This window comes from Anabrus simplex, chromosome 1 (assembly GCF_040414725.1).
Source record: "Anabrus simplex isolate iqAnaSimp1 chromosome 1, ASM4041472v1, whole genome shotgun sequence".
NCBI classification, from domain to species: domain Eukaryota; kingdom Metazoa; phylum Arthropoda; class Insecta; order Orthoptera; family Tettigoniidae; genus Anabrus; species Anabrus simplex.
The window spans coordinates 952460771-953563299 of NC_090265.1; the positions used below are offsets into that span (position 1 = coordinate 952460771).

The window sequence follows — 1102529 nt, forward strand, 5'->3', positions numbered from 1 at the left end:
CAATTTCCTTGTTCGCGGCTAGACTACTTTTCATATCCCTGCTGATGAAGTCCTGGAATCTTCACGGTGCGTCCAGAGAAGGAATATTCTCGTTTTGCCTTTCAGAAGGTCTGAGCAGACACCAGACAAAAGCACAATACCGCGAGAGGCTGGAACATGTCCTCGGGCCGGCTGAGAGGTCCCCGTGCTGACTCACTGATCCCTTTCAGGAAATGCCGAAGGGGCTACTACTGGGCTGATGGTCGTATGAGCACGTAACTGTATTGTACTAGCTGTAAGCCCGTCCACGACAGGAAAGAAGTTCTTCAAGTGTAAATGCCTCCATACTTCATCTTCATTTTACATACTGGTTATGCGATAACATGCCATGGATAGGGACGGTATTAACATCTTAGTTAAATAGCGTCTATAATACGGTAGTTTGAAATAGACCTTATTACTTAGGTTATGAAAGCAGTTTGAAGCATATTTTGATCATAGTGGATTTTTCAGCTCACCACTCTATAAATTTAGACGTGCCCTAACGACCTCGAGAACGTAAGGTCCTCTCTCTATAAATGTTATTATACATATCTCTACATTTAGTTAAATCACAGTAATTATTTTAGGAAATTCATTTTTAGTTATCTAATGTGTATTTGTTGTATGTAATGTTTTATTGAATAAAATTGGGTAAATAACCAGTTGATGATAAATAAATATATATATATATATTTATTATTTCGAAACGGTTTAATAATAATAATAATAATAATAATAATAATAATAAGCGCGGATAAAGGAGGAGAGTTGGCTTAAAGCCGTAAAATAAGAGCCAGGAAACATCTTGAGGCAACCTCTAAGGCTCAATATCTTAGTTGTATCCCTGAGACCGACTTCGATCTCCCCACTATCTTCAACTTGTTAGCATTGTAACGGTTCAAATCCCGTTACAAGATGATATCTGTATTTTTATTATTGTATGATTTTATCTGTATTTTATTATTATTATTATTATTATTATTATTATTATTATGTCAGTATTATTATTATTTTATCTGTGATATTGTTACTATTATTGTAATTATCCGTTTTATTCAATTCGATTTTGCAATTGCCTGTTGCTTGCAAGATTGTACTTAGATGTATACATATATACGTATGTGTAGAATAACACTCAATACCTGTACAGTGAGAATTGTTGTATATATCAGAGATTGGAAGTGACGTTGTTATATTGCTATACCACTGGCGATTCTGCCAAGTCATCGCCAAGCCATGGCTACGTCATCGTATTTAGTTAGGACTGAGCTCACTGTCTTTGAGAAACCCAACGCCCCAGGGCTATTTCACCACTGTATGTAATATTTGCCGCGTTGTGGGAGTATGTCATTGTTATTTCTGGAGATTACGTAGCTGTGTCAACCAACGTCTATATAAGGTGGATGCACATTGTAGCGTCAGTCATTAGTTATACGGATGCAGTACAGTGAAGAAGTCTACTAGATCAAGAGGCCTTAGTTGGTCAGTGAACGAGTGTGAACGAGAGATGGAGCAGACTCAGTGAGCCATTAATTATTGGTCATTGAGAGAGTGAGACCAAATGGTTGGTCCGTCACTTAGTGGAAGACACGGACGCAAGGGCTTACCATGAAGTCAGAGAGGGCAACCCAGGACCTACCAAGAGGTAATACCATATTGACTTACAAAGAAGTCAGATGAGATGGAGAAGAAGCAGTCACAAGGATGTATCACCAAGTTAGGCGTGACACATCTACAGTAAACACCAGATCAAAGGAATACGTCGTAATTACACTGAAAGGGTTGAAGGTACAGTCAAGTGAATCAGTGAGGGAAATATTTCGTATAAATTGTTAAATGTCCGGTCAAGAAGAATTCAAATTCATGCCTAGTTTCTTTCAGTTGCAATGTCATAATTTCATATTCTCATCTGTTTTATTGCTACAAGACTCACTATTTTTTGATATATTATTTAAAGAATATATATTGTTCTATCAAACGAATTCATAGTTTCATTTCATTGACAGTAAAATATCTTAACCTCAAAATTAATGGGGAAACCGAACGCCAATCTCCTTTTCCCAGAACTTATATGGTATGTTGTCAAAAGTAAGCTTATTACCCCACACCCTAGAGATAGTCAAGAGTCTCATTCTATTATTGCTGCACTGAGTGGCAGCTGGCGCCCTTCAAATAACGTATGTGCAAGTAAGCAGGTAACAAGTAAGTGTGAGTACAAGGTCCGACGAGTGTGTATTTTATTTAATGAATATTAATTTTCATAATTTCCATTTTAAATGCAGATATTCAGATTTTTCAAGCTAAATGCAGATTTATATAATATATTTGTAAAATTAGTAAGAGAGTCTGGAACATCTTACAAAGTGTCGACGCAACGTGGGACACGAAGAAATTCAGAATAGAAAAGTCTCAATGTGTCGACGCAACGTGGTGCTCGAATAAATTCAGAATTTGTTCTGAATGACAGCATATCATAGGTTCATTTTGGGAGGAGTATGCACAATTAAAGCCAACGGAAGTATTACCGGTAAATGTTAGGAGTGTAATTTTGTGATATATATTTGTATTTTGGGGATATGTCAAGGGATTTGAAGAGGGAAATTAATTTGAGATCGCGTATTATTACTAGTGAACCAAAGATGGACAAGGAAGACAATAACAAGTCATGTGACGACGAGGTCATTGCTTCTGCGGACATCCAAGGTGAGATTGAAAACAGGGAGCAGGTGAGCACGATGGAAGGTTCTGAGAGAATTCAGGAAAGTACAGAAATTGAGAAGCACGTTGAAACTCAAAACGAAGTCCCAGGGGTAGGGAACGACAATTTCTTATTTTGATGGCCAAAATAAACGAGCTGTGTGAAAAGCTGGATATTAGGAACGAAAATAGTAAGAAAGAGATAAGTGATAAAACTGAACGAATTATTGGTAGTAGTAGTGAAAATAATAAGAAAGAGATGAAAGAATTAATTGGTAGTAATGAAAATAATAATAATAAAAAAAAGATGGAAGAAATGACTGGTAGATGTAACGAAAATTTTAATATGATCAATGATCAAATATCTAAGTTAGAAAATAAGTTAAATAAAGAGTGTATTGACCTTAGAGGAGAAATGGAGTTGGATCAGAGCAATCTTCATATTCAGACCGAGAAAGTCAAGGGAATATGTACAGAGGACAGTAGCAATATCGTACTGTTAAGTGATAAAACTTCTAGTAATCGGGAAGAAATTCATGAGGTAGTCGAGGAAGGATTGGACAGGATTTGCAATGCAGTTGGGGAAGATACGAGGGAACAGATTAGTAGAATTGAACAAATTGAAAGCAAACTTGTGGAAGTCAGTGAACTACGGAACGAACAGGAAACGCTATTACAGCAGGTGAGAGAGAGAGAGAGGAAGAATTGCAGGAAGACGTGAGAATAGAGGAAGAGAAGGCTGAGAGAGGAGCGGAAGCAGAAGAAGAAGAAGAAGAAGAAGAAGAAGAAGAAGTTGTAGTTGTGAACTGCCAGGGTGTGATACGGCAGAAAGGTACAGGTGAGTCGGCGTGTGAGGTGATAATAGCGAGTGGTTTGTTCAGTAGGGATCGTGATTTAACCAAGTTTTCTGGAAAACAGTTTAATCCTATAGAGTTTGCGAAAATAGTTGAGAAAAGATTTGCAAGTAAGTTGAGGAATAATAATACTGAATGGGAATACGTACTGGAAATCTTGTCGAATGTTTTTATCGGTGAAAGTAGAATATGGTTTCGAGTATACTGGAATAATATGTCTAATTTGGGAGAATTTAGAGAAAATTTCATTGACAGGCTTCGGAAGGAATGTGTGGAAGGGCGCGCGCGTGAGAGAGAACGCATGATGTCTGCGGAAAGTAGTATAGTAGAGAGAGGGGGGAAAATGTTAGCCGTGTATCAGAGGAGAGGGGGTGATCATGATCCGCAGAGGATTAATAGTTGTGTTGATCGTGATAGTGGTCAGAAGAGTAACGAGAGAGAATCGGGAGATGGGAGGCGTACGGATTTGAGTTATCAGAGAGACTATGATAGTCTCAATATGAATGTTATCAAGGTGTCGTTATCGAGCCATAGTACTTCAGATTCACAGGGAATCGGGTAAATAAAGTGAACAGTCCGAAGGTAGAAGATGAACTGGTATTTAGTATTTATTTAGTATAAGTAGTTATGTAATGAAAGTAGATTTAAGAGTATAGTGTGATTGTGACCTAAGTAATGTTAAGTGAGATATTTAAGTAATGACGTAGTCGTAGATAATGAAGTAATTAATGGTAGTAGTAAGGTAGACGTAAGAAGTGCTTTGTTAAGTGATGTAAGTACTTATAATACTGAGAATATGATGCAAGTAGTGAGATGGTAACTCCAATGATGGAAATTGTGATGTGAAGAAGGTACTATTTTATAACAGCCGTTGGGTAAGTCACAGTGAGTAAATAAGATGATAGCGGTAGTAATCACGAAAGAAGATGATTGTAAGTTTCATTTATGCGTTGTACCAGAACTTGTGTATTCAGTTGTTTTAGGAGCTGACTTGGTTGCAAATCATGGAAGTAGAGTAGACTTTAATTTAGGTAGTGTGTGTTTGTTCTGGGAGTAATCTAGCAAAGAAGTACGTATTAATTATGATGGTCTGAGGTAAGTGTGTTGGTGACGTGTGTTCTTTGAAATATATGAGAGGTAAGTGAAGTTGTTCCTAGTGAGAGGAAATGTTTTGTTGGGTGTGTTACGTGCCTGTACGACCAGTATCCGAGGGATAGTCGGTATGAGGCAGTGACGTGAGGTAATTTGAGTGAATTACAGGAGGAGTAATTGTGTTCGATGTTAGGTAAGCATCGAGATGTATTTAGTGGTAAGTGAGGAAGAACACGTATATGAACATAAATTTGTAGGACATGACCATTTATCATTGTGGGAGGTAAGTACCCCAGTCGACTTAAATATGCTAGTGACGTCGAAGAACAGATAAACATTATGCTGGATTACGGTGCAATTGAACCATCTTGTAGCCATAGTATTGATTCTTTAATTATTGTTGCCAAGGAGGATGTGATTTCTTGAGATATGTAAGTTAATAAGGGCAAAATTGATTCAGTTTGAGTGACAGAGTGCTACTCAGAGTTCCATTTTCATCATATGCAGAGGCGGGAAATATGTTGAAGTTATATTTTTTTATCAGGGGTATTTCACTATTGTGAACCGTATCGGGGAGTGTGCATATTCTTATAAAGATCAGGAAGGGGATATTGCCGGTATTTATAGTATAATCAATTTAAAGAAGTACTTCACATGAGATTTGTTGAGATAAGAATAAGATGATTAATTTTTGTAAGAAACTGGCAAAATAAAACTAACATATGTGAATTTGCGTGTGAACCAAGTGTCGTATTGGTGCATTGGAAGAATAAGTGCTACATTGTCATGTTCTGTGTGACAAAACTGAGAACAGGACATTGGACAGTTATCTGCGATAACAATATGCGAGAAAAGTTCTCATATAAGTGAATTTTCACAAAATGTTTTGATATGTTAAAAAAGAAGAAGAATGTAGTGCAATCATTTAAAATTATTTGTATGTGTTAAATTGAGTGCTGTACTCTTGTGATTTGTATGAGAGAAAAAGAGAATGGGACACTGAACAGTTATCTACGATGACAATGTGCGAGAAAAATTCTCATATATGTGATGTATTATAAAATGTATGGATGCTGAAAAAGAAAATTATTGTTGTATACTCATTTAAAGTGTTTATCTGTGTCAGTGTTATATATATAATTGTGTTCATAAATCAATCGATTCTTTGTTCTTCGATTTATTTATGAGGGAGGCGAATTGTAACGGTTCAAATCCCGTTACAAGATGATATCTGTATTTTTATTATTGTATGATTTTATCTGTATTTTATTATTATTATTATTATTATTATTATTATTATTATTATTATTATTATTATTATTATTATTATGTCAGTATTATTATTATTTTATCTGTGATATTGTTACTATTATTGTAATTATCCGTTTTATTCAATTCGATTTTGCAATTGCCTGTTGCTTGCAAGATTGTACTTAGATGTATACATATATACGTATGTGTAGAATAACACTCAATACCTGTACAGTGAGAATTGTTGTATATATCAGAGATTGGAAGTGACGTTGTTATATTGCTATACCACTGGCGATTCTGCCAAGTCATCGCCAAGCCATGGCTACGTCATCGTATTTAGTTAGGACTGAGCTCACTGTCTTTGAGAAACCCAACGCCCCAGGGCTATTTCACCACTGTATGTAATATTTGCCGCGTTGTGGGAGTATGTCATTGTTATTTCTGGAGATTACGTAGCTGTGTCAACCAACGTCTATATAAGGTGGATGCACATTGTAGCGTCAGTCATTAGTTATACGGATGCAGTACAGTGAAGAAGTCTACTAGATCAAGAGGCCTTAGTTGGTCAGTGAACGAGTGTGAACGAGAGATGGAGCAGACTCAGTGAGCCATTAATTATTGGTCATTGAGAGAGTGAGACCAAATGGTTGGCCCGTCACTTAGTGGAAGACACGGACGCAAGGGCTTACCATGAAGTCAGAGAGGGCAACCCAGGACCTACCAAGAGGTAATACCATATTGACTTACAAAGAAGTCAGATGAGATGGAGAAGAAGCAGTCACAAGGATGTATCACCAAGTTAGGCGTGACACATCTACAGTAAACACCAGATCAAAGGAATACGTCGTAATTACACTGAAAGTGTTGAAGGTACAGTCAAGTGAATCAGTGAGGGAAATATTTCGTATAAATTGTTAAATGTCCGGTCAAGAAGAATTCAAATTCATGCCTAGTTTCTTTCAGTTGCAATGTCATAATTTCATATTCTCATCTGTTTTATTGCTACAAGACTCACTATTTTTTGATATATTATTTAAAGAATATATATTGTTCTATCAAACGAATTCATAGTTTCATTTCATTGACAGTAAAATATCTTAACCTCAAAATTAATGGGGAAACCGAACGCCAATCTCCTTTTCCCAGAACTTATATGGTATGTTGTCAAAAGTAAGCTTATTACCCCACACCCTAGAGATAGTCAAGAGTCTCATTCTATTATTGCTGCACTGAGTGGCAGCTGGCGCCCTTCAAATAACGTATGTGTAAGTAAGCAGGTAACAAGTAAGTGTGAGTACAAGGTCCGACGAGAGTGTATTTTATTTAATGAATATTAATTTTCATAATTTCCATTTTAAATGCAGATATTCAGATTTTCAAGCTAAATGCAGATTTATATAATATATTTATAAAATTAGTAAGAGAGTCTGGAACATCTTACAGCATGATAGAAATGTCAGCTGACAAAACAATTACCCCAGGTCATCGGATTCTGGGAGACCGAGAACATCATGCGGGAATGAATCGGAGCTTCCTAAATCTCTTCCACCGAAGCTACTTTAAACATCAACACATTACTTAAAACTGGCAAATTAAACCAACTAACAGACATATTGGACAAATTTGACATTCAAATTATTGTCATACAAGAAACTCGATATGTAGACGAAAATCACATGGAATCGGGAAACTACAGAATTTATAAAGGGAAGCCAGCAATTTCCTTCCCCAAAACTCCACTGCAGTTAGGCACAGCCTTTGCAGTCAAGAAAAACCTCACCAATTGCGTATTTACTTTCACGTCTCCTTCGGAAAAAAATCTCACTCCTTTCGATCAAATCGAGAAACAAAGCGTACACATTAATTAATACCCAAGCTCCCACAAATAATCACAGTTGGAAAGATCCATGTAAAGTAGATGAATTCCGTGAACTGCTGGAGTAAGTTTCAAATAAGATACCAAAACACCATGTCAAAATACTGTTAGGAGACTTCAACGCACAAATTGGTAAAGAAAAGAAATTTAGGAGCATAGTAGGATTATATCCAGCACATAACAGAACAAACAGAAATGGAGAAAGATCAATAGACTTCTACACAATATTCAATTTAAAACATATGTCAACGCACTTCTTGGCCCTAATCAGAAATAAAATGACCTGGAGATCCCCCAATCAATATCTAGGTGAATTTCAAATTGATCATGTAGCCATCCCCAGGCAAAACCAAAAAGAAAGTCATGAATGTTAAGGTCAAAAAAGGAATTATAGATTCAGATCATTACTTGTCCTTAGTAAAATTTAAGTTTCAACCTAACAGGTCCAAAATGAGAACATTGAAAACGCCAAAAATTGGCCCAGATTTTTTCAAATTAAATTCCGATATTTTCCTTGCAAAATTTATCATCAAACGTCCCCTTAGACTGGAATAATCTAAAAAATATAGTATGCAAGGCATCCCAGAAAATTGGCACACCGCCTAGGAAACGGATACACAGATGGTGGAATGACACACGTGACAAAGCAATAGAACTAAGAATTAGAACATGGCAAATATGGAACTCCCATAATCTGAACTCAAATGACAATAATTCCTTAAAGTACAGAAGGAAACATTCAAAATTATTAGAGAAGAAAAACGAAAACAAGACCAAACCCGTCTGAAGGAAATAGACCAAGACTTCCAGAAAAATATACAGCAGAAAACTTACAAGAATTGGGGATGTTGAAAAATTAGAAAAAGTTAAAAGAAGAATTTTGAGAAAAATACCGGGACATATAAGAAACAACAATGCTGAATTTAGACTACGATAAAACAGACAGCTAAATTTTAAAGTTGAAAAACTGACAAATGTAATGAGGAAAAGAAGAATCCAATTTTTTGGACATTTATAGAATGAATAACAATAGACTAACTAAACAAATCTTTTTGAACAGTTACAAATCCAAGCTAACATGGTTGATTGAAACTGAAAAGGATTCGAAGAACGCTGGAATTAAAATAGATGCAATAGAAAATAGAACAAGTTTCAGAGAAATAACACGAAAGGCAGGCTTTTAGGAGAGAAAGAAATTAACAACTGGAATAAAATGGACTCAAGAGGAAAAGGAACCACATTCTCAGAAAGAAAGTTTGGAAACGAAGAAAGTTAAATGCAAAGAAAAGTAACCAAAATTGATTTATCGTACACTAAAAGGGTTATTCGAACAATAATAATAATAATAATAATAATAATAATAATAATAATAATAATAATAATAATAATACTTGCTAAGCATTTGGTAAAATAGGGCAATGGCCCGTTGTCGATCAGAATTTGCCACAATTAGGAACAAAAACGACATGATGGATACACATACATTGCAAAAGGAAACAGAGTAATTATGAAAAGTCATGAACTACAGATAGTTTAAATGTCCCATTTGAATGATGTGGAATAAAAGAAGTATACATTCCCACGCCAATTTATTATGCTCATTTGATGCAGGGGTGAGTTCGTTCGGTCAGTTCCCACCAGCCTATATAATTTCCTTACGTCAGTGTGAAGGATTGAAGATTTGCACAGCCATTATCGTGTGCTGATGATAACAAATGAGACGGTGCGAATACCGCAGAGAGTAACTAGGAAAAAATTGACAGGAAAAGAAAAAACTAGGAGCCAATTTTACTTCCACTATATCCAGGACAATTTTCACACGGAGTCACTGGAATACAGGAGTGAAATGGAAACTTACATCCATCTGACTGTCTTCCTTTCAGTAACCCCTGATTCTCGTTCTTCTTCTTTTTTGTTTTGCCTTTTCCCTTTTTTTGGTGGGGGGAGAGGGTTGTCAGCACTTCGTGTAGATTTGGGTCAGTTTTACAAACGGATGTCCTTCCTGGCGCCAAACCCCTTGTGGAGGGAAGAATTCACTAGGCCTTACTGCGTGGTTGTGTGGTTGGTACTGTGGTGTTTTGTGTTTAGATTAAGAGCTATGTATTAAAGAGCCCGAATTATAGTAATCCTGATTATTTTCTGATAAGAGAGAAGTATTGCTCTCAGATTCCACTCATATTATGTTGTATAGAAAATTATACCTCGATAAAAGAATTCTGTTGCTTGGTTCTTAAAGGGCCAATGTCAAAAAAACCTGTTTTTGAGCTATGAGCATTTGAAGTTTTGCTTATAGTTTTTCAATTATTTTTTTCAACAACTAACTTATACTTTCTTTGTGGAAGTCACCTTATTAAACGCTAATTTTTTTCTATCGTATTCTTTAAAAATTGCCAGGTCTCTAATCTTTATTGGTAATCTAACATTATTGGCAAGGGCTTATTTAATTAAACGTTAACTGTTCGTTTAGTACTTAACAGACATTGGTCCTTTTAACATGTTGCCTGCCAGGATAAAACGCGTTTGTATCAGTTAATATCTCAATTTCGATAAAAAATGACACTGGCCCTTTTTGAACCAAGCCACAGAATTGTCTTCTGACATGTTGTAGGGGTTAACGCGTCTGGTCTGAGTTCGATTCTTGGTTCTGCCAGGAATTTCAGACCAGTTTGAGGAAGTGAACGGATTTTATGTCTGAAATGACATACTGTACTTTAAAAAAATATGTTAAAAATCCCACTCTCGGCCATTCGTGGTGGCCCCAGAAATATAGATGTACAGATCAGAACGATCCTACTACAAGGAGCTGATGATCGGGTTGTCCCAAGCCCATTCGATGACGCAGCAACGACCATTTTCGATACTCGAGTAAGAAAGTGTTGTTTAATGTGTTATCTCTCCCTGCATAAAATGAAAGCAAAAGAGCAATACAAGCCGACACGTCAATAACTAGGAGCAATATAGCCATCGCGCAATTACAGACGACAGCTTTGAGGAAGTACACTTGTCATTAGGTGTGAGTTTTTTGTAACCATAATATCGTGGAATATTCCTCCCCCCAAATCAGGCTGATTGATGAGCCTGTGATGTGGGAGAACTTAATGACCAAACTGCACACCGAAGAACAGGGATTAATCTAGGGATCTTCAAGCCATATTTGTACGAGGTCGATGACCTCGATGTTTTGCATTTCAAAACAACGACCATCATCGTCATCATAATCATAAGGTTACAAATATAAAATCTTCTCACCATACAAACAAATGTCGAAACAAGGTGTACCTTGTCAATATATTAACTTAAGAAAATAGCCTTCTGGAGCCAGATTCAAATACAGGAAACCACACATTTACTAATCGCCATATGCAGATATTTAATACGAGGGCTGATCAACAAAGACTGAGACTGATTTTTCCTTTAGCTTCCGTGATAGTTTCCTATCTGTAATATAAATATTTGAAAAGAGCAGGTTTTTATGTATAATGTCCGTAGGCGGCAGCACTCTCGTATCGGTAGGTTGGTAGTAATGCTCTATTGAGTAGACGCTACGTGCATTTCGCGAACCAGACAATGGAGGTGATGCGAGAGGAGCAGTACAGCGCAATCAAATTCTCTTTTCGTTTAAACCATACAGCCACTGAAACTTACGAAAAGCTGAAGCAAGCGTACGGTGAAGATGCACTACCTCGTGCAACAGTGCTTAGATAGCTCAAGGACTTCAAAGAAGGCCGACTTGTCTGTGTTAAGCAAGGTGGGCCTGCTGTTTCGGCTTCTGCTGTGACTGAAGTAAACATCAACACAGCTGCTGTGATTGTCCGTGAGGATCGGCGGGTAACATTACGTAACCTCAGTGAAGTGTTGAGAATTTAATATGGCAGTGTCTTTACGATTATTCACGATCATCTCTATATGACCCGAGTTTGTGCCCGTTGGGTGCCACGTCTGTTGACTCCCGAAAAAAAGTCTGTGCGAATGGAGACAAGCCGTGAGGTGCTGTGTCTCCTTGCTGATGGAGAGGATGCGTTTTATGAAATCGATTATCACCGGTGATGAGTCATGGCTGCATCATTATGATCACGAAGGAAAACAAACCAGCACACTGTGGAAACTGCTAGCTTCTCCAACACCAAAAAAGGCAAAAGTTGTTCCATCTGCAAGGAAAGCGATGGTGATCACATTGGGGACAAAACATGACACCGAGCTCGATAGCTGCAGTCGCTTAAGTGCGGCCAGTATCTAGTATTCGGGAGATAGTAGGTTCGAACCCCACTGTCGGCAGCCCTGAAAATGGTTTTCCGCGGTTTCCCATTTTCACACCAGGCAAATGCTGGGGCTGTACCTTAATTAAGGCCACGGCCGCTTCCTTCCCACTCCTAGCCCTTCCCTGTCCCATCGTCGCCACAAGATCTATCTGTGTCGGTGCGACGTAAAGCAACTAGAAAAAAAACCATGACGACCTCGTCTCACACCACTACTCTCCAGCGGCAGCCCGGTGTCTATTAGAGGCTTATAGAATTGACTACGACTACTGTAGCCGGAGTTGCCAAATCGTCTACTGCACTCGACACGAAGAAAGGGTAAAGACTGAAGAGAGTGTGGAAGAAATTGGCTCGGCAACCTCTCCACACCAAGCAAGGATCATTTAGAACTCGCTAACTCAGCAGGGTGCAGAGTGTGATTGACTGCTGGCTTCCAGCTCGCTTCCAGGAAATAAAAAACGTCATGTTTTGTCTTCAAGTATACTGTACATACCGTACCTTTCTTGTTTGCTTTTCTTTCTTTACAAGTTGCTTTACTTCGCACCGACACAGATAGGTCTTATGGCGACGAAGGGAGGGGAAAGAGCTAGGAGTGAGAAGGAAGCGGCCGTAACCTTAATTAAGGTACAGCCCCAGCATTTGCCTGGTATATGAAAATGGGAAACCACGGAAAACCATCTTCAGGGCTGCCGACAGTGGGGTTCGAACCCATTATCTCCCGAATACTGGATATCGACCGCACTTAAGCGACTGCAGCTACCGAGCTCGGTAGTGGGCGATGTCTTGGGTTCTTGATCCCGCCTCGCTTCTGTTCGAATACTTTCTGTTTTTTTCTTTTACCTCAGGGTGTGGACCATTCGTTGATTCGTCTTATTAGGGCACATAAGGGACCCTATTCTGAAGGCTAAGCTACTTGAAGAGAGGAAGTCCAGACTGATTTAAATCATTAATTTATTGAAACAAGCACGAAGTGATTTTTATGTAATAAAATTGAATAGCAAACTGAATAACTGAAATATAATAAAGGATGGAAGAAATGAAAATACAGTGAATCGAAGAATAAAGTGTTAAGATATTGAGAATCTGTTACGAAATTAAATAAACTGTTACAAAAATAAATGAAAATTAAAGAAAAATGTAAAATAAATTATTGGGGTGCGTCTCTACTTGTTAACATTCACCATGATTGTCTATCATAACATCACTTGATTTTTATCCATAATTAATGGTGGTGATGGTGGTGGTGGTGATTATTGCTTTAAGATTAAGTACAACTAGGCAGCCATCATCTATTAACACTAATCAGAGAGGAACAACTTGAAGAGATCCGACACTTCGAAAAATTATGGTACCTGCCAAAGGAAGACAAGGGCCACGAAGGGCGTGAAAATGAAAGACTTCCTAGGTCTCGACACTATCCATAACTGAACATAAACAAACCATTGGATAACTTTTGAAAAGAACAACGTGCCATTAATTCTAATTTGGATTGTAGCGACAACGCTGATTACAGTCGAATAAACTCCTTGTAAGGAAAAGTGGTAATATTTTTATTTTCGGTGATGTACTGTACCTAAATGAAGACCACGTCCATTACCTTTCCAGTCCTAATCGAGCGTCACCGAAACCTATCAGTATTAGTACGACGTCAAACAATTGGTAAGCAAAATCTACTATGACTACTGTATTTTCACGCATTACTAAGTGTGAACACACCACACCTTGTACGTGCTACAGTGCTTCAGTAATCCCCTTCGCTGTGGGTGGCGACGGTAGGATACATCCTCAGAACCCCTGCCTGTCGTAGAAGGCGACTGTAAGAGGAACACAGAAGCTCTCAACTTACGATTTTGGGACGACGACCATGGGCTCCCAGCTGAGCTTGGCATTGTTTCCACTACTTGTGCCAGCTTCCTCATTTTCAACTTTCCTATCTGACCTCCCTTGGACAAATCCTGTTCTCTTCCGAATCAACGGTATTGGGATTTCGAGGGCTAGGGTATATTTAATTTTTATTCCCTCGTGGTCCTTCCCTTTGTTTTACGGATACCTTCATTCTTCCAAGGGTCGAATTTCCATTTTCTACTCTCTGATTAGTGTTAAGAGAGGAAGGTTACCTGGTTGCACTTCCTCTGGAAACAGTAATTACCATCACCACCACCGCCACCACAACCACCCTAGTTAGCCGACTGCTAATAATAATAATAATAATAATAAGAAGAAGAAGAAGAAGAAGAAGAAGAAGAAAGACTTCCAGGTCTCGACACTATCCATAATTGAACATAAACAAACCACTGGATAATTTTTGAAAAGAACAACGTGACATTAATTCTAATTTGGATTGTAGCGACAACGCTGATTACACCAGGCAAATGCTGGGGCTGTACCTTAATTAAGGTTACGGCCGCTTCCTTCTCACTCCTAGCTCTTTCCTCTCCAATCGTCGCCATAAGATTTATCTGTGTCGGTGCGACGTAAAGCAACTTGTAAAAAAAAAAAAAAAAAACAGACAAGACACGTACGTGTATACTGCACTTAAGCGATTATTATAATACATTTGAAATAATAAATAATAATAATTATTATTATTTCACATCGTTATGCGCAACTGAGGAGCACACTTGAACTTACTTAGCTGATGATTTTGTTTTGTTCTCTTCCCAAAATCTCTTCATCCTCTCACTGAAATTCTTCTTACGTTCTTCTGTCCAGGTTTTATTAGTTCTAAATTTTGGCTCCTTAAAACGATGATTATGATTATTAATCAGTGTTCTGAAAGCAGATCGGTTCTGTACAGTTTCTTGGTTGATGTTGATTTTCTGAAGATCTGATTCTATTTCATTTAGCCAGTTGCTTTTGAATTTCAGTGTGAGGGCAAGATTTAGAATTATTTTGGTCAGTCTATCATAGCTCATTCTGAGAATGTGACCATAGAATTTAAACCTCCATTTCCTGATAGTGTCTGAGAATTTTTTCAGTATGGCAATACATTTCATAAGTCTGTGCAGAATTTTCCGTAAAATATTTCTTTCTTGCTTTTCCAAACCTTTGATTAACCAATGATTAAGGTTTACGATGCGTATAATGCTTCAGGTTTTATTACTGTATTATGTCTTACTTTTGTTTTCCGAGATAATGATTTTTGCTATATGTGTTCTAAGTGATTCGATATGCTTTCTGTAATTTAGTAATTCTCTCCTTATTTGCTTCACTATTTAATCCAGAAGGTTGAATGATTTCTCCAAGGTATTTGAATTTATTTACTTGGGAAATTTGTCCAAATTTAGTCATCATAGCTTTCCCATCTAGAAACCGAGAGACTCCTTCCATGTACTGGATTTTTTCATATGAAATTTGAAGTCCTGTTTTGGCTGCAATTTCATGTAGGTTTTCGAGGGAGTGGATTGTTTCTTGCCTATTATTAGAAAGAATTGCCAGGTCGTCTGCAAAAGCTAGACACCGCAGGTGAATTCTGTTTTCCAGTTGTCTACCAAGAATTATTCCTTTAACTTCTTTTTCCCAGGTTCTGATTCGTTTTCCTAGAACAAGATTCAACAAGAGAGCTGACAGTCCATCTCCTTGTCGAACCCCCGTGTTGACATCAAAGGGCTCAGATATTTCTCCTAAGAATTTAACTTTGGAAGTAATGTCAGTTAATGTTTGTCTGATAAATTCTCTTGTATTTCTATCTACCTTAAATCCTCCGAGTACTTTGAAAAGCATCTGTCGGTCTATGGAGTCATATGCTTTTCTTAAGTCTACGAAGGTGATCACTGTTTGTCTACCTTTGCGCTTTTGTATGGTAGTTTTGAGATTGAGTATTCGTTATGTGCATGATCTGCCCTTTCTGAAACCTGTCTGGTATTCTCCCATGAGGTGATCTGTTTGTCTTTCAAGTCTTCTCAGTAGAACTTAGGAGAAACTTTTATAGGTAACTGATACCAAGGAGATAACTCTGTAGTTGTTGATGTCAGTTTTATCACCTTTTTGTGCAGTGGGTGAATTAGTGCACATTTCCAGTCTCAGGAATCTTTTTCGTGATCCAGATATCGCGGAGAATAACATGAAGTTTCGAGGCAAGACTTTCGCCACCAATTTTCCACATTTCGGCAATTATACCGTCCTCACCTGGAGCTTTGTTATTTTTCAGTTCACTGATAATGTGTTTGATTTCTTCTAATGTAGGTGATTCTGTATCTGGATTTGGTGTGGGTTTTTCAAAGGTGAGTTGTTCTCCAACAGATTCACAGTTTAAAATTGTCTGAAAATGGTTTGCCAACAGTTTGCAATTTTCCTGGTTATTTGTTTCTAGAGTTCCATCCGGACGTTTGAAATAAAGGCTAGGTGCCTGATAATTTGATATTTCTTCTCTGAAAGTTCTGTAAAAGCTTCGTGTGTTATTTTTTTGTGAATTCCAGTTCAATTTCTGCCAGTCTTCTGTGATTATATTTGCGTTTCTCACATCTGATGATTGTTTAGGTTTGTTTCTGGATCTTAATGAATTCCTGCCAAGTTTTTCCAGTTTTATGGGAATTCCAATCTCTCCAGGCTCTCGTTCTAAGTTCTGTAGCCTAGTCGCAGGTTCACCATCTGTGTTTGGGTTTCCTAGGAGGGATGCCTATACTTTTGGAAGGTTCTAAAAATGCTTCTTTGAGTTCTAACCAGTTGGATGGATTCTGGTTGGAGTTATTTGCAACAAAGGAGCCCGAGTTTCCTTTAAGATGTTCCAGGTCGATCCGCAGTTTCCTGTTTGTTCTGATTTTTGGTCTGTTAGGTTGAAATTCGACTTTAACTAGAGAAAAGTGGTGATCAGAGTCAATCACTCCTTTCTTGACTTTAACATTCATAATTTCCCTTCGATTTTTCTTAGAAATCGCTACATGATCTAACTGGAATTCCCCTAAATGAAAGTTAGGGGATCTCCGAGTCGTTTTCTATCGTGGTAGTGCCAGGAAATGAGTTGACATTAATTTTAAATAAAAACTCTCGCAGAAGCCAATTAATCTTTCTCCATTTCTATTGGTTCTCTGGTGAGCTGGATAGAGTCCAACGATGGTTCTGAAATTATTTTCCTTGCCAATTAGGGCATTGAAATCTCCCAAAATGATTTTGACATTATGCTTCGGAATTTTGGCTGTAGCTTCCTCTAGTTGTTTCCAGAAGTCGTCTACTTTCTGTGGATCTTTTTGATTGTAGTTGTTTGTATGTGCATATGCACTGATAGGCTTTGTTCCCTGACTTAATTGAGAGTAATGAAATGTCGTATGGCTTTTAGTGCCGGAATATCCCAGGACGGGTTCGGCTCGCCAGGTGCAGGTCTTTCTATTTGACTCCCGTAGGCGACCTGCGCGTCGTGATGAGGATGAAATGATGATGAAGACAACACATACACCCAGCCCCCGTGCCATTGAAATTAACCAATTAAAGTTAAAATCCCCGACCCGGCATGGAATCGAAGCCGGGACCCTCTGAACCGAAGGCCAGTACGCTGACCGTTCAGCCAACGAGTCGGACATTGAGAGTAATGAAATTCTTTCAGAAGGAGACGTGAAGTTCAGTACTGAGTTTGTAAGATTCCTCCTCACTGCAAACGCAGTACCAAACTGATCTGGTTTGTGTTAGGAAGGGTGATTGCTGGTTTACCTTTGTAAATTCTGTAACTGTCTGAATCGAAATGATTTTCATCAGCATACATGGTTTCTTGGAGTGCTAAAATTTGGACGTTGCACTTATCTAGTATGCGTGTTAGTTGTTTTAGCTTTCCAGTCCTAAGAAGAGAATTGATGTTTAAGATGCCAATGAAATGTTTACGCTTTGGGCGAAGAGATTTGGGAGTCTCCGATCCATACCCACATGATATTCTCGGTCCCTCAGAATCCGATGACCGAGAGAGATTAGTGTGAATACTAGGGCCTGGGGTAGTAGTGTCCTGAACTGACGTTTCTATCATGCTAGTAAGTTGAAGAAAATGGCGAGACTGACCTTCGTCAACCACATTGGTACAACTAAGGTGCTGAGCCGTAGAGGTTGCCTCATGGTGTTTTCTGGCTGTACCTGTTTTTGGACACGCCCGATAGAGGAACAGGAAAACCCCCACGGACTTATTATTATTATTATTATTATTATTATTATTATTATTATTATTATTATTATTCCGGGGTATCTGTAGAACGCAGAGGTGAAAGAAGGTGCCGGGGTGGATGGGTCTAACTACAATGTCAAGAATTGAATTAAAACTTTAACAAAGGTTATATTTTTCATTATAAAAAAAAAAAACTTAACAAATTTCCACAATGGAAAAATAACAATCAGGTAAAATGCCAACCATAAAACAAGGCAAGGAGAAATACAAGATTAGTGAACGTGACAGATTTTGGGCTTCAAGCCCATCGTTTTACAATTCTTTAGCTCCCGGCTCAAATTTACAATTCAAAAAAGAACAACGATAGTAAAGGGCAGATATCCCCTAATTCACAAAGCACTTGCTCCCTAAATACAGTATCTGGCCTCCCACTCTTTACTATTACAATGCTTGAAAAAGAATTAATAGGCTCTCCGTTTCCTTTCAGCCTCCTCGAGGCAACATCAAAAATCTTACACTCCCTGGCCTTCCATGGCCCAACTTACAATTTGAAACACAGGTATCTTGTACCCAACCTATAGGGCCTTTGCGGAAAAGAACAGGTTAAGTAAATGGCCCGAAACACAAACTGAATGGAGGCGTACTGCTCTCCAAGATAAGGACATTAAAATAATCTAAGGGGCTCTAGGCCGATGAAACAGGAGCTATTCCCAAACTACTGAGGTGGCTCATATAGAAATTACTTTACCACATTAGAATGAAAAACAGTTATAAAACGTAGTCACCTCAAACCAAGATGAAGGGGAGCTCGAGAGGGTAATTCATTCTCTATCCCCGATTTAAAGTCAAAGCTTTATGAAATGTTTACATTAACCGAAGAAGATTTACATTTTAGGAAAGTTTGTTACATAACAAAAGAGTCGGACTTTTCCCTGGGGTTAAACTGCGGAGGTAGCAAGAAAGAAAGAAATTAGTGACTAACAATAAAGAAGTATTAAAATTTACCTATGACAGCAATGACATTTACAGTAAGATACAAAAGTTGAAAACTAGAAAAGCAGCTGGAATTGATAAGGTTTCGGGGGATATACTAAAGACAATGGGTTGGGATATAGTACCATATCTGAAGTACTTATTTGATTATTGTTTGCATGAAGGAACTTTACCAAATGAATGGAGAGTTGCTATAGTAGCCCCTGTATATAAAAGAAAGGGTGATAGACATAAAGCTGAAAATTACAGGCCAGTCAGTTTGACATGCGGTGTATGTAAGCTTTGGGAAAGCATTCTGATTATATTAGACATGTTTGCAAAATTAATAACTGGTTTGATAGAAGGCAGTTTGGGTTTAGGAAAGGTTATTCCACTGAAGCCCAACTTGTAGGATTCCAGCAAGATATAGCAGATATCCTGGATTCAGGAGGTCAATTGGACTGTATCGCGATTGACCTGTCTAAGGCATTTGATAGGGCAGATCATGGGAGACTACTGGCAAAAATGAGTGCAATTGGACTTGACAAAAGAGTGACTGAATGGGTGGCTCTGTTTCTAGAAAATAGAGAATTAGAGTAGGTGAAGCTTTATCTGTCCCTGTAAAAATTAAGAGGGGAATTCCTCAAGGCAGTATTTTTGGACCTTTATGTCTTCTTATAAATATCAATGATATGTGTAAAGAAGTTGAATCAGAGATAAGGCTTTTCGCAGATGATGTTATTCTGTACAGAGTAATAAATAAGTTACAAGATTGTGAGCAACTGCAAAATGACCTCGATAATGTTGTGAGATGGACAGTAGGCAATGGTATGATGATAAACGGGGATAAAAGTCACGTTGTGAGTTTCACAAATAGGAAAAGTCCCCTCAGTTTTAATTTGTGCGTTGATGGGGTGAAAGTTCCCTTTGGGGATAACTGTAAATACCTAGGTATTAATATAAGGAAAGATCTTCATTAAGGTAATCACATAAATGGAATTATAAATAAAGGGTACAGACCTCTGCACATGCATATGAGAGTATTTAGGGGTTGTAGTAAGGATGTAAAGGAGAGAGCATATTTGTCTCTGGTGAGGCCCCATCTAGAGAATGGTTCCAGTGTATGGGACCCTCACCAGGATTACTTGATTCAGGAACTGGAAAAAATCTAAAGAAAAGCAGCTCGATTTGTTCTGGGCAATTTCCGACAAAAGAGTAGCGTTACAAAAATGTTGCAAAGTTTGGGCTGGGAAGACTTGGGAGAAAGGAGACGAGCTGCTCGACTAAGTGGTATGTTCCGAGCTGTCAGTGGAGAGATGGCGTGGGAGGACATCAGTAGACGAATAAGTTTGGATGGTGTCTTTAAAAGTAGGAAAGATCACAATATGAAGATGAAGTTGGAATTCAAGAGGACAAATTGGGGCAAATATTCGTTTATAGGAAGGGGAGTTAGGGATTGGAATAACTTACCAAGGGAGATGTTCAATAAATTTCCAATTTCTTTGCAATCATTTAAGAAAAGGCTAGGAAAACAACAGATAGGGAATCTGCCACCTGGGCGACTGCCCTAAATGCAGATCAGTAGTGATTGATTGAAAAAACCTAGAAATACAAAACTTCTTTAAATTATAACTTCTTGCACTTTGCACCAGGGTGCATGATCATAGTTTCTTGGTAGTGTCATCTGTGGAAAAGTGTCCAAACTTCTTGATGAATGGCAAACAAAACAAGGAGAAGTTCAGTCAGTTTAGGAAACCTTACAATAACAAAATTACTCAATATTTTTTTTTTTTTGCTAGGGGCTTTACGTCGCACCGACACAGATAGGTCTTATGGCGACGATGGGATAGGAAAGGCCTAGGAGTTGGAAGGAAGCGGCCGTGGCCTTAATTAAGGTACAGCCCCAGCATTTGCCTGGTGTGAAAATGGGAAACCACGGAAAACCATTTTCAGGGCTGCCGATAGTGGGATTCGAACCTACTATCTCCCGGATGCAAGCTCACAGCCGCGCGCCTCTACGCGCACGGCCAACTCGCCCGGTACTCAATATTTTAGTGGTGACATCTTCTGATTAAAGTTCCAAGTTGGTGTAGTTTCAGTTTCACTGTTTTACCAATAGAGTAGTTCATTTAGACGCTAGTTTTGAATGCGCGGCGTTGAGGCGTACCTCCCGGTACAATTATTATTATTATCATTATTATTATTATTATTCTTATTATTATTATTATTATTATTATTATTATTCTTTCGAATGGGCCACCAGAGGACCACGTGCCAATTTAAATTCCTTCTTCTTTGTTCTTTCCTTTTCTTCCAGTACGCTTTCATCTGTTCACGATGTTTCTTCTTTCTGTCTTCAGACCACTTTGAACCAGTCTTTTTTTACTTTCCTACCTTTGAATCCTTCTATTTTCAATACTTTTTCCTGAAAGCCTTCTCTATTATTTATTTCTTCTGTTGTTATATTGTTTTTTTCTAAATCCTTTCTTACTTCATTGACCCAGCTTGTCGTTGATTTCTTACTCCACAAATATCTGAAAATCTTACTGGTTAATCTACTATCTTGCATTCGATATAAATGTCCAAAAAACATAAGTCTCCTTTTCCTCATTACATCTGATATATTTTCTATTTTTTGATATATTTCAGCATTACTTCGTAATTTCCAACCTTCTGCTGTGTTTTGTGGGCCTAATATTTTCCTCATGATTCGCCTTTCTAGTATTTCTAGCTTATCTAAATTATAGTTTAATGCCAGACACTCGCTTGCATATAGGCATTCTGGCTTCACTACTGTGTTGTAATGCCTTATTTTTGCATTTTTGGATAGGCATATTTTATTGTAGATATCTTTGGTGACACCATAAGCTCTCTCCATTTTATGTACTCTCTCCTCTACTGCAGATTTTTCTAAACCATTTTCTTGGATTATTTCCCCTAGATATTTGAATTTTTTTACCCTCTCTATTTGGCCAATATCTGTTTTCAGAAATTTTGGTGCATCCCAAATATTTGTTAAAAATTTTGTTTTTTCTGCAGAAATTCTTAAGCCAGTTCTGCTAGCGATTCTTTCCAAGACATTTACTTGGGTTACAGCAGATGTCACATTTTCAGAAAGTATTGCAAAGTCATCTGCAAATGCAAGACAATTTATTTCAATCCTTTTGTTTCCTCTTCCTAACCGTATCGGTGAAATGTTGAGTTCAATAAGTTTTTCGTTCCAAATTCTCACTATTTTCTCTAGGATACAATTAAAAAGAATTGGGGATAGTCCGTCGCCTTGTCGTACACCAGTTTTTATTTTGAAAGGCTGTGATATCTCTCCCAGAAATTTCACTTTAGAGACTGTGTCTGTAAGTGTTTCACGGATTAGATTTGCCAGTTTAGACTTTATGCCAAATTCTCGAATTATTTTATATATATATATTATTATTATTATTATTATTATTATTATTATTATTATTATTATTTTGTATTAAGGTCTACTAAATACTTTTTGATTTTTGGAAACGCCGATGTGCCTGAACTTTGACCTACACGAGTTCTGTCACCTGCCAATAAATTTATCGACACGAGATTGGCGTATTTGAACAAGTTGAAATACCATCAGACAGAAAAACTAAAAAGAAAACTTGGCGCTATGGCTCTGGTGGGCCTATACCTACCAAGCGATCACTGCAAAGCCCAAAGGTCTGCAGATTATGACGTTACCTGTGGTCAGCGCGATGAATCCTCTCGGCCGTTACTCTTGGCGTTCTACACTGGGGACTCTTATCTTAACGTCAGATAACTCTGCATTTTTCTCACGAAGGCTAAGAGGACCACGAACCAATCCTGAAATCTAGGTAAAACTCCTTGACCTGGCTGGGAATCCATCCCGGGGCCTTCGGGTAAGACTCAGGCTCGCTACCCCTAGATCGCGGGACCGGCTTACCACCAGACTGAGCCGGGATTGAACCCACGAACGTCAACTAAGAAAGCCAATACTCTACTGTCCGAGTTACTCAGGCCAGCGCCGAGCGAGTTGGCCGTGAGGTTGGGGGCGCGCGGCTGTGAGGTTGCATCCGGGAGATAGTGGGTGCGAATCCACTGTCGGCAGTCCTGAAGATGGTTTTCCGTGGGTTCCCATTTTCACACCAGGTAAATGCTGGGGCTGTACCTTAATTAAGGCCACGGCTGCTTCATTCCCACTCCTAATCCTTTCCTATCCCATCGTCACCATAAGACCTGTCTGTGTCGGTGCGACGTAAAGCTACTAGCAAAAAGAGCTCAGGCCAGCATCAGTATTTGTGTTCAGATGTATACTTTAATTTATGTGGCAAGTATTTATTCTAGAAAATGACTTCCTGCTCCACTGAGAGTAAATACAAAACAATCCACGTATGAGAAGCAGAAAGGAAGTCTCGCATGCGGAATGTGGTCAAGTTAATGTTCTGCACAGTGATCTGCAGTCCCTTCAGTTTAGTTAGAGGAGGACATTACAATGTGCCTGCCAGCTAGCTTCCAGGCTTATTCGTGTTCACTGTCTCGGAAACTAAGCGTATTATCTGCCAGCTCCCATCCCATTCTACTGTTTCTATCTGTTTTCCAACCAGCAGCACCAAATAAAGCCAGATCGAGTTTATAATTGAAAAACACATCGGTAAACCTGTCTCCCTCTCTCTTTATACATGGTGCTACGTCACTTGTGCGCGCACATTACTCTGAAATGTCATTAAAATGAACAAATTTCAAGCTAAACATGGTCTAATTGATTCGAGGATTTTAATTACGGTTTTGCTAAATAACGTTGGGAATTAGGGGGTCCCATTGGAGCCGAGCGTTCACTAACCGGAAAATAGGGTAAAGGAGAAATAGTATGAGTAGGGGTGCTGTAGGGGGGGGGGGGGGAGTAATCACGTGGCAAGAGCAAGCGAGAGAGTTTCATGAAGTTACATAGCCACAGCTGATTTCGATCGTGGAGAGGGGGCATTGTCTCGGCTGGCCACCAAATAAAAGGAGGCTAGCCCATATTAACCCAGGCAGCGAATTTATTTGATGAGACTGCTACCGTTTCATAAACTGTATTGGACTGGGCTGAATATCTGTAAGTTAGCAGTACAGGGCGAGTCTCTCTTCTCTGGCAAAAAAAAAAACAAGGATGTGAATCGGGAGGTGATGAGGAAGATAACAAAACCAAGATGTATGGTCCATTTCACTATTGCGCTTGAACTACAATTGTATTTCGCTAAGACAGAGACTCCTTATTTAGGCCTGCATGTGAAGAAAGTATAGCAACTGACCGTCCTTAGAAACACTCACACCGGGCGAGTTGGCCGTGCGGTTAGTGTCGCGCGGCTGTGGACTTGCATCCGGCAGATAGTGAGTTCGAATCCCACTGTCGGCAGCCCTGAAGATGGTTTTCCGTGGTTTCCCATTTTCGCACCAGGCAAATGTTGGAGATGTACCTTAATTAAGGCCACGGTCGCTTCTTTCAAACTCCTAGGCCTTTCCTATCCGATCATCGCCATAAGACCTATCTGTGTCGGTACGACGTAAAGCCACTAGCAAAGAAAAAAAAAAGAAACACTCACTGAATACGCAATTTAAGATTACTATAAGTTAAGTGTGAACAGAGGGTGTGTACGAGACCTTTACGTATTGTAATCTGCGGGTACACGGTTTAAATTATATACATATCTAAACCTGCTGCTGGATGAAAATACTCTAAATATGAAGTTTGGTTGAGATCTAACCAGCCGTCTCGCCATGATGGTGGAACAGACGGACAAACAGACATTAAAGCTAAATACTACTGATACGGTCTTGAGTTGACCGAAAACGAATACATATCTGAAAAATTTGCTAAATAAACGAAATTACAGACAGTGGACCTACTCCCGTTTATAAGTGCGGACCTTCATTTCCATATTTACTGCTTTTAAATGGTCGTCATGAAGCCTCCGTGGCTCAGGCGGCAGCGGGGCGGCCTCTCACCGCTGGGTTCCGTGGTTCAAATCCCGGGCACTCCATGCGAGATTTGTGCTGGACAAAGCGGAGGCAGTAAAGGTTTTTCCCCGGGTACTCCGGTTTTCCCTGTCATCTTTCATTCCAGCAACACTCTCGAATATCATTTCATTTCATCTGACAGTCATTAATCTCTGCCCTAGAAGAGTGCGACAGGCTTCGGCAGCCGGCACAATTCCTATCCTCGCTGCAAGATGGGGGCTTCATTCATTCTATCCCTAACCCAGTCAATGACTTGAAAACAGGTTGTAGGTTTTCATTTTCAAACGGATCGACACACGGATTGTGCCAAAGACGTTGAAGAATTTCAAGCCGCGAATGCAAACCCATTTGGGAAGGTTTTCTCTTGCACGAGTTCAAGATATGGGTTTGATAGCCTACCTATTGTTTGCTCAAAAGTACATGAAGTAACAATACTTTCATTAAACCTTGAAGGTTGAAAGGACCTTTTATAGCGATTGCACTGCAATCGTTTGTTATGCCACTTTGCCGATTTTTGCTCTACCTACACAAATGTTAATAGAGGCTGTGCCTATTAATTTTGAGTTACTCACTACCTTTAGTATTTTACAACCATTGTTGCTTTTTGTACTCTACTTACATCTTTGCCAACATATGGCTTAAATTTAATGTTCAGTTTTGCAACCAATATTGCCCTTTTGAATTCTACTCACATCTTTGCCAACGTATGGCTTAAATGTAATGTTAACTTTACAACTAATGTTGTTTTTGAGTCAAGCTTCTCTTTCTTCCTTTCTTTCTTTCTTTCTTTCTTTCTTTCTTTCTTTCTTTCTTTCTTTCTTTCTTTCTTCTTTTTCACATTTTCATGAGCCAACTTTCTCTGTAGGAATAACCTTACAACAGTGTTGCATTTCAAATTGAGGGTTCGGCCTTATTATTCAATGATTCACTAATCCATGACCTTCTGTTCAAGATCAAGCGAATCTACCAGGTGTGTTATTCTAGTAAATTTATTTTGGAATTTGTTTAATAAATTGTAAGCACTTGTTAAATCTGTGGTTCCAGCATTCTGCTAAGCTTTTTCATCCTGTAATCCTTCATTTATTTATTTCCGGTGGATCGTCCATTCTTTACCCTAGGGCTTTTGGTCCAAACCTAACCCAAAACCCCTCCACAAGTGATTGCAACCTTACACGAAAAACATTCTTGTGCCAAGGGTAATAATTAGCCTATTATTGCTTAAGACTTCATCCAAACCTTGCAGCTCTTTTTCTCAAAAGTATATTTTTGGCACTTATACACCTTTGATTCCAACCCCCTCATATCTTTCCTTCTCATATACTTTACGTGATGAAGACGGTAATTCAACTTCGTGTATACACCTTTCTTGCGTCAATTTGCATCGAGCAAGATACAAACATAAATGCACAATCTGAAGAATTAGTACATTAGTGCATGTCTTCAGACGGAATAGCATTCTAATTCACTGTCACAACAGTACGCTGCAGCACGCACGGATTACTTCCAGCTGCGAACGAGTTGGTATGAGCAGCTTAAACTTGCATAATTGCCATCTAGTAGATCATTTATGCCTATTTAAAAAAATATTAGATAAATACTAGCCAGGCAATTCGCGAATGTTCCTTTTAAGTGGGGTAAAGTAATTAGCTGAGTGAACTTTAGGATCGCGTGTGTCTCCGGAAAAGAAAATCTCGTTTCTAAGGGTTTGAACCAGCGTCCTTCCGGGATGAATCGAGCACGCCTTTACCGCCTCGTCTAGGTAGCCTCTAGATATTTACAGAAACGTATACTATGTTATATTGAACTATTCTGAAGCAGAATACTCACATCCCTCAACTAGCGCCATATGGCATGAGCATGACAAGTTCGTTTATTGAAATATGGAGTCTTCGTCTTCAAAATGTTAAAACAATACTACATTAAACATGTCTTCTTAATTTTTAACACTAGAACATTATTTCCGAAGCCCTTCAAGTGTACGCCAGTGGCCAGTGGACAAATTAGCTGGGGTTCACACCAGATGAAAACAGACAGAAGAGTAAAAAATACACCAACTTACGTCCATTCTCATTTGCAAAGGAAATGAATCCTCCTTTCTTTCTGGGCAGCAAACTTCTCGATCACTCTGAAGTTGAAATTATTTATCTCCCGAATGGGATGCTTATCTATTGCCAGCATAGCTAGTGCTTTGAGACCTTGATCCATCAAATTTCGGGAAATGTCTTGATGCGCTTTAAGGTTGAGAAATATCTCTCAGCCTATGCATTCGTCATCGGTGTGGTTAGGCTATTATACTTTTTAATATTTTCATTGTCACGGGAAAGATATCTTAAGTTGTTTTCAGAAAACAATTCTAATACAGCTACAGCTCCTTCTGCTTCGCGAAACTCGTTTATCATGCACAAATCTCCGTTCAATGCGAAGATAATTTCCGTTCGGCTGTGGATATGGAAACTGTCTATCAAAGGAAAAAACTGCTTACTCAACAGCTTGGCTGTGCTCAAATGATCAGAGAAAGAAAAACGATCTTGTACAGAAATAACCATAGGCCTATGTCACACACTTCTTTGGCAGCGAAATATTCATTTTCCTTCCTTCTTCTCCTGATGGAGTCAAGTTTTGCATCTGGGAATTCAACAATGTTTTCCCGAATTTTCTGGATTAGTTGAAAGTCGGAGACAGCTTTCTGCACGACAATAGCATCAGTGTTTCTTTTCTGCAGTTGTTTATACAAAATGTCAATGTGAGACATTATTGTACTAAACAGTGAAAGCCAATAAACAAATTAAGGATCTTCCAAAGTATATCTGTAGCCATCACATTCCCGTGAAGTGATAGCATCTAGTGGCCTTATCCGCTGTAGCTCTTCAAATCACTGGGTTAGATGCATTTGGTTTTCATCCAAGATGTTCACAGTCCTGATACTGTAATTCCATCGAGTTGGAACACCTCGTGGTAGTCGTTTCTAAACTTCTTGTTCAAGAACCTGAGGGCATTCTCATGATCGCGGGAAGCATGTTGCTATGCCAGAGAAATATTAGTAACAAAACGTCTGGCACCATCGCTGATTGGCACGGTTCGTTCTATAACTAAATTGAGTTTAGGCACGCAGCAGTGAACGTAATAGACTTTCGAGAAATGATCCCTTATTGTTGCTTGCACTGCACTGATACGCTCATTCATAACAGTGGCACCGTCGTAGCTCTATGCTATTAATCTATCACCCTTCCCTTCTAGGACGATATTGAGTGCTTTTAATAACGCACCTGTAATATATTCAGCATGATGATCTGTAGCATTCAAGAACTCCCAAAACTTTTCAATGGGTTTTCCATTTAAAACATACCAATAGGTGGTAGAAATATCGATAGTTTCATCTGCTTGTACTGCTATGAACTCGGTCTTCTTAATCTCTTCTTTAATAATTTCGTCCTTACAATCATCCAGCATGCATTGCAACAACTCATTCTGCATAGTTGCATAGGTTCCTTTGAAAACGTTGGCGTTCTCTAAGTGTTTCTTCATGCTACTGTCAAGAGATTGAACAAAACCTACCAGTCCACAGAACACTTCTAGATTATTTGAATCCTGCATTTCATCATTTCCTCTCAATACCAGTTCAAAAGACCCGCAACATTTTGTACACTCTATCAGTCTTGAAAACATGTACGAGGGCGAATCACAAAGTAAGTTACATTAGCTCACCGCGAGAGCACGCTGTGTGTCGTGTGTGCAGAGCAGGCTAGGCTCAATGGCGTGTCAACTGGATGTTCACTCCAAATTGGAGGTGCGTGCAACGATCAGATTTCTGTGGACTAAACGGCTCAATTGCACGGAAATTCATCGCGAAATCACTGCAATTTCTCCCCCAGGCACTGTAAAGTGGTGTAAGCAATTTGACGCCGGACGCACGGATCTCACGAACAAATATCGCGAAGGCAGGCCCGCAACGTCAAGTACCGCTGCAAATGTTGCCCGTGTGGACGGGATCATTAGAGAGTATCGGCGCATAACACTGCAGGAAATTGCCAACATGCTGAACATTTCGTATGGCAGTGTGTTCTCCACTGTTCACTAGCACCTTGGATTTTGTAAACTGCGTCAAAGATGGGTCCCACGTCTGCTCATCGATGTTCACAAGGCAGAACGTTTCCAATCGTCACTGGCATTTTTGCACAGTATTGTGTGGAGGGCAACGAGTTTCTGTGGCGAATCATCACAGAGGATGATACGTGGGTTCACCACTCCCCCCCCCCCCCCAACAAAGAGAACATCGATGGAATGGGTGCATACCACATTACCAAAACGAAAGAAGGCTAGGGTCCAACCTTCAGTAGGAAAGGTAATGGCGAGCGTTCATTGACATGGAGGGTGTGTTGAACGTGGAATTTATGCCGAAAGGCACGACAATCAACTCGGCTTCTTATTGTCTATCGTTGAACCGGTTGCGTAAGGCAATTAAAGAAAAGCGGCGGGGAAAATTGAGCACGGTGTGATTTTGTTGTACGATAACGCAACACCTCACACGGCCCGCCAAACGTCCGAACTGCTGCAGCGATTCAAGTGGAAAGTATGGCAACATCCTCTACACAGTCCAGACTTAACGCCATGCGATTATCATGTTTTCGATAAGCTGAAAAAGGATCTCGGTGGACGACGATTCCGAAACGATGAGGAGGTGAAATCAGCTGTCTTCAGGCGGTCACATGGCGCTGGAGGTGATTTCTACGCAACCAGAATTGAAGTTGGTTGACCGTTCCGAGAAATGTTTATAGTCTCTTGGGGGCAATGCGGAAAAGTGAACTTACATTGTATGTTGTCACAGACGTGTTGCCTATGTGTAGGTGGTTTCATAAATGGTCATAACTTGGAAGTGTAACTTACTATTTGAGTCGCCCTCGTACCTGTTCTTCTCAATCATTTTATTTCGGTGTTTAATTTCTAATACATTCCCTTCATTAAGTTGAATTATTAGATTATTTTTTCCCCATAGCCAGATTCATATTAGTATTAATGTGTCTCGGTAAACATTCACATCCAACATTTTTTTACTTCATCACTCACATTCCACAAATCTGCAACATCCACGCAATATCTTTACCAAATAAGAGACACGAGGAAAATAATAACGCGTTAAGAGTGTCACACTCACAGAGGCATTTATGTTTTGTGTATCAATCCCTGTTCTTTTATACACACGCTTTGATCCCACAACTTCAGTTTTAATCAACAGGTTGGTTTGATGAGGTCCAGCTGTCTTTATTTGCAACCTCTGCTCTTCACCCATTATAGTGAAAGAGGTTTGAAGCAAATAAGTTAATGTACATTATTCATTGTTGATATGAATGCAGTTAGACCTCATACTAATGCTCCTCTGAGTAAGTAGTAATAATAATAATAATAATAATAATAATAATAATAATAATAATAATAATAATAAGCGTTAATGGAAGCTAACAGAGTTCTTCATCCAATATGTCACTTGTATGAATGAAAGAATAACTAATTTATATCCGTGATAACTAAAGGCTACATGCTGCGCAAATACATATAAAGGCAAAGAAGAAGCAAAGCCTCGTATGTCATGAAGCTCCTCCTATCCATTATTTTCCTTAAGACTGATCATGCCTCCCAGCCACATATGGATATGCCAGTTGCAATTCAGTCATCAAGGTGAAAGACGCAGAGCCCTGAGTGAGTGATAACTGATAAGAGTTCGAAGTACGAAGACGACTTGCGTTAACCGAATTTGGAGTATCAATTGAACAATACCGGTGCGTTATAAGCAGAAGACAATGCAGGTTAAGAGTGAATATTACAAACGGTCAACAGTAACTATAATATTATTCAAATGGTGTTAACATCCATGGTTGGTGATGGTGCTATTGGCGATCGGTGGTATTGGGTTGAACCCGGGCCCTGAATTATCTCGGGAAGATATGGAGAAGCTTAAGAAGGTTAAGAAAGAAGTACGGTACGCCAAGTGGATAAGACATGCGAAATGTTAATGGATCAAAATAAGGTATTCAAGGATGAGGACCTTCTTAAAAACAGGACATCAAGGAGAGTCTGCTGCATGATAAGTTGGAGTTGAATGAAATTAAGAATAAAGTCCTGGATTTATAAGAACGAATTGAAGACTGAGCGAAAGGAACGGGTGCGAGAGAAGGCGCATAGCAGGAGAAAGATAATCTATGGGCTGGTAGATTCAGATGAAAAATGTTGGACAAAGTCACTTCCTTAATCAGGGAGAAACTGAAAGTTGCATGTAATGACAGTGACACTGATAGTGCATTTAGAATAGGGAAAAATATGGGAAGAAGACCGATTAAAGTATGTTTGAAGTTTGAAGGTCCGAACAATTTTGAATTGTGTGAAAAACTTGAAAGGATCAAAAATATAGATTAAGAAAGAACTCGATCAAGAAGAAATTCAAAATATGAACACGTTTAGTTTTCATTTAGGGAAAGCTCGCCATTTAGGATTAAAAGCATATATCCGCGGAAACAAACTCGTGGTTGCAAGTGATTTGTGGACTGTTAATCAGCTACGCGAGATGTGTCAACGTCCTGATGTATTAGCTATGCGGAAGGTAAGCCGTGAAAATAGCCAAAAGAAGTCAGGAAGAGAGGGCTTTTTTCGTAGGTTTCTGTCACAAACATCCATCGGAGCCCCCTTTAGATAAAAAGTCTTATTTGAGTAGAAGCGAGAATAATTATAATGGGAAGTGATTACGGCAGAGGTGAGGCAGTGTGTTAGCTGAATAAGCCGGAAGTAGAGGCCGCGATGACTTGGCGATGAATTCGAGACATCTTCACTCCAGACAAGCAGTGCAGGGTGAAGAGGTGGTTTCCAGGAGGGAAGTCAGCTCAGGAAAAAGAAAACAAACAAACGTAAGCCAGCATTAAATCTGAAGGGCATTTGAGCTAAAAAAAATTTAAAAAAAGAGTTAACGAGTACTGATGAAGCCAGGGGTTTGGAAGAAATAATCAGTTCCCCAAGTTGATCTAAATTATACAATTAGAAAAATCACGAATTATGCGGAGTAGAGCTGCGAGTTCAGAAGATATACTGTACCCTGATGAGATAGGCCCTAGTTTCATGATTTGGTTTTTTAGAAGATAAATACAGATATATAGGAATATTAAATGGAATACAGTGTCAGTTTTGTGTGGACTGTCCGTCGCCACAGTTAAGCTTGTCATTATGGAGAGAATGTTTCTCGGCCAGAAGCTAAGAGGATTAAATCTAGAGCTCACAACAACAGAATAATGACTACGAGGAAGTGAAAGAGTATATATTTCGGACCAAGGGCGAGCAGACGAGAATATGACGTACCAGTTTTTCCACGCCCCGAGGCATTTGGTGTTGTCATGTTACAAGGAAGAGATTTCAAACTAACCGATGTGGTGTTGACCAATGGGAAAATTTATCATAGGCCCGCAGATAAACCAACATAAGAAAAACTCAGAGTGAACTCCAGTTAGCTTCTCCGATAACAATAATTAAATTATTCCAACCACATAATTGGATAGAGGGGATTTTTGTGATATCGTTCCCATGTTGATTAATTGTAATCGTAATAAATTAAAGTAATGAATTCGTGGAAATGACCCACGCTATCTCGCCATTGGTCGAGATGAGCACGCCATCAGGGACGCCGAGTTAGCGCGCGAAAGGTGGAGGACAGGAATTAAGTGATATTTCCATGATCACCGAACGATATGAGTTCAGAATACGACACATGAATGTGTATCGCCAGTGTATTAAGTAGGATAAAGCAAGAGATCCAAATCCACATGCATATGCCGATTTAGGATAACCAACCCCCCTCCCCAGGAGATGACCGCGGATGACCCCGGCGGGAAACCATATCGTCCATAAAAGTCCAGTAGTGGGACCTCGCATCACCCAGTCGTTTGAAGTCACCAGTTGTGACCGGTCGAACCTCACATCATCCAGTTCTTACCAGTCACCAGTCGTTATCGGTCACCAGTCGTGTCAGTCGTATGAAGTAGTTGAGACTCTGACACGTTGACTCTGTAAGTCAGTACCTCGGGACGTATTTGGAGTCAGTTAGAGCTGAAAGTGAGTGAGTTGTTAGGAGAATGAAGACGAACAGTGAGATTATCCATAGTACCGAGTGTAAATAATCAGTACAACTGTATGTTGAATTTAATAAATGTCATGTGATTAAATAATAAATAACTAACGGAACGCCGATAGTACCTTTGGAAGGCAGTGTGCGGAGCCTGAAGTAAATAGCTCAAGATAGACGGTGAATAACCATCCGAGCAGGGAACTATAGGAGCTAGGCGATTATCAAGACGGCTTAGAAATAAACCAGGAAGTGCCGGTTGAAGACGCGATACGCGCCGGTTCAAATGAACGACACTTCGTCGTAATGTGTCACGACGTGTGTTTCGGGCTTATATGAAGAATATATTGTGCGAGTGCCAGGGGTCTAGGAGCACCTATAAGTGTTTATTTTTTTGTTATTAGTATTCTTGTATAAAATAGTGTAGTAAGGTTTTAATCATGGGTAGTCACCCAGAAGTGTTTTATTGTGTTAAATTTATATTGTGCGACATGATGGACGAGTAAATCACCATGGGGCCGTAAGGCCTATATCTCATCCGCTGCGAGACAATGGAATTCTACATAGGAATGAGTACACAAATTTGATACTTGGGGATGTTATCGCGACTAAACGGGGTTCAGTGTAAATTAATTATGGTTACTTAACATGGTCCGCCTCCCGAGTCCATGATTTTATTTTTTTGTTAGACGGACGAACTAATTTATATTAACGTAATAATGGGTTAGATTAATTAATTTGAGTATTTGTTTGTTGTATATAATGTAAATATGGGATATATTTCTTTCAATTAATGCGTGCTGTTTGTAATACTTTGACTTAAGTTCATTTCAAGTGTTAAATTCCTTTTTTGTGCTAACCCATTTCTTTGATTTTCAATCACTGCGGTGATCATTTGTATTTTAATTAGGCATATTTTCTACCTGACAGCCAGATTATGAAAGTGCCGGAGTATGTAAAATTTGTGTTGCGTACGGAAGGTCATAATAATAATAATGGTCTATCTGCTGTGGGCGTTCGTAAGTTCTATATAATAATAATAATGCTCGGTGTGTTTGCGAGAAAGAAATAATAATCATGTTTGTGAGTTGGCAAAGGAAAGTAAATTAATAATAATAATAATAATATTTTGTGCGTTTGCAAGTTAAAGTATAATAATAATAATGACAGTGCTTCGTGAGTTAGCTAGTGCAAATAATAATCAATGTGGAGATGACATGTAGCGTTAAAGACTTTCATTCGCGTAATCAGTTTGATTTTACGTAAATTTTTGATTTCACGTTTTTGAACTTTATTTTAACCATTAAAATTTGTTTAAAAGCGATAGAGGCACGTGAATTAGAATGGTCACGATATGTTAAAAGCCCAGAGTGGTTTGAGCCCATATTTAGAGTTGGAAGTCATGAGGGACGAATATCCGGCGTGAAATAAATTGAGCCGTATTGTTTGTAATGATGAAATAGGTGAATCTCAAGGCCTAAGATGATATAAAATGCATATGCCGGTGTTATTAGTGGTAGAATCCACGCACCGAGGATTAATTTATGAATTAAATGTTTGAAGAGTTCCGAAAAAAGGAAATGGACTTCAAATTGGAAGGAATAGTTTAGCAATCGCCGGCATTGGAGGTATTTGCCCAGCCGCGATGTGCCATAGGTTGTGAGATGTGTCTTGGGAGGACGTGTGTCCCCATATAAAATTAACGGCAGTACGAAATTGAAGGTACGGTCCCGAATACCGTGTTGTCCCGACCAATATAAAGCAGATCTTAGTGGTTCATAACGGGTTTAACATATGTGACTAAATTCTAAAGAGTGGAAATTAAAATATCATCTTTCCATTTTTAATAATAATAATAATAATAATAATAATAATAATAATAATAATCATACTCCAAGTGAATCTTGTCGTAAATCAATTGCTTAGTGCCAAAGTAGACTGAAATTGTGAAGGTTTATGCATTTAACCATAAATATCGCTAACGGTAGTGTAAACGTGAAATAATAATAATAAAAAAAATAAATATTTGAAGAAGAAGAAGAAGAATTTACTTTTTATATTTTGGACATAATAATGATGTTGGGAGTAGAAATGAAAAATTTAAGATTTTTAACTAATAATAATAATAAATAAAATATTTGAAGAAGGAGAAGAAGAATAACCAATGAAGCTACCTTTTTTTTTTCTTTTTTGATGAGAATAATAAGAGCGAGAAGTTGAAGTATTACAGCGAGGATGATTACGGGTTACGATAATAACGATTTCCACTATTAACAATAATGTTAATAATAATAATAATAATAATAATAATAATAAAATTTTATTTGGAAGCTGATCATTATATTGTGCGGATAAATTACGAGGAAGAACGACCCTTCGTTTGAAACGTCGGCAAGGGTTGGCATATAATCATCCCGGATGACAAATGATAATAATCAAAAGTAGGATTATAATTGAAATTAATAATAATAATAAATTAATTGATGGTAGTCACAGAATATGATAATGATCAGATAAAGAATGGTAATGATATTATTTAATAATCGTAGGAGGATATGATAGGGACAGTCGTCCTGTGTCGAACTGCTCAGAACCAGATGGTGGGTTTTCACGGGGAGATTGTTAGCGGTAGATACGTAAATAACCCACGGACGGCACATGTCTTCATTGTCAGAGCATAGTAATGAACCTTTCCGTACGTCTTGTCGTATTGACAAGTGTAAATATTGAAATGGGCTTTGAGTTAATGAGCTCTACCTGGCGTGTTTGTGAATCTGGAAATAATAAGCTAGAGTTTGTCCGTACTATAAATTCCCGTTTTTTCGAGGCGATAACATTTCCACGGTGAGTGTCCGGCTCATCAGAATGTATATACCGGAAGTGTCTCATGTCCAACGGAACGAGGAGGTGACAGTAAAAAGTTACTGTCATGCCTTCGTCTCCGAAAGAAGATCTCCAGCGGTGAAACGTCCACTCATACGGATGTGAATTCGATCCCCAGTAACCAATTGGGGCGAATTCGCCAGATGTTTACACTACCAGAGTAGTGAGGTAAAATCCAAGTAGTATGTCATTTATTTTTCAGGATGAAAGTGTCCCAATGTAAAATTGTCATAATGTGTAGTATGCAAAATAAGTGAATAAATTGCTCCTCATTGCAATTTCAATAGGAAACAGTTTCCATATCTTTTTATTGTAGTGAGTCCAGTATGCCCATGGAATTTAAGTTGTCACTTCCCAGTCCTATTGTGGAGTCAAAAATTTGTATCCATGAATGAGTCGTCCCCCGTAACCTTAATTTGCATGCCCCGTTCATCCCTGTGTTCATTTGATGCGCCGATATATAATTTGATTTCTTTATATAATTTTTTTTATCGTTTTCGAACTGATCACCCCTGAGATAAATGCTAGCCTGGGACTCAGGAAGTGAGCGGGTGCAATACCCACGAACAACTAATTAGACTGGTCGTGGGAATTTTTTTTTTTTTTTGCTAGGGGCTTTACTTCGCACCGACACAGATAAGTCTTATGGCGACGATGGGATAGGAAAGGCCTAGGAGTTGGAAGGAAGCGGCCGTGGCCTTAATTAAGGTACAGCCCCAGCATTTGCCTGGTGTGAAAATGGGAAACCACGGAAAACCATCTTCAGGGTCGTGGGATTAATAAATATCGAGGATAGATTGAGTAAACTTTGAAGGCCCGGGGTTTAATGGGGAGTAATGAGAATACGGGGATGATTGAAACATGACTTCCAGTAGGATGTAAATTACAAATACCGAGCAGTAATATTTGAGTAAAACGAAACAAAGAACAAGCCTGAAGACACTATCCGGGAGGAATCAGTGTTTATAAAAGATGTAATCACGTAGAGCTAAGGGAAGCAGGAATTGATGAAATGATTTAGGTAAACATAGCTAAAAGGAATCAGGAAGAGAGAGAGAATTTTTTGTAGGTTTCTGCCATAACAATCCATCGGAGTGTCCTTTTTAGAAAAATTCTCATTTGATGATTTTATTTGAGTAGTAAATTAAATCAAATAATGAAGAAGCAGGAATATAATGGGAGATTTCAATGGAAAGGTGGGTGAAAAAATCCAATGTATGATAGAGAAATATATGAAATTTTAATAGAAGGAAGGAGAAGTAAAGATAAGGAATGTAAAAAGAATGGAAAGAAATGATTAGAAATGCATGTAATAAACAAATTATAAATTGTTATGAATAAAACACCATCTGTTTGTTTCAGGATGACCCAATAAATGAAAAAACACAATTCTATTCAGCCATGAATGATCACACTAATTGCTGGCCATTTACAAGTCTCTCTTCTTGACACACAGCAGGGAGTCACAGCTTGTAGGGATTACCTGAGAGGGCTCTAATCCCCTTTCACAAGCTCCCCTTACTTTCACTTCTCCAAGTCCAGTCGCCTTCAACAGCAGCTCATGCAGGCCGCTAGGTTCGAACACAGTGCTACTGGCTATATAACATGCTATGACTGTTCTTTGATTTGACTTCAGAGATTTACACAGTCAAAAGCAGTGAACAATTAAATAGCAACAACACAACAGTGCTAAACAGCAGGACAGTACTCACAAAATACCATTAGCACTGTTCCAATTAAACTCATGGCAGCTGCTTCCCTCGCTGACTCACAGCGATCCCCAGTCCTCAGGAATACACAAACCCAAAGTACTCTCAGGTACACAGTCTTCCATTCTATACACCATCTCCAGTCCAGCTACTTACTGGACACTCCAATAACCTTGCTCGCAGTGGCCTTGTATTTATATTTCTATGATGGACTACAACAATATTCGGTTGGAGATGCAAAATTCCCATTGTAATGGCTGCAGCATGTCCTTAGGTGGGCTGGGGCATTCAGTGGGATAAGAAGGAAATCTGAGAAATCAAGTAAGCACAAGAAGTCTGCATCAGAACGTGCCAGAGAGTACCGATAGCACAAGAAAGTGAAGGAGTTCACGCAGAGGATATACAGCCCAGCACATCCACCGTGCCTGTAGAACCTGTGGACTGAGAACCGGCTGTAGATGTCGTAGCAGTCGCTGGAGACCACCAGCAGTTCATGAATGATGATGCTTGTAGTTTAAAGGGGTCTAACATCTAGGTCATCGGCCCTATGAAGGGTAACCGGGACCAAGTGGAAAAGGCGGTTTGACAGGATTTGGGAAGATGCGACTAACACTTTGGTGCTGTGTTGTGGACAAATATTGTTGTTACCGTACATCTAATTTGATCTACTTAATTTCTGTCAAAAGAGTATTGTACATCACAAACCTTGTGACTATACCTGTAACACAAACTGTCCATCGTTTTAAAAATCTTTTTGGCTTCTATATCAAGCCCAGAGGATGCAGGCAAGTGTATGTTGATTATTTCCTTGCTCTTACAGGACAGAAGAGCATCGTTCAGTGGAATTGAATTTTGTGATATAGACTGATCTTGTAATTTCTGGTATAATTTTGGTGCTTTGGCTAATTTGTCTGCTTTCTCATTTACTAGATGTAATGTAATCCACTTTGTTTTTGGAAATGATAATATAGCTTTTGAGCTTTTACCATGTAAAAAAAACAAGGTGAAACTCTCTATATTTCGTAGAGAACTTTGCTCTGCGTCTTCAGAAGAAAATCTCGTCTGTTCATAAGGAAGACATTCTTTTTGTTTTTAATAGCTCAATTAGGTGAAATTAAAAAAAAAATGTTATTATTATTGGTTGCGTCAGATATTCTCAACTTCTTCCATGACATTAGTGCAAACATGACTTCTCAAAATCCATTAATTTTTATTCTTTTCTCTCAAATCCATCCCTAATTGTGTCAAGAGCTGGAGGAATGTAAATATACAATCTTAAGCAATGAAAACAGGTTCTCTGTGAAAAAAAGTTTCAGGTAGACAGCCGAAAAACTATTATCTGTAGGCCTAGTCTTGTCACTCACTAGACTTACTACTGTCATAATGGAATGGGAATAACAATCCCACAGCACTGAACTTACTCTGAACATTTTAACATTTGCTGTTCTAGTAGATCAAGGTGTTTCAAAGAACACAGTTTCCACTCGTTACTTACTTGCCACCACTGACAGAAGCATCTTTTTGAGATTGTAACGAGCCTTTTTCAAAACTTGTTACATTAATTTTAATTTTTTTCTTTCAGGAATCTATATGGAACTACTAGTTATTTTAAATTTTACACAGTCTGCATGTTACAGGAAAGTAGTAAGCTTGAAGGCTACTAACATGGTAATACAAAGGAATGCAATGCAATATTCTCTGAAATGAGAAAAGGGTACAAGAAACTGAAAAGCAAATGTCACTTTTGGAGGTTCGTTAGCATTTTACTTCTACTCACCTTTCTGTTGCTAGCGAGGGTACACCAAAGTTGCTTTCTGAAGTTGTGTGCCTTATTCGGTTCAGCTAGTTTGTATGGAGGCTATAGTAACATATTGATGATGATGATGATGATGATGATTGTTGTTTAAAGGGGCCAAACACCTAGGTCATTGGCCCCTAATGGTACAAGGTATTACAGTTTGTTTCACGTTGTACCGACACACATAGGTCTTATGGCGACAATGGGACAGGAAAGGGCTAGGAGTGGGAAGGAAGTGGCCGTGGCCTTAATTAAGGTACAGCCCCAGCACTTGCCTGGTGTGAAAACGGGAAACCATGGAAAACCATCTTCAGGGCTGCCGACAGTGGGGTTCGAACCCACTATCTCCCGGAACTCGCCCAGTGGTACAAGGTGTAACGAAATGCAAATTAAAACTTCAAAATTTATCCACTGACTAGAATCTAAAACCAATGGTGATGAGAAAATGATCATGAAACAAAAACAATCAGTGGATCCAATTCACAATATCTTAATAATTGGGATGATGCTTATAATCTAAAGGGGTCCAAAATCCAGGTCACCGGCCCTTCACAATGGTACTACTACTAATAATAATAATAATAATAATAATAATAATAATAATAATAATCGTATGGCCTCAGCTACTGTGTGCAGACATTTCAATTTGACGCCATCTGGCTGTCTGCTCATCAATTTCGACGTTCCGTTTTACTCTAGGCCCACTAGATGGCAGACCGAGTAAACTGGAACTCTCTTGGGCGTCTATGGCTGAGATTTAATGAATTTTGTCGGGTAAACACCAAATGCGTCACCAGAGATCTTTTACATGCCGACATCGTACGACATGGAGTGTCGAATGAACTTTTTTCCGCCCTTCAAAAATCCGACTACCTCTGCCGGGTTTGAACCTGTTATCTTGGGTTCCGGAGGCCGACACTCTACCACTGATCCACAGAGGCAGCTTTCACAATGGTACTAATCACTAGTAAAGCAGAACCATGGTGTTCCTCCTACAGTGGTATACTAATCACAGGTAATGGGACTCATGGTGTTTCTCACATGATGGTACTAATCACAGGTAATATAGACCCATGCTATGTCACACACAATGGCACCACTTGCAGTTAACACAAACCCATGGTGTTTCACACATAGGGGCACAACTCACAAGCAACGCAGACCCATGGTACTCTTCACATAGTGGGACTAATCACGGGCATTGGTATTCCTCACTTGGTGGAACTAATCACAGGCCATGTATACTCATGGCATCGCTCATATAGTGGTACTAATCATAGGCAATGTAGATGCACGGTGTATCGCACATTATGGTAATGCCCACAGGCAACACAGGCCCATGGTATTCCTAACATAATGGTACTACTCTCAGGCAACGCAAACCAATGGTTTTCCTCAAATAGTGCTACTACTCACAGCAGTCAGCCAAACCTGTGGTGTTTCTCACATAGGAGTACTAACCACAGCAATGTAAACCCATGGTGTTTCTCATAAAGTGGTACTACTCACAGGAAACGCAGACCCAGTGGAATAAACATGATAACCTCTATCATAAGCAACACTCAGACCCATAGGTTCCTCACATAATGATACTGCTCCTATATAACGTAGAACAATGGTTTTCTTTGCCTGGTGGTACTAGTCGCAAGTAATGTCGACCTATGGTGTTCCACACATAATGGTACTAATCAGCTAATCACAATTATTTGCATGGTTCTAATTTCATTATCCCTTGGTCGCCCTTTTTAGTCACCTCTTACGACAGGCAGGAGATACCATGGGTGTAGTCTTCATCTGTGTCCCCCACCCACAGGGGGTAGTAACATATTCAACATGCCAAAATATATCTTCAAAATAGAGTCTGAGTTGGCAGTGGATTGGGAAGCATGCTAATTTCACAACTGATGAAAAAACAATTTCTTATCTAGCCTGTCACAAATAAGAATTATATCTAATTATGTTGGATATTTGCCTTTAGGACTTTATTTGCTAATGAACAACAGCACCATTGCATATCTGTCTCTCTACATACAGTTTATAAAATGCTATAAAAGATTTGTATAATTATGTCTTGATGAAAATCATCTTAATTTTTTGTCTACTTACATCTGAATTGTAAATTTGGCATAAACTTCCCATAAAGACTAAAATAATTTTTAAAAACCTAACAATCCAGGCTCTAGACATGAAATACGTTAGTCTAAAGAGAATTACTTGCAAGAGGTACAGAAGATATCCTTCAAAATAACTCTCTCCGTCATTTCTATTTTTGGTTGATGTGCCTCCTTTGAAAGCATAACTAATGTATCTAATGTCAAGTTCACAGACAAAAAATACCCTTAATAAAGAAATGTAAAAAACCATTCAAATGCTTATCATTTCATAGTCAAAACATGGCCCTGTTTAACACAAGTTTCTGAAGTTGGAAAGTTTGTTTGAATGTTTCTGCAAATTACTGTAATATCTACACATACAAAATAAAGCCCCTAGTAGGTGTTGGTCTATGTTTCTGTGAGCTAATCTTGAGATCCACCCAGTAGATTTTCATATGGTTTTCACTGTTGTATACAACAACTATCAAGGAAGGTTTAAGTGTGTGAAACAATAATCTACAACGAAACAGAGGCAAACAGTAGAATTTTAGTGAAAGAAGTCGTAGGAAAAAAATACCATCCAAGCACTTTCTTGGCTTACAATTCCCCACGTATGTGTGGAAGAACTGACAAGCATAAAAAGATCTACAAAAGCATCCAGAATGGTATACAAGGTGAACCCAGACTCCACTGACAAACTTTCGGAGGTTGCTCTGGGGTACTCCGAGTATATTGGTATAAGGGACCCGTGGCCTCCGGTGGCACATTACAGAGTAATTATTTAATTATGATTTATTTGGTTTGTTACACCAATCATCCTTGTTTCTGTAAAAATACCTTCACAACAGTGTAAAAAGCCTGTAATATGCAATAACCGAAACACATAACACAAAACAAAGAGTAAAGGAACAACCCTCAGATGAAACGTAGTTTTATCACAGTGCGTTCAATCTGTTCTGTCAGTGTCCCGTATGTTAAAGAACCCCTGCGGGACAAAATTCTGACCCGCCAGCATCTATCAAGAACTAGCATTTGGGATGGACGTAAAAGAAATAACTCATTATTAATTATTATTATTTTTAGTTTGTTTGGGCCGCCTGAGAACCATGGGGCTTGTGCTTAACCAATGTTGTTGCCCATGTATGCCGCTTCTAGTGTTCTTAATGGTAGGTTTGGCTGCTGCTTTCTTCTTGGTACCTTGAGCTTTTCTGTTGGCCCAGTAATCCTTCAATTTCTTGCTGAACTCTATCTTGCGTCCCTTGGTCCATTTCCTGTCTCATGGTTTTTTCTGTAAGGGATGTTAGGAAGGGTCTGGTTTCGATAGTTGAATGGTACTTACTTCTGTTAATTATTATGGCATGATTAATATTAAGTTCTCCGAGATCCATCTCTACCCGCTGGATCCCTAGAGATCCAGTGGCTTTACCCTTGCTGGCTACTTTGAAGATCTTATAGAACAGCCTGTGGGAGACCATTCTATGCAGGTGTCCACAGAAAGCCAGCCATCTTCTTCTGATGGCATCAGCGAGGGTTTCTCGTGTTGGTATTGTTCACGGTTTGGTTTGTACCATTGCCTTCCAAGTGAGAGGATCCCTGGTGCTACTATTTTTCTCAGGAACTTGTATTTCAAGGGACCTTAGCAGAGTCTTCTTAGTAAGAGATAGGCACTCTGGTGCATACAGTTTTGACAGTCTGACTATTGCATTGCAGAGTCTGAGTTTGATATTTATTGATATATGTTTTGAGGCATACAGTTTTTTGTAGGCATGGTATGCCTCGTCTAGTTTGATTCTTCTCTGTTCAAGAGCAACTATTTCACTAAGGTCTTCTGAAATCTGCTCTCTAAGATATTTTACAGTTTTAGCTCTCTTGAAATGCTTGGTATCATTAACTCTCATCGTTCTAGGGGTGTCTTTGATATTGGTAATGAATTTGGTCTTTCTGATATTGATCAGGAGACCTGTTTTTCGAGTGAAGTGTTTAGAGTTGTGTAGTAGCCTCTTGCATGTCATTCGCTAGCAAGGTAAGGTCTTCAGCAAAGGCCAGGCATGGGATTCTTAGGTTATCTGCTTTGATCCCCATTATTAATCCAGTGTTCACAGGTAGGGATCTGGTCCATTCCCTGATGATATCTTCCAGGACACAGTTAAATAATATGCATGAGATTCCACCTCCTTGCCTCACCGCTGTTTTGATTGGGAAGCTCTCCAAGAGCTGTCCTCTAAACTTTACTTTGGAAGTGGTGTTTTGCAGGGTGATTATTATTATTATTTTTCAGTGCAATACAGATACAAGGCTAATTGGGACAAACAACCCAAATGAAATGCAATTACTCTGTAACAAGCCATTCAGTCAGAAGATATACCTGAACAACCTCCGAAAGTTTGTTGGTGGAATTCGGGTTTGCCCTGTATACCTACCTGTAAAAAAGCAGCCCTCAAATCATAGTTTGAAATTAATCACGTAACCCTTATCAAAATGAATTGTTTATTCACTTCAATAACCTTAGCAAGATAACATTCACTTCAGTAACCTTAATAAGATAAAAATACTCTTTAGTATATAATTTGTATGAATGATTTATAAGTTATAAACATTTTAGAGAAAGAACTGCAATTGTTTAAATACCGTATAGGGAGAATAGGAGTGAGCTAACAGGCAGATGGATGGAAGGACCTTGGAAAAACACTGCACGTACATCAGTAGGAATGCAACTAATGTTGTCAACAAGTAAATACAAGGTGTATCTAAAAATTTTGGTCAGTGATACCAAAAAAAAAAAAAAAAAAAACCCACACACACAAAGAACAGAAGTTACAAACAAAATACCTTCCATTGCCTTCAAAGTACTCTCCATTGGCTACAATACACTTTTGGCAAGGTGTATAAAGCTGCTGGAAACTGGCAGTGAAGGCCTTTTATTGGAATCAATTGAAGCACTAAAGTTTTTTTTTTTCTTGCTAGTGGCTTAACGTCGTACCGACACAGATAGGTCTTAGGCGACGATGGGACAGGGAAGGCCTAGGAGTTGGAAGGAAGCGGCCGTGGCCTTAATTAAGGTACAGCCAGCATTTGCCTGGTATGAAAATGGGAAACCACGGAAAACCATTTTCAGGGCTGCCAACAGTGGGATTCGAACAAACTATCTCCCGGATGCAAGCTCACAGTCGCGCACCTCTAACCGCTCGGCCAACTCATCCGGTTAAAGCACTAATGTCACACATCTTTGGATGTCTGCAATATCAGAACAATATGTGCCTTTCAGGATTTCCTTGAGGCAGGGAAACAAAAAGAAGTCTGCAGGTAGATCTGGAAGATACAGTGGATGTTCAAAAATGTGGCACAACGTCAAGAGTTTCCTGTCCATCCAAAAAGCATCTGAAACAGTCGTAAACATATTTTCTGCTTATGGTTTCTGTTCCATAAACTTGCGCCAAATTTGCATGGGTCTCCGTAGCTGCTTTTTCCAATTTATAATAAAATTTTATGTTTATGCGTTGCTCTGTTGCACTATGACATGAGCCTTCACACACACTACATTTGACTGGCCACAGAAGATTAACCTGTTTCAGCGCCATGTGTTCAAAACTACCTAACATTTCTCGAGATGTCCCTCTATTCACATGCACATGCAAGCAGTGTTGCCACATTGCCATTGCAATATCGGTCCATTCACAGAACTTTTATTATAATAATTATAATAATAATAATGTAATTTAATTTACATTCCACTAACTACTTCTATGGTTTTCGGAGATGTTTAGGTGCTGCAATTTTGTCCCATAGGAGTTCTTTCATGTGCCAGTAAATGTACCAATACGAGGCTGTCGTATTTGAGCACCTTTGAATACCGCCGGACTGAGCCAGGATCGAACCTGCCAAGTTGGGATCAGAAGGCCAGCACCTCAACCATCTGGGCCACTCAGCCCGGCCTCACAGAACTTTTTAAGCACATCTTGTATTATAAGATTTAGCACCATAAATAAAAAATTGTTACTACACAATGCCAGGATGAATCACTAGTTATTATGGGTAGGAGGATAAACTTCAATGAATATAGCCAGTTTTACTTTCTCACTTGTTGTAATTCAGCCACATTGTGCCACAACATATCAATAGTTTTATAATTACAACAGGGACAGACACAGCAGGGAGGCAAAGAAATAAAACAATGAAATATATGCCCGCCCCAACAGCTAGCACAGTATACATACACACATACACACTTTATGGAATGGCACTGGGAAATAGTTTCAACAAAAAAGCCATTTACATAATAATATATTAAGATTTACAACTATAAGCATTAAAAAATAGTTCACTTCATTTTTCCACAATACGTTAACATAAGGACAAAACATCAAATAAAACAGACGAGGTTTATGAATTCAAGTACACAATTCATCTTATTATAAATTAACAAAAAATATTACTGTATATTCAATCTTCAAGTTCCATGACTAAAATATCATGTATATGAAACATATTTGTTCATTAAGGCATAAGTCATACATTTTCACCTCTATCCATCTTCACACAGAAACAAAACATAGGAAAGGATATTGGATAACACACAGACTATCACCATGAAACATCTACGATTTACAGGTTGTGAACAACACATAAGTCAGGTATTTTATGACAAAGGTAGTTGTTAGTATTCAATGTATCACATCAAGTTGTGCTAAAAATTAAAACATCTGTCATTTTTAAGAAACGATTTGTGATGTTATTTACGCCAGTTTATTTAAAGTTTTCCCCTTCATTCCAAACAGAATGGTACATTATGACAAACTTTACTAAGTATATGGATAAAGAAAATGAAATAAATTAATGTACAAATATACATTACAGATCCTAAGTGTTAATCTTCTCATAATACACTGGATGCAGTAAACCATACTGCTTATTTTCCCAAAGATGATGACAGCTTCCCATTTCAGCTATATTATTTTGGCTTAAACAATTCAGAAAGCAAGATTCAAAAGATAAGTTAAAACAAGGGACATAAAGATTTTTAATAATAATTTATAATAATAATAATAATAATAATAATAATAATAATAATATGAACATGGTATCAGCTACCTTGGTGCAGGCATTCTAAAGTGGTAGCATCTATGTAGTCTGCCTACCAATTTTGACATCCTGATTGTACTGCAATCTAGCAACAGAAACAGGATTCTATTTGAACGGATACTAGGGCTGAGTCAATTTAATTTTATCAGGTGACACTGATTGCACCACTGGAGATCTTTAATATGCCAACAACGATATGGAGTACCAAGATTTTTGACTGACCTTCAAAAATTGTCCACCTCAGCGAAGATCAAACCCGCAAACTTGGGATCACGAGTCAGATCCAGTGAGGCAAAGCAACAGAACTAGTACACGTTAGACCCACTGATGACTGCCGATGAACATATGAAACAATTTAAAGCTTACTGTGGAAGGTAAGATTAAATAAAGCTAATGATATTATGGTATGAAGTTCACAAGACTTTAAAAATGCACGATTCTCTCTCATGAATAATGCACTTTAAACATGTAGGATTGTTAAAAAAATTCAAATCTCTAAGAGTAACACCATCAGACACAAATGATGATCGAGTATGTCATAGCTGAAAATGGAACTATAATATGTGACGAGAGATTAGTGGGTATTTTACTAGTGGTAAGTACAGTGAAATATAAACAGAAATCATATAAATATATAAATAATTCTTCATTCCAGAAAATGACCCTCAACATGCTTGTCATAAGTAGAAGGTGGATTTTGGTATATTCGCATATTTTTTGTTTTGATTTATGATATAATGCCCATAAGAAATAAAGGGGATTCATGCCTTTTGAAATCAAATGGCTAAGTTTTATAGTGCATATAAATGCATATATACAAAATATGGACATATCCTTGATGTACATGCATATAAATCCATAATTGCAGTTTTATTATTATTTTGTACAAAACAACATATAATATTGTGTACCGATACTCAAATTGGTACAACAATGCAAAGAAATGAATATGTAAAAATTCCTCTCACCGCCAGAAGCCTTTACAATGCATTGTTGTTCACAGTATTAAGAAGAGATTGAGCATGTGCAGGGGTTTTTTCGGTGGTATTTTGGTATTTGGTTCGGATGTTGGAATCATAGAAAATGTTATACAAGGCCTGAAGTAGCAACGAGGAAAGATCCTTCCTTGATATTTGTCAGAGACCAACCTACCTGCCCCAAAAAGTATTCTTAGTTACATACAAGAATTAAAACAGAAACAGCCTGAAACTAAATAATGTCAACCATTTTGTTTGTTGCTATGGTTTTGTCACTAATAGAACTTAACCAGTCCAGACCAACTGTCTTTCCACACCAATATTTTGTAGCTCTAAAATATATTTACCATTCATCTTTCGTGTTATACAGTACCTGTGGATAATGAGCAGATGGCAAACCTGTTTAGTGCATTACGAGCTGGCCAGAGCTGCCGCTATGTTGGATCTATAAAATATACTTTCATTTCTTCGTTTTATGAAGACCAGTAACTGCTAGAAATCACGCCAAAAGAAAAAGCAGCTAAAAGTATTCTGCTTCATCAGCTGATATTTGGGGAACCAAATACAGCATATACATACAGGAAAAACAAGTATTTAGCAGAGTATGCAATAGTGCATTTATTGCTGTTTTTAAGTGCATAGATGCATGCATATTGTGCAGTTTTTAGTGCATATGAATCCACCTTCTAGTCATCAGGCACAGTATAGTTAAACGTAGAGACTGTTTTTCAGAAGGAGCACTGACTTTCTAATTGCCACTATGGCAATCACTGATAGGAAGCTCTCTTCTAATTGAACAACAATGGTGGAGTTCCTCATGCATCCACTAAAAAACGAATGGTAACTGACTACACGTGATACTTTTTCTTGATAGATAAGGACAGTGGTCTGTTAAAAAAGTAATATGCCTGCTTTCTCATTCATTTGACGTCCCTATCATTTAGGAAGTCTAATTTATACAATATATTTGTAGTATAACATTAGATGATACTTGTTTAAAGCGGCCTAACATCTATAACATTAGAACCAAGCACTCTAATCATGAGTATCATGATTATCTTTAGCTCTGAGACCTCTGGCCTTAAAGAACCCCTTAAATTTGTACACAATTACTAGGTTTAACACGTAACACCAATCTGAGAGAGAGTTGATTGTGGTTCTACTATCTAGTTTTCAGATGCTATAAAAGTAAGGGTATTCACCAGCCTGAGTCATTTCATTTTAACAAGGACTACCATCAAATACTGTACTGTTACATAAAATATTGGTAAAATACCAATATGATTTCGTTATTTGCCAGTACTGCTACACAGAACTATACGTTGTTAATATTGGTATTATGTCGTAATAGGACGAGCATACCGGTACAGATGTACATCAATGATATACCGGTACAATACCGGTAAAAACGTCAAAGATTAAGTGAGTAAAACCTGAATACTTAAGAAGGGATTTAAGTAGTTCCGGTAAGCCTAGTCATTATGTTTACACGGTAAAAAAGTGGCACTTCTGATCGACTGCTAATTGCTTCATTGAGGTAAACATTGATCTGTGTAGTCTGTGGTTTCGTTACTTTGTGGTGTCATACAGCAACCTTTAGTCAGGCTGCAGTAGTAACACCTGTTGTGTGGCGAGCAAGTTAAAATGGATAGGAAACAAATTCCATATACCGGTACACTGAATATAAGTGAATATAAAACACATCCAGATTAATAATAATGATAACACTATGCTTTGGGAGAATCTATGCTCTGTTGCATTTAAAATTAATAATTGCTGAGAATATAATAATATTAATGTGAGCCTTATATGGATTAATTTATTTTTAGGGCAATCATAGGAAGAATTTGGAGGTACAATTGAGCAACACGTATACAGACGAGATCACAACAATTCAATCCACACAAGCAAGTGTGCAAAGACATTTTGTAACTTAAGTACATACTTCCTCCTCATTGTTGCAACTTACGCAGTGATACAAAAGAAGATATCTTGTTAATCCGGATTTTTTTTTTTTTACAATTTATTTTACGTTGCACAGACACAGATGGATCTTATGTTGATGATGGAATAGGAAAGGGCTAGGAGTGCGAAGGAACCAGCCGTGGTCTTAATTAAAGTACAGCCCCAGCATTTGCCTGGTATGAAAATGGGAAACCATAGAAAACCATCATCAGGGCTGCCAACAATGGAGTTCAAACCCACTATCTCCCAAACGCAAGCTCACAGCTGTGCGGCCCTAATCACATGGCGAACTTGCTCGGTATTAATCAGGACGTATTCACAGTAAGCGTTGTTGTCTTCAGAATATATGCACACGACATTCAACCAAGCTATCCCGATGCGGTTGTGAAGCTATACGAAAACAAATTTCCTTATTTAATGTTCAGGATCTTTTTTTTTAATTAGTGTGTTGTTTTTGACTCGGTTCAGTACGACTAGGCTCACTAGTGTAACCCATGCTTGCGAAAGTTTACTCTAGAATCTCTCTCTTTGTAATTTATATTCTAATGTATGAATTCAATCACCGATAATGTATTTCTTTACCATTATACTTGCCCGCAGTCTTTACGGGTAATGTAACCTTTATACAGCAGTATGACAACACTCGGTATTGGACGTATTTTATTGGTAATAATAACGGTTTCCACAATTCCGGTTATATATGGGTACAAGAAGGTATTCTGTAATACTGGTATTCTATCCAAATGTAAATTATTCCAGTATTCGGTCTCTAGCAACCACAGTATACGTGAAATGTTTACTCTTAAAATGTCAACATCGCCCAATATCCCAGAGAACCATCAAAGCTTGTCAATTACCAGGACTGTTTAAGGATATAAACAATTAAGGAAAAGAGTTTTACTTTATCTTGCATAGACTTTGCTAAAAGAACAAAAGATCTCAACATTTTAAAGATTCTGATATGTGCTATTCACAATAATGTGGGTCATTTTACTCTATACTTATACTATGTACCTTTCTAATAATTTAGCTTTCATTTAGAATTCAGGATCCTCATGGTCACTCACAGTTTGTGAACTAATGTCATGTTGGAAGAAAAGAAAACACACACAATGGCATCGTGTAAGATTATCCGTAGAGAGAGCTAAATTCAGTAATAATAAAAATAAAAATAAAGCCTCTTAAGGGATACAACTAAATTTGGCATCACTAGTATCATAAGGTTTAATCACATTCAGTTTGATTTCATTGCCATTATGACTGATGTATAGCATTCTGCGAAATAACTCCAAAGGAAAATTTGTGGAACAATAGAATATTCAAAATAGTGCTATTCTATGCCTTCGTTGGTGAGGATGTAGTGTTTACAGTGCACTATGTCTTCTGGTATGGGCTATATCAAATTTGTTACTTTCATTGACCTGTCTCAGTCTCATCCTTGGCTTTGACAATATGAAAGCGACTGAAGTATGAGTGATGTTATGTAGCCAGTCCCTGTTATGAATGATGTGAAAATATCGCTCATAGGGTCGGTTGGTGCATGCATTTCAGTGGGCTTGACAGACATATGTAATAGCAACTTCAGGCTCGGTGAGGAAAGCAACGGGAAACTACCTCACGCCTCATTTCCCTAGTACGCCTCTTCAGTGACGCCTAGGCTATTTATGACAGCTGTTGGTGGAGCTGTGGAGGATCAAACCAGCCTTTGGGCTGAATACCCAACATACATACAGTGCTATTCTATATAGAGCTCACTTCTCACATTGGTGTCCCTTTAACATCATATATGATGTTCATCCAATGAATATTTGAGAGAGTTACCTGCCTGTAACTATAGTACTTCAAATTTAGTTCACTGACCCAATAAGCAACAAGAATCCAATGTGCTCTCCCATAATTCAAGCCCTATTTTATTCCAATCTACAGTATTTGAGTTACAAAATCAATGACAAAACTGTGCTTTATTTGTGGTTGGCAGTACTTTAAGGAATTGAAGAGTAAAATAAGGCAGGAGCATATGAATCAGATCTCCATCAATTTTGATGTAATTTAACTTTTTTTAAAAATAAATTTTGTGTGGTAGTTGTAGCCCAAAGCAGCTCTTGTACGGCAGACTCTCTGATGAAGGTGGGCAGTGTATGGGAAGCTGTGTATTATTGTGTTGTATGTGTGAGCACCACAAACACCCAGTTCCCGTGCAAAAGGAATTAACAGTTCACGATTAAAATCCCATGATCAAGCCAGAAACAAAATTGAGGATAGAAATAAGTAACTTTGATAAAAGTAGGCTAAAAAGATGGAAAACACGGCAGAAAAATGCTGAAGTGTAATGTTAATAGGTATGTCAAGTAGATATACAAGAATTTTCCAACTCAGTTTTTATAAAACTGGCAAAGGTGAATAGTTGATTAGGTATTTGGAGAATCAGGAAGGGTACAGAAAATAACTAGATCCAAAAGATAGAAAAATCATAGATGGTATGAGAAGTGGAGGGAAGCTAAATGTTGATGTCATATTAGGTAAGATACGAAAGAGGGATTCTTGTTACCAAACACATTACAAATTAAATGTATTTTGCAAAGTCATTCTAAAGACCACACAAGAATGTTATATAAACTTCAAATTTGAAATTAGTGAAGGTCATTTCATGTCATTTTCAGAACCAGTACCATGTGTTGTTCACAGTTCAGAATATTCTTAAAATGTATTGTACTAAAAAATAAGGTTGCATGTTTCATAATATAGGCTTGAAAATATTTTTATTAAAAGTCTGTTTAAAATGTTTAAAATTGCAACTTAATAAACGTTTCACCCCATGCCTTCCATGTTTAGAAGAAGCACCAAATTATTCCATTTCCTTCCACCCCAGATAGCTTAAGGCAATGATAATCAAAAAGCTTCATAGAACATAGATAATACCACAACGGGGATGTCATTTACAAAATAACTGAATTATAAAAATTGTAATTGTAACTGTAATTTGGATCTCCAACTTCTGGCTCAACTTTTAAAATACAGATAGATGAAGACAGGAAAAGAGAAGATCACATGATAAGTGTATAATTCGTAACTCCTTCGTTTATAAAGAAGGAAAAAGAAATAGCATGTTGTTATTTAAATATTTATTCTTCAATTTGGAGTAGCAGAGTCCAGGAGGGCAAATATAAAATTCAAGAGGAATAATTGCAAAAATAAAAGAGGGGCAGAAACTATAAAAAAGAACAATTTTTACATACAGTAATATTTTAGTAACATTGATGAGCTTTCTTTACCATTGAAATTTCCAATAACAGATCCACATTGCTCTGTATTTGTTAAAAAATAAAAAGAATTGGGTCATTTATTCATGTTCTTTAAATTTAAAAATCCTCATTTCAGTGAATATAACAGTATTTAAAATGAAGCAAGATTAATTTGTTACACTTATCCACAGTACTATTTATGAACAAGAAGTGGTATTATGTTCAAAATGATGACATGATTTTCTCATCAGACACAACAAACAAGTGACCCAATTATTTTACATCAACATCTAGATTCATTGACAGTGATATAGAGATCTCAAAAGAGAAAAATATTTTGAGTTTTCAAACACTTATTGCTTAGTAATTTTTTAACTTCCTTTCTGCACCAAAATGACTAATGTTCGGGATCACTCATGCAAGAAGGATGGTACAGTTATCATTCATTAGTTTCAATGTCCAATTTGAGACAATCAACAACAACAGTTTACATCTGAGTCTACAAGCTAAGGATACAGTGTCTTAAGAAAGACGTCAACAATATAAACATCACAAGTATGAGACTTAAACTTAACCCTCAGGTTAAGCCACAATCTAATTCCCCAAAACACAAAGTATTTTAGTTATCTAACTGTCCAAATTAACTAAACTACAATCTCCAATGAAAAATGATGAGCTTTTGTACGTTTTGTTTAAATTATGGCCAAAAGAAATACAATGTATTTTTATAATTGGAATTCTATGCTGGTAATATAGTACAAAAATTTAACAAATATCACATAGGACCTTGACTTCAATCCAGTAAAATATGCTGAAAGAGAATATCAGAATAAAATATCATGTGCATACATAAGACTCTTCAATTCATTGGTTCACTGAATGGATATGCATCTTTATGAAAAATTAAAAATATTATTGATGCTGGAAGGGAAAAAATTAACATGGACACTTCATGATGTGATAGTACAGAAATATCATAAGGCAGTATTATTCCCTATACAGAATTTTTGTTGTGCATACGCTAGTCGCATTAGCAAAGTATCTCGATGTAGACAATTCTGTAGACTATAACTCCGTAGGACATAGAATTGCACTAGTTTTTTTCAGCAAAAGGCAGAGCATTTAAGCCTTGCAGCCTTTTAAAATTTGATGTTCAACTGGACAGTTTCATTCAACAAAAATAATTTAATCTCTTATCCTCATCACAAAGTGTCTATACTTTTAATTTACATCTAAACAGCTAATATCTTTTTATTTAAGGTATCGTATTAATTAGACTATATGTGAAGCATTAAGTGGAACAAACAACATTGATAAAAAATATTATACCTTATTTTCATCTGAAAAATAATGGCCACTCACAATATCAAGAGTTTTAAAATATATTGTCTGATCTCCCCGATATTGTCAAAACACATGTAGAGCTAGAACACAAATATGATCCACTTAAGTTCACTGAAAGTGTAACAGCAGATCACATAGCTGGGTCTATTCGGCACATAATGCAAGTGATTTCATGGAAAGGGAGAATATTTATTTATTGAAATATCAGTGCAGTAGAAATGGCAAGGCATACAAGGCAAGGGAGGAATGTGGAGAGTACACAACTCAGAGACTGAAGCACAACATTCATAATATATATTTTATAGAATGAAGAAACAAATACTCTCCATAATTTTATGTAAACTTAAATTACAATAGCAATAAAGCTTTTCACAAAGAAAGACTTTTTCAGATGCTAAGATGGACATCTGATTTTGTAAAGCAAAAGTTTATCTCTTATAATCGAAGTTTAACTTTCCATACAATATTTAAGTCATTTGTCCATGCAAGAGATCCATGGCAAAATACCAGATCATTCAATAAGAATATGTATGCAGACAGAGACAAGCACACACTTTTAAGATCAGAATTAAAAGAAATGAAAGAAAACCTAAATGACAAAGTAATCCTTTCATTTCCATGTACTTAGACTTGTAATTCCTTTGTACATATTGTATCACCATAGATGTAAATGTTTCAGAGCAGTAAATTCCTTTAATTCTCCTCCTTATGGTTCTGAAATCTATTTTATATCATCAGTTCAATTTCTGAATCTAGTCTTACATTCCGGTACTAACACAGCTTAATGATCTTCTCTTTTACTAATTTCTGAAGATAATATCATATTGCACATATCCACATACCTCCAACTCAACTGAATTACAATTTTCACACTGTTTAATATTTTAAATAAACTAGCCTACATTAACAGATTTATGAACTATCAAAATAAATAAAAAATGTCCAGGCTCATAATAAACCCTGTCATTAGGATAATGATTTCTTTCTTTCTTTACCCTTCTGAATTGACAACATTACAATTACTATAACATGACAAACTAAGTGTTTGTAAATTTGAAGGTCACTTGAACTAATATGTCTAACATTTGGCTGTATTGGTTATTTCATAATTTCTTTGGTTATTTTGATAGGTTTCTGGTTTTTGAAGAAGACTAAATGTATGGCTGAAAGTTGTTCTGCAGGAGTCAATTCACTTGTTATTACTGCATCTGTAATTATTAACAATAAATTATATCTACCTACAATAAATTATCTACCTACCTACATGAGATCCAAAATTATGATAAAATAAAAATATGATTGTTTAAGGATAATTTCAATAAAATATGAAATATATTAATACAATATTTCTAGACAAGCATATTCAACCTCACTGTTTTTTATTATCTTTATGCTGAGCACTACCTACACTAATAATATATCATTAGTTTGTATTACAGGCTTTTACAGACTTATTTCATAAGAAAAGATCCCCCTTTAGATATCTCCTTCAGTATTTCATCACTAAATTTAATGAGTGTAAGCCTATCCCAACTGATATATTAGCCAATATAGCCAATAATAAAAAGAATGTTATATTCCTGCCCCTCACAGTAATGCTCGTACATGAAGATATCAGTCTGACTAGTGATAATTATTTTTAATTTGGCACATTTTTAGCAAACAACTTGTGGAACTAGAAGAGAAGATAGTGATAAATTTACAGGAAGAGACAAATAGAGACAATTAAGTTTAAATAACTAAAAATGTAGTTTTCATGGGAAGCTAAGAAAAAGAAAAAAGAGAAGGTTACTACATCTTTTGCATTTTCCTCCATTAGTTTAAAATAAGTATTTTTCTGACCAAATCCTCAATGAGATTCAGTTTTCTCCTAAAACATTCAGGAATTATCTACAAGAGAAGTTTTATTACACAAATCTGCAGGAGACAGATATGAGTAGCACAAATACTTCACATAATATGGTATTTAATTAATAATCAACTCAACTGAATGACAATTTTCACATTGTTCAATATTTTAAATAAACTAACCTACATTAACAGATTTACGAACTGTCAAAATTTTTTAAAAAATCCTAGGATCATAATAAACCCAGTAACCTGAATTCTTCAAAAGACCAACTTCATTTTGGTAAATTATAAAAGGGAGATTGTATTCCCTTTGCCCCGAGAAGACACATCTTCGCAGATGGACATCATTCTTTCTTTCTTCCTTCCTTCTGTGCAATGATTTAGGTTTTCATTCAAGTAATCCAAGAACAAAATCACTACCGGCATTTCTCAAGAATTAGATCTGTACCTTCCTATGTACTCTGAATTTAAGAAAAACACTATTTTAAATAACTTTGACTATGTTAATCCTCTGACCTTCAAATGAACATCAAAACTAAAAGATCTTTAATAACCATTTCTGACATGTAATGGCTGCAAAATTTTAACACTCAAATATCTTTAAATGATTAGGTCATTCTATTTAAAAAAAAATAATTTTGAAGTGAAGAAAAAGTATATAACATGATACTCACTTATAAAAAACAGGGGATTTAAATTTTTTATTGTTTGGTTTTAAACAGTAGCAAATTCAGAAGAATATATTTAGAAATATCACTTCAAACTAGTTTGGCATATTTTATCGTCATCTGGCTTATCTCCACCAAAAATATTTTCTGCATTTGATGATAAATTTGACAATAAGCTAAATTCAGAATAGCAAAAGAAGATTAAAATGGACACTATTCACTCATAAGTAGAGCCCAGATTATATGTAATTCCATATTCTGTTCCCATATATGTAGCTACAAGAAAAACTAAAATGTCAGCGAATCACACTAAAAGGACCATTATTCCAAGAGCTTACATATTTTCACATATTTCAATATATAATAAATATTTTGATAAACACAACATATTTTAAATATTTTGAGGGATATAGTGCATTTGAAAGAAAACAATTAATTTCTTCACTAATTTTACATTGATTCAAGTTTTTAATTAAACACTTGTAAATAGTTTAAAAAGCATGTATGTCTCTAACATATAAAAATAATTTAATAATTTAAAGTGAAGTATTCTGTCAAAGAATCGCATCCCTTAGCTTTGTTGACGGTGCAAGTCTTGGGTGTCTCGAGCTGTGCCTATCAATCTTCCCTTGCACAAACTTTGTCACATTGTTCTGCTCTCAGATTTAGTGACTCTTCTTTTGTGATCCCTTTGCCAGTCCTCGGTTTAATGCCATATGTCTAAAGCGCCTTTTCTCTTTCTTTCTTTCTTTCTTTCGTTCTTTCTTTCTTCTTTGCTTATTTAATTCACTTCCATAAAGGGCTACAGTCCACACAAAAGTCTTCAGGAACATTTTTCTAATGAGCGTATTTGTGTTTGATGAGATCAAATTTCTTCTCTCTTAATAAGGACCTTCCTTGCTTGAGCAAGCCTACAATTAAATATTTCTTTGCCAGGCAATTTGAAATATGCGCCAGTTACTTCAAAGAACATCCTAACAGACAGAAGGCATTTGATGACCGCAGAAAATGTGGAAAACTATTTAGTTATTATTTGTGCCTCCAAATGAAATTTAGAGTTTAATAACAACTACATTTTAACTTTTTTTGGTTTTGTTTCCCTTTCTGTGTACAATGATACATCAAATAAAGCTTAGATGTTAAGTTACATATTTTTTATTTATTACATATTTAACTACATATTTTGTCAATTTTAGCTACATATTTATGTACATATTTACATATAATCCGGGCTCTACTCGTAAGGAATCAATAGCTTCTTTTATGTCTTTCAACACTGAACTCTCTAGCACAATATTTTGTATGAGTAATAAATGTGTATAACAACACATATTTTAACAATACCTAATATTTTCATGACTTTTATGTGAATATTTCAAAATAAAATTATTTTAAGATGCCCATATAGAAAAATGCAATTTATTTAAATAAAAAGAACATGGTAAAATTACTGTGGCCATAAATGTAGCAAGAGAGCATAGAATTGTTCTCCTGTATGTTGGTCTATGGGTGCCCATACCCGGGGGCAAGGTGGGGACGCGGCTCCCCACTAGCTCTCAGGGAAAGGAAAAAATCTAATATAGTCAGCTGTTTTACTTTCAAGAAAATGGTTTAAAAATCGGTATTACGTAAAGTGGTAGGGGATAACGTGTGTGGTATTCTACTGTGGAATACAAGTCGACATTCATCTTCCAAAATATTAAAAATACTACATACCCCCAGGTCTAGCCCCCCTCCACAAACTATCCTATGGGCGCCCATGAATATATCAAACCATTTCCATACCTTTCTTTGAATACAAACTGAGAACAAAGAAATTTTTTAAGTGTTTCAAGTTTCTGAACGTAACAAAGACGTGTTCTAGAAGTATTATCAAGTATATTGCAATGTATCTTCCCCAGAATTGAATAAGATGACACTTATAACTGAAAGGTTTTTATGATAAAACAGAATAAAAGATAAAATAATATATTCTATTTTATGTTTTGAATACATCTCTCAGAGAGTATATTCAATCTATAACAGAAACTAGGGAGGAACCAAATGTACAGACCATTAATTTTACGATTTACATAATTTTTAAGCCTCTGTGGCTCAGACGGCAGCGCGTCGGCCTCTCACCGCTGGATACCGTGGTTCAAATCCCGGTCACTCCATGTGAGATTTGTGCTGGACAAAGCGGAGGCAGGACAGGTTTTTCTCTGGGTACTCTGGTATTCCCTATCATCTTTCATTCCAGTAACACTCTCCATTATCATTTCATTGCATCTATCAGTCATTAATAATCACCTTGGGAGTGGTGACCTCATTGTAATACTAGCCTATATATATGTTTCATTCATTATATTCCACCCAGTCTAAGACTGGAAAACAGGTTGTAGGTTTTCATTTTCACATAATTTTTACTCAAGAATCATTCTCCACTTATACAGGTCACAGTAGATTTTCCAATGTAATTATCCACAATATCAGTTACCAAAGAATACAAAAATATGATGATGATGATGATGATGATGATGATGTTAATGGTTTCACATCCCACTAACTACTTTTACTATTCTAGAGATGCTGAGGTGCAAGAATTTTGTCCTTCAGGAGTTCTTTTACATGTCAGTAAATTTACTGACATAAAGCTGACATATTTAAGCACTTTCAAATACCACTACAGTAAGCTAGAATCGAATCTGCCAACTTGACCTCTGAAGGCTGGCGCTCTACCATGTGAGCTACTCGCAGTAATAAAAGAAAAAATGGCGGAGTTTTAGACATGTTTCACAGTACCATAATTTCAGGTTATTCAATAAATGTACAAAAGAAAATGAAGATCAGATGTATATTTTGGTGCAAGACGTATGCAGAAATTTTGCAAAGAGGTTTCTAATGAATCCTGTTAAGAGCTGCCCATGTAAGACAACACAAATTTTTAAAAAAAGTAAAAGAAATATATATAGATACCACTAGAAATATTCCAGTCTCCTTAAAGAAGCTTTTGAGGTTCTTTCTCTTGTGCAGCACTTCCGTAGGAATATTTTAAAGAACTAAAGTGCAAGATAGAGAGCTCCATGAGCTCATATCAGAAGATTAGAATTACCCTTTACGGTGTCTAAAATCTTCTATTTATGACTATGCAAAAGGCTGTATCTATTCATGAAGTTAAAAGTGTAGTGAAGAAACTTAAGCTTCACACAGCCAAGACATCTATGGCATACCAAATATTTTTTTTGAAATCAATAATAGATCATGTTCTTAAATTTTCAGTATTTGGAAAATTTCTAGAATGTATTAGTATGGTAGAGAAATTAGTAAACCTTTTTGAAACTAATAATCTTCTATGTAATGAATGGATTTTGATTGGGTAAATCAACTGCTGGAGCAACTGACTCCCTGTATGAACACATTTGCTTTGCTGTGTATCTCCTAATAATTACATTATTATGGAGTTAAAAATAAGCAGCTTGATGTCCTGAGGTCATACATAGGTTGTCATAAACAAGCAGAAGTGGAAGGCATGGAGTCATCTGATCTTTACATTAAACATGGTTTCCCCATAGGGTTCAGTGTCAGGACCATTTTTGTTTTTGGTACTAATAAATGATCTACTTTACAATGTGGACTCTTCAGCCAGTTCAGTCTTATATGCAGACAATACAACTTTCATAACAAACACTAGTACTGTACATGAAGTTAGACAGCTATCAAAGGATACCCTATATTCAGCAACTGAATGGTTTACAACAAACAAGCTCTTACTAAATGTAAACAAAACTCAAACATTGATATTTAGCTGAAGTAATCAAATGATTGAAGGGAATGACCCTGGCAAGCTGCTAGGATGTTATCTGGATGCTAAGCTGACTTGCGATGTACATATTGATTTTTCAAAATCGAAATGTGTCAAAGGTACTTGGGGCCCTTACATATAAAGCCTAAAAAAATGTTCCTGTTAAATATATACATTTCATTTTTGAATAGCATTGTTCAATATGTAACTTTAATGTGAGGAAATTGCAGTAGAATCTCAGAGGTTCTTGTAATCCAAAAGCTCTATGTCTCATATCCAAGTCTCGACCAGGTACGCACTGTAAACCCTTGTTTATTGATATGACCATAGTTAATCTGTACATTTTTAATGCAACCAAACATATCACAGATATTAAATACCGAAATTTCACAGTCACAACACGAGTAGTAGAAACTAGGTGAATATACCCTATTGCAGATTACAGAAAACAAAGGCAAGGTAATCTAATTTATCCATTGAAGCTCTTCAACAAATTATCTACTAGGGTACAGGTTCTTTCCTATAATATATTTAAAACTAAAATGTAGCATTGGCTGCTCAAACATCCTTTTATATCAACAAACGAGTTCTCTGAAATGGATGTAATGAGTATTTAATTGCAGAACACTGAAAATATTATGTACCAATATTGTAATAAATGAATGTATAGGCCTACAACGTGTATGTGACTGTCTATTTCATATACTATGCTTGATGACAGAAAGATTGACTGATTGATTGATTAATTGATTGATTGATTGAAAGAAGCTAATTCACAACAAGACCATGATTTGAGCAAATGGCTCGTATGATGACAATACTGCTGACAAATGAAGTACTGAACTGACTAAAGGCATCTCCAAAACACTATCCCAATGAGAAGGCCTTCCACAAGAATGTCCAAATATGTACAGTATCTTATCTGAAGGACATTAAAAGTGGCAGTAAGTCATGATTATAACAATGTTGTAGGAGCCAAAGTGTGATTTGTCCTAGACTGAATGAAACAAATATTAAAATATAGTAATGACAGGTATCAAGAAGTTTCAATAACTTGAAAGTTCCTTTATATGAGAGATGATATTAATTATTTTCCACCACACACCTTGACAATGGTTACAGTTTAACAAAAAAATAAAAGAAAACAAAGATAAGAAATAAAAACTAGAAATAATGACTTTTTTCTTAGTTACCTACTTCGATTCAGTACCTTCAGAATGAAACTAGCATTTGGAGGTCAATGTGTGATCATTTTAATAATAAAATTTTGAAATACTAAGGATAATTTTAAATGAGAGATGTAAGGTGGTTATTAAAGTAATGATATACAATAATATTATTTGAAACAATTTATTACTCGTATGGCATGATCAAATACCTCTATATAATATTTTAACATCACAGGTGTTATGAACATTTATGGCTAAACTTCACACAAATGCATGGAAATCAATGGTATGAACGTAATAAAAGAAAGAACATTTTGTTCAATTAAAATTCATTCCTATATATATTTCCCATTTCTACGGTAAACAATATCACTTTAATGTACTAATATATCAATTTAAAAAACAACTGCTGATGCAAAAGAAGTTTTAAAATGATCAAGGAATTAAATTTTATGCTTGCCATTCCTTTACTGCTATATTCCTTGACATGCACATTAAACAATATGTTCAAATGATTTAGAAATCATTCAAAATGTGCTTCTATTGAGACTTGAACTCTCCACAGTCTGATATATGTCTTCTGACAGACTTAATGAGTATTGAAAATATCACCAAATGATGACTGTTATGTGTTCTTCAATCAAATATTTTAAGTACTACACATACATATAGAGATAACCTGCTATATATAAGAGGAACAGTTCAATCTTAGTAATTTGTATTATATATGACCTATGTATATACATTACATTATTACTTTTATAATCTGTATTTAATATATGATTGATTTCACTAATTGATTTTTATAGAACCAATAATTCAAAAGAAAAGGAAAACTATTATTTTAATTTTTTTGTTAATTGCATTCTTTAGCAATGATGAGGCTGGATCGACATCTTGAAAACAACAAATGCTAGAAATAAATAAGTCATAAAATTAGGTATTATGTTTACTATTTAGAGTAATTTGAGCTAAATGACTGACACTTTTCTGCTTTCAAATCAATAAATGAAATCATGCATGTTTTTTCTAGGCTTGTTCCATCTTATAATCTCATAATTCATATACAAACTCCACAACAATGTACAACTGGTTCAACTCATTCAAAGGATACAGTATTTACAAAAAAATTGGGGAAGATGATAATCACTCTCTAGAAAAATTGTCTTAATACTGAAAAACATTTCATCAATGCAAATAATATGATAGTAAAGGACACATCAACAACTCAATATACTTCAACAGCCATCTGAATCAACATGTATGAAACCAGATTTCTCTCATGTACTGTACAGTACATGTAAAATAATAAGGATAGTCATCACCAATTTCAACCCATATAATACTTAGTTCCAAAATCAAACCAATAAAAAATATTAAAAAGTAAAAACAGATGATATTTGATCTATTTCATTCATATAAATATTCCCAAAATAAAAATGCTAATTATTTGGTGAAAGGTACCAAACATATTTTGCAAGAATTAAATGTAGACCATATGAAAAGAAGACATTCACAAATGGCATAAAACATATTAGCAAATTATCACGGTATTTATGTACAGATATTACTGATTCCATGGTACTTTTCCTCAGAAATTAAAAATTAGGATTTGAGTAAATATAGCTTGACATTAACACTGAACACATCAAATCATAAGTGTCTCTGTAGACTATTTTCTTTTAAACATAAGATCAACCAGCAAAACAGGAATCATCAAATGAGAAAGACAGCTAGATTCTCTTTAGGGGAATTAATGAAAATAGAAATGATCAACTTTCCGTCTGGTAGTTCCTTAAATGATGTCAAAAGGGGCAACTCTGCATAAAAACCACCTCTTTATATTAAGGGAAGAATCATAAGTATTGTCAACCAAATAAATTCATAAAATCTTCCACCAAACAATCTTCTATTCTTATATGGCACATCAAACTCAGAAAAAGATCGTGGGATTGCCATGAACCTTCTTCCATTTTGTACAGACACTTGTGCTATTATAGAGCAGCATAACAACATAACAGAGATAAATCCATTCTCTTTCTGCTTTATTGTAAGGCAAATTTCACGTAAGTTAATAATATATATATATACTGTTCTAAAAAATTCTACTTTGGAATGTCTTTTAATTTCATACAGTATTTCTACATTTTTTTAAATACAATGAACATCCAAATTAAGAAATGAAGTACAATACTAAATGCATACCCAACAAAATGTTTCCATGTTGGCTGTTAAAGTATAGATCTGTTCTACCTGCCTAGCTGAGAACCAGAAAACGCGAGAACAAAGATACGTAGTTACCATTGCACTGTAAGTAGGGGAAGGCAGATCAAGGCAGGGGTACAACCACCTGCACGTATGTTACAGGAAAGTATCCTGTGCGACCATTCACACTTCCTTCATACCAATTTTCATCTATTTTGCTGATTAGGGTTATAGTTTCACCTTCCTGTAAAATAAGATTTAAAAGAGATATTATAGCACAGCAAAATTGTTAGCAATCAGGGTACAAGTAACATCAAACCATCAATACTACTAATTTTAATAACTTATTGTATTTTAATATCAAATACCAATTTGATGATGATGATGCTTGTTGTTTATAGGGGCCTAACATCTAGGTCATTGGCCTCTAATGGTACAAAATGAGATGAAATGTAAGGACAATTTAAAACTCCAAAATCCACTGACCAGAATTCAAAATGTGATGAAGAATAAATCGATGAATATGAATTTAAAATAATCAGCTGATCCACCTCACAATATTGAAAGTAAAAAAAATAATTCAACAATGAACAATGATGGTTGTTGTTGTTGTTGTTGTTGTTGTGTGAGTCATCAGTCAATAGATTGGTCTGATGCAGCTCTCCGTGCCACCCTATCCAGTGCTAACCTTTTCATTTCTACGTAACTATTGCATCCTACATCTGCTCTAATCTGCTTATCATATTCATACCTTGGCCTACCCCTACCATTCTTACTGTCCACACTTCCTTCAAAAACCAATTGAACAAGTCCTGGGTGTCTTAAAATGTGTCCTATCATTCTATCTCTTCTTCTTGTCAAATTTAGTCAAATCGATCTATCCATCTCACCTTCAGCATTCTTCTGTAACACCACATTTCAAAAACTTCTATTCTCTTTCTTTCTGAGCTAGTTATCGTCCATGTTTCACTTCCATACAATGCCACGCTCCAGATGAAAGTCTTCAGAAACATCTTTCTAATTCCAATATCAATGTTTGAAGTGAGCAAATTTCTTTTCTTAAGAAAGCTCTTCCTTGCTCGTGCTAGTCTGCATTTTATATCCTCCTTACTTCTGCCATCATTAGTTATCTTACTACCCAAGTAACAATATTCATCTACTTCTTTTAAGACTTCATTTCCTAATCTAATAATTCCTGCATCCCTGCCTTTGTTCGACTGCACTCCATTACTTTTGTTTAGGACTTATTTATTTTCATCTTGTACTCCTTACCAAAGACTTCGTCCATACCATTCAGCAACTTCTCAAAATCTTCTGCAGTCTTAGATAAAATAACAACCCAATCGGCTAATCTCAAGGTTTTGATTTATTCTCCTTGGATTGTGATTCCCTTTCCAAATTCCTCTTTGATTTCCTTTACTGCCTGTTCTATGTAAACATTGAAAAGGAGGGGGACAAATTACAGCCTTACCTCATTCCTTTCTGAATTGCTGCTTTTTTTTTCCAAAGTCCTCGATTCTTATCATTGCAGACTGATTTTTATACAGATTGTAGATAATTCTTCGTTCTCGGTATCTGATCCTAATCACCTTCAGAATCTTAAATAGCTTGCTCCAATCAACATTATCGAATGGCTTTTCTAGATCCACGAATGCCATGTATGTGTGTTTGTCCTTCTTAAATCAATCTTCTAAGATCAGATGTAAAGTCAGAATTGCTTCACATGTTCAATACATTTCTTCTGAAGCCAAATTGATCTTCTCCCAACTCAGCTTCAACTTGTCTTTCCATTCTTCTGTAAATAATACGTGTTAAAATTTTACAGGCATGAGATACTAAACTAATGGTGCGGTAGTTTTCACACTTGTCAGCACCGGCTTTCTTGGGAATAGGTATAACAACATTCTGTTGAAAATCAGATGGCACTTCTCCTGTCCCATAGATTTTACACACTAAATGGAATAACCTTGCTGTGCTGGTTTCTCCTAAGGCAGTTAGTAATTCAGAGGGAATGTCATCAATTCCAGGTGCCTTGTTCCTATTTAGGTCTCTCACAGCTCTGTCAAACTCTGACTTCAAAATTGGGTCCCCAGCATCAACAGCCTCTTCTTGTACCAGAACCAATCATCTACACTTTTACCTTGATACAACTGCTGGATATGTTCCTGCCATCTTTCTGCTTTGTCTTCTTTCCCTAGAAGTGGCTTTCCATCTGAGCTCTTAATATTCATACACCTAGATTTCCTTTCTCCACAGGCTTCCTTGATTTTTCTGTATGCAGCATCTACCTTTCCTAGACCAGACAACCTTCGACATCCTTGCACTTCTCCTTCAGTCATTCTTCCTTAGCTAACTTGCACTTTATATCCACTTCATTCTTTAATCGCCTGTATTCTTCCCTGCCCTCTTCATTTCTAGCATTCTTCTATTTTCGTTGTTCATCAATCAGGTCTAGTACCTGCTGAGTTATCCACTGATTCTTAGTTGATCTTTTCTTCCTTCCTAACATTTCTTCAGCAGCCCTACTGACTTCATTTTTCGTGACTATTCACTCTTCCTCTATTGTGTTTCCTTCAGCCTTTTCATTTAGTCCTTGTGCAACATGTTGCTTGAAACAATCCCTCACACTCTTTTCTTTCAACTTGTCTAGATCCCATCTCCTTGCATTCCTTCCTTTCTTCAATTTCTTCAACTTCAGATGGCATTTCATGACCAACAAGTTGTGGCCAGAGTCCACGTCAGCTCCTGGGAAAGTTTTGCAATCCATCACCTGGTTTCTGAATCTCTGCCTAATCATAATGAAGTCTATTTGATACCTTCCAGTGTCTCCAGGTCTCGTCCACGTATACAACCATCGTTTGTGGTGTTTGAATCAGAATTCTCCTACTGTATTACCTTCTCTTCCTTGGCCTAACACTGCATTCTAGTCTCCCATTACAATTAGATTCTCATCACCTTTTACATGTTGTATTAAATCTTCTCTCTCTTCATATGTTCTTTCAATTTCCTTATCATCTGCTGAACTAGTAGACATATAGACCTGCACTATTGTGGTGGGCACTGGTTTGCTGTCTATCTTGACAACAATAATTATTTCGCTTTGCTGGTTGTAGTAGCTTACCCACTGCCCTATTTTCTTATTCATTATTAAACCAACTCCTGCATTTCCCCTGTCTGATTTTGTTCTTCCTTCTTCTTCCTGTTCTTCCTGCCAACGTAATTTACTTATACCAAATACATATTAGTCTATCCATCTCCCTTTTCAGACACTCTAACCTACCACGATGATTCAAACTTCTAACGTTCCACGCTCTGACTCGCAGAATGTCAGTATCCATCTTCCTGATGATCGCCCCCTCTCGTATAGTCCCCACCCGGAGATCTGAATGGGGTACTAATTTACCTCCAGAATATTTTACCCGGGAGGAAGCCATCATCAGTACATCATTCATACAGAGAGGGCTGCATGTCCTCGGGAATTAGTTACGGCTGTAGTTTCCCACTGCTTTCAGCCGTGTAGCAGTATCAACCCAGCTAAGCCATGCTGAGTATTATTACAAGGCCATATCAGTCAATCATCTAGACTGCCGCCCTTGCAACTTCCGAAAGGCTGCTACCCCCCTTACGATGAACCATTCGTTAGTCTGGTCTCTCAACAGATACCCATCCGATATGGTTGGACCTGCGTCTTGGCTATCTGCTTCACTGGGACACGCAAGTCTCCCCAGCGCAGCAAGGTCACATGGTTCGCAGGGGAGGGAACAATGATTGTGAACTTAAAACAATCAGTGGATCCGACTCGCAGTGCCTCACCTTCCCAGAAACTATCTTATCCAATAGTATATACTAACCAAGGGGCTGCTTCCAAAGCACAATCCTGAATCAATGACGCTTGTTGTCTAAAGGGGGCCAAAATCCAGGTCAACAGCCCCTCATAATGGTACTTTTTGCTAGTAAAGTAGAACCATGGTGTTCTTCACGTAGTGGTACTGATCACAGGCAACGCCCAGACCTGTGGTGTTTCTTACATAATGGTACTAATAACAGGCAACGTAAGCCCATGGTGCTCCGCATATAGTGGTACTAATCATGGATACTGTAAACCATTAGTGATGCACCCACTGTTGCTATTAATCACAAATCTATTGTGTACCGAACATAGTGATACTACTTACAAGTAAAGGCGACCCACTAATCACAAGTAGTCTCATGGTTCTAATTCAATCATTCCTTGGTCGCCCCTTACAACAGGCAGGGATACCGTGGGTGTATTATTCGTCTGTGTACCCCATCCATAGTGGGGTAATATCAATTTAAATGAGCTTTACTGCATCCAAATTGCCACACCCACGAAAATGTGATAACCAACACAAAAATAATGGTCATGATATTCACAAGTTGCAAAACTGTCACTTGTTCTATTTTTGTTTGAAATTTTCATTACACTGAGCAGAACTTAATGATACTGATCTCCTTTTACATGTTCTGGCATGATAGCAGTAACAGAAATTACTGCACCGCTCACATTTGCAATCTTCATTTGCATCATGGAAGTGTTTGTTGACACATAGCATGGTGAAAACCACATACTGCAAAACGTGTAACTATATGCCTCAGTTTGTAACATGACTCTGTCAACTCATTTGCTCCCATAGCATCCATTGAAAAAAAACTCACCGCAGATGGCATTATTCTTCTCACACAGAATTTGGAGAATATACCGAGAGGCATCTGTGTTTGGTTGATATAGAAGTGTTCTAATGTCTCGAATGAAGAAACACTCTTTAAGCAGTTTGTAGGAGTTTCCCCAGAGCTAATGCTCATTTGATGAAGATCTTGTTTAGATCCCTTACAGTCGGTTTACCCCAGATTAAATTCATTCCTTATGTTGCTATTGGTGATATAGCCAATCTAAAAAGGGTCACAGTAGTGTTTGTTGCTTATAATAAATCCATTAATTTCATACAATATTTCTATATTTTTTTAATGAACTGAAATTAAGAATTGAAGTACGATACTCAATGCATAGATACCCGACAAAATGTTGCTATTATGTTGGACGCTTTTAATGCTATAGATTGGTTTTTTTTTTCCGTGGCTGCTCTTTCTTACATGTGTATCCAGAAGGACTTAACCTTCATCGGCTAACGTATGCAGCTGTTGGCCGCAAAATTTGAAACCGACTCACCGTTCCGTCTCGGCGTATCACAGTGTAATGGGAGGAGCCAGTATTCCTAAGTTACACCCTTCCCCGTTAGGCAGCACGGTTTCCAGAAGTCTCCGCTACAAGGAGGTACCCAGTGTGACTTCTAAGTTCATAGGTGTCAGATCGGCGGCTGTCTGCCGCACGTTAGCCAGTGTGTCTCAGCTTTGTGACTTCGTAATTTGTGTTACGCGGTGGTTAATGTTTTAAAAATCTGATCCTGTAATGGTATTCCCTTTTTGGGGTGATTCTTCGTGTATATTTATCACGTAAAAGTTTATTTTTAATTTGGTGTTCCTGATGTTTGTTCCTGGTGGAACTTGTGATCGGTGACTTAGCTTATCTGGATTACATTTAGTTTAATCTTGAAGTAGTCAGAAGAAGCACTTTTCTACTCCATTATCATTTTGTAACTAACCTAAGATCTCGGAGTTGGGATTCTCATAAGTACTCCGTTTCTTCACTTATGTTTAAACATTGATAATTTGCTCAAGGAACTGAATTGCGAAAACAGACTTATTTAATTTTAACCCTGGTCAAAGTTTAATGACTTATATTTCTTGGCTTAAATTAATTTTTTGTTTCTTAACTTCTTCTTACGGACTTGTAATTTTGTCATTTCATTTCCTATCTTTACATTAAAAGGTCTCTGTTTAACGTGAAACTGGTTTTTATTTTAGTCAGTAACATTCATTTATCACTTAACCCCTCAGCGCCGACCTCTATACGTGGTATAGACCCTCTTTTCTTCCGTAGCCACCGACCTCTATACGTGGTATAGACCCATACATGGTTTCACATTTACGGCTATAGCGCGAAGAGTTTTGGAGTTACTGATATGCAAATTGTTTTGTTTCCAAGAAGACATTTTCGGGTTTATCAGTGTTGTAAATAATTGAAAAATCGTTATAATGTAGTTGTTTTTGCAAGGATAATTATTTGTCAAATAAGCCTGAGTACTAATCTCTTGCTTTTTTTAAAGTCTGTTTGCTTCACTCTTTCCCACAGAATAAAATAAGGAAATGATGATCTGAGAAGTTTGTCTTTTCGTGTGATGTTCTTTGCTCTATTTGTACAATGAGAGTGCGGTTTATTTATTATATTGTCTTTATTTCTCAGCTTGTAATATTTTCGTAACTCTCCACGAGCGCTCTGTGTAGGCATCAGTTAGTGCTGCTTTCTGTCATACGATACGAGAACCAGTTGTTCATGGTATATATCTCGTTTAAAAGACGATGTCTCGACCTTTCATCTGAAATATGTATCGAGTTGGTTTGTTTCGTCATAAATGTTATTCCCCTCATTCAGTTTCGTCCTGCTGCTTTCGGTCTCACTGCAGCTTCATCAGTCCGTGTGACGCGCCGCGCTCAGCCGTGGTATGACTGACAGTAACGTGCTTGAAATATTGTATAATTCAGATGAAAGTTTAGTCGGAAGTAGTAGTGACAGTATAAGCAGCAGTGATAATGAAATAGATGATGTAGCAGTGGTAAATGATGAGAGTGACGACGAGGAGGAAACTACTTGGAAATTTCGTGTAAGAGACTATAGATAATTATACAGGTCAAAGAGAAGTTTTCAACGGTGAATTCTGATTGCTAAATTCTCTAATAATACTCACACAGGTCACAGAGACAAATATTGAGCAATTACCTTATCGGGTTCAGTTGGTGAAAGATTTGTTTACAAAATGCGCTCGGGAGGGAGGGGAACGAAATATTCAAGGCCGGCGCGCATCAGATAATACAGATCCAAGGTTGCAGTAAAGACATTTTATCAGGAAATTAGCACCCAAGAGTTGGAAATCCAAACCTCAGAGACATTGTATCCTGTGTTCAAAACACGGCGAAAAGAAGACGTCAGTGTACTGCTGCCAGGAGTGTGACTTGAGTCCCTGTCTCAAAGAGTGCTTCGAACTCTATCACACGGAACTAAATTACTAAGGAAATGTGAAACTATTATGTAATTATCTGCATGTACATAGTTCTGTCATAAGGATTTCCAAATTTCGTGAAAATCGGGCTACTCTTATACTTGTAGTAACACTTTAAGTGAATCGATGTATTTCAGTCGCTCGTAGTTGAAATCTCATCCAGCCGCGGGGTAGGAAGCTCTTTAAATGGCTGTGACGCTGAGGGGTTAATCCACCTAACCTCAGTGGGCTCGGGTTGTTTCCACGCCTTGCTACGACCTTCGGTTGGGATCATTTCGGTAACTGCTTGTCTAATTTAATTTTCCCTGGTCGTGCAACTACTGTGGTGTAATACCTCTCTGGTAAGTACGCGACAGTGTTTTGGTAGCAGAGCGTGGTTATTTTGTTTGTTTGCATTTTAATTTTCCCTGTGATTCTGTTTCCCTTTTAGTAAACTGTTAGTGGTCATTTTTACCTATCTTGATAATTATTGAATACTGACTAAACTGTAAAGGGGAAGGCAAGATTCGACTTAAAACTATATTATTGCATGTTTCTGTTCCATGTTCATTTAATCATAGAGGGAGCCCGTTGCTGCTTGGTGAGGTATCTGAGCATTAAGTATTCCTAATTCTGTGGCTTGGGAGCTTGGGTGTGCTATCCTACTGCTTGCTGTATTAAATATGCTTGGACATGGTAGTGGCAGTGAACTGGTGAGTTATTTGATTTGATTTGATTTTTCAATTTTTAGTACCTTATTAATTTAAGGTGTGAATTTGGTTATCAAGGAAAAAGATCTGTGTACATCTCATTTTCTTTCTGCCTTGGTGTGAATCTGCATCTCGGTGTCTTGTTATTTACCTTCGGGCATTATAATTTATGAATTTCGGGTGCTCAATTTGCTTGCGAAGGAAGTGTTACCTGATCTTAGTTGTTTCTTTTATCCCTGGAGCTTCTCGTAAGTTGCTCTACTCTTCTGATTTGCTGTCGCGCAGTTATTAATCACCGTGGTGTGATATTTGGAATTTGAAAAGTAGATAAAATTTCTCCTTGGAAATAATTTGCTAAAAGGAAGTTCTGCACCCTGTGTAATCTGTTGATTGGTTCGTTTCTTGCCCACTACTATGTCTCGCTCTGTGTTATTTCCCTACCAGCTTAGAAAGGCGGAATTAGTTTATGAGCTATCCATCCGCAATCTAGAACCACCAAGTACTGTCGGAGAGTGTGCTGCTTTGCTGAATGCAAATGCACATCTTTCAGTTAATCTTTCCCTCATCGATCGAAGCAAATGCTGCGAAATCTTGAACCAAATATGTGAAGCACTGCACGAAATTAATGTCATTAGGGAGGAATTCTCTGAGGTGCCTCCATCAAGAACTCAAATAAATAGATTGAAAGCTAGAGCTCATCATTATCTTGGTCGCATTCAGGATCTGCTTTCTATTAAACCTGAGGCTGAGCTTGTTTCAGAATGCATTAGGTTGTTAACCGTTGTTTCTAGCATTTCCGCCGAACTTGACTTGTTATTAGTCAATAGGGATGTTGAAAATTTAACCATTTCTGTGAAAATCAATCCTTCTGTACCTACTTCTTATCCTTCTCAAACCACTACTGCATCTTTTACCAGCAACCAAAGTACATGCTGTATGACTGCTCCCATCTTGGAAAATTTATTAACCCGTCTTAACTCTGCTTCCTCTCCTAATTGTTTAAAGGAAATATTCAGGGGAGTAAATAATTTTTCGGTCAACTCCATTGAAGAAACTATCAGGTTTTTGCGATTCCTTGTCGAACTGACTGATTCCGGAAGTGTCTAGTCAGTTGATGACCTAGGTAGTTTTCGTGCCCTCTTCCCTCATTGTGAAGGGATTTTGAAGAGAGAGATTTCTGAGGCTATATCTAGAAAATTGTCGATCAATGCATTTCATGAACTAGTGTTGGGGAAATTCATCCTTTCTCTTGCTCTCCAGAGCTTAATTCCACAATACTGTTTCCGAACACAGTTTTTACATGAGAACCTACTGACTTATGTTCTAGATTTACGTTTCTATTGTAAGATATTTAAAATTTCGGTTCCAGAAGGAGAGATGGTGGCCAGAATTTTAAAAGAAATATCTCCTGCATATCGTTCCTACCTTTCGTTAACTCGATGCCCAACTAATTTTCATGAATTAGAAGAGGCCTGTTCTTTTGCCGAGGAAGTCAAACATGGGGACGCCTCTAGGCCTGTGAATTTTCCCCCTCCTGCTACTCCAAATCATCCTGTCGTTTCACCAACACCAAAAGAGGTGAAAGGTCGCAAATGTTATAACTGTGGGTCTCGATATCATTTACGGAATTCTTGTCCGGATGTCAGACGAGATTCTAGCGGATGTTATTGCTGTGGCTCCAGACAGCATGTTAAAAAAAAATTGTCCCTTAGTAGGTCGAAAGGGTAGTCAATGACTACAGACCAAGGAAGTGGAGTGTAGGAATCCTACTCTTGAGAAATCTATAACTTGTGAAGAAACCATCTGCCCGCACCAATGTAATAAGATTTCAGCTCATGTCCCCTTTCAAGGTACTTATGCTCCTGTTGAAATCAATAACGAGCCTGTAACCGCCCTGCTTGATACTGGAAGTGTGGTGTGCCTGATTAATTCTGTATGGTACTATCAGATGAAATCTTTGTGTAAATTGCCTGAACTGGGACTTCCTAATGTTAAGTGTGTCACTGCTAATTCTCAATTTCTGGAGGTCCTGGGTTGCGTGATGGTCAAGTTAAGAATAGGTAATTTTACTAGGAAGCTTAAGTGCTTAGTGACATCTAACCTTTCTTGTAATTTGATTTTAGGTGGCAATTTTTTGTCTAAGGCTGGACTCGTTTTAAATTTACAAAGTCGAAATTTCTTTTTCAAATTTTCTCCTGCTCTAAAATTCAACTTAATTAACGTTCCATTGAAGGTCCCTACTACTTCTTGTGCGCGTTACTCTCAGTCTGATGATTCTAGTGAAATTGAGAGCCTTGACCTAAACCATTTAGGGGATGCTGAAGCTAATCAGGTCCGGGCCTTGTGTAAGGACTTCCCGGAAGTCTTCACTAACAAATTAGGCTTGAGCGATGTTCTTGAGTACGATATTGAGTTGTCAGACCACCAACCTGTTCGATCTCCTCCTTACCGTCTTTCTCCACCTCGTATGATGGAACTAAAAAAGATTATTGAGCAAATGGAGAAAGATGGGGTAATTAGACCTTCAACTTCACCTTATGCGTCCCCAGTTTTCTTGGTGCCTAAGTCCTCTGGCGGCTTTCGAGCTGTTATCGATTATAGGGCTCTGAACAGCAAGATTGTGCTTCAGTCTATTCCACTGCCCGACCTTCATACTTGTTTTGGTTGGTTTTCAGGAGCTAAATTTTTCACTGTCCTGGACTTGAACCAAGCGTACTACCAGGTACCCTTATCGAAGAAATCAATTCCCCTTACTGCGTTCATTATGGATTGGAACTTGTATGAGTTTTTGAGGCTGCCGTTTGGGATCTCGTGTGGAGCCGCAGTGTTGAGTAGACTGCTGAACTCCATCCTCTCGGACATCAAATTCAAATACGTTTTTAATTATTTGGACGATTTGTTGATCTACTCTAATACTTTTGAGAAACATATGGAGCATGTTAGGGAAGTCTTGCAACGTCTAAAGAAGGCCGGACTTACGGTGAAGTTATCCAAGGTTGCATTCGCCAAACCTAGTATGTCGTTTCTAGGGCATGTAGTTTCCTCTGAAGGTGTCTCAGTCGATCATTCCAGAACTCAAGGTATCAGGGATTTTCCACCTCCTAAGGATGTTAAGGGTGTCGCCCGCTTCATCGGTATGGTGAATTTTTTTAGAAAATTTATCCCTAACTTTGCAGAAATCGCAGCCCCGTTGAATTATCTTAGGCGGAAAGATGTTAAGTTCACTTGGGGTAGTGCCCAACAGGAAGCATTCTCTTCGTTGAAAGTTGCCCTGACAAATGCCCCAGTGTTGGCGATTCCAGATTTTGAGAAGCGTTTCATTGTTCAAACTGATGCCTCTGGGCGAGCTATTGCTGGTGTTCTCCTACAGGAACATGAAAATGGGCGAAGGCCTGTAGCGTATGTATCTAGGCTTCTCAGCAATTTGGAGAGTAAATACTCCATTTACGAACTGGAATCTCTAGCTGTATTATTTGCCCTGGAGAAGTTTAGGCCCTTCATTGAACATGTAAACTTCGACCTAGAGACCAACAATCAGGCTCTGTCATGGATATTAAATAGGCCCAAGAGAACCGGAAGAATAACCAGATGGGCACTTCGTATCTCATCCTTCAATTTCAATGTTCGGCACATCCGAGGTTCTGAGAATGTCATTGCTGACAGCTTAAGTAGAATGTTTGATGGGAATTGTGAGGCTGACGTGAAGCCTGTCGAGGATGAACTTCTAGTTAACACCGTTGGTGTTAGTGCCATACTTACTGACCTTCCTCTGTTGAACCACGAATTTGGTGATCATCAAAGGTCTGATCCAGAGTTGAAAAGCATCATTGACTCAATTAATAGTGGTACCGAAGTTAAACCTTACTCCTTATCTAAGGGTGTTCTCTGTTGCAAGGGTCGGAAGGACGGTAACTTCAAAATCGTTGTCCCAAAGGTTCTAGTACCAGTCATCTTTAGATATTATCATTGCTCTCCCATTGGTGGTCATCTAGGAACCTATAAAACACGCCAGAAAATCAGGCAGTTCTTCATTTGGAAGAAGATGGACCATGACATTAGAACCATGATTAAATCCTGCAAATCCTGTGGCATTAGTAAACCTAACTTAAATAACAAGGTTGGATTGTTGTCATCGTCACAAGCCTCACGCCCAATGGAAAGGGTATTCATCGACCACGTAGGACCATTTCCCCGTTCCCCTCTGGGAAACACGCATATCTTTGTATGTATCGATGCTTTTTCTAGGTTTTGTTGGATTTTTCCCACAAGATCCACTAATTCCCGTACTTCTATTAGCTGCTTAAATTCGATCTTTGCATCCTTTGGTCCTCCCAAGTTTCTGGTTTCCGACAATGCCAGTTCTTTCACCAGTAATTTATTCAAGAAGTACCTGTTTGACTTGTGTATTTCCCACGTAACTACCACTCCATATTACCCGAACCCTTCCTATGCCGAAAGGTTGAACAAAAATCTACGGTCTGCATTGATCGCTTACCATCATGACAACCAATCCAAGTGGGCTGGGTGTGTCTTCAACATTAGATATCATCAGACATGCAAGTCGCCTATAGGCCGTCTACTACGGAAAGACTTGTACCAGGTTTGCCCGGAGGCCATACACCATCATTATTATTATTATTATTATTATTATTATTATTATTATTATTACCATCATCATCTGAAAAACTATCAGATGGGAAAACAGTGACAATAGTGAGCAACAGCTGATCAAAGTTTGCAATGAAAAGCACACAATTTATTTATTTTAATTTTTTTTTACAAGTTATTTTACATTGCACTGACACAGATAGGTCTTACAGCGACGATGGGATAGGAAAGTGGTAGGAATGGGAAAGAAGTGGCCGTGATCCTAATTAACGTACAGCCCCAACTAGCATTTGCCTGGTTTGAAAATGGGAAACCACGGAAATCCATTTTCAGGGCTGCCGACAGTGGGGTATGAACCCACTATCTCCTGAATACTGGATACTGGCCACACTTAACTGACTGCAGCTATCGAGCTTGGTCACAGAATTTATAAACCAGCTGTTTCCTGTCACCAAACGAAATATTGTTTAACAAACGTCAAGGTAATTGGTCAGAGCAATTCCTAGTTTGTTTGTAAAATCTATAGGGAGTTGTTGGTTTTTTTCCCCCAAGATGCTTTATGTTGCACTGACACAGATGGGTCTTATGGTGACGCTGGAACAGAAAAAGGCTAGGAGTGGTAAGGAAGCATCTGGAGCCTTAATTAAGGTACAGCTCCAGAATTTGCCTGGTGTGAAAATGGGAAACCACAGAAAACCATCTTCAGGGCTCGCGAATACTGCATACTGGCCGAACTTAAGCGACTGCAGTTATCAAGCTCGGTACTCTCCATAGGGAGTACAAAATTAAACAATTCATTCATCAAGCATGCAATCTTATGAACTCTCAAAGGATCACTTTGAATTCTGAAAAATTAATTGTAAGTCACTCTATAAGAAATGGATAATTTTATATTTAGAAAAATATTTCTTATGTTAATTTTTAAATTTAAATATCTTTAATTTCTGTATCCCAATTTTTAATTTTTTTTTAGTACTGGTATGCTTAGGACATTGCAGCCTGACCTAGAGGAAGTAGAATTTAGAGGAAAATAATAATAAAATTTGTGGACAGTTGATCTAGCAAGCACTTCAAAAATTCAAGAATCTCAGTAAGTGGGTCTTCAATGCACTTGTTGAAACAGACATGACGCATGTCTGGGTGTTCCCTCTTCTCAGCTATCCTGGATCAGAAAAGTTTTACTTTTGAACAGAATATTGACACGAGACAAAAATTGATATTATTCAATAACCATTGCCAATCTACATAGTGGCTAAATGCCAACAGGGTCCCAAAATGTGTCTAAACTTGGATCTTCATTTGAGGAAAATAATAGCGACTATTTGGTATTGTACAGTAGGTGTTATTTACGACTAGCTGTAATACCTGCTGTTGACGGGACAATCATATAGAATGTGCAAAGTCATCAACTCCCCAGTTAATTTTACGCCAATATTCAGGCATGCTGTTTTACTCGGAATGCAGCAGTAATGATATAGATGTTGATTCCCATAGGGAATCTGAAATATTTGTTCCGAATGAGTAAATTTATAATACCAATATAAATGGTCCGCTATTGGACATTATAAATTATCCAGCCTAGCACACGGGGGGCGAAATGCTGACAACCAGGAATGAGTTAGCTGGAAAATTTATTATGTCCAATAGCGGACCATTTATATTGGTATTATGCAGCAGTAATCCCATCTGTTGGAAATGAGTGACAGCAGAAGAGACAAAGCACATCACAACAAATAATGGTCAATGTAATGTTATTGTAGATCAGTTTTGTGAGCTTTCGATATTGTAGGCTTTCCGACTCTGTAATATTAGGGCACCTGATGTAAAATGAGTCCTTCCTTCTTTCAAGACTCCCTCTTGTCTTATTTTTCAAGCAATCATTCCTTTACAATTTTTCTCATTTTATGTCCATCTTCACAGCATGGAAAACCACGCAGGTTTACACTTTCAGACAATCATGACAAAAACTATCACCAGTTAACAGGATTAAACAGTATTTCCATGTTAGCAATGCTTGCCATTGATATGGACTAAGCAAAATAACTTTATGTAATACTTCTGATGGGACCAATGACATAGGTATTTAAAAATTAATTTTAGGCACCTTACCCTAAACTACCATTTCGACCAGCGTGAATAAAAATTATTTACAGCCTAGATTGTAGTGCCTCATTCCCCGGCTTTACATACCAATTTTCATTAAATTCTCTTCAGCCATTTTCTCATGAAAACACACACACACACACACACACACACACGCAGAGAGAGAGAGAGAGAGATAATGGAAAATTAAAAAGTGGATTTCTTTGTTACTATGGATATGACCAATGCAGAAATACCATTACGGTATTTTTAAACTCTGAGAAATGTACAGAATGCTTATTTTTTATTTATACACTTAGGGTAGATTCTTTCTTAAAACGTAAGCAACCTTGACTGGTCAGAAGAGAATTAGTTATACTGCTTCATGCCAAAGCGGGACCGTATGTGTCAAGAACAACTGTCCAAAACTGCACAACTTACACTATATCCATCAGTCATCAAACCTCTTCCCATTCGATTACCATATTAAAATCAATTTTTAATGGGGAATCAGTTCAATAATGAAGCAGCCATGAAAAATGCTAAAGAGGGACTTTTTTATGTCCAGACAGTCAGATGTCTATGCTATGGGGCATTAATGCACTTAAAGACAAAGCAGGAAAACCGCTTTATGTCCATTTTTGGTGAAAATGAGCGGTGATGTCATCTGATAGCTTAGAACAAACATTATCATATGCCTAAAGCACGGAATGGAAAGATCCTAGGCATACAAAAACTACCTTACAAGTTAGCTACCACAGGGAAGAATTATTCATGTCCACCTAAAATTGTAGACAAATGATTAATATAACTGGCAAAAATGCATGCAGACCAGTTCAGTACAGTAGCCCCCAAGTGTATTATACATACAGTATAATGTCTGTGTACAGCAACTGATAACACCATAAGATGTGGAGGGCCCTCAAACCCCTGCCCCTGAAATTGCTCCCTTAAGGGAAAAAATTACACCACTTGGGGCACAGACCTCGCAGAAAATGAGAGGCAGTGACACCATCCCTGTTCAATGCGCGGGCTATCTATGCCCAATTAGAGGCAATTCACATGATTTCTACAGTAAACCATTGCCTATTTCCAATGCTATGTACAATGATCAACAGCATCTGAAGAAATATCTCCTACACTCCCAAACACAGGCCTCTTACAGTAACCTCACAGCTGCTGAAAGCATTCGGGAGTTGTATGAAGACAAATTTTTGGATTATGTTTCAGATTAAGTGGATGGAAATGGTGAAGCTCAGTGCAGGTGACATCATTTTTTGGACAGTTTTGTATTCAAGTAGCATAAATATGCTTATTTTCTAGTCATTACTAAACAGATACATTTTGTACATCAAATTATGTTATATGAGTCTTTGATGAACACTAAAAGCTGTGTACAGTTGAACGAATCTTAATTATTTGATGTTTACTTAAGTTTTCTCAGTTTTTAATATCAATTCAGTTTGTTATTCATTTCAATTCATTTTTAATTCTATTAATTTGTTTTATTTAATTATTAATTAATTAATTAATTAATTCTAAAAGGACACTGTCCAGCTTTATCCTTTATACTTCTTAAACCCAGGATTCCAAGTCAGAATATATTCACGAATAAATTACATGAAAACTATGTAGAAAACAGATTAAATACCCCATCGCCATAGACCTATCTGTGTCGGTATAACAAAAGCAATTGTAAAAATATAAATTAAATACCTTGAATCCCAATTCTCCAGGATTCTCAGGCTCGAAGTCATAAAGAGCTGTGCAGCATGGATTCTTGTTTGGAGGAGGTCCCCGAGCTGGAGATCTCATGGGAGATGGCAGAGGTGATGCTGGAAACACAATAGAAGCACTTTGTCAACACCCACATACAAAAAAAAAAAAAATTAATGTAACATCAGTATAAACGTTTTAGTAATGTATCATAACATGCATGTTAATAGAAGCTGCTTCCGTCATATCACTATCAACATATCACCTCTCCACGTAAAAGAAGGAATTACAAAAAAATTAGCACCAAGTTACATAATATTATATACATACTATGATGTATAATATAAGACATCATTTCTAACTTAGCAGTTTGGCACTGTTTAGTCATCGGGAGCACTGTTGCTTTTAACCAGTCAGTTGCAGCTTGAGAGATTAATAACAGCAGGTTAATTACCAGACACATTGGATTCTAGTTTTTAGCTAGTACACTAATGTGCACAACATTTTTAAAAATTTCTGTAATGACACTTTCATAACCAGACCTAAAATGGTGTAGAAGTTAAGGGAAGGCGACGACGACGACACTATGTTTAACGTCTTTTCTGTTGCAATAGATTTTAAGGGAGTGTCTGAATTTTGTTTTTCACTAAACTTAGTACTTTTCTTCTCTCTGATTATGTTAAATGTTAAATGCCACTTAAATTGATTCAATTACACTGTTACTCCTGTTTACATTAAACTACAAAACACAAAAAATAGTTAATTTTTTGACAAAGTCTTAATTTTGGTACCTCATCCAATGTTGTCCAAGGCAAATGGACACATTACTGGGTCTCAAATATGGTCAATACCATTAATGAAAACTTCAGGTACAGATTGGTATGGGGTTGTTTCAAAGCCTATGAAGTTCTGAAGAATATTTCAAGATCCTTAATATGGACATACTCGTATTTTGAAATACACTCAAGAAACATCATCATCTGTTCTTGAATGTAACACAAGCTTAACGTTACAGTACTGTATACTATCTATCTTCACAGTGTATCTTAAGACGACAGCTATGATCACATCAACATGGGAAGGAGTTAGAAGTCAATTACATGACTCTGTTGTTCGAATTAAACCCTAATCAAAGTTGTAAATAAAACTCAGTATCCACTTATAATGAAAGGTAGACTCTGAATTGAAGTTCTTCTAATTATTGATTTACGTAAGTAACAAACGTAATTCATTTTTACTACTGTTATATCAGGTAAAATAGGAACTGCAGTATATTAAGAAAAATAGGTTAATTGAAATACAAATTTTACATAGTAAAAATATGTTAATAGAGTAGAAGACTATTCCTTTTCTACAGTTTTAAAATTAAGATATTATTCCAGTAAGAATTATTAAAATTTAAAGCCTGGTTTCAGAGCATGATCTATATACATAAAAATATCTACTGACTGACTGACTGGTTCATCATCTGATCATCGCCAAGCCAAAACTACTGAACATAAAGAAATGCAATTTTGGGGATACATTTATATTACAGTGTAGGTGCTTACTAAGGGAGAATTTTTGGATACTCTGTCCGGAGGTGCCAACCTTTGAAGTGGGTTTTCAGTAATAACCCCTCGCCGCCCCTCAGAACATTTTCGGGTCAAATCCAAAGTATCCTCCTACCTTCTCGATAATGACACTACCTTTGCCCTTTCTGACAGCAATCCATTCTAGAGTATTTCATATTACACCTTAAAATTTGCACATTACCGGTTAGTTCTGTCATAAAATATTCTTTGTAACTTGTTTCACACCCAACAGCTGCTTTTCAGAGTGGATTTTCTTGAATCATCCATCCCCCTCTGATGGCATTTTCGCCTTCAGAACCATAAGCGATTCCAGTGCAATGTGCTTAATGTAGGCTTGAATTCCCTCTGATTTTTCCTAGCAACAGTGAAAACCCTTTCTGTGTTACTGTAAAGTACACTTAATACTGCAAATACAACATTACTTAAGGTTTTATAAGTACAGAAAAGCAGAGTGAAGCTCTTTCAATGACAATGAATTTCACTATGCTCATGGGTAGCAAAGGGCAGTAATGTCGATCGAAGTATCATTGCCAACTCACAAGCGTAGAAACGAGGAGGGTTGAGCAGTAATGCTCAAAAAAATTAATGTTTCTTCCTTTCCTTTTCTTTCCCCGTAGAAAACTATTTGTTCGTGGACCGGGCGAGTTGGCCGTGCGCGTAGAGGCGCGCGGCTGTGAGCTTGCATCCGGGAGATAGTAGGTTCGAATCCCACTATCGGCAGCCCTGAAAATGGTTTTCCGTGGTTTCCCATTTTCACACCAGGCAAATGCTGGGGCTGTACCTTAATTAAGGCCACGGCCGCTTCCTTCCAACTCCTAGGCCTTTCCCATCCCATCGTCGCCATAAGACCTATCTGTGTCGGTGCGACGTAAAGCCCCTAGCAAAAAAAAAAAAAAAAAAAAAAATTTGTTCGTGATATTGTCGTTTTCGTAATATTTTCCCCTTTGACCGTAATGCCGTAATCGTGAAGTGAAATCCATAATAATTACGGATAATCTGTAACAGTTGGCACCTCTGCTCTGTCGCTAAGGGGGTGAAAAGGGGATGAATTACTTAAATGAGTATATCTGTATCTCAAAAACTAACAGTTTACATTGGTATTTTTAATCTCCTTTAAAAAGAAACAAGTGTTTTTGTTCTGGAAAAGGACTGGAAAAGGGGTTGAGTTCTTTTTATGGGCATATATTAATCTCAAAACTGAAGATCTTACACACATGAAAGCTGGTATTTGGAATCTCCTTTAGAAATGAAGGAACTGTACTTATTTTTGTTTGTTTGAAACTCCACTTTGAGGGAGGGAGGGGGGTAAAATCCCAAAGACTGAAGATGTTACAGACATGAAAATTTGCATTTGGGATCTCCTTTAAAAATAAATAAGCACTTTTTTTTTTTTTTTTAGAAAATCCATTTAGGGGTTGGAAAGGACTGAAAAAGAAAAAGATGTTCAATTCTTTTAATGAAGATGTTACAGATGATAAAACTGATATTTGGAATCTCCTTTAAAAATTAAAACCAGGTTTTTTTGTTTTTGGAAAATCCACTTGGCAGCAGGGTGCAGAAGTGGGGGGGATGAAAAGAAGTGAAGAAGGAGTTGAATTCTTTCTATGAGGATACTTATATCTAAAAAGTTGAAGATGTTACAGACGTGAAAATTGGTATTTGGAATCTCCTTCAAAAATAAAGAAACACACATTTTTTTGTTTTCAGAAAATCTGCTTGATGGGGGGTGAAAAAAAGGGATGAAATTTTAAAAAGAATATATCTACAATATATCTCAAAAACTGAACATGTTACAGACATGAAAACTAGTTTTTGGAATCTCCTTTAAAAATAATTAATAATGTTATTTGCTTTACGTCCCACTAACTACTTTTTAAGGTCTTCGGAGACGCCGAGGTGCCGGAATTTAGTCCCGCAGGAGTTCTTTTATGTGCCAGTAAATCTACCGACACGGGGCTGTCGTATTTGAGCACCTTCAAATACCACCGGACTGAGCCAGGATCGAACCTGCCAAGTTGGGGTTAAAAGGCCAGCGCCTTAACCGTCTGAGCCACTCAGCCCGGCTCCTTTAAAAATAAAGAAACTACTTTTTGTTTTTGAAAAAAAAAACCACTTGGGGGAGGGGGAAGTGAAAAAGGAGTTGAATTCTTTTTATGAGAATACTTATCCAATTCCATTCAATTAATGGAAGTTCTGTCAGAGAAAAGGCTCATTACAAGTTCCATTTTGCACCCAGAAAAGAAAAGTATCACATTACCATAGTGATTCACAAGAAAACAACACAATTACACAATAAACATGCTTCATACAGAATGTAAGAGATGATTATATAAATCTGGAACTTCCTCCATTTCACCATTTCTAAAGAATCTGTGACACAAAATACACAAAGCATAAATACATTGATACAGAATTTAATACCACTGCACGAGAGGAAAATGTGTCAATTCAAGGATCCCCACTCCTGATTATTCACACACTTTATGGGATACAACAATAAAAACGATTTAAAAAATGAAAATAAGCATGGTTTAAATGTTTCACACAAGTAACCTTTTTCCAAACAAGAATAGAAAAGAAAACCAGCGTGCACACATCCAAACATAAGGAACAGCATCACAAAAAGGACACATCAAAGAAATATCAGTATGGAAAATTCCCTATCACTAAACCTGGGACACCTCAACATATCACAGCAGTATTAAAGCTTAAGTGGAACAAGGATAGAAAATATACTCCAAGGAAACAGTTAGGATTTATTGAGTCAATGCAAGGGTAAATAATTGATCATTGCAAAGCAATCATTCATTCTAAAACACAGTCATACAAAATGTAAAGAACTACAGAACCAATTAATCATTAGAGAACTCAGTCTTGTCCTTGAGTGTCAAAATGAATATCCCAAAGCAATAGAAACCAGTTGATAAGGATTCTGAGCCACAATTATTTTCAGTTTACTGTTAATGTCTTGTCATTTTTGGTCACAGCCAACTACCTTTGACAGAACTCACAAAAATCTAAAATATGCAGCTGCAGGAAGTTAATGTACCAAAATAAGAATCAAATAGTACATCACTGGAAATTCTAACAGCATATTATTTGTGTTCCTAATCACACTAATGAGAAAAAAAAACAAAACTTGAGGCACTTTTGTGTGAGAACCAACATGTCCTCAAATGACTTAATGGATACTACCAGTGAATAATCCAGCTCTGCAGCTAACTGGTTTTCATGCTGGCCTTTGGTCCAAGAGGTTTTGACTCCCAGGCAGGTAGGAGATTTTAACATTCATTGGTTATTTCCTCTGGATAGGGCCCAATCTTTATAGATGTGCAGATAACCAATGGGCATCAACTTTGAAGACCAGCAACAGTCCTCTCCGAGGCCACACACCATTATCATTTACCAATAAATAGAGAAGAAAAGATGGCATACGGCAGTGTGAAAATGTGAAACAACTTGGGTATGATACTGATTTAATGTATTTTTGCTTGTAAACCCATAATATATTGAGGAAGAGATCAGATAACTGTAAAGGAAAAGTGTTAAGTACTAGCTATCATGTCCCACATGACAGTCTATAGTGTGTCCTTGATCTCTGATGGAGGGTTGGATTAGTTCCCAAAAAGTAGCCAACTAAGAAGTTCAACTCGGTCCTGCCTTGCAAACCATTCTAGAACTAATTATGACTTGTAGACTGGAGACTGGTCCTGCTGGAAATAAAATATATTTGGAATAAAGCACCAGTAGAAGGTATGATAATGGTTTCTTGTTCACTAGAATGTGTTTGCTGTATATTGCCCACTAATGAGCGTGCGGTCCATCTGGTCTTTTTTTATATTATGGGCAACATTCTTAGCACATTTGTACTCATTTATCACCAGTGTACAACAGATACATGATAGGACACTAACTCTCAACTCTGAAAAATCACAAAGTACACACACACCCTCATTTACTGAAAAAAAAAAAAACAACAACTTTTTGGGAAGGTTACAAAACATGAATCACAGTGCATGTTCTACCTGGCAAACTCAAGTTAATAATCCCTATCCTCATCAATGAGCCTTTCATTATAATCAGCCTCATTTAAACATCTAAGGACAGTTCGAGGGCTGTCGGGTAATTATGTAGTCTATTTTACCTCCATGATGGCCAAAGTTCATCTTTGGTTTTTTATTTTTGCTATTGGCTTTACGTCACACCGACATTGATATGTCTTATGGCGACGATGGAAGAGGAAAGGGCTAGGACTGGGAAGGAAGTGGCCGTGGGCTTAATTAAGGTACAGCCCCAGCATTTGCCTGGTGTGAAAATGGGAAACCATGGAAAACCATCTTCAGGGCTGCCGACAGTGGGGTTCGAACCCACTATCTCCCGAATACTGGATACTGGCCGCACTAGCGACTGCAGCTATCGAGCTCGGTCATCTTTGTTTAAGAAAACACCTTCTACACATATGAGACACCATGATGAGTCTAGTTTTCTTAGAATACCTGATATATCATGTGGCTGTATTCTGAGGCATACTGTATCATCAGCCTGCTTCTTAAGACAGATAAACCTGGTGCATCAACAACGGTAACAACTCTCTCCCAAATCACCTGCTCAAAGTAGACCATTATGCCATCTCTATAGAATGAACAGTTGTTCACATTGCCAGTCAACTTATGTTATGTAGATTCAGAGGGGGGGAAATATAAATGAATATAACATCATTGTTTTCTCCTCATACTCCTGTCAAGAGTAAGGAAAAGAAAAAGAGCATATTCAAACTCATGACACATCAACTGTACACCCACCACCATAGCAATTATGATGCTGTGATACTTCTCAAGACATCCTTTAAGTTTCACATTATTCTCAACTGCAGCTCCTCATTTTGCTCATAATTAAGGAAATCAACAGCCTACCTCACATTTTAAATTCTTCATAAACTGTAGTTTTCTTGGGAATGCAGATTTGGTGACTGAGGGAAATAGGAAATACAAGTGAGATCATATAGGCGAGTGTAACAGTTGTCTTCAATGGGTTCTTAGAGAGCTGACAAGATCAATTCTAAAATCACAAACTCTGTCATAATGCTGGCACATGAGATCTACCAAAGCTCTTTGTTACTGAAGAATCTGGTGGCCATTTCTTCTCTGGTTTTCTCGTTCTTTTCTACGATCTCTTTTACCAGAGTCATGCCTTTATTGCTGTTGTTCAAAATGTTGTGGGCCCTGGTGGATAATATGTTGCCACATCACCTGATCAGATGCTACATCCTCCTAGTTGCTGATGTCAGTCTGGCATTTCCTTTTATCAGATTTTAGAATGTCCTTGCATCACCTCTATTGTCCTCCTTGATTGTGTTTCCATCCCTCAATTTAAAATAATTATTTGCTTTGGAAGGACCGAGTGGAGTGGCACGCTATGGCTATTGAGCCAACCGCTGCACTCGGAATGCGAGTGGGTTCGAACCCTAGCGATGACTGTCTTGAGAATGATTTTCTGTGATTTCCTATTTTCATTTCCAGGCAAATGCCAGGAGAGTTCCTATTTATAAATCACAGCTGATTCCTTCCACCTCCTTACTGAATTTCGTTCACCATCAATCATTTCAGCTGAAGTTGGCATCAGGAAGGGCATCTGGCTGTAAAAACATGCCATATAATTTTATCTCACCTGATTCCCAACCCTGTATCAAGAAATGGGACTTATGGGTAGACACAGACTTGCTTTGGAAGTCAAGTGTTTGTTCGATGGCAAAGCTATTTTACTCTAAGAATTCCTCTAAGACAGAAGGGTATTTTCCCAACATTTTAAGTGTCTTAAGAAAGTAGTCCGAGTCTTGCATTCATAATAGCAACTGTGCAGACTGTACCGGCATTCCTGATGTCTTCCCCCACTCAACTCACAAGGTCAGTGCACGTGCAACCGTCGTGCTGGCAGCCCTTGTTTTTGAGCTCTTGATGTCAGTTCATGAATGTTACGATATCATACCGATGGTGTAACTATTTTATGTAGTGTTGTGTTTCAGTTTTAGTTTTACTCTTATATCAAATGTTTGTTGTTGTTGACACAGTGGGTTGAAAATTAGTGCCATATATTAAGTGCAACTTTTACTTGGTTTTGTCAAGTTTTATGCAGTTTTTGCTATACTGTTTGATTTTTAAAAAAATAGCTTTGTCACCATCGGAGATTAACAAACTTTTAAATGATGAGAGTTTTAATACAGACGAAGATGAAGGAGATAGTGGAAGTGAGTCAGAAAATAACATTTTAGCATACTTCATCCTCAGATGATGAATTTTGTGAACAATTGAAGAGAAAACATTGTGGTCATTCAACAAATGAAAAGTATTCAATGTATGCATCAGGAGTGGTTGGCCCACACAATGGTATTACACAAGTTCTTCACACCCCTGGTAGTTGTGGGACAAAATCTGTTACAACTGATCTGCTGAATCAAGTACTACTACTACTACTACTACTACTACTACTACTACTACTACTACTACTACTACTACTGATTCTTCAAGATCTGTAAGCTTGATTCTACAATGAACAACAAAAATAATCAAAGGAAAAAATAGTTATTCCTGGACTAAAAGTCCTCCAACCATAAGTACAAGAAATGCCCCTAGAAATATTGTAAAATATCTGACAACAACCTAAAGGTAGAGGTAAAGATATTCTAACCCCTTTGGATGCGTTTCAGTTGTTCTTTACTGACACTATGGTAAACTTAATCGTTACTCATACAAATGAAGAAATAGTGAGAAAACAAGCCAACTACAAAACAATTCAGTTTTCAAACAATCAAACCTCTCCCACAGAGATAAAGGAACTCTTGGGCATTCTTATATTCTCTGCTCTCCACAAGGACAATAGCATAAATGCAGTAATAATGTTTGATGCTTCTGTAGGTGATAATGTTTATAGAGTGAAAAGTGATTCCAATTTTGATTAGATTGTCTCAAATTCGATGACAAAAGTACCCGAGCTGAGAGAGTAGCGATGGATCACTTCGCACCTATAAGGGACCTTTGGGAAGCTTTCATGAAATCATACATAGACAACTATGAGGCTGACCCATATCTCACCAATGATGAGCAGCTGCTTGAATTTAGAGGCAGATCTGCATTCAAAATGCATATGCCTAAAAAGCTAGTGAAGTATGGTTTAACAATTGTTATGACTTGTGATGCTGGTTCTAAGTACATGTTGGTTGCTGAGCCATACTTAGGGAAAGGAAACACAACTGTCAAAGGTTCTATTTTCTACTACTATGTGAAAAAGTCAATGGCTCCATTTCATGGATCGAACCACAACCTTAAAATGGATAACTGGTTGACATCTGTTCCGTTGGCTGATGAATTGCTTAGGGATCTTTACAAGCTGACACTTTTAGGAATGATCCGCTTAAACAAACCAGAGATACCTTTGAGTATGAGATCGACAAAGAATAGGGACATTGATGGTTCAAAATACCTTTTCAGCAACACAACACCACTTCTATCGCATGAGGCTAAGAAAAACAAGGTAGTATGGCTTATTTCCACAATGCACCAAGAAAAGGGAGTGAATCAAGATGGCAAACTAGTTATGATTGACCACTACAAAGGAGGAGTAGATACTCTTGATCAAATGGTTTCAGTCAGATCGTGCACAAATAAAACAAAAAGATGGCTACTCTGTATTTTTTATGACTTGTGACATTGGAGGAGTTAACTCACTTATAATTTTGAACAGGGTCTTGAGTTCTAGAAAAGAACAAACCATAACAAGAACATCTTTTTTTTAATTAGTTGTAACAGCAGTTGGTTTTTTCATGGCTAGAACAGCGCTTGGCGATCAGAAATCTTCCAGGGAGCTAAAAAGTATGGTCCTCAGTGTTCTTGGCTGAAAAGAAGCAGCAGATCCAGTTCTTCCTAGGGTGGATATAAAAAGAACAACTTGTAAGATACACCCCGCTGAAAAGCGAAGAATGAGAGCCAACTACTGCAGCAAGTGCAATACTGCGTTCTACGCAGAGCACCGCGGGGAAGTCTGCGAAAACTGTAGTGCCTGAATCAACTGCAGCATCATCAAAACATCACATCACTGCAAGTAAGTATTTTTTTGAGCTAATATAAAAACATTTTGATCATTAGCACTCTGTATTAACATACAATTAATTTTTTAAATAGGTATAGTATTTTCAATTTTTTTTTAAATTTTCAGGCGGACCTAATTGCTAGGTGATGACTACTAAACAATGTTTGACATTGTACCTCAGTAAACGTTTCTTTTATATTAAATGAAATTTCAGCTCCTAAAAGTATGTAAAATAAAAATATGTTCTACAAGTTTTGATTTTATATTTCCGTTTCACCAAAAGAGATAAATTCTCAAGATCGTAAAAAAATACATCATACCAATTACGTAAGTATCATACCATTCCAGGTATAAGCAGATGACCAAATCTTGCATGAGCACATTTGAGGCAATACCATATTTCAGTATCTATGTTAGCATCTGTCAAGAGATTGGTACCAAAGCAAGTAGCATCTGGGTCTCACTCTCCGTGAGGACAAACTTTTCTCAGCCACTCAAATTTTCAGTCGAGAAATCTACATTTTCTATAGGAGAGTGAATACTGAATAACATGGCTTGCCATACTATGATTCCAGGCATTTGTCTTGTGTTGCAATACAAGAATCTCATATTTCGTTTGCTCTGTATTGACTGTATAGCAAAAGATATATATATATAACCTGCTTTATACGTAACTCTGTTCTACGTAATTCGTATTTGTACGTCATTTCCTTTAGGTTCTGGCAAAAAATAATTTAAAAGCGTGTTAATTAAACCTTATTTATACGTAATCCGTTTATACGTAATTTGCTGTTATACGTATTAAGTGCCACTAAAATATAACTGAGTTTTACGTAATTGTAATGAGAATGTGCTTTTTAAAAAGAAACTACTGTGTTTACGAAGTTCCCTCTTTGTCGGCGTAGGCAGAAATAGAGCGATTGGGTTTCGGTGCTGAAACAGAACAGAGAGTTTCGCCGAGTGACATTGTTGACCCTTACTTACTGGCGGCTTAACAAAGACGAGCCCCCTTCGCTCCTTCTCTACCTTCGTCGTTTTTAACACGCCGCCAAAGATTAAGGTACATTGTAAGCAGAATGGGCGGTTTCGGTGCGTAAACAAAAGAAAATACAGTAAATTTGTTTGAATATGAGAATTTCTTTCGTGGGAACAACGGAGAATAAAATTTCCACGATGCCGGTATCTGATGTTTACTGTTGAACAGTAGTTGCTTTTGATTAGTCATGGGGAACAGAAAAGGGAAAAGTTATACGAGAAGTGGATGCTAATCCACACAAAACGAAAACTGAAATCGCTTCAGACTTAGGCATTGCTTATACCACGCTATGTACAGTCATCAGTAAAAGAAACGCTATTTTGGATGAGTTCTTAAAACTGGGTTCAAAATCAGCAAAGCGCAGCTGTCAGCAAGAAGGATGGTACGTAGATTTGGAGAAAGCACTTTTCACATGGTTCCAGCAAAAACGGGCTGCAGCTCTACCAATTAGTGCAGACATGCTGAAGGCAAAGGCGATAGAGTTAGCCAAAATGATGATTATCACTGCTGCTTTCAAGGCTTCATTGGGATGGTTGCAAGGATTTAAATATCGTCATGGAATTACAGGGAGAACAATTTGCGGTGACTCAAAATCTGCAGACGACGTCACGGTGCAACACTGGAAAGAGGAGGTTCTGCCGGGTATCGTAAGCGATTATCAGCCTCCAAACATCTACAACTGTGATGAGACCGGCCTATTCTACAATCTCCTTCCTAATAAGACATTAGCTGAAAAAGGTGACTCATGCCACGGAGAGAAGAAAAATAAAATTCATGTAACAGTACTTCTCGCCACCAATGCAGGTGGATCTGACAAACCTCCTCCACTTGTGATAAGAAAATCGAAGAATCCGAGGTGTCTTAAGGTTGCGAAAACAAAACCTAAGGAAGTTGAATCCAATGGAATAGTGGTTGAAAAAACTGGACATTAAAATGAAAAAGAAACAGAAGAAGATCCTTCATTTTATGGATCGATGTGCAGTACATCCACCTCAAATCGTTCTGGAGAATATCCGAATGGAATTTTTCCCTCCTAACTGTACCAGCGTTCCACAACCGCCTGATTTGGGCATCATTGCAAATTTCAAAGTGCATTATAGAAAAATGCTGGTTCAACATTTAATAACACTGAGTGATGCAGGAAATGAACCTCTCTCCATTAATTTGCTCCAAGCCATGAACTTTATTTCGGCTGCCTGGAAGCAGGCGTCATCCTCCACAATCAGCAACCATTCCTGCAAAATTGGTATCTACCAATAGGTAGGTGTGCTACGTACAAACTGATGAGCCCAGCCTAGCACACGAGGGCAAAACGCTGGCAACCAGGAATGAGTTAGCTGGAAAATTTATAATGTCCAATAACGGACCATTTATATTGGTATTATAAATTTACTCATTCGGAACAAATATTTCCGATTCCCTATGGGAATCAACATCTATATCATCTGATGGCCAGGCAGGCATCAAGTTTTGATAATGGGACAAAGTGTCTCATAGTGCATTGGCACTGCCGGTGGCTACAATTAGCCTACGCAGTGGCCTCCACGGTATGCACTAGCCAGCGTCTTGGTAGGTGTGCTAGGTACCAACTGATGAGCCCAGCCTAGCACACGAGGGCGAAATGCTGGCAACCAGGAATGAGTTAGCTGGAAAATTTATAATGTCCAATAACGGACCATTTATATTGGTATTATAAATTTACTCATTCGGAACAAATATTTCCGATTCCCTATGGGAATCAACATCTATATCAAACTGGTATCTTACGAGAAGAGGCTGCCTCTAAATATGATGTGATTATGGGGACGAAGTTTTGTCTGGTAATGAGCTAACGGTGGGTGTATAAAAAATAGAATTCGATACTTTTGTGCATTTCGATGACAATCTGGCTGTATGTGGAGAACTACCGGATGAAGAAATTATTGCTGATGTATGCCAACAACGCGGCGGTGATGGACCAGCTACAAGCGATAGTGACATTGGAGATGGAGATAACGACTTGAATCTTGACACCTGAACTGAGTGAAGTATTAAAGTGCAATTGAAGTGTGTAGGCGTTCCATCAGTGCGAAAAGTTGAAGTGAAAATGCTTTGAATGCATTACCAAGTTTGCTAAAGGAGGTTTATATTCTTAATGCAAGAAAAGTAAAACAAGCCAAACTATCTAATTTCTTTAAGGCCGGGCCAAGTTCAAAATAATATTTTCTGTCTTAATGTATTTATTATTTGCAAGGATTTACACATGTAGGTTTATTCCATTGGTTTTTCAGTAAATATGCAATGTATTGCGTAAGTCTGATTTCTAAGTAATTCTGAGTTACAAGTAGTTGTTTCTCTTCCCCTTGATATACGTATAAGTCAGGTTCAACTGTATATATATATGTGAATAAACCCATTAAGACAATGCAAAGTACTTAGAGGCATGCATTTGCTTTCCTCTGTGCCCATATTTCTTTCATTCTTTTACTGTGGGCTTCCTGCATGTTCTAATATCACTGTGAATATTTATGTATTGTTTGATTTCCTGTCTGCCTTTATGTTGGTATTGTCCATTGGTGAGTTTCATGCCTAGAATTTTTCTTATGATTTTGCATTCCTTTTTCTCAGTGTTTTCAATGTCTGCTTTCCTGTTCAAAATTAGTGTTTCTGATCCATAAAGGCATTCTGGTTTACTGTATTGTCTCAGTTTTGTATGCTTGAAGATACATTTTCGTTATAGATTTTTTGGATTAGTCGATGTGTGGTTTCCATCTTTTGGCATCTAATTTCATTGGCTTTTGTTTCGAGTCCATTTTACTGAACTGTCTTACCAAGCACTTATTGTGAAACTCATTTAATTTTGCCATATTTTGTTTCAATGAATTTTGGTGCATGTTTGTAGCAGGTCATGAATTCTGTCTTTTCAAAAGATATCTGAAGGCTGACTCTTTTTCCGCAATTTCTTTCAGGAGTTCAATCTGATTTTGGGCTGTTGAAATGTCTCGGGTTAGTATTGCTAGGTCATCCACAAATGCTATGCCATCTATTGCTAGTTTTCCTCTGCTTAAAGTGATTTGGTTGGTGAATTTTGAGGACCAATTTCCGTTTACACCATTCCTGTATTGCTTCTTCCAGGACGCAGTTGAAGAGTAAGGCCAAGAGTCCATCTTCTTGTCTTACTCCAGTTTTGATTTCAAAAGGATCTGAGGATTCCCCCATTAATTTAACCATGGACTTCGTGTCTTTCAGTGTCTGTTTTATGACTGAAAGTGTTTTCATATCCAAAGCTTGTTCTTTCAATATTTGAAAGAGTGAATTGCAATCCACTGAATCATAGCCTTTTTTGAAATCAACAAATGTGCAGACTAAATTTTTGCTACAAATTCTCTGATGTCTTAGGATTAGCTTTAGGTTCAAGATTTGCTCTGGACATGATTGGCCTGGTCTGAATCCTGTCTGATATTATTTAATTGGTCCATCTTAGTCAATAAAAGTACGTCTTAAAAGAAAAATTAAGACAAGTTCACATTTTTCTTTTAAGACACACTTGTATTCTTTTATTTGTCTTGTGTATCATTATGCTGAAGGTGTCACAAAACTAATTGATGCTGTAAACACAAATGACTAACATTAGCTCTAAAACCAAATTTGCACTCATCATCACTACGGCAGGGTGAAAAAATTACAAGAAGTGGGCTACATGATGAAGTGGCAGAAAAAATTTGTCTAACAGCCCCTAATATTGTAGCCCAGCTTCAAGCATGTGATTGCAGGTGGTTAGACGGTCCCTGGTTCGACGTCACTACTAGTCTCTTCTGTGGTCACTGTAGGTTTGCAATGTTTACTAGTAAGATGTGGCAGTAGTACCAGCTGTATATAACTAAACATGTATATGCATTTTCCTCCCTCCTAAGGGACCAACATCGATGCCCTACTGACACTTCTTATCCAAGGTATTGAGCAGTTTTCCAGTATGATCATCTAGCCTCATAAAAATCCACTATACAGCCTCATTCAAATTCCATTAAAACTGCACAATGTGTTACTATACTATGCCAACACTATTTGACATAACCAGCAGTGTAACGAATGTGATATGGGGTCCACCTGCCAAAGTAAAATTTCGGGCCCCCTCAAATACAATGTAAAACCTATGAATAATTTAAAATAAATTTGAATACAGAAAGCAGATATAATGCAATATACTTTAAAGTTATATAAACAAAGGGATTATTTATTATTGTAATATTATTAAAAATAATGCTTAAATAAGATTTTATTTGACTGCCTCCGTGGTTTAACAACTAAGATGCTGAACTGACAGCCATGAACCACTTAGATGTTTGTATGTAACTTAATTGGTTTCATTTTTTAGCAACTACAGAACTATATTCTGTAACTGATACCAAAGTCTCGGTTACAATAACTTATTCAATTAAAATGCAGAAAAATACACAAACAAAATTAAATAAAAAAATTGTTCAAATAAAGTTTGAAAAATATCAAACCACACAACCGATAAGCTTATTATTAACTTCACGCAGAGCGAGCTCATTCAAAACTGGATTAACTCATTGCTACTACACAAACTTCTTACTGGCATTATACACTGTTGTTAAATAAATGTGTAACAAAAGTTAAATACAGTAAAACCTTGTTAATTCGAAGTTGTTGGGACTAAAAAATTGGACTTCGAATTACGTGATTTCGAATTAACCACCATTTGCAATTCAGAAGTACCAACCCTTGCCGCGTTACAAAATATTCTAAGGCCCGTTACTGCATGCAGTTAACCTTGATTCACAGTTTATACCTTTCCAATGCCATGAAAAAAAGAACTATTTCCAAAATGTATCCAAGAAGGTGCATTTGCAGTATTCAAATAATGCACTTGGATATCTCACTGGCAAACATAACCTCACGCAACGAAAGAAAGAAAAAAGCACGATTCAAAGATGAGGAGAAATCTATGCTGGCTCCCATGTGCAAGTGCTTTATTCATTGGATTACTATACTGTATGCATTTTAGATGCCTTGTATTTACACCGAAAGTACCCGATGCCCTTAAAATCGAACTTTCCTATGACTCTATCCCTGTACGATTTCCCGCCATGGCACTTCTCTCGTACTTCAGAAATGTAAACACTTGCCGCATCACAAAGTATTCTAAGACCCATTAATACATGCAATCACCTCGATTCACAGTTTAAACCTTTCATATGCCATGGAAAAAACTATTTCAGAAATGTATTCAACAAGGTGCATTTACAATATTCAAATAATGCACTTGGATAAATCACCGACAAACATAACCTCATGCAATGAAAGGAAAAAAAAAATTCAAAGACGAGGATAAATTATGCTGGTTCCCCTGTGCAAATGCATTATTTTTCGGATTTCTGTACTGTATGCATTTTTAGATGCTTTGTACTGGCATGGAAAGTGCCCAACGCCCTTAAAACATTGTGGCTTATGGAATTTTCCTTTGACGAGGGGATAAAGTTTCTCGCTTCCATGTGCATTGCAACGCACTACTAATACAACGACCCCTCTCCCCCACCCTTGTATGATTCTCCGGCTGGCACTTTCTCCTTTAAAACCATAAGACCGTTTGGGGTCGCATTAAAATAAAGAATTGCAGTTTCATCTACAAATTAATGTACAGAAGACACAAGACTTGAAAATTTGCCTATGCAGGGTGGAAATGCAACAAAAGGCGCCTTTCATGTACGAGAAGTGTTCAAGGATTACTTCACTTCAGAGGCTGGATCTGTTCCATGGCAAGAAGAGAGAATCAATAGGCTACATGATGGAATGTTACCTAAGATGGTGATATAGGCCTACTGGGAGCGATACGTGTAAAAATATTGTGTGTGCGCTATTTGTAAGATTTGGTGTTCGGTGCCTACGAATTTTATTATATGAGTCACGTTTTTTCGTCAACTGTCGGCATCGCCAGAGTTCGCGGATTCTGTTTTTCCGTACACTGCCTGTTGCGTGATATTACGACGTTCCTTAAAAGGTTGAATACAAAAGAATTCCGATTTCATTCAACTTAGCAATCATGAAGCGCGCTGTAGACCCACCGAAGTGAGTGTAAGTGCGGAAAGCTCCACGTTCCGGAACACGCATTCTATTATGACGCGGATAAATTTCGAGTTGAAATTACTCTGTAACATCCTATTGTTTTAAAATGTAAAGGCAGTTTCGAATTAAAAGTCTGAATTTCAGTAATGGGGCCGACATTGCACTTCGAATTACGAATTATCCGTATTTCGAATTAAACAATTTAAATAACATGCAAAACTGTATCTCATGTTTCCGGGAACGAGAGGTTCTTCGAATTAGGCAGGATTTTGAATTAACCGATTTCGAATTATCGAGGTTCTACTGTATAGCAATTGAGGCTTTCACGGCCAGCGCTACAAATCGTGTCATCGTTTTTCAGGCTTGCAGGCCGGGGTCCAGGAGCAAGTGATTGTCCCGTCGTTTCACTGAAGACAGCGTTTGGCATTGTAAAGAGTTCTGACCGACTTCGATAGCAGTGAAGCTCTCAGTGGAATGAAGTGGTGTTGTGATTCCACCTCATTATATAGTGCAGGCTACAGTACGCTGCTCGCCTATTGGTCTGTCATACTTGGGGGGCAGTCGCTGATTGGGTGTTCTTCAGCCAATGATTGAATCATTAAGGAGCCCGATGAACATCGATCTGGCTTGGCAGAGACAGGCAACTAATCATCTATTGCTTTTTCTCTTCTGCCTTGGCCATCGTATCTTTCCGAATTTAATATTTTCAGCACTGGAACCAGGCTTTGTTTACCCATTCAGATTCCTCCTTACGGTTGAAGCTGTTGGTGTGCTTCATAATTTCAATGGCTTCCCTCCGTAGCCGGGCATGATAAGACATAGAGTTGACAGTACTTTGGTGTCACTGTACTGTACGTCACGGCCTGCTAGCAGCGAGTGTTCAACGACTGATGATCTATCTGCTTGTCCCAGCTGGCTATGTCTGTTGTGCTCCTTTAATCGTGTGGCGATGCTGTGTTTTGTAGTGCCTATGTACATCTGGCGGCAGCTGCACGGGATCTTGTAGACACCTGCTGTGGAGAGAGGATGGTGCTTATCTTTGGCAGACCTCAGTAGTTCCTGAATTTTCTTCGTTGGCCTATAAATGGTTTGTACTCCATGGGAGTTAAATGTTCTGCAAAATTTGTGTATAATACTATCACAGGTGCACTACACATCTAGACATTATCGTTTCCTAACTAAAATGTGATATTTTGGTATCAAATTTCATTGCTGGAATTATTTTTAAATTATTTGGTGCAGATATTTTCTCAAGGACGTGTCACAGTGTTGTGAGAAATAGCAAAGGCAAGTAATTTTTTACGGCTGTACTGTGTTACACTCAGCACAGTAAACTGCTGCTGGATGCAACCAAGTCGTAATTCCTCAACGTAAAAAACATAAAAATAAAAAAAATAAGAAACCTATTTCGACTGATACTACAAAACCGTCCAGACCATTTCCGTGCAGAGTGACATTAGGGTAGCATACATTATCTTTATTATTTTGCGAGGACCCTGCGAGGCCCCTTAAAGAACCGGACCTGCCTGCAATGCAGGCCCTGCAGGCCTTAACGTTATACCCTTGGACATAACATCAAAGCACAGTACTTACAGTGCAGGAAATCACAATCTACTTCCTCTGCAGCTGCTGATCCTAAATAGACAATATTTGATTTCTGATTCTTATAAAGTCCTGTGATATTCATTAACTCATACACTCTAGAGTTGGCACATACCAGTTCCTTAAAGGCACTTTAATTTTTATTTTCTGTTAACATATTTCAACTGATACTTCATTCAGTAACAACTATTTTTAAAATATGACCACACTGATTAAAATCAATTTATCAATTAAATATAAAATGATGAAACAACTACCTTCAGTTCTGCCAAGAAAATCAAGGTAACATCAATTTTTTAAAAATCCAGAAAAGACAAGAGAGTCTGATGCGCTACTAGCAAAATTGCAAAAATTACTGTAATACACTGCTACAATCAAGGTACCTGTGTTGTCTTCTCCACACCGTCTAACATGATATGATCTATATATTAAATGTTTTCTCATGGTGCAAAAATTTAGTACTCAGCAAATCATATTCAAACGTTCTCAGTAACTCTGGTGCTGTTACACAGTTGACAAATTCTTTTCAAATAAGCATTAATAAGCAAGGCAGTTATCAAAGGAACTTGCTCACCATGACAGTAAATATCTTTCACTCATAATTCCAAAATTTCAAACTCAACCAATTTAGTTTAAATATAGATATGACCCAAGATTTAACATCTTAAATAAAGTTATGTTTCATCTACAGAATTCTGCTGAGATTCTAAGAACATGATTTGCTAGTTTGAAAAGCTCTGCACTAACAGAAGGCACAAAAACAGATTGAAAGAATAATGAAGGAAGAAATAGTGTGTATACTGTAAAAAATCTGAATGAGTTAGAAAAGGGAAAAAGGCAATAACAAGAAAGAATAACTAATGAAAGGAAGGATAGAATAAAACACATGCCTTAGAGGAGGATAAAACACACACACACAAACAATAAAACGGAAAAACAAGAAAATGCAAAAGGGCGAGTATGTACTCCACTTCTCCACGACCTGCTGTCTTCAAGCATGGGTTCTTCTAGAATATTACTTTTCTGAGGCCCCAATGAACTTGTTTCTTCTTCACAGCTTCATTAGTTCTTCTACAACCTTATCCACAGTCTTATCTCACATACAGTACATCAAGACTACCCAAACTAACTTGTCATTGTGTTCATACTTCCTCTCCATCTATTTTCTTTCTTTCTTTCTTTCTCTCTTTGATGAAAAGCAAAGCCATCTCTGTTACAGGCCCTACAGGGCCTTGGAGGAGTTAAAAGTAAAGGCTTCCATTATCTGAAACTTTGGCTCTAAATGAGATAGAATGCTTAACTGTATACCTAACCACCTTTGCTCCCACAATTCACCTGGTATCGTGCTTATTTCTATTATTAGACCATATGAACCCCCCAGGATTTGTAAATTGCTGGACTTCCAGATGTTTTATTTCTCCAGTTTGGTATTTCTTAAACAGATCAGTTTTACTAGGCTCTGAAGAAAAATCTAAAGGCTGCTTTCAATTTGGAGGGAAGAGTGAAATATGGGGAGTGTAAGGTTTTATATAGGTATTAGCAATAAAAGCTGTGATTATATCAAGGAGTCCCAGGCAGGAAGATTAGGTCAAGTTACCATTAGTAGAGCGCGGCGGGTTACCGGAGGGAAACAGCTCCAGCTGGTTCGGTTTGGGGTGCACAGGAGAAGAGGCTTGAGAAGTGCCTACACCAGAGAACCAACAAGTAACACAAGGGACCAAGTTAGTAGAGAAACATAGTACAAATTCACAAATGCTTACATTCATTTTGATTCACAGAACATTATTAAATAACATAATTATCTGGGATTTCAAGTCCTTTGCTGAAATAGTCCTTAAAAAGTTCTGAATTAATGAATCATTATGTCTTGAAAATAGAGAAAAACTGTTTTGATGATACAATGATGTTTCACTATTGTCTGTGAATACAAAATGAATAAGCCCTTCATGCCTGCCATGGTGTTTGGATGTCCAGAATGGTCTATTAATGAAAATCTATCTTTTATTTGTAACTAACATGTATTCTATAATAATAAAAAATATAATCATTCAACTTTTAATACATTTCAGAGAGTGTATTGTAAAGATTTCTTTTGACATCATCATGCTTCCAGTTGAGTTAGAAATGCTAACCGAGTGAAAGGACAAGGTAGTGACTTCTCATAGCATTGTTTAAGTAGTGTTGTTTTGCTACTTACATTTTCTGACAGATGGTGAAGTAAACTCTGATGCTTTTGGCTAAAAGGAGACAACTTTATACATGCACCTAATCCTGCCATAAATACAGTTATCAAGTTTCAACATATCTTCCACACCCAGCGTTGATAACAGAAGGCAAATAACCACTAAATGGAGAGTATGTTAAGGGAGACAGTTTGAAAGTTTCAGTAATAAGTCCAAGGAATTTTATAAGTAAAAAGTAAATACCCACAGAAGGCCAATCCCTCAAATGTAGAAACAATACTGAACGACATGAAATTATGTTCTAAGGAAAAGACACCAGTTTCACCTCTGGTCATTCCTGGGTTCAAAGAGATGAATTACTTGTCAGTACATAGATCTATTACACTTGTCAGATATACATATAATTTGTTTTCTCATACCACTGATGGTGATAGTGATTATTTTAATCATCCCCTCTCAAATCACTGCTTTCAGGTATTTTGTGTACAGATCTTGATTCATCAAACATAATATTTAAATGAATTATCAACTCAGAGGGTCAGCAAAGCCCCAAATATTTTGCATATCTGATGATCTATGTAGTTATTTCCCTTAATTATGAAGTAATAAGTCACTAAGAACAACATAACAACCACTGATGGTCATTTTGAGAAATTACCAGTGTGATCAAAACAGATCCTAAAAGTAATGGTACTAAAAATACTGAGGCATGCTTTGATTGAAGATTACATTAAAAACTTGGTAACAGTATTTACAGCATGACTTATTACAGTAACAAGGGAAGTATCAAAAATGTTCATACCAAGGCATACCTCTAATTTTGACAGTTCATTCAATTTGTTGTGAGGGGCTCCCATGTAAAAAATGAGCAGCTGCTTTGAACTGGAAGACTGACAAACCTAGAACCACACTACACAAAATAATTACATGTGACCAACTGGCTGTATCACGAGCCTAGCTGCTGGCCAGCTGCCACTCAATTTGCATGGAGAAGCAGGGACAGATAAGCCAGAGAGTTTGTCATATTATGTCAGTTTAACAGGAAGTATTACAACCATTTTGAGATTATTAAGATAAAACAAAATAGTCACAATGTGTTCCTCACTGAGAGAGACCTTAAGTCCTATTTACGTGGTATAGTTCACATCGAGCACCACAAGCGAAGATGATGGACAGAGTTCACAACTGCGACATGAGTCCCTGGGATCTAGTGATGCAACAAGTCTGTCGCCATCTAAGTCATCGAGTTGCAGTTATATTCCTAGTCCAGAAAGGAAACCTAAAGGGCCATCTATCAGCAGTGCTTGTAAGGAAACAGCTGTGACGTTCTGGATTAATGAAGGTGGCAAGAAGCTCACTTGAAGGCACTTTTGCTTCATTATATCAGAATATCTACTTTACATGTGGAAGAAGCAGGAGAAAAATCTACTAGGAAATGAAATTGGAAAAAAAAAAAAAAATGTGAGAAGCTCTATTCTTGCTTTCAAGAAGAGTCTTCTTCTAATTCTTCTTCTTCTTCTTCTTCTTCTTCTTCTTCTTCTTCTTCTTCTTCTTCTTCTTCTTCTTCTTCTTCTTATTCTTCTTCTAATTCTTCTTCTTCTTCTTATTCTTCTTGTGCCAATCCATTACCTGATTTTGACAATCCATAACACAATTTTGATTTTGTTGACTACAGTTTTAAGTAGTTCTGTTGAAGTATTGAACCAAATATATAAAAAAAATTTGCTAGGTCATCCGAGGGTCTTCCAAGTCTACAAATGCCAGCTACTTTCACTTTAAGTATTAACTGAAGGAGTCTAAACCTCTCAGGATGTCTCTTTATGTGTACCAGATATTCAATTTTTCTTTCCTTAACAGTTTCAGAAGGCTGGAAAAGCAAGAAATGTCTGTGATGAAGACTTGCAACTGTGGGCTCTGCAAATTTTGCAAGGACTTCTGCCTATGAAGGGTGATTTCTACACATGTCATGCATGGATTGTGTGCCATATCCTGGCCATCTCTATCTTTATCTGGTTCGCTTTTTGGACGAACTGCTTATCCTTTGTTATTTATGTGTACTGATTGACTTCGGTATCATTGCCGAGATTGACTTTTATTGTACATGCAAACTTAGCCCAAGGAGATCACAGACGTCGCCTTTGTTGTCCTGTGATTTTACTACGTTTGTTCCCAATTTTGTCTATCTAGTTTCTCCATTGTTCTTCTTCTAAGCTTTTTATGTTGGTGAAGGGTTATGGCGAGCGACCCAATGTTTCTTCATGCTTGTTTTTACAAGCATTATTTTAAACATTTTAAGACAAAAATGCATTTGTCTCGGAGGTTTCCAACGTGTTTTACTGCGCGCGCGCACGCGCACACACGCACGCACACACACGCACACACACACACACACCCCTTGAATAAAGTAACGTAACTACTATTTTTTTTATTTTCTGTTTCTTTCTTTTATTTGAGGTTGGCCTCGCGGATCATGTTAGTTATATCGCCACGTGGCATTGTGGTTGGCCACTATTTCTTGCTCTCCATGGGTATTTATTTATTCATTCATTTATTTATTTATTTATTTATTTATTTGGTGGCCCATCTTGCTCTTTCTGTTGTTGCTCATGTAACGTTATTTATACCAGCTATGCTTTTCTTTGTGTAACAACTCGGTACATTGATTTGTGTCTTACTGTAATTGAGTGTCTGTATTGCGTGAATGAGCTCTGTTGCACCTTGGATGTGTGTTTTGTTGATTTTATTCTATGGTTCATGTTGTGGAAGTCTCTTTGTTATTATTCATGTACCAAATTGCTCTCTGATGTCCTCGCTATATCATTATGTATCGGTAGGGCCTGTACATGGATGGTTTGTGCTGTTTTGGCATTTGAATTGTATATAAGAGACATATTGATGATGTGATTTGGGCTTCCGAACTTGTGTGGGTTTGGCTTTGAATGTATGCACGAGATGTTATTTATGAACCGTGCTTCTAAATTTCTGGGGTCCTTTTGACCATTGTTAACTTTTATGCGTTCCCTGTTTCTTGGACCCCTTTTTAACCTATTGCATGTGTTCAAATGTGAGATATGTAGGGTGCATATCATATTACCTTGTTGTGTTGTTTGTTCTTATCTTTGCATTCTTTTGGGCACTTACATTATGTTCTGGTGTGTGTAAGTTCCCTTAGCAATGCCTTGTTTATCCCTGGTCCCAGGCACTATGCTTGCACGTACCTCCCTTTCCTTGATTTTTGGTTCGGCCATATTTTATCTTTTATCTTTTTTTTCCGTTGGAAACCATTGCTGTGTGTGGCATCTCACTGTATGGTGGTGTGTCGTCATCTAAAAAGACTCGTACTGTTGATATGGATAACAAATAATTTATTACTTTGGGCTGAGCTTTGCATCACAGATTTATTCTATTTTGTTCCTAAGGTAACAATTTCTCTTGTTATTTTCTGATTAATATTTTATATATGGTTGAACCCGTTGGCTGGATCACATAATGGGTAGGCACAATGCTATGACGATAGTGAATAGGTTATTAAGCTTATGTATTGTTTCCATCTGGGCCTGTTTTCTTTTTCTTATTTTATCTCTTCCTGATTTTTGTGTGGCCATTTACTATCTTTATTAAATAATGATTTAATAAACTCTTTTGTTTTCTACTCGGCGCTATTATTGTAGGAGTAGGAGGGGTAGCCTTTTAAATGTTATCCTTTTGATTTAATAGGCTCGAGTTCAGTTCATGACTTTGTCACTGGTCATTTTTGACCTGGTCCACGTGAACATGATAGGTAAGTATTTATTTATCGCCCCGTTACCTCTGCTTGATTTGAGCTTCCACTGATTTTCATTTTTGTTTTGATTTTTTGTTATCTTTCTGCCTGTGTACGTGTTGTGTTTTTCTGGCTATTTATTCCTCGGTGCTCATTGTGCCCAGACCTGCAGTGGGCATGCGAGATGAATAACATGGGGCTAGTCTAACACAACAACATATCAAATTCATCGTAGGAAACTACAGGATTGCAAGGGGGTGCAATTGATCGATTCAAGAAAAAACTTAGAATTAAAAGCAAGAAGATTAATAAAATTGGATCTCATGTATATGATGATGAAGAAATTGACACAGCAGCAGAGAAATTTGTGAAGACAGCTAAGGATGATTTGTTATACCTCCTCCTCAATTTACAACACAGACCAGAGTGGATTTAAGCGAGAAATGTGGTCTAAACTGAACCTATCTTTTGCTGTAGTCCAAATATTTTATTGTGTTATATTAACCTGCAGAAAGCTTTAGCCCAATAAAGCTGATAATGTTAATATTGTTATAGCTATAAAATCAGGAAAAATGGGAAAGGGAGAGTTAGTTAAGATGGTGTTTTAGAAAAGCCTTCTCCCCATATTCTGTGACAGTTGTTCTCTGATTCTTGACTCATAGACCACATACTGTATACTGTTACAACTTGTCTTGCAGGACATTCCACTAGGAGAAAACCATTAAGTTACTTCAAATTTCTCCCCGTACTACTCGAAAAATCCAACTCCTGGACAAGTTGTTCTTCCGACAGTAGAAATCTTTATACTACAGATTGTCAAGAGGTTATGATCTATTGTCAAGATATTAATGTTGAACTATACCATAGACACACTATTTTCAAATTACAACTTTTCACTCATTTTCATTTCTCATCTCCAAGATTCTGGGACATTAGAAAATATCCCTGGTTTGCTGAGAAATATGTAACAGAGCGACGCGGCAAAATTGTATGCCCATTAAATAATGCCTGGAAATGAAAAAAGAAAATATATGAGGAATAGTGTGGCAATGAAGTGCTTATTCATGGTGTATGGTGTCAAAAAGACTTGTGTTTCGAACATTCCATCATTACCGGTCATTTTTGCTTTACTTAACACACTGGCTCAGCTGATCGCATTGTACCCCCTCACCGTGCAGCTCTCCCACAGGGATATTCAGGCATGCTACATATTGATTGTGTGACATCAAGGATTTCAACTTTCATTTTGGGATGTAGCATGTGGTCCTCACGGAATCAACCATCAACCATCGAAATGAGAGGGGAGTTTCGACACAAAAATTTTGATACTTCCCTCGTAAGCTGGAATCTATCCAATACAGCTCTTTTTGTATAGGTTTATGAATTCCATATTCCAAATTTTCAAATGTAAGAATACTTTATTTCACACATCCAAACCACCAGGATGAAATTGCAAGAAGACAGTACAGGCATTTTACAGATTTTTATGTCAAGCAGGCAAGAAAGCTGACCAACAGTGACTCAATCACACTGAGATAGAAAGAAAAATAGACAGAGTAAGTCAACTCATTAACATATAAATAAAATGTAACACTCTGCTTCTTGTATGCTTATTGCAGAAATAGCTTTCAAAAATCAATTTGATCAATATGTCATTGAGCAAATCTGAAATAGTATATTTAAAATCTGAATATTTCTAATATCTATTCCCTACAATCACCATTCATCATGAAGCTAAATATATTAATCATAGAGCAGAAATGCAGCAAATATTTTTATTTTTATTAATATCACTATCCATAAACTTTGTGCCTTAAGAAGTGGGTGCATTTAATAAGGGAGTTTATCATGCACTTTATAGCAATACCTAATCTTAATTCTATTTTCACTATTTTCAGAATTTATATTTCTTTACTGAATTATTGAAAACTAAATCTGATATATCCACATTAAAGTTGCGTTTATTAAGTACAAAATTAGAACATATATATACATATTCTACAATACTGATATCTACCACACAGTGATTACAACTGTAATTTATTATTCGACTTCATTAATGCTTTTGATAGTACATTAACTTGTTCAAATGCCTACAACACTTTTTGAGTGATCGTCCTTGAAAACTAACTCCTAGAAAGAACACAAGATTTTTTGCACCCATTTCCCTCCAAACAAAAAAAGCTTTTCCTTATTTTAACATTCAAACAATCAAGATGAAATTAGAAGAAGACAGTAGAGGCATTTTAAAATGTTATGTCAATGCAGGCAAGATAAGAAAATGGACACAAAATATCTGGTGTTCCTGTCCCGGGACTTAGTGCTAAGTACAGCAGCTATGAAAGCCAGCTAAAGAGCTGCAATAAGGTCATTCATTTACCTTCAAAAACAGTAGTGAAGTTGGATATTCATTATAACAGAAAACTATATTTTTAAGACATGCAATGCATTGAGAACCGACTATAAATAATTTGTAACATAAAGTAACTATGTTCAACTATAATTTTCTACTGACAGCACTTGCTTCTTTAGTTCCATATTCAATAACGCCTAATGATATCTATCCCCATGCTACATTTGTAATAATATCTTCTTTATCACAACACCAATATCTTCCTAACTTAAATGCAAGCAGGAAATCTCTATTAGGTTTCTAAAATCCAACTATATAAAGTAGTATACTGTGCAAAAAGGCAAATCCTTTCCAATTAACATTAATTTTTTCTTACCATAATACCTTGTAAACATAAGATTTCTGAATAAGAAAGCTGAATGACTATTTCTAGCAAACTTAAGATAAGCTCAATATTGCAATCTGGATCCTTCAAGAGCCATAGATTCATCCTCTGTACATTCAAGGAGTGATGAAATTCAAAATATTAAGAGTTTAAAAAGGGTGCATCTTAAAATACTATATTTGTAGGAGAATGATTAGATCATTATGGTTGGCTGCTTTTAATTAGGGTTGGGCAGACTGGAACATTAAGTTGTTCCACAACATTAGGAGCTTGAGGCGGAGTGTTTCCATACAGTGTGCCTGTACCGAACATGCTGTGTGTAGTGGGCACACGGGACAGTAACTGCGCAGTAGAGAGAACTTCGAGAGGCAACATTACACGCTCCACGCCAGCGGGAATGTGCCTGTACCGAACGTGCTATGTGTAGTAACGGCCAGCATAAAGCTGCACGGAACGGGAATGAACAGTCGGAACACTGAAATTCGCGCCCAATAATCACGTTTAAAGGCTGCGTTTAAGTAAATAGTTTTTCAGTCAATATGAAATATAGATAACACAGTTACAATGTCAGTACAGGTGTTTAAAAGTAACTAATCGAAGATATTTCCACCAGTTGAATGTATCGGCCAGTATTGTCAGTAATTAGGGTTAGGATAAAACTTCGTGGCACGTGAAAAACCAGTTAGAAATCTGAAATATGCACCCAGAAATATCATGTCTAAAATGTTGTTTCTGGGATAAGAATATTTTCATTCATTCTGAAAAACACTTGTCATAATTGCACTGGCAGTAGATGTGTTTACAAATATCAAAATGTTATTTTTACCAATTAAACATATACTCGCACAATTGAAGAAACATTCGTCAGTACCGGTAATCTATTTACGTACACAATATACAAGCAGAATACGCATGTACCGAAGGCCAGTGGCCGGTGCAACAGAACTCACAGAACAAAGAATGGTATAGACTCTAATTATATAACATCTAAACATGCAATATGTTGTCAGGTAAGGATCCTTTGAAATATAATCTCGGTCTAGCTTGGGAATGTTTTGGAACAATTGACACTTGGTGTTCCGGAACAGTGGAACATAAATGTGCACTGGCACAGTGTGCCGAAACAGAGACATAGTGCCTAACCCTACTTTTTATTTGATGTTGTACAGATAGTCAATTCAACTTTTCTACTATCTGCAACCGCTGCATAATGAACTGAACACGATAAGGGAATAGGAATAGCACTTAGTAAGCACTATAAACTGTTATTAAATTCCCCCTGCATCATAAAGGTTAGAAATATTCTTTATTGTATAAGAACATTTTAAAATAAAATCTACGAATACAGGAAAGAATGGTATACACTCTACTTATATAACATCTAAACATGCAATACGGTATGTTGTCAGGTAAGGATCCTTTGAAATATAATCTACTTCATTGTTTAGGTAGATACAGGGTACTAGCAAAGTTTAAAACCACAGAGTACATTTCTTAACTATGGAATGGAAATAAATTAAAGTGGTCCACAAAAATAATATTGTGCATGCCACAGTCATTTCTTTCTTCTAAATACAAGCCTAGATGAATACTAAACAGGGAAGAAGAATTATTTTGTTTAAGCTCCTTCTCACTGTTAAGTTACCGATCTGATAATGAATATTAATTTTTTTCAATTACTTTCCCCTTCACCCGTTAGTACCTGATAATCCCCAATTTGTAGTTCCTCAACTCCAACTTGTCTCCTTATCTTTTCATTGGTATTTTATCTCTTATAGTTTTCCCACGACAACTTCAAGTTGATAACCTGTATTCTATTCCTTTCCTTTCCAGTCAGTGTCCACAAGCATACTGCATAAGTAAGTACTTCTTTCTCCCATAATTGGCCTCTATCACTTTGGTGGAATTTAGTTCCTACATTGGTGTCTTATTCTATTTTCCCATTTTGAGACAGAACTCTTCCCAGATATATGAAGCTCTCTACCTCCTCTGTTATGCATCAATCTCTCGCCTTCCCTGTCTGTTTTTCCTAGTCATTACTATTTTCTAGCTCGTATCATCATTCATTTTTATACCAAATTTTGAAATTTCTTGATTTCACACACATTTAACTGGTCCTGAGTTTCTTCCTCTTTCTTCTCCCAATGGGATCTACATAGTAGACAAGTAAGATGTTAGCAGGCATAGCCCAATCTGTGGTTACATTCACTGACTGGCAAGTTTCAAACACAATTCAGGTTGCCAACCCCGTAATTAGCTACACCATTTTTGAAACTATAGCCGATGATGATGATGATGATGATCGTTGTTGCTTAAAGGGGTCTAATATCAAGCTCATAAGCCCCATAGCCCTCTATTTCAGCTGTATAATTCTACAGAGTTGTCTCTGGGCCCACATAGCTATCTACATTTTACTACGAGAGAAACTTTCAGCTGGATATTCCGTAGTGAATGATTCATTAATAACCTCATTCATGGGAGTGTTGCCCCAAAAAACAGTCAACATGAGGAAAGTTTACACCTGCCGTTTGGGTACTAAAAAAAACTCTGTTACATCCCTTTACCTACTCATAGCACTCACACCACACGTGGTACACATGGGACACAGGTCTGGGGAAATGTGCTCACCTCTGTGACATAGTGCATGTGTCATTTCGTACGGGTCTATAATGCTGAATGAATATTGCATTTTCACAATCACACCATACTCAAAATAAACTTTCAATGTATTAGGTAGTGTTCAGTACATACTGTATAGTACGTACCAAATAGATGTTAAATACAGGACAAAAATGGCCACCTGGACACCAGTGGGATCAGAACCTAAGTAATATTTGTTCTGTTGGAAAGGATACAACCCAGCCCCGCAGTGTAAGGATAGCATGCTTGCCTCTTACTCAGACGCCCCGGGTTTGATTCCCGGCCAGGTCAGGGATTTTCACCTGGATCTGCGAGGTCCACTCAGCCTACGTGATTAAAATTGAGGAGCTATCTGATGGTGAGATAGTGGCCCCAGTCTAGAAAGCCAAAATAACGGCCGAGAGAATTTGTCTTGCTGACCACATGACACCTGCTGAACAGAGGTCGCTTGGCAGGCCATGGTTGTTTGGGGCTGTTGCGCCATGGAGTTTGGAAAGGATTAAAGCTGCAGGTCCGGCACTACTGCCATCACAACTATACAGTGCGTGCATCTGATGCAAAATCGGAAGGTTGTGGGTTCAGATTCCACTAGTGTCTGGTTGGTCATTTTTGTTCTGTACTCAACATCTCTTTGGTATGTACTGAACATGGCCTAATACAGTGCAAGTTTATTTTGAGTGTCTCTAATATCGTTTGGACATTCATTGTGTGTACGAATGTTTGATGATGATTTTTGTCGTCGTAAGAGGCCTTCATCTGCATCCAGTCATAAAAAACCTGCCACAACAGATTCATCTCACCTCATACCCAACCCCGTAGGGAAACGGGACAAGGGTTGGACAAACAAGAGGCCTTCATCATTCCCCTGTATGAATGTATATTAGAGAATGAACACATGCCAATGACTGCATATGTAAGTGGTTATCTCAACAATACAGGAAAGAGAAAAGTTACTTATAGTTCTACTCAAATTTCTGACTCGTGTTTGATCATTTTAAATGTGAAAATCATATTTCTACTTTTACTAAAAACACAGACTAGAAAATAACTCATTAATGCAAATTACATTCAGCTCATGTTTTCTTTTGGTTAGGAATTAACAAATAATTTCAACAATTAAGTATACAATCAGCAGAGTAGTGCAGATTTCATTACTGAATTTCATTACTGAAAGTTATGAGAACATGGATGCATAAGAAGAGTTTAGTACAGTCGTATGGCAGAGCTCAGTATGTTAGAAGTTCATATTTAAAGGAGGAGGTTATATAATTTAATTTATGTGATTTTGACAGAATGATCAAGAGTGGTTATTGTTTAAGGTTGGGAACAAAAGATACTAAACACAGACAAACATATTAATGTTACTATTAAATGTTAAAATGAATACCTTCATTACAGTCCTCTAAACACATACTATAAATAAAGAAAACAGCTGTGAGAAACACAAGAAGACAAACAAGCAAACAAACAAATCAATCTGTCATTCTATCACAACAACTCATGGGAAACATCTAAAGACTTGTTCATAAAATTATCTCATTAAATGAAGTACAGAAAATAAAATCATACACCCAATTCCTACAGCACTAGTAAACTGAAGAAACTACAAGGTACTTCTTTGCATAACAACCAATCACTAGTTCAATGTTCTCATCCATTGGCGTTGTGTCCAGCAAAAGCTGCAGCACCTCAAGAAATATGAGACTCAAGATCACATTTTACTGGTTCGATCACCTATCCTGAGGCACACGTTCTCCTCATTACAAGTGGGAATGTCATCGAATAATTCAATTCACTATCTCTATTCCAAATTCTAATACAAGCAAATTTTTCATAAGAAGATTTAACTCTGCCAAAAATCACAAAAATAAACAAGAGAAAATTTAAAAAATATGGTTATAATAATCTGAGCATCCAAATTCTATTGCTTCCTTTCTGCAAGGGGTAATCAAATGAAAACTGGTCAGATGCCAAAAGTATATATGGTCATGTAGTAACTCTACATACAAAATTAGTTATCTAGTTTACAACCTGCCAAAAAAATAGATACTAATTGCCCTGTCCAACTGTCTAACAATTTTTTGTATATAATGAGGACAAACAAAAATTATACTTAGCCTATATGTAGGAATAGCAGCATATAAAGTACTTTGTGTTATGACAAATTTCTCATGTCATATGTTGTATGAAAACCCTTGCTGCCTAACAAATGATACATGCAAATATCAGACCTTGCCCCTGAACTGCTAATTAAGAACCACAATACAGGATTTCAGTACAAGCATTATATTCCCAATGTGCTATAAGAGATTACTTGCACAAAGTCTACAGTCAGTCTCTATACGTATAACACTTCTTGTACACAGGAACATTGGAACTAACACTTAACCTGAATTTTGATAGTAATAATAATAAAATACAGTATAACAAAAATCCAGTTCTTAACTGTCGGCTACAACCAACTTGGTGCCTGTACACATACCGATTCCACCATTCTTTGAATACTTTTGGCATCTCCTAAAAAATACCCCATGGTAGCCCAAACCCCTTCATGATGTAAATAACTTTTGGCATTTTTTAATATCGAATAGTCTGGTTCATCCGTTCCACTGTCATGCTTCAATCTATCAGAAGAAAATAATTATAATGGGAAAAATCCTTCCAAATGAACAAGGAATCAAGTCAGACATCATCCTTTAAGAATATTAAGTTTTGAAAACAGAAATACACTTCAATATTATGACTTTAATGAGGATATTTTATGAACAGTCCCATCACCAGTGACTTACAATGTGGGAATGCACAACCAAGATAATTCCCACATCTGTATAGTGAAAACAGGTTTTGTTTCACCTTTGACTGGAGGGGCATGCCAAGGATCGAAGGGGTCATCATGCCGCGCTCTGCCGTACTGACCCGTACTGGAGGGCGGGTGGGGGGGCGCACCATTCATACCATCCGTCAGACCCTCTACATGTAGATCAGCCAAAGTCTTGGGCACAAACTCCGATTTGGGTCTATTCGCAGCCTCATCTTTCCTATGGACAAATACAGAAATACCAAAATGTGTAAGACGAGGTGAACAACTTGAGTAAAACAACCAACCAGCCAACCACACAAATAAATGTGAAAAAATTTGATTAATGCAAGAATAAAATGGTCCAAAACCCAACATTTGGTTTTATCATATTGAATTCCATGCTACAGAATACACAGGAATAAGACTTATTTTATAGATACAGTTACCATATTATTTTGGGCGTAAACCAGGACACTTTCAATTATCAAATGTAAGGGCAAATTTTATGACTTATCACCTCAACCATCACCAATAATTTTCACGTTTTCACTGGCTACACTTTTCTTACAGAGCCCCATATATTTCTCACTATAACGAACCTGCCTAAGTATATTTATGTTGGTTTGAATTTTTTTGTGTGCAATCCCTTACATATAAAATTGAAGTTTACAGTAGAGCAAGGCTCAAACTGTGTTTTCATCCATTTTATTTCTATGAGACATCCACGTGTTGCTCATAATAGATAACATATATTCCACAGGAGCGAATGTTCTAAGCAAAGAAAAAAACTAACTAATCTACTTTGAGAAAATTATGAACTGAAGTTATGACCCTGGTTTCAAGTTGAAAGCTTGCTGGTTAATAAACTATCTAACTCAAGATACCTCATCAATGTTTATTTTACATTGTAAATATCCTAGTTTAGTAATCACTAGTTACACAGTTTTCTTAACTTTAGGCCATTTAATTTGGTTTTGATTTACCCATCTGAAGTATTCTACTTCTTGAAAGTTACCTTCCCACAATAGAGTACATTGTAACTCTACGCATCTCAAATGCAACCATTTCTCTTTCTTAAGATGGTAACATGGATACTTCCCTTTCCTTGAAGTATTCTGGTAAGAATTTCAGCTCATTTGGGTATGAAGCAATTCTCTTTTCTGTCTGTTAGATTCTACTTCAGGTTTTAAGTTTGCAGCATCTTCTGTTGCAATGGTGTTAGTTTTCTCCAAGGGCATGGCTACTGTATTTCTCTATTAACCTTGGGTGGCTTCTAATGTTGCTATTTCTGATTTATGCCACGTGTTGCCTGCAGCGCTTCGATGGCAAACTCACTGAGGCTGGGTATCACTGACCCGTAGTGCCATCGTGAGTGTATATCACGCTTGGTGTCGTGCATTATTTGCCAGCGTGATATAAAGGCAAACTGTGCTTTTCTATCTTCTCTACACTCCCCAAGCATGGCTTCTAAACTGACTCATGAGGTATTTTCCTATGATTGTGGCTGATTGATTGATGTTTGTTGTTTAAAGGGGCCTAACATCGAGGTCATCGGCCCCTAATGGTATGAAATGAGACGAAATGAAATGACAACTTAAAAGTCCAAAATCCTCCACTGATCAGAATTCAAAGCACGAGGACGAAGAATGAATGGATGGACAGATATGAATTTAAAACGATCAGTGGATCCAACCCACAGTGCATCACATGCACAGAAGCTGGCACAAAACAATAGTATTACTGAACAAGGGACTGCTTCTATAGCACGATGCTGAATCGATTATGCTTATAGTCGAAACGGGTTCAAAATCCAGGTCATCAGCCCCTCATAATGGTATTTATCGCTAGGAAAGTAGAACCATGCTATGTGTAATGTTGCGGTACTAATCAAAAGTAGCAGAGACTCGTGGTATTCCACATATTATGGTACTATTCACAGGTAGTGTAATGCACACATGTAACACAGACCTATGGTGTTTCGTACATTGCGGTGCTATTTGCAGGCAACGCAAACCTATAAAGGCAACGCAAACCTATGGCGTTCCTCACATAAGTGGACTAACCACAGGGACTCGTACTATCCCGTGGAATTCCTCACATAGTAGGAACTGAGCACAGGTAAGGCAGAACCATGGTGTCGCTAATCCCATGGTGTTGCTCATATAGGGGTACGAATCACAGGTACTGTAGGACCCACCTCCTGATTCACACACTGTCGCTACTAATCACAAACGTACTGCATATCTAACATAGTGGTACTACGCACAAGTAAATGCAACCCATGGTGTTCCCTGTGTGATTGTACTAATTACAAGTAGTTTCATGGTTCTAATTGGATCACCCCTTGGTTGCCCCTTTTAGTTGCCTCTTATGACAGGCAGGGGATACCGTGGGTGAATTCTTCGGCTGCCTCCCCCACCCACAGGGGGGTGTGTGTGTGGTCCGCGAGAGGTATTTTATTTCCCTCAATTCCGCCGGCAAGCCAGTTAGGACCCCACTATCCGCCACCTGGGACGCACCACGTGGGAGTATCACCTCTCCCCCTGCTACGCCAGCGTAGCAGGTTCGTGGGATTGTGGCTGTGTTATAGAAAGTCTTTTAAACCATTTCTTAGGATTGCAAATATTTAGTGAAAAAAGTAATATTTCAAATGGTAGACCAACTCCTGCATTAAAAGACTTGGAGACTAAATAACATGGAGGTTTTGAAAGACATTTTAATGTATCATGGTATACAGAATTATCATGGCTGTGTGGTTGTGAAAAACTATGACTACACAACAAAATCCTAAGACTCATTCCACAAACCCTAACTGATACACTCCAAGGTTGAATTCAGAGGTTGAGATCTCAGAAACCTTCAAGATCAAAACAGGGGTCAGAAAAGGTGATGGATTTTCTCTACCTTTCTTCAACTACATCCTTGAAAAAACTGAGAGAGAATGTCACAAATTCACAAAGAACTGACCAATTTGGGTGTAGAGAATGGAGTCTACCTGGGTCACAAGAGGGAAGGACTGACAGAAGATTGTCTGGCCTTTGCAGATGACATGGCACTGATCACCAAATCTCCGGAAACAGCATCAGTTCAGGTCAACTGTCTCTGAAGACAAGTTGTCAAAGTGGGACTTCAAGCATCACTGGAGAAAACCAAGTACTTTACCAGCATCAAAGCTGGAACTGGTCTATTGACTGACTAGAACAACTACTACAAGCCATGCTTGTCACGAAATCTGAAGCTGGAACACTACACAACAGTAATCCATCCAGAAGTCCTGTATGCCACGGAGTATAACTAATAGAAAAGGCTTGATTTGCAAAAACTAGAAATCAGAGAGAGAGGAATTCTCATAAAGATCCTAGACCTTACACTGGAAGATAAGGAGTACTGGAAACATTACAAGTCAGAGCTCTACTCCCAGAGAGAGAGGCTCTCCAACTGTGCCAGGAAACGAAGGGTACCTTTCTATGGACAAGTGGCAAGATTGCCTCCCAACAGACTGACTAACTACCTTTTCACCTTCTGGCAAAACAAGAAAGTCAGTACCACCCAGCTGATGAGACTGAGGGGGACACAAAAAGAACTGCTGCTTACAGATAATAAAACAGACCTGCTGTGAAACAGAACCTGAAGAAAGTCTGTGGTATTCAGGGAAAACCTCCAAACATTTCTTTTTCAATTTTGCTTAACGTCGCACCGAAAGATAGGTCTTATGGTGACGATAGGATAGGAAAGGCCTAGGAATGGGAAGGAAGCGGCCGTGGCCTTAATTAAGGTACAGCCCCAGCATTTGCCTAAACCTCCAGGGTGCCCATAGGATGGTTTGTAGGGGGACTAGACCTGGGGGTATGTAGTATTTTTTAATATTTTGGAAGATGAATGGGGACTTGTATTTCATGGTAGAATACCACACATGGTATTACCTACCACTTCTACATAATACCGATTTTAAAATCATTTTCTTGAAAGAAAAACACCTGACTATATTAGATTTTTTCTTTCCCTGAGAGCAGGGGGAGGGGGGGGGGGGCAGCGTGCCCATCCTGTGGTCAGAAGAAAGAAAAGAAGCTACACCAGAAGAATATGCAGTAATACTGGGCAAGGATCAAAGGCGAACAGTTGAACAAGCATGGTCCCAAGTAGGCCTATTCACCTCAGCTGGCAAAATACAATTCTTCTGAGCTGACACCACCTGGGCGACACGCGTGTAAGTTTCTACGTACTGTTCTCACTAATAGATTGTGCTTCAGCAGTCCTATCAGTAAATCCAGAGTGAGATGCAGAGATAATTTAGCAAATAAACACCTAATGTGTTTATCAGGGTTCCTTTATATGCTGACATGAACAACATGGATTTGCCTGTCTTCAAAATTCCCAGTAAAATTCAGTCAGGAGCAAGCACAAGATCTTGGATACAAATAACTATTTGAACATCCCTGGTGACATTTTTAGTAAGAAGATCTAATCAAGAACATAACAAATGTTCTTAAAAGTAACAGAAAGGATTTTATTCATCGAATGCTTTTCAAATCGACTGATGACATGACCGACTCTATGCCATCAAATCAAGATTGAAGAATTCTGACCTAAAAAGTAAGGATAAGATAGGCTCATAAAATGCAGAAATGTACTTTCTTATGCTATACGTATCTTAATACTCTCTGAGTTAGAAGATGCACTTGGTTAAGTATGGAGAGGCAATCCTACACTCAGGTTTGGGTTTCATTGTCACCAAAAAATCATGCAAGTTGTAAGCTGAAAGAGTTACAATACCAGAGATCTACAGCATCAGCTCATTCTCTTCTTCCTCTATGACCAATGATAGGTAATGTTTCAATGTTTCTTTCTTGGTGCCACCATTATTGTGGAAGCACTCCCACAAGACTACTAATGGTAGTGAACAATAGGTAAAACATTTCTAGTATGGCAACGATAACAAAACTCTTACAGTTCCTCCTTTTATGACTTATGTGTTTGCCTTTTACTACTGTAGTACGGATTCAAAAGCTGGTTGATTGTAACAAATTTTTAAAAAAATGCAGAACAACAAGTTTTTTCCAGGATCTTTAGTTTCTTCAGTCATTTACATTCTAGCACAGCTGTACAATCAATATCAATGACCCTGAAATTTAGTTAGAGGCTGTAATAAATAAGATTAATAAGCAGTCTTTGCATTTTATACTTACTTTTCTAAAAGGGTTTCAGTCAATATCTTCAAGACTTCAACACATTGTTGATGATACTCTAGCAGAGCTTCAGAAAATGTAGCAAGTTGAGATATTTGTTCAACCTAAAATGTAAATAAAAATAAAAGAACTGTTAACAGATACAAGATCAGTACTGGAGATGCTTCTTGATATAACTGCAAGAATGTAAGATAAATTAAGATAACCAAACAATTTATTCCAAGACTTTACTTTAATGAAATATTGTACATTGATAAGCATACCAACCAGAGAGAAAAGATTAGTTACTTCTCCAGAATGGATTTATTTTCAGTAACTTTGAGCAGAAATGCCTCTCTCTAAGAGGTGATTAGAGGAAATTACATTAAAACTCATCATGTATCTGTTCTCCAGGTTAGTAGCTGTTATAAAGGGTGTCTGTCTCTATTTTTGGAGCAGTGTTTTTAGAAGTTTGGTAATTAGGTATAACATAACATTTGAGAGTGGCAACTTCTTCATAATAACAGCCTATAATAAAAATGACTGCAAATATGATGTGTCAGGAAATACTCGGATGTACTGTCATGCGATGCACAATTCTTTGGGTAAGTGGATCACCAATATCCAACTTCATCAAAATGGAAAGAATCATATCTTGACATTTAAAAACATGAACAATGAACTGGACGGACTCACAAAACAAGAAAACATAGCAACACTTGAACTAAGTGAAACTAAGTGGAATGAAAGGGACAAAAGAACACTGAAGGACTGATACAAGCTGTTTTACAGTTGAAGAAAGGTACAAGGTATGTTCCCACAGAAGGATGTACAGAAATATGTGAAATGAATAAAGTACATAAATGGCAGAAACATTGTACAGACAGAAAAATTAATGGTGGACACCAAAATAACTTGAAATGCAGAACCTAGCCAAAAAAACTATTCTTTAACTCAAGGCCTGAACCCCCTTACAATCTTAAGATAGCACCAAATTCCTTATTAAAGATAACTCTGTAAGTAACACTCACTGGAGAGAACATTTTCATAAGGATTGAAGAGAACACTGAAGAGAACATATCTGCTACAATTCCTCAAAAGCCTATACATGGTATACAAAGAAAACATTTAAATGAACCTGCCATGTGACAGCACAACAACAACAAAGCAGCAGGCTCAGATGAAATTCCTGCCAAACTTTAAAAGGAAGGAAGCTGCATAGTATCTGAACAAACATACATTGTCAACATTTCATACAGCAAAACCATTCATGTTGATCTACAATAAGCTTTACTCCATCGCTATCTTCAAAAAAGGAGGCAAGGCTCATTGAGGCAGCTTTCAAGGGGTAACATAATGTTGCAGGATATTTTTAACAAGAATACTAACTAACCATCCACTACCACTCCTAGAGGAGTCCCTACTTCATAGAAAACTAGAGTGGTTTAAGACCCAAATGAGCACAATCAATAAGGTCTTCAATGACAGAAATTGTAAGAAAAATTCAAAGAATTAAAACAGACTCTTCACAATATGTTTATAGATCTTGAGAAAGTCTCCAACTCTAAACCAAGAAGATCTTAGGAGCAACCTACCTTTCATTGGGTCTTTCAACGTAAGTCCACGTTTCTTCAAATCATCACAAGAAGCTAATTTAACGAGGCATTAATCTTGCATTGTTTATGTACACATGTCAAAAACATGTACAATATGTTCACAATGTTGGGATAACAACATGATTAATTTATTTCGCATAGCTACTCATGTTGTATTACATTTGTGCAATTCCACGCATGTAACAATATTTTAACCTGTGCAATAGCTGGACTTTATGATTCACATCGTATTCATGTTTATGTTATTTTATGATACAAGATTGACAAGATGCCAATACGCCACATCACAAGATCCATATACCTTCTATCCATAGATTTCATTGTGTCCTTACCATATTCTCAATAACTGAGGGATGAAACATGTATCAGCAGTATAGTTTAATGTAGTCTTATTAATAAAAATACCGGGCGAGTTGGCCGTGCGCGTAGAGGCACGCGGCTGTGAGCTTGCATCCGGCAGCCCTGAAAATGGTTTTCCGTGGTTTCCCATTTTCACACCAGGCAAATGCTGGGGGCTGTACCTTAATTAAGGCCACGGCCGCTTCCTTCCAACTCCTAGGCCTTTCCTGTCCCATCGTCGCCATAAGACCTATCTGTGTCGGTGCGACGTAAAGCCCCTAGCAAAAAAAAAAAAATTAATAAAAATTATTATGGTATTGTAAAGGTGGAACATTTGTTGTTAAGATTTTCACAAGTTAATTTGATTGGGTGTCCACTGAAATGCATCAAAATACTTTGATTGCTACACAACAAAATGAGTGCTGTTATTCTCAGTAACAAAATACCTGGAGAGCCCTTTCAGATCATAATAGTTCTCAAGCAAGATGTGTAATCGCTCTGACACTGCTCTCTATATTTGTTTCTTTTTTTTTTTTTGCTAGGGGCTTTATGTCGCACCGACACAGATAGGTCTTATGGCGACGATGGGATAGGAAAGGCCTAGGAGTTGGAAGGAAGCGGCCGTGGCCTTAATTAAGGTACAGCCCCAGCATTTGCCTGGTGTGAAAATGGGAAACCACGGTCTATATTTGTTAAAGACTATACTGCATCTTGTTGCTGGCCCTGTGGTGTAGGGATAGTGTGCCTGCCTCTTACTCAAGAGGCCCTGGGTTTGATTCCCAGCCAGGTCAGGGATTTTTACCTGAATCTGAGTGCAGGTTCAAGGTCCACTTAGCCTACACAATTACAATTGAGGAGCTGTCTGACGATGAGGTATTGGCCCCGGTCTAAAAAGCCAAAAATTATGGCCGAGAGGATTCACCATGCCAACCACACGACACCTTGTAATCTGCAGGCCTCTCGGCTGAACAGCGACTGCTTGTTTAGGGAAAACTTCCTTTGGATTAGGGAATACTGTCTACATTTGATGGCAGCTGATTTAATCTTAGCAGACTACAAGCGAAGACTGACATCAGTTATCAAACTCAAATACATAGACAACAAAGTTGTTTTAGCCAGTACAGAGGATAATAACTTATTTTAAACGCATTTGATTAAGCATATGCTAGTAGTGAATTGCAACCAAAGGTGTACCAAATGTATTTCAGTCTTGCCTGCCCCAAGCTGCTCTGCAATAAGCAAAGCAGCTTAGCTTGACCATCAGTGAAGCAAGAGTGCATACGTACTGAGCGCGTTAGTCATAGCAAAACAAAACCTGCGTTTCCCTAAGCATGGCAGGTTGCCTGGGACCCGTTCGGACTGCCAGACTTGACAAGAGTGAACGTGAAGTTTGCGATGTGAATGTGCCGTTATATGTTAGTGTAGCTACATATTGCGTCGAGTGCAGGTCCATTGTAGTTAGAGGTGCAACCAGCAGTAAAATGAACAAATCAACTGTAAAGGAAGTCAAAGAAAAATTAAAAAATGGTGAATTTATTCTAGCAATAAAACAGGGCTCAAGTCTAGCATGGGAAAAATGTTCATGTGTTTATGAACAGGTTTCAAATAAGCCAGTAGGTTACTTACAATGCAATTTTTGTAAAAAGCTACTCAGCACCTATTTAGGAACATCGAGTATGTTGCAACATGTCTGCAAATTTGACCCAAATTTACCACAATCTAAAAATATTTTGAAAGAGGACAAGGACTTGATGACTGACAAGCATGTGGAAATGTGCACCCAGGACTTGAGACCATTTACAACTATTGAGGGTGAAGGATTTTTTAAATTTAGGGCAAATGCTGATAGAAATGGGGAAAAAAGTATGGCTTAGTGGATATTAAAAATGTTATACCCTCTCGAGTCACAGTTGCTAGGAAGGTACAAACCTACGCAGACAAAGTGCTCAGTAAAATGCTTCTCAATATAGTGCATGCTATTCAATATGGTATCTGTGTAAGTACCACTGACCTGTGGACAGATAATTACAAGGGTGTGCACTATATGTCTGTTACAATGCACTATATAAATGCAGACTGGTCTCTCAATATGTATGTATTAATGTGTTCAGCCTTCCCTGACTGTCCAAAAACTGGTGAAAATATTTGCAGTGAATTGGAAGGTCGTTTGGAAGGACTTAGCATTACTCAAAATTACATTTGCAACAGACCAGGGAAGCAATATTATTAAGGCCCTCAGCATACAGAAGCGTCTTTCATGCATGGCTCATATTAATAATACAGTCTTGAACCATGTTCTGAGCGAACCCTTTTTGAAAGAAAGTGTTCCTAATGTGTTAGCTGTTAAACATTCAGTGAAATCACTGGTTTCGTACTTTAAGAGAAGAGGCCTATGTGTGAGGTTACAATCATCTTTGAAACCATGTTTCCACTCAGTGGAACAGTTATTTTGACATGCTGCAATCAGTTCACCCCCAGGTTGATGCTGTGAGAACTATTTTAGAGAAGAAGGGTGCCTCTGATAAAATGCTCAGTTATGATCAGGACATTACTGGCCTGCTTACAACATTTCTTAAGCCATTTAAGGAAGCCACAATGGATCTTGAGGGTGATGAGGAGCCGGCTTTACATCTGGTCCTTCCGTGGTTTTATGCCTTAAAAGCCCATTGTACTCTTACAGGATGACAAACAGCTAATATTTAATTTCTTTTTAATGCAAGTCTCCTGATATTTAAATGTAAAAATGATTTCATACTAAATGAATTTTCAGTACCTGAAGCTTTTGAAACAAACCAGTCACGTCTTCCTGGAGCAGAAAATGGAAGTCACTATGTTACGAAAAATTGCAACATTTTTGGTGAGAATATCACACATTAAAAAACCTAAATGCAAGAGAACAAATTTTTGTTTTCGAGGCAGCTCAACAAATGTGTGCTGAAGGTTTCTGTGGTTATTTCATCATCATCATCATTATCATTATTATTATTATTATTATTATTATTATTATTATTATTATTATTATTTACGTATTATACCTATGCAAATGAGATATTTTTAATATCGTAACATTAGCATAAAATATCAATAATTTGGCCATATATATTTTCAGAGCAGCTACCCAATCAAAATACACAAGAAGTCCCATCTTCTTCAAATGAAGAAAATTCTGTGCAATGTAAGAAAGCGAAATTTGACAATCGATCAGAAAATTTGCCAATGACACATGATGGGGTCAGTAGGTACTTGCAAGAAGGGTTTATTAGTAACGAAAATATACTGCGGTGGTGGAAAAATAATTCGCACAGGCTGCCCCGACTTGCCTGTGCAGCGAAAAAAGTGCTTAACATACCAGCTGCGAGTGCATTCAGCTGCTCGGGAAATTTAATCAGTGTAAAAAGTTCCCGCCTTGATACACAGAGACTTAATGACCTCATAGCGATACACACAAACGATGTGTCCTTGCATTAAATATTTGTATGCTGTATGTACAGTATGAGGTGACCACAAACTAAGAGAGCAAGTAGCGAAATTACACTTCTAAACTGATTAGGTTTATAATTACTTCTTTTGGTTTTGTGGGGAAGGGGTTCCCAAATTATTAAATGTATTTCAAAAAGTTATCTATAAAATTAATCTTTTTTAAAGATAATTATGACCTGCAACTACATTATGTACTATTTGCTTCAAATTTTCTTAAATAATCCATAATACATTATATTTATGGTCATATTTACATCAACTGTCATTATGTTTATTTAAATATTCAAATATTTTGTTCAAAGAACCTACTTTTTTATTAAGTAACTATTTTTGACAGAAAGAAATATTATTTGTTAATTAGTTATATAAGACATCTGAATTATGAAATAATTTTAAACATAATGTTGTAATGACTAACATAATACTAAATCTATATATATAAAATACGAGTTTTGTCTGTACATTGCTCCAAATTTGAAAAGAATGGTATTTCTCTATCAGTCATGTCCATAGTACAGTAACAAGAAGAAGCTTATTTCATCTGAAGTTCTTTGTGTATCATGAATGATCAAATTCTTGTTTTATATAATTATGAAAATGATTTTAAGAACAGATTGTATTATGACTTCTTCATACAATGTCACTACAATAATAAAAATATAGAAGATAAACCAAGATGTTAGTCCAAGAATAACACTACATACTTGAACAGACATGACATCACAACACCTTCTATAAAATAATAAGGCGTAAAGGTTTTTTGACGACTCGCGTACTTCTGTGGGTCCCTCATCAACAGACAGTTCTCCTTATGGTAGTCCTACATCTTCTTTTAGTTTTCTGTTGTCCATCTTAGGTGAAAAAAATGAAATGAAATGGCGTATGGCTTTTAGTGCCGGGAGTGTCCGAGGACATGTTCGGCTCGCCAGGTGCAGGTCTTTTGATTTGACACCCATAGGTGACCTGTGCATCGTGATGAGGATGAATTGATGATGAAGACGACACATACACCCAGCCCCCATGCCAGCGAAATTAACCAATGATGGTTAAAGTTCCCAACCCTGCCGGGAATTGAACCCGGGACTCCTGTGGCCAAAGACCAGCACGCTAACCATTTAGCCATGGAGCCGGACTCCATCTTAGGTAATACGAGCAACTCCAGAATAGTGTCAAAATCAGAGTACCTGGCTGGCACTGATTGACCTCTTAATCTGACTCGTATTTCTCCTAAGAGAGATTTTCTTTGCACCATTTCTCACTAACCAGTACGATCGTGGTTCTCGACCTTTCAGAACAACTGTAGCTTTTTGCCAGAATTTAACACCTACTAAGGGTAAGTCATGGAAGAAACTTCAAGACTTGTACATTGAATCAAGAATGCTTTTTAATGGAGAAAAAATTATAGTGCCAGTAGCACTGAGGTCACCAATCATGGATGGATTACACAAGGTTCACCTTGGTAGCAAAATGATTTTAAGAAGCCAGAGAGCTCTCTATTAGTGACCAAATTTGCACGAGGATATTTTAAGATGATGCAAGAAATGCAAATTATGACTGTAAAGATGTGTTTTCTCATGCCATATCCAAATAAAGTGAGCAGCTTTATCAGTTTGCAACAGAACTTCTTGAATATTTTTATCACAAATCCCTTGTACCGTCTCTCAATATTTGATTTTCTAGAGACTCTTTACCGGAAGCGGGGAAAGACATTATGGATTTTCAGCATAAAAGCTACTCGATTTTAATCGACTACCTTTTGCACTAGTTAGGGGTGAGACCATTGTGCAACAAATCTTCTTCTGTTTAAAGCTGTATTTACAAAACAAAGTGACATCCCCAACAGGCTTCACTGTAGTTTTATGAAACCTTTCTAACAATATATTGGCTGGTATTTGAACTAGTGAGGTTTTGTCATTAATCCTCTTGAATATGTTCTGGGCCATAATGCTAACATCTGTTCCCAAATCAAGTTTGCAACTGATAAAACATTTTTCTATTTTAATTTTTTCATACCAACCTGACTTTCTGGTACACTAGTTTGCAAATCAGAAAATGTTTTTGCTCTCAAGTGTACTTAGAAGTTTTAAATTTACAGTCACATGACTATTGTTCGAGCCATCACAACAATTGCTGTCATCTTTGGGCTGGCACTTGACACATTTAATTGGCTTCCATCAGAAGTACCCAACTGCAAAAGATTAAAAAGATTGCATTTATTGCACCATTTGTCAAATGTGGAGCACTGCCTAGGGCATTGTTTTCTCTGACACCTATACATTTACTGTAAAGTGTGACAACTGGTCACTATCTAGTATTAGTTTCTGATTTCACAGGACACTTGGCATGTTTGGAAATAAAAGATATTTCCATATTCTGATTGAGTTGTTCTACTTGTTTCCTACTCAGTTCACTTGTTCAACAGATACAATAGCTTTATCTATTCACAAGAGTGTTTCTTGAAGATTTTCATGTATTATTTTCTCTCTGAATCTTTGATTTTCAAGAGGCTTTGCAGGAAACGTTTGAATGATTCGCCATCAGTTTGTATTCATGCTAGCCAGGCTGAGTGGCTCAGACTGTTGCGGTGCTGGCCTTCTGACCCCAACTTGGCAGGCTCAATCCTGGCTCAGTCCAGAGGTATTTGAAGGTGCTCGAATACACCAGCCTCACGTTAGTAGATTTACTAGCAAAAACCAGAACTCCTGCGGAACAAAATTCCAGCATCTTGGAGTCTTTGAAAACCGTCAAAAAAGTAGTTAGTGGGAGGTAAAAACAATAACATTATTATAGAACTCCTCTGTTACTTTTGTATAACATTTACTATCTGTTTCTCAAAGGAGAACCATCGACACTACTCTGGCTGCTTCAGAGCCCGTCATATTTCTTAATAAAGACAATTTTACCATGTCTGAAGTTTCATCATTCCCTGCAGCTACCAAATAAACCTGAAAGCTTGTCTTCCAAACCTTCCCTTCAGAGCTAGCACTGAAGTTTGGAGGCAATTTAACGAGTCTGATCTCCATGTCCAGTATTCTTTATTTATAATTCACTATTAATTGTTTAATACTTGACTGCACCATGTTTTATGCAATTACGAACGATTTTGAGAGCAGATTGTATCATGACTACTCCATAATACCCTTATAATAATAAAAACATGGAAGATAAACCAATATGTTAGTCTAAGAGTAACACTATATGTGATGTCACAACAATTCTGACAGAATTTTCACTTCAAATCCAGTAACCATCTCTTGTTGTGACATGATTTTGTTGCCAAATGATTTCAACCTTTATGATTTATCCTGAATTATTCTGAAATTCAAAATTTCCTATCAGAGTTTTTGAAGTATAGTCGAACCTTGATATCTCAAACTTCTATTAATAGAATTTTCAGTATCTCAAAGTAACTTCCATTTTCCGGCTGTTTGTCCTATTCTTCACGTGTATTTATTTCTCTATTACTTGAAATTCGGTTACATGAATTTCTCTCCAAGCAAACGTACTCTGTAACTCGAATTTTGTACAACATTGACTGTGCAATACAGCATTTGTAGTTTGTGAGCAACAGTTAACAAGTAAAGAAAGAATTGCAGTGATGCTGGGAACTAATATGACGGGAATCGAAAAACAAACTTCTAGTGATCGGAAAATCGGCAAAGCTTCTTTTTTTTGGGATGTGAATTCATTACCGGTCACGTACGAAAGCAACCCCTGAAATCATGGATGACAAGCTCCGTTTACGAATCTTGGCTGCGTGGTTTCGAACCTACATACAGAGTCAGTCGAATACAAATGACAGTGTTTCTCACAGCAGTAAATGTTGTTGAAAAGTGTGTGGAAGAAAGGAAGGTTAACAGTAAAAAACAGAAGAGACTAACTAATTTTTTCCAAAAGTGCTAACGGAGGTACGTTTCTTGTTTCACTACTATATGTACCGTATTCCATCTTCTAAAAATTTAGTTTAATACGGGTCAAAATTAAAGCAATGCCGCAAAATACGAGTTTGTTAGTATATTTTTACGTACTGTAAAAAATACTGTATTTACTATAAGCCCGTACATACATATAATTCAATTATGCGCTATATATGCTCAAAAACGGTATTCTCTATTTGATAACTCGAAATAAAATTTAGCTCCCAAGGTGATTCGAGATATCGAGGTTCCACTGTATTTGAAGAGATAGGCATGACAGAATTATGACACTAACCCCAACATTTTTGTTCCTCCCATAGGTTCTCTGGTTTGTGATCATAATATATAAGAAAGTGATAAAACTTGAATGTATAGAAGAACAAACACAGTGATCTAAGGTAAAAAGTACTAATTTTCTTTTCCTCAAATTATTTCTGATGCAATGTATCGTATTTCATATTGATCACAATAGACTGAGTGATCTATTAACATTTAGCAAGCAAATTCTTCATAAATAGGAAATACCAAATTACACAATGGCATACTGTACACAAGCACACACTCACATCATTCTCCAACAAGTTGAACATTCCCATCTGCGCTAGATGCAGTGACTCTGCAAATTTATCTTCTGAGAGCCTGATTTCTTCATCTGAAATGTGAGAACCTGTAAGCATCAGGAAATACACCAAGAACCAAATAAAATGGGGTCTAAATCAAGCAAAACATAAAATAACTTCTATGTTGGTGTAAGTACAGGATATGTAAAGTATTACAGAAAGAAGAGTGCAGCCAAAATTCATGCACAAAAACAATGAGAATATTTTTGTAGGTATTCTACTCTATATGCTAAAAAATGTCTACTTGTGTCAGGAATGACAACTAAAAACAAATAATGGAAAATACAAATACAAGGATAATTTAGGGATAAATAATACAGTGCAAGAAAGGATGAGAGTATTTGAAACAATACATTGTTATTGCAATGAATCAGATCACTTCATTCGAATTTTAAAATACAATGGTAATTTGTCCTGGACCTGCAGTCAAGAGGTGACAAACCTGCCTCTTACCAGGAGGCCCTGGGTGGCCAGATTGAGGATTTTTACATTGATCTCAAGGCTTGTTTGAGGTCGACTAAGCCTAAGTAATTGAGGTGCTATCTGATGATGATATTGTGGCCCATGTCTAGAAAGCTTATAACATCTGAGGATTCATCACAGTGACCACATGTCCTCTAATAATCAGCAGGCCTCCAGGCTGAGCATAATTTGCTAGGTAGGCCAAGGTCTATCAGAGCTGTACTGGCATGGAGTTTAGGTTTTAATGGTATTCTGTCAGGAAAAAGGCCTTAATATGTCAGTAAATCTAGTGAGAGCAGTCACTCCTGTTTTAAGTACTCATAAATGTCGACTTACTATGCTAGTAGTCCACACAGTAACTTTCAGCACAGGAGACGAGTGCAAACTTTTGCAACCATCATCACAATCTGAATGAGATATAAATATCTGGTACCTTTAAGGTAGGTCACTCTCTTGCCATATGCTGTTTTTTTTTTTTTTTTTTTACTTACACTTTTTTGAAAGTGCAAGTAAGTAGTCTCTAAATAATGCAAAAAAGGTTGTTGCTGAGAATGAATTTATCAGTGGAGGGGACACTTTCCTGTTACTTGGATAACGGAAAGATTTGGAACATTAATGTTACTCTTTTCATAAATTCTGAATACAAGTAATATTATAAATGGCTATTCCTATATATAAAAACGACACATGGACTTGGTTTTTTAATTACTTGGCTACAAAAATAATCAATACTGAATAAAGTTACAAAAATACTGAAAGCAGACTAGCTTAGGCATAGCTGGGATATTTAAATAACAGAATATGACAACCTTCAAACACAAGTGTTATTATTAGGAAATGTCATTGGCTGCAACTTGTATCCGAGTAAACATATTCTTCAGTAGTTTATGTTGTGAATATGTTTCATATGACTTAGTAGCCCAATACCCATGACCCCACAGGTGTGGGAAAAGCAGCAGAAGAAAAAGAAAAAGAAAAAGAGTAGCTCAATCTTGGCGTGAAACATACGTCCAAACGAATCACGTGGAATGGCTGGGGGAGGGTGGGGCTGAGATTAATGGAGCTTCTGTGCTTGTCGTTTAGCCTCTTCATGTCTACATCATTCCTCTTCAATAATAATAATAATAATAATAATAATAATAATAATAATAATAATAATAATAATAATAATAATAATAATAATAATAATAACTGCTTATGGTAGAAAAACACGATTTCTACTGGATGATCTACTGCCGAGTCTTAAATAATTTTGTTGGGTAAAACCTGGTCACCCTTATCAGCAAGAAGCTTCAGGAGAAGTAATTTTGCCAGTTCGGTCTTGCAATGAGAGGAAATAAATCCCACTTTGTATAATATTCCTTGCACATTGAGGAACTGAGCAGACAAAGAGGAAGGGCAAAGGTGACTTGGAGAAGATATTCTGACTGGATCTTACAGAAAGAAGGGGTACCACAAAATCCAGTTATAGAAAAAAAAAAAAAAAAAAAAATGTAGTCTCAGTACTCAGTGCTCTGTGCAGACCTCAACTAAATTGAGGGCTTATGGAAGAAAGAAAGTAGAACTGGATGAGTCAGCAAAGAGGATGCATCTGGATGTGCTAGGAGTAAGTGATATTCGGATAAGGGGAGATAATGAGGAAGAGATAGCAGATTATAAAGTGTATTTGATGGATGTTAAAAAAAGGAAGGGCAGAGTCTGGGGTACGGCTGTTCATCAGGAATACTATTGCACACAACATAGTTTCTGTTAGGCACGTAAACAAACAAATAATGTGGGTAGATTTGTAGTTGGAGGAATTAGGATGAGAACTGTATCAGTGTATTCACCATGTGCAGATGAGGATGAAAATGTGAAGTTTTATGAAGCAATGAGTGTTACATCATAGTCAGAGTCAACAGCAACGATAGGATAGTGCTAATGGGTGATTTCAATGCAAAGGTTGGAAATAGAACTCAAGGATATGAAAGGGTGATTGGAAGCTAATAGAAATGGGAAGCGTCTCCTGGACTTCTGTGCTAGTGTGAGTTTAGCAGTTACGAATATATTATTTAAGCTTGAGGCTATTCACCACTACACATGGGAGGCTAGGGGTACCAGATCCATAATAGACTATATCTTAACCGACTTAAATTCAGGAAATCTGTTAGGAATGTACAGATTTTTCGGGAACTTTTCGATGAAACAGACTACTATCTGATCCTTAGTGAACTAAGTATCTCTAAGCCTAGGATAGAGAAAGTGAAATCTGTCTGCAAATGAATAAGGGTAGAAAATCTCCAGGATGAGGAAATTAGACAGAAGTGCATGTATATAATTAGTGAGAAGTTCCAAACAGAGCAGGTTTAGGATATGGAAAGAGAATGGGTGGCATACAGGAATGCTGTAGTAGTAACAGCAAGGGAATGCCTAGGAACACCTGTGTATAAAGATGGAAAAAAGCGAACATCTTGGTGGAATGATGAAGTGAGAGCAGCTTGTAAACGTAAAAAGAAGGCTTATCAGAAATGGCTCCAAACAAGGGCTGATGCAGACAGGGAATTGTACATAGATGAAAGAAATAGAACAAAACTAATAGTTGTTGATATTATCATTTAGACTTTCACAGCCCATGTAACTATTCACGAGGTATATTTTGGGCTTATGCTGTGTAATTATTTGTAAACACATTCTATGCGTTTCGAAAGGAACCTTGCATTTCTTCATCAGGAGACAACAGAGAAATGAAATGACGTATTAAATGTTGCTACGAGAAAGCAACAAGGAACTTGAAATGGTGCCCTAAGATGTAAAAGGGATGCCATTTTAGCTCCATATTAGAGACAACGAATGGCAACAGTGAAGTATTACTCTCTAATTGTTCTGATAATAGGTAGCCATGATTCACTGAGGTTGTAACCTGTATCGCGGTTGAAATTATCTGGGTGTTTATGTATTTCAACCGCCTCCCTTTTAATTCTTGGGCGATATTGCTTTATAGGGGCAAGAACATCCACTTCTTGGAACAAGACATCATGACCAGGTGTTAAGGCATAATCAGAAACAGCTGATTTATCAGGTTGGTTGAGTCTGATACATCTGGTTTGTTCTTTGATGCGAGTACACACCATTCTCGAAGTCTGCCCAATATAAACCTTGCCACAAGTACAGGGAACTCTGTAGATACCAGGTTGTTGCAATTTACGCAAACTATCCTTAGTTGGTCGCAGGAGTTGCCTAATCTTAATTCATGTTCCAAAAACAGTTCATACATGGTACCTACGTAAGATTTTAGCAATACGATCTGTTGTGTTATGTATGTAAGGTAGGTAAGCAGTTCCTTTTACATCTTTTCCCTTAACAGACATCTAATTATGTGTTGATTTCAGAACCCTTGAGATCAAAGCTCTGCTGTAACCGTTGCTCTCAAAGGTGGTTCTCAAGGTGTTAATTTCCTCTTGTAGAGCTGACACTTCACAAATCCTCCTGGCCCTGGTAGTCAGAGTTGTAAGGATACCATGTTTCTGGGCAGGGTGATGGTGAGAATCTGTGTGGAGATATCTATTGGTGTGTGTAGGCTTATGATGCATGCTGTGTCCTAAAGATCCATCCTCTTTCTTGGTGACGAGAACATCTAAAAATGGTATTTTGCTGTCAGATTCCATTTCCCTGGTGAAACAAATGGAAGGGTGTTGGAGATTAAGGTCATCCAGAAAGTGACCAAGATGTCTTCACCTTCTGTCCATATGATGAATGAATCATCCACATATCACCATTAGATCTTCGGTTTGCAAGGTGCTGGCGACACTTTCTCTTCGAAGTTTTCCATGAAAAAATTAGCCACAACAAGAGAGAGAGAGAGAGAGGACTTCCCATGGCCACACCATCTGTCTGCTCATAATATTTCCCATTCCATAGAAAGTAGGAGGAGGTCATGCAGTGATAGAAAAGCCTTGTGATCTCTTCAGTAAAAAATATCATTAATGAGAGACATCAACAGGTACTCTCGTAAACAGAGACACCGCATCGAGACTCACCAAGATATCGCCTGGCTGAAGTGATATAGTTTTTAACTTCTCAATGAAGTGTGTGGAATCCTTAATATAGGAAGGGGTGTTACCCACGTGTGGTTGAAGTAGACTACCTAAATATTTAGAAAGGGCATATGATGGGGAACCAATCGTACTAGCAATAGGCCTAAAAGGAACACCTTCCTCATGTATTTTGGGAAACCCATACAGTCTCGGAGGAACAGCATCCCCTGGAAGGAGACTTTTTGCCCAAGAATTATCAGGGAGGCGGTTGAAATACATAAACACCCAGATAATTTCAACCGCGATACAGGTTACAACCTCAGTGAATCATGGCTACCTATTATCAGAACCATTAGAGAGTAATGCTTTGCTGTTGCCATTCGTTGCCTCTAGCATGGGGCTAAAATGGCATCCCTTTTATAACTTAGGGCACCATTTCAAGTTCCTTGTTGCTTTCTCCTACCAACCTTTAATACGTCATTTCATTTCTCTGTTGTCTCCTGATGAAGAAAGGCAAGGTTCCTTTCGAAACGCGTAGAATGTGTTTACAATTAATTACACGGCATAAGCCCAAAATATACCTCATGAATAAATAGTTGTTGAATCCAAAACGAAGTCATGGGAAGTTTTGGTAAGAACCTGGAAAGGCTAGGTCAAGCAGCAGGGAAACCTTTCTGGACAGTAAAAAAGAATCTTAGGAAGGGAGGGGAAAAAGGAAATAAACAGTGTTTTGGGTCATTCAGGTGAACTCGTAATAGATCCCAGGGAATCACTGGACAGGTGGAGAGAATATTTTGAAAATCTTCTCAATGTAAAAGGAAATCTTCATGGTGGTATCGGGAACAACGGAGCTCATGGGGAGGAGGAAAATTATGCTAGTGAAATTACGCTTGAGGCAGTGAAAAAGGTGGTAAATAAACTCCATTGTCATAAAGCAGCAGGAATAGATTAAATTAGACCTGAAATGGTGAAGTATATTGGGAAGGCAGGGATGAAATGGCTTCATAGAATAATAAGAATAGCAAGGAGTGCTGATGACTTGGTCTTAATGGCAGATTGTACTGAAAGCCTGCAGTCTAATATCTTGGAACTTTAAAATAGGAGCAATTATGTATCATCAGATTGGACAATAGCAGTAATTGCACCTATCTATAAGCAAGGGAACAGGAAGGATGGCAACAAATATCAAGGTATCTCACTTATTAGTGTACCAGGCAAAGTATTCTCTGGCATCTTGGAAGGGAGGGTGTAATCAGTGGTTGAGAGGAAGTTGGATGAAAACCAGTGTGGTTTCAGACCACAGAGGGGCTGTCCAGATCAAATTTTCAGTATGCGCCAGGTAATTAAAAAATGCTATGAGAGGAATAGACAGTTGTGTTTATGTTTCGTAGATCTAGAGAAAGCATATGACAGGGTGCCAAGGGAAAAGTTGTTCACCATAATGGGGAACCATGGGATCAAGGGTAGATTGTTAAAATCAATCAAAGACATTTATGCTAACAACTGGGCTGCAGTGAGAATTAATGGTAGAATAAGTTCGTGGTTCAATGTACTTACAGGGGTTAGACAAGGCTGTAATCTTTCACCTTTGTTGTTTGTAGTTTACATGGATCATCTGCTGAAAGGTATAAATTGGCAGAGAGGGATTCAGTTAGGTGGAAATGTAGTAAGCAGTCTGGCCTATGCTGACGACTTGGTCTTAATGGCAGATTGTGCCGAAAGCCTGCAGTCTAATATATCGGAGCTTGAAAATAGGAGCAATTATTATGGTATGAAAATGAGCCTTTCGGAGACTAAATTGATGATAGTAGGTAAGAAATTCAACAGAAATGAATGACAGATTGGTGATACAAAGCTAGAACAGGTAGATAATTTCAAGTATTTAGGATATGTGATCTCCCAGGATGGTAACGTAGTAAGTGAGATTGAATCATGGTGCAGTAAAGCTAATGCAGAGAGCTCGCAGTTGCGATCAACAGTATTCTGTAAGAAGGAAGTCAGCTCCCAGACGAAACTATTTTTACATCAGTCTGTTTACAGACCAACCTTGCTTTACGGGAGCGAAAGCTGGGTGGACTCAGGATATCTTATGCATAATTTAGAAGTAACAGACATGAAGGTAGCGAGAATGATTGATGGTACAAACAGATGGGAACAGTGGTAGGAGGGTACTCGGAATGAGGAGATAAAGGCTAAGTTAGGAATCAACTCGAATGAAGCTGTATGCATAAACTGGCTTCAGTGGTGGGGTCATGTGAGGCGAATGGAGGAGGTTAGGTTACCTAGGAGAATAATGGACTCTTTTATACAGAGTAAGGGAAGTAGAGGAAGACACAGATGACGATGGTTATACTCGGTTTCTAACGATTTAAAGATATGAGGTATGGAACTAAATGAGGCCACAGCACTAGTTGAAAACAGAGGATCGTGGCGACATTTCGTAAATTTACACAGGCTTGCAGACTGAACGCTGAATGGTATAATGGTCTATAATGATGGTGTATGTACTTATGTATAGATCTTCCCCATGTTGACATCATATGATAAAGTGCTGAATGGACTATCTTCCACCTTTCAAAAATCTGACTGCCTCTGTGGGCTTGAACTTGTGATCTTGGGATCTGGAGGCCGACATTCTATCACCGATCTACAGAGGGATATAGTTAGGGTAGAGATTTTCATAATATTGGTATTATGCAAAATGCTTTTAAAGGCTTGTACTTTTGCACTTTATTTTCATGTCCTTTAAACCACTTTTCTGTCCGTTTTGAAAACGTGGTAAAATGCTACATTTCCTCAAAATGTGACATTTACAGTAAAATGCAATATAAATATGAACCAATGATTTTTTTTTCCAAATAAAATTGTATCATACTTTCCTGAAAACTTAAACCAAAGTGTTTGTACAACCTTGTTGGCTGTTAAGTTCAGATAGCCAGAGTTTGCCCAAGAAGCTCTGTAATGAATTTGGTGTACTGCCAAGATTATAAATGTTAAAAGATATTTCAGTAAATGCAATTTCATTGTACGTGATATGACAACACGAATGGCTGAACAAAATATTCGCGTAGTTGTTGTGTTGTTCTCTGAATCGTCAGTCCACAGACTGGTTTGATGCAGCAGTCCATGCTACCCTACCTGTGCTAACCTTTTAGTTTCTATATAATTACTATATCCTACATCTATTCTAATCTGTTTGTGATATTCATACCTTGGTCTACACATACCATTCTATTGCTTCCATCAAAGCTAACTAAACAAAGTCCTGGGTGTCCTAAGGTGTGCCTCATCTAGTCAAATTTGCCAAATCGTTCCCCTCTCATCAATTCAATTCAGTATATCTTCATTCGTGATTCAATCTACCCATCTCACCTTCAGCATTCATCTGAAACACCACATTTCAAAAGCTTCTATTCACTTTCTCAGCTACTTATTGTCCATATTTCACTTCCATACAATACCATACTCCAGATGAAAGTTTTTTCAAAAACATCTCTGAAGTGAGCAAATTTATTTTCTTACAAAAGCCCTTCCTTGCTTGCAGTAGTCTGCATTTTTAAGTGCTCCTTACTTTTGCTGTCATTAGTTATTCAAGTATCCAAGTAAGTATACCCTTCTACTTCCTTTAAGACTTAATTTCCTAATCTAATATTTCCTGCATCACCTGATTTTGTTTGACTGCAATCCATTATATTTATTTTGGATTTATTTTCATCTCATACTCCTTCTCCAAGACTATGGCCATTCCATTCAGCAATTTCTCTAGATCTTCAGCAGACTCATATAAAATAATTGGCAAATATCAGAGTTTTAATTTTCTCTCCATGAATTGAGATTCCTTTTCCAAGTTTCTCTTTGATTTTCCGTTACTGCCTGTTCTATATTAACACTGAAAAGGATACGAGAAAAATGCAGCCTTACCTCACTCTTTTCTGGATGGCTGCTGATCTTCCCTCAATTCTTATCACTGTAACTGAGTTTACACAGATTGTAGGTTACACAATCCCTCTTTCTCAGTATCTGATCCCGAGCACCTTTAGGATCTCCAATCAATGTTATTAAATTACTTTTCTAAATCTACGAATGCCATGTAGGCTACATTGGCTTGTTCTTAATTCAATCCTCTAAGATCAAACAGAAAGTCAAGATTGCTCTGCGTGTTCCTACTTTTCTTCTGAAGCCAAATTTATCTTCTCCCAACTCGGCTTCAACTTAACTCTCCATTCTTCTGTGAATAATGTGTGTTAAAATGTTGCAAGCATGAGATACTATACTAATGGTGCAGTAGTTTTCATACTTGTTAGTGCCTGCTTTCTTGGCAATAGGTATAACAATATTCTTTCTAAAATCAGATGACACTTCTCCTGTACCATCCATCTTGCACACAAAATGAAATAACACACCATGCTGGTTTCTCCTATGTCTATCAGTAATTATGAGGGTATATCATCAATTCCAGGTGCCTTGTTCCTATGTACAGTATGTCTCAATACTCTATCGAATTCTGACCCCAAAATTGGTTCTCCCATTTCATCAGCATCAGCAGCTTCTTCTTGTTCCAGAACCTTATCACCTACTTCTTTCCCATGATACAAATTGTTCAATATGTCCTTGCCATCTTTCCGCCTAGCCTTCTTTCCCTAGAAGTGGTTTTCCATCTGAGCTCCTAATATTCATACTTCTAGTTTTCCTTTCCCCAAAAGTTTCCTTGATTTTCCTATATACAGCATCTACCTTTCCTACAACCATACAACCTTCAACATCCACGCACTTCTCTTTCAGCCATTCTTCCTTAGTTATCCTGCACTTTCTATCTACAGTACTTCATTCTTTCGTTACCTGTACCATTTCGCCCTCCTCGTTTCTTGTATTCTTGCACTTTTGTCGATCATCAGTTAGGTGCAGTATCTCACGAGTTATCCACTGATTCCTACTTGTTCAAGTATGTACTATGATTTTCTTCAGTAGCATCACTGATTCATGAACATGGCTTACGTTAATTTCAAAATATTTTCTTTCCATTACTTTGATTTTGCACCAGTACAGTATTACTGTAATTTGATTTTTCTGTTATGCTTTAGCCTAGGCCCTATATCAATTTAAAATAAATGTAAAATTATTTTAAATTTATTTTAATTTTACTATTAGATCTGTGAAAATGTGATCATCCCTGACCCTGTATCAAGAAACGGGACTAAGGGGCAGACTTGCATTAATATTATTAAATTCATTACCTATATATCAAAATTAACTCAAATTTGATGTATTTCTTCAAAACCGTATAAATGCTATACACAAATGTATCAAAGCTAAAATATGCTAAATATACAAATCAAAGTGTTAAAAATTACCATATATAAAAATCCCTTGTTCATGAAACTGACCCTCAACAGGTTTGCCGTAAGACACAGTATTGTAATGTCATCTACTGTACTTAAAAAGTATAATCGGTTCCTTAAAAGCAGTACGGACCCATGAACAGCTGCTAGGAAGCTTTCCTTGAGGGCTAATGTCTTCCACAACTCAGCTTTTTTTTTTTACAACTAATTTTTAAGCGACACCTATACAGATAGGTCTAATGGTGACGATGGGATAAGAAAGGTGTAGGAGTGAGAAGGAATTGGCCGTGGCCTTAATAATTATGGTGCCTGGTGTGAAAAAGGGAAACCACAGAAAACCATCTTCAAGGCTGCCAATGATGGGGTTCGAACTCACTATCACCCGAATGCAAGCTCAGCTGCGTGATCCCACAGGTCAGCCATAATCCCCGGTATGGCACCTCTTCTGCCTGCTTCTCGAAGTATACATCGTGCGGCTGTTGTTCGCTTAATCCTAGCCATACCATTGAGTCCATATTACAGAACTAATTCTCTGTTAATCAGTGGCTGGAATATCTACTCGTCTCATGCTACCATTTTCAGCTTAACAGTTCACTTGTTCATATACCTCCCACCTGTTATTGCGAAGGCGTTTGCAATAAAGCCACGAATTGTGTGATGGCGAGTATTTCTAAGCAATGAGCTAAATGGACAGTAGTCGAGAACATGTCCCAAAGTTTCAATCTCCTGGCTTCTACATTACAAGCTTCTTACTGGAGCCACGTCTGCCATCATTTTGATACTTTCAGTCCACTCTGACGTTGCAAGACCTATCTTTTCTGCAAACCATTTATTTTCTTGAGGGTGCTGTGTGAAGAGGGCAATTCCTTTACCTTTTTTTTAAAACTTTTTTTTAGGAAGGGAGCACCAATTCTTAAGCTCCTTGTTCCTGAGCCTTTCTCTGATAGCCTTGCTATTTCTTGTTGCTTTTCCTGAAGTAGTGATCAAAACACGGAAGCAGTCGGCCTTTTCTTTCTCAGTATTTCTCCCACAGAGTGTAAATATATATAAAACATATAAAACATATAAAATAAAAATTAAAACATGGACTGAAGGTATAACAATAAAGATAGAAACTAAAAAATCTAAACTGAGATTATATTAATGTTTATGACCAAAATGCGAATTTTTAATAGGTATGAGCAAACTTGACATATGTAGAGCACATTTTGTATTCCAACAGTGTAAAAATTACCTTTAAAATTTACAAATATAATTATAAGGAAAATATATCTCTTTTCCTTCATTTTAGTGTAAGGTTTGTAATACAAGACAGGGTCATTACTCAATGAAAGGTGATTCAGACTTTATGAAAGATAATCAACTACATTTACATGCATAGGAGATAATACAAAACAGAGACTAGGAGATCTTCAATTAGGTTTAAAAAGAGAAATGAAGACATGTATTGCAATGTTCCAAACTTCTTTCCATTTGCCATCTAACAAGGAAAAACTCTAACCTAAATGCTCCACCATGTATAACTTCAATAACATCCTTTATCATTCTCATTACAAGGATGTCTGTATAAGACGTGCTTCACTCGTAAATAATCACGAACCAATGGACAACTAATAATGCCATTTCTTTGCTTGTGTATATGGAATACTTCTGGTACAAGACCTTTAGATTATCAGCATCAGAGAAACTACCAAACAGATAAGAAATGCAAACAAAACAGAACAGGGGAATGAAGCCACATAAAAATCCCATAAGACAAACATGGAAATAACATTCTGGATAAATTGTTCACATACAACAGAACCAAGATCAAAGCATGATACTTAAGTACTGGTACTACCCTTTTTTCATAAAATGAACTAATACAAATTAGCAGTACTACAAATTGTAACACAGGTTAAAGTGAAAAAAAGTCTAACTGAGCAGCTGTTTCCTTTCTTCTCACATTTTTCAATGAGGAATGAAAACTTCTGCTTTAATTTGTGTATTATCCATAAACAAGATTCATGCAACAGATTCCTACTCCCCAAGAAATAAAGTGAACTGGTAAGATAAAAAGGTACTAGAAAATTTTCAATGACCATGGCAAACAGCATTTAATTAAATATGACATCAATTATCTTCCCCATTTTATAACAAAAATCAAATTAATTACAGTTAATTATGTTATTAATTAATTACAATTAATTTACAAAAGCAACAAGGATTGTGGTGAGTTCAAAAATATAATGGCGATAAAATGAGAATAAGGAATAAGATTAACAGAATATAAAATCTTCTCCTTTAGGCAGTTAAATTATTGCTCTAATAAACTATGTTGTTCTACCAGACTACACAGTGATTACAAATCAATTTCATGATTTATCTAAGACAAAAAATGAGAGTCACAGGAAAAAAATGAGACCATAAGATTGACATGCAACAGAATATGGTGTTGCATATAGTTATATAAAACTACTAAAATATTCTTCATGAAACATTTAAAATGCTTATTGTACAGAAGTGCATTTATACCTAACAATACACTGAACAAAATAACGTTCTTCGAAAGAAGGTACTAATGGGTATGTGGAGAGACCAAATGATATTTTTCATAGGAGTAACACTTCCACCTCAACTTTCAGTAATATAATGTAATATAATCTACATAGAAACAATTCCACTTGCAATGCTCGATTTGACTTTTGGACCAAGAACTGCCAAATCTGTATATAGGATGAGGCAAACCTAATGCACAGGGGAATTTTCAGGCTGTAGGAATATGCGAATATTACCTCCAGGGACAGGAGATCTTGACGGTATGGAGCTTGCACAAGTGATAACGAGAGAAATTTCCACTCATTGCCAGCCAGTTGAGGGACTGTCTCCGAACACATCAGGCAAGTTACAGTGAAAATGTGATACACAGGAGAAGAATGAATATTTGCTGTTGAGACACAATGTGCCGTTTCCATATAACATTGAAGAAAAGAACACGAGTACCTATGCAGGAAACGAAGATCGGTAGGACTCACGAACATGGCGCTGGAGTGGTCTTGACATGTATCTATATATGTCGCGATTGAAAAATGTCAATTGTGAAGAAATGGAATCTGTCAATATTTTAAACTCAATGTTGCACAATTTTAGTTATGTAGTAATTTTAAGTAATATATGTTTTGTAATTTATTATTTTACAAGATGAAACCAACGAAAATGCAGATAAATAGATGTTAGACTATACTTGGTAAGATATTGATATTATATAATTACAGTGGTGGCGACATCTAGGTAGTAATTAATATAAGTGAAATCCTTGAAATGGTAATTGATGTTGTAAGTTAGAATGTTCCGTTGCATGTCTCTGTTGTAATGAAAAAACTATCAAGTAGATTATTATTGAGAAGTATTGAGAGATATAAAAGAAGTTCCCGAGTTGATATCACAAAAGACTTATGAAAAGCAGAAGTATTGGAATTGTACATTAGACTATACTGTTATATGAGCTTGTTAATCTTATTCAAGACTGTTACAGGCATATTCTGCTCGAGTAGAACATATATTTATTTGGAAAACACAAAGGAATAACGAGATGGAGGGCTAATATGTAATAAGTGAGCCCTAACCGCAGTAATATTGTGGATACGATGAGGAACACTGGACCATGCGCAACCTTAACCCTGGTCAACAAGTCAGTTAATCTTCATATGTTAAACTTAAATAATGTTCTTTCATGTAGTTTTTCTTTCCTTCTATAGTAGTAGTATGTAATTTCTCGTAGTGTTAGATGTCCTGAAGTAGTTCAATTTGATATGGAGCATACACATAATAGGTAATGGTGTATATTATAGTAATTCAACATTTTGCGATCCGAGTATGGAATGTCGAAATTTATATGTTAATGGGTGTGTGCGGGATCATTTGTTGAAATGTACCAACCTCGATGGTCTCAATATCGAGTAATATTATTATTATTATTATTCCTCAATGAACAGTGCAACGTAACTATGTGTGATGCGTAATGATTTGTATTTATGTCAAAGTTATTTAAGGAGTGCTAGCAATGTAGGGGAAATGATGATGTGTGTTGTCATATGTGAACGTTATGAAGTGGGTTACTGAATTAATGGTTAAGTATTGTTCACGGCATGGCTTATAACAGAATATTTACATTAAATATTGCATATTATGATGTCAAATATTGATATTACGCACGAAAGTCATGTATTTGGTGTTGATTTATGGATGATAATGGATATGTCAATTTATATTAATGGGTTTAAGGCGAAGTGATATGTGAGTATAAGTGAATTTTAACCGACTGTGATGTTAGTACAAGTGATGGTAAATGGTAGGCTGGTACTGAATTATATTATGATATGCATTGAAGGCGTGTGATGTGTTCGTATCTGATTCATATTAATTATTGTGAGCTAATGGAGCCTGCGTGGCTCAGGTGGCAGCGCACCAGCCTCTCACCGCTGGGTTCCGTGGTTCAAATCCCGGTCACTCCATGTGAGATTTGTGCTGGACAAAGTGGGGGCAGGACAGGTTTTTTCCGGGTACTCCGGTTTTCCCTGTCATCTTTCATTCCAGCAACACTCTCCACTATCATTTCATTACATCTGTCATTCATTAATCATTGCCCCAGAGGAGTGCAACATGCTTCGGCAGCCAGCACAATTCCCATCCTCGCCACTAGATGGGGGCTTCATTCATTCCATTCCTGACCCGGTCGCATGACTGGAAACAGGCTGTGAATTTTCATTTTTACTGTGAGCTAGCGTTCATATAAATAACTTGAATAATTAGAATTTGATTAATGATGTAACGTTATCACTGCATTACATTGTGTTAGGTTCAAATTGATGACTGATTGCAATTTCAACATTTTAATTATCATATTTGGAGTTCACATCGAACCTTGGTTTCATCTTGACTTATTTAGGGATTTTTCTTTCAATAAACTGATTCCTATCCAGAATATCTCAGTCATTATTAAAGTAACACAGATATCATCAACCATCTCTGATAATCCATTTTAACATTGCGTTCATTCTGATTTATAAGACAATGTCAACATCATTAATATAAACAACCTTAAATCAAATATCAGATTGTCTGCGATTGTGTGGGATATTAATGATACATTGATGAACTTGAAATCGGATAATGCACACAGTTGATTTAACTGGTTTGATACACACCATATTTTCAATTTGACATTTTGATCACCCAATAGAATTCCCAACGCAGCCTGTTATTATCGTCACATTTCATCGTCAATCAATTTGGGGAATGTAAATTGATATATCTAACCATAATTCAGGCACCATAGCTAGCTGAGGCGTTCAATTTACCGGAAGCCATCTCTTAGTAAGAACCTGTCCACGACCCTGAGTGTAGAGTGCTCGTGCCACTGACAGAAGGATGCAATAAGGATGAAGTTGTATGAAAAATGCTTATGAATTTTCACAGACAGTGAAGAGTACCATGGTATGGTTGTTTAAGGAGCAGTCAGAAACATGATCTGTTTCATTTCAGACAGGAAAGAGCAATGTTCGAAACATGCTCTCGCCAACTGCTCGTGATTATTAACTTTAGGGCACCCTCAAACAGAAAGTGTACAGGAACAACAATCACATTCTTCAGGTTCTCAAATAAGATATCAAAAGGTTAATATGTAATATAAGCTAAGATGAACTGCAGCCAGTTTTCCAGAACTATCTGCACCACAGCAACTTTTGCTTGGAAAAATATTGAACATTTTCAACGGTTGCTATGATGTACAGTATACTTTACAAAGGAAAGGATTTATTACATTCTCCTATACAGTGCATATATCCATCTTTAGATGGAGTAATTCTAACCAAACATGTTTCAGTCAAAGTGTTAAAAAACTACATGATTAATGTTAAAAGAATGTTATATTATAACACAATGAGAAAGAATATATAAAAAACAAGTGAAACATGATGAAGTTAAAACAATAAGAGGTTGTAGCAAGGTTGAGAACCTCTTAGTCTGAAAGTGCAATATATCGCACTAAAACGAGGACAAAATCACAAAACTAAAACTTGAGAAAATCAGTCTATCTTCATTGAGTCACATGTTCAAATGGTCTAGAGGGCAACAGAAATTAAGAACATAGTTTGAGAGGAAGCAAATGCCATGTATAGCGTGTGTAACTCGGTAGTGGAGACAGTCAATAAAATCCAAATTTATTAAATAATTCTTTTAACATTAATCATATAGTTTTTTTAAAAACACATTTCAATGAAAATGGCTCAAAATGAGCTGAAACATGTTTGATTAGAATTACTGAATAGGAGAATGCAATAAATCCTTTCCTTTGTAAAGTGAAAACCAATACGGAATGATTTTAATATCTTATAACGTACAGTATAGGCAAGATAAAATTTTCAATAGCATAAACTGTCAAACTGTAACACAAACTCTAGAGTATCATATCATGGCTCTGCTCAGCAAGGCTGTGTGAGCTGTCAGTCACATGGAACCTGCCACAGCCAGTGAATGTCCCGGCATGTTAAGTTTGCCTCTCCCATCCGTATCCTTGCACGTAAACAACCACAGAAGCACATTCATATTTAATTACCCCCTTCGTTCTGAAGCTCATTCCTACAGTGCTGTTTATAAATATTTCACTCCAAAACCCATGAACAGACTGTCTGCTTCTAACTCTTTTCCTGTAATGAAACTGAGCCACAGCAATTAATTAATTAATTAATCTATCTATCTACATAGCCTATTTATTTATTTATTTATTTATTTATTTATTTATTTATTTATTTATTTAGGCCTGTTCTAATGAACATTGAAATTCGTGTCATTTTAAATCCAATATAAAATCTCTTAAGTGTTATAAATAGACTCCTAGTAACTGAACCAGTATTCATCTTATTACGATGTTACGAGACAGCTTATTATTTAATTGCTACTTAGGCAGACCATTATACTTTCAATCTAAGTGCGCACATGTGCTGTGGACCTTCCCTTTTCCCGGTCGTCTCATTTACTGTACGCCGCGAGAAGCTGGTTACTTCAGATTTGGATATTGATGGCCAAGGACGTGAACTTGTGTATATGCTAGAGCAAAAAGCCACAATGCACATACATTTGGTGTACTGGATCACACATCCAAGATGAAGAAGAAGTGGTCATGTAACTACTCCTCATAAGGAGGAACTTTGTTTTATCTCAAGCTATGGAGAACCTTTTAATCTACCTTTATTTTCAAGGCGGTGACACTTACCGTTATGTGCTAAGGTGAGTCTTTCTATTCAGCACAATTGTATTTTTGGTGTGATACAAACTGTTCTTATGAAGAGATATTTTCTACATGTCTGGTAGAACATGCTATCAATAACTTTCAACAAAAAATTTGTTACTATAATATGATATTGGGAATTTGACTGAGTGGAGTGTAGTGCATGTTAACATGCTATGGCTATGGAACCAAGCTATCTATTTGGGAGACGAATGGGTTCGAGCCCCACCGTCGGCTGTCCTGAGGATGATTTTCTGTGGTTTCCCATTTTTACTTCCAGACAAATGCCGGAACAGTTCCTATTCATAGGCCACAGCTGATTCCTTCCATCTCCTTACCCAACTTCATTCCCAAATAATTTCATTTCACTTCATCTCCCTCCCTGTATCAGGAAACAGGACTAACAAAATGTGATATTTAGGATTTTAATTTTCTTAGCATCATGGCAGAATAAAATGGCACACTTTCTGTGTAGGGGCAGACACATTTGTGTCTTAAAGTATCATTTAAATTACTTGCCCTCCATATTTATCATTTTATTTTCAACCTAACTTCCTTTGTCTCAAAAAATTTTTCAGCTAAAATGTAGTTTTAAATTATTTAAACAATGTTTCCCTAGTAGAGTTTATAATTATTATTATTATTATTACTACTACTACTACTTAGGAATACCAGCCATCGCACAATTCATGGCCTTATTGCAAAAGCCTTTTGCAATAACGAGTGGGAAGTTAATGAAGAAGTGAACTGCTTAGCTGAAAATAGAAGCACAAGAAGAGTAGATATTCCAGCCATTGAAAAACAAAGAGATCGTTCTGTAATACTGGATCCAACAGTACGTATAGAATCAGGCGAACAATACGATATGCACTCTGACAAGCAGGCAATCTATATTCCACTACCCAATTACATCATGGAGAAATATGATGTTAACTCCATCACCGTTTACGGATTGTTAGTAGGTGCAAGAGGCTATCATACCGGGGATGATGGCCAAGTTATGGAAGAGGTTTTCCCTCAAGGAAAGCTACCTTGCCATGATTGCAGAGGCAGCTGTGTGTGGGTCTGTGCTTCTTTTAAGGAACCATTTATATTCCAAGACATAAATTTTTTATAAATGCCTTTTGCAAAACCCATTGAGGGTCAGTTTCCTAAATAAAGCATTATATATATATATATACATAAATCACCATTTTGATCTTGATTTACGCAACTAGCTCTCAGGTGTGATTTCTTTTATTTCAAGTTACAGATTATTTTCCTCCTCAGTAATTATATTTTTACTTCCCTTATGTGATGCAACCTATTTTTTTAAAATTTATTCTAATTTCTAAATTCTAATTTAACTCACATATGGAAACCATTTATGACTGTGCTGCTGTAAAATACATATTCCTTTTTTTGTTAGTGTTTCAATGCTGCATTTGCCTGGTGTGAAAATGGGAAACCACGGAAAACCATCTTCAGGGCTGCCGGCGGTGGGATTCAAACCCGCCATCTCCCAAATGCAAGCTCTCAGCTACGCAATCTTAACCGCACAGCCAGCTCACATGACTGTAATATGTTACTAATCCAGATGGGCTATTCTCTTAATAATTATAATATTAAGTAAGTTTGCTTTAAACTACTAATTCTGCAATTGAATGTAAGTTAACTTATAAGATTTTGGTGGGTGGTTAATCTTTCTCTTACCAGGTGCATCTTCTGAGCATTGAGTCACATATTGTTGTCCATCCTTCTTTCGTTTTATTGTTGTGTCACTTCACTCCATGATGTCGCACCCTACTGTTTAGTCAGATCCATTGTGTGAACAGGTGACTTATCTTGTCTTGCATGATCGGAAGATAATTCCTGTAAGTTTGGGATATATTTACTGCAGTATTGTGTCTAGTGATTCAGTCTTTTTGTTTTTTAATTGTGATTTTCCTTCAACTTTGAGTTTATGACACCTGAATTGAAGAATGATGATTCATAGTCTCCCATCTATGTTATCTTCCCATGAGAATGGATTTTAAAGTAATATTTTCATTTTCCTATTTTTATTAAATTGGGTTGACCTTATTTAATTCCATGCTTATTTCAATTTTAAATTTTTATTTGAGTGACATCCTTGTAAGTTACTTGTAATTTATCTTTTCTTTTCTCATTAGGACTACCTTAAATTGTTATAATTATTTTCTTCATTTTAATTTATTATTCAATTTTACTGAAATATGTTGATTGTGGTTGACTTGATTAGCATTATCTTCCAATTTTTTGAGCATCCTATATCTACCTCCTCCTCTATTTTCATCCTTTGGGGTTTTTAATGGTTTTTTTCTCTTCATTTTCTCCATGTTTTCTACATAATGGTTCCTGATGTGTTGCTGTTTGCAGTGATTAGGTAAGTATTTTCTCCGTGACTACTTCGCATGTATCATGTTCTTGTACCAAATATAACTGTGTTACAGAAACATTGCAGTTGTATGCAATTTCATTTTTTTAGTCCATAGTAGAACCAAATTTGAAGATTGGACAGCCTCACCTTGGCCATTCTATTCCACTATAGTAAATAATTTGGAGTACAGATTTCACCCCAATCACATCACCTTTCCTCCGATATTGAATAGTGAGAACAAGATCATATCACTGAAAGTGAAAAAGAATTCAGTAATCAAAACTGGTGGACGTGCTTCAATCACCAATCCACAGAGTAGATGAAATGCTGTGTGGTGCATATGTATAAACTGATTTCTATAAAAAAATCTTGTAGAACTATTTCACAGTACAGATTATGTAGACATAATTACATTTTTTGAGAGAAGTGTGATTAATTATACTGACCTAAATAGAAATATCTGATTTAATTTTGTTAAATTTTATATTTTACTTACTCTATGCATTTTCTTAAGCTGGATTATCCTACAGTTCTAATGCTCAACTAAACAATACAAAAATAAACCAGTAAATCATCACTGCAGGAGCAGTACCATGTATCTGACAATGCACTTCCTATCCATTATTTTCCTGAAGTCTGGTCACTCCTCCCAGTCACGTATAGATATGCAATCCATCAGAGCAATTTCATTGTGTTAATTTTCCTATGCTAATGCTTAAAGGACAATGAACCTTAAATACATTAGGAGTGCGTAAATATGACATGCAAACATACTACACTACAGTACGGCAAGGTTCATTTTCCTTTAAACATCAGCATAGGAAATGAACACAACAAAAATTATTGTAATGGACTGCATAGCCATACATGGCTGGGAGGAGTGCCCAATCTTAAGGGAAATAATAGATAGGAAGTGCATTGTCAGATATGCAGTATTGCTTCTGCAAAAATACTAAGGATTTGGAAAGAATAAACTTGTTTAGGCTATCACAGAAATGACCGTCTGAACTTTTATGAAGTTTAAATATCACATACAGCAATAAAATTAGAAAGTACCAAAGCAATGAATATGTCCCAAGTTATTCATGTGACTCTCAAGATTTGTCAATAAAGGATAAGGGTGCAACAAATGCAACATACAACTCAAACTACAACATACCAGCCATGCCCATGGGGCTCTTTGCGGGGCTCCCATAAGGGCTAGTGCTCAGGCCGCCCTTCTTACCATGAACTGCTTCATAGTTTGAACAAAGATACATACAGTCAAACACAAAATAAGATATAACACCCTTCGTGCCACATATATTTATATATGAGACAACCATGAAATCAATGGGACCTACTCTAATATAACATCTCTAATGTACAGAGTAAATTGATGATTTATATGACATAAATGTAGCCAGCAATATTTCTCAAAATTTCAAAACACTTGGAATTTCATCTTACCCTCAGAGGACACTACAAGACACACTTATCAGGAAGTAATTGTACCTGAGTTTCAGAAGTAGAAGTCTTCAGATTAGACAGGAAGTAGATAATAAATTTTCCAACTACTACATACATAGAATATGCAAGAAGCTGTTTACTGTTATCTATTTAAATAATAAGAATTTTGTCGGTACTTTGGACATTTTTTTTTTTTTTAATTGGTATCCATGTGCTGGCCATATCCAGAATTAAAAAGAAGATGCAATTTTTAAATTTCCATCATGCTTGTATATGTATAGAGCTGGTATTATTATGTAGTATCAAGTGGAAAAATATGTACATAAATATGTAACAAAACGACCCAAAATATGAAAATATGTAGAATAGGTAAAATATGTAATATCACATATTTAATATAAACTTGCCATTCTGTCAGTTACAACACACAAAATATGCTTTATATTAAATTTTGTAGCACAGTGAACAATTATGTATTTTTAAATATTCTCTGGGGTCATTAAAAGACGATTGTCACTCAGGATGTTCTTATATGCAGAGAAAGAACTTTTAACATCACATAATGTAATTGGGGCAAATTTTAGGAGAGGAATTTTTACTGAAGAAATGCCTTTGGGTGGATCAACATCATCTCCATTTGGAATTCGGTACACGTGAAGTATTGAATAACCAGGATCTTTCTTCAATACTTTTTGCAATTTACTCAATACACTTGCACCAGTTTTCCCATGCACAGCACTTAGTTTTTCAAAAGCATCTTCTATGACAGCAATAGAATCTTTCGGTGCAGTCCTGATGTTTGCAGGCAATTAATGTTTTCTAGAAACCAGCTGAAGTTGCTGCTGATGTAGGCAATTGATGAGATCACTTTGAAGTTACTAAAGGTACTTTGTGATTTCAGGAGCAAAAGTATCTACAACCGTCTTTATAGCATCTAGATGCTCACTATAGTAGTTAACTGTTTCTATCCATGTTCCTCTATTACCCTCAGAGGACACTACAAGACACACTTATCAGGAAGTAATTGTACCTATGTTTATAGCTGCAGCTGTTCAGAATACATCACTAATGCCTTTGCCTCTTGCATCTCGACCACAGAGCTTTTAATCCATCATTCACAAATCTCACAATAGTTGAGTGATTTGTACAGTCCAGCTCTTTACAGTAGATCAAACATGGTTCTGAGGTGCTGTCAGGTTCTTGTTTCACCACCTCAAGATTTGCAATAAATCTGCCCGTAGCACCTGTTGTTTCAGCAACAGAAACCCTTTTGAAAGAATTTCCAATATACAGTCTTATGTTGTACATTGCTTCACCATGGCTGACTTGAAGATACTTCTTGTGCAGTGTTGATTGGTGAGAAACATGTTTCTTGCAGTATTTTTCCATAAAAGATGTGAATTCAGGCCCTTCCAAGTTTATACCATGGAATATTGGCTGCAATCATTGCACTGCATTAGTCTTTATAAAAAGGGTTACTTGAAGGTAAAGGCTGCATCTGTGTTAAAAGTATTTGTTTCATCTGTTCTTTGGTTTTTTTCCTATGCAGACCACTTTGTGGATGTTGTTCAAGCTGGGATTTCATGGAACATGCAAAATGTTTGCTGCATGCTTAACAGATCACTACTTTGCCATCAGCTGTAAAGGACTCGTCAATTGTAATAAATTATTTTAACCTATAAGCCATCGAGGATGAAACTGGTACCATACTGACTCTAGAAAAAACTGTTGTTTATGAACTATGTTCTTCAACTGTTTAAAAGAAACTAAAACCTAGTTGAGACATTTCAAAAGAAGAAAGAATCTAGAAATTCCCAAGTAAGAAAGAGGTCACAGAAATGTGCTTAGAAACATATTTCTGGAAACTTCAGTATGTAAGAGGCTAGTTTAAAAGCAATTAACCTTAAAAGAGACGAAAGATGTAAAGACTAATACATAGTGCATAATATTAAAGCAATAGCGTTTCCTGCAGCTTACTGGAACTTTTGGACAAATCGATTTTACAGATGTCTTGACTTTACCTGCACTTATTACCTGTCACTCATAGTTATCTCAATACCCTCTCCACCGCTGAGGCAAATGACAATAGCCCCACATTAAGTGTGAACTTCAACACAGAAATTTATATAATATGAGAAAACAAAAATGCCAAAATATGTAATTTTATGTAATATCACTAAGGGCCAGTATTATAATAGAGGTTTAATCTGTTGATTCAGTTTAAACTTCGGTTTATCTGTTAGTCGTGTATTATAAAACTTAATCTTAAGTTTAACTACAGGTTAATTTTACTGCCACTCATCTACCGTTTAAACTGAAGTTTAAGAATACATAACCTTAGAACATGGCAGAACGAATGGATCTCGAAGATATTTTTGAGGTGTTTGAAGAAATACTAAGCGATGACAAAGAAGTGGTTCAAATTATTGAATGACCATGGGCACTACGAGTTTTCCGAGCAAGGGGACGTCACTTTCATATATGGAATTAAAAATAGTTTTGAAGTAGGTTTAGGCTTACAAAACAGACTTTCATAACCCTATTTCAGCAAATTGGTGCCAGAATAAAACATGCAATGAAAAGGCAAGAATGTAAAAATGACTTTTTGAACTATTTGAATGTCAAAAGTGTAAATGTTAGAAAATAAAGTAACTTCCTTCTATTTCAGAAATCATGCTGTAGAACACCCCAGTCAGCTACTAATAGCATTGTGGTTTTATACCTCCCATAATATGTTTATTAAAATGGGAGATTTCGGAGGAATTCATAAGGCCACTCTTCCACGGATTATATAAATATTTCTGTACTAATTGCACAAGCAATTCTATTTCCTTACAAGTAAAATTGCGACAACGCTTATTGCTTTTATCCGTCATTTTATCTACAAGAAGTAAACAAAACATTATCGATAGTCATCTTTTCTTGCAAGTCACTGCTACCAAGATCGTATATTTCCTTCTTCACCTCCGTTTAACTTAGGCCGGCCATTATAAGACTCGTCATCAGTTTAAACTCAAGTTACAGTTTAACTCAATCTTCAGATTAAACCCTCATTATAATACCAGCCCTAAGGATATATAGAATACCTAAAAATATTTTTTTAAAATGTAAAATGGAATTCAGTTATAATACCCGTAACATAGTGGTTTATGAATGTATAACTTTTCCTAGCATCTAAATAGCAAGAGAAAAAATGTTGCATAGAAATCCCAGCTCTAGTAATGTATGTATGTACGTACGTATGTGCATCACGAGAAAATTGATGAACAGAATTAAATAAAAATTGGTATTCAAGGTCATAAAATTAGGTACTACAATCTAGGCTATAAATAATTGTATTCACACGTCTCCTATCGAGAAAGGTCACATAACAAGAAATGTAGAAAATAAAATTTCCACCTTATGTATAGAACAAATTGATTTTACGACAAGTAATAGCAGAAATATTTACAACATTATATTTATTTATTTCCAGAATCCTAACATTGTTAACCTTGTCAAAGGATCCTTTGTAAAAAAAAAGACAAGGAATAGTAAATTCTGATCTCTATGCCCCAAATATTTTTACCATAGTAAAAAGGGCTACTGGTCCTGGTACTTAAAGGTGTTGTCTATCCCAAGCAGGCCATGAGCAGATCTAGGAGTTACACAGCTAACTCCTAGTACTGACTCATTGGTCTGTCATACAATGCCTGACAAAAAAAATTGAAGCTCCTAGAAGAAATGGTCTGACGTCAATGTAACTTCGTACACGTACATAACATCAGTAGGTACGTAAATGATTAAGGGTTGTAATTCTCTGTGACAGGTAGAACGGCCACCAGAGTGCATTAGTGTTGTTCGTGTTTAGTGGGTTTTTTTCTACAAGTTGCTTTACATCGCAGATAGGTCTTATGGTGATGATGGGACAGGTAAAGGCTGGGAGTGAGAAGGAAGTGGCCATAGCTTTAATTAAAGTACAGCCCCAGTATTTGCCTGGTGTGAAAATTGGAAACCACGGAAAACTATCCTCAGGGCTGCCGACAGTGAGTTTGAACCCATTATCTCCCGAATGCTGCATACTGGCCGCATTTAAGTGATTGGAGCTATAAAGCTCAGTTTTAGTGTTGTTACCAGGTCTGGTAGGGTATATAACATCAAATGTTGAGTGTGAAGACACGGAGATGCTGCGTACTCACATGAGACAGCGTTATCAGCACCTGACAGAGTTTGAAAGGGGCCTCATTGTGGATCTCCATTTGGCCAGCTGGTTGAATCGTGTAATATCCAGATTTGTGGGGCAATTAGATGTGATAGTGGCCCTATGTTGGACTGCATGGGAACGTGAAGGCAGGCATATTTGTCGTCAAGGTTCCAGTCAAACACATCTGACCACCACAAGGGAGGATTGTCGTATTGTGCACCAAGCACATTGTAACACCTTCACATCTGTGCCTCCCATCCATGAATGAGTAATGGACTCCCTGCAACATTCTGTGTCAGTCCGCACCACTGGTTGGAGACTAGCAACAGCTGGACTAGAGAATTACTGTCCCATGTGTAGGCTGCCATTAACATCACAACACAAACGGGTGCATTTGGAGAAGTGTGCCATGACTGGGAAGCATGGACTGCTGATGAATGGTGTTGCACTGTGTTCAGCGATGAATCATGGTTCTGCAGTACCCCAGATAATCACCGTCTGCGAGTATAGCAGCGACCTGGGGAGAGGTCCCAGTCTTTCAATGGTTTGGAGAGGCACAGCAATGTTATTCCTAGTGTCATGGTGTGGGGAGCCAACGTGTATGACTTCAGGTCATGACTGGTAGTGATTGAGGGAACTCTGACAGGACAACGGTACGTCACGGACATCTTGCGTCCTCATGTGTTACCTCTCATGCGACAGTATTGTGGTGCCATTTTTCAACAAGACAATGATCACCACACACGGCACATGTCTCTACGAACTGTCTGCATGATGTTGAAGTACTCCCGTGGCCAGCAAGATCCCCAGATCTGTCCCTGATAGAACACGTGTGGGGCCAGCTCGGATGCCAACTCAATTCCAGTGCCAGTATCCAGGATATCAAGGACCAGTTACAACAGCTGTGGGCCAGCTTGCCTAGGGGGAGGATACAACGGCTTTATGACACCCTTCCCAAACGAATCATGCATCTTTGTAAATTTGACTTGATTTTGTAACCACTGAAATAATATCACATACCCTCTCAAGACATGAAGTTTCATTTCATTTCCTCCTCCTTTTCTGGGTGCTTCAATTTTGTCAAGCAGAGTAGTACTTCAGCTATTTGGTCTGTGCTATGGAGACACTGATAGGAATAGAGCAATTATGCACTAACAGAACATAGCACAGAAGTCTTCACTGCTGTCTGTGGTCAGATCATTCCAGCAATGGGTATTGGCATGGGAAGATCGTAAGTGCAAAAAGCGAGAATCTGTGCTGCCTTTCATTTGATTGAACATTTCATGTGATAGCATTGCTTTTAACTGCAACATTTGACTTGGTTAATGACTACTTTTTTCCATTTACCAGAATCACCAGCAAGGCCAACCTGTCAAAGACAAGTATAGCAAGTAGTACCACATGAGAAGTTTGTACACAGTTGGCTTCGTGTTTGAATGTACACTTAAAAACTGCCAAATACATAACGGTATTTATTGTGGTGTCATTAGCATGTGCAATTGTTATTTACATCTAAGATGAGAAAATTGAACCACGGTGACTCAATTAGTAACATTCTGGTTCCCCCCCCCCAAAAAAAAAGAAGCTTGCAAGGTGCAATTTTTACCATACTGCCATTATCTCCTGGTCTGGAGGTCTATCCCCTACAACCTCTACTGGATACTAGGTTTAAGGGTATTTTACCTTACTTAAGGGGATATGGTTCTTGTACTTGAAATAATGTCTGTGGAAAAATCTATGAAATATCGCACCTGTGACAATTGCAGAACATCCAAATAGAGCAGCATTCCAGAGCTACTGTTGAATGCCACTTGGCCAAAAATGTAGATGTTCAGTAAGAAAATTTAACTGTGTAAGAACAGTTTTTCATACAGTAAATTAAAGATGTATCAGGTGGACTTCTTGACAGGTTGCAGTCAAAGTTTAACAGATATTTATCATTGCAAAACTGATATAAAAATTATAGTGGGCTAATAGAACTACAAGCTGAAGTGTTCATACTGTCGTCATTGTGATACTGGAGATCTGCAACTGCATGAACATTATTGCAGAACAAAAAATCTCTCTCACACAAAGAACCTACTTGAGTGGGAGGCCGCAAGTGCAATGTCTATTTAGGATGATACAAATTGTTGTCTGGCCAGGTTTATCCTGCTACAGTAACAGAGTGGACTGTACAGCCAGCCAAGTGTTGGGTGGCGGGAAATAACCTGACACCATATGGAAGCAAACGCCTTCTGGTAGACGAGCTCCTTCAGGAGGGCAATGGACCCCTCAGTGGAGGAAATGCAACTGGAATCTATCAGGTGGCATATGTACGCCAGGTCAGGGGCAGTAATATTTTGGAATTTAGCATTATTAAGTTGGTAGTCAGTCTTTGTTTTGGTGTTCAGGATATAGTAAACTGTTCTAAGTGAAACATTTCATATGCTTTTACATTGAATTTCAAGTTTATGTCTCGCAGTCAACCAGTCTAGAACTGATATTAACTACACTTGCCACTTGGGGGTGGTTAACTGCACAATCTCAACTTTGATTCACAGTTTGTTCAATCTTATTATCATAACAATAACATGTAAATAATTTTGCCTACAACTATTGTCATTGCTTTATATCCTGAGCTGTGATTACTGCTTATACTGTACTGCATAACCACAATTTTTATTCACTATTCGTCCTATCTTATTACCGTGCATAATATTCTTACCAGAGTTGGAAAGACATGCTATAATTAGGCCTTTTAAACTAGTGTCGTTGCCTCCGACTTAACCACTGCTTGCACTCAACCGCAATTTATATCCAAACTAGTTCAATCTTATTATCACAAAGAATATTTAAGAATATGAAAGAGTCCTTCGGAGAAGAGGAAACATTTGATAATTACCCATATGAGCAATCCTGTATGCTGTCTGACGCTATGTAAGCAAGAAAATTTCTTGGGATGGGCTGCCGAATCCCTGGCAAGCATAAAGTTCTCTGCTCCTTCAGGTATTATAAAACATAATTTTTCTATGATTCCAAACATGTGGGATGGGTACCAAAGTGCCATCCAAATAGACCACATGCAATAAGACAATGATAGAAAAGCAAAATGATTTTTAAGTAGTTGATTTTTATATATTAATACAATGGACAGCAGGTAATTAGATGAGAATAAGTAAGCCAACTGTTTTTAACAATAGATATTCATTATAAAAATTTTCACTTTCTCTGTCCTAGGCCTAGAGATGTTCACTGCAGATCAAATAGAGGTCTGCATCATAATAAAAAATATTGTTGGAATACCCACACATTCCTAACACATTTCCTGAATTCAAAGCCTGTTATAATATATTCTCCATGCCCCTACTCTCCAATGTGTAGTCGTGAATAGCCTTATGCTTGAAGAATGTTTTCATAACTACTAATCCCATACCATCCCAGAAGTCCAGTAAACGCTTCCCATTCCTATTAGCTTCCATATGTTTTCCACCTTTATCCATTACCTTTTCGTATCCTTCAGTTCTATTTCCAGCTCTCACATTGAAATTGCCCATTAGCATTATCCTGTCCTTGCTGTTGACTTTCACTACAATGTCATTAAGTGCTTCATAAAACTTGTCAATTTCATCCTCATCTGCACCCTCGCATGGTGAATAAACAGATACACTTTTCATTGTGAATTTCTCCAACAGAAAATTCAATCCACATCATTCACTCATTTATGTGCCTAACAGAAACTATGCTATGTGCAAAGGTAATCCTGATGAACAGTCCTACCTCAGACTCCTGTATTTTTTCTTTTTAAACACCTGTTAAGAATACTTTATAGGTTAATCCCCTTACCCAAATAACATTAACATTCAGACACATCCTCTTTGCTGACTCAGTCAATTCTATTTTCTTTCATAAATAAGCTTCACTGATATTAATTCTATTTTGTTCGCCACGTTGTTTCCAAGGAGTCCCTCGTCTGTCAAATGGAAGTGAGCATCCGTTACTCCCAAAAGTCCGAGTCTTGCTTAAAACGCCCTAAGTGCGCACGGTGAAAATTCTGTGAAGCAGGATGGAATCTATCCTCTAACAAGTTAGGGACCACCAGTTGACAGTATAGTCCCAGCTGCCTGAGCACTAGGGGGGCCACAACTCAGAATATGTCTGAGATGCCCACTCCCATTTCATAGCAACTCGTATCCCGACTCTCGGACCACTTATTAGGCCACTCAGCCATTGCTCATCGTTCGCGAACTAGAACATGACTACAGTAACCCACACCACGAACCATTCTAAAATATGTTTGAACTTAAAAATTGTAAATTAAATTGGTCATTATTTTTAATGCTTGTCAATGTAGATAAGCTCTCTTCTCATCAATCTTCTACATCCATCTCAGCCCCTACCAATTCCATTCTATTACACTATTATCCTATTACGTGTTCCTATTCATGTTCCTATCTTTCTATATACAATTTGATTTATCACTTGTTTGTTCCTTTCCATCACTTTTATTGATCGGTTAGGTTACTTTTCTCCTTTTGTATCAGTCCTGTGTTCCTGGTCTTTTATAAACTATAAACTATAAACTTTTATAAACTAAAGTTCTGTCAAGATGGCCTTGCAATGAGTATTGAAGCCCACACTCCTGGTGAAGTCAGGAAGCAGAAACAAGCTCACCAGGAAATGAGAAGAAATGGATGTCGAAGCTTTTAAAAATTTTATTACAATCTGCTTTACGTCACACCAACACAGATAAGTTTTATTGGTGATGATGGGGTAGGAAAGGCTAGGAGTAGGAGGGAAGAGACCCATCGCCTTAATTAAAGTACAGCCCCAGAATTTACCTGATGTGAAAATGGGAAACCACGGAAAACCATCTTCAGAGCTGCCGACAGTGGGGTTCGAACCCACTCTCCTGAATATATGCTCACAGCTGTGCGCCTTTAACCGCATGGCCAACTCGCTCGGTGGATGTAGAAGCACTGCGATAGATAAGAAGAGAGCCCTTCTATCTGAAGACGGCAATGTATGTAGTCAAATTTCAATGACTACTGATCTGCATTTAGGCCAGTTGCCCAGGTGGCAGATTCCCTATCTATTGTTTTACTAGCCTTTTCTTAAATGATTTCAAAGAAATTGGAAATTTATTGAACATCTCCCTTGGTAAGTTATTCCAATCCCTAACTCCCCTTCCTATAAACTAATATTTTCCCCAATTTGTGCTCTTGAATTCCTACTTTATCTTCATATTGTGGTCTCTCCTACCTTTAAAGGCACAATTCAAACACTCGTCTACTAATGTCATTCCATGCCATCTCCCTACTGACAGCTCGGAACATACCACTTAGTAAAGCAGCTCATCTCCTTTCCCCCAAGTCTTCTCAGCCCAAACTTTGCAACATTTTTGTAACGCTACTCTTTTGTCGGAAATCACCCAGAACAAATCGAGCTGCTTTTCTTTGGATTTTTTCCAGTTCTTGAATCAAATAATCCTGGTGAGGGTCTCATACACTGGAACCATACTCTAGTTGGGGTCTTGCCAGAGATTTGTATGGCCTCTCCTTTACATCTTTACTACAAACCCTAAATGGCCTCATAAACATGTACAGAGATCTCTACCCTTTATTTATAATCCCATTTATGTGATTACCCCAATGAAGAGATTGTCCTTGTCCTTTTGTGTTTTCATGTTTGTCCTCGTCTCCTCTTTCCATTACTCCCTCTTCCCACACTGACCATTACTGTGTTTATCCTTTCTATATATTATGATAGTGAACAATGCTCAAGAGCTTACCAAAATAACTGAAGGTGTTCAATATAGAAGTCACTATCTCGATATGACAGTTAACTGGAATACTACTAAACTGTCAGTCTTTGACAGAGGTGAAGACGTTCAGCTAACAAATCTATTAAACAGTGGCTAGAGAAGTTGCCAGTTCATCCACGTGAAAACAAGTGGTGGGAAAAAAAAAAAAAAAAAAAACAGTAATTTGGCTAAATTACATTTACCTGAAAAATATTTAATCAGTTACAATTACAAAATTACTTTTATCAATAATTAACTGGTAAAATTTGTTTACAATTACTTCACAGAACGCCGGTATTAAACGAAATCACCAACTATTTTTTAAACGTGGGTCTGGAATGATATCAATGTTTGCAAGGAGAAAGATAGTACTTCATTTAGTGTTTCTTAGCATAAAGATATTAATCTGGTATCATCATCAATAAGGACTAAACATGACAACTTGCAACTTTCAAATAGGTTTCATTGATCATTACTTCATTACTGCTCTCTTGTTATCTTCAGATTTGAAACTGACTGCAATGAACAATATTAGCAATATCAAATGCTACTATTGGTATCAATATCAAAACACCATACTGAATGTGATATCGCAGTGGCCCTACGTCTCCTTGACTTTGATTTACAGCCTTGGTGTGATGCCTAACAAGTACGGGGGCTCCAACGTTGCCAAACTAGAATTACTAGAATGTAACAACTACAGTTTATTTTCAAAAAGTACATTATGAGTAAAAAATTACACTTAGTAAAAGGTAACAATGACTGGATATGTAAAAATTACTAAAAATGTATCTGTTACAACTAATTTTATTACTTTTACTCAATTACTTCCCAAATCTGATGAAAAATAAATATAATGAAAAGTTATTACACTCAGAAGTACTGGAGGGTTTAATATCTAAGCCAAAAACAAGTAATCTCTGAGTATGTCTCGTTTCTCATGGTTGCCAACAAACACGTGTTTCACAGACATATTGAATCATGCAGTGACATCCATATGATTGATGGATGGAAAGATAACAAAAAAAGTCTACCAACTGAGGCAAGCAGCTTCAAAAACAACTAAAATTGGAGCATAATCATGAAATTTATAAATTTCACACAAATATTTTTCACTAAAACAAATTTTAAAATGTAATTCAGGAATTAGCTCAGGTACAGACTTCATTAAAATATAACAATTTATAACATTCAAATAAAATTTGGACAATTTGCCTTCATAATATGAATTATCTTTAGTTTTAAAATTACCATAGAGTATTAATTCATTATACATTATAATTTATCATGAATACAACAACATTATTAACTTGCATTACATATTATCAAAAATCCCTTCACCACTGAATGTCTCAAAAGATGAATATGATAAAATACTCTGAACAGTCCATCATAAAATATTTCTTGGGTAATATTAATAATAATAACTTGAAAATAAAATGAAAGCTTCACTTTCAAATTCTTACATCATATTTGGGGGGCAGTATTAAAAGTTTGTAACACTAAAGGACACCGACCTCCTACCATTTAGTACAATAACAGCAAATCTACTTGTACTACTACATACTATGTCAACAATTCTAATGTCTGCCACTAATGTGCAAGATCGTATCAAAATAACCATAGAAATGCATGCTACAAGGGTGTCAAACCAGCGGAATATGATTATCTGGAAAAGTAAACCTAATACCGTAATGAAATCTTTCAACCTGAAGGACCCAAATAAACTTATGGATGAAGTGGATGGAGGAAGGTTGAATACAAATTTATGTAGCTGGTTCAAGAAAGTGATAACATATATTTATTAAGTTACATATTTCTGGAACACACAATTGAACCTACATACTTGCTGAAAATTCTTTGGAATTTTTGACTAATTGTATCCATCTACTTCTGTCTAATTGCTTTATCCTGAATATCTTCATCCCTTATCTATCTGTAGAGACTTCACTTTCACTATTCTTGGCATACGAGTAATTAACTGATTACAGATCAATGAAAAATCCCCAGAATAAATTTAATAAATAATAATACTGTTGGCTTTATGTCCCATTAACTAATTTATGGTTTTTTGGAGACGCTGAGGTGCCAAAATTTAGTCCTGCAGGAGTTCTTTAACGTGCCAGTAAATCTACCGACATGAGGCTGACGTATATGAGCACCTTCAAATACCACCGGACTGAGTCAGGATCGAACCTGCCAAGTTGTGGTCAGAAAGCCAGCGCCTCAACCATCTGAACCACTCAGTCCAGCACTCATGAATTCCCAAAAGATCTCCTGAAATCAAAATTAATTATGATATTATGGATCTTTACACCCTACCCTCTGCTGTGCTTAAAAAATGAATTAGCCACTACTAATATCTAACTAGCACAGATGTTCAGTGAATGCTTCTCATTCCTATTAGTCTCCATATCTCCCCCACACTTACCTATTATCTTTCCATACCCTTCAGTTCTATTTCCAATCTTCACACTGAAATTACCCCTTAACACTACACTTTCCTTACTACTACATCACTGCTTCATAAAACATATCTACTTATTTCTCATCTGCTCCTTCAGATAGTGAATACACTGAAATAATGTTGGTTCTAATTCCTATAACCACCTAATCTAGCCAAACATTCATGTAAGTGATATTCTGTGCAATGGATTCCCAACGAACAGTCCTACTCTACACTCTGCCCTTCTCCTTTCAATACATGTAAAAGACTCCTCATAAACCTCCTATGCTACTTTCTTTCTTATAGATGTCCCACTGATAATGATAGCACTCCATCAAGTTCCATTTCATTTGCCATGCTGTTTCCAAACAGAGACTGTCATTTCTACTGGTCCAAGGCTTGCTAAGAACGTTCTGAACTTGAATGTTAAACTTCTGTGAAGCAGTGTGCTGGTCTTATTCACACATAGCCCCAATGAGAATTTTTTACTGTAACAGTTTACAGACCACTAATGGATTGAGTAGTCCTAGATACCACACCACAAGCGAGGGCAACAAATGAGGGTCCACTTCTATTCCATAACAACTGGTGTCTTCATTTTTCGGACCACTTACTAGGCCACTCAGCCATTGCCTATGGATCACGAACTAAGGCACGACTATAGGAACCCACACCATATATCACTAGAACTTACTCGATTATCAAAATGTTCAGTCTACTCTGAATAAGCTTGTCTCTTAGCCCATCTAAGTGGATTCAGTTTTTCTTTACTTTTAAATTTCTGTACTTATTCAGCTGCAGAAGTACTTTGATTAAAATGAACAATCAATTAAACAATGACTGAGCCAAAGAGCAATAAAATTACAGCCTTGAACATAATTTCTCAGTTCATTTTTTGCCCATGCATGTCACGTTCCTATATACGAAACACAACAAGTTCACAGATACTTCTTGCATTTCCTATCTGACACCCTTGTTGAGCTAACAAGAGCACAATGCATGCTAGAATATCATGCTGTTCAGAGAATAAATTCATCTTCATACCTTTTGAAAGCAGAATTCAGATTTTCCCTTATGCTAGACTTGTTTCAAACTCAAAAAGTCATGATTACTACACTTGAAATAATGTACAACAAACCAAGAGAAAACACTTTACTGGACCATACCTTTAGCTTGCCTCCTCCGTTTACAATCAAAGTCAAGTCTACGGCCTTGCAATTTCTTTCGATGGTGCTGGAAGAAACAAATGGCAAAACTTCAGTTTCAAATAGATAATTACATGCTTGTATAATATCACTGATATTCTACAGAAAATTTTACTACATGGGTTACTTCAATTGTACTTGAGAATAAAAGTTAGCACACTAAACTACAGAAATGTATCAATGAAGATATACACCATAACATACAGTACAATTCATAAACCATACTTGAACTGAGTGATGCTTGGCTATAGCATGAAAGCATAAAGAAAAGCTCTTATACTGATAGTTGCTGAAAGGAAAAGTGTACCAGACTGAATAAATGAGAATTTTATCCTCCATTGCTTCATGGTAGTTCAGAATAAAGGAAAGCTCAATGAGGAAGAACAGCAACGAATAGTCAACGAATGGGTGTACTGCTCATTTTATATACCATATTAGTTTTAAGATTGAGGAAAACAAATCCACTATCATTTCTGAATGTTTTCAATTTTGTTAAAATTTATTTTGAAGATTCTGGCTGTATATCAATCTGAAAGTCCATTACTCTCTTTTATGACCAGCAAGGATCATTGATGACTGGGTTTCCATGATCCCTTGAAACATTCTGTTTATTCAACAACATTGATTTTCAAACTATTATTAGCTGCAAGAGTATTAGAAGGTATGACTGAATGAACTGTTATTTTCTTGGCGTTTACCCTTCATCCCCAGAACCATAAATGTCGACAATATATATAAAATCTTTCATCACCACTGTGGTTATCCAGTTTCCTAATTCGCAGGTACAGTGACCCAAGGGCAACCGTCCAGCCTTCCAATGTTAACACAATTGATGAGGTGAGATAAAAGTACAATTTTAAAGAAAGAGATTAAATAACATTTCCAAGAAGACACCAATCTGAGCCCAATTTAACTGACATACTGGAAGCATTAAAAGGAAAAGGTGATGTGTTTCAAGAAATTGTTGACAAATGTAGGCAGTTTTTGTGGTTACCTCTTTCAAACCTTCAGGTAGGCATACATGATTGTCGAAATATCACTAACAGTTTGTTCCCATCTTTCTGACCAAGATGGGGAGAAATCATGAAGTGAGTGTCACGTCTTGGGCTAATGAATTCAAGAAACACGATTCCATGGCATGTGGTACTAATATATTACTGTGTAAACAATGGAATGCAAGAGTTGAGTGGAAAGGTGTGATTCATGTGAAAAACACACTCAAAGTAAAGGGCATTTAAATAGCATTCAACTAATGAGTGCACAGGATTCTGCTCCAAAGCAACAGTGAATACTGAAGAAAGTCTTCAAACATAGAAAAAAAAAAATGAAGGAAGGAAGGAAGGAAGGAAGGAAGGAAGGAAGGAAGGAAGGAAGGAAGGAAGGAAGAAAAATACAAGTTTGTAACAGACACAACAAAAATGTTTCTAAAAGTGAGCTTCATTTTGTAATTTGTATACTCTGCTGTGTAATAAAGGCAAGATTAAATTTAATTCAAAGGAAATGCAGGATGGAAATAATAAAACAATTATTAAGTAAATATTCCCCTAGGACTGCCTGCTGTCATTTCTTGATGGATACAGTACTTCTGCATCCATCTCTTGGCACAGACCAGAGTAAAGTGTAGCTTCCACCGAAGTCCCAGTCAACATCCATGGCTGTGACAGTATGGAAGTTGCTGGGGTATGGATAGTGCTGAGTAATGACATTCAGAGCATGACTAGTGCATCTGAGTGTTATGAAAGGTGCTGCTCATAGGGTCAGTCGTGCTGCAATAGTACTTTCTGACCCAGTGAGGAAAGCAATGGCAAACTACCTCACTCCTCATCTCCCCTAGTATGCCTCATTTTGGTGCTGCCGTTGGTTTTTGGGGTTTCCTTATAACCGCATAACCTTTGGTGGTGCTATTTGAGGATCCAACCAGCCTCTGGGCTGATGACCTAACAGACAGACATTCCCCTAGGAAAAGTGCACCCTCCTGCAGTGAGGGCATGGATGAGAAAGTATGTACAAAGGTCTGGATACCTTTTCACTGTAAGCTGGATGAGGCAAGAATGGGTACCAAATGCACTGCAGAAATTAGGGCCAATATTACTGAAGATCTTGCAGACAAACCGGTCATAATATTTTGTGATGAAATTATCAGTGCTAATGGCAACTGTGTACTTGTAGTCCTTATTGGAACTATAGAAGGGAAATCAGTTCAGAAACTTTTATCTCTGTTCATGTTCATTTCAAGAAGCACCAAATGCGATCGCGATCACAACAAGCCAAGCAGTGGGAAAAAAAGTTTTTAATATTAATTATTCAAATGTAAAAGCAATTTGTACAGAAAGTGCTGCATAGATGTTAGAAAAGTGTTAACACTCTAAAAGTACTAATAGGAGATCATTTGATTGGTTTCACATGCTGGTGTCATAAATTTAATCTCTGAGGAGGAAATGGCAGAAAAATCTGGAAGATCTTAATGATGTTGTTAAAGGTCTCAAATGTGATTCTAGAAATACTAGGAAATTCAAATCATTAGAAAAGATTTGTTGCAGATCTCACACCAAAATTGTTTCCTATTCCTATTATAACTAGATGGTCAAGTTGATTTAATCCCATGGAATATCCTTTTGAATACTTTGTAGCAGTTGTAGAATTGTTCATTCAGTACATTTCACTATTACTTCAGGAATATTTTTGTAATTTCTAAAACCAAACCCCATGGTGCAACAGCCCTGAAGGAACATGGCCTACCAAGTGACCACTGCTCAGCCCGAAGGCCTGCAGATTACGAGGTGTCGTGTAGTCAGCATGACGGATACTTTCGGCCGTTATTCTTCGTTTTCTAGACCGGGACTGCCACCTCACCATCAGATAGCTCCTCAATTGTAATCACATAGGCTGAGTGGACCTCGAACCAGCCCACAGATGCAGGTAAAAATCCCTGACCTGGCCGGGAATCGACCTGGGGCCTCCAGGTAAGAGGCAGGCACGCTACCCCTACACCGCGTGGCCGGTGTTTGTAATCTATACAAATGCAAAATTCTGAAAATCTAGGCTTCCTTCACTGCTTTCAATTGCAACTTGATTACAAAACTTATATTATAATTTCAGACATGTAAAAAATTGCAGCACACTTATTAATAAAAACGGAATCTCTAAAAAGTAAATGTGAACGAACATAGTGTGGCCAACTTGATGATAAAATTAATACGTTAATTGAAGATGTTGATTCCAAGAATCGAGCTCCAGTCTAGAATTCACTATAAATATGTGCTGAATTAACACCAAAACAAATCTAGAATCTATGCTGTTAACTGATGAACATAATACTGAAATATTTCAAGCATTAGATTATATCTTTGAAGCAACAAAATTGCTTTCCAAGGTGGGGGGAAATAATTTCGATAGACTTAAAGCAACGTTCAGTAAATTACCAGTTTCTAAATGTTGGTAAACAATGTGATTTTCTTTTAGGTTAGGTAGAATTATGCAAATTATCCAAGTGTCCAGTGGCGGCTCGTGAAAAAATCGTCCTACGTGCTACAAAAAACAAGCTAAATACGCTGTTTTAAATCTGCATATTGCCATGATGAACAACGCATACTTCAAACTTGGTAATCATACTACTACTACTACTACTACTACTACTACTACTACTACTACTACTACTACTACTACTACCACCACTACTACTAATACAACTTTTCTCACAATTTATAACTCAGAAAAAACAAAAACAACATTAATTTGGAAGCAGATGAATTCTTCGACAACTGTCTACGAGATAAATAATTCATTGGAGAAATATTATTTTTACTAACCTAATGGCGCAACTTACATCAGTGCAAATAGAATCGTGGGAATATAGATCCCCACTAAGAACACTAATTTAATTTCACTTTATATACACTGCAGTGGATAAATAATTTGATAAATCTTCGTATAAACTTTAGCACTAACACAATGACAGAAAAAACACGCACCAGTAATATAACCGCGAGATTAAAAACCGCACAAAGCAACTGAAAGAGCTGCCAACTGATTCATTGAGACCTCCCCTATTACCAGAGTAAATGTTCGGCTCCATGGCTAAATGGTTAGCGCGCTGGTCTTTGGTCACAGGGATCCCGGGTTCGATTCCCGCCAGGGTCTGGAATTTTAACCATCATTGGGTGTACGTGTTGTCGTCATCATCATTTCATCCTCATCACGACTCGCAGGTGGCCTACGGGAGTCAAATCAAAAGATCTGCATCTGGCGAGTCGAACATGTCCTCGGATACTTCCGGCACTAAAAGCCATACGCTATTTCATTTCACCAGAGTAAATTACATTGTAATGCGGATAACATTTAGGGTCAGTCAAAAATTCTTTGACTCCTTATTTTTGACACAAAAGGAAGATGGATATTTTAATAAGCATGTGTGAGATAGATTGCCTCCACTTACGCTTTACTTTCGAACCCAGACGATGCTACTCTCTAGTGGCAGATTCGCTTACCACGTTCAACATAAGCACGGCCGACTGGATCCCTCGCTGCGCTCCGGGTAGCGGGAGACATCGAGTAATTCTACCCCCTTGCGGGAGAGGAAGTAACTATAAACGGGATCAGTGAAAGTTGATCCCGGTTTACGGTATACTCCGCCGGCTAGGGGGAGTGTTACAAGCTTGGCTGCGCCTGTGTATTGCTTCCTTCAGGCTACAGGCAAGGGCTCACTTCACATGAGCACGAGCCTTCTTCCCCGGGAGAACGGCGCTAGGTGTTCGACAGATCTCGTCCTGATTTTCACAAAACACAAATTCATATCGTACTCAAAACAACGAAAAGGCACCAGGATAATTGTACTGTACATAAATAATATTCCTTACAGTTCCAAGCTACGTGCTAGAGCCCGGTAGCACGTACTGACCGGCCGCCACTGCAAGTGTCTATTCAATGATAAATCTTTCAATGAATTAATATACTGGAAGCATTAAAAGCAAGAGGTGATGCATTTCAAGAATTTATTGATAAATATAAGAAGTCATTGTGGTCACCTCTTTCAAACTCAGCTAGTGTATGGAGTTTTTTTCCCAGTAAAATGTAGTGTCAGATGTGAGAAGAAGTCTGAAAGAGCAAAATCCTGTCACTTGTTGTATGTTGATTTTTGATAAATGAAAACTGAGAGACTGATTGTTTTGTACACAACTTTGTTTTACACTCCACTTGTTCTAACATATAAATATAACTGAGTAAGGCTGATTTTCAGAATGTACAATTTATCTCCTATTTTTAAGCTTTATTTTCAAATAAATGTTGCAAATAACGTATTATGCCTTGTATAAAATCACTCATTGATTTAGTAACACTATGTAGCCTATTAGTGTATGGCATTAAAAATAATAATGAAATCTTCATGAAATTACTGCCATATTTTTAAGCATAAACACACATATATACATATTTTTTTAAATGAAAGTTTTGAAAAATTAACACAAAAATTTCTGGCCCTGGATATCACCAAAGAACACTGTGTTTGTTGACCCTCTCAATACACACAATAGTAAACTATCTCTACAAATGAGAAATTGTAAATAGCAAAATAAACAGCTAAACAAATTCTACATTCATACTGTTTTAACTTTAATTGTTTTCTGATCATACTCCAGGCTTCATCGAGTTAAAATCATATTGAAATATAAATTTACTATCTGAAATAAAGCTTGTCTTAAACAGTAATACAGTATACCTTTATTTCTTCTATAGCTCTCCAGATTTCTCCTAGATTGTAACACAAGAAATATATAACAAAACAAAGAAATATAAAAAGGTATATAAATGTCAAGCCTGTCTGGCCCCGCGATGTAGGGGGCAACTCGTCTGCTTATCACCCGGCGGCCCCGGGTTCGATTCACGGATGGGTCGGGGTTTTTAATTGTAAATGATTAATATTCCTGGCCTGGGTGTTTGTGTCGTCCTTAGCATTCCTTTCCTCACATTCAACACGCTACACTTCCGCAATTCCAATTACACGCAGGCTCATATCATATGGTGCAAGTGACAAAAGATATCTAGAGGTTGACGCCACGAACAAATATAATATGTCAAGCCTGAGTTAAATCAGCGTGCCTGGTCATCCAACTCTAGTCTCGGAAGCCAAGACCTAGAACAATGCTCGTATCACCCCGGCCTTGAATCATATTTCTTTTGCAGGAAAGGCTCAGCCACCCACCTCCCAACGGATCCCCTGTTGTTAGGTGAAGAGACGCTCGCAGCCCCCTTACTCTTCCCTCACAGCAACCAATGGTGAACAAGGGGAACTATCGTATGCTTCCCACACGGATCTCCAGTAGTGGGGAGCCCCGCTTCTTATTGATTCTCGACAAGGCTGAATGTTTCTTACCCTGACCTGCCTCACTAACATGCGCAGATCACTGTAGTTATCTAAGACCCTCTGTTGATTCAACCCACCTTCCTGCCGTATGCTTGCGGAGCATCAGTGGCCTATTTATCTAACTTAATATTACCTTATTTACCCCGAACCCAAAATACACTGACTGACAGAGCAAATGCAACACCAAGAAGGAGTGGTCAGAACTTTATGCCAATTGCAGGGTAGACTGACGTCACTGAGGTATGCTCATGATGTGAAATGCACCGCTGTGCTGCGCACGTAGCGAACGATAAATGGGACATGGCGTTGGCGAATGGCCCACTTCGTACCGTGATTTCTCAGCCGACAGTCATTGTAGAACGTGTTGTCGTGTGCCACAGGACACGTGTATAGCTAAGAATGCCAGGCCGCCGTCAACGGAGGCATTTCCAGCAGACAGACGACTTTACGAGGGGTATGGTGATCGGGCTGAGAAGGGCAGGTTGTTCGCTTCGTCAAATCGCAGCCGATACCCATAGGGATGTGTCCACGGTGCAGCGCCTGTGGCGAAGATGGTTGGCGCAGGGACATGTGGCACGTGCGAGGGGTCCAGGCGCAGCCCGAGTGACGTCAGCACGCGAGGATCGGCGCATCCGCCGCCAAGCGGTGGCAGCCCCGCACGCCACGTCAACCGCCATTCTTCAGCATGTGCAAGACACCCTGGCTGTTCCAATATCGACCAGAACAATTTCCCGTCGATTGGTTGAAGGAGGCCTGCACTCCCGGCTTCCGCTCAGAAGACTACCATTGACTCCACGGCATAGACGTGCACGCCTGGCATGGTGCCGGGCTAGAGCGACTTGGATGAGGGAATGGCGGAACGTCGTGTTCTCCGATGAGTCACGCTTCTGTTCTGTCAGTGATAGTCACCGCAGACGAGTGTGGCGTCGGCGTGGAGAAAGGTCAAATCCGGCAGTAACTGTGGAGCGCCCTACCGCTAGACAACGCGGCATCATGGTTTGGGGCGCTATTGCGTATGATTCCACGTCACCTCTAGTGCGTATTCAAGGCACGTTAAATGCCCACCGCTACGTGCAGCATGTGCTGCGGCCGGTGGCACTCCCGTACCTTCAGGGGCTGCCCAATGCTCTGTTTCAGCAGGATAATGCCCGCCCACACACTGCTCGCATCTCCCAACAGGCTCTACGAGGTGTACAGATGCTTCCGTGGCCAGCGTACTCTCCGGATCTCTCACCAATCGAACACGTGTGGGATCTCATTGGACGCCGTTTGCAAATTCTGCCCCAGCCTCGTACGGACGACCAACTGTGGCAAATGGTTGACAGAGAATGGAGAACCATCCCTCAGGACACCATCCGCACTCTTATTGACTCTGTACCTCGACGTGTTTCTGTGTGCATCGCCGCTCGCGGTGGTCCTACATCCTACTGAGTCGATGCCGTGCGCATTGTGTAACCTGCATATCGGTTTGAAATAAATATCAATTATTCTTCCGTGCCGACTCTGTTTTTTCCCCAACTTTCATCCCTTTCGAACCACTCCTCCTTGGTGGTGCATTTGCTCTGTCAGTCAGTGTATCTAACAACAATACAGAACAAAACATGACAAACACCCTACATACACTACCGTTATATATAATTTCATTGCTGCTCTAATACAAATTATCTTAAATAGAAGGATTTATTGATTTGGGTAACATAAGGAGGATCAACATTACAAAAGAAAACCTCTAAGGTAATTATAAGAGTCAAATGGAAAATATAAAAATGGTGTCAAATTTCCCTTCGGGAAGACCTCCCAAAGTCTGTAACAAAAGAGTCCCAAAAATAAAAACTTGGCGACTAAACGAGCCAAGTGTAAAGGAAGAATTCAGGGAAGGTATCCGCAGGTTGTTGCCAAGAGAAGAACTGAAATTGGTAGAAGAAGAATGGGATACTGTAAAAAAGGTTGTGGTTGGTACAGCAGAAAAAGTATGCGGACGACAGAGTCAAATAAGAAAACCTTAAGAAACTGCCTGGTGGAATGATGATATTAAAAAGGCTATCAACGACAGAAACTGTGCAAGAAGATCCTTATATCAAGCAAGAACGCGGGAAGATCAACATGAAATAGAGGAGAAGCTGTCACTTTACAGAAAGAAAAAATTACACGTCAAACAGTTGGTTGTAGCTGAAAAGCAAAAATGCAAGGAAGATCTGGCTATCAAAATAATGCAGGATGGAAATAAAAAACTGTTATACAGTATTGTTAAGAATAGAACTCAAAATGAATCTATCTAATCTGTAGAACTTCCTAATGGTGAGGTGACTATGGATAAGACCAAAATATTACAGGAGTTCCAAAGGCATTTTGAAACTTTGCTGAACTGTTATGAAAATGTCACCCCATTAGACGACGAACCTTATGATTTTGGCAGCACAAATACCACTAATCTGACATGGTTGGAAGTAGAGACAGCAGTATCTAAGCTGAAAAACAACACAACAAATGGATCAGATGAATTAAGTTTTGAGAGATGATCAAAGCACTAGGAGAGGTAGGACAACAGTGGATGTACAGGGTACTAAATAGAATCTGGAAAGAGAATGTAATACCCAATGACTGGAAGCAAGGAGTCACCATCCCATTGTTGAAGAAAAGGTGATAGAAAGAAATGTATCAACTACAGAGGTATAACTCTGCTGTCACATGGCCTCAAAATCTATGAATCCATCCTTGAGAGCAGGATTAGAAAATATGTTGAACCTACACTTGAGGAGGAATAATATGGATTTAGATCTCATAGATCAACTAAAGACCTCATTTTTGCCACCAGAATGCTCTATGAGAAGTACTGGGAGAAAGGTAAAACACTTATAACTGTTTTTCTGGACATCGAGAAAGCATATGACCATGTACCACGCAGGCATATATGGGAATGTTTGACACATAAGAAAGTGCCCGATGACATCAGAGCACGAGTACAACGATTATATGATGAAACCAAGTGTTGTGTCCAGGTCCAGGATGGAAGGTCAGGTTGGTTTGAAACGAAGAGTGGAGTCCAGTAAAGAAGTTGTCTTTCAGCAGTTCTCTTCATAATCATAATGGATGAAGTTTTAAAAGCGGTTAAGAGAAAGGATCCAACAACTAATGCTCTGGTTTTTGCTGATGATGTAATGGTATGGGGTGAGACAAAAGCGGAAGTACAAACTTGACTAGATCTCTGGCATGAAGCTTTTACAACCTTTGGTCTCAAAATCAGCAAAATGAAGACAGTTGGCTTGGTGATAAGTAGAAACTCTTCAACTGTTCATCTAAGAATTGGAGATGAGGAGATGGATATTGTAGACAACTTCCAGTATTTAGGTAGTGTTCTGTCATCAGACAATACCATACATCAAGAGATTAGTAACAGAATACAGAAAGCTTCCAAATTCTGTCACGCTGTACGTCAAATACAGTGGAACCTTGGACTGCGAGCATAATTCGTTCCGGCAACATGCTTGTAATCCAAAGCGCTCGTATATCAAAGCAAATTTTCCCATAAGAAACAGTTAAAACGCGGATGATTCGTCCACAACAAAAATATTTATTCGCATACCATTTCTAAAACAAAATATATGACGTAAAACAAATTAAAGTGAACTTTACCTTACAATAGAATCATTGTTGGTGTGAGGGAGACGAGAAATTACATGAGAAGTGTTACGGTGAAGCACGAATTTCACGAACGGAATCACTGCTATCCGTTGGCTCACTGGGATTGTTTCCTTTTCGTGCAACTTTAACGAGGAACCTGTCCAATGACTGTTGCTTATTTCTCTTTTTGATGATTTCATGAAAATGTGACATTGCATTGTCATTGAACTGATTCATCACTCGTACTGCTACTGCCTTACTCGGGTGGTGCTTTTCTACAAAATTTTGCACCCTTTCCCACATTTTGCACTTCTCCCGAATCTCAGTTGAAGTGAGAGATTCCACTGACTTTTCCTCCTCCTCTTCCCCGTGCGAGATCTCCTCCATAACCTCCTCCTGTTATTCGTGATGCACATCCATCAGTTCGTTGGTGGACAGTTCCTGGCTATGTTCTTCCACCAGCTCTCGAATGTCCATGTCATTCACCTCCAACCCCATAGTCTTCCCTAAGGACACAATTACATCGACAATCGGCGACTCATTTTCACCAACAATCCCCTCAAAGTCACGTCCAAGAACACAGTCAGGCCACAGCTTTTCACAAGGGGAAGTGAGAGTTCTCTTGGTGACTCCATCCCAGGCTTTATTGATGATCTTCAGGCAGTTCACGGTGAGGAAATGATTTCTCCCAAACTCTCGGAGGGTAAGGTTTGTTCCTTCAGTCACTTTGAAGCATCGCTGAAATAGTGCTTTCGTGTATAGCTTTTTGAAGTTCGAAATGACTTGCTGATTCATAGGCTGGAGCAGTGGAGTAGTGTTGGGAGGAAGGAACTTAACCTTAACGAACTTGAATTCCAGTTAAGGCCTGTAGGATGAGCAGGAGCATTGTCCATAATCAGCAAGACTTTGAGCAGCAGATTATTTTCTGAAATTTATTTCTTCACCACAGGACCAAAGACCTCGTTCATCCATTCAACAAAGGCACAGGGGAGGGGAAAACCTAGGCACACATGATGCTCGTATTGCAGAACCTCGCTCGCTTATCAAGTTATAATTTATTTGAAATGTTTGCTTGTCTTGCAAAACACTCGTAGACCAAGTTACTCGCATTCCGAGTTTCACTGTACTTTGGGATGAAACATTTCCGTTAGTTTCCAAGATCAGCTTGTACAAAAGATATCTAGTACCTATACTGACGTATGGCCTGGAAGCAGCAACACTTACTGGACCAACAAAGAGTCGTCTTCAGGCAACAGAAATGAAGTTTCTCCGTTCTTGTCTACAAAAAACAAAAATGGATAAAATAAGGAATGTGGATAACCAACAACAGCTTGGATTGGAAAGAAGCTTGCTGGAGACTCTAGAAGTGAAGAGATTGCACTGGTATGGTAACATGAAAAGAATGAACCCTCACAGGACTCCTCGAACATACTTTGACCACAATGTTCCTGGGAAGAGACCAAGAGGAAGACCTCGTGATGTTTGGGAAACAGATAATGAAGGACCTTCAAATTAGAGATGCGAACTGGTGTCGCATATATGAGCAGCATCTGTGGATGGATAGAACAAACTGGAGGAGGCTCGTACATAACCGCACCTGGCTTGCTGGAGCGAAGAAATGATGATGATGATGATGATTCCTTTGTGGTCGTCCATCAACGGCTGTCAAGTAACATTGTGTCACACATTTTGTATTGCTAATTTCAGATGATCCTCAGCCACATGTCACAAGGAAGACAAAAATTACAGAATTAGGATAGATGATAGGGGATTAAAATAAGTTCACTTCAACTATACAAAGCTCCTAAAGTGTGAGGTATTATATTTCATATTTTAAGGGATTAGCAATTTTCAGATTCCCAGGGAGATTCAATCACCATCTGATCATAGCAAATGAGATCATGTGTATGTAAGAATGCCTGCTTTAAACTGAAGGTAAATGATCTATATCAAGAGATTAGATGGTCCTTACTGTACGCTGACGACATCCTACCTACAGGCACTACCAAAGAACTGCAGGGCTGCGTTCAAATACAGAGCAACTGCTTAAGTTAACTGACCTATGTCTAATTATCACAGATTGAATTTTTTTTTCTTTTTTTTTTTTTTTTTTTTTGCTATTTGCTTTACTTCGCACCGACACAGATAGGTCTTATGGGATGGGAAATGCCTAGGAAGTGGAAGGATGCGGCCATGGCCTTAATTAAGGTACAGCCCTGGCATTTGCCTGGTGTGAAAATGGGAAACCACAGAAAACCATCTTCAGGGCTGCCAACAGTGGGGCTCGAACCCACGATCTCCTGATTACTGGATACTGGCCGCACTTAAGCGACTGCAGCTATTGAGCTCGGTGATCGAATATCTGGGAACTAACCTGAGCACATTCACCATCAAAGTCAATGGTTAAGACCTCGTGAAAACTACCTGATTACAGTACTGTATTTAGGATCCTGCATGCTGAGTGACTCTCGTATTCGTCAGGAAGTGCATGCAAGAGTGAGTGCAACATGGCTTAGATGGAACGGAGCTGCAGGACTACCATATAATATCTGTATGCCAATCCACCTCAAATCAGAGCTGTGTTACACTGTGGTCCAACCAGTAGAGCTGAACAGGGATGAGAGCTGGTCAGTCAACAAAAGTCTCAAGCACCTTCTACACATCATTGAGATTTGCATGTTACAGTGACCTACAACATGAATCAGCAGCAGGATGGAAGTTGTTCCTATTTAGAAGAAAATACAGGAGTGACTGTTACCACAGTCGCTTATAATGCCTACAACTTCACTGTGAAGGGCAAGTCCTCTCATGAAAGAAATAGCAAGACACACTAGGCACCAACATGAAGATCGCTCAGCTTGAACCAAACATTGCGTATGACTGCGTAAAATGGTGCTCATTGATTCGAAGAGTGGATTCCACATATGTAAGAAGAAGAAAAAGAACAAGTAGAAGGAGAAGACAAAGAGTCCATCACTGAAATTTTTGCAAGTGCATACCATGCACTAAGAAGTGTAATTAATATTGTGGACACTTCTTTTGTAAAGAATTCAAAACCAGAACAGTTTGCATAGTAGTCGAGAGCAATGATACAGGCCTAGGACACTGTAGAACACTTTCAGCAATGACAGCTTGAAAAATCTAGAATGAGAAACTACAAAATGTTTATAAATGAAGTATTTCTGCTTAGGACCTGAACATCATTGCAGGAACCAAAGTATTCATAGGATAGGAAATATTATCTATAAGCAACATTTCAAATTTTCAGGGATCTGGCAGCCTCAATTAAAATGAATATTTTTGGTATGTGGACATCTCATTAAGTATACATATCAGTGGTAACTACAGTATTTCCATTATTATCAGAAACAAAGAAGAAGGCTTTCTGAATTACACTGTAATTTTTAAAGAAATCTATGTCCTGAGTAACATTCACAAATGAACAAACTCTAATAATACCAAGATATTTTTTATAACTTATCCAAGAGGGGTCCAAACTTCATCACAGAAGGACATGAACTGAGAACAGAGAATAAAAACAAAGCTATGTTGTTCTAACCTATGTCACCAGCCACAATCCTGAGTGGTTATTACCGGTACCCTATGTTTTGCCACATTTTTCAAGCCTCAGTAACTACAATTATCATATACATAATACCACAAGTTATCAGAATATCACATGATCTGAATATCCTATGATCCAAACATTGTATAACCCTATCTTAAGCTGCCTTTTTGCATCTTTAGACCCATATTTTAGCATTGTAAGTCCTTTTTGAGGTAAAGAAAATTTCAACAAAGGCATAAACTAAGTCAGCATTAGACTGTAACATAGAATGGGCAAAAGGTCAGGATTAACTATAACCAACAACCCAGGGAAAGTAGATCTCAGTACCATTGTTTAATTTATAGTGAAAAATCCTATAAAGAATACCACAAATGAATGTGTCACCAAAAATGAACATGTAACATGACAACAATTCAGTTCTTAAACCTCTTATATTATGCATTGTAACACACATGGAAAAGGAGACAGGCCCCAGGCAAAGGAGCATAGAAGGAATCAGTTTCTAACCAAACCTTCAAAAACGGACTTCAAGCTATGAAAAATTGCTTTTTCTTTTTAAAATCTATGTAAGTGTTGAATTAGTATTTTATTTTCTTCTTAACAGTTTTAAACAGGCATCTTACCATCACTTCTTTTAGATCCTTTGTTTGTAAATGATGTAAAGGTTCCAAGAAGTTCTGTTTAATATTATCATCCAGTGAATACTTGACATCTGCCATCTGTTTCATTGCTTCGCCCATTTCAATCAGGGCCAGACCTGAAATTAAAAGTTAGCTGAATTAATTATTAATTTTCACAATTAAAGTCTCAAAACATAATGAAATGCTAAATTTCAATTATGCACTATGTAACTTAATATAGAACACACAAACTATAAAAATGCGACTATAATTTATCTTTTAAATTTAGTCTTACAGGAGGGGGAGGGTGGGGGGAAATCCTTGAAAAATAAAATTTTCAAATTCACAATTCAGGTGGATTTGAAAAGTAAGTGATCAAACAACTTTTCTGCCTAGTTCAGGTGAGTTGAGACAGAAGATGAAAAGCAAACAAATTTTCTGTTCATGAGTAGAAACAATACAGGAGTAACAGAATAATGTTGTTTGTTCTTACGTCCCATTAACTACTTTTACAGTTTTCGGAGATACCGAGGTGCTGGGATTTTTTCCTGCAGGTGTTCTTTTATGTAACACAAGGCTGATGCACGGTATATGAGCACCTTCAAATACCACCAGACTGAGATGGGATCGAACCCGCCATCTTGAGCTCAGATGGCCAGCACTCTGCTCGCTGAGTACAAAGATCTTGAGACATAAACTGCATTATACGTACTGTACACAAATAACAAATCAAAACTGGAACAAAACTCGTTACCTATGCAGCCCACTGAAGGTCTTGGTCTGCCACAATGAATCCTGCCCACCAGAAGGCAAGTAGATATTGAAGTGTGGTATGTTTTTCCTCACCTATACACAATGTTGTTCCAAGGGATTCCCTTGTTTTTTATTACAGCATTCTTATACGCTAAAATTCTCTTTCTAAATACTGAACGTTCTTACTGTCCATTGTAGGTATGGAACTTTTCACCAATGATATCCTGTACTCTTACTTATTTCTTTGTTAAACGAGATTTTATTTTATCCATCTGCAGATTGCTTGTCGGGATTTTCCTGCTATGGAATGGAGTAGACCATATTGCCAGTGACACGAAGTCGCACACCTGTTTCAATTGATAGTAATGGCCTATCAATCTCAACCGAGCGTATCACCTGGTATCCTTTTTTGCGATTTTTGACTAGCCACCGCTGACTCAATCGACGCTGAGACAGAGTACGTGGAACGTTGCATATCGAATCGGCCATGAACTAGCATAACGTGAATTCGTAACCGTTCGTCGCTGTTTGGAATTATTGTGAACTACGGATTGAATCCTGCAGTGTTGTTACATTTTCATAGCTCGTCCTGAAGTGTATTTGTTAACATGCCTAAACGTAAATGCAGATTTACAGACAAAATGAAGAAAAAGTTTGGATATTTTGGAAATGGATGGAATGGATATGACGCCGAGTGCACTGTTTGTAATTCAGGTATGTTTCAGTCGCAAACAAAGGATTGCAGGATTTGGAAACTCATGTTCAAACTACGAAACACAAATACTGTTAGAAGTTAAAAACTGTCTTAAAAATGAGTTTCTTCGTACAACCAGAAGCCAGCGATGATGTTCGTGCAGCAGAAGGAACACTGGCTTTCTACTGTATGAAGCATCATAATAGCTATAAGGCCATAGACTGTACTACAGCTCTTATGAAGTAAGTATTCCCAGATTCTATAATTGCGAAGAAAATCTCAAGTGCCCGCACAAAATCAGAAACTATTGTGAATTCGGCCTTGTCTCCTTATGCAGTGCAAACAGTCTCGGACACAATAAAATGCATATTGTTTTGTAGTGTGGCTACTGACACTAGCAATCACCTAGCAGTGAAGTTATTTCCCATCCCGATTCAGTAGCCTACTTTGATTTTTAAAATGGGGCTATACAGTATAAGCTCTTAGACTTTCAAAGCAAGCCAAATGAGACTAAACAAACTACAGGTATGTGAAAACATCACTCGAAAAGTTCGATTTTACAGAAAACAGATATTCCCTTTTCCAGTAATAACTTTTAATACGATATTTGAAGGATTATCTTCTTATCTTATATCTTATCACAATAATGTATACCGTACTCAAAGCTGAAATCCTTAACTGAGGGATAAATTAAGAGGTATTGGATACCCTGCTTGTGCTAAATAACTGTCTTCAACATGGTATGGATGCCCTTGAATTTGATATACAATCAATTGTGCTGAAAATTTACAATTATTTCGGTACATACGCTGCAAGAACTGAGTCGCTTAAAGACTTCTGTCATTTTGTAAACATTGAATTCTATTACTGTGAGATGGCATGGTTGTCTATTTCTCCTGCAATGAACAGGTACTTGAAATGTACCGGTACCCAGCTCTTAAGATTTTTCTTTTTATCTCAGTCACAGCAACCTAAAGCGATTGCAAATGTTTCGCAAATAACTTTAGTGAGATGTACTTGTTACTTATTCAGTCTTTAATGGGAATGTTTCAAGTTAATGTTGATGCATTGCAGAGAGAGAGAGAGAAAATATCTGTGATAGAGATGCAGTCAATACTTGGAGATGTAAAAAAACTTCTGGTCAAAACTTGTTCCATTGAGTCAAGATGATGATGATGTCTCAGATGGAGGAAGAAGGTTATAAAGATGGGTGCAAGAAGTTCAGTAAGCAAGTTGAGGAACTTTATACTACACCCGTAATCCTAGGCTCCGATGCAAATTCATATTGAAATAACTTTTATATTCATGCATTTGAACAAAAACTCAGTAGTTCACACAGAATAATTTGTCTTATCAATAGGAAGCAAAAGACCACCGAGTGGGAGATAGTGAAGGAGTACAGTACATGACTAGCACATCTGCGCTAGATAAGGTGAACGAAGCCGTATGGTCTCTGGCAAAATTTTAACGCGCAGTAGGCCTACGCAAAACAAGACAATAATGTGCAAGAGAGAAAAACATACGACCTGCCCTTGCAGAAAAAATGAACTATCCCAAAATTTGAAATTTCAGCCAATGGGGAGATATCGCTGTTCAGCTGTCTGATTTTACTAAGAGGCGCCTATTTATTTCTGACAACTGGTTTATATAGTAGCGATGAAAATTTTGTACGGAGTGTCTCTAATTTAGAAAATGTTCAGGCTTCTAAAGATTGCTACTTGTAATTCAGATTAATTAATATCTACTAATACGCAATACCGGCTCTGAGAGACAATGACGATCACATGGTATGGTTCTTCGATCGGCTTGGTGTTACTACGCCGAGAGGTATAATTTAATGACGCTTGGCATCTATTTGACAGTCACTGAGTGTTTTCATATAGTATTAATTATCTAAGTGACTGTTCAGACATTCATGAAGTATAAAACGTGTAAAGAAAAACTGTGAACTCAGGATACTTTAATATTAACCTTGTGGAGTGGCACAATCTGAGTAGCGTAGTGACAATCATCAAAGTTAAACGTGTGCCTTCTGTTTTTGACAAAACTGACGAGAGAGTCGTTTCCATATGCACTTTTCATCAGACTTTCAACCGGTCGGGTCATGATTCGGTTTGAATCAGTTTGTGCCGTTGTAACAAAAATACAATTTCCTTGCTTTTTTTTTGTTTTGTTTTTTTGCTAGTGGCTTTACGTCGCACCGACACAGATAGGTCTTATGGCGACGATGGGATAGGAAAGGCCTACGAGTTGGAAGGAAGCGGCCGTGGCCTTAATTAAGGTACAGCCCCAGCATTTGCCTGGTATGAAAATGGGAAACCACGGAAAACCATCTCCAGGGCTACCGACAGTGGGATTCGAACCCACTATCTCCCGGATGCAAGCTCACAGCCGCGCGCCCCTAACCGCATGGCCAACTCGCCCGGTCCCCTTAATTTTGATAGTTGAGAACGTGCGAAATATTATTCCTATTACCTACATATTTAGAACTTAGCAGATCGCGAAAAGAAAAGTTTGTAAGAAGAATCTTTGTAACCAGAAAGTAGAGAGAGGTGAATACTTTCGTAAATATTGAAATGGACTGCGTACAATTGTCAACAGTACAAAAAGTAACCCACTGACCGAGTGAAAGGTTTACGACAGGGAGCAGGGAGAAGAAAATACACTATAGACAATACTGGACACTTCCGTATTCGCCGGTACTAAATTGAGAGACATTTTGACAGTGGCGCACCTAGCGATCCGACCTTAAACATCAGGCGGCAAGATTTAAACTACAAACGTTGCATGTTAAAATTGATAGAAGTAATGAAGTAATGAAACTAAATAATGATTTTTCGTTTTACTACGAATGTTGAGTGTTAATACTGATAGAAATAATGAAGCTCAATGATTTCGTTTTGTCCGAATCCTTAGCTGAATGGTCAGCGCTGGGCCCTTTTGTTCAGAGATTATGGAATCGACACCCGGTGGAATTGGGAATTTTAATCGCGTCTAAATCATTCTTCTGGCTCGGATAATGGGTGTTAGTGATTGTTTCAACACTTTTCTCTTCATATGCAAACAACACACTACACTTCCAATCACCATAGAAACATGCAATAGTGATTACTAGACCTCGGATTTTTAGGTTATAAAATGTTATCTGCCTAAAATAGACTCCCAAATAGGTTATAGAATATTTTTAGGCAGCTTCAATTTTACGTATTTTAAAAGGCATAAATTAAAATACCATGTTTATTTTGCTAAAGTGATTATAACTCGTTAGTGGGAAATATAAAACAGTTTCACTCACCTCTTTGCTGCAAACGTCACAGAATATGTTACCATCTGATGTGAAATGGAGAAACTAATGTAATCACTTTTCAATTAAAGACAAATTGGAACCTGACACTTTCGGCATAATTCACACACTGAACAAACGGGAATACCGCAATGCTGTCACAGAATGAAATGGAGTTTGTTTCTTTTTTTTTTTTTTCCCCGACTGGAGGACAACGGATACTGTCTCCTGCCTTGTGACGTACTACGGGAGTGTTCGCTGCAATACGTTCTCAAGGCATTCCGGGGAGTGTGGTTTCTAAGTTTCCAATTTTAAGATGTTGTTTAAGATACTGAAAACGAGTCAGCAAATAGTTTATTTTCTCGGTGTATATATTAAAAGTATTTTATGCGATTTAAGGATAAAAATAGGATTTATAGAAATACAGGCAAATATGTGCTCTAACGTCAATTCAGGCATTTTAGGCCCTACAGGACCACCGTTTCCAACATTATAAATACCACTTCATTGTAAGTTCTCTCTTCAAGAACAAAATAGGACTTTCTCTAAAATCCGAGGCCTGGTGAGTATATCGTTCCATATACGGTTGGCATCAGGAAGGCCAACCGGCCATAAAATAGGGATAAATCCACATGTGCGACACAGCTCGCACTCACGAGTCCACAGATCTGGGAAAAGCGGTAGTAGAAGAAGAATAATAATTTTTGTTTTATGTATTTCGTTTTAATTTTCTTCATGTTGACAAGTCGATGTTAAACCTTATGTGATATGTACACTAATACTTTACAACATTGGAATTCACTTACAGTGTTTCGTTTTGAGGAAAGCGGAAGAAATATTTCGATACCTGAACAAGTTCAAAGTTACTGCAGCCCAAACCAGTACAAACCTTATGAAACATGGTTCAATGCTTGTATGATAGTAATTCCAAACACTTTTGTCACTGGAAAAATTAAATTTTCACGAAAATGAGGTTAGCATTGCCCTCGTACGTATAGGTGTGACGTCATAACCGCACATAGGGGTCAAAAGCACCCCAGATAATTCCCTGACCAATTAGGCCATTCCAATGGAGTATGTGAGGTTAGGCTTGTTCTCGTACGCAAGGTTATAACGTTATTCTCCGTCTTAACCTCATCGAGAGGTTATTGAAACCGGGCAAGAAACTACACAGGTACACTACTAGGGGTCAAGAACCACATATGTACACTACTAGGGGTCAATGACTTCGAGGGAAAATGCTGACACAGCATCCATTGTTTTAGGACATACTTTGCCCTTCTGCTGTCAAGTAAAGTTTAACGTCATTTTTTGTGTTATAATGTGCCCATAATTAGAGAGAGCATGAAGGATAATATCAAGATTATCAGATAACTTTGTGACGTGGGCCAGAAATAACACATCGCTAAGTCTTTGGTCCATGGCCACCTTCGGTGAAACAATTTAGTCCGCAGGGTGCACTTTAAAATTATCAAAAGATAAAATGTTTAATGGATATAAACTTGCATGTCACCCGTTAGACCGTAAAATCCCACGCAGTAATAATCAATAGAATTTCTTAATTGGGGCTAAAATGAGAATAAATGATAACGTGGAACCTGATGATTTTATAATTAGTATAAGAGTATGATTTCACATATTTTCTTTCTAGGTCATCGAGGGTGAAGCAGTCTTACCTTAAGATTCTAGTTTTTTAATGGTTTTGTGCAGTGTGACTGTTTTATTTTATTGTCTTGCCAAGTTGTGTCGCTGAATCAACGTTGTATCATATTTATATAGTTCATCCACGAAGACCACATTTTATTTATGTTTTGTTAGAATTAGGGCTAGGATAGACAGCTGATTATGAGATTATTTTCAACAGGCATATTCAAACATAAATATTACTACGACACAATAGCCCTGGACAAATAGTGCGCCCACTGTATAATGTATTTCATACGTCTGAAATTTCCATTATATTTTAATTATAAATCTATATGGAATTAACAAGGACAATCAATTAATTTGTGATAATAGTAATACTTGATGAGGTTAATTAATTAATGGTAATAGTGAGGTATCAGTCCAGTTGGCCGAAAATACACTTATGTTCAGAAAAAACAGAACACCTTGAAAGACTAGAGATAGGAAGTTCATATTCACAGGATATGTTCATTAGTAGGTTCTGCAGAAACGATTAGCATTTCAGTCACCTCAGTTCAGCATGTGTCCTGTTGCTTCGTAGGCACTGGGTCCTCCATGGATACTGATAACTTGTTCCATCCGTGATGGCATCGACGCCTACAAGGTGCGAATAGCGTCCTGGGGTATTACTATCCATGCTGCATTCATCTGGTTCCACAGTTCATCTTTGGTGGTTAGCACTGGGTCACAGCGCCGCACCCGTCGTTTCACCATATCCCAGACATTTTCAACTCGCGATAATACCGGTGATCGGGCGGGCTAGGGCAACAGTCTGATATCCTGTGACAAGAAAAAGGCACGTGTTCGTGCAGAAAAATGTGGTCGCGCATTGTCCTGCTGAAATATGGCGTCTGGGGTGTCGTGCAGAAAGGGTATGGCTACGGGTCGCAGGATGTCATTCACGTAGGTCAAACCGGTCATAGAGCCCTGGACACGCACCAACTGTGATTTGTGATTGTACCCAATAGCACCCCACGCATTAAGGCCTTGAGTTGGCGCTGTATGTCCTGTGCGAATGCAGTCAATGTGATGGCTCTCCCCTTGTCTAGGCGAACCAAAATGCGGCCATCATTTTCAAACAAACGGAACTTGGATTCGTCCGAAAACATTATCCGCTGCCATTCCTTTCCCCACAATTCAATTAAAATAGCGATGACTTATAAATTAGATGGAGAAATTTAACAAACACTTTATAACAACATCTTCTCTGAAATACCATAGTGAGAGGTGCTTGGTATTCTATATTACACACGTTTAAATGCATTAATAATTCATATCTACTCCTGTTAAAAATCGGACACTCAAATAAGAGATGAGGAACAGTTTGTTGCATTTCACAGGTACAAGTGTAGGGCTTCTGAACACTGATTGCAAACCTCTTGAGGTATGATCCAAACTTTCCATGTCCTATCAAAAACTGAGTTGTAATATGTTCATGTTGCAAAAACCTACTTTGTAATCTATCTTGGATATTTGGAAAGAACAACTCTCTTGTTAGCCGGCCATTATTTCTGGTGATCCATTGGTTGTTCCACATATCTTGTGTATACTCCCTCCTAACAGCACGGCCAACTCGCCCGGTCCATTGCAGTCTACCATGCTTATGCACATTAGTCAAAGGTAGGCGGAGAAGTCACTCCTGATAGTGTACGACGTGTTACACTGTTGCACCAGAGCCGAGGACGACGCAGATCTGGCCTGCAATGCCATTCGGATGAGGTGTCGATCTTCTCGGGGGATGGTCTAGATGGTGCGACCAGACCCATCTCGTCATGTTCTACGGCCTTCTGTGAACCATTCTGTACACATCCATTGCACTGCCGACACACTTCGTCCTACACGAGCAGCAATTTCCCGGATGGATGGATCACGTTCTCTCATGCCAATAATGCGCCCTCTTTCAAACTCACTCATTTGACGGTACGGTTCTCGCATACGATTAGCATACATCTGCGAGGCAGCCTGCACGTCTGCTCAAGTCACACTGATCCATTACCTTCGGTTTATAGCGACAACGAGAGCCGCAGTCACATTTTACCAGTCGGTGATTATGCGCCGAAATATCGATGTGGACCTTGAACCTGAGGACCGACATGGTTCAAGTGCTAATCATTTATTCAGAACATATTAATGCACATGTCCTGTGAATATGAACTTCCTATCTCTAGTCTTTCAAAGTGTTCTGGTTTTTATGATGAGGGTAGTTAAGTAATGTTTTGATGCAAGGCAAATGGCCTCATAAACGTTTCAATGTCACGAGCAATTGTTAAAATTGAGGACTGAACCTACTTTTAGGCTGTAATAATTGCCGACCGATGTTTGTTAACACATGGCCATTTAAGTAATTACGGATGGAATGAGAGATATTTTTGTCATGATTTTAATAGATTTAGAGCTATGAGAGCACGTAATCATTTAAGTAGTCGAGGATCTTAAGTTCAAGTCACAGTAATGTGTCAATTCTAATGCACAGTTTAAAGAATAATGCCTATGTTCATACAGATATGACCATTTATAATGAATTCAATATGCACCTCACTGTTACTGGTTGTTATTCGCACACAATTATCTTTTAATTATTAATTAATCAATAAATAAATTAATTTTGTCATTCATCATAACATCAATTTCCTATCAATATTATATGTAATACAGTAATCAATTAGTGAAGTTTTGATAAGAGTTTATTGCAGTTTCAATTTAGTGTACTGTTAATTAATATATTAAATTAATTTCATTCACTATAAACAATTTTACCATCAATTATGAATGTTTTATAATTAATTAATAATGTATTTCAAAAACGTTTACACAATTTCAATTTAGTTTCATGTAGAGGGTCAATTTAGGATCACTATCATTTGTAACCATTTCCAATTAGTTCCAATCAATGTTTTCAATTAATCCAAATTAGTATAATTTAAATTCAACCTAATTTTACTTTCGTGTTAGTTTCCAACTGCCATAATTATTGTAAACTCATCTAAATAATATTTCGGTCTTGTCATTTTGTGAATTCTTTAGAATGTATTACCCCAGCTTTCCTTTTATTTTCAATACTTTAATCTATTTTCTTTGTTAAAATAACCATTTAAATAAGAGCAGCCTGTTTTATTCTGCAGCTTGGAAGTAGTTAGAGACTTCATGTACCTATGACGATGTGCGGACGGTCTTCACCCTGATAGAAGAGGACCTTTGTAAGTATTTGATCCAGCGCCGAGACAAGATCCATGAACCCATATTTCTCATGCAAGGGCCTTGAAATACGTATTAAAGGATATACTACTAAATGTCTTAGTTATTTAAACATGTAGGTTGAGCAATACAGTGAATTCACTGTATTCGGTGCTATGAATTTAAATGGCCCAACAACACGGGACAAATTAGGACTTGATGTGCAGTATGTTATGTCAAAGGGGGTAAATATTGATGAAAATAAGTGATTTGATGATTTCTGCCATCTTCAGCAATATACTGTTAAAACGAAAAGGAATCAAATTCTGAATTTTGTTCATTGCTATCACATGAAAAATGGGCCTGGTATTTTAGTTTCGAAGAAATTATGCTGCAATTCATCCTGAGCTGTTAAAGCTAGTGCAGTTTTGCTATTCAGTTCCTGTGCATAATGCCAATATCGAGAGAATATTTTTATCTTATGCAAAGTCAGTGGTCAAAAGAAAGGAACAGAATGGTGTCTGATTCTGTAAAGGGCAAATTAACTGTGCAGTATAACTTCAGAAACATGACATGCGAACAGTTTCATTCACGTCCGGCTCCATGGCTAAATGGTTAGCGTGCTGGCCTTTGGTCACAGGGGTCCCGGGTTTGATTCCCGGCAGGGTCGGGAATTTTAACCGTGGCACGGGAACTGGGTGTATGTGCCGTCTTCATAATCATTTCATCCTCATCACGACGCGCAGGTCGCCCAAGGGAGTCAAATCAAAAGACCTGCACCAGGCCTCTCCGGAGGCTACACGCCATTATTAGTTTCATTAAAGAGCTGTCCAAAACTGTTAAAACAAATTGGTTCATCTGAGAAGTATGTTTGGGCACAGAGAGAGATGACATGCTAAGTATGTAGTGTAATGGCTCTTTTCGAAAATTATAGAATTTTTTTGTAAGGTGTCCTCTCTCTTTCTTCACAGAATATGGTATTCCTGGATGCAGGCAAAATTGGAAGAAGAATTGTCATGTATTAACTTAGTCTCACTACCTATAACCCTAATATACTACTTGTAAAATAGGGTTTGTAATGGGAAATTCAATAATAATAATATCACAGTAAAATAGATTTTCATCAGTGCTGGGAGAGGAAAATACCAAGACCAAGAAAGTAGCAGCCATGTTACCATTCTGGAATTTGCTTGGGAAACCACTGTAAATCACATTTAGGACTGCCAATGGTGGGGTTCAATACAAGTTTACAGCTACACAAACCTTAATATGTATCCATTTCACTTGGTAGCTAATCTATTTCACTTTAGCCAGCAATGCCTTATTCATACAATTACATTCCTTAGACCAACTTTTAGAATATCCTATTATCACAGAGCTTCAATATACTTTCTTGTTGGTATCTGATTAGTCAGAGGAATAAAGACATTTTGTAACTATATCAACTGCACAGAGGATAACTCTTGAGTGAAAGTCCATTGATGAGACACATCCCAATCTTGCATTATATTTCTCACCATTCATGCACTGGTAAGAAATACTTCCAAGATCAAGTTATTAAAACTTCCTAGTCAATTTTTTTTTCATTTTAGTTCATATCTAAACGCAGGAGTAAATACACACATCAACAGAAGTTTCGCATCACCTGCGTATTATGTATGGCATGGAAAACAAAAAACCTTGGGCCCTGATTCATTAGAGTACATACATTTCCATCATTTCAGCTCACCGAGGCATAAATTTAAAAAATATGTACAAGAAAACATAATCTGCTTCACATGGGGAATTTACACATCAATAAAGATAAATATCTCCTTGCTTGGATACAAGCTACAATCCATCATGGCATCCCATCCATCAGATCATCAAGCCAGCCTTGATCCAGGTTGTCCCATTTTTGATAAGCGATTCGACGTAAAGTTATACAGAGTACGTGATTGGTCTCGACGTCCAGAAAAATCAAGTTTCAGGCGAACGCAGACATGTTCGATGGGGGTTCATGTCTGGGGAATAGGCAGGTCACTCAAGTTTGGCGATTCCATCATGATGAAGGAAGGTGTTCACGACAACTGCATGATAGGTACGTGCGTTATCGTACATTAAGATGAAATCCCCTCCAAAGTACTGGCGATAAGGTTCCACTGTTGATTGCAGAGTGTTATTCCTGTACTGTAGAGCATTGCGGGTGCCCAGAGTGACAACAAGAAGTGCATAGTGACCCCACGTAAAGCCACCACAGAACATCACTGTGTCACCACTTCATTGGCATATGTGTGACACTGTGTTGGTAGCATGCAATATTACCGGGTTCCCTCCACCGTCTGCCATTGTCTGAGGTCAAACAGATCCAATATTCATCAGTAAACAGCACCCCACACCAATCTTGAGGCATCCATGCAGCAAGATGTCATGCCCATGCCCATCTGTAGCCTAATGGTCTGTGCACTGTCATGCTGTCTGAGGTGGAACTTGCCATGGTTACCGGGAATGCAGATTCTCTTCATACGGGTTAAATGGACATATGACATCCTGTAGACCCCCCAAACTCTGAATTCGGTTACATAGCACTCAGCTCTTGGTTCCTCCAAGGTAACAGTCAAAGACAGCGATCATCACTGGCAATACACGCATGTGGACAGCCTGTGTGGGCTAAGTTCTCAACACTTCTTGTCATTCTGAACTGATTCCATATTTGGACATCAATTGGCTCCAGCGCACAAGTCAAGAAGCTTCCCTGGTTTACAAGCCTTCTTGCCGTAACATAATAATGCAGACCTGATCAACGATCGACAGTGTCCTTTGTTATTATTATTAGCATATGATGTGTACACGACAATCAAAATATACAAACATAATACAAAATATACAAATATACAAGTTGGTGACAGCATCAGGACTTCACTTTTATATTTTAATGTCCAAATTTTTTATCCATGTAATCACTTCCAGTGTTACTTCAAAGAATTCCTCCAGAGAACCACGAAATGCACGTAGAGAGCACTCTAGAACTATGTGCTTGATAGACGGCACTTGAGCACCACAGTCACAGCAGGGAGAATCTACCCATCCCCATAGATGTAAGGCTGCGCCAGTCGTACAAACACAACATCGGATCCTGTTCAGGATTGACCAAACAGCACGGGGCAAACTGAAGCCAGCCAGTTTCATGCTGGGGTCGGAGATATTACATAAGCCAATGGGAGACGACATCCTCCACTCTTCTTTCCAGGCATTCCTGGGATTGAACCGAGGACATGTCAGGTCCAAAACTGCTTTCCACGCTGGTTTTCTTGATTTCAGCCTAGTTGTAGTGTGCTGCTTCATATCTTGATGTATAGGAAGGGCCTCATTCTTCACTATTCTGCACCATAAGCTACTAAGTGCTTGTTGTCTCCTTATATGAGGGGGGAGAGATATTGCAAAGGACAGGTAGCCATTCTACTGGAGTTGAGTACGGCGTGCCGGATACAATACGCATAGCCAGGCGAAGTTGGATATCAATTAGATTGCAGAGAGAGCTATTTAACCATATTCCGGCACTGTACTCAGCTGTAGAATATACCATGGCCAAGGCGGAAGTTCGCAAAGTATTGGCGTCAGCTCCCCATGAAGTTCCAGCTAACTTGCTCAGCAGGTTATTCCGGGTCATAACCCTCTACTGCGTGAATTATTTTTCGTTTTCGTTTGGAGAAGAAAATTTCAAGCTTTAATGTTCAACATACGTCCAGTGTTTTAAATGTACCAGCAATTCTTAACTGGGGCTAATAGCTTAACACTCGATTGTGATGTGGATTGTCATAGTGGAATATATATATACGATTTTTCACAATTTTTCACGATTTTACGCTAAGCTTTTAACATTCAAAGACCGAACATTACTACCTAATAGCCATGGGTACGTACTGCGGTACAACTTGCACGACCGTAGGTCGGTAAGTCTGAGGTTCAGCCAGAGGTACTCCTGAAGCCTGTGGCAATATGATGGGGAGGTCCCACGTAAAATAAACGGTGGTTGGTACGCGTGGATGTTGACGGGGTGGAAGGAGTACCTTTGGTTGTAGGGCTGTTTTGTGTTATGTAAAAAAACAAGGCATCACTGGGATATATGTTTAATTGATTGTACAGTTGATGGTGTACCGTAAAACTACCCCTGTCTACAATATTTATCCATGTATACAGGTGAAAAGTTATTTGTTGCTCAATGGCAACAGTATGCAGTAGAGGGTTGTTTGGCGGCTGTTTTTTCTATGTGACTTCGATATGGCAGTGATGTGTCTAACGCTACACCTAGGTATTTTGGTGTACTATTGTATTTTAAAAGTTGATTCCTAGGTTGATAAGTAGCCCCTCAGTTGTTGAGATGGAATGCGGCTACTTCCGTCTTCGAAGGACTTGGTTGAAGTCTCCACTTCTTAAAGTATTCACCCATCACCCGTAGATCTTCAGACAGTAAATTCTCAGCCTCCTTGAAAGTAGATCTCTGTACTGTTAGGTTTATATCATCGGCATAAATGAATTTCCGAGCTGTAATTTCTGTAATTTCATGGAAGTACAAATTGAACAGTATAGGGGCTAAGACTGAACCCTGCGGTAAGCCGTTATTCAATTTGTGAAATCTACTCCTGGAATTTTCAGAGAATACCTGGAATAATCGATTACTTCATACATTATAAATGAGAGTAATCATCTTAAGACAAGGAACAATCTTGATGAGCTTCAGGTGGAGACCCTCTCTCCAGACAGCTTCATAGGCTGCTGACAGATCAAGGAAGACAGAAACATTTTTAAATTTCCTCTCAAAACCAATTTCCACATATGATGTTAAGGCAAGGACTTGGTCACTACAGTCTCGCTTGGGGCGGAACCCAGCTTGCTCTATTGGGATTATATGTTCAATTGCAGGAGCTATCCTGTTCAGAATTAGCCTTTCCGTTAGTTTATATGTAACACACAGTAGCGAAACTGGCCTGTAGCTCTGGGGTATAGAAGGGTCCTTTCCAGGTTTCAGTATCGAGATGATTTTGGTTCTCTTGAATACTGGGGGGTACACGTCCAGAGTGCAGTATACTGCTAAAGAAGGACGCCAGCTAGCGTACAGCTGCGGGACCCCAGTTCTTCAGTAGCTCTGGATATACACCGTCAAATCCAGCTGCTTCACCATTCTGGAGGGATTTCAGGCCATGCTGTACTTCCTCTGGAGAAAATGGTCGGGAGTAGATGGTATGAGGTTCAGCTTCTTGTCTTAACCGCTTGAGCTCAGATCGAATTTTTCTGCTGTATTTCTTATCTTTCATGGGCCTGGATGAGGAGACAACGTAGTTGGCAATTTTCTCTAAATTTATAGTTGATCGTTTTCTTGCTGGCTTGTTTGATGAGTCCAATTTTCGGATAAGTTACCAAGCTTTCCGGCTTGAGTGGGTAAAGCTAAACCTTTCAACAGTTTTGTTCCACTTTTCTTTCCTGCACTGTCCAAGGATGCCAGCAGTTCAGTAGCTTTTTCATGACTGTTGTCTTGTTCGTACTCTTTGTATATACGGCTAATTTCCTCACTCCACCCAGGTATGTAATCTTTACGGAATCCTCTCGGAATACTTCGCTTAGCAGCAGCTTTGATTAGTCCCACGAAACTAACGTAGTTCTCAGGAGATGGTTTTACCCATCTTATGTTAGCATCAGTGTACGAGGAGTACAGTTTCCAGTCAGCTTTCTGAAAATTCCCCCAAGATTTAGGTGTTGATCTAACTATTGGGATTTGCAGACCGATTTTGTAGATTATGGGCCTGCGTTGGCTTCGTGGGAAATCGTTCAATACTTGCCTTCGGGTTTGTGAAGATTAGGTCATTAGTCCATGTGACATAAAACACAAGTCTGGAGAATGGAATGTATATTTGTCCTTGGCGTCATATACCAGTGTCAGCTTATTAATGTCTATCCATTGGAATAGTCTATCGCCATTCTCATCGCTAACCTTATAACCCCATAATGTATGATGGCTGTTAAAGTCACCTAGGGTAACGCTATTTTCGGTGGGTTTTAGTGTGATAGGGTCTGGCCAGTTAACCATGGGTGGTTTGCAAACGTACGTGATAGTAATATTTTGAACCTTGACAGATGTGGTGAAGATGATATGCATGGAGTCTGGTGGCAGAACTTCATAGTTGTCAATATTGTTCTTCATATAGATGGTGATGCCATATTTAGGGCGGTGAAGTCCGGTAGTTAGTTTGTACCCAGGTATTTTCTGTTGATGTTCATCTTCACAATGAGTTTCTTGTAGCACCAGAATATTAACAGAATGATCCAGAAGTGTCTTGGATAAGGATTCACTTTTGGTTCTACTTCAATGTTTAGTTGACAGATGGTTAATTGAGGGCCTAATGTCGATGTGTAGGATGCTGCGCCCTGAAAAGGACTAACTCTTTGATTGTCATTACCGTGAGGTCGATGAGGACAGTACGGCGCCACCTAGTTTCTGTTGCTCGCTTAGCACCGCCCGGGGGTCACGTGTAGGGCAATGTGAGATTAAGCCTATGGACGTGAGCAACTTCAACCCCTATTGTCCTTTGTGACATGATGGAAGTTCACTACATTGGTCTAAACACGCCTCTAATGCTTCCTTACCAGTCTTTCAACTTCAACTGAAATGCTCCTTTCCATTCGATTGTGGCGCTCTACTCATACTAGGTGCCGCAAGCAGCTCTGGGTATGTTTACAAGCAACCTATGAAGGTGAGCGTCCGATATGCACAGGAATGGTCACAAAAGTAACACATAAATATCGCATATAAGGGTGATGCAACACTTTTGATGTTGTGTGTATACAGATCTATTAAAATTCACTAATTGACAATACTGATGATACTGATGAAGATATTACATCAGATAAATATTGAAAGTGCTTATAATCTAAAATTCCAAATGGGCAGCATGTTTGAGAGAAATGGCCTCCATGATTTTTAGCATGTGGCGTGTGTTACCAATCATTAATAAGTACAGTACAAGAATATGTATCACAGCAAATTCTTACAACGGACCCGTTCCCTGAATCTGATCTAATCCTGGGCAATTTGTCACATCTGTTCACAACAAGTTCACAGTATGTTCAGACTCATCATTCCTAACAGAACTACCCCCAATGCCCCCACCATATCAATAATGTCATATTTAACATTTTTTAAAAATAAATGGATCTACAAGTACAGTTTCATTTTCTGTCACTATATCCTTGTACCTAGTAGACTGTACGTAATTCTATGCAAGATTAAAGAATCAGACTGATCCTTCCTTGACATGCTTCCACATGAGAAAACAGGGGAAGGCTCAAATACTGCTAGTCCAGTGAAAAATGGATAGCAAATAAATTTCTGGAATACATACAGTAATTAAGCATTTTAAATTTTCAATCCACGTACAAATTTTTGGTCTCACAAACTCAACAGTTCTCTCTAAAAGAATTTGCATGTCTGTTTTACAAATGTCACTCACTCCTTTCCCATTTTCTATGAACAAACACATTAACTTACCAAACAGACTGTCATCACCTAACTTGCGGCCATAGGTCACCATGCAGTCTCCCAACACTCCTTCTGGTTGAGGATAAGTAGATGCTTTCGCCTGACCACTCAATTTTGAGATGCCTTTTACTGCAGCCATTTTTGCTCTTGCTGTTGGATTTGGTTGCAGAAATTCTTTGGTTTTTATTTGTAACTCTTCTACAAGTTCGTATGTTACGTCCGTTTTCTGTAAACAGAGAATCATAATCATTGGAATAACGACATAAAATTGAAAATGGCAAATTCAAAGAAATTAATGACAAACTGCACATGTCTCCTCATTGATTTACTCTCTATTAATCAATTTGGAAATAATATGCAGAATTATTGAATGAGTTTAGACAGATAAATTAGGCCTAATTAGTTAATATTAATATACTAATGTTTACCCTGTCAGAGGTTGATACCAATGGCACAATAATTATTTTGTCACATTACTTCTGTCAATAATCATTACATGATCTCAGATTTGGTGTTGGATTTACTGAACTGTTCAATATTACACATTTAACCTGAAATATTACAACAAAAAGAAAGCCTCCGTGGCTCAGGCGGCAGCGCGTCGGCCTCCCACCGCTGGGTTCCGTGGTTCAAATCCCGGTCATTTCATGTGAGATTTGTGCTGGACAAAGCGGAGGTGGGACAGGTTTTTCTCCGGGTAATCCGGTTTTCCCAGTCATCTTTCATTCCAGCAACACTCTCCATTCTCATCTCATTTCATCTGTCAGTCATTAATCATTGCCCCAGGGGAGTGCGACAGGCCTCGGCAGCCGGCACAATTCCAATCTCGCCGCAAGATAGGGGCTTCTTTCATTCCAGCCCTGACCCGGTCAATGACTGGATAACAGGTTGTAGATTTTCATTACAACAAATAGTTCTCAAAACTTATGTTTCTTTGATTTTTTTCACATAACCTTCATTAACTAATAATTATTTATATATTTCTGTAGTGTACTAAAAAGCTTCTTAGAAAATATACAGGTTCTAAATTGCTTTTACTTTGTACGAGGGTTGGGGCAAAATACATGCAACATTTTTTCTTGTAGATATGAAAGAAGATCACAAACCGCTTTTCGTCGAATGGAAGCTATGCAGGCATAGTGCGTATTCACAACAACCGATGGCTTGATTGCAGGTATAGCTCATTCCACGTTTAAGAAAACAGTATTGCGCTTACGGGCCTACAAGGAATGAACACACCCCTTCTGAGACACCGATAATTCCTCGTGCTTAAGAGATATTATACTATACTTTGTAATGTATTATGAAAAATAAAAATGAGGCATTTTTGCCCGCGAGTTGTTAAAATAACTACGTAACATTTTCTTTTTCATGAACACATTTGTAGGGAGGAAGCACAATGGCAGGAACAGCCATCGCTTCGATGCTTTATATCATTTTCTTTTTTTCTGTGTTGCTCTGGTACAAGCCTTGTGTAGTTCCTCATTCTGTGAACCGCAGGCAGCTCACTTCTGTAGTCAAGTCACCTACAGTGTTTATTTGTTGCGTGTGTATTTTTTGACTTTAAATCGGTGCGTAATTGTCTTGTGTTGCGTGAGAGTTATACGATAAGCCTACGTGGGCGATTTATTTCTTTAACATTAATACTGTGATCTTTTGTAGAGGCATCTAGAGTATTTACTTGTTGAGTCTGTTTTTCTAGCTTTTATTGCCTGGATACATTTATTAAATGTAATTAAATGCATCCCTCACGCCTCAAGCCCATCTCTTTTCTCCACCAATTTACCTTACATTTCAATGCCGAGGTTTTTTTATGTGCCGTAGTATACCTCTGATTCTGTACACAGGGCGAGCTGGCAGTGCGCTTAGAGACGCGAAGCTGTGAGCTTGCATCCGTGAGATAGTGGGTTCGAATTCCACTGACGGCAGCCGTGAAGATGGTTTTCCGTGGTTCCTCATTTTCACACCAGGCAAATGCTGGGGCTGTACCTTAAATAAGGCCACCGCCAATTCCTTCCGACTCGTAGGCCTTTCCTATCCCACCGTCGCCATAAAACCTCCCTGCGTCGGCGCGACGTAAAGCAAATAATAATAAATAAAAATAAGTTTCTGTACAAACCAAAAATAGCCCCTGCAAACCCTCCGTCTCCTTTACTTTATAAAATTAATTTGTAGCTTAGTTTCTTCCGCTTTTTTATCTTGAACTTAAATAATGAAATTCACAAATGTAAGTGCCACCGTTTTCCAGTGATGGTGTTGAGCAGAGCTGTTCGATATGGCAACCCTGTTGTCATAAGAGCAATACTGTTTTATTAACATAGAATGAACTATAGTAGCACAGAGACTGGGCGAGTTGGCCGTGCGGTTAGAGGCGCGCGGCTGTGAGCTTGCATCCGGGAGATAGTGGGTTCGAATCCCACTGTCGGCAGCTCTGAAGATGGTTTTCCGTGGTTTCCCATTTTCACACCAGGCAAATGCTGGGGCTGTACCTTAATTAAGGCCACGGCCGTTTCCTTCCAACTCCTAGGCATTTCCTATCCCATCGTCGCCATAAGACCTGTCTGTGTCAGTGCGACGTAAAGCCACCAGTAAAAAGAAATAGCACAGACAGCGCTGTGAAATCAGTTGTGTGGCAAGCATAGTGAGAGATGGAAGTAGCACGCATACATCAAAATACCCGTTCTCCGGGAGAGAAATGCGAGAGAATGCTCAACACGGGTTACTTCCATTTCGCACGACCCTCGCCACACAACTAATTCACAGCGCTCTCTGTGCTACTACCAGCAATCACAGCGACATCCGTTGTTATGAGTATACACTTTGCCTGCATAGCTTCCACGCGACAAATAGCAGTTTGTGATCCGCTTATTTATCTACAAGAAAAGAAAATGCAATGACTTTTGCCCCAACCCTCGTAATTTATATACAAGAAAATTCAGGGCTATGATTACCAAGTGGCATCATCACTAACTTCTTGCCAAGGTGGCAAGAGTCTGAAACCTAGCCAATGCATATGCAGCGAATTTTATGTGACGGGACTATAGCCACGTGTTCTGCGCCGAGTCTCGGCCGGCGAAGTCAAAGGGTAACTTTTATTTCTCTTTTTATATAACCTGTTGGAGGCTGAAGACCAGCATTGTCGCCACGAGAAGAGACAGATACATTTACTAATACTGCTGGAATCAGGAAACATTACATTTACAACTTCCCGTAATATCAAATCTTCAAATTCAACGCCACAACAGACATTCTTCGACGTGTGTGTGACACTTAAGAACACATTTAGGAAAATATAAAAAAGTGATATTACGAAATAAAAATTAACTGTGGATTTAATTAATAAGAAACAGATACAGTCTATTATGGATATGGAGACCCTACTCTACCCTACTTCCACATGGTTCCAGTGAGGATCTCTGATCTAGCAGGTTAGGACCACCGGTGGATGGTACAGTCCTAGCCGCCTGAGCATAAGGAGGGCCATGACTCAGAATATGTCTGTGATGCCCACTCCTACTCCCTAGTAACTGGTACCCCAACTCTCAGGACCACTGACTAGGCCACTCGGCCGTTACCCATGAACTATGACGTGACTTCAGTAACCCACACCACGAACCATGGTCTTGATTTTTCTTCTTAATTTTGAGAGAGAATTTATTATGTAGTACAATGATGTTGAGATATACTACAAGGTTTACATTACACAGTGTCGGCCCATGTGCAGTATCCAGGCCAGCAGGAGGGCCACAGCCAGGACGAGGCTTCCTCTCCAGCCAAGAAGACAGTCGTTGCAAGGACGACGACGCCGGCCAAGTATCAAGAAGAAGACGATGCCAACTCGACAAAAGAGGGCCACCCAAGTCGCAACCCACGGTTGCATCCAGGGAGGCAGTCGAAGGAAGAGCCGGCCACGAGAGGATCTCAACAAAAAGATGCAGCCGTCAGGTGAGATCAGAACGTTCCATTTACACCTCATGCATGTTTCCGCTGTACGAGGTTGGGCCATTGAAAGGGTAGCTGTGGGATCCAGGTACGATGCAATCGCTGTTCCGGTGATCACCACCACACAGCCTACACCGCACCTTGGAAGGGGCTGATGTGCGCCAAATGCGCAGGGAGCCATGAGGCCTCCCATCAAAGTTGTCCAGTTTACAGAGCCATTGTTCGGGCAGAGAGGAAGGAGGCTCTTTCACGATGTGCCATCCCCCTCCAGTAGGCCACCGCCTCGGCGAAAGTGGCCACATTCTCCGGGATCGGAGACCAGGTAAAGGGACCTCAAGGAGATCAAGCTGCGCAGCTGGCTTGGTAACCGGAAAGGCCCAAGCTAGTCAAAGGAGTAACCAGAAGGACTAATCTCCCAAATAACTGTACGGGTTTGAAATGGAATATTGACTTGTGCATGATATCTATTCCTAACAGTATTACCTGGACTTCCCCACCCATATACTTGCATGTGCTATCTGCAATTTGTCAGGCATTTTCCTACAACCTGTGACAAAGTTCGGTGAATGAAGTCAGAACGGTCGATCCGGCAACACTGGCGATACACAACGCTGCACCTGCGTAGCAGCAGGTATTGACCACCTGCTCCCAACGTTGTTCAGTTGAGCAACGTGTGTGTGCCGTGTAAGACCTGTTTGACACAATGCGTGTTTAGTACGTTGGTTCTGAACTGCGAACAGGAATATGAACGACCAAGAGATGAATGTACAGTTTTGTTTTAAGCTTGGAAACGCATGCGATGATGGCACGTGTTTATGAAAATCAATCACTGTCCTTGAAGTGTGTGTACGAGTGGTTCACCCGTTTTCGAGGAGGCAGTGGAAAGTGTTTCTGATAACCCCCGTAGCGGAAGACCGGCGACCGCCGTGAGAGACGAAAACACTGAGGTGAGGACATTAATCAGGAACGATCGGCGATTAACTGTGCGCATGATAGCAGATGAACTGCAGATTAAGCGTGAATCCGAGCGACAAATCGTTACACAGAAGTTAGCGAAGAGGAAAACGTGTTCTCGTCTCGTGCCACATCACTTGACGGACGATCAGAAAAGGCACGTTTAGAGGCTTCACAGAATTTTGTCGAAACGGCGGATGCGACACCAAATTTCTTGAACTCTATTGTCACTGAGGATGAAACCTGGTGTCTGAAACGAAAGGGCAAAGCATGGAATGGCGTTCTCCGGGATCCCCTCGTCGGAAAAAGGTCACAGCCGAAAAGTCACGCATCAAAACGATGCTCATCACCTTTTTCGATTTCTACCTGAGGGAACGACGTTGAATGATGCACGAAACATTGAAATTTTGACCCGTTTCTTGAATTGTCTACGCAGGGTACGACCCCAGTACGCACAAGAAGGTTCATGGTTTTTCTGTCCATCACAACGCTCGCGCGCACACAGCCAAAATAGTCAAACAGTTCATGGCAAAAAAGGGGGTGGTGCAACTTAAACATCCCTCATACTCGCCAGACCTCAATCCTCCAGACTTCTTCCTATTCCCACGACTCAAACTCGCTTTGAAAGGAAAGAGATCTGACGATATCCCGGACATCCAACGAAAAGTGACGAGGTTTTTGAACACCATCCCAAAGGAAACCTTCTTGCAAAGTTTCCAGGATATGTATCGCCGATCTCAGCAGTGCATACTTATGGGAGGGGACTATTTTCAAGGACAGTAAGGTCACTATCGTGCATTGTTCATCTATGTTGATAGTACAGGACTATTAACCGAACTTTATTGTTACTGGTTGTATTTCTGCGTATGTGGTTTTCCTGACCGTTATCAGCCGATTACACTGCAATAATACCTTATCACCACATCTGGCCTAGCAACATGTAGAGCATGGGGACATGCAGATACTACGTTTAGTATCGCTTGGGGGCAGTGGGCTACACACACACACAAAATCTAATACTGCCTGATCACTGTGAAGGACATGGAGATGCCGCGTACTTACGCGAGACAGTATTACCAGCACCTGACAGGGTGAGTCTCCATTTGGCTGGCTGGTCGAATCGTGCAATATACATATTTGTGGTGTATATGGATATGGCAGTGGCCCGATGTTGGACTGCATGGAAACGTGAGGGCAGGCATATTCGTCGTCAAGGTTCTGATCACTGGGCGAGTTGGCCGTGCGGTTAGAGGCGCGCGACTGTGAACTTGCAACCGGGAGATAGTGGGTTCGAATCTCACTGTCGGCATCCCTAAGATGGTTTTCCGTGGTTTCCCATTTTCACACCAGGCAAATGCTGGGGCTGTACCTTAATTAAGGCCACGTTCGCTTCCTTCCAATTCCTAGGCCTATCCCATCGTCTCCATAAGACCTATCTGTCAGTGCGACGTAAAGACACCAGCAAAAAAAGAAGCTCTGGTCGACCACATCTGACTAACATCAGGGAGGATCGCCATAGTGTGCACTAAGCACATCGTAACCCCTTCACATCTGCGCTTGTCATCCAAGAAGTAATAATGGATTTCCTGCAACATTCTGTGTCATCCCGCGCCACTGGTCGGAGACTAGCAGCAGCAGGACTAGGGAATTACTGCCCCATGCGTAGGCTACCGTTAACACTACAACACAAACGGCTGTGTTTGCAGTGGTACTGTGAATGGAATGTATTGCCTGCTGGCGAATAGCATCGCATTATATTCAGCGATGAATCGCGGTTTTGCACCACCCCAGATGACCATCGTTTGCAAGTATGGCAGCGACCTGGGGAGAGGTCCCGTTCTTCCAATGTTTTGGAGAGGCACAGCTGTATTACTCCTGGCGTCGTGGTGTGGTGAGTCATCGGGTACTATTTCAGGTCACGGCTGTTAGTGATTGAGGGAATTCGGACAGCACAACGGTACATCACTGTCATCGTGAGTCCTCATGTATTACCTCTCATGCGTCAGCATCGTAGTGCCATTTTTGAACAGGACAATGCTCGTCCACATACGGCAAGTGTCTCACGTCGAAGTACTCCCGTGGCCAGCAAGATCCCCAGAAAATTCCCTGATAGAACATGGGTGGGACCAGGTCAGACGTCAACTCCTCCCCGGTGTATGTACAAAGGATATCGAGGATCAGTTACAACAGTTGTGGGCCAGCTTGCTTTAGGATAAGATACAACGGCTTTATGACTCCCTTCCCAACTGAATCAGTGCATTCATCCTGGCCGGAGGGGATGCAATGTCATACATATGTGGGTTCGTACTGCCAAGATCTCTGTAAATTTGACTGTATTCTTGTAATCACTGAAATAATATCACATATCCGTCTCAACACGTGAAGTTTAATTTTGTTCCCTCCTTCTCTACTGGGTGCTTCAAATTTTTGTCAGACAGTGTAGGTCAAGACTGATAGCAAAACATTTATCCTCCATCCTGAAAGTGGTATCATCACAAAATCAAGTGGCTGAGATTGAAACTCCAGTTTCTAAAATAAAGTGTCAACAGTATCTGAAGTAACATTAAGTTATCTGTCATCTAGACAGTTCCTATTTATACAAAATGTGCAGTTTGTTGTAAATGTATAACGAAATTGTAATAATGAGAATTATTTAACTGTAATGTTATTTTATTTTGAGAGGTTTTTCCCAGATAATACATTCAACATCCTCAAGGACATGGTAATTTTATTCACAAGCGATGTAACAGGTAGTCCACGATTGCAGGACTATACGATAATAAATTCAGACCAAATCATACATGTCATAGTAAAGGGTGCCCGAACAGTCGCATCAATACACAGTGTACCCCCTCGGGCGAGAATGCAGCCGTGTATTCAAGCATATAAATTATAAACGATCATAAAGGCGCCGAATGGCATCCTGCGATAGATTGTGCCAAGCATCTTGCACCTTTTGATGAAATTCGGTAAAGGTTCTTACAGGATCTGGAGAACGCGTTCGTTCCCGCATCATCATGTTCCATACGTGTTCAATCGGCGAGAGATCCGGTGATGTTGCTGGCTAGAACAGTTTTTGTACACCACGTAGAAAATGATGCGTCGCAGCAGCTGCATGTGGACGTGCATTTTCCTGCTGAAAACGCACACCACCTTCCTGTCGAATAAATGGCAGTAGCACGGGGACAACAACCTGTACAGTGGATTGGGCACTGGTTACGTTACCCTGCAGAAAACCAACTGCGACCGCGAGTTGTAACTGATGGCACCCCACACCGTGGAGCCTGGGCTGGGACGTGGATGTCGTGGGCGAATACACACTGGTATAGGCCGCTCACGAGGTCTACGCCGTACACGCCACGACCAACTCTTGCCTACAGACAGAACCTTCTCTCGTCACTTAAGACAACAGTATTCTACGACGCCAGGGTAGACGTGTTTGGCGGTGTCGTAGTGTCAGTGGTAACCTGGCCAGAGGCACTCGTGATCGTAATCCTGCTGCAAGCAGACGATTCCAAATGGTCTCTGGTGACACAGAAGCTGCACTAGGTGACCGGATTTCGTTCCTGGATGATGTTCGCTCGGCCATCACTGCCTGCACAATGCGTCGATACTGATCTGCGTCTGTACTGCACGGAAGTCCGGAGCCTGGTCTACGGGTGTGGGAATGTTCCACAGATCACTGATGAAAACAGTGGTTCCACCGATATATTGTGTCGAATATGTGCAGCAATCCGTCGATACGCCCATCTAGCTTCCCGCAGGCCCACAATGCGAACCCGTTCAAATGGCTTCAGTTGTTCGACAGGGGCACGTACTCGTCGGCGGGGCATGGTTGTACACTAGAATGAACGTTGAAACACTGTTCATCACTAACCTCAGTACAGTTGCTGCCTGCCGTGTGAAAACAAGAGTGCGCACGGACAGGCCTCCTGAACGTCATCTGATCGCTGATGTCTGTGACAAAAGAATCACTAACACAGCAACCCCTTTATGCACATTTTATACCCTTATTTATTTATTTATTTATTTGGCGTATGATGAATAATGACAACCTATAAACTATTTACACAACCAGTGAAAGATGAGCACAAAGTAATTACAAATTATATCTATACAGTCAAAGAAAGCAATTTACAAAGTTTGAAAGAACAAGAAAAAACACAATATATTTACATCACTATCCACCTATCAAGTCTGACAGTTCGTATATATACAGCGAGTGCGAGTGACGTATATCTCACTAAATGTGAATGTCCAAACCCGCCACCCACTTCACTGCTTCGGGTGTTGCTAAATTGAGGTCGTCCATGGTGCCAGTGAAAGCACGGAGTGGACATTCCAGCACGATATGTTTCATTGTTTGTCGAACCTCCCCACAATCACAGTATGGAGAAACTGCCAGCCCCAGGTGTGTAAAGTAGATGCTGTTCGACCTACTCCACATCTCATGCGATTTAGTTTACACCAGGTGCAGCGTGGAGATCGAAACCTGCCAGTTTTGTGGATGGGTTATTAATATCCAATATTGCCCGAGGTGGGGATAAAGACCACTCTGTTAACCATTTAGAGGTGGGGTTGAAGTCGCTGGATGTTACCTTCACAGCAGTCTTCCAAGCAGGCTGGCGAGATTTAAGGCGTGTACATTTCTGTCTGATATCCTCATGAACAGGTAGATGTTCATTCTTCAGCATTCTGGTCCATAGCTGAAAAAGGGCCTTCTGTCTCCTGATATGTGGAGGTAGTATATTGCTGAGAACCGGTGACCATTGGGTCAGTGTTGCACCAAGTGTACAAGTGATGATCCGCATGGTTTGACGAAGTTGTGAATCTACCAGCTGTGTGTGAGCACTGTTAAGCCTGACACCAGAGCAGTATTCTGCTGCAGAATAGAACAAGGCCAGAGATGTTGTCCTTAATGTGTTTCCATCCACTCCCCAAGAAGTTCCAGCCAGTCGTTGGAGAATGTTATTACGGCTTTTTAGTTTGTTGGCGGTTTTCTGCAGGTGATTTTTGTACGTGAGAGACCTGTCCAATGTTACTCCTAAGTAACTGGAATTGGCACAATATTGTAGTTCATGACCCTTGAAGAATACCCTTGGATGGTAGTTTGCTTCTGCGTTTTTCAGATGGAATGTAGATGACACTGTTTTCTGTGGATTGGGATGAAGATACCATCTTTGAAAGTCGTCATCCAACAGTCCAAGGTCTCAGTTAAGAACTGTTTCATCTTCTCCGAAGTTGGGTCGTTCAATTGTAAGACAAATATAATCCGCATATATGAACTTTCGGGACACTGTTTCAGGCAGGTCGTGGATGTATAAGTTGAAGAGAGTAGGAGATAGAACCGACCCTTGAGGCAGACCATTGTTGACTTTGTGGAATTTGCTTCTGTTGTGTTCAGAGTGAACTTGAAATAGTCGGTTGCTTAACATTCTATCAATTTGTAGAGTGATTTTTAAGCAAGGAACAGCTTTAATCAGTTTAAGCGTAAGACCTTCCCTCCAGACTGTGTCATATGCAGCTTTAAGATCGAAGAAGACAGAAACGCTTTACAATTTCTTCTCAAAACCAACCTCCAGATATGTGGTCAAGGACAGTACTTGGTCGCTGCAGTCACAGCCGGGTCGAAATCCTGCTTGCTCAACTGGAAGGAATGCTTCGATGGCTGGTGCTATTCGGTTTAGTATCAATCTTTCTAATAACTTGTAGGTGACGCAGAGTAGAGCTATAAGTCGATAGCTTTGTGGGAGAGTTGGATCCTTTCCTAATTTCAGAAGGGCAATAATTTTTGACTTCTTGAAGATTGGGAGAAGTCTTCCTGACTGAAGTATGGAGCTGAAGAACGCAGCGAGCCATCTTCTTGTAGCTAGACCACAGCTTCTTAGTAGTTCTGGGTAGATTCCATCTAGTCCTGCAGCTTTGCCATTTCGGAGTGATTTTAATCTTTCGTCAACCTCTTGTGATGTGAAAGGTTGTAAATAGGTCGCGTTCGGCTGTGTTTCTCGTTTTGACTGTTTAAGCTCAGTTTTAATCCATTTCGTGGTCAGTTTATTCCTTGTTGTTTTAGAGGTGCAAACGAGGTGATTTGCTATTGCTTCTACCTTGATTGAGGAATGTTGCTTTGGTGATATGGATGTGGAATCTAATTTCCGAATAAGTGACCATGCTTTTCTGCTAGAATGGGTGAAATTCATGTCTTTTACAGTCCTTACCCACTTCTCTTTTCTAGCAAGAACAAGTGATATTTTATACCTTTGTACCACTCAACACAGTCCTTGAGGATGCTGCATGTTGTTTTTTCCGGCAGTGTACATCCAATATTCAGTCTTCTCATTTTGCTGCGCGGCCCTAGAAGCTAAATATATCAGTCGAATTGGTCCGGTACATGTTGAGTTCTACATACGTGGTTTACATGGATCATCTACAGAAAGGTATAAAGTTGCAGGCAGGAATTCAGTTACGTAGAAATGTCGTAAGCAGTTTGGCCTCTGCCAACGACTTGGTCTCAATGGCAGACTGTGTTTAAAGCCTAAAATTTGAAAATAGGTGCAGCGAGTATGAGTTAAAATTAGCTTTCCCGAGACTAAAGTGACGTCAGTAAGGAAGATACCCAAGAGAACTGAATGTCAGATTGAGAATATAAAACAGGAACAGGTAGATCATTTCAAGCAGAATTCTGTATGAAATAAATCAGCTTCCGGATGACATTATTTTTACACACAGGTCTGTTTTCAGAAACCTTGCTGTACGGGAGTGACAGCTGGGTGGACTCAGGATATCGTATTCATAAGTTAGAAGTTCATGGTTCGGGTTATTCCAGTCACCTTCTAGTTCGTAAATCATGGGCAACGGCTGAGTGGCCTAGTAAGTAGTCCTGAGAGTCGGGATGCTAGCTGCTGCGGAATGGGAGCGGGCATCTCCGACATATTCTGATTCATGGCCCTCCTTGTGCTCAGGCGGCTGGGACTATATAGTCCACCAGTGGTTCCTAACCCGTGAGAGGAGAGATCCTCACTTGGACTACGTGCAAGCAGGCTAGCATTCTGCTTCACGAACTTACCGAGCTCAGAACATTTTAAGCAAGCCTCGGACCTATGGGAGTAACGGAGTACCGCTCCCACCTGACAGGCGAGGGACTCCTTGCAAACAACTTGGCGAACGAAATTGAATTCGATGGGGATATATCCATATTAATGGGGCTTATGGGAGAAAAAAGTAGAACTGGCTGAGTCAGCAAAGAGGATGCATCTGGATGTGCTAACAGTAAGTGATATTCTGGTAAAGGGAGATAACGAGGAAGAGATAGGAGATTATAAAGTGTACTTGACGGGTGTTGTAAAGGGAAGGGCAGAGTCTGGGGTAGGACTCTTTATCAGAAATACTACTGCACACAAAATACTTTCTGTTAGGCATATAAATGAGCGAAAGATGTGGGTAGATTTGGCAGTTGGAGGAATTAGGACGAGAATTGTCTGAGTGCATTCACCATGTGAGGGTGCAGATGAGAATGAAGTTGACAAGTTTTATGAAGCAGTGAGTGATATCGTACTCAGGGCCAACGGCAAGGATAGGATAGTGCTAATGGGCGATTTCAATGCGAGAGTTGGAAATACGAGGGCTGATCAACATAGACTGAGACTGATGTTTTCCTGTAGCTTCCGTGATAGTTTCCTATCTATAACATAAATATTTCAAAAGAGCGGGTTGTTATGTGTAATATCCGTAGGCGGCAGCACTCTCGTATCGGTACGTTGATAGCAATGCTCTATTTTGTAGACGCTACGTGCATTTCGCATACCAGACAATGGAGTGATGGGAGCGGAGAAGTACAGCGCAATCAAATTCTGTTTTTGTTTAAAGCATACAGCCACTGAAACTTACGAAAAGCTGAAACATCATTATGATCCTGAAGTAAAGCAAGCCAGCACAGTATGGAAATCACCAAAAAAGGCAAAAGTTTTTCCATCTGCAGGGAAAGTGTTGGTGATCACATGTTTTGAGTGAAATGGAATGATTTACCAGCATGCAGTTCCCCCTCACACAACTGTTACTACACGTCAGTATTGGCTACACTGAGGAAGCATATTGCAAAGAAACGACCAGAGCTTTTTCGGACTGGGTGACGATTTCATCATGACAATGCACGGCTTCACGTCGCAAATCAAGTCATGCAGTTTCTGGCTCGATTCAACATTACCTGTGTACCGCATCCACCTTATACCCCTGATCTTGCACCTTGTGATTGATTTTATTCCTATCACTACAAGCAAAGCTTAGGCGCATTCGATTTGAGAACTCTGAAGCAGTGCTCAATAGAAGTAAGGCGAGTCACAAGGACCTGACAAGGAATGTTCTACAGCATGTGTTCAAGGCTGGAAGAGACACTATAAAACAAGCATTGAAGTAGGAGGGGACTACTTTGAAAAATATCGTGTAAACATTGAAATAGAGTAATAAACATCTGTGAAAAAAAATCAATCTCAGTCTTTGTCGGTCAGCTTTCGTAGAACCGAAGGATACGAAAGGGGAATTGGTAAATCTGGGGAAGATACGGGAGCTAATAAGAATGGGAAGCGTTTCGTAGACATCTGTGCTAGTATGGGTTTAGCAGTCACGATAAGGCTATTCACCGCTACACATGGGAGGGTAGGGGTACCAGATCCATGATAGACTGTATCTTAACCGACTTCGAATTCAGGAAATCTGTTAGGAATGTACGGTTTTTTCCGGGGATTTTTCGATGATACAGACCACTATCTGATCTGTAGTGAACTAGGTATCTCTAGGCCTACGACAGAGAAAATGAAAACTGTCTGCAAACGAATAAGGGTAGAAAATCTCCAGGACGAGGAAATTGGAAGTACATGGATCTGATTAATGAGAAGTTCCATACAGCGGACAGTAAGCAGGTTCAGGATAAAGAAAGAGAATGTATGGCATGCAGGGATGCTGTAGTGGAAACAGCAAGGGAATGCCTAGGAACAGCTGCGTGTAAAGATAGGAAAAAGCGAACATCCTGGTGGAACGATGAAGTGAGAGCAGCTTGTAAACGTAAAAAAGAAGGCTTATCAGAAATGGCTCCAAACAAGGGCTAATGCAGACAGGGAATTCTACGTAGATGAAAGAAACACAGCGAAACAAATAATTGTTCAATCTAAAACGAAGTCGTGGGAAGCTTTTGGTAATAACCTGGAAAGGTTGGGTCAGGCAGCAGGGAAACCTTTCTGGACAGTAATAATCTTAGGAAGGGAGGGAAAAAGGACATAAACAGTGTTTTGGGTAATTCAGGTGAACTCATAACAGATCCCAGGGAATCACTGGACAGGTGGAGGGAATATTTCGAAAATCTTCTCAACGTAAAAGAAAATCTTCATGGTGGTGTCGCGAATAACCGAGCTCATGGAGAGGAGGAAAATGATGGTGGTGAAATTACGCTTGAGGAAGTGGAAAGGATGGTAAAAAAAAAAATACTTCATTGTCATAAAGCAGGATAATAGATGAAATTAGACCTCAAACTGTGAAGTATAGGGGGAAGGCACGGATGAAATGGCTTATAGAGTAGTAAGATTAGCATGGAGTGTTAGTAAGATACCTTCAGATTGGACAAAAGCAGTAATTGCACCTATCTATTAGCAAGGGAACAGAAAGGATTGCAACAACTATCGAGGTATCTCATTGATTAGTACACCAGGCAAAAGTATTCACTGGCATCTTGGAAGGGAGGGTGCGATCAGTGGTTGAGAGTAAGTTGGATGAAAGCCAGTGTGGTTTCAAACCCCAGAGGGCTGTCGGAATCTGATTTTCAATATGCGCTAGGTAACTGAAAAATGGTACAAGAGGAATAGACAGTTGTCTTTATGTTTAGTAAACCTAGAGAAAGCATTAGACAGGGTACCGAGGGACAGGATGTTCACCACACTGGGGGAGTAGGGGATTAAGGATATATTATTAAAATCAATTACAGGCATTTATGTTGACAACTGGGCTGCAGTGAGATTTGATGGTAGAATGAGTTCTTGGTTCAGGGTACTTACAGGGGTTAGACCTTTGTTGTTTGTAGTATACATGGATCATCTGTTGAATGGTATAAAGTGGCAGGGAGGGATTCAGTTAGGTGGAAGTGTAGTAAGCAGTTTGGTCTATGCTGACGACTTAGTCTTAATGGCAGATAGTGCCGAATGTCTGCAGTCTAATATCTTGGAACTTGAAAATAGTGAAAATTAGCCTTTCGAAGACTAAATTGATGTCAGTAGAGAAGAAATTCAACAGAACTGGATGTCAGATTGGTGATACAAAACTGTAACAGGTATATAATTTCAATTATTTGGGAGGTTTTTCCGTGGATGGTAAGTGAGATTGTATCAAGGTGCAGTAAAGCTAATGCAGTGAGCTCGCAGTTGCGATCAACAGTATTTTGTGAGAAGGAAGTCAGCACCCGGACGAAACTATCCTTACACCGGTCTGTTTTCAGACCAACTTTGTTTTACGGGAGCGAAAGCTGGGTAGAAGTTAGAAGTAACAGACATGAAAGTAGCGAGAATGATTGCTGGTACAAACAGACGGGAACAATGGCAGGACAGTACTCGGAATGAGGAGATAAAGGCTAAGTTTGGAATGAACTCGATGGATGAAGCTGTACGCATAAACCGGCTTCGGTGTGAGGTCATGTGAGGCGAATGGAGGGGGAAGTTTACCCAGGAGAATAATGGACTCTGTTATGGAGGGTAAGAGAAGTAGAGGGAGACCAAGATGACGGTGGTTAGATTCAGTTTCTAACGATTTTAAGATAAGAGGTATAGAACCACACTACTTAAGGTTACAGACGACGTTCGCAATGCAATGGACACAAGAAAAGTAACCATCCTAGCTCTTCTTGACTTGTCTAAAGCTTTTGACTCAGTTGACAAAGGCATACTACTTTCCAAATTATTCAAACTCCAGTTCTCGAGAAACAGTCTTCAGTGGATGAATTCATACCTCCGCGGTCGTCTGCAGTGTGTAAGAAATAACAATAATGAATATTTATCCTGACGATCCGTAGAGGTTCGTGTTCCACAGGGGTCTGTGCTAGGACCGCTTCTATTTTCTGTCTCTATCAATGATATTACGTTGTCGGTAAACAGCTGCAGACACCATATGCAGGCTGACGTTATACAATTATACTTGCACTGTGAACCGGAAAGACTAACCGATGAAATTAAAAATTTCAATAGAGACAAGAAATCTGTAACTGGGCTGACATGCATGGACTTAGGTTAAATAACGTAAAATCTAAAGCTATAATAATTTCACATCCTCGGCTTTGTTCAAAAACCATAAGCAACTTCACTTTACCAAACCTCTACCTACAAAATTCATCCACTGATTTCAGTGAATCTGTCAAAGATCTCGGCGTTATGATAGATTAATATCTTTCTTGGAAGCAGCAGGTTACCAGCATCTCTAGGAAAGTATCTGCGACACTTAACTCACTTAGAAGTTTCCGCAACATATTTTCTCGAGTATTAAAAGAACGCCTCATTTGCGCTCTCGTATTACCTCATTTCGACTACTGTGACGCTGTGTACAACGATCTGACTGCTACTCTAAACGACAAACTACAACGCGCGCAAACGCCTGTGTTCGCTATGTATGTGACCTACGTTATTTTGACCATGTTACACCTGCCTACGATGAACTCGGTTGGCTAAAACTCAAACAGCGCCGTAATCTTCATGCTTTATGCCTTCTTCGTCGAATACTCTCATCATGCTCACCTCACACTTGTACAGTCAATTTCATCACCTCTCATCCAATCACAGTTTTGGAACACGGTCAAAATCTGATGCACTCTTATCTATTCCACCTCACCGCACCACACGATACACAAACTCATTTGTTATTTCCAGTGGCGGCTCGTGAAAAAATCGTCCTACGTGCTACAAAAAACAAGCTAAATACGCTGTTTTAAATGTGCATATTGCCATGATGAACAACGCATACTTCAAACTTGGTAATAATAATAATAATAATAATAATAACAATAATAATAATAATAATAATAATAATAATAATAATAATAATAATAATAATAATAATAATAATACAACTTTTCTCACAATTTATAACTCAGAACAAACAAAAACAACATTAATTTGGAAGCAGATGAATTCTTCGACAACTGTCTACGAGATAAATAATTCATTGGAGAAATATTGTTTTTACTAACCTAATGGCGCAACTTACATCAGTGCAAATAGAATCGTGGGAATATAGATCCCCACTAAGAACACTAATTTAATTTCACTTTATATACACTGCAGTGGATAAATAATTTGATAAATCTTCGTATAAACTTTAGCACTAACACAATGACAGAAAAAACACGCACCAGTAATATAACCGCGAGAAAACAGCTAATGATGGAACTGAATAAAGTGAAAAAGGAAGCAAAAGAGAATTATATGAATGGCATACTTCAAGAGGGTAATGACCACAAAGGGAAATGGGAAAAGCTGTATTCATATATCAGGAACCAAAACCGCACAAAGCAACTGAAAGAGCTGCCAACTGATTCATTGAGACCTCCCCTATTACCAGAGTAAATGTCCGGCTCCATGGCTAAATGGTTAGCACGCTGGCCTTTGGTCACAGGGATCCCGGGTTCGATTCCCGGCAGGGTCTGGAATTTTAACCATCATTGGGTGTACGTATTGTTTTCATCATCATTTCATCCTCATCACTACTCGCAGGTCGCCTACGGGAGTCAAATCAAAAGATCTGCATCTGGCGAGTCGAACATGTCCTCGGATACTTCTGGCACTAAAAGCCATATGCTATTTCATTTCACCCGAGTAAATTATTTTGTAATGCGGGATAACATTTAGGGTCAGTCAAAGATTCTTTGACTCACCTACGAATTTCTTATTTTTGACACAAAAGGAAGATGGATATTTTAATAAGCATGTGTGAGATAGATTGCCTCCACTTACGCTTTACTTTCGAGCTCAGACGATGCTACTCTCTAGTGGCAGATTCGCTTACCACGTTCAACATAAGCACGGCCGACTGGATCCCTCGCTGCGCTCCAAGGAGCTATTTAGAGCGACGCATCAAGTCGGCCGTGAACATAAGGGTAGCAGGAGACATCGAGTACTTCTACCCCCTTGCGGGAGAGGAAGTAACTATAAACGGGATCAGTGAAAGTTGATCCCGGTTTACGGTATACTCCGCCGGCTAGGGGGAGTGTTGCAAGCTTGGCTGCGCCTGCGTATTGCTTCCTTCAGGCCACAGGCAAGGGCTCACTTCACATGAGCACGAGCCTTGTTCCCCCGAAGAACGGCGCTAGGTGTTCGACAGATCTCGTCCTGATTTTCACAAAACACAAATTCATATCGTACTCAAAACAACGAAAAGGCACCAGGATAATTGTACTGTACATAAATAATATTGCTTACAGTTCCAAGCTACGTGCTGGAGCCCGGTAGCACGTACTGACCGGCCGCCACTGGTTATTTCTTCGGCACGACAATGGGATGCACTACCCATCCCTGTCAGAGGAGCCTCACCTGCTAGTTTTAGGCAACTTTGTCACCGCTACCTACTAAGTAATGCTATGGAAATATTGTAGATTTAGCCTTCCTCAAACTATAGACTTTATATAATCCCACTGTTATTACCAAGGATAATAGAAATTACCCAATCATGACATAATTGTGTAAATAATATTAATAATAATAATAATAATAATAATAATAATAATAATAATAATAATAATAATAATAATAATAATAATAATTCTCCTATTTTTTCCTATTTTTATTTTTATCATAATATTGTATTGTTTAGTAGTTGCAAGATGTTTCAATTGTAAGTGTATTTATTTCAATTCACATGCAGAAACTGTATTTTCTGATTAGATGGAAGAGAGGGCCTAATGGCCTTAATCTTGCCAGACAAAATAAATCCATTGTATTGTATTGTATTGTATTGTATTGTATTGTAACTAAATGAGGCCACAGCACTAGTTACAAATAGAGGACTGTGGCGACGTTTGGTAACTTCACAGAGGCTTGCAGACTGAACGCTGAAAGGCATAACGGTGTATGGTGATGTATGTAAGTTAGAAGTAACGGGCATAAAAGTAGCGATAATGATTGCTAGTACAAACAGGTGGGAACAATCACAGTATGTACTCGGAATGAAGAGATAGAGGTTAAGATAGGAATGAATTAGATTGATGAAGTTGGTATGGTCATGTGAGGCGAAAAGAGGAGGATGGGATACCTAGGAGAATAATGGACACTGTCATGGAGGGTTAAGAGAAGAAGAGAGAGGTCAAGATGACGATGATTAAACTCAGTTTCTAATAATTTAAAGATATGACGTTAATAAGGCCACAGAGCAAGTTAAAAATAAAGGATTGTGAAGGCGTTTAGTAAATTGACAGGGGCTTGCAGACTGAAAGCTGAAAGACATAACAGGCTATAACGATGTTGCCGGTATATACCAAATAAACACTAGCAAAACCGCGATTTGAATCGAGGATTTCCAAAGCTTCCCAAACTGCCGCGGGACTTACCACGCTCGGCAACGTAGGAGTAGCGACTGAAATGTAAGGATCGATTTCTAAAAGGAATAAACACTACTAACTGCATATAGTACTCAGAATTAACACGGTAATGTGCGCACTGTTACTCCAAAACACATTCCATAAGTACTGGTATTGCATATTTTATTTATAAGAGAATAAAGCCTGGAATATGAAATGTACACTCATTTTCATAAAAAAAAGAACACCTTGAAAGACTACAGATAGTAGAAATTTCATATTCACAGGACATGTTCATTAGTATGTTCTGCAGAAACTATTAGCATTTAAGTCACGTAGGTTCAGCACGTGTCCTGTTGCCCAGTAGCCACTGGATCCTCCATGGGCACTGATTTGTTACATACGTGATGGCATCGACGCGTGTAAGGCGCGAATGGCATCCTGCGGTATAGCCATCCATACTGCATTCACCTGGTTCCTGGTTCCACAGTTTACCTTTGGTGGTTGGCATTGGGTCACAGTGTCTCACCCGTCGTTTCACCACATCCCACACATTTTCGATTGGCGACAATGTCAGTGATCGGGCGGGCCAGGACAACAGTCTGACAACCTGTGACAACAAGAAGGCACGTATTCGTGCAGCAACATGTGGTCGCACATTGTCCTGCTGAGAAATGGTGTCTGGGGTGTCGCGCAGAAAGGGCATGGCTATGGGTCGCAGGATGACATTCACGTAGGTCAAACTGGTCATAGTGCCCTGGACACGCACCAACTGTGATTTGTGGTTGTATCCAACAGCACCCCACACCATAAGGCCTTGAGATGGCACTGTACTGTATGTCTTGTGCGAATGCAGTCAATGTGTTGCCCCTCACCCTGTCTGCGGCGAACCAAAATGCGGCCATCATTTTCAAACAAACAGAATCTGGATTCGCCCGAAAACACTATCTGCTGCTATTCCTGTCCCCCTGGTACACACCCGTTGCACTGCCGAGACACTTCGTCTTACACGAGCAGCAATTTCCCTGATGGATGCATTACGTTCTCTCATTCCGATAATGCGCTCTCTTTCAAATTCACGCATTTGACGGTACGGCTCTCGCATACGTCAGCGAAGCATCTTGCATGTCTGCTTAAGTCACACTGATCCATTACCTTCGATTTATAGCAACAACGAGAGCCGCCGGCACATTTTACCAGTCGGTGGTGATGCGCGGAAATATCGATGTGGACCTTGAACCTGAGGGCCGACATGGTTCAAATGCTAATCATTTCTTCAGAACATACTAATGCACATGTCCTGTGAATATGAACTTCTTATCTCTAGTCTTTCAAGGTGTTCTGGTTTTTATGAACATAAGTGTATTTGAGATCGGTTAATTCAAAAAAGAAAGGGAAATGAAATTGAGGTAACTTTATCCAAACAAAATATTTCTACGGTTATTTAACATTATGCATCTGCTACAATTTGTGTTTTCACAACCTACTTCACCTAGTGTTAGTGTTGTAACGCAACATTCAGAAAAATTAATTTAAACAGAAATTAAGCTAACTTACCCTCTCCATATCCATGAATTCCATGTCCATCTGGGTGCCTTCCGCACCACCCATCTTCTCCGTGACATACTGCAAAGAAAAAAAAGGTAGTTTTACTATCGCTACGAAGAAATAAGAATGATTAATTCATTTTTCAACACTTTCATAGTGAAGGCTGGAGAATATAAGTATATCTGGATACACTCAATCAAACTAGATGGAATATATCCACTTTATATCCACAGGTTTAGATCCCACCAAGCAAACGAGATGGGCTTCATAAATGGGGAGTGCGGATAATTCTTAGGCCTACATCATGGAAGAATGCAGTTGTTATTCTTGTTGCTGCTGCTTCTGATGTTTTATTCAATGGAATTTGGGGGATCGTGACGTGATGGAATGTCTGTTGGATGGCATTTTTATGTGGATATGATGATTTATGCTGGTGTTAGATACATTATTATCTGGAGCTAAACATGGCCGTGCCTCTGTGTTCCGCCCCTTCGCGACATTCGTCAGGTGTTAATGTGAGGAACATCTTCCACTTCACCTTTCATCTGTGTTTTCATGAGCAAGAAGTGATATTAACCCTTACGTGGCCCATACAAGATCAAACAATTTGCGTAACAGAGGCCGTTTTGAAAATTGAGCATGTTTGATGGAGTTTGAAGTGCTGCGCAACAGTTTAAAAGCTGTGGTGTAAATTTAGACGCACTTGAAATTACTTATGCAACAAGTGGCATCGTATTACAACAAATGGCAGCGTGTATGGACGTGATATGATAGGGTAGATTATGGAAGACTACTGGCAAAAATGATTGCTATTGGACTGAATGGGTGGCTATATTTCTAGAAAATAGAACTCAGAGAATTAGAGTAGGCGAAGCTTTATCTGACCCTGTAATAATTAAGAGGGGAATTCCTCAAGGCAGTATTATCGGACCTTTATGTTTTCTTATATATACACTGACTGGCACAGTAAATGCAACACCAAGAATGAGTGGTCAGAACTTTATGCCAATTGCAGGGTAGACTGACGTCACTGAGGTATGCTCATGATGTGAAATGCGTCGCTGTGCTGCGCACGTAGCGAACGATAAATGGGACACGGCGTTGGCGAATGGCCCACTTCGTACCGTGATTTCTCAGCCGACAGTCATTGTAGAACGTGTTGTCGTGTGCCACAGGACACGTGTATAGCTAAGAATGCCAGGCCGCCGTCAACGGAGGCATTTCCAGTAGACAGACGACTTTACGAGGGGTATGGTGATCGGGCTGAGAAGGGCAGGTTGGTCGCTTCGTCAAATCGCAGCCGATACCCATAGGAATGTGTCCACGGTGCAGCGCCTGTGGCGAAGATGGTTGGCGCAGGGACATGTGGCACGTGCGAGGGGTCCAGGCGCAGCCCGAGTGACGTCAGCACGCGAGGATCGGCGCATTCGCCGCCAAGCGGTGGCAGCCCCGCACGCCACGTCAACCGCCATTCTTCAGCATGTGCAAGACACCCTGGCTGTTCCAATATCGACCAGAACAATTTCCCGTCGATTGGTTGAAGGAGGCCTGCACTCCCGGCGTCCGCTCAGAAGACTACCATTGACTCCACAGCATAGATGTGCACGCCTGGCATGGTGCCGGGCTAGAGCGACTTGGATGAGGGAATGGCGGAACGTCGTGTTCTCCGATGAGTCACGCTTCTGTTCTGTCAGTGATAGTCACCGCAGACGAGTGTGGCGTCGGCGTGGAGAAAGGTCAAATCCGGCAGTAACTGTGGAGCGCCCTACCGCTAGACAACGCGGCATCATGGTTTGGGGCGCTATTGCGTATGATTCCACGTCACCTCTAGTGCGTATTCAAGGCACGTTAAATGCCCACCGCTACGTGCAGCATGTGCTGCAGCCGGTGGCACTCACGTACCTTCAGGGGCTGCCCAATGCTCTGTTTCAGCAGGATAATGCCCGCCCACACACACTGCTCGCATCTCCCAACAGGCTCTATGAGGTGTACAGATGCTTCCGTGGCCAGCGTACTCTCCGGATCTCTCACCAATCGAACACGTGTGGGATCTCATTGGACGCCGTTTGCAAACTCTGCCCCAGCCTCGTACGGACGACCAACTGTGGCAAATGGTTGACAGAGAATGGAGAACCATCCCTCAGGACACCATCCGCACTCTTATTGACTCTGTACCTCGACGTGTTTCTGCGTGCATCGCCGCTCGCGGTGGTCCTACATCCTACTGAGTCGATGCCGTGCGCATTGTGTAACCTGCATATCGGTTTGAAATAAACGTCCATTATTCGTCCGTGCCGTCTCTGTTTTTTCCCCAACTTTCATCCCTTTCGAACCACTCCTTCTTGATGTTGCATTTGCTCTGTCAGTCAGTGTATAAATGATATGAGTAAAGGAGTGGAATCGGAGGTAAGGCTTTTTGCGAATGATGTTATTCTCTATAGAGTGATAAATAAGTTACAAGATTGTGAGCAACTGCAACGTGACCTCGAAAATGTTGTGAGATGGACAGCAGGCAATGGTATGTTGATAAACGGGGTTAAAAGTCAGGTTGTGAGTTTCACAAATAGGAAAAGTCCTCTCAGTTTTAATTACTGCGTTGATGGGGTGATCATTGTAAGTACCTAGGTGTTAATAAAATAAAAGACCTTCATTGGGGTAATCATATAAATATGATTGTTAATAAAGGGTGCAGATCTCTGCACATAGTTATGAGGGTATTTAGGGGTTGTAGTAAGGATGTAAAGGAGAGGGCATATAAGTCTCTGGTAAGACCCCAACTAGAGTATGCTTCCAGGGTATGGGACCCTCACCAGGATTACTTGATTCAAGAACTGGAAAAAATCCAAAGAAAAACAGCTCGATTTGTTCTGGGCGATTTCCGACAAAATAGTAGCGTTACAAAAATGTTGCAAAGTTTGGGCTGGGAAGACTTGGGAGAAAGGAGACGAGCTGCTCGATTAAGTGGTATGTTCCGAGCTGTCAGTGGAGAAATGGCGTGGGAGGACACCAGTAGACGAATAAGTTTGAGTGGTGTCTTTAAAAGTAGGAAAGATCACAATATGAAGATAAAGTTGGAATTCAAGAGGACAAATTGGGGCAAATATTCGTTTATAGGAAGGGGAGTTAGGGATTGGAATAACTTGCCAAGGGAGATGTTCAATAAACTTCCAATTTCTTTGCGATCATGTAAGAAAAGGCTAGGAAAACAACAGATAGGGAATCTGCCACCTGGGCGACTGCCCTAAATGCAGGTCAGTAGTGATTGATTGATTGTTTGCGAGGATTTCTTGGTTTTCTTTCACACTGATGCAGATAGGTTTATGGCAATGATGTGATAGGAAAGGTCTAGGAGTAAGAAGGAAGCGACCGAAGGCTTAATTAAGGTACAGCGCCTAGTATTTACCTAGTGTGAAAATAGGAAACCACGGCTCTCTCCCGAATGCAACCTGATAGCTTCATGACCCAAACTGCACAACTACTTTCTCGGTATGTTAGTGAAGTGTTATGCAAGTAATCCCCAGTCGAAGTGGAGCTTTCATACAGGTAACATCATGGCATCAACAAGTTCCAACAGAGAATTCTGGAAATATTTCCTTCAAGCTTATCAGTCTCTTCCAGATTCGAGGCAAGTGAATAGTGGTGCCTATAAGAATCGTGCCTTAACCTATGGTGGTTACGGTGCCCCTGTGAAGAAATTAAAAGAAATAGCGAACGGTTTCAAACGGTCTTTGTTTAGATGACATGCCCTGATCAGGATTCGATCCGCGGCACACTTGGTGAGAGGCTAAGGACCAAGCCACTCGGCTTTCACACCCTGTACATGCTGAAGTCTGATATGACCGTTAGGAGTTAAATGTACCCTTTATGTTTTACACCCTGGTAGGGTCTTGGGTACGAGCTGTGTTGCACACGAAGATTTGTCCTGTTTTACGGTCAGATGCCCTTCCTTATGGGGAGGAATATATTCACTCTTGCGCGTTTCTGGGGTGGTTTGTAGTGTGGTGTGTTGTTTTGAGTCGCGAGTGTATGAAGAAGGTGTGTATTGAGGCAAACATTCGAATTCGAACACAGGGCTGATCATTTAGCCAAGGAGCCGGGCTATAATAATAATAATAATAATAATAATAATAATAATAATAATAATAATAATAATAATAATAATAATAATAATAATAATCATCATCATCTCGCGATCCTCACAACAAACGAACAACAGGCAATCAGCCAAATCGAAGCCCTCAAGAAATGCTCAGAAAAATTCGGCCTATAAATCTCCTTCTCAAAAACCAAGGTCATGTGCAACCACTGCAGCCTCCAGAATTTGAACACGAAATTTGGCACAATCGAAAAAGTAACTGAGTTCCGATATCTTGGAGAAATTATAGTACCAACAGGAAAAGAACAGAAGGCCCTCGAGGTCCACATCCAGAAAATGAAGAGAGCCCTCGGCCGAACGCAAAATATTTACAACAAGATATGCCTTTCAATCTTCACCAAAATTCGACATTACAATACTGCGATCAAACCAGAAATACTATACGCGAGTGAAACACTGGATCTCCACAGGAAAACAGTACTCGAAGACATCCTGAAAGAGGAACGTAAAATCATCAGAAAAATTCTCGGCCCAAAACTGACTGACGAAGGATATAGACTGCAATCTCGTACAAAAACCGAGGAACTCTCAAACCTTGCGGCCGACATCAGAAAAAGACGCCTGAAATTTTACGGACACATCAAACGCCTTCCAGAAAACAGACTGACAAGAATCTTACTTGAGGCAACAGAAAACATCAAAACAAATAGGTGGACAACGGAAATCCGCCAAGATCTGGAAAAATCAGGAATCAAAGTGGCCGACATTGCTGACCGAACCTGCTACAGAACGAAAATCAACAAGTGGGAAGTAGAGTCAGAGAGAAACCACAAGAAGAAGACAGGAGCTAAGTGGACAGAAGAACGAAGAACCACGATGAGAGAAAAATTGAAGGCTGCCTGGCAAAGAAGGAAATGCACAACTTCCAAGTGAGCTTTGCGTGATCAGTTTTCTGGTCTTTTTCGTGTATTATTATTATTATTATTATTATTATTATTATTATTATTATTATTATTATTATTATTATTATATTACTGCCGAGTCTGCTATTTATATTTATGCATTCTTCATTAGTCTATAATTACGGATCCGTTTTTTCTTTCTTTTTATTCTTTTCGTAACAGGTGCTATTCAATTCTGTCTCTTCTTACAAGTCATCCTCATGAAGAGCATAGCGAGATTAGGGCCAGTATTACCTTCATCTTGAGGCGTTTCGAACTCAGATAATACCAGCCTAAACCATGTATCTTTATGCATTAATATTCACATTGTTCAATAAGCAGATTTACAGACCACCCTGTACAAATTAATACCATTTCCTCACTTACAGGACGCAACTATAGCTCAATACAGAGAGTTCCTATTCAAAAATTAGTTTCAATCGTGTGAAAACATGACAAGCGATCGGTTAACGCAAATGTTTAAGTGTTACCCATTCTCAACAGAATAGTACAGTGCAGTGGCGGCGATAAGGACCCCGCAGACCTCGCGAAGGGGGGGATGGCATGGCTTGTGACGGGCCCATGTTCTTAATTCAGAAGCTGAAGAGTGATTTTACATATTGATACAGGTACAGCACACAACACAATATCATTTGTATTACAGAGGGTTATTCCATACTTAGGCCGTCGTAGTGCAGAACTTCTTTCGTCAATAGGAGTACGGCAGTTATTTCTGAAAGAATGTGGGTTGTTCTAATAATAACCATCCCTTGCTGCCACTCACAACAATAACAAGGCTTTTGAAGTAATTAGTCAGTTCTGAGAATACAGTGGTCAGCGAAGATGCGATAACAAAGACATACTCTTTATCTAAACTCTAAATACAGAAGTTTCGAGCCTGTTTATGACTCTCGGCAGTCAGTGTAGCTAAGTAGGCCTATGCTGGACTGCTGAGTTGTAAATAGTAGTAAATTATTTGGTCTTCAGAACGAGATTATTCCTTAATATTGTGTTAGTCAGCGTGTTTTGGTTACTATAATTGGAATATGCATTTTGTGTGTGTGTGTGTTCGTACCACATTAGTGTATTACTTTAATTCCTTCGAATTTGAAACCTAAATTGTGTAATTATTATTATTATTATTATTATTATTATTATTATTATTATTATTATTATTATTATTATTATCGTTGTCGTTGCTGTTCATTGTTATTACAACCTTGTACTACGAAATAAACTTGTTCCTTATCAGGAAACGAGGGGCCCATTTTTAATTATTGCGGGGGGGGGGCTTCTTAGGGCCGCTACTGGTACAGTGTAAACTTTTCTATTCGCCACCGACAAATCGAGAAATAGCAATGCAACTAGAAAGTACTGCCATTTGTATTGACAAAGGGCGTGCAAAATACATTTAAAACTGAATAAATTGCGGGAATTAAAACAAAGAACGAAGGATTTCACACCAACAGTAAGAGGATACTAAACTGTCAGGAAAAGAAATAATTTGGTAGGCCAATGAACGATGGAACACAAACTGGTCGCTGTTGGTAAAATGGTGGCACAATAAAATTCAAATTACAAATCAGGCAACCGAGCGAGTTGGCCGCGCAGTACGAGGCGCGCAGCTGTGAGTCTGCATTCGGAAGATAGTGGGTTCGAGCCCCACTGTCGGCAGCCCAGAAGAAGGTTTACCATGGTTTCCCATTTTCGCATCAGGAAAATGCTGGAGCTGTACATTAATTAAGATCAGGACCGCTTCCTTCCCACTCCTAGTCCTTTCCTATCCCATCGTCGCCATAAGACCTATCTATGTCGGTGCGACGTAAAGCCAGGCGTAAAAAAAATCATGCAGGAAGTTGGGCCTTACTTAATTTAGCTATCAGAAGTCGCCACTTTAACATACTGTCGAAAATTCCTGCATGTATGCATGGTTATGTCTTGTGAATATGGGGATGTGTTTGTTGTTGTTGTTGTTGTTGTTGTTGTTGTTAGCCCCACGGCGAAAACTATACCCTTTTACTGAGTTAAAAAAATTCTGGTGTACTCGCACCGGTGAAAAAAAAATCGGTATTAGAATATACATTTCTCCGAAGTCAGAGAAGAAACTTTCCCATCGCAAATTTAATTCACATTTTGAGAGAAATGCTACTCTTCTCAATGAACAATTTTAATAGTGAATTTGATGTTTCGATTTGGAAAAGGTCGCCGTTGGATTATTTAAGTCAAGCAAGTGCTTGGATGTTTAAATGTGGTTTAGGCTTCTTGGTCTTTATAACTTGTTTTAAAATAGAGATGTCTGGATTGTTAGATGGATTATTTGATATAGTGGAGGTGGTGGTTTTTGTTTCAATAGGAAGTACAGCAGGGAAACCCGAAAATCGGCAAAAGAAAGGGAAAGGCCACGAAGGCCGTGAAAATGAACGGCTTCTTAAGCTATGCAAATATAATCTCTCGTAGTACGGACATACTGCCTACATATTAATAAGCTGAGGAGGAGGAAAAAAAGATGAAAAAGGTAGAGGATAATGAATGGTCAACAACAAAGGAGGAAGGATCAGACGCTCCTGTTAGATGTCAAAATCGACCGTCTGATCAAGATCAAAGAGTCGGAGCTGTAGTAGGCCTAGTTGTTGACTCAGGACAACGAACTACGTTTGGCACCTAAATATTCTCAAATTACAATTCAAAAAATGTGGTTGTTGTTTAAAACGTAAGACATCTATGATGATGATGATGATGATGATGACATTTGTTGTCAAAAGGTGCCTAACAGCTAGGCCATCGGCCCCTAAAGGTACGAGGTGCAACGAAACGAAAATTAAAACTTCAAAATGTATCCACTGACGAGATTCTAAAACGAACGATGGCAAAATTATCGTGAAACCAAAACAATCAGTGGATCCAATTCACAATGCCTTAATTATTGGATTGATGCTTATTATCTAAAGGGATACAAAAACCAGGTCACCGTCCCCTCATAATGGTACTAATCACTGGTACAGAAGTTCCTCCTATAGTGGTACAAATCACAGATAACGCAGACCAGCATGGTGGTACTAAACATATGTAATGAAACATCTATGATAAAGGTAGAATGTTACTATCTAAGAGAACTGAGGATAGAAACGCGATTCTATCAGCCTACAATTTCAATTGCAAGTCATATTATCAATAATTTATTAGTTACATCAACACTTCTATATGCGCTGTTTCTATACACATCTCTGAATATTCAGAAGTGAAAACTTCGCATTACCTTCCAAGTTAACATTTGGTAAGTTGTGATCACCCACTACAATAATGCTCCTTTCTCTGTCGTTCCCTACATAGTTGATTAACGTATCAAATAATTCCGTATCAGCGTCAGCACCATCCTTGCCAGGTCTGTGCATCCCAAAAACATCAGGTTGCCTATTATCTTTAGAGATGACACACCTAGAATCTCATATTTCTCATCTTTGATTTTTTTGTAGCTCACGAAATCATCTTTCATCAGTATCTACCCGCATCCCCCATTTTTCTAACCTATCCTGACGATAAACTCTACTCTTCCGTGGAAAATTTCTGCACCCATATCATCATCTCTCAGCCATGATTCAATTATTATTACAATATCGGGTGTGTGTATAAATTATATTTCTTTCTTCACAGTACTCCTACAGTATAACGCTAACAATTTTATGTCATCCTAACTTGACTTCCTGCTTTCTATACTGTCATTAACGCTCCCTAGTCCACCCCATTTCCCTGAAAGTTTTCTAGGCAATGCAGAAATAACGCTGAAGCCAATGCACATCCGATTATATTCTATTTATTTTTAAGGTGCAAGATTCTGCCGAAATAATTTCTCCATTTTCTGATAATGGTCGTAGAAATATAGTAATTCTAGCTTGTGTGTTTTCCGTTTTCCTTATTTCGGTGTGTTATTTTCTTTGATGGTCGTACATGGTGAAACAATGTTGTACATATTATTTGTTTACCCGTATATTTTATCGTTTATCGTCGTACGAAACACCTGGTGTTGCCTTATTTATATTTCATAATATTTCTCCATTCAAATTAAAGGAGTCCATTACGAATTATTTATGGACTAAATACTTGCGTTTCGAAAGGAAAGGAAACGACAACCTAACTTGCGGAAATAATATGAATCATATGCAAGTAAAAATATGGACTGATAGAATTCCACGATAATGTTAAATGTTATAGGATTTAAATATTCTGAAATTATTTTCTCACACATTGGATTGAATGTGATGTATTCTTTTCTAAATGTACGGTTGCTCGGTTGAGAAACGAAAGGTATAACTACAGAATGGAGAACACTGATAAAATCGAAACCACATGGTAAAATATGACGGAAGACTATGAATGTCTTAGCGTAACAGCACTTTGCGTATAGCAGAGCTAAGATACGAAACAACCCGTTTTTGCCTCGATGGGAACTGTTATCAGAATTTAGGAAAAGCATAGACAACGTACGACAGACGTTAACCACACCCAAGGAAGCAGCCAACCGCAAGGCGACCATGATTTCCATTTTAATGAGTCCATAGCATTTTCCTTTACTCGCCTATAAAAGTAATTTTTCTTTAATTCAAATCCGATGTCAATTTTCAAGGGAAAATAATCATCATGGAAGTATATCGGAGAACGAAGTAATACGCAATCTTGTTCGATGTCAACTTTAATAAAGATAAATGTAACATTAATTTTGCCGGTCCCTTGGTCTAAGGGTATCGAGCCTGCCACTTACCTGCAGACCCCGTGTTCGATTTCCTGCAACGTCAATGATTTTTACCTGGTTCGAGGTCTACTCATCCCACGTGAGAACAATTGAGGAGCTATCAAGAATAACGGCCGAGAGGATTCGTAACGCTGAACGCAGGTCACCTCATAATCTGCAGCTTTTCGGGTTGAGCAACGGTTGCTTGGTAGACCAAGGCCCATCAGAGCTGTAGCACTTACGGGTGACTACTCTCCAACGAAGTCGTCCCGTGAAAACACATCTTTAAATTGTAATTTGGATCCGTAGCTATCATACTGATGCAATCATCCTGAATGAGTCCTAGACGCAGAAGTTAGTCACTACTCTGCATTTAGGGCTGTCACCCAGGTGGCAGATTCCCTATCAACTGCTCACCTAGTCTCTTCTTAAATGATTTCAAAAAATTTGCAAATTTATCCGACATCTCCCTCATGTAATTTGTCTTCCATAAACAGCTATGTTTATCTCAAATACTAAACAAATGTACCGGGTGGTCCACCAGTCCCTTGCAGTCTAGTTTTATGCAACCCGCCACGTTTACTACAATTCTGAAATGCATCGGTCCCTCTCCTAAACCGGGGTAACATAACGGGATGTTTGGTTACGGACTAGACACCAGGAATCGTGAGCGCCACAATTAATTCATACTGGGTACCCCGAATGAACCCATAAAACGAGCACAGATACGATGAATACGTATCTTACAACAGGCGATGAACACAGATTAGGAACAGGTATTGTATAGGCTGGAAACTGTTCGCTGCATGTCAAGCCTCGCTATAGCTCTCATGGCAGGAAAGCGGTCGGAGATGTAACAGTGGAGAGTGCTTGAGGGTACGGAAGTTAGAAACCCACGTAAGTATTGTTTTTTAACTCCAATTGTCTGCGATGTGGCAAGGTTGCATACTTAATAGTTTCCAACGACTGATTGGTTTATTTGGCTTTCTAAAGGGTCGTTGGTGTCGTGGCATAGGGTATGAAGCTGTGTTAGACGAGGATGAGGAAGTGAATGTCCGTGGCTAGGACACAGGCAAACAGTTAGCTACGTCGTACATGTTCAAAGCTTCGTATGTCACAGGTAGGGCAAAATGGGCCGCATTGGAACGATAACAACATGCGATGGCCGGTAGATATGTAGCTCTGCGAATTCCCCTCCTTCGAGGCAAGTCCAACACAAAGCTTATTCGCTGCCTGGTGATGTATTTCAACGACGAGTATATTTATACACTGACTGACAGAGCAAATGCAACACCAAGAAGGAGTGGTTCGAAAGGGATGAAAGTTGGGGAAAAAACAGAGACGGCACGGACGAATAATTGATGTTTATTTCAAACCGATATGCAGGTTACACAATGCGCACGGCATCGACTCAGTAGGATGTAGGACCACCGCGAGCGGCGATGCACGCAGAAACACGTCGAGGTACAGAGTCAATAAGAGTGCGGATGGTGTCCTGAGGGATGGTTCTCCATTCTCTGTCAACCATTTGCCACAGTTGGTCGTCCATACGAGGCTGGGGCAGAGTTTACAAACGGCGGCCAATGAGATCCCACACGTGTTCGATTGGTGAGAGATCCGGAGAGTACGCTGGCCACGGAAGCATCTGTACACCTCGTAGAGCCTGTTGGGAGATGCCAGCAGTGTGTGGGCGGGCATTATCCTGCTGAAACAGAGCACTGGGCAGCCCCTGAAGGTACGGGAGTGCCACAGGCCGCAGCACATGCTGCACGTAGCGGTGGGCATTTAACGTGCCTTGAATACGCACTAGAGGTGACGTGGAATCATACGCAATAGCGCCCCAAACCATGATGCCGCGTTGTCTAGCGGTAGGGCGCTCCACAGTTACTGCCGGATTTGACCTTTCTCCACGCCGACGCCACACTCGTCTGCGGTGACTATCACTGACAGAACAGAAGCGTGACTCATCGGAGAACACGACGTTCCGCCATTCCCTCATCCAAGTCGCTCTAGCCCGGCACCATGCCAGGCGTGCACGTCTATACTGTGGAGTCAATGGTAGTCTTCTGAGCGGACGCCGGGAGTGCAGGCCTCCTTCAACCAATCGACGGGAAATTGTTCTGGTCGATATTGGAACAGCCAGGGTGTCTTGCACATGCTGAAGAATGGCGGTTGACGTGGCGTGCGGGGCTGCCACCGCTTGGCGGCGGATGCGCCGATCCTAGCGTGCTGACGTCACTCGGGCTGCGCCTGGACCCCTCGCACGTGCCACATGTCCCTGCGCCAACCATCTTCGCCACAGGCGCTGCACCGTGGACACATCCCTATGGGTATCGGCTGCGATTTGACGAAGCGACCAACCTGCCCTTCTCAGCCCGATCACCATACCCCTCGTAAAGTCGTCTGTCTGCTGGAAATGCCTCCGTTGACGGCGGCCTGGCATTCTTAGCTATACACGTGTCCTGTGGCACACGACAACACGTTCTACAATGACTGTCGGCTGAGAAATCACGGTACGAAGTGGGCCATTCGCCATCGCCGTGTCCCATTTATCGTTCGCTACGTGCGCAGCACAGCGGCGCATTTCACATCATGAGCATACCTCAGTGACGTCAGTCTACCCTGCAATTGGCATAAAGTTCTGACCACTCCTTCTTGGTGTTGCATTTGCTCTGTCAGTCAGTGTATGTTACTTACTCTCTATAGAGAAGCTAGACAAAATGGATACCAGGCACAACGCCTGTATAAAAAACGCTATCTGGATAAACGACAACCGACAGGCCTGACATTTCGGAGAGTGGAAAGACCTCTGCGGGCTACTAAGTCTCTGGAAAGGACACGGCCTGTTCGAGATTATACCCTGACGTCTGCTCACAAAGAGGTTGTGTTATACGCTATCCGGCATAGCTCTTACACTAGCACACGTGTCAATGCAAAGGAAAGGGACATCAGCCGGGTTCCTGTTATGCGGATATTGCATACCCAGCGGTTTCATCTGTACCTTCTGCAGTTACTCCAGGATTTCCATGGTCATAACTTCGAAGCCCGGGTGGTATCCTGCCAATGGAACTTACAGCATGTGGATATTGATCCTACTTTTTAGCGACCATCTTATTTACGGACGAGGTGCGGTTCCTCAACAATGAAACCATTAATCGCCATAATATACACTACTGGAGTGTGGATAATCCACACAGGGTACGATGGGCAGCTTTCCAGGTACAGTGGAGCGCGAATGTATGGTGTGGCATCGTGGGTGATCAACTCATTGGTCAATTCTCTGAGGGCCATATGGCGGGAGAATGCTATCTGCGGTTTCTCCAAGTTGAACTACAACCGTTATTGGAAAGTGTGCTATTCCTTGGTTGCTGCAGGATGTGCTTCCAACATGATGGAGCTCCAACGCACGCGGCGGTGGTCGTTTGCTACCATCTCCATGCGGTGTATCCTGATAAACTGATAGGAAGGGGAGGTCTGTTCCCTGGCCCGCCAGATCGCCCGATCTTACGTCCCTGGATTTTTTTCCGATGGGGCCATATAAAACAACTGGTGTATGCACAGGAGCCCGCCAATTCTGCTCACCTGAGAGCTCATTCCGAGGCATTCCGATCCGTTACACCGGAGATGTTGCAACGTGCCGCACGGTTCCAACAACAATGCGCGCGGCTCTGTATCGACCACGGAGCTCGTCAGTTTGAGCAGGTGATGCGTTCAACCATGTAGGTAACTGAAACCCAGTCACATGTTTCCTAGCCTCTTCTAACTCAGCTCTATATCATATGCCACGACAACCAACGACCTTTTTCAAGGTAAAAAAAATCACCCTGTGAAAACTATTAAGTGTGCAATCTTGCCACATCCTACATAATTGCCGACAAAAGGAATATTTGCGTGCGATTCGAACCTCCATACCCTCGAACCCTGTCCACTATCATATCTCCGACCACGCCCCTGCCAAGTGAGCTATTGTGAGGCTTGACATGCAGCGAGCAGTTTCCAGCCTATACAATACCTATTCCTGGTCTGTACCGGTATATGCACCTCCTGTTGTAAGATACGCGTTCTTCGTATCTGTGCTCGTTTTATAGGGTCATTCGGGATATACCCATAGTGAATGGATAGTGGCACCCACGATTCCTGCGGTCTTCTAGCCCAAACCACACATCTCGTTATATTTACCCAGATTCAGAGGGAGGGACCGATGTATTTAAGAACTATAGTGAAAGTGGCGGACTAGAAAACTAGAACGCAAGGGGTGGGTGGGCCACCCGGTATAATTTACTATGGGCAACTTCCCAGATTCTACATTTAATATATTAAATTAATAATTTACTACAGAACAGACATAGTAAAATAATAATTATAATGCGGGGCTGTGATATATTTACTACTGTATAACAATATATCTGGAGCAGTCTGGACGTTAAAAGTCGTAGAAAGTTATTGGGATAATGAGATCGGGGCAAACCGGAGGTCCTCAAGATAGAACTCGGGATACAACAGCAAACAACTTACGTTTCAACGATGGAGCCAGAGAGGATCTGGTTCTAGTCAAATACCAAAGAAATAATTAACTGTTGGTTTCCAGTATTTTTACCGCACGTCCTCGATTTCTTTCATGCTCAGTAGCTCGACAGAGCAAAGACTTAGGTCACTCCAAGTGCTACCGGCTCTAATGGCTAATTGGGCGAGCTCTAGGGGTAAGAGTAAGCCCTCATTATTACAAGAGCTGTTTTCTTGCTTTACAAAGGAAAGATTCAGAAACATATGTCCCACGTGAACCATCACTGTTTGCGTACAAGATGCTTGTAATTAAAGGACAGATGTAAACATTTTAAGTATTCGTTTTAAGTTGCTGAACTTACTATATAAATTTCACATCAATACATTCGATAATATGTGTATGTATATAATCGGTCCTCTGCCCTATGGCTGGTTGGATCCTCAACGGTTCCACCATCAGCTGTCATAGATGGCCTAGGCATCACTGAAGAGGCGTACTAGGGAAATGACGAGTGAGGCAGTTTCCCGTTGTTTTCCTCACCGACCCGGAAGTTGCTATTACAATATCAGTCTCCCAAGCCCACTGAAACGCATGCATCATCCGACCCTATGAGCAACACTTTCACACCATTCATAGCAGGGACTGGCTGCATAAGGAATGGCATTACTAGTATCGTTCATATCTCAGTCACTTTCACATTGTCAAAGCCAAGGGCAATAAATGAAAAATAAATGCAATTTTAAAATCCTGTAAATGATAGATACACCAAAGAACATACCGGGCAGAACATCCCCTATCTCCAAGATAATAATAATAATAATAATAATAATAATAATAATAATAATAATAATAATAATAATAATAATGTTATTGGCTTTGCGTCCCACTAACTACTTTTACGGTTTCTGGAGACGCCGAACTGCCGGAACTTAGTACCGCAGTTCTTCTTTTACGTGCCAGTAAATCTACCGACCCGAGGCTGACGTATCTGAGCACCTTCAAATACCACCGGACTAAGCCAGGATCCAACCTGCCAAGTTGAGATCAGCCAACTCAGCCGGGCTCTAAGATATTATCTTTCTAGGAATGATGACCTAGAACTCGAGATGTTAATTAACTTGAATAATACCATTGTAATCATTATCCAGTCAATTTTTCCTTCTATAATTAAAAAATAGCCATTTGCACTACCGGTAACTTTCTGGGACCCGGCGCATTGGCCGTGGGGTTAGGACCGCGCAACTGCGAGCTTGCATCCTGGAGATAGTGGGCTTGAATTCCACTGTCGGCAGCCCTGAAGATGGTTTGCCGTGGTTTCCCATTTTCATACCAGGCAAATGATAGGGCTGTACCTTAATTAAGGCCATGGCCGCTTCCTTCCCACTCCTAGGCCGTTCCTATCCAATCGTCGCTATTAGATCTATCTGTGTCGGTGCGACGTAAAACAAATAATAATAATAATAATAATAATAATAATAATAATAATAATAATAATAATAATAATAATAATAATAGTTGTTTTCCGGTTTCATAAACCTAAGTTTCTTAACTTCTATGGGCCAGGAAGTATTGATTAAAATTGGTCAAAAACGAGGAACAAAAACGGAAAGGGTTCAGAAGGGAAAATAATTATATCCTGCACCACCCCCTCCCCTCCTTTAAAACAACAATTTCTTGACCTATTCATATTCTCTTTCATACTGGCTAACAGTAGGTCTTCAGGTCTTCCTTAAATGTGACCTTGCCATGCTCAGTTATACCGTTGCCAGAGGGCTGTCACGCTCATCTCTACTGCAGAACGTAGTTGTTGATTCATATTAGAACTCGCCAGGCTATGGTTATGGAGCAGAGTCCCAGACCGCTTTGCACATCGCGAATGAATGTCCTATCGCACCTACCGTGGTAGCCGGGAGGATATTGCCTAAACGTTGTCACTTTTGGTAGAGTGGCTAGAGGACTTGAACGTACAACTCCAGATCAGTGTTCTCCCACAGCAAAGGCCTACTAGGTTTTGGCATTTTTTCAAACTGTATACTTACGATGTATTTGTATCCATTTCTCTTTGATCCATGTTATATTTGCTGTGTGCTTAATAATAATAATAATAATAATAATAATAATAATAATAATAATAATAATAATAATAATAATAATAATAATAATAATTCGTATTAGGTGCATCAGTCACCTTTTGGTTGCGAAACTCGTACACATAAGCGCGTTAAATGATTACTTGTGTTACTGTGAGATTCGTGACAGATGATTTCTTTTTTTTACAAGAGGTTTAACGTCGCAATAACTCTGACAGGTTTTCAGAGACAATGACGCAGTACAGGATTACGACTTAAAAGGAACCAGCCATGGTCCCACCGAAGGTACAGCCGTAGTGTTCACCTAGAGTGAAAATTGGAAACCACTGAAAACCATCTTCAGTGCTGCTGACCGTAGAGTTCGAACCTTCAATCTACCGATAGCAAATTCAAAAGCTACGCGTGGTTTGTGGCAATTTGTGTGAGATTGTAATCCTATAGGTCATTGAGAAAGTGCCCCAAGAATTTAATACAGTAATTAGTAATATTTGCCCTCGCACATTAAGAACATAGGAAAAATTAAAACTGCCATGGATTAACCGTTCAGTCATATTTCGACCATGAAAGTGACTGAAAGAAACATTATCGCCTATAATTGTGTACATGTGGGAACTGTTGTTCGCGTCCAGATATTTTACAGAGCATATCGCGCCTGGTATTCTGCTGTTATCGCAGAACAGCACTTACCGTCATGTCAGAACCCTGTGTTGATGAACAGGAACATTCAATGTGTTCTCAGGGCTTGATTCTTGTGGCTACAAAAATGATTTACTCCGCAAGTACGTGAGACTGTAGATAGTGAAAAATAAATGAGTTATGAGAGGCTTCGTTTTACTAAGAAGCTTTCCTCCTGGTGATAAAATATTTGCGGTTGAGTGATACACTTCTTTCCTAGCACTTGTCCCATTATACGAGGTCTGCTTAATACTTACTTCAGGTTATCCCAGTTATTTTTGGGGCCGCTGCAACCTACCAGGCTCATTATGGTTGTCTGAAATTTTAAGACCCGATGACCTTGATGACGCCACGTGATTCTTGAGATGAAAATCTTGACCCAAAATCGACCGACATTCGAACCTCACGCCACCTGTTGATTGATACACTAAGATCACTAATAACACTAGTTGTTTGTGCAGTAAATGTTGAAAAAAAATCGTTCCAAGCTACTGAGTGAAACTGTAGCCAGTTTTCGTGATCTAGTAGACAGAACAAGTTAGCCACACGGTTTGAGTCATGCACCTGTGAGCCTGCATTCGGGAGATGGTGAGTTCGAATATAACTGTCGGCAGCCTCGAAGATGGTTTTCCGTAGTTTCCCATTTTCACAGCAGGCAAATGCTGGGGCTGTACCTAAGTACGACCGTGGCCACTCCTAACACTAGCCCTTCCCTATCCCAACGTCGCTGTAAGACTTGATTGCGTCGGACCGATGTACAACCAACGGCAAAAAAGTTCCAGTAGTTGCTGCTGAAACTCTCTGGGCTCAATTTCTCTCCGATGACCCTCTGTACGATCGGTCACATCTATAGGGGCGTTCTCTAGTAGACATTGCAGTATATTGATTTGAACAGGCCTATTCATGTCCATAGAGAGAATGTAACTCGCATGGTAATAACAAAGCTTCAAGCTGTATCACGCATTAACTTCACACCATCTTCTTAACAGTACGCTAACACGCTAATATATTATCTCGCTGTTGCGCTAGTAGGGATGATACCAGTTGCGATACGGTACATCGCGGAGGGTCTTGAAACTACGCCAGCTGCCAAGACTGCCACACAGTACCTAGCCACGCATCACGTTACCTAGCGGAAGATCTTCCAACTACTTGAGGAAAGTAAGAAAATATGTAGAACATTCAAGAACGTCATAAGATCAACTATTTTTCTAAGGACCTTCAGATTGTACGCTTTAAAATGAGGGCGCGCTCATCGAAATCTGTTCGGTCGGTTTTTCAAAATTTCTATTCCCGAAAACGGCTTATCAAAAGAGGTCGTTAATTCCGTGGTTTCCCTTTTTCACACCAGGCCACGGCCACTTCCTTCCAACTCCTAGGCCTTTCTTATCCAATCGTCGCCATAAGACCTATCTGTGTCGGTGCGACGTAAATCCAATAGAAAAAAAAACACACACAGATCGAGGAGATGGAGGGATATATGCTGAACTAACGTTGTCATGTTAAATGAAATGAGTTGAAGCTTGGACATTTCAAAGGGGAGGTCATGACTTTCGGTGTTTTACATTTTAAAGTACAAAAGTAGATCGATTCGGGTTCACGACTAAGAACCAAGAACCATTCATCCAGAGCGAATGCTCGTGATCGATTGGTTTTTGTTTCCTTCTGCCGGAGGACCAAGATTTTACAGAAATTTCTAAAACCCAATATAATAATAATAATAATAATAATAATAATAATAATAATAATAATAATAATAATAATAATAATAATAATAATAATAATAATAATAATAATTTCTCAGCTACCGTCTAGCATACTGACTAGACGCGTCATGTTGGCAGCCTGCGTGTCAATTTCTACGCCCCGTTTTAGCCTACTACATGGCTGAGAAACCGAAAGTCTCTTGGGTGACCTAAGACTGAGTTCTAATTAACATGTCGGATAAAAAACAAATGTGTAATCTCAGATCTTTTACATGCCGACACCGTGCGGCATGAAGTGACGAAAGGACATTTTTTGCCCTTAGAAATCCGACCACATCTGCCCGGTGGTGGGTTTGAACCTGCGAACTTGGAATCCGAAGGCCGACACACCCCCAATTATCCATACAGGGAGCCAATAGATTGTATGATCCCTATCTGCATAGTGCAGTGTTTGTAACACTTTCAAGTATTTCCTTCTTCTTTATCCTATTTCTCTCAGGATCTAATTTTAAAGCCTGAAACATCGTCTACCTCACTGCTCATGTTGTTGCTGTTGTCTGGGTTATCAGTCCATAGACTGGTTTGATGCAGCTTCTCCATGCCACCCTATCCTGTGCTGTGTTAACTTTTCATCTCTACGTAAACAATACATCTACTCTAATCTGTTTGTAATATTTATACCTTGGTCTACCCCTGCCGTCCTTGCCGCCTACAATTCCCTGGGTGTCTTAAGATATATCCTGTCACTCGCTCTCTTCGGCTCACCAAATCGGTCTGATTTCACCAATTCGATTCAGTAACTCTTCATTTCTGATTCGATCTAGCCATCTCATCTTTCGTATTCTTCTGTAACACCACATTTCAAAAGCTTTAATTCTCCTTTTTTTCTGAGCTAGTTATCGTCCATGTTTCACTTCCATGCAATGCCACGTCCAGATGAAAGTCTTCAAAACATCTTTCTAATTCCAATGTTCGAAGTGAGCAAATTTCTTTTCTTACGAAAGGCCTTTCTTGCTTGTGCTAGTCTGTAATTTATTGCCACCTCTAATTTATTTATTTATCTATTTATTAATTTACTTCTGTCATCATTAGTTATTCTACCACCCAAGTAACAATATTAATCTACTTTCTTTAAGGCGTAAATTCATAATCTAATAATATTGTGAATTAAACAGAATCAAAGTTTATTCGCTACTATCTACCTATACCGGCTTCTTTCTCGGTCTTCTTCATCACATGACTTATTATACGATGGTCTTCGCGTTTAATAGCTGCCTGCTAAGTACATTTGACAGAACAGATCATACAAGGTCATAGATCTGTGTCACATTTTAAAGTTGATGTGGTTCTGTGAGCAATGTAAGTACAGTTCATAATAATAAATATCATTTGTTTAACAACACTTAAATTACTACAGATTTTAGGAGACGTTGAGATGTCGGAATTATATCCCGCAGGAATTTGTTACCTCAGTTATGATCAAACCGTCCATCACGGGAACAGAAGGATAACGACTAACCGATTTCACCACGGTATAAATAAATAAATAAATAAATAAATAAATAAATAAATAAATAAATAAATAAATAAATAAATAAATAAATAAATAAATAAATAAATAAAATAAACATTAAAAGCATCCATCCTGATTACGCTTACAGAACGTCTCCACGCGCGGGATTGTCTGGCTTAAGAGAGTTGGAGGGGAGCAAACAGAACCAAGAACACGCAATCCCTTCCTCTCCACTTGGCGTTGTCAGATCACACGAGCCCTCAGCTGTCGGGGGCTCCATCTACGGTGAAAGTGTACTTAACTTGCAGCTCCAGCACACAATCTTAATACAAATGAGAACTACCGATCAGAGTACGAGCAACCTAGCACATATGTACGCACCAACTAAGTGCAACATTTAGCGTACACCGACTTCTGCTTGGTTATACATAATGAAGGCAAGAAGGAGGCATGCGATCAGCTCCGTTTCGGAAGGGTTTTTTGTTTCCCACGCAAGGAGGAGAGATAATGCTTCAAAATATAAGAGAGGGACACTAAACTACATAAGCTCGAAGAAATATCATAACACGAGATTCGGTCGGAATAGTTTGCAATATTAAATCCGATTTCTTTACTACAGAGTTCTCCCGGGACCTTACAGCATGAGTTACGTAAGGAGTCCTACCAGGTTGCAGCCAAATTTCCACTTAACTAGCCTAATAATAATGTTATTGGTTTGTACATACCTCTAACTACTTTTAAGGTTTCGGGAAACGCCGAGGTGCCGGAATTTAGTTCCGCAGGAGTTACCTTATGTGCCAGTAAATATACCGAGACGAGGCTGACGTATTTGAGCACCTTCAAACACCACCGGACTGAGCCAGGATAGAACCTGCCAAGTCGGAGTCAGAAGGCCAACGCCTCAAACGCCTGAACCACTCATACTTTGTGTGTCGCTCTGCTATACCACCATTCTTGTCCGATCATCCTTAGTCAACTCTAAATCTTCTCTAACTGCAAAATGTAATAGGTTTGTGAATCTAAGAGCCCTTCATTCCTTTGCTTTTCGTTGTGTTTATACGATACCCGCTGGCTTTGTAAAGTTGGAAGTCTTCCTTCTTCAGATTGTTCCATTATAATTAACAAGAGGTGAACATCTAGTCGGGTCTGACTCGTTGGCTGAATGGTCAGCGTAGAATATGAAAACCAATTGTATTCAAAATATTGTTAAGGTGTTGATAGTAAAAGCCGAGGATACCGGATGTTTCTTAGCAGATAGGGGGTGCAAGTTCATAAGGAAGTTAGAGCGAAATAACGTGCAGCCTTGCCATTATCTTTATTTATGAGAGAAGAATGTTAGCCACTCCTTGGTGAGAGACACATCTTATTTTATCTTCGTAAGCACTTAACTCTTCCCGTCGAGTTCCTCTCACATTTCATTACAGTGGTCACAAATAGCTTCCTTCTCTGAGACCATTGTAGTGTGTGTTTCATCCAGAAACGAAACAAAATCAGTCTGAAATTTTGAAATTTTATTGTGGAGTATAATGTTGAGAGTTCTTAGTTCAGTAAAAAAGTAATTACCTTGTCGCATCGAGGATGTATAAATAACCCAGATCACTTTTGTTATGTACGTGGCAAATACACATTGCCTATACAGAGGCGTAATATTACAGATGTTGTGAAAAAGTAATATCATGCCTATTTCGGAATCAAACTAGGAGACCAAATTAAAGCTTGCGCACCACACAAAATATGTAGAGTATGCACTGAAGAACGCCCTCACTGGATCAACGGCAGAAGACCGTCGCTTTCTTTTGGAGTATCTATGATTTGGAGTGAGCAGTTTAACCATAGTAACGACTCTTACTTCTGTTCTTGTGATGTGAAGGTATACAATTCTAAAAATAAATTACAATCGTGTATCCAATTGTTCGGTTAGCCATTTTACTTGTGACCAGTGGGCCCGGTGTACCAATCGCTGTGCCACTAGAAAATCTTAAACAGTTTTCATCCGATCTTAAGTAAAAGCGAGGGAAATAGAGACGAATGACAGTGCTATCTACCAAAATTGGGTGTTGCAGATCGTGGGTATTTCAACCAGAGTGAATTAAATTACTTACTGAAGGATCTTGCGCTCTGAGCTGTTCAGTCCTATACTTCAATAAAAAACCTGCTGTGCCCAGGAACACCATTCTATTGGTACCGGCAAGGCAGGACACGAGTTGATCACTGGACTATGAAAGACTGACCACCCCGAGAAAATCTGGAAGTCGGTTCTAAGAATGTAGTGCGCCAAAGCCTTCTTCTAAAGACGTGCTGCCATCTCTGCAAATTAAGCTTGGCTTAACGAAAGCACGACTTAATGAAACAGTTTTTTAAGTCTTTAAATAAGGAAAGAGACTTTCAAGTAGCCTACATATACGAGAAATGTTCACCACTATCTGAAGCAAAATTAAAAGAAGGTATGATATATTCAAAGGTCCTGATATACTGTAAGGATGCAGCATTTAAAAATATTACAGATGGAAAGGAGAAAGGAGCACGGATATCTTTGTTAAGTCATTTCAAGATTTCTAGGTAACAGTAAGGATCCTAATTACCGAAACATTGTGGCTACCATGCTTCATGCTTGAAGCATATAAGGAACTTGGTAGTAACATATAAAAATTTATTTTCTGTTTTCTCACCTAGATTATTTCCCCAAAAATCTAGAATTTTGGGCGAAGAGCAAGGAGAACGATTTCACAAAGATCTGCAGGAGTTCGAAAGGAGGTATCAAGGACGTTGGAGCATCAGTATGCTCGCTGATTACTGTTGGATATTAAAGCGTGAAATACCTGAAAACGAACGTAAATGAAAGAGGAATAGGAGGACTTTCTCAAGTAAGAAGTAAGTGGTGTAATTTTTAGTACGATACATTGTACTAATTTATACTCCAATAGTGAAGTAAACAAGACAAAACAAAAAACAGTGGGATTCGAACCCATTATCTCCCGAGTGCAAGTTCACAGCTTCGCGGTCCTTAGCGCACAGCCAAACTCCCTCGGTTCTTTGTAGTTCATAATATACATGAATCACCTACTGAAAGGTGTAAAACGGCAGGTAGAGATTCAATTAGGTGGAAATGTAGTGCACGATGAAGTGACAGGGAGTGATAATAATATTGATAGAGGTGATGATTTGCTGCCAGAGAGAGTAAGAAATCGCTCTGACCTAAGCCTGCCCGCTAGGATTGGTTGTTCCGAAACATTAGGAGCTTCAGGTAGAGTGTTAAAATTAGCTAAAGATTAGTTAAAAATTAGTTTAACGGTTTATGTAATTAACTACCGTCCTCGGGGTCCGGATTCGATTCCCGGTACTGCGGGAAATTTAAGAATGGTATGTGGTCGAAATGGTACATGCAGCTCACATCTATTGCGGGTGTGTCTGAAAAAAAAAAAAAAGAAAAAAAAGAAAGAGCCACGCCGCCACGGGATGACTCATTGTTTAAGAAGCCTTTCTCGTGGACAGTCGAGACATTCTTCTGATGACGCAGAGCACAGTTCTCTGCGAAACGTAAAGAATTTCACCTTATTTTCTTGACAAGGCGTAAGCCCAAAAGCCTATACAGTATCATGTCTATAAGAACGGGCCGTGAAAGCATCAATGGCAACAGAACACATTAATTTATTCGCATGTACCGAAGGCCAGTTGCCGGTGCAACGGAACTCACAGAACAAAGAGGATATTACAGAAAACGAAACACGGAACATTCCAGCACGTGGCGGCACACTGCCGGTACCGACATTCAGGTATTTCCGTGCTGGATACAGGCGAGTTTCGGATTTAAAAATGGATTTAAGACCAAAAAAAAGCTGTTAAAATTAGTTTTTTTTTGCCTTTGATTACAATAATTAATAGTTTTACCATAACCTGCGAATTGAGAAATACTGCTAATTTATATATTTTGTCATCTATAAGCACGCACTTGTCAGTTTTCATATATTGTGAGCAGTTGCAATGGCATTAAGAACAGACTATATGACGAAATTGTCATCAATTTTTCAGCCAGTAGGTCTAATTTAGGGTACCTAAGCATAAACAAAGTAATATAATGATCAAAGAAGTGTGAATGTTTGAAGTTAAATAATTACCTATAGGCTAAGGCCTAACACAACACTGGGCCTATTATAATAAATATTAAAGCCAGCAATTTAGGCTACATTTCTAGTAACAGGAATAAACGCGTATATAAGAGAACTGCCTTCGTAGTTTAACGGTTTATGTAATGAATTGCCGTCCTCGGGGTCCTGGTTCGATTCCCGGTACTGCGAGAAATTTAAGAATGGTATGTGGTCGAAATGGTACGTGCAGCTCACATCTATTGCGGGTGTGCGTGAGAAAAGAAAGAGCCGCACCGCCACGGGATGACGCAAGTTTACTGTTATAATGTAATACATTTTATTACAATTCGCTTTACGTCGCACCGACACAGATAGGTTTTATGGCGACGATGGGAGAGGGAAGAGCTAGGAGAAGGAAGGAAACGACCGTGGCCTTAATTAAGGTACATCCCCAGCTTTTGCCTGGTGTAAAAAAGAGAATCCACGGAAAACCATCCTCAGGGCTGCCGACAGAGTGGTTCGAACCCACTATCTCGCGAATGCAAACTGATAATTACGTGACCCAAGACCCGCAGCCGCTTGCTCGGTGATATACATTTTATATAATAATAATAATAATAATAATAATAATAATAATAATAATAATAATAATAATAATTGGAATAAATTATGCAAATTTTACCTTCTTTCTTTCTTTCTTTCTTTCTTTCTTTCTTTCTTTCTTTCTTTCTGTGACAATTCTTGGTGGAGCTGTAGAGGATCAAACCAGCCTTTGGGCTGAATACCCAACATACATACATTTCTTTCTTAATTCATTTGCTGCCCGGGCTTGGTTTTCCCCTCGGACTCAGCGAGGGATCCCACCTCTACCGCCTCAAAGTTAGTATCCTCGAGCGTAAGACTTTGGGTCAGAGGATAAAAATGGCGAGGAGGACCAGTACCTCGCCCAGGCGACCTCACCTGCTATGCTGAACAGGGGCCTTGTCGGGGGATGGGAAGATTGGAAGGGGGAAAAAGCGGTCGTGGTGTTAAAATGGGGAGGAGGACCAGTACCTCTCCCAGGCGGTCTCACCTGCTATGCTGAACAAGGGCCTTGTCGGGGGATGGGAAGATTGGAAGGGGTAGACAAGGAAGGGGAAAGAAGCAGCCGAGGTGTTACGTAAGGTAAGGTACCAACCCGGCATTTGCCTGGAGGAGAAGTGGAAAACCACGAAAAACCACTTCGAGGATGGCTGACCTCCCGAAGCTGAATAGACTGCGTTCCAGTCCTCATACCACTTTTCAAATTTCATGGCAGAGCCGGGAATCGATTCCGGCCCTCCAGGGGTGGCAGCTAATCATACTAACCCCTACAACACAAAAGTAAATATAATTAAACTTGGTGATTATTTATTTTTATTTAGCAAAGGTTATACTAACCTCGCACAGCTGCGAATGTTTTGTGGGCTGTCACTTATGACGTCGGCAATTTTGAACCCATTTTGCCCTCCTGTTCTTATCTTTCGGGAATCTAAATAACCTAGTCCCTTTACATGAATGACTTCTACAATTTGCAGCGACACAATAACCCACGACAACTTAATCTCACCGCACTGTATAACACACAGTGGAGACCTTTGGTCCCAATATGGCCGCTGCCGCAAGGAATTCTGGGAGCGTGACCAGACCTGTGTATATAGACCTTGGTGAAGGGCAGTGCATAGTGGCGCTTCTGACGGAACAGCGGAACATAACTGTGCACCGGCACAGTGTGCCGAAACAGGGACATAGTGCCCAACCCTACTGCCCACGTGGTCAGACGACGAGTTTACGCCGAAGGCGCATGCATTTCAAGCGCCAAACCTAGCTATGTCAGTAATTAGAACCCTGATGCCCTGAAATTGACTGTTTCAGGGTATTTCTGAATGTGAAGAGACGTCGGCGAGGGTAGCGGACGAAGCAAACAGATTTTATAAACAGACAGTTGATGTTAAGTTTATGACAAGTTCCTCCCTACATTTATCAATACTGTGTGTTTAATTTAATCTTTCTGCTGTTAATCGTATGTATGGTTTGACACTGTGCGTAAATATAGTAGGTATAGACCGTAATGCGAATGGATATTTCTAAGCATCTTCTTAATGGACGAAATACTCGCCACCTCGAGTGGAATCGAACCCTGGATCCCAAACACGAACTGTCTTCAACACTGTACGAACAAACTGGTGAATTAAATATCGTCTCAAAATACTATTCTGTAATTAATGTTTGTATTTTGTGTTTAAATTGACGATAATATTTGATGTGATTGTTGGCTGAAGAAATCTAGCACTAGGGTCACACCAGCCTGTCCGAGACTTCAGCAGCGACAAGGTTAATTGAGATGAGTTCTGTCTCTTCTGCTGCCACTCAACACCACTCGATGACAATATCGCTACCGCTACAATTACATAAAATGTAAACCGCCAAGGATGGGCCCGACAGCTAGTCTAAAATAAACTTACGACAATAGTAGCTAAAAGTAAGTTCATGTCCTCGTCTCGAGGTGGTGCAGATCTTTCTAGGCACACCCTCAACGGAAGAGAGTTGCATGTACCTATTTAATCACGTACTAGCTTCCCTGCCAACCTTAACATTTTCTGGCAGTGCTGGGAATGGAATAGCGCAAACCGTTACAATGATAGCTATAAACAGGAGATGAGTTAACTGAAGAACGAGATGTACAAAGAGGAAACGTGAAATACCGTACGTTTATCGTGCATGATCCTGAAAGTTCTGGAACACACCAGACCTGTTAAAATAGAAGCTATCAAATGTCACAAACTTCACGACGGTGACAGTGCCACAAAAACTGGACCTAGTCTTTACACACTCTTACATAAATTAGAAATAGATCCTTAAATCATCGTACCGAAAATGAATAATGAAATTCACTTTGTTAAGTGAGTTTCCCCATCCTGTATCCAACATTTGAAACCATTTGACCTACCGGAATAGCTATGGCTTCCTACGTCTGCCTGCCTTCTGACTTACAGCAGGCCAGTGCAAATAACTTATAAGCGAATTCGTAGTTTTACGTAACTGTTGATATTATAGCCACGGGGGTAAAACATCCACGGTGTGAATAATAATAATAATAATAATAATAATAATAATAATAATAATGAAGAAACAACAAAGCATCAGGGGAGCTAAACGTTTGATTGCTTTTTACAATCTGTTTTACGTCGCATCCACTCAGATACGTCTTATGGCGACGATGGGATAGGGAAGGCCTATGAGTGGGGAGGAAGCGGCCGTGGCTTTAATTAAAGTACAGCACCAGCATTTGCCTGGTGTGAAAATGGGAAACCACGGAAAGCCATCTTCAGGGCTGCCGACAGTACGGTTCGAACTCACTATCTCCCGGATACAAGCTCACAGCTGCGCGCCCGTAACCGCACGGCCAGCTCACCCGGTACGTCTGAAAAATTCACTCAAGGAAATTACACAAATAATTCAAAACATATGGTAAAATGAAAAGCTCCCGGATGACTGGAAGACTGCTCTAATACATCCAATACATAGAAAAGGTGACAAATTAGATGTAACTAATTATAGGGGAATCTATCTTATATCTGACACCTACACATTTTTATCAGCATTTCTCTTGCATTGAACATAAAAAGCAATTAGAACCAAAATTAGCTGAATATCAAGCAGGATTCAGACCAAATAGGCCATGCACCAAACACATTTCAAACCTCAAAACCATACTCAAAATGCGAGCTCTGAGGAAAAAACCCTAGTATGCACATTTGTCGATTTCAAAAATACTTACAATTCGATCGACAGGCCCTCACTGTTCCAAATTCTAGACGAGAGAGAGCTATATCCCAAAACTCGAGAACTCATAAAACAAACACTGACTGGCACGAAATCTAAATTGAAATTTATGGGGGCAATCTCCGAACTCTTCAACATTCAAACAGGCGTGAGTCAAGGTGATGGGTTCTCTCCTATTCTGTTCAACGTCGTCCTAGACAATGTTATGGAAGAATGGGAGAAAGAACTCAAGAAATGTGACTTTTGGAAGCCAATCCGACTGGGCTTTCGCAAAGATAGCCTCTATCTGCCATACCTCGCTATTGTAGATGACCTGGGGATACTAACAGAGGATGGGGAGACTGCAGTTAAACAGACCGAGATAAAGAAAGTGCAGAAAAAGTGGGACTACACATATCGTTCGAGAAAACTAAATTCCTACGTTCAAAAACAGATATCAAGAGCATGAGAACAAAATATAGTACAGTTGGCAGGGTCCTTTGCTTCAAATACCTCGGGAGAATTTATCGAACCAATAGGCCTTGAAATGATCTCACAACAAACTCGTCTCCAAACATCGCTTTAGGGTTAGTCCAAAACATCTACAACAACAAAAAAATCTATGTCAAGACATATACAAATTCGGCATTACAACAGAGTCACAAAACCATCATTCCTTTACGCAAAAGAAACATTGGCACTCAACAGAAAACAAGAACTCGAAGAAATCAAAAAAGAAGAGAGGAAGATCATTAGGAAAATCTTAGGAGCAAGATACACCAAAGACGTTTACAGGTTACAATCAATCAAAACAACAGAAAAGTTCTCTAACATCGAAATTGACACTGGGAAAAGACGAATGAAATTCTTCGGTCATCTCACTAAATTACCAGAAAGTCGACTGACAAGAAAGGATAATGCTCATAGATTATGTAATCTCACTTAAGAACTCAACACCCTGGCTTAAAGAACTTCAAAAGGAGCTCAAAAACGCAAACATAAGTTCAATAGACATTCTAGAAAGACACATTTTTAGACACAAAGTAAACAATTCGGAAGCTACATCAGAGCAACCATAACAAAACCAGTACAGACCAAAGTGGTTGGAAGACCGTAAACAAGCCTTCTCGGAAAGAATGAAAGCCTACTGGAATGACAGGAAGAACTCCGAGAAGAACTGATTGAGTTATTTGCTTAACGTCTTCCAATATTGGGAGAATTCGCTGCTGCTGCTACTACTACTACTACTACTACTAATTATAATAATAATATTTTAAATTTCACTAACTACTTTTACGGTGCTGAAAGGCCTGAATATTGTCCCACAAGAGTTCTTTTACGTGGCGGTAAAACTGCCATTCTCCATTTTACGACCGGGATAGCTCCCGCCAAATTGAGCTTCGAAGGCCAGCGCTCTACCGTCTGAACTACTTAATCCAGCCGTTGCCTACGGTCCAGCCTGTCATTTACAATAAATGAGTGCAATTCAATTCTTTCTTTCCTACGAGGAACAAGCAAGTACTATGCACCTATCAATTCCGCAAGAAGGCAGGGTTCTTCGTCGAACTTGTACAAAGGAACTCGGGATGGTCTTCAATTTAGACAGACAGACAGACAGACAGACAGACAGACAGACAGACAGACAGACAGACAGACAGACAGACAGACAGACAGACAGACAGACAGACAGACAGACAGACAGACAGACAGACAGACAGACAGACAGACAGACAGACAGAACTTTCTAAAATGGTGGATATCATCTCCGTATCGTGCATACCCTCTCAAAATCACAAGAACAAAAGAGAAACGAATGCATATATTGAACCCATGACCTTTCTGTCATAAAGAACCTGAGTCCCAAAGTCAATATATGAGGTCCCATATAAATTATAAGTCAGGAGCTCTACCTACATTTTTTATCTCTGACCAGAGACGGCACGTGGAGGAACAGGTGGTGGTTCTCATTCTCACGCTAAAGAAATTACGTCACCCGCAAGTGTAAAAGGGGCTGGGATATTTCCGACATACTTTTTTATAATCAAAAGTGCATTTTAAGAAGAGTTGGCGACGAAACTGCCGTAGTAAACGTTAGGAAATTGTAAGTGAAACAATTTGGTCGTTAATGGTAAGGATTTTAGACCACTAAATAGCTCCAGAAGGAAATTTGCCGAAAGACGCACCTGTTCGTTCGAACTCTGTTACATCGACCAAATATAGTGCCTATCTTATGAGATACCGTAATTTAACAACTCAGTTGGTTAAGAGAAATCCTTAAATGCCTATCATCAACACCACTACTAAACTAAACAACTATATGTTACGTCGTGATCTTCCATCAGTACATTGGTATGGGGTAGAAAAAAGTGTCTGTAAAATGTTTGGCGGTAAATACAGACGGCATGAGAGTGGGAGTAAATGTTATAAAAGAACGATGCGCCATTTTGCAATCCCGCATTGTGTTCAAAGAATTTGAAGCGACCGCACGCTACTCAGAAGAACAGTAAAAATCAGTTGTGTAGACTAAGTCCATACACGAGGGTAGTTTGGCCAAAGGTGGCTATATAATGTCATCTCCAAGTGGAGAAAGATTGTTAGTCAAGTTAACGGTATTCCCATCTGGAACCGTCGTATAAATTCATATCAAGGCAACAGACGGTCATTGTAATGCCGAAGTCCTGCAATTGAATTAACACATATATTTATTTAACTTCGTTTGCGTCTGCGAAACGGTGTCTTGATGATCGTGTTCGGTTTGCGAAGAAGAGAAAGTGTGAACGGCATTTTTATGTTTTATGTCATTATTTTCAGGTGAATGGTAAAAAGACAGAGAAATGAAAATAAGTTTTGTAAAACCACTATCTGTCGAGATGGCTAAATAAAGAGTGAGAGAGGCTGGTGAGCCTATAATGATGGGAGACGACTACAGGTATGTGAATTACCAGATTTATACAGTGCTTTTATTTATTTCATGATGTCACAATTTTTTGCGTATATTTGTGACCCATTTTCGTCACCCTTTTATTTCGTGAAAATGTCAGAGGTATTCTACAAAAGGGCCATTTGTTTTGTTTCATGTTTCTTGGATAATCGGGGAAGTCGCGAAACTAGTGTGTGAAGTGTTGTAGAGTAGTATATTTGATGGTTGAGAAACGAATATTATGTCTAAAGCAAAGTGACATTTCCGTACGTTTATTTTCTATATTTCTGGTTTGCCAAAGTAATGCCGTTAATTTATCATAAAATTCTGTTCGGTGTAAAGATGAATTCATGTAAGCGTAACCCGTAGTTATTCATTTAGAGCTGGCATGAAAGCACACCTTTGTGTTCGGCAACGTATATTTTTATCAAGGGAAGTTACGAGACGAGACGAGACGAGACCGATAAAGTTTGTACAGGAGACTGCCATTCCAAATTCTGTTGAAATCTGTGTAGAGCTGATGACAGGAAAATAACGGTAATATTTTTTGGAAGTCAAGTTGTGAGTTTCGGTTTGGAAATATATTATGTAACAGCATTGTGGGTCACCCAAGAGAGATATTCCATATTATTGCTGTGTAGAGAATTTGTGATAGCGAGTGTTGAACGTCTTGCGAAATGGGAAAGAATGAAGGATTGTGGATCAGGTTGTTGAAATCATGTAGTGTTGATGCCGGAATTTTCAGTGTAAAAACCCCGATGAGTTATTTTGTGTAATTTATTGAGATGGGAATAGGGTCAGTACATAGTTAGGATTCCACGTGAAACCGTAGGACAGTGATGGATAAGAATATTTGAATGACGTCTTTTTGCTAGGGCTTGAAGTCGTACCGATACAGAAAGGCCTCAGTCTAGTTCAGCGGTACTTCGTTGCCGATTTATATTAATGCAGTATATCTGTAGTAGACACACATTCAAATGTTGGACTAAAGCAGGGAATGGAATAATAACAATAAGTTAATTTATTGATTTCACCACCTACTCAATACAATAAGTCTTGTCTTAGTTGAATTTACTTTGGCATGTTAACTAAAATGGTACATGTTTTCTTTTACAGATTCAACTGTCACACTTCCGTTTCGACTGGAATGTCTATCAACTCACATTCTTAACAACATTGTAGCATTGCATCAAATTGAGATGGTCCAAAAAGATTCTATTTAAACATCGTTTTTCAACCGTCATCTTCAACTTCGTATTTTTTGATCAAACTGAACCACATCACCATATGCCATTGGTTTTCGACTCCTTCTCTTGTAAACAAATAATTGCTCGTCACATGACCATTTTTCATTATTATTTTATTCTACATTATTTATTAAACACGATTTTTATCATTTTCGTTGTAACCGCTGGTCGGCCAACATAATTTTTCAGCAATCCTATCACTTGTTCATAACAGACTGTTGCTTTGTTCATTTTAATTTTAATAGAAGCCTTCTAATGTCAATATTACTACTACTACTTTCACCAATTGTATATTTCCTCACTCACTGTAATATCTTTAAAACCAACTTCATTACAAGTCTTTTACCATATCTTAATTTTAGTTCAAGTCTCTCCAAGGATTTTAAAAAAATCTGTTTTATTTCATGTATATGTAAATCAGGTGCCTGATTCTATTTTAAGGTTAAGATAATGGCTGATGATGCCTAAATTCAAGGCGAAACATGTACAATTTTAGTTAACATACCAAAGTAAATTCAACTAAGACAAGACTTATTGTATTGATTAGGTGGTGAAATCAATAAATTAACTTATTATTATTATTCCAATCAAATACCATCAATACGGATCATGAATGATATTTATCACATGTAATAAAGCAGGGATGCAAATTATCACCTATGTTGTTCATTCTTATTATTAACAATTATACGTATTGGAAAATAAAGGGAAGGAAAATATGACAAGTCCATGTCGTAACAATAAAGATATGAGAATATTTCTGGTCTGGTTTTCGCAGACATCATTTTGCTCTCTCTAACATCAGTTGGTGTGCACAGCAACATAAGAAAAACCGCTCAATATTGTAGGAAATGGAATTTTAAAATCAGCATTATGAAAACAAATGCAATGCCGTGTGTTAAAAAAGGAAAATAGAAACATACAACGGTGTTATTAAAAAAAAACAGAACACCTTGAAAGACTAGATATAGGAAGTTCACATTCACAGGACATGTTCATTAGTACGTTCTGCAGAAACGATTGGCATTTCAGTCACCTAGGCTCAGCATGTGTCCTCTTGCTTAGTAAGCACCGGGTCCTCCATGGGCACTGGTAACTTGTTCCATGCGTAATGGCATGGACGCGTATAAGGCGCGAATTGCGTCCTGGGGGTATAGCCATCCATGCTGCATTCACCAGATTCCACAGTTCATCTCTGGTGGCTGGCATTGGATCACAGCACAGCGCCCGTCGTTTCACCATATCCCACACATGTTCGATTGGTGACAAGTCCGGCGATCGGGCGGGCCGGGACAACAGTCTGACATCCTGTGACAACAAGAAGACACGTGTTCGTGCAGCAACATGTGGTCGCGCATTGTCCTGCTGAAATATGGCGTCTGGGGTGTCGTGCAGAAAGGGTATGGCTACGGGTCGCAGGATGTTATTCACGTAGATCAAACTGGCCACAGTGCCCTGGACACTCATCAACTGTGATTCTGTGAATTGTGGTTGTACCCAATAGCACCCCACACCATAAGGTCTTGAGTAGGCGATGTGTCATGTACGAATGCAGTCAATGTGATGCCTCTCCCCCTGTCTGAGGTGAACCAAAATGCGGCCATCATTTTCAAACAAACAGAACCTGGATTCGTCCTGCTGCCATGCCTGACCCCAGTGACGTCGTTCCATACACCATTGCAGTCTAGCACGTTTATGCACATTACTCAAAGGTAGGCGGAGAAGTGGACGGCGCGCCGGTAATACAGACCGTGATAAACGGCGACGGACGGTCACTCCTGATAGTGTACGATGTGTTACACTGTTCCACTGTTGCGCCAAAGCCGAGGAAAACGCAGATCTGCCCTGCAATGTCATTCGGATGAGGTGTCGATCTTCTCGGGGGATGGTCTGGGTAGTGCGACCAGACCCATCTTGTCGTGTTGTACGGCCTTCTGTGAACCATAATGTAAACACCCGTTGCACTGCCGACACACTTCGTCCCACACGAGCAGAAATTTTCCAGATGGTTGCATCATGTTCTCTCATGCCAATAATGTACGGCTCCATGGCTAAATGGTTAGCGTGCTGGCTTTTGGTCACAGGGGTCCTGGGTTCGATTCCCGGTGGAGTCGGGAATTTTAACCATCATTGCTAAATTTCGCTGGTTTGAGGGTCAGATGTATGTGTCGCCTTCATAATCATTTCATCCTCATCACGACGCGCAGGTCTACGGGCGTTAAATCGAAAGACTGCAACTGCCGAGCCGAACATATTCTCGTACACCCCCGGCACTAAAAGCCTTACGCCATTTCATTTTTATATGCCAATAATACGCCCTCTTTCAAACTCACTCATTTGACGACACGGTTCTCGCATAAGGTAACTTAGGGAGATACCGACATGAGGGAGAACTCGACACATTTAAGCTTAGCGCCTCTGGTAACCACAGTACTGCACAGGTCAAACTTGCAACTACTTTTACTGGAGCCGTATGGTTTTGTGCTCATGGTCATCCTGTTAGCTGAAGATTGCTATAAATACAAGGCATATGAATAACTGAAGTTGAGTAAGTAAGTGATATATGATTAAAAAGTAATTTGCTATAATATGATGAGTAGATTGTGTAACGAAATACGTAGATATGCGATACTTTTAAGATAATGTTTTAGGTTAGGGGCACAAAGCAAGTTTCGGAGAAGCGGTCATGTCATTTCCAAATCGTCAAACCTTCAGCTTGGTAAATGTTGCGGCCTCTTGCCTGCCAATGAAACTTGGGGAGATCTAGACACGACAAGGTGGGAGATCTCGACACTGTCGAGATCTCCCTGAATCTCTAAACCGGGATACATTTTTGGGGACAGGGATTAATGGTGCGTTAATACTACAGTTCAGTAGGAGTAATAAATGATGACAATGTCGTGTATTAGGATATTTATAATATCTTTCCAATGCGATATTTTTATAATAATGTTTGTAGAGTTAAGTTAAACTCAAATTACGAAGGTTGGAGACTGATGATAAAGTAAGAGTTTCGCATTAATAGTTTTGCATCCAAATGGTTATAGGTCGAGGATGTCACGGAAATATGTGTACAAAGGTCTGCTTGGACGATGGAATGCAGAAGATATGGCTGCTGCTATAAAGGACGTGAAAGAAAATGGAACTATTTTAGCAACAGCTGCGAAGTATTTCAGTATTCCAAGGAATACACTCAGATCCAGAATACTATCTGGTATATCTATCAATAGAAAACTGGAAAAAGGAGCAACAATTGACAAAGCTATGTAGGACCATTTAGTCAACCATATTTTTCATCTCGATTCTATGGGGTTTGGGCGAACAGTGACCGACTTACGAGAACTGGCTTTTAGGTTCACTCAGAGGAATGGTGATAAGAAGCATATTTAAAAAACAAAAGGCAGTGGTTGGATATGACTGGGTTTTCCAAGAACCTGGTAATATTTTCAATGCCAATGAAACTGGTGTTCAGCTCTCATTTAAAGCAGGGAAGATTATCAGTGAAAAAGGAAAGAAAAACGTGTTTCACAGCACCACGGCAGAAAAGGGATCTACGGTAACAGTAATGGTGTGTGGTAGTGCTATTGGATACGCTATCCCACTCTTTGTTATAATGAAAGGCGTAAGCAGTGGCGGCCGGTCAATACGGGCTCCCGGGCTCCAGCACGTAGCTTGGAACTGTAAGGAATTAATTATTATCAGTACAATTATCCTGGTGCCTTTTCTTTGTTTTGAGTACGGTATGACTGTGTTTGGTGAAAATCAGGACGAGATCTGACGAACACCTAGCTCTGTTCTCCCGAGGAACTCCTCTCGTGCTCATGTGAAATGAGCTCTGGCCTGTAGCCTGGAGAAAGCAATACGCAGGCGCAGCCAAGCTTGCAACACTCCCCGTAGCCGGTAGAGTATACCATCAACCGGGATCAACTTTCACTGATCCCGTCTATAGTTACTTGTCCTTCCGCAAGGAGGTAGAAGTGCTCGATGCTTCCTGCTACCCTGATGTTGAACTTGATAAGCGATCCTGCCACTAGAGAGCAACATCGTCTAGGCTCAAATGTACAGCGGAACTGGGAGCAATCTATCGCAAACATAACGTTGTTACTACGGTAAGCAACCAATATCCATCTTCCTTTTGTGTCAAAAATAAGGAATTCGTACGTGAGTCAAAGAATCCAGCATTAGTATGTAAATTGTAATAGAGGAGGCCTCAATGATTCAGTTGGCAGCACTTTCAGTTGCTTTGTGCGGTGTTTGATCTCGCGGTTATATTGTTGGTGCGTGTTTTTCTATCACTGTGTTAGTGTTAGAGCTCATATGGAGATTTATCCACTGCAGTGTATATCAAGTGAAATTAAACTAGTGTTATTAGTGAGGATCTATATTTCCAATATCCTATTTGCACTGCAGATTGAAAAGAGCGTATTTAGCGTTTTTTGTAGCACGTAGGACGATTTTTTCACGAGCCGCCGCTGGGCGTAAGGCAAAGATACACTCTAAAGGACTGCCCAGTGGATCAGTTGTTAAAATGTCCGAATCAGTGTATACGACCACTGAAGTATTTTCATTATTCCTTGATCACCTAAACCGTTACAAACCTCGGGGCAGGATTCGGTTGATAATCGACGGACACTCAAGGCACTGCAAAGATCCGGATGTGCTTGATAAGGCATCAGCTTTATGAATAGAGATGTGTTGCTTCCCCCCATCCGCCACGGTGACTTCACAGGATTATCGGGAAAATTTAAAGAATAGGAAACGCGAAAATGAAAAGAATCCTTCAAATCGGACAACAACGAGAACTCGGCGTGCGCAACGGGGAAGCTAGTTTCTCAAGCAGTCCTCTTTGCTCTGAGAATTACTGCGCAGTATGTGACAACCGTAATGAGGCATGGGTCCAATGTAGTGGGGAATGCAGGAAATGGTTGCACGAGATGTGTGTGGAAAACGGAAACGATGAACAGTTTATATGTACCCACTGTGTACAATAGTTGCATAACTATTCGGAGGTCTTACGTAGTGTTAGGTTCTCCCTAAGTGCGGGAGAAGTGGACATTATTGCATCCTGTATTTATTTGATAATTTAACATGTCATGAAATGTTATTTTCTGCCATAAATAAAAGGAAACTTAAACTGTGTACAAAATCACCAGGGAAAAAATTGAAATATTTTACAAATAAAGCACGATCAAAATTACAGGTTTTTGCTTAGCGTATCAAGATATCCCTAAATTACTATACGTCTGCGAGGCATCTTGCACGTCTGCTCAAGTCACACTGATCCATTACCTTCGGTTTTATAGCGACGAGAGCAGCAGGCATATTTTACCAGTCGGTGGTGGTGTGCCGAGATATCGATGTGGACCTTGGGCCTGAGGGCCGACATGATTCAAATGCAAATCATTTCTTCAGTACATGCTAAAGCACATGACCTGTGAACATGAACTACCTACCTCTAGTCTTTCAAGGTGTTAGGGTTTGTATGAACATGACTGTATAATAATTATTTGTTTTACGTCCCACTAACTACTTTTACGGTTTTTGGAGACGCCAAGGTACCCGTATTTTGTCCCGCGCGAGTTGTTTTACGATCAATCTACCGACACCGGTCTGCCATATTTGTGCACCCTGAAATACCACTGGACTGAGTCAGGATCGAGCCTGGCTCAGAAAGCCAGCTCCTTAAAGGTCTGAGCCACTCAGCCTGGCTAAATAAAAAATAAAAATGGTAGATAGAAGGTACATAATTAGAAGAGCTCGAAGTCAAATCAAATATTGACGAACTGTATTAGAATTTAACAGTAAGTCGGGCGATCAAATAAACAGAGCGAAAATGAAAGGGTTGGCCGCTCTATCGAGTATAAGAAGTGTGGAGAGGAATATGTCCAATATTGACCATAAGCTGCAGAAAAACTTAAATGTTCTAGCAAAATCCGGAGCAGTGTATGGGGCACAGAAAAAAAAGGCAGTGAAGAACTAGATGCAACAACTATCAGCAAAATAATAACGTGACTACCATAATGCACAACTAATAGTGGAGATGGAATTCTACGTGAAGATATAAGCAAACCGAGAGACATGGCTAAAAAGGTAATATAATACTAGCTAAGATTATGAGGGGAACGGGAAGGAAATACTGACTTTAGATTACTTACATCAAAAGAAACTTTTACACGAAGATGATTGGATAAACAAGGTGAAAATAATGCTAGAGAGTATAGGCGTGGGAGAGTGCTGGGATAAAGAAACACACACTAAAGATCTTGCAAAGATTTTATTTACTACTACTAATTCTTGGTTCAATTATTGCCGTAAGATGCTATACAAGAAAGTAATTACCAGAGTGAAGGATATTAAGGAATAAATAATCATACCAGAATGTAAGGCCAAAAGAACATAATTAGAACTCTATGGAAAAAGATGACAAAGAAAGGCAGACTTGCAAACAGCGAAGTACAAGGTACGGCGTGGTGGTTAATGAGTATATACTAGAATACAGGTCAAAGAGAGAAAGATTACGATAATCGATGTTTGTTGTGTGCAGAAACAATGGAAGAGGCACATCTATTGAGAGTCAGTACAGAGACAGATTCATTTAAGTGTCAAATATCTATATAAATGAATCTAAAGCTAACACAGAAAGAGGAAAATAATGGCATACAATTATCAAATTATTAAACAAAGGGAGGATCGCACCGGGAAAGACAGCAAAATTATTTTGTATTATAAAAGATAAGCGGCAAAGGAAAATAAATGCCATTTGTTTTACGTCGCACCGACACAGATAGGTCTTATGGCGACGATGGGATAGGAAAGGGCTAGGAGTGGGTAGGAAGCGGCCGTGGCCTTAATAAAGGTACAGCCCCAGCATTTACCTGGTGTGAAAATGGGAAACCACGGAAAACCATCTTCAGGGCTGCCGACAGTGGGGTTCGAACCCACTATCTCCCGGATGCAAGCTCACAGCCGCGCGCCCCGGAAAATAAATGAGCATTTTGCCTGATGTGAAAGTGGGGAAACACAGAAACCCATCCTGAATGCTGCCGACGGTGGGATTCGAACCCACCATCTCCCAAATGCAATCTTAAAGCTATGCGACCCTAACCGCACGCTAACTCGTTCAGAACTAAATACTACTAAAGTATTACACAGTGAAAACTTCCTCTTTCCTCAGTTTCTGGTGATTCGAAACTAGGATATGAGAGTTGTGTTGTATTCAATAAATGACATTAAACAGAAACAGGAGAATAGGAATACAAAAACAATTTATGGGAATTTCTCTTCAAATTCAATAATAATTTTTAAAAAAATCTGAAGAGGACTAAGATTCCCATTACAATTAAAATCCTTCTCCGTTTTCCTCTATTTCTTTGTCACTTTTTTCCACTCCCTTGTGGGGTTGCTGTGGGTGCGAACTGCGTTGCACATGTGGACTTCGATCTGTTTCACGGTTGACAAGTGCCAAGCCGTGCTGTTCACTAGGAAGAACAGATGCACACTCAGACCAGTCAACATAACACCGCTAAAGCTTTTCAATCAAGATATAGCATGGCATGACAAAGCCTAATACCTAGGAGTAGTCCTAGACCGAAAGCTCACCATGCTACACCACATCAAAGATATCCAAAGGAAAGCTCACATTAGACTCAGCCAGCTATACCCTATACTGAACCAAAAGTCCAGTATAAACACAAACGTAGCCATAAACATGTATAAGGCCTTAATTAGGCCAATAATCATGTACGCAGCCCCAGCGTGGGGGTTCACTGCAAAGACGAACCTGGATAAGCTAGAACGAATATAAAATAAATGCATTCGAGCAGCGGCCAGACTCCTTTTCGACACACCAATACGCCAACTACGCGATATTGCGAAAGTCAGCTCGATAAGGCGCCACATACGTAAACAAACACTAAGAATGTACACTAAGTCATGGGATAATACGATCAACCCGCTAGTAAGCGGGATCGGACGCTACGATGTCGATCTTTACACCAAGCACCCCACACCGAAACACATTCTGTTCAGCCTCAGGGTTGGGGGGGGGGGGGACGGGGGGCTGATAGACGGGCCCCTCCTCAAACTGACACTTAGACAACACAAACCCACACTCTGCAGACAACATGTACCTATGCAAATATGTAAATATGCTCCTTTGATTACAGCTGTCTTTATCCCAGGGACCAGACAAGGAAAGATTGATAAGAAACACTACACGAGAAGACGACGGCAACGCAGCCAGACGGCCAAGAACGAATCAGTCCACCTCCGCCCCCCGAAAGAAACACGGGAGCGGAATACCAGCCCGCGCCCTATAACGGAGACAGCAGTACTAATATATAGTAGTTACTTATATGTTTGTGTTATTTCGCTATTATTTAGGTAGAACACTGGACATGAGAGCAGGCAAACAAGCCGGCACTCCAACGAGCACCTGTATATATATTTACTGTTACTAATAACCCTAGCATTCTGGCAGATCTGCAGTGACAAGTGTGTTCCAACAACACCGCACAGAGGGACATCGCCAGGCGGAAGAAGACAGCCCCTTGCACCAAGTAAGGCTTGGCTCTTAATCCCCCTCTCCAAACGGACATCTCTCATATGGGAGGTTTTGAAATGGCAAAAGAAAGCAGTTAGGTGGAATTCCCGTAGACCTGTCTTTCAAAGAAGTAGGAACAGTGACACTTCCTGCAATTTACCTTTATCACTATTCAGTAAAAAGGTAAGTACATTCATACAACACAAGGAAAAGGCATCGCATAGACAATCCTCATGTTACATTAGAGTAAACACACAACTACCAACAACACCGACGAATCAGGTTATTTAACAAACTTCTCCTAGAAAACCGAAATAAACCAAAGCTACTTAAGAAAAATCTAAATGACTGTCCGAGAGCGAATAGTAGGCCTCTTTACAGTATATACAGTTCATGAAAAATTGGTGCACAACCAGAAGAAAATATTAATATGTAACCTTATATGCTCGTCACATCACCACCAAACCACATCTACTTATCAACATACAGCCAGCTTAGGGCAATTCTTGTTCCACCTCATTTTACTTTCGCCTTTCCTACACTCCTCCTCTTGCACAACATCCACGTCACACTGTCTTCGTTCCTCTCAACCAGGTACATCCATCGTAACTGCGAGCTACTTCAATCTCTTCATTTTTTCGTCCGTTCTTCCACCTCTCTTCGTCTTTTCAAGAGGTTCAAAGTAACTCGCCGTACTCAAATCTATTTTATTAACTAATTTCTTTAACACACGTCTTCATTTTCTCCTATGTCTATTGAATCATACTTCTCAAAAATTTCACCAACAATGCTTGTAGGCCTACAAAATATTCACTCGTTCTCGTCATGGGAGATGTTACAGCTCCATTGTAAGTAATGTACCTCCTCCTTTTGGTACAGTTATCCTTGTTCTATAGGAGTAACAAACTCTGTGATAGTAGACGTCCATTATATTCCCCTATTTATTCCCATATTGAATCTTGAATTCTCCTTTACTTTTTCATTACTTAAACCTCTCCATATTTTAAATATATTTGATTTATCTTGCTCTCCTCTTTTTATTACACTTGCCCACATTGTTTCTAATTCTCCAGTCCTACAATCTCCCATTTACTGCATCAGACCGTTCTTGGATTCCTCCCACATTCTTTCCTCAAACCACAATTTCATCAACAAAGCGTATTGTGCTTATTCTCGTACCTTTGCTATTTCCGTGTGCTATCCCACACGATGGGTATTCACCAGAGTCATAAAAAGTTAAGGTAATCACACATTTAATAGCCTCTAAACAATTCAATAACTGGTAGACCATAGCTTTCAGTACGATATTACAGAATACCTGTCCATTACAACTATTATGATGTTTAAACAATACAATTATTCTATTATTTTTACTCATACTTCTACACGCAGTTCTATATTTTATCCGTTAGAGTCTTAACTTCTAACACTTACGTGTACAAAAAATATTACATTTACGATTGTACAGCTCATAGTGGGGTCTGTGATGATGGTGGTGGTAATTACTGTTTTCGGACGAAGTACAACTAATAGTGTCTGTGAAGCGGTTTGTGATGTACAATGAGTCTTCAGCCTGAAGGCTGATTAGATCCTCAACAGCTTCACCATCAGCTGTCACAAACAGCCTTGATGACACTGACGAGGCGTACTTAGGAAATGAGGAATGCGGTGGTTTCCCGCTGCGTTCCTCATTAGCTTGTAACAGGCGTGGGTGAGATGCCCCGGGACTTGGAAATTGTACTAATCGCAGGTAAACAGGGAAAACACTCTCTGAATAACCGAAGAAGGTTGCCATGATTTGGAAGCGAGCCATTCATTTGTTTCTGCCATGATAGTTTCAACGATGCGAGGCAAGATGCTGACACGCCAACGTGCGTCCTAGGGCGTACATCTCATCATTCAACAGAGAGGATGAACAGAGAGTAATTTTGCTATATAATGCTTGAAAAAACGAAGCTGTCTCTTCATGAACTAAACTTTCATAAAGAGTCTACAACATTTACATTCATAGCACTTCTTTGTGAAAACAATTGACAAAACTAACAAGCTACAATTAAACTGTCCAAATTCCTTATAAAGTGAAATAGATGTTTTCTTCAGCTGATGAACTGGTTAGTGGGTTGGTAAACAAATAAAAGAGCTGTTATTACAAACTGGCCTGTCCCAGAACACAGTGGCCGTTCCATTCGCCTGTGTTTGCTGTATTGATCAGTAGGATTTGTACAGAAATAGGTCATGAAGGGAGCGAGGAGCTCGCTACAGCTGCAGCAGCCGCATCACCCGGCTCGCTTTACTTCCCAACATCTTCAAATTAACCCTCTAGGGTGGAAACAGTTTCATTCCTCTCAGTACGCAGACACGTGCTTGCCACAAGACCAACAGTCCGTCGTATATCGGTCGAAATAAAAATGTTCAGACGTAAATATTCTAGTCATTCCCAGTCTTGCGTTATATTCTTCTTCTTCTTCTTCTTATTCGATGAATATAATATGTTGTTGTGTTAGACCAGCCCCATGTTATTCTTTTCGCATGCCCACGGCAGGTCTGGGCACGATGAGCACCGAGAAATAAATAGACGGAATACATAACACATACACAGGCAGAAAGATAACGAAAAATGAAAACAAAAAATAAAATAAAAATCAGTGGAAGCTCAAATCAACCAAAGGTAACGGGACGATAAACCTATCATGTTCGCGCAGACCAGGCCAATGACCAGAGACGAAGTCATGAATTGAACTCGAGCCTACTAAATCAACAGGATAAAATTTAAAAAACTACCCCTCCTACTTCTACAATAATAACGCCGAGCAGAAAACAAGAGAGTTCAATAAATAATTACAAAATCAAAATAGTAAATGGCTACACGAAAATCAGCAAGGGACAAAAGAAGAAAAAGAAAACAGACCTTGATGGAAACAGTATATAAGAATAACCTATTCACTATCGTCATAGTATCGTGCCTACCCATAATGTGATCCAGCCAACAGGTTCAACCAAATATAAAATATAATTAATCAGAAAATTAAAAAAGAAATTGTTACCTTAGGAACAAAATAGAACAAATCGGTGAGGCAGAGCTCAGCCCAAAGTAATACATTATTTGATATCCATATCAACATGAGGAGTTTTCACATATCGCGATTCACGGCCATTAAATGAAATACCACACAACAATGGTTTTCAATGAACTTAAAAAAGACGAAAGATAAAATATGACCGAACCAAAGATCAAAGAAAGAGGGGCACGCGCAAGCATGGCGCCCGGCATGAGGGATAAACAAGGCGTTGCTAAGGGAACATAAACACATCAAAAGAGATGCCAGTGCCTAAGAAAAAGCAAAATAAGAACAAACGACACATTTAGGCAATATGACGTGCGTCCTACATCTCTCACATTCGAACACTCACACCATAGGTTAAAAAGGGGTCCAAGAAACAGGGAACGCATAAAAGATAACAATGGTTAAAAGGACCCAAAAATGTAGAAGCACGGTTCATAAATAACGTCTCACGCGGGTATTCGAAGCCAAAGCCACACGAGATCGGTCGCCCAAATCACATCATCAATACGTCTCTCATATACAATTCAAATGCCAAAAAAAAAAAAACAGCCCAAACCATCCAAGTACAGGCCCTTCCGATACACAACGACGTAGTGGGGACATCCGAGAGCAATTTGGTACATGAATAATAACAAAGAGACTTCCACAGCATGAACCGTAGAATAAAATCAACGTAACACCCATCCAAGGTGCAAAAGAACTCATTCAAGCAATACAGACACTCAATTACAGTAAGACATAAATCAGTGTACCGAGTTGTGACACAAAGAAAAACATAGCTGATATAAACAACGTTACATGGGCAACAATAGAAAGAACAAGACGGGCCAGTAAATAAATAAATAAATAAATAAATAAATAAATAAATAAATAAATAAATAAATAAATACCCACGGAGAGCAAGATATAGTGGCCAACCACAATGCAATGTAGCGATACAAAACAAACATGATCCACGAGGCTAACCTCAAATAATAGAAAGAAACCGAAAAATAAAAAAGTAGTTGCATTACCTTAATCAAGCTATACATATATGTGCAATAAAGCACGTTGGAAATCTCTGAGACCAAACGCATTCACGTCTTAAAAGGTTTAAAATAACGCTTGTAAAAATAAGCGTGTGGAAACATTGTGTCGAACGCAATAGCCCTTCACAAAGATAAAAAAAACCTTGGAAGAAGAGCCATGGAGAAAATAGATAGACAAGATCGGCAACAAACGCTGTAAAATCACAGGACGACAGAGGCGACAACTGTGATCTACTTGGGCTGAGTTTGCGTGTACAATAAAAGTCAAAATCGGCTATGACACCGAAGTCAATGAGTACACATAAGTAACAGAGGGCAAGCGGTTTGTCCGAAAAGCGAACCAGATAGGGAGAGAGATGGCCAGGATATGGCACAGTTTGTCGATTTCTTGGTAGGGACTGTCCGAGCCTTACGGTCCTCCCAGTACTTCTCCATACGTGTTTATATTCTTGCCCTTTCTTGTGTAAAGAATATTCTAGTTGGTATTTTCTTCTTTGTGTGTTTAAAGTGGAAAGATATATCTGTAAGTGTTTATTTTTTCTTATCTATAGTGTCATCCGGTGTAAGGCCATTTTCTTTCAAATCCTCCCTAATTTCTTTTATCCATCTGCATCCAGTTGTAGTATTTTTTGAAGCAAGATTGTACTGCACTAGCAGTTCGTGTAGTGCGAAGTGTGCCAGGTGGGCGGAGTGGGAGTGAGGTGCGGACAGGACGAGTTGAGTGACACAAGAAAGATGATTAGCGTCGAACAATATAGGGCCATCATTGGAGGATGGTTGCCCAGTTGTACTTCCTCTTAAAACAATAATTACCACCACCACCATTGGAGGATGGCAGGGAAGTATGAAGAATGCTACAGCCAAAAACAGTGAAGTTAGCTTAGGGAGGAGACTGAAAGGAGAGATGCTGTTGGTGGCAGCTGTGGTCACTGTTCTACTGATCACTGGCGGTGTGGAAATAAACCCAGGCCCACAGGGCACTGGCAACATGAATAGGGAGGACGTGGAAGTAATAAGGAAAGTGGTTAAGGATGTTATAGAAGAACTTTGTCTGTCTGAGCAGTTAAAACGGATGCTACAAGACCAAGGCAAGGAGCATGAAAAGACGAGACGGTGGATTCAGGAAAGTACTAATGAAGTCAAAGGCAAAATGGAGAGCAGTGAGAGAGAGGTAGTCCTTCCTAAGGAGAAAATAAAAAAACATAGAAGAGGAGATGGTGACCTTGAAGAATGAAGTTGAAGCCCACAGACAGGAAAGCATGAAGAAAGCCATCTTCATTTATAGAGTACAATAAGTGAAGAATGAGTCGAAAGTGAACATAATACATAAGGTGGTAGATGTAATAACAAAAAATGAAGATCAATTTCAGTGAGGTAGATATAGATGACGTGAAGCGGATAGGAAGGCTGAGGGGGTGCAGACCTATAAAGGTCACGTTGATATCCTCACTGATGGCAGACATCGTAATTAGAAATGCTGGAAACATACGGGAGGAAAAAACTTGGATTAAGAGAGACTGGGATAGAGATGGGAATAGAAATTTTAAAGGCCTGAGAAAACATGCGATTAGGGCAAGGCTGCAAGATGCATGAATTTAGAACTTGATTAAACGTAACAAAGGTTTTTTAGTCTGTCAAACACACAGCAAATATAATGTAAATTAAAACACTATAAACATACCTGTAAAAACACACACTAACATACAACATACTGAAAAACCTTTGTTACATTTAACTACTGTAAGTCAACACTGAAAAACATGGCTTCATTCTTAACAAATGAATTTAGAACCTAGTTATTTTCAAATGTACTCATAATTTCAACCCAGTTAGTACATATTTGTTTCATTTGTTTTATGTCAATTGTGTGCATGTACACTTGTTTGGTTATTAGATGTTTTACATTAAGGCTGACGATGGCCAGCCCCGGCCGAAACTGGTCCCTAGTTAATGTAATTTACCGGGCGAGTTGGCCGTGCGGTTAGGAGCGCGCAGCTGTGAGCTAGCATCCGGGAGATAGTGGGCTCGAACCCCACTGTCGGCAGCCCTGAAGACGGTTTTCCGTGGTTTCCCATTTTCACACCAGGCAAATGCTGGGGGCTGTACCTTAATTAAGGCCACGGTCGCTTCCTTCCCATTCCTAGGCCTTTCCTATCCCATCGTCGCCATAAGACCTATCTGTGTCGGTGCGACGTAAAACAAATAGCCAAAAAAATTAATGTAATTTAGAATATTGCATATTATAATATTGAAAGATGGACCATTACATTAATTTAATAATTATATTCTGATTACAATTCAATACGGATCAGAACAATTAAGTTCATATCCTATGAATGCCAATCCTTGAATTTAAAGGCGAAAACAACTGCACTGAGGTGTCTAACGTCTCCAAGATTATCAAAGCGTCTTGCTCGAACAAACACAAACCCTTGAGACACGACATAATTGGACTGTATGCTGGTTGAGACAGCTCCATTCGAACGAATTGCTGAAATTTCTGTTACGTTAAACTTGTTCGATGTCACGCATCATTGCTGTCATTTAACAATTTGAGAACCACATTCACTTCATGACAACAGACAGCAGTGGCAGTGAACAACACATTCAAAATTCCATATACCTTCTGCTCAAAACTAACTTGACGAACTACTGATTGATGTCTTTTCCACGAAGTTCCTATTGCTTTTCCCTTTCAGGATTGCGAAAGAAGGATCATTTATCCCCAGTGTCAAAACTATTCGATTTAACCGAAAACTTAAAAGGGGTGTAAAAGGGGTATGGAAACATGTCCGATCTATGAATATTCCTAACTTCTTATTGTGTGCGCTATGATCTCACTATAAGAGGCCATCATCCCAGGGCACTTATAGTAGATACAAACAGTGATATTTTAAAATTTGTCCTAGGACAATGATTAAGGTGGTAGATGTCCGTTGAAATGAAGTCACAATCGAGAAATCAATAGAAGTGAATGGGTAACATCTGGAAAACCACCGATCACCATTATTTAAAATATTACACCATCTACTGAGCCCATAATTCTATCTAGCTGAAATTTCAACTGCAAGATGGAGTGAGTCCATACATTTATTGCAAACTCATCTCGCGCTCCGTGGCATGCCAGCTCACAGCGGGAGGCGAGCCATCAAACATCGAACGAGGTCGGAACATTTCGGAAGACTTCGGGTAATTAATAATGAAATTCGGGATAATAACCTTCACTGCGAGAGATTTCGGGTCTGCCATTAACAAAGAAATAATTAAGAATTTTGAGGAATATTTGATGAAGCTGAAGTCCACAGAGTGAAAATGTAATTCATTAGGCTCGGAGAAAAGTTGGCATCCATACTGGAAAAATAGTGCCCACATGTCAAGGATATGTATTCAAAATGCGCGGAACCCTAATGCACGAAATTAATTAATTACGCCCGTTAAAGAAACAGGAAAAATCAGCAAACACTACCATCATGACTGGAAAAAATAGGTGGAATCTCTGGAGTGAGTCTCGAAGAAATCGGTCCAGTAGTCAACAAATGGAATGATTGCACAACAGTATATAACGCCAAGCAGAGCGTCCCCAGAAAAGGCTTAAATACCCTCTTCTCAACCAAGAGCGTCAGTCGTCATTCTATGTTCCGAGAATGTGAACCTACGTCAGGCAACATTAAGAAGAAGACTTAAAGTGGGCGAAATAGACTTGAAGAACCTCTAAAGCCAGTTGTATTGAGGGATGAATAATTTACAAGTATAAAATGGTGAACAAAGACAAAATTAGCTATTGAAACATTGTAGTTATGACATCGATCACGGTCGAGGAAGAAAATCATAACTGAATAATTGTAGGATTCCTGAAATTCTGCATAGGGAGACAGCAGATTCATAGATAGCTCCTGTGAATTATTGTGGACAAGGTTATTTTGGTAATCGGTAAGGGAGAACCGTTGTGGGCTGGCAGAGATAAGCTTGTGTCTCGAGGTCAGTTACACCTGTGGAACATCTGGAGAGGAAGGAGTTGGAGATTTCCACAAACTGCGTCAGTTGAATTCTCGATACGACGCGGGGCGGTTTAACTGTTATATGTAGATAGGAAAAATCTATTAAGTTTCATAAAATCAATGTGTATTGCTTCAAGACGAATGCAGAATCTGTGTTTTTATAAGATAAGCAAAGAATGTGTCCTGCAATTATGAGGGGCTAAGTTGGAGGTGGCTGGCACAAGATGAAGCCGAGATAATGCCACGCCAAACGACTGCAATTACAAGTCTGTCTAATTTCAATATTACGTTTTGTAGTTAGAGATGTAAATGCTTGTCACTTTAAATTGATGGTGATGTTTGTTGTTTAAAGTGGCCTAAAATCTAGGTCATCGGCCCCTAATAGCACGAAATGAGACTAATTGTAAGGCCAATTAAAAATCCATTAACCTCCACTGACCAGAATTCAAAACGTGAGGACGAAGAATGAACAATCAGTGGAACGGACCCGCAATGTCCCACATTCCCATAAACTAGGGTTAAACAATAACATTACTGACCAAGGGACTGCTTCTAAAGCACAATACTGAATCGATTATGCTTGTAGTCTAAACGGGTCCAAAATTCAGATCATCAGCCCCTCATAATGGTACTTATCGCTAGGAAATAGAACCATGGTACTTGTCATGTTGCGGTACTAATCAAACGTAGCGAAAAAACGCGGTATTCCACACAGTATGGTACTACTCACAGTTATCGTAATGCGCACATGTAAAACAGACCTATGGTGTTTCGCACATTGTGTCGCTATTTAAAGGCAACGCAAACGTATATAGGCAACGCAAATCTATGGTGTTCTTCACATAAGTGGACTAACCACAGGGACTCGCACTTTCCCGTGGTGTTCCTCACATAGTGAGTACTAATCATAGGCAAGGTAGAACCATGGTGTCACTCATATAGTGGTACGAATCACAGGTACTGTAAAATGCATCGTGAGCACACACGGTCGTTACTAATCACAAACCTATTGGTTACCCAACATAGTGGTACTAAGCGCAAGTAAAAGCGACCCATGCTGTTTCCTGCGTGATGGTAATAATTACAAGTAGTATCATGGTTCTAATTTGATCATACCTTGGTCGCCCCTTTTAGTCGCCTCGTACGACAGGCAGGGGATACCGTGGGTGCATTCTTCGTCTGCGTCCCCCACCCACAGGGGGTTGTGTGTTTGGTCCGCGAGAGGTATTTTATTTCCCTCAAATCCGCCGGCGAGCTGGTTAGGAACCACCTATCCGCCACCTGAGACGCGCCACGTGGGAGTATCACCTCTCCCCCTGCTACGCCACCGTAGTAGGTTCGTGGCCCTTTAAATTAATTAATCAATCAATCATAACATCGCGTTGTATATGTGAAGTGTATAATCAAGTATACTGCGATGATGAGGAAGTATCTTGTCGTTATACCATTGTAGATGCGAACTGTCTGGTATTTATGTCAGCCGTGAGACTTTAAACCATGCTTAAATTTATTTACAAAATAAAAGTGAAGTTAAATATTGCAATGAAAATCAATGAAATAATGTTCGGGCCGGTAAAATTTACCACAATGATAAGGATAAAATATCCGTTATCAGTGTGATAAAGTCAAATATCAAATTATCCAATACGACTATTACTATTAATAATAATCACGTCAGGATTATGTGTTCAGCAGTAATGTCAAGCGAGTTTTGCGGTTTATGTCGAAATCCAGTGAAGAAAATCATAAGTCGGCATTTTTGGAAAACTTACATTTTGGGACACCGTGTATTTGTGATACAGAAAATCACGGTATGCTATCTTGCTCCTGAGGTAAGGAAAAAATAGGGAAAATAATTGTAAGATCATTATAAAGTTGTTTGGTCATGGGATTGCTTGTATTTAAAAAAGTTTCAAACAAGAATAAATGGATTGTAATGGAAATGAAATTGCGTAGGTCGAGTCATAAGTAATGGCAACTTTTTTTTTATCGCGAACAGGAGACAAGAGGGAAAATCTAAGATACGCATTTGGAAACGTACGGTATGTATTTGCGTATGATGCCACTAGATGGTGTATGTAAACAACAGTGTGGGTCTAAGCATGCCCCCAAGTTCAGTGTGTGAGTGAGAGCGTCACAAAATGGAAGTCAACAAGCAGGAGCAACGATCGTATATCAAAATAACACACCTGCCTTATTCGCCTGAACTGAGGCCATGTGACTATGATCTAATCCTCAAAGTCAAGAAGCCATTACGTTGACAACGTTTTGCTATCAAAGAGGACATCGTAACAGCATTTCGGAGAGAGGTGTCACACGTTAGCGATACACATGCAGCGAATGGTATTCAGCGCCTGCCCACCGCTGGCAACGCACAGTGGAAAACTTGGGTGATTATTTCGAAGGTCTGTAACCAGTGGGGACCTGGGGACGTAGTCTTGTGTATTTGCTCTCTATACCATAATAAAACAATGTTTACCAATGGCCTGTGTTCTGTCACTTTCCTACGAGAATCTCTTGAAGTCAGAATTCGTCTTCAGGCACTATGCATAAGTACATGCCCTATATTTCCAAATGCATATCTTAGATTTTCCGTGTTGACTCCTGTTTGCGAGAAAAAATAGTTGCCATGACTTATGACTCGACCTTCGTATTATGAGAATAGTTAGGAAAATGTTAAAGACAGAGTAAGCCTTTATTTTATGAATGATGTAGAATAAGCAGGATGCTGAGGATAAGAGGCCCTGTATTTCGACGGAGATGAATTTTTGTAACATGGTGTATAGGTTGAGATGTATTATTTCTGAGACAGGCTGTATAAGCGGAACGATGATCTGTCAAATCCAAGAGAGCGCGTTGTAACGCCTATTTTAAGTACAAGTTGATGTGCTCCCATGATTACTATCTTATGTAAGACCGTAGACAACGGCAATTAAGTGTAAGTGACGGTTCTATTTGATACCAGCGAAGTGCATTTTGTGATCGCCGACCTTACGAACAAAATACATTCTGACACACGGTCAAGATAATACTTAATTATCGTAAATTAAATTCTATTATGTATCTTTACGAGACGAAAATATCGCTGACTAGAAACACTGCGGGTGTGAAGAATGAATTTTATTACAATGATAGTTCAGCTTGAGTAGATTGATGAAAAGGTACTTCACTGGACAGTTCACGATGATACACGACTGGAGTGGCGACATGGTAGGTAAGTTGGAGCCACACACTCGAGTTATGCCGTGAATATCGTGATGCTAATGATTATTGTTTTCAGTGATACTACGTAATGTCAAACGAGAGTTGAGTTTATTTTTATTTAGCGAACTTAACTGCATGTGTTGAGATTGTATTGAGGAATAGGTTAAACTATTCGGACGTGTTGTTTAATTTCTATTTCACGCTCCATTGTAGGAAATATACAGTAATATTTCCAGGTTCGAGTTCATTTTTATGGCGAATTTCACTTTATGCGTTAGAGGTTCAACGAGGATCGGATTTAAATATCCGGACATTGTGTCGAAAGTTTCGATTTCGCCCGGCAGTATGAATGATGCCTAGATACCATACCGTTGACTCAATGATAGATTTAGGATGCCGCGTGTATTATATAACTTAAGGATGAGCGGACACAGTAACGTTGACTCGACAGGATTAGGACGTCGTCTGTACATAGTCAAGTCATAGGTTAGTTATTTTTTGCGAATAGACTTGAACAATGTTAGTGTTTGCATTAGTGGATACGAATGTGAAAGATATTAGCAGGTCTATTCAGGCCATGTTTCGGCATAATTCTTACTAGCCAGAAGGTGCTCCCAAAATAACGTTGCATCAGTAGTGGCATGAATACAAGGGTTGTCCTATGTGGAAACCTGGCTAATGGAGACTGATCATTATTGCTTAGCCGCGCGTGTTCAAGTTCGATGAACTTTCGTTTTTTATTTATTTATTTATTTATTTATTTATTTATTTATTTATTTATTTATTTATTTATTTATTTATTGTTCGAGTGTCCAGTATATTATGATTATGCCATGTGTTGACACTTAGTTGATTTTTGTAGGATTTTCACTACGAATACGGTTTCGATTCGTCAGCTGTAATTATATTTTGTTATCATTTTTCGTTATTCACATTATTAATGTGAGACGCTGATCTACCGATCACTTATAATTCGATTTAATGGGACAAGTGTAGGTAGACAGATTTGTAATTATAGTCGTAGTTACAGAAAATTGGAAAGATTTCCTTTTATTTGTATTATACTGTGGACTTATATTTTAACAAATTTAACAACGTAACTGTTTCCTAACCTAAAGGTAGGTTTAGTAAGAACATTTTCAGGTGACATCTTCTAAATGCATAATGAATTAATGTCTTCCTGCATTTCGCAATTTTGTTCCTTCAGAACGATGTAACGTGAGATCCCGTTGGATCAAGTGTTGTTGGTTCCTTCTGAAGATCTGTTTGGGGTGATGCATGTTTCAGCATCGGGATTCCTCTGTAACTTCAGGGTGTCACGAGATGACAATACATGATGGAATTTTGTATTTGATTGTGACAATTGCTGTTAACTTGTAATGAACACCATGTTTCCAAGTAATATTTAGCAACCTATCCAAAGCAACTGATAGTCGATTTGGTTCGATTAAGGATCCATTCGGGGGGGGGGGGGTGTTCCAATATCCGATAGGATAGTCGTGATACTCTTAGTTATCGTTTGGATCAATGGTGCCCGATTTTCAGGTTTTATTCTCCTTTTCAGGCTTTTGCTGTCCACGAATTTTATACTACGTTTTCAATGTTTGAAAGACAATAATAAATATTTCAATGAATCTTTACCACTCAAGTTATGCATTGTGACTGCGTTAAAACTCGTTGTGAGAACTTTTAAATTATCGTGATTTACATTGAATAAATATTTTAGTAAGCACATTTTTGCTCCTCAAATAAAGTAGTTATGCTCTCCTCTGAATCCTATCGTTTGGTCGATGAAGTGACAGATAAAAACTCGCAACGATCCCAAGATCCAAGAGTCCGATATTGCTCTACTGAAGCAGCCGAGGCAGACGACCAACGATGGAACAGTAAGTTCAAGGGTTCACTACTTATGGTATGCCCTCAGTATGTATGACTGAGATGACAAATGCCATAGACATAATCGCAATGTTACAAACATAAGAAGTCATGCTCAGAATGCGCATCTATCTATCTTTTTCAAGTCATCCAAACGTTTACAACAGGAGAGCGAACGATGACAACAGAGCATTAATCTTATTCTGGTATGGCTTTGATTAATTCGCATGACTTCCTTTTCCAATTATCTTCATGCTCGGTATCTCTAGAGGATCATCTGTTCTTTTTGTATACGAATATGATATTTATGAACACTACGCTACCTTCCATGCTCGCGAATCCGTGGCAGCATGACATAAAATGTTTACAGTAGTAGTTCATTGGTGAAGTACGGTCCACTGTTATCATCATAATATGCTAAGAAATATAAATTCATTAATTTCGAAAATATTTGTTGTAAAAGAAAATGGACAATTTCTCGGTTAATTAGTGTTAGTAATAATTCATCCTCTTCTCTAATAGGGGAAATAAGCGAATGAATGAATGAAGAAAGAGAGAAAGAAAGAAAGAAAGAAAGAAAGAAATATAGTATAGAAAGTAGGTTTATTCGTTCAAGATGAAATATATTACATCTGTTTCTAAACAGCGTTACATCAATTCCTCAAGCGTAATTTTGAGTGAAGTGTTCTCCAACAACAAAGAAATACGAGCGTATCTGCCTTCCTAGTTTCCACACACAATAAATAAGGTCACATATTCCTAAGAAGGCGGGCACACATCCCATCAGAAAGCAGCAGCGCTGAGCAGTAAAGACACATCCCTAGAGCCGACACAAAGCCGCAGAATGGAAAGAGGTGCGAGAAAACTAGCAGTTGTTATTCCACCTTTACACGGGCATTATTTCACAGAAGTTTAAATATTGCCAATAAGTATAACACCAAAGAGAATAGCAGAAAATTATTCACTAGGAACATCCATTACTCTGCCATAATACAGAGTTTTAAAACGTTTCGGATATTCTAATTTAGGGTACTTTTTACTTTGCTATTTGTATGTACGTACATTATACATTACGAAGGGCACGTACAAAGAAACAACGACATGGCGTCAGCTCTGCAAAGGCAACAGAAACGCAACAGAAGCACGACATTGGTAATGGGGGATTTTGAACATAAAATGATTGTTCAGTGTGTGGCAGATTAATATCGTGTATAGCCACCTCGGGCCCTACTTGAACATGACGACGCATACTGAGCACCAAAGAATCCAACTAGTTTTGGGGCAAATTATCCTACTTAGCAGCTTCAGTCAGTTGCTGATTGTTAGCAGTGTAACCTGACAAACCCCGGTCAGATATTATTATTATTATTGTCATTATTATTATTATTATTATTATTATTATTTATTCATGTGTATATTTCATTTATGTGTGTATTTAGCCGTCGCGGCTTAGTAACTCTTTTTGGAACTCTCGTTATTATGGATACTCTCTATATTTTATTTGGGACTAGTGTGTTTCGATCACTCAGTTTATCTCCCGGTTGTGTACGTGACGAGTCTCCGAGCGGGGGTTTACGTGTTGACGGAGCTGAGGTGGAAAATTCCAGGAACTGGGCTATTTTAAGATGCTGTTGTGTTGGCTTGGGCTAGTGTGGTGCAAGCACGCGTCGAGAGTTGGAAGTTGCAGCTTGCAGTGTGCAGATGTGATACTGGTGGTAATCGGAGAGGTGTTTTGTACGAGTTGTGGGAAGATGTCCCATGCCATGTTGGGAGTTCGAGATCTGCTGTTGAAGGAACCAGGGAGAAAGATGCTGGAGTGTAACAACATTCTATGGTTATGAATGTTAGCTATATATAATTCTACGGAGAGTCTACGTAAGGTAACGTGTTGGGCCTTTTCAAACTATACCAACGCCATCAGCAAAGTGGAGTCCATTCTTGAAAAATGAGTCATGACTGCGTGTGAATATTTTGCGTTGCGGAATAAACTGAGTACCAGTTATTGAGAGAGAGTTATTTCATAAATTAAGACATTTATTATTTATATCAATATTCTCTTTATTTTGTTATATATGTTCAAGGGTGTATCACGACGAGCTCTGCTCGGATTTCTAGGTAAATACAGGTTTAATTGACTAAGTATATTGTATGAGATTAATATATATTCTGTTTAATTTCTATGGGTGGGGGAAATTACCAGATGGACTCCTTTTCCAATATTAATTTTTAGGTATCAAGTGATTCAGATCTCCTTGTCACAAGGCAACGACCCTGAAGATGAGTTTCAACAGCCGGCAAAGTTTAAGAATTATTTATTTGTATATTTATGGCTCCCAAATTCCATTAGTCATTATTATTTATATTTATATTTAATAGAGAGATTTCAGCAGGAGGATTAGGATGGTGGACAGTTGCTCTCTTCAGTTCACGTTACGCATGTTGAACACAACTCATGTACCGACAATAAGCCGGCCACACCATTCGCTGTATGTTAAGCATCTCAAGCACCTCATCAACCATTCTGACTTGAGGGGCACGCATATTATCACCCACTAGTGTACAGTCCTCGCTCACAGTAGCAACGAATCCTGTTACTACAGGTTGGAGGATGTTCTATGTTTATCAAACCAGTCATGTCACCCTGGATAGGAATCAGAGGTGCACATCGACTAAACATGAATCCACCAAGAACATGACCGAAATCCCTTGCTGTTGCTGACGCTCCAGGATGAAGCTTTCGTTCTCTCTCACCGGATCGTCTCCATACAATACAACATAATTGTTGTATGGGTGCAAATTTATGGTGACCTCGTCAGAATAGGCCGTACGCTTCCACTGTTATGTTTTTCATGCTATGGGTTATGAGTTGTTGCCTATCGCATACGAGCTGCCTTTAAGGTGTGGTATAAGAGGAGCTTTTGGCACAGGTTTCTCTGATATCAGTCCTCTGTCGCACTATCTGATCTGACACATTCGGTCCAGTGGTCCTCCGAAGATCCTATCGGAGCGATGTGCCAGTAGCAGTAGGCCTACGACGTGCTGAAAGCAACACGTAGTGATTCTCCCTGAGAGTTGGTTTGCGTGGGCGTCCCGTCCGTTGCCAATCAGCAACCGTTTATGTCCCCCTCAATTTTTTTCCAAAATTTGGAAATATAACTCTCCCTGAACATTTTCCAAACTTTGGAGATGGGGCCGATGACCTTCGACGTTACGCCCCTTAAAACAACAAACAACAAGCATCATCATCATCATCATCATCAACTCTGGAGGTATCACTCTGATTCACTCCAAAATAAGCGGCGACATCTCACCATCCTTCTCGCAGCAATGTCACAATTTGAAAGCGGTCAGTAGCAGAAATGGGTACTCTTGCATAGTTTACCTCAGTCCTGTACGTGTGTGTTGATGTTAAACTGACCGACACGAAAAATGCTTCCTATCGGACAAATATCGAAACTGATTTGGGTTTAGCGTCACTATGCTTGTCTGACACTGGCCTTCAGTACATACCGTGATATTTACCGTGTGATATCGTAATATGAAGAACTGTTTTTGAGCACAGAAAAATTTTAAACAATGTACTGTAAATGGCTGAATTGGATAGATATGCAGTACTCAATACCTGAAATATCATGTAATATTATTAAAAAATCAACGGTCCTATCATTAGCACATCATAATTTTGGTGTCATATGTAACGAAATAGTAAAATTCCCGAAATGTTGATAATGATAGGCTATCACTCGCTGACGAGTATGGTTGTCTTCCTCAGATGTTACTGGTGAGTCTGTGAGTTCTTAGGTGACTGTGGAGGCCAATCCTCGAGCCACAAGTTCTTTCACAGTGCTGGCAAACATTGTCAGCGTTGAGATCCAGTTGTTGAGGGTTATTCATCCTGAGGAACGCCCCCTCTTTACGAGCAATTCTCTTCTCAGTTTCAAATCTCCAGCGTTGTTGTTCCAAGTTCTTAGAACCTTCGTGCATAAGACGACACCATACCAGGCGGTTGGTTGCTTTTGTCTCCCATTTAGTGGTGTTGAAGTGGCATTTCTTCACGTGTGACTTTAGTACACCCTTGAAGCATTTTTTGTTGTCTACCGTAGTGTCGACGGCCTTCCTTCAGTTGAGCATAAATAATTTGCTTTGGGAGGCCAAAATCAGGCATAAGAACGACATGACCTATCCAACGAAGTCGATGTTTTACGATCATATCCTCAATGCCAATGGTACAGGCTTCTTCCAAGATATGTCAGTTTGGTGATCTTGCCATTTAACCCAAAGGATCCTCCTCAGGCAGCGCTGATTATATTTCTTCAGGCACTTTATGTGCCTCCTGTAAGTAAGTGGTCCAAGTTTCACACCCATAAAAGAGCTTTGGTATTACAATACCCTGGTACACATGAAGTTTTGTCAGTACTGATGTTACGGTTATCAAAGATCCTTTGTCGTAGACGACCGAATGCTGTACTAGCACAATTCCATGATACTGAATTTCAGCATCTATATTAGCATTTGCTGAGAGGTAACTACCAATACAAGCAAAGTTTTGGATGTTCTGCAAGATCTCGTCGTGGACTGTGATGGTAGGAGCAGTAACATTGGCGATCCCTTACGGGGTTACCAGCTCCAAGTGATAGCGAATGAGTGCAGTGTAATCCCACAGGGCCTGGACTCTTTTTAGAGGACGAAGGCCTTGACCTACCTGTACGGAGATGTCCCAGCCCTGAGACATCGCCAGATAGAGCAAGTTGGCCCTGTTGAAGAAATATTTTCTTTGGGCTGTGTCGAGGTGGGGCCAGCGCTTAGTCCCCAAAGGGTCGTTGCGGCGTCGTCGTGGTTCCTGCCGGCTGGTGTGACGGCAATATCTGTCTTTTGGATGTTGAGACTTGGACCGATGTTCTTGTACGCTTTTGTGAAAGCATTTAGGATGGTCTGTAGATCTTCTTCTGAGCTGGTCAGAACAACACTCTCATCTGCATAGGGGAGTTCCATAACCCAGGCAGTAGAAACCTTAGTCTTAGCATGCAGTCTGCTAAGGTCGAATAAACTCCTTCAAACCTGTGCTCTATTTCTATGCCCTATGGTAGTTCGCCTTTAATAAGGTGAAGTACAGTTGCAACAAAAATTGGGAATAGTATATGAGCAATTACACAGTCTTGCTTTACACCAGTAATGATCTCAAATCGTTATCCATGTCCATTATTCGTAAGGATTGTACCATACGTGTCGTCACGGAGTAGTCGAAGAATCTTAATGAATCTTGGAGGACAACCAATTAGTGCTAAGATTTTCCCGAAAGCATCCCTATAAACCAAGTCAAAGGCCTTGATATGATCTATGAATGCCATATGTAGTTGGCAATTTTGTTCCCTGGACTTCTCCTGTATGTGTCTAACACAGAAGATCATGTCAACAGTACCATGATTGGGTCTAAAGCCACATCGTGTCTCTGCTAAAACCTTCTACAAGTGGCACTAGATGATTGAATAGAATTCTGGCAAGAATTTTGCCAGCAACAAAGAGCAAGGATATTCCACGATAATTATCACATCGGGTTCTATACCTTTTTTAAATATGGTCACTATTAGTGTATGTCGGAGGTAGGCAGGCATGGTTTCTGAGTTCCAGATTATATGGTCCAGCAGCGTTATTGTTCTTTAACAGTTTGGCGGAATCTTCAGCTTCTTGAAGAGAAGGAGTGTCGCCAATATGCTGCTGCATGGGTCGTTGAGGGATTTTAGTAAATATTTCCTCACGGACATATGTTTGTCTGTTCAGAAGTTCATAGAATTGCTCATTCCAACGGGCATTTATGGAGCAGCTTTCTTTAAGTAGTTCAGAACCATATTTTGTTGTTAATGGATTTATACCCTGAGTAGACGGACCGTATGTAACTTCTGTGGCACTGAAAAAGGACCGGGTGTTGTTGGTGTCATCTAGATGTTGGATCTCTTTGGACTATAGAACTCACCATTAATTTCTAAGGACACAAGTGGCTCTTTGCACAGCTGCTTTGGCTTCTTGGTACTATTGCTTTTTGGGAGCTGAGTTAGGGTCGTTCTGCCATTCTGCCATGCTATGCGTGCTTTCCTCTTGTTATCTATGTGGCTCCTAATTTCTTGATAATTGTCATCAACCAATCTTGATGCTTTTTATTGATGTAACTGACCGATTCTTCGCAGGATGATAGCACCACATACTTGAATGTCGACCAATGTTCTTCGACGCTGTCAGGATACGTAATGAGAAGATTTTCTCTTAGGAGTTCGTGGAATTTGATTTTATTGTCGTAGTCGTTCAGACGATTAGCGTTTAGCTTGCGCCTAGTGAACTTTCATCTGTTTCCTTCGCTGTTCATGAACATGAAGAGCCATCGCAGATCGTATCATTCGGTGGTCGGTCCAACAGTCATCAGCACTAGTCAGGGCTCTTATGATTAAGACATCGCGTTAGTCTCGGGCACGCACAATGACAATCTATTAGATGCCAGTGTCTTGACCTTGGGTGCTGCCAAGATGTCTTAAACGTATCTTTCTGTCGGAATAGGGTGTTGGTGATAACCAGATCGTGTTCCGAGCACTTGGTGAGTACGAGAGTTCCATTACAGTTGCATTTTCCTATACCATCCTTGCCAATTACACCACGCCATAAATGCTGATTCCTTATCAACTCTGGCATTGAAGTCTCTCAAGAAAATGATTTTATCAGCCTTGGGTATTTTGCTTAGAAGCATGTCAAGCTGGGGAAAAAATGCTTCGTTCTGGTCTTCATCAGAGGTCAGAGTTGGAGCAAACACTAATTACAGTGACTCGCTGACTATTTGTGAGCTTTAGGCGCAAGGTCATTAGTCTTTCATTTATGACCGAAGGTAATTCATCAAGTGTAGGAACAAGTTCATTCCTGATGGCGAAACCGACTCCGTGAAGGCGGGGATCATTAACATATTTCCCTATCCAAAAGATAATATAAACACCGCCATGCTCTCTGATCTGTCCTTCACCTGCTCGCCTAGTTTCACTTAGCGCTGCAATGTCTGTATTAAATCTTCCGGTCGATTATCTGTGTCACTGTCCATTAGAGTGCGGACATTCCAAGTTCCAAAATTTATATATAACTTCTTTCGATCGCATATGGTGTTCCCTCTGGACGCGGCTTCCCAGTCGGGTTGTGTTTAGGCTATGTTTAGGGCACCTTTCCTAGCCTCCTCCTCATTTGGGGTGAGCAGAGTGGATCCTGAATAGGCCTGCTCAGTTACGACTGCAGCACACGAATTGCTTTACATCCTTTCCTCAAACAAGACGGCGATCGCGTATCGTCGCCTACGTGCCGGTTTTGGCACTAAAAGCTTCCAGACTACACAATCCTTCCCCTGTCACAACTCCCCGATCACACCACGACTTGTTACGCTGGTACCGATCTTCGGAAGACGCCTGTGCGTGATATCTTTTAACGTATGAATCACACGATCCTTGACAGACTCAAATCCTTTACCCAGTGGCATAGATACTACGATGACTAGAGGATTCAAGTCTGCTGGAGCCTTCACCCACCTTCCCAGCCACTAGATTTATTACCGAGTGCTCATATGCCCGGTCCGCCGTTGAGGAATTTCTACGCTGTAGACCACAAGTGGTTCATCCGCCTTTAGGGGTAGTTTCCCACTCCAAGGGCAAGAAAGTGCCCCAACCTTTACCAGCTCCTCCGCCTCTCTACAGAGCCGTTGGCATGGTAGACGGGGACTTCTTAACCCGGGAGTCACTCGGTTGCCAGAGCCTCATCAATCTAAAGCAGAGTGCACCACGTGCAGGTGAACTTAACATTTGAACAGGACCCCGAAATGTTAGTAACAAGGAAGAACACTGAAGTTATAAGATTTCAAATCTAATTAAATTATTTATGTGTAGTTACGCCTACTAATTAGATATCTACGACCACCACACTAATCTAGTAGTTTTCGAGTTAGGGGTACTAATTGTTTGGGAGTAGATACTAAAAATATCTTTGTCAATGTGTAGTCTTACACCGGTTTGACTTCATGTTGATATGTTCATCTCGCCTGGTGCAGATCTTTCTATTTGACGCCCATGGGAGACTTGCTTGTCTGGATGCGGGATGATGAGATAGGAAGAGGGAGGAATCCCGTGTCGCCACATCGCCTACCCCTGTCAAATAATAATAACAACAACAATAATAATAATAATAATAATAATAATAATAATAATAATAATAATAATAATAATAGTAAGAATAAAAACAGGCGACCTGCGCCCTACTTAAGATAAATTCTAATACCGAAGACGGTACAACACCTAGTCCCGGGGCCAGAGGAATTAAGCATGAAAATTAAAATCTCCGACTTGACCAGGAATCGAACCCGGGACCCCTTGGACCAAAGATCAGTACGCTAACCATTTAGCCATGTCAAATGAAACCAAGGGGTTGTGGCCAGCGCGACGAATTCTCTCGGCCATTATTCTAGACTAAGATCAGATATCTCCCCAATTGCTTTCATGTCCCCAACCGAGGAACGAATCACTATCAACAGCGGCCTGTGTCCTCCCTCCACATGAACACTGCGGAGAGGTTTGGCATTGAATCCAGGCTTTTGGCGTGCAATCTACTGATTATAAATTGTATACCACCACCTCTCCTAACTTGCCGGCCAACATTCTGTTGATTTATTTTTTACTTTTTTTCGCCACGGGAACTCGCACCGATTAACCACGGCATCGGACCATACACACTTCAACATGCTTCAACGATCATGGCCACCAGGCTATATAGTTTATTTTATACTTCTGTGTTGAAGTTTCATTTAGTCGTAGGGACACAGTAGTCATATATCATATTCACATATTTCATGTCTATGAAATCTCTCTTATAGTCTATGCTGTAGGGTCTTTATCGGTGTGCATAATTATACATGGAATAACTTTGACAAAATTATAAAATAACTGGCTTATTTCCCTATTCTTCGTACAAATGTTGCAAAGTTTGGGCGGGGAAGACTTGGGAGAAAGGAGGCGAGCTGCTCGACTAAGTGGTATGTTCCGAACTCTCAATGGAGAGACGGCGTGGAATGACATCAGTAGACGAATAAGTTTGAGTGGTGTCTTTAAAAGTAGGAAAGATCACATACGAAGATAAGGTTGGAATTCAAGAGGACAAATTGGGGCAAATATTCGTTTATAGGAAGGGGAGTTAGGGATTGGAATAACTTACAAAGGGAGATATTCAATAAATTTCCAATTTCTTTGCAATCATTTAAGAAAAGGCTAGGAAAACAACAGATAGGGAATCTACCACCTGGGTGACTGAATATTGTAGGATAAGTTTGATGTCTTTGGAGGTACCGGAGAGGTAAGAAAGTACCTCATCCAGCACCGGTGAAGCTACTGAAAACCTCTACAGGGACACTTGAATGAAAACCTGCGTTTAGTTTTAAGAACATTCCTGCAGAAGTTAATATCAATGTTTTATTTTTAGCTGACTCAGAATAACCATATATAATCTTTCCCTCAATCAATCAATCAATCAATCAATCAATCAATCAATCAATCAATCAATCAATCAATCAATCAATCAATCAATCAATCAATCAATCACTACTGATCTTCTTTGGTAGTGGAACATAAACAGACACGTTCAGTTAATCAGTTCGTGGAGTTAATGAACAGATATACTAACCCCGTATAAGGAATCGTCATTTACAATTAACTTCTTGTTCTTTATTTTGTATAATTAGAAGACTTCACTCATTCCAGAATGTTTCAATGGTTCATTGTACATTATTCACTGCATGTACAGTAATTTACACTGAAGAAAATGGAAATTGCAACACCCAGAAGGAGTGGTGCTACATTGTTGCAATTGAACAGGCAGGACGAGTGTTCGGTTGTGATTCGATGATTACAATTTCAGGACCCTCTGACCGCAGGTTTGAACAACAATCAATACAGGATGTGCCCACCACGAGCTGCAATGCATTTATGAATTCGTCGAGGCATGAAGTCAACAAGGGCCTCGATCGCTTCCTGAGGAATTGTGGCACATGCTTGCTGCACTGCACGGGTCAGTTCCAGAGTTGTGGGTGGCTGAGGACGGTTGGCCAGTTGTCGACCCATCATGCCCCACACATGCTCAATAGGATTGAGGTCCGGGGATCTGCCGGGCCATTCTAAGGTTGTGATGTCGTGGAGAGCTTCTCTGGAGATGCGTGCAGTGTGAACCCGGGCATTGTCCTAATGAAACATCCCATTAGCAATGTTCGCCATCATAGGGACAACCACTGGATTGAGTGCCCTATCAACGTACTGTCGAGCAGTCATAGTGCCCTCAACAAGCACTAATTATGATATCACATTAAAGCCAATAGCTCCCCAGACCATAATGCTTGGTGTTTGCCCTGTGTGCCTCTCGACAATAAGATCTGGGCGGCCCCTCTCCCCGGTACGTCGGCGCACACGATTCCGGCGATCACTGCGGGCAAGACGGAAGAGCGATTCATCACTAAAGACGACCCTATGCCATTCGTCGACCCACGTCGATCTTTCTCGACACCAAGCCAGCCTTACACGTCGCTGTTGTGGGGCCAATGGAACACCTTTTGCAGGGACACGGACTCGTAAGCCAGCTGCACGCAGGCGATTACCAACGGTTTGTTGTGTAACGTGGGGTGCCACAGCTGCTCGAATTTGCGCTGCTGTTGCATGGGGTTCCATCCGGGCCATCCGAATGATGCGGCGATCCTCTCTCATAGTTTTCTGTCGCGCTGGGCCTGTGCCAGGTCTACGAGTGTGGGTACCTTCATTTGACCACTGCTGCCTCACACGTTGTACCGTAGATGCCTGTCGGCCAACACGTGTAGCGGCTGTCCTTAGCGATAATCCAGCCTCACACAGCCCAATTATCCGAGCCCTCTAAAACGGCGACAGTTGTTGATAGCGTGCTCTTCTCTGTCGTCGAGACATGTTTGACGGGGAACACTTCACTGCAGAGACTGCAAGTCAACTACGCTATCCAGAGTCCGTATACTGGAGTTGATTCCACCGCGACCAATCACATGGGGAGACCTGTAGCAACAATCCAATGGGTCTGAAACATTGATCGTTTACATACCTACATGGCATCGTTCCATATCTTGAAAATCAACACAAACGACCAATGCCTTCATGGTGTTGCAATTTCCATTTTCTTGAGTGTATATCGATATACGTATACAATGTAGAAATAGTAGCGAAGCATGGGTACATTTGATAGTTATTAATAAAATGTTAATCTTTTCCACCCAATTCAGGTTAGCAAGGAAAAAATAGTGAAACTAGCATGGTCACGGTCGGATCTATCACGCCTGCCGTGCACGATGATTTTCAGCATTAACACTTAATCACTATAATGTCATTCAGAAATGAACGCATTTTATTTTCGGTCTGTACGGTGCTATTAAGCAAAACATTCTCTCTTCATTGTGCATTTGAAGTCGTCTTAACCCTTTCACTTCGGTGGACTGCTGTAGCATTCGTGCTGGAGCCGTGCCTCATAGCCGGTCGACTGCTAGAGAAGTTCGGCCTTGGAAGTCTCTCGTGACTGTCTTTGGAGTCTATAGTTAAGACTATGATCACCAGATGACATGAGTAACTAGTTCGAAGTACAGTGACTCTATATGTACAGTGTGGCCAAGTCCAGTCCAGCCGCCATGTTTTAGCCAAGTTCTCAAGGACCAAGGGGGATGTTTTCATTCCCCTTCCCGAAGTTCTCAATCAGCTGATAGATGAAGGGGAGAGATATTATTATCGTTTCTATAAAGAATGAACTAGGTCAACGTTTTAAGATGTTATTTATTTTGCTTTACTCTATGTATATAGGCCTATCAGTATTTGTTATATTCAGAGTCTGACTACCTGACGTAAGACTTCAAAATTTAGATTTTTACGTGGTACAGGCCTACAAATCACAATTATTGAAGAGGTTAGACATTCTGTGTTGGTAGATAGGCCTATAATAATATTTATATTATAATACACGTGGCATAAAATAGTAGCATATAGTCAATGTCTTGAATAATATATGTGATGACTGTAAAGTTAACCTGCATTTCATTTTTTAATTAACATTACCATATTCCAGATTACATGGTTTTACATATCAGAATATAAAACGCAGTATCATCGAACTAAACATAGGAGTGTACTTTTTATGTATGATTTATCGGTATGTATATAAACTTAACACACGCAAAAGAAAGAAAATAATATGATTAGTTAACTGATGGGTAGACAAAATTGTATTACCTAGCTCCATATTTATGTTAACGTAACATAAGTTAGCATAATATACTGTACCATTTTACCCGTGGTACTAATAAAAAATACTAACGAAAACCTGCTACACTTTAGTGGTGAAAACAAGAAACTGCTCTTTTAATGATGGCTACGGTTTGATCCCCGCAATGAGGAATGAAATATTAGTATCACTAAACAGCAGAGCTATAGTTTGAAAAAAATTGTTGCTCGATGAAAACAAGCAGTTATCCTGGTCCCGGAGTACTTGTATTCAGGACTCACTTATCAACTACCCGCGGTTCTATCCCCGTTGTGTGACTAATTCTGTGCTCCCGTTCGGTTAGCACTGGTAGATATCCGCTGTATTTTAAACATTCTATTTGCTACTATCAGTTTTGCTAATACATTGTTATCACTGTTATGATTACCTTCTTCGTTTTCTACCGCTCTTTCCACAACTGTGGGGTTGTGGGTGGGAACTGCGTCAAACATGTTGATTTGGTCCTGTTTAACAGCAGGATGCCCTTCCTGACGCAAATCCTATATGGAGGAATGTAATCACTATTGCGCGTTTCTGTGATGATTTGTAGTGTGGTATGTTGTCTTAATATGAACAGGAGACTGTTGGGAAAAAGACAAGCACCCAGTCCCCAAGCGCGAGCTATTAAAATATCCCACCCGGCTGGGAATCGAACCCGGGACACTCTGAATCGAAGGACAGTACGGAGTCGGACTATTATTGCGATCATTATAATGTATGGGAAAGCTCAACTTGATAGCTAGAATATATCGATCATAATATCTCATACGGTGAAAATGAATGAGACTTACAGGAACTGATCGGGAGTGACCTTGTCTGTAACCTTTATTATGTACAGGTTTTAGATTAAACAGATATTTTCGGGGATATTTGCAAATTGTGGAAAATTATATCATCGTGAAACGTTATTTTTCCTTACACGGTAAAATCGCACAAAACATAAAAGATCGAAAATATATTCTAAACAACTTTAGTCATATACAGGTTTTCGATACGGCGAATATTAACGGAGAAAACTGACATTTACTGTCTTGGCCTCTGGTTCATGCGCCCATGAACGTATGATTTATTGGCAATTCTCACTATTTTCGGTACTATTCTACTTGTTTGAATTTAAGCATGATGTTGCGCTTACCTTTAATTATGTTACGTTTAGTTATTTCAGTTGGTTCATGTTTGTGGGTTACTGTAGTCACGTCCTAGTTCGTGAACCATGGGCAACGGCTGAGTGGCCTAGTAAGTTGTCCTGAGAGTCGGGATACCAGTTGCTATGGAATGGGAGTGGGCATCTCGGACATATTCTGAGTCGTGGCCCCCCTTGTGCTCAGGCGGCTAGGACTACACAATTCACCGGTGGTCCATAACCCGTTAGAGGAGAGATCCTCACTTGGACTATGTGCAAGTAGGGCAGCATCCTGCTTCATGAATTTACCGAGCTCAGAACACTTTAAGCAAGCCTCGGACCTATGGGAGTAATGGAGTCCCACTCCCATTTGACAGGCGAGGGACTCCTTGGAAACAACTTGGCGAACGAAATGGAATTCGATGGGGCGCTATCAATATTAATGGGGCTTATGGAAGAAAGAAGGTAGAACTTGCTGAGTCAGCAAAGAGGATGCATCTGGATGTGCTAGGAGTAAGTGATATTCGGGTAAGGGGAGATAAGGAGGAAGAGATAGGAGATTATAAAGTGTACTTGACGGGTGTTAGAAAGGGAAGGGCAGAGTCTGGGGTAGGGCTCTTTATCAGGAATACCATTGCACGCAACATAGTTTCTGTTAGGCACGTAAGTGAGCGAATGATGTGGGTAGATTTGTCAGTGGGAGGAATTAGGACAAGAATTGTATCCGTGTATTCACCATGTGAGGGTGCAGATGAGGATGAAGTTGACAAGTTTTATGAAGCATTGAGTGACATCGTGGTCAGGGTCAACAGCAAGGATAGAATAGTGCTAATGGCCGATTTCAATGCGAGAGTTGGGAATAGAACTAAAGGATACGAAAGGGTGATTGGTAAATGTGGGGAAGATATGGAAGCTAATGGGAATGGGAAGCGTTTGCTGGCCTTCTGTGCTAGTATGGGTTTAGCTGTTACGAATACATTCTTCAAGCATAAGGCTATTCACCGCTACACATGGGAGGCTAGGGGTACCAGATCCATAATAGACTATATCTTAACAGACTTTGAATTCAGGAAATCATTTAGGAATGTACGAGTTTTTCGGGGATTTTTCGATGATACAGACCATTATCTGATCTGTAGTGAACTAAGTATCTCTAGGCCTAGGGTAGAGAAAATGAAATCTGTCTGCAAACGAATAAGGGTAGGAAATCTCCAGGACGAGGAAATTAGAAGTACATGGATATGATTAGTGAGAAGTTTCGAACAGTAGACAGTAAGCAGGTTCAGAATATAGAAAGTGAATGGGTGGCATACAGGGATGCTGTAGTAGAAACAGCAAGGAAATGCCTAGGAACAACTGTGTGTAAAGATGGGAAAAGGAATGATGAAGTGAGAGCAGCCTGTAAACGTAAAAAGAAGGCTTATCAGAAATGGCTCCAAACAAGGGCCGAGGCAGACAGGGATTTGTACGTAGATGAAAGAAACAGAGCGAAACAAATAGTTGTTGAATCCAAAAAGAAGTCATGGGAAGATTTTGGTAATAACCTGGAAAGGCTAGGTCAAGCAGCAGGGAAACCTTTCTGGACAGTAATAAAGAATCTTAGGAAGGGAGGGAAAAAGGAAATGAACAGTGTTTTGAGTAATTCAGGTGAACTCATAACAGATCCCAGGGAATCACTGGAGAGGTGGAGGGAATATTTTGAACATCTTCTCAGTGTAAAAGGAAATCATCATGGTGGTGTTGCAAACAGTCAAGCTCATGGGGAGGAGGAAAATGATGTTGGTGAAATTATGCTTGAGGAAGTGGAAAGGATAGTAAATAAACTCCATTGTCATAAGACAGCAGGAATAGATGAAATTAGACCTGAAATGGTGAAGTATAGTGGGAAGGCAGGGATGAAATGGCTTCATAGAGTAGTCAAATTAGCGTGGAGTGTTGGTAAGGTACCTTCAGATTGGACAAAAGCAGTAATTGCACCTATCTATAAGCAAGGGAACAGGAAGGATTCCAACAACTATCGAGGTATCTCATTGATTAGTACACCAGGCAAAGTATTCACAGGCATCTTGGAAGGGAGGGTGCGATCACTCGTTGAGAGGAAGGTGGATGAAAACCAGTGTGGTTTCAGACCACAGAGAGGCTGTCAGGATCAGATTTTCAGTATGCGCCAGGTAATTGAAAAATGCTACGAGAGGAATAGGCAGTTGTGTTTATGTTTCGTAGATCTAGAGAAGGCATATGACAGGGTACCGAGGGAAAAGATGTTCGCTATACTGGGGGACTATGGAATTAAAGGTAGATTATTAAAATCAATCAAAGGCATTTATGTTGACAATTGGGCTTCAGTGAGAATTGATGGTAGAATGAGTTCTTGGTTCAGGGTACTTACAGGAGTTAGACAAGGCTGTAATCTTTCACCTTTGCTGTTTGTAGTTTACATGGATCATATGCTGAAAGGTATAAAATGGCAGGGAGGGATTCAGTTAGGCGGAAATGTAGTAAGCAGCCTGGCCTATGCTGACGACTTGGTCTTAATGGCAGACTGTGCCGAAAGCCTGCAGTCTAATATCTTGGAACTTGAAAATAGGTGCAATGAGTATGGTATGAAAATTAGCCTCTCGAAGACTAAATTGATGTCAGTAGGTAAGAAATCCAACAGAATTGAATGTCAGATTGGTGATACAAAGCTAGAACAGGTCGATAATTTCAAGTATTTAGGTTGTGTGTTTTCCCAGGATGGTAATATAGTAAGTGAGATTGAATCAAGGTGTAGTAAAGCTAATGCAGTGAGCTCGCAGTTGCGATCAGCAGTATTCTGTAAGAAGGAAGTCAGCTCCCAGACGAAACTATCTTTACATCGGTCTGTTTTCAGACCAACTTTGCTTTATGGGAGCGAAAGCTGGGTGGACTCAGGATATCTTATTCATAAGTTAGAAGTAACAGACATGAAAGTAGCAAGAATGATTGCTGGTACAAACAGGTGGGAACAATGGCAGCATGGTACTCGGAATGAGGAGATAAAGGCTAATTTAGGAATGAACTCGATGGATGAAGCTGTACGCATAAACCGGCTTCGGTGGTGGGGTCATGTGAGGCGAATGGAGGAGGATAGGTTACCTAGGAGAATAATGGACTCTGTTATGGAGGGTAAGAGAAGTAGAGGGAGACCAAGACGTCGATGGTTAGACTCTGTTTCTAACGATTTAAAGATAAGAGGTATAGAACTAAATGAAGCCACAACACTAGTTGCAAATCGAGGATTGTGGCGACGTTTAGTAAATTCTCAGAGGCTTGCAGACTGAACGCTGAAAGGCATAACAGTCTATAATGATAATGTATATGTAGTTATTTTTCGTTGATTTATAACAAGTTTCCCTTGGCGTGCACTCATGTTACAGGTCATACGAACACTGTTTGCTTATTTCTTCCTTTCGCTTCGCTAACCTACGTCATTTTTACGTCGCCTCTTGATTGGTCACATTACCTTCACATGACTGCTTGCGTCACCGGTAACTTGTCTCCTTCTGGTACCGAGAATGTGTTCTTCCGCGTCTTTCTATTTTTTCATTGGTTATTTCTGTTTTTTCCCTTGCCTTTATTATATTATTGATTGTATGGAAATTATGAATATTCTTTCTGGACTTCTCTTTTTTTATTATTTTGTAGTTTTTGGTAAGGTTTCTCATGTACTTTTTAGTAATTAGTGTCTTGCAGGCACTACTTTTTGTTGAATCTGGAATATTCTGCAGTGCTTCTTAAGGACTGCTACTCAACATGCTCCACTCCACTCTGCTCTGCTCTGCACTCTGCACTAGATTCCGAACCTGGACTCCGTTCCAAGGCTCGACTTGAGGACTCGCCGTGAGGACTTGGCTCCTCACTTTGCTTCGGGCAGCCCGCTAGAACTGTCAATTCGCAGCAACGTCCATGGGGACTACACACCCAGCCTGCAAGCCTCGCCGCGTGTTTGGAAGCGGCATTTCTCATGACATGTAATCACTTCGCCCTGATTGGGGCCGTTGACACGGGCTTGCCCTCCTGTATAAACAAAACTATGTCCAGCCGAGTACCTTCTACTTCGCACCAGCTGGCCTGTTCAGCAATTCAACTCTATTAAATTTCATTAATGCCAGCTTGGAGTTAGCATTCTGCTTTACTTTTATGGACACTTTTAATATACGTTTGTCGGCATGTCTGATCTAGAAGATGACATTTCCTAGTGAGCTGGTTTGCCTAAAAGGATTTGAATTTTACACTGCAGTGTTGGACTATTAATCTGACAGCTCAATGTTTTCATTATTATTAATGTGATCTCCCCGGTGGAGAATTTAATGTTGCAAGTCTGCCTCAAGTTTGTTATTAACTTTCGTGTCTTTTTCAATCTATTGTTAAAGCAACCCATGTTTTTTTCTATTTAGCCTTGTCATTTGATGGTTTTGAATATTCATTTACTACTATGTAAAGTTTCAGTACTGGTTTGGCTTGCACCAGCCTTTCACATTTAAAGCAATATTCAGATAATTCTGAATTTTCTCAGTTTCAATTTATAATCACTATCATGTGCACGGCCGGTGGTCAGTTCGGCTCAAGGCTAGGTGTACGTCACTTGAATTTCGTATTTAATCATGGATCAAATTATTCAAACAATTTATTGTTGTTTTTTCTGAAAGATTATAATAAATGTTGTTGTTGACTGCTGATCCTTTATCTTTCATTCCCGTAAAACTGGGAATTACTCCTTGTTCTTTCCTGGTTTTACCAGCCTCCATAAAATTACTAACTCATTTTGTTATTACTGTTACCATTTCAATGCATGCGACAACTCTACTCGTTGCTGGGAGCGTCTTATAACGTGCTACTTTCAGAGCTGAAAACAAGCAATTGCCCAATTTCATTTTAAAACCCTTTCCGGATCTGTTTCCGCATCCATAAGCATAGCAGCCTGGCGTAATTGTCTCAGAAATACGTAAATTAACACACATTTCGAAACTAATAATACTAAATAATCTTCAGTGTTTAATAAAAATAGATTTTCGGTTGAATTAAGGTTGAAACAGGTAGCCTGTACTTCGCTGAAATTGTATAAAGAGGGATTTTACCCCGTGCGGAATACATACGTTTAAATCAGCTGACAGGACACTTGGCTAAAACATGGCGGAGCCAATCAGAATGAAGCACTCGTTGGCCACACTGTACATACAGTCACTGTAGTTTAAAGACGAAAGGAATATGTCTGGTATGCTACTCACTTCGCGCCCAGTTGCTCCCTTGTGCTGACGTGCTTGTTGTTCTTGACTCAGCTTTCAATCACTTTGAAATTGTGAAAGTCCTGATGACGGAGGATAGATATACTGCGGAAGAAGCTCTTGCCCTCATATTGGGTAGTGACTTTGAAGAAGATGACGATGAGTTATTAATTTGTCATCTGATTCTGCTGATGGAACGACTTCAATCACACCTTATATTTCAGGCACGTTTTCTACTCAAGTAACATTTTCGTCATCTAAAAGGTCGGCCTACTTTGACGATTCGACTGAAGATGATAGTGAGGATGAAGATCAGGTGCCTGAACAATCGAGCAGAAAACTAAATTGGAAACAGGAGAACTTGAATCCGAAGAAACTTCAGTTCGACGCAGCTGAAAAGTTCAGCAGACAATGCTAGCAGAGTGAAAAGTTCTAAGAATATGACCATAAGAATTTCACCGAATGTGCATTTCAAATAAAATAAAATTAAAACTCTGCCTATCCTCTCCTTACGTCACGGGACGACTGCGGAAGGGAGAGTGGAGCGAGAAGAGTATTCCGTACAACGGGCTGGTGAGCCACTCGCTGCTCGCGTCCAGAGGGCTATGCCGGAGTGAAAGGGTTAATTTTAATTGTTCCAGCGAAACCGGTTTCTGTAGCTCGCTGATAGAAGTAGCTTGGTATTTTCTGTTTCTGGTAGACTAGTAGTACTTGCCTAGACTTCTTTGGAGGTGGCGGCCTGGAACTGTTAGATTCTGAAGGTACTAATGAAGAAACACTATCAATGGAGAGAGAGTGTGAGTCACCTGTAACAGCACTTAACCGGGCGAGTTGGCCGTGGGGTTAGGGGCGCGCGGCTGTCAGCTTGCATCCGGGAGATAGTAAATTCGAATCCCACTGTCGGCAGCCCTGAAGTTGGTTTTCCGTGATTTCCCATTTCCACACCAGGCAAATGCTGGGGCTGTACCTTAATTAAGGCCACGGCCGCTTCCTTCCAAATCCTAGGCCTTTCCTATCCCATCGTCGCCATAAGACCTATCTGTGTCGGTGCGACGTAAAGCCACTTACAAAAAAATTCTAAAAATAAATAAACAGTAAATTACTTCGTTATATACAGTAATATTATTTAACATAATAATACCTATACATTACAGTCAACATGAATAGTTTGAACAATCAATTATTTCGAATGTGTGAATACGAGTTAAGAACTACTTCGAAAAATAATATCAGGGTTTTTTTTTTTTTTTTGCTAGATGCTTTACGTCGCACCGACACAGATAGGTCTTATGGCGACGATAATATCAGTTTAGAGGATTGGTAGAATTGTTAACAATTTCGCCAGAATGGTATACTTGACCCAACAACACTACTATGATGCTTTCTACTAATATTCTGATCAGGTTGCATTTTGGACGACGATAATACAGAGTGTACTACCACTTCTTCCATCGCTTTTCCCCACATTTGGATTGGTCGCAGGCTCGAAATTTGTCGTACATGTAGACTTCTCCCCAGTTGACGGCCGGATGCCCTTCCTGATGCCATTCCTAAATTAGATATATATATTTACTATTGCGTGCTTCTGTGGTGAGCCCAGGACCCTCTGAACCGAAGGTCTCAATGCTGGTCATTCAGCCAAGGACCCAGACAATTCGTATACACTCTACAGGTTAAAAATGAAAATAGGCTGAGCGACTGGAATTATTTAACTCTCGCCAGTGCAATTCTTCTTCTTCTTCTCCTTCTTGTTTCGTTTCGGCCAACTAAGGACCACGCCATTTCAACTGTTTCCCTTGAGCTTTAATGTTGGTCCAGTTTTCCTTCATTCGTATACGGTGTTGCTCCTTTCGCTCTTTCGTCCATGCCTTTCCAGTTTTCATCTTCGGCTTTGGTTGGAAACTCTGATGTTCTTAGAGTTTTTTCTTAAGTGGGTCACGCTCCTGGATATCTTCAAATGAGATCCCAATCTCCTGCAGATCTTTCTGTGCCTCACTGAACCATGCCCCCTTTGCCTTTTTCCCTTGGAGGAAAGTGAAATTGCGGTCGGTTAACCGTGTTGATTTCATTCGGGCCATGTGCCCATAAAATGTAATTCTCCTTTTTCGTATCACGTCGGTTATTTTCTCCACATGTGAGTACAACTCCTGGTTATGCCGTCTCCTAAACTCGCCGTTGTCTTTGACTGAACCTAAGATTTTCCTCAAAACCTTTCTTTCCTTGGCCTCCAATTTCTCCATCATGCCTTTTTTGTTCATGGCGAGACATTCCGCTGCATATAAGAGCCTCTGGCCGGATGACAGTGCAATAGTGTTTGATTTTTGCATTCAGAGATATAGATCCTTTGTTACAGACATTTTTAGTCAGATGGTAAGCCATCTTCTTCTTCTTCTTCTTCTTCTTATCTGTTGCTCTAAAGGGTCTAACATCTTGGTTATCGGTCTCCACAGATGCGAGACGAACGTAAAGAATACCTACCCATCACAAGAACCAGTAGGCTCTATCGTCAATATTATTAAGTCCAGGTCCGTGACTAACTAGTCAGCGTCCTGGTCTTCGAGCCTCCAGGTCTCGGGTTAGACTCCAGGCCAGGTCATCGGATTTTAATCATGAACGGTTAATTTCCTTGATTCGAGGACTGGGTGTTCGTGCTCACCTTTACATTCCTGCAACTAACAAATCACACACAACACTACCATCCACCACAGTAACTGAACATTTCTAATACACAGTAGACGTGGTCCACCTTCAATGGAGGGTCTGCTTTACGACAGCTGCACCAAGCTAATATTGCCACAAGAAATGAATCAGCATTATGAACATATTTGCTGATATATACAATTCAACTTATGGAATAGAATCCATCTTCCTGTGATCCGTCTTAAATTAACAGCGCTTCACCTACTTCCTAGCGCATCGTGCAGAATCTATCACACTCATCCGTGTCTACACCTGTCTGGAAAAGAGACGTTAATACTCTTGATTCGACCAGTGAATAAAAGCAAAGCATCTAAAACCAAAGTGGTGACAATGATAAAAGGGGCTAAAGGTAGGCCTAAACAATAATGAGGCACTCAAGTTAATGGAGCGAAAAGATCGCAAGGAAGTGATGTACTTTTCATACAAGAAAACTACCCTACAGAGAGAAGGATCTCGTATATGTGTGTGAACCATACATGTAGGTAGCAGCTGCGGTGGCTAACAGCAATATTACATCGCCATTAACTCGGCAAACACCACTCCCGCTGATTACAACAAGGTGGTTCGCAAACTTCAGGCGGATATGAAAGGATTCTCTCACAAAACACACGCCTTGCACACACGATTAATCTTCTGAATGTGTACAGTACTTTGCAAAATTCATTCACTTGTACAAACTACCTTATGAGTGTTCGTTTCCTTTACAAGTGATCAATCTCACGACAATATCTAAAATCTATTTCTGAGTGGTCCTTCTGATGCAGGATGCACACTAATTATAATAGTCAATCTAGTCAAAACATGTGCTCATGTTAACACTAAACAGAACAATGCAGGCAAAAAGCAAAAATTGCTGCGAAGGAGCTCACTGTGAAATAAATTATGCCGTACCGAATTACTCCAGGACTGACGTATTAAATGAAACGTTTCGATGATATTATTCTTGACCATGGTTACGGTCATAGATAACACGTAAAGAGAATTTGTCCGACGTCACTGCCTCTTATGTACCCTCAATGCCGGTAGAGTGGATGTAATAAACTTTAATCATGAAGTATTTTCATTAACTTAAGAGTGAAAAGCTGAGCGAGCAACATTCGTGACAGACCTGACACTCACTCCCGGCTGACGTCAGGTAACATGTCAACCAGTACCAAGTTATTAATCAATTTATACGATTAAAATGCCGTTATACAAGATTTGCTTTAACTCAAGGTATATAAATGCAATAGACCAACAATCAATTGCACTGCAAGTCATTTGTAAGCTTCAGATAGTTTACAATAGGCTAAAACAGCGGTTGATTCAATTCAGAACTACGTGGACTCGTATGTCACGCCCAGCTCAGGGTATAAAAGAGAGGGCCAGAAGCTGACTACACTGTCTAATAGCACTTCTCAGTGCTAACTCTCTTTCACGGTATTTATTTCAGGTATCAGCAGGAATAGCGACGATATGCTCGGACCTCCCAGAGGACTTCGACTACACGGGCACAGTACAGGCCTTCGTACGGAAAGTTCACACCAAGACCGAGCCCCTGAACCCGGCCCTCCCGGCGCTGATAGTGCATTTCAGGTGGGGCCGCTATTCAGACAAGGAGGCTGTCAACGTCATGGAATGCCTCGGTCAGCTGCTGGAAGAATGGGAAGGAAAAGGCATGGAGAAAGAAGAGGAGCAGGTTGGCAGTCACAGCGAGCGGACGTACGTGCTTCCCGCTGAGTCACTCTCCTCGCCAGGCAACTTGTACTGTTTAGTACATTCTCAAGAGAGCACCGTCTATAGCTGTGTACTATTAAGTACACACAAAAGAGCCTTGTCAGGCAGCACTTCTCAGTGCTAACTCTCTTTTCAAGCGTTTATTTTAGGTAGAAGCAGGAAAGGCGGAGCTACGCTTAGTCCTCCCAGAGGACTTTGACTACGAGGCCATAGCAGAGAGGTTCATTCGGAGGTTTCACGCCAGAACCGATATCTTGAAGCACTCCTTCTCGGCTCTATTGGTGTACCACCGACGGGGCAACGGGAGACACTACGAGCTTCTCGCCATCACGATACTCCTTCTATAAACTTCAGGGGGAAGACGGAGGAACTGACCCGTACACCACATACGTACCTATTTACTCTGGGTCGATCGAAACTGGCTAGAAACTGCCAGGAGCTAAATCCGGGCCTCAGACTAAAGGAACAAAGTGTAAAAGGCATGTCCCCAAAGCAGAGAGACAATAACGTAGAGCAGAGGTCAATTAAAACGAATAAGGTTTATTAACATCAGCTTAGCAAGAAACGATTAAGATATGACTCGCATACATAGTTTGTGAAGATATATCAATCGCATTCGAGTCGTTTGACTCATCAAACAGGATATCATGAAATTTTACACTGTCGCAACAGAGGTATCATGAAAAGTAATATATATATATATTCAATCATTACCAGACACTGGTAATTGAAACGTGATCCAAAGTATTTCTTTCTTAGAACCAGATGTCATAAAGAGGGTGAAAGTAGCAGCTTTCACAAAAGAATTTTTTTTATCACGGCTTGCAAGATAAAGTCAAGGCTTTTATAAAAAGAAACATGGCTCCCAACAATCTCCATAGAGACTGTATTCCCAGAAATCCAAAACTCCAGTGAAGCAATGCTCGCAGAAAAGGAAACAAACATTAGTCAAATGCAACAAGTAAAATGAGAGTAAAATTTCGAAATAAGCATGCAAATCGGCTGAGCAAGCCGGAAACAATAGCGAGATAAAATAAGAATAATGATAAAAGCAAATATCCATAAGATACTGAAAAAACACTGGTCCGATAACCCCCCCCACACACACACACACAGACCAAATATGCGAAGCAGAATGAATAAACAATATAATATCAAGACACGTTACGATAAGAATCTTAACAGCATGACAAGATTCAGCCAATGGCTCATGAGCTTGATCTGAGAGCACAGATCAGATATCTAGTTCGCCGCAAATAGGCCTGGCTCACCCAGTTGACACCATAACCAAAATAACTTACACGGCGCATGACACGCATTCATGTCGCATATCAAGGCGAACATGAATTGTACAGCATAAGCGTTAAACCATATTACAGAACATAAGCTCAAGCCAGCGCCGGAGCCGAAGAGAAATAAAAGGTCTCCAATCAAAAACCACAAACAAACTCATCACACACACGAAACCATCGGATCAGTGCTACCTTTCGCTCAACGTAGGAACGATAACATAATAAGCAGACATGAAGGAAAGGAAGGACACTGAAATAAGTCTGCAGCAAATAAATAAAATAATAATACACAGAACAGGGATCTTTCAGTAAACAAACCCAGCAAAACTATGGCAAGCCAAAGAAGGATAAATAGGATAAATACCTGGAGATTGAAGAAATCAATTACACTGTTTCTAAGTAATCATATTCATTGACTCTGAACTGAGAGAGCCATACAAGGTAAAGTATGAATCTTTCTGAAATACCATTTATATGAGATGAAAATAATCTCGTAGACTTTTTCTTGCAAGTTGCTTCACGTCGCACCGATACAGATAGGTCTTATGGCGACGATGGGTCAGGAAAGGGCTAGGAGTGGGAAGAAAGCGTCCGTGGCCTTAATTAAGGCACAGCCCCAGCATTTGCTTGGAGTGAAAATGGGAAACCACAGAAAACCATCTTCAGGGCTGCCGACAGTGGGGTTTATCACCCGAATACTGGATACTGGCCGCACTTAAAGCCACTGCAGCTATCGAGCTCGGTATATCTCGTAGACTAACGTATCCATCCTTTTTATCCATGCCATTATTGTCCCCACATCAGAGATCACACGAATCGAAGATAAGCTAGAAAGAAATGCTTTGGCAATCCTCCGTTACATGAGGTGGCATCTGTCTAATCGAGATGAACTACACACCAAGTTAGGTATAGAGAATACTAACCAGTCACAACTGACTGATCTACGACATCGTAAGGAATGCGATATCAGTAAAGTAATGAGGTGCGGTACACCCGGTAAATCTTGTCGAGGATGCCCTGCCCTGGGCGCTAATCATAAGCCATAAGGACCCGGACAGCTTCGGCTTGAACGAGAGGTGGCTTACTAAATACTTCCAGGTTACCCGGATACCAGGAATGAAAGAAACCCCAGCCGACATCGGCAGCCATGAGGCGGCCACCCAGACGTCACAGGAGACGACTACCGCCAAAACGCAGACAGCCAGGATGCTGGAGCATAAGCAGGTGGGCACGGATCCACGCTTCTTGGCTCCACCAAACCCGAGGACCGACGAGGACGGCGACGCTCCTGAGCGTCGTGACGGCGCGTCACAGGTCGAACTGCGCCACTTTTCGAAATGGACGCAGACTCCTAAGGCTGTCAACCAGGAACATCCACCACCTGCGCGGGCCAACCAGAATGGGCCCACCACGCGGTCGCAGACCAGGAAGGCGCCCCGGACGAAGGAAGGCAGCGCAGAGACGGACGCCCCCGGGTGTACAGAGGCTGCTACCCAGACCTTACGACCTGATTCCGCCTCCTTCACGATACAGACATCGGTGTGCGCCCCACAGGACAGGGACGACCGACGCCGCCGCCATCCAGGAGGAAGGAGAAGCCGGCGCTGCAGCGGGGCCACCCCGACACCATGGTCCCCAGGCCGGGAGGAGGGCCACCACCAGGATGAAGCCTCTTCCCCCGCCGAGAAGAGACCGCCATCGACAGGAAACAGACAACGCCACCGCACCAGGAAGACGACGACGATGACCCACCAGGAGAGGGCTACGCAGCCACAACCCAGGGTTCTAACCCCACTACCCCCCACCCCGCCCCAGCAACGCCCTTGAGTAGGCCTATGTAAATATCCCCTTACCAACCTATACTATATTTACTTTCTTCCCATTTTCACATACATGGTAAGTTATGAAGTATAGTATACATAGTAATAAGTGGAACTTGTGACTGGAACATCAATTGTTGGTTTTCGACTTTCATATTTCCTCTTAGCCGGTAAGAAATGAAAGAAGACAGTGCGAAATGGCCGTGCGGTTAGGGTCGTGCAGCTGTGAGCTTGCATTCGGGAGATAGTAGGTTCAAGTCTCACCGTCGTCAGCCCTGAAGATGATTTTCCGTGGCTTCCCATTTTCACACCAGGTCAATGCTGGAGCTGCACCTACGGCCACGGCCGTTACCTTCCCAATCCTAGCCCTTTTCTATCCCTCCGTTGCCGAAAACCTTCGATGTGTTAGTGCGACGTTAAGCAAAAGAAAAAACGCTGAAGTATCACAATTTTGATCCATGCACACTTTCTTGCGACGAACTCGTTTTATTTCCCAACTTATTGACCTTCCTCGCTTCCCTACGGAAACTCTCGCTGTTAAAAACGCTAAATCTGCCTGGGGCAACTTCTCTTGCGTCGTTCTTAGTAGTACCAGCAATACATATTTCCGTTTATAGCCTATCTGTGCCTGTATTGACTGTACTTTACTATGCTAGTTGTTTTACGTCGCACCGACACAGATAGGTCTTACGGCGACGATGGGACAGGAAAGGGCTAGGAGTGGGAAGGAAGCGTCCGTGGCCTTAATTAAGGTACAGCCCCAGCATTTGCCTGGTGTGAAAATGGGAAACCACGGAAAACCATTTTCAGGGCTGCCGACAGTGGGGTTCGAACCTACTATCTCCCGAATACTGGATACTGGCCGCACTTAAGCGACTGCAGCTATCGAGCTCGGTGTACTTTACTATGTAAAGACAAGGAAAGCCCCTGGAAGGCCCTATAAAATTCGTAAAGTAGCTACGATGCATGAATGTCGCAGTGCCTGCTATCCAGTCCAATGTACTTATCAACAGCTTGTTGCCAATACTTGGTCGCATATCAACTCAGCCGATCAGAACGGTTTGTACGGTGAACAAGAAGACAACGTTCAGACCACCCACTACGCACACGCGAACAGGGTTCATTGCTGGCCACTCCACGAACCAAGTTTTTCCAACTCGACAGGAATCCATGCTCGCGAACAGATATAAGCGGGAATAGGCATTACTGGTGCTGCTAAGAATGACTCAAGAGAAGATGCCTCAATTTTTACTGCGAAAGTTAATTCGCTGAAATAAAGTTTCCGGAGGTAAGCGAGGAACGTCAATAAGTCGTCCCAAGAAAGTGTTTATGTACCAAAATTGTGTTACTTCATGCTTTTTTCTTTTTGCTACTTGGTTCAACGTCGCATTAACATATCGAAAGTTTTCGGCGACGGAAGGATGGTAAAGAACTAGAATTACAAAGGTAGCGACCCTAACAGCACGGCCAACTCGCTCGTTCTTTCATTTCTCACCGACCAAGAGGAAATACGAAAGTCGAAATACAACACTGATGTTCAAGTCACAAGTTACACATAATATTATGCACGTGAAAATAAGAAAAATAAATATAATATAGGTTGGTAAACGGATATTGTGTTTATTTTATTTACTCTGGCAAAGTTGGGGACATACTCCGTTCGTTGAACTTAACCAGGTTAATCTAACACGTTATCAGAAATAATAATAATAATAATAATAATAATAATAATAATAATAATAATAATAATAATAATAATCTTACAGTACTTCAACTAGAGAATACAATACTCCGGATACTCACTTTTCGATATTCGTTCTTGAGAACCTCGCAGATAGCTTTTCAAGTTTCTGGAATTTTCTTTCCCAGAGTTTGGGGAGAAACTGCCGCTGAAGCTTTAAATCTTCTCGTAGCCAAGTACCAATGTGTAGCTACGAGCCGTGCTTCTGCAGTGATTGCTTTGCTATCAATGGCACAATCATTTTTAACAAATTTATATAATCCATATCTGGCATTCACAGAAAAGTTTGAAAGTCTTCTTCACTTGTGTCTTTGAGCATAATAAAAAGATTTATATGCGACTACTTGTCTCTTTCCCGTAACCAATTCTTACACCACATACTCCTTTTCTTCCTAAAACAACCCAATTCCTCAAGCATAATAACAGCAGCCGCAACTTTCAAAACGCCCATTTTCATAAGTGTGAGACCGAGTTCGTCGTGCTGGATGAACGTGTGTGAGGCGAAACAGAAGCGAACTTGGTTCGCGAACCAACTTCAGGAACCAAGTTCGCCGAACCATGTTCCTATGTATATAGGGCGCTTGAGCAAAGGACGACAAGGACGACACTACGTCGCTCTGGAACCTACGGTACAATACCTAAGACCCCTAGTTCAGCCGACGACATCTGACACTATCATCCGTATGGGATGTCCGGCTCCATGGCTAAAACACGCAGTTACCTACACATGGCAGATGCCACCCACCCTCATTGGAGGGTCTGTCTTAAAACGACTGCACCCGGCTAGAAATAGCCGCACGAAATTAAATTAAATCCGCATGGGATTAGGACACGGGTACTACCCTAGTCATCTTTACAGAATAAGTGTGTTCGACTCATCCCTCTGGTATATGACCCTTCAACACTACCATAAGCAGCATGCGTCGCAGGTTTAAAGTACATCATTTTAGTATGTAGAGATCACTTTACAGCACAGAACAGATTATATGCACAACTCACTCAGTTAGGAACTCCACTGCCATCACGTTTGTTGGCGCTACTAACAATAATAATAATGGCGTATGGCCTCCGGAGAGGCCTGGTGCAGGTCTTTTTCTAGTAGACGGCCTATTATTTATTTATTTTTATTTATTTATTAATGCCTTTTTTTCAGTGGCGAAGTTAGGGCTCGAGGCCCTCTCTTCTACTTAACCACATACTAATCAAAATCATCAATAAAATACTGAGACATTTAAAATAGTTAAAACCAAACAAAAATTAATAGAACTGAGAATAAATTTAAATACATTACTAAGATTATAATAAAACTAATTAATAGTAAAAACACTTAATAATGACTAATCCCCAGGCGCGCACACATTCATACTTCAGCCATTCAGTTAGCTGTCCTCAGCAGGTAGTCTCGCCAGGTGACCTTAAATCTTTGTAAAGAGCTAGTTTCTCTGACCTGAGCTGGCAGAGAATTCCATATTCTGGCGCCGGTCACTAGGCGACCTGCATGTCTGTGAAGATGAGGGCCCTACCTAGGATGATTTCTAATGTTGAATACGCCACTCACACCCAGCCCCCGAGCCATTGGAATTAACCAATTAAGGTTAAAATCCCAGACCCAGACGGAAATCAAACCCGGGACCCTCTGAACCGAAGGCCAGTACGCTGACCATTCAGCCAACGAGTCGGACTTGGCACTACTAACGCCGTTCAACAACACAATTTACTCAATCACCGCCCGGCTTCTACAAGATTTAGAGTTATCAGCGATCAGATCCAATACATTACGAAGTGATATAGACATACTGTGTGACAGAGCTTCCTTACCACACCTTGATTATTCATTTCATCTACTGGTGTCTTCACAGTGTGTATCTAATTAGTAATTACATTTCCGTGCACAAACATTGATCAGTGTCATACATGTTGATGTTGTACAATATATTATAAGCTGGCTGTATGGCCAAAAGCCAAAATAAAATATATATATATATATATATATATTTTTTTTAAACAAATTTTGCTAAAACTTGGGTGAATGAATACAGCATATCACATGACCCATTCGTACTCTACGTACTTTAATGAAAGATGACATAGTCATATAATTAATATTGTGCAAGATATGCACACTGTGAAAATAAACATCATAGCACGACTTCGTATAGGTGTTTTGATTTTAGTGCACAGTATTCCGTCACGTATTAGAGCTTAATTCTACTTCTAATATTAATGCAAATATTGTAAACAGTGACTAGAAGATTAAAAACTGTACACTATAAAAGTATAGCAAATCTGTCATTGATCGTCCTTGTCCAATTGGTTTTCTATGGTCGAGAATATTTTTCATCTCCAAATTTCATTTTATAAAAACATTAGTAGAAGAGATCTCAGTAATTAAAGAAAACATTTTAATGCCGATTTAATTGCGGATTATCTAAAGAAATATAGAAGCGCCGGAATTTACCGTGAAAGAGGTAGATTCTCTCTCGTATTTAAGCATTCATAATGGCGACTGACGAGTATCTAAGAATCGACACCGAAAAATTGAGACCATCGGGCGAGCACCTAATAAACTTCAAAACTCAACCGGCTTCTTTTACTTTTTTTCTTCGTCAGTCTATTAAAAATTACGTAGCTCTGTAATATAGAGTTCTATTTCAATACAATATACGGACATGGTAGCTTTCACATCCTGTTGATAGAGGATGTAAACTTTAATGACATAGTATCTGAAGAATAGCGGTTTTATTTTAGTTGAGGAACTTGGCAACCTTATTGATCCCAAGCTACTCTACGAGAGCGCAGGCTTGATTTGTTGAGACGACGTCGCTGAGCGATGTTATCTTGTACTGTAATCTCGTTCCCGTTTCCTGCTCCGTCTCTGGTGGTGTCCGGACATTTCGTACCACGGACATTCCGTACCACTTGATGTTTGAGGACTTTTCGTACCACTAGGCCATTATCTACCTGCGAACGGTTTTCCCGTAATCCCCAAATATTTACTCCAGGACAATCCGTACCACCTGGTGTCAAATTGGAATTCCATTTCCACGCCAGCGGGCGTAATGAGCATGACACACACACTTTAGAAATCAGAAACAAAAATAATTTACAACATTTGCTGAAGAAAACTTCTGTATTATTTTGATAACTGCCCTTCACACTATACTTATCACTTATGTTTACGTAAATAAAAAGCTGTAAGATGCTAGCCCACAAATGTACAACCCAATAAACTCAGGTTCTTGTAGTATTTCCTTACAACGTGAATAAATCCTGAAACAAAACAATACAATATAAATATACGTCGCGTTCGGGCGCAATGTGCCTGACGAGCACAAGGATGGATAATATTACTGTTATTGTGAATATGTATAAACCACTGCATTATTTGATGATGATGATGATGATGCTAGTTGTTTAAAGGGGCCTAACATCTAAGGTCATCGGCTCCTAATGGAACGAGATGGACGGCATGATATGATATGATATGATATATGATACGATAATTAAAATTTTAAAATGTATCCACTGACTGGAGTTTAAAATAAATGGTGATGAAAAATTATTATGAGATTAAAACAATCAGTGGATATAATTCGCAATGTCTTATTTTCTAATAAAGTAAGGGGAAATACAGGAAACAAAGCAATAAGGCAATGTGTGGAAGTGCAGATATATATAATCTACGTTAGACGTTAAAATAACACATTAAAATACGCAACACAAACTAAAATGAGGTCAATGGGATAAAAGCGCAGTTAACACAAATATACTAGGACAAAGGACATCATTACACACGATAAAAAAAAAAAGACCACTATCCCTCTTAAAATGGAGGACGAGGTCTGCTGACTGTTCGTCATCTCGCAGGATGAGGAAGATTGTACTCGGGAGATTAAGCCTACGGCGCATATCTACCAGGTCCACACACTCCGTAAGGATGTGTGCCACGGTAAGATGATCGCCGCAAGTACACACCGGAGGAGGTTCTCCTTTCAATAAATAGGAGTGTGTTAGTATACCGTGGCCGATTCGAAGACGACATAATACCACTGCTTCCCTCCGAGAAGCCCGAAGGGAAGTCCTCCATATCTTCGTTGTTCCTTTTATCGCTCTCAGCTTATTTGGAAGTAAAATGGCCTGCCACTCCATCCCCCAATGGGACACAACCAGATGTCTCAGCTGAGTGCGAATATCACTTGCTGGAACCTTGTAAGGCAACGGGGGCAGTGTAACTGCCTCCTTGGTAGCCTTATCTGCTAACTCGTTTCCCTCTACACCCATGTGGCTTGGAAGCCACATGAACGTAATTCCGGTGCCGGCATCCGAACGCCCGGCCAGTAGGTCCTGGATCCGCTGCACCAGAGGGTGCCGAAGGAAACAGGTATCAATAGACTGTAGCGAGCTCAAGGAGTCAGCACGCAGAAGAAAGTGTACTCAGAGCTTTACAGATAGCAAAGAGCTCTGCTGTGTACACACGACAGGTTTCCGGGAGAGCAAAAAGAAACCTATCATTGTCGACAACGAACGCACAGCCCACCTTCGTTTCTGTCCTTGAACCATCCGTGTAAACAACGACTGAACCTGGATACCGGCCAACAACGGACAGAAAGAGCCTCCGATATATCGAAGGGTCCGTGTCTTCCTTCGGGCCAGCGCGCAGATCCAGGATTAGAGTATTATTTCATTATTAAATAAGTAAAATAAAATATTCTGATGAAATGGCCGATATGAGCCGACATGTCCGTCAAGGACACGTGGAAACAGAAACTACTGAAAGCTGGAAGTAGCTAGGTCCCCGCGAATGACGGATACGAGATAAGAATTAACACGTGTGCCAATGAGATTACTTGCGCCAGACGGAAGGTTAACATCAGTAGTGGTCACACTGTGGGGAAGCTTCTGCTCCAGTAGTGGACACTCTTTCAAGTGGTAAGGAATGTTTTCTCCTAAATATTTTATTAAAGTCCTTAGCAGACACTTCTCAGGTAATCAGCCGGTAAAGTGGTACGAAATGTCCAAGAACCACTCTCTCCAGGACTCAATAGAACAAAGTGTTTACCAAATAATATTGACCACAATGTATTATGCATTACACCTTAGAGATCTCGCTGTCAAAACTAGAAACACTGACTTCTTCACATCGTTTTCTTGTAATCCGATTCACTGGTGTAATATAATATAATAAATAATAATAATAATAATAATAATAAAATGAAGCAGTAGTATTTTAAATTCAAGATATAAAATTGAAATCGAAATGTCATCATTGAGAAATGTTGAACTGTTATTCTCCAGACACGAATACGGCCGTCGTCAGCGCACAAAGAGAACCTGAATTAATCGCTAAAGAAAACCCAATTCCAGAACGTAACAGTTCTGGTGTATCATTCTGGACACTACTGTAAACAGAAAGCGCGGTCTAATTTTGGAGAAATCACTTAATTGTGTTACCAGTTTTTTTAACGATGGTGGTAGACTCTCTTCTCTTATGTATATACCAACAAATAGTGTTCCCACATCGTGAAGCTTATTTTCGCGTTTCTCTTTTGAGCAAAAATAGCTTAATATGACTTTATTGGGTGAATCACGGGCTTCAATAACTGAAGTAACAGCAGGCCCCAGCTTATTCACTTTACTCATTATATTGGGATTGTTTCTAAAGCACACCTGCCTTAAAATACAATGCGAAAATTATAATAAATTGCTTACAATACAAAAATATTTTGAGGTACCGGTAAACTGTTTATCGTTCCGGTCAATATAGAACAGAAATAACCAAGTTTTTACAACTTAAGTTGCACAGAAATTTACCTGGATTTCTGTCCATGAAGAAAAAAAACAGCAATATTCCCTTAATACGCAAATGAACGTTCACTGCTAATCGACCTTTACGGCCTGTGACGTAACCACAACGCCGGTGAGGTTGAAGTGCATACCCTCATCGCTTGCCAGCTCACATATGCTGTGTGGTCGCGGGACGCGAATCCCAGGTTGAGCACCTCTGGGCTGGGTTCACAAAATACGACTCCGAGTAGAGTTGGGGTAGAGTAGAGTATCGGGGAGTAACTAGTAAGGTTAACTCTGAGTAACGCTATTTCGTGAACGCTTGGAGTGAATACAGAGTAACAGAATATGGCTAATCAATTAAGGAAGGTTATTTGTTTTACCGTAACCTCATTATTAGCGAGAAGTGTTTTTTATGGTGGTTGTTGGGTTTGATTAAGAATAAAGGCAGGATAAGAAATTACGATACAATGGTATGTATTTTATGTGGTGAAGTGAGGGCGGATTACCATCTGATATTTGAGTGTAAAGAAACAAAACGACCGAGAGAAAACTTATTGAGTGAGAATCAGATAAAAAAGCCAGACTGGTAATGAACAAAAAATTATTTTGTAGCTTATGGAAGAATGGAAATGTGCGGGTAGTGTATGTAAATATTTAAACGCAGTGAGGTAATTGTGTATTAAGAAATTAAGAGTAGGGAATATTTATAGGAGTGAAGGGTTTAACAGGGGTTACGAATGATGGGGTCTTTTTATGTCTGCTTCTTATTGCGACGTTAGGTAATGGTAAACATTCGGTGGCTTGTTATGATATCTGAATATATAAAATGAACAGAGTAAAGACATAATGACGTGTTGTGACGGTGTTTCGCAAGATAATTCTTCTAGCTGTGTCAACGAAATGACAGGAGAGCCAGTGATCTAACTCAAGTAAGGTAGGTCTGGTCTGAATTTAGGGAAGGAGGAGATGGGAGGCTCATACGTTTGGCGTTTCGACGGGGAAGCCTGGGAGTTGTTCCCCTCTCTCAGTACAGGATTCCGCGAGGGGAGAAGGAAAAGATAGGAAAGGAAGGGAATATGTGGAGTCCCCCTGCCCCGCCTAACAACAGGATAGCCGTTGGATGGTTGGGGGAGGGGGGGGGGGTGTCGATCCAAGAGAGAGAACACCGCGCTGACGTAGCTAAAGTTCATTGTCATAGACTCGACAAGTGTAACCTTTTTAATGTTTTTTTTTGTTTATATTTCTTCTACGTAGCTGATAGAGAAATCTGTAGCGTTGTAGAAGGAAGTAAAGGTACGATAAATACAGGGTCTTTTTTTATCTCTTTCCGCAGCACCACTCAGAGCACGGCACGGCTGGCGCAATGACACTCCGTCGCTAGCCGGTATAATGCGCGTTTTACCTCCCCACTACTCATGGCAATTCACACTTATAGAAATCCATTGCTAGTGAAACTATTCGTCTAAAACCTACCTGGCATTACATTTGATGTTCAAAATGTTGTCTCTCAGCTGACAAACACACCTGACACCTCGTAAATAAGTTTGCAGACACTCCCCGAATCTCAGCCCGTGTGATGCTCGAAATAACTTGTGTAATGTTCTTTTGTAGTTCACTTGTGTGAGGGTTGTTCACATACACTTTTCCCTTCAGCATCCCCCACAGGGATTTAAATCAGGAGATCTAGGGGGATAATTAACCACACGTTCTTCGAAAACTTCCCGTATTACCTCCATAGATCGATTAGCAGTGTGTGCCGTCGCTTTATCTTGCATGAAGTAACCATTACTCCTTTCTTCTTCCCTCAGCTCTTGAAATAATAATCTGAGAACGAGATCTATATATGTTAGCGGTATGAAAACTACACAGAGCTCTGATTTTATTTCTCAAGCAGACAACTCAAATTTTTACATGATAATGAAGGCTTTCATTTCTAAACATTTCACTATTATTCTTGCACGAATACAAAATAAATTTGATAAAATTGTGCCAAAAGTCAACAGGCAATATTTCAGGTCCTTCCTCATTTTTTTTAGATGAATTTCATGTCAACTGAGATGCCTCTCGGGTGGTTGAAACCTGCCACTTGGCCAGTGTGGTATACGTATGCTAGAGGGTCCAGTCTAAAATCAACATCAAGTTAGTTATCAACTGCTTATCATACAGTAATATCCTTTTCTACGAACAATCTTCAACGCTAAAATAATTCAAGGATGTCCTCTTACAAGAGTAGATAAAATGTCTCATCGCCCAGTAATTTAATGTGGCTCTTTCAAATACAACAGGAAAAATTTCTTGAATATATTCTCACAGGTTCATCTTTTTTTTAAAAATATCAATTTCTGTCACTTGTTCTTTAAAACCGTTACTTTAGTGTGTTCCGGCTAGACAATTTGTTGAGCGACAAGAAATATTTCAAAGATATTTACTTGTCTTTTGGCATCCAGGGGAAACGCTGGGGAGATTCCCGTGCTTTGCTACTGTTTTACAATGGAAGTTATGTTTCAAATATTCAAATCTGGAGAGTCCACAGTCTGTTAAATCTATAAAATATACCCTCAGTTCATACGTCAAACGGTTTTGGATGAATGATATTTATTTTCGGATACAACACTCAGTTGAACCCCATGCAATAAATTGGATTGTTTCAAAACCCTTATTTAACACCTAGGACGTAGAAGCAATCAACCTGTGAAATTTTGACTTCGTACGTAAAACAATTAATGGAGAAATGGATATTTTGTTTTATTTTTTATTTAACTTCTACGGCATAGATGACCAACCTTCGTGTCAAATTTTAAGTTCGTACATGAAACGGTTTCGTAAGAATGAATATTGTGATTTTCAGAGTCAACCCCCACCTGAACCCCTTAGAAGAGAAATACTTTTGAGTATATGATATGGCACCAATGACATAAAAAGAAAAATTTAATGTAAAATTACAACTTCGTGCGTCAAACGGTTTTGGAGGGATGAACAATTTCGTTTCCGGAGCTAACCACGTTTAACCCCTTAGAGGTAGGATGTTTTAATATATTTCCTATTTTACACCTAGGATTTAAAATATAAGTACAGGGTCTACCGCCATTGGGAATATTTCTTCGTATGTTAAACAGTTTCAGAGAAATGCATATTTTTATCTTCAGGTCGTACCCACCGGTCAAAACCTGTAAGGGTGTTTATTTTTAATCTAAGACATACACGAGCAACCATCATGTGAAATTTGAACCTCAAATGTCAAACGGTTTGAGAGAAATGAACATCTCTATCATCAGCCCCCCCGTCAAACCCCGTTAGGGGTGAATTGTTTTCTTTAAAACCTAAGACATATAGTAGCAACAATCATGTGAAATTCCAATCTCATACGTCAAATTGTTTCAGAGAAATGAACACATTTATTTTAGGGTGTTAACCCTCATTTAACCTCTTAAGAGCTGATTTTTCTTATTTAACGTCTACTACATAAAGGAACAACCAGAGTGAAATTTCAACTTTATCCGGCGAACTATTTCGGAGGAATGAATATTTTGTTTTTCAGGGTTTTATCCCCGTTTTATTCCCTTAGGGGTGGAATTTTCTGAAATCTTCCTTAGTGAACACCTACAATGTACGAATATAAATGTATCCTCGAAAATTTATTTTTTTAATGCCCAATAGATTTGCCTAGGCGTTGACTGACCATAGAAGATACATAATACTGTTTACAAATTGTCCGAAAGTTTGATTCACGTTGCTTGGATTAAGTGAGAGTATTTTGTTGCTCTATCCGACCAGAATAAAACATGTGGGATGGCCTGATGACATCTCATTTTGCCTACACTGTGTTTGGCTTCCTCCGTAGTAAACATAATTCCTAGTTGAGAAGGCAACGTACTGGAAAGGATCAGTAGTAGAGTGTCTACTTCTCGACCACCAGCTCGCGAGCTCAATACCGGTAGAGCTAGTCGTAATTTTGAAGGGCGAAAAAAATCCATACGGCACTCCATGTAGTACGATGTCGACATGTAAAAGATGTCTGGTGGCACGGTTGGTGTTTACCTGACAAAATTAATTAAAACCCAGCCTCACATCGACCAACAAAGATCCAGTTTAGTCTGACATCTGGTACAATAAAACGGAACATCGAAACTGACGCGCAAACAGCCTACATGGCGTCAAATTAAAAATTAAAGTGCCTACACTCAGTAGTAACGGTAGTATTAGCAGCGTACTCGAAGCAAAAGAGTTGAAAAGTTTTCGATAGCTTCCAAATATTATTTAGACTAAACAAAACAATATGGCCAAAACTGTTCGTAGATTGAGACGTACATGGTCTAACATAAGGGAAGTTTGAAACGTGTAAAGAAAAGCCTAGCGGAACATACATGGGAAGTTTCGAATACTTTGGACAAGAGTGACAAGAAACATTAGCAGGTAAAGGTTTCTTCTTTGATGTACCAATTCGCAGCATCTATGTACAGCCTATTTAGGTTAGACATTACGCTGGCCGAAAAAAATATAGATAACGCGAATATTTCCTAAACTGCACCGAACTTCTTGATTTCGCTTTAACTTGGGTTGCGAAATTCCTAGCTTTGAACAAAGTAGTTCAGTATCTCCAATTATTACTTTAGGAGCTCGTATTTCACATATTTTAATGTGGAATCCGATCACAGTTACATCACTTTTCTTTATAAGGATATCATAACACTGACCGGGATTTGAATCGTGGCCGTCTAGGTGAGAAGCCGGTGGCGATGTCACTCGGCATCACGCCCGTACGTACGATTAGTACAGGTGGTCTGGAGTTAATGAGGTACTATCCAAACAAGTTGTTTTCGATGCGTAATTATGCAGCGCTATGTTATACTTTGCTACGTGATTATGATCCCTTCAACGACAATACGTCTTCAGGGCAAAGATAGGAACTACTTTCGGAAAACAAGTTCCTTAACGTACGAAGAAATATAACGAGGTTCTCTGGCATTTGTGCACGGATAATTGGCAACTAGAATGCTATCCGGCAAATGTGTCACATGCGACAAATATCTAACCAACTGAACTACCCAACCGGTCTTGGATCACTAAGTGCGATGTTGAATTGCAGATGGTACAGTGACTGTTTCAGATTATATAAAAACATAACTGATTGTCTTTCACGAACGCTAATTTCGCATTACGTGACTTGTTTGTACCATACAACTAATCAAGCAATTTGACATGTTTGCAAATATAAGATAACAATTCCAAGTGAAATGATAAATATTTGGAAGTGAATTAGATGCACACCTCTATGTAAACTAGCCCCTGTCCTTGATTCAGTAACTTCGGGGTTTCAAGGCGGGATCGGATGGAAATCCGATCAATGAAGCCGATCAAAATGTTCAATTTAAAAAGTAATTCTGTCGTTCAAATTCCACGAAAAATAGCAGGTTTCGCAGCTTATGATCACAATACCAAAAGTCATGTAAACATCCAAGCTCTCGTGCTTTTGCGAGAGCAGACGTAGAGTTCGAAAACAAATAGAATGGTGTAACCACTTACAATGCGACATTTGGCTGTCTCTCAGTAAGTTTAAACATCTGTCAACGGAAGTTAGCTTTCCTTGTCCAGATTCAAACATGGACGAGTAAAAGTCAAAATTTCAGAATGTGGTGTTATTGCTCTTTCACAGAGCAGATACTGCGGCACCGGCATATAAAAGTATTAGTGAACTGTAAGGAAAGATGATGTTACTACATCAACGGTTTGAGGGTGGCTTTCGAAATATTCATCGGTATATATTCACTTATGTTCTCAGCCAGGCGAAATTTGAATCGGCTTCATTGATCGGATTTCCATCCGATCCCGCCTTGAAACCCCGAAGTTACTATACCATCAAGTATGATGCATATTTTAGTTAGATGAAATACTCCCAAAACATGCATCAAAGGAGACTAGAACTAGCAAAAGGTATAGTATTTTCCGCCAAGATAACGCATGGCCTCACGCGCGTCTCTGATTCCTCGTAGAAGCTTGCATGATACTAAGTTGGATATTGTACCGGTTACGACCTGTACATAAGTATTTTTTTGAGCATAAGTTAAGTTTATTTACCACGCATAATGTTCCGAGCACGCCTGGTTTGTTTACCAGCAGCGAGGACCAGCTAGCGAGTGTGTGACGACTGTGAGCTGTGACGTAGCCACAGGGGCTAGCTAGACCGCCCGCTCGTCTCAACACGTGTTACCAGCCTTGACTGGTATTTTCTGGATTCCACGTTACTTGTTCTAGTGAGTTCGATGGAGAAAATTTTGAAATTTCTATAATAATTGTGCTAGCGAGTCGAGCGATATGTCATCTTGTTTGGGATCACCTAAACGTCCCAATGCTCGAGTTTCAAGCAAATCCATCGAGGGATTCGGGAGATATTCAATCAAACCGTATTATGACGTAGACGTCCCGAATCGAATAAAAGGAGGACCTACTATAGCCTATTCACACAGTCTCAGCTGAGTAGTCAGCGGGGACACTCTTGCTGCTACTATCATCGTGGAACTCTGTCATTATACAAGTGTGGGAAGACGATTCTTCCAAGTACTATAAAGTGAACTCATAAGACTTCGAGTGGTGTAGAAATTTTTCTAAGTCTTCGTAATTGAACTTAGAATATTTACAAGTGTTCATTGAATGGACTTGTATTATTTACGTGTCATCGAAGTTGGAATTTTTCTAAGTGTTAATTGAATGGACTTGTATTATTTACGTGCCATCGAGACTGAAACTTTTCTAAGTGTTCACTAAATGGACTTGTATTATTTACGAGTATTCGAGATTTTCTAAATGTTCGTAAAATGGACTTGTGTTATTTACGTGGAATATTTGCAACTGTTGAGGAACTCATTCTTCTAATAGACAGTGATTGATTAACATTGCTAGTGATGAACTTTAACTTTCCAACGGCTTTGAACAAAGTTAGGATTTCATTTGCATTTACTCAAAGACTTGTACATTTGCCAGTGTTGGTTTAAAAGACTTATAAATTTCGTCAACGAATTTATTTATGTGAATGGACTTGTGTTTTCGTCAGTGGTCACTCAGACTTTATGAATTTCACCAGTGATTAACTTTAAATATATTCAGACTTCCAAGTGAATGGACTTGTGTCTTTTTTCGTTCGAGTTTAGGCAAAGATTTGCACCTTCGCCAGTAATGAACTTTGAGTTTAACTATAATTTCACAAGAAGGGACTTGTATTTTTCGTTGCCAAACGTTATTCAGAGACGAAGATTTTCCTAGTGATGAACTCTAAAATTATTAATACCACTCATATCATTTTAGGAGTGTTGGAAGTCTTGATGTACAATTATCAAGATCTCTGCTTGTAAGTTGATCATCCAAGGTTTTCGTGGACTCAGTGCTACTAGTGACCTTGGGAACATCAATCCTATCAGTCTCATTGGGCTGAGGCAGTACATGACTATCTACAACATCGCCTGGATCATCGGGGTTCAACCCGGGCCTCAGAGTTCGAGACATCTCTACTTGCCGTCAATCCAGACAGTCCAGCTGCCTCTGTCTGGAGTATCTGGAGTCCCTGGAATTCCTGGAGTCTTCTGGAACGTGCTTCAACCAGCTTGGTTTGGTGAGCTGGAGAACCCGAGCCATACTATTGGAATACGAGGAAGACAGTCCATTTCTACTTAGAGGTGATGTGCAAATTCATGACTTATTTGAATAAACTCTTATACAATCAGAGTCAAAGTTTTTCTGTAGATAGGACCCTACCTCCTGTACCGAGCCCTAGCTACAATTAATCCAGTTTTTCGCCTTGATAACTCTATTTCATGCTACTTTAAAATTTAATCTGAGAGTCGGGCTCTTTTACTAGTACAATATATCAAGAGCTCATCATGCTAAGTTTAGACTATCAATCAGCATCATCATCATCTTAGGTTGTTCTGCCTTTCGGTAGGCACAATCACGGCTGTGAACCAATCACGATATCTATGCCCACATACCATCAATAACGGAATGACTGTCTCCAAGCTAGTTCAGTTCTACATGGACGGTTTTTAAAAACAGAAGTGCAGATAGACTTGCCATACAACAAAAAGAAACATCCACTGATTACCTCTTTTCTCAAAAGCATGTAATTTGTTTAAAATTTTTAAAAATCACTCATAACTCAAAAAAAGACAATTCGTGATTAATCCAGATCCAAAATCGCTCTGTAGTAACCAATTCTCGATACCAACGTTAAGAAATTGTATGTTACAGTAAACTAGTAACAGCACAGTTAACCAGGAGCTTAAACCTTGTTCTGCAAGCGAACATGGGTAATGTGTTGGTGTATTTTAACTGGTGGACGTTCCCCGGTAAAACAACATGACATGTGTTGGTGTATTTTAATTGGTGGACATTCCCCGGTAAAACAACATAACAAATTTTGTCTGACATTCAAGCGACACTATTATGAGATGTTGCCAGTTATGTCGTATTTATAGACAACTAGCCAGTATATGATACTACAGAAGTTTTAATCTCCCTGTTGAAAAAAAATGCACAAGATCAACATTTGAAATTTACACAAAAACAGAAGAATTTTTAAAACTTACATATTCGGGGCGCTTCTTTGAAACAGGAAGGAATACAGCACATTAATCACCAGGTAACAGCACGATACATACCTGAAAAGAAGGAAATATTAAGAAAATACAGTCTCAAGTAGAAATAGGGTCTTAGGCATACAGAATGTATCATTTTGCCAAGCACAGCCATTAGTCATAAATATAAAATGTTTTCTCCCTTTCTAAAATAACGCACTTCTTTTATTCTTTCACATTTCCTATACGATTTAGTCAATAATAAAGCGTCCGGAATGCCTCGTGAAGTATACATGGTCATAGTTGCAATAAGAAAATATTACAAGTTGGAGTCTGTAATTTAAAGGAGTAGAACATTTGCGATACATGGAAACACCGGAAACTATTTATTGTACAGAAAAACATTCGTCCTCTAGACATGTTTATTGCGATGCTCAACATCTAAGGTTAAAGTCTGTAATACTTCTAAACAATCTGATATAGAAACAATCCCATTAGCTTTTTAGTTCCTTAAGACTTAATTTCTTAATATACATTTTCGTATCGTTTCAGGAACCAGACGCAATTCGGCCATCAGCCTCGTTTGCTAAATACGTGTACTATATAACGTCACGAGTCCTTGCCACTACACTTGAATCAGAATGTTATTAGGACAATCAGAGGATCAGGTAGTCAAATCTGAAAAGTCTGGAAACCGTGGAGTGTATTCTCTTTCTTCTCCTACTAGATTTTCCTTTACACTCATTCTAGGTAAATGCTAAGCGAGAAATGTACTTTATTTCATCTTTTAGGGCATATAACCTAATTCTAGACCCAAATTCAGTAGCTTCCCACTAACACGTGTTTCATATAGCGAAGTACATAGGGCCTGTGATTAGATAAGATTACATTTAAGTTCCGGTTCTACACTGACTTAGGAAATGTCATGGGATAGTCACCTAATAGCGTGTGGGGACTCCTCTGGCCCTGCGAACTGCAGTGAGACGCCGTGGAAGTGAGTCGACAAGTCCCTGGTAGTCCTCTGGACGCAGCTGACAACAAATCGTTTGCAGAGCGGCCGCCAATGCTGGCCTGTTCGTGGGTACAGGATCCATGGCACGGAGCCTGCGTTCCAGAACATCCCAGATATGCTCCATAGGGTTCATATCGCGGCTCCTGGGTGGCCATGGCAGTCGTTGGACCTCCGCTGCATGTTCCAGGAACAATTCCCGGGCGACGTGGGAGTGATGTGGCGGCGCGTTATCATCTTGAAACACCACAGAACCGCCTGGCCGCTGAAAGGCCAAAAATGGGTGGAGATGGTCTCCGAGCAGCTCAGCATACCGCGTACCATTCAAAGTCTCTTCCAGAACAAATAGGGGGCCCATTCAATAACAGAAAAATGCACCCCAGGCCATAACAGAGACACCAGCGCCCTGGACCACACCTTCGAGGCAGGCGGAATCCATCGCTTCATATGGTCTGCGGCCTTACACGGTGCCTCCCATCGGCATGGTGCAGTTGAAATCGTGATTCGTCCGACCATATCACGTTACGCCATTGTTCCAGTGTCCATCCCTGGTGACTGGCGACAAATGCGCATCGTTGTGCCCGATGACGTTGGGTTAACAGTAGCACCCGTGTGCGGCGCCAGCTCTCATACCCCATAGAACCCATGTTCCCTTCTATTCCGTGGCACATCTATAAGGTCACTGATTTCATTCAAACTTCGGAATGTTGATCAATGTCAACAGACCTGTGTCGGAGGGTTTGTGCAACTGGCACTTGCATAACGAGAGAATGGCAATTTGCATGCGAGTACCTGTAACACCTCTGGTCTAGTGGTCAACGCCCGTGACTTCTACGCAGGTGTCTCGGGTTCAGAGCATGCTAGCACCCCATTTTTATTTTTATTGTCCTCTTCTTTTTTCTTCTGTGTTTCTCTTCGTGTATGTGGAGTAAGAAGTGTGCGGATTGATAATAAACTGTAACAAACTCGTTTACTATCGTCCCGTCTTGCCGCTCACAGCTTGACAAATCTTCGCCTTTTCTTTATAAGCACTGCTGCAAATATGGTAAGGAACAGTGACAGTGTGAAACATTTCACACCAGAAATCAGAAAAAGGTTTTTCTTACACCCATTGCTATGAACTGCCTTGGGAAAGCTTGATTTACAACGTTAATTGCACCAGTTTGCAGTCTTTTCGTGACAATTTCATAAGTCATTTTCATTCGTCGTAGAATGAATCAGAGCGGGTTTATCTTCAAACAAACTATGATTTAGATATTCATAGAGGACACATTTCTGTGTTTTGTAATTAGTGGAATATTATACAACATATTTTGTAACAAAAATTAGTACTCGTCATTGAATATCAGTGGTTTTTCAAGTTAATTAAAAAGAAAAGGGACACGGAAAAGAAAAGGTAAAAGTGAGCCACTGGAATTTCTAGAACCCGTGATGATCACATGGAAGTCAAAGACGCTGACCAGTAGACCTGCAGTGCTACAGATACTCACAAATTACCAACATGTCAGCAAGCCGTTGCATTTAAAGGGCCATTTTCTTGTTAAATAAAGACAAATTGCACAAAACCCTCGGGCGCGTATCTCTTTCTTTTTGACGTATATCAACCTCTCAATGTTTGGTGGAAATCGGTGACCCCCTAGCTGTGAACTTTACTTCTGAATGTAACCTCACAAGGACCATGCACAAAAGTGTTTATGATTACAATGTACTAACGCTCTGTACACTGACTTTGCCGCACATATTAACGATGCGCCGTAAACATGTGAATATCATAGTATAAGCATTTAATACTCCAATTCAAAGCAGTGTGGGGAAGAAATTACCAGCAATTTCTCGTAAAAGGCGTGCACTGCAATAACAAGTGTACTGTTACACGACGTGCGACCGACGCGACGTAGAGTCAGCGCCCACACTGTAAACGAATTTACTTGAATGTGAGACCAAGCAAACCCAATTCACATCCCGTCCACGTAGTCACTGATTCCCTTAGAGGAGAGAGACGGTTTACAGCTCCCAAGAACTGTTCAACAGAATAAGAGCTGTTGAAATTGCTTTCCGAGTACTAACCTATGGCTGTCTGCGACAGAACCTGCCACTTTCAGCATACAGCTGCATGTTCAAACAAAGAATAATCCACGTAGTTCTACCATACTCAGATATTCATAGTCTTCTTTGAAGCGCAATGCTCTTGGACAGAAAGAGAAATCGAAGTATGCATTATTACCCTCTGGATATATGAACAGTTACGAAATACACAAAATATCACCGTACATAGGAATTTCATATATATATACACAGAATGTTCCAAAAAGGATTTCAAAATTTAAAATCCCATAGGAATTTATTCACAGACCCCACGGAGATAATTAAGGTGCCATTTTAAAGCAAAACATGTCACGTATCTACCGAGCAGTTGCTTTGGGTTGATTTGACTTTCATTTGTAATTTGGAAGACAACGAACCGAAAGGTAATCTCTTCTCACACACAAGTCATTACATCAGGAGTCATTGCTGCAACTGCGTCAGTAATTTGAGTTCCCAGCACGACGAGATTGGCAGGAAGAGGAGACACTCGACGAATCCACACAGGAAAAGAATCAACGGGGTTAGAGGTGGTGAGCGAGGTGGCCATACAATTGGCCTGCACGACCATTCCAACGATCGGGGAATCGCTGACCAAGTAAGACTCGAATTGCGTTGTGGTACTGTGGTAGTGGTCCATCTTCCCGGAAGTGAATGAGTCCATCTTCGTCACCGTCAATTTTCGGAATTAGGAACTGTTCGTGCATATCTTGATACACCATGCCATTTATGGTTTTCAAAATAAAACGAGCCACACACATTAAATTTGCTGTATCAAAACTGATGTGATTCATCTTTTACACGAGACCATAACCATCTAAGATATGGGAGTTCGTGTCTATGGGCTTGTACAGTAGCAACATCCTTTTACAAAAATGTTGCAAAGTTTGGGCTGGGAAGACTTGGGAAAAAGAAGACGAGATGCTCGACTAAGTGGTAAGTTCCGAGCTGTCAGTGGAGAGACAGTGTGGAGTGACATTAATAGACGAATAAGTCTGAGTGGTGTTTTTACAAGTAATATGAAGATAACGTTGGAATTCAAGAGGACAAGTTGGGGCTAGGAAAACCACAGATAGTGAATCTGCCACCTGGGCGACTTCTCTAAATGCAGATCAGTAGTGATTGATTGAAAGGGGGTTAGCAGCCTTTAGGAAGTTGCAAGTGCGTCAGTCTGGGTGGTTGACTGATATGGCCTTGTAATAATACTCAACATGGCTTAGCTGTGTTGATACTGCCATACGGCTGAAAACAACGGGAAACTACAGCCGTAAGTAACTCCTGAGGACATGCAGCTCTCTCTATATGAATGATGTACTGAAGACGGCTTCCTCCCGGGTAAACTATTCCGGAGATGAAAGGTAAAATAGTCCCCCGTTCGGAACTCCAGGTGGGTACTAAACAAGAGGGGGCAATCATCAGGAAGATGGATACTGACGTTCTGCGAGTCGGAGCGTGGAATGTCAGAAGTTTGAATCGTTGTGGGATGTTAGAGAATCTGAAAAGGGAGACGGATAGACTTGAAGTTAGATGTAGTTCGTATAAGTGAAGTACGTTGGCAGGAAGAGCAGAATTTTTGGTCAGGCGACTACAAAATTATCAACACAAAATCAAACAGGGGGAATGAAGAAGCTTGTTTAATAAATAATAAAATAGGGCAGCGGGTAAGGTAATACGACCAGGATAGTGAACGAATTATTGTTGTCAAGAAAGATACCAAACCAACGGCTACCACAATATTGCAGCTCTATATGCCTACTAGTACAGCAGATGATGAAATCGAAAGAATATATGAAGAGATAAAAGGTTTAATACAATATGTAAAAGGTGATGAGAATCTAATTGTGATGGGGGACTGGAATGTAGCGGTAGGCCAAGGACGAGAAAGTAATGCAGTAGGAGAATTCGGATAGGGACAAAGGAATGAAAGAGGAGGTCCGCTGGTTGAAGTCTGTACCGAGCATAACTTAGTCCTTGCTAACACTTGGTTCAAACACCACAAACGACGGCTGCATACGTGGACGAGACTTGGAGACAATGGAAGGTATCAAATAGACTTCATTATGATTACGCAAAGATTTAACAACCAGGTGTTGGATTGCAAAACTTTCCCAGGAGCACACGTGGACTCTGACCACAACTTGTTGGTCATGAAATCCCATCTTAAGTTGAAGAAATTTTAGAAAGGAATGCAAAGAGATGCGATCTAGACAACCTGAACGAAAAGAGTGTACAGGACTGTTTCAAGGAACATGCTGCACAAGGACTAAATAAAAAGGCTGGAGGGAACAATAGAGGAAGAATGGACAGTCATGAAGAACGAGGTCTCTAGGGATGCTGAATCAATGTTAGGAAGAAAGGAAAGAACAGTTAAGATTCAATGGATAAATCAGGAGATACTAGACCTGACTGATGAACGACGGAAGTACAAGACTGAAAAAAAAAAAAATAAGAAGGAAGAAAGGAATACAGGCGATTAAAGAATGAAGCGGATAGAAAGTGCAGGACAGCTAAGGAAGAATGGATGAAGGTGAAGTGCAAGGATGTTGAAGGTTGTATGGACCTAGGAAATGCAGATACTGCATACAGGAAAATCAAGGAAACTTTGGGAGAAAGGAAAGCTAGGTGTATAAATATTAAAAGCTCAGATGGAAAACCACTTTTAGGGAAAGAAGACAAGGCAGAAACATATCCAACAGTTGTATCAAGGTAAAGACGTTGGTAATATGGTTTTGGAACAAAAATAAGCTGTTGATACTGATGAAACGGGAGATCCAATTCTGAGGTCAGAATTTGACAGAGCTTTGAGCGGCCTAAATAGGAACAAGTCACCTAGAATTGATGACATTCCCACTGAATTACCAACTGCCTTAGGAGAAACCAGCGCCGCGAGGTTATTCCATTTAATGTGCAAGATATATGAGGCAGGAGAAGTGCCTCCGACTTTCGACAGAATGTTGTTATACCTACAGTACACCACAGAAAGCCGGTGCTGACAACTGTGAAAACGACCACACCATTAGTTTAGCATAGGGCCTCTGAACGCCCAAAGTCTCACGCGTGCAAACCGAGGCGCAGAGGCTCCGTGCACTGTGCATCGGTCTGACTCGGCTCAACTCGGCTTGACTCGCATGGTGTAGTATGCTGAGAGCGACAAAGAGTGCGGTGATAGACGGCTTGTTTATCAGTGAAATAGATAAGGGCAAGACAACAATATATTAATAGAGTAACCTGTTTCGAAGAAAGCAAAGACTTCAGAAAATCCATTTCAATCGAACTGGGAACTTTCCCATTTTTTCTCAGTCGTGACGATAAAGGCAAATGCTTAATCTGTAGGATAATAAATACGTAATCATCAAAAAAATCTATTTTTCAATACAAAGGTTTTGCTCGAATTCTACCAGAATTTGTTGAAGGAAGATTTTCCTAAGCAAAAGCTGCATCGAGAACCAGCTAAGTTTATTTCCATGTCTGGTTCCAGATGCATATGTGAAAGCTTTTTTCCTGTTTTGAAACGTACGAAAACTAAATTGCGTGCGAGTATTTCTGATTGTAATTTAAAGAACGCTCTCAGAATTTTTATCATCCGATCCCGTGTTCCAGACATTACTGGTATAATTGCAAAGAAAACGGAAAAGAAGAGCTAGAGAAGATTAATTGTCGGCTCAAACCAAACTGAAAGAAGATATTTTTTACACCTGTAACATTGTCCCATACAACAGTGTGTCTCCACTCACCGCACGTAAACATTTCGCAGTGAAGGAAGGATCAGCGGGGAAGGTGAAGAAGGCGAAGACAGGCCGAACGGGTGACACAGATGTAGGGAAAGAACAGTGCGGTTGTGCACTCTGGTCAACCTAGTGAAGTCGTCTCCTGACCTTCCGCCGTGCAATGCACTGGCGCATACACCCTGATAGGCCCTGATTTAGTATCTCACGCTTGCAAAACTTTAACGCGTATTATTTACAGAAGAATGGAAAAAGAAGTTGAAACTGAATTTGAAGATCAATTTGGCTTTAGAAAATGTAGGAACATGTGGAGCAATCCTGTCTTTATGTCTGATCTTAGAGGATCCAATTAAGAAGGACAAGCCCACACACACGGCGTTCGAAGATCTTGAAAAGGCATTTGATAATGTTGATTGGACCAAGCTATTTTGAGAATTTGAAGGTGATCGGGATCAGATACCGAGAACGAAAAATTATCTACAATCTGTACAAAAATCAGTCTGCAGTGATAAGAATCGAGAGCTTTGGAAAAAGAAACAGAAATCCAGAAAGGAGTGAGGCAATGTTGCACTTTGTCACCCCTCCTTTTCAATGTTTACATAGAACAGGCAGTACAGGAAATCAAAGAGGAATTTGGGAAGGGAATCACAATCCAAAGAGAAGAAATCAAAACCCTGAGATTTGCTGACAACATTGTTATTTTATCTGAGACTGCAGAAGATCTGGAGAAAATGCTGAATGGTATACACAGAACTTCGATAAAGAGTACAAGAAGAAAATAAATAGTCCAACGCAAAAGTAATGGAGTACAGTCGAACGAAGTCAGGTGATGCAGGAAATATTAGATTAGGAAATGAAGTCTTAAAGGAAATCGATTAATGCTGTTAGTTTGGCAGTAAAATAACTAACGAAGTCAAAGGCAAGTAGGATATCAAATGCAGACTAGCACAAGCAAAGAGGGTCTTTCATAAGAAAATAAATTTGTTCACTTCGAGCATTGATATAGGCATTAGAAAGATGTTTTTGAAGACTTTCTTCTGGAGCGTGTATGGAAGTGATACATGGACAATAACGAGCTCAGAAAGAAAAACTAGAAGCCTTTGAAATGCGGTGTAAAAGAATGCTGAAGGTGAGATGGACAGATCGAATCACGAACGAAGAGATACTGAATCGAATTGGTGAAAGGAGATCGATTTGGCTAAATTTGACCGGAAGACGAGACAGAATGATACGGCACATCTTAAGATACCCAGGGCATGTGCAGTTGATTTTTGCGGGAAGTGTAGGCGTTAAGAACGGTAGGTGTAGATGAATGTATGAATATGACAAACAGATTAGAGCAGATGTAGGATACAGCCGTTACGTAGAAATGAAAAGGTCAGCGCAGGATAGGGTGGCATGAAGAGCTGCATCAAACCACTCTATGGAGTGATCACTCAACGTCATCATCCTACCTTCTGAAACAGGAATGCGAGGGTTGGGGAATAAGTCAGGACAGCTATTTCTTTCCTCATATTTGCATGGTGCTACCCTACAATGGTAGCATGTCCTGGAAAGCATGCCACTCATAATACATGTACACAGCCCGAGATGGCGGTGCGTTGGACAGGCACCATACACAGGGCGATGGGACTGCAGTAGTGAGACAGGCTCGGTGCACAATGGATGTGAGGAGGCAAGACCAGCCTGAGCACATCAAACTAGCAGTTCTCCGAGGTCGTAATGTCAAAGAATGTAACAGGGAATTTGTGGACGTAAGCAGCAGCATTTCAGCACGGGCATGAAACAAACTGCGATGTCCAACGATCCGGAAGACGTGTTAGTGTTCGGACTGCTATGGCACGTGCAGTAATTACTCGGTGCATGGACGTGGGTAAAGGATGGACACCAGTACTGAAACCCCTGTCACATCTGTCTACGTGCGATTTGACCTCATCCAGAAAGTGAAAGAACCATTCGTGGAAAACGGTTTCAAACATGAGAGGACATTGCTAACTCTGTGAAATTTGAGACTGCAAAATTCACACATGGTGAGGCGACTGGTATCCGACATCCCACGCCGTTGGCAACGTGCTGTGGTCAATCTAGGGGACTTATCTGAGAGTTTACCGTAAAGGTTACTTTACTCCCTACCGGGCGAGTTGGCCGTGCGGTTAGGGGCGCGCAGCTGTGAGCTTGCATCCGGGAGATAGTGGGTTCGAACCCCACTGTCGGCAGCCCTGAAGATGGTTTTCCGTGGTTTCTAATTTTCATACCACTGGGGCTGTACCTTAATTAAGGCCACGGCCGCTTCCTTCCCATTCCTAGGCCTTTCCTTACCCATCGTCGCCATAAGACCTATCTATGTCGGTGCGACGTAAAACAAATAGAAAAAACTTTTACTCCCTGAGAATGAACATTATGTAGAATAAGGATTTCATGGCTGACAGATTCCTCGCTTTATATCCTACACCTGGTAAACTTAATCGGCATTATTCATACATTCTACAGCACCTTACGCTCCCATTTGTCTGGTAGACCCCGCATTCGCGAGAAAACAAGTAGTTGCCGTGACTTATGCCCCAAAAGTCTTATTATCTGAAAGATGTACTCACTAGGTGTAACTGCCTATTACCTATTACACCTTCTGCTGATAGTAACGCCTCCCTGTGGCTAAATGTGTTCGTCTACCACTCACTACAGTATGTAGGCCTATGTCCTACTCTTGTCCCGTTTCTCTACGGGGTCGGGTATGAAGTGAGATGAACCTTCGAAGCGAGTTTTTACGAGCGGATGCCCTTCCTAACGTCAAACCATCAGAGGTGTTAATGAGATGAAATGAATGACGTGACATATGATAGTAGGAAGGGAGAGGGTGAAACCCGGTGCCGGCACATAACCTCCTTGTGTTGAATAGCACCAAGGGGTTTGCTCAATGCTTTACGTCCCCATCCGACAAACCAATCAACAGCAGCAGCGTTATATTCCCTCACACCATATGGGCACTGCGGAGAGGTTTGGAATTTAATCCAAGGTTCAGACACGAAATCTAGTGATTAGAAATTGCGTTCTACCATCTCCCCTTCCCTGCCTACCAACATTCTGATGGTGAAACGAGACTCCAGCCGGCTAACCTCGGTGTCAGACCATTTATAGACTTCACGCCTTAACAATCATGGCCATCTGGCGGGCTCTACCATTTACTACACTATCTGGAGTTTAAAAGATTTTCAGTACTGAACGAGAAATATGGAATGAAAAAGCGTGTAAGTGATATCACTTTCCTCACTAATATTCCGTTTTCCATTACACTTTTTATATAAATGCTACCTAATTCTTCAATACACTTGAACTGAGGGATATGCCAGGCCAAACCGGCATGTTCCAATTCTTTCTCTGATCTCGTACCATACTTGACAGGAATGAAAGTGGTAGTATTCATTTCTCAAGGGAAAATATTAGTCATTCCTTCTTAACCCTAATTAGAAGAGGAAAATTAATGGTTCCGAACCCCCACCCCACCACATACATAAACTAGTTCGCCAAGGGATATCAGCTAGGTAAGATGAAAGTGGGCAGCCTGGCACTAGTAGAAGCCATGCCTGACTTAGCTACGGGTCCCATGGTTATCAATATATGTTCCCAAAATAGACCTCAACCGACTTATATTTATCACAGCAGCGAATTTACAGAAATTCACTAAATGACTGGATAATATTACAGTATTAAGAGTGTTACAGTTTAAAAGTTTTCCAATCTGTTCACACAACTACTATGATTCCTATTGCTACTAATAAGTATACGTTAATACATTACGAAACTATTATAATTCAATTCAGTAATGTTGATTATATATTGTGTATAAGCTAACTATTCATAATTTCGTACAACAAAGCGGTGTAGAGGAGAGTATACTTAAAAATAAACTTAAGCCCCATAATACTAGCTCCGACTGTTTAATTACACAGTGTTCAAAAAGTCGTGAATATTATGTTTTTGCACGGTATACGTAATGGTATGCCACCCATTTTATAATATGCACAGCAGGCCAACGTCTCAGACCCACAGCAACGAACTCAAATCAGGTTCCATACTTCTCCGATAGGAAACTTTTATCATGTTCAAACTATCGGTAACTGTTGATCTGTTCGTTAAATAACATTCATTACTTCCTTTTTCCACACATGATAAAACTCCGCATATTTAAAGAGAAACACAGTTTTCGTCTAGTACACTGTGGCATCAAATATGCGGGTCTATTAAGGAGACATAGCCCAGCAATAGCTCAACTTAGGCACCTTAGCCGAGTCCAAAAGGAAGACTACTTTTAAACACGTGAAGAGTTATTAGTGTTTGACCGAACGTCCAAAGCAGTTTGATAGCAGTATTATTCAACGTGTCAGGTAGAATTTTGAACAAATAAGTTCCCAATGAGCTTAGTGAGCGGAAATGAATACAGCAGTTCTATATTTATTTTACAATTAGCTTTACGTCGCACGACACAGATGTGCCTTATGGCGACGATGGGATAGGAGTGCGAAGGAGGCGGCCGTGCCCTTAATTAAGGTACATCCCCAGCATTTGCCAGGTGTGAAAATGGGTAACCACGGAAAACCATCTTCAGGACTGCCAGCAGTGGGGGTTCGAACCAACTATCTCCCGAATGCAAGCTTATAGCTACGCGACCCTAACCGCACGACCAACTCGCTCAGTACAAGAGTTATAAAATGCGTATCTGACACACATGTTACGTTTAAGACTATCATTAAACTGAAAGTGATGACAGTCAACGAGTTCCCCCGCATTCTTCTGTATTACTTCTGCTTCTTTTCAAATGTCAAAAGAAAATCAGAGAGAGGATAGGGGGTGACTTACTGAGTGTGAAAGAGAAAGCAGCGAGGCGGTAAGAGATAACCACGGTTTCTTTGAAAGCGGCCTCTGGTGCGGATTTAAGGATTAAATTAAAAAGGAAGGTGCTGGGGTATTAAAAGGAAGAAAATGAGGTCGCGCGACGGAGGTATTGATCTGCGCTGCGTCACTGACCAATAACGTCTTCTACTAAACCCCCTTGTAAAAGGATATGAACATCTGCTCTAACTGTCCATACAATTATACATTATTTTCATTAATCACAGTTCCACCAAGTCTCCCTGTGGCGTTTCAAAATAATCTTGGATTAGTAAAAGCTGTGTGAAAGATATCAATACCGAGGGCGGTATATCTCGTTGTAGAAATATAACATTTATTTGATTTAAATCCGTTAGAAATTTCGAGTTTAGGTTAGGTATGGCCGGAAATAACTTCGAACATACAAATAGACGCTGACCCTGAACAGCTGAAGATCGCATCACATTTCTTCTGTTTTTCTTATAGTCCTTGCACAGAAAGTTTGCGAAAAACTAAAAGAAACAATGGATTTCAACTCTAAAGTTATCAGTGACTTATAAAATGAGTTAAAAACTCGTTAAAATGAAATTCTGAAGCTAAAGTCTATATTAAATTATAAAACAGACGCAATTCCAAAGGCGAAACAGGAATCAAAATTTTGGGTTGCCCGAAGAGTCTGGTGAGGAACGAATCTCTTAGTGCTCATCGTGACCCAAAAATTGAACGTCCTGTTAAACGCACAGGGTTTGAGCCGCTGGGTTTGGGAAGTCAAGGGCTATTATATGTAAGTTAGTCTCGTACACCAAGAGATCAGCAGTTTTCAGTGCGAAGAGGTTGTTGCTTGAGGATCTTACCTCCACCAGACACCATCTATGGAAACAGGCAATTTCCATTTCGGCAAAAAGCCAGCGGTGACTTGGGTATGCCTGGAGACACACTTGATCCTGTTATTTTGATCATTTATATTTCGTTATTATTCCTGGATTATTTACATGATTTCTATTGGGTATTTTAATAGTGTTTGTTAATAATACCCGTTGCAGAGGACTGTACAGCGATAATTTAAGTGTTATTTACGTTTTTTGTATTTTGTTTACAAGCATGGCAACCACATGTTGCGTTACTACGTGTGACCATGTGCTAAAAGGTTATGTTATTGATATATAGTCAACGCTATTCTGTGTTATGGATTCATTTGCACGGTTGGTCTGTAGTTTATATTTTTTAAGATTCTTCCTGCTGCTTTACGATGTCTATGGTAATTTATTTATGGTACTATCGTTCACTTAGTGCTTATGATATTTGTTTATATGGTTGCTACGGAGTGAGTAACGAGATATTATTTCACGTCTTTTTATGTGGAGTTTTCTGTAACAGTATTTTTAATCAGTTTTTGGCGTTCATTCGTTGTTATTAAGCTAAATGTCGAAGCGTTTTGCATCTGCTTTTCCAATCTTTAACTTTGCAGAGAAGTGTTGATAGCATTTTATAGTAAGAAATCTTAAGGTTAGGGAACGCGTATTGACTGTACGCCAGGTGGTTGTGTTACACAGTCTACATATAGTATTATTAATCCATTTAATCGTACATACTTGGCAGTTAATAATTTATAAGAGTATAATCTGATAAGGAAAATCAAACTAACAAATCGCAAAGCTTGTTAGCAACATCGTATTACATTTTATGATATGGAGACGGAATTCGTGAAAGTCAGTAATGAAGCAGCAGATTCTTCGAGTAGATCATATTGCAAGCTCCTAAAACAATGGAAAACAACGATTACACTATCCCCACTGCGGCAAGCACTACATAAAGCACATAAATCGATCTCATCCTGATATCTATCGCAAAATGATAATACAGATAATTATAATGATGTATGGCCTCCGGAGAGGCCTGGTGCAGATCTTTTTTCTAGTAGACGGCCTATTAGGCGACCTGCATGTCTGTGAAGATGAGGGCCCTACCTAGGATGATTGAATACGCCACACACACCCATCCCCCGAGCCATTGGAATTAACCACTTAAGGTTAAAGTCCCCGGCCCGACCGGGAATCGAACCCACGACACTCTGAACCGAAGGCCAGTACGCTGACCATTCAGCCAACGAGTCGGACGATAGTACAGAGACAGCGTACCATAAAGCACTCTGCCACTTCAAATGCTTTTTTTCTTATAACATCGATAAAGAACTGACCAGTGAAATGTGTAGAAAGTCAGATAGCCACGTACTGGACGCAGAGAGGACTCAGGATGGCTTGCAATTACCTTGGCACAGCGAATGTGAATAATAGAATGGCAGGTTAGGAGTTTGGTAGTAGCCCTGCCAATTGACTTCCTGACGGAGTAGACTGAGTCGGGAGACGTGAGCGGCGAGAAGCACGTAACCATTACAACTTGTCGAACAATCGCACTGCTGTCCTAAGGTCTCAGCCGTTCTTAAATGCATGAACTGTTCGCACGTATAAGAAACAATACTTGCATACAAAAGCCCGCAATTTACCGACAGCAATTTCCAGAGCGCCAGACGCGCGTGCGGAATAACTAATACCACTTAATGACCCGCAAACATTCTCGCGAGGTGATGAATCTCCCCTGTCCTAATCAAGTGTTCTACTTGCATCTTCCAGCAAAGCACACATTATTAGTAATTTGGTGCGTATCGATTTCATAAAATTAGATCAATGCTCATGTATACCGTTAATAATACCAAGGTCAACTGTTCACTAGTACCAATATAATCACTAGATATGTCAACTGGATTGGAAACATGATGAAATACAATCGACGTAAATTGAGTAAGGATAAACTATATGATCCTCATCATGAACAACAATACTGAATCAAGAATCCTTTTCTTCTTCTTTTGCCGGGCTGAGTGGCTCAGACGGTTAAGGCGCTGGCCTTCTAACCCCAACTTGGCAGGTTCGATCCTGGCTCAGTCCGGTGGTATTTGAAGGTGCTCAAATACGACAGCCCCGTGTCGGTAGATTTACTGGCACGTAAAAGAACTCCTGCGGGACTAAATTCCGGCACCTCGGCGTCTCCGAAGACCTTAAAAAGTAGTTAGTGGGACGTAAAACAAATAACATTATTATTATTATTATTATTATTCTTTTCCTACACAATGGTGAGGTCGGTGACACGATCTCAGTCACATGTGTACTTGGCCCATTTTTCACTAGCGAATGTCCTTCCTGATGCCGAACCTATGTAGAGGGATGCACTCTAGGATACCACAACGTATCTGCGGTAGTTAACAGTGCAGTGCAGTGCAGGGCCTCTCAGGGTGCATGTGCCAGTGCACTGCACGGTGCAAGGTGCAGGAGACGACTTCACTAGGTTGACCAGAGTGCAAACCCCCACACTCCTCTTTCCCTACATCTGTCTCACCCATTCGGCCTATCTCCGCCTTCTTCATGTTCCCCGCTGATTCTATCCTCACTGCGAAATGTTTATGTGCGGTGAGTGAAGACACACTGTTGTATGGGACAATGTTACCGGTGTTAACAAACTCTTCTTTCAGTTTGATTTGAGCATACAATTTATCTTCTCTAGCTCTTCCTTTCCTATTTCTTTGCAATTACACTGGTAATGTCTGGAACAAGGGATTGGCTGACAGCAATTCTGAGAGCGCTCTTTAAATTACAGTCAGAAATACTCGCACACTATCTAGTTTTCGTAAAAGTCAAAAAACAAAAAAAAACCGTTAACGTAGCCTATGCATGTGGAACGAAACACAGAAATAATCTTAGCTGCTTCTCGATGCAGTTTAGGAAAATCCTCCTTCGAGAAATTCTTGTAGAATTCGAACAAAGCCTTTGTATTGAAAAACATATATTTTCGATGATAACGTAATTATTGTCCCACCGATTAAGCCTTTGGCTTTATCGTCACGACTGAGAAAAAATACGAAAGTTCCCAGTTCGATTGAAATGGACTTTCGGAAGTCTTTGTTTTCTTCAAAACAGGTTGTTCCATTATTACGTTGTTGTCTTGCACTTATCTATTTCACTGATAAACACGCCGTCTATCACCGAACGCTTCGTCGCCTTCAACAAACTACACCAACCGAGTCAAGCCGAGTTGAGCCGAGTCGGACCGATGCGCAGTGCACGGAGCCTCTGCGCCTCGATTTGCACGCGTGAGATTTTGGGCGTTGAGAGGCCCTGGTGTAGTGTGTTGTGAGAAAATGAAGAGGTATATATTAAGACAAACTCAGCATCTGCAGTTCCCAAAGCCACTATGCTGATCATCAAGATACAGACATACTGTACATCATTATACACTGCTAAAAAAAAAAGATATTTGGTCAATCCTTTCGATTTTGTTAACTATAGTGTGTAGTGGGACAGGAACTGGACTATTTGGTAATAACATCTCCAGTTTAAGGAACAGTCGGCAGCCCTGAAGATGATTTTCCGTGGTTTCCCATTTTCACACCAGGCACATGCTGGGACCGTACCTTAATTAAGGCAACGGCCGCTTCCTTCCCATTCCTAGCCCTTTCCTATCCCATCGTCGCTATAAGACCTATCTGTGTCGGTACGACGTAAAGCCAATTGTAAAAAAGTTTACATAATAGAGGGTCCCACTGTCATCGGGATGTTTGGGAGGCGTGGGTGTCACTTGAAAGGCATGAGTGCCTCGTTAAGTGTGTATGAAGGTTAGTCTGTATAGAATGGGGTGTTTACAAATCATGGCTGATCGTGCTGACCAAGGTAGGCAACGGGGGGAAGCAGCTGTCGTTGACTGAAGTCACTCGTGCATTTACACTGTTTCAAGAAGGCTACTCACAGAGAGGCGTTGCCAGAATGCTAGGGGTTGCTCAGAATACGGTTTGGTACCTGTGGACAGGTTTCCAGGGGATTGGAAGTGTTGCCAGGCATCCTGGCACGGGTCCCCAAAGGGAGAATCGTTTTGTGCGACCACAAGACCTTCGAAACTGCCATGTTACAGCATGAGCACTATAGGTGGATCTAGTGCAGATTTCTGAAGTACGAGTTAGTGATCAAACAGTCAGAAACAGGTTTCGAAAGGCAAATTTAAAATCCTGAAGATCAGCTTAAGTGCCTGCACTGGACAGACGATATCGTGGCAGACACCGTAGTTTACGAGATATTATTTCCACAAGCAGCTAAGGTACTGACGTCCTATGCTGTTCTCGTATGAATTCCGTTCCGCGTTATATCGTTTAGATCGTCGTCAGCGAATCTGTAGAAGACGCGGGAAGAGATTTTATCCGACAGTTGTACAACCTACCAGTGTTTAACGAGGTGGATCTGGTATAGTATGGGCAGGCATGTCTTCACACGAAAACCTATCACTTGATCATACGCAATGGATCCTCAACTGCTCGACGGTACATGATGGAGAAAACGCAGTAATTATACATGATAATGCAAGAGCAGACGATGCCAAAATCACTCGGAGATTCCTGAAAGAGACCACGTGCAACGAATTGAGTGGCCATTCAACAGTCCCGACATGAATCTGATCGAACGAGTCTGGAACGAACTGGAGCAACGTATCCACCACCCGGAACACTACTAGCCCTTGAAGACGCCCTTTTGTACGAATGGGGACGTTTTTCTCAACCGAAAGTGCGGCGCCTAGTCAGTAGTATGACGAGGCATTGTGAAGCTGTTATCCATGCGAGGAGTGGCAATGCTCCTTATTAACGAACTTAAATACCACTTAGCCACTTTGGTGTACGACCAAATGCCACTTAGTTTACAACATGTTGTACAATGACGTCGTGTATTGAGTGTCCACAGAACGTTTTTCATTTCAGCTCTTAATTGTTGCAAAGAAGAGGTTTGTTTTCACTGCATGTCTGTTTTCATTTCAATATGTATGCATATCATGGAGGTATGAACATAAAAGAAAGTGACCAAATTTATTTTAGCTTTGTAGTTCAGGATTGAGCACATGCGCCAAGGCAACTGTGTGCATGCAGGTTGAATGAAAGTATGCAAGCATGCCGAACATAAGTGTCATGACGTTTGGTCAGTGCAGTTCCTGTGATAGATTTTTCCTGAAAAAAAAAAAAAAAGGCCTATAAATCTGTCGTTCGGTTAATGCATAGAAAACATGAACTTTGGAGGAATCCGTTTCGTATTCCACTGTTGCGCGTGAATTCTCCAGCGCCCAGACACGGGCATTGTAGCGTTCATTTTACCACTGAGGTGAAATGTTGATTCATGACTAAAGATTACACAGTTAAGGAAACCTACATCACCTTCCATCCATTTCTGTATTTCTGTGCAGAAGTTAGCACATACCTCACGGTCTGCAGGCTCTAGGGCCTGTACCAGCTGAAGACGTACGGTCGCACTTTTTTTTTTTTTTTTTGCTAGGGGCTTTACGTCGCACCGACACAGATAGGTTTTATGGCGACGATGGGATAGGAAAGGCCTAGGAGTTGGAAGGAAGCGGCCGTGGCCTTAATTAAGGTACAGCCCCAGCATTTGCCTGGTGTGAAAATGGGAAACCACGGAAAACCATTTTCAGGGCTGCCGATAGTGGGATTCGAACCTACTATCTCCCGGATGCAAGCTCACAGCCGCGCGCCTCTACGCGCACGGCCAACTCGCACGGTAGGTCGCACTTTTATTCTCTTTCGTAACACTTTTCACATTGTCATGTTCGGCCGTGCAAGTTCACGACTAGTCCGTCGCATAAATTTCCTAGGACTGCACACGAAGGTTGCCATGACACGTTCGACTGTCTCTCCTGACGTTCGAAATCGTCCCTACAATCGAGAGCAATCGAGGTCCCGTCTCTTTTAAACTTTTCAAAATAGTTTCGTTCCCGACTACAGAGTCCAAACAGTGTGAATATATTCCCAAATTGTTTCTGGAAATGGTCTCCCACCATCTGGAACTGTATATACCACCGCCGAATGATGTCGTCAGATGGACAACATCCATACTGTCGCCGAAACCGACGCTGAACTGAAACTGCTGAATTACACTTAGCAAACTGCAGTACACATAAAGCTTTACGCTTGGGATCCGCCATCTGTAACCGGAACTCTACATACATGGCGCTGTCAAGCGACAGGGTGAAGAAACCACAATTTTGCCACGTGCAATACAAACTTTCACAGTTACTCTCTCATCCGATCTAGGAAACAGACGGCTAAAGTCGGTTACATAGACACACTATTACTTAAAGTTCCCATATTATTTTATGTACACCGTGTGTTTATACCGCATTCGGTTACAACTATGATATTTGAATCTTACTGCTATTATGGATATTTAAATTAGCTCCAACTAACATAATACCTGTCCTTAATATACAGTACTGATACTTCGCCTGATGCAGTTATTCGCGTAAGGTATAAAGTTGCTGTAATCATTGCTCGTTCTGTACGTCTTTCTAGTGGTGGTGAACTTTGTGAAACTGTGTTTGTCAGCAGTGATGGATGATTTCTGCCCAGCATGACAAACAGTTGAATCCCTGAATCTTTCTCGACGTTCTATTTTTATGTTTATTAATGCCTTTCTGTACATGACAGGGCTCAGCTATAAAGCCTGCTGTTATACCAAATCATATAATTATACATCTACATAAACTGAATATACTGATCACTATAACTATTTAAATTTAAAAGTAAATTTAATTTAAAATGAACACAACATGTCATTTAAATGAAATTTGAATTAACGTTGAAACTGCTGAAGTGGATATACAGTAGTTAGATTACTATGATTAAAAATTGTCTTGATGAATTTGAACTGTAAATACATTTATAAAATAACTGTGGCGCTGGTGGTATCTGAAGCTGGGTGTTGCACCAAAATTTTCAGTGTCACATTTTTATATAGTAAGCGTACAGAAATAACAAGAAACTCTATTACATTCCTACTAAAACAGAAATATAGCTGGCAATTACAGGACAGAAAATAAGAGGCTAATTATACACTATAACTAGAGTGGCTTTACGTCCCACTAATTACTTTTTTACGATTTTCAGAGACGCCGAGGTGCCAAAATTTAGTTTCGCAGGAGTTCTTTTACACGCCAGTAAATGCACTGACACGAGACTGACGTATTTGAACACCTTCAAATACTACCGGACTGAGCCAGGATCGAACCTGCCTCGTCGGGGTCAGAAGGCTGGCGCCTCAACCCTCTGAGCCATTCAGCCTGGTACAGTTACTCTTGCCTCAGTTGAATTAAAAATTTGTCCTCTTACTTTAAACTGAAGCAAGATGTTGGTACTATTGTGGGTGGTCTGGTATGGCGTGGAAAAGAAATTACCCAGCAAGTTGGTCTCACGCGGTTAGGGTCTCATAGTTGCGAGCTTGCATTCGGGAGATAGTGGCTTCCACTGTGCGAAGCCCTGAAAACGGTTTTCCGCGGCACACCAGGCATATGCTGTGGCTGTACCTTGATTAATGCCAAGGTCGTTTCCTTCCAACTCCTAGCCCTTTCCTATCCCATCGTCGCCGTAAGAATCTGCGCCGGTGCAACGGAAAGCTAAAACTGTAAATTTAAAAAATGGAAATGAAATTATCTATGCGAGAGTAAAGTAGGAATGAAGTAACTTCCGCAGAGTAGAGCAATCTAACGGGAACATTAGGAACTGTTTCTCGATAGGGGACTTGTTAGTCTCGTGCAACTTCCGATACTGGTGAGCATACTACCTGGTGCTATACAGGCTTAGGCTCGTCCCTACTGAAGTGCATTGCGCCGTGCCGTCCTATTGGGAGTTGCCGTGGGAAAGCAAGCCCCCTTGAGTTTGATTCGAAGCCGGCAGCGTTTATTGGTCCGTTATGAAACATTAGTACAGTTAATGACCAAAGATGGTTGATTTTAATATGTTTTAGAATATATGTTAGGATTATTAAACTAAAACATTAGACGAAAAGACGACAAATGAAGTGTAAAATTATTGGGAGTTGAGCAACACTGCAACAACACCACGCACCACCCCTGTATAATAATCTAACTTTTGAGGATGTATCGCAGCTTCTTTAGGCTCAATGTAGGTTTAATTTTAAGCACTTTCGATTGAAGAGGTTCATGTTACCTATTTCAGCCGGGATAGAATTCCAGGAACGTATCCCCGGTACAAATGCGCTGTTGTACAAACTACTGTAATGAGTGGGAATGGGCAGTAAGGATCGTGTTGATGACCTTGAAGGTGCTCGATCTAAGGAGGAGAGGTAGTTGAAATATGTTCTAAGATAATGTGTGCTGCCTGTTAGCAGTATTTTATGAAGGAGCGAAACAGCATTGTACTTACGTCTATCAACCAATTTTAACTAGGATAGCTGATTAAAGAATACGCTATTGTGGGAATGGAGTGGAATAGTGCACGAAGAAGCAGTAGCGTGCCAGCATCGACCGATAGGGGGTTATGGTTACAAAGTGATGATAGAACCTAATGAAGGTGCTTGTGCGTGTGTGGTGCGTACATGCAAGAATGTATTTTTAAGGACATTGATACAAGTGAATTATGTTGGTAATCAGATTACATTAAAATACAGAACAGGAACAATATGATAAAGGTCAACAGTTTTCAGCGAATAGTATGTTCATTTCACAATTAAAAATCCAGCTTTTGAGGCTTCTTGGAAAATAGATTCAAGAGATTGTTGGTTTCACAATTATGTTTCTGTGAATGTACTGTTTCTATTTATTTTCTTTTGTAATAATTGCATTGTCGGGTGGGGGTGGGGGGGGTCAAACTTTCAGTAACCCCGCCTTGACTACGCCCCCGCGAAGGAGTAAACGACCACAGAATACGAGATAAGGAGGACAGCCTAACTTATTAGCCTGCCCGCACCAATGATAGTGGCCGAAAATATATATATATATAATAAGAGTTTTGTCTGTACATTGCTCAGAATTTGAAAAGAATGGTATTTCTGTATCGAACATTTCCACAGTAATAAGAAAATGCAGTTTTTACTTTTCCGTAATTTCTGTCTGTCTGTCTGTCTGTCTGTATGTATGTATGTACACGCATCACGAGAAAACGGCTGAAGAGAATTTAATAAAAATCGGTATGTAGAGTCGGGGGGTGAACCGCTACAATCTAGGGTATAAATTATTTCATTCACGCTGAGTGAAATGGTAGTTTAGGGGAAGGTCTAAAATTCAATTCTCAAATATTTATATTATTAGTGGTCATATCGATAAATACTACATAACTAAAGTTATATAGAATTAAATTTCTGATCATTTACGTCTTATGCATTGTTACCGTACCGGCTATGATAATACAGATATTCATGAATTTGGATTTTTGTTGCTAAGTTCATATCAACGCCGAGCCCCGACAAAATGGGTAAACAGAATTTAATGAAAATCGGTATATAGAGTCGGGGAATAAGAAACTACAGTTTAAGCTATAAACAATGTTATTCACCCTGGGTGAAATGGTAGTTTAGGGGAAGGCACCTACAATTTAATTTTTAAATACCTATGTTCTTGGTCCTATGGAAAAGTACTACATAACAAAAGTTATAGAGAATATAATTTCCGATCATTTATGTTTTATTCAGTTTTACCGTACCGACTATGATAAGAGTGGTATTTCAGAACCGGAAGACAATTAATAATGTGAAGGCCTACAATATCGAAAGCGCGTAACATAGATCAACAATAACATTACACTCACTGTTGTTTGTTGTAATGTTCTTTGTCTCTTATGCTGACATTCAACTCCGATAGATGGGATTACTGATGCGTACCGAGTATAACAGCGTAACTGAATATTGGCGGGAAATAGCTGAGGAGTTAGATAACTTTCTTCTTTAGCACGCCAATCCTCTGGTTCATACATTTTCTGATACTGCTGGTACATAACACACTGGTTCATCATAGTATGCCAGCTATTCGATACCTACTCTGACGCACTGTTTTGAAAGAGCAGTGTGCGCACTTAAGTCAGAGGCTGAGTTAGTAGTAGTAGTAGTAGTATGAACTGGTCTGGAATTACAATTTAGCCCTATTCCAAATTATAGTACCACAATTCACTAAATAACTCAAAATTCAACCCTGAAAAGAGCCGTTTCTTAAGAAAAGTTTCTTCCTCTTCACTTTCATTAAATCTGCATGAATTTTATTCCAAATTAGCAGCGAAGATGTGGTTTCTTCTCTGGCTTGGAGGAAAAATTGCCTCCACGTCAGACAGTTCTTTTCCCCGCCAGTGTAGTGAATTGAGATTTTCCGACTCATCGGGTACTCCCAGGAAACAGATAAGTAAACGGGCATAGTTTTTGCCCTGGGACTATCCACTATTTGAAACCCCCTCCCCCCCCTCCCGCCGAAAAAAGGACGAAGATTGTTTACGGATCACGGATGTCTGCGTCTTGGTCATTTCAGCACTGTAGCTTTGGACTGTTAGATCAGCAGTGTAGTCCTGTTCGTTAAAAGTGAGAAAATATGTGGTTTTTCATTTGATCAAGTATTTCATATGAAGGCATTGTTTTTAATCGCGCCATTCCTACTGACGTCATTGTAATGACCCATGTTAATTTCAGTTGGGAAAACCACTAAGAGAGTCTTTCTGAGAATCTATAAAGGCATGCGGAGGGTGAGTGTCTGCCATTATAATGAAAACTCCCCAACCTGATTGTGACTGACGGTAGGCAAGCTGGCCTACCATTACAATGAAAATTCCCTAACCCAGTCTTCATATGAGAAAAGAAGTTGGTGACTTGCCCATCGTGCTTCTAGGGCAACTTTAAGAGCTATGCAACTTAATACAATCTTGCTCACAACGTTTATACTACCTAACCTAGAATTCTGTATAAAATTTAGCATTCCGTAGAGAAGCACGGGTACATCAGCTAGTACAAAATATGACAGACACCGGTGAAGTTAAACTTGTCTTTCTCCGTGCGTGACTACAGCCAGCACAGCGCTGTCTGTAAGGAATCATGCAGCACGAGACAGCAAGTGTAGTAACAATGTGCAACGTCTCGATTGGCGAAGACACTGCGTATACAGTAAGCACATCCTAACTAACATTCCAGACATTTAAGTCAGACTAGCCTCCTGTGGGATTAATAAAGCGCTAATGCAAAAAAAAAAAAAAAAAAAAAAAAAAACAAGAAAAAACAAAAACACAGTGTGAAATAATTTTCTGTAGGTAATTACTTTGTTCCGCGCATAGGTGAGGAGGTGAGCGCTGTGGGCATTCATTCTCTTCATTGGAGAGATAATGATCATGATGATGTTTGTAGTTTAAAGGTGCCTAACAGCTAGGTCATCGGTCCCTAATGGTACGAGGTGCAACGAAATAAAACTATAATTAAAACTTCAAAATGTATCCACCGACTAAAATATAAAACAAATGATGATGAAAAAATGACCATAAATCCAAAACAATCTATGGATCCAATTCGCAATGGCTTCTTTTCTGAGATGATGCTTATTATAGAAATGGGTCCAAAATCCAGGTCACCGGCCCCTCATAATAGTACTACTCACTGGTAAAGCAGAACAATGGTGTTCCTCCTATAGTGGTACTTTTTTTTTTGCTAGGAGCTTTACGTCGCACCGACACAGATAGGTCTTATGGCGACGATGGGATAGGAAAGGCCTAGGAGTTGGAAGGAAGCGGCCGTGGCCTTAATTAAGGTACAGCCCCAGCATTTGCCTGGTGTGAAAATGGGAAACCACGGAAAACCATCTTCAGGGCTGCCGATAGTGGGATTCGAACCTACTATCTCCCGGATGCAAGCTCACAGCCGCGCGCCTCTACGCGCACGGCCAACTCGCCCGGTATAGTGGTACTAATCACAGGTAACGTCCACTCAATGTGTTCCTCGCATGGTGGTACTAATCACAGATAATGCAGACCCACGATATGTCACATATAATGGCACCACTGGCAGGCAACACAGACCCATGGTGTTCCTCACATAATGGTACTACTCTCAACTAACGCAGACCCATGTTGATCCTCACATAGCGGTATTAATGATGGGCAACAGCCAAACTCATGGTATTCCTCATATAGTGGTACTAATCAGAGGCAACGTAAACCCGTGGCGTTTTTCATTTACTGGTACTACTCATAGGTAACGCAGACCCATTCTGAACAAAGGGGAACCGACACATTCTGCACAATCTTCCAGACCAGCTAGAAAATTGAACTTTGGCAAAATTATATATCTTAGCCTGTAATCGACGGAAAGCTTCCAAGATCACTTTTACCCCCGAAAAATATCGGAATATTGAGGCAGACCTCCGTTTCGACGTCGCGGCTAAACGGTGAGTCGTATCACAAAACGGATGGCACAATCTCAGTTCAATCTGGAGTGATCTACCTACAACTTTGGTCCTATGACTTTTGTTGTCTCTCTCTCCCTTATACGTTAGATTTGGCTGTATTTCTCGATTATACCTACATTTTGCCCTATGTACACGTATATTTCGTATTTCGAATCAATTAAACGAAAGGTAGAATCATCTAATTCTACACCCAGTACTCATACGTGAGCCAAATTCTATGTTTGTAGCTGTCATATTAGTACCCAAAAGTAATGCACTGTGAGAAAACCTTACCCAAATTTCAAGCTATTCAACGTTTCTGACTCAATTTTACCCATAAATAGATTATACAGGAGAAAATATCGTAAGACCAGCTATTTAGACAGCTGAATGTGGCGTCTTATGGTACAATCCGTTTGTCGATATGATGTGTCGTTTAGCAGCAGTTAATCTGTAAATGAAAGTTTGCAATATTGTAACATGCGTATACTTCGTATGTCGATCTATATACATTCATTGAAGTCGATTTGAAGCGATGTAGAAAGGGTGTCTTTGCCATCATAATCAATATTTTACATCGATAGTGACTCTCAGTAGGAGGGCGACTGGTATTGTAATCATTACTCACCTCATCGACTTTGACTGGCAGTAGGAATGGGATCCTTCTCCAACTCCTTTGTAACCAGCATTAGTAGGGAGGGACTACCACTGTAATTTATAATTCCCTTCTCGATTTCACTGGCAGAAGTCAAGGGAGCATGCAATTTTGTCCAAAACTCCCCTAACCGATTTTGTTTGGGAGTAGACAAGTGTGCCCGACATTATAAACAAATTTACCCATCTAAAATGTGACTGGCATTAGGCACTTTTTTTTACGTCGCAACGATACAGATAGGTATTATGGTGACGATAGGATAGGAAAGGCCCAGGAATGGGAAGGAAGCGGCCGTAGCTTTAATTAAGGAACAGCCCCAGCATTTGCCTGGTGTGAAAATGGGAAACCACGGAAAACCATTTTCAGGGCTGCCGACAGTGGGCTTCGAGCCCACTATCTCCCGAATGCAAGCTCTAAGCTGCGCGCTCCTAACCACACGGCCAACTCGCCCGATGGCATTAAGCATAGTGGCCTTGCTATTATAATGGAAACTGACCAACTTGGTGTGAATATCATTAAGAAAAGGGACCTGTCGTCATAATGATAACAGCACAACTCAATTTTGACTGGCAGTAGGGAAGGTGCCTGCTATTATAATAAAACTCCTCAGCTGTAATCTGTCTGGAAGTAGGAAAGGGCGCCTGCCATTGTAACGAAAACTCCCCGAATCGATTGTGACCACGCAGTAGTAAATGGGGCCTTTCATTATAATGAAAACTTACGTACTCGATTGTGAATGGCAAAAGGCAAGTGAGCCTGCCATTATCACCACAACTCCGCAACTCATACTTTACATTGGAAACAACGTATGGGAACCTCCCCTTGCTGTTTCTGGATAACGCTAAGAGAGATGCAATTTTTTAAAAAATATTCACTGCATGTACAGTAATTTACATCGATATCCGTATACAATGTAGAATACCGTAGCGAAGCACGGGTACATTTGCTACTTATTAATAAAATGTTAATCTGTTCCACCCAATTTAGGTTAGCAAGGAAAAATCGCGAAACTGGCAACAAAAAACTTCAGCAGATAATTAACTATATTAAATGACTCTCGTCTGCAAGAACCCGTACAGTTAGTGACCATAGATGTAAAATCTAAAAAGCACACGGAGTAATCAAGAGCAGACACAGAGGTCATATAAATAACGCTGAACAGCAGAAAATGCACAATGAACCATTCAAACATTCTGGAATGAGTGAAGTCTTCTAATTATATAAGATAAAGAACAAGAAGTTAATTGTAAATGACGATTCCCTATAAGGGGTTAGTATTCTCTCTGTTCATTAACTCCATGAACTCATTAACTGAGCGTGTCTATTAATGTTATTAACAGCGAGTTGACTGCGCGGTTCGGGCAGAATGAATGGAGCAAAAAACAAAGCATTCCCAAAAAAATCACGCATTACCTAATTGGGCATAAGGCCCGACGAAGCAGATGCTAACCCTTACTACTCAGTGACTAAGTTATGGAAAAATATTAAAAGCCGAAATGAAAGAATTAAATTTAACGGTTGGAAAAAACTTAGTCTCAGCAAATTTAAGTTGAGGGGAAGTGTTTCCTTATATTTTACAAAATCCCATCAGGACAAAATTCAAAGTCCGATGACGGAGAACGGAGGCCTACATAAATTTGAAGTTCGCCATTAAAAACCCTACCTTTAAAATTATAAGTGAACTGAAACTGAAAATTACATTTTAAAAGGGGTCGTAAAAATCTTCCCCAAGTACAAATACAGATCAATCACACGCCAGCCGGACTCCCACCTCTATAATTCCCTTTCAGAGGGATTCTCCTCTTAGTCGCACAATACAAGTTTCACTGCCGCCAAACAAGACAAAGAATACAGCAAAACCCGCCCTTTGAATAGCTACCGAGCCGAACATACCAGAAGGAAAAAGAATAAAGACGAGATTGGATGATAGGATTCAGGAGAGAAGCAATATGATTCGAGGACCACTTTACTAGCAAGGGTGGCAACACACACAAAAGAAAAGAGATTACATGATCAAACACAGAAACAAAAGTGTTCTTCATATTATTTGAAAGTCCTTGTTTACTAGACTGCGCTACTGAATAACCAGTACTGACATATGTTCCTTAGAGTTGGAACTTCTTCCATCAGAAAGTTCATGCGTTTTGAAGTATTATGCTACACTACAGTAGAGCTGGCGGCCGATTTAAATACAAGGTTCAATAATAATAATAATAATAATAATAATAATAATAATAATAATAATAATAATAATAATAATGGGTGTGGCCTCCGGAAAGGCCTGATTATTCGAATTAACGCCACATAGGCGACCTGCGCGCCTGTGAGGATGGGACCCTACCTAAGATGAATGCTGCCGCCAAACAAGACAAAGAATACAGCAAAGAAGACAGCACTAACATCCAGCTCCCCCACCTCCGGAGCCACAGTAATTAACCAATGTTAGTTAAAATCCCTGACCCGGCTGACAATCGAACCCGGGGCCCCTTGGACCAAAGCCCAGCACGCTACCATTAACCACGGAGCCAGGCATTTGTCCAGTGATTCTCTAGTATCTGCAATATCACCTGATTCATCCAATACAGTATTCACTTCTCTTTTCTCCTAATTTTCTAAGATCCTTTACTATAGTCCAGAAAGGTTTCCCTACCGCTTCACGTAGTCTTTCCAGGTTATTCCAAAATTTTCTCATGTTCTTCTCGGACTTTACAATGATTTATTTCGCCCTGTTTCTTTCCACTACGTACAATCCCCTGTCTTCAACATCAGTCCTTGCTTGGAGATATAATATATATGCCTTGTTATTTTTACAAGCTGCCCTCATTTCATCATTCTACTAAGGTGTTCGCTTTTATTCTCATCTTTATAAGCAGATGTCCCTAGGCATTCTCTTCCCGTTTCTACTACGGCATCTCTATATGCCAACAATTCCCTTTCTACATCCTCAATCTGCTTACTGTCTATTCTTTGGAACTTTTCGCAAATAATATCCATTTACTTCTGTATGATTTCCTGGGGACTTTCACCCATTATCCGTCTGCAGACTGATTTCATTTTCTCTATCTTAAGCCTAGTGATACTTTGTTCACTGAAGACGTGTTGCCTGATGCTTGTTGTTTAAAGGGGTCTAACATCGAAGGTCATCGGCCCGACTGAAGACTAGATAGTGGTCTTTCATCGAAAAAATCTTCGGAACACTCATATATTTCTGATGGATTTTCTTAACTCATTGTCAGTTATGATATACAGTACATAGTCTATTATGTATCTGGTGCCCCTAACTCCCACGTGTAACGGTGAATAGACTTATGCCTGAAGAATGAAATCGCAACTACAAATCCCATACTAGCACAGGAGTCCAGTAAACGCTTCCCATTCCTGTTTGCTTCCATTTCTCCCCTCATTGAAATCACCCCATGTAACTACCCAATTCTTGCTGTTGATCCTGACAACGATGTCACTTAGTGCTTCGGAAAATTTGTCTACTTCACCCTTAGCTGCTCCCTCACAATTCTTGACCTGCAACCACTAAATCTATCCACGTCATTCGCTCACTTGCGTGCCTAACAGAAAACTCTGTTGTGCGCTATGGACTATGGTCACTCGCAAGGGTCTGAGGCTTGCTTAAAATATTCTGAGCTTGGTTATTTCTGTGAAGTAGGATGTTACCCTACTTACACGCAGTCCCAGTGAAAATCTCTGTTTTGATTCTGTTTTTTTTCCTTCTTGCAACTTGTTTAACGTCGGTCTGACACATCGAAGGTTTTCTGCGACGGAAGGATGGGAAAAGGTTAGGATTGGGAAGGTAGTGGCCGTAGCCTTAATTAAGGTACAGCCGCAGCATTTGCCTGATGTGAAAAAAGGGAAACCACAGAAAACCATCTTCAGGGCTGACGACGGTGGGATTCAAAACCACTATCTTCCGAATGCAAGCTCACAACTGCGCGATCCTAACCGCACGGCCATCTCGCTCCGTGAGAGAATCTTTCCTCTAATGCAGGGCCTCTCATGGTGCATGCGCCTGGTGCATGCACTGTGCACGGTGCAAAAGACGACTTCGCTTGATTGACCAGAGTGCAGACCCACCGTCGTCGATTCGGAGCAATAGCGCTGTCTCTCTCTTTCCCCACGCTTGTCTCGCTCGCTCCCCCTGTCTCCCTCTTCCTCACTTGCTCCGTAGCGCTCCAAATCCGAGCTGAGTTGAGCCGAGTTGAGCCGAGCTTAGCCGAGTAGCCCAGAGACGAAGCGTTGGTCCGAGCCGAGTTGAGCCGAGCCGGACCGATGCACTGTGCACAGGAACTCTGCGCCGCTCTTTGCACGCGTGAGATTTTCGGCGTTTGAGAGGCCCTGCTCTAATGGTTTGTATGGTCCTAGCCGCCTGAGCTTGAGCACTAGGAAGGAGCACTTAGAATATGTCCGAGCTGCTCACTCGTATTCCATAACGAATGGTATCCCAACTCTCAGGATCACTTACTAGGCTACTCGGCTGTTGCCCATGGTTCACGAACTAGGACGTGCAGAGCACTTTCATGATTACACAATCATGAGACGACACAACATTTTCAAATAAAAGGAAACAGTATATGTGACGCCAATCGGTGTCATATACATACAGGTAAAGCAGCCAATAAAGTATAAAACAATATATCGTATGGCTTTACAAGTACACAAAATATCAAATGGAAATATCCAAATTTGACAACCAATCCAGAGCACTCGGAGTCACCTGGTGTAGAGGCCTCACATCACCGTTAAATGCTCGAAGTGGGCACTCCTTAACAATAAATATACACCACCCCCCTCCACCCTATAAACCCACAGGTTGATATAATCAGTCCAAAATTTAAAAGAAATGTAGGGATCAAACACGTTTTTACACTCTGGTTCTTCTTAAATTAATTACAATATATTAACAACAACAATACATTACACTTGAAACAATTGGGTATAAATTCTGCCGCTTACAGTAAAAGCATCACTCTTCTACGAAGATAATCGACTATAGAATAAAGCCTTCAAGTTTGAATGAAATAAATTCCGAAATAACGCAGCTATTTTATTCGAAAACCATAGTACGCTCCTCGAGAAACACGAAACTCCTTCAACACACCTGTCAGTATGAATAAGACAGTAGTGGAAGCCAGGCAGTCACGGAGACAAGTTGATTTGTTTCCTTACGTAACTCCGTCTAAACAAAGAGAAGAGATGAAACTAGAAGGGAAAAATCAATATACCATAAACTAAAGAGGAAGAGAAAGAACTACTAGCTCAGCAAATTGAATTCCCTCCCACAAGTTGACTTCCACTGTGCTTGCCGGCTTTTCCAACGATTAGTCTCACCACATACTCCGTAATAATTTCGCTGGTACGATTATACCGCAACAAGAAATATCGGGACATGGGTGGACAAAGTGGGAGGGCAAAAAAGTACTTCAACCCGAAATCAAAGAGCGAGAAACGTGGGGAGAGAACTTGGCTCGAAGATTTAACCTGTCGGCAGCCCTGAAAATGGTTTTCCGTGGTTTCCCATTTTCACACCAGGCAAATGCTGGGGCTGTACCTTAATTAAGGCCACGGCCGCTTCTTTCCAACTCCTAGGCCTTTCCTATCCCATCGTCGCCATAAGACCTATCTGTGTCGGTGCGACGTAAAGCCTCTAGCAAAAGATTTAACCTGTAAAGAGGGATTGCAGAAATTAACGTTCCTCTCGTTACAGACAAGGCTGTTAGAGAGTACGTAATTCCTCGTGTGAAAGCAAATAAAAATGACAAATGTTATTAAATTACATTTGAAAAAACTTCTGGCTTATATTTGATGGCTATTCACTTCCAACTGTTCATTTGAACTTATCGATATAAATTAGATTATAGATTGATCTATGGCGTTTAAACAAATTAAAACTAGTAACAAAAGCCAGTCTTGAGACATTTCACTTATGGGAACGAGAGGAGCGCGATGCAGCATCTATCACTGAACAACCACAGCTGACTACTGTGACGCCAACTTGGCACGTTCGATCCTGGCTCCGTCTGGTGGAATTTGAAGGTGCTCAAATACGTCAGTCTCGTGTCGGTAGATTTATTGACACGTTAAAGAACTCCTGCGGGACTAAATTCCGGTACATCGGAGTCTCCAAAAACCGTAAAGGTAGTTATTGAGACATAAAATATATACCATTATTATGTTAAATACAATTTTCATAAATTGTTTTAATATAGTATGCGTCTAATTTGAACTGCCATCATGTAACTTGAATCAGGAAGTCGCGTATTTTGGAATCTTACATTAAAACACTTTTAATGCACCATAAAATATTTCTTCACAGAGGCTTGCAGACTGAACGCTGAAATACATTAAGTCTATAACGATAATGTATGTATGTAAAATATTCCTTTTTACAATAATTAATACACAATAAGTGTACACTACACAATATATATAGGCCTGCACGTCACTTCTCACATGATGCACAATGACAGATATATTTATGACCGATTTCTAGGAAAATATAAAAACTATAAATAATTATTTCGCAACTGATCTTCGAGTACACACAGCACATATGCATAAATTTCTGCCTTAATCCACCATAAACCAAATCCCTTGGCACTACATCTCTGATGGGCGTGCCTACAAAGCAACCGCTGCTCAACCAGTAGGCCAGAAGATTACGAGATGAAGCGTAGTCAGCGCGACGAACCGTCTTAGCCGCTATTCTTGGCCTTAGACTGCCTTTATCTACCACAACCACCAAAAATCTAACAGTACAGCTGCAAATTCGAAATAAATTGTCTTCATACTTCAAACTACATCATCCGTACCAAACGTACAGAAAAATGACGTTATACACAATATTTTTGTTTTGAAAACACACATCCTAAGCTACGGACTTAGATACCAATATAAATGGTCCGTTATTGGACATTATAAATTTTCCAGATCATTCCTGGTTGCCAGCGTTTCGCCCTCATGTGCTGGAAAATTTATGATGTCCAAAAAACGGACCATTTATATTGGTATTATAAATTTACTCATTCGTGACAAATATTTCAGATTCCCTTTGGGAATCAACATCTATATCATCTGATGGCCAAGCAGGCATCAATTTTTGGTAGTGAGACAAGGTCTCTCATAGTGCATTGGCACTGCCGGTGGCTTCAAGTGGCCTACGCAGTGGCCTCCACGGTATGCACTAGCCATGCGTCTTGGTAGGTGTGCTAGGTACCAACTGACGAGCCCAACCTAGCACACGAGGGCGAAACGCTGGCAACCAGGAATGAGTTAGTTGGAAATTTATAATGTTCAATAACGGACCATTTATATTGGTATTATAAATTTAGTCATTCGGGACAAATATTTCAGATTCCCTATGGGAATCAACATCTATATCATACGGACTTAGATAAAAAAAAAGTGAATTGTAAACTATTCAGAAAATAAACTAAAATGGAATAAAACCTGAAAAAGAACATATTCTTAACAGTACAAAATACACGCTATCGAGCTGCATCGAAAAACTAAATAATAATATAAGCTGAGCAAAATATAATTTTCGACCTGTTAGGCTTCATGAGTTGTTATCGCGCGAGGAATAAATCATGGCGATATTAGCGATTATTACGTTTTTCGCACACTTCAGATATCTAATTAATTCCATCTAAAAAGTGCATTTAACAAAACTTATTTATACCTGATACCTTTACCTTAGGAGTAGGAGATATTAATGAATATAGATTTTATTGTCAATTTCATCAACGACGAGCGTCGCTGACGTGGAAATGTTGTTCAGCTGTCGTGATAACGAACTAACTACAGACAGTGGCGATTGGTGTAATGATTGTTTTTATAAGTTGCAAAACCATGTGGTTACTATTCCCTACTGATAGGGAAGACAATAGAATTGACTATCGAAATTAGATGAAAAACGTGAAAAACTCGGAAAATGAGGCAAAACTGAATCATAAAAGTGGGGGTTGAAAGCCTACACATCGAATACCCTAACATCACGTAGCCGGAAGAAAACTAAATGTAATGCCCTACAATGGAAGGATATGTACAGGTACTTTAAGGCAGACACAAGTTCCAGGCAAGATATTCCACGGATAATTAATTAACAAGGGCAGCGTACATTCGAGGATGTAAAGAATGCAGAGGAAGTAAATAAAACTAGCGAAGTGCTGAAATTAACCTATTATAATAAAGACATTATTTACAAAAAGATACAAAAATCGAACCCCCCCCCCCCAAAAAAAAATTAGCTGGAAGTGATAAGATTTCTGGGGATAATGGGTTATGATATAGTACAATTCCGAAGTACTTATTGCTTGTTGTTTAAAGGGGCCTAACATCTAAGGTAATCGGCCCGACGTACTTATTTGATTATCGTTTGCATGAAGGAGCTATATCACATGAAGTTACTTTAGTAGCCCCAGTGTACAAAGGAAAGTGTGATATACATAAAGCAGATAATCACAGGCCAGTTAGCTTGATATGTGTTGCACGGAAGTTCTGGGAAAGTAATCGTTTGATTAGGCACGTTTGCGAAATTACTTACTGGTTTGAAAGAAGACAGTTCGAGTTTACGAAAGGTTAATCAAGCGGTGCTCAAGTTGCAGGATTCCGGCAAGATATACCAGATATTTTAGATTCAGGAGGGCAAGTGGACTGTATCGTTATTGACCTTCATTAGGCTTTTGATAAGGTAGGCCATGGGAGACTACTGACGAAAATGAGGGCTATTGGACTAGACAACAGAATGACTGCAAGGGTGGCTAAGTGTCTAGAAAACAGAACTCATAGAATTAAAGGAGGCGAAGCATTATCTGATCCTGCGATGATAAAGAGTTCCGAAAGGCATTATTATTGGATCTACAGTATATTATGCTTTCTTATTGATATGAGTAAGTAAAGAACTGGAATCACAGATACGGCTTTTGTCAGAGTAATAAAGAAGATACAGGATTGTTAGCGACAGCAAAAAGATCTTCATAAAGTTGTGACATGGACACCAGACAATGGTATGATGGTAAAGGAGGTGAAAAGTCAGGTTGTAAGTTTCACAAAGAGAACGAATCCTCTCCGTTTTAATTACTGTGTTGATGGGGTGAAAGAACCACACAGGGATCACTGGGGGTACCCAGGTGATAATAAGAGGAACAGATCATTCGGGTAATCACAACAACGAGATTGTAAATAAAGGATACATATTTCTTCATATTGATTCGAGAATTGGAAAATAACCTGGGAAAATAGCGATTTAAATGAGTAGTGTTATGAAAATAATGCAAGCTTTGGGCTGGGACTACATGGGAATTAGAAAACAAGCTGCTCGACGACGCGGAATATTCCCAGCTTTCACTAGAGGGATCATTCGGATGGGGACGTTAAACCATGAACAAACCCTTTGGTGTTATTCGATAGGAAAAGGCTATGTGCGGACGCCGCGTTTCATCATCTCCCTACGTCATTGTCATAATCATCCCACATCCAGACGCACAGATTGCCCATGGGTGCCAAACATGAAGACTTGCTCCAGGCGAGCCGAACATATCCCCAAACACCCCCAGCACTAAAAGCCATACGAAGAATAAAAAATCATAATAAAGAGATAATATAAAGCTGGAATTTAAGAGGACAAATATTCGTTTATAAGAAGAGGAATCATGGATTAGAATGAATTATTAAAGGCAATAACTTTCCAACTAAATCATTTAAGAAAATACTACAGTAGGTAAACAACTGATAGGGGGTCTGCCACGTGGGCCTAAATACCCTAAATACCGATCAATGGTAACTGGTGATGATGAGCCCCTAAAACGTAACAGCTAGCTGTTGAAGCCGTCGCTATCGGGTGCAACAAGGTATGTGGCAGCATATAAAAAATAAAAAACTAAGAGAATAAATCAGTGTCAAAGTCAAAGTCTTCACAGAAAGTAACCTAAAATGTTAAATGTGCGGAAGTCACCACGTAGAAGAAACTGTATATGTAATTGTAACAAATATGTCGAGCAATTCACGAGGACTAACCTCGGATTAGCACACTCGTAAGTTAACATATAGTACCAAATGCACTGCAATGAATACAAAATGTTATTTAATTTACGTACCTACTTAATGTTAACGTCGCCTCTGTTTTGTTACTTCCTTTATCTGACAATCCTACAAAACACAATAATGCGTATGAAACACCATAATATTATTCACGGAATATTGGCTACTACTTTGCAAGAGTTTATGATGTCTGCTTAACACCGACCGACCGACCGACCGAACGACCGACCGACCGACCGACCAACGAACGAATTTCAGGCCAATTTCCCTCCCGAGTCACCTTTTTTTTGAAGTTGTTCAAACGCCTTATTTGTAACATAATGATCACATCTATAGAGAGTAAATTCATTTACGCAGCAGGCGTGTTTCAGATCTTAATGATCATGTACTAACCTCATACTAAATTACTCAATATACTGACGATGAATTTCAAACAAATCTTGCAACTGGAGGTGCTTTTATGGACTTGACTGCCACTTATGACGTTGTCAACCATCGACTCCCTGTATACAAGATTACATTGACAACAGATTTCAAACACACAGGAAACATTCAACGCCTGCTGCAGAATAGAACATTCCAGGTGACACCTCAATGTTAAGAGGGTCGTAGGACGGACCTAAAAACTGGCCTTCCTCACGGTAGTATCCTTGCACCAATCCTTTTCAATGTATAAATAAACGATCAACCTTTCAGTCAGGTCACAAAGCCCTTTTTATGTGCCTATTATCTTGGTGTTGGAGCACAGTCTAAGTCATTTGAGAACATGGAATCATGGCTGGAGACCTGCCTCAGCGATCCGTCCAAGTACTACAAGGACAACTTCCTAAAACCAAATCCCACCAAAATACACGTCAGACGGTTCCATTTTTACAACTGCCCGCAAACTATAAATTGTATATCTGATGGGAAGGAAGACAACTTGAGTTCTCCCCAGCCGTAAAGTACCTTGAGAGTTCAGCTTCATTGTTTGCTCACATTTAAAGGACACTGCCGTTTCGTCAGCATGAAAGTTAACGCAAGGGGCAGAATGAACAACTTAATTAGGAAGTTAACGGGGCTCACTTAGGGAGCACATCCAGCAACTGAGCGAATTACAGCCCTGGCACATATTTTCTCAGGAGGTAAGTATGCTTGCCAGGTATGAAGAACTGTGCGTATTTTGGGCGTACTCCATGAAAGTGAACACTGCCTTGAATGACATGTAGCGTGTTATCTCTGGATGCCTTAAACGAATTAAGGATCAAAAGGTATATCATATTTGTAGTACAGCATCACCCTGGTTCGACGGCAAGTGGGGCTGAAACAAACAAGTGACGGGCTATCTTCATTCTCTCCACAACCATCTAGTAGTCTCAGAAAACGAAGAGCTTCAGGAACAGAGTCAAGCCTGCAACAGCTATATCAAGCGCTCTCAGGAACCAGTACCGGCAGCAACAGTCGACAATACCGGACTGGAATAAGCTGACAGAGGGGACTCCAACCCACGCCTCAAAACTACGGACAGTATGGAGAACACTTAACAGGATAGGAAATCGTACGGCAAGAACTAGGGCCACCAAAAAACTAAATAAAGGGGTATACACAAAACGGCACCTTTGACTATGGTGCTTTTCAAGATCCCGAACATCTATAGCAATTCTGTCTGTCCTATAGAAACTCAGCGTGAAGATTTTGACGCACTCGGTGACAAGTGACAAGGACATAGTAGCTGCTTCATACGGGAGCATTTTCAACATTTGAGGACAATCGGATATGATCATCGCCACTTAAACAACTGCTATCAGTTGAATCTTTGAGGGATGTCCGGCTTCTTGGTTAACTTAAGTGTAACAGTCTTCGATTCAGAGGGCTCCTGATTCGATTTGCAACTAAAGCGGAAGTTTTAGTCCTCCCTGGTTAATTCCTCTTCATTTGCACAAAACACATCACAATACCAAGTACAATAGAATGCATTTCTCGATATAAGGTTGGCGTCAGGAAGAGTATTCGGCTGTAAAACGTGGCCAAGTTCATGTGTAGTGCCGACCTGAAAAATTTGGGGAAAGACAAGGAAGTTCGTAGAGTGACTGACAAACTAGCTATTTATGTACAACGAACAAAGTACGCTGCAAAGCTCGAAATGCAATATGAAATTTTAAAAGAATCTAACTTGTTATGTTCCAATCTATTTAAAATAATCAAAGCTTTTGCTATTTGTTTTACGTCGCACCGACACAGATAGGTCTTATGGCGATGATGGGACAGGAAAGGCCTAGGAATGGGAAGGAAGCGGCCGTGGCCTTAAGGTGTGAAAATGGGAAACCACGGATAACCATCTTCAGGGCTGCCGACAGTGGGGTTCGAAACCACCATCTCCCGAATACTGGATACTGGCCGCACTTAAGTGACTGCAGCTATCGAGCTCGGTTAATCAAAACTTATGAAGAGTTATTCTCAAAACTCAATTTTCTGAATTATTCATTATGTAACTTACTGTTGGTCAATTACTCGTCAAAAATTCTAGAAGAAATGTTTGATTTACTCCAACTAATACTTCATCACGAAACACACCGATTAATATTTAATTCTTGTGTGCATTTTGTTCTCTTTCACCAGCCACTAGAAAGGTAGTAGTCAAGCCATTCGCATTCATAATTCAGAGTTAATTCAGCGATATAGCACTTTACGCCCGTAAATTGACACAAACGCATGTTGGGCACAAAGCTGCTTAATTCAAAGCCTCAGAGCATACATGTGCATAGTAAGTAGAACATTATACCCCGCCACGAGTGCTGCTGATGTTGGGAAACCTCAAGCACACACAATAATTCACGGAAACAAAGCTTATCAACAAACATTATGAACCTTCGTACAAGTAACATCGTAGTCTGAATTCAACTGGTGAAGACTCTTTTCCAATCGAGAGACTTGTTGAGAGGTAAATATCAAATTAGAAGAATTAAAAACAAAATAGTGCCTGGCTACAGTAAATTTGTGAACATGTTTCTCATGATACTTTGTTATTTACTATCTTATGAATGTTGAATCTCATACAGATTATATCTGTGCCAGGCTGAGTAACTCAGACGGTAGAACGCTGGGCCTTCTGAGGCCTATTTGGCAGCTTCGATCCTGATTCAGTCCCGTGGTCTTTAAAAGTGCTCAAATATGTCGGCCTAGTAATGGTAGATTTTCTGGCACGTGAAAGAACTTCCGTGGGACAAAATTCCAGCACTTTGGCGTCCCAGAAGACGGTAGTAGTAGTAGTAGTAGTACATGGAACGTAAATCCGATAACGCCGTACAAGCCACACAGAATTTTCCAAAACCGACTAGAGTCAAGCATATTCAGCAATTTCTTGGCATTTGCAATTTCTCGCTGACCACTGTGCAGGGTATACTGATGTCACTGCTCCTCCTCAAGATTTGCTGAAAAATAATAACCGTTGGAAGTGGGATGCAAAATGTGAACAGGCATTTGCCAATACCAAAACCCTTTTGGCAAACAGTGTAAAGCGAGGGAATCCTTAGTTCTCGAAGAGATTCGTTGTGCAAACGGACGCGTCAATTGTCGGAATGGGTCAACGTCAACATACACTAAAGCCTTGTCGCTACAACCATTCTCATCTTAATCCCGCTGTTATCTTCACTTCCTTGTAGTCTTTACATCCCATCAAGTTCTTCACATCAAAGTATGTCTTCCTTAGTCTTCCTCTTTCTTTATTTCTTTCTTACTTTCTTTCCGGTATTTTTCCTTCAAAGACGTTTACTAGAAAGTCATTATGTCCCAGGTATGACCTACAAGTTTTAACTTCCCTCTCTGCATATCCTTTATCAGTCTCCGTTGCTCACTGACTTCCTTTAGAACATCTCGATTCGTTTTTTCTTTGTCCAGCATATTCTTGTCATTTTTTGGAGTAAGTGCCGTACTGTATTAGGAGAATCCCGAAGCCACACAGACAGCGACATACTTAGCATTCATAAGCCGTAATCTTCGTATACACCAGCTAAAGTTGCTTGCTTGCTTGTTTTAAGGGGCCTACCATCGAAGGTCATCGGCCCACCAGCTAAAGCACACAGTAACCGAGCATTAAATGCTCGCTACAGTAACAGGCTTAGGCCATTAGCGAAAATATATCTATGGTTTCCCCATTGTCTTTGGGACTGATAATAAAGCCTTGACGTTTATTCTGAAGACCACCTTGACAAGTAACAGAGTCAACCGTTGGTGTTTTATTACCCAACAGCTTGATCTCACAATGTAACTCTGTGCGGGCAAGGTAATGCTATCACTGAAGTCCTTAGCAGAAACCCAAATACAGATACTACAGTCAACCACCAGATTCACTTAGTAGATGAAGATCGTGAGATCGTGGAGAAACGCAAGAACATCGGAGAAGAACACCAGACGCCTACACAGATGAGAAAGCTGATTTACTTTTTCAAACGTAAGGTTCAACTTGGTACTCTCTAGTACACTGAAATTGAGAAACAATTGGAGACTTATAATTTCTTCAACGATGTTCTCCACGAATTTGTCGTACTCGCAATAGAATCGTTGTCCCGTCAACATTGCAGGTAGACTTGGTGTGGTTGTTAGCTCACCGCGCCATAGGACCTATGGGCATAGACAAAGTATCAGCCACTTTCAAGGAAACATTCACTTGGATAAACTTGAGAAAAGCAGTCCGTCGCGTTGTGATTACATGCGACATATTACAGTGGGTTAAACCCAATACTTATTTGTTAAAATAGTTGCCAAAGCAATTCATTGCTTCCAACCAAACCCAGAGATCTTTTTGCCTTAGATTTTTATGATCAATTGCCACGAGCCAGACGAGGCATACAGCATATCCTCGTGTGCGTGAACGTATTTTCCGAATTCGGCACATTGTGCCCAATACAATAGAAAATTAAAATAATACGCAAGATGGATAAGCCTGAATACATACTGACGAACCGATGTTCTCAATTTACTTTAGATCAAGACATTTCAAGCTAGACATCATCAGCTACAAATCAAACACCACCTATGCTCTATTCGCCATCCAGCATCCAATGCTACTGAACGGATCATGCAAGAGATCGCCAAGATCTGTCACGTATACTCCGAGCGAGAACATTGGCTCTGGGTAGATGTACTTTCGATTATCACGCAATGCATCATTGGAACCATTCGTGAATCTACTGGACATTTCAACAAAGTTTCCAAGAGGAAGCTCTCAAATCCACACAACTTTGGGCAGGAGATTCATCTCCGACCTATGACCTAATCTCTAATAGATCCACGTACAGTTTATCTCAAGGTATTACATTTTCATTCTCACCAAGGCCATTAACTCTTGTCTTAGCAGTTTATGAAGGTTTTCATTTGTAGTGAAGTAGAGTATCCCTATTTTCCTCCTGCACTTTATTTCAATATCGAACTGAGCGCAATTCTGATGATGTCGGATAACTACAACAGGGCACGGGGAGGAGAGCGATCGAACATTGCTCATTAACAGGGGTATTTTCGACCCCCTCCCCCCAAAAAAGGTTCATTATGTATGTATGCGCATCACGAGAAATTTACTGAAATTTTAAAAATGAAAATCGGTATGTGAAGTCAGGGAATAGGGCACTAAATTGTAGTATATAAATAACTTTATACCGCGCGAATAGCTGCGTGATTTGTGTCACGTAGCTGTCAGCTTGCATTCGGGGGATAGTGGGTTCGAACCCCGCTGTCAGCAACACTAAAGATAGTTTTTCGTGGTTTCCTATTTTCACACCAGGCAAACGGTAGGACTACCTTATTCCAGGCCACGACTGCTTCCTTCTCTCTCCTAGCCCTTTCCTATCCCATCGTCGCCGTAAGACATGTGTGTGTCGGTGCGACGTAAAGCAAATTGTGAAGAAAAGAATATGCTGAATGAAATGGAAGTTTAGGGGAAGGTCTAAAATCCAATTTTCTAATATTTATGTTATTAGTGGTCCTATCGATAAATACTACATAACAGAAGTTATATCCGGGAGATAATGGGTTCGAACCCCTGAAGATGGTTTCCGTGTATCGTCATGAAGGCCACGGCAGCTTCCTTTCCACTCCTAAGCCTTTCCTATCCCATCGTCACCATAAGACATATCTGTGCCGGTGCGATGTACAGAAAATAGCAAAAAAGTTGTATAGATTATAATTTCCGATTATTTATGTCTTATACAGTTTTACCGTGTCGACTACGATAAGAGAATTTAATTTAGCCTTTTGTAGGTTAGTCCATAAAACACCGAGTATCGCTAACGTAGAAACATAGTTGAATATTGTTAATTGGCGATGGCGGTGGTTTTTGACGTGATTGTCTTCAGGTGGAAAAGCGCGTGATCATCAGCCCGTATCAACAAGAAAAACTGTGAAGATGATTATCAAAATGTGGAAAAATCGTGAAGGAATGACTGCTTGAAAAGTAAGACAAGGAAGAGTCATGAAAGGAGATTGGATGCTCTAATATCACAGAGACGGAAGAAAATTAAATGTGAAGACCTACAATACCGAAAGCCCATAAAACTTATCAACAACAACATCACCTTGACTACAGTTTGTTGTGATGTGCTTTGTCTCTTCTGCTGATACTCATCTCCAATTGATCGGATTACACTGCTGCGTGCCTAGAACAGCCTGTCTGAATATTGGCGGGAAGTACCTGGAGAGTTAGATAACTTTTTTAGCATACCATTCCTCTGGTTAATACATGTTCGATAATTACTCGTACATGACACACTGGTTCTTCATAGTATTCCAGCTATTCGATCCCTGCTCTGAGGCGCTAACAGTAATGAGGGGTGTGCACACTTAATGGAAAACGGATGATCAGTGTTAACCACTGTCTGTGGCGGGGTCATTCCAGCTCTGGAACATGGCAATGTTAGAAACTTGCTTTATTTTAGAAGACAATTCTTTTAAGTATAATGAATTTTACTCTAACCTAATACCTCCTACTTCTCAAGATATAGGCCTATGTCGAAATGTAATTCCTAAGACAAGACAAAAAGGTTTCCTAGATGTTGTCACAAGAGAATATCACGATTTCTGTTAATTAAACCTCCACTGTTAATAAGTCATTTATTATACAACCTATAGAAAAAATCAAAAATTTAGCTTCGAATTATTTATCCAAATCAGTTAATTATGGGGTGTATATTTTAGTATCGTATGCGATCAAGTCCCTGTCATCTAAAGTCAAAAATAAACTGAATGCATTTCCCATAAATCCCTTGTCTTCATGTTTTCTAGACACTACTAGGCAACAATTGTAACTTATTTAATCAGCCAACACATTATGTTCTAAATATTTTCTCCAATGCTCGTCTGTCTACGCAATTATTATTATTATTATTATTATTATTATTATTATTATTATTATTATTATTATTATTATTATTGTTGTTATTATTATTATTCCCAAGGAAGTCTTCAATGAATTTCGAGTACTTCAAAATATAGCTTGTCTCTAAAAGTATTCATCCACCTACCATTGGCAATGTAAAGCTCTACAAGGAAGTGTATTTTCTCATTGTAGAAAATACAGTATTTACAAAAGCTCTGAGCAGAACATGAAATGTAAAACAAGAATTTGTAGCAGAAAAGTAACATTGCGAAAGTAGCCATCTATTCTATCTCTGACAAGTTCTCAATCCGGAAACAGGTTAGTTCCTCAAACAGATGTATGAAAGTTATGTTGTTATACGGAAACCACAAAAGGCAATTATGGTACTATAATAAGGCATACTAAGTACGATGAAGAGTGAGGTAGCAAATCTTATGCTCAATGAACCAGAAAGTTCAACTAGACGACGACGACGACGACGAGACAGGATTACGGAAGTGCTTGAGCGTTCCACTTCAGTACTGACCCATTAATATCTACTAACGCTAGTGTTACCTATCAAAACGCCTTAATTCAAAAGTAATGACAGTAATATTCTTCACTATATCTTCATCAAACAAAACAATACAACATTACTACTGCTCGGATTTGGTAACTCACAATTCGCGTGTTGAGGAAATATCAAAGTCGAAACACAGTGTATATAAGTCAGGGATGACAGTAGTAAGAACTTTCAATGAACATCTTCGATATGTTAAAGGGTAACTTCAAAACTCTCCATTATTCCAATGTAAACACAAAATCGTATACTAGTTGTAGAGATTTCTTCCACACTCTTAATTGAAAATTCGTAGAATGGCCTGTGAGTTGACACTTCGCAGTCAAAAGAATGTATGTTCATGGTTAAAATTACAGCCATTTTGCAATTATGTCATTGTGTTCGTACAGTTGTAGACTACTTTAATTCTGTGTAAGCCTTACTAAAGTCAAGAAAATGAGACACTGGAAATACAAGGAGCGGACTCAACAAATGCAAGTTTTAGGAAGAAGATCTGAAATTATTTCATTTGGGCGAACTCAACAAAAAATAATTACAGATGTTATGTGCTTTTTTCAAAAATATTTATTCAGAAAATGCACAACTGAATCATTTTCTATTTCTAGCATTCAACGCTATTAAGAATTCCAAGGACTGAATATCTCTAATGACGAAATTGAAAAGCTACAACACAGGTTTTCTCCAATCAAATCATCCTTTTTTGTGGTTTAACATCACACTAACACATTGAAGATTTTCGGCGACGCAAGGAAGGGAAAGGGCTAGGTTTGTGAAGGTAGCGGCCGTGGCCTTAATTAAGGTATAGCCCCAGTATTTGCCTGGTGTGGAAATGGGAAACCATGGAGAACCATATTCAGGGCTACCGACGGTGGGATTCGAACCCACCATCTCCCAAATGCAAGCTCACAGCTACGCGACCCTAAACGCAGGGCCAACTCGCTCGGTTAAATCATCATCTATTAAAAATATATGTCTCTTATTTTAGTCAATTATGTCGTTGTCAGTGTCGTCATTATCGTGTTCTTGTTCCTGAGTTACCCGAGTTCGGGGTCGAAAATGCCCACAAAAGAATAAATAATAATAATAATAATAATAATAATAATAATAATAATAATAATAATGTTATTGGCTTTACGTCCCACTAACTACTTTTACGGTTTTGGAAGACGCCGAGGTCCCGGAATTTAGTCCCAGGGAAATAACTCCCATGACTGACATATTCTGTCCTTTAGTGTTGCAGCGGTATGGCGATTGAACGGTCATACAATTCTTGCAGATTATTTTCATTTGCAAGACACGACTTTACAGGGTCGTACTTTCTGGCCTTTCTTTTTCGAAATTTAATTGGTGTTTCTTATTCCAAATTATACTCATTGGCACAAGTTCGCTTGAAAGGATGGGTGTGTTGTACTCGATAAAGCACAAACGCTTACAAAGCAAGAAAGGGAACTGTTGAGTTCGTCCTTCGTATTCAGCAGCCACATCGTTCAAAATCTTTGCTTAGTTTTCTTCAAAGAAAATACAATTTCTTATTAGCTACTTGATTTCAAAAATGTTCATGCGACACCTGCTTTTTTAAAACGAGAATTTTGTTTGTGTCAGTCAGCTCATAACGAACCGAATTGTAGCAAAAATGTAAGAGAACGAATTACGAGGGATACGGTAGCAACACTCACAGCGTTAAACCTAGTATACGTGCTGGAAGGTAGACCTATGTAACACACTCTCCGGTTATCGATTTCGTAACAAAGGGCAAGCGGAGACTCCTACACACGCAATACAAAGCGCCCACGCATGTAGCAATGGTTCATTCAAGACAAAGAACAGCTCGCCGCATTCTGATGCCTGACAGTAGAGCTACAAAATAGTTGAGAATAATTTCATGCTATCATGGACAGTCAACATTTTATCATTCTCCAATACGATGTGGGATTAACAGCTGTCTGCAATTCACGGAATATAGACACGCAAGCCATATTTCCTTTAAGGGAGAGCTGTACAAATCTATCCTGTTTAGTTGGTAGACCCCACTGTCGAGTATAGTACGCAAACCTTTTCTTGAGTCCTGAACTCCATAGTTCTGAATGGGAACTAGAGCTCAAGAAAAGGTTCGCGTACTATACATAAAAGCTCTCTTCCCAGTCGGCTTCAATTGGTAACGTTCACCGTTCATTCCGCTCGCTATTAATGGAGATGTAATCCACTGCCATCCAACTATACCAATCTCAGCTTCTAGCCACAGCCAGCCAGCACTGTGTGCGTCGACTTTATTCCCGTTCGAGGTTGAAACATCCTTAGTCGTCAACCTCAACTACTCGTAAGATATAATGTGACAGGCGTAGTTACTGTAAATTTGTACAAGGATGCATCCTTGATCTTAGGACTGAAACAGGTACCTTAGCCTTGTAATGAACTAATATACAAACATTTGCTCCGAGCGCGTGAAGCACGGAGATGGGGTGTAACGCACTTACAGCTGCGACGTTCTTATTTTTGGCGTGGCCACGTCTGCTGCACTCCTATGCGCATTTCTCTGGGCTTCAATGCATGTGGTTTCAAGAACAGCTGATCGGTGATTAATAGCTGTTGTGGTTACGCATTACAATAAGGGAACCAATGCTCGCTTCTTACATCATCAATAGCCAATGTCTGTGAAGGAATGGGTTAGCTGACCGAAGCTTTTCTGTTATTCCTGCCGAAATAAGAGCGCTCCCATTATTATTATTATTATTATTATTATTATTATTATTATTATTATTATTCCTTCGTTATGCCCATTCATAGAGCGCGTTTGAACTTGATAGTTGGTTTGATGGTTTGTGCCTTCTTATCCTCCCAAAATCTCTTCATGAATGCACTGTGTTGCATCTTGCGTTCTGTCGACCACTTCGTACCAGTTGTCTTTTTTGGTTTCTCCCTAAATTTATGATTAGCTACTTTGGTTCTAAAAGCTCCACGATTTTCCATGATGTCGTCTGTAATATTTATTTCTTGGAGGTCCGCCTTAGTTTCTTCTAGCCATTTTATTTTGACCTTCTTTGAGTTGATTACTTTGAATAATCTTTTAGTTAGTCTGTCGCTGTTCATTCTGTAGATATGGCCATAGAAATTAAGGCGCCTTTTCCGTACGGCATCAGTAAACCTGTCGGTGAAGGAGTAGAGGTCCGCTGTTTTCCTCTTAATCCACATTCCATTTTCTTTCGTAGGACCATAAATTTTCCTGAGAATTTTCCGCTCCTGCTTTTCAATTTCTGTAATTTTAGAGTGACCACCTAAGCATATGGTTTCTGAGGCATATAAAGCTTCGGGCAATACAACTGTCTTGTAGTGTCGTAATTTTGCATTACGCGATATGACTCTTTTGTTGTAGTAATTCCACGTCAGTCTGTATGCCTTATGTAGTTTGGTGTTTCTTTCTACATTGGCACTACTGTCTAATCCTGATGGTAGTATAATTTCTCCAAGGTATTTGAAGGAGGGCACCTGTGAAATTGTGCCGTTTTCCATCTCTAGCGGAGTTATTATTATTATTATTATTATTATTATTATTATTATTATTATTATTATTATTATTATGAATTTCACCTTTTCTTATTTATGAAATTAGTTTTATAATACAATTCTGTACTCATGTCTTTACACCTACAATACATTTCTTCATAACAATCAGTGCAAGCTGGTAGTGATGATTAATCCAACGGTTGAGAACCACTGGTCAATATCGATAACTGGAGACAAAAATCAGCGAACCATGTTAATGCAAGGCACGTTCTAACTGATGATTACAGAAACTGTATAATATCAGCAAAATATATTATATATATATAATATTAGGAGTCCGACTCGTTGGCTGAATGGTCAGCGTACTGGCCTTCGGTTCAGAGGGTCCCGGGTTCGATTCCCGGCCGGGTCGGGGATTTTAATCGCTTCTGATTAATTCTTCTGGCTCGGGGACTGGGTGTATATGTCCGTCCCAGCACTCTCCTCATCATATTCAGACAACACACTACACTACCAACCACCACAGAAACACGCAATAGTGCTTACATCCCTCCATAGAGGGTTGGCGTCAGGAAGGGCATCCGGCCGTAAAAACAGGGCCAAATCCACATGTGCGACGCAGTTCGCACCCGCGACCCCACAGGTGTGGGAAAAGCGGCAGGAAAAGATATATATATAATATTAGGAGTCGAAAAAATTAAATATTTACGGGAATACATACAAATAGGAGGATCAAACAAGGAGTCTAACATACAACGAACGGAAAAACTCCAGAAAGCATACACATTTACATGGTCGCATTATAATAACAAGAGCATATCAAGACAGGCCAAACATAGACACTACAAAACAGTCGTATTACCAGAAGCATTGGTATGCGTCAGAAACGACCACAATTGGAGCATCAGGTATCATAGAGACAGAAAAAATAGAACGTAAAATTCTCAGAAAAAATATTTGGACCAATACAAAGAGATGGCATATGGATGATACGACCTACCGAAGCACTCTGACAGACTCAAAGGCAAGATCGGGAAATGCAGACTAACTTTCTATGGGCACATACAGAGAATGGACAACAACAGACTTACAAGGAAAATCTTTCATGTAGCAAACAGTTCAAGGAAGAAAACAAATTGGTATCATGAAATAGAGGAAGACTTAAGGCAGGTGGGGATCAACAGGCAAATGATAGGAAACAGAAAATAATTCAGAAACAAAAGTAGGAATACAAAATTTACAGTAAATGAGAAGAAGAAGGCAGGAACATTGTGGACAGAACAAAGGAAACAGGAGCACAGCCAAAGGATGAAGAGATTTTGGGAAGAGAAAAGGAAGAAGGGAAAAAAGTGAAAATTGTGTCATCGTGAGCTATTCGAGTTCAAACACTGTCCATAAGGGCAAAAATGATATGAATAAATGAATGAATTATATTAATAGAATCTACGTCTTAAAATTGTCTCTCTACATAAATTATTTCTTCATCCTAATCAAGTTAGTGGCACATTTCCATAACCATGAAGTTTGTAATGATTAAAACATCAGTTGTAACGAAGCACGAGTTACTGCACCTCAATCGCGAAACGTGATACTGTCGGAGCTGAACAAAAAGGTTTGTGTGAAACCTGCGGAAAACGATAAAATTGTGAATTGTAAACTTCTCCCGTGTTTTCTCTTATACTGCACGAAATAAATCGTAGTTGATCACAGGTTATCCGTAGCTGTCCTGTATGTCCTTAATTTGTATTTCTAGTCCATATTCTGACAACACAGTTACTCACAGAATTTTGACAAGGATATATTTTTGGGCTGGGCGTCTATATGAAAACTGTATCATCAATTTCCCGATACCACTGCAACCACGGCAAGTGTTCGTCTCTGTATACTAGGTCAGCAGCGTCATCTTCTTACGGTGCACTTTCTTCTTGTAACTGAGTGCTTGAGAAAATCTTGCATCAAATGAACCTCATTCTACTCCTCAGCCCAGAAATGGCCGGAAAACGAACCCATGGCCTTGGAATAAGAGGCAGACACGTTAACTCTACACCACAGGGCTGGTGGTTAATAATAATAATAATAATAATAATAATAATAATAATAATAATAATAATAATAAAATCACTTATAAAAATAATATCAATGAGAAATCAGAAGAGGACAATCATAACCTTCGTTGATTTCAAAAAGGCATATGATTCCATAGATCGTGGAGTGCTCATGAACGTTCTGCAGGAGTTTGGAGTGGATGAGAAATCTCTGGCCATAATTCGACAATCTCTTACAAACACCTTTTCTCAAGTCAAATTTATGGGCGAACTCTCAAATCCATTTGAGATAAAAACGAGTTTGAGGCAAGGAGACAGCCTCTCTCCACTACTCTTTAATTGCATTTTAGAAAAAGTTATTAGGGAATGGAGGTTGAGAATGACTGAAAATGGAATGAAGAATGGGGTAAAGATAGGTTGTGGAAAAAATGCGATGATGTTGGACTGCCTTGCCTTCGCACACGACATCGTTCTTATTACAGACAACCGTCAAACAGCCAAGAAACAAGTAGAAGAACGACAAAATGTTGCAGTCAAAACAGGGTTAAGAATCTCTTTCGAAAAAACAGCATTCATGGATTCTATTTTAAAAAAAAAGGCAACACGGAGAGACTTGTTACACTGTATGGGGATATCCAGCGTGTGCAAAAATTTAAATACCTGAGAGAAATACTCACCCCCGATGGAGATGAAAAGGAGGGATTAAAGGAGAAGGTGAGGAGGATGGAGTTGGCATTCAGACTATGTCATGACACCTATAAGTCCAAGGCCCTCTCAATTCAGGCCAAGTTAAAACATTACTGCACGATGGTTAGAACAGAGTGCCTTTATGGAGCAGAAACTTTAACGAGGATGGTTGACCCAGTCCTTGAAAAAAGAGAAAGAAGATTCTTACGAAAAATCTTAGGCCCAAGAAAGTCGACGAGTGACCCAAACACATTTCGGTTAAGATCAAATTTCGAGCTCTACAAGACAGTAGAAAAAATCACGACTGTGATGAGGAAAAGGAAACTGACGTTTTATGGGCATATCAAAAGAAGGAACTCTGAGAGATTGGCCAACAGAATACTTCTTCTGCAAAAAAAAAAAAAAAAAAAAAAAAAAAAAAAAAAAAAAAAAAAAAAAAAAAAAAAAAACACCACCAACCGGGATGGCTTACACAGGTGCACAATGACTTGGCAGAAATAGGTATCAAGGAGGAGGATATAAAAGAAAGGGCATCTTTTAGGAAGAAGTTTGCGGGAATGAGGGATGCGCCTGAAGAGCAACACGCGAAGCCACGGAACATCTCGGTGGAAGAACGAGCAAGAAGAAGAGAAGGGTATCAGTCTGCGTGATAGAAGGAAGATTGTGTAAATGTGGAACACAGGTGGCCGTATCGATAAATAAATAAAAAAATAATAATCAGTGTCTAAAGCAATGCCTTTTAGATACAACCATTCTTTTCTGTCCTCAGCTCCTAGTTTCATTTCATAATAAAAACCACAATGGAGACACTGTGCCAATTCTTGATGAAATTTTTTCTTCGGTCGTCGTCGGCCTTTCTTCCCCGTAATTTTTCCTTCCAGCAAATTGGTATGAAAGGTATTTTGTCGCAAGATGTGGCCAGTGAATTTAGCTCTTCTTCTTTGTATCGTTAATATCAGTTCTCTCTTCCCGTGAATTTCTTCTAGAACGCTTTTGTTTGTTCTCTTTTCAATCCATTTAATCCTTAGCATTCGTCTCCAGACCCACATCTCAAAGCTTCCAGTTGTTTCCAATCCTGATCTCAGATTGTCCAAGATTCACAACTATACAATAGCACACTCTATACAAAAAGAAAACAAAAATTTCTTCCTAATTCCAAAATCTAAATTTGCACTGATTAAAAGATTTCTCTTATTACCAAACACCTGTTTTGCAAGTGGTATTCGCCTTCTGATCTCTTTTCTGTACCTGTTTATCATTGGTGATACGGGTTCCTAGGTAAGGTAAACTGGTGACTTGTTCCATTATCTTGTTAGTAAGCTTGATATAGGTGTGAATTCGTTCGGGATGTTTAATCACAACTAATATCTTGGTCTTCTTGACATTAATGTTTAAGCGTGAATCTGACAATGCTGATGACAACACATTCAGCATCTTGAGATAATAGTATTATATTATCGAAACCGAGTTTCAACCTATTAGGTCGTGTTACGTACATTTAGTACGTGTTGAAGACATGTTAAGTACAGAACAAAAATGGCCAACCAGACACCAGTGGGATCCGAACCCACAACCTCCCGATTTCGCGTCGGTTGCTCTACCAATTGAGCTATGGTGGCCTAGGCCATCTTTGTTCTGTCGGAAAGGATCTAAGCTAAAGGTCTGGTACTACTACCGTCACACTGTAGAGTGCATTTAAGTTGCCCGTTGAGGGCCAAGTCAATGAATATTGAATTTTCACGACCGCATTGTAATCGAAACCGACTTTCAACCTATTAGGTCGTGTTACGTACATTTAGTACGTGTTGAAGACATGTTAAGTACAGAACAAAAACGGCCAACCAGACACCAGTGGGATCCGAACCCACAACCTCCCGATTTCGCGTCGGTTGTTCTTTCCACTTCGGTATTCATCCCCTAAATTTATACTTAGTATCGCCGTATACAATCTCTAATTTTCTCCTATGCCGACCTTATAAGCGAGCATGACCATGCTGAATAAGGAGTACAAACTTCGAAAACAAAGGCGCCCAAAGTTCCTGAATGTTTATGTCCAACCCTTATCTGGTTTATCTACGGGGTCGGGTATGTGTGGTCGTGGTGGTTAAGAGGAAGTACAATTTGGCAACCATCCCCTATTGACACTAATAAGAGGGAAGAAATGGAAGGGGTACGACACTTCGAAAAAATGAAGGTATCGGCCAAAGAGAGACGAGGCCCACGAAGGGCGTGAAAATGAAAGACTCCCTAGGCCTCATGACCTAACACCGTCTGGGTCTGAAATGAACACGAGTTGACCAAGGGAGGTCGTACAGGATAGGTGAAAGAAAGCAGCCTGGCACAAGTAAGTGGAAGCAATGCCAGGATTCAGCTAAGGGCCCCTTGGTCACCAACCCACGCTCCCAAGTTAAGAGCCGCCGCGGCCCCCTTTCAGTCGGCTCTTACGATAAGCAGGGGATACCGCGGGTGTTATTCTAACGCCTCCACCTACAGGCGGAGATCGGGAGTGAAGTGAGATTAATCTTCTCAGCGAGTTTTTACGACCGGACGCTCTTCCTGACGCCAACCTCATCAGAGGAGTTAATGAGATATGAATGACGTGACGAGGGTGAAACCCGGTGCCGGCACATAGCCTACTCCTGTCGAATAGCACCAAGGGGTCTGGTCAAAGATTAACGTCACCATCCGACGGACGAATTACCATCAAGAGCGTCATATCCCTTACACCATATAAATACTGCGGAGAAGTTTAGAATTAAACCCGGGCTTCTGGTACGCAATCCAGTGATTAGAAACTGTATACCACAACCTCCCCTACACTGCCGGCCGACACTCTGATGGTGAAAAGTTTTTCGACCAACGGGACTCGAGCCGGCTAACCAAGGTGTCATATCAAACAGACTTGACGCTTTAACGATCATGGCCACCAGGCGGCCATCAAAGTCCTTGAATATATATTACATACATTTTACAGCATTCATTTAACAATTTAAGTGAACAAGAATTGCAAGGGAACGCTTAAAATTACGCACATTTCTAAAAATGGATATCAGCACAATTTGCAATGAAAATTAAGGAAATTGTACTCGTAATTTAAGAAGAAAAATATCTCCTAATGGCAGAACTTATTTGCTAACATCGAATACATTTCTCAAAATTTCAGTACGGAAGGTTTTATAGCGAATTTCAAAAACGCATCTTATTTCGGAATGATTAACACTATACTTACTAGAGATGTTCGAAAACGGGCTTCCTTTCCTGTAAAAGATATAATATGATGGTCTCATGGAAACCACTGATATTTCCACAGTTTATAAATAGATTACTTTCATAATTTATTATTAATTTTGGGTTACCGGTACATTCCGTATTAATAATAAAAATAATCGTATGGTCACAACTACCGTCTGCAGGCAATTTAATTTGACGCCAAATAGGCTGCCTGCTCGTTAATTTCGACGTTTCGTTTCACTCTACCAGGTGACAGAGTAATACGGATGTTTCCTGGATGATCTATGTCTGAATTTTAATTAATTTTGTCGGCTGAACACTAAATATGTTACCAGAGATATGTTACCTCTTACGACATGGAGTGTCGAATGAACTTTTTTTCCCCTCCATCCTTCAAGAATCCGACTACCTCTGCCGGCTTTGAACTTGCGATATTAGGATTGGGACGCTGACACTTCCCGACTGATCCACAGAGGGAGCTATTCCATGTTTTTTCGAGATATTTATAGTGAATGGTTCTCAGACAAGGGTTGAAAACTGAATAAATGATCAAAGATTTAATCGCTGAGTGTCGTTGTCGGATGGACATCAAGATGTAAATGTTCAATAATATAGGAATTCTAAAATAAGCAATGATAGAAAAACTGTTTCTATTAATATTTTCATGGCACTAATTTATTATTATGCTTTCACAATTCAACTGGTTTAAGAATGATTTGCTTCGCATATATTACAAACACGGAGTAATGCACGATCTAAGACATGCTCGGCGATGAAACTAACAAGCCAGCCTGAGCAGTTCGATCCTTAGTTATTATCTGCGACAACTCTTATCAGAACCTGTGTTCTGAGTACTGCGGTGTACTGCCGTGTATGTATAAGGCCATATTGCTTCTTGCCACATCTATAGTCCCGGGCGTGTAAGGACGTACACTAAGGGTGCAACCTTACCCTTTCTCCCCTGTAATATTAAGGTATTGATTTATAGTGACTTTTCTTGCTGTTGGGTCTTTTTCAGTGTCGGTAACCATACAGTTTAGGGACCCTACTTGCCGATACGACGTCTTACTGTTACCGTTAATCTGGCACGTTGGCAACGTTCAGTCACTGTTCTAGCGTGAATTGCGTGTTGCCACCGCATTGCCTCTAAAGTCACTAGCGATACATTTGCGAGAATATTTAAAGCATATTTTCTTTTTCTGTGGGATTGTAAATCTATTTGGCTAATACCAGGTAAGTAGAATTGTGGCATGTTCGGATAATGCATTTAATAACATAGTTTGTGTGAAATGATGAGCACATCATTTTATTAATTACGTTCCTATTTCGTCCCATACTTATACGAACAGAATTCGATTGGGATGTCTAAGAAGGAAGAAAAATCTGCAAAAACTCCTCCGAAAAGGAAACCAAGGTTACGTCCTTTACAAGCTTCAGGTCAAGAAATGCTTGTACATTGCTACGAGCAATTGAAACAGGAAGACGACGAAGAAGGTATCAGTCGTAGTGATACGAAGCTAATGGCAAGAGCTGCATTATTAAATGGGGTAAGTGTTCGTTTTTATCTTGTTTCTATGATAAGTTTCTGGCATAATGACAATCAGTTGAAAAGGAGCAGTATTTCATTCTGAACCTAACCTAACCTAACCTGATCATGTAGGCCTAGGCCTATACCATGTCTTGTGTCGACTTCGATACGGTTCGTAGACTTAACATTTGTGTATTCATGTTGACTTACGGTATATGTGTATGTAATATATTTCTGTGTGTGTATTCTTACAGTGTAGTTTCGGTTTAGTCCGAAAAGTAATAGGAAATTTCAAGAAGGGAGTTGAATTTTCTACACCAGGTAAACGCCGAAAGCGTGAACATCCAGTGACCGGCATAGACAGTTTTTCTAAGGAAGCGATAGCAAGGTTTATTTATGATAAATTACATAAAGGTAAGGTGACTTCATAAGGAATCTATTGCAACATTATTTATAGAAATTGGCACGCAGGTGAGATAAGCTCCCAGAAATGTTTTGTGCATGTATTGTCATACAGCTCTTTTGAGTCCCTTGTAACTCTCTTTTTTCTTCCCACAGGAGAAGTCGTAACTGTAAGAAAGGTTTTCGACCACATGAAAGCAAATTATGACACTTATTTGTACAAGGGCTCCGAAACATCATTAAGAAGAATTTTGAAGGCCATGGGGTTTGTGTGGAGTAAAGGTGATCCCTATGCGTATGTTAGAGAAAATGAAGACATTCGTTTTAAGAGATCCTGTTTTCTGAGGGAATACATGCGTAATAAGGACAGTGAGAAACCAAAACCTGTTGTTTTCTTGGATGAGACTTGGATTTTTATGAATGGTGAATATATATGTTATATATTACATTTTATATTAAAAAAATCTTGGAATAATTTATCTTCATCAGGTGTCTTTGGTTTCAATTGTGCATTTGTCTTTCAGGGTCACCCACATACTCCTGGAATAAACCACACAAATCTGGACATGATGTTCAAGGGGTAATTCGTCGACCTGTGTCTGAGGGAGGAAGACTGGTTATTGTTCATGCTGGAACAAAGGATGGCTTTGTACCTGGTATGTTCTTACTTTATTTTACTTCATTTTATTGTAGTGAGGTGATCTCTCTTTACATAGTTATGAGGGTATTTAGGGTTTGTAGTACGGATGCAGGGGGGGGGGCACATAAGTCTCTGATAAGACCCCAACTTAAGTACAGTTCCTGTGTATGAGACCCTCACTGGGATTACTTGGTTTGAGAACTGGAAAAGTTCAAAAGACAGAAGCACGATTTGTTGTGGGTGATTTCTGACAAAAGAGTAGCGTTACAAAAATTTTGTCGGGTTTGGGCTGGGAAGACTTGGGTGAAAGGAGACAAGTTGCTGGACTAAGTGGTATATTCCGAGCTGTCGGTGGATAGGTGGTGTGGAATGACATTGGTAGACGAATACGTTTCAGTGGTATTTTAAAAGTAGGTAAGATCACAGTACAGTGATAAAGTTGATGAAAAGTGGGGCAAATATTTGTTTTTTTTTTTTTAAGAAGGGAGTTAGGGATTGGAATAATTTACCAAGGGAGATGTTCAATAAATTTCCAAATTCTTTGCAATTATTGAAGAAAATACTAGGCCTATCCCTGAAACTACATCTTCCACCTGGGCGACTGTCCTAAGTGCAGATCAGTGGTGACTGATTGATTGAAATTGACTGGCACTAGGTCGGAAGTGGCATTATAACTTACCGCTCATTGAGCTCTGTACGTGGTTTTTGATTTTGACTTCTCCACTGTTATTAAAAAGACTTGCAGGTATTCACTTTAGGCCAATGATTAACCTTAGAGAGGTATTTCAATCAAAACTTACTCAGTGTATTTTCATATAATATTACTGGATATTTGTATCAGTAAATTACTTGTATTGTAGGCCTATTTATTATGTTTATTCTGCATTCGACAATCTCCACCTGAATCAGTGCTTGATACCTGACAGTTAAACACCTTCCAAGCTTCTTATTTCTTACTGCCTGATATAGGTTCAGTGTTCGCAGCAATTACATTTGTTCTAAGGTATTGAAATGGGTGTTTATACTTATATCTTTTATGCAAGTGATCGTGGACTTCTAATCCAGATATAGGCCTACTAATGGAGATACATTCATGAGAGATGTTACGATAAAGTAGTGTAAGTAGTAATTAATTGACTTCATCATCAGGTGACTTTGCTACACAGTAGTTGGTTTCACTTAAAATCAGACAGCTTTTTGTATCATTCAACAGAAATCACATTTTTTTATTAATAGGCCTATCTTTGAAGAGGGGTGATCTCATTTTTAGGGAATACTTTTTTTAGAAGAAATAACTTCATACTAAAACTTAAAATTCTTACAGGTGCTGATTTTATATTTGCTACAAACTTGAAGAGAAATCAGGATTACCATGGTGCTATGAACAGCGAGAAATTTCAGATGTGGGTGAAGACGCAATTAATCGTAGGATTAAGAAATATAGGACCCTGTGTTATTGTAATGGATAATGCACCATATCACTGTAAGCTTGTTGAGCATCAACCAACAACGAAATGGAGGAAGGATCAATTAGTGGTAATTATACTTAATTGAATATTTCCTTCTACTGAATGATGTTTAATGATGTTACAGAAATTAATTTTTATTTTTCCTTTAATTTACAGTCATGGTTAAGGCAGAATGGAGTTTCTCCACCAGAAAATGCTACAAAAGATGAGCTGCAAAGGTTGTGTAATATGAATCGAAGTCACTTAAAGAGGTACAGAAGCACGTAAACATAAGTTTAGATAATGTTGTTTACACTCGTGTATTTGACTTTCATGTATGCATAACAATATTTCTCTGTTTCTTTAAAACCAGGTACATTGTTGACGAGATGCTGCACAGTGAAGGCCATACTGTCTTACGACTTCCTCCATACTACTCATTTTTCAATGCCATCGAATTTGTATGGTCTGTGGCAAAACAGTATTATAACAAAACAGTGGCTTCAAGACCTGGTCACGGATTGGACAGAGCTACAGCTGTGTGGAAAGAATCTCTTGATCAGGTAGGCCAAGTGGAAATGTTATTTATTGGATATAGGCAAGTGGAGTTTATAATATACTTGTCAGGTTGTGATACTTCAATATATCTTATAGGTGACAGCAGAGATGTGGAGAAATGAAGTGAAACACACTGAGAAGAAGATTGTCGAGTTCTACAATAATGAGGTGAGAGGTCTTCCTGAAGTGGAGGAACTAGTCACTCATCATGGAAGCAGTGAATCAGAGGAGGAAGATGAAGAAGATGAAGAAGATGAAGAAGAAGAAGAAGAAGAAGAAGAAGAAGAAGAAAGAAGATAAGCCGAGGAGTTAGCTGTACCATTGTAAGAGCCATTCCATGAGATTAAGAATGTTATAACTTTGCTGGGAAATAATACATTTCTGATTGCCCCGTCCTTTCTGATATAACGAAGTTACATTTCAAAATTGTGGGAATTGTGTATCTACAAGTTACAGGGCGGTATAGATGTGCAGGTGGGGATCAGTGTCCAATCGGAGTGGAATTATCTAGAACTGCTGTGGCGCAATGTGAGGAGGAGCGGGCAAGGGGGGGAGAGAGAGAGAGGGAGACAGCACTCTGTCACCAATACACGATGTAAACATTGTACGCCTGTTAAAATACTGACATAACTTAAATTTTATACACTATCTAATGGTTTTCCACAGTTCTCTGAAAGTCACAACTCACGTATACTGTATATATATAGAGAGAATTACATATAAAAATACCTGTGTCCACAATAAGTAGCCCACATATTAAATATAAATCAATTTGCTTTACGTCGCACCAACACAGATAGGTCTTATGGCGACAAAGAGGATAGAAGAGATAGGAAAGGGCTAAAAGTGGAAAGGAAGCGGCCGTGGTCTTAATTAAGGTACAGCACAAGCATGTGTCTGGTGTGAAAATGGGAAACCACCGAAAACCATTTTAACGGCTGCCGACGGTAGGATTTGAACCCACCATTCCCCGAATGCAAGCTCATAGCTACGCGACCCTAAACGCACGGCCAGCTAACTCGGTCATCTTTGAAAATGTCTTTTTCTATCAGCAGAGGCTTTTTTAAAATCGTCATATTTTGTACAGGCTACAGGAGATGTACAGTAGCCCACTGGTTTTTCTGATTAAACATCATTTATTTAAGCTATTGCATCAGTCTACTTACATACTCACTGTCCACGTACATCGGTAACCTCGTGATTCGATTATTGAAGTATTGTGCAATGATGCGACATACAAACTAAGAGAATACCGAGTGGTTCTTCCAAATATAAAACAGACAATTTCGAGTGGTCATGAGCATGACTCATAGTCATAGGGTAGGCTAAATAATAATGTTATTGGCTTTATGTCCCACTATCAACTTTTAGGTTTTTTTGAGACGTCGAGGTGCTGGAATTTAGTCCTGCAGGAGCTCTTTTATGTGTCAGTAAATCTACTGACATGAGGCTGAGCACCTTCAAATACCACCGCACTGAGCTCGGCCCTGCCAAGTTGGGTTCAGAAGGCCAGCGCCTCGACCGTCTGAGCCACTCAGCCAGGTGTGGAGGCTAGAGAGCTGAGTTTAAGTAATTGTCGAACGTCAACTAGTTATAAAGATACTGATTGATTAAACTAATACAGTAATTAGAATAACCTAATTGACTACCTACTTACAACCTAGGTACTTTGGAATTGTGTTCTATCTTTTTAACACTGCAAATAAATCCAGTATTGTTTAAAACTCCCTGTAAGAAGAGGACAGTGGATGCGAATAGGTATTATTTTCAAATGAGCTGAGCTCGAGAGTCCATTATAGCATACGATTTTTTCAGTGTACCATGACTCTGTATGTATTGCTTCAGAGGAAGTTCGGCTCCCCGCCAATGTCCAGTGTACCGATAATGAACCGTGTGTGTGTTGTGTCTCACTGATCCATGACTGCGTACGATTCTTTCAGTGTGCCATGATTCACTGTGGCTCGCTGCAGCGAAAGCTCGACTCCCCGCCAGTGTCCAGTGTGCCTCTAAGGAGCCGTGTGTGTCGTGTGGCTCACTGAGCCGTGATTGTGCATGATTTGTGTGCCGTGAGCTTGCCGTTCCTGTGAATCGATTCACTCGGACACTTGAATGAATCGATACACTGCTTCGAATCAAGCACTCAGTAGCCTACACTAGTAGAGGTACATAGTACATTACCATTAAGATAGATAGCATTGCAAAGTAATTCGTCTTTACCATAATAATAATAATAATAATAATAATAATAATAATAATAATAATAATAATAATAATAATAATAATAATATTAATAATAATAATAATAATAATCGTATGGCCTCAGTTACCATGTGCAGACATTTCAAGTTGACGCCATCTGGCTGTCTGCTCGTCAATTTTGACGTTCCGTTATACTCTAGGCCCACTAGATGGCAGACCGAGTAAACCGAAACTCTCTTGGGCGTCTGTGGCTGAGATTTTATGAATTTTGTCGGGTAAACACCAAATGTGTCACCAGAGATCTTTTACATGCCGACATCGTACGACATGAAGTGTCGAATGGACTTTTTTCTGCCCTTCAAAAATCCGACTACCTTTGCCGGGTTTGAACCCGCTATATTGGGATTCGGAGGCCGTCACTCTACCACTGATCCATAGAGGCAGCTGTCTTTACCATGAAATACACCGTCGTCGTACATGACTGAATTACTATCAATATATCTTAGAGAAACTGTAATGTACATGAAACCGAAATTGAGTTTAATTTCCACGATACGTTCTTCCTATATAAAGGAGACCATGTAGCTTATCCACCTTCATTTCAGCCACATAAATATTCAGCAAAAATTGCAAAATCACATTAAAGGACAAATACAATTTTTTAAGTAGAAATAGTCTGGAACATAGATTAGTGAGGTTGGACATCCTGCCCGTCATCATTCAGGAGTCGCTGTTGAACATACTGTACTTGTCAAAACTAGTAAGTTTCTATTTTACACAATAATAGTGAAATGTTGATGAAGACGACATACACCCAGCCCCCGTGCCAGATAAATTAACCAACGGTGGTTCAAATTCCCCACCCTGTCGAGAATCAAACCCACACCCTGTGACCAAAGGCCAGCACGCTAACCATTTAGCCATGGGGCCAGACAATAATAGTGAAAAAGCATGTTCACTGCAGCTATTGTTGACAGGATATTTCTTCTCTTTAAAGAACAGTGAGTACCACGAATTAATATCCTGTTTTGTTGATTCCTGTAAACTTTGTATGTACGGTTTTGGTTCGCCAGTTCCTAGCGTATCTACTGAATGAAAACTTTGTAGACCAATGGATTCAGTTTTATGTTTATTGCCTTCAGTCGTCACGACAGTTTTTTCAATGACAACAGTCGCTCAATTACAAATCCTGTCGAACCTAACCTAACCCTGCGACAATCAGTGGTTTTCGATGGATCACTACCTAACCGGTCATTATAATTTGTTTTCGGTGGATCACAACCAAACCTGTCCCTATCAGTGGTTTTCGGAAGAATACAGTGGTTTTGTCACAAGTCAATACAGACTCTTGAATCAATGTGTGAAAATGGGAAAGTGTAGAAAACCCTCTTCAGGAATGCCAATCTCTAAGTCCATAGTCTTTTCAGCGTTGTCACACAGCTGAAATTCACTTTAGAAGTAATTGTAAAAAGTCGTATATAGGCTCTACAGATACATAGTACATTACCAATTCCATCTCGATTGCTATGATACGCACACTGCATAGCGGTTTTGCTCTATAGATAAATCATATTATAGTGAAACAAATTTGTTTAAAAAAAAAATCTGTCTGGCATGAAGGTCCAGAAGGAAAATACTTTCATTGGAATTCTTATTTATGTGCTCACCACCCTAGTAGGTTTAAATAAACCTTATAAATACGTTGTAAGACCCATTCTCGAATATGGATCTGCATGTTGGTTTAATAAATTCCCTAGAGAAAGTTCAAAGAAGAGCGATGCGTTTCGTAACTGGGAATAGAAGGAATACCATTAATTGGGAAAGTCTTGAATCTAGAAGAACTATAGCTCGCCTGTGTGGTCTTTATAAGAGCTATACGGGAAGGGCTGCTTGGAGTTGTATTAGGAATAGGTTATAACCTCCCTCATACTTATCGAGAAATTATCATAAGCATAAAATTAGTGCCAGAAACCAGCATACGGATGTGGGCAAGTTTTCCTTCGTCAACAGGACCATAAGGGATTGGAATAAATTACCTGCGGCAGTCTTTGATAGATTCCCTTCTGGTATCAAGTCATTTAAGAAGACCATTTGTGTAAAATGAAAAGTAAAAGTTGTAAATTACGGGCACTGAATTTGTGATTTTCTGCTTGGTTTCGATTGTGAAACTGGGAGGCTTTTTCTTGTGGTATTCTCTTTCCAGGGAAGTGCTTGCTGTACTCATGTTTTTGTAATTGTTGTTGTTCTTGGTTAATTAACAATGTTTTTAACTTTATTTTATCATCACTTGTAACGTTAAGCTAGTAGCAAGCTCAATCTATAGTTTTGTAAGCCATAGAAGCAAGTATTGGAAATAATTAAATTGTGTATGAAACTGTACATGATGCTGGATTTAGAATGACTAGTAGTATTTCTTGTAATATTTTTTTCCATGGAATTCCTTTTTGTACTTGAGTTGTTGTAGTTGTTGGGTAGTATGATTTAACTTTATTATCACTTGTAGTGTTACGCTAGTAGTAAGTTCAATCTATAGTATTGTAATTTGTAGTGTTAAGTACTGGAAATACTTAAGTTGTGTGTGAATATGTATATAATGACACTGGATTTAGAAAGTTAAATTAGTAGTATTTCTTGCTTGTTGTAATGTTGTTGTTGTTGTAGGGTAATTACGGTTTAACTTCACTTTATTATCACTTATAATGTTAAGCTAGTAGTAAGGTCAGCCTATAATATTGTAAGCCAAATTGTTAAGCACTGTAAATACTTACGTTGTGTGTGAATTTGTATATGATGTTGATCGATTTAGAATATTAAACTAGCAGTAATTCTTGTTATATTTTCCTTCCATATATCTGCTTCTTGTACTCTTGTTGTTTGTTTGTTTGTTTGTTTGTTTGTTGTAGTTGGGTAATTATGTCAACTTTATTATCACATTACTCTAAGTGACCGTTGCCACCGGGGTATTTCCCATTTGCAATTTATTAATAATAATAATAATAATAATAATAATGAGTGACAGAGGTTTAACGTAATTTGGAAGGAATGTTTTGCGTATGATAAATGAGTACCAGTTAACTATTGGGGGCAAAGGCGGTCATGCGTTGAGCTAACCACTCCACCCCACCCCACCAAGTGCCAACGTCATGGATAGTGGAAGCCTTCACCTTCCCCCCTTCCAATGGCTTTCATGGTTTGTACGGAGATGACTTTGCTTTTTGCTTTTTAAATATTAGTATTCATGTTTATTATGTTTGTTTATTCATACCCCTGCTTTGTAATTCAGTGACCATGGAATGGCTCTAAATGTTGTAAATTATATTTATATTTACTTGTATTTATTTCCTTTTTCCTTATTGCACACGTTTGTTGTTGTTATTATTATTACTACTACATATCGCTTAACATGTAAATAAACTAATATTTAATGCAGTAAATAATGCTTATCTCTTCGGATTCATTTCTTCGTTGCATATTCGTTTTGCTATGACAACATGACTTCTTTATGATATAAATAAATATAAAATAAAAGTATTTCTTCCCAAACATATTTGTTATACGTGCACCAATCAGAGAACCAACTAGGGAAGTACCTCTTACTAAGGTGCATAATGTTTTTGCATACATGTATAATTGAAGAATTGAAGATCCATATACAGGTAAGTGGGTCGCCCATGTGGTAGGCCTATTACGCGTCATAGGAAACTGAGTGAACTGGCTGTGCAGTTTGATCACATTGCTGTTAGCTTGGTTTCAGGAGAGGGTGATGTATTCGAACCCCACAGTTGGCAGGTCTGAAGTTTTTTTTGCCCGTCATTTTCATTTCAGGCTAGTGCTGTGTCTGTACGCTTATTTACATTTTAAATCCTAGCCCTCTTTCCTATCCAATTCTTGCATCACAACCTGTCTTCATGTGATTTAAGCCAATATATATGTAAAAATCTGGTAATGTTGTTTGACTCATAGTGCTCCTGTACATTGGTTTCCGTAATGTTGAAAGCTTGAGATACACCAACTTGTAAGCTGAAAATATGTTTAAAATGCCAAATGCCGAAAACCGTAAAAGTTCTTAGTGGGATGTAAAGCTGTTAGCATTATTATTAAAAGGAAGGACATATGTCTTATGTGGTAAGTCCTTGAACTGGCAGAAATCGCAATGAATTATTCAATCTATATTCCCTCCCCCCTTCCTTTAAGAATGCAGTTATAGTAATGCATACATCAGAATCAGAATAAAGGCAGGAAATGTTTAACATTATTTTAAGCGAGTGAAGGAGAGAATGTATGACTAGCTCAGGTTGGCGGATTCGAGTTCGGCGGTATTTGAAAGTGCTCAAATACTCCAGCCTCATGTCTAGATCTACTGGTACATAAAGAACTCTTGCGGGACGAAATACTGGCACCTCGGTGTATGGGAAAACGATAGAAGTAGATAGTAGAACTAATATTCAATTCTGCAGTGAGCTTGAAGCTGACCTAATTTCCGTTCACGTAGCTAGGCACATTAGTATTCCTATATGTTTCCTGATAACCGTGAAGATATAACCAGCCTGCAGGCTGAAAATATGCCCAATCTCTCTCCTTAGGCTACTGGTTACCGGTATTGAAGAGAGAAGGAAATGTTCGCGCAAAAGAAAGGGAAGTCATTGGACTTTCGAAAATCACACTGCAAAGACTTATTAAAGAAATTGCATCGTTTAACACGCCCCTATTTTCAAGAATATGGTTATAGTACGCCTACTGCATATCAAAATAAAGACAGATATATGTAACATTAATTTGAGTGAGAAAGGGTGTTTATTTCCTAAATTTCTCATTGAGCGTGGAAACCGACTTAATTATGAATATCTTGATTTATTTCATCTTAACTTTTATCATTTACTAGGGTAGGGAAACATTTATTATCGGTGTTTACATTGAGGTTAGTTTGTTATGGTTATGTCTGGTGATTTTAATATGTAACCAGGCAGGTTGGCAGCAGTGATCAGCCATTACAAAAAAGAGAAAAGAAGAGCATCGGGCGGCGATATTTACTTTCTGGGGTATTTCGTTACGTGGCGATTACTATACAGTAGCCTGCGTGCAACGTATCGCTCCACCTCATTTCCTCGCCTACCTGCCTGATTGGTTTCGTCTTCCTCCCTCGTTGCCCGACTTTTACCAATTTCTGGTGAAGATGCTGTTTGATATATCTACTCTGCTGTGGCCTTTCACTAGCAACATTTTCCTGCGGCAAGACTCGGCCGTGGGGTGCATGGAAATAGGCCTGTTGTTCGATTAGATGACTGCGTGCGTGCATTTGTGCTGCGTTTGCTACCGGAATAACCCGGAATTAGTATAATATGTAAATATGATATAGGCTTTTGGGCTTATGCCGTGTCAATAAAACAAGGTGAAACTCTTTACGTTTTGCAGAGAACTTTGCTCTGCGTCTTCAGAAGAAAATCTCGACTGTTTACGAGGAAGATTTCCACAATTATTATTATGAACAGTCGAGCTATTCTTTTGTTTTGAACAACAAGCTCCTAACGCACAATTCAACGAAACTTAAACCCATATAGCTTGATATAAGGTTCAGTTCGTTTCTACTAACACTGACACAATACTTACGACTTCCAAGACAAACTTCCATTACAAGGGACTAATTAAACGTCGATCTCGTGAACGTGCTTATTTAATTAGCTCTCGGCATGGCGAACCCGCTAATGAACGGCCTGAATACAATACCATAAATAACATTGTAACACAATCACTGGTTGTATGTATTTTCAAGCACTAGTTGTATTTTCAAGCCAACATCATGCTGGGAGAAAATCTCGACAGGTTGTTCGTACAAGTTACCTCCACAACAAATCTTGGGAGTGCTATCACGACTAGATTTTTATGAATAACTACATGTCGACTGTACTTCTTCAAAGATTGAATAATAATAATAATAATAATAATAATAATAATAATAATAATAATAATAATAATAATACTATACTAATAATAACAGTAATAACACTTTTTTCGGTTTTCGGAGACGCCGAGGTGCCGGAATTCTTTTACGTGCTAGTAATTCTACCGAGACAATACCACCGGACTGAGCCAGGGTCGACGCTGCCAAGTTGGGCTCAGAAGGCCAGCGCTCTACCGTCTAAGCTACTCAGCCCAACACTGATTTAATCTAGACGCATGATACATGTGATTGTGTCTAGTTCAGTTCAGAAAAATATTCGCATCAGCAAATCAGAAGGCAAGTTCCCCAATTTCTTTGTTATTGTGAGAGCGCACTCGTGGTTTCTATTATTTAATAAATTATGGCATATATCCTATTTTTGTGCAGGCCGTCAATACAAAGATATCCGTTTCACTGTGTTTACTCTGCATATCGGAAGGATAGATGTTTTCGGGACGTACATAAAAATGCGGTTTGCATAAAACCATATTGGTAGGGACGGCTGATTCACCTCGGGCTGTTCTGTGCACCTAGTTTTTGTCATTCAGAGTGTCACACTGATGTTAAACGTATTGTTATGGAACAGCTGGAAGTGTTGTTTTTCCTGTACTACAGTGATACACTCAACCTTGACCGTTTGCCGAAACTAGCAAGAGGTTGGCATTTCTAAGTCACTCTTGTACAATGTTGTCTCATAAAAACCAGTCCTAATATTTGCTGTCACGTCATGTCAATATAAAAACAAAGGAAGTCGGTTGAACATCAAGTCTGTACTCTGTGATTACATATCTATATGTTGTGCGGTAGCACTGTCTTCGTGATGTACAGGCCGTACTGTAGAAAGCGCGCTAAGCCCATCAGCTGATCGATTAGGGTGGCTAAACGAATGTTATGAGTTGTATTTGTGAATGTAATACATAGTAACTGAGAGCGTTCTTTGGATAATTGTAACTGTTGAAAGATATACCTTTATTGTTAAGTATATTGCATGATTCTTCTCTAAATTTGTCACATCAGCATTTACATAAACTGCTGTTACTGAGATATGTAATGAGACATAGTTTAGGTTAGGCACGTTTATTTTCGTGTTGTGAGTAATGTAAATCAAGGAACGTAATGCTTCGCGTGGAATTTGTTCATTGAATCGATACCGTATAGCACATTTTTGTGGGAATACATTTCCACAATGCCAAAAAGTAGTGCGCATCAAGTCGAATATCCAACTATACAAGTGACTATACACACTATACGCCAATTTTCTCACTTCTTTCGAATGAGTACAGGAGAAACTTATGGAAGACGAAAATCCAAACCGGAAATGTAACTATTATGAACAATACAGCAGTATGTTTCACCCATTTTTCCGAACTGAGGGCGAGTTCTACTTTTGACTTTCTTCTTGTTATGTAGATATATGGCAGTGCGTTTTACCGTCGATAAAGTACAATCCTAAAAGTAACACAGATGATCATTAACCAAGTGAGCCTACATGTGTATTATTTCTTGGGTTAGGTAATATTCAGAACGCGCAATAAAAGCGGAATCCAGTCCAAAATGTAGACCTACATGCAGTTTATAAAACCCAACCGTCTATTTAGTGATTTCAGCAGTGTTACACTTACACTTTAAACAATTAATTTAAACTGTTGCTAGTAGACAATTTTAGGTATTACAAGTAATGAAACTTAATTCCTTGAAGGATAGTGCCAGGCATTCGAAGAAAAGGAACCATGAAAGCTGCACTGTATTTATAATCATTTAGAGGTATTGTGGCAGAGCCTTATTTCTTTTTGTATACGTCCGCTGTCTCCGTATTTTTTATTAATGCACAATAATTATGATTTGTTGGGTATATGGACGAGTAATAGGCTACAGTCCTTATGACTTGACCATTTTAATCATATTTTAAGTGTACTTCTCCTAAAATTTCATAGATCTAACTTACGAGATATCAAATGATTACAGGTGTTATTGATCTCACCTGTTCTATTAATGTAACATTTGAGAATATTTCTTAACTACGAGGGGCGTACTATATTGTTTTACACTTTATGTTTTGTACGTCCAGGTATGGTTCACATTTCACTTTTGAAGGTGGTGACGTGTAATTAGTGTTTGTTCACCGTTTGGTAGCAGCACACGCACGGAGGCCAACGAATGCACTCGTCAAGGCCATTTCATAACAACACTGTCAGCGTAGGAGCAGACAACATGGAAATCAACCGTCAGGGACAGCGCTATACGACTTCGTTCCTACAGAAAGAAGGCGTGCCCACTGCAGAAATTCATTGGCGCTTGGTGGCAGTCTGTGGAGAAAATGCGCTGTCACGGAAAACAGTTTACAACTGGGTGGAAGGTTGGAAAACAGGGCGCACATCAGTGGACAAGGGAACCAGTTCTGGAAGGAATGTGACAGTGTCAAGACCAGCTAACAGTGCCCGGGTCGAACAGGGCATCCAAGGAAACAAACGTATCCCATTTACGGAAACGGAGGCAGCTACGGGAATTAGCGGAAACACCCTGCAGCGGATCGTGCACGGCCACTTACAGTACAGTTGGGGAAGGTGTCGTCCACGAGAGTGCCTAGACTCTTGTCTGCAGACGAAAAGCAGAGGCGTGTCGACGTTTGCAAAGAACTTTTGCAACGCCATTATCAAGATCCAGCCATTGGACAATGTCAATGTAAAGGACATGTGAAAACGTGTGAGAGAAGTTGACGGTTCTGACCTCTAAGAATAAGTGAACTATAATTATTCAACGTTTTGATTAATGTATCATAATTATTCATGTATTTATTAAAAGTAAACTAAAGACAGGTTCCCATGAGATGACCTTATACTAGCGTCCGCCAGGATTTCAACCTGGAGCCGGGTTATATCCTCAAACAGGGCCATCAGACGTTATACGGTTATTGGGGAACAGCGAACATCAATTTTGGCACCAAAATGAAGCGTGAGGTAGTTTTCCACTGCTTTCCTTATTATAGAACTGTAATTAATACATTCATGTCATAAGAAACAATCAGTCTTGATTCCAAAATTTCACATCTACGCTGAGTAGGAATTGACCTAAAATAAAAATCCCTTCATAATCGAGAACAGTTACTGGTTCCACATTTCATCCTAAATATTCTATGCCAGAGGTTCTCAAACTATTATGAGAGTGTACCCCTCACTCATGGCTAAAAGTTCAATGTACCGCCACGAAAATATCCCTAAATGATAGGTTTAAAAAATGAGTACCTGGCTAATTATTAAGAGATTTTTGATTAATTATAAATCATTCTTTTAAATACACGTCGTAAATAAGACGAGATCGTGAAATTAAGTACATTTTTATAACATCACAAGAAATTTACGAGTTTTATAAATCATTCTTTTAAATACACGTCGTAAATAAGACGAGATCGTGAAATTAAGTACATTTTTATAACATCACAAGAAATTTACGAGTTTGCATCCGTAGCAAGTACGGTATAATACAAGGATAATACAAGGATGAAAATTTCAAAAAAAAAAAACCGCTAGATTTTGGCCTCAATATCAAATTAATAAATAAGGATGAAAAATATTCAATCGTAATTCTGGAATTCATACATTGCGAACCATCAGAATTTCAACGGGATGTGTGTGCCTGCATGGCGTGGCACAGTTTTATGATGTGTCGTAGTCCAGGTCAAACTTTCAAGCGAACAGTGGCTCCAAATATACATATTTAACTTTCCTTTTACTGATGTCCATATTTCAATTTTTCTTCATTATTTCCCTTAAGGCTGCTAGCGTACCCCACTAAAATTCTCAGGCGTACCCCCTAGGGGTACACGTACCACACTTTGAGAACCACTAAAAGTATTTCCAAGAAAATGTTTGTATTCGGGAGATAGTGGGTTCGGACGCCGCAGTCAGCAGCCCTGAAGATGGTTTTCTGTGGTTTCCCATTTTCACGGCCGCTTCCTTCTCACTCCCAGCCCTTTCCTGTCCAATCGTCGCCATAACACCTATCTGTGTCGGTGCGATGTAAAAAAATGTTTATGCATACATCTGAAAAATATGTTACTGTACAGTACCTTGCACTCGAAAAACCGCACTGCAATGGATTTTATTTCCTCTCACCTGAAACAAAAATAGCATTGTATAAGTAATTTTGAAAAGTCGTACTTCATTAACAATATGCGATAAGTTTTACAAAGCATCTGGGAAATAACAGAAGTATACCAGCTGCAACATTTATTAAGAAAGTATGGCGAAATTACCAGTCTTATTATACGATACACTGTCACAATAACGTTGACCGGTGAGTGTGCCCTGTTCAAAGATTTGCCTCCTTACACCACAGTACTTGGACCACCAGAATGATCACGTTCGAAAATGTTCTTGGGTGCATTAAGTGTTCCCATCTCTCGCCAGATGAGGATACGTCTAGAATCACTACTCAGATTGAATCTAGTTTCATCTGAGAAGAGCATGCGACCCCACTCCTCGTCGGTCCAGATCTGATGCTCTTGGCACCTTCGCAAACGGTGCCGGCCATGTGCGGGTGTCAACGGAACACAACGTAATGGTCGTCGGGTAAACACACCACCCCATGCAGTCACCGCGCCACTGTGGAGCGTGAGATTGGGTGCCTTGCAGTTCTGTTAAATGTGGTTGCAATTGCACGCGCTATTTGACGTGAGTCTCTTCTTGCCTGTTGCACAATGTAGGGGTCATCTGGTGCTGTAGTTGACCGCAGTCAATCCTCTCCTCTCCTACGGGCAGCAGTGCCTGTGGTTCAGAATGCTCTCCATGAACGCGAAACAATGATGTAAGCAATACCAAACTCTTGGGCTACACTCGTCACACTTCGTCCTTCGCCCAGTTTCCCGACGATTCTTTCCAGTGTGAAGTCATCCAAATGTTGTCTCAGGGCCATATTGTAATGAATAACACCACGACCACAGTGCACCGTAACAGCTCGCTGATTGACTCGCTCTGTCTTGTCCCATTCCTTCAACTGCCTCGTTTTGTGGGGCTAGACCCATTTGGCCCTATAGTCGCGCTAACCTCACGCCAAGTTTCTATGCATGTGTGAGAGACCTATGGCAACATGCTACCTCACTTCGATTCATTTTCCACCGAGTTGCTGATATGTTATGTTGCTTTATCTATCTCGTCCTTAAGTTTTGCCCAGCAGTGTATGTGTGTATATATACCGCTTGCCAACGTCGGTGCATTATACACTGCTACCTTATTGAATAATACGAAAGATGAAAGATACGTTAGAGCTACAAAATATTGATCTGGACAAGACCATGGTTGGTTAGGTCCGGCTAGTGACAAGACTATAGGAACGAATACATTTGTAGCTTTCTTTAGTTTCAGATTACCACGCCTTTAATTCTTCTATATAAGTAAGAGTGAATTTTGAGATGGGTGGGTTGGTACCTGGGAAGCATCGAGGAAGGATCTCTCCTTTCTGCTACTTCAATTATCGTAAAATATTATTATTTTTAATGATTCCAACATCCGAACCGGATAATAAAGAGCTGCGGAAACAAACTTCCACATTGTCAAGCTCTTGTTAATATTGTTGATTGTCAACAACCATTGTAAAGGCTTCCGGCAACGAATGGTAACTTACTCATTTTTTCGCACTGTTGTACCGATTTTAATAACAATTTATCCGTTGTTTCATAGAAACTAATAAAACTGGAATTATCAGTACGCATTCATATGCACTATAAAACTTAGCCTTTCGATTTCAAATGCTATGATTCCCTTTTATTTCTTATGGGCATATTATACCTTGAAACAAACAAAACATGCAAATATGCCAAACTCCGCCCTCTGGTAATAGTAGAGGCAATTTCTAAGTAACTATCTGCCACATAACCTGTTACTGTAAACTAGTCTCTATTCTAGCGAGTGCATCACTAATTATTTGGAATTAGGTTTGGAAAAGGTTGTCTACAACTTAAGAAAAACTACTACGCTAATATTATGTACGTGTGGATAAACCAGGGGTAATCATAGATGTGAGAGTATTTGTTAAGATACACAATCGATCCTCGATTATCCACACGAATTGCAGCTCCCCACGATGGTGCTTTTAACGTCTTCTGAGATAATAATAATAATAATAATAATAATAATAATAATAATAATAATAATTGTTTTACGTCCCACTAACTATTTTTTTAAGGTCTTCGGAGACGCCGAGGTGCCGGAATTTAGTCCCGCAGGAGTTCTTTTACGTGCCAGTAAATCTACCGACACGGGGCTGTCGTATTTGAGCACCTTCAAATACCACCGGACTGAGCCAGGATCGAACCTGCCAAGCTGGGGTTAGAAGGCCAGCGCCTTAACCGTCTGAGCCACTCAGCCCGGCATCTTCTGAGATCAATAACATGTGTGGATGTACACATATAAACTAAACAGGATACAGAAACGTTATTATTATTATTATTATTATTATTATTATTATTATTATTATTATTATTATTATTATTCCACTGCCTACGCATTTCTGAGTGGCCCCGTTCCATCCCATGTGGGAATTTCATTCGGTCAGAGGCTGCATGAAGGAGTTCTCATCAGCTCTTCTCAATTATATCCTATCTTCTATGGTTTGGAGTTAAACTATTTCACTGTTTCCTGCACTTCTTTAGCCAATTAACCTGCCTTGAAGTATTAGTTGAAGCATTTCATATTTGGAATATCTAATTGTGTGGCCTAAATAGAATGTCTTTCTATACTTACATCTCTGAAATAACTATATTTTCCCTTCTTCGTATTCTACTACTACTACTGCTTTTCCTACCTCTATAGGGTCGCGGGTGCGAACTGTGTAGCATATGTGAATCAGACCCTGTTTTAGAGCCGTATACCCTTCCTGACGCCAACCTTACGTGGAGATATGTAATCACTATCGCGTGTTTCTGTGGTGGTTGGTAGTGAGGTGTGTTGTCTGAACATGAAGGGGTGAGTGCTGGGACAAATAGAAACACCCAGTCCCAAAGCCAAAATAATTAATTAGACGCGATTAAAATCTCTGACCCAGCCGAGAATCGAACCCGGGACCCTCTGAACCGAAGGCCTCAACCCTGATCATTCAGCGAAGGAACTCTCTCTCTTTCCCTATTATTTTCAAAATCTCTTTCTGCACTCGATCAGTCTGATGCTGATGATGATGCTTGTTGTTTTAAGGGGCCTAACAGCGAAGGTCATCTGCCCCTAATGGTACGAAATGAAAGAACAAAAATTACAAAGGCATCCACTGACCAAAATAAAAATAAAAAATGTCATGAAGAATGAATGGATGGACAGGAACCCAACAAAAACACAAAACAAACAACAAAAACCAGTGGATCGGATTCAATAGAGAACGAAAATAACAGTATTACCGACCAAGGTACCACTTATAAAGCACAATGATGCTTGGTGTCTAAAGGGGGTGCAAAATCCACGTCTAAGGCCCCACAGAATGGTACATGTCGCGAGTAAAATAGAACCATGGTATGTGTCATGTTGGGGTATTAATCAGAAGTAGCGAAGACTCACGGTGTTCCACAAAAGATGGTACTACTCACAAGTATTGTACTTCGTACAGGTAACGCAGACCTATGGTGTTTCGCACACAATGGCGTCACTTACAGCCAACGCAAACCGATGAGTTTCTGCACCTAGGGTACTAGTCACGGGTGCCGGTCCCAAGGGCCCCGTGGTGTTCCGCACATAGTGAGTACTAATCACAGGCAACGCAGACCCACGGTGTCGCTCATATAGTGGTACAACTCACAGGCTACGCCCAGACCCGCGGTGTTGCCCACATGGGTACAACGCACGGGTACTGGAATCCACCAGGCCAGGCTTTTTACTGCAACGAATCACAAACATATTTCGTACCATATTAGTGATACTACTCGCAAGTACGTGCAACCCATGGTGTTCCCCGCATGATGGTACGAATCAAGAGTAGTTTCATGGTTCTAATTCATTCATCCCTTGGTCGCCCCTTTTAGTCGCCTCGCACGACAGGCAGGGGATACCGTGGGTGTATTATTCGTCAGCCTCCTCCACCCACAGGGGGTGTGTGTTTGGTCCGCGAGAGGTATTTTATTTCCCTCAAGTCCGCCGGCAAGCCGGTTAGGACCCCCCTATCCGCCACCTGGGACGCGCCACGTGGGAGTATCACCTCTCCCCCTGCTACGCCTTCGTAGAAGGTTCGTGGCTCGATCAGTCTAGGGAACTTTCAATAAACGACGGTTATCCAGATCTCAAAAGCTTCTAATCTTTTATTACTGAAGTTCCTGGCTTCTACGTTTCCAAGTTGTACACTAGCACAGGCCAGGAACATAACGCTTTCTTAATTTTAAGATAATTTAAGGAGATATCTTACCTGAAGGTAACATGTTTAACTTACTGGCTGACAGCACAGTGGGAAGAAGTAGTAAGTTGCATTCAAGTACAGGCAACATTACCGTCTGTTGTTATTCTTATTTTTATTTTTTATTTATTTATTTATTTTTTTTTTTTGCTAGGGGCTTTACGTCGCACCGACACAGATAGGTCTTACGGCGACGATGGGATAGGAAAGGCTTAGGAGTTGGAAGGAAGCGGCCGTGGCCTTAATTAAGGTACAGCCCCAGCATTTGCCTGGTGTGAAAATGGGAAACCACGGAAAACCATTTTCAGGGCTGCCGATAGTGGGATTCGAACCTACTATCTCCCGGATGCAAGCTCACAGCCGCGCGCCTCTACGCGCACGGCCAACTCGCCCGGTTATTCTTATTTCAGAGATTAGTCTGCTATACAAACGAAATATTACTTCATGGTAGAAATAAGATCTTTCTTCGGATACACATGAATCTTATGATTAGGGATATGAATTATATGGCCTAACAATTCTGAAAATATGCTTACGTATATGCCCTAAATATACTAAAATATGGCTTAAAACCTTGGAAATATGAGATAAAAGAAATTAATATTGCCTAAAAATTGCTTCGAAACCTTCCTTTATTTAGACAGCAGACCAGCAATAAAATGATCACATTTCTCACATTTTTTCCCCGAGACTTTCGACAAAATATGAACCACCATCACAAAATATGTGAATAATAACTGGAAAACGGCGAACATAATTCTAATATGACAAATAAAAACCGTGCCATTGTATTCACAAACGCTAGAAATATGCCATTTTTGTAAAAGGAAAGAGCAGGATGTGAGAGAAATCTAATCTCTAACTACAATTAAAAGAGTAACTGTCAGAAAGACTTAAATTATAGGCCTAATATTATAATACTCAACCTTGATCTTTCGAATACTGACATGATCACATATTTTATGTAAATTTCACAGCCGCGCATTGTACAGTAAAGCTCGGGGTATGGCAGAGGTCTCGATAACACGACTGGGCCCACTGCATGTAACGAAAGTTTTCCCATTATCACGAATGATGTTACACTCACTGCCATATATCGTGTTCGTGCGGGTGGTATTGATTCTCACTAGGTTGTAAAATATTTTCGCTCTCCGTTCTCGCGGGAGCAAACAAGGCCAGTCTGGTGTAAACTAGCTGAGAGTATGCCGTGGCATGTCCCCAGTGAGAGTTCCACAGCCGGAGATCTCGGCTTTACAAGAAACTCAAAAGCCTTGGTACTTCAGTGTTAAGCCACAAACAAATGTTTCACACTCCGACTAGCGTTAAACCGAGAGGAAAGCGCTAATCACACTCGTTTTCCAGTATAGACAAAGGGGCTTCATTCAACAAACGTTTTCAAATTACAAATATTAACATTTTACAGAAAGCTATTTAATACAGCAGGGCTACCTAGTCGAAGCGGTAAAGGCGTGGTCAGTTTACCTGGAACGACGTCGGTTCGATTCACTGTCAGAAAATCGAAAACAATTAGAAACGAGATTTCTACCTCTGGAGAGACACATGGCCCTGAGGTTCACTCGGCCTACACGAAAAATGAGTACCAGGTTAATTCCTATTAGCACCGAGCTCGACAGCTGCAGTCGCTTAAGTGCGGCCAGTATCCGGTAATCGGGAGATAGTGGGTTCGAGCCCCACTGTCGGCAGTCCTGAAGATGGTTTTCAGTGGTTTCCCATTTTCACATCAGGCAAATGCCGAGGCTGTACCTTAATTAAGGCCACGGCCGCTTCCTTCCAATTCCTAGGCCTTTCCTATCCCATCGTCGCCATAAGACATATCTGTGTCGCTGCGACGTAAAGCAAATAGCAAAAAAAGAAAAAAATCCTATGAGCAAAGGCGGTCGGGCATATCGCCAACTACGCTATCCCAATCAGACTAGAGGTTACGGACAGTGGAAGGCATTAATTTCCATTTCTCCAAGAATCTTCGTGGCATGTTCGGAGATGGCCTTCCTTGATTTAATGTATAAATACATACAGAGTTGACTTAAAATTCTTTCATAACTTCCATTTTATTAAATTTGATCGGTGTTACAGTTTCAGAAAATCAATTCTATTTTCAAGGATTTTTATACGAGCTTTAAGTTAGTTGTGTGCCAAAAAATACTCCGGGATAATTTGATTGAATCAGATGGACAAATTCGTACATATCGGAGAGCCTTTACAACCGTATTATCCATCAAATTTATTTTGTGTTGAAAAAATGACGTTTCTGTATAATCAATTAATTCAATGCCTAAAGGATGTGAAATAAATTCTGCGCTAATTTCATTTAAACATTCTGATTAGCTGTACGGTTGATATGCATTCCCTTTCGAGACTTACGACCAAGCATGAACCACCATCGTTCACAAAAGTAAATCCATATAAGCATCTATCTACCGAGCGAGTTAGCCATGCGGTTAGGGGCGCGCAGCCGTGAGCTTGCATTCGAGAGATTGTGGGATTCGAACCCCACTGTCGGCAGCCCTGGAGACGGTTTTCCGTGGTTTCCCATTTTCAAACCAGGCAAATGCTGGGGCTGTACCTCAATTAAGGTCATTCGTAGTTTTGGTGTGGGACATATGTGTCCCGCAAGATCATCAAGCAATACCAATGAAATTTAATTCAATTATAATAGCACAGGACCGTGTCCCACTGGTTATTTATACGTTTATTAGTTTTAGGATTGCAATAAATTTCCAACAGATGACACTTGTTCTCAGTTTTATTCATAGAACGGGAGAAGATCGATACGTGTCACTGTTTTGGCGCCAATTCACAGAGGTTGCATTATTGTGCTCTTGGTGTAGCACACGCAGGTTCTTATAGCAATAATGAATATCACTTTCGTGCATCTTACATCTCATCATATCAGGTAAGTGCAATGTTATATATAATTTATTTAGAATGGGACACATATAACCCATTGGTAGTTTTCGTTGGGACAGAGGTAGTTCCAGTGGTATTTTATAACCTGGTGTACGCTATAGGTTTTGTTTACTGTAGCTGAGATGGCTTCAAAACGACGGCGTCGGAAGGATGTCTACTCGAATGATGACCAACTGGCAGAGTTTTAAGATTCGGCGTCAGATTTGGACTCCAGCTCTGATGATGATAGTGCGGATGTAAATTACGTATCTAGTGAGTATGGTTCGGCAGGTTTGGACGAAGATGATACAGCCTCAGAAGCAGAAGAAAACGACAACTGCAGTGGAAATAATGGAAATAAAGTACGCCTAGATGCTTCCGATGATAATGGGGATGGAAATGTGCACTCGACAAATGACGCAGATTTTTGGTCACCTCCGAGCCGAAATTTTCAGTCCAGGCTGAAAGTTAATGACAATAGGACTCCGGTAGTACTAATAAAAACATAACTATGTAGTCAGACTGTCTTGATGTCTGGTTGCAGTTTTTCCTCGCAGTCTACTTGTCTATATTGCTCAGTGTACAAATATAAGGTCAGACATTCTCAGACGTAAGAAGAACATAAATGTAGCAGACACTGATCACTTCGAAATATTGATGGTGCTGGGAGTAATATTAGTGATGTGCTATAATAGAGTTCCAATTTTTTCTGACTATTGGTCAAGTCATGCAGCTCTGGGGAATGAGGCGATCAGAGGAGTAATTTCCCGGAATAGATGTCAGTTGTTGCTGACAAAGCAATCTCTACCTTTGAATAACAATTTGGGAACACTGTGATTAAAAAACTGAACGTGTATTCTGGAAAGGAAGAAATATGTGAGGAAAAGATAACTCCTGGAGGGTGGGTAGTGCTGAAACTGGTCGAATCAATGAGAGTGAGGAGTGATGTCACAGTAGCATTCGAAAGAATTTTTTTTTTTTTTTTTTTTACATCCGTCAGACTTGTGGACGGTATACAGTATGCAGCAGTTGGGACATGCATTTCGAACAGAAAATATGTGCCAAAATTTGAGGGAAAGTTGGACAGGAGCCAGCGTCAGTACTTGGCTAATGTCTGGAACGCTTGCTGCACGATGGCAGGATTCTGAAGAAGTGGTGGTACTTAGCAACTGCCATACGGCAAACGAAGTCGAAGTGCTAAGAAAGACGAAAGATGGAAGTAAAGAAGAATTTCCCTGCCCAGAATCAACATCATTCTACAATGGAATTATGGGAGGTGTAGATCTCTCAGATCAGAAAGTTGGAACATATAATTTCGATAGAAAATCTCAAAAGTGGTGGGAAACGATTTTCTTCAAGGTTCTCATGGTGGTAATTCTTGGATTTTGTGTCAAGAAACCAAGCGTAAAAAGATTCCTTGCTGGAGTACCTTATTCCCCTTGCAGAACAAATAATGACTGTTGGCAAAGCAACTAGCCGAGTGCAGCCCTTGTAAGGCAGACCCTCCGATGAGGGTGGGCGGCATCTGCCATGTGTAGGAAACTGCGTGTTATTGTGGTGGAGGATAGTGTTATGTGTGGTGTGTGAGTTGCAGGAATGTTGGGGACAGCACAAACACCCAGTCCCCGGGCCACTGGAATTAGCCAATGAAGGTTAAAATCCCCGACCCGGCCGGGAATCGAACCCGGGACCCTCTGAACCGAAGGCCAGTACGCTGACAATTCAGCCAACGAGTCAGACACTGCGACAGTAAAAAGGATAAAGACATCGGGGACACCTATATCGGCATCAAAATTGATGTTGAATGTCGGAGATCACTTGCCGGTGGAAGGTAACACCAGAAGGCGATGTGTGAGGTGCGCAAAGCAGAAGAAAGACACAAGAACCACTTTTCATCTTATCACACTTGATCTGTTGCACCTAACCTAACCTACATGTGAAGTGTTCTAAACCTAATAATTTAATCGTATACATCATCGTTTAAATTTGGCTGTTTAGTATACTGTGTACCATATATTTATTTCTCTTTTTTTTTCTATTTACTTTACGTCGCACCGACACAGATATGTCTTACGGCGACGATGGGATAGGAAAGGTCTAGGAATTGGAAGGAAGCGACCGTGGCCTTAATTAAGACACAGCTGCGGCATTTGCCTGGTGTGAAAATGGGAAACCACGGAAAACCATCTACAGGGCTGCCGACAGTGGGGCTCGAACCCACTATCTCCCGATTACTGGACACTGGCCGCACTTAAGCGACTGCAGCTATCGATCTCGGTATATTTATTTCATATTCTTATAAATAATGGTGTTATTAATAAGGGTTGACATCTTTTAAAATATACCACTGGGACATATATGTCCCACACAGAAATACCAGTGGGACACATACGTCCCAACCCCCTGAGCGCCACGACGAATCAGACATGAAGTACATATCGAAACTACACATTAATTAGAAGTTCGTTGACCAAAGAAATAACCAATTTATGAAAAAATAAAACTGGTAGCGAAAGGATTAACCAAGGATATCAGAAATAGATAACATATAAACGAAGTTAAAATATTCTAGTCAGTGTTTTACGAGAATAGTTGTAGAGTTGGTGAATACGCATTTCCTTTTGAGATATACATTAAAAATCGAGATTGATCTGCCAGAAATCAGGGTAAAATTAAGTGACGCACGTTTCGCCGCGTGATTTCATTCCAGTTTTAGTTCTTAGCTATTGAGACATGTATCGTAATTCATCTGTCCGCCTGTTTCTAATATACCGTATATGCTTCGTCATTCTTCTAATACAGTATTCGTAATCGCAGGTCGTACTTTTGAAGTACCGATAGGTGGTACGATCACAGTAATGTCCCGGAGCAACAAGTAAACAGTTGAAAGTTACCGTGATCCAACATCAAGCCAGTCACCTTTGACACCCTGATCCTATTACGACTTGAGTCTTAGCACTATCGTCTATGAAAGTACCTAGACGAGCCGACCCTGGGCAAGCTCGGAAGTCCCGTTTTATAGGTATACATACGGCCAGGGAAAAAGAAGAAGCAGATTTGTAAAGGTGAATAATTGAACAACCAAATCACTCAATCTGATAACCCTGATGTCAATGCGGGGGATGAAATACGAAGACACTTGGCCCTCGCACGCCCTGACAGTGAGGAAAGAAATTGTCTCTTCTGAAACTGTTTCAATCTCGATGCTTACGTCTTTATAAGGGCAGGCTTTAAAAAGTGCGAATACCTATTTTCAAATGGAATGCCCCCAGAGGCACTGTTGTACAGAAGACCAGGCACGATAAAAGCACAGATTTAAAAAAAGACTACACAACAAAGGGCTCCAAATGAGGCACGGAGTAAAAATGTATACAGTGAACATCCAAGAGCACTAATTAAGATTTCAGGTCAATAATTTACCCTTTTGTCAACCAGGATGAGAAAAGTGGCAGTTTCTTTTTAAATATATGATCTAGCATTATTTTTGAAACTGGTACATTGTTCTCAGCAATGCGCTAGCACCGACTGCACAAGATACTTTCTTGATCAAAAAGCAAGTTTCCATAATAAAACAATTTATTGCTTCCGAATGAGAACATTAAATACATTCAGGCAGCTCAATCGTAACACTACCAGTGTTTCGCCCCGGTGCAGTTTGGGCTCATCAGTTGGGAACAGCACCTCTCCAAGACATTGGCCGGATAGTAAACCGTTTGACACCACTGCAAGCCATGCAGTGGTAAGCACAATGCAGTGCCGAAGTTACATTCGCTCCTAGAAATCCATGATCAAACATTTTCCCATCAGAAAAATTTAATTTATTTTAATTTACATTAATTTTTGCTAGCCGGACGAGCTGACCGTGCGCTTAGGGGCGCGTACCTGTGAGTTTACATCCGGGAGATATTCCGTTCGAACCCTACTGTCGGCAGCCCTGAAAATGGTTTACCGTGGTTTCCCATTTTCACACCAGGCAAATGCTGGGGCTCTACCTTAACTAAGGTCAAGGCCGCTTCTTTCCCACTCCTAGCACTTTCCTATCCCATCGTCATCATAAGACCTATATGTGTCGGAGCGACGTAAAGCAACTTGCAAAAAAATAAAAATACATAAATAAAAGTCTGTGAAGTATCAAATCAGAACATGGGGCTTGATAACAAAGAAATACAACGCAGCTTTCTACACATCTACAGCATCGTGAATATTACATAAGTCGCCACCCAATGGCCGCAAAGTCTTCAGGTACTGCCGGGCTGAGTGGCTCAGATGGTTGAGGCGCTGGCTTTCTGAACCCAACTTGGCAGGCTCGATCCTGGCTCAGTCCGGTGGTATTTGAAGGTGTTCAGATGCGTCAGCCTCGTGTGGGTAGATTTACTGGCACGTACAAGAACATCTGCGGGGCTAAATTCTGGCACCTCGGCGTCTCCGAAAACCGTAGAAGTAGTTAGTGGGACGTACAGCAAATAACACTATTAGTCTTCAGGAATTATGTAAGCAGAAAATATAACGTAATTAAGAAGGGTACAGTAGAGTCGTGGGCCAACCAGTTAGTAAACCAGAAAGGTCAAAGTGTTACTCGTCTAGGACAGGAGGGATCCTAATTAATGAATAGCAGATCTGCTGACTCAAATACAACACATTATTTGCAGAAGAGTTAGATAAATCAAAGCGCTGTTTCCATATGAAATGTACACATTATCGCGATGTTCAAGTAATAAATCACCGGAGCGAAGAGTTGGCATTGAAATATTAGCCTGTAACTTGTTATAGCCGTATCTGTTGGTTTTATCACATACTCAATGCTTGCCTGAAGCATTTTATTGCCCCGTCAACTGCGACATGTTTGAGATCCAGAGTTATGACGGAACAAATTCTGACGGAAGCAATGAAAATAAATGTGCACACATTATCACAACGAATACGCGACCTATACGACGCTTGCCAGTTTCTTTTACTTCACTCATTTGCACACATCACGATTGGCAGCGAATGATTAAAAAAAAAACAAAAAAAAACAGTGAACTCAAACCGATTAATGCTGGCAACCTCGTTCTTTATCTTTCCATGAACAGCACATGAACACAATATCTACTGAATTAAAGCAGGGAAGCTAAGGCCGTTATACAAAATTATTTGATTCAGAAATATTTTTAACACAAAGGAAAAACTATATGCAAGCGGAAGGATGAAACAGAACTGAAATGTTCACAAGAAAATAGCAATGGGTTTGACGGACTGCTTTCCATTAAAGGAAAATTCTAACAAAAAACAGTTCATTTTTATTTCGAAGTGAACATGGAATTTTTCTTCACTGAAAGCTTATACAACAAATCATATAATTTTTTTTTAGAAAAATAGCGTAACGAAAAACGTTTTCAGTTAACTCAGAAAAGTAAGTAGGTTAAGCATAGCAGTGAACTCGGTGAGGGACAGAGCGTGCACACAAACCCTGCGATAAATATCAGCATATATACCACGTCGACCACAAATCTGCTCGATGGTGGACTGACCGCAGACTTTGTTTCATAAGGGTGTAAAGCTTATGATCATCCGTCACGGAATCTACAACTTACAGCCGAGTACTCGCTACGATCATACAATGTACAACGCAGCAGTTGTGTAGGTACAGTTGAATTATCAAAAACTGATGCTTGAGAAATTTTGAAGTCCTGAATCGGGTATCATAGTGCTCGGGTCAGACGGTATAGCTACAACAAAGAGTGATGCAACTCGCTTATTGTTAGACGACACGTTCCTGACGAAATGCGACGGTAAGTACACACTGAAACTGTATGCATATCAGAATAACATAAAAAATACAATGAATGGGAATAGCGGTAAAATAATAATAATAATAATAATAATAATAATAATAATAATAATAATAATCGAGATAATTATTTCAATAACACTGAGGCATTTTTCATCAGAAATATACTCCCGGAGAATAATCATTGTTTTTCCCCTATATAAACGAAAATTTTCAGATTTCATACTGAAACAACTAAAATAATATGTTTTGTCTTTATCTCTCTCGATAATTTAACTCCAGGAAAAAGTTTAAATGGAATCTTATGGCAATTCTGGAGCATTATTCCCCAATTTTAATCCAAATTAATTTCCGTGGCTATATTGTAAGCGTGCTGGCCTTTGGTCACAGGGGTCCCGAATTCGATTCCCGGCAGGGTCGGAAATTTTAACCATAATTGGTTAATTTCGCTGGCACGGGGGATGGGTTTATGTGTTGTCTTCAACATCATTTCATCCTCATCACGATGCACAGGTCGCCTACGGGCGTCAAATTAAAAGATCTGCATCTGGCGAGCCGAACTTGTCCTCGGACACTCCCGGCACTAAAAGCCATACGCAGTTTCATTTCAATCCCAATTAATTACACACAGTACTTAAAGAAACGCCATAGTACTACAGAGGAACATAAAATTCGCTAGAGGTTCAACGTCGCACTAACATAGAGAAAGGTTTCGGCGACGCAAGGATGAGAAATGGCTGGAATTGGGAAGGTAGCGGCCGTGGCCTTGATTAAGGTACAGTCTGGTGTTAGAATGGAAAGCCAGAAAAACCATCTTCAGGGCTGCCGACGATGGGATTCGAACCCACCATTTCCCAAATGCAAGCTCAAAGCTACGCGACACTAACCGCACGGCCAACTCTCTCGGTAGGTGCACATACTGATCTTCCAAACCACAATACACACATCAATGATCTAGCAGACAGGCAATGAGGTCGAACTCTACCCTAACTGGACAGGGAATGAGTGCCTGATGCACTCAGTGTAAGTGACAGTAAGCCCACTTAGTGACTGAATATTCTGTTTGATCATTTCGTATTTAGTAGTAGTTATTGTTTTAAGAGGAAACTGTCCAATCATCCTCTCTTGATACTAATCAGAGAGAAGAAAGAAGCGGTCCGACGCTTCAAGGACTGAGGGTATCAGCAAAAGAAAGGGAAGGGCCACGAGGGACGTGAAAATGACAGACTCCCTAGATCTCGGAAGAGAACAAGTGTCGATCGGGAAAGGTCGCATGGGAAAATGAAGAACCAGACACAAACGGGAATACTGCCAGACTCAGCTAGAGGGCCCATGTTTGCAACCTGCGCTCCCTATTTGAAAGATCCTGGTGGTTACATCTTTTAGTCACCTCTTACGACAAGCAGGTAATACGGTGGAGGCATTCTACCATCCTTACCCACAGCAGTAATAGTACTAGTAAAAGAGGGAAGAACCAATGGAAAAAAACAGAGGTTGACCGGACAAGAAAGATGAAAAGGAAGAGATGCACTGCCAGATTTAACTTTGGTTCCGTCATCGTCACGCATATCTCGGAAGCAGTGAGACTTTGGAGAAATTTACTGAATCGCCGAAGGAGAAATCAGAGAGCGAATCCTTTAATACCAATACCATGTACTTTTCAATATCAGGTCTCTGAACGAAGTTGCCAAATAATTCAATTGTAATCCAATGATAATTTTGATGGAACGAGAAAAAAAGCATGGTTAAATCCCTCTCAACATCAGAAAATCAGTCTGAGGGAAATCCAGTGATTAGGTAGCGGACTTGCCAAAGAAAACGCCCACCTTAGCCATTAGCGTGCGAGCCTGAACGAATCAATGGAGCGGGCACATAAGAGACTCAAGCTTTGAATAGGCAAATAATCCGCAGATCACAAAGACAGAGAATGCCAGTAAAACATCACTGATAAAGGTAGAGAAAGAGATTGTATAACAATACTCTGAAAGGCTTTAGTATTTCACGAAAAACATTTGTAAACGAAAGGTACAGAACTACACAATATTCATCCTTTAAAATCCAGGCGGTACTAACATTTTACTGGGTCTAAAATAGTCGTATATTCCAGCTTTGATTTAGTCTGATACAGGAAAACGTAGGCTACCTGTTATACCTTATGGCTATAGAAAAAAAATGCACTGGCATAGGAAAAAAAAACCAGTTGTAGTACCAATTAAGTGCTCGGGATGCCCTCGTGAATCCCGTGTACTCACTGCACAGGTATGCTGTCTTAAAAGTCTGTCTTAGTTTTCAAACATAAGGGAGTCTTCTTCCACTTTTCACGCATTACTCGCGTTTAGAAATCATTAACTGCCAACCGACTGTGCAGTAAAACAATGCTGCAACTTTGAGCACGGAAGGTAAATACCTAATAATCTGCACAAGCCAACTCCCAGGACTGGAAACGATGATGAGAGGAAGTCGAGTAACAAATTAGTATTTTGTGGAAGATGACACCAGTGATGGTGGTGGTAATTATTGTTTTGAGGAAAGTCCAATCACTCAAAAAACAAGAAGAAGCGTACGGTAGGGTATTGTATGTTCGCATTTAATATTTCATCAAACTTAATTTTAATTATTATCAAAATATAATTCATCTCCCACGCAGATACAAAACTTCTGGATACCCACAACAAACATTATATCTATAGGCTAAATCGTTTCTGAGAAAAGTGTACCTGTGAGGAACTTACACATTCATTAATTTTTGAGCGACTATATAACTACGCAGTCATTCCCTCTTAACACTAATCATAAAGAAAGGAAAAGGAAGAGGACCGATCATCCGAACAACCAGGGTATCGACAATGAAACGTGACAACGGAAGATTCCATAGGCTTCGTAAATCTAATACAGTCGGCGTAAGAACTCAAACCGCATGGCACAACAACCCCCGAAGGCTTGCAGATCACGGCGTATCGGGTGGTCAGCACGAATCCTGTCGGCCGTTATTCTACGCTTCGTAGACAGGGGCCGCTATCTCATTGTCAGGTAGCTCCTTAACTGTAATCACGTAGGCTGAGTGGACCTCGAACCAGCCCTCAGATCCAGATGAAAATACCTGACCAGGCCGAGAATCGAACCCGGGACCTCCAAGTAACCTGCAGGTACGCCATCCCTACACCGCGGGGCCGACAGTTGGCGTGAGAAGAGAAGAAACATTAGACCACGGGACGTCGGATAGGAAAGTTGAAAGTGAGGCAAATCTAGCACTGTTTCCACTGAATTTGTTGTGAGGGAACCATACCACGATGGGATTCGAAATTGTCCTACCCCGACTCTCCCGAACGAGCTGAGCTGATTTGGGAGGCTGACACTGAGTAAATCCACAGCCTACGTGGTTTAGACGGCAGTGCGCCGGCCTCTCGCCGCTGGATCCGTGGTTCGAATCTCTGTCACTTCATGTGAGATTTGTGCTGGACAAAGCGGAGGCGCGACGGGTTATTTTCCGAGTACTCCGGTTTTCCCTGTCATCTTTCATTCCAGTAACACTCTCCAATATCATTCCATTTCATCTGGCAGTCATTAATCGTTGCCCCAGAGGAGTGCGACGGGCTTCTGTAGCCGGCAAAATTCCTATCTTCGCCCATAGATGGGGGATTCATTCATCCCACTCCTGACCCGGTCGAATGAGTGGAAACAGGCTAAGTAAACCCGCGTTTACTTAAGGCATAATGAGATATCTACCGAGGAACAATCATAATCACGATCGTATTCTGTTTACTTATGTGCATAAAATTACCTTTTATAAGAAAGAAAAGGTGTACCAATTGAGCTGGTAAGTTCAGGAAGGCAATCTAGGAGTTGAAAAAAAACACAGCCGTCAGAATCCACATCACAACAAATTAATATATAATTAGTGTTAAAGTACTGGACGTGGTCATCAGTCCCATCAGCTCAGAGCATGTGATTGTTGTCTGATAATATGTGTAACGGTGATGTCTGTTCTAGTGCGTTTAGTCCCATGAAATAGGGCCTGGGACCAAGAATAATACGCTATATTGATCATAGAACATTATAGGAAAATATCATTCAGTACAGCTACAGTCATCAAAGGATTCACCTACGGATTTCTGTATCGTGTAGCATTCACCACTCTCCTACTCTCTAGCTACAGTTCACTCATACGATGTAGTGTCATAAGCAAGGAGTACGATAATTCTTAATGCATGTGAATTCTTGTTTGTGCAGTAAATAAATTGAAAGGGATGAGACAAGCGCAAACGATTCCACGATATTTTATTAACTCCGTCCTCCAATATTTCCTATAGGAAACAATGGAACAAAACTTCAGTGTTTCTAAAGTAACAAATAATACATTCGAAACGATTAGGATAAATCATTACTTAAAAACTTCGCAGACAAGAAGAAGAAATTCACGTACAAGACGAAACCTTACGCGCTTCACACCGCGCAACGCCTCACTTTACATCATTCCGTCAACCAATACTACAGATGCGGTGAGCGGGTTATCTATCCTACCTCACAAGGCGTACTGAATATCACTGCAAGGTCGACACGCTAAAGCATGTCCTAATTTATAGGATGCACTGTGTAACAGGGGCAATACCTTTAGATTGCGCAAACAACAGGACAATTCAAGGGCTATAACTAATTTTTAATGACTATCAAATGCACTGATATGAAAAATATGCTAATGTCTTACAATTTAAGCAACTGTATTCTAAGTGAAATACAGCCCATAATCACAATTAGTTAGACAACAGATTTAAATATTTTTTCATGTTACTGGTTTTTGTCCCACAAAAAATTTTACGGTTTTCGCAGGTGTCGGAATTTTGCCCCTCACAAAGTATTCAGCTGACACGAGACTGAGTACCTTCAAATACCAAAGGACAAAGATGGGATCGAACCCCTCAACTTGGGTTCAGAAGTCCAGCACTCTACCCTCTGAGTCACTCGGTCCAGTGAATAATTCGGTTTACTGGTTGTTTATTATTATTATTATTATTATTATTATTATTATTATTATTATTATTAACAAATACATCGTAAATGGGAAATATCCCGGTGGCAATGGTCACTTACAGTAGTGTAATAAGAAGGTAAAGTTAACATAATTACCCGACAACAAACAAGAAGAGTACAACAAGCAATTCCATGGAAAGAAAATATTATAAGAAATACTACTAGCTTAACATTATAAGTGATAATAAAGTGAAGTTAAACCATAATTGTCCTACAACAACAAGAAGAGTACAGCAAGGAATTCCATGCGAAGAAAATATTACAAGAAATACTACTAGCTTAACTATTGGTTTATCTATGGGCTAGAGCCTATGTATTGTAAGTTCTAAAAGCCTTACGACCGGGCGAGTTGGCCGTGCGGTTTTTTTAATGTCATTTGTTCGGGGCGTCGACTTAGATCTCTTGCCCCTACTAGCACCATATTATACGAACCTGCGTGTAATTGGAATTGCGGAAGTGTAGAGTGTTGAATGCGAGGAAAGGAACGTTAAGGACGGCACAAACACCCAGTCCCCAGGCCAGGGATATTAATCATTTACAATGAAAACCCCCGGACCCGGCCGGGAATCGAACCCGGTGCCTCCGGGTGACAGGCGGACGCGCACCCCCTACACCGCGGGGCCGGACTGGCCCTTCGGTTAGGGGCGCATAGCTGTGAGCTTGAATCCGATAGATAGTAGGTTTGAGCCCCACTGTCGGCAGCCCTGAAGATGGTTTTCCATGGTTTCCCATTTTCAAACCAGGCAAATGCTGGGACTATACCTTAATTAAGACCACGGCCGCTTTGTGCCCACTCCTAGCCCTTTCCCGTCCCATCGTCACCATAAGACTTATCTGTGTCGCCGCAACGTAAAACAAATGAAATTGTTAAAAGTCTTACGAGATAACATGCTTTAAGATATTGCCTCATGTAGTGTGTGTAACTGCAATAATGTAGCCTGTGGGTAAGATAAGTGTCTCGAAACTTCAAAAATTTTACTACGCGAGCGTGGGTTAGGAGAGAAAATAAAGAACCACATTTAGGAAAGCTACGGACTGCCCCCTTACATGGCGATCGAATTCACGAGCTTCCATTTCCTTGCTGGCACATGCCACACACAACAGAAGTATGACTTTGGAGGACAATAAAGCATAAGAGCAAAAAGAACAAGTAACATTCATTAACGTTTAATCTGCCACTCAAATCACTTTCAATGATCAGAACAAAGATTAGAGGTACTGTACATACGGGAGTATATTTTGATCAAGTCAGTGAATTAATGGAATGCTCTACACAAAAAACCAACCGGTAAGATACCATAGTGCGTACTGTTCACAATAGGCCTATTACAAACGATTATGTCGCACCGTCATACCTCGGCAGCAGTTTAGTTTTAACAATTTATTTATTCTCTCTTCATCAATTTTCTACTTCCGAACAGTGCACACTTGTATTTGCTGATAACTGAAACGAACAAGGGCGCTATGCTTCAAGACTTCTAGGGACGATGATATTAATGGTATGAAGGTAGTGATGGTGATTACTGTTTAATAATAATGTTATTGGCTTAACGTCCCGCTAACTACTTTTACGGTTTTCGGAGACGCCGAGGTGCCGAAACTTAGTCACGCAGGAGTTCTTTCACGTGCCAGTAAATCTACCGACACGAGGCTGACGTATTTGAGCACCTTCAAACACCACCGGACTGAGCGTTCGAACCTGCTAAGTTGGGGCCAGAAGGCCAGCACCTCAACTGTCTGAGCCACTCAGCCCGGCGATTATTGTTTTAAGAGGAACCATACTCTTTTAAAACCAATAAGATAAATGAAGGGTTCGATCCTTCGAAAAATGAAGGGATCAGCAAAAGATAAGGGCCACGAAGGGCGTAAACATGAAAGACTTAGGCAATAATGTCATGCTTTCACGTCCTACGGAGACGCCGAGATGCTGGAATTCTGTTCTGCAAGAGTTACTTTACGTACCGGTAAATCTACCGACACGAGGCTGGTGTATTTGAGCACCTGTAAATAACACCGATTTTTTAATTTATTTTTACAATTTGCTTTATGTCGCGCCGACAGAGATAGGTTTTATGGCGACGATGTGATAGGAAAGGCCTAGGAGTGAGAAGGAAGCGGCCGTGCTCTTAACTAAGGTACAGCCCCAGCATTTGCCTGGTGTAAAAATGGACAACCATCTTCAGGGCTGTCGACAGTGGGGTTCGAACCCACTATCTCCCGGATGCAAGTTTACAGCGCGCGCCCCTAATCGCACGACCAACTTGCCCGGTACCTCCGAAATGAGCCAGGCTCGAACCTACCAACTTGGAGTCAGAAGACCAGCGCTCTACCATCTGGAGAACTTAACCCGGCAAGACTAATTAAGCCTAGAACACCTAATACCTTAGGGATCGGAAGAGAACAAAAGTTGACGAAAGAAGGTCGGGTAGGAGAGCCTGGCACAAGTAGGTGGAAGTAATGCGAGACTCAGTTACAGGCCCTGTAGTTTCCAATACACGCTCCCAAGTTGAGAGTCCCTGTAGCCCACTTTTAGCCGCCGCCTTTTAGAACGGACAGGGGATACCGTGAGTATATTCCACCACCTCAATCCACAGGGGATATTAATGGTATGCGAGAACAGGAAGGACATTACTGCATCTATCTCAATATAATCGAGTGGAGAGGATCACTTAAAAGTGATCCTTATTTTATGATACTATCCTACTCTAGACTAATCTTTGTAAAATTGTTAAAAACATATGCTTCTTCTTCTTCTTCTTATTATTATTATTATTCCTCTTAACAAATTAACAATTCAACATTCCTATCCTGGCAATGAATGCGCGTATTCGGTGTCCCTACTAGAGACCTGAACCAAACGATTGAGGAAAGCAATACGGAGCGTAGTACGCTATAGGCAACCAGCACAACGAGCCTATCGTGCATACTGTATACGTGAATGTTCACGTCGGTTAGAGCGAACTGATTTTTGTTAATATTTTAAGTTAGATATGAAATGAAACAAAATATGACAGTAAATTTCAGTACTCATTCCGAGTAATATACACAATAACCTACTCTGATATTCAAAATGATTTTTCTTCTCCCATCTGCTTGACGTCGCACCGACACATAGAGGTCTTACGGCGACGATGGGATAGGAAAGGGCTAGGAGTCGTAAACAAGCAACCATGGCCTTAACTAAGGTAAACCTAGGCATTTGCCTGATGTGAAAATGGGAAGCCAAGAAAAACCATATTCAGGGCTGCCGACAGTGAGGTTCGAGCCCACTATCTTCCAAATACAAGCTCAAAGCTACGTGACTTAAACCACACTGCCACTTGCTCGCTTCGGCAAAATGCTCAGCTGCCTGCTGATCGTAACTCGCAAGACAGCAGGTGAAACAACTGGAAGTTCGAATATTCGGCTGACAATGTGATCTTTTATTTACAGCCCATTTTGCAGTTCTCTATTTCTTACTATCGATATTTAAGAGATGTAGTGCCCGAAGTTAGTACTGAAAAATGCTGATGAATCGGCACGCAAGAGCAAGCGCAAGAACTGTTTAAGGATATTAACCCTGGGTTTGTGATTACACACACATATATATATATACGTAGAATTTTAAATAGCAAAAAAATCAGCTGAGAATATTGCATACTAAATCAACCAGAGCACGACGGAAATGCATTTAACTACTCTACTCCCAGGAATCCTAATTATTTTAATTGGTAGCACTGTTAAGGCATTAAATGCCAACAATCACAATCCCACCAGAAAAATAGCTTTATAAAGCTGTTTGCTGTTGAAAAAATTCAGGCTGAAGAATGACTTAACCGCGGCAAAGTGTATCAAATAAAAAGTAACAATGCAGAGTCTGTGGGACAACAGAATTACGATGTTGTAGTCAAACAGAAAGCCCTAACTAAGGACGGTTATACAGAAATGTGATTGTTTTTCTTGACCATATATTTGCCCTTTTAAATCGGGTACTTGCTCATAAAAGAATCGTACATGCATCTATATACATTATAAATCGAAATTCCCAGTAAGAGAGAGAGAGAGAGAGAGAGAGAGAGAGAGAGAGAGAGAGAGAGAGAGAGAGAGAGAGAGAGAGAGAGAGAGAGGGAGGGAGGGAGGGAGGGAGGGAGTTAAGTTAATCTCCAGTATCACCGAACATATTTTTATGTGATTTCCACCATGGTGTAGAGTTTTTATCGACGAAAGTTCAGGTGTATGAAATATTAATCTGCGAAAAAAAAAAAAGCCGTGAAGTAGCGATTTTAGTGGAGAAGTCCCAGATAGAACAACCATTCGATTACTTTCTTGGCTTCTGCTGCCGAAAGAATCAACAATAGGCATGGATATGTGTGGAAGAATTATTTACTATAAAACGCTCTGCAAAGTAGTCCGAGACGGTGCATACCTGTCTGTAAATGATAACCCCCAATAAGGGCGTTCATTCTATAGTCTGAAGTTAAAAAAAAAAACGGTGCCATATTTCTCTTTGGAAAAATCAAATGATCATAAATATCTTTCAATAAATGAAAAATTTATAACGATTGACTTATTTGCATCTCGTTTTCCAGAGACATCTGTATGGAATGTGGAGTCGACAAGTGTAGGATTCGGTGCATCGATAGAGGAAACTGACTCAGGGCCTATCCAACTACCACGAATGAAATAACCATTCTCAAGAGAGAGAGAGAGAGAGAGAGAGAGTGAGAGAGAGAGTGTGAGTGTGTGTATGTGTGTGTGTGTGTGTGGCCTCCGAAGAGGCCTGGTGCAGGTCTTTCGAGCTGACACCGTATAGCAATTATTCAACTGCACCATTCCGATGGGAGGCACCGTGTAAGGCGCAGACCACATGAAGCGATGGATCCCACCTGCCTCGAAGATGTGGTCCAGGACGCTGGTGTCTCTGTTATGGTCTGGGGTGCATTTTCCTGGTATGGAATGGGCCTCCTAGTTGTTCTGGAAGAGACTTTGAATGGTACGCGGTATGTTGAGCTGCTCGGAGACCATCTTCACCCATTTTTGCCCTTCCAGCGCCCAGACGGTTCTGCGGTGTATCAAGATGATAACGCGCCGCCACATCGCTTCCAAGTCACCGGGAATGGTTCCAGGAACATGCAGCGGAGGTCCAACGACTGCCATGGCCACCCAAGTGCCCCGATATGAACCCTATCGAGCACATCTGGGATGTCCTGGAACGCAGGCTCCGAGCCATGGATGCTGCACCCACGAACAGACCAGCATTGGCGGCCGCTCTGCAAACGATTTGTTGTCAGCTGCGTCCAGAGGACTACAGGGACTTGTAGACTCACTTCCACGGCGTCTCACTGCAGTTCGCAGGGCCAGAGGAGGCCCCACACGCTATTAGGTGACTATCCCATGACATTTGCTAAGTCAGTGTATATGGGATAGCAAAGCACTCTGATTTTAAACAAATTTTGTATGTTCGTAGAATAATATAATTGGCTGTATGAATACTGTGTGATGTGTGACATGACTGGGGCTCGATTACATGTCCCCCAAATTAGATAGGAATATTTTTCTAGAGGATAATCTCTCCGTAGAACGTTAATAATGGCCACGCTAATAATCCTGATGATGTGGTGTTTATAGTTTAGAGGAAAACGGTGTGTTTATTTTCTGTGCGTTCGGTACGTTTTGAACTCGGGTCCCTCACGATTAACTGTAGATTGTAAGGATAAAATAATGAAGGTTTGACTTGATGTAAGGTAAACGAATAAGCACGGTACGTAAGAATAATTCTATCAGTTTTGGTTGCAATGAAGACTATCCCGATGTTTTAAGAGGCTTTAGAATGCTGCGGTTTTAAATAAGGGTCCGTGTTATTTAAAAGGAGTGTAGCTAGCCTTTCAAGCGGGGGTGGTTCCCGAGTGACAGGCGAAATATGCCGGAAGGAGGGAGACCTCTCCGCTCGATTCGTTTTTAGGACAAGTTCTACAGAAAGGAATAAATATGAAAGACCTTACTATGAAAAGGAAAGAAGCCCGTTGTTAACAGAATGAGATCTGTATTTGTATTCTCAAATTATGTTCGATTCGGTATGGGAATATGATTTATTTGAACGCCAGATTAATATATACCGAGCTCGATAGCTGCAGTCGCTTAAGTGCGGCCAGTATCCAGTATTCGGGAGATAGTAGGTTCGAACCCCACTGTCGGCAGCCCTGAAGATGGTTTTCCGTGGTTTCCCATTTTCACACCAGGCAAATGCTGGGGCTGTACCTTAATTAAGGCCACGGCCGCTTCCTTCCCAGTCCTAGCCCTTTCCTGTCCCATCGTCGCCGTAAGACATATCTGTGTCGGTGCGACGTAAAGCCAATAGCAAAAAAAAAAAAGATTAATATATAGTTTTTTCTCTGTTTCCTGTATAAAATGAATATGTAGGGATTTCAGTGACCCGATCCCGGTGACGTGCGAAACATCGGTTCGAGTCCCAAGGCAAACCCAGGATTTTCATCACACAGTTTTTCATTAAATACACAGCCATTCATATTTTTCTGTTACCCCAGGAGTTGTGTATATATGTTTTATTTTGCGTGGTTCTTTAATAGTTATTTTATTCGTGAGAGAGAGAGAGAGAGAGAGAGAGACAGACAGACAGACAGACAGACAGACAGACAGACAGACAGACAGACAGACAGACAGACAGACAGACAGACAGACAGACAGACACTGACTTTGAAAGCGGGTTTTGCCCTGTTGTTTGGGTTGTTGCTCTGTGCGATGTGGGTTCGAAAGCCGGACCCAACATTTGTTTATTTTTGTGTTTTCTATTGTATCTTGTCCATATGTATTTATATTATTTGGCGTTATTTTTAACATTTCGTTGGGCAACCACTCAAAGTTGGCTCTAGAATTCGGGAGTATAGTATGTTTTCTTCTAATGTAGAAGAAATAGGTTAACGATAAATAATTGCATTCACAAATAAATACATCTGTTAGGGAATATTTCAAATGAGAGTTCAGGGAGTCGGTGTGTTTATCGTATGGTCCAAAAATAAAAGAAAGATCATTCATCGAACGTGGAATTGAAAACTGAGAGGAGTCATACCTCCGATTTTAGTTATTTTGGCTGTCATATATTATTATTATTATTATTATTATTATTATTATTATTATTATTTTAACAAGAGTGATTAAATATGTTCAAAAGTACTTATTTTGCTATTCTCATTTGCCGTAGTCTTGATAGCATCCTTATTTCCCCCGTTCTGATATGCCTATAAGTTAGAATTTTATTTTTCCGCGAAAGTACCATGGCTCTAGGAGGCCGGATGTTGTAACTACAGGAACAGAGGGATGTGTGGTCGACCCTCGCACGGTCTAAAGGGCATTTGTTCACCCATCAGTTTGGAATTATGTATTTTTTGTTGTTTTTTTCCAGATGAGGTAGCATTTTACTCTTGACCAAATGGTCCCATACGTTATAGCAATACGGCTTATGGTCCCAGTATAAGGCGATGAATGCTCTGCCTTTATAGACATCTCAATCTCCTTCCTATGTCCTTTGATTTCGGAGGTATTAATTGCAAACCAAATCATATACCTGCCAATCGTCACTTTTTAAAGCGCGTAATTAACCCCCGCGTAATTATCGGAGGCCTATCGGGTCACATTTTCCCTCATGTCCCACATTTCTAATCAAATATTCAGATCGGATCCTTATTGTGGAATTATAAGCCCGAATGTGAGCGTAATATTTGGTTCACTAAGGTTCAAACTTATGTAGACCGATTCGTAGACGTCACGTAAAAAAGAAATTTCAGATTTTATAAAATTTTAATAATATTTTTTACGTCCTACTAACTACTTTTACGGTTTTCGAAGACGCCGAGGTACCAGACTTTATTCCCGCAGGACTTCTTTTACTTGCCAGTAAATCTACCGACACCAGGCTGACGTATTTGAGCACCTTCAAATACCACCGGACTGAGCCAGGATAGAATCCGCCAAGTTGGGGTCAGAAGGCCAGTGACTCAACCGTCTGAGTCACTCATCGCGGCCTTTTTTAAATAATTGCAAGATAAAAACCAGAGAATTGAAAAGCTATGTCGTGAGGAGGGGAAAAGATTAAAATATCCTCATGAGCCCATCGGGATAGTCTCATCCAGTTCACCAACGTCGTGAGCCACGTAGACCGATTAGTCCTACTCGACAAGCACTATGAGGCAGACTATGCTATATTAAAATGCAATTTCTAATATTTATTATTTGGAAGAATGGCTATAGATTGATTCTGTGGCCTACGTTTGCTTTTGTTACAGATCGTACCATTCTCGTGTTTGTCTATAACTGAATTCGGGTAAATCGCAGAAACCAAGGACGATATGATTACAAATCATTCAACTTTTAAATGACACGAAGATCTCCACGGAAACTCATGTTCTTATACGCAGACAGTTTTTCAGTACTCCAGCAGCGTTTTCACTGGCTCGCGAGCACTTCACAACCCGATCGAACTGAAGCTGACGTCAGTAATATGAGATGTCATGCAAGCTAGTCAGCTGGGAACCAGCATATTAGCAAGCTATACATGTCACAAGCAGAAGGCATTCCATAGCGTTTCATTCAAATGTCATTTTCTATGCCTGTTGTCGTACTTCGATATAAGTGTAAAGAGAAGATCGTCAACTTTATAACTGAAAACAACTTAAGTAAATCAATCAATCAATCAATCAATCAATCAATCAATCAATCAATCAATCAATCAATCAATCAATCAATCAAAAGTTAGAAGAGAGTGTGTCATGAATCCTTGTCTAAAACTAAACATAGGCTTATTCCACCCTTTAAATTTTCGGTATTACTCTAATGAATGTTAAAAAATTGACTGAATTTTAAATTAGGTTACTATTACAGATATATTATGAGAACAGAATGATAGAATGCATTTGCGTTCTACGAAACCAACAAAGAAAAAATATTTGATCACCGCTGTGTCCGGGTCACTGACGCAATTTTGACGTAGAATATGTCCCACATGATGAGTAAAGGAGAAATAAAGTTTCTATTTAGTTATGGTTAGAAATTTTTCCCCCAATGAGGCAGAAGATGTGCTTGGCTGAGGCTCCAGTTACATGGAGTCCCATGAAGATTAGCCGCGTTAACTTTTAGACACTCCCGACAATCCTTTCAACGCTCGACATAAATTATTTTGGACTTTCTGAAACTATGACTATTCCCTCGAATGAGTTTTCGATAGATTTTAAGGCATTTATTGTCCTTATATCGCGATATTTTACGAAAGAAAAACATTTTCGGCATTTTTACACCACTATTTTCTGAAATGTTCACAACTAGATTTACTCGTATTTTTTCCATCTACTAGTAGAACTCACTGAGATGAACCAAACGACACCTTACACGACGTGCTACCACGCAGAAGTCCAAAGCTACAAAAAAACGTAATATTTGCCTGGCATGGTGATTTTAGTATCTCAAAATGGCGGCGCTAATCCATCATCCGATGACGTCATATAAAGATAAGGGACTTCTTATTTGGTGCAATGGCCGCCCCTTTTTTTCAATGAGATACAAAGCACTATCTTCGCACGTGTCGCCTGGAAATAATATCGATTTTAAAACGTTCTTGTATTTTGTAACGCTGACCATCCCAAATTCGGTTCCGAAACTATACGTATTCTATGCCAAAACCTTGTCCCGAGGAATGGCCGGACGATAAGAAGAAATTCCTCTCTTAACGATCTATTTTGTCACATAAATAATACAACACAAATAGCATATCAACTCCACATTCTCAGGAAGGAATGAAAAGCAAACGCACGCCAGCTGGAGGGATTAAATCGTACCTAAACAACAGGAGTTTCTGGATTCCACGCAACGTTCGTCGTCACACTGCCATTACCAATACCAATTACCAATATCGCATCCAGGGTGTTATTTCGATAACCTAAAATATACCTACCGAGCTCGATAGTTGTAGTCGCTTAAGTGCGGCCAGTATCCAGTAATCGGGAGATAGTAGGTTCGAGCCCCACTGTCGGCAGCCCTGAAGATGGTTTTCCGTGGTTTCCCATTTTCACACCAGGAAAATGCCGGGGATGTACCTTAATTAAGGCCACGGCCGCTTCCTTCCATTTCCTAGGCCTTTCCTATCCCATCGTCGCTATAAGACATGTCTGTGTCGGGGCGACGTAAGGCAAATAGCAAAGAAAAATATATCTACGAGATAATTAAGATGATGGGGAGACCATTTTAGATTAGTAATTAGTACGGTGAAATACAAGGTAATCATCTGTTTTGAATAAAGCCCGAAGCGTCTGGCCTCAAAGTTTTACTTCCAGAGATGACAGTCATATTGCTTCCTACATCAACAAATATCCCAGGATAACTGCCTCTTAACTGCAGTACAAAGGAGTAAAAGTTTCACTGAGCACAGTGAAACCGGCCGTGAATAGAGAAGGGCACATAGTACAGTTGCTCGTAAAACATTCTTTATTAATGACAGAAACAGAAAGGGTGTTGGAATTCGCTCGTAAATATCACAATATAGAGCTCCTCATTTAAAGAAGAATATGGGCAAGTGAGAGTAAATTCGGTGTCCTTGACACAAAGTGTGGAGAAAAAATTGCGGATCTGGAGCGAACAAATGTACTTTATGGAGGACGATATAATGTTTGTGGAGTTATAAGAGCGCGCCCTGGATTTCGGAATCTCCACATCCTTAAAGGTTTTAAGAACTACAGGAGGGAAATGAACCATTTTCAGAAAGAACTACATAATGGTCTGCAACAGATGGGTTTTCAAGAACGGTAACGATTCTAACATACTGGATTCCTATCACGAGTGTAATCGTTGTGTAGCAAATAATGCAAATTTCGACCAGCCAATTAGCACAACCAGCCATCTTAGGATGGACTTCAACTAAGTTCGTTTCACTAAATGTATGTGCACATTTCGTTTCTGCGAATAAACATATTGATATTTCGTTTATGGAACTCATATGCTACATTACTCAGAATGAAAATCGTAACACCAAGAAGGAATTGGTCGTTTGAGTTAATGTTGGCGTTACAGAAATATACCAGGTTGGTGAGAAAACGATATGCTAATGGTTTCTGGCCAATTGGATTGTTTATGCAACACTTCCCAGTTGACTGGTCGCAGCCGAACTACTTCCAGTAAGCAGAGCACAGTGCAACTTCGTTAACTTGTAGTCTCTCTATCAAACAACTCTCGATGACAGAGAAGAGCACAATATCAAAGACTGTCACAGTTTAATGATGCTCAGGTAATTCGTCTGTGTAACAGTGGGTTGCCTAAGAACTGGAGCAACAACTGTTGGCCAACATGAAACTACGGTTCTGTACAGTGTGAATGGCAGCAGTGGTCACATGAAGGCATACTTGCTCGTAGACATGCCAGAGAACCAATCAAATTGACAACAAAGTGGGAAGATTGCCGCATTCCTCGTATGGACAGGAGAGACGTCTGAAGAACATCGCAGCAAATTCGAGCAAAAACGTGACACAATGAACCACTGGTTTTACTTATTCAAAATACGATTGTACTTGGGCGAGGCGGCGCTACTGATTGTTTATCGCAGTTGGCAGATGGCAGCGAGGCGAGCAGCGGGCGCAATATCATCCTCGGCGGGCACGCCAATGGACCGAGGACAATCAACATATGAGTCACCCATTACCGACGGGATAAGGAAGTCGAAACATTTAGACAATGGGATGTCCACTTCTCGAGAGGCATAAAGCCCTGGGGTTCACTCAGTCTGCACCAAAAATGAATGCCAGGTTGATTCCAGATAATAAAGGCGGCCAGGCATAGAGCTAATCACCTTACCCCACTTAGTGCTGAGATTACAAATAGTAGAAACCTTTATTCTCCACTCCTCAAAGGGCCTTCATGGCCTGTACGAAGATGGCGTTGGTTTGATTTTCTTTTACAAAATACAGTATATATAAAATAAAACGGTAACCGGAAAGGCGGGAAGGTGTGCAAGAATTGTCTGTCTTCCTTTTTTTTAGAGGGCAAGATAGAAGGGATAACTTCATTATGAAATATACGTTTTTCGAACCACTGCCTTAACCCCTCAGTCATCTGCAGAAAACTAAAAGTAAGGTTGATGTTTTTTTTTCTAATGGCTTTACGTCGCACCGGCACAGATAGGTCTTATGGCGACGATGAGATAGGAAAGGGTTAGAAGTTGGAAGGAAGCGGCCGTGGCCTTAATTAAGGTACAGACAGCCCCAACATTTCCCTGGTGTGAAGATGGGAAACCTCGGAAAACCATCTTCAGGGCTAGGTACAGACAGCCCCAGCATTTCCCTGGTGTGAAAATGGGAAACCTCGGAAAACCATCTTCAGGGCTAGCGACAGTGGGATTCGAACCCACTATATCCCGGATGTAAGCACACAGCTGCGCGCTCCTAACCGCACGACCAACTCGCCCGGTAGGTTGATGATAAACAGTGTCTTCTGAATAATAAAATAATCTTTCAATGTCCAATATGTGAAACTTAAAATTTCAGAATCGTATCAACATAAAAGAAATCACGGGCAAGAACTGGCGTTTACAGTATACAGCGTCCAACATTACACGTCCAAAATACGTTCTTACTTCATGCTTTACTGAAGGAATGATAAGCACCAATAGATTACAGGTGATATATCGGGACTCAGGACCGGCTCCCTTGCTAAGTAGTCAGCACAGTGGCCTTAAGTTCACAGGGTTCTGGATTCGATTCTAAGATGGATGGGGGATTTTAACTGCGTATAGTTAATTCATCTGGCTTGGGGACTGGGGGTTCGTATTCGTCTCAATACACATCTCTTCGCCTACAGTACCAACCAGTACAGGAACATTCAATAAAACTATATTCCCCCCTCCCCCCCAAATAACATTGGCGTCAAGAAGTGCATCCGACCAAATCCATACGAAGCGGCGACCCCAAGCAACTGAGAAAACACCAGGAGTAATAAGATTATGATAACGACTCGAGAGGCCCGTAACACGTACGGATTAAACAAGTGAAGACACCGTATAACACGCATTATTCTTCAAACACTTCTCAGAAAAACCAGTTTCCTTAGAAGTTAAACTGTGTATGAAAGACTGGATATATGTAAGATGGTCACTTCATAGACGAGAGAGTAAATGAATACACATGTATAATTGTTCAATTCAAGCGCAATCTATCATCTACGAGACAACTGCATGGCGATCTAAGATCACGTCTGTCCGGCCCCGCGGTGTAGGGGGCAAAGCGTCCGCCTGTCACCCGGCGGCCCCGGGTTCGATTCTCGGCTGGGTCAGGGGTTTTTAATTGTAAATGATTAATATCCTTGGCCTGGAGACTGGGTGTTTGTATTGTCCTTAACGTTCCTTTCTTCATATTCAACACTCTACGCTTCCTCCCTTCCAATTACACACAGGTTCATAACACATGGTGCAAGAACAAATAGCCTTTTATTATACAAAAAAAGATCACTTCTGTAATCGGATTAGTTTTGTTAGTAGGCGATTCACCTCATTAATATGACGCAGTGCTCGAATCTCGAATATGATATTCGCTTCTAACAAATATAACTTCCCATCTAATTCCAGACTGTATCTGTAAATAGAAGCAATTACTACATAGAGATGACAAATTGATGTGCTGAACCAAGTCCCCCTCCCCTCTGCGATAGCGATAGAGGAAGATAACAATGGGACTACCCCTTCAACATGTATTTAACAAACTCTTAACATCATTAAGATTCAAGTACAAAGCAAACTACTATTAACGGAACCCGTATTAGACGGAATGTTTCCACCTCTGTTCATTAGGCAAACTGTCGAGTTTCTGCAGGACTTACCAGTGTGCCTTTCTCTTCAAATTCAGACTGCCAAATTGTTCACGCGTTTGCAGAGATGCCACTATTGTTGCCAATTTTTGTAACGTCTTGTATTGCCCTTCGATGCATCCTTTTTTTTTTTTTTTTTTTTTTTTTTTCACACAGCATGGACAGTCATCGCATCCTCTGTGTTCAACTGAAAAATCACACACGTATTTCATAAAACACCTGCCTCGGTAAAATTTAATTGGTCCCAGGCATGAAAAACTTCTTTACTACTTTCGGGAATACCGATTCGTTGCAGACCGTTTCTGTCCACAGTCACTCGCCTCTTCATTGCTTTTACTTTTAAACATCTTACTATTCTATGTTGCTATTCACTTCGCTGTTTGCACAATATGACAAATTTGCTACAAAAGCAGGCAATGGAAGTGTAAATCAGTGCAGGCAACTCACTACTAAATCAGAGGTACTAGAACAGAAACTGAGCACATATGCAGGGAACCTGCATTCATCACAGAATGTTACTGAATGTTATGTGCTAACATTTGTAGACAAATGTCGCTATCTAGTCAGCTTTTCATGAACTGTTTTCTAACAGGGAGTGTCCTGTTTAAGGAACTTTTTTCGTGTTAGCGGATGAAATGTAGAATTTATGAAAAAGCATTGCGATTTCGTGAAATCCGGAATAATCAGCACCGCTCCCGTAATTTTTTATTTAGTCAAGGTTTGGTTTCTCACCGGATTCAGCGAGGGATCTCACCTCTACCGCCTCAAGGGCAGTGTCCTGGAGCTTCAGACACTTGGTAGGGGGATACAACTGGGGAGCAGGACCAGCACCTCTCACAGGCGGCCTCACCTGCTATGTTGAATAGGGGCCTTGTGGGCGATGGGAAGATTGGAAGGAAGTGGACGTAGCCTTAAGTAGCCCGGTATTTGCCTTGAGAAGAAGTGGGAACCACGGAAAACCACTTTAAAGATGACAGGTGGGAATCGAACACTCAGTCAACTCAACTGACTTCCCGAGGCTTAGTGGAGCCCGTAATAATCCTGTTATTGTTTTTACGCACAATTAACTACTTCTGACGGTTTTCGCAGACGACGAGGAGCCGCAATTTTGTCCTGCAGGAGTTCTATTACATGCGTCCGAAATTGATTCAATCGGGGTCGCAGAATTTTAATCGTAAACAGTCACATTCCCATTGTTCCGGGGACTGGGTGTTTGTGCTTTCCCCAGCATTCCCACAATTCTCTCACAACACTACCCTCCATCATACTAACAAGCAGCTTCCTAAACACGTCTAACGTTCATTTTACAGTCGGAGGACATGCCTCGTAAGGGCTACACCATTCTAGTAATAGCCAAACGAAATTAAACTATTAAAATAAATGCTATTTCCACGCTGACATATCCATTCAATCCTCGATATATTCCGAACATTGTAATGAAGCATATCCACTGACTGAGCTGATACAGTTTTAGACTGTTTATCATTTCAACACTGTGACCAGGAGCTCAGTCGATAAAGATCCAGAGCGTATTGAACAACAGTTAGTGTGAAGCGGGACGAATATAATGGTTGCACTGACCTTATCGGCGATAAAAGTCTCCCGGAAGAGCGAGAGAGGTCTTGCAAACCTAATGTGATTCTCTCTTGATGTCCCCCGCGGCTGATCGGGTCACAAGCATCAGCAGAGAGTGTCCCCAAAGTAATGCTTTCTCATTTCCTCTCCATCTTGGACACACACAAAGATTTATTTTTACAGTGTGATTCAGCAGCCCCTTCCAATATCGTTTGCTGCAGCCCAACTAACATGCACATCGTTATAGGGGGGCTATTCCTTTGCAGGAGTATTGTATGGTACTGATGTTCAGTGAGCACATTTTGCACACGATTCTGAACCCTAGCGAAATGTTATATAATTCGTTCGCAAAACATGACGCCTTGAAATCATGTATCAACGTCCTTTTACCACGTAACTTTGTGTAATGTGCCTCATGACCGCGTGTAACGGAGAGGGGAATCAATGCATAAAACTAGGTAACAGTGCAGTAATTAATGTTTTAAACACCGAACCGGATGGCGTATGTACTCTTCTCTCGTACTACCATCATATCTTTAGCAATGCAGCGTAGCGGATGTGGTTAGGCCTTTGCCTAGCAATCGACGGAATGTGCCAGCGGCGGTTCGAATCCTGCATCGTTCAAATATTTTTGCATCGGTATGAAGTTTGAATATGTAAATACAAGCACACGTTCGCCACATTCAAATAGTAGAAGACGCTGTTATTCATCTTGTGCCCTGGGCATACTCCGCTGGTTAGGGACGGAATGTACTGTAATCTCAGTTGTCATTCGGCATGTTTTCCACAGAGGAATACGTTGACACGCTCCTCATTTATGGGGAAGCAAGACAAAACGCGTGCAAGGCACTACGTCTGTACCACCAGGAAGGGTATCCCGACAGGCGACATCCGGCTTCTACGACATTTTGCCGTGTTGAAAGACGCCTAAGGACAACAGGCGTCATTTCCAACCAGCCACCAGTCCGCGACAGGCCCGTTGCATCAGGTGAAACAGAAGAGATAGTTCTGGAGGCAGCTCGCAATAATCCACACATCACTACAAGGGCAATTGCACGACAGGTGAACCCCAGCCAGCCGTCTGTGTGGCGAATATTGCATGAACATAAATTTCACCCATACCATCTTGAGCTAACCAAGAGCTCCATGGGCGGGATTTCGAAGCTCGAATGGAGTTCTGTCGGTGGCTATTAGGCAGGCTGAATAATGATGCAGCATTCGTATCGCACACTTTGTTCTCGGACGAATCGCGCTTCCACAATAATGGGAACGTCAATTGCCACAACAGGCACTATTGGAGTCTGGACAATCCTCACTGGGTGCGACAGGCGGCCCATCAAGTACGATGGGGAGTGAATGTTTGGTGTGGAATCTTGGGAGATCACCTGATTGGACCTTGAGGGCCTTTGGACGGGCCCACCCTACCTGAACGTTCTGCGTCAGGAACTCTCACTGCTGCTGGAGGATGTGCCCTTGCACGATCGTTTGACGATGTGGTTGCAACAGAATGGAGCTCCACCGCATTCGACTTTGCCCGTTCGTAACCATCTGAACGAGGAACTGCCAGAGAAATGGATAGGACGAGGAGGCCGTGTTTCTTGGCGCGCCAAATCAATGGATTTAACGCCGTTAGACTTCTTCTTGTGGGGACATTTGAAGAACGTAGTTTACACTCAAGCGCCGGAAAACTCCGACCAGCTCCGGCAACTCATCACGAACGCCTGCCGAGCAATTACACCTGGAATGCTTCAGCGCGCAAGATGATCTCTTGGACAGCGGGCCCGAATGTGCATAAACCAAAATGGTCATCACATCGAGCATTTGATACTAAAAAACATTGACAGGGCAGTCGTGATCCTATGAATTCTGGTCTGTACGTGTCCGGCCTGCTAACTAATCGGCCCTTCTTAAGGCCACAACACATTCATTCACACACAATTTGCATGAAAGCAGGCAGTGAACTTACATTGCGTGCGGTACGTATTAAACAAATATTTCAAAAAATGTGTAATCTTCACCCCGGACTCGAACCTCCCACCTGGCATGCAAGCCTGCTCCGCCACGCCTTTACCAACTACACTACGGTTCCGTACGGCATACTGGGCTGCTTACAGCAAGTATTAGGTTTACTGCGGTCACAATATCAATTTAGTGTTTCGCCGGCGCGTCAGGTTCATATAATCTAGAAGGCACACGCATGTCTTCCAGTGTTTAATACGAGTACCGTATAACATTACGGTGTCCTATCATGGTGAGGCGGCAAATACCAAGATATCCGATTGTGTTGTCTGAACATACCGACAGGGCAGATGTTTTCAGAACGGAAGGCATATCGTGGGTTGCATAAAACTACATTGAAAGGGGCGGCTGAATCACGCTGTATATTTAATTTAGGAAACGGCTCCTATTTAGAATGCATTAATTTTTAAGACGTGGTCATTAGCCCCCAAGCACTTTCCTTTTCTACTGTTTCAACGTCGCACAAAAACATCGAAGATTTTCGGCGATGGAAGGATGGTAAACGCCTGGGATTGGGGAGGTCCCCAACTACGTACGCAAGTAAATGCTCCCTTCTTTTCCTTTTTCTACCGCTTTTCCCACACCTGTGGGATCGTGGGTGCGAGCTGTGACACACATATGGATTTGGCCCTGTTTTACGGCCAGATGCCCTTCCTGACGCCAACCCTATATGGAGGGATGTAATCATCATTCCGTGTTCCTGTGGTGGATGGTAGTGTAGTGTGTTGTCTGAATATGAAGAGGAAAGTGTTGGGACAAACACAAACACCCAGTCCCCGGGCCAGAAGAATTAATCAGAAGCGATTAAAATCCCCAACCCGGCCGGGAATCGAACCCGCGACCCTCTGAACCGAAGGTCTCAACGCTGACCATTCGCCAATGAGTCGGACGAGTGAATGCTCTCTGTCATTCTGTATTGCAAGAAGGTTTGTTCCTATACGTCGTGTGACAGCAGGTAAAATGGATCTAAGACTGGGATCATTCCATCGCACTCACTGAGCGAGTGTACGGAGATCAACTACACTTAGAAAGTTTGAACAATAAATAGTCACGAGGTGTCACGGCTCTCCCAATATGTACACTCAACCACACGAAAACTGGCCGCCGCAGAAGATGACTTTCTTCCAAACCCTATTGTTTAAATACGATGAATATACTGTGCACGTGGTAGGATTCCGAGTATCCTCTTTTTGGCCACCGGCTATCCACAGTCTACGAATATCCTGACATTTCAAGAATGTATAAAATTATACACGCCAGCCCATTTTTGTGCGGTTAAGTGCACTAGGCATTCACAGATGTAGAAAAGTGTATTGGATGACGTTGACGGGCCAGGCTATTGAGATTCTGAAGGTGATCGAAATCAAATACCGAGGAAGGAGGATTATCCACAATCTCTACAAAATCATTCTGCAGGGATAAGAATCTACTGCTATAAAAAAGCAGCTATCCAGAAGGCAGTTGGAGCCTCCGTGACTCAGGCGGCAATGCGCCGGCCTCTCACCGTGGTTCCCTGACATATTTCATTCCAGCAACACACTTCAGTATCAATTCATTGCACCTGTCAGTCATTAGTCATTATCCTAGAGGAGTGCGACAGGCTTCGGCAGCCAGCACAGTTGCTATCCTCGCCGCTAGATCGTGACTTCTTTCACTCCATTCCTAACTCGATCGAATGACTGGAAAAAGGCTGTTTATCTTCAATCCAGAAAGCAGTGAGGCAGGGCTGCAGTTTGTCCCCTCTCATTTAAAATGTTCATATAGAACAGACGAAAAGAGGAATCTGAAAAGGAATCAGGAAGAAATTAAAGGAAAGAAAAAAATAGAGATTTACCTATGGTACTGTTATTTTATCTGAGTTAGCAAAAGACCTGAAAAAATCCTGGATGGTAGAGGGACAGTATTGGAGAAGGAGTGCAAGATAAAAGTTATTTTATTCAAAATAAAGGTAAGATAATGAAGTCAAAAGAGAATAGAACCTTTTGAAATGTGGTGTTATAGAATAATTTCTACGGTGAAATGGGTAGATCGAGTCACGAAAAGAGAGACTGTATCGAACATACGAGAGGAGAACGACTTGACGAAATTTGACCAGAAGAAGAGAGAGAGTAATAGGACGCACCTTTAGGCACCCAGAATTTGTTCAGTTAGTTTCTGAGAGAAGTGTAGGTGGTAAGAAAGGTAGGGGTAGGAAAAGGTACGAATATGAAAGATTAGAATTGATGTAGTAGTTATATAGAAATGAAAAATTTACAACAGGAAAGGGTAGCATGGACAGTGATGGAATATTCGATTTTTTTACTGAATCGATTCATTTGATTCCGTTCACGTTACTGAATCTATACAGTGAGCCGATTCACGGATCATTAGTCACCGATGCATCTGTGTAATGTGTACTGATAAGACAGCAGCTACAACAGTCAATGCTTGCTGCTGCCATCTGGTCTTCATTCTATGAACTGCTTTCGTATGGGTCATCTAGCTTTCAGATTCTCAAACCTCCTGCAGTCACTTCTTCGCATCAAGTTTTGATGTTACAAAGCCTTACCCGACAGTGACAACTCCATTAAATAAGTATACAGAGTTAGATGAGAAGTATTTGAACACACAATCACCAATGATCTACATTTAGAGCTGTCGCGCAGTGGGGGGGGGGGGGGTATTCCTTATCAACTGTTTGCCTAGTCTTTTCTTAAATGATTTCAAAGAATTTGGAAGTTCCATTATACTTTCGGTAAGTACACACCCTAATAAAAAATAAATAAGTTAAAAATTGAAATGCAGAAAAAAAGGTACTTACGCAAGTCTATCCACGCTTATTACAACACAAAACCTACATATATATATATAATAATAATAATAATAATAATAATAATAATAATAATAATAATAATTTATATAACTCAAACTGTTTACACTACCTTAGGTTTTCCATAGTTCTCTGTAAGTCACAACTCTATATACAAAATTAGATGTACAAATACCTGTGTCCACAATAAGTAGCCTACATATTAAACATAAATCAAATAAGTTGCTTTACGTCGCGCCGGGCTGAGTGGCTCAGACGGTTGAGGCGCTGGCCTTCTGACCCCAACTTAGCAGGTTCGATCCAGGCTCAGTCCGGTGGTATTTGAAGGTGCTCAAATACGTCAGCTCCGTGTCGGTAGATTTACTGGCACGTAAAAGAACTCCTGCGGGACTAAATTCCGGTACCGCGGCGTCTCCGAAAACCGCAAGAGTAGTTAGTGGAGCGTAAAGCAAATAACATTATTATTATTATTATTATTATTATTATTATTTACGTCGCACCGACACAGATAGGTCTTATGGCGACGATGAGATAGGAAAAGCTAGAAGTGGAAAGGAAGTGGCCGTGGCGTTAATTAGGGTACAGCACCAGCATTTTCCTGGTGTCAAAATGGGAAACCACGGAAAACCATATTAACGGCTAACGACGGTAGGATTCGAATCCACCGTCCTCCGAATGCAAGCTCATAGCAACGCGACACTAAACGCACGGCTAACTAGCTCGGTCATCTTTGAAAATGTATTTTTCTATCAGCAGAGGATTTTTTAAATCGTCAGATTCTGCACAGGCTACCCGAGATGTACAGTAGCCCAGTGGTTTTCTGATTAAACATCTTTTTATTTAAGCTATTGAATCAGCTGGCTCACTTTCTCACGGTCCTCGTACACCGGTGATCTCGTGATTCGATTATTGAAGCATTGTGCAATGACGCGACAAACGAACTGAGAGAATACTGAGCGGTTCTTTCCAATATAAAACAGACAATGTAGAGTGGTCATGAGCACGACTCATAGTCTTACGGTATGCTAGATGATAATGTTATTGGCTTTACGTCCCACTAACTCTTTACGGTTTTCGGAGACGCCGAGGTACCGAAATTTAGTCCCGCAGGAGTTCTTCTACGTGCAAGTAAATCTACCGACAGGAGGCTGACGTATCTGAACACCGTATACCACCGGACTGAGCCAGGATCAAACCTGCCAAGTTGGGGTCAAAAGGCCAAGCCTCAACCGTCTGTTCCACTCAGCTAGGTGGGTAAGCTAGAAGAACTGAGTTTAATTAATTGTCGAATGTCAACTAGTTAAAATACAAATACGGTAAATAGAATAACCTAATAGCCTATCTACTTACAAGCTAGGTACACTGAAGAAAATGGAAATTGCAACACCCAGAAGGAGTGGTGCTACATTGCTGCAATTGAACATGTAGGACGAGTGTTCGGTTGTGATTCGATGATTACACTTTCAGGTCCCTCTGACCGCAAGTTTGGACAACAATCAATACGGGATGTGCCCCCCACGAGCTGCAATACATTGATGAATTCTTCGAGGCATGGAGTCAATAAGGCCCTGGATCGCTTCCTGAGGAGTTGTGGCCCAGGCTTGCTGCACTGCACGGGTCAGTTGTTCCAGAGTTGTGGGTGTCTGAGGACGGTTGGCCAGTTGTCGACCCATCATGTCCCACACATCCTCAATAGGACTGAGGTCCGAGGATCTGGCGAGCCATTCTAAGGTTGTGATGTCGTGGAGTGCTTCTCTGGAGATGCGTGCAGTGTGAAGCCGGGCACTGTCCTGCTGAAACATCCAATTACCAATGTTCGACATCATAGGGACAACCACTGGATTGAGTACCCTATCAACGTACTGTCGAGCAGTCATAATGCCCTCAACAAGCACTAATTGTGATTTCACATTAAAGCCAATAGCGCCCCAGACCATAATGCTAGGTGTTGGCCCTGTGTGCCTCTCGACAATAAGATCTGGGCGGCCCCTCTCCCCGGTACGTCGGCGCATACGATTCCGGCGATCACTGCGGGCAAGACAGAAGCGCGATTCATCACTAAAGACGACCCTATGCCACTCGTCGACCCACGTCGATCTTTCTCCACACCAGGCCAACCTTACACGTCGCTGTTGTGGGGTCAATGGAACACCTTCTGCAGGGACACGGGCTCGTATGCCAGCTGCACGTAGGCGATTACCAACTGTTTGTTGTGTAACGTGGGGTGCCACAGCTGTTCGAATTTGCGCTGCTGTTGCATGTGGTTCCATCTGGGCCATCCGAATGATGCGGCGATCCTCTCTCACAGTTGTCTGTCGCGCTGGGCCTGTGCCAGATCTACGAGTGTGGGTACCTTCATTTGACCACTGCTGCCATATACGTTATACCGTAGATGCCTGTCGGCCAACACGTGCAGCGACAGTCCTTAGCGATAATCCAACCTCACACAGCCCAATTATCCGAGCCCTCTCAAACGGCGACAGTTGTTGATAGCGTGCTCTTCTCTGTCATCGAGGCATGTTTGACGGGGAACACTTCATTGCACAGCCTGCAAGTCAACTACGCTACACCAGAGTCCGTATACTGGAGTTGATTCTTACGCGACCCATCACGTGGGGAGAGCTGTAGCAACAATCCAATCGGTCTGAAACTTTGATCGTTTACATACCTACCAGGCATAGTTCCATATCTTGAAAATCAACACAAACGACTAATGCCTTCATGGTGTTGCAATTTCCATTTTCTTAAGTGTATCTTGGAATTATTTTACGACTACCTTTTAAACACTGCAAATAAATTCGTCTATTATTTAGTGGGTATTATTTTCAAATGAGCTGAACGGAGAGTCCGTTATAGAGAACGATTCTTTCACTGTGCCATGGTTCTGTATGTATCGCTGCAGCGGAAGTCCGGCTCCCCGCCAATATCCAATGTCCCGCTAGTGAGCCGTGTGTCTCACTGATCCGTGAGTGCGCACTGTCTGCTGCGAATCAGCTGAATCGTGTGTCGTGAGCTCGCCTTTCCTGTGAATCGATTCACTCGGACACTTGAATGAATCGATACACTGCTTCGAATCATACAATCAGTAGCCAACAGTAGCGTGGACAGGAAGAGCTGAATCAGTCTTTGCACTGATGACCCAAACAACACGAGACAATCGAATTTTCCACACATTCCATTGTGCGTTTCCGAAGATTTAGTAAGAAGTTATATTATTTATAAAAACATTCCCCCTATCTTATCTTTAAAACTTCTGTAAAAACATACAGAACAGTAGAGTGGATAGCCTATATTGTGTTGCCTGAAAAAAAATACTCTTCACTTTGTTTAAAAGTTACGAACCATTTTGTTTCCTGTCTTGCAAACTGGCCGATTCGGTGAGAAAATTATATCTGAAAGAGAAGCCGAACTTACTCTCTATATCGATGAGGGGAATAGCACCCAGGACACAGGCTAGCGGTGAACTGACCATCCTTTTACAGTCAGTTGTACTAGCAATAACTTTTCTTAATGGTAAATGCAGTGGACTATGTCGACTGGTATGCGCTCGAACTAATTTGTTAATTTCATTGAGCAGTCTCTCTCTAACTCAACCTTCACTTGACCTAGATAATGGGCAATGCTCATAACACCATTCCATATGCAGCCAGCACCTTTTTAGAATAGTGTGGAAGTGTCACTCATAGGGTCAGTTGGTGTGGGCATTTCAATGGGTTTGGTACAATGGTATGTAATAGCACCTGCCAAAATTGTGAATGTTTTTACATTGGACAAACTGGAAGACGATTTGACACTTGAAACAAGTGTTCTCTAATGACGTCATCACAATACTTTAAGAGCTACTGAATTGTTGTCTACACCATCTGCTCTATTCCCTTTCAGGCTTATACAGTGCTATATGATTTAATAATAGCTGGACATCTATTATCTTTTTCCAGTAACTTTTTATCTTCTATAAAAACATAAGTGTCAGCCATTTCTACTCCATCACACAGATTTTCAAGGTATTTTCCACTGGTCACACATTTACTCATTTTGAAACAATAAATTACCCACTTTGCTCTTTACTACGTTCCTCGTGGTTTGTTGCTTGAAGCTCAAAGACTTTACCTTGTAGGAAACTATCAGGTTTCCTTTTCTTCAGATCACATTCAATTTCTCCGCTTCTTTCATCCACTTAGCCTTTTCCATGAGACGTCTCATTGTTATCGTATTTTCTAGATATATTGATCAGGGTCCATGTCTTAATTTGTTCCTCGATAAGCTCATGGATTCCTTGGGTCATCCACTACCGAGAGGAGTGGCCGCGCCCGTTAACGCTATGGCTATGAAGCCGTGTTGTGCATTCGGGAGACGAGTGGGTTCGAACCCAACCGTCGGCCGTCTTGAGATTTAGTCCTGTGGTTTCCCATTTTCACGTCCAGGGAAATGCCGGGACAGTTTCTATCGACAGGTCACAGCAGATTCCTTCCATCTCCTTATCGAATTTCATTCACCATCATTCGTTTCATCTTCATTACCTCCTCAACTGAGGTTGGCATCAGGTAGGGCAAACAACCATAAAACATGCCATATAATTTCGTCCCACCTCACTCCCAACCCCGTATCAGGAGATGGCACTACAGGGTTGATATATTCTTAGGTCATCCACTGCTTCCTTGGTTCTAGTTTTCTTTCAACCTAGGACTTATGTGACAGCTTTCTGTAAGAGATATTATCCCATCCCAAGTTCGCATTACTTATTCTTTTAGTTCCATCTACGAATCTTTGTGCCACACTACAATCCTGAAGTTTATTTGAGTCCGCTAAGTCTAAATTAATTTTCCAGACATATGAGTGCTACGTGTATACAGGCTTGTCAACCAGTTTAACCGTCACAACCTACCTCAACTACTAGTACCACGACAGACGCTACTACAGAATCAATAGAGCTTACTGGTTGAAGCCAGGCCCGGGCAGATATGACTCTCAGGCAAAGGGTCAATAAACCCTCCCCAACGAAGACCATCCGTTATATTAACACCCAGGTACTTGCAGTGTTCCCCATGAGGTACTAAAACTCCATCAACACAATAATTATAACTGAGAGGACTTTTAATCTTGGTGAAACGAACAACTTGAATTTTCATCCCATTTACATTCACACCATTGCCCTCCACAATAATTGTGGTCTAAACAGGAGGATGGAGAGAATCCTACGTGTTTGTGCCTTTATGCCTCTGTTTCCATTTCGGAAACCAGTGCATGTTCATATATTCTTTTGTTGTAGTTATAGCATTTCTTGGCGTTCTACGACAGTAGAGTAACCAACAATCCCTACGTTCTACGTGCACATGGAAATTGCTTGATAGTTTGTGTGATAGAGGGATGATGATGATGATGATGATGATGATGATGATGAAGATTGTTGTTTACAGCGGCCTAACATCTAAGGTCATCGGCCCCTAATGACACGACATGGACGACATGAAATGATAATTAAAATTTTTAAAAGTATCCACTGACCAGAATTTAAAACAGAAGATGGTGAACAATGATTGTAAGTTTAAATAATCAGTGGATCTAATTCGCAATGACTTATTCCTGTAAAATTATAATATGATGGATTATGGTAGAATAAGACATTCCCTTAAAAAGCAATAATTTCAGTATTTCAGTCGCCTTGACAAAAAATACTGCAATGTATTCGAAACGTCGGAAAACTGTATGTAATGTACAGAAAACAACAACACGGTTCAACCCGGAAAATAATCTAAATAATATAACATGCAAATTCATATTTTAAGAGACACATTAAAATATACACACACTAAAACAGAGACAATTTAATAAAACGTATATAAAAACCAATACAAAACACTACGTTTACGTTTATATACAATAAAACAAACCACTATCCCTCATAAAACGATTGACGAGGTCTGCTGACCGCTCGTCCTCTCGCAGGATGAGGGAGATCGTACTCGGAAGTTTTAGACTGGGCCCAGATCGGCCAGGTCAACACACTCCGTAAGGACGTGTACCACGGCAAGATGATCGCCGTAGCTACACACCGGATGGGGTACTCCTTTCAGTAAATAGGAGTGTGTTACTATAACGTGGCCGATCCGAAGACGTCATAACACCGCTGCTTCCCTCCGAGAAGCCCGAAAGGAAGTCCTCTATACCGTCGTTGTTCCTTTTATCGCTCTCCGCTTATTTGGAAGTGGAGTGGCCTGCCATTTCATCTCCCAATGAGACATAATCAAATGTCTCAGCTGAGAGCGACTATCCCTTGCTGAAACCTTTTAAGGCAACGAGGGGTAATATAACTGCCTACTTGCCAGCATTATCTGCTAACTCATTTCCCTCTACACCCATGTGGCTTGGGAGCCACATAAACGTGATTCTGGTGCCGGCATCCGAACACCGGGCCAGCAGGTCCTGGATCCGCTGCACCATAGGGTGTCGAGGTAAACATATATCAACAGACTGTTGCGAGCTCAAGGATTCAGTAGACAGCAGAAAGTGTCGGCGCTCATCGAACAGCACGTACCGCAGAGCTTCACAGATAGCACGGAGCTCTGCTGTGTACACGTTACAGGTTTCGGGGAGAGCAGAAGGAAAGCCATCATTATCGACAACGCACAGCGCACTTTCGCTTCTGCCATCAAACCGTCCGTGTAAACGACGACCGAATCAGGGTAACGGCCAACAACGGACAGGAAGAACCTCCGATAAACCGAGGGTCGGTGTACTCCTTCGGGCCAATGTGCAGATCTAGAACGATTTCAGGTCGCCGTATTATCCTCGGTGGCACCCCACTTGGTTGTCTGATATGACAGGGAACCGAATGTACATCGAAGAATCTGTGACTGCTATCCAAGCGTATTCAAACCAGTCGCGTTGCTCGAGAATAAGCAGCGTGCAGCCGATGGTTTCCACTGTAGAATACGCAAGGACAGCTTGGGTGAAGTGGCATCTGTCGCAAATTTGCAGCATAGGACAGAAGTATTTGCTGGCGCCTCAGGTGTTAAGGTGGCACACCAGATTCAGCGAGCAGGCTTGTACGAAAAACTCCCGTTGCCAACCTAACTCCGCTGTGGTGGATGGTGGATGCTATTCAGTTTCGCAAGGACGCTTTGCCTTGCTGATCCACATGCTGCACTGCCGTCATCTAACCTGGATAAAATATGTGCCCTATGAAACCGTATGAGCACCGCGCCGTCTGTCCCCTAAGTAGTACCGCTAAGAAACTTCAAAATATTCACTTTCTTAGTGCATTTCACTTTTAACTGCCGCACGTGTAGCTTCCACGGTAATTTGCTATCGAAACGGAGCCCGAGAAATCAGTATCCACTACAGGAAGAGCAACATTCCTTAAGAAAAGTTCGGGATGGGAGTAAAGAGTGCGCTTCCGGCAAAAGTGTACAACGAAGGCCTTTGCGGTTGAAAACCTATAGGCATGTTCTAAAAGTCCACTGTTGCACTCTCCTAATAGCTTGCTGTAATTGTCACTCTGCGCCTGTCATATTGTGCGAGCTATTATGCAGAAACAAATCGTCCATATAAAGCGACCGTATTACTACTGAACCAGCAGCAGTGACAATACCGTTTATGGCAATCGCGAACAGAGTGACAGTAAGAACCGATCCCTGCGGAACTCCATTTTCCTACACGTGATATTGCGAATATGCCCTCCCTACTCGGACACGGAAAGGGGCTGCCTGGCCGAGGCGGCAAAGGCGTGCTCGGTTCGCCCGGAAGGACGTGGGTTCGAATCCCCGTCAGGAAGTCGTAACATTTAAGAAACGAGATTTCCACTTCCGGAGGTCCATATGGCCCTGAGGTTCACTCAGCCTACACCAAAAATGAGTACCAGGTTAATTCCTGGGGGCAAAGTTGGCCGGGCGTAGAGCTAACCACTCTACCCCATCACGTGCCGAGGTTAACAATGGTGGAAGCCTTTACCTTCCACTCCTCCAAGGGCCTTCATGGCCTGTACGGAGGTGACTTTGCTTTTTACTCGGACACGGAATAAACAGGGGGAAAAATCGCAATAAATACCGGCAAGTTACCTAGGAAACTCCATTGATGCAGGACTGAAAGGTTAGAACTAGCCAGGCGCACCGAGTGGTCAGTGGTCGAGCGAGCGACTAGAAAACCACATTGGTACTCTGACGAAAGTCCGTTTTTCTTCGGGGCCGATGACCTTCGATATTAGGCCCCTTAAAACAATAAGCGCAAGCAGCACCTTTTTTGTCCCGACACCAAACAAGTCGGCGATTTACCATCCCGTCAAATAGCTTACACAAACAGTTAGTAAGACAAATACCTAGGATTTTTTTAGACTTGAGGACAGGAATTACTATGCCCTCTCGCCAATGAGACAGAAACTCACCCCCTATCCAGGTTCGGTTGAACTCACGAAGGAGATAGAACAAACTAGCTTCACTAAGGTGTTTCAACATTCTGGTTATGGACATTGTCTGGTCCAGGAGACGTGTCCTTGCAAAGCGCCAAGGCACTGCGGAGTTCCCACTCCGTAGAGGGCACGTTAAAGTCCTCCGAAGCTTGAGTGGCAAAACTGAGGTAATGACGTTCTGCCTCCCGCTTCAGAACGAGGATATCGCGATGGTAATTCCTGGAACCAGACACATCCGCGAAATGAGGCTAGATGGTTAGCAATCAAGAGCTGTTCAGTGACGATACTGCCTGCAATGGAAATACCCGGTACTGAAGATGATCCTTGTATACCCGAAATACGTCGAAGTTTAGTCCACACTTGTGATGACGGAGTATGTGACGTCGTAGACGACACAAATCTCTCCCACGAAGCTTTCTTACTCTGTCGAATAAGAACTCGAGCCTCAGCACGGAGATTTTTTAATAATACCAAATTGGCCACACTAGGCTGCCTACGATCGCGTTTATGAGCGCGAGGGAGTTCTTTGACAGCTGCTGCAATTTCTTCGTTCCACCAAGGAACGAGTTTTCGGCGAGGAGACCCTGTAGTAGTATCTATGTTGATCAGTTAGTTCAGATCGATATTTAGATTTAATGAATTTAAGCGTTGAGTACAGTGATTCACACACATAAGTAGTCCCAAAGTTTGAAATTAGTCTCTTGGCTCACTTTTGTTAGTGGGTATTTTACTTCAAGAACATTCTTCCAAAATTCTATGGTAGAAATGCTACTTCGTTTGAGTCCTTTAGTCCTTCGTCCTCTTGCAGTTCTAGTAGCTCCAGCTGTACAGCTGTCCTTAGTTACCCTGGTAATGAAACAGGACAGCCATCGCCACACAACATCAACAGAAAAACAATTATCCAGGAATGAAAATGAAGGTTTAAGTGATCTCAAATCATTAAATCTTCCATTGATTTCTTCAGCAAGGCCCGACATTTTACTCTTGTAATCTTCAGTTTCCACCTGAATGTCAGGAAGGCCTTCAGTAATTTTCTTCAAACATTTGAAGTGATTAGAATATATCTCAGCATCTGCAACCGACCAGCAATTTAATTACTTCATACTGCAGGAGTGAAGTGAAGGTATGCTGGCCTTTACGTTGATGCGTATGTTACGTGCGTCTGTACTGATATACTGTACATGACTGGAAGATAATGTTTCTACATTTGGTGCCAGAGTGGTGAGGGATTTATGCAACTGTTCTGAATAATCGAACAATACATTCATATTTGATGTACATTTATTTCACCTGTTATTCCTCAGCGTATTTAGTTGATGGCTGTTGACTGCGGAGGGGAGAAACACGTAGAGGAATGCCCTCGTGCTTGTCACAGGCTAAAGAAATTTTTTTTGCTAGTTTCTTTACGTCGCACCGACACAGATAGGTATTATGGCGACGATGGGACAGGGAAGGCCTAGGAATGACAACGAAGCGACGTGGCCTTAATTAAGGTACAGCCCCAGCATTTGCCTGGTGTGAAAATGGGAAACCACGGAAAACCATATTCAGGGCTGCCGACACTGGGGTTCGAACCAACCAACTATCTCCCGGATGCGAGCTCACAGCTGCGCGCTCCTAAGCGCACGGCCAACTCGCCCCGTACTAAAGAAACACACAGATCAACTTGAGATTGATCATGTAAGCACAAAGGTCAGTTCCTCTCCCGTAGTTATAGTAGTCTAGATGAATACAATTATCTCGTAACTTTACCACGCAAAAGTTATTACAAACATAAACCCATCATACAGAGTGGTCCAACAGCCCCTTAAAATGTAGTTTATCGTCGCCATAAGACCTCTCTGTGTCAGTGCGACATAGTAAAGCCAATTCTAAAAATATGTAGTTTTATGCCATCTATAGTTTATAGACAACCTAAGAATAATCGATCCCTGTCCTTATACAGGACTAGTACAAAGATATGTTTGGGTTTAATTTCGACAATACAGATGGAATCGTTAGCGTCAATGATAATTCAATGACAGAAACTAACGAATTCATGAAACGACCACAGCTGCGAGTAACAGTTACGTTAGAACAGGAAGTGTACATTATGCATATGAACAGATACCGTATAAACTGCAAACTTCCTGCTGATAGCCTGCCTTGTCCTAGCTAAGGCGGCGAAAGAGCACTCGGTTAAGATTACGCACCCAGCCCGTGCAAGGGAAGGTTCATATCCCAGGTTGCATCTTTTTGTTTTTGTTTTGTTATGTCTGCTACTGTGGATACGGCACGGGCACATTTCTGCTCATTTCCGAAGCATAGATTTTTATTTGGCTATGAAGATCGCATGTAGTCGTATTCTTATGCAAGGCAGGCTCGTTTATGTTACAGACATCTAGGTATCAAACAGAGCAATACTGACCTAGCACTATCAGTGTTAAGTGGGTTGCAAACCTTGATGAATTTAAGGGGCTAATGGACCACTCTGTATTTTTTAAATTCTAAGACGATTTCCTGAGAGTGAGAGGGTAGCAAGTTCATTATGTCCAATACTTTTGAACGAAAACATATGCATGAATACGACATTCGTTAACTAACAGAACTGAATGGAAATCAAAGGAGAAACACCGATCTCACTGAAATCGGGATTAACTCCATTTTCATTTTTCATACTCTAAGACAGTTACTCATACAGTTTTGAGGGCGCATCAAGAGCGGTCTAGGCTTGTAGGAGCGGAACCTGTATATAGGTACGGATAACGTCAGTACTGATTTTTCACGGATTCGGCAGCCGCCTGCACCTCAGGCCCCTGGGAGAGGCCTCCGCTACACGAAATGTGCTGAATGACGCAGAGACGGCCGCCGCCGCCACACGGAATGTGCTGAATGATAGTGCATGCTTAACCTCATATGACCGTACTTGGCGGGCGATCTGAAAAGTAGGGCGGTTGGCTAAAACTGCACCCTTAACCTGACATGACATTACGTTAGCCTCGTGTGCAGGCCTAACCCCACAGGCCCTGGGTTCGACCCTAGACCTAAGGACGTTAACTTGCCCAGAGCCACTGGTTCGATTCGTAATCGGGTCGGTAATTTTATTTACTTTCTTGGAGATCGAAGGTTATGTGTGTTGAATTCAACGTACAATCATTTACCATGGCAGTCAGCAGTCCAGGGGAAAGAGCGCCGAGTTCGATTCCCAGACGGGCTGGGGATTTTTTAATTTCTCGCAACTCAAACGTTAGGTGTTTTGAATTAAACACACGCTTTCAATGCACAGTCATTTATTTAGCAGGATACTCAGCAGTCCAAAGGGACGAGCCCTGGGTTCCATTCCCCGACATGTGTAGGGCGAACGTTCTTCGGCTCTGAACACCAAGTTTTAATCTCTAAGTGATGTAAATAATAATATAAGCTGCTATAAGGCTCTGTAGAGTTCAAATCTATAAGTTCGAAATGATAAAAAATCAGTGTTCCAAACACTAAAATCCAACAGCGCGTTACGCATCAGCTCACACGCTAGAGTCTTTGATTCTGCAGCCGCTCAGCTTCAAGACCTTCAAGTAGCTTCATAATGGTATGTTCCTATGAATAAAGCACATGTATTAAACCTTTCACCATCTCCCAAGTTCCATACCACCATCTTGTTCCAAGTTCAGATCTAAGCTTAGCCCGTTGCCCATTATGCGGTCGCTCAGTTCCAAGACCTTCAGCGTTATGTTCCCATGAATAAGGAAAATGTATTAAGCCTTACACCAGCTCCCTAGTCCCGTTAATACAATGTTTGAATCTGCCATCTTATTCCAAGCTCAGCTCCAAAAACCCCTGGATCATGCCGACATCATACAATACGACATAGAATGTCAAGTGAACGCTTTTCCACCCTTGAAAACTCCGAATACCTCTGGCGGGTTTGACTTTGAACCTAACTATCTTAGGATCTAAATGCTGACACAATATCAATGATCTACAAAAGAGATTCCATGTGAGGTACATTATTGTTTTTATTACTATTATCAGGGTGGTTCAATAAGCAATGCACATTTTTTGGTTGTTTTGTTGTGAAATAAGATGTTTGAGAAAGATCAGCTGTTATATACAGCAACTACAAACCTCCCTTGGCAATGCCACATTTCATCATTGTCGTTGTCACGATAACACAATCGTTTTGTTATAAATTGGCTACTGTAGATGAAGTACGTACAAAACAAAGAGCAGTGATTGAATTTCTTTCCGTGGAGCAAGAGACCATTGCAAACATTCACCGGTGCTTTAAAATGTATACGGAGATCTGGTAGCGAACAGGAGTACAGTAAGTCGTTGGGTACGCGGAGTATCAGCGTCACAACGAGGTAAAGTGAGACTGTCAGATGTTCAGCATTCAGGACAGCCGCATACAGTGACACCGGCGACAGACGGGCTTATTTGGGGCGACAGCATCCAAATAAGTGGCTAATCAACTAGACATATTTGACGGTAGTGCCAACGGAATTAAACACCGCTTAAGCTATACACAATTTGTTCCAATTGGGTCGCCTGATCGGCAACAATAATAAACAAAAGATGACCATTTGTGCCGAGTTGAACACCACGAGGCTGATGCTGATTTCATATTGAAAATTGTCACAAGGGATGAAAGATTTAACATGTTGAGCCTGAGACAAAACGACAATCCATGGAGTGGCGTGACACGAATTTTCCTCGGAAGAAAAAAGTTCAAGTCAGGACCCTCCTCTAACAAGATTACGGCTTCAGTCTTCTGATGGAGTGATCCTCATTGGCACATTGCTTACTGTTCATACAACAATCTCCGAAGATTACATCGAGAAAAAACTGAAGAGAAGATTTCTGCGTGTTCGTCCCTATAACGATATCAAAAACATCCTTCTTCAATATGACAACGCAAGGCCACACACAAGCTTGCGCGCCCGTGAAGCAATCGCAAAACTTGGGTGGATTGGTCTTCCTCATCCACCCTACAGCTCGAATCTTGGACCATCTGATGTTTGTTTATTTCGATCCCTTAAAGATGCACTCCAAGGAAGGGGATATGACATCAATGAAGAGGTAACAGGCGAAGTCCGGACGTAGCTGAGAAGGAAATCAGCTGAATGCTACCGCAGCGGTACGCAGGCTCTTATATCTCGGTGGAGGACAGTCATAGATTCGAACGGAGGCTATGTCGAATAAAAGGTATTTTTAGCTAATGAATGCAGTAACAATGTAGTGTAATCCATGTAGCATATAAACGAACATCCAATGACAAAAAAAAAGATGTGCATAACGAATTAGCATATTTCCGCAGGTGAACGGTCCACTCTTTACCATTTCGATCAAATGCATCTTCAGGGTGCAGACCAAAGATTTGAAAATCTGTACTAATGGGGTCCTCAACCTCTGCTCTGACCGCCGACGTGGTCGATGGCTTTCAATGTACAGGTGGCACGTGGTTTTGGCAACTGTGGAGCGTACCGCCTTCAGGATATGTCCAAATCAGCGAGGCTGGCTTTCTCTCAACCTTTCTTTAGCTTATGACATACTAAATTGCTTCCGAATGCTGTCATTGGTTACATGGTCACGAAGAGAGATACCCAGTATTCATTGGAGCAATCGCATTTCCAAGGCGTTGAGACGGCTCTCAGCGTCCGTCATTGCTGCCCAACACTCCGCTCCACACAGTGCAACAGGGCGCAAGACCGACCTGTAGATCATCGATCTGGGCCGGACCAGACGGGTATTCGTCTTGCAAAATGTACGCCGCTGAATTCCCGCCAGCGTTTCTAGGCCGCATAAACCCTTGCTGGCACGTCACCACAGATGCTACCATCACTCTGGCGAAGGGAGCCAGAATATCGGAAAATGTCTATTTTTCCTGCGCGTTGTCCAACGATCTGAAGCGTTCCAGGAGTTGTAATCGTCTTCAAATATGCAGTTTTCTGGATGTTCACGTGAAAGCTAAAATGGTTCAGGTGGTCATTCCAAGACTGGACTTGGCTCTGCGGTTCATCTCTTGCAGTAGCAGCAAGCATGACGTTATCAGTGCAGATCACAGTGCAGGGAATGTTCCACCTGTATGTCCCGTAGGGCTGCACTCCAACGAGCACTGGAAAACTGTTCGAAAGGCCAGCCGATCATGGCACACGGCTATTAAATGTTCTTGTAGAGCATTTTTACCCAGTCACTGGGTCTCTTAGGCACACCATTTTCATGGAAAGCATACTCAATATGGTGGTGTGGGACGTAATTGAAAGTCTTCTCTAGATCTAGAAATCGTTGATCTTCTCCCGAAGTTTCTGACGGGCTGCAAAAATGACAAAGGTCGTTCGATATTCATTCCTGAAACCACACTTGGTGAGGTTGAACAATGCAGCGCATTCGCTGATCGCGGATTCCGTCAAGAATCTTCATGGTATGGGACAAGAGGCGTATTGGTTGATAGCTCGCACAATCGGCTGGGTCACCCTTGTTTTTGATGATGGAATTTGTTGTGCTTGTTGACCAATCAGTGAGCACACGCTCGCTGTCTCTTGTGCCATTAAAAATACATTCAACAAAGAAATAACCATTTCACGGAGACCCTGTTTCAAAAAATCAGCGGGCAGATGACAAAGTCCACGAGCCTTCATGTTCTTCATGCTGCCCGCTACAATTCGCTCAGTATTAGTACCACCGGGCGAGTTGGCCGTGCGGTTAGGGGCGCGCAGCAGTGAATTGCAACCGGAAGATAGTGGGTTCGAACCGCACTATCGGCAACCATGAAGGTGGTTTTCCCTTGTTTCCCATTTTCACACCAAGCTAATGCTTAATTAATACCACGACCGTTTCCTTCCCACTGCTAGGCCTTTCCTATCCCATCGTAGCCATAAAACTTATCTGTGTCGGTGCGACGTAAAGCAAATTGTAGAAGTAGTAGTATGTCTTCTTTGAACTACTGTATTCTAAGCTTGAATATCGGTTCCTTCCGACTGAAAAGAAGAGGTAATATTTCAGATATTCTCTAATACATTCACCCTCATAAATTCCATTTCATTTTATCACTGGTTGAGGTGGTGATTGTTTTTTAAAAGGAAGTACATCTGGGCAACCATCATCCATTGACACTACTCAGAAGTGAAATGGAACAGATCCGATACTTTGAAAAATGAAGGTATCGGTAAAAGAAGGGGCATAAATAGCGTGAAAATGAATGACTATCTAGACATAGCAAACCTAATACCATCGGGGTCGGAAGAGAACAAGAGCCGACCAAGGGATGTCGGACAGGAAAGATGGAGGCTAGGAGCTTGACAAAACTAAGTGGAAGCAACACAAGAATTAGCTAGGGTGCTTCCACGATGAAAGCCCCTGGGTCCCTTCTAGTCACCTGTTACGACAGACAGGGGATACCGTGGATGTGTTTTTCCGCCCTCACAAACAGGGGGTTCATTTTGTCATCTTCCCGAATGTACGCGGTAGGTCTCGCTAGTTGACGAGGTACCAAACCCAGATATGATCTAAACCTGGCACTTAATTCAAATAAGGTTAAACTGTCCGTCCTCAGTGCTTCGATCATTATGAACTATTCCAATTTTCTAAAACGTAGAATTGTACCTACTTATTTCAAGTTTCCGGTAGCAAGGCATGTCCTACATAGTTTCTATTTGGCTGCACATTAGCACTAGAATTATTACCTGCTATTATCATCATCAGCCTAGTGCGATAGTTCCAACTCTTAAAAATGATGAATCCTCTCTGCAGTAATAAACCGCAATATTGATCCAGAGCAGAAATTTGCCAATTTTCGATATGTGGGGCACACATGGCGACAAAAGGAGTTATAACTTTGTTGGCAAGAAGGGAAGTAAAATTAAGAAACGATCCACTATGACCAAGTTGAGAACTTACAAGAAACTTGTTTGTTCACAACTGAGGTTTTAATCACACGCTGTTTTGGGAACAGGTTTGGAAGGTCTGCCGATGTATTACAGTTTTAATGGACACCGATGCTGTCGGCCATCCCGAAGGTGTAAGATAATATAGGTACTTCAAGCTCCCCACCACCAACGCCCCGACCGACCTTCCACAATAGCCTGTGCTACTGTTATAGTAACTATAAACACCTGAAACTTGGTATTATGACTGCTCCATGAAATAGGACACCATCCCAGTAAAAGCTAGAGATAAGAAATATGAAAATACTGTAATTCAATATTCAGTTATTTACAGAGAGGGTGGTAAAGCTAAGTGCCAGGATTTGAACCACGGACCAATGGAACAAATTCAGCTACTACAGACTACACCAGTAGATGAGCTCTTCTGATACAGTCGTATATTTCCCATTCGGAGACTGCCTAGCCGAGGTGTTAACAACGTGTTCGATTCAACTGAAGGACGTGAGTTCGACTTCCCATCAAAAAGTTGAAAAAACTTAGAAACGATTTTTCCATATATATATATATATATAATAAAGAAGCCTACAACAAATATTAATGACATGTTAATTCTTGGGACAAAGGCGGTCGCACATAGTGCTACTTTATCCACTTTGTGCCTAGGTTATGAATAATCCTTACCTTCCATTCCTGCACAGACCTTCATAGCTTACAGAGTTGCTTTGCTTTTATATACACGCTATGATTTCTAATGAAACTTGCCGGTTTGATTTCACCACAAGTCAAATGCATCGGCGGTCTCTATCTGTTAACAGAACGTGGGGGTGGTTTTTTTTTACTGCAATACTGCATCACTCACGGTTGAACATGGTAACTGAAACTTGCCAGAAATCTCACGGATGGAATAACCGAATCGGAAGGCACCGATCGAAAGCTCAAGACCTTATATTTGGTTTTTAGAGGGTGTCCGGTCATTAATGGCAAAGAATTTTTTTCCAATCAGTTTGAATATTTATTAAGTTTCTTTTCGCATTTTAAGTGTCAATTTTTATTTTACTGTTCTCTGCAAGCGTGCCAGTCTCTTGCCCGGAGGCGTTGGGTTCAATTCCCGACCAGTCCACGGATTTTAATTCTGGACTGAGGGCTGGAACGGGCTGCACTCAGCCTTGCGGGCCAGCCGAGGAGGCGTGTAATATGAGAGTCAGTGGCCTGATCACGAAAGCGACTGAAGATAAAAAGTAAACCGCGTGGCACGCTTAACATCTGCAGGCTATCCGGCTGGGCAGCGGCCATCTTGGCAGGCTAAGGTCCTTAACAGGATATTCTGCCAAGAGATTTATCAGGTTCTTGATCTACAACTTAAGTCGACGTATTTCTGAAAATGTTCGACAGAAGGTCTGAAGAAACAAACACTGCTATCCAAGTAAAAGCTTAGGCACTTACCAGTATAATGTGAACATACTTGGGTGATTTTTATACGTAGTTCACCAAAATTAATTGAAATGGAATTCCCGTTCCTGTATTTCATTGTAAACACAATTTGTTGTATTCCCACTTGAACACCACTTCTTCTGTTCTCCCTGTTGCTATACTCAAGTCTTCCATCGCCATGAAATTTTCATCGTCCTATACATACATGACGAGGTCATATATTTCTTGAGAGCTCTTTCAATTCCAACATCGTCCCGTCGTCGTTGTAACTACAGGCAGCTGAGAACTTCAGTTAGTCGATATATATTTGCTACAATAGCACTTTCAGTGGAAAAAAGATCATTTAATTATCAATCTCACCTCCCACCCAGCGTACAATCACTCTCATTAAGCTGACATTTCTAAATTTAAAGACAAGTCGTGGGATCGATACCACACCAGTATAATTCTACCGGATGTTAATATTGGGAGACAGGAGAATAATGTTTCATCTATACCTGTGGCCAACGATGAGAACTAATTCGCGCACTACATACAGGTGTGTAAATCCTATTTAGAAATGAAGTTCATGCATCAATAGAACAATACAGGAAATAGTATTTCTCTCCACAACATCAATATCAAGGGCAATAACAAATTTCTGACAAAGTATGGAAATAAAAAGTCCTTTTCTACAAAGCTTCTAAATGGCACGAGAATGTGAAAGACGAACACTCCTATTTTAGATCAACACCCACAGAGTCAATCATATTTGAAAGCACCGAGCGAGTTGACCGTACGGTTAAGAGCATGCAGCTGTGAGCATGCATTCGGGAGATGGAAGCCCACTTAAACAAGGCCACGGCCGCTTACTTCCAACTCCTAGCCCTTTCCTTTGTGCGACGTAAGGCCAATTGTAAATATTTGAAAGTAGGCGTCTAGTTCGAACGCGGAAACAGTTTTCGTATACCATCACATCATATATACATCTAATACATCATTCTTATTATTCTTCGTCTAGTCCGCCAGACGTTGCCGATAACGATCTTGTGCCAGGTGGAAAAGCTGCTGGACAATGAGGTTCGTTTGTCCATTTCTCGATGTCATTTAGCCAACACTACCTCTGTGTCCAACTCCACGACGCCCTTCGATTTCAGCTTGTAATATTTGTACGATGGTATTTGTTTACTCACGTAACGTGACCAATCTTCCAATTTCCGACATTTTATCCATCTTCATAACTCTCACCCAGTTCTCGCTCTTCGTAATAATTCGGTATACGGTATACGGATCGTTCGTCTATGGATCCACATTTCGAAAGTTTCAAGCAGTTTTATTGAGGAAACCTTCAGAGCCTATGCCTCCATGCTGTATAATAGTACCAGCAACAATAATTTCTAAACATACTTTGGAGTATCTTGAGTCCGAGGTGATCATGGAGTGATGGTGTATGACACTGCTGATGGTGATTCGTCCGTCAGACGGAATCGTAAAGTTTTGAGCAGACCCCTTAGTTTTATTCGACACGAGTAGGCTATGTGCCGGCAACGGGTTTCACACTCTCCCTACCTCATTATCATCCCACATCCATACGCTCATGTCACCCACGGGCGTCGGCTCCATGGCTAAATGGTTAGCGTGCTGGCCTTTGGTCACAGGGGTCCCGGGTTCGATTCCCGGCAGGGTCGGGAATTTTAACCATAATTGGTTAATTTCGCTGGCACAGGGGCTGGGGGTGTGTGTGTCAAATTCATCATCATTTCATCCTCATCGCGACGCGCAGGTCGCCTACGGGAGTCAAATCAAAAGACCTGCACCTGGCGAGCCGAACTTGTCCTCGAACACTCCCGGCACTAAAAGCCATACGCCATTTCATTTTACCCACGGGCGTCAGACAGAAATACTTACGCCAGGCGTGTCCGCTGACACTTAACGCCGCTAAAAAGCCATACGATAAATAAGAATTACAGAACAGTGGCCTCATCTTGCTAAACGTTGCCTTAGTTGTTTCGATGCGGCAGCTAATTCGAGAGGCGATGCTCATATTATGTATAGTCGGAGTTCAGTTATCTAAAAAGATGCTTTCCAGGACATAAAAGGTATTCTTTCTATAGTTTTACCATTTACAAGAAGTCATACCCCTAGGCGAGGTTGGCGGCTGAAGATCACGAACTTTGTTTTTGTTGTATCGATGTGAAGTCCTCACTTAATACCGGCGAGGTTGATCTTTCTTAGCAATATTTGAAGACCATCGACGTTGTCGCTTACAGGGACCGTGTTAAATGTATATTTGAAAGCGTCGATATAAACTCCGTTGATTTTTACATCCAGCTGTGCATCTTCTAGAGCTTCTCTAAATATCCTGACTGAATATAAGTAAAGGAGACAGTATACATCCTTGTCGAACACCAAACTGAATTTTTGGGTTAGATGTAGTCATTTTGACAATTTGAACGCTCGCTTGAAGATGACGATGCTTGTTGTTTAAAGGGGCCTAACATCTAGGTCATCGGCCCCTGACTGCTGCCAACATAAATTCTGGATAATTTTAATGTCTCTATTATGACATTTAGCCTATTTATTATGTTGGAGTGATGCACCCTATCCAATGCCTTTTCGTAATTGATAAAGCAGATAAAAATATATTTCTCTTTCTCTTAACATTCCTTGTAACAGTACAATGACAATACGAGTAAATAATGCTTCTCGTGTACCAAACGCTTTCTTAAACCAAATTGTGTGTTTTCAAGATCTACTTCGCAATTTTCTCCTATTACAAGGAATATTTTCAGAGTATGGCTCGTAAGATCGATCAAGCGATATGCATTAGAACGTTTGGAGTGGGGTTTCTTAGATATAGTTACAAAAGGTGACTTTAAACAGTCTGTATGAAGTCCATCAGGTCCACAGTTTCCTTATGTAGGCTTTGCATTCTTCTGTTATTTCATGTTCTTCCACAGTAAATTTTCCAGAGCTGTCAATTAAGGTCAGAGGTATACGTGTTCTATACATTCATGATATTGCTTTCATTTTTGTACGTATACCGATTGCATCCTGGCGACTGTTGATTTCTTCCATTTCACTGCACCTCTCCAAAATCCACACATTTCCTTTCTTATTTGCTTCTGTATCTTCCAACAACCGACAACATTGTATCTTACTAATCGTCCTTTTTTACCATTACATCCAAGATTTCCTGTGTCATCCATTTTTCTTTTTCCTTTTTGATGTCAGTATTACAAGTTGATTTGCTATTGTTTTATTAAGTATTTCCACTGATCTTGCACGTTTAACATTGTTTAGGCCCTATATGACATACAACAGTGTTAAAATCGGGTTTAATCAATTATTTGATGGAGGAACGGGGGTATGCTGGCAATGTACGGCACCAGTGTCAGCAGCAGGATATGCAGCGACTCGTGTAATCAAGTTTCGAAATCTTTCGTTTAGTCGGATGTAGTCAGTTTCGTTCCTAACATGTTCTTCATCGCTGCGTTTGAGAGGCGATGCTCATATTATGTATAGTCGGAGTTCAGGTAAGTTGAACCCTGTGTTAGCTACGATCAAATTACTTCCTTGACAGAATTCATAAAACCCATATCCTCTCTCGTTGCTTATCCTTTGGCCATGTCTCCGACCAGACCTAAGCGTCGGTCCTGTCCAATTTTGGTTTTGAAATCACCTAGGATTAGTGTTATGTCCTCATTTCTCAATTTATCAAGAGCAGTTTGTAAAGTTTCATAAAAAACCTCAAGACTGTCATCACATCGTCTTTCAGTAATAGGGGCATAACTTGACCCGAAATGGGTGCCTTTGTAGTTGAAGCAAAATTATTGTGTCTGAAAATATGGTTACATATTTTCTGTATTCTGCGGAAACAAACACTCCAGTAACTCTTCGATGCATTGCTCTTGGTGACAGACAAAGGAAGTCAGACTAGATACTTAACATTAAATAGAAAATTGAGGCCGTATTTGTGATCATCCATATGTTCTACTATCGAATGTTTAGGTGAGGCCTTACCAATTCTCTAACACTGTTATTACAAAAAGGAACCATTTCCTGGTGTGCTATCACTTACAGCATAGCTTATGGCTCCACTGTCAAGCAGCACACGACTGAATATCGAGACCACGGCATATCACGTAGGCCCTACATCTTACGTTCAATGCCTCTGCTGCATATTTTCTTATACGAAGAAACTACATGATTAGTACTAAAATTACATATAGTTATTCTCAGTATGAAACCACCTTTATCTGTTAGCTTGCTCGTTTGACGGCTTCAATAAATGAACGCGGTGCATTGGCTGACTTTATAGTTGGTGTTTGGTTCCTGCGCAATCTATCCTTCCTCACGCCTCCCTGGCTTAGAAAGCATTGGAAAGTGATTCCACTGATCGCTGCCTTGAGCCTTAATAAATAACCTTGTTGAGATGTGTCGGTGACACAGCAGGTATACACAACCCAACTGTCAACGACGGGTACGTTCTGCTAATTCAACTATAATTCTCCACACACGGGCAGTAATGCCTTCAGGTGTTTTTGAGCTTGTTACACTGCAATAAGGAATCATCTCACGGTGTGCTCTCACTTACCGCATAGCCTAAGGCTCCATTGTCAGGGAGAACACGATTACCTAGAGAGACCACGGTAAATCACATGCACTAATGCTCTAGGAAGACGTTTCAGAAACGCAAAACAAAGTAGACGTTTATCAATTGATGGCGACCATCATCACTGGACAAGTGAAATAGAAACATAATATATGAACAGCACAGTCTGCTGTGACTACAGCTAATATGGGAAACATTCATGAAAATCAATGGAAGATATTAAACTGAATACTAGTTGCAGAGTAAAATGTAGTCCCCTCCTCTCCCACCACCATCCCCGTACATTTGAATGTGACGCTGTATTACTCAGGGGAATAACTGAGTATCACTAACTGAAAGTGAAACTGCATACTTTTGGTTGAAAACAATAATAAGGTCCACCCTAAAATGTTTGCATTTTAGAGCCTGCGGATAGAACTCAGGTGTACAATGTGAACACACCTAACCTCTTTCCCAATTTTATGTGGTCAGCATTAATGTGCATAAAAGCCCAGTTTTTTTTACAAGTTGCTTTACGTCGCACCAACACAGATAGGTCTTATGGCGACGATGGGATAGGAAAGGGGCTAGTAGTAGGAAGGAAGCGGCCGTGGCCTTAATTAAGGTATAGTCCCAGAGTTGCCTGGTGGTTCGAACCCATTATCTCCCGGACGCAAGCCCACAGCTGCGCGCGCCTAACCGCACAGCCAATTCGCCCGGTAAGCCCAGTTCTACAGCAGTATGTCCTTCCTGACGCCAACCCTATGTGCGGAGATGTATTCACTAGTGCGTGTATCTGTGGTGGTTGATAGTGAGATGTATGTAAACTAAGACGTGCATTAAGACGATCAAGAGCACCTAGCCCTCGAGCTAGAGGAATCAACTCAACTCGGCTAAAAGTCCAGCTTGCTTGTTGTTTAAAGGGGCCTAACATCGAAGGTCATCGGCCCTAAAAGTCCAGAATCCGAAAACATGAACTCTCACCATCTAGATAAGGGGCCGGACAAATAGTCGGTACTCGATCAAACTCCTATTGTTCACAAGGAAAAGCCTTATCTTTAGCGGAATAGCAATTAAGTAATTTGTAGAACAGTTGAGAGGGAGTGCGGACTAAGTGTCACCGTTGATGATTTCAAAAATGGGACTGTATTGCTCTTTATGAATGGCAAAAGTCAGACTAGATATTTCAGATAACTGCGACTTGTCATTGGACATCGATAGTATCTATCCATTTAGTGATTAGGAACACCTTTAGCTTCGGCTCCTGCCATCTGTAAGAAATATGTTTGACAGCCCATGCATTTCCAGACAAAAGGCGTTAGGAACGTGGCAGAGGCGTCCGTAACCTTTAAAAAAGCTCTTCGAATATTTACCTGCAATTTAAAATAGAAACCACGTAAAATAGACAGAATATATCCCGGCACACTCGAGAATAGTAATGGTATTGGTTCTACGCACCACAAACAACTTCCGTAATTTTCGGAGACGCCGAGGTGCCGAAATTTCGTACCGCAGGTCCTTTACATGCCGGTAACTCTACCAACACGAGGCTGGCGTACTTCAGCACCTGGACTGAGTCGGGAAGGGAATGAACCCGCCAACTTGGGCTCAATTTCTTCCGTCAGCACTTAAAATACCAACCGACCGCGACGGGGTTTCAACTCCCAATCCAGTGTTAACGAACCAATACCCCTCAAGCGATGGTGAATATAATCATGACTAAAGCAAAACACCCCTGTTCCAATACTTCTGTCCACCACTATATTTTCAATGATGGAAAACAATAAGGAGAGAAAACATCTTGCAGAGGAACTTAACAACCTTCGAGTCTGAAGTCTTAAATTTAAAAAAATACGGACAGTACCGATCCAGCTACAGCGTCCAGGCAGAAGTAGAAAGAAACCTTTTAGGGCCAACCCCGTAATTCTGACAGCGGTACAAGGAATGTACTCACCACCCACAACCGCCGTCAATATCTTTAAGACGAAGAAAGTCATTAATATTGTCACGAACACTGAAAGAATGACACGATTCTTGAATAAAAATCGATAAGCGGGTCACTTCCGGAAACGTAATAAAAAGAACCTACATTTTTTATTTGAGACCAATTTAAAGGGAAATCCCAAAACTTTCGTAGATTGTAATAGCATAGTTCCAGAAACTCTCCTTTTAACCACCGAATTTGTATCTCGGTTTTGTTCTTTAACTGAATCTTTTTGAAAAAAGGAATCTTTTACCTCGAAGAAAATTGGCTATGATCGAGCTGTCGATCATTTCATGAATTTTAGCCGTTCACAGCAAACTTAAGTGTAGCCAGAAAATATGCTTAAGACTACAGATCTCAAAAGGGGGAAATATCTAGCAACGATTTTGTCCTCATGAATTCTGTATGCACATCTTCAGTACTCAGACCGAAGGCTAGCTGGATCCTCAAAACCTCCACCATCAACTGTCACAGATAGCCTAAGCATGACTGAAGAGGCTTACAGCGAAATGAGAAGTGAGGTAGTTTCCCGTTGCTTTTCTCGCCAAGCTAAATATTTCTATTGCATATGAATTTGCCAAACCCATTGAAATGCATGCACCAACCGACCATATGAGCGACATTTTCGCATCATTCATAAAAGGGGCCGAATGCATTAGGAATCATTCATATCTCACAAGGGAATTGCCCATATGTCATATCGAAATCGACAATGACATTTCGCAGAGACCATGAGGAGACCCATAAAATAGCGATGTACAAAACTTTAGCTGCCATTTCGAACTGGAAGGTTTCGAAATCTTGATAAAAAAATCCATGTGACAACGCAGCTTACTGGACAACCCTTGCTTCTTGCTGGTTCGCGCAGCACAGAGCGGAGTGGAGTTGCAGTTGTGCTGGAGAGAGAGAGAGAGAGAGAGAGAGAGACAGACAGAGAGAGAGAGAGAGAGACAGAGAGAGAGAGAGAGAACAAACTGGCAGGCTGTCCACTCACCATGGTAACGAATGTGAAACATAAATGAGGTACGTTAATCGCATAATGAAAATGAAAAATGAAAATCCACAGCCTGTTTCCAGTCATTTGACTGGGTCAGGAATGGAATGAATGAAGTCCCCATCTAGCGGCGAGGATCGGAATTGTGCCGGCTGCCGAAGCCTGTCGCACTCCTCTGGGGCAATGATTAATCACTGAAAGATGAAACGAAATGATATTGGAGAGTGTTGTTGAATGAAAGATGACATGGAAAACCGGAGTACCCGGAGAAAAATCTGCCCCGCCTATGCTTTGTCCAGCCCAAATCTCACATGGAGTGACCGGGATTCGAACCACGGAACCCAGTGGTGAGAGGCCGGCGCGCTGCCGCCTTAGCCACGGAGGACCCGTTAATCGCATGATAAAAACACAAATATGTTTGGCGCCATGCACAACGAATATCCACCTTGAGGTCACATTGATCTTCGCCGTTTTCTTTACTTGTTTGAAGGCAATATTTCGCAGGCACTTCGAACTCGGGAGATTTCTCCGTTGTTTAACTGGTTGCGAACCACGAATATTTAATCATGTCCTTGAACCGTAGGAAAGAAAACTGAAAATGAATGAAGGACTGTATTTTCAGAATGATGTTCCTCTGATAAATACCAAACTCAAAGTCTTCACAAGTCGGCACAATGTCTGTTAAGTGGTGATACAAAGCCTACTGCCGGAAGAAAAACTTGTCCAAGGGCTGTGTTTTCCATGTAGTTCGGGAGGAATCTGAAGAATTTCTATACTGTTTCCTGGAGAAATGTCTTCAAGACAGCTCTTATTACTATAAGTAATCCAGTACCTAGCAGTAGCAAATACTTCTCTTCCGCAAACGGGAAGAAGGATTCTTTAAACCAATACTTTAATTCCTTTTTCCCCATTTTCCCTGATTTTGCGACTGTTACAATTATATTTCTGGCATGAAACATTTCTTTGGAAACTCTCGGACCGAAAGTTATCTCCTGTAGTACAATGAATAATTTCTGGAAAAGATTACCAGCCATACTAACTGTAGGCATAACTGTGTACGCATGGGTGAGTGCACTAACTGATTGAGCAACTGTTTCGGTATGTTTCTCACCAACAAACGATAGAACCCTTTTCGCTTTAATTTCGCCCACGAAACCACTCTGATCGGTATTGTATATTGAAGAAGGTGTGTAGTCTAAAAATCGCTCTGTAGCTGCTTCTACAAATGTCTTTGCGACTTTATCGTTTTCGTCTTCTTCTTGCAGATATACGGGTTACAAATATCGTTATTTTTCTACTTTTTATTCTGCATATTTCTTAAAACGACTCAACCAACTAGCACATGCGCTGAAATTAGTTCGCCCCATTGAAATCTCTCTTGAAATTTCCAAGGCCCACAATCGCAGGTCTTCCTAGTATACATTCCGCTTCAGTCTTCTTGTTTCCGTAAAGCGAGAAAGCGGGCGAGTTGACCGTGCGGTTAGGAGCGCGCAGCTGTGAGCTTGCATCCGGGAGATAGTGGGTTCGAACCCCACTATCGGCAGCCCTGAAGATGGTTTTCCGTGGTTTCCTCATTTTTCACACCCGGCAAATGCTGGGGCTGTACCTTAATTAAAGGCCACGGCCGCTTCCTACCAACTTTTAATCCTTTCCTCTCCCGTCGTCGCCGTAAGACCTCTCTGCACCGAGCTCGATAGCTGCAGTCGCTTAAGTGCGGCCAGTATCCAGTATTCGGGAGATACTGGGTTCGAACCCCACTGTCGGCAGGCCTGAAGATGGTTTTCTGTGGTTTCCCATTTTCACACCAGGCAAATGCTGGGGCTGTACCTTAATTAAGGCCACGGCCGCTTCCTTCCCAGTCCTAGCCACTTCCTGTCCCATCGTCACCATAAGACCTATCTGTGTCGTTGCGACGTAAAGCAAGTTGTAAAAATATATATATATATATATATGACCGCTCTGTGCCGGTGCGACGTAAAGCAAATTCAAAAATTAAAAAAGCGAGAAAATAATTTTGTATGCATCAATTTCCTGTGTTCAATGGGGCTTACTGATGTATATTCTAATCGGTTCTTCCACCTGTACAGTTGTAGTGACGTCAACTTACGAGAACTTTTGCGAACAGTAGTTAAAGAAAGCCGCCTCTTAACCCGCTTATTTAACCATAAATTTACAGCTTTTCTCTTGTACGTAAGATCTACAGTTTGTTTCACTTTCTTCTCTGGATTGGAAGCGTAGCTTGAACTAGTAGATTTGCTAGGTGATTGCGGTGTCTCTTCACTGGATTGACGGGAATCAGACTCGGGGCTCAAAATCGGATCCGTAACACATCTTGTTTCTAGCAATGGTGTGCTGCCTTCTCTTTCAGATAATGCAGATGAGATGTCGCTGCTTCCACTATCACTTACACTGTCATTATTTCTCTCCAGACACGACTCCGAGACGATGCTGGCACCCATGGGATGATTTTCAATTAGTTCGATCACATGTCGACCCATCTCCCTTTTTCCGAAGTTATTTTACGGAAAGAGGAGAAACCTTTTTTACGGAAATAACGTGTAGCATACATTAGCCGGATTCATGACTGCTCTTTCAAAGGAACATGTGTCAGTGGTCACCAGGGCTGTCCACGTCGAGTTCTACGCTAACGTGTGCAATTCTATTAGACATTTCCGTATCGATTTCAGGACCTTAAGATCAAAATGGCAGCTGATTTTTTTGTACATTGCTTTCTTATGGACCACTCATCCTCTCTACCAAATTTCATTGTCGATTTCGACATGACAGTATGGACAGTTCCCTTGTCAGTCACTTTCATGAGGATGAGACTGAGACACGTCAATGAAAGTAACAAATTTATTCTAGGCCATGTCAGAAAACAAAGGGCACTATAAACACGAACCCTCACCAACAAGGGCAGATAAATAATGAATTCTGCAAACAAATAAATAATAGGGCCTAATTTGTTTTAAAGTTGGTAATATATTTCCTACAAAAATCAATATGGAATACGACATTATTTTTGAAACGCCATATAATCTAATCTTGATAATAAATGTAATACATCAGCATTAATTTTGCTTTAAAATAATAATGCCCCACTAATAACCAAAATATTAAGGCATCCAGGTGGTGCAGTGGTTGATTTAATACTGATTGTTTACTGCTAACCATTCAAGGGCGGTTTCAAAGAAGTGGATTGATCGGTACGAGCCGTTTTAGCTGTAGAACTCCCATTCTGGACACTGGTGGTTTCTCGTCCATACGATTTTTACACCAAGCATTTTCCACAGATGAACTTAAATAAGGCCAAGGCTCCAGCCTTAGGCTTTTCTTATATCAGTGTCGCCGAAAACCTATATAGTGTGAAAACTCTTCCTTGATTAGATCTCCATTAACGTCCTGCAGAAGGAATTGGCATAGGTACTACAAGCATAGAGTTGCCCATCTATTACTCCTGGTCCATCCACTGTATATACTAATTTCACAGTGTGCAAGTTAGCAACCCACAAATACTCCGACGATGAGCTCAAGTTACCGCAGCTGTTCAAAACTACCTCGTCGCGACATAACGAATGCTTGCTGGTAACGAGAATGATGTTTATAATACTGCGTACATGCGTCTCGTGGCTTTGGACATTACCACTGACAAAAGTATCCAACATACGTGTTACTATTTCTCTTCAATTCACGCAAATCAACTATACAAAGAATGTTACAAACGCTTGTGACTGCGCCGTATTGTCACATTCGCCGTTCCTGAATCATTCGTGGGGGATGAGGATTTAATTTCGACATTGTTAAAAGCCAGCCTTTAATTGTAATATTCTAAGACCTCGATCTCTGTACGGTCTTCCTGTCTTCTTCATATTTGTGTACTTAAGAATAAAGGTTTTTTTTTTTTTTCAATAACAAAATTTCCCAGAAAAAATTCGAAATCCATACTGTAGGTGTATCAGTCAATTAATAAAGCTATAAGAAAACTTGTATTTATCGTTATTATAGTTACGAGATTTCACCGAAAGATGCGGATGGAGCTTGTATTCGGGAGACTGAAAGTTCGAATCTCACCCTCGGCAGTCCTAAAGATGGTTTTCACTGGTTTCCCATTTTCACACTAGGTAAATGATCGGGCTGTACCTTAATTAAATCCACGGCCGCTACCTTCTCAATCCCTAGCCCTTTCCCATCTTTGTGGCGCCGAAAGCCTTCGATGTGTTAGTGTGACGTTAAATCTCAAGCAAAGAAAAGTTGCAGGACCTCCAATTTTACACGAAATCCGACTAGGACGTGAGCTTTCATTTTATGATCACATGCACTGGTTAGGATTCGAAGCACGACCGCCCTGTTGAGAGTCGTGATACACGTTCAGTTCACAGAAAATTGCTACGTTATTCACAGTGAAAATTCAGCAAACAAATAAGGATCATCCTTTCCGGTCGTTACACAAACATAGAGTAATTCTGTTCTGTACCAATGAGTGTCACCACTCGCTCAGCAGCGTAAACATGACACTGTTCGCAATGAGACTGCGCGGTGCCAGTTCTGACAGATAAGCATATAATAGAACGTTCAGTAAGGCAAAATGCCGACCGAGTCGCTGCATGGTACGGGTTGCGTAGCTGCAAGCTTGCACTCGGGAATTGGTAGGTTCGAATTCCACCATAATCCACCATCGCTAATCCTAAAGATGGTTTTTCCGTAGTTTCCCATTTTTCAAACCAGGCAAATACTGGGGTTGTGCCTTACTTCCTTCTCTGTCCTAGCACTTTCCTACCGTCGCCCGAAAACCTAAGTTAGTGCGACTTTAAACCACTAGCAAAAGAACATTTTGAAAATATAGCTTTCAGAAGGGAGAAAACTAGCAAACAAATATATTATAAGAGTGATGATTGAGTGGTGGGCTCGGGAGGGGCCCAGTGCAGGCCTCTCTATCTAACGTCCATGGGCGGCCTGCGCGTCTAGGTGTTTGATGATGATGATGATGATGATGATGATGATGATGATGATGATGATGATGATGATGTAGGGGGAAGGAGAAACCTGATGTCAGCTCACAGCCTACTCATGTCGAATAACACCACAGGTCAACTCAAGGCTTAACGTCTCCATCCGACGGAGGAATCACCAATAGCGTTATATGTCCTCACTCCATAACTCCATATGAACAATGCGGAGAGGCTTGGAGCTTTTGGCACGCAATCTAGTGATTAGAAATTGTATATCACCATCTCTCCTACGGCGCAACATTCTGATGAACATTTCTTTCTTCCACCAACGGGACTCGAACCAGACAACCAAGGTGTCAGACCTTTAAGATTCGATGCAATAACGGTCAGAGGCACCAAGTGGACTCGTAGGAGTAATTACGGTAATTAATATTTCAAGATCAGGTATTCAAGTAATCTTCCATCTAATCATATTACTGAAGACAGTGTTTATACCTAGGTACATCTGTCTCACAGTCTCACCTGTTGACGTCACCTTTAACTAAACATTATTTTATTTACCGGTACTGGCATTATACCGCGTCATTTCAAAAAGGCAACTGAAAGACAGAACGGGTTCAACGTGCATCTTTGGTCGACTAGCTCCCCAAGATGCAGCCTGTCATTTTCGAGGTACCCGAAAGAATTAATTATTCAAACCTTTTCGGTTAGTTTAAATTGGGTCGTAATCCAACAATTATTACTAGTTACTGAAGTCACAAAAGTATGATATTCATTAGAATTGTACCTACGTTGATTTCACACCGATCAGGATAACTTAGCGACGGGCGTATGATGGACCATCGACAGCAAAAATAATTCCTAATGCAAAACTAAATGTCACCGGACGAGTACGCATACCCAGAACACAATGACTGGATTGTGTATTGAAAGATATGTAGTAAATGGATGGAAAAGAAGAAGTGGAGACAGAGAGCATTAAACGCAATCTCTCAAGACAGTGCGCGGTTCACTGGATCTTATCAAAACGTAACTTTCCCTCATTCTTTGTGGTCTAATCTGACGAAGATAAGTTAAGATAAAGTACAATGTTTAATTTCGTCATAACTTCTTCATTTTTGGCATAATCATTAAAGTTATCCAAGCATTTATCCCTAACGATATAAAGTGATGTCCAGCTCGTTTGATCACTTCATTTGCATTCCGTCACACTTCGGAAATCGTCTGTCCCATAGATGTTCACGAATGGAATTACCAAATGCGTCGTATGATGGACGGTCACTCCTCTCACAACCGTTCTACCTCAGCAAATTCACGACACCATTTTCGTACTTGTTAAGCAGACATCACTTTCTCTCCAGACAAACAAATAAAACAGGTTTCCTGTTTTCTGCTTTCAGAAAACAGAGCTCTGCGCGCACCTTCTTCCGCGATCATTCGTTCAGTACCATCACCATTCTGCAGTTGTCGTTACGTAATGGTCCTTTTTCACCGATTTGAGCAACTGTATGATCTCAATCGGTGGAACTACGAACTGATGGATATATAAGCTGCTGGGAGCTCCGTTCCTTTGTATCTGAACAATAAAATAGAAAGACGTTTGACTTACCATCATATTCTACACACAACATTTGTGTATGTTTTAATTCTGTTTACGTTCCACCGACACAGACGGGTCTTGTGGCGACGATGGGATAGGACAGAGTTAGGAATGAGAAGGAAGCGACCGTGGCCTTAATTAAGGTACGGATTGCCTGATGTGTAAATGGAAGACAATGGAAAAGCATCTTCAGGGCTGACAACAGTAGGGTTCAAATCCATCCGGAATGCAAGCTAACAGCTACACGTTTCGACCCGCGTAGCATACTCGCTCGAAGTGCAAACGACAAACAGAGCATACAAGCGATAACTTTACATCATTCAAGACGTGCAACGTCCGGCTCCATGGCTGAATGGTTAGCGTGCTGTCCTTTGGTCCAGAGGGTTCCGAGTTCGGTTCCTGGCTGGGGCGGGTATTTTAATCTTCATTGGTTAATTCCAATGGCTCTGGGGCTGGATGTGTGTATGCCGTCTTCAGCATTAGAATTCATCATAGGTAGGGCCCCATCCTCACAGACGCGCAGGTCGCCTATACGCCGTCAACTCGAAATACCTGTACCAGGCCTCTTCGGAGACCACACGCCTTTATTAAACACGTGTAATGACCGCATGAGGAATACAGTAGTATTACTGGCACCGCTCATACCTCTGAAACACTCATATTATCAAATTCAATTCTTCTTCTTTTTCTTTTTCTACCGCTGTTCCCACACCTGTGGGGTTACGGGTGCGAACTGTGGCGAACATGTGGATTTGGCTGTTTTACGACCGGATGCCCTTCCTGACGCCAACCCTATATGAAGGTATGTAATCACTATTCCGTGTTTCTGTGGTGGTTGGTAGTGTAGTGTGTTGTATGAATATGAAGAGGAAAGTGTTGGGACAAAAGCAAACACCCAGTCCCCGGGCCAGGAGAAATAATCAGAGGAGATTAAAATCCCCAACCCGGCTGGGAATCGAACCCGGGACCCTCTGAGCCGAAGGCCTCTACGCTGACCATTCGCCAATGAGTCGGATATTTCGTCAAATTCAATAAAGAGACTCAAACAGACCGATGAAAGTTACAAATTTGTTGTGACCCATACCACAAAATCTAAACTGCTGCACTCCTTTTGCGAATCTGTTGGATTTGTCACTAAACGACGATACATCTAGACCCTTATCTCAAACAACTAATACAAAATGAGAAGTACTGTTCCTAAGTCTGGTATTACAAGACAATTTACTGCTATATTAGATGAGCGACTAAGAGCTTCAATTATTATTAAAACAGCAACTCATACGCTATTATTTTAGATATTGAGAACATTTCAGCATTTATCACGACCACCTCAGTGACAATTTTGAAATAACTGTTAAGACACCAATAAGTTCAACAAACTTTCAAAATTCTGCATCTATGTTCAGATAGCGGAATATTGCGTAACCAGATTCCCTGCTACTACTGTGCAGCTGCACTCTACAATCTTCCGACTTCATCTCATAATCGTAGCACTTAATTTCCTCTCAACGGTTGCTCGGGGGAAATATGTGACAAAGGAGCATAGCTCGCAGGACTTCCGCCTGACATCTTGACAATGACGACCTTCCGAGCCTGACGACCTGTATGCATTCCGACCGTGTATCAACAGGTTTCAATTTTCCTATGCGACAAGGAAACTGCACTAATAAATCAAATGAACAGCACGACTTTTTAATTTAGTCAAGTTCAATGCATTGCAACCACAGTACAGGGAATTTGTTTTATATCCATTTACATGTGAGAAATTATGGTGAGCCAAATCAAACGCTAATGGGACCCAATTTATTCTACGCATTTAATCCAAAAAACACCCACTGCTCTCACGTTAGTCCCCACAGTAAATATCCACCATTCTAGATGACAATCCAAACCACCATGAAAAAAGGTTTGACGTCAAAATATAGCTAGAAAAGAGATATTACCGCTTACACCAGTGACCAGCAACTACCTCCAACATTGGCACTACTGACCTTCACAACATGTTCCAATCACAAAAATCGTGTTGTATGACAAAGAATAATCACGTAAAATCCCATCTCTCCACTGGAATATAATACAAGCTACATGACACAGTTACTTGCCAACCCTCTCCTAGGCACCTTCGGTATTTCGTGGAGCCGGTGAGTACAGTCCAAATTGCATAATCCATTATTTCATAATCTGGAAGCTGAAGCCATACTATTATTTCGACATAATAAACAAGTTACGTGAAATCATGGATTTGATGAGGTGAAGAATCGAGAATAGGTGAAACAATGTTATATACGGCAAAAGCGAGGAAGTGTTAAATGCGATTTGCTTAACGTATCAATAAAATACCTTAAAAATAGAATTTCCGTTCCGCTACGCGATTCGGTCGTGAAACTGCGAGCATGAGGGAGATGATGAATTAGAATCACACCGCCTGCATCCCTGAAGATGGTTTTCCGTGGGTTCTCATTTTCACACCAGGGAAATATTCGAGCTATACCTTAATTAATTTCGCAAACCTAGTCTTATCCATCACAGCGTCGCCGAAAACCCTCATATGTGGCAGTTCAGCGATAAACCGCTGGATAAAAAGAACTCTGCGTAAAAACTGAATAATAATAATAATAATAATAATAATAATAATAATAACAATAATAATATCTCCAAAATGAATTGTCGGCACAAATGAATAACGCAGGCTGGACATCACACAAAATATTTTCATTAGACATACGACTACCTTAATACAATAGTATCAATTCGCAACATTGCTGAGAAGACTGCTCTACAGAGAACATCCGTTCACAGAGAAACATCTACTTTCCACAGCAGTCATATTTTCCAGACCTTTTATACAAGAGTTCCTTCTGAGGTTTTACCAAACTGGGAGTATAGTTCATACTGCTGCAATTAGTCTAAGAAACCTGAGATCAGCAAGAACGTCATGTCAAAGAAATGAATAAAACTTGTGTGCTCAAAAGGAAAAAGGAGGAAGGGAAAGTTTCCAGATCTCATCTTAGCTCAGAAAGCACGCTCTCTGATAGAATAGAGCTACTAAAAGTCAGTCTTAAAGGAAACATGGCAAAGACTGGAGGACAAGTACGGAAAGAAAATAAGTCTTTAAATTATACCATTGAGACAAGCATTCAACTTGGCTACAGTAACTACGTCCGAAACTTAAGGAGTGTAAAAATTAGGAGTATTCTGTTTACTAAACTAATTACGTAGGTATATGTAAGTTTGTCTGAAAGATAACTATAACTGCAGCCACTGTTTCATTGTTCACATATCACATTTGTCTCTAAAACGTGTATTATAGGCGAACTACTCTCGATAACGGCCGGCAAGCCTTCGGTAACAGCAAGTGACAATCTAAGAGGAATAGCGGAACCTGTTTCTTCTCACCGCACCAATAAGCAGTGTTTACTTGTCTTATTCTCCAATACTTTTGGTGGAGGAGCATGCTGACATTTGCATGTCTACTCAATGAGGAGTGAGCGTTAAAATATTTCAGAGTCCTTCGTGAACTCATAGCGGTATTCGCAACTGCTGCACATTCTTCAGAACTCTATAACTTAAGTGAAACGGACCAGGAATGCTTGATGTGCCACTCGTTAATGAAGACAGTGAGCGAGTAATACTTTGAACAGTAATTACATTTCAGACCTATGATGTAAAAATAGCATTTAATTCTCCTACAGGGAAGCCCTGGTCAATTCCCGACTAGTCCACAGATTTCAGTCCCTGAATGTTGAAATAGGGCAACCCAATCTCGTGAGGTCAGCTAAAGGTCCATGACAAGAGAGGTAGGAAACTAGTAATGAAAGCAAAGTAATACGGTTGAGATGGTCGTCGCACTGACCTCATGACAAAGGCCACCTTGCTGGAGAGCAGTCATCTTAGCCCTCAAGGCTCCTGGTTGCCAGCGCAACATTTGAAAATTAGTATATTCTGATACTCTTTCTCCAGTGGTCTGGCTTTGGAAAGTATTATACCACTCAATGACGCGATTTAAGTCCTAAATTATAGGGGGCAGAACATTAATTTTATGTCGCTATCTCAGTAATTATTAAAGCACTAGACAAACATTGCACCCTTTGTTAACCATATGTGAAAACTGAGTATCGCCATCTTCAAGAATGTTAGGCCCACCTCGCATATTAGCAGAAATATGTCTAGTGGCGTCTCTCCACCTTTCTTACCACAATCTCCATATCTTCATTTAAGAATGAAATGACGTCTGTCTGTCTTCCAAAACATCACTTCTAAATCACTGGGCGAAATTTCATAACATTTTGCACATACATTCTCAGAGAGATCTGTCACATGATAATTTTTTATTTCAAAATATAGACCTAAAGACATATTTGCAAAATTGTTTGCGAAATACAAAAAAATGTCAAATTTCCCTACGGAAAATCAAAAGATCATAAATATGTCTTATACGTCTCTCGGTCATGGCCATCCATCAACGGTTGCTAATTTCAGATGACCGCCAGCTATACGACAGGTAACAAACAATGTCTGGCCATCCATCCGTACTTTACATCATAGCCTGCACGGTTGCTAGGTTACATTTCCGTCACACATTTCGCTACAATATGACGCTATTTCTTTACATAAATTTTCGGATGACCCCCAGCTCTAAGACATACTTATGTCAAAACCACGTAATAATTTTTCCCCATATCAGGTACAATGGTTGCGTGAGCAAAGCAAACACATAATTACGCAATAGCCGACATATTGATATTATGTGGTTTAGCGAGCGTTATGAAAGTAAATCGACCTATGTAGAGGTTTCTTACACTATAAATCTATATATTTAAAAAGTTAACCAAAAACAGCTGTGCCCAGTCCGTCCCTCCGTTCTAGCGGACCGATTTGCTTCATGTTTGTTTTATTCTCTCCGGAATTATCTGCCGGTGAATCATGCGGCATTGATACGTCTCTAAGTTCATTCAACTTTGAGTAATCCTAAAATCAAGTCACTAAATGGCCACTTCAATAATAGCAGGCGAAAGCTTACCGTAGCCCGCAAGACATTCTGTACTTAGCGGGTTGCACACAGTTAAGGAGTAATGTCTTTACGTAAAGATATTGGCGAAGCTAAATGATGTTGACCATAGGAAAACCTGCAATTTCAACCAAACGTTCTACACATATGACTCAATACTATTTGGAGAGAAATATGGTAAGACATACTTAGCTTCCCTACGGGTGGACTGGGAAGGGGTGATTATTATTATTATTATTATTATTATTGCTGTTTAAAGGGGCCTAACATCTAGGTCATCAGACCCTAATGGTACGAGGTGGAACGAAAATAATAATTAAAATTTTGAAATATATCCACTAACTAGAATTTAAAACAAATGAGGATGATAAATGAATATTAAATTAAAACTATCAGTGGATCCAATTCGCAATGCCTTATTTTCTGATAAAATTAAAGAAAAATAGATTAGAATGGAATAACGCATTACCTTGAAGTGCAGCGATATAGATCATTCAAGTTAGTTTAAAAAACATATTAAGACACAAACACAAACGAAAATAGAGTCAATGGAATAAAAACGTAGTTCACAAAAATAAACACTAACAGAAAATACAATTTTATACACGATTTAAAAAAAGCCAGTAGCCTTCATAAAATGGACGACGAGGTCTGTTGACTGCTCGTCATCTCACAGGATGAGGGAGATAGCACTCGGGACTTTTAGACTACGGCGCAGATCGGCCAGGTTCGCGCATTCCGTAAGGATGTGTAACACGGTAAGATGACCGCCGCAAGTACACACCGGGGACGTTCACCCTTCAGTAAGTACGAGTGCGTTACTATGCCATGACCGATCCGGAGACGACATAATACCACTGCTTCCCTCCGAGAAGCCCGAAGCGAAGTCTTCCATACCTTCGTAGTTCCTTAAATCGCTCTCAGCTTATTTGGGAGAGGGGAGGCCTGCCACTCCATCTCCCAATGGGACATAACCAAATGTCTCTGCCGAGAGCGAAAATCACTGGCTGGAACCTTGTAAGGCAACGGGGGCAATATAACAGCCTCCTTGGCAGCCTCAACAGCTAACTCGTTTCCCTCTACAGCCATGTGGCTTGGGAGCCACATGAAACGTGATTCTGGTGTCGGCATCGAAACACCCGGCCAGCAGGTCCTGGATCCGCTGCACCGGAGGGTGCCAAGGGAAACATTCATCAATAGATTGTAGCGAGCTCGAGAAGTCTGTACACAGCAGAAAATGCCGGCGCTCATCGGACAGCGTGTACCGCAGAGCTTCACAGATAGCATAGAGCTGTGTACACAGGACTGAGAAGGGAATGGCATCAAAAAATAATCGAAAACGACCTACGTTAGTGATGATTCCATACTTTTCTGGGTCACTGAGATGAATAGTAACACTCCGGATGACATGCAAGTCCAAGTTCAGCCACCAGCACCATAGTGGATGAGAAGGAGTAAAAAATCCAAAATGATCGAGGTTAATGTTGAATCCCCAGTTTTTGGGTTCGCTAGGCTGATTGGTGAAAGTCCCAATGGCAATTGGAATCATGTATATCATATCTATGATGATGATGATGATGATGATGATGATGATGATGATGATGATGATGATGATGATGATTGCTGTTTAAATGGGCCTAACAGCTAGTTATTTGACCCCAAAGCTCATATCTATAGGTTGACGCGTAAATACATACAATTTTATTATTTATTTGAAAGGATCAGCTACTTCCCAGAAGATATGGGCTGCAACAAGGAGAAAGCTTCACGCGAAATAAAATAATCTACAACTAAAACTTTTAATTAAACACACAGTAATAACTCCAAAATAACAAAATAATTCACGAAATATCAATCAACGTCAAAATAAAGAAATATACAAAAATTCACTTCACACATAATTAAGAGGTAATACATATCCTAAAAGTAGACATTCAAAAAGAACACGGGCAGTGTATGGAGCAATTCCTCATCAAGACACGTTATCTGACCTATTTATACCGCATGCTGCGGAGCAGCACGGCTCCTCCAGTATTATTTGTAAATTATCTTTCCTAACTGACCTCAGATTTCTATCAAGACCACTTCCAGAGCGCTGACAGCGCTAAAGCTACCCGAAAGTCTCAGGGAAATTAATTAAATTAACGTGTATGACTTCCATTACATTTTTAGTTTGTCATTTTCAACCGCTTTAGGAATTTGATATCCGAATCGTATTGTATGAACCTTGGGTAAATATGGATTTTTTTTTTTTTTTTTTTTTTTTTTTTTTTTGCTAATGGCTTTACGTCGCACCGACACAGATAGGTCTTATGGCGACGATGGGATAGGAAATGCCTAGGAGTGGGAAGGAAGCGGTCGTGGCCTTAATTAAGGTACAGCCCCAGCATTTGCCTGGTGTGAAAATGGGAAATCATGGAAAACCATCTTCAGGGCTGCCGACAGTGGGATTCGAACCCACTATCTCCCGGATGCAAGCTCACAGCCACGCGCCCCTAACCGCTCGGCCAACTCGCCTGGTAATGTGGAAAAACCATGCACATACCTGTAGAGTTTTAAATAACCTCGATGAACGAAGTTAAAAAAAGAGTTACATAAAAATGTTATCGATTGTAGCGTATCTCTTTATTTTGCATTTTAGAAAACAACAGGAATTTGAAATTCGAACCGTAGCACATTAACCTTCGGTAAATTTCGAAAATAATTATACCAAGCACATACCTGTAGGGTTTAAAATAATCTCCATTTACAACTTTTTAAAAGTTACACAACACGTTATAGATTGTGGTTCATATTTTTATAGCAACAAGCGGCTGCCGGATGAAACTATATTTACACTTTTCCGTAAGGGAGTGAAAGCTAGATGGACTAGGGATATCTTATTCATAGAAGTACCACGCGAGAAAGCTACAAGGAGACGAATAATGGCAAGAAATGAGAAGATAAAGGCTAAGTTATAAATAAATTCCACTTACGTATGAAACGGCTTCGGCAGTAGGGACATGTGAGGCGAGTAGAGCACAGGTTATCTAGGAGAATAATGAACTGAGTGTTGGAAGGTAAGAGACATACAGGGAGAACAAGATGAGGATGGTTACACTCACTTTTTAATGATTCAATCATATATCAGATGCGTGGAACTAAACGATGGGTACATTCTGCTATATTTTGTTTCAAGATAATGACCTCAAAATATAATATTTGCGATATTATATCTTTTAATCGCGCAATAGTTTAAAATGAGATAGTATCTTCATTTCTCATTCAATCACGCCTGAACTCCAGGACGAATTGAGCTGGAATTTGGTGTGGATATACCTCAGATATTCAGTTCAAACAGAAGTCTATTCCAATTCCTCAATAATTAACCGGTAAATTAATATGTAAATATGTACTGATCTTGTGCATGTTTTATCCGACAAAAGAAAAACAAATTGGGCAAAACAAGGTTATCTTCATACGCTTATCACAAAACGAAGCCCAGCATTTGGAGTTAAAATTCAGTTTTCTAAGAAACAAGGCCGTATCCTTTTTTCTTTGTAACTAATGTTTCTCCAGGAAATTCAGCTTATATGTGTCAAAAACACACGTTCTGGAGCACCCGCCAGACGAGCACTGTTCGCCTGGGTATTTGGCCGGTTCTTGCTCATTCAGGCTGACATCACAGTGTGTGCAGATTGCTGCTTAAACATTACAAGCCAACATAGGTACCAACAGAAGGCAGTGACAACGCCAACTATCGACCCGTCACCGACGGGTACGTTCTGCTAGTACACTATGAAGACAATTCATGTAAAAATAAGAATTATCTCATTGTTTTTATACTGATGCTGATGATATCTTCAGTCAAGAAGCACTATTTTCTTTTTTGTTTATATCTGCTTTACGTCGCACCGACACAGATAGGTCTTATGGCGACAATGGGATAGGACAGTGCTAGTAGTGTGAAGGAAGTGGCCGTGATTAAGGTGGAGGCCCAGTATTTGTCAGGTGTAGAAATGGGAAACCACGGAAAACCATAGTCAGGGCTGCCGACAGGGAGGTTCGAACCCACTACCTCCCGAATGCAGGCTCACAGCGGCGCGTCTCTAACCGCACGGCCAACTCGCTCAGTGTCAGCACTCTTGGGTACTTGAGAGTCTACAGGTAAAAACCGTGTGATAGCCTCAGTTACAGTGGCTTCTGAAATACAGTAATCGATAGCATTATTTGGAACTAAAATAGGGATAGGAGTCCCAGTATGTAAAATATGGTTCTATTCCTGCATTTGCGACAAGGAATCACACTCAGGATCGGCCCTATTTGGGCAGGCATCCGAACTCGGGCTCTTTGGAAGGATCTCTGAGTAACGTCTTATTATAGGTTAATGCCTAAATATGTAGTCACATGCTATTTCTCTGTATAAACCAAACCCCACTGCGCAACAGCCTCGAAAGGCCATGGGCTACCAAGTGACCGCTGCTTAGCCAGAAGGTGTCATGTGGTCAGCACGACGAATCCTCTCGGCCGTTATTATTGGCTATCTAGACCGGGACCGCTATGCCATCGTCAGATAGCTTCTCAATTGTAATCAAATAGGCTGAGTGGACCTCGAACCAGCTCTCTGATCCAGGTAAAATCCCTGACTTGGCCTGGAATCGAGCCCGGGGCCTCTGGGTAATAGGTAGGCATTCTACCCCTACACCGCGGGGCCGGCACCATTTCTCTCTATGCTCAAGCTAATTCTTTCTCTGTCTGCAAGATACTGTGTTAGTATAGTTTGTATGAGTGCAATTTTCATCAGGTAAGTGTGCTTTTTATCACAGTTGTCCCGCTATTGGGTGGCTTAATATTTAGCCACTATTTGTCTAGGTTCAGTATGTGACAGGTGGTCAAATATATGTGAACTAAGTGTCCATATATGTCGCCACCAGCCACCCACACAAAAAAAAAGACCATGAAAAAAGTGTGTTGAGGGGTTACACGTGCTCAGCTAGGAGGGAGGGAACGCGAGGGGAAAACTAGTACATAATTCTTCACAATGAGCTTTATCCAGCTTCGACTGTGCAAAAGATTCACAAAATAATAATTTTTTGTCGAGAATAGGGAAGTTGCTGTCGTTTCTCTTTGTTTTATTTGGGGTACCTTACTGAATTGTAAGTTTTTGTTAATTTTAGCCTAATTTACATCGAACTTTGTAAGACAGTGATCATAATCTAAATTTTATAAACTTCATAATTTGATTTAAATTGAGCAGTTAGTTTCGAAGTTATGGCTTCTTTTCCGAACAAAGTGGTCTTTTTCCAAAATACTCCAGGCGCATCATTTTTGTTCGTTTTGTTTTCTGGTACGAAACCTGACTGTTAAGCAAAGACAGGTCAAAGGAAGAATTCGTAGTACACTATTAACTTATGTTCGTTGTTAATTAAAAGTTTAAATTATTAACTACAATTCTGAAAATAAGTGGCATTGTATCTTAAAAACAGATAATTTTTCTAAGCGTTGAATCTAGGTAAGGTATATATAAAAGTCTTCAACCATTTAGTACAAATTATGAACAACATACAAATGCACTTTTATGCAAAGTCTGGAGCTAATCATGTTCAAACTGGTTGTTTGAGGCATTCTGTATTCAAGATAAAATATTTTTTAGAAAAAGCAAGAATGGACGTGTCCAGTTCAAAGGACGTGCAGGTGATTTAAATGTCGCTGTAGGACCTTAAAAATGGACGCACATGCAAAAAATTAAATAAAAACCAATAAGTGCCCCAAAGTTTGGAGTGTCTACTAGTACCAAAACTTTTCGGTTTTGGCCATTTTTGGTCCAAAACCTAATCCCCCCCCCCTCTTAAGATTAGCTTTAATATAAATGATAACACACACGGTCAGAATTATTTCCAGGAAAGAAGGACAATATTAATAATCGTCTGTATCCCTATGCAACCCCTCACAGACACACAAGGACGATGATATTTATGAAATTGTACTGTGGCTGCAGCTATTTCTTGATGGATGTAGTATTCTTTTTCATCTGTATCTTGGCACAGGCTAGAGTAAAAAGTACCCTCAACTGAAGTCTCAGTTCCATTTATAGCTGAGACAGTATGGAATCTACTGAGGTATGGATGAATGGGTGGCGACATTCGGATCACGATTAATGTGTGTGAGGATTTTGAAATGTGAAACCTATAGGACCAGTCGCGCTACAATACCACTTTCTGGAGCAGTGAAGAAAGCAATGGCAAACACCGCATAACAAGCTTTATTTTTGACACCGCCATCAGATTTTGTGGTTTCCCTGTAATGTGTTAACTATTGCTGGTGCTATTTGAGGAGTTAACCAGCCTTCGTGCTGATGACCTAATAGACAATGTAGAACACAGGGTAGGGGGGTGTAACCTATCAATAGCAATAATGCTGCATCCAAGGGACCGCAGTTGTTCGCTGACCAGAGTGAATATTGTACCATCATCCAGTAGAATAATATTGCTATTGATTTTATGTCCCACCAAATACATTTTTGACGGTTTTCAGAGACGCCGACGTGCCGGAATTTCGGAGTTCGTTTACGTGTCAGTAAATCTACCGACAAGAGGTTGACGTATTTGAACACCTTCAGATACTACCGGTCTGAGCCAGGATCGAGCCTACCAAGCTGGGTCAGAAGGCCAGCGCCGCAACCGTCTGAGCCACTCAGCCCAACTCATCGATTGCAGTATGAAGTGCAACATGGCTAGAACCCTGCGCGGATGTACAAAATAATATCCGCCTCCTCTCCGCATTCGCACTTCCTCCATCCGCACCCGCACCCGCATCCGCGAATGGTTATCCTCATTCGCAAAGCGGTTATCAGAGGATAATTTAAATATTTAACTACAGTATATTACACCCAAGGTATTGAAATGGATAGATCTGTTAACATAATACACCTGACACCAGAACCCGTACAGTCGCAGGTTTATGAGGGATTTTCTCTTGCGACAACTACCGACGTATTGATCTTTGTTCCTTCCTTCCATTCATTGCGGGTAGGAGCCAGTTAGGCTTAGGTCAGATTTACGGCTTTATGGTTTCAAGGCTCTTTATATATCACTATATACCCATACCAATGTCAAGGGTCGCCTAACCACAAGCAAAAGCAAGAACCTGAGTGAAAATCAATAAACGTCATTATTTAGAAATTATCTTAAAAATTATCCGCACTGCCATACAGTTTGTATCCACCAAGACACTAACTTCGCGGATGTCAACATCCGTGCAGGGCTCTAAACATGGCAATGATTTCTGTACGGTAAAGTTATCAAATACTCCGCCACGAAAAAAGATAACTGAGCTAGGTATGAATGATTATAGCATCCGTTAACATTCATTAGGGAAGGAAGTTAAAGGATAGCAGTAAACTTACTGGGATTTCTATGCACCAGTAAATCCTGATGTTACAATCCAAGTCATGCGGCAGCTCAAAATGAATATCCTTCGACCTTATCCCATGAAATTAACCAGAGAATGGCGAAATGTCTGACTGAGGGGCAATAATCTCAGACGCAGGACTACCAGTTGCCGGCCCACCCACACATCACAACGATCTAATCCTGTTAACAGCTATTGATGCGGGCAATTAGGACAATTCCGCTGGCTATGTCGTGGTCTCATTCTAACAGCAACTAGCTGTCACGGAGAGAACTCGGTACAAGATCTAAATGAACCACCTTCAGTAGCAATCGACTGTATCGAATGTTGAGAAATTAACACAAGAATAAGAAATGGTAATCTTCTGAGTCAACAAAATTATAACGGTTCACACGGCTCACCTTAGCTCCAACCGAATCATAGACTATAAAAGAAAGCTTCGTACATGAATTTTGTCACTAAATCTGTAATCAGGAGCAGTTGGTGACTTCAAAAGATGATGGTTCGGAGTAGTAGACTAAATTATTTTTCGATTACGATTTTCGTTTGAGTAAGTGGTTATATGGAAAATATAGGGAAGTAAATTAGTGATAATTGCACAATAACGGACAATTACTAAAGTAGTGCATTAAAAATATCGTGGGGCTCAACTACTCATCTATTCACAAGGGAAATCCAAACCTTCTCTTCATGTACTTTGTAAACATAAGACAATAATTTTATTTACTTAGTATTCCTAGAATTGTTGTAGATTTTAAAGAAACGCCAGATTGTCGGAATCTTTTCCCGCAGGAGTTCACTAACGTGCTACAAAGACAAGGTGAGTTGTCGCTTCAACAACCTTAAACACCACTAACCTCAGCCAGGATTAAACCTGCTGTCATTGCAATAGAAGGACAACGACTGACAATGTGCCAATGAAGGTCGAAGACGTGACTTCTCATGCACCGTAGTACCTAATTTTCATGATAAAATCCCCCTGAGTCGAATGCAATCTAAGCCCTGATAACTTATCCCCGGACACTGCATTCCACAACCGTAACTCGATCTTGATCCCGTCCAGGGTGGAGAAACATATTTCTACCTAACATTTAAGCTGATTAACTAGAAGATGCATGTTCACCTCTGTTAGTGCGCAGTAATAATTCTACATTATGTGCACCACGTTAAATGAAACCTCAACAACTCTCAAATGCTTTACAATAAATTACTTGTAAACAACTGCCATCTGATACTTTGATGTTAGATCACTAGTTTCGTCTGATATAATATACGAACATTCTGATTATTTGGACATCTCATTACAGAGTTCAATCATGCACTACAAAATTTAATTTCGTATTATATTTAACGAATAGTGAATACCGTTTCTTCTAGCCGACACCACATTAGTGTAACCGCATTTCCCGATGTCTAGAATATATCATAGACCTACTTATTCAAAGCAAGCATAAAATCTTGCGCAGTTTTATTATATTTAGGGCATTTCTATCTAGTGTTACTTCCTAGCTTATGCTTCAATATTCTTGTATATGCGTTGTCCAGCTGCTCAGTTATATCAACATCAATAAACATAGCCACGTTTAAAGCGATGTCGATGATAAATTAATTTAGTGTGGATGTGAAAATGTTAAACATTCACTGCATCCTTCATCAATGGATTCTCATCTTCAAATAAAACATAAGAACAACAAATCTTTACTTTCAAACATCCAATTTTATTACTCACACATATCAGGCTGAACGTTCCAAATGACGGTTCTAATTTTTGTTTTAACAGTCTGTGTGAACACAATCGTTAAACCACCTCTTTTTTAAGATTAAAAATGAAACTGGTCGAGGTAAGAGCGACTGGAATGAATTCATTGTCATAAACTGATACAAAATGCATTTACTAACATATAAATTATGTATGTGACAAACACAGAAATAGTGTAGGTTTCATGAAATGAACATTTCACGTTTTTCACATTTCCATAAACTACTTCTTCCATGTAAAATTCAGCACCATTTTACACCATGCTCAAAACAACTAAAACCGGTGAATATCAAATCCACAGGACGCAAAATACTGTAATGCCGAACACTTCATCCAAAGAAGATTATAAATTGCTGATATTCTAACAGAAAACAAATGCCATGTTATATTTTTTCTTTTTTTTTTTCTAGTTGCTTTACGTCGCACCGACACAGATAGGTCTAATGGCAACGATGGGACAGGAAAGGGCTAGGAGTTGGAAGGAAGCTGTCGTGGCCTTACTTAAGGCACAGTCCCAGCAATTGCCTGGTGTGAAAATGGGAAACCACGGAAAACCATCTTCAGGACTGCCGACAGTGGTGTTCGAACCCACTATCTCCCGGATGCAAGCTCACAGCTGCGCACCACTAACCGCAAGACCAAGTCGCCCGTTAAATCACATGTTCATCCCTATACATCGGTAATTTCAAACTTCAATATTACGGGACGAAACAACCTAAACTAGCGAATATAAATGTAACAACATAACATCGAATGCTTCACCAAGTAAACAACGAATTCCTCACTTTACAACCATATGCCAAACATATCAAACCTTAAAATTCAATTGGAAGACTGGAGGAAATGGCTAAATATGGAAATATAGGGCAGGTCAAAGTTGTGGTAACAGTAAACTCCCTTCATTTACGCCTGAAGTTAAACTTACAACATAACACTATTTTTAAAATAATCTGGTCAGATTTACTGTGTATATTATTTAACTATGCTGCTTTAAACAATCTTGTATACGTGTACCCTTCTATTAAGCTTTAGGTGTAATGCTGGGCACGTGAGCTACTAGCGTATCCAACTGATGGCGCGTGTGCGAAATTCGTGAACAATCATCGTTCGACACGCTAACCAGCCTCTCTGCTACGATACCGCAAAACGCGCCCCCACCCGCAAACCCCTTACATTTAACAACCGTGTTATATTTATAAATATCCAGCGATTACTTGTGTCTAATTTGCAGTGATAAGTGCATCGGTTGGGTATAAACGAAGCGAGATATATTTACGGTAACAAATTATGCCGGTATGACATATTCCGACTTAACTTCCTTCGGTGACAGAAGTAGGAGCTGTTTTTATGTTGTTACAGAACATAACAGATTTTTACGTTGCTAATTAGTTATTTCCAGTACTCACGAGAGGGAAGGAATGGTGCTGAATAATCCGTACCCCAATTCGATTTGTACACAACAGCACTTCAATAACAAAAACGCAGATTTTCGGAGAAATTTTCGAACAGGGCCTGATGATTATAATGTACCTAGCACCTAAATTAAGCAGTAAACATTAACGGGACTCTATAACCTACAGGCACAGGGTCAACCTGTCACGTTATTAACGCTTGCTTAATGGGCTAGGGGCTATACGATCAACAGCGTGATGTATTTTAGAGGCATCGCTAATACCCAGTATTTGTACGGGATATTAAGAAAAGTATGCTAGTACTCTAAATGGGAAAAAAGAAACTCAAGGTGGCTGCTGTCGAAGAACCATGCCCCATGAACTTCAATCTGATTCGGGGGAGCTGTGCCAATTGGTTGACTCAGGAAACAAAAAAGAAAGACTTCTGTCAAGGTAAAAGATACAACTTCAGAATAGCATCGTACGCAAGACAGCTATAACGTCGTCGCTACCGGAACAAAACCTCCTATGTGAAATATTTTAGCTTAGAACTTTGGCCGGTAAGGTTCTGTCATCTAAGGTGCAATATTGTGAAGGCATTCTTGCTCTTCATAATGTATGTGCTGCGGATCAGTGTATATCCAAAAATATTATCACATAGGAGGTTTTGTCGCGGCAACGACAATGTGCTGCAGTGGCACGCTCACACGATCAGTTCGCTGTTGCGAAGCCGAGGCCTAAAGGATTCGATTTCGTTTAGGTATTATTGTGTCGCAGTTAGTAATGAAATCTATTAGTGTTGATCTCTCGGAGTGATGCCATTTTTAAAAAATTTCAGCCAATAGCGGTGGCTGCTGACGTGATGGTATGAAAAATATCGCTCGGTATCTGATATTTCTCTGTCTTCTTCTTCTTCTTCTTCTTCTTCTTCTTTTATGACCACATAGGATCACTTTAGTCAGTCCGTCGTTCAGGTCTCTTTGAAGGGATTGTTCGGGCTTTGCGGTCCTCCCAGTACTTCTTCAGACGCTCCGATCTTCGTGTCCTTTCCTCAGTTGAAAATGTGCGTGTTGTTGGTTTGTTTTGTGTAAGGGTAAAGCGGAGGTTTGTATTCTTGAGTTTTGTATTCAATTTTATCTTATTTTTGGTGTCTTCTGTTGTAAGGCCTATTTCCTTCAGATCCTCTCTTACTTCTCTGATCCATTTACATCCTGTTGTGGTATTTTTTGAGACGAGATTGTGTTGTACTAGTTGTTTCAGAAGTCTCGAGTCCTGCATCCTCATGATATGTCCAAAGAATCCCAGTCTCCTCTTACGCATAGTATCTGTAATGGGTTCTAGCTCTTTGTACACGACTTTGTTAGGTATTAACCGCCACTGTCCATCTTTCTGATATTTTTTGTTGATACAGGTTCTTCCAATCCTCCTTTCAATTTTCTGAAGTCTGTCAGTCTTTGATTGTTTATTCAGGTAAAAGAGTGTTTCTGCTGCATATGTAGCTTCCGGTTTTATAACTGTGTTGTAGTGTTTTATTTTTGTATTTATTGATAGACATTTCTTTTTGTAGATATCCCATGTTAATTTTTGTGCTTTAGCTAATCTATTTGTTCTTACTTGGATTGAGATTTTTTCATTTAAGTTATGTGTTATTACTTCTCCAAGATATTTAAACTGAGTTACTATTTTGATTTTATTACCATTTATGGTGACTTCTTTTAGCTGTGTTGGTTTTTGGGGAATAATTTCTGTTTTTTCAAATGATATTTTGAGGCCAATTTTATTTGCAATGTTTTGAAGTTCTGATATCTGGGTTTTTGCTTCTTTTATGTCCACTGCTAGTAATGCTAAATCGTCAGCAAAACCCAGGCAATTTGTTTTGATTTTTCGGCCAATCTTTATTTTGGGGGGACATTTTCTAAACCATTCCCTCATTACCATTTCTAGAGCACAGTTAAATAATAGTGGTGAGAGCCCATCTCCCTGCCGTAGTCCAGTTTTAATTTCAAATGTCTCTGATGTTTCACCCCTAAACTTCACTTTTGACTTGGTATTGGTGAGAGTCAATTTTATCATGTTTATTAATTTGGGGTGTAGTCCAAGGTGTCTTAAAATTTTAAACAGAGATTCTCTATGGATGCAATCATAAGCTTTCTTGAAATCTACAAATGTTATCACCATATCTCTGTTTCTTCTCCTGTTATAGTCCATTATCAACTTAAGACTCATGATCTGATCAGGACAGCTCCTCCAGGGTCTGAAACCTCCTTGATATTCTCCTAGTTCTTTCTCAAGTTGTAAACTTATCCTATTAAGGATGATTATTGAAAATATTTTGTATGTTATATCTAGGAGAGAGATTCCCCTGTAGTTATTAGGGTCGGTTTTGTCCCCTTTTTTGTGCAGAGGATGAATGAGGGCTGTTGTCCAGTGTTCTGGTAGTTCTTCTTTAATCCAGATAGAGACAAGTTGTTGATGGAGGGCAACTTTTGCTGAGTTTCCTGCATATTTCCAGATTTCCGCAAAGGTCTGATCTTCTCCTGGCGCTTTGTAGTTTTTTAATTTATTCAGAGCCTGGTAGACTTCCTTTATTGTGGGGGGATTGATGTTTTCTGGTGATGTTTTTATCGGGGTGTTGGTGTCCAAATGAAGGAGTTCTGTAGGTTCCTCACAATTTAAAAGCTTGTTGAAATGTTTAGCCAGAATTTCTGCATTGTCTTTATTGTTATGGGCCAGCTTACCATCTTCATCCTTCATCAGTAGGGTCGGGGGTTCATATTTTTGGAGCTGCTTTCTGAAGGTTTTGTAGTAGTCCCTTGATTTAGTTTTACTGAACTGTTCTTCAATTAACTGCAGGGTGTCCTTATGATGTTGTCTTTTTATTCTTCTTAAGACTTGGGTAGTTTCTTTTCTCTGTTTTACTAGCTTTTGATAGGATATTTCTGTCTTTTGGGACTGATGTAATAGCCATGCCTGATGTCTTTTCTCCACTGTTTCATCACATTCACTGTTCCACCATTGGTGTTTTTTACGTGGTTTAATTGGAGCTAGGTCTTCTGCAATTTGTTTAAGGTTGTGTACTAAGTCTTCAAGTTTGTCTGTGATTTTTATTTTTTCAGTTGCTTTCTGATAATTTTTGTTGTTGATTAGCTGGGTAGGATCTATTTTTCTTTTAGTTTTAAGGGCTTGCTTTTGTTGTCTCCTCTGGGGAGTGAGTTTAATTTTAATTTTAACTACGTAGTGATCTGAACCTGTGTCTATTCCTCGGAGGACTTTGACGTTATAGATCTCTTTGTGGTGGTATTTGTCCATGCAGACGTGGTCCAGTTGCCATTCTCCTTTAGTGTAGTCAGGGTGTTTCCATGTTTTGAGTTTTTGAGGTTTCCTCTTAAAACATGTAGATTTTGAGATTAAATTATGGTTTCTACACAGGTCAACTAGTCTCTCTCCATTTTTATTTGTTTTCTTGTGTGCTGGCCATTTTCCGATGATGTCACGGTATTTTCTTTCTCTGCCTAGTTGAGCGTTGAAGTCGCCTATTAATAATTTTATATGGTGTTTGGGGATGTTATCTATGGTCTGGTCCAATAGGTCCCAAAATTCTCCTGTTTCCTCCTGGTCTTTTGAGGAGTTGTTTTTATCATTAGTGGGAGCATGGGCATTTATTATAGTATAGATTTTATTAGATGCCTTTAAGGTGAGCGTTGAGAGTCGTGGAGACTGTGATCTGAATTCTTGAACTGAGTTTATTATTTTAAGGCTGACCAAAAATCCTGTTCCAAATTGTGGGACATTCTTCATCACTCTCTTCCCGGGTATACCTTTATAAAGTCTGTACCCTTGAGATTCCAAGGCATCCTGGTCAGTGTTTCTAATTTCCTGTAATCCCATGATAAGAATTTTGTGTTGGTCCATTATGTCGGTGATCACTTTTAGTTTACCGGTTTGCATGAGTGAGTTTATGTTGTGTGTAGAGAAGTATGTTATCTGCTTTGGTTTGATTCTTGATTTTGTCTCATTCGTGTATGTAGTACTGGGGTATTTCCGTGCCTCCGACTTCACGGTATCTTTCAGGTGGCAGCCCACCGTATCCGAATGCTGCCTTCTCTGAACTCTTGGTTCAGCCGGTGGAGTATTCCTTAAAAGACCTTCCATGGTTGACTGTCAAGGTGTCACCTGTGTGGGACTAGGTCCCGAATTACAACTCTGGATGTGATCCAGTGAGGTGATAATGAGGCCGCTCCTCTGGAGTACAGACGCCTTGTGCAGCCGCCCCTAACCTGGAGAACAGACGCTGCATAATGGATTCCAGTGGCATTTCCTCCACTGTGGGGACCATCACCCCACCCAAAGGGGCTCATTCGCCCGAAGCCGTTGGCCCCCTTAGGGAGTCAGGTTATTTCCCGCCGCCCAACACTCGGCGTTGGCAATTTTACAGCTGGGTGCCAGACCAGCAAACCCTCCTCCTTTCTCATTCCGGACTTGGGACCGGACAATGGCGGAAGCGAGTTCGTCTCTCAGCACGCAGCCTTCGGGCGGGTGGCTCACGGCTAACATTCGGGAGTGGACTCCCGCCCGTTGCAAAATTTCCCTGGGTACTGGCAGGCCTGAGTACCAGTTGCTTTTTACATTCTCTGGTACGTTGATTCTGGCAAAACTAACGCCGCCACAGTCGGTTGCAGTGGTGTACATTGCGTTGGATGACGAGGGTCACCGTCAGCTAGCTCAGATGAGAGCGTATTGAAGGGCCACAGTGCAGCAGATCACTCGCGAATTAAGTGCTGGACAACATCGAAGTGTGAGTAGTCATACCATTCAGAACCTCTTCTTCGTATTGAGGTACCTCTGCACGTCACAAGGTACAAAAACTGACCTGAACAAAGGAACACCGCCATTGGACTCTCCAAGCATTGAAAAGAACACATGGACAGATGTGTTGAGGTACCAGTTAGTACGTGCCGATTTCAGGGTACGAGTACGTCGGCAAGCTCGTGAGGCAATGATCCGTCTTGCCAGCAGGGTACAGTTCAGGCGGGTGGTGAGGGTCTCCTCGAATGGAGGACTGTTCACCGGCGAACAACACAGGGACCTGCTGTCAGATCATGTCTACTCATTTGTTTGCCCTCACCACCCTGCAGGAGACATATACATACAGCAAAACAATGTACTGACCCGTCGCTCCCGAATTGTGGTCGACTGATTCCATAGACACTCCACGGACATGAGGACACTTTCCTGGTCTCCATGGTCACACAACCTCAATCCTGTTGAACACATTTAAGAGTCTGTCGAGAGAGATGCGTCCCTTGTAAGACAGACCCTCCGATGAGGGTGGGCGGCATCTGCCATGTGTAGATCACTGCGTGTTATTGTGGTTGAGGATAATGTTATGTGTGATGTGTGAGTTGCAGGGGTGTTGGGGACAGCACAAACACCCGGTCCCCGAGCCAAGGGAATTAACCATTTAAGGTTAAAATCTCCGACCCGACCGGGAATCGAACCCGGGACCCCTATGACCAAAGGCCAGCACGCTTACCATTTAACCATTGAGCCGGACATTTGTGAAGATGAATGATAGACGCCTTACCTCATATGACATGCAGGATGTGTGTTCATTGTTGGTACTGGCGACACAGTAACACGTTATAGGTATGCACTGCGAAGGTATTGCATCCCTCTATTAATACCCTTCTCTCACAACGTAACAACTGTAAATAACTGCATATATATTCACTATAATTGTTATATACGTAACTGCTAGGGAGTAGGAGGTAGTATGTGGAATAAATGTTAGTTACTCGTATAGTTAACTCATTCGAATAGTGAAACAAAGTATGGCGCATACCTACCGAAAGGGTTTGTATAGAAGGGGATTGGAAGTTAACAGAAAAGTAATGTATTAACAATTATTTTGTAAGTTCATGTGATACGGTACACTGTTAATGAGAAGAATAACCTGAATATAAAGAATCTTATCAGAATATAATGAAAAACACTGACATAATTTCATCTACAGGATGACAAAAGTAATTACGTAAATGAACGTTGACTGGAATGTCCTTCTTTGCAAATGTGATTACAAAACATATCTGACAACATACTACTACACGTCCCAATGCCAAACAGCTATCAGTAGAATGCTTCTATAAATACAGTTATTATATCATTATATATTATATTATATTATATTATATTATATTATATTATATTATATTATATTATATTATATTACATTTGATGTTCCACCACCCGTCGCGTATGTGCGGCCACAAAATTTGCATTTTGCGTGTTTCCTATTGTCAGTGATGTCAAAAAACTGCCAGGCATCCGACGGTTTTCGTGGCCATTGTGGAACAACATTCTGTAAAAATTTCTTTAAATTCCTTTAAATGTTCTAAAAATATAACTACTATCTACGAATATGTTTAAATATCACACTAACACCACAAATATAATCTAACAGACTTTACATTATCTACAAAACATAACAAGCGTAGGAAATATATACGTACATTCGAAACAACACAGATTGAATACAGGTACTTTCGTACGTGTGTTGTGCGCTACACTGTGCTCAGGTCCTCCGCGAGTACTCGCAGTTGTAAGCGGAGGAGATCGGTGGTGCGCTCTACCGCTACAACCGGATTACTCAACGGTATTACTCGCTCCGTCCCCACCTCTAAACACAAGTACTATAGGTAATTTCTCGTAAACTCCAAAAGCACAATTCCACTCCGTCTTCTTCAGAAAGAACTGCATATAACACCGTAAATGATAAAGGCGTAGTATTTTTCCGCAGTAGTAAATACAAATATCTACAACGATCACGTAAATGTGTAAACTGAAGAATAAGCAGTATATATTTTAGAACTGTAAATTGCTGCTAAAGAGGGGAAGACTAAATTACTTGCATTCTGAGAAATATACATCGCCCCCAATACGTTGCAACATCGCAAGCAACAATATGAAATAACGATGGGAATGAATTGTCAGAATTTCCATAACACAAACAAACCCCACCTCCATCTCCCCGACTCACCACCCCCCCCCCTCCTCACACCACCCCTCCCCCTCCGCTCCTTCCAACCTAGCAAACGCAGCCAACCAACAATAGACTCGATCACGCGACCGAGACCGTCACTTTAAGAAGGCCACACCATTCGAGTTTTAGAAGTCAGCGAGTAAACTAACATCCTCTTGAAACATTCATTCCTTATATTTGCCAAACAAACCCACCTCCATCTCTCCAACTCAACATCCCCTCCCTTCCTCAAACCAGCCCTGCACCTCCCTTCCCCCTCCGCTCCTTCCAACCTAACAAACACAGCCAACCAACAATAGACTCGATCACGCGACCGAGACCGTCACTTTAAGAAGGCCACACCATTCGAGCTTTAGAAGTCAGCGAGTAAACTAACATCCTCTTGAAACATTCATTCTTTATATTTGCCAAACAAACCCACCTCCATCTCTCCAACTCAACACCCCTCCCTTCCTCAAACCAGCCCTGTACCTCCCCTTCCCCCTCCGCTCCTTCCATCCTAGAAGACACAGCCGAACCAACAATAGACTCGATCACGCGAACGAGACCGTTACTTTGAGAAAGCCAGGCCACTAGAGAGGACAACCACCTACCGCACACCGTAAGTTTAAGCTTTCTTCACAACCATTCCACACTTTTCACTTATCAACCCATGTTTCTCATACAACCTCATGTTTCCATTACAGATTAGAACTTCATTGACGGTTTCCACTAGATTACTATAATTTACTATGCATCTGTCTTCTACCTAACACAGCTTCTCATATTTTTTTATATGCGGCCCTTCCGACCCCTCTATAATAAGGCAAAACACCAGCCAACATTATGAAACAATAATGAAGAAAGGGACCGCTAGATTGAGAAGATATTAAGAATGCTGCTATTTCTGAAGCCTTAAATTTAAGGTGTTTTTTCTCCTTATCACAGGCTTTTCGCCTGCAGGTTAATTCAGGCTTGGTTTCTCTCAAAATGCTTGCTCCCGCTCTCCTCCTGACCATTTTGATGTGATGGGTTTCCACTAGGATTTTGACAGCGATTTCAAACTGTTTTGTCGTTTTTATAAACTAATAATTTGTAAACTATGAGGTCCACAACCTCACCATGTGCTACTATTATTCATTTCCATCTACATTTGTTTTCTCATTCCCTTGTTTCTTAGGTTAACGCAGTTTTTTAGTATCAATTATTATTTCAAATTAACTCCTGTTTCACTGAATTTTGTTGCAATAAGTTGTTTTTTGCTCTGCATATTGATGTAAATATTGTATATTTGTGCTATTTTGTTTCCGTCTAGACTCTCTTTTGTTTGTTTTTTCATTTGCGCTTTCATTATGTTTTTTAGCATTTTTTCAACTCATATTATGTAAATTATTCCAACACCCCTAATTTTTTCACTGAAGATGGCTCAAACGAGCCGAAACATGTCTGAACTTGTTTACTCCGTCTAACGACGGAATATATGATGTATTGAATAGGAGGATACTTTCATTTTTCGCCATTGTAAAGTGAAAACCGTCAATACGGAATGATTCTAATATCTTGTAATAATAATCCTTAACTTCCAAGTTAGTGTACTTAATGGTTTGTGTCCCGTCACCTCACCTCTGGGAGGTTTTAGAGTCTCATTACGTATTATTATTATTATATTACTATTATTATTAATTGATTATCGTTTTCAAGCCATAAGCTTGAAGGCTGGCGCCCATGGGATAATGTTTATGGAGGAACAATGATATATTACGTATTTATATTAACATTAAGGTGACCCGCCACGTCACAATTTTGTCACACATCTGTGGGCCGAGTGGGTACGTCACAACTGTGATATTTGAAAGTGTTAAAAATATGTCATCGTGTTAACACAAGTGTTGGCCTATTTTTTTTAATATATATATTTGCAATTCAACACTTAACTGGTGATAAATTTTGAGTACGATAAACTGTGCCAACGGCACTGTTAAAAGTGTGCGACGTGAATTGATAATCCATTATAGTGTTAGTCATCGTTGTGGCAAGTAACCACAGACAAGTGAACTGCAAGTGAACGGTAGTTAATTTCATCATTTTTAGTGGTAAATAACCATGGACTGTGTTCCATCATTTCGTTTCTTAAATCAATGCTATCCGCATTTTCAACTTTTGAAGCAACATTCAATCATTTCTATCTGGAAGTGTCCAGTGAAGTTTTGGCATACTTCAAACTTCGTGTTGTGCGGCTACATCAATATTAAAGTCAGTTTTTGGTGTCAAGTAATTCTAAACGTGTCGGGGGAATATATGACTGTAGATACTCGTATAAAGTTAAATCACGAGTGATTACCCCGCATCAAGATCGCCGCAGACCTTCCAGAAATTCGAGACCTTCAGGAACGAGGTACGGGTGAGCGGACTTGGGAGTACGAGTTCAATTCCATAGTGACGAGAGGACCCGGAGTACGAGTTTGCCTGGAGAGCTATTCAGGAGGTGATTCGGGAGATGGCGGTTCACTGCACCATGGTGATATGAATTTCAACTTGCCAATGATTTTGAATAAATTAAACCTTCAGAATAAATCTTCACTCGTTGTAGATAGAACCTATCCTCCTGTACCAAGCACTACCTATTTTGCCTACGAAGCGCCTAAAGAACTTTCAACCATGTTCTTTCAAATAATCAGTTAGCACAGGCTATCATTTAGTGGTACAATATTTAGTTTAAGATATGTCTAATAAGCGAACTCCGCCACAGAGCGGGAATAACGCTAGGAAGAAGTACAGGTTTAAGATATGTCGAAACATTCTCTTTCTTCCTCTAGTCAAAATCGCCAAATCGTTCGCAGCAGTTCGAGTCAGTATCTCTTCACTCGTGATTCCATCCACCCATCTTACCTAACAATCAGGATTCTTCTATTCTCTTTCTCTCTGAGCTAGTTATTGTCCATGTTTCACTACCATAGTATGCCACTCTCCAGACATCTTTCCAATTTGCATATCAGCGGTTGAAGTGAGCAAATTTATTTTCTTAAGAAAGGCCTTCCTTGCTTGAACTAGTTTTAATTTTACGCCCTTCTTACTTCTGACATCGTTAGTTCTTCTACTACCTTTCAAGCCAAGCTATCTCCCTACAGACCATGAACGCCATTGAAGGAATGATGGGGAAAGGCTTCCACTATCTATATCCTCGGCACTTGGTGGGCTAGAATGGTTGGCTCTTCGCCCGGCCGCCTTTGTCCCGAGGTATTAACCTGGTACTAATTTTTGGTGTAGGTTGAGTGAACCTCAGGGTCATGTGCGCCGCGACAAGTGGACATTTCGTTTCTTAATGTTTCGACTTCCTGACGGAGAATCGAACCCATATCCTTCCGGGTGAATCAAGCAGGTCATCGGCCAGACAACCTCTTATTCTGCTACCTAAGTAACAATATCCATCCTTTAAGACTTCATTTCCTAATCAGTATTTCCTGCATCACCTGACTTTCGACTATATTACATTACGTTAACAAAATATATCTTTATTTGTACTCCTTCTCCAAGACTGCCCGTACCATTCAGCAATTTCTACAGATATTTTGTACACCATAATAAAATAACAATATCATTGGCAAATCTCAGAGTTTTCATTTCCTGTTTTTAGATTGTGATTCCTTTTCCAAATTCCGCTTCGATATCCTTTACCGCCAATTCTATACAAACACTGAACGGGAGAGAGGACAAACTGCAGTCCTGCTTCAGTCCTTTATGGATTTCTTTTCCATAGTCCTCGATTCCTATAACTGAAAACTGATTTAGATGTAGATAATCCTTTCCTCATGGTTACCTCATCCTGATCACCCTCACAATCTCAAATAGCTTGGTCCAATCAACGCTATTGAATGACTTATCTAGGTCTACGAATGACACGTGAGCTTGTGATCCTCTACGATCAGACGTCAAGTCAAGATTGCTTTTTAACTGTCAATCTAACCACTTACTGAATTTCACTTCGATCTCTGGCTGTGTTTTATGAGAAGTACGTCTGATGAGGTTGCTGTTCCTTAATAACGGCATTTTGTATCCTGAAGCCTCTTATCTTGATAATTCTTCGGGTCAAGATGTCAAAAAGGAGGCACAAATCAGCTCCAAACAGGCTGTCCATATCCTTTCACAAATTACTCTATCAAAAACTGACCTAAGTATCTACAGATCTACTCCCGAAATATTTTGTAAAACTGTTTCAGAACAACTAGTTCAGCATCTTACGCTTTCACGGCCGGCATCCCGATTAATATAAACTACTTTCCGAGCATAACCTCCGATGAAACGGTGGGAGTTGCTAACTTAATTAGACCACGGTCTACAAGCCCAGTATTCTTTTCCTACAAAAAGCTGTGTCGATGGCAGCCCACACGGACTGCCCACGTACTACTGCAGCCGATGACCGTTATCTCTGACTGATCCGCGTTAGTATATAACCATGATGCTAATCTGTATTGGTGAGGGCTAAGGAGAGGTCCCATTCTTGACCTCGAAATGTCTTTGCTTTTTGGCTTGCTGGTTGCTGAGTGGGTATTAACGTAAATGTTTTGTACCTCAGAAAGCAGGTCCATTTTTGTGCCGTTTCATGAATTATATATTGCACAGGTGATGCAAAACCTTTCTGATGTGAGTGTGTGTGTGTGTGTGTGTGTGTGTTGTCCGTATTCGTAGTTTATTTACTGCGTTAGTCGTAGTTAAATTTTAGATATTCAGTTAGAACGTGGATCTAGAGACGAATGTGATCATATAACTTTTCAGCAATCTCGATCATTTGAAAACACTAGAACAATTCTCCAGCAACTTTTTCCCACTCCTCAACTAAATATTTTCACTAAGTTTGCGCTTGAAATTTATCTACTCGATTACCATAGTAACTTCAGAAAAATTCTACCACATGGAATGCATGACAAACTGTACGCATTACTTAAAGACACTGATTATTCACTTGATCATTTTTCAGTTCAAAGCATTTTCAATAGTAACATTTTTCTGCGCCTCGAGAAACATTTCTAACATCGTTTCATGGCAGACTTCACAATCAAAGTTCAGCGCATGGTTGTAAAACTTGCACAGTGTGATGGCGCCTTAAACCAACGTGCGCGTTTTCAGTGAACCCAGGATCATGTAAGTTTGTAGTTTTCAATGTAGATGTCGGCTTCATTCATTTCATTCCTGACCCAGTCGAATGACTGGAAACAGGCTGTGGATTTTTCATACATTTGTCTAACCGCAGTATGTTCTTTCAGCAATCTATCATCGCCTTACACGGGCTTTTCATGAAGTCCCTGAGAGAATAGTATAATATTTAACATCATCACTCCATCGATGTTATTTCTTTACATGTATCGTGACCAATTACGGGGATTCAAATCACGGTCAAGAAATCTTCGTTACCGCCCTTTCCATTTGAAAAGATTAGAGGCTCAACTAACCCACAAATACTGCGTGCACCGGGCGAGTTAGCCGTGCGGTTAGTGGCGCGCAGCTGTGAACTTGCATCCGAGAGATAGTGGGTTTGAATCCCACTGTCGGCAGCCCTGAAGATGGTTTTTCGTGGTTTCCCATTTTCACACCATGCTGGGGCTGTACCCTAATTACGGCCACGGCCGCTTTCCTTTCAACTCCTAGCCCTTTCCTACCCCATCGTCCCCATAAGACCTATCTGTGTCGGTGCGACGTAAAGCAACTAGCATTAAAAACCCTGCGTGCAAAGATTATGCCAAATACAGGCCTATTACTTAAAATAATAGCACGGAAACCAGTCAGAGACGACGACACTTCATTAAAAGTTTGGCAGCTAAGAAAGCGTCATTGATTTTTTTAAGGATGGAGGTAAGAAACAAGGAAAATATTTGATTTCGGGATGAGAAACATCAACACCTTGTATTAATTTTGTGTTTTGCCAGAAGGCTCTAAATTCCACTCAAGATACAGTATTTCCTTACCTGATTCGCCTTGTTGATCTGCTTTTTGAGGCCAGCAAACGCCATGATAATGCTGTCTTGATCCTTTAACGAATTATGTCGATGAACACTCCGCGCACCTCACAGATCTGAAACAACAAGAAATTACTTTTATCCAACGTAAAGACGTCAAAGAGCATTGTGGATAGTTATACTTAAAAACCGCTGATCATCAACACTGTAACGCTAAGAAAGACACATTCGATCGATGCAACATTTGTAGAATGCATAGATTATGGTAGGACATGATTCATCAGCAACGCACCACAAATGAAGATTACGTGGCCAATTATGCGTCACGAGAACCACACTAACACGGAGGCTGAGAGCTGCTGTTAAAGTAATGAAATGCGCGCCAAGTGATTTGAACATGGAATTGGTGGGTACGAACTCGCCTATGTAAAGAACCTCAACGGCCACGTTACAACCACCGGAACAATCAGATATTTTCTTCGCACGACTATAACGTCACAACCACTGAATGAGAATGATATGGATCGTTCAAACACAACATCATTAACATTCGCTATAAAATGTGGATGTGTTTCACACCAACTAGCTGCATGCGCGCAATTCGACGCAGTTTGCAACAACGGGTGATTCCTTCAAGGAGAGCACTGCACTGACTTACCACAAACGATAGCACATTACACATGGAGGGACGAATAGAATGGCACCATCCTATCCTGCACAAGTCACTTTTTTTCCACAGCTTCATAATGGCCTGGAGGTAACATGGCGGCGGACTGGACGAGTCCTACATTACGCACCGCTATACTGAACCAGCACTTAATGTTGATGAATGTGGTGCCAATAGATTCCTACCCACTTCGGACCTTGCATGCATTCCCGGCATGCCGACCCGCCACCGTTACGTCTCTTGATGCACTACGGCGAAATGCGATTCTGTATCATGACGACCTGCCAGGAGTCGCTTGCAAATAGGATACTGTGCGACCTCACTGACTGTATTTCACTTCTTCCTTAGCCCGTGCGTTCATCAGATCTGTCACCAACAGAACACATTTGGACTATAAACTCAACATGACCAGGACAGTACCAACCACTCGCAACTACAGTACATTCATTTTGGTAGCGTGTCGAAACCACACAGACAGGTCTACCCCGAGTACCCATACAAGATCCATGTTCTTTCATTTTCTTTTTTCCTTTTTCTATTTAACGTCATACCGACTCAGGCTTCATGCTGACGCTGTGATAGGAAAGGTCTAGGACTGGGAAGGACGCGACAGTGGCCTTAATTAAGGCACAACCTCAGCAAATCGCGTAGACAACTTTCTGGGTTCAATTATTTCTGTGGTGTAAGGTGAAGTAGTGGTTATTGTCGTCAATGGTGGCTCCACGAGATGCCGATTACTGTGCATTCCGCACATCAGAGAATATTTCACTCGCTTGCCATAACGTCTCAGTGCAATTAATATGGTTTTGATAGTTTTGTCTTATGGTGGCGAAATCAGAATGGCCAGCAATGCAGATACGCTAATCTTTCCCATCTTCCAATTATTTCTTGAACAGGAGTCATTAGTTCGACGCATCGAAATGTCGTTGCTGAAGTAATTCACTTGCACACCATCACATTGACTACAGGTCGTATTCTAGCCAAAGGAAGATACAAGGGACTTCTGAGAAGGATGCAAAACAGTCATCCATAGGATCTACAATTTTATATGGAATCCGAATCACTTATGCGTGTTCAGAAAAGGGGGATGTCACTAAGTTGACGAGAGCGAGTCATGTGCTGCTTCGAGAGCAGGTCTGTGCTAAATATATAGTATTCTGAATGTCCTTTAATCCCGAAGAAATGCAAGGTGAATTCTCACCTGTCAATATACTATATATCATGATAGTATGAATCATAGAATATTTTAAGCGACGTAGCGTTCTTAATAATAATAATAATAATAATAATAATAATAATAATAATAATAATAATGTTATTTGCTTTACGTCCCACTAACTACTTTTAAGGTTTTCGGAGACGCCGAGGTGCCGGAATTTAGTCCCGCAGGAGATTTTTACGTGCCAGTAAATGTACCGACATGAGGCTGACGTATTGAGCACCTTCAAATACCATAGGACTGAGCCAGGATCGAACCTGCCAAGTTGGGGTCAGAAGGGCAGCGTCTCAACCGTCTGAGGTACTCAGCTCGGCGTAGCGGTCTTAACAACAAAAAGTTAATTCTACTGGTGAGAAGGTAGGCCTACTAAAAATTGAGTTTACATACAAATTACTGTAATATAGTATTGTAGATATAGGACAGATAAGTCAAACATAAAGAAAGCCTCCATGGCTCAGGCGGCAGCGCGTCGGCCTCTCACCGCTGGGTTCCGTAGTTCAAATCCCGGTCACTCCATGTGAGATTTGTGCTGGAGAAAGCGGAGGCGGGACAGGTTTTTCTCCGGGTACTCCGGTTTTCTCTGTAATCTTTCATTCCAGTAACACTCTCCACTATCATTTCATTTCATCTGTCAGTCAATCATTGGCCCAGAGGAGTGCGACAGGCTTCGGCAGCCGGCACAATTCCTATCCTCACCGCTTCATTCATTCCATCCTTGACCCGGTCACTGACTGGAAAACAGGTTGTGGGTTTTCATTCAAGTCAATCATAAACTAATAACCGAGCTCGATAGCTCAGTCGCTTAAGTGCGGCCAGTAGCCTATCCAGTATTCGGGAGACAGTGGGTTCGAGCCCCAGTGTCGGCAGCCCTGAAGATGGTTTTCCGTGGTTTCCCATTTTCACACCAGGCCAATGCTGGGGCTGTGCCTTAAATAAGGCCACGACCGCTTCCTTCCCACTACTAGCCCTTTCCTGTTCCATCGTCGCCATACGACCTCTCTGTGTCGGTGCGACGAAAAGCAACTTGCAAACAAAAAAAAAACAAAAAAAAACTTCTAATCAAGTTGAAAGTGCTTTTTGAGACCATAGAAAAGTACATTTGTCTAAGTAAACAGTCCAGATGATTTTAATAGTCATAGTTTTATTTTTAAATGCGAAAGATTTTAAATTCCCTCGTTAAACTGAATGGAGAACAGAGCCAGCAACAACGATGAATCTACTTGATTACATCTTTATGTTCATGAAAATGAAGAGCACTTTTCTCACAAGCATTTCTGAGCTTGTTCTGAAATGATTTCTATTAGTGTGGATGGTGTATGGTACAGCAACTCGATACTCCACTTACATTAATGAAACTTGTCGGGTGAGTAATGCAAATATATTGAACCACAACTTGTAAACACGAGGAAAATATAATGCAAATCCTAGCTCCAGCGGAGTAGACAAGTGCATAAAACCAATACATGGCTCGTTATTCATTCAGAGCGTTATGCGGCAATAAACAGCCCATTGATGGCACAGAGCCCTTGTGCGGCTGCCTAGCGCTAGTTGGCACAATCTACGCTGACGAACACTTCTAGGAACGGATTCAAATGCAAATCGAATTTCACGAAACGCTCCGCAACGCAAATTCTGAACAACGTATGCATTTCAGTCGAGCAAGGCTTCTACTAGACTAGTGGCGACCCTGGCGACAATTCAATAACATTATTACTAACAACTTTAAGTTTAATAATCGAATATTTCTCCAACAAACCACATCAAGGAAACAATAGAAGAAATTTCCGCCGAGACAAAGGGACATAGTCAAGGATGACTGCGCGATATGTAGAAGGCACATCAAGTATACGCCTGTAACTGTAAAAAAAAACTTGTAGCTTCATACGACTGATGTATATTGATTACAATTCAAGGATCACCAGTTCTACGTAGATTTCAAACTATAGGATTATCACTTTAAATTTCAAAAATCCCACTGTACTGGCCGGGATTCAAAATGTGACTGCCTTTGAGGGAAGTCAATGATTACGTCACTCAGATGCTGGCAGTAATTGTGTTTTAAAGGGCAGAAAGGCCAGACTACCATAGCACTAAATGATGTACAAAGAGTAACAGTTCTGATCCCTCGAAAATTAAGGGCGTCGCCCGAAAAAAAAAAAATATCATGAAAGGCTGTACACTGACTTTAAATAATAACTAGTGGCCAGGAATATTCAATTCAGGCAAATAAATCTGTACAGCCCACGGAACTAAATGGTCAGAGCAAGCACATGCACATGCACACAACAGAAGAGCAAGGAGAGACAGAGAGAGCAAAGATAAACATGTACACTCACTGAGTGTCAAATTCTCCTGTTTCTTTGTAATCCTTGCGTGCTGAAATGTTAGCGGTCTCTACCATGACTTTATTATCAAATGGCATTGCGCTCAACCAATGTAAGGAAGAATAATCCTTACTTTCGTTAATATACGCCCGATTAAATTAAACTACATTCATACTTTCGCGAGCATTGTCAAAAGAAGAATTAATATATTTTGCACTAAAATATACACGGATATTAAATTTCAACGCGAGAAACTAAGATGAAATCAGGTAACTCTCACTATAAAAATTAGTAAGGCAGTTCGTGTTTCATTTCCTTTTTTACTAAAATATCATACCATGCTTTTCTTAATATATTTATGGAAAATGGGAGAGAAATTAAATGGCATAAAATGACGTATAAAAATAAAAGACAGAGACAATGCTTACATTTACAAATAATATGCTTCAAAATAAAAAGTGACAGGTGAGCTGTAATAAATAAAAATAAGATATTCACATAATACGATGAATTTCTTAAACAAAAAGTGTATTTGTTTAAGAAAAGTAAATAAAAAATGAACGCTTCCTGCGCACGAAAATATAAATGATCTCTTCAAAGAAAAACATAGAAATGAAAGATATACCTATTTTTTTATTTCTGGTTTAATATATTGTATTCTTTAAAATAGCCACTCATATTAATGGGAGGATTATTCTTTGACCGACTCTAACTATGGAAACGAGATTGTAAATAATAGACTACATCGTGCACATTTCTTCAGGATGAAATTACAGTTAATTAGTTGTTAGCCTTGATTGGGAAAAGTCAGTATAGCCAGAATGTTTAATCATAGAAACACGCTACTCAGTTCCCGAGAAAATGCCAATTTGTCCTCCTGGAGGACGAAGACATGTGACGTTGTCCCGCCTGTCCCTGTTCCATCCTCAGGTTGGTCAAAATCTACGCCCAAATTTTACCTGCTTTCCTTTTCGCATAGAATTCTTTTGATCCTGAGTGTACAAGAAATACTTCCCAGGTCTCACTAATCTGAACACCGCCAAAGTGGGAGAAGAACACGAATTGACGAAGGTAGATTTAATAGGCTCATGATGATAATGATGCTTGTTGTTTAAAGGGGTCTAACATCTACGTCACTGGCCCCTAATGGAATGAAATGAGACGAAACGTAATTACAATTTAAAATTCTCAAATTCGTCCACTGACCACAATTCGAAACTTGATGATGATGAAAGAATGGATGAATATGAATAGTAAAATAATCAGCGAATCCAATTCACAATATTAAAAGTTGAAAATAATTCCAAAATCAATCCCCTGACTAGAATGCAAAAAGAAGACGATGAACAATGGTTATGTATTTAAAGCAATCAGAGGATCCAATCCGCAAATTCCCACCTTCCCAGAAACAAACTTAAAACAATGGTATATAGCCTACTGACCAAGGGGCTGCTTCCAAACCACAATCCTGAAACGATGATGCTTATTGTCTAAAGACTCTAAAGGAGTCCAAAATCCAGGTCAACGGCCCCTCATAATGGTATTTATCGCTAGTAAAGTAGAACCATGGTAATTCTCATGTAGCGGTACTAATCACAAATAACGTAGACCCACGGTGTTGCTCACATCGTGGTATTACTCACAGGTAACGCAGACATATGGTATTTCTCACATAATGGCGCCTCTCATAAGCAATGCAAACCCATTGTGTTCCTCATATAGTGGGTACTAATCACAGCCAACTCAGACCCACGGCGGCGCTCATTTAGTCGTAACAGTCACAGGCAACGCCCAGACCCGTGGTGTGCCTCGAAACGCAGACGTATGATGTCCACAACCAAATACTGAAATACCCCAGTGAGGACAGTCTGGTTTTTACCCTTGGGGTGTTCCAACCGAACCTGGACAGAGGGAAGCCTCCGTCATAGTGGCGGATACTATAGACGGGTACTGAAAACCCGTAGTGATCCACCCTCAGACCCCTGGTATTCCTCACATAGTAGTATTAATCGTGTTCCTCGCGTAATGGTACTATTCACAAGCAATCTCACGGTTCTAATGTCATCGTCTCTTGGTTACCCCTTTTACAACAGACAGGGGATACCGTGGGTGTATTCTTCCTCTGCGTTTCCCATCCACACTTCGAAAAATGAAGTACCGGACAAAGAAAGACAAAGGCCACGAAGGGCGTGAAAATGAAAGACTCCCTAGGCCTAGGGGTCGGAAAAAAACAAGAGTTGACCAAGGGAGGTCGGAAAGGATGGATGGAAGTGAGGAGCCTGGTACAAGTCAGCGGAAGCAATGCCACGACTCCGCTAAGGGTACCGTAATCGCCAACCCACGCTCCCAAGCTGAGAGCCACTGGGGCCCCTTTTAGTCGCCTATTACGACAGGCAGGGGCTACCGAGGCGTATTTTTCATCTGAGTCCACCCACAGGCGATAGATGTAAGAGGGAACAAGACAGAAGTCTGTCTAGGTTTGGCATTCGAAAATGAAATAAATGCCAAACCCAGCCAAATCAGCATTACTGCTGTGAGTCCGTGGGAGGAGACGATGAACAGGGTACAAATCAATGGAAAAAATGACCATACCAAACACGTAACTTAATATCACATATTAAAATGGACATTGTAAAAACTTCCAAGACCACGCATCTTGAAAGCCATGCGTAGAGACAACGATTGAAGAGCGCATTTTCAGTTCACAACTATCCACCTCCGTAACCGAGTTACAATAGCGCTGGAAGTTGCAGAATAATAATAATAATAATAATAATAATAATAATAATAATAATAATAATAATAACAATAATAATAATGAAAATTAAAACCTACAACCTGCTTTCCAGTCACTGACCGCGTCAGGGATGGAATGAATGAACCAGATACAGGCTATTATTCCAATGGGGTCGCCACTCCCAACATTATATTAATGATTATTAAATGCTATGAAATGATAATGGAGAGTGTTGCTGGAATGAAAGATGACGTGGAAAACCGGAGTACCCGGAGAAAAACTTGTCCCGCCTTCGCTTTGTCGAGCACAAATCTCACATGGAAGGACCGGGATATGAACCACGGTATCCGCCACCTCACGTCTGCGAAAACCGTAACATTGAGTAATAGGTAAAACATGAAGCACTAAATTGTTTAAAATTGTGTTCTCTTGAAGAACGAGAGGCATCAAAATAGAGGCGTAGCAGGGTGAACAGTAAATAAGGAAATACGAAAGTAGTAGTAGTAGCAGCATAGAATAATGCCTTTATAGAGAAGTATCTATATGCTCAGGAAACCCAAGCTATGTATATGGCGGAAAGTATGTAGGCATGCGTCATTTCTAAACAATACAAAGTGAGAATCAAGGTAAAAGAAAGAAGGATGATTAAATCTGCAGTTAGAACGATAACATAAAATGAATTATTCATAACTGGCTGCTACGTAATGGTAATAAGAATTATTAGAAGACATAATACTGTATACAATTTTTTTTTTACATAGGGGCATTTCAGGTGGTGGTGGTGGTGGTGGTGGTGGTGGTGGTGGTGATTATTGTTTTAAGAGGAAGTACAACTGGACAACCATCCTCTATATAACACTAATCAGAGGGAAAATATGGAAGGGGTCCGACACTTCGAAAAATGAAGGTATCGGCCAAAGGAAGACAAGGGCCACGAAGGGCGTGAAAATGAAAGACTCCCTATGGGCGTTTCACTACCACGACATCCGTCAAAATAGGCGGGCAATGAGACAGCCTCGCTCCTTGAACTAACGGCATGGACACGGGAAGAACAGAAAACGGCTAACTTCTAATAGTTTGTGCTGTAGAGACTAGATGGCGTCAAGGCGCAAGCGAAGCCACAGCAATGCACCTGACTGAATATTATTTTTACGCAATACAATCATACAGTTCGTTTGTCGTTCTTTGTTTATGCTGTATTCCTAAACAAGCTACAGTATTTCTACAGGTAGTACTCATAGAAGGAGTATTTAGTTATCATATGCCAAAATAATGTTGTTTCCTACGCATAAACTATTACAATGAATATAATTAAACGTGCTCACTTAGCGCATGGCGTTCATAGGCCTATACAAAATAAATTATTTTTTTCCTCACCATAGTGCATTGAATAGAACGAGACATCAGGTACAATAAGCTGTCACGAGTTTGAATGTGTTTAGATACGCGCCCCTTCACTAGTTGTAGAACCGAGCTCGATAGCTGCAGTCGCTTAAGTGCGGCCAGTATCCAGTATTCGGGAGATAGTAGGTTCGAACCCCACTGTCGGCAGCCCTGAAAATGGTTTTCCGTGGTTTCCCATTTTCACACCAGGCAAATGCTGGGGCTGTACCTTAATTAAGGCCACGGCCGCTTCCTTCCCACTCCTTGCCATTTCCTATCCCATCGTCGCCATAAGACCTATCTGTGTCGGTGCGACGTAAAGCAACTTAAAAAAGTTGTAGCTGAGAGCCGTACAACCAGTTGCTAGGCTGTATCTTGTGTCAGAACGCATTCTTTGTTCCTTTACCTTCCAGAGCTGGAACGCTGCTCACAGAGCCGAATTGTACCCCGCCTTTTCGTTACACGGTAGTATTTGCCCTATATTGAAGTAGACATATCACAACTATGCTAGGAAAGATCTAATTACTTAATGCACAGATCTGTCATTTGCTATATGCAAAGTAGGAAACCTTGGAAAACCATCGTCAGAGCTGTCAACTGTGGTCCGGCTTCTTGGCTCTTCGGTTCAGAGGGTCCTGGGTCCGATTCCCGACCGGCTTGGGAATTTTAATTGCGTATTGTTGATTCGTCCGGGTAGAGGACTTGGTTTGTGCTCGTCTTAACACATTTCCCTGCATCTATATACAACACATCACACTATCAACCACCACAGAAACAATAATGATTATCACCCTCCACATAGAGATTAGCGTCAGAGAGGGCATCCGGCCTCAGAACTGGGCCAAATCTACAACACGTATCGACTCCAATAGAAGTAGAAGTACAAGAAAAAGAAGACGACGAAGAATAAGTAGAAGAAGAAGTTGTTGCTAACACCACTTCTCGAAGGTAAGCTTAGATTACCAATATGCTCAATCATGAGTACAGTCCTGTACCTTCCTGACAACAGTGTACATGATAGCTACGTCATTATGGCTTTACTCAGAAATACTTGCATTATCGGTAAACAAACTTCGAACGGGAACTGTGTCAGTGTCACAGCTGCAGTTTTGACGTGGAATACGTATTGCGTGATGGGTATTGTCGAAATAAAGTATGTAGCCAGTACGTCGGTTTTCACCACAGAGGCCCTACATGTGTTCGGCTCGGGTTCCTGTAGCGTGAAACTTACCTCACGACGCTCGACCTCCTTTAACTTTGAGGTACTCCCCATAAGCTTTTTGGGAGTAAGGCTAGTTGCTTTACGTCGCACCGACACAGATAGGTCTTATGGTGACGATGGGACAGGGAAGGGCTAGGAGTTGGAAGGAAACGGCCGTGACCTTAATTAAGGTACAGCCCCAGCATTTGCCTGGTGTGAAAATGGGAAACCACGGAAAACCATTTTCAGGGCTGCCGATAAGCTTTTTGACACTCGGCATTGGTGAGTTCCATGTGTCACGACATTCTGCGAAAGAAAGCATTTTTTTCCTCACACATCTTTTCAAATATTCACTATTTGATACTTTATGTCCATATATTTACAGAACCCACTGAGTTAAATCAAATGACACCTCACATGACGTGCTACCACACCGGAGTCCAGTGCTGCACTAATACAGTTGCGCGACACGCGATTTTAGTGCCTCGGAATGGCGGCGCTATTGCATCAGTCGATGACATCATATCGAGATTAGACTCTTATTGCTAGCTCTCTTCTTTTTACAGTGAGATATTGAACTATGTCATCTAGAAATTATTCTGATTTTAAAACTTTATGTTTGTACCGTGTACCGGTTCAAGTATGGTTCCGATTCCATGTCAGTTAAGTTTCAAAGACTGGCTATACAGCATAGTTTGTTGTATGCCCACCTCTTACGCTCGTAGTTACGGAATGGTTTCCCGACAATGTATAATGACATTAATGAGTGCCTGGATGTCTCCGACCAACTCCTGTTACCGAATACTTTTCACCGTTAGCTCCACGCCATAGTCATAAGCGTGTGGCTGTCGATGTAGAAAGAAACAGCCAATGCTCCTCCTCCGGGTGATTTCATCTCATTTCATCCCCGACCCCGTAACAGGAAACGGGACTAAGGTGTAGACATACACAGCTTCAAAATACCTCCCTGTTCACAGCAGCAGAAATAATTTGGCACGCCGTTTAGAGAGCAGGAATGTCAGAAACGACACGAAATGAAAGGCATATAGCGCTTTGGTGAAAACAAATAGAAAAGAGTAAAATATTCAAGAAATGGCCCAAGAACAATGACATCAGATTGAAAGGATTTTCTGTAAGAGCCACTAAATTTCCTGGTCTAAACTCTCTGAAAAGGGAAAATGACACCACTAGGATGTAAACGGATTAAAATATAATTCTAAGTGCCAGTTATAGACAGGCAAATACAAATGGGTACAAAGTCTACAAAATATGATAAATCAAATGATAATTTAACAAAAGATAGTTTATTTTGGAAAATTTTTGTAGAGAGTGATATTACTAAAAAAACACAATACAAATTAGAGATCTGGTTATTATTATTATTATTATTATTATTATTATTATTATTATTATTATTATTATTATTATTGCTAGTGATTCATGTCAGCAACCTGATACACCTTTAATTATCAGCACAGTTTAGCAACTGCAGGTAGAAACAGTCTGATTATAACTCGTAGACTATTATTGAGTTTGTAGCAGGTGTGCAACTATAATAATCTGGGTCTAGGAGTGGGACAGGCGCCGCGGAATTTGTAGTAAAGTAGTATCTCAGTAAAAAGCAAAGTCATCTCCGTACAGGCCATGAAGGCCATGTAGGGGTGAAAGGTAAAGGCTTCTGCCATCCGTAACCTCGGCACTTGGTGGGGTAGGGTGGTTAGCTCTAAGCCCGGCCGCCCTTGCCCACAGGAATTAACCTGGTATTCATTTCTGGTAGAGGCTGAGTGAACCTCAGGACCATGTGCACCTCAGGAAGTAAAAATCTTGTTTCGTAACTTTTTTACTTCCTAACGGGGAATCGAACCCACGTCCTTCTGAGTGAATCAAGCACGTCTTTACCACCTCGCCTACGCAGCACCTAGTATGAGTACTTTTTTCTTTGTGTGGGCGTGAAAGGTCCACGTTAAACAATCCTAGTTATGAATGAATTCCTATCTGTCCTACGATTTGACCATCGGACAGTCTCTCGTGAGGTGTAAGTTACAGTATTCGGCTACAAATGTGGCTGAAGAAAAGCATAATGACAACAGAAATATCGACATTTTATCAACAAAACCTACTCGACACATGCGCATAGCAGATGGAAGATTTCAACAACATTAACGCAGTAGCTATTGTAATGGCCAAGGACAACCATGGCTCCGCGACCTTTGACAACGCTTAGATGGCACTCAAGTAGTGAATTGAATAATATCACTCGTTTATTTTAGTTGCTCTTGTCTGGCAACTTAATAAAACACAACGGTATTAGGATAGCAGTGTGTCTCTTCCATCTTACAACAGTATCCTACTGTTAGAGAAAAAGTACCAACCTTCCAATGTAGTCTACAGTCAAAAGGCCCCACATTGCAACATAATCTACAGATAGAAGGGCTATGAAAGTACTATGAAACTGCACTGTTAGAATATCTTAAGTTACAATCCGATTTTGGCAGTTACTATTACGCCCATCCGCGTCCAAGATAGCTGACGTAAAGATATCACCACTAGATCTCATGGTTCATTACTGTACGTGCGTTACTACACCTTTCTTTATCGTAAAGATCTTATTTTTGAATGCTCGTGGGATTCAAACAACGCTGATACGTTATATAAATCTTTCATAGGAATTGATGTACGTCTCCATCTGAGGTATCATGAAATTGCAAGAAAATGGATAATTCTACAGCTTAAATCTAAGTTGTTTGTTACTATGGAAAACATCAATAACACATCATATTAACCTTAATTAATATGATTTATTCAGAAAGTAAGAAAATGAGTAAGGTAAAATGATAGAATTAAGTTTAAAATTCGATTAATATTCATTCTTCTCATATGTAATAATCGTCTGTGCTCATATAATCGGCATCAACTATGCATTTGATGGTGATGATGATGTTTGTTGTTTAAAGGGGCCTAACATCTAGGTCATCAGCCCCTAATGGTACGAAATGAGATGAAATGGAATGACAAATTAAAAGTCCAAAATCTTCCACTGACCAGAATTCAAAACGTGAGGAGGAAGAATGAATGGATGGATATGAATTTAAAACAATCAGTGGATCCGACCCGCAATGTCTCTCATTCAGAGAAACTGACGTGAAACAATAGTATTACTGACCAAGGGACTGCGTTTATACCATAATACTGAATCGATGATGCTTTTAGTCTACAGGGGTCCAAAAGCCAAGTCATCGGCCCTTCATAACGGTATTTATCGCTATGAAAGTAGAACCATGGTATTCGTCATGTTGCGGTACTAATCAAAAGTAGCGTACTCTCGCGGCATTCCACACAGTATGGTACTACTCACAGGTAATGCAATTCGCACATGGAATACAGACCTATGATGTTTCGCACATTGCGGCGCCATTTACAGGCAACGCAAACCTATGGTGTTCATCACATACGTGTACTAACCACAGGGACCCGCACTATCCCATGGTGTTCCTCATATAGTGGGTACTAATCATACGCAAGCCAGAACCATGGTGTCGTTCCTGAAGTGGTACTCATCACAGGTACTGTAGAAGCCGGCAACGCACTCTGTTGCTACTAATCACAAACCTATTTGGTACCTAACATTGCGGTACTACGCGCCAGTAAAAGCGACCCATGGTGTCCCTGCATGGTGGAACTAATCACAAGTAGTTTCATGGTTCTAATACAATCATCCCTTGGTCGCCCCTTTTAGTCGCCTATTACGACAGGCAGGGCATACCGTCTTCGTCTGCGTCCCCCACCCAGAGGGGGTTGTGTGTTTGTTAAGCCAGAGGTATTTTATTTCCCTCAAGTCCGCCGGAAAGCCGGTTAGGAACCCCCCCACTCCACCATCTGGTACGCACCAGGTGGGAGTATCATCTTTCCTCCTGCTACGCCAGCGTAGTAGGCTCGTGGAATTAATGCTATTTGGCTTCTTGCCTCTCCTTTCACTATTTGTACAATATATAACAATTGAAATGGAGTATTAATTATATCCAATAAAATATTCATTAAAATATGTAAATTGCATCTTGACATGGGAAATTGTTGGTTGTATCGATCTGAAGGATCATTCCGTGCATTATCATATCGTTTGCTGTTCAAGAATCACCTAAATCGCAACGCGTTTCCTTATTTTACATTAGTTTTCATTAATTTTGCTTAGGACACGTTTTGTTAACACAGGATTGATATTTTATTTCGTAGCATTTCATTACAAGCTTCTGGAAACGATAAGTTTCTCACTAGACAGCACAAATCTGCTTCTATTCAAGTTAAAAATTACTACTATGTTAACCATATTCATACTTTATACCAATTCATTTTAACGTAAATAATCATTGGCTGTGTTTAACAGGACGATAAGATTCTCAAATGTGACCAAATATATTAATAAATGACCCAATGTGCGAGTTATTTTAAGTATCTTGCCTAGGGAAAATCATTTTTGAAGACACTATATAGTATCTACTCTCAATTATATTTATCACACAATACGATAGTAATTATCCATATTAATCTCCGTTATGCCATCATTATTTGGGAAAAATTGGATTTTAAAATAGCAATATTACGTTAAAATATCCAAGTGCATAGCCAATTATTCTTATAAGAATTCCTTTTTGATGATCTCGACCTACAATGACATTCCATGAGTATATGTATGTACAACCACGTCACTATTAATTTAGGATATGGATTCTCAGACAATATACTGCTACTGTATAATAAACATATATGATCCTGCTGTGCGTCAATATTCCTTTTCTAACTCTTCAAATAAATCATTTATATCTCATATCTCGTCGTAGTATTACATATTCATTCAACAAATTCTTCATTCACAACATATAACATTTGACCTTACATCACTTCATATTCCTTCATATGTTTCAACTACACTAGTGTCCAAAAGTTAAGCATAATCACTAAACGAGGCCTTACCGCCTGATTGGAATATCAGACGGATTGCTGAATAAACGGAAGCTGAATCACACACCATATATCACACAACTTGCCCAAAAAAAAGTGTCAAAAACACTCTGATAACTAACGCACAACTTTGACGACTAACAAAACCTGGCAATGTCTTCCACAACAACATATGCTGTTAATAGGGTTAACGGCCACATACGCTTCGCAGCGACGTGGCATGCTCTCTATCAGATGGTCCAAGATTTCTTGTGGAGTCGATCCCATTCCTCCGAAAGGGCAATGCGAAGGTCTTGGAGGATCCTTGGTGGAGGCTGACGGGATGCAATTCGCCTCCCCAATGCATCCCAGGCATCTGCAGACCTCGCCGGCCAGTCCATGTGATGAATGTCTTCCCCAGTCTGAAATTTATCCACCAGAGCAGCGCGGTGCGGTCGGGCATTATCGTTCATTAAGCGGAAGTCTGGACCAACCGAACATCTGAGGAGTCGAATACTTGGTCTCAGTACCTCATCCCTGTATCTCCGAGCGTGAACAGTGTTCCTCGGACCTCCCATGAAGATGTGGAGGTCCGTACAGCCATTCAACATGATGCCGCTCCACACCACCATACTGGTCCCGTTCCACGATGTTCCTGTGGTTGTATCGGCTACCTGGTTCTCTCCAGATTAATGTGCGATGGGAATCGTTCTGAAAACTGAAGCGGGATTCATCTGTGAAGAGCACATGCCTCCAATCATTTATGGTCCAGTTTCGATGTTGACGGCTCCACAGTTAACAGGCCCGTCTCTGTGCTGGAGTGAGCGGTACGCACACCGCTGGACGTCGGGCAAACAGCCATGCTGTTCTGAGCCTCCGGTACACAGTTTGCCGGGAAACGACGACCCCTGAGACGGCTGCAAGCTCCGCCGACAATTGTCTTGCAGGTGCACTCCGATTTCGTCGGGCGGTTGAGGCCAGATATCGGTCCTGCTGTGAGGTGGTTACCATTGGTCGACCTGGTACTGGCCTACGACTAACATCTCCTGTGTCTCGAAATCGTCTCCAAAGCCTGGAAGTGACACTTTGCGGCACATTCAAGGATACTGCGACTTCGGTCTGTGTCTGGCCTGCTTCCAGGCGGCCGAGTATTCCACCCTTCAAAACGGGGTCCAAATGGCGTCGTTGTGCCATTATGTTGTCACGTTCACCACGAGGCTACACTCCGCACACTATAACAGGGCAAACACGACTGAGGGAATATGTGGCGCAGGCAATGGCTGTGTTTACCTTGCGGTTACGCAGCTAGTCAAAGCAGGAAACACTCCTTTCCTATACAGAGCGAACACGTAAGGGTGGTAGGTGCATATATCGTGCGATTTGTGGTCTATTTCCTGTTACCCTGCTTACTCGAAACTTATGCTTAACTTTTGGACACTAGTGTATATGTATCTTCTCTGACGCCCAAACAACCTTATTTCCAATTACTCGCAGTATCGGACCAATATACTATCAGATAACGTTAACATGTTTTCAATTTGCCATTATCTCCATATTTAATGCATATCCTAATTTATTACAGTAATATATAACCTCTACACATCGTAATATCATCACTTGGCATTGCGCATCGAAGATCCTAAAATTATCCCTCTTATGAACAGTTCACATAAATGGTACAGTATAATATGGCTAACTGGGATTATTTGTTTTCATTAGAACGCTATTAACACTTTATTACACTTCCTAACTGGGGGTTTGTCCTATATTTGGTGAAGACTACCTATTCCCTTATATTTAATATAATGTAATTTACCTATTCCCTTATATATAATATAATGTAATTTAAATCATTCTGAAGCCTCTAAACACATATCTATCAATGTAGGCTTTAACTACAGACATCCCAACCTTGTTATTATTTATCTATAACATGATTAAATTATATTATTGGCTAACCTCTTTTAGAAAAACCTATCTTTTACCGTCGCTTTCCGGAATATTTATCATTTGGTCATCCTCTACAGCTCGGAATTCTAGTCATTTTGCTTGGCCGGCATCATTGGTGTCATCGTGGGCCAGGGGTCATCTCAGCCATGTCGGTCCAGTTCGGAATCATCCTGATAGTCGACTCTCAAACTTCTTAGTAAGCCATGGTTTCCTTCAAAAACTCGAGTGATAATACAGAATACAATGATGAGATCAGCTGTGACATTATACCAGCTTTAAAGCCTTCTAACATGAATTATATAATTGGGTTCTGCTTAATATAAATTAGATCTATTAGATCTCCAATATGTCTGCAGATACTTCAATTTGTTATAGTAAAGAATGGCTTAGTAGTTGTTTATAGTCTCCAGTGCGGTATAGTGAATATTATTTCTTGAAATAACGGCCTTGTCGTTGCTCTTTTTGTTTGCCGCTGCGAATCACTTTATGTGGTGTATTTTATTACTTTACGCGTATTTGGTAAATCTTATGATATCTGCTTATGCTGTAGGCTTTTTATGTCCTATAAACAGGTTTTATTTTTTATTTCCTTCACTAGATCTGAGAATTTGACGCGATTTTACTACTTCTTCAGAATATGTCCATCTACTTGATAGGCTTTCAGTTTCTTTTAACAATGTCGTTCTTAACAACTCGAATATCTATTTTGTCTTGGTCACTGCCATCGCGATTTTATTCATTCCGACTTTTAGTTACTCTCAATTCCCTGATATGTAATGTATTCATTGTGTCTTACTTCATTACTAGTAATGGCGTCCTAATTCGATTGAGCTTAATTGCTGGAATAGTAGAATGGCACACTATTCTAAGTGTGGACTTTTCTCAAGAGTCCCCCTCCCCACATTTGTCCGTTTTCCAAGAAAATTCTGGAATGGTATCTAATAGAATGTTGCCGTTGTGCGACCAAACTGAAAAAATTACTAGGAGGTCGTTAGCATAGAAGAGACGTGAGCAACACAAAAATAGCTTTAGGAACGTGAAGTTGATACTGACGATAATGTGTTATTTTAGGATATTCTCAATATCAAAATTATTCGCTAGGGGAAAGAATACCTTTACCTCCCAGATAATTAAAACTTATGAACCTTGAAGAAAGTTAGGGTAAAGGAAGCAGACAGGGAAGAGACTCAAGACCTCCTCAGAGATGTAAAATCAACTCTCCTGTAGTAAATATATCTATAAAAAAGACAATGTCCTGATTGTCAATCTACCCCTAGGCAAAACTGCTGGACATACATGAAATGAAATTTTGAAGATACATTTCTATTAGAGTGCAGGTGTTCACTAACGAAGGGTTTAAAGAAATGCCACCCCTAATGGTGTGAAAGGAGGTTAAAACGGCGAAAACAAAACTCCTTCCTTCAAAACCGTTCACCGGAAGAAGTTACAATTTCATTCAACGATCGCTCCTTTATATATTGGTTGTTAAATAACAATAGCTTACAAAAAAATCAGCCATTATGGGTTAAATGGGGCTCAATACTCCAAAACAGAAATATTCGTTTCTGTGAAACCGTTTGACATATGAAGTTGAAATTTCACACCATAGCTGCTACTATACGGAATACATTTTAAATAAGAAGTGGTCCACGAACATGCCCTCCCAAGGTGTTCTGCTGGGGGGAGGGGTGGTAATGGGGGGGGGGGGGAAGGGGCGGGTGAGACCTGACGACATAAATATCAATTTATCTCTAAAAACGTTTGGCATACGAGCTTGAAAATTACTCCTGATGGTTGTCCTATATGTCTTAGATTTTAAATAAACTGTGATCTTAAAACAATACACCCCTGATGGGTTTTGACTGGGTGGAGCTGGGGGTGGGTTGCCAAGACTTATGACAAAATTATTCATCCCTCCAAACCATTTGACGTACGGATTTGTAATTTTACCAGAACGTTGGACGTTATTCAAAATATTTCACGTATGCAAGGACTGTAATAGTGCAGAAGTTGTCGAAGTTCTAAAAGTAAGTGTTCACAGCAGCTAAGATATTGGAGCAAATTTCAAACTCCTTTTCATTAATGTCAACAAAATATATTTGTAAAACTCAGGGATTTAACCGAAATAAACTTAGTACACGACTGGAGGAAATTTTTTGAGGCTGTATACCATTAATGGTACCTACGTATTCTTGTCCACGTTGAATGTCTAATCAAAATTCTATAAGCTTAATACGTACATATAATAAATATAAAGAAGGGTTCATCTCGATTTTGATCAGAGTGATTGGTGCTGCCTTCCATACACACAAAATTCTCTCTCTCTCTTAGATTGTAAATAAGAAGTGGTTAAAAGAATACATCAACTGAGGGGTTAGGCCTAATGATAAAATATTATTTCTCCGAAACCGTTAGACTTACGAAGTTATTATTTCAAATGATATCGTTGATATTAAACAATAGAAGATTTTTAAAACGTGAGTTAAGTTGGGGGGGGGGGGCGTGAAATCCGAAAACATATATAATTTTACAAGTTGCTCTACGTCGCACCGACACAGGTAGATCTTATGGCGACGATGGGACAGGAATCGGCTAGGAGTAGGAAGTAAACGAACGTGACCTTAATTAAGGTACAGCCCCAGCATTTGCCTGGTGTAAAAATGGGAAACCATGGAAAAACATCTTCAGGGCTGCCGACAGTGGGGTACTTAAGCGACTGCAGCTATCGAGCTCGGTCGTGTATATTTTACATCCTAGGTGTGAAATATATTCCACGTCTAAGGGTTAAATGGAGTTAGGTCCAGCAACGAAATTATTCATCACTCCAAAATCGTTTGACGTACAGTACGAAGGTGTAATCTTACTTTAAGGTTGTTCTTTTATGCTCTAGGTGTTAAATAAGAAATATTTTTTAAACATCCTACCCTTAAAAAAAACATTCATTCCTCCATAACCGGTCGACATACAAAGTCAAAATTTCACAGGTTGGTCACGTGTTCGTCCTAGATGTTAAATAAGATAGGGTTTTTAAATATTCCGATTCTACGGCACGGAGTTCAAATGAGTGTTGGATCCTAAAATAAATAATCATTCCCCAAAATTATTTGACGTACGAACTGAGGGTGTATTTACAGGTTCAGGCGACAAAGGTCTCTCCAAAATTTTAAATTCTGAGTGATAACTTTTAGTTTAAAACTGTAGTCCCAAAATACCTGAAAACGAACTACGTGGCAAATCCAGCTCCTTCAAAGACAGCATATTTATTTTATAGCGTCCACTCTTAACTATTGGGATGAGTACTGAAATTCTTACTTTGTTGGGTTAGTTGTGCTACAATCCGAAAATGTGATTAGCTCAGTGGCTTAGACGCTGGCTTCCATCCCGGAAGGCTGACATTCGAATCTTGGTCAATCCTGGGTTGAGATACTCATCTCAAAAATCATGTGGCGTCAGGAACAATACCCGGCTTTGAACCTCAAGCCTAAACCAAAATGAGCCTGGTGGCTGCACTGACCCCAGAAATACCTGGGATAAACTGAAGAAAGTTAAAGTTGTGCTACACTCAGTTAAAAGGGGAAGTATTCACGTTGAAGGGACGAGTGTACACCTCATTATTTTAAAGATATTCGGAAGAAGAAGAAAAGAAGAAGAATACTGTAGCCGTTATGAACTGGAGTTTACGTGTGATTTTTAATTTATTTTTTACCACACAAGGTAAATATTAGACCACCACGGCTGCTACCTTCCCAGTCTTACCCTTTACCCATCCCATCGTCATTCACAAAATTCTACCAGAAAGAAAGTATTGGAAATGTTTATGTTGTGTGAAAGACATTACCCCGTTTCAAGAGAAGTAATCCACAACCAACCACAAATGTTTTTTTCTTTTTCACACGTTAAAATCCATGTCTATTATTTTGGGCTGTGTGATGGCTGTGAAAGCAACAACTTAAACAAAAATATCAGTTCACGTTACATAACAGGCACGGTACTTCCATCTCTAAGGACACCTAGACGTGCAACCTGCATGTAAATATCCTATTTTGTATGTTAAAATCTAAGAAACTATTTACTCCACGACTATCAAACTTCGCTCGCTTCTAACATCAACTAGAGCACCGGGCGAGTTGGCCGTGCGGTTAGGAGCGTGCAGCTGTGAGCTCGCATCCGAGAGATAGTGGGTTCGAACCTCATTGTCGGCAGCCCTGAAAATGGTTTTCCGTGGTTTCCCATTTTCACACCAGGCAAATGCTGGGGCTGTACCTTAATTAAGGCCACGGCCGCTTCCTTCACATTCCTAGGCCTTTCCTGCCCCATCGTTGCCATAAGACCTATCTGTGTCATTGCGACGTAAAGGAAAAAAAATCAACTAGAGCAAAATGCATGCATAATATCAACTACATATCTCCATTAGTCCATCAAAAGGGATGCAAATATCAACATAACACGTTCAAAAATTCAAATTTCTGCCACAACTTGAGGTACAATTTTCACGGAGATATTACTTTATTAGTTATAATAATTCTTTTTGTGTAACTACTATAACGACATAACTATGTGTATCTTGTAGCTCTTAAAGAATGATCTAAGTTTGATTGTAGGGAGGCGTGATTAGCTCAGTGACTTAAGCTACTGGCTCCCATCCAGAAGGCTGAGGTTCCAATCCCGATCAATCCTAGGTTGATATTTTCATTGTAAAAATGACGTGGCGACAGGAAGGGCAAAAACCAAAATGAATATGGGTGGTTCGAGCGACCACAGAACGAGCTGGGATGAGCTAAAGAAGGTTTTGGCCGGTTCCTTGACGGAATGGTCAGTGACGGAGGCCTTCGGTTCACAGAGTACCGTACTTGGTTCGATTTCCGGCCGAGTCGAGGATTTTAAATGCATCTAATTAATTCCTCCTATTTTGGGACTGAGCATTTGAATTTGTTCCAATACACTCATTTTCATACACACACAACACATCACACTACCACCAACTACCACAGAAACACGCAATAGTGAATACATGCCTCCACACAGGATTGGCGTCAGAAAGGGCATCCGGTCGTAGAATAGGGCCAAATGCACACATGCACCACAGGTCGTATCCGTGACCCCACCAGGGTGAAAGACTGCGTTTGATTCCTTAAGAAAGTGTACCTAAAGATTTAAAATCCCACTTTCGGAAATAGGTTACCTGACAGCTGAGGGGGAGTGGCAGTTGTGTCGCCATCTTTAAATAACCATCTAAAACACAATTTTGTCGTGGGAACATATACATATTATATATATTTTAGGATTCAGCAAAGCTTACTCTCATCAAAGAAGTGAAAAAGCAAAATGTTCATTTTTTATGACTTTTCAAGTCTATGTACCCACTACCTATAGTTCTTGTTGGCCAAACTTGACGTCATTCTTTCAAATGAATTCCCGAATATCTTTACGGGTATCAGGCAATCATTAAATTCAGTGCCATCGATTTTTGTTGACACATTCAATATTGACCTACATCGTTATATCTGACCCATTTAGAACGAAAATAGGTCAACTAAAAGGCTGCCTATCGATTTCATTTACCCCACGACAGTATGCGTGGCGCATGGGTAGATTTGGATGAGCTGCAATAGATTTGTGGTTTTCACACTACTGTACTTGATTTACTGACATGTAATTTTTCATTACTGTGTCGAGAGCATCAGCGTACGAAATTACAGATATACATCAATTAAAAATTGAAATAAATTACTAATCAAGTGGCTGGTCCCATGGTTTAGAGGTATCGAGTCTGCCTCTTATAGATATGACCTGCGTTCGATTTCCGCCCAGGTCAGCGATTTTTACTTGATCTGAGGGCTGGTTTGAGGTCTACTCAGTCTACCTGAGAACATCTGAGGAAACTGTCTGACGGTGACACAGCAGCCCCGGTCTAGAAAGCCAAGAATGACGGCCGAGGAGATTCGTCGCGCTGACCACGTGTCACTTCTAATCTGCAGCTCTTCGGGCTAAGTATTAAAATGCATTTTATTTATGTAAAGAAAATAGCTAATTTATAAATATCACTTTACTCCCATAACGTAAGTAGCATAATAAATAATGTTATTGGCTTTACACCTCACTAACTACTTTTACGGTTTTCGGAAACGCCGAGGTGCCGGGATTTAGTTTCGCATCAGTTCTTTTAAGTGCCAGTAAGTGTACCAACACGAGGCACCTTCAAATACCACCTGACTGAGCTAGGATCGAACCTGCCAAGTTGGGGGTCAGAAGGCCAGCGCCTCAACCGTCTGAGCCACTGAGCCCGGCGAAGTAAGTAGCAGTCCAGCTCTTTGGCTAAATGGTTAGTCTTATTTGATATTTCCATAGATTAAGGGATGCATTTCAAGAATCTTCAGTGACGAGAAACGAGAAATATGTTCGAATAACTGGAGGAATGGAAAGGGACCAAGTGCGTACTGTACACAAAACTGAGACCAACTAAGAATAAAATTTCCTTGAAGTTCGAACCGCAGTGCAGATCAACCGTTGAGTCAGAACTGTAATACGTTAAGGACAGGCCTACGCGATGATTCTCACATACCAGTCTCCCCTTTTAGCATCCTGCACGTGCTAATGGACATGAAAGAATTCCTATAGAATTCCAGGACGTTCTACATTAAAAACTGTGGGCGCGAATTTCAACACAAAGGTTCCGATATTGACTAAGGGTGCAATGGAAAAAGAAACGTGCTACTGCAGAAAAAAAATGCTCTAAAATTGCTAGTAGTCTATGAATATAAATAATTAAGGTAGGTGGCTAGCTGATAATTATCCTAATTTATTATATACTGGCAGATAAAACTTTAAAATTAGTGCTGGTGTATTAACTAATGTGCGGAAGGGGCGTCGCAATACGCGCATCGCTCAATCGCATGCTTATACTTCAATAAACTGCTTGAAATCTTAGAGGGAAACTACCTCCATACTTGTTCACTTTCATGTGCATTGCTTAAAACATTATTTTAAATATTACACATTATATCATTTTCACACAAACAACATGTATGTACATTTACAAAATTATCATTTCCCTGGAACTATAATCCCAATGTTCAAGGATTTGCTGACAGTTTTTTTTTCCTTAATCATGCTCGAGAAGTCGAACAAATTAATCAAAAAGAGCACCTCAGTAAATGGATTTTTAGAAACCTCTGACTTGTTCTCACAATATAAGGAATGAATGAATTATTTGATAATTTCATTGACAAAGAGATCAAGCGATCAAGCATCATTCACTTCTAATGTTTCTTCTTTTCGATGCAACAGGAAGACTATTATGGACGTCTTATTCGGCAGAAAGGGCGGATAAAGAAAGGGAAACATTTACACTGGTACTTCTGATTATTTTTTTCAGAAACCTAGATCTAAACACAAGTGTCAAGTCTCTAGTTCTTGTATGATTTTCTTCGGACCTTCGAGAAATTCTACATTTCTCAAAGGTTAATCGAACTGCGTAACACATACTGGTGGTTTACGAGGTATAACATGCACGACAGAACTGTTTAAGCTCAGAATTCAATCTACGCAAGAAGGAATAAAATAAGAATTGTCATAAGATTCACAAAATTCCTAATACGGGTATAGACCCGTAGAATAATCAGAGCAAACTCGTTACTGTCAGCTGATATCGACGGGAAAAATCTTTAGTGTACGGCGACATTTTGAACGGACTAAAAAACAGGACTCAACTGAAGATTCTCAACTACACATATCACTGCAGTGAATCCAGTGCAATAGCAATATCATGTTACCAGCACATTAAGATATACCCATTCATAATCCTAAGCAAAGCGAAGCAAAGCAAAGCCATCTCCATACAGGCAATGAATGTCCTTGGAGGAATGTCATGTAAAGGTTTACACTTATCGTAATATCTTCATTAAGGGGCACACAGTAGTTAGCTCTATGCCCGGCGCCTTTCCCCCTGAGAATTAACCTGGAAGTCATTTTTCGACTTCCGACGAGGAACCGAACCAATGTCCTTCCGAGTGAACCAAGTACGCCCTTACCTCGGTTAGACAAGCCAAGTCACAACGAGGCATGGGATCTATAGATTCTGGGTCTCTTTAAGACTTTCCCATCACTGTAATATAATTAGCACAAGATATTTGAAATTAATGGAAAAATAGTTTTGTAAATGAAGGAATTTGCAGGATCTGGTCGACTCTTTTTATAGATAATCTACAGCATTATTGATTGGGAATTCTAATTTAAAACTCTGATATTTTCATCCTAAAAACTCTACTCAAGATAACTCATGAGGCCAAGTCTTAACAAAACATTCAACACTCAAGTTTCATGGAGAAAAAAGTCACACTATTGAATAGATTTATAACGACTTATGCAAGAATATCATAGCGCGCCCTTCTAAACGCTACATATGTTATACTAACGCGATATGCACAAATATTGATTACGACAGGAGTAAACGGCGCTGAATGGCAGCATTAATCGATAGGAGCAGAAGGCACGTCTGGAATGTTCCAGCATGGGGCATGAAGTGGCACACGATATACACAATACGTTACTACTACATACAAGCTGGCCTGACTGTATGATCTAAGCGACGCCTACCACACCAGCTGTCAAAAGTTAAAGGTACCTACATTTAGCTGCTGTTCCTCTCCCGAGCTGCTGCAAGATATTTTAGTATTTAAGTACAACGTTCTAGAACACACACCAATGAAGCAATAGCATCACGAATAAACTGAGGTAGAAGAGAGATCACTTGCACATTAGCAGCCACTACTCTAACCGCCATGGAGTTTCTCAACTCTAGCTGGGGTCGACGCGAATCCCCTCCCCCGTAGCGTCAGTACAGCGCCTCTGATGGGCGTCCCGACAACTACAAGCATCCAATGGCGGAGGCGGCGAAAACATTAAGTGACCGAGAGGGAGGGGGGGACGGGAGAGAGAAAAAATAAAATAAACCACAAACTGGCCGTATCAAAGGAAACATTAGTTGATAATTTTGAAGCATATCACAACGTGCCGGTGAAAAAGCTTGTACCAGAATAATCAAAGAAAGCAAACGACATGCTGCAACGACAATTCGCTGGTTATTATCCACTATCAAAATCAAATGCTGTGGAGTTCGCAGGCAATTTATATTATCCTATAGCTCTCTTTCCAAACGTCTTCACAGCAAATAACTAAGCTTACTCAGCAAAATAATGTTTCTATATCATCACACACGAAGCTAATAACATTCGAGAACTACCCGAACGGCAAAAATTAAAGGATTTAAATTAGTCTCCCCACCAAACCGTCAAGATCCTTCGATACATTAAAAGAGATGATATGTTGGTAGTGCTAATTATGAAGCACTGACGATACGAGATCTTCGTTTCCATTTCCTTCTCAGCTTCAAGACTCTATGTCAAGAAAGTCTATGTGACTATAGGAACAACTGTCTGGTGTTTCCATACGATAAAGTTGATATTGTAATCTTCGGGAATTGGTGCGACAGTCCGAAGAGGGAAATGTTTTCCACCACAAGAAGAGACCATAAATTCAGTGCAACAGTAAGTGTAGAAAGATTAATAGCAGTTAAAATTCATTAATGCACCCTTCTTCAAATGTCGGCCGTCCGGATGGAAAACCAGCAGGCAAGCCATTACGCCTGCGTTTCACACGATTCCGCCTAATACTGATCAAGATAAATGTCAAAGTCAAGGAATACGACCCACCAACTACTTTTACTGTTTTTGGAGATGCCGAGAAGCCAGTATTTTATCCCCCAAGAGTTATTTTACGTGTCAGTAATCTAACGACACGTGGGCGGCAATTCTGAGACCCTTCAAATACCATCCGAGGATCGAACCGGCCAACTTAAGTCTCAGAAGGCCAGGCAGGTATTTAGGTTTCAAGGCATATTCTACATTAAGTCTTAACTAAATCAGTTAACTGTCGTTGAGTATTGCTTCGTGAAAATGTACTTTTATATATGTAACTCGGAACCGAGTTTGGTTCGCAGTTGTATTTTTCATGTTACATTGCCGCAGGTAGTTCTGTGAAAAAGGCACCGGACGTAGTCACAGTACCCCACCGTGGCACCATTCTGTTGAGTATCTGATATTTTTTTACAAGTTGCTTTACGTCGCACCGACACAGATAGGTCTTATGGCGACGATGGGACAGGAAGGGGCTAGGAGTAGGAAGGAAGCGGCCGTGGCCTTAATTAATGTACAGCCCCAGCATTTGCCTGGTGTGAAAATGGGAAACCACGGAAAAACATCTGCAGGGCTGCCGACAGTGGGGTTCGAATCCACTATCTCCCGAATACTGGACACTGGCCGCACTTAAGCGACTGCAGCTATCGAGCTCGGTCATTTGATATTTAATGCAATATACAGGGAAACGAGTACAATAACACAGCATCAGTCGTATTAATTACTGATCAAAAAGTGTCTAATAGCATTATGTGATATGATGCACTTATCAAAGTATCATAAGGCTTAAGAAAGTACGTTAACTCTTGGTGTGATTGCATTACATATTACTCCATGTACTTAAGTCATTTGATAACACTGTCAAGTTAAATCAAGAGTCAAACCTTATAAAAAACGAGCGTTTTAATAAACAAGGGTACAAGGCAGCAGAAATAAAATCTAAATCTAAAATGAAACATTTTTCAACTATATTCGACTGCTCAATCATAGAGGTTACAGTGTATTCTTCCTTTTTTTAATATAACATATTCTTCTCGGCCTGAAGCTCGTTTATTTCAGCTGCCTTTCACTTTATCCCCGTGAGTGGGGGCGGTAGAATACATCCACAGTATCCTCTGCCAAATTTAAGAGATGACTAAAAGGGTTACTCACAGGGGTTCTCACTCGTTTGGTTTGGCAACCAGAGTCCCCCAGCTGAGTTTGGTGTTGATTCAATCTACTGCATTTGTGCCAGCCTCCTAGGTTTCATCTTTCCTATCTGACCTCCCTTGGTCAACTTTTATTCTCTTCCGATTCCGGCGGTATTGGATTTGCGGGGTCAAGGGAGTCTTTCAATTTCACTGCCTTCTGGGTTTTCCCTTTCTTTTGCCGATGCCCACATTCTTCAAAGTGTAGGACATTTTTTTCATTTTTGCTCTAATTAGTGTTAAGGGAGGATGGTTGCCCAGTTGCACTGAACTTCCTCTAAAAACAATAAGCATCTCCACCATCGCCGCCTGCCATTTAAGCGTACCTGCGAGAACTCATTCTCGTTCTACATTCTCATATTCATTCTTCTCCAGTGCTACCTCATACATATTAAGGTCGTGAAGGATGTATCAGGGGTTGAGTTGTATCTAAATTAAGTAGGATCCAATTACATATATTTGCTTGAAACAATCAATACACTATGAAGTGCCTAGCGGAAGTATGCTAGAAGTATAGATGGAAGTATACTGGCAACGTGTACTCCACTTTGCTGTATTCAGTGCGACCACTATGAGCAACAAGAACGATTTTAAACGTTCTGATAAAGGTCAGGTACATACGATCAGAAGACTGTCATATAATTAATTTCTGACATAGTAATCAGAAGACTTAGTCATAAAATCTGCATATCATTTAGAAAAAACGACTTGTATACATTATTTCTCTCCTCACAAATACATTATTTCTACAACCCTGACATAGTAAAAACATCTCTCAGATTTTCCACCAAAATCCTTCCTAACAGAAAATGTATTGCCGAATGTGGATCAAGAGGAACGATATGCCACTGCTATGAATTTGCAAGATTGTGTCCTTTATGACTACAGGAGTGTGCCGATTTAAAACCAAGTCTACATCTTGAAATTCATCGATACAGTAAAGAAAATCTCACCAAATTTTATTTCAAACAGCATCATCCGTAAAACTGTTTAGCCAAGTAAGTTAGAACCAAAGTATATACGAAATCGCAAAAATTGTATTAATTTCATTAATTTATAAAATCTACTATAAACATTTTCCGTCCTCTGAATGAGAAACTACTGTATCTACAGTACTTACCAAGTCAGACGTATACATTGTCTCTTTGAAATATAATTAGACCGACTCCATCGAAATTCGACGGACAGGTTCTTTGAAAAATGTTGCAGAAATAAATAACGTATTTGTAATGAAAGAAATAATTTTTAAAAGTAGTTTTCTGTAAATCATACGTAACGGGTCTTGCGTTCATTGCATTCAATGCTTTTTAAGCGAACTTATTTATATACGACCTCGAGGGTAGTATGAGTGGTGGTGGTGGTGATTATTTTTTTAAGAGGAAGTACAACTAGGCAACCATCCTCTATATAACACTAATCAGAGAGAGAAAATTGAACGGATCCGACATTTCGAAAAATGAAGGTATCGGCCAAAGTAAGGCAAGGGTCAGGAACGGCATGAAAATGAAGGACTCCCTAGGCCTCGATACCTAACACCGTGGAGATCGCAAAAGTACAAGAGTTGACCAAGGGAGGTCGGATAGGATAGATGAAAGTGAGGAGTCTGGCACAAGTAAGTGGAAGCAAAGCCAGGCCTCATATAAGGGCCCCGTGGTCAACAACCCACGCTCCCAAGTTGAGAGCCCTTGGGACCCCTTTTAGTCGCCTCTTAAGACCGACAGGAGATACTGTGGATGTTATTCTACCGCCGCCGCCCACAGGGGGTGAGAGTAGTAGTATCTTTAAGTACTGTTCGTACTTTCAAATCATTGAAGGAACGAACTCGACATATTACAGAATATAACTGGTCATGATTAAATATTGACTGAAGTTTGCCCCTGTGCTTTGCTAATCGTTATACACAAACCATGTCGAATAGGAAAATGTCGCCGTTTGAGCGAAGAGGAAATGTTGTGTTGGGTGATGTTACACCGATTCTTGGAATCAGAATTCTTTCACTCATCCTTTCACCAGCAATGATTCCTGATCTAGACAGTTGGCATACATATTTCGTATAATTAATCGTGTCCTTTTAAAATGGCTTTAGAAACCCTTAACTGCTTAATAAAATCGCAACAGCACCAGTTTTTAATGTGAGAGTATATGGCGGCTAATTGTCTCAATTCCAAACTGTTCAAAAATTCTATTGGAAACTGAAGAGTTCATTTTCCCATTTTTCCGTTATTAAACTGTTAACACTGATCTATGTACAGGTATAACATTTTTCAGGTTTGTGGACAAGAATAGTGAATTTAGAAAAACTCAATATAGCAAGTGAAGATTAAAATTAGTTTTCAAAAATTTCTGAAACAATTTATTTCTGTATGGTAAATGTATAACGCTTGATGTCTCGAGATTCGTCTTTTAAGTGCATGTAATCTTCATTAATTTGAAGTAAGAAATCGGAGAATTCTAATTCATGTGTTTTTATTTGCAGTAGATCAAAACATGTTTGACAAATGTTTCGTACTAGATGTATTTTTATATTTTATTTCTAGTGCCTCACCCTCTTGTACAGTATATTAAAATTCTTATTTATTGTAAGGTCTGAATGTTTTACCTTTCCTTTACGGTGTTATCAAATACTGTAAGTATAGGAAGTATTATGTATTAATGCAATCATACGAAGTTATCTTAGCGACAAAGCACAACCTCTCGGCCAACCGACGAACTAAGTAAAAACACACCATATGCTCGTACTACAAATAGCAATTCATCGTAAATAAAATCAATTATCATTACAAAATGTTTCAAAGATACACTGTAGGCAAAAACAATTTAATTTGAAAAAGGAATTCCTAAATCGGTTCAGTAGAAACAGCAAGCGGCCTTTTGTTTTAAATATATAGATACCGTATAAACGGTATTTTGAAGACTTGGACTTTGGCGCGTACCATCTAGTAAAGCGCAATCCACTACTGTTTACCCCGTATAGAACATAAAACAGGGTCAACCATCTCTGAAGCGGACCTCGCTGATCTCCGTTGAAGAAACTCTTGTTACTTTTGATCGGACGGGTGGTTATCCATCTTTACTGCAACCTACCGCGGACCTCAACAAAGCATATTGGCCGACTCCTCGTTGGATGTTAGCCTTCCCACTACCTTTCTACACCATGACTACCACGACCTCTGCATTCGCCTTTTCCTAATATCCTATCACGACTCTTAAGTCTTCGCATCCGTCACCGCTTATGTGCGCCTTTCATTCTATGCCATTACCTCTTCGTTCAATCAGTGTTCCATCTTCTCCCCCCAGCAGACCACGAACTGATGCAACACCAGAACCACCGTCGACTCCGTTACCACCGTCTACAAACGCACCAGGAGCAGCCGCCAGCACTCTGTCATCACCGCCGTCAACCTCATCCACTACTGCTGTCTACAGCTGTGTCGTTCGCGGCGTCGACCCTCTCCTTCCAGCAACAGAAGTTCAACGTCACCGTCTTCACGCCATTCCAGTCCGGAAGGCTTCCGGCATTTTCAACGTTTATGGCCCCACGTACTTAGTGCGTCTTCAACTATCTACTGCAGCAGCCGTCGACCATCTCATAACCAACGGTGCAACCCTCTACGGCCGTCTTCATAAAGTCGAACCTTCTCGTTCTCCTCCCTGCTCTAGATATCCCATCCCTACACCACATCGTCACACCCGGCCAGATCATCCTTCCTTTCAACCTACACACTAGGTCCGCCCATCATCTCACCATCTGAATATCCCTTCCCCCCCACTGCTGACACTTGAACATCTAAGATACTTCACAACCGTCCTCTACCACATCGTCTCAACACTTCACCACCTCACCCTTCCCAGCAACTTCCAAACCACCACTCTTATGTAAATCTTCACTTTACCCATCTCCCTTAAAACTTAACGCCTAATGCCCATCCTCTTTCATTACCAGCAGCGTAGCCCTTCCTCCTTCAATCTGTCAAATCGTTTACCCACCTTTTTCATTTATCTCATCTCTCAGTTATCTTCGCCTCTCTTGGCCCGAGCGATCGCGTTACGATCTAGGGGTCCCGCCCCGCCCTTTGGGTGGGGAATGAAAACAACATGAAACAGCAGTGCATATAACACAGGCGTTATTAAGTAAACAGTTGATAATCACGCTGTTTCTCCCCTTAAAACAATAATCAACTGTTTGGAGTAATTACAATATTCATAAAAATATATTCGTAACGAGGTCCGTTTTCTCTTTCAGGTTCTTAAATTACTCCATAATGGTGACAGTGATGAAACTTATAGCGTATAAAGACTGAATCCCACGTACTTCCCCTGCTATTGTTGGCTTTATGCTGAAAACCTAACACAATGAAACATTATTATTATTATTATTATTATTATTATTATTATTATTATTATTATTATTATTATTATTATTATTATTATTTTCACAGAAGGTTGGCAATCACCATAAAGTAATTTTTCCTATTTGGTGATTTATCATGGACACCCACTACCGGAGGTTCCGCGTCCAGGATCATCGTCTTCGTACACGCACCCGTCTGCCTTCTACGATCAGCTTTGTACGTCCAACTCTTGTCCCTTTTCTCTACGGGGTCAGGTATGAAGTGAGATGAATCTTCGTAGCGAGATTTTTACGACAGGATACCCTTCCTGACGTCAACCTCATAAGAGGAGTTACTGATTACATGAATGACGTGATATATAAAAGGGAGAGGGTGAACCCCGGTGCTGGCACGTAGCGTGCTCCTGTTTAATAGCACCAAGGTGATTTCTTCTTTTTTTTTTTTTTTTGCTTTACGTCGCACCGACACAGATAGGTCTTCTGGCGACGATGGGAAAGGAAATGGCTGGGAGTGGGAAGGAAGCGGCTTTAACGTCCCCATCCGATGGGAGAATCACCATCAACTGCTATCCATATGAACACTGCAGAGAGGTTTGGAACCGAATCCAGGCTTTAGGCACCGCAATCTAGCGATTGCCAACCAACATGCCTATGGTGACTCTTTTTCCAACCAACGGGACTCGAACCGATTACCCATTGTTTCAGACCATATAGACTTGACGCCTTAACAATCATGGCACCGGGCAAGCTGGCCGTGCGGTTAGGAGCGCGCAGCTGTGAGCTTGCATCTGGGAGATAGTTGGTTCGAATCCCACTGTCGGCAGCCCTGAAGACTGTTTTCCGTGGTTTCCCATGTTCGCACCAAGCAAATGCTGCGGCTATACCTTAATTAAGGCCACGGCCACTTCCTTCCAACTCCTAGAACATTCCTATCCCATCGTCGCCATAAGACCTATCTGTGTCGGTGCGACGTAAAGCTATTAGCAAAACAAACAAAAAAATCATGGCCACCAGACACCATTTCTATGATCAGTTGTCTCAGGAAGAGGTGACAGAAATAGGCTACTCTTCCGCTTTCCCGGCACGACGGAGTACCCCTCATTCGTCTACCTATGAGATCTTGATCTGCACTTCACAGGCCTGAAGTCGGTTCACTAACGATGCATTTAACGTCCATTCTTCAACACCTTGAAGCAGCATCGGTAACAAGTAGCACTTAACAACACGCCATCGAGTTTCGTCAGGTAGCACACCAGATATATTTTGCGTTAGTCAGCATCTTGAGTACTTCAAACTTTTCAACGTGCCCTTCAGTGGGGTTTTCTTCAGGGTAAATAAATATATTTGAGTCATATATGGTTCCTTTCTTTCTCCTAAAATATTAAAATGTCCTAGTTACAATTTTTTACGCGACAACTTAAATTACGGGAACATGAAACAAGAGAAAGAAAATCAAGTGACAACTTATTAGCATGCATTGCCTATAAAATTCGTAAAAAGTGTAGGTACGTGCAATGTGCACTTGCGGCAGGCATAAATAATGTCGTTTCGTGGAAAAGGTCAAATCATGTACGCGTACCTTTACTGCGATACACTGGAACCCGAAATAGAAATTTGTGAGCATTTTTCTGGTAAGTTGTACGAAATGATAAGCAAATGACGTTAGTAGGTTTTACGCATTAGGTAGCCGCGATGCATAACATCGCTTAACAAATGAAACTGTGTACTGAAACGTGTGATATTCGAGTTTTTGGTATCTTGTTTGATCTGGTCTCATCTGAATCCACTATACAACAGAAGAGATTTGTCTTTGTAAAGCGAATTACAGCGAGCACTGTAAATATCTCCCATGTTCTTATTCCCATCCACAGCTTACTTTTTTCAGAGAAATTGTAAAAGGGGGCTGAAGGAATTACATCTGAAAGCATGAAGGATGTTGCCACATGCTCTACACAATCGCGAGTGTTAAAACTACGGTATTTTAACGCTCTTAAAAAAATGAGTTGCATATATAACCCTTCAAAAACAGGCGTACTACTGTATATTAAAATAAGGATCTTGTTCCGTTTTTTATATTTACCTGATAGCGTTTCTGAAGAAACAATATGTAAAATAATCCTGAGTTACTCTATATTTCTCAACCAACTTATATTCCAACGCATAATCCTCTAAACATGTGAGGGAGAAACAAAACACACACACACACACACACACACACACAGCAGAGAGAAAGAAAAAAAGAGAGAGAGAGAGACACAATTCCACGACTTCACTTTCTTTGCTACTCTACACTGGTCTCGCTCGAATTCACTATACATAAGAAGAGATTTGTCTTTTTATGTTTTATTTGTATTTCCCCCGCATTTTTCCATTTATATGTTTCGAATTGCAAATGAATGTGTACAAAAACGCAAATGAGGTTCGCGAACTGATATAAAATCAGTATTTGTATGTAACACAGACACAATTTAAACTTTTACTAAAGTCTCATTTGTTACCACTCATGAGAGCATCCGGCTCCGTGGCCCACTGGTCACCGTCTTACTCTTCGAGTCACAGGATTCCTGGTTCGGTCCCCGGCCAAGTCATGGAATTTTAAATGTCAATTTTCTTGGTAACGTGTAAATCTACGGTTACGTAGATGTTTATTTGGTGAAAAAATTATTTTGGGACTAAACTGTACATATGAGTTTTGGGACATATTTTCTGGAACGATCTGTTGCGGTTTCCTGAAGTTCTTTATTAGTACTTGTCTGACCTGAACACGATTCTGTAAGCTGCTACTGCAACACACATACCATCCACTATGTACGGTAAGCTCTTTGGATTTGCATTGACGAACTAACCGTTTCAGTTCTACCACTTATAGTTTTCAGCCACTTTTCTGCTTTGTGATGACAACACAAAAATCGCGGATCAGATGCTGAGAATTGTAGGCGTTAATCATGGATATCACTGCAGTTAAATGCTGTCTTCTTAGGGGAAAAGCTTTATGTTTCGGCTCCCGAAAATACACGCGAATATTTTTTAGAAACTCAGTAATCGTTTGTTGACAACTGCCTAAGAAGCAAACCAAATACTGTTAAGACCAGAAAAAGTAAGACCATCAGCCATCAGCCCGTCAACATGTAAACTTCCTGGCACCAAAACAGAAAAACTGAGTAGACACTTCTACGGAGGAATCATCGTCAAATTGTGTATGCCTTGTCCCGTAATGTGGTCTTCCGTAATAAAATATTTCTTGCCTTAGTCCTTGATATGCATATGCCCTCCAATACGAAAGTTGTTAATAAACTAGCGTCGTTCCATTACGTTAGGAAGTACCAAGCGGCGTTTAGAGCAACTTCCAGCGAATGTTAATGATCTAAACTTCATCTCAAAGCATAGAAGTGTACCCAGTTATTGGTAAAGTGTATATAAACCTTCGTATTAACTAACCAGGGAACCTCCAAAATAACGTGCTTGTGCTCCACCCGATCGATTTTTTATGTTGCGAAATGTGTGTGTCCAACTTTTCTTCCGTTTCTCTACGGAGTCAGGTATGAAGTGAGTTTTTACAACTGGATGTCCTTCCTCATCAGAGGAGTTAATGAGATGAAATTAATGACATGACTGAAACCCGGTGCCGCACATAAGCCTACTCCTGTCGAACAGCACAAAGGAGCCTGTTCAAGGCTTAACATCTCCATATGTATTAGGCAGTGTAGGTACACCTAATTTATAAACAACTGACATTAAACGTAAATATCCTTACAACTTGTTATTGTATAACAGACACAGATTCAATAGTCAAGGGACTGGCTGTACGATACGGACAGTGAAGCTCTAAGCCAGCATTCAGGAGGTGGTGGGTTCGAACCCCACAGTTGGCAACCGTGAAAACTGAATTCTGTCGTTTTTCATTTTCAGACCACAGTCTCTTCCTTATCAGTCCTACCCTTGGTTCACTCATCTTGCTGCCTAAGCCATTAGAGACCAGAGAGAGCCGATTTCAGTACCGACAAGCAACCCTACAGGGAGTCTTCCCACAGTTCCTTACAAGCGAAAACAGTACAGGGACAACCAGACCTCAGTGGCGGGATGGAAAGAAGCAGGCACACAGGCAGAAAATGAATGCGTACTGGGCTAAGAAAAAACAGAAGATCATAGCTAAGAGTTAAGACGAGTCGCGTGGTACCTAGTAGGTCAAAACAAATAATAATAATAATAATAATAATAATAATAATAATAATAATAATAATAATAATAATAATAATAATAATAATAATAATAATAATAATAATGTTTTATTGTAAAAGGGAATACTAGAGTCCATAGAGTTTAAATCTCCTAATGAAAGACTTTCCAAGCTAATTTTTAAATCAACGAATAAAGTCTACACTATTGTAAATGTACATTCATTTACAAATGAAAAAAAATAAAACCCAGAAAGAACAAACGGAAACATTTCGGCAAGAAGTTTCAAACACCTTAGAACAAATTCCATCCAAAAACAAAAAAGGTCTTGCTTGGAGATTTTAATGCTCAAATCGGCAAAGAACGTTGTCATCGATCTATAGCAGGTAAATTCCCTGCTCATCGAAGAACAAATGCTAATGGGGAAAGATTCATTAGTCTATGGAGAGAACATAATATAGTCCTAAAATCTACATTCTATAAAATAATCCTAGAAAAGAGACTACATGGGTCTCCCCAAATCCGATCTGCGGTGAGAAACAACTCGACCATGTTGCTATAAGTAGAAAAACTGCAGCACCAGAAATACTTAATGTAAAGGTTGCTAACAGTGCCAATTTGGATTCAGACCACTATCTGTCAATCATTAAATTCAAAATTAAATGAATAAGTAAAAAAAAAATCAATATCTACCTAAAAAGTTTGAAGAACAAAAACTTGCCAAAGAAAATAGTTTCAAAATACTCTTGGGAAAAATGACACCTAAAACATGGGCACAACTACAAAAGGACATTTTACAGACAGAAGAAGAAACTACATACATACATACATGCATACATACACACATACATACATATATGCATCCATTATCATTATATACTGTTATGCCTTTCAGCGTTCAGTCTGCAAGCCTCTGTGAATGTACTGTGAGTCTAACCATCGTCGTCTTGGTCTACCTCTACTTCTCTTACCCTCCATAACAGAGTTCATTATTCTCCTATGTAACCTATCCTGCTCCATTCGCCTCACATGACCCCACCACCGAAGCCGGTTTATGCGTACAGCTTCATCCATCGAGTCCATTCCTAAATTAGTCTTTATCTCCTCATTCTGAGTACCCTCCTGCAATTGTTCCCACCTGTTTGTACCAGCAATCATTCTCGCTACTTTCATGTCTGTTACTTCTAACTTATGAATAAGATATCCCGAGTCCACCCAGCTTTCACTCCCGTAGAACAAAGTTGGTCTCAAAACAGACAGATGTAAAGATAGTTTCGTCTGGGAGCTGATTTCCTTCTTACAGAATACTGTTGATCGCAACTGCGAGCTCAGTGCATTAGCTTTACTACACCTTGATTCAATCTCACTTACTAAATTACCATCTAGGGACAACACACAACCTAAATACTTGAAATTATCGACCTGTTCTACTTTTTATCACCAATATGACATGCAATTCTGTTGAATTTCTTACCCACTGACATCAATTTAATCTTCGAGAGGCTAATTTTCATACCATACTCATTGCACCTATTTCCAAGTTCCAAAATATTAGACTGCAGGCTTTCGGCACAATCTGACATTAAGACCAAGTCGTCAGCATAGGCCAGACTGCTTACTACATTTCCACCTAAATGAATCCCTCCCTGCCATTTTATACCTTTCAGCAGATGATCCATGTAAACTACGAACAGCAAAGCTGAAAGATACAGCCTTGCCTAACACCTGTAAGTACCCTGAACCAAGAACTAATTCTGCCATCACTTCACACTGACGCCCAATTGTCAACATAAATGCCTGTGATTGATTTTAATAATCTACCTTTAATTCCATAGTCCCCCAGTATGGCGAACATCTTTTCCCTCGGTACCCTGTCATATGCCTTCTCTAGATCTATGAAACAAACACAACTGCCTATTCCTCTCGTAGCATTTTTCAACTACCTCTCGCATACTGATAATCTGATCCTGACAGCTCCTCTGTCGTCTGAAACACACTGGTTTTCATCCAACTTCCTCTCAACGACTGATCGCACCCTCCCTTCCAAGATGCCAGTGAATACTTTGCCTGGTACACAAATCAATGCGATACCTCGATAGTTGCTGCAATCCTTCCTGTTACCTTGTTTACAGATAGGTGCAATTACTGCTTTTGTCCAATCTGAAGGTACCTTACCAACCCTCCATGCTAATCTTACTACTCTATGAAGCCATGTCATCCCTGCCTTTCCACTATACTTCACCATTTCAGGTCTAATTTCATCTATTCCTGCTGCTTTATGACAGTAGAGTTTATTTACCATCCTTTCCACTTCCTCAAGCCTAATTTCACCAGCATCACTTTCCTCCTCCCCATGAGCTTGGCTGTTCACAACACCACCAGGAAGATTTCTTTTTACGTTGATATGATGTTCAAAATATTCCCTCCACCTCTCCAGTGATTCCCTGGGATCTATTATTTCACCTGAATTACTCAAAACACTGTTCATTTCCTTTTTCGCTCCCTTCCTAAGATTCTTTATTACTGTCCAGAAATGTTTCCCTGTTGCTTGACCTAGCCTTTCCAGGTGATTGCCAAAGTCTTCCCACGACTTCTTTTTGGATTCAACAACTATTTGTTTCACTCTGTTTCTTACATCTACGTACAAATCCCTGTCTGCCTCGCTCCTTGTTTGGAGCCATTTCTGATAAGCCTTCTTTTTACGTTTACAAGCTGCTCTCACTTCATCATTCCACCAAGATGTTCGCCTTTTCCCATCTTTACACACAGTTGTTCCTAGTCATTCCCTTCCTGTTTCTATTACAACATCCCTGTATGCCACCCATTCACTTTCTATATCCTGAACCTGTTTACTGTCTACTGTCCGGAACTTCTCACTAATCATATCCATGTACTTCTGTCTAATTTCCTCGTCCTGGAGACTTTCTACCCTTATTCGTTTGCATACAGATTTCACTTTCTCTACCCTAGGCCTAGAGATACATAGTTCACTACAGATCAGATAGTGGTCTGTATCATCGAAAAATCCCCCGGAAACTTGTACATTCCTAACAGATTTCCTGAATTCCAAGTCGGTTAAGATATACCTAGTCTATTATGGATCTGGTACCAATAGCTTCCCATGTGTAGCGGTGAACAGCCTTATGCTTGAAGAATGTATTCGCAACTGCTAAACCCATCTAGCACAGAAGTCCAGCAAACGCTTCCCATTCCCATTAGCTTCCATATCTTCCCCACATTTACCAATCACCCTTTCGTATCCTTCAGTTCTATTTCCAACTCTCGCATTGAAATCGCCCATTAGCACTATTCTTTTCTTGCTGTTGACCCTGACAACAATGTCACTCAATGCTTCATAAAACTTGTCAACTTTATCCTCATCTGCACCCTCACATGGTGAATACATTGAGACAATTCTCGTCCTAATTCCTCCAACTGACAAAACTCCCCACATCATTCGCTCATTTACGTGCATAACAGAAACTATGTTGCGTGCAATGGTATTCCTGTTAAACAGCCCTACCCCGGACTCTGCTCTTCCCTTTCTAACACCCGTCAAGTACACTTTATAATCGCCTATCTCTTCCTCATTATCTCCCCTTACCCAAATATCACTTACTCCTAGTACATCGAGATGCATCCTCTTAACTGACTCAGCCAGTTCTACTTTCTTCCATAAGCCCCATTAATATTGATAGCTCCCCATCGAATTCCATTTCGTTCGCCAAGTTGTTTCCAAGGAGTCCCTCGCCTGTCAAATGGGAGTGGGACTCCGTTACTCCCATAGGTCCGAGGCTTGCTTAAAATGTTCTGAGCTCGGTAAATTCATGAAGCAGGATGCTACCCTACTTACACATAGTCAAAGTGAGGATTTCTCCTCTAACGGGTTATGGACCACCGGTGGATTGTATAGTCCTAGCCGCCTGAGCACAAGGAGGGCCACGACTCAGAATATGTTCGAGATGCCCACTCCCATTCCATAGCAACTGGTATCCCGACTCTCAGGACCACTTACTAGGCCACTCAGCCGTTGCTCATGGTTCACGAACTAGGGCGTGACTACAGTAATCCACACCATGAACGATGCAGAAGAAACTATTCTTCTAAAAAAGGAAAGAAAACATGCTTGGTGGAATGATGAGCGTGATCAATTAATTCTAAAAAGACAACGAGCTTGGAACATATGGAATGCAAACAAAAATGATAAAAATAGAAGCAACTTCATAGAAGCCAGGAAGCTTGCAACAAAAAGCCTCAAAAAGATCAAAATACAACATACGAAAGACCATCTAACAGCAATGGAATTAGACTTCAAACAGAACAACTCAAGAGACTTTTACAAAGCTTTCAAACACAACGTAAGGAAACACACACCACCGAGTTTACATTTCAGAGATCCAAAATCAAAGAAAATTGTAGGACACTTCCAGAATACTTCGAAGAACTATATAACAGCGATCCACCAGAAGAGAAATTTAATTTTGATTATACAACAATAAAACCAGACTCAAAACCATCAACAAAGGAGGAAATAAAAAAAATCATAAAGGAACTTAAAAATAATAAAGCACCTGGGGAAGATAATATAGTTGCTGAATTAAGGAAATACTCTGGTGACAATATGATACAATGTTTACCAGAAATCATCGAAGAAATCTGGACAAAAGACACTTTACCAGCAGAATGGACATCAATTAATACATCCGCTACACAAAATAGGGAATAAATCAGACCCTAACTACTATAAGGGAATTTCCCTTTTACTAATTACATATAAGATTTTGTCCAAGATACACTTAGAAAGAGCTGAAGGAATACAAATATAATGATATATTATTTATACAATGAAAGGGTATTGTTTTACTAATCCCAGAATTAGGGGAGTATCAAGCAGGATTTAGAAAGGAAGGTCATGTTCAGAACAAATTTTAAATCTAAAGAACATAATAGCTATGAGGAAGATCAGAAACTCTACATCTGTAATCACTTTTGTAGACTTTAAAAAGGCCTATAACTCAATTGATAGAAATACTCTATTTGATATTTTAAAGGAATTTGGACTTGATAATAAAACAATTTAAATAATTAAAGTAACATTAACAAACACAACATCCAAAGTAATATTTTTGGGAGAACTCTTTAAACCATTTGAAAGAAGATCAGGGTGTACGATGGGGAGATTGTTTGTCACCTCTACTTTTCAATTGTGCGCTAGAGAAGGTAGTTCGGGAATGAAGGAAAGCCATCAATACTAAAGGCGTTCAACTAAGAAATCCAAATAAAATCATTATAGATTGCTTCTTTCGCAGATGACGTGGCGTTAATTACAGACTCATTAGATAATACTCAAGAACAAATACGAGAATTACAGAAACAAGCGGCCAAAACAACATTAATGCCCATCAAGGTATCACAGTTAACAATAACATAATATCTCGGACAGAATGCTTTAAATACCTGGGAGAATGGATAACAACCAACACAAAAAAAGGTAGCTATAGATATAAGAGTAAGCAAAATGGAAAGGATGTTTCATGACAAAAAAAAAATATACAATATGAAATCTCTATCCTGGAACTTGAAATTAGGACATTATCAAACTGTGGCCCGGCCAGAAGTTTTATAAGCAGCAGAAACTCTTAAACTTACAAGAATTGGAAATCTTGAAAAGTTAGAAAAAGTTGAAAGAAGAATTTTGAGAAAATACTGGGCCTATAAGAAACAACAATGCCGAATTCAGACTGCGATCTAACAGAGAGCTATATCTCAAAAGTTGAAAAACTGACAACTGTAATGAGGAAAAGAAGATTTTTTTTTTGACACATTTATAGGATGAATAACAATAGACGAACTAAACAAATCTTCAACTTATTGAATAGTTACAAATCCAAGCCAACGAGGTTCATTGAAATTGAAAAGGATATGAAAAACGCTGGAATTAAAATAGATACGATAGAAAACAGAACACGTTTCAGAGAAGTAACGCGAAAGGCAGGACTTCAGGAGAGAAAGAAATTAACAACTGGAAGAAAATGGACTCAAGATGAAAAGGAATAACATTCTCAGAAAATGAAGGACGCCTGGAAACGAAAATTAAATGCAAAGAAAAGTAACCAAAGTTGATTTTTCGTACCCTCAAAAGGGTTATTGCCGGGCTGAGTGGCTCAGACGGTTAAGGCGCTGGCCTTCTAACCCCAACTTAGCAGGTTCGATCCTGGCTCAGTCCGGTGGTATTTGAAGGTGCTCAAATACGACAGCCCCGTGTCGGTAGATTTACTGGCACGTAAAAGAACTCCTGCGGGACTAAATTCCGGCACCTCGGCGTCTCCGAAGACCTTAAAAAGTAGTTAGTGAGACGTAAAGCAAATAACATTATTATTATTTAAAAGGGTTATTCGAACAATAATAATAATAATAATAATAATAATAATAATAATAATAATAATAATAATAATAATAACAATAATAACATTATTATAGAACATCTTAAGGCCCTCCAGGGCTAACAACCTTAGTTGTATTCAGAATGAGCAATTTGCTCCAAGCTAAGCTAAAGCTTTTCAAGCATGATGGTAAAACAAAGACATGAAGTTAATATCCCAGGTGGCAACTTTTCAAAGAAATCCACCGTCGCCGACAAGCCACGCATGCATCCCGTTCGGATTCTGGGGGGGGGGGGGGATGCAACATCATGCTAAAGACGAGTCGGAGCGTCTTGGAAATCCTGAACAGTCACGAAAGCTGAAACCCATATCTAAGACATTTTTGGCAACGTTCAACATAAACAGTCTAATACAAACTGGTTAGATGAAACAGCTGACCAATGCCCTCCACGAAAATAAAATCGCAGTAATGGCTCTGCAAGAAACTCGCTTCACTGACGAAGATACGTTTGAGTCTGAAGGGTATCGGTTCTTCAGGAGCAGATCCCATAAGAGAGTAATGAAAGACACTCCTATATTCGGTTCAGCTTTTGCTGTCAACATCTCAAATTTTGAAGCTGTTAATGATAGGTTATGCCTACTATCCCTGCGATGTGCAAATAAAACATATACGCCAGTCAATGCACATGCTCCAACTAATGAACAAAACAAAAAAGATCTGGAAGGCACAGATAGATTCTGGAACGTCCTGGATGCCAGATTAGCGAAAATCCCGAAACACCACGTCAAGATCCTAATGGGTGATTTTAATGCACAGGTAGGACGTGAACGGAAACACTGGAAAGTTGTTGGGCTCTACCCTGCACACAAAAGAACCAACAAGAATTGAGAAAGCCTCGTTGAACTATGTGATAACCACAACCTCCAACTGATGTCAACGCACTTTCGTTACTTACCGAGAAAACAGATGACATGGAGATGCCCAAACAAAACAATAGGAGAATTCCAAATAGACCATGTTGCTATATCTCGAAGATACAGTCCGGAAATCATGAACGTTACCGTAAAAAAGGGAATAACGGGAATAACAAGGCTTCTGGTGAAGACTCCATGATTGCGGAACTGTGGAAACATGCCCCGGAAGAAGCAATTGACATCCTACACCAAACCATTGTAGATATATGGGAAAAAGAACAAATACCAGAGGACTAGAAGCTAGCCTTGATCCATCCTTTACACCAGAAAGTAAATACAAGAGATGTGAACAATTACCGTGGAATTTCTTTTCTGTCAGTAGCCTACAAGATCCTGTCACTATCCATCCTTGAAAGACTAGAACAGCAAGTTGAACACAAACTCGGAGAATACCAAGCAGGTTTTCGGAAAGGCCGATCAAGTGCAGAATAAATACTTAACCTAAAAACCATAATAAGATACCATATGCTGAGAGGTCGAACCTATGTATCTACATTTGTAGACTTCAGGAAAGCATACGACTCCATCGACCGTGATGTGTTGCTTAACATCTTTGCAGAAATGGGAGTCGATGAGAAACTGCTGGCGATAATAAGGGCAACACTAACTAATACCAAATCCAAAGAAAAATTCCAAGGATGTCTCTCTGAACCCCTTGAGATCAAGACAGGCGTTCGACAGGGAGATGGGCTGTCACCTCTTTTGTTCAACTGCATAATTGAGAAGGTAATACAGGAGTGGCGAAAGACGTTAAAAGAAAGAAACCTTTACAAACCCGAAGGACTGGGACAAAGTAAAATGGAGTGAAAATAGACGCTGATAATATAGCCCTTATGACAGAAAATTTCTAAAGTGCAACAGAACAGATCAATGTGTTGAAGGAAGTAGCAGAACAAACAGGTTTACAAATTTCCTTTCAAGAAACAGAAGTAATGTCATATATCAAAGATGATACGGCACAACTAAACACCAAATATGGAACGATAAACCGTGTTAGTAAATTTAAATACCTTGGGGAATGGATTCAGCAAAATGGACTGGACAAAGAGGCCATAGCAGCAAGAATCAAGAAAATGGAAGTCACTTTCCGAACCATCCGCAACATATACAACAAAAAGTGCTGTTCCCTGAACACAAAAATTTGTCACTACAACACTGTCATCAAACCAGTATCGCTGTATGCATCTGAATGCCTTATCCTGTCTGAGAAATGTTTGCTTGCGGATTTAGAGAGGAAAGAAAGAAAAATCCTACACACCATACTTGGTCCAAACTACAGAAATGGCATCTACATTAGAAAATCCAGGCAAGAAATGTACTTTAACATAGAGAAGATCACGGACACAATGCGTAAAGGCAGAGTTCGCTTCTACTGTCATATACGACGGATGATCGACTCTCGATGGACGAAACGTATCTTCAGTATATTTGACTCAAAACCAAAAACGGCAATGCCATGGTACGTTAATGTCAAGAAAGATCTTAAAGGACTGGGCCTACAAGCAGAAGATGCACAAGACCGAAATATTTTAAGAGCGGCCATCAAGACTTTTGGGACTTTCCGGGACGAAAAACGGGCAACTGGTGCTAAATGGACAGAAGAACGTCGTGCAAAACACAGTGAGATAATGAAGACGATATGGATCAAGCGAAAAATGAACAAATGCCAGAATGTAAAGTGAGGCTTATCGTGGTCCCTAGTTGGCCGATTAGCGAAGTTGAATGAATAATAATAGCGTGTGAACTCAGTAGAGACCTATTAGAGATTTTCAAGAGGACATCCTGTGGGCGACCTGCACTTCTGTGAGGACGGGACCCTACCTGTTTAAGAATACACAAACACCTAACGCCGAGCCACAGGAATTAACTAATGAAAGTTTAAATTCTCCTACCCGGTGGGAATCAAAACCCGCATGCTAGCCACTTAGCCAAGGAGACAGACGATAAAAAATTGAAATAATAATTACATGCAACAGTAAGTCACGCATGCATAAGGCATACCAGAATAGACCATATACTTTTCAATGATCATCGCATCTATGAAGCGAAGAAAAGAACGACAGATAATACTTGAAGTGTAAATAACCACAACAGGTCTTTGAATGTAAGTACCACATAACGGACTTCAATGCATCTTCACAACGGTTCACACCAAATAGGCCTAAGTTTCCAAAATACGTATATCACGTATACTTCCTACCTTCCGGAACTAAGATTGATATGGCGAGATGCGCGTAGTAATGGATGTGTCTAGGTGAGGGTAAAATAACCACAACAATTGTCACAAATAATTTCAAGCAGACACGGTCATTTGGTAGATTGAGCAGAGTTTCATGTCTAGCGTCCCGACGTCTGTGAAGTGAGAACATGCCAGTTCAGATACAAAGTTTTATCGCTGCATATATCTGGCACGGATTCAGTTTTTACTGTAGCGTTTTCTTATGTTAAGATGATTCCTTTTTGTTGGCTTGGGTGGCTGGTCCGACGTTGCAGAAAGAGAGTCTTTTACATTGGCAGAAGTCTGAACTGGGATGAGAAATCCATTAGTCTCGTTTCAAAGAGTGTTTCTCTCATAGAATACCAAGCAGTTTGCTATCCTTACTTGTATTCTCTTCTTGAAGAATACAATGCTACGCTGTAGAGTACCTGCGAAATTGTTTTCCAGACTAATACGTTATGCAGTATCGTGTGAGTTATTGCTGCTAGGACACCTTGGTCAATACTCTCATGTGCTCAGTGTGTACGGAGTTTGTCTAAATTGACCTGTGTTTCTAACCTATCTGTACTGGCGAGTGTAATTAACTGAAGCTAGGTTTACGAAGGAAGTGGCATGATCTACATTTTAGTGATCATCCTGGTATTCTCCATAGTTAAAGTAGGGAATCACGAAAAACCACTTCTACGAAAACCTAGATTATAATTTTACTTCACTTCCCTCCTCAGCTCTGTTACCTCAAACGACCTAAATTCTTAACAGAGACGGCAATCGAAGGTAGATCCACCTGAAGGAGTACATGTGTCGAAGGATTGATAAATTTCAAATAATTGATTGATTGATTGATTGATTGATTGATTGATTGATTGATAATAAATGACTCACTAAGCTTGTAGTTTTACGTCACCGCTGATATTGTGATCACACCACGGAAACTGCGATTGTACGTGGAATCCGAACCACTTGAATGTGGCATCATTTCAAAAATGCCATTATCATGCTCTGGCCGGTTTCGTCAATCGCCATCTTGCTCTTAAATGACGGCTGTTAAAGTAGACATTAAATCCCTGTGGGTAGAGGCGGTACAATATATCCACGATACCCCCGGCCTGTCGTAAGAGGCGACTAAAGGAAGAACGAGGAGCTCTCAGCTTAGAGCGTGGATTGACGAACACGGTTTCCCTAGCTGAGTTTGCATTTCTTCCTATTACTTGTGCCAGGCTCCTCACGTTCATCTTTCCTATCGGACCTCCCTCGATCAACTCTTGTTTCTTCCCGACACCGACGGTTATTAGGTTTGCGAGGCGCAGGGTGTATTTCACTTTCACGCCCTTCGTGACTCTTTCCTTCTTTTTGCCGATAACTTCATTCTTCGAAGTATCGGACCTCTCCTTCTTCCCCTTCTAATCAGTGTCAATAGAGGATGGCTGCCCAGACGCACCACCACCACCAAGCTCTCCGTAAGCTTTCTAAACTTTACTTTGGAACTGTGGTGTTCAGGGTGGCTAATGCCATTTTATTGATTTTATAGTTGACTCCTAGTTCCATTAGGGTTTTGAAGAGAGTGATATGCTTTCTGGCAGTCGACTGAACTACCCACTGTCTGGCTGTTTTCTTGCAATACTGGAGGATGGTCTTGAGGTTTAGTATCTATTCGGTAAAGGACCTTGATGCTCTGAACCCTGCTTAGTATTCCCTTAACTCGTTGTCCAGCTGTCGCGTTACATACCGTCCTAGGATATTGGAAAATACCTCACACATGACTGCAAGCAGTGATATTCCCAACGACCTAGAGATACTGGATATTCCTCTGCAGTTGCAGGGGTCTGCTTTGCTTCCTTTCTTGTGGGTCGGGTGGATAACGGCTGAGGTCCAGTCATCTGGGAACCACTCACTAGCCCGTATGTCCAGGAGTCTCAAACATCGGAAGAGAACAAGAGTTGATCAAAGATAGTCGGACAGAAAAGATAAGGTAAAAGAAAGTGGCGTACGTAAGTGAAAGCAATGTCAGGCTCAGGTGGGCTCCTGTCGTAGTCACACCAACATCTCAAAAGTTCTTGAAAATTGTACTGACTACCACAATCTGCCGTTGTTCTTCTTTTCGATTTTGGCCATCTAAAGACCATGGAAAGTAACTGTGTATTCATCTGGACCCATCTTTTCTTGACTTCCAATAGTTCATCAACCTTTCACTTTGCTGTTTCTTCCTCTCGTGTGTCCAGGTATTATCCTTCCTCTTCTTCCTCTCATCAAAATCCTTGAAACTTTGTATCAATCTTCTGAAAGTTGTCCTGTCTTGAGTTATGTCTTCTGTTATTCCAATCTCTGTCGTATCTTTTTTTTTGTACTCCTTGAATCCACTGGTTGCCATTCTTGCTCTTGTAATGGTTGAACACTCAACTTGTCAATCTGCTGTTATCTGTCCTCATTAAATGACCAAAAAATGTCAGTCTCCTCTTTCTGATCGTGTCTGACATCCTTTCACTTTCTTCGTCCTTGTATAGATCTTTATTCCTCCTATGTCAAAACTCCCCTTCCTCCGTTTTCAATGGTCCCCGGATTTTAGTCACTTTTTTCCTTTCCCTCTCTCCTCGTAAAGAATATGCGTTATGTGGCATACAGACTCTCTGGTTTGATTACTGTGTTATATTGTTGATTTCAGTTTTCCTTGAAAGTGATTCTTACTGTAGATATCTTTAGTTGAAATGCTATGTAATGAATTAGGGAGTTAAAAAATGATCGACACTCCCTCTATAACCCTAAAAAAGTGGCAGCTTGAAATGTGTGCCTAGTGTATTCAGGAAGACATACTGGGTCATCAAAGAACCGAAGCTTCGATTGAAAGTGATTAAGCCGACAGCTGCGCGGGAAAGAGGGGAGCCTACGGGGGTTATCGGTTCTGCTTTGTCACCGCAACGCAGGTTGTTTTGTATTTCAGTGAGAGATATACCTGTGGACAAAGTGAAGTGAGAATAAATTGTTGATGATGATAACAATAATAATAATAATAATAAGCCTAATTATTCTACTCCACATAGAGTATTTATTTACTACTCGTATATCCGTACAGAATCCGCTCGTATTAAGAGATTATTTGAAGAGGAATTTCCAGATGTTCGAGTTTCAAGTCGTGGGACCCTTCATAGTTAATAAATTTCGTGAAACGGGAAATAGTAACGATAAAAAGCGAGGAAAGCGACGTACAGTTCTAACAAGAAAATCTGTAAGATAACGGGCGCCCGTCTTTCTCAGCAAACGGGAATTTCTTACGGTTGCATACAAAGGGCTGCGGAATTACTTAAATTAAAACCCCATAGATGTACTGTAGCGCAAGAAAAACCGGATGATCCTGTGTGTAAGATTAGATTTAATGAATGGATTTTGAATAAAGTACATGACAGAGAAATTGATCTCATTCTCTTCTCGGACGAAGCGTGATTTCACTTACGTGGGTATGTAAATTCTCAAAGCAGCGGATAATGGAGTGTCGAAAAACCTAAAAGATGAACGGCTTCATGACGAGAAATCAAGGATGAGTACTTGTAAAGTGCATTCGAATTTATCAGGCAGTCACTCTAGTTTGCTCCCGTATTGTCCGGCCGGCGGGAAGCAATAGCTTGTAGGCTTCAGCCTTGCCTCAGCTGTAGATTGCGTAAACTGGATGACCCTATACTACAGTGCTACCTATGGCCGAGATGACGTTGGTACTGCGCACAGGTAGAATAGTGCAGCGTATTTCGTGCCGGTATGTGAGTGCATTCCTTGACAATGCTCAGGTAACTTCGAAGCAGTCATGAGCAACGGTGGACTGTGCGGTTTCTCAGAAGTGAAGGAGTGGCTGCTTCACACATTCACACGAGATTAGCACGCGTATGTGGAGTATCAAAAAGTCGAAGAACCGTGTTTCCCTGGATAACATTCGAAGATAGCAAGGACTATGCTGAAAAATGCAAAAAGCAAAAGCAGTGGGCGTCCAGTAACTGCACACAAACCAGACAATACCCAGCGCGTGTCCGACTTGAAAGTGGAGAAATGACTAATCACTTTCGATGAACTAGACAACGCGGGATTCAAGACAATATTCTCCATCAGAACTTGAAGATCAGAAGAGGTCTGGACTTAATGAGTGCCCCCACGGTAGGTGGAGTATACTGAGTGCCCCATTCTGTCACCATTGCGCAAAAGCAGAAGCGTGTGGAGACATGTCAAAAGCTGTTGCGGCTGTACAGCACGGATCTAGTCATCGAGTCACAGTCGACGAGTCATGGTTCTGGCACGAGACTGCAGAGATGTATAAGATACTGATGAACAATACCTCCAATGTAACCTGGACTTATTTTTTGTTTCAATAAAAGGTTACTGTGAAGAAAGAAGTATGTAGTGTCAATCATTTTTGAACGCCCCAAATATATTCACGAACTGAGTTTTTCCTCCAATAAAAGGGAACATTCACGCTAATATGCACAGTTTGTCCAACCTTTGATATGAAAACAAAAATTAAGGACTTCTACGGTTTAGTTTCACAGTACTTAAATAAATCGAAGTTTACTGCTCGAGAACTCCTGAAAACACGATGTCATCACAGGCAATAACAAAACTATCTCCGTACAGGCCATGAGGAGTGGAAAGTAAAGGCTTCCACATTCCGTAACGTCGGAACTCAGTGGGAAAGAATGGTTAGCCCTACGCCTAGCAGCATTTGCTCCCAGGAATTAACCGGGTATTCATTTTTAGTGCAGACTCAGTGAAATTCGCGGCCATGTGCCGCTCCAGAAGTGGAAATCTCGTTTTTAAATGTTTCGTCTTTCCTATCGGGGAATTAAATCCACGTCCTTCCGGGTGAACCGAATACGCCTTTACGCCTCGGCTAGGAAGCCCCTCAAAGACAAAAAAAAAATCGGTAATTACTTCAGAACCATAGAAAATGTTCAAATGCTCTTGGTTTGCTAATAACCCCATAAATTGACTGACTGACTGACTGGAGTTTCGTTATTAACTTGGACCATACTAAGTTTTCAGGAATAAAAGTTACGTGTAACTTCAACAGTTCAAACAGCCAATAAAAGTTTCTTACTGGGAGGAAGTTTTGGACGACTGTTAAAAGTTGTCATGATAAGCTATTCAATAGGTTGATAGAAGGCTTCCAAGCTCTTTATTATTAACACTTATATGCGCAGAACTTCGTATGTGCACACGAACATTTACTTGCTTGTTGTATATTATTTTAGACAGTTGAATGTTGTTGCAACAAACCCAGGCGCGGCTTCATGAAACGATCTGTAGAGCTGCAGAACCACCAGAATGAAAGATATACAGCGATTGGCGATCCCATCCTTCTTATTGAGTGTTGTTATCGAGCCAAAGATCAATACTAATTCGGATAATGGTGATCTGGCAACATTGTTAGGATCTGTGAACGACAGAACATCAAATTGAAAGCATGAGAGAGCGCACTTAACTACAGCTTTCTCCGATAGGTGGCTGAGAGTCACCCGTAAGGTTCTGTATGAATTGCACGCCTTGCAGCACGGCTAGCCTATTCGCATGTGTGTCGCTGAGACCATAGAGCCACTAAATAATACACTAGAGGTAGCACCAGCACCACCGTCTGCGAGAGAATCACTGCAGCAAGCAGAGCATGTTGAAATCTCAGCTGTTTGGCAAAAAGCTCCCTCCGCTGTACCAATCAGTGTAAAAAGAGAACTTTTAAAACTATGTGGATATTGATATGGTTTAAAATGCTTACATGTCAACATTCTCAGATACTACAGTATAGTCGTGATGCTTCTGTTCAGTAGAAAGAAAGCACAAATAGTTTAAATACAGGAGAAATGCGTGATAAAAGAGGACGGTGTTCAGTTGTGATTAACACAAAATCAATTTCTGTTAATGGGGGTACGAATATCTCTCTATCTTGTGTGTAAATATGACCAGGACTTAAGCATAATTCTATCCAACGACCGAAAATATTCTCTCTCGTACGAAGCGAATTTGCTATTTGTTTTACGTCGCGCCGACAGAGATACGTCTTGTGGCGACGATGGGATAGGAAAGGCCTAGGAAGTGGAAGGAAGCAGCCGTGGCCTTAATTAAGGTACAGCCCCGACATTTGCCTGGTGTGAAAATGGGAAACCACGGAAAACCATCTTCAGGGCTGCCGACAGTGGGGCTCGAACCCACGATCTCCCGATTACTGGATACTGGCCGCACTTAAGCGACTGCAGCTATCGAGCTCGGTGAGCGAGTTCTTAGGCCTATAAGTAATCATGGATATGATTCTCTCCGTAATGGTAGTGAATACTTCCGAGTCAGTCATAAAATGAAAACAGGAACGTTAGTACCAACAGATGATGTTCCCCCTCCATTAAGAAAGCCGACTCCCAAAGATGTATACAGGTCTCGGAACCTCTGTAAATATTCAGTGTGTCGATACTATACCAACATTCTTTCGATAAGCAAAAGAAAGGCCTTTTTTGAAGCGTTTTAATTGTTGCATTTGTACAAGCCACTTATTGATATCGTCGATGTCCCTCGAAATCGGGGTTTTACACATTGAAATGTATGTTTACCTGTATTTTTTCTGTATTTTCGGGAACTTGGCACATTGAACAGACATCCATATGGACATGGGACATGGAGTAAAGCGTTTCTGCGGGGTTGGAGGACGAATGAAGACGAGCTCAGCTGGCACTTCCTATATGGAATTCGAATTTAGATTCGTCTATTGTACTTACTACAATGGACTGGGCATCACGGAGCAAACCATCAACATAATTCAGCACGAGCCGCTACTCAACAAAATACAATCCAGAAAATTGCATTTTCGGTTGTTTTGCCATCTGCTTGATCTTTTCTTCTTCATGTGCCGTGCCTCGTGCCTCCAGACGTGGCGATCACTATGGCATACACATTTCGGTCTTCTGCCACGTGAAAATGTTGCTGAGCACTGTGGATGTCTGTTCAATCCTCGGTACAATTTAGCCTCTATTTTCCCTTGATTTTCCTCGATATTCCCTTGTAATATATATACTGTAGAAGATGGTATTTGTTTCTTCGCATACCCCAATGCTTAACATTTTATAAATTTTAGCATCTCTCGCTCATTCTTCGTAATATTTCAGTATTAAAATTTTATTTTGGTCCACAAGAGACGGAGCATTCATCGATGGTTGATATGGTAATGACAAATGCTTGGGATGTGTTAAAAATTAGTAAATCTAAGCAAGCAAATGGTAATATCTTCAACCAGAAAAACAATGCACTGATCTTGAACGAAATGTCAGATTGGAAAGCGGGTTTAGGAAATCCAGGTTCGGGCATGATTGAGAAAAGGAGAATCTAGTTTCGAGAATCATCAATCCTCGAACTGCTGTAATGAGGGATTCTAGCGATCACTGGCCACTGTGGATTCAAAACCTCACATCATGCAAGTTTCCCTTATATAGGGGGTACAATTTCACTACATACGAGAAATGTAAAATGAACCTCTGTCTGAACAGAGAAAGTCATTCTAATTTCAAACGTGAAGGTAAAATCAGGGGTAAAATATTGTTTATCTCAGACCATTTATCACTACGACTTAAGTGCGGCAATAGCCTCTTTAGTAACCTGCACAGCTTTGCAAATATGAAAAAAAAAAAAAAAAATCAAAACCCACCATATTTTGACGCTGAGTCGAAAAATGTCAAAACTCACCATATTTTGACTTTGAGTAGAAATTTTAAAAAAATATTTTCTGGTGATTACGGTATGCATTAGGCTAACTTTTGGAATGTAAAATATAGTATTTGAAATAAATAATAAATTGAGCATAAATTGGTTCTTATTATGAGGTACTTCAATATCTCATTCGAGAGGTATTGGCATCAAGTTGAGACTTAACGCTCTAAAGAGCGCGTGCTGAAACGCGTTCTGCCAGTACGTTCCCGCATTTTTGTGCGAGAGGCCGCAATGGTGTAGTTGAAGAAAGAAGTTTGCTCCTCAAGATAATATGCTGATACTTGACGTCTTCGTCCACACCCAGAAGAAGGTTCGCAACAAACTTCTTTTTCAATGACAGCATGAACATGAAGCTAACAGTCGATACTTTAGATCTTGGCCTAACTGCAATTCTACTTTCTCTGGGCGATTGAATAATCCAACATAGCAAGATCCCTAATGGGGGTGGGGTTGGGTGAGGAGGACGTATAATGGGGTACCCCATATTAGAAAACTTGCGTTATTTCCTTAGATCTGGATGTTGTTAGAATGATTTGCGCTTATTCATCGTGTAAAATAACTGACCCCTAGTTGAATAATATATTAATTTATATTCATTTATATTTTAATACTGACGATGAGGAACAGGTGTGCACCATGGGAGAAACATGTTCGACCAGACTTGGAACTTCTTTTGAGCTACAGGCTAGCCATACAAAGTTCAGCTCACGCTGCAGAAGCCGAAGAATCCTATCACCACCCAGCCGAAAGCCAAATGAGCATTAAAACTGACTTCACAGAAACAAAATTCAACGCAGCCGTTACAACCACCACTGACGAGGACGACAAATAAACGCGTGCGTCTGAATCTTCATCATCCGAAGAAGACTACGATATTGTACCTCTGGAGTCAGAAGACGAGTGGTGAAACGAAAGTGAGGATGACGAAGATGCCAAATGTGTCTACTGTGCAAGCTTTTTCTCGGACGACCGACAGGGGAAAACCTAGATGGGATGGGCCACAACTGCTTGGGCAAGCGATACTTTTGCTATTTACCTCTGCGAAATGTTTTTGTGGAGAAAGAAAAAGACGGCATTGTAACCTTGTCAGGGTTTGAACCCAGAACGGTGAGTTTGTGTACCCATCGATCTGTTGAGTAAATGCATTATTCTGTTTGACTGTCTACAGTTGTAGTTATTTATGTATTTGACTTAGAAATCCAATCCCATATTAGGAACTTCTACCACACCATACTCAAATCCATTTACAGTACATTAAAAATTGAGTTTTAATTTAAAATGCGTATTTATGAATATTTATTACACACTACAGTGTAGAGAAATAGTTGCAGAACCAATCTATGATCATCCTGAAAATATTCAATAAATAAAAAAGGTTCACCATGTTAGACTACTTTCCTCTAAGATACGATACCTTGGAACTGCGAAACACTTGAAGTTATAGTGGCACATGAGGTGAAATCTAGAAGATTAGATATCTCACGCCATTAAGTTCCCCTGTTCTTTGAAGACATCTACTGCACCTGTAACCCACAACTTACATATATATTGTAGCTTGATTTCAAAACCTTGTATAATAGACCAAAGTGCACTCTGCTCATATTTATTCACTTGCCCACTACCATGATAACATTCAATGATGTAGAATAAAATACCTCGTTCAGTACTCAGCTTAGTTAAAATATGCATGGCGTTAATGGTGACATGTGGCCTCCGGAAAGTTTTCGTGCAGATTTTTTAAGATAACTGCAATGGACGACCTGCGCGTCTGGGTGCATGTGGCGGTGGTGGTGGTGGCTGTGATGATAATGAGGTGCGGAGAGGGTGAAACCTGGTGTAGGCACATAGCCTACTTCTGTCGATTAACACTAAGGTGTCTGCAGAAAGCTTAACATCTCCATCCGACGAATGAATCACTAGTAGCACTGTCATATTATGCCCTCACCCCACATGAACACTGCGAAGAGGTTGGGATCTGAACCCAGGTTTTCGGCATGCAATCTAGTAATAAATAATAAATTGTATACCACCACCTCTCCTACCCTGCCAGCCAACATTCTGATGGCGACTGGCGACACTAATAGGACTCGAGACTGCTAAAAACGGTGTCCGAACATAAAGACTGCGATCACTGCCACCAAGCATGCCACATTTGTTTTTAAGGGAACCATTTATTATTCGCGGATTCCTTGAAGGTTCTTGTCTAGAATCTAAGGAAGATAAATGAGTAAGCATTCATCGTGTATTTTTCAAAACATATAATCTCTAATTGGTATTATTCTCATCACTGCACTGTAACGGTTCAAATCCCGTTACAAGATTATATCTGTATTTTTATTATTTTTATTATTTTATCTATGATATTATTATTATTATTATTATTATTATTATTATTATTATTATTATTATTATTATTATGTCCATATTATTATTATTATTTTATCCGTGAGATTACTAGTATTGTAACATAATTATTGTATTATCATTCTTGTTCAATTCTATTCTGCAATGCTTGTCGCTGGCGTGACTGTAGTTAAATGTATGCATATATACGTGTGTGTAGATTAACACTAAATACATGTACAGTAAAGAGTTGCTGTATGTCAGATGTGGATGTGACATTGCTACATTGTGCAATACTGCTGGCGTTTCTGTCAAGTCATCGCTATGTCATGGCTACGTCATCGTGAGCATTTAGCGATGCGCTCATGGTCTTGGAGTATCCCTGGCCGCTCCGGGCCATTTCACCATTGTAGGTAACACTTGTCGCAAGGTGGGAGTAGATAGGCCTAATAGTTATTTCCTGAGATTACGTAGGTGCGTCAACCTAACGTATATAAAAGGTGGCTGCATATTGTAGCGTCAGTCATTATTCTACTGGAAGGAGAGGCACAGTTGGCCATTAAGTGAACGACATGGAGTGGCCTCAGTCAGTCAACGGGAGTCATTAGTTAAACGGAAGGTGAAGAGAGAAGAAGTGGATGGTGAACAGTGATGGAGTCATAGAAGGATACACTTGCAATGAACTCATACCATACAGACTTACAAAGAAGTCATATGATATGGAGAAAAAGCAGTCACATGGATACATCACCAAATTAGGCGTGACACATCTACAGTAAACACCAGATCTAAGGAATACGTCGTAATTACACTCAAAGTGTTGAAGGTTCAGTCAAGTGAACCACTGGGGGATATATTTCGTATAAATTGCTAAATATCCGGTCAAGAAGAATTCAAATTCATGCCTAGTTTCTTTCAGTTGCAATGTCATAATTTCATATTCTCATCTGTTTTATCGCAACAAGACTTACTATTTTTATATACAATTTCAAGAATATATTTTGTTCTATCAAATTAATCTTTCGTGTCATTTCCAGAGTAGAATCACTTAACCCCTAATTTAATGAGGAAACCTAACGCCAATCTCCTTTTCCCAGAACTTATATGGTATGTTTTCAAAAGTAAGCTTATTACCCCACACCCTAGAGATAGTCAAGATTCTCATTCTATTATTGCTGCACTGAGTGGTAGCTGGCGCCCATCAAATAACGTATGTGTAAGTAAGCAGGTAAGAAGTAAGTGTGAGTGCAAGGTCCGACGATTGTGTATTTTATTTAATGAATATTAATGTTCATATTTTCCATTTTAAAAGCAGATATTTTCATAATTTTCAATTTAAATGCAGTTTTATATGTTTGTAAATTCAGTAAAGGAGTTTGGAACTTCTCAGCACGTCAAACTGGCATTTAGTCAACTATAATTTGTTCTTAGCGGCATATAGTCCGGCTCCATGGCTAAATGGTTAGCGTGCTGGCCTTTGGTTACAGGGGTCACGGGTTCGATTCCCGGCAGAGTCGGAAATTTTAACCATCATGGTTAATTTCTCTGGCACGGGGTCAGGTTGTATGTGTTGTCTTCATCATCATTTCATCCTCATCACGACGCGCAGGTCGCCTACGGGAGTCAAATTGAAAGACCTGAACCTGGCGAGCCGAACATGTCCTCGGACACTCCCAGCACTAAAAGCCATACGCCATTTCACCGGCATATACAGTATTGTGACATCAAACACTCCAATCTTAAGCAGCAGGCACTTTATGTTTCACTAGGCCCCCTGTTGGGATCCATAATACGTACATTATGTTAAACAAATTCCCCTTTTGCGCTGCGGATTAGTAATTTCATACTACTTCTACGTCTCCAAAGATGCACACATGAGGAACAAAATTCGGAACAATATATATGGGCTTACGTTTAAAAAAAAAAGCATAACCTCCTTTCATCTCCTTTCTCGTCTTAACAATGACAACGAAAGCTTTCTTTTTGTGTACCATCAAGGAAACACTCATTTTCTCACACTCCATTCCTTTCACAAATTCTACTGCTCTTTGGAATGAAAATTTATTATAGGCCTAATCCTTTTGAGCATGGTCTTGAAAATTCTCAATTACTCTTCGTATTTCCTAGCTGGATATTTCACAAATGTATTCTGCCCCTGCGAAAACAAGAAGAATTATACTACAACCCACTAAACATTACGGTGTATGTAAAAAATTCATTGCTAACAGCACGATTTTTGTCCGCCAAAGGTATTACGAGTATTATAATTATTTTATACAACACATTTTTGAAATATTTACGTCAATTGCGAGTTATAAAATTGAAATAGTTTTTGATTTATTACGCTATTTAGTTGTTATATTTTGCACCAAAATTACCTGTTAATCATTGCATACTATGTCGAAAAATATTCAAAAACATATTTGGCATTTTGTAATTTAATTTCTTTACAAGTTAGTAAAGAAATACTAAGCATAACCTGGCTCCCAGATCCAGACCCCCAGGGAGCAATCTGTACACAGTATTTTCAGGCACAGCCGCACCATTCTTGACTGTAAGCAAGCCACTTAAATTTGTCTAACCATTCTCTCCTGAATTTGCATGTGTGTTTTTCCTCCAAATCTCCAGGGAACGGAAAGTTAGCTGGGGGTTTCCATGTTTCAGTCAAGAAATTTAATGTAAATTCATGCAATGCCTTCCCAACAGCATGAACATATCGTTAAGTATGTATGATATTCTTCAAGAGCCTCCTGAAATTTGAAAACATGCCATACAATTCAGTGTTACATTTTATTGGCAGTAAAGAGGCTGCCTGTAGAAAATATTTGCATTCATTGTTTTGAAAATAGAAGCAACGTAAAGAAAAATGACAGTTTTATATCAACTCATGAACGGTAATGTAGGTATAAAATGTAAATACATGCTCACAATGTAAAGACATCAGTGGCTTGAGAAGCATATTACTATTTTATTCTTATCAGAAGTGTGGCTAAATATTGTATTATACTCGTAACACTAGGCAGTGGCATACAGCAGCAACTGTCTGGTATATAATACTCGTACTTTGGCGTGAATAAAGTAAATATGGTATAATATAGTAGCGTGTCCGTGATCAGTACGGGTTAAAAAGTAGTGAGAGTAAGCAACTCAAAATCAATTTTTGATTAAATTTAGTGACTAATAAGTTCCGAATTCAATAATACAAAAATAAAAACCACCCAACTCGAAAATCGAACTCGGGCGTTCTGCTTGACAACCAGACGATACACCACGGAAAGCGAGAAGAGGGAACCGTACAAAGAGGCTACATACCACCTTAAACAAATCAAACTTTCATAGTTCCATAGATGTTCATGAATATTAAAGCGTTCAGAGTTCTCACTGCTGTATGACTATCAAAATTGCACTAAGCATTTAACATTTTCATACATAAATGATATGAAGGACAATTCTTCAAAGAATTTAGCAAGTTCCTAGTAAATATACTAGATTACTGTAAACATAGACGTACTAAGCAATCAAAGTCATGCAAGCCACCGCTAACAACTGAGTATTCCTCTATTTTTGCCATGTGTGCAGTTCATTTTGAATTATTATTATTATTATTATTATTATTATTATTATTATTATTATTATTATTATTATTTCCTTTTCAGTAAAAATCACGTCAGTGCCACTAGAAGAAGCCTTTATCTGCATAATTTTGATATGTTTTATCTCCTGTTTCATTCTTTAGCTTTTTAAATAATAAAAGGATTGACACACTACAAAATTTACGATTGTTACTTATTGCATTGAAAATAGTAAACCTTCAGCTAATATTTCAGGGATTGCTTGTGAAGAAAAACTACCTTTGAAACTCGTCCAATGCGAATGAGCAGTCCACAATCCTCTGTGGTGTAGTGGTTAGTGTGCCACCCCTGGAGGCCCGGATTCGTTTCCCGGCTCTGCCACGAAATTTGTAAAGTGGTACGAGGGTTGGAACGGGGCCCACTCAGCCTCGGGAGGTGAAGGTCAACTGGGAAGAGGGGGTTCGATTCCCACCGTAGCCATCGTCGAAGCGGTTTTCCCTGGTTTCCCGCTTCTAGTTGTTGTTCTTCTAACTTAAGGCCACGACCGCTTCCTCTCCTCTTCCTTGCCGATCCCTTCCAATCCTCTCATCCCCTACAAGGCCCGTGTTCAGCACAGCAGGTACGGCCGCCAAGGCATGATCGTAGTCATCCTCCCTAGTTGTATCCCTGACCAAATGTCTCGCGATCCAGGGCACTGTCCTTGAGACGGTACAGGTGGGATTCCCCGCTGAGTAACATTATCACTCTTTTTTTTCGTAAGTTTTTGCTCATCACTAACTGCTTAGCGCTAATTGAACAGTTACTTACTAGAAAATATAGCCCTGTTTCATTAGATTTGTATGTTTTCCTGCGAGATTCTCATCATCATCTGAGATAGCGGAAATGTTAGTAGTTTCGACTAAAGTACTAAGAGCACTTATGCTTATTTCATCATCTGGAGATCCTTTTTCTTTTCCAGTAGAATCGTGTTAATGTCAATAGAAGAAACCTTTATCTGCAGAATGTTTATATTTTATCTTCCGCTTATTTTTTGCTTTTTTTAAATAACGATGAAATTGAAACATTAGAACAATTACGTTTGTTCCTCACTGCAGAGAAAATAGTAAACTTTCAGCTAATACTTCAAGTATTACCTTATGAAGTAAACCTACTTTTGAAACACATTCACTGTGAATGTTAATGCACCGCAATCCGTTCCATTTTACTCAGCCCGGTATCTCTAATGCAATTGCTCATCAGCAGGGTTCGGAAGTTTACCACCTACGGAAGTATAAAATATGTAAGTAAATATGACCTAAAAAAGGGTAAAATATGACAAACATTTTAGGGATAGGTAAGTAAGTATCAGAGTATCACTAACATTAAACGCGCCAAAGCGATAATACATTGTTGTTGTTTTAAGGGGCCTAACATCGAAGGTCATCGGCCAGCGATAATACAGCAGACACATTATTGATCACGCAAACTGACAGAGCTACAGCAGGTACTTACTTTATACATTCATTATCATAGCTCTAAGGCGCAGTTCTCACTGTTTTCCTATTTTATTTTAAATCTAAAATCATCGGAGTAGTAGCGTGCTTTTTCGTGTCTGTCGGCTCTTTCTCGGAATCATTTCTTCTAAACCTGCTATCTATCTGTTTCAGGTAAAGAAAGAAAAATACATCTAGTACAGTATTTTGAAATCCTGTGTTTGAAACTCTACGCACATAATACGTACATGCATGATGCCTCAGATTACATAAAAATGCTCAAAATATAACCAAATATGACCTTATAACACCTAAAATGAGCACGATAACACCGAAACAATGAAAATGGCCGAAATATACATTTATATGCAACATAAAATTGCCTTAAACGGAGTCAGGGATTCATTCACAGTTATTTTTCAGATTTCGGATAAAATGATAGGAAAGAAATATGGCTTTCCCTTAACATCCGAACCTTACTCATCAGTGTAAGAATAGACATCAGAGCGTCCCAATTTTGTCCTAAAATTGGTTATTTAATATGCCAATAATCAAGATGACCTTCTGAATTCAAGTATTCTTAAACATCAACCGGCTATTCCACAACTCGATCTCGCAATCTTGAGCATAAAAGGAGTGTCTCAAAACCAACAACACTACGCAACAAATCATTAGAACAGTTCTGATGATGATGATGATGATGATGATGATGATGCTTGTTGTTTAAAGGGGCCTAACATCGAAGGTCATCGGCCCCAGAGAACAGTTCTATACGGTAGAAATGTTACACTATTTTGACTAGAGACATGGAAGCTTCTGAGAAGAAACGAGGCCTTTAAATGCTAAATTGCAGATGTGAGATCGAGTGAGTGAAGGTAATGATGTAACTCAGTCGTCGAGGGGAAAAACTGCTTCCCTAAGTGAAATGTATAAACCTTTCCCCTGGGACCATGATTTCGGTATTATGACACGTAAAAAAGTAATAATAATAATAATAATAATAATAATAATAATAATAATAATAATAATAATAATAATAATAATAATAATAATAAGCCTGGTGGCCACGATCGTTAAGGCGTGAGGTCTATATGAAGTCTGACACCGTGGTTGATCGGTTCGAGTCCCGTTGGTCGCAAAGAAAGTCCACCATCAGAATGTTGGTCGGCAGGGTAGAAGAGGTGGTGGTATATAATTTCTAATCACTAGATTGCATGCCGAAAGCCTGGATTAAATTCCAAACCTCTCCACAGTGTACACATGGAGTGAGAGCATATGATGCTGCTAATGATGGTGATTCGTCCGTCGGATGGAGACGTTAAACCTTGAGCAGACCCCTTGACGCTATTCGACAGAAGTAGGCTATGTGCTGGCACCGGGCTTCACCCTCTCCCTTCCTACTATCATATATCACGTAATTCATTTTATCTCATGAACTCCTTTGATGAGATTGACGTCAGGAAAGGGATCCGGTCGTAAACACTTGCTAAGAAGATCCATCTCACTTCTTACCCGGTCCCGTAGAGAAAAAGGAGAAGGGTTGGGCATACAATAACAATAGTCTAATAATAATAATAATAATAATAATAATAATAATAATAATAATAATAATAATAATAATAATATCCCGAATGACCACAATATGCAACAGAAATACAGGAAGAAGATCGATAAATATACTCCTCTGGCTATGGAAGTAGCAAAGGTCTGGAAACAAAAGAGAGAGAGAGAGAGAGAGAGAGAGAGAGAGAGAGAGAGAGAGAGAGAGAGTTCTTCCTTTTCTCCTTTCTCCCACTGGTCTTGCACCAAAATAATTTCCCGAAAACTTAAGATACTAGAGATCCCAATCTACATTCACGACGTGGCACAAAATGTTATAATTTTCAAGATCTGCAACATCGTAAGAACACTCCTGAATGCTCAATACAGGCCAGAAATAGAAAAGGCTGCAACCTCTATCGCGAAAAGAATAATGAAGATGTATGTTGTAAATGTATTTAAGTTATGATTAAGTTCCATTTCTTATATGTAAAGTATCGAAATACGAGCTATATTATCAACTATAAAGTTTTGGAATAAAGTATAATAATAATAATAATAATAATAATAATAATAATAATAATAATAATAACAATAACTAGAGGACCCCGTACTGCTCCGCAGCATTCGTTATAAATAGTACTGTAGGTCAGACAAAGTGTCTTAACATGAAATTGCTCCATGCGATGCCCAAGTAGTTTTTGAATGTCTACTTTTAGAATTTGTATTACCTCATAAATTTGTTTTGGCGAGTTGGCCTTGCGATTAGAGGCGCACGGCTGTGAGCTTGCATCCGGGAGATAGTGGGTTCGAATCCCACTGTCGGCAGCCCTGAAGATGGTTTTCCGTGGTTTCCAATTTTCACACCAGGCAAATGCTGGGGCTGTACCTTAATTAAGGCCACGGCCGCTTCCTTCCAACTCCTAGGCCTTTCCTATTCCATCGTCGCCATAAGACCTATTTGTGTCGGTGCGACGTAAAGCCACTAGCAAAAAAGGTGATGTTTTGTAGATTTCTTAATTGTGACATTGTTTGATATTTCACGCACTCTCTTATAGCTCTAGATTTATTGTTGTGCGTTTCGTTAAAAAGTGTAAGTTTTAGATTATGTTGTTTCAGGTGGAGCTTTGTCCTTGTTACAGCCCAAATTGTGTGGGAAGTAGTTGATCCCTTCAAAAAAAGTGATAATTGTATGTATTTACACGTCGCCCTGTGGTTATGATGTGCTCGATTCCAACTATGATTGAGACTGTCGCCAAGCAACCTAGCGAACCCGAAAACTGTGGATTCAACACTAATCTCGATCATTCTGGACATTTTCTTGTTCATCCCTTTTTACGTCCCTGCTGATGAAGGCTGAATCTGGACTTAAACGGCATCCAGAGTGTTACAATTCATCTCATTGACCCCGAACACTACGGATTCGACAATGACGATTAGAACGCCAGCCACCAGACTCGTAAGTAGGCTACAACGTGTGTAGTTGGAAACTGAAGTTGAATAGCTTGAATTACACACAAGGCAAATTTATTGTAGTGTTCTTTGGGGTATTAAGAAAAAGAAGTAGAAGAAGACGAAGAATAAGAAAGAAGTTGCGAAGTTGACAAAGGAGATTACTATATCCTATGACTTCAGTAATACAACTAATAATGCAAGTAATGTTTCATGGCGCAAGAGATCCTTGTGGGTGTATACTGTGTTCAGAGCTATGTGGAAGTGTTCAATTAGTGATCTACCACATGAGCAATAATGTAATGCACACTGTGCGTATTTATACTACGACTATTCATAATAATAAACAATAGGAGCAAGAAATAGAAAATTTTCATCATATAAGTTAATAAACAACAATTAATATTTATCTGTAGAAATGCATGTAGATTGATGCGCACCAACCATGTGTTCACTGCCGGTTGAGGATGATGCTTCCATTAAGGGAAAAGTGCCAAGATGAAATCCTTATGACGCTAAGGAAGAAATGCACCTTTAAATTTGGGCGAAGGAGGATATTTCAGTGAGTCAGTCGTTTCCTGGAATTTGTGAGCAAAGTGAACATCATTAGAAGTTGTGAGACCCCTGGGAAGGAAATCATTTTCCGCAAGAGTAGCGCAGCCAGGATCAGCCAACTGGGGGGGGGGAGGTATAGTTACAAAATGACGGTAGAACACAACGAAGGTGCATGCATGACTTGTCATTGTAAGGACACTGATATACACTGATCAGCCAGAACATTATGACCACCCAACTAATCGCCGGTATGTTCACCTCGGGCACGAATAACAGCGGCGACGCGTCTTGGCATGGAAGCAATGAGGCCTTGGTAGGTCGCAGGAGGGAGTTGGCACCACATATTCACACATACATCTCCTAATTTCCGTACATTCCGGGGAGGGGGGACGATGAACCCTGACGCCACGTTCAAACACATCCCGGATGTGTTCCATCGGGTTAAGATCTGGCGAGTTGGGGGGTCAGCATATCAATTGCAACTCGCCAGTGTGTTCCTCGAACCACTCGATTACACTCCTGGCCTTGTGACATGACGCATTATCTTGTTGAAAAATGCCACTGCCGTTGGGAAACATAATCGTCATGAAGGGGTGTACGTGGTCTGCAACTAGAGTACGATACTTCTACGCCATCACGGTGCCTAGTACGAGCTCCAATGGACCCATGGATGCCCACGTAAATGTTCCCCAGACCAGAACTGAGCCGCCGCCAGCTGGTCTCCGTCCTGCAATACAGGTGTCAAGCAGCTGCTCCCCTGGAAAACAACGGACTCGCACCCTCCCATCGGCATGAAGAAGAAGGTATCGGGATTTATCAGACCATGCAACGCTCTGCCACTGCGCCAACGTCTAGTGACGATGGTCACGTGCCCATTTCAGTCAAAGTTACCGATGTCCTGGAGTTAACATTGGCAGAGGTTCATCCTTAGGAGTGTTCGGTCCACTGTGTGTTCAGACACACTTGCACTCTGCCCAGCGTTAAAGTCTAATTTTAGTTCCGCTACAGTTCGCTGCCTGTCCTGGTTTACCAGTCTGCTCAGCCTACGAAGTCCGACATCTGTAATGAGGGGTGGCCGCCTAACTCCTTGACGTTTCGACGTGGTTTCATCTCGATTTCGCCACTTGTTGAAGACACCGCTGCACTCCTCGACCGACAAGTCGTGCAGTTTTCGAAATGCTCGTGCCGAGCCTCTGGGCCATTAAAATCTTCCCTTGGTCAAACTCAGATATATCACGCTCCTTCCCCATTCTACCCACGGACAGCACGCTCACTGATACTACAGTTCATGCACCGTGCGTGTGTCTGACTAGCAGTCATTCCTCGTCAGGTGATGCTGCTATCGCCTGGACGAGTTTATATCGATAGTAGGTAGGTGGTCATAATGTTCTGGCTGATCAGTGTAAGTGAATTACAGATCGGTTGGTTCTACAATTATGTCTCTGAATGTTTATTTAGTTGATTGTCAGTTTCTGTTTATTTTCTCTTTGCAAATATTCCGTGGGGGGGTTAACTCCCAGTAACCCCCCCACCTTCCTCAACTGATCAGGTCCAGCGCTAATTTGGCGCGAATCAGCCAGAGTTTTGCGTATGTTGACGTTTCTAATTAAGAAATGGAAGCTTGGGGAGCGATGTCATTCTGCAACAGTATTTTGAGGAATTTCCATACCAAATTCGAGTCGAGATGAATTTATTTATTATTGAAAACGCACACATGCCGTGCAGAAAACCATTACATTACGAGTACATTTACATTACTTTTCTTTGCTATAAGTTACGATGGATTTCTGTCTATTCCAACATTTTATAATATGGTATATATCATCTGATATGTTGTTTTTCTTCTCATGCAGATCTTGTAATATGCTGTTTGAAGCTGGTACTAGCTGGAAGTATGAGCTCGCATCTCAGATCCCCTATTAAGAAGGTCTCCCTGGTAAGCTCATACACTAGCCTCGATCTTGCATTCTGCGGGACTCCTAAAATACTATCAGGTATTTAGCTTTTACTGGCTCCAATTCTTCCAGCTGTTTGTATGTGAGGTATTCTCCCACTAATTCTAGGCCATACGTCAGAACAAGTAGTATCTTTAACCTAAACAGGTCCATAGCTGTGCTAATCGATAGTTGTGTGATGTTTCTGATTTCATTCATAACTCTAGTGGCCGCCACTGCTCTAGATCTTTTTGTTTTGTTAGTTGCTTTACGTCGCACCGACACAGATAGGTCTTATGGCGACGATGGGATAGGAAAGGGCTAGGAGTGGGAAGGAAGCGGCCGTGGCCTTAACTAAGGTACAGCCCCAGCATTTGTCTGGTGTGAAAATGCGAAACCACGGAAAACCATTTTCAGGGCTGCCGACAGTGGGGTTCGAACCTACTATCTCCCGAATACTGGATACTGGCTGCACTTAAGCGACTGCAGCTGCTTTAGAACTTATATGTAATCTGAAACGTTGTTTGGATTGTGAGAATTAGATATTTAAAAATTGTTAGCCGTCTTCAGTAGTTTGCCATTGCATTTGACGTTCTCTGCTTCAGCGAGTCTTCCTCCTTTCCTAAACATTACCATCTCCGTCTTCTCTTCGTTTATCTGGACGTTTCTCTCCGCCCATTCACATAGTGTTTAGCGATACTTGCAGTTTTCTATATCTGTTGCTGCGATGGCCATGTCATCAGCGTATATATATGTGCTTGTTCCCGTCATTTCTTTGGTGACATCGTTCGTGAGAACAATAAACAGAATAGGGCTGAGTGGATCACCTTGGAGGACACCGTTCGTCTGTGACAGCCAGTCGGATATGCCTATTCCATAATCTATCTGTATGTGGTTTTCTGCCAGCATATTCGATATCAGGGTCGTTGTGCTCGTTCTTCCAATTAGTTCCTCCAGTTGATCTATTAATACCTTTATGTTGACCATATCGCAGGCTTTTGAGTAGTCGTGTACCTTCCCTTTCTAAAATCAAACTGTTCCTCTGGTAGAAGGGGTTCTAGCTTCTCTGCCAGTCTTTTAGCGAGGATTCCTGTTAGGAGTTTCAGTGATGTAGATTCCAACGCTATTCCTCTATACGCGTTTGGGTTCTGTGTGTCCCCTTTTCCTTGTATAATTGTTTGATTGTTGACTTTCTCCATTCGTCTGGTATACTTCCTAATTCTAAACATTTATTTACAAGGGAGGTCCATATCGGTAGGTATTCTTGTGCTGTCTGCTTTAAAGGTTCACTTCTTATTCCATCTACTCCTGGTACTCTGTTATTCCTCATTTTCTATATCGATCTCACAATTTCATCCGTGGTGAAGATCTCATCAGCTTGTGGAGTCCTAGGTGTCTTAATCATGGGTCTTGTTTCTTTTGAGCAAATTACTATTCTTATATGATCTATCCATGTTTACATGGGTATGTTGGGCTGTATTTTCTGCCTTTTCGGTCTCAGAGCTCGGTAAGGGTCTTATTCTGCCTCCTCTACCATTTTCTTATGTTCTTCTTCCAGGTGTTACTTTTTCTTCTTTCTTATTAGGTCCTTGTATTTCTTTCGTTCTCATTGGTATTCTTCGGTGGTTGCAATTGCCATTTGTTCTCTAGTTTTATGTAGTGTTTTGTGTCAATTTTCTTTGTTCATAACATTCTCTGTCGAACCATGGGCTCGCCTTTCTATTTGTATCTTGTCGGGATTAAGTCCGCTAGTGGACAGAAGAGACTTATATTCAGGACAGGACTTCAACTTTCACTGACAAAGTCAGCAGACACTTCGCCACATTTTCAATGAGAGATAATCGAACTCAGTGATATTCTATTCAGTGAAGACGTTTCCCTCACAATAACTTGTATAAAATGTGCTTGGTTCAGCTCGTCACAATATAACATTACTTGGTATTCTTCACTCATTCTATGTGAGCGAACCACTCCAGCTGGCAGAACTTTATCACTTTATCAGTTGATCAAGGTAGAGGACCGCCAGTCGGGGAGACGTCAGTTCAACTGCGGAACCAGCACGTTACTTATTGTATTGGAAACCGTCGTAGGCTTCAGTTTTGCCCATAATAAGCACGCTTGTTCCTATTTAAGTAATGAGTACTGTATGCGCTGCTATATATTAATGTGTGAGTTCTTTAACTGGAGCGACGTTTGAAAATTGTGTGTTAACTGGAGAAAATGCAGCCCGTAAGATCTGAACTCATGATCATCCCAGTGGTCGAGATGACCGGTTAAATATCCATGAACCGGGCGAGTTGGCCGTGCGCGTAGAGGCGCGCGGCTGTGAGCTCGCATCCGGGAGATAGTAGGTTCGAATCCCACTATCGGCAGTCCTGAAGATGGTTTTCCGCGGTTTCCCATTTTCACACCAGGCAAATGCTGGGGCTGTACCTTAATTAAGGCCCCGGCCGCTTCCTTCCAACTCCTAGGCCTTTCCTATCCCATCGTCGCCATAAGACCTATCTGTGTCGGTGCGACGTAAAGCCCCTAGCAAAAAAAAATATCCATGAGGGAGGCAGTCGGTTGACTTACGATTACATGAAGGCATCTGGAAAGTCTGCGATAAACTATTAATTATGTAAAAATTGTGTAAAGAATAAATGTCGCCATTAACGTTCACAGTATCTGGCTTGATGTCACAACTTTTGTAGCTTGATGAAGGAAGATTTGTCTTTAATTTTTAGCTTGCGTGTAGATTTATTGGTAGTTAGATGGTTTAGCTGCACTGCCAGCTATGATTTGCCATGTCCAGCACAGTGAGGAAGATACAAGTTCCTCGACCATGGGAGTTGTGAGGCGTAAATATAATGATGATAATAATAACACTTTTTCTGTCCTACGTAAAAATGAGTGTAAAACTAGATTGTGTTGGCATCACAGCGTAAATTCATTACAAGTAAATAGTAGCAGATGCTATTTGGTATATTTCAATGTAAATCGAGACCCAATTTTATTAAGTAATTTGCTAGTAGACTTTCATTTCAAGTGAGGTTATGCTCGTCAGTTTCTGTACTAAGCAGTGGTGATTCTGGAGTGTGGGAAATATTTATGTGATTGGTGTTTGTCTCAGTGGTTTGGTGTTGTTCATGGTGATGCTATTGAGCCCTGATATTTTATGCACAGATTTCAGGATTATAGCCTGATGTATAGTTTGGGATGTTGTTCAGCGTGATGGTTTTGAGCCCCTGAAAATAATTTATGAGAAGATTTCAGGATTACCGCCTGACGTGCAGTTTAGGAAATTATTCAAGGTGATTCTATGAGCCCCTGATATAGTATTGTAATTTATCCCACAGTTCAGAGTTTTTGGTGGTTGTTTCCAATGTAGTTCAAAAAAGTTGGTGGTAGAGAGGAATTCCGACTATAACATCTACTGAATGTGTCAGTTCCTACTGACTGCAGTGATGTTGAAATGCACTAATTCCCACCATGAGAACATTTAAAAGCATCATGTCAAGTTAATTCACCACTGTGAAAAGTTAATTTAGATTTTAAAGAGTACGATTTTGTGTACAATTCATTTCAAAGGTAGAGATTAATAAAGTCATTGTGTAGGATCATTTTATAATAGGATAAACCTTCCGTATGAATATTTGAGTAATATAGGCAGGTCGAGTCCTCATTAAATACCTATTTTATGGATGATTAATGTAACAATCTACTAGGAATTTTCATTTTCGGCTGGATAAGAATTGTTGTAGCATCATGCAGTTACTGACAGCGTGTGAAGTCAATGCGAGTTGATGTGGGTTGGTGGTAATGTGTGATGATTGATCGAGTTACAGTTGGTCGAGACACTTTTTATGTAAACTCTATTTTTTGTGAGCCAGTGATATTAGTGGGGTCAATGTAAGTCACTGTCGATGAGATGCATATCTTCTAGGTTACCAATCATAAGTATTTTGTGCAACCAAGTCAGAGGTGACCAGAACCACCGCGTGAACCCCTAACCAACTATCAGAGGTTCTGATAGCACTTTTTCATGTTTATGAGTCATCGTAGGTTTAATTGTCTCATTTTGTTGCATATTTGTTAGTTTGTTTCTTTGTTTGTTGTTAATTCACTTAAGAGGTACTTAACTGATTTAATTTTTAAATAATATTTATCCTTCAGTGAGTTAATTTGTACTTTAAAGTTTGCTTGAACTCTACAATTATTCCAGTGTTGAACTTGAAGTTTATTTTCTTCAACTCAGGGTCCATCCAACATTCTGTTAACATAATGTTCTATTTTAAAACCCTGTTTCATATTGTAAAGTGTCTCACTGAGTTTTAAAGCTTCACTTACTCATTGTAAACCAGATTTCCATGATTGGAAATTTTTTAATTACGGTTTCACTAGGAATCTGAACTTAACTTTTATAACTTCATTTGATTTTGAAAGGCAATGGAGCCATTGTGTAAATTTACTAATAGTGATTTTTCTGTTTCAACATTTAAATATTATTTTTGATTTCCACTTAAATTATTATCGCCTTTTCTTCCTTTCCTTGGATCTTGTCCGTTCGATGATGTACTGAGGAAGTCCAGCCACCATAAAATCAGGTCCTTCATTGCTGAAGTACTTGAGCAGTTCCAGGCGAATAGACATGATTGCCTACGAAAACAAGTAAGGCTATGTAATAGACCCGACTATAAGGTTTGATCGTCATCTAGGCCAGTCTGAAGAAAGTAAACACCGAGAGAGGGGACATATAACAACCCAACGATACCTTAATATACAGAGTATCATCAGCTGGATGATATCAAGGTAATACTGAGCTGATGCTTGGAGCTCGTGTCAGCCAGCCTTCTTCACCAAGTAATGGAAACGGTTCAGTTTATCGAAGGATAGTACTTCGGACCTCGTCATACGCGGTTCAGTGGGAATTATGAGATCTGATATCTACAACCTGTGTACGTCATTCATAATCAATATTCTTAATTCTTTGCCTGCCGTCAATCAGCCTACTGATAACACACGTTAGTTCTCAACTTTGTAGCTTTTACCGGTGCATTTTTCATTCGCCTATTGTACACCTTGTCCGTTGTTGCCAGCCCATACATACGGGAAGTTGATGGTTTAATACATCATATTTGTCTCTAATAAATCTGAGTCAATATTACATCAATTCTTTTATTGCAAGTAGAAATTCTCCTTTCAACCCTATCGATAACCCCATGATATGACTAAGAACAGAAGACACCCTCTGAGATATTCAAGAGTCGGTATGTATTTGCTCGCGTCTACAGCATCCAGACAAGATTAAAATATGAGCCCAATAAATACATACGTTACATACAGAAATTGAACTAGGGATCTCTAAGGTCTTTATATGGCATACGAAGGTTTCTTTAGTAGAACAAACTGATCTTTTTCATAATGCACAAACAAGAAGTAAATCACGTTTATAGACATACAAATGCATGAATATTAAGGAAGACAGCATTGTCGTGAAACAAGGAGATATTCCTACCGAAACTTCTCAATTTCCAATGACTGATGAAATATAACAGACTTCGTCAGTGGATTTTCAATGTGTGTGTGTGTGTGTGTGTGTGTGTGTGTGTGATGAGGAAGGGAGAGGAATAAAACTCGGCGTCGGTGCACAACCTCCTGTCAAATAACACCAAAGGGTCTGCTTCCCAATCGGACGGACGAATCACCGTCAATAGAGTCATTTGCCCTCACCCCATATGAACACTGCGGAAAGGTGTGGAATTGAACGCAGCCTTTAGGCACGCAATCTAGTGATTAGACACGTTATACAACCACCTCACCTACCCCGTCGGCTAACATTCTGATGTTTTTTTTGTTTTTGTTTTTTCTTTTCACACTATCAGAACTCGCGACAACCACCAACCAGGCTTCAGAAATGTTAACATCTCGTAAGTTACTGGATGCAGAAATACGGGCAGTTTCAGGCCCGAGTCCCCGTACAATCGTCATGTTTGTTACTGGTGCCTTGTTTTGTGAAGGATCGCACTTTGAGGCAGGGAAAACGACTTAGTTTTCATAGTTGTTTAAGATCTGGTTTACGTCGCACTGACACAGATACGTCTTATGGCGACGATGGAACAGGAAAGGGCTAGGAGTGGGAAGGACGCGGCCGTGGCCTTATTTAAGGTACAGCCACAGCATAAGTCTGGTGTGAAAATGGGAAACCACGGAAAACCATCTTCTGGGTTGCCGACAATGGTGTTCGAACCCACTATCTCCCGGATGCAAGCTCACAGCTGCTCGCCCCTAACCGCACGGCCAGCTCGCCCGGTAGTATGTTCATCTAGAGAACACAGAATTATCACAATGGTGTCGATGTCTGCCTCTCTCTTCTAGACAGAGGTAATGTGGATGGGTTAGATTCTGGAAGTGTGCGAGAGCACAGCATATTTTCCGTCCGCTAGTATTTCACCGGACAAATGTATCCCTAGCTAAAAACGCTTCGCATAAAAACAAACTAAAATATTGCATGTGTCGGTGAGCAGAATAAGTACACTAAATATGTTCATACAATCAGTAGGATGATTATGCTTGTTGTTTAAAGGGACCCAACATCTAGGTCATCGGCCCGTAATGATACGAAATGTGATCATTAAAATTTTAAAATTCACCCATTGACTAGAATTTGAAGGTGATGAAGGTCATGATTATGAATTTAAAATAGTCAGTGGATCTAATTCCCAGTGCCTCATTTTCTTATAGAATTATTTTAAAATAGATAATGTATTAACATGGAATAACACATTGCCTTCGAATTGAAATCATCTATTTCATTCAAATAAAAATATGCATTAGCCACGAAGACAGACTAAATCATAGAATAAAAAAGCAGTTAACAATAAAATTAATTTACTTTTAAACACGATAAAACATGCCACTACCCATCATAAAACGGATCATTTGGTCTACTGACTGCTCGTCAACCCGTAGAATGAGGGAGATTGTATTCGGAAATTTTAGACTTACGGCGCAGATCGGTCAGGTCCGCGCACTCCGTAAGGATGTGTATTACAGACAGACAGAGACAGCCGCAAGAACACACCGGAGGAGGGAGGTATTTCTCCCTTCAGTAAGTGGAAGTGCGTTGCTATACCATGGCCGATCCGAAGACGACATAATACCAATACTTCTCCGAGGAACTCGAAGAGAATTCTTCCATACCTTCGTAGTTCCTTTAATCGTTCTCAGCTTATTTGAAAAAGTGCTGGCCTGCCATTCAATCTCCCAATCGGATGTTGTGTCATAGGCATTCTCTAAACCGAAGAAAATAGCCACCAAATGCTGTTCTCTTCAGGCGTACCAAGTGGTCAGTGGTCGAGCGGACAGCTCGAAAACCACATTGATACTGTACCATTACACTATTCCAAAAGTGAAATTCTGATTTGAGTTAAACACGATTACCCCCAGTGAAGTTAAATAGAACGAATAACTCGAAAAATAGAATAGAAATCTAGAATAACACGATGTCAAAATTTACATAATTACGAGGGCGGTGAGAAAGACAAAAAGCGGCGAATTAGATTGTTACAAAACTCAACATAAAAAGATCCTTTATAAAATAAAATGGCTATCTTCGAGAAAAGGCGTATCGCAATTGAGTTAGAAGCACATTAATAGAAGAAACTTCAGGCAAAGAAGAAATGTTAACGAAAGAATATTATCTACAAGAAGACGTCAAAGGAACGCATAAAAATATCAGCGAATATTGATAAGACGCGTAAAGGTGAAGAAAAGCAGCCAACGAGATATGAAAGATGTCCAAGCTACTACACCAAGAAAGAAATACCTATCAAAGAAGGAAAAGTCCAGAATAACATTACATTACAACAAGAGAACCGATTACGCAAATCACAATACAGCACACTTATCGAATTTAAATCAGACATTTTGGGAATCTGAAATAGAAATTAGTAGCTAAATAGATAAATATTAAAGGAATAATCATTACTGCAATAGAAGGCCTAGAATATAACATTATGCAACAGCTGATTTCAAACATGTCTTCATTCATTTTTATATTTGCTCAAGACAAGAGGATGAGTGGAGGACTGTCCGAAGTGACGTAAGCTAGATCGAGACGAGCCAACACCGCAGCAGACATCTGCAGCACCAGCCATGGAGATGATGATCTCTACCATCGACGCCGGATGAAAGAGAGATAAATCGTCCCAGAAGCACAAAAAAAAAAAAAATATATATATATATATAGTATAAAACATGTAGATTAGTAGATCTTATTAGAGTAGTTCTTTTCTTATCAGAGAAACGTTAATTGTGTCAGTTAAATGTTTCATAAAGCTTTTATATGTTTGATTTTCACGAGCAATTTGTCAGTAAGTGGAAATAGACAGTAGGCAGTATGTTACAGCCATATAACCAAACCACAGAAACACTTTAGAATAAACAGGAGCAGTTATGATGCTAGAGTTTCCAAGCGCTAGGCTAAAAAATTAAGGTAGTTAAGATAGGTTATTATTAATCATGAAGGGAGTATATGAATACGATAAGATGAAAGGTCACAAGTAATGAAAAATTGTCAGGCAGAAGAGATATTGGTACAAGCTGAGAAGACAATGACCCCAATGAAGAGAATGCATAGGAAGAAAGTCATACATGCGTCAAGAAAGATTAAATATGAAGGGAATAGAGAATATAAGAAAATATGAAGAGGTTATACTATTGTAATATGTAGGAAATGGGATTAAATGAATAGATAAGCATACTACGATGAAATAAAAGAAGAAAGTGAGTGATTGAAGAAAATATTGAATTGACTGACGCAAGCAAGGGTTATATGTATTCGATTTAGAGCAATATTGCATTGTCTTTAATAGAGATGTTATGGTGATTGTGACAGGCTACATAAAAATCTACATAAAACCTACATAAAAATCTATACTCGGGTCGCATTATCAAGAGATATTCCCATAAGAGGAAGTATGCATGCACTTGAACATCATAATATAGAATTATTCTGAGAGTTGCATTACTTGAAATTGTTATTGGGATAGGTAAATAGAGATGAGAATCAACTGCTAGTCTGCATAAGAAAGTAGACGAGGTCAGACTGCACAACATTTTAATTTCGTGTGAGAAAGTGTATACGGAAGATTCTCATCACATACGCAGTAAGATGATAGATTTTGAGAGGATTTTCTGCACGTCCATTGCTGAAATGAAAATATTAGTTGCTACTCGTGTCCATTTTTAAATTTTATTTTCGAGAAATTTCGACATCCTAAAACATACTTTTCCTACTATCTCCCACTATCTGTGCTTTATCTTCCTGGACTACCGAAATGTGCTACCTTTTGTCATTCTTACAACATTTGTACCTGAAACTGAAATTTACAATCTGAATCTGCGAATATAAGCTTCATTACCTAAGTTATTTCAGTTATTTTATGGCTAACATGTATTTGAAGTGAAATTCATGTTCTTCCTTATTACGTCGTTAATTTACTGTTTATTAATTACTATTAATTGTATTTTCTCGGGATTATTATTGGTTCTTGGTCTAAGCAAGAAAAAAAGTATTTCTCGCAATATGTGGCACAAGTCTGCCTTAAAATCAACTAACCTCTCCTAGCATTTAAAAGTATGTCTTAATTGATCTTAATATGCACATCACAGTAATCATCTTGCCTAACAAGGTATGCTACGTTTTACATGACTCAATCAACTAATATTTATACAATCTCGCGTCACATTATTTAATATATACAAGGAAATCTCATCCAAGAGTTTTATGGAAGAATCAGTGTCAAACTTCATACTTACCTAGCCCCAGGTGTATCTTTCGTAATAAAATAGGTCTTATCTTCAATATATATTTGTCCAATACGCACTTTGTCAATAAACTTGCGTAGTTCTATCATGATTGGAAAAAGACAAGCAAAGTTTAGGAACAATTTGTGGCGCATGTTATCATTAAAACTCGTTCAAAAAATTATATAAATGTACCTTTTTATTGGTAAAGTGTAGATAAATCTCCGTGTATTGACTATCCAAGATATATACACGATGATTTAAATCATGACATCAAAGAAGAATCCGGTATATGCACATCAGGAACTTCAACCAATCAACAGCTGTCTATCGCTATAATCTTACCGTGTTCGTGTAATGTTTCATTTTATCGCACCTTCGTGCACTTGTTTTTAAACACATTCTTCAGAATAGCGCAGTGAAACGTGTACAATAACGCATTACATCACAGACCGCACAATCAATAGGACGTAACTGTATTAATCTCATGAAGCCGACAGCCTACATACTGGAAGACTTCCGCCCAAATAGTTTAAATGCAAAACTAAAAAAAGAATATTTTCGTGCTGAAGCTTGTGCTTTTAATATGTGATTAATACGTATATATTAGATTTGTTTTACATTTATGCACTTACTTTACAATTACTTATTTAATTTTGTAGTTATTCACAAAATAGTCAAAATAAATACAACTCGAGCACCATATTCTCTTATAGAGCTCTCGTTATTCAATCAAACACTGCCGATGTGCATTCAAGGCAGTCGCCCAAGTGGCAGATTCCCTATCTGTTGTTTTCCTAGCCTTTTCTTTAATGATTGCAAAGAAAGTGGAAATTTATTGAACATCTCTCTTGGTAAGTTAATCCAATCCCTAACTCCCCTTCCTATAAACAAACATTTGCCCCAATTTGTCGTCTTAAATTCCAACTTTATCTTCATAATGTGATCATTCCTACTTTTAAAAACACCACTCAAAATTATTTATCTACTAATTTCATTCCACGCCATCTCTCCAATGACAGTTCTGAACATACCACTTAGTCGAGCAGCTCGTCTCCTTTCTCCCAAGTTTTCCCAGCGCAAACTTTGGAACATTTTTGTAACGCTACTCTTTTCTCGAAAATCACCCAGAACAAATCGAGCTGTTTTTCGTTGGATGTTTTCCATTTTTTGAATTAAGAAATCGTGGTGAGGGTCCCATACACCGGAACCGTATTCAAGTTGGGGTCTTGGAGACTTATATGCCCCCCCCCCCGTTTACATCCTACTACAACCCCTAAACGCCCTCATAACCATGTGCAGAGACCTGTACCCTTTATTTACAATCCCATTTATGTGATTACCCCAATGAAGATCTATTAACACCTAGGTACTTACAATGATCCCCAAGAGGAACTTTCACCCCATCAACGCAGTAATTAAAACTGAAAGGACTTTTCTTATTAGTGAAACTCACAACCTGACTTTTAAGCACGTTTATCATCATACCACTGCCTACTGCCCATCTCTCAACATTATCGAGGTCATTTTGCAGTTGGTCACAATCTTGTAAATTTGTTACTCTAGACAGAATAACATCATCCACAAAAATCCTTATACTATTATAGACAATGTGCTCCTTTCTTCCAGTCGTATTTATACTCAGACACTTGGAAATTTTCAGCCAATCACATTTTATGCCAGAGAACACGCCAATGACGAAATGGCGGATCTCGTTTAACAACCTAGTCTAAAGAGGAAATACATGAACCCATATTTTAATATGTATTTATGCAGTCTAAAACACTTTAGCCAATAGAAGTATGTCTGCTTTAAATCTGAAGTGCGATATTATTACTTCGTTAACCCATAGCATTATCCATTTGTGAAATCGTTCTTATGCGAACATGATTATCGTCACCTTCATTGAATATTTCAACTTTTATATATCATACCCCGAAAATGTCAAATTAATTAAAATTGTAATGTTAAAGTGAATAATTAAACGGAAACCTACTACGTTCTTCCCTAGCAACACTACTGTATATTTGGTAAGGGCGATGATGAGCTAACAAGCTAAGAAGAGATCTATACATTAAAATTAAAAATAAATTAAATGCAATGGAGAAGTTTTAATTAAAGACAGTCAGACTTAGATTTGTGTATTTGTTGGTCCCAGTTTGTGACCGCATTCTTTCCAGCTGTTTGCTCGCCGGCTGCAGAAGGGATCGATACTGCGATAGTGGATGCTCCCGCGCCCTGGTCTCGTTCGCCTCGCCTCGCTTCGCGCTTGCTTCCAGGGTACCAGTCTATGACTTTCAGTACACGGCCACTTGACTTAAAGCACATTCTCATTCTTTTGGAACGAGTCTTCCCATAATGAAGATGTCACATACGTGCTTCATGAAACCACAGTATTTACAATAAGAAAACTCTCCTGAAACTGATGTGGTGTGACGCCAGTTTATCTGCCCCTTCAAACAACGCAGGGGATGTATTCTCAAAATACATTTACTCTGAAACATACATTTGGTATATTCTCCTCCGCTCCCAAGACACTTACGAGAAAATAAATCAAATCCCTCTGAGACTAGCGCATTTTGTTGTTCGTCTTCCAGCCCAAACCTCATCCTAATAAAAATACAATTCAAAGAAATATGTCCTCCAGTTTCCAAACCTTTTAAATCTTTCCATAAAAATAACCACATAAAAATACAGTATTTGTAGTTTCTACTGCCTTCGGGCTTAATTTAGGTCATCATTAACAAATATAGATTGTCTGCATCCTAGATACCTCTAAACAGTCATCCACCCTGCACACTCCAATACGTGTTTATAAGCCACGTAAGGACAAAGTAACTCTTCTTTGGAAAACTGTTAACCTAATCTACACAGGATATCAGTAACAGGGATTATACTAGAGCACCTTTGTGGCCTAAATGAAAATCAAATGTGCTTTGTTTACTTTCAATCTCGTCGCATTCTGAATAATTATACGGTTATTGTGAAAAGTATCGAGAGATCGATTTACCCGTTTCTACTGTGACTCCGTCACATTAAAGCCAGAATTACAACTGAACACCGCTGGTTGAAGTAGTGAACAGTCCAATAATAATTTACCCTCAACAAATGCCATCCTTCTCATAGGGCTCTAAATCAATTAGTATTTTTAAAATCGTAACCAAGAAACATTACTTTTAACGGACTAAGCGTGTATTCTTTTTCAAAGGTCCCAGACGTACATTTCCTTCGATCGGACCACATTTACTTTAAATTGCCCGCCTTCTCCCTTAACAAATAACCGCAGTGAAAAAGTCTAATAACTGTTGGACTTGCACCAATACTGGTCACAAATGACGATTTTCACCTTTGACCACCCAGTTGTACCGCGCTTAACGTGCAAGCGCCAAGGGCCGTATGTTCAATATGCTACTGCAACACGCAAAACCGCAATATTCTCCATTACAAAAGCTAATTATATTATGCTCCTGTTTTGATACCACAAACAGTTATTTTGGTTTTCGTCGGATAAGGCATGCGCCAAAGCACAGAAAAGAATTTTGAGTCCCTGATGTACTATTTTTCAGACTTGATCCACTTTCTTTATAACTTCCTCTTCCCCAGTTAGCCACTATAATTATATAGCTTATAATAACCTGGAAGAAATCCGCTTTTTAACACCACCCCTTCAAACACGTTGAATGTGCCACCAGAGGTCCTTAAAATCCGACTATTATTAAGACTTTATTTAGCCCATTCAGATCTTGATATCACTCTACCTCTAATCCACCGAGGAGTCCCGCTTCATGGCTAAATGGTTAGCGTACTGGCTTTTGGTCCAGAGGGTCCCGAGTTCGATTTCTGGCTGGATCGGGTATTTTAACACTCATTGGTTAATTCCGATGGCTTGGGGGCTGGGTGTTGTACCGTTTTCATCATTGGAATTCATCGTAGGTAGGGCCCATTCTCACAGACGCGCAGGTCCTAATGGGTGGGTGGGAGATAGGGATCTGTGCTCAGATGGCCTTCACTTAAACCACAGTGGTACGTATAAGTTGGGAAATTTGTTTAGAAGGGTTATAGGGAGGTACATTCAAAGAAACGGGGTGGTCTAGGGAGCGGTAATAAGGGTACAGGGAACTGGAAATCAAGTAGGGATGACATAAAAATGTTAGTGTTGAACTGTAGAAGTACTGTAAAGAAAGGAATAGAATTAATTTAACAGATATAAATAATTACCAGATAGTGTAATAGGAGCTGAATCATAGCTGAGACATGATATAAAGGATGCAGATATTTTCTCATGGAACTGGAGTGTGTATCGTAGAAATAGGATAGGAATGGTAGGAGGGAGAGTATTCATTCTGGCGAAAGAAGAATTTTAAGCTACGAAAAAGTGAAAAGATTACAAACATGAAATTTTAGGTGTAAGGCTCATTTCTAAAGATAACAGGCAACTTGATCTCTTCGGAATGTACCGACCGGGAAAGGGTAGTGCTGACGCTGACTCAGAATTATTTGATAAGATAATCAGCTATGTGGGAAACGGCATGGAAAGGAATGTGATTGTAGCGGGAGATCTCAATTTACCAAATGCAAATTCGGAAGGTAATGCAAACGTCCGGAAGCATGACCAACAAATGGCAAATAAGTTAATTCAGAAAGTGTTTGAACAAACTAGAGGGAAGAATATTCTGGACGTGGTGCTGGAAAACCAGATGAGCTCTGTCGAGAAACCGAAGTAATAAATGGTATTAGTGATCATGAAGCTGTTTTCTTCGTGGTAGTTAAAAATAAATGTGATAGAAAGGAAGGGAAACTAGAAAAGCGGCTGGAATTGATAAAATTTCTGGGGATATATTAAAGAAAATCGTTTGGGATATAGTGCCATATTTGAAGTACTTATTTGATTACTGTTTGCATGAAGGAACTATACTAAATGAATGGATAGTTGCTACAGTAGCCCCTGTGTATAAAGAAAAGGGTGATAGGCATAAAGCTGAAAATTACAGGCCAGTCAGTTTGACATGCGTTGCATGTAAGCTTTGGGAAAATATTCTTTCTGATTATGTTAAGACATGTTTGCAAAATTAGTAACTGGTTCGATAGAAGGCAGTTCTAGTTTAGGAAAGGTTATTCCACTGAAGTTCAACTTGTAGGATTCCAGCAAGATATAGCAGATATCTTGAATTCAGGAAGGTCAACTGGACTGTATCGCGATTGACCTGTCTATGGCATTTGATAGGGTGGATCATGGGAGACTACTGGCAAAAATGAGTGCAATTGGACTAGACAAAAGAGTGACTGAATGGGTTGCTATATTTCTAGAAAATAGATCTCAGAGAATTAGAGTTGGTAAAGCTTTATCTGACCCTGTAATAATTAAGAGGGGAATTATTCAAGGCAGTATTATTGGACGTTTATGTTTTCTTATTTAGCCTATATACGTAGTACAGTCATTAAGTTCTGAAACTAACCGCATGATGGCGCTGTGGTGCACTATAGGGCATAAGTGGCGCCGTGGTATGGTACCATGTCAGTTAGTCTCTCGTCCCTGCAAGAGACAGTTGAGTGCATGCACTGGAAGCAGACGTACGGTCGTTTTTGTGACGGTGATTTGAATGCGCCTGTCGGACCTTTACATGTCAAAGTTTGAGCAACGGGCAAACATCAAGTTTTGTCAGGAATTAGGCAAAACCGCTGCCGAAACGTTCGAAGTAATGCAGCAGGTTTACGGTGAGGACGCATTGAGTCGCAGGGTTGCGGTTAGGTAGCACCGACGTTTTGTGCAAGGACGGGATAGTTTGGAAGATGATGTCCGCACTGGTCGGCCACAAACAGTTCGAGCGGAACGCAAGATCTACGAAGTTGCAACTTTGGCGCGTGCTAACCGCTCCGAATCGGTAGACGATCCCGCAGCAGCAACAGGGGTCAGCCATGGTACTTGCCACAAAATTCTGACGGATGACTTCAACATGACTCGTGTTACCCAGCACAGTGTGCCACGAATCCTGTCGCAAGACCAAAGTGATGACCGCATGACGATTTGTGGTGACCTCATCAGTAGTGCTGACGATGATCCGACGTTTCTCAACCGGATAATAACGGTAGACGAAACACGGTGTTTCCTTTACGATCCGCAACTGAAACGACAATCCACCAACTGGAACACGCCATCATCACCACACAGAAAAAAACACGACAAGACAGGTCAAAAGGCAAGGTGATGCTGGAACTGTTTCTTTTTTCTTCAAATGGAATCGTTCACATGAAATTCCTCCCAGACGGTGCAACGGTAAACAAAACCAGCTACAAGGAGATTTCTTGGCCGTTAATGCGATGCAATTCTCCGTAAGTGACCTGGGCTTTGGCGTACAAAGAATTGGTTGTTGCTACATGACAACGCCCCTGCACATCGCTCTGCCCATGTCCAAGAGGAACTTGCAAGGCAACAGGTGACAGTTTTACCACACCCTCCGTACTCGCCTGATTTCGCACCATGCGATTTCTTTCTCTTCCTCGCCTGAAAGCACTCGTACGTGGGCGCAGATTTCAGTCGTCCGAAGAGGTCATGACGGCCACAAGAGAAGCCATACGGGACCTTTCTGCCAACTGCTTTCAGCGGTGCTTCCAGCAGCCATACCAACGTTGGAAAACATGCATAACAGCCAACGGCGACTATTTGGAGGGTGGATGTGGTTCTGTGTAGGTGTACGCCGTGAAATGCGGTATCGTGTACAACATACAGAGTCGCATGGGTACCTACCCTCCAGGCGACAAGTCTCAGAACTTAATGACTGTACTGCGTATAAATGATATGAGTAAAGAAGTGGAATCAGAGATAAGTTTTTCTGGGGATAATGATATTCTGTATAGAGTAATAAATAAGTTACAAGATCGTGAGCAATTGCACAATGACCTCGATAATGTTGTGAGATGGACAGCAGGGAATGGTATGATGATAAACGGGGTTAAAAGTCAGGTTGTGAGTTACACAAATAGGAAAAATTCCTCTCGGTTTTAATTACCGCGTAGATTGGGTGAAAGTTCCTTATGGGGGATCACTGTAAGTACCTATAAGAAAAGATCTCCATTGGGGTAATCAGATAAATGGAATTGTAAATAAAGGGTACAGATCTCTGCACATGGCTATGAGGGCGTTTAGGGGTTGTAGTAAGGATATAAAGGAAAGGGCATACAAATCTCTGGTCAGACCCCAAGTAGAGTACAGTTCCAGTGTATGCTATGGGACCCTCACCAGTATTACTTGATTCAAGAAATAGAAAAAATCCAAAGAAAAGCAGCTCGATTTGTTCTGGGGATTTTCGACAAAAGAGTAGCGTTACAAAAATGTTGCAAAGTTTGGGCTGGGAAGACTAGGAAGAAAAAAGATGAGCTGCTCGACACAGTGGTGTATTCCGAGTTGTCAGTGTAGAGATGGCGTGCAATGACATTAGTAGACGAATAAGTTTGAGAGGCGTCTTTAAAAGTGGAAAGATCACAATATGAAGATAAAGTTGGAATTGAAGAGGACAATTTGGGACAAATATTCGTTATAGGAAGGGAAGTTAGGGATTGGAATAACTTACCAAGGGAGATATCCAATAAACTTCCAATATCTTTACAATCATTTAAGAAAAGGCTAGGAAAACAACGGATAGGGAATTTGCCACCTGCGCGACTGCCCTAAATCCAGACTGATTGATTGATTATTTGATTATTTGATTGATTGATTGATTGATTGATTGATTGATTGATTGATTGATTGATTGATTGATTGATTGATTGATTGATTGATTGATTGATTGACAGGGCGTCAACTCGAAAGAACTGCTCGGGGGTCACATATTATTATTATTATTATTATTATTATTATTAATTTTTTTTTTCACCGAGGTAATTCAGCATCAACAAAGCGCTATGCATTTCGGTACGGCGTTTTGCGCACCTGCTTTCCTAATCGATTTTGAACGAATATGTGCGTGATATTTATGTGATTTAAGGAATGCAAAGATGAAAACTGTTTTTATTTGTCATAATGTGGTAAGGAGATAAGGTGTACATAGAGGCTAATTGTGACTAATATCCTTGGAAAAAATTATGTAATTAAAATTGGATACCGTTACATTTTAAAATTTATCATGCCCAGACCATCAAGGATGTATTAAGACAGGAGTAAGACAAGGATGTTCAATGTTTCCATATTTCTTTAATCTGTATGTAGAGTGAGAGAGGGAACCCGCTTTGGAGTAAAAATCCACGGGGAAAAGTAGATATTTTGAGTTTTTCTGACGATATTTCACTGACTGTAGAAAGTGAAAAAGACGTACAAAATGTTCTTAACATAATCGACCAGATGATGATGATGATGATGATGATGATGATGATGATAATAATAATAATAATATCCTAAAAATAATAAATTCTCACGCTACGGTTGTGCGAGCCGGAAGTTGACCAGCGGCAGAATGATCCGAAGTTTCCTCGTAAAATGAGAGCACTGAATGTTAATTTCACTTTGTCTCTCTTTCATGTACAAACTGCACTGCCTGACAAAAAAAAAAAGCACCTAGACGAAATGATCGGATCTCAATGTAACTTTGTATACTACACATCATCGGCGTATATATACATGATCGGAGTAGCAATTCTCTGTGACAGGTAGAACGGCTACCAGAGTGCATTAGTGTTGTTTGTGTTTAGTGTTGTTACCAGGCTTGGTAGTCTATATAAGGCGCGTGAACACTGCAGAATGCAGGTCGGCAGATGCAGAGTAGGTCTTTGGTGCGGCAGCTCTGCACTCCGACCAGCCAACCCAGCAGAGGAGGCGTGGCCACGGCTCCACCGTGGCTCTACACATCTGTATTCGGAAGACGGAGAGGGGCTGGTTCCCGCCATCGGCTGTCCTGAGAATGGTTTTCCATTCTCCTGCACTAAAACGAATGCCGGGACAGTTTCTAGCACAGCCCACGGCCGCCAACCCTCTCACCTTCATCGCACATCTCCGATACAAATCTCCTGGCCTGAGAGACATTTAGTAGTAGTACAAGAATGCATTCGACACATTCACTTCTCAAAACTAAGAATGTGCGAAATGCACAGTGCTGATTTTGTAATGAAAGAACGTAAGGATTCAATTGTACAGTATAATAAATCTTCAAAGATCACCTACTAGAGTAAAAAGATAAACAGTGAATATTTCATTTTAACGTACTGTAGTAGCCTAGAACCATCGTCTTTTCAAAACATGTAACGCCAACTGGTCGAGAAAGGATAAGGGAAAAATAATGTAGCATTTGGAAAATAACTCGAGGAATGTCGGTCACGATAAATATGCTTATTTCGATGTACTGAAAGTTACCATTAACTTTAGAAAAGAGGCAAATAAAGAGTAGGCTACTTTAATATCAACATCCGATGAAAACAACATATCTAATTGACTTGATGTTTAAACACACAACCCCATTGCAACAGAATAAACTCAAATGCCAGAATATCGGAAAAAAATAAGAAAATGAATTATCTAAACAAAATAATTATTATTTTTAGCTTAACGCCAGAAGCGTCATAATAAATCGAAACGGTAAGTAAGAAAAGCCTTCTCAAAATGAGATACTTGTACACCATGAATATTTATACATTTGTATTAGAAAGTAGTTTCTGAAATAGGTAATGCGAAGCATGTTTTAAACTGAAAGAAATCAATCATGGACGATAACTGGAGTCGGGGTTTACGGTCAGATACCTTTCCTAACGCAAGATTCTTCAGGTGAAAGTCCAGATCGACCAGAATACAAACCCCGACCGTCTGGGTGTAATGCCAGCAGCTAAGTCACTGAGTTATGCACGTATGTAGTCGCTTTTAGGTAATACACAAAGTAATTAAATGTATTATTATTATTATCATCATCATCATCATCATCATCATCCAGAGAGTAACATCGAGGTTGTATGCATGTTAAGAGTACAAAACAACTTTTATTGAAATGGAGTCGTAATGCGCTGAATCCATTTTCCTACTGTAAGCAGATATCGAAATCCAATACACCGCATGCCGCGTCTATCGCCTTGCGCTCCATGTTGTTCTCACTGGCCCATATTCCCTGAATCAGTCGTCTCTGTGACTCATCCCATGACATCGTACAGTGCCATACCCACGGTTCCTAGTAGTTCAGCAATTATATAGTATCACAATGATCTCCGGACAGCAAAAAATACAGGAGGTGTGTTACTATTGCTCCACTTTCGAGAAATATGAACAACAAAGATAACCAGCCTTTACGACACCCCTGTGTGTGATATACTGTATTTCGTATATTTACTTATCTATCTATCTATCTATCTATCTATCTATCTATCTATCTATCTCGTATCTTACCAGTAAAAACATGAACATTCGGCACATCTTGCTCTCCAACGTCGGATGCCACCAGAGCTCAGGTCATAAGTCTGTTATTTTAGCGTGTGTACAGACGAACTCAGGAGAGTCTAAAATTACTATGCACTTCAATTTACATCTGCGTCCTCAATTGCATCCGGGAGATAGTGGGTTCGAATCCCATTGTCGGCAGCCCTGAAGATGGTTTTCCGTGGTTTTCCCATTTTTACACCAGGCAAATGCTGGGGCTGTACCTTTATTAAGGCCGCGGCCGCTTCCTTCACACGCCTAGGTCTTCCCTATCCCATCGTCACCATAAGGCCTATCTGTGTCGGTACGACGTAAAGCACATAGTAGCGTCCTCGATCACTGAGATAACTGCAGCTACAGCAGATATAGTGCACAGGCATAACATTTTTTTTTGTTTTTTTGTTTTTTGCTAATGGTTTAACGTTGCATTAACTCATAGAATGTTGAGGAAAGGATACGACTCGGAAGGTAGAAGTCGTGTCCTTAATTACGGTACAGATCCAGTATTTTCCTGGCGTGAAAATGGGAAACCAAGGAAAATCATATTCACTGCTAACGACAGTAGGATACGAACTCACCATCACCCGAATGTAAGCTCACAGCTACGTGATTCGGACAGCGCAATCAACTCGCTCCGTCAGAACGAATACGTACGCATAGATATATTTGGCGAAAATCAGTTGCGTGACGATATGCATCAATGTAAACTGGGCCTGATTTGCTTCGCTGTATCAGTGAATCGACCTTTCCGAAAGACATAGTAAAAATCGACCTATAGTTGAAATTCGTTTCTTAGGGTAGTTTGTGAACCAGACCGGTGATCAGTCGTGTGGTTACTTCCAACATATGCAACTAGCCACATTTCTAATGACAGCTTGCCAACAGATCACCAGAAATGTTGCCACCTAGGTTTTGGTCATGAACCAAGTATCTACAACAACCCGGATTTATTTTAGAAGCCAAGGTTCATGCCTGTAAAGCAAAGTCGATTGAGGCAATATCAGGCTTGAAATTTCTACCATAGATGTCACAACTTTATTCCACATATTCCCTAACATAATGTACCTACGATCGGGGATCAAATATAAACGGGATTTTATTTTTTGTTTAAATTCATTTATTGAAAAACACGAGGCAATTACAATTTGTTTTTCCACGTAGTTTCCTGCTTTGGAAATGCATTTGTCCCAGCGTATGGGCAGTATTTTGATGTCCTCATCGTAAAAAGAACAGGGTCGTGTCATCAGCCAGTTGTGCACGAAGTCTTCCACACTCTCGTCATCTTCAAATCGTTGCCCTCCTGGAGCTTCTTTAAGCGGTCCGAACAAATAGAGATCGCAGGGCGATAAGTCCGGGCTGTAAGGAGGATGATCAAGTGTAATCCAGTACATTTCCTGTAGCTTGGAGACAGTTAGAGCTGCAATATGGGGCCACACATTGTCGTGGAGGAGGATGACTTACCGAATCAGTTGGTTTCAGTCTTTTGCTGCGATATGCAACCCTCGCCTTGCTCAACAGCTCGCAGTAGTAAGCAGCATTGATTGTGCGTCGCTCATGCAAAAACATCAACCAGCAAACTGCCTCGCCGATCGAAAAAATTAGTTTCAAGGACCTTGCCAACTGACAGTCGAATCTTGGCTTTCACTGGTGCTGCCTCCCCTTTCCTCCGCCACTCCTTACTGGCTTGTTTGGATTCGGGAGTGTAGTGGTGGGCCATGTTTCGTCGCAGGTGATGATCCGACTAAAAAAAAAAATCACCTTCTGCCGCAAATCTTGCTATAAACCTCTAACAGACCTCCAAACGCCTCAACTTTAGACTTTCGGTCAAAAGGCGAGGACCCATCTGGAACACACTTTACGGAACTGAAGGACGTTTGTGATGATTGCTAGACAACTCCCATAACTGATTCCGACATGTTCTGCAATTTCTGATACTGTCTCCCGTCAATCGTCGACAATAATGTCTTTAACCGCACGAATGTTTTCGTCTGTAATGCTGGTCCGAGGACGGTGATCGTGTTGCTGATTTTCCACACGTTCTCGTCTTTCTTTGAACTTTTGATGCTAGGCAAACACATGCGTACTTGACAATGTTTGACCACCGAACTGTGCACTCAATCTCCGGCAAATTTCCGCCGCTGTAACTCCTTCACGAGCAAGAAATGTTATAGTTATGCGTTGCACAGTGGAGGGATGCGCCTGTTGCTCCCACATCGCGAGCGTTACTGACGAAACGGCGGGAAATATCTAACAGCACACTCTCCCCAGTCCAACGGTCCTGCCTAAGCAAAGCAGAAGCGCGGGGCCAGTCCTACCAACTGTTGATGTTCAGGAACAAAAATCCCGTTTATATTTGATCGACCATCGTAGGTATATCGAAGGAATATATATATGCAAACTGGCACTGGGAACATTTAGTATCTGCTACGCGACAGTATGGACTAGGGGCTGAACTACATTAACATTATTATTATTATTATTATTATTATTATTATTATTATTATTATTATTATTATTATTATTATTATTATTATTATTGCAAGTTGCTTTACGTCGCACTGACACAGACAGGCCTTATGGCGACGATGGGACGGGAAGGGGCTAGGAGTGGGAAGGAAGCGGCCCTGGCTTGAATTAAGGTATAGCCTGGTGTGAAAATGGGAAACCACAGAAAACCATCTTCAGGGCTGCCAACAGTGGGGTTCGAACCCACTTCCTTCCGAATACTGGACACTGGCCGCACTTAAGCGACTGCAGCTATCGAGCTCGGTAACATTATTTAAGTATGAATTTGTCATCGTCCGACTACTTGGCTTTCGGGGACTGGGTGTTCGTGTTTGACCCAACAGTTTCCTCTCAATGTTCAGACAACACGCCACACACAAACACGAAATAGTGATTACATCTTCCCACATAGCGTTAACGTCAGGAAAGGCATTCGGCAGTAAAACAGCGGTGACAGAAGAAGTATGAATTTGCAGTCATGAGTTAATTTAAATAAAATGCTCAAGTTATGAGAAAATCACTTGTTACTACACAGTTCTACGAAATAAGTTGAGTTAGTAGCAAAAAGATTTAAAAAAAAAGGTCGCAAAAATACCTTAGTTCAACGCTATTCTTGTCGTAAATCGTTTGCTCTACAGGCAAATGCTGGGGCTGTACCCTAATTAAGGCCACGGCCGCTTCCTTCCAAGTCCTAGCCCTTTCCTGTTCCATCGTCGCCGTAAGACCTACCTGTGTCAGTGTGACGTAAAGCCAATAGAAAAAAAAAGTAATCTAACCATCGTCACCTTGGTCTCCTACTATTTCTCTTATTCTTCATGGTTGAGTCCATGGTAACCTATTCTCATCCATTTCCCATTGATCTTCCTAACCTATTAAAGGTCCTCCAGAATTCTCTGTTGTAACTATGACCACCAACATCGTCGGTTAATATTCGTAACCGAGTATTCATATTATTCTCCAGCGAAACTCCCAATCCTTGAATTCAGGGATGCAGATGCCTTTGATGACTAAGGAGACCAATCCTGGCACGAAACATACAACCACATTGGTTACACCTTACAGAGAGTGGAGGTGGTGGTTGAGCCTGGCATTGTTTACGCCTCTGACGTTTTTCTACTTCCTGTCTACAATGTTTACGCTCAGACTGTGCAACAGCAGCTGCAGTAATTGTGCGCCAGTGAGTGCGGTCTTCTGCAATTAAATACCAAGTACTTGGATCAATGTCAGTGCTCTTGAAGGTCTTCTTAATCTGATCTTTATAGCGCTTCAGAAGGGCGCCATGAGGTCTCCTGCATGTACTGATTTCACTATACAGAATTTTTCGAGAAATTCATACTTCCTAGATAGAGGTCTACTTGTTCTACAGTACAGACATACTGGAGATAGAAATACTGGAATCTGTAACGACAACGTTGTGGAGGATGTTGTGGCACACGTTGGAGAAGTCTTCAGCAGCAGAAGAACGGCGGTTTAAGAGCGGACTGAAGTGTTCCTTCCAGCAGTTCAAGATGTTCTGTCTGTCAGTGAAAATGGTAGTACTGTCGGCGGCTTTCAGGTTGCCCGATGAAGAACGAACTGGTCCGTACAACTCTTTTATTCCAGTATAAAGGTTTCGTAAGTCTCTAGCATCAGATAGGTTTTAGAGTTCCTTAGCATTTTGCTGCCACCAGTTGTTTTTATTGCTCTTATTTAAGTCTGACATTTTTACTTGAATTCTTGATAACGTGCATTCTTCGCTACGGAAGATGAACCTTGAGTAAGAGACAGGTAAGCATTCCTTTTAGCACTAATGATACTCAGAATTCTTCCTTACTATAATCAAATCAGTCTTTTCTCTTCCTTACATCATCATAGCCAATGACGTTCTCTACAGTCTCTCTGATTGTGTTTCTTAATGTTGCCCATTCTTATTCAACATCGTTTGTGTTGACTGGGCATTTGGTTAGTTGATTAAAAGAGTGTCTGGGAAAGCAGTGCGAACAACTTCTTTCTGAAAATTTGTGACGTTGAATTTTCTCCTGAAAGGGTTCGAGAAGTAACATCGTGGCTTTCGATGTACGAAGATGCTTAGAAGACTAATTGTACTGAAAGTCAACTCAAGAACTGAGGAAAACTAACCTTCCGCGTGTGATCACGTGTCCTGTTTCTCCTTCCTGTCTCGGCTCTCCTTCTCCGCCTCAACTGGCTTATTATTGATGTCGAACATCTATCTGACAAATACTGTAGCATCAAAAGAAATTACTTCCTTTCACATCGTTGTACTTTGATTTCGTACCGTACCTATTAATTCCTTTATTGATCATGTACAATCTACAGATTACTGATGAATACCGAGGCAAAATAAGATTCATTTTTATTTCATAATTCAATTTGTGTGAGGCACATGGGGACTTACACCGAAAAGTATGACGACGTAAGTATACGATTCCCTCTCGTGCAATGACTGTCAGTGGCTGTTTCTCACAGTTCAACAAGCTGAAAACCCACCAGTGAGTGGGATTGCAAAATACTATGTTTCCAGGAATGTTGTAAATATTGTAGTCCCGTCATTCGGAAGGTAAAAGCGAACTCATGATCCCCTCATGACAACATTTCTGCAGGTAGAGGGCGGTTACGAATATAAAGTCCAAATTATTTATTATCAATATTATTATTATTATTATTATTATCATCATCATCATCATCATCATCATCATCGAAAACGCCAAGGATCCTATTCCCATACCGTGTTAAGGCCCTTCCTGTTTTACTTATGGCGAGTACACAGGTCGAATTGAGCTGACACATAGGCCTACTGACGAACAGCTAAACGAGCAAACGTTTTCTATCACATAAATGTGGCATGCAGCTTAGTTGAGTACATTTTGCTTCATTTTCCTTATCGCCTTGATTGCTTGTTTACATAATTGAGACACTTTCTTAAAACTAAATGTTCAGCGACTTTTAGGGAAACGTGTCATTAGAAACACTCACGACATATGTAAACACCCACAGGAGAGTATACGATATAGTACCACAAGAAAACCTAAGAATTCCCTTAAGACAATATATAATTTGTATTAAAAACAGTATAACTTACGAGTGCCGTAGCTAATCTCCATCCATTTCTTCTATTCCGCTGAGACTACCGCCCAACGATTCGTTGTGACTATTAACGCTGATCAAAAACCCATCTTCCTCTCCATCCATTAGGAAGTCCATGTTCCACAATTTATCTTCTTCCATAATGTGACGGACGCAGTTCTGCCCACTTTTTGGGTGTAACTTCGGCGATTCCTTCCTGTAGTAACCTTTCGACATCATCAGGTTTAAAAGTGGCGTTGTTCAGGGCAATGTAAGCCTTTACCTGGCTCCATATTAGCTCTATCGGGTTCAGTTCACAGTGATATGGTGGTAAACGAAGCACAGTATGTCCAGCCAGTTCAGCAATGCTGTCAATACGGTAACCTTCATACTTATGTTTCACTGTTTGAATTAAACCCATAAGTTCTGCTTTTATCTAGCTGTCCTCGAAGTACACTCCCTTCTCCCTAAGGAACTTCTGCATGTCAATTTTCTTGGAAGATGATGTGGGGATCCTTTCAAGCTTGACAGAGTGATAACTGGCATTATCCATCACACTATTCGGCTGAAGTTTCGGCAGTAGTTCTTTAAATCAAGTTTCGAACCTGGGACCGTCCATTTCCTGGTGATAATCTCCACTGAACTTTATGGTTCTAAATACAAGGCCCGCACCGTCAACGAAACCGTTCTCCTTCCCACAATGTAGGCCTACTATGATTACACTACCCCCTTTTCCACTTGGGGCTTTCAACGCGGTACTGACACCACTAATGTAAGCCTGGCGTTTGCTTTCAATTGTACTGTCCTGCCATACCTCAGATGATGTATGCCCAGCGTTACACCAAGTTTCGACAAGGTAATAAACCGTGCGCTTCTGTTTACGATAATCCTTGATTGACCTTAGGTACTTGTGGCGCCACTGAATTAAATCCGCTCGTTCCAGCAAAGCTGAAGCTCTATTCCGCCTCTTAAAGCTGAATCCTAAGTCCGTCATCAACCTCCGGATTGTACTCTCACTGAAATCAGGTAACTAGGCATCCCTATTTACTTCAGTTGTCATTTCGTTGACAGTCGGAATTTCGTTCTTTAAAAAAACTACGCACTTTTCTCCGAACGCAACTTAAAACAAAATCAGAATATTGTGACACACGAACTCTATTCCTTTTGGACGCTGGTCGACCTTTCGCTGGAGACTTGGATTTTCCGTGGAGTTTAATTCTATGCGAGCGACTTAAACACTGTACGCGGAAACGCCGGTCAGCTGCGCGGTCTTTTTCATCACGTCTTCCACAGTCCACAGCGGATTCTCATCTCATAGGCTACTGTAAACGTTTAAAACAATTTGTTTAGATTTCCTACTTAATTTTCCCAACGTTTGTTCACAGGTGACTCGAGCGTCACAGCATCACACACATGCTGCTCACAGCTGGCAGCCATTATGAATACTGAACGTGCTGTTGCAGCCAGTATTGCTAACAGTTTTCTTGGATGCATCGTCAACGTCGTAAATATTATGCGAACTTATCAGCAATGGAATGAACTCGAACAAAGCTTACTAGGTACACAGTGCAATAAGATGTCAATCTCATGTTAAATAATTATTTATTTCGCTACATACACCACTGAGAGCAATAACTATTCACAGCCATCTACGTATGAAATTAAGAGTTGGTAACGAACCCGAATAACATACAACCTGTGATGTATTTTGCAAATTTATACAGGACAAAAAATTGTTATTCGTCAACTCAGTTCACCAGAATATCTAACCAAACTGAAGAAAGCTCTGTCTTCAGGAACAAGCAACAAACCTAGGAACTATTTACCGTTACGGAAGCCTTTTCACTGACCAGAAGTCTGACTAACATCAAAGGGACCACTTAAGTCTTGAGTTGACTCTCAGTATACGTCTATGGTCAGTCCAGCAAACATCAATGTTACGTCCTTGTAATCAGAATTTTTTTCCGTCACGCTTTCTAGTGATGACATAGTGAATGAGATGCCAGCATTAGGGGCGTGGATGCATTCACGTAGTCTTTAAGCAACTAGGTACACGAATATGGGTGTTGGTGATGAAGATCTCATGTTCAAAACGAAGACCAAGAAGTAGCAGACTATTTGCATTGCAGTTCCCTATGTCTTGAATAATAATGACATTCTCCCACAATCGATTGTCTCTTGCCACTCTGACATTGAAATCGCCAAGCAACAAGATTTTATCCTCAGCATCTACGTTGTCAAGAAGACTGTTCAGTTGGTGGTGGAATCGGTGGAGCTAAAGGTAACACATCTATATCCAACAAGAGGAATTAGAAGACACATGATCCTTTTATTGACCAGCATAAACACGAAGCAAAAGTTATTGAAGTAAAAGGATTCGTGAGAAACATTTATAACATTTAAGCACTTCAGTATTCGCAGCGCTTATTCTCCAATATAATACAATTGCATTCCTTAATAATCTACTACTAATACGAATAACAAAACTAATGTAATACACAGTGCGCTGTACGACTGTTGTTCAATTTTCAGGAGGCGGTGACTTCGAAAGTCTATCCTGATTGGATTCACCGCATATTTCCGAAGTTTCTTTAAACGTTTATCTCATTTTAATTTGAATATCATATGCTTTAATAAGTTTTAGGGTTGAATTTTACTATCATGTGTGATGTAGATGTGTTTGTAAACGCTCCGGGCTAATTTTCATTGAATTGTGTTACGAGTAATATGCCTATGTCAAGACCGACTTAGACCGTAAACATCTAAAAATGCATGGCAGCCGAAGTAGCCGGACAGTTAGTACTGGTTAACACGAAATTATTACGTACATATTATACCAATGATGACGATATTTAACCTGATAAATATAACATCATAGGGATAATCACTGTTGCACGTATGAAAACGCTTCGCGAACAATTACGCATCACATCAACTAGAATAATATATACTAGAACACCCGTGCTGCTGCGCATCATTCGTTATAAATAGGTCAGATGAAATGAAATGAAATGAAATGAAATGAAATGAAATGGCGTATGGCTTTTAGTGCCGGGAGATCCCAGGACGGGTTCGGCTCGCCAGATGCAGGTCTTTTGATTTGACACCCGTAGGCGACCTGCGCGTCGTGATGAGGATGAAATGATGATGAAGACAACACATACCCTCAGCCCCCGTGCCAGAGAAATTAACCAATTATGGTTAAAATTCCCGAACCTGGGACCCCTGTGATCAAAGGCCAGAACGCTAACCATTTAGCCACGGATCCGGTTAGGTCAGATAACGTGTTTTGATAAGAAACTGCCCCATGCTCTGCCCGTGTTCTTTTTGAAAAGATCTGTATTACCTCTTAATTATGTGTCAAGTGATTTTTTGTATATTTCTTTGCGACGTTGATTGATATTTTGCGAATTATTTTGGTGTTTGAGAATTTTAGAGTTTTAGAGTGTGTTTAATTAAAAGTTTTAGTTTTAGATTATTTTGTTTCGCGTGAAGCTTTGTCCTTGTTGCAGCCCATATTGTCTGGGAGGTAGCTGATCCTTTCAAATAAATAATAAAAATAAGTCATGACTGTATGTACTTGCACGTCACCCTATAGATATGATGTACATGATTCTAATTGTCATTGAGACTTTCACCAATCAGCCTAGCGAACACTAATCTCAATCATTTTGGACTATTTATTTTTCATCCATTCTCACCCACTGATGGTGGCTGAACTTGGACATAAATGTCAATTCGGAGTGTCACTATTTATCTCAGCGATCCCGAAAATTAGGGATTCAACACAAATATAGGTTATTTTCCATTATTTTTATATGTCTCTCCCTTCCCAGTCCACAACTAAGGAAGCTAGATGTGTCTTACTCGCCATATGTGTAGAACGTTTGCCTAAGGTCGCCATCATTTAGCTTCGTCGATATCTTTACGTAAAGATATTACTCCTTAACTGTGTGCAACCCGCTAAGTACAGAATGTACTGCGGGCTACGGGTAGCCTTCGCCTGCTATTACTGAAGTGGTCATTTAGTGACTTGATTTTAGGATTACTGTAAATTGAATGACCTTAGAGACCTATCAATGACCAATGATTAACCGGCAAGTAATTCCGGAGAGAATACAACAAAAATGAAGCAGCTTTTAGTAAACTTTTTTAATATACAGATTCCAGTAGAACAGATGGACAGCTCAACAGTAAAAGAGAGCAAGCTGATTATTTAGAAATTTAACTTAGTCAAATAACGTTTTCTCTTACTGTATATTTAACTTAAATGGATCGATGAAAATACATGATAAAACTTTTGAAATGATATTTATACCATCATTTTGAATGTTTAAAAATAAAATTAATATGCGAAATTCCTCAATTTAATCTATCTCATGAGAACTATAAAATCTCTAACTGTTTGCCTTAGTTTTAAAGTAGCGGACAACTTCTAATGTTCAGCAGCCGATTAAGGGGAATTACACCCGAAATGATAATGCTAACCCAGTTAACGGCCCTGGTGATGCTAAGTTTTCCATTCTGTAAACACTTAATTAAAACATATATTGGCATATGGCATAGCAGCACCTCACACAACGATGGTAAACTTAGTAATGAAACGTCCAGACACTCCAAGTCACTATTTCTTCCGTGTAACACTGTTATCAATTAGGTTATTCTTTCAAAGAAATACAGTTTTATCACTATAATTGGCAAGACAACTCACCCAAATTCTCCAGCTTGCTCCAACTGTCTCACTTACAGGTTTCGTTACACTCCAAGATCCAGCCAAACTTTTCCGCCGGCGAGCACACGTGTATAATACTTTTATCTTAATTACTCGGCACTTTGAAGCACAAAGACACTGACGGAACAACACCATATTATCATATAATTATTATCTATCTAAACTGATTTTTTTTCGAACACGAACAGGTTCACCATTTAGAATTAAAAATCAGTCTTCCCTAACCTCAGACGTAATCTCAAAACGATGTATGAACACTATTGTTATATCATCGACTTCAAAACAGTCACGATGTATATTCCTAATCCACTTCTCTCTTAATGTTGTATTCCTTGGAAAACTTACGAATAGTTGTATGAGATGCATTGCTGTAGTTCAACTCAAACCCGGTTCACAGCATGATCAATACAAACACATTCACACATTACCGCGTATAATTACATATCCTAGTGTCCACCGACTCATATAAATATACACGCACACTTATATATTCTACTAAGAAACTAATATTCATCGTCAACTTTCATTAAATTACACCGACTGCGTACAGAAATAAGGAACCCACGTTTCGAACATGCTCAGCTACTCGAATCGCCATCTAGGAACAACCTAGAGTAGCATTAAGGTCTGAGTATTAGAGTCGGTCTTGCCTGTAGGTCCATAACCTATCGTTGCCATTCTGTATATATATAATACATGTAGGTTATAAACAATCTTGCTAGAACTGGTTTTCTCGCTAAGAACCAAATTAAACCTGCTGCTTAAACGAGTGAATCTTCTATTCGAAAGAATCAGTCAGAAATACAACCACCTTGCAACATTTTTGTACAAATCGTTATATATTCATGTTAGTAATGCCCAATCCGCCGAACACAGACAAGCGACCGTCTCCAACTACACACCACGCAACTGTCAAGACTCTTCTGCGGACTTTGACACATCAACAGCAATCCAACATATAGTATTTTCTTGCAGCCCAGCGATCCGAATTAGGCACAAATAATTAATGCGATGACGAAACACCAACTAATTGCGGTCTTAACAGTTATACACATTCGTTAAAATCGTAGGGTAATAGATTCGGCGCGACGCTTGACAAATGCGTGTATAAAACTTTACGTGACTTCTCCGCCTTTCAGGCTGACGCAGTTTATCTTAATAATAATAATAATAATAATAATAATAATAATAATAATAATGTTATTCGCTTTACGTCCCACCAACTACCTTTTTCGGTCTTCGGAGACGCCGAGGTGCAGGAATTTAGTCCCGCGGGAGTTCTTTTACGTGCTAGTAAATCTACCGACATGAGGCTGACGTATTTGAGCACCTTCAATTACCACCGGACTGAGCCAGAATCGAACCTGCCACGTTGGGGTCAGAAGGCCAGCGCATTAACCGTCTGAGCCACTCAGCCCGGCACAGTTTATCTTCTTCCTGGTCCTAAGCACTCTGCAAGGAAATACGTCGAGGGCCAAAACTCCAAGAAAAATGTTAATGCAAAGGTTCCATTTACTCCTCCGATCCTCAAAGACAACGCCACCTAGATTACAAAGCCTACCAGCTCTCTGCTCTGAAGCTGGTGACGTCACTATCAACAGGCGAACGTGAGTTCCGTGGTCGTATTGTCGAGAGTGGTGTGCATGTGGTGTTTGATTTATCAGTGGAAATATTCTTAACAGGTTATTGCTGTTGATATAATAATGGTTTTTAAGTGCTGTGTCCCTAATTGCAGAGGGAATTACGATAGTGCAAACAAAGTGCATGTTTTTAAATTTCCCCAAAATGAAGATCTGAGGAACAAATGGTTAAGAGGCATTAAGAGGAAGGATTTTGAACCTACAAAGAATTCAGTGGTGAGTACAGTTATTGACTTTATTTATCGTGGCATATGTTATACTGTTCGGGACAACCAGTTTCCCTCCTCCTCAGATATGAGCAGGTTTATAGCTTATAATTATTATAAGAATAAGAGATTCAGCAATGAGGTTATGTCTAGATGATATAGGTCAAGTATCTACATTACTTACCCAACCGTGTAGTTAAACCGACTCATGCAGATAAAAAGTGACGTTCTGTCATTCCCTGGGTTATTACAGAACGTTCTTAAAACAGGAGTAGGTACATTTAGGCCTATCAGGATAATTTATTTGGTTATGGTAATCTACCTAGCTAATGCCATGTTTTTAATTTTCAACAGGTGTGTCACTTACATTTCATGGAAAATGACATATTGTGTGAATCGAAAGCTGTAGATTCAAAGACTGGGAAGACCTTAACTGTGCCATTAAGTAAACCACAGTTAACTAAAACAGCTATACCATGTAAACTTCCAAACTGCCCATCATATTTAAACAAGACATCCACATTCCATCGAGATGCACCATCAGAAAAGAAAGAAATGCAAGAAGCAAGAGCATTACAGTCAGCTATTGTCAACAGTTTAAACACATTAAGTGAATTCAGAGAAAAATATTCCTTTCAAACATTTGATGACTTAACTGAGAGATTAAGTTATGTAAGTGTTGGTGTTAAATGGTCAGTTGTAAATAAGAACCAGAGTGTTATTTTTCTGTACATAGATTCTGACAAAGTGCCACATGATATTGTATATATAATTATTGATGGAAACTTCAGTGTTAGTGTATTTTTAGGTGGTTATGAAATTAACTGTGAAGATATTCCTAAAGTAGTGTCTTCTATTCCAGAAATAGAAAATATCATGAAAACCTGTCAGAGTTTCATGTTAGAAAGAACTAATAATCACCAGTGTAGTGATCTCATTGTGCAACTCATGGACAACTTAAATTGTGGAGAAAAAAAGCAAAAAACTGTTGAATTCTTAAAATCCCAACTTCAGTTATGTGTTACACAACCTGAAAGACATAGGTTTGACTCAAATGTATTGATATTCGCATCTTTACTGTTTTTCATATCAGCCCATGCATATAAATTCTTAAGAAGTTATGGATGTATTATTCTACCTCATCCAAACACCATAAAAAAGTTATGTGGATATGTGAATGTTGATCCTAGTAATGAAAACTTTTTGTCATACATGAAAGATAAGGTACCACAACTAGAGGACTATGAGCGTGTAGTAACACTCATGTTAGATGAAATACACCTAAAACCATACTTAGATTATAAAGGTGGTAATGTTGTTGGTATGGCATATGATACAGCCATGCTTGCTACAACAGCACATGTGTTTATGGTTCAGGGTGTTGTTTCCTCTCTCAAGGATGTGGTTAATATTTTGCCTGTCAATAAAATGACTGCAGACAAATTGTTTGATGTAACAAAAAATGTTGTGGTTGGCTTGGAGAAATTAGGTTTTAAGGTAATTTGTATAATTACTGATAATAACTCTATAAATAGGCGAGCTATTTCTAATTTTGCAAACCCACCTCAAATGAGTATTGTGTACCCCCACCCAGCTGAACCTACAAGGCCATTATTCTTTTTAATTGATGCTGTCCATATATTTAAGTGCATAAGAAATAATTGGATAAATTTGAAGAATGATGGCTGTACATTTGTCTATCCTGATTTCATTGAAAGGGACAACACTAACTATGCTTCATTTTCTGCTCTTCGAGGTCTGTTTGAGTCAGAAAGTCATAAATTGTTAAAATTTGGATATGGTTTGAGTATTAAGGCTGTATGGCCATCAAATTTAGAGAGGCAAAATGTCAAGCTTGTAATGCAAGTGTTTAGTGGTCATATTGCGAACAGTCTCTTAAAGCTAGGTCCTACGAACAATCTCCAGAACTACGAAGGCACTGCCAAGTTTATAGAAATAATAAACAGATGGTGGAGTATTGTAAATGTAAAGACACCACTCAAAGGATTACGATCAAGGGAGGAGGTGCAGAAACCTTTAACTAACAATCCATCAGATGAACGAAGAAATTTCTTGAAACAGTTTCTGCTTTGGCTTGATGATTGGGAAAATATGAATTTACCAGGTGGAACACTAACAAAAGAGACTCACTCTGCTCTTAAATTAACCACTTATGGTTTAATTGAATTGGCTGAATATTGTCTGTCTGAGCTCAAAATGTCATATCTTCTACCTGGTAAGTTTCAAACTGATGCGTTGGAAGCAAGGTTTGGCTTATATAGGCGGTTGTCTGGTTCTCAGTATCATGTTTCTGTTAGACAGATATTTGAAGCTGAAAAAAATTAAGACTTTCAAGTTCACTGCAACTAACTATCTTTAAAGCATGGCACCTCCAGTAAGCTAACCATAAGCAAACTAAATGTACCTAGATGAAGAAGATTATCCACTCCATAATGATTGTTTAGAAACTGAACATTTCAAGCACATAAATGTATCTGAAACTGATTTGAAAATATCTGATTCAGACTTGGCAGTGCTGACGTATGTTGCTGGCTATTGCTGTTATTCTATTTTAAGGAAGCTCAAGTGTCAAAACTGTTCTGAATTTTTAGTACTGGATAAGAAATTGGCATGTGGTAAAGAGCATGAGTTAATCACAGAGTTAGATAGGGGAGGATTAAAATATCCTCAGGAATTGCCAGTAATGATTGTTATGTATACATATGTGTTCATGCAGAAGCTGTTAGGTGAGGAGAACATTGAAACCTTTTTAAAAATAAAAAATCAAAGGCCAACAGCTTTGAGACTGATATCTGAATTAATCTGGTCGATTGATGAATTTGTTATGTATCAGTTTTGTACACAGCATGAATGTAAGGAGGTTTGGGGAAAAATTACATGGATTTGTATTAATATCCTGATGAACAATTATTGCAAAATGGTGAACAATAACAAATCTGTCCAAAAAAAACATATTGGTAAAAGAAAGTTGAGTACTCTTACCAGCAAAACAAGCCAATGTGTTATCAGAAAGAAAATAAATTAAATTCCACACTGTTACTTAAAAGCTCCTGCACATAATCATTGTAAATAAAATGTTCATGTTATTAGATTGTGGAAAATAATTTTAGTTATGTGGGCTTATTATAATTTGTTTAGTGATAAAGTATTATTTTATGGTAGGCCTATATTTTATAAGTATAGAGCTATTAGGTTGTAGATACTTCATTATACAGTATTTTTGTATGAAAAAACTTGATTTGCTTACATTTTAAGTCTGTTATAATTATCATAATTGTCTGTTGTAGTCTAATTATTGTGAAGAATAATTCCAATGGTAATATTTTCATGAAAATAAAATTGCATTTAGTTCAATACTAAGGTGTAAATATTGGAAACACTGTGCTAATAAGATAAAGATGTGAAATTAATGAACCAAAGTACTGTTTTCAAACTTACCATTTTGGATTTTACTGGTTTGACACAAACGTAGGCCTAATAATATGTGGAACTGGTACTTTATACAGAGTATTACAAGCATATTCCTATATAGGCCTTTTGGAGTTATTGGTTTTATAAAATCAGCTAAACTGCTAGAATATCAGGTGTAGGCAATTTTTTATTTTAAAAAATACATCTTGACATAGACTAAGATAGCGAGCTGTAATTCCACATGCACCAAGTTATTTATATAATAACTTAACTCTTACTTGGTAACTCAATTTGACTGTGCTATACATAGTAGGTATTATGTTTCAGCACATTATAATCATATTTGTAAATAATGTGGAAGTCTCTGCAACTGTAATACAGTAGGTACTTCCAGTAGTAGTTTTCACATCAACTTTTATAATTGATTTCTGAAAATTATTATGAATGCCTGGTTTTGGGGGGCACAAATAAAATGAAATGAAATAAAATGAAACTACCCCATACAACAATCATTTATTATCATAACAAATGAACTGAGTGAGATGGCTACGCGGTCACGTAGTTGTCACCTTTCATTCAGAAGGTAGGGGTTCAAACCCCACTATTCGCAGGCTTGAATATTCATTCTCACACGAGGCATATGCTGTGGCTGTCCTTTAATTAAGAACACAATTGCATGCTTGTTGCCATGTGCCCTGTCTGTGTCAGTATGATTTAAAACATATAGAAAAACAAAAACAAGCAACAAATGCTGAAATATCTTCAAACTTTAACTCTTCCTGTTGCAGTGTTATGTTTTCTTCCAGTATTTATTAGCATTTGAGTAACATTTTGTTGGTAATTTGTGTAAACTGATCGGAATGAAGGTATGTAATCTCAAAGTTCCTGCCAGTGTTCTTGGGTTTATAAACAAATAAGCTTTTCTTGGCAATACTTTTAAGTTGTAAGGTATGCAAAATTACAGCTTGTTATGATATTTTCTATGCACCAATCATAAAGCTGAAGAGTTGCCAAAATTTGATTGCTGTTGTCTGACATGTGTAGCTAGTCGCATAACAGTTCCTGCCACACCATCATATGCACACTTCCCATTGGATGTTGCGTAGAAATGCCATTAACCATACACATTAAAATCAGCCTCATTGTTACAAAGAATAATCAAATCACTTTTATTCCACCGGGCGAGTTGGTGATGCGGTTAGGAGCGTGCAGCTGTGAGCTCGCATCCGGGAGATAGTGGGTTCGGACACCACTGTCGGCAACCCTGAAAATGGTTTTCTGTGGTTTCCCATTTTCACACCAGGCAAATGCCGGGGCTGTACCTTAATTAAGGCCACAGCCGCTTCCTTCCCATCCCTAGGCCTTTCCTGTCCCATCATCGCCATAAGACCTATCTGTGTCGGTGCGACGTAAAGCAGCTAGAATTTTTATTACTACACTGTGCAGCTGATCCATCAGAAGAAATGGTATGTATGTTTCAATTTTACCTTTTCTTGTTTTTTCTCAGAAAGAGCAAAGTTCAAAATTTCAGTAGTGGTGGTCTATCAAACTTTTAATTGTAGGTATGTTACAAAAACATCTTGAGAGTAATTAGACTCAGATTGAACACACCACTTAACAAAATAAATAATAACAAGATTTTTTGAGTTCTTGCGTGAGACTTTAAGAATACAGTATGGTAGGCACATTTTTGCGTTCAACTTTAGACTTTAATTAATATATTTATTTTAAATGTAAGGTATAGGATTCTGAGAAATTAAAATTACAGTTCTTGTCATTTTGTGCTTGAAAATTAAAACAAACAAAAAATATGGGACTTGAAAGGTGCTTAAAATGAAAGACCGATATTTTTCTTTGAAAATAAGTTTCTTAAGCAAAACCAATGATATATCAAAATATGTGAAATGCTGCATCTCTAATTTTAGCAATATTTCAGTAATTCATTTATCAATGACTCTTGAGATAATTATCTGGAAGTTACATAATTTTGTAAAATGCCATCTCTTACTGTTTGTAACAAGTATTTAAAGTATTTTTTCAAATCGTAGAGGGTCAGATTGTTTTCCTTTCAAAGGTAATGACTCAATATTGTTTGTATATTTTCAGTTATTTTTAACACAAAATGTGGTAAAAAAATTAATGTAGGCTATATCTAACACGAGCATTGCTACTATGCTATGGTAATAAAACCAATTTAAAATGATATTTTTGTGAGAAACTTAAGACGTGATAAATCACCGTAATTAAAATTGAATTCCCGACTTTTAAATGCTAACTTTGAATTATTTCCATATATTATTATTGCATTGTATTTATTATGAAGAATAATACAGGAGGTGGCGGCTTTTTTCCGAAACGAAACGAAACTCGATTTGGTTACTGGTCGTCTCGGATGTCAGATAGGCAGCGTTCGCCTACAAGCAGTGACGTCATGGTTGAGCTGGAAGGCTTTGTCATCTAGGCGGTGTTGTCAAAGAGCGACATAGCGCGAAAGAGGAAAGAGACGAAGTAAGCATAAGCAGGTGATTGCTCGATATCTATTTTACAATCAGTGTAGGAAAGCCGTTCGGATGGTGCTTGATAAAAATGAAGTAAATTGCAAGATAGCAACAAAAGATGTATTTTCATTCTTTTCTAATATCTATTTTACTTCAAGTGAAAACACGCGCAAAGAATAGTACTTAAAGATGCATAACGCTACGATCAGATCATTTGCTCATGGGCTGCAATGATGGCACAACTTTAAAAAATCCAAACTCTGAGATGAGTACAAAGTTTCCCTTAGTAGTGAAATGCAGAAATCACACGATTATTTAATGGAATAAAGAGCAAACGGTTCGATGGGAGTTCAGTTAATAAACATTTTACTTAAAAATTTCTCCTTCATTCCTCTTGCCGAAGCCATGATCTAAATGTTTTCAGATGTGTCACTATTGCTGCAATGTTTTTATAACAGATTATGTTGGATTATCTTGGGAGTTTGTGGCTTATAATAATGAAACAAATTTACGGACAATGCTGGAGTTTGCAATAAGTCCTATTTCGTATTTTTGAGCTGTACCACTACTGCAGCCCATGAGCGAATTACCTGATCGTCACAAAAGTTGAAGTCGCCGCAGCTGGTAGGAAGTATCCGCGTGAACACTGCGCCAGGCCCAGATCACATTTTGATGCGTGCTGCTAAAGACGATCTGGCCTATTGTTATCGCCCTCACTGCTACAAGAATGCTGCAAACAGAGCTGCTTTCTTCAAGCTAGGACCGATTTCGTACCAAATTCAACCGAAGAACTGAGGAAAATATCCTTCCGCAAGTGAACACTTCCCTCTTTCCCCTTCACGATCTCACGTCCTGAACCTGGCGGGTAATGCAAGCGGCTTCTATATAACATGAAAGAGATCGCTGAAGACATGAAATGACTCCGAGTATACTTCCCCACTGCTTCACCCACATCAGACATTATCAATTTTAAATGCCTCTCCTTGTTTATCCCTTATATTTCCGTTCTGAATGCCAGCGAAATTTATTCCACAAACATTTCTCGAAAATGCAGATACGATGATTCAAAGCTCTCTCAATGAAATTCCATGTTTACCAACTGATACACCTAATGCGATTATTTATAGTTCCACAAAATTCAAAGATCTCGGAATCTTCTGAGTAATGTGGGAAGCTTTCGTTCAGAAGATCAATGTGCTGAAAAGTTTACACAAACTACGGAAACCATACATCCTAAATATACATTCTAAACAACTCCGCAATGAGAGTATCCAATGCCTCCGAGGACTCGATTTGACAGTGGATTGCAACAGAGCAGCATTTACGGTTTATGACACCATGGGCAGACTTTGAAATAGCGCCCTCCCCCCTCCTAAACTCATTAACAACCGATAATGTGCCAAGTCCAGTTTGGTTTGAGAGGGATATCTCCCATTACCCTCCAATGGAGAGCCATTCCATTATTCACCACCGGCAGCTGATAAAACACATTGCAACATTATTTCTAACCTGTTGGACAAGTACTAATTATTGCTCACTTATGTTAGAACTAGTTGATGTACCCGTGCTTCGCTACGGAATTCTCAGAAAGACTGTCTTTGTAGTTTTCCCAACAAGTCAACATAGGTCATTACAACGACGTCAGTAGGAATGTAGTGATTAGAAGCAATGTTATCATATAAAATACTCGATCAAATGAAAAACCACACATTTTCTCAACTTTAGCGAATAGTACTACGGTGCCGATCTAACAGTCCAAAGTTCCAGAGCTGGAATGACCAGGCTGCAGACGGCTGCGAACACTCCTCTGCCATTATTCCGTTAAATGTGCACAATGCTAATTCCAATCAGTGCCTCAGAGGAAGGATTAAATAGCTGGAATGCTATGATGAACCAGTGTGTTACGTACCAGCAGTAACAGAAAAGTTATGAACCAGAGGAAAGGAATGGCAAGCTAAAGAAGAGAGAACTAACTCCCTAGCTACTTCCGCCAATATTCAGGCAGGCTGTTATATTCGGTACGCAGCAGTAATCCCATCTATCGGAGATGAGTGGCAGCCGAAGACACAAAGCACATCACAACAAACAACGGTCAATGCAATGTTATTGTTGACCAATTTTATGAGCTTCCTATATTGTAGGCCTTCACATTTAATTTTCTTCCGACTCTGTGATATTATGGCATCTTATAAAATTAGTTATAGCGTAAACTGTAGTTCCTTATTCCCCAACTCTACATACCAATTTTCATTAAATCCTTTTTACCCATGTTCTCGTGACTCAGCGCTGATATGATCGGAAATTTAATACTATATAACTTTAGTTATGTAGTATTTATCGATAAGATCGCTAATAACATACATATTTGAGAATTAAATTTTAGGCCTTCCCCTAAACTACCATTTCGCCGAGCAAGTGGCCGCGCGGCTTGGATCACATTGTACTGTGTCAGCTTGCATTCAAGAGAAAGAGGGTTCGAACCCCACTGTCGGCAGCCCTGAAGATGGTTTTCCATGGTTTCCCACTTTCACACCAGGTAAACGCTGGGGCTGTACCTTAATTAAGACCACGGACGCTTCAATTCCACTCCTACCCCCTTTCCTGTCCCATCGTCTATAAGACCTATCTGTGCCGGTGCGAGTAAAGGCAATTGTAAAAAAACCTACCATTTCAATCAGCGTGAATAATACTATTTATGGTCTAGATTGTAGCGACGTATTCCCCGACTTTACATGCCGATTTTCATTAAATTATCTTCAGCCGTTTTCTCGTGGTGCGTGCACATACAGACAGACAGACAGACAAACAGACAGAAATGGCGGGCAATTAAAAAGTGCATTTCCTTGTTACTGTGGTCACGACCGATACAGAAATACTTTTTTTTTTAAAATTCTGAGCAATGTACAGATAAAACCACTCACTCACCACAGTCCTATAATTCGTGACTTTCACAAATCTATACGTAAATGTTTCAAATTTCTTACTTACTTACTTCTCAACATGTTATGACAAAGATAGATAAATACAAGGTGAAGCACAGTAATGAATAACAACCCACATCAGGTTAACAAGCCTGGGTTTTTTCATGATTTAATTAAAGACACTTTTTTTTCTTTTGTCTGGATCAGGTAAAGTCGTCAATCAAGTTGTTGAACTCCAACTTCAAAGTTGTGGCACTTGCTGTGCATAAAAGCATTAGATCGTTGAGCTTTTCCTCACACATGATCTAACTTATTTTTCCTTACACTTTTTAAAGCAGAAAACACCCTCCATGCGGAGCATTTTGTGGAAGGTATTGTCAAATAAATTCGGAAAGATATGGAAATGCGCTTTTCAATCCGTTACTTTCAATGTAATTTCAATTTCCTTCAGCCACTCATGATGCGAAACGGCTCTGATAATCTCTTAGTGAGGTGAATTCTGGATCTGGCACGTGTTTTATAGCCGGATGCCCTTCCTACGGCTAATCTCCATACAGACGAGTTGAGGAGCTGAGGTAAACGGTGACACACACACACACACACACACACACACACACACACACACACACACACACACACACACACACACACACACACACACAAGTACCCAGTCCCCGAGCGAAGTAGAAGTCCCTTGACAGCCGAGAATCGAATCTGGGAACCTTGAGCCCGAAGGCCAACACGCTAACCAATCGACTACCAGAGCGGACCTCCCATTCCTCCAATATATGAGGCAATCATTCATCACCTTGGGTCTAGTTGAAGAAAGAAAGGATTTTTGAGTCGGAATTTGAGAAGTAGCTGTAGTCGTTGAAGAATGTACTATTACGGCATTTACCTGGAGGCGAAATGGAAAAGCACAGAAAAGCATTTCAAGAATGGCCGACGACGAGATTCGAACCTACGGCATCTCCGGAGTCCACATTAGTGGCCCGAGGCCTTGCCGCTGAGCTAATCCGATCGGTTACCGGAAAGAAAGAAAGAAAGAAAGAAAGAAAGAAAGAAATATTTTTTACAAGTTCTTAATTGTAGCAGGCATAAACCTGACTTTTTAATTACATAAGTAGAGAGTTTAAGTTACGTCCTATCATGAATCATATCTATTCACTGAACAAACGAGTATAACAAATTATTCTTACAGCTACTCACAAAAGAAGTGTTGACAATGTAAGTTAACGGCTGTCATAGGCGCAGAGCAAAATTGAAGTCCAAGCAATATTTTGAAAAGCAGTACAAGAGTTAACTGATCTCGCCAAGCTAATACAATTTTACTCGCCTTGAACTGAAACCACATCATCAGTCGATTCATATTGCAACATCGGTGTAGTTATTAGCCCCGAAAAGGAATCAGTACTAATATCATACAGCGAACTAAGGCCGAAATGTCCTTAATTTTCGAATTTAAAATTACAAGCATGACGAAGTCGTTTACCGAGCTCGATAGCTGTAGTCGCTTAAGTGCGGCCAATATCAGTAGTCGGGAGATAGTGAGTTTGAACCCCACGGTCGGCAGCCCTGAAGATGGTTTTCCGTAGTTTCCCATTTTCACACCAGGCAAATGCCGCCACGGCCGCTTCCTTTTCACTCCTTTCCCTTTCCTTACGCATCGTCGGCATAAGACCTATCTGTGCCGGTGCGACGTAAAACAACGTGTACAAACAAAAAAAAAAAAGACGAAATCGAAATATCTGAAATATATTTCAAGCTGAATTAGCATGCTGAAGTTTCTTTAAGGTATTAAATATTAATCTCAAAACATAGCTCCTTCCCTCTAGATGAGGGTATAGAATACATCTACAGTATACTTGCCTATCCTAAGAAGCAACTGAACGGAGAGCCTTCGAGGCCTCTCAACATGGAAGAGTTGTCGACTACTGGACTCCTAGCTCAGTCTGACTGCTTCCACTTGTGTCAGGCTCACTTCATTTTTCCTATCTGGCCTTCTTTGATCAACCGTTGTTCTCTTCCAACCACGACGATCTTAGGTTCGCGAGGCCTAGGGGGTCTTTAAATTTCTCGTCCTTCGTGCGCCCTTCCCTTTCTTCGAAGTATCGGATTTCTTCCATTTTCCCGTCTGATTGATGTTAACAGGGGATAATTCCCTAGGTCTACTTCTCTTTAAAGCAATAATCACCACCAACAACACATAGTCCTCATCGTATATCGAAAATAATACTATAGACTAGAACACTCACATGACAAGAGCAACACAGGACTCCGGAAACTACTTCTACAGTATATATTTACCTGAAACAGAAGGGGAAAAAATAATCAAATCAACAGCATCAGCTCTGAAGAAGTCAAAATTTAAAACAGGCCTATAAGAATGATCTATGGATACTCTTTTACTTCCAACTACTGATCCATTTTCATCACCTTGTCACAATTTCATATAATTTACGGACCACACTCACACACTCAAAAATCATATTTGTACTGATCCACAAATTAGCATTCATTTCATATAATATAATCAATCAGACCAAAAGTCACGTGATTACTGTACCCTCGCAGCCAAGTGATTACTGGAAATACGTCAAGATCTAAAAAAATAAAAATCTGGAGAACGTATCCAAGTAAGGATATTTCTTAACATAAGCGTTCTTCACTGAGACGCATGCGAACATTGCTGCGAGACGCACATTTTCGTTATGGTCTGGACATTACTTCTTGTATGGGGTTAGTTAGAACACAAACAGTGAGATGTGAATACATGTAAATTGGTTTGGTGAGTCCTTCCACATAGCAATTAACTTCCTCCTCGCTTTCAGGCAGTTACTACTGCAGTATACTCATACTCAATGAAAGGCGGGCATCAGCAAAATGTACGCCCATATAACGACCGAGCTGATATTCACGTTAGTTTTGCCTTTAAAATAATAATTAAAAACATCGTGTGTAACGATCTTTACCTTGCAGGGTCTGAAATTAGTAACTGGAAAGACCTTCATGTTCATTTCTGTAATTGCAGAGCAGGGCAACTCTTGTTAATGCTGTGAAATGTGTTACTAATACGGTTCGTGAGGCTGCAGTAACACTTTCTGGTTCAGCGAGGAAAGCAATAATAAACTTGTATCGCCTAGTATGTCTCATTGTAGAGCGGCTATATTTTACTTACAATTCATATGAAACCACCTAATACAAGATCTTGAGAGATCCAACAGCCTTCGGTTTGACAGTTTCGCTGTGTAACAAATATTGGTAATTGTTATGAGTCGAGTGTAGACCCAGTCACAAAAAAACGCCAACAGGAAGGATTAAAGTGCTATAAGTACCGTCTTTCTTCAGCTTAATTTTTCAAGTACTGCAGTGAAAACATTTTGGGCAAAATACATTAGAAAAATCTGAAGAAAATCAGGTAAAAATTGTTGACAGACCTAATAAATCGTAAGATCTGTAATCCTCACTTTGTTACATATAAACAATAGATATTTGCACACATAATCGGCAAAAATGCCTTTCTGTCTTAGAGTTTTATTTTTCTTATCGAAAAATCCTCCCTTCACTGCTATGACTTTCTTCACCATTCTAGGCATTCTCCACACAAGTTTCTCACAAACAATAATTGCTTCAATGTTGTCCCAGGACTCGAAGAGGATATCCCAAAGTCCATTTTCAGAAGTGGGACATTCCTTCCGCACTCACCGATCCAGTTCTTCCCATATGAGTTCAATGGGGATGGCAGATTGCGGTGGCACACACAACACTCCTCTTCTTCACACATAAAACTCGGTTTGGATCTATGAGGTACTTTTAAGAGACCGTCATGCCATTCACACACCCAGCACATCCTGGAAGCAATGGCTCTTATATCGCAGCTTATCTCGATATCTGGAGGGTTCCCCACTATCCACCATCCGTGGAACCGTCTAATCGCAGACAGCTCTGAGCCCTCCTCCTGGAGGCAGATATTATTATTATTATTATTATTATTATTATTATTATTATTATTATTATTATTATTATTATTATTTTAACAAACACATTGCAATCAGGAGATATTTCGGTGACAATATCTTCTTACAGTATAACAGCAACTAGAGGAATTACCTAAGGTACAAATAAAAATGGAGAGAATTACACGAAAATAGAAGAAAACGTGAAATTATACACGGAAAAATATAGACTGCATGAAAAGTGAAGAATACATAAAAATTAAAAGTTGCGTACAAGTAACATGATAATTAATCTACAAGTAATCGCATAGGAATCCAGAGAAATATATAGAATATTTCTTTAAATATTACTTTACATGTAACTTAATAGGATTCACATGAAATTTGCAACCATTTCTGAATTAAATACTGATACTGATTAATGTCATGGAACTTCTTATTGGAGGATGTGAATAAAATCTCACATATTGTGTATGATCTCCAATCGAGAAAAGAGGAAACCTCCTCTTAGAGTTTCTCTTCTCTAAAACAGGAGTGTATAATAAACTGAAGTCTTGAATGTCAGGGTTCGCCTTTTTCAACCCAACATTGGGAATGTAACTTTCGAGTGTCGTGAATTACACAACACTCTGTTGAGGGATAAGATAGTCCAAGGCCCTCATCAGAGTTTGCACATTAGCAATTCTACCACCGGCGTCCATAGCTGTTCCTTCTCCCATACCCTGAGTGATTCGACTGCGGACCGTGGGTGTATCCGGCTGCCACCAACTTTTTATCAGAACTTAATAATCGCAATATACAATTAATTTTCACACTAACATTGCTCTAAGGAAAGTTAACTTTTAGTTAAGGGCTCTTTAATAGAAAACAACAAACCATATTATTCTGATTCCTATGCCTCCTTCGCCTTTATTTCTGATGCTGTGAGTTACATGTGTATTGAATTTCCACTCATGCATAATTCCTGGACTTGGTGTAAGCGTTCATGATTTTCCTTCTCTCTTGTCAGCTCTAGTCTGTATCTGCCCCTATTGTGATCACCCTATGCGGTAGTTTGTAAATTAAAAGCTAAATGGTTATATTGGCTTCATCGCAGAGTACATTTCCCTTCCTGGTGTTCGTATCACAGGCTTAGTCGTCATGCAGCGGAATCGTCTTAAGACTTTAACTAGCTATCTTTAAGGGTCACTGGTAGCGAGTCGGCCTCCGGATTCCAAGATTGCGAGAGCAAACAGGATAAGAACGGAAGGAACATTTTAAACGGAGTCGTGATTTCCATAAAAACAAAATCCGGAGATTATTAAAAGACATAAACGTCCAGATTGAAACTTTAAAATTATAGGAAGATTAGGAGTGTATGATACCTGGCCTAGTTCATCTCTATACCCCATCAAATGGGAGGAAGATGTGTACATTGTTGTCACAGCGCCAAAGCCCAGTATAAAAGGGCCGAATTGATTTTTTGTTTTGTTTATGCTGAGGCCATCTTTACTAGCCTTACTGTGGTGTCATTATCTGTTGGCAATCATCATAGTTATTGTATTCGTATTGCCTACGAGATAATAGCATCCATATTTGGGCATTGTTACCATGATGTGAGAAAAAATATTTTGGTGCATTAAGAAATATTGAATTAACAGATGGATAGAAATGTATTTGCAAATCAAGTGAGATTCATTCTGCGATAAAAGAGTTGTGTTTAATACCGTCGAAACTGAGTATTGCATGGACATGTTACTGGGGAAATTTGCAGAATGTGTAGGACAATATTAATGCTATATTTTAAGTTACAGGTTCGCCACAGTAAATAATAATCGATCTGTCCTCCTAAAGGAATAGGCATAAATTGGGAGTAACGATGATCGACCGTTAAGGAAGGATCGACCAAGAGATGGGAGGGCAGTACGAAGACATCGCAAGTTAAGTGGCATTTTTACTTCCTTTACACTTATTATTATTATTATTACTATTATTATTATTATTATTACTATTATTATTATTATTATTATTATTATTATTATTATTATTATTATTATTATTATTATTATTATTATTATTATTATTATTCCTCTTTCATATTGGGTTATAATGTTCAAGATTAAATCGCAGAATAGGAAGGACGGGGTAATTTTCCGAAGCAAATGAAGAAAATAGTATACTACAGATGTAGACATGATAATTCCTCCGTAGTTTGTTATCCCTACCTTGCCTTACCTACCGCTAAATGCCAACGAGGAAAAGGGCGACGAAAGGATGAGAAAGGATTAATGTTATTTGCTTTACATCCCACTAACTACTTTTACGGTTTTCGGAGACGCCGAGGTGCCGGAATTTAGTCCCGCAGGAGTACTTTTACGTGCCAGTAAATCTACCGACACGAGGCTGTCGTATTTGATCACCTTCAAATACCACCGGACTGAGCCAGGATCAAGCCTACCCAGTTGGGGTCAGAAGGCCAGCGCCCCCAAAGCGTCTGAGCCACTCAGCCCGGCGATGGGAAAGGACTGGGAGAGGATTGGGAAGGTAGCGGCCGTAATTAAGATACAGTTGAAGCATTTTCCTCGCGTGAAAATGGTAACCACGGAAAACCATCTTTAGAACTGCCGATGGTGGGATTCAAATCCACCATCTCCCTAATGCAAGCTCACAGCTGCGCAACCCTAACCGCGCGGTCAACTTGCTCGGTTTCCGTACTACATGTACCTGCATGTTTAGACGAGATGTGTGTATGAGAGCGAATTTAACATTGTCTGTAAATACAAGGAGGAGAGCAGTGCCGGGGATGATATTCTTCATATCTGATTATATCTGTTATTGTTGTTCCCGTGTTTACAACGTTGCATCTGTCTATATTTACTATACAAGTTGCAGATAATTTTAATGAATGACTAATTATTTAAAAGGATGTTCACCAGTTCTTTGAAGAGAAGTTATTATGTAGGGAGAGTAAAAAATCCAACAACGGAATGGTATGCAAACAGAAGACCTGTACAATTTTGGATTTTTGTTGTAACGAGATGGATGGATGGATGGATGGATGGATGGATGGATGGATGGATGGATGGATGGATGGATGGATGGATGGATGGATGGATGGATGGATGGATGGATGGATGGATGGATGGATGGATGGATGGATGGATGGATGGATGGATGGATGGATGGATGGATGGATGGATGGATGGATGGATGGATGGATGGATGGATGGATGGATGGATGGATGGATGGATGGATGGATGGATGGATGGATGGATGGATGGATGGATGGATGGATGGATGGATGGATGGATGGATGGATGGATGGATGGATGGATGGATGGATGGATGGATGGATGGATGGATGGATGGATGGATGGATGGATGGATGGATGGATGGATGGATGGATGGATGGATGGATGGATGGATGGATGGATGGATGGATGGATGGATGGATGGATGGATGGATGGATGGATGGATGGATGGATGGATGGATGGATGGATGGATGGATGGATGGATGGATGGATGGATGGATGGATGGATGGATGGATGGATGGATGGATGGATGGATGGATGGATGGATGGATGGATGGATGGATGGATGGATGGATGGATGGATGGATGGATGGATGGATGGATGGATGGATGGATGGATGGATGGATGGATGGATGGATGGATGGATGGATGGATGGATGGATGGATGGATGGATGGATGGATGGATGGATGGATGGATGGATGGATGGATGGATGGATGGATGGATGGATGGATGGATGGATGGATGGATGGATGGATGGATGGATGGATGGATGGATGGATGGATGGATGGATGGATGGATGGATGGATGGATGGATGGATGGATGGATGGATGGATGGATGGATGGATGGATGGATGGATGGATGGATGGATGGATGGATGGATGGATGGATGGATGGATGGATGGATGGATGGATGGATGGATGGATGGATGGATGGATGGATGGATGGATGGATGGATGGATGGATGGATGGATGGATGGATGGATGGATGGATGGATGGATGGATGGATGGATGGATGGATGGATGGATGGATGGATGGATGGATGGATGGATGGATGGATGGATGGATGGATGGATGGATGGATGGATGGATGGATGGATGGATGGATGGATGGATGGATGGATGGATGGATGGATGGATGGATGGATGGATGGATGGATGGATGGATGGATGGATGGATGGATGGATGGATGGATGGATGGATGGATGGATGGATGGATGGATGGATGGATGGATGGATGGATGGATGGATGGATGGATGGATGGATGGATGGATGGATGGATGGATGGATGGATGGATGGATGGATGGATGGATGGATGGATGGATGGATGGATGGATGGATGGATGGATGGATGGATGGATGGATGGATGGATGGATGGATGGATGGATGGATGGATGGATGGATGGATGGATGGATGGATGGATGGATGGATGGATGGATGGATGGATGGATGGATGGATGGATGGATGGATGGATGGATGGATGGATGGATGGATGGATGGATGGATGGATGGATGGATGGATGGATGGATGGATGGATGGATGGATGGATGGATGGATGGATGGATGGATGGATGGATGGATGGATGGATGGATGGATGGATGGATGGATGGATGGATGGATGGATGGATGGATGGATGGATGGATGGATGGATGGATGGATGGATGGATGGATGGATGGATGGATGGATGGATGGATGGATGGATGGATGGATGGATGGATGGATGGATGGATGGATGGATGGATGGATGGATGGATGGATGGATGGATGGATGGATGGATGGATGGATGGATGGATGGATGGATGGATGGATGGATGGATGGATGGATGGATGGATGGATGGATGGATGGATGGATGGATGGATGGATGGATGGATGGATGGATGGATGGATGGATGGATGGATGGATGGATGGATGGATGGATGGATGGATGGATGGATGGATGGATGGATGGATGGATGGATGGATGGATGGATGGATGGATGGATGGATGGATGGATGGATGGATGGATGGATGGATGGATGGATGGATGGATGGATGGATGGATGGATGGATGGATGGATGGATGGATGGATGGATGGATGGATGGATGGATGGATGGATGGATGGATGGATGGATGGATGGATGGATGGATGGATGGATGGATGGATGGATGGATGGATGGATGGATGGATGGATGGATGGATGGATGGATGGATGGATGGATGGATGGATGGATGGATGGATGGATGGATGGATGGATGGATGGATGGATGGATGGATGGATGGATGGATGGATGGATGGATGGATGGATGGATGGATGGATGGATGGATGGATGGATGGATGGATGGATGGATGGATGGATGGATGGATGGATGGATGGATGGATGGATGGATGGATGGATGGATGGATGGATGGATGGATGGATGGATGGATGGATGGATGGATGGATGGATGGATGGATGGATGGATGGATGGATGGATGGATGGATGGATGGATGGATGGATGGATGGATGGATGGATGGATGGATGGATGGATGGATGGATGGATGGATGGATGGATGGATGGATGGATGGATGGATGGATGGATGGATGGATGGATGGATGGATGGATGGATGGATGGATGGATGGATGGATGGATGGATGGATGGATGGATGTAATGAAGATTTAAATAAGTTATGAGCTAATATATTCAATATTTATGCAGACAGCTGGTTAATGACAGTTTCTCTGTGAAATTCTGTAGAGGACATTGTCATAGTGGTTAGACAGCATTTTTAGTCTAAGGGTCACGACCGTTTACTGTTAAAAGTATCAATCAGGTGATCAACCTTTACGTATGAATGACGACGAATCTCTTCGTCTATTTGCTGTCATATTCAATATCTCCCCAAATCGTATCATTCCATTTGAATTTCTTAACACACTCATGTTGATAAAAACCAGAACACCTTGAAAAACTAGAGACAGGAAGTTCATATGCACAGGAAAAGTCCGTATGTTCCGAAGAAATAATTAGCATTTGAACCATGTCCCCCCTCAGATTCAAGGTCCACGTGGATATCTTGGCGCACCACCACTGACTGGTAAAATGTGCCCCACTGCTTTCGTTGTCGCTATAAACCTAAGGTAATGGATCAGTGTGACTTGAGCAGACGTGCAGGACGCCTCGCAGACGTATGCGAGAACCGTACCGGCAAATTAATGAGTTTGAAAGAGGGCGCATTATTTGCATGAGAGAACATCATGCATACATCCGGGAAATTGCTGCTCGTGTGGGACGAAGTGTGTTGGCAGTGCAACGGGTGTGTACAGAATGGTTCACAGAAGGCCGTAGAACACGACGAGATTGGTCTGGTCAAACCACCTACACAACCCTCCGAGAAGATCGACACCTCATCCGAATGACATTGCAGGGCAGATCAGCGTCCTCCCCGGCTCTGGCGCAACAGTGGAACAGTGAAACAGATCGTACACTATCAGGAGTGACAGTCCGTCGCCCTTTATTACGGTCTGGGTTACTGGCGCGTCGTCCACTTCTCCACCTACCTTTGACTAATGTGCATAAACATGCTACACTGCAATGGTGTATAGAACGACGTCACTGGGGACAAGAATGGCAGCAGATAGTGTTTTCGGACGAACCCAGGTTCTGTTTGTTTGAAAATGATGGCCGCATTTTGGTTCGCCGTAGACAGGGAGAAGACATCACATTGACTGCATTCGCACAAGACATACAGCGCCAACTCAAGTGTGGGGTGTTACCAGTTTAACCTACGTGAATGACATCCTGCGACCCGTAGCCGTACCCTTTCTGCACGACCCGCCAGACGCCTATTTCAGCAGGACAATGTCCGACCATACGTTGCTGCACGAACACGTGCCTTCTTGTTGTCACTAGATGTCTGACTGTTACCCTGGCCCGCCCGATCACCGGACTTGTCGCCAATCGAAAATGTGTGGGATGTGGTGAAACGACGGGTGCGGCGCTATGACTCAATGCCAACCACTAAAGATGAGCTGTGTAGCCATTCACGCCTTATACGCGACGATGCCATCACCCAGGGAACAAGTTATCAGTGCCCATGGAGGACTCTGTGCCTGCTAGGCAACAAGACACATGCTGAACCTAGGTGACTGAAATACTAATCGTTTCTGCAGAACATACTAATGAACATGTCCTGTGAATATGAATTTCCTATCTCTAGTCTTTCAAGGTGTTCTGCTTTTTATGAACATGAGTGTATTATTAAACAAACAGGGGGTCCACTGTTGCTCAGTCCGCGGGTATTACCTACCATTACCCTGCACGTGTCCCCCGGGTGGTGCTAAGCGAGCAACAACGATCAAGATGAGACCGAACTGGCATAAACGACCTCTCGGTCATGATACCCTATATTCGTCCAACAGTCCTAAGGACTATGAATTTCAAACGCAGAAGATTGGCCCACAGATCAACATCTGCCAGTTTAACATCGAAGGCATTAGGAGAGCCAAGAGTATTTATCAAGCATTTTACAGATGCACTCAGTTGGCATTGTTGTACTACAGGAAACTCACACAGAGAACACTGAACAGTTATTGGCAAGGGGAAAGATACCAGAATTTAAAATGATAGCAGCTCACGATCATGCTAAATATGGAATTGCTACTTACATTAGAAATAGCATTTGCAACTACAGTACCTTACCAGAAAGCGATCATCCAACCTATTTCTCCACCTCAGTACAAAGACATCATGGTAATAAATATTTTCAAGCCACCAAATGAAACATGGCCTGATCCCATTCCCATAATACCCTCTCAAAATAACATCATCTTTGACGATTTCAGCAGCTACCACACATCTTGGGGCTATAAGCAAGACGATGAAAATGGAACTAAGGTCTCTGAATGAGCTGAAGTAAACAACCTTGCACTGATATATGACCCCAAAGATAAGGAAACGCTTCACTCTGGCCGTTGAAAATGTGACTACACACCAGACCTTTGCTTTGTCTCGCACATTTTGATGTCACCATCTTGCCGTGTTAGGAGACAAGTGCTCAGTAACTTCCTGCAAAGCCAGCATAGACCCATAATCTACTAAATAGGAATTCAGATCCCAATAATACAATCTACACCCAGACCTCGCTGGAACTTTCAGAAAGCTTATGCCAATTCTACTGATGCCGCCATCAGATGGATTAAACCTGTCCCAGAAAACTACATACGGTTTGTTGGCTTAATAAAATCAGCAGCAAAAACATGTATTCCTAGAGGATTCCGTCAAGACTATATACCAGGATTGAGTGAAGAGTCCAGAAGACTGAGTAAGGAATTCGAAGAAAATAGCAGCCACGAGAAAGCAACAGATTTACTACAATCACTTGATCTTGCTAGAAAAGAGAAGTGGGTAAAAACTGTAAAAGGCATGAATTTCACCCATTCTAGCAGAAAAGCATGGTCACTTATTCGGAAATTAGATTCCACATCCATACCCCCAAAGCAACATTACCCCATCAAGGTAGGAGCAATAGCAAATAACCTTGTTTCTGTCGTGTACCGACCTCCCACGGACTCGAACCGGCGGACTGCCAGGTGGAAGGCAGCCGGGATTCGCAGCCGAGTCTAGAGCTCAAGGTGTCAGAGGAGATTAATTAGTGTTAGAATAATGATAGTCATCGACATGAGACACCTTGTAGTACTTGAGTAACTGTATAATAAGTATAATAATTATAGTTAGATTCAATAATTGGAAAGCAGAAGGAAGCTTTCAGTTAAAGTATTGGAGAGCGGTTTGTGAAACGCGCTAGCTTACGAAAGCTGTTGACTACAATAAGATATTTACTGTGTGTCAACAAACAAAGTTGGTATGCGGGCCAGGCGGACCGCCTAGTGCCCGACAAAGGGACAAAGCTGAGTACACGGCCAGTCAAGGCCATTACAGATGCGCTTTAGGAAAACAAGGAAAGATGAGGACAAAGTAAGACAGAAGACAGTAGTGCCTAGGTAGCAGCACTTACTGTGACAACTATTGAGAATAGCCACTTGAGGGCGCTAGTGACTGGATGATCAGTTTGGCAATGCCTGTAAGACCCAACCCCTTGGTAGGAGGTAGGGATAGAACTTTGAGTTCAGGAGCGGAGATATAACCCCTGGCCAAGATGGCGCAGGGCCTTCTTCCAGCCAGTAGTTCGTACTTGTCAGAAAGATATTCTTTTCGAGCATAGCCCAAGTGCCGTAGGGCAAGATTTAGATAGACGCGTAGTAGAACAGTAGGCGCGTGGAACAAGCTTGCTCTCTCTACAGATCATTACATTCAGACTTGTAAATATACTGTACATAGTAGTTGTAGTTGTCCTCAGTAATAAAGGACAGGTAAATAATTTCATCTTTTATTTCGGGAGTTGCGGGACGAGTCATACATACAATTTACCTCCCTACATTCCGCTCGGCAGGTCAGGTAATACTTCAACATCCAAGTGCCTGGTGACCAACCTACGAGAACGTCTCTCAGGACAGGTAGGTCACGACAGGCACGTATAAAAATTTGGTGTCAGGTAGTGCAGGGTCCCGAGTTCGATCCTCGAAACAGTGTCAACTCACCGAAATAACGTGAGAGAACCGCGACTTCGCAGAAGATTTGCGTGTGAGAAAATCGCGACTTCGCAGAAGATTGTCCGAACCGCGCTACCGCGTAGTTTCGTTCGTGTGCCGCGCATCGCAGAAGAGGAGCATCACTACCGCAGCCTACTAAGCCAGCCCAGCAGAGGGGTAGCAGTCCAGTAGCAGACAACGCCATCCGGTGGAGACGCAGCACTACAGCCGACTACTCATCCAGCCCAGCAGTGAAGCAGCATTGCAGATTAAGGTAAGCTGAATATTTATTTCAAATGGCACGACAGAATAGTTCAGTACCAGCAGACCGAGGCACTGAGATGCTCGAGGACGAGGTGGAATCAGTAAGTATGAGTGGGCCTTTTGTGACAGTAGTAGAAGGACATCGCCTCATTGGACGAGAGTTTGATGGCAGTCAACCAGATAGATTGCACGAGTTCATAGCCAACGTAGATGCTGCTGTTCGTATGATTAAGGATGACGATCAAGAGTTGTTTTTCAAGTACATTTTAACTAAGGTTACGGGCAGAGCCCGAGATAAGTTGTTGTACAGACGTGATATACATAATTGGGAGAAAGCCAAGCGGGCATTGATAGAATATTATGGCCAGCAAGGCACGTTAGATTTGTACATTTGTCAAATGTTCCAAACAGCGCAGGACCCGCGAGAATCAGTCGCACTTTGGGCACACAAAATAGAAACATTGTCAGCTTCTTTTAGAGAGGCAATACTTGAGGATGAATTAGAGGAAGATCGTGACGCGCAGTTGAAAATAACGAGAAAAATATGTGTTGCTAGTTTCATACAAGGGTTAGCCAACCCTCGAATACAAGCTAGGGTACAGTCAGAAAAGGGCATTACTTTTGAGAGGGCAGTTGCACTTGCTCAACAGGAAGAAACTGTAATATTGTCAAAGAAGGCACGAGAGGGCCTACAACACAAACATAGTTCAGGGTATAGCAAGCGCAGACCAGAACAGGAGCGCAGTGCAGTACCAAAGTGGCATACTAAGCCAACACATGCTAGGGAGCGCAGTGCAGCACCACAGTGGCATACTAAGCCAACACATGCTAGTGTTAGGGTGGTCTGTTACAATTGTAACCAGGAAGGCCACATAGCAAAGAACTGTAAGGACACAGGAACGCAGGGGGGTCACACCACACAGACCGCTAATTCCAATACAGCTATAGGGGGAACATTCAGTAAATTAAAATGTCGCTATTGTGGGAAAACAGGGCACATTGAACGTGAATGTAGAAAGAAACAAAGGGATAAGGAAACAGAGGTACGAGAAACAGTGCGCATAGTACGCACACAACCAAACACAGTGACAACAGAAAACAGAACTTGTTACCGTTGCGGTCAAAAAGGGCACATACAAGTGAATTGCCGACAAGGTGCACGCACACAGGGTACACACACTCAAGGTGCACGCATACAAGGTGCACACACTCCGGTGATGCGAACGGATAGCCGTGGGTGCTACTCGTGTGGCCAACAGGGCCACATTCAGAGAAATTGTCGAAAAGCCCAAGGCAAGTCCACGGGCAATAGGGCCATGAAAGGCCAGACACAGGGTGATCGCATAGGGGGCAAGGCCGTAAGATACCGAGCCCAATGCGAACATTGTGATAGGTGGTCAGATCGAACCCAAGACTGTTGGTTCAAAAAGAAGGGCGGCAGTATGCCCGCCACGAAAGCTTCCATGGCTCAGGCGGCAAACTAGAACGGGCCCGTAGCAAGGGGACAGTTACGGAGGCCCGCACACCAGAAGGTCCCAAGAATTCTGACGTAGAAGGCACGGTGCTGATCCAGGTTGCGAACCAAGGAAGATCGTTGAGATTTTTGATAGATACTGGGTCCGATGTCAGCCTAGTTAAGAGGCAATCAGTACCCAAGGAATGCCTGATTGACGGGAGCAAATCAATTGAATTAGCGGGTGTAAGTAAGGGAATAATTTACACACAAGGCACTGTACGTTTTGCCATTGGAAACACAAGTCACACATTTCATGTGGTAGGGAGTGATTTCCAATTAACACAGGATGGTATAATTGGGCGAGACCTCCTGACAGATAGCGTGATTGATTATAGGGAAGGTCATGTCACCATAAGAGGGCGACAATACCCTATGGGGGCACGAGAGACGAAGGTGATCCGTCTCGAACCAAGGACCCAGAAGGTCGTTGTTATAGAAGTAGATCGGAAACTACCCTTAGGAATTATTGAGAAGGAAGAGGTGATACCAGGGGTGTACCTCGCAGGGTGCCTAACTAAATCAGAGCACCACGAAGCAGTGGTTAGCATGATGAATACCACTGAAAAAGCAGTGACTTTACACAGTCCACGAGTGCACATACAGGAGGTAGATAAAACCTGCCTAGCACAAGTGCGAAAGGTAGAGCAGAACAGTAGAGTGGCAAACGGAGAACCGGCCACCCAGAAGCCCCGATCACAGCGGGTAATAGACTGTCTGCGACTTGATCACCTCACGCAGGTAGATAAGGAAGGGATATACGCCATCTGTGCTGAGTACAATGATATCTTCCATCTTGAGGGAGACAAACTAACTCACACTGATGTACTACAGCATGAGATCCCTACACCCCAAGATCAACCTCCAATTAATGTACGACCATATAGACTTCCCGAAGCACAGAAAGGGGAGATACAAGCTCAGATAGATAAGATGCTGAATGATGAAATTGTCACACCTAGCACATCAGCCTGGAATGCGCCATTACTTTTAATTCCGAAGAAATTAGACGCCTCAGGGAAACAAAAATGGAGGGTCGTGATCGACTTTCGAAAATTAAACGAGATAACGATAGGAACCAGTTATCCCCTGCCATTAATTTCAGAACTGTTAGACGCCCTTGGCAAGGCGAGATATTTTTCGACCTTAGATCTCGCGAGTGGCTATCACCAGGTGTTGTTGAAGCCTGAAGACAGGCCAAAGACAGCATTCTCTGCGCTAGGCCGCAAGTACGAATTCAGGAAAATGCCCATGGGTTTGATGGCCGCGCCAGCCACGTTTACGAGGCTGATGAACAATGTGCTCACAGGGCTAACGGGTATAAAATGTCTGTGTTACCTGGATGACGTCATTGTGTACGGGAGTTCAATCCAGGAGCACAATGCGAAGCTAAGAGACGTATTTCAAAGGCTGAGAGAGAACACGCTGAAACTCCAGCCAGATAAGTGTGAATTCCTAAGAACCGAAGTAGCGTTCCTAGGACATGTAATCACTGACGAAGGTGTCTTACCAGACCCACGTAAAGTACAGGCCGTTAAGGACTTTCCGAGGCCGACCACTAGCCGCCAGATCAAGCAGTTCTGCGGACTGAGTGGGTACTATAGGAAGTTCATACCTAACTACAGCAAAATCGCGAATCCGCTGTATCAGTTAGTGAAGAAGGACGTTCCCTTTGTATGGGGAGACGATCAGGAACAAGCGTTCGAGACACTAAAGCAAAAGCTAATTGAAGAACCTATACTGCAGTATCCGGATTTTGAAAAACCATTCGTTGTTACCACTGATGCGAGCAACGAAGCGGTTGGGGCAGTATTGTCACAAGGACCTATCGGAAAAGACCTTCCAATTGCCTATGCAAGTAGAACGCTTAACAAAGCAGAAATGAATTATAGCGTCACTGAGAAAGAATTGTTGGCAATAGTGTGGGCAGTAAAGTATTTCAGACCATATTTGTTTGGTAGAAAATTCACTGTTGTGACAGACCATAAGCCGTTGAAGTGGGTCTTCAACGTGCAAGATCCGTCTTCACGCCTGCTAAAGTTCAGGCTGAAGCTGGCGGAATACGACTTCGACGTCGTATATAAGCAGGGCAAACAGAACTGCAATGCAGATGCCCTGAGTAGGAATCCCACTGAACCCAAGTGCCAAGCGCGAGTGGTTAACTCGGCTCAGCACAGGTCTCACTCAGAGACAACAGTAGAAACTCAGGCCTCAGACGAGAATAGAGAGGAGGTACTGTCTTCAAAACCCGAGGAAGCTACGGCAGAGGGAATTGAAGCGGACGGTAGCGAGGTTTCCGAGGACGCTAACGCAGAGGAGATTTCGCCCGAAGGTAGCTTATCTAAGGAAGAGATCGAATTAGGCGAAGCTGAAAAGTTAGCCATTTTGAAAGAATGTCATGATTCTTTGGTGGGAGGCCACCAAGGAATAGCGCGCACGTACGCCAGGGTACGTGAACGAATTCAGTGGAAGGGCATGAAAGGGGACATTGAACGCTATGTACGCACATGTCCCTCCTGCCAAAAGAATAAAGGGACCAGACCAGACGTCAGGGCTCCCATGAGAATTACGGATACCCCGAACACAGTCTTTGAGAAGATATCCCTAGACGTAGTTGGACCTCTTCCGTTGACAGAGGCAGGAAACAGGTACATACTGACATGCCAAGATCAGCTGTCAAAGTACCTAGTAGCGAGTGCCATGCCTAATCAGGAGGCAGAAACCGTGGCACGGACGCTAATCAATAACGTAATAAGTATCTACGGGATACCAGAGCAGATTCATTGACCAGGGTAGTAATTTCATGAGTGATGTGTTTAAGACGCTGTGTAAAACGCTGCGCATTCGGAAAACACACACTACGGCCTTCAGGCCACAATCGAACGGTAGCATAGAGAGATCCCATAAGGTGCTCACGGAGTACCTAAGGCATTATGTCTGCTCAGGGGAGCAGAATGACTGGGACAAATATTTGCCTACAGCTAGCTTTGTGTATAATACCACAAAGAGCACAAGTACAGGGTTCACACCCTACGAATTAATTTTTGGAAGGAAGGCAAATATCCCACGTGTGCTGCAAAAGCCACCTGAAATGAATTACAATGAACACCAGAACGTGGTGGAGGAACTGACGGCACAGCTTAGGCGAAATCACGAGGCCGCCAGAAAAACTTTAATAGAGCGAAAAGAATTAGAGAAAGAACACTACGACAAAAAGCAAAATGAGGTCACCTTTCAGGTAGGTGATAAGGTTCTCTTGCGCAATGACGCATTGCGAAGAAAGCTAAGCCCACCATTCGAAGGTCCGTACGAAATAGTAGATGTTTCAGGGGTGAACTGCACCCTACAGATGAATAAGAAGGGAAAAAGGGTTAAGGTACATAAGAACCGTTTGAAATTGTACTTGTAGATAAGTGAAATGAGAACTGGGAAGCGAATGTATTCACAGATAAAAGGGTAACACATATCCTGTCTTTACCTTGCAGGTAGACAGCAGATATGGCGCGAATGCTAGGATTGTTGTCCATCGTAGTAGCAATGGTAGTCGTGACGTCACATCGCTACAGAATAGCCAGAGAAGTACTGGATGTCAAGATGACACCATATGAGAGTACTCCAGGGGCATACTTCGACAATCAGGGTGAGATACAGTTATACCATACGGAATGGACACTAGTTACCTATATAAACCTGAATAAATTAAGTGATGTATTTTCAAATGTCAAGAGACACATAAACTGGACTCAATTAATATGTACACAGTTAGAAAGAAGTACTAACCTAACATGTCAACAGGATGTTAAAATGCTAAGTGCACAATTAGAGAGAATTAAGGAATCGAAGGAATTAATTGCGAGGATTACTAAACCAATAGGGGAAACGGATAACACTAGGCGAAAACGAGGCCTAATTAACGCAGTAGGTTCCATCGCAAAGGCGTTATTTGGAACATTAAGTCAAGATGATGCCGATAAATATGAGTCAAAAATTAGTGAGTTAGAGCAGGAACAGCTTTCAATTATGAAAATTGCAAAAGACCAGATGATAGTAGTAAAATCAACATTGCAATCTATGAACAGCACCATTTACGATGTCACAGCCAATGAGCAGAAATTAACTCAAAACATTGCAGAAATTAGATCTTATCTTGCCAATAGCACGCTTCAGATTACAGAAGCACTTAAGCAAGTAGAATTAGAAAACTCAGTGAATAGGCATTTAATTGAGATTGAAGGCCTTCTCATACAACTGTATGAGCATTACAGTGTTGTATTATCAGGTATAATGAATGCTCAGGTAGGAGTCATTCAGGTGCAAATAATTTCACCAGATGATATTATTAAAGGTTATAAGAAAGCTCAGGGAGATTTCCCTAAAGGATTGTCCTTGCCATTTGACTTAAAATCAGCTTACGGCTACTTGATTTACAAGGTAGCCACAGTGGAAGTGTTCGCCAACAAAAATTATCTAGTGTACGTCATCAAGACACCCCTTACAGATAGGGTAACTTATACATTGTATCACATGATTCCATTCCCCACATATATGATGAGTAATCCACACCATTTTGTTTATATTCAAGAGACCAAGGACTATATTCTTATGGACAAAGAGAAACAAACTTATGTTCAGTTAGATAAAGATCAGGTAAATCAATGTAAGGTAGTAACACCCAGTTGGAGACTATGTCATGTTATATTCCCTATTAATACAGTGTACACTCAAAAGAGTTGCGCGATCCAGTTAATTATTGGAGTTAGTCAAATCCCAGATAATTGTGATAAAAGAGTGCTTCCCGTTCAACAGCTCATGTGGATACCTATCAGAGCTAACAGATATATATACGTATCCCCAGAAGAAGTTAAAGTAACATGTATGTGTAAGGATACCACCAGTGATATCACGTTAACAGGCACTGGTATTCTTGTTTTAAGTGCAGGTTGCACAGTATATGGGCCACATAGTAAAATACAAGGTGTAGGTGAAGTGAACACTACACAAAGTAAAGACTTTGTACCAGAAGTCACACTTGATTATGACTGTTGTGAACAGATAGGTAGTGAAATCAAGTTAGAACAGATACCCGAAATGAATAAGTTGTCATTAAACAATTTACTAAATCACATTAACGATTTACAATGGGCTACCCATATGACACAAGAAGTGGAAGATATGGTGAGACAAAAAGAAGAAGAACTGCAAAGACAACTGGTCTATCAACATATTAATGTGTACAGATATATTGTGTGGATAGTTGTTGGTATCATAAGTTTAATTTTAATTTGTTACTGTTGTAATTGTTGCTGTCCGAAACTAGGGTTTCCAGCAAAGAGATGGTTTGATGATGCACGGGCTCATTGCCCTAATATATGTATAAAACAAACGGTAATCACGAAGGGAGATAAGGTTAAGACTTCAGATGAGGATTTAACTATATTCCAACGTCCCAGGCGGATCCGGGGACGCTCGGAGATGTCTGAGGAGATCATGGAATTACACTCCAGGCCTGCTGGGGGACGCCCTAGTACGCCTGTGAGATCTATAGAAGCAATAGAAATAGACGCAAGTGATAATCAGAGTAGAGAACAACCTTCCCCTTCACCACAGGGTCGCCGATCCTTACGTACCGGCAACATCAGAGTATAAATAGTGTAGGACAGAAATGGACGCAACGTATGGTTGCATCCATTTCTTCCCTAAGGGGGGAGATGTCGTGTACCGACCTCCCACGGACTCGAACCGGCGGACTGCCAGGTGGAAGGCAGCCGGGATTCGCAGCCGAGTCTAGAGCTCAAGGTGTCAGAGGAGATTAATTAGTGTTAGAATAATGATAGTCATCGACATGAGACACCTTGCAGTACTTGAGTAACTGTATAATAAGTATACACTGACTGACAGAGCAAATGCAACACCAAGAAGGAGTGGTCAGAACTTTATACCAATTGCAGGGTAGACTGACGTCACTGAGGTATGCTCATGATGTGAAATGCGCCGCTGTGCTGCGCACGTAGCGAACGATAAATGGGACACGGCGTTGGCGAATGGCCCACTTCGTACCGTGATTTCTCAGCCGACAGTCATTGTAGAACGTGTTGTCGTGTGCCACAGGACACGTGTATAGCTAAGAATGCCAGGCCGCCGTCAACGGAGGCATTTCCAGCAGACAGACGACTTTACGAGGGGTATGGTGATCGGGCTGAGAAGGGCAGGTTGGTCGCTTCGTCAAATCGCAGCCGATACTCATAGGGATGTGTCCACGGTGCAGCACCTATGGCGAAGATGGTTGGCGCAGGGACATGTGGCACGTGCGAGGGGTCCAGGCGCAGCCCGAGTGACGTCAGCACTCGAGGATCGGCGCATCCGCCGCCAAGCGGTGGCAGCCCCGCACGCCACGTCAACCGCCATTCTTCAGCATGTGCAAGACACCCTGGCTGTTCCAATATCGACCAGAACAATTTCCCGTCGATTGGTTGAAGGAGGCCTGCACTCCCGGCGTCCGCTCAGAAAACTACCATTGACTCCACAGCATAGACGTGCACGCCTGGCATGGTGCCGGGCTAGAGCGATTTGGATGAGGGAATGGCGGAAGGTCGTGTTCTCCGATGAGTCACGCTTCTGTTCTGTCAGTGATAGTCACCGCAGACGAGTGTGGCGTCGGCGTGGAGAAAGGTCAAATCCGGCAGTAACTGTGGAGCGCCCTACCGCTAGAGAACGCGGCATAATGGTTTGGGGCGCTATTGCGTATGATTCCACGTCACCTCTAGTGCGTATTCAAGGCACGTTAAATGCCCACCGCTACGTGCAGCATGTGCTGCGGCCGGTGGCACTCCCGTACCTTCAGGGGCTGCCCAATGCTCTGTTTCAGCAGGATAATGCCCGCCCACACACTGGCCCACACACTGCTCGCATCTCCCAACAGGCTCTACGAGGTGTACAGATGATTCCGTGGCCAGCGTACTCTCCGGATCTCTCACCAATCGAACACGTGTGGGATCTCATTGGACGCCGTTTGCAAACTCTGCCCCAGCCTCGTACGGACGACCAACTGTGGCAAATGGTTGACAGAAAATGGAGAACCATCCCTCAGGACACCATCCGCACTCTTATTGACTCTGTACCTCGACGTGTTTCTGCGTGCATCGCCGCTCGCGGTGGTCCTACATCCTACTGAGTCGATGCCGTGCGCATTGTGTAACCTGCATATCGGTTTGAAATAAACATCAATTATTCGTCCGTGCCGTCTCTGTTTTTCCCCAACTTTCATCCCTTTCGAACCACTCCTTCTTGGTGTTGCATTTGCTCTGTCAGTCAGTGTAATAATTATAGTTAGATTTAATAATTGGAAAGCAGAAGGAAGCTTTCAGTTAAAGTATTGGAGAGCGGTTTGTGAAACGCGCTAGCTTACGAAAACTGTTGACTACAATAAGATATTTACTGTGTGTCAACAAACAAAGTTGGTATGCGGGCCAGGCGGACCGCCTAGTGCCCGACAAAGGGACAAAGCTGAGTACACGGCCAGTCAAGGCCATTACAGATGCGCTTTAGGAAAACAAGGAAAGATGAGGACAAAGTAAGACAGAATACAGTAGTGCCTAGGCAGCAGCACTTACTGTGACAACTATTGAGAATAGCCACTTGAGGGCGCTAGTGACTGGATGATCAGTTTGGCAATGCCTGTAAGACCCAACCCCTTGGTAGGAGGTAGGGATAGAACTTTGAGTTCAGGAGCGGAGATATAACCCCTGGCCAAGATGGCGCGGGGCCTTCTTCCAGCCAGTAGTTCGTACTTGTCAGAAAGATATTCTTTTCGAGCATAGCCCAAGTGCCGTATGGCAAGATTTAGATAGACGCGTAGTAGAACAGTAGGCGCGTGGAACAAGCTCGCTCTCTCTACAGATCATTACATTCAGACTTGTAAATATACTGTACATAGTAGTTGTAGTTGTCCTCAGTAATAAAGGACAGGTAAATAATTTCATCTTTTATTTCGGGAGTTGCGGGACGAGTCATACCTACAATTTACCTCCCTACATTCCGCTCGGCAGGTCAGGTAATACTTCAACATCCAAGTGCCTGGTGACCAACCTACGAGAACGTCTCTCAGGACAGGTAGGTCACGACATTTCTACCTCGAAAAAAAGGAATAAACTGACCATGAAAGGGGTTAAAACTGAGCTTAAACAGGCCAAACGGGAAACCCAACCGCACGCCACCTATTCACAATCTTTCACATCACAAGAGGTCGATGAGGGATTAAAATCACTCCGAAGTGGCAAAGCTGCAAGACTAGGTGGAATCTACCCAGAACTACTAAAAAGCTGTGGTCCAGCTACAAGAAGATGGCTCACTGCACTCTTCAGCTCCATACTTCAGTCAGGAAGACTTCCCCCAATCTTCAAGGTCAAAAATTGTTGCCCTTCTGAAACCAGGAAAAGATCCAACTCTCCCACAAAGCTATCGTCCTAAAGCTCTACTCTGCGTCACCTACAAGTTATTAGAAAGACTGATACTGAACCGAATAGCACCGGCCATCAAAGCATTCCTTCCAGTTGAGCAAGTAGGATTTCGACCCGGCCGTGACTGCAGTGACCAAGTACTGTCCTTGATCACATATCTGGAGGTTGGTTTTGAGAAGAAATTGAAAAGCGTCTCTGTCTTCTTAGATCTTACAGCTGCATATGACACAGTCTGGAGGTAAGGTCTTATGCTTAAACTGATTAAAGCTGTTCCTAGCATAAATATTACTACACTGATTGACAGAAGGTTAAGCAACCGACTATTTCAAGTTCACTCTGAACACAACAGAAGCAAAGTCCACAAAGTCAACAATGGTCTGCCTCAAGGGTCGGTTCTATCTTCTACTCTCTTCAACTTAATACATCCACGACCTACCTGAAACAGTGTCCCGAAAGTTCATATATGCAGACGATATTTGCCTTACAATTCAAAGACCCAACTTTGCAGAAGCTGAAATAGTTCTTAATCGAGACCTTGAACTATTGGATGACTATTTTCAAAGATGGTATCTTCATCCCAACCCACAGAAAACAGTGACATCTACATTCCATCTGAACAACGCAGAAGCGAACTACCATCCAAGGATATTCTTCTAGGGTCATGAACTACAATACTGTGCCAATCCCAGTTATTAGGAGTAACATTAGATAGGTCTCTTACGTACAAAAATCATCTGCCTAAAACCGCCAACAAACTAAAAAGTCGTAATAACATTCTCCAACGACTGGCTGAAACTTCTTGGGGAGCAAATGGAAACACATTACGAACAACATCTTTGGCCTTGGTCTATTCTGCAGCAGAATACTGCTCTGGTGTCTGGCTTAACAGTGCTCACACACAGCTAGTAGATTCACAACTTCGTCAAACCATGCGGATCATAACTTGTACACTTCGTGCTGCACCGATCCAATGGTTACCGGTTCTCAGCAATATACTACCCCCACATATCAGGAGAGAGAAGGCCCTTTTTCAGCTATGGACCAGAATGCTGAAGAATGAACATCTACCTGTTCATGAGGATATCAGACAGAAATGCACACGTCTTGAGTCTCGCCAGCCTGCATGGAAGACTGCCGTGAAGATAACATCCAGCGACTTCAACCCCACCTCTAAATGGTCAACAGAGTGGTCTTTATCCCCACCTCGGGCAATAGTGGATATTAATAATCCATCCACAAAACTGGCAGGCTTCGATCTGCCACGCTACACCTGGAGTAGACTAAATCGCATGAGATGTGGAGTAGGTAGAACAGCATCTACTTTACACACCTGGAGCTGGTCAGTTTCTCCATACTGTAACTGTGGAGAGATTCGCCAAACAATGAAACATGTAGTGCAGGAATGTTCATCCGTACTTTCACTGCCACCATGGAAGACCTCAACTCAGCAACACCCAAAGCAGTGAAGTGGGTGGCGGGTTTGGACATTCACATTTAGTGAGATGTATGTCACTCGCACTCAATGTGTGTATATGAACTGTCAGAGTTGATAGGTGGATAGTGATGTAAACATATTGTGTTTTATTCTTGTTCTTTCAAACTTTGTAAATTGCTTTGACTATAGATATGATAATTTGTACTTACTTTGTACTTATCCTTCACTGATTGTGTAAATAGTTAATAGGTTGTCATTTTTCATCATACGCCAAATAAAAATAAATAAAATAAATAAATTAAACAAACAGATATATTTCAAACAGCCTAGCTAGATGTCATTCCTTCGTAGTTTGTTATCCCTACCTCGCCTTACCTAATGCTAAATGGCAACACCGAAAAGAAATATACCCGGCACAATCCATTCTATACCTGAACGCCCGAGATAAGGTAACTTGCCGAGGCAAATGAAGAAAACTGGTATAGTACAGATGTAGACGTGGTCACGTAGCACTAGATACTGACTCATCGGTACCAACTCAGTAAATACTCAACACCCAACGGAAAGTACGCACAACAGTCAGTCCTTCAAAATTAGTACTGTACACTTAATTGGGATAAGCGTACCATTACTGGCAACACCATGTAGTAGACCAAACATCGTGCTACTTGGTAAGGCCAAGGGAACTTACTGAATCATGGATACTGCATGTCCTACTTCTCACAACCTGCAGGCAACACACACAGAAAAAAAAATCCGAATATACCGATTTGTCAATGGATATTAAAGCAATGTGCAGATCCAAGTTAGTTATCATAGTGTCAGTAGTCATAGAGTGCAGTGGTCTTATTCGTATGACATTGCAACATAGCCTTAAAATTCTCAATTGCACCCCTTCAGCTACACAGAAGTACAAAAAGCAGTCACACTAGCTACCTGGCTAAGCGTTCCCTTCTTGTACGCGTTATCTTGGATCAAGTTCGATTCCCGGTTCTGAGACGAATTTAAAACTAGTAATGTAACGAAAGACTGGAACGTCATGCATTCAGCCTTAAGCAACCGAAATGAGACGAGAAGTAGATTAAAATCACTGTCTGGAATATCCCAGGAGTATTTTCCATGGCTTCTATCTTAACAGCAGAACATCTCCAGATGAATGTAAGAATGATACATAACGTAGAGCGCCCTAACTGATTCTCTATTAATACTAGCACTTATTACTATAGGGCACACATTAGTAGGCCTACAATTACCAGAGACCCCCCCCACGCACACACACACACACACACACACACGCACGCGCGCATGCCAAGCTACTTAAGGAAGCAACGGCAACGACAACAGTAACAACAACAGCAACAGTACTTCCTCCATAGATAAAAGTCGCTGCTTGCTGTCATTTCTTGATGGATAGAGTACTTTTGCATCCATCTCTTGGCACAGGCCAGAGTAAAGTGTAGCTTCCACCGAAGTCCCAGTCAACATCCATGGCTGTGACAATATGGAAGTTGCTGGGATATGGGTAGTGCTGAGTAATGACATGCAGAGCATGACTAGTGCATCTGAGTGTTATGAAAGGTACTGCTCATAGGGTCAGTCGTGCTGCAATAGTACTTTCTGACCCAGTGATGGAAGCAATGGCAAACTACCTCATGCCTCATCTTACCTAGTACGCCTCATTTTGGCGCTGCCATTGGTTTTTGGGGTTTCCTTATAACCGCATAACCTTTGGTGGTGCTATTTGAGGATCCAACCAGCGTCTGGGTTGATGACCTAACGGACCGACAGATAAAAGTCTAGGAGCGTATTAACCAAATGGGATAGTCACCGGCTTCTCACCAAGGTGGGCGCGGTTCGAATTCTCGACATAATGCAAGCGAGAGTTTTGAAATGAAAAATCACATCTATGTGATTCAGATTCCACGCAAAGCTGCCCATTCTGATACTATGATCACGATATCGACGGTCATGAAGAGCTACAAGCTAGTTCACATTGTTTTCTTTTTTGTCTTTTGTTTTTTTTGCGAGTGGTCTAATGTCGCACTTGCCCATCGAAGGTTTTCGGCGACGCAAGGAAGCGAAAGTTCAGGAACTGAGAAGGTAGCAGTTATGGCCTTAATTAACGTGCAGGAAGCCACGGAAAACCATTTTCAGGGCACCGACAGTGGAATCCGAACCCACCATCTCCTGAATGCAAGCGCAAGCTACGTAGCTTGCAGGGCATTTTCCTTCTTTGGGTCTGGAAATCATTCTTCCTCTTCAGGATCCATTTCGAGCTATACGCTGTGCAAGAAGTTAGCTCCCATAGAGTAATGTGCATGACTGGCTAACTACATCCAATTAACCATTGGAGGACCAAGTGCGAACGAACGTAGAACTAGCAGCATGAAGAGTACGGTACATAACGACCTGCGATAAGGTGGCCTACTCGTGCTGAAATACACTGATTGACAGAGCAAATGCAACACCAAGGAGGAGTGGTTCGAAAGGGATGAAAGTTGGGGAAAAAACAGAGACGGCACGGACGAATAATTGATGTTTATTTCAAACCGATATGCAGGTTACACAATGCGCACGGCATCGACTCAGTAGGATGTAGGACCACCGCGAGCGGCGATGCACGCAGAAACACGTCGAGGTACAGAGTCAATAAGAGTGCGGATGGTGTCCTGAGGGATGGTTCTCCATTCTCTGTCAACCATCTGCCACAGTTGGTCGTCCGTACGAGGCTGGGGCAGAGTTTGCAAACGGCGTCCAATGAGATCCCACACGTGTTCGATTGGTGAGAGATCCGGAGAGTACGCTGGCCACGGAAGCATCTGTACACCTCGTAGAGCCTGTTGGGAGATGCGAGCAGTGTGTGGGCGGGCATTATCCTGCTGAAACAGAGCATTGGGCAGCCCCTGAAGGTACGGGAGTGCCACCGGCCGCAGCACATGCTGCACGTAGCGGTGGGCATTTAACGTGCCTTGAATACGCACTAGAGGTGACGTGGAATCATACGCAATAGCGCCCCAAACCATGATGCCGCGTTGTCTAGCGGTAGGGCGCTCCACAGTTACTGCCGGATTTGACCTTTCTCCACGCCGACGCCACACGCGTCTGCGGTGACTATCACTGACAGAACAGAAGCGTGACTCATCGGAGAACACGACGTTCCGCCATTCCCTCATCCAAGTCGCTCTAGCCCGGCACCATGCCAGGCGTGCACGTCTATGCTGTGGAGTCAATGGTAGTCTTCTGAGCGGACGCCGGGAGTGCAGGCCTCCTTCAACCAATCGACGGGAAATTGTTCTGGTCGATATTGGAACAGCCAGGGTGTCTTGCACATGCTGAAGAATGGCGGTTGACGTGGCGTGCGGGGCTGCCACCCCTTGGCGGCGGATGCGCCGATCCTCGAGTGCTGACGTCACTCGGGCTGCGCCTGGACTCCTCGCACGTGCCACATGTCCCTGCGCCAACCATCTTCGCCACAGGCGCTGCACCGTGAACACATCCCTATGGGTATCGGCTGCGATTTGACGAAGCGACCAACCTGCCCTTCTCAGCCCGATCACCATACCCCTCGTAAAGTCGTCTGTCTGCTGGAAATGCCTCCGTTGACGGCGGCCTGGCATTCTTAGCTATACACGTGTCCTGTGGCACACGACAACACGTTCTACAATGACTGTCGGCTGAGAAATCACGGTACGAAGTGGGCCATTCGCCAACGCCGTGTCCCATTTATCGTTCGCTACGTGCGCAGCACAGCGGCGCATTTCATATCATGAGCATACCTCAGTGACGTCAGTCTACCCTGCAATTGGCATAAAGTTCTGACCTCTCCTTCTTGGTGTTGCATTTGCTCTGTCAGTCAGTGTACTTACAAGCACGCAACACGGACTAAGTCACATTTAAGAGTTTCCCGTCAAGTAACAGTCATACATCTCCTCCTTGAGAATATGAATAACCTCCATTGTGGTACTATGCAAGATTAAACTTGCACATTAGCCACCGAATCACACACAAAATAATACTTTACATAAATTAAGATGGTGATAGTCGCTTGTAATATAAATTCATAAAAATGTTAAAAGGCTAGATAAAGTTTTCGTAATTGCAATAAAAAATCGCTAAAAGGCTTTCCAATACGAGAACCAAAGCGTGTTCCTGGTATTTCTAGTCTCTATACATATTAACCGACATTTCGCGCAATGTCTAATTTAAAAAAAGCTACTCGGAATCATTATAACTTTGAATTTTACACGACAAGGCAACGTACAAGTCCGCCGACTTCAATGTCGCAGTTGGCTACTCGTTTATCTACAGTCTACAACCATTAAACATAGAATTAGTACATTTAAAGTTCTGTTACGAAAAACGAAATAACCTCATCGAACGAGTTCGCCGCTGCAACGTTCCTGATTAAGAGTAGCGGCGAGTGGGAATTAGAAGTGGAGAGGAGGGGCAAGGCTGATGTATTAGAGCAACTTCTAATACCATCGGACTGAGCTGGGATCGAATCCTCCAAGTTGAGCTCAAAACGTAAATACTACATCCTACAGTATATATTCTAATTTGCTTGTCGTATTCATGGCATGGTCTATCCTTACCGTTCTCACCACCTACACTTCCCTCAATAACTGAAATAGTCCTTGGCAACTCAACAACTCAATGAACTCTTTATTTCCACCCATTTAACCTTCAGCGTTTATCTGTAACAGCATATTTCGAAATCTTCTATACTTTCTTTCGGCATCAGTTATTGTCCATATATATTCGCCCCATAAAGAATGAGCACATGGCATTATATATTCCTCGAATTTAATACATTTATTATCCATCATTCATTCCATGTTCACCAGGCCTTCAGCTGAGTTTGGCGTCAGGAAGGGCATCCGGCCATAAACGAACATGCCATAAAATTTCATCTCACCTCATCTCCGAACCCGCATCAGAAAACGTGACTAAGGGGTAGACATACATACATACATACATACATACATACATACATACATACATACATACATACAATTTATTATCAAAATGTAATTCAACTCACATGTACATACAAACCCTGTGAATATCCACCACAAAGATTTTATTTCTAAGCTCAACTGTTTCCGAGAAAAGTGTACCTGCGAGGAACTTGTACAATAACATGAGCTCATTTTTTTGAGCGACTGTGACAGTAACACGTATCTAATTTCGTCGGTGCAGCATGTGTTCAAAACGTCTCACGCATTGTTCATAGCGGTCCTGTAGATTGTAGAACATCTTGATGAACACAGGTTATTGCATGGACACAAGAAATGACTGTATCTTCCCCCATAAATCGATAACATTCCTAAGTAGGTCATCTTTCAGCTTGCTCCGAATTACAAGAGATTACGCAGTCAGTCTTCAGCATCGTTATGTACTATGCGTGAGACGTGAGAGTCCAAATTTTCAGCACATCATGTACCTACGCAGTTTGATGTTTCCGTCGTCACCTAGCATGTTACAATGGCGCAGGCCTATCTCGATGTTAGGAGCTCGTTCGTAATTTCAGTATTGTTTGTTTCGCCGCATACTTTACTTCTAATACGATTACCTATAATGTGAGCAAATTAATTTTCATAAGAAAGGCCTTACCTGATTCTGCTAGTCTGGATTTTATGTCCTCCTTACTTACTATCCTCAGTCATTCTACTACCCAGGTAACAATATTCTTCTACCTATTTTAAGACGTTATTTCCTAATTAATATTTCCGTCCTAATTCATCCAGGTATCTAATTCAGGCCAATCGGTTAGGAAAACACCGAAGACCACATCAGTAATACTTCAAACTACACTCGATACAGAGCGTTCGGGTAAGGGATACCAAAAATATCTGTTGCATGAGATTTTTTAACTGTTCCTATGTACGTCTTTTAACACCGTCGATTCCAAATATGATCTCCGTTTCCCTGCGCATGCAATATGAGGTTTAATTATTGTTACAGATGTTGGTTTTTACAATGAATGTTCTAGTTTTCATACAGTATGATTTTCATTATTGTACAGACATTTTTTTTACACTGAAGTTAGGGCGTCGTCCTCCTCTTCCTTCTCCTCCTCCTCCTCCTCCCCCTTCTCCTCCTAGACTGAGCAAAACTACAGGGTAATTAATGGTTTACCATTTTATAATTTGTATACACAATATACAAACATATGAATACACATCCTTTATTTTTTCAGACTGGATCATGTCTTCTTCAAGTCAGCACAAGTGTACAAATAGTCCTGATGCATTCTGTTTCATATGTGGTTGTTACACTCTTCAACGTCAAAGGGGCAATATTTAATCGTTTGTCAGACGTGCATATGAAGCCTATCTTGAAATTGCAATAGGCGACCAAGACAATAAATGGGCTCCGTATTTTGTGTGTCATAACTGTGAGGAAATGCTTCGCGATTAGCAAAAGGAAAATTAAATGTCATGCCTTTCGGTGTTCCCATGATTTGGGGTGAACCGAATGACCACACCAGTGACTGCTATTTCTTCCTGGCCAATACCAAGGGTATCAGCAAGAAAAACCGGCACAGTATTACACATCCCAGCATTCCCTCAGCAATATGATGCGTCTCACACACTGCCGCGCTCCCGGTTCCAGTTTTAAATGGATTTTATTCAGTAAAGGACACAGAAAGTTAATATAGTGATCAAGAGACTTTTCTTGAGATGCATGAGGAGATAGTTACAGAATCTGACCGATCCTCTTCAGATGCCAAGCAGTCATTAACCCAGCAGTTCAATCAATCTGAATTAAACGACTTAGTACAAGATCTGGGCCTCTCCAAGAAAACAGCTGAAATATTAGCTTCCAGGCTGCAAGAAAATAATTGACTTCACCGCACAGCTAAAATTTCATATTTCAGAAAGCGGGAAGAAATGCTCGTGGAGTTCTTCTCTGAAGACAAAGACTCTGTTTACTGACATGATATCAAAGGTCTTCTTAGCCTGTTTGGTATACCTCGTATAGTTTAACAGAATGGTGCCTCTTCCTTGATAGTTTTAAGCGCAGTCTCAAATGTGTTTAACTGCACAATGGGAATATTTATGGAGCAGTTCCAATTGATCATTCAGTCCATCTGCGAGAACAATACAATGACATCAAATCAATGATTAATTTACTAAAATATTCTGAACATAAATGGATCATTTGTGTGGATCTTAAAATGGTAAACTTCCTCATTGGACAAAAAAAAAAAGGTTTCACGAAATATCCTTGCTACCTGTGCATGTGGGATAGCCGTGCTCGCAAGAAACACTGGAAAGCGGGGAAGTGGCCCGAACGTGAAACTCTCAAAGTAGGGATGCCAAATATTGTGAATGAAACTATTGTCAGCCGAGACAAAATCATGACCTAGATTGTAACGACTTAATCCCCAACTTCGCCTACCGATCTTCGTTAAGATACGACCACTAATGACATAAATATTTCACAGTTTTTAGGCCTTCCCCTAAACTACCATTTCAGTCGCCGTGAATACAATTATTTATGGCCCATATTAAGCGACTTATTGTGAGACTTTGCCTACCGATTTTCATTAAGATATGACCATGATAACATAAATATTTGAGAATTAAATTTTAGGCCTTCCCCTAAACTACCATTTCACTCATCGTGACTAAAATTATTTACAGTCTAGATTGTAGCGATTTATTCCCCAACTTTGCATACCGATTTTCATTAAATTCTATTCAGCCATTTTCTCGTGATGCGTGTACATACATACATACATACATACATACAGACAGACAGAAATTACGGAAAATTAAAATGTGCATTTCCTTGTTACTGTGGACACGACTGATACAGAAATGCTATCCTTTTTAAATTCTGAGCAATGTACAGACAAAAATCTTATTTTATATATATAGATTTACACTCAAAATAAATTATGTTATTCCTTTGCATTTCAAAACTGTATTCATAACTGTACGGCACTGCATGTTTTTGTGTTTGAATGACCTATATTGTCACCACAAAAGAAGGTAAGATAATATCCCAGATTTGTAAGTTGAGATTAATGCTGAAAAATTCGAAAAGTTTGCATTACATGAAAAATTATTAAAACGAATTGCAAAAAAAACTGTAGCTTACAGAGAAAACCTAACTTTAGATATGAAATTAGCGCATCCAAATTAGTTAAGAACAAGTATTTTTATCCATGCAACAAAAATGTTCTTCCCCTGTGAACGAGTGATTTCGGGCCATCATTCTGTGAAAAATAATAATAATTATTATTATTAATTATGATTATTATTATTATTATAATTATTATTAATTATAATAATTTTTTTTCGGAATTATGACCAGCAGGAGTTCACGTGTCAGTAAATCTACCGACGCGAGGCTGGCGAATTTAACCCTCTTCAAATACCTCCGGACTGAGCTGGGATCAATAAGACAACATTGGGAACAGTCTAATGCACTCTTTTTTAAAGAAATGTAAAACAACGTTACGGCAATACCACATATCACTTTTAAGGAAGGCAGATGTTTATCTAGAAATGATAAGGGAAGCAGGCCTACAATACACTCATAACATTCAGGCCGTCTTCGCTGCAATATACGAAGGAAATCTGCATGTACTCGGAGGAAACAGAATCGCACTTCCACCTCAAATTAAGCTTATTTTGAAACAACTCCACGAACACAAAGTTTAGAAACCAATAGTCATTCTGCGAGCAGAAGAAAGTTTTGAACTGGAAATACATAACTGCGTTCTACATAGGCCTAGTGTGTTTATCACATAAAGAATACATCAATCCAAGTAACAGCTAACATGTTTTCAAATAGAGAACAGGCTATCGGTTCAGTACGCGAAGGAGTCTGTCGCGGATTGAAGTCGAGACATCGATTTCAACCATCGCCAAGTACTGAAGAATTAACCTTATAATTCTTGGCAAGAATAAGGAAACAAGTACGGTCGATCTCTAGCTCGGAAAACATAGTCGGAAACGAGAGCGAACCTTCCACATAGGTAAATATTATAAAACAGGGAAAGTATGCCCTCACAGAGTATAGACCTCGGAATAAGAGGATAGCGAGATTAACACTGAACTTGAACTAATCGTCCAAAACAAATAAAACAAAACTGCATGTATTTACTTATTTTTGCTAATGGTTTAATGTCACACTACCACATTGAAGGTTTTCGGCGACGCAAGGAAGGAAAAGGGCTAGGATTGGGAAGAAAGCGGCCGTGGCCTTAATTAAGATATAGTTCCAGCATTTGCCTGGTATGAAAATGAGAAACAATGGAAAACCATCTTCGAACCCACGATATCCTTAATGCAAGCCCACTGGTTAATTTGCTGCTGTCGTTGTAAAGTTGGAGTTAGTTTCGGGCACTATTTATACATTCGACGTCAAGGAAGAATTCAATGAATACCCCTTCTCGGTCATCAGTACAAATGAAAACAGGAATGTGTCTGAATCTCTAACCTCACGTAAACTTATCACTCGTCTGACAGTAGGTCGACTTGACGTAGAAAGATTCCGCATCCCTATAGGAAAACGATTTAACCATCTGATCACCGTGATCACCGAAGTCCCATTTAAATGTAAATAATGCTTATCGAGAGCATGAATATAAATATAACTTAGCAAGATATGAATTTCGTGAATATATGCACTAGATTATACGAGGTTGTTCATTATGGACTGACAATAGCCACGTGAAAAATAAGTTACAAAAAAACATTTCATTATCGAATTGTTCCAATCTAATGTTAGTCACAATACTCGATCAATTCGATCAATTACTGAAATATTTAGAAGGCCAAACAGTGCGATAATTTCGTCCTATAAAGCGATTTTTCACGCGCCAGAAAATCAACTAGTCTCACACAGTTAAACACTCGAATACGTACCGAGTACGACGGGATTGGATACATAATATTGAGGCCAGAAGGCAAGGGCCTAACCAGACTGCAGTCTTCTTCCATTCTTCTTTTCTTTCTGCGTAATGCCCATTCAAAGAGCGCGTTTGAACTTGTTGGTTGGTCTGATGGTTTTTGTCTTCTTATCCTCCCAAAATCTCTTCATGAATGCACTGAGTTGCTTCTTGCGTTCTGTGGACCACTTCCTACCAGTTTTCTTTTTAGGTTTCTCCACAAATTTCTGCTTGGCTGATATTGTACTAACAGCTCCACGATCTTCTATGATGCCGTCCGTAATATTCATTTCTTGGAGGTCCCCCTCAGTTTTTTCTAGTCAGTTTATTTTGACCTTTGTCCGGCTCCATGGCTAAATGGTTAGCGTGCTGGCCTTTGGCCACAGGAGTCCCGGGTTCGATTCCCGGCAGGGTTGGGAATTTTAACCATAATTGGTTAATTCCGCTGGCTCTGAGGCTGGGTGTATGTGTCGTCTTCATCATCATTTCATCCTCATCACGACGCGCGGGTCGCCTACGGGAGTCAAATCCAAAGACCTGCATCTGGCGAGCCGAACTTGTCCTTGGGCACTCCCGGCACTAAAAGCCATACGCCGTTTCCGTTTCATTTTGACCTTTGAGCTGATTACTTCCAATAATCTTTTGGTGAGTCTGTCACTGTCCATTCTATAGATATGGCCATATAATTTCAGGCGTCTCTTGCGTACGGCATCAGTGAACCTGTCTGTTAATGAGCAGAGGTCCGCTGTTCTTTTAATCCATATTCTATTTTCTCTCGTGGAACCAATCTTTCATTATTAACATGTATTTTTAAGACATGTCTTCGTGCCAGGCTGATGTGGCTAAGAATGAACGTTCAGTGTTGGCTTCCTGAATCCAAGATGAAGATTCAATCACAGCTCAATCTGGTGTTATTCAGAAGTATCCAAATATGCCAGATTTGACACATAAAAGAACTCCTACGGCACAAATTACCCACACATCGGAGTTTTCGAAAGCCGTAAAATTAGTTAGGATATAAACCCAACAATAGTACTGTAAATGATTTCGATAGGCAAAGATTATTCACACGAAATATTTCAAAGAAATTAAGTCACAAGACTACTTCATCGCGAAATATGCACACATTATTGTGCAATAAATGTTAAAATAGATCGCAAAAACGACTAGCAAATTGGCATAATATGGAAATACACGCTTAGATTCAGGGTGCCACGTACATCGCTGCCCGTTACGCTGCACAGTAACAAAACGATGATGATGATGATGATGATGATGATGATGATAAAATTGTATGACTTCAGTTACCATGTGCAGAAATCATGATCTGACGCCATCTAGGCTACCTGTGCGTCAATTTTGACGTTCAATTTAATTCTACCAGGTGGCAAAGAAAACAGCATTTCTGTAGACGATCAATGGCTGAGTTTTAATTAATTATGTTGGGTAAACACCAAATGTGTCACCAGAGATCTTTTACATGTCGACATCATACGACATGCAGTGTCAAATGGATATTTGTTTCGGCCCTTCATGAATCCGACTATCTCTGCCAGGTTTGAACCCACGATTTTGGGATCGGAAGGTCTATACTACCACCGATCCACACAGGAAGCTACTGTAACAAGTATCTTCCTTCTCTGGATCTCCTGAGTCACAACAGTCTTGAATGGGTTCAGTTATGAGTTCAAACGTTTGATACACAGACACAAGGAGTGAGGCATTTAAAAACACTATAGGGCAACACATGGGGGAATTGCAACATCGTTGTTTACAATTTGCTTTACGTCGCACCGACATACGAGTATATAAGAGGAAATGCCTAGGAGTGGGAAGGAAACGACTGTGGCTTTAATTAAGGTACTGCCCCAGTATTTGCCTAGTGTGAAAATGGGAAACCACGGAAAACATCTTGAGGGCTGCCGTCAGCGGGGTTCGAACCCGCTATCTCCCGGATGCAAACTCAGCGCCCCTAACCGCACGGTCAACTCGCCCGGTAACATCGTTGTTCATAGCTCCGTATTCTTAGTGTGAGCGTAAAATGAGTCTGATAACGCGGACGTGGTGTCAGTTCTGAAATTAATAGACAAAGGAAGAGGGGTACATAAGCGCGTAATGTTGCCAAACTCTCAACCCTTACGATTTGTGTTAATAAATTCTAGTCTTTACGAACCAATGCCAGTAGCCTACCCTCTTCAGACCATAGGTACACAAAATAATGTGTACCTCCCCTTCTTAATTACAGTATTTGGTCAGTGGCCGTTTAGTTTACGTGAATTCTGACTATAGGAACACATTTGCGAACCACTGAGTTTCTGAAATCTACATCAGGTTCACCTTACGCCATAGCAACGCCATACTACTGTAGACAATGAACAGACGTTTCCTCTGAACAAGTATTCAAGTGGCACTCAATAAAGGCAGATATGACTGACTGACCATTCATTCATTCATTTGTTCATTTATTTATTTATTTATTTATTTATTTATTTATTTATTTATTTATTTATTTATTTATTTATTTATTTATTTATTTATTTATTTATAATCAAGACTGGCGAACAGACACTACATGCCTTCCTATCAGTTTACATTTCAATGCTTTTCAGATGTTTGTGTAAAATATTTTTTTCTCATACCTCCCTACTTGATGACAAATCACTACAGTACCCTCTTTATCTTCAAAAATACATCGAATATCGTAATGTGACTATTGGGTACACACAACATGAGCAAAATCTATCACTACGGCCCCGCGAAATGAATACCCTTTCTTATATTAAATTTGGGTATATTAGACCAAAATGTGTGAAAGAAAACAAATGAATTTTTGTTTCACTTCGTCTGGTTTTCGGCCTGAAGAGGTTATTGCCGAAAACATTCCATAGTTTACTGAAAGAGGGTTTAACGAAGCAGTAAAAGAAACGGGATCTCAATCGTTCGCACCAGGATGAGATTGTAGACTTCAACGACCACCAATTTTAGAGGGAATTACGAGAAGCGTACTGTTATCACGAAGCTGTTTTATTTTATTAACACACTACACAATGAACAGACGTTTCCTTGAAGGAAGTAGTGCACAATAAAGGAAGACATGACCATTTATTTATTTAACTAATAATTTATTTCTCGTGTGGTATGCAAAAAAATACTTTTAACAATACATCGAGATTATAGATGTATTGGAGTCCTGTGATATTCCAAGGATAAAATCTCTTAGTTCGCCATTGTGACATCCTCGTGGGCATTTTTGAACCATGTGCCTGACAGATTGCCTTTCAGTGCCACAATCGCAACATGGTGAAGGTCTTTTCTCCAAGGCATGATCAGAGTACAAGGTATGCTACATTTCGATACATTTCTCGCAAGATTAATGTTTACAAATGCATTACAGGACGGAATGTTGGCCTGTGACGAAGAAGTATGAACTCGTCCTTCGTGTGATGGAGATGAGGATGAGGTGTTACACGACGGAATGAAGGTGTCAGGAATGCCCTCAAGATCACCCCCAATACCGACCAAAATGAGAAAGGCGAGACTGCGCCGGTATGGACATGCAGCCAGAGCTGATGCAGAATACATTCCAAAACGTGCACTTTAATTTAGCCCTGGCGGACGGCGACCCCAAGTACGACCGAAAAAGCGCTGGATGGATTATCTATAGAAGGATGTGACACGCAGGTGCCCAATCATCCGACGCTTCAGACCGAGAGAGGTGGAGGGCAAAATGTAGGATGGCGGGCTCCGCAGTCTGACGGGAATAACGCCAATGAACAAGAAGAAATAGTGCTTAAAGTGCACTACGTCGTCCTTCTATGGACTAGATCAAAACTGTTACTTTTATTGATCTGTACTTGTCATATCCTCGGCCTTGAAAATATAGCACCGAGGTAAAAGGAATGCAAGAAATGTCATTCCTTATGGAACCAGTCCCTACCGAGCGAGTTGGCCATGCTGTTAGGGGCGCGCAGCTGTGAGCTTGCAACCGGGAGATAGTGGGTTCGAACCCCACTGTCGGCAGCCCTGAAGATGGTTTTCCGTGGTTTCCCATCTTCACACCAGACAAATGCTGGCGCTGTACCTTAATTGGGGCCACGGCTGCTTCCTTCCCACTACTAGGCTTTTCCTATCCTATCGTCGCCATAAGACCTATATCTGTGTCGGTGTGACGTAAATCAAATTGTGAAAAAAAAAAACTAAATTGATCTGAACCAGTTCCTGTGATGAATGATGTGAAAGCGTCGCTGACTGTCGGTGGGAGTGTGGGTTTGAGATAATAATATATAATAGCATAGTTTGACGCAGGTAGGAAAGAAACAGAAAACTATACCTCACTCTATACTTCCCTAGCATGCCACTACGGTGACGCCTAGGATGTTTATGATAGCTAATGGTGGATGTGTTGACGATGGACCGGGGAACACGAAGTGAGGTGTTCTCCCTTCGTGTTTTCTGACATCTTCATCCCTCTCACAACAGACGACAACAGATGTGTATGAAAGGGTCCTGGCGAGAATGCACGTCTGTATCATGCTATACTTTACGTTCACAGCCATGAACTTTCGGCCCGATATCCCATGATCGCAGAACGCTACTCCTCCATGTGGAGGGAGCGATGATAGGCAGGAAATACAAAGATGGCATCCTCATGCAATTTGTTAAAACTTTCCACGAGAATATAAGGCTGGGATTTGTCTTGTACGAAGATCACATCCGTATCTTGCAGCTATGACAATCAGTACATCCAGGAGGTCGTAATCACATGGAAGCAGTGCCCTGCAGTGTCCTAGGACAATAACCGCGTTGAGTATGAGTGGGATAGGTTCAAAAGGGCCATCAGATGGCACATACCTCCGCCTCCAAAGCTACAAGATCTTTGCAGAGTTTTGGGAAAATAGTGCGAAAATTTGGATCAGGGACTGTTGGACGCTCTGTTCGACGATATGCCTAATATGGTTCTGATAATATGTCGAGCAGATTCCATTGGCACTGCACGCTAGAAACTGTCACCTTGTTTGACGTTTTTTTGCTGTACACAATGTTTGAGAATCATAAATTTCCGGAATTGTGCCACATATGAGGAGTACTAGTAATTTGTGTTGATTGCACTCTTGCCCCGTTCCTCAATTCCACCACAGCCTTTTTTTTGAGTACATATTTGGTCATTTTCCTCCCCTGCGAACCATGTGACCTTGCCGCGGTGGGGAGGCTTGCGTGTCCCAATGAAGCAGATAGCCGAGCCGCAGATGCAACCATATCGGATGGGTATCTGTTGAGAGACCAGACTAAGGAATGGTTCATCGAAAGCGGGGTAGCAGCCTTTCGCAAGTTGCAAGGGCGGCTGTCTGGATGATTGACTGATATGGCCTCGTAATAATACTCAACATGGTTTAGCTGTGCTGATACTGCTGTATGGCTGAAAGCAACGGGAAACTACAGCCGTAACTAACTCCCGAGGACATGCAGCTCTCTCTGTATGAATGATGTACTGGTGATGGCTTCCTCACGGGTAAAATATTCCGGAGGTAAACTAGTCCCCCATTCGGATCTCCGGGTGGGGACTACACGAGAGGGGGCGATCATCAGGAAGACGGATACTGACATTCTGCGAGTCGGACCGTGGAATGTTAGAAGTTTGAATCGTTGTAATAGATTAGAGAATCTGAAAAGGAGGATGGAGGGACTAAAGTTAGATGTAGTTGGTATAAGTGAAGTACGTTGGTAGGAAGAACAGGATTTCTGGTCAGGCGACTACCGAATTATCAACACAAAATCAAGCAGGAAATGCAGGAGTTGGTTTAATAATGAATGAGAAAATAGGGCAGCGGGTAAGCTACTATGACCAGCATAGTGAAAGAATTATTGTCGTCAAGATAAGACACCAAACCAATGCCCACCACAATAGCGCAGGTCTATATGCCTATTAGCTCAGCGGATGATGAGGAAATCGAAAGAACATATGAAGAGATAGAAGATTGAACACAATATGTAAAAGATGACGAGAATCTAATTGCGTTGGGAGACTGGAATGCAGTGGTAAGCCAAGGAAGAGAAGGTAATGTTGTAGGAGAATTCGGATTGGGACAAAGGAATGAAAGAGGAAGTCGGCTGGTTGAATTCTGCACTGATCATAATTTAATCCTTGCCAATAGTTGGTCCAAACACCACAAACGACGGCTTTATACGTGGACGAGACCTGGAGACACTGGAAGGCATCAAACAGACTTCATTATGATTAGGCAGAGATTCAGAAACCAGGTGCTGGATTGCAAAACTTTCCCAGGAGCAGACGTGGACTCTGACCACGACTTATTGGTCATGAAATGCCATCTGAAGCTAAAGAAATTGAAGAAAGGAAATAATGCAATAAGATGGGATCTAGACAAGTTGAAGGAAAAGAGTGTGAGGGATTGTTTCAAGGAACATGTTGCAAAAGGACTAAATGAAAAGGCTGAAGGAAAAACAATAGAGGAAGAGTGGATAGCCATGGAAAACGAAGTCAGCAGGGCTGCTGAAGAAATGTTAGGAAGGAAGAAAAGATCAACTAAGAATCAATGGATAACTCAGGATATACCAGACCTGATTGATGAACGACGAAAATACAAGAATACTAGAAATGAAAAGGGCAGAAAAGAATACAAGCGATTAAAGAATGAAGTGGATAGAAAGTGCAAGGTAGCTAAGGAAGTCTGGCTGAAGGAGAAGTGCAAGGATATCGAAGGTGGTATGGTCCTGGGAAAGGTAGATGCTGCATACAGGAAAATCAAGGAAACCTTTGGAGAAAGGAAATCTGGGTGTATGAATATTACGAGCTCAGATGGAAATCCACTTCAAGGGAAATAAGGTGAAGCAGAAAGATATCAGGAACATATCCAACAGTTGTATCAAGGTGAAGATGTAGATAATTTGGTTCTGGAACAAGAAGAGGCGATTGATGCCGATGAAATGGGAGACCCATTTTTGAGGTCACAGTTTGGCAGAGTTGTGAGTGACATAAATAGGAACAAGGCACCTGGAATTGATGACATTCCCTCTGAATTACTGACTGCCTTAGGAGAAACCAGCATGGCAAGGTTATTGCATTTAGTGTGTAAGATGTATGAGACAGGAGAAGTCTCATCCGATTTTCGGCAGAATATTGTTATACCTATTCCCAAGAAAGCCGGTGCTGACAGGTGTGAAATCTACCGCACCATTAGTTTAGTATCTCATGCCTGCAAAATTTTAACACGTATTATTTACAGAAGAATGGTAAAACAAGTTGAAGCTGAGTTGGGAGAAGATCAATTTGGATTCAGAAGAAATGTAGGAACGAGTGAAGCAATCCTGACTTTACGTCTGATCTTAGAGGATCGAATCAAGAAGGACAAGCCCGCGTACATGGCATTCGTAGATCTAGAAAAGGCATTCGATAATGTTGATTGGACCAAGCTATTTAAGATTCTGAGGGTGATTGAGATCACATACCGAGAACGAAGAATGATCTACAATCTGTATAAAAAACAGTCTGCAGTGATAAGAATCGAGGGCTTTGAAAAAGAAGCTTCAATCCAGACATGTGTGAGGCAAGGCTGCAGTTTGTCCCCCATCCTTTTCAATGTTTACATAGAACAGGCAGTAAAGGAAATCAAAGAGGAATTTGGAAAGGTGATCAAAATCCAAGGAGAGGAAATCAAAACCTTGAGATTTGCCGATGATATTGTTATTTTATCTGGGACTGCAGAAGATCTCGTGAAGCTGCTGAATTGTATGGACGAAGTCTTGAGTAAGGAGTACAAGATGAAAATAAATAAGTCCAAAATAAAAGTAATGGAGTGCAGTCAAACGAAGGCAGGTGATGCAGGAAATATTAAATTAGGAAATGAAGTCTTAAAGGAAGTAGATGAATATTGTTATTTGGGTAGTAAAATAACTAACGATGGCAGAAGTAAGGAGGACATAAAATGCAGATTAGCACAATCAAGGAAGAGCTTTCTTAAGAAAAGAAATTTTCTCACTTCAAATCGGAATTAGAAAGATGTTTTTGAAGACTTTCATGTGGAGCGTGACATTGTATGGAAGTGGAATATGGACGATAACTAGCTCAGAAAGAAAGAGAATAGAAGCTTTTGAAATGTGGTGTTACAGAAGAATGCTGAAGGTGAGATGGATACATCGAATCACAAATAAAGAGATACTGAATCGAATTTGCGAGAGGAGATCGATTTGGCTAAATTTGACGAGAAGAAGAGATAGAATGATAGGACACATCTTATGACACCCAGGACTTGTTCAGTTGGTTTTTGAAGGAAGTGTAGGTGGTAAGAACCGTAGGGGTAGACCAAGGTATGAATATGACAAGCAGATTAGAGCATATGTAGGATGCAGTAGTTACGTAGAAATGGAAATATTAGCACAGGATAGGGTGGCATGGAGAGCAGCATCAAACCAGTCTATGGACTGATGACTCAAACACATTTGCTCATTAAAAAGCTGTCATTGCCAGCACGCATTATATAACTTATATGCGTTAATGAATAGCCACGTTCTCATACATCGTAGCAGAAAACTGTTCGAACTTTTATAAGGTAACCAACAGCAACTGTCTAATGATCGGGATGTACAAAAAGTTCAGAGCGTTTTCTTAGAACATGAAACAAATTCCATACGTAACATCAAAGTAACATCAAAGTATACTCCATGTTTTCCATTTCCTCAGTTCATCTGTTGAGACCGAAGAGTACGGAGTCAAATTATCCAATTTCACTGGTGGTGGTGTAAAGGCGGGTCGAATACTGCGCTATGTGCCACATCGAACAGCGAATGCGCTATACGGAAGGTGTATCGTAAAAGCTCCTGAACACGTCGAGGTGCAGTCCGCGGAGTGGCCTTATCGATACCGCTGTCGATTTTCTGACGAAACATCAAACATGGACCAAAATTCCTCGAAACAGAGAGAGGGCGGATCGAAAGGGTCAAGTATCTTGGCGATACCATACGGGAGAATGGAATAGAAAAAGCCGCAGTAGAGGATAGGATCTCAAAAGGGAAAGAGCATATTAAACAATATCGATCATGATGAGAGAAAATTAATATTTAACGCATCAGAAAAGTGGTATCAGGGAGTCGAAATCGGAAAGGCGCCAAATGTGTCTGAGAGCGCGAGGAAGGCTGAGAACGCCAGGACAGGCGTGGCACGCTCAGAGAGAGAGAGAGAGAGAGAGAGAGAGAGAGAGCAAGGAAATCGCGTGTAAAGGATGGAGCGACTCTGATGCTGTTAGGAGAATCACATATGCCACCCTGATAAGAAAAAATGCTGCAGAAAGCAGGACTGGCAGTTATGAAACGAGGATAATATCTACGCCTATGGACGAAATCCGGGGAAGCTAACGACAGAAAAATCTAATATAATTTTCTGAGTGCTTTGAACTGATTTGTGGTGTTAATAGTCATTGCCTTCCGTTATACAACTTGCGCGGGATAAGCGTTGGAACCAAACTCTTCTCTGCATAAAGGAGTCAAGTGTGTATCTCGGTGATTTCCCTGGCGTGGCGTCTCTGTCTGGACTAATAAATAGAGCGCACTAAGTGGAGAGGGGATCATTCATTTATTCAGTCTTGCTCGTTGTGGAAGTCAGCCACGTAGGAGGACGCGTTGTGAATTTTGCAAACTACACAAATACTCCGTTTTAGAAAATGTAAAGTCAAACAATTAAATAATTGCAGCCTGAAGAAATAGTTAGTACCCGAACTAGGAAGGAAACAACTAATAGACTTCAACTCAGAGGTCGTGTGCGGTAGAGCACTAAGAATTTTGTTAAATAACTTTCGAATGGTTAGGTACTACTTTCAGCCCTAACGTGGAAGATAAAGAAATTGGAGTATTCAGAGTGCTCCAGGAGACGTTTAACTGTGTGTCTAATTGCAGTTAGTGAGGTACGGAAACTACAAGAGCTGCCAATAGCACGAGACCGCACAAAACTCACCAGTCAAGCAGACGGCATCGCAATGAACCAACACCAGGAGCTGAACCGAGGACCAGCGACCCAGGACGAAGACAGAGTGATATTGGGCTAAGTCCAATTACTGAGTCCGGCATGGAAGAACAGTGAAGTCACCATGACAAGATAAGTTTGAACAGATTTCATTAGCATGAGATAGGGACAGTTAGCTTGCATATATTTTTTCTTTGTAAATAATCATTCATTAAGCCCTTATGGCAATCATGTAATTTTACTCAGGACTTTTGTATGTGTAGTAAGTGTAGTAGCTTTGTATCACTTGTTTATGGTACTGAGGGAGTTAGGTTGGATTTAGGTTTGACTTAGTGTCTGATAATGTTATTTCTTTGGGTTATTTTGTATAGAAGTTTTGCGGAACTAGGATCTTTAAAATATATAAAGGACATAGATGCCTTGCAACGTCGAGTGGGAGACAACCTAAGAATAGGGCCAGCATGCTATATAAATGTGCATGAATTTCGCAGGTGCTGAAGAAGCTGAGGGTCAGGTATCTTCAACGCTGTATTGGAGAGGGTTATCCAAATTATTCCGGCTAGTTTTCTCATGACTGTGCACGTGGCATGAACCGGGGTCCGATGTATAAAGAGAAGAAATGCACGAATGATATTACGTTTGATTTGAATGGCCTGAAGTGAGGTCCGGCATATAAGCCCAATTACGAATTTGAGGAAAGTGACTCATATGTCAGAATAATGCTTTGGCATATTATTGAAAGGCTAAGAACGCTTGTAGAGTGCCCCGTGCTGAAGGGATGACAGCTCACCCAGCTGAGAGTGCAGCAGAACGTGTGAGGAGGGGCCCGCTAGCCACATGTCAAATCCCAGTTGTGTGAGAAACTTGACCATGTAGTGGCAGACGTCAGCTGACGTAATGTTTTGTTTGTACCCGAGGGACAGACAGCCTTGCACACCCCCTCTCGCCAGGGAAGAGCCATGTTATCACCCAGATAAAGGATCCAGGGAGAAAGGCCTCCTTTACCAAGCCCGCAAGACGAATGTATTTCCTTGTAATGCAGCGGTATTTGTGATCTGTTCTGTGTTATTTTGTTGTGTCTTGGTTCCTTCAGTGTTTGTCGTTTGATTGTGTTTTGTTAGAGGGGAAGCACGTTGCGCGGGCTCATCTTAACTTCAGTGCTTATGAGGGGTAACAGATAGTCCTGTATTTGTATCCCGAATTTATGAGTAATGTTAAATTTAGTTTCTTTATGTGCGAAGAATTTCTGTTCCTAATCTCGTGAAATAGGACGTTTAATTTCGACGATTACTGTGATAAATCTGTTCGAACTTATCAAGATATAAATACAGTGTTTATGTAATGTTCCCACGGTCTCCAAAGAGATTAATCGGACATATTTCCACTTCTTGGCTAATTGTGTGAACTTGTATTTTTGTGTATACATTTATGGGATTATTAATGTTTTAATCCGATTTTTATGTTTTCGATTATTAAAGCTTAGTTTGTGAAGGTAGTTTTCCGTGGTTTCCCATTTCCACACCACGCAAATGCTGGGGCCGTACCTTAATTAAGGCCACGGCAGCTTCCTTCCAACTCCTAGGCCTCACGTCTCCCATCGTCGCCATAAAACCTGTGTCGGTGCGACGTAGCCACCAGCAAAAAAAAACGCTGAAGAGCCGAAATGTTTCCTCAAAAAGCGATTATTTTAAGAACGACTTGACTCTCTCTCATTGAAGCACTCTTCAATGCTACCGACTGCATCGGGATTCGACCCCACAAGCCTGAAACAGGGATAGAGCGCCTAACCTGCTGGGGTACTCAGCCATTCATATAATTTGTGAGACGTGTGTGGTAATCACTAACAATCATTAATCTGTTCTGAAGTCATTCCTTATCGTTTCCATACTACCCCCTTGGTCAACTCTCTATCCCTTCGACTACGACAGTATTTTTCTGATTACTCTGACTCCTTTTTCCTTCTTTATTCTTTAGTTGTGGAACTGATGACTACGATACCAACATCCTTACCTGATTTAATTATATTTAAAAATGACCGTATTAACAGAATTCTAATGTCCTGAAGGGGGTGTAAGGGGTAGGTTGTCCTACTCAAATGTCAACCTCACCTGCACGTGGTGCACCCTGCTTTCGACTGACGAGGCTCTGGCGACCGAGCGACTCCCGGTATAAGGAGTCCCCCTCTGCTATGCCAACGCCTTCTATGAAGGCGGATGAGCTGGCAGAGGCTGGGGCACTCTCTTGCCCTTGAGGTGGGAAACCACCTCTAAAGGCGGAAGAACCATATATGGTCAACGGCATAGAAAGTCCTCAACGGCGGACCAGGCGTAGGGACAACTAAAACTTCCCTGGCGGCTGGGAAGGCGGACGAAGGCTGCAGCAGTCTTGGAGCCTCCAGTCGTCGTAATTCTTATGCCACTGGGGACAGGTTCCGAGTCTGTCAAGAAATGTGTGATTGTTGATGTGCAGCAGCATTCCCACACTAAAAGATGTCACGCACAGGCGTCTTCTGAAGAACTCAACACATACACTACAAGCCCTGCGGCGATCGGGGAGTTGTGACGGGGGCAGGATTGTGTAGTCTGGGAGCTCCTAGTGACGAACCGGCACGTAGGCGACGAACGTGTGATCGCCGTTTTGCTTGAGGAGAGGCTGTAAAGCAACTCGTGTGCTGCATTCGTGACTGAGCAGGCCTATTCAGGAACCACTCTGCTCACCCTGAATGGGGAGAGGGCTATAAAAGGTGCCCTAAACATAGCCTCAACACATCCCGACTGGAAAACCGCGCCCAGAGGGTACACCATAAGCGGTCAAAAGAAAATAAAGATGAATTTTGCAACCTGGAACATCCGTACTCTAATGGATAATGATACAGCTAATCGGCCAGAAAGGAGAACAGCTATCGTGGCTCGTGAACTAAAAAGATTTAACATCGATATTGCAGCACTGAGTGAAACTAGAAGGCCCGATGGACAAATTAAAGAACAAGGAGGCGGATACACTTTCTTCTGGAAAGGTAAAAGCTTTCATGAGCCCCGCATTCATGGTGTTGGTTTTGCCATTGCAAATGAACTTGTCCCTCACCTTGACGAACTTCCTTCTGGATTAAATGAAAGACTCATAAGCTTACGCCTCAAGCTCACCAACAATCAACGAGTTACAGTAATTAGTGCCTATGCTCCAACCCTCACTTGTGAAGATGAAAAAGAAGCATCCTATTGCAAACTTGACACACTTCTAACAAGAATACCCCAAGCTGACAAAATCATTCTGTTAGGAGACTTCAATGCGCGAGTTGGTAGAGACTCAACGCTATGGCCCAAAGTAACTGGAAAAGAGGGAGTAGGGAATTGCAACTCTAATGGAACCCTTCTGCTCACGAAGTGCTCGGAGCACAATCTAGTTATCACTAATACCATCTTCAGACAAAAGGATAAATTTAAAACACCATGGCAACATCCACGGTCAAAACACTGGCATCTAATTGATTACATAATTGTACGCGCCCGAGACCAACGCGATGTATTAATCACAAAGGCTCTAACAAGTGCAGATGACTGCTGGACGGACCACCGACTTATACGGTCCACGATGACCCTTCACATCCACGAGCAGCGAAGGAAACAGAGGAAAACAGAGGAAACTTAAGAGACCTAAAATGAACACAGACCGTCTCAAAGATCATAGCACTAAAGCAAAATTTCAACAACTCCTAGGTGATAAACTGCCAGATGAATATCCTGAAAGCACTGAAGAACACTGGGCAACACTGAAGACTGCAATACTATCAGCTGGTGAAGAATCGGTAGGACACGTTAGGGTCAAAAACCAGGACTGGTTTCATGAAAATGACCAAGAAATACAGACTCTAATAGACAAAAAGAGAGCAGCACATCAAGCTTGGCAGATCAATCCTAACTCACTCTCTAAGAATCGAGAATATCAAGAAGCGAAAGCAGATGTTCAGAGGAAACCCCGTATTCTGAAAAACAGCTGGTGGACGATGAAGTCTCAAGAAATGCAACATCTAGCCGAAACTAACAACACTAGAGCTTTTTTCAGCATGTTAAAAACCGTATATGGCCCAACAGCTCAAGGATTAAACCCTCTTAAATCTAGGGATGGTTCTACTCTTCTAAAAGACAGCAATTCCATTAATGCACGATGGAAACAACATTTCCATGAACTGCTGAACAAGGATCCAGAGATCAACATAGTAGAAATTCTGAAAATCCCGCAAAAACCTACAAAACCTCACCTTGGCGAAGTACCTTCCTTACAAGAAGTTGAAAATGCTATTAAACAGCTCAAAAATAATAAGGCTGCCGGATCAGATGGAATTCCTGCTGAATTTTTCAAGGAAGGCGGACGAATTCTTGCTGAACATACACTAATGCTCATAGTCAAAATATGGAACACTGAAACAATACCTCCTGATCTCAGAGATGCTCTGATAGTTACGCTCTTCAAGAAAGGAGACAGAACTGACTGTGGTAACTACCGTGGAATTACCCTTCTGTCTATTGCTGGGAAAATACTCGCTCGAATTCTATCCAACTGCCTGATACCTCTCGCTGAAGACTGCTTACCTGAAACTCAGTGTGGATTTCGACCCAATCGCAGCGCAACAGATATGATTTTCTGTGCTAGACAAATGCAGGAGAAATGCAAAGAACAACATCTGCCTCTGTACATGGCATTCATAGATCTTGCCAAAGCCTTTGATTAGGTTAAAAGAGATGCCCTGTGGAAGATCCTAGCAAGAATAGGCTGTCCTCAGAAGTACATAAATATTCTTCGATTGCTGCATGATAGTATGAAGGGCATGGTTCTTGTCAACAATAACCCTGGAGAAAATTTTGAAATCACTGCAGGCGTGAAGCAAGGTTGTGTGATAGCTCCCGTTCTGTTCTCAATATTTGCTGGGACTATACTTCATCTTGTTGATGGGAAACTACCAAAAGGCATAGAAATTGAATACAGGACTGATGGAGGTTTATTCAATCTCAGTAGACTACGAGCCAGGACCAAACTGTCCACTACATCCATCATTGAACTTCAGTATGCTGATGACAATGTCGTTCTTGCAAACTCTGAACATGATTTACAAGCAATCTTGAATGCATTTGATGAAGCTTATACAAGTATTGACCAAAGTCTTAACATCCAAAAGACTCAGATCCTTTACCAGCCTGCACCCAACTCCATCTCCGTATGCCCTACAATCACAGTCCAAGGCAAAGTTCTGAAGAACATAGAACATTTCTCATACCTTGGCAGCCATCTGTCAGCAAATGTAAATCTTGATGATGAGATTCAACACCGTCTCAAATGTGCTAGTATGGCTTTTGGTCGTCTTCGGGTAAGGGTCTTTGATAATCATAATATCAGCACTCGGACCAAGCTTTATGTGTACAAAGTTACCGTTATACCATCTCTCACATATGGATGTGAAACGTGGACTACCTACAGGAGGCACATACGATGGCTGGAAAAATACCATCAACGTTGCCTGAGAAGGATCCTTAGGGTTAAATGGCAAGATCGACGCACTAACATCAGTGTTCTGGAAGAAGCTAACTCCACTAGCATTGAGGCCATGATTATCAAGCACCAACTTCGCTGGACAGGCCACCTCGTTCGCATGCCTGAATTCCGTCTCCGAAAACGAATTATGTATTCCCAGCTAAAGGATGGTCATAGAAAAATTGGAAGACCACAAAAGCGTTACGAATATGCACTAAAAACCAACTTGGAAAAGTGTCAAATGAAAACAAACAACTGGGAAGCTACGGCACATAACCGCACAGTCTGGCGTCGCAATGTCTAGGAAGGAACTCAGCGCTTCGAGCAAGAAAGGCGGAGAATAGAAATTGACAAGCGCAATGCAAGAAGACAACGTCAGCTCATGAAGGAAAACCAAACTACACAGCCAGTACCTAAAAGAACAAATGTGTGTCAAAAATGTGGGAAAATCTGCGGTTCTAGGATTGGCCTCTACAGTCACCTAAGATACAAAAACTAAGTTCTTCAGGAAGACAATCATACTCGTTTACGAGGATAGCCCATCAATGTCCTGAATTAATAAAGATTACAGTGTCTTTCAAAGTGATCGTTTTCAAAGGCGAAAGAGCTGAAGGACCGCTCTGAGAGAAGCTATTTCTTATGACAAGGAAGAAATGTAAGTGGCAGATAGTGCAGATAATAGAAAGCAGCGTGATGGAACCGAAAGTGTCAATAATTAGAACAAGACAAAGACTAGGATTGGTTCACAAGCGAATTTTACACAACACTGAAGAGGGACAAAGATTTTGAACTGTTACTGTATAAGAACTAACGAGAAAATACATGGAAGATTTGCATAATGAAAGTGTTCCATTTTCTTGGACATCATCGGGACCAGATGGTAGAACTCTGGAAGAGGATATGTTAACTAAGTTACGAATTCGGAAATGAGCCTGAATATCTGCATGAGCATAAAATGGCAAGGGTCTATATCATTCCTACGTAGCTTATTACGAACAATAGAGAGATGACCAAATATTGGGTCATCAGGTTCATTATCAAAAATTATTGAACAAAGTGAATGGTCAAACGAAGTTTACTATTCAATCAACGTATTACTCCCAAGATAGCCATCACTACAACTGAATAGACTATAGGCCAATAATCGTAATCCCTCACATGTATAATACACAGCTGCAAATCTTAGAAACGGGATGCAAAACTCCACTGCGTAAAAGCTACACGACACAGTCCAGATTCCACCAAAATATGTCTACATGTGATTGTAGTTTTACAAGTCGCTATCTGGGATAAAAGTTCACTGTGAAAGGCAAAGAACTACATAGCGTATGCTTTACCGATTACGGGAAAGTATTGTATAACATGTCCTAGCATAAGCTGTTTCCACACCTTTAATACATCGGTAGTCTACAATGCGAAATACGGTTGGTACACAACTTATATCGACATGAAAGAGTAGTTAAAACAGTCAGCAGGGTTGGCAAGGATCCACAGTCCCGGTGAAGACCCATTAAGGAGCGAGATAATGTTGCCTACTCTTATCAGATCTGTTTTAATGTCTTCTCTGAACAGATCACAAATGAATCTCTAACAAACATGAAACCTCCTATAAAGTGAAAAGCAGTTCAATTCAAATCACCAAATTTACCGATAGTCATGGTCTACTTGCTGAAAGCCAAACTACCCTCTAGAAAATACAGTGGAACCTCGATATATCGAATCACCTGGGGAGCAAAATTTCGAAATAATTTCGAGATAGAGAATACTGTTTTGAGCATGTATAACACACAATTGAATCATATACAGTATATCTACGGGCGTATACTGAATGCATTATTTTTAACAGTACAATATACAAATACGTATTTTACGGCATCAATTTAATAACACTTACTATAGTGACTTTTTATAAGACAGGATACAGTACATACAGTAGTGAAACAAGAAACATACCTCCGTTAACGACTTTGGAAAAGTCCGTTAGTCTCCTCTGTTTGTTACGGTTGACCTTTCCTCCCTTCACATTGAATCTTGTCAATACTACGCAGCCGAGATTCGTAAATGGAGCTTGTCATCCCGGGACTTCGGGGGTTGCTTTCGTACATGACCTGTCATTAATTCCCACCCGAGAAACAACGAGGCTTCGCCGATTTTCCAATCACTAGAAGTTTTAACTTTTCGGTTCCCGTCATATTAGCGCCCAGCATCATTGTAACCCTTTCTTTACTTGTTAACTATTCCTCACAAGCCACAAATGCCGTATTGCACGGTTAATGTTGCACAAAATTCGAGTTACAGAGTATTTTTTGCTTCGAGGGAGGAAATGAAATGAAATGGCGTATGGCTTTTAGTGCCGGGAGTGTCCGAAGACATGTTCGGTTCGCCAGGTGCAGGTCTTTCTAGTTGACTCCCGTAGGCGACCTGCGCGTCGTGATGAGGATGAAATGATGATGAAGACAACACATACACCCAGCCCCCGTGCCATTGGAATTAACCAATTAAGGTTAAAATCCCCGACCCGGCCGGGAATCGAACCCGGGACCCTCTGAACCGAGGGCCAGTACGCTAACCGTTCAGCCAACGAGTCGGACTTCAAGGGAGGAAATATTTGCTTTGAGAAATCGAGAAATTCATGTAACCGAATTTCGAGTAACAGGGAGGAAATATTTGCTTTGAGAAATCGAGAAATTCATGGAACCGAATTTCGAGTAACAGGGAGGAAATATTTGCTTTGAGAAATCGAGAAATTCATGTAACCGAATTTCGAGTAACAGAGAAATAAATACACGTGAAGAATAGGACAAACGGTCGGGAAATTTAAGTTACTTCAAGATACTGAAAATTTGAGTAATGGAGGTACGAGATATAGAGGTTCGACTGTATCGCTACAGCTATGAATAAGTGAAGGAGTATGAGATGAAGATGGGACACGTGCAAAACAAACGTAGCGATGTTTAGCATGGACCCGTGTCCATTGCACGTGAAGATAGAGGGTGACCAGTATAAAAAGCAGCTCAATTCAGATCTTCTTTCACAATTTCGTGAGCTGGAAAACCACATAAATGTAACTTTCTTTTTTTGTTATTTGTTTTACGTCGAACCGACAGAGTTAGGTCATTTGGCGATGACGGTATAAGACTGGGAAGGAACCGACCGAACCTTCTCCCTTTACCTCACATTTTATTTATGGACTAAAGATAGGCCTACCACGATCATCAGCCCTGTATTAATACATGTCTCACAGTGGTAACAAGACACAGTGCCTACCGAGTGAGTTAGCTGGGAGGTTCCGACCGTGTTGGCGTAAACTTTCGTTCGGGGAAATGGTGGGTTCGACTTCCACTATTGGCACTACAGAAGATGATTATCCGTGGTTTCCCATTTTCACAACAGGCCGTAACTTAACTAAGGCCATGGTCGCTTCCTTTCCAGTGCCAGGCCATTCCTATCCCATCGTCGCAAAAGAAAAGTCTAAGTTGGTGCGAAGTTAAACAACTAGCAAAAAAGAAACCTATTCCAGAATTTTTTAGAGTGAATATGGAAAAATCTGTAGTAAAATCACACTAAGGATGCTGAAAATGTAATGCAGCCAAGGAGATAAAACATAATTTTGGCTGCTTGATTCTCTGATGGAACAAGGCACACGGCTGCAAAAGGTCACATATTTGTCTGAGTATCGTGAGTGATTAGGAGGGTTTTTTTTTTCACAAATAGTATCACAGCCAACGTTATATAATGTTCCATTTTTAACATAGGCCTCTATAGAAGACATGAAATTTTTGCTCCACTGATGCAATATAATAGCTCACAAATTAACAACAACGTAGCTGTGAACTTGCATTCGAGAGATAGCAAGTTCGAACCCCTCTGTAAGCAGCCCTGGTTTTCTGTGGTTTCCCATTTTTACACCAGGCAAATACTGGGTATGTACCTTAATTAAGTCCATGGTCACTTCCTTCCCAATCCTAGCCCTTTCCTCTCCCATCGTCGCCATAAGACCTGTCTGTGTCGGTGCGACGTAAATCAAATTGTAAAAAAATTAAACATATTCTAATAAAATAATTCGTCCCTATTTGGAGAGTGCACTTGACATTATGTTTTTAAACCTGTCTTCAAAAATACAATCGTACAATGAACTATCTAATTTACAAATACGTGCAATCACTCGATAATCTATTGTTCTAGGGTAACGATTATTTTCCCGTAGTGTCTGCAGATGGATTAATACACTTTTAGTGTAAGTACAAACAGGCTCCTAATAACCCCAGATTACGAGAAAAGTAGCTGAGAAGTCGGGACGCCACCTCTTCCCTGAATGGCTTCGTTATTCGTGCCTAGTGCTAGATAGCACGGGATTAATCTCAGACCCCACCACGGATTTCAAAAATGGTAATTAGGAAGCTGCTTGACGCGAAAAATACTGTCCTTGAACGGGGAACCAAGTAAATGTCTGATAACGCCAAAATTCATCAACGCCCCTAGTAACTCGCAAGGCACGACCCTCACGGCAACCGCCCTGGAGATACAGTCGACAGACACTATGAGCCACCGAGTATTCTTCAATATTATGAACAATAAACAGATTGCATTAAAGGAAGTCGGACTGGACTTGTTGGATCAAATCCGCATTCAAAGGATGATATTTTTTCCAGAGCGTTAATAGATTTCTTATAGCCCTTTCAGACCTGAAAGAAAACTGGAGGTGTGAATTGTTGTTTGTACGTCAAGAACTGACTAAAATGCTCCTCAATACACATATTAATAGTTTATTTTACAAAATAAAAACTAACATCCGAAAAACAGGACCCACACAATTGTGCGTATCAAAATTCAAAACCTCGTTGTATCACGTACGATGGTGTAGCTTCAAAATTTACGTTCACTAACCAATGTACACACTTCATTGAATATATTCCGGTATTCAGTAAAACTTCTAGATTAATATAAACGCAGTAAATAAATACTTACTTTCGGCACTACTGCTTCCTGCCATCTCGCCGATCAACTGTGCTTTTTAAACTCTTCTTCCTTCGCCCTGGCTGTCAAGCGCATACTAAAATCAATTGAAATACACGCCACGTGTCCTGCACAATCACTGCAGTCCGGTGTAGCGCCGAAAAAACATCAAATACGGTCAGGGATAACTAAAATACGAACCCGCACAATTGTGCGTACTCGGTCTGAAAGGGATAGGAATGTTTCAAGCTTAGGACCGATTTTCTTTTATTGGTATTATTAGCTTGACCTTTACTTAAAGAAACATGGGCGTTTCTAATTAAGAAACTCATTCAGAATAGTTCTCTAAATGTTCTAAATCCCACCGAGCTCGATAGCTGCAGTCACTTAAGTGCGGCCAGTATCCAGTAATCAGGAGATAGTGGGTTCGAGCCCCACTGTCGGCAGTCCTGAAGATAGTTTTCCATTTTCACATCAGGCAAATGCCGGGGCTGTACCTTAATTAAGGCTACGGCCGCTTCCTTCCACTTCCTAGGCATTTTCTATCCCATTGTCGCCATAAGACATATCTGTGTCGGTGCGACGTAAAGCAAATAGCAAGAAAAAAGTTCTAAATCCAGTAATCAAAGACATAAGCTCACCGGACAAAAAATTAGTCACCCTAGTGCGCACGCACAGATGGATCGTTAAGCCTGTACAGATGGCGCAGCGAACGAGTCCCGTGCTCGACCGTACGTGCACTGCTTCTACGTGAGCATAAGGCAGTAGCGATCAGTGAGACAGTGATGTTTCAAGCGGTCAGTGTACGCCAACATGGATAAATGTAACGATGTGACCGAATGGCAAAAAGGGGCAATCGTGTTTGGGAGTGCCCATGGCCATACGGTGCGTGAAGTTACTGGATTTGTTCATGTTTCGCAGCGGACTGTCCAACGTGTCTACAAGCAGTGGTGTGCTACACGTGGCCATGAAACACGACGTCAGAATTGTGGTCAGAGAAAGATCCTGACTGAGAGGGACCGGAGACGCGTTTCACGGCTTGTGAATTAGAATCGCTTCCAAACCCGACAGGAATTCTGCAGTTCGTGAATGAAGGTCCATCCCAACCTGTCAGAGAGAGAACATTGCGACGGGAACTGCATGCTACGAACATCTGGAATCGGTCACATGGCAAGAGGCCATTGCTCACACAGGCACATAACGCTGCGAGTCTTCAATGGGCTAGAAATCATCCAACTTGGACAGCACCTGACTGGCAGAACGTAATGTGGTCTGACGAATCAGGTTTTTGCCTGTATTCCGTGATGCACGTCGTCGAGTGCACCGAAGGCCAAATGAAGCATTTTATTCTGGATGTGTGCAAGGTCAGATTCAAGCCAGAGGTGGGTCTGTGATGTTTTGGTTGTGTTTTTCGCATCGTGGATTGGGCCCGCCCACTGATGTGACCACTAACATGAACCATCATGTTTATTTAAACATTATGGATGATCAGGTGTTGCCTTTCAGTCAACATCTGCATGATGAGTATGCTATTGATCCCCGAAGTTTCAAGATAACAGAAAAATTAATCGGGAAGGACGCATATGTGACTGGCTTTATGAACAATCCCCCCCACCATATTACATCTCGATTGGCCAGAAAAAAAAAGAAGAAAAAAAGTCACCTGATATAACATCATTGAAAATCTATGGGAGATGTTGGAACAGCGGGTAAAACGCCGACATCAGCACCCCCGAAATCTGGTGGAACTGCGCGATCAAATCCTCAGCGAGTGGCTTAACCCGGATGCCACGTTCCTGCACACCCTTGTGGACTCACGTCCTAACCGGTACATGCAGCTCACCTCCACTGGAGGTGTGCTTGAAAAGAGCTGCACCACCTCGGGACAGTTGCACGGTATTAAATGATGCTTGTAATGATTTCTCTAGGGGTGGCTAATTTTTGTCCGGTAAGCTTATATAACAAGGAATACATTCACTTAATAAATAATAATAATAATAATAATAATAATAATAACCTGATATGAACCCCATTGAAAATCTATGGGAGATGTTGGAACAGCGGGTAAAACGCCAACATCAGCACCCCCGTAATCTGGTGGAACTGCGCGATCAAATCCTCAGCGAGTGGCTTAACCTGGATGCGACGTACCTGCACACCCTTGTGGATACTACTTTTACGGGTTTCGGACACGCCTAGGTGCCGGAATTTAGCCCCGCGCGAGTTCTTTTACTTGCCAGTAAATATACCGACACGAGGCTGACTTAAAAATAATATGATGCACATTTGCTTCAAGGCAACACAGAACAATTACTACGATCACGACCGATTTTGTGTACAATATTGAATTTCATTAAACTTGAAATTCATTTGTCCACGTCTTCGATTAATTTCAAACAGGAAATACTTTGCTTCAATAATGATGATGATGATGATGATGATGATGATGATGTGGCATTCCTATAACACTGTGGCACAGCTGAGTATAAATTAAAAGTATGAAGGAAAATATTCAAGAACGCGGATTAGTAGCACTATTTCCGAAGTATTATAAAAATCTTCATTTACATTAATTAGTCGGTAATCATAAAACTTACCTGCGTTGTCATGCTCAACAGACTTTATCTACAGTAAGTTGCAATGTAAGAGTTACTTTTTGATATGCCGGATTTTAATGTCACGTTTAAGAACATTTTTATCAAGAAGGCATACTACTGTTCAAATGCATAGCTGTAATGAAATGGCATATGGCTTTTAGTGCCGGGAGTGTCCGAGGACATATTCGGCTCGCCAGGTGCAGGTTTTTTTATTTGACGCCCGTAGACGACCTGAGTGTCGTGATGAGGATCAAATGATGATGAAGACGACACATACACCCAGCCCCCGTGCCAGAGAAATTAACCAATGGTGGTTAAAATTCCCGACCCTGCCGAGAATCGAACCCGGGACCCCTGTGACCAAAGGCCAGCACGCTAACCACTTAGCCATGGAGCCAAAATGACAAAGCATAAATCATTAATGCAACATAAATTAACTGCCAGCCCCATGCCTGTCTCTCACATGGAGGTATGGGGTTCGATCCCGGGCTCGCTCAATGATATTAATCCAGGATTGAGGACTGGTTCACTCAGCCGCGTGAATTAAAATGATATCAAAGACAGCATGGTTAAAAAAAGCCAAACAGAACGGGTAAACCGACCTTGAGACACAGCAACATCTGTAGGCCTATTGACTGGACAGCAGCAAAGGTCATTAATGGGTTGAGAGTGCCACAGATATAAATGCACTTAAAGCACTTACAGGCCTACAACTATCAGCTTTAATCAAGGTTTTATGTCCAACTACAAATCTGGTTAACAAAGAGTTTTGTCTCGAAGGAGTTCCTTTACATGCCAATAAACTTACTGAGACACGGTTGGCATATCTGAGTATCTTCGAATACCATCGGACTGAGCTGGAATCGAACCTACCAACTTAGCCACCTCTCAGCCATCGGAGCCACTCTGCCCGACTCTATCACCTTTAAGAGACGCCACATTGTCGGAAAGGATAATTCAATGTGCTATAAACGTATACGGCTTCGGTATTCGACCCTGCAACTTTGATCTCCAAGGTCATAACCCAATTAATAATACGAAAGGAGGGTATTCTAGACCCACCAAATGATTAAATAAATAAGAAAAGGCTAAGGAGACAAACGTACAAACCTACAAGCTGTGAGACCCTGGTGGAACTGACAGAAAAGGCGAAAGAAAGGCACTAGTGTAACGTTTGATTCAGATTACAGCTTCCCTCGCTGTCGTTTCTATCATACCAGCCACGAACGCTCTGAAATGAAATGGCGTATGGCTTTTAGTGCCGGGAGTGTCCGAGAACATGTTCGGCTCACCAGGTGCAGGTCGTTTGATTTGACTCCCGTAGGCGACCTGCGCGTCGTGATGAGGATGATATGACGATGAGGACGACACATATACCCAGCCCCCGTACCAGCGAAATTAATTAATGATGGTTAAAATTCCCGACTCTGCCGGGAATTGAACCCGGGACCTCTGTGGCCAAAGGCCAGCAAGCTAACCATTTAGCCATGGAGCCGGACACGAACGCTCTGATGTCGTAGGACAGTGGTTCTCTTAAACATTTTTGTTCACGGCGCTCTTGCTAAATCAAGACTTTACCTTGACACACTAACAATTTACACTTTGCTAGTGCGGTTGGGTAAATTAGGTAAAAGTCAATGAAACACGCATTTAATACTCAAAATGGGTAGTAAAAATACAATGAACAACTGCATCATAGTAATAGAACCAGTTTACCAAATCATTAGTGGATTGAACGAACCTGTTGAAGCATGATCTTGGAATCAAACTGGTCACAACTACACTCATTTCCTTTTCCATGATGATTAACGCTCGATACTTCATATTTGTCACAGCGACGCTAACCACCCTGCTTTGCACAATTGCCTTTTAAATCTTCAGCCTGGAGATTGGTTGGATCCACAAGCAACACCACCGTACGAGTAGCACCTTTCATTACTCTTAGACGCACCAGTCGTAATCTGAATGTCTTTAGTCGTATCACTCATAGACTACCTCAGCAGCTTTCATACTGTCACAGTCATAAACGGAACAGAATTCGGTGGAAACTGTATGTTGTTATAGTCTGTGCGAAGAAATAGCAACAGGTGGTTCGTAAAAATAGTAAACCATAAATGGAATGAAAATCCGCTGAGCTTTTCCATCTCCATTTCCAGTCGAAGAGGATGGGCACAATAGGTTCCGGACCCCTTTCTGTGACTAGCAGAGTCCAAGTCACGACGTCTCGCTAGTGTCATCCAAGCCAAAGGTGGTTATACCCGTCATTAGGTAGGTGGTCATGGTATTGTGATATAACTGTGTACAGGATTTACTGCATAGCACCAAACAGTAATGATTTGTAGAGATGTTATCAAACAGTTACTAGTTGAGTTATTGATTTAAACCAAGTGGACTAAATGTTACATACTATTACGTTATACTGAACACAAAAACAGAAATTACAAATACCGATTGAGCTGACTGCACAGTTCGGGTCATGTAGCTGAAAGCTTACATCTGAGAAATGGTGGGCTCTGACAGCACTATTGGCAGCCCTGCGGATGGTTTTCCGTGATTGCCCACTTTAATAGTAACAAAGCTATTACTTTTACGTCGCACTAACTACCTTTACGGTTTTCGGAGACGCTGAAGTACCGGAATTTTGTCCCAAGAAATTATTTTCCGTCCCTGTAAATCTATGAACATGAGGCTGCGTATCTGAGTACCTTCAAATACTACCGGACTGAGCCGGGATCAAACCCGCCATCTTGACCCCAGAACATCAGGCTGAGCTACCCCGCCCGGCGGCAATTGATTAGGCTATGCCTTAATTATTATTATTACTATTATTATTTGTTTATTATTTTTCTCGAGATCTACAGTAAACAATACCCTTTTAATCTGATAAATGAGAAAAATAACATTGTACAACCTACAGCCAAATTTAAACTAAAATGATATAAACCACAAATGTTGATAAATGGTTATGCACACTCCTTTCCGGAGATCCAATGGCCATTGCATTACGGTAGTAACGGTGTGCATTAAGTACGATCGCTTCCTTCCCAGTCTTATCCCATCTCCATTTCCAGTCGAAGAGGATGGGCACAATAGGTTCCGGACCCCTTTCTGTGACTAGCAGAGTCCAAGTCACGACGTCTCGCTAGTGTCATCCAAGCCAAAGGTGGTTATACCCGTCATTAGGTAGGTGGTCATGTTTGGCTCATAATGCACGAGAGGATGTCAGCAATTTGTGCTCCTGTAAGGGAACACAGCAAATATCATATTCTCCCTCGCCGATGGAATCCCTATCAATAAGCCAGTCAACCCTTCCCACGAAGGCGTAAGAGGTAAGAGGTAAGACGTGATTGAAAAAAAATCCGCGGTTCTCCAATGCGTCGTCAGTACACGCTTTAGGAAACACTGCTGCAGGAGAATAAAACAGAAATGTATCTTGTAATGGTAATGGTTTGATATTCCAGTCTTACATTAGACAGACGATTAATGTGTCGCAGACATAGACGAAGGAAGTAGACTGATAAACCGATGGGGTTATCGTACCCGACGCGCGTAGGGCGTATGATACGCTTCCGGCACCACCTCCAAATTCATACACAAGAGTCCAGTAGCAATAGTCCATCAACTTCGAGTAAATGGAGTGAAGGAGAATGGAAAATATATTTTCACTTTATTCAATCACAATTATCTAGCTAGGCTATATCCTGACTTTCAAAAATAAAGGACTCAATTTTCATGAAGAGGAAATTAACGTTGTAGATACCTACCAGACTAATCTCATACTGAACGCTCGAAAGGTTTTCACCTCTGACTTTCAGAAAAGCGTGGGATTCTCCTTTGATCTAAAGGCTCGACTGGGATAACAAACCGAGTCTCCAAACACGAGAGCATAAATCTGAGACCAGATTAACTGCAGAAATACAGGATCACTTTCGGAGAAGGCTGATACTTTGAATTCCGAGATCTTACAGTAAACAGTGATTTCAATACATTAAATAAATACTTAAACATCTTTGTTACTTCAAGGGTTGTTGGTTACAATATGGTACATAATAATATGTTCTATTGGTTGAACTACAAACTACTGCTTCACGTGGTTTAACCAATCCACAAAGCGATCAATATGAATGTGCATGTGATCGTCCCATTCACAACCTGAGAAACGTGGTACAACCAATAGAGCATATTATACATCTTAATACAACAAATTAAAGAGCCTATTTTGTTCTTATCCACATGGAGTTAGCTGTCACAGAAATCGAACAGTAACAGTAGGGGTATTGGTTTTCTTCCCGACTACTTTTACTACAGGTGTATATCAATTTAACTGTAAAATGGACTAAGCGTGCGGCTCATTGAGGGACTGGACATTTGACACACCGCACGGTTCTACTCGATTTTGAGTGACCTCACTGGTTGTACAGAGGACACCAATGCGTACCGATCCAAGAACAGCAACTGTATATGCTGTATATATACATGCATCAAGCATCATATCATTCGTTTTAGTTAAATAATAGCGACAGAATGGGTGGCTCCTAGAAATATGTACTCTACACATAAAACGTACTGAATTTTCAATCGAAATTATGAACGAAATTACGAAAAAATAACAAAAATGTAATCAAATACAGGAATGGGTTCATGCCTGTGCGTTGTTCTATAGGCGAATCAGGTGTTCACAGCCTCAATTTCATTAAGAGGATAATGGACAGGACCTGAAGAACACGATAATATATGTTATCCTTATCAAGCACACTACCTACAGTAGAGTCAATGAGTGATGATCAAGAATTATCCACAGCGCAAAGCATCGATAACAACATATCCCATGACAAAACACTATTACAGAATATTTCACTTTTTAGTCTGGCTGTTCCTCTTACTGGATGACACTAGAGCATAAAAAAGTCCCACGCCGCGCGTCCTGCTGCCATCGATCGGGAACGGCGCGACTCGGCAGGGAAGATATTTACAGGGCGGAAGTAGTGGAAATATTGTTTGGCTCATAATGCACGAGAGGATGTCAGCAATTTGTGCTCCTGTAAGGGAACACAGCAAATATCATATTCTCCCTCGCCGATGGAATCCCTATCAATAAGCCAGTCAACCCTTCCCACGAAGAGTGAAACATTTTCCAAGGAGGACAAAATATCTCATTTTTATTTCAAATATTGGTGTAAAATGATATAAAGTATAAAAGCTACGATTTCTTTGTCTTTATTTTTTTCTACCAAACAGCTAAGGTTTGCTTCCAGAAGTATACTTGGTCTCTTAGACATGTTGATGACCTTTATTTTTAATGTAGGTAATGTATTTTTTCTATTGATATTCTTTAAGGAGTATAAGATTACTCTTGATAAAATCTCATTTTACGTACCTATCAAAAATAGACTTACTCATTCTATCAAATATAAGGTGCGTTTCAAAATGATAAGATCACCTAATGACAATGCTGTCAGTAACAGAAAATATATATATTTACAATGTGCTTTACGTCGCACCGGTACAGATAGGTCTTATGGCGACGATGGTATAGGAAAAGGCTAGGAATGTGAAGAAAGCGGTCGTGGCCTTAAGGTACAGTCCCAGCATTTGCCTGGTGTGAAAATGGGAAACCACGGAAAACCATCTTCAGGGCTGCCGACAGTGTGGTTCGAACCCACTATTTCCCGCACGCAAGCTCAAAGCTGCGCGCACCCAACCGCACGGCCAACTCGCTCGGTGCAGGTAAGAATAACATGGTGGCAAACATAATTGCCAATCATATGAAAGTTAGGCGAAAATGGAAGGGTATATATAGGTAACTTAAGGCAGAAACAGTTTCCAGGAAGGCCATTCCGGGGAACATAGGGGATTATATACAGTATGTGAAGACTTGCACAAAGGCAGAAGTATTTAGTCAGCAGGATGATGTACATGTAAAGGAGGTGACTAATACTAACGAAGTATTGTAATTTGCCTATAATAATAAAGACATTTACAATAACATACGAACGTTGAAAACTAGAAAAGCAGTTGAAATTGATAAAGTTGCTGGGGTATAATAAAGGTAAAGGTATCTAAATACTTATTTGATTACCGTTTGCATGAAGGAGGTATTCCAAATGACTGGAGAGTTGCTATAGTAGACCCTGTGTACAAAGGAAAGGGTGATAAACATAAAGCAGATAATTACAGGCCAGTCACCTTGACAAGCTGCTTGTACGTTTTAGTTCTTCTTGATTATATCACACATGTTTGCGAAATTACCAGATTGTTTCCTAGAAGGCAGTTCGAGTTTAGGAGAAGTTCTTCCACTGAAGCTTAACTTGTAAGAATTCAGCAAGATATACCAGAAATGATATATTTAGGAGGCCAACTGGGCTGTATCGCTACTGACTTATCCAAGGCTATTAATAGGGTAGATCTTTGGAGACTACGGACGAAAATGAGTGCAACCGGACTAGACAAAAGAGCGACTGAATAGGTGGCTACATTTCTGGAAAGCAGAACTCTGATAAATCAGAGTAGGTGAAGCATTACCTGCTCCTGTGACGATTAAGAGGGTGTTAATGGGCCTTTAGGTTTTCTTACGTGTATAAAATTATATGAGGGAAGCACTGGAATCACAGAGAAGGCTGTCTGCAGATAATGTTATGATGTACACAGCATTACAGAAGTTACCGGACTGTGAGCGACTTCAAAAAGACCTCGACAAAGTTGTAATAATATTATTTTGATTTGCGTCCCGCCAACTACGTTTACGGTTTCCGGAGAATCCAAGGTACCGGAATTTAGTCCCGCAGGAGTTCTTTTACGTGCCAGTAAATCTACCGACACGAGGCTGACGTATCTGAGCACCTTAAAATACCATCGGACTGAGATCGAACCTGCCAAGTTGAGGGTCAGAAGGCCAGCGCCTCAACCGTCTGAGCCACTCAGTCCGGCAACAAAGTTGTAAGATGGACAGCAGACAATGTTATGATGGTAAATAGTCTAATTGTAAGTTTCACCAAGAGGAAAAGTCCTCCCAGTTTTAATTACTGTGTTGATGAGGTGAAAGTAGCAGACGGTGATCACTGTAAATATACATTTCTTCTTGTTCTTCCACTGCTTTTCCCACCTATGTGGGGTCGCAGGTGCGAACTGTGTCGCACATGTGGATTTGGGCCTGTTTTACGGCCGGATGACCTTCCTGACGCCAACCCTATATGAAGGGATGTAATGACCAGGGAAGAGTCAACTGTAAAAATGATGGGTGTCATTTGGACGCACATTCCCAGAAAATGAAAATATAAAAGCAAAGGCTCATAATTCCAATCATAGGTATTTTAATGGTTAACTACTTAACCCATCTCATTCATAAGCTAATACTGAGTATATAAACAGGGTAAACAATGAATCCAGTAAAAGTGAACCTTACCTAGTGATATTTTTAGATTAAGTGCAGAATGAAAAGCACAAAAACGATGAATGTTACATCTCATTGAACAAGTATGTCCATTCGTCACTCTTATCACATGTTCTGAGGAAAGCAATGGCAAACTACCCCACTCCTCATCTTGCCTAGTACGCCTCATTTTGGTACTGCCATTGGTTTTTGTGGTTTCCCTATAACTGCATAGCGTTTAGTGATGCTATTTGAGGATCCAACCAGCCTCTGGGCTGATGACCTAACAGACAGACAGATAGATACATGTTCACGAGTAATTTAATGGTGTTAAATTAGTTGCCAAGTTTACAATTATCTTTTATAAGGCTATGTTCTATTCTTGGACAATGATAATAAAACATAATAAATAATAAATAAATAAAAATCACATGGTATAACGTCTTTTTGAACTGAGTTATGTAGGAGTGAGATGAAGAAATCTCTTCCTTTTGGACCACAGAATTGAGCTAAATGTAACAGGTCTCTGTATTTCTCCTGAGAAATTGGTCACTGTTCTTAATAAAGGAGACCTGGAAGGAGAAATTCGCCTGCTGCAAATTCTTGGCTCCTAGTGGGATTGACAGACCTTACAACACTTAATTCTCAGGCACCTTTGAAGGTAGATCTGTGCCGTACTAGACGAGTGTGACCTGCTTGAAACAGTATCTGCCTGATAGGTCTTGAGCGAAAGGGACATGCCTTTTTGAACATAAGCTGAAAAAATAAGGTTCAGTTTCGCAGGAGTGCCTCGTCTACACCGATAACGTGAAAAGGCGATGGTTTCATTCGGGCAGATTGAAACACGTGAATCCAGCCTTCCGGCAATTCTGCGCATGATTTTGTGTTTATTAGGGCCATGTTACGATCACATTCCAGATAGGTATGTCCCCGTATTGGGAAATTGACTTTGTTTCCAGTCTTTTTTCAACTGATACTACATAATGTAAAAACCGGAACACAGTGCAGTTCATATTCTGCAACCCCTCCCCACTGCATACCCACAAAAAATTTCCAGGTGTTTAACCTTAGTATCAAGTTTTGTAAAAATGAAGTTATGGAGCAGTGGCACAACCTCATCAGAACCCTTCCCTCCTACAGTCTCAGGACAGCAGCAGAAAAACGATTCAGATGTTGAGAAAACATGGATGTTGAAGGAATAAAATGACAGCTGTCTCCTGTAATAAACATCATTAGTAGAGATATCTGGCATGTGTAGGTTTTTCTGAAAATCCATTATGATTGACTCATAATCTTCATTTTTCATGGTTGATTTTCTCGCATCTCTTTTCCTTGCATAGAATGTGTCAGCTGTTAGTTTCTGAACATTCTGATCTATTTCAAGCTTTCGTAGTTGTGATTCCAAATGAGCCTTTTCATCAAGTTTCAAAGAACTCACCAATAACCTTTCTTCTATTGCCTTTTTATCAGCCAGATATTTGTCGCAAGTGCTACAGGTATCACTACGAGGGTATCCACATGATATATTAAACTTCTCGTTAAATATCTTCCTATAAAATTCGTAAGATACTTCAGGTAAATTTTGGTCTTATCGTCGCCATAAGACCTATCTGTGTCGGTGCGACGTAAAGCAAAGAGCAAAAAAATAAAAATGTCTTTGTACATTTCATACATCTTATGTTATTCCAAATCTTCTGGAAGGTAAATTTTGTTAGTTTTATCCTTGCTATAATGACTAGACCGTCCCTTGAAAGATGCCATATGATCTACAGCTTGTAGATTGTAGATTGTGTTCGTGTATATATTTACCACGCTTATCCTCTGGTGCCTGACCGTGACATTTGAATGACTGCTGCTATGTTTGCAATCTCCTACCAGTTATACCATGTATTGCAATAAATGCTTTTGCACAGACGGGAACATCATCATCGATAGAAGGCAGTTCGGTTTTAGGAGAGGTTATTCCACTGAAGCTCAACTTGTAGGATTCCAGCAATATATAGCAGATATCTTCGATTCAGGAGGTCAAATGGGCTGTATCGCGTTTGACCTGTCTAAAGCATTTGATAGGGTGGATCATGGGAGACTACTGGCAAAACGAGTGCAATTGGACTAGACAAAAGAGTGACTGAATGGGTTGCTATATTTCTAGAAAATGGATCTTACAGAAATAGAGTAGGCGAAGCTGTATCTGACCCTGTAATAATTAAGATGCGAATTACTCAGGGCAGTATTATTGGACCTTTATGTTTTCTTATATATACAAATAATATCAGTAAAGAAGTGGAATCAGAGGTAAGGCTTTTTGCAGATGATGTTATTCTGTATAGAGTAATAAATAAGTTACAAGATTCTGAGCAACTGCAACGTGACCTCGATGATGTTGTGAGATGGACAGCAGGCAATGGTATGTTGATAAACGCGGTTAAAAGTCAGGTGGTGAATTTCACAAATAGGAAAAGTCCTCTTAGTTTTAATTACTGCGTTGATGGGGTGAAAGTTCCTTTTGAGGATCATTGTAAGTATCTAGGTCGTATTATAAGGAAAGATCTTCATTGGGGTAATCACATAAATGGGATTGCAAATAAAGGGTACAGATCTCTGCACATGGTTATGAGGGTGTTTGGGGGTTGTAGTAAGGGTGTAAAGGAGAGGGCATATAAGTCTCTGGTAAGACCCCAACTAGAGTATGGTTCCAGTGTATGGGACCGTCACCAGGATTACTTGATTCAAGAACTGGAAAAAATCCAAAGAAAAGCAGCTCGATTTGTTCTGGGTGATTTCCGACAAAAGAGCAGCATTACAAAAATGTTGCATAGTTTGGGCTGGGAAGAATTGGGAGAAAGAAGACAAGCTGCTAGACTAAGTGGTATGTTCCGAGCTGTCAGCGGAGAGATGGCGTGGAATGACATTAGTAGACGAATAAGTTTGAGTGGCGTCTTTAAAAGGAAAGATCACAATCTGAATTTGGAATTTAAGAGGACAAATTGGGGCAAATATTCATTTATACGAAAGGGAGTTAGGGATTGGAATAACCTACCAAGGGAGATGTTCAATAAATTTCCAATTTTTTGAAATCATTTAAGAAAAGGCTAGGAAAACAACAGATAGGGAATCTGCCACCTGGGCGACTGCCCTAAATGCAGATCAGTATTGATTGATTGAACAGCATTAGTATCACTATTTACAAAAGCTGCTCTTACCTTGTAATAATACGACAAATCCTGAAATTTCGCAAAATGTTCGCCTTTCCTGGGCCTGCGATTCTTAACTGGCTGAAATGTTAGTAGTCCAAAAATATGTGCATGTTGTTCATCATAGGACGCCATTTCATTAAACTCTTTAATTATACGCTTTCTTTCCATTTCAGATACGGTTTTAAAGCACTCAAGTCTTTTACATCATGGGCACCCATGTCCGGGGGCAAGGTGGGGACGACCCCCCTCCCCCCTAGCTCCCAGGGAAAGGAAAACATCTAATATAGTCATGTGTTTTTCTTTCAACAGGGACACTGGCTATCAATTAAGTAATATCTGGTTGCGAGCTATTAAGGATTTACGTAGGTAGTTCCCTTCTCTATTGTTATTTCGTCTCGGTGTTTTCCAAATTCGTACGTTTCTCATCGCCAGATGTTTCATTCCAGGCTTGTGTCACTGTCATACACCTGTCAATGTCAAATGTTACGTATACATGTTATGCGGCCCTCTTAGACTGATTCTGATGGTTTCGTCAGTTTCCGCTTCGAACGCTAGCGTTGTACCGCGTCCGGGGAGCCATCTGGTGACGAATGAACGTACCATTTCCACTTCTATTATAACGCCTGAATTCAAAAGCTCATTGTGTAAGAAACCTTTCTCGTGGACAGTCGAGATTTTCTTCTGATGACGCAGAGCACAGTTCTCTGCGAAACGTAAAGAATTTCACCTTATTTTCTTGACAGGCCCAAAAGCGTATATCATATCTATAAGTTTTGGTTTAATGAGAACAAGGCAATTACAAATAAATGGGAGAGAGTTATTACCTACGAATACTTAATTTTAGTATCAAAGTAATGACCTGGAATTACGTACATTACTGTTAAGAGTGAATTGTAAGCTACTCTACACTCAAACTAATGCAATACTAGATAATGTTGCACGCCTTGTGACAGCCATCTTTGAACAGTTAGCGCAAGTATGTCTCACTCTCCTTCCCTACCACATGCACGCGCTCTATCTGTGTATTTTTCTCTCAAAATACTACTTGCTGCGTATGACTCGGGTTGCGTCTACATGTCTGTCTCATTCGATTATTCCGTTTGGGTCCAGTCTGAAGTCGAAAGCTTAATTTTGTTGTTTGTGTTTTCCCTTATATTTTCCGCATTTTACATTCCCTGTGTTCCCCATGTTTTCCCTGTTTTATTCCAGAAAACGGGTACCCTGACATAAGAGAAGGCATTCCACACATGACACCATTGTACGATTACTTTCTGAGTAGACTACTGCCGAAGTGGAGGGAAATATGGATGTAACTGGAAGAGACTTAAATAATACCATACACTTAACGACTTTTTGAGCGACTGCACATTTCCCTGCGTGATGCAAGTGGTTGAAACAAGGCAGAATGAAGGAATGCTCCTAAGAATACCTGAAGTTTTTGTCTGATCTGCGGTGTATGATAGCATACCAACAGTAATTTATTCCCAACTCGACTACTGCCACTTGCTAACGTACATCGATCTTACATGTTGGCTTTGAGGAGGACCAAAGAGCACAACAACAATGTTATCCGTTAAATTTGCATCCATTCTTTCCAAAGACCATACCCTTCATTGGATTTTTAAGTTGTTGATTTCATCTCGTGTACTATGCACTCACGAGGACAATAAAGCACTTGAATTATTACAATTTCACAGTGTTATCTGGTCTTTTTTCTGATTCAACAGCAATGAAACAAAAGCTTTTTAACTCCGAAATGCTGTAGGCCTACATCATATTGTTTTCTTCCCCAGCCCCCTCGAGATAATGGCGAGATGCTGTATGTGTGTTTATTAACAACGCGTGAGTCAAGCACGAGAACTACGCGCCCGACATCAAGGCGAGTGGCACATCTCTTTCTGTCTAGTGTCTACACGTTTGAAACCCTTTTGTATCTTCAAACATACTCGTCAGATATGCAAAATAAGCACATTACTGAATTTGTCGCTCGATCCTTAATTGTTCTATTGGGTGAAATTAGTATAGTCCCATTTTAAAAAATGCGTACGTGAACGAGAGGATTAGGAAAGTATTTTATGAGCCCCTTAATACAATTTAAGAATTTGAAAACAGAATGTCTATATATTTAACGGATCAGAATATTTTTGAAGTGGACAACTCTGCGTACAGTGGCTCACATAACTGAACGTACACCAATCGGGTAGGGATAAATTAACGCAAAACATATACTTCTTTCACGGTATGTATTGTGAAAAATAAATACATTGCACGACAATCTGGCTACAAAATGTATATAATATAACTGTTCAACTCATATACTCACTGGCTATATAAAAAAGAACGAAAATGCTTTGTATCGGTCACAAAAAAATTGAACGTACGGCAAAAAATAGAGTGTATAGTGATATAATTTCAGCAGATGCCCACATATTCAGTACTTATACACACGTCCTTTAGATCGCACCACTGCTTCCAGTTTGTTTGGCATAAAGTCCACGAGTTTCTTCGTAAATGTAATCTCGCTCCATTCCTCCTGTAGGACCCTCTTAAGTTGTTCCTTGCTGGTCACTGTATGTGCTTGCACTTTTTTCTCCAAGTGCCTCCACAAATTCTCAATTGGATTGAGGTCCAGTGATTGTTGGTGGGTTTCCAGTCTTTTCGGTACGTTATATAACAACCATAACCGCACACTGCAAGCGGTGTGCTTGGGGTCGTTATCCTGCTGGAAATAATAGGGGCACCCAGTCCCAGTTTGGCTGCACTTTGACGTTCTTGTTCAGTATGGAAATGTACACAAACTGGTCCATTTTCGTGCCAATAAAGTGCAGATTACCCACTCCAGAGGTAGACATGCAGCCCCATACCATTACCGAACCACCACCATGTTTCACCGTCGGACGTACCTTGCCTTCTTCACAGGCTGTATTAGGTTGCCGCCACACGTACAGACAGCCATCTGATCCGAAGAAGTTAAATTTACTCTCATCGCTAAAACGCACAGAGTTCCAGAAGCCATCTGAACAATTTCTGTATTCTTTAGCGAACCTTAGTCTTTTCCGCCGGTTCATCTCACGAATCCATGGCTTCTTCTTTGACACTCGTCCGTGGAAGTTTGCCGATCATAGTGTCCTAACGGTTTCATATGACACCGATCGATTAATCGTCGACACTACCTCAGACGTCAGTTCGGGAATACTTGCATGTGGGTCTTTGCGAAGTTGTCGGATGATGATACGTTTGTCTCTGTCCTGTAACACTGGTTTCCGCCCTCTTCCTACTCTAACGTGTACAGTTCCTTCGCAATTATATCTGTCGACAATACCATGGATTGCTGATCACGGTCTTCGCACTTTTGTGGTCTACCAGTGCGTGGGACTGTCTTTCACATTGCAATCACCACGTTTAAATTGTCGAAACCATGTCGTACGATGTCGGCATGTAAAAGATCTCTGGTGATACATTTGGTATTTACCCGACAAAATTAATTAAATCTCAGCCATAGACGCCCAAGAGAGATCCGGTTTACTCTAGGTCCGCTAGATGGCAGACAGAGTAAACCGGAACGTCGAAATTGACGAGCAGACAGCCAGATGGCGTCAAATCGAAATGTCTGCAAACGGTAGCTGAGGCCATACGATTATTATTATTATTATTATTATTATTATCGCTGGAGCGTGTTCACCATATGTTTCTACCAGCAAACGATGACTTTCCACAGCCTTTTTCTTTTGATTAAATAAGAAAAGCAATGCGTGCCACAAATGTTCTTTTTCAGGCACAAACGTCGACATGATCACTGAACGATATAACACAGACGCTAGTGTTTGGCGGACTCAACTTGTGTGCGTTGGTAGGTTATTGTCAGACGAACAAACTGACGTATGTGTCATACGCTACGTACTGTTCGCTGGCGCCATATCTTAGTGAAACCGGAAAGACTTTGCATACACCTGGTATGTTATGTATGTTATTTTAATGCTATTTTGTTTTATAACGCACCGACTCAGGCAAGTCTTACGGAGATGATGGGATAGGACAGGACTAGGACCGAAAAACACAGAATGTGGCTTTAATAAAGCTACAACACCAGCATCTGCCTGGTGTGAAAATGGGAAGCCATGGAAAACTATAAAAACTATCTTCCGGTATGCCAACAGTGGGGTTCGAACTATCTCCCGAAAACGAGCAAACAGCTGTACGCCTTGAACAGCGTAGCTAACTCGCTCGGTATAGGAATATCGTTAAAATAGCTATGATGTCAGTTTGTATATACATTTATTTCATATGTGGTGTAATAAATACTAAGCTGGAAAATAATGCATTGATGATTTCATGTACAGAGCGATTGCGAACAGAGGATTGTCTAGACGTTTAAGTTACAGAGACTTACAGTATAGACTGAACACTCGGTCATAATGATATGTATGTATGTATTTATTTATTTATTTATTTATTTATTTATTTATTTATTAACCAAAGTTTTGTCCTCGCCACGTGACTGAGGTTAGGAAGAATTATCCTATTATACTATTATAGCAGTTTTGCAAACTATAACGGAATAACTCGTTGCGTACCTCATATTCTGCTCTCGTCTTATCCGAACACACAAGGTTTCAGAACGTCCTCGGTAGTCGCTGACGAAGCATCTGACCGCGCGTGGCGTGAATTACATTTGACGCGACCTGTTCCACCGATACATAACAGGAAGGGTACTTTGGTACGTTCTTTCCACATCTGACGCAACTCCCTAGTTCTACATGTAGCAGGGAAGTATTGAGGTAATTAATTCCCTGTTTTCCTTCCATAGTTTGTCAATGCACTTACACTCCGTTAAGCGGCGTCGCAGAGGTAGTGCTTGCCGCAGGCGACGACGGTTCAAGAGACAACGGGCTACGGTGCACTGCGACGCTTGTCCCGCTGTACAGTCAGCAACTTGGGACAATGCAGCACCAGCTTCGGGCTAAATTCGGTACATGAAAGGCTAGCCACGCCAGACAAATGACATACCGGAGGCTAGAGAATTCTGCGCTTTTTTATGTGTTCTTGCCGAAGCATTCTTATTTTCACTTTTCATAATCTCCAAATTCTTGCTATTAAACTGGTCATTCATTACATCCAAGCTCAGAATAGTGTAAACGTTAACAGTATCTACGAATATCAAAATAATAGCTGTACACTACCCAACGACAGAACATTTCTAAAACACTGTGCCATTTTGATACCCAGTCCCTTCAGTCACTAAATGTTTCAGATAAACACCTGCAAAGAAGGACCAATGTTTCCACAGTAGTCCAAATATTTAGGATATATTAAGAATATTATCAAACAAAACAGGAAAGTAGAACATTAGTGCGTTAAGTCTGGATAACTACAAATAGGGCCCTAAACAGGTGTCTTTATTTCTTTTATCTAAAGTAAACATTTTGATATGTTTGGGAATTTTTGAACAAATAGACGACAAACTTAAAAAAATAACCTGATGTCGTATCCCTTCAAGACGACGAAAGAGGAAAAAGAGGGAGAACTGCAGCGAAGCAAGTAAAGTTCGACAGCTGACACGTCAGGATAAGCCACAATGACCACAACTCCTCCCTCTTAAAAGTGCGTGTTTAAACTTCCGAATTTTATATAACTACGTTCTATGGCCTGCTTACATTTAGAAATCCCAATGCCATCTCTGTCGAGCATGACCGCTCCCCAACTTTGCATGCTAATGTACTGTATGTTCATTTTCCTTACAATAAATACTCACTGAGGTATGCATTCATTTATACGTAATAGTGCTACTGCTTTTACGTCCCACTAACTATTTCTATAGTTTTCGGAGACGCCGAGGTGTCAGAATTTCGTCCCGCGGGAGTTCTTTTACAAGTATGACATTACGGCGTAATATACTGGTGAGGCGGTAAATACCAAGATATCCGGTTGTGTTGTCTGAGCATACCAGCAGGGCAGATGTTCCCAGGACGGAATGAATATTGAGGGTTGCATAAAACTACCTTGGAAGGGGCGGCTGAATCACGATGTATTTAAGGTTGGAAGCAGAGATAAGGTATGAAAAACTGAAAGAAAATTCTCAAATGCCAAACACGCAAGCGGCCTTGAGTGTGCATGTGAACGTGCGTAGATACAATAAACTTGTCAAGAATACAAATCTGCAATTACAACGAGCCTTCTCCCAATATTACTACATTAACGGGTGCCAAATCTAGTATTTTTAAGTGGAATATTAAACAATTACTCCTGAGGTCGAAGGTAGAAATTGATTCGTATTAACGAGGTATCCACCATCAATTCTTATTTAAAATTTTCACCTTAGCACCAAAACAGTAAGAACAAAATAAATATCCACAGATTACAGAATACTTTCGGTATAAAACAGGCTATATCCCGCTGCTTCCCATTACGACGATTAGCATTAATATAATCTTTCTGCTGTGGTTACAAATAATATGTACTACTCATATAGTCCTTACAGCTCTTCAGGCGATTTCTCTTCTAATATTTCGCAGTATATTCATCATTATCTGCCTTTTCAAGTTTATGTCCGTAAACGTGTTCGTTCGTTTGTTTGTCTAAGTTATTTATTTATCTACTTATTTATTTATTTACTTACAAGCGGCGAATTTAGGGCTAGCGGCCCTCTCTTGCACTTAACCATATTACTGGATGCAGGTTGGATTCAATAATTAATAAGGTGGTGATGATTATGATAGTAAAAATATATTTTGACATCAGTATGTACTAAAAACAGGAAATAGGATAACATTGTCTAAGTTAACCAATTTGTAGCAGACTGATGATCTACAAACAGGCTGTAATCGAGTGTATACGCGGGTATATGGCATATGCCCTCTTCTTAACTCCACTCATTAGAGACTTCTTGTGTATACCTTCTACTTTGGTTTCTTTTCTTTTCAACCTTTCTGTCAGTTTTAACTCTCCAGCTATGTTCGTAATCGTTAACATCAAAGATTTAGTTTGATAAACAACATTATCAGCCATCATTTATTTAGGTCACCACTATTCGTTGCTTACATCTCCAGACTTATGTTCATACATTCAAGTGCCTCACCAGTTAATCGATTTAAGTCGGAGAAATATAGGAAGACGTGGCTGCAAGACGACCGTACTGCAACATACACCAATTCAAGAGTTTGTTCCAGTAAATAGTGCCACCGCAAATCAAGGGAGGCACCTTCGATTTCTTTTTAATAAATAGCTAGAAGTAGGTCCAGTACAGAAAACTACTATATAAGCAAATTAAGATGCATTAAAATATGGATTTCTTATTCATAATAAAATGTGTTCTATATGCCTAATTTATGCCAAATTGCGGTAAGTTTACTGTAACAAGCAGTAACCCACTAATTTTAAACGCAAGAGTGCTCTGTCATCTGGGAGTTGTCATGCAATGACTTACTCTGTATGAATTTTGGGACTACAGTGTTCTCTACACGACTTATTGCGTCGTGTTACAATTATATAATTAATAGTATTTCTGAAAATGTGTGCTAAACATGTTTCCCTCATTTCTTCTTACAGTATAGCTGTTACAACAATCTGCAATACATATAGTTCCTCCCTTAGGCGGACACCTGTTGTTTAATGATGTTACTGTGTATACGTCCCACTAACTATTTTTGACGGTTTTCGGGGACGCCGAGCTGCCAAACGTTTGTCCCGCATGAGTTTTTTACGTGCCGGTAAACCTACCGCCACGAGGCTAACGTATTTGAGCACCTTCAGATACCACCGGACTGAGGATCGAACCTGCCAAGTTGGGGTCAGAGGGCCAGCGCCTCAACTGCCTGAGCCACTCAGCCCGGCATTTGTTTCATGTTCTTTGTCGCAGTCTTTCATCACTTCATTTCTAATTTCTTCGTCAACATTGATTTTCTTCCCTCAGGTGCTGACATCTCCGACCAACAGAATTGTCATTATTTGATACATTTCGATTACTGAACCTCAATCTTTTCATTCTAAATTTTCGGACCTCGCTTTCGTCTCCACAGTCTTAGAACCTAGTACTTACCTATTTTCTCTATCACTTCATTTCCGATCTTCAGCGATAGCAGTTAAAATAACTCCTTTAGTGTTATTAAAGAACACTGTCTAATTCTTCCTCATTTTTCTTTGAGCTCCGTGAAATTCCACGGAGAAACAATCAATAGGGCTCTTATAAGCCTAATTATAACCAATCGCTTTGCTCTCTTTTTGTCAGGTCGTCCGAGAGATCCTTGCCTTCTCCTAAGTTCTATGAGAAACTTACCAGCGTCAATACGTACTAAGTGGTGATCTCCGTGATCTCGAAATTATGTCCCAAGGAACAACAATTATCATCAACAATTGAATACTCCTCCGAAAGAAGGGTCTGAGGCACATTTTATCACATTTTAACAGTGATAATGTCCCACATACCATTGGAAGGGAGATGGATCATTTAAAAGAAGAAATGAGTAGGTTTTAAAGTTGTCTTCTCCGGAATAAGGGTCTATGTGTAAACACAAGATGGGTGCCAGCATTTGTCGTATCAGCCCAGGCGAGGTGAGCAACTTAAATAAAACGAGGAAAAGGCAAATAAATCTTGCACGGTGAAAAGATAATGAAAGAAAAGTCAAGCGAAAGCGTGGAGAAAATTACACTACCAAAGCGTGAAGAAAAATACACTACCAGAAAAGGTGTCCACAAAGCAACAATAAAAAACGATCAGAACAGGTACGTGGAATACGGGTCTACAGCAGCAAGGTTATATTTTGAAATATGTAAGAAAATGGTGGCAGATGTGTAGGCCAAAATAACAACTTCAAAATTGTTGCCCTATGCCATTTTTTATTAGCTGGAAATTATTCTCTGAAGCTGAACAGAAATTTCTCTGCTCAAGTCACGGTTTTTTGCCCTGTGATAATTTGCATTGATAGAGAAGAGGAAAGTTTCTACGGTTTTTGTACCAAGCCAATGGAAATATGTGATTAATGATTATCAAAGCCTTTCATTATACAAGAGATCTTTGACCGAGAAATTCTGAAGAGCATAACTCCATTACAGGAACGTCTGAAGAAAGATGCCCATTTTAAAGCAACTGAAGCCATGTGGTTGAAGTTCTCCATTGATGACGCAAGTTGTGTTACTGTCAGAAAATGTCATAACACCCTTGCTCCACGGGTGAGATACAATTTACTGAAGAAAACAACGAGCCGAGACCTTCGAGATATGTCATTGCCACAGGACTTTCTTTTTTTTACAAATTTCTTTACGTCGCACCAACAAGGTCTTACGGCGACTATGGGACAGGAAAGGGATAGGAGTGGGAAGGAAGCGGCTGTGGCCTTCATTAAGGTACCAGGTGTGAAAATGGGAAACCACTGAAAATCATCTTCAAGGCTGCCGACAATGGGGTTCGAACCCACTATCTCCCGAATACTGGCCACTCTTACGCGACTGCAGCTATCGATCTCGGTTCCACAGGACTTACCACAGCAGTATCAAACTGCAAAATTCTTATAAAAGCCGAAACAAATCTGATCTTTTGAAAATGTGTGAATATTTGCCTGCAGAATAAAGACTTTTATGTTAGCTTGGGTCTACTTAGGCCCTTATTCCATTATTTGGGATTTAATATATGTCAATATCTTATTTTTGATACTTTATTTTCATGTATAATGGTGTAAAACGTGTCAACGCATGTTATTAAACACCACACTAATAGTAATGAGTAGAGCCCGGAAATTATGCAAAATGCTTTTTTTTTTCATTTGCTTTACGTCGCAACGACACAGATATGTCTTATGGCGACGATGGGACAGGAAAGGGCTAGGACTGGGAAGGAAGCGGCCGTGGCCTTAATTAAGGTACAGCCCCAGCATTTGCCTGGTGTGAAAATGGGAAACCACGGAAAACCATCTTCAGGGCTGCCGACAGTGGGGTTCGAACCTACTATCTCCCGAATACTGGATACTGGCCGCACTTAAGCGACTGCAGCTATCGAGCTCGGCAAAATGCCTTTTTATGTGAGTGGATATATCGAAGTGTCAAAAAGACACGAATATATTTCCGTTCGTTTGGGAACGGTGAGACCAGTTAACATTTTGCCTGTTTTAGCTTCCGTAGCCTATTTGATAGTTTAATGCCCCTTTTTTTTGCCTTGTTGCGGATATTTTCTGCTGTCATTTATGTAATAAAATTAATCAGTGGAAAGAAATATAAGCAATTTCAATGTACTGTATTAATAATAAAGGAAATATTCATTTTAAATTAACAGAAAAAATTACTTTTGCACAAACGATATTTTCATATTACACAAATCTCTACTGAAAACTCCACAAGCCAAATGGTCGAGAGGGTTGCCAGGTCCCGTCCTTGCTACGTAAAATTAACACCATCAGAAGAAAAATGGAAGAGGTCCGATACTTAGAAAAATCGGTGAAACAAATGGAAAGGCCACGAAGAGCGTGGAAAAGAAAGACTCCCTAGGCCTCAGAAAACTAATACCGCCGGCGTCGGTAAAGGACAAGAGTTGACCAAGGGAGGTCAGTCAGGAAATGTAAGAGCGAGGAACCTGACAAGTGCAAGCAACGCCAGACTCAGCTAGGGATAATGTGGTCGCCAACACACGCTCTCAAGTCGAGAAGCCCTGGTCCAATGCCACCTAGGATACAAGGCCGCTACACTATCGAGATCTCAGCTGCTGACGTCACATCACTGCGGCCGAACCCAGTAGCGGAGGTGTTGTTTGGAAGTGTTTGAACGTTATCTTCGTACCGACACACGTGGGCCTAGTACTGTTACTGTGAAATATTGTTCAGATTAAGTAGAATGCCTCGTAAATGTTGCGTCCCTGCCTGTAAGGGCAATAGTTCAGACGGGCCAAAAGTGAGTGTTTTCCTCTTTCCGAGTGATGAAGACAAAAAAGAGAAATGGGATGCATTTGTGCCTTCCAAACAATCTGTGGTGATTTAAAGGTTTTCTAGTTTAATTTTTCAGAGTGTTATTTGAATATTTTACTCCCTATTGTTAATATACAGAGTAACTCAAATACATGTAATGACCAAATTTCCAACTATGAAGATGGATGAAATTGAACTATACGTTTGAAGAATAAATAGTACAGCTTTATGCACTTCTTCAGAAATAAGTAAATCCTGTATTAGCCCATTTGAATTTTTTCTTTAAAACCTGTCCTTCATCCTATAACTTTTAAGAGGAAGTATAATTAGGCAACCACCCTCTAAGGTACACAGCCTTATCCAGAAAAAGAGAGATGTACGAGTGTTATCTAGCCATATGTTTATAATTGATGTCGTCGTCACCACGGTTGAAATTCATTTTCCCCAGTTATTTGCCAGCAGTTTAGGAAGGAAGAAATGGAGACAAGAAAATGTTTTTTTTTTTTTTTTTTTTTTTTTTTTTTTTTTTTTTTTTTTGTGTCCCGCTATATTACAATTCTGGCCCTATTGTGAAGCGGCTTGTTCCATCGACACGGGGAATTATTCTCATGAATTCCTATTTCGCAGAATTAAAAGCGGTCTGTAGATATGGCGATGGAGAATTTCGAATCTCGTTATTCTGTCCAGAAACGAGAAACGTAGTTGTTCATGGAGTTGGATCAATTATTTCATATCTGTCTCTTTACTTCTGCAATAGTTACACCTCACAGTATGTTTCCTCAGCCATCTTCAAATAGTTATTCTCATCACTGGGCTCGAATCGTAGCTCGCAGAGCATGTTCACACATTAGTGTTTCCTTTTCCCCAGCAGTAAATTTGTGTCCCATCTCAATCTATTCTTGTGATTCCTTTTCGTGAAAAGCGCAACAGCTAGGCCGAATAACCGCCCATCTTCCATGCCGACTACTGAAATGAATATATTAATAACTTTACTGGACAACCTAAGTGCATTATCATTAACAAAAAACAGCTGAGAGTTTGGACAGCTAAACGTGTATTCAACTACCTTTAGTTGCTTCACAACTAAGTATGAATGACCCAGTGAGATCATCCCCATAACTTTGACTTGCCTACTGGAGGCAAATCTGTACAGGCAAGCATTTCAGAAATCTAAAAGAGTAGAGCTTTTAAATAGCCTTCATACCCAATGCAAAGGTTCTGAGATTCTCGAAGTCCCAAACAAGCACTAACCTAGTAAACGAGCACTTGCTTTCCATTGTCCATTCCACAAGGGGCGCGTTTCGGTCAATACAACAGTAAATACGGAAAGCTACCGTACATCGGGTTCTCTGGAAGATATTTCTATCAACACGATCAACTTCTTTCAAGTACTACAGACGAAAGGATTTATTTTTAATCAACCTCAAATCAAATCTGAGCTGGATCTCTCTACAAAAGCGCTCTTCCAACCGCCGAGCAGATTCCAATTTCCTCAATTTGACACAGCTACGTTCTAACTGTAAGAAGAAATACAGACAACCAAAGTAAGAGAAAAAATAACACTGATACATACAGCCTTATGGAATATCACTTCAACCATAAGGATATTTTTCCTCCTAGCAGTTTAAAGTAGCACTAATTCATGTTTACGGTGACAAGAGAATGGTAAAGGGATAGGACTAGGAAAGGGGGGTGGTGATAGCCTGAATTAAGGTGCATTCACGGCATATGCCTGCTGTGAAAATCAAGAACCACAGAAAACCATCTTCAGGGCAGCCGACGGCGGAGTTAGAACCGACCATCTCCCGAATAAAGTTTACAGTTACACGCTCCGTACCGTATAGCCAAATCACTCGGTCATCACTAAGCTGAGGACATCAATAGGCATTGAAAAACCTTTTAGGCACCCTGAATAGGCATTAAAAAGGTTAAAACCGGCAATGTCAAAATGTGTATAAACTTGTATTAACTACTACTTCCGCTTTTGCCAGGCTGAGTGGCTCAGACGGTTAAGGCGCTGGCCTTCTAACCCCAACTTGGCAGGTTCGATCCTGGCTCAGTCCGGTGGTATTTGAAGGTGCTCAAATACGTCAGCCTTGTGTCGGTAGATTTACTGGCACGTAAAAGAACTCCTGCGGGACTAAACTCCGGCACCTCAGCATCTCCGAAAACCGTAGAAGAGTAGTTAGTGGGACGTAAAGTAAATAACATTATTGTACCAGGAGGTACACCTCAACGCCGCGCATTCAGAATTAGCGCCTAAAGGAACTCCTCTATCAATCAAAAGTGAAACTAATAACACAACAAGTTGGAACTTTAATCAGAAGATGTCTCCACTGAAATATTAAGTATGTTATTGTGCAGTTCCCTAAACTGGCAATTTCTCCTTGTTTTGTTTTGATATACATCAAGAAATTTGGACATTTTTCCACAGACGACACTACCAAAAAACTATGATCATGCACCCTGGTGCAAGGTGCAAGAACTTATAACTTAAAGAAGTTTTGTATTCCTAGGTTTTCCATAACTGATCTATGTTCATTTATTTTTGGGTTGGCAACCCTCCTTTTTCTTTCCGCTAGTTTTGAATCTAGCCAATCAAAAATTTCTGTAATTAATTTTCAACCTATCACAGACTTCTTGTTCGATTCTGAGTGCAACTTTGAGATTAACCAATTAAACTGAGAGGGTGTGGCTGGTTTAGTCTTGAATTCTCTCGAACTTTCCCTGAGGGTATATGAGTTGCGGCTTTTTGTGTTTCCTGACCAAATGAACATCGTCTATCTGAGTGTGTGTGTTTAAGCAGGAGGCGGGCGGCCTCTTTCGTCGGCAGCAGAACATCTGTAAGGTAATGGCCACATAAATTGTATCTTTTTTTTTCGTAGCTACCTCCGCAGCTTAACCCAAGGGGAAAGGTCCGAATCGTTAGTTATGTAACCTACCTTTCTAAAATGTAACTTTCTTCCGGCTAATGTAAAAATTTCATAAAATCTTTAACTGTAAACCGGGGATAGGGAGTAATGTACCCTCTCGAGCTCCCCTTCATCTTGGTTTGAGGTGACTACGTTTTGTAACTGTTTATCTTCCTTTCCGTAATGCATTAATTGAACCTTTATTCGTGTCACCTCAGTAGCTTGGGATTAGCCCCTGTATCTTTGGGCCAAGAGCCCCGTTAGGATTTTATTCTTCATTATCTAGGAGTGCAAGTGTATCCCTCCATTCATTTTGTGTTCGGGCCGTTTTCTTTTTTTAACCTGTTCTTTTTCGTAAAGGCTCCGTAGGTTGGGTACTAGATACCCCTGTATTAAACCTTGTTATTTGTAATTCTGAGAGTGTAACTTTTGAGGTAATATTGCCTCGAGCGGGCTGTAAGAAATGGAGAGCCGGTTTGCTCCTTTCAGAGTTTGTAATTGTGAAGGGTGCCTCTGGAATGCTTGACATTTGTAACTGAGGGAGCAAGTGCTCTTGAATTAGGGGATTTCTGCCCTTAACTAAAGGATTTCTTATTTTAATTGAAGTTCTGTAAACTGAATCCGGTATCTCTGGCATTGTAAAACAGGGGATTGAAGCCCAAAATTGTCAAAGTTCTGAATCTTGGATTTTCCTAGTCTTCTTTCCAGATTGCTTTGTACCTGATATATTGTCATGTTCACTCAGTGAAAAATATTGTTAAGTTTGTTTTTGGAAAAGAAATTTAACCTTTTAAAGTTTTAACTCAACTTTGATATTGTAGATGGATCCATTCACCCCGGCACCTTATTTAACCTCTTTCTGCTCCACGGCTAACCCCATAACAATTATTATTATTATTATTATTATTATTATTATTATTATTATTATTATTACTTCCGCTTTTCCCACACAAGCGAGTGCGAACTGTGTCACAAATGTAGATTTAGCCCTCTTTTACAGCCGGTTGCTCGTCCTGAAGAAACCCCTACGTGGATGGATGTATTCAGTACTGTATTCCATGTTTCTTTGCTGGTTGGTAGTGTGTTGTGTTTTTATCGTATATGAACGGGAGTGTATTGGGACAAACAACGCCTACGCCCCGAGTCAGAGGAATCAACCAGACCAGATGACATTCCCGACCCAGCCAGTAATCGAACCCGGGGTCTTCTGCACATGAAGACCCGACGCAAACCATTCAGCCAAGGAGCCAGACTTCCTATTAACTACTGAACGATTTAAATTTTAAATTATCTCCTGAACAATGTTACAAAGGGATTTTACTTTATTTCGAAATGCCCGTTTGTTTCTGATCTCAATTCTATGAAAACAGGATGAGACAGTACTGAAACTATTGAAACAACTTACCATCCAGCTATAATAATAATAATAATAATAATAATAATAATAATAATAATAATAATAATAATAATAATAATATTATTATTATTATTATTATTATTATTATTATTATTATTATTATTATTATTATTGGTTTCATGTCACACTACATTTACGGTTTTCAGAGACGCCGATGTGCCGAAATTTGGTCCCACGGGGGTTCTTTCACGTGCCGGTAAATCTACCGACACGGGGCAGACGTATTTGAGCACCTTCAAATACCACCGGACTAAGCCAGGATCGAACGTGCCAACATGAGCTCAGAAAGCCAGCGCATTAACCGTCTAAGGGCCGGTTCGACCATCTGCTGGTAAACCGACTGGCAGCTACGCGGCAGATAAACTACCTGGGGGGTGTAAATCAGCTGGTACTTTGGCTTGCGTGCAACCACCTCCGCGCAAGCGCTAGGTAACTACCCGGAGCTAGACACCGATATACGGGGTTGGCTAGACTGATTTTTGAGTGAGGTGCTATCTATGGTTAGATATATGAAGCTCACCAAGAAGCCTACTAAGGACAGTCTTAAGAGTTATGTACAACGATTTATGTCAAGCTTTCGTGATTTTAATCTATGAGCTTCAAAATCAATACCTAATTGGGATTAAAATCTCGAATTACATTTTCTTACGCCAGTCATGTAAGGCAGCGTTTTGGAAAGTATTCTCGTAGTAGATTGGTCAAGTCGCTCGCTCCGTAATAGAAGGTATGCAGGCTCTCTTCGTCTTTCTAATTCACATTTAAAAATTTATTTTCGTTCCCTACCGTTGTCCTTAACTCTCTTTTACGCGCTTCAATATACGTACACACACATATCTTCCTTATGGACTTATTGCCTTTGAGCATTCTATCTGCAGGCTTCTATGAATTGATTAAGTATCTCCACGATCCTCTATCTGCAACTAGCTTTGTGACCTCGTTTAGTTCCACATGCTTCCATTTATTGATAATGCATTTAATTCTCATGTTTAACTTTATGAAGATAAAGTTGGAAGATACTGTAAATGTAAAGCACTAATCGGGGTAAATATCCATTCATAGGAAGAGGAATTCGGGAATGGAGTAGTTTCTAACTTATTTGAAATAATTTACGAGAAGACTAGGTAAACAACTGATAGGGAATCTGCTACCTGGGCGACAGTCCTATGTGCTATATGCTTTATTACTATAATGATGATCGGAATTAATCATAAAATCACTTTCTATAAGTAGCACACATATAAAGTATTTTTCTAGTAGAATATAGTGATAAAGCATTTCAATGAAATACATTATTAACAAAAGAACGTATGAAAAAGAGGCATGCAGATGAATACAACACTAACAATGAAAATAAAAAATAATCGTCATAATGAAGACTCGAACCTGCATACCTCATATTACGAAGCAAACGTTAGTCTTTACGCCACGAGAAGGCTTGGTAAAATTGGGATATTGGTGTCTAGAAACTGAAAAATTAAAATTAGAAAATTAAAGCCCTTTTCAGATGATTTCCAAATAGGTTTTAATTTTATATCCTTGTAAAGTTTCTTTGCGAAAGCTTGACGTATAGAATGTGTCCCCGACGCTATCGAAGCGAGAGGCTGGTGTGACCGTTGCAACTCAAGGGAAGCGTTAATGTTCAAAACCCTGCAAAACAATATCGATCACTGTTACGGTACCATGCTTTTATCAATATACTAAGCTAATTTAAGTTGTATGTCACCAGAAATACAGCTAATAACGTTCGGCTCTAAAAACTTGCCCGGCAGGAGAAGTCTTATCGGGCCCTCGAAGTGGCCGATAACTTACGCGCCGGATAAGGCTTCTCGTCCACTGGAAACGGAAACCTGCGAACTGCGAATTCGGACGAATCTGTGCGAAGTCTCTTCGTCCGAAATCGTGCGTACACCATCGTCCTTTGGCTGCGTATTCGGCCGAGTTATTTAGTAGGTGTACGTGTGAGGTGAAGGCGTCACCTGAAGATTTGTGTGATCTCTATGCATTAGATACACCTCTGCCAGCGAGAAGAAGAGCTCAGAGAAGGAGACGGGAGTGGGTAAATGATGTTATCGAAAAGGCAAGTGTTTGGTGAATTTTCACATATATAGGCTAATATGGAAAAGGACGAAAGACACTTTGGTTATGTCCGTATGACATGTGAAACATTTCGGTACATCTCACTGCATAACAACTTCTGCATATCCCACATTTGGTAATTAGACTCTCGCTGATCCCACAAATACTTCCGGTCTTGTACCAGAAGTATCAGCGTTTCAGCATTGATGATAAAACGCAGCTCTTCGGCCTAAAAATTCAAACCAATATGGATAGTTTGCAGTTCGCAGGTGTTCGTGCGTTCACTGACGAACAACGCCGGTTCCTATGGACGCAGTCTCGCTTGAATTCAGCCGTTTGAATCGTTCGGCCGTTTTCGTGCGTGTTTGTGCGAATTCGTCATCGCAGCTTTTTGCAGGTTTCCGCTTCCAATGGACGAGAGCCCTAACTACGATTTATGGTGCCGATAACGCTACCTGGGAGTGGTCGAACGGAAATATCCTTTTACGCAGAAGACAAAACGCGCTACTTTACCCGTAGGTGGTAGAACCGGCCCCAATCACTAAGCCCGGCTCATCCAGCTATATTACAGTTGACTAATGTGCATTTTTCGAGGGTCTCTGGTGTAAACGTATGCTCATTTTTGTCAGGATATTCTCCCCCAACCTCACAGGAAGTGAACGGTCCATACGCTCTGCCGACCAACGAAATATCAAAACAAAAACTAAAAATACAATTTTAAAAAATTATGTTTTAGGCGCTTAAGCATTCATTTACCACAAAATAGGCGCTGTTAACGGTCAAAATAGGTATTCATAGGCACTAACAAATACCTTTTATTCGTTATAATTTGACCTAAAATGGATACTTAACCTTCGGCTGTATTATTACTATTATTATTTTAAGAATTTGCTTTACGTCGCACCGACACAGGGAGGTCCTATGGCAACGACGGGATAGGAAAGGGCCAGGAGTGAGAAGAAAGCAACCGTGGTCTTAAATAAGGTGTGAAAATAGGAAACCACGGAAAACCATCTTCAAGACTGCCAAGAGTGGGGTTCGAAAGCACTATCTCCCGGGTGCAAGCTCACAGCAACTCGCCCGGTACCCTTCATGCTTGGCAGTTACGGAACGAATAGGCATTTAAGGAAATATTCTCAATTTAGTCAATACAAGGTTCATAATAACAAGGACACAAACGAGAAAATGGCAAAAAAAAGTTCTCCTACCCTCTGAGCTACTCATCACGGTTTAGTCAAGATACAGATATTTACTAATATCATGAATTTGATTTAAGTAAATAAACGCATTGGTGTACTGTACATTAACACCACACTTGATAACTATGACAGCTGAGAAATGAAGTATTTCCGAACTCATGTCATATATGCAGTTTTACTTCCCTACAAATGAGCAGTAGCGGCGATTAAGGGGGGCGTGGGGGGAGAAAATAATACATTGTTATTTCATTTTGGCCGACTGAAACTAGGAATTATTAAAAACAGGCATTCGTACAAGCCCTGTTGTCTTATCAGCTAATTATTTCCTTTAATTATTAACACAGTTTTATTTTTAGCGGAAATACGCACAAAATACCGTTCGTCCCGGCTAACCGATTTGTATAGCGCCACAGCAAGTAGTGGAGACTTTCCATGTGCTGTGAAGAAGGGTAGCAGGGGTATATATATTTTGCCAAGATCGTGGACACTATGGTATGATTCACCCGCTTGCAGCGCACATTCGTCAGTCTGGCACTCTCTTTAGTGTCTGTTAGTTTCTTAGTGTGTAGTCAAATACTAAATTATTTTAATCGTATAATCACACCGTACTTTTAATTGTAATAAATGTGCAATATTGTTCCTTTGATGAAAGTGTTAGTGTATAGTACTGAATCAAAATCTCAAAAAAACTATTAGTACGGCACTTAAATTGGTAAATTGTCAACCTTTACCTCTGTCGAAATTCGCTCAGAGAACATTAAAAACCGTACCCTTTTGTAGCATTACTTCTTTTTAGTTTTGATGTATATCCCCCTCCCCCCTTCCACTATAGCCCGCAAACCCGGGTACTGTTTGTTGTCTTTTCTTTTTTTGCTCCCTCACTTTTAATTCCCAATCGCCGTTTCTGCGAATGAGGAATCCATTCGTTAGCTTAACAAAAATTCGGGGTTATTAACTCATTAAAATTGGTATAAATATGGTTGCAATAACATTTAGGGCCTTTATGGTATTTAAAATATGACACAATTGTTTCAAACTGCATGAACTCTTAATCCCCACCGGTTGCTAAACTAGTTGTCATTTATCCAGAAGTCAAAGTAACTGGAGCTCTACTTGGCAGCAAGAGTTATCAATGGGATATCCTACAGAGAGAGAGATGTTGTAGATGACGTCACGGACGCATCTCCAGCGTAGCGAAGAGCGTTGCCAAGGAAACCCTGACAGGACTCACTCCCACCACCTCGTGTAACGATCCGGCCGCCCCCGCAAGCTCTACATTTGCACATGTTAGGCTCATAATGAGTATGAAAAAGCAATCACTATATGGGAACTGCGTGGTATGATTGTGTCATTCCTATTCCTTTGAACAAGTTTGGTTAAGTATCAATCATCATCTAATTTCTGATGACCTAGGCTCTTTATACACATCCGGATAAAGGAAATTGGCATTATTCTCTGCATAAGGCCTTCTTAACACAGCTGTAAGTTGTTCATCTTTTACGTACTGCGATTGCCAAATTTAGACTCATTTAAGGAATAAAGCGAAGATTACATCACAATGTTATCTTCAACAAAGGGGCAAATGAATGTGGAAATAATTATTTTGCTCCGACTTCCATTGAAGCTCATGCAGCCCGTATACACATGAAACAAACATATGAAACAAAAGGAGCCACTCTCTACTGACAGTTCGAAATAAATACCCCTAAAACAGTCTCTGGTGTTAAAAGACGACCCGGTTTATGGTGAGGAAATTTGCTCTCACGTTCAAACTAACATCATAGATTCAAAGGAATATTTTATAAATGTTCTGCAAACATCATTGCCCATATTATTTTCATTTCAAAAACGACAGGTGGTTCGTGATGTTGGTTATTCTAGTCACGCCTTATTCGTGAACCATGCGCAAAGACTAAGTGGTGTAATAAGTGGTACTGAGAGACGGGATACCAGTTTCTATGGAACAGGAGTGGGATTCTTGGACATAATTCTGAGTCATATCTATCCTTGTGCTCAGATGGCTAGAAGTATACAATACATCGGTGGTCCCTAACCCGTTAGAAGAGAGTTTCTCGCTGGGACTGTATGTAAGCAGGGTACCATAAAGCTTCACAGAATTTTTACCGAACACGTTTAGAACGTTTTAATCAGGCCTCGGACCTATGGGAGTAATGGAGTCCCACTTCCAACTGACAGGCGACGGGCGCCTTGGAAACAACTTTGGCGAACGAAATGGAATTCGATGGGAAGCTATCAATATTAATGGGGCTTATGGAAGAAAGAAAGTATAACTCGCTGAGTCAGCAAAGAGGATACCTCGTGATATCTTAGTTAATGATATTCGGGGAAGAGGAAATAACGAGGAAAAGATTAAAAGTGAACAGGTGTTAAAAAAGGATGGGCAGAGAGAAGGGTGGGACTGGTCATCAGGAATAGGCCTACTATTGCACGCAACATATTTTCAGTAAGGCATGTAAACGAGCGAATAATGTGGGTAAATTTAAAAGTTGGGGAATTCGGACGATTCCCCATATGAGGGTGCAGAGGAGGATGAATCTGACAAGTTTTATGAAGCACTTAGTGCCATCGTAGTGACGGTCAACAGCACGGACAATACAGTGCCAAAGGGCGATTTCAATGCGAGAGTTGGAAACAGAATTGAAAAACATCACAAGGTGATGGGTAAATGTAGGGAAGATATGGAATTCAATAGGGGAAGGCATTTACTGGCCTTCTGTGCTAGTATGGAATTAGCAGATTCGAATATATTCTTCAGCCATAAGGCTATTCACTGCTACACATGGGAAGGAGGGTAGGGACACCAGAACCATAATAAGATTATAATAACCGACTTTGAATTCAGGAAATCTGTGAGGAATGCGGCGGTATTCTGGTGATTGTTCGATGATACAGACTACTACCTGATCTATCTCTAGCCCAGGATAGATGAGGCGAAACCTGCTTGCAGACGAACAAGGGTAGAAAATCTCCAGGACGAGGATATCGAAGTACCTAGATATTAGTGAAAAGTTCCAAACAACAGAAAGTGCGCAGGTTCTAGGCATAGAAAGAGATGGGTGGCATACAGCAATACTGTAGCAGAAATAGCAACGGAATGCCTAAAACAAGTGTGTGTAAGGATGAAGTGAGGGCAGTGTGTAAAGATGAAGTGAGGGCAGCTTGTAAATGTAAACGGAAGGCGTACCAGAAATGGCTCCAAATACTGGAAAACTGATGCAGACTGGGAATTGTGCGTAGATTAAAGAAACAGAGGGAAACAAATAGTTGTTGAATCCAAGATGCCATGAGAAGATTTCGGTAATAACCTGGAAAGGCTTGGTCAAACAGCAGGGAAAACTTTCTAGGGAGTAATAAAAAATCTTAGAAAGGGAAGGGTGGGGGGTGGGGGGGAAGGAAATGAATCAGGTGAACTCATAGTAGATCCCAAGGAATCACAAGGCAGGTGGAAGGGATATTTCGAAAATCTGTGCAACGTACAAGAAACCCGGGCGATTGGACCGTGAAGTTAAGGGCGCGAAGCTGTGAGCTTGCATTTGGGACACAGCGGTTTCGAACCCCACTGTCGGCAGCCCTGAAGATAGTTTTCGGTGGATTCCCATTTACACACCAGGCAAATACTGGAGCTGTACCACTTCCTTCCTACTCTTAACCCTTCCCTATCCCATAGCCGCCATAAGATCTGTGTCGATGCGACGTAAACCAACTTTTAAAAAGTCAATGTAGAAGAAATTCTTTTCTGTTGACGTCGCGAACAACCGAGCTCATAGGGAAGAGAATAATGAAATTACGTTTGTGAAAGTGGAACTGACGGTAAATATACTCAACTGTCACAAAGTAGTGTAGATGAAATAAGTCCTGAAATGATGAACTATAGTGGAAAGGCAGGGATGAAAATGGCTTCATAAAGTAATAAGATTACCATGGAATGTTAGTGAAGTACCTTCTGATTGGACGAAAGCAGTAATGGACCTATATGTAAGCAAAAGAACAAGGAAGAATTGCAAGAACTACTGAGGTATTTTATTAATCAGTAAAGGTGGTCACTGGCATTTTCGAAGGGAGGATGCAATCAGTGTTTGAGAGTTGGATGAAACCAGTGTGGTTTCAGACCATAGAAGGGCTATCAGGATCAGATTTTCAGTATCTGTCAGGTAACTGAAAAATGCTACAAGAGGAATAGACAGTTATGTTTATGTTTCGTAGATCTAGAGGAGGCTCACGACAGAGTTTCAAGGGAAAAGATGTTTGCCGTACTGGGGGATTATTGAATTAACGGCAAATTATAAAAGCAATCAAAGGCATTTATGTTGACAATTGTGCTGCGATGAGAATTTATTCGTAGAATGAGTTCTTGCTTCCAGGTATCAATAGAGAGTGGCTCCTTTTGTTTCATATGGAATTATTGTGTATACGGGCTGCATGAGTTTGAAAGGAAGTCGAAGGAAAATAATTATTTCCACATTCATTTGCCCCTTTGTTGAAGATAACATTGTGATACAATCTTCGCTTTATCCCTTAAATAAGTCTAAATTTGGCAATCACAGTACGTGAAAGATGAACAACTTACAGCTGTGTTAAGAAGGCCTTATGCAGGGCAGAGGTTAGAAAAGAATGTAATCTTTCACCTTTGTTGTTCATAGTTTACATGGATCATCTACTGAAAGGTAAAACGTGCAGGGAGTGATTCAGTTACGTGGCAATGTAGTAAGCAGTTCGGCCTATGACGACGGCTTGGTCTTAACGGCAGACTGTGCTGAAAGCCTGCAGTCTAATATCTTGAAACGTGAAAATAGGTTCAATGAGTATGATACGAAATGTAAAGCGATGTCAATAGGGAAGAAACCTAAGAGAATTGAAGGTCAAGTTCAGAATACAAAATTGGAAAAGGTAGATCATTTCAAGTATTTAGGATGTGTCTTCTCCCAGTACGTGAGATTGAATCAAGGTGCAGCAAACCTAATGCAGTGAGCTCGCAGTTGCTGTCAACAGTATTCTGCAGGTAGTAAGCCAGCTACCGGACGAAACTATCTTTACACCGATCTGTTTTCAGACCAACTTTGCATTACGGGGGTGAAAACTGGGTGGATTCGGGTTATCATCAATTAGAAGTAACAGATCTGAAGGTAGCGAGAATGATCGCTGGTACGAACAGGTGGGAACAATGGCAGGTGGGTACTCGAAGTGAGGAGATAAAGGCTAAGTTAGGAATGAACTCGGCGAATGAAGATGTAGGCTATGCATAAACTGGCTTCGATGGTGATGTCATGTAAGGCGAACGAAGGAGGGTAGGTTATCTAGTAGAATAATGAACTCGGTCATGGAGGGTAGGGAAGAAGAGGGAGACCAAGCCAACGATGGTAGGACTCAGTTTATAATGATTTAAAGATAAGAGGTAAGGAACTAAACTACGCCACAGACCTAGTTATAAACAGAGGATTGTGGAGGCTTTTAGTAAATTAACGAAGGCTTCTACACTGAGCGCTGAAAGGCATAAGTCTACAATGAAGATGTATGTATGTATGTATGTATGTATGTATGTATGTATGTGAGACATTTCTTTAAGTATGCCTATTCTGGTAGATATTATGATTTCCAAAACTACCGATTTCAATGTTTTGCATGCGAGTACCCGATTTATACGATTTATGTGCCTCGGAGCCGTAATTACGACCCAGAGACTTCTGGATATATTCCTGATCAAGCTCCCGATATCCTCGTACAGTATATTTCCCATGCTTGTTTCAACGTCACCCTACTACAGCGAAAATTGCGCCGAACGAGGCGATCAAACATGTTCCACACGTTTTCAAATACACTGATAAACTGGCCACTCGACAGTGGGAATATCGACCTTCTGGAGAAACTCCGTGACACACCAAGCAACATTTGAGTCTCGCACTGTTCATGAACACGAAGCTTCCACTGATCAAGAAAGTATGTTTTACATTATTAATGACATCCCCTCAAGGTGCCAGTGTACCTGGAGGAGACTGTTCGGGATGAACGTAAGGAGAAGGAATAATAATAATAATAATAATAATAATAATAATAATAATAATAATAATAATAATAATAATAATAACAACAGTCAACAAACGACTGATGACTATGCGCGTCCAGTGCGCTAATAAAATGTACACACTGATCAACGCAAATGCCCCCACTAACCAGAGTAACAAGAAAGACCCACGGTCATCAGAGAAATTCTGGTCAACCATCAAGAAAGTGATGTTCAAAGTTCCCAAGGATATCAAACTTCTCCTCGGTGATTTCAATGCCCAGATTGGCAGAGAAAAAAATGTACATGAAAACAGTCGGAAATTATCCTGCACATAAATTCACTAACAAAAAAGGCACGAGGCTCATAGAACTCTGCCACCAGAACAACCTTAAGCTCATGTCGACATCCCTCCGGAAATACCCCAGAAAACAAAAATCTTGGCGCTCCCCATTCCAACAGTTAGGTGAGTTCCAAATAGACCATGTGGCAATCTCGTACCCAGTGCAGAAAGAGGTGAACGACGTACAGATACGCAGGGGAGCCAACATCGACTCAGCCCATTATCTTACCCCGAAGAGAAATGTCCGTAAGAAAATTCCTCAACAGAAGTTTGACACAAAGAATATTGCAGACTCTGGAGTGACTGAAGCATGGCAACAAGAACAAGCTTATGACTGGCAACATTTCCATCGAAAAATCACAGAAAAAGCACAAGCCCTCGTTCCTACGAAGAACACCGAACATCCCTGGAGGGAACTGACTGCGAGAATGCACTCGTCACCAGGAAATTGGCATATCAGAAATACAACAGCAAACAAACCCCAGAAACCTTACGGGTTTTCAATGAAACACGAAAAACAACCGCAAAAATCATCCGACAATCTAAGAGGAAATATATGAAGGACCAGCTGGATTCCCCAAAGGAAAATTTTTGCAATTACAATGTAAGAGACTTTTACAGGACGTCTGCAGGACACATCCGAGGGTACACGCTACGGAATCTATGCTTTGGGAAAAATGGCGGAAAATTGGCACTGACGAATAAGGAGAACTGCCAGGTGCTGGCACAGTACTTCTCAGAACTTCTCCATTGCCCGGAGCCCACAGAGATTCGAGGTGGAAGAACCCAAAGAGAGACATATTGCCTCCCCACCTCCGACTCAAGAGGAGATCCACCAACATATCCTCAGACTCAAAAACAACAGGGCATCTGAAAAAGACGGCATAGTGGCCGAACTGTTGAAAAAACTCAGACCAAACTCACTTAGAGAGCTCACGCAGATTATCACGGACATCTGGATATCAGAACAGCTGCCACAAGAATGGAAATGCGCACTGATACACCCACTACATAAAAGAGTGACCGCACAGATGTGAACAATTATAGGGGTATTTCACTAGTACAAGTAACTTACAAGATCCTTTCAGCGTGCCTACGTCAAAGGACACAGATCAGATGGAACATTAAGATCGGTGAATACCAGGCAGGCTTTCGCCCTGGTCGCTCTTGCGCAGAACAAATCTTCAACCTTAAGACTACTCTGAAAATCAAAGCCCTCCGGAACACTCCAGTCATATGTACTTTTGTTGACTTCAAAAAGGCCTATGACTCTGTTGACCGCCAGTCGTTGTTCAACATCCTTCACGAACAAGGTTTGGATAGCAAGCCACTGCGCCTGATCAAACAGACACTGAAAGACACGACATCTAAAGTGAAATTCGTGGGGGAAATATCTGAACCCTTTGAGATCAAGACAGGCGTTCGTCAAGGTGATGGTCTTTCACCGCTCCTCTTCAACCTAGTGTTAGATAATGTCATTAATGAACGGGAGAAAGAGATAAAGATACAAAACCACTGGAAGCCGGTGCGACTAGGACGAAGCAAGGATGGACTAGAGGTCAGTTGTCTTGCTTTCGCGGACGATCTGGCACTACTAACAGATAACGAAAACACTGCCATCAGACAGATATAAGTACTTAAAGAGTGTGCAGAAAAAGTAGGCCTACAAATCTCCTACCAAAAGACTGAGCTCTTCTGCACAAAATTCAATATATTGGTTTTGAACACGAAATATGGCAAGATCAACAGAGTCCCGCACTTTAAGTATCTAGACAAAGTGCTCGAACCGACCGGAAAAGAGAAAATTGCGCAGAAAACTAGGTTACTGAAGATGAAGAGAGCCTTATACAAAACACAGGGTATCTACAACAAAAAATGTTTGTCCACCTCCGCCAAACTTCGTCACTAAAACACTGTGATTAAACCGGAAGTTCTATACGTAAGTGAGACCCTGATGTTACACACCAAAAGCGATCTGGAGAACCTACTTAAAGAGGAAAGACACAAATGAAGGTTACAGGCTTCACTCCAGGGATACCATAGAGAGGTTGTCTAACCTCGCAGCAGACTCCCACAATCTAGACTTACGTTCAGAATCCTCAGATATATCCAGGGGGTCAAGACCAGTACACCATGGATGACGCAAGTAAAATTCGATCTGGAAAGGGCGCAAGTAGATTCAGCGGACATTGCAGACAATAACATCTATAGGCACAAGATAAGTGGGAAGTAGTGCCAGAAAATGCAGCACCTAAAGCACCAAGGCCGTAGTGAATCGAAGAACGGAAGAGTGCCTTTAGTGACCAAATGAAAGAACAGGAAGAGCAGGAAGAACAAGCAGTCATGAATGCCTCACGTGGTCTGATAACGCCCTATTACATGTAATAATAATAATAATAATAATAATAATAATAATAATAATAATAATAATAATAATAATAGTTTTATGTTCTACTATCTACTTTTCCAGTTGAGGTGTCTAAAATCTACCAGTAAATCTATCGACACGAGACTGTCGAATCTGAACAACTTCAAATTCTACTGGGCTGAGCTGGGATCGAGTCCGCTAACTTGGGCTCAAAATGCCAGCTCCACTGCATGAGCCACTCAGCCCAACAAACACATAAACACCAGGGGCCTCTGAACCCATATCGTCCCACATCATCATAGTATCTCTTCCGAGACATTTTCCTCCTTTCTTCCTTACTTCCTTCCACGCAGCAGTGAAGGCTGATTTTCTTTAAGCGAAGTCAGTGTCATGGAGCCTTCTTCTAACCATGTTATTGCGTACAATGTGTACTTCCATCAAACGATTTCTAGCCTCGCAGTAACATGTCGGTCTCTCAGCACCTATAGTTTTGTCTTGCATGGTAGAAGTGCATCTCGGACCTGGGTGTCTTCCAAGAGGTATGAGCCCGAAGATTGTTTGTGGGAGACGTATCCAGAACTTCGGTTACATAGCAGTAGCTACGGCCATCATTTACAAATGGTACTGCTTTCGCGGAGCCCTCGGGATTTATAGGCATGTACCAATTCGAAAAGAACATCGGAACAGTACTGGTGCGAAATGAATAGAATACATGGAAGGACGCGTTTATTGAAGAGGTTCATAGTAACGTGGTTACTGAATATTTGAAGAATTTTTGTTGTTTCTCGTTCAAATATGTGTTGAAGCCTCTATGGATGTCGGAAAAGAATATGATAATCATATGCAGTTTAACATTCAACAACGATTTCTATTTTTTTTTAATATCACATTTTGTGATTATTTTGTAGGGTAGAGTAATACAGGATCCCAATTTTACGACTTCTTAAATAAAGTCAATAACTATAATTTGTCACACTTTAGAGGTAAATGTAGGTATGGTGTCTTATTCAAAGTCCCAGGATACCAGTCCCGGTTCGAGTTCCAAATGATCACACCAGTGTAGATCATATTTTGTTTATGAATCAAGGACAACGGCAGAGTGGCCAACAAGTTGGTCCCGAGATGAAGACACCAATGTATTATAATGGAATAGAAGTTAGCAACTATGATATACTGTATTATGAACAGTATTCTTCCACATGCGCAAGCACGGAAGACAACCCAATTCACTGGTTATTTCCTCAAAAGTTATAAAATTCACAAAACTCTTTGTGCGTATTAGTAAAACTGTTTCACATACTATTGTTTTGATTAAACTTCGGATATTTGGAGGTAACAGAATATTGTTTTCTCTTTCTTCTGTTTTTCTTCTGACGGACAATTCTGAAAACTCACCAAACAAAACAGCATTTTATCAAGCGCCGTTAACGTCAATGGAGAATATAAATTTGACAAAATCACGCAGGGTGTGACTGGATACGTTAGGTGCTAATGATGTTCGGGTAAGGGGAGCCACGGAAGAAGGCATATGAGATTATAGAGTAATTCAAATATACTAAATGTTAAATGTAGCACAACATACCGTTGAGAAAGGTTACTTATTACTCAGGTAAACATTACTGAGCACAACTCAGTTGTTGATTCTTTCAAATGAAAGATACAAAAAATCTATATATATAAAATAAAGAGTTTTGTCTGTAGATTGCTCAGAATTTAAAAAGGATGGTATTTCTGTATCAGTCGTGTCCACAGTAACTAGGAAATGCAGTTTTTAATTTTCCGTAATGTCTGTCTGTCTGTACACGCATCACGAGAAAAAAGCTGAAGAGAATTTAATGAAAATCGGTATGCATAGTCGGGGAATAAGTCGCTAAAATCTAGACCATAAATAATTTTATTCAGGCTGAGTGAAATGGTAGTTTAGGGGAAGGCCTAAAATTTTATTCTCAAATATTTATGTTATTAGTAGAAAATCGGTATGCAGAGTCGAGGAATTGCTTTAATCTAAGCCATAAATAACTGTATACACGCTGAGTAAAATTGTAGTTTAGGGGAAGGCTTAAAATTTGTCTCAAATATTTATGTTATTAGTGGCCATATCTTAACGAAAATTGGTAGGCGAAGTCGGAGTATAAGTCGCTACAATATAGGCCATAAATAATTGTATTCACGCTTAGAGAAATGGTAGTTCAGGGGAAGGTCTAAAATTTAATTCTCAAATATTCATGTTATTAGTGGTCTTATCTTAATAAAAATCGGTATACAAAGTCGAGAAATAAATCGCTAAATAAATAATAAATAATTGTATTCACGCTTAGAGAAATGGTAGTTTTGGGGAAGGCCTAAAATGTAATTATCAAATATCGTCGTATCGATAAATATTGCATAACTAAAGTTATAGAGTTTTAAATTTCCTATCATTTATGTCTTATACATTGTTACCGTTGTTACCGTACCGGCTATAATCACAGAGATATTCATGAATTTGGATTTTTGTTAGTAATCCATATCAGCGCCGAGACACGAGAAAATGGGTAAACAGAATTTAATGAAAATCGGTATGTGAAGTCGGAGAATAAGGAACTACAGTCTACACTATAAATAATTTTATAAGACGCCCTAATATCGCAGAGTCGAAAGAAAACGAAATGTGAAGGCCTACGATATAGAGCGCTCATAAAATTGATCAACAATAGCATTACACTGACCATTGTTTGGGATGTGCTTTGTGTCTTCTGTTGCCACTCATTTACGATAGACAGGATTACGGCCTGCCTGAATATTGGCGGGAAGTAGCTGGGGAGTTAGATAACTTTTTTCTTTAGCATGCCATTTCTCTGGTTCATAAATTTTCTGATACTATTGGTACGTAACACACTGGTTCATTCATCATAGCATTCGAGCTATTCAGTCCCTACTCTGAGGCACTGATTGGAATGAGCAGTGTGCAAATTTAACGGAATAATGGCAGAGGAGTGTTCACGGCTGTCTGCGGCTTGGTCATTCCAGCTCTGGAGCTTTGGACTGTTAGATCGGCACCGTAGTACTGCTCGTTAAGTGAGAAAATGGGCGGTTTTTCATTTGATCGAGGATTTCATATTATATCATTGCTTTTAATCGCTACTTTTCTACTGACGTTTTTGTAATGACCTATGTTGACTTCAGATAGGAAAACCACAAGCTCATTCTCTCTGAGAATCCAATCCCGTAGCAAAGCACGAGTACTTCAGCTAGTTAATAATAAATCTGAATAGAGGGAAAATTAAAGATTTTAGCGGGCCGATGACCTAGATGGTAGGCCTCTTTAAATAACAAGCATCAGTATCATCATCATCATCATCATCACCACTACCACTCGCACCACTAACACAAACAAGCAAAAGCATTAACTGGTTAATTTCAATTTCTTCTTTCAACAATATTAAAGAAACAAGATATTCACGAAAATTAAGGCATTTGACACACAGAAGCAAACAAATTATTGTATCTAGCAGCTCTCTATGTGGTTCACTGGTTAAGTGTCGGTCTCTGGTTCCCAAGATCGCGAGTTCAGACTCGACACAGGCAATCGGATTTCCGAACGGCGGGAATAGGTTTTCCCGATACTCGCAAGTCATACGATGTCGGCAAGTAAACGTCCTCTGGTAACATATTTGGTCATTACAAGACCAAATTAATTGAAACCAAGCCACAGACCGCCCAACATAGATACATTTTTCTGCCAACTGGTAAAATAAAACGAAACGTTAAAACCGACAAGTAGGTATCCTACATGGCGCCAAATGAAAATACCAGCATACGGAGGAAGATGGTACACAATAATAATCATCATCATCATCATCATCATCATCATCATCATCTCCTCGTGGTTATGCTAAAGGAAATGAGGCTGTCCAGCCGAGGTGGTAAAGGTGTGTTCGGTTCCCCGGAAGGACGTGTGGGTTCTATTCCCCGCCAGGAAGTCAAAAGATTCCCATTTCTGAAGAGGTATCTTACGCTAAAATTCACTCAGCGTACCCCAGTTTACACGGTTAATTTAAAAATCGAGAATTGAGCGAACTAATCTATCCCCTTAGTACCGAAGTCCGAATAGAGGAAGGCTTTACCTTCTATTGCTCTAGATACCTTCATGGCCTCTACAGAGATGGCTTTGCTTTGTTCTTATTCTTCCGTCGGTTTTTCACACTCCGATGAGGTTGCGGGTGTGTCGCAAATGCGTATTCGACTGTATTTTCTAGCCAGAATACCCTCCTCATGCGAATTCTACGTGGAGGGATGTTTTCACTATTGTGTGTTTCTGTGGCGATTGGAACTGATATGTCGAGTGCATACGAAGAGGCCTGTATTGAGAGGAATTCACAAGATGCGACAAAAATTCCCAATCTGGTGAGGAATCGAACCTGCCATCCTCTGAACCGAAGGCCGCGACGCAGACCATTAAGCCACGGAGCCAGATCTTGGCTTTGCTTTTCTGCTAGAAGAAAAGAAAAACCCTTCAAGAGCAATCATATGGGAACACTACAAATTGTTATTAATAAGAACACCCGTATCTGGAAAACTAATTATTAGGGAGGAGCTCCAGAGCTTAGGAAAGGTCATAGGTAACATGGTGGTGATATCGACCAGCAAGTCAGTCACACACGGCTCGCCCCCAGTAGCTGGAACCGGACAACCCTCGACGCTCACTTCAACGATTACTTAATAGTAATCTATGAAGTAGTTACAGGGACGGCAGCAATAATATCATTATTATTATTAACTTCCGTGGATATGGCTTCTGGACCGGATCAACTTGGGTTTGCAGATTAATATGCAACACACAGAAATCATGATAACTGATATGTTCAGTCCGTCAGCGATTCCGCTGGTGGGGTCCTCAACAGCTCTGCCATCAGCTGTCATAGATGGCCTAGGCATCACCGAAGAGGCGTACTAGGGAAATGAGGAGTGAGGTAGTTTCCCGTTGCTTTCCTCACCGATCCAGAGTTGCTATTACATATCAGTCAGCCAAGCCCACTGAAATGCATACACCAACCAACCCTATGAGCAACATTTTCACACCATTCATAGCAGGGACTGGCCGCATAAGGATTGGCATTATTAGCATCGCTCATACCTCAGTCACTTTCATATTGTCAAAGCCAAGGGTAAGACAGAGACAGATTTATGAAAGTAACAAAATTGCTCTAGCCTATACCAGAAGACATAGTGCACTGTAAACACTAGGCCCTGCCAGTAAAGGCATGATAACTGATTAGGACGGAAAATTCAATGTGCCAGTGCCTTCAAGGCAAATGGAAACAGTTTCATGTATGCTGATACTAACTTATTATAACATGCAACAATAGCTGTGAAATAGAGATCTGGAGAAGGATCAGCAAGACCCAAGAACATAATGATTTAACAATATCATAGTTATTTGGAAGGTTCGCCCCACGTTAGTAAAGCTCAAGTAAGGCTCAAGTATTCACCTGAGATGTGATGCTGGAGAAAGAATGAATCGCATTTCCTTAGACAGCATTTGGTACAAATGAGCCCATCCTCAAGGAGCTGAGCACCCGAGGCTATGGCACTTTACGAAAAAAGAATTCTTTGGTCACAACATGAAACGTGGAGTAGGGAATCTCGAAATGCACATGATCCTAAGAAGTATGCCGGAGAGAGAGAGAACATGGAGCTCCCACACGTTGGACTGACTACATAAAACACGCAAACAGGACATTCCTCACATAAGCAATCCATTTTGTAAAGACCGTGAAGGATTGAAGCTTATAGAGAGAAATGCACTCAAGAGATCATGATCTCACGATTCAGGATTTAGGGAATGCGGTGAAAAAGAAGGAGGAGAAGAAAAAAAGATGCTGATGCTTGTTGTTTACAGGGGCCTAACATCTAGGTCATCGGTCCCTAACGGTACAAAATGAGACGAAATGTTATGACAATTTAAAAATCCATAATCCTCCTCTGACCAAAATTCGAAAACGTGAGGACGAAGAATGAATGGATGGATATGAAGTTAAAACAATCAGTGGATCCGACCCGCAATGCCCCACATTCCCAGAAACTAGTGTTAAACAATAGTATTACTGACCAAGGGACTGCTTCTAAAGCACAATACTGAATCGATGATGCTTGTAGTCGAAATGGGTCCAAAATTCAGGTCATCGGCCCCTCATAATGGTACTTATCGCTAGGAAAGTAGAACCATGGTATTGACATGTTGCGGTACTAATCAAAAGTTGCGTAGACTCGCGGTATTCCACACATTATGGTACTATTCACAGGTAATGCAATGCGCACATGTAACACAGACCTATGGTGTTTCGCACATTGCGGCGCTATTTACAGGCAACGCAAACCTATGGCGTTCCTCACATAAGTGGACTAACCACAGGGACTCGCAATATTCCGTGGTGTTCCTCACATAGTGGGTACAAAGCACAGGCAAGGCAGAACCATGGTGTCTCTCATCCCGTGGTGCCTCTCATATAGGAGTACGAATCACAGGTACTGTAAAATGCATCCTGAGCCACACACCGTCGCTACTAATCACAAACCTATTGTGTACCCAATATAGTGGTACTACGCGCAAGTAAAAGCGACCCATGGTGTTCCCTGCGTGATGGTACTAATTACAAGTAGTCTCATGGTTCTAATTTGATCATCCCTTGGTCTCTCCTTTTAGTAGTCTCTTACAACAGGCAGGGGATACCGTGGGTGTATTCTTCGCCTGCGTCCCCCACCCACAGGGGGTTAGAAAAAGAAGACGATAACACAATTTTCACTGTATTGGTCACGTATATCGTTTTGTGTTTGAAGAATATCTAGTTTATCAACAAAATTGTTTAGCGTGAAGAATATTAACTACAGGCATATAATCCACCCTTGACAAAAAGTTCCACTAGACACCTTGGAAGGGTCCAGCAACACAATTATTACATAAAGATACCACACTTCCTGCCTGAGAAAAAAATGTTCAATATTAAAATGTACCCTGCGCATTCTGAATTTCTAGGCAAAGTACTGGTATATTAAAAAAACATTACAAAAATCAAGGAATTGCAAAGGTTGCACTAATCACACCAAACAAATGCTTATCTTAAGCATACAAAGTGGCCCATTCCGCATGAAGTTCTTCCCCTCAAATATCCGCTGACTAGTAGAAAATCGCGATAAACGGTTTTCACCTAATTGAATGACAGTAAGGGGCAAATGAAAGCCAATACTGTATGTGCCCCGTGTTTTAATACGCACCGAGATAGCGATACCAAGTTGCCTTGTTTCCTTTAATGGAACTATACCCATTTCTATTACATACAAAGTTGTGCGCAGGTCGCCATATTCAGAGATTCAAGTATTTCCTCAGTCAGACATGTAGCACTAGCGAAAAGGAATATTGAAATGTGCACGTGGCGCCAACATTCCGTACGTTGAAGACATGGTGTGTGTGATACGTTAGAGGTTCCCCGGTTCAATCTCCCCGGTAACACCAACAAGAGGTAAAAGTCATACGTAGCCCCTGCTTTCTTGGCCTTCGTGTTACCAACTCTTGACACACGCTGCACGTTCGTCACTAGATGGCTCACTGGACGTAGAGTGAACCATCTCCTAATGAGGAGACTACAAATTTGGAAAATTCCAAAACGAAATAACAATAGTGATAGGACAGGGAAGAGAACTACATACGTAAGTTCTTAACGGATGACAACCACGTATTACTTAACGGATAGCCAGTGTTCCTGTTGAAATTGTTAGGAATTCCACGTTTCTGTTAAACACACAGCTCATCCTTAATAAATTTACATTGTTTACAAAATTCTACTTATATTATCTCCTGTATTACTTACAAATATAGTCATCTGATATACAGTATGCGGAATTACTTCAAATGATACTGTACAACTGGTATAAGATTACAATTTACATTGCATTTATTTACTTTTTCTTTTCTTTACCCATTCTGGAACCTAAGTAGCATAACGACCTGCTGCGTCTTTACCAGAGCCCCTTTTACCACCACTTTTCAGAGTTCCTGAAGGGCCTTCACAGCTACCGTAGCGGTCCCAGGGCCCTCGAAGTCCCCACTGTACTTCACCCCTACAGGCAGTCCCCTACTTTGGCTGTCCAAACTCCTTAGGCCAGGGGATGAAATTAATTTATTCACACACATTCTTTATTTACATTAACCTGCACTGGTCGAATGCCCTCTAACATTTCATTTATTTTCTCTGTTGCTGTTTATTCTCTTTTTGAATATCTGTACAGATTTTGGAAAAGGATCAAACACTACCCCTGGTAAACTGTTCCACTCCTTCACACCCTTCCCAATGAATGAAAATTTACCCCAATCGCTTCTGCTAAAATTCCTTCTAATTTTATATTTGTGCTCAGTCCTGCCGATATAATTATCTTCCAACTGAAGCCTCTCACGGATATCTCCCCATGCTGCTTCTCCTGTATAGGCTCTATATAAACCTATAAGTCTAGTTTTCTCCCTTCTCTTACTTAAAGTTTCCCACCCTAGTTTCTTTAACATTTCTGATACACTACTCTTTCTCCTGAAATCCCCTGTTACAAATCTTGCTGCTTTCCTCTGCACACTATCTATTTCTTTTATTAGGTATTCTTGGTGGGGATCCCAAACACTGTTTGCATATTCCAATAATGGACGAACCATACTTAAGTAACTTTTCTCTTTTAATTCTTTGTTGCATCCTTTAAGTAGCCTCATTATGCCATGTAACGATCTGTATGCTTTCCCAAGAATGTCATCCACATGACCCTTCCAATACAAATTACTTTCAAATCTTACACCTAAGTATTTGCACTTGCCATCTTTTGGGATAACTACCCCATCCAAAGTATATTCAAATTCAGTTTTAAAACTCCTGTTTGTAAATGTTGTAACAGTTGATTTGCCTCCATTAACCTTCATGTTATTCTCTTCAACACATTGTTGGATACTCTCAAGGTCCCTTTGTAATTCTGAACAATCCTCAATGGTATTTATTACCCTGTAAACAATTATGTCATCTGCATACAATCTTATTTTTGATGTTATATTGTTCCCTAAATCATTTACGTATATTAAGAAAAGTAACGGACCAATTATACTGCCCTGTGCAATTCCCTTCCAAACTTTCTCTTCCTGCGATACGCTAATTCCTACTTTGACTTTCTGAACCCTTGAATTTAGAAATGTTTTTACCCAACGTGTAACCCTTACGTCCAATCCTATTCCCTCCAATTTCTTTAATAATATTCCATGTTCCACTCTATCAAAGGCTTTGGAAAGATCTATCGCTATGCAATCTAACTGGCCTCCTGAATCCAATTGATCTGATATGTCCTGCTAAAAACCCACCAGTTGTGCCTCACAAGAAAATTTCTTTCAAAATCCATATTGGCTCCTCATGAACCAATTTTTATCATCACATATCCCTCTGATGTACTTTGATATAAAACTCTCCAATATTTTACAAACTATACTGGTCAGGCTGATTGGTCTGTAGTTCTCTGGTTTCCTTTTATCACCCTTTCCTTTATAAATTGGTATTATTATAGATTCCTTCCATTCCTTTGGTATTACACTATTATTTATGACATAGTCAAAGAGAAATCTTAAATAAGGCACTATGTACCACCCCATTGTCTTTATCACCTCCCCAGTAATTTGATCACTTCCTGCTGCTTTTCCTTGCTGAAGCAGTTGGATTTTTCTGAAAATATCTTCATTTGTGAACGAGAAGCTTCTTGTTTCCCTCTGTGTCTGTCCCTCTGTAACTTCTTTTTCGGTGTCCAACTCCTGACAATCATCTACTGAAGCTATAAATTCCCTACTAAAGAGGTTTGCTTTCTCAGTATCTGTTAAATAGTGTTCACCCCCTTCTCCCACCATTGCAGGAATTTGGATTCCTTTTCCTTTTTGATTCCTGATATATGAATACAGCCTTTTCCATTTCCCTTTGTGGTTATTACGCTCTTGAAGAATGCCATTCATATAATTCTCTTTTGCTTCCTTTTTTACTCTATTCAGTTCCCTCATTAGCTGTTTTCTACTTTCTCTACTCTCCCTACCTTCTTTGATTTTCCTGTTTACTATTCTACATTTTCTTTTTAATTTCCTTATTTCCCTTGTATAATAAACAGGGTCTGAGGTCATTTTACCCTTCTTAACAGGTAAAAATCTCTTCTCTCCTTCCCAAACGATTCCTTTGAATTTAGCCCAAAGTGTATCCACATTACTCCCTTCACTTATCCAACAACTGAATTGTGATTTAAGGTAAGTCCCAAATTCATCAACTTTAGTTTTTCTGTACAATTTCTTGTCTTGTGTGACCCTCTTATTAAGCCTTTTTGGTACCAGTCCTACATCCATCATTACAGCTTCATGGTCACCTATTCCTTCAATTACCTCAGTTTTATCAACAATTTCCCATGGTTTAACCAAGAATACATCTAGTAAGTTATTGAGACGAGTCGGTTCTTGTACTACTTGTGTAAATCCTCCCTCCCAAATTAACTTATTTGCCAGTTTCTGTTCATGGGCTTCACTTGCAGCTCCATTCCATTCAACCTCAGGCAAGTTTAGATCTCCCCCAATTATTACCATATCATTATTATTGTTTTTATGAGTATAATCTATTATTTTCTCAAATATTTCCATGTCTATTTCCTCTCTTCCTGGCCTGTATGTTCCTATAATTCCCACCTCCTTCATATTATCACAGATTAATTGTATCCGTAATATTTCATCCCTTTCATCGGTAAACCATTCATGTGAACAATATGTTTCCTTCACCAGAATAAACACCCCCCCTCCCTCCCTTTTTATCTCCTCGGTCTCTACGATAGACTGTGTACCCTTCTGGAAATACTTCTCTATTACCCACCCCTTCTCTCAACCACGATTCCACTCTTATCACCACATCAGTCTCATAAGATTCCATCAATGTACCGAATTTTAATTGTTTATTTACTACACTCTGACAGTTTACCAAGAGCAATCTCAGACCCCCTTCCTCCCTAAAAATTGGCTGTTGCAATTGGGTAACTTGAAATTCCTTACTTTCCTGAGTTTCATTTACTAGTTGGCTGAGCCAGCTTGAAGTACAGCTGGCTCTTTCTACTAGTTTTCCTGGTCAGTATTATAACTCAAGGGAGTTGCCTTTTTTACAGTACATATCTTATGATTAATAAAATCTAGAACAATATTTGCTATCTTTCGTTTACCTGAATTGTTTAGATGAAGGCGATGCTTTGTGTAACAGTGTCTCTCGAAACTGCTGCTATCAATTACCTGTGTATTACAAAATGTTTACAAATTTTAACCATATCTGTATTAACTTTGTCCACTTCAATGTTCACACACGAGTCTCTAATCAAATCATGCCTGTGGGGCACGTTCACTACAAAGATGTTAGTGTGAATCAGCTTACCTAGTGTACATTTAAGTTCAGAAATAACACTTAGCGTCGTTGTGAGCTACGTCGTTCGTCCCGCCGATGATCACTACTGCATCATGACTTCCGAGATTTCTTGCCGCCTGCTCCGTGTTTTCCAATACCTTCTTCATTGGGGCCCCAGGATAGATGACTGCCGATGCTGCAATATCTTCATTGACCATTTTCTCCGCAATTCCCCTCGCCTGGCTATCACCAAATATAAGAATGTTCGATACTTTCGCCGGTGCACTGTGTGGGATTTTAGGCCTAACTTTGCCGCTTCTCGTAACGGATTTTGCGCTATACGTTTGACTGCTTCATATACGGATACCTTGCGTATCGCTTACTTCCCTCAGGGATGAAAATCTATTTTTGGTGTCAATTACAGAGTTGTCCTTATTAAACTGTACACTTTTCCTCCTAGAATCTGAAGCAACTTGACACCACGCGCTAGAATTCTCGGAGCCACCTGTGTTCTGAGTGTTTACTGGTACCGATACTTTCGATTCCAGTAAACGTACCTTTTCCTTTAAAATCTCATTCTCCGCTTTTAATGCTTGTAAATCCTGTTGCAATAAAGAGAGAATTACAAGTACATTATCATTACCTCCATCCTTCAAGTAATGATACGCCAGCGATTCGTTGACCGTTGTAGGCTTAGGTTTGTTACCGCTATTCAAATTGTTCTCGCCACAGCTAACACAAGTCCAAGTATCTTCATTTTTAGCAAAACCAGCACTACATATACACTCAAAATGGTACCAAATTAAACACGTTTCACACTGGATACCATTCTTCACTCGCTTCTTGTTTACACCGCATTTATTCCCGATTATTTCGCAAGAGAACCGGGAGCTATCTTCACTTACATTCTTCGCTGACGCCATATTTATTTAGCAAATGTAGCTATTCATGTAGTTGACACCGATTTCTTGGGCTCCTTTTCGATAACAAATTATCGTGGGAGCCACATGTGCGGCAGTTAAAAGTGCAATGCACTAAGAAGCTGAATATCATGAAGTTTCTTAGCAGCACTTCTTGGGGGTCTGACCGCATGGTGCTCCTACGATTCTATAGGGCACATATTTTATCTCGGCTAGACTACGGCAGTGCAGCATATGCCTCAGCAAGACCAAGCGTTCTTGCGAAGCTGAACAGCATCCGCCACATCGGGGTTAAGTTGGCGACGGGAGCTTTTCGTACAAGCCCCATTGCCAGCCTGCTCGCTGAGTCTGGTGTGCCGCCTTTAAACCTGAGGCGCCAGCAACTCCTACTTACGTATGCTGCAAATTTGCGACAGATTCCACTTCATCCAAGCTATCCTTGCGTGTTCAACAATGGCAACCGTTTGCTGTACGCTGCTTGTCCTCGAGCGACGTGGCCGGTTGGGATACGCTTGGATGGCAGTTAGGAATTGTTTGACTTACCTTCCGTTCCTTGCCTTGTCAGACAACCAAGTGGGGTACCTCCGTGGGTAGTACGACGACCTGAAACCATCCTGGATCTGCACACTGGCCCGAAAGGAAACACGAACCCTTCGATTTATCGGGGGTTCTTCCTGTCCGTTGTTGGCCGCTTTCCAGGTTCAGTCGTCGTCCACACGGATGGTTCAAGAACAGAAACGAAGGTGGGCTGTGCGTTCCTTGTCGACAATGAGAGGTTTCTTTTTGCTCTCCCGGAAACCTGTAGCGTGTACACAGCAGAGCTCTATGCTATCTGTGAAGCTCTGCGGCACACACTGTCCAATGGACGCCGACACTTTCTTCTGTGTACTGACTCCTTAAGCTCGCTAGAGTCTATTGATACTTGTTTCCCTCGACACCCTCTGGTGCAGCAGGTCCAGGACCTGCTGGCCGGGTGTTCGGATCCCGGCACCAGAATCACTTTTATGTAGCTCCCAAGCCACATGGGTGTAGAGGGAAATGAATTAGCAGATAAGGCTGCCAAGGAGGCAGTTACACTGCCCCCGTTGCCTTTCAAGGTTCCAGCAAGTGATATTTGCTATCAGCTGAGACATCTGGTTATGTCCCTTTGGGAGATGGAGTGGCAGGTCACTCCTCTTGCAAATAAGCTGAGAGCGATAAAAGGTACAATGAAGGTATGGAAGACTTCCCTTCGGGCTTCGCGGAGGGAAGCTGTTGTATTATGTCGTCTTCGGATCGGCCACGGTATCCTGACTCACTCCCGTCTATTGAAAGGAGAACCCCCTCCGGTGTGTATTTGCGGCGATCATCTTACCGTGGTACACATCCTTACGGAGTGTGTGGACCTGGTCGATCTTCGCCGAAGTCTTAACCTCCTGAGTACAATCTCCCTTACCCTGCGTGATGACGAGCAGTCAACAGACCTCGTCATCCGCTTTATGAGGGATAGTGGTCTGTTTTATCGTGTGTAATGGTGACTTTTGTGCTAGTGTATTTGTGTTCATTGCTGTTTTAATCTCATGCTCATTTTCTCATCACCATTTTTTAACTCTTGTCAGTGGATACATTTTAAAATTTTAAATATCATGTATCATGGCGTCCATCTGGTTCCATTATGGGCCGAAGACCTTCGATGTTAGGCCCCTTAAAACAACAAGCATCATCATCACGATGGGGCACCTCCTTACGTCAGTATATATGCTCGTACATCGCTACAGCGCCGTTTCCCCAATCGGTGGGTTGGTCCAGTACCTACTAATAGTAGTATTAGTAGGTACTGCTTGGTCGGTATAGTCCTGTCAGCTGGCTGTCGAGGCCCTCCGATTTAAATCCACTAGATTTTTATTTCTGGGGACACCACAAAGACTTGGTATACCACGTGGAAATTGCCGACGAAGTAACTCTAAAGCAAAGTATTTGGGATGCCGTCGCAACTGTGAGAGCTGACGTGGAGGTGTGGAGGCGGGTGAATGCTTAATGGTGTCACCACATGGAAGTCTGTCGTCGAGTTAACGGATGACATTTCGAGCATTTCCTATGAAGGAGCAGAACAGTAACTTCGGACGTTGAAGTACATGTTCCAGTAATTTCGAAGTCATGTTCAGAGTTATGGTTAATAATTCGAAGTTGTTAACAGTTCACTATCTTCTTTTTCGTGTATTCTGACAAATTACGAGCTACAAAGTTTGAGTGTGGCGGTTAACTTTTATGTTAATAATAATAATAATAATAATAATAATAATAATAATAATAATGATAATAATAATAATAATAATCATAATAATAATAATAATAATAATGTTATTTGCTTATGTTTCACTAACTTCTTTTTACGGTTTTCAGAGATTCCGAGGTGCCGGAATTTTGTGTGGAGACTCCGAGGTGCCGGAAGTTTGTCCAACATGTATTCTTTAACGTAGTAGTAAGGCTACTGATAGGAAGCTGGCGTATTTGAGCAACTTTAAATACCACCAGACTGAGCCAGGACGAAGCCTGCCAAGTAAGGACCAGGAAGCCAATGCTTTAACAGTCTGAGCCATTCAGCCCGTAAACGTTTACACATACGGTTAATAAGCACTGCAAATGCAGCAGTAAGTTATAATGCTTTATTTTACCATTATATGGTTCATGGTGTTTGTTAATGTAGTCACGTCCTAGTTCGTGAACCATGGGCAACGGCTGAGTGACCCAGTAAGTGGTCCTGAGAGTCGGGAATACCAGTTGCTATGGAATGGGAGTGGGCATCTCGGACATATTCTGAGTCGTCGCCCTCCTTGTGCTCAGGCTGCTAGGACTACACAATCCACCGGTGGTCCCTAACCCGTTAGAGGAGAGATTCTCACTTGGACTATGTGTAAGTAGGGTAGCATCGTGCTTCATGAATTTGCCGAACTCAGAACATTTTAAGCAAGCCTATGACCCATGGGAGTAACGGAGTCCCACTCCCATTTGACAAGCGAGAGACTCCGTGGAAACAACTTGGCGAACGAACTGGAATACGATGGAGAGCTATCAATATTAATGGGGCTTACGGAAGAAAAAAGTAGAACTGGCTGAGTCAGCAAAGAGGATGCATCTGGTTGTACTAGGAGTAAATGATATTCGGGTAAGGGGAGATAACGAGGAAGAGATAAGAGATTATAAAGTGTACTTGACGGGTGTTAAAAAGGGAGGGGCAGAGTATGGGATAGGACTGTTTATCAGGAATGCTATTCCACGCAACATTCTTTCTGTTAGGCACGTAAATGAGCGAATTATGTTGGTAGATTCGTCAGTTGAGGAATTAGGATGAGAATTGTCTCAATGTATTCACCATGTGAGGGTGCAGATGAGGATGAAGTTGGCAAGTTTTATGAAGCATTGAGTGACATCGTAGTCAGGGTCAACAGCAAGGATAGGATAGTGCTAATGGGCGAATTCAGTGCGAGAGTTGGAAGTAGAACTGAAGGATACGAAAGGGCGATTGGTAAATGTGGGGAAGATATGGAAGCTAATGGGAATGGTAAGCGTTTGCTGGACTTCTGTGCTAGTATGGGTTTAGCAGTTACGATTACATTCTTCAGGCATAAGGCTGATCACCGCTACACATGGGAGGCTGGGGGTACTAGAACTATAATAGACTATTGTGCCATTTCGCTGTTAGGAATGAACATCTTGGAACAACAATGGATGCTATGCCGCGAGAAATTTAAACACGACACGCAAATTTAATCGTCAATGTCGAGAAGATTGTATTCTTATCAGGAATAAACTGAGAAATAGTATCAAGAAGGCGGTGAAAAAGAATGAAAGATACGGGATTGTTACACATTTATTATTACAAAAAAAATCTAGAAGAAATCATCTCAAGCTGCACGGTACAACATAATGCTACGTAAAGAAAACGACATTGACAGCAAAAGGCTCGAATAGAAAAGAATTTGGAATAACATCAAGAGAAAATAGCATGGCTACAGGAATATTGCGTAGAATCGCGTGTTAATAAGTTGAGAAATTGAAACGACTTGTTGGAAATCGTTACGTAACTGGCTACGTCACAAGACACCACGCAGAAGTAGCAGATATCATTCAGAGTCACTGGCAAGAAAATAATAAAAACTACGGCAATTGAAAACAAGATATAGGAAGCTAAATCAAATTATAATTGAGAATTTCGCAGACATATTAGTAGTCTGCAAGACGTTAGCTGGATTTAATTGAAAGAAGCATTATTTTCAATGCGTTTATGAATATTAGAAGGCATTGAATACTAAGATGACGAAACTGACCATGTTTATCTGTATTTTTGTACTAACTGCGCACGAGATGGCCAGCATCATGCACTAAGAAGACCAAGGCTGACTGACTGGAGATGGTGACCTGAAGTCGACGGAGCTATCCCGAGATGACGGAGGAGGGATGACCTGCCCATATGTTCCCACAGACCGACACAATGTAGCAGGCGTATCTGACTAGATGTCCTAAGCATCTGGACACACCATCGAGGGAATACAGGGAAGGAAAGATAAGTCGGTTGACATAATATTATAGTAAGTAACTTAAATAGCTTGTTTTGAAAAGTGTTATTTTCTAATTGCATGTAGTATATAATTGTGCAGTGTTGTCATTGATTTAATTCAAGAAGAGTGAATTCATGCGTGAAATAGCATTGATATAACGACGTAGGAGGATAATAGGTAGTCATCTAACTAAAAATGACAATCCTTTGGTTAGGATGTATTTGATCAGTGATAATAGAATTATGCGTTCGTAATGCTGTCTATTTTAAGTAAGACGTTAATTTACTTCGGTTGTGAATATTATACCGACATTGTGGTTAAATGTTATGATTGAGTTAGGGTGTTATACCACGAAATGGAGATGATGCGGTACGATATACAGGTTATATTTGGATCATAAGAAGACATATGAGCAATATGAAATGAATCTGGAGAAAATTGAGAAGGAAATGGAGTATATAAGTGGATAAATTATAGTTATGAATTCATATGCGTCAAGTTAGGATATATATTAGGGTTATTGAAATGAAGGAAGAGATATGATGCGAAGAATGTGAAACAGATGTTATATATACGAAGAATGGTTACATAATAAGAAGAGTAATGATGGTGAGATTAAGTTAGTTGACGCGATTTAAGGGAAGGAATGCATGTATGTGATTCCATAACGTATATTATTCCTTTAGTATTCCACATCCAGCATTAAATATGATCCATGTAGTTTACATATGTCGGATAGATACCGGTAGATCATCAAAATGAATCCATATAGGGAAGAGTGAGTGGAATTAGCCCACATTAACCAGAATTCTTAACCACAATCATGTTTATTTTATGGGTTAGAATGCTTAATTGCTCATTTCAAGGATATCACTGAAGAGGTTCTCCATAATTAGATGATGAAGATACTGGTTATTAAAGTCTTCTTAGATGACAGACCACATAATTTCTAGAAATTATATTGAATAAGGTGTTACAAGTTATTGGTAAAACACTAACAGGTTGCACATGATATAAGTAATTGGCACTTAACTTGATTTTGGGAATTTATTTTTATTTTAGGTACTGTAAATAATCTACACAATGATTAGTAATGGTAATTTTTGGTTATTTAAATCATGAAACAATGTTAACTGACTTATCTTTTATCTTTTATTCCTGGAAATTTTGAAGATAAAAGCCACTGAGTCTGAAATACTCGAGAAATGAATAAGACGACTAATGTTTTCCCTGTACTAACGATTAGTGATGGTGAATATAAAGCATGATTGTAAAATATTGACAGCTACATGCAGGCAAATAGACTGGTAACTTCTGAATAGATCTGCAATATATTATATAAAATTTTAGAAAGAGAATTTAGGGAATTAATTTGTGTTCAAGTAGAGAAATGAATAACCTAAACGTGATTTTAATTTTAAAATGTCATAATAATGAGCATATCTAGATTTTTTCTACTTTTCAACAGAAGCAATGTATATAGTCAAGATTTTATGTATTTTTTTCATATCAAAGATATTTGAACATGTCTGTATATTAATTAGTTTAGTCAGTTGAGGAAATAGTCAGGGCTGCCGACAGTGGGGTTCGAACCTACTATCTCCCGAATACTGGATACTGGCCGCACTTAAGCGACTGTAGCTATCGAGCTCGGTACCAATCTCTTTCCAAAATTTATAATTCCACTAATAGCACCTCATTTGCCCTCTTTTTTTGTAGTCGTTAATACTTCGTCCGTAGTTATTGGACCGTCTAGTACGGACAGAGTTCTCCATGTGTCTTATACAGTCTCATTTCTACTATCTTTCCATTCATCACGACCCCTGGGCAATCTCCTGAAACACACTACCCACTCATTGCTGCTTAATGTTTGATCGGTTACTACTTTTATTTCTCTTTGCAAATTTTGTTTATTCTGTTCCATAGTTCCTTGGTTTAGTTTTCTTTACAATATATATTTAAAATTTGTATCTCTTTGGCTTACCAATTTTATTTTCACTCAGTAAATCTTTATACTCCTTCCTTTACTCCTGTGATCCCTCATTTATGTACACTTCGAGTGTCCTTTACCACTTCAGGTTTCTTTTCCTTAGACCAATAATTATATCAAAAGATTTGCTTATTTTCTCTTCTCTCTCTTACAACCATTTTGCTGCCAGCATTTATTATTGATCTTCACAGTATTCGTATTGCTCTATCTATGTTATTACACTCTTATCATATTTTCAAAACCTAGCTTCAAAATTTCAAACGCTTCCCCACTATAATAATCCACAAATATATCTCTCTGCCCACATCTCCAATTACACCTTACCAACTGTTTCTGCATATTAGTAACCTGTTGTTTTTCCTTTTATTTGTCTTCACTTATCTGCAACCGACCAACTGAGAAATGATGAGATGCTATCCAGTTCCTTACTTTTATGTAATTAACATAATTCAGTGTCTTTCTAGACGCAATACCTAGATCGATAGTACTCCTTCCTGAATCGAATAAGTGAGTTAAATTCCCTGTTTCACCCTCCAACCACTAACCAGTCCGTATGTATAGTTCGTCTACTGCACACATTTCCAAAAGTTTCTTTCCATTCCTGTTGCATTCCTTGCCTTGACTTCTCCTTTTCTCTATTAATACACAGTTCAAAAAATCAGGACAACATGTTTTGGAACTATGCCATGCTCCACAAAACAATACCTCACAACAAGGTATATTACCAACTAAACCTTTATTCTTTACCGTTGAAGTATATAAAAGAACATCGATGGATTCGTGTTCATTTTCAGAACACAAACGGAAATGTCCAAATAGGGGCGAAAATAAAGTGCTAACAGTCCTCCAGGGTGGATTTGTATCACAGTTGGAGAGCTTCAGTACGGTGTATGTCCTCGGATAAGCTCGACAATGTGTCAAGGATTGATGCAGTAGTAACTGATTTTGCTAAGTCATTCGATCTTGTGCCACATGGCATTCTCCTTAACAAGTTAGCGCGTACGAACAGTGACATCAGAGTTGTGATGTGGATACGAGAACTCCTCAATGGAAGAACTCGAAGGGTGCGCTTGGGAGAAACACTATCTTGTCCGATAAACGTTACGTCTGGTGTGGTTCAGGGTAGCGTTATTGGGCCAATTGTTTTCATACTTTTCATGAATGATATGCCTGATTCGATAGAATCGGAAGTGCGCCTCTGTGCTGATGATTGCGTCATATACCGGGAAATAAAGACAGAGGAGGACGAACTATTGCTTCAGCAGGATTTAGATACGATTGAAAAATGGGCGCGTAAAAATCGAATGAAAATCAACAGCGGAAATAGCAAGAAATTGTGTTTCAGTAAAAAACAAATGACAGGAAAGAAGGATGACGAACTTTGAGGGGAATGTGTTGTTGAAGTTAATAGAGTTTTTTTGCTTTACGTCGCACCGACACAGATAGGTCTTATGGCGACGGTTAATAGTTGTAAGTACTTAGGTGTTACTATTGGAAAAGACTTAAACTGGTCAGAGCAAGTGGAAAATGAAGTTATGAAATCCTGGAGATCGTTACATTTTACTATGCGGAATATCAAAAGCTAATTCTGGTGCCAAAAGTAAAGCTTATAACGATTCTCGAATATGGATCAGCGTGCTGGGATCCGTACAGGGTAGGTTTAATAAATTCCCTACAAAAAGTTCAAAGAAGAGTGATGCGTTTCGTAACCGGGAATAGGAGGAATGCCATTAATTGGGAAAGCCTTCAATCCAGTACAGTCTAAGCCGCTGACGAGTGCAGACGTGTTGAGTGGAGGGTCCCGGGAGAGGGAGTACGGAGTGCAGGTGCTGAGTGCAGGAAGGCAGTAAGGAGTTTACTGACAATGATTGGTGTGGAGCAATACAGGGCGACCATAGGAGGATGGCAAAGAAGAATGAAGTGAAACCAGGAGGGCGCATAATAGAAATGGAAATGAAAGGAGAATTAATGCTATCAGCGGCGGTGATTATAATATTACTATGGATTGGGGGGGGGTCGAACTGAACCCAGGTCCGACCCCCAGTGGAAATATGAGCCGGGAAGGCATGGAAGCAATCAGAAGAGTTATAAAAGAGGTGGTTGTAGAAGTCTGCCCCTTTGAGCAACTCAAAAATATGATACAAGAGCAGACGAGGGAGTTTGAAGAAATGAAGGGATGGTTCCGAGAAAGGGCAGATGACACAACATCGCAAGTGAGGAAAAATGCCGAAGAATTTGCGCCATTAAGGGAGAAAATAGGAGATTAGAAGAGGAGACGCTGAAACTGAAAGCAGAAGTGGAAGCCAACACTCTAAATCGTAGGCAGAAATGCCTATTTATATATTGTGTGCCTGAGGAGAAGAAAGAGGACAAAGTGCTTACAATTTATAAAGTGGTGGACCTAATTCAGGGGAAAATGAAAATTAATTTTAGTGAAATGGATATAGACGACGTGCAGAGACTGGGAAGAATTAGAGGCAACAGGCCTATCAAAGTACAACTGTTTTCTACGTTGATGGCTGATATTGTGGTTGGCAATGCGGGTAATATGCAGAGGGAAAAAATATGGATCAAGAGGGACGTGGGAATGGAAGCGATCAGGAACGAATGAATTCTTAGAAAACATATGATACGAGCTAAACTGCAAGGGCTGAGAGCAATTATCAGAGGGCAAGAACTAGTGGTGTCAAGCAGCAGCTGGAGTAGAATCTGGTCTGTGAATTGATGGACCTAGAAATGAAGATGAAACAGAGAGAAGTGTAGCGATCAGTGGGAAAGATAGGCAACTGAAAGACAGTGATATGGGAGAAGAGGGAGTAGGCAGTAATGTCAATACCAAAAGTAACAGTGTACTGTGTGAAGAGAGGCAGGGAGAGGTGCCAAGTGAAAATGTGACCATAAACAGTGAAGAGGAAAGGCAGGGAAGTGAAAGCAGTGAACTAAGGGAGCACAGGGTAAAAAGGTAAGGTCAGAGGCAACCTGGGAGAGACTCGATCTGAGTAGGAGCAGAAGTTTAAGGGACCTGTGGGAAGTTAACAAAAATGATGAGAGTATTGTAACACGAAGCAAAAACTATAATACAGTTAGTAAGTAATTAAGGGCATGGTTGTCGAAGACGTAAGAGATGGAGTTGGTGTTTGTATGGTGAAGTTAATGGTAATATCTGGAGTGTATTGGACTGTCTGTAAGTAATTTAAGTGTTGAAAGGGATGAGAACTGAAAAGTGGTGTTTGTTTGTTAAGAGTATATATTGGCATAGCAGGTATAGTGAAGCAATGGAGTAAATTGAAACTGGTAGGTAGTAAGGATCTGGAGTGTTGAGTGTAAGTGAAGATTGTGGAGTTGGAGTTTTTGGTAGGGTTGATGTAGAATTAGTGTCTGTATGGTGAATTTGGAGTGGAAATGAATAATTGCGGAGTTAGATGGAGTTTTTGGTAGGTAATGAAGTATGTGTTTGTACAGGGAAGTTAATGGTAAAATGTGTTGGGGGGTATGTGGAGTTGGAGGTAGGTGTCTGTATTGACGTCCGAAACGGGGGAGGAGCTTACGGTCAGCTGTTTCCAATATGGCGGCGAGATAGTGACGGGAAGTAAACACGACAGTGATCGGGTGTGCGTCTGTAGGATTTATTAAGTGTTCAAAAGACATGCCAAAGCGTTAGCCAGGTGACGGGGGAGTTACCTGTCTTGTAAACTGTAATCTTGGGGAAGAAATAAAATAATAATTCTACTAAGTAAATGTTGTAAAGCAAATAAATCCTAGGCTATATACAGGCTTGTGTTGGCACAGCCCACATCCTATCTTAATATTCTTCCATTTTTACCATCAGCACAAAAGTTAGAACTTAGAACCGACAATAATAAGTATAAAAATTATAACTACCTACAGAATATGCAGAGCAAAGATTGAAAATTATAATTTAAGAGTACTATAACCTCTACAGTCACAGCTGTGTGGGGTTGAAGAATACTTGGTTTGTCCAATTCTACCAAATAATTAGGTTATGGCTTCTAATTTATGATGACCGGACGAGTTGGCCGTGCGGTTAGGAGCGTGCAGCTGTGAGCTCGCATCCGGGAGATAGTGGGTTCGAACCCCACTGTCGGCAGCCCTGACGATGGTTTTCCGTGGTTTCCCAAATGCTGGGGCTGTACCTTAATTAAGGTCACGGCCGCTTCCTTCCCATTCCTAGACCTTTCCTGTCCCATCGTCGCCATAAGACCTATCTGTGTTGGTGTGACGTAAAACAAATAGCAAAAAAAGCTCATTTATGATGGCAAAATACTACATATTTTCTTTCATTGATAGAAGTTTTTTATAGGCAATTTAAATGCAGTGCTTAATTACTACCAGTTAAAGATATTACTCACACGTAGATAGTTAATTTACTGTCTGCTGTTACACATATGAAGAAGTTTACAAAGAGCGGATTGCATTCTATGTGCGGCACAGAAGTATTAGGCTACAAGTTTATCAGTATTTTTGATGTAGCTAAATCTTTGTGAATACAAATTAGAGACAATAACTATCAATGAGTACAATAAACAGTACCGGTACCTACGCTGCAGAAAGAAGTCGTCTTCACGAGAATGCAGACTGCATACTGTCATGTATCGCGTAACGCGTTTTCCAATTGACAGCGCGGAAGCCCATCTTTCTCTCTGAACTTTTTGTACAGGAAAGTAGTGAAGAGATTTCGCATCCGTTTTATACGATTTGCAACCGTATACAGAGCAGTACCTCCTCAAATTTGACCATTTTCTTTCTGTTTCCATCACGACGTCAATGCTTCGCCATGTAAATAAACCTCACCAGTCACTATGTTGCAGCTTCAACATTCTACCGCGTGGCTGCGCCATCCAACTTTTCTGACGTCAATAGTGAACTTGATGGTGATGGTGGTATGTGCCGGTATAACAGGTATAGTGTAATAATGGAGTAAGTTGTAAGTGGTATGTAGTAAGATAATTTAGAGTTGATTGGGAATGTTAATGGTAAGTGAATGATTGCGGAGTTGGGTGGAGTTTTCGGTAGGTAATAAAGTGTGTTAATTTATTGCTGAAATGTGGAGATGGAGAAATGATGGTATATGTAATGGCAGAATTTAAGTGTTGAGAGGGATGAGAATTGAGAAGTGGTGTCTGTAAATTTTGGTCTGGTGGACGTGATGGCAAATTTAATGTGGAGTATGGCTTGGTATTTAAATTGATTAAGCATGGTTGAATATGATGAGCAGGAACAGATAAGTAGTACAAGGATAAAGTTGCAACGTGAGCAGAATACGTAATGGCAGAATGTAAGTGTAGCGAAGGCATTATGATGAAGTACACATACCCGGCTGATGATGTAACGTAAGTCTCGACTCAGCAACCCCGAGTGGGTCAAGTAAAAAGAGGTAAGAGGAATGGAATGTGCAAGGGTTTGCGTGTCTAGTCAAGAGGGGTATGAAGGTCTTTGACATTCTTAATACCGCTTATTTTATTTGAACTTTATTATGTCTTTTAATTATATTTTATTTAAACTGCACATTCTACAAAGACAATAGAAATAATCAGGGGAGACGTTGGACGTGGCATGAAAGGGCCGACGATGACTGCCGTGGTGACCCTCACTTTGGGGGTTACGTTTCCGGAGTATCCGAGGAATTTCATGGCATGTCCAAGGAGTACGTTTGATTCTTCTTATTATTATTATTTTGTTTGTTCATTTCTGTTTATTGCGTGTATTTTTTCTTTTCTTTTTTCTGTACAGTATGTGGAGTTTGAAAGAGTGAATTTTGGCATAGGCTGGACATTGTTATTTTTCTCATTTAACGGATCAAATGGGTATTTGTTACTGTAGATCTCGAGAATAATAATAATAATAATAATAATAATAATAATAATAATAATAATAATAATAAAGTAATTTCGGTGGAAAGCCTTCAATCTAGAAGAACTAGAGCTCGCCTGTGTGGTCCTTACAAGAGTTATACGGAAAGGACTGCCTGGAGCAGTATATATATTTTACTATCGGTTTTACGTCGCACCGACACAGATAGGTCTTATGGCGATGACGGGACAGGATAGGGCTGGGGGTGGGAAGGAAGCGACCGTGGCCTTAATTAAGGTACAGCCCCAACATTTGCCTGGTGTGAAAATGGGAAATCACGGAAAACCATCTTCAGGGCTGCCGACAGTGGGGTTCGAGCCCACTATCTCCCGGATGCAAGCTCACAGCTGCGCGCTCCTAACCGTACGGCCAACCCGCCCGGTGGAGCAGTATTAGGAATGGGTTGGAACCTCCCTCGTACTTATCGAGAAATGATCACAAAAATAAAATTAGGGCCAGAAACCAGCATACGAATGTGGGCAAGTTTTCCTTCGTGAACAGGAGTATAAGGGATTGGAATATATTATCTCTAGCAGTCTTTGATACATTCCCTTCCGATATCAAGCCATTTAAGGTCAGTAGTGCTAGTGTAGAGTGAAAGGTAAAAGTTGTAAATTACGGACACTGAATTTGTGATTTTCTGCTCGATTTAGAATGTTAAACTTGTAACATTATCTTTCCAGGAAATTGTTTGTTGTACTCATGTTGTTGTAGTAGTTGTTGTTGTTTCTGGGTGAGTATGTATTTAACTTTACTTTATTATCACTTGTAACGTTAAGCTAGTAGTAAGCTCAACCTCCAGTATTGTATGCTGTAGTGTTAAGACCTGGAAATACTATTGTGTATGAAATTTTGTATGATGATGTTGGATTTAGACTGTTAAACTAGTAATATTTCATGTAATATTTTCTTTCCATGGAATTGCTTGTTGTACTCCTGTTGTTGTAGTTGTTATTGGGTAGTTATGTTTTAAGATTGCTTTATTATTACTCGAAATGTTAAGCTAGTGGTAAGCTCAATCTATAGCACTGTAAGCCGTAGTGTTAAGCAATGGAAATACTTAAGTTGTGCGTGAATTCGTACATATTTTATGATGCTGGATTTAGAAAGTTAAACTAGTAGTATTTCCTGTAATATTTTCTTTCCACTGAATTACTTGTTGTACTCTTGTGTATTTATGTTTTAAATTTATTATCACTTGTAATGCTACTGTAAAGTAGTAGTAAGCTCAACCTATAGTATTGTAAGCCATGTAAGCCATTGTATATGATGCTGGATTTAGAATGTTAAACTAGTATTTCTTGTCGTATTTTCTTTTCATGTAATTGCTTGTTGTACTCTAGTTGTTGTAGTGGTGTTCTTGGGTAGTCAGGTTTTAACTCTACTCTATTATCACTTGTAAGGTTAAGCTAGTAGTAAGCTCTACCTACAGTATTGTAAGCCGTAATGTTAAGCACTGGATAAACTAAGGAATGTTAAACTAGTAATATTTCTTGTAATATTTTCTTTCCATGGAATTGCTTGTTGTACTTTTGTTATTGTTGTTGTTGGGTAATTTCATGTTTTAACTTTACCTTATTATCACACTGCAGTAAGTGACCATTGCCACCGGGGTACTTTCCAATTGCAGTATATTTGTTAATAATAATAATAATAATAATAATAATAATAATAATAATAATAATAATAATCCAGGGTCACGAAAGAATTTATGGAAGGAATGACACAATCATCTGAGGATAGTGGACAAGGATTAAGGTATGCATTGTAGTTTTAACCATTTCTTTATTAATATACCATGTATTCGTGAAAATGATCTATTATTATACATATATCATTATCGTTATTACATTTAAATATTGCAATGTGTGCATTTTAATTGCGCTCTGAACTTTAACGTACATACCTAAATAATTGTAGCGTCATTCGATCTCTAGGCCATGAGGTACTGGTGACATACATAGACTGACTCCTCAACTCAAACTGAACCTATCTTGTATGAGCCATTTGAGGTGGTCCAGTCCGCCTTAAATAGGGAGGCTGGCCCTTCCAGATACTTCGCGAAAGGAAAAGCTTCTTGAGTATTCTCGATCCCGAATGATCTGGACTCATTTTATAGTTTTTTCTCACATCACCAGAAAGACTGCAGTGAGAGGACAGGGCATTGACAAAGTGGTGGCAGAGAGTGCTGGCCTTGAGCGCCCGGCTCGGTCCTAACTCTTTATTGCGCAGGGAACGGGCGGGGCTCTATCTCGAAGACGTTACTCGCGGCCGGGGCCAGGTTAACTTGCTCCTCCCAAGGTCTTACAATCAAATGGCGGACACTGTCATAATAATAATAATAATAATAATAATAATAATAATAATAATAATAATAATAATAATAATAATAATACATTTAAAACACTAGGCTGATTTTTGTTACTGCGAGTTTGAGGGAACGGCTGAACGGACTGACATCGTAAAGCATTCTGACGAAAGCACTTGGCCTGTAGATTTGCAGTCTTTAAAAGCAAAAACATTCCTTGCCGTAAATTATTAAAGAAAAATTTAGCATTCTGACTAGGCAAAGCGCTCGCCAGTATTTCATGACCACCTGCTGGTCCACGGCCGGCCATGTGCGTGACGGGAATTCTAAAGGGCGCACACGCATGTGCTAACTGGTATTACGTCTCCTCGCTGTAGTCGAAATAACTGAGCGGTCAGTCGTGGACTATTGGTTTGGTGAGAATATTTCACGTTGACTACACAAACATTCAACATTTTCCAGCTCCAGTTTCCGGGCGAGGTGTACAAGCGCTCGCCATTTCTTTTTGTCAAAGGAAAGTTTCTGCTTCTCTAAGTCTTCGCATTTCACATTTTGGTCTTCCTACCGGTCTCTTCCCTCTCACTTCACTCTCACAAACATTGTCCACCTAATTTACTTTCATGGAAACACAAAGGATTGTACTTACACTAGATGGTGGAAACTGCTTATTTACAGTAGTTTCGTACTGTCCGTATCAAAACCAAGAACGTCATTGTGAGCTACGTTTGTACACTGTTGCAAAAATTGTTGCTGGAATAATTATAAGGATGCTATTATTAGCGATCAGTCTTATCACCTTTCCCTCAACACCAACGTGAGTATGAAAATACCATGTCTCTCGACGGCTAATACGATTATTATTTATTTTTGGTTCGTTTTGGGCCTACTAGGGACCACGTGGCTCGTCTTAACTCTTCGCTAAGGTCTTCTGCTTTTCCTTGGCCATGTACGCTTTCATTTTCTGACTGTGTGCCTGTTTCCTTCCATCCGTCCACTTAGGTCTGGTGGTCCCTGCACTCGTTTTGCTTGTGAGGGACTGTGGGGAAACTCCCTGTATGATGGCCTGTCGTTATTGAGATCGGTTGTCTATGGTCTCTAATGGGATCTGTAGTTCCTCTAGGTTTGATTTTACTGAGGTGATTCACTTGATCTTGGAAGCCTTTCCCCTACTTGTCACTGAGGATTCTGTTGGTGAGCCTGGAGCGTTTCAGGCGGCTTGTGTGCCCGTAGAAAGTCACTCGCCTTTTCCTCATACATGTGACTATATCTTCCTGATGTTCGTAGAACTCATTGTCGTGCCTGGTCCTATAGGTGCCATACTCCTCTCTTATGGATCCTAGTATCCTCCTCAAGATCTTCCTCTCTAAGTTCTAGTTTCCTGAGTGGGCCCTTTCGACTCATCAAGGGGCACTCAGAGGCATAATGCACAGAGGGTTTTACTACTGAGTTGTAGTGCTTCAGCTTTAAGTTCTTGGAGAGGTACTTGGAAGTGTAGATGCTTTTACAGGAATGAAAGGCCCTCTCTAACTTGGAACACGTGGTGTCTATGGCCAAACCTCCGCTCTCGCTTGCTGAGATCCATTCTCCTAAGTATATGACTGCAGGAACCTGACTTATGGTGTTGTCCCTAGTGGAATTGTAAAAGGAGCTTGCTTTATATTAGTAATAAACTCCGTCCTCTGTAGGTTAACCCTCAAGCCGGTTTTTGCTGCAATACTGTAGAGGCTCTGTAGTTGGTGAGTAGCCTCCTCCATGCTGTTGGCCAGTAGGGTGAGATCAGCAAAGGCTAGACAGGGTACAATACGGTTGTCTTTCTTGTACCCAAGCTTCAGTCCTGCTTCTGATGACAATGTGGCAGTCCATCCCCTGATGATCTTCTCTATTACTATTAATATATACAAAACTCTCATCATGCTGCTATCCACCACAGGATCACGCAAAAGGGAATACATCAATCCACATGGGGTTAGAAAATACGTTGAATTTAAGTAATTTGTTAGTAATACTAATATATTTAGAAAGTTTACTAAAACAGCTTTGTCCAGTCCGTCCGGCCGTTAAACTGGACCGGAATTTCCCCCCGGTGAATCATCAGGTACTGATAGGTCTCTAATTTTATTCAACTTTGAGTAATCCTAAAATTAAATCACTAGATGACCACTCCAATAATTACTGGAGAAGGATCGCACTAGCCCGCGATATATTCTGTACCTAGCGGGTTTCACAGAGTTAAGGAGTCACTCCTTCTTTACGTAATGGAATCTGTGAAGCTGAACGATTATTGATATATAGGAAAACCTGAAATGTCAACCATACTTGTCACACATGACTTACTATCTAGATAAAAATACTGTGGGTGTAAGACATGAAAAAAAATCGAAAATGGCCAACATTAGTATCGAATCCATACTTTTCGGAACAGCTGAGGTGAACAGTGACATTCCAGATGCCGTTTACATCTCAATCGGGGTTAAGAAGAAAATGTCAAAAATATCAAAAATAAGGTGTGTGTTTTTCAGCAAGGCTCTCAACCAAACTTGGTACACATATGACTAAACATCAGGAGAAAAATACTGTGGGAGTAAGACACCCCCAGAACCCCTACGGTTGTGGGGTTGGGAAGAAGAGACGTGTAAAAAGCATCGAAAAATATTAGTGCCTAATCGGGAGTCTACGTTGCTTCACGTCCGTAGGTTTAACCACTACACTGCCCTACAAGTGTCCCCCGGGTGGTGCTAAGAAAGCAAGTGATAAGATGAGACCGAACTGTCGGAAACGACCTCTCGGTCAAAGAGCGAACAAGAAGGAGATGTGTGGTCCTTTTCAAGACCTTCAAGTTCGTAGAATTGGACCATCGCTGCGCATTTGTCAATTGAATATCGAAGGGATTAGTCGAGCGAAATGTATCTTTCCAGCATTGCACTGAAATATGCAGTTGATGTCATCGTTCTTCAAGAAACACACACAGCAGATGAACTACAGTTACAGAGTAGGGGGAAAATTCCAGGCTTTAAATTGGTAGCATCTAACTATCATCAAAATTATGGCCTTGCAACTTATGTCAGGAATGATATAACAAATTACCAATTACTATCAGTAAACTCTGAAAATGACATTTTTACTACTACAGTTAATATTGAAAATTTGACAATAGTTAACGTGTACAAGCCACCAGATACAACTTGGCCTTCTTTGCAGTATCCTACTATATATCTCGGCGATTTCAACAGTCATCATCATCTTTGGGGATATAACAAGGATGACTCTAATGGTGAAGTTCTTGTGGACTGGATGGAAACTGAAAATTTGAATCTGATTTTTGATGCCAAGGACCTGTCTACCTTCCTTTTTTTTCTAGGGGCTTTACGTCGCACCGACACAGATAGGTCTTATGGCGACGATGGGATAGGAAAGGCCTAGGAGTTGGAAGGAGGTGGCCGTGGCCTTAATTAAGGTACAGCCCCAGCATTTGCCTGGTGTGAAAATGGGAAACCACGGAAAACCATTTTCAGGGCTGCCGATAGAGGGATTCGAACCTACTATCTCCCGGATGCAAGCTCACAGCCGCGCGCCTCTACGCGCACGGCCAACTCGCCCGGTACCTACCTTTCAATCAGCTCGCTGGTCTCGAGGCTACACCCCAGATCTTCGTTTCACAAATCGGCTTCATAATTCACACAATCAAGTTCGACGTACAGTGCTTAACGATTTCCCACATAGTCAACACAGGCCTGTTCTCTTGGAGGTTGGGATATCTTTACCTGTTGTTCGATCACATCCTAAACCGAGGTGGAACTTCAAGAAAGCCAACTAGACTGAATTTGCAAAGCAAACAGACTCCAATATAAGATGGATCAAACCAACATACAACAACTACAGCAGATTTGTAGGGGTTATAAAAGGTGCAGGGAGACGATGCATCCCTAGAGGATATCGTAAGGAGTATATTCCTGGCTGGAGTTCAGAGACTGAGGAATTACTACGAGAATATGAAGAACATCCTAATTCCGACAATGCAGCTGGTCTCCTCCAATCCTTGGATGAGAGTCGAAGAAGGATCTGGCATGAAACAGTGGAATCCCTAGATTACACCCATTCTAACAGAAAGGCCTGGTCTGTAATTAGGAAATTGGATTCTTCAAACCCTGCAACTAAGAGATCAAAAACAGCCATCAATCTGAATGCTTTTGCTAATCATCTAATATCAGTTTCCAAAAACACCAAAGACAGGCGAACCAAAAAAGAGCAGCGCCGCAGTTTTCTGAATTCTCTATTCCATTTAAAGAAGGGGAAACTAAAGCCGCAATAAAAAGTATGAAACTTGGAAAAGCTGCAGGATTTGATGGAATTTATCCTGAGTTTTTGGCTCATTGCAGACCAGCCATAATAAAATTGTTAACCAACTTCTTCACTAATATTCTGCAAACTGGAAACATCCCACCTCTGATGAAGAAAACAAAGATAATAGCCATACTGAAACCAAATAAAGATCCATCTAAAGTGGAAAGCTACCGTCCAATAGCACTTCTAAGTGTTACATATAAAATTGAGCGACTGATCTACAATAGAATTTATGAAACAATCAACAGCTACATTCCTATAGAGCAAGCAGGATTTAGACCTGGAAGAAGTTGTAATGACCAAGTACTGTCTATCACCACGTATATCGAAAATGGATATGAGAGGAAATCAGTAAGCGTGGCTACCTTTTTGGATCTATCAGCTGCCTATGATACTGTCTGGCGAGAAGGACTCCTAAAATTTTTGAGTGTGATCCCATGTCGTAAACTTACGGCCTTACTTAGCAATATGCTCAGTAATAGGTACTTCCAGATCTACGCTGATAATGACAGAAGTAGTGTTTAAATCAAACGATGGTTTACCTCAAGGATCAGTCCTCGCCCCCCTTCTTTTCAGTCTGTACATATACGACCTTCCAGACACATCATCAAGAAAATTCATTTATGCTGATGACATTTGTTTGGTGACTCAGTGCTCCAACTTGTATGATGCTGAAACTACTTTAGCCACTGATCTGGAAGCCCTGGATGTATACTTCAAGAAATGGTGCCTTCACCTAAATCCTCAAAAACAGTTATATCTACATTCCACTTACGCAACAGACAATCTAATTACAAACCAACAATACAATTCCGAGGTCAAGTATTGCCGTTCTGCAGTACACCAAAATACTTGGGAATAACACTTGATAGAACTTTGACTTTCAAGCAACATCTCTCAAATGTAGCTGCTAAAGTAACAACTAGAAATAATATTCTTCAGAAACTTACTGGTACATCATGGGGAATCAATACTCATGTTCTAAGATCAACAGCATTAGCCTTATCATATTCTGTTGCTGAATACTGCTGCCCCTCTTGGATCAATAGTGTTCACACAAAGAAGATCTATGTACAACTCAATCAGGCAATGCGCATAATCACGGGAAGCATTCGGAGCACAAACACACTATGGCTTCCTGTTCTCAGCAGTACTCCACCACCAGCCCTAAGACGATCAGAAGCTCTCCTAAAGGTTTGGAAGAACATTCAGCAGAACCCCCAACTACCCATCCATCAAGATATTACGCACACTGAACATCAACGACTGAAATCAAGGAAACCACCCTGGCGTACAGCAATGGATCTTGAACGAAGCTCTCTTCATGTTAACAGTTCATGGAAAGCCCAGTGGGATCAGTCTTCAGTAGTGAACAAACATCTAGTTGAGAATCCTTCCAAACGAGTACAAGGAGTTGATCTTCCAAGATGACAGTGGAGAATCATCTATCGAATAAGAACTGGACAAGGCAGATTTGGTTATCTGTTGTGCAAATGGGGTTTGACTAGCTCTGCAAATTGTGATTGTGGTGTCTCTTCTCAGTCAATCCACCACATTGTTGCTGACTGCCCAATTCGAGCTTTCAAAGGAATGCTAATGGACATTCACCGCACATCGAATGAAGCAGTTGATTGGGTCAAAATGCTAGACCTAGAGTTATAGTATTGTACGGACTTGTGACTACGCACATTTATCCTGAACTATATGCATGTGTGTACATAGATTCATCATACGATAAATAAATAAATACATAAATAAAGTGCCTAATCCATGCTTTTCGGGATTGCTGAGATGAATTGTGATACTCTGAAGTCCAAGATCAGCCTCCATCGGCATGAGAGTCAGAAGGATTGAAAAATAAAATGTCCAAACTGAGATCAGTGTTGAATTCACAGTTCTCGGGTTCACTAGGCTAATTGGTGACAGTCTCAATGATAACTGGAATCAAGTACATCATATCTATAGTGCGACGTGTAAATACACACAATAATCACTTATTTTTATTAACTGCTTGAAAGGACCGGCCACTCTCCATACAATGTGGGCTTCAACAAGGACACACGAGAAACAAAACAATCTAAAACAAACTATTATTCAACACACAGAAATAACTGTACAACGACAAAATAGTTCATAAAATAATATCAATCAACGTCACAATAAAGAAATCTGCAAAAATTCACTTGATACTAAATTAACAGGTAATACAAATACCAAAAATAAACATTCAAAAAAGTACCCGGGCAATGCATGGATCAATTTCATATCAAGACACGTTATTTCACCTATTCATAATGAATTTAACTTTTGCTTGTGGTGTTTGGGTGTTCCTAGAAGCAGCCAATAATTTAAGACTTTCATCAACTTTTCTGCTGTAGAAATTTTTCTGCAGTTTATATATTATTTTATTTTTATTTTTTGAGAAGGAGTATACAATGACTCTGATTGCTGTGAACTGTTCGACTCATATTCCTAAGAAGATATAGTCGGTAATTCTTCATTTACTTCACCCTCTTCACATTCATCTGCTGTGGTTCGGTCAAGTCAATATCTAGAGTTATCTCTCTTTCCTCGGTGTCTGACACGTAATGTTTTAACAAATCACACACTTCATCAGTTCTCCCTTTGTAGGCCATAAATAATTTTATTCACGTTGAGTGAAATGGTACTTTAGGGGAAGGCCTAAAAGTTAATTCTCAAATATTTGTGGTATTAATGGTCCTAACTTAATGAAAAGTTGGGAAATAAATCGCTAAAATCAAGGCCATAAATACTTTTATTCACGCGAAGTGAAATGGTAGTTTAGGGGACGGCTTAACATTTAATTCTCAAATATTTATGTTATTAGTGGTCGTATTTAAATGCTAGATAACTAAAGTTATATAGTATTAAATTTACGATCATTTATATGTTATATATTGTTACCGTACCGACTATGATCACAGAGATATTCATGAATTTGGATTTTTGTTGCTAAGTCCATATCAGCGCCGAGTCACGAGAAAATTGGTAAACAGAATTTAATGAAAATCGGTATGTAATGTCGGAGAATAATGAACTACAGTCTACACTACAAATGCGTTTATAAGACGTTCTAATATCACAAGAGTCGAAATAAAACTAAATGTGAAGGCCTAAAATATAGAAAGCTCATAAAATTGATCAACAATAACATTACACTGACCCCTGTTTGTTGCGATGTGCTTTGTGTCTTCTCTTGCCACTCATCTCTGATAGACAGGATTACTGCTGCGTACCGAGTATTTTTTTAATTTGCCTTACGTCACATCGAAACAGATAGGTCACATGGCGACGATAGGATAGGAAAGGGCTAACAGTGTGAAAGAAGCGGCATTGGCTCCAGGTACAGCCCCAGCATTTGCCTGGTGTGAAAAAGGGGAAACAATGGAATACCATCTTCAGGGCTACCGACAATGGGGTTCGAATCCACTACCACCTGGATGCAAGCTCACAGCTGAGTGCCCCTAAGCACACGGCCGGTCGTACCAAGTGTAAAAGCCTGCCTGAATATTGGCGGGAAGTAGCTGGGCAGTTAGATAACTTTCTTCTTTAGCATGCCATTCCTCTGGTTCATAAATTTTCTGATACTACTGGTACGTAACACACTGGTTCATCATTGCATTCGAACTATTCACTCCCTACTCTTAGGCACTCATTGGAATGAGCAGTGTGCATATTAAACGGAATAATGGCAGAGGAGTGTTCACGGCTGTCTGCGGCCTGGTCATTCCAGCTCTAGAACTTAGGACTGTTAGAACGGCACTGTAGTACTGTTCGTTAAAAGCGAGAAAATGTGCGGTTTTTCATTTGATCGAGTGTTTTATATGACAACATTGCTTTTAATCGCTACATTACTAGTGACGTTTTTTGTAATGACATATGTTGACTTCAGTTAGGAAAACCACAACGTCAGTCTTTCTGAGAATCCCGTAGCGAAGTACGGGTACATCTGTTAGTTTTAAATATTCATAGCGTCCAACACTGTGGTAGATAGTGCACAGTTTAACAAAGAGCTACTACAGCACACTGAACAACCAACAACGTTCTATCAGTCTGCCAGCTGCTTACCTAGTGCCTGCGTATAGAATGTAGCAGGTACTTCCCGCTATACAAGTACGCAACCTAAAATGCACATTTCTTCGTTCACATCGTATTTTACATCTTATCCCGAATGCTCCTGTTGTAAAAATATGCATACAGGCACAGTTTGTAAAGCTGAATATGAGTATGAAAAACAGGTAACTTTTTTTCTGCCTCAAGAGAAGGGTTGCTTGTCAACAATTACACACTCATTCCTAAGCACTTGCAACCATGGCGACCACAGTCCGGTTTGTCTTAACAGTGAAGTGTTTGCAGTAGGCCAGTGTTTGCAAATTTGAAAGAACTGTGCACCATACCAGGATGCTAAGGATCTAAATAGCGTATCCACCACGGTCAATTGATGTAGTATTCTCCCGAAGGCCAGCAGATTACGAGGTGACGCGAGGTCCGCGCGACGAATCCTCTCGGTCGTTATTCCTGGATTTCTAGGCCGGGGCCGCTATCTCATCGTCAGACAGCTTCCCAATTGGTCTCATGAAGGTTACGTGGACATCGGAACTAGACCTCACATCCATATTTTTATATAAATCCCGAACCTGGCCGAGAATCGAACCTGCAGCCTCCGGGACCGAGGCAGCTCGCTACCCCCAGATAGTAGGGCTAGGACATATGTTAAACGATATCTAATAATTCTAAAATAGAATCTATTCTAGATGAACGCAACGGAACGAAATTTCTTCCAAATGATCATCTGATGACACTTATCGTGAACAGAACGATGTTCTTGTTACAGAAGAAGTCTGGACAGTGGGTACTTGATATCACTGTAAAGGCGTCATCAAGAGAATACTTCATAATACTGTATTTCTAATATAGTGAATATACAGTGAATCACAAAAGTAATCGGGCACTAGAGTTTTGTGCTATTTTTAGACCTTCATTAACAGAAAAATATAATTTAGGAACAATCTTGGCATAAATTGAAATGGGACACACGTAATAAATAATGATGATGCTTGCATGTTCATACTTGAAAATTTGACGAAAACAACATAAACAATAATACTTAAAGAAACATGCCCAATATCACAGCTACAAAAGTTTTCCGGCGACATATGAAACAAACACACCACAGTACACTTTTAGTACTTTGTATGAAGTCCCTTTTGCTTTATTTCTTGCTAGAAGCGTTTAGACATGCTGTGAGTGCCCGAAAGCCCTATATTTTCAGCACTTTTCGGTAAGTTAGAATATTCAGGACTTGTGCTTGTCCATTTTACATTCAATAATACTAATTCAATCAACCCAGATGAAAACATGGCGCCCCAAATCATGACACCTCTACCTCCGTGTTTAACTGTGGGTTGCAGATTCTTCGTTTGAAGCTCTTGATTTGGTATTCTCCAAACCATCGTTCTTCTGTTTGAAGAGTACATCTGCATTTGACTTCAATCTACAAAGTTACTTCGTCCCACCAACCGACAGGTTTATTTATATGCTGATTTACGAAGTCCAATCTTTACTTTCTATTTCTCTCATTTACCATGGGTTTCTTCCTGCTCACTCTGTCACAATACCCTTCTCTTCTGATAATTCTCCGCACAGTTTTAGGGTAAACTTCCTTTCCATATTCCTGCAGCACTGCGGCAAAAATTTTCGGTTCCGGGAACTTTGGATTTTTCTTATTACTCCAGTTTCCTCTCTTCTACTCAGCTTCCTTGGTCACCCTGTTTTAGGTTTGCCTTCATCTTCTCTGTTGAATCTTCTTATAATATCACCTACAGTACTCTTACTTATTCGTAACAATACGGCAAAATCTTTTTCAGAACGCCCTTTAGCATGATGAAAAATAACAAGCTGTCTCTTTTCAAATGATGTTTTTTTTTCTTTTCCGCCCCATCGTACTGTAACACGTTTGTGTTACTGAACAGGAACGAAGAACATAATGAGCTTGTTCTGCCTACTATTACCTCTCACTCCCACCTGCTCCTACCTGGGCGACAAGTGCCCGAATATTTACGTGGCTACATATTGTGGTGTCTTATAACTAAAATTAAAATTGCATATAGTTAATTACATTTTACGGGTACTTGTGTGTGCTATATTGTATGTCAATATTCACATTACTAAATGGACTGGCAATTGCTTCTTTTGGACTTCAAATGTTGGAAGAGTACTTCAAATTAAGAAACATAATAGGGTGGTCGAATACTTTTGTGATTCAGTATAAGTACACTATTTCATTGTACTTGCAAGACGCCTTTAAAGGAAAAGCTATAAATTACAAAAAAAAACCAGCATAAATAAACTAATCTAAAGGCGACCGTAAAATGGGTCGTAGAAACAAGAAAGGAAATGGAGGAAGTGGGAATAATCCAAAGGAGATCTGGAATAGAGAGAGGTTTCAAATTAATGTTCAGGAATTTAAGGGGTTCCAGCAAATACGGTAGACAATACGCGACACTCACCGAGATATCGAGGGACAGCTATTAGCGCTCTCTCTAGCGGATTGACCTGAGAAATACTGATTCTGTCATAAGAGCACGTGTATTTGTGTGTGACGTTTTAGGTGTTATTTATGCGTTTTCAGTGAGTTGACATAATTAAATAATAGCGTGTGTCGTTCCTTGATATCTCCTCTCAACGTGAGGGGAAAGGTATGTGCTGTGTTTAGCTGCAGTAACTATGAAGTAGAGAAGAATGCGCGGTCTTTCTTCCGTTTTCCTCGTGACAAGAAAATGTAAGTAATATTGTGTTTGCATATATATTCTTCCAGTGACAAAGAGATTTTTATAGTACTTCATAATCTTCTGACTCGCTCAACCCATATTTTAACTGGCTTAAAACTGAATACGCATATTTTATTGTATAGTGCAGCAGTTAACCTTCAATACCGATGTGTTGTTGTAGGTGTGATATGTGGGTTTGATTTAATTGAGGAAAATACATATGCATATGAGTGTGGCTGGTTGTGTTCCAAGTTACCCCATTTGGAATGCCGTAATGTGTTGTCAAGCACTGAAGAAAAGATGGGTGATTTAAGAAATGTACATATTTTGTTGAAACAATATGACGATGCTTTACCCTAATGTAATGGCATCATGGCAAGTATTGCTTATAGGGAAAGTTTGAATGTTTTTGAGACTAAATTTATAGATTTTCTTTCTGTTAGTAGGCTTCAAGTTAAAAGGAAAATTGTGCAGCTCTTAAATGTAAATTCACTGAATCATGTGTGTAAGGAATGTGCCGATATTTTTGTTGACAAGTGTTTTAATATGATGATACAATGCTTTTAAATGAGAAAAAAGAAAAATCTAGCCGTGAACGTTCAGGCAGGAATTCTTAAGCTAAAAAAGTAATGCATAAATGAAAGATCAAGCCCTTTCACAGCAGTCCATTTCACATCTTGATTATATGTCTAATTTCAGTCTTTAAATAATAACCTGTTAAATAATTAATTCATTTATCCAGAATTGCTTTAGCAACTTTGAAGTTAATATCTTAGTAACTCCTTTCTAGACGTAATTTATTTATTCATTTCCGTATATACATTTCCATTGATATTTGAATTTTCAGGTCAAGCCACTAGGAGCGCCACTTGCGACTTGTCTCCCATTTTAACAAGGCTAAATCCGGAAGTGTCGCGTATTGTCTCTACTGTATTTGGTTCCAGGAAGAAAAAATAGCAGTGTTTAGTAGCTAAGAGCATCTGGTCAGGTAGAGGGGGAAACTACAGAGAATGAATGAAGAAATTCTGGGAGGAGCCTCTCTAATTCTTCTACGTCTCAAAATGTAAAAGTAAAGAATAATTATCATCTCTTATATTTTCTTCTCCGCAAACCAACTGTTTCTCACTGACAACAGTAGACCAAACTTGAATAATATACATATCTAAATAAATTAATAAATAAATAAATTAGCAAGCAAACTTCTACTATACACTGTTTACCATTTCTAAGTTCTATCTGCATTTTTGGAAGAATTAAATTCCTTCGCAATTCTTTATTCACATTTCGTCTCTAATTCTTCTACGTCTCAAAATGTAAAAGTAAAGAATAATAATCATCTCTTGTGTTTTCTTCTCCGCTTCTCTTACTCTCGACGAATTGTCTCAAAAAACTGCATCAATTGTCTTCATTCTCCCCCTGTGCGTTGGGGCGGTAGAATAACACTCACGGTATCCCCTGCCTGCCGTAAGAGGCGACTAAAAGGTGCCCCAGGGGCTCTGAACTTTGGAGCGTGGTTTGGCGACCACGGGGCCCCAGCTGAGTCCTGACATTGCTTCCACTTACTTGTGCCAGGCTCCTCACTTTCATCTATCCTATCCGATCTCTCTTGGTCAACACTTGTTCTTTTCTGACCCCGACGCTATTCGGTTGCGAAGGCTAGGGAGTCTTTCATGTTCACGCCCTTCGTGGCCCTCGTCTTTCTTTGGCCGATATCTTCATTTTTCGAAGTGTCGGGCCCCTTCCATTTTTTCCCTCTGATTAGCGTTATATAGAGGATGGTTGCCTTGTTGTACTTCCTCTTAAAACAATAATCACCACCACCACCTGTCTTCATTCACGTTTCCCAGACGGTCAACCCCTCGTCCACGTCGTGGAAGACTGGCAAAGGCATGAAGTAGGGGAAATGTACAGTGGGGGCTTTGTGTGCCCTGGAAGAGACACGGTAGCTGTGAAGGCCCTAAAGGAACTCTGAAAAGAGACTGCTAACGGGGTTCTGGTGAAGTCCTCTAAGGCAGGGATGGCGGAGAACATAAGCTTCGGTACGGCATAACTGGTTTTGGAGGCAACCTGCTGCCTTGCAGTTAGAAGGGGGACTCCAAAGGCTACGAAAGAAAATCCAGAGAAGAAATTCCCGCCGTCCAGAGCTATAAGCAGGCAGTCCCTTCCCGTATAAGGTGCAATGGGCTAATAACTCGTTCACCTGAATTTTCCCTTACTACAAGTGAAAGAGAGGAGTTCACCGGACAGATTCTACAACGACGAAACTGACATGGATAACGGGCTAAGAATTCTGGTACATGGAATGTTCGAGGCATAAATGGAAAGGAGATCGAATTGGTTAACGGAACCTTGAAGGCGAAAGTGAGAGGAATATGTGGTCGTGAATATCAAACAAGACCTGTTAGAGAGGACACTCATAAAGCATGCACCCAAACGAATACAAAAATATGAATATGAAGGACGAGTTTTTGAACCGCAGCGGACAATAGATGAAACATGTTGAGAGAATGCCTATCCTTGGAGATCTGAATGGACGTGTTGGTAACTGACTGTGCCTGCAATTTCTCCACCGGGAAGGTGGAAGCACGTGACAGGTAAAGAGAGGAAATTCTTACCAATAACAGAGAGCACCTTCTTCACTTATGTATGGGAGGTGACTAGGTCATTGCTAACATTAAGTTCATCCAAAAAGAAATTCACAAATGCACCCGAGTCGAGCCATCTAAAGATGACAGATCTGTCATTGGCTATATTATAATGAAGAGAAACCAGATGAAATTTACCCGTGATGCCAGGGTCAGAAGAGGTTCCTGAAATCGCTAGTGACCATCCCTTATTGACAATAGTACTGCTTATTTCACAGAGGAGAAAGAAACAGAAGGGAAGGGGCAAGATCAAAGCGTATAAACTTAAGGATATGCGGAAATCCTGCAGCAGCCTGACACAAGGCACCGTTTAAAGACCTCTGGTGTTGTAAGCACACAGACATCATCCTTTAATTTGCTTTATAAAGAGTTTCTGCGTCCCTCAAGTCGGATGTAATGAAAATTCGATAATAAATGTATCGTGCTGATACCACTTGTTACCGAGTGCCCAGCAGGACAGCGTAAGTTGTAGAACATTTTGTAAGAAAGAACATACTTTGCAGTAAATAACGTATCTGATGAGCCCACTGCTACACTGGGGCGAAACGCTGGTAATTTCACGACTGAAAAGGCTATTTCTTAACATTTGCAATCGATGCAATTAAATTATGGTTTCCTTCTAAGAACCTTATTTTTGGAATCTATAGTAGTTTGAAGTAAATGTGCAATGCGATTATCACCAAATACTCCACACCATACATCGGCACTCTATGGTCGTTTTCGCTCTACCTAATGAAGACAACGATAATAATTTTCTATTGATTAGTAATGCATGTTACATAGGTGAAGTTTTCCGTGATTTGTGAGAGTTGCTTCATCAATTAACAGGTAGTACTTGACAAATTCTTCTGCAATACACATTACTTGATACATCTGAACCAAGCTGTTTTGACTGCAACCACTGCAAACGAATGTGTGGGTTTATAGCAACAGCACATGAAACGTACTCTTCACCTGCTTCTCTTGTTACGGATCTGGTGCAGACAATTAGGGTGCTGTTACACTATTAGTTTTGCATAACTGTTTGAAAAGATTTGCAAAATTTGAAGCGATCTCGCTTGTTTTTGTTTTTTTTTTTTTGTTTTCTTTTCGCTATTTTGCTTTACGTCGCATCGACACAGATATGTCTTATGGCGCCGATGGGATAGGAAAGGCCTAGGAATTGGAAGGAAGCGGCCTTAATTAAGGTACAGCCTCGCATTTGCCTGGTGTGAAAATGGGAAACCACGGAAAACCATTTTCAGGGCTGCTGAGAGTGGGGATCGAACTTACTATCTCCCGAATACTGGATACTGGCCGCACTTAAGCGACTGCAGCTATCGAGCTCGGTGACCTCGCTTCTAAGGATATCTTTGTTTATATACAAAATTCACTCTTGTGCTGCTTTTTTTTCTACACTTGTTACAAGTCAATACCACACAACTTCTTAATAGGGTAAGGATGGGAAAACTGACACACTCAGCGAATTCTTTAAAATAATTACAAAAATCCCAATTCCAAATTTTTATTTTGTACCACTAATATGTTTGCACCTTAAGTTACAATAATACAAGTTGCATGTTTCGTCAAATTTGACATCCTGTTCAGAATAATTAAATAAATGGAAGGTCTGTTTGCCCCCAACTTCATATGGGGCAAACTTATACCTGACCATCATTCTCATCATTGGAGCAATCCTGGCAAACTAAGTATGGATCATTTCCATTCACAACACACACAAACACGAAACCAGGAAGTACAATCCAGGCAATGCACCCTGTTTTAATAATGTTATTTGCTTTACGTCCCACCAACTACTCTTTTACGGTTTTCGAAGACGCCCAGGTGCCGGAAATTAGTCCCGCATGAGTTCTTTTACGTGCCAGTAAATCTACCGACACGAGGCTGACGTATTTGAGCACCTTCAAATACCACCGGACTGAGCCAGGATCGAACCTGCCAAGTTGGGGTCAGGAGACCAGTGCCTCGACCGTCTGAGCCATTCAGCCCGGCACCACCCGGTTTTCACCATGTCTGTATTATATTTCTTTTACACACATTGCACACATCATCTTTATAGCTATCACTTTTTTTTCCTAACGTCTTCTTGACTGCCCTGGACATTTTCACTTTTACCTCAGTAATAAAAGTAGGATCTGTCAAGATGTTCCCATCATCCATTTGTTTTTGTTAGATCCTGATGCTAATGGCACAGGGCTAAAATCCTCGAAACTAATTCTCCCATTTGCTACGTCTTTTGTCTTTTCTGGTGCTGGCTGTGCCTGCAATTCCTCCACTTGACTATTTCCTGAGTTGACAATGTTGTTTGATCCTCAGGATGTAGTGCTGCGGAACTCGTTGGGTTGCGGGAGCAAATACGTGTTCAGATAAACGATTCCGCTTAAATGGATGAATCCCATAAGCATTGAAACCGCTTATACAGTTTCCGGCTGTAGGTGCACGGTTCCATGCTTCATCAAAAACTGCTCCCAATGCCAGTTTTATTTCCTTTCCCTTGGTGTCTTCTGACGTACCTCCTGCAGTCATTGTAAAATTTATTCAGAGGAGCGAAGAAAGGTACATCAGGAGGCTGTAGCCTGTGGGTACTTTGTGGAGGCAAACATAACAGATGCACACTGTTGGATACAGCCTTCTATAGAGTTGGAGGATCCGAACTATGTGAGCCATGACCATCCAAAATAAGAACGACAGGGCCAGGAGGCTTCACATTAATACAATGGTCTAAGAAATGAGAGAACTGTTCTCATTTCATGTAGCCACTCTCTGAATGGACTACTTTTGTTCCAGGAGGCATACGTAGTTCACAATTGTCGTTGTATCGCACTCATTTCATAACAGAAGGAGGAACGTACTGACCTGTATAGAAACACACGCAATTATACCCACTGTTTCACCTGTTACACAATTCGTTTGGCTAACAACGTCTCTCTTGCCTCGCATGGATATAACTTTTTTGGTTTGTAAATCAGCTGTAAATCCGTATCGTCACAGTTGTAGACATTTGAGGATTTCTCCCACAAATTCAGTTCATCCAGCAATTTGTCTAAATTGTTGAAAAACGCAGAAACCTTTCCCTTCGTCATTTCTTTGGCTCGAATATAAAGACCCTCAGAAATCCGTAGACGTTCTTATGCCGATAAGCAAACACCGAATCCAGTTAAAACCTGCCATTTGTATTTCATTAAATTGGCGTAATAACCCATTTGAAAATGCATAACGATATTTCAAGCTCCGTAGTTCTTTATGCATTAACCCATATTCAATAGAGTCTAGTTTCATATGATGTTCTACCAACTTCAATTCTGTATCTTGAGAAAAAGTTGTATGCAGTCCGAATTTAGGAATGTGCACATTACCAATCACCCGCCTTCTTAAAGAATTGCGTGGAACCGAAAAAGTTGCAGCCGCTGTTCGCAACGCCATGCCGTCTTCCTTAAAAGCCTTCATCGCTAACTGTATATTCTCTTCCGTCCAAGGGCATCGATCTGTGGTCCTTTGACGATCACGCACCATTCTGTAATTAAATACAGCATGCATTAACAATTAAATTAATAGTTAAATTAAATTAATAGTAAATTAAAAGTATTTCCAAGGCCAACATAATTGCTTAGTAAGAAAAATGAATGTGTCAGTCAGCTCCCACAAGGATTAATTAATTTAGTATTCCTAAAAATCAACATATGACATTGCAGTAGAATTCTTGCATCTCGACTCGTGGAAGACGGAGGGGGCCATTCCAACGCCTTGGCAAGAACTTCCGTGAATCCAATGAAATACAAACAATCCTTCAATCCTAAACTATCTTTTGATCAAATACGATAACCGAATACCATATATTTCATACCTGTGTAAGTCCAGAAGCCAGAAGGAGATTTCGAATAGCAGATTTCAAAAGACTATCATCACAAACACTCGTATACACCACATACAGCAATCAGACTCACGGGAAGCAGTATTGCCAACTTCAACGAGATACCACACATTTTCTAATGTAGTGTCCGTCTGCCCCATGTCACTTGCTCCTACCTTACCCTACTTTCCAAGAACTGTCAACTACGTTCTGCACTCGTATCCAGCATTAACAGGATAATGGCTAATCACTGTACTTTTCTGATAACACCACCACATAAAAGTGTAAACCAACGCAGATGAAACTCAACTTTACTAAACATTGGGTCAGTACATACAAGTTGGCTAACTGTAAGTTTCAGTCCTGGACATGTTATTTAGGTGCTTTCCAGTTATCCAGAACATTATTACGGGAAACAAAGAAAACCCCTTGAATAGCGCCCAGTGCCTTATGTTTAGTTAGACAAATAAATGTACTGTACAGGTCCTCATCTTCCGTACCTCGAGTGTCAACTTGACATTGCAATAACTTTGGAAGTCATCATAATCATCATCATATCAAATGACGTCTTCCGAGTAGGTACAGCAGGTTCACCGATTACGGGTTCTTAGATGGCTGAAAGAACCAATTCTACACCAATAACGCTCTGTCGCAATGCAGGCACATCAAAACAGCCGAAGCATTATGTTGTTGTAAAACCTGGTGATCAATTCTTCTCTGACTTTCTCGTTCACTGTTTTTCGAAGTGTTGAGGGCCCTCGTATATAATACGTCTGCACATCGGCCTATCAGACGCTACATCCTTCCAGTTATAGGCTACTTCTTCATATTAGACTTCAGAACGTCTTTGTATTACTTTTGCTGTCCTCCCCTGACAACGTGGTCCACTCTTCTATTGAGAATGTGCATCACTTGTTTTAGAAGACGTGTTTTAGGCATGCGGGCGACGTGGTCCATCGAAGTTGATGTTTTATGATCATAGCTTCAATGCTCGTGGTATTGGCCTTCTCCAAGATACCGATGCTTGTTCGACGGACTTGCCATTTCACTAATTGGTGTAAGACAACGAATGTACTGCACAGATCCTCAACTTCTGCATCTCAAGCGGCAACTTGACACTGATATAACTTTGGAAGTCATCATCATCATCATCATCATCATCATCAAAAAGAACAAGAAGTCAAATTACGTTTTCCGAGTACACCAGGGTCACCGATTATCCATTCGTTCCTTAATTTCATTTTTGTAAACATAGGGGGGACTCGGCCATATCCGCAATATTAAGGTGAAAATGGAAGTATGTCGCATTAAGAGATTATTACCAAAATAATACAGGATGTCTCAAACCTTTTGGGTCATATTGAAACAGGTGATAGTGGGTCCACAAACGATTATATTGAAATGCGGAACCAATGGTCGAAAATGCATATTTATTGTGTTATGGACATAAACAGCGTACACCGCATAATAACGTAGCTCCAAAGTGACGACCGCCAGTCTCAATTAAAATACCAACAGTTACTGCTGTCGGATCCATTCAACTGCTTAGTTACGAGGCTCTGATGTTCTTATGTTTGTTTCCTTTACAGTACACTAATAGCACTCTGACTTCCTTGTCAGTTGCTTTGTGATAGTTCAAGGAGTAGGACGTGGTGGATGTTATAGCTGCTGTAGCTGTAAATCCGCACGTTAATGCCCGTGCAATCGCACGAGGAGGTGGCATGAGACAGGCAAGTGTACTACGCGTTCTCCATCGTTGTGAGTTCCATCCGTATCATTTTTCATAATAACAATAATAGTGTTGGTTTTACGTCTCACTATTTTTATATTTTTCGGAGAGGCCAACGTGCCGGAATTTTGTCCCACAGGAGTTCTTTTACGTGCCAGTAAATCTATCGACACTAAGCTCACGTATTTGAGCACCTTCGAATACCACCGGCCTGAACCAGGATCAAACCTGCCAAGGTGGGCTCAGAAGGCCAGCGCTCTACCGCCTGAGCTATTCAGCCTGATTATCACGTCTCTTCATGAAGAATTACATGAAACCGATCTTTAAGAATCGTGTAAATTTTTGTACGTGGGCCTTACGACAAGATACATCACGTTTTGTTTAGCGATGACGCAACATTTACAAATCTTGGCCAAGTAATTCTCCGAAACATGCACTATTGATCCGTAAACAATTCCCACTGGCTTCGTCAGGTGAACGTCAGCGTCCATGGACTTTATATATGTGGTGTGGAATAGTGAACGATCAGCTCATAGGCCTTTTCTTCATAGAAGGAACACTACATTCTCAAAAGTATCTCAACCTCCTAACAGACCAACTTCCACAGATGTTAGAAGACATTCCACTGCAGAGTGGCTTGTAGGAAATCATCCCCTGTGCAAGATGTTAGGCACACAGGGCACTGAAGCTTGCAGCTCGTGGTTGTTCTTGTCCACATTCACACACTGTATCACTTGTGCTGAACCCCAATTTCTTCATCCCTCGATCTTCCCACTCCTGATCGTAGCCTGTTCAGTGACTTCCAAACCGGCCAGCTTTTATTATGTCAGGTGGTAACTGCTCAGCGGATGGCATTCATCCGCAGAGGTGAGGGGTCCTCTTCTTCCACGGCTCCAGGCTTGTCTTCTCTGGTGAGACAGTAAGCACCTCATATGTCCTCAGGAAGCTCTGCCGGGGTCTCAGCCGTTGCTGAGGAGACCATGTCGACGCAGCGGGTAGGCGCTGTTCTGTTCCATTTTCTCTCCCTGTTGGCAGCTACTTCTCTACGCATACAGGGTGGCGATATTTCAGCCAGGTAATAGAGGTTATCCGTCGGAGTAGGCTTTAAGCAACCTGTAATCAACCTGCAGGTTTCATTGTGGACCTATCTACCTGTTTGGAGTGAGATGTACTGTACTAGACTGGGAAAGCATATTCAACAGCAGAAAAGCACAGTGCCATTGCTGAAGTTCGGACTGTGTAAGGATGAGAGCCCCATCGTTACCTTGTGAATTTGGGAATAAGATTGTTTTGTGTGGATATTTTCATCTCATTACTCTTGCAAAGGGCTTTGAACGTAAGAGCTCTACCAAGGGTCACTCCAACATATTTCAGAGTGTGACAGTGCTGCTATTGTATACCTGATCATTCTAGGCGTAACGCACGATGAGCTTCCCTATTCCTCCAGTGGAAGGCACATACTTGTGTCTTAGAAAGATTGGTTCATAGCTGGTTCTGACTGTTATACCATGACAGATTTCTAAGGGCAGCTGTCAATTTCTTACCACCGATTCAAAACGTGAACCTTGTGCACTAAGGGCTAGATCATCTGCATATCAGTCTTGCCTAAGCCACGGACGAGTGAGGTCGCGTTGAGCGGAGGGTCCCGGGAGTGGGAGGTGTGGGTGAAAGTGCCTAGAGCTGGAAGGCTGTGGAGAAGTGTGCCGACAATGATTAGTATAGAGCAGTACAGGGCGACGGTAGGAAGATGGCAGGGAAGAATGAAGAAAGAAGAAATGAAATTAGGAAGGTGTTATAGGGATTTGGAGAGAAAAGGTGAATTACTGCTATCAGCGGCGGTGATTATAATTTTGCTATGTATTGGGGGGGTCGAATTGAACCCAGGCCCGACCCCTAGTAGGAATGAAGAAAGGGAGAATATGGACGCATTCAAAAGAGCCGTAAAAGAGGTGGTGGAAGAAGTTGGCCCTTTTGAGCAAATTAAAAATATGATTAAGGAACAAACCAGGAAATTTGAAAAAATGGAGGTATGGTTAAGAGAAAAAACGGAAGACATAACAGCACAAGTGAGACATAACACCGGAGAAGTGGCAGCATTAAGGGAAAAAATAGGACGAATAGAAAAGGAGAACTTGAAGCTGAAAATAGAAGTGGAAGCCAATACTTTATATCGAAGAAAGAAGTGCTTATTTATCTATGGTGTGCCGGAAGAGTTGAGAGAAGACAAAGTACTGACAACTTACAAAGTTGTGGACTTAATACAGGGGAAGTTGAAACATAATTTTAGTGAAGTAGATATAGATGATGTGCAGAGGGTGGGAAAAATTAGGGGCAAAAGGCCTATCAAACTAGAACTGTTTTCTACGTTGATGGCTGATGCTGTGGTAAGAAGTGCGAGTAATATGCAGAGAGAGAAAATATGGATCAAGAGAGACGTTGGATGGGAGACGATTAGGAACGAGAAAATACTTAGAAAACACAAGATGCGTGCAATTAATCAAGGTTTGAGAGCGACTATTAAAGGGCAAGAGCTAGTGGTAGCAGGCAGAAATTGGAAGAAAATCTGGACTGTAAATGGACTGATTGACTTAGACAGGAGGATAAAAGAAGACGAAGAAAAAGTGAGTAGTGCAACGAAAGGTAGGGAAGTGAGGAGTGATATCAGTATTAGTATGGACTTAGAGATGAAGTCAAAGCGGGCTGAAGAAGAAGGGAGCAGTGCAGCGAGCAGTAGAGAGGATAGACAAAATACAAGAAGTAACAGTGTAAGTGTAATTATAGGAAGTAGTACGGAAAAGTGTCAAGAGAGACAGGGCGAGGTGCTAAGTGGAAGTATGAACAAAGGTAAGGAAAGAGCAGTGGACGGACAAGGCAGGAGAGAGGCTGAAGAACAAAGGGGTAGTGAAGTGGGCGGTGAGAGTGAGCAGCAAGAAACTGGGAGAGTAGAGTGTAGTGTTGCAGTGAGCAAGAAAGGACAGAGGAAGGTGGACAAGAAAGGGCACGAGGAGACAGATCGACAGGAAGGTAAAAAAATTATGAGTAAAGTCAGAAGTAGGAGCTTAAAAGACATATGGGGAAAAGTACGTAAAGGGATGGAAGATACAGAGGACATGGAACGGTATATGGAGATAAGGGATGAGAGGTCGATAACTACTAGAAGTAAGAATAGATTTTAAGTGTGGAAAGGGATAAGACTGGAGAAGTGGTGTTTTTTGTTTGAATAATTGTCTTGAGGTGTTTTATTAGGTGGAGTTGAAGTTGTAATTGATTATCATTTTGTATTGTATTGGTGACTGGTATAAATGCGGAGTGATGGCAGACGAGTGTGTGTTAGGGCTGGAAGCTTAGTATTTATGATTAGGTGATGTATGGTTTGCTATTATGTGTATTGAGATGGTTTATTTGCGGATGATTGCGTGGGAGTTGGGAGGTGGTTTTATTGTATTGGTGTTTGGCATGACTATTTAATTTTTGGAGCTGGAGAGAGGTGAGTTTATTATCATTTTGTAAATTTAGGTTTGTTTGTAATATAGCGAGTAAGTAAGTTATTAAATGTTGTGAGGACGAGTGTGTGCTAGGGCTGAAATGTGGTGTTGGAAGTAGAGGTGGTAAATGTTGAAATGTGGTGTTGGAAAGGTATGGAGAAGTGGTGGAGTACTCATGAGTAAGTTGTATTGAATGTGATGATGGTATACGAGTGGGTGGTATTTGTAGATGTTGAAATGTGGTGTTGGAAAAGTATGAAGTTGTAGTAATGTAATTTGGCTATTTGTAAATTTTGGTTTGGTGGAAGATGGAGTTTTCGGTAGGTAATTATGATGGGTAATAGGAGGAGTATGAGTGTATGGTAAATTGAATAAGTTATGATATGTGATATGTCTGTTAAATAGATTGTGTGAGTGTAATTGTCGGAGAAGTAGAAGTGGTATATATAGAAATGAGGTGTTGGAAATGTGGTTATGAGGTGATGTATGGTTTGGTATTGAGATGGTTTATTTACGGCTGAATTCGTAGGAGTTGGGAGGTGGTATTGTGTCTGGTATGAGTATTGAATTTTTAGAGTTGGAGAGAGATGATTTATTATCATTTTGTAAATTTTGGTTTGTTTGTGCAGAAGGGACGAAGAAATATGTTGTTGGAGAGGTGTTGGTATATGATTGCCGAAATTTTCAATGTTATTATGGAGTGTTATGACGGAATGAAATGAAATGAAGCAATATTACCGAGGTTTTGTGAAAGTTGTGGTATGGTGGATTGGAATGTAATGACGGAATATTGTTGTTATTTTGGCTGGTTTGGTATGTATTTGTGTAATGTTGCTGTGGTAGTTTATTTTGGAGTAGGTCAGGGAACAATAAAGCTGATGAAAATGCTGAAGGTAAACATAGGCATGGTTGGCCTGAGCACAAAGCAGAGTAGGTCAAACAGAAAAACAATGGCGGTGTGGGAATGTGCTGAGTAAGAAAGGACAGTTGGTGGAAGGTGTAGTCTTGCCCCGGGATCACATATGAGATATATTGCAAGTAAGGCAAACGGTTCGAGGGAATCTACCGTTGGCCAGTTGATTATTAATATTATTATTCCTTTATTATTATTGTTTTATTATATTATTATTATTATTATTATTATTATTATTATTATTATTATTATTATTATTATATTATTTGTTTATTTATTCAGCTATTTATTTAGTTGTAGGGTGGCTTAGGTAAGACTCTATTGTGAACATGTATTGGGGCTAAACGCCTGTGTTGTTCATCAATAAATAAATATGTAGATCATCTGCATATAAGAAGTTTCTTGTGTTTGGGGTTAACGGCTGGTAGTCGGTATAGATGTTGAAGAGAACAGAAGCTCCTGAGGTAGGACATGTTTCTGTGCTCTCCAACGACTGCGCTGACCTTGGAAGTCAACAAAAACCCTTTTGGTCTTGAAGGAGAGTTCTGATATGTCTAATTAGATGGAAGTCTTTGATTAGATTGAACAACTTGACATGGAGTAACCGGTGATTGACAGTGTCATACGCTGCTGTTAGATCACCGTCACCTGGTGAGTTTCATACCCATCCTCTATAAACTGAGTGAGATTCAAGAGTTGGCCTCTGCAGCTTTTCTCAGGCCGAAATCCTGCTTGCTCGGTTATGAGTAGAGGGTCAATTACAGACATTATTCTATTCACAATCATATGCTCAAACAATTTTTAGAGGCGGCTAAGATGACTAATGAGCCTGTGGTCCTTGAGATGGTTTGCCTCTTTGTCATGTTTCAGGACAGCTATCACTCTGCTCTTTCGCCAGATCGTGGGGAACAAGAAAGTGCCTCCCCGAAGGTTGCAATCCATGTAAGAGTTATGATAAAATCGGGCGATCCTTTAGCAACGGCGTAATCGCCGTCTAATACTTTCATAACGGAAATATCATTTTGGTGCTTTACTGGACCACAGTTAACTACAGTAAATGATATGAAATGACGAATCATATTTTCCTGTGCTGAAAGTCCAGATGAAATGCTAGAACGTGTGCATCAATCTTTACATGGCAGACTGGAAGCTTGCATTGAACACAACCGCTGAGGGCCAATTCTCTTTCTTCAGAATCCAAACAATTTGTTTATTCACATTTCCCTTTAGTTAGTGCTGACACATGAAGCCCGTATTTACCAATTTCAAACTACGATAGCTCGTAAACTACTTGTGCTAGAACCTTGAAAAGAACCGTCATTTAAATTCTAATTTATCCTAGTGTTATTTTGTTAATGTCAACAGGCATTGTTCCGTTTGTAAAATGGAACTTCCTAAAATACATATTCTGATCATTATTAAAATCTGTGTATGGGCTACAAATATGAGCCGTGGGTTACATTTTATTTCTGTGAAAACAACACATCAATATCACCTTCCATTTCAGAAATATTTGGGGTGCAAGTTTTAAGTGATTCACTCCGTATAAACAATGAAATCGAGTGATGGGGCTACGCAGTAGTGCGAGTCATTTAACTGTAAGATAGCACTGAAGAGATAGCGGATTCGAATCTCACAGTCAGCATCATCCATAAAGACGGTTTTCAGTAGTCTCTCATTATTACACCAGATAAATTCTAGGGCTGTAACTCCACGCCCCGATCGCTGCTTTCTCAGCCCTTTCCCGACCCAGCGCAGCATTACCGAAAACCTGCATTTATTACTGTGACATTAAATAGCCAGTAAAATAATTATATAAACTATTTCACAAGACCACACATTGACAGAACTAATCAGTTCTTCTCACACTATCTACTCATATGCTTCTAACACTGAAACACATTTTTATTGCACGAATAACTGATACATGGGGTACTCACACCCAAGAGGCCATTAGTAATTGAACTTAGGTAATCTTCTCAAGATATTTACCTGCAACAGAAGAAAGAAAACATATACGGAATGAGTCACAGATTAGGTACACAGAACCACACTCTTTGAAAATAAGGACAGGAGTCCAGAAGTATCTCACGTCAGTAAAACACCATAAAAGTACAACTGTTAAGGCCATAAATTGCAGACAATGAACATATTTGAATACAAAAAATGCAGTCTGTCATTATCATGTTATATTAGTCACGGAGGGAGATATTTCACAAGCTCCGCCCTAAAAATCAATTTATTAGGCTTGATAACAGTTAATTTTAATGAAAGATGCGGCTTGTACCACTTACAATACTCCAACTTCTCCACCAATCACTTTTTAAGACCAATATCCAATTAATACAGCTAGATGTCTTTAATGTTTGTACTTAGTGCTCTTTCCTTAGAGGGTTCACTACATGTATGAGGGTGTTGACTATACAGATAAGTTAATTTTCACTACATTTTCAGGAATGTTGTGGCAAAATAAGAAAAGGATAGTGTCCTTAACATTGCGGCCCATGTAAGAGTTATGATACAATCGGGCGTTCCTTGAGCAACGGCGTAATCGACGGCTAATCCTTTCATAACGGAAACATCATTTTGGTCCTTTACTGGACCACAGTTAACCAAATGATATGAAATGACGTATCAATTTTCCTGTGCTGAAATTCCAAATGAAATGCTAGAACGTGTGCATCAATTTTCACATGGCAGACTGGAAGCTTGTACTGAACACAACCGCTGAGGGCCAATTCTCTTCTTCAGAATCCAGTATCCACAAATAATTATATCATGCTGTATTTACGGACACGGTAGGACTAACGTAGAGCGTAGAAGATGGGTATCAAACGAACTACGGGATCGAATCCAGACGTAGTCGATATTTAGAACGCCTAAATATACGAGAGATGCCAGTAGATTTCCCGGCACTTTAAAGAAATAATTTTCAGGACAACAGACCGGAACTACGACGTGTCTTACTAATCTGAAGGTGTAATTAGTATGTGCCACACTGCCAAATACCATAATGATTCATGCATCCTAGTGTGCTTGGGGAAGACATATACATACATACATACATACATACATACATACATACATAATAAAGCTTTCCGCCTTTAGATGGTTCAAATGGAGTTTCATTCAGTGTTCATTTCTAACCAAGTATGTATCTCTTTACTGCATGCCCATGCCGATGAATCTAGCAACCCTTTTAACATCTTTGGGAGGATTAACGTTGCGAATTGCGTGCGTTCTGGAATGATCGACTGAAACTCCATCAGGTAACACAATAAATCCCAAGAAGGACATGGATGGTTTAGCAAAAGATACCTTTGACAACCTGACCGTTAATCAAGCTTTACGAAGGCATTTTAGAGCTTCCTCCAGATGAGCTAAGTGTTCTTCAAAGGTCTCAGAGAAAATATAAACTAGATAATGGTACAAATATTCAAATGTAATGTTGGAGAAGACCCTATCTAGCTGCCTAGTAAGAACCACCGCGTCCGTGGGGAGCCCGAAAGGCACACGGTTGTACTCATACAAATTCCAGTCGGTAGCGAAAGTAGTCAGATGTTTCGATTCTTCCGCCAGAGGTATCTGATTATAGGCTTGGTTAAGATCTACGATGGTGAAGAACTTAGCCTTACGAAACCAAGAAAAACTTCAATGCAAATCGGGAAGAGGGACATATTGTAGAACAATCTTACGATTTAACGCCCTGTAATCAATTACTGGCCTGAAGCCGCCTTGAAGTTTCGGCACCAGAAAAATGGGCGAAGAATACGCCTTTGATTTCCTTGAGGGCCTTCATCTTAGGTGGAGATAACCTGTAGGGAGGACATGTTACGGGAACCGAATCCATAACCTCGATCTTGTATTCAGTTAAGTCCATCACACCAAGATTTTCCGAAAACACGTCGGAAAATAGCTGACAATTTACGAATACAATTAGCCTGATCCTCAGGTAGATGGCTAAGGTCTAATGACATCTCACTCTGGGTAGGCGAAATCATAAAAGACGATGCAGAATTACATTTTAAAAGAGGTATATGGAAATTACTCTCAAATTTGAACGTGCAGGATTTACTTTGAAGATCGAGCATTATACCGGAATGTAACATAAAATCACAGGGCATGACAGGTTTTTAACAACAAACAACTAAACTTCCATGTAAATTTAGAAATACGAATTTGAGCCTGGACAAATCTTAAAATTCCTAGAGGAGAAGAATTAGCCGAAACACATTTTACAGAAGAAATATATTCAGGAAATTTACAACAAACTTTCAATTTGGAATACCATTCTTCAGAAATAATGGAGCCAACACTTCCTGAATCTAAAAGGGCCAGGACCGGTTCGTTATTTATTTCAATTTTGAGGAAGGGCACGAATGCTGGAGTATCATGGCAATTTCGAGACATTCTTTAGGCTTCAAAAGATGTTTTGGAGCGTCTTCCCTCCTCAGAAAATACGATGCCAGAGTTAAACTGGGCTGAGCCTTGAAAAGATGGTAGTGGCGAGGACTCAGCCGAGCACGCTAGTCATTTCCTATTGCTTGGGTTAGCAGAGGTAGAGCCCGAAGGTTTACCATTTGATGAGTTGCAGTTTTTAGCGAGGTGTGTTAACGATCCGCATTTGAAACATCCTTGAGAAGACGATGCTCCATTTCTAGGTCAACTGGTTTTTAATAGAGGATACTTATTCCTTAGATGGTCCACCGACCCACACGCATAACATTTGCGGGGAGAGAAGGTTCGGCGACTTGGTGGCCAAGAAATATTAGATAATAATAATGTTATTTGCTTTACGTCCCACTAACTACTTTTACGGTCTTCGGAGACGCCGAGGTGCCAGAATTTAGTCCCGCAGGAGTTTTTACGTGCCAGTAAATCTACCGACACAAGGCACCTTCAAATACCACCGGACTGAGCCAGGATCGAACCTGCCAAGTTGGGGTTAGAAGGCCAGCGCCTTAACCGTCTGAGCCACTCAGCCCGGCGAGAAATATTAGAAGGTGGTGGTTCTCGAGCGACTCGCAGAGTACCTGCATATCTTACTCCTTCCGTGGACACGGACATAGCCTCAAGTTCAGCAAACGTTTGCGGACGGGAAGCAAAACATATCATCTATAAGATGGCGAAATATCTTCAGTGACAGTCTGTACTATTTGGCCTTCGGAATAACGCAAGGCAAACACTCTGGTGTAAAACTTAACGTCTTGTATGAAGTCGTCTAGATTTTCATCTAGCCTTTGGACTCGGAAGTAATATTTTTTAATTAAAGATGACAAGGTTCTTACAGGAATGAAATTTGCCAACAAATGAGCATGAAAAGTTTCAATTGAACTCCTTTCCGATATGGCCTTGACGGTCTTATCTGAGAGGACACCAACAAGTAGGGGTAAATGATCTGTAAGAGTTGTGAATGCGAGAGGGCAAGCACTAACGCATGATCCTGAAATTCTACTAGAAATCTTAAGAATATTACATCATCAGTTTACAGAAAATTTCGAAATTCCCTTAAGCAATATGGCTAACGGGTGGGGTAAGCTACTAAAGCTCTGCGATATGACCGGAGGGGACGCCGGAGGTTGAGGAGGGTCGAAAGCTGCGTTACGAATAAAAAAGGAGGAAGACGTTGTGGATCACCAACGGGGTTTACAACATGTTCGGATGGGGCAGAAACTTGTTGTGGCTCAACCGATTCCCCACTCTCAGAAGATTTATTAGGGTCCTATTCTGTATGGACATTTAATGGGGCAGCATAGTCACTCTTCCCACTCACAGACCCGGACAAACATGATTAACTTTATTAGATGACAACTCAGAAATATGTTGAGCCAGGGAATTAGCCATACTAGAATGCTCACATTGAGTTTCAGAGACAACAGATCTCCCATTTATTGTAAAAGTGAAATAACCTAGCTTGAACCCGTTTAAGTTGGTTACCGGAGGGTTCACCTCCTAAAAAACTCAGAACAGAAGCAAATTCAGTAATGTTAGTGGTGATCGTGGATAAAGCGTCACTAACTTCCTGTTCGCCAGACACAGGGATACTAATAGGCAACTCCAAAGAATCTTTGACTCTAGAAGGGACTGTTGCAACCATGCCACCAGACTGGACCTTTCTAATTGATAGTTCATAAATAACTTCTTCCTTGCGCAAATACCAAGGGGGTAAGAACCTCTCTAGGACAAGACATAATGAACAAAAAAAATCACAAAGTTTAGAAAAATCAGGAAACAGAAAAAAATGCCAGTGTTAATTTCAAATTTTAAGAAAAGCCGGCAAGAGGGGCTTTGTACAGGCCTATTCAACCACGCTCTGCTACCATTTGTTGCTGAAATATCGAGGAAGAGAGATGTGTAAGAAGGTGCCGGGGTGAATGGGCGGACAAGGAAATGACCAGAAAATGGTGGAAAATAGTTGTAATATCGAAAACAAAGAAACAATTTCTTTTACAAGTTGCTTTACGTCGCACCGATACAGATAGGTCTTATGGCGATGATGGGATAGGAAAGGGCTAGGTGGCAAGGAAGCGGCCGTGACCTGGTGTGAAAACGGGAAACCACGGAGAACCATATACCATCTTCAGGGCTGCGGACACTAGGGATCGAACCCATTAAATAATAATTAACTACTAAGCAAGAGTATATACTTCAGAATGAGAAGATTTAAAAAAGATAAGCCTTCTGGAATTGGGCATTGACGGCAGAGAGATTCGATATGCTGTCCACGTTGCACCCAGTCCAGTCACCACAGAAGTAAGTCATCGGCTAGTCGGCCTGTTGTGCCAAAGACTTAAAGACTTTCAGGAGATTTATTATTATTATTATTATTATTATATTATTAATATTATTATTATTATTATTGGTACGGAAATATCGTAGAACAGAAAGGTGTAAGAAGGTGCCGGGTGAATGTATGGACGAAGAAATGACCAGAGCATAAGTTTAGGAATTAAAACTTGAAATTTTACTTCTTTCCTTCTTTATTTTATTTTAACAGAAGATTTTGGAACAAACAACAACCAATGAGCTCGTTAGCTCTGATAACAGCGGACTACAAGTTCAACAATCAGGAACAATAACAACATAGTATATAAGGTATGAGTCTTATAGCTCTGAACCACTATTATAAGAGCATGTTTGCTCCACTAATTTACATCCTAGGAGACTGACCTCCAAAAGTTACTACAGTCCAGCCTCCCACAGGCACAAGCTTCTTACAAAATTATACCTGATAAACTTGAAATACTGAGTTTACAGTCACTTCTGCTCAACGGTCTTTTTTTTTTTTTTTTTTTTTTTTTTTTGCTAGGGGCTTTACGTCACGCCGACACAGATAGGTCTTATGGCGACGATGGGAGAGGAAAGGCCTAGGAGTTGGAAGGAAGCGGCCGTGGCCTTAATTAAGGTACAGCCCCAGCATTAACAGTCTTTTATACACCCGTCTATCAATAATAACAATTTAAACGGGGGCAATGAGTGCCCATACCTAATGGCCTTAATGTAAAAATAAAAAGTGTAACACGATCGGCCATGGACAAAGGCTAGGAGGCGAAACACTTGTACTGCCTTTAAAAGAAACTCTCAAAACCCTAAATGGGCTTATGGCCCGAAGTTGCAGAGGTTAAGCTATTCTACAGAGGAGTGACTAAACGAGAAATATGAAATGCCGAAAGAGTGTGAAGAATTTAGAGGTTTAGAAAATTTTAGTCATCCCATACCACATGGAATGTGAATCAACCGAGGGTGATCACTCTTTGTTCCCTTAATTTGCATGTTTCTCACCAGGAATTCAAACACAGTCCTAGGACTTGCCGAAAAATCTGCATTTGAAACCGTAAATTAGGATTTTACATAACATTAAAAAAAGTTCGAAACCTTCTCCTCAAGCTATCTGCCTGGAGCTATCACATATTAAGAAATGTCTGCCATTACCTTGAGTTGTTGGGCCTTCAGAACGCCGGCCTGCATCCCCTGCCTCCTAATCATGCCGCACTCACTAGATCGGAACGATGATGATGATAATACGGCCCTAAAGCGCCCAGCTTTTATAGCAGAACTCTTTTCAGATAGGCAGGTTGCCTGTACACACCCCCAATTTTAATTGGCTAGAGAAATATACACGAAATTCCTGATTGGTTCATAACTAAGGAAGAAGGAAGCCATAGGAGTATTGACAACTTTGACGCATGAACAAAACAATTTTCACAAACTTCAGGTTTGTCCACTTCAAAAAATTGAAATTCCCTTAAGAAATAATTGTCCTTAATCCCGTCAAAGGGGGCACATATGCCGATGGTACGATGGTAGAGACATCTAAAGGTTGAGGTCCAAGTATCTTGTTTCTTTTTTTTTTTTTTTTTGTTTTTTTTTTTTTTTTACAATTTGCTGTACGTCGCACCGAAACAGATAGGTTTTATGGCGACAATGGGAGAGGAAAAGCCTAGGAGTGGGAAGGAAGGGGACGTGGCCTTAATTAAGGTACAGCCCCAGCATTTGCCTGGTGTGAAAATAGGAAATCACGGAAAACCACCTTCAGGGCTGCCGACAGTGGGGTTCGAACCCACTATCTTCCGGATGCAAGCTCACACCTGCGCGCCCCTAACCGCACGGCCAACTCGCCCGGTATCTTGTACTACATTAGTTCAAGATTCATAGCACAGATAGCCTTCTAGAAGGCGCGCAGTTCAACGGGACGGAAGTGTACCCCCGGTATTATTATTATTATTATTATTATTATTATTATTATTATTATTATTATTATTATTGTACAGATGCCAAATTCGGATGAATTTCTGTTAATTATTCTAATTTCTTGCAAGACTAGCTGATTTACCCGTGCTTCGCTACGGAATTCTACATTGTATACAGAATTCTAGGTTAGGTAGTGTACACGTTGTGAGCAAGACTGTATTAAATTGCATAGCTCTTAACGTTGCCCTGGAAACGCGACGGAGAAAACACCAAACGTCTTTCCTCACATGAAGACTGCGTTAGGGAATTTTCATTGTAATGGTAGGCCCGCTTGCCTAAGATCAGTCACAATCAGGTTGGGGAATTGCATTATAATGACAGACACTCACTCTCCACCTGCCTTTTTACATTGTCAGAAAGACTGTCTTAGTGGTTTTCCCAACTGAAATGAACATGGGTCATTACAATGACGTCAGTAGGAATGGCTCGAGTAAAAGCAATGATTTCACATGAAATACTCGATCAAATGAAAAACCACACATTTTATCACTTTTAACGAACAGTACTACGCTGGTGATCTAACAGTCCAAAGTTCCAGAGCTAGAATGACCAGGCTGCAGACAACCGTGATCCGTGAACACCCTTAGTCTTTTTTCGGAGTGGGGGGGTGGCGAATAGTGGAGAGTCCCAGGGCAAAAGCTATGCTCCTTTACTAATCTGTTTCCTAGGAGTACCCGATGAGTCGGAAAATCGCAATTCACTACACTGGCGGCGGAAAAATCTATCTGACTTGGAGGCAATTTTTTCCTCTAAGCCAGAGGAAAAACCCCCTCTTCACTGCTAATTTTGAATAAAATGAATGTAGACTTTAACAAAAGTGAAGATGAAGAAGCTCTTTTAAGGAACGGCTCTTTTCAGGGTTGAATTTTAAGTTATTTGGTGAATTGTGGTGCTATAATTTGGAATATGCCTAAATTGTAATTGTAAAGCAGGTCATACTAATACTACTACTACTACTACTACTACTTGAGCCTCTGCCTTAAGAGTGCACACTGCTCATTCAAAACGGCGCGTCAGAGTATGGATCGAATAACTGGAATACTATGATGAACCAGTGAGTTACGTACCAGCAGTACGGTATCAGAAAATGTATGAACCAGAGGAATGGCATGCTAAAGAAGAAAGTTGTCTAACTCCCGAGCTATTTTCCGCCAATATTCAGTCAGGTTGTTATATTCGGTACGCAGCAGTAATCCCACCTATCGGAGTTGAGCGGCAGCATAAGAGGCAAAGGACATCACCACAAACAATGGTCAATGTAATGTTATTGTTGATCAATGTCATGCTCTTTCAATGTTGTAGGCCTTCACATAGTTTTCTTCTGACTCTGAAATACCACTCTTGTCATAGTCGGTACGGTAAAATTGAATTATACATAAATGGTCGGAAATTGTATTCTCTATAACTTTGTTATGTAGTACTTTTCGATAGGACCAATGACATAGGTATTTAAAAATTGAATTTTAGGCGCCTTCCCCTAAACTACAATTACATACAGGGCGAATAAAATTGTTTATAAGTTAGACTGTAGTTTCTTTATTCGCCAAGTCTATGTACCGACTTTCATTAAATTCGGTCAACCTATTTTCCCGTGGCTCGGCGTTGATATGAACTTGGCAACAAAAAAACAAATTCATGAATGTCTGTTATCAAAGCCGGTACGGTAACAATGTATGACGTAAATGATAGGAAATTTAATTCTATATAACTTTAATTATGTAGTATTTATCGATAGGACCGCTAATAATATAAATATTTGAGAATTTAATTTTAGGCCTTCCCCTAAACTACCATTTCACTCAGCATGAGTAAAATGATTTATAGCCTAGATTGTAGCGCTTCGTCGCCCGACTTCACATACCGATTTTCATTAAATTCTCTTCAGCCGTATTCTCGTGATGCGTATACATACATACATACATACATACATACAGACAGACAGACAGACAGACAGAAATTACGGAAAAGTAAAAAGTTCATTTCCTCGTTACTATGGACATGACCGATACAGAAATACATTTTTTTTTCAAATTCTAAGCAATGTACAGACAAAACTCTTATTTTATATATATAGATAAAAGAAAATGTTTAACAATCAGACATATCTTCATTATTCATTATATCATAATGCACTTATCATGATAATGAAACGACGCATAATAATAATAATAATAATAATAATAATAATAATAATAATAATAATAATAATAATAATAATAATAATAATAATAATAATAATAATAATCTTCCAGTTATTTTTGGGTTAACACTACATGTGGAATTGACCCAGTTTTAGGGCCGGATGTCCTTCCTAACACCAACCCTACGCGATGGGTTGCCTTCATTCGCGTACCTACGGTAGTTGGTAGTGTAATGTCTTATATATTTAGAAACAGATGTGTACTGAAACCAACACAACACACCCAGTCCCCGCGGCTAAAACCCCCGGCCCAAACGAGAATCGAACCCAGGACCATCAGAACCATAGGCCGCTACAGCGATCATTCAGTCAAGGATGGACGACGACGACGACGACGACGACGACGACGACGATACTAATATTTCGAACTAAAGCACAATATAGTGCAATTCTAATCGAACCGTTTAGAATTTGCTTTACGTCGCACAGACACAGATAGGTCTTATGACGACGATGGGATAGGAAAGGGCTAAAAGTGGGAAGGAAGCGGCCTTAAGGTACAGTCCCAGCATTTGCCTGGTATGAAAATGGGAAACCACGAAAAAACATCTTCAGGGATGCCGACAATGGGGGTCGAACCCACTATCTCCCGGATGCAAGCTCACAGCTGTGCGCTCCTAACCGCACGACCAACTCTCCCGGTCTAATCATACGAGAACACGCGCAGAATGAATTTCCAGTCGACGGTGTTTTTTGAAGTTCGAATATCGAATAGAAAAAGAGCACTGATTAAATTATTCTATACTGCTCCGAATTTAGGGTTGCGTCTTTAACAGCTAAGTAGACACTGTTCTCTACTTACTCTTGGCAGACATGTCTACATATCTCGTCATATTCTCCACAATTCTGTGCTGGGTTGCAGTGGTGATAGAAACAAGTTTCAGAACCACTCGTGAAATGGCAAATTAAAAGTGGACGAGCGTGTAAAGGGTAACTGAGAAAGTCTTTTCACCAATTAAAACAGGAAAATAAGTGTATTAAATCAGTTATAAGTATTAAAATGTCTCAATACACCACTGTATACACTAAGAAAATGCAAAATCAGAAGGGCAAGAAAGCTGTACACCACAGCTATACCAAAACATTAGAATTATTGTGCTGTGTTACCGTACCTCAAGGGTTGATCAATTATTTAAAATAGCTTTGTCAGTTGCAGTTGGTTTCTATATCTGTATAAATAAAGATGTATGGGGTCCAGTGCCTGTAATTTACTTTATTTTGCCAATTATTCAGATATGTATGCGCTTTAGGTCAACTCAAGACCGTATCAGTGGTTTTTAGCTTTCGTGTCTGTCTGTCCGTCTATCTGTCTGTTCCAACATCACGGCGAAACGATTGGATAGAATCGACCAAACTTCATATTTAGAGTATACTCATCCAGGAGCGGGTATAGACATGCATACGATTTAAAAATCACAGAAGAGAGTGGGAGTTTATAGGAATTATTTATTTTCTGTAAAATTCGTAGACTATATGCGAAACGTACCTTCATTTTAAACAACTTTCGTTATGTCCATAATTTCGCTTACTCTTCAAATGACGGAGAAAATTACTATTTCCTGCAGGTTTCATGCTCTGCATCGAATGACCGACAAAGAACCTACCGGTTACCATGGCAATGTCTCTGGCTGCTTGCCAGCAGGGAATGTTTTCGTCGTCATTCCTGTAAACTCCTGGTTGTTCGTTAGGAAGAAGGCGAGACGCCAAACTGCCATTCTGCGGTGTATTTCTGTCTTTATAATGAAAACTCCCCATCTACATTTTAAATGGCATTAGGCAAGTGAGCCTGCCGTTATAGTAGAAATTCCCGAACTCGATTGTGAATAGCAGTAGGAAATGCGGCCTGCCATTAACATCAAAACTTCCCAGCGCTCACCGTCCATCGGAAGCAACGTATGCAGTCGTCCTCGTGGTTTTTCTCGGATAACGGTAAGAGACGTGCAATTTATTATAATCTTTCTCACTGCGTGGACAATAATTTACGTACAAATCCGTATGCAATATAGAATATCGTAGCGAAGCTCGGGCACATTTGTTAATCAACTATAAATTTGTTTTTTTTTTCTGTGTTATGCTTTAGTGTATATAAATGTAAAATGAACAATTCTACTACACTTTATTCATTCTTATTTTACTGTCAGCTGTACGCAAATGCGATTTTTGTTTCACGTTAATATTATACCTTTTGATGATGAATGAGCTAATTCAAAAATGTATTAACACTAAAAAATGCTAAATTTAAGACTCCAAAACACAAATATATTACCAATCCTACACAATCTTTCCTGTAGACCTCGAATAGTCGCAGGTCTACCAGCAAAAGAATGGAACAAAAAAGTGACGATGTTAATTACTTTCATGTTCTTGTGGTGGTGTCTATTGTTTTAAGAGGGAGTACAACTAGCTAACCATCCTCAATCTAACACTAATCAGAGAGAAAAAATGGAAGGGATCTGACACGTCAAAAATTGAAGGTATCGGCAGGAGAAAGACAAGGGCCACGAAGGGTGTGAAAATTAACGACTCCATTGGCCTTGGGAACCTAATACCGTCGGGGAGTTGACCAATCGAGGTCGGATAATATAGATGAAAGTGAGACGCCTGGCACAAGTAAGTGGAAACAATACCAGACACAAAAGGGCCCCGTGAACGCCAACCCACGCTCCCAAATTATGTGCCCCTGGGGCTTTCATGTTCTTTTATAACAATAAAGATTCACAGGTTCTTACCGAAAGGAATGGATTAATTTACGGTTACTGAATGACTATTGAAATTAAACGTAATAAGCGAGAACACAAGCTCGCACACATTACGTTAAAATTACGTTGAACTGAACTTGTTATTTATGAATGCTTCTGATATAGGGTGAGAGGGGAACATTTTATGTAGCTATGTAAGGGAGTTTTTAGATTTTATGGGACATGCATGTAGACTCTCGGGTCAATGAAAGCCTCGATATGGCCTGTATATCACGAAGGAGGTGCTCTGGATAACTGAAAACAATATTTCGGTTCAGTTTTTGGAAGATTGATATGTCGGACTTGTTTTTAAGGAAACGTACAAATTTATTATTGTCACGAAAACGTATTAATGTATGAGGAAATGGCAGCTTGTAATACATGCGATACATAGTAATCACTGCTCATTGAGCATGATGCACCATCTACAGGATTTAACACTACTACAGTATTTGACATTCTTAAAGGAATATTTGTCCACAGCAGAATGCGAGAGCAGGAATTTCACAGCCCAATTCAACAATTCTCCGGTAGGAAACAATATAATATACCGTACGACAGAAACTCAGGTTTTTTTCTTCCTTACGACCTTATTCCTTAGTGTAACATAATTTTAAGATCTGGTAGGAAATAATGGGACTGGGAGAAGCCTTCCTTCTGCTCTATAGTCACAACACATACGGTGCACAGTCAACACCAAGACACGACAGAAACATGTTATTGTTGAACAGGTCGCTTACTGTGCAGTCCGCATTCAGTTAATATAAGAAGGGTAAGAAAGGTTTTCGCTATTCCCCGTTCACCCAGCACGCGTCCGTAAGGATTCCGGGGGCGATCAAGCGTGCTGATTCTCTGGATGGTTGCCACGGGTGATCGCGGGGAGGGGCCATCTCTACGGGGAAGCCTGCTGCGATCGCAGCTGGTACTCCCCCACTGTACTTGTTAATATCGCCGGGGTGACAGCCGAACTCGATGCGAGGTCACTGCTCCTCAGAACAGGGTTTTTCTGTTTGGGGATTCAGTCCCGAGTATCGGGAACGACTGAAACTTCGGGGATATTAGCAAATACGCGGGATGAGGTGCGCGTCCGAAAAGATTCCGGGGGCGACACAGCGCATCGACTTACTGGATGGTCGCCACGGGTGATGGCGGGGAGGGGCCATCACCTCTACGAAAGCTTCCTGCGTTAGGTCAAAGAAGCAAGGTACCCTCATCGTATTTGGTGGTGTCCTTGGGGTGACAGCCAAACTCCAGACGAGGTCAAGGACTGTATCTCTTTTGACGATCAGTCTGTGACCGAGTCGCGCGGATGACCGAAACCTCGGAAGCATCAGCAAATAAGTGTTGGGTACGGTGCGCGTCCGAAAAGAGACAAAGCGCACTTTCTCACTCTCTGAATGGTAGCCACCATTTGAACTTGCTGCATTAGTCAGTTAGGTCAAGACAACGAATTCTCCTTGGTTGATTGGCTGGTTGGTTGGTAGGTTGGTTGGTTGGTTATGTCGTCATAACCTACTTCCTTTGGCTGCGAGTACGCTGGTGCCTTCCAGTTTCCTCCTAACTTCCAAACTGGCGTTCGAAAACATTCTGGGGGAAAAAGAACTCTGAACTCTAGATCATCTCCACGGTTAACGCGCGGACCACCTTCACACTGAAGACAGATATCAGAGTACCTTTCTTTGATAGCTTCCAGGTAGATCTGATGAAAGGTGTTGTGTTAAATGTTTCTTCAGTGCTTTTTCTCTGCTCTAGTTGTTGCTGCTGCTGCTCCCCGTAGATTTATCACATACTACAGCTGTGAAAGATGGACTTAGGAGAAATTCTACCCACTATCTGACAAGAGATAAGAAACGTGCGGCGAATAATCGACAAAATGACGCATGTTCAGCCGATGTGAAGAGCATCAACTGTTAAATTTTTGTACCAATGGATGGTCATGAAATATATGTATGGATAATTCTGTATATCCCTATGACATTCGCTAAATAAAATTCAACATCAAGGTTCTTAATTGCAGTATACTTCAATATTCAATCAAATATAGAAGGCTAAATATATTTACGCTATCTGTACTATCCGTAGCTGATGGGTTATAGAAAAACAACCGCAGTGTTAACAGGAGATTAAGAAAATACTCATGTCCGATAATCTTGGAAACCATAGATCCGGGAGAGGGTATTGGTTATCTAAAATTTCGATACATGCAGTTTACAAAACTAATGTAGCATAATTAATTGAAAAACTTGGCAGTAAAAACACAAAGAATAATGTGTCCGGAAAATACCATGAATCAAAATTTAACATCTGTAACAGAAAAAGAATGACCTGAAAAGTGTGTAAGAAATGAAACTTCTCTGACATGCTATCGAGGTTTATCAGATCCACCACGGAAACATAACCCTCTCCCCCAGAGAAGTCACCATAGTAGTCATCCTCAATCCCTCCATATCATGTCCGACTCCTGAAATATTTGCTATCGAAAGAAAAACAATAAACATGCAGACTAATAGAACTACAACGATAAATTAATTATATGCCATAACTGTAATCTACGTACCTGACTGCTCTACTCTTCAACGGAATTATATTTTCTATGTTGCCTTAGGCACAATTCTGTTACCAACTAGCATGTATCACTTCTTTTCCTTCAACCAATTTACTACTCCACATTCCCCAAATAATGATGAATAATTTTGCAATTCTTCCCGGACGCATTCGCTCTCTGTTCAATAACTTTAAAGTCGTATACAGATGATTTTCCTTACCAATTTTTCTCATATTCTCCTCATCTATAAATTTCTTATTTCCCTTGTCTCTAAACAATCTTTTATAAGGTGTGCGATTCCATTTCTTCAGAACATAGTAACATTTATTTTCATCTCCATTTTTGTCCGTATGCTTTGTTTTTGTGTACCGCCATTAACCACCATATTCTGCCCCTCATTCCTTTACTTGTCATATTATATTCATCCTCATTCTCCGGCTCAGGCACACCTCTGTGGAGGTTTCGGACCTGCCTTCGGGCAGAATACACCCTTACCCTTACTCCCGATTACATTACAAAATTCCGCTACTGGCCTCTTATTTTTACACTGTGAAGCAATTTGTTGCTTTTCAATATCATTAACTCTTAGAACTTTTTTTTTTTTTTTTTACATATTCTTAGCTCTATACAATCCCTTTCCCAATAGTATCCGATTCCTATCGTTTCCAAAATGTTCCGTACCCCATCCACCCAGTATCCTTGGTTCTGATATTTCATTTAGTGTTGGAGGCTATCTGTAACACTTTGCCACCTGATCCCAACTTCAGTCTCAGCCAATATTTGATTATCTTTTTAACAATATATGTTTGCAGACTTACATCATTCCACATCACTCTCACTCCACAGTTAGCTGTACAGCTGGTATTCCCATAACTATTTTAGCAAATCTACTCGTGTATAAAATCTCCCTTCAACTCACTAGATCTCTGCTCCGTATTTAACTAATGCATTAAAACATCCTTATACACTCTGTAATCAGTATTGGGCATCTTTTTATCCGAAATGTTAATAGTTGTCAGTGAACTCATACTCTTTAGTTTAACTCTACTTTTTTCTTGACAACTTCATCTCGTCTCACCCATCCACCATTTTTCATTCTTTGACAATTTATATCCTTTTTGTTTTTCTGTACATTATTTTTTAATTCCACTCTTTACAGTAATTTACCACTTCATTTATACTTCCCTGCATGCTAGCGGAAGTCAATGTGAGCAGAAGGATGGGATGCTGGAGAAGTGCAAACACGGAAATTTGCGAACACATCATTAACGCGGAAATTCCCTCACACTTGGGATTATTGCTACCTGATTAGGGTTTCCCAGGTCTTGGTAAATATTTCGTTGCCGAAAATATGCGAGCACTATCCTGAGAATCCCATCTAAGCTGGATTATCTTTCCTACTTTAACACTGACATTGTATTTGCAACCTCCCATACCATCTCACAAACATCTACTGGGTAGTTTTGTAACTAACGCGAACAATAGTGGGGATTTCCGCTGCGGCCGGTTCCACCGCCGCTTCGGAGCGCATACCCGTATACTTTTGTTCACTTCACTTTTAACATTCATAGCGTTAGTAATATTGAGTATGGAAATTGTTACCACGACCCGGGGTAGGCCCTCCGCTCAATATAATGGTTACGCGTACCATAAGTATAGAGAAACAAAAGCAGGTGGTATTGCGTGGCTATGTTTACGCCAAAGGTCATGGCATTGTAAGGGATTGATGCGGTCAAAGAATGAACAAGTACTTTATATATCCGAACATTTGTGTGGACCACCTGATGACGCCGCTCTAGAAGCGAAGAAGCGTGTAATGCCAAGAAGAGGGCTCAAGAAGAAACTACAGTTATGTGAGATATACACCGATGAAATAGGAAACCTACATAATAAATGTTAGTAAAGAAACGTCCTTATTTATATTACAATAACTTTCGTATTTCATTAATATAAAGTGCATGTACCATATGGTAAAATACAGCAAGAATGAATTTATTACAAATTATATTATAGGTCAATAAATAATGTATATTTACGAAAATTCATATACCGTATTTACTGCTAATATAGTGTACTATTATTTGGTATAGCCCATACATCCGGAGAAATTGTTGGAGCTCCTCTACTCTCTGGACGAAAAGTGTTCCTTGGTGATTTTTAGCTTTAGATGGTGCTTAAATGCAAATTTTGACCGAACAAAAATTATAGAGCGTAATAAGCTCTACAAAATTGGTTATTATGATTTTAAAAAATTCATCGTAAGGTCAGAAATGAGAAAAATAAGGATGAGACAATATAATTAGAATTTTTAATGTATATTTATAAGATTTTTTAATTAATCAATATGGTCGTTTCAGGTTATGACTTTGTGACAAAAATGCCCCACGCAGAATCGTTGAAGAGGACCTTGCGAAATCAGCGGAGTAACGAGCGTGGAAATCAACAAGAGCCAAAAGTACGTGGTAACATTATTCTTAATGAAGAAATCTTGAAAATGGCCGATGCTCATTTTCTCCTTGTAGATGACGGACTAGAAAAAAAATCCTAGTTTTCAGTAGAGACAAAGGAAAAGAAAGTTTAAAAACATCGACACTTTTTTATGGATGGTGCATTTAGGTGTTGCAGCCAACAGTTTACACAAGTCTACACTGTTCACGCAGACCTAGGAGGCCGGCCTGACGAAACAAATGTGTTCCCTGTGGTATTTGCCCTACTCCCTAATAAAAAGAAACCTACATTCGCCTGTTCCTTCCTATTAAAGATGTAGTTCCACAGTGGTGTCCTAGTAAAGTCAATGTTGATTTTGTCGCAGCTGCAATATCGGCTATGCATCAAGTTTTTCCCTCAACTCAAGTGAGTGGGTGCCACTTCCATATGAAGAAATGCTTATGGAGAAAAATTCACAGTCTGGGTCTACAAGAGAAATGCCGTCAGAATGAAGAGCTAAGGCTTCACGACACCATGTGTGCGGCACTGGCATTTTTGAAACCGGAGGACGTAGATGACACGATGGTTCCAGATGCATGCGGAACCCAAAAACTCTTCGAGCTTTCGACCACTCTGTGAATACATTGCTACAAAATGAAGAGATCCCCATCGAAATGTGGAATTGCAATGGTAAGAGACACAAAACCACGAACGCTGTAGAAGGATGGCACAACAAAATAAATACTATCGTTGGAAACCCCCACCCCAGAGTCAACATGCTGGTGGCATGTTTGAAGAAGGAAGCGGAACACACAAATAGCATGTACTGTACATGAGGTGAGAAATACATCTTGAAGGGAAGAAGAGAAAGAAGAAATACTTTAAATTGGACAACAGGATTGAGAAAACCATAAAAGTATATGGAGAGACAATATACATTAGGTCCTTCTTAAGAGCCATTTCTCATATTCAGATATTGGACTAAATTACGGTAACCCACGTGTAAATATATACAGTACTTATATGAAAATGGCGAAGCCTATAAAAGCCAATTTTAAACGATAAATGTATGAAAAAATGACGAAGCCTATGAAGGGTGATTTTAAACACGCCAAAATGGTAAGATGATATCATTTTGACAATCCAAAGTCTGTGTAAAGTGTGATGGAAATCAGTTTCAATAAGTTTTATGGATTAAAGATTGTTTCATTTATAGGGGTCGTTTACATTACATGTCTTGCTTTTTTCCTTTTCTTTTTTTTTTTTTTTTTTTTTGAAGATACTGTGTTCGCAAATTTCCGGCAACGAAATATCTACCAAGACCTGGAAAACCCTAGTCAGGTAGTAGTAATCCCTAGTGAGCACGAATTTCCGCTTTAATGATATGTTCGCAAATTTCCGTGTTCGCACTTTTCCGCACACCGAAGGATGTCGTCCGCAAAAATGAGACATGGAATATCCTGATTCTCATGATTTGGGTAAACTCCTGACCCGAAGCCTTTCGATTAAAAAAGTACATTCATCTATATAAATAATGTTCTACGGGGTACGATGTCTGTAATTTCGTTTATTTTGCCAATTTTTCAGATATTTGCCCGTTTAAGGGCAACTCAAGACCATACCAGTGGTTTGTAGCTTTCATGTCTGTCTGTTCCACAATCACGGCAAGACGGCTGGATAGACCTCGACCAAACTTCATATTTACAGTCGAGTATACTCATCCAGGAGCTGGTTTTGATATGCATATGATTTAAAAATTATGGAAAAGACCGGGGGTTTATGGGGAGATCAACGAGTTATTTGATATTTTCTCATACACTATTGATTTTCTCTAAAATCTGTAGACTACATTTGAAACGTCCCTTCATTTTAAATATTTTTTGTTATCTCCATAATTTCTCTCACTCTTCAAATGACGGAGAAAATTACTATTTTCTGCGCGTCCCGTGCTCTGTCGCAAACCGACAACGAACCTATCGGTCACCATGGCTGCTTGCCAGCAGGGAAGTAACGTAATGCCCTTTCGTCATCATTCCTCTAAACTCGTGGTTGTTCATCGTCTAGAAGGCGAGAGAGACGTCAAACTGCCATTCTGCAGGATATTTGCCGAATACCGTTGGAGGTTACAATCGTCTTCGAATAGCACAAAGGGTGACTGTCAATATTTCAACAGTACCAAAGAGTGTAGCCCACTGGCACAAACAGTGGCCATATGCGAGCCAGTTTATGATTCTAGCTGCCACATAAGTATGCGAAAAATAAAGCAATGTGTGAAAATTGTACCCAAATTTCACCCCATTCATAGTTTATAATTCATTCAAACGCATAAATAGAGGAAATACAAGAAAATATCATTAGGACCAACCATTTAGACCACTAAAAAAGGAGTCTGATCATCAAAACTCACCAACGCGCACCTTACATCGGGAAAGAAGGTATGGGGACCTTCCCGTGGTTTCTCGGATAACGCTAAGAGATAAGTACAGTGGATCGGGGGGAGATGCCTATAGCTGCATAGTTCCGTAGGGTACCAGCAGATCGCAACACCAACTCGTCTCGCGCTTGTTGGCCTCTGGTGGCCATTGAGTCCAATGCGTATAACGCTGTGTGAACTGTTTTCCCGCTCTGTTATCACGAAATTCAAGGTAAGAACTTAAGGCGATGCCTTGTTAATAACGCACAGTTGTTTTAAAGTGCTTATCAGCCTGTATAATAAGTAGGATATGCACGTATTATTATGTGTTTGGCATGGTGGTACTTTGCAATGTAGGTTGTTAAATTCACTTGCTCCGAAGCTGCCATAATGTGCACGTTGCGGAAAGTGGTACCTCACCCCGACCCTCGGTAGAGATGCCTCTTTTTCTCCGGGGTAAGGTGCCGAATTTGATTCTTTAGATATAACAGTTTCTTTTTGTAGGAACATGCCAAGAACATATATAAGGACATCAAACAGGGGTCAGTGGTCCGAAGAGAACCTACACATCGCCATGGAACAAGCCCGGACCGGAGGGATGAATTGTTCTAGAGCTTCCCAAGATTATGGAATCCCACACAGAATAGACGTAAAGTCTCAAGAGCACAGTTCCCAATCTTCCTCACGGAGGCGTGGAAGAAGGCTGCAGTCCCATCCACTGCTGACTGGATTTGAAGCGTGCGGTTTGTATCCATACAACCCGGAAATAATTCCAGAGGAGGCGTTTCAACTGTCCGATTTGGTTTCGGCAAATGAGACTGACAGGAATGAAAGAGATTATTCAGATAGCAGAGGATGTTCTCCTCCCTCAGAGAAAGACAGCAACAGAGTTGAAGATTCAGTGGAATCGGTTATTGCAAATGAAACAAGGCAAGGAACATCCTTTGAAGCAACTTCTCCTATACCTATCTTGGATCCGTTACCTAAGCGCAGAAAGAAATCAGCTGCAGTTCCCACAGAACAATGTCGAACAGGAGATGCAAGAGCTCGACGAGAGAAAAGCAAGACCAAGAAATCCACTACGAGTCATTCTGTTAGACTAAGCAGGTCAGAGAATGACAGTCACTTTTGTGCTGAGTGTGCCGTCAATTATTATGACAAAAATGGACCACAGGTAACTAGATTCGGTGCATCGTTCGTGATAAATGGGTACATGAAACTTGTAAAGATTAAGAAAACATATGCAATAACTGTGCTAAAGAACCCTGATACAAGTCATTCACACATCTGTTTCATGTGTTTACAATATAATTTTGTGCGTTTATTTTTTGATAATCATAATAAATATTCTTTATGAACTGTATTTAGACGATTTGTCCCCTGAATGACATAAGACTAGTAATCGAAATATTGAATATTGAATGTTGATGATGATGTTTTAAAGGGGCCTAACATCGAGGTCATCAGCCCCTAATGGTACGAAATGAAATAACAAAAAATTCAAATTCATCCACTGACCAAAATAAAATAAAAAATGTCATGAAGAATGAATGGATGGACATGAACCCTAAAAAAAATAAAAAAATAAAAAAACAGTGGATCAGACTCAAAAAGAAGGTAGTTAATTACAGTATTACTGACCAAGGGACCATTTATAAAGCACAATGATGCTTGATGTCTGAAGGGGTGCTAAATTCACGTCTAAGGCCCCACAGAATGGTACATGTCGCGAGTAAAGTAGAACCATGGTATTTGTCATTTTGGGGTACTGATCAAAAGTAGCGAAGACTCACTTAGGTCCACACAAGATGGTACTACTCACAAGTATTGCAATTCGTACAGGGAACGCAGACCTATGGTGTTTCTCATACAATGGCGCCACGCATAGCCAACGCAAACCGGTAAGGTTCCTCACCTAGGTGTACTAGTCACGGGCGCCGGTATTCCCGTGGTGTTCCTCACATAGTGGGTACCAATCACAGGCAACGCTGACCCACGGTGCCGCTCATATAGCGGTACAACTCACAGACTACGCCCAAACCCGCGGTGTTGCCCACATGGGTACAACGCACGGGGACTGGAATCCACCAGGCCAGGCTTTTTACTGCAACTAATCACAAACCTATTTCGTACCAATTTAGTGATACTACTCGCAAGTACATGCAACCCATGGTGTTCCCCGCATGATGGTACGAATCAAGAGTAGTTTCATGGTTCTAATTCAATCATCCCTGGGCCGCCCCTTGTAGTCGCCTCTTACGACAGGCAGGGGATACCGCGGGTGTATTCTACATGTGCGTCCCCCACCCGCAGGGGGTAGTGTGTTTGGTCCGCGAGAGGTATTTTATTTCCCTCAAGTCCGCCGGCAAGCCGGTTAGGACCCCCCTATCCGCCACCTGGGACGCGCCACGTGGGAGTATCATCTCTCCCCCTGCTACGCCAGCGTAGTAGGTTCGTGTAGAGATGACTATTACATGTCTTTATAAATAAATGCTTAAAACATAATTACTAATGATTGGCATCGCTAACTCGTCTATATATAGAAAACACTCGGCAAAATACCGGTATACTTGTTTTATATCTAGCTCAAACTCTCAATTTGCATGTAAACTTTTGTCCTCAAAACACTAAGTTGGGCATCTTCCCCCGATCTACTCTATGCAATTTAATAAAATCTTAATTTCTGCACGTACATTAATTTCCGTAGAAATCCGTATACAATGCAGAATACCGTAACGAAGAACGGGTACATTTGCTAGTTAAGACAGCCAATATTAATAAATCCCTCCAAGACAAAAGCTATTATAGTTGGACAATCGAAATTGATAAACATGACAAAGTCTTTAGACATCCCTCACTCACTCTATCTGGTACCAAAATTCCGTAAGAAAGTTCGGTAAACAATCTAGGTGTTGTTATAAATGAAAACCTAAATTGGAATGAACACGTCACACGTATCTGTAACAGGGTATATGCCTCACTCCATCCTCTTAAAGACCACCATGACATTTTACCGTTAAATATGAAAGTCAAGCTTATAAAACCATTAGTTCTACCTTTATTCTACTATTGTGATGCTGTATTCATAGATGCAACGAAAGAACAAATTAGAAAAATACAAAGCACCATTAATTCCTGCATCAGATTTATATTTTCGCTACGCTACGACACTCATGTCACACCTTATTACAAGCAACTTTCCCTCCTGAAATTTGAAGAACTCTGAAATCTTCACGTAGCCCTGTTGGTGTACAGATCACTAACTGAGAGAACTCCCCTGTACCTGTCATCAAACTTTACATACCTTTCCTCTTTTCACCAGCATAATACCGCTCTGTTACTACACTTGCCATTCCCTTTAGCAGGTCAGCTGCCTATAATCGCTCATTTATTGCGACGGGAAGTGGATTATGGAACTCTGTTCCAAATAACATCCGAAGTAGTAACTCACTAGAGTCTTTCAAGTCTTCCTACAGAAGGTATCTCTTAGATGCATAAGCCCACGGTTTGAATCTTGATGAGTGAATGGTGATGTATGGATGTGTGTATAATTTAGTTACTTTTTCTTTAAATTAATTTAAACTTATTTATCATCAAATTTCATTTAATAGATTGACAAATGATATGTTCCTATTGATATAATTATGATGTATTTATTTTTAATTTATGATACAAATTAGTTTCTTTTAAAATATTTAATATTCTCTACGGTTTTTCTGTACAATGACGTGGTTAAGTGTAAGAGAGGACCATGAGTCCTAACTTCGCCACTATTAAAGACAAATAAATATAAAATATAAGTCCAATACCAACCTAGGCCTAAATGACCTAGAATATAGTTCTACATAATATGAAATAACACAGAATAGCATAAAATCTCAATTTGTCATGATAGGCCTAATACTTCATATGAAAAAATACTTACAAAACAGCAATAATATGCAAACACCCACAGTCAAAAGAGCTTACCGAGAGTCTTGTATCTTTCATTTTCTCCAAGCTGACGCTGTCTGATTCTTGTGTCATCAGCCGTCCTATGTTTCATTCTTGTACATAAGGTGTTGGATCCCACAGAACTCGTGGCTCGATTAAGTTGATGAACATCAAACGAGGCATATTTTCAATCACAAGACGGATCTTGGATGGCGTCATGATGACATTCAAAGTGCTAAATCCATTTCATAGGCAGTGCTAGTTATTGGCAATGTTGATAGCCAGTCTCACTTTATTCAAATTGTCTTCCACACATTTACCATTACTGTTTATGAAATACCTGAAGTATTCACGAACCATGCCGTATAGCATGCAGAACCTTTCACAAACGTAGTTGTGCGAACTTGTTCTCTGCTTCAAGCCATGGAATATCTACATCGACTGGCCATATAGAAGGTTCCATTGCTTGATTTGTTCAATCAGTGCTTTGAACTCTGATGTATTGGCACAATCACTTTGGGAATTACAGTAGTGCTAAATTATAAACAAACTCATGTAAATAAATAAAAGGGCAGCGACCTTTATACATTGAACGCTCTTTAGAACTGTGATTCTGATCATCTGATGTCATTAGGAGATGTTCATACAGAGCTTTGTAACTCTTTACGGTTGACTCAGCGGCTCTATTATTATGAGATAAAGCTACCCAGCGCACAAACAGAATTCTCCCTACTTTTCCTATCTGCAGTCCTAGGTCGTTTGCCTGCAGTTGATACTGATTGTTTGGATATCTATGGTACAATGAATAGACTTTATCCATGAAAATCTAAAATTCATTTACTCCAGACACGGAGTTTACGGTTTTACCCACACTCTGTTCTATTCTATGACACAGACTATACCACTTAGTAATATTAGGATACTTCAGACCCATTCATTTTAGCGCACCAGATTTTTGCCCATTGTTGAACTCGCACCATCTTTATATACACAATTTTTTGTTGTTGCTACAATCCATGTGAGAGGCCACTAGAATCAATTGAAAAATGCATTCACTACACTCTCAGAAGAAGCAGACTCCAATTACTGTATAGCAATTTAAAGAAAAATATTATTATTTCGTCACCAGTGAAATATGCATAGATTTATATACTATTAAAATTATTTTTGATGGTATTGTTATCGATTTATCTATAATAACCGACAATTTAAATCAGCTGCAACTATATCCTCGCATATATTAATACAATTAATTATATTGGAGGCTGATGTAGGACTCTGGAGGCCTATACCCTTCTTCAGTTCACTGGCTACCTGTAGATCTATTATTATTTTTACAACTTTGCAGCTCCAGCATGTTCCTGGTGTGAAAATGGGAAACCACGGAAACACATTTTCAGAGCTGCCGACAGTGGGGCTCGAACCCACTACCTCCCGGATGGAAGCTGAGAGCTGCGCTCCTCTAACCGCACGGCCAACTCGCCCGTGATCTAATAAATCAGGGTATTTTTTACATCATATTAAATGCAACATTTTGCTGTAATGTATGCTGTACGAAAAACCTTGTTAGTATCTGCATGCTGTTTACTGAGTTGTTTACCAATAAGATGTAATTGCTGCTTCTCTGCAAGGTTAACTTTATCTGAAATTGTTCTGTTTGCCTTAGCTTTTTATGATTACAATATTTTCTTCCAATTTCTTGCTTCCTTAACACGTAACCTCACTGTTTTCCCATTCGTTTGAAATATAAAGCTCTGATATTCTTTCAACACCCAAGTTCCATTCCGTTTGAACAACCATACAACAAATTGTTTGATCTTCAATAACTAGCCAAGGGTAGGTATTCAAGAAGTTTTCTGATTGTTGAGCAGTGCAGTGTTTTGGATATGAAGGCAAACTTTCACTTACAGATGCTGCACAGGTAGAACTACTACTGGCATCTGAGCTTAAATCACATACACGTAAAACTACGGCACCGTTAGAGTTGACCGTACGGTTTAGGTAAAAATTCTTCCCTGGCCTATAATCGAAACCGGGGCCTCCGGGTAAGAGACAGGATTGCCATCCCTACACCCCTACCGCTAAATACTTGATGATGATGATGATGACTATTATTATTATTATTATTATTATTACTATGTTTGTTGTTTAAAGGGGCCTAACAGCTAGGTCATCGTCTCTAACTTATTTTTTGTGAGTAGATTCTCCACATTCCTTACAGTCCGTCCGTTTGTTAAAATAATTGAACAAGGTCGTCTTTGTCTTCGTGAAACAGACATCTGCTGTTTATTAAAGTTAACCTTTTCATATACTGTACTTTATAAACTTGACCAAGACTCGAGATTTCCAGAAGCAAAAAACGACATAAGCGGGATTAAGGAATAAAACAAAAAGAAAGAAACGATACTACTGGAAACCGCTAGTACTTTTTTCTGTTGATTTAAAAATTAAAAGTTCTGCCACGTTTACAAATTTGAAGTATCACACATTCCATAGATTTGATGAAGCAGTGTAAGTAGAAATACAGTTGGCAGTAGTGATTTGATACAGAATTTCTTCACTATTGGCTTTGAAATACTGTGGGAGATAACATAAAAATTTTATAATACAAGGAAACTTTAGTCAATTTAAAGGGGGATAGGTTTCAGACTGCGTTCCGCCTTTCCAGGAAGATTTCAGACTCCGTTCCGGTGCGTTCCGGCACCACTGATTCTGTGTGAGTAAGAAACACTCGACGAGACAACAGTGCTTTCGATCAACAAATTGCCTGTTGATAAAGGGCACCGCAACGGCAGAGGAAGTGATCTCAATCATGATGTGTAAAATGTTTATATATTTGAAATATTGGTATATTATTTAGATTTTGGTAAGGATTCGTTTGTTATAATGTTGATTAGAACTATAGTGGTATTAGCTGCTATAACTAAAAGTGCTCATATTCCTTTTTCTTCTTGATTACCAGCAGCTATGGCTGCTAAAACTCCTGTATCGGCTTTAGTTCACATTCAAAACCCAACCAGAGTAGATAATTTTGAAAAAAGATGTATTCAGAAACTGAAAACTGATATAGAGTTAAAGCAGATAGGTAGTAAAGCTAAGTGGCATACTCAGAGTAGAAACGTAGTACTGATAGCTGAGTGACATCGTCATTGACTTCTACAAAAACGACTGCGATTCGAATCCTGGTCAATACAAGTGAGGTTCCTGAAATTAAAAGTCACATTCCTATAATGAGGATATTACGTAAAACTAGTGGCACCGAGCGAGCTGACCGTACGGTATATGTAAAAATCCCTGTCCTGGCCTGGAATCGAAACCGGGGCCTCCGGGTAAGAGGCAGATCCCCATCCCAGACCCCTACCCCTAAATACTTTATGATGATGATGATGATTGTTGTTTAAAGGGCCTAACAGTTAGGTAATTAGCAAGCTCTCAATTCATATACATGTTTTGAGCAATTATAAAGCTCACGGAATACGAATGGAAGATCAAAAATTGGCAATGGTTGCCAACAGGAGGAGACGCAGCATCCCCCTATTTAAATCATGCCTGGCTCGGCCCGGTCGCGTTAATGGATGGCCATATCTTAGCTGGCGCCCGCCGTCTTCGACTGCAATGCGCCACGCAGGCTAGACTCGGTCACAGTCTCCCAGTCCTGAGTTCTATCACCACCCCCACTCGCTTTCCCAATACATGACCACGGTTGCGCATCTACTCCTCACGCAGCTTACACTACAACCAGTCGTTACCTTATAACTGAACGTGTACTCAAATTGTATATTTATGACTCACAGCTTTTATTCAGGCAATGTAGAATAGTAATGATATGCTACTTCCATATAACTGCAAATTATCGCGCAACAAATTTAACAGCGGCAAAAGAACCAATTAAGTAAACATAATCGTACTTTCGCAATCAGCATACACAATACTGATGCTAACCCACTAAGAATCACTATTACCAACTTCCACATCCCTGTCTTCAGACAAATATATATATATTTTACTATCTGCTTTACGTCGCACCGACACAGATAGGTCTTATGGCGACGATGTGATAGAGAAGGCCTAGGAATGGGAAGGAAGCAGCCGTGGCCTTCAGTAAGGTACAGCCCCAGCATTTGCCTGGTGTGAAAATGGGAAACCACGGAAAACCATCTTCAGGGCTGCCGACAGTACGGTTCGAACCCACTATCTCGCGGATGCAATATCACAGCTGCGAGCCCCTAACAACACGGCCAACTCGCCCGGTCTGACAAACTTAGCACGAGAAGACTACATGGTGAAAGGTCAAGTGACTAGACTCTGTACCAAGGTGATAACGGGGGGCATATCACTAGTTCAGTTTCTCTATTACCGGGCGAGTTGGCCGTGCGCGTAGAGACACGCGGCTGTGAGCTTGCATCCGGGAGATAGTAGGTTCGAATCCCATTATCGGCAACCCTGAAAATGGTTTTCCGTGGTTTCCCATTTTCACACCAGGCAAATGCTGGGGCTGTACCTTAATTAAGGCCACAGCCGCTTCCTTCCAACTCCTAGGCCTTACCTATCCCATCGTCGCCATAAGACCTATCTGTGTCGGCGCGACGTAAAGCCCTTAGCAAAAAAAAAAGTTTCTCTATTGCGTAACCTGCGACATTTCAGTGCCAGTTCTAATTATTCCACTTACGGATAGAATTGAGAAAAAAAAGAACCTTGTCTCCAGGAAGTATTGCCTGAAGCTAAAGTCGGGGAAACCATAGAAAACCATTTCAATGAGGGTCGGCAGAACTTCCGTCTCCAGATGTCGAAATTCACGCCATACGGATCAGTTACTGTATTTAACTCTTTAAGCTACCCTATTCGGTGCAAATCCGAGTGTGGCTCCCAGCGAGTCTTCCTATACTCATTTCGAGGAAACCCATCGGCAACACATCGGCGGAACCTCATTTGAAGTTCCGGAGCTACTTCCACAACCATAGCATCCAATAATTATAGATTCCAGTACATACACAACAGAACAGATTACCACAAACATTTCGCACGACATATCTAGCAACTTACTATCTACAACAATACGCCTAACAAACTTTCGTAGAATTACCAGTATCGAAAATGTAAGCATAGAACATTTACAAGTTACAGATAATAAACTTATTCCATTTAGTGATCAACGCTACGACTAGCACTTCGCGATCCAAAAAGCAAGAAATCAATTTATAGCAGAATAAAACGGATTTGCGTCTGAATTCCTAAGCATCCGCCTCAAAAAGTGAACACAAAAAAATGAATACTCAACTGATTCGACAACAAGATCAACACATCACCTCAGTAAAAAGTATCAAGCGAACGAGATATGCAGGCAGATATATCAAGAAGCTGCTGAAAAATAGCACTGTCTCACAATGAAGGCATGCAGATCTCCAATACGTTTCTACCGCCGTCTAGTACTTATAACTTGCATGCTTCCACAAGGCATTCATTAGCGATCGTTATCAAGGTAAGGACCCACCTGCTGCTGTTATAAAAGGGGTGAAATACAATATGAGGATATTTGACTGATATTATAGAAGGAAGGTGCAACGAACACGATTTTTGAGAGATCAAATAGTAGTTGTCCTCCGTTTAAGTCGTAATAAAAAGTAGAAATCGTCTTTTCTTTACGTCGCACCGACACAGATAGGTCTTATGGCGACGATGGGATAAGACATGCCTAGGAGTGGGAAGGAAGCGGCCATGGCCTTAAGGTCCAGCCCCAGCATTTGCCTGGTGTGAAAATGGGAAACCACGGAAAGGGCTGCCGACAGTGGGGTTCGAACCCACTATCTCCCGGATACAAGCTGCGCATCCCTAACCACACGGCCAACTCGCCTGGTAAAATTCTTTCATAGTTGAACAGTAGGCTATGTTACCGAGAATCTCCTTGAGGTGAAAGTATGGATACGAATCACTTTCATATCTGACGTAAGGATATATTACATCTAATTCTTAAGGACGTGATCGGAATGGACAAGATATTATTTTGGGTTTATCAGAACAATTGTACGGTAGTCGGTCGTAGTTCATTTCTAAGGAAGTGAAAAAGTCTTCGCGATATGTAAAGTGCGCCGATAATTTGTCCCGATAAACAACAATTTCTTTATTATTATTATTATTATTATTATTATTATTATTATTATTATTATTATTATTATTATTATTATTTGCAATTCTCCCGAAGACACTAGATGTATTCATAAATACACATAGTAGACAGTATCCTCTGGAGAGCTCAAAAAAAAAAAAACTTCGACGTACCCCGCATGCGGTACGATCATTATTAGACAAGGAAACAGTAGACGGTTAACGCCATCTCTCACGCCAGGGAGACATGATTCGGTGAAAGTGATGTATGGAGTAGATGAGGGGGTTGGCGGCCGTGGTCTATACTAGGAACTGTCCCGGCATTCGCCTTAGTGCAAAGTGCAGAAGAATGGAAAACCACGGAAAACAACTCTCAAGACAGCCGACAGTGGGGTTTGAACCCGCGATCTTGGGACCTGGAGGCCGATACTAAACCCCAGATACACAGAAGCTAACGTTCGTAATCCGAGAGTATAATCCACTGTGAATACCGGTGCAGTTCTTCAGATATATTCCTCTCGAAGAAAATGAAAGAGCCCACGATTGACGCAAAATGGGACGCATTGCTCCCTGCATAGTCTGCTTTCGCAAACTACATTGTGTTTTTTGGTATTATGCATAACAACGATATTCGTCTCAAATGATGGTTTATACTCTTCATGAAGACAATACTAATAATAATGTTATTACTTTTACGTCCCACTAACTACTTTTACGATGCAGGAATTAAGTCTCACAAGAGTTATTTAACATACCAATAAATATACCGACACGAGGCTGACGTATATGAGCACCTTCAAATATCACCGGACTGAGCCAGGATCGAACCTACCAAGTTGGGGTTAGAAGACCAGCGCCTCAACCGTCTGAGCCGCTCAGCCCGGCACGACAATACTACTGCTGTTTTTCACCATCATCATCCGCAAAACGTTTGCCATCAAGGTGATCTTCTAGTAGACCAAACTGATGACAGTCGCTTAGGATTAAGTCAGGGCTATATGGGATATAATGTTAATTGAGCCATACAAGGTGGTGCTGGTGGCGATTGTTTTCAGGAGCAAAATAATAAATGAAATGTTATGACTTATGACATTACAGCAATACGTCAATGTGTCATAAGTTAATTAGTCCATCTGAGAAGTTTCAGCGCAAAAGCTGATAAAGATTGTTGATAGTGACAATCACAACAGTCCACCAACACGAATTTGGAGATGTCGAAACCCGGAGCTCTGCACAGATTCGTATGCAGACCATTTGTCCAAATCTTTTTAACACACATTTCTATTGCCTCAGTAACGGTATTATCGCCTCTAGCCGCAGTTACAGCTCTGATTCGACCAAGCATGCTCAGGATGCAATCTCGAATGTTCTCTTGTGATATGAACCCCCATTTTGCCTGGAACGCAGCCCGAAGTTGAGCCAGCGTGGCAGGGGACAACTCCTAGCACGCCTCCCAAGCATATCCCAGACATGCTCTATTGCGTTTAGATCGGGACTACGAGCAGACCACACCATGCGCTCAATTCCGACTTCATCCAGCTACTCATGTACACAAACGGTAACGTGTGGGCGATCATTGTCATGCAACAAGATAACGTTCTCGCCGATGACAGGTGCAAAAGGCACCACGCGATCCACTAAAATTTCCTCGATGTATCGGTGGGCTGTCAGACTTCCATTCTCGGCGAACACATGCTCCGTGGTAATCCCAGCCCAGACCATCACAGAGCCTCCACTGAACGATGTCCTTACAGAGAAAGTACAGGGTGAATAACGTTCCCCCGACCTTCTCCATACTCTCTCCCTTCTATCCGGTACCCTCAAATAGAATCTGGATTAATCCGTGAACAGCACTGAGCTCCACAATCCAGTTTCGATGGGCGTTGGCGAATTGCATCCGAGAGGCACGGTGCTCACGTGTGAGAAGAGGTCCCGTGGCGAGTCTCTTGGACTTTAAATCCGCTTCATATAGCCTCCTCCTTGCTGTCCTTTCGCTGATGTTCGTGCCCCGTACTTGCTGCAAACGATTTCTGGCCTCAACAACTATGTGTCGATCACGAAGAACTTGCAATATGAGAAAGCGATCATCGCGCTCAATAGTGCTTCTCCTACGACCAGAACCGGGCCTCCAGGTGTAGATATTGTCCTCTCTGTACTTTTTAACAGTTCTGTACCCGTTAGAACAAGACGTGCGTATAACGTTTGCTACATAGCGTATACTGTGCCCATCCTCCACTAATGCTACGGTTCTTGCTGCGTTTTCAGGTGAAAGAGCCATTATGACCTGACTTAGTAGCGAGACTAACTGTTGTAGGCAAGCCGCAATGTCCACAAAAATAAGCGGAACGAGAATTCACGTCAAAAAGCGGGAAACTGCAGTATTGGTGTTGTGATTGTCACGATCAGTAATGTTTATCAATTATCGCGCTGAAACTTCTCAAATGGGCTAATTAACTTACGATACACTGCCATATTGTTACGTCTAACATTTAATTTATACAAGGTTTCAAATGGACTAACATTAAAGACGTAGTGTTGCGCTTATTTGCCAGTGGTGAGTGTATTATTAGCCGACCCCGTGGTGTAGGGGTAGCGTGCCTGCCTCTCGTCCGGAGGCCCCGGGTTCGATTCCCGGCCAGGTCAGGGATTTTCTCCCAACCTCAGGGCTGGTTCGAGGTCCACTCAGCCTACGTGATTAGAATTGAGGAGCTATCTGACGGTGAGATGGCGGCCCCGGTCTCGAAAGCCCAGAATAACGGCCGAGAGGATGCTTCGTTGCTACCGCCCTATGCTCAAAATATATTGGATGGTTTATATAACTAACAACATGGTTATGCAGCGCATGAGAAAGTAACTAGTAAAAAAATCAAAGAATGGAAAATAGCATAGGCAATACCATTACTTTCTTCAACATTCCAGTAATTTCTGGGGTCGCAGAAGCCACTCACGCTAATTTTGGCTGTGGCCGCGAATTTAAGGACGGATGCCCTTCCTGACACCACGTGATTTTTGAGATGAAAATCTCAACCCAGAAACGACCGGGATTTGAAACTCACCCTTCCGGGTGGGAAGCCAGCAGCTAAGCTACTGAGCTAATTACGCCTGCCTTACTTAGGCCATACCATCCGTAATGAGAAATACTATTTTCAACAACTCGTACTCCAATGAGGAATAAAAGGATGAAGAGGTCCTCGGCGACGACGCATTTCCGGGTTAAGAAACCTACGCAAATGGCTATGTCAACTGACTTATTTAGAGCAGCTGTTAGCAGGGAGGCCTGGACTAGATTGTCCACTGAGGAGATGACACTTAAGGAAAAAGAAGAAAATACTGAAGCACGCTTTCATATTTGTTCCTAGGGAACACTCACAAATCGTTACCGATAACACAATTAGTAAGCATGTTTCCACCTTCATCGGCGTACAGGACGAAATGTTACACCTACAGGATGGTTCGATTTAACTTCTTAGTTGTCTTGGCAATCACAATAAGCATACTTATTAGAAAGCTATGATTATACTGTAGACTAAATTATTGGAGCTGTCAGGCTGTAGCAATTCCAACAGGTCGTTCTTCGTCAAAAGATGTTACGCGTCCTTAGCAGAATTTATACCCCTAGTAGTATACTGTTAAATGTGACAATGACCTCTCACAGTAAACAGGAAACATTTCCTCATGAATCTCCTTCAGAAGAAATCAATTTGCCCACAAAAAAAAGCACGGTGCAGAACGCTGTCTTCAGATATTCAACTGGCGTCTCCGAAAACCGTAAAAGTTGTTAGTGGAACACAAAGCAAATAACATTATTATAGATGCTCAATACCCGAGCATGGTTTCCTAATATATCTACAATCCTACTTAATGTTTTATAACTGAATACCGTGGTATACTGTACCGCCACCGATTGATACGTTGGAAACTTACCGTTACTATATCCAGTTATTCCACATCAGTTTGTCATTTACTGACTTACCCTTAACCCCAAATAACATTAAATATGCACACGGATACAGGATCACTTAATATACTATATGTACTAAAGCCAATTAACCAGTATGTCTCAAATCCTATAGGCCCTACATGCGCATGAATAATAATTCTTCGTCTTTTTATAATAATATTATTATTATATAATATTCGAATTCCACTGTTGGCAGCAATGAAGATGGTTTTCCGTGGTTTCCCAATTTCACACCAGACAAATGCTGGAGCTGTACTTTAATTAAGTCTACGGCCGCTTCCTTCCCACTCCTAGCCCTTTCACATCCCATAGTCGCCATAAGACATTTCTGTGTCGGTGCGACATATAGCAGGTTGAAAAAAATATGTCCCATTAACTACTTTAATGCTCGAACCTGCCAACTTAAGCTCAAAGTTAGCTAGCGCTCTAATAGTCTGTGCCACTCAGCCCAAGCTCTTAAAACAACAATCATCCCATAACCCTATTTCTTTTATATATGGCCATCAGGCGGGCACACTTTTCACAGAACCAACTGCTCTCAAATTAAAAGCCAGCACCAGGCATGCCTCAGCAACTTCCATTTTATCACAATCATAAACGTGACTGAAATATCAGTGGAGTCTATACTTTGTTTTCAGTATTGACATATCAGTTAAAAACTGTTTTGTCATAAAATACAGCCATACTACAGAAACAAATACAGTAAAACTAGCAGAAATAAGGTTCCATGCTGCAATAAAAACTAATAAACAACATACTTTTTAATGCGTGATTTTTGTAACTTCGATAGCAGTCTTACTACAAACAAACAGAAATATCGAGCAAGATTCAGCTAGATGATGTAAACTATGAGTGGATGGTTGAAGATAGCATACCCCGAGACGAGCGTTCAACTCAAATCAAGAGTACACGAGTTATATCTATAATTCTTTACAATGGATTCACATTGAGGCTTTCACTTACTTAGCAAAAATGAGTTACATCCGCTTACACCTCCCTGTCCGCTATGCTCTGCAACTGGGCCGGCGAACAAGTTGTTTACCATGATAAATTTCAATATTCCTCGGCAAAGTTGTGAGTCTAATAAGAGGAACAGGGAATAACAATTACCTTCATAGAGATGAATTATGTTCTCAAATACACTCTCCAACAGATGCTGCAGTGAGGCAAGTACCAAGATCAGAAATCATGTTTCAATTCACGCACTGGCAAGATATTCAAAACCTAAACCTCTAAGTAAAATATCATATTATACTACCGAGACCCTGGTCAAAATAGACTGACTGATTAGAAACAGGGAAGGATACTCCTCACGAGGATATTAGGACGCAAGAAAGTACCAAAGGGGTTTACGTTTCATCTAAGGTGTAACAAGGAGTTGTATGCAAATACAGAAAGATATCCACTACAGCGCGAAAGACGAGGCTGACCTATTAAGGGCATTTGAAGAGTTAGGTTAGTTTCCCCACTGTGAATTACTGTCCAATGAAACAGCAACTATAGTAAAAAACCGGCTCCACTGACTGAGAGAAGTGCACTAATACCCACAGGAAGGAAGCATAACACTGCCTAAAATTCACGACAGAAAACTTTTTAGATAGAAAGTTGCGGATATGAGCGAAAAAACGGGAAAACCTGATAAGCTGCGGACATATCAGCGGAAGAACGACAGGAGGAGCCAAAGTTTGAAAAACCTCTGACGGGAATGTAAAGAAAGTATACGCCTTAAGTCAAGGAAAGGCCGGTAACTTACGTACTTGTAGCCCATAATTTGGCTGTATAGCTTAATAATAATAATAATAATAATAATAATAATAATAATAATAATAATAATAATAATAATAATAATAATAATATGTACCTATTCATTAAGTGTATGAAAAGAAGTTGCTTAGAACCGTTAATTTCACGAAACAGAGTAAGCCTTCATCATAACAAAACGCCGTTGCGTCTGCGAAAACCGCTATGTGAAACATGTCAGCATATAGTTTTGACTGGTAAGGTTTTGTCATCTAAGAATCAATACTGTGCGAGTTACCTCCGAGTTCTCATTCTGTGCTGCGGGTCAGTATTTCTCCGCCAACATATTCACATAGCGGTTTTCACACGCCCAACGACGAATACGCGATCCGCTAGTACTCAACACTTTTCTGCTGACCTCAACAATTATGCGACCTACGGGAGTTCAATGACCTATGTGTTAGTTTTCCCATTTTGAATTGCTGGCCATTGAAATAGCAACTCAAGTAAAAACGCATCGGACCAACATTATGCAGATCACAAAAGAACAAGAACATAGCAAGCAGCACAGTTATCCACGCCATGAGCGGAGAGGATAGACTAGAGCAGTGGTGTCCAAAGTGCGGTAAGTGTACCACTAGGGTACGTGGAGTCGTCTCAAGGGGTATGCAAATTTATCGCAGCTTCTGCTTTCAGTGAACAGTTCAGAAATGAGTTGAGCCAGCTCATTTTCAATAAAATCTTTTGATTTAGTTTTTTGTCTCACACTACACAGAGTCCCCTTTTCGAACTATTCATGCTAAAATGTGTGTCACTTTGTTCTCCCATTGACTAGGTATGCTGGCTGCATTTGTCTTTTTAATTTTTTTTTTGTTTCGAAATCCACTCATTCACTTCAATTTCTCCAGTAGCAGTGTATATAGTACAAACTGTTGCATTAATAATTATACTCGTGTTTACATCGCTGCTAGGCTATGGGAACTCATGAGAAAACCACGTTTCTTCACTTGTCCTGTGAAAGTTCGCCGCGTTGCCTGAGAAGGGAACAGAACACTCCAATGATCGAAAACCTGGCCAGTCGTTATGCAATGAAAATGCCAAGAACAGTTCTCCGGCCATTACTGACCGCTCAGTTTTTTGGAGTTGTTCTGTAAACTTTACTCTGAAGGAGTTACGAGGTTTCCTTTGCCCAACGACGCTATAATTATACAATACATTATTATTATTATTATTATTATTATTATTATTATTATTATTATTATTATTATTATTATTATTATTGGAGAACAGGGTGGGGTAGCGGTTTAGCAGCTTGCCTGTCATCCCGGCGACCAACGCAGCCAGCATACCTAGTCAATGGGAGGAACAAAGTGACAGATATTTTATCATGAATAGTTAGAAAAGGGGACTCTATTTAGTGGGAGACAAAAAACTAAATCAAAACAAGATTTTATTTAGGGTATTTAGGGGTTGGAGTAAGGATGTAAAGGAGAGGGCATGTAAGTCTCTGGTAAGACCCCAACTAGATTATGGTTCCAGGGTATGGGACCCTCACCTGGATTACTTGATTCAAGAACGGGAAAAAATCCCAAGAAAAGCAGCTCGATTTGTTCTGGATGATTTCCGACAAAATAGTAGCGTTAAAAAAATGTTGCAAAGTTTGGGCTGGGAAGACTTGAAGAAAGAAGACGAGCTGCTCGACTAAGTGGTATGTTCCGAGCTGTCAGTGGAGAGATGGCGTGGAATGACATCAGCAGACGAATAAATTTGAGTGGTGTCTTTTAAAAGTAGGAAAGACCACAATATGAAGACAAAGTTGGAATTCAAGAGGACGAATTGGGGCAAATATTCGTTTATAGGAAGGGGAGTTAGGGATTGGAATAACTTACCAAGGGGGATGTTCATTACATTTCCAATTTCTTTGCAATCATTTAAGAAAAGGCTAGGAAAACAACAGATAGGGAATCTGCCACCTGGGCGACTGCCCTAAATGCAGATCAGTAGTGATTGATTGATCGTGGTTTGATTCCTGGTGTGGCTGGAGTGGGATTTTGAGGTGAAAATCCTGTGGTGTCAGGAAGGGCATGCGACCTTAAAATCCCCGGCCACAACTCTTTCCTGCCTCAATGTGCGCAGAGACCCAGATCAAGCGCGATAAGCTGCGGATGATGATGACGACGATTATTATTATTATTATACAGGGTGAAGCGTAATTCGCGCACTCGGGCGTCGCAGCGCGACTCCTCACATGCCAGCAATAAAAAAATGTCTCTTACAAAATTTCATCTTGCGAGTATATCCGGCAGAAAAACGACGTTGAAGATTAGCAATCTGGCAACACTGTAACGACATGTAGGGTAACTACCTCTGTCAGCGGAAGGTACTCGTATTGTACAGTTGGTGCAATGGATAGAGTTTTAGGTTAGCATGCAGGAGGTCGAGTGGTCGATCCTGGGTTTAGGCGTATGTTTTTTATTTCGTGTAGTCCAGGTGGTATGGTATCTGGCATCTTAATCGTCAACAGCGATTGCAGTGGGTCCTCTAGAAACCATTTGCACTTACATACTACGATCCTAGAAATAGACAAACAATCGTTTTCAATGGTCAGCTCTGAAAGGCGCCCTTTCCACGTCGTGGGCGTGAATTTATTCGCACCACTTCATCTACTAGATGTGAAACCTGTTTTCTTTGTACCCTCCTCCAATGGTCCCATAGATTAGTACCAACCATTATTCTTGCCTCGTTCAGGTCCATTACATTTCGTTAGGGCCTTACGTTACCAGTAGGCCTAGCAACGTGCTCTGCGAATAATGTCCAAACTCGGTTACAATTTGTATGTGTTATCACCATGGTCCCAATAATTCTGCCTTTCAACATTGCGTGTTGCGTCTGGTAACCGCATGCTGTTTAGTACGTATCTCAATGTATTATTATTATTATTATTATTATTATTATTATTATTATTATTATGTGGTGTAGTGGTTAGCGTGATTAGCTGCCACCCCCGGAGGTCCGGGTTCGATTCCCGGCTCTGCCACGAAAATTTGAAAAGTGGTACGAGGGCTAGAACGGGGTCCACTCAGCCTCGGGAGGTCAACTGAGTAGAGGTGGGTTCGATTCCCACCTCAGCCATCCTGGAAGTGGTTTTCCGTGGTTTCCCACTTCTCCTCCAGGCGAATGCCGGGATGGTACCTAACTTAAGGCCACAGCCGCTTCCTTCCCTCTTCCTTGTCTATCCCTTCCACTCTTCCCATCCCTCCACAAAGCCCCTGTTCAGCATAGCAGGTGAGGCCGCCTGGGCGAGGTACTGGTCATTCTCCCCATTTGTATCCCCCGACCAAGAGTATGAAGCTCCAGGACACTGCCCTTGAGGCGGTAGAGGTGGGATCCCTCGCTGAGTCCGATTGAAAAGCCGAACCTGGAGGGTAAACAGATGATGATGATTATTATTATTATTATTATTATTATGTTGTAAATGTAGGATACATGTCACCTCAGAAACGGTGTCTTACTGTATTACAGCAGGTAATGTCAGATGGAAATTAGCAAACAAAAAATGCGCCTCTACCCAGGATCGAACCATCGACCTCCTGCATGCCAACCAAAAACTCTACCCACTGCACCAACTGTACAGCACTACCTAGACGTGCTGACAGCGGTAGTTACCCTACACATGGTTACAGTGTTGCCAGATTGTTACTCTTTAACATCCGTTTTCTACCGGATATACTCGCAAGACGAAATTTTGTAAGATACATTTTTTTATTGCTGGCATGTGAGGAATCGCACTGCGACGCCCGACTGCGCGAATTACGCTTCACCCTGTATATATAATTCGCTGGGGCCATCAAGGACCACGTTAAGTCTTGTTGCATTTGACACTGAACTTGGCCTTCTTTAGAGCCCAAATTTCCCTCATTCTTTGTGAGTGGGCCTGCTTATGCTCCTCTGTCCAAGGGGCACCGTGTCTTCTCTTCGGTTGCTCATCTCGGTTCAGCCCGTTCGTCAATATTTTCTTGCGGAAGAGATCTCTGTTAAGGGCGTCTTCAGCTGAGATATGTAGCATTTGCAGGTCTTCTTTGGTATTTTAAACCAGGGAATTGTGGTTTTTGGGGTTTGAATCAAAAAAGTGAAAGATTTCTTTAGTTAACTTTCTTCCGTCCATTCTTTTCAGATGACCGTAAAATCGTGCCCGTCTTTTTCTGATTGTGTCGGTAATTTTCTCTATTTTGCTGTAGACTTCCTTGTTGGATCTCTTGTGATGGATTCCATTTCTGTACTTTGATCCCAAGATTCCTCTCACAATTTTGCGTTCTCTTTTCTCCAGTTCTTCAAGGAGTCCTTTGTTGGCATTTAGAGACAGGGTTTCGGCTGCATATAGAACTACTGGCTTCAGAACTGTTTCATCGTGACGTATCTTGGTGTTTTGGGAAAGGCATTATTGTTGTAGATTGTGCGGGATGTTTGGTAGGCTATTTCCAGTTTGCGTACTCGCTCCTGAAGTGCTTCTTTGTCCAGTCCATTTTTCATGATGATCTCACCCAGGTATTTGAATTTGTCTACTCGGGTGATGTCCCCGTATTTTGTATGGAGTTTTGGTGGAGCAATATCATCGGCAAATGCTAAGCAGTCTGTTGCGATCCCCTTGGATTTGGTTCCTATTCTCAATGGACTGTAGTTGGTTTCCTGTAATCTCACCCGCCAGGTTCTGATGTGTTTTTTTTTTTCAAGAACACAGTTGAAGAGTATCGGGGATAGCCCATCACCTTGTCGGACTCCTGTTTTGATGTCAAAGGAATGCGAGAGACATCCGTGGAACTTCACCTTGGATTTTGTATCGGTCAGGGTGGCTCTAATTAATGCCAGCAGTTTCAAATCAACTCCAAATTCATTTAAGATGTTTAGCAGGACTTCCCGGTCAATGGAGTCGTACGCTTTCTTAAAGTCCACAAAGACAGACACATACTGCTTGGACCTTAGTGTACAATATCTGATGATCGTTTTGAGATTTTGGATCTGTTCAGCTGTTGAGCGACCTTTTCTGAACCCTCCTTGGTATTCACCTATTTGATGTTCGAATTGTGCTTCCAAACGCTCCAGGATGGCAAGTGATAGAATTTTGTAAGTCACGGGTAGCAAAGATATTCCTCTGTAGTTGTTGATGTTCTTCATGCTGCCTTTTTTGTGTAATGGATGGATCAAAGCTATTTTCCAATCTTCGGGTAGGGTCTCCTTGTTCCAAATTTCTTCTATTTGCTTTTGCAAGATATCAAGTGATTCCTCTGGGGCATATTTTCATAGTTCTGCTACTACTGAGTCTTCCCCCGGCGCTTTGTTATTTATGAGACGGGCAATGTGGCGCTTGATTTCATCTCTGTCGGGTGGTCTGGAATATGGGTACCTGAGTAAGGGTTCCTTGGTCTCAATGGCGCTTTGCGGTTCAGAGCAATTAAGTAAATTCTTGAAGTAATCTGCCAGAATGCTGCAATTTTCTTCATTTGACGTCGCCAGTGTGCCGTCCTTTCGTTCAAAGCATAGAGATGGTGGTTTATAGCCAGTGAGTTTGCGTTTGAAGGCTCTGTAGTACTCTCTGCTTTCATTCTTCCTAAAGTTTTGTTCCATCTTTTCAATGAGAGATTTTTCGTATTTACGTTTCTCAGTTCTGAACACCCTAGCTGCTTGGGCACGTTGGGTTTTGTAGGTTTCCCAATCATTTTCTGATTTCGTAGAGTAGTACTGTTTCCACGCATTGAGTCTTTCTTGGAGGACTGATTCGCAGGTACCATTCCACCAGGCATGCTTTTTGCTTCTCTTGGTTTCTGCAACGTCTTTGGCGGCCTCAACAAGGAGACTTTTGGCGTTGTTAAGGTCACAGTCATTTGGTCTAGTCTTCTCCTGGAACTCCTCGACCCTTTGCCGAAGTTTATCATTGTCGAAGCGTGTGATCTGTTTGGTTGTCTTCCTTGTGTTTGCGGGAATTGGTTTGAATTTGATAAGAGACATATAATGATAGGAGGCCACATTGATGCCTTTCTTTACCTTGACATTCATAATCTCAGGGCTGTTTCTCCTAGAGATTGCAACATGATCAATTTGGAACTCTCCGAGAGCTTGGACGGGAGAACGCCAAGTCATTTGCTTTCTGGGTAGATGGCGAAAGTGGGTCGACATGACCTGCAGGTTGTGATGTTCGCAAATGGACACCAGTCTTTTGCCGTTGGGATTGGTTCTTTTGTGAGTAGGGTAATTTCCTATAACTTTCTTGTACTTCTGTTCACGACCTAGTTGGGCATTGAAGTCACCCAAAAGAAGCTTGACATGGTGTTTGGGGATTTTGTTTAATTTTTCATCCAGTAGGTCCCAGAAATTATCAACTTCGCCTGGATCAGACTTGTTCTTATCGTTTGTAGGAGCATGTGCGTTAACTAGGACGTAGGTTTTGTTCGCGCATTTAATTGTGAGTATAGACAATCTGTCATTCACAGGTTCGAAATTTGCAACCGATTTAAGGATCTTGGTTCTAACAGCAAACGCGGTTCCAAGCATCACAGCTCCATTGAGGATTCCTCTTTGCGCTTTGCTCTTGAAAAATAGGTAGCCTTCGGATTCAAAAATCTCTTCATCTGGGTACCTTGTTTCCTGTAGGGACATTATGGATATCTGATTTTCGTGAAGAGCTTTGGTGAGGGTTTTCAGCTTGCCAGTTTGTGTAAGTGAATTTATGTTGAAAGTTGCTAGAAATGTTTTAGATTTTGGCCTGAGTTTTTGACTCTTCGGGGTACACCGAGACGCTCCGACTCGTCTCTTGCATGATGTCGAGTCTCCCCCAGAATCCGAACGAGACTCGTGCGCCGTGGCGTTCACGGCGAGGGATTTATCCGAAAATTTACCCCCTGGGGTATGTTTCTTGAAATGTTGTGCCATCATGCTTTTTGACTTGACTTTGCTTTGGATGGGTACCCATCCTTTTACAACTAGGGTTGTTAGCCCTAGAGGTCGCCTCAAGATGTTTTCTGGCTTCTGGTCATTTACCAGTCTTCGCCGTAACCCTGGCAAGGGGCAGTTTTTTTTTTTTTTCACGGTGGTATTTTATTTCCCTACTACCCTCTGACTCTGTTGGCGGCAGAGCCAGCGAGCTTCCCCAATTCCAACGGGACGCGCCCGATGGAGGTAATCGGTAAATCCCCACACGGGTTATTATTATTATTATTATTATTATTATTATTATTATTGCAGTTAATATTTTTTGGCATCCAGCAATAATCATATGTTATTTGTGGTATAATCGAAATATTCTCGTACTTCGGGGGTACGAAGGTAAGACAGGGGTACGCCAACCAAAAAGTTTGAATACCACTGGACTAGAGAGTCGCAGGCAATGGAGTGAAAGTGTATAATTTGCTCGCAGTATGTGTACACAGATGGCTTAAATATGCAGCGATAAAGAATATGGTGGAATTTTCAGCAGATGTGCGGAGGGAAATGTGGCATATCGGGACAGGAGTATCCATTTCTATATCATTTTCTTGCTAGTGGTTTAATGTCGCACAAACACATGGAAGGATTTCATCGACACACGGATGGGAAAGCGTTAGGATTGGGAAGGAAGCGGCCACGGCCTTAATTAAGGTAATGTGGCCTAATGTGAAAATGTGGAAACCACCGAAAACCATCTTCAGGGCTGCCGACGGTGGGAATCGAACCCACCATATCCCGAATGCTATCTCAAAGCTACGACATAAGCCGCTCAGCCAAAATCGCTCGTACTGGTATTCGTAGTTAATGGAATGTAGCCTTTGTGATACAAGTATACAAGAATTCTAACGGTCCTGTCACATTATCGAACCCGGCAACAGACATATTTTGCACATTACAATTACTTCCTCAATTATTCAGGTGTGCTGTACATCAAATAGTCTTTCCACACTAACAGCTCGACGTCTATTGTAACACTGTGGCAGATTTTCAACGTGCCATTCGCTTCACTTATCTGTGACTACGTACTGTACTACCACAGACATCTATGACGGAAATGGTCACGAGAAACCCAAGCGTGGAGGGACGAATGGTACGACATTATATTCCAGTGATTAAAGTACGCATTGTTGTCAACTTTACGGGTTTCACCAATTACAATACTCACTTCTGTTGGAACATTAATAACAAGTAATGCGAAAAATTTAAGAGTATGAACTAGCAACATTACTTAAATTACAGGGAAAAAGAGATAGAGGAAAGGGAAATAGTATTAGTTGGACACAATCACATCTCAAGCCGTCACTTATCTCACGAAGTCTCTAATACTGTATTACAGGATGTAGCAAACTGGCTTTCCGACATGCTGATCGGTACAGGGCTACGAGTGATAGACCACCCCGAAAATGGCAGAAAAGGGAAACTAAAATGGCAGAAAAATAGACTAAAAACAGAGAAAGTTGCCTAATGATCAATCTGGTCAAATGTTTGATGCTCACACGTTTTCGCATCAAATATTTTCATTTTTAGTAATCTCCAATCAAAACAAGGCCGGATGAGACCATAAAAAATGAATGTGTAAGTATACACACGTAAATCACCAAATGATGAATAGTAACTATAATTTGATATTTTAGCCTAAGTTTCGTTTATTTCTGGTACTGCAGGGATATGAACTGTTAATTTATTATTAAATAAAGGAAGACTACATATTTTTTATTAAATGAAATGTTTATGTTTGACGAACAAAAGTACCGGTATAATAGCAAATGTCATTTTTAACTTTTACGTAAAAAATTTTGCCATGAAATATTGTTACAGTACTGAAAAAGATTGTAAACCAGGGAAATACAGTTATTAATAATTGAGTAGAATACAACAATAAAGAATTATCTTTTTGTCAAAGGAAGCAGTGATCAAACCTTTTTTTCTCTCTACAGTTTTCTTAAGAGTTTCTACTTCTTTAAGCTTTTGCTTCTCAGTTTCACACATTTTAATGCCTTCTAACCATGTTCAGCACCAACTTCCTTGAAATTCCCATTCTGTACTGCTCTCTTCAATAGTTCATTGGCTTCTTTGAATAGACGATCAGACGCTTCAGAAGTTGCCTCGTGGTCAGTTTTGACTGTGATATCTTAATATTTCGAAAACTTTCTTCGAAGAGTCTTCACATTATTGACCTTTTTTCTCTGTCTGTAGCTAAACTAATCTTCTCAACTTTTTTCTCCTTTTTCTATCTTCTTTGCTTCTCAGGTACATGGTATAATGTTTATGTGCATTCTGTTCCATAGCAATAGGTTCTGAAGTCATGGAAACCACTTCACCTACATTTCCTACCGCTTTCAATGCATCTTTGATCATCAAAATAGCATTCAATGTTCGTTCACAAGTGGAAGTCTTGTGCTCGATTAAAAAGCCCATCTCGTAAAAGGAAAACGCCTTTCAATGTCTGCACTGTAATAAAGACAGTGCATCGGGCGAGTTGGCTGTGCGGTTAGGGGCGCGCAGCTGTGAGCTCGCATCCGGGAGACAGTGGGTTCGAACACCAATGTCGGCAGCCCTGAAAATAGTTTTCCGTGGTTTCCCATTTTCACACCAGGAAAATGCTGGGGCTGTACCTTAATTTAGGCAAAAGCCGCTTCCTTCCCATTCCTAGGGCTTCCCTGTCCCATTGTCGCCATAAGACCTATCTGTGTCGGTGAGACGTAAAACAATTAGCAAAGAAAAAAAATAAAAGTGTAGCCTTGATAACGTTTGCCAATTACTGATATGTTTTTGGCCTGCTACATTAGTTTTATTTTGAGTTGTATCCCAAAAACTATCAATTTTTCCTTCGTAAGCTGATCCCGTCTCCATCTGCAACATCTTCCATTCGTCAATGAGCATTCTTTTATATCTATAGGTAGATTCTCTGGCGACTGAAACTATATCTCGCAACAGGACGAAATGAAAGCCTACCTCTCCTACCCAGACAGCCAACATTCTGACGGTGATTTTTTCCCACCAACGGGACTCGAACCGGATAACCATGGTGTAAGCCCGTATAGACTTGACGTATTAACGATCAACGCCACTCGGCAGGCAATAATAATAATAATAATAATAATAATAATTATTATTATTATTATTATTATTATTATTATTATTATTATTATTATTATTATTATTATTATTATTATTGTACCTCTACGACGCAAGTTCAAATCTTGCGCCAATTGAAACTTCTCTACTGGAGAAACCCAGAACTTTAACAACTGAACTAACTCTACGGTTTATCAGAAGATGTCACTGAGTGTTTTTGATTTGCTTTTGTTTTTCATTGATCAAGAAGTGTGGACATTCTCTAATCGATGTCTCTACCAAAAACTATGATAACGCACTCTGGTGTAAAGGAATGAACCTTCTTGGAGAAATGTTGTATTCATAAGTTTTGTCTTTACTAAATTTTGTTCTGTGGTTTGTGGGTTGGCAACATTAATCCTTTCCTTCCGCCTGTTTTGAATTTAGCCAATCAGTAATTTCTGTAATTAATTTTCCTCCAATCATTGCTTTCTTCTTCGAATTTCCATGTGTAACTCCTTGTCAACCAATAAAAATTGAGGGGGTGTGTCTAATCATTCCTGAAAGGTCTCGAATTTTCCGCGAGGGTATAAAACCTGCTGATTTTCTTGTCTCCGGGCCACTTCAGTAACATCTAGCTTAGTATGTGGATATGTAGCAGGGGGCGAAAAGCGCCTCGTTCTTCAGGCAGCAGTTCTTCAACAAGGTAATGGCCTTTTAACATCTGTATTTCTTGCTAGCTCAGCAGTTTAACTCTCGGGGAGGGTTCGAAACCTTTAATATGTAACCCATCTCTTTAAAATGTAAATCCCTTTTCACTCTATGTAAAAACTACAATCTCTTTAACTGTAAAGCGGGGATAGAGAGTGTTTTACCCTCTCGAGCTCCTCTTCATTTTGAACTTGAGGTGACTACGTTTTCATAACCGTTTCTTCTCTTCCTTAATGTATTAAAGTTTCTCATACGAGTCACCTCCCTAGCTTGGGATTAGCCCCTGTATTATCGGCCTAGCGCCACATAGGTTTTAAAAACTTTAGTGTAGGAGTGCAAGTAATCGCCTCCATTCAATTTTGTATTTTGGGCCATTTATTTAATCCGTTTTGTTTTCCTTCCTGAGAAGGCCCAATAGATTGGGTACGAAGTACCCCTGTGCCATTGAAATGTCGTGTGGCTTTTAGTGCCGGGATATCCCAGGACGGGTTCGGCTCACCAAGTGCAGGTGACACCCGTAGGTAACCTGCGCGTCGTGATGAGGATGAAATGATGATGAAGAGAACACATACACCCAGCCCCCGTGCCATTGGAATTAACCAATTAAGGTTAAAATCCCCGACCCGGCCGGGAATCGAACCCGGGACCCTCTGAACCGAAGGCCAGTACGCTGACCGTTCAGCCAACGAGTCGGACCCTGTGCCATTATAAGTGTGCCTTGAGGGCAATTAGTGTAAAGTCAGTTTATGGCCTCATAAATAGGCTTGAAAAATTGAGAGCGGGTCAGCTCTTTCTTGTGTGTGAAAGGTGCCTCTGGGAGGCTTGAGGTTAAAAGTTGGGAGCAAGTGCTCCATGCAATTAGGGGTTTTCTGCCCTTTGGTAATTTGTGGTTGTGAGCTGAGAGCTCAGAAATTATACTTGGGGCTCGAAGCCCAGATCTTGTAATAATCCCCTAACACTTGTGATTTCTTTGTACCTGATTTTGGCTTGTTGTTGACTTGTTAAGTTTTGAAAGTCTATATGAAAATTGTTAAGTTCTGAAAATATAACCTTTATGAAAATTTTAATGCAACTTTCGGACTTGTAGTTAGACCCATTCCAGCCCGCACCTCCTTTCACCTCTGCTGTTCCACAGATACCTTGGAACAATTATTATTATTATTATTTTACATCTCACTAACTATATTTACGGTTTTTGGAGATATCGAGGAACCGGAATTTTGTCCCGTAATGTTCTTTTAAGTGCCAGAAAATCTACCGACACGAGAATGGAGTATTTGAGCATCTTCAAATACCACCGGATTGAGTCAGGATCGAACTCGCCAACTTAGACTAGGAAGGCCAGCGCTACTACCGTACGGAGTTTCCACGACCGGATGCCCTTCTCGACGCCAATCTCGTCAGAGGAGTTAATGAGATGAAATGAATGACGTGATATATGATAGCAGGAAGAGACATGGTTGAAACCCAGCGTCGGCATATAGCCTACTCCTGTCGAGTAGCACTAAGGGATCTGCTCACGGCTTAACGTCCCCATCAACAGTGCCATATGCCCTCACTCCATATGAACACTGCAGAGAGGTCTGGAATTGAATCCAGGCTTGTGGCACACAATTTAGTGATTATATATTGTATACCACCACCTCTCCTACGCTGTCAACCAACATTCTGATGGTGAACATTTTTTCGACCAACGGGATTCGATCCGGCTAACCACGGTGTCAGATGATGAAGACTTGATGTTTTAACGATCATAGCCACCAAGCAGGCTAATACTTAGGTACAGTACTTTACAAAACTTAATTTACACAAACAATTAGGAAATTAGCATGCAAGACAGGATTCCGAACAAAATACTCAACAGAATTTTAAAACAAGGAACACAGAACACATCAGCGTACTTATACATCAAACAGAATCTGCATCTGACAACCATATACTGGACACAGGACATGAACATGCAGACCCCAACACAAGCATGGGAACTCTTCATCTCAGCCCTAAAGGAACGCTCAAATATAAAACAATTTCTGCATTTGCCAACCACTTACTAGATATGGGATAAATATGCAGATACCATAAAAAAAATGCAATGCCCACAATAATAGTTTTTAATCCGGGAGGGGTCGCGTGCCGAGTGTAACGTCAGGAGTCGCGTACGGTCGTTTCGACCGGAAATCAATAAAACACCAAACGCTTACTTGATACACCACTTATTGTTACAATAATCTAAGATAATACCGTACTATATAAACACAGACAAACCATTTTTAACATAATAATTCTAATAATGAGATTGCCTTTTGGTAATGAAATTGAAAATAAATATTCAAGTTCTGTTTATGAAAAATACTTTTAAAGTGACGTTTAATTTCATTTAACACACATCTAGACAATGCTCCTTCTCCCTCTACTCAACAATGAATGATAACAGTGCACTTTTCGCGTTATAAATACGTCTACACCATGAGTCGAGTATGTTTGAATAGAACGGAGACAGGTAACGTGAGGAGTCGCGTGCGAACGAAACGACCGGATAGCCAGCTTGTAACTCACTAAAGGAGTGGAGAGTGATAACAGTGGTGTAACGGAAGTGCGGTCGAGTCCATTAAAAGGCATTGGGGAATAGAAATTATAATAAACAGTGTTCGCGGAAGGATTGATCAAAATAAACAGAAACCGGACGCGACCCCTCACGGGTTAAATTAACAATGAAATATAATGAATTTACAAAAGTTTATACATGGTAAACAAGTTATCTCGTTCTGACTCGTAAGCTAAGTATAATGTGCTCAGTATAAATTTGTGGAGTGCATTCATATGACTTCCGGGTGCTCTAGTTTCTAGTAGATCTTGTTCCTGCGCTCAGAATAACAAAAAGTAAGTTTTTTAAAGTAACATTCAGTAGGTTACAATACCAGTACACTGTTAAAAGATTCTAGTGTTTGTAAAGAATATGAATATACAGTCCTCCAAATAAACCACAAATGGTGAGTTGAAAGCATTTGTATTAATTCAACTTATTATTTTATCATACATAGTAATAATGAGTTTGCTCCTAAACTATAGGGGTAAGGTTTTCACACTACTGTGCAGAAATACAAAAAATGGATATTTATACGACTGTTAAACTGGAAGACATTAACCGATTCTCATACTACCACACACTTCCCATAATTCACTACCAGTACCATCATGAAATCTTTCTAACAATGGTTATAAACTTAAAATACATAAATGTACTCTGGATTTGATCATGCACCAATGAACATGGAAGGCCAATGCAAATTTAAAAAGTATATACAAAGAGCACTGGGAAAATTTTGCAATGTGAGTGAACGCTTTAGAGTTTTTCAAAATAATTTGCAACACACTCAATACACTTCTCCATACGTCGCAACCAGTCACTGAACCAACTCCGCCACTTTTCTTCGGTTACATTTTCACACTCTTGATTCCATGCTGCCAGAAGCTCCTCGTCAGATGCAAAACGCCGCCATTCAGCTTCATCTTCACTTCTGGGAAGAGTGCGAAGTCACATGGGGCAAGATCAGGACTGTATGGAGGGTGATCAAGCACAGTCAACCCTGATCAGGCAAGAAAATCCATTGTTACATTAGCACGATGTGCTGGAGCATTGTCGTGATGCAAGAGCCAAATGTTGAGCCGTGGGCTTGAACGGAGCTGCTTGAAAGCCTGGATGACCTGAGGCAGCCAAGTCTCATTGTACCACATCGCAGTAACCGTCCTTTGTGTTTCTAGCACAACCCGAGTCAGGATGTCCCGTTTAGTGAAGAATACTGCAATCATCCTTTTCTTCACTGAATTTGACTTTCGCACAGTCACAGGAGTACCCTCATCTTCAAACAGCCACACCTTGTTCTGGGATTTTGTTGGGACATCGTAATAACAAAGCCAAGTTTCGTCACCTGTAAAGATGCTATTGACGTTACGCGAAGTCCCATTTTCAAACTGTTTTAGCATTTTTCGGCACCATTTCACTCGATGCGCCCTTTGTTCCTCTGAAAGTGAATGGGGCACCCAAAGGAAACAAACCTTTCTAGCATGGACATGGTCGTGTAGAATTGAATGAATAGCTGGTGCAGGGATGTGGAGGGTTTCTTCTACCTGCCGATATGTCAACCGCCTCCCTTGTTGCAACATTTTCCTCACAGCTTCAATGTTTTCCTCAGTCACTGATTCAGACGGTCGCCCCGAACGAGGATCGTCTTCAACCCCAAAATTTCCCCTCTGGAACTATTTGTACCAGCGGAAAATTGTTGTCCGATGTGGACAGTCTTTTCCCAGCACAGGAGTCATTTCCTCCAGGCACTGGTCAACAGTTAATCCACGAGCAAAATTGTAGCGGATAATTGCGCGATATTCACATTTAGACCACACTGACATCGTAACTTGCTTTCAATACCACTGATTGGTAACAACTGGTGTGAAGGTCTCGCCTTGCTATCTTCTAGCCCGGTTTTCACCCCTATTTTAATCCTTCACCATAACAGGGATGTTCAGCCAACCGCTTTTGCGCATTGCAAAACTTTCCTAGTGCCCTTTGTTCTAATGAAGGCTAAGGATAAAAATGTTATATGTTTAATGTCCCTTCAATATTGCTGTAAATATTAAGAGATGCCAGGGTGTCAGAATTTTATAATACTGGTGACAGACAGCAACGTTGTATTTCAAGATCATCACATCAATCAATCAATCAATCAATCAATCAATCAATCAATCAATCAATCAATCATCATTGATCTGCATTTAGGGCTATCAACCAAGTGATAAACTCTCTCTGTCAATTATTTACCAAGTCTTTTCTTAAATGATTTCTTAGAAATTTATCAAACATTTTCATTGCTAAATTATTCCATTCCCTAACTCCTCTTCCTGTAAATGAATATTTGCCCCAATATTACCTCTTAATTCCAACTTTTTCTTCATATTCTCTTTTCTACCTTTAAAAGCTCCACACAAGTTTATTCGCCTACCAATGCCATTCCACTAACAGGTTAGAACATACCGCTTAAGGAAAAACAGTTTAACCACCTAATCAATACACGATATTATAATATAAAAAGATTTATAGAACAAAAGTGGATATATTTCAGCTCTTGGAGCCATCATCAGCACATAAACACTTAAATAAGATTAAAAGCACGTTAGCATATAAACGTATGAAATGATTTTAACATAAATACATTTAAAAGAAAGATCATGAATGCACTATTGCTAATTGAGACAATTACGAGGTTAAACTTTTTTCTTTCTTTCTCAAGTTACATAGTCAATACGGACCAATATGAACATGATTACTTGTAACATATTGCTTAGTCGAGCAGCTTGTCTCCTTACCCCCAAGCCTTCATTATGGTCTTTCCTACCTTTAAAAGCTCCATTCAAGATTATTCATCTACTAATGTCATTCCACGCAATCTCTCCACTAACAGCTTGGACATCCTCTTAGTCGAGTAGCTCGTTCCTTAAACTTAAGTCTTCCCAGCCCAAAGTTTGCAACATTTTCATAATGCTACTCCTTTGCTGGAAATCACCTAGCACAAATCGTGCTGCTTTCCACTCCATTGTTTCCAGTTCTTGTATTAAGTAATCCTGGTGTGGGTCCCATACACTGCAACCATACTCTAATTGGGGTCTTACCAAAAACTTATATGCCCTCTCCTTGACATTCTTACTAGAACCCCTAAACACCCTCATAATCATATGAAGAGGTCTGTCACCTTTATTTACAACCTCATTAATGTGATTTATTCCAATGAAGATCTTCCCTTATATTAACACCTAGGTAGTGATCACCGTGATCTGCTACCACCCCATCAACACAGTTAACTAAAATTAAGAAGCCTTTTCCACTTGGAAAAACTTACAACCTGACCTTTCACCCCATTTACCATCATAACATTGTCTACTGTTCACCTCACAACATTGTCGAGGCCTTTCTGTAGTCGCTCACAATCCTGTAACTTGTTTACTATTCTATACAGTATAACATCATCTGCAAAAGGCCTTTTCTCTGATTCCAGTTTTTTAGCCATACAAATTATACAGAATGAATATATATCAGTGTACATAAATTTCAGGATGTATTCCTGACACCAAACCATTACAAAAATTTCATATGAACATGGGTCCAAAAATCCTTCTATTGGGAGTTATGGAAGGAATTCCCTGTATTGATCCATAATTATGTAATTCACCTCAAACTTCCATTTTTACCCAATTTCTTCTTTACCATTGGTCATGGCATTCAGTTTGTTTTGTTTTGTCTGACTGTCCTTTGTTCCGTTTTGTGTTATTCAGAGTAACTTCCATCACATTACAGGATGATGTATTCAGTGAGAGAAATGATGGATACGCACACGTGGCCTTGCTGACGGAAATGTGGTAGGAGCACGTCAACTTTATGCAGGAAGGTACGTATGGAGGCAGTTACATTGTGTAAAAACATTGACACTATTCCACCAACACTTGCAAACGACAGGCGCATTTGAAAGGAGAGTTGGAGATGTTGGGAGACTACGAGAAGTACAAAGCCATGCACTTGAGGAATGAGTTCCTCATATTGTGGATGAAACCCAATCGACTAGTATTTAAAAAAAATTGAGAGAAGAGAAGGCGTTTGTCACATGACTATCTGGAAAATTCTCCATGAGAACCTTCTATACCTGCATCATCTTCAATGAGTGCAAGGGTTAAATGCAGCAGACTTTCAGCCAAGGAACATTGTCCATCAATGCACGTTACAGCAGTGTGCTGTGTTCATGTATTTCTTAGCATTTACCCCTATTCACTGATAAGGCTGTTTTTACATGTGATGGTCAATTATCAAAATAAACAAACCTGGGCTTATCAAAATCCTAATGAAGTATGACAGGATAAACATCAAAAGAGGTCTATCCTCAATGCGGGGGGTGGAATCATTGATGATCAGCATACTGACCCCCCCCCCTTCAGCGTCTTACTGGACAAATGTACCTACAGTTGCTCATAAATGTGGTGCTTCATTTACTTGATGATGTACCTTCAGATGTCATTCAACAAATGTGGTTTACACATGATGGTGCTACACCTCACTTTAATCTGACAGTTCGCCAGTATCTCGATAACTAGTTTCTGAACAGGTGGATTGATCATCGGGGATACAATGAATGGCCTGCCCGATCACCAGGTTTGAATCCAATGGATATTTTCCTCTGGTGACATTTAAAGTCCTAGGTGTATCAACTCCTGTATCCAATGCCCATGTTCTGAGGGAGCATCTCCAAAATGGATTTGACCAAATACTAAACACTCCAGGACTTCTCAACAAAGTAAGGCAAAATATAGAACGCAGGCTCAGGGGATGCAAGGAAGCAAGAAGAGGTCACTGCGAGCAATTTTTGAAAATTTATGTAGTTAAATGTATCACATGTAGGCTACCATTATAATAAACCCATGTGAATCCCAAATACAGCAATTTTGGACCCAAGTTCATATGAACAATTTATAATATTTTTGTGACAGGAATATATCCTGAAATTTATGGACACCGATTTCTATACACTCTGTACATAAACATAAGAAAATGTAAAAGTCCAATAATAGTGCCTTGTGGGAACCCTCTCTTAATCATTACAGGATGAGATAATGTTTCATCTACTCTAATTTTCTGAATTCTATTTTCTGGAAATTTAGCCACGCATTCGACCATTTTTCTTTCTACTCCAAGATATGTAATTTTTGTCAGTACCAGTAATCTCCCAAGATATATACTATCAAAAGCCTTGGATAGATAAATAGTGATAGGGGCGGATGACCTTCGATGTTAGGCCCCTTAAAACAACAAGCATCATCATAAATAGTGATATAGTCCATATGACCTCCTGAATCTAAAATATCTGCTATATCTTGCTGGAATCCTACAATTTGAAGCTTATTGGAATAACCTTTCCTAAACCCAAACTGCCTTCTATCAAACAAGTTAGTAATTTCAAAAATGTGTCTGATATAATTGGAAAGAATGCTTTCCCAGAGCTTACAAGCAACACATATCAAGCTCACTGGCCTGTATTCCTTGCTTTATGTTTATCGCCCTTTCTTTTGTAGTCCCGGATTACTACAGCAACTATCCATTCATCTGGTATAGCTCATTCATGTAAACAGTAATCAAATATTTCAGATATGGCACTATATCCCAACACATTGCCTTTAGTATATCCCCAGAAAGGGGTTGTAGTAAGGATGTAAAAGAAATGGCATATAAGTCTCTGGTAAGACCCCAACTAGAGTATGGTTCCAGTGTATCCCCAGGATTACTTGATTCAAGAACTAGAAATAATCCAAAGGAAAGCAGCTTGATTTGTTCTGGGTGATTTCTGACTAAATAGTAGCGTTACGAAAATCTTGCAAAGTTTGGACTGGGAAGACTTGGGAGAAAGGAGACGAAATGCTCAGCTAAGTGGTACGTTCCCAGCTATCAGTGGAGAGATGGCTTGGAATGACATCAGTAGACGTATAATTTTGAGTGGTGTTTTTAAAATTAGGACGAATTCCAATAAAGTTGGAATTCAAGAGGACAAAATGGGGCATATTTGTTTATAGGATGGGGAGTTAGGGATTGGAATAATTTACCAAGGGAGATATTCAATAAATTTTCAAATTCTTTGCAAGTGTTTAAGAAAAAACTAGGTATACAACAGATAGATCTGCCACCTGGTGACTGCCCTAAATGCAGATCAGTGGAGATTGATGATAAATGATCCCAGCTGCTTTTCTAGCTTTCAATTTTGTACCATTTTGTAAATCTCTTTATTATCACAGGTTAATTTCAGTATTTTGCCAGTATTAGTCACCTCCTTGACATGGACATTATCCTTATATCTATTTTGACATAAGTTACTGCTGCCTCCTGTTAGTCCCCTCACATATACACTCCCCTTGTTCATTAATGATACCTGAAATATCCTTCCTGGAAACTGATTTCTGCCTTAAAGTAACCATACATATACGTCCGTTCTTCCCTAGAATGACTGCCAATTAAGTTTCCCCTTACGTTATCCTTAACTTCTCTGACTTTTTGGCTGAATTCAATTTCCTAGTAAGTTCCTTCTTTCCTTACTTCCACACCCATTTCTATTTATTTCTGACCTGCACCTCCTTATTCTCTTTATGTCTCTGTTACAATATAAAGGGTCTTGCCCATTTCTTAGCTTCCTTAAAGGTACAGACTTATTTTCACACTTCTCAACAACTGCTTTAAACCCATCCCATAGACTTACCTTTTTATTTACCATTTTCATAATTACAATTTTGTGAACAGGAGACAACACAAAAAATCTAAGATATGCATTTGGAAATGTAGGGCATGTTCTTATGCATAGTGCCTGAAGACAAATTCTGACTTCAGGAGATTCTCGTAGGAAAGTGACAGAACACAGGCCATTGGTAAACATTGTTTTATTATGCTATAGACAGCAAATACACAATACTACGTACAAAGGACAGGTCTCCACTGGTTACAGAACTTCAAAATAATCACCCAAGGTTTCCACTGTGCATTGCCAGCAGTGGAGCAGGCGCTGAATACCATTCGCTGCATGTGTATTGCTAACGTGTGACACCTCTCTCCGAAATGCTGTTACAATGGCTTCTTTGTTAGCAAACCGTTGTCCACGTAATGGCTTCTTGACTTTGGGGATTAGATCATAGTCACATGGGCTCAGATCAGGCGAATAAGGCAGGTGTGGAAGAACCTCCCATTCCCACCGTTGTAAGCAACGCTGAACGATGGCTGCTGTGTGAGCTGTCGCGTTATCGTGTAGGATTATGGCGTTGTCCAAAAGATCTGGATGTTTGGTTCGCACTGCATGGCGCTATTGGTACAACAAAAAGGAATTGTAATAAACTGCATTGACAATGCGCCCCTCACACACTGGATGACACACAAGAACACCTTGAAACATCGCATGCCAGGATTACCACAATCTTATTGGGCGACTGATTTTGTCGAACCTTGTGTCTTCGTGGTGACCCCTGACGACGCCATTCACTTGACTGTCTCTTCAGTTCAGGTTCATAAGCACATGCCCATGTTTCATCAACTGCAATAATGCGATTCAACATGGCTTGTCCTCCTTGCTGAAACCTCTCCAGATTGATGCAACATGTTTCATAACGAGTCCACTTCTGTACCTCAGTGAAGTGACGTGACACCCACTTTGCACAAAGTTTACGCATCTGTAGGTCCTTGTGAAAATGCGCCGTAATGTTGCCGCTGGTACTCCTGTATGTTCTTGCAATTCCGCTAGAGTCTAGCGCCTGTCCTCATGCAAACACTGATCGATCACCATTATCCATACATCTTTGTCCATGGACACTGGACAGCCTGGGCAAGGCAAATCGGCAGTTGATACTCTACCCCGTTTCAACGTCTCCACCCACTTCGCCACTGTTCTATAGGGCATGGCATGCACACCTAATGCTTCCCGCAGCTCTGCATGGCATTGGCGTGCATTTCTACCGCAGAGAACTGCTATTTTAATACACGATCATTGCTCCTGCTGGTTGACTTCCATTTTGTGATGCTCTTACTCACACACTGAACTTGGGGGCATGCTTAGACCCACACTGTTGTTTACATACACCATCTAGTGACATCATACGCACATACATACAGTACGTTTCCAAATGCATATCTTAGATTTTCCGTGCTGTCGCCTGTTCGCGAAAAAAAAAAATAGTTGCCATGACTTATGACTCGACCTAAGCCTCATTTATAAGCCATACTGTATTGCTTAATAGTCCTAAAACCTTCTTCCCTATCACCTTTATTTTTAACCACGACAAAAAACAGCTTTGTGATCATTTATTCCATCTATCACTTTACTTTCTGAAATGGTTTTCACTATTTTATCACTATCAGGTAATGATGGTGGTTATCATTTTAAGAGGAAGTTATTGTCAGCTAATTTTTCACTTTCTATCTATGATGCTTCCTTTGATCAGTAATATTTGTATCTAACTCAAGAGTTAAATAGCCTGGAACAATTGCGAAAATTAAAAATACACATCTAAAAATGAAAAACTCATGCACTAGCCAAAACACATACATGAGTTAAATAAACTGCACACACAAACTTTACTGTGTACTGCATAATGGCACATGATATTTCAGAGAACTTCTAATAAAACAACTGAAATGCACAGTCACAGGTAGTAGCATATATGGCTGTAATCTTGTGACACATGCAAAGAACATGTTTGAGTTGTCCAACTTAAGACATTTCTACTAGTGTGTCTGTGTCAATTTATTTGGCTACGAGCAGCGAGGTGGATGACAGGTTTTGAGTTCAAAAGGTTTTATTTATTCAAGCTCTTGCTCTTGTCCCTTTCGAATTACAACCAATCTCTAATACTAGCCTACTTTCTTTCTTAATCCGTTTACCTTCCAGTGTTAATTTTTCCCATGGACTCAGCGAGGAATTCCACCTCGACCGCCTCACGGGCAGTGTCCTAGAGCGTGAGATTTTGCGTCGGGGTTACAAATGAGGAGCAGGACCAATCAATCTATCAATCAATCAATCAATCAACACCGATCTGCATTTAGGGCAGTTGTCCAGTGGCAGATATCCCATACTTTGTTTACCTAGTCTTTTCTTAAATAATTACAAAAATTTGGAGATTTATTGAACATCTCTCTCGGTAAATTATTCCAATCCCTAACTCCCCTACCTATAAAAGAATATTTGCCCCAATTTGTTCTCTTGAATTCTAACTTTATCTTCATACTGTGATCTTTCCTACTTTTAAAACCACCACTACCGGGCGAGTTGGCCGTGCAGTTAGGCGCGCGCGGCTGTGAGCTTGCATCTGGGAGATAGTGGGTTCAAATACCACTGTCGGCAGCCGTAAAGATGGTTTTCCGTGGTTTCACATTTTCACACCAGGCAAATGCTGGGGCTGTTCCTTAATTAAGGCCACGACTGCTTCCTTCCAACTCCTAGCCTTTCCAATCCCACTGTCGCCATAAGACCTATCTGTGTCGGTGCGACATAAAGCCACTAGCAAAAAAAAACCACCACCCAGACTTATTCGTCTACGAATGTCATTCCACGCCATCTCTCCACTCATACTGTAGCTCGGAACATATCACTTAATACAATTTACAAACTTCATCATATAGATCTGTACTGATACAGTTTAAAATAAGAAACAATGTTAGCTTCAATGGTCCACCCATCAATACACCTCACTTCACAAGTGAAAAACTATTTGATATAAAAACATATTAAATATATCCTGGAACATGTTTTGTCTCATTTCAGACTTCATCAGCCATAACGTCTCACAGTAGATTACAAAGCTCATTGTTGCTGTCTAGTAATTGAAAAAAATGGAAGAACTCGTGTCCTTTAAGAACTATTTGAGAATACACTAACTTAAGATGAAATATATATATTATTTACACAAAATTGTCCTCAGTTCTTGCAAAAAAAATTGATCTTCAATGTTAAAATTTGAAACATTTCTTGATTCATGTTATGGCTGTCATGCCATGTTTCAAGGAATTTTTTGCAAGAAGTGAGGTCAATTTTGTGTAAATAAGGTGTATATTTCATCTTTAGTGTACTCTCAAATAGTTCTTAAAGGACATGGGTTCTTCCATTTTTTCAATTACTAGACAGCAACGAGCTTTGTAATCTACTACGAGACGTTATGACTGATGAAGTCTCAAATGAGACGAAACATGTTCCAGGATATGTTTAATATGTTTTTTATATTACATAGTTTTCCCTTGTAAAATGAGGTGTATTGATTGGGTAGACCATTGAACCTAACATTGTTTCGTATTTTTACATATCACTTAGTCAAGCAGCTCATCTCCTTTCTCCCAAGTATTCGCAGCCCAAACTTTGCAACATTTTCGTAACGCTACTCTTTTGTCAGACTTCATCCAGAACAAATCCAGCTGCTTTGCTTTGGATTCTTTCCAGTTCTCGAATCAAGTAATCCTGGTGAGATCCAATACACTGGAACCATAAAAGTTGGGGTCTTACCAGAGACTTATATGCCCTCTCCTTTACATCCTTACTGCAACCCCTAAATACCCTCATAATCACATGCAGAGATCTGTACCCTTTATTATAATCCCATTTATGTGATTACCCCAATGAAGATATTTCCTTATATCAACACCTAGGTACTTACAGTGATCCCCATAAGGAAGTTTCACCCCATCAACGAAGTAATTAAAACTGAGAGGACTCTTCTTATTACTGAAACTCACAACCTGACTTTTAACCCTGTTTATCATCACACCATTGCCTGCTGTCCATCTCACAACATTGTCGAGGTCTTTTTTCAGTTGCTCACAATATTGTAACTTATTTATTACTCTATACAGAATAACATCATCTGCAGAAAGCCTTATCTCTGATTCAACTTCTTTACTCATGTCATTGATATATATAAGAAAAGAAAGGTTCAATAATACTGCCTTGAGGGATTCACGTCTTAATGATTACAGGATCAGATAAAGCTTCACCTACTCTTATTCCCTGAGTTCTATTTTCTAGAAATATAGCCCCCCATTCAATCACTCTTTTGTCCAGTCCAATAGCCCTCATTTTTACCACTAGTCTCCCATTATCTACCCTACTAAATGCCTTAGATAGGTCAATTGTGATGCAGTGCATTTGATCTCCCGAATCCAAGATATCTGCTGTATCTTTCTGGAATCAGTACATCGCCCAGGCGGCCTCACTTGCTATGCTGAACAGGAGCCTTGTGAGGGGTGGAGGGGGACGAGAAGATCGGGAGGGATAGAAAAGGAAGCGGCCGTGGCCTCAAGTTAGGTACCATCCCGGCATTTGCCTGGAGAGGAAGTGGGAAACCACGGCAAACCACTTCGAGGAGGCTTAGGTGGGAATCAACCCCCCCTCCCCTCTACACAGTTAACCTCCCGAGGCACAGTGGACCCCGTTTCAGTCCTTGCACCGCTTTCCAAAAATTTCTTGGCACAACTGGGAATCGAACCTACGCCTCCGGGGTGGCAGCTAATGACACTAATCACTAAACCACAAAGGCAGACAAAAGCATTTGCTAAGCAGTTTAGGCCCTATTAGGCTCAGCATTAGAACTTTGTAGCTATACTTTTGAGACCAAAAAGTGAATTAAAATACTATACTAAAAATAAGAGACAATGTCTGACATTTAGACTACAAATTGTCATATAGTGGAAAACATTTTTAGATCATTAATAAAAGTTCCTAATACCTGGTTACGTGAGATGTTACATCTGAAATACTAGTTGTAATTAAAACTGAATAAGCACTACATCATTTAGAGAATGTGTTATCATAACAGGATAAGCAAGACTGAATATTTTCAAGAAGTGTACAGTTTATGCTTCAAGGGGGCGGAATGGAGGTATTAAAAACGTACACGAATGATGACTACAAACACCGCATCAAAAATTAAATTAGAAAATCAATACACAATTACCAGAATATTTAGTACACCGTCACAATGGCAGTATACGGAAATTATCTACACATCAGCAACCGATCTGGGTAAAGTCACTCTCAATATTTGCCGGATTTCTGACAATCTGAGGGGTACTATAACCTAACTAGTGATATTCATCTCTACCATGTTTAAGACCATACTTACCACAGTTTCAGAAGATGACTACAGAAACAGCAACAATTGGGCGTATCTGTAGCTTACACTGTATTTATTTCTTACGGGAATGCCTTCTTTAAATTATACTTTCACCGAATGCATAACTTACAAACATTCATCGAAATGCCACCCTCCACAAAGATCAACAAGCATCAGTCAGCACTTGTGACGTACGGAGAGCCATCTGTCATACAATACTATAAGCATTCTCATGAAGTAATATACTCTTGCCATCTGTCGGCAGGATATACTAACATCTCCCCGCGCCAGCACTTGTTATCCTTTACCAAATAGATGACTGTGAAGATGCCATGGAAGTGTGGTGTTATTGAAGGCTGTTCGAATACCATGGACGGCCATCCATGGTATGAGCCGATCCTGGGACAAGTCGGTATGAAAACAAGACTGTCGACCATAGTGAGTCAACAGGAAGTTCGTATTCGTGCTATTTATAAGAAAAAGAAGCAGAAGAAGATGCGCTCAGTTGAGCATAGTACTGTACACAATCTTAGTCCTTACTGTAGTATGCGATCAATTTCGTTCTTTTCGTGCACTTTCGTATGTGGTATGTGTCATCATTTTTACCGCACAGCACACACACACACACACATGCAGTCTACGTCTGGTTTGTGAAATCGCTTGTTAATACACAAATTGTAGTGAAAGCCGTGTACTGAAAGTCTGGCGATTACATGTCTTTGCTTCTGGTTCTCTCTGGTCCAGGACTTCTCCACCATAGCAGGCGAGCTGTGGAATTCCAGCTGTATTTCTTCTCTCTTCTTATTTCGGTTCCTTAGTAGCTCTTGATAAGTATGGTCCTGTTGATGGTAAGTGGTGCTGGATCCTGATGTCCTCTATGAAGTAAGTTTTTCTCCCATCATCTCGTATAGAAGTCGTGAAAGGACTGTCTTCTCCACTCCCATTGTTCTTTTCATGTACCGGTACCTCGCCTTCACCTTTTCAATTTTGGTTAATTCGACTATTTTTAACTTTTCCCAGATTGTCTGTATGCCGTAGGTGTGTGCTATTTATCCTCTACTAGTTGATGTACCCGTGCTTCGCTACGGGATTCTCAGAAAGACTGTCTTTGTAGTGGTTTTCCTAACTACAGTTAAATTAGGCCATTACAAAAAACGTCAGTAGGAATGTAGCGATTATAAGCAAGCTATCCTATAAAATACTCGCTCAAATGAAAAACCGCACATTTTCTCACTTTCAAAAACAGTACTACGATGCCGATCTAACAGTCCAAAGTTCCAGTGCTAGAATGACCAAGCCGCAGACAGCCATGAACACTCCTCTGCCATTGTTCCGTTAAATATACACACTGCTCATTCCAACCAGTGCCTCAGGGTAGGGACTGAATAGCTCGAATGCTATGATGAACCAGTTTGTTACGTACAAGTAGTATCAGAAAATGTATGAACCAGAGTAATGGCATGCTTAAGAAGAAAGTTATATAACTCCCCAGCTACTTCCCGCCAATATTCAGGCAGGCTGTTATACTCGGTACGACAGGGCGAGTTGGCCGTGCGGTTAGGAGCTCACAGCTGTGAGTTTGCATCCGGGAAGTAGTGGGTTCGAAAACCACAGTCGACAGCCCTGAAGATTGCTTTCACACCAGGCAAATACTGGGGCTGTACTCAAATTAACGCCTGGGTCGCTTGCTTTCCACTCCTAGACCTTTTTTATCCCATCGTCGCCATAATACTTATCTGTGTCGGTGTGACGTAAAGCAAATTTTAAAAAATACTCGGTATACATCAGTAATCCCATCTATCGGACATGACTGGCAACAGAAGACACAAAGCGCATCACAACAAACAGTGGTCAATGTAATGTTATTGTTGTTCAATGTTATGAGCTTTCTGTGTTTTCGACCTTCACATTTAGTTTTCTTTCGACTCTGTGATATTAGCGCACCTTACGAAATGATTTTTACCGTAGACTGTAGTTCCTTATTCCCCAACTTTACATAATGTTTTTCATTAAATTCTGTTTACCCATTTTCTTGTGACTTGGCGCCGATATTGACTTAGCAACAAAAATTCAAATTCATGAATACTGTATTTCTGTTATCATAGCCGGTACGGTAAAATGTATAAGACATAAATGATAGGAAATTTAATAGTATATAACTTTAGTAATGTAGTATTGTCGATAGGACCATGAATAACACAAATACACTGACTGACAGAGCAAATGCAACACCAAGAAGGAGTGGTTCGAAAGGGATGAAAGTTGGGAAAAAAACAGAGACGGCACGGACGAATAATTTATGTTTATTTCAAACAGATATGCAGGGTACACAATGCGCACGGCATCGACTCAGTAGGATGTAGGACCACCGCGAGCGGCGATGCACGCAGAAACACGTCGAGGTACAGAGTCAATAAGAGTGCGGATGGTGTCCTGAGGGATGGTTCTCCATTCTCTGTCAACCATTTGCCACAGTTGGTCGTCCGTACGAGGCTGGGGCAGAGTTTGCAAACGGCGTCCAATGAGATCCCACACGTGTTCGATTGGTGAGAGATCCGGAGAGTACGCTGGCCACGGAAGCATCTGTACACCTCGTAGAGCCTGTTGGGAGATGCGAGCAGTGTGTGGGCGGGCATTATCCTGCTGAAACAGAGCATTGGGCAGCCCCTGAAGATACGGGAGTGCCACCGGCCGCAGCACATGCTGCACGTAGCGGTGGGCATTTAACGTGCCTTGAATACGCACTAGAGGTGACGTGGAATCATACGCAATAGCGCCCCAAACCATGATGCCGCGTTGTCTAGCGGTAGGGCGCTCCACAGTTACTGCCGGATTTGACCTTTCTCCACGCCGACGCCACACTCGTCTGCGGTGACTATCACTGACAGAACAGAAGCGTGACTCATCGGAGAACACGAAGTTCCGCCATTCCCTCATCCAGGTCGCTCTAGCCCGGCACCATGCCAGGCGTGCACGTCTATGCTGTGGAGTCAATGGTAGTCTTCTGAGCGGACGCCGGGAGTGCAGGCCTCCTTCAACCAATCGACGGGAAATTGTTCTGGTCGATATTGGAACAGCCAGGGTGTCTTGCACATGCTGAAGAATGGCGGTTGACGTGGCGTGCGGGGCTGCCACCGCTTGGCGGCGGATGCGCCGATCCTAGCGTGCTGACGTCACTCGGGCTGCGCCTGGACCCCTCGCACGTGCCACATGTCCCTGCGCCAACCATCTTCGCCACAGGCGCTGCACCGTGGACACATCCCTATGGGTATCGGCTGCGATTTGACGAAGCGACCAACCTGCCCTTCTCAGCCCGATCACCATACTCCTCGTAAAGTCGTCTGTCTGCTGGAAATACCTCCGTTGACGGCGGCCTGGCAGTCTTAGCTATACACGTGTCCTGTGGCACACGACAACACGTTCTACAATGACTGTCGGCTGAGAAATCACGGTACGAAGTGGGCCATTCGCCAACGCCGTGTCCCATTTATCGTTCGCTACGTGCGCAGCACAGCGGCGCATTTCACATCATGAGCATACCTCAGTGACGTCAGTCTACCCTGCAATTGGCATAAAGTTCTGACCACTCCTTCTTGGTGTTGCATTTGCTCTGTCAGTCAGTGTACTTGAGAATTAAATTTTAGTCCTACACCTAAACTACCGTTCCACTCAGCGTGAATAAAATTATTTAAGACCTAGATTGTAGCGACTTATTTCCTGACTTTGCATCCCGATTTTCATTTAGATAGGACCACTAATAACATAAAAATTTGATAATTTAAGTTTAGGCCTTCTCCTAAACTACCATTTCTTTCAGCGTTGATAAGATTATGTATGGCCTAGATATTAGCGACTTATTTCTCGACTTTCCATACCGATTTTCATTAAGATAAGACCACTAATAACATAAATATTTGACAATTAAATGTTAGGCATTCCCCTAAACTACAATTTCTCTCAACGTGAATAAAATTATTTATGGTCTAGATTGTAGCGACTTATTCCCGAACACTATATACCGATTTTCATTAAATTCTCTTCAGTCGTTTTCTCGTGATGCGTGTACATACATACATACAGACAGACAGACAGAAATTACGGAAAATTAAAAAGTGCATTTCCTTGCTCCTATGGACACGACCGGTACAGAAATACTATCCTTTTTAAATTCTGAGCAATGTACAGACAAAACTCTTATTATATATATATATTATATACCAGGTGGCTCACGGACGCAGTACTTTCTACTTATAAATGTCCCGCATGCATAAGTGATGTGTGGGGTGTCTACCAACTGATTTTAACAGGGGAACTACTGCCAGCGGGCAGGTTACGTCAGAATATGAAGAGATAACAAACAGAGTCACACTCGCAGCATGTTACTCGGCGCGGCCGGTCGAATGCATCCGTTGTATTCGTAAACATCGTTTTCAACCGCATAGTTCTAGGATGGTGTATGGTACAGCCGCACTATATTTGCTGTCTGCATATCGGCAATGGCTAGTGTGTTCAGCAGCGACGAATACATAGACATTATTTTAATCTGGACAACCCGGTCGGAATGCAACCGAAGCTCCAAACAGACGTATGCCTTCTACACAAGTATTTCACCGAACAGTATCGTTTTTGTTTCATACAAGCAACTCTTTTATCGAGTGGAAAATCTACACATGTATAAATTAACAAGTGATTAAATTTCCTTTTCTGCATCTTTGGCGTGTTAACAAACAGTAGCGGCGATTAGGGGGTGGGGCGTGAAGGGAAAGTCGCCCCCGACCCTCGCCACTTTGTGGAGTAAACATTACATATTCACTTTAGCCACCTGGAACTAGGAATTATTATTATTTGTTTTGCTAATTGCTTTACGTCGCACCGACACAGACAGGTCTTATGGCGACGATGGGATAGGAAAGGCCTAGGAGTTGGAAGGAAGCGGCCGTGGCCTTAATTAAGGTACAGCAACAGCATTTGCGTGGTGTGAAAATGGGAAACCACGGAAAACCATCTTCATGGCTGCCCACAGTGAGATTCGAACCCACGATCTCCCGGATGCAAGCTCACAGCGAATTATTTGTAAACGTTATCTGTACAAGCCTTTGTGTCTTATCTGCTAATTCTTTCCTTTATTTTCCTTATTTATTAACATAATTTTTGGCGGAAATAAGCACCAAATGCCGTTCGTCGCGGCTAACCGATTTGTATAGCGCTACGGCAAGTAGTGGAGACTTTGCATGTGCTGTGGGGAAGGGTAGTAGGGGTATAATGTTTTTGCCAAGGTCGTGGACACTGAGTTATAATTTTTTTTAAACATTTATTTCTCACAAATAACAAGGTACAGTATCAACATACAAAAGTAACACAACAAGCAAAGCACTTAATCTCTTATTGCAGTATAATGTGCACTAGTCACAAGTCCTTCTGACCTGATTGTTCAAGAGAATAGTCATTTCAACTGAGAAGAAAAAAAACAAAAAAACATTGGCACAAAACACATTGCTTGAAAAACACTGCACTATCCACTCCACGACCATTCGACTGTTATAATGAAACACTCTGGAGTTCCTTAACTTGATGTTTCTCTCTCGATGGCACACGTTTCAGTAATGTTCGTTTGGCATCTTTTAGAAGACGAATGAACGTGATAAGGGAGCACTGTTCGTTTGTCTGGACAAAATAAAGATACCCCATGACAAGCCAGGTTTGCGCAAATTTCAATTGCTGCGTACTGAAATCGAGCTCTAAGGCTGCTCTGTAAGCTGCATTAGGATTCGCCGATCCTGTCATCTGTCTTAGCACAGAACAAAACCATTTCCAGACTACTTTGACATTTCCACGTGTAGTAAGTTTATGCCTCTGTGTGTCCACCTCCAGACATTTTTTACAGAGTATGGATTGGGTGATGTTGTGTAATTCACCGGTATGCCCCACGCATTCGTCAGTCTGGCAGCCTCTTCAGTGTCTGTTAGTTCCTTAGTGTGTATTAAAATACTAAATAACTTTTAATTGCATGATCATGCCGTACTTCTATTTAATTGTACCGGCTGAGCTAGTCGTGGAGTTAGGACCGCGCAACTGCGAGCTCGCACCCGGGAGATAGTGGTTTCGAATCCCACTGTCGGCAGCCGAAACGTTATCTGTACAAGCCTTTGTGTCTTATCTGCTAGGCCTTTCCCGTCCCATCGTCGCCATAAGACCTATCTGTGTCGGTGCGTAAAGCAAAATAGCAGAATATTTTTTTACAATTGGTTTTACGTCGCACCGACACAGATAGGAATTATGGCTACGATGAGACAGGGAAGGGCTACGCGTGGAAAGGAAGCGGCCATGGGCTTAAATACGGTACAGCCCCAGCACTTGCCTGGTGTGAAAATGGGAAACCACGGATAACCAGCTTCAGGGCTGCTGACAGTCGGATTCGAAACCACTATCTCCCGGGTGCGAGCTCGCAGCTGCGCGGCCCTAACTCCACGATTAGCTCAGCCGGTACAATTAAATAGAAGTACGGCATGATCATGCAATTAAAAGTTATTTAGTATTTTAATACACACTAAGGAACTAACAGACACTGAAGAGGCTGCCAGACTGACGAATGCGTGCGGCATACCGATGAATTATAAGTCAGTGTCCACGACCTTGGCAAAAACATTATACCCCTACTACCCTTCCCCACAGCACATGCAAAGTCTCCACTACTTGCCGTAGCGCTATACAAATCGGTTAGCCGCGACGAACGGCATTTGGTGCTTATTTCCGCCAAAAATTATGTCAATAATTAAGGAAAATAAAGGAAAGAATTAGCAGATAAGACACAAAGGCTTGTACAGATAACGTTTCTTTTACAAATAATTCGCTGTGAGCTTGCATCCGGGAGATCGTGGGTTCGAATCCCACTGTGGGCAGCCATGAAGATGGTTTTCCGTGGTTTCCCATTTTCACACCACGCAAATGCTGTTGCTGTACCTTAATTAAGGCCACGGCCGCTTCCTTCCAACTCCTAGGCCTTTCCTATCCCATCGTCGCCATAAGACCTGTCTGTGTCGGTGCGACGTAAAGCAATTAGCAAAACAAATAATAATAATTCCTAGTTCCAGGTGGCTAAAGTGAATATGTAATGTTTACTCCGCAAAGTGGCGAGAGGCGGGGGCGACTTTCCCTTCACGCCCCACCCCCCAATCGCCGCTACTGTTTGTTAACACGCCAAAGATGCAGAAAAGGAAATTTAATCACTTGTTAATTTATACATGTGTAGACATTCCACTCGATAAAAGAGTTGCTTGTATGACACAAAAACGATACTGTTCGGTGAAATACTTGTGTAGAAGGCATACGTCTGTTTGGAGCTTCGGTTGCATTCCGACCGGGTTGTCCAGATTAAAATAATGTCTATGTATTCGTCGCTGCTGAACACACTAGCCATTGCCGATAAGCAGACAGTAAATATAGTGCGGCTGTACCATACACCATCCTAGAACTATGCGGTCGAAAACGATGTTTACTAATGCAATGGGTGCATTCGACCGTCAGCGCTGAGTAACATGCTGCGAGTGTGACTCTGTTTCTTATCTCTTCATATTCTGACGTAACCTGCCCGCTGGCAGTAGTTCCCCTGTTAAAATCAGTTGGTAGATACCCCACACATCACTTATGCATGCGGGACATTTATAAGTAGAAAGTACGGCGTCCGTGAGCCACCTGGTATATATATATAAATTGAGAGACAGACTTTTGCTTGTTCAACTCAAAAAGAGGTCATACTTAGCCTGCATTAGGCCTGTCTTGATGTACAGCTACGAAGCCTGGGGATATATCCCTAAAACCTATGTGAGAGCGCTACAAGTGTTTCAGATCAGAGTCGAATCCATAATGACAAACTCCCCACGATTTACGACTTTATGAAAACAACACACAACTCTACAGATACCGACGATACGCCACTACATTAACAGCTCTGGCTGTGCTAGATCATATTCCTGCCGATACTCATGATTTTCGGAAACCGAACGTAAATTGGATGCTATTCCATTATTGAAGGCTGTTACGAATACCATTGACGGCACCAAATACAGTAGAGACAACACGCGACACTTCCGGATTTAGCCTTGTTAAAATGGGAGACAGTTCGCAAGTGGCGCTCCTAGTGGCGTGACCTGAAAATTCTTGCTAAATTCAAATACCAGTGGAAATGTATATACGGAAATGGATAAATAAATTACGTCTAGGAAGAAAGTGTTGCTAAAATATCAACTTCAAAGTCGCTAAAGCAATTCTGGATACATGAATGAAGAATTATTTAAAAACTGAAATGAAATTAAATTAAATGGGGCATGGCTTTTAGTGCCGGGGAGTGTCCGAGGACAAGTTCGACTCGCCAGATGCAGGTCTTTTGATTTGACTCCCGTAGACGACCTGCACGTCGTGATGAGGATGAGATGATTATGAAGAACACACATACACCCAGCCCCCGTGTCAGTGAAATTAAACAATACTTCACACATCAACAGGACCAGCAGTTTTTTTAAAATCAGGAGTTTATAAGATCAAATGTAACACCTGTGGAAAAACCTACATCGGGCAAACCGGTAGAAACTTCAATATCAGATACCACGAGTACACTAACGCAATAAAATACAAGTTTTCAGCCATCGGCCAACACATGCAAGATTATAACCATAATTTCACCAATATCGAACAAGACATGGACATCCTCGTATTAGCAAACAAGGGCCCTTTACTCGACAGAATGGAAAATTACTACATACACCTAGACCAATATTTTAACGCCAGTCACAATCTCAATGAAATCTCAGAGAAACCCAACATACTCTTCGATCTATTAATCACTTTCCTCAGAAACAATAATGCAACCAACCAAAACTCAATCCTAAATTTAATCAAAGGTACTTTTCCGAGACAATTACCCTTTCTCCCGCACCCTTCAGCCCCACCTTAAGCCCTCTTCCCCTCCTAAACCACTTCCACTCTTCCTAAGCCATATATAATTTCATATGTGTCATTTCACATTGCATTCTTCATTATAATGACTTACTATTTTCCATGATTATATAATTTTTACAACACTAAGCCCCCTTTTATACTTTGTTCCAAACCTCTTATGTATATTCCTTGTATATTTATTAGCTATTACTCGCCTGTCCCATAGTAACATCTCTTTTCATTTACCACATTCACTTGTTATTCCATAATAATCTTACTGTTATAATTAACATGTTCTTAGGATTTCGTCAAGAGTGATCTTTGCTTTGATGTAGCTGATGATGACCCCTAGATGGGTCGAAACTAGTTCTATGTAATTTTAAAATATTGTGAATATATTTGTATTGAATAGGTGGAAACCTTTACTGTGTTGTTACTCATATGTTATTCTCAGTTCAATACGGACCTACAACATGAAATTTATAACCCTTAATAAAATTCCCGACCCTGCCCGGAATCGAACCCGGGACCCTTGTGACCAAAGGCCAGCACGCTAACCATTTAGCCATGGAGCCGGACAAAGACTGAAATTAGACATATAATCAAGATGTGAAATGGACTGCGGTGAAAGATCTTTAATTTATGCATTACTTTTTTAGCTTTAACATACCTGCCTGAATTTTCACGGCTAGATTTGTCCTTTTTCCCATTTAAAAGCATTGTACATCACATTAGGACACTTGTCAGTAAAAATATCGGCATATTCCTTACACACAAGATTCAATGAATTTACATTTAAGAGCTGGACAATTTTCCTTATAACCTGAAGCCTACTAAAAGAAGGAAAATCTATAAATTTAGCCACAAAAACATTCAAAATTTAGCTATAAGCAATACTTGCCATTATATTAGGGTAAAGCAAATTTGCATCATCATCATCACATTTCTTAAATCACCCATATTTTCTTCAGTGCTTGACAACGCATTACGACATTCAAAATGGGGTAACTTGGAACACGACCCAGCCACACGCATATGCATATGCATTTTCCTGAATTAAATCAAAACCCACAGATCACACCTACAACAACATATCGGTATTGAAGGTTAACTGCTGCACTGATACAATAAAATAAGCTTATTATATTTTAAGCCAGTTAAAATGTGGGTCGTGCAGGTCAGAAGTTTTGGAAGTAGGTCTTCTATAAAAATATCTTTGTAACTGAAAGAATATATATATACAAACACAGTATTTACTTACATTTTCTTGTCACGAGAGAAACGGAAGAATGACCGCGAATCATTCTGCAATTCATAGTTATTGCAGCCAAACGCAACACATATCTTTCCACTCATATTGGCAGGAGATATAAAGGAATGACACACGCTACTATTTACTTATGTCAACTTAATGCAAACGCATAAGTAACCCCAAAAACGTCACAAGCAAATACACGTGCTCTTATGACAATATCAGTAACTCTCAGGTGTCTCCGCTAGATAGAGCACTAATCGCTGTCTCTCGATATCTCGCAGAGTGTCGCGTATTGTTTCTACCAAGACCGACTACAATATATCAGACCTTAATGTTACTATCGATTGCGAGGAAAATGGCGACTTCGTGGGCGAGCTTTTGAGACATGTGGTTGGTTCATATCTGTGTTTACATTCTGTTAAAGAGTGTTATTTTGATCGAGTTATTGAAGTATAAAGTATATGTTTGGTAAAATAGTAATCTATAACGGTTTATCAGTATGGTGTTTTGTTAGAAGTTTATTTGATGGTATTTTTAATGTATAATAGTGTTTATATTGCCGTGCTGTAACATAGCACAAAATGGGTCGTTCCTGCTGCGTTCGTGGTTGTAGTTCTAAGTATACCGTTGCTGAAGCTTTTAAATTCCCTGAAGATAGATCTGTACTGGAGAAATGGATAAGGAATATTCACCGGGAAAATTTGGAAGTCAAAGACCAAACTATCGTAAGCTATGTGTGTAACCAAAATTTGTGGTTAGGGAAGATCTCTTTCCAACCGATAATGGTGAGCCTATTCGTTTTTTTCTTACTCAGTCGGAGTAATTCCATGTAAGTTGACGACAAGTATTAGTTTCTATGTAGAATATAAGTGTGTGAGTGTATTTATATGGGTCAGTGGTCACTAAGATCTGTAATTATAGGCAGTCATGTGAGAATATGTTTGTTTTGATCGTGTTGTGAACCGAATTTAAATCGAACTATGGCAATGCCTCTCATACACATATTCTTAAGTTCGATAAGGAATGAAACATTAAGAGAGAAGTGGATCAGGTACATACATCGTGAATATTTCTACAAAACAGTAGTGTGCATATGTCATCTGACAGTAAGTCTGAGATTGGGGAAATTTTTTTTTCTAATTCTAAATGGTGGACCTATTTGTATTCTTCTACAAAAAAAATACATTTAGATAGTGATAATTGATATGGTGTCTATGTGTTTCAAAGTATCGTGGGATTTAGATGCAATTGTATTTTGAAAGAATCTGTGCTTGCCTGCGGGAACATTTGGCTAGATCTTGGTGTATAACAAAACTTATCGTGTGACAGATGGAGCAATCTGTACACTGTTACACAGAAGAAATAGTGACTTGCAGGGATGGTGGTGGTGATTATTGTTTAAGAGGAAGTACAACTAGGCAACCATCCTCTATATAACACTAATCACAGAGAAAGAATGGAAGGGGTCCGACACTTCGAAAAATGAAGGTATCGGCCGAAGGAAGACAAGGGGCACGAAGGGCGTGAAAATGAAAGACTCCCTAGGAATCCATACGTAATACCGTTGGGGTCTGAAAAGAACAAGTGTTGACCAAGGGAGGTCGGATAGGATAGATGAAAGTGAGGAGCCTGGCACAAGTGGAAGCAATGCTAGGACTCAGCTGAGGGCCCCGTGGTCGCCAACCCACGATCCAAAATTCAGAGCCCTTGGGGCCCCTTTTAGTCGCCTCTTACAACAGGCAGGGGATACCGTGCGTGTTATTCTACCGCCCCCACCCACAGAGGGGACTTGCAGGGATTAGCTTTGTTTGTAACTCAGGGGTTTTATTGTACCAATACCTTCCGATTCTTGCTGTAGATATCTGCTATCAAGCAGTCTACACCAAATTGTAGCTCGTCCATGTAGGTTAAAGACATCATTGTTTAGAGTCAATAGGGTTGTTTTACTCATGTTCTTCAATGGGGAAAATCCTATTATATCTTTAGTGTTTGAACGCTTCATTTCTAAGTTTACCATCATGGTTGGAAGCGCTACTATATTATACGTCAACATACGATTTAAGAGATTCCAGTAAGGACGGCTTAACATCACCGGGGCTGTTCATTGAGCTGGCGTAATCATTTCGGGTGTACTTCATTTTCATCGAGTGCTGAACATTAGAAATTGTCCACCACATTGAAACTAAGGCAACACGTTATGTTTCATAGTTCTTATGAGAGTGAATAAATTGAGGAATTTCGAAACTTAAATTATTTTTAAACATTCCAAATGATGTTATAAATATCATTTTAACAGTTTTATAATGTATTTCCATCTATCCAGCGAAGTGTAATCTAAGAGAAAACGTTATTTGACTAAGTGAAATTTCGAAATAATCAGCTTGTTGTTCTCTTTTGCTGTGGGGTTGTCCATCTATTCTAGCACAATATGTGTGATTCTAGTTGTTTATATGTGATGAGTACTTGATCGCGAAGCGTTTTCATCGGTGCAACAGTGATTTTCCCTATGATGTTACATTTACCATGTTAAATTACCTACCACCGTTTGCAAAATATGTACGTGATCTTTTCGTAATTTATGGCTGATTGAACCAGATATTGTGTAGCTCTTTCAGTGGTATCAACACAATAATTTAATGTGACGCCGGGCTGAGTGGCTCAGACGGTTGAAGCTCTGGCCTTCTGACCCCAACTTGGCGGGTTTGATTCCGGCTCAGTCCGGTAGTTTTTGAAGGTGCTCAAATACGTCAGCCTCGTGTCGGTAAATTTACTGGCAGGTAAAACAACTCCTGCGGCACTAAATTCCGACATCTTCGAAAATCGTGAGTTGGTTTATCGTCGAAATGAAGTTATTGCGTGCTACCCTAACTTTCATCAGTCGGCAGCTACTGCGCCCACGACGTCCACCATCTTGGTTTTGATATTACGGTCTGATATATTGTAGTCGGTCTTGTTTCTACTGTATTTGACGGTACATCGTCCCAATGAGTCGATCCTGGGACAAGTCCGTTTGAAAACAAGACTGTCGACCGTAGAGATCCAGCAGGAATTTCGTATATGTACTATTTATCGTTCATTATTTATTCATTATTTAACATGAATCTACAAACGCAAGCTATAATTAGGAGACTTAAAGGATATTGCTTCAGAAATTAATTCTAAATTGTCAGCCAAGCGTAAAACCCAAGTACCGTGGATTTTATATAAAAGATAAATTGAAGTATCTACTACAGAAACTGATACGAATTGATCCCCGATAGAGAATATCTTTAGGGTAAGCAGAGACTTAAAGTGAGTTTCTCTTTCCTGAAAAAGTCCCTAGCTTTGATACATGTATGTAAAGGAATCAGGTAAGTCCTGGGACATGCAGATCCATAGAAGAGATTAAAAAATGGAGGACAAAGGTCAACATGTGTGTGCATCATGATACCACCACGCACTTGGGCTCAAAACAATATTTTCGTAAACTGAACGTACATTGGATGCTATTCCATTATTTAACATGAATCTACAAACGAAAGATATCATGCTATAAATAAGGGTGTCAAACAAATTTATCAAAACTATGGCCGGCCGATGTATCTGTGTGTATAATTGCTATAAATACAAATATCCAGTAAAATTATATTAACTGTACTGGGGCATGCCGGCCCCGTGGTGTAGGGGTAGCGTGCCTGCCTCTTACCCGGAGGCCCCGGGTTCGATTCCGGGCCAGGTCAGGGACTTTTACCTGGACCTGAGGGCTGGTTCGAGGTCCGCTCAGCCTACGTGATTAGAATTGAGGAACTATCTGACGGTGAGATAGCGGCCCCGGTCTAGAAAGCCAAGAATAACGGCCGAGAGGATTCGTTGTTCTAAACACACGACACCTCGTAATCTGCAGACCTTCGGGTTGAGCAGCGGTCGCTTGGTAGGCCAAGGCACTTCAAGGGCTGTAGTGCCATGGGGTTTAAATTAAGATTAGTACTGAGGCATGGTGGTTTCACATAACATGATCTACTGCAGTATTTTCTAAAAACAATAAGTTAATTCCACCATATTTAAGAGCAATAACAGCTACAGAAAGAGACTTGGTGTTTGTGATTGTTGTTTACTTTAATGATAAAATGTGATTATCAGTCCAGCACAGAGACCGCAAAAATCACCTACCACATGATTCTAAGCGTGTTATCGTCTCTATTATGTTACCATTAACAGTTTCTGTGATCCAGGTTTTAGGATTTGTGGTGTTGGTGAAGATTGGTTTAAGGGCAAATACAACGGAATATGGTAAAATACAACTGAATGCCGTCAAATGAGACATGTACGCCCTTGGAGCTACTAAGGTCTGCAAAAGAAAAGGGCCATGAGATGTGTGAAAATGGACGAATCATAGTAGTGGTGATTATAGTTTTAAGGAGAATTACATCTAGGCAAACATTAATAACTGGAAAATGTTGAAAAGTTCTGACAATTTCGAGAGTGAAGATATCGGTAAAAAAGAGAATCATGAAAAAGGCTTGAAACCTAACACCAGGACAAATAGAAATAGGCCTATATCCACCCCGAGGAAGAAGACAGGCCATGGTCCGGTAATTCACGTGATAAGGCCAATCCGAGGAAAGGTAGAGTGAAGCCGGTTATTACAAGTGTTCTTACTGTGTTATTGCTAGTCTATTGATTATAGAAGGAAATTACGGAGATTTTATGTTTATGTGAATATGTTGGTGTTGTGCGACAGTTCCTTATATTCATAGCGCTGTGTACTGAAGTGTAAATAAATATTTATCAACAAATATATATATATATATAACCTCAACGTTCTTCACTTCATTCTGCTATGTTGAGCTGTAGTGCACGAGTTGCTAGAAAATTTAGATAAATTAAACCCCAGTGCTTTGGATTTAGAGGTAATACATAAATATCCTACTTATTTACAGATATGTGAAAATACCTCGTCGCTGATGTCTTTGGCTGTTGGTCTAATTGTGACACAAACTGAAAAAGACATCGACCTTTTCTTGACGGACGGATGAAAGCCGCCGTGAGCTGCAGCTTCGTTACATTCCGACGGATTTTTCTAAACTGAAAAACCCAATAGTATGCATAAAACATTTTGATGAGTCCTGCATAATTCGAGTGGATAGTGGTACGGTTAAGGGAGAATTGAAAGAGTTTCCTATAATAATTCCGAAACTTACTGAAATTGTTGTGCCAACTATTTTTCTAAATTCACCTTCATATTGTTCAAAGTCCACTCCTAATGTAAGACGTCTTGCTGATGTAGAAGAGAATAATCTTCGAACAGCTATTCAGGATACTATCGAATCCAATAAAATTTACCTGGCAGAGGATTCTGTGAAGTGTCTAAACGATATTACTTTATTTCTAGAAACGCGACATATATATCCCAACAAGTAGGCTGTAATTACTCATGAGGGGAAATTATGTATTTGTCTCCTGGGAGTGGATCAATCAATCAATCAATCAATCAATCAATCAATCAATCAATCAATCAATCAATCAATCAATATTGACCTGCATTTAGGGCAGTCGCCCAGGTGGCAGATTCCCTATCTGATGTTTTCTTAGCATTTTCTTAAATGATTTCAAAGACAATGTAAATTTCTTGAACATCACCCTAGGTAAGTTATTCCAATCCCTACCTCACCTTCCTATAAAGTAATATTTGCCCCAATTTGTCCTCTTGAATTCCAACTTTATCTTCATATTGTGATCCTTCCTACTTTTAAAGACACCACTCAAAATTATTTGTCCACTAATGTCATTCCACGCCATCTCTCCGCTGACACCTCAGAACACACTACTTAGCCGAGCAGCTCGTCTTCTTCGCCCAATTCTTCCCAGCCCAAACTTTGCAACACTTTTGTAAAGCTACTCTTTTGTCGGAAATCACACAGAACAAATCGAGCAGCTTTCCTGTGGATTTTTTCCAGTTCTTGAATCAGATAATCCTGGTGATGGTCCCAAAAACTGGAACCATACTCTAGTTGGGGTCTTACCAGAGACTTATGCGTCCTCTCCTTTACACCCTTACTACAACCCCCAAACACCCTCATAACCATGTGCAGAGATATGTACCCTTTATTTAAAATCCCATTTATGTGATTACCCCAATGAAGGTCTTTCCTCATATTAACACCTGGATACTTAGAATGATCACCTAAAGGAACTTTCAGCCATTCAGCGCAGTAATTAAAACTGAAAGGGCTTTTACTATTTGTGAAATTCACAACATGACTTTTAACCCCGTTTATCAACATACCATTGCCTGCTGTCCATCTCTCAACATTATCGAGGTCACGTTGCAGTTGCTCACAAACGTATTTATTACTCTATTCAGAATAACATCATCCGCAAAAAAGCCTTAGCTCTGATTCCGCATGTTTGCTCATATCATTTATATATATAAGAAAACGTAAAGGTCCAATAATACTGCCTTGAGGAATTCCCCTCTTAATTATTACAGGGTCAGATAAAAGCTTCGTGTTCATTAATAGATGTCTGCGTCGCATAACAAATGTGAGGTGGCCGGACATAATCTCGAATGAAGATCTTTGGAACATGACTAACCAGCAGCCGATTGACATCCAGATCAAGGAGAGGAAATGGCGCTGGATCGGATCAGGCACACACTAAGGAAGCCGGATGGAGCTGTTGAGAGGGCGGCGCTGGACTGGAACCCTCAAGGCTCCAGAAAGCGAGGTCGACCCAAGAAGACCTCGAAGAGGACGATTGAGAAGGAAATTGCAGAGGTTGACAAGACCTGGAGCGAAGTGAAGAGAATGGCCAGGAACCGTACTGTGTGGAAAAATTTCGCCAAGGCCCTATGCTCCAGAGCGAGCAACAGGAAATAAGTAAGTCAAGTCATATAACGCTTCGCCTACTCCAATTCCCTGAAATCTATTTTCTAGAAATATAGCAACCCATTCAGTCATTTGTCTAGTCCAACTGCAATCATTTTTGCCAGTAGTCTCCTATGATGGAAATGCTTTAGACAGGTCAATCGCAATACAGTCCATTTCACCTCCTGAATCCAAGATATAGGCTATATCTTGCTGGAATCCTACAAGTTGAGCTTCCGTGGAATAACCTTTCCTAAAACGAACTGCCTTCTATCGAACCAGTTATTAATTTCGCAAACATGTCTAATATAATCAGAAGTAATGCTTTCCAAAAGCTTACATGCAACGCACGTCAAACGTATTGGCCTGTAATTTTCAGCTTTATGTCTATCAGCCTTTTCCTTATACAAAGGGACTACTATAGCAACCCTCTATTCATTTCGCATAGCTCCTTCACCCAAACAATAATCAAGTAAGTACTTCAGATATGGTACTATATCCCAACCCATTGTTTTTAGTATATCGCCAGAAATCTTATCAATTCCAGCCGCTTTTCTAGTTTTCAACTTTTGTACCTTATTGTAAATGCCTTTGTTATCATATGCAAATTTTAATACTTCTTTAGCATTAGTCTCCTCCTCTATCTGGACATTATCCCTGTAACCAATAATCTTTACACACTGCTTACCAGAGGCTGTTCGTGCATGATGGGCTTTTGGGCGCCGCCCCGCCACCTTTACTAAATCTCGTAACATAATTTCACTCCGTAGCTGATTATATAAAGAGATGGATAAATGTAGCAAAGTCTAACTTACGGTAGTGTGTTATTCAGTTATACAATGTTATCTTTATTGTTTTGTCTGTAAACGTTTCGCTTTTTTATTTTCAAAGACATGGCAAAGGCTGTCTGACCGTGGCATCCGTTCAGCAAGCACGATGTTTTCTCTTTAGTCATTAGGCGGCCGGGTGCTGGCTGCAGAGCCCTCGGTAAGTTCCTAGAGTTTAACAAGGGAGAGGGGTGCGGGAGGAGCCTTGGAAGACGATATGGGCTTGTCAGGGGAAGGAAGAGTGCAGGCGGGGTGTATGCTTAGAACATTTAATACTTGAAGAGTATATGGTCTGTCCGGCAGAGCCAGTAGCAACGTCGCCAACCCATTTACAATGTACCTAGGCCTTGTCCCCCACGTCTTACTTTAAGTGTTGTTAGAGGTTAATTCCAAAACTGTTTACAAAACAATGGATTCCATTAGACTGACTATTTAAACAATTCATTTCTAAAAATAAGCTAAAATAAAGATTTAAAATCTAATCATAAGGTGACGGCACTATTTGTATGTTGGTCACATTGCTTTGAGATTTGAGGAAGCCGAAAGGAATTCGCGCGTATACTGTTTATTTGTTCTCGTGAATGTCATTGTCGTTTGTGATCAGTGAAACAGTTGAGTGCCATAGTAGCCGTGATTGTAGTAGCTGTTGTAACTTTTTTAATGAATACTAATAAATAAAATCATGAATAAAAAAATATAAATAAAATTACTCAAAAACTTAATAAAATTAATAAGCATAATTAACCGAAATGTCCGTAGTATGGGCGCCAGAGTTCACCAGAATGGATCCCTCGAATTTAGATAAGAGCATGATAAACTGTATATCCCAGAGCGTGTAGATAATGCTGCGTACTGGTACACCTGCTGCAGGCCTTACCTAACCTCCTGAAAACGACTAATTAGGTAGGAACTGCACCTAGGTTCATCAATAACACTGATTCTAAGATAGCTACCTATATTCTTAACAAATTCCGTGCATGAGCACCTCATCAACATACAACATTATACATATAATACACACATAAAATATTGCTGGAAGACTCCATATTTACAACAATAATAATAATGAAAACAATGGGAAAACGAAAGCGAGAACTAAGCTACCATTTGTAGATAGTCCGATGAACAATGTACATGTATGAAGGTAAATACCCTTCACTGTCTCTATATCAATTCGACTTACCGATTCTCATAATCGGCAGTTATCACATCACACAGATACTGTACCTTGTACTACTGTGTTCACATATTTTAACACTTGTTGTAAAGATATATACACACGTCTGTCGATCCTCAACATAAATTTATGGAAAGTCTGAGATAGCTTTCACCAACATATAATACTAGGCCGCCACAAGTGCTACAATACTTAATGCGCAAGCACTCTCCACAATCGTCCACTTTCCACGAACATAACAAGACTACGCTCCACGAACGTTTGAAGTCCAGTCCATTGCAGCCGTGTCACTCCAGTACCGTGTATCAGCACCACTTCCTTCCCGTACAGTGCGTCAGTTGTAGTTGTAGTTGTAGTTATTTTCCTTCTCGTTCCTTTACAATCACCCTTACAATGTTCCCGTTGCCGCCGTATGATCAACCTTTATAGACATCAACATCCCCCTCCTCTGAGATGAGACGTCTGGATTGGTGCTTGGCCACCAATCATGAGTGAACCTTTTGTCAAGACCAAGCCCTGAACTACTTCTTCCTCCCAAGACAATAACAAACTCTGGGGTATATTCCACGAATCACCAAACTTTTCTAATACAACAACAAGCTCATCTTATCAGGCTGGGATATATACATGACTCATGAATTTTCCGACACAAGTACATCACAACAAACACTGGGGCAGCCATATGACTCATTCAAATTACCAGAGTTATTAAAGCAATGTTTTTCCACTCGTGTAAAACAAATTACTCATACCTACATATGTGGATATCTTCCAGCTTACCAATATAAATGGCAAAATATATAAATGAAATACTGATAATAATAATGATAATAATAATAATAATAATAATAATAATAATAATAATAATAATAATAATAATAATAATAATAATAATAATAATTCGAATACTGACAATAATATCTCTAACTTCTACATATAATTCTGGGGTGTGATATATGTACTATCACACTGTTAGCCGGCTAATGTGTGTGTGTTTAAATGCCATTGTAGTGTTGTTGTGCAAGTGTTCAGTAGATAAAACTGCGATACCATAATAGTTGAAATAACATTGTAAATTCTACCTTCAGTTTTAAGTGTCGTGTTAATATCTTCATTCGTGTGTTTAGTACTTAACTGCCCATTTGAAAACTAAATGTTACAGTCTTAATTTAGGAAGACAAGGAAGATGGATTCTGTAAATAGTATTTTAAGTAGTGACGGGAAATTAAGTTTTGAACATAGGATAGAATTAAAGAAATAAGGGCCTCCTCGTACGAATTTATACATTGCACAAGAACAGAAGAGTTACAAGAACAAAAATGCATATACTAGGAAATTCAGTCCCTCACTTTATAAGCAGGCTGACTGGCTGTGCGGATGTTAGATAAGGAATGCGTTCTTCTGTTACTCTTCTTTAGCAATGAATGTCGTTGACGCTCTATGGACCTCAGTCGGGGTATCAGACATAAAACACCTAGGTGAAAAAGTGAAAAAAACATAAAATGAACGAGAAACATATAAAAGCTTGTATTGAATTTGCTATGCTTGGTAGAGTAGATATTAGATGCCAAATAGACAGTGCATACAGACTTAAAATTAAACAATCAAATGAACAGGTTTCGAAGAATCGATACATTAGTAAATTGATGCTATTAAGTTCTGTGGGAAGATTGAACTAGCGCTTAGGGGCCACGATGAGATATACACGTCTGATAACCCAAGCATTTTTCGAGGTTTACTCAGTTTAATGTCAGAGCTAGACAGCACACTGAAAGAATATCGAAAGAGCAAATAACAGAGTAATTGTTGGGTTATCTAATACCATACAGAACGAGCTTCTGAATTCAATCTATGCCGTGTGCCATCAAATGATTTCGGAAGAAATCTCTCAAACAAATTTTGTGGTAATTCATGTTGATGAAACCACCGATTGTTCCACCTTATCTCAACTCGTTTTTGTTGTACGGTACGAGCTGAGTAGCAAAATAAATGAAAGATTCATAAGTTTTGTGTTGCCTGATAATCACTCAGCAGAAGGCATTACCTCTGCAGTATTCCAGGAGTTGGAAAAACTTAAGCTGGACCAAACTCCGGACAAAGTCATTGCGCAGACGTACGACGGCCATTCAGTAATGAGTGGAAGGCAGACTGGCGTTCAAGCAAGGGTCAAGGTCGTTTACAAAAACGCTCATTTTGTGCACTGCTACGTGCATCAATTAAATTTAATTGTTGAGCGATGTGCTACTCAGAATAAGCAGGTCAGGATGTTTTTTAGTAATTTAGAAGGGTTTTCATCATTTTTTCAAAATCTACGAAACGAACTGCTGTTTTGGACGAAGTGGTAAAAAAAGGCGCATCCCAAGAAATGCCGCCACAAGGTGGGACTTCAAGGCACGATGTGTAAGTACGGTTTTTAAGTACAGAAATGAAATATCGGAGTGTCTCAAGAAGATCGCCGATGACAGTAATGAATCTACTGAATGATCCCGATTTTCTATTCTGCCTAGAGCTATTCTCTAAAGTTATGCCTCACTGTGACTTTCTATTCAACGAGCTTCAGCACCGCGAAATTGATCGTATAAAAGCTCAAAAAAGTATATCTGATTTCAAGTTATCGGTGCAACGAGACCGAAACTCTCACGATTACGACCATCATTGGCTTAGTGGTACAGGCAGCACCGATGGAAATCCAAAGGCTCAAGTCAGAAAGGCGCAAGGTTTGAAGTTAATAGAACGATTGCAGCGAGAGAGGTATTCGATGTTATTTTATCCGGGATAGAGGACCGATTTTTGTTCAGTGACCATCTGTCTGTTGCTAAACTCTTTCAGCCTAGTTTATTTCCGAGGTATAGGATACTGTTCCCGCAAACTGAATTTTGAAATTGCTGCTAGATTATTTTCCATTAACCAAATTGAACTAAGGCATGAACTCTCAGTTTTATACGGCAGAAGTGATTTTGCTAACACTTCAGGTGCCCTAACTCTTCTGACATGTATTTGTGATAACAACCTGGAAGTACTTCTTCCCGAGTCAAGTTATTACGAATTATTTGTACAATTCCGATGACAACGTCTGAAAGTGAAAGGTGCTTCTCTACGCTGAAAAGGATTAAGTCGTTCTCTAGGAATACCATGGATGAAGACCGACTTAACGCGCTTGCTATGTGCTCCATCGAGAAACAACTGTTGGCAGTTCCTAACTTCAACGAACGTGTCATCAACCACTTCGCAGAGCAGAAGGAGAGGATAATGGATTTTGTATACAAGCAAGTCAGCTAAGGTATCGTTACCTACTTTCTTGCATTATTTTCATGTGTATGTTCATCCCGTCATTATCATCATCATCATCAAAGTACGAACTTTATACTTATAATAACAATTGACTGACATTTCGTAATCTACTAGAATTCTTTTTCGGATTCAGTTGTTGAGTTTTCTTGTTAGTGGTGTTCGCTCTACTGTCTTCACACTTCACTTTACTTCCCTTCCCTACATGTGTTGTAATAAATTAACCTATGTTTTTTTGAACCTCAACCTGAAAAGTATATCGAGTCATGAATTTAGTGGTTTTGTGAACATAAGTATATGTTTATTGCCGATATTTTAAGTGCTTCCGGATTTGCGATGCTTTTTCTACTTTTTCCGCTTTTATATTATCTGATTTTCGCTACGTGATCGTTCTGCCTCGGAAGAAGATACCTACAGTATTTAGCTAGTGTCATCGGTGTATTATTATTATTATTATTATTATTATTATTATTATTATTATTATTATTATTATTATTATTATAATATTTCATCTACAATTATCGTGGTGCTGGACAGTGAAAACTGAGCCGTTGGAGGGGGAGGAAGTGACGGCACAGCCCTGCCAGAGTAGAATGTCACGAACCGCCACTGCTGCTTACTGAAAACTTCAGCCTTTTGAAGATCCTCACATACACACACCCCTTGTTCATTAATTATTCCTGGAATGTCCTTCGTGGAACCTGTTCTCCCTTAAAATACTTATACATATATGTATGTTTAGTCCTCAGCCCGAAGGCTGGTTGGATCTTCAACAGCTCTGCCATCAGCTGTCATAGATGGCCTAGGCATCACTGAAGAGGCGTACTAGGGAAATGAGGAGTGAGGTAGTTTCCCGTTGCTTTCCTCACCGAGCCAGAAGTTGCTATTACATATCAGTCAGCCAAGCCCACAGAAATGCATGCACCAACCGACCGTATGAGCAATATTTTCACACCATTCATAGCAGGGACTGGCTGCAGAAGGAATGGCATTACTAGCATCACTCATAGCCCAGTCACTTTCATTTTGTCAAAGCCAAGGATAAAGCTGAGACAGATCAATGAAAGTAACAAGATTGCTCTAGCCCATACCAGAGAAGACACAGTGCACTGTAAACACTAGGTCCCACCAGCAAAGGCATACTTACCCTTCCATTTTTCACTAATATTTGTAAGACGGCCAATTATGCTCGCCATCATGTTATCTTTAGCTGCCTTCTTTGCTAGATTCAATTTCCTAGTAAGTTCCTTCAGTTTATCCTTACTTCCACAGCCATTTATAACTCTATTTCTTTCCAATCTGCACCTCCTTCTTAGTCTCTTTACTTCTCTTTTATAATAAGGTGGGTCTTTACAATTCCTTACCACCGTTACAGGTACAAATCTGTTTTCACATTCCTCAACAATTCCATTAAACCCATCCCAGAGTCTGTTTACATTTTTATTTACCGTTTTCCACCGATCATATTTATTTGTTAGAAACTGCCTCATGGCTGCCTACTGCCTAATAGTACTACTTTTAAGACCTACCTTTCTAACACATTAATTTTTAACTACGACAAAAACAGTTTCATGATCACTAATGCCATCTATTACTTCGGTTTCTCTATAGAGCTCATCTGATATTACCACCACCACAACCACGATATTTTTCCCTCTAGTTCCACCACATTCTGAATTAGCTGTCCTTCCCATATTAGCTTATTTGCCATTTGTTGGTCATGCTTCCTGTCGTTCGCATTTCCTTCCCAATTGACATTTGGTAAATTCAAATCTCCCGCTACAATTACATTTCTTTCCATGTCGTTTCCCACATAGCTGTTCTTATCAAATAAATCTGAATCCGTGTCAGCGCTACCCTTTCCCGGTCTGTACACTCCAAAGACATCAAGTTGCCTATTATCTTTAGAAATGAGCCTTACACCTAGAATTTCATGTTTCTCATCTTTAACTTTTTCATAGCTCACAATTTCTTCTTTCACCAGAATGAATACTCCCCTCCCATCATCCTATCTCTACGATACACACTCCGGTTCCGTGAGAAAATATCTGCATCTTCTTCCCCTCCTTCCTCTCTTCTACTTTCCTCAACATCTGCCTCAACCTAATTCCTGGATAACACTCTCCACTGGTTCCCTTTCCTCCACACACTTTTCCCACATGTCTAACGATGGAATCCCCCATGACCGGAGCCTCAACCCTACCCACCTAATTTGATCTCCTCCCCTCCTGGTCAGCCCTATCTTCCCTGATAGCTGCGGAAGCTACTTCCTCCTCCCTTTTCTCCTTCCCATGACCCCGTTCCACCTGTATTTTCCTTCACTCCTAACAAAATTCTTCAACCCAGTATTGAGCATCCCTTGGATACCACCAGAAAACTGTTTTTTTTTTTATGTTTAACACTGTACACATGTTGAAATGTAGTAGGAACAACTGGAAAAAAATCGTAATGTCAATAAGACTATGCATTTTCCTGATGTGAATAATCATTCAGTAATATCGTCAGCACAATACAGATATTTAGAACTGGTATTTCCGAAACAAAAAACTCTTTATTTAAATACGGGCATACGCTTTCATCTGAAGTTTTTACTCATCGTATATTCAGAAGCAAAATGTGAACTTGTATATTAACCAATTTCATTAGCAGCATTTGATATCCATGAGTGTGTATATATTTACCTCAGTAAGATTTTTAGTTTTGTCAACCAAGGCTATTAAGAGACACTATGCTTCATTTAATTCTAATTGAATAGGGTGGTTCCAAGGTAACTTCCAGGAAGGAAGCATAATTTAAATATTAAATATAATCCTGAAACCAGATTGTAAATAGCTTATGATAGGCCTACCTGGAGTTTCTGAAGAGATAAACTAGACTGTTATGTTTCTAAAAATTATAGTGAACTGGTGGGAGATCGTTAATGTTAAAAGTGCACTTGAAGGGAAGAGATTCAATTATTCATTTAGGGTAGCAATCAGAAAACCAACAGATGAGCAGGTCCAGTTCTTATCTGGCATGTGTCAGTGACTGAAAATTTGGAGGGCCACAGTTCGATCAACTGATGCTTTAACATCACAGACCTTTCAGTCCTTGATTGTAACAACTGAATCTTTTCTTCAGATCATTCCATACTTGTTTGACAAATATAGAGCAGATTATGTCTTGTTGGGTAAATTTCAAAGTGACAGCATAGAAGGTCGTTTTGGATCCTTCAGACAGCTAAGTGGTGCCAATTATTACATTAGTTACATTTAGTTTCTAGAAAATGAAAGGAAACTAAGGTTTAAAAATGATGTACTCTTTGCAGCTCAGAATGGTAACATGATCTTAAAAACCTTGATCCCTGTTAAAAAGAGGCAAGATAGTAATATTGATTTACAACTATTTTCTGAACATCTTGATGTACCTTTCAAAACAGATGTTATTCCTTGTAACACTTTGCCCATATTGACCTACTGTATATAGGAGGATATGCAGCTAGAAAGATTTTACAAAAGCCTAAATGTGATATATGTAGTGTATGGCTTCAGTTAAGTAAGGAAGTTGGGGTGGAGTCATCATATGATATTGTTAAGGAGCTGAGTAGGGGTAAACTAACTATGGCACCTGAGATAGTTGCAGTTACAGTTGCAGTTCAGCCTAAGCCACTGGCGAGTACAGACGTATTGAGCGGAGGGTCCCTGGAGTGGGAGAAGTTAGTGTTAGTGCTGAGTGCAGGAAGGTAGTGAAGAGTTTACAGACAATGATTGGTGTGGAGCAATACAGGGCGATCGTAGGAGGATGGCAGGGATAAAGAAGAAAGAAGAAGTGAAGACAAGAGGGTGTAAAATAGAAATGAAAACGAAAGGGAAATTAATGCTATCAGCGGTGGTGATTATGATAATGTCCGGCTCCATGGCTAAATGGTTAGCGTGCTGGCCTTTGGCCTCAGGGGTCCCGGGTTCCATTCCCGGCAGGGTCGGGAATTTTTAACCATCATTGGTTAATTTCGCTGGCAAGGGGGCTGGGTGCATGTGTTGTCTTCATCATCATTTCATCCTCATCACGACGCGCAGGTTGCCTACGGGAGTCAATTCAAAAGACCTGCACCTGGCGAGCCGAAAATGTCCTCGGACACTCCCGGCACTAAAAGCCATACGCCATTTCACTTCATTATGATAATGCTATGGATTGGGGGGGTTAGAACTGAACCCAAGTCCGATCAGTGGAAACATGAGCTGGGAAGACATGGAAGCAATCAGAAGAGTTGTAAAAGAGGTGGTTGTAGAAGTCTGCCGCTTTGAGCAACTCAAAAATATGATCCAAGAGCAAACGAGGGAGTTTGAAAAATGAAGGGATGGTTCCGAGAAAGGGCAGAAGACACAGCATCGCAAGTAAGGAAAACTACCGAAAAAGTTGCAGCATTAAGAGAGAAAATAGGACGATTAGAAGAGGAGACGCTGAAACTGAAAGCTGAAGTGGAAGCCAACACTCTAAATCGTAGAAATAAATGCCTATATATATATATATATGGCGTGCCTGAGGAGAAGAGGGAGGACAAAGTGTTTACTATTTATAAAGTAGTGGACCTAATTCAGGGAAAATGAAAATCAATATTAGTGAAGCGGACATAGACGATGTGCAGAGAATGGGAAGAATTAGAGACAACAGGCCTATCAATGTACAACTATTTTCTACATTGATGGCTGATATTGTGGTTGGCATTGCGGGTAACATACAAAGGGAAAAATATGGATCAAGAGGGACATGGGAACTGAAGCGATTAGGAACGAAAAAAATTCTTAGAAAACATATGATATAAGCTAGACAGCATGGGCTGAGAGCAGTCATCAGAGGACAGGAACTAGTGGTGTCAAGCAACAGCTGGAGTAGAATCTGGTCTGTGAATAGATTGTTGTAACTAGAAATGAAGATGAAACAAGACGAAGAAACAGAGAGAAGTGAAGCGATTAGTGGGGAAGATAGGCAAGTGAAAGATAGTGATATTGGAGAAGATGGGGATGGTAGAAGTGTAAATACCGAAAGTATCAGTGTGATGTGCGAAGAGAGACAGGGAGAGGTGCCAAGTGGAAGTGCGATTATAAACACCGATAAGGAAGGAACAGTGGATAATGGGGCGAGTGTATTATCGGCACACTTTATCTTGGTGCATTTGTATACGGGGGTGAGGAGTAAGGAGGGAGCTGTCCCGATTCCGATAGTGCTGCCAACTGAATGAAAATGAAATCTGAAATGAATCGAGAATATGATCGATCGATATGGTTTCTAAACCGTTATTATCTTAAGCCAACAACTATGTCACATACACATTATATAACATTATATATCATTTCTCGATGCGAATCTTGTTCCTAGCATGAATTCTATAGTTTGGCTTTACTGTGTAAACAACAGCACTAGTACGTGAAGTGTACGCCATATGTCGCACAACGATGCTTAAGCGACTCATAGTTTGTGTTTCAAAGGTTGCCAGTACGAATCACGAAGATTGCCAATGTCGACCGATTCAGCACTAGGGTGTAAATGCACCAAGATAAAGTGTGCCGATAACAGTTAGACCTAGGGACACAGCCACAGTCGCAGCTAGAGGCAAAGGAAGTCAGCAGAGTGAAAACAGTGAAGAAATGGCGGTACAGAGAGAAAGGGAACTTTCGGAGGCAACCTGGAAGAGAATAGAGCGGCGCTGGAACGAAGGGTGGAGCAGGAGTTTAAGGGACAAAAAAGAATAGAAGAAGGAAAGCATAAAACTTTAAGACACATGTAGAGAATAGGTTGAAATGAGAAGGGTGTTGTTACAAGAATTAAAGACGTAGATAAAGCTAGCAAGAAGTAAGAAAATTGTTACAGAAGGTAGGGTGACAACAAAAGGGATGAGCATGGTATTCTTGTGAAATGGGCTATGGTTATTGTATGTTAAGTGTATGTGAATCGGTGCTTGGTACGATGTATGGTAGTATAAGTTTGAGAGAAGTGAGTATTTGGTGTGTAATTTGGGAAAGTAATTAATGGGTTATCTGATCATGTTATTTGTTTGGAGGCTTGTTTATGGTGGTAAAAGGCTGGAAAAAGTGGTTAATTGGTATAATGATAGCTGATGCAAATTGTATGTGAATCTGTGTTTGGTATGATATACGAATAAGAGGCAAATAGGAGATATGAGATGAGAGAATTTGAAAGCGGGAAGGAGATCTGGGAAAGTAATTAGTGAGTTTTTTACTGGATTCAGGAGTGAAGTTTGACAATTTTATGTTATTCGTGAGTTGTTTATTGGATTTATGAGTGAAATATTTTAATTTTATGCTTTTTGTATGTAAATTATGTTTGGTAGGAGTATTGAACTGATGAATGTGGTGGTATAAGGTTGAGAGAAGTGAGTATTTGGTGAGTAACTTGGATAAGTAATTAGTGAGTTATTTGATAGTGTTATTTGTTTCGAGGTTTGTTTATGGTGGTACAAGGCTGGGAAAAGTGGTTAATTGGTGTATGAGATTAGGGAGTCTGAAAGTGCGAAGGAGATTTGGAAAAGTAATTAGCGAGTTGTTTATTGGATTTAGGAGTGAAGTAAGACAATCTTCTGTTATTCATTGGCGAAATGTGTTTGGTATGAGTAATGAACTGATGAGTATGATGGTATAAGGTTGAGAAAAGTGAGTATTTGGTGTATTGATGATGAAAGCATGAAAGTAATTGAAGGTTGAGGAGTGAATAATTGGCGTAATGATAGATGTTAGATGCTATTTCTGCGTGATATGTGTTTGGTATGCACAGTGAGTGGATGAATAAGAAACGAGGGGGGAGGTATGAGCTTGGAGAGTTTATGGTGGTATAAGGCTAAGAAAAGTAAATAATTGGTGTATTGATAGTTGGTATTTGATGTTCGTAGTGTAATTACCGGTATTAGAACAGATGTATCAGACATAAGCGTATGGTATTAGAGTAAATAGAACAGTAAGTGCGGTATTAGGTAGGTGTGGATGGAGAAAATTATAGAGGCTAATGTACTGTGATTTAAGGCAGAGTTTGAGAATGGCAAAATTGGTTTGTGATGTTAAATGGTGGTTGTTGTTGAAGAAGTTAGGGGTGAAAGGTGATTGGGGGTCGTATGTGAGAGCGATTATAGTAAGTAAGGGTATGCGTTTATTGGAATTACTTAGAGTTGTTATTAATTGAAGTATGGACCTCTAAACAGTGAAGTGCTTATGTGGTAACAGTGATAGTACAGCGTACCAGATTGAGTAAGTGGAACAATGTCATTAAGAAATTTAAATGATAGAGGACTCTCCTGTGTAAACATAAAAGTCAGCGCACTCAGCAGTAAACGTGATCTTGCCTGGGTTTGCTAAGAGTGGAATTGTGTTCCAGACTAGCTTACTCAGGCAGGCAAAATCTGGGACATGGTTAATGTTGCGTAACCCCAGCGGGTGCACAACATTGTCAAGTCAACCGATCACCAGCATCTGTCGCTCATTTTCATTTAATTTTTCACCTTTCAGTGGCGCATTTCATTTTGGTTTGCTTATTGTATTTAACCTTGCCATTATCATTTACCATTTTAAATTTGCCTGTTTGTAAATATGTGTGCCGTTAATGCCGCAGTGCGAGGGCCATTGGATCTCCGATAAGAAGTTGTGCATGGCCATTTATCAGTACCTGTTGTTGATATCATTGTAGTTTAAATCTGGCTATAGGCTGGACATTGTTATTTTTCTCATTTATCAGATCAAATGGGTATCTGTATACTGCAGGTCTGGAGAAAAATAATAAATACATTTAAAAATATTTACAATTGGATTAGTGTGGCATACCGTCTCTCTACCTGTAAAATATTTCATTCAGCACTTTATGTCATGTAGGAAACAACCTTCTTTGTAGCTCAAAATATAAGTTTGTAAAAATTAGAGAAATCAGACATACATAATACTGAATGTAAGTGTTCTCTTAACAACACACTGTTAAACAAACCTGAAAGTGTCTCTCTCTCTCTCTCTGTACAAACAAAATTCTACTCAATCATTTTTGAGAAAAAATGATAAACTATGTTGTCCCAAGGCGATTTCTAGGAATGTAGAAAAACTGAAGAATTAAGTATGATGTTGAAACCAGACATGGAATGAAACAAATGTAAGGCTTGTAAATAGCTTACAATAAGCCTACCTCTGATCCTGTATTCAGTGAGATATTCCTTACAAGAATGTTGTTGTAAATATAGGCTTACTTGTATGTTAACCAGTTTCATTAGCAGCATTTGATTTCCATGAGTGTGTATATATTTACCTCAGTAAGATTTGTAGTTTTTGTCAACCAAGGCTATTAAGAGACACTATGCTTCATTTAATTTCTAATTGAATAGGGTGGTTCCAAGGTAACTTCCAGGATGGAAGCATAATTTAAGTATTAAATATGATCCTGCAGCCAGATTTTTAATAGCTTACGGTAGGCCTACCTTTGATCCTGGATTCAATAAGATATTCCTTGCGTGAATTTTATTGTAAATATAGGCTTAATTGTACAATAACATGTTCCATTAGCAACATTGATTTCTATGAGTGTGCACATCTTTTTTGCAGTAATTCTTAGCTTTTGTCAACCAAGGCTAGTAAGAGACACTATGTTTAATTTAATTTCTAATTGAATGGAGTGGTTTCAAGATAACTTCCAGGAAGGTAGCAAAATTTAAGTATTAGATATGATGCTGAAGCCATATATGGAGTGAAACAAATGAAAGACTTGCAAATAGCTTACAATAGGCCTACCTTTAATCCTGGATTAAATAAGCTATTCCTTACATGAATGTCATTGTAAACATAGGCTTACTTGTACATTAACCAGTTTCATTAGCAACATTTGATTTATCTGAGTGTGGAAATCTTTACTGCAGTTTAAGATTTTAGATTTTGTCAACCAAGGGTAGTAGGATACACTATGTTTCATTTAATTTTTAATTAAATAGGCTGGTTCCAAGATAACTTCCAGGAAGACAGCAAAATTTAAGTATTAGGTATGATGCTGAAGCCAGATATGTATTGAAACATGTGTAAGACATGAAAATGCCTTACAATAGGCCTGCCTTTAATCCTGGATTCAATAGGATATTCCTAACATGAATGTTGTTGTAAATACAGGCTTACTTGTACATTAACCAGTTACATTAGCAACATCTGATTTATATGAGTGCGCATATCTTTACCTCAGTGGGAATTTCTGGTTCTCAAGCCCATGGCACCGTTGACTTCAGTGAGAGCATTACATAGTTCCTGTAGATCCTGGAGAGTGGTTGCAAGTAGCACAGTTTCATCGGCATGTCTGATGTTATTTATGATGAAACCATTAACTACAACTCATTGAGCCCTTCAGTAAAGGGCATCTCGGAAAATATTTTCTGAATAGATATTGAAAATCATGTGTGAAAGAATACAGCCTTGGCGAACACCTTTCATAATTGAGATTTCTTCCGAGACACGGCCATCAACTGTTATGCCAGCACCCTGGTTCCAGTAGAGGTTACCTATAATACGGATGTCCCTCCCATCAAGTCATAATTCTCGAAGAATATTCATAAGATCGTCATGGTGGACTACATCGAAGGCTTTTTCGTAGTCGATGAAAGAAGCAAATACATCGACATTGATATCTCGCCACCGTTGAACTAACACCTGCAGAGTGAATGATCCCACTCTAGTACCAAAACCATGTCTGAAGCCAAACTGTGAGGTTCCAATATTCTCTTCACATTTATGATAAATTCTCGAATGCAAGACCTATAGCAATACTTTTAGAATTTGGCGCATCAAACTAATTGTTCTATATTCATTGCAGAATGTTGAATTGGCTTTCTTAGGCAATATTACGAAAGCTGATTTGAGCCAGTCGCGAGGAATGGTTCCACTGCGGTGAATACCATTGAATATGTCAACTAATAATGAAAGGGATTTTTCTTTCTCAAGTAGTTTCAGTATCTCAGCATACATCTCATCAGGGCCTGGAGCCCTCCCATTCTTCGCAGTTCTTATGGCATACTCTACTTCTGCACGTGTGATACCCACACCATCGTCTGCCCAAGCACCATGATCCTAATTTCTGCGGTCCAAGAACAGATTTTGTACATATTCCATCCATTCCTCCAGTTTCTCTTCTGTGCTCGCTAAGACGTCACCATTCTTATTAGGGAGGACTCCACTACCCTTCTTGTTTTATGAAACGGTTACTTGTTTCATTTTCTTGTACATGTTGAATAGTTTTTAATTCAGAAATTTTATTTCGTTGCATTCCTCAGAGAGTTGTTGTTTTTTGAATTCCTTATTTTTGTCGTATTAACTTCTGCAAACTTGTATACTTTACAAGATCTTTGTTCATAATAGACCTTCTGTGGTCCATCAGCTTCAGAATTTCTTCTGCCATCCGCGGCTTGGTTTTCCTACTTCAAGCATCCCTTAATTTTACTTCACTTATGTCATTAATTGCACATTTGATGTAATTCCAAATGCCTTCAACATCATTTACATGTTGGGCTGAATGACCTTCATGATTTAGTGCTTGATCCTGAAGTTTTTGAATCTCAATCCGAATAAAACTCCTCTTTAAATTGCATTTCTTCAACATGAGATTCATAGAAGCAAACAGTAGGCTACGGTCTGAGTTGATATCGGCACCAAGGTATGTTTTCACACATTTGATAGAATTCCTGAACCGCTTGTTAACTGTGATGTAATCAATCTGGTACTTGCCCCTTTCATGGGTTGTAGAAGATGACGGTGGTACCCTCATTGGAGAGAAACAACTGGCCATTGAAAGATAGAAAATATACTGTGAAAATCTATATGCACATGTGACTACCAGAAATGTTCGCAATAAGTACATTCCTATCCAATCTACCTCAGAACCAGAGCCGTCAAAACTGAGGAGAGAAGTAGAAGATGCATTTAAACACCTGAAGAATCATAAAGCATCAGAACGTAATGGCATCACTAGGGAAATGTTTAAGGAAATGGGAGGGGAAGGAATACGTTTAATGTACTACATCTGTAACAAGATATGGGACAGATTGGCTCATTTCCATCTTCATTCCATTTCACAAAAAGGGATCAACAAGGAACTGTGAGAATTATCTAACTATCTCACTAATATCATAAACAAGTAAAAATATTATTGCAAATCATAAATTAACGTTGAAGCCTTACATTAGATATCAGCTCCCATCAGAAAAGACTGGCTTTGTCAAGGAAAAGGAACTAGAGAACAGATTCTAAATATTCGTCAGTTAGTTGAAGAGGCACATGAATTCAACATTCCTTTGTTTCTGTGCTTCATTGACCACCAAAATTCCGTTGATTGTGTTTTGTGGCTGAAGTTGTGGTGTGTTCTAGATGAAATGGGAATTCCATCTCATCTCATTTCATTTCATTGCATTTATAAAAGGCTTATACGATAACAACTTGGTCAAAGTCAGAGTTGATGGTGATCTATCATCAAGTTTCAAAGTCTCCAATGGTGTGAGACAAGGATGTATCATATAACCTCAACTGTTTAACATCTATGGTGAATATATCATGAGGCATGCACTCGACAGTTTTGAAGGAGGATTTTCGGTTGGGGGGAAGAGGATTAATAATCTCTGTTTTGCGGACGACACCACACTTGTAGCCAGCAATGTACAGGAGCTTGTCGAGATAATAGATCGTGTACAACAGGAAAGTCACAAGATTGGCATGGAAATTAATTGGAGCAAGACAAAACTAATGATTGTCAACAAAGGTGCAGAGATTCAGTTGCCACAGCACCTGAACAATCTCCAAAGAGTCTGTCTTTTTCCTTATCTTCGTTCAATAATCGAGGATACAAGTAGCTGCGAAAAATCAAACGTCACATCATTCTAGAACGTACAGCTATGGCAGGATTAAAGGTCTGGCAAGATAGAGCAATATCAATGAATACGAAGAAAAGAATAGTCCATTCGCTTGTGTTCTGGCTCTCCATGTATGGATAGGAAACTTGGACCATAAAAGCTAAAGACAGGAACCAAATCAACGCCTTTGCAATGTGGTGTTGCAGAAGGATGTTACGAATACCACGAACAGCCAAACAAATTATTCTGCCATCCGGGATATTAGAATACAAGAAAGTCTATGCAAAATTGTGTACCAGAGAATCCTGCAATTCTTTGGTCACATTATGAGAAGAGAAGATGACAACCTGGAAAAATTGATTGTCCAAGGAAAAGTTTCTGACACAAGGTCACGAAGACGGGTCGCAAAAAGATGGGTTGATCAAGTAAGAGAGATCGTGTACTTACTGTGGAGAATTACTGTCCGGAAAACGCAAGTTCGTACAGAATGGTATCAGCTTATAACAGAAATAACAAAGTCCTTGGGTTACGATACTCAGTCATGAGTTGAACGACTGGAAAGAGAGATATTAAGGCCCTCTCCTGGCACATCTGGACCAGTCGATCACTTCGGGGATTGCTTACTCCTAATCCGTAATCGCCGACTACATCAGCCCGTCGACCATGGCTGACTTTAGCATTGTAATCGCCCATCACAATGTTTATCTCAGATTGTTTGGTATATGACAGGGTGCTTCGATTTTCGTGTAAAAATCTTCGACATCAACGTCTGACGCATCACATGTTGGAGCATACACTTGGATGATATTCACCAAAATTGGTCGTGCGTTAAGCTGTAATAAACATACTCTATCTGATACAGGTACAAACGTTTTCACAGACTTACTGATATCTCGATGTACAATGAAACCCTCGTCATTAAGATGGCGAGGATCGTCAGGTATACTAATACATGGTAACCACTGACTACACTCTTTCCTGAATGAGGCCAGCGCATTTCTCTAATGCCAAGAAGGTCGATCTTGGGTCTCTCCATCTCTCTGATGGCGTTGTGAGACTTTCCACTTTGAAACAAGCCCGCAGGCTTCGATTCTATACCGTCCATAGACAAGTGAAAAAATAATGATCGACTCGAAATATAAGGGCCTAATTACTCTAATTACCGAGTTAATCAGATACACACACATAATAATACGCTTGTGTGCAACTGGGCAACAGAGACACCCGTCCAATGAACCATGATTCGACTGACGGGAACCGAACACATCTGCAATTGAATCGAATCAAGGACAGAAACTCGCTTCCCAAAAGTAGCATCGGCATTTGACATCATAATCACAAGACATAAACAACCACAACAAACAAATCACACAAAACATTTTACCTGAAAAGAAAGATATAAATATTTACAGTTGACTGGATGGAGATAGCGGAAACCGATCAAACGAGTTGTCGTTCATCTGGTAGTCAGAAGGTTGCGTTCCAACACCCAAACATTGTTACGGTCTTCTAGTTTCCAAACATGAGAACAGCTGGTCGCAGAGGGAAAAATATAATCTATGTTTGCGTGGTTCAGGAATTCTCGGCTAAAGGGATTGTGTGTACAACTCATTTTCTCCGGACTCGACCTCAGTGGAGACAGAACTAACATCGCTCTATACCTGGCAAATAAGCTAGCTAAGGAGAAAGAAGTCTCGGAGCTCTGGCCGTCAAATAAATCATTCATTTCAACACATGGTCTGGGGTACAGATTCTCTCAGACACTGTACAACTCATTAAGTCAGCCACAATACTGTCTTCAATTCTAGGCATACACACAATAATCAGGACTCATCTTGGCGTCGTACTCAATAGTCCCCGGTTCAGTTCTGGTACACATTTAGGGGTTGCCTGCCACCTCCTCTAAACAACCCTCAATAAATTCAACTTCTAAATTAACCTCTCTGCATTCGTCCTGTCAGCTGTAATACATGCATAAACTCTACTCATCCACATCCTAATTCTCAGTCTGATCTACCATTTTCTCTAAATTTTCATTCGATTCTCGTGAGGCGCAATGCCGTCCAGTTTGATGTGATGATCTTACACATGTATAAACTTGAATGTCTGAATGGCACTTATGAAGTACTCTGAAACACTCCTAATGAAAGAAATCCAAATGCAACCCTCGTATCCATTCTAACCTACCACTAATAAAATAAAATGTGCACAGCCCCAAACGTATTTACTGGATATAATGAGCAAAACACAAATGCCTGTCCGGATTACATTTACAGCTCTAATCTATAGCATTTACAGCATTCGAATTGAATCACTACATTTTATGTCAATATGAATCAGTCAAACTTATCTTGCATTCAAGAAGCCATCTGCAACGCCCTATCATCTGCTACATATTTGCGCCTAGTACATGATAGCGGTGTTGTCAGCAGGTCCTGAAATCTTAGGGTCGAATCCACTCGAGTCCAAGATGTGTCGACTTATCTCTCGTTCCGTAGAGTATTTGCTGGGAAACTTGGAAACAGGTTAAGGTCGTAGATCTCCACTGCTTAGCTTGTATCCGAAATACACGTTCGCAACCTAGGTTAGGACATATTTTGATGATGCTTGTTGTTTTAAGGGGCCTAACATCGAAGGTCATCGGTCCCGGGACATTAGTCCGGTCAACCCAATAGCCACCTAATTATGGAATATCCCCTGTTACGTTTCAGTCTTTCTTAGTGATATTCCCGATTACCGCACTCGAATTTGTATTACGGCACGACTCTGTATAATTTACAGCATTTAGTACAGATAACACTGCTCGGATGAGGAACTATAAATCTACCTGTGGTATCCCTAGTGGTATTCTCTATAAAGTGCCTTTCTGTGGCTCTCTCTTCTCTTGTAATGACTGGGGACGTAAGCACTTCTATTTCCCAGAACTGCTGTAGCTGGGTGTCCAACCTGCCCTCTGAATTCAAGAAAAATGTGATTATAGTAAGACATTTATCTTCTCTCTGATGGTAGTGTCCAGCAATAATCCATCCTAGTTCAGTGTCTTGAAGAATAGGATAATCTGGTGATCGAGTTCTGCGACCAAGTTTCAATGAAGAAATGATATGTTCCCTGCTTATTAACAATTCATTGTCACCTGGCTGGAAGAACTTGGGGTCAGCGATCTTCAAGTCAGTGAGCAAGTCCCAATGCTCATGCTGAATGTAGAGCTAACCACTCAACCCCATCAAGTGCCAAAGTTATGGATAGTGGAAGCCTTTACCTTTCACCCTTCCAATGGACTTTATGACTTGTATGGAGATTATTATTTTTTGCTTCTTAAATACTAGTAATGTTTATTATGTTTGTGTATTCATACCCCCTGCTTTATAATTCAGTGACCATGGAATGGCCCTTGATGTTGTAAATTACTGTATATTTATTTTTATTGCATACTTTTGTTATTATTATTATTATTATTATTATTATTATTATTATTATTATTATTATTATTATTATTATTATTATTATTATTATTATTATTATTATTATTACATATCCTTTTACAGTGTAAATACACTAATATTTAATACAGGAAATCATGCTTACCTCTTTGGATCCATTTATTTCATTTATTTCATTGCATATTGTTATTGCTATGATGACAGTCCTTCTTTATGATGTAGATACAGTATAAAATTATTTCTTCCAAAATAGATTTGTTATACACCCCTGTGGGCGAGGAATGTAGACGAAGAATACACCTACGGTATCCCTGTCCTGTTAAAAGAGGCGACTAAAAGGAGCAACCAAGGAATGATTGTATTAGAACCATGAAACTACTTGTGATTAGTACCATCATGCGGGGAACACTATGGGTCACCTTTAATTGCAAGCGGTACCATTATGTTAGGTACACAATAGGTTTGAGATTAGTAGCAACAGAATGTGAATCTGTATGGGTTTTCCAGTACCCGTGATTAGTACCATTTTGTGAAACACAAAGGGTCTGGGTGTTGCCTGTAATTAGTACCACTATATCAGTAACACCGTGAGTCCGCGTTACCTTTGATTAGTACCCACTATATGAGGAACGCCACGGGAATACCAGCGCCCGTGATTTGTACACCTAGGTGAGTCACACAATGGGTTTGCGTTTCCTATGAGTGGCGCTATTATGTGAGAAACACCATTGGTCTGCGTTACCTGTGTGAAGTACAATACTTGTGAGTAGTACCATAATGTGTGGAAGACCGCGAGTCTCCGCTACTTTTAATTAGTACCGCAATAAGACAAATACCATGGTTCTACTCACAGAGTTAGTAAATAACACACTAGAGGTAGCATTGGCGCCAGCGTCTACGAGAGAATCACTGAAGCGAGCGGTGCATGTTGAAATCGCATCTCTTTGGCAAAAAGCTCGTTCCGCTGTACTCATCAATGTAAATGGGAGACTTTTAAAACTGCGTCTGTACCTTTAAACGTGGTAAGGAATGGTAAAAATCCAATCTATTATAACAAAGAAGTAGATAGATAGATAGATAGATAGATAGATACAGTAGATAGATAGGTAAAGAATGGGTGAGCCCTGCCTTCACAGGGCTCCACACGTAGGTCTGTGAAGACCCTTTGTGTACGGATTTGCCTAGTCCAGCCCTAGTGCTCCTATAAAGGATACCAGTGTCCGGATGTTGGCATTCCTGATGTCTTCCAAGCTCACGAAATATGAGCCAAGATATCGATGTCTAGTGCTTGCAAGAGCCTCGCACTGACACAACACATGCGCGGAGGTCTCTTCCTCCCTACCGCATCTTCTATACATCGGATCCTGACTGATTTTCATGATGTGTAGGTGTCTCTGTAAGGTATTGTGGCTTGTCAACAGTCCAACTACCATTCGCATTCTGGTCCTATTCAAATTTATCAGGACCTTTTTATAACATGGCTAGGCCCTTTGATAAGTTCACGTGCCTGCCTTGCTCTGGTTAACCTCTTCCAAATGTCTAAGTGAGACTGGTTTGTCCACTGGGATATTACCAGTTTCACGCTTCGGAGTGACACTCCCAGGAAGGGCTCTGGTCCAATGAAGGAACTTTTGAGCCTTGTTTCGCTAGTTTGTCAGCTTCTTCATTTCCACTGATACCTGTGTGCCCAGGGACCCATAATAGGGTAAATGAGCTAAGTTCACACAGCTGATCTAATATCCTTTGGCATTCCCATACCATTTTTGATGTTGTTCTAACTGCGCATAGTGCTTTTAACGCTGCCTGGCTAATACTGCAAATGGTGATGCATCTTCTATGTCCAGGTATGTTCCATATATATACAGCACAGTCCAGTATTGCATATACTTCGGCCTGGAAAACAGTAGCATATTTACCCATGGGAAGGGAGAGCCTTGTCATAGGCCCCCAGACCCCAGCGCCTGTGCCCGTCTCTGTCCGCGAGCCATCTGTGTACCATGTACAGCCCCCAGACCTAAGACGGGCCCCAGCATCCGCGGCCCACTCCTCTCTTTTGGGTTTCACCACTGTGAACTTATAACTCAGATTAAAACTAGGCTTCATCAGGTCCCCGATCATCATTGTCGTAGGGCAGGTCTGGTGAAGCCTTATAAGAATAGAGGCATGACCTCTATTCGGATTCTTGAAGGACCACCCCCTGTGGGTGGGGGCGGTAGAATAACACCCACGGTATCCCTGCCTGTCGTAAAAGGCGACTAAAGGGGGCTCCAAGGGCTCTGAACTTTGGAGCGTGGGTTGGCGACAACGGGGCCATTAGCTGAGTGTTGGCATTGCTTCCACTTACTTGTGCCAGGCTTCTCACTTTCATCTATCCTACCCGACCTCCCTTGGTCAACACTTGTTCTTTTCCGACCCCGACGGTATTACGTATGGAGGCCTAGGGAGTCTTTCATTTTCACGCCCTTCGTGGCCCTTGTCTTCCTTTGGCCGATACCTTCATTTTTCGAAGTGTCGGACCCCTTCCATTTTTTCTCTCTGATTAATGTTATATAGAGGATGGTTGCCCAGTTGTACTTCCTCTTAAAACAATAATCACCACCACCACTTGAAGGACCATCCTCCGAGTGACCAGAGGCGGTAAGCACTCATTCCCGCTATCTCCTTAACATATAAATGTAAGGAGGGAAGACCTAGGATGGCCACCATTGCATATAATGGTGTAGTATCCAGTGCCTCTGTTATTCCTAGACACGCAAGTCTTTGGGGACTGTTTAACTTGGTGGTCACAGTTTTACTCTCTGAACCTGGCCACCAGACTAAAGATGCGAAGGTGATCGTGGGCCGTACAATGGAAATATAGAGCCACTGGACCACCTTAGGTCCCAGGCCCCAAGTCTTTCAGACGGCCCTGCGACAGGCCCACATACTCTTGTGACCCTTATCCACCTTATGGTCTATATGCTTCTTCCAACTCAGTCTTGCCCCAAGGATTACCCCTAGGTACTTAACTGAAGTTGTCTTAACTATTTTTTTCCCAAATAGGAAAGGCTCTGACAGTCCGTCTAGCCTCCTCCTCCTGGTAAATACCACGAGCTCTGTCTTGTCAGGATTAACCGACAAGTCCGTGTCGTGGCACCATCTTTCCACCCTACGTAGGGAGCTCTGTACGAGCTCTGAAACCGTACTGGGGAAATTTCCCACCGCCATCAGGCTAATGTCATCTGCGTAGCCTTGGGCGTAAATTCCTCCAACATTCAATCTGGTAAGTAGTTCATCCACTACCAGACACCATAATGTTGGTGGTAATACTCCTCCCTGTGGACACCCCCTGACTATATTAGCTCTCAACCTTACTGCGTTGAGGGTAAACAGAACTTGACGGCTCTGGAGTGAGGCCATAATTCATTTTATGAGCATCTTGCTCACTCCTCTTCTCTCTAGACTACTATGAAGCCCAAAGATGTGTAGTTAAAGCCCCCTCTATATCTAGGAGTACCACCATAGCAAGTTGTTGTCGATCCAAGGCACTCTCCAGCCTAGAAACTATGGTTCATTCCACGTTAAGAAAACAGTATTGCTCTTATGACAACAGGGTTGCCATATCGAACGGCTCTGCGCAACACTATCGCGGGGTAACGGCGGCATATACATCTGTGAAATTCAATATTTAACTTCAAGATAACAAGCGGAACGAACTAAGTTGAATTTTTTTTGTATGAAGTAAAGGGGACGATGAGTTTACAGGGGCCATTTTGGGTTTGTACAGAATCAGAGGTTAACTACGGCACATAAGAAACCTTAGCATTGAAGTGTGAGGTGAACCGGCGGAGAAATTATACAAATAATATTTTTTATGTGCTCGAAGGGTGAATGATGCATTTAATTGCATTTAATACATTTCCCCAGACGAGCTGAGTGGCTCAGACTGTTGAGGCGCTGGCCTTCTGACTCTAACCAGACAGGTTCGATCCAGGCTCAGTCCGGTGGTATTTGAAGGTGCTCAAATACGTTAGCCCCGTATCGGTAGATTTACTGGCACGTAAAAGAACTCCTGCGGGACTAAATTCCGGCACCTCAGCGTTTCCAAAATCCGTAAAAGTAGTTAATGGGACGTAAAGCAGCAATTATTATTACATTTCCCCAGGCAACGCGGGGTTCTACTGTGCTGTCGTATCGCTTAACAAAAGACAATAGTAAAAATTAAAAGCGGTTTTAAAGAAAAAGCGGTAAATTAATGCGCTTAAGAACAGCTAAATAACAAAAGCAAGCACAAACAAAACACATGGCAAATTTTTGTATCGGTACAAGTTATGCCATGACTTTTCACTGCACACCACAGCATCAAAATCTTCAGTAACAATTTTTGTACAGTACGAAAATAACAGAACGCACACAAATACTATGCAATATACAACCAAAGTAAAATGTCTGCCATTAGACAACAACTTTATGGTACTCACCGAATGTTACGTCCTTGCCGCTGCAAGCTGAAGTCCTCTATCAATCTGAATCGGACGAAGATTCACTGCCGACAGCAATGATGAAGGGCTCCATTTCGTCCTGGATCAAATCAGATTTCCACATGTCCGCTTCAATATTTCTCACGTGTTTCACGTAGTTTGCCCAGTTTTCAGTAGACACGCGTAGGAAACCTTCATCGATGAGTCTTTCCATCTCCCTTGTTTTGAACGTGGTGTTGTTCATAGCAACATAGTGCTTCACTTGCGCCCAAACAAGTTCAATAGGATTCAACTCACAATGGTATGGTGGTAAACGAAGAACCGTGACACCACTTTCTCTTGCCATTTCATCGATTCTGTGGCGATCGTATTTCCATCGCACACTGTTTACGAGGGCCATCAAGTCTGTTTTCAGCATGTTCTCATCATACACTACACCACATTCTCGAAGCCATGACCGCATGTTCTCTTTTTTCCATGCCTTCGTAGGCAGAGCTTTCTTGCGGCTATGATAGGAGGCATTGTCAAGAACAATAACAGAATTTGGCGGCAGGTTCGGTAGTAGACGTTCTTTAAAATACTACTCATGATAATCACCGTCCATTTCGTCGTGAGCATCTGCGGTATTATTCTTGCACTGAAACACGTACTTCGCCCCTGGCACGAACCCATTCTCGTTACCGGCATGAACTAACGCGAACCGTGGACCAAGACCTGTAGGTGACTTCAGACCGCAAGATAGTCCTGACAGAAAAGCATCCCGTGGAGTTGAAATGGTCTTATCTTTCCATTCATTCCCAACAGTGTGCCCTGTGTTAACCCACGACTCATCAGTGTAAAATATGTTCCTACCCTCGTCTCGATATTTCTTAACTGTTGACAGATACTTGTGACGCCAAGATACAATGTCCTCTCTTTCCGTCAAACGAGCTGAATTTCCTTTCCTTTCGTACTGGAAACCCATGTCTCTCAACAAACGATAAAAAGTTGTTCTTTTGAACTCGGGAAGGTCTTTATCATTCTTCACAGACTATAGGACTTGCTGCAAGGGTGGAGGTTGGTTTCTAAAAAAAACTCGTGCACCTTACGCCTTACACCACTGCGAACAAAATCATTGAACTTGACTGACCTGCTGTCTTTCCGTGGTGTTTTACGTTCTCTTGTTTTAATCGGAGAAGCCAAAGGTCCTGTAGTGGCTGCTGATCGCACTTTATAAACAGTCCTCTCAGAAATGCCTGTTGCTTCAGCAGTTTTTTTAACCACCCAGCTGAGACTTTTATCAGGATTCTTTCGAGAAACGTAATTAAGTACGTTAAGCACAGTTTGCTTTTGTTTCTTCCTCAGTACCTCTCCCTGTTTATTTTTATGGACGTTCTCACCCATAACGGAAATAAATCACTATTAATGATCACTATTAATGTTAAAAGAAAGAAATCACACACGTAGGCTAATCACATAACACTCACTCACAAGAATACGATTAGGCCTCTACACTGATATAACGGCTGAAAAACACACGCAACAAATAAATACCGTAAACGACATCTCTACAAAAGAAATCACGGTGTTAATGTTAAGAGAAAGAGATCACACAAATAGGCACACAAGACAAGTACGCACTGATTTACAGCCTAAAAAACACACATGCAATAAAGAACTTAACTACAGAAGTGATCTGCCCGCGGTTCACAGATGCTTGTACCAGAGCAACATAGAAGGCAAATGAAGCAAGGCAATGAAGCGGTGGCTGTTCCCGACATTGTACTTCCTCCCTACGAATGTATTTATAAAATATAAAATGTTATATAGTTATTTTAATAGCTCACGGGCAAAAATGCCTCATCCTTTTAATCTATCTTTCATAATGCATTAAAAAGTACAGTATACTATCCCTTAATCACGAGAAATTATGGGTGTCTCAGAGGGGGTATGTTCACTCATTGTAGGTCCGTAAGAACATTACTGTTTTCTTAACGTGGAATGAGCCATAGAATCAAAATTCCTGGTATAAATTATAGCTTGCAAAGATTGGTGCTAAAGACTTTGGTGCTGGGCAGAGTACTGTATGGGGTGGATGTATGCGGTTTAGAGGATAAAAAAGATATGTTAAAGCAGATCATATGTAGATTTAGCAAAACAATACTGCAATTACTGTAGTACACGCTAAGCCGGTGCGTTTCTAATGTGTTGGGAGTTTATTGAAGCAGATTGTGTTGTATGGCTTTTAGTGCCGGGAGTGTCCAAGGACATGCTCGGTAGCAGATTGTGTTAAAAGTGTACTAAACTATTGGATGAGACTAAAAAGGGGAGAAGAGGGTTTGGTTTTGTAATCAGGGTATCAACAACAGTTAAAGCATATGCATACGGGGTATTGGCTTACAAAAATCAAAACGTACTTGGATAGGATCGGTATAAGATATGGAAACATGGCTCAAGGACAGTGTCTGCTTGCTCAGATGCGTGACGTGTGAGGAGGAAGTGAATAGACATGTTTTACTGATAGAAGGAATGGGGGTAGATGAAGTACCCCCACATAGTGCTGATGTGCTGCGGTAAGGTAATTTGGAACGGAAAGGGGAATAGCAGGCTGAGAGAGATAGTAGGGAGGGTAAAGGACATCCAAAGGCAGCGCCTGATAGAAGAATGTAGGGAGAACGTTTCTCTCAGCGTTTAAAAATAGAGACACGAAAGTTGCAAGAATAAGCCATACAAACGTAAACAGGTCAGAGAGAAGAGGTTTGTTATGGTGGTTTATGGGACTGTACAGAAATAGGGATGGACTAGAAGTGCAGATAATTTACGGTGCTTGCTGTGTGAAAAGGTGTCCAATGACCTTCACTTGGTGAATGAATGTGTAGCTTTAAATAAAATGAGAAGTTATTGAGTCATAGGGAGAAAGCTCTACTTAAGCAGGGAGACGAACGGAAAATCATAAAAAGGGTGGTGAATGAATGGAACAGGACTGGAAATTTAAACAAAATACTTATGTGCAGTGAAAAAAATTATGTGTGATCAAACTGGAAGAAGAGAAGAGCCAAGTGTCTTAAAATTGTTGAAGAAGCCACGGCAAGTGTGGAATTAAGTGTTGCTCTAAAATAGGGAGACAGTGGGTTAGGGTCTTTTATGTTAAAAGCAGATTATTACACAACTCAGCAGGCTGAAGGAACGATATGTGTGTGCAGCAGGATGGATCAATAGAGGGAGTCATGATTAAGAGTAAGCAGACAGGCCAAGCATGTGGAAACATGGCTCAAGGACAGTGTCTGTTTGCTCAGATGCGTGACGTGTGAGGAGGAAGTGAATAGACAAGTTTTGCTGATACAAGGGACCGGGGTAGGTCATGTACCCCCACATAGTGTTGACGTGTTTTTTATTTATTTTATTCTCTTATATTGCCGAAGGCATTTACTTTTTATAGAGTCTTACCGTTTTGCCAAGTTCTCCGAATAGGAGCTTCAATTTTGTCTTGTTTCATTAGTTTTATTCAATATAATGCTTGAGATACTCTGTAAGAGAGGTACGAACCTATGGGTTTAATTATTGTAAGATCTGAGGAGATAAATAATTAGGATATAACCGTAAGTGGACAGGATAGGACGGGCCTATTCCAAATGTATACAGAGAGTTTGGAAAAGAATGACAGAGTCACATATCGAGAGAGGAGTGAAGGAGGCGGGGCACATGAGGAGATGGATTTCCGCCACATGTGGCCGGCCGCAAATGGAATGGTGATAAATTTGCACTGTCAGCTGGTAGGGGATGGTGGGGTCTTTCCTTTGGGCCTCACGAGTAGGCCCGGGCGTCTTATCACCGGAAGGGTGGCTCCTTTTCTCACCAGGGGGGATGACACGGCCGGACAGTAGTTGTAGGAAGGGTGCCCTGCACGTGGACTGAATTTTCGCCCGTGTATGGGGCCAACAAGCTAATTTTAGGATTATAGGGTTAAGTTAGATTTAGGAGGTGCCCTAACATCTTGACTGGTCATTCTTCCATGTTAGTGGCAGCTTAGTAGATTTAGTTTAGGGGTGGTGCCTTGCATGGAGACTGGTATCCCGCCCGTGTGGGGGGGGGGGGCACCAAGTTAGTTGTTAGATTATAGGGTTGTAGGGTTGGCCCTTACATGTGGACTGGTCATCCGCCCATGTAAGGGGCCGCTTAGTAGATTCAGTTGGTGTGTTTTTAGTTCGTTTCATAATTGTTCATTTTCGTTCGTTGTAATGGTTCTTTCTGTTTTATGTAATCTGGCATTGTGGACATGTATCTGGGCGAACAGCCTGTAATGTTCAATAAATTCAGTATATTCAATAAATTCAAGTAGCAAACCATGCCTGTGCAGAATGACATTAGGCTACACACTGACTTAGCAAATGTCATGGGATAGTCACTTAATAGCGTGTGGGGCCTCCTCTGGCCCTGCGAACTGCAGTGAGACGCCGTGGAAGTATGTCGACAAGTCCCTGGTAGTACTCTGGACGCAGCTGACAACAAATCGTTTGCACAGCGGCCGCCAATGTTGGTCTGTTTGTGGGTGCAGGATCCATGGCACGGAGCCTACGCTCCAGGACATCCAAGATATGCTCGATAGGGTTCATACTGGGACTCCTAGGTGGCCATAGCAGTCGTTGGACCTCCGCTGCATGTTCCTGGAACCATTCCCGGGTGACGTGGGAGCGATGTGGCGGAGCGTTATCATCTTGAAACACCGCAGAACCGTCTGGGTGCTGGAGGGCCAAAAATGGGTGGAGATGGTCCCCGAGCAGCTCAACTTACCGCGTACCATTCAAAGTCTCTTCCAGAACAACTAGGGGGCCCATTCCATACCAGGAAAATGCACCCTAGACCATAACAGAGACACCAACGCCCTGGATCACATCTTCGAGGCAGGCGGGTTCCATCGCTTCATGTGATCTGCGCCATACACGGTGCCTCCCTTCGGCATGGTGCAGTTGAAATCGCGATTCGTCCGACCATATCACATTACGCCATTGTTCCAGTGTCCATCCCTGGTGAGTGGTGACAAATGCGCGTCGTTGTACCCGATGACGTTGGGTTAACAGTGGCACTCGTGTGCGGCGCCGGCTCCCATACCCCATAGAACCCATGTTCCTACGGATTGTCTACTGGGAGACGTGTCAAGCACGGCCTGTGTTGAATTGAGCAATGATTTGTTGCACGGTTTCCCGTCTGTCGCTATTGACAATCCGTCTCAGATGTCGCCGGTCACGGTCATCGAGGGTGGCTGGACGGCCGGTCGTTAGTCTGTTGTGGACGGTGACACCCGCATTCAACCATTCACGATGCACCCTGGACACGGTTGATCGTGTGAAGCCGAATTCCCGCATCACTTCCGAAATCGCACTTCTCATCCGTCGGGCACCGACCACCAGACCCCGTTCGAACGGTGTCAACTAACGACGACGTTCTATGTTACACCTGTCACATGCACAGCCACTGCTCACAAGATCTCCTATACAACTGCCGCTGGCACAGGGGGCGTGTGGTGCGCAGACAACACACCTGCGCATCAGTGCCCCGCTATCCCATGACATTTGCTCAGTCAGTGTATATTATATATGTTTTGCGAGGAGTCTGCAAGGCCCCTTGATGGCTCGAGCCCTCCTGCTCTGCAGGCCCTGCAAGCCTTAACGTTAAGTCCCTGTATCCCATTCAGTGATGATAACGACGAGTCAATTCCGGAGGGAAATTTAAATTATCAATATTTTACGTTAAAAGCTGGTGACTTTTTGATTATCAATTATGAAATACATTTCTATCCATGGTAGGTAACCCGTGTATTAGTATGATGGAAAGTTGCCTAGTTGTATACCGGAAGCAGCCATCGCACGCCGAAATGGAATAGTAATTTTTTTTTGCTATTGGCTTTACGTCGCACCGACGCAAATAGGCCTTTTTGCGACGATGGGATAGGAAAGGCCTAGGAGTTGGAAGGAAGCGGCCGTGGTGTGAAAATGGGAAACCACGGAAACCCATCTTCAGGGCTGTCGACAGTGGGATTCAAACCCACTATCTCCCGGATGCAAGCTCACGGCCGGGCGCCCGGTGAAATGGAATGTAATTTATCATTTATGAAAATAGGAATATTGCACATTAAAAACGCTCTAAAAGAGGAAAAAAGAAGTAGGAGAAACCTTTGATTCTTACATGTTTTAAGAGCAAGAAGTTTTAATTACTGGTATACATTTATCTTGGTTATATTACATTATAACTGTGTACCGGCGTAATATGGTGGTACTGTTTATTTTTAGGATACTACCCTGTTTTGGCTTCATTTTACTTTTGCAGTTTCTCATTGGTTTGTAGTTTCATTTTCAAGGAATGCTTATATATACTATGAGCTTACATGAGCGCAACATAAAATTACATTTTCATAATTGTTTTACAAATAAATAAATATTGTTATATGTTATTACGAATAAGGCATAAATACCTATTAAGGTACTGAGTAATCGGATGAAATAGTTAATGAAAAACCTAAGAAAGGTGAACAAAGTTATAAAGTCAAAAATCGTATGTCATCTGTTCCCATTTAAGGAGACCGCGCCCAGTTACATTCAGGTGATTGGATAATGTGGATGACATCACCAAGTCTTGTGCTACGGTAATCGGTACCTCATCTGAGAATGGATTAAATTACGATAAGGCTAATCTTAGTTTCTTTGTGACAAACGGTTTTAATTAGACTACAAAGGTGTTGCATTTAAGCAGTGAATAATGTCTGGATTCGACGAAAATCCGTTTGGAGAGCCAACTGAACCTTTTGCGGTAAGGTTACCTCTTGACATTACATTCCGTTGTGTTGTGACAATATTGTGTTTTGCGTAGCATACGGTATTATGATGACTTGTTATCATATGACATGTGTTTTTCTTGTTTGTCTATACTAACAGGATCCTGCTGTTCAGCAAGTCACAAGTAACATCGGTAATGTTCAGAGAGGTCTGGAAGACTATAACCCTTTCGCCGATCAGGCTGACCAGCGATTGCCCCCAGTAAGTGTCAATCCTTTTTTTCTTTTTCTTCATTGATGTGAAACGTTACGTCCCTGTGGTTCTGATTCCACGTAAATGACCTGTGGCTATAATCAGGATATCGACAGCCGCATTTAGCCTATACTAGAAGCTTGCCTTGCTTGCTTTCTTTCATGTTAAAAGTCTTGAGAATATTGGAGTCCTTTTCATATAATTTAATATTATCTTATTCTTATGCGTGAATGATTTTATATATTTATATTTTTCTAGACAAGGGGTGCATCAAATCCTCCTCAATACCAGACAATGCCAACTATGCCCATAGCCCAGCCGGCTATCATGCAGCCCACACATGAAGTTCCACCTCCTCCTTATGCTAAAAGTGGTCAGCAGCAGATTCCACCACAACAGCAACAACAGTTCTCAACTGCTGATTTTCAGGTGAGTCACAAGACAGTCAATATGAAAATGAGGTCGTTCAGGTAGGCCTATATATTTTATACCTAGCATCAATGATTGTTTACATGTAATTGAAGCTTAGGTTTTGTTTCATGGTCGAAATTAAAGTTTATGGAAAGTACTTATGCAGCCTGTAGTGAAGTTGGAATCCAACTAAGTTATTTGAAGCTTAATGATTGAAGATCATTTTGACAGTGTTATGATTATTTTAAAACACTGTTTATCTGTGCAGAATGAATATTTTCACTTGTAATTGTCTTCAAGGGACATTTCTAGTGAGAAAGAGATAAAATATCCAATATGAATTGATAAGTAAGAAGTTAAGAGGAAATCCTATTCTCCCAAATACGTGCAGTCTACCGGTTGGCCTACTGATGTGATCATTGCCTAATTAGGTGAGATGAAACTGTAACCAGCATGTTACAGGCTCCTCTGAATAATTTGACATAATTGTATCAAGAACTCGCAGACATAAATTTGTGTTTATGTTGACAAGGTCCTTAGATTTGAGATTGATTTGTTGATTTTTTTGGTTTATCATTCATTGAAGGAGAGAGTATTTGACCAATGAAGAATTGTTTGGTTTCAGAATAGAAAACATAATAGTCTATTGACAGTAATATGACTTTCAGAGCCATAGAATGCTTGAAAGAGACTGTAGTGGAAATAGACCAGTTCAGTTATTGAGCTACAAGACTTAGTAAAGGTGTTATTATACAAATTTTATCATTAGTCCAGCCTGGGGGCCACTCACGCGTAGCGACTGTCGTTATTTCCTCGCTCACGGCCTACTCGGAAAGGATGTTCTCTAGCAGTGCTCGTGCTGCCAACCTCTGTACTTAGGAACTATGCTTGCTTCGTTAGCTGGTGGTGGTGATTATTAGATTCTTGACTCTGGACAGAAGACGATTGGTCTGGACGGTTAGGATTCTTGCCATGGACAAGATCATTGTCTGGATAGTTAGGATTCTTGCTGTGGACAAGACCATTGGTCTGGATGGTTAGAAGCAGCGAAGAGGCGTTAGGCCCCTAGTTTTGTGAGGAAAGACGATTGGTCTGGACGGTTAGGATTCTTGCTGTGGACAAGACCATTAGTCTGGATAGTTAGGATTCTTGCTGTGGACAAGACCATTGGTCTGGACGGTTAGAAGTCGCGAAGCGGTGTTAGGCCCCTAGTTTCATGAGGAAAGACGGTTGGTGTGGACGGTTAGGATTCTTGTCGTGGACAAGACCATTGGTCTGGACGGTTAGAAGCCGCGAAGCGGCCCTAGGCCTCTAGTTTCGTGAGCGCGGCCACTTGCGCTTTTATTGTGCTGCGGTTGGTAACGCATTATGATTTAAGTTCCTTCACGGGAAGGAGATCACGTGCCACTTTACATTGGCCAATAGGAATACAAGAAGCTACTTGAGAAATGAATATGGCGTGTAATAATCTTAATTAAGTTATAAAAGTAAATGTACTTCTTGGGGTGGGACGGTGGGTTCCTGGACATCGCAATGAACACATCTCTCCTCTCAGACGCTCTCCAAGTAACATTGCATTAATTTCCACTCACTTATAACATTACAAATGTAGTGGCCCCCGGGCTGGATTACTACCCAAACTTTGTAGCTCCCAGTGTGGATCAGTGGTAGAGTGTCGGTTTTCGGATCCCAAGAGCTGGTTCAAACCCGGCAGAGGTAGTCAGAATTTTGAGGGGTGGAAAGTTCATTCGACACTCCATGTCTTACTATGTCAGCATGTAAAAGATCTCTGGTGACACATTTGGTGTTTACCTGACAATTTAAACTCGATAATAGATGCCCAAGAGAGATTTGGTTTATTCTGTGATCTGGTAGGCCTGGATAAAATGGAACGTCGAAATTGATGAGCAAGCATCCAGATGGCATCAAATTAAAATGCTTGCACACAGTAGCTGAGGTCATATGATTATTATACAAACTTTGTATAAGTACATAGAACTGTTTTCCATGATACCAGATGATTCTGCATATTATTAATTGCCCCTTTTTTGTGGCCAGGGTTGGAGGATTGAATTACAGACCGGATGATCTGTACTTACGGATTCGTTAAGAGAGACCAAGGTGTCTGTTATAGGTAGGCTTCCCATATGTCCAGGGTTAGCCCGGACTGTCCTGATTTTGTAGTGGAGTCCTGGGTACTGTATGTGGTTGAAAATTGTCCAGAGTTGCAGAAACCTAAAGGTGAAAATATCTGTTGAAAGTTTGTGACCGTCAAGGAAATTTTGTCGAAAGAATATTTTCAGTTATGAGGAATATTTAGTCTCAGGAAGAGGTAAACTTCTATACTAGACTTAACTAAAGTTGGTGTTCGACAGGTAAGGTTGGAGGGAGGAGCATTGCACGTGCCATTTCACGATGTTGTCACATTCCAGAATTCCTTTTTACATTCTCTTACCCCTCGCTTCCGGCTCACTTGTTCCCTCCTTCATTCTGACCGCTGTGATCTGTTGTAGACTACCTGGCCAGGCGGTGTCATCCCATTTGCGATCACTCTTATACAAACAGTCAGGTTCTTATCAGTGACATACAAACAGTCAGGTTGCTGTGAGGGAATTCCTTACTGAAGGACTGGTACAGGGAAGACATCCCTCAAGTAACTGGCAAAACTGGGATTCTTATGAATCATTTCTTGATACCAGGTCGGGATGAAATGAAATTAATTTATACAGCATGTTTCTACAGCCAGATGCCCTTCCTGGCACCAGCCTCAGTTGAGGAGCTAATAAAGATGAAATGTGTTATGATGAATGAAATGAGGTAAGGGGTGCGAGGACTCAGCTCTGGCCTATGGATAGGACTGTACCGGCATTTGCTTGGAAGTGAAAATATTAAACCACAGAAAAGTATTATGAGAACAGCCGACGGTGGGATTCAAACCCACACGTTTCCCAAATGCAGAGCTTGGCTCCATAGGCATAGTGTGTTAAAACGCGCGGCCACTTAGCCTACTTTCATCTATATAAATAAAATTATAATTTTGTCTGTACGCTCGGATTAGATGTACAAGATTCCAGAACTTAATGTTAAGAAAATGTTTAGATTAAAATAAGTTGAAAAATTGACAATTCTGTAATGATAGCGCGAAAAGATTATATTGCATTCGGAAAATAGTGGGTTCGAATCCCATTGTCGGTAGTCCTGAAGATGGTTTTCCGTGGTTTCGTATTTTTGCAAGAAGCAAATGCTGGGGCTGTACGGTACCTTAATTAAGGCCACGGTCGTTTCCTTCCCACTCCAAGCCCTTTCCTATCCCATTGTCGCCATGAGACCTATCTGTGTCACTGCGACGTAAATCCAGCGGTAAAACAAACCCATGTCACCAAACATTCCTGACTTTTCCGTAAATTTCTGTAAGAGTATCCATTATACAAAGCGTAAGGCTTGCCTTTCTTTGTCTTACCGGTATTGACCTGCATGTCGTAAGTAAGCACGCAGATAGCATACCAACAAAAGCTACGTCAACGATGGATGTTTAAAGCTGGAATAATTACAGTATGTTAAGAAGTATAGACTGATATTACCTCATAAAACGTTCAAGAGAGAGGGTACGGGTTGGGAGAATCCTTATCACACAATTGTGTGGAGTAAACCCTAATTACCAGTCCCTTCGCTGCATTGAAGTTGGAAATCCCTGACAGGCTGCTGATAATTTTACAGTGATCACAGATGGGACATGAACTGGTCTTTCTTCAAATTATGGTTTTCCACTGTAATGGGAGTGACTGCAAGTGGGACAAATTTTGCTGTGACTGTGACTGACTTGGTCTCATGTTGCATTATTTTTAACAGGGACCGGCCTGATAAGCTCAGACAGTAGAGCGCTGGCCTTCTGATCCCGACTTAACAGATTCGATCCTGGCTCAGCCCAGTGGTATTTGAAAGTGCTACAGAACGTAAAATCAATAACATTATTATTCTTTAACAGGGGTGGTACCTATAGCCTGACATATCCTTCAACATGCCCTTTGTCCTATACTTTGTCTCTGTACACCTTATTGGCATAAATATAGGACGTGAAACAAATAAGAAAAAGAGAGCTCAAGGGGAAAAGGGTACGCGGGGAGGACGGGGGGTCATAAATCATGTGTACTCTTTTCGACACCACCCAGCGGTAGAGTACCTGGCGCATTTCATTGTACTCAAAATATAAATTAAAATACAATGGTTGTACGTAAATAGTATTTAAAATACAATTAGAAATATACTAATGGCCACAAAACAGAAATAGAATGCCACTCACACTGAACTACTTGCGACAAGATCTAACTCGCAAGTGAAGTGAGAGGTTTGGCAACTCCCAGCAAGACGAGCTGCCCAGAAGTTTTATCTCCATGGCAACTGCAGTTGCCCCACCCTCGTTTCCATGGCAACCATACCGCCACTCCCTTTAACCCACCACGGCAGGCAGTAAACGGACCTCTCTCTAAGAAATTTCTTACGCCAACTTTGGTTATTACTACTATAGTAACTACTGTTAGAGATTTTAACAAGGGATTTGTCCATTTTGGAAACTTAGTTCAGGAACTGTAGACTTGTCCAGCACCAATAAAACGGAGGTATTTTGTTTCCATTTAAACAATCACTTATCAGATACTAAATTGAAAGTGAGTTTCTGCGGTAGGATACTTCACCACAGCTGGAACCCAAAATATCTTGAAATAACCTTGGATCGAACACTATCCTACCAGCAACATCTGCTGAACTCTGCACAGAAACTAAAAAAAAACAACACATCATTCATAAGCTTTGTGGAACCATCTGGGGTTCTTGAGCAACCGTTTACGGTCTTCTGCTTTTGGCTTGGTGTATTCAAGTGCCGAGTACTGTGCTCCAGTATGGATGAATTTTCATCACACAAGACTTATTGATACTCAGTAGGGATGTATAGAACTAGCACCGATAGAGCGCACTGCTGTTGTACTGGGTAAGGCGCAATGCGCTCTTCATTTGTCTTCTGTGTACTCATGCCGCTAAATATCCACGAATTTAAGTTGCTTAAATTGTTATTTTCGTGATTATGCCGAGCTATTGCAGTGTTCCTCTTTGAAAAAATCAGGGAAGCTCATTCTCGTTTCACCAGTTTCCACAAAATAAAAAAATGAGGAAGAAATGGTTACTTGCTATTAGAAGGAAAAATTTCGGTGAGAAGAATCTGACTGAAAATATTAAAGTGTGTTCCTATTATTTTCAATCCGGTGACTTCACGAAAACTTGGTTGGGTAAGTGCGATTTACGAAGGGAAATAATTCCTATTTTCTACCTACAAACTGATTAGGGATTTTTATAACAACCCAAATTTATGCGTTTGTATTTAAAGGTGAGAGATCCCGATTAAAACCGGGCGCTGTTCCATCGCTTTTTCCGTGGGCCACGAACAGAACAAAAACAAGGAAGAGGCCATACACCAGAAAATTGCTGGATTACCATGAAAAGCTTACAATATCGGAATATGCAGAAATCACCTCCTTTGAAGTACGGGAAGAAATCGTGAATATACCGGAAGAAGTGAATGTTACATTTTTGTGGCTCCCTTTTCAAAGACATCAGCACTCAAAAACTACTACAGGTAATTTGGTTGTTGAGCAAACAATGTGTAATCCTGATGCCGTATTGCTTTATACAGGATTTGTAGACGTCCAACATTGTAATTTGGTGTTTGCTGTTCTGGGAGAAAACAGATGCAATTTACATATATTCCCTCTTGAACCCAGACTGTTTTTCTTCTTGACAGTTATGAAGCTAAGGACCAACAAATCTGACAAAGAACTAGGCCTAGGCCTTAACTTCGGAATCCATAAAACTACTGTTGGGAGAATATTTAATGTTTGAATCAATTTCATGTACTGCCAATTTAAAGAATTGAACATTTGGCCTGATAGAGAAAATGCCCTTGAAAACAGCCCCCTTGCTTTCAGACAGAAATACCCCTCGACTAGAGTTATAACTGGTGCAACTGAGATTATAATGACAAAACTTGTTCCAAGGGCAAACATTCCACTTTCATAGGGCTAACTGGCCTCAACCGTTTGGTAGGGGGATGCTGAAAAGTTTATAAATTTTGGCTGCATGTTTTTGATGGTGGTGATTATTGTTTTAAGAGGAAGTACAACTAGGCAACCATCCTCTATATAACACTAATCAGAGAGAAAAAATGGAAGGGGTCCAACACTTCGAAAAATGAAGGTATCGGCCAAAGAAAGGCAAGGGCCACGAAGGGCGTGAAAATGACTCCGTAGCCCTCGCAAACCTAATAGCGTCGGGGTCGGAAAAAACAGTGGACCAAGGGCGGTCGGATAGATGAAAGTGAGGAGCCTGGCACAAGTAAGTGGAAGCAATGCCAGTACTCAGCTGAGGGACGCGTGGTCGCCAACCCACGCTCCCAAGTTCAGAGCCCCTTCTAGTCGCCTCTTACGACAGGCAAGGGGTACCGTGGGTGTTATTGTACCGCCCCCACCCACAGGGGGAGCATGTTTTTGAACACTGAATAATACCAGTCTTGGGAAAGTGCTCTAATGCGTAGCTTACAGCAGCAATGTGCTTATAACATGCCTTGGGGCCTGCTCCAGCGAAACGTTCACATTCCCTCCTATAATGTCACCAGGTACTCCTAAAATAAGCCTCACATTATTGGTCTTATGTTTTGTGTACTCGGATTTTACAGCACTGCATTTTAGAATTTTACCCGACTGAAATTAACCTTTTATAAACAAAACAAACTTTTCACTGAAAAGTCTGTATCCAGCATAACACAATGATTTGTAGTTGGAAACAGCTGCTCCATCTATTTCCGATTTTCTAAATAGGAAATAATCCATCAGATGGAAATTTGTGATAGTGATCTTCACCTTATGGCTGATGGTCAAATATTCAAAGGAACCGGCACTGGGAAACTCAAGAATATTCACATGCTTTTGGTGGTGGACAAAGGCTGTATCTGCAGTTTCATGTAAGCCATCAACCTTAAAAAAATACATGAATCGAAGTTTATAAGCAAGGGGAGCAAGTGCGTGTTTAAACGTCTATTTATGATTTAAGTCTTGTGGATGTACATATATTTATCAATGCGCAATACTCAAAGACATGCTGACTCCTATTTATTATTTGGATAATAAAGCGTGTTAGAATTTTCTAATTACCGCTGTACTAATTCTTCCTTCCTCCCGCTAGTTTTAGCGTTTCTGGTCCGTAGCTCATATTGCAGCTGCTTAAGACTTAAACGCTGAAAATCGTCCGTAATATGCTAGGGGATATACCTATACAATTAATTGATATAGTCTTGGAGTAAAATTAGAGAAGATACAATTGGCTTTAGCTCAGAAAACTCGGTCACATTCGATACATTACTCGCAGCTGACTGGGAGAAACGTAAGACGATCGCCTTGCGCTTACCCAGTAGTACACGAACGCTATCTGACGCAAACTTTCTCTGCCTACATCCCTATTGAATTCCACTATGTACATAACTGGCACAATTCGATCTATGCCAACTCATTGGCTCCTGCTTTTATCTGGGATAATGCCATCTGATTTACACAGATCCAGGGCTCTCATCAAGGAATTCAGTAAAATCTGTTTTTTACATAACAGATGACAAAACACCCCTATAACCAAAGGTACTCCTTCCAACCCGTCAACATCCACGCTTACCAACCACAGTTCATTTTCCATGGGCCCTCTCCATCACATTACCACAGGCTTCAGGAATACCTATGGCTCAGCCTCAAGGACATTACTAACCTACGGGTGTGCAAGTATACATGCGCCTTGCAATACGTACCCATGGCCAGTAGGCAATAATGTTCAGTCTTCGAATGTTAAAAGCTTAGCAAAAAATCGCATATATATCCCATTATGACAAACCGCATCACATACGAGTGTTAAGGTATTAGCCCAAGTTAAGAATTGTTAGTATATTTAAAACTGCATTAATTAATTTTCGTATCTGTTTGGTGAAGAAAACTTCAAGCTTATGTTCAGCTTATGTTCATTGTTGCAATATGTACCCATACCTTCTTTTTCGTATCCGTTTGAAGAAAATTTCAAGCTTCAAAGTTCAGCTTACGTTCAGTGTTTTAGATATCTGCTCCGTTATTATTAAATAAACATATCAAGTATAAAGTTACTTGAAGATATTTTAAATACTCTATTATGGAAATCAACATGAGTTGATTCAGTAATAATGATTCACTCACAAGTGTTTCCCGAGTTAGCTCCAAAATCCACAGTAGCCTATTTATAATTATTTATAATAAGAGCACTGTGCATAAAGGTACATTTAAACAGGCGTTTGACAGTAATACTGAATCGTAGTTTATATTTCACTGCTCTGGGAGGGAGGTCTTCCTTTGTTGGCATTACGTTATGTGGTATCTTTCACACACCGAATGGCACAAGCTGCACACACAAGTTTTGTCCAGCTCGTGAAAGTGAGTCTTTACGCATATCTTGTGGTGGCAACCATGCACTGCCAACTAGGTCAGTACATGACAGAGTGTTTGGGTCCTGTCCGATCACTGTCTATCATTGCATTCATAGAATAGAATTCTTATATTTCTCTCTTTCCTTTTTCAGCTTCCTGGTCTTCTCGGTTGAATGCAGTTCGCATTGTACTCTTTAAGTTGTATAAGTTAGGTCTCTCTTGCCAGCTGATAGGCATGTCTTGAAGGTGTGAACATAGATAGGCGTACGACTGCTTTCAAGAAGCGGGCTTTCACATTTTTAGTTGTGGATGGGTTTCCTGTTGTCAGTTTTAGCCAGATGTGGTCTAGTCCATAGGTCAAGATTGGTAGAATCTTTGCATTGAATAGGGTCATTGCTGTTTGTAGTGCCAGTCTTCTAATTGTCTTGGTTCCATAAATTGCTTTTACTACACCTGTTGCTCTTTCCTTTACATGTAGCCTGTACGAGGTGTTCATGGTTTGTGGTGTGATGCCTAAATACCTGAACACGCTTGCTCTTTCCAATGGGTTGTTCTTGATGTAGAGGGTATCATCCCCAGCAAGTTTTCCCCCTTTTCAGAAGGTAATTTGTTTAGCCTTTTGTTTGTTTTCTGTGAAGCTATTTTCATTTGCCCATAGCGCTAATGTGTTGAAGGCAGCTTTGATGTACTGTACGCTGGTAGAGACAAGGACCATATCGTCAGCAGACAATATAGTGAAAGTGACTTTGTTGCCAGCTTTATTGTCTTGCTGATGTCCGAAGAGAAGGGGGCTGATTGGGTCTCCTTGTAGTGCCCCATTTGTCTGCATCAGGACTGCTGTTGCTTATAAGGAGTTATTCAGTCGAGTAACTTACTTGTAAGTCGAGATGTCTTTTACTATCTTGGTCAGCAGATGTTCTCCACTGAGTTGTTCTAGTTTGGATACAACGTTTCTTTCTGTCGATCATGTTGAATGCTTTTGAGTAGTCAGAGACACAGTGCAATGTTCCTCTTGGCAATTGTAGGGCTTTAATGTCATTCATAAGGTTTTTAACTGCGTGAAGTGCGCTTCTACCTCTCTGAAAACCCAAATTGGTCCTCCAGGATCAGGTGGTCGATGTCTGGCATTCTAAGGTAAGTCTCGTCAGCATTTTAAACATGTTTTCTAGTGTGATGTCTGGGGTCTAAGATGTCTGCTTTTCCTTTGTTCAGTACTTTTATTTTGGACCTTCTCCAGCTTTCTGGGATTGACTTCAGTTCTATGCATTTGTTTAGCAGGTTTGTCCATCTGTGTACTAAGATACCTGATGTTTGTTTTGTGTGTTTGTTGCAGTGGCGTAGATAAAGGAGGGGGTGGGAATAACTGATATATATGACCCCACTTGAAGCGCTTGTACTCATTATTATAAGTAGGCACATTTATTATTTTTACTGAGTTTTTATATGAGGAGCATTTACTAACTGTCCCTGAATGTATGAGATAGGATGGGGGAGCTAGCTGGAAGTTAAACACCCCTGGTGGGATGTTGTGTCCCTTCTTTCTCTGTTTACTGTTAGGTCTACTTATTTTTAAAGTTGGTTTCCCCAGCTGTACTAGAATTAATAATCTCCTTAACCATGACTGTGACAGTGCTCACCGTCTAACTCACCCTTACCTGGTTGTTGATTCAACGTTTGCGGAGCTGCCCTTTGTGACGTGGTGCACGTGATCTTATCTTCCATGAGCCATGTGCAGTTCTGTGTGCCCATGTGTTTATTTCTTTTCTAGTTACATACAATATTTATTGGGTAAATATATGTAACTGACGTTACTGAAAGACTGAGTGTAGTTTCTAATACTGTATCTGTGCCTTTTGTAATAATATGAATAATTTGTGTAGCTGTGTATTTGTAAATGTCATAGCACAGTATTTCTCTCAAACCTAAGTTGTGTAATTATGTCTCAAAGCAAGTTGACTGTGTTTTTAAAGCCAGTGCATACCAATGACAATGGCAGTGAAGAAGCAACACAGTGCACAATCATAGGGGCAGGGGGTGGTTGTAAAAGATACCGACTGCAAAAATAGGAATTCAGCTACCCGTGATTGTAGGCAATAGGCAAGTGTGTGACATAGTCACTTGTTAACCGAAAATTAACTGCGGAAGAACAAATCCAAGTACTAAAAAAATTTGTGGGTCGTGCAAAAAACTATGAATTTTCTTTAAAGACAGGAAACTCAGATTCCGAAAAAGAACGGCTGGAAGAATTTGAATGGTTAGCATATTCTGAAGTTGGTAAAGGAGCTTGTTGCAATATTGTTGCAAATTCTGGTGGAATAGGAAACCAGCCCTTGAAATGTAAATTTGACTATTGGAAGAAAGCGAACTAAGTATATAGGCAACATTCTGAAACAAAATAGCATATAGATAGCTTAGCAAATTCAGATCATTTTCTAAAGGTGATGAAAAATGAGACTATATCCATTATTGACAAATTAGATTGAGACAGGGCAAAGAAAGTAGAAAGTAACAGAAGAAACCGGAACCAGTACAGAGGGATCCAGAAAAATGTAAACACTCTTTGATAGTTAATATCTTTGGAACAAAATGACACATCGTTGCAATTCTTGCACGGAAGCATAGTCCACTGGAAGTACAAATATATGATGGAGGTACTACGGCAATGGCGTAATGTGTATGGAACTCAGCCACCAACACGTACAACAATTTATCGTATTTGGGATAAATTTGAAGCCGACGGTACTGTTCAGGATGTGCATAAAACATGAAACATCAACAAGTCCAGCTTCCAGCGCTGCTGTGTTGCAGCATTTTACTAGGTCACCTCAAAAATCTGTGATTCAGGGTGCACGTGTAAGCGGGGTAATTACAAGTAACTATTCTCATCTTAGAACCTGTATTGAAGATCGTTATGATGTAAAAATACAACGGTTTATTACAATCCACCTACTCAATACATAATTAGCTTAGTTAGGAATACAACCTTACTAAATTGTAAAATAAATGAAAATAACGTAATAGTAACTAAAGCAGACAAAGGTGAAACCACAGTTCTGTTAAATAAACAAGACTATATTAATAAAGTAGGAGAATTTTTTTCACATAGAGCCTACTTGGTAATACAAAAAGATCCTATAATCAGGATTCAGGCTGGGTAAGGGAATTTTCATTGTAATGGTAGGCTCGCTTGCCTGCCATCAGTCACAGTCAGGTTGAGGAATTTCATTATAATGGCAGACATTCACTCTCCACCTGCCTGTTTACATCCTCAGAAAGACTGTCTTAGTGGTTTTCCCAACTGAAATGAGCATTGGTCATTACAATGACGTCAGTAGGAATGGTGGAGTAAACGCAATGCTGCCACATGAAATACTCGATCAAATGAAAAACCACACATTTTCTCACTTTTAAAGAACAGTACTACGCTGCCGATCTAACAGTCCAAAATACCGGAGCTGGAATGACCAGGCCGCAGACAGCCGTGATCCGAGAACATTCTTTGTCTTTATTCAGTGAATAGTCCCAGGGCAAAAACTATGCCCTTTTTACTAACCTGTTTCCTAGGAGTACCCGATGAGTCAGAAAATCTCATTTCACTCCACTGGCGGCAGAAAAATCTGACTTGGAGGCAGGTAGAACATCAACTATCAAATACATGACATATAATATGATAAGAAATAAAATATTGCCATGCAACTCGAAATAATGAATTTCCAGATGAAGTAAATATTTATATCAAATGGCATAGGAAAATATACATCATATCGACATCTTTATGGAATTATATTAAATTGTTAAAACGTAAGCGTCAGGATAATTACTTGATGAACCAGCCCAAAGCTTAGCCTTCTTATTGGCATATTTTCTCAGTGCTAGCTCCTTACTCTTTGTGCATTAAAATGCCACATCCTAATAAATGTCCTGGTTCTTACGTAGAGACAAATTATTTTGTCATGGAATACTGGAAATTTTGACTTAATAATAGAAATAAGAGTTTACATTATGCTTTTGCATCTGGATACAGTCTTACTGTGAAACACACCAAATGAAATTTTGAACTGGCCTATGTTTTTTAACCACTCATGGCTGGGATGTGAGAGGCCCCCTTTTGAAATAACCGAGATCCAGTAACAGGTCTCTTCTCGCATGACATTTTTGTCTCTTCTTATTTACGGTATATCGGATCACAGATACTGTATTATTTCACGAGCTTTGAAATATATTCAGAAATATAAGTTATTAGCACATAATAATGTTATTGGATTTTACGTCCCACTAACTATGTATTTGAGCACTTTCACCACCGGACTGAGACAGGATCGAACCTGCCAAGTTGGGCTAAGAAGGCTATCGCTCTACCATTTGAGTTGCTACTCAGCCCGGCTATTAGCACATACATCTAATTAATCTCATAATAGAACCGTATTGAAGATAATATGTTAAAATTGTAAAATCCTTTTATTTACAACCAGCTACTCAATACAATACACTCATTGAATTATAAAATAATCATGAGGTGTCTTAAATAATGGGACATGTTTCGTTCGGCATAGCGAACATCATCAGCCGTTAATGTACAAAAACTAGGTCATGGCCCTGAGCTTAAAATGATCAAAATTGTGTCCTCATATTAAAAGAATAACAATTGTCGGTCCCAAGTAAAATATTTACCAGGATTACGGTAAAACATTGTACGTTCGGCTCTAGATGCTTCCATTCAAATGTTAAATCAAACAACGCATACCATTATCTCCCCCACCCTTGTCTAGAAAAAACAAAACTCAGAAAATACTTGGCCTTTTTACAAACTTGGGTACTCCTAGAAAATTTTATACATTTTTAAGGATGTGTATTAGGAAATTAAGTCTTAAAAAGAAGTACATGAATGTTGTTACTTGGGTAGTAGAATAATGGCAAAAGTAAGGAGGACATATAATGTGGATTTGCACAAGCAAGGGAGGCCTTTCTTAAAAAAAAAAAAAAAAAAAAAAAAAAAAAAAGCTACTTTAAACATTGATATAGGAATTAGAAACATGTTTTTGAAGACTTTCATCTGGTGCGTTGCTTTTATGGAAATGAAACATGGCCAATAACTAGCACAGAAAAATAAAAAAGAATAGAAACTTTTGAAGTGTGGTGTTAACAGAAGAATGCTGAAGGTGAGGTGGGTATGTCTAATCATGAATAATGATGTACTGAATCAAATTCATGAGAGGAGAATAATTTGATGGAATTTGACCAAGAGAAGAAATAGGACAAATCTTAAGACACCCAGGACTTGTTCACTTAGTTTTTGAAGGAAGTGTGGACAGTAAGAACGTTGGGGATATACCAAGGCCTGAATATGACAAATAGTTTAGAGTAGATGCAGGGATGATCATTTACGTAGAAAGGCAAAGGTTACCACAGTATAGGGTGGCTGCATCAAACCAGTCTGTGGATTGATGACCCAAACATCAATGAGATTTCTTACTTTTTAATTCTGGTCCATAGTGCATAATAAACTTGCTTTATTCAGTTACACAGAGAAATATAGATATGACGGATCTGGTACAAACATTTGTGGTTTAGTATGTGTATGTTACTGATCAAATTTACAAAGTGCATATCATGAAACTATCTTTCCACATGAACTTTTAAAAAAATATGAAATGTTTAAGTGTCCTTGTGATTAACCTCTCATTTCCAAGGAATCTGCACAATCTGTCTTCAGTTTTAAGGTTAACTGGACACATGGCAAATTTTATGAAGAGTACTTTGGTGTGTAATATTATGCAGAATAATTTCAACCAAATATATATTCATGCATTTGTATGTGTAATTTTTGATTTCCCGGATTGGTAATGTAGATTTGACTCCTACAATTTTTGTATGCTTTCGAGCTCAACAACCAAAGACAAATTGTCATCAATTTCCTAAATTGTAAGAAACAGTGGTATACGGTACTTGATGCTTGCAGTCTGTCTGGTCATCATCCTGAAGATTGGTTGGTTTCTCAGATTGCATCACCAAAGTTATGCAGTTCTAGTGAAACCACAAAAAATAATTATTTTCACCTCACAAAAATTCTCTCCTACTTGTGTGACCAAGAAAAGAAAAAGAAATACAAATAAAATGTTTCACTGAATACATATTTTCTGGACAGAGTAAGTTTGTGGCAAGGGTTGTTGTTAAAAACTGCAGGGAATTTGGATACAGAGTCTGTTATAATATTTCTTCTTAAATTTCAATTGACATGTTAAGGGTTTTATGGAATTAAATGGACCTCCTTTGTATGTTTGATCAGTCAAAATCATGGAGTTGCTTGCAGAAGTTTGGTACTGCTGTATATTGCTATAGAGATTTCGTTGTTATATTGTACCTTTTCTAGTTCCATATCTGACATAGCAATATTCTTTCTTTTCTCTTGCTTCTTGTGACCTGATAGGAACTAAAGGTAAGACATTTGAAAATCAGATTTATAGCCTGGTAGAAATTAACTCTGACTCAGTTCTGCAATGATTGACAAACTTTAAATTGAATGTAATAAGAAATTATTATTAAATGTTTGTACATGTAATATTTTGGCCATTGGCTGCAATAAAGTTCTTAATGTACAGTTTTTAAAATTTATTGTTAAAGGTGATGTGTGTATTCAGAAGAGTAATCTAAAGAACATTTGTTTTACTGTGATCAGATAATCTAAATTTATCTTCATCTTATAACATACTAATGAGCCTATGTGAAGCCAATATAAAACTTTCACTAGAGTATTGTAAAAATGTACATTGGCATTTATGCATTGAGAATCTACTTTAGAAATGGCTACGCTTTTGTATTGTATAATATATATTTCTTTTTGCCATGTAATAGAGGATTTTTTTTCATGTAATCATTTATGTAGGTGACATATATGAAGGCTTTCTAACCAATTCTCTCTCTCCCTCCCTCGTTCCAATATTTCCGAATTTCTCATCACAGAGGAAATACTAAACTAGAATAAATAGTCTTCATTTAGGAATCCATAAAAGCTCATTTCCATTGGAAGTATGCCTGAAAAAAGCTGCACACGTTGGGACGAGGACACAAAATTACATTTAAGCCTACATCTAATAACGTGACACATTCTTTGTTTTTAATATGATTTTTAAGACCATTTAATTAGTTGTTTATAAAATCTTAATATCAGTTTGTTTGGTTGCTTGTGGGGTAGAGCCCAACTTGGTAGGTTTGATTTTGGCTCAGCCTGGTGATATTTGAAGGTGCTCAAATATGTCAGCCTAGTGTCTGTAGATTTACTGGCAAGTAAAAGAACTGCTGGACCACCTCGGTGTCTCTGGAACCCCAAAAATGTAGTTAGTGGGACGTAAATCAATATTATTATTTTTAAGTCTGTATATGTATGGATTAAGTTCACCATACTTTCATATTTGACAAGATTTGTCTGTCCATATAATTTGTAATCTTTTGAACTCCTTTATTCTTACCCAGTGCTTCCTATTTCATTTCTGCAGCATGGGCGGCGGTAGGAAGTGAGAACACAAAACAAACTACACAAAATCTAATTACTGTATAATACATGAAAATTTTTACGAATCCCAATTTAAAATGAGTTGTTTAACTACAACTCAAAATGACTGTTGGGGAACTCACGTAAATCAGAATAATTATATTTCCTCTTGCACCATAGCTGCTGTCAGGTATTATCACTTCTTATCTAATAAATTGTTGAGTTCAGTAGCTGGTAGGCCTACATCAAAATAATTTTCACTCCTCTGATTGTCGTTAAATATCAAAATTCATGAGAGAAGATGAAGACATGTTTATGAACAAAGCCTGTCCTAACAAATTCTCATAAGCATTCAAGGATAAGAGTAAGAGTTACGGCAAACTATCATAATTTACATTAAATCAGTAAAAGTAAACTTCCACCTGTTTGTTACTACATATTTGCTTTAAGCAAATTAATTATTTGTAGAACACGTTTCATTCCAAGGACACAGTAGGTTGATGACATAACAAGACTGGGGAAGCTTTTTCATAACATCAATAAGCATCAGCTTCAGAGGATCCCTTAATAAACAAAAATACAAGGGACCCATTTTCACCAGATTAAATCAAGCGACAATACTCATTTCGGAAAAGACGTAACATCGACAAGAAAAAGTCCTTTCGAAAATCTTTTTAAAAAATGAACAACTAAGAAAATCATACGCATCACATATTAAGAAAAGTGCTGTATACTAACAGATTTTTAACATCTATTTAAGTGAATAGGAAATCGTTTTAAAGTAGGTTAGAACATAAGTAGATCCATCTTCCCTTCCCATTTCACCACCTCACCCAACCTTCCCCACGTATTTTAATTACTTGTATCTTTTTAAATTAGTTCTGTTTTAAGCATAATAAAGGTACTATTTTAAGATGGTTTTTTGAGAAGAAGAAAATTCTATGAAATTTCACCTAAGCAATGTTATGTAGCTGAAGATGTTCCTGAGGAATGAAACATGTTCTACAAATTACTAATTTGTCTAAGGCAAATATATAGTACAAACAGGTGCAAGTTTACTTTTATTGATTTAATGCAAATAAGATTTGGTACAGGAAATGAAGCTGATTTCTTACAAAATCTACCATAAAGCAAACAAAGTATTCTCATGAGTTCTGTAAGATGGCTCTACAAAACTTCAAACACAACCTAGTTGACATAGGAGTACTGAAAGTTCAAAAGGTGTTCATGTCGAGTGGGACTCTTCATTGGAGCAGATTGCTAATATTTCAATGTTGAGTCCCACTCAACAGTGGAGCGCAAAGTGTTAAAAATTGAGAAATGTCCTAATTTTTACTGAACGAAGTTGAGTAAGTTTTTGTGTATAACATTGTTTATTTCTATTTATCACTTAAAGTCTCTCAAAACAAGAAGGCTGAGCTTTTATTACATGGTTGGTATCCAGTTCTGTAAGGTTGGGCTAGTTCTGTCTGTAAGGAGACATATGTTGCTTTGGACTACAATATCCATGCAGTGTGAAAAGTCGTGTCCTTGTAGTTCAGATTCCACATAAAACTAGAGGTTCCACTGTTATCACAATATCAACCGTCTTAAAACTACAGGTTTGCTTGCTTGGTATTTCAGTAGTAGTAATAATAGCAGAGTTTCAACACTCTTCTTCCGGAGCACAAACAAAGTTCACACTATTGTGAATGTTCATGCGCCAATCAATCAAGCAAATAAGAGAGACCCAGAAGGAACAGATAAATTCTGGGAAGATCTTGAAGACATTCTCTGTAAGATCCCAGACAAACACACGATTATACTTGAGGATTTTAGTGCACAGCTAGGTAAAAAGAGAAAGTTCCAAAACATTATCGGAAACTATCCGGCACACCAGGGAACAAACTGCAACGGAGAGGGGCTTGGGGAGCTATGTAAGGCCTTCCAAGTTGGTTATGAAATCTTCAGCTTTCAAACACCTGTCCAGGAAGCAGAAGACTTGGACATTTCCGAATCTCAATCTTGGGGAGTTTCAAATTGATCACATTGCAGTCTCCTGTAAAGCTCAAAGAGAGATATAGAATATGAAGGTTCTAAGGAATGCCAATCTAGATTCAGATCACTATCCAAAATCAAAGTTAAACTGATTCCGAGAAACACCAGAAAGGTTCACTTGAAGAAGATGCAGTTGATTTGATACTGAAAAACTATGCTCATGTCCAGAATTTATGAAGAAATTAGAATCCTTGAATCTCCAGAACTGGGGAGAGCTATAATATACCTTTGTTACAACAGCGAAGGAAACAGTCCCACTGATGAAGTCAAAAAAACATGCTTGGTGGATTGATGAATGTGACTCAGTGGTAAATCAAATACAACTCGCCTGGCAAAAATAGAATTTGGAAAAGAACCAACATAACTTGGAAAACTTCATGAATGAGAGACAATGTGCAGCAAAAATTATTCGCATTGTAAAACGTGCCTATAACAAGAATCAATTATCACGGATTGAACAAGACTTCCAGAGGAACAACACACGGGACTTTTACAGAACCTTCAAACGCAATCTATACAAGTATAATCCAAGAAGCTTACAGTTAAAAAATTGGATGGGAAACTAGCTTACAATGACGACAGATAATTGCCAGATTCTAGCAAAGTACTTTGAATCTCTTCTCAGTTGTGAAATTCCAGTATCCACTTTCTCATTTGAAGATAACATACACGTCTGCCCAGATTCATCCCCTCCAACGAAAAAAGAAATCAAACAGATTATCCAATCCTTTAAGAATAACAAGGTGCCAGGTGAGGACTCAATAACTGCTGAATTGTGGAAGTTTGCTGGTCACAAAATGATTGATAAATTCACTGACATCATCAACAAGATTTGGGAAACCGAGGAACTTCCACATGACTGGACTTCTGCCTTGATTCAAGCACTGCATAAGAAAGGGGACAAAACGAATACTAACAATTACCGTGGCATTTCCTTTCTATTGTTATCTTACAAAATTATCTCTAGATTAGGACAGAACGACAACTTGATCCACAACTGGGAGAGTACCAAGCAGGGTTTAGGAAAGAGCGCTCATGTGCTGAGCAAATTATGAATCTGAAATCTATCCTTCCTTACCTGAAACTAAGGAACAAGAAATTTCTGGTGACCTTTGTAGACTTAAAGAAGGCCTATGACTCGATACATAGAATCACTCTCAAGTCTTAAGGGGATTTGGCTTGGATAACAAAACCAGGGCAATCATCGGACCCTAGCTAACACAACCTCCAGAGTTAAGTTCAGAGGAGAAATTTCAGACGCTTTTAAGACAGGAATTAGGCTGGGATATGAGCTCTCGCCTCTGCTCTTCAATTACGTCCTTGAAAAAGTCATCCGTGAGTGTCGCAAAGAAATTAACGTTGGGCTCTAAAATGGTGTGTGATTGGGTTACAAGAACATGAACCTTTTAGTTGATTGCCTAGCTTTTGCAGATGATCTAGCAATTTTTTCTGATTCTTTGGATATGGCTACAAGGCAAATTAATCACCTCAAGACACAGGCAGAAAAAGCAGGCCACCAGATGTCTTTGGAGAAAACACAATTCATAACTAACATCAAGCCAGCACCGAGAGAGCTAAAGGTGAACCAGGGGGAAATCAAACGGACCGATAAGTTTCGCTTTCGCATCGCGCATGAATAAAATAGAAATAGCTTATCAACTGTCCAAAGACGTTTACAACAAAAAGTCCATATCTTGAATGCAAAACTTAAGGCATTACTGCACTGTCATGCGACTAGAGGCTTTGTATGCAGCAGAATGCCTTGCTATGAACAAGAAAGACCTGATAGAAAAATTGGAAATTCAAGAAACAAAGAAGAATCTTAAGGAAAATTCTTGGCCCAATTAAAGATAAAGATAAATATGGATATCGGCATAACCATGAGCTGAATACTCATGTCCAGAAGATCTCTGATGGCCTGCAGAGAAGGAGAATTGCATTTTATGGCCACTTACTAAGAATGAAACCCACATGATTATCGAACCAGATCTTTACCTATTTTAAAGATAATAAGGCCCAGCCAACTTGGTTCAAGGAGGTGGAAAGGAATCTATAGGAGATGGGGATCTGGGGATCACTTATGAAGATATACAAGAACGCAACCCACTCAGGAGGAAACTAAAAGACCACCAGGGTTTACAGGAAAGGCCAATTTTGAAGATGGGGAAGATGTGGACAAAGGAAAGAAAAGAGCAACACAGGCAACGAATGAAGGGGCACTGGGTAAAGATCAAAGCGCAGAGAAGACAGCTGAAATAATGTGGTCCTTAGTAGACCAATAATAATAATAATAATAATAATAATTCATGTAGTAATGAACTCCTGAAGTTTGTGCAGTTTCTTCTCCATACATTAATAACCTTCTCACTTATGAATGCCTAGTGGATCAAAAAGTACAACAGGTTGTGCATTAACTCTGTAGAATGTATTGTTATATTTATGTGGCTCCCAAGCCACATGGGTGTAGAGGGAAACGAGTTAGCTGATAAGGCTGCCAAGGAGGCTGTTACATTGCCCCTGTTGCCTTACAGGGTTCCAGCCAGTGATATTCGCTCTCAGCAGAGACATTTGGTTGTGTCCTGTTGGGAGATGGAGTGGCAGGCCATCCCTCTCCCAAATAAGCTGAGAGCGATAAAAGGAACTACGAAGGTATGGAAGGCTTCGCTTCGGGCTTCTTGGAGAGAAGCAGTGGTATTATGTTGTCTTCGGATCGGTCACGGCATAGTAACGCATTCCTACCTACTGAAGGGTGAACTCCCCCCCCCCAGGTGTCTACTTGCGGCGGTCATCTATCCGTGGTACACATCCTTATGGAGTACGAGGACCAGTCTGTTCTGCGGCGTAGTCTAAAACTCCCGAGTGCCATTTCCCTCATCCTACGAGATGACGAGCAGTCAACAGACCTTGTCATCCGTTTTATGAGGGATAGTAGCCTTTTTTTATCGTGTGTAAAAGTGTTTTCTGTTCGTGTATTTTTGTTAACTACGCTTTTATCCCATTGACTCTATTTTAGTTTGTGTTTATGTATTTTAACGTGTTATGTTAACTTCTAACTTGAATGATTTATATTTCTGCATTTCAAGGCAATGCCTTATTCCATTGTAATCTTTATTGTCTCTAATTTTAAAAGAAAGTAAGGCATTGTGAATTATATCCATTGAATATTTTAATTTCATAATCATCTTTTATCATAATTTGTTTTAAATTCTAGTCAGTGGATATATTTTAAAATTTTAATTATCATGTCTCTCCATTCCGTCTCATACCATTAGGGGCCGGTGACCTAGCTGTTAGGCTTCTTTAAACAGCAAACATCATCATCATGTATTGTTAATATAAAATTCAATTTTTGAAAATTAACCTGCTATCAGTATTTTATTATATTGTTAATAGGAATGATCTCTTGGTGAAGAGCAAACAAGCTTGTAGTTTAAAATGACTGTTGATGTAGTGATCATAACCATGGGACCTCCAGTGTTATGTGGAATTCAAATCACAGGAATCTGACTTTTAATTTCATAATTCCACATGCATTGGCCAACATTCAAACCGTCCTGGTTTGCCACTCGGCTATCATGTCCCCTGGGTGAGAAAGAGATTAACTGAAAAGTGCAGCTAAATTATAGGCTACATTGTAAAATTATTGAAGCAATTTAAGAAGTGGAATATTGTGTAGGAGGGATACTGACTGGAGGGTGATTCGGGATTTAAATGAGACTATGGAAGTAGGTATGTGGGAAACTGGGAGTGAGATTTCTAGATCCAAATGGGTGGATAGGAGATAGGGATCTGTGCTCAGATGCCCTTTAATTGGTACGTATAAGTTAGGAAATTTGTTTGGAAGGGTAATAGGGAGGTACATTCAGGGAAATGGGGTGGTCTAGGGAGTAGTGATAAGGGTACAAGGATCTGAAGGTCAAGTAGGGATGACATAAAAATGTTAGTGGTGTATTGTAAAGGATGGATTAGAATTAAGTAATTTTATAGATACGAGGTACATACTTACAGATATTGGAATAGGAGTTGAATCATGGCTGAAAAATGATATAATGGATGCAGAAATTTTCTCTAGGAGCTGGAGTGTGTATCGTAGAGATAGGATAGGAATGGTAGGAGGGGGGAGTATTCATTCTGGTTAAAGAAAAATTTGTAAGCTACGAAAAAGTTACAGATCACAAACATGAAGTTCTAGGTGTAAGGCTCCTTTCTAAAGATACGAGGGCAGATCAGAAAATAAGTTGCACTTCCCTAAGTTATGGCCATTTATTACACCACCTATATAACAGCAACACGACTATAACGACATACACTGTAACGTCATTTTTCCACATAGTTTCCGAGAGACTCCCAACATTTCTGTGAACGCATAACCAACTTGTCGATGCCGGATGCATAGAAATTTCCTCCGGCGTTCCGCAACCACTCGGAGACAGCGGCCTTCACCTCCTCATCGGTCTGGAAACGTCGACCACCGAGCTCCATTTTGAGCTTACCGAACAGATGAACGTCACATGGCGCTAGGTCGGGACTAGGGTGGATGTTGCCAGACCTCCCACTTGAAACGCTGCAGCAGTTCTCTCGTTTGGCGGGCCTTATGAGGTGTTGCGGTATCGTGCAACAAATCACACCGGCGCTCAATTTTCCCCGGCGGTTCTCTTTAATTGCTTTACGCAACCGGTGCAACGTTTGACAATACGACGCCGCGTTGATCGTCGTTCCTTTCGGCATGAATTCCACGTGCAGCAAAGCCTCCATGTCAAAGAACACTGTCGCCATAACCTTACCCATTCCATTGATGTTCGCTTCGTTTCGAGGGTGAAGTGGTGGACACACGTTTCGTCGCCTGTGATGATTCGCCGCAGAAACCCGTTGCCGTCTGTGGCATAGCCTTGCAAAAATGCCAGGGAGGGTTGGAAACGTTGTCTCTTGTGCTCATTGGTGAGAAGACGTGGGACCCATCTTTGACACAGCTTACGATATCCAAGGTCCTCTTAAACAATGGCGAACATACTGCCATATGGCATGTTCAGCTGCGTCGCGATTTCTCTCGGTTTAATGCGCCGGTTCTGTCTAATGATCACATTCACACTGTTGACCTTTGCACGGGTCCTGGACGTTGCGGGCCTGCCTTCGCGATGGTTGTCCGTGATATCCAAGTGTCCGGCTTCGAATTGCTGACACCACTTTACGATACCTTGCCGGGAAATGGCCCGCTCCCCATACACAGCACTAATTTCACGATAAATGTCCGTGCAATTCTTCCTTTTGGCCCATAGGAATCGGATTGTCGCACGTACCTCATATTTGGAGTGAACGTCCAGTTGATGCACCATTGCATTTGGCCGCTATTCACACAATACTAGACAAGACACCACAGCGACCTGCCTAACAGACGTGTGGGCAGTGTCTGTCCCTTTCTCCGCTGTGCCCATGTTTGCGACACACAGCGCGCTGCTGCGGCGCATTAGTGCAACTAACCTTCTGATCCACCTACGTAATAGGCAACTTGATGTCTTTGGAGTGTTTAGACCAGGAAAGGGTAGCGCTGACGCTGATTCAGAATTATTTGATAAGATAATCAGCGATGTGGGAAACAACATGGAAAGGAATGTGATTGTAGCGGGAGATCTGAATTTACCAAATGTGAATTGGGAAAGTAATGCAAACGACAGGAAGCAAGACCAACAATTGGCAAATAAACATATGGAAGGACAGCTGATTCAGAAAGTGATTGAACCAACTAGAGGGAAAAATATCCTGGATGTGGTGCTGGTAAAACCAGATGAGCTCTATAGAGAAACCGAAGTAATAGATAGTATTAGTGATCATGAAGCTGTTTTTGTCGTAGTTAAAAATAAATGTGATAGAAAAGAAGGTCTTAAAAGTAGGACTATTAGGCAGTACCATATGGCTTTATCAGCCTTACCGGTGGAGTGCAACTGACAGATGAGCTCTATAGAGAAACCGAAGTGATAGATTCTGTGGAGTGCAACTGACAGATGAGTTCTATAGAGAAACCGAAGTAATAGATTCTGTCAGTTGCACTCCACCGGTAAGGTTGTTTTACATTGCGTGCAAGGTTCTATTGGTTCCTACTTGAATTAGGAGTATTCCTTATAGCACAGAAAGATTTTATTATATTAAAGAATGTCGAACAGTTCTATCAACATTTAACCTCTGTTGTGGATTTATTGGACATCATGCAAGAAAGATTCCCTCTGCATCAATGTTGAACTTTATATCTTCTAGAACTCAGTGGAAGCATTTGGATTTCACTTTAAAACCGGCATATTACGATTTTAAATGTGCAATTTTAGAATATTCATCAACAGAGCTCATTTTATTCAATTTTACAATAATTGTATGATAAATATTCATATAGTTCAATTATACGTGACATAACTCTAAAGATTTTGTCACTGATAAACATAACATTGTTACATCTATAACAGTTCATAGATTCACCATTTTATGTGCATCATTCCATCATATACTTTGAAATTCATTCTTTTATATTTCATTCCACCGTGTAATTCTGTTTTAAGACTTTGGCATATGCATATGTATCATGACTAGGCTGATGACCCATACAGGGTCGAAACTAGTACCTCGTACTTATTGTAATGTTTTTGTAAACATCGCAATTTATGTAAAGTATTGAGTAGGTGGATTAAACTTTGTATTTATTTTATATGTAATCTTAATTCAATACGGAACCAATAATGAAGTTTATAACCTTGAAGTATGTAAAGATTGTTGGTTACAAGGTTAATGTCCAGATAGAGAAGGTGGCTAATGCTAAAGAAGTATTAAAATTTACATATGTAAACAATGAAATTTACAGTAAGATATTAAAGTTGAAAACTAGGAAAGTGGCTGGAATTGATAAGATTTCAGGGGATATACTAATGAAAATGGGTTGGGATATAGTACCAAATCTGAAGTACCTATTTGATTATTGTTTGCATGAAGGAGCTATACCAAATGAATGGAGAGTTGTTATAGAAGCCCTTGTGTATAAAGGAAAGGGTGCTAGACATAAAGCTGAAAATTACAAGCCGATTTTGGCTTGCAATGCATGGGAAAGCATTCTTTCTGATTATATTAGGCATGTTTGCAAAATTAATAACTGGTTCGATAGAAGGCGTATTTATGAAAGATTCTACTGAAGCTCAACTTGTAGGATTCCAGCAAGATATAGCCTATATCTTGGATTCAGGAGGTCAAATGGACTGTACCACGATTAACCTGTCTAAAGCATGTGATAGGGTGGATCATGGGAGATTACTGACAAAAATGAGTGCAATTGGACTAGACGAAAGAGTGACTGAATGGGTTGTTATATTTCTAGAAAATAGAACTCGGAGAATTAGAGTAGGCAAAGCTTTATCTGACCTTGTAATAATTAAGAGGGGAATTCCTCAAGGCAGTACTATTGGACCTTTATGTTTTCTTATATATATAAATGATATGAGTAAAGAAGTGGAATCAGAGATAAGGCTTTTTGCAGATGTTATTCTGTATAGAGTAATAAATAAGTTAAAAGATTGTGAGCAACTGCAAAATGACCTCTAATGTTGTAAGATGGACAGCAGGCAGTTGTGAGTTATAAGTCAGGTTGTGAATTTCACAAATTGGAAAAGTCCTGTCAGTTTTAATTACTGCGTTGATGGGGGTGAAAGTTATTTTGGGGATCATTGTAAGTATCTAGGTGTTAATATAAGGAAATATCTTTATTGGGGTAATCACATAAATGGGATTGTAAATAAAAGGTACAGATCTCTGCATATGGTTATGAGGGTGTTTAGGGATTGTAGTAAGGATGTAAAGGAGAGGGCATATAGTCTCTTGTAAGATCCCAACTAGAGTATGGTTCCAGTGTGTGGGACCTTCATCAGGATTGCTTGATTCAAGAACTGGAAAAAATCCAAAGAAAAGCAGCTAGATTTGTTCTGTATGATTTCCAACAAAAGAGTAGCATTACAAAAATGTTACCAAGTTTGGGCTGCAAGACTTGGGAGAAAGATGATGAGCTGTTCGACTAAGTGGTCTGTTAAGAACTAGTGTTAGGTTTAATGGTCCACCCAATCGATACACTTCATTTTACAAGTGAAAACTGTTTAATTTAAACTGTATCAATACGGATCTATATGACGGTTTGTAAATTGTAAGTGGTTCCGAGCTGTCAGTGGAGAAATGGCATGGAATGACATTAGTAGACGAGTAAGTTTGAGCGGTGTCTTTAAAAGTAGGAAAGATCACAATATGAAGATAAAGTTGGAATTCAAGAGGACAAATTGGGGCAAATATTCGTTTATAGTAAGGGCAGTTAGGGAATGGAATAACTTACCAAGGAAGATGTTCAATAAATTTCCAATTTCTTTGCAATCATTTAAGAAAAGGCTAGGAAATCTGTCACCTGGGTGACTGCCCTAAATGCAGATCAGTATTGATTGATTGAAGTACTAGACTGTCCGCGGTGACATCACGATCCGTAACTGCGATAACTGCAAAGGAAATCCCTAAACCTTTTCTCAATTTTGTTTATAGAACATTTAGTGCAAAAGTTGTGTCCTGATTTCTGAACCTCCTTTCCTGGTTTTACCCTGCTTTCTCCAGCTTGAGCCCTAGTTTTTAGCTTTTTGATTTCGTAACCGTAGTATGGCCTAAAATTAACGTTACCATGCTGTTCATGGCTTGCTGTCCCAAAACACTCTTGAGCAATAATGTGTTATGGTTAGAAATCCTCAATGCAGACAGTGCAAGAATATCACACACACAGAAGAATGTAAATTACACTTGTGTATTATTTTTTCATCAAAGTGAGAGGAGAGAAACTGCGAGAAGAGCTAGCTGACTGTTCATATAATTTATAATTTTGTGTGGTTATTGCTAGTTTGGCACACCCTCCAATGAAGGTGAGTGGCATCTACCGTATGGGTAACTGCGAGTTACTGTGGTGGAGGATAGTGTGACGTGTGACTTGCAGGGATATTGGGAACAGCACAAATGCCCTGTTCCTGAGCCAAGGGGATGAACCATTTAAGATTACAAACCCAGATATGATGCATAGGGGTATATGCTTAAATTATTCACGAACAAGTTGTCTATTTTAAATGTCCTCTTGGACCTCTCTTTCATATGCACTTCCATAATTTGCTTTGAATTCCTTTCTTCGGTTGCCCATTTATTATGTCCAAATGTCTGAATCAGATTAATTGAACGCAATAGTTCAGATACTACTCTATGGAGGAAAGTGTGTTGCCTACCCTTAGGGGAGTGCATTCATTTTTGCATTGAAGTGTAAATGCATGATTTATATGGATATATTTTTATTATAGACAGTTTATTCAGTATGTAAGGTACTAAGCACCTTTGTCCCCGTTGTAACTTACACCCTGGCAACGTACTTCTACATCTGTTACCTTGAGGTCATCCCTTTGCTTTTCTTACGCTCTGTGTCGATGTACATAATTTTTCTGTCCACTTTTATTGTCCGCTGAAGCTGGTTCATGTACACATTTTCCTGTGGTGAATTACTTTTTTCTAGGAAAGCCAAGGTAGACCAGGACTTATTTCCTTTAATTCCCACTGAAACATAGGGTATCCACGAAGCTGTGCCATCTCTTGCTATTGCTTGCCATCCTTTTAACCTCTCTCCAGCTCTTTTCCTGTTGTTGACCTTCATCCTTGACAGAATGTCTCCACGACTGTTTAGACTTTCTCATTGTCTGAGCACCTGGGGGATTTCAATTAAGTATTTGTTTCTCAGTGACACTGTCTGCTTTCCTGAGTGTGTCTATATTCTTTTTTTTTTTATTTCTTCTGATGCACATGTCCATAGTACTAATTAATTTGTCATATACTGGGCAGTATATATTTAGTATCCTTCTGAGACACCTATTTGTAAAAATCTGTAATCTATTTTTGATTTGTGATTTTCTAGGCTTCTGATCCATATAACAAAACTGGCTTGAAATTGCTCCTGAACATTTTCTGCTTAGTTTTTGTGGTTATTATTTTGTTTTTCCAGATAAGATACAGCTGAACAAAGACCCCATTTGCTTTCTGGGTATGTTATTTTACATCTTCTTCTGCCCCTCTATCCTTTGTAACAATGGTTCCTAAACAGGTAAAACACTCCACATCTTTTAGGGCTTCCTTTTCCAGCTGGATAGGTTCTTGTATTCTGGCAGTTAATCTCATTGTATTCATTTTTTGTTTCTTGAGCATTAGACTAACATTTTCTGAGTCTTTCACCAGATCTTCTGATCTTTGTATGACATCTTTGTATGATTCTGTTAATAAGCACATGTCATAAGTCCAGATCTTCTAATCTGTTTGTGCGGCCCCACTGTATACCTCTTTTTCCTTCAGTGCCTTTCTTCATTACAGCATCTGTGGCCAGAAGAAGGATAAGAAGTGACAGGATTTAACCTTGTTTTTAATGCAGTTTCTATGTTGACAGGCGCCATTACTTCTCGGTTGTGAGTAACTTGGCTTGTATATTGATAATAAAATTCTTGTATTATACTTATCTTCTGTAGTAGGCTATACCCTCCACATTCTTTCTCTTGTTATCAAATCAAAGACAGCCTAGTATTCCACTCAGTACATTGTTCTATAATTATTCTTAATGTACAAATCTGATTTATACAGGATCTGGGGCTGATGACCTTCGATGTTAGGCCCCTTTAAACAACACAAGCATCATCATCATCATCATCATCACCATCATCATGTACAGGATCTATTGGAATAAAATCCTGCTTGTTCTCATCTAATACTAGCTTCCACATTATCTTTGTTTTACTGTAATCCTGGTAAATATTCTACTTGGAACCAACAATAATGTGATTCCTATCCATGGCAGACCAGGAGGCTGATGATGCCTATGTGTATAATAATTGTTATAAGTAGGAATTGAAGGATGAAAGGTAGATAGTAGTAAATAACCTCTTGGTATTTCATTTGTCTAAACCACATCTGTGAAAATATATTTGTTAAATTTTCTGCACACTGATTGTCAGTAAAATGTCTGTTTATAGTAAGCATACTAGAAAATAATCTTGTGCTTAACCATTCATAGATTGAATAAACAATTCTAAGTTAATAGATTCCTAAAGAATCGTAGTAAATATCATTCTTTCAACAGGGAACTTCTTAATGGGAATAGAAGATAGTTTTTTGTATTTGTATCTTTTGTTGTACCTACTTTATTTTGATTGGCAACTTTATTTTTTCAGCGACGTCAAGAAGAGCTGGAGAGAAAAGCACAGGATTTGGCGAGGCGGGAGGAAGAGCTTAAAAATGCTCCATATAATGGTATGGTTGTTTTATTTCCAGTTACTTAATTTTATTGTTGAAACTTGATTACTGAGGAAAGAACCTTGTGGTAGGGAAACAAGGAAATTATTCAGATTTTTGTGCTTGTAGAGAAGAAGACCCTTAACATTTGTCTTCTTGATTTGTTGTTTTGCATTGATATAAGGCATGATGGCTCTATTCAGTCCGTTGGTAAGTTTCATATTTACCGTATATTTTCAATTTCTTTTTTATTGTGGTTTTCATGGCCTGGATATCAGATACAATCTTCTGGGTTAAGTTATCTGATGAAAGTGACTACTTGAAATTCTGTTGTTTTACAATGTGCAATGCATTTTGTGATCTCCAGAAACCATGATATTGCTAAAATTGTCACTATAATCTTTTTCAAAAAAGTTAAGAATTTCATTTAATTTTTTCTTAATAGCTTAAACTCATTTATCTCTAATTAGTATCTAAGTTGGCACCAATTCAGTGGAAACACACACTATGAATTTTTTCTTTTTCTTTCAGCAAGAAGAAACAATTGGCCCCCGTTACCTGAACAGTGCTGTTTTCAACCCTGTTTCTATCAGGATTTCAATGTAGACATCCCTCTAGAGTTTCAGAAAATCGTGCGATATCTTTATTACCTCTGGATGTGTATGTATTACAATTTCTTATATTTAGAATGTGAGAATGAGAGTATTGTTGTGTCCTGTTCCTTTAAAAAGATAGCCAAATGTGCATGAGCATGAAGTTCCTCCCTTTACCAACTGTATTGAAATAATTCTTAGTCCATGCCACTATTTCGATTCTTTTAGTGGCTGCACTGACTACACTGATTGAAGTCCTCCATGAAGAACTTGATTTGGAAAATGGCAACGACTGCCATAATGAATTTGTCAGTAATTTGCTTATTTTCCATACTTAAGATTGCTGTCTTAGGTGGTAAAAATCTATAGCTATTCCTGTAGATGAATGGAATCAGATATTCAAAGATTCTGTGATATTGCTTTGTATCTTTCTGTATATATTAATTATACTGACATGGTGTTAGTTCAGTGTCACTAATTTCCCACCAATTCAGCTGTATTTGAAATTCTGATCAGTGTGAAATTTTCAAAGTCTCACCCCCCCTATGATTCAGATTGCATAGTATGTATAGGTAATGAGTCAAATTGGTGAGAAGGCATAATTTGACAAACTTCTACTGAAGAAATCAGGTTGGTAGAAGTGTGGTAGGTGAAGACAAATATGACAAACAGATTAGTGTAGATGTAGGTTTCAGTAATTATGTATACTAATGAAAATGTTAGCTCAGGATAGTACAGTATGAAGAGCTGCATCAAACATGTCTATTTTCAGATCCAAACATTCTCTTTTTGATTCATGAATGTTTGTCACATCTAGTGACAGGATTGTCAAAACAAATTTTCAGCTTATACTAGGTATTTCTTAGTTCACTAGCCACCCTTGTTGACTTAATTTTAGGCTAGTTCCAGTTCATAATTCAGATTGACAGTTCCTTGTGAGATCAGTCAGTATTTCACTGGTGAAAATAGCACGGTATGGTTGAAAATTCAGGTGCATACATGGGTTTTTTTCCCTCACTAGTGTTTGGTTGTGTTTGTGTGTCTGCTGCATTCATTCCATCCTGTGTATCATTTTTGGTACTAGATTCATGGAAGTGCTCCATAAAGAACTTGATTTGGAAAATGGCAACGATTGTTGTTTAATAAATACCTATGTACTAATTCAAAATTGTGTGTGGTGTGATTTTGTTAACTTTTATTGTATTTATAAGACATTTATTTTGTCCGTCTTGTTACAGTTCATGCTTGCATTATGGTCTTGAACGTGTTTGGAGGGATGCTCCTTATGTTTACTCATTCTGAGTTTACAACATTTGGTTTAGGAATCCTGTACCTTCTTCTCTTCACACCATTCTCCTTCTTATGTTGGTACAGGCCAGCCTACAAAGCATTCAGGTATGATGCTAATCAGTATGTAGTTTCTATCAGTTGTAATCTGTCTTATCAGATATATATTGGTACTTTGGCCTGATGAGTGAATTGTTTATAGAGTTCTTTATCAATAGTTCAGAGTGGTAATATGAAGTCAGTACAATTAAATTGAACCTTGGATAATATTCTTGATAAATCATCATCATCTCCCCATATCCAGATGCAGCTGGGTTGGGGCAAATATGGTTTCTCTCTATTTTAGTCTGACCTTCCTCCACTTCTCATCCATCTCCATAACAGTCCTATGCCATTCTTAACAAAGACCATGAGCTGAGTTTTCCTTGGCCTCTTTCCTTTTGTTTGCATTTCCATGCGTCTTGGCATTCTTTCTTTATTCATTTAAATATACTTCACCGAGTGAGTAGGTGTGTGGTTTGGGTCGGGTAGTTGTCAGCTTGCATTCAGCATATAGAGGGTAGGAACTGCACTGTCATCAGCCCTGGAGATGTTTTTCTGTGGCTTCTCATTTTACACCAGGCAAATGCTGGGGGCAATACCTTAAGGCCACGGCCGCTTCCTTCCCACTGCTAGCCTGTTCCCTATCTCATCGTTGCCATAAGACCTACCTGTGCATCAGTGTGACATAAAGCAGATAGTAAAAAGAAAGTTTTAAAACTTTTTTGCATCCTGCGTGTACACTAGACATACACAGAATCAATCAGGGCACTCCCAGATGGAGGTACAGTGAGTTTCTATCATCGGTTGGCCAGCAGGTGCGCCCAGCTTGTCTGCCTCCCGTTGACTCATCACTTCTCATTACACAGTGCAGCGACAGCACGGGAATGCCTGCACTTCGCAATTCAGGTCTGTGCTTAGAATGTGTATTAAGTGTTGATCTGTTGCTCCAGCTGTTCTCGAGTTTTGAAGTGTTATTTCGGGGTATAATTCTCATAATGCCTCCACATGTGTAGACGATAGAGGAAAGAAAGAGCTAAGCTAAGGTACTGTTCCAACAGGATTATCAGTATTACAAGTTAGGCTACTACAAGTTACTGAAGTTAAATAACAAACTGTATACTATGGCCCAGTTTCTTCACCGAATGTTTAGGAGACTTAACACATAATTTTAAAAAATGGCCATCTCATCAAGAATTGTTAACTCTGACAAATTGTTAAAACTTATGTTAAATTAACGGGGCAGCAGCCCTGTGTTAAACCTCTTAACAGCTGCTAAAATATAAAAATGGAGGCATGTAGAAGACTTAAGTGAAGCTTTACAGCTGTATGAAGACTATTTATAAACTGAAGAAGGCAAAGGACGACCCATACTAAACTACTTTTAGAGTTGTCAGAAGAAAGATTTCTACAGAGATGTCTAATTACCAAAGCCATATTGAACAAGGTACTAAAAGAAATTGAAAATAGGTTAGGTTATTCAACAGATTGAAACTTATCAGTTTCTCTCGTGCACCAGTTGCTTATAGTTTTTACAAGGAGAGGTCAGACCCTGTGTCCAATCGATTCCAACGAGCTTAATGTACCTGTTGGGGGACACTCTACAGTAATTCGTGTATAAGGATTCGTTAAGGGTTATGAATTTCATGTTTTTGGTTCGTATTGAACTGAGAATAACATATGAATAATAACACAGTAAAGGTTTCCACCTATTCAATACTAATATGTATTTACAATGCACTCACCTGTACCATACTAACATTTCTCATTTCATTACCACACTTCACTTTATAAATTCTAAATTCATATGATTCTTACCGTTAAAATAATATGTTTTAGGATTCGACAAGAGTTGTTTATGCTTTAATATGGCTGATGATGACCCCTAGGTGGGTCGAAACTAGTTCCATGTAATTTAAAATATTGTAAATACATATTAGTATTGAATAGGTGGAAACCTTTACTGTGTTATTATTCATATGTTAAGGATTCGTTATCGAAAAAATTGAGAACAAATGTCATGAGTCAGGATCTGCTTCGGACCAAGTAGAAGTGATAGAACACTAAAAGGCGAACACATTTTATTTAAACATGTCAGGTCCACAACCAAATAATTTCCGAAAAATTGATGAATCCCTCGATTCCAATACAACACATATATACTTGGAGAGTTGCGATACAGTCAAGTGACTATAATCTATTAGCTTCATAGTCCGTATTGATAGTTCAAGCACATGGTGTAAAATAGAGTATTGATTAGGTGGAGAACTCATCCGTCATACTTGTGTACAGTCAAGTGAGGTGGTGGCTGAGTGGTCACCGTACTTGTCTACGAACCACGACGATGCGAGTTCAAATCTCGCCATAGCCATATTTTTTATAGACCTACAAATTATTATTTGAGGGAACGTGAAGGTAAAAATGCAAATAAAAATATTAGGCAAACTGCAGTGAACTGTATTTTCTACCTCCAATGAATATATTGTACCTGTCCAAGGCTTCAGTACATAGACAAAATATCATGGCTCATAAAAACGATATTAGAATGGAGCACCTCCGATGAGCTTCGAACTCAGCTCGGTGTCGAAGTCCCCTACTACAATAATATGCTGGCTAAATCGGTACAACATTTACGGGTCCATTGGACCGTCCGGTGGGGCGATAGTCTTCTAATAATTTCCATATTAGAAGAATTTTAATTATGAGAGGAATACTAATTCATTACTAATGAGAAGATAAACTATACAGTAGAACCTCGATTATACGTTCCCGGAAACTACGTTTTCGCGTATTATCCGTTCAAATTACGTGGTCCCGCAAGCATCCTAATTAATTCACGTTGTAAAAATCCTGCATTATCCGTTCCTCGAAGAAACGATTTCCCATATCAACCGTTCAGAAATTTCAGTCCCATCAACGCTAAATCCTCGAACGCATTTTTCAAGAAACTGTATCTCACGAAAGGACGGCTACGGCATACTTGCGGATTTTAGTGTTAACGTCCAGTCATTGCAGTAATTTGAGGAAGCAGAAAAGCGATCGGTGGTGAACTTGCATAAGGGACCATCTTAGCATCACATTCGGGTGGTATTGTTTAGAGAATCAAAATCATAAAGCAGAGAGTGTCCACAAGAATTGGAAGGAGACAGAGTGAATTTCGACAGCTCTACTTAAGACGGAGCGAGTTTCATCAAATGTTCGTGCTTGCAAAGCGTCTACATTATGTCTAGGGTTAGATGTTTACTTTTTTTTTTTCCGAGCGTATCGCCGAACAGGTTTTCGGCACTTCCCTCAGGGTACTGTATAGTCACTGAGATTTCAGGCAGGAATGTAAACTGCTCCTTCGTAAGTAACACAAATTTCGTATTTAATATTATCGCATATGATTCCGTTATCGAGACCAGAACAGTTGTTGCACCTTACATACATAAAGCCATGGGAGGTTTTGGGATTGCCTATTACTGTTTTGGTCCCAGTGTAAGACTAGGAATTTCACGTTATTGTGTTAAAATGTTCAAACCGCAGTCGTTTTATTTGCGCACGTTACATGTAAAAACTTTGCATCATTTCGCACTCGTACAGACTAGGACAGCGAGCGCACTTTCCAGCTCAGCTCAAGGTCGCGAATAACCGTAAATTCGGAAGTTTTGATGACATTTTTTTTTTTCTCTTCATCCAATTTAATCGTAATTAGTGATGGACATAACTGAATATAATGTATTCGAAAACTTGAGAATCGATATTTACATTAGAAACAATATTCTCAAGTTCAACATAACCATTAAAAGTCGCTGTAGGCCGTAGGCCTAATTTGCGCGGTACAAGATTTCCACAAACTGACTACGAACAGTATACCGGTGACCAAATTACAATGGAAGATTTAAAGAAAAAGGGATTTCTCAATCATGTTGGGCGCTTTTGTATCCAGTGTGCTTTATTTTATTAGATTAGAGAATTTAAAAATACTTCTGGTCGATTGTTTGGCTTGATGTTATTAGGTTTTTCGAACAGTTTGACCGATCAAAGTTGCTGAACTGAAAGAAGTTTTCAGAGGAAACTGATGAGGTTTTCCCGATAAAACTGAATGTAAAGTTTCGAGACTTTTAAGTCGCGTACCGGTAATTAATGTTTGAAAGCGGCCCTGCGGTCGAACTTGCCTGCCTCTCACCCGGAGGACCCAGGTTCGACTCCCGGCCTGGTCAGGCATTTTTACCTGGATATGACGGCTGGTTCCAGGTTCACTCATTCTGTGAGTACCTTTAATTGAAGCGCTATCTAATGGTGAGATGGCGACCCAGGTCTAGAGAGCCTGGAATAACGGCTGAGAGTATTCGTCACATTGACCATGCGTCACTTCGTAATCTGCAGGCCTTCGGACCGAGCAGCGGTCGCTTGGCAGGCGGAAGGCCCATTGGGGCTGTAGTTTGGTTTGGTTTAGGGGTGTTTGTGAGATAAGTATACATGTTGTGATGTTTAGCCAAATTGTTCATGGTTCATTCATTCCCGGATTTTCCGTTTTCCCGTGTTGTACGTTTTTTTCGGTGGTCCCTCCAAAAACGGAGAATTGAGGTTCCACTGTATATTTTATCACAACTTTACTATACTAGTGAAACGCATCTTATTCACACGGTTAGAAACAATATGATATTCAGATCGACCTTGATGCTTTGAATGTCTTGGTAGTCTCTTTCTACACCTCATTCTACATTCAATTATTTCAGTCTTAAAGAGGCGTTTCCTCTTGGATTATTTACACTTTACACTTACACTTATCACATTGCGCATTGCCTATCACAATTATACATATTTAATTAGTACGAGCATACCCTTCTATGATTCTGTTTATCTGTCAATAATTAATATATTAAAAATGTATCAAGTTACAGTACCCTAACATCCGATGAACTGAAGTGAATTGTAGGTTTCTACGAATACATTTCCAAATACAGTAGAAGTCCGCTATAGCGAGTACGGCGTATAACGAGAACCCCGTTATAGCGGTAACTTTTGTCCGTCCCTTCAAAATTCCTATATTAAACTGTGTTTTATTCTTCGGTTACAGCGAGAACCCTATCACTGACGCATCTGTTATTACGAGCGATTATGCGCGCTCGATTTTTCCGTTGTCGATATTCATACACCCAGTCATTATACTGCATGCTATCGATCATCTTCGATATCGTATCGTTTTCTCGCTATGCTCACCAGCAAGCTCTCTCGTCGACATTCGAAGGCAATGTCGGAGTCGATTGGTAATATCCATCGACTGCTCTTACGCGAGGAAAATGAAAGAGGAGAACATGTTTTCGTAATAAATGCGTAAATAACGTGTCCGAAAACTGTTGTTAACTCGTTAAAGATAAACGCTGAATAAACGATCGCTTAATTTTAATGTTAAATACCGCAATTAAGTAAGAAGTGCGTCATTAATTACGAGGTTAGTTTATATTTTCTCGCGTGCGTTAAATTACGGAAAGGCTATTATCATGTAAATTTATAGCAAGAAGGTTATAATTTTTCTACTTCCGCTTGAAGTATGTTTTCATCATACATATAGTACAGAGAAGTTAGGATATGTGACACTACTTACTTGAATAACAAAACTGAAACGTTTGCCACAAAATACGATGGATCATCTTTGGTACGGTATAGTTTTCGCGCTATGTGCATTTGCGAGCTCTCTCGTCAACATTCGAAGGTGACATTGGAGTCGATTAGTAATACCCGTCGACTGCTGTTCTCAAAAGAAAATTCGAAATCCAAATGAAAGAGGATGACACTTTTTCGTAATAAATGCGTAAATAACATGGCCGGTAGCTGTTGTTACTCGTTAAAAATAAAGGCTGAAGTAAACGATCTCTTAATTTTAATTGAGGTATACAGTATACTGAAATTAAGTAAGAAAGTTATAAACCTCAAGATATGGCAGAGTACCGGTACCTACATCACAGATTTCAGAGGATAGTTTATATTTTCTCGCATCTAGTTAAATTTCGGAAAGCTATTCCTATGTCAATTTTTAGCGAGGGTTTTATCATTTCTCTATATGCGTTTCAAATAGTTTTTCGTGGTACATATAGGGTTAGGTTAGATGATGCCGTTTGTAGAAGAAAACTGAAATGTTTGCCACAGAGGCCTCTGGAGTGATACTTTTTTTCTCCGAATCCAAGAGGAGATTTTTTTCTTCAGAATCTCATGTGAAAAATCAAGGGTCTTTCTGCATTCGCGGCCTGATAGTAACGAACACCACTGGCAACTACCGCAGTAACCACGCTGTTTCTTTTCACCCCCGCACCTGCGCACACAAAATTCGTTGACAATAAACGACCACCTCTTTATCATACATTGCTAGCCATGGCGACCTGTCGTACAGAGCCTATGTGTAACGTCACTGGATCTCGGGAAATAGTGAAGAGAAAATGACATTCTATTATCCTCTACAAATACGTTTCTCAAATCTGCAGAATGGCATCAAAATATGCAAGCCTTCGAATTCTTAGAAAGGGCACGGGTACACAGTAGCAGAGCTATAACGCGTCTGCTTACCTTTGACGCTTAGTAAAATTAAGTTCTATAGACAGCAGGAATGTTTTCGTGATGTTCGTCGTATTGTAAAAATACGTGGTACAAGTATTGCCGGCAAATATTCAACGGGTTCTCGTCGATGTTATGATGCCAATTTTAACTTAATGGCTATTAAACACTCAGAAATGTATAATAATTGTGCAGCCACAAGAAAATACGGCATAGGCCTAACTAAAGCCAATATTCGGCGTTACCGTGAATACAAAGATAACTTGAAAATGCGTACTGCACAAAAAATGCATTCAGTGGCCCGCATGGGCGGAATTGCCATACCGCGGCGCAATAAACTCGCTCGTTGGCTTTCAAAGTCCGCGATTAAGACCTATACGTCGCTAGCCGCTGAAGTTGGCCGAATCTGGCAAGCAAGACGTGCGTGTAGTGACAGCCAGTTATATCTGACGCTGAGTGAAAGTAACAGTTTTATAGTAAGCAAGAATATTTTCCTGATGGATCGTAGTCGTATTGTAGAGACGCGTGGAATGTGTATTGCCGGCAAATTTTCAACGAGTTCTCTTTGATATTATGATGCCAATTTTAAGTTAATGGTTATTAAACCCGCTGAAATAAAGCATAATTTTACAGCCCCAAAAATACGGCATAACTAAAGCCAATGTTCGGCGTCTACAGTCAAGTGCGTACTGTATAAGAAAGACATTCATATGATTTTACAAAGCACTTTTAAAACCTGATTGAAATTTTTTGAAGGAAAAAGTGGGGGGGGGGGCTCGTCTTTGATTCGTAGAAATACCGTAATATTTATTTCTTCAGAATGCAATAAATCACACACTTTCACGTCGTATCGGATTTCGAAAAACAACAAACAAGTAAGCCGCAGTGTGGATATTATCTGCGAAAACCCAAATTTTGATCAAACTGATTGCCATTTCATACTGAATTTAATGAGTATGGGGGTTTTCCCGACTTTTACAAGAAATCGGATATTACGACAATCCGCTATAACGAGTAAATTTTTCGCCGTTATGAATTCTCGTTATAACGGACTTCTACTGTATTTGAAGGTCGTAGTATCATGTCATATCCGTTAATTAATCATTGTCGAATATGCAATATAATACACACGCATCTTTCAGTGGGATTTTAGCAAATACACAACATGAAATTATGTAAAATTATATACGACGATCTAATTGTGTGAACGAAACATAGAGCGACTTCAAACATCCAATATCTCATGAATATACAATTTTACACTTCTTGTAATAAATAGACAAAAGCATATGCACTTGAAATACACTAGATGAAGTTGCAGATGGTTCAGTCTGTCTGTCGGTGGTAACAGTGAGCACCAACTTTCACTGTATCCAGGGAATTGAACCCGGGATATCCTGAGACATGGGATATGTTAGCCTTGAAACCCTATACGGTTTAAATGGTTAAAGAAGAAACTGGTGGGATCGCTTATCTCATGACGCTGGAGTTTAATCAGCGGTGTTAATAAATAAACGATAGCTTGGAATCATTGTTTCGAGGGAAATACGACAGCTACTACTTTCTTTGCCCTTCACAAACATAGCGAGCACTCGGTGCGTCTCTTCCTTGCCAGATATCTTAAATCACAGCCAGCTGTGGCCTGGTTCACTTCCAAGCATAACGGACCATCTCTGTGGGTCCCTTCAGACTCTGTTTCTTTGCAGCAAAATACATCATTCCTTTCCTGGCTGCTATCAACAACTTATTACACCTTGGCTCTACCTCTGGCCTTAATTATCTTATTTACGGCGCGGCATGCACTTCATGCCTACCAATTTAACTGGAAGGGAACTTCATTTACATTTCACAATGCAACGTCCGGGCTACAGCCTGCACAGTAAGCTGTCCCTCTCCCCTTGATACTCCGAAACAAGCCAATTTAAAGATGAATCTGCCACATGGGTCAATTTAATCCAAGCATTCACGAGCTAGACAAGTGCACACATATATACCCCAATGTCGTCTCCTTGTGTTGGTTCTGATATCTTTAATTCTAGATAGGAGGTTTTCCTGTCCCACTGTATGAAGTATCAAATCGATAAATTGGGAGATCTCTGGATGACTCCTATTAGCTAATGAATCGATGGTGATCAGAGTAATTTATACAGAATATTTACGCCCTTTTAATTTACGTCGCTTCACACTTAATTCATCTAAGGTCCTAAAACTTACGCACTACAAAATCCTTACAAAGACAACAGAAATGAAATATGGTTGTCCCAACCATGAAGAAAATCTCCTATAAAAACCCATCAAATAAAATGCTGTCGTGCTGAAATAGCATACTGGCGACCTACGTTATATCTACATGCAAATTTACTGCTTTAGTATTTATATTATGATACGATATTCAAATAATAATAATAATAATAATAATAATAATAATAATGATAGTTTGAAAATGTACTCAGCCTTCCGCAACCACGAACACAGCTTTACAGGAGGGCATACCCATAGATTTAGTCGATCTTCATGATTCCTTCAGCGATGTGAAGTCCTTTGTTCACCAACTGATGAGTCATGAACACGATGGCTTGATCTCGTACGAAGTTCTGGAAGATCTCTACTATACAAGGCAAAATTCCGGCAGGCAGCTAGATGTCTCGTTCTCTCTGCTATACAAGGCGAAATTCCGGCAGGCAGCTAGATGTCTCGTTCTCTCTGTTATACAAGGGGAAATTCCGGCAGGCAGCTAGATGTCTCGTCTCTGACGTTCTTGTAAACTCCTGATGTAAATGAGGGAAGTTGTTTTATGTGAATGCGTTGGTTTATATCGCACATCACAGATTAAATATATGGTTGGATCTGCACCCCAGCCTAATGACGGTTATGTCTCTGAAGCCCGACATTATTTCCTCCTCAATTACCTATCCTCCTTATTGATGGTTAATCTAGGCCTTGAAGTTTCACTGGTTCATTTAGAAATGTCATTGGATACTTTACTAAATTGTTAACACTCTTGTGCTGCATAACAATAATTCAGGCCTACTCCACTGCACTTAGTCATACGTAGATCGAGCTCTTTACTGTGTTAAGGATTTACCTGACAAGGCACTGCCCTTATATATTGCCGACACTGAGCCGTTCTTTCACTTTCCTGAATATTTCACATCCGTTTCTGATACACTCCCTCCGCGCACTTAGCTAAATACGTGCCTATTTTATGTTAATTGAGCCATACTATTTTAGCCATATATGAGGCTCGATGCACGGCCTCCTCATCACATGGACAACGGTCATCACAGTTTCGTACCGTTTCCACTAGATTTGTTAGCAGCGCACTGTACCTTACATTGTACTTGTAAATTGCTTAGTCAGATTGTGGTTACTTCCACATAAAATCACAAAACTTTAATACTTCACTGTAGTGTGCTGTTCACACTTCAGAATGATTCCTTCACAAAGAACTCGCACACTAGTCACAACGAACTGATGATGAACTGAAAATGAGTGATGATGCCTGTTTCCCAGCTCCGTAATATATAGGCAAGACACCCTGAAGCTGGTGGAGAGGGAGAAATACGCCTCTTTCTCAAAATGCGTTCCGCTAATATGTGACGTTCAGCAACGAATGGGGTGTCAAATTATAGCTCCTGTACTCCCGTTTTCACGGAGTGAAGCTTATTAAAATCGCCTCATGGATTCTCGTGTAATATTAAAAGTGTCCTTTGGTCTCTGTCGATGGGCATTGACAAGTGTTAGGGGGAGCTCGCTACCGCAGTCAAGACCCAACATCTGGTAACCATTAAGGCGCACCCTTGTTTACGGCGGAAGTTACTCCTAGTTTTGTATACTGCATGTATCACAAATTATGAAACGGTTACAATAAATAATACCCTCTCCCTAATCTATGGTCTCCGAGATTAAGGGAGACGGGTATCTTTGACTTTGAATTAAAGGTAACCGTAGAGTGACTGAACCTGGAACCAGCCCTCTTATCCAGGTAAAAATGCCTGGCCTGGCCAGTAACCGAACTCTGGCCCTCAGGATGAGAGGCAGGCAAGTTCGACCGCGGGCCTGACTTCAAACATAAATTAACGGTGTGCGACTTAAAAATCTCGAAACTTTACATTCAGTTTTACTGGGGAAACTTCGTCAGTTTCCTCTGAAAACTTACGTCAAATTCCTTTGAAAACTGCTTTCAGTTCAGCAACTTGGATCAACCAAACTCTTTGAAAAATCTAATACCGTACCCCTAACGCCAAGCCAAACAACAATCAATCACAAGTAGTTTTTAATTCTCTAATCTAATAAAATAAAGTGCATTAGATACAAAAGTGCCCAACATGATAGCAAAATCCTTTTTTTCATTTTTTTCATTGTTAATTGGTCACTAGTATACTGTTCCTAATCATTTTATGGAAATCTTGTACTGCGTAAATTAGGCCTACATCGACTTTTAAAGGTTATGTTCAACTCGAGAATATTGTTTTGAATGTAAGTATCGATCCTCAAGTTCATGAATGCAATATATTCAGTTCTGCCGTTCACTAATTACAATCAAATTGGAAAGAGAAAAAATATCATTAACACTTCCGAAGTTATGATTATTTGTGACATGAAACTCAGCTGGAAAGCGCGCTCGCTCTAAAAGTCGGTACGAGTACGAAATGTTACAAAGTTTTTAAATGTAACGTGTGCCAGTTTTTATAACATTTTAACACAAAAACGTGAAATTCCCAATCTTATATTTGGACGAAAACAGTAATAGGCAGTCTCAAAACTTCCCATGGCTTTACGTATGTAGGGTGCAACATCTGTTCTGGTCTCGATAACATAATCGTATACGATAACATAAAATACTAAATTTGTGTTACTTAAGAAAGAGCAATTTTGATTCCTGCCTGAAAGCACAGAGACTGTACAGTGCCCTGTTGGAAATGTCAAAAACCTGTTCGGCGATACACTCGAAAAAAGTAAAAAATAAACATTAACCCTGGACATAATGTAGACGTTTTGCAAGTACGAATATTTGACGAAACTCGTTCAGTCTTCATATAGAGCTGTCGAAATGCGTTCTGTCTCCTTCCAATTGTTGTTGGCACTCTTTGCTTTATGATTTCCGAGGATTCTCTAAACAATACCACCTGAATGTGATGCTAAGATGATCACTTATTCAAGTTCACCGCCGATCGCTTTGCCAGTACAGTACTTCCTCAAATTACTGCAGTGACGGGCCGTCAACGTCCAGATTCGTAAGTATACCGTAGCCGTCCTTTTGTAAGATACAGTTTCATGAAAAATGCGTGATCGAGGATTTAGCGTTGATGGGACTGAAATTTATGGACGGTGGATCCGGGAAATCATTTCTTCGAGGAATGGATAATGCAGGATTTTTACAACGTGATTTACTTAGAATGCTCGCAGGACCACGTAATTCGAACGAATAATACGGGAAAACGTAGTTTTCGGAAACGTATAATCGAGGTTCTACTGTATTGTGTGTACAGTTTTCCTTCACAGACCTGGGGAACAAAAGAGATCATGTTTGGTGTAAAAAGGCATTACTATTCTTTTGAAGCTTGCATTTTGAACAAGACTGTTTGCAGTGGTTGATATTTAAAAGCACTAGTATTCTATTATTAATTATAATATGTAAAGCAGCCATAAGTTATTTGATTGTTTATCTGTAACATTCTACAATAACATTAAGACCTCGTATCTCATTAATGTTGCTGAGAATATATGTACTGTATTAAGGGTTGATTTCTTTTATTCTTTCTTTTATTTACAGCAAATTTTAAGATTAGAATTATGATTTATTTTTTGGCTGCGGTGTTCTATATTTGAATATGTCAGTGCTCCCAAGTGATCGCTTATCTTTATTGTTCCAGGAGCGATAGTTCGTTCAATTTTATGGTCTTCTTCTTCATTTTCTTTTTCCAATTCATTGTAACGGTGATTCAAGCTATTGGAATACCAGGTTCTGGGACGTGGTAAGCTTTCCCTTTTGAATTCATTTAATTATACATAAAAAATAATCTTCCTTTATAATGGTAAAGACCCTATTCATTTCGTCTTATTTTAGTGGAATGGTGATGGCAATCGAGGCTTTTAACCACTCTGCTAGTGGAATAGTAATAGGCATAATTTTGATCATCATTGCCCTGGCATTTGCTGCTGCAGCATGTTTGGACCTGTTGCTTTTGTCAAAGGTATGTACATCTTCAATAGAACAATTTTTTTCTTCTTTTTTTCCATTTTGTTTTATGTAAGATCTGTAAACAGAGTCTATACTAGTATATATAAGGAGAGTCTGTGAGTTTGTGTGTATGTAACAGTAACCTCAGAAACTATTGGAGCCATTCTTAAATTCTTTCATCATTTGAAAAATATAATTCTGGGTAACATAGGTATGTATCATCCTGGAATATCAAAGGGTTCCTGCGAGAACTGTGCTTGTAGGAAAAACTGGCAGCAATAACTAAGTGTGTATGTTTGCCTGTCTGTGGGTTGGTTTTTTTTTTTTCACATAAAAAACTTAAAACGATGGAGCTCATTTTTGGCATGCTTGTAGCTGATATCTTTGGTTAACGCATAGGCTACCTATTATCACGCTATCTCTTAAGTGGACTATATAATGAAAGAAAATGTGAAGCAAGTCTGAGGAAAACGTACGCTTGGGACCCTTAAAATTGAATATGCTGCCTAAACAGTTAGTCCTACTGAACAGTGGAGTGCACAGTGTGTACCTGAAATTTGATTTTCCAGAAAAATGTTTATATGAATTTTCATTGTACCTCTTAATAGTTTTTGAGTAAAAAAAAAATGTTTTGCTGTGTTTTGGCTCATGCTTTATCCCTGGTTTCTGTCTTGGTTGCTTTCACGTAAAAACTACTTGATGGACCATGCTCAATTTTGGTTGCTTACTATTACAATGATCCGGTTCCATGGCTAAATGGTTAGAGTGCTGGCCTTTGGTCACAGGGGTCCCGGGTTCGATTGCCGGCAGGGTCGGGAATTTTAACCATCATTGGTTAATTTCGCTGGTACGGGGGCTGGATGTATGTGTTGTATTCATCATTTTATCCTCATCACGACGTGCAGGTAGCCCACGGGCGTCTAATCTAAAAACCTGCGCCTGGCGAGCCGAACATGTCCTTGGACACTCCCGGCACAAAAAGCCATTCACTATTACAGTGTATCTTAAATTTTTTTTCCTTGGGAGGGGGTTACTATTGGTACCATACTTGGAATAGTCAGATTCACTACTTTCATGACTTACCGTATAATCTTGAATACCACACGCACTGTTTTTTTCGAAAATATCACTTCCAAAATAGGGTGCAGGTCTTATTTAAAATTTTGGCCGAATGCACGTAAATCGGGCATCACCGCCAGCCCGACTTGGCAACAATGCTCTCTCTGGTCTCAGTATACGCTACTTCCGTGCTTGGCATCAGTCTCATGCACATTCTCGGAGTATCAACATGAATTCCACAAAGCGTTTGCAATCTTTTACTGAGAGTGAAACTGAAAGTAGTTCGGGAAGCCGAAATTATTGGAAATCGTGCCGCCGGTAGGAAATACGTTATTGACGAGTCGTGTATTCACGATTGGAGAAAGAAGAAAAATGTGCTTATTAACATGTAGTGGTGATTGTAGGGCTTTTCGTGGACTGAGTGTACAGCTTCCAGAAATTGAAAAAAAACTTTATAAATGTGTGACAGAAAGGCGGGAATTGGGATATGGTGTGTCAACCGAAATGTGTCGGCTAAAGGCATTAGAGATCGCAAAGGAACTTTCATCGGAAGGGTTTAAGGCAAGCCGAGGATGGGTTTGTAACTTTTATAAAAGAAATGAGTTGAGCGTACGAAGGCGCACCTCAGTTTCACAGCATCTTCCTGGTGCCTATGGTGAGAAGTTATTGTCGTTTCAGAGTCACATAATTCGGTTGTGGAAGGAAAATGCATATTTGCTTTCCCAAATTGGCAATGCAGATCAAACGCCAGTCTACTTTGAAATGCCAGTAGACAGGAATGTGAGAGTTATGGGTGCGAAAAGTGTTACCATTAGAACAGGTGGTAATGAAAAACAACGGTGTACGGTAAATGTTGTGTATTCTCACAGGCGGAACCAAATTGGCGCCGTACATTGTTCTCAAGTGAAAGACGCTTCCTAAAAGTGTACCCGCTGGTGTTATCGTCAGATCTCAGAACTCTGGCTGGATGGACAGTTCACTTGTGGAAGACTGGGTAAAGTGTGTCTGGCAACATCGCCCTGGTGCATTATTGGGACACAAGAGCTTGCTTGTTCTCGACAGTTACCGCGGCCACACAACACACACTGCGAACAAACATATCAAGGATGGGAAAACTGACCTAGCAGTCATTCTCGGCGGGATGACGTCTGTACTACAGCCGCTGGATGTCTGCGTGAACCGTCCATTTAAAGCAGCCTTGAAACAGCTCTATACAGAATGGATGGTGGCTGATAATCACACACTGACACCAACTGGTCGCATTCAGCGCCCGGAAGTTCAGCTACTGTGTTTGTGGATTTTGATGGCATCGAATCGTATCCCTGGAGATCTCATACAGAAGAGCTTCAGGAAATGCAGCATTTCTAATGCTGCGGATGGCAGCGATGACGACATTTTGTGGGAAGGTGATGGTGATGAAAGTTCCGGAGTTGGTACTGATGATGGTGATGATGAATGAACTCGTTGGATATCATTCTGGAAATGTTTGTTTAGGTACCTTTATTTGTATTTTCTAATCACTTGATGTGTGTTAGTAAAGATGGTAAATAATTTTTACTTACTTTTTTTTTTTAAATTTTGTTCTTTCAAAATAATGGTGCGGGTCTTATTCGGTGGCTGGTGGTATTCGAGTTTGGGCTGGGAAGACTCGGGAGAAAGTATTTTAGTCCTTTCAGATACTCCTGGACTGAATTACTACAAAAGTAAACTGTTGAAGAGCACCGTCTTATAGTATATTACTAAAGAAGTAAATAACGCACGAATATAGGTTAGAATTTACTCTCACGTCGTGCATGGAGTAGGCCTATGTTTAGACTTGTTGACTAGTGATAATATCGTGTCGTATACGAGAGTAAAACGTTTCAAGCATGTTTATGGATTACTTAGATTATATTGACATTCTCAATGCAGAAAACGATGGGAAGTGTAATGGTGTGTACAGTGCGTGAAAGGCGAGAGCCGTATGATGTGCACACGGAGAGAGTTTAAGGAACGTTTGGTCTTAGGAAGGAGTCCTTTACTTTCCTTCTAAATCTACTTGGAGATCACTTACAGGTGAATTCCTGTCTTAATTTTGTTGTCAGCCCGGTGGTATTTGAAGGTGCTCAAATACGACAGCCTCATGTCTGTAGATTTACTGGCACGTAAAAGAACTCTTGCGGGACTAAATTCCGGCACCTCGGCGTCTCCGAAGACCGTAAAAGTAGTTAGTGGGACGTAAAGCAAATAACAGTAATTTTGTTGTATCTCCCAAATTACAACAAATTACTGTTGTTTTCACTGTGAGTGTTTCATACCGGAATATTTCAGTTAGTTACCAGTGATTTAATTAACATTTACCGCACGACTGCTGGCCGTATCTGTCATTGTGTGGTTACAACACTAGTGAGGTTAAGAGGGAGGTACGCCTCCACATGATGTTGATTGTTCAGAAAATAAAAGGAAATTCTTCACATTGGCAAGTTCCTATGCATTGTGGGTCAACCCATTTTTGTCCTCCTGGTGACAACGGTTAACTTGTCAGAAATCGGAAAGGGTTCTTTTGTTTTTTTACAATTTGCTTAACGTCACAGCGACACAGATAGGTCTTATGGCGACGATAGTGTAGGACAGGCCTAGGAGTGGGAAGGAAGCAGCCATGGCCTTAATTAAGGTACAGCCCCAACATTTGGCTGGTGTGAAAATGGGGAAACAATTTTGCTGTCGATGTAGGCGATCTGTATGAAAAAAAACCCATCAGTTTTAATTTTTCCCCTTTGCTTTTAGGTCCTTCCACAGAATTTTAACTTGTTCTTCACTGCATTTGTACATTACTCGAAGCATTGAATTCTTCTGTCACGGCTTTCCATGAATTTCTTTTCTTATCCAACATCGTTATGCCGTATCTCTTACACACTATATCCCTTGCATAGACCTTCATTATCTCTACTAACAAGCATTTATCTTTTTTGCTTACGTTTTTCCCCCATTTGCTATCACACATAACCTTAGCTACTTAGATAGCTACCTCTGTGGATTCGTGGTAGAGTGTCGGCCTCCGGATCCCAAGATAGCGGGTTCAAACCCGGCAGAGGTAGTCAGATTTTTGAAGGGCGGAAAAAAGTCCATTCGACACTCCATGTCGTACGATGTCGGCATGTAAAAGATCTCTGGTGATACATTTGGTATTTACCCGACAAAATTAATTAAATCTCAGCCATAGACGCCCAAGAGAGATCCGGTTTACTCTGTTTGCCATTTATCGGGCCTAGAGTAAAACGGAACGTCGAAATTGACGAGCTGACAGCCAGATGGCGTCAAATCGAAATGTCTGCACACGGTAGCTGAGGCCATATGATTATTATTATTATTATTATTATTATTATTATTATTATTATTATTATTATTATTATTATTATTATTAGCTACTTAGATTTCTTTAAAGAAAACGTGCAAACACAACTACACTCCACGAGTAACGAGCGCTACTTCTATAGCAGTAACTAAAAGAGTACATTGTACTTCAGAGCTCTTGACATTACTTCCAGAGTAAATAACTCCTGTAGTAATTTACTTCTGTAGTATGGACTTCTTAGAAAACGCTACTTCCGGAGTAATTTACTCCAAGAAGGTGCACGCCACCCATAGTAGAGTAAATCATTTAATAAAACTTGCAATTGGTAACTGAAGTAGCTTTGAGTACTTATTCCTATCCATTATAAAAACTCTTGATCAACACAATCAACTATTGCAGGCATTCTAACAATTTGAATTTTTCACATACTGTTGTTTAAAAACTGGAATTACCGGGCGAGTTGGCCGTGCGCGTAGAGGCGCGCGGCTGTGAGCTTGCATCCGGGAGATAGTAGGTTCGAATCCCACTATCGGCAGCCCTGAAGATGGTTTTCCGTGGTTTCCCATTTTCACACCAGGCAAATGCTGGGGCTGTACCTTAATTAAGGCCACGGCCGCTTCCTTCCAACTCCTAGGCCTTTCCTAGCCCATCGTCGCCATAAGACCTATCTGTGTCGGTGCAACGTTAAGCCCCTAGCAAAAAAAAAAAAAACTGGAATTTGAACGTGACTACTTCGTTTTTTGCTTCTCATCATCACCATTAATTGTTACACTCAAAAAGTACTGTACGCTGGCATCCCCTTTAACACATGTGCTAAGGAAATAATTGCTATGGTTTGGTGCAAATGTACGGTATTGTGTGGTCAGCGCAGCTGAATGTCCAACTATTCATTTTTCCAAACTTTTACATGAAAAACTGGGTTCTGTCCATTATTACAAGTTGTAAATGTTATTTTGGTCTGTGGTTGTTATATTTACCATTTATTATTTACTAAGCTGCGCTTATACATTCTATCCATTATGCAGTGGTGGCGTTATGTGATAATGCCACTCCAATCGGGAAATAAACAATCAATATAAAATATAGTCTTTACGACCTTTTTGTTTTTTACTCCTGATTCCCAGCTGAAGTAGCTTTGAGTACTGTCTCTCCTAAAATTAGTTCATCATATAAATACGCACTTCCTATTATGACATATGCACAGTTCAGTGACTGTTGTCTTACCAATGAACAATGGAATGATGAAGACTTTCTGGACACTCAGTTCTTGGCACTGTAATTTACAAGAAAAGTAGCACAGCTTACAGTTGTAAGACATAAGATTCAGAATTTGATGAATCTTGCATGCTCTATTTGTACTTAACCTTCTCAATTCTCCCAACCTCCTCTTAATTGTAATATTTTTAAAATTTTCATCTGTGTTTATCCACATCCTGTTGTACAATGATATGTTTTAGTTTGAACACATTCTCTTATGTATTTGATATCATCACTATGAGCTCAATAAGTTGTGGAATTTCCTTTTTGAAATACACAATTTCTTTATAATCTTATTTTTAGTTTCTTAGTTTTCTTTTGAAATATTAAGGGAAGAATTAAAGATGTATTGTACTGTTCTAGATCCATCGGATTTATCGCAGCACTGGTGCAAGCTTTGCTAAGGCACAACAGGAGTTTACTTCAGAGTTTCTGCGCAATGAGCATGTCCAAAATGCTGCATCTAATGCAGCAGCTGCCACCGTCCGTGCCCAGATGACATCAAGTCGCTATTAACCTAAAGAGAGTTGCCTCATTGCAAATTATGTACTATATTGAATCACATTTGATGTGTGCACTGGGAGTTAGAGTACTTTCTTGTGATGGGAAGTAATATAAACAAATAAGAAGAGTGTTGTGAGATCAAGGTATATTCTCTTCTTAATCCCTGCCTGATCAGAATGGATATACATCCACTGGCAGGTGTTTGATTACCTAATTCTCCATAATACATTTTAGGAGAAGACGGTATTACATGGTTGCCTTCAGAATATAAACCTTGACTGTGAAATATGGTATTGTGGATATCCAAGAAATTTGATATTTTTATTTAATGCACATTTTATTTGCTATGTACTGAAATATAATTATCAGATACTGTGCTATTGTTTTCAGTATCAAGACTGACTGAAATAAGGAGAAATGTATTTAGTCAACATTGTGATTTTTTTTTTTTACGTGGATTAGTATAATGGTCTCTTTCTGGCATTATAAACTTACAATATATATGTCATATACTATGTTCCTTTTTACCTTCACAGTGATTATATTCTCACACTCTGTATTACCACACAGAATGAATGAATGATATTTCTTTGAACTGTAGTGTAATTAATTGAAAACTATTCAATATTTCATCTTCATTCAAAACTGACAGCTAAAACGAAAATACCAGTAATATATTTCGTGAACATTCAAACTCATCATATTCAGGTTGGTGTATCCTTGCATCTTTATAATTATGAAAATAACGTCCAGTGGTATTTGTTACATTTGGCACTATTCATTAAATTGCTTCTTTTACTAGATTAGTTGTTCATACCACCCATATAACACAGATTTAACTAATGTTTGTAAATCTAAACTTCTCTATAGGGAAAGCAGTTCACTAAGCATGTTGTGTATATATACAGTATACTGTATATCTGAATTGCTACTAAAAATATTTGTCAGTGATTCTTGTAATGCCACTTCATTTATGATGAAATGCATTAAACGTTTCTGTGAAAATTATGGTTTCCCTAATGATAGAATTTTCTTTCTGTATGACTTTTTTGTTTGTTTTCATAATAAAATCCTGAACTTTTCTTCTGTTTTCATAATCCTGAAAGTAATGCATCTGTAAGTTCAATAAAAAGGGGTATTGAGGATTTTTGACATAATTATGACAATCCCATTTGTTATGTCAATATGTTACTGTTGATTGACTTCTACATATTTATATATTGGAAAGAACTATGATAGATAAAATGAGGAGAATGTGTACAGTTGAGATTTTAAATATTTGCTTAAGTGTTGTTTAAATGCATCAATACAGTGAGCAGTAATGAGTGGAGTTTCAGATTTACTGTAAAGATAGACTGAGGAGAAATGTCTAAAGTTTTCTAATACGTAACAGAACATTATAAATGTTAATTTATTGATGAATTATTTCTTCCCTCTATTCTTCTGTGTTTACCATTCCATGGGAATTATATATTAAATGCTGTTTTCTTTATTATAACAATTTATTTTTTGTGGACCTTACTAGTGTGTGTGTAATGAATCTTCTGCATTTATTAAAACTTTTGTGCTGACTTTGGGATACTAGGGCTGTATGCATGAGGGGTTTGCAACCATTGATCCTAAAAATTATGTCAAAGAAAGTTGTACTCGTGACTGGCAAATAGCAAAAATGATACCTCAGAGAACAAATAGTAATTGCCAGGTATTTCACACAACATGTTCCTATACAGCTAATACCAGGCAGGGTTGTGATTTCTAAATTGGCCTATGTTGGGAACTTAAATAAGCAACATGTGCATTTTGCAGAAGAATTATGGCTCATATTCCTGTGCTACATGACTCTCTTTGGTGATACATAGTGGTAAAACATGCTATTACAGTTGAATTGGTGTATACTTAATCTAGTTGTATGTAATGTTGTTCTGAATTAAGCATAGGATTTTATAAGTCCTGATGAAACAGTATTGTATTACATATAAGTGATTTCTGAGTTACTCGTAAATGATGTGAATGTAATTGTCATTTGTACTTAACATATTTTTTATATCAAGGTTGAGTTGTACATATTAGTATTCAGTTCTTGCTCTCCAAACGTAGCACATCTATTTTTGTGTGGCAAAGTGGAAAGTTTGTTTATTTTCATGTCATTTCTGGTGACTGGTCATATGTCTAATGTATATATGCGAATACTCTGCGCATATTTTTTCCAGAATTTAACGAAGAAAAAGTTGGATGCGTACATTATTTGAAATAAGGTCTGTACTGTTTCACCTCAAACAATGGATCCCATTATACTATAGCATTGTCCAGCCCTGATCTGTGTGGCATATTAAAAGTGAAATGGAACCATGTATTAAGTATGGCTACCAGGTCTCATAATCAAGACTAAAGAAAGCTTAGGGTTATTGAAGATGGCGGAGAACCTTGGAAACTGCGCAGCGTGAAGAAAGTACGATGTCCAAGAAAGTTGTACTCATGACTCACAAAAGGACAAAATAAGACTTCAAAAAATATTACTACCACTCAAAGGCAAAACTAGCAGATTACAAATATCAGGGGAAAGTGAGCGAACTGCATTACAATTCTGATCGAGTGGGTTGCCTACCCAACAGCATGTGAAGATTATAATGCATTTCTTAAAACAAGTTTTATACTTTATTTGGTTTTGGAGTAAATCATTATAAATTAGGCTGTGCAGATTGAGTATATATGGCAAACTGTGTATGGATGGTAATGTTAGCTATGTTTTGTTCAAGGGCAGAAAATCAAGTTCCTTCCAGAATAAAACTGGTCTGAGACAAGGGAATGCAATATCTCCTCTTCTATTCAACATTGCACTGGAGAAGGTTATCAGGAAATTAGCTCTTGTGCTTGCTGGTATCATATTGGGGAGACAGCCTAAAGTCCTTGCATATGCGGATGTTATTGTTCTTATTGGCCGCAATGAATTAGAAATTAGTTTAGTTATTGTGGAATTAGAGGAAATGGCAGCAAAAGTTGGCTTACAGGTAAATGATAAAAAGACACATTACATGATTGTACAGAGACTGAATCATGAAGAGGTTGACAGATTGCCTTTGAAGAGTGAGAAATACATATTTAACAGAGTAGAGGAGTTTAAATTCCTTGTGTATTAATGGTTGAGCAAAACCGAAGGCATCAGGAACACCAAGCTAGAATTAAGAATGCAAATAAGGCATTTTACTCTATGAGCCCTATATTAGGCTCCCAATTTTTTAACAAGGAATGCAAAAATGATTATCTACAATACAATCATTCGACCAGTACTTCTGTACTGTTCCAAGACATGGAGTATAACCAAGAAAGAGCAGCAGCAGCAGTTGCAAGTCTTTGAAAATAAATTTTATAGAAAAATATTTGGGCCATGGTTCGATCCTATCACCCAAAGCTGGCAGTAAAGATCTAATTATGGAATTACCGTGCGATTAGGGGCGCACAGCTGTGAGCTTGCATCCGGGAGATAGTGAGTTCGAACCCCACTGTCGGCAGCCCTGGGGGTGGTTTTCCGTGGTTTCCCATTTTCACACCAGGGAAATGCTGGGGCTGTACCTTAATTAAGGCCATGGCTGTTTCCTTGCCATTCCTAGGCATTTCCTCTCCCATCGTCGCCATAAGACCTATCTGTGTTGGTGTGACGTAAAGCAAATAGCAAGTAATTATGAAATTTACACCCTCTCTCAACAACACGTTATAATGGGTTTGACAGAATCCAACAGACTGCGCTGGGCTGGACATGTACTGAGGATGCAGAATAACAGAGCACCAGTAGATTTATACAAGGGATCTCTTAATGGGAAAAGACCTTCAGGAAGACCCCGAAGCACCTGGAGGGAGGAGATCGAGGTATGCCAGACCCTCGAAATTGATAACTGGGAAGAGCGGGCTCAAGTTCGAAAAGGATGGAAGAAGATTGTGAGAATCGGCACTGGAACTTCATGTCCGTCAGAATTCTACGGAGTGTGAGCGAGTATATATGGCACTTCGGTGACTAAATAATAGCTTTTTCATATATTTGTTTCTGAATTGAGTACTGTTTAACACTAGAACGGCCAAAGCAGTAATTTTGACCGTTAGCGAATCTCAAGGTACTTTCACACTCGTAATTTTTTACGCACGTGGTTGTTCTTTTGTAATTTTTAATCTTTTAGGGTTAAGTACATTCACGCCAAAAATTACATCCATGGATGATAAAGGAGCACCGATATTGTCCCTTGTACCTAGGAAGGCCATAAGCAGTCATTTTGACCGCTTCACTTCCTTGATACGGAGAGCTCTATTCTCCTCACTGCTTGCTTCCTGTGATATATTTACAAGTGGCGCTATAGGGGCATATGATGTAACTATGTAGTAATGCCTCTAGCAGTGGTTGCAAGTGGACGAGTTAGTGCCTGTCCCTTGTGTCGTATAGTGCGTAATAATGGCTCCGCGGCAAAACCTTACTCCTGTTCAATTATTGGCAGAACTTGAAAAGCTAGGAGAAGACGAATCAGGTGACGAAGATACATTATCAGATATATAGACGCAGTGAGTGACGATGAGGATTTCGTACCTCAACAGTGTGATAATATGTCGGATAGTGATGGTGATTCGGCTGGTGAAAATATGCACACAGTGGACTTCGCACCTACGATAAACGCAGTTACTCCTTCAACCAGCCGTGATCAGTCTTGCAGCAGAGGACGATCTCTTAGCAGCGGGCAACCTGTTCGAAGAGGAAGGGGACGAGATGGGAGAGGTCATGAACTGGTAAAGTCTTCTTCATTTGCACCAGGGGATCAGTTATGTGGTGAGTGATGGAACAACTATTTGGACTGTTATAGTGGGAACCCCCCTGGAAGGATGGCTGTTCAGAATGTACTGAAAGAGGCAGCAGGTCCTACTTCTCACGCTAAGCATAACGTAGAGACTAATAGCAAGGTTAGTGCCTGGCGTTTATTCATTGATGCATCCATGTTGAAGCGCATAAAGATGTGCACAGAGACTGAAGCTCGTAGACAATGGATAATAATTGGTCTATTTTTTTGGAAGAATTAGATGCCTTTATTGCTTTCTTATATGCCCGTGGAGCTTATAAACTTACTAGTCTAGCTGTAGATCATATGGGGTCCCCCTGTTTTCACTAACAATATGGCAAGAAGCAGGTTCAAAGAAATTCTAAAGTATTTGCGCTTTGATCTCCGTAAAACTAGATCCACTCGTTTGCAGACAGATAAATTTGCTTTGGCATCAGCTATTTGGAATAGATTTATTGAGAATTGTTATGCGTGCTATAAACCAGGAGCGAATGTCACAACTGATGAACAACTCTTCCCCAGCAAAGCTCGGTGCAGGTTCACGCAGTACATGGCCAACAAGCCAGATAAATTTGGCATAAAATTCTGGCTTCTGGTAGACGTTGATTTTTTAAAGTATGTGTGCGGTGGGTTTCCTTATCTTGGGAAAGACTAAATGCGACCCGCCGAAGAGTCATTGCCTGAAAATGTTGTGAAACTTATGGACCCATACCTCATGAAAGAATGTAACGTGACCAATTATAACTTCTTTACATTGGTAAAGTTGGCTGAGAGACTGAAAGAGAAGAAAACTAGTATTGTTGGAACAAACAATCGAGTGAGGAAGGAAATCCCGGTGTCAAAGTACTACGTATGAATCTGAACGAGACTGTCTTACTTCAGAAGGAAGATCACACTACTCTCACAGTATATCAAGCAAAGGTGAACAAGAATGTGCTTCTGCTAAGCACTCTACACCCAAGCGTTCAAGTCAGTAAAGATAACAAGAAGCTCCCTAGTACTACTGAATTTTATAACGGAACTAAGTAGGGTGTGGATATACCTGATCAAATGACGCGTAAATACACCACTAGAGCTGGATGCTAAAGGTGGCCTGTACATGTATTTTACAACGTACTTGATCTAGCAGCAATAAATTCACGGATAGTCTACAAGGAATTTATAGGACAGAGAATCTCTCGATACGATTATATTCTTGAAGTAACACAAGAACTAAGATCTGATTTTGTGAAGACAAGATTCCAGTTGAACTCCCTACACTTCAGCCTGAGCCTCAGATTCAGGTTCAGTGTGCCAGTCGTAAGCGATGACAATGTCAAGTGAACTCCAATTGTAAACAGAACAAAACCTCTGACACATGTTCTTCGTGCAAGAAAGTAGTATGTGGAAAACGTTCGTGTAAGGTAATAACTTGTATAAATTGCTTGTCAAGTGCCTAAATAAGCTTGTAAACAAATAGAGACTGTTATTTTTATCATAATTTTTCACAAAGGCATTCAATAGCAAGCCTGACGAAATATTTCATTGTTACCTATTGGAAGTGAGAGAATATGAACAAATATTAATATTTAACAATGGATTGATCTGTATACAATACATCCTAATGGTTAACTGTTGTTTTAAAATAAATGATTGAACATTCGCATGTTTCCTAGATCATGGATCCTAGGTATATCCGTTCTAGTGTTAAAGAAGAGAAATAAAAAAATTTTTGTGCAAAAAGTGTCAAACTGAAAAAAAGGAAAGCTTCAGTATAGTAGAGTTGTGAATATACCTTTAAAAATTTCATTTTTGTAAGATTTTATTTTTCATTAACATTTTTATAGCAAAATACCATAAGTAGTTCTGAGTTACAAGTAGAGACCAGCATTTTTTGCATTTGTGATAAGTCAAATTTTTATACAAAGTTTATGCATGTTAATGTAAATTTTGCATTTTAAATGAGTAATGCGAATTTCAATATATTTTTCTAACTCTCAAACTATTTTTTAGAAATTTTGAAATGAAAATACCATTTGAATGAGAAAGATGGTCACCAAATAGTTCTTATTGATTCTGGGTACTTACTACCAATAACTTGAACATGAATAATATATACTCTTTAAGTACAATGAGTAGTGTGTCCATTTACGTTCTTTGGTTAGGCAATGCATTCTCAGCACCACGTGGTAAAGCTTTATTAACGGAAGTACTGTATTCAATTCCGTATTTTTGTGTAGTTGTAAATAAACGTTTCCCCAATTCGCATACCTTTATAAAAACCTTAAGAATTGTAAAAACAGTCTGGACAACATCCTAAATAGTGAAAACACTTTTTGTGGATATTAGGTTGTGTTATAATAATTATATGCTGACGTGCAACCAAGACTGTCTTCAGAGCAATAACAGTGTTGAACGAAAAGTTTGTGACAGTTGTCACTCATTAGTAAGCGGACTCAAGATAGGAAGACCCTGTTAGAAATGCAGTTCATTCCAGGGCCTCCAGAATTGAGGAGAAAGATGTTAAGACTTAACTATGAGAATAGCCATGTTCTACTCAGTAGATAGCCATCCTCTTCATTAAAATTATTCGGGTGTTCAGCAATTTCTTTCGCCTCATGAATGATTCTAGGTGTAAAATGTTTCTCATTACAAATGACATGTTGCATCAAAAACAATTTGATGGTCAGTATGTATGGTATGCTCTGTCACAGCAGACTTCTCTGGCTGGCAAAGACGTAAGTGCTTGTGATGTTCCTTAATCCTCATTACCTTCCTCATGTTTGGCCAACATAAACAGATCCACAGGAACAAGGAAATATATTCCAGTACAGTTTCAACCAGTAGGTTCCTTAATAGATTACTAGCAATTGCCTATGATGATATTAGGCTTAAACATGGTCTTGATATTGTGCCTTCTGAGAATATTGCCATCCTATCCGTAATACAGTAGAACCTCGATTATACATTCACATAAACAACATTTTCCCGGATTATTAGTTCAAATTACGTTGTCCTGAAAACTGCCTAATTAAATCACGTTGTAAAAATCCACATTATCCATTCCTTGAAGAAACGATTTCCTGGATCAACAGCCCGGAAATTTCAGTCCCATCAACGCTAAATCTTCGATCAAGCCTTTTTCAAGAAACTGTATCACGAAGGGACGGCTACGGCATACTTGTGGATCTTCCCGTCATTTGGATAATTAGAATAATTGCTGTAATGGAAAGGCGATGGGCAATGAACTTGCAGAAGGAATCATCTTAGCATCGCATTCGGGTGGTATTGTTTAGAGAATCCTCGGAAATCATAAATCTGAGAGTGGCCACAACAATTGGAAAGAGACAGGACATTTCAACAGCTCTACTTGAAGACGGAACGAGTTTCGTCAAATGTTCGTACTTGTAAAACATGTACATTATGTCCAGGTTTAGATGTATATTTTTTTGCTTTTTTCGATTTTATCGCCAAGCAGGTTTTCTGCACTTCCCTCAGTGCACTGTATAGTCACTGGGCTTTCAGGCAGGAATCGAAACTGCTCCTTAACGTAAATTTAGTATTTTAATATTATCATATACGATTATGTTATCAAGACCAGAACAGATGTTTGTAGTCAGTTTCTGGAAATCTTGATACGTGTAAATTAGGCCTACATCAACTTTCAAAGGTTATGTTGAACTCCAGAATATGGTTTTGAAAGTAAGTATCGATTCTCAAAAGTTCTCGAATGCATTCTATTCCATTCTGCCCGTCACTATAACAGTCACAAACACATACATAAAGCCATGGGAGGTTTGGAATTGCTTATTATTGTTTTGATCCTAATGTAAGACTAAGAATTTTATATTTTTGTGTTAAAATGTTATAAAAACTGCAGTTGTTTTATTTGCGCACGTTACATTCAAAAAGTGTTTATCATTTCCCACTCGTACTGACCTGTACAGCGAGCGTGCTCTCCAGCTGAATCAAGAAGTATAAATAACCACCTAACCGGTACTTTATTATTGCCTCAGGCAAAATTGAATATAAATTAACACTTACAGGACATGTTTCGACCACTTAGTGGTCCTCTTCAGCTGTATAAAGAAAAAATTGAGAAGAAAAAACGTTAGGACAATAAGCACAAATAAAACTTTTATATACTCATCGATACGGTCATGAAATGGACAACTTGTAATACTCTCCAGCTGATTCAAGGTCACGAATAACCATAATTTCTGAAGTTTTGTTAATATTTTTTCTCTTTACAATATGATTGTGATTGTTATAGTGCCAGGCAGAATTGAGTAAAATGGATTCGAGAACTTTTGAGAATCGATATTTACACTCAAAACCATATTCTCAAGTTCGACATAACCTTTAAAATTACATAAAATCAGCTTCATGGTCCGTATCGCACTTCAATAGATTCACAATTTAGTATTTATTTATTTTCCACCTAGTCGATACAATGATTGCTTAAGGCAATTTTTAATGCTTAAAAGTGGTACATGTTTCGTATATTATCAACATCTTCAGCATTACTTTGTCAATTTACATATTTTTCTTCTAAACAGTGTTATGTGGCTGAAGATGTTGATAATATACGAAACATGTACCGTACCACTTTTAACCATTAAAAATTGCTTAAGCAATCATTGTATCGACTAGGTGAAAAATAAATACTTCATTGTGAATAACCTTTAAAAGTCGATGTAGGCCTAATTTATGCGTATCAAGATTTCCAGAAACCTACTACAAACAGTATATTGGTGAACAAGTTACATGGAAAATTTAAAAAAATGCAATTATGTTCGGCGCTTTTGTATCGGATGTACTTTGGCTGAACTGAAAGAAGTTTTCACGGGAAACTGAATGTAAATGTTCAAGATTTTTACTTGCGTACTGGTAATTAATGTTTGAAGTCGGCATCACGATCAAACATGCCTGCCTCTCACCCGGAGGGCCCGGGTTTGTTTCCCGGCCAGGTCAGGCATTTTTACCTGGATATGAGGGCTGGTTCTAGGTCCACTCAGCCTACGATTATGTTTAATTGAAGAGCTATCTAATGGTGAGATGGTGACGCTGGTCTAGAGCCAGGAATTGCGACCGAGAGTACTCGTTACACTGACCATGTGCACCTCGTAATCTGCAGGGCTTCGGGCTGAGCAGCGATCATTTGGTATACGAAGGCCCATTGGGGCTGTAGACTGGTTTGGTGTAGGAGTGTTTGTAAGATTAGAATTATACATATTTCATTTTTGTGATGTTTAGCCAAGTTGTTTGTGCATGTGTTCCTGGATTTTCCATTTTCCTGTGTTGTACGTTTTTTTCCCTCCATGGTCCCCCCAAAAACGGAGAATCGAGGTTCCACTGTATGTATGGCAAGAAGGCCAGAGCAAAAGGAGGAGAATCACGTGACAATCTGCCTTGTGGCTTAGGATGGTAGCACTTCATCAGTCTGTTTCATTGAATAGCCATTGCTTAGGAATGTTCTGGTTATGAATTCAAGTTCACCGTTTAACTTATCTTCCTCACAAACCTCCCTTACTCAGCTAAGTGTGTTGAGCACAGAATGGTTTTGGCTAGGATGGCAGTGAAAGGACCCATGAAGGTATCTGCTAGGGATGGGCCACTCGATCGCCTGCTCGAGCAGGCTCAAGTGCTGACGCCACGAACTAGTGTATCGAGCGTGGTCGAGCCAGATCGAGCAACACGGAATTCCCTCGTGACGTAGGCTTGCATGTGCGCTAAGCAGGAGTGTGTGTTAGGGCTCGAGCCACAATTCCGTCTGCACTCATTCGCGTTGATATTCACCTTCCGGCACTACGCGTAGAGTAGAAGTAGAGTCATTAGCGATAGCGTCTATTCTACAGAAATACATACGTACCGTAAGTCATAGTTGACGCATCAGTTTATTAAATCCATATATGCCCAGAATTACTTTTTTTTTATCAAATGGAAGTGACTGCTCAACATGGCGATGAGCTCTGCATAGTGATAGTATTTGTGTGGTTTTCCTTTCGTTACTTGGTCGCTACTTCCATTTTTGGTTCTTCTGAACATTGTATGTATCATTTTAATAATATATTCTGCTCAGTTTTATTATAATGCTATATTTACTATTTCTCCTACATAATAAAAAAATGTGAACAGACCTGAAGTCCTGCGTCCGATATAATATAACTGGGTTTTTTGCTATTGGTTTTACGTCGCACCGACACAGATAGGTGTTATGGCGACGATGGGATAGGAAAGGTGTTAGGAGTGGGAAGGAAGCGGCCGTAGCCTTAATTAAGCTACAGCCCCAGCATTTGCCTGGTGTGAAAATGGGAAACCACTTCGAGGATGGCTGAGGTGGGAATCGAACCCACCTCTACTCAGTTGACCTCCAGAGGCTGAGTGGACCCCGTTCCAGCCCTCGTACCACTTTTCAAATTGCGTGGCAGAGCCGGGAATCGAACCCGGACCTCCGGGGGTGGCAGCTAATCACGCTAACCACTACACCACAGAGGCGGACTTACTTACATATTACGCCGTATCATTTCTCAGGCGATAATATTACTCTTAGGATAACAACCATATAATCCATATACTCCTATGTTGTGTAAGGGATTCAATGTATTCCGTTAATAATGTTAAGGCGTTATCATTATAAATATTATTTTCGTGGTACGAAATGTAACGAGCTATTTCTGAAATTGCCGGGTAATCACCCATAGATGGCAGGCCATACTCCTGCTCGACCCAGATCGAGCAGTGACGTCATCAGCTCGAGCTGCGCTCATGCCCATCCCTAGTATCTGCTAATATGGGTGGGATTATGGTAAACTGAATGGTGTAATGTTCCATAGATTTCCCAGAAACCAAAACATCCAAGAATGGCAAACATCCTCCAGACTCAGTCTCCATGGTAAATTTAGTATTGGCTGTAAGCTGTTTAAGTGATCAAAAAAATATGGATCGTTCTTGTTCACCATCGGGCCAAATAACAGATGTCATAGACATCTCAATCGCATGGAAGGCTTGTGTGTCGTGTGATTAGTTTCATTTTTCTGTATTGACGGTTTACGACTCACAATTACAGAGTTTTCTGATGTTCCCACCTAATCAATACTATATATGTTGTAAAATTTATTTATTTCTAAAGGGTACGGCCTAAGATTAAGTCAGGAAAAAAGTGAAGTGTTGGTTATGCAGAGAAGTGGCTAACCTGAAGTTTACATTGAAATAGAGGTAAACAACTCAAGATGTCCAACAAATTCAAATATCTACGAAGCATGATATCATCAATAGGCTCCATTGAAGAGGAACTTACCAGCAGGATTCAAGCTGGAGTAACATTCTATAGAGTTGTCCGAGACCTAATATGGAACCCAAAAGTACCATTGAAATGCAAGAGAGCCATTTATCTGATTTATTACATATCAGTTTTGACATATGGGAGCGAGACCTGGACCATGAGGAAAAAGGATGAAGCAAGGATTTGGGCAGCTGAAATGGGATTTGTCCGAGCGATGGTTGGCAAAACAAGATGAGAAAAAATTCGTAATGAGAACATAAGGGACATGGCTCAGGTTGGCCGAATGCAGGATAACATCACTCTGCACAGACTCAAAAGATATGGTCACATGCGAAGGATGGATCCTGATTGCATACCCAGAAAAGTGTATGATCTGCAGTTAACACATTCACGTCCATCATCTGAGCTGGCTATTTAAAGGGCTGGCCCAGCTATTCCAGCTGTTAGTGGCAGAGCAAACAACAACGAATCCTTTTCACAATAAGTTCTAAATTAAACAAGATATGGAAACATAATTTTCCACATACCTTAGTGAAGTCCTGTAGTATCTATGTAGGGTGTTGCAGGTAATGTCACACTTTCCTGGGTGAATGGGAACACAATACCTTCCACAAAAATAGCATGTTTAACTAATAATTTTATTTTTGAAGCACAGTTTGCATCATTTTGAGGGGAACTTGACTTTGTTTGATGGTGGGAACTTCAACAGATTAGACTCGTAAACCATCCTCACCAAAATCCCATATTTTATTACTTTACTACCAGGATTGTATACGCAGAATCTTAGGCACCCTCTCCAGGCTAGCATTACTTCGTCCAGAGCAATTTTCTCTTTGGGGGTATAAAGCTCTGTAAATCTGTCGGACAGTTTCTGTAAAATGGGTCTGATTTTATACAATCTGTCAGTGGTGTGCTCGTATTCGCTGCTGTCACTAAAGTGGTGACATGAGAGTATATTTTCTAAGAGATTTCGCGACATTGCCTTTGAGAAAATAGGAGTGGAGAAAATTGGATCTCTGTCTTCTTTTCTTGAAATGTTGTTTGGCCTCCTTGTAATTTTCGCCCAGTCAATATTTTTATGGGAGTTACAAAACACCGTACAGATATGTTTAGAAATATAAATAAATAAACAAATGGGACCACTGTATTATACACACGACAGAAAACACATTATGAACTTGATTAACTCATAACGCTGGAACAGTATCGTATGCAAGGGCTAAGCTTCATAGAGAAGGTAGTAAGCAACTTCAGTAACAGAAATAGAAGAATAACTGGGTGTGAAGAAATAGTCACCACAAAAACAAATGATCAGGTTATAGACACAAAGGAAGCCAGGAACATACCAACAACAAACAAATGAAAGAGTGATATGATAGCTAGTTATAAAGTGAGGTTGGAGTCATCAAGAAAAGTATTAATTAGTGAAACTGAAGGGGGTGTCAGATTATAGAGTAAACAAGAAATATTGGTAGGCAATGGAATTTTGTGCTGAACAAGGGGGAGTAAAAAAAAACGTTGGCAAGCTGAACGATATAAAGGACATTGGAAAAAGATATGGTTGGCATCTCCATCAGGGTAACCACATTGACAAAAGGGGTGAGTTGACAGATGAAATTGATATTTATAGAGCGGAGTAAGGGCATGATTAAATCTTAGACAGATAATAGTAGTAATATGTCGTCGAGAATACTGGCCTGTTAAGAACCACGGTTGTAGTGGAATAAGAGGTTGTAGTTGGTAGTACGATCTACCCTTATACTTGGCAGTATCTTGCCATTCTGAGCGAGCCTTATTTTTTATATGTATGAAATAATCAGTGGGTGGAATGGCTATAGTGGAGGCGGGAAGCAGAAGACATGCTGCTTGCTTTGCATAAGTATCGGCTCGTTCATTTCCATAAATTCCAATATGCGCTGACACCCAGACGGAAGTAAGGTAGACGTTTCAATGTTCGAGGGTATAAAATTAAATGTTTTACGTTATGTAGATACCAATAGTATGAGAAGGAGGTGGAGGAGAGTGATTATAATATGCTCATAGAATCAGTGTAGATGGTTGCTTTTGTACAATTATGTTTTGTAACATAAAGGTGAGCTTGACGTATGGCAAAAAGTTCAGCAGAATAAACAGAGAAGTGATTGGGCAATCTAATGTGTTGGGCGAACTGTGGTTGAACAGCAAAAAAGGCCGCTCCAACGCCAGACGGTGACTTAGAGCCATCTGTGTATATATCAACAGTACCGGTAAAGGGTGAGACATAATTTTTTGTGAATCTGCACCTGTGTACAGTGCTGAGTGACATCGCGGCAATAATTAGAAGCAGGAGGTAGAAAATATAAGGGCGATGGATGAAACATTCATAAGAAAAAGAATAATACGGCAGTTTGGGCATGCGCAAAAGAGCATCACGGTATCCATATAAATAACTATATGCGTGATATAATGCCGGCATTTTGGGAAGACGATAAAGGCGAGTAGCAGAAAGTTCGAACAAGAGTTGTAATTTTGGAATGAGGGGAGTAGTGATGATGGCAGGTTTCTTGAAGAGGTATTTTGTTGTTAACATAAGACGCCGTATGTGTAAAGGGGGATCTCCAGCTTCCACAAGTAGGGCGTTAGTAGGCGTAGGCCTAGTGCGAAGAGCACCAAGACAAATGCGGAGCGCGCTGAATTGTATCGTATTTAAATGTATTAAAGTAGTGTTAGAAGCCATATCTGGGACATGGGTACCATAGTCCATATGAGAACGGAGGGTTGCCTTATATAAAGAAAGAGCGATGGCCTGGTCTGCGCCCCAATTTCTGCGTGTAACAGTTCGGAGGATATTTAAATAAGAAGTAGCTTTGTGACGTAAATATTTAATATGGTGAGTCCAGGTTAGTTTATGGTCTAAATGTAATCCAAGGTATTTGTGATGGGTACAAAGAGGGATAGAATACGTATCGAATAGAAGAGGGTTCTGGTCATAGTTATGGCGATGGGTGAAGATCATCGTCGAGCATTTGGATATTGCAAGCTGAAGGCCATGGGATTCCAACCACGAGGTAGCCTCACTTAGGAGTTGTGACATTCGCTCACGGCATGTATGGATGTTGGTGTGGGATAGATAAAGAACTACGGTATATCGTCAGCGTACGCTATTATGCAGGCGGAGCGTGTTATTAAGCTGTCAAAGTCGCTCATGTAAAGAGCAAAAACGATCCCGCTGAAAATGTCCCCTTGTGCCAAATCATAGGTCGTCTGTCGACTAGGAATATGATGTTATGACGGTTGTAATATAAGATTACAGTATGTAAATAATTGCTGTAAAAGGGAAATAAAATCAGGTGGGAAATTCTTAGCAGAAAGACAATCCCATAACATATGTAACGGAATAGAATCATATGCGCCTTGAATATCAAGAAACGTAGCTATGGTACTGTGGCGACGTGTCTGGGCCAATATGAGGTCTAGAACAAAGGTGTTAATAGCATCTTGAGTGCTACGGCCTTTAAGATACGCATATTGATTTTTTGGGGTCAGGTTATAATACTCAAGTACCCAAAGAAATCTCTGGAGTAGTATTTTAAGAAATGTTTTCCGCATACACGAACTGAGAACAATCCCACGGTAATTATGAAAATCAGAGGCTATCTTATTCGGTTTGAGGATTGGCATAAGAAAAAAGTCATTCCATTGACAGGGCACTTTAAGTGTAGATAATATGGTGGTATAGTATTTAAGAATGACTTGCTTAGCTGTGGAAGGCAACAAGTGCAGCATACTGTAGGTAATATAGTCAGGACCAGGTAATGACTGAGAGGATGTAGCGAGAACTGCTTCGAATTCGTATATAGTAATAGGTTGTAATAAAACAGAAGAATAACGACTGGAATCGGCTTGTGAAAAAGTACTGGCAGGAACGACATAGTCCGGAGTGAGTGAATGAAGAAACTGCTCAAGCACATCAGTGGGGATTATCGCACTTGCAGCATGTTGAGAAACACGAGTGAGTGTTCGAACAGTGTTCCAAATTTGAGTAACCGGTGTTGATCTTGTAAGTGGCGCAATAAAGCTCTTCCACGATTCCCGGCGCTTGGCATTAAAAACTCGGCGAGAATAAGCAATATGTTGTTATAAAGCGAAGTAGTTATGAGGCGATGAGTTTTTCCGATAAAGGCGAAACAATCTTTTACGTTTTTGTATAATATTATGGCACTCATCATCCCACCAATGCAAACGACAAGGTTGCCGTGATTGAGGAGTGTGAACAGCTTTAAAAGGATGATAGATATTGATGTAGCGATAAACGATCAGCAGAAGTGAGTCATGTTAGCATATGAGCAGGCATAAAGGAAAGGTGAGTCGTGAGAAAGTGTCGGAAGGTGTTCACGTCAAAGTTCTTAAGCGATCGTACGGTGGGAAGATGTCTATTGTCGAAGAGAGGCGGCTTCGGTCTACTCAGGCCGTACGTAATAATTATGGGAAAATGATCGCTTGTAAAAGTATCCACCAAGGTATGCCATGTTGTGAGTGGTGCCATAGAACTACGACATAGAGTAAGATCTACCGCGCTGCGGGGGGGGGTCAATCTTGTAGGAGAGCCATCATTGAGTATTATTAGATTATGTTGGTATGACGCATCTAGGAAATGGCTGCCTTTTGACGAGTCTTAGTCACTACCCCGTACTGTATGGTGACAGTTCATATCGCAGAGGATGAAGATTTTTGAGGCATGATCAAATTGAGCAAAGTAGTTTGACCATTGTTCCTCTGAAAGGTAACTATAGATATTAATAATGTATATGTCACGATAAATTATACCAATACTGAAGGTGGAAGGAAGTTGAGTTGGAATGGATAATAATTCATATGACATATTATTTTGAACGAGGAGTGCTATGCCATCATATCGTTCAATATTATAACCTTTAACAGAAAAAAAATGACTCCGTAAACACCATTTTTCTTGTAAAGCAACAATCTGAGGGTGCGTTTGTTGGATAAGTAAGTTTAGTTCATGCCGTTTAGTTAGGATGCTCCTGGCGTTCCATTGCGCGAGACTGATCATAAAAGGAAAACATAGAGTATATACACTGTCTTTTATATTGTATTGAGTAGGTGGTTGTTAATAAAAGAATTTTATAATTTTAATATATTATCCTCAATACGGTTCCATTATGAGATTAATTACATGTAACTTAGCAGCCTACCAGGCTTCAAAAAGGAATAGATATCTTAATCTCAAAGTCAAGGTCAGCAAAATATCTAGGGATATCCAGTTTTTAAAGGAATGTATGAAGCATGGACTAATTCCTAAATTTCTAAAACACCTTCAAAGAAAAACCTTTTCGACTCCTGATTCGTGTAGAACTCAAAAGAAAGTTAATGAATTTTGGTTAAAAAATGAAATCAAGGCGCATTACAAAAAGAAATCGTTCCTAAACCTACAGCTTTATAAGACGCATCTTGAAATATCCATAGTATGTCCCCATTAGAATGGAGTTCATACTCTACGTTTGTCAATTAAAAGGTATATAACATAGTGAACAAGAAACAGGCAACATTAGACAATAAACTGATACAATTGCATAACACTAAGAACAAACTGAGTAATATTAACAGTAAAACTAACCCCCCCTCCACTGAATTAAATCATTTTCCTACAACAGTGAACTTATCTAATACTGACTTTTCAGATAATGAATTATCCCTCCTTGATAAAAGGCTGAAATTTAATTGGCATAATCCGAAAAAACAGACGATCTGATTACTACAATCGCGGAAATCGAATCTAACATTCAAAAACTCCCCGCAGAAGTGCATAAAGACATTAAATATGAGATAAAGAAGAAGCTCCCTTTTCTGGCAAAGGAACTGAAAACTACCTCGAACCTGACTCTTAGCAAACAAATACATGATGTAAGAAATAAAATTAATAATAATATCATCGTCACTAAAGCTGATAAAGGCCCCACCATAGTATTACTACAAAAAGATGATTACATTAAAAAAACCGAAGATTTCTTTGCCAATAGCAGTTATACTATTATTAATAAAGATCCCACCCCCAAAATCCAACGAAGTTTGAAGAACCTATTGAAAAATCTACCGTTCTTATTACAAGAACACGAATATCAGAAACTTATAATAATGAACCCAAAACTCCCAACTGCAAAAGCCTTGCCAAAAATCCATAATAAAAGACGTACCTATACGCCCTATTATTAACTGCATGAACAGCCCTTCTTAAAAAGTTTCAAAATTTCTGCATAATTTTCTCAGCAAACAGTTTAAATTCAATAATACAGCTTATATAAGAAATTCCGTTGAGTTTTGTGAAAAATTATCGAAATTCAATCTTGAGCACAATCACATAATGGTATCCTATGATATTACTAATATGTATTCCAATATTCCAGTAAGCAAAACGGTCAAGATTATTAAAACAAACCTGTTAAACCACAGTAACCTTAGCAAATGCGAAATAGATAATTTCATCAGTTTGTTAGAATTTGTACTTAATAATAACTATTTCACCTTCAATAATAGAATATATCATCAAAAGGGCCTAGCAATGGGTGACCCGATCTCGGGCATTCTAGCTAATATCTTTATGGATGATTTGGAAAATAACAAAATAATCAATAATATCAACGGTCTTCAATTATGGTTAAGGTATGTGGATGACACTTTTGCCATTATAGATACACAGAAAAATGATAGTCGCAGCGCGCTAACATCCCGTAATGAGCTTGACAATGATGTCACATTCACTAAGGAAGACGAGATCAACGGTTCTCTAAACTTTTTGGATTTAAACGTTTCAAGAGAGAATAATAAATTCATTTTTCAAATATTTAGAGAGCCTTCTTGTGCCCCCATCGCTATAAGAAACGATTCTTTACATCCGCAATCTCATAAACAGGCTGCATTTTTTAGTCTTGTCTATAGAGCATTAAAAATCCCGCTTACAACTGAAAATCGCAAAAGAGAACTAAACTTTATCAAGGATTTGGCCAGAATTAATGGCTATAATCCCTTGATGATTAATAAAATCATCAACAAGATAAAATTAAAAACCGCAACGAAACTGATTCCAGACAAGCCTAAAAAAACGAAATATGCTCCCTTTACTTACACGAACCCAGGCTTATTTCAAGTTACTAACCCTCTAAAGAAATACGATATTAATATCGCTTATAGAACCCGATATACGAACCGTAATATATTCTTCAATTCAATTATAGTTAACATTAACCACAATAAATTCTCGAACTCTGGTATCTATAGGCTTAAATGCACCCATTGTGGTTTTTCTTATATCGGACAGACCGGACGTAGCTTTTTGACCAGATACCTAGAACACTGCAACGCTTCGAAACATAAAAAGTATTCCGCCATGAGCACCCATATGGAAGAAACTGGCCACAGATTTACGACAATTGAAAAAGACCTTCAAATCTTGAAATACATCAATAAAAGTATACTTATGACAGAGTTTGAGAACATTTATATATTCTTAGACCAGTATTTTAATAGAAATCAAAATTTAAATGATACTTCAGAAATTAAAAGTCCAATAATCGAAAAAATTCCAGAACTACTTTCTCTTTTCAATATAAATAACAACTTTATGAGAATTTTTAATTATACAACAGCTAATAATATTTCCTCTGTAACAACAGCTACTGCTCTACCGCCCCTTCATGCAACACCCCCTCCACGAACATTCGACCCGCCCAAAGAATCGGTCGCCCCTCCGCTTCACATGACTCACTCCCCGCCTCTACATATACATACATATAACACTAGAAGCAGCAATAAAGCTACTCGCCAGTTTACTTCACGCAGCTAACACTAGCGGACACCTCATACTGGTCCCAAGGGTAAGCCTCCTCTTTCAATTTTTTCTTTTCTCCTTCTTCATTTTCCGTTATAACATAATTTCATTTTCCTCCCTTTTCTTTCATTCCAGATTTCAAACTCCAATTGTGCCATAATCTGCTTCATTCATCTACGGATTGCCTGAACTCTCCCTTATTCAAGATCACAGTTACTCCTTAATGAGTTCATCTTGTTCAACTTGTATTTCCTTCTGGCATTGTGATTCTCTCTCCTACAGAATTTGCAATTACCGGTGATCACGTCATATCATCCTTGGTTACGTCGTCATGCGCCTTTTAACTGGTTCTATTTGACTCGTACTGTTCAATTAACTCTAATTCAACTTTTGTTTTCGTACAATTGTAAGAACTCCAACGTCAATAATTAATCCACACTTCACACATTGACGTATATTTTAATTGTCTACAATATCTAGTTTTGTTTTTTAATTTAACAACCCCATGATTGTTTTTAACTCCACAGACTGCCATCGTTCAATGTATTTCACCATAAATTCTTGCTGTTGATCTGTACATACTGTTACTAATTAAGTCTAATGTTATCATATTACTTTTTATTACGACATTGTTATTCTTTTAACAATTTTAATCACGTAAGTTCAGGGCCCTGGCCTTAGGCTTTGTACAAACGGCTGATGATGTTTGCAATGCCGAATGAAACATGTTCCGTTATTTAAGCCGTTTTTTAAGAAACCTCATGATTATTTTATAATTCAATGGGTGTATTATATTGTATTGAGTAGGTGGTTGTTAATAAAAGAATTTTATAATTTTAATATATTATCCTCAATACAGTTCCATTATGAGATTAATTACATGGTACTATAATATTGTAAGGAATTATTTCCTTCATCACCAGAATATCGGTAAACACAAGCAGTGGTCATAATATGATATTGAAGGTGGGGTCTGATAATGATGTACACCTACCTGTCGAAAGAACTGGAGCAAACTGAAGCATTTTAGAATACACATTCCATTCATGCGTAATAGTGTTTGCATATGTAACAAGGCGCATCTTGCTTCGTCTCTAGTTTGAATAAACCACGCCTCTAGTATCCTGGTGCGTGTACCTACAGTAGCCATCAGGTTCTGTACTTAAACCACTCATACACGTACCTACCAGTGCATACAATGCCAGAATGCATATCCTTTATAATTATGTTATACTGCATCAAAATAGGTCTGAGTAGAAATGAACCCCCTAGTCGCTTGTTGACAGGTATTCACGAAATTGAGAAGGCCCGTGGTTGGCTATTCGCATACTCAGCACAAACAACATTCAGCTCTGACTACCTGTAGGCCTACGACATGCTGCTCGCCGCACAATGCGGGGACAATGCTCTCGAGATCTCTCGAAATTTCTCGCGAGAAATCTTGAGACCTCGTCTCAGATTGCCCGTCACTAGTATGTCCTGTATATCACTCTTTTCCTTCTATGAGGGACATCCTTGCTCCAAATCAGGCATCTGACACTTTCAAGGTATGTTCTTGCTTGTCTTCCACGCTCTATTATTTCCTTATCATTTCTTCCACTTTCCCCTATGAGACTTCCCAGGTACTTGAAACTCTATACCTTCTTAAGCTGTTCCCCTCCAAGTATTATCCCTCTCGTAGATCTCTCCGTCTTTCTAGTTGTGATCACTATTTTGCAAGTTATCTGCAAACATCATCACTTTCAATTTTCCTTGCCACTTTTGTCATTACCTCATCCATTACTACAATAAAGAGCAAAGGTGACACAGCACTTCCATGTCTTAATCAACATTTTTTGCTAAAATCAGTCTGTTCTCTCTCCTCCTCTCCATGGTACATCTCCCTCTTTCTACTGTCTGCTTCTCAACATCTTTTATATGTAAGGCTTCCCATTCCTTGTTTCTGCACACATGATCATATGCTTTCTCAAAGCCCAAGAAGGCCATCAGTAGATCTTTACCCCACTCAATGATGCTCTTGTATCTGTCTTAACTGCAAATATATGGTCTACTTATACACACACAACCTAATGCCCCCAAAACAATATTATGTCATTCAGTCGTCACAAAAGTCTATGGTTTATGCTGCTTTTATCTCTGATACCTGCCCTTGCTGACGAGGTGTAGTTTACAGTGCATTTTGTATTCTGGTAGAGGCTAGAACCAATTTATCTCAGTCTCATCTTTGGCTTTCCCAATATGTAAGTGACAGGTATGAGCGATGCTAGTAATGTCATTCCTTATGCAGCCAGTCACTGTTATGAACGGTGTAAAACATCTTGCTCATAGGGTTGAATGGTGTGTTCATTTCAGTAGACTCGACAGACTGATATTAAATAGCAACTTTTGGCTTGGTGAGGAAAGCAGTGGGAAACATGCTTATTTCCTTAGTATGACTTTTCAGTGATGCCTAGGCCATTTGAAGGAGGCAGAGCAAACTGTATGTTCAGATTATGTGGACATGCTAAAAGCCATGAAAGGTATAAAACCATGTCCAGAGTTTTTTGCAGAGTGCCTTGTAACAATATGGTTAACATATGCCAATGCTGACTTAGTGGTTTTGCTCTATATACAATAGAATGCTGACTGATTATAAAACAAACTTGAAGGACAGCAACTATGCCAGTTTTTCATTTGAAAGTTAGAAAATTGTATTACTACGTAAAATAACTTCCAATATATTTAGAGATTAAATAGCATTTATCCTATGCTCCTTTGTTTAAATAATAATGGTGTTAATGACTTTTTTGAACATTTTTGGCCCAACACTGAAAACTTCTGGTAAGGTGAAAAATAACACATCTTTCTTGAAATAAATAACCCCACTTTTCACCAAAAATTATCACCATCTTTTGTAGGTCCCTAGTTATAAATAGTTCAAATTGTTCCCAATGAATCATGTATAAACCGGTTTCTACCGTATTTAGTTTTCATTGGAAGCATGAACACCCTTAGCATACCTAGCCTGATTCTTAGATTTCTGTTATTGATCACTTACAATGAAGGACCAAAATTTAGGTACCCTAAAGGAGTCTTGTAAATATAATGTAACAAAACACCACATACTAAATTGTAATGTGTATGAAAGTAAATAATTAAAATCCCACAAAATTGAAGGACATAATACCACCTACCACCCGAATAAGACCTGCACCCTGAATATTTAACGACAAAATTTTGGAACATACTACATTAAATTTCCGTAAATATAACATAAAATTGTTAATTTCAAACATTTTTTTAAAAGTAATTAAAAGATCTTATAAATAATAGATGAAATTATTTCAACGTACAAATGAGTCAGAATTCAACATCATCAGAACTACAGTGAAACCTACCCACAACAGAACCTTTACACAACGGGAAACCTGGCCTTGTGTGATACAGATGTTGATTCCCATAAGGAACCTGAAATATTTGTCCCGAATGAGTAAATTTATAATACCAATATAAATGGTCCGCTATTGGACATTATAAATTTTCCAGCTAACTCATTCCTGGTTGCCAGCGTTTCGCTCCAGTGTGCTAAGATGGGCTCATCAGTTGGTTAATAGCACACCCAAGATGCATGGCTAGTGTGTACCATGGAGGCTACTTGAAACCACCGGCAGTGCCAATGCACTATGAGAGACTTTGTCTCATTACCAAAAATTGATGCCTGCCTGGCCATCAGATGATATAGATGTTGATTCCCATAGGGAACTTGAAATATTTATCCCAAATGAGTAAATGTATAATACCAATATAAATGCATCTTGGTGGGTATGCTATTTACCAACTGATGAGCCCATCTTAGCACACTGGGGCGAAACGCTCGCAAGCAGGAATGACTTAGCTGGAAAAGTATAATGTCCAATAACGGACCATTTATATTGGTATTATAAATTTACTCATTCGGGACAAATATTTCAGGTTGCCTATGGGAATCAACATCTATATAATCTGATGGCCGGGCAGGCATCAATTTTTGGTAATGAGACAAAGTCTCTCATAGTGCATTGGCATTCCCGGTGGCTCCAAGTAGCCTACGCAGTGGTCTCCACGGTATGCACTAGCTACGCGTCATGATGGTGTGCTATTTACCAACTGATGAGCCCATCATAGCACACTGGGGCAAAACGTTGGTAACCAGGAATGAGTCAGCTGGAAAATTTATAATGTCCAATAACGGACCATTTATATTGGTATTACTAAATCTGGCCTTAACGGAAATATTTTGTGGTCCCATGAGATTCACTTTGAGCAAATGTATATTAATCTCATTTAGAAGAGCAGATTTTCATTATGGTAAAGATTTGATATAGATATAATCTTGAGAGTGTATTCTTTATTTGTCTTGAATATTGCATGTGTAGTTTTACAGTGATGAGTGCTGTCTCGGTATTGTCTTCATGTCACCATTCACCACCTCTTATCAGCTGGTGAAAGGTGAGTGGTTGTAATTGGAATGACCACTGCCGTAACATAAACATACTTCTGGGTATCTTTGCTGATGTGGTTTAGTAAAAGGTGTTTCCATGTTAATCCAGAGCAGTCGCACAGTACAGGAGTGAGCTATGGCTTCCAGGAAAAGTGTGTTTCTCGATCTGAACACGAAAGTGAAAATAGATACGGGTGAAAAAAATTTAATGAACGTAAACCAGATCGTCTATAAATTTAAAATTGGAAACTCTCAGGTGTACGAAATTGTAAAATGTAAAGTGGAAATAATGCGTGAGTGATTGAACGGAAATGGTTCTGTGAAAATAAAACTGTAGGAGATGAGCCCCTGCGGGTGGGTGACGCAGATGTAGAATACACCCGCGGTATACCCTGCCTGTCGTAAGAGGCAACTAAAAGGGGCTACCTAGACGCGGACATGGATTGCGGTTTGGTATAATGTGTTGGACCCCCCGTGGATGGAGGGGCTGAATACTTTTCACAGGTAATCCCTGCCTGACGTAGAAGGCGACTAAAAGGGTCATTGGCCATTGGTCTCCTCTTTATTTTTTATTGTCTTTTGAGGGTTGTAGACCAATTCAAAATTCTTGATGTGCGTGCTGCTCGGAGATGGGCTTCTGTGTGATTATGCCCGAAGCTCGCTTGTGAACACCCAGGGATCTTGCGGGTGGGAGCGTCCTGAACCCATGCAGTAGTATCCACCTGACAACACAGGTCCTCGCACAGCCAAATGCCAGAATGGCATATTATTATTAATTATTTTTTATTTTTTCTCTATATTTAGTACTCTGTACACGCTATGGGGTACATGCTTTTGCAGGTGATTGGAGGAAGGGAGTCCTAGTGCTCATTGCCTCAGTCATTTCGTATTAGGCATTGTCCAACATCGGCCCCCGGATAATACCGGCTACGACCAGGCGGGTATTGCCTTGGCTGCTTGGTTCGGCTACAGAGGCCCCTGATCGTTGTGGGTGGCATTTGGGGAGGATGATTTCGGGCATGGCTTTGAAACATCTTCGACCTGGCCAAGGTGGTCCCCCACCAAAGTCTTTAACTTGTGATTCCTTGAGGGATTCAACTCCCTGGGAACAAGTACAGGGTGAAGGAATGGGATCCAGCTTCACTAGGTTTCTGGCTGCTACCGGAACTGATGGGAGTGACTTCAAGTTGGTAAAGTCTATTTTGTTTAGCAGGCACATAGAAGGTATCTATGGAGAACTGGAAGATCTGAAGAAAATGCGCAACAGTAGTTTGTTGCTAAAGACGCGCACTGCCATGCAAGCTGATCTGTTGCTCAAGTGCAACCACTTTGGCAATATTCCCAACAAATTGGAAGAACACAAGTCCTTGAATTTGGTTCTTGGAGTTATCTTCCACCGTGATCTCATCTTTAACACTGACAATGAGTTGATGGAAGAAATGAAGCACCGTGGTGTGACACGGCGAGGATCTTGCCACGGGTACGTTTATTGTCTCCTTCAAATTGTCAGTGTTACCAGAAAAAGTTAAGGTAAGAACCTATCACTGCGATGTGAGGCTGTACATCCCGCCTCCCATGCGCTGCTATCAGTGCCAGAGGTTTGGGCACATGGTATCTCATTGCTCGAATCAGTCTGTATATGGTACATGTGGCAGAGGAGCTTAGGACGTGGAGTGCTTAACTCTTTACAGGTGCACTAACCGCCCTGGTCTTCAACAATCTTTACATACTGCTGACTGAATACTTCTGCCTTTTGAAGATCCTCACATACACACTCCCCTTGTTCATTAATTATTCCTGGAATGTCCTTCTTGGAACCTGTTTCTGCCTTAAAATACCAATACATAGCCTTTCATTTTTCACTAAATTTTGTATGACTGCCAATTATGCTTGCCATCATGTTATCCTTAGCTGCCTTCTTTGCTAGATTCAATTTTCTAGTAAGTTCCTTCAATTTCTCCTTACTTCCACAGCCATTTCTAACTCTATTTCTTTCCAGTCTGCACCTCCTTCTTAGTCTCTTTATTTCTCTTTTATAATAACGTGGGTCTTTACCATTCCTTACCACCCTTAAAGGTACAAACCTGTTTTCGCATTCCTCAACAATTTCTTTAAACCCATCCCAGAGTCTGTTTACATTTTTATTTACCGTTTTCCACTGATCATAGTTACTTTTTAGAAACTGCCTCATGCCTGCTTTATCAGCCATATGGTGCCGCCTAATCGTCCTACTTTTAAGACCTTCCTTTCTATCACATTTATTTTTAACTACCACAAAAACAGCTTCAAGATCACTAATACCATCTTTTACTTCAGTTTCCCTATGGAGCTCATCTGGTTTTATCAGCACCACACCACCTATGAGCGGTCAAAACCGGTCCTAGATTGTAATATTTACAACAAAATTAATGTATTGATTAGGTGGAATTTTTCTTTCCTTTTATGACGATTGGTAAATATCAATACAGAAAATGAAATTCATAAATCAAGGATATTTTTCCCTCTGGTTGGTTCCATCACTTTCTGAATCAGCTGTCCTTCCCATATTAAATTTGCCATTTGTTGGTCATGCTTCCTGTCGTTCGCATTTCCTTCCCAATTGACATCTGGCAAATTCAGATCTCCCGCTACAATCACATTTCTTTCCATGTCGTTTCCCACATAGCCGACTATCCTATCAAATAATTCTGAATCCACGTCAGTGCTACCCTTTCCTGATCTGTACACTCCAAATATATCAAGTTGCCTATTATCTTTAGAAATGAGCCTTACACCTAGAATTTCATGTGTCTCATCTTTAACTTTTTTGTAGCTTACAAATTCTTCTTTCACCAGAATGAACACTCCCCCTCCAACCATTCCTATCCTATCTCTACAATACACACTCCAGTGCCGTGAGAAAATTTCTGCATCCATTATATCATTTCTCAGCCATGATTCAACTCCTATTACAATATCTGGTAAATATATATCTATTAAATTACTTAATTCTATTCCTTTCTTTACAATACTTCTACAGTTCAACACTCATAATTTTATGTCATCCCTACTTGATTTCTAGTTCCCTGTTCCCTTATCACCGCTCCCTAGGCCATCCCGTTTCCCTGAATGTTATTCCCTGAATGATATTCATAGTGTTTAGGTTTAAGAGCATCTTGTCGCTCATAAACTAACACTCTCTTTTAGTCCACACTATGGCACCGTTACAGTGGAATTGTAACAGTTATGACAGGCATCTTGCTGAGCTGCGCCAGCGAATTAGTAATACAAATATAAATGATCCATTATTGAACATTATAAATTTTCCAGCTCCCTCATTCCTGGTTGCCAATGTTTTGCCCCAGTGTGCTAAGTTGGGGTCAACATTTGGTAAATAGCACCCACCAAGACACATGGCTAGTGCATGCTGTGGAGGCCACTGCGTAGCCTACTTGAAGCCACAGGCAGTGCCAATGCACTATGAGAGATTTTGTCTCATTACCAAAAATTGATGCCTGCCTGGCTATCAGATGATATAGTTGTTTATTCCCATAGGAAACCTGAAATATTAGTCCCGAATGAGTAAATTTATAATACCAATATAAATGGTCCACTATTGGACTTTATAAATTTTTCAGCTGACATACTCCTGGTTGCCAGTGTTTCGCCCCAGTATGCTAAGTTGAGCTCATCATTTGGTAAAGAGCACACCCACCAGGACCCAAGGCTAGTGCATACCTTGGAGGCCACTGCGTAGCCTACTTGAAGCCACTGGCAGTGCCAGTGCACTATGAGATACTTTGTCTCATTACCAAAAATTGATGCCTGCCTACACAGTGGCCTCCACGATATGCACGAGCCATGCGTCTTGGTGGGTGTGCTATTTACCAACTGATGAGCCCAGCTTAACACACTGGGGCGAAACGCTGGCAACCAGGAATGAGTTAGCTAGAAAAAATTTATAATGTCCAATAATGGACCATTTAGTATTATAAATTCACTCATTTGGAACAAATATTGCAGGTTCTCTATGGGAATCAACATCTACATCATTTGTTGGCCAGGCAGGCATCAATTTTTGGTAATGAGACAAAGTCTCTCATAGTGCTTCAAGTAGCCAACGCAGTGGCCTCCACGGTATGCACTAGCCATGCGTCTTGGTGGGTGTGCTCGTTATCAACTGATGAGCCCAGCTTAGCACACTGGGACGAAACGCTGGCAACCAGGAATGAGTTAGCTGGAAAATTTCTGCATCACATGCCCACGTGATTATGCGAAGCGCAATGCTAGTGTTTACGTGACTTACCTAATTTATCAAGTCATAAATTAAAAACCACCAGAATTATATATCATTTTATATAATTTATATATTCAGTGGCGGATAATAGCTAACACAGTCGTGTACAAAGAGCTAGAACCCATTACATATACTATGTGTGAGATGAGACTGGGATTCTTTGGACATATCATGAGGATGCAGGATTCGAGACTTCTGAAACAATTAGTACAACACAATCTCATCTCAAAGAATACCACATTGTTGTTTGAGTCATCATCCCATAGACTGGTTTGATGCAGCTATCCATGCCACCCTATTCTGCACTAACCCTTTCATTTCTACATAACTATTGCATCGTACATCTGCTCTGATCTGCTTTTTATCTTCATACCTTGGTCTACCCCTACCATTGTTAACACCTACACTTCCTTCAAAAACCAACTGAACAAGTCCTGGGTGTCTTAAGATGTGTCCTATCATTCTATCTCTTCTTCTCATCAAAATCAGCCAAATCGCTCTCCTCTCACCAATTCGATTCAGTATCTCTTCATTCGTGATTTGATCTATTCATCTCTTCTTCAGCATCCTTCTGTAACACCACATTTCAAAAGCTTCTATTCTCTTTCTTTCTGAGCTAGTTATCATCCATGTCTCACTTCCATACAATGCCACGCTCCACATGGAAGTCTTCAAAAACATCTTTCTAATTCCTATATCAATGTCTGAAGTGCGCAAATTTCTTTTCTTAAGAAAGCTCTTCCTTGATTGTGCTAGTCTGCATTTTATGCCCTCCTTACTTCTGCCATCGTTAGTTATTTTACTACCCAAGTAACAATATCCATCTACTTCCTTTAAGACTTCATTTCCTAATCTAATATATCCTGCATAACCTGCCTTCGTTCGACTGCACTCCATTACTTTGTTTTAGACTTATATTTTCAACTTGTACTCCTTACCCAAGACTTTGTCCATACTATTCAGCAGCTTCTCGAGATATTCTGCAGTCTCAGATAAAATAACAATATCATCGGAAAATGTCAAGGTTTTGATCACCTGTCCTTGGGTTGTGATTCCCGTTCCAAATTCCTCTTTGATTTTGTTTACTGCCTGTTCTATGTAAACATTGAAAAGGAGGGTGGGACAAGCTGCAGCCTTGCCTCACTCCTTTCTGGATTGCTGCTTCCTTTTCAAAGCCCTCGATTCTTATCACTGCAGACTGATTTTTATACAGATTGTAGATAATTCTTCGTTCTTGGTATCTGATCTCAATCAAATCGTGGATCAGAGAAGTAAGAGAGGATCTGAAGGAAACAGGCCTTACAACAGAAGACACCACAAATAAGATAAAATTGAATACAAACCTCCACTTTACTCTTACGCGAAACAAACCAACAACACGCATATTTTCAACCGAGGAAAGGGCATGAAGACTAGAGCGTCTGAAGAAGTACTGGGAGGACCGCAAAGCCTGAATATTCCCTTCAAAGAGACCCGGACGATGGACAGACTAAAGTGATCCTATTTAGTCATAAAACAACAAGTAGAAGAATTTATATATTATTATATAATTATAATTTTTTTGCAAGCAGTCTGTGGGGCCCTTTTAAGGGCCGGGCCCACCTGCAACGCAGGCCCTGCAGGTCCTAATATTATGCCCCTGGTATAGAGCAATAAATAAGTTACAAAATTGTGAGAAACTGCAAAATGACCTTGATAATGTTGTGAGATGGATAGTAGGCAATTGTATGATGATAAATGGGTTAAAAAGTCAGGTTGTGAGCTTCACAAATAGGAAAAGTCCTCTCAGTTTTAATTACTGCATTGATGGAGTGAAAGTTCCTTTTGGGAATCATTGTAAGTACATAGGTGTTAATACCAGGAAAGATCTTCAATGGGCTATAAATGGGATTGTAAATAAAGGGTGCAGATCTCTGCACATGGTTATGAGGGTATTTAGAATGGAGATTTGCTATCGTAGCCCCTGTGTATAAAGGAAAGGGTGATAGACATAAAGCTGAAAATTACAGGCCAGTAAGTTCGACATGCATTGTATGTAAGCTTTGGGAAGGCATTCTTTCTGATTATATTAGACATGTTTGTGAATTAAATAACTGGTGCGATAGAAGGCAGTTCGGGTTTAACAAAGGTTATTCCACTGAAGCTCAACTTGGAGGATTCCAGCAAGATATAGCAGATATCTTGGATTCTGGAGGTCAAATGGACTGTATCGCAGTTGACCTGTCTAAAACATTTCGTAGGGTCGATCATGGGAGACTACTGGCAAAAATGAGTGCGATTGGACTAGACAAAAGAGTGACTGAATGAGTTGCTATATTTCTAGAAAATAGACCTCAGAGAATTAGAGTAGGTGAAGCTTTATCTGACCCTGTAATAATTAAGAGGGGAATTCCTCAAGGCAGTATTATTGGACCTTTATGTTTTCTTATATATATAAATGATATGAGTAAAGGAGTGGAATAAGAGGTAAGGCTTTTTGCAGATGATGTTATTCTCTATTGAGTAATAAATAAGTTACAAGATTGTGAGCAACTGCAACGTGACCTCGATAATGTTGTGAGATGGACAGCAGGCAATAGTATGTTGATAAACGGGGTTAAAAGTCAGGTTGTGAGTTTCACAAACAGGAAAAATCCTCTCAGTTTTAATTACTGCATTGATGGGCTGAAAGTTCCATTTGGGGATCATTGTAAGTATCTAGGTGTTAATATAAGGAAAGATCTTCATTGGGGTAATCACATAAATATGATTGTAAATAAAGGGTACAGATCTCTGCACATGGTTATGAGGGTGTTTAGGGGTTGTAGTAAGGATGTAAAGGAGAGGGCATATAAGTCCCTGGTAAGACCCCAACTAGAGTATGGTTCCAGTGTATGGGACCCTCACCAGCATTACCTTTTTCAAGAACTGGAAAAATCCAAAGAAAAGCAGCTCGATTTGTTCTGGGCGATTTCCGACAAAAGAGTAGCGTTACAAAAATGTTGCGAAGTTTGGGTTGGGAAGAATTGAGAGAAAGAAGAAGAGCTGCTCGACTAAGTGGTATGTATTAAATAACACTTGTATGTTTTAATATTCATCCACCTATTCAATACAATACAAATTTTTTTAAATTAGGACATTGTTCTTATTAAAATTGTTGACGTGAAATTAGTATATTAGATGGTACATGTTTCGCCCATCAATAGTGGGCATCATCCGCCATATTTTCCACCTTAGAATAGATCAGGTACCTGATAGGAAATAATCTGTGAATGCTGTTAAAAACTATGTCGTATAAAATATATTGGAGATTCTTAAACAACTATTACAATATAAAATGTAGTACCGGTATGCTGTTATTTGACAATATTAGTGATAATATTGGAGTCTAAAACATGGCAGTTGTTTAAGGATTATGACATAACTAGCTGATGTACCCGTGCTTCACAATGGGATTCTCAGAAAGACTGAATTTGTGGTTTTCCTAACTGAAGTCAACATAGGTCACTACAAAAACATCAGTAGGAACGTAGCGATTAAAAGCAATATTATCACATAAAATACTTGATCAAATGAAAAACTGCATATTTTCTCACTTTCAACGAACATTTCTATGGTGCCGATCTAACAGTTCAAAGTCCCAGAGCTGGAATGACCAGGTCGCAGACAGCCGCGAATACTTCTTTGCCATTATTCCGTTAAATACGCACACTTCTCATTCCAATCAGTGCCTCAGAGTAGGGATTGAATAGTTCGAATGCTATGATGAACCAGTGTGTTACGTACCAGTAGTATCGGAAAATTTATGAAACAGAGGAATGGCATGCAAAAGTTATTTAACTCCCCAGCTACTTCCTGCCAATATTCAGGCAGACTGTTACACTCGGTGCGATCGGGCGAGTTGGCCGTGTGGTTGGGGCGCGCAGCTGTTAGTTTGCATTCAGGAGATAGTGAATTCGAACCACACTATCGGCAGCCCTGAAGATGTTATTATGCGGATTCCCTCCCATTTTCACACCAGGCAAATGTTGGCGCTGTACCTTAATTAAGGCCAAGGCCGCTTCCTTCACACTCATAGCCCTTTCCTATCCCATCGTCTCCATAAGACCTAACTGTGTCGGTGCAAGGTAAGGCAAATTTTTAAAAAATACTCGGTACGCAGCAGTAATCCTATCGGAGATGAGTGGCAAGAGAAGACAAAGCACATCACAAAAAACAATGGTCAATGTAATGCTATTGTTGATCAATTTTATGAGCTTTCTATATTGTAGGCTTTTACTTTTAGTTTTCTTTCGACTCTATGATATTAGGGCGTCTTATAAAATTATTTATAGCGTAGACTGTAGTTCCTTATTCACCAACTTAACATACTGATTTTCATTATATCCTGTTTACCCATTTTCACATGACTCGGCGCTGATAAGGACTTAGTAACAAAAATCCAAATTCATGAATATCTCTGATCATAACCAGTATGGTAACAATGTATAAGACATAAATAATCGTAAATATCAATACGACCACTAATAACATAATTATTTGGGAATTAAATTTTAGGCCTACCCCTAAACTACCATTTCAGTCAGCGTGAATAAAATTATTTATAGTCTAGATTATAGTGACTTATTCGCTGCCTTTGCATACCATTTTTCATTTAGATAGGACCACTAATAACATAAATATTTGAAAATTCCATTGTAGGCCTACCCCTAAACTACCATTTCATTCGGCTTGAATAAAATTATTTATAGCCTAGATTATAACGACTTATTCCCCGACTTTGCATACCGATTTTCATAGGACCACTAATAACAAATATTTGAGAATTAAAATTGAGGGCTTCCCCTAAACTACCATTTCACTCAGCGTGAGTAAAATTATTTATGGCCTAGATTATAGTGACTTATTCCCCAACTTTGTATACCGCTTTTCATTAAGATATGGCCCCTAATGACATAAATATTTGAGAATTAAAATTTAGGCCTTCCCCTAAACTACCATTATAGTCAGCGTGAATAAAATTATTTATGGCCTAGATTGTAGTGACTTATTACCCAACTTTGTATATCGATTTTCATTAAATTCTCTTCAGCCGTTTTCTCGTGATGCGTGTACAGACAGACAGACAGACAGACAGACAGACAGACAGACAGACAGACAGACAGACAGACAGACAGACAGAAATTATGGAAAAGTAAAAAGATCAATTCCTTGTTACTGTGGGCATGACTGATACAGAAATACCATCCTTTTTAAATTCTGAGCAGTATACAGACAACACTCTTATTTTATATACATGTAGATAAAAGATATTACAATGAAGATAAAAATCACAAAATACATTCCATTTAGTTGTCAAATGGCGTATTGTTAATTTTTTTTAAAATGGAAAGTTAAGCAATGGTAATGGTTGTTGGTTCTTGTAGTTACATTTGTTTAATTTCATTTCTCAGCCATATGTTGTTTACTTTATTTTGAGTGCTGTTTGACTTTTGGTATGGAATGTTTTTCCTTTGTAGTGGTTTAAGGAACTTAGGTATTAGTCCTAGTTTCAAGCAGTCCTTAAGAAATGTTATGTCCTTTGAGATTTTACCTTATTTTTAAAAAATTGTATTGTATTGAATAGGTGGATGAATATTAAATCATACAAGTGTTATTTAACTCTCTACTGCATACTGTTGCCATTAGGCAACAAATAAATAATGTAATAAATATTATAGACAGAGGTAGTTTAACGGCACACCTTCAACTGTACAGTCAATTAAACACATATCCCAGTGATGGCTTGTTTTTTTACATAACATAAGACAAAACAGCCCTACAGTCAAAGGTACTCCTTCCACCCCGTCAACATCCACACGAACGAACCACCGCTTATTTTACGTGGGCCCTCCCCATCATATTACCACAGGCTTCAGGAGTACCTCTGGCTCAACCTCAAAGACATTACCGACCTACAGTCGTGCAAGTGTACTTGCGCCTTGCAATACGTACCCATGACCAGTAGGCAGTAATGTTCGGTCTTTGAATGTTAAAAGCTTAGCGTAAAATTGTGAAAAATCGTATATATTTTCCAATATATAACTGTGTCAGTGAAGGTAAGGCAAATTTTAAAAAAATACTCGGTACGCAGCAGTAATCCTATCGGAGATGAGTGGCAAGAGAAGACAAAGCACATCACAAAAAACAATGGTCAATGTAATGCTATTGTTGATCAATTTTATGAGCTTTCTATACTGTAGGCTTTTACATTTAGTTTTCTTTCGACTCTATGATATTAGGGCGTCTTATAAAATTATTTATAGTGTAGACTGTAGTTCCTTATTCACCGACTTAACATACCAATTTTCATTATATCCTGTTTACCCATTTTCACGTGACTCGGCGCTGATAAGGACTTAGTAACAAAAATCCAAATTCATGAATATCTCTGATCATAACCAGTATGGTAACAATGTATAAGACATAAATAATCGTAAATATCAATATGACCACTAATAACATAATTATTTGGGAATTAAATTTTAGGCCTACCCCTAAACTACCATTTCAGTCAGCGTGAATAAAATTATTTATAGTCTAGATTATAGTGACTTATTCGCTGCCTTTGCATACCGTTTTTCATTTAGATAGGACCACTAATAACATAAATATTTGAAAATTCCATTGTAGGCCTACCCCTAAACTACCATTTCATTCGGCTTGAATAAAATTATTTATAGCCTAGATTATAACGACTTATTCCCCGACTTTGCATACCAATTTTCATAGGACCACTAATAACAAATATTTGAGAATTAAAATTGAGGCCTTCCCCTAAACTACCATTTCACTCAGTGTGAGAAATGATTTATGGCCTAGTTTATAGTGACTTATTCCCCAACTTTGTATAATGCTTTTCATTAAGATATGGCCACTAATGACATAAATATTTGAGAATGAAATTTTAGGCCTTCCCCTAAACTACCATTTCAGTCAGCATGAATAAAATTATTTATAGCCTAGATTGTAGCGACTTATTACCCAACTTTGTCAACCGATTTTCATTAAATTCTCTTCAGCCGTTTTCTCGTGATGCGTGTACAGACAGACAGACAGACAGACAGACAGACAGACAGACAGACAGACAGACAGACAGACAGACAGACAGACAGACAGACAGACAGACAGACAGACAGACAGACAGACAGACAGACAGATATTATGGAAAAGTAAAAAGATCAATTCCTTGTTACTGTGGGCATGACTGATACAGAAATACCATCCTTTTTAAATTCTGAGCAATATACAGACAAAACTCTTATTTTATATACATGTAGATAAAAGATATTACAATGAAGATAAAAATCACAAAATACATTCCATTTAGTTGTCAAATGGCGTATTGTTAATTTTTTTTTTTAATGGAAAGTTAAGCAATGGTAATGGTTGTTGGTTCTTGTAGTTACATTTGTTTAATTTCATTTCTCAGCCATATGTTGTTTACTTTATTTTGAGTGCTGTTTGACTTTTGGTATGGAATGTTTTTCCTTTGTAGTGGTTTAAGGAACTTAGGTATTAGTCCTAGTTTCAAGCAGTCCTTAAGAAATGTTATGTCCTTTGAGATTGTGGCGGCATCAGGAAGAATGAACTCGCCCCACATACAGAACACACCCTTGTGCACGATGCAACATTGCATCAGGGTATAGCTTGCTAAACTAGCGTCATTCGGCTGCGTGGAGTGAGCATGAGCATCACGCCTGTTTGTGTCTCGTTGGTGTAATCAGTGTAACCTATCTCACATGCATAGGTGTACTAAAACTGTGTGTGGTGTAAATAAATCTTATTATCCATGAGGGCTGGTTTACTTATGAACGATGTGGAGCTGCCTACAACCAAGACTCCATAAGATTTTACCTTATTTTTAAAAAATTATATTGTATTGAATAGGTGGATGAATATTAAAACATACAAGTGTTATTTAATACAAATATTTTCAATACGGACCCAAAATGAATTTTATCACATGCAATAAGTGGTATGTTCCGAGCTGTCAGCAGAGAGATGGCGTGGAATGACATTAGTAGACGAATAAGTTTGAGTGGTGTTTATAAAAGTAGGAAAAATCACAATATGAAGATAAAGTTGGAATTCAAGAGGAGACAAACTGGGGCAAATATTCATTTATAGGAAGGGGAGTTAGGGATTGGAATAACTTACCAAGGGACATGTTACACAGGTGAAAAGTTATTTGTTGCCTAATGGCAACAGTATGCAATAGAGGGTTAAATAACACCTGTATGTTTTAATATTCACCCCACCACAGGATCTCTCTTCATTCCGGACTACGACACTCCACAGCAGCTCCAAATATTTTTGCTCGGCTGGGTGGCCCTCATCTCTATCTAGCTACCTAGCCGACGTAATAAAGCATAACGGCCTGACACCAAGTCGGTAGTCGGCCTCCCCTACAAACATGCATACTTGTCTAATCCCCGATGTGGATCTGGAGGTCTCTGAAGACGATATTTTCATCGAGCTCCGCACATCCGGCGTCCCAGTTGACAACATCTATAGACTGAATGGCGCAACTTCCACACCATCATCGCAGATTCTAGTATATCTAAGCAACAATGACGACCTGCGACGACTACAAGCCTCTGGAGCGACTATTAACCATAGAACCTATGCAGTATGCAGTGGTGCCACTCCTACGTATATCCTAGCCCAGCTATCCGCAAACCCCTCTATTGTTCCCTTCGCCAACGTGTCTCAATCCCGGATGTCACACCAGCAATCATCACCTTCCTTCTCTACAACTACAACCACCACGACCACCACAACGTCCGCCTACACCCCCTCCCCACTTCCAGTTACTACTGTCACGACATGTCACCCTTCGCCCGTAATGTCATCTTCCCTCCCAATTGCCTCGACTCCTGCACCCCAGCAACTCCCTACCACCTCAGTGCCTGCGACTTCGACCGCCACCGCTCCGCCACTACCACCTACACAGGACAACATCACAGCCGCCGTCACGTCATCTTCGCCCCAGCAACCACCACCAGCCTTCTACACCATGTCAAGTTGTGTTCTCCGTGGGATAACACCGGACATCTCTGAACGGGACATCATACAGGAACTACAAGCAGAAGGCGTCCCAGCTCGACGCGCATTCCGGATTCACAATGTTAATGGCCTCACATATATGGTGCAACTCCATCTTCCCACTCCAGATGACGTCCACAACCTCATTAGCACCAGCGCCCGAATCCAAGGACATCGATACCGAGTGGAGCCTTCTCGCTCCCCACCCTGAACAGTTCGCCAACCCAACAACAACCCACATCATCGCCCTCGGCCTGGCCCTCCTCCTGTTTCAACCCCTCAACCCCTTGGTCCACCCCCTCCCCAATCTAGTCACTTCCTCCTACCCCTACCAACATTAGATATAATCCGCCTTCTCACCACAACTCTTAATAACATCACCGCAACTCTCCACCTGCTCTTTATACATCTTCCCCCTGCAGTTCTCTTCTAAACTTCTCCCATCGCATACACACATCTCCTGTCATTTCCCACTTCGTCTACCCATCTTCCTTCTCCATCGCATCTCCTCGACCTGCTGGCATCTCTTTAAGTGGCCCGCCCCACCCCTTCAGGGTGGGGAATGAAAACTTAAGGAAAAAAAAATATATATATTCATCCCATCTGTATCGCCATCCGCTCCGCTGGCTACCACCTCCACGACGCCTATCGCCTGTTAGACGGCACAAGTTCCACACCATCGTCAGTGAATCTTCTGTACCTGCTCACGACAGTGGATCAGCAACGACTCTTTGACTATGGCGTGTCCATTTATGACCGTTTCTACCCCGTGGACCCCACTCCTTCATCTATCCTTAACCAGCTCTCTGCCGACCCTACCATTGTCCCAGTGGTCCATATGCCACTGATCACACCATCGCCCCAACCCACATCGACTTCATCTCCCCTCTCCCTTACCACGACTTCTACCTTGACACTTTTGTCCTCCCTGCACATCCCCGCTACTCTTGTTACAACTTGCCATTCCTCGCCTATTGTGACCTCCTCCCTCCCACTCGCTACAACGGCTCATTCTTTTCCCCTTCCCAACAATCCCTTGACATCCGCCGTCACGCCGCCGCCATCGCCCTCAGACAACGTAGCAGCAGCACCATCGCAGCAATCACCACCTCCTCATGGTCTTCCCAGCTGTGTGATCCGCGGACTTGACCCTTCCATCTCCAGCGAGGACATCATCCAGGAACTTCACGCCGCCGGAATCCCAGCCTGTAGTGCGTGTCGCATCCAGACCAGTTCAAGTCCAACATACATGGTTCGTCTCTTCCTCCCGACTGCCGCCGATGTCCAGCAACTCATTGCCACCGGAGGCATCCTTCATCAGCATCGCTACAGAGTAGAGCCTTCTCGTTCACCATCCCGCACCACCTCTCGTCGCCCCCGGCCGACCCCCCCTCCTCCTGTTCCACACCCACAACCCGTGTGTCCGTCCCCACCTCCAAATAGCTTCTTCACTCAACCCTTTCCAACACTTGAACTTTTCCGACTTCTCACCACCTCCCTCTGGAATATTTCCACTACCCTTCATCTCCTCACCCTTCATCTACAACCAGGAACCCTTCACCCATTATTCATGTCCCAATAATAATACCCTCATGTAGCTCTCCTTTTCTACTTCTACACTTCGCTTTCCCATCTTCCTCCTCCTTCGCTTCTCCCGATTTTCCCACTTCACCCGGCCTGAGTGAGGGCGTAACCCTCAAGGAGGCCTGCCCCGCCTTTCAGGCGGGGAATGAAAACATTGGAAAAAAATATTCATCCTCTCCAACACGGACGACTCGACGCATCCTTTTGCTTTTTTGCGGCTGGGTGGCCCTCATCTATAGCTTGCTACCCAGTCAACCCTCAAAACCAAGGCTAACGCCTTGTTGGCAGTCGCCATGTACACATGTATCATATCCGACATTGCTCCTACCATCTCTGAAGATGACATCTGTATCGCCATCCGCTCCGCCGGCTACCGCCTCCACGACGCCTATCGCCTGTTAGACAGCGCAAGCTCCACACCATCGTCAGTGATTCTTCTGTACCTGCTCACGACAGTGGATCAGCAACGACTCCTTGACTACGGCATGTCCATTCATGACCGTTTCTACCCCGTGGACCCCACTCCTTCATCTATCCTTAACCAGCTCTCTGCCGACCCTACCATTGTCCCAGTAGTCCATATGCCACTGATCACACCATCGCACCAACCCACATCGACTTCCTCTCCCCTTTCCCCTACCACAACTATCACCACCACGACCTCTACCTCGACACTTTTGTCCTCCCCGCACATCCCCGTTACTCTCGTTACAACTTGCCATCCCTCGCCTATTGTGACCTCCTCCCTCCCCTTCCAACAATCCCTTGACATCTGCCGTCACGCCGCCATCGCCCTCAGACAACGTCGCAGCAGCACCATCGCAGCACTCACCACCTCCTCATGGTCTTCCCAGCTGTGTGATCCACGAACTTGACCCTTCCATCTCCAGCGAAGACATCATCCAGGAACTTCACGCCGCCGGAATCCCAGCCTGTAGTGCATGTCGCATCCAGACCAGTTCAGGTCCAACATACATGGTTCGTCTCTTCCTCCCGACTGCCGCCGACGTCCAGCAACTTATTGCCACCGGAGCCATCCTTCATCAGCATCGCTACAGAGTTGAGCCTTCTCGTTCACCACCTCCACTGGCATGCTCACCATCCCGCACCACCTCTCGTCGCCCCCGGCCGACCCCTCCTCCTGTTCCACACCCACAGCCCGTGTGTCCGCCCCCACCTCCAAATAGCTTCTCCCCTCACCCCTTTCCAACACTTGAACTTTTCCGATTACTCACCACCTCCCTCTGGAATATTTCCACTACCCTTCATCTCCTCACCCTTCATCTACAACCAGGAACCCTTCACCCATTATTCACGTCCCAATAATAATACCCTCATGTAGCTCTCCTTTTCTACTTCTACACTTCGCTTTCCCATCTTCCTCCTTCTTTGCTTCTCCCGATTTTCCCACATCACCCGGCCTGAGTGAGGGCGTAACCCTCAAGGAGGCCCCTTTCAGGCGGGGAATGAAAACATTGGGGGAAAAAAAAATTCATCCACCTATTAAATACAATTTTATACAACGTAGTTTCTAACAGCATTCATAGATTATTTTCAATCAGGTACCTGATCCATTCTAAGGTGGAAAATATGGCTGATGATGCCCACTATTGATGGGCGAAACATGTACCATCTAATATACTAATTACATGTCAACAATTTTAATAAAGACAATGTCCTTATTAAAAAAAAATTGTATTGTATTGAATAGGTGGATGAATATTAAAACATACAAGTGTTATTTAACCCTCTACTGCATACTGTTGCCATTAGGCAACAAATAACTTTTCACCTGTGTAAATGGATAAATATTATAGATGAATATTAAAACATACAAGTGTTATTTAATACAAATATTTTCAATACGGACCCAAAATGAATTTTATCACAGGTAATAAGTGGTATGTTCCGAGCTGTCAGTGGAGAGATGGCGTGGAATGACATTAGTAGACGAATAAGTTTGAGTGGCGTTTATAAAAGTAGGAAAGATCACAATATGAGATAAAGTTGGAATTCAAGAGGAGACAAACTGGGGCAAATATTCATTTATAGGAAGGGGAGTTAGGGATTGGAATAACTTACCACGGGAGACGTTCAATAAATTTCCAATTTCTTTGAAATCATTTAGGAAAAGGCTAGGAAAACAACTTTTTTTTTTTTTTTTTTTTTTTTGCTAGTTGCTTTACGTCGCACCGACACAGATAGGTCTTATGGCGACGATGGGATAGGGAAGGGCTACGAGTGGGAAGGAAGCGGCTGTGGCCTTAATTAAGGTACAGCCCCCAGCATTTGCCTGGTGTGAAAATGGGAAACCACGGAAAACCATTTTCAGGGCTGCCGACAGTGGGGTTCGAACCTACTATCACCAGATTACTGGATACTGGCCGCACTTAAGCGACTGCAGCTATCGAGCTCGGTAGGAAAACAACAGATAGGGAATCTGCCACCTGGGCGACTGCCCTAAATGCAGATCAGTATTGATTGATTGTCAGTGGAGAGATGGCGTGGAATGACATTAGCAGACAAATAAGTTTGAGTGGTATCTTTAAAAGTAGGAAAGATCATGATATGAAGATAAAGTTGGAATTCAAAAGGACAAATTGGTGTAAATATTCATTTATAGGAAGGGGAGTTAGGAATTGGAATAATTAACCAAGGAAAATATTTAATAAATTTCCAAATTCTTTGCAATCATTTAAGAAAAGGCTAGGAAAACAACAGATAGGATATCTGCCACTAGGGTGATGTCAACAGTTTTAATAAGGACAATGTCCTTATTTTAAAAAAATTGTATTGTATTGTATTGAATAGGTGGATGAATATTAAAACAACAATCAGGGGTGCTCTTCTTGTTATATTAAGAATGATGGAGCAAACAGATTGGTTGAGATAATTTTAAATTTTGAGAAAATGAGGTTACTTTGTTACTTCTGGGCTGCAATTCAAATGGACTAACTTGCCGTATTTGCTGTGCCAGAGAGCCAGCTGCTGCCTCTTGCTGTGCGTCAGAGGAGGGAAGGGAACTGGGAGACAGAGGTAATGCATGGTGCGAGTGCACAAGTTTCTCGTTCGTTTTGCATAGTCGCTTCCCAGCCCCAGCCAGCGTACAGTTTGTTCTGCACAAGTTGACTACTATGCGAACCCTGTAGAAAGAGAAGATGAACTTGTACCAAGAATACAGACAGCTTTCCAGATTGGTCGTGACACACCACACATCCTGAACAGAGTCCAAAAGTAACCACTATACCATTGTGAACTGTGCACCGAAGTAGGAGGGGGACACATAACATCTACTGTAATCAAACCTTCGGCGTATTATTTCCTTCGTTCAGTATTTCATTCCATTTACAATGTTGTGTGTGAAGGAATACAATTGTGAGGCAGCAGTGCTGCATCTGCAAGAATATTAAATAATAAAGAATGTTACTGCAATCAACAGACGAGGGGAGAAATGACCTGGCGCATTCCTTGACTGTCAAGTGTGTCTTAATTACAGTGTGTTTTTGTACTGTATGTGCAGTTACGGCTGTTTAATAAACAAACTGGGGATATTGCCTGTGATAGACAAGGACAATCCTGTGCGAGTTGAATGAGGAAACTTGTGCATACGCGCAGAGCATTATTATATTATTAGTATTAAATGCGCTTGAAGGTTATATGGATCATACACCCCCACTTTGCCTCCTTCCCTTCTCTTCCCTGAAGCAAGACAGCAGCTTTTGCTCTGGCGTAGCAAATACAGCGAGTTCGACAATTTGAATCGCAAACGCCTGAAAAGCCTCACATCTGATATGTTTTTGACATGCTTGGAAGTAACAAATTAACCTCATTTTCTTTGCTAGTAAAATTGCACCATCATTCTTAACATAACATGAGGGGCAACCCTGAATTTTTGTTGGTATAGTTCTAATACACCTATACATTCCTTAACAAGACTGGCTATCAATACTAAGTACACCTAAATTGTTCTCCCCGTCCAGTAAGAGGTTATCCGTATTTTCAGTAAAGTCTAGTGCTTGCCTTATTTTATTCTGTGCTTTTTCTACTACATTATTTTTTGTTTCTTCGGTCTTCTTAGCCAGTGATGTCATTTGATTGACGAATGATGTCAATGCCAGTTCTAATTTGTTGACAGGGCAAATTTTGTTGGGATATAAATAGACTGCAATATGTGTAAATTCAGAAAATCTATTGTTGAAGGGTTGTCGTCGCAACTTAATGAACGTAATATGCCAAATCCTGTTCTAGCAGACCTTGATTAAATTTGGCTGAGAGCACACATTGGAATCCATTATTCCATTAATACTTGGACACCTGTATGGTACTCTTAGGGATTCAAGAGTTCTTTCTGAAGCAGAAGTATTATTGTTCCCACTGAGGTTATCCATCCATTTTATTAAGGTTTGCTGCCCTATCTCTATATAGAGCCCCTACTGGTGTAGGCGTATTTAATACTGGGATATTTAATTCCCTTGTATACGTTTCTGTTGCTTCACCGTCTTCAGATCCTTCTGAGTTTATCTGTCTAAAAATCTTTATGCCATTCGCAACAGAATTACAAAATAACTGAAAAGCAAGTCTCATGTTCATGCACTGAAATGAAGCGGAGTCTATATGTGCAGATGTTAGTTTGTGGCAAACTTTCAAACCTCCAAATTTATGGCAGTTATCCATTTCCAAAAAATGAAGAGAATATATATTGTTCTCAAAACAATTTCAATGAATAAATATTTTCAATAATAAAAGTTGTACTGACAAGTTAAATTTAACCATAATACTATTTTAAATAGTTTTTAATAGGTTAAAAAAAATCTGTCAATAGAATTTAAAGTCCACAACATTATTGTAACAGACCTTTTGTCGTGGAAATTATTTCTAACGCACTTAGGCGGGCAATAATTCCATTGTGGAGATTTATCTCCCGTATGCAGTTATCAGACTGTGCCTCATAAATAGGTTTCTGATAAGCTCACCTGCATACACCCAGCGTCAGTGGGTAGGGTCTGACACATCCCACTCTGACGAGTCTAGTGTCAGACCTAAGACGAAACACTGGTTAATAGAGCAAACGCCTGAAAAGCCTTACATCTGATATGTTTTTGACATGCTCTATTGGTGAAAAATATCTAATTCCCTCCATGGGAATTTAGAATTTTCCATTGGGAATTGCTAGGCGGGCAATAATTCCATTGTGGAGATTTATCTCCCATATGCAGTTATCAGACTGTGCCTCATAAATAGGCTTCTGATAAGCTCACCTGCATATACCCAGCGTCAGTGGGTAGGGTCTGACACATCCCACTCTGACGAGTCTAGTGTCAGACCTAAGACGAAACGCTGGTTAATAGAGCAAACGCCTGAAAAGCCTTACATCTGATATGTTTTTGACATGCTCTATTGGTGAAAAATATCTAATTCCCTCCATGGGAATTTAGAATTTTCCATTGGGAATTGCTAGGCGGGCAATAATTCCATTGTGGAGATTTATCTCCCATATGCAGTTATCAGACTGTGTCTCATAAATAGGCTTCTGATAAGCTCACCTGCACACACCCAGTATCAGTGGGTAGGGTCTGATGCATCCCACTCTGACGAGTCTAGTGTCAGACCTAAGATGAAACGCTGGTTAATAGAGCAAATGCCTGAAAAGCCTTACATCTGATATGTTTTTCACCTGAAGAAGTTAGAAGTAGCTACCCTGAAGTTGATAAATTAATATCAAACTGTAAGAAAGTGTTTGTCAAAGCTCCACTTGGCGTTCAGAAATTTCAAGGAGAAGCACCTTCACTACCCCTACCTCCCAAGTCAGTTATAACGCGATGGGGGACTTGGCTTGATGCCGTAGTGTACTATTGCAACAACTTAGATGTCGTGGAGAAGTTCGTGAAGTCTTTTGATCCTGCAGAATCGTCCTCCATAAAAACCACTCAAGATGTATTTTCAAGCACTATATTAAAAGCGGACCTGGCTTACATAAAGTCCACAATTTTAATTCTTTATCTGGAGCAATCACACAACTGGAAGTTTCAGGTGCAAAACTAAGTGATGCACTGGATTATGTGAAGTGCATTGAACAAGAATTAAAGCATGCAAAAGGAACAATAGCATCTAGGGTGTGTAGAAAATTAGAAAATGTACTGGAAGAAAATAGCGGACTTGTGTACCTGCGTGGAATAAGTGACATTCTTTGCGAAAACCCATGATCTGCAGATTTCCAGGAATTTTCTCCAAGTGATTTAACTCTGTTCAAGTACGCTCCCCTTACATCATGTGATGTCGAAAGAAGTTTTTCTCGCTACAAGATACTCAGCGACAACAGGAGGGGATCCTCATTCAACAATCTTAAGATGCATGTGGTCATAAATTGCAACAATTCTGATAATAGAGGCTAGATCAGGTATGAAAGTTTCATTCAAATAACATATGTTTTGTGTATAAATTAAAACTGATTGAATATTGAACAGTGAAAGTAACTGTAGTGTTTATGTCTTCCACAGAGTCCGTCCTTGCCTAGGAGTATGCAGTGTAATCTTAACGAGTTAATGAAATATTCATAATTTTAGTTAATTTTGGGTTAAAGATTTCGAAGAATTAAAAGTTTTTGAACTCTAAATTAATTGCAGCCTGTAGCAATCGTAATAAAAGTGTTTCTATGTAACGTAGATGGTATTCTTCTTCTTCTTAATCTGTTTACCCTCCAGGGTGGGTTTTTCCCTCGGACTCAGCAAGGGATCCACCTCTACCGCCTCAAGGGCAGTGTCCTGGAGCTTCAGACTTTGGTCAGGGATACAACTGGGGAAAATGACCAGTACGTCGCCCAGGCGGCCTCACCTGCTATGCTGAACACGGGCCTTGTGGAGGGATGGGACAGGCAAGGAAGAGGGAAGGAAGCGGCCGTGGCCTTAATTGAGGTACCATCCCGGTATTTGCCTGGAGGAGAAGTGGGAAACCACGGAAAACCACTTCGAGGATGGCTGATGTGGGAATCAAACCAACCTCTACTCAGTTGACCTCCCGAGGCTGAGTGGACCCCGTTCCAGCCCTCGTACCACTTTTCAAATTTCATGGCAGAGCCGGGAATCGAACCCGGACCTCCGGGGGTGGCAGCTAATCACGCTAACCACTACACCACAGAGCCGGACAGATGCTATTAAGTCATATTTTGAATTTTGTAGGTCATACTTTTATGTTTTTAAGTCATAAATGCATACATATTTCATACATTTTTAGGTCATAGAAATCCGCCCCCTAGTCATGAGTGTATGTTGCAAGTGAATATTGAGTGAAAGGTTAATGCTTGTGGCAGCGAAAAGGTGTGTAGTTAGGTAAGAATTTGTGCTTCTGTGTGTGCTGTGTGCATGTGCCAGGCTCGTAGCCCAGGGGCCAGTTGAAGGCCATTCTATTTTCGTAATTTGTATTACTTTTATATTACCTTTTGGTAATAGACTTTCTGTTCTCTTGAGACGAATGTACGAGGCCAGTAGAGGTTTATTGGTTTATTATTGAAAGGGTGCTTCAGTTATGATATTGTAAATATTTTGCTACCTTAGAATAAATGACAGATAAATTTACAGATGGAAAATTCCCTAATCTTGGTCCACCTTGCTTCACCTCTGGGTATGTTCCTTTTTCCTCGGCCCTAATGCTAGCACCTTCTGAAATCTCTAGATTTTTGGCTTTTGAATGTTGGCACGTCTGTTACTGCAATGGACTGGGCGTCACAGTGCAGAACTACCAGCATAATTTAGCATGAGCTGTCACTGATGTGTACTGTAATATTATCATGAAGAAATTGAATTCTTACAAAGATTCTGATTCATATAGAGATTTCTAAAGAAAGGTAAGAAAAAGAGACAGAAGTTACATATATTGGTATCAAAGAAAATTGATAGTAACCCAGATCATATTATTCATAGGAAACCAATCCACACTTTTTAGTACCTTCATGCCCATCCAGCTAGCTAGCACAAAGACTATGAATTTAAAACAAATCTTGGCCATGAAAGCAGAGGAATATGTGAAGGAAATTTCTAAAAAGAAGAGCTAGATACCCTGAACACATTTTCCAGAGTAGTAATTATGCCATTACAATTATAAAATACAAGCATTTTATAATAGCATAATTCTAAACTCCTCACTGATACAGGGGAATTTTTTACACTCACAAACATATGGTTGTTTAGCAAAGATTCACCATGAACATAATATTAAAGTATTGTTGGAAATTGTATACAAATTAAGCACCTACATGTAAATTAAGAAACAATGTTAATTAGGTCTAGTCTTCACATGTGAAATTTCTATCAAAAGATTGAACCCATACATATCAAGGGATGTCGGATGCATTCAACCAAACCACCCAGAAAAGTTGACTGCAGCAGATAATACCACTTATCTTGATCTGACCTGGCCAAAGACATATAAAGAAAACACTAGTTCACAAAGTGTATGAGAGAAGTGATTGAAATATGAAATTTATTCTTCAACTTTGAAAGAAGTTACGATTTCAATATTATTTAAAGCTGATTACTATTGGCACGCCAATGACAACCTACTGTCTTACAGTATTGCAACAAGGAACCTAACCCTTAATCACATATGTTTATTCTGGTTTCAACTGTTTTCAGGAAAGTAACAGAAAGTGACAAATCAAGTCATACATAGAAAGAAATGGAAATGAATAGGAACATACAGGGATAAACATAATGTGGGAAGAGGAAACAACAGAAAAAAGAGACAAGGACAAAGATCACCGCTGCATCTTTATATTCTGCTATTTTCACATAAATGAGCTCCTTCTCATGATTGTCTTTGTCTCCTTTTCATATTGCTCCCTCTTCCCATATACTGACCAGTCATTATGTTTATCCTGTTATGTTGTTACACATTCCTATTCATGTCCCTATCTTTCTATATATGACTTGATTTGTCACCTGTTTGTTCCTTTTTTATCTTTTCATTATTTGACTTACTTCACTGTTCTACAGCCCAGTTTCGATGGGCATTGGCGAATTGCATCCGAGAGGCACATGCTTACGTGTAAGCAGAGGTCCTATGGCAGGCCGCTTGGAGTGTGCACTGTCTGCTTCATACAACCTCTTTCTTACTGTCCTTTCACTGGTGTTTGTGCCCCTACTTGCTGCAAACGATCTCTAGCCTCCACAGCTGTTGTGTGTCGATTGTGAAGAACTTGCATTATGACAAAGCCCAGTAGTGCTTCTCCTACTGGATCTCCTGATGTATATATTGTCCTCCCTGTACCTTTTAACACTTCTGTACATGTTAGAATAAGACGTGCTAATATCATTGGCCACATAATGTACACTGCGCCCATCCTCCACTAATGCCATGGCCCTTGCTGTGTTTTCAGGAGAAAGAGTCATTATGACCTGACTTAGAAGCAAGATTAACTGTTCTAGATTATGCTATAATGTCGCACAAAAATATGCAGCATGGGAATTTACAGCAATAAACCTCAAGCTAGCTTTTTGTGGTTATCCTTGTCCAAAGGCAGGAAATGGCAATATTGGTGCTGTGACTGTCACAATCTATAATGTTTCTCAATTATTGTGCTGAACCTTCTCAAATGGGCTGTTTAACTTCAGACAAACATAAAATTTTGTTTCAAATATGTAGTGGTTTGCTTTTTTAAAATTAATTTTATTTTTGCTATTTTAAATTTCCTTGCAGATTAAATCTTCCATCATGCCTCAAAGTGCATAAACATCCACACAACTTCTGCACATATGTGACTCATTCATGCCTAAATCACAAAGCCAGATACAAGAAATTGCGCAAACTATATTTTGCTTATTCCCTACCCGATCAGGGTAAAGGCAGGGCACTGCATATTATATGTAAACTTTGTTCAACAGGATTAGGGAACTGGATTCAAAGAAAGAACTATGCCCTTTACCATTCCAATAAATAATGAATGGGGTATGGCCTCCAGACAGGTCTTATGCAGGTTTTTCAAGTCGATGCCTATAGCACGTCCGTGAGGATGGGGCCCAAACTATGGTGAATTCTAATGTTGTAGACAGGATACACATCTAACCCGGAGCCATTGGAATTAACCAATGAAGGTTAAAATCCCTGATCCAGATGGGAAATGAACCTGGGACTCAGACTAAAGGCCAGCATGCTAAACATTTAGTTATGGATCCAGAAAAAAAAACTATCCAGATCTTGTATATGCAAGGTGACCTGTACCTCGTGATGATGAGCTAGCAATTCTGAATCTTCCTAAGACTGAAATGGAAATGTTCTGTGGAGCTGAGTGTGAGGAAGAAGCTAATAGAGAATTAGAAATTGCTTCTGACCCTGAATTCATCCCTGAAGTTCACAGTTCTGAATTACAATATGAACTGACAAAGTACAGATCTATGGAAAGTGAGAGTGGAACGTTTGGCTTTCAGGTTTAAAGATAAACAGCTTGTTGAGGATGATATCAGGATCTGCCATTTTGGAACATGGAACACATCTTCAGAAAAATTATTTTCTTTACATGATCCAGTTGTCTTTTGTAAAGACATTCACAGTCTCTTTGAGGAACTGAAATGACCATACACACTTTAGAATGGAGGCTTTTTATTGATTCTTCCCATAAAAGCCTAAAAGAAGCCCTTCTTCACAGTGGGAATGTAAAGCCATCCCTACCCATTGCCCATTTTGTGAATTTAAAAGAAATCTACAAAAACATGAACATTGTTCTAGAAGCTATTGGATACTATTAACACCAGTGGAGTATCTGTGGTGATTTGAAGGTAATTGGTATGTGGATGGGGTTTCAAGTGGGATTTACAAAATTTTCTTGCTTGCTCTGTCTTTGGAAGTACGGAAGAACACTATGTCAAACAACTGGAAAGCAAGAGACACTTAATAAGCTAGGAGAAGAGAATGTCCAACACACACTACTTGTTAGCTCATCAAAGGTGCTGCTCCTACTCCTCCTCATAAAGCTTGCTTTTGCAAAAGCCTTCATTAAGACACTAGGCAAAAGAAATTCAGAAGAGTTCCCATACCTAACAGCAATCCACAAATTTTTTTTTTTTTTTTTTGCTATGGGCTTTACGTCGCACCGACACAGATAGGTCTTATGGCGACGATAATCCACAAATATTTAATCTGCAAAATTAAAAGAAGGGGTATTAGTGGGATCATGGATCAGAGTTAAAGGATGGATAATTTGAATAAACCTTAAGTGAAGTGGAACCGATAGCTTGGAAATATTTCAGCTGGATTTGTATGAACTACTGGCAAAAAAAAAAAGTGCAACACATAATAAATGCTGAAGAAATGATGGAGGTAATTGGTATGCAGATGGGCTTGCAAGTGGGATTTACAAATTTCCCTTGCTTCCTCTGTCTTCGGGACAGTCAGAGTACAGAAGAGTAGTACATCAAACAACTGGAACCCAAGAGACTCATTATTAAGCCAGGAGTAGAGAATGTTCAACACTCTCTACTTGTTAACTCATCAAAGTTTAGCACTTTATCTTATATTTTCAGACAGAGGAGGTTGTTGGCTTTGTTTTGTGAGCAAACAGTGAAGTGTGGATTGTTTATTGCACAAGCCTTCATTTTTTTCCCACACAACCTGGAAAACACATTGCTGGACGTGAGTCAGTAATCAAAATCGACTTTCAACCTATTAGATCGTGTTACATACATTTAGTACGTGTTGAAGAGAGAGACGTGTTGAACACAACCTAATAGGTTGAAAGTCGATTTCGATTACAATGCGGTCATGAAAATTCAATATTCATTGAGTTGGCTGCAATGGGCGACATGCACGCACTCTAAAGTGTGATGGCAGTAGTGCCAGACCTGTAGCTTAGATCCTTTCCAACAGAACAAGGATGACCTAGACCACCATAGCTCAATTGGTAGAGCAAACGACGCAAAATTGGGAGGTTGTGGGTTCAGATCCCACTGGTGTCTGGTTGGCCATTTTTGTTCTGTGCTTAACATCTCTTCAACACGTACTAAATGTATGTAATACGACCTAATAGGTTGAAAGTCGATTTTTATTACAATGCGGTTGTGAAAATTCAATATTCATTGAGTCAATAATGTTTACCTTCCCTTCAGTCATATATGTTTGTAAGACATCTGTCATTATTGTAATAAGTTTTTTGAGTTTCTTCTTCTTCTTCCTGAAACATTTCTGCTTATGTAGGTCGTTCACAGAGCTTCTTCCAATCTTCTCTTTTTTCCCACAGTCCATTGTTCATCACTGTCTGCTACTGTAGTCCTCTCCGATTTATGTCATCCTCCACTTGATCCCTCCATCTTGTTCGTGGTCTTCCAATTGGTCTTCTTCAAGATTCTGTCCATTCCATAGCTCTTCTTGGTAACCTTTCTTGTCCCATTCTTTTGACGTGGCTGAACCATTTCAGCCTATTTCTCTCCAGAGTTTCTTTTAGGGGGTTTATCTGTAGCGTGTTTCATATTGTTTCATTTCTTATCTTGTTCCTCCTCGTTTTACCCCTTGCAGAAAGCGCTCTGTCGCTTGCAATCTACTCAGATCTTTTTTAGTTCAACATTCAGATTCATAGGTCAATATTGGCAAATAATATGATTTCTATATCATGATTTTTGCTTTGGTAGGTAATTTCCAATTTCTAATTATGCCTGATACATAGTAATAAAATTTTGAGCAATTTCCTATCCTCTCTGAAATTTCTTCCTTGATATTTCCTTTCCTAGTTAGCTTACTTCCTAGGTATTTAAAAGCATCTACTTCTTTAAGAATTTTTCCATTACACCTACTATCCTTCATTTTCCTATTTTCTCTACTAAATTTCATTACCTCACTCTTCATTAAACTTACAAGGTGGATCAAATATAAATGGGAATTTGAATGTACTGCTGTTGTTAGTAATAATTCCGAGGCAGGGCTTTGCCAGGATGTTGGCAGGGGTGTTTGGGGAAGGGATTTGCATGCACGAATGACGGTGGAGAGCTGGGCTGCTTCAGTACACCATGAGTGAGCAAGAGGTGCACATGTCTGTTGCGCAAAGCATCATTATGAAATTTCTCACAAAAGGGGGCACCAAACCTTCTGAAATTTTGGGACAGTTCCGCACATAGTTTGGAGAAGAAACACTTTTGCAGACTTGAGTGTATGAGTGGGATAAAAAATTTGTGGCAGGAAAATGAACCTCATGAAAGGAGACCGCAAACAAGGATCACTGCAGAGAACATTGTTGCCATTCATGACATTTCTGGTGAAGATCGGCGAATAAAAATTTTGCAAATTGTTTTAGCCGTAGGAATAAGTTACGGAAGTGTTCAAACCATCATCCGAGATGAACTCCATTTCAGGAAATTGTCTGCCAGGTGGGTTCCTCGTCTCCTCAACCAGGAACAAAAAACTTTACGCCAGGAAGTTTGTCAGAGACTCCTGCATCACTCGGAGGAGGGAGAGGATTTCTTGCATCGTATTGTGACTTGTGATGAAACTTGGGTGCATCATTACACCACAGAGTCAAAGCAAGCAAGCTTGGAGTGGCAGCGAAGAGACTAGTCAAGGCCAAAACACGCCCATCTGCTGGAAAGGTGCTCTCAACCGTTTTCTGGGACTCCGTGGCTGTTTTGCTGGTGGATTTTCTTTACGAACAAAGGACAATTAATACAGCCTATTACTGTTGCCTTTTAGATGAAGCAAAAGCTGCGTATTGCAACAAGCAACGCTGGCAACCGATCTGAAACGCCATTCTTCTCCATACCAATGCAAGGCTGCATACCACCGCTTTAACGCAAGAAAAACTGGAGGAAATTTACCGGACACCTCTGGAACACCCTCCGTACAGTCCAGATTTATCGCCCTGTGACTACCATTTGTTTGGACCACTCAAACAAGACCTAGAAGGACAGCGGTTTGATGATGATGAAAGTGTAGAAGAGTTTGTACGCAACTGGCTCCGCACACGTCCCTCTTCTTTCTATCAGGATAGTATCAAAAATTTCCCAATCTGATGGAGAAAATGTGTATTGAAGGCAGGATCATATGTAGAAAAGTGATTTCTTCAATTGCCCTCTGCCAGGTATTTAGTTGTTCTTCCCATATCATATGTTATGACTTTCATATCATTTGTTGTTGACCCTTGGTGAACTTTCCTCATAATGTTGTCCATCACCATATTAAAGAGCACTGGTGAAAGTACACTTCCTTGTCAAACTCCTCTGTCTGTTCTAAACCATTCTGATTTTTTGCCATCTATTATAACACAGTTCAGACATTTGTTATAGATGTTTCTAATTCTGAATTACATTTCTCTTGACAGTTCCATTCTATATAGAACTTGCCAAATCTCTTCTCTTCTAACCGTGTCATAAGCCTTTTATATATCTATTAATGCAACTGCGATGTCTTTTCTACTGCTTGTCTAACTGGAAATATAACACCAATAGTTGATCTCTTGTTGTCCTCTTAATTGGATGGTGTTATGCATCAACTGACCAAGCGCCAAAATCGATTTTTTTAGATTATTGCACCATCTGGTAGCGAAAGGTGTAAACTTTACATAGGTTATGGTTCAGACTTTTATTCTCAATATGATTTCGCAGGAAATGCATTTTGACCAAACGCCAACCTCACAATCATTAAATTGAAGTTTTGCATCAAGTGACCAACCACCATTTCTGAGTCTGAATTACGCATCAAATGACCACACGACACGCGTGCAGTCACTTGGTCGTATGATGCTAAATGTGGATTCCCGGAAATTCGTTCACGTTGATGTATTTTATTTTTGATAAACACAAACATTCACTGTTCATGTTCAGATTCTTCTCTTGGCGAAAGTAAAAGATCTTGAGGAAGTCTACTTTTAATCCGTCGTGGAAGTGTGGATCGTTTTCCAAGGGCGAAGAACACAGCACCAGGCACATTTTGGAGTTTCTTGAAGAACGTCTTGGCGTGCATTGAAATCACGTGTTCCAAAGTGTCTAACTGAAGTTCACGATGTAACTGTTTGTTTCGGACGTACCAAGGAGCGTTGGTGATGATACGGAGAACTTTGTTTTGGAATGATTGCAGGCGTCTGATAGTGGTTCGAGCCGCCCCTCCCCAGACTGGACAGGCGTAGGTGAATAAAGGACGGAGCAGTGATTTGTAGAGAAGTAATCCACATTCAAATTTGAGGGAAGATTTCCTGTTTAGGAGAGGATATAGTCTTCTTAGTCGTGCATAATTTAGATTTAATTTCTGATTTATATGGTATTTCCATGATAAGCGACGGTCAAGGAATACTCCCAGGTACTTCACGGCCTTGTCGTTAGGCGTCCATTGGATGGCTGTTCCATTTAGGAAGATTGGTGGTGGGAGAGGTGGACGTCGAAGAGTAAAGATCATGGTTTCACATTTTGGTACATTCAGTGAAATTCTACAGTCATCTAACCACGTTGATATAGTTTGCAGAGTGGCACACTTGTAAATAAGGAATTCAAAATGTGTATGCACGTTTCCTAGCTTTCCCTAAAATGTTTTTTTGTAATCGATGAAAATAATACAACAGAGGAAGCTGTTCCAATTGATAAGAAACATGCAACTGAAGGTGTAGATCCCACAACATTCTCTCCAGCAAAAGTTAACCAACAACACTTGACTGCAGTAAACGAATTTCAGGTGTGTTAAATGCGTTACTAAATGTACTTAAATTTTCATTGATCTATTTAAGTTCGTCGCCGGCTTCAGAATGAAAATGGATCAGCTCTACATGGTCTACTCACTCCGTTATGGCCCAATGGAAAACCAGTTTCAGAAGCGAAGCTGAACGACCTGCGCTCCCTCATGAAGCGAATTCCCAACGATGCTAAGCCTTTCTATAAGGACCTGTTTAGTGAACCTGGAATAGACGATGATATAGATGGGTCTGATTGTGGAAATATGGATTTTGAACTCGAAAATTCTTAAAATCCTGCATTATGTTACACCAGTGTAATTTCTATATTATATTCTAAAATTCATGTTTTTCTATGTCATGTTGTATTCTGTTATGTATAACTTAATCCTGAACTTAAATAAGGAATAACATTAGTTAACAAGTATCATATTTTACACTGCACTGAATTTTTGAAAGTCCATTCGATCACTAAATGACAGTTTTATTTGTTGGTCAAGTGATGCTAAACAAAAAACTAAGGTACCGGTAACCGCAATAAAGCATCAAGTGACCAAGCGCCATTATCTCAGATTACGACAATATACTTCAAATATCCCTAAATTTTATACCTATTAAGAAGAAAATTTGTGTTTCTGTCTTCATTTTGGTATAGAATACCTCACATTTAACAGAAAATGTGAATTAATACAAAGGATTTTGCGTTTGTTGTGTGATTCATGTGATCGATGGTGGCATTATAAGTGCGAAAATTGCCCTAGAGACGTAAAAACTAATGAAAATGTTGACTGGATTTGTGAGCAGTGTGTTCGGAATGTTGTTGTTGGGGACGGCGTTGACGAAGCACCGAAAACAGTCGATGAGGAATATAAAAGTGCATTAGAAATTATAAACATTCTAAAAAAGGACAATGAGACTCTTAAAGTTGAAAATCAAGAATTAAAAGAAAGACTGCGATCGCTAGAATTTGGGACTGACCATTCTTCGAGTGATATACCGGTACAAGTAACAAACTCGAGCACGTGGTGTCAAGTAGTTCGTGGATGGCCGGCTAAGAAGAAATCTACAACTGAATTTCCGGAAATAAACATTAGAAATAGGTTTTCTGCCCTAAATAATTTAATCCTGGAAGAAAGTGATCGCGCGCGTGAAACCAAATCATCGCGATCCGTTGCTGTGCCGAGTTTAAAATTTAGGCCTAGAATTCAGATTCAAGACCCAGTTAGGCCTAAATCAGCGAAGGTAGCTGTGTTTGGTGATAGCCAAGGAAGGGGAATTGCGGGAGTGATTAACGACGAGAATATAGCAGCAACCGGAGAAATATATCCAGGAGCTTCTATCAGCAGTGTTGTGGAAAACGTAGAAGCAGCAACTAGGAACTTCGGGAGCGGCGATGCAGTGCTTATCATCGGTGGGACGAACGACGTAGCTCGCGACGACGCCAAGAATGTAAGATCACAACTTAAACATACACTAGGGAAGCTGACCCACACTAACGTTTTTGTAGTGAATGTGCCCCACAGGCATGATTTGAGTAGAGACTCGTGTGTGAACATTGAAGTGGACAAGGTCAATACAGATATTGTTAAAATTTGTAAACATTTTCGGAATACTCAGGTTATTGAATGCAGCAGTTTTGAGAGATACTGTTATACAAAACATGGCCTCCATCTAAACAATTCAGGTAAACGAAAGATAGCAAATATTGTTCTAGATTTTATTAATCTTAAGATATGTACTGTAAAACAGGCAACTCCCTTGAGTTATAATACTGACCAGGAAAACTAGTAGAAAGAGCCAGCTGTACTTCAAGCTGGCTCAGTCAACTAGAAAAAGAAACTCAGGATAGTAAGGAATTTCAAGTTACCCAATTGCAACAGTCAAGTTTTAGGGAGGAAGGGGGTCTGAGATTGCTCTTGGTAAACTGTCAAAGCGTAGTAAATAAACAATTAAAATTCGGTACGTTGATGGAATCTTATGAGACTGATGTGGTGATAGGAGTGGAATCGTGGTTGAAAGAAGGGGTGGGTAATAGAGAAGTATTTCCAGAAGGGTACACAGTCTGTCGTAGAGACCGAGGAGATAAAAAGGGAGGGGGGGGGGGGGGTGTTTATTCTGGTGAAGGAAACTTACTGTTCACATGAATGGTTTACCGATGAAAGGGATGAAATATTAGGGATAAAATTAGTTTGTGATAATATGAAGGAGGTGGGAATTATAGGAACATACAGGCCTGGAAGAGAGGAAAGAGACATGGAAATCTTTGAAAAAATAATAGATTATACTCATAAAAACAATAATAATGATATGGTAATAATTGGGGGAGATCTAAATTTGCCTGAAGTTGAATGGAAAGGAGCTGCAAGTGAAGCCCATGAACAGAAACTGGCAAATAAGTTAATTTGGGAGGGAGGATTTACACAAGTAGTACAAGAACCGACTCGTCTCAATAACTTACTAGATGTATTCTTGGTTAAACCATGGGAAATTGTTGATAAAACTGAGGTAATTGAAGGAATAGGAGACCATAAGGCTGTAATAATGGATGTAGGACTCGTACCAAAAAGGCTTAATAAGAGGGTTACACAAGACAAGAAATTGTACAGAAAAACTAAAGTTGATGAATTTGGGACTTACCTTAAATCACAATTCAGTTGTTGGACAAGTGAAGGGAGTAACGTGGATACACTTTGGGCTAAATTTAAAGGAATTATTTGGGAAGGAGAGAAGAGATTTGTACCTGTTAAGAAGGGTAAAATGACCTCAGACCCTTTTTATTATACACGGGAAATCAGAAAATGAAAAAGAAAATGTAGAATAGTAAACAGGAAAATCAAAGAGGGTAGGGAGAGTAGAGAAACTAGAAAACAGCTAATGAGGGAACTGAATAGAGTGAAAAAGGAAGCAAAAGAGAATTATATGAATGGCATACTTCAAGAGGGTAATGACCACAAAGGGAAATGGAAAAAGCTGTATTCATATATCAGGAATCAAAAAGGAAAAGGAGTCCAAATTCCTACAATGGTGGGAGAAGGGGATGAACACTATTTAACAGATACTGAGAAAGCAAACCTATTTAGTAGGGAATTTAGAGATTCAGTAGATGATTGTCAAGAGTTGGAAACCGAAACAGAAGATAGAGAGGGAGAGAGACAGAGGGAAACAAGAAGCTTCTCATTCACAAACGAAGATAATTTCAGAGAAATCCAACTGCTTCAGCAAGGAAAAGCTGCAGGAAGTGATCAAATTACTGGGGAGGTATTAAAGACAATGGGGTGGTACATAGTGCCTTATTTAAAATTTCTCTTTGACTATGTCATAAATAATAGTGTAATACCAAAGGAGTGGAAGGAATCTATAATAATACCAATTTATAAAGGAAAGGGTGATAAAAGGAAACCAGAGAACTACAGACCAATCAGCCTGACCAGTATAGTTTGTAAAATTCTGGAGAGTTTAATATCGAAGTACATCAGAGGGATATGTGATGATAAAAATTGGTTCATGAGGAGCCAGTATGGATTTAGAAAGAAATTTTCTTGTGAGGCACAACTGGTGGGATTTCAGCAGGACATATCAGATCAGTTGGATTCAGGAGGTCAGTTAGATTGCATAGCCATAGATCTTTCCAAAGCCTTTGATAGAGTGGAACATGGAATATTATTAAAGAAATTGGAGGGAATAGGATTGGACGTAAGGGTTACACGTTGGATAAAAGCATTTCTAAATTCAAGGGTTCAGAAAGTCAAAGTAGGAAATAATGTATCTCGGGAAGAGAAAGTTTGGAAGGGAATTGCACAGGGTAGTATAATCGGTCCGTTACTTTTCTTAATATATGCAAATGATTTAGGGAACAATATAACATCAAAAATAAGATTGTATGCAGATGACATAATTGTTTATAGAGAAACAAACAACATTGAGGATTGTTCAGAATTACAAAGGGACCTTGAAAGTATCCAACAATGGGTTGAAGAAAATAATATGAAGGTTAATGGAGGCAAATCAACTGTTACAACTTTTACAAACAGGAGCTTTAAAACTGAATTTGAATATACTTTGGATGAGGTAGTTATCCCAAAAGATGGCAAGTGCAAATACTTAGGTGTGAGATTTGAAAGTAATTTGCACTGGAAGGGTCATATTGATGACATTGTTGGGAAAGCATACAGATCATTACATGTCATAATGAGGCTACTTAAAGGATGCAACAAAGAATTAAAAGAAAAAAGTTACTTGAGTATGGTTCGTCCATTATTGGAATATGCAAACAGTGTTTGGGATCCTCACCAAGAATACCTAATAAAAGAAATAGATAGTGTGCAGAGGAAAGCAGCAAGATTTGTAACAGGGGATTTCAGGAGAAAGATTAGTGTATCAGAAATGTTAAAGGAACTTGGGTGGGAAACTTTAAGTAAGAGAAGGGAGAAAACTAGACTTACAGGATTATATAGAGCCTATACAGGAGAAGAAGCATGGGGAGATATCCGTGAGAGGCTTCAGTTGGAAAATAATTATATCGGCAGGACTGACCACAAATATAAAATTAGAAGGAATTTTAGCAGAAGCGATTGGGGTAAATTTTCATTCATTGGGAAGGGTGTGAAGGAGTGGAACAGTTTACCAGGGGTAGTGTTTGATCCTTTTCCAAAATCTGTACAGATATTCAAGAAGAGAATAAACAGCAACAGAGAAAATAAATGAAGTGTTAGAGGGCATTCGACCGGTGCAGGTTATTGTAAATAAAAAAAATGTGTGTGAATAAATTAATTCCATCCCCTGGTCTAAGGAGTTTGGACAGCCAAAGTAGGGGACTGCCTGTAGGGGTGAAGTACAGTGGGGACTTCGAGGGCCCTGGGACCGCTACGGTAGCTGTGAAGGCCCTTCAGGAACTCTGAAAAGTGGTGGCAAAAGGGGCTCTGGTTAAGACGCAGCAGGTCGTTATGCTACTTAGGATCCAGAACGGGTAAAAAAAAAAAAAAAATAGTAAATAAATAAATGCAATGTAAATATTAATGTTATACCAGTTTTATAGTATCATTTGAAGCAATTCCACATACTGTATATCAGTTGACTATATTTGTAAGTAGTACAGGAGATATTATAATTAGAATTTTGTAAACTATATAAATTTATTAAGGATGAGCTGTGTGTTTAATAGAAAACATTGTTAGCGTAAATTGTATATTGTATTATAGGAAAAGTTTTCTTCTCATGTTAATTTAATATTTAGTGCTTGACAATAATGTATTTTAGTGTACCATTTGCCACCGAGGTAGACACCTCATTTGCAAATAAAGAAATTTTGATTTTGATTTGATTTGATTTGTGTCAATATCTCAAAATCTACTTTTGGCGCTTGGTCAAGTGATGCATAACACCATCCAATTGTGAATCTATCTTATTCTTGATTTTTTGTAAAAATTATCTTTTCATAAATCTTATGCAATGACACTGTAATGATATTCCTCTGTAATTCTCACCAAGTGCCTTTACCTTTCTTAAAAATAAGTACAGTACAATAATTGCCCTTGTTCAATCATCAGGAATCTCTCCGTCAGTCTACACTATCTTCATTATTCTGTACAGCCACTGCATTCCAATAGGTTCTGCAACTTTAATCATTTCTACTGTGATGTCATCTATTCCAGGAGCTTTGCCATTTTTCATTTTTAATACAGCTTTTTCTACATCTGACATTTGTAGATTTTCTCTTCCTACTTCATCCGATCGTTTATACGTCCCTTCCACTGTAATGGTGATATTTCTTTTATCTTCATCTATTTCCTTGGGTTCATGTTTCATTTTGTCTTTATATAGATTTTGGAAGTACAGTATTCTTTCCATACTTTCAAAAGTTCTTTTTCTTCCCACATGGGTTTTCTATCTTTGTTGATGACTTTTGATGTATTTTCTTTTTTGCTTCCTTCTGCTACCTAATATGCAGTTGTTGTTTTAACTTTTTTGGAGTAAACATGCCATTAAGTCCTGAATACGCTGCAGCATGCAATATGTTGCATAAAAATTGAGAACTATTCCACAATTTCCCAAAACATAAGAAGGTACAAGGAAACTGAAGGGTAATTAAGGAGAGAAGGCCCGAGAAGAGAACAACAGCAAGAGAAGATCACTTCACGGCTTCAAATTCTCTGTAACCATCACGCCATCGCTATTGAAGCACGAAATCTACTTCACACCAAGTTCAAGGGGCCAATGTTAGTGAAAGAACTGTCAGAATAAGACTGGAAGGAGCCAATCTTCAATCTAGAACACCACAACTCGCCAAATAGCATCGCACAGCTTGACTGCATTTTGCAAGGGAATATACCGGCTGGACAGTACAATAATGGGAGCAAGTGCTGTTCACTAATGAATTGCGATTTGTTCTACGATCACCTGATAGTAGAGAAAGGGTCTGGAGAAGGCCTGCACATTCACACCCAGGATGCCTTTTCAGGGTGGAGATACTGTGGCATGAATCAATATGATTCCAAGGGCGGATTTGGTCTTCATGAAGCATGGAAGCCTTAGCACCTTGATATGTGGAGGAAATCCTTCTGGAGAATATTGTTCCTTTCACTCCATTTATTTGTGATGGTTTCACACTAATGCAGGACAATGTACGCCCACGTTACAAGATGTGTGCAACAGTTCATGGATAAAGCGGAGATTCATGTTAGGGTTTGGCCTGCTTAAAACCCTGACTTGAATCCTATTGAACATCTATGGGAGCAGCTGTCCACACTATCCAGACACCCTACCTATGGCAGGCCCTCCTGGAAGGATGGGAGATGATTCCTCAAGAGGGCATTGTAACAGTAATCAGGAACATGCCTAAAATGCTGAATGCTGTGATTGGTGCAAGAGGAGATAATACACAATTCTGAGGATGAGAAAAGTAGTCTGTGAAGTGAAGTGAAGTGTGAAGAACAAAAAACCAAAACAAAAGGTGAATTAATTTAATGAGCTTCCTCAAAATTTGCTTCAAGTGCAAATCCATACATCGAAATCGACTTTCAACCTATTAGGTCATGTTACGTACATTTAGTACGTGTTGAAGAGATCTTAAGTACAGAACAAAAATGGCCAACCGGACACCAGTGGGATCCGAACCCACAACCTGTAGCTTAGACCCTTTCCAACAGAACAAAGATGACCTAGGCCACCATAGCTCAATTGGTAGAGCAACCGACGCGAAATTGGGAATCGCCCCTCCTCACATAAGCAAAGTAGCAGCGGAAGTTGAACGTCGGAAGCAATCAACCAATCCACGTCACCCTCTTTATGGCCATCAAATGTAGCCCGTTAGACTCAGGTTGAGGAAGAGTTTTTTTAAGAACTACCATACCACTTGTGGATACGCCAGAAAAACAAAGGCGTGAACTGTGGCAACAGCAAGTAAGTAATCCATCTCTCAGTTCAAAGGAAGAACCTTCTGCAGGTTTTCGCATCCTGTATCCTGTCGGGAAGATCTTAATCAACTGCGGACAGGTGTTTCAAAGTGCAAGTCTAACCTAGTTAAGTGGGGCTATGTACAAGGAGACATGACCTGTGGTTGTGGACTACTACAGGGTAAAGAACACCTTCTGGTTTCTGTTAATAATCTTGACCATAGTGACTGGTATTTGATCCAAATTGACTTGATCACAACAAATATGTAGGTGGATGGTCCGCCTAGTCAATACAAAATATTAATTATTTTATATTTATTTACATAAGTCTAGTACATGTTTCGAGAATCTTAATACATTCCCTTCATCAGCTAGTCAAATTAAAATTAAAATTCCTGTACACAAAAAGACCTAATTAAAGGGGGAGCTCCCATTAAGAAATCCAAAACTATTGCCAATACAGTTTGATATTTTAAAAATCGAAGAGTTGATGCATAGAATTTAATTCCATCTAGTCAAATACGATAAAACACAATAGAATAAAGTCTGTATGAATTAAAATATTGAGCACTATGTTCTTGTTGTGGCGTTAGATCACTGTGTACTTGATGATCTGATTATTTCTTGTAAAATTCAATTGGAGTTAAGGATAAAATAAAATAGTGCAAAAACTTGTCGTCATGCTGAAACCATCCGTTAATGGGTGTGCTATGCAGCCAGGTGATATGAGCTTAAAATGATCTATAAGAGGGAAAAGTAAAATAGAAACTATAATCGGAAGACTATAACATAAACAAAATGAGAATACAACGTGTAAAATTATTAAAACTTACCAATATAATGATACAAGAAGTACGTGAGGCTGTCATGTAACTATTAAGGATATATAAAAGCGGCTGTAGTTGTTCGGCGACTGATTGCGGAGTTGCAGTGGGAGGCGCGGTGAACGGACAGAGGAGGGGAGAGACTGCCCATGTGTTCTAACGTCATACTTCCCCTCTTACGCGCTTTTCTTCCTTCTTTTGCTCTCTTCATAGCGTATTGGGTCACCAATTTAAACAACTGGTTATCCGCTGCCATGTGCTCGTTAAGGCAATTTTCATTATAAAATGTTTGTAACATGTAAATTTCTAATTTCTCAAGGGTATTCATTTGTTTACCTTTGTATAGTGGGTGTAATAGAACCATGTCCCGTTCAATATTAGTGAAGTGATGATTGTTTTCGTGCATGTGTTCGCACATGGCAGAGCATCTAGAATCTCTTTGTGCATTCACATGCTCTTTATACAGTACCGACACACTCCTTTCCGACTGTCCTACATACTTTTTTTCGCAGTCTCGGCAAGACAATTTATATACTCCCGACTTACTGAAAATGCTACTGGTGTTTACGCTATTTGAGCTGAACAAAATTTTATTATTATTATCGGTCCTAAAGGATACATGGATGTTGTGTTTCCTAAAGAGTTTAACCAAGCCATATGATTGTTTATTAATATAAGTGAATGTAGCAAATTTCTTCTTTTCTTTCCTATTTACAAGTAGAGTGTTAGGTCTCTTCACGACCTTACTTTTTATCCAATTGACATAGCTCGTAGGGTAGCCATTTCTTCTGGCAATATTGTGGATAATGTTTATCTCTTTATTAAATTCACTTTTATCTAGTGGCGTTCTTACTGCTCTATTGATCAAGCTATAAAATGCCGCTTTCTTGTGTTCTCCCGGGTGGTTTTAGTCTTTCCTGATAACAACATCTGTATGTGTAGGCTTTCTGAATACATGATAAACAAGGTTTTTATTTTCTCTAGTTATTGTTACATCTAGGTAGTTTAGGCTTTTATTATCTTCCGATTCAATTGTAAACGTTATGTGTTTATCTAAGTTGTTTAACTGGTCTAACAGCTCGTTTGGTTTGAGGTCCTGTTCGTTAATGATAAGAAACGTGTCATCAACAAACCTCAACCATAAATCTAATCCTCTTATTTTACCGACTATTTTATTAGATTCCATGTGGTCCATATATATATCCGCAAGGATGCCAGAGGCTGGTGATCCCATGGTCAACCCGTTAATTTGTTTATATACGTTGTTATTAAAAGTAAAATAATTGTTTTCTAGTGTGAACATTAATAAGTTGATGAATTCGTCTATCTCTACTCTACCTTCTGGTTTGTTAGCATTTACCATCACCGTGCACAAAGGAAGATGTTTTGCAGGCCAATGATAAAGCTGTCCTTGTAGCTGAATAATGGAAAAACAGTATTTAACAATGTATCTGGACATGGAAAATAAATAAATAAATTGTATAAGTTTCTCGCAGGTACACTTTTCTCAGAAACAACTGAACCAATAGCCTATATGCAATGTATGTTGTGGGTATCCACAGGGTTCATACCTACATGGGAGGTGAATTATATTTTGATAACAATATTTTAAATGTGAGGAACATGCACTCATTCTTTGTTTGAGCAACTATACTTGAAAGTGACATCTGTCAGAATGATAATTTTCTCATAATACTGATGCTTTTGAAATCATCAAAAGTACCTACTACATGTGTTAAAATAATTTATTCAAGTATTATATAGAAAGATAGAAACACTTAGCAGGATAAACACAATGACAGGTCAGCATTGGAAGAGGGAGAAACAGAACAGGATACCAGGACAAACATGAAAACACAGGACAATCTCCACATCTTAAAACAATGCTGGATTCAAATAGACTCTCTCATCATCAATCCCTATTCTTCAACATCCATTTCTTCTCAGTCCCTGACGAGCTCATTTCTGCTTCCCTGCTCCATAAGGAGGGCAGGCTTGAGGGGCCATCTTGACAGATCTACATTCTTGAATTGGGAAGTGTGGGTTAAGAAGAAAGCTAGATAATTGCAGGATTTTTTTTTTCCCCTCTATGCTAGAGTGGAGAGAAAACAGAACTTCATTAAGATAACCACATTTCAAGTTTGTAAGTTTTTAAACAGAAATAAACGTTAATTTTTATACTTTTCTAAATATTTGAGTGTGATGTGATAGAATCTGATGTTCTTTCAAGAATGAAACATGTCATTCAATTTTAATGAAGTTTTTTCTTTTTCAAGTTGTTTTTCAGGTAATTTATAAATTTATTACTCAAAATTAGTTTCAGCATACTGAAGAACCTAACAGTTATAAAATTTAAAAATATAAAAAAAAGAGGTAAAAGGATGAAGATGAATACAGATGGTAAAAGGCTAGTAACACAGAACAGAAGAAAAGGAATCCAACAGGTCAATGTGTAATGGAAAGGAACAAACAAGTGACAACTATTGCTCCCTCTTCTGATACTAACTTATCAGTGTACTTGTTCTACAGTATTGTGTGCTCCTATTATTGTCAGTTGTTTGTTCCTTTCCATTACGTATAGGCTAATACTTCCTTCAAATTTACTTTACAATAACAGTAATCTTTTCATCTTTCAGGTTGTGTGTGGCAAGTAGCAATTTATCATGCCAGTAAATCTATTGGCACAGGTTTGTCACTATATAAGCAGAAAAAAAAGAAGAAAAAATTACTGCTATTGGTTTGATTCATTCCTCACACCACACCTACAGCATGCTGTTTCCATGTACAATTTGTTTAAAGCAAGAAGTCTCTTCACTGTGAAGATTACCACAGTTTTAATATCCATCTACATTCATCTTATATATACTTACATAAAATATAGTTTTAATACATATAATCTTTTTTTAACTCTCCAGTACAAGCAAGGAAGAAAAAAAGGAAAATGCACATTAATTTGAGGGCATCTAATAATTCCACACAACTCATACGATAATTTATTTCCAGAAAAGAAGCGATACAATATCAAAAACTCCACAACAGTTTCCCTCCCTCTCTGCTGCTTTTCTCATAACCTGGTGGAGTCACGAGTGCAACCTGCATTGCATAAAGTGGTCATGACCCTGTTTTATGGTTGGATGACCTTCCCGACGCCCACCTCATACGGAAAGATGTGTTCAACTATTACATGGTTCTATGGTGGTTGCAGTGTGAAGGTGTATGTACCATATTAAATCAAACACGAACACCCAGTCCCCGAGCCTAATTAACATAACTCAGCTTCAGTCCCTGGAATTGAACCATGGACTGAAGTCTACTTCATCGACCCTCTTGCCAAGTAGTTGCACTACAAATGGTATACTTTTTTAGAAATTATTTTGGTCACAGTAAAGATTATAAATTAAGGCATATATATATATATACAGTAGGCTATATATATTATCTACAAAACACTCAGTATTTATTGCAGTGATAGATGTTGCGAAGGTAAAGAATCCTGACAAGCAATCTTTCCTCTCTACAAATGCATCTGCTTACAATGTGCTGTAAGGCTACTACGGCTGGAGTACGATTTACCACAGGTCTTGCAACTCCACAGTTCCCCACTGTGCTGGCGAATATGTTCTCGGAGAGAAACATTGTGGGTAAATGATTGCTCACATAATGGACATGAATATGGTTTCTCCCCTGTATGAAGGCGCAGATGTTGAGTGAGGTGCCACTTATCAGAAAATGCACGCTGGCAAAATGTGCAAGAGAATGGTTTGTGATGTGTATGTACATTACCATGTTTTGTGAGCCCATTCTTGTATGTAAAAGCCTTATTACACACTGTACAAACAAAAGGCTTGTACCCACTATGTATTTTGCTGTGATCAGTGAGATTACGTTTTTTTGCAAATGTCTTTCCACAGGTATGGCAATTAAACGGACGTTCTCCTGTGTGACAAAGTAGATGGTCTGTTAATACACTCTTCACTTTGAATGCTTTTCCACACACACTACAGAGAAAAGGACGTTCTCCTGAATGACTTGGGAGGTGTGATTTCAGAACTCCATTTGACTTGTAAGATTTTCCGCACACATCACATACATAGGGGCGATCTGCTCGGTGAGTTGTTTCATGGCGATGAAGTTTGCTACTTGAATAGAAGTGCTTGTTACATATTTGGCACACATAACGTCGCTCACCTCTGTGCATAGCCTTATGATCTCGGAAACCAGATCTGGAAGAAAACAACTTGGAGCAGTCTCTACACTTGTATGTTTGTTTACCTGTCTCAGAGATGGAGAATTTCTGTTGAGTTTTCTTATCCAATATAGACTGTTCACAAACACTCATCTCTTCATCATCTTCATCTTCCTCTTCTTCTTCTTCTTCTCCTTCCTCTTCACTGTTCCCAGAACTTCCTTCTTTGTCTTCATAATCACTGTCATTATTTCCAACACTATCATCCGAAGGATAGGTAGTACTCACACTACAAACAAAATGATCAATATCTTCACCATTTTTCTTATTGATTAAATTCTCCTGAACTTTGTTAGCACAATCTATAAGTGATACCATTTCTTGCATTTTACAGTTTGCCTTCCATCTTGACCAAAAATTTATCTTCACCTATAAAATAAATAAGAACAAAGTTCTAGGTCAATACCTTTTTCATAAATTAGAAGTAAAAGCAAAGGCACCCCTAACATGGAAAGAGAAAAGACATGGCCAATTATTCCCTGAAAAGTCAAGTTAGTATTAAACAGGAAAGATGGCCTTTCTGATATGCTGATACTTTACTCTGAAAAAAATCATTCACAGGCCTATTTTACATATAGAACATATAGAACACGAACAGCAGGTCCACCCAAGATGCCAAAACATAACTTGTATGGGAATTATCGGTAAGAGAACAAGTACAATTAAAAAGGATATAAATCATGTTAGAACTATGATTATCCTGAAAATGTTTTGCATTTTCTTAGTTCATTCAAATTCTATTCAACTATGATTACCCTAAAAATTTCTTGCATTTTCTTAGTTCATTAAAATTTTATTGAATTATGATGCTATATATGTATCTTGTTCATTTTATAGAGTTTAACTTCTCAGTTTTAATATCAGTTTGTGACGGGCAGTGACAATTGCTAATATTTTATAATAATAATAATAATAATAATAATAATAATAATAATAATAATAATAATAATAATAATAATATCCAAAGTGACCTCACAGAAATCGATACTGACCCACTGGCAACTACACGGACTACATACAGGCAGAAAAACAATACATGTAACTCAAAAATGCATGGAAGCTAGAAAGAAAACAGGCCCAAAGTGAAAGGATGAGGAAGTTTTGGGAAGATAGAAGGATAAGAAGAAGGAAACCAGTGCTAAGTAGTAATAATAATAATCATCTGGAAGAAAAAAGATTGACATTTATATACCAAATAAAGCTATTCTCCAAGTTAAAGCAATAACTGTTTATATAGAAACCTTTTAGCAGGGTGCATGCAAGTGGGCCAAGGTGAATTTAATACTACAGGTACATACTGGAAAGGAGGGATCAATCTTCCTTTCAAAACACCCCCCCCCCCCTCCCTCCCACACACACACCGACCCTCCTAGAAAACAGATAGAAAGCAGCAGCTTATCACATAAGAATGCAGGCTAATAATAACCGCTAAGTTAAGAAAGCTAGCAGGAGCGAAATATATGTAGGCCTACATCTAGGAAACAGATGGAGACCAGTGATTTACCGTGTAAGAAAGCATGGTTAGAGTATACACACCAAAGAAAGATATGGGTACCAAAATTTTCAACTGCAGCCTTCATCAGTGGAGAATAGAATAATAATGGTAGTGGTGATTGTTGACAAGAAGACACTGTTGTGAGAGAATGGGAAGACAGATGGACAAAGGAATAGAAAAAACGAGCAGTTATTTGTTAAGGCCAGGTGCTTCCCTAGACCTGAACATTAGCAGGTGTCCAACTTCAGAATTTCTAAGGGCAAGAGGGTGAGAAGTTGGGGTTAAATGCTGATGGATTTAAACTGTAAAACAATCATCAAAGGTTTGAATGTGCCAGGTGAAAATGGTACAGGAAGATCCATGTTAGGGGTTTTGCAGATCTTGTGGTGGCTGCATATTCATTTGGCTAATATATTGGTGGTTAAGCCAATGTAGAAAACAGGGCAGGTTCTGCATTGAAACTGGTAATAGATGATGTTGGATTAAGCGAAGTCATGATAACCTTGTATGGGTTAAGGCTTGTTGGTGATGCTCCTGGTGAAATTGGTATAACCAGATGGCAGGTCTTACAGCAGCTCTGTTCACAGGTAAATAGGTGGAAGTGGGTGGAGGTTGGTATGGTTCAGAGTGAATGAGAATACTTTTCAGGTTAGGTAGGTACTTATATGTGACTATGGGGCTTTTTTGAAGATCATGGGTGAAGGATGAGGAAGAAGATTGAATACTTGTTTTAAAATGTGACTGTTTTTGTGTACACCAGGATGCTTTGTGATTGTGAAGGGTATAGAGTTAGGTTGCTTAGGGAGTCTGGGGATAGAGTTTGTGGCTTATGAAATCTGGCGGTCAACCAATTGGATGAGGTAAACCCTAGCAGTAAAGGCCTTCCTCAGGTTATCATTGTTGGAGGCATGGGTTTTAAGGGCTGAACAAATCTGTTTGTCCCAGATAGCAAGGCTGAATGTCGGAGATCATTTTGTGTGATATGTGTGAAAACTGTTGTAGCGGACATACTGCTGATGATTGGTGGGTTTGACATACACAGAGGTGTTGATTCTACCATACTGGAAGTGGAGGTCAATGAACGAACCAACTTCAATGCAGACTCTGCCCAGGTTTCTACATTGCCTTAACTCTAGAGCCAAATGAATATGAGGCCACTGCAATTCCTGCAAAAACACCTAACATGGATCTTCATGTCCCCATTCACACCTGGCACTATCAAACCCCCTTTAATGATTGTTTCACAGTTAAAATCCTTATTCATTTAACCCCAAATCCCCTCACTTATGCTCTTAGATCAGGTTTAGGGAAGCACCTGGCCTTCACACTATTTAACCACTATCTCTTTTTTTTTTTGTTCTCTTATCTGGAAAGGAAAGGATATTAGAAAGAAGGATATGAGAAGAAAGATTGAAGGAGAGTTACAAGAGGAACAATATGGCTTCAGGAGTGGAAGATCTACAGTGGACCCAATCTTTAGCATCAGACAGTTTATAGAAAAGAACCGGGAATATGGAAAGGATCTGGTCATGACTTTCATCGATATAGAAAAGGCATATGATAGTGTACACAGAGAGAAGGTTTGGGAAACCATGGTTAAAAAGAGACTTGGAAGAGAAATGTTTGAAATGGTGCAAGCAATGTACAACAACTGTGTTAACAGAGTACTGACCCTAGTTGGAAAGAGAGAATGGTTTAGAAATAAGACTGGACTAAGACAGGGGAGTGTGCTGTCAACTCTTTTGTTTATTATGGTCATGGATGAAACTGTAAAGGAAGCAAAGGAAGCTTATGAGATAGAGATGAAGATACTGCTATTTGCAGATGATGATGTGATCTGGGGAAAGGACAGCAAAGAAGTGCAACAACAACTAGATGTACTGAATGAAAAAATTGAGAAGTATGGCATGAAAACCAGTACAGAGAAAAGCAAGACTATGGTGATGTCGAGAGGGGAAAGGCAAGGAAAGGGCACTATGAAAATTGGAAGTCATAGTCTGGAAATTGTGGACATTTTTAAAACTTTCGTCTTCTTATGCTGCTCTTCATTGATTCAATCCACCCTGTTCTAGGTCTTCCTCTTGCTCTCTTGCCCTCGCACTTTGCCTCCAGCATCTGTCTTGGAATTTTAATCTCCTCCATCCTCTTTACATGTCCAAACCACCTTAGTTTAATTCTTTTCAACTCTCTCATTTAGCTTTCCTATTCCAACTTCCTTCCTAACATCACTTCTCACTCTGTCTTTCCTATCATACTTCTTAGGAATTTGATCTCACTGGCTTGAATTCTACTCTCTTGCCTGCTAGTCAAAGTCCAAGTCTCAGCTGCATAAGTCAGTATGGGTACATCAGTACATTTTGTACATTATCTCTTTACTTTTCCTTGGTACTTATTTGCTCCAAACAAGTTTTCTTACATTTGGTAGAATGCATTACTCTGCTGTACCCTCCTGCTAATCTCCACGTCCACCCTAGCATTTTGTATTAATTCACTTCCAACAACATCCTCTTGCTCTCTTGCCCATGCACTTTGCCTCCAGCATCTGACTTGGAATTCTATTCTCCTCCATCCTCTTTACGTGTCCAAACCACCTTAGTTTATTCTTTTCAACTCTCTCATTTAGCTTTCCTATACCAATTTGCTTCCTAACATCATCATTTCTCAATGGAGATTAGCATGAGGGTACAGCAGAGTAATGCATTCTACCAAAGTGTAAGAAAACTTGTTTGGAGCAAATAAGTACCAAGGAAAGAGATAATGTATAAAATGTACTATGTACCCATACTGCTTATGCAGCTGAGACTGGGACTTTGACTAGCTGGCAAGAGAGTAGAATTCAAGCCAGTGAGATGAAATTCCTAAGAAGTATGATAGGAAAGACAAGGAAAGACAGAGTGAGGAATTAAGATGTTAATAATAATAATAATAATGTTACTTGCTTTACGTCCCACTAACTACTTTTTAAGGTCTTCGGAGACGCCGAGGTGCCGGAATTTAGTCCCGCAGGAGTTCTTTTACGTGAATCTACTGACACGGGGCTGTCGTATTTGAGCACCTTCAAATACCACCGGACTGAGCCAGGATCGAACCTGCCAAGTTGGGGTTAGAAGGCCAGCGCCTTAACCGTCTGAGCCACTCAGCCCGGCAATTAAGATGTTAGGAAGGAAGTTGGGATAAGAAAGCTAAATGAGTTGAAAAGAATAAACTAAGGTGGTTCGGACATGTAAAGAGGATGGAGGAGGATAGAATTCAAACACAGACGCTGGAGGCAAAGTGCAAGGGCAAGAGAGCAAGAAGAAGACCTAGAACAAGGTGGATTGAATCAGTGAAGAGGGCATAAGAAGACGAAATTTAGACTGGGACAAGGTCGTGGAAGAGGAATGGTGGAAGGAAAGAGGAAGATGGAGAATTGCCATAAATACCTCGACCCAGCAGGAGCTGGATAAGGGGAAATGATGATGATGATGATCTCTTATCTATCTCCCCCACTCCCTTTACCTCACAACAGCATCTACTTGTCAACAATGACCACTAACATTATCATTCTATTCTTCACTGACAAAGGCTGTAGCCGAAAATGTTGGACTTGTCTTTCTTTCCGTAATTTCTGTCTGTCTTTCTGTATGTATGTACATACATCACGAGAAAACGGCTGAAGAGTTATAAAATCAGTATGTGAAGTCTAGGAATGAGCCATTACAATTTAGGCTATAAATCATTTTACTCATGCTGAGCAAAATGGTAGTTTAGGGGAAGGCCTAAAATTTTATTCTCAAATATTTATGTTATTAGCGGTCCTATCGATAAATACTGCATAACTAAAGTTATATAGAATTACATTTCCGATCATTTATGTTTTATACTTTTACTGTACCAGCTATGATAACAGAGATATTCATGAATTTGTATTTTTGTTGCTAAGTCCACATCAACGCCGAGCCACGAGAACATGGGTACACAGAATTGAATGAAAATCAGTATATATTGTCGGGAAACAAGAAACTACAGTCTGAGCTATAAACAATTTTATTCACCCTAGATGAAATGGTAGCTTAGGGGAAAGCACCTAAAATTTAATTCTTAAATACCTATGTTATTGGTCCTATTGAAAAGTACTACATAACAAAATATATAAAGAATACAATTTCCGATCATTTATGTTTTATACAGGTTTCCCATACCAACTGTGATAAGAGTGGTATTTGAGAGTTTGAAGAAAACTAAATGTGAAGGCCTACAATATCGAAAGCTCACAAAATTGATCAACAATAACATTACGTTGACTATTGATTTTTGTGATGTTCTTTGTCTCTTATGCTGCCAATCATCTCCGAGAGATGGGATTACTGCTGCGTACCCGTATAACAGCCTGCCTGAATACTGGCAGTAAATAGCAGGGGAGTTAGATAACTTTCTTCTCTAGCATACCATTCCTCTGGTTCATACATTTTCTGATACTGCTGATACGTAACACGCTGGTTCATCATAGTATTACAGCTATTTGATCACTACTCTGACGCGCTGATTGGATTGATCAGTGTGCACAATTAATGGAATAATAATAATAATAATAATAATAATAATAATAATAATAATAATAATAATAATAATAATAATAATAATAATAATAATAATTGTGTGTGGCTATTTCTAGCCAGGCGTAGCCCTTGTAAGGCAGATCCTCCGATGATGGTGGGTGGCATCTGCCATGTCTAGGTAACTGTGTGTTATTGTGGTGTGTGTGGTGTGAGAGTTACAGGGTTGTAGGGGACAGCACAAACACCCAGTCCCCGAACTAAGAGAATTAACCACTTGAGGGTAAAATCTTAAGAAAAGTCGCGCCCCCCCCCCCCCCCACGAAAATAAAAAAGTGTTCATGGCTCACGGCTGTCTGCGGCCTGGTAATTCCAGCTCTGGAAGTTTGGATTGTTAGATCGACAGTGTAGTACTGTTCATTAAAAGTGAGAAAATGTGTGTTTTTTCATTTGATTATTTCATATGATAGCACTGCTTTTATTCGTGACATTCCTACTGGCATCATTGTAATGTACCTATGTTGATTTCAGTTGGGAAAACCACTAAGGCGTCCTTTCTGAGGATGTAAAAAGGCAGGTGGAGAGGAGAGTCTGCCATTATCATGAAAATTCCCCAACTTAATTGTGACTGATGGTAGGCAAGAGGGCTTACCATTACAATGAAAATTCCCTAACCAAGTCTTCACATAAAAAGAAAAGACGTTTGGTGACGTCCCCGTCACATTTCTAGGGTAACGTTAAGAGCTATACAATTTATTACAATCTTACTCACAACGTGTACACTACCTAACCTAGAATTCTGTATACAATGTAGAATTCTGTAGCAAAGCATGGGTACATCAGCTAGTATTATATATATTTCGCTCCTGCTAACTTTCTTAACTGAGCGTTTATTATTATTATTAGTCCCACGTGGTGTTCATGATCGTTAAAGTGTGAAGTCTATATAGTCTGACACCGTGGTTAGTCGGTTCAAGCCCTATTGGTCGAAAAACTTTCACTGTCCAGAATGTTGACCAGCAGGGTAAGAGAGGTGGTGGTATATTATTTCTAATCACTACACTGCGTGCCAAAAGCCTGGATTAATTTCCAAAAGTTTCTGCAGTGCTCATACAGAGTGAGGACATACGACACTATTTTGGTGATTTGTCCATCGGATGGGGATGTAAAGCCTTGAGCAGACCTCCTGGTGCTATTGGACAGGAGTAAGCTATGTGGCAGCACCAGGCTTCACCCTCCCCCTTCCTACTATCACATTTCACGTCACGCACTTCATATCATTAATTCCTTTATGAGGTTGACGCCAGGAAGTGCATTCCATAGTAAAGCCTTGCTACGAAGATTCATCTCACTTCATACCCAACTCCATAGAGGAACGGAACAAGGGTTGGACATCATCATCGTCATCATCGTCATCATTATTATATGGTTCATGGTGTGGGTTATTGTAGTCACGTCCTAGTTCGTGAACCATGGGCAACGGCTGAGTGGCCAAGTAAATGGCCTGAGTCATGGCCCTCTTTGTGCTCAGACGGCTAGGGCTATACAATCCACCGGTGGTCCCTAACCCGTTAGAGGAGAGATCCTCACTTGGACTATGTATAAGCAGGGTAGCATCTTGCTTCATGAATTTACCGAGCTCAGAACATTTTAAGCAAGCCTCGGACCTATGGGAGTAACGGAGTCCCACTCCCATTTGACAGGCGAGGGACCTCTTGGAAACAACTTGGCGAACGAAATGGAATTCGATGGAGAGCTATCAATATTAATGGGGCTTATGGAAGAAAGAAAGTAGAACTAGCTGAGTCAGCAAAGAGAATGCATCTGGATGTGCTAGGAGTAAGTGATATTCGGGTAAGGGGAGATAATGAGGAAGAGATGGGAGATTATAAAGTGTACTTAACGGATGTTAAAAAGGGAAAGACAGAGTCTGGGGTAGGGTTGTTCATCAGGAATACTATATATATTTTTTTTTTTTTTTTTTTTTTTGCTATTTGCTTTACGTTGCACCGACACAGATAGGCCTTATGGTGACTATGGGACTGGAGAGGCCTATGAATGGGAAGGAAGCGTCCGTGGCCTTAATTAAGGTACAGCCCCAGCATTTGCCTGGTGTGAAAATGGTAAACCACGGAAAACCATCTTCAGGGCTGCCGACAGTGGGGTTCGAACCCACTATCTCTTGAATACTGGATACTGGCCGCACTTACGCGACTGCAGCTATCGAGCTCGGCAGGAATACTACTGCACGCAACGTAGTTTCTGTTAGGCACGTAAACGAGCGGATGATGTGGGTAGATTTGGCAGTCAGTGGAATTAGGACGAGAATTGTCTTAGTGTATTCACCATGTGAGGGTGCAGACGAGGATGAAATTGACAAGTTTTATGAAGCATTAAGTGACATCGCAGTCAGGGTCAGCAGCAAGGATAGCATAGTGCTAATGGGCGATTTCATTGTGAGAGTTGGAAATAGAACTGAAGGATACGAAGGGGTGATTGGTAAATGTGGGAAAGATATGGCTGCTAACAGGAATGGGACTTCTATGCTAGTATGGGTTTAGTAGTTATGCATACATTTTCAAGCATAAGGCTATTCACAGCTACACACGGGAGGGTAGGGGTACCAGATCCATAATAGACTATCTTAAAAGACTTCGAATTCAGGAAGTCTGTTAGGAATGTATGGGTTTTTCAGGGATATTTCGATGAAACAGACCACTATCTGATCTGTAGTGAACTAAGTATCTCTAGGACTAGGAGAGAGTAAGTGAAATCTGTCTGCAAAGGAATAAGGGTAGAAAATCAGCAGGGCGAGGAAATCAGAGAGATGTATATGGATATAATTAGTAAGAAGTTCCGAACAGTGGACAGTAAGCAGGTTCAGGATATAGAAAGAGAATGGGTGGCATACAGGGATGCTGTAGTAGCAACAGCAAAGGAATGTCTAGGAACAATGGTGTGTAAAAATGGGAAAAAGCGAACATCTTGGTGGAATGATGAAGTGAGATGGTGGTGGTGGTGGTGATTATTGTTTTAAGAGGAAGTACAACTAGGCAACCATCCTCTATATAACACTAATCAGAGTGAAATAATGGAAGGGGTCCGACACTTCGAAAAATGAAGGTATCAGCCAAAGGAAGACAAGGGCCACGAAGGGCATGAAAATGAAAGGCTCCCTAGCCCTCGCAAACCTAATAGCGTCGGGGTCTGAAAAGAACAAGAGTTGACCAAGGGAGGTCGGATAGGATAGATAAAAGTGAGGAGCCTGGCACAAGTAAGTGGAAGCAATGACAGGACTCAGCTAAGGGCCCCGTGGACGCCAACCCACGCTCTAAAGTTCAGAGCCCCTGGAGCCCCTTTTAGTCGCCTCTTACGACAGGCAGGGAATACCGTGGGTGTTATTCTACCGCCCCCACCCACAGGGGGATGATGAAGTGAGAGCAGCTTGTAAAAGTAAAAAGAAGGCTTATCAGAAATGGCTCCAAACAAGGGCTGATGCAGACAGGGAATTGTTCGTAGATGAAAGAAACAGAGCAAAACAAATAGTTGTTGATTCCAAGGAGAAGTCATGGGAAGATTTTGGTAATAACCTGGAAAGGCTAGGTCAAACAGCAGGGAAACCTTTCTGGACGGTAATAAAGAATCTTAAGAAGGGAGGGAAGAAGGAAATGAACAGTGTTTTGCGTGAACTCATAATAGATCACAGAGAATCACAGGACAGGTGGAGGGAATATTTTGAAAATCTTCTCAACTTAAAAGGAAATCTTCAGGGTGGTGGTGTGAGAAACAGAGCTCATGGGGAGGAGGTAAATGATGATGGTGAAATTATGCTTGAGGAAGTGGAATGGATAGTAAACAAACTCCATTGTCATAAAGCAGTAGGAATAGATGAAATTAGACCTGAAATGGTGAAGTACCGTATAGTGGGAAGGCAGGGATGAAATGGTTTCATAGAGTAATAAAATTAGCATAGAGTGTTGGTAAGGTACTTTCATATTGGACAAAAGCAGTAATTGCACCTATCTATAAGCAAGGGAACAGGAAGGATTGCAACAACTATCGAGGTATCTCATTGATTAGTATAGCAGAAAAAGTATTCACTGGCATCTTGGAAGGGAGGGTGCAATCAGTGGTTGAGAGGAAGTTGCATGACAACCAGTGTGGTTTCAGACCACAGAGGGGCTGTCAGGATCAGATTTTCAGTATGCGCCGGTAACTGAAAAATGCTACAAGAGGAATAGACAGTTGTGTTTATGTTTCGTAGATCTAGATTAAGCATATGACAGGGTACTGAGGGAAAAGATTTTCACCATACTAGGGGACTATGGGATCAAGGGTAGATTATTCAAATCAATCAAAGGAATTTATGTTCACAATTTAGCTACAGTGAGAATTGATGGTAGAATGAGTTCTTGGTTCAGGGTACTTACAGGGGTTAGACAAGGCTGTAATCTTTCACCTTTGTTGTTTATAGTTTACATGGATCATCTGCTGAAAGGTATAAAGTGGCAGGGAGGGATTCAGTTAGGTGGAAATGAGTTATATGGTTCAAGTTCATGATCAGAAATCTATGGTCGCTGTCCATACTTTTGCTGGGAATGACCTTGACATCAGTCAACCATTTGTCCTTCCTCTGTTTGTGATCACAAAATTGATCAAACTTTTATATTTGCGATCCCAGCTATACCTCGTTATTATGATGCTTGTTGTTTAAATGGGCCTAACATCTAGGTCATCAGCCCCTAATGGTACAAAATGTAATGACAATTTAAAAGTCCAAAATCATCCACTGACTAGAATTCAAAACATGATGATGAGAATGAATGGATGGATGGATGGATATGAATTTAAAACAATCATCCACTGACTAGAATTCAAAACATGATGATGAGAACGAATGGATGGATGGATATGAATTTAAAACAATCAGTGGATCCGACCCGCAATGCACCACATTCCTAGAAACTAGCATAAAACAATAGTAGCACTGATCAAGGGACTGCTTCTACAGCACAATACTGAATCGATGATGCTTGTAGCCTAAAGGGGTCCAAAATCCAGGTCATCGGCCTCTCATAAAGGTACTTTTCGCTAGGAAAGTAGAACCATGGTATCTGCCATATTGCAGTACTAATCAAAAGTAGCATAGACTCGCGGTATTCCACTCATTATGGTACTACTCACAGGTAATGTAATGCGCACATGTAACTCAGACCTATGGCATTTCTCACATTACGGTGCCATTTACAGGCAACACAAACTTATGGTGTTCCTCACATAGGTACACTAATCACATGGATTCATACTATCCTGTGGTGTTCCTCACATAGTGGGTACTAATCATAGGCAAGGCAGACCCATGGTGTCGCTCATATAGTGGTACTAATCACAGGTAGTCCAAAACCCACCTTGATTCACACACTGTTGCTACCAATCACAAACCTACTGTGTACCTAAGTTAACATACTAATAAAATTTAAAATGGAAAATTTATAATGTATAATATCGGACCAGCTACATTGGTATTATAAATTTACTCATTCCAGAAAAAATATTTCAGGTTCCCTATGGGAATCAACATCTGTATCATCTGATGGTCAGGCAGGCATCAATTTTTGAAAATGACACAAAGTCTCTCACACTGCATTGGCACTGCCGGTGGCTCCAAGAAGCCTACGCAGTGGTCTCCACTGCACTAGCCGTGAGTCTTGGTAGGCGTGCTATTAACCAACTGATGAGCCCAACTTAGCACACTGGGATGAAATGCTAGCAACTAGGAATGATTTAGCTGGAAAAATTATAATGTCCAATAACGGACCAACTATATTGGTATTATAATGGTACTATGCGCAAGTAAAGGAGACCCAAGAGTTTTTCCCGCGTGGTAGTACTAATTACAAGTAGTCTCATGGTTCTAATTCCATCATCTCTTGGTTGCCCCTTTTAGTCGCCTATTATGACAGGCAGGGTATACCGTGGGTGTATTCTTCGCCTGCATGACCCACTCACAGGGGCATGTGTGTTTGGTCTGCGAGAGCTATTTTATTTTGCTCAAGTCCGCTGGCAAGCCGGTTAGGACCCTCTTATCTGACACCTGGGACACACCATGGGGAAGTATTCCCTCTCTCCCTGCTACGCCAGCGTAGTAAGTTCGTGGACGTTATTTTGTGACTCTCCCTTTTCTTTTAAGGTGTTCTTGATGATCATATTTCTGTTTCCAAACCCGTGTGGCCCAATGATATCTTCACAGCCTTGCCTGTCTGTTCCAAATTGTGCATTTAGGTCCCCAATACTGATAATGTTTTCTTCATTGATTACATCATCTACTGTAAGTCTTGAAGAATATTTTCTTTTCATCAGCACTGCATCCAGTCTTGTACAAACGTGTAATTTATTGACTCTAATTGTACAGATAATTTTATGATCCTGCCATTCTTGTAGGAAACTTCTGACATGGCATCCATATTTTTTGTCAGTAAGAATCCCAAAAAATACTATACAGTTACTCTGTGTATAGTATTTATTAATCTATTTTGTTCAGCAAGGAGATTTCTTTGTACATTTAGATATTTGTTGGTTTTAACTGGGAGCATTAATATTCTGTGCTTTTTGTGAACTTGATAATGTTGTAAACCACATTTTGATTAAAGTTTGTCTTTGACAGCCTCCAGATAGGGGAATCAGAAATAAATATATTTCTCACTCTCTAATTTGTTTGTGTAATAGATGTTATACCCTGTGCTACATCAGATGTGTGTTAGTACTATGGCTGATGCTGGTTCGAAAAACAACTGACCATTTTCCCACAAGTTTTTTTTTGCTAGTGGTTTAACACTGCACTAATGCATCAAAGGTTTTCGGTGATGCAAGGGTGGGAAAGAGCTAGGATTGGGCAGGTAGTGGCCATGGCCTTAATTAAAGTACAGCCCCAGCATTTGTCTGGTTTTTCACATGTTAACTATTGCTCAGGAAGCTTTCTAAATAATTTCTTTACTTATCCTTCTAATTGTATTGTGCACCAAGATACCAAAAGAGTAATATATTAATCAATTATTACTTCCATTTCGCATAGAAGTCCTAACACGAAGTACCTTTGTTTTGAGAGGAATGTCCTGTGAAACTTCTTTACACTCATTGTGTAAAAACTTTCTGTTGGCAACTAGGCCTACTCCAAATTATTTGTGTTATGATACTGCACAGAAAAATACCATCACATCATACAAATAACAAGTAATGAACTAACCGTCCTTACATTCAGATCATTCTGTAATATTTTGTTCCAATTTTATGGTTAACTAACCCAACATACAGTCAGAAAATGAAAATGAAAATCCACAGCTTGTTTCCTCTTATTCGACCGGGTCAGGAATGGAATGAATGAAGCCCCCTATCTAGTGACGAGGATAGGAATTGTACCAGCTACCAAAGCCTATCGCACTTCTCTGGGGCAATGATTAATGACTGACAGATGGAATAAAATGATGTTGGAGTGTGTTGCTGGAATGAAAGATGACAGGGGAGAAAACAGAGTACCCAGAGAAAAACCTGTCCCGCCTCCGCTTAGTCCAGCACAAATCTCACATGGATTGACCGGGATTTGAACCACAGAACCCAGCGGTGAGAAACCGGCGAGCTGCTACCTAAGCCACAGAGGCTATCTCAACATACAGTCAGAACTAAACCAATTTAGGAAATCTTTTTACCATTAACCATAAACTAAGCATGTCATTGGCATAACCTACACAATGCAAGTGATACAAAATAATTGACATATAATTAAGTGTAAGTGCTGTACACTAAGGACTTGTATAATCAAGAGATAAAAACTGACAACTCATTGAAAGAGACTAAATATGATATAGAACCTATGACATATGGCAAGCAACAGAAGAAATATATGTTAAAGTTTTAACTGTAATATGTCAACAGATTTGGAAAAGCTCAACTTGGTCCACAGATTGGAAACAATACATTTATATCTCCCAAAAAAAAAAAGGAGATCTTTTGGTTGCTCCAACTACCGCACAATAGCTCTGATACCACCTGCCAGCAAGGTGATGCTGAAAATCATGCAACAAAGATTAAAACCATACATGGAGCGTGAAATGTCCGCTACTCAAGCTGGTTTTAGAAGAGGCAGAGGAAACAGAGACATCATTAGTGACATACATTGAATAATGGAAACAGGAATACCAGAAGAGATGTACATATGCTTTATGGATTACAGGAGCCGCCTCCGTGGATCAGTGGTAGAGTGTCGGCATCTGGATCCCATGATAGCGGGTTCAAACCTGGCAAAGGTAGTAGGATTTTTGAAGGGCGGAAAAAAGTTCATTTGACACTCCGTGTCGTACAATGTCAGCATGTAAAAGATCTCTGGTGTGTATCCGACAAAATTAATTAAATCTCAGCCATAGACATCCAAGAGAGTTTCGGTTTACTCGGTCTGCCATCTAGTGGGCCTAGAGTAAAACAGAATGTTGAAATTGATGAGCATACAGCCAGATGGCGTCAAACTGAAATGTCTGCACACAGTAGATGAGGCCATACGATTATTATTATTATTATTATTATTATTATTATAGATTACAGGAAGGCCTTTGATAGTGTAAGTCATGAGAAGATGTGGAATGTACTCAGACAGATGGGCATACCTGAACATCTCATTGTCCTGATGTGTAACCTCTACTTGGGACAAGAAGCCAATGTTAAAACTGAGCATGGTGAAACAGAATGGCTCCCTATTAGCAAAGGCTGTATACTTTCGCCTTACTTGTTCAATCTGTATGCTCGGTGCATCATGAGGAAATCTGGATTGGATGAGTCACCTCATGGTTTTAAGCCTGGTGGATTGAATATGAACAACTTCAGGTATGCAGATGATACCACTTTGGTTACTGAAAATAAGGAATAGCCCAAGGACATCATAATGAAAGTTACAGAACAGAGTGAGAACATCAATATCAACAAGACCAAAATTATGACAACATAGGTTTACCATAGAATATTATGATAAATGAGTTACCGGTAATCAAAGAGGTGAATAGTTTTTGTTTGCTGGGATCAACCATTAGTAGGAGTGGCACAAACTAACATGAAATCTGCCGAAGACTTGCCCTTGGAAGAGTAGCATTTCAAGCCTGGATAAGATCTTCAAGTGTTCAAATGTATCTTAGCATTCTAAAGTGAGAATGGTTAAGGCCTTATTCTTTCCCATAGCTACATATGGTTGTGAAAGCTGGACCAAAAGGAAGCGAGATAGGAAGCATATTGATGCATTTGAGCTCTGGTATTGGAGACGGATATTGCGTATCCCTTGGGCAGCCAAGAAGACAAATGATTGGGTCTTTCAAAAGATGAAACCAATTCTGTTTCTTCAGGCATTCATTACAAGATTACAGCTGTCACATTTAAAACACATTATGAGACGCTCTGGTTCGTTGGAAAATACTATTATGCTTGGGAAGGTGGAGGGGTTATTGAGACGAGGGCAGCCAGCATTGAAATGGATACTCCATAAAATCCAACATGAACAAGTTACTAAGGATCTGAAGTACAAGGTTGAAGACCGAAACATATGGAGACAGTTCATCCATGCAGTCGTCTGGAGACGACGTCGACCTGATAGCACCTCATCATCATCATCGCTGTATATTAACAACTTGGAAAAGGAATGACAGTTGAGAAAGTGGCAGGGAAAGGAAGTTTCATTACAGTAACCGGTACACGAAAATACACATCGTTCCAACAGTTCAACCAACCTCTTTTCGCAATAAACTGCATTGCTCATATCAAAATATTATGAAAACTTTCTATGATACGCCTCTTTTTTTTTTTTAAGCTGGTCAGAACTCAGTGTTTTGACGTACCAGCTGATTATTACATACTGTCCATTTCACTTTCTCACCAACATTCAAAAATAAACTTCTCGCCTCAAAGAGTAATTATGGAACAAATCGGCCGTGTCTTTACTCTGAATTCTCGCGCGTTACCCCATTTCAAGTCGTCACAACAACTAGTGCATAATAATGAATCATAATTCATATTTGGGCAATAATGTTCAAATTGCGGAGATTCTTGAGATTCTTCTTCTTCTCCTTGATAGAGGGTGGGGGTGGGGGGTTAATGTTACCCAGTTACAAATCAGGAGTATAACGTTACTGTTTGTTATAAGAAGGCTCCACATTAAGCACCCACAAAATAATCGAAGCACTCATGCACAGAAAACACTTTGCTATACATACGTTATTGACCGACAGCTACGTACCAAATCGTACAGCTGTTGAGTTCATATGACAAGGGAACGTAGGAGTGCGAGAACTTTGTGAAGCAAAAGATCATTGTTTACAAAATTAATTTAGATGATCAAGAAACTGGTTTATAAGTTTAAGGATATTGGGAGAAGGTTCGAATAACAAGCAAGAAACACTTGTTGGCAAAGGGATGTCTAACTATACTAATTGCTGGAGAAATATACGTTTCGAGGAAGAATACGCACGACATTGGAAGATCAAATGATTACTATCGCCTTCGGGATTTCCACATTATACATTGAGGGGGATTAGTGATATTAAAACGAGATTTATATAAAAGGGTGAGAGCAAGATTGAACCGTAAACGTATAATGTTTATAATATGCCACCGTGTATATGAGCCTTTAAGATACCGGTACCAAAGATTCTGTGGAATATATGGCTGTAACTGATAATAGAATTTACCTTTCGTTCGTGCAGTGCGTTGCCACGTTTCCTGCCAAGATTGTAAAGCGGCATCTTTAATAGAAGGATAATAATCTGGAAGAGGGGTAACTACTGGAAGCGGCTCCGAGGGGGAACTACTAGCTTCTTTAGCAGCAAGATCAGCTTTGTCTTTTCCTGGATTTACGGAATGTCCTTTTATCCATATTAAGGTTAGGTAGATAGATACCCGAACTTTCAAGTTGATAAAAAAGGTATTTCACATTATACGACTGTATGTTAGAACTGAGAGCTTGTAAAACGCTTTGGACCGAGCTCGAAAGCTGCAGTCGCTTAAGTGCGGGCAGTGTCCAGTATTCGGGAGATAGTAGGTTCGAACCCCACTGTCGGCAGCCCTGAAAATGGTTTTCCGTAGTTTCCCCATTTTCACACCAGGCAAATGCTGGGGCTGTACCTTAATTAAGGCCACGGCCCCTTCCTTCCCACTCCTAGCCCTTCCCTGTCCCATCGTCGCCATAAGACCTATCTGTGTCGGTGCGACGTAAAGCAACTAGAAAAAAAAACGCTTTGGGAATCGGTGAAAATGTTTACCTTTTTTAAGGAATGTTGTTGCCTAATCGCAAATATTTCTGCTGTAAAGACTGAGAAACTGTTCGGTAGATGAAATTGCTCGGTTGTAAGTGTATTGGAAACGAAAAAGGCCGCGCCTACACCACGATGGGATTTCGACCCATCGGTATAGATGTTGACATCACGTGCAGTTGAAGATATTTTGAGTTTCTTATTCGCTGAAATAAAAAAATGGTGTCTGGGTTGATTGATCTGGAGAAAACGATGGGGAGGTAATAATAATACGGGGAGAAAAATTTAAGCTATCATAAGGAAAGGAATGCATGGGTAACTGAGGGGAGCGTAATAATGAATTGCGAAGCAAACACATCTCAACGTAAGCCTAATATACTGCGGGGGTTTGACCATATTTTGGAGGGCGTTGGCTATAATATTTGTGGAGAAGTTGTAGCTTTGGTATAAGTGTGGTGTGGGATAAAGCAAGTTTTTTTAAGAATATACTTTTTGGCATCTAATAAAAAGGGGGCATTCACTTGTTTCTACGAGTAAGGCATTGGTTGGGGAGGTTTTGAGTGCGCCGATAAAGATTCGTAGATGTTGGATTATGTTGAGTTGAGATAAATTGGCTTCAGACGCCATATCTATAAAATTAGCACTCTAGTCCATATATGAGCGGATAGTTGCTCGATAAAGCGATAACGCTATTAAGGGTTCTGCTCCCCATTGACGTTTCGTGACTGTTTTTAGAATTTTAAGGTAGCCATCTGCTTTGTGTCGTAATGTCTGAATATGTTGTTTCCAAGTAACGTTATGATCTATAAGGATTCCAAAATAGGTATATTGAGTAGTGAAAGGAATGCTGAATCCATCAAAAGTAATAGGCGTATGATCAAACGAGCGTGTGTGTAAAAACCATTCCAGCGCACTTTGGAATAGAAAGTTGTAAGCCGTGTGTGTTGAACCTTGTTAATATTTTATACATAACGATTGCTACAGATTGTCGGCATTCGTCGATGCTAGCGTGTGAGGTGTAAATGACGAAATCATCTGCAAATGCTAAAACTCGGGCATATGGTGTTATAATCTGTTCTAAATCACCCGTATAGAGGGCAAATAGTATGCCACTTAGTACCGCTCTTTGAGGTAATCCATGCGAAGTCTGTCGACTCAGGAGAAGGTGATGTGCCGATTTAATCGTACGATAAGAAAACAATTGATGCAGCATAGATAAAAATTTAAAAGGCATTCCCTTTGAAGCCAACTTGTCCCTTAGGAGGTGTAAGGGAACCGAATCATAGGCGCCCTTTATATCTAGAAATATAGCAATAGTGGTGTGTTTTCTCTAGCGGGCTAATAGAATATCAATGAGTAGAATATTGATGGGATCTTGGGTACTACGAACTTTGAAGAAGGCGTATTAAAATTTGGGTAAGAAATTATAATAGTCTAAAGACCATACTAGTCGTCGTAATAAAACCTTTCAAAAGGTTTTTCGTAAGCAAGAACTCAGTACTATTCCACGGTAACACTCGGGGTCGTTGGGAGTTTTATGTGGTTTCAATATAGGTTTTAAATGAAAATCATTCCACTGAGAGGGGATGTACGCGGTTTGCAAAATATCGTTAAAATAGTTAAGGAGCACAAGTTGGGCTTGAAGTGGGAGTAACCGAAGCATTATGTACGTTATGTAATCCGGCCAAGGGGATGAACTGTTAGAAGTAAACAATACGTCTCTGAGTTCAGTTAATTGTATACCGGTACGTTGTATTAAAGTAGTAAAATGTGGGCGAGGCCTGAGGGAGGGAGACGGAGAGTTGTGGGACTGTATAATCAGGAGTAAGGGAAGTACGAAGCAGAGAGTATATCTCGAGATATAGGTTGTTGTCACAGCTGTAAACGTGCAAGCGAAGAGGAAGGTTGTTGAGTGAGTGAGTGCTGACATGGGGATTTCAATAGAATTGTACCGGGCGACGATAGGTCTTTGGCACGATAAAGGCAGGCCCACGAGGCGCAACATGGGTTGCAGAGCCGGACAGGAGGTGAGTTTGATTTCAATTTTGATGGCTGCATCTGTGATGGCAGTGTTGTTGGTCATTGGAGGGGTCGAGATGAACCCCGGACCTGATCATGATAATGCGGTTGGATGGGAAGAGATGGAGAAGATAAGGTAAATCGGTAAGGCTCAAGATCAAGCTCAAGCTGAACAAATGAGAGAGTTACTACGAGAGCAATCTAGTGAACTACAAAAAACAGTGAAAGAGGATATAGGCAAGGTGACAGAAATGGTGGTCCAAAATAATAAAGAAATATCAAGTTTGAGGGATAAGGTGAGAAGAATGGAGGAAGAGAGAAAAGAATTGAGAGGGCAGGAGAAAAAGCTATAGCAGGAAACCCGAAAGAAAAATATTTTTATGTTTGGGCTACCCGAGGACACTAAAGAAGATCTGGCATCCAAAGTGTTGGAGCTAATTAACGAGAGGTTGAAGATTAGCTGCAGGGAGGCCGATATAGATGAGATACAGAGAATGGGGAAAGCAAAAGGCAAGAGACCAGTGAGAGTGAGGTTCGTATCAACCCTACTAGTGAAGAAGATTTTGTACAATACAAGCCGATTGAAAGGTGAAAAATTATGGATCAAACAGGACATGGAGAAAGAAGCCTTCAAGAATCAGAAAATGCTACTGTTCCACCTAGGAAAAGCTAGGCATGCAGGATTAATGGCCTACATAAGGCGCAACAAATTAGTGGTGGGTGACGGCAAGTGGACCAGAACATGGGGGGTAGAGCAGCTAAAGAATGAGTACAACACAGCGAGTACGTTGGCCGAGGAGGAAGGTGAACGCACGAGGCAGCTGAGACCAGCAGAATGCGAAGCAGTGAGTGACGACCAGGTAGTGAAGCGGCAAGGACAGAGAGAGGAAGAAGCAGAAGCAGAGACAACGAATAGTGAGGGCAGTCCTGGTGACCTTCAGTGACAGCTGAGTGATGACTTCATGAGAGAAGCAACAACGAAACGCAGACGTGTGAGTTTAAGGTCTTGTGGCACAGAAAAGGTAATTTAAACGAGGGTGGCCTCGATAGGGAATGTGTTAATACTCTAGATGAGAACTCTGATGAACTGAGTGTTTCTAGGATTACGAGGTCTAAGAAGAACAGCCAGAGTGAGGGGCAGGGGAGAAAGAAATAACTAGAGATAATAGTAGGGTGCATCAATATTGAAGGCCTTAGAAGTTAGTTACAGAATGAATCTTTTAAAGAGTTGTTACGTAGCTTGCATATCCTCGCATGTATGGAAACCTGGATTCCACCGAAAAGTAATGTAGAAATAGAAGAGCTCACGGTCTACTATAAGGCAAAAGAAAGATGAACCGACAGGGGTAGATATCCGGGTGGGATAATGATTGTGGTTAGGGAGGATTTGCAAGCTAGAATAGTCCAAATTGAATCAGAAATGGAGGAGATGATGTGGGTCAAAATAAAGATGTACGATGAGAATGAGCCAGATTTATGTAAAGGTTTTGTCTACAACCCTCCTGAAGCCTCGCCATTTGCGAAAAGGGATTTCTTTGATGAGTTGGCACTAGAAATTAATAGAATTCAATACATTTTTGAGGATGCAGGCATTCTAATAATGGGGGACTTCAATGCGAGGATTGCAGACCAGAAGCCGGTGTACGACAAGGAGGCAGAAGAAGTTTATGTACAAAAGAGAGTGAGCCAAGATAAGGGTTGTAATAAAAATGGAGAAAATTTGCTAGAGCTATGTGGTACGGTAGAACTATATATTTTGAATGGATGGTGGCATGGCGACGAATTAGGGAGCCTGACATACATAACGGAAACAGGAGGTAGTAACATAGACTTGGCGCTATGCTCCAGGAATGCGTTGCCTGTGATTAAATGCATGAAGGTTAAGGAATGGGGTGAGTCACATCATATACTAATTATTGTCAGAGTAAAAAAGAGAGAGGGTAGGGCATTAACAAGCAATACGATAACATTCAAAGAAACGTTAGTTACTAAATACAGGTGGAGAGAGGAGCTAAAGAATGAGTTTATGAACTATTATGAGGGAGAAATAGGCCAGATAGTGAAAGCTGGAATAGACTCAATGATCGAGATTAACCAAACGAGTACAGCAGTTAAAAGAATAGAAAACACTGTAAAGATGTCAGGGGAGAATATGAGGATAAAGGAGGGGAAGAATATAATAGGAAACGGTTGGTACAATTACGAAAGCAGGCATAAAAAGTATGAAGTACTGAAAGCATTGAAGGCGTATAGAAAGCATGGGGGAGAAAACCATAGGATGGAATTCTGTAACTTGAGAAGAGAATATAGGGAATTACTGTATACAACTAAGTCCGAGTGGCAGAAGCAGAGAGTTGTTGACTTAAATAGCAATGCAAAACAGAATTATAGTCGGAAAGTATGGAGTACAATTAGGACGATTTCTGGAATGCGGAAGCTGCCGCGGCAGACTGAAATAAGTCAGGCTATCTGGGTGAAGCCTATAAGAAGCTATTAGAGGTTGAAGATAGGTGGAGACCAAGAATAAATGAAAACGGAATATCGGTAGGGCTGGGGTGTACTGTGCCTGCAGTAGACAAGGAAATATCGATAGAAGAAATTTATGCGTTTTCAGTGAGTTGACATAATTAAATAGTAGCGTGTGTCATTCCTTGATATCTCCTCTCAACATGAGAGGAAAGGTATGTGCTGTGTTTGGCTGCAGTAACTATGAAGTAGAGAAGAATGCGCGATCTTTCTTCCGTTTCCCTCGTGACAAGAAAATGTAAGTAATATTGTGTTTGCATATATATCTTCCAGTGACAAAGATATTTTCATAGTACTTCATAATCTTTTGACCTGCTCGACCCATATTTTAACTGGCTTAAAATATAATGCGCATATGTTATTGTATAGTGCAACAGTTAACCTTCAATACGGATGTGGTGTTGTAGGTGTGATCTGTAGGTTTGATTTAATTCAGGAAAATACATATGCATGTAGCTGGTTTTGTTCCAAGTTACCCCATTTGGAATGCCGTAATGCGTGGTCAAGCACTGAAGAAAATATGGGTGATTTAAGAAATGTACATATTTTGTTGAAACAATATGATGATGCAAATTTGCTTTACCCTAATATAATGCCATTATGGCAAGTATTGCTTATAGGGAAAGTGTGAATGTTTTTGAGGCTAAATGTATAGATTTTCTTTCTGTTAGTAGGCTTCAAGTTAAAAGGAAAATTGTCCAGCTCTTAAATGTAAATTCATTGAATCGTGTGTGTAAGGAATGTGCCGATATTTTTGTTGACAAGTGTTTTAATATGATACAATGCTTTTAAATGAGAAAAAAGAAAATCTAGCCGTGATCGTTCAGGCAGGATTTCTAAAGCTAAAAGAGTAATGCATAAATGAAAGATCAAGCCCTTTCACAGCAGTCCATTTCACATCTTGATTATATGTCTAATTTCAGTCTTTAAATAATAACCTGTTAAATACTTCTTCATTCATTTATCCAGAATTGTTTTAGCAACTTTGAAGTTAATATCTTAGTAACACTTTCTTTCTAGACGTAATTTCCATTTCCGTATATACATTTCCATTTGATATTTGAGTTTAGCGCGAATTTTCAGGTCAAGCCACTAGGAGCGCCACTTGTCTCCCATTTTAACAAGGCTAAATCCGGAAGTGTCGCGTATTGTCTCTACTGTATTTGTTGAAATCCATGGACTGAGAGTCTGGTCACAACGTGTCCCAACTCATAGACTCCCTGAGTCCAGTTGCGGTTGATCATCGCATCACATTGGTAAATGTCCCACCATATGCTGTCCCTTTTCTTGTTGAAGCTCTTGTAAGAGTACCTTATACACTGGGGTGGCCGGGAACAATAGTTTCAAACGCAACTCTTCCACAAAGAAGAATTCCCTCGACTGTTGGTATACGAGGCGTGATCAATCAATCAATCAATCAATCAATCAATCAATCAATCAATCAATCAATCAATCAATCAATCAATCAATCAATCAATCAATCAATCAATCAATCAATCAATCAATCAATCAATCAATCAATCAATCAATCAATCAATCAATCAATCACTCACTCACTCACTCACTCAATCAATCAATCAATCAATCAATCAATCAATCAATCAATCAATCAATCAATCAATCAATCAATCAATCAATCAATCAATCAATCAATCAATCAATCAATCAATCAATCAATCAATCAATCAATCAATCAATCAATCAAAAATCAATCAATCAATCAATCAATCAATCAATCAATCAATCAATCAATCAATCATCTGCATTTAGGGCAGTCACCCAGCTGGCAGATTCCCTATCTGTTGTTTTCCTAGCCTTTTCTTAAATGATTTAAAAAAATTGGAAATTTATTGAACATCTCCCTTGGTAAGTTATACCAATCCCTAAATCCTCTTCCTATAAATGAATATTTGCCCCAATTTTTCCTCTTGAATTCCAACTTTATCTTTATATTGTGCTCTTTCCTACTTTTAAAGACGCCACTCAAACTTATTCATCTACTAACGTCATTCCACGCCATCTGCCCACTGACAGCTCGGAACATACCACTTAGTCGAGCAGCTCGTCTTCTTTCTCCCAATTCTTCCCAGCCCAAACTTTGCAACATTTTTGTAACGCTACTCTTTTGTCGGAAATCACCCAGAAAAAATCGAGCTGCTTTTCTTTGAAATATCTCCAGTTCTTGAATCAGGCAATCCTGGTGAGGGTCCTATACACTGGAACAATATTCTAGTTGGGGTCTTACCAGAGACTTATATGCCCTCTCCTTTACATCTTTACTACAACCCCTAAACTCCCTCATAACCATGTGCAGAGTTCTGTAACCTTTATTTACCATCCCATTTATGTGATTACCCCAATGAAGATCTTTCCTTATATTAGCACCTGGATACTTACAATGATCCCCAAAAGGAACTTTCACCCCATCAACGCAGTAATTAAAAGTGAGAGGACTTTTCCAATTTGTGAAACTCACAACCTGAATTTTAACCCTGTTTATCAACGTATCATTGCCTGCTGTCCATCTCATAACATTATCGAGGTCACGTTGCAGTTGCTCGCAATCTTGTAACTTATTTATTGTTCGACTCGTTGGCTGAATCGTCAGCGTACTGGCCTTCGGTTCAGAGGGTCTCGGGTTCGATTCCCGGCTGGGTCGGGGATTTTAAACTTCATTGGTTAATTCCAATGGCCCGGGGCTGGGTGTTTGTGCTGTCCCCAACATCCCTGCAACTCACACACCACACATAACACTATCCTCCACCACAATAACACGCAGTTACCTACACATGGCAGATGCCGCCCACCCTCAATGGAGGGTCTGCCTTACAAGGTCTGCACTCGGCTAGAAATAGCCACACGAAATTATTATTAACTTATTTATTACTCTATACAGAATAACGAAATTCGCAAAAAGCCTTACCTCTGATTCCACTCCTTTACTCATATCATTTATATATATAAGAAAACATAAATGTCCAATAATACTGCCTTGAGGAATTCCCCTCTTAATATTCATACGTTCTTTCTTTAAATAGAATGCTTTCACCCTCTCTATACTATGCAATTGCCCCTTTCCCAGATATATCCATATATTTTCCAATCCATAGGTGGCTACAGGACTAACCTTAAGATGAAATAACTCGATGGCACATAAAAGTGACAGATGACTAAAAGATCTGATGTCGTTAATGGATCTTATGGCGGCATTTAGCCGGTATTTTACACTATAGAGAATACGTGACCCTTTGCGAGATATTGCAAGACATTGATTGCCAGCACACCTAGCGGAACGACCTTAAAACTTAGTGTAATAGTAATAGCGATCAGCTTATGCAGTGTAAAATATTGACCTTGGTTTTGCGTTAAGAAGAAGATTTCCGTGAAAATGTAATTTATCTGGTGAAAATAGTTTTTGGAATTACAATCAAGCACTGAACCATGTTTCGTAAGGTTTGTGCTGTTTTTGGCTGCAATAACTTTGAACTTGTTCAGTTTCTTCCGCTTTCCTCGAGACAAATCATTGTAAGTAAATTCCAATATGGTAAAATATTAGTGTACACATCACATTAGGTTTAACATTTAATTGTCAAGTGCCGGGCTGAGTGGCTCAGACGGTTGAAGCGCTGGCTTTCTGACCCCAACTTGGCAGGTTCGATCCTGGCTCAGTCCCGTGGTATTTGAAGGTGCTCAAATACGTCAGCCTCGTGCCGGTAGATTTACTTGCACGTGAAAGAACTCCTGCAGGACTAAATTCCGGCAACTCGGCGTCTCCGAAAACCGTAAAAGTAGTTAACGAAACGTAAAGCAAATAACATTATTATTATTATTATTATTATTATTATTATTATTATTATTATTATTATTATTATTATTAATTGTCAAGTGTTCTTATCTTTGATTAACTACATGAAGAAAATTAAAACAAAATACATAGAACATAAATACTCCTTTTTCTACCACTTTTCCCAGATCTGTGGTGTCGAGGGTGCGAGGTGTGTCGAACGTATGGATTTGGCCCTGTTTTACGGCCGGATATCCTTTCTCACGCCACCCCTATATGGAGGGATGTAATCACTAGACCTCGGATTTTAGGGAAGAGCCTATTTTGTTCTTGAATACAGAACTTAAAATGAAGTTATATTTACACGTTTCATGTATTTATAAAGTTAGAAACGGTGGGTGTCCGCCTCTGTGGTGTAGTGGTTAGCGTGATTAGCTGCAACCCCAGATGTTCGGGTTCGATTCCCGGATCTGCCACAAATTCAAGAGCGGTACGATGCCTGGAACGGGGTCCACTCAGCCTCGTGAGGTCAACTGAGTAGAAGTGGGGTTGATTTACACCTCAGCCATCCTCGAAATGGTTTTCCGTGGTTTCACACTTCTCCTCCAAGCAAATGCCGGGATGGTACCTAACTTAAAGCCACGGCCGCTTCCTTGCCTATCCCTTCCAATCTTACCACCCCCCAAACCCCCGGTTCAGCATAGCGGGTGAAGCAGCCTGGGCGAGGTAGTGGTCCTCTCCCCAATTGTATCCCCAACCCAGTCTCATGCTCCAGGACACTGCCCTTGCAGCGGTATTTGTGGGATCCTTCGCTGAGCCCGAGGGAAAAACAACCCTGGAGGGTAAACAGAAGAAGAAGAAGAAGAAGAAGAAGAAGAAGAAGAAGAGACGGTGGTTCTATAGTGTCTGAATTGGCGTTAGAGCCTATATTTGCCTGTATTCCTATAATTCCTATTTTTTTCCCTAAGTCGGTTAACATGCTTTTAATATATTCAGATAAAAATACAATATTTGCTTTCTCGTTTTTAGTATCTTAAACAACAACAAAAATCGGATAGCTGTAAACCACACACCCCAGAAATCCTTAAGAACCTCCCGCGCGAACACTTTCGTAGCCTGTCACGAGGCTGGAGACAGTATCCACTGAAAAATTCAGTTTCATTCTGTGAGAACATTTCGGTATTCCCGTTTGTTCAGTGTGTGAATTATGCCGAAAGTGTCAGCTTCCAAGTCGCCTTTAATTAAAAAGTTACATGTGTTTCTCCATTTCACAGCTAATGATAAAATTATATTCTGTGATGTTTGCAGCAAAGAGGTGAGGGAAACTTGTTTTATATTTCCCCCTAACGAGTTATTATCAAATTAGCAAATTAAGCATGGTATTTTAGTTGATGCCTATTAAAATACGTAAACTTGAAGCTGTCTAAAAATATTTTAGAACCTATTTGACAGCCTATTTAGGCAGCTAAATAACATTTTAGCACCTAAAAATTCGAGGCCTAGTAATCACTACTGCATGTTTCTGTGGCAGTTGGAGGTATGGTGTGTTGTCTGAATATGAAGAGAACGCTTTGGAACAAACACAAACAACCAGTCCCCGAACCAGAAGAATTAATTAGATGCGATTAAAATCTCCGATCCCGCCGGGAATGGAATCCGTAACCTTCTGAAGAGAAGGCTTCAACGCTGACCATTCAGTCAAGAATTCGGACAAAACGACATCATTATTGGGTTTCATTATTTCTATCAGTATTAACATTCAACATTCGTAGTAGAATAACGCCAACATAATTATTTAGTTTCATTATTTCTATCATTTTTAGCATGCAACTGATGTTTAAGGTCTGGCTGCCAGATGCGCCACAATCAACATGTCTCGCCACGCAGTTTAGTATAGGAGAATGCAGAAGTGTCCAGTATTGTCTATAGCAGGAGTGGCCACTAACGTTAATTTTGGGAGCCGCATATTTAGGAGCAAATTTAGGAGACATAACTGGGAGCATGTTTAGAAAATGGTTTATAAAACGAAGAGATGTTTTTCGTTTTATAACAAATGAAGAAACCTTTATTTTCTACACTACACAGAACGTTATTGTTCAGGTACACGTCAAGGAATGAAAATTTACTTTTGAGAAGTGATTTTTTGAGTGTTCATTTTTTGCTGTTAGTTTTTTGAAATCTGGCTGATTATTGGTAAGCTCAGTTCGCACAAGTTAACTTAAATGTTCATCGGTTAGTTAAGATCGATATTCAGATTTAATGAAGTTAAGCGTTGAGTACAGTGATTCACACACATACATGTAGTTCCAAAGATTGAGATAAGTCTCTTAGCACACTCTTTTGATAGTTGGTGTTTTTCTTCTGGAGCATACTTCCAAAAGTCTATGGTAGAAACGCCACTTCTTTGAGTCCTTTTAGTCCTTCGTCCTCTTGCATTTCTAGTAGCTCCAACTCTACAGTTGCTGTATCCTCTGTTATTGGTGATGAAACAGTACAGTCATCGCCCACAACATCAACACGAAGGGATTTTTCAGGAATGAAAATGAAGGTTTAATTGATCTCAAATCATTAAATAACGTTAAGCCGCACATCGCTGCTACTGACTGCCGCCGGCCGCGAGGTGTTGTTAGTTTCCATTAATTATATAAATTAATTTTACTCTAAGCTTGGTGTCAAGAGCCGCACGAGACTGACTCAAGAGCCGCATGCGGCTCGCGAGCCTCTTTGTGTCCAGCCCTGGTCTATAATGTATTTGCTGGTATCCAGTGGTATGAAGATGCCAAATATGTCAGCGTCGTGCAGTAGCGGCCAGTGGGGGCACGGGTTATAGTTACAAAATAATGATACAATACATTGAAGGTACTTGTGCGTGTACGGTGCGCGCATGCAAGACTTGTCATTAAAAGGACACTGATACAAGTGAATTGTGTTTTCAGATTGCAGTACAATACAAAATCTTACATTAAACTGTAGAAAAAGGACGATACGATCAAGGTCAACAGTTTTACTGCGTATGGTTTGCTCTGTTTAAAATAAAAAATCCAAGTTTCTAAGCATCTTAGGAAAAAGATCCAACAGATCTGTTGGTTCTACAATTATGTCTCTAAATCTTTATTTAGTTTATAATTAGTTTCTGATTATTTTCTTTTTGTAAAATTTCCACGGGGTGTTCTAACGACCAGTAACCCCCTTGGTTGCACCCCTGGCGTCGTGTCGGTAGAAAGGAATTAAATATTTAATGCAGACAATGTCAATAATTAACAACAGATAGAGAAAACTTTTATCACCATCAATATGTAATGCAGAATCTTGTCAGAGAATTCTCTTTACAATACACTACGTGGCATCTTCCATACATCCCACCGAGTTTGCAAATACTAACTGGTGCTAGTTGGTGAAATATTGAATATATCTATTACATAGCAACACTTCCTCAATATTTAAAGTTTGCCTAAAGGACAAACTAAGTATCAGCTAAAAATGCATAATGGAAAAATAAATAAAAAGATGAGTTGAATTTTAAAGAAAATAACCAAATATCTACCATACTTAAGATATTTTACGACGATTTCAAGACAGAAATTACAATGCCACTAATCAAATATTTTAATAGGTGGAAAGTCTTGCAGAACTCAACGAATTTTAGAGGTATTTTGCCCCTACTCCCGATGAGAAGCATATGGCATGTCATATCAGATGGTGAAATACGTGCGCTGTAAATCTGGTCATCACATAACGCAACTCATCATTTGCTTGCATCCAATGATGAAAAATCATATTATTGGTGGCAAAGAAGTCAGTCTAGACTTCTCCTATTTTTTATCATTAGATCATACAGGACAGTCTGTATCCGGTTGTTGCTGGCAGAATCATTGTAAGCCATAGTTCTTCTACGAATATTGTTATCGGGCCAATACAAATACCAGACGGGATGGTGTGATCTTAGAGAGGCGCATAACCTTCTTGAAGAACGTTGATTTAACCATCTAGAGTTCTTTTAAGGGCCTTCTTCTAAGATATTCCCAGATGTTTTGTAGGCGATATCTCTTGACAGGCAATAACTTTACGTGGAATATTTATATGATTGTTCCAAGTGATAATTCGCTGAGATGCTGTATGTCGTTCATTGCTTTTATTGCTGCTTTGACCCTGACTTTGATGTGCAACGCGTATATATTGCCAGATGTTTTAAATGTCACGCCAAGATATTTCAAGTGTGTCATGGTCTTATGATGAACGCAGCTTGTTTTACTCCTCTTCTAAAGGTCAGTGACACGGTCTTCCTCTCATTAATGTATAGTTAATTTATTTCCGGTTGCCTGTAGTTCATTTTGTGACGTCGAGAAAAGTATAATATCGTAGAAAGGAATTCATACAGATATTGTTCTTTCTCAACCATCGTCTCTACAGTACATAGATCGTAGAGAAAAAGACAAATAAGATAAAAGGGAATGGGGATAAAGGAGATACATACATGCCCAAAAGGCAAAATAGCAAGCAAACCAGAAATACCTAAATCACTTTACACAAATTTAAAATACCAAACGGAAGAAAACGTTTCTTGTTGAGATTATTCATTGAACACTTCCGAGTCTTCTAATAGAAGTACATTGCTTATATATGTTACGCAGCCCCTGGTTTGCAGAATGATCACTGGGAAACATTACACACCTGGAGAATGAGAATACGAGTTTTCTGATGCCAAGGAATATCAGGAAAATGATTCGAGTGCAATTTTAACCATCACGACCAGGACTGATGAATAAATAGTTCATGTTGAAAGTTAAAGAGGACACAAAAATAAATAAAAAACAATAGATGCCTGACCTTACACGGAAGAGGCTAAAAGAACCACAGGGAAACAATGGACGGAAGAACACAAGAAACAGCATAGCGAGTTCATGAAGAGATCTTTGGGAAGAGAAGAAGAAATGAAAACCATCATCAAGCTAACAAGTTACAACGCGCTCTGTAAAGGGGCTTAACGAAGAAAGAAGAATATGCCTGACACACACGCCTCAAAAAACTTGAAGCGTTACGGAGCAAGCGTAGACCGGTAAAAATATAGTCTTTACTAGGAAATTGCATGCTCCCAATTAGCCGCTAGGTGAATACAAGTGCACATATTGCAGTTTTTAAAACACATAAATGTCAGTCAAACATCATGTCCATGTCCATCGTTCCGTAGCGAGAAGAAGATAAATTATGTACACTGCTCCATAAGAGAAAAATCAAATAGTCGTAGTTCCACCCTCTAGACAGGCTTGAAGTCCATCTCAATAGGGTATGACCGAAGCCGCAAATATACTATAGTGCAGAAGAGGAGAAATAAGGGGAAGAAAAACTAGCACTTTCTCGAAGGTAATAGACATTACGGTAGCATGCACCAGTAGAAACAGGTGTCCATCCGCGTAGCGTGTGATGTCATTGGGAAATCAGCTGACATTCAAAACAGTTGATGATCGGCGGCCAATGTAAGTAGCAGAGAATATGACAGTTGTGTGTGTGTGACGTTTTTCCATTTATTGGAGATATATCGGCGATGAGGTGAGTCCATTACAACTTTTAAAACATTTTTACTTCTTCTCTACTCCTCTGGGATAATTCCTATATTCTTGCATTCATTGAAGAGATTGGTGAATATATCTGCCAGTTCCTTGACACGATCATTAAAGATCTAATCAGGGCCACATGCTTTTTTGTAGACTGTCTATCGCCACCAACACTTCCTTCACAGAGAGCATATCTTCTTGACCTAACATAGGATGTTCGTAGGCAACAAAGGGCAAGCATTTCTCATCTTTAATATCATTAGTAAGCGTCTCTCGCAAACGTCCATCGATATGTATCTAGGGAATTTCTGTTATTTAGGGTTTAGAGCATTGTACGGATTTGTCTCCGCCTTTGCTATTAGTTTCGATTCCTGTACTTCCTGGTGGGTAATTTTCGCATTGGTCACTATCTTCTTAAACTGCCTTCTCATTCTGGCGTAATTCTGAAGGTTAGCAACAGTCATAGCATTTATGGCTTGGTGTAGAGTTCTTAAAGTGATTTTTCGATCTTTGTAACAGGTGGTGGTGACTAATGTTTTAAGAGGAAATACAACTAGGCAGCCATCCTCTACTGACACTAATCAGAAGGAAAGTGAAAGAGGTCCGATGCTTTGAAGAATGAGTTAAATAAGGGAGTTCGGATAGACTGGATGAAAATGAGGAGCATGACAAAAGGAAGTGGAAACAATGCCAGGCTCCACTAGGGGACCCTCCTTTTAGTTGCCTTTTACGTCAGAAGGGGAGTACAGAAGGGGAATTATACCACCTCCAGCCACAGAGAAAACTGTGTAATAGGTTTTATTAAACCAAGGTTTAAATTCCTTTCGCAAAGTGTGCTCCGTTACTATGATACCTTTTGTTAACAGTTCCAGTTAGTTCGCTGCGTTATTTAAGTACCTAAGTTATTACTTGCCAACAGCATTCAGTACTGCAATTCATCTCTCCCTCATTCAATGTAGCTGGATTTATTTTTCTTGAGAATGTAACTGTATTACATGTTGGTCGGTTATTTTCTTTGCTAATAGTGAATATTGTTTCAATTGGTAGGTGCTTCCTTGTGATACTTTTGATTGATCACTGGGAAACTAGTTTTATGTTTCATATGTTCATGAAAACCAAGTCGATGGCACTAGAAGCAACTGTTAAAGATGAAGTAAGTCATCATTTACATGTTGTTGATGAATGTAACACCTTAACCTTGTAGGTAATCTAAAATTATCTTTACCTTCTGATGAGGCGTGTCAGTCCTGCATTTAAGGTTTCGTGGTAGGATCACAGTGTCATCACTAGCTGTTTTGTTTAGGCGTTGGCTTATCTAATCTATAATAAAATTGTATCTGCGAAGAACTCTGGTTGAAGATATACACTGACAGTCACACACAGTTTGATTTTTAGTATAAATTTATTTTGTATCTTATGAAGTACCTATTTTAAATGTCGATAACTTTTGACTTGAAAATATGCAAGGTTATTCCTTACGGTCTCCCGAATGATCCATGTTCTGCAAATAAGCGACGAGTGAATCAGTGGACCATTCGGAAGTTAAAAATGTTCCTCTCATAATTATAATGCGGTACGAGTCTAGCATATTCTCAAGAGTCGTTGCAACTGCATCTTTGAGACCTGTTACGTTCCATAATAGTGCCCTTTGTTATTCGTTTCTCATTTTTGCTTTCTTGGTATCAGTATGTCTAGTAGTCCTTGGGACCGACCTCTGTGTTGTCACTCTTGTTCTCCAAAACCTGTACCTGCGAATTGCCGTGTATTTTGACCAGAATTCCTCTTGCTGGACAGTCTCATAGTGTTTATATTGTATGCCTACCCTAAAATGCTTTATTTCTTCCCATCGTCTGTAGTTGTTCACAATTGTATGTCGGCCTCAATTCTAGTGATAGTTTCCGTTGTTGCTGTCTCACACAATCTATCTACATAGAGTTGTGCCTTGCGTTTTGCTGCTCTGAAAAGTTCATCAGTCTCTTGCTTCTTGACTATGGTTATATTTTCTTTTTTCTCCCTGCTACATGATTGCATCCTCAACTCTCCAGGTCCCTCCTCCTCATGCTCACTTCTGTCTTGATAGTGTTCCTTTACTACTTCCTGTCCCCTTTCCTTCCTGCTACGTGATTGCGATGTCCACTCTCCGAGCCCTTCCTCATAATCTCTTATATCTTCGTAGTGTTCCTTTACTATGCTGGCCCCGTGGTGTAGGGATAGGGTGCCTGCCTCTTACCCGGGGGCCCCGGGTTCGATTCCCAGCCAGGTCAGGGAGTTAAACCTGGATTTGAGGGCTGAGTTGTGGTCTACTCAGCCTACGTGATTATAATTGAGGGGCTATCTGACGGTGAAATAGCGGCAAGCGTCTCTCCCAAACGTGTATCGATATATATCGAGGGAACTTCTGTTGTTTGGGGTTTAGAGCATTGTAAGATTTGTCTCCACCTGGGCTATTAGTTTCGTTTCCTGTACTTCCTGGTGGGTAATTTTTGCATTGGCCAATATCTCCTTAAACTGCCTTCTCATTCTGGCGTAATTCTGAAGGTTAGCAACAGGGCCACATGCTTTCCTGATTTATAGACTGTCTATCGCCATCAACACTTCCTCCACAGAGAAATACGTAGGAAGTATTTTACAGTTAATAATGGCATAAGGAGCTTACTTCAGGAATTGGTTCTTCAGTAACGTAATCAATATCTCAAACGTTTGTGCTTAGTCATAGTCATAGCATTTCCTCAATAATAGACAAAGATGCTTGAATCTATTTATTTGCTGGTATGTTTGTTTCAGTGGCATGGTGATTGCTGGCTTAGTATACCGATAATTTCGCTTTTGCATTCTTTCCCATATTTCCAGTCATCATCTCTTCTATTTTCCTTAGTATAGATTATTGTAATGTCTCTATTTGGGTCCTTACCTGAGAGGTAGAGTTTTTTCCCTTTTCTGAGCATCGTTAGTCCCTCTTGGTTTTGAAATGCAAGACTTAACATGCTTCCAGCATAATGCACACAACCATAAAAAGTTGCAAGTATTTCGTCTCTGTATATCAAGCTCCCCCTTCAGTAATTCCAGTGTTTTTCTCATGGAACCATTTTTGTCCTTTGTCTCTCGTTTGAAACTTTTTAAAGTAGGGACTACTTTTACATCAGCGGGATTTTTTTGTATCCTTGAATTGCTGAAAATTTACAACTATTCTTCCCATATTTTGAAGGGTGGATGTGGTACAAGGCCAGATCATCTGAATATCCAGTCTGATACCTGTGGTTGTTTTAATATAGTTGTGTTGTGAAATATTACGTTTATTTTTATTTCATACGTTAGTACGACAGAATTAAGCTCTGTAATTATGTCGAGAGGTAGAATTTTGATCTCAATATACAGATCTTTTACTGGGGTGTATAATAGTAAGTTAAATATGTTCCTTATTGCCCTCTTTTGTTTCACCATTAGTCAAGTCAGGGAATACTTTATAAAATGTGACCAAATTATACGTACGCACTGCAAGTGGATATGTACTAGTGAATAATGGATTTGTAGTAGGAGGTGTTTCGGGATTAAATACCCAAGTCTTTTTAATAATCCTGAAACCGGGACAGTTTTCCTAGTTATGTTTTCTTCATGATCATTCCAGGTCAGGTTCTCATTAATAATTAAACCAAGATTTTCACTGTATTTTTTATTTCCGCATACTTTACGAATAATTTATCATAATTTCAGTAAAGTATTTTCTGTTTGGAAATAATGATGTATTTAGTTTTCTGCAGATTCATTGTCAGTTTGTTACACTGATAGCAATATACGAGGGTGAATATGTCCTGCTGCATGTTTAGTAAAATTGTGTCCTTATTGTTGCCTGTATAGAATATATAGTGTCGTCGGCATATAATGTGATATAGTCATTTAGATTACTTGATGAAATATCATTTATATAAATGAGAAATACAACTGGACCTAGTATGGAACCTTGTGAGATACCATGGGTTCCATAATGGGCAGAAATTGCGTAATTATTCACGGTAACAAGTTGCTTTCTTGTTAAATAATTTTATAACCATTTCAGGGCAAGACCACGAAGTCAGGTTTTTCTAATATACTTAAAATAATTCTATGATCAGCAGTATGACAAGCCTTGGTAAAATCTATAAACAAGTCTGCTGCTCTGTTTCCATAATTTTGGAAACAATTTATAAAATAGAGATTGGCCTATAATAACTTTGATTTTGTCTATTCCCCCCTTAAACACAGAGATCACTTTATCTATTTTTAGTTTGTTGGGTATTATACTCGTAGACAGGGACTCATTATTGATCTCTACTAGTATTATTATTATTGGATCCTTTGTTTTCTTAAACGTGAAATAGTTACGTTATCTATTACGCAGCTGTTCATACTTTTATGGTTAGATATGATGGACTTCTGCTACATCCGTTAAGTACAGGCAGAAGGATTCAAGACTTGTATATTCAGAGAAAGACGCAGTATTATGTTCAGGAATACTTAGGGCTAGCTTTTGGCAATATTTATAAAAAAAGGAGTTGAACGAGTCACACTTTATGAAAAAAGGAGTTGAATGAGTCGCACAGTGCCTGTTTATCAGTTATTAATTTGTCTTCAGTTTCATGTCTGTTTAGGAATATTTTATGAGATTTGAATTTGAGTCTTCTTCTTTGAATTAGTTACTGTATTTCTACACCTGCAGTATTCTTGTCTCAGAAGCATGTTGGGCTTGTGAGTAAGATGTTTGAGTTTAGCATGTAAGGAGTCTCGTGTCATTAGGAGTGTAAGAAGATCATCAGTACATCAGGGATTTTTGTTAGGCTTGGTTTTGTACTCTATAATGTTATATTATGTTATTATGTTTATTAGGGCAGCTCACGTACTGTCCTTTTGTTGTATTTAGCAAATGAATGAATGAATGAATGAATGAATCATACATTATATCTATGAGGCACTTGTTCCCATTTTATGTCTCTGTATTGTGTGCAAAGGTGTTCTTATAGGAATTGGGAGATTCATTGTCCTTACACCTAGGTATTGTAGGAATATTCGAGTGAGGAGATGTTGGGTAAGTGTTTTGGTTTGGCCATAGAATGTCAACAACTAATATGTTATAGCCATTTAAGTCGTTATTAATATTTGATACTATATAGCATAATATAAACTGATTTGCTGTCAGTTAAGGTGATCGCTGATTCACTTATTCGAGTTGGGTATGTTCTATTGCAATGAGAAAATTGTAATAAGTTAGAAGATAGAGTTACTTTCATTTCAATTGATCACTGGACTGAACACCAATATTGACATCACGTAGGATAGAGGTGGGTAATCTGATTCATTTAGAAGAACAGATTTATTTGAAACGATTCGTGAAAATGATTCGTTCATTCGATTAACACGTAGCGGAGAGCCGAAAGCGAAACCATAGACTTAGATGAACCATTCCGTTATAATCTCTATAACTGCTGCTGCTTTACAAGTTTACAAATTACAAGAAGTGAAATGTTCAAGGTAATTGCTAGCATCTTAACACGAGTAATACAATTTTTAGAGGTTACAGTCGAAAAATGCTACACAACTGTCCGACTAATCCTTTCCAAATTTAAGTAGCTACCATTCGAAACTATACGAGAATCGAATTTGGAATTTATAGTAGATTTGAACATTTTTGTGGCCATGTTTCACACGTTAGTTCATAGTAATTCACGAGAACGAGAACGAGAACGGGAACGGGAACCTTGATGTAAACTTAACCTAACATTTCGCAATGAACTGGAAGTTGAGTGTATATTACACTTCCGTGTAGTGTGTGACTTAAAACGACGTGATAATGTCTTATTTAACAAATATTTTTCCTGTAAGGTTTAGTTAGGAGTATTTGACTTGTGAACCTGACTTTTAGTTCAGCTTAAATAAAAAATAACAGAGTCGTTCTTCACAAGTTGTCATTGATTTAAAGATGGTGGATACCAGATTTGGCGATATGAATCGGAACGAACGAGGAACGAGGAACCAAGGAACGAGTTGCGGCTGCCGTCTCTCGATTCAGCTTTCGATTCACAAATGAGTAGATTCATTTCGTCCACTGTACCATGATACAGTCGTTCAGTGCAAGGTTTCGTTCATTATGAATCACTCGTTCAGAATCTCCCCATCTCTACGTAGAAATAAACACAGCTGGCCTATTAGGCTGACTGAGGAATTGTTGAAGAGAAGTTAGGAACGGAATGGTAGTGTTCCGGTTAGGAGTGTACCCAGCAGTAATGTAAATGTAATTGCAACCTTTCCTTTTTAATTTATATCTGTAAATCATTAAGCTTCATTTTGATACTTCAGGTGTACAGGTACGAAATCCTAACCTCTCTAGGTAATTTAACTGAACTCGAACTATGACAGGACTTCACACTAATATCATGAGGTTCCTGATGAATGAAATCATTCAAGCAATCGAATTTAACTTCATAGCAAACTGGAGAAAGTTTTGGATGTCCTGTTGTAAGATTATTTAATGTCACAATCGTCCACTTATCATTTCGAGTTGAACAATGTATCTGGCTGGCATAGACTTGGTAATTTCTTCCCCTTGAATGCGTTTGATATCTTCGGTGTTCTGAATGTGGGTTGATCGACGATTCTCCGATTTTCTTGCATATTGTTTGCAGTCTCTAGTCCACACAAATTTATAACCACATCCCTTCAGCTCCCTGGCCTGTTTATGCAGGTATTTATTGGTGGGTGTAAGGTGTTCGTTTGTGTAGACAGTTCTACGGGCAGCTTGCCCTGCATCACTCAACTTGAAGTTCTTCGACTTCTTAGCCCTAAGAAATTCTTCTTTCTATAGATAGCTACAAAATTTCACAAGGAGAGGAGGTGGGAATTCAGGCTTTCTGGAGGGTAGTATATGACATTCATCAATATCACAATCGGCCACTTCGACATCGAATGATTTACCAAGGCACTTCACAGTTGAAAGTGGATTTTCGTTCGGAATATGTGGCAGGCCGTGGATTTCCAAATTATGTCTTCGGACATATTGTTTCAATTCCTGGTTTTCGGTCTTCCATTCTACCATCTCTTCGTGTTTTAATTCACATTCTTTCTCGAGATCATTCGCCTGATATATTAACACTGCAGTTTCTGACGCCGCCACCTTGAAGTCTTCTGTATTTTTACGAAGTGAATATTCGACCTCATCGAACGAGTCCGCACAAGATGACACCGCCTTTCGAATCTCTCCCTGTTCCGATTTTATTGCCTCAAGTCTTAAAAGTCTCCAGAACACGTTTTCCATCAATTTTTCTCGGAGTATTAATTGTACCTAGAAGGTGATATTTACTGTTTCACACCATATGACCAACATATCTGACTATCTTATCATATAATTTCGAATCAGTCTCTGCGCCACCTTTTCCAGGTCTGTACATTCCAAAAACATTAAGTTTCCTATTATCTTTAGAAATGAGCCTTACAACCAGAATTTTATGTTCGTCATCTTCAACTTTTTCGTAGCTTACAAATGATTCTTTCATAAAATGAAGAGAAAGAGAGAAAGGAAAGATGGTATGGAATGGTAAATACCGTCTATATTATAACAGGAAAGTAAAAACTCTAAGAACGAGGTGCAAGTTGGAAAGAAATAGTGTTAGAAATGGTTGTAGAAGTAAGGAGAAATTGAAGGAACGAACTAGGTAATTAATTCTAGTGAAGAATTCAGCTAAGGATAACATGATGGCAAGCATAATTGTCAGTCATACACATTTTAGTGAGAAATGGAAGGTTTATATATAGGTACTTTAAGGCAGAAACAGGTTCCAAGAAGGACTTTCCATCAATCATTAATGAACAAGGGTAGTGTGCAGTGTACATGTGAGGATCTACAGAATGCAGAAGTATTCAGTCAAGAGTATGTAAAGATTGCTGGTTACAAGGATAATGCCCAGATAGATGAGCTGACTAATACTAACGAAGTATTGAAATTTACTTATGACAACAAAGACATTTACAATAAGATACAAAAGTTAAAAACTAGAAGAGCAGCTGGAATTGATAAGATTTCTGTGGAAATACTAAAGACAATGGGTTAGGATATGGTATCATATCTGAAGTACTTATTTGATTATTATTTGCATGAAGGAGCTGTACCAAATGAATGGAGAGTTGCTGTAATAGCCTCTATAAAGGAAAGGATGGTAAACATAATGCGGATAAATACAGGGCTAGTCAGCTTGACATGTGTTTACTTGTAGGCTCTGGGAAAGCGTTCTTTCTGACTTTATTAGGATGTTTGGGAAATTACTAATTGGTTTGACGGAACGTAGTTCGGGTTGATGGTATGTAATTCCGTCGATGCTCAAACAGTCGAATTCCAGCAAGATATAGCAGATATTTTAGATTCTGGAGGTCAAATGGACTGTATTGCTATTAATTTATACAAGGATACAATGTATCATGGGAGACGTCGGATGAAAATTAGAGCTACTGTACTAAACAAAAGAGTGGTTGAATCGGATGCTACTATCTGATCCTTTAACGATTTAGAATGAAGTTCCCGTAAGGCAGTTCTATTTGACCGTTGTATTTTTATGTACCGGTATATAACTTAAATGATATGAGTAAAGAACTGGAATTACAGATAGGTTTTTATGGCCAACTTTATCTTCATTGCTGTAGATATTGGCTTTCTGAATACCTCAGATAAAGAACTGCACTATTTCACAAAAAGTCATTCATCTCTTGGTTCTCTAAAATGAAACCGTATACTGTAGCATTCACTGAAACTATCTCGATTCTAAAGACCTCATGGTCTTCCAAATTTTGCGATTAAACTTTAGACGTTAAGTGAGAAAGAAGCAACTAAACTGTTAGATTGATCATAATCCTAGACGGGCTCGGATTGGCCGCGTTATCAATCAGTATATTTTTCAATTTTCCTTTACTATGTGATTTTAGTTTTAGAAAGATCGATATAAGTCCGTTTTTAGAAGTTGTCTTTAAACATAAGTGCTCAATACTCAAAAGTAACCCAGAATTGTCATTTCAACCACTTACCAGACACCGGAACAATACATGGACATCAACGCAAGCATGGATATTCTTCACGTCAGCCTTAAGAGAGAGACGCTAGATGAATATAAACTACATGCACACTAAATTTCAAAACACCAACATGTTCCTTGAATAGTTACATTTCAAATAGCATGTACTATACAACTTTATAATAAAATAGCTCAATTCCAACCGTAATATTGGTTACGATCAAAAGGCATGAAATGTGTCTATCTTGGGAGATAGCTGTTGAGGAGAGTAATTTAAAAAGCACCTGAAAGCACAAGGCTACTGGTGTCGATGACTTACGAATTGAACAGATAGAGAACTTTGGCCTAAATCTTTGGAGTGGTTAGCAAGCCTAATGAACAATTGTGTTGCCAAGTTACACATCCCTAAAATGCAGCGGAAATCTTGATTCATCGCATTACTCAAGCCTAGCAAAGAGACAAACAACCCGAAACATTTTCGGCCTATTTCCATGCTGTGCCATACCTTCAAGATACTGGAACGTGTTCACCGAATCAGTATCATCCTCGAAGAGAAGTTCATCCCACAACAAGCAAGCTTTCGTGCTGGCAAATCATGTTGGAGCCAGATCTTGAATCTCACCTAACACATTGAGGATGGTATTGAGCGTGGTGAGATAACTCAAGTCACATTTGTTGACTTAAAAGCTGCATGCGACACTGTGAATCAAAGGAAGCTGTTGAAGAAAGTGTGTGATCGTTCCAAGGACCACCAACTAACATCCCTTATCAGCACCTTTCTTCAGAACAGAAGATTCCAATTCACGCTACAGGGTAGGAAGAGTAGATGGCGAACCCAGAAGGACGGTTTCCCCCAAGGCAGCGTGCTGGCTCCAACGCTGCACAACATCTACACAAATTATCAGCCAATTCCTGCAAGCACCAGGCTCTTCATATACGACGTCGACACAGCGGTAGCTGCTCAGGGATCATCCTTTGAAGAAGTAGAAGGAAAGCTAACTTCAGCGATGGATGAACTCTCCAAGTAATATGATGCCAACCATCTGAAGCCAAACCCCGGTAAAACACAAGTGTGTGCGTTTTATCTACGAAACAAGGAAGCGCGGCGACACTGAACATCACGTGGCGAGGGAAACGACTGAAACATTGCCCAATACTAGTTTATCAAGTTGTCACACTAGACTGCGCCCTAACGTACAGGCAGAAATGTCTGAACACGAAACAGAAGGCCAGTGCTCGAAATATGATACTATAGAAGCTGATCGGCATCACCTTAGGGGGGGGGGGGGGGAGCCAGTCCGCTCATCCTGAGGACTTATGCACTTGCGCTGTGTGTGTCAGCCGCTGAGTATGCCGTTCCTGTGTAGAACGCTTCAGCATATGCTAACCTGGTTGATATCGTAGTTAACGATACTGCAAGGATAATCTCAGGATGCCTAAAACCAACGCCAGTGCATAAACTGTACCCGATTGTTGGAATAACCCTACTCGACATCCGGAGTGCCACTGCTACAGACACCGAGAGAAAAAACAGGAGAACGACCATCGAGATCAATTCTATGGTCACCAAGCTGCAGGTTTCGCTTCAGACCCCGCAAGAGCTTCCTTGCTAGGACTCTTGCCGCTGGAGGAAACAACAGAGACAACTCGTCTTAACAGATGGAGGAGCTCACTGCCCACAGACATGTCACCAAAGGAAGAATTAGCTCCAGGCGCCGACCTATCTTACACTGTATGGAGGTCCCTACACCTCTTAAGAGTGGGCGTCCCTCGATGCAAGTCCAACCTGAAGAAATGGGGATCCTTCCAGCAAACGCAGACAGCTCGTGTGAATGTGGTGCTGAACAAAACCCAAGTCACCTACTTATCTGTCCCCTCCTGGAGAACCTATGCACATCATGTTTTAGATGAAACAACAAGGTCATCGCGACTGCAGTTTTTGGAAATGCTAACCGTAGACGGATATGAATGAATGGCTATGTTTACAATTGCGCAATATATTTTCTTGTAGGTTCTTCTATGCATATTAATTGTAGAATTTTGGTCACCGCATCCCAAGATCGTGAATGCCAACTCGGCATATGTAGTCGGTTTTTTGAAGTCCATTCGGAACTTCATGTTGTACGATGTGTCGGCATGTAAAATATTTCTTATTATGCATTTAGTGTTACGTCCGCCGTATTTGTAAGGATGTATTCAATATTTTGTGTTCCTGTGGTAGCTAGTAGTGTGGTGTATTGTCTGTATGAAGAGAAATGTATTACGCGAACAAGAAAGCCTAGTTCCGAACCATTACTGCCACATGATGAAATACTGCTACTACTCGCAGACGGTATGCACAGCAGTTTCCAAACAGATGCCTGTCTTCTATACACGTATTTCGCCGAACAGAGATGCAGTTAAGAACTCATGGATCGTTCAAGGTACATAGGAGCAGCGACAGGACCCGTCTGCGATAACGCTGGCGTTGTGCAGAATGTACTACAATACTTTGAACGCAATCCTTCACACGGTAAGTTGAACTTCGCCTTACTCTGGTGATATGATACTACTACTACTACTACTACTACTACTACTACTACTACTACTACTACTAATATACAAATCATCATTGTTACAAACGTGCACATGTTTAGTGTTACTTAGGGCAAAGAGAGCTGAGGACGAGCTAGGAGTATCCCGAGCGTCAATACAAAGGATCCTGAAGGAGAGAAAATGTCACCTACATCAGCAACTAAGTTATATGGAGATGATTTTGATCGCAGGGTAACATATTGCAGAAGAATGGGGGCGGCATCACAGCAAGATCCACATTTTATCAGGAATATCCTGTGGAGCGATGAATGTTACTTTTCGAATGATTCCATCGTCAACACTCACAATCTCCATTATTGGGCTCCAGCAAACCCCCACTGGGTTCCAGCACAGCATATGCAACTCCAGTGGGGGGGTTAATGTGTGGTGCGGTATTCTGGGAGACTACATAATTGGGCCTGTTTTTATAGCCGCGAGGCTCACTGGTAGGCGTTTTCTGGAACTTTTAGAGACCGAATTATCTCTAGAAAACCTTCTAGAAGATATTCCACTGCAGCTAGTACTGCAACATTGGTTTCAGCATGATGGTGCACCACCGCACTACTGTCGAGCCGTGAGGGAACATCTGGATGCACGATATCCTGAACGGTGGGTAGGTCGTGGTGGACCCTGGCAGTGGCCACCACGATCGCCTGATATCACTCCTCTGGACTTTTTTCTATGGGGATATATCAAATCGAAAGTATACGAAACTGAGCCAGAAAATGCTGAATAATTAAAACAACGAACTCGTGACGCCTGTGCAACAGTGAAATGTTGAGACGCGTCCATGCAGACACTGCGAGACCTGTTCGTCACTGCCTGCACCATCAGGGACATGTTTTTGAACATATCTATTATGAGTAGTTGTAGAAGGAAACGTTCTGGTAGATCCAAGTGTGACTTTTTAATTTTCTCACCTTTGAATCTATAATAATACGTATAGTTTTTGTTTCATACAAACATGTTTTTATAGGGAAGAATGTCTGCACCTGTATACATTAATGAGTTATTAAATTATCTTTTCTGAATCTTTGGTGTGTCTACACAGATTAGCGGCGATTAAGCGGTGGGGCGAGGAGGGACAGTAGCCACCCCCTCCCCACTTTGTGGAGTAAACATTATATTTTTATTCCACTTAGGCAGCTGGAACTAGGAATTATTTTAAACCAGCTATTTGTACAAGCCTTGTTGTCTTATCTGCTAATTCATTCCTTTCTTTTCTTCAATTATTAACATAATCATTGACGACAATACGCACAAAATGCCGTTCGTGGCGGCCAATCGATTTGTATAATACTACTACAAGTAGTGGAGACTTTGCATGTGCTGTGAGGATGGGTAGTAGGGTACATATTTGTTTGCCAAGGTCGTGGACACTGAGGTATAATTCACCCGCTTGCCCCGCGCATTCGTCAGTCTGGCAGTCTCTTTAATGTCTGTTAGTTTCTTAGTGTGTATTCAAATACTAAATGATTTTCAATTGCATAATCGTGCCGTATTTCTATTTAATTGTACCGGACGAGCTGGCCGTGGGGTTAGGGGCGCGCAGCTCTGAGCTTGCACTCGGGAAATAGTGGTTTCGAATCCCACTGTCGGCAGCCCTGAAGATGGTTATCCGTGGTTTCCCATTTTAACACCAGGCAAGTGCTGGGTCTGTACATTAATTAAGGCCATGGCCGCTTCCTTTCCACGCGAAGCCCTTCCCTGTCTCATCGTAGCCATAATTCCTATCTGTGTCGGTGCGACGTAAAACCAATTGTAAAAAAATATTCTACTATTTTGCTTTACATCGCACCGACACAGATAGGTCTTATGGCGACGATGGGACGGGAAAGATCTAGGAATGGGAAGGAAACGACCGTGGCCTTAATTAAGGTACAGCCCCAACATTTGCCTGGCGTGAAAATGGGAAACCACGGAAAACCATCTTCAGGGCTGCCGACAGTTGGGTTCGAAACCACTATCTCCCGGGTGCGAGCTCACAGCTGCGCGCCTCTAACTCCACGGCTAGCTCAGCCGGTAAAATTAAATAGAAATATGGCATGATCATGCAATTAAGTCATTTAGTATTTTAATACACACTAAGGAACTAACAGACACTGAAGAGGCTGCCAGACTGACGAATGCGTGCGGCATGCGGATGAATTATAACTCAGTGTCCACGACCTTGGCAAAAACATATATACCCCTACTACTCTTCCTCACAGCACATGCAAAGTCTCCACTACTTGCCGTACCGCTATACAAATCGGTTAGCCGCGACGAAGGGCATTTGGTGCTTATTTCCGCCAAAAATTATGTTAATAATTAAAGAAAATAAAGGAATGAATTAGCAGATAAGACAACAAGGCTTGTACAAATAGCTATTTTAAAATAATTCCTAGTTCCAGCTGGCTAAAGTGGAATAAAAATATAATGTTTACTCCACAAAGTGGCTAGGGGGAAGGGGGCGACTGTCCATTCTCGCCCCACCCCCTAATCGCCACTACAGTTTGTAAACACGCCAAAGATGAAGAAAAGGAAATTTAATAACTTGTTAATTTATACATGTGTAGACATTCCACTCGATAAAAGAGTTGCTTGTATGAAGCAAAAACGATACTGTTCGGTGAAATACTTGTGTAGAAGGCATACGTCTGTTTGGAGCTTCGGCTGCGTTCCGACCGGGTTGTCCAGATTAACATAATGTCTGTGCATTCGTCGCTGCTGAACACACTAGCAATTGTCGATATGCAGACAGTAAATATAGTGCGGCTGTACCACACACCAGCCTAGTACTATGCGGTTGGAAAACGAGGTTTACTAATGCAAGGGGTGCATTTGACCACTAGCGCTGAGTAACATGCTGCGAGCGACAATCTAGTTCTTATCTCTTCATATTTTGACGTAAACTGCCCACTGGCAGTAGTACACCTGTGAAAATCAGTTGGTAGACACCCCACTCATCACTTATGGCTGCGGGACATTTATAAGTAGAAAGTACGGCGTTCGTGAGCCACCTGGTATATAAAATAACTTGTCCTGACTGACTGACTGACTGACTGACTGGCTGACTGACTGATTCATCATTGCCGAGCCAAAACTACTGGACATAAAGGAATGAAATTTTGGGGTTACATTCATATTACAATGTAGGTGCTCGTTAAGGGCGGATTTTTGGATATTCCATCGCTAAGGGGGTGAAAATGGGATGAATTTTTAAAATGAGTGTATCTATATCTCGAAAACTGAACAGTTCCAAGATATGGAAATTGGTATTTGGAATCTCCTTTAAAAATAAAAAATCGCGTATTTTTTGTTTTCGGAAAATCCCATTAAGCGGGGTGAAAAAAAAGGGAAAATGGGTTGAACGCCTTTTATGAGGAGACATATCTCAAAGACTAAAGATGTTACAGACATGCAAATTGGTACTTGGAATCTCCTTTGAAAATAAAGAAATGCGTATTTTTGTGTTTTTCGATAATCCGATGAATAGGGGGTAAACAAGAGTGGCAAACGGGGTGAATTTTTAAAAATACTATGTCTGCAAATTATCTCAGACACGTAACATATTACAGATTTGAAAAAAGGTATATGGAATTTCCTGTAAAAGTAAAGAATCATAATATTTTTCGTAAAATCCACTTAAGGGGAACTGAAAAAGGGGTGAATTTTTAAAATGAGCTTATCTACAGTATATCTCAAAACCTTAACATATTGCAGGCGTGAAAATTGGTATTTGGAATCTGCTTTAAAAATAAGGAAACACGTATTTTTTGGTTTTCGGAAAAAACCTTAACGGGGATGGGGGAACGGTGAAAGTATTGAAAAATGAGTTGGTAATTTGTATGAGGATGTATATAAATATATACCCTAAAAAGTCTAAAGATGTTACAAGCGTGAAAACTGGTATTTAGAACCTCCTTTAGAAATAAAGAAAGACGCATTTGGGGGGGGGGGGAATGAAAACGGAGATGAATTCCTTTTACGAGGATACATATATCTTAAAAACTGAATATGTTACAGTCGTGATAATTGGTATGTGGAAGCTCTTTTAAAGAAACGGTTACTGTTTGTTTTTGGAAAATTCAGTTGAGTGGGGAGTGTGAAAGGAAGTAAAAATATTGAATTCTTTTTCTGGAGAAACGTATATCTAAAAACTGAGGTTACAGACGTGGAAATAGGTATTTGTAATCTCCTTTAAAATACAGAAACACGCATTTTTGGTTGGGAAGAAACCAACTTAACGGGCGGGGTTGGAGTGAAAAAGGAGTTGAATTCTTTTCATGAGGATACTTCTATCTCAAAAACTGAAGATGTTACAGACATTAAAATTTGTATTTGGAATTTTCTTTCAAAGTAAGGAAACACGTACTTTTGTCTTTGCAAAATCCACTTAAGAGGGGTGAATTAATTTAAAAATTAGTTGAATTCTTTGTATGAGGATACTTATATCTCAAAAACTGAAGATGTTACAGACGTGAAAATTAGTATTTGGAATCTTGTTTAAAAATAAAGAAAACGCATTTGTTTTTCGGAAAATCGACGTAAGGGGTTGGGGTTTGAAAATAAGTACATAAGGAGTTGAAATATGTTTATGATGGTACGTTATCTTAAAAACTGAAGCTGTTACAGACATGAAAGTTGGTATTTTGAATTTCCTTTCAAAATAAAGAAACGCGTATTTTTTGTTTTCCGAAAGTCCACTTAAGGCGGTAGAGGGGTGGAAAGGAGTGAAGAAGAAGGAAGTGAAGGATACCGAAGGTGTTACAGACGTACAGACATGAAAACTAGTATTTGGAATCTCCTTTAAAAATAATGAACACTTATTTTTGTGTTTTCGGAAAATCTAGTTAAGTGGATGAAAAGAATTGGAAAAGCGGGTGAATTTTTAAAATGAGTACCGGTATATGTACATTATATGTCAAACATTTAACATGTTAGAGACAAGAAACTTGGTATTTGGACAGTCCTTTAAAAATACAGGAACATGTACCTTTTTGTTTTCGGAGAAGACACTTAACGGGGGGTGAAAAGAAGTGAAACATAATTATGAATTATTTTTATGAAGATACTTATATATTAAAACTGAATATGTTACAGACGTGAACATTGGTATTTGGAATCTCCTTTAAAAATAAAGAAACATACATTTTTGTTTTCGGAAAATACACTTAGATGGGAGTGGAGGTGGGGGAAAGACAGATCAAGGGGTTGAATTCTTTTTATGGGGATAATTATGTATATCTCAAAAACTGAAGGTTACATATGTGGGAAAAGGTATTTGGAATCTCCTTTAAAAATAAAGGAACATGTGTTTATTTTTTCGACTTGAGAGAGGACTGTTTCTGACATGTACAGTTATATGTCGCATGGTCGTCTTAGCCCCAAAAGGTAATACCACAAACATGGTTTACAAAGAATTTCTGGGGTAAATGAAACTCAATTTTCAGGCGAGTTTTTATACTTTAGGCATTTTCATATAATGTCTTAGTACAATGCCGAAGAACGATTACTTTGATCAAACTACGAAATCCACGCGAGCGAAGCCGCGGGTAATTGCTAGTATTGCATAAGAATGGAATATAGTTTCCATAATTGCTGCAATATTAGTTTCAGGATTACCATGCATATGAAACACAAATGCTAATATATTGGCTGCTGATTTGTTTATTTTGTAATTGTTACTGGACGTTAGTGGACATAAATAATGTTACTTAATACAAACACAGTTCTGTTTTTGGCGTCGACCAATATTAGATTGAAGATTTAGACTGATAATTTACTGTCAGGTAATGCTCCACACCCAAAATGAAGATGCCTAAAATCACTCCACCAGCGAGAATGACGAAGAATGATGTAGTCTCCCTTATGTTCATACTTTGGAAGTTATCTACGTCTGATGTCTCCGTCGCAAAATACGAATCATGGCGGATCTTGTCCAAGATTCCTGAATGTCGCAGTTTTTGGATGCTGAAATAATGAAATATGTTGTTACTAATATGAATTTAAACACTGACGATAACTTAAATCCAAACACCAATAAGAAATTAGTTTAGAGATATGCAGTTTAGGCTAATAAATTGTCTAGGTAACATACTTATTTGATTCAAGTTTCCAGGATACAGGATGAATATGCGCGAGGCGACATGTGACATGGTAGTAATAACCGCTGTAGTCGCCACAATTTTGAACGTGCAAATGCATTGTTTCGTATAAGTGGCGTGGAATGTAGTTCCACGTCTATTGCACTTTTTCAGACGAAACAGCAACGGTTAGTGCTGGTATTAGATGATGCTGCGTTTGTTGTCCGAAAACGTCCATACGTGCTCAATGGGCGAAAGCCCTGGTGATCTCGCAGGTCAAGGCAACTGGTAGACACTCTAATGAACACGCAGGGTGGCAGCAGAGGTATGAGAACGAGCGTTGTAAAGCACCCTCTTGAATACTGCCAATGAATGGAAGCACAACCGGTTCAATCACAAGTCTGATGTACAAATCCACTGTCAACGTTCTTGGGATAACGACGAGAGTGCTCCTGCTGCCAAAGAAAATCGCTCTCCAAACCGTAAATTCTAGTGTAGGTCCAGTGTGTTGACGCCGCAGTCAGTTTTGTTCCAAGCGCTCAACTGACCTCCTTCTTACCATCTTACGGCAATCACTGGCACCAAGAGAGAAGCGGATCTCATCTGAGAACACAACAGATCTCCACATCGCCCACCACTGAAGTCGCATATGGCAGTGATTCGGCACAGGGCGTCTGTTTCGGAGCTGTCCCTCAAGTAATCGATTTCTTACAGTTCGTTGTGTCACCCTGGTGCCATCTAAAGCTCTAATGGGCCGGGCTGAGTGGCTCAGACGGTTGAGGCGCTGACCTTCTGACTCCAACTTGGCAGGTTCGATCCTGGCTCAGTCCGGTGGTATTTGAAGGTGCTCAAATACGGCAGCCCCGTGTCGGTGAATTTACTGGCACATATAAAGAACTCCTGCGGGGAAAAAATCGGGCACCTCGGCGTCTCCGAAAACCGAAACAGTAGTTAGTAGGAGGTAAACCCAATAAAATTATTACTATTTAAAGCTCTGATGGCTGCTGCAGCTGCAGTACGATCCACCACAGCCAAGCGGCGAATTCGGCGTTCTTCCCTCTCCTTTGTGGCCCATGTGTGACCGGACCCTGGTCTTTTTAAGACTGTACCTTGCCGTGGCCATTGTAGCCAACACCGATGCACTGTGGATACATCTCTGCCAAGTTTTCCTGTAATATGGCGGAAAGAACATCCACCTTCTCGTAGCCCTATTACACGGCTTAATTCAAACTCAGTTAACTGCTGGCGCTGCCTCCTTCGTCTCCTTGAAGGCATGTTTGACTCACACCTACCTCACACCGCCAATACCAGACGATAACTACCGCTCACGCCAGCCATGCCCTTCGAACGCTAGGCTCAATACCAAGAACGTTATAACTCGTCGATCGATACCGATCTTGAGCACTATGTCTTAGTGAATTTATCCCATGACTGCAATTTCGCTGATGTGAGTTAGAGTGAGAATTATACAATATGTCGATTGTTGGCCGGGGTGAGGTCGGGCGCTAAGCACTGAGTAGTTTTCTGGAGTCTCAACTGATTGCGCTGGGCGCTGAGTAGTGTAGTGTATTGGTATGCCAATTAATTGCACCAGGCGCGTGTAGTGTTAGTCTAAGAGTACTCGTGGTCTTTTCTTCTTAGGACCTTGAGTCTCGTAGGAGCGAAGCGAGCTAAACAGGGGGTTACAACAAATAGTTGTAAATTGTTTTGGAGAGATTGTCAATTCTCTCCCCAACAGTGTCCATTTGCAACAGGTCGTGGAAGTGGATGGTACCTGTGTGCCTATTGCAACCTGTTATAATCTGCAGGGTCTGGTTCTGAACGGACTGCAGCCTACGCAGGAGGCAAACGGCGGCAACGCACCAGATAGGACAGGCGTACTCAAGTAGCGGCCTAATAATTATCGTATAGAGGAAGACCCTGTTTTCTAGTGTGAGGCTGCTATCAGCGTAAATCATGGGGATAATTTAGATACCATTGCGTGGGCGGTGCCTGAAATATTATTTATATGCTGACGGTAGGCCAGTCCACGATCTAGGGTAACATCCAGGTACTTGGCACTGTTGGAACATCTGATTACTTCTCTAAAGTAGTTCAGACCACTCAAGAGTCTACCACACCTCTTCGTGAAGAACGTAGCCTGGCATTTGCCGGCATTAATTTTGATACGCCACTTCTCGAACTAGGGTCAGAGGTGTACATTTTGAATAGCGTAGGTGAGACTACGTCACCTTGCGGTACTCCGGCTGTGATGGGGAAGGCCGTTGATAAATTCTTATTTACTGAAATTTGGAAGCTACGCTCGTTAAGATAGCTGGTGATTAGCGCCATTAAGTGCCCAGGGAATCCCAGGACCTTCATCTTAAAAATAATTGCGTCATGACAGACCTTATCGAACGCTCGAGATATATTAAGAAAACAGATTCCTGTAGGCCTATACCTCTTATCGTTAAAGTTTTTCGTAATATCCTCAGTTAGTCTTAAGAGTTGGTGAGAGGGGGAATGGCCTTTTCTGAAGCCGAACTCCTTTTTCGGCTCTAGGTTTAAGTTATCAATGACTGTCTGGAGACGTTAAAAGTGAATGGCCTAAAACAGATTTAATATCACTGTGAGAAGACGAATAGGTCTGTAGTTCTGTGGGAACGTAGAGTGCGTTTTTGAAGCATATACTTTACAGGCAGCTGGAAAGTGTGCAAAGCGAAATACTGCGTTGAAAAGTTTAAGTCAGATAAGTAACGGCCTTCTGAGGGTGATTTTTAAGAAGGGTGGATGAAACCTCATCCAGACCGGAATTTTCCTGTTTTGAAGGTGCTGGATGTGGCGTACAACCTCTGAGGTGTACAGCGCGTATTTAAAACATACTTTCTTTGCGAGGTCTTCGTGACGCTACTAGCACCACTCTTCGTCGACTAGTTCACAAATCTGAATAAGAGTCATCTTTCAGATGTGCAAAAACGCCTCCCGAATTTCGTCTATCTAACACAACTCCTTGATGTTTGGATTTCATTTTCTGACAATTTATAGTGGACTACCAGCCCTTATAATTCACGAAGATACGCAACCCATTTAACCATGTCTGCTTTTAGAGTCGATAATGCTCTGCTTGATACCTATATGCCAGCAACGTAAAACGACCCGAACTTACACAGGAAAAGATAATTACTACATACAATCCTCACCCCAAGAGGAAGGCCATTCTGCGAATATCCTGTTTGTTGTGTGCTGGTGTGATACATGTAACGATAATACAAATAAACTAACAAGTTTACAAAGTGATCTGTTGTGGTATAATGTTAAATGATGTAAAACATAAATCATAGATATGAAAAGCAAATTAAATGTCGAATTACTCGCGAAGGGGCATATTATATTAGTAGTGCACCTCCTGCGTGCATGCAGAAATAGATCAGTATTTTATATTAAGCACGACTATTGCTTGAACTCTACACCTATGAATGACGTTCGCAATATAAAAAGCTCATTGGTACAGTATCTGAAATTGGATGGACGGTTCGAAAGGTACGCGGTGCAGATACGTTTTTGTTGGTGTCCAAAGCTTTACTGTAACCATGTACGTCGGAGCGTGCCCCTATGGGTGGTGGTGGTTGTGGTGTGGTATAGTGATGATTGTTTTAAGAGGTAGTATAACTGGGCAACTCGTCTGTCTCTATGGGACGTTAAGTATAACTACTGCCTGAACTGAACACCTGTAAATAAAGTTCACAACATAAAAAGTTTTCTTTCTTTCTTTCTTTCTTTCTTTCTTTCTTTCTTTCTTTCTGGCTGAGTAGTTCAGATGGTAGAGTTCAAGTTGGTGAATTCAATCCCAGCTTAGTCCGGTGATATGTGAAGATGCTCAAATACGTCAACCTCGTGTCGATAGATTTACCAGCACCAGAAGAACTTCTGGGGGACAAAATTTTGGCACAACGGTTTCTCCTGCCTGTCGTAAGAGGTGACTAAAAGGTGTACCCGAGGCTATTAATTTGGAAGAGTGGGTTGGCGACCACGGAACCCTTATCTGAGTCCTGGCATTGCTCTCACTTGCTTGTGTCATGCTCCTCACTTTCATCTATCTTATCCGACCTGCCTTGGTCAATTCTCTTTTTTTCGACTGACGATATTAGGTCCACGAGGCCTTGGGAGTCGTTCATTTTCACGCCCTTCATGGCCCTTGCCTTTCTTCGGATCCCTTCCATCTTTTCTCTCTGATTAGTGTTATGTAGGGGATGGTTGCCTAGTTGTACTTCCTCTTGAAACAATAATCATCACCACCACCTCTCCGAACATCGTAAAAGTAGTTAGTGGGACCCAATACCAATAACGTCATTGTTATTCTTTTTTCTTTCACTCGTGTAGTGGATGGCGAACATACCGTACTTACTTCATACTCATCTATGAAGAAATGAGATAGAACTTATTACAGTCATAATCCTTGTATCATAAACGATTTTCTGACAGAAGGACACCGGTGGCCTCTACGTTTCGGTGTTTTGAACGAAGTGCGACTGCCAGTGTGTACGTTTTTTTTTTTTTTTTTTGCTATTGGTTTTACGTCGCACCGACACAGTAGGTCTTATGGCGACGATGAGACAGGAAAGGGATAGGACTGGCAAGGAAGCGGCCATGGCCTTAATTAAGGTACAGCCCCAGCGCTTTCCTGGTGTGAAAGTGGGAAACCGCGGAAAACCATCTTCAGGGCTGCCGACAGTGGGGTTCGAACCCACTATCTCCCGAATACTGGATACTGGCCGCACTTAAGCGACTGCAGCTATCGAGCTCGGTACTGGGCTACGTGCAAGGACATCTATTAGAAATGTTCCGACAACGTCCGGTCATAATGAAGAGGTGGTTTTGGTGCTGTCCGGAATGACCCTTATATTGATACACGGGCACTTGCACAACAGACTACATCAGCCAGTTTAGTGTTCTGCGAGTATTACATCATAATCATCATCATGGTCATCATCATCATCATCAAATCAAGTACTAGGCCAACTGGCCTCTCTTAACTGGGCGTCCAATAGAGCGACTTTATCTGAGCTGGTATCGTAAGATCTGGTTTGAGATTCTGTCTATTGACATGGTCCATCCAGTATTCCGGTATCTTCCGAGGCATTTTAACACTGGTTCTACTTTCAGTTATTTTATCGCGTCGTCGTTCCTCTTGTGGTCGCATCGTGTGTAACCTGCTGTACCGTGTCTTGAACATCATTTTAGCAGCGGTGATTTTTGTTTTATCTTTCCTGATCGTCCATGTTTCACTGTCTGGCTAGTTTGGCTCATCATCATCATCAGCCAATTCTATAATTACATGATGTGGTCTATTTAAGTCGTCAACTCAGGTAAGTTTTTAGCAGAACTCTGATGTCTTTGTTCCATCTGTCTGGCGGCCTTCCTCTACGCCTCTGATGATTTCTTGGACTCCATTCTAACACTAACTTCGTCCATCTGTCACCTCCCCTTCGAGCAAGTCTGGCTAGTGTTTTGTAAATGTGTAGTCTTTGGTCTTGTGTTTCTTTGTCAAAAGACGCTTTCATTACCGAATTTATAGCTCGGTGCTCATGGTTTTGCTAAATTTTGCAATGTTTTAGGGATATCTTTAATAATAACAATGTTATTGGTTTTACGTCCCACTACTTCTTTTACGGTTTTTGGAGACGCCGAGTTGCTGGAATTTTGTCCCGCAGGAGTTCTTGTACCTGCCGGTAAATTTACTAAGTTGGCGTATTTCAAGAGCTTTGAAAGCAGTATTTCAATAACCTTTTAAAGCAAACGTTTTTGCTCTTGATTTGAAATCTCATCATATTTGCAGTTGTTCTATAAGATGATGTGCAAAGTGTTGTATGACAATACATTTCACCCGTGTCATCGCCAGTTACCGAAGAACTACGCGGTCTGACTTGGTCGCCCGGGGAGAGTTTTGTCAGTGGGTATTAAACAATGTGGTTAATGATTCAGCCTTTTTTGTTTTGATCAACAGTCCCCTCTTGGGATGAATCACGATTTCACAGCAATGGTGCTACGTAATATCCGATACCAACGGGCCTTTTCAGGTCAAATAAAAATCCATTCTTTGGAATCGAACAAGTACAGGGCCTCTCTTATAAACCCAGACCGATCGCACGGTATTTGTATTCTTTGGAATCGAACAAGTACAGGGTCTCTCTTACAAACCCAGACCGAACGCACGGTGTTTGTATTCTTTGGAATCGAACAAGTACAGGGTCTCTCTTATAAACTCAGACCGAACGCACGGTGTTTGTATTCTTTGGAATCGAACAAGTACAGGGTCTCTCTTATAAACCCAGACCGAACGCACGGTGTTTGTATTCTTTGGAATCGAACAAGTACAGGGTCTCTCTTATAAACCCAGACCGAACGCACGGTGTTTGTATTCTTTGGAATCGAACAAGTACAGGGTCTCTCTTATAAACCCAGACCGAACGCACGGTGTTTGTATTCTTTGGAATCGAACAAGTACAGGGTCTCTCTTACAAACCCAGACCGAACGCACGGTGTTTGTATTCTGGGCTACGGATGCTGCAGTATGAGAGGCGCGCGCATACTTCTTGACCTTGCAAGCTGCCTGCACGTGTTGGACCTGGCAAGCATTAGTCGCCAGTCTGACTCTCAGCTGTTAATATGGTGAGACAATTATCAATGCAACACCGTATTTTCGTATGTAAAAGTTCTGGTTTCATCTTAATGCTCGTGTGAACAGTCATAACTCTCGCTATTGATGTGCAGAACATCCTAATGGTGATTAAGAAAGGAACATTGCTGCTTGGTGTGCTGTTAGTGCAAGACGAATAATTGGGCCTATTTTTTTTTCTTCGAGAGGGTAACTGCCGAGAAGTACCAAGATGACATTTTGACGAAAGAAGAAAAATCGCTTGGGTGGTTTCAGCAAGATTCAGCCTCTGCTCATACAGCAGAAGATTACCTTCTTACAATCTCGGAAGTGTTTGCAGACAGAGTGATCAGTGCTGGTTTATTTCCCCCTCGTTCTCCAGATCTAACAGCATGTGATTTTTACTTGTGGAATAAATTGAAAGGAAAAGTGTGTCGAACAAATCCTTACACGTTGGAGGAAATGAAAGGAAACATTACGAATTAAATCAGAAACATTACAGAGGCAGAACTCACTCGCGTCAGTCAGAATGTGGTTACCAGATGCAATGTCTGTATAACCCAGGAAGGACGACACTTCCAACATCTTTTATAAGGTAAGATTTCATATAAGATTGTACACACGTTTAAAGCAAGGCGGCCGCGCGCGACGTAAGTTCGGCTGAGGCAGCTGCCATAGCGCAGAATACAAATACCGTGCGTTCGGTCCGAGTTTATAAAATAGACCCTCTATGTGCCCATATCATATCCGCAGCATAGACATAAAAAAGAAAAGAAGAACTACTCAAAATTCGAACCTGTCTTTTTACAATCTGGTTTCCTAGCCACAGTGTTGCGACCTCTGGCCGCCTTAACTGTCACTGGTTTAAAAGTGCCCCTGTATATGACATCGGTTGTAGAAATGAACGCTTCCTGTACTAACTTAAGTGTTATTAGCAGCTCGTTTTATGCGTTTCAGTAATTGAATCACCATTGTTACTAATGTTACACACCGAGCTCGATAGCTGCAGTCGCTAAAGTGCGGCCAGTATCCAGTATTCGGGAGATAGTAGGTTCGAATCCCACTGTCGGCAGCCCTGAAAATGGTTTTCTGTGGTTTCCCCATTTTCACACCAGGAAAATGCTGGGGTGTACCTTAATTAAGGCCACGGCCGCTTCCTTCCCACTCCTAGCCCTTCCCTGTCCCATCGTCGCCATAAGACCTATCTATGTCGGTGCCACGTAAAGCAACTAGCAAAATAAAAAAAAACAACAAAACTAATGTTACAGTCTTTATTGTCGAATTTAAGTTCAAACATATTGTTGTGCTATTCCTGTATAAGACCGGAGACCGATATTTTTACGTTGTCTGTTAAAGTATATGTTGCATAAAACTAAACTGTCAGTGAACCTATATACTGTATGTCCATTGATGTTCTAAATTACTGGTGGATTTTCTACATAGTTACACAGAAAAATAATTAGTTGATATTTGGAATCGATGTTTAGACGGTCAAAAATGTTATGTCTGTCCAAGCCCCACCGGAGAACAGAAGATAATCTTTCAGTGCCAGAAGATTAACCGTGCGGAAATGAGACACATCCAAAACGTTTTACGTGAATTCGCCTGTGTCATCGAAATCCCAGAAATAAGTACGGTGTATAGTTCATAATTATTCCCGTGGAGAGCTTTTTACAAATTGATTTTGGTTTAAAACTACCTGTTAACATTTCTTGATGGTTGTAGTGTTTTTGCATCTGTCTCTTGGCAAAGGTCAGAGCAAAATGTAGCATCCACCGTTCTCATCCTCATCCATGGCTGTGACAATATGCACATTGCTGAGGAAGGGTAGTGTTGAGTAATGACATTCGTAGCATGGCTAGTGCATCTGAGTGTTATGAAAGGTACTGCCCATAGCGGCAGTCGTGCTCTAATAGCACTACCTGGCCCAGTGAGGAAAGCAATGACAAACTACCTCACTCATCTTCTTGCATAGTATGCCTCATTTTGACGTCGCCATCGGTTTTTGCGGTTTCCTTATAACCGTATAATCTCTTATGGTGTTATGTGAGGATCCAACCTGCCTCCGGGGCTAATGACTTTACATATAGACATTGGCTTTAAGTCGCACCGACTCAGACGGTTCTTGTGGCGACGACGGAATAGAACTGGGAAGAAAACGACCGTGGCCTTAATTAAGGTACAGCCCCGGCATTTATCTGGCGTGAAAATGGAAACACGGACACTCGCCATCTCCCGAATACAAGCTGACAGCTACGCGAGCCGAACTGCGTACCCACTAGCTCGGTCGTAGAGTGTTTGAATCCATGCCTTATGCACTCCAGGGATACGTGGCCTTGAGCATGACTATACTCCGCACGGCCTTACTTCTAAATTGAAGTTTCGCAAAACAAATGAGCATCGCCTTTCCCATGTTGCCAACACGCTACGCCCGCGAGAGCAGCTGATGCGATACTACCGCGATAAACAGCCCTTGCAAAATGTAATACCGTACTCAGAAAAACTAATGAATATGGATTGAAGACAAATTCACGAAAAATTCACTCACTAACAACACCTGACACTAAAATAGAATATTTTATTAAGAATAAAGGACAAAGACAAAGACACCTCCGTACAGGCCATGAAGGCCCTTAGAGGAGTTGAAGGTAAAGGCTTCCACCATTGTTAACCGCGGCACGTGATGGGGTAGAGTGGTTAGTTCTACGCCCAGCCGCCCTTGCCCCCAGGAATTAACCTGGTACTCATTTTTGGTGTAGGCTGAGTGAACCTCAGGGCCATATGCACCTCCGGAAGTGGAAATCACGTTTTTTAAATTTAAATTTCGAACCCAGCACGCCTTTACCGCCTCGGCTAGGCAGCCCCTAAGAATAAAGGAGAATAAGGAAATAACACATCACTCACCGCTAATGGCTGGCACAGGAAGGAGGTTATGGCCTATAAAGGGAACACTCTATTGATCTCAGGGCCACTGGAACCCTCCAACAATATGAAAAGCTCACTAATTCATCATCATCATCATCTATTTACCCTCCAGGTTCGGCTTTTCCCTCGGACTCAGCGAGGGATTCCACCTCTACCGCCTCAAGGGCAGTGTCCTGGAGCTTCAGACTCTTGGTCGGGGGAAACAACTGGGGAGAATGACCAGTACCTCGCCCAGGCGGCCTCACCTGCTATGCTGAACAGGGGCCTTGTGGAGGGATGGGAAGATTGGAAGGGATAGACAAGGAAGAGGGAAGGAAGCGGCCGTGGCCTTAAGTTAGGTACCATCCCGGCATTCGCCTGGAGGAGAAGTGGGAAACCACGGAAAACCACTTCGAGGATGGCTGAGGTGGGAATCGAACCCACCTCTACTCAGTTGACCTCCCGAGGCTGAGTGGACCCCGTTCCAGCCCTTGTACCACTTTTCAAATTTTCGTGGCAGAGCCGGGAATCGAACCCGGACCTCCTAACCACTACACCACAGAGGCGGACAGCTCACTAATTACTGAAGGAAAATGCAAAAGATTGCGAACCGTACCGAATACCATACACGCTGAGCGAGATGGGTTAACCACGTGGCGAATGTAACTATTAGAGTTGGCAACTAGGTTTCGAGATCGTGCTCTGACGATATAAATCGATATGAATGGCAGCTTGGGATTGGTTGGATGTCCATGTTTCAGAGCATAACCACCAGACAGAGCGAAAATCTGCCAGACGTCAATTTAGAAGTAGAACCGTACAGAGTATAGTTACGCGACTTCTTGGTACAATGACAATGATTTTTATTGTATGACTGTGCACAATAATATACTGCTCTAACGGTCGAGATTTTTCTTGTTATTACTCTTCCTCCATATTCTCTCGGTATATCAGCGTATTATGTTTTCCTCTTTCCATGGCTCAAAACAACGATAAAATATGGTGGTGTATGTTGTATGTTGGGTATTCAGCCCAAAGGCTGGTTTGATTCTCCACAGCTCCACCAACAGCTGTCATAAATAGCCTAGGTGTCACTGAAGAGGCATACTAGGGAAATGAGGAGTGAGGTAGTTTCCCGCTGCTTTCCTCACTGAGCCAGAAGTTGCAATTACATATCAGTCTGCCAAGCCCATTGAAATGCATGCACCAACCGACCCTATGAGCAACATTTTCACACCATTCATCGCAGGGACTGGCTGCAGAAGGAATGGCATTACTAGCATCGCTCATACCTCGGTCACTTTCATATTGTCAAAGCCAAGGATGAGACTGAGACAGGTCAAAGAAAGTAACAAATTTATTCTAGCCCATACCAGAAGGCATAGTGCACTCTAAACACTACATCCCGCCAGCAAAGGCATAATGTGGTGGTATTAGGCCATTATAGGTATCTAGAAGGCCACGATGAATGAACTAAATCCATATCAGAAGCATAAATGTCACGTTTTATCGGGCGAGTTGGCCATGCGGTTAGAGGCGCACAGCTGTGAGCTTACAACCGGGAAATAGTAGGTTCGAACCCCACTGTCGGCAGCCCTAAAGATGGTTCCGTAGTTTACCATTTTCACACCAGGAAAATGCTGGGGCTGTACCTTAATTAAGGCCACGGCCGCTTCCTTCCCACTCCTAGGCCTTACCTATTCCATCGTCACCATAAAAACCTATCTATGTCAGTACGACGTAAAGCAAATTATAAAAACGGAAAATTACGGTTTATTTATTATCTGTTCGTAAATATTCACTATTAATTTTACCTGTAATTAATGATGCCTTTATAAGGATTGTTTCTAGTGAATGCTAACGCTAGGTTGTCAACAAGTGAAGCTCTTCGTAGTTCTACCAAACCGCACTGAGCACTGCGAGCTGTATGTTGAGCGTTCTCCATCGACATCATGAAACTGTACTTGTCCATAAAACACAGTCTTCTTACCCCCTCTTCTGGAGTGTCGGGTAACTCTGAGAGACGGTCCTGTAGTCGGGTTAAGTATAGCTGATGCAGAATAGTGTTCTGTGATGTCTGCTAGAACGAAATACAAATAGTCTGAATAACAACATTGTCGGGAAGGACATTAATTAGTCATGAATAATACAGTACCGGTATATTTTTACTTTCAAATAGATACTTAATAAAGTATCACTCTTTATTATTTACAATTTAAAGTTCACGTGATTTATTTAATGTCATAATGTCCGGCTCCATGACTAAATGGTTAGCGTGCTGGCCTTTGGCCGCAGGTGTCCCGGGTTCGATTACCGTCAAGGTCAGGAATTTTAACCATCATTGGTTAACTTCGCTGGCACGGGGGCTGGGTGTTTGTGTCGTCTTCATCATCATTTCATCCTCATCACGACGCACAGGTGGCCTAGGGGCGTCAAATCAAAATACCTGCACCTGGCGAGCCGAACTTGTCCTCGGACACTTCTGGCTCTAAAAGCCATACGCCATTTCATTTCAGTGCGATACTTTTCATCTTAAGAGTTACAATCACAAAATGTGTTGGTACTATTTGCATGGAGATGAAGTTGTCAAATACCGAATGTAAGTTGCGTTAACATATTCTTAATTCGCTTGTAAAATCCAAAGTATTGTATGGGGCAGAAGTATGGGACACTGAAGGGGGCCATAAAGAACTTTTTCAACTGCTTTTCCCACATCTGTGGGGTCGCGGCTGCGAACTGCGTTGCACATCTGGATTTGGTCCTGTTTTACGGCCGGGTGCCCTTTCTGACGCCAACCCTCTATGAAGGGACGTATAGTACGCGCACCTTTTAGTGATATATTTTGTCCGGGTTGAGGAGTAAGGAGGGAGCTCTGTCGGTTCCGGTAATACTGCCAACTGAATGGAAATGAAATCTGAATTGAATCGATAATATTATCAATCGATATGAATTTTCTAAACCTTTATTATCTTAAGCCAGCAACTGTGTCACACACACACATTTTATAACATTATATGACATTTCTCGATGCGAATCTTGTTCCTAGCATGATTTCTAGTTTGGCTTTTCTGTGTAAACAACAATAGTACTAGTACGTAAAGTGTACGCGATTCAAAGGTTGCCAATACGTATCTCGAAGATAACAGTCTATTTCAACCTGCATTGATCGATTAATGCAGGGATAATAAAATTTTATCTTAAAGCAGGAAACGTAAATCATCATCTCTGTTACTATGCACATGGTTAAAGATTAAATAATTCATTAATAATATATTGGATTAGGATGACTAGACAGTCTGAGTGAGTGCGCAGATCTTGATCCGATTGTTATTGCCCATCTATTCAGCTTGGCTTGTTATGTAGTGAAATGGTAAATGCAGAATAACTGGGCTATTGAACACAAAGGCACGCACCCATACGTCCACCTAGTAAGGCATATATTGAATGTAAAATGGATTAATTTAGATATCGGTGTGGATGTGGTGGTTGGGTTGTATCATGAGTTGTGGATCGGAGAGGTGTTATGGGAAAATTTTTAACCCTCGACTCAATCCTGTCCTCGTAGGGGCCGATCTGTGGGCTGAAGAAGTAATCGGAAGTACCGGTAGTGGTTGGGAGTTGGGAGTAGGCTGGCTTCCTTGAGAGGAAGCTGAAGGATTTGGGTGACTATCGGGTGGTTCAGTCTTTTCGGAGGAAACGTTGGAAAAGAAGTGAGATGCGGGTATCCAGTTTAGGATTAGAAAGACGTCATATAAATATGTCGTATGAAACCTCGGTGGAAGGCGGAGGGCCACTCGGACGAGACGTATTTCCGTTGCGAGGAGGCGGCGGATGATATTGGGATTGTGGTTCACTGCGGCGGGCGGTATGACTATAGGTGATGTAGGAACGGATGAAGGAGGTGTAGGTGTGGAGTAACAGTTGAGTGTTGAGACCCCAGTTTGTTCCGGCAAGCCGGCGGAGCAACTGGGATCTCTTTAAACTTGAGAGTGGAGGTTCCGGAAATGAGGGTGGAAGGTGAGATGCTGATCTAAGGTGACTCCCAGATACTTAAGCGAAGCTTTTCGTTGTTAGCGGGCACGGCGGACGGTGAGGGAGAGGTTGTCAGGATTTCTGGTGGGTATGAGGTGACCTTCCTGGGACGAATTAGGATGGATTGTGTCTTGGTAGGGTTTAATTTTAGATATCAGCGGTCACATCATAGGAGTAGGGAGTTTAGGAAGGGTTGTAGGTTCGACTGATGGCTTGGGTGGAAGGAAGGCGGGCTAGGATGGCTGTGTCATCGGCGAACTGTAGGAGGGTGGTGGGAGGCGGGGACTGTGGGATATCTCCGACGACTAGGACAAAGAGTGATGGTGAGAGGGAAAATCTTGGGGAACGACGTGGGTCATGGGGAAGCTTCGGGAGAGGGTGCTTTCTATCGAAGTTCGATCTGAACGGTTTGAAAGGTAGGAGGTTATGAGTCTGATGTAGGAGTTAGCGAGAGTGAAGTGATGCAATTTGAAGATCGGAGCGGGGTGCCAAACGGAATCAAAAGCCTTGTCGAAGTCAAACGTGATGAGGAGAGTAGGGCGTCGTAGGTTGAAATTAATGGCAGTGTGTTGGACGAGGCGAAGGAGTTGGTGGTAGGTGGAGTAACCGGGTCGAAAACCGAATTGGGAAGAGGGAATTAAATGATTGGAATTGAAGTAGGGATAGAGGCGATGGAAGACGATTATATCTAGGATTTTGGCAAGGACAGATGTTAAAGATACGGGGGGGGGGGGGAATCAAGTTCTGTTGAGTATTTGCCTGGTTTCGAGAATAGGAGCATGATGGTACGTTTCCAGCTTGAGGGGTAGAATCTGGTGGTGAGAATTAAGGTATAGAGTTGGGCAAGGAGGGTCAGCAGGTCAGGTGGAGCTTCTCTTATGTGTCTATAGCGGATATTACCTGGTCCTGGGGTGGTATCCCGGGTTTTATGGAGTGCGTCTGTAATGTGTTTACCCGTAATGGGAGCGTCAAGGATGTGTCCGGTTAGGGAGTGGGTAGGAGAGGAGGTGATCGTGGGTGATGTTTGGAGCGTGGTGTAGAGGTCAGAGTCTGCGTAGTTGAAGTGTCTGTCAATATTGCATTTTGAAGCGTAGTTCAAAATGGGATGCCATGTTTTCCAGCTTTTCCTTGGTTGAGCTTGGAGATCGTCTTGGGTGGAGTATTGGGTAGCGGGGTGTCCGATGTTGTCCAAGAAGTGAAGAAAAGTGTCCCCAGAATAAGAAGGGATGGGCGTGGACGGAATTTAGGTTAGTATAGGTGGTGGTCCAGGAGCGTCGTTTGTTCCGACGTCTCGCCGAACGGCTATAAGTCCGGAGAATCTCTGTCATACACATACAGGTTTATTATTTTAAAAACAAAACAACAACCTCCTGTATTAACAGGCAGCCATGAATGACCAGGTAATATGGATCACATGATTGTGATGGAGACTTTACAAAGGAATAAGCACAGAAATTAAATAATTTTCGATGTTCTCAGTAACGACATATGCGCTGAAGATGTGGTGCCTCAGGAGCCTAATGGAACATCGGAGGGCTATTGTAACATCTCGTGAATGTCTTCTATGGGTAGCTGGAAACGCTTCCATGTGTCGGCGAAGTGTCGAAGTCGGGTGCCGCGTCCTCCGACCATTAGTCCTCTTACTTCAGTCTCTTGAAGATTGTATTTTGACTTGTAATATGGGATTGTGGGTTCGTAGATCTCCTGATTCTCTAGGTTTACCTCTTCTGGTTCACCTTTGTAGGGTTTGAACCATGAAGTTGGGTTTATGATGAAGCCTTTTGAGTTGTGTTCTCTGAAGGTTACCATGTCGATACGACAAGAACTGCTATTCATTGCCAATCCGTGAACTTCTTCGTGGAATTAAAGGCCTTCTTCCTCAGTTCTTTGGCTATGAGCGATCTAATTTGATGGTGTCGAGAGTTTTGCAGAAGCTCTTTGTGTTTGCAGGATCCTAGGACATGAGCAAGAGTTTCTTTCTCTCCACAGCAGCGTAGGCAGAGGTTGTTGTCCAGGGATTTGCCGGGCACGGAAAGCACTGCAGAAACGTTTGTCGTCATTTTTATCGCCTCTCGCCACTCGTTATTAGACAGGCCGATGTGAATTGTGACCTAGGAATTTGCTGGTATATACTGTACTCTATATACAGTTCTAATCCAAGCCCTCTTTGAGTTAGTGAATACCAAGAGGAGAAATACTGATTATTTATAAGCTGAATATACGACTATAGTGCGGTAGGCTTAAAAAATAGAGTTTAAAGTATAAAATTACTCTCGCATTTTAAATTTCTGATTATAATAAATAATAGCGTGTGGCCTCCGGAGATGCCTGGTGCAGAACTTTTGATTTGACTCCCGTAAGCGACCTGCGCGTCGTGATGAGGATGAAATCATGATAAAGATGGCACGTACACCCAGTCCCCGTGCCAGGAAAATAAACCAATTATGGTTAAAATTCCCGATCCTGGCGGGAATCGAACCCGGTACCCCTATGGCCAAAGACCAGCACGTTAACCATTTAGCCACGGAGCCGGATTATTTGTGATTTGTGGACAAAGTGACAAAGCAAGTGGAGTATAGATGCAAATTTAAAGTTTTCTCCCAAAGGGAAGTTTAATGGAAATCCTCCAAGTATGATATAGATGTTGATTCCCATAGAGAACCTGAAATAGTTGTCCCGAATGAGTAAATTTATAATACCAATATAGTTGGTCCGTTATTGGACATTATACATTTTCCAGCTAACTCATTCCTGGTTGTCAGCGCCTCGCTCCTGTGTGCTAATTTGGGCTCATGGCTAGGCATGTATCAATTTTTGGAAATGAGTCAAAGTCTCTCATAGTGCATTGGCACTGCCGGTGGCTCCAAGTAGCCTACGCAGTGGCCTCCACGGGGTCGGTAGATACAGAGTGGGTTTTGGCCCTCAAGTGGCCACGGCCGTGGTCCAACAGCTCTGCACTCTTACCGGCCAACCGAGCAGAGGAAGGGTGGCCACAGTTCTCCCATGGCTCTACGCCTCTGCATTCGAGAGACGAAACAGAGCTGGACCTCACGGCTGGCCCCAACCTTCGACTGTCCTGAGAATGGTTTTCCGTGGTTTTCCATTCTCCTGCATTAAGGCGAATGCCGGAACAGTTCCTAGTATAGGGCACGGCCGCCAACCCCCTCAACTTCTCCGTGCATCTCTTTTACCACAACAAATCTCCCGGCCTGAGAGACGGCGTTACGTCTAAGAAGCCCGCCTTCCCCTTCAGGGGAGGAATGAAAACATTTTTTTGTATTAGTAGTAGTAGGCCTCCGAAGCCTCCGTAGCTCAGGCGGCAGTGCGTCGGCCTCTCATCGCTGGGTTCCGTGGTTCGAATTCCGGTCACTCCATGTGAGATTTGTGCTGGACGTAGCGGAGGCGGGACAGGGTTTTCTCCGGGTACTCCGGTTTTCCATATCATCTTTCATTCCATCAACACTCTCCACTATCATTTCATTTCATTTCATCTGTCAGTCATTAATCATTGCCCCAGAGGTGTGCGACAGGCCTCGGCAGCCGGCACAATTCACATCCTCGCCGCAAGATGGGGTCTCATTCATTCCATCCGTGACCCGGTCACTGACTGGAACACAGGTTGTAGGTTTTCATTTTCATTAGTAGGCCTCCACGTTATGCAGCAGCCGTGCGTCTTGGTGGGTCTGCTATTTACCAACTGATGAGCCCAAATTAGCACACTGGGGCGAAACGCTGGCAACCAGGAATGAGTTGGAAAATTTATAATGTCCAATAACGGACCAACTATATTCGCATTAAACCTCCAAGTAACACTCACTTCCACAAATAGATAATAATATGCATGTATTTTCCTTTACCGGGTACTGACCTGAAAATCTTCAACATGGGCAGTGTTGGCTATCATATCCAACTGATAGGAGCTGTCTTGAAGTAAGCCAAGAAGACTTTCGAAAGGTGGAGTTTGGTCGGTTACAGTCAAGTATGAGACCAGAGAACCAGAATATGCAGCCAGTATCGTGGTGGCAGGAGGCAGAGTGGCGAATATTAAAACTCGAGTTGACGGGGGCCAAGGCTGAGCTATAACAGAATATTGCATGAAATAAATTTCATTTTAAAGCACGTATTGTGGAAAGTATGAACTTATGAAATCCTCAATCAAAAAAATCCACCTTTACAATACCAATATTCTGTTTTTATTTTCAAGAGAACATTGTTATTGATCGAGGCATCTTTCGTCCACTTGGGACGGGCGAAGACGTGCGTAACCAGATTCGCCCACACATTTGTTAAAGTTTTCAATTGCCTATTTACACTTGCTTATAGATTTTAGTTTCTCTTTTAGGCCCATATTGTTAAATCTTGGCACAACCCGACATCCAACTTGTGCAGTTTGAATAAGAGAATTCCGCTATTCATTACTTCATTTCAAGGCGCACCAAGCCTGCATGTTTTACAGAAAAATAATTTTTTGTGATATTGACAGTCACACCAACGATTACAAGTTGTGCTATTTTAAATGTACTTACAGTTTTAATGACTTTCTCGACATGGCGCTAAATATGTCGCATTTTACTTTGACTTATTCGACTGCGAATTACAATTCAATTTCCAATGTTTTCAGTGCCCTTGTCATATTTTAATGTGTCTTAGGTAACATCGACTGAAGATGTCCACAATAGTGGACGAAAAATGTCTCGATAAAGAACAATGTTATCTTGAAAATAAATACAGATTATTGGTATTATAAAGGTGGAGTTTTTGATAGAGGAGTTCACAAGTCCTGTACCAGTATGATATACGGCATGAAATATGACACCCAGTTTAATGATATTCTACAATCGTTTTCATGGAAGCCAATCAACTTCAGTATACATCCCGAGCTTAGGCTATTATACCTAGCTGGCTGAAACATCTTATAAATGTAGAATCGTTTTTGACGTTATGCGACCCAGGAAAGTCGTTGATTTACACGACGACATGTATCACGAACCTCTAAAAGCAAGTGCAGTGGAAAAGTCAGTTTTCTGAATATCATGAGAAACCAAATACGTTGTATAGAGTATCTCACCAAAGACAGTTTGTTTCCAAGACGCATCTGATAGGACCGGGCGATTTGGCCATGGGGTTAGGGTCGCGTAGCTGTAAGCTTGTATTCGTTGGCAGCTCTGAAGATGATTTTTATGGTTGCCTATTTCCACACCGGGCTGTACTTTAATTAAGGTCACGACCGATTCTTTTCCAATCCTAGCCCTTTCCCATTCTTCTTCTTCCTGTTCTACTAGTACTACTACTACCACTTATCACATACCTTTGGGGTCGCAGGTGCGAACAATGTTGCGCATGTGGATTTGACCCTGTTTAACGATAAGATGCCCTTCCCGACGCCAACCCTATGTAGATGGATGCAACTAATATTGCAAGCTTCTGTGGGAGTGTCGTGTGTTGTCTGTATATGAAGAGGAGAGTGTTAGGCAAATACAAACACCCAGCTCCCGAGCTAGAAGAATTAATCAGAAGCGATTAAAATCCCCAACCCGGCCGTGAATCGAGCCCGGGGCCCTCTCAAACGAAGGCCTCAACGCCGACCATTCAACCAAGAAGCCAGCAACATTAAAAACCACTAGAAGAAATGTATCTTATAGGTTCCATGTAGGGTTGGAGGCAGGAAGGGCCAAATCCACATGTGCGACCCCACACGCATAGGAAAAGAAGATGATTAAGGAGCTGATAGCAGTGTTCCATTATGTTCGTTTGGATCTCTGGTTAACAAACACATGATCACAAGAGTGTATGAGGAACTCGGTAGGTGGCACAGATCTAGATTGCTTGATATGCCGCTCGTTAATGGGGATATAGCATGAGTGATACCCGTATTTAAGTTGACAACTTTGGGAACTGTGTCAAGTGCACGTATCTGATATATCTCTATTACAATCCTGCATGCGCATCTCAGACACAGTGGTAGTGTATTTACAGGCAAGTGAATACAGAAAGGTCGTTCGGGATCTCTGGTAACGAGTTTGAAGGCCACTAGCGGTGCTGTTATCAACGTTAACATGTCAAAACGGGGAGTGATGATTCACGCCGCGCCAGTACTGAGAACGTGTGTGTAGAGTTTCGTGACGTTAACTGCAACGATACCGAAGCCGATTGACTCATACTGGGACGGATACATGACAACCTTTTCCGATAATAAATATAGCTATTTTGTTCCATTAAACGTGCCAAAAGCATGATTTATTGATATCAAAGAACGGGATCAGTGCTGTATTGAATAAAAAAGGCAAAGGCCGACTGGGCTTAATTCCAGAGGGGGAAAAAGAGGCAAATCCATGATAACCCAACAGCCGTACACCAGAAGTGGTGAGGAAAGTGAAGGCTCTTGTGTCAGATGGTAAGCCTGCACCCCAGAGGACAATCGCACGTGAGTTGGGGATGTCTGGATTAACAGTTAACACCATCATCAACAAGGATCTGTAATTAGAAAAGCGACATAAGGGCCGAGTTCACAAGTTGTTGCCGTGTCACATTTCGGAACGTCGCACTACCGCAAGAAAGCTGTATGAGGGTTATCTGCCAGGGGAAAGATGGAAAAATGTGGTGACCCGAAGCTTATGTGTACCTTAGTGATTGTAACAAACCCCGCTCAATTTATTACCACCTTAGAGACAAAAAAAAAATATCAAACATTGTATAAAGAATGCCAGAAAAGTTTTCCAAGGGGTTTCACGATCATCGTTGGCTACTGCTACAATGGCAAGTTAAGCATTCGCCGTGTCGCTAATAATGTGAAAGTGAACTCTATGTACTATCAGAAAGAGGTTTTTAACACCCATTTACAACACAGATATCCCAGCGCTGAACGGGAGGGCGATAAATCAGGTATGAGTACATCAAGATAAAGCATCCAGCCATGCCTCTCATTCGACTAGTCTGTTCTTAGAGAGAATGGAGATGAAAACTGGAATCTGTGCAATTCTTTTTACTAAAATTCCAGTGAAAGCACTCGATGGGTCACCCGTGCACTTCTGTGCCTTAGGAAGTAGACGTTCACGCACTATCAGTGGCCTCTGGAAAGCCTTTTTAGGAGGAGTGAGGAAAATTAGACATGCAACCTATGCGAAAAAGTCTGCTGCAATGGTCTATAGCTAGTAATACTGGATTTCCAATTGAGCACGATCGTTGGTGGAGACATGGCTTTTCATAAGCTAATTACCCTTCAAACATCGCGCCCAGAGGTCTCGAACGACCTTCTGTACAAATCGATGCATAGCGCTTTATTCAAAGCTGGTTACAATTATATGAGTTGTTATATAAACTGTACTATTATGCTTTCTTTATAGCTTGAGTGTTGCTTTGAACCGTTGAATGCTTCGAGAATAAGATTCATAAAACTATAAAACTTTCTTGGTGGTATTGCTCTAATATGGTATTACTAATACAAATATACTCGTGAACAACATGGTTCACATTCTATGATTGTGATAACGCCGACGATTAATTAAGTAGTTGATACTCAGGTAACGTTACAGTTTTTAATGGGCACATCCTCAAATTGGCAGTGTTAGTACAACCATATCTGAGCGGAACCACTTCTATTTTAATAGACACTATGGAAGGGCGTTAAAATTATGTGTTGTCCGACTAATAGTTTGTGAGATTCTGGCAACGTGGTAATCATTGGAGTTAAGTAAGTAAGCTTGTAGTTTTACGTGACTGTTGACCTCGGATTTTAGTTACAGGGCCTCTAGTTTTATGTTGATCCTGAACCACTGGGTTTAGTCGGGATTTCAACAATGTCCATCTTTCTGAGAAGCCAAGCTATCACGTCTGCATTTCAGTTACTTCCGATTTATAGTTGGATCCAGTGAGGTACTGAATATACCCAATTTGTATTATTTTTTTCATTTACTTATTTATACATTCATCTTTTTTTTTGCTATTTGCTTTACGTCGCACCGACACAGATAGGTCTTATGGCGACGATGGGATAGGAAAGGCCTAGGAATTGGAAGGAAGCGACCGTGGCCTTAATTCAGGTACAGCCCCGGCATTTGCCTGGTGTGAAAATGGGAAACCACGGAAAACTATCTTCAGGGCTGCCAACAGTGGGGCTCAAACCCACTATCTCCCGATTACTGGATACTGGCCGCACTTAAGCGACTGCAGCTATCGATCTCGGTATACATTCATCTATAAATCATAAATGGTACCATGATACCAATGATACATACAATTATATAATTAACTTTGTAAACAGTCTCTTTTACATAGAAAGATATATACCTACTGCTGTGTGACTTCCGGACAGGCCTGGTGCAGGTCTTTCGAGTTGATGCCTGACAGGCGACTTATGCATTTGTGAGAATGGGGTCTTCCTTATCTATGACGAATTCTAATGCCCGAACCATTGGAATTAACCAATTAAGGTTAAAATTCCAGACCCTGCCAGGAATCGAACCCAGGATCCCTTGGACGAAAGGCTAGCACACTAACCATTTAGCCATGGAGCCGTACACCTACAGTAGCCTATATGATAAGTACAGGCTGGGGGTTAGAACAAGACCCCACCCATTGCTTTTTTTTACAAAAGAAAAATAAACGGAAACTCACAATAAACAAGTGAAAGTCGATTCAATGTATTGACTCTTTTTAACATTCACAGAAACATAATGGCAAAACCAACATATCTCTTGAATCTATTTTCTAAGAAGCCTCGTTTGATTTTATATTGTAATCTGAACATATCATTCGCTGTAAAACTATTCACCTTGAACATATCGTTCTTGTTCTGTATTTTAATGTATGATATTGTAGTGGGTCCGCCTCTGTGGTTGTAGTGGTTAGTGTGATTAACTGCTACCCCCGGAGGCCCGGGTTCGATTCCCAGCTCTGCCACGAAATTTGAAAAGTGGTACGAGGGATAGAATAGAGGTGGGTTCGATTTACCCCTCAGCCATCCTGGAAGTGGTTTTCCGTGGTTTCCCACTTCTCCTCCAGGCAAATGCCGGGATGATACGTAACTTAAGGCCACGGCCGCTTCCTTCCCTCTTCCTTGTCTATCCCTTCCAATCTTCCCATCACCCCGCAAGGCCCCTGTTCAGCATAACAGGTGAGGCCACCCGGGAGAGGTACTGGTCATCCTCCCCAGTTGTATCCCCGACCCAGAGGCGGTAGAGGTGGGATCCCTCGCTGAGTCCGAGGGAAAAACCGACCCTGGAGGGTAAACAGATAAAGAAGAAGATATTGTAGTGGACCGGTACTGCAGTCTGAATATCAACATAAGATACTGTATTATTGTACTTATAATGACACTCATGCATACAAGCACCACACACAAACACCTTCATAATGTTTTATCATAGTTTGTAACTAAATCCCCCTATGGGTCGAACCTGATTACGCTACTGCCACTGTCCGACAAAGTATCTCCAGTTTCATTCAGTAGCGTGTTAGCGTACTGTTAAGACAGCAGCGTTAAGCCTGCGGTTTAAAGCTTTGTTGTTACGAACTTACAGAAATACCTTCTGTATATAAAATCTCCACGCAGACGCAGCACAGTTTTACAGAGACTCATCTGAGAAAATTAGTGCTCAGAGAGTTTCATTAGTAACATCTAGCTCGCAAAAAGACAGACTGTAGTATCACCCAGGTATCTTGCAACCACAATTTTAGTTTTTAGTTCAAAAGTCAGTAGTTTTACCTTAATATTATTGGCGTATTTTAGTTTTACTGTGTATGTAGAAACAAAACTAATGCATGTCAGTAACATTGCCGTTTCACATCTAGTCTGCATAACATAAGGAAAATAAGCGTCTTAAGTTCTTTATGCTTTCTTATAAGGTCACCTACCTCTTTGACAGAAACACGCGAGGACGAATAGGACCAGTGCTCCGACGTCTCTGTTATGGCTTGTAAACCACAGGACGGTGGTCAGGAGAAGTAGAGAGAGGCAAACTGCAAACCAGAGAGAACTGCTGAACGGCTTCAGGAAGGAGTTTAAATAGAGGGGCTCCCTGCGATGTTGTTTGATGTACACACTAAATCTGGAAGTAGGTACATTATTTGTGGTAGAAATCTTAAAACATCAACTTTGAAAAATCTCTTAAAGTATAGTTGCTAATAACTCCAACATTTTTACCATGTTTCTAGCTTGCAAAATTGTTGAGAAATGTGTGTTTTTACCCATTACTGGACGTTGACAACCTTGTTAATATTCTTAGTCAAGTAGCCATTTCAAGTAAAAATCATTTCCAAGACAATTGTGTACGCTCATCACGCCACATTTTCGTTGGTTGTTGCATTACGTACGATACGGTGATTGAAGGTTAAAAATTTTCGTCAGTATTTGCGTACTACGCAACACTTTCATTAGTTGCGTCAGTTGGGTTGCATGGATAGGAGATATTTCCATTCATTGTAACATGTCTTACCTAGTGATGGGCAGTCTGAGACTAAGTCTCGAGATTTCTCGGGATTTCTCGAGACTAGCGCAGGCACTATTTCTCGCGAGAAATTTCGAGAGATCTCGAGAGCGTTGTGCCCGCATTGTGCGGCGAGCAGCGTGTCGTAGGCCTACAGGTAGTCAGAGCTCAAAGTTGTTTGTGCCAAGTATGCGAATAGTCAACCACGGGCCTTCTCCAGTTCGTAAATACGTGTCAACAAGCGACTAGGGCATTCATTTTTAGCGAGGTCTATTTTGGGGCAGTATAACATAGTTATAAAGGATACGCATTTTGTCATTGTATGCACTGGTAGGTACGTGAATGAGTGGTTTAAGTACGGAAACTGATGGCTACTGTAGGTACACGTAGGCCTACCTGGATACTAGAAGCGTGCATTATTCGAACTCGAGACGAGGCAAGATGCGCCTTGTTGCATATGCAACCACCATTACGCATGAGTGGAATATGTAATCTAAAATGCTTCAGTTTGTTCCAATTCTTTCGACATATAGATGTACATCGTTATCAGACCCCACATTCAATAACATATGCCCACTGCTTGCGTTTACCGATATTTTGGTGACGAAGGAAATAATTCCTTACAATGTTACAGAGTATTCCCGTCATAATTAGGTAGGCCTACTTCGATATATGACGGTGCAATGTGAAATTGTACTAGTTGTAAGCGACAACTTGAAGACGATGTCCGAAACGCAACGTAAGTCATGGACGTCGGTTATTTTGAAGAGATGCCACATAGCGCAGCTCGCTGTGTTGTTTATTCAAAAGAAGTAAAATACGGTACGTCGGCAGAAATACTTCTGGGATGATCCGACACTTAAAAACACATAATATGAATGAAAAGGAATAGTCACAGAACACCTCCGGCCCGGTCTGAATCAGAAGAAGCTACCCTGCCGACAACGATTGTGAGGCATCCAGGTAGGTTTACATTCTAATAACAGTTATTAACAAATTATACGGGTTATTCAGCTAAGAAGTCCACCTGAAATAACTCGTGAACAGTTTAAGATACTGCCATTTTGTCTTCGCTTTCGTTAATGGTATTAAGGGGCTCAAGTTCAACATGCAGTGCTTTCCTAGGCTTTTTGACAAAATTTATCGTCACACATGTTTCCATATAAGAACTGCTGAAAATAACTATCAAGCTTACACTCGTAGTTACTAGGACGTTGCGTCGCACAGCTCGCAGCACACGAGAATCGATCTCGAGAGCGTTGCCCATCACCACTGCTGAAAGAATTGGAGCAAAGTCGGGCATTTTAGATTACGCGTTTCACTCATGTGTAATGGGGGTTGCATATGTAGCAAAGCACATCTTTCTCGTCTCAAGTTCGAATAATGCACGCTTCTAGTATCCAAGTAGGTGTACATCCTATCTACAGTTATTCACAAATTATGCACAGTTATTCAGCTAAGATGTCCACCTCAAATGAGCCGTGAACAGTTTAAGCTACTGACATTCGGTTTTCACTTTTGTTAATGGTTTTGAGGGGTTCATAGTTGAACATGCAGTACTTTTCCAGGCTTTTGACAAAATGTATTGGCTTACACGTTTTCATATGAGAACGTTATAGCACGCAATAACTGCCAATGATATACTATAAAGTTTACAGTCGTAGTTACTGGTACGTTGCACAGCTTGCACTACAGGAGGATCGGTCTCGAGATTCTCGCGAGAGTTTCGAGATCTGCAACGTCAGTCTCGAGAGTATCGAGCGAGAGCGTTGCCCATCACTAGTCTTACCTTTATAGGACCAGCTGACGATATATCGTCAACATCCACCGTTACCAAAAAGACCGACTGACGATACATTGTCAATGGCCGCACTAGCTGAAAAGACCAGCTGGCGATAATTCGTTGATCGAATGAACCTGAAACATGTTTGAAAGTAGCTCTTTGATTCAAAATATCTCTTTTTTGACATTTCTTATGAAAAAAGGTTAGACATTTGAACATTTCGGAAAAAATCATATTGAAATCTTCATTATAACCTAGATTAGGAATTTGTGAAAAGAGAAAATTTTAAAATACCCTTTGGTCTTTTTCTCAACATCGCCTGGTCTTTTCAGCCGTACACTTCTTGAAAATGCCAGGTCCTAAAATGGTTAAATAAATAAACTAGAATTCAAATTAATAAAGACGATAATTTTGAAAAGGAACCAGAAGATAGAAAACATAAAGATCATATAAAGCTTTCATACCGAATGCGAGCAAACACTTACTATGATGGTACAAGAATAAATAAGACATTAACCCTTGTCTAGTCACGCGAAAATTATTACGTCACTAGTCGCGCACGGAGGTAACCTCCAGGGTTAAAAATGCGCATCATTTTCGTCCTTTGAGATGTTGTTTTGACTTGTTCGTTTGCAGTATTCTTCGGAATAATTAGAAGAAACTCTTTTAAGTACTTGTAGGTTATTTTTACACAGTTTGTTTGATCTAAAAGCAGAATACTGTAGACCTTAACTATGTCGAATGATCTTATGATATTAAATTCGTGAGACTCGCCATTACCTACGACGATCACATCATATGAAATATGAAATAATATTTTTCTAAAATAAGTTTAGAAGAACAAAACAACAAGGTCATTGACCTCCAAAATAAAAAATTGTGCACTAAGATATAAGGTAATTTAATCGCACACGGAGGAAACGTCCAGGCGATGTCACTCGTCAAAACAATGATCCCACACTCGCACACAGGATGCACGATCGCGCCGAAATGCTGACAGGACGAGTCCAAATGAACACGGAGAAAGGTATAGGGATGGGGAGACCCACAGTTCAACTGGGAAATTCAGTACCGTGCGAAATGTAATCGGCCCGGAGGAAATCTCCGTGAGCGACTAATTAAGGGTTAAGAAGAGAGATAGAACGAACGCTATCACGAGCATAATTTGTCATAATAAGTGCATATATATTCTAATGTGTGTAGTTCTGTAACGAAACAATCGCGAACGAGTGTAAATAATGGCGTCAAAATGCCAAATAGTTTTATTATAGTCGACTCTAGCACGGATATTTCGCATATAGATCTTTTATCTTTCATATTAAGATATGTAGGAAAAAATGGAATGCCTATTGATTATTTCCTTTTATTTTGCCTAGCCCAAGACACAAGTCTCAAAAGCCAAGTGAGGCAATGATGAATGTTTTGGTTATAAATATTACTGATATTACTTGGACTGCGGAGGGCAATATTATGGCAATGCAAGCAATACTTCAGGACGACACACAGGTTTACAGACCCAAATTAAAGAAAAAGTATCAAAAGCGCATTACGTGTACACTCTTTGAATTAAGTCGGCACTAGGGGCACAAACTGTTATAAGGAAACATGTTACTTATACATTCCAATGCAAAATATTTAAAACTTCTTCTCTAGTTCTTCACAACGCTGGGAACTACTTGTTTTCTTTCATATAAGTAGGAAACAAAATAATAGGAAGCAGATCAGAAACACGTTGGTCAGCAAAAGAGAAAGAATGTATATGACTAAATGAGAAGTGGGGTAGTGTAATCAAGGCAATCACACATCTTTCCGATAATACCCATGAGAAACCACTGGTGTGAAATGAGGCCTCAGGACTTTTGGATTAACTGAGTGAACTAGAGACAGCAATCATAATAATTGTTTTGATTTTATAGTGTAAGCATACAAATACGAAGAGTCGACATGGATTATATGAATCGCTTATGGAGTTCGTAAGTTTTGTTCGTGCCGTTTATGACTACTATGAACATCAATTTACAAAAAAACTTATATGGATTACGAAAGTAGTTTTAAATGAAGAAGATGACATAAAATTCATGCCGAATATATATGGGCACTGAAATTATTCTGACTGGTAGAAACACATTTTCATTTTTCCTATGTTTGATAAATAACACGCCGAATTAGTGAGGAGAAAGGAAAGTTATAAATTAATGTCCAAGGACCGTCATAATTTTCAGCAAATTTCAGGAAACTTGCGCAGACATTGTTTCTAACTGAGAATCATCCTTTACAAGCGAATGTGTACAATATACAGGACTATTAAAGGCGTATAGAAGTAGTATTAAATCGAAATGAGTAAATTCCTATGGAATGAGCTATTTCAATTTGTGTTTCCAAATGTTGAGATTGCTCTTAGAATATATGTTTGTACCGCACTTACAAAGAGTTCAGCAGAATGCTCGTTTTCTGCCATTAATAGGCTCTACACTGACTGAAGATAAATATGAACGTCTTGTCTATCTTTCACATCGAAGCCGACCTCCTGTCTGATGACCGTTTCATCTCTGAAATTTTGATCAACGAGTTTGCTGCTGTCAAAGTGATATGAAAACGTCTTCCATTGAGATTAATTTCAACCTTAAAGTTTATCAGGTTCTGGATACAGTACGATGGTTCCGCATGTAATTTTTAAATATTTCTTGTACCGTGTTGCATATTCTGTACTTCAAGTAGTTTCTTACATCGAAGGCCACATTAAGATATATCAACTGGCGTAAAAGAGCCAAAATAGAAAACATGCCGTTATATGCAACGTGCTCTCCTGGGCGTTGCAGAAAGCAACATGGGGTTCATGCAAGCTAGACTAATGCAGAGTGCATTGGACAGGTAATGGAGTTAGTAAGAGAGAAATCGTTTCCGTAATATTTACGTGTAAAGAGATACGATAATACGATAAAAAGGATGCAGAATAGCGAGAGAGCACCGAGGGATTAAATACATCCGATAAGGAATATTTTTAATGTTTTCGACCATCATTCCTTCAGGTGAATTTAGAATTATTGCAAACTGTTTCATCATGTGAAAATCAGCTCCCGACTCTTTGGCGTGGTAGCCTATACTCATTTACATTACACTCATTCTTAACGAAATTCTATTTTAGCTATGCGATCAGCATACATTTCCTTACATTCTACGGTATTCTGTTATACGAACAAAACCTCTGCGATTGGATTCTGAATAAATATTTAACAAATTTTCTCGTACGAGAGAGGGAGACTTTTATAAAATATATTTACTGAATCCATGTCTTGTGAACTGAGATGAAGTCTTATTAAATACCTTTTTAGCGAGCTCGATAGCTGCAGTTGCTTATTTGCGGCCAATATCCAGTATTCGGGAGATAGTGGGTTTGAACCCCACTGTCGGCATTCCTGAAGATAGTTTTCCATGGTACTGATATCATTATTCTAGGAAATGATTTAATTTTCGGTATATTTCCCTTTTCCAAGGACATATATTTTCCTAGCTTCCAGTAGATAAATGTCCCTCTATTGCCGTTTCTCCCGTAGGCACCAAAATATACTGCAATTAAATTATAATTAGCATCCAAAATAATCATTCAGACTTAGAAACATACGTATATTATTTGAGAATATAAACCCATTGCTTGAAGTGGCTATAATTACTAAATGTTTTCCAATTATTGGTCCTACAATCCGACTCGTTGGCTGAATGGTCAGCGTACTGGCGTTCGGTTCAGAGGGTCCCGGGTTCGATTCCCGGCCGGGTCGGGGTTTTTAACCTTAATTGGTTAATTCCAATGGCCCAGGGGCTGAGTGTTTGTGCTGTCCCCAACATCCCTGCAACTCACACACCACACGTAACACTACCCTCCACCACAACGACACGCGGTTACCTACACATGGCAGATGCCGCCCAATCTCATCGGAGGGTCTGCCTTAAAAGGGCTGCACCCGGCTAGAAATAGCCACACGAAATTATTATGATTATTATTGGTCCTACACAATCTGGGAAGTTTAAAGTACTCCAGAATACATCCGTAACATCACACCATTTCCCAGTTAGCGGGATGAACATATATAATTCCAATAATTCTTGTATAATAGCGCTGTATACAATAACTATAATGATATTTGTATTACGCTTACTCCAATTCGATAACTGAAATCTATAGATTTGTAAGAGTCTCTAGTTGTCGGAAATATGAAACTTAATAAAAATGTAATTAAAAAGTTAGTCGACTTCTAATTTTATGACAATGTTTCCCGGCCAAAACTGTGAAACTTCGTGGGAAGCTTCTGGCATGCCTTTCGCGAAGAATGAAGAGGAAGATGAAATGTGAAAGTGTGACTGCCAAAGATGGGAATTTGAGGATGAGATGCCTTTTTGATGCTATATTTGAAGAAAAGAACTGCTATGGCATCCATCGATTTTAATGAAGAGGAGGCACATGATGATAGCTCTAGTGGAAATAGAACGGTCCTCAGCACTTAGCGATACAGTTCATAGAGCATCGTATCTGAAACCAGTCACACTGGTAACCAACAAACCCAGTCCCGCTATCCGAGAAATTGACGTCCCATCAATGAAAAGACGACGCCCATTTCCAAAGAAACCAAAACCTCTAGAAAGATCTTCATATGTGATGATGAAGTACTATATCAAGTAATCAAGTAAAGATATTACAATTTTTCTCATATGGCAACAACCATCAGAGGGTTTTTACCACGCCAGAAAATCATTGAGAAAAAAATGAGGCATTCCATTGACTTCAAAATTAGAAATATGTTAACCCAACTTGCATCACGATCAGAAGTGGAACAATACTTAATCCTTGTCCATCTACTTGTAATTAGGCGAGTGACTGCAGCAGATTTCAACAATGTAACGATAAAAATTTGTCTTAAATTAATTTGATGCTTGCTCAGGGATATGCTATGATACAAATGTAAGTATAAATGCCATACATTGTTACAAACTGTTACAGTAGAATCCCCGATGACAATAAAATTGTTTTATAAAGACATTGTAAGGGGTTTACCATCGGCCTATTTCATAAAGAGTATCATGATGGGTTTTTTTTACCACTACTCACACGAGAACGTGAACACCCTGGTAATCCCAAACAATTGCAATGTACATGATATTGTATGATGATAACAAGATTTTTATACGTTAGAACCTATTTACGAAGTCGTAAGTGCCGATTCACTTCCCGTTTCCATTTGAATCACGCGCAGCGCCAGCTGATTACAACCCCATTGTGAACTACAAAGTTGGGCATTTTGCATAACTAGAGCTTGAAGGGGCAAATGCTGTGAGTACTGTGAATATGAGCACAATTCCTGTGTGATAACGGACTGCTGGCCCGCTTCAAACGTCTTCTCATAAATTTCTTCTCAAATCCCAAAGATGGGAACATGCAATGCGTAGTCCGTAGCAGTGAGTAAGGCACAGGTCTGTTACCACATGACGTTGTTCTTGTCAGTGGCAGGTGTAGCATAATAATTGCTTAATGAGCCAAAAAGGATTTTACAATTTGGTTCCCGTCGCACCGACACAGATAGCTGTTATGGTGACGATGGGATAGGAAATGGCTAGGGGTGGAAATGAAGTAGCCGTGGCCTTAATTACGGTACAGCCTCAGCGTTTGATTTGTGTGAAAATTGGAAACCACGGAAAACCATCTTCAGGGCTGCCGACAGTGGAGCTCGAACCCACTATGTCCCGGATGCAAGATCACAGCTGTGCGCCCCTAACCACACCACCAACTCGCCCGGTAAGAGGATTTTAGCTGTTTGCTTACAAAATCGACTTTTACTTTCAGCTTGTGTAGTTGGAATTATTAATCACAATTCCTACAACTATGTTGGCAGGATGGGTGTGTATATTCCTTGGTGTAGAGGAGAGCGTTTGTTTTAAAGATATATTACCAGTATGTGAGTTCATTTACATTTTAAGTGTTAACTTCATATTTGTTTTCACGTCAGTTTATTCTATATAATATTATTAACAACTCAATATAGGCAAACTGGGCTCCCGCTAACATATTAAACGACTAAAGAGCAACTTATACATAGGTTTTTATATATTTACTGTTCGCTCTGTGTGCAGCCCCAAAGATTTTAATCACACGATGCCACTGTTCTACACCGGGCGTGTTGACCGTGCGGTTAGAGGGGCGCGGCAGTGTGCTTGCATCCGGGAGATAGTGGGTTCGAACCCCACTGTCGGCAGCCCTGAAGATGGTTTTCCGTGGTTTCCCATTTTCACACCAGGCAAATGCTGGGGCTGTACCTTAATTAAGGCCACGGCCGCTTCCTTCCAACTCCTAGGTCTTTCCTATCCCATCGTCGCCGTAAGACCTATCTGCCAAGAAGTACCACTGCACTACTGCATTCATATCTAAATACAATTTTATAAATATAAACTTACATCAGATCAAAAGCTAGTTTTTCTTTAGGATTTGTTTTTTCTTTGTATTGTTCAGTTATACCATTTAAAATTTTAAGAAGATCGTTCTATTGGTACTGGGGGAAGCGAAAACACTGAATAAACTATTTCTTCATAGTCCATTAGTTCCATTAGGCGACATAGACAGTGGAACAGTGCATGGATTATATGAATGGGTTGTGTGGAGTTCGTAAGTTCTGTTCGTGCCGTGTTCGAATCCTATGAACAACAATCCACGAAGAAAACTGATATGGATTACGAAATGAGGAAAGAATCGTAGACTTCATGCCGATTAAGATATGGACACTGAAATTATTCTGACTGGTAGAGAGAAATTTACAGTTTCCCTGTGTTTGATAAATAACACACCGAATTAGTGAGGAGAAAGGAAGGTTATAAATGAATGTCAAAGGACCGTCATAGTTTTCAGTAAATTTCAGGAAACTTGCACAGACGTTATTTCTGACTGAGAATCATAATTTCCAAGCGAATATATGCGCATGCAGGACTATAAGAACGGTATTCTCCTTGTTTCCCTTTTCTTTAATATTTTATGAATGAGAAAGAGTTTTCATTGAACGCTATTTTAAATCTCTCCTATTCTAAAGAAACTGCAATTGCACACATATCTTCCGTAAGCAGTTTAACTTTTATATTTTAGCGTGCTACATAAGTACTGTCTGAATGCCTTTTTTTAAATATGATAACTCGGACGAATGTCGTGAATGGAACACAATAAGCACGATAATATGAACGGACTTTAAGTCTTGTAGCTTTGACAGCCCGATAGTGTAGGGGTAGGGAATCTTTTTTTTGCTAGGGGCTTTACGTCGCACCGACACAGATAGGTCTTATGGCGACGATGGGATAGGAAAGGCCTAGGAGTTGGAAGGAAGCGGCCGTGGCCTTAATTAAGGTACAACCCCAGCATTTGCCTGGTGTGAAAATGGGAAACCACGGAAAACCATTTTCAGGGCTGCCGATAGTGGGATTCGAACCTACTATCTCCCGGATGCAAACTCACAGCCGCGCGCCTCTACGCGCACGGCCAACTCGCCCGGTGGGTAGGGAATCGTCCAATTACTGAGAGACAACAGGTTTCATTACTGGCTCCTGCAAGCATTTCTATTTTGGTCTGAGGTTTATAAACTGTTTCTAATCTAGCGAGTGGCTACGCGGATAGGACCATTAGCTGTCAGATTCCACTCGGGAGATAGTGGGTTCGAACTCCACTGTTGCCTGCCGGGTGGCCATGATCGTTAATACGTCAAGTAGACTGACACTCTGGTTAGACGGATCGAGTCCCGTTGGTGGAAAAAATATTTCACCATCAGGATGTTGGCTGGCAGGGTAAGAGAAGTGGTGGTATACAATTTCTAATCAGTAGATTTCGTGCTAAGAGCCTGCATTCAATTCCAACTATTCCAAGCCTCTCCGCAGTGTTCATATGTTGATGGAATACGACGCTGTTGATCTCATCACATCCAGACGCGCAGGTTGCCCATAGGTGTCAAATGGAAATACTTGCACCTGGCGAGCCGAACATAGGCTATCCTCGGACACTCCCGGCACTAAAAGCCATACGCTAAAATAAACCCGACTGTCGGCCGCCCTGAAGACGTTTTCCCCTGGTTTCATCCACTTTCACACCAAGCAAATGCTACGACTGTACCTTAATTACATGGTTACTTCCTTCTCAGTCCTATCTCTTTCTTACCCTGTCATCGCCATAAGACCTGTCTGTGTCGATGCGGCGTAAAACAGTAAAACAAGGCCGTATCTCCTCAGCTTGATGCGGTCAGCTAAGGGACTACCTGATAGAAGTGTAGTTAGTCACAAAAGCCAAGAAAGAGGCTTAGGAATTTGTAACACAAACCATGCGTGTACCAGTATTTACAGGCTGGACAACAGTCAAAGGCATTTTTTAATGTACATGGACTTTATTAGATCTACCGGTGTCTAAAGACGTTCGTTCACTTGCCCTTCATCATGTTACCTAAAGCATTTTTGTTCTCTGGTAAGGTATCTAGTTCACCTATGTCTGACAGCTTGGAACCACAGAGTCCGAACCAGGCCCCAACAGTGACTGACCTGGAGATGACAAGGGGTAGTGAGAACTGGACGATCAAAGCACGGGGAGCCGTCACGGTGAAGTCACCCACAGCTACGTCAACCTCACCTCGCTGTAACATCCCGATGGCACCGTTCCAGGTACCGTTCACAGGTGCACCGGCCACCCGAGTGCTGCACATCGGATATACGCTCCTGAAAAAATATATTGCAGTTTTACGGAAAGTCCCTCTTACCGCTATCTAGATGTAAACAGAGAAACGAAGCAACATTTGAGGGATGGATTAGTCATATATAGAAAAAATATACAGGGCAGTTTAGGAAGAATTACCACCGCTTGCATTTCTGAAAATAAATTTAATAAACATTGTCATACAGCCACATTAGCAACCAAAATATCCAGTCCAACTACCCAAGAAATTGCCATTCCATGGAAAATAACTAGCTCAGAAAGAAAGACAACAGAATCCCTTGAAATGTGGTGTTACAGAAAGTATATCGGATCAAATTGAAGAATTTGTGAGAGGTGAGAGGTTAATAATGTTATTTTGCTTTACGTCCCACTAACTACTGTTACGGTTTTCGGAGACGAAGAGGTATCGGAATTTAGTCCCGTAGGAGTTCTTTTACGTGCCAGAAAAATATACCGATACGAGGCTGACGTATTTGAATACCTTCATATACCACCGAACTGAGTCAGGATCGAACTTACCAAGTTGGGGTCAAAAGGCCAGCGCCTCAACAGTCTGACCCACTCAGCCCGGCGACCAGAAGAGGGCATAAATAGTTATTGATTGATTGATTGATTGATTGATTGATTGATTGATTGATTGATTGATTGATTGCACCTTTAGCCACCTTACACTTGTTAAGTTGGTAGGGAAAGGACAAGACATGAATATGATAAACAGATCAGAGTAGATGCAGGATGCAATAGTTAACTAGAAATTAAGATGTTATTACAGGATAAGGTGACATGGACCGCTGAATTAAACTAGTTTATCGTCTTATAACCCAACCGCAGCAACAACAATTGCTTTTATACTTTAAAATTATCTTTAGTGCATTCCTCCACTAAACATAAGAAACGTTACGATATTCTATCCAAATTCTAACTTCCAGAGGATCACATGTTTCATCTGTCCGAATGTTCCTGAGAGGTCCCTAAATTTTCTGAGGGATTTTCTTTCGGATTTAGGGGAATTATGACTAAAATGGCTTCTATTTAATTTTGAAATTAATTTTTCGTCTGTCGCAAAATATCCCTTTAGTCACACCGAACCAGTACGATTCGTATAGCTGTAAGTCTGTATTCCGAAGATGGTGGGATACAGCTATGAAGATATCTCTATGGGTGGAGACGGTAGAATATACTGTATTCGTGATATAATGTCGTTAGAGGCGACTGGAAGGGGATCGTGGGAGCTTTCAACTTGGTGCATGGGATGGCGACACAGGTCTCTTAGCGGAGTCTAGAGGTACTTCCACTAAACTTCAGATTCCTCACTTTCACCTTCCCTATCCGACCTCTCTTGTTAAACATTTTCATTCGACCCCGATGGTATTGTGTTTGAGAGGCCTAGGTAGTCTTTAATTTTCACATCTTCCATGGTCCTTGACATCCTTTTGCCAATTCTTTCATTCTTCGGTGGATCAGACCTCTTATTATTTCTTGCATTTCCTGCATTTTATGGCAATATTATGTACAAATATTTACCAATATTAAACTTAATATAACCGTTTATAACCAGAAAGTTGGTTTTATAACAATATTTTCAAGTGACATCACTTTTCATTAACTTCAGTGTTTAGCATTCCTTCTAAATGCATAATGAATACGCGTTTCCTGCATTTCGCAGTTTTGTTCCTTCAGAACGACGTAACGTAAGATCCTCTCGGATCGAGTTGTTGTTGGTTCTTTCTGAACAGCTGTTTGGATGATACATGTTTCAGCATGGGGTTATTCCTTAACTTAATGGTGTCACGAGATGACAATACATGGTGGAATTTTATTTTTTATTGTGGCTTGTAGTGAACACCATGCTTTCTAGTAATATTTCGCAACCTATCCAAAGCAACTGATAGTCAATTTGGTTCGATTAAGGTTCCATTCGGCGGCTGTTCCAATATCCGATAGGGTATCAGACTGGTGGATAACCTTAATTAAATGTAAATCTGGACTTCTAGTTGTTGAAGGTCAGATTTTCCACGGATCGTGTGGATTCATTCTCAGTTATCGTTTGGATCAAATGGTTCCCGATTTTCAGGTTTTATTTTCGTTTTTCTAGTTTTCGCTGTCCACTAATTTTATGATATTTTCTACTTTCCTCTGAAGAAATTCTTAAACAATAATCAAATGACAACATTCACGCATTGTAATGTGACTGCGTTCAAATATTACAAATAATTAAATTATCTGATGGATGATTTTTATAAACATATTTTACATTGATAGTTTAATAAAATTTAGTAAGCACATTTTTGCTCCTCATTTAAAGTAGTTAGGCTCTTTTCTGAACCCCATCGTATGGTTAATATCATGACAGAAACATGCCCGCTACGAGCCCAGGATCTAAGAGTTCGATATTGCTCTATTGCATTAGATGTGGCAGGTTACCAACGATGGAACGGTAAGTTCAAGGGTTCAATATATGTGTATGTATGTGCACTGTGTTAATGGAGCCATTCACAGGAGTTGTGTGTGTATGTGTTTATGTGTATAGCAATGCTAAGGTGTAAAATTGTGAATATGTAGCATACGCAGATTTTAATATGTACAGTCACTTATGCTTAATCAAAGGAGATAGGTGACGCTTCTGTGTATTTGGGGCTTTCTCTAATAATAATAATAATAATAATAATAATAATAATAATAATAATAATATCTGGGTATCAAGCTGGATTTCGGAAAGGTACATCTTGTTCAGAACAAATATTTAACTTAAAATCCATATTACGCCATAGGATATTGAATTCAAAGGACGTTGTTGTGACTTTTGTAGATTTTAAAAAGGCCTTTGACCCGCTTGATAGAGAACCCGTAGGTAAAACAATTCGTGGACTTGGAGTGGAAACTAAACTGGCAAACTTAATACGTGAAACACTTACTGACACAATTTCAAAGGTGAAACTTATGGGTGAGATATCAAAACCTATTGAGATAAATACAGGGGTATGGCAAGGTGACGGCTTTTCACCCCTTCTATTCAACTGTGTTCTAGAGAAAATTGTAGAAATTTGAATGTAAAGCTTAAAGAACATAACATTTTGCCATTAACTTTGGGGAGAAAAAACAAAGGTATTGCAATAAATTGCCTAGCATTTGCAGATTATTTTGCTATATTGTCATAAAACCTAACAAGTGCAACAACACAAGTCAATCTCTTGGAAGAAATAGCCAACAAGGCAGGTTTGAGAATCTCCGTAGAAAAAACAAAATTTATTACAAACATCAAGAATGTTCCAAAATTTTTGGCTACATATATTGGTCCAGTGGAAAGAGTAACGAAATTCAGATATCTGGGAGTAATAATTTAAGAAAATGGTTTAGACAAATCTGCAGTAGAAGAAAGGGTACACAAGATTGAAAGAGCATAAGGGATCACAAAGAATTTTTATAACAAAAAGTGTCTACCTAAAAATCTTAAAATAAGGCACTACACTACAGTGGTGAAACCGGAATGCCTATATGCAAGTGAATGCCTGGTACTACACTATAGATTAGATAAACTTGAGGTACTAGAAAGGTGAATCATGAGAAAACTCTTAGGCCCTGTGAAAACAACAGAAGTATGGAAATTAAGATTTAATGATGAAATATACAGGAACATAGAAAACATAACAGAAACCATAAGAAATAGGAAGTTGCAATTTTTTGGACATATTTACAGAATGGATGATTACAGATCAACAAAAGGGATTTTCAAGTACATTTGGGACAATAAGGCAACAACTAGCTGGATTCAAGAAGTAAAGAAAGATTTAGAAAGAAGTAATATAAGAGAAGAAGAAACTGTGGACAGAGAGATTTATAGAAAGAGGGTAGTAAGTATGGAATGATTCCAAGGAAGACTGAACAAGAAACCTGGTGTGAAGTCGTCCGAGGACAGAAAGAAACAGCATAGTGAAAGAATGAAAGAATATTGGAAGGAACGGAGGAGAAAACAACAAAGTATGAAGAACTGAATTGAAATTGGTGTGTGGACCTTAGCAGGCCTCATCAGAAATAATAATAATAATAATAATAATAATAATAATAATAATAATAATAATAATAATAATAATAATAATAATAATAATGTTATTGCGACTTCTATTTTGGCGGCTGTCTTTTCGAGGTGCTCTTTTGAAAGACAGTGTTTGGTCTAGGGTTCCTCCAAAATTCTTTGGTAATTTATTGTATCTAAGAACTGATCCGTCAAAGGATACGTGTATCAATTTATCATTCATTTTGTTGTTCAACTAGAAACATGCTACCTCGGTTTTTGTTATGCTGGGTTGGAGTCTCCGTTTATGGAAACATCTCCCAAGTCTAGCTAGGTTGTTAGTATATTCTCCATGACACTAATATTTTTGTTCCTCATAGCCAGGCTATATCATCAGTATAACAAAACTTTCTAGATTGCTAAGATTGGTATTAAATAGAAATCTCATTATATTTCCTCTTAAATCAATAATCATTATCACCACCACCATCATCAGTCATTACCCAAGAACTCCTTAAAAGGAAGGAGAAACTCTCAAATCTCCTAAAAGATGAATTCTTCTCCTAATAATGGATGGCAAAGACACTATCCTGGGAGACATCTCAAAGAAATGAAACAAGGTGAATTGTACAATATGCTAAACGGGGTCTAGAAGACCGTGAAGAACAGTAAGTGTATTCTGCAGAAGGTCCATAAAAATGACAGATTCAGCACTGAACACATTCATATTAGCAAATCACACATGCATGAATGACTCCTACAAGGAAATATATTTGTACTAGAAATACAAGGTCCAAATGAGCAATCTCACGTGGAACTCTACATGCTGACCTCAGAAACACCGATATTTCACCTGCCATTTGAAGTACTTTTGTCCAAGCCGACCAATGCTTATGCGAATATGATAATATTTATTTCGGCGTGTTAAGCTGAAGATGTGTATAATATGTATAATATATCAGTATTACCACAAGACATAAATTTTATATTTACGTATTGACAGCTAATGACACAATAGTATAATGCAAATTTAAAATTTAAAATTCATATTTGTCATATCTAAACATGTTTCGACCCTGACTGGGCCATCTTCAATAGAATGTTAAAATTGGCATGTGTATTGGTTAAAACAGTTAAAAAATGCCTGTAAACAAAAAGGATTAAATTCGATTTAAAGTGGAATGTGATAAGTGTGTAGTTCATTTGTTTATAAGTGTTAAAATATGACTAACCCTCATTGCCAGTAGAATGATGTATTCATTATGATGTCTCCTTCAAAGATACGAAACAATGAATATTCATCAAATACTGCCCAATTCTGTTAACTGACTTCTAACTATTTAGGCATCAAGAGAAAACATCTGGACAAGTGGCCATTAGTGTGTATGGAAGATTTTACCGCAACTCGAGTACATGAATTCATTAAAACCCTTTCGTACTCAGCGCGCCGGTCTATCGGCGCGAAAGGTTATGGCGAGAAAACTCACGGCGCCGATACATCGGCTCTGTCCTATTTACGGATTTTGGTCATTTGCGTGGCTTTTAAATGGTAACAGTTGATCGTGACAGTAACCTAAAGCATAGAATTTGCGTTTTACTCTAAATACATGTCCAACATACATTTTTATTTTCGACAAATGAAATCTATTTACCGCGAATGTTTATGTTGGTTATTCGAAGTTGTTATTGCGTGGATCTGTTTTGGTTGGCTTATGAATACAACAATTTGATCTTGCTATCAGTTTAGTTTAGAGTTTATTTCGTTTCTTTGGTATATCGTGTGTTCGCTGTACTTCGCGAACTATAATTTTACTCCTTCTCATTACTCAGTTGTTGCACGTGCTTGCATCATATTTTTATCGTAATGGCTAGGCCATTTTCAAGGCCGAATGAGGCCGATATCCTTCAGATGAAACTTTTCTTCCAGGTATAAATTAAAGAACCTTGAACTGCTTTCAAGGTAAGTTTATTATGGACGATACACAACACTTTTATGATGAACCCTGTACGATTTTAATTTCAAGTGAAATCTTGAGAAAGCCTTGTGAAATTATAAATCTCCAGGTGGTGAAGCAAATAAATGTAGAATGGTTTCATACACTTCGTTAACTTGTTCGTTATATCTGTGTCAGGTGTCGCTGTAGACAAAGTCAATTTTTCCCGTGACCACTCCAAATATCAACAAGAAGACGAGCGCGCTGATCAATATCCTCAGTTAAGTCATGTTAAAAGAAATTCGATGCGCCTTCTTTCGTGACTCTTCCACTCGAACTAATATAAGAATATTCGTATATACTTAGTGAAAGTTTCCGTCAATTTTTCATTCGTTATTCGGCTCAGTACATTTCTCTACTAAAAATAGATGTAAATCGTATGCCCTTATTTAAACAGAGGATCAACTAGTGTAAAACCGGTAGCTGTGAAGTGCATGGACTGAACTACGCAATATCCTTTCTGATGTCATTTCACAATCCCTTTGGTTCCAGTAATTTTTCATTCTGTTTGCATCACATTTTATTTTATATTTTGGAAAGTTACTAACGTCAGTGAAAAAGGTCTATCATCGAGTGAGTTCGCCGTACGGTTAGGGTCGCGTAGCTGTGAGCTTGCATTTGACAGATGGTGAGTTCGAATCCTACCATCGCTGCCCTGAATATGGGTTTTCGTGGTTTATCATTTTCACACCAGGCAAATTCTAGGTTTCTAGTTTAATTAAGGCCACGGCCATTTCCTTCCCAATCCTAACCCTTTACCATCCTTGCAGCACGAACGCCTCCAATGTGTTAATCGTGCGACGTTGAACTGCTAGGGCAAGAAAGAAAGGTATAGCCACTTTGTATAAAATATACCTCATCCGTATTTTAACAATTACAAATTTCGTAATATTTTTTCTTCAAGACTCTATATAATATTTTCTGAGATGAAATTCGGAAGTATTCAATTTGACTTCCCTAAACATCTTCTGAAGATCATAGTCACAAGAGCCAGCCGTGAACTGCACTGACATAATCTCTATCGTGAATTAAATTCATTCAAATATTCATCTACGAGTTCTCTCTCATCACAGTCTTTTCCTTGAAATAATGTCATCTGTTTGTTCTATTTATGCCTATTTCAATAATCTCTTTTAAGATTCACGTTTGCTTTTATGTTCGACTAGCGCTGTAGGATATGGATATAGTTCTCTGATTATAATTATTCAATAATAATAATGATGATAATAATAATAATAATAATAATAATAATAAACTCGTCTTCAAAAAATTAAAAATCATTAGGGTTAGTCCAAAAAACCTACTACAAAAATTCCATGTCAAGACAAACACAAGAACTTGAATAATCAAACAAAAAGAGAGGAAGATCATTAGGAAAATCTTAGGATAAAGATACACCCGAGACGGTTAGAGGTTACAATCAATCAAAACCACAGAAAAGTTCTCAAACGTCGACATTGACATTAGGAATTGACGAATGAAATTCTTCGGTCGTCTCACTAGATTACCAGAAAATCGATTGACAGAAAGGATAATACTGTAGATTATGTAACCTCCCTTAGGAGCTCAAAAGCCTGGCTTAACGAACTTCGAAAGGACCTCAAAAACGCAAAAAAGTTCAATAGACATCCTAGAAAGAGAAATCTTTAGACATAAACTAAACAATTCGGAAGCTACATCAGAGCAACCACAACAAAAGCAGTACAGACCAAAGTGGTCGGAAGACCGTAAACAAGTCTTCTCGCAAAGAATAAAAGCCTATTGGAAGAACAAGAAGAACCCATAGAAGAACTGCTTCATTTGCTTAAAATCTTCCAACATTAGGAGAATGTGCTACTACTATTACTACTACTACTATTATTACTACTTGTTTATGGCCTTAATGCCGCGTTTGCAGGCATTTAGATTTGATGAAATAAACTTCCATCTTATTAAGTCGTGTTGAGTACATATCGAAGAGAATTTAAATACAGAATAAAAATGCCCAACGAATCACCAGAAGGATCCAAACGTACAACCTTCAAATTTCGTGTCGGATGCTCTATTAATGAGCTTTGGGGGCCTAGGTCATACTTGTTCTGATGAAAAGGATCTGAGCTACGTGTCTGGCACTATTGAAGTTACAACTGTAGAGTGTGCTGTATATGCCACTTTATTTTATTTGGACACTGAGTTTAGATTGGCTGGTGTATGATGGCAGATTCCGAGCACGGCATGTCAAGGTCCGAGGGAGGAGACTCGTCTCAAACTTCAACACCTTGTTAGGCAAAGTAGTTTCCTTCTTTGAGAGAGTTTCCTTCGGACTGTTATCTACACTGTCCATTATTATTATTAAAGTGGAATCTCATAATAATAATAATAATAATAATAATAATAATAATAATAATAATAATAATAATAATAATAATAATAATAATAATAATAATAATAATAATAATAATAATAATAATAATACTCACGTGAAGTTAAGATGATCTTGAAGAAGTTCCCAGACAGCGCCGAAGAATCCCTTAAGGTGAAATTTTTTCTTACAGTCTCCAGTGGTCCAGAGAAATGGAGGATCCTAAAGAGAATACAATGTCTGATTTAAAGCGGTCATGGATTTCACTATGTAATTACAGTACTATTCGATTTCTTATTAATCAATATAATGCAACTGTTTACAATAAATTCAAAAGAACGTGTCTAACAACCGTCTTGCTTTTCTTTGCTCCGATTAGACTGTTTTAACGGATAAAGAACGTTTAAATAATAATAATAATAATAATAATAATAATAATAATAATAATGTGTAGCCTGCCGAGAAGCCTGGTGTAGGTCTTTCGAGTTGATGCTTATTATGCGCATTTGTGAGGATGACATTTAATACTGAGGACGACACAAACATCCACTCCCCGAGGAAGAGGAAATAACCAATGAAGGGTGACATCACCGACCTGGCCGGTAATAGAATCCGGGACCACTTGGACAAAAGTTTAGCGTGTTGACCGGTTAGCTACGGTGCCAAACAACATTTAGCCTTCACCAATAAAGTCAAAAGGTAACTGATTATGTGTAGAAACTTTTATTTCAGTGGGCATAGAACCTTTTACACAACACCATTAAAGTAAACTCATTGCGGACAGTCTGCCAGCGTCTATATCACTTATTTCGAAACAGCCCTACAGCCCACCGTTGGGGACTTACTGCAGTGCGTGCGTCCCAGTCGTCTTCGCCTCATCAACCGATGCGAATCTCCGCCCCTCCAATAGGGTTTCGACTTTTTGGAAACGGGTAGTTATCCGCTGGATTAGATGAAGGGTACGAAGGATGAGCAAGGGCAGGTATATTGTGCTTTGCGAGGAATTCGCTCACGTGGAGCGACCCGTGTGCTGGGGTGTCGTCGTAATGGAAAAGCCAACTCTCTCCTTATAAAAAATGAGGCCTCTTTCTTCACATTACTTCACAGATACTCTGAATAATAGCAACACATGTCTCCGTAGTGACAGTTCGATCTTCAGGAATTAATTAGATTTGTACCGATTTCTGGATATCGAAGAGCATTTCGAACATACATTTACATAGGCTATTCTCTACGCTGGCAAGGCAGAGAAGTTGCCTATACGGCATGGCGGAGCCACCCTAAGTTCGATTTCTATTATTACTTTACTGACTTTTTTTCTTCCTACTTCTGGAACAGTAGTAAAATTTACTCTAAATTCCTCGGGCTTGCCGTCAGCGAGAAAAGAAAACATTGCGTAAGACACTATTAATTATTTTGGTGGAAGAACTAGGCACGCCCATCTTTTGTAGTTCCTGCCTTACGATATTCGTGTAGACTCATGATGGAAAAAAAAAAGTTAATCAGCACCACAGGGGTCGTGATATGTATTATGCGCATATCTATATTAAAAATAATGTATTTTTAAAGGTCATTTGGCATTATGCACTCTACTTGAGAGAGCAAGGCAAAATTCATCAGTTAGGAGAGGTATTGATAAATTTTATAATGTTCAGGCAGAGAACTTAGCGGGAGAATTTCTGACAAAGAACATTTAGTGAAGAGTATGTTTTTCTTCATGACCACTTCTTGGGATACGTAAAATCTGTCACAGATAGGATTGGCAACATTTTCAGGAGGCAAAATATCAGGACCTCACGCCTAATATCATCATAGGCAATCGCCTGCGATCTGTTAAAGATTCTACTGGTTTAAACTGTGTGAACTTAGATAAGATTCCTTGTTCCTATGGATCTGTTTATGTTGACCAAATATGTAGGAAGGTGGTAACGAGAGTTAAGGAATATCGCAAACACGTCTTTGACAGGCAGACAAGTGCAGCATGCCATACACAGTGATCATCAAATCATTTTTGCTGCAACATCTGTCATTTGTAAGGAGAAACATTATACACCTAAAATCATTCGTGAGGCGATATAAATAATTGCTAAGCACACAAAGAGTTTTAACTAAGGAGACGGCCATATGCTGAATACACCATGGCTACCCTCCACAGGTAACTCATCAACATCTCTCTCCTTGACTTTGAAGCCCTGGAATGAACTATATTTCTAACAGAATCTCTCTATCTTGTGACAATTGACATGAACGGTTTTCATTCTACATTTTCATTGCGCTGAAGACGATCTTGGTTCCAAGATTACCAGGTGTATGCATAAGTCTTTTCCGGTTTCACTAAGAGATGGCGCCAGCGAACAGTACGCAGCGTATGGATTTGACACATACGTAAGTTTGTTCGTCTGACAATAACCTACCAACACACGCAGGTTGAGTCCGCCAAACACTAGCGTCTGTGTTATATCGTTCAGTGATCATGTCGACGTTTGTTCCTGAAAAAGAACATTTGTGGCACGCATTGCTTTTCTTATTTAATCAAAAGAAAAAGGCTGTGAAAAGTCATCACTTACCGGTATAAACATATGGTGAACACGCTTACCGAGTTTACTGATTTTCCCCATTGCTCCCCACGTTTAAGTTGTCGAAACCATGTCTCACATGTGCTAATCGATGAACTGCAAGTGGAAAATCGCAGTCACTTGTGAAATGATACTTCAACGCCACGGAAGAAAATAATTTCTGTACCGACTTGTGACGGGTGACGAAGAATGGATTTATTTTGAAAACCCGAAGCGGAGAAAATCGTGGCTGTCACCTGACGAAGCCGGTCCTTCAACACCAAGGCCAAATCGCTTCGGCAAGAAGACTTTGCTTTTTATCTGGTGGGACCAGAGCGGTAGTGTATTATGAACTCTTGAAGCCAGAACGTAATAGCGTCGGAGTCCGAAAAGAACAAGAGTTGACCAAGGGAGGTCGGGTAGGATAGATGAAAGTGAGGAGCGTGGCACAAGTGGAAGCAACGACAGGACTCAGCTATGTACCCAGTGGTAAACAAACCATGCTCTCAAGTTGAGAGTCCCTGGGGTTCCTTTTAATCGCCTCTTACGACAGGCAGGGGATATCGTATGTGTTGTTCTACTGTCCTCACTCACAGGGGGATTTTGACGAATGAGATTAGCACGACATGAACCTCTGCCGCAGTTTGAAGTGATTCAGATAATTGATCCGTGTGAATGTGGGTTATCTCTAAGGACTATTGGTGCACGCGTTGGCCGAAATGCATGCACGGGGCAATGTGAATGGCAGTGATGGTCAGATTAAAGCACACACACTTATAGTTACGGAATACTGTAGAACCAACCCGACAGACAAACGGAGGGGGTATCAACGGTGTGTGGGCATCGACACATTATTCTGTTGGTCCGGAAGGACAGTCGAGGGCCCTAGTAGCAAGTGGTCCATTGACCACACAAGATCGAAATGTCGGGAATGATCACTCTTGTCTTTAGTAATGGATCACTCCTTTGTCTTAGCTGCAATGGTCATCAGAATCGTGTCGGATGGCCTAGCGAGAGAGGAACTGAGCTAATCTCGTTGTCGAGAGACTCACGGAGCCAAAACGAGGTAAGTTATTACGGTCTCCTAGAGAGGTAATAGCTTTAAGGTGAAATTGTAATATGCTGAGAGATGTATTTATTTATTTATTTATTTATTTATTTATTTATTTATTTATTTATTTATTTATTTATTTATTTATTTATTTATTTCGATTTTTTCCCATCTGGAGATCGCCCCTGAGGACAAAGTATGTATAAAAACAACATGAATATTAAAACTAATTGTGAGTTGATTGTAAACACAAGCACTTTTGACATATATTGCTGCATTAAAACGTTTGGGAGATATGGTTCTCTTTGATTTGGGTAACTTTTTTATTAATGCCTCATCGAGATTAAATAATTTTGCAGAACTTAACGAAAAAGATAGGAATGGTTCCTCTAGCTCCAACAATTAATCCCATGACTGTCATATCATCCAACTGGTATTGCTGTTGATAGAATGGGATGGTTAGTTCATATGTTGTTTTCTTTTCCTCATGTACCTCATTGGGTTGTGTTTCAGATGTTTCAAATCTGATCTTCGGATCTATTATAAACCCATTTCGGTGGTCTTTGAAGGCTATGATGTAAAATCGACGGATGCTACCTGTAACAGAGAGACCATGAACCTGTCAACCCTGAGTCCCTTAACGCTTGAGCAATGGCAGATCGTATTTTATGATGCCTAGTATTTTGTAGAGATTCTCCATGCGAGCAGTAACCGAGTAAATAAGCGTTTCTACCTCGTTGTGGCAGCACCGACAACGGGTAGTGTCCATAGTCATGCCTGGAATAGTTCGTACAGCCGCTATGTTGCCTGTCATATCAATCAGTGATATGTTGTCAGGTTACTTTACCTGATGATTGTTCCTTTGATGTTCAACGTTGCAAATAGATGTTTCAGTGCACTAATGTCCGAGCTCATATTGTGCGGAACCCCAAAATATACTTTAAAGTAAATGTAAATGCAAATACACGAAAAGAGTAAAATTCTTTGTAATATAAGGGGGAACATTCCTTAATCATTGGGATATTCAACCACATATTGAACCAACGAGCCCGCTTACCTACCATCAGTCACAATCAGGTTGGGAAGTTTTCATTATAATGTCAGACACTCACTCTCCACCTGCCTTTTTACATCCTCAGAAAGACTGTCTTTAGTAGTTTTCCCAAATGAAATGAACATAGGTCATTACAATGACGTCAGTAGGAATGGCGCGATTAGAAGCAATGCTTTTATATGAAATATTCGATCAAATGAAAAACCACACATTTTCTCACTTTCAGCGAACAGTACTACGCTGCCGATCTAACATTTAAAGTTCCAGAGCTGGAATGACCAAGCCACAGGCAGCCGTGATCCGTGAACACTCTTCGTCTTTCTTCGGTGGGGGAGGGGGTGTGTCAAATAGTGGAGAGTCCCAGGGCAAAAACTATGCTCTTTTACTGCCTTAAGTGTGCACATTGCTCATTCAAAAACAGCGCTTCAGAGTAGGGATCGAATAGCTGGAATACTACGATGAACCAGTGTGTTACGTACCAGCAGTATCAGAAAATGTATTAACCAGAGGAATGGCATGCTAAAGAAGACAGTTTTCTAACTCCCCAGCCATTTCCCGCCGATATTCAGTCAGGCTGTTATACTCGGTACGCAGCAGTAATCCCATCTATCGGAGTTGAGTGGCAGCATAGGACACAAAGAACATCACAACAAACAATGGTCAATGTGATGCTATTATTGATCAATGTTACCGCTTTCGATATTGTAGGCCTTGACATTTGGTTTTCTTCCGACTCTGAAATACCACTCTTATCATAGTTGGTACGGTAAAACTGAATAAAACATAAATGATCGGAAATTGTATTCTCTATAACTTTTGTTATGTAGTTCTTTTCGATAGGACCAATAACATTGGTATTTAAAAAATAAATTTTAGGCGCCTTCCCCCATAACTACTATTTCATCCAGGGTGAATAAAATTGTGTATAGATTCGACTGTAGTTTCTTATTCCTCAACTCCATATACCGATTTTCATTAAATTATGTTAACCCATTTTCTCGTGGCTCGGCGTGATATTGACTTAAAAAACAAAAAATACAAATTCATGAATATCTGTGTTATCATAGCCGGTACGGTAAAAATGTATAAGACATAAATGATAGGAAATTTAATTCTATATAACTTCAGTTATATAGTATTTATCGATAGGACCAATAATAATATAAATAATTGAGAATTACATTTTCGGCCTTCCCCTAAACTACCATTTCACTTAGCGTGAATAAAATGATTTATACCCTAAATTGTAGCGGCTCATCCCCCGACTTTACATACCGATTTTTATTAAATTGTCTTCAGCCGTTTTCTCGTGATGCGTGTACAGACAGACAGACAGACAGACAGACAGACAGACAGACAGACAGACAGACAGACAGACAGACAGACAGACAGACAGACAGACAGACAGACAGACAGACAGACAGACAGACAGACAGACAGACAGACAGACAGACAGACAGACAGACAGAAATTACGGAAAAGTAAAAAGTGCATTTCCTTGTTACTCTGGACGTGACCGATACAGAAATACCATTCTTTTCAAATTCTGAGCAATGTACAGACAAAACTCTTATTTTATATGTATATGTATACAAGCGTCAGCAGCCGCGCTGCCAACTTAACTGCTGATGCCACCTCGCGCAGCAGTACGTAGGCACTGCGGAGAACATTTCCTGGCGCCCTGTACAATGTCGTCCAGCCATTTTCCGCCGAATCGGAAAACAAGTTAATGTACTTACCTCATACGCCACGACTCGTAGGAAAGCACCTTGCAGATCTCTTCTTCTCGAATACATTGGGCCACTAAGTCTACGGAGGCCCTGAATGTGGTCCCACGTTGCCCAGCGATGAGTCTGGGGAGGATAGCCTTTAGCCACACTAAAGGCCTCAAAGAGGACTATGTCGAGCTCAGTACGTTCAGCCATTAGAAGGTAACTATCTAGAGGGAGATGTATGTCCCTTAGATAATGAGTCAGAGGCCCTGGAGCCGCAGGAAGGAACGCCAACAGCTTACGGCCAGATAGCCTCTAAAAAAGAAAATAAACAACAGTAAATCCTATCAACCCTTAGAAGGAGATATATTATTGCAAGAAATTAGTATTTGTTTTTTCCAGCTTAGACAGTACTATTCTGTTTGGTGTGATCCTGATACAGAATGTATATTTTAGTTGCTTCTTCTTTCATCGTCCACATTGATCGAGATTCTGTTTTAAAGTTTTCCTGTTGTATCAAAACGGAAAAATCACGAGGGTGTCTAACATTTGACTAATCGCTAATTTATTGTTGACTTTTGTGAACTACTGTTTGCAGTTTTATAATAATAATAATAATAATAATAATAATAATAATAATAATAATAATAATAATAATAATAATAATAATAATAATAATAATAATAATTTATAATAAGATCTCTCTTGTAGACTATTATTATTATTGTTGTTATTATTATTATTTATAAATTCTACAGGGTGTCCTTGAAAATGATTCCAATATTTACAGAGCAGGCAGCACGCAAGAAACAAAGAAAAAAATGGTTCTATATACATTAGTCACAATCACAATATCTTCGGAGTTATGGTCCGCTACCACTACTAACAATGATCACGACGTTCCAATAATTTACGGAGGGTCGTATGCAACAAAAAACGGAAATACGTTCCTACCTAAACATTGGTCGTAAGCCTACTATCGGGTCTTATTATGTAGAAGGGACGTAGCTTGCACTCCGAGCATTTTGTCATGAGACAAATGCGAAACCATTGTACGTAGACAATTGATGCAGTGCATCGTATGTGTGCATTTGTTCTGTATCAAGCAAGAACGAAACACACTAGTCAACGTACAGTACTCCACTGCGTACAAGAGACCGTAGTCAGGTAGGTTCGTTTCGTCAGATGGTAGCGGACCATAACTCTCCGAAGATATAGGGTTTGCGCCCAATGTTTATAGGACCTATTTTCCTTCCTTTGTTGCGCACTGCCTCTTCTGTATATATTGGACCCTTTTACATGAACGCCCTGCATTCTCTCAACTATAGGCTGTTGTGTATACAGCATTAAAAAACCTAGGATACAGAAATAAAAGATATTTGAACAAATGACAAGAAAAGTAGTTTTTCTAAACATGACATTCACAGATATTTGTTATCCATGCGACACTGGTAATTCGAATTGATTATTATGAAAGTAGGATATACCGGACTGTGCTGTAATACCCCGGACTTACATTGTATACCCCCGGCACTTCATATTACACTACCTTCTGCCGGCCTTGTCTTTCGCTTACTGACCGTCATCTTGGACAATCATCTGACTCTCCCGCTCCCCTGACGTCAACTCTATGTCTCGTAACTTCTCGAACGAACTCTTAAATCATATAAAATACTTGTCACCCGGCCTAACTCGCCAGGTTGAACGAAAGGCCGTTCCCCGCTTGATGTGCGAGCGCAAAACATAGGACAGAGCTGGTTCTCTACTCCCATCGACCGTTGGTGTTCTTCAGGTGAGACATAGACACATTATGTAACATAAAAAAATCATCTTTCTCCGGATGGTGAGCGAGTTGGGAAAGTCACCAAATTACAGAGCACTAAATCCCATTCTGTGTCAATGGGCTACGGACCACTGAAGCACGTTAGGACATACACTTTTCAGTGCATACGAACTGCTCCTACCTTTAAAGCATAAATTAAAATCTTCGTGTGTTCGCATTTATTCCTTGTACATTTAATGAGAACATTTTTTTGGTCGTGTCTCTCGGTTTCCCTCCCCCCCCCCTCCTCCGTCCCTCACTCTACCCCATATCTTGTTCAAATTTTGTATGATTCACTGTACATAGATTTAAGACACGTCTGTGTAAGAATTTAGCAACCTTTGTCTAACAATCTTGATAAATATCACGATTGATCTTGTTGAATAGGGTTATTTTGCTTACCTAAACTTACATACCATTTGTTCTATTGTTCTATACATTCTTCTGGGAGAATGGCACTAGTCTCGGTATATGTAGCGATCTAGAACAACTGTTTAGACTAAACGTTGTTTTCTTCACCCTTTGTAATTTACTCATCAAATATCTTACCCTTACATCACTTGCGAAATTTATCTCAAATTCCCATTCGAAATTATTTATGTGATTCTTTCTTGTAGCCCGCTGCTCGATAATGTACACACTACACACACACACACACACACACACACACACACACACACACATATATATATATATATTGATCTTAAACTTGTTGTCTGTTATCGAACTCAAACTTCGCCCCAAAGTACTGTAACAGGACCAATCGCTTTATAAACGAATTGCTTAATTTGAAGCAGAATTTTACGAACAAATGAGGAATTATTCCTCGGGATATATATCCCATTTTCCTTCACATGTCAAATTTAGAGTTTCAGTTTTAATTTATCTAAATATATAAATTTCATCTGCAAAAACCCACTGAAGGAAGAAATATTCAAAAGTAGGATATTTTGGCGCTGGGTATGGGTTCGAAGTTTAGGACATACCCGAAAATGTAGGAAGACTGGTTACTGTAACGGTATATATATATAGAAGTAAATGAAGTAATGATTGTTGTTACTGTTGAAACTATCTTTCCTTTAATTACATACATTGCTACCACTGTTTACATCCCATATCCTTCTGAGCTTGTTTTCCACTGTGTACCCCTGTTATAATAAGTGTTTCATTATTATTATTATTATTATTATTATTATTATTATTATTATTATTATTATTATTATTATTATTATTATTATTATTATTGATCTTAAACTTGTCTGTTATCGAACTCGAACTTCGCCCCAAAGTACTGTAACAGGACCACTCGCTTTATAAACGAATTGCTTAATTTGAAGCAGAATTTTACGAACAAATTAGGAATTATTCCTCGGGATCCAAGCCTAAGTCCAATTACCTTCATGAATGATAAACGACATTTCTCTTGGTAATGGGAAATAGTCCGTTTGTAAATGTTGCGTCTTTCATGTGGTCTTCTATCGCCTGTTCCCCATTGTTTTCCCATCTTATTGTTGGATCTATAATGATGACATACAGACGCTGAGCCAGGTTGCATTGCTCTGATAACGATTCTTCATTACCAACAATTATCAGAAATGCCGTGCACTTCGTCGTGAACCGGATATCGGTTTTCCGTACATAAACAGTAAACCTTCTCTTCTATATCTTAATTCCTCACGGTATCACTTTTTTTCTTCCACCTAAAGTAATAACTATGATTCGTATGTTTAGGACCTAAAAATCGTCCACATTTGCCCCCAAAATAGCTAACTACGACTCAAAAAGTGAAAAACATGACCAAATATATGTACTTCCAACGAATGATTATTGCCACCATTTCTTTTTCATTAAAGATACAATTCATTATAAGTAGTTATAAAAGGTATAAGGTGGCACAGGGGCTAGTGCACATACATTTCCTTTTATGGGACTAACTCGGGGGCGGGGGGGGGGGGGGGTTAGCTGTGCTAGGGCTCCTGAAGCAAGATGGCCGCTATACATTGGTTTCATGGGACTAACTCTAAGGACCTAGGCTAGAGCCTAATGCGTATTGGGCTAATTCGGTGGCCTCATTCTCCTAATCGGTTGCCCTTCCCAACCTCAGTCCTGGGAGGGGTGATGGAGGGTGGTGAAATACTGCCGTAATAGTTGATTAGAACGGGAACTTAGACATTTTCCTCTTAGCAGCGTGGGTTTACGACCATAGGACTTCTAGGTTGTTGAATCTTCTCTGAATAGGGAAAGAAAGCTTCCGTTGGGTGGTAGATTTTAACTCTTCTAACTCGAGAACAATCTACTACAATAAAAAGCAGCAATTCAGACCAATGTCCAAAATACCCATTTTCCTTCACATGTCACATTTAGAGTTTCAGTTTTAATTTGTCTAAATATACAGGGTGAAGCGAAATTCGCGCACTCGGGCGTCGCAGCGCGACTCCTCACATGCCAGCAATAAAATAATGTCTCTCACAAAAGTTCGTTCTGCGAGTATATCCGGCAGAAAAAGAACGTTGAAGAGTGACAATCTGGCAACACTGTAACCACATGTAGGGTAACTATCTCTGTCAGCACGAAGTAGTCGTGATGTACAGATGGTGCAGTGGATACAGTTTTGGGTTGGCATGCAGGAGGTCGAGGGGTCGATCCTGGGTTGAGGCGCACATTTTTATTTGCTAATTTCCATCGGACATTACATACTGTAGTACAGTAAGACACCGTTTCTTAGGTCGTATCCTACATTTAAAAAATTTAGTAACGCTGAACACGTTGTAACGCACCTAGTAGATGAAATGGTGCGAAACCAGGATCGACCTCTCGACCTCCTGCATGCTAACCCAAAACTCTATCCACTGCATCAACTGTACAGCACGACTAACGTGTGCTGACAGAGGTAGTTACCCTACATGTGGTTACAGTGTTGCCAGATTGCCATTCTTCAACGTCCTTTTTCTCCCGGATATACTCGCAGGACGTTTTTTGAGATACATTTTTTTATTGCTGGCAAGTCAGGAGTCGCACTGCGACGCCCGAGTGCGCGAATTTCGCTTCACCCTGTATAAATTTTCACCTGCAAAAACCCACTGAAGGAAGAAATATTCAAAAGTAGGATATTTTGGCGCTGGGTATGGGTTCGAAGTTTAGGACATGCCCGAAAAATGTAGGAAGACTGGTTACTGTAACGGTGCGATTATAGTGGAGCGGGGAAGAACGCGGTGAGCGGAGAGGTCAGTGGAGAGGATGAAATCAAAATAATGTAACGGCATGTGGAATTATAGTGGAGAGCTAAGAGGAAGCATGTGTATAATAGCGGTGCGGAGCGAAACAAAAGTACAGTATTTGTTTCACGTAGCGGTAGCCAGTGCTGATAGTTTTCGTTTGATACGCGGTTTCCTTCCTCGGAGTGTAACTTTCTATGTAACGTAGACCACGTGTGTTTGTTCACTTCTTTAAAATTTCATTGTCATCTGAGCAATTAATACGCGCCATTATGGGACCAAAGGGACAAGGAACATCACAACAAATACATTTTGGACAAGCTTTTGGACCAGATGGCATCTGAGTTGCAGTATAAGTAGGCTATCTCGGACTGACAACCTGCAGGATTTAGTAGAATTTTGGAACAGACATCCTAAAATACTGCCCAAATTTATCTGGATATAAATGCAACTTCTCGTATAAATGACTGAATTCCCCGTTTTCTGGCCTATCCGTATTAATAGGTTGAATATTCAATCGCCTTAGATTTCTGGCTGAATATAATACACTGACTGACAGAGCAAATGCAACACCAAGAAGGAGTGGTCAGAACTTTGTGCCAATTGCAGGGTAGACTGACGTCACTGAGGTATGCTCATGATGTGAAATGCGCCGCTGTGCTGCGCACGTAGCGAACAATAAATGGGACACGGCGTTGGCGAATGGGCCACTTCGTACCGTGATTTCTCAGCCGATAGTCATTGTAGAACGTGTTGTCGTGTGCCACAGGACACGTGTATAGCTAAGAATGGCAGGCCGCCGTCAACGGAGGCATTTCCAGCAGACAGACGACTTTACGAGGGGTATGGTGATCGGGCTGAGAAGGGCAGGTTGGTCGCTTCGTCAAATCGCAGCCGATACCCATAGGAATGTGTCCACGGTGCAGCGCCTGTGGCGAAGATGGTTGGCGCAGGGACATGTGGCACGTGCGAGGGGTCCAGGCGCAGCCCGAGTAACGTCAGCACGCGAGGATCGGCGCATCCGCCGCCAAGCGGTGGCAGCCCCGCACGCCACGTCAACCGCCATTCTTCAGCATGTGCAAGACACCCTGGCTGTTCCAATATCGACCAGAACAATTTCCCGTCGATTGGTTGAAGGAGGCCTGCACTCCCGGCGTCCGCTCAGAAGACTACCATTGACTCCACAGCATAGACGTGCACGCCTGGCATGGTGCCGGGCTAGAGCGACTTGGATGAGGGAATGGCGGAACGTCGTGTTCTCCGATGAGTCACGCTTCTGTTCTGTCAGTGATAGTCACCGCAGACGAGTGTGGCGTCGGCGTGGAGAAAGATCAAATCCGGCAGTAACTGTGGAGCGCCCTACCGCTAGACAACGCGGCATCATGGTTTGGGGCGCTATTGCGTATGATTCCACGTCACCTCTAGTGCGTATTCAAGGCACGTTAAATGCCCACCGCTACGTGCAGCATGTGCTGCGGTCGGTGGCACTCCCGTACCTTCAGGGGCTGCCCAATGCTCTGTTTCAGCAGGATAATGCCCGCCCACACACTGATCGCATCTCCCAACAGGCTCTACGAGGTGTACAGATGCTTCCGTGGCCAGCGTACTCTCCGGATCTCTCACCAATCGAACACGTGTGGGATCTCATTGGACGCCGTTTGCAAACTCTGCCCCAGCCTCGTACGGACGACCAACTGTGGCAAATGGTTGACAGAGAAGGGAGAACCATCCCTCAGGACACCATCCGCACTCTTATTGACTCTGTACCTCGACGTGTTTCTGCGTGCATCGCCGCTCGCGGTGGTCCTACATCCTACTGCGTCGATGCCGTGCGCATTGTGTAAGCTGCATATCGGTTTGAAATAAACATCAATTATTCATCCGTGCCGTCTCTGTTTTTTCCCCAACTTTCATCCCTTTCGAACCACTCCTCCTTGGTGTTGCATTGTTACTGTCAGTCAGTGTATATAATAATATTTAGCCATATTACTACTGTAATTTCAAGACATGCCCACTGACGATACTATACTACGATAGAGACATCTTGACAGCACACCGTAGAAGCTGCGTTTAGATTAAGTACACCTTGACTATGGCATTTCTTCTTATATGTGCACAGCACCGCTCTACTCTAAACACTAAGGACTCTCCGCTCTCCTCTTCGCACTCCACGCCCCTCCGCTATAAACGCAGACTTATTCTTCCAGAGCGAGGGAGAGCAGAATGTTTAATGGAACCAAACTGGAGCCTCAGTGTTTGAGTATTATCAGTATCATTTTTTTCTATTTTGTATCGTTATTCAGTTCTGTCATTATCCTAGCTTCAGTGTTTGAGTATTATCAGTATCATTTTTTTCTATTTTGTATCGTTATTCAGTTCTGTCATTATCCTATCCTGTCACAACCATGCCACCAAAATGGTTATCGGATGCGTGGAAATCCTTTGCAACCATTGAAGACATTAAGGCGGCTCGGTGCAAAAACTGTGGGCAAGTTATTTGTAAGATGAGGACATTCGGGAATTAAAAAATATTTTTAGGGAGCCTAAATGGGCATTAAAATGTTAAAATAGGCACTATAAAATGTATAAATTTATCTTCTTCTTTTTCAAAGTTTACCACAGCCTGGTGGGATGCGGGTGCGAACAGTGATGCTGATGTGAACTTGGCCCAGTTTTATGTCTACCCTTCCTGACGCCAACCTCACGTGGGTCAGTGTTTCTGTGGTGTACAGCGTAGTGTGGTGCAATGTGTGTTTGTAAAGGGAAGTTTGTTGGGATAGGCTCAAACACCCACTGTCCGAGTCAGAGGAATTATCCACTCGCAGTTAAAATCGCCGATCCGGCCGGGAATCGAGGCTGGGGTCCTCTGAACCGAAGGCCTCGACGCTGACGAATCATTGATCTGGATTTAGGGTTGTCGCCAGGTGGAAAATACCTTATCGATTGCATACCTTGTCATTTCTTAAATTATTTTGGAGAACTTGGAAATTTATCGAACATTTATTTTGATAAACTATTTCAATTCCTCTTCCTATAAATGAATCTTTGTTCCAGTTCGTCCTCTTTAATTCCAAATTTATTTTCAGACTGCCATCTTTTCTACCTTTAAAAGCTCCACTCAATCTTATTCGCCTACTCGGGAGCATACAGATTAATCGAGCAGCACGTCTCATGTTATTTTGGAAGGTAAATAGGTCTATTGTTGTATAAATCTATTAAAAAACTTCTTTCTGTTGTATTTCGTAGAGAACTATTTGGTACGTATATCTTGTTCCTTCTCTGATTAAGAATGAACACATTTCCAAATCGTTGTTGAAACGCCGTGTGAAGCCTCTGTGCATTGCTCATTGTACAAACGGCTCTAGTGCATAATAATAATAATAATAATAATAATAATAATAATAATAATAATAATAATAATAATAATAATAATGTTATTAGCTCTACGTCCCACTAACTACTTTTTAAGGTCTTCGGAGACGCCGATGTGCCGGAATTTAGTCCCGCAGGAGTTCTATTACGTGCCCAGTAAATCTACTGACACGGGGCTGTCGTATTTGAGCACCTTCAAATACCACCGGACTGAGCCAGGATCGAACCTGCCAAGTTGGGGTTAGAAGGCCAGCGCCTTAACCGTCTGAGCCACTCAGCCCGCCGCTCTAGTGCATAAACATTCAGTGTAGTCAAACACATTGCAATGGAACGACCTCATTATACGAATGACGACCTTGTGGACAGTGGCGTAGGGATAGGCTTTCTGTGCCCTCCAAAAATGACAATAGTCAAGAAAATAAACTCACCTATTGTAGAAGTTTTAGTCTAACATTGACCGTAGCGAACTTGTCGATCAAATCTTCAAAATTTAATCAGTCATCAGTTAGGAGATCAACTTTGATATGAAAAATGGACAAGGCGTTCAATCTCTTTTCTAACATTGTAGAGCAACGGTAAGGTTTCAGCCTTTCGAGGGCCGAGCGTTCTGCTGCACAGTTTGTAAATATGGTTATTCCTATCTTTCTCTGTCCTCTTCTCGGCGTTCCCAGGCAATCCAGTGCAGAGCAGAATCTAATTTGTGAAGTAATTCCTCAAGAAACTGAATCGAATTTGTGAAGTAATTCCTCTGCGAGACAGACTCCGGTATGTCCACTCATCCCGTGAGCTTCGGTCAACCATATCTCGGAATTTGGGGGAACTACTACCTCTATAAAACTCGAGGACGATTGAAGTCGGTTAAAGAGAGTTAGGCCTAAATGCTCCAGGAGACGTGACCGCAAGGCCGAAGTCCTCTGTGCTCACTGTGGATTTGTGAAAACTGCGCCAAATGAGGCTTGGTGGAAATTGACTTTGCGTTTAAGTTTTGTTGCCATTTTCAGTTATAATAATAAATGCCGTGCCGTGTATCAATTTTAGTTAACTGTTAAAGCTTAAGAGACATTGCAGCAAATAGTATAATATGCACTAATTAACATTTCTAGACACAGCGCAACATTAATTAAAATGCAGTTTTGTTATAAAAGTGTAATCATCACATCACCAGTTAAGTGACCAGAATAATACTACACCAAGTACGGGTTAACAATAGTGCAAGAACGCATTATGAGAAGAGTAACGCTGTGTATGTGTGGAGGGGGCTATTTTTAACATTTGATGTGAAGAAACGTGCAATATTATTCATACCAGTACATGGTGTGATTTTCCTTTCCATACGAATAAGCTTACCAGGTGCGGCAATCCCACATACTGCGAAAAACATAGTACACGTGTATCATACATAATATACATTACCTGACCAATGAGTAACGGCATCAAGTGTATGGAGGGAATGATATATAACTCCCGACTATAATTACAGCTATGCCTTTCATTGATTGTGTGCAATGTTGCACACTCGATACCTCGCACTGACAAATACTTCTGAATTTGAGTCATTTGAGATGTATCTGTAACAGAAAAACAGAATGCAGGTTACGTATGTATGTACTACGTCTGTTTACAAAGATACAGGATTAATAAGAGGGTTAAATGGGTAAGAAGACGGAAGTCATGCCATTTGGGAAGAAAGAAAATATCTTGTGATCACCTGAAGAGGGAAATTCGCAAATAAGTTTATCACTTCGCAATCTTATTTTTTATTAATTCAAGGTGCACCTGTGTCGTGACTCACCTTGTCCCGAGATGTTCTGGACGATTTGTTCTCCCGAGCGGCTTGGAGAATCTGTGGGTTGGGTGCCCTGAACCATTAAATGAAGTACTGAGTCCCATTTAATATGATATATATTTGAATTCAACTCTGACTTCCCAACTACCGTACATATTTACAATGTCTATTTACAGCATACTTCAGTGATGTGCCTGCTCCGGAAGCTTTTAGAATACTGACTTCCGACCTGGGTAGAGTCTATGTTGAAAACCTGAGAGTTGCCCTCTAGCTTGTCTCTAAGCCTAAGTCCGCATCTCCCACTACTGTCTGAGAGACTAAGTCTTTCCAATATCACTTCTAACGCGGCTATGTCCTACTCCTCTCTCTCATTCTGAATGTAAGCACCTCCAGTCTTATTACCGACGTTCTTGACCTACGTAGAGCGTTCTCCTGTCCAAGACTAAAGATATCCCTTAAGCCTCTGCAGCTTGTATATATATCCTGGTCTGGCCCTTGCTAACTAGTGAGAGGGGGAACTCCCACCCTAGTACTAGTCTACCCCTAACTAGGATCCCTCTCCAGTAGGTGGTGCTATAGTGGTCAATCTCAGAACCACTTATTCTCTGTCTCACTCAGCCTAACTCATATCTCTCACTGAGTGGAATGTTTTGCCATGAAGTGGAGATTTTCCGATGCTCCATCCTTCCATGAGTCATGTATTCTTTCCTTGTCTCTCCCAATGCTAATTATTCTGAATGCTGGATTTGTGCTTGTAGCTAGTCACTGTTCATTTACTCAACCCTTGGTCAGTTTACATAGATAAGATTACAACTCAATAACAAGTTACTCATAAGCCTTCCGTAGCAGGACTTGAAGAACAAGTAATTTCACATATCCAATTCTAAATGTTTCAAATATAAAGTAGCACATTTTACACAATTAATAACCATAATTCTTCTTGTAAGAAAACTCTTTATCCTTTCGTTTATACATTCCTAGTGGTCTCCTGTACTGGGGATCCACTAGTTCAATTCTAATCTCCTTAACTTAATATATGCTATGGGACTTAATATATCTTGGTTCGATTCCCGGCATCGGTGCCATCACGACACCTCCCTTACCCGGGAAGAAATGGGCGCAACACATTTGCGTCCATTTCGACTATGAGGAACTCACAGCCTCGCTTCTGATGACCTTAATGGTCTCCTGGCTATTGGTGGTGGCGTGCCTCGTTCTCTTATCTCGTGTGAACTTGCCTCGATAACTACTACTTCTCGGGATTCCACAGGTGAACTGAGACGTCTCTCAGTGAGCCTGGGACTTTCCAGTCTCAAAAGCCCCGCAGGTGAGTCAGGACGTCTCCCAACAAGCCTGGGGTGCTGAAATATCACATTAACATTCTCTTCCGAGGTTTTCGCCTTACCTTCCTTATTGATTACAGTTTGTTTGATACAGATACTTGGACAATGCTCCTTCGCATCGTCCATACATTTACTGAAAGAGTATCCTACCTTTCTACAGGAATTACAACAACAACAACAATTACAACAATAACACCATATGAATAAACCCACTATACTCACCATGGTCCAGACTATGTATCTATATATATTTACATGTTGATACATGGCTTTTTGCCTTATTTCTTCCTCTTTTTGTCTGACCATGTTTTCTACTTCCTCTGTCTTATGGGTAGCCCAACGTAAGTCATCGATGTGATTTAACAAGTTAGTTGTTGCTACTTTATTTAACTCAGGGACCTGATCTAACCTTAATTCACTGTCTATCTGCTCACAGCAATCATATTGTAGTGCTATCATTGGCACTAAATCCTTGTCTTGCGTACTATTTATTTTCCCTACTCCCTGAATTTTACTATTTGGGCCATACAGTGTACACATAGGACTTATTTCTATCGTACCTGTACCCTTAAGCATGATATCACTAGTAGTATCTTTGCACATGCAAGTCACCTTTTTCTCTTCAGGGGACACATATATATATTTATTATTCTCTATGAGAATCCACATTAAGTCTCTAACGGGCAACACGCGTTTGGCACAATTTTCAGGCATTTGATTGACTCCACTAATTAATTTAACAACACAATTATTTTGCGTGTGCACCGTATTAATTGGAAACCTTACCTTGCATAATTTCCACATGGAAGTTACCTGTTTGCATTCGTTTAATTGTTCTTCACTCAACTGCGCGAATGTTTGTTTTTCCTTATCCATGATTATATAATTCTTTTCCTCGTGCACATACACGTAATGATTAGGGTTATTTATCACTTGAGTAGGAAAAGGTATCACTTTATACAATAAATAGGTTGTCTTATCTGTTAAGGGTGTTTTCATTACATACACTAAGAAATTTTTACTTAAAAACACTTCTGCTGAAGCTACCCTGTATATAAGGTAGCCATAAGTCGACTTTAATTCAAATGGCAAGGAAATACCTCTTGGAAAATCTCCCTGCGCTTTTCTATAGGCCTTAATGATCTCATCTGGTGTAATTATCTGAGGATGTATTATCCCAGACTGAGCATTCATAATACCTTCCAATACTATACTATAATGATCATGCAACTGCATTAGAAGACCTTCAATTTCAATTAAGTGTCTATTAATAGCTATCTCCAATTCTGCTTGCCTAATCGCTCCAGCTACTTGGAGTGTTTCATTCTGTAAATATAATCTAATTTCATCTAAATTCTTACTGATTCTAAGTTCATTTGCATTTACCTCGTAGATGGTGCTGTTCATGGTTCGTAGGGTGGACTTAACAACAATCATCTGCTCTTTAGCAATTTTCATAATAGAGAGCTGCTCCTTCTCTAGCTCAGAGATCTTTCCCTCGTATCGTTCTGCATCGTCTTCGCTAAGTGTTCCAAATAACGTTTTCGCTATTGATCCTACGGCATTAATTAATCCTCTCCTTCGTCTATTCCCTTCTTCCCTTGCCACGCCTTTTGTGATCCTATTAATAACATCTTTTGATCCCTTTATTCTTTCCAAATGTGTCTGCAGCATATTTACGTCCTGCTGGCAAGTAAAATTTGAAGTAACTTCTAATTGCAAACATAGCAACCTCGTTCGTCTCACATATCTCTGAGCTAGAGCAAATGTTTCTGTCAGCTGATTCAAATTTACATACGTTACTAGGGTCCATTCTGTAGTATATAACTGCACTTCGCCCTGGTCATCGAAATATACACCAGGTGTATTCTCATATGGCGTCACTCTGACGTCTATCACCTCTCCACCTGCCTCGAGATGAGACGACATCATCATCCACAGGGTTACTACGATGTGGAACCAACTCGTTATCTCCGCCATCGTCTTCTGTCAACTGTAAGGTACGACAGGAAATTCGTTACCTAACAATTATAAATTTCCCCAAACTTAATTTCTATTACTTAACTGACTGTTTACATTCCCGCATTATTAACCTAGCTAATTTCCTTTATTTGTCTACCTCTTTTGCTATCCCACTTAGCTCTCACACGAACATCCTTAGTCTATTTTTGTGAACCTTTGTTCTCTTTCCCTTTTTGTTCATTTGTAAGGTGCAATTTACACCTGATACGCCTACTATAATGTATGGACCTTCAAAAGGTGGGCTCAATTTCCTGGATTTCCCTCGTCGCAGTGCGTCATTACGTAACAAAACTTTATCTCCTACTTGGAAGGTTACTTCGTTTTGCTTCTTGTCATAGTCCTGCTTCTCTCTTTCTTTTCTCTCTATTAAGGTTCGTCTTGCTGCCTCGTGGTTTCTCCTTAACTGCTGGGTTAGCTCCTCAACCACTGTCTGATACTTGTTATAACCTGACTCAGGTGGTTTTTGCAATACTCCTGGGATGTTTGCCTTCTTACCGAATATCAATTCGTAAGGCGTGAACCCCGTACTTGTGCTCTTGGTCGTGTTGTAGACAAAAGCTGCCGTTGGGAGATACCGGTCCCAATCGTTCTGTTCATTGGCACAAACATAGTGCCTAAGGTACTCCACTAACACTTTATGGGATCTTTCAATGCTCCCATTTGACTGTGGCCTGAACGCTGTGGTGTGAGTTTTCTGTATCCTCAACACCTTACAGAGTGTTTTGAACACCTCGCTCATGAAGTTACTACCCTGATCAGTCAATATCTGGTTGGGTATCCCGTATATACTGATGACATTATTTATTAATGTACGTGTCACCGTATCTGTTTCTTGATTTGGCATTGGACTTGCCACTAGATACTTGGACAGCTGGTCCTGGCAGGTGAGAATGTACCTGTTACCAGCTTCCGTCAAGGGCATAGGGCCTACTACGTCAAGCGACATCTTCTCGAAGACTGTGCTTGGAGTATCTGTAATTACCATGGGGGCTCTGATGTCTGGCCGAGTCCCCTTATTTCGCTGACATGATGGACAAGAGCGAATGTACTCTTCTACGTCCTTTTTCATACCCTTCCACTGTATTCGCTCGCTCAGTCTTGCGAATGTCCTCGCAATCCCTTGATGGCCTCCTATTAATGAGTTATGACACTCCTTCATTATGGCTAATTTCTCCTCCTCTCTTAGCCCTTCTATTTCTCCTTCCGGTGAACTACCTTCGGGCTTGGATTCCTCTGCCTTAGCGTCCTCGGAGCCCTCGTCCGTGGTGTAGCCGACTTCGATTCCCTCTGCCTTGGCGTCCTCGGGTTTTGAACTCGCTACTCTAACCTTAACGTCACCAGGATACTGAGTGTCTCTTCTGACCGCCGTCCGGGGTCCTTTCCGAGCTGAACTGACCACTCTAGTTTGGCTCTTCTCTACAATGGGATTACGACTCAGGGCATCAGCGTTACTGTTCCGCTTACCCTGCTTGTATTCTATGACAAAATCGTACTCTGCCAGCTTTATCCTAAACTTCAGCAGTCGTGAAGACGGGTCCTGCACATTGAAAACCCACTTCAATGGCTTGTGGTCCGTCACTACAGTGAAATGCCGCCCAAATAAGTACGGCCTGAAATACTTCACTGCCCACACTATTGCCAATAATTCCTTTTCAGTTACACTGTAATTTACTTCTGCCTTGTTAAGCGTCCGGCTTGCATAGGCAACTGGAAGATCCTTCCCAATGGGTCCTTGTGACAGTACTGCTCCAACCGCCTCGTTGCTTGCATCAGTGGTAACAACGAAGGGTTTTTCAAAATCTGGATATTGCAGTACAGGCTCCTCTATTAGCCTTCGCTTCAGTGTTTCAAACGCTTGCTCCTGTTTGTCTCCCCACACAAAGGGAACGTCTTTCTTTACTAATTCATAAAGTGGCTTTGCAATTTTACTATAGTTAGGGATGAACTTCCTATAGTACCCACTCAGCCCGCAGAATTGCTTGATCTGGCGGCTAGTGGTCGGCCTGGGAAAATCCCTGACTGCCTGGACCTTTTTAGCATCTGGGTGGACTCCATCTTCCGTGATTACGTGCCCTAAAAATGCCACCTCGGCCCTTAAAAATTCGCACTTATCAGGCTGGAGTTTTAAATTATTCTCTCGCAGCCTCTGGAGTATTACTCGTAACTTGGCATTGTGCTCGTCTACTGAGCTACCATACACAATTATGTCATCCAGATAACATAAACATTTAATGCCAGTTAACCCTGTTAGCACAGTGTTCATCAGCCTTGTGAATGTGGCTGGGGCATCTCTGATACCCATCGGCATTCTCTTATATTCATACTTCTGCCCTAATGCTGAGAAGGCGGTCTTGGGCCTATCTTCAGGCTTCAGTAGCACTTGGTAGTAGCCACTCGCTAAATCTAGAGTCGAGAAATATTTAGCCTTTCCAAGGGCATCTAACAATTCGGAAATTAATGGTAGGGGATAACTAACTCCTATTGTAACCTCATTTAATTTCCTATAGTCTATAACGACCCTCCATTTCTGTATGCCTGAGGCATCTAGTTTCTTTGGGATTAAAAGTAACGGCGCATTCCAGGGTGACACACTGGGACTGATTATGTCATCCTCCAACAGTTTATCTATTTGTTTTCGTATCTCTCCCTTCTGTGCTTCTGGGAGCCTATAGGGCCGTACGTTAATAGGAGGTTGTTCCCTAGATATTGGAATCTCATGCTGTATTACCTTCGTATGGGTCAACTTGTCCCCCTCTAAGTGAAATACATCATCATACTCTGTACAGATGGCCAATATTTTCTCTGCATCTACCATGTTCAAATGGTCTATCCGCAGCTGTTCGGTCACTCTCTGTGAGCGCAACTTTCCGAAACCTAAACCATTGTCTTCGGTCTCCTTGGTTAGCCTTACCCTTTTCCCTTGTGACAGGCATGTGTAATCAACCTCATGAATGCATACCACAGGGCTCTGTATCTCTACTTCTTTCTCGGTGGTGTTAATAATGCTTACAATAGCCTCATTTCTCTGGGACCTGGTTAAACATTCTGCTAAATACACCCCTGGTGCTACTTCTGCTCGCTCTATTACGCCAACAGGTAGATTCTTATTTACCTCAATGGCCACTACCTTCTCGGTCCTAGGTTCGAGACGGATCAGCTTTGTCTCTCGAGCCCCCATTGAGTACCTGGTCCCTTTTATTATGACGTAGCCTTCCTTGTAATTTATTACGCCATCTGACAAGAGGTCCTTCCCAATAATGCCATCTTGGGTCAAGTTAATGTCTTTACCCACTACATGGAAGGTGTGACTGGAACCACTTATCTCAAACCGTACCGTACCCTTGGTATATAGCTTGCCTTCACTGACCCCGGTGAGTTCTATGACATGTCCCCTCATAATTGCGCATACTTTTGGTACGCTTCCTTCCTTGACCAGGCTAATTTCTGACCCTGTGTCTAACAAGAATCGAAGCGGTTTCCCTCTCTGGACGATGCTAAGTAACATCGTGCCTTCGTCATCTGAACTTTCGAGACTTATTTTTCTACGGGATTCCGAGGTTGTCTCCGGCCTTCGGTCCCTGCTTAGTTTGTTGCTAACCTGGTTTTCATAGCCTGTCCTTGGCTACTCACTGATCCAAACGGACCCTCCTTGGTTTGTTGCGACCCCCTGTCACCCTCGTCTCCAGACCTTCGGAAGACTTTCATGTCCGTTCTGCCTATCTGTTGACCCATTGTTTTCGTGCGACAGTACCTCTGTAAGTGCCCCGCTTTCCCACAAGCATAGCACTGTTTAGTGGACTGTTTACCAAGTACATTTCTCCAACAGTCCCTTTCCAAGTGACCATCTCTACCACACGAATAGCATCTCGTTATTTCGGTATGTTGTCTGTTAATCGGTAGCCTGCAATTTTCTTGCTCATGCCCTTTCCTGTGGCAATTGTAGCAAGTTCGTGTACCCCTGGTACTCTCCCTCATGCCCGCCTTGACTGTGCGGACCGTTCGCGTTTCTACACCTACTTGGTCCCTTTGCTTCTTTCGGCAATCTCTCTCTATGTGTCCTTGTTTCTTACAATACCGACACGTTAGCGTTGTCGGTGGTCTTTTTAATTCTGACTCTCCGATAGGTTGACCCTGTGTTTCCTTTCTTGGACTTGTACATTGCCAAGCTAGGTGGCCCTCTTTATTGCAATTGTAGCAAATCACCCTAACCATTGCTGTTCTAGGCTTAGGATGCCACCTTCCTTCTGGTTTTGCTACATTAGGCTTGTTAGTTTCAATTCTCCGTGTGAACCCTAGTGTTTTCCGCCTACTTTGCAATCCGTCCTTAGCCTGTTTGGATATAATGGCTGCTTCTTCCTGCCTAGCTATTGCCATGGCTCTTTCAAATTTTAAAGGTTGCTTATCCTGCACTCTACATTGGATTCTTGGGTTGTTTAACCCTTGTGTGAAACTAGCCACTCCTATCTTTCTCACGCACTTCAACTGTGCCTGCCTATCCTGTAGGCATTCGCCCTCTAATAAAGCATCCCTGAAAGCTGACGCCATCGTGTCTACGCGATGCGCCCAGGATGCTACACTCTCTCGCGGTTCCTGACTGCTTTGGAACATTTGGCAGATATATAGATCTAACGTGCCCTGCCTACCATAATATTCATTTAGCGCTACTTTAGCGTTCTCCCAGTTAGTAATATTAGCTCTTACCAAGAGCTTCTCTCGGGCCTTGCCTGTAATTTTTGTCAATATATATTTAAAGAAAAGTGCCTGATCATTCTCCCTAATCATGCGTACAGCCGCATCTACGTTGGCAAGAAATTCTCGTAGTCTGTCTGGCTGACTACCATCAAATTCTCGACCAATCAGTCTGTGTCCCTCTACTACAGTTACATACGGTCCTTCTAAGCTACGTGCATCATCATCATCATCAGCCTCTGCTATCTGAAATTCTAGCCTTCCTGCATTTAAATCTACATCCTCCTCCTGACTTGCCATACTGAATTAAAGTGACTCACCCTACGATGTCTTCTGTACTGCTGGGCTTGTTGGCTGCGATCCGTGTAGGCTGCTTAATAGGCTGCTGGGCTTGTTGGCTGCGATCCGTGTAGGCTGCTTAATAGGCTGCTGGGCTTGTTGGCTGCGATCCGTGTAGGCTGCTTAATAGGCTGCTGGGCTGCTGGCTCCCTGCAGCTGGGCTGGATTGTGGCTCCTACGATGCGCGGTTCGATCTTCTGCGATGCGCGGTTTTCGAACAATCTTCTTCGGTGCGCGGTTCAATCTTCTGCGATGCGCGGTTTTCGGACAATCTTCTTCTCGAAGTGCGCGAACATCGGACTGATATGGTTCTACTGTTCGTCGGAGTTCGAACTAAGGGCACCCCACATACCTGACACCAAAACGTAAGTCTGTCGTGACTCACCTTGTCCCGAGATGTTCTGGACGATTTGTTCTCCCGAGCGGCTTGGAGAATCTGTGGGTTGGGTGCCCTGAACCATTAAATGAAGTACTGAGTCCCATTTAATATGATATATATTTGAATTCAACTCTGACTTCCCAACTACCGTACATATTTACAATGTCTATTTACAGCATACTTCAGTGATGTGCCTGCTCCGGAAGCTTTTAGAATACTGACTTCCGACCTGGGTAGAGTCTATGTTGAAAACCTGAGAGTTGCCCTCTAGCTTGTCTCTAAGCCTAAGTCCGCATCTCCCACTACTGTCTGAGAGACTAAGTCTTTCCAATATCACTTCTAACGCGGCTATGTCCTACTCCTCTCTCTCATTCTGAATGTAAGCACCTCCAGTCTTATTACCGACGTTCTTGACCTACGTAGAGCGTTCTCCTGTCCAAGACTAAAGATATCCCTTAAGCCTCTGCAGCTTGTATATATATCCTGGTCTGGCCCTTGCTAACTAGTGAGAGGGGGAACTCCCACCCTAGTACTAGTCTACCCCCAACTGGGATCCCTCTCCAGTAGGTGGTGCTATAGTGGTCAATCTCAGAACCACTTATTCTCTGTCTCACTCAGCCTAACTCATATCTCTCACTGAGTGGAATGTTTTGCCATGAAGTGGAGATTTTCCGATGCTCCATCCTTCCATGAGTCATGTATTCTTTCCTTGTCTCTCCCAATGCTAATTATTCTGAATGCTGGATTTGTGCTTGTAGCTAGCCACTGTTCATTTACTCAACCCTTGGTCAGTTTACATAGATAAGATTACAACTCAATAACAAGTTACTCATAAGCCTTCCGTAGCAGGACTTGAAGAACAAGTAATTTCACATATCCAATTCTAAATGTTTCAAATATAAAGTAGCACATTTTACACAATTAATAACCATAATTCTTCTTGTAAGAAAACTCTTTATCCTTTCGTTTATACATTCCTAGTGGTCTCCTGTACTGGGGATCCACTAGTTCAATTCTAATCTCCTTAACTTAATATATGCTATGGGACTTAATATATCTTGGTTCGATTCCCGGCATCGGTGCCATCACGACACCTGAGCTTAAGCTCGTAATCGTGCGTTACATACATTCAATTACACTCAGTTTATATACAAACAGCGTCTAACATGAGGTGGTTAACAGTGGCAGCTGGTGATATCTGAAGCTGGGTGTTGCACCAAAATTTTCAGTGTCACACCTTTATTGCTTACAGAAATAACAAGAGACTCTATTATCGTTTTAAGTAATGAACTATATTCTTACTAAAACTGAATTATCTGGCAATTACTACTCATGAACTAAGAGGCCAATTATACACTATAACTACATTTACTCTTAATAATAATGTTATACAGTATTCGGGAGATAGTAGGTTCGAACCCCACTGTCGGCAGCCCTGAAAATGGTTTTCCGTGGTTTCCCATTTTCACACCAGACAAATGTTGGGGCTGTACTTTAATTAAGCCCACGGCCGCTTCCCTCCCATTCCTAACTCTTTCCTGCCCCATCGTCGCCATAAGACCTATCCGTGTCGGTGCGACGTAAAGCAACTAGCAAAATAATAATAATAATAATAATAATAATAATAATAATAATAATAATAATAATAATAATAATAATAATGTTATTGGACGTCCCACTATAATTTTACGGTTTTCGGAGATGCCGAGGTGCCGGAATTTAGTCCCGCAGGAGTTCATTTACATGCCAGTAAATCTACCGACACGAGGCTGACGTATTTGAGCACCTTCAAATACCACCGGACTGAGCCAGGATCGAGCTTGCCACGTTGGAGTCAGAAGGCCAGTGCCTCAATCCGTCCTAGCCACTCAACTTGGCAGAGTTACTCTTGCCTCACTTGAATAAAATAAAAATTGCCCTCCTGTTTTTCATTGAAGCAAGATGTTGGTAATATTGTGGGTGGTCTGGTATGGCATGGAAAATAAATCACCCAGCAAGTTGGCCGCGCGATTAGGGGCATTCGGTGAATAGTAGGTTCGAACACCACTGCCGGAAGCCCTGTTGAAGATGGTTTTCCGCGGTTTCCCATTTTCACACCAGGCAAATGGCGTGACTCTGCCTTAATTCAAGCCACGATCGCTTCCTTCCAACTCCTAGCCCTTTTCTATCCCATCGTCGCCGCAATACCTATCTGCGTCGGTGCGACGTAAAGCAAAAATTGTAAATTAAAAAAAATGGAAATGGAATTATCTTTGTGAGAGGAGAGAAAGTAGGAATGAAATAATCTCCGCAGAGTGGCGCAATCTAACGGAGACATCTGGAACTGTTTCTCGGCTGGGGACTTGCTACTCTCGTGCAACTCCCTGAGAACGATACTGGCGAGCATGCAACCTGATGCTACACACATACAGGCTTAGGCTCGTCCCTCCTGAGGTACATTGCGCCGCGCTGTCCGCTAAGGAGTTGCTGTAGGAAAACAAACCCCCTGAGTTTGATTCGAAGCCAGCAGCGTTTATTGGCCAGTTACGAAGCATTAGTGCAGCGAACGATCAAAAATGGTTGATTTTAACACGTTAGCTTTATTAAACTCAAACATTAGAAGAAAAGAGGACAAATGAAGTGTAAAATCATTGGGAGTTGTGCAACACTGCAACAATACCACGCACCACCCCTGGTGGTTAACTAATTTACGCTTAAAAGAAAACAACTTGGATGTCTCTCTTATGTCTTCAGGGAGGCTATTCAAAATATGTACAAAGTATTCCGGAATGAATTTGCACCAAACTTACAAGTCTGTATTTAGGCCTATATAAAATTAATTTTTGAAGCACTTCTGGTGTAGTGCATATATATATATCGGAATAAGCCTTACAGGAAGTATTGGAGTGTATCAACTTACGCTTTAACTTATACACCATGGTAGCTGAGACTTTTTGACAGACTAGGATGTTACAATATTTGTAAAAACGTGCAGTTGGAGTCAACATGGGTAGTTTGAAGAGTATTTTAATGCTTTTTTATGCAAGATATTGATTTTTTAAATTGTTTCTTCCTGCAACATGCCCAAATATGGATCATGTAAGTGAGGTGGTTCTACATGGTAGATACACTTCATAAGTCCATGGGTTACCTTGTAATTCAGCCTGCTCAAGATATCCATAGCAGGAATAATCTTATCACAAATAGATTTAAAATGGTTATCCCAAGAGAGTGTTTCATCTATAATTAATCCAAGAAACCTCACTGACTTTGCACGAGTTGCATATTGGCCACAGAGTGACAATGTTATGCTCAAAAGAAGGCTGCATGGAGGTGTGTGAAAAACAATATTGATTGTTAATCTATTTTCATCCAGCCAACATGCACCTAGGTTCTGTAACAACTGAACTACACTGATTTAGACTGCCTCCATATTCTGGTATGAACATAATCTGCGCAAGAGCACTTCATCGACACACATACAACAATATAATCACACTTATAGACATTAACAAAGGGTTGAAGGATTCTCCCTTTATCCAACAAAAAGTGGATCTGTAATAAAATAATCTGGGAAATGCAATGAAAGCTGAGCTACCATTTCTATCGAGAACAACTGCAAGCCAATATACAGAGAATATCTTCCACTTATTTTGTGTTTAAAACCTAATTCCCAAAATTCAATCATCAACAGATGGTATCCACATTTATATTATTTCACTGAATACTGTTCTTGCAAGGAGGCATAGATAAGCAGCATGTGTTAGGAAAGTGAAAGTCTATTTAAACCAAGTGATGAAATAAGTGAAAATCATAAAGTACAGTATTCAGTGAAGTAATTCAAATCTAGCTTTTGTTGTATATAGGAAGAATCTTCTAGTCTTCTGCTAATGCGTATAAGTGTGATCATGGGCGCCAATATGACAGTTTGTAGGGGTGGGGGCTAGACTTGGGGATACGTAGTATTTTTAATATTTTGGAAGATAAATGGCGACTTGTATTCTGCGGTAGAATAACCCACGGTATCCCCAGCCTGTTGGTGGGGGACGGTACTACCACTTCAACGTAATACTGACTTTTAAATCATTTTCTTGAAAGGAAAACGCATTAGTGGTTGTAGCACGTGGTACCTTCCCAAACATCGTTATAAAATTCTGGAAGGTGTTTCAACTGTTTGTGAAAAGAGTCAAAAAATATGTCATTGCTGTGATTCGAGGATCTGACAACATACTCCGACCTTATTTATAAAGACCTGCTTGATTTTATGAGATAAACATACCATATTTTCCCCTTAAAAGATGTATCTGTTAAGTATTATTTTGTCAGTTTGGTAACCCGTTCAAGCGGGAAGTTGTTGATATCATCAATAAATTGAAGATCTCCTCGGAACGAGGATGAAACCAACAAATCAGTAATTTTTCAGGAGAAAGGAAAATTATTTTCGGCTTATTTCATGGTAAATACTGTATACACTACTTGCACAAATTGCATATACAAGTGTACAATGAGTTCATCAATTAAAAACGATATTTTATTGCTATAACTTTTTATCAATAACATACGCATTGGAAGTAATACAGTACAACGGAAGAAGGATGTGTCATCGTTTCTTCCACAAAATAATCTGCAAGTATGGAGTATTTCTTACATTTTTATATAACAGAAGAAAAATCTATATATGCACTTGGAACACAAATTATAGCTCCATGTGCAAAGGAAAGTATGTTAAACATAAATCGGATAATTGCAGCCCAGTCAGCTTGACTTAAGTTGCATGTAAGGTCTGGAAAAATCATTATTTCTGATTTCATCAGACACGTTTGCGAAATAACTAACTGGTTTGGTAGAAGGCAGCTCGGGCTTTGGAAAAGTTATTCCAAGGAGACTCAACTTGTAGGATTATAGAAAAATATGGCTGGTATTTTAGATTCAGGAGATCAAATTGACTGCATCGTTATTGACCTATCCAAGTCCTTTGGTAGGGTGGACCATGGAAGACTACTGACGGAAATGGGGGCTATTGGACGAGATACAAAAAGTGGTTGAATGGGTGACTATATCTGGAAAATATAACTCCCTGAATTGGAGTAGTTGAAGCATTATCTGGTCCTGTAATAATTAAGAGGAGGGTGCTCCACAAAGCTTTATTATTGGACCTTTATATTTTCTTATATACAGTATGTAAATGATATGAATACAGAAATGGAATCACAGATAAGGCTTTTCGCGCATGATTTTATTCTGTATAGACTAATAAATATGTTACAGGATTGTGAGCGACTGCAAAAAAACATTGGCAAAGTTGTGTGATGGACAGCGGAATATGGTGGTAAACGGGGCGAAAAGTCACGATGTGTGCTTCACCAAGAGGAAACGTTTTAATTAGTGTTGATGGAGTGAACGTGTCTCATGGTGATGATAGTAATTACTTAGGTTTTTATATAGGGAAAGATCTCCACTTGGCGTAATAACATTAACTGTACTGTAAATAAACCTTACAGATCTCTTCATATGATTATGAGGGTATTGAGGGATTGTAGTCTGGATGTTAACGAGAGGGTATATAAGTCACTGGTAAGACTCCTGTTAGAGTATGGGCCCCGTGCAGGGGACTCTCACTAGGATTACTTCATTTAAGAAATGGAAAAGATCCAAAGGAAAGTGCACGATTTGTTCTGGGCGATTTCCGACAAAAGAGTAGTGTTAAGAAAATGTTGCAAACTTTGGACTGGGAAGACTTGAGAGTAAGGGGACGAGCTGCTCGACTACGCGTATGTTCCGAGCAGTCGGTAGAGAGATGGAGTACAATGATATTGGGAGATGAATAAGCCAGAATGGAGGTTTAAAAAACAGGGAAGACCACAATACGTAGATAAAGTTAAAATTCACGAGAACAAATTGGGGCAAATATTCGTTTATACGAATAATTAGGGATTAGAATAATTTACAAAGGGAGATCTTCGATTAATTTTCAACTTCATCAAAATCATTTTAAACAAATCCTACGAAATTTGCCAGCCGTGTGACAGCCCTGAATACAGATCAGTGGTTATTTATTTATTTATTTATTTATTTATTTATTTATTTATTTATTTATTTATTTATTTATTTATTTATTTATTTATTTATTTATTTATTTATTTGGTAACAAATGAACCCGTGCTTCACTACGGTATTCTACGTTGTACTCGTATACGGATTTCTCCGTACATTACTGTATAGATAGAGAGTAAGGTTATATTTAAAGCCCAGATTTTTATGCAGTGACAGGTTAGATTGCAAACTAATTTGGATAGTGGGAAGTGTCGGCCACCCACTCTTCCGTTATGTAGCAAGTGTAACATAAATTTTAGGGATTCTGATGGGCCGTGCCCTTAATGTTTATGCAAACCCTGTAGCATAGTAGTTGTGAAGGTAGACTATACTTGCTACTCGCTTCAGTAAGTTTGCATTCTAACCTATTAATGCATAAAAATCCGGGCTCTAGTTATATTAAATTGCATGTCTCTTAGCGCTATCCTCGAAACAAAACAGGGAGGACAGAATACGTTGTTTCCGATGTAAGGTAGGCATTGGGGAAGTTTTGAGGATGATGGCAGGCCACATTTCTTACTGCCAATCATAATCGAGTTCGGGAATTTCTACTATAACGGCAGGTTCATCCGGCAACTGTCATTCACCATAGATATGGAGAATTTTCATTATAAAGACAGGCCCTTTTTCGTGATGCAAGTCGCAGCCGAGTTCGAAAGATTTGATTATAACCGAGAAATGCAGTGCTATCTAATGTATCAACAATCGAGACACGACAATAAGTCATACGACCAAAGTTGTTGATCTCTACAAATAGAACGGGGATTGGGCTATCTGTTTTGTGATACGACTTACCGTTTAGCCTCCAATTATTCCGAAACCAAGGTTTGCACCGTCATTAAAATTGCATCCATATTTCGATACTTTCCGGGGCCAAAAGTTATTCATTTGTGTAGCATGAAATATTTCCTCAAAGAAAAGAGTGCCCAGGTTTCGGGATTAGCACTCACATACGTACGGAGTAATTAAGGAAGAAAGTAATGCAATTAATAAAGTTTAAAAACATAGAAAATAGGATTATGACTGAGGACAGCCGGATAGGACAAGTATGTAAATACCAAGTGGATGTATTGGAAAATCAAATGCCCCTCAATAAATTATGATGGCATGTGTTAAGGATATATATATATATATATTTTTGCTAGTTGCTTTACGTCGCACCGACACAGATAGGTCTTATGGCGACGATGGGACAGGGAAGGGCTAGGAGTGGGAAGGAAGCGGCCGTGATCTTAATTAATGTACAGCCCCAGCATTTGTCTGGTGTGAAAATGGGAAACCATGGAAAACCATCTTCAGGACTGCCGATAGTGGGGTTCGAACATACTATCTCCCGAATACTGGATACTGGCCGCACTTAAGCGACTGCAGCTATCGAGCTCAGTGTTAAGGATGTAAGAAAGCGGTAAGAGAGAGGAGAAATTTAGCGGAAGGAGTTTTAGGTAAACAGATTAGAAGATGACTAATGGTGTTATTACTTAAACTATTCGAGGACGGTTATAACCTCCAACTATATTCCGTCATTATCCCGCAGAATGGCCGAATGACGTCTCTCTTGCTTTCTACCCAAGGAACAACCACGACTTTACAGGAATGATGACGAAAATGGTAATACGTTATTTCCCTGCCTGCGTTGCCTCTAACCTGTAGGTTCGTTGTCCGTCTGTCGGTCACGCAATGCAGAGCATGAGACCCGCAGTAAATAGTAATTTTCTCCGTCGTTTGAAGAGTAAGCTAAATTATGAACATAACAAAAGTTTTTTTATAATGAAGGGACGTTTCACATACAGTCCACGGAGTTTACAGAAAATCAATAGTATAAGAGAAAATGAAGGAAAACTGTTCTGGTTCCCCCTATAATCCGCCCGTCTATTCGAAGATGTTTAAATGATATGCATATCAAAACCTTCCCAGGGATGAGTGTACTCAAAATATGACGTTTGGTCGAGATTATCCAGCCATTTCGCCGTAATGGTGGAACAAACAGACAAACAGACACGAAAAATACGAACTACCGATTCGATCTTGAGTTGACCTGAAACGGATAAATATCTGAAAAATTGGCAAAGAAAAAAAAAAGCGAAATTACAGACAGTGGACGCTCTACAACTTCACTGATATAGATAATCATGGGCACGTCTAGAAGTTCAGACCTTTATTTCGAGAGTTATTGCTTTGAAACTGTACGACATATCTACAAACGGGATTCACCATCAGACGCCTCGTTCAGTGTCCTACATGGTTGGTCCTATGACATTTTCTCGTATCTCCTATATTTATGGGTTAGATTCAGTTAGAGTCATTGAATGGGGTGAAATTTGGTACAGTTTTCACATACTACTTTAGTTTTTTGATACTCATGTGACAGCTAGAATCATATGTCGACATATGGCCACTGGTCATGTCAATGTGTGTGCAGAATGTCATGATTCCATCTTTCGTATTATTGTGCCAAACGATAACATATACGTGTAAAACGTACAAAATTAACTTGAACTCGAGAAATGCAGTTCTATTTAATGTATACAGGATAGAGATACGACAAAAAGTCATAGGACCAAAGTTGCAGATACCTCCAAATTGAAATGCGATTGTGCTTTCTGTTTTGTGATATGACTTACCGTTTAATCACCAATTACCCCGAAACGAAGTTCTGCACCGCTGTTAAAATTGCATTCATATTTCGATATTTTCCGGGGCCAAAAGTTGTACATTTGCATAGCTTGGAATATTTCTTCAAAGGAAAGAGTGTGCACGTTTCGCGATTAACACTCGCATACATACGGACTACTTAAGGAAGAAAGTAATACTGTTGAGAAACGTGAAATTAATAGAAAATACGATTATACCTGAGAACAGCCGCATTGGACAAACATGTAAATACCAAGTGGATATATTGGAAAATCAAATGTCCCCCTCAATAAACTATGATGGTATGAGTTATGGATATAAGAAGGCGGTAACAGAGGAGAAATTTAGGCGCAGGGATTCTTAGGTAAACAGATAAGAAGATGACCAACGGTGTTATTACTTACGCTATTCGAGGACAGTTATAACCTCAAACAACATTCCGCCAATATCCCGCAGAATGGACGATTGACGTCTTTCTTGCTTTCTACCCAAGGAACAACCAGGAATTTAGAGGAATGATGACGAAAATGGTAATACGTTACTTTCCTGCTGGCAAGCATCAGAGATGTTGCCATGGTAACCTGTAGATTCGTTGTCGGTCTGTCGGTCACTCAATGCAGAGCATTATACCCGCAGAAAATACAGTAGTAATTGTCTCAGTCCTTTGAAGAGTAATTAAATTTCGAACATAGCAAAAGTTGTTTATAATGACGAGACGTTTCACATACAGTCCACGGAGTTTATATAAAATCAATAGTATAAGAGAAAAAGGATGATGACCGTTCTGGTTTTCGTATAAATATCCCGTCTATTCAAAGATTATTTAATGATATGCATATCAAAACCTTCCCCGGGAAGAGTATACTCAAAATATGACGTTTGATCTAGATCTATCCAGCCGTTTCGCCGTGATGGTGGAACAAACAGACAGTCACGAAGAATAAAAACCACCGATTCAGTCTTGAGTTGACCTAAAACAGATAAATATATGAAAAATTGGCGGAACAAACGAAATTACAAACAGCAGACTCCCTACACCTTTATTTATGCAGATAAGCATGGGCACATCTAGAAATGCAGACCTTTATTTCGAGAGTTACTGCTTTGAAACTGTACGACGTATCTACAAACGGACTTCACAATCAAACGCCTCGTTCAGTGTGCTACATGGTTGGTTCTACGACATTTTCTCGCATCTCCTATATTTATGGGTCAGATTCAGTTAGAGCCATTGAATGGGGCGAAATTTGGTACAGTTTTCACATACTACTTTATTTTTTGATACTCATGTGACAGCTAGAATCATATGGCCATATATGGCCACTGGTAATGTCGATGCGCGTGCCGAATGTCATGATTCCATCTTTCGTATAAGTGTGCCAAACGATAACATGTACCATACGTGTAAAAAGTGCAAAATTAACTTGAACTCGAGAAATACAGCTCTATTTGACGTACAAGGGATAGAAATACGACTAAAAATCGTGGGACCAAAGTTATAGATCTATCCAAATTGAAATGCGATTGTGCTTTTTGTTTTGTGATACGACTTACCGTTTAGCCACCAATTATCCCGAAACGAAGTTCTGCGCCGCCGTTAAAACTGCATCTATATTTAGAATTTTCTGGGGCCGAAAGTTTTATATTTGCGTAGCTTGGAATTTTTCCTCAAAGGAAAGTGTGTCCAAGTTTCGGGATTAGCATTCGCATACATACGGAGTAATTAAGGAAGAAAATAATACAGTTAAGAAAGTTGAAATTAAGAGAAAGTAGGATTATAACTGAGGACAGCCGGATAGGACAAACATGTGAGTACCAAGTGGATGTATTGGAAAATCAAATGCCCCTCAACAAATTATGCTAGTAGGTATGAGTTATGGATATAAGAAAGCGGTAACAGAGGAGAAATTTAGGCGCAGGAATTTTTAGGTAAACAGATAAGATGACTAATGGTGTTATTACTTAAGCTATTCGAGGACGGTTATAACCTCCAACGATATTCTGCCAATACCCTGCAGAATGGCTGATTGACGTCTCTCTTGCTTTCTATCCAAGGAACAACCAAGAATTTATAGGAATGATGACAAAAATGGTAATACGTCACTTCCCTGCTGGCAAGCATCAGAGACGTTTCCATGGTAACCTGTAGGTTCGCTGTCGGTCTATCGCTCACTCAATGCAGATACGCTCAGAAAATAGTAATTTTGTCCGTCATTTGAAGAGTAAGATCAATTATGAACATAACACAATTTTTTATAATGCAAACTCTAGGAGTTTACAGAAAATCAATAACATAAGAGAAAATGGAGGAAAACCGTACCATTCTGGTATTCCTATACCCCCCCCCCCCGTATATTCAAAGATTTTTAAATGGTAAGCATATCACAGACTGGGATCAGTATACTCTAAATATGACGTTTGGTCGAGATCTATCCAGCCGTTTCGCCGTGATTGTGGATCAGACAAACAGACATGAAAAACAAAAACCACCAATTCGGTTTTGAGTTGACCTAAAACGGATAAATATCTAAAAAAATTGGCAAAACAAACGAAATTACAGACAGCGGACCCCTTACAACTTTTTAAAATCTAGATTTATTTATTAATACATTGAGTGCTTTATAGCGGTGGTGGTAAAGTCGTGCTCGGCTCACCTGGGAATACGCGTTTTCGATCCCTTTCGAAAACTTTGAATATGAAATTTCCACTTCTGGATAGGCACATAGTGCTGAGGATCATTCAGCCTACACCAGAAATGAGTACCAGGTTAGTTCCTTTGGGCAATTGAGATCGGTCACTCAATCTCACTCAGTAGCAAGGTTAAGGATGGTAGAAGCTTTTACCTTCTACTACTTCGGTGGTGTCTGAGTTTTTCGTTTGCTGTTTTGCTTACAACAGACTAGTCTATATGAGTACTGAATAACGGAAAGATGATTTCCATTAAAAGGAAGAATGAATTCTCAACGAGATTTGATACATTCCACTGTAAAATTTTTCTTAGGGCTGTCTAAATAGTTCTAAATGGTTCTTCTTCTTCTATTGCTACATAGTTCGCACCCGCAACTCCACCAAAGTGTAAGAAGCGTTTGGAGATGATGTTATTTCTTTATTTGGTATGCCCCAACAAGCACATGTTCACATCAAGGGGCATGACAATTAATTACTGTAATACAGTACACATTTAACATGGCAATTGTCACATTGGGCACTGTATAAATCGAACATAGACAGAGTATAGCATACAGACTAACACATTACTTACACAAATTTAGGTAACTTACTTATAGTCTAATTGCTTCAAATATTTAACCGACTTTAAAATTGTTTTGAGCCATTTGATTTCATTAGATAAGTTGTAATATTTCTTCATGAAATGTTCAACTCCATTAGGCCGCGTTTTTCTTTTCGAGTGTGATACAATAATAATGTGGCATGATCGCAGTGATTGTTGGTGAATTGTTGACTGTAGAGTTACTTTGATATTATTGGAAATATACAGGCTGGTCGGAAACAACGTGAGCCGGGTATATGATCGTTAGAGCGTTGGTCATTCTGATGGTTAATTTGAAAAAAAAAATACGTGGATATCTCGCTCCATGGTCATTTTATCATCTGCTGAAGTTAGCCAATCAGATCGCTTTGCGGGCTTTGCGAGGCGGTGTTGCTAAATCTGCACGTGGCTTATGACTGGTTTGAGAGCACCAATAGGAGAAATAAACTTCTCCAGGGGTGGGATTTGAACAAGGACCTCCCTGCTGATAGGTTCGCCCTATAGCAAGCACGCTATGGTGGCATTGGCTAAAACTCACTGTGTGTTAGTGTTTCATGCTCATTTCTCAGCATGGCCCTCAAGCCTGATCAAACTACGTGCAGATTTAGCAACACCGCCTCGTAAAGGTCATTTGAATGTACCCGCGAAGCGATCTGATCGGCTAACTTGAGCAACGGCGCGAGATATCTAGGTATTTATTTTTTCAAATTACTTATCAGTATGACATATATTCGGTTCACATTGTTTCCGAGCACCCTGTGTACACATACACAGAAGTGTCGGCACTTGCAAATTATGTGCCACCGAGCTCGATAGCTGCAGTCGCTTAAGTACGGCCAGTATCCAGTATTCGGGAGACAGTCGGTTCGAACCCCAATGAGGATGGTTTTCTGTGGTTTCCCATTTTCACACCAGGCAAATGCTGGGGCTGTACCTTAATTAAGGCCAAGGCTGCTTCCTTCCCGCTCCTAGACCTTTCCTGTCACACCGTCGCCATAAGACCTATCTGTGTCGGTGACGCGTAAAGCAACTTGTGAATATATATATTATGTGCCTGTTCATAATCGAGTTTTGTTGCTGCTCCTGGATGTACTCACCATATAAACTTTTAGTTCCTATAATGAACGTGCATCTGGAATGGAAGTAATGTTTCAGTGCTGCTGTTAGTTCTGCCTTATCTTGATTGTTAAAGGAATGCGTTAAAAATACCATCTGTGCTATTAGAAGAAATGTTTTCTTCAAGACCTCCATGATAAACTACCGCGTTTGGCCACAGCTACGTATGAATTTGTTGCGTGGTGAACTAATCCATACTGACACGCTCTTTCTCGCGGCATGAAGGACGTTCTGTTCTGCTATAAATCATATAGCTTAGATATTCAAATGATGTATTACAGGCAGGTTTGAAGTATAATAATGCACACATATAAGTGGATAAAGTACTAACCCTGGAAATTATATTTTTAAAACACGATGACACGCAGAAAGCTACACTATAGATCTACAGTATTTAAAATTTACAGTATATCGATAAGCACAAATGTAGGGAGATGTAATTATTTAACTGCCACGAGGAAGGGTTTTTTGGTTTATACGTTTGTGGTGTGACTGATATCTTCTTGAGACGGGGTTATAAATTACTTCAACGAATTTTTACAACAGTGAATAAAATGTTATAATCGAAGACATGAATCGCACGGGGAAACTCAAATGGCAATATGTAGGAGTACAAATACTTTTACTGAACGTCAATTTTTATGAAGTATGAGTTCTAGCTAACATGAAAGTATTTTTGAGTGCACGTATCTGCCGATATCTTACGGTGTTCAACATACATTTGGAAACCTGACAGGTTAATATTTTATTGGTTAAATAATAACAAACTTATGAAAGTGAATATGTCAGTCTCATTTATCTTCTTCCTTTTGCTTATATTTATGCCCGTGCCTCTCCAAATGAATTAAACAAAATCAATGTTATAATGCTGGACAGAGGAAAAAGTTTTGGCGGAATTGGATGACTGGAAACAAAAAGCTGGTAGAACTCATTATACAGTAGATGAGTAGATCGAGCGAGATGGTTACAGAGGATGGATTGAGGAGCTCCAAGCTTGTATGTAAGAGATGGTGGGTTCGAGCCCCACTGTCAGCAAGCCTAAAGTTTGTTTCCGTAGTTTTCCTATTTACACACCAGTAAATGTCGGGATTGTGCCTTGATTAACCCATTCACAGCCATATTTTCCCCGGAATTTAAACTGTTTCCTAGGTGTCTTGAAGCATCTAGTAACAGAGAGAGGTTAACACCATCTATCATCTGTCGAGAGTCCCAAATGGGGAACAATCTTAAAGTACCTCAACAGTAACAGAATTGTCCGCCTCCGTAGCGTAACGGTTAGTGTTATTAGCTGCCGTCCTCGGGGGCCCGGGTTCGATTCCCGGTACTGCCAGAAATTTAAGAATGGCAGGAGGGCTGGTATGTGGTTGAAATGGTACATGCAGCTCACCTCCATTGGGGGTGTGCCTGAAAAGAGCTGCACCACCTCAGGATGAGGACACGAGTTAACTTAACTAGTAACAGAATAATAGTGAAAACAAAATCCTATTAGATAAAATCCATGGAGTGTAAGAAACAAAATAATATCTTGGAATTACAGGGTTTTCTCTGTAATAATATGAATATTTCATTACTTTCTTCTTCACCCATACATACTCTGGGTATGGTAATGTACTGACGCCCTCCATTTAGTTCGGTGTTCCACCATTCTTCTTTGATCACTGTGCTGTTCTCTACTGCTCTTTCCACTACAGCAGGTCCTCTCAGGGCACTGTGCACGGTGCAAAAGACGACTTCGCATGGTTGACCAGAGTGCAGACCCCCACTCCTCGATTTGGAGCAATAGCGCTGTCTCTCTCTTTCCCCACGCCGGTCTGGCTCGCTCCGCCTGTCTCTCTCTTCCTCACTTGCTCCGTAACACTCCAAATCCGAGCCGAGTTGAGCCGAGCTTAGCCGAGTAGCTAAGAGACGAAGCGTTGGTCCGAGCCGAGCTGAGTGGGACCGATGCACTGTGCACAGGAACTCTGCACCTCAGTTTGCACGCGTGAGATTTCGGGCGTTTGAGAGGCCCTGCACTACACGGATTGACATAATTTATCAAGGGAGATGTTTGATACATTCCCAACTTCTTTGAAATTATTTAAGGAAATATTAGATAAGTAACTGATAGGGAATCTGCCACCTGGGCAACAGCCCTCGAGCCGTGAGCTCGCATAGTTGGTTCGAATCCCACCATCACCAGCCCTAAATATGGTTTTCCGTGGTTTCGCATTTTCACATCAGTCAAATGCTGGGGTTGTACCTTAATTAAGTACACGTCCATTACCTTCCCAGTCCTATCTCTGCAACGCCGAAAACCTTCAGTGTATTAGTGTGACGTTTAAATCACTAGCAAAACAACCCTACATGCAGACCAGTGGTAAATGAATGAATGACTTATAGCTGTTCAGAAGCATGAAGACGAAAAGGCTATGTTCTTCCTACAAGTAACGCAACTAACCTATTTTGTACAGATTTCAACAATCACACCAGACACTGGCTTGAACAAGTTCTGGACAACAACGGAAACAACAAATTGGCAGTGCCAACCTAAGAATTACCTACAAAATACTTCTTCCTTTATTCATGGGGTGTCTTTTAAAGTTCCTTTTAGCGTCGACCTTACAAAATACTTACTTATAAAATATTCCCCAAGTGGGGATCATGGCAGTTAATGGGTTAAGGTCATGGTCATTACACTCCCACCTCACTATCACCGAAATTCTAGAAGTGTTTAAACATGTACCGGTAACTTACAATTTCACGCCTTTTTGACGGCAACTCCATTATCAAAAAATCAAATTCCCACATAACCAGGCTCTAAGGACTCCTCACTCACTGAATTTATTCTTCACTAAATTAACAGTAGGCTACTCCACTGACCAATCTCATGAATCTCATCTTACTTATTACATGAGATACTAGCTGTAGTACCCGGCGTTGACCGGTTGGTTCTTGAATGCTTACTTTTAAGATTTGTATTACCAGTTAGTTATATAAAAGTGAATTTTTATCGCATTACTTTTTGGGATATTGATTTTTACCATCTATTATGTAGTTTTAGAGTTATTTAGATGTGTTTGATTTCAAGTTTTAGATTATTTAATTTTAAGTGATAACTACATGTATGTATCCGTCGCGCTATAGATATGATCTACACGATTTCAACTGTCTTTGAGACTGTTACCAGTCAGCATTGCGACCCCAAAAGCAGTGGAATCTACACTAATGTCGGTCATTTTAGACTATTTACTATTAAAACCCATTCAGCCTCCCATCTCAATGGAGGCTGAACGTGGACTTAAACAGTATTCAGAGCGTCACAATTCGTCTCACGACACATAATCAATGAATTTGACATTAATATAGGTTATTTTCCATTATTTTTAAATGCAATCCCCTCCCATTCCACACCCTCAGAGGGGGTTTATATGTTTCGTTCTTTTTTCAGATGGTAAGTCATATGCGTGCCAAGTTTCGTTGAGAGCTATTCTGGAACATGCCCACATACACCCATATGTATGACTTAACTATCCAGAATCCAGAGTGTCACAGTTCAAATCAGCGACCTCGTAAACAATGATATTCGACATTAATATAGGTCATTTTCGTTAATTTTTATATTTCACCACCTCCGCTAGGGGTGCTATTTGGGGGGGGGGGCGGATTACCCAACAGTACTTTTTCAGGTAGTAAGTGATATGAGTACTATGTTCGAAGAAGCACTCATACATCCGAAATTTCGGTCGTTTTGGACAATTTCTTTTCCACCCTTTCTCATCTTCATCCTGATGGGGGTTGGACTTCAACGACGTCCGGAGTGTCACTGTTCTTCTCAGCGACAACTAAAACTATGGATTCAACACTATTTTCGATTTTTAAAATCTCAGCCACTCCCATCCCACCCGTCGGTGTGCTGGGGTTACCATACCTCCTCGCAGTTTGTCTCCTGATAGTAAGTCATAACTGTGGGAAGTTTGGTTGAAGTCTCTCCCGTAGTCCAGATAAGTATGGATTCAACACTAATACAGGTCCCTTTTAGTTATAATTATATTTCGCCCCCTGCTTCGCTTCCTGGGGGTGTCTTGCCCCCACAGTTTACCAAGTTTAGTTGACACCTATGCTGGAGCATACAAATAAACATCCATAATCTCGGTCATTTGGACATTTTTATTTCTTCACCCCTTCACACGCCCCTGCAGATTCAGGCTCATCTTGGACTTAAAGGACATCAGGAGTGTGACTATTCATTTTAGCGACCCAGAAAAGTATGGATTCGATACTATTTTCGATTTTTTATATTCCACACCCCTTACCCCAATCCCTAAGTGTGCTAACGGTGTCATACCCCTACGCGGTTAGTCTCCTGGTATTTAGTCATAAGTGTACCAATTTTTTTTCAAATCACCCCAGTAGTCCTGAAAACCACGGACTCGACACTATCATTGGTCGTTTTTATTTATATTTGCATGTCGCCACTTCCCCTAAAGTTTCTAGGGGTTTCTCGTCCCCAACGTATTTTTCACACATAGTAAGTAATATTTTCACCAAATTTAGTTGACAGATATGCTTGAAAATTCACAAATACATCCATAATCTCAGTCATTTTGGTCATTTTATTTTGTTTACACTTTCTCACTCCCTGTACCATAGAGGGCTGAACTTGAACTTTAAAACATTCCGGAGTAGCACTATTCATCTCAACGACCCCCAAAACTGGGGATTCGACACTATTACCGAATTTTATACCTCACTCCCCCACCTGTAAGGGTGCTAGGGGTGTCTAATCCCCCACGCGCTTAGTCTCCTGATAGTACGTCATATGTGTACCAAGTTTCGTATAAATCGCTCCAGTCGTTTTTATATGTATATTTCACCCTCTCCCCTGGGGTGTCTAGCTGTGTCTTGCCAAAACAGCATTTTTCACAAATAGTAAGTAATATTTGTATCAAATTTAGTTGTCAGCTGTGCTGGAAAATACATAACCTCGGTTCTTTTTGTCATTTTATTTTTTCACTTTTCCTCACTCCTATTTCAAAGGGGGCTGAACTTGGACTTAAAAATCCGGAGTGTCACTGTTCATCTCAACGACCCCTAAAATTTTGGATTCGACACTATTTCCATTTATTTTATATCTCACTCCCTCCTAACCGCCCACCACAAATGGGGCAGAACTTGGACTTGTAAAAAATTCGGAGTTTCATTTTTCATCTCAGCGACCCCGAAAACTGTGGATTCGACACTATTTCCGATTAATTTTACATCTCACTCCCCCCTCATCCCCACCGCAAAGGGTGATGAACTTGGACTTTGAAAAATTCCGGAGTGTCATTATTCATCTCAGTGACCCCCAAAACTATGAATTCGACTCTATTTTCTATTATGATTATTATTATTATTATTATTATTAATATTATTATTATTATTATTATTATTACTATTATTATTATCCCCCCTCGCCCCCTCGCGAAAGGTGGCAGAAATTGGACTTATAAATCCGAAGTGTCATTATTCAGCTCAGCGACCACGAAAACTATGGATTCAACATTGTTTTCGATTATTTTTATATCTTCCCCCTCACTCGACCCCCACCTCTAAGGGATAAAAAGCCTGGAGTGTCACTATTCATGTCAGCGATCTCGAAAACTATGGATTCGACACTGTTTCTATTATTTTATGTCTCACTCCCCCCTCGCTCCTCCACCCCAACGGACGCTGATATGGACTTCAAAAATCCCCGAGTGTCACTATTCTTCTCAGCGACAGCGAAAACTATAGATTCAACATTATTTTCGATTATTTTATCCCCCCTTGACCCCCACCCTTAAGGGAAAAAATCCAGAGTGTCACTATTCATCTCAACGACCCCCAAAACTCTGGATTCGACATTATTTTCGAATAATTTTATATTTCACTCCCCCATGCCCCCACCCCAAAGGGGGGTGAACTTAGACTTAAACAAATCCGGAGTGTCACTATTCATCTCAGCGACCACAAAAGCTATGGATTCAACAATATTTTCAATTATTTTATATCCCCCTCCCCTCGGCCCCTACCCGTAGGGGATAAAAAATCCGTAGTTTCATGAAAGTACATCTCGATCACGGCATGTTGGATTGCTATTTCCAAATAACAGGCATAAGAATGAACATCCTATCAAGAAAGGTGCCTCATGGCGGCGTGTTCCCATCCTCCTATATCCAGCATTTATTATCGGACTATTATGACATAATGTAAGCTGCTGTCGCCTAGCGAAAATCTGTCCATCAAGTCGATCCAATCTTGGTGCAGCTTTGCAATTTAATAAAATTACATTAAAATACTCATAATAATAAAACTACCTATCCGATTTCTTTCGAAGCACTTTATAAAACCTCTCGGAAGTAATAAAAACAAATTGTGAAATTTTCAGCGAAATCGGTCCAGTAGTTTTTGAGTTTATTAATTTCAAATATACCAACATCCAATTATATATAATAAATAGAAGATAACTTGTGAGATGTCGGTTGGCGGGTCTCTGACTGAGTCTGTCATTGCTTCCTATCAATATATAATGATCTGCATTTAGGGCTGTCGACCAGGTGGCAGATTCCCTATCAGTTGGTTACGTAGTTTTTCTTAAACTTATTTACACTGTCTCCTTTCGTTCATGTTTCCTATCTGACCTCCTTTGGTCAACTCTTTGTTTCTTCCATCCTCTATGTTATTAGGTTTGTGATTTGCCGGACTGAGTGACTCAGCCAGTTGAGAGCTGCCTTCTTGAGTCCAAGTTGGCGAGTTCTATCCCAGCCCAGTCCAGTCCGGTTGTATTTGAAGGTGCTCAAATACGTCACGTTACGGTAGGCCTACATTTATTATACTATCTTAGAATAGAGCATATTCATAAATACCCTAATAAAATCTTGTACACGTCTTTTTTCACAGCATTAGGCTTTATTTTTTAAACGCCTATTTAATGTTGTATTATAAAAATGCGTGTGTTAGTGCCACATGCCAATGTTACACTTAGACTACGAAATAATAATAGCAACAGTCGGTCAACTGTTATTTCTATATACGATAGTTAAGATACTTTACTTAACAGGAAAATATATGGAAGCAATCTATGTATCAGGCGGCTCGCGACCGCCGTACTTTCTACTTACAAATGTCCCGCATACACTAGTGATGCATGGGATGCCTGATTACTTGTTTTCGAAGGAGCGCTACAACGTGCTGTATTTCAGATGTTGTGAAACAAATAGCAGTCATTTTACTGCACACGTTCTATAACAGTGTGCATTTGTAAATACGCCAAAGAGGCGTAAGAAAATTTAATAACTTACTAATTAATACACGTGCCGACATCCACTTTATAAAAGAGTTGTTTGTATGAAACAAAAACGAATACATATTATTATACCTTCAAATCTCAGAAAATTAAAATGCGACACTTGGATCTACCAGAACGTTTCCTTCTACAACTACTCATAATAACTATGCTCAAAAGCATGTCCCTGATGGTGGAGGCAGTACACCGCCATCCGCTCCGCTGGCTTCCGCATACATGACGTCTACCGGCTATTGGACGGCACCAGTTCATTGCCATCTCCACTGATTCTTCCCTACATATCAACGTTGGACGACCAGCAGCGCCTCATCGACGCCGGCGTATCCGTGCATAACCGCTTCTACCCCGTGGAATCTACTCCTCCATCTATACTTGCCCAACCCTTCGCCGACCCTACCACCCTCCCGTCGTCCACATGCTGTCAATCTTAACCTCGCAACAACCCACATCGACTTCCTCTTCCCTTCCCCCTACAACAATTATCACCACCACGACTTCTGCCACGACGCATTTGTCCTCCTCTCACATCCCGGCTATATTTGTCACCACTAGCCACCCATCGCCCATTATGACCTCCTGCCTTCCACTTTCTACATTTTCTACAACTGTAAACCCCCTCCCTCCTCATAACAACACCTTGACATCCTCCGACTCAACGCCGCCATCGCCTCAATCATCGCTTCAAGACAACGTCGCAGCAGCACCACCGCCATCATCGCCCACGCAGCAATCCACATCTCATCATGGTCTTCCCAGCTGTGTGATCCGTGGACTCGACCCTTCCATCTCCAGCCAGGACATCCTACAAGAACTTCACGCCGCCGGAATCCCCGCCTGTCGTGCGTTTCGCATTCAGACCAGTTCAGGACCAACATACACTGACTGACAGAGCAAATGCAACACCAAGAAGGAGTGGTCAGAACGTTATGCCAATTGCAGGGTAGACTGACGTCACTGAGGTATGCTCATGATGTGAAATGCGCCGCTGTGCTGCGCACGTAGCGAACGATAAATGGGACACGGCGTTGGCGAATGGCCCACTTCGTACCGTGATTTCTCAGCCGACAGTCATTGTAGAACGTGTTGTCGTGTGCCACAGGACACGTGTATAGCTAAGATAGCCAGGCCGCCGTCAACGGAGGCATTTCCAGCAGACAGACGACTTTACGAGGGGTATGGTGATCGGGCTGACAAGGGCAGGTTGGTCGCTTCGTCAAATCGCAGCCGATACCCATAGGGATGTGTCCACGGTGCAGCGCCTGTGGCGAAGATGGTTGGCGCAGGGACATGTGGCACGTGCGAGGGGTCCAGGCGCAGCCCGAGTGACGTCAGCACGCGAGGATCGGCGCATCTGCCGCCAAGCGGTGGCAGCCCCGCACGCCACGTCAACCGCCATTCTTCAGCATGTGCAAGACACCCTGGCTGTTCCAATATCGACCAGAACAATTTCCCGTCGATTGGTTGAAGGAGGCCTGCACTCCCGGCGTCCGCTCAGAAGACTACCATTGACTCCACAGCATAGACGTGCACGCCTGGCATGGTGCCGGGCTAGAGCGACTTGGATGAGGGAATGGCGGAACGTCGTGTTCTCCGATGAGTCACGCTTCTGTTCTGTCAGTGATAGTCACCGCAGACGAGTGTGGCGTCGGCGTGGAGAAAGGTCAAATCCGGCAGTAACTGTGGAGCGCCCTACCGCTAGACAACGCGGCATCATGGTTTGGGGCGCTATTGCGTATGATTCCACGTCACCTCTAGTGCGTACCCCAAGGCACGTTAAATGCCCACCGCTACGTGCAGCATGTGCTGCGGCCGGTGGCACTCCCGTACCTTCAGGGGCTGCCCAATGCTCTGTTTCAGCAGGATAATGCCCGCCCACACACTGCTCGCATCTCCCAACAGGCTCTACGAGGTGTACAGATGCTTCCGTGCCCAGCGTACTCTCCGGATCTCTCACCAATCGAACACGTGTGGGATCTCATTGGACGCCGTTTGCAAACTCTGCCCCAGCCTCGTACGGACGACCAACTGTGGCAAATGGTTGACAGAGAATGGAGAACCATCCCTCAGGACACCATCCGCACGCTTATTGACTCTGTACCTCGACGTGTTTCTGCGTGCATCGCCGCTCGCGGTGGTCCTACATCCTACTGAGTCGATGCCGTGCGCATTGTGTAAGCTGCATATCGGTTTGAAATAAACTTCAATTATTCATCCGTGCCGTCTCTGTTTTTTCCCCAACTTTCATCCCTTTCGAACCACTCCTCCTTGGTGTTGCATTGTCACTGTCAGTCAGTGTATATGGTACGTCTCCTCCTCCCGACTATCGCCGACGTCCAGCGCCTCATTGCCACCGGAGCCCCCATCTACGGTCATCGATATAGGGTGGAGCCTTCTCGTTCACTACCAGCACGCTCTCAAACCTACACCATCCGTAGTCGACCCCGGCCAACCCTTCCTCCCGTTCCACCACCTCAACCCGTTAGTCCACCCCCTCCTCCAACTAATTTCTTCTTTTCGCCACCACCGTCCCTAGCTGACCTTTTCCGACTCTTACTCACTTCTCTTGTAACCTTGTCATCGGTGTTTCATCTCCTTGCTCTTCAACTCCCTCATCACCGCCTTGCTAAAAACTTTTCTTCCTTCAGTTCCGTCATGTCTTTCTTAAGTCATATATTAAAACCGTCCACACGTACCTCCCTATTCCACAATTCTACTTCCCATCTATCTAACTTTTCCTCTTCGAACACATACGCTATCATTTCTCACTTCGTTTACCCACCTTCCCTTTTAC

At 40.2% G+C, this 1102529-nt stretch overlaps 3 protein-coding genes and 1 long non-coding RNA gene across 15 annotated transcripts; 2 read left to right on the plus strand and 2 right to left on the minus strand.

The window, feature by feature from the left end:
- Positions 1-63522: 63522 nt before the first annotated feature.
- On the minus strand, positions 63523-795522 carry EndoA (endophilin-A). Of its 11 annotated transcripts, XM_067136716.2 has the most exons (14): positions 795470-795495; positions 588619-588670; positions 479219-479325; positions 214589-214657; positions 193612-193828; positions 176503-176636; positions 162291-162357; positions 148424-148498; positions 127753-127838; positions 117856-117959; positions 112723-112907; positions 100143-100229; positions 80186-80304; positions 63523-64198 (listed from the first exon to the last, which is right to left on the minus strand). In XM_067136716.2, exons 3-14 carry the CDS (start codon positions 479261-479263, stop codon positions 64079-64081), a joined length of 1308 nt encoding a protein of 435 aa, XP_066992817.1. In that variant the 5' UTR covers positions 479264-479325; positions 588619-588670; positions 795470-795495; the 3' UTR covers positions 63523-64078. The 11 variants fall into 11 exon arrangements, with proteins under 11 accessions (XP_066992817.1, XP_066992818.1, XP_066992821.1 ...); XM_067136717.2 differs by lacking the exon at positions 588619-588670 and having other exon boundaries at positions 148424-148495; positions 795349-795522; XM_067136720.2 differs by lacking the exon at positions 588619-588670 and having other exon boundaries at positions 112786-112907; positions 795349-795522.
- On the plus strand, positions 367842-368651 carry LOC137501155 (uncharacterized). Its single transcript, XR_011018391.1, has 3 exons — positions 367842-367990; positions 368080-368174; positions 368276-368651. It is a non-coding gene; the product is annotated as an uncharacterized lncRNA (long non-coding RNA).
- A 48465-nt stretch (positions 795523-843987) lies between the features above and the next one.
- On the plus strand, positions 843988-896004 carry Scamp (secretory carrier membrane protein). The gene is made up of 9 exons (XM_067136726.2): positions 843988-844190; positions 844316-844417; positions 844667-844837; positions 874071-874149; positions 874663-874791; positions 875963-876119; positions 888461-888562; positions 888655-888781; positions 894782-896004. Exons 1-9 carry the CDS (start codon positions 844140-844142, stop codon positions 894932-894934), a joined length of 1071 nt encoding a protein of 356 aa, XP_066992827.1. The 5' UTR covers positions 843988-844139; the 3' UTR covers positions 894935-896004.
- A 65019-nt stretch (positions 896005-961023) lies between these two features.
- Positions 961024-978248, minus strand: LOC136875098 (zinc finger protein OZF). 2 transcript variants are annotated; one of them, XM_067148833.2, is made up of 3 exons: positions 978091-978248; positions 976984-977226; positions 961024-962668 (listed from the first exon to the last, which is right to left on the minus strand). In XM_067148833.2, exon 3 carries the CDS (start codon positions 962624-962626, stop codon positions 961568-961570), a length of 1059 nt encoding a protein of 352 aa, XP_067004934.2. In that variant the 5' UTR covers positions 962627-962668; positions 976984-977226; positions 978091-978248; the 3' UTR covers positions 961024-961567. The 2 variants fall into 2 exon arrangements, with proteins under 2 accessions (XP_067004934.2, XP_067004930.2); XM_067148829.2 differs by lacking the exon at positions 976984-977226.
- Positions 978249-1102529: the final 124281 nt, after the last annotated feature.

What these genes read in the sequence shown, in the direction of transcription:
- EndoA (XM_067136714.2), bottom strand. Translation starts at nt 479,263, where the DNA reads ATGGCGTTTGCTGGCCTCAAAAAGCAGATCAACAAGGCGAATCAG. An exon ending in CCCGCCGCGCTCTACTAATG is followed by an intron (nt 80,305 to 100,142) that starts GTAACTTGACCT and finishes TTGTGTTTCCAG; the next exon opens with CATCACCTCTGCCATCTCCC. An exon ending in CTGGAGAATTGGGATTCAAG is followed by an intron (nt 64,199 to 80,185) that starts GTATTTAATTTA and finishes CTTATTTTACAG; the next exon opens with GAAGGTGAAACTATAACCCT.
- Scamp (XM_067136726.2), top strand. Translation starts at nt 844,140, where the DNA reads ATGTCTGGATTCGACGAAAATCCGTTTGGAGAGCCAACTGAACCTTTT. An exon ending in CTGACCAGCGATTGCCCCCA is followed by an intron (nt 844,418 to 844,666) that starts GTAAGTGTCAAT and finishes ATATTTTTCTAG; the next exon opens with ACAAGGGGTGCATCAAATCC. An exon ending in TCTCAACTGCTGATTTTCAG is followed by an intron (nt 844,838 to 874,070) that starts GTGAGTCACAAG and finishes TTATTTTTTCAG; the next exon opens with CGACGTCAAGAAGAGCTGGA.
- LOC136875098 (XM_067148829.2), bottom strand. Translation starts at nt 962,626, where the DNA reads ATGCAAGAAATGGTATCACTTATAGATTGTGCTAACAAAGTTCAGGAG.